Below are 1,052,500 nucleotides of genomic sequence, written 5' to 3'. Positions count from 1 at the left end.
ACCATCTTCCTATGTACCAGGTATGACTCCAACCAGCAGAGAGTTTGCCCCCTGATACCCATTGATTCCAGTTTCACTTAGGCTCCTTGATGCCACACTCGGTCAAATGAGGCCTTGATGTCAAGGGCTGTCACTCTCACCTCACCTTTGCTTTCATGACTTCCCATTCTTGTTTATTTGTCAAGGATTTACAAATGAGTTGAACAATAATTTGTTGGACTTATGCATGTTTCTTTAGAATGAAGGCACCTACAGTAACAGAACAATCTTAAATGTTGCAGAGCATTGTCAACCTAACTTTTGCATTCAAGTGTCACTATGTGACCCTAAATCTGGATATGTCATGATGTGAATAGAGCTAAACACTGGGAAGCCATCAGTGAACTGTTCCACAACTAACCTAATGAAGGAGGAAAAGTCATTGATGAAGAGTTGAAGGTGGCCAGGCTGAAGATGCTGCTTCCAGGAAGTCTTGCAGCAAAGCTCTGGTTTTGCAATGATTGGCCTCCTACCGTTTTATCAGCTATAGGAGAGTTTTCTTCTTGACCAGAATTTGACCCATTTTCTTAGGCTCCTTTATGTCATATATTGTACTGTACATATCAGGTATGGTAGCATAGAGGTTAGCCAACAGGAGTAATGATCCAGAGAGCTTGCCAAATATCTACAGACATAAGTCAAAAGTCCACCATGACAGTTGAGAGAATTTGAACTACAAAGCAATCCTTAATGGAGGTGCCCGTGAAACAATCAGATTATCATAAAAACTCATGAACTTCACTAATGTCCTACAGGGAAGGAAATCTGCCATCCTGGTCCTGTCTGGCTGACATGGAACTCTGAACCAGGGCAATATGGAAGGGTCAGGTAACAAGTCAGTGTGGTTGGAGCTCAGAAACAGGAAGGGCGCAGTCACTATGCTGGGGGTATACTACAGGCCTCCCAACAGCCCACGGGAAGTTGAGGAGTGGATATGTAAGGAGATTCTGGACAGGTGCAGAAAAAATAGGGTTGTTGTAGTGGGAGACTTTAATTTCCCTCACATAGACTGGAAATCGCTTAGGGCTGGGGGCCTGGACGGGGAAGAATTTATAAAATGCGTACAGGAAGGTTCTTTGGAACAATATGTTGACAGTCCAACTAGAGAGGGGGTTATATTGGACCTAGTACTGGGGAATGAGCCCGGTCAGATCATCAAAGTTGCAGTAGGGGAACATGTGGCAAATAGTGACCACAATTCTGTAAACTTTAGGATAGTAATGGAAAAAGATGAGTGTTGTCCTATGGGTAAGGTACTGAATTGGGGGAAGGCTAACTACAGCCGATTAGGCAGGATTTGGTGGCTGTTGATTGGGAGAGGCTGTTCGAGGGTAAATCCACATCTGGCATGTGGGAGCCTTTTAAGGAGCAGTTGATAGGACTGCAGGACAGGCATGTGCCTGTAAAGAGGAAGGATAGGAAAGGTAGGATTCGAGAGCCGTGGATAACCAGGGAAATTGTGGGTCTAATCAAAAAGCAAAAAGAGGCATTTATAAGGTCCAGGCAGCTAAAAACAGATGGAGCACTGGAGGAATACAGAGAAAGTAGAAAAGAACTCAAACAGGGACTTTGAATGGCAAAAAGGGGTCACAAAATGTCGTTGGCAGACAGGATTAAGGAGAATCCTAAGGCATTTTATACATACGTTAGGAACAAGAGGGTTGTTAGGGAAAGAATCGGACCTCTCAGGGATAAAGGAGGGGAATTATGCTTCGAACCAAAGGAAGTAGGTGAGATCCTAAACAAAGAGGAGAGATTGGGTAAAGTGGGCTTGTTCTCCCTGGAAAGACGGAAAATGAGGGGAGACCTAATAGAGGTGTACAAAATTATGAAGGGTATAGAGAGGGTGAACAGTGGGAAGCTTTTTCCCAGGTCGGAGGTGACGACCACGAGGGGTCACGGGCTCAAGGTGAGAGGGGTGAGGTATAACTCAGATATCAGAGGGACGTTTTTTACACAGAGAGTGGTGGGGGCCTGGAATGCGCTGTCAAATAGGGTGGTGGAGGCAGACATGCTGGCATCGTTTAAGACTTACCTGGATAGTCACATGAGCAGTCTGGGAATGGAGGGATACAAACAAATGGTCTAGTTGGACCAAGGAGCGGCACAGGCTTGGAGGGCCGAAGGGCCTGTTTCCTGTGCTGTACTGTTCTTTGTTCTTTGGATATTTTGCATCATTATTCACAAAGGAGAGGGACATGTTGACTGGTAGTGTCTCAGAGAGATGTGTTGACCCGTTAGAAAAAATCTCAATTACAAGGGAGGAAGTGTTAGGTTTTTTAGGAAACATTAAGACAGACAAATCCCCAGGGCCTGATGGCATCTATCCTAGACTCCTCAGGGAGGCGAGAGATGCAATTGCTGGGCCTCTAACAGAAATCTTTGTCTCTTCACTGGACACAGGTGAGGTCCCAGAGGATTGGAGGATAGCAAATGTGGTCCCGTTATTTAAGAAGGGTAGCAAGGATAACCCGGGTAATTATAGGTCGGTGAGCTTGACGTCCGTGGTAGGGAAGTTGTTGGAGAAGACTCTTAGAGATAGGATATATGCGCATTTAGAACTGAATAATCTCATTAGCGATAGACAGCATGGTTTTGTACGAGGGAGGTCATGCCTCACAAATTTGGCTAAGTCTTTTGAGGAGGTGACAAAAACGATTGACGAGGGAAGGGCCGTGGATGTCGTCTATATGGATTTTAGTAAAGCGTTTGACAAGGTCCCTCATGGCAGGCTGGTGCAAAAGGTTAAATCTCACGGGATAAAAGGTGAGCTAGCTAGATGGGTGGAGAACTGGCTTAGCCATAGAAGACAGAGAGTAACAGTGGAGGGGTCTTTTTCCGGTTGGAGGTCTGTGACTAGTGGTGTTCCGCAGGGCTCTGTACTGGGACCTCTGCTGTTTGTGATATATATAAATGATTTGGAGGAAGATGTAGCTGGTGTGATCAGTAAGTTTGCGGACGACACGAAGATTGTTGGGGCTGCGGATAGAGATGAACATTGTCAGGTAATACAGCAGGATATAGATAGGCTGGAACATTGGGCGGAGAAATGGCAGATGGAATTTAATCCAGATAAATGCAAAATGATGCATTTCGGTAGATCTAATGTAGGGGGGAGCTATACAATAAATGACAGAACCATCAGGAGTATAGACACACAGAGGGACCTGGGTGTACAAGTCCACAGATCCTTAAAGGTGGCAGCACAGGTGGAGAGGGTGGTGAAGAAGGCATATGGCATGCTTGTCTTTATTGGATGGGGCCTAGAATATAAAAGTTGGCATATGATGTTGCAGCTGTATAGAACGTTGGTTAGGCCACATTTGGAATACTGCGTCCGGTTCTGGTCGCCACACTACCAGAAGGACGTGGAGGCTTTGGCGAGAGTACAGAGAAGGTTTACCAGGATGTTGCCTGGTATGGAGGGTCTTAGCTATGAGGAGAGATTGGGTAAACGGGGGTTGTTCTCCCTGGAAAGACAGGATGAGGGGCTACCTAATCGAGGTGTATAAAATTATGAAGGGTATAGATAGAGTGAACAGTGGGAAGCTTTTTCCCAGGTCGGAGGTGACAAACACAAGGGGTCACAGGTTCAAGGTGAGGGGGGCAAGGTTCAACACAGATGTCAGGGGGACATATTTTACACAGAGGGTGGTGGGGGCCTGGAATGCACTGCCAAGCAAGGTGATTGAGGCGGACACGCTGGGATCGTTTAAGACTTATCTAGATAACCACATGAACAGACTGGGAATAGAGGGATAGAAAAGAATGGTCTAGTGGGCACATGAGCGGCGCAGGCTTGGAGGGCCGAAGGGCCTGTTCCTGTGCTGTATTGTTCTTTGTTCTTTGTTTTAATATGCTTGGCGATCAACTGCCCTCTGGAATGGTCTTGCTAGACCATGTGCCTATGGCATGAGAAAGACCAGTTGACCCTATTCACTAACATCTGGAGACTTGTTTGAGAATGAGGACAGCTGTTCCTCAGACTAGTCAGTGAACAGGCTGATGTAGTCATGCTCACTGAATTATGCCTGCAGCCAATGTCCCAGACATCAGTAGCACATTTCGCAAATATGTCCTGTTCCATTGGCAGGCAGACCCACCAGAGATAACAGCAGATTACTATCCAGTCAGGAGGAAGTGAACCTGGGAGTTCTCCACATTTACTCAGATCCCATGAAACTTCACAGCATTTGGTCCAACATGAATAAGGAAACCTCCTGCTGATTTTCTCCGACATCAACCCCACTCAGTCAGCTGATGAATCACAACTCCTCCATGTTGAACATGAGTGAGGGCACTAAGGGCACAAATGTGTTCTGGGTGAGAGAAGGGAGTTGGCTTCAATTTTCATCACATTGTGTGGCTGTGTGGAACAATTACTGACTGAATTAGTTGAGTTCTGGAGGCTTTATCTGTCAGACTATACCCATGTAAATGGTTAGAAAACCAACAAGAGGGAAAAGCTATTTGAACTTATCATCACCAATCTATCTGCTGCAGATATGGCTGTATGGCAGTCCTTGAGGAATTAGAGATTACATCTTTCATTGTGGACAAGGAAAGCAGACACATGGGAACGCCATACAGCCATAAAAAAGTTATAGCACAGAGGAAGACCATTCAGCCCATCTTGTTCATGGCAGCTCCAGAACACCAGGTGCCCTAATCCCACCTTCATGCACCCTGCCCATTGTCCTGTAGCTTATAGCACTTAAGGTACAGATCCAGTTACTTTTTAAAAGAGTTTATTGTCTCTGCCTCTACCACCAACTCGGGCAGTGAATTCCAGACACCCACCACCCTCTGCATAAAAAGGTTCTTCCTCAAGTCCCCTCTGCACCTACTGCCACTTACCTTAGAATAAAGAACAAAGAAAAGTACAGCACAGGAACAGCCCCATCGGCCCTCCAAGCCCATGCTGATCATGATGCTCGAACTAAACTGCAAAAAACCTTCTGCCCTTACTCAGTCCGTATCCCTCTATTCCCTCCCTATTCATGTACCCATCCAGATGCCTCTTAAAGATTGCTAATGTGCCTGCTTCCACCACCTCCTCTGGCAGTGCGTTCCAGGCATCCTCTGCATGGGAACACCATACAGCCGTAAAAAAGTTATAGCACAGAGGAAGACCATTCAGCCCATCTTGTTCATGGCAGCTCCAGGACACCAGGTGCCCTAATCCCACCTTCATGCACCCTGCTCATTGCCCGGTAGCTTATAAGAACATAAGAACATAAGAAATAGGAGCAGGAGTAGGCCATCTGGCCCTTCGAGCCTGCCCCGCCATTCAACAAGATCATGGCTGATCTGAAGCGAATCAGTTCCACTTACCCGCCTGCTCCCCATAACCCCTAATTCCCTTATCGATCAGAAAACTATCTACCCGTGATTTAAACATATTCAACGAGGAAGCCTCCACCACTTCAATGGGCAGAGAATTCCAGAGATTCACTACCCTCTGAGAGAAGAAGTTCCCCCTCAACTCTGTTCTGAACCGGCCCCCCCTTATTTTGAGGCTGTGCCCTCCAGTTCTGGTTTCCCTTCTAAGTGGAAAGAATCTCTCCACCTCTACCCTATCCAGCCCCTTCATTATCTTATATGTCTCTATAAGATCACCCCTCATCCTTCTAAACTCCAACGAGTACAGACCCAATCTGTTTAATCTCTCCTCATAAGCTACACCCCTCATCTCCGGTATCAACCTTCTTTGCACTCCCTCCAAGGCCAATATATCCTTTTGCAAATAAGGGGACCAAAACTGCACACAGTACTCCAGTTGCGGCCTCACCAGTGCCTTGTACAGTTGCAGCAAGACCTCCCTGCTTTTATATTCTATCCCCGTCGCGATAAAGGCCAACATTCCATTCGCCTTCTTGATCACCTGCTGCACCTGCAGACTGAGTTTTTGCGATTTGTGCACAAGGACCCCCAGGTCCCTCTGCACAGTCGCACGATGTAATTTTTCTCCATTTAAATAATATTCCAATTTACTATTATTTCTTCCAAAGTGGATAACCTCACATTTGCTAACGTTATATTCCATCTGCCAGATCCTCGCCCACTCGCTTTGCCTATCCAAATCTCTCTGCAGACTTTCCGCGTCCTCCACGCAATTCGCTTTCCCACTCACCTTCGTGTCATCAGCAAACTTGAATACCCTACATTCAGTCCCCTCCTCCAGATCATCTATGTAAATGGTAAACAATTGAGACCCCAGCACTGATCCCTGCGGCACGCCACTGGTCACCAACTGCCAACCAGAAAAGCACCCATTTATCCCAACTCTCTGCTTCCTGTTAGATAGCCAATCCCCAATCCACGCCAACACCTTACCCCTAACTCCGTGTACCCCAATCTTCTGCAGCAACCTTTTGTGAGGCACCTTATCGAACGCCTTCTGGAAATCTAAAAACACCACATCCACCGGTTCCCCTCTGTCAACCGCACTAGTGACATCTTCATAAAAGTCCAGTAGATTCGTCAAACACGACTTTCCCTTCACGAATCCATGCTGCGTCTGCTTGATCAAACCATTCTTATTCAGGTGCTCTGTTATTTCCTCTTTAATAATGGACTCTAGCATCTTCCCAACTACGGACGTTAAGCTAACCGGCCTGTAGTTACCCGCCTTTTGTCTACTTCCTTTTTTAAACAGCGGCGTAACAGTAGCTGTTTTCCAGTCAGCCGGCACTACCCCAGAGTCCAGCGAATTTTGATAAATTACTACTAACGCATCTGCTATTACCTCAGCCATTTCTTTCAGTACCCTGGGATGCATTCCATCCGGGCCCGGGGACTTGTCTACCTTCAGTCCTATTAGTCTACCAAGCACCACCTCCTTAGTAACAGTAATTGTATTAAGGACCTCCCCTCCCACCAACTCTCGATCTCTAATATTCGGCAAACTATTTGTGTCTTCCACCGTGAAGACCGACACAAAGAACTTATTTAAAGTCTCAGCCGTTTCCTCGTTTTCCACTATTAAATCCCCCCTCTCATCTTCCAAGGGTCCAACATTCACTCTAGCCACTCTATTCCTTTTTATATACTTGTAAAAACTTTTACTATCATTTTTTATATTTTGAGCTAGTTTAGTTTCATAATCTATCTTTCCTTTCTTAATCGCTTTCTTATCTTTCCTTTCTTAATCGCTTTCTTATAGCATTTAAGGTACAGATCCAGTTACTTTTTAAAATAGTTTAGTGTCTCTGCCTCTACCACCAGCTCGGGCAGTGAATTCCAGACACCCACCACCCTCTGCATAAAAAAGTTCTTCCTCAAGTCCCCTTTACACCTTCTGCCACTTATCTTGGAATAAAGAACATTCTCTGCATGAAAAACTTCCCCTCACATCTCCTTTAAACTTTTTCTTATCACCATGAACCTGTGCCCCCTAGTAATTGACACTTCCACCCTGGGAAAAAGCCTCTATCCACCCTGTCTGTGCCTCTCATAATTTTGTAGACCTCTATCAGGTCTCCCCTCAGCCTCCATCTTTCCAGTAAAAACAATCCTAGCTTATTTAACTTCTCCTCATAGTCAACACCCTTGAGACTATGCAACATCCTGGTGAATCTTCTTTGCACTCTCTCCAAAGCCTCCACATCCTTCTGGTCGTGTGGTGACCAGAACTGCACGCAATACTCCAAATGCGGCCTAACCAAGGTTTTATACAACATGATTTCCCAACTCTTGTATTCACTGCCCCAGCTGATGAAGGTAAGCATGCCGTATGCCTTCTTATTCACCTTGGCCATCTGTGTTGCCACTTTCAGGGAACTGTGGACCTGCATGCCCAGATCCCTCTGTATGTTAATGTTCCTAAGGGTTTTGCCATTTGGAGTATAATTCACACTGACATTTGATCCTCCAAAATGCATCACCTCACATTTGTCCAGATTAAACTCCATCTGCCATTTCTGTGCCCAAGTCTCCAATCTATATCCTGTTGCATCCTCTGACAATCCCCGGCACTATCAACAACTCCACCAATCTTTGTGTCATCTGCAAACTTACTAATCAGACCCCCCACGTTTTCCTGCAGATTATTTATATACACTACAAACAGCAGAGGTCCCAGGACTGATCCTTGCAGAACACCACTAGCTACAGATCTCCATTCTGAAAAACACCCTTCCATTGCTACTCTGTCTTCTATAATCAAGACAGCTCTATATCCATCCAGCAGCCCACCCCAAATCCCATGTGATTTTAGTTTCTGTACCAATCTGCATAGCGTCATAGAGGTTTACAGCATGGAAACAGGTCTTTTGGCCCAACTTGTCTATGCCGCCCTTTTTTTAAAACCCTAAACTAGTCCCAATTGCCCACCTTTGAGCATATCCCTCTATACCCATGTAACTGTCGAGAGTCATGTGGGACCTTGTCAAACACCTTACTAAAGTCCATATAAACTATAACCAAATCCCTTCCCTCGTCAATTATCTTTGTCATCTGTTCAAAAAACTCAATCAAGTTGGTGAGACATGACCTTCCCCGTACAAAACCATGCTGCCCGTCACTGACTGGTTCATTTTCTTCAAAATGTGTATATGTCCTGAATCTATGTCCCCTGGTTCTAGAATTCCCCTCCAAGGGAAACAATTTTATCCTGTCCACTCTATCTCTTCCCCTCATAATTTTGTACACCTCAATCAGGTCATCCCTCAGCCTTCTTTGTTCCTAGAAAACTCACCCCAACCTATCCACTCTCTCCTCCTAGCTATACTTTCCTAGCCCTGGCAATATTCTTGTAAACCTCCTCTGCTCTCTCTCCAAAGCAATTACGTCCGTCCTGTAACATTGTGACCAGAACTGCACACAATGCTCCAGTTGTGGCTTCGCCAGCGTTTTATACAATTCTAACATTATATCCTGACTTTTATATTCTATACCTCTGCCAATGAAGGAGAACATTCCATCTGCCTTCTTTACAACCTTATCTACTTGGACTGCTGCCTTTAGGGACCTGTGTACTTGTACACCAAGATCTCATCTCTCACTTCATCTACCCCTCTTCGTATATTCCCATTTATTGTGTATTCCCTATAACTGTTTGACCTTCCTAAGTGCATTACCTCACACTTCTCCATGTTAAAAACACTACCGAACACCATCACCTATAAGGTTCCTTTCAAGTCCTACACTATCTTGATTTGGAACTAAAATGCTTTTTCTTCACCGTCACTGGGTCAAGATCTTGGAACTCCATTTTTAACAGCACTATGGGTGTACCTTCAACACATGGACTACAGCGGTTCCAGAAAGCAGCTCACCACCATAATAAGGACAATTAGGGATGGGCAATAAATATTGGTCTAGCCAGTGACACCCACATCCTATAAATGAACATAAAAAATACTGAGGTGAATGCTAACTTATGGCGAAAGGAAAATACTCCCAACTCTCATCAAATTCTTGTCTTGCCATCTGAAACTGAAGGCTATGTTGAGGTGTGGAACTAACTAGGAGGTTTCTGACAGAATCAAAACTGAGCAGTTATTTAATTTATTTATGAGTAGTAAGTTTTTGTCAAATAATAAGTTGACATTCATTTCCATTTCTTTGTAAAGCAGAAGTTAATAGTTCACAGTAAATTGAGTACATAAATGCAACCTTCACAGCTTGTGTTAATAAAATATCTGTACAAATCCTTAACATTTACAGTTTCTTACAAAACGGTGAATTCATATATACACAATTACGATGAGACCCATCTGTACAGGGTATCAGATATAATTCTAGATCATCCCATTGAGTTTAGTCCATTCATAAATGTCTTGTTCACAGACAATGTCTGAGTTGATGAGCAGATATCTGTCTCCGACACAGAAATGTTTCTGACAAGCTGCACATTTAAAACACTCCAGGTGGTAAACCTTGTCTTTGACTCGCATTGTCATTTCATAGGCCCGGATTCGCTTGTCACAGGCAGAACAAAGTCCATCTTGACCAAATAACCTGAAGAGGAATAAAAGGAAGTTAGTCTAAAGCATTAGAAACAGTGAAGCATACTATTAAATCTGTATTTGATCAAATGGATAGCCATTGATCAGTGGGGGAAAGAAACAAAGAACAAAGAACAGTACAGCACAGGAAACAGGCCCTTCGGCCCTCCAAGCCTGTGCCGCTCCTTGGTCCAACTAGACCAATCGTTTGTATCCCTCCATTCCCAGGCTGCTCATGTGATTATCCAGGCAAGTCTTAAACGATGTCAGTGTGTCTGCCTCCACCACCCTACTTGGCAGCGCATTCCAGGCCCCCACCACCTTCTGTGTAAAAAACGTCCCTCTAATATCCGAGTTAAATTCGCCCCTCTCACCTTGAGCCCGTGACCCCTCATGATCGTCACTTCTGATCTGGGAAAAAGCTTCCCACCGTTCACCTTATCTATCCCCTTCATAATCTTGTACACCTCTATTAGATCTCCCCTCATTCTCCGTCTTTCCAGGGAGAACAAGCCCAGTTTACCCAATCTCTCCTCATAGCCAAGACCCTCCATACCAGGCAACATCCTGGTAAACCTTCTCTGCACTCTCTCTAACGCCTCCACGTCCTTCTGGTAGTGCGGCGACCAGAACTGGACGCAGTACTCCAAATGTGGCCTAACCAGCGTTCTATACAGCTGCATCATCAGACTCCAGCTTTTATACTCTATACCCCGCCCTATAAAGGTAAGCATACCATATGCCTTCTTCACCACCTTCTCCACCTGTGCTGCCACCTTCAAGGATTTGTGGACTTGCACACCTAGGCCCCTCGGTGTTTCTATACTCTTGATGGCCATGCCATTTATTGTATAACTCCTCCCTACATTATTTCTTCCAAAATGCATCACTTTGCATTTATCTGGATTAAATTCCATCTGCCAACTCTCTGCCCAATTTTCCAGCCTATCTATATCCTGCTGTATTGCCCACCAATGCTCATCGCTATCCGCAAGTCCAGCCATCTTCGTGTCATCCGCAAACTTGCTGATAACACCAGTTACATCTTCTTCCAAATCATTTATATATATCACAAATAGCAGAGGTCCCAGTACAGAGCCCTGCAGAACACCACTGGTCACAGACCTCCAGCCGGAAAAAGACCCTTCGACTGCTACCCTCTGTCTCCTATGGCCAAACCAGTTCTCCACCCATCTAGCCACTTCTCCTTGTATCCCATGAGCCTTAACCTTCTTCACCAACCTGCCATGTGGGACTTTGTCAAATGCCTTACTGAAATCCATATAGACGACATCCACGGCCCTTCCTTCGTCAACCGTTTTTGTCACTTCCTCAAAAAACTCCACCAAATTTGTAAGGCACGACCTCCCTCTTACAAAACCATGCTGTCTGTCACTAATGAGATTGTTCCGTTCTAAATGTGCATACATCCTGTCTCAAAATCCTCTCCAACAACTTCCCTACCACGGACGTCAAGCTCACCGGCCTATAATTTCCTGGGTTATCCCTGCTACCCTTCTTAAACAACGGAACACATTCGCTATCCTCCAATCCTTAGGGACTTCACCTGTGTCCAAAGAAGCGACAAAGATTTCCATCAGAGGCCCAGCAATTTCATCTCTCGTCTCCCTGAGCACTCTAGGATACATGCCATCAGGCCCTGGGGCTTTGTCAGTTTAATGTTCCCTAAAAAACCTAACACTTCCTCCCTTGTAATGGAGATTTTCTCTAACGGGTCAACATCTCCCTCCGAGACACTCCCGGTTAACACGTCCCTCTCCTTCGTGAATACCGATGCAAAGTATTCATTTGGGATCTCCCCTATTCCCTTGGGTTCTAAGCATAATTCCCCTCCTTTGTCCCCGAGAGGTCCGATTTTCTCCCTGACAACTCTTTTGTTCCTAACGCATGAATAGAATGCCTTAGGATTCTCCTTAATCCTGCCTGCCAAGAACATCTCGTGACCTCTTTTTGCCCTTCTAACTCCCCGTTTGAGTTCTTTCCTACTCTCTCTGTATTCCTCCAGAGCTCCTTCTGTTTTCTGTGGCCTGGACTTAACGTATGCCTTCCTTTTCATTTTAATCAGATCCTCAATTTCCCTGGTTATCCACGGCTCTCGAATCCTACCTTTCCTATCCTTCCTTTTTACAGGCACATGCCTGTCCTGCAGCCTTATCAAAACAGTAGAGGACCCCAGCACTTGAGGGCTAACAGCACTGTGGCTATACCTACATGACATCAACTGCAACAGTTCAAGAAGGCTGTTCACCGCCACCTTCTCAAGGGCAATTAAGGAGGGCCAAAAATGCTGGCCTAGCCAGTGATGCCTCACATGAACGAATAAAAAACCCACTAATTTTGGTGCTGAAATATATGGTTCCAGCTTTCGTCAAGGTTTCTGCTCTTAATATTAGCTAAAAGGTGGTAACGTAAAGTCACCATAATCCCAGGTGACCATAGGCTGTTCTCCCCTTTGAGGAGGAGAGCCGACTAGAATTATAGAATCATAGAAACCCTACAGTGCAGAAAGAGACCATCTAGCCCATCGCGTCTGTACCGACCACAATCCCACCCAGGCCCTACTCCCATATCCTTACATATTTACCCGCTAATCCCTCTAATCTACACATTTGAGGATCACCACACCACAGGCGAGGGACAAGGTTGAGAAGGTGGGGTCTTCATGAATAACCTCAACCGGTACGGGAATTGAACCCGCACTGTTGGCATCACTGCATCACAAACTAGCCACTAGACCAACGGAGTTAACCAACTCCCCAAGGTGGACATCATATCTGGCTGCTGTTCCCTTTTGCCAGGAGTGTCCAATCATTTTGACTTCTTGAGTGATGGCGCCTTGAATGTCCTAGAAATGTTAAAATTAATTCTCCATTCAATTTGCTTGTGTGTCAAGCTTTTTATATATTCATTCATGGGATGTGAGCATCGTTGGATGGGCCAGCATTTATTGCCCATTGCTAAGGGCATTTAAGAGTCAACCACATTGCTGTGGATCTGGAGTTCGATGTAGGTCAGACCAAACGAAGATGACAGATTTCCTTCCCTAAAGGGACATTAGTGAACCAGATGGGTTTTTATGACAATCGACAATGGTTTCATGGTTTTGTGAAGGGTAGGTCGTGCCTCACAAACCTTATTGAGGTCTTTGAGAAGGTGACCAAAGAGGTGGATGAGGGTAAAGCGGTTGATGTGGTGTATATGGATTTCAGCAAAGCGTTTGATAAGGTTCCCCATGGTAAGCTTTTGCAGAAAATACAGACACATGGGATTGAGGGTGATTTAGTGGTTTGGATCAGGAATTGGCTAGCTGTAAGAAAACACAGGGTGGTGGTTGATGGGAAATATTCATCCTGGAGTTCAGTTACTAGTGGTGTACCGCAAGGATCTGTTTTGGGGCCACTGCTGTTTGTCATTTTTATTAATGACCTGGATGAGGGTGTAGAAGGATGGATTAGTAAATTTGCAGATGACACTAAAGTGGGTGGAGTTGTAGACAGTGCGGAGTGAAGTGGCACGTTGCAGAGGGACATAGATCAGCTGCAGAGCTGGGCTGAGAGGTGGCAAATGGAGTTTAATGCAGAAAAGTGTGAGGTGATTCACTTTGGAAGGAGTAACAGGAATACAGAGTACTGGGCTAATGGTAAGATACTTGGTAGTGTGGATGAACAGAGGGATCTGGGTGTCCATGTGCATAGATCCCTGAAAGTTGACACCCAGGTTGATAGGGTTGTTAAGAAGGCGTACGGTGTGTTAGCTTTTATTGGTAGATAGATTGAGTTTCGGAGCCAGGAGGTCATGCTACAACTGTACAAAACTCTGGTATGGCCGTACTTGGAGTATTGCGTACAGTTCTGGTCGCCGCATTATAGGAAAGATGTGGTAGCATTGGAAAAGGTGCAGAGGAGATTTACCAGGATGTTGCCTGGTGTGGTGGGAAGATGGTATGAGGAAAGGCTGAGGGACTTGAGGTTGTTTTCGTTAGAGAGAAGGTTAAGAGGTGACTTAATAGAGGCATACAAGATGATCAGAGGATTAGTTAGGGTGGATAGTGAGAGCCTTTTTCCTTGGATGGTGATGGCTAACACGAAGGGACATAGCTTTAAATTGAGGGGTGACAGATGTTTGAGGTAGGTTCTTTACACAGAGTAGTAAGGGCGTGGAATGCCCTGCCTGCAGCAGTAGTGGACTCGTCAACATTAAGAGCATTCAAATGGTTATTGGATAAACACATGGATGATATTGGAATAGCGTAGATTAGAGGGGCTTTAGATTGGTTTCACTGGTCGGCGCAACATCGAGGGCCGAAGGGCCTGTACTGCGCTGTAATGTTCTATGGTCATCATTAGACTTCTAATTCCAGATTTTCACCATCTGCCATGGTGGGATTCGAACCCAAGTCCCTAGAGCTTTGCCCCGAGTCTCTGGATTACTAATCCAGTGACAATATCACTATGCCACTGACTCCCAAAAGCTGCAGATACTTCGGCATTGTCTGTTCAGTGTTGCTGATGGCACAGAGATTTGAAGAAGTCCCGCCTTCACATTGAGAATAATCTCCAACATGTTGTGTGGCACGGTCACTGGGCTAAATGGAACAGACTTTGAACAGTTCTAACAATGAGGAGCTGTGGGCCATCAACAGCAGCGGAACTGCACTCCAGCACAATCTGTAACCTCCTGGCCCAGTATATCGCCAACTCATAAAAAAGTTTAAAGTTTATTTATTAGTCACAAGTAAGGCTTACATTAACACTGCAATGAAGTAACTGTGAAATTCCCCTAGTCGCCACACTCCGGCATCTGTTCGGATCAATGAACAAACCAGCACATCTTTCAGACTGTGGGAGGAAACCGGAGCACCCGGAGGAAACCCACGAGACATGGGCAGAACGTGCAAACTCCATACAAACAGTGACCCAAGCCAGGAATCGAAACCGGACTTGGTGCTGTGAGGCAGCAGTGCTAACCACTGTGCCACTCTGGTGATAACTCAACCATTATCATCAAGCCAGGGGATCAACCCTGGTTCACTGGAGTGCAGGAGAGCATGCTGGGAGCAGCACCAGGCATACCTAAAAATGAGGTGTCACCCTGGCGAAGCTACCAAACAGGATTACTTGCATACCAAATGGCATAAACAGCGAGTGATAGACAGAGCTAAGTGATCACACAACCAACGGATCAGATCCAAGCTCTGCAGACCTGCCACATCTAGTCGTGAATCAATTAAACAACTCACTGAAGGAGGAGGCTCCACAAATAGCCCCATCCTCAATGGTGGAGGAGCCCAGCACATCAGTGCAAAAGATAAGGCTTAAGTATTCACAGCAATCTTCAGCCAGAAGTGCCAAGTGGATGATCCATCTCGGCCTCCTCCAGTGATCCCCAGCATCTCAGCTGCCAGTCTCCAGCCAGTTCAATTCGCTCCACGTGATATCAAGAAACGGTTGGAGGCACTGGATACTGCAAAGGCAATGGGCCCTCATAACATTCCAGCAATAGTACTGAAGACTTATGCTCCAGAACTTGCCACTCCCCTAGCCAAGCTCTTCCAGTACAGTTACAACACTGGCATCTACCCAACAACATGGAAAATTGCCCAGGTATGTCCTGCACACAAAAAGCAGGACAAATCCAACCCGACCAATTACCGCCCAATCAGTCTACTCTCGATCATCAGTAAAGTGATGGAAGTAGTCATTAACAGTGCTACCAAGCAGCACCTGCTTAGCAATATTAGGCAGGAACTGAAGAATGTAGATTGGGGGCAGATGTTTGAGGGCAAATCAACATCTGGCACGTGGGAGGCTTTCAAGTGTAAGTTGATAGGAATTCAGGACCGGCACGTTCCTGTAAGGATGAAGGATAAGTATGGCAAGTTTTGGGAACCTTGGATAACGAGAGATATTGTGAGCCTAGTCAAAAAGAAAAAGGAAGCATTTGTCAAGGCTAGGAGGCTGGGAACACACAAAGCAAGTGTGGAATATAAGGAAAGTAGAAAGAAACTGAAGCAAGGAGCCAGGAGGTCTAAAAAAGGTCATGAAAAGTCATTGGCCATCCGGTTAAGGAAAATCCCATGGCTTTTTATACATACTAGTCGTATGAGGAACAATTGAGGACTCTGGGTCTGTACATAGAACATAGAACAGTACAGCACAGTACAGACCCTACTGCCCTCGATGTTGTGCTGAGCTTTGTCTGAAACCAAGATCAAGCTATCCCACTCCCTATCATTCTGATGTGCTCCATGTGCCTATCCAATAACCACTTGAAAGTTCCTAAAGTGTTCGACTCCACTATCACAGCAGGCAGTCCATTCCACACCCCAACCACTCTCTGAGTAAAGAACCTACCTCGGACATCCCTCCTATATCTCCCACCATGAACCTTATAGTTATGCCCCCCAGTAACAGCTACATCCACCCGAGGAAATAGTCATAGAAATCATAGAAATCATAGAAACCCTACAGTGCAGAAGGAGGCCATTCGGCCCATCGAGTCTGCACTGACCACAATCCCACCCAGGCCCTACCCCCACACATGTTCCCCGCTAATCCCACTAACCTATGCATCCCAGCACTCTAAGGGGCAATTTTTTTAACCTCGCCAATCAACCTAACCCGCGCATCTTTGGATGTGTCTGAATGTCCACTCTATCTATCCCCCTCATCATCTTATAAAGTTGACTCTCATCCTCCTCCGCTCTAATGAGAAAAGCCCTAGCTCCCTCAGCCTTTCCTCACAAGGCCTACCCTCCAAACCAGGCAGCATCCTGGTAAATCTCCTCTGCACTCTCTCCAATGCTTCCACATCCTTCTTATAGTGAGGTGACCAGAACTGCACACAATATTCCAAATGTGGTCTCACCAAGGTCCTGTACAGTTGCAGCATAACCCCACGGCTCTTAAACTCCTACCCCCTGTTAATAAAAGCTAACACACTATAGGCCTTCTTCACAGCTCTATCCACTTGAGTGGCAACCTTCAGAGATCTGTGGATATGAACCCCAAGATCTCTGTTTCTCCACATTCCTCAGAACCCTGCCGTTGACCCTGTAATCCACATTCAAATTTGTCCTACCAAAATGAATCACTTCGCACTTATCAGGGTTAAACTCCATCTGCCATTTTTCGGCCCAGCTCTGCATCCTATCAATGTCTCTTTGCAGCCTACCACAGCCTTCCACCTCATCCATTACTCCACCAATCTTGGTGTCATCAGCAAATTTACTGACCCACCCTTCAGCCCCCTCCTCCAAGTCATTGATAAAATTCACAAATAGCAGAGGACCCAGCACTGATCCCTGTGGTACACCGCTGGTAACTGGTCTCCAGTCTGAACATTTTCCATCCACCACCACCCTCTGTCTTCTATGAGATCGCCAGTTACTTATCCAATCGGCCAAATTTCCCTCTATCCCCCACCTCCTTACTTTCTTCATGAGCGAACGAGGGGAAAACTTATCAACGCCCTACTAAAATCCATGTATACGACATCAACTGCTCTACCTTCATCTGCACACTTAATTACCTCCTCAAAGAATTCAATCAAATTTGTGAGGCAAGACTTACCCTTCACGAATCCGCGTTGACTATCCCGGATTGAGCTGCATCTTTCCAAATGGTCATAAATCCTATCCCTCAGGATCTTTTTCATTAACTTACCGACCACCAAAGTAAGACTAACCGGCCTATAATTACCAGGTCATTCCTATTTCCTTTCTTGAACAGAGGAACAACAATCGCCACTCTCCAGTCCTCTGGCACTATCCCAGTGTCGATGGTAACCATGATGTGGAGATGCTGGCCCTGGACTTTAACCTGGTGTTGTTAAAACTCTTACTGTGACTATCCCCGTGGACAGTGAGGACCCAAAGATCAAAGCCAAAGGCTCTGCAATCTCATCCCTTGCCTCCCAAAGAATCCTAGGATATATCCCATCTGGCCCAGGGGACTTATCGACCCTCAGGTTTTTCAAAATTGCTAATACATCTTCCCTCAGAACATCTACCTCCTCCAGCCTATCAGCCTGTATCACACTCTCATCCCCTCTCCTTGGTGAACACTGAAGAAAAGTATTCATTCATCACTTCTGACTCCAAGCACAAGTTTCCACTACTATCCTTGACCAGCCCTAACCTCACCCTGGTCATTCTTTTATTCCTCACATAAGAGTAAAAAGCCTTGGGGTTTTCCTTGATCTGACCCGCCAAGGACTTCTCATGCACCCCCCCCCCCCCTTAGCTCTCCTAAGCCCTTTTTTTCAGCTCATTCCTTGCTACCTTGTAACCCTCAAGCGACCCAGCTGAACCTTGTTTTCTCATCCTTCCATACACTTCCTTTTTCCTCTTGACAAGATATTCAACCTCTTTTGTGAACCATGGTTCCCTCACTCGGCCATTTCCTCCCTGCCTGACAGGGACATGCCTATCAAGGACACACAGTATTTGTTCCTTGAACAAGCTCCACTTTTCATTTGTGCCTTTCCCTGACAGTTTCTGTTCCCATCTTATGCTCCCTAATTCTTGCCTAATGGCATCATAATTACCCCTCCCCCAATTATAAACCTTGCCTTGCCGTATGGCCCTATCCCTCTCCATTGCAATAATGAAAGACACCGAATTGTGGTCACTATCTCCAAAGTGCTCTCCCACAAACAAATCTAACACTTGGCCCGGTTCATTACCCAGTACCAAGTCCAATGTGGCCCCACCTTTTGTCGGCCTATCCACATATTGTGTCAGGAAACCCTCCTGCCCACACTTTTCAAAAACTGCCCCATCCGAACTATTCGACCTATAAAGGTTCCAATCAATATTTGAAAAGTTAAAGTCACCCATGACAACTAACAAAGAACAAAGAGCAATACAGCACAGGAACAGGCCCTTTGGCCCTCCAAGCCAGCACCACTCCCTGATCCAAACTAGACCATTCTTTTGTATCCCTCCATTCCCACTCCGTTCATGTGGCTATCTAGATAAGTTTTAAACGTTCCCAGTGTGTCTGCCTCCACCACCTTGCCCGGCAGCACATTCCAGGCCCCCACCACCCTCTGTGTAAAATACGTCCTTCTGATATCCGTGATAAACCTCCCCCACCTCTCACCTTGAACCCATGACCCCTCGTGAACATCACCACCGACCTGGGAAAAAGCTTCCCACCGTTCACCCTATCTATGCCTTTCATAATTTTATACATCTCTATTAGGTCACCCCTCATCCTCCGTCTTTCCAGTGAGAACAACCCCAGTTTACCCAATCTCTCCTCATAACTAAGCCCTTCCATACCAGGCAGCATCCTGGTAAACCTCCTCTGCACTCTCTCTAAAGCCTCCACGTCCTTCTGGTGGTGTAGCGACCAGAACTGGGCGCAGTATTCCAAATGCGGCCGAACCAACGTTCTATACAACTGCAACATCAGACCCCAACTTTTATACTCTATGCCCCGTCCTATAAAGGCAAGCATGCCATATGCCTTATTCACTACCTTCTCCACCTGTGACGTCACCTTCAAGGATCTGTGGACTTGCACACCCAGGTCCCTCTGCGTATCTACACCCTTTATGGTTCTGCCATTTATCGTATAGCTCCGCCCTACGTTAGTTCTACCAAAATGCATCACTTCGCATTTATCTGGATTGAACTCCATCTGCCATTTCTTTGCCCAAATTTCCAGCCTATCTATATCCTTCTGTAGCCTCTGACAATGTTCCTCACTATCTGCAAGTCCAGCCATTTTCGTGTCATCCGCAAGCTTACTGATCACCCCAGTTACACCTTCTTCCAGATCATTTATATAAATCACAAACAGCAGAGGTCCCAATACAGAGCCCTGCGGAACACCACTAGTTACAGGCCCTTCCACTACCACCCTATGTCTTCTGTGACCAAGCCAGTTCTCCACCCATCTAACCACCTCCCCCTTAATCCCATGAGATCCAACCTTTTGCACCAACCTACCACGAGAGACTTTGTCAAACGCTTTACTAAAGTCCATATAGATGACATCCACGGCCCTTCCCTCATCCACCATTCTAGTCACTACCCTGTGACCTCCACACATATCCATAATCTGCTTTGCAATTTCTTCCTCCACATCTCTATTACTATTTGGGGGCCTATAGAAAACTCCTAACAACGTGACTGCTCCTTTCCTATTTCTAACTTCAGCCCATATTACCTCAGTAGGCAGATCTCCCTCGAACTGCCTTTCTGCAGCTGTTAAACTATCTTTGATTAACAATGCTGCTACTCCAGCTCTTTTACCACCTTCCCCACTCTTACTGAAACATCTATACCCCGAAACTTCCAACAACCATTCCTGTCCCTGTTCTAACCATGTCCCTGTAATGGCCACAACATCATAGCCCCAAGTACCAATCCACGCTCCAAGTTCACCTACCTTATTCTGGATGTTTCTTGCATTGAAGTAGACACACTTCAACCCACCTTCCTGTCTGCCGGTACACTCCTGCGACCTTGATACCCTCCTCAGTACCTCACAACACAACACTGGCTTCTGGACTACAGCTCCTTTTCCCATCCCCCTGACAAATTAGTTATCTGCACTCTTTCTCTGTTCCTCAACTCACTAGCACGTGGCACCGGCAACAAACCAGAGATGAAAACATGGTTCGTCCTGGCTCTCAGCTTCCACCCTAGCTCCCTAAATTCCTGTTTTAAATCCCCATCCCTTCTCTTACCTACGTTGTTGGTACCAATGTGTACCACAACTTGTGACTGCTCCCCCTCCCCCTTAAGGATCTTGAAAACACGGTCCGAGACGTCACGGACCCTGGCACCCGGGAGGCAACATACCATCCATGAGTCTCTCGCTGCCACAGAATCTCCTATCTGTCCCTCTAACTATCGAGTCCCCAATAACTATTGCTCTCCTGCTCTCCCCCCTTCCCTTCTGAGCCACAGGGACGGACTCCGTGCTGGCGATCCATTCACCGTGGCTTACCACTGGTAGGTTGTCCCTCCCAACAGTATCCAAAGTGGTATACTTGTTGCCGAGGGGAACAACCACAGGGGATCCCGTACTGACTGCTTCCTCCCAGCCCCTCTCACCGTCACCCATCTATCTTCATTCTTCGTAGTAACTACATCCCTGAAGCTTCTATCTATGACCATCCTTCTAAACTCGTTGGAGTTAGTGTTAGGAGTTTAGAAGGATGAGGAGGGATCTTATTGAAACTTATAGGATACTGCAAGGCCTGGATAGAGTGGATGTGGAGAGGATATTTTCACTAGTAGAAAAAGCTAGAACCACAGGGCACAACCTCAGGCTAAAGGGACGATCCTTTAAAACAGAGATGAGGAGGAATTTCTTCAGCCAGAGAGTGGTGAATCTATGGAACTCTTTGCCAAAGAAGGCTGTGGAGGCCAGGTCCCCGGAAGGGTAGGGGGTTTTAGTTCAGTCGGGCTGCATGATCAATGCAGGCTTGAAGGGCCAAAGGGCCCGTTCTGTGCTATAATTTTCTTCGTTCTTTGTTCTAACCTGCTCAGTGACGCCCAGTTTGGGTTTCACCAGGGTCACTCAGCAACTGACCTCATTACAGCCTTGGATCAAACATGGACGAAAAAGAGCTTAATTCCAGAGGTGAGGTGAGAGTGACAGCCCTTGACATCAAAGCTGCATTCGACTGAGTGCGGTATCAAGGAGCCTTGGCAAAACTGGAATCAGTGGATGTCAGGGAGCAAATTCTCCACTGGTTGTAGTCATACCTGGTACATAGGAAGATGGCTGTGATTGTGGAGGGTCAGTCATCTCAACTCCAGGACATCCCCGCAGGAGTCCCTCAGGGTAGTGTCCTAGGCCCAACAACCAACAATCTTCAGCTGCTGCATCAATGACCTTCCCTCCGTCATAAGGTGAGAAGAGAGGATGTTCGCTGATGATTGCACAATGTTCAGCACCATTCACGACTCCTCAGATATTGAAGCAGTCCATGCTCAAATGCAACAAGGCCAACATCCTTGGGGTTACCATTGACCAGAAAACTCAACTGGACTCACCACAGAAATACAGTACAGGCAAAAAGAGCAAGTCAGAAGCTCGGAATACTGCAATGAGTAACTCACCTCCTGACTCCCCAGAGCCTATCCACCATCTACAAAGCACAAGTCAGGAGTGTGATGGAATACTCCCCACTTGCTTGGATGGGTGCAGCTCCAACAACACTCAAGAAGCTCAACACCATCCAGGACAAAGCAGCCCCGCTTGATTGGCATCACATCTACAAACATCCACTCCCTCCACCACCGACGCTCAGTAGCAGCAGTGTGTACTATCTACAAGATGCACTGCAGCAATTCAAAGATCCTTAGACAGCACCTTCCAAACCCACGACCACTTCCATCTAGAAGGACAAGGGCAGCAGATAAATGGGAACACCACCACCTGCCAGTTTCCCTCCAAGCCACTCACCATCTTGATTTGGAAATATATCGGCCGTTCCTTCGCAGTCGCTGGGTAAAAATCCTGGAATTCCCTCCCTAACGGTATTGTGGGTCAACCCACAGCACGTGGACTTGCAGCGATTCAAGAAGGCAGCTCACCACCACCTCCTCAAGGGCAACTAGGGATGGGCAATAAATGCCCATGTCCCACGAATGAATAAAAAAAATGCAGTTTGAAGAGACTGATGAATGAAAGGAAAGAATAAACGGCACTGATCACAAGGGAATATTATTATTACATTTCTGCATCATGGGAAGGACACCCCTAAATGTAACTCACCCAATTCATTTATGGGAATCAATCACACCACAGAGTTTAAACTTATATCAGTTATATATTTTAACCCGAAAGCTTTAATTTCAGGTAACAGGACTTCTGCATTAAAATAGAAATAAAATTCAAATAAATCTGTCATACCTGAGGTAGTCCCTTCGACAAAGCTTTCTGCCCAGTTTATAGTACAGTCTCCGACCCACTTCTCCTAGTCTACAGCCACACAGGTCACAGCTCAGACAATCTTCATGCCAATATTGATCGATAGCTTTCAGGAAATAACGATCTCCAATATTCTGTTGACAACCCCCACATGTTAATAATGAAGGAGGTATCTGTAGAACCTCATCCACTGGCTCCCTGTAAAAAACAATTGTCAAAAGTCAAAGTACAATTACCAAAGTCTGAGGCCACGCACCGACCGACTCAAGAACAGCTTCTTCCCTTGCTGCTGCCGTCAGACTTTTGAATGGACCGACCTCGCATTAAGTTGATCTTTCTCTACACCCTAGTTATGACTGTAACACTACATTCCGCACTCTCTCCTTTCCTTCTCTATGAATGATATGCTTTGGCTGCATAGCGCGCAAGAAACAATACTTTCCACTGTATCCCAATACATGTGACGATAATAAATCAAATTAAATTGAGATTAAAGGCAACTTAAGTCAAAAGTACTGAGATTTCCTTTCAATCTGTTCATGAGACAGAAGGTCAAGTTAATCCACTGAATGTATGAGAGGTACGAGTTTGGGATGTGAAAGTCAGTCAGGGCTTGCTTTCTTGGTTGTAATGCAGGAACTCATGCTGCAAGTGCTTGTGTGCAGTGTTTGCACTTAGCAATGATGCCATCATCACTCCCTTCAATACTGGGCACCTCGACAAATGCTGCCCTGACACCATCCTCCTGTAAGGAGGTCATTCTTTGGAAAATAGGGGCTGACTGACAGGGAATTAGATTCAGATGTGGTTCAGTACTCAAAAACGCCTGTAGGAGGAACTCTAATATAAAAATTATCTGGAAGGATTGAGTGTTTTTTTGCGATACTTTGTCCAAATTTGCAATGTACTTAATCAACAATGAAATGATTCTCCAATGCTTTAAGTTTCAGAGTGAACAAAGATTGATAATACTGTATATCTCACCTAATTGGGGCAGAAGTGTAATTAACATAAACGCATAGGAAATAAAATCTCAAAGATATTAATAATTTACAGAATGGGCACAATATAAGAAAGCATTATTTTGGTGGTTTGAATCAAGAGGCCAGAAACTGAAATAGAGCAAAGCCATTAAGGTACACATTGAAAATGTAAAACATCAGAAATATAGGGCGGGATTCTCTGGCCGCGCTCCCCTCAAAACCGGAGAATCCCACCCGAGGTCAATGGACCTTTGCACGATCTGCCCCCCGCCCGCAACAATTCCCGTGGCGGGCGGGACAGGAGAATTCCAGCCATGGTCCCTCATGCCTGCTACACTATTCAATATGGTCATGACTGATCTTCGCCTTCAACTCCACATTCCCATCCATTCCCAATTTTCCTGGATTCCCAGAGAGAAATGCATTGGTAGAATTTTCTCTCCGGGACTAAATCCGAGGGGGAGGGCAGAGGGCAAATCAGACAATACCACCTGACTTCAGCCTAAATAATTATTCAGTCGGGGGTTTCCTGATGTATTGTGTGACATTCTGAGCTAAATGGAACACAATACCATAATATCCACACACTGTTCTTAAAAGGTGCCAAGACAACAACCTACTCAATATTGAGGAAGGAGATGGCTTGAATTAGACAGGGAGCTGCAATGCTCACATCCAGTTTGATGAACTGGAGGCCAGGAGAAGTGTCCTGTATCTGGTCAGTGCCGAAGGTGTGGTCCAAAGGACTGCCCTGCAGTGCAGAAAGCAGATGAAGGACCCCATCTGCTCCACCAGAATATAGTAAGAAGTATCACAACACCAGGTTAAAGTCCAACCTGGTGTTGTGAGACTTCTTACATAGAACATAACAGCGCAGTACAGGCCTTTCGGCCCTCGATGTTGCGCCGACCAGTGAAACCAATCTAAAGCCCCTCTAATCTACACTATTCCAATATCATCCATATGTTTATCCAATAACCATTTGAATGCTCTTAATGTTGACGAGTCCACTACTGCTGCAGGCAGAGCATTCCACACCCTTACTACTCTCCGAGTAAAGAACATAGAAACATAGAAAACTACAGCACAAAACAGGCCCTTTGGCCCCACAAGTTGTGCCGAACATATCCCTACCTTTTAGGCCTACCTATAACCCTCCATCCTATTAAGTCCCATGTACTCATCCAGGAGTCTCTTAAAAGACCCTGTTGAGGTTGCCTCCACCACCACTGACGGCAGCCGATTCCACTCGCCCACCACCCTCTGTGTGAAAAACGTCCCCCTAACATCTCCCCTGTACCTACCCCCCAGCACCTTAAACCTGTGTCCTCTCGTAGCAGCCATTTCCACCCTGGGAAAAAGCCTCCGAGAGTCCACCCGATCTATGCCTCTCAACATCTTATATATCTCTATTAGGTCTCCTCTCATCCTGCGTCTCTCCAAGGAGAAAAGACCGAGCTCCCTCAGCCTATCCTCATAAGGCATGCCACTCAATCCAGGCAACATCCTTGTAAATCTCCTCTGCACCCTTTCAATCTTTTCCACATCCTTCCTGTAATGAGGCGACCAGAACTGAGCACAGTACTCCAAGTGGGGTCTGACGAGGGTCTTATATAGCTGCATCATTATCCCCGGACTCCGAAACTCAATCCCTCGATTGATAAAGGCCAGCACACCATACGCCTTCTTAACCACCTCCTCCACCTGCGGGGCCGATTTTAGAGTCCTATGGACCCGGACCCCAAGGTCCTTCTGATCCTCTACCATACTAAGAGTCTTTCCCTTTATATTGTACTCCTTCATCCCATTCGACCTGCCAAAATAGACCACTACACATTTATCTGGGTTGAAGTCCATCTGCCAATTCTCCGCCCAGTCTTGCATCCTATCGATCTATGTCCCTCTGTAACTTCTGACATCCCTCCAGACTATCCACAACCCCACCAACCTTCGTGTCGTCGGCAAACTTACCAACCCATCCCTCCACTTCCTCATCTAGGTCATTTATGAAAATGACAAACAGCTAGGGTCCCAGAACAGATCCCTGGGGCACACCCCTGGTGACCGACCTCCAATTAGAAAAAGACCCATCTATACACATTCTCTGCCTCCTTTGGGCAAGATGTGGAGATGCTGGCGTTGGACTGGGGTAAACACAGTAAGAAGTTTAACAACACCAGGTTAAAGTCCAACAGGTTTATTTGGTAGCAAAAGCCACACAAGCTTTCGGAGCTGCAAGACCCTTCTTCAGGTGAGTGGGAATTCTGTTCACAAACAGAGCATATAAAGACACAAACTCAATTTACATGAATAATGGTTGGAATGCGAATACTTACAACTAATCAAGTCTTTAAGAAACAAAACAAAACAAAACAACATGGGTTCAAATGTTTTAGTCGAAGTAGGGAAGGAGGTAGAAGAGGGGGAGGGGTAGCATTATTGGTCAGAGATTGTATCACAGTGTCAGAGAGGAGGTTTGATGAGGACTTATCTGTTGAGGTAGTATGGGCGGAGATTAGAAATAGGAGAGGAGAGGTCACCCTGTTGGGAGTCTTTTATAGACCTCCTAAAAGTTCTAGAGAGGTTGAGGAAAGGATTGCGGAGTCAATCCTGCTTAGGAGTGAAAGTAATAGGGCAATTGTTATGGGGGATTTTAACTTGACTAATATTGACTGGAATTGTTATAGCTCTAGCTCGTTAGAGGGGTCAGTTTTTGTTCAAAGCGTGCAGGAAGGTTTTTTGACTCAGTATGTAGACAGGCCAACTAGAGGTGAGGCTATATTGGATCTGGTGCTGGGAAATGAGCCAGACCAGGTGCTAGACTTGGAAGTTGGTGTGCATTTTGGTGATAGTGACCACAATTCGGTTACGTTCACCTTAGTGATGGAAAGGGATAGGCATGAACCTCGGGCCAGTGGTTTTAGCTGGGGGAAGGGTAATTATGAGGCTATTAGGAGAGAATTAGGAAACATAGGTTGGACTAGGAGATTACAGGGACTGGGAACGTCCGACATGTGGAGTTTTTTCAAGGAGCAGCTACTGCGAGTCTGTGATAGGTATGTCCCTGTCAGGCAAGGAGGAATTGGTAGGGCTAGGGAACCGTGGTGCACCAAAAAAGTTTCTTTGTTGGTTAAAAAGAAAAAGGAGGCTTATGTTCGGATGAGACGTGAGCACTCGGGTAGTGCACTAGAAAGCTTTAGATTGGCTAAGAGGGAGTTGAAGAGCGAGCTTAGAAGGGCTAAAAGGGGACATGAGAAGACTTTGGCGGATAGGGTTAAAGAGAATCCTAAGGCGTTCTATAGGTATGTCAAGAACAGAAGGTTGGTTAGGGCAAGTTTAGGGCCAGTTATAGATGGCAGAGGGAAGTTATGTGTGGAACCGGAGGAGATTGGTGAAGCATTGAACCAATATTTCTCTTCGGTGTTCACGCAAGGGGACATGAATATAGCTGAGGAGGACACTGGGTTGCAAGGGAGTAGAATAGACAGTATTACAGTTGATAAGGAGGATGTGCAGGATATTCTGGAGGGTCTGAAAATAGATAAATCCCCTGGTCCGGATGGGATTTATCCAAGGATTCTCTGGGAGGCAAGAGAAGTGATTGCAGAGCCTCTGGCTCTGATCTTCAGGTCGTCGTTGGCCTCTGGTATAGTACCAGAAGATTGGAGGTTAGCGAATGTTGTCCCATTGTTTAAGAAGGGGAACAGAGACTTCCCCGGGAATTATAGACCGGTGAGTCTCACTTCTGTTGTCGGCAAGATGTTGGAAAAAATTATAAGGGATAGGATTTATAGTTATTTGGAGAGTAATGAATTGATAGGTGATAGTCAGCATGGTTTTGTGGCAGGTAGGTCGTGCCTTACTAACCTTATTGAGTTTTTTGAGAAAGTGACCAAGGAGGTGGATGGGGGCAAGGCAGTGGACGTGGTATATATGGATTTTAGTAAGGCGTTTGATAAGGTTCACCATGGTAGGCTTCTGCAGAAAATGCAGATGTATGGGATTGGGGGTGATCTAGGAAATTGGATCAGGAATTGGCTAGCGGATAGGAAACAGAGGGTGGTGGTTGATAGTAAATATTCATCATGGAGTGCGGTTACAAGTGGTGTACCTCAGGGATCTGTTTTGGGGCCACTGCTGTTTGTAATATTTATTAATGATCTGGATGAGGGTATAGTTGGGTGGATTAGCAAATTTGCTGATGACACCAAAGTCGGTGGTGTGGTAGACAGTGAGGAAGGGTGTCGTAGTTTGCAGGAAGACTTAGACAGGTTGCAAAGTTGGGCCGAGAGGTGGCGGATGGAGTTTAATGCGGAGAAGTGTGAGGTAATTCACTTTGGTAGGAATAACAGATGTGTTGAGTATAGGGCTAACGGGAGGACTTTGAATAGTGTGGAGGGGCAGAGGGATCTAGGTGTATGTGTGCATAGATCCCTGAAAGTTGGGAATCAAGTAGATAAGGTTGTTAAGAAGGCATATGGTGTCTTGGCGTTTATTGGTAGGGGGATTGAATTTAGGAGTCGTAGCGTTACGTTGCAACTGTACACAACTCTGGTGCGGCCGCACTTGGAGTACTGTGTGCAGTTCTGGTCCCCACATTACAGGAAGGATGTGGAGGCTTTGGAGAGGGTGCAGAGGAGGTTTACCAGGATGTTGCCTGGTATGGAGGGGAGATCCTATGAGGAGAGGCTGAGGGATTTGGGATTGTTTTCGCTGGAAAGGCGGCGGCTAAGAGGGGATCTTATTGAAACATATAAGATGATTAGAGGTTTAGATAGGGTGGATAGTGATAGCCTTTTTCCTCTGATGGAGAAATCCAGCACGAGGGGGCATGGCTTTAAATTGAGGGGGGGTAGTTATAGAACCGATGTCAGGGGTAGGTTCTTTACCCAGAGGGTGGTGAGGGATTGGAATGCCCTGCCAGCATCAGTAGTAAATGCGCCTAGTTTGGGGGCGTTTAAGAGATCCGTAGATAGGTTCATGGACGAAAAGAAATTGGTTTAGGTTGGAGGGTCACAGTTTTTTTTTTTAACTGGTCGGTGCAACATCGTGGGCCGAAGGGCCTGTTCTGCGCTGTAATGTTCTATGTTCTATGTTCTATCAAGACAGGCTAAAAGGATGTGTATTGTCTCCAGACAAGACAGCCAGTGAAACTCTGTGGGGGTTACAAATAGTGGGACATGAACCCAATATCCCGGTTGAGGCCGTCCTCGTGTGTGCGGAACTTGGCTATCAGTTTCTGCTCAGCGACTCTGAGCTGTCGTGTGTCGCGAAGGCCGCCTTGGAGAACGCTTACCCGAATATCAGAGGCCGAATGCCCGTGACCGCTGAAGTGCTCCCCAACAGGAAGAGAACAGTCTTGCCTGGTGATTGTCGAGCGGTGTTCATTCATCCGTTGTCGCAGTGTCTGCATAGTTTCCCCAATGTACCATGCCTCGGGACATCCTTTCTTGCAGCGTATCAGGTTGACAACGTTGGCCGAGTTGCAAGAGTATTTACCGTGTACCTGGTAGATGGCGTTCTCACGTGAGATGATGGCATCTGTGTCGATGATCCGGCACGTCTTGCAGAGGTTGCTGTGGCAGGGTTGTGTGGTGTCATGGTCACTGTTCTCCTGAAGGCTGGGTAGTTTGCTGCGGACAATGGTCTGTTCGAGGTTGTGCGGTTGTTTGAAGGCAAGAAGTGGGGGTGTGGGGATGGCCTTGGCGAGATGTTCGTCTTCATCAATGACATGTTGAAGGCTCCGGAGGAGATGCCGTAGCTTCTCCGCTCCGGGGAAGTACTGGACAACGAAGGGTACTCTGTCCACTGTGTCCCGTGTTTGTCTTCTGAGGAGGTCGGTGCGGTTTTTCGCTGTGACGCGTTGGAACTGTTGATCAATGAGTCGAGCGCCATATCCTGTTCTTATGAGGGCATCTTTCAGCGTCTGGAGGTGTCTGTTGCGATCCTCCTCATCCGAGCAGATCCTGTGTATACGGAGGGCGTGTCCGTAGGGGATGGCTTCTTTAACGTGTTTAGGGTGGAAGCTGGAGAAGTGGAGCATCGTGAGGTTATCCGTGGGCTTGCGGTACAGTGAGGTGCTGAGGTGACCGTCCTTAATGGAGATGCGTGTGTCCAAGAATGCAACCGATTCCGGAGAGTAGTCTATGGTGAGTCTGATGGTGGGATGGGACTTGTTGATGTCATCATAGAGTTGTTTCAGTGATTGTTCACCATGAGTCCAAAGGAAGAAAATGTCATCGTTGTATCTAGTGTATAGCATCGGTTGAAGGTCCCGTGCGGTGAAGAAGTCTTGTTCGAACCTGTGCATGAAGATGTTGGCATATTGAGGTGCGAATTTGGTCCCCATGGCTGTTCCGTGTGTCTGGATGAAGAACTGGTTGTTGAAGGTGAAGATATTGTGGTCCAGGATGAAGCGGATGAGATGTAAAATTGCATCTGGAAACTGGCAGTTGTTGGCGCTGAGCACTGAGGCCGTTGCAGCAATGCCATCGTCATGGGGGATGCTGGTGTAGAGTGCCGAGACATCCATTGTGACGAGGAGCGCTCCTGGTTCAACTGCTCCATGTGTGCCGAGTTTCTGTAGGAAGTCCGTCCTGTCACGACAAAAGCTGGGGGTTCTTTGTACAATGGGTTTCAGGATGCCCTCGACATAGCCGGAGAGGCTATGCAATTTTACATCTCATCCGCTTCATCCTGGACCACAATATCTTCACCTTCAACAACCAGTTCTTCATCCAGACACACGGAACAGCCATGGGGACCAAATTCGCACCTCAATATGCCAACATCTTCATGCACAGGTTCGAACAAGACTTCTTCACCGCACGGGACCTTCAACCGATGCTATACACTAGATACATCGATGACATTTTCTTCCTTTGGACTCATGGTGAACAATCACTGAAACAACTATATGATGACATCAACAAGTCCCATCCCACCATCAGGCTCACCATAGACTACTCTCCGGAATCGGTTGCATTCTTGGACACACGCATCTCTATTAAGGACGGTCACCTCAGCACCTCACTGTACCGCAAGCCCACGGATAACTTCACGATGCTTCACTTCTCCAGCTTCCGCCCTAAACACGTTAAAGAAGCCATCCCCTACGGACACGCCCTCCGTATACACAGGATCTGCTCGGATGAGGAGGATCGCAACAGACACCTCCAGACGCTGAAAGATGCCCTCATAAGAACAGGATATGGCGCTCGACTCATTGATCAACAGTTCCAACGCGCCACAGCGAAAAACCGCACCGACCTCCTCAGAAGACAAACACGGGACACAGTGGACAGAGTACCCTTCGTTGTCCAGTACTTCCCCGGAGCGGAGAAGCTACGGCATCTCCTCCGGAGCCTTCAACATGTCATTGATGAAGACGAACATCTCGCCAAGGCCATCCCCACACCCCCACTTCTTGCCTTCAAACAACCGCACAACCTCGAACAGACCATTGTCCGCAGCAAACTACCCAGCCTTCAGGAGAACAGTGACCATGACACCACACAACCCTGCCACAGCAACCTCTGCAAGACGTGCCGGATCATCGACACAGATGCCATCATCTCACGTGAGAACACCATCCACCAGGTACACGGTACATACTCTTGCAACTCGGCCAACGTTGTCAACCTGATACGCTGCAAGAAAGGATGTCCCGAGGCATGGTACATTGGGGAAACTATGCAGACACTGCGACAACGGATGAATGAACACCGCTCGACAATCACCAGGCAAGACTGATCTCTTCCTGTTGGGGAGCACTTCAGCGGTCACGGGCATTCGGCCTCTGATATTCGGGTAAGCGTTCTCCAAGGCGGCCTTCGCGACACACGACGGCGCAGAGTCGCTGAGCAGAAACTGATAGCCAAGTTCCGCACACACGAGGACGGCCTCAACCGGGATATTGGGTTCATGTCCCACTATTTGTAACCCCCACAGAGTTTCACTGGCTGTCTTGTCTGGAGACAATACACATCCTTTTAGCCTGTCTTGATGCTCTCTCCACTCATGTTGTTTTGTTTCTTAAAGACTTGATTAGTTGTAAGTATTCGCATTCCAACCATTATTCATGTAAATTGAGTTTGTGTCTTTATATGCTGTTTGTGAACAGAATTCCCACTCACCTGAAGAAGGGTCTTGCAGCTCCGAAAGCTTGTGTGGCTTTTGCTACCAAATAAACCTGTTGGACTTTAACCTGGTGTTGTTAAACTTCTTACTGTCCTTTGGGCAAGCCAGTTCTGGATCCACAGGGCAGCAGCCCCTTGGATCCCATGCCCTCTCACTTTTTCCAGAAGCCTTGCATGGCGGACCTTATCGAACGCCTTGCTAAAATCCATATAAACCACATCTACCGCCTTCCCTTCGTCAATGTGTTTAGTCACATTTTCGAAGAACTCCACCAGGCTCGTAAGGCACAATCTGCCTATGACAACGCCATGCTGAGTATTCTTGAGCATACTAAACCTCTCTAAATGCTCATAAATCTTGTCCCTCAGGATCTTCTCCATCAGTTTACCAACCACTGAGGTTAGACTCACCGGTCAGTAATTTCCTGGGCTATCCCTATTCCCCTTCTTGAAAATAGGAACCACATCCGCAATCCTCCAATCCTCCGGCACCTCTCCCATCTCCATCGACGACGCAAAGGTCATCGCCAGAGACTCTGCAATCTCTTCCCTCGCCTCCCACAGTAACCTGGGGTACATCCCATCTGGACCCGGCGACTTAGCTATCTTGATGCCATTCAAAGATTCCAGCACAACCTCTTTGTTAAAGTACACATACTCAATCTTTTCAGTCCACCGCAAGCCCACAGTACATCCACCCATGTCCTTCTCCTCTGTGAAAACCGAGGCAAAATACTCATTAAGCACCTCTGCCATTTCTACTGGTTCCGTACAGATTTTCTCGCCTTCACCTTTTATAGGCCCTATTCCTTCACGTCTCATCCTTTTACTCTTCACATATTTATAGAATGCCTTAAGGTTTTCCTTAATTCTACCGGCCAAGGCCTTCTCGTGACCCCTTCTGGCTCTCCTAATTTCCTTCTTTAGTCCCTTCCTACAAGCCGTATACTCATTTAGATCCCTATCTTCGCCAAGCTCTCTGAACCTTTTGTACGCTTTCCTTTTCTTCTCGACTAGGTCCCGCACAGCTTTCGCGCACCACGGTTCCTTTAACCTACCAACTCCTCCGTCTGCTCGGAACATTGTCCTGTAGAACCCTAGACAGACATTCCTCGAAAAACTGCCACCTCTCTTCAGTAGATTTCCCCAAGAATACCTCCTTCCAATTTACTCCACTAATTTGCTGCCTTATGTCTTCATATTTCCCTTTACTCCATATAAACGCTTTCCTAGCTTGCCTGATCCTCTCTTTTTCCAATGCAAGCATAAAGGAGATAGAGTTATGATCGCTATCCCCAAGATGCTCTCCCACTGAGAGATCTGACACCTGTCCAGGCTCATTGGTCAGTATCAGATCAAGTACAGCCTCTCCTCTTGTAGGCTTGTCCACATGCTGTGTCAGGAAACCCTCCTGAACACACCTAACGAACTCCTCCCCATCCAATCCCCTTACCCTAGGGATATTCCAATCTATGTTTGGGAAATTAAATTCTCCCATCACAACAACTCTGCTATTATTGCAACTCTCCAGGATCTGTTTCCCTATCTGCTCCTCCACCTCCGTCACTATTGGGCGGCCTATAGAAAACTCCCAGCAAAGTGATCGCCCCCCTTGCCATTCCGAACTTCCACCCACAGAGACTCTGTAGACAATCCCTCCACAGCATACACCTTCTCTACAGCTGTGACACTATCCCTGATCAGCTGTGCCACTCCACCCCCTCTCTTGCCTCCCTCCCTGTCCTTCCTGAAACATCTGAATCCCGGCACCTATAGTATCCAGTCCTGTCCCTGAGACATCCAAGTCTCCCTAATGGCCACCACATCACACTTCCAGGCATCGATCCACGCTCTGAGCTCATCCCCTTTATTCGCTATGCTCCTGGCATTAAAGTAAACACATCTCAATCCTTTGGTCTGAGCTCTCCCCTTCTCTATTAAGAGCATTCAAATGGTTATTGGATAAACGTATGGATGATATTGGAATAGTGTAGATTGGAGGGGCTTTAGATTGGTACCACTGGTCGGCGCAACATCGAGGGCCGAAGGGCCTGTACTGCGCTGTAACGTTCTATGTTCTATCCCCCGTCCATCCTCCCTCTTGCACCGTCTATAACCCTTCTCTGTTTGCGAGCTAAGTTCCTCGCTCCCAGTCACCTCGTCTCGATCCCCTCCCCCTCAACCTATCTAGTTTAAACTCTCCCCAGTAGCCTTAGCCAACCTTCCCGCCAGGATATTGGTCCCCCTGGGATTCAAGTGCCACCCGTTTTGTGTGTACATGTCACACCTGCCCCTAAAGAGGTCCCAATGGTCCAGGAACCTGAATCCCTGCCCCCTGCACCAGTCCCTCAGCCACACATTCATCCTCCGCCTCACTCCATTCCTGCCCTCACCCTCCCGTGGCACAGGCAGCAATCCTGAGATTACTACCTTTGCTTTCCTCCTTCTCAGCTGTCTCCCTAATTCCCTATACTCTCTTTTCATGACCCCTTCCCCCTTCCTTCCCACATCAGCGGTACCAATATGTACCACGACCTCTGGCTCCTCCCTCTCCCCCCTCAGGATTTCCGGGAGTCAACCAGCGACATCCTGGATCCCGGCCCCAGGGAGGCAGACCACTATCTGAGACTCCCGCCAGCCTCCGCAAAAACGCCTGTCAGACCCCCTTACTGCCTTCCTCCCCTTTTCCTTAGCCCTCCGAGTTCTAGGGCCGGACTCCACTCCGGAGACACGGCCACTGCTGCTTCCCCCAGGCGGGCTGTCCCCCCCAGCAGTACTCAGGCAGGAGTACTTGTTGTGTAGGGGCACATCCACCGGGGTGCTCTCAATCACCCGAGCTTTACCCTTCCTGGCCATCACCCACTTGGCCTCCACCTGTGGCCCTGGTGTGACTACCTGATGATAGCTCTTGTCTATCACCTCCTCATTCTCCCTTAACAGCCTAAGATCCTCGAGCTGCACTTCCAGCTCCTTAACACGGCCCCTCAGCTCGACACACCCCTCACAGATGTGGCTGTCCGGGAGGCCAGGTGCCTCCAGGTCCTCCCACATCCTACACTGGGAACAACACGCTGGCTTCACACTCATATTTGCCCCTTTATACCAAGGCACACAGAGAAAAAGTAAACAAGAATGAAAAAACTCACCCCTGCTTGCCCTGTCCCCTGAAGCTCTGTGAGCCAAAGCCCTTATAGCTCACACTCTGCTTCCCACACACTCCTCTGCCCACTCCCAACGCTGCCCGCTGCATACTGCAGCCTACCTTTTATACTTCGCGCGCTTAAAAAAAACCTTCCCAGACTCCTTAGCAGCCCACTTCCAGTTTTCAGTTTAAAATTAAAACACTACTACAAAAATAAAGGCAAAAAAACACACTAACTAACTGACTGATTTATTTATTTTATTCAATCAATCAATCTCTCACCAGCACTACGGCCACAAATCACTCCCTCTCTGCTTGCTCCAGTGGGACAATGAACCTACCTCTAACATCTGTCCTATATCTCTCACCCCTCAATTTAAAGCTATATCTCTCACCCCTCAATTTAAAGCTATGTCCCCTTGTGTTAGCCATCACCATCCAAGGAAAAAGGCTCTCACTATCCTATCTAATCCTCTGATCATCTTGTATACCTATATTAAGTCACCTCTTAACCTTCTTCTCTCTAACGAAAACAACCTCAAGTCCCTCAGCCTTTCCTCATACCATCTTCCCACCACACCAGGCAACATCCTGGTAAATCTCCTCTGCACCCTTTCCAACGCTTCCACATCTTTCCTATAATACGGCAACCAGAACTGTACGCAATACTCCAAATGCGGCCGCACCAGAGTTTTGTACAGTTGTGCATGACCTCCTGGCTCCGAAACTCAATCCCTCTACCAATAAAATCTAACACACCGTACGCCTTCCTAACAACCCTATCAACCTGGGTGCCAACTTTCAGGGATCTATGCACATGGACACCCAGATCCCTCTGTTCATCCACACTACCAAGTATCTTACCATTAGCCCAGTACTCTGTATTCCTGTTACTCCTTCCAAAGTGAATCACCTCACACTTTTCCACATTAAACTCCATTTGCCACCTCTCAGCCCAGCTCTGCAGCTTATCTATGTCCCTCTGTAACCTGCCACTTCCCTCCACACTGTCTACAACTCCACTGACTTTAATGTCATCCGCAAATTTACTAACCCATCCTTCCATGCCCTCATCCAGGTCATTAATAAGAATGACAAACAGCAATGGCCCCAAAACAGATCCTTGCGGTACACCACTAGTAACTGAACTCCAGGATGAATATTTCCCATCAACCACCACCCTCTGTTTTCTTACAGCTAGCCAATTCCTGATCCAAACCACTAAATCACCCTCAATCCCATGCCTCCGTATTTTCTGCAAAAGCTTACCATGGGGAACCTTATCAAACGCTTTGCTGAAATCCATATACACCACATCAACCGCTTTACCCTCATCCACCTCTTTGGTCACCTTCTCAAAGAACTCAATAAGGTTTGTGAGGTACGACCTACCCTTCACAAAACCGTGCTGACTATCCCTAATCAAATTATTCCTTTCTAAGTGATTATAAATCCTATCTCTTGTAATCCTTTCCAATACTTTGCCCACAAGAGAAGTAAGGCTCACCGGTCTATAATTACCACGGTTGTCCCTACTCCCCTTCTCGAACAAGGGGACAACATTTGCTATCCTCCAGTCTTCTGGCACTGTTCCTGTAGACAATGACGACACAAAGATCAAAGCCAAAGGCTCTGCAATCTCCTCTCTAGCCTCCCAGAAAATCCAAAGTGAATCACCTCACACTTTTCCGCATTAAACTCCATTTGCCACCTCTCAGCCCAGCTCTGCAGCTTATCTATGTCCCTCTGTAACCTGCCACTTCCCTCCACACTGTCTACAACTCCACCGTATTCACAAAGGAGAGGGATGTGTTGACTGGGAGTGTCTCGGAGGGGAGTGTTGACCTGTCAGAGAAAATCTCCATTACAAGGGAGGAAGTGTTAGGTTTTTTAGGGAATATAAAGACTGACAAATCCCCAGGACCTGGTGGAATCTATCCAAGGCTGCTCAGGGAGACGAGAGATGAAATCGCTGGGCCTCTGATGCAAATCTTTGTCTCGTCACTGGACACAGGCGAGGTCCCAGAGGATTGGAGGATAGCTAATGTGGTCCCGTTATTTAAGAAGGGTAGGAAGCATAACCCGGGAAATTATGGGCCAGTGAGCTTGACGTCCGTGGTAGGGAAGTTGTTGGAGAGGATTCTTAGAGATAGGATGTATGCACATTTAGAAAGGAATAAACTCATTAACGATAGTCAGAATGGTTTTGTGAGAGGGAGGTCATGCCTCACTAACCTGGTGAAGTTTTTTGAAGAAGTGACTAGAATGGTTGACGAGGGAAGGGCCGTGGATGTCGTCTATATGGACTTTAGTAAAGCGTTTGACAAAGTCCCTCATGGTAGGTTGGTGCAAAAGGTTGGATCTCATGGGATAAAGGGGGAGGTGGCTAGATGGGTGGAGAACTGGCTTGGTCACAGAAGACAGAGGGTAGTAGTGGAAGGGTCTGTGACTAGTGGTTTTCCGCAGGGCTCTGTATTGGGACCTCTGCTGTTTGTGATTTATATAAACGATCTGGAAGAAGGTGTAACTGGGGTGATCAGTAAGTTTGCGGATGACACGAAAATGGCTGGACTTGCAGATAGTGAGGAACATTGTCAGAGGCTACAGAAGGATATAGATAGGCTGGAAATTTGGGCAAAGAAATGGCAGATGGAGTTCAATCCAGATAAATGCGAAGTGATGCATTTTGGTAGAACTAACGTAGGGCGGAGCTATACGATAAATGGCAGAACCATAAAGGGTGTAGATACGCAGAGGGACCTGGGTGTGCAAGTCCACAGATCCTTGAAGGTGACGTCACAGGTGGAGAAGGTAGTGAATAAGGCATATGGCATGCTTGCCTTTATAGGACGGGGCATAGAGTATAAAAGTTGGGGTCTGATGTTGCAGTTGTATAGAACGTTGGTTCGGCCGCATTTGGAATACTGCGTCCAGTTCTGGTCGCCGCACTACCAGAAGGACGTGGAGGCTTTAGAGAGAGTGCAGAGGAGGTTTACCAGGATGTTGCCTGGTATGGAAGGGCTCAGTTATGAGGAGAGATTGGGTAATCTGGGGTTGTTCTCGCTGGAAAGACGGAGGATGAGGGGTGACCTAATGGAGGTGTATAAAATTATGAAAGGCATAGATAGGGTGAACGGTGGGAAGCTTTTTCCCAGGTCGGTAGTAACTCTCAAGTTAAGATGGTGACATTCACGAGGGGTCATAGGTTCAAGGTGAGGCGGGGGGCTGTATTGTTCTTTGAGATTGCAGAGCCTTTGGCTTTGATCTTTGTGTCGTCATTGTCTGCAGGAACAGTGCCAGTAGACTGGAGGATAGCAAATGTTGTCCCCTTGTTCAAGAAGGGGAGTAGGGACAACCCTGGTAATTATAGACTGGTGAGCCTTACTTCTCTTGTGGGCAAAATTTTGGAAAGGATTATAAAAGATAGGATTTATAATCACCGAGAAAGGAATAATTTGATTAGGGATCGTCAGCATGGTTTTGTGAAGGGTAGGTCGTGCCTCACAAACCTTGTTTTGTTCTTTGAGAAGGGGACCAAAGAGGTGGATGAGGGTAAAGCGGTTGATGTGGTGTATATGGATTTCAGCAAAGCATTTGATAAGGTTCCGCATGGTAAGCTTTTGCAGAAAATACGGAGGCATGGAATTGAGGGTGATTTAGTGGTTTGGATCAGGACTGGCTAGCTGTAAGAACAGTAAGAAGTTTAACAACACCAGGTTAAAGTCCAACAGGTTTATTTGGTAGCAAAAGCCACACAAGCTTTCGGAGCTCTAAGCCCCTTCTTCAGGTGAGTGGGAATTCTGTTCACAAACAGGTTTCTTTTGTTTCTTAAAGACTTGATTAGTTGTAAGTATTCGCATTGCAACCATTATTCATGTAAATTGAGTCTGTGTCTTTATAAGCTCTGTTTGTGAACAGAATTCCCACTCACCTGAAGAAGGGGCTTAGAGCTCCGAAAGCTTGTGTGGCTTTTGCTACCAAATAAACCTGTTGGACTTTAACCTGGTGTTGTTAAACTTCTTACTGTGTTTACCCCAGTCCAATGCCGGCATCTCCACATCATAGCTGTAAGAAAACAGAGGGTGGTGGTTGATGGGAAATATTCATCCGGGAGTTCAGTTATTAGTGGTGTACCACAAGGATCTGTTTTGGGGCCATTGCTGTTTGTCATTTTTATTAATGACCTGGATGAGGGTGTGGAAGGATGGGTTAGTAAATTTGCGGATGACACTAAAGTCGGTGGAATTGTAGATAGTGCGGAGGGAAGTGGCAGGTTGCAGAGGGACATAGATAGGCTGCAGAGCTGGGCTGAGAGGTGGCAAATGGAGTTTAATGCAGAAAAGTGAGAGGTGATTCACTTTGGAAGGAGTAACAGGAATACAGAGTACTGGGCTAATGGTAAGATACTTGGGAGTGTGGATGAACAGAGGGATCTGGGTGTCCATGTGCATAGATCCCTGAAAGTTGGCACCCAGGTTGATAGGGTTGTTAAGAAGGCGTACGGTGTGTTAGTTTTTATTGGTAGAGGGATTGAGTTTCAGAGCCAGGAGGTCATGCTGCAACTGTACAAAACTCTGGTGCGGCCGCACTTGGAGTATTGCGTACATAGAACATAGAACATAGAAAGCCACAGCACAAACAGGCCCTTCGGCCCACAGGTTGCGCCGATCACATCCCCACCTCTAGGCCTATCTATAGCCCTCAATCCCATTAAATCCCATGTACTCATCCAGAAGTCTCTTAAAAGACCCCAACGAGTTTGCCTCCACCACCACCGACGTCAGCCGATTCCACTCACCCACCACCCTCTGAGTGAAAAACTTACCCCTGACATCTCCTCTGTACCTACCCCCCAGCACCTTAAACCTGTGTCCTCTCGTAGCAACCATTTCAGCCCTTGGAAATAGCCTCTGAGAGTCTACCCTATCCAGACCTCTCAACATCTTGTAAACCTCTATCAGGTCACCTCTCCTCCTTCGTCTCTCCAGGGAGAAGAGACCAAGCTCCCTCAACCTATCCTCATAAGGCATGCCCCCCAATCCAGGCAACATCCTTGTAAATCTCCTCTGCACCCTTTCAATGGCTTCAACATCTTTCCTGTAATGAGGTGACCAGAACTGCGCGCAGTACTCCAAGTGGGGTCTAACCAGGGTCCAGTACAGTTCTGGTCGCCGCATTATAGGAAAGATGTGGAAGTATTGGAAAGGGTGCAGAGGAGATTTACCAGGATGTTGCCTGGTATGGTGGGAAAATCATATGAGGGAAGGCTGAGGGACTTGAGGTTGTTTTTGTTAGAGAAAAGAAGGTTAAGAGGTGACTTAATAGAGGCATACAAGATGATCAGAGGATTAGATAGGGTGGATAGTGAGAGCCTTTTTCCTCGGATGGTAGAACATAGAACATAGAACAGTACAGCACAGAACAGGCCCTTCGGCCCACGATGTTGTGCCAAGCTTTATCTGAAACCAAGATCAAGCTATCCCACTCCCCATCATCCTGGTCTGCTCCATGTGCCTATCCAATAACCGCTTAAATGTTCCTAAACTGTCTGACTCCACTAACACTGCAGGCAGTCCATTCCACACCCCAACCACTTTCTGCGTAAAGAACCTACCTCTGATATCCTTCCTATATCTCCCACCATGAACCCTATAGTTATGCCCCCTTGTAATAGCCCCATCCACCCGAGGAAATGGTCTTTGAACGTTCACTCTATCTATCCCCTTCATCATTTTATAAACCTCTATTAAGTCTCCCCTCAGCCTCCTCCGCTCCAGAGAGAACAGCCCTAGCTCCCTCAACCTTTCCTCATAAGACCTACCCTCCAAACCAGGCAGCATCCTGGTAAATCTCCTCTGCACTCTTTCCAGCGCTTCCACATCCTTCTTATAGTGAGGTGACCAGAACTGCACACAATATTCCAAATGTGGTCTCACCAAGGTCCTGTACAGTTGCAGCATAACCCCACGGCTCTTAAACTCCAACCCCCTGTTAATAAAAGCTAACACACTATAGGCCTTCTTTACAGCTCTATCCACTTGAGTGGCAACCTTCAGAGATCTGTGGATATGGACCCCAAGATCTCTCTATTCCTCCACAGTCTTCAGAACCCTACCTTTGACCCTGTAATCCACATTTAAATTTGTCCTACCAAAATGAATCACCTCACATTTATCAGGGTTAAACTCCATTTGCCATTTTTCAGCCCAGCTTTGCATCCTATCTATGTCTCTTTGCAGCCTACAACAGCCCTCCACCTCATCCACTACTCCACCAATCATCAGCAAATTTACTGGTCCACCCTTCAGCCCCCTCCTCTAAGTCATTAATAAAAATCACAAAGAGCAGAGGACCAAGCACTGATCCCTGTGGCACTCTGCTAGCAACCTGCCTCCAATCCGAAAATTTTCCATCCACCACCACCCTCTGTCTTCGATCAGACAGCCAGTTACCTATCCAATCGGCCAACTTTCCCTCTATCCCACACCTCCTCACTTTCATCATAAGCCGACCATGGGGGACCTTATCAAATGCTTTACTAAAATCCATGTATATGACATCAACTGCCCTACCTTCATCAACACACTTAGTTACCTCCTCAAAAAATTCTATCAAATTTGTGAGGCACGACTTGCCCTTCACGAATCCGTGCTGACTATCCCGGATTAATCTGCATCTTTCTAAATGGTCGTAAATCCCATCCCTAAGGACCTTTTCCATCAATTTACCAACCACCAAAGTAAGACTAACTGGTCTATAATTACCAGGGTCATTTCTATTCCCTTTCCTAAACAGAGGAACAACATTCGCCATTCTCCAGTCCTCTGGCACTATCCCCGTGTGGACATGATGTGGAGATGCCGGCGTTGGACTGGGGTAAGCACAGTAAGAAGTCTCACAACACCAGGTTAAAGTCCAAAAGGTTGGACACCTGTTGGACTTTAACCTGGTGTTGCGAGACTTCTTACTGTACTATCCCCGTGGACAGCGAGGACCCAAAGATCAAAGCCAAAGGCTCTGCAATCTCATCCCTTGCCTCCCAAAGAATCCTAGGATATATTTCATCAGGCCCAGGGGACTTATCGACCTTCAGTTTATTCAAAACTTTGTTTTCTCTTTAGTCATAGGAAAGGTCCCAGAAGGCTGGCAAATAGCCAATGTTGTTCCCTTGTTTAAGAAGAGCAACTGAGATAATCCAGGAAATTACAGGCCAGTGAGCCTTCCGCCAGTGGGAGGGAGATTATTAGAGGGGATTCATAGGGGCAGGATTTATCCATATTTGGAAAAATATGGACTTATTAGTGATAGGCAGCATGACCTTTTGCGGAGGAGGTTATGTCTCTCAAACTTGAATGAGTTTTTTGAAGAAGTGACAAAGATGATTGACGAGGGCAAGGCGGTGGATGTTATTGCAGAATAGAATACCGACAGTGCAAAAGGAGGCCATTCGGCCCATTGAGGCTGTACTGACAAGAATCCCACCCAGGCCCTATCCCTGTAATCCAACATATTTACCCTGCTAATCCCCCTGACACTAAGGGGTAATTTAGCCTGGCCAATCATCCTAACCTGTACATTTTTGGACTGTGGGAGGAAGTCCATGCAGACAAGGGAAGAATGTACAAACTCCGCACAGACAGTGACCCAAGCCGGGAATGTTGTCTTACATGGACTTTCCCTTTGACAAGCACCGTCATGGCAGGCTAATCCAGAAGGTGAAGTCACATAGGATCCATGGTGAGCTGGTAAATGGATACAGAACTGGCTTTGTCATAGAAGACAGAGGGCAGCATTGGAAGGGTATTTTTCTGACTGGAGATCTGTGACCAGTGGTGTTCCACAAGGGTCAGTGCTGGGATCCTCATTGTTTGTAATCTATATAAATGATTTGGAAGAGAATGTAGGTGGTCTGATTAGTAAATTTGCAGATGACACAGATACGGGGAGCTGTGGATAGTGAGGAGGATTGCCAGAGAATACAACAGGATATAGATGGACTGGAGACTTGACGGAGAAATGGCAGATGGAATTTAATCCAGACAAATGTGACCTGATGCATTTTGGAAAGTCTAATGCAGGAGGGAAGTAATCAGTAAGTGGCAGAACCCTTAGATGTATTAACACACAGAGGGATCTGGGCATACAGGCCCACAGTTCCCTGAAAATGGCAACACAGGTAGATAAGGTGGTCAAGGAGGCATATGGCATGCTTCCCTTCATCAGTTGGGACATAGAGTATAAAAATTTGCAAGTCATGTTGCAGCTGTATAGAACCTTAGTTAGGCCACATTTGGAATATTGTGTATAGTTCTGGTCGCCACACTACCAGAAGGATGTGGAGGCTTTGGAGAGGGTACAGAAAAGGTTTACCAGGATGTTGCCTGGTATGGAGGGTATTAGCTAGGAGGAGAGGTTGGAGAAACTTGGTTTGTTTTCACTTGAACATTGGAGGCTGAGGGGCGACCTGATAGAAGTTTACAAAATGATGAGAGACACAGATAGAATGGATAGTCAGAATCTTTTTCCCAGAGTGCAAGAGTCAATTATGAGGGACATAACTTTAAGGTAAAAGGGGAAAAGTTTAAAGGTTTGTGAGAGGCAATTTTTTTTTTTAAACACAGCTGTACAGTAATACAGCACAGAAACAGGCCCTTTGGCCCAACCAGTCCATGCCGACCATCGCGCCTTCCCAGCTAGCCCCAATTGCCCATGTTTGGCCCATATCCCTCTAAGCCTTTCCCATCCATGTACTTATCCAAATGCTTTTTAAATGTTGCTATTGTATCTGCGTTTCTCTGGCAGCTAATTCCATACACGCAGCACGCTCTGCGTGAAGAAGTTGCAGAGGGTGGTAAGTGCCTGGAATGCACTGCCTGTGGGGGCGGTAGAAGCAATGTTTCAGAGGCATCTTGACAGATACATGGATAGGCAGGGAATAGAAGCGTACAGATGGTTTAGAGGCAAAAGGTCTTTAGTTTAGAAAGATGTCATGTGTCGGCGCAGGCTTGGTGGGCCGAAGGACCTATGTTTCTATGCTGTACTGTTTTCTGTCATTTGTTTTGTCTTTGGGTCAGCATGGACAAAATGGCCCCTTCTGTGTTGGATCTTCTCTGTGGTTCTATGATTCTAAACCCGGAGAACCCTGGATGTTTAGGAATATTCAGGACTGGATAAGAAAGAAAAGGGAGGCTTTTAGCAGGAACAAGGGGAGCAAATCAGCAGAGGCCTTCGTGGACTATGGAAAGTGCAGAGGGGAAATGTAAGAAAGCAATTAGGAGGGCAAAGAGCAATGGTGTGAAAAAGCAATGGCAGGTAGAGTTTGGGAAATCCCAAGAAATTCTATATGTATATTAGGGGAAGAGGATAACCAAGGGAAAGAGTAAGGCCCAATAGGAACCAAGAGCACAATCTGTGCGTGGAGCTGCAGGACATTGGTCAGGTGTTAAATGAATACTTTACATCGGTATTCACTCGGGACTCAACTTTGACCAGATCCTGTCTCATTTTCAACAAATCTGTCTTCTCCTAATCCAAAGCTGTCTTTTGCATCCATCTTTCTCCGAGGCGGCAGAGAGCTCCAGACCTGCGAGGAAAACATTTCACTGGGACAGAATAAAAGAGAGAACTGAGTTCGAAAAATCAAAGAACAATGTCACAGGAAAGCGTTAAGCTGATTAGCTGCTGAGTAACTGATATTAGGGACAGTGTTTAAATAGCTGAAGCTAAAAGAAATAGAACATAGAACATAGAACAGTACAGGCCCTTCGGCCCACGATGTTGTGCCGAGCTTTATCTGAAACCAAGATCAAGCTATCCCACTCCCTATCATCCTGGTGTGCTCCATGTGCCTATCCAATAACCGCTTAAATGTTCCTAAAGTGTCTGACTCCACTATCACTGCAGGCAGTCCATTCCACACCCCAACCACTCTCTGCGTAAAGAACCTACCTCTGATATCCTTCCTATATCTCCCACCATGAACCCTATAGTTATGCCCCCTTGTAATAGCTCCATCCACCCAAGGAAAAAGTCTTTGATGTAATAGCTCCAACCACCCGAGGAAATAGTCTTTGAATTATTAATGTATTAATTATTGGGAAAAGTATTATTTATTGGCTGTATCTAAATTTGTTCTGGTCTAAGGCATTAATTTAATATTTAAGACGTGTCAGGAGAGGACAGCTCAGTGCAACGTCTGGCTTGTCACATGTGGGGAGTCCTGGAAGCTGCCAGTGTTCAAGCTGACCACATCTGCAGGAAGTGCTCCCAGCTGCAGAAGCTGGAGCTCCAGGTTTTGGAGCTGGAGCAGTGGCTGGAGACATCATGGTGCATCTGCGAGGCTGCCAGTTACATGGATAGCATGTTTAGAGAGGTGGTCACACCACAGCTCAAGGGACTAGAGGAAAGAACTGCTGCCTCACAGCGCCAGGGACCCGGGTTCGATTCCCGGCTTGAGTCACTGTCTATGTCGAGTCTGCACAATCTCCCCGTGTCTGCGTGGGTTTCCTCCAGATGCTCTGGTTTCCTCCCACCGTCCAAAGATATGTGGGTTAGGTTGATTGGCCATGCTAAATTGCTCCTTAGTGTCAGGGGGACTAGCTAGGGTAAATACATGGGGTTATGGGGATAGGGCCTGGGTGGGATTGTGTTTGGTGCAGACTTGATGGGCCGAATGGCTTCCCTCTGCACAGTAGGATTCTATGATGCTATGAAAGGGAATAGGTGACCACCAGACAGTCCAGGAAGAACAGACAGGTAGTGCAGGAGTCCCCTGAGGTCCCGCTCACTAACTGGTATTCTATTTTGGAAGCTGATGAGGGCACTGGAATCTCAGAGGAATGCAGTCGGAGCCAACCTGTGGCACCACAAGCAGCTTGACTGTACAAGGAGGGAGGAAGATGAAAGGAAAAGCACTAGTGAGAGGGGATTCCTTACACAGGAGAACTGACAGGTGTTTCTGCGGCCAAAGATCTGACTGGAGTGTTGCCTCCCTGGTGCCAGGGTCAAGCATTAATGAACAGCTGCAGAGCATCCTGAAAGGGGAGGGTGATGAGTTAGAGCTTGTGGTGCATGTTGGTACCAACGATATCGGTCAACTGAAGAATGAGGTCTTGCTTCAAGAAATCAGGAAGCTAGGCAGTAGATTAAAAAGCAGGGTCTCAAAGCTTGTAATCACTGGATTACTCCCATGGCCATGTGCTAGCGAGTATAGAAATAGGAAAATAGGACAGATAAATGCGTGGTTCAAGAGTAGGTGCAGGATGGAAGGTTTTAGATTCCTGGATCACTGGGGCCGTTTTTGGGGATGATGGGACCTGTACAAATGGGACGGTCTACACCTGAACCACAGTGAGGCCAAGATCCTTGCAGGTAAAAAACCAAAAGAGAAAATGCTGGAAATTCTCAGCAAGTCTGGCAGCATCTGTAAGGAGAGAAAAGAGCTGACGTTTCGAGTCCAGATGACCCTTTGTCAAAGCTAAACAGCATAGAAAATGGGAGATATTTATACTGCAGGGTGAGGGAATGAAAGGTGAGTCATAGTCACAGAAACCAGGGGAAAAGACTGCTAATAGCTGTCCTCAGAGTGAATAAAGGGTGTGAATGGCCAAACGGCAGAGAAGCTGTAAGCTGTGACAGATGGAGATGTTGGGAGGGAGATGGGACAGAGGTAGAATGTAGAAAAGGGGAAACGGGGGGAGAAAAGGTAAGGGAAGAGAGATAAAGTAGAGGGAAAGAGTGGGGGGGGGGGGAAGAAAAATGAAGACAGACAATAAAGAAATAAAAGGTAGAGAACAGTAAAAATTAAATAAAATAGAATGAAAACAGAGGGGGTGAGGTGGGGTAGAGCAAATCATCTGAAGTTGTTGAATTCGATGTTGAGACCGGAAGGCTGTAAAGTGCCTAGCTGGAAGATGAGATGCTGTCCCTCCAGTTTGCGTTGAGCTTCACTGGAACATTGCAGCAGGCCAAGGACAGACAAAGAACAAAGAACAAAGCCTTCGGCCCTCCAAGCCTGCACCGCTCATGTGCCCAACTAGACCATTCGTTTGTAGCCCTCTATTCCCAGTCTGTTCATGTGGCTATCTAGGCTATCTAGGCAAGTCTTAAACGATCCCAGCGCGTCCGTCTCAATCGTCTTGCTTGGCAGTGCATTCCAAGCCCCCACCACCCTCTGTGTAAAATACGTCCCCCTGACATCTGTGTTTGCCCCCCTCACCTTGAACCCGTGATCCCTTGTGTTCGTCACCTCCGACCTGGGAAAAAGCTTCCCACTGTTCACCCTATCTATGCCCTTCATAATTTTATACACCTCTATTAGGTTGCCCCTCATCCTCCGTCTTTCCAGGGAGAACAACCCCAGTTTACCCAATCTCTCCTCATAGCTAAGACCCTCCATACCAGGCAACATCCTGGTAAACCTTTTCTGTACTCTCTCCAAAGCCTCCACGTCCTTCTGGTAGTGTACACCCAGGTCCCTCTGTGTGTCTATACTCCTGATGGTTCTGCCATTTATTGTATAGCTCCCCCTTACATTAGATCTACCGAAATGCATCACTTCACATTTATCTGGATTAAATTCCATCTGCCATTTCTCCGCCCAATGTTCCAGCCTATCTATATCCTGCTGTATTCTCTGACAATGTTCATCACTGTCCACAACTCCAGCAATCTTCGTGTCGTCCACTTACTGATCACACCAGCTACATCTTCCTCCAAATCATTTATATATATCACAAACAGCAGAGGTCCCAGTACAGAGCCCTGCAGAACATCCACGGCCCTTCCCTCGTCAATCATTTTTGTCACTTCCTCAAAAAACTCAACCAAATTTTTGAGGCAAAACCTCCCTCGTACAAAACCATGCTGTCTATTGTTAATGAGATTATTCAGTTCTAAATGCGCATATATTCTATCTCTAAGAATCTTCTCCAACAATTTCCCTACCACGGACGTCAAGCTCACCGGCCTATAATTACCCGGGTTATCCTTGCTATCCTTCTTAAATAACGGGACCACATTTGCTATCCTCCAATCCTCTAGGACCTCACCTGTGTCCAGTGAAGAGACAAAGATTTCTGTTAGAGGCCCAGCAATTTCATCTCTTGCCTCCCTGAGGAGTCTAGGATAGATGCCATCTGGCCCTGGGGGTTTGTCTGTCTTAATGTTTCCTAAAAAACCTAACACTTTCTCCCTTGTAATTGACATGTGGGCATGGGAGCTGGATCGTGTGTTAAAATGGCAAGGTCAGGGTCCTGATTGTGCACAGACCGAAGGTGCTCAGCAAAGCGATCACCCAGTCTGCGCTTGGTCTCTTCGAAATAGAGGAGACCATATTTGGGAGCAGCAAATGCAATAGACCAAATTGAAAGAGGTGCAAGTGAAACGCTGCTTAACCTGGAATGAATGTTTTGGACCTTGGATGTTGAGCATAGAAGAGGTAAAGGGACAGGTGTTACTCCTTCTGCGATTGCATGGGAAAGTGCCATGAGTGACGGGAGAGGTGTTGGGTATAGTGGAGGAGTGGACTAGGTTATCTTGGAGGGAACGGTCACTGCGGAACGCTGACAGAGGGAGTGAAGGGAAGATGTGTTTGGTGGTGGCATCACGGTGGAGTTGGTGAAAATGGCGGAGGATTATGCTTTGCATGCGGAGGTTGGTGGGGTGAAATGTGAGAACAAGGGGGACTCTATCCTTGTTTTAGGAGGGAGTTGAGGGGGTGAGGGTCGTGGTGCGGGAAATGGACTGTTGAGGGTTCGGTTGACAACTGTAGATGGGAATCCACAGTTGAGGAAAAAGGAGCACCTTTTTAAATAGCAGGTAGGTTTGCTAGTGCTATTGGGAGGAGTTTAACCTCGTTTGGCAGGGGAGGGGACACTGAGTATGAGTGAAATAGAGTCACATCATGCAAGTTAAAGAAACAAGTCAGAGTAAGATCAGCTGTGTTGAGTAAGGTAAGGTAAGGCTGGATGGTCTTTAATTCCATAATAGGCAAGACTGATGAGTTACAGGCGTGGATCGACACATGGAATTGTGATATTGTTGCAATCACAGCTGCTGCCTCACAGCGCCAGGGACCTGGGTTCAATTCCTGGCTTGGGTCACTTTATGTGTGGAGTTTGCACATTCTTCCCATGTCTGCTTGGGTTTTCTCCGGGTGCTCCAGTTTCCTCCCATAGTCTGAAAGACATGCTGGTTAGGTGCATTGGCCATGTTAAATTCTCCCTCACCCGAACAGGCGCCGGATTGTGGTGACAAGGGGATTTTCACAGTAACGTCATTGCAGTGTTAATGTATGCCTATTTGTGACACTAATAAATAAACTAAAACATGGTCGCAGAAAGGACAGGACTGGCAATTCAACATTCAGGGTATAAGGGGCGCAACTTTCCCAGCCAATTTTTATGGCGTAATCAGCCTCGTGCCGGTAAACAGCACAAGGCTGATTACAATATTTAAATCACCATTTTAATGTCATTAACGAGCCTGGGATGGTATTGTCTAGACTTGCTAATGTTTCAGCCCCCACTGGAAGATGTTGCCACCAGCGGGGATTAAAGCTGGTCCCCATCAACAATGGGGACAGAGGCATTTGAGGCTCCCCCAGGAGGTTGGTGGCTACGGGGATGCCCCTTGGGCAATGCCATCCTGGCAGTCAGCCTGGCACCCTGGCACTGCCCACCAGGCACCGGCGGTGAGGCCTGGGGGGGAATGGACCAGACCGGGGGCGGGCCAATTGGTAGTGGAGGTGGTGGGACACCGCTGCGCACTCTGCATTTGAAATCAGTGGGGGGGGGGCAATCGGGGCTGGCCATGGGGAGGGGAAGTCAGTGCTAGCCATGGGAGAGGACAAATCAGGGCTGGCTTTGGAGGGTGGGGGGCAGATCGGGGCTGTCCACAGGGGGAGGGGGTGGGAATTGGAGCTGGCCATGTTGAGGGGGCGGTCAGATTCGGCTGGCCATGGGGTGGAGGGGAGGGGAGGCAATTGGGTGATGATCAGGGAAGTCATTGGGAGGCTGGCGATCGGGAGGCTGGTGCACATGCACCCATCTCCCTACCGACAAATCGGCGCATGTGCAGTGGCACATTCATAGAGGTTTACAACACGAATACAGGCCCTTCAGCCCAACTTGTCCATGCTGCCCTTTTTTTAAAGCCCCTAAGCTAGTCCCAATTGCCCACATTTGGCCCATAACCCTCTATACCCATCTTACTCATGTAACTATCTAAATGCTTTTTAAAAGACAAAATTGTACCCACCTCTACTATTACCTCTGGCAGTTTGTTCCAGACACTCACCACCCTGTGTGTGAACAAATTGTCCCTCTGGACCTTTTTGTATCTCTCCTCTCTCACCTTAAACCTATGCCCTCTAGTTTTAGACTCCCCTACCTTTGGGAAAAGATATTGACAATCTAGCTGATCTATGCCCCTCATTATTTTATAAACCTCTGTAAGACCATCCCTCAGCCTTATACGCTCCAGAGAAAAAAGTCCCAGTCTATCCAGCCTCTTCTCATAACTCAATCCATCAAGTCCTGGTAGCATCCTAGTAAATCGTTTCTGCACTCTTTCTAGTTTAATAATATCCTTTCTACATTAGGGTGACCAGAATTGCACACAGTATTCCAAGTGTGGCATTACCAATGTCTCGTACAACTTCAACAAGACATTCCAACTCCTGTATTCAATGTTCTGACGGATGAAACCAAGCATGCCGAATGCCTTCTTTACCACCCTGTCCACCTGTGACTCCACTTTCAAGGAGCTATGAACTTGTACCCCTAGATTCAGCACAGTGATGCCGGACTTTCAGATGGGATTCGACCTCCCCCACCCACTTTACTAGCGTGAATCCCCCAGCAGACACTGAAACATTGAGGGGGCAATTCTCCCAAAAAAATTCGAAGTGTTGAATTGGCGGGAAAAATGGCGTAAGTCACGATTGTTTTTTCAGTGGGAGTTCGGACTCGAATCTCCCACACTCTGGGCAATGCAGAGGTCACAATCGTGAATATAATTAAAAGCTAAGGGGGCGGAGCCTATTCATGCTGGAGTCTGAACTCCATGCATGCGCAGTGGCCCCAAACTGTCAGCCGCTGGTTTATTGGTCTGCTCGGGACTCCCGCAGTACTGCCCTTCCAAACCCCCCCACGGCCCAATTGTGGCTCCCATGAGCATTCTCAGGCCAGCCCTGTCCCGGAGCGCCCTCGTCTCCAGCAACCCCCTCCCCCCTCCCCCAGCCAGGAGTGACGATCCCCCCTCACTCCACCCACCCCAGCAGACCACTCCCTGGGAGGCAAACCCCCCAACAGACCATCCCCCCCACCCCCCCGATCGCTGGCCTCCCTCCAGCCCCGACAATTCCCATGCAGAATGGCAGTGGGACCTCCCACCCCCACTGATCTCCCCTAAGCCCTGCCCACGATAGGCCGCACCCCCTAGGCCCCGCCCCCTTGACACTGCCCGACCTGAGGGAACAGGCTGGCACTACCAGGGTGCCCATGCCCAGGGGGCACCACACCCCTGCCGCCTGACCCCCTGGGGAGGGGTGGGGGGGGTCCTGATTGTCCCTCCTTCACTCCAGCGGGGTCCCCCCTAGTTCCCCGAAAGTGGGGAGCTACTTTAAACCCCATCAGAGTGAAATACTCCTGGCAGGGTGGGCGATGCTATCGGACCGGCGAGAATTCAGCCCCAGGCCTGATGATCACATTCAAATTACATTGAAAATAGACAAAGTACTTACCTGATCTTCCCGCCGCTTTCCAGCGCGGTCCCGGTTTCCGCGAATCGGCGAATGTGCCCATCTCCCAACCTGACCCACCGGAAGTGGAGAATCGCCCCGGAGTACTGGAAATGCCCCTGACTATGTGTGCCCAAAAAACGAGCAGGAAACTCTTCCATTTTCCCACATTTTGGGCAGTTAGTTTTTTTGGGGAAAATCATCTCCAGGATCTTTAGGCGAGACAGAGAAGCGGGTAAAAAGGGAGGTGGTGTAGCAATATTAATTAAGGAGTCAATTACTGCAATAAGGGACTATGATATCTTGAAAGGCTCTGCAAAAAAGGCTTTTTGGGTAGAACTTAGGTATGTTAAGGGGGCAGCCACATTACTGGGAGTGTATTATAGGCCCCCCAAAGAGTCAGCAGGAAATAGAGTAGAAAATGGGGGTGGCACAGTGGTTAGCACTGCTGCCTCACAGCACCAGGGACCTGGATTCGATTCCCGGCTTTGGTGACTGTCTGTGTGGAGTCTGCACATTCTCCCCGTGTCTGCGTGGGTTTCCTCCGGGTGCTCTGGTTTCCTCCCATAGTCTGAAAGACGTGCTGGTTAGGTGCATTGGCCATGCTAAATTCTCCTTCAGTGCACCCAAACAGGTGCTGGAGTGTGGCGACTCGGGGATTTTCACAGTAACTTCATTGCAGTGTTAACGTAAGCCTACTTGTGACTAATAAATAAACTGAATTAAATATGTAGACAGTTCCCTGAGGTGTGTAAGAATAATAATACTAGGGAATTTCAATATAAATTGGGATATTTATAGCGTAAAGGTCAGATTTATTGAAATGTACTCAGGGGACTACTATGTATCAATGCATAGAAGGCCCAACAAGGGATGGCACAGTGCTGAATCTGGCTCTGGGGAACAAAGCCGGACAATGTTCAATGTGGCAGTGGGGGAGCATTTTCACAATAGCGACCACAACACGATATAGTTCAAGTTTGTTATGGACAAAAAGAAAGATGACCTGCCAAAGACAGTTTTGGATTGGGAGAAGGATATGACCAAAGTTGACTAAGAACATTGCCTTGTGGGAAAGTCTACAGCAGTGCAGTGGGGGCCATTCAATAAGGAGCTGGGGAGAGTACAGTCCAACATGTTCCCAAAAGGGAATCCTGGGTGTCCAGGATGATTCAGAACTGCATAAGGAAGAGGAGAAAGGCTTTCAGCAAGTCCAAAGGGAGCAATTCAGCAGTGGCCCTAGAGGAATATAGAAAAGTGCAAGAGGGGATTTAAGAAATCAATTAGAAGATCAAAAAGGGGGCATGAAATAGGACTTGCGAACAACATTAGGGAGAATCCTAAAATATTCTATAAATACATTAAGGGGAAGAGTAGGGCCCATTAGAGACCAAGGGGGCAATCTGTGTGAAGCCGCAGGACATTGCAAGGATGTTAAATGAATACTTCTCATCAGACTTCACTCAGGAAAGGGAGAACATGGGTACAGAATTCTATAAACAAGCAAATAATGGATGCGTGCAAAAGTGGAACGGCAATAATCATGGGGGATTTTAACCTACATATTGATTGGTCGACTCAAATTGGACGTGGAGGGCTTGAGGAAGAGTTCTTGGAATGCTGTCGGGATTGTTTCATTGAACAGTATGTTACAGAACCTACGAGAGAGCGAGCTATCTTGGATCTGGTTCTGTGCAACGAGACAGGTAGGATTAAGGATCTTCTTGTGAAGGATCCTCTTGGGATGAGTGATCATAATATGGTGGAATTTCTGATACAGATGGAGGGTGAGAAAGTAGGGTCCCAAACCAGTGTCCTCTGCTTGAACAGAGGGGAGTACGATAGGATGAGGGTGGAATTGGCTAATGTAGACTGGGCGAGCAGACTGGTAGGTAGGACAGCTGAGGAACAGTGGAGGATTTTTAAGGAGATTTTTTTAAGTACTCAGCAAAAATATATTCCGGTGATAAAGAAGGACTGTAAGAAAAAGGATAACCGGACGTGGATAACGAAGGAAATAAAGGAGAGTATTAAAATAAAATCAGATGCGTACAGAGTGGCCAAAAATAGTGGAGAATTAGTGGATTGGGAAAGCTTTAAAGAAAAACAAAGAACGACTAAGAAAGCGATTAAGAAAGGAAAGATAGATTATGAAACTAAACTAGCTCAAAATATAAAAAATGATAGTAAAAGGTTTTACAAGTATATCAAAAGGAATAGAGTGGCTAGAGTGAATGTTGGACCCTTGGAAGATGAGAGGAGGGATTTAATAGTGGAAAACAAGGAAATGGCTGAGACTTTAAATAAGTTCTTTGTGTCGGTCTTCACGGTGGAAGACACAAATAGTTTGCCGAATATTAGAGATCGAGAGTTGGTGGGGAGGGGAGGTCCTTAATACAATTACTGTTACTAAGGAGGTGGTGCTTGGTAGACTAATAGGACTGAAGGTAGACAAGTCCCCGGGCCCGGATGGAATGCATCCCAGGGTACTGAAAGAAATGGCTGAGGTAATAGCAGATGCGTTAGTAGTAATTTATCAAAATTCGCTGGACTCTGGGGTAGTGCCGGCTGACTGGAAAACAGCTACTGTTACGCCGCTGTTTAAAAAAGGAAGTAGACAAAAGGCGGGTAACTACAGGCCAGTTAGCTTAACGTCCGTAGTTGGGAAGATGCTAGAGTCCATTATTAAAGAGGAAATAACAGAGCTTCTGAATAAGAATGGTTTGATCAAGCAGACGCAGCATGGATTCGTGAAGGGAAAGTCGTGTTTGACGAATCTACTGGACTTTTATGAAGATGTCACTAGTGTGGTTGACAGAGGGGAACCGGTGGATGTGGTGTTTTTAGATGTCCAGAAGGCGTTCGATAAGGTGCCTCACAAAAGGTTGCTGCAGAAGATTGGGGTACACGGAGTTAGGGGTAAGATGTTGGCGTGGATTGGGGATTGGCTATCTAACAGGAAGCAGAGAGTTGGGATAAATGGGTGCTTTTCTGGTTGGCAGTTGGTGACCAGTGGCGTGCCGCAGGGATCGGTGCTGGGGCCTCAATTGTTTACCATTTACATAGATGATCTGGAGGAGGGGACTGAATGTAGGGTATTCAAGTTTGCTGATGACACGAAGGTGAGTGGGAAAGCAAATTGCGTGGAGGACGCGGAAAGTCTGCAGAGAGATATGGATAGGCTGAGCGAGTGGGTGAGGATCTGGCAGATGGAATATAACATTAGCAAATGTGAGGTTATCCACTTTGGAAGAAATAATAGTAAATTGGAATATTATTTAAATGGAGAAAAATTACGTCGTGCGACTGTGCAGAGGGACCTGGGGGTCCTTGTGCACGAATCGCAAAAACTCAGTCTGCAGGTGCAGCAGGTGATCAAGAAGGCGAATGGAATGTTGGCCTTTATCGCGAGGGGGATAGAAAATAAAAGCAGGGAGGTCTTGCTGCAACTGTACAAGGCACTGGTGAGGCCGCAACTGGAGTACTGTGTGCAGTTTTGGTCCCCTTATTTGCGAAAGGATATATTGGCCTTGGAGGGAGTGCAGAGAAGGTTCACCAGGTTGATACCGGAGATGAGGGGTGTGGCTTATGAGGAGAGATTAAACAGATTGGGTCTGTACTCGTTGGAGTTTAGAAGGATGAGGAGTGATCTTATAGAGACATATAAGATAATGAAGGGGCTGGATAGGGTAGAGGTGGAGAGATTCTTTCCACTTAGAAGGGAAACCAGAACTAGAGGGCACAGCCTCAAAATAAGGGGGGGTCGGTTCAGAACAGAGTTGAGGGGGAACTTCTTCTCTCAGAGGGTAGTGAATCTCTGGAATTCTCTGCCCATTGAAGTGGTGGAGGCTTCCTCGTTGAATATGTTTAAATCACGGGTAGATAGTTTTCTGATCGATAAGGGAATTAGGGGTTATGGGGAGCAGGCGGGTAAGTGGAACTGATTTGCTTCAGATCAGCCATGATCTTGTTGAATGGCGGGGCAGGCTCGAAAGGCCAGATGGCCTACTCCTGCTCCTATTTCTTATGTTCTTATGTTCTTATGAAACAGGGACTCTGAGGAACTCGCACAGTTTAGCCCAGGAAATTAGGAGGGTTTGGAGGCTCTGACAGGCTTAACAATGGAGAAATCCTCAGGCCTGGATGAACTGCATCCTCGGCTGCTGTGAGAGACAAGGCTCTGACACAAATTTTAAATTCCTCTCTGGATACGGGGTAAGTGCCAGAGGACTGGAGGGGGCTAATGTGGTTCCACTTTTCAAGAAGAATGATAGAGATGAACCAGGAAATTACAGACCACTGAGTCCCACGTTAGTGCTGGGAAATGATTGGAGAAAATTCTGAAGGAGAGAATTAATCTCCACTTGAAAGGCATTTGTTAATTAGGGATAGTCAGCATGGCTTTGTCAGAGGGAGGTCATGCCTAATAAGTTTGATAGAAATTTTTGAAAATGTGATCAAATGCGTGGATGAGGGACGTTCAGTTGATGTAGTTTGTATGGATTTTCGCAAAACCTTTGACAAGGTCCCACATGGGAGACTGATTAAGATTGAAGCACATGGAATTCAGGAAAACTTGGTGAGATTGATCAAAAACTGGCTTAGTAATAGGACTCAAAGGGTAGTGGTAGAAGGCTGTTTGAGTGAATGGAGGCTTGTGTCCAGTGGTGTACCACAAGGATCAGTACTGGGATCCTCATTGTTTATTATATACATAAAATGTTATGGACGATAACATGGGGGGAATGATGAGTAAGTTTGCAAATGACACCAAGATTGGTAGGGTGGTTAATGGTGAAGAAGGCGGCTGTAGGTTAGAGGAAGATATAGATGGGTTGGTCAGATGGGCAGAGCAGTGACAGATTGTATTTACCCCTGATAAATGCAAGGTGATGCACTTTGGAAGTAGTAACAAGACAAGAGAGTATTTAATAAATGGCAGGACACTGGGAAGCCCAGAGGAACAGATGGGTCTTTGAGTAATTATTCACAGATCCCGGAAGACAGCAGATCAGGTGACTCAGATAGTTAAGACACATTGGTCACTTGGTTTCATCAGTCGTGGTATAGAGTATAATTGTGAGGGGGTAAGATTGGAGCTGTACAGAGCATTGGTTAGGCCACAGCTGGAGTGGTGTGTGCAATTCTGGTCTCCTCACTATAGGAAGGATGTAATAACACTAGAGGGGATACAGAGGGTGTTCATCAGGATGTTACCTGGGATGGAGCATTTGAGCTAGAAGGAGAGACTGGATAGGCTTAGATTGTTTTATCTGAGGGGGGACATGATCGAGGTGTTTAAGATTATGAGGGGAATGGACAGGGTGAGTAGGGAGCAGCTGTTCCCCTTGGCTGAGGGGTCAATCATGAGGAGGTATAGTTTTAGGGTGAGGGGCAGGAGATTCAGAGGGGATTTGAGAGAAAAAAATTCACTAAGAGGGTGGTGGGAATCTGGAATGCACTGCCTGGAAAGGTAGTGGAGGCCGGAAACATTATAACCTTTAAAAAGTATTTGGATGAGCACTTGAAACATCATAACATTCAAGGATATGGGACAAGTGCTGGAAAATGGGATCAGTGCAGACTCAAATGGGCCAGAGGGTCTCTTCTGCGCTGTACAACTCTATGACTAAAAGTGCAAAGTTCAAAATGTAGGTCCCTTCCAGTCAGAACCTGGGAAATTTATAATGGGGAATAAAGAAATGGCTGACCGACTGAATACATACTTTGCTTGTGTCTTCACAAAGGAGAACACAAATAAGATACCAGAAATGTTGGGGAACACAGGGTTTAGTGAGAGAGGGGAACTGAAGCAAATCAGTATCAGTAAAGAAATGGTGTTGGGGAAATTGATTGAAGACTGACGATTCCCCAGGGCCTGATAATCTACATCCCAGAGTACTTCAGGAAGAGGCTCTAGAAACAGTGGATGCATTGGTGGTCATCTTGCAGCATTCTAATATTTTGCAAATTGTGTAATCCTTGTAGATCTATATGTATCTGTGAAGGTGTAGTGGGAGACAGGGAATGGTATACTGTAGTTAATCTTTTCTTGTTCAATAAATGTTTTATTTGTTTGTTAAGAGTCGCGTGGCAGTCCTGTGACTGTTCATCCATGCCTCTGTACAAAAAATAAAAGTTACAATCTATTGAGCCAAGGTTCCACCCTGGAATCTGACTGTTCAGTAGTAACAGCAGCTAAGTCACAACAATGGCAACATGGTTGCAAAATTGGTTGAGCGACTGGAAACAGAGAGTAATGGTTAATTAACGTTTTTGGGCTGGAGGAAAGTTTGGAGTGAAGTTTCCCAAGGATCAGTGTTGGGACCCTTGCTTTTCCTGATATAAATTAATGAGCTAGGCCTTGGTGTTAAATGTCAAAATGTGCAGTTGATATGAAACTTGGAAGCATTGTGAACTGTGAGGAGGATCATGTAGAACTTCACAAGGACATAGATAACTTGGTGGAATGGATGGACAAGTGGCAGAGGAAATGTGAAGGTGGCAGGACAGGTGAAGAGAGCAGTTATTAAAGCATACAGTGTCCTGAGATTTATTAATAGGGGCATAGAGTACAAGAGCAAGGAGGTTATTTTGAACTTGGACAAGCCACTACTTCAGCCTCAGCATTGTGTTTAGTTCTAGATGCTGCATTTTAGGAAAGATGTGAAAACATTAGAGAAAGTGCAGAAAATTTTCATGAGAGCGGTTCCAGGGATGAAGAATTTCAGTTATAAAAAGAAATTGGAGAAGTTCGGGCTGTTCTCTTGGAGAAATAAAGGCTAAGAGAAAATTTGATAGAGATGTTGAAAATCGTGAGGGATCTGGACAGAGTGGATTGAGAGAAACTGTTCCCAGTTGTTTTCACATCAAGAACAAGAGGGCACCAATTTAAACTAATTCGCAAAACTGACATGGGAAAAAAAAATTCATACACAAAGTGGTTAAGTTCTGAAATATGCTGCCTGAGTGTATGATGGAGGCGGGTTCAAAGTAGACTATTATCCAAAAAGGGCTATGGGGAGAAGGCGGGAGAACGGCATGAGGTGAATTGAGCACTCAGAGTAGGAAAGCACACACAATGGACCCAAAGGCCTCCTGCACTGTAACAATTCTGTGGTGCTAAAAGGCAATGTCCAGGAGTGGGGATGGAACTTACCAATTTTGCATTCCAAGGCAAGAGTAATACCAATGAGTAAGGATTTATCCAACACCCCAACCATCCTGAAAATGTTGTGATTTCCCGAGGGATTGGCAACAATAAAATGAATGTTATACTAAGTAATACACTATTTACGGTAAAATGCAAGAGTGTTGATTTAAGGCTCCAGATTCCAATTGTGAAAGAAACGCAGCTTTGGTCATTTATCAAGTGTGACGTTTCTGATGTTGATTTACTGTTTTAATATATTAATAATGTCAAAGAAACTGATGTTTCTAAAGTGTTTCAGCGCTCCCTGTTTTCCAGTGAACTCCAACAATTTGCCTCATCATGACCATCCCTGAAAATATACATAGTTTAAAACAAAAAAATGGCTCTGGGTTTAACCCAGTTGCAGCTGTGTCTGAAGGGGAAGTTCAACTTAAAATGAGAAGAGGTCACGAGAATTCCCCAGAGGTAGACTGACTCTAAAATGTTAATATTTAGCTCATGAGTCCATTACTGACAAAAATGTTTACCAGATTAGCAGCAGCTCAGATGCAGTTAGAGGCTGGGGACTCGAACGCGGAATTCTGTTCGACCTTCAGTGTGATTTGAACCCGGTTTCGACAGTGTAAGGAATTGAAAGAGTCTCAACGCCGCGCTGGACAGAAAAGGGCTGAAAGTTGCAAAGATCAAAAAGGAATCCGAAAGACTAACAAGCCCAATAAATCAAAACTGAAATGATACATGTGGGACTTTATAAGAATTGTCTGTCAATGGAAAGTTTATGAAGCAATTAAATGAACATAAATAAATTCTACAAAATGTTATCGACATCAAAGCCGCAATGTGGCTTCGATCTGGCTTTTTACATTAATAATAATTCCGCTGTTTTAAATGAATCCACAATATAGAGGCGCTCTGAAATGTCATCCTCTGAAGCTGCTTTGACTGGGAGACTGAGCACAGACCCATGTTGGAGGAAATTGTTCAATCCTCTGTCGGTTCCACTCTAACGCAATCTCTACACCTTGGCAGCGGTTTACAATCTCAAAGCGTTTAAACAAGACTCGAGTTTCACTCACTCTGCATTTTCCAGCGATTTCCTCTCGATTGTTGCTGACATTTGCTCGGGGAGCCGGCTCACTGACTCTCTCTGTCTCCTGATCAGCAGTCTGCAAGGCCCCGAAACTGCTGTGGCTTTTTTTTATATTGCGCTCAGCCAGCCTCACATCACACGTTTCCTTTTCCTCATCACCACTCGGACAATGTGCGGAAATTCGTGTTTAAGCCGCAGCTTTGAAGCGTCGCCAAGGGACCGCTTCCTACAAAACAACACTTTTAAAGAGACAGTAACCCGCTCCTGTTAAAGGGACAGGACACCATTGAAACAATTACAACATTGTCAACTGTGGAATATTTTATATCCTTTCCTACACCTGGCTTTTGCATAAATAAGCACGACAGTAGAGGTTACAATCGCATGAAGTAAAAACATATATAAAACACATATAACACATATAAAACACATAAAACATATTTAACACATGTAAAACACATATAAAACATATGTAACACATATAAAAGACATAAAACATATATAACACAATAGCTTCAATGATAAAGATCGATTTTAATAAATTTTACACAATCAAGCTCATTTAATTTGACTTCTACAATTTAAACTGGTAAAATAATGGCTATGGTTTTCCTCCCAAAATATTAATCTAAACATAAGAGACTTATTATTTTGGATCCAGATGAAGCATGATCATATCGTTGTTATTTTTATCTGTTTATATGGCTTTCTGTTATAATCTGTATTACATCTCCATTGACATAGAGATAGGATGTATGCGCATTTAGAAAGGAATAAACTCATTAACGATAGTCAGCATGGTTTTGTGAGAGGGAGGTCATGCCTCACTAACCTGGTGGAGCTTTTTGAAGAAGTGACCAGAATGGTTGACGAGGGAAGGGCCGTGGATGTCGTCTATATGGACTTTAGTAAAGCGTTTGACAAAGTCCCTCATGGTAGGCTGGTGAAAAAGGTTGGATCTCATGGGATAAAGGGGGAGGTGGCTAGATGGGTGGAGAACTGGCTTGGTCACAGAAGACAGAGGGTGGTAGTGGAAGGGTCTTTTTCCGGCTGGAGGCCTGTGACTAGTGGTGTTCCGCAGGGCTCTGTATTGGGACCTCTGCTGTTTGTGATTTATATAAACGATCTGGAAGAAGGTGTAACTGGGGTGATCAGTAAGTTTGCGGACGACACAAAATTGGCAGGACTTGCAGATAGTGAGGAGCATTGTCAGAAGCTACAGAAGGATATAGATAGGCTGGAAATTTGGGCAAAGAAATGGCAGATGGAGTTCAATCCAGATAAATGCGAAGTGATGCATTTTGGTAGAAATAATGTAGGGAGGAGCTATACGATAAATGGCAGAACCATAAAGGGTGTAGATACGCAGAGGGACCTGGGTGTGCAAGTCCACAGATCCTTGAAGGTGACGTCACAGGTGGAGAAGGTGGTGAAGAAGGCATATGGCATGCTTGCCTTTATAGGACGGGGCATAGAGTATAAAACTTGGGGTCTGATGTTGCAGATGTATAGAACGTTGGTTCGGCCGCATTTGGAATACTGCGCCCAGTTCTGGTCACCACACTACCAGAAGGACGTGGAGGCTTTGGAGAGAGTACAGAGGAGGTTTACCAGGATGTTGCCTGGTATGGAGGGGCTTAGTTATGAGGAGAGATTGGGTAAACTGGATTTATCTGGATTGAACTCCATCTGCCATTTCTTTGCCCAAATTTCCAGCCTATCTATATCCTTCTGTAGCTTCTGACAATGCTGGAAAGACGGAGGATGAGGGGAGACTTAATAGAGGTGTATAAAATTATGAAAGGCACAGATAGGGTGAACGGTGGGAAGCTTTTCCCCAGGTCGGCGGTGACGTTCACGAGGGGTCATAGGTTCAAGGTGAAGGGGGGGAGGTTTAACACAGATATCAGAAGGACATATTTTACACAGAGGGTGGTGGGGGCCTGGAATGCGCTGCCAGGCAAGGTGGTGGAGGCAGACACACTGGGAACGTTTAAGACTTATCTGGACAGCCATACGAATGGAGTGGGAATGGAGGGATACAAAAGAATGGTCTAGTTTGGACCAGGGAGCGGCGCGGGCTTGGAGGGCCGAAGGGCCTGTTCCTGTGCTGTATTGTTCTTTGTTCTTGACAGTTTCATTTGGAGAAAGCACTGAAGTGGTGAGGGAGCAGAATGTACTCTGGGCAGGGACGGCTCAGTCGCACCACCACAGACCAAGTTGGCCAGGTCCTAAAGGACATCGCTGCTAGACTGGGTAGTGAGGGACCCAACAAGAGGGAAAAACATACGTGACCTCATCCTCACACACTGTCTGCTGCAGATAGATCTGTCTATGACAGTATTGGTCGAAGTGACCACCACATGATCCTTGTGACACTGAGTATACCCTCCATCATGTCATCTGGCTGGACCAGTGTGGTAAAATGTAACAAATTCAGAACAGATCTAGAAACTCAAGACTGTGTCTTCATGAGCCACTGTGGGACATCAGCAGCTGCATTGTACTCATCCACAATCTGCAACCTCCTGGCCTGGCATATCCCTCATTCAGCCATTACAAAAGATCAACCTGGTTCAATGAAGAGTCCAGGAGGGCATGCCAGGAGCAACACCAGGAATACAGAAAATATGGTGAAGCTACAACACAGAACTACTTGAATGTCAAACAGAAGCAGCATGAGATACACAGAGATAAGCAGTTCCACAAGTAATGAATCAGACAAAAACTCTGCAGAACTGACATCTAGTTGTTAATGGTCGTGGGCACTTAATCATGGGGAGGCAGTGACTTTATGTATCGTTATTAGTCTAATAATAGGCTAAGAGTAATGCGCTTGACCGGGGTTCGACTCCGACCTCGCCAGATGGTGAAACTTGAATTCAATAAAATCTGGAATTAAGAATCTACTGATGATCATGAAACCATTTTTGATTATCATAAAACCACACCTGGTTCACTAATGTCCTTTAGGGAACAAAGAACAATACAGCACAGGAACAGGCCCTTTGGCCCTCCAAGCCCGCGCCGCTCCCTGGTCCAAACTAGACCATTCTAGTTTGGACCAGGGAAGGGAATCTGCCATCCTTACCCGGTCTGGCCTACATGTGATTCCAGAGCCACAGCAATGTGGTTGATTTATAATTTCCCTCTGAATGGCAATTAGTTAAATGGCAATTAGGGACGGGCAATAAATGACACCCGCATCCAATGAATGAAAAAAACAACTATCAGAAGGAGGAGATTCCATGGATATCCCCATTCACAATGGTGAAGGAGTGCAGCACATCTTCACAAAAGACAATAAAATCAGAGAAACGGATGCTGCTAGAGTTTATCCAGCATCCTGAAACAGCTGGAAGCACTGGATACTGCAAAGGGCCCTGACAATATTCCGGCAATAGTACTGAACATGCCGCTCCCCTAGCCAAGCTGTTCCAGTACAGCTGCAACATTGGCATCTACCCGGCAATGTGGAAAATTGTCCAGGAATGTCCTGTCCACAAGAACAGGACAAATTGAACCGGCCAATTACCGCCCCATCAACCTTCTCTCGATCGTCAGCAGAGTGGTAGATGATGTCATCAACAGTGCGATCAAGCGGCAGCTACATAACAGTAACATGTTCACTGATGTCCCGCTTGGGTTCTGTGGCCAAGTAGCCAAAGACCTAAGCAATTAGGCCCAGCATAGAATTTGACACTTTAAATTAATCCACAGCTAAACAGTTTCTGAAAGCAAGAAGGCCTGATGGAATGTGGATAAGGCTACCACAGGTCAAAAGCCAACAAGGAGCAGATCAGACCTGTCTTGTATATTGAACAGAGGTGCAGGGCCTTAGCAATGGGGGAGTCGTCATGACCTGAAACCCATCAAGGGGTACTCAGCCAGAACAATTGAAAAGACCTTATGTTTGTGTATTCCCCATTTTCAACAAACTATCTGCTTAAACCATATCCTGAAAGGAGGTATATGCACCTGGCATGACCTGGCCTAACCTTGTTGGGTGCTGTGATCCCTGTGCCTCCCCCACCCCCCCCCCCACCCCCCCCCCCCCCACCCACAAGCCCTCCCCATCCTGTGGCCCCATTAGCTGAAAGCCAGATAACATTCCAGAAGGGCTCAAAGAGAGGGGATAAAAAAGGACATCTTAAAACACACCCCAGCAGAGACTCGACCGGCCTACTGTGATCCGTGATGATGGAAGAGGGCATGCAGGATCCATTTTGTACCAAGAAAACCCTGAGTTCATCTGTCGATACAAGCTCAGGGAAATGAATCTAACAACCCAGTTAACTGCACCAGAATGGGGAGTATATACATGTTTTCAAGCAGTCAGCCTAGTTTGGGGAAAAGTTAACTTAATCTATTGTTTAAGAGTTCTTTCTGTAACTTGCAACTGTTTTTAATAAAGCTAAGTTTGAACCACAGTCCTTTGTCTGTCTCATAAAGTAAGAGCACTTGGGTAAACATTTAAAAAGCATTTGGATAAGTACATGGTTGGGAAAGGATTGGAGGGATATGGGCCAAATGCGGGCAATTGGGACCAGCTGGGAAGGCACCATGGTTGGCATGGACCAGTTGCCAAAGTGTCTGTTCTATGACTCAATGGGTGGGATTTTATGGCCTCATTCGTCCCCAAACCGGAAAATTCCGCCCGAGGTCAACGGACCTTTCCATGCTCCGCCCCTCACCCGCTCCAATTCCCGTGGTGGGTGGGACAGTAAAGTTCCAGGCAATGACTCTAATTCATATTCATCAGGGCCTTTACCAATACTCTAGACTGCCATTTGGGGTATCGTCAGTCTGCTCAATCTTCCAGCGAACGATGGAGAACATTTTACAAAGTCTAACTCGGTTTGCTATTTATCTGGATGACGTTCTCATATCAGGAAAAACAAATAAGGAAGACCGAGGAATCTTGAGGAAGTTCAAAGTCAATTTTCCAAGGCATAAGAAGAGAAAAATGTGTATTCCAGGCCCTCAAATCTGGTCTACACCCCTCGGAGGACAAGGTGTGGACAATCAAAAGTGCCCCAGCTTCCACGTCCGTCCAGGAATTAAGGTCATTTCTGGGGTTGGTAACCTACTACTGGAAATTTATACCCAACCTGCCTCCACCTGGCTCCATTACACAAACTACTAAAAAATGATTAGCCTCCAGAGTGGTCTTCCCATCAATCCTTGGCTTTCAATAAAGTAAAGCAACAGCTTTCCTCGTCGAATGTTCTAGCACATTATGATTGCAGGAAATAACTATTACTGACCTGCAATGTGTCCCCATATGGCATTGTAATGTTATTGGCACATAGGTGGCCAAACAGAGAGGAACGTCCAATTGTAGATGCCTCCAGGACCTTGGCTATCACGGAACACAAATACGCTCACTTCGAAAAGGAAATGTTGGCGATTATATTTGGTGTGAAAAAGTTCCACCAGTACCTTTATGAACAGAGGTTCATCATCATCACGGACTACAAACCACTACTGGGACTGATAAGGGAGGACAAGGCGGTGTCGCCCATAGCATCATGGCTGCCTACAATTACCAATTGGAACACTGTCCTGGAGGCCGAGTCGCTAACACAGACAGATGCCTTGAGTCAGCTCCCGTTAGCAGATACACCATCAGTGGTACCCCCAATGGAAGACTGTAATGATCATGGATTTTTTGGAGACTTTTCCAGTGGCAGCAAATAATATTCAAAGTGAACTCAAAAAGACCCGGTCCTTGCTCAATTGAAACAACTGGTGCTGATGGGGAAACGAAAAGGCCATTACAACCCGAATTCCATCCATATTGGAGTCAGAGAGAGCAGGTGACCATAGAAGATGGCAGACTCTTCTGGGGATCAAGAGTCGTCATCCCGAGTCAGGGCTGCCATCCCATCCTGACTGAAATTCACCATGGCCACCCAGGAGATAACAAAATGAAGATGCTGGCAAGGAGCTATGATTGGTGGCCAGGCATGGATATGGACATAGCCATGTTCGTGGGTCAGTGTTAGCAATGTCAACAAGCAGCAGCTCCTCTACACCCTTGGGAATGGCCGGGTAGGCCATGGACTCGGCTACGCATCGATTATGCTGGTCCATTCATGGGCTCGATGTTCCTCATAATTGTAGGTGCTCACTCCAAATGGATGGACGTATATAGGATACATTTGTCAAATACGAGAATGAAGGTGGAGAAACTTAGTGCCTTTGTGGCATTCCAAATCCTGGAGACACTGGCTTCCAATAATGGGCCGTCCTTTACCAGCCAGGCGGAAAGAGCAGTCCAGACCTTGAAAGCAGGGTTAAAGAAACAGCCTGCAGCCTCTTTGAACACTAAACATTCCAGATTACTGTTTGAGTACAGAGCATAGAACATAGAACATAGAACAGTACAGCACAGAACAGGCCCTTCGGCCCACGATGTTGTGCCGAGCTTTATCTGAAACCAAGATCAAGCTATCCCACTCCCTATCATCCTGGTGTGCTCCATGTGCCTATCCAATAACCGCTTAAATGTTTCTAAAGTGTCTGACTCCACTATCACTGCAGGCAGTCCATTCCACACCCCAACCACTCTCTGCGTACAGAACCTACCTCTGATATCCGTCCTGTATCTCCCACCACGAACCCTATAGTTATGCCCCCTTGTAATAGCTCCATCCACCCGAGGAAATAGTCTTTGAACGTTCACTCTATCTATCCCCTTCATCAGAGCAACCCTTGTGAAACTACCAGAATAGCCCCAGCTGAGTTGCTCATGGGCAAAGGAATCCGCACCAGGTTGAGTTGATCTTCCAGAACTTATGGGGGAGGGTGGAAAAGCATCAAGAAGCTCAGTGCCGAGTCCACAACACCAGACACGAGAGACACTTAAAGGCGGGTGATAAAGTATTGTTAAAGATTCATGGAAATGGCCCCGTGTGGTTACAAGGCACGGTCGACTGGAGGGCAGACTGGTTTCATACAAAGTCCGCATAGCGGATGCCATCTTGAGAAAACAGCTGGCCCATCCAAATGCCTTAAATTCTTAGGAACAAACAATGCCCAGCACGTCGGGAGCCTTGGAAAGACTTCCAGGACCCACCGTCTCCCACTCTCTCTCTCCGGTATTGGAACCCCTGAGTCCGAAACGGACATGGTGGACTTAGACATGTTGATTCCCTTACCCCCTGAAGAATGGAGTGAACCCGGGCCTCGGCACTCGAGACGAAATAATCGAGTACCTGTTCGCTACACCCCACCTACCTTGGACGCAGGGTTTGAGGAGCCGGACCTTCTTGAGCTTAAACACTTCAAGAGGTTCTTGAGGCAGACGAATCACCAAGGTTCCTTGAAGCTGGGGGGAGGGGGGGGGATGTAATGATTTTTAAAAAGTCCACAATGTGAACATTTTAGAATACGGGCTCCCTGATTAAGGCAGTAATGGTTGAACATAATGTGGAGTGTCAGGGTTACTAGTACTCCAGGTTTATATTTGTTCAAGGAGGTACCTGTCTAAGCGAGGCTGACTATGTAAAATAAAGGGACACCATCCTCGGAGGAGTTATTTCAGGTGAGCTGTGATGAGGATGCAGAGATGTTTCAGTGATTTGGACAAGCTAAGTGAGTGGGCAAATGCATGATAGATGAAGTATAATGTGGATAACTGAGAGATTATCCATCCTGGTAGCAAAAACAGGAAGACTGATTATTAGGCTCGAAGAGTTGAAAGGCCTACTCCTGATCCTAATTTTTATATTTCTATGTTTTTTAATGCTTCCTGCTCCCTTGTGAAGATCCTGCTTCTTACACAAACATGCATGCTCTCAGGTTTTAGGTAATTTTACTGCAGCACTGGATCTTTCACACGCAATAGCATTTTCCACTGCAGTACCAGAAGGATGTTGATGTAGTGGAAAAGATGCAAAAGAGATTTACCAGGATGTTGCCTGGTTTGGAGGATATGGACTATGAAGAAAAGTTGAACAAACTTGGATTGTTTTCATTGGAACGTCGGAGGATGAGGGGGGACCTGATAGAGGTTTACAAGATTATGACAAGCTTCGATAGAGTGGATAGTCAGAGTCTCTTTCCCAGGGTCGAAGGGTCAATTACTCGGGGGCATAGGTTGGGAGTGAGAGGGGGAAAGTTTACAAGAGATGTAATGGGCAAGTTTTTCCACACAGAGAGTGGTGAATGCCTGGAATGCGCTGCTGGAGGAGGTGGTGGAAGCAGATTCTGTAACAATGTTCAAGAGGCATAGATGCATGAATAGGCAGGGAATAGAGGGATATGGACCACATAGTGGCAAGAAAATATTAGATTAGAGAGGCATCTGTGTCTGCACAGACTTGGTGGGTCGAAGGGCCTGTTCCTGAGCTGTACTGTTCTTTGTTCTATATTTCTTAGCTTTAATCAAATATTTGTAATCCCTTTTGAAAGGGAAGGGCCTAAATTTCTAATTTGGATATCTGTCGCATTTCCATGAGTTTATCCAATATCTATTGGGCCAAATCCAAGTCAGGATGACTGGCAAATAGTTTTACTTGGAAGTCACTTTACTCAGAGTAGGTTAGTGTGTTTATCACAGCTTCAACTGACACACCCTGTGGGCTGTTCCATCACTTGTTGTGTATAAGAGCATAAGCTCTACAAACTGCTTCCTTGATTCTCATTGGATAATGTACTTAGCTGATTTCAAAATGTAAATTATTTTTTAAATTTACAATGGTCCTTGAAAGTTTAAGAAATGAATTCAGAATAATGGTTAATGGTGATGAGGCATAAAGAAATAATTCAGTTGACAAGTTCTGGTGACCTCAGTCAGAAAGAACAAGAAAATTGAATTGATTACTGTGGCTGCTTCTTCTTCAGTGTCACACCTGATCCGACAGCCCAGCCTCGCACACACAGGGAAGCTTTTCAGCTGGCTTTTATCTCAATCTTTGTATATTCCTGCAAGGCAAAATCCACAAATCTGTCTGGATATTACGCATGGGATATCTCTTGAGGAGATCATAGAATCCCTACAGTGATTTTATTTTATTTCAAACAATTTTAACTTTTCACAATAGATTTTGGAATGTTGATGAAAGGCTGATGGACACGAATGCCAGCAAGACTCTCAGTCACTAAACTGGACCTCAATGGTTCTTCCCTGGGGAGGACACGGCCGCAGTTTGTAAAAATTAAAGTTTTTTGTTAAAGTTTATTTATTAGTCTCATAAGTAGGCTTCCATTAACACTGCAATGAAGTTACTGTGAAAATCCCCTAGTTACATAGAACATAGAACATAGAAAGCCACAGCACAAACAGGCCCTTCGGCCCACAAGTTGCGCTGATCATATCCCTACCTCTAGTTGCCACACTCCAGTGCCTGTTCGGGTACACTGAGGGAGAATTTAGCAGGCAAGATGTGTATTGTCTGCATTCGCAGAGTCGCTGAGCAGAAACTGATAGCCAAGTTCCGCACACACGAGGACGGCCTCAACCGGGATATTGGGTTCATGTCACACTATTTGTAACTCCCACAGTTGCGTGGACCTGCAGAGTTTCACTGGCTGTCTTGTCTGGAGACAATACACATCTTTTTAGCCTGTCTTGATGCTCTCTCCACTCACATTGTTTTGTTTCTTAAAGACTTGATTAGTTGTAAGTATTCGCATTCCAACCATTATTCATGTAAATTGAGTCTGTGTCTTTATAAGCTCTGTTTGTGAACAGAATTCCCACTCACCTGAAGAAGGGGCTAAGAGCTCCGAAAGCTTGTGTGGCTTTTGCTACCAAATAAACCTGTTGGACTTTAACCTGGTGTTGTTAAACTTCTTACTGTGTTTACCCCAGTCCAACGCCGGCATCTCCACATCATGACTATCCCCGTGGACAGAGAGGACCCAAAGATCAAAGCCAAAGGCTCTGCAATCTCATCCCTTGCCTCCCAAAGAATCCTAGGATATATTTCATCAGGCCCAGGGGACTTATCGACCTTCAGTTTATTCAAAACTGCCAAGACATCCTCCCTCCGAACATCTATTTCCTCCAGCCTATTAGCCTGTAATACCTTCTCTTCCTCAAAAACATGGTCCCTCTCCTTGGTGAACACTGAAGAAAAGTATTCATTCATCACCTCGCCTATCTCTACTGACTCCATACACAAGTTCCCACTACTGTCCTTGACCGGCCCTAACCTCACCCTGGTCATTCTTTTATTCCTCACATAAGAGTAAAAAGCCTTGGGGTTTTCCTTGATCCGACCCGCCAAGGACTTCTCATGTCCCCTCCTAGCTCTCCTAAGCCCCTTTTTCAGCTCATTCCTTGCTAATATAGGAAGGATATCAGAGGTAGGTTCTTTACGCAGAGAGTGGTTGGGGTGTGGAATGGACTGCCTGCAGTGATAGTGGAGTCAGACACTTTAGGAACATTTAAGCGGTTATTGGATAGGCACAAGGAGCACACCAGGATGATAGGGAGTGGGATAGCTTGATCTTGTTTTCGGATAAAGCTCGGCACAACATCGTGGGCCAAAGGGCCTGTTCTGTGCTGTACTGTTCTATGTTCTATGTAAACTCCATCTGCCATTCGTCAGCCTACTGGTTCAATTGTTCAAGATCCCGTTGCAATCCGAGATAACCTTCTTCACTGTCCACTATGCCACCAATCTTGGTGTCATCTGCAAACTTACTAACCATGCCTCCTATATTCTCATCCAAATCATTAATATAAATGACAAATAACAGTGGACCCAGCACTGATTCCTGAGGCACACCACTGGTCACAGTCCTCCAGTTTGAAAAACAACCCTCTACAACCACCCTCTGGTTTCTGTCATCAAGCCAATTTTGTATCCATTTTGTATCTCACCCTGGATCCTGTGAGATTTAACCTTACGCAACAACCTACCATGTTGTACCTTGTCAAAGACCTTGCTAAAGTCCATGTAGACAACATCAACTGCACTGCCCTCATCTACCTTCTTGGTTACCCCTTCAAAAAACTCAATCAAATTTGTGAGACATGATTTTCCACTCACAAAGCCATGCTGACTGTTCCTAATCAGTACTTGCATCTCTAAATGCCTGTAGATCCTGTCTCTCAAAATACCTTCCAACAATTTACCCACCACAGATGTGAGGCTCACTGGCCTGTAGTTCCCAGGCTTTTCCCTGCAGCCCTTTTTAAACAAAGGCACAACATTTACCACCCTCCAATCTTCAGGCACCTCACCTGTGACTATCAATGATTCAAATATCTCTGCTAGGGGACCTGCAATTTCCTCCCTAGCCTTCCACAGTGTCCTGGGATACACTTCATCAGGTCCCAGGGATTTATCTACCTTGATGCGCTTTAAGACTTCCAGCACCTCCTTCTCTGTTATATGTACACTCCTCAAGACATCACTATTTATTTCCCCAAGTTCCCTGACATCCATGCTTTTCTCAACAGTGAATACTGATGAGAAATATTCATTTAGGATCTCATCCATCTCTTGGATCTCACCTAACTTGCATATCTTTGGACTGTGGGAGGAAACCGGAGCACCCAGAGGAATCCCATGCAGACACGGGGAGTACGTGCAGACTCCACACAGACAGTGACCCAAGCCAGGAATCGAACCCGGGTCTCTGGTGCTTTGAGGCAACAGTGCTAACCATTGTGCCACCTTGCCGCCCCTATCCAAAACACCTATCCAAGACTTGGTATCATCGCTGAATCCTAGACTCAAGATAATGATGGTGGGAGGGATGTCATGTGGTGCCAGGAGTGGGGTTAGCTGTATGAGTGGGGTGGTGGCTTTCAACAGCCCCCTTACACTTTCCCAAAGCCGGGTGCCTCAATCAGGCACCCTCACCAGGGTACCTCTACCCCAGGAGCCTGCAAACAAACGAGCCCACTGGGTTAATACCAGTGGCAGTGGGATGAAGCCTGTTATATATTTGGGGCTGTTGCACTCTCACTTTAAGATTTTAGTCACATGTATAGCTTGTGACATCACCAGACACTTTCCGAGCTTTTGCCTGGTCTAAATCAAGCCTCTGCATTGTCAATAGCTTTTCAATGCACACGCATCGCCACATGCTATCACTTTACATTCCTTTATCCAACAAGTGTGATATATCACAGGATAAAAAGAAAAGTGGCAACGAGGATAAAATAATATTTTGAGTAAAAAGAGGAAAAGAAAAGAAGCTACCAACTGGAAACTTCAATGGTGTTGACATTGGGGCAGAATCAACAGCAGGTCAGCCACTTGCACCTGGCATCAAAATTGTCGGCCAGAAAAAGAGAAACAGCTCCATACCAAAAATTAAAACTCGTATCCCTAGGAGTTCAGGGTGCAGAGCTTGCCATAAGTGCAGTGAGATTGAGGCGCAGAGGTCGAGCAAAACAGGACAGAGATTTTATGGTTTGCATTAAAGAACAAAGAACAAAGAAAAGTACAGCACAGGAACAGGCCCTTCGACCCTCCAAGCCCGTGCTGATCATGATGCCCTGACTAAACTAAAAAAAAACCTCCTGCCCTTACTCGGTCTGTATCCGTCTATTCCCTCCCTATTCATGGACCCATCCAGATACTTCTTAAATGTTGCGAATGTGCCTGCTTCCACCACCTCCTCTGGCAGCGCGTTCCTGGCACCCACTACTCTGCATGAAAAACCTCCCCCGCACATCTTCCTTAAACGGTCCCCCTCTCACCTTAAACCTGTGGCCCTTTGTAGTTGACACATTCATCCTGGGAAAAAAGCCTCTGACTATCCACTCTGTCTGTGCCTCTTATCATTCTGTAGATCTCTATCAGGTCTCCCCTCAGTCTCCATCTTTCCAGTGAAAACAATCCTAGTTTATTCAACCTCTCCTCATAGCCAACACCCTCGAGACCAGGCAACATCCTGGTGAACCTTCTTTGCACTCTCTCCAAAGCTTCCATGTCCTTCTGATAGTGTGGTGACAAGAACAGCATGCAAAACTCCAAATGCAGCCTAATCAAGGTTTTATATAGCTGCAACATGATTTCCCAACTCTTGTACTCAATGCCCCGGCTGATGAAGGCAAGCATGCCATATGCCTTCTTAATCACCTTGGCCATCTGTGTTGCCACTTTTAGGGAACTGTGGACCTGCACGCCCAGATCCCTCTGCATGTTAATGTTCATCATAGAATCATAGAATCCCTACAGTACAGAAAGAGGCCATTCGGTCCATCGAGTCTGCACCGACCACAATCCCACCCAGGCCCTACCCCCATATCCCTACAGATTTACCCACTAATCCCTCTAACCTACGCATCTCAGGACACTAAGGGCAATTTTAGCATGGCCAATCAACCTAACCCGCACATCTTTGGACTGTGGGAGGAAACCGGAGCACCCAGAGGAAACCCACGCAGACACGAGGAGAATGTGCAAACTCCACACAGACAGTGACCCAAGCCAGGAATCGAACCCAGGTCCCTGGAGCTGTGAAGCAGCAGTGCTAACCACTGTGCTACCGTGCCACCCTCCTAAGTGTTCTGCCATTTACAGTATAATTCATATTTAAATTTGATCTTCCAAAATGTGTAACCTCTCACGAGTCCGGATTAAATTCCATCTCCCATTTCTGTGCCCAAGCCACAAATCTATCTGTATCCTGTCGTATCCTCTGACAATCCCCGGCACTATCACAACTCCGCCAATCTTCGTGTCGTCTGCAAACTTCCTAATCAGACTCCCCACATTTTCCTCCAGATCATTTATATAGAACATAGAACATAGAACATTACAGCGCAGAACAGGCCCTTCGGCCCACGATGTTGCACCGACCAGTTAAAAAAAAAAACTGTGACCCTCCAACCTAAACCAATTTCTTTTCGTCCATGAACCTATCTACGGATCTCTTAAACGCCCCCAAACTAGGCGCATTTACTACTGATGCTGGCAGGGCATTCCAATCCCTCACCACCCTCTGGGTAAAGAACCTACCCCTGACATCGGTTCTATAACTACCCCCCCTCAATTTAAAGCCATGCCCCCTCGTGCTGGATTTCTCCATCAGAGGAAAAAGGCTATCACTATCCACCCTATCTAAACCTCTAATCATCTTATATGTTTCAATAAGATCCCCTCTTAGCCGCCGCCTTTCCAGCGAAAACAATCCCAAATCCCTCAGCCTCTCCTCATAGGATCTCCCCTCCATACCAGGCAACATCCTGGTAAACCTCCTCTGCACCCTCTCCAAAGCCTCCACATCCTTCCTGTAATGTGGGGACCAGAACTGCACACAGTACTCCAAGTGCGGCCGCACCAGAGTTGTGTACAGTTGCAACATAACGCTACGACTCCTAAATTCAATCCCCCTACCAATAAACGCCAAGACACCATATGCCTTCTTAACAACCTTATCTACTTGATTCCCAACTCTCAGGGATCTATGCACACATACACCTAGATCCCTCTGCTCCTCCACACTATTCAAAGTCCTCCCGTTAGCCCTATACTCAACACATCTGTTATTCCTACCAAAGTGAATTACCTCACACTTCTCCGCATTAAACTCCATCCGCCACCTCTCGGCCCAACTTTGCAACCTGTCTAAGTCTTCCTGCAAACTACGACACCCTTCCTCACTGTCTACCACACCACCGACTTTGGTGTCATCAGCAAATTTGCTAATCCACCCAACTATACCCTCATCCAGATCATTAATAAATATTACAAACAGCAGTGGCCCCAAAACAGATCCCTGAGGTACACCACTTGTAACCGCACTCCATGATGAATATTTACTATCAACCACCACCCTCTGTTTCCTATCCGCTAGCCAATTCCACTACAAACAACAGAAGTCCCAGCATTGATCCCTGCGGAACACCACTAGCTACAGATCTCCATTCTGAAAATCATCCTTCCACCGCTACTCTCTGCCTTCTATGACCAAACCAGTTTTGTATCCATCTAGCAGCCCATCCCGAATCCCATGTGATTTTAGATTTTGTACCAGTCTGCCATGTGGGACCTTGTCAAATGCCTTACTAAAGGCCATATAAACTACATCCACAGTCTTCCCTCATCAATTATCTTTGTCACCTCTTCAAGTTGGTGAGACATGACTTTCCCCGTACAAAACCATGCTGCCTGTCACTAACTAGTCCATTTTCTTCCAAATATGCGTATATCCTGTCCCTCAGTATCTTCCCCAAAAGCTTCCCCACCACTGGCGTCAGGCTCACCAGCCTATAATTTCCTATATTCTGCTTCCTTTCTTAAACAAGGGAACAACACTGGCTATTCTCCAGCCCTCTGGAACCTCGCCTGTGATCAAAAAGGATGTGAAGAGATTTGTTAAAGGACCCAGCTATTTCTTCCTTTGCCTCCCGCAGTAACCTGGGATAGATCCCATCCGGCCCCAGGGACTTGTCTACCTTAATCCACAGAGAGCTGTCACCAGAGTTCCTCATTAGACTGTATCTCCCTATTTGAAGTCTCTATCCAATCTCTGACCATCATGGCCCCTTTTCTTGAATAATAGAATCAGTGAATCCCTACAGTGCAGAAGGTGACCATTCAGCCCATTGAGCCTGCCCCAGCAACAATCCCATCCAGGCTCTATCCTCGTAGCCCCATGTATTTACCCTGCTAATCCCCCTGACACTAAGGGACAATTTAGCATGGCCAATCCATGTAACCTGCACATCTTTGGACTGTGGGAGGAAACGAGCACCCAAAGGAAAACCATGCAGATAGTGACCCAAAACTGGAATTGAACCTGGGTCCTTGGCTCTGTGAGGCAGCAGTGCTAACCACTGTGCCACCATATCGCTTATGCCTCCTGTTTTAACTCGATCTTGCTGGCCAAATTTGGGCCTAGTCAGAAGGCATCAGCCCATCAATAGCTCCATCAAGGCTAATCCTGTCATCATATGTGACATAGTTCTATAGTTAAAAAGGAAACATGTGAGTTTTATCTTCCTCCAAGAGAGGTTCGTGGTCGGTTACTATGAAATGACAACTGTAGACATACTGGTGGAACTTCTTCACCACGAACACCATGGCCAAGCCTTCTTTCTCAATCTGGGCATGCCTCCTCTCTGCACCGGCCAGAGTTTGAGATGTGTACATGGTTGGAAGTTCTGTCCCATCATCCCAATGGTGCAATAATACCGTTCTTGTCCCATAGGGGGACGCGTCACTGATTACAATGAGTGGTCTCAGGAGGTCAGGATGGGCTAGTATATTTGTTGATCACTGTTGCTAATTGTCAATTGCTGTTTGACAGTTGCAAAGGCTTTCTCTTGTGGCATTTCTGATTTTTTTAACAGTACATGAAGAGTTCGCAGCAAGGTCGCACACTCAATTTGAATTTTCCATAATTTATGAGACCTACGAAAGACTTCAACTCCGATGTATTCCTTGGAGTTGGAACCCTTTTTATGGCTTTCACCTTCTCTGCGACAGAGTGTAATCCATCCTTGTCAACTCTGTACCTGAGGCACGTTACCTGGTTGACCTGGAACACACATTTTCCCCTTTTTAATTGGACACCAGCATCAGAAAAATCTGTAAGACCTCCTCCAAACTCTCCAAATGCTCCTTTAGAGTAGTTCCTGAGAGTAAAGCAGATAGACTGCTACTCTGGGCACCCCTTGAAGGATATTTTCCATCAGCCTTTGAAAATTGGCACAAGCCGAAGACATCCCAAAGGACAAGCCAGTGTACACATCCAGTCCTTTGTGAGTATTTCTAGTGACATTCTTCCTGGATGGAGGTAGGCGTGGCTCATAGAGTCGTAGAGGTTAACAGCATGGAAACAGGCCCTTCAGCCCAACTTATCCCTGCCACCCTTTTTTTTAAACCCCGAAGCTAATCCCAATTGTTCGCATTTGGCCCATATCCCTCCATACCCATCTTATCCATGTAACTATCTAAATGCTTTTTAAAAGACAAAATTGTACCCGCCTCTACTAATACCTCTGGCAGTTTGTTCCAGACACTCCCCACCCTCTGTGTGAAAAAATTGTCCCTCTGGACACTTTTGTATCTCTCCCCTCTCACCTTAAACCTATGCCCTCCAGTTTTAGACTCCCCTACCTTTGGGAAAAGATATTGACTATCTACCTTATCTATGCCCCTCATTATTTTATAGACCTCTATAAGGTCACCCCTCAGCCTCCTACGCTCCAGAGAAAAAAGTCCCAGTCTATCCAGCCTTTCCTCATAAGTCAAACCATCAAGTCCTAGTAGCATCCTAGTAAATCTTTTCTGCACTCTTTCTAGTTTAATAATATCCTTTCTATAATAGGGTGACCAGAACTGGACACAGTATTCCAAGTGTGACCTTACCAATGTCTTGTACAACTTCGACAAGACGTCCCAACTCCCGCATTCAATGTTCTGACTGATGAAACCAAGCATGTCAAATCCCTTCTTCACCACTCTGTCCTATTTGGCTCATGTCCTATTTGGAAAATATGTGACTCCCCAGCCAGCTTTACACACAAGTCTTCGATGTATGGAATTGGGTATCTATCTTAGCAAGAGGTTCTGTTGACTGTCAATTTATAATCCCCACAGAGGGGACTGAGTTGTCAAGTTTTAAAACTGGGACTACTGTCATGGTCCATTCAGCAAATAGTACTTGGTATAATACCAAGTTCCTCCAGACATTCCAATTCGGCCTCTACTTTGACATTTAGGACATAGGGGATCTGTCATACCTTGAAGTATTGATGTTGGGCTTCTTGTTCTATGTAGATCTTGGCTCTAGTGCCTCTAATCTCCCCAAGGCCTTCTTGGAACACTTTGAGATACTTCCCAATGACTTTGTACAGACTGCCAGTACCCATTTTAAAGATCTGTTGCCAATCCAGGTGGATTTTCTGTAGCCAGTCCCTTCCCAAAAGGCTGGGACGTGGTCCTTGCACCACTATCAGGGTGAGTTAGACTGTCTGTTGTAACTGGGGTTACAGAGGTCCCAACAATGCTCAAGTGCTCCCCAGTGTATGTGGCCAATCGAGTCTTGGTGTCCCACAGGCTTAAAGGCAAGATGCCCAATCGGAGTTGCCTAAAGATTTGTTCCCCAATAATAGATACAGCGGCTCCTGTATCTACCTCCACATCTAGGGGGCGGCCATTTACCTCCGGTGGGATTCTCCCAAAAAAATTCAAAGTGCCAAATTCAGGTAAAACAGGAGTAAATCACGCAGGTTTTTTCAGCAGGATTTTCAAAATGAATCTCCCGCACTCTGAGCACCGCAGAGAGCAGCAGCATGAATCACTCCAGAAATCAGTGGACGAGGGCCTTTCTCCGCTGGAGAGGCCGCAGCATAGCGCTGAGCGGGCCACTGCGCATGTGCTGATCAGTGCATGTGCAGTAGCCCCGCACTGCCAACCACCCGATTGCTGGCCTCTTGGACGTATCCGGGCCCCAGCCTCGACCCCACCCCCACTCCCCCGGCCCGCCTTGATCTCCAAACCCCCGGCAGTCCCAATCTCCCAATCCCCACACCCCAACTGGCAGCTCCATCCCCCCGTCCACGCAGTCCGGACACCTCCGGCAGGCCAACCCCCCCCACACTGATGTCCAGCCCCGAGCTCTGGCCTCCCTCCCTCTGTCACTTCTATGATTCTATGATTCTAGTCACCGCCGACTGCAGAGTGACAGTGGGACCTTCCCACCCCCACTAATTTCCCCCCTAGAGGTCGTACCCCCTCATTAGATCCTGCCTCCTCTAGTCCGGACCCTTGGCACTGCCTGATGCCCTGTAAGAAGTTTAACAACACCAGGTTAAAGTCCAACAGGTTTATTTGGTAGCAAAAGCCACACAAGCTTTCGAGGCTCTGAGCCCCTTCTTCAGGTTAAACTTCTTACTGTGTTTACCCCAGTCCAACGCCGGCATCTCCACATCATGACTACCATAGATGCCCTGTAGGCAGTGCCAAGATGCCTTCTGGGCATTGCCACTTGCCCCTTGGGCAGTGCCAGGGAGTCAGGCTGGCACTGTCAGGCTGGCAATGCCCAGGGGGCACTCCCCATACCCCAAACCTCCTGGGGTGCCTTCACAGCTCCCCTTCACTCCAGCATGGTCAGGCCACCAGCTTCCCCACTCGTGGGGAGCTGTTGTAAACCCTGTTGGAGTGAAATATTCCTGGCCAGGAGGGGAAAACTCACGGGCTTCAGTCCCGGGCCCGCTAATTACATGGAAATGGCCATTAGCATAATTTATTCAGTTCTGCGCCAATTTCCGGTGGACGGAGACGCACAGAGACCATGGTGCCCAGCGGGATGTCCGCTAATTGTTCAACCGGAGCAAGGCAGAGAGGGAGTGATTCGTGGCAGGAGTGCTGAGGGTAAGAGATTTATTCTTGATTTTTACCTTTCTTTTTCGCGGCATTTTTTGTTTTTTTTAACTGTAATCCGGAAGGGGGCCACGGAGTAGTCTGGGAAGGGTTTTTCTTTTTTTTAGACTGCACAGGTGCCTGAAGTCAGCCAGTTGTGTGCGTGAGGTTTAAAAAGCAAGCCGCACTATCCAGCGGGCAGTGTTGTGAGCGGGCAGCGGAGTGAGCAGGTAGCAGAGTGAAGGCTGAAGGGCTTTGGCTCAACGGGCTTAGGCGGAAACGGGTGAGGCAGGGTAGGTTTAGTTCTTAGTTTCCTGTGTTATTTGAAGAAAGGGGGAATTATGAGTGTGAGGCCAGTTTGTTGTTCTCGGTGTCGGATGTGGCAGGTCCTGGAGTCTCCTAGCCTCCCGGACGTCCATATCTGCACGAGGTGCGTCGAGCTGCAGCTCCTAAGGGACCACGTTAGGGAACTGGAGCTGCAGCTCGATGACCTTCGTCTGGTCAGGGAGAATGAGGAGGTGATAGATAGGAGTTACAGGCAGGTGGTCACACTGGGGCCACGGGAGGCAGACAAGTGGGTCACGGTTAGGAAGGGGAAGGGGAAAGGTCAGGTACTAGAGAGTACCCCAGTGGCTGTGCCCCTTAACAATAAGTGCTCCTGTTTGAGTGCTGTTGAGGGGGACAGACTACCTGGGGGAAGCAACAGTGGCCGTGCCTCCGGCACAGAGTCCGGCCCGGCAGCTCAGAAGGGGAGGGAAAGGAGGAGGAAGGCAGTAGTAATAGGGGACTCTATAGTGAGGGGGTCGGACAGGCGATTCTGTGGACGCGGTCAAGAAACTCGGATGGTAGTTTGCTTCCCTGGTGCCAGGATCCGGGATGTTTCTGATCGCGTCCAAGATATCCTGAAGTGGGAGAGAGAAGAGCCAGAGGTCATGGTACTTATTGGTACCAATGACATAGGTCGGAAAAGGGAATAGGTCCTGAAAGGAGAATATAGGGAGTTGGGGAGGGAGTTGAGAAGAAGGACCGCGAAGATAGTAATCTCGGGATTGCTGCCTGTGCCACGCAACAGTGAGAGTAGGAATGGAATGAGGTGGAGGATAAATGCGTGGCTGAGGGATTGGAGCAGGGGACAGGGATTCAGGTTTCTGGATCATTGGGACTTCTTTTGGGGCAGGTGCAACCTGTACAATAAGGACGGGTTGCACTTGAATCCCAGGGGGACCAATATCCTGGCGGGGAGGTTTGCTAAGGCTACTGGGGAGAGTTTAAACTAGAATGGTTGGGGGGTGGGAATCAAATTGAAGTGACTGGGAGAGAGGAGGTTAGCTCACAAATAGAGAAAGCTTGTCGACAGTGTGAGAGGGAGGATAGGCAGGTGATAGAGAAGGGGAGCGCTCAGACCAAAGGTTTGAGATGTGTATATTTTAACGCAAGGAGTGTTGTGAACAAAGTGGATGAGCTTAGAGTGTGGATCACTACTTGGAAATATGATGTGGTGGCCATTACAGAGACTTGGATGACTCAGGGACAGGACTGGTTACTTCAAGTGCCGGGTTTCAGATGTTTCAGAAGGGACAGGGAGGGAGGCAAAAGAGGTGGGGGAGTGGCACTGTTAATAGAACATAGAACATAGAACATTACAGCGCAGTACAGGCCCTTCGGCCCTCGATGTTGCGCCGACCAGGGGTACCAATCTAAAGCCCCTCTAATCTACACTATTCCAATATCATCCATATGTTTATCCAATAACCACTTGAACGCTCTCAACGTTGACGAGTCCACCACTGCTGCAGGCAGGGCATTCCACACCCTTACTACTCTGAGTAAAGAACCTACCTCTAACATCTGTCCTATATCTCTCACCCCTCAATTTAAAGCTATGTCCCCTCGGGTGCTAGCCATCACCATCCGAGGAAAAAGGCTCTCACTATCCACCCTATCTAATCCTCTGATCATCTTGTATGCCTCTATTAAGTCACCTCTTAACCTTCTTCTCTCTAACGAAAACAACCTCAAGCCCCTCAGCCTTTCCTCATACGATTTTCCCACCATACCAGGCAACATCCTGGTAAATCTCCTCTGCACCCTTTCCAACACTTCCACATCTTTCCTATAATACGGCGACCAGAACTGTACGCAATACTCCAAATGTGGCCGCACCAGAATTTTGTACAGAGATAGTGTCACGGCTGCAGAAAAGATGGACACCATGGAGGGATTGTCTACGGAGTCTCTGTGGGTGGAGGTTAAGAAAAGGAAGGGGTCAATAACTTTACTGGGTGTTTTCTATAGGCCACCCAATAGTAACAGGGATGTTGAGGAGCAGATAGGGAAACAGATACTGGAAAGGTGTAATAATAACAGAATTGTCGTGATGGGAGATTTTAATTTCCCAAATATTGATTGGAATCTCCCTAGAGTAAGGGGTGTCGATGGGGAGGAGTTTGTTAGGTGTGTTCAGGAGGGTTTCTTGACACAGTATGTAGATAAGCCTACAAGAGGAGAGGCTATAGTTGATTTGGTATTGGGAAATGAACCTGGTCAGGTGTCAGGTCTCTCAGTGGGAGAGCATTTTGGAGATAGTGATCATAATTCTATCTCCTTTACAATAGCATTGGAGAGAGATAGGATCAGACAAGTTAGAAAAGTGTTCAGTTGGAGTAAGGGGAATTATGAGGCTATCAGGCAGGAAATTGGAGGCTTAAATTGGAAAGAGGTTTTCTCAGGGAAATGTACGGAAGAAATGTGGCAAATTTTCAGGGAATATTTGTCTGGAGTTCTGCATAGCAACGTTCCAATGAGCCAGGGAAGTTATGGTAGGTTACAGGAACCGTGGTATACAAAGGCTGTAATGAATCTAGCCGAGAAGAAAAGAAAAGCTTACAAAAGGTTCAGGGAGCTAGGTAATGGTAGAGATCTAGAAGAGTATACGGCTAATCGGAAGGATCTTAAGAAGGAAATTAGGAGAGCCAGAAGGGGTCATGAGAAGGCCTTGGCAGGCAGGATTAAGGAAAACCCCAAGGCATTCTACAAGTATGTGAAGAGCAAGAGGATAAGACGTGAAAGAATAGGACCTATCAAGTGTGACGGTGGGAAAGTTTGTATGGAACCGGAAGGAATAGCAGAGGTACTTAATGAATACTTTACTTCAGTATTCACTATGGAAAAGGATCTTGGTGGTTGTAGTGCAGACTTGCAGCAGACTGAAAAGCTTGAGCATGTAGATATTAAGAAAGAGGATGTGTTGGAGCTTTTGAAAAGCATCAAGTTAGATAAGTCGCCGGGACCAGATGAGATGTACCCCAGGCTACTGTGGAGATTGCTGAGCCTCTGGCAATGATCTTTGCATCATCAATGGAGATGGGAGAGGTTCCGGAGGATTGGAGGATCGCAGATGTTGTTCCTTTATTCAAGAAAGGGAGTAGAGATAGCCCTGGAAATTATAGACCAGTGAGTCTAACCTCAGTGGCTGGCAAGTTAGAACATAGAACATAGAACAGTACAGCACAGAACAGGCCCTTCGGCCCACGATGTTGTGCCGAGCTTTATCTGAAACCAAGATCAAGCTATCCCACTCCCTATCATCCTGGTGTGCTCCATGTGCCTATCCAATAACCGCTTAAATGTTCCTCAAGTGTCTGACTCCACTATCACTGCAGGCAGTCCATTCCACACCCTAACCACTCTCTGCGTAAAGAACCTACCTCTGATATCCTTCCTATATCTCCCACCATGAACCCTATAGTTATGCCCCCTTGTAATAGCTCCATCCACCCGAGGAAATAGTCTTTGGAGTTGATGGAGAAGATCCTGAGAGGCAGGATTTATGAACATTTAGAGAGGTATAATATGATTAAGAATAGTCAGCATGGCTTTGTCAAAGGCAGATCTTGCCTTACGAGCTGATTGAATTTTTTCTGGATGTGACTAAACACATTGATGAAGGAAGAGGAGTAGATGTAGTATATATGGACTTCAGCAAGGCATTTGATAAGATGCCTCTTGCAAGGCTTATTGAGAAAGTGAGGGGGCATGGGATCCAAGGGAACATTGGTTTGTGGATCCAGAACTGGCTTGCCCACAGGAGGCAAAGAGTGGTGATAGATGGGTCATATTCTGCATGGAGGTCGGTCACCAGTGGAGTGCCCCAGGGATCTGTTCTGGGACCCTTACTCTTTGTGATTTTTATAAATGACTGGATGAGAAAGTGGAGGGATGGGTTGGTAAGTTTGCTGATGACACAAAGGTTGGAGGTGTTGTGGATAGTGTGGAGGGATGTCAGAAGTTGAAGCGAGACATTGATAGAATGCAAGACTGAGTGGAGAAGTGGCAGATGGAGTTCAACCCAGATAAATGTGAGGTGGTTCATTTTGGCAAGTCAAATTTGGATAGCGAAATATAATATTAATGGTAGGACTCTTGGCAGTATGGAAGATCAGAAGGATCTTGGGGTCCGAGTTTATAGGACACTCAAAGCAACTGTGCAGGTTGAGGCTGTGGTTAAGAAGGCATATGGTGTACTGGCCTTCATCAATTGAGGAATTGAGTTTAGGAGTTGTGAGATAATGTTGCAGCTATATAGGACCCTGGTCAGACCCCACTTGGAGTACTGTGCTCAGTTCTGGTCGCCTCATTACAGGAAGGATGTGGAAGCCATAAAAAAGGTGCAGAGGAGATTTACAAGGATGTTGCCTGGGTTGGGGAGCATGCCTTATGAGGATAGGTTGAGTGAGCTCGGCCTTTTCTCCTTGGAGAGACGAAGGACTAGGGGTGACCTGATAGAGGTGCATAAGATGTTGAGAGGTATTGATCGAGTGGATAGTCAGAGGCTTTTTCCCAGAGCTGAAATGGTTGCCACAAGAGGACACAGGTTTAAGGTGCTGGGGAGTAGGTACAGAGGAGATGTCAGGGGTAAGTTTTTCACTCAGAGGGTGGTGGGTGCGTGGAATGGGCTGCCAGCAACGGTGGTGGAGGTGGATTCGATAGGGTCTTTTAAGAGACTTTTAGATAAGTACATGGAACTTAGTAAGATAGTGGGTTATAGGACAGCCTAGTAATCGCTAAGGTAGGGACATGTTCAGCACAACTTTGTGGGCTGAAGGGCCTGTATTGTGCTGTAGTTTTTCTATGTTTCTATTAAATGGTCGCTGCTTGAGCAGCATAGCAGATCGGGAGAATCGTCCCCCTTGAACTTAATCTGGGTGGAGCCATGTTGGGTGCGGCGATGCAATTTCGCTGCATCAATTCCTCGCCCTTGGGCTGCTTTATTTGTAAAATCCTGTCCTGAGGTGACTTCGCCCTTCGGCCTGGGCAGTATGGGTTTTGCCTGTTTCAATGGCCTTGTTAGGGACAGACCCTCTGACGACAAGTGCAGCACTGATGTTCTTGCTCCTCACTGTATTGTGGAGAGACTTCCCGTCTAGTTCTGGAATGCCATGATCTCACACTCCAATCACCATCTCTGGGCAGCAATTGGGAGGCATGAGCGTTATCCACTGGGGACTTGGTTCTGCAGTATGGGAGTCACTCAAGGCTGAGGACAGTACTGTCTATGGACCCCTGAAGCACCTTGGCCCCTTTTTCTACATTTTTATGGGAAGGGGTCAGCACTATGGCTTTCTTGAGGTCCAGAGTTGGAAATACTGACCTGTACTCAGTGTTCCGCCAATTTCCATAGTCTCATGAAGAATTCAGTGACTGCTTCCCCAGGGAGTCTGTTTGCCCGATTAAACCTGAAGTGTTGCAATGTAATAGACAGTTTAGGGTTGCAGTAGTCCAATAGATTTTCAGAAGATTTTGACTCCGAGCTGCCGGGTAGGTTAAACTTTTTATGATGCTGGAAGTCAGGGCTCCACGAGCGTTCAGGAGGACAACATTTTGCCGGTTGTTCCCTTCTGTCACATTTTCCTGGAAGAAATATTTCATTCTTTCCATGTACTGGGACCAATCCTCCGCACCCGCATCATCAGGTTCCAGTTTCCTATGCAGTAACGTTTTCAATATTTCCCTGTCACTCTCTTGCCTGGTTCATTGAAAGGCAAAGCTGTCTGAAACTTTTCTTGTTCCTCATCGCCAGTGTAATGACTCGGGAAGCCCAACTGGAAAGGAACATAGTTTATTACAGAATGCAATACACACTAGTCCCTGCCTGGGACTCCAGTTCAACAGGCCCAGTCCTGGGCCTGCCTTATAAAAGGTAATGAGCTCCAGCTGGGCAGGCCACTGCCTGTTACCAGGGCAATTCATGCTGAATGAGTGCTGGGATCCCCGTTGTTCGTAATCTATATAAATGATTTGGAAGAGAATGTAGGTGGTCTGATTAGTAAGTTTGCAGATGACACAAAGATTGGGGGAGCTGCTGATAGTGAGGGGATTGTCAGAGGATACAACAAGATATAGACCAGTTGGAGAAATGGTCGATGGAATTTAATCCAGACAAACGTGAGGTGATGCATTTTGGAAGGTCTAATGCAGGAGAGAATTAATCAGTAAATGGCAGAACCCTTAGATGCATTAACATACAGAGTGATCTGGGCGTACAGGTCCACAGTTCCCCAAAAGTGCCAACACAAGTGGATAAGGTGGTCAAGAAGGCATATGGCATGCTTGCCTTCAACGGTCGGGGCATAGAGTATAAAAATTGATGTTATTTTGCAGCTGTATAGAACTTTAATTAGGCCTGATTTGGAATATTGCATACAGTTCTGGTCGCACACTACCAGAAGGATGTGGCGGGTTTGGAGAGGATGCAGAAAAGGTTTACCAGGATATTGCCTGGTTTGGAGGGGATTTGCTGTGAGGAGAGGTTGGAGAAACTTGACTTGTTTTCACTTGAACTTCAGAGGCTCAGGGATGACCTGATAGAAGTTTACAAAATTATGAGAGACATGGATAGGATAGACAGTCAAGGTTCATTCTCCCAAGGTAGAAATGTCAATTACTAGGGGGACATAGGTTTAAGGTAAAAAGAGGAAAATTTAAAGGAGATGTGAGAGGCAAGTTTTTATACACAGAGGGTGGTGCTTTGGAATGCGCTGCCAGAGGAGATGGTAGAAACAGATACAATAGCAAAGTTTAAGAGGCATCTTGATAGATACATGAATAGGCTGCGAATAGGGGGATACAGACCCCCTGTAGAGGCAAAAGGTCTTTGAGTTTAGAAAGGTGCCATGTGTCGGTGCAGGCTTGGTGGGCCGAAGGGCCTGTTACTGTGCTGTACGATTCTTTGTTCTTTGTTCTAGTGAATAAAGTATTATTTGTTACAACTTTGAGGGGAATACAGGAGCAGAGGGACCTCAAGGTTCAAGTACATCATTCTCTGAATGTGGCAAGGCAAGTTGAAACAGTTGTTAAGAAAGCTAATAGGATTCTTGGGTTTATAAATAGAGGTATAGAGTACAAAAGCAGTAGCATGATGCCACACCTTTACAAATCATTGGTCAGACCACATTCTGAGTATTGTGTTCAGTTCTGGGCACCTTATTGAAAGAACGATGTTAAAGCCATAAAGAGAGTGCAAAGGAGATTTACTAGAATGATACCAGGAATGAGGAATTTTAGATACAAGAAAAGATGAGAGAAATTGGGCTGATTTTCCTTCTGCAGAAAAGATGAAGAGGTGACCTTACTGAGGTGTTCAGAATGATGAACAGTTTTGATAGGGTAAAGGAGGATATTCTGTTCCCACCTGTTGGGATGTCAGTGACGAGGGGGTCCCAATTTCAAGATGTTCGGCAAGAGAGCTCGGAGAGATCAGAAGAAATTTCTTTACTCGGAGAGTTGTGGGGATTTGGAATGTGCTGCCTGGGAGAGTGGTGGAGGCAGATTCCATTGGAGGTTTCAAAAGGAGCTAGATACATATTTGAAAATGATGAATTTAGAGGACTGCAGAGATAGGGCTGGAGAATGGGACTAAAGAACAAAGAACAAAGAACAGTACAGCACAGGAAACAGGCAACTTCGGTCCTCCAAGCCTGTGCCGCTCATTGGTCCAACTAGACCATTCGTTTGTATCCCTCCATTCCCAGGCTGCTCATGTGACTATCCAGGTAAGTCTTAAACGATGCCAGCATGTCTGCCTCCACCACCCTACTTGGCAGCGCATTCCAGGCCCCCACCACCCTCTGTGTAAAAAGCGTCCCTCTGATATCTGAGTTATACTTCGCCCCTCTCACTTTGAGCCTGTGACCCCTCGTGATCGTCACCTCCGATCTGGGAAAAGGTTCCCACTGTTCACCCTATCTATACCCTTCATAATCTTGTACACCTCTATTAGATCTCCCCTCATTCTCCGTCTTTCCAGGGAGAACAACCCCAGTTTACCCAATCTCTCCTCACAGCTAAGACCCTCCATACCAGGCAACATCCTGGTAAACCTTCTCTGCACTCTCTCTAAAGCCTCCACGTCCTTCTGGTAGTGCGGCGACCAGAACTGGACGCAGTACTCCAAATGTGGCCTAACCAGCGTGCTATACAGCTGCAACATCAGACTCCAGCTTTTATACTCTATACCCCGTCCTATAAAGGCAAGCATACCATATAGAAATGCGAGGTTATACACTTTGGAGGAAAAGAAATGCGAGGTTATACACTTTGGAGGAAAAGAAATGCGAGGTTATACACTTTGGAGGAAATAATAACAAATGGGATTACTATCTCAATGGAAACAAATTAAAACATGCTACCGTGCAAAGGGACCTGGGGGTCCTTGTGCATGAGACGCAAAAGCCCAGTCTGCAGGTACAACAGGTGATCAAGAAGGCAAATGGGATGTTGGCCTATATCGCGAGGGGGATAGAATATAAAAGCAGGGATGTCTTGATGCACCTGTACAGGGCATTGGTGAGGCCGCAGCTGGAATACTGTGTGCAGTATTGGTCCCCTTATATGAGGAAGGATATATTGGCATTGGAGGGAGTGCAGAGAAGGTTCACCAGGTTGATACCGGAGATGAGGGGTTTGGATTATGAGGAGAGGCTGAGGAGATTGGGTTTGTACTCGTTGGAGTTTAGAAGGATGAGGGGGGATCTTATGGAGACTTATAAGATAATGCGGGGGCTGGATAGGGTGGAGGCGGAGAGATTCTTTCCACTTAGTAAGGAAGTTAAAACTAGAGGACACAGCCTCAAAATAAAGGGGGGTCGGTTTAAGACAGAGTTGAGGAGGAACTTCTTCTCCCAGAGGGTGGTGAATCTCTGGAATTCTCTGCCCACTGAGGTGGTGGAGGCTACCTCGCTGAATATGTTTAAAGCGCGGATGGATGGATTCCTGATCGGTAAGGGAATTAAGGGTTATGGGGATCAGGCGGGTAAGTGGTACTGATCCACGTCAGATCAGCCATGATCTTATTGAATGGCGGGGCAGGCTCGAGGGGCTAGATGGCCTACTCCTGCTCCTATTTCTTATGTTCTTATATGCCTTCTTCACCACCTTCTCCACCTGTGCTGCCACCTTCAAGGATTTGTGGACTTGCACACCGAGGTCCCTCTGTGTTTCTATACTCTTGATGGCTCTGCCATTTATTGTATAACTCCCCCCTACATTAGTTCTTCCAAAATGCATCGCTTCGCATTTGTCTGGATTAAATTCCATCTGCCATTCCTCCGCCCAATTTTCCAGCCTATCTACATCCTGCTGTATTGTCCAGCAATGTTCATCGCTATCCGCAAGTCCAGCCGTCTTCGTGTCATCCACAAAGTTGCTGATAACACCAGTTACACCTTCTTCCAAATCATTTACATATATCGCAAATAGCAGAGGTCCCAGTACAGAGCCCTGCGGAACACCACTGGTCACAGACCTCCAGCCGGAAAAAGACCCTTCGACTGTTACCCTCTGTCTCCTGTGGCCAACACAGTAAGAAGTTGAACAACACCAGGTTAAAGTCCAACAGGTTTATTTGGAGCAAAAGCCACACAAGCTTTCGGAGCTCCAAGCCCCTTCTTCAGGTGAGTGGGAATTCTGTTCACAAACAGGGCATATAAAGACACAGACTCAATTTACATGAATAATGGTTGGAATGCGAATACCTACAGCTAATCAAGTCTTTAAGATACAAACAAAGTGAGTGGAGAGAACATCAAGACAGGCTAAAAAGATGTGTATTGTCTCCAGACAAGACAGCCAGTGAAACTCTGCAGGTCCAGGCAAGCTGTGGGGGTTACAAATAGTGTGACATGAACCCAATATCTCGGTTGAGGCCGTCCTCATGTGTGTGGAACTTGGCTATCAGTTTCTGCTCAGCGACTCTGCACCATCGTGTGTCGTGAAGGCCGCCTATTTGTCACACTATTTGTAACCCCCACTTGGAAAGAGTGCAGAGGAGATTTACCAGGATGCTGCCTGGTTTGGAGGGTAGGTCTTATGAGGAAAGGTTGAGGGAGCTAGGGCTGTTCTCTCTGGAGCGGAGGAGGCTGAGGGGAGACTTAATAGAGGTTTATAAAATGATGAAGGGGATAGATAGAGTGAACGTTCAAAGACTATTTCCTCGGGTGGATGGAGCTATTACAAGGGGGCATAACTATAGGGTTCGTGGTGGGAGATATAGGAAGGATATCAGAGGTAGGTTCTTTACGCAGAGAGTGGTTGGGGTGTGGAATGGACTGCCTGCAGTGATAGTGGAGTCAGACACTTTAGGAACATTTAAGCGGTTATTGGATAGGCACATGGAGCGCACCAGGATGATAGGGAGTGGGATAGCTTGTTCTTGGTTTCAGATAAAGCTCGGCACAACATCGTGGGCCGAAGGGCCTGTTCTGTGCTGTACTGTTCTATGTTCTATGTTCTACTAAATTTGTAAGGCTCAACCTCCCTTTTACAAAACCATGCTGTCTATCACTAATAAGATTGTTCCGTTCTAAATGTGCATACATCCTGTCTCTAAGAATCCTCTCCAACAACTTCTCTACCACGGACGCCAAGCTCACTGGCCTATAATTACCCAGGTTATCCCTGCTACCCTTCTTAAATAACGGTACCACATTCGCTATCCTCCAATCCTCAGGGACCTCACCTGTGTCCAATGAAGAAACAAAGATTTCCGTCAGAGGCCCAGCAATTACATCTCTTGTCTCCCTGAGCAGTCCAGGATAGATGCCTCAGGCCCTGGGGATTTGTCAGTTTTAATGTTACCTAAAGAAGATAACACTTCCTCCCTTGTAATGGAGATTCTCTCTTACGGGTCAACACCTCCCTCTGAGACACTCCCAGTCAACAAGTCCCTCTCCTTTGTGAATACCGATGCAAAGTATTCATTTAGAATCTCCCCTATAACCTTGGGTTCTAAGCATAATTCCCCTCCTTTGTCCCTGAGAGGTCCAACTTTTTCCCTGACAACTCTTTTGTTCCTAACATATGAATAAAATGCCTTAAGATTCTCCTTAATCCTGTCTGCCAAGAACATTTCGTGACATCTTTTCGCCCTTCTAACTCCCCGTTTGAGTTCTTTCCTACTCTCTCTGTATTCCTCCAGAGCTGCATCTGTTTTCAGTTGCCTGGACCTAACGTACGCCTCTCTTTTCTTTGTGATCAGATCCTCAATTTCCCTGGTTATCCACGGCTCTCGAATCCTACCTTTCCTGTCCTTCCTTTTTACAGGCACATGCCTGTCCTGCAGCCTTATCAACTGTTCCTTAAAAGACTCCCACATGCCAGACGTGGACTTACCCCCGAACAGCCTCTCCCAATCAACGGCAACCAATTCCTGCCTAATCCAGCTATAGTTAGCCTTCCCCCAATTTAGCACCCTACCCTTAGGACAACACTCGTCCTTGTCCATTACTATCCTAAAGTTAACAGAGTTGTGGTCACTATTGGCCACATGTTCCCCTACCGAGACTTTGATGACCTGACCGGGCTCATTTCCCAGAACTAGATCCAGTATAGCCCCCTCTCTAGTCGGGCTATCTACATACTGTTCCAAAGAACCTTCCAGTACGCATTTTACAAATTCCTCCCCGTCCTGACCCCCAGCTCTAAGCACTTTCCAGTCTGTGCCAGGGAAATTGAAGTCTCCCACTACAACAACCCTATTTTTTCTGCACATATCCAGAATCTCCTGACATATCCGTTCCCCCACTTCCTGTGGGCTGTTGGGTGGTCTGTAGTACACCCCCAGCATAGTGATTGCACCTTTCCTATTCCTGAGCTCCACCCACAGCGACTCATTACATGACCCCTCTAAATTGTCCACCCTCTGCACCGCTGTAATATGCTCCCTAACTAATACCGCTACTCCCCCACCTTTTTTAGCCCCTCCTCTGTCTCGCCTAAAACACTTATAGCCCGGCATGTTCAGCTGCCAGTCCTGTCCTTCTTTTAACCATGTCTCCGTCACTGCAACTACATCCAAATTCTGTGTAAGCATTAAGGCCCTTAGTTCGTCTGTCTTACCCGTTACACTCCTCGCATTGGAGCAGATGCACTCCAGACTCCAGGCCCAGTCAGGTCATCCTGCTCCAGAATGCTCTTCTTCTTATCTAGCCTTGCCCTGGCCCCCAGCTCGACCCCAGCCTCAGTACTTACTGACCTACTGTTTTGATCCCCACCCCCCTGCCACACCAGTTTAAACCCTGCCGAAACACTCTAGCAAAACTCCCAGCCAGGATATTTGTGCCCTTCCAGTTAAGGTGTAACCCATCCTTTCCGTACAGGTGCCATCCTCTCTTGAAGACTTCCCAATGATCAATGAATTTGAAACCCTCCCTCTTGCACCAGTCCTTTAGTCACGTGTTCAATTGTAGAATCTCCCTGTTCCTGGCCTCACTAGCACTAGGCACTGGGAGCAGTCCAGAGATTGGTACCCTAGAGGCCTTATTTTTTAGCCTAGCACCCATCTCCCTGAATTGCTCTCGTATGACCCCCCTGCTCTTTCTACCTATGTCATTTTCACCAGCTGGGTGACTAGCTGGGTAGCTGCGGTTGCACACTGGCACAGTGGTTAGCAATGCTGCTTCACAGTGCCAGGGACTTGGGTTCGATTCCTGGCTTGGGTCACCGTCTGTGTGGAGTTTGCATGTTGTCTGTGTGGGTTTCCTCCGGGTGCTCTGGTTTCCTCCCACATTCTGAATGACGTGCAGATTAGGTGCATTGACTCAAACAGGCGCTGGACTGTGGCGACTAGGGAAATTTCACAGTAACTTCATTGCAGTGTTAATATAAGTCTTACTTGTGACTAATAAATAAACTTTACTTTTAGCTCTTTCGGGTGCTGGTACAGGTACGATGGACTGAATGGTCTCCTTCTGTGCTGTAATATTCTGTGATTCTGATTCTAAGTCCTTGTCAATGTTTGGGAACCCAGCACTTCTTCAAATTGAAAACTTTATCTTTGATTCCTCAATGCAATATCTGAAATCACTTTTAGCTTAACTTGCAACCTTGTAATTGTGGCACAGAAGCACTTTTCAAACCTTGGGAATATCCATTACACTGTAACTATTTCATTTTGGGAGCACAGATTTTAGTTGCCAGTCAGTCATTTTGAAGTTTTATGACTTTCTGTGGGAAGATATTTTTTATTACTTATTCTGTTACTTTTACAAGTTTGCCTTATTTGCGAAGGGCAGTGTTTACAGTTTGTTGTTCTAAGAACCAAAGTTTATGATTTTGTTTTGGAACTTGAAGATAGTCTGGCCTGGTAGAAATTTTACAGCTGTTGTTAATGCCAGCTTTTACTGGCTAAGACAGGATCGTAACACTGAATAAAGTGGGCAAGAACCCTTGCAGATTTTGGCCTTGTTAAATACTGCATTTTTTTTGCAATTGCACTCCTGAAATAAGAGCGCCTTTAAAAAGACTAGCTTAGCTTAGAATAGCGTAAAAGGCTTGCCTCATCATTCACCAACTACCCTCCCAAAATAACACATTATCAAAACCTGCATATATTTTATCGGAGAGCACAGCTTGACCTCTTTGTTTTACTTCGTGGAACTTTCAGGAGCTAATTGGTGGGAGTTCAGATAAACAGATTGCATTCTAACAGCCACAGCAGGACAGGATCCGTGTGTGCAGAGAATGACAGTGATAATATCCCTGTAAGGGAAAGAAGGGAAAATGGTTAACTCCTTGATTGCTGCAATTGGAGATTCATCTTAAAGCTGATGTTTCATGGATCGAGTCTTTCTGCCCTCCTATTCAGTGTCGTAAAACGTGGACTGCTTATTTAAATCCATCATGTCTGATTGGGATGATCTTTTTCAAGTCTTCTTGTCCAACACATCACCTGTTTCTTTGGCACTTTATGACATCACGGATTTGTACCTGTTATTTTCCACTTACCTTGTCAGGGACACATTCCTTTCCAGTTTCTAGTTCTGACAAAGGGAACAATTTCCAAACAGCATCCAGTCTGTGGAGCCGTTTCTGTTAGTGCTTGTCAGTCCTTGGTCTCCAGACCACGACAGCATTCTGCTTCTGTTTGCTATTTCTGGGGGAAATTAATTGGCTTCCATGCTGAGCCAGTGGGTCAGGCCTGGGCAAGTCAATCACCATGAATAATACGAGGCCAGGAAATGCAGGAATTCAGGGGCCCACCGAGACAGATCCAAAACTTCCTGAGCTATATTTTTGGAGTGACTCTTTATCCATAGAATCCCGACAGTACTGAAGGAGGCCATTTGGCCCATCGAGTCTGTACCGACCACAAATCCACCCAGGCCCTATTCCCGTACCCTTCATTTACCCTGCTAATCCTCCTGACACTAGGTTTAATTTAGCATGGCCAATCAAGCTAACCTGCACATCTTTAGACTGTGGGAGGAAACCGGAGCATCTGGAGGAAACCCACGCAGGCACGGGAGAACGTGCAAACTCCACACTGACAGTGACCCGAGGCTGGAATTGAACCCGGGTCCATGGCGCTGTGAGACAGCAGTGCTAACCACTGTGCCACCATGCCACCCTTTATGGGCAGCTAATGGTACAAATTGGTGGAATGTGTCAGCTGTACCTTGGTGAAGCAATCATGTCTTTGAGTCAGAATGCTGTGTGTTCAAACCCACTCCAAGAACTTGAGTATATGGTGCTAAAGGACTGTTGCACTGTTGGAGATGTCATCTTTCAAGGCTTTGTCTAACCTCTCAGGAATGAATCTAGTTCCCATAGTGCTATTTTGAAGAGTAGGTGCATTCTCCCCAGTGTCCTGGCCAGTATTTATCCTGGGGCAGTGAATTCCACAGATCCACGACCCTTTGAGAGAAGTAGTTTCTGCTCACCTCTGTTCTAAATCTGCCATCCCTTATCCTAAAACTGCGACCTCTTGTTCTAGATTGCACCACAAGAGGAAGCACCCGCTCCACGTCTACTTTGTCCATCCCCATTATCACCTTGGACACCTCAATTAGATCTCCTCTCATTCTTCTAAACTCCAGGGAGTATTGGCCTAAACGGCCCAATCTCTCTTTGTAAGACATCTCTAGAATCAATCTAGTGAACCTTCTCTGAACTGTCTCCAGTGCCACTACATCTTTCTTCAAATACGGAGACCAAAACTGTACACAGTATTCTAAGTGCGGTCTCACTAATACTTTGTACAATAGTAGCAATACTTCACTACTTTTATAATCTATTCCTTGAGCAATAAATTCTAAAATTCTATTTGCCTTCCTTATTATCTGCATACTAGCATCTACACCCAGGTCCGTCTGCTCCTGCACCACATTTAGAGCTTTATCCTTTATTTTATATTGTCTCTCTGCATTCTTCCTACCAAAATCAATCATCTCACATTTCTCCACATTAAGCTTCATCTGCCACCTCTCTGCTCATTCCACCAATTTGTCTAATTTCCTCTTAGAATCGTAGAATCATACAATGCAGAAGAGGCCCTTCGGCCCATCAAGTCTCCACAGACATGTGTGAAACACCTGACCTCCCATCTAATTTAATCTGCCAGCAGTTGGCCCATAGCCCTGGATGTTATGATGTGTCAAGTGCTCATCCAGATACTTTTTAAAGGACGTGAGACAACCTGCCTCCACCACCCTCCCAGGCATTCCAGACTGTCGCCATCCTCTGGGTAAAAACGTTTTTCTTCACATCCCCCTCTAAACCTCCTGCCCCTCACCTTGAACCTATGTCCCCTTGTGACTGACCCTTCAACTAAGGGGAACAGCTGCTCCTTATCCACCCTATCCATGTCGCTCATAATCTTGTACACCTCAATCAGGTCGCCCCTCAGTCTTCTCTGCTCCAATGAAAACAACCCAAGCCTACCCAACCTCTCTTCATAACTTAAATGTTCCATCCCAGGCAGCACCCTGGTGAATGTCCTCTGCACCCCCTCCAAGGCAATCACATCCTTCTGATAATGTGGTGACCAGAACTGCACACAGTACTGTAACTGTAGCCTCACCAAAGTACAATACAACTCCAACAAGACTTCCCTAATTTTGTAATCTAAGCCTCAGTTGATTTGAAGTTCTACATTATCCTCCTCATGCCTCCAAGTTCCATATCATTCACAAATTTTTAAATTGTCCCCTGTGCACCAAATTCCAGGCTACTAACTCCACTGCAAACCTGACATGAGAAACATCTATTAACCACCACTCTCTGTTTCCTGTCAGCCAGTTGTATCCAGGTTGCTACCATTCCTTTTATTCCATAAGCTATAACTTTACTCACAAATCTGTTGTGTGGCACTGTATCGAATGTTTTTGACAGTCCATATACACCACATCAACATTATTACCGTTATCAATTCTCTCTGTTACTGCTTTAAAAAACTGCAGCAAGTTAGTTAATTTCCCCTTTAGAAATCCATGCTGGCTTTCTTAATTAGCCCCTATTTGTCCATGTGACCATTAATTTTGTCCCAAATTATTGCTACAAGCTTCCCCACCACTGGCTTGTAGTTGCTTGGTTTATCTTTAAACCTTTTCTTGAGCAAGGGTGTATGGTTTGTAATTCTCCAGGCCTCTGACACCACCCCCAAGTCTAAAGAAGTCTGAAGAGTTACATCTAGTCCCTCTGAAACCTCCACTCTCACTTCCTTCAGTATCTTTGGTTGGAATTGAGAAACCTGTCCCACTGGCAGGATTTCCTGCGCACGTCAAAGTCAATAGACTTTTGCAAGGCTCGCTGCATTTTCCAGCCCTGCTGCAACAGGGCTGCAAGATTCTGTACCTTGGATTCCTTGGGAGATGGTGACATGATGGTAACGTCACTGGGCCACTGATCGAGAGGCCTGAGTTCATGCTCTGGGGCCATGGATTCAGGTTCCATCATGACAAATGGTGGAATTTAAATTCAACTGTTCTTTGTCCTTTTCCAAAGTCAGCCTAAAACTTACGATACATTGATTGTGATTTGATTTGATTTATTATTGTCACATGTATTAACATACAGTGAAAAGTATTGTTTCTTGCGCGTTATACAGACAAAGCATGCCATTATAGAGAAGGAAAGGAGAAAGTGCAGAATGTAGTGTTACAGTCATAGCTAGGGTGTCGAGAAAGATCAACTTAATGCAAAAGAAACATAGAAAAACTACAGCACAAACAGGTCCTTCGGCCCACAAGTTGTGCCGAACACATCCCTACCTTCTAGACCTACCTATAACCCTCCATCCTATTAAGCTCCATGTACTCATCCAGGAGTCCCTTAAAAGACCCTATTGAGTTCGCCTCCACGACCACTGACGGCAGCCAATTCCACTCGCCCACCACCCTCTGTGTGAAAAACTTATCTCCCCTGTACCTACCCCCCAGCACGTTAAACCTGTGTCCTCTCGTAGCAGCCATTTCCACCCTGGGAAAAAGCCTCTGAGAGTCCACCCGATCTATGCCTCTCAACATCTTATACACCTCTATTAGGTCTCCTCTCATCCTACGTCTCTCCAAGGAGAAAAGACCCAGCTCCCTCAGCCTATCCTCATAAGGCATGCCACTCAATCCAGGCAACATCCTTGTAAATCTCCTCTGCACCCTTTCAATCTTTTCCACATCCTTCCTGAAATGAGGCGACCAGAACTGAGCACAGTACTCCAAGTGGGGTCTGACGAGGGTCTTATATAGCTGCATCGTTATCCCCGGACTCCTAAACTCAATCCCTCGATTGATAAAGGCCAGCACACCATACGCCTTCTTAACCACCTCCTCCACCTGCGGGGCCGATTTCAGAGTCCTATGGACCCGGACCCCAAGGTCCTTCTGATCCTCTACAGTACTAAGAGTCTTTCCCTTTATATTGTACTCCTTCATCCCATTTGACCTACCAAAATGGACCACTACTCATTTATCTGGATTGAAGTCCATCTGCCACTTGTCTGCCCAGTCTTGCATCCTATCTATGTCCCTCTGTAACTTCTGACATCCCTCCAGACTATCCACAACCCCACCAACCTTCGTGTCGTTGGCAAACTTACCAGCCCATCCCTCCGCTTCCTCATCCAGGTCATTTATGAAAATGACAAACAGCAAGGGTCCCAGAACAGATCCCTGGGGCACACCACTGGTGACCGACCTCCATTTAGAAAAAGACCCATCTATACCCACTCTCTGCTTCCTTTGGGCAAGCCAGTTCTGGATCCACTGGGCAGCAGCCCCTTGGATCCCATGCCCTTTCACTTTTTCCAGAAGCCTTGCATGGGGGACCTTATCGAAACGCCTTGCTAAAATCCATATAAACCACATCTACCGCCTTCCCTTCGTCAATGTGTTTAGTCACATTTTCGAAGAACTCCACCAGGCTTGTAAGGCACGATCTGCCCTTGACAAAGCCATGCTGAGTATTCTTGAGCATACTAAACCTCTCTAAATGCTCAGAAATCCTGTCCCTCAGGATCTTCTCCATCAGTTTACCAACCACTGAGGTTAGACTCACCGGTCGGTAATTACCTGGGCTATCCCTATTCCCCTTCTTGAAAATAGGAACCACATCCGCAATCCTCCAATCCTCCGGCACCTCTCCAGTCTCCATCGACGACACAAAGATCATCGCCAGAGGCTCTGCAATCTCTGCCCTCGCCTCCCACAGTAACCTGGGGTACATCCCATCCGGACCCGGCGACTTATCTATCTTGATGCCATTCAAAGATTCCAGCACAACCTCTTTCTTAAAGTCCACATACTCAATCTTTTCAGTCCACCGCACGCCCACAGTACATCCACCCATGTCCTTCTCCTCTGTGAAAACCGAGGCAAAATACTCATTGAGCACCTCTGCAATTTCTACTGGTTCCGTACAGACTTTCCCGCCTTGACCTTTTATACGCCCTATTCCTTCACGTCTCATCCTTTTACTCTTCATATATTTATAGAACGCCTTAATCCTACCTGCCGGGGCCTTCTCGTGACCCCTTCTGGCTCTCCTAATTTCCTTCTTTAGTCCCTTCCTACAAGCTGTATACTCTTCTAAATCCCTATCTTCGCCAAGCTCTCTGAGCCTTTTGTACGCTTTCCTTTTCTTCTCGACTAGGTCCTGCACAGCTTTCGTGCACCACGGTTTCTTTAACCGACCAACACCTCCCTGTCTGCTCGGAATGTTGTCCTGTTGAACTCTAGACAGACATTCCTTGAAAAACTGCCATCTCTCTTCAGTACATTTCCCCGAGAATACCTCCTTCCAATTTACTCCTCTAATTTGCTGCCTTATGTCTTCATATTTCCCCTTACTCCATATAAACACTTTCCTAGCTTGCCTGATCCTCTCTTTTTCCAATGCAAGCCTAAAGGAGATAGCGTTATGATCGCTATCCCCAAGATGCTCTCCCACTGAGAGATCTGACACCTGTCCAGGTTCATTGGTCAGTATCAGATCAAGTACAGCCTCTCCTCTTGTAGGCTTGTCCACATGCTGTGTCAGGAAACCCTCCTGAACACACCTAACGAACTCTTCCCCATCCAATCCCCTTACCCTAGGGATATTCCAATCTATGTTTGGGAAATTAAATTCTCCCATCACAACAACTCTGCTATTACTGCATCTCTCCAGGATCTGTTTCCCTATCTGCTCCTCCACCTCCCTGTTACTATTGGGCGGCCTATAGAAAACTCCCAACCACGTGACCGGCCCCTTTGCACTCTGAACTTCCACCCACAGAGACACGGTGGACAATCCCTCCACAGCATACACCTTCTCTGCAGCTGTGACACTATCCCTGATCAGCAGTGCCACTCCACCCCCTCTCTTGCCTCCCTCCCTGTCCTTCCTGAAACATCTGAATCCCGGCACCTGGAGTATCCAGTCCTGTCCCTGAGAGATCCAAGTCTCCGTAATGGCCACCACATCATACTTCCAGGCATCGATCCAGGCTCTGAGCTCATCCCCTTTATTCACTATACTCCTGGCATTAAAGTAAACACATCTCAATCCTTTGGTCTGAGCTCTCCCCTTCTCTATTCCCTGTCCATCCGCCCTTTTGCACTGCCTATAACCCTTCTCTGTTTGTGAGCTACCTTCCTCACTCTCAGTCACCTCATTTTGATCCCCTCCCCCCAACCTATCTAGTTTAAACTCTCCCCAGTAGCCTTAGCCAACCTTCCTGCCAGGATATTGGTCCCCCTGGGATTCAAGTGCCACCCGTTTTTTGTGTACAGGTCACACCTGCCCCTGAAGAGGTCCCAATGGTCCAGGAACCTGAATCCCTGCCCTCTGCACCAGTCCCACAGCCACACATTCATCCTCCACCTCACTCCATTCCTGTCCTCACCTTCCCGTGGCACATGCAAGATAAGTCCATTCAAACGTCTGACAGCAGCAGGGAAGAAGCTGTTCTTGAGTCGGTTGGTGTGTGACCTCAGACTTTTGTATCTTTTTCCAGACAAAAGAAGGTGGAAGAGAGAATGTCCGGGGTGCATAGAACCATAGAAAATTACAGCTCAGAAACAGGCCTTTTGGCCCTTCTTGTCTGTGCCGAACCATTTTATGCCTAGTCCCACTGACCTGCACTTGGACCATATCCCTCCACACCCCTCTCATCCATGAACCCGTCCAAGTTTTTCTTAAATGTTAAAAGTGACCCCGCATTTACCACTTTATCCGGCAGCTCATTCCACACTCCCACCACTCTCTGCGTGAAGAAGCCCCCCCTAATATTCCCTTTAAACTTTTCTCCTTTCACCCTTAACCCATGCCCTCTGGTTTTTTTCTCCCCTAGCCTCCACAGAAAAAGCCTGCTTGCATTCACTCTATCTATACCCATCAAAATCTTATACACCTCTATCAAATCTCCCCTCAATCTTCTACGCTCCAGGGAATAAAGTCCCAACCTATTCAATCTCTCTCTGTAACTCAGCTTCTCAAGTCCCGGCAACATCCTTGTGAACCTTCTCTGCACTCTTTCAATCTTATTGACATCCTTCCTGTAACTAGGTGACCAAAACTGTACACAATACTCCAAATTCGGCCTCACCAATGCCTTATATAACCTTACCATAACACTCCAACTTTTATACTCGATACTCCGATTTATAAAGGCCAATATACCAAAGGCACTCTTTACGACCCTATCCACCTGTGACGTCACTTTTAGGGAACTCTGTACCTGTATTCCCAGATCCCTCTGTTCAACTGCACTCTTCAGAGTCCTACCATTTACCCTGTACGTTCTACTTTGGTTTGTCCTTCCAAAGTGCAATATCTCACACTTGTCTGCGTTAAATTCCATTTGCCATTTTTTAGCCCATTTTTCTAGTTGGTCCAAATCCCTCTGCAAGCTTTGAAAACCTTCCTCACTGTCCACTACACCTCCAATCTTTGTATCATCAGCAAACTTGCTGATCCAATTTACCACATTATCATCCAGATCATTGATATAGATGACAAACAACAATGGACCCAACACCGATCCCTGCGGCACACCACTAGTCACAGGCCTCCACTCAGAGAAGCAATCCTCCACAACCACTCTCTGGCTTCTTCCATTGAGCCAGTGTCTTATCCAATTTACTACCTCCCCATGTATACCCAGCGACTGAACCTTCCTAACTAACCTCCCATGAGGGACCTTGTCAAAGGCCTTGCTGAAATCCAGGTAGACAACATCCACCGCCTTCCCTTCATCCACTTTCCTGGTAACCTCCTCGAAAAACTCTAATAGATTGGTCAAACATGACCTACCACGCACAAAGCCATGTTGACTCTCCCTAATAAGTCCCTGTCCATCCAAATATTTGTAGATCCTATCCCTTATCACACCTTCCAATAACTTGCCCACCACCGACGTCAAACTTACTGGCCGATAATTTCCCGGATTTCTTTTGGAACCTTTTTTAAACAACGGAACAACATGAGCCACCCTCCAATCATCCGGCACCTCCCCCGTGAATACTGACATTTTAAATATGTCTGCCAGGGCCCCTGCAAGTTCAACACTAGCTTCCCTCAAGGTCCGTGGGAATACCTTGTCCGGTCCTGAGGATTTATCCACTCTGATTTGCCTCAAGACAGCGAGCACCTCCTTCCCTTTAATCTGTAAAGGTTCCATGGCCTCCCTACCAGTTTGCCCTATTTCCGTAGACTCCATGCCCGTTTCCTCAGTAAATACAGATGCAAAAACATCATTTAGTATCTCCCCCATCTCTTTTGGTTCCATACACAGTGTACCACTCTGGTCTTCAAGAGGACCAATTTTATCCCTCACTATCCTTTTGCTCCTAACATACCTATAGAAGCTCTTTGGATTTTCCTTCACTCTGTCTGCCAAAGCAACCTCATGTCTTCTTTTAGCCCTCCTGATTTCCCTCTTAAGTAGCTTCTTGCACTTTTTATACTCCTCGAGCATCTGATGTGTTCCTTGCTGCCTGTACATTTCATACAACTCTCTCTTCCTCTTAATCAGTGTTACAATCTCCCTCGAGGACCAAGGTTCCTTATTCCTATTTACTTTGCCTTTAATCCTGACAGGAACATACAAACTCTGCACTCTCAAAATTTCTCCTTTGAAGGCCTCCCACTTTCCATTTACATCCTTACCAGAGAACAGCCTGTGCCAATCCACACTTCCCAGATCCCTTCTCATTTCATCAAATTTGGCCTTAATTATCCTTAATTTGGCCTTAATTATCCTTAATTATGCTGACTGCTTTGCCGAGGCAGCGGGAAGTGTAGACAGAGTCAATGGACGGGAGGCTGGTTTGAGTGATGGATTGGACTACATTCATGACGCTTTGGAGTTCCTTGCAGTCTTGGGCAGAGCAGGAGCCATACCAAGCTGTGGTACAACCAGAAAGAATACTTTCTATGGTGCACCTGTAAAAGTTGGCGAGAGTTGCAGCTGACATGCCAAATTTCCTTAATCTTCTGAGAAAGTAGAGGTGTTGTTCCACCGGAGCAAAGTAGAGAGGGAGCGATTCGTGTCAGTCGTGGCTGTTTTTTTTTTACCTTACATTTTAGCGGAGTATTTTTTTCAGTGAAACAGGAAACCGGAAGTAGGCCACGGGGAAGGTTCTTTTTTGCCCAGTAAATTTGAACGGGGAGGTAACATGAGACTCTACACCTGTAGAGCCCCCCACCCTCCCCCCTCCTCTAACACAAAAAAAAAGGTTCTACACCTGTAGAGTCCCCCACCCTCCCCCCTCCTCTAACCTAAAAAAAAGACTCGGAGTGAGAGCAGGTAAGCTTTTCTTTCTCTCTCTTTCGTTTCTTAGTTAGGGAAGTAGCAGGGATGTAAATGCAGGCAGTGCAATGTTCCTCCTGTGGGATGTTTGCGGTGAGGGACACCAGTGAGGAGGTAACTAAGTGTGTTGATGAAGGTAGGGCAGTTGATGTCATATACATGGATTTTAGTAAGGCGCTTGATAAGGTCCCCCATGGTCGGCTTATGATGAAAGTGAGGAGGTGTGGGATAGAGGGAAAGTTGGCCGATTGGATAGGTAACTGGCTGTCTGATCGAAGACAGAGGGTGGTGCTGGATGGAAAATTTTCGGATTGGAGGCAGATTGCTAGCGGAGTGCCGTAGGGATCAGTGCTTGGTCCTCTGCTCTTTGTGATTTTTATTAATGACTTAGAGGAGGGGGCTGAAGGGTGGATCAGTAAATTTGCTGATGACACCAAGATTGGTGGAGTAGTGGATGAGGTGGAGGGCTGTTGTAGGCTGCAAAGAGACATATCTAGGATGCAAAGCTGGGCTGAAAAATGGCAAATGGAGTTTAACCCTGATAAATGTGAGGTGATTCATTTTGGCAGGACTAATTTAAATGTGGATTACAGGGTCAAAGGTAGGGTTCTGAAGACTGTGGAGGCTGGAATTGCGGATAGCGAAGAGCATTGTCGGGCAATACAGCAGGATATAGATAGGCTGGAAAATTGGGCGGAGAGGTGGCAGATGGAGTTTAATCCGGATAAATGCGAAGTGATGCATTTTGGAAGAAATAATGTAGGGAGGAGTTAGACAATAAATGGCAGAGTCATCAGGAGTATAGAAACACAGAGGGACCTAGGTGTGCAAGTCCACAAATCCTTGAAGGTGGCAACACAGGTGGAGAAGGTGGTGAAGAAGGCATATGGTATGCTTGCCTTTATAGGACGGGGTATAGAGTATAAAAGCTGGAGGCTGATGATGCAGCTGTATAGAACGCTGGTTAGGCCACATTTGGAGTACTGCGTCCAGTTCTGGTCGCCGCACTACCAGAAGGACGTGGAGGCATTGGAGAGAGTGCAGAGAAGGTTTACCAGGATGTTGCCTGGTATGGAGGGTCTTAGCTATGAGGAGAGATTGGGTAGACTGGGGTTGTTCTCCTTGGAAAGACGGAGAATGAGGGGAGATCTAATAGAGGTATACAAGATTATGAAGGGTATAGATAGGGTGAACGGTGGGAAGCTTTTTCCCAGGTCGGAGGTGACGATCACGAGGGGTCACGGGCTCAAGCTGAGAGGGGCGAAGTATAACTCAGACATCAGAGGGACGTTTTTTACACAGAGGGTGGTGGGGGCCTGGAATGCGCTGCCAAGTAGGGTGGTGGAGGCAGGCACGCTGACATCGTTTAAGACTTACCTGGATAGTCACATGAGCAGCCTGGGAATGGAGGGATACAAACGATTGGTCTAGTTGGACCAAGGAGCGGCACAGGCTTGGAGGGCCGAAGGGCCTGTTTCCTGTGCTGTACTGTTCTTTGTTCTTTGTTCTTTGAGGAACAGAGAGATCTTGGGGTTCATATCCACAGATCTCTAAAGGTTGCCACTCAAGTGGATAGAGCTGTTAGCTTTTATTAACAGGGAGTTGGAGTTCAAGAGCCGTGGGGTTATGCTGCAACTGTACAGGACCTTGGTGAGACCACATTTGGAATATTGTGTGCAGTTCTGGTCACCTCACTATAAGAAGGATGTGGAAGCGCTGGAAAGAGTGCAGAGGAGATTTACCAGGATGCTGCCTGGTTTGGAGGGTAGGTCTCATGAGGAAAGGTTGAGGGAGCTAGGGCTGATCTCTCTGGAGTGAAGGAGGCTGAGGGGAGACTTAATAGAGGTTTATAAAATGATGAAGGGGATAGATAGAGTGAACGTTCAAAGACTATTTCCTCGGGTGGATGGAGCTATTACAAGGGGGCATAACTATAGGGTTCGTGGTGGGAGATACAGGAAGGATATCAGAGGTAGGTTCTTTACGCAGAGAGTGGTTGGGGTGTGGAATGGACTGCCTGCAGTGATAGTGGAGTCAGACACTTTAGGAACATTTAAGCGGTTATTGGATAGGCACATGGAGCACACCAGGATGATAGGGTGTGGGATAGCTTGATCTTGGTTTCAGATAAAGCTCGGCACAACATCGTGGGCCGAAGGGCCTGTTCTGTGCTGTACTGTTCTATGTTCTATGTTCTATGTCCCGGCTGAGTACACCTGCAGGAAGTGCACCCAATTCCAGCTCCTTGAAGACCGTGTTAGGGATCTGGAGCTGGAACTGGATGAACTCAGGATCATTCGGGAGGCAGAGGCAGCTATAGATAGAAGCTACAGGGAGGGAGCTACTCCTAGAAATTATGATACATGGGTGATGGCTAGAAGGGGTAAGAAGCAGTCAAAGCAGCGATCCCCTGGATCCCCTGTTCCTCCGTATAACAAGTATTCCGTTTTGGATACTGTGGGGGGCGGGACTTAACAGGGTAAGCCATGGGGTACAGGTCTCTGGCACAGAGTCTGTCCTTGTTGCTGAAAAGGGAAGAGGGGAGAGGAGGAGAGCATTAGTTATTGGGGACTCCATAGTTACGGGGATAGATAGGAGATTCTGTGGGAACGAGAGGGACTCGTGGCTGGTGTGTTGCCTCCCAGGTGCCGGGGTCCGTGATGTCTCGGATCGTGTTTTCGGGATCCTTAAGGGGGAGGGGGACCAGCCCCAAGTCGTGGTTCATATCGGCACCCAAGACATAGGTAGCAAAAGGGATGGGGATGTAAGGCTGAAATTTAGGGAGTTAGGGCTAGAACAAACAGAGTTGTTATCTCTGGTTTGTTACCCGTGCCACGTGATAGTGAGGAGAGGAATAGGGAGAGAGATCAATTGAACACCTGGCTACAGGGATGGTGCAGGAGGGAGGGATTCAGATACCTGGATAATTGGGGCTCATTCTCAGGTAGGTGGGACCTCTACAAACGGGATGGTCTACACCTGAACCAGAGGGGTACCAATATCTTGGGGGGGAAATTTGCCAATGCTCTTCGGGAGGGTTTAAACTAATTCAGCAGGGGGGTGGGTACCTGAATTGTAGCTCCGGTGTACAGGAGGTTGAGAGTAGTGAGGTCATGGATGAGGTTTCAGCGTCGCAGGAGTGTACTGGCAGGCAGGAAGGTGGTTTGAAGTGTGTATACTTCAACGCCAGGAGCATCCAGAATAAGGTGGGTGAACTTGCAGCATGGGTTGGTACCTGGAACTTCGATGTTGTGGCCATCTCGGAGACATGGATAGAGCAGGGACAGGAATGGTTGTTGCAGGTTCCGGGGTTTAGATATTTCAGTAAGAGCAGGGAAGGTGGTAAAAGAGGTGGAGGTGTGGCATTGTTAGTCAAGGACAGTATTACGGTGGCAGAAAGGATGTTTGATGAAGACTTGTCTACTGAGGTAGTATGGGCTGAGGTTAGAAACAGGAAAGGAGAGGTCACCCTGTTGGGAGTTTTCTATCGGCCTCCGAAAAGTTCCAGAGATGTAGAGGAAAGGATTGCAAAGATGATTCTGGATAGGAGCGAAAGTAACAGGGTAGTTGTTATGGGGGACTTTAACTTTGCAAATATTGACTGGAAAAGCTATAGTTCGAGTACTTTAGATGGGTCAGTTTTTGTCCAATGTGTGCAGGAGGGTTTCCTGACACAGTATGTAGATAGGCCAACAAGAGGCGAGGCTACATTGGATTTGGTACTGGGTAATGAACCAGCCCAGGTGTTAGATTTGGAGGTAGGTGAGCACTTTGGTGATAGTGACCACAATTCGGTTACGTTTACTTTAGCGATGGAAAGGAATAGGTATATACCGAAGGGCAAGAGTTATAGCTGGGGGAAAGGAAATTATGATGCAATTAGGCAAGGTTTAGGATGCATAGGTTAGGGAAGGAAACTGCAGGGGATGGGCACAATTGAAATGTGGAGCCTGTTCAAGGAACAGCTACTGGGTGTCCTTGATAAGTATGTACCTGTCAGGCAGGGAGGAAGTGGTCGAGTGAGGGAATCGTGGTTTAGAACATAGAACATAGAACAGTACAGCACAGAACAGGCCCTTCGGCCCACGATGTTGTGCCGAGCTTTATCTGAAACCAAGATCAAGCTATCCCACTCCCTATCATCCTGGTGTGCTCCATGTGCCTATCCAATAACCGCTTAAATGTTTCTAAAGTGTCTGACTCCACTATCACTGCAGGCAGTCCATTCCACACCCCAACCACTCTCTGCGTAAAGAACCTACCTCTGATATCCGTCCTGTATCTCCCACCACGAACCCTATAGTTATGCCCCCTTGTAATAGCTCCATCCACCCGAGGAAATAGTCTTTGAACGTTCACTCTATCTCTCCCCTTCATCATTTTATACACCTCTATTAAGTCTCCCCTCAGCCTCCTCCGCTCCAGAGAGAACAGCCCTAGCTCCCTCAACCTTTCCTCATATGACCTACCCTCCAAACCAGGCAGCATCCTGGTAAATCTCCTCTGCACTCTTTCCAGCGCTTCCACATCCTTCTTATAGTGAGGTGACCAGAACTGCACACAATATTCCAAATGTGGTCTCACCAAGGTCCTGTACAGTTGCAGCATAACCCCACGGCTCTTAAACTCCAACCCCCTGTTAATAAAAGCTAACACACTATAGGCCTTCTTCACAGCTCTATCCACTTGACTGGCAACCTTTAGAGATCTGTGGATATGGACCCCAAGATCTCTCTGTTCCTCCACAGTCTTCAGAACCCTACCTTTGACCCTGTAATCCACATTTAAATTTGTCCTACCAAAATGAATCACCTCACATTTATCAGGGTTAAACTCCATTTGCCATTTTTCAGCCCAGCTTTGCATCCTATCTATGTCTCTTTGCAGCCTACAACAGCCCTCCACCTCATCCACTACTCCACCAATCTTGGTGACATCAGCAAATTTACTGATCCACCCTTCAGCCCCCTCCTCTAAGTCATTAATAAAAATCACAAAGAGCAGAGGACCAAGCACTGATCCCTGCGGCACTCCGCTAGCAACCTGCCTCCAATCCGAAAATTTTCCATCGACCACCACCCTCTGTCTTCGGTCAGACAGCCAGTTACCTATCCAATCGGCCAACTTTCCCTCTATCCCACACCTCCTCACTTTCATCATAAGCCGACCATGGGGGACCTTATCAAATGCCTTACTAAAATCCATGTATATGACATCAACTGCCCTACCTTCATCAACACACTTAGTTACCTCCTCAAAAAATTCTATCAAATTTGTGAGGCACGACTTGCCCTTCACGAATCCGTGCTGACTATCTCGGATTAATCCGCATCTTTCTAAATGGTCGTAAATCCCATCCCTAAGGACCCTTTCCATCAATTTACCAACCACCGAAGTAAGACTAACCGGTCTATAATTACCAGGGTCATTTCTATTCCCTTTCTTAAACAGAGGAACAACATTCGCCATTCTCCAGTCCTCTGGCACCATCCCCGTGGACAGCGAGGATCCAAAGATCAACGCCAAAGGCTCTGCAATCTCATCCCTTGCCTCCCACAGAATCCTAGGATACATTTCGTCAGGCCCAGGGGACTTATCGACCTTCAGTTTATTCAAAACTGCCAAGACATCCTCCCTCCGAACATCTACTTCCTCCAGCCTATTAGCCTGTAACACCTTCTCTTCCTCAAAAACATGGCCCCTCTCCTTGGTGAACACTGAAGAAAAGTATTCATTCATCACCTCGCCTATCTCTACTGACTCCATACACAAGTTCCCACTACTGTCCTTGACCGGCCCTAACCTCACCCTGGTCATTCTTTTATTCCTCACATAAGAGTAAAAAGCCTTGGGGTTTTCCTTGATCCGACCCGCCAAGGACTTCTCATGTCCCCTCCTAGCTCTCCTAAGCCCCTTTTTCAGCTCATTCCTTGCTAACTTGTAACCCTCAATCGAGCCATCTGAACCTTGTTTCCTCATCCCTACATAAGCTTCCCTCTTCCTTTTCACAAGACATTCCACCTCTTTTGTGAACCATGGTTCCCTCACTCGGCCATTTCCTCCCTGCCTGACAGGAACATACCTATCAAGGACATCCAGTATTTGTTCCTTGAAAAAGTTCCACTTTTCATTGGTTCCTTTCTCTGACAGTTTCTGTTCCCAACTTATGCCCCCTAATTCTTGCCTAATCGCATCATAATTACCCCTCCCCCAATTGTAAACCTTGCCCTGCCGTACGGCCCTATCCCTCTCCATTGCAATTACAAAAGACACCGAATTGTGGTCACTATCTCCAAATTGCTCTCCCACAACCAAATCTAACACTTGGCCCGGTTCATTTCCCAGTACCAAATCCAATGTGGCCTCACCTCTAGTCGGCCCATCCACATATTGTGTCAGGAAACCCTCCCGCACACACTGCACAAAAACTGCCCCATCCAAACTATTTGACCTACAAAGGTTCCAATCAATATTCGGAAAGTTAAAGTCCCCCATGACAACTACCCTGTGACCCCCACACATATCCATAATCTGCTTAGCAATTTCTTCCTCCACATCTCTATTACTATTTGGGGGCCTATAGTAAACTCCTAGCAACGTGACCGCTCCTTTCCTATTTCTAACTTCAGCCCATATTACCTCAGTGTGCAGATCCCCCACGAAGTGCCTTTCCGCAGCCGTTAAACTATCCTTGATTAACAATGCCACTCCTCCACCTCTTTTACCAGCTTCCCTACACTTAGTGAAACATCTATACCCCGGAACGTCCAACAACCATTCCTGTCCTTGTTCTACCCACGTCTCCGTAATGGCCACAACATCGTAGTCCCAAGTACCAATCCACGCCCCAAGTTCATCTACCTTGTTCCGGATGCTCCTTGCATTGAAGTAGACACACTTCAACCCACCTTCCTGTCTACCAGTACCCACCCTTGACCCTGATACCTTCCCCAATACCTCACCACCCTCACTGACTTCTGGACTACAACTCCCTTTCCCACTCCCCTGACAAATTAGTTTAAACCCCCCTGAAGAGCCGTAACAAATTTCCCTCCGAGGATATTGGTGCCCCTCAGGTTCAGGTGCACCCCGTCCTGTTTGTACAGGTCCCACCTTCCCCAGAACGTGTTCCAATTATCCACGTATCTGAAACCCTCCCTCCTACACCATCCCTGCAACCACATATTTAACTGCACTCTCTCCCTGTTCCTCAACTCGCTATCACGTGGTACCGGCAACGTACCAGAGATGACCACATGTTTCGTCTTGGCTCTCAGCTTCCAGCCCAGCTCCAGAAATTCCTGCTTTAAATCCCCGTCCCTTCTCTTACCTATGTCATTGGTACCAATGTGCACCACGACTTGTGACTGTTTCCCCTCCCCCTTCAGAATCTGGAAAACACGGTCTGAGACATCATGGACCTTGGCATCCGGTCGGCAACATACCATCCGTGAGTCTCTTTTGCTGCCACAGAACCTCCTATCTATCCCTCTAACTAACGAGTCCCCAATAACTATCGCCCTCCCGCTCTCCCCCTTTCCCTCCCGAGCGACAGAGACGGACACAGTGCTGGAGATCCTCTCACTGCGGCTCCCCACTGGTATGTCATCCCCCTCAACCGTATCCAAAGCGGAATACTTGTTGCTAAGGGGAACGACCACCAGGGATCCCTGCACGGACTGCTTCCTCCCAGCCCCTCTCACCGTCACCCATCTGTTTTCAATCCTCGGAGTAACTGTATTCCTAAAGCTTGTGTCTATGGCCATCTCTGCGTCCCTGATGATCCTAAGTTCATCCAACTCCAGCTCCAGTTCCCTAACACGGTTTTGGAGGAGCTGCAGATGGGTGCACTTCCCACAGGTGTAATCAGTAGGGACACTGTCGTCGTCCCTCACCTCAAACATAGTGCAAGAGGAACATTGCACTGCCTGCACACCCATCCCCTCTAGATACCTTGCCAGTACCAGGTAGAAAGTGCAAAAATGAATTCAACTCACCCCTGCTCGCCCTTTCAGCCTAAGCCCTGTAAGCCAAAGTCTTATAGCTCACACTCTGCTTCCCACACACTCCACTGCCCGCTCCCGACGCTGCCCGCTGTATACTGCAGCCTACCTTTTATACTTCACGCGCTTAAAAAACCCTTCCCAGACTCCTTTGCTGCCCACTTCTAGTTTTCACTTTAAACTTGAAAAACTGCTGTTAAAGTAAAGGCCAAAAAAATACACACACTAGCTGACTAATTAAATAAATAAACAATTCAATTAATCCAATTAATCTCTCACCAGCACTGCTGCCTTCAATCACCCCTCTCAGCTTGCTCCAGTGGATCAATGAGGGGGAACCTCCCAGGTAACTGACTTTACTAAAGAAGTTGAATCTCTTGTGAAGAGGAAGAAGAAGACTAATGTAAAGATGTGACGTGAAGGCTCAGTTAGGGCGCTTGAGAGTTACAAGCTAGCCAGGAAGGACCTAAAGAGAAAGTTCAGAAGACCCAGGAGGGGACATGAGAAGTCTTTGGCAGGTAGGATCAAGGAAAACCCTAAAGCCTTCTATAGGTATGTCAGGAATAAAAGAATGACTAGGGTAAGATTAGGGCCAGTCAAGGACAGTAGTGGGAAGTTGTGCGTGGAGCCTGAAGAGATAGGAGAGGCGCTAAATGAATATTTTTCGTCAGTATTCGCGCAGGAAAAAGACAATGTTGTCGAGGAGAATACTGAGATACAGGCTGTTGGACTAGACGGGATTGAGGTTAATAAGGAGGAGGTGTTAGCAATTCTGGAAAGTGTGAAAATAGATAAATCCCCTGGGCCGGATGGGATTTATCCTACAATTCTCTGGGAGGCTAGGGAGGAGATTGCAGAGCCTTTGGCTTTGATCTTTATGTCGTCATTGCCTACAGGAATAGTGCCAGAAGACTGGGGGATAGCAAATGTTGTCCCCTTGTTCAAGAACGGGAGTAGAGACAACCCTGCTAATTATAGACCAGTGAGCCTTACTTCTGTTGTGGGCAAAGTATTGGAAAGGATTATAAGAGATAGGATTTATAATCATCTAGAAAGGAATAATTTGATTAGGGATAGTCAACACGGTTTTGTGAAGGGTAGGTCGTGCCTCACAAACCTTATTGAGTTCTTTGAGAAGGTGACCAAAGAGGTGGATGAGGGTAAAGCAGTTGATGTGGTGTATATGGATTTCAGTAAAGCGTTTGATAAGGTTCTCCACGGTAAGCTATTGCAGAAGATACGGAGGCATGGGATTGAGGGTGATTTAGCGGTTTGGATCAGGAATTGGCTAGCTGTAAGAAGACAGAGGGTGGTGGTTGATGGGAAATGTTCATCCTGGAGTTCAGTTACTAGTGGTGTACCCCAAGGATCTGTTTTGGGGCCACAGCTGTTTGTCATTTTTATAAATGACCTGGATGAGGGCGTAGAAGGATGGGTTGGTAAATTTGCGGACAACACTAAAGTCGGTGGAGTTGTGGACAGTGCGGAAGGTTGTTGCAGGTTACAGAGGGACATAGATAAGCTGCAGTGCTGGGCTGAGAGGTGGCAAATGGAGTTCAATGCGGAAAAGTGTGAGGTGATTCACTTTGGATTACAGAATACTGGGCTAATGGTAAGATACTTAGTAGTGTGGATGAACAGAGAGATCTCGGTGTCCATGTGCATAGATCCCTGAAAGTTGGCACCCAGGTTGATAGGGTTGTTAAGAAGGCGTACGGAGTGTTAGATTTTATTGGTAGAGGGATTGAGTTTCGGAGCCAGGAGGTCATGTTGCAGCTATACAAAACTCTGGTGTGGCCGCACTTGGAGTATTGCGTACAGTTCTGGTCGCCGCATTATAGGAAGGATGTGGAAGCATTGGAAAGGGTGCAGAGGAGATTTACTAGGATGTTGCCTGGTATGGTGGGAAAATCGTATGAGGAAAGGCTGAGGGACTTGAGGTTGTTTTCGTTAGAGAGAAGAAGGTTAATAGAGGCATACAAGATGATCAGAGGATTAGATAGGGTGGATAGTGAGAGCCTTTTTCCTCGGATGGTGATAGCTAGCACCAGGGGACATAGCTTTAAATTGAGGGGTGAGAGATATAGGACAGATGTCAGAGGTAGGTTCTCCACTCAGAGAGTAGTAAGGGTGTGGAATGCCCTACCTGCAGCAGTAGTGGATTCGCCAACATTAAGGGCATTTAAATGGTCATTGGATAAACATATGGATGATATTGGAATAGTGTCGGTTAGAGGGGCTTTAGATTGGTTTCACTGGTTGGTGCAACATCGAGGACCGAAGGGCCTGTACTGCACTGTAATGTTCTATGTTCTATGTTGGTGGGCTTTCTTAACTATAGTATAACTATATAAAACTTAACATCTATACTACAATCACCACTGTTCCCGAAATGTTCTCCTGTTTCTTTTACTTGGTAAGAAGTTTAACAACACCAGGTTAAAGTCCAACAGGTTTATTTGGTAGCAAAAGCCACACAAGCTTTCGGAGCTCCAAGCCCCTTCTTCAGGTGAGTGGGAATTCTGTTCACAAACAGGGCATATAAAGACAGAGACTCAATTTACATGAATAATGGTTGGAATGAGAATACTTACAGCTAATCAAGTCTTTAAGAAACAAAACAACATGAGTGGAGAGAGCATCAAGACAGGCTAAAAGGATGTGTATTGTCTCCAGACAAGACAGCCAGTGAAACTCTGTGGGGGTTACAAATAGTGGGACATGAACCCAATATCCCGGTTGAGGCCGTCCTCGTGTGTGCGGAACTTGGCTATCAGTTTCTGCTCAGCGACTCTGCGCCGTCGTGTATCACGATGGCCGCTTTGGAGAACGCTTACCCGAATATCAGAGGCCGAATGCCCGTGACCGCTGAAGTGGTCCCCAACAGTAAGAGAACAGTCTTGCCTGGTGATTGTCGAGCGGTGTTCATTCAGCCGTTGTCGCAGCGTCTGCATAGTTTCCCCAATGCACCATGCCTCGGGACATCCTTTCCTGGAGCGTATCAGGTCGACAACGTTGGCCGAGTTGCAAGAGTAGTTGCAAGAGCTGCAGGAAAGGATGTCCCGAGGCATGGTACATTGGGGAAACTATGCAGACGCTGCGACAACGGATGAATGAACACCGCTCGACAATCACCAGGCAAGACTGTTCTCTTCCTGTTGGGGAGCACTTCAGCGGTCACGGGCATTCGGCCTCTGATATTCGGGTAAGCGTTCTCCAAGGCGGCCTTCGCGACACACGACGACGCAGAGTCGCTGAGCAGAAACTGATAGCCAAGTTCCGCACACACGAGGACGGCCTCAACCGGGATATTGGGTTCATGGCACACTATTTGTAACCCCCACAGAGTTTCACTGGCTGTCTTGTCTGGAGACAATACACATCTTTTTAGCCTGTCTTGATACTCTCTCCACTCATGCTGTTTTGTTTCTTAAAGACTTGATTAGTTGTAAGTATTCGCATTCCAACCATTATTCATGTAAATTGAGTTTGTGTCTTTATATGCTCTGTTTGTGAACAGAATTCCCACTCACCTGAAGAAGGGGCTTGCAGCTCCGCAAGCTTGTGTGGCTTTTGCTACCAAATAAACCTGTTGGACTTTAACCTGGTGTTGTTAAACTTCTTACTGTGTTTACCCCAGTCCAACGCCGGCATCTCCACATCTTTTACTTGGCCATCTCATCCTCGTTTCCAAGAACCAGGTCTAGCAGTGCCCCTTTCTCATTGGACTGGACACATACTGCTGTAGAGAATGCATCTGAAGATGCCAGAGGAACATTTGCTCCTCCTTGTCCTTGGCACTACCCCACTCGATATTCAGATATTATTACATGAATTATATCACATTGTTGTTTGCAGGAGCTTGTGCTTCCTCTACTGCAACAGTGACAACACTTCAAAAAACTGATTCTAAAGTGTTTTGGGATGTACAGAGGTTTGAAAATTACAATTGGGTTCCTCTAACCAGCATAGCTGTCACATAGTGCCTATTTCAAAGGCCTCCTGTTCTTTACCCATTTCTTTACCCATTTACAGACCCTTCAAAATTGCATCAAGTGGCTTTGAGCATTAATGGGGTAACAAAGGCACAGCCCCCCCGCCCCCTTAATTTCTGGTTACCCATTTTTGAGGCAATGCACAGATGTCTGGCAGTTGAAAAATGCCCTGAAATAGAGGAACATAGAAATAGGATCAGGAGGAGGCCATTCGGCCCTTTGAGCCTGCTTCATCATTCATTATCAACAATGGCTAATTATCAAATTCAGTAGCCTGGTCCCGCCTTTCCCCCCCGCCCCCTCAGCCTCCTAATATGCTGTCTTTTCTGTTTACAGATATTGATCGACTTGTGTCTGTGTTTATTTCTCAGTGTACATATCAGAAGTTTGAGACTGAACTCACACAAGCTGAGCTGCACCCAGTTTTGCATATTTCCTGTTTTTATACTTTTCTGTTGGAAACAGTGCGAATAGTTTTGACCATTCGCTGCAATCACATTCAGCACAACGGCAATGCAAACCGCTTGGTCGATTCTGCGTATGATTCTGTCAAAGGATCGGTTTTAATCCTCTGAAGTGACTCTTTTTCTCAGAAGAGCAATATGGAGGTAGCTTTATTAAACTGTGCACAGTTTTGAAGACTTTATGGTCATTTTTAAAACAATATAGTGCGCAGCTGTATAAAGAACAAAGAACAAAGAACAGTACAGCACAGGAAACAGGCCCTTCGGCCCTCCAAGCCTGTGCCGCTCCTTGGTCCAACTAGACCAATCGTTTGTATCCCTCCATTCCCAGGCTGCTCATGTGACTATCCAGGTAAGTCTTAAATGATGTCAGCGTGCCTGCCTCCACCACCTTACTTGGCAGCGCATTCCAGGCCCCCATCACCCTCTGTGTAAAAAACGTCCCTCTGATGTCTGAGTTAGACTTCGCCCCTCTCAGCTTGAGCCCGTGACCCCTCGTGATCGTCACCTCCGACCTGGGAAAAAGCTTCCCACTGTTCACCCTATCTATACCCTTCATAATCTTGTATACCTCTGTTAGATCTCCCCTCATTCTCCGTCTTTCCAAGGAGAACAAAAAGTGTTTTCAAAATCTATGAATAGACTGCAAAAAAAGCAGCCTCTTTATAAAAGTAGTCAACTGATTTGAATCCTTGGCCTCTATTTATTATTTCTGTTCTGTTTTGTTCTTTTAGTTCCGCCCTACAAAAGAACAAAGAACACTACAGCACAAGAACAGGCCCTTCGGCCCACCAAGTCTGTGCCAACACTGATGCCTCTCTAATCTTACATTTTCTTGCCTCTAAGTGGTCCAAATTCCTCTATTCCCTGCCTATCCATGTATCTATCCTGATGCCTCTTGAACATTGTTATAGCCCTTGGCGCTAAAGGGATCGAGGGATATGGGAGGAAGGGGGAATCATAGAACCATAGAACCATAGAAAATTACAGCTCAGAAACAGGCCTTTTGGCCCTTCTTGTCTGTGCCGAACCATTTTATGCCTAGTCCCACTGACCTGCACTTGGACCATATCCCTCCACACCCCTCTCATCCATGAACCCGTCCAAGTTTTTCTTAAATGTTAAAAGTGACCCCGCATTTACCACTTTATCTGGCAGCTCATTCCACACTCCCACCACTCTCTGCGTGAAGAAGCCCCCCCTAATATTCCCTTTAAACTTTTCTCCTTTCACCCTTAACCCATGCCCTCTAGTTTTTTTCTCCCCTAGCCTCAGCGGAAAAAGCCTGCTTGCATTCACTCTATCTATACCCATCAAAATCTTATACACCTCTATCAAATCTCCCCTCAATCTTCTATGCTCCAGGGAATAAAGTCCCAACCTATTCAATCTCTCTCTGTAACTCAGCTTCTCAAGTCCCGGCAACATCCTTGTGAACCTTCTCTGCACTCTTTCAATCTTATTTACATCCTTCCTGTAACTAGGTGACCAAAACTGTACACAATCAGGATATTGAATTCGATGATCAGCCATGATCAAATGATTGGTGGAGCAGGCTTGAAGGGCCGAATGGCCTACTGCTGCTTCTAGTTTCTATGTTATTTTATGTTATAGAATCTGCTTTCATCACCTCCTCCAGCAGCACGTTCCAAGCATTCACCACCCACTGTGTGAAAAATTTGCCCCTTACATCTCTTTTAAACTTTCCCCCTCTCACTTTCAACCTATGCCCCTGAGTAATTGACCCTTTGACCCTGGGAAAAAGACTCTGCCTATCCGTTCTATCCAAGTCTGTCATAATCTTGTAAACATCTATCAGGCCATCCTCATCCTCCGACACTCCAATGAAAGCAATCCAAGTTTGTTCAACCGTTCTTCATAGTCCATATCCTCCAAATCAGGCAACATCCTGGTAAATCTCTTCTGCACCCTTTCCAATGCATCAACATCCTTCTGGCAGTGTGGCAACCAGAATTGTCCACAATACTCCAAATGCGGCCTAACCAAAGTCTTATACAGCTGCAACATGATTTTCCAATTCCTATACTCAACACCCCGACCGATGAAGGCCAGCATGCCATATGCCTTCTTGACCACCTTGTCCACCTGAGTTGCCACCTTCAGGGAACTGTGGATCTGCACACCTAGATCCCTCTGTGTGCTAATATTTCTAAGGGCTCTACCATTTACTGTATACTTTCCTTCTGCAGTAGATCTTCCAAATCTTCCAAATCACATCACCTCACATTTGTCCAGGTTAAATTCCATCTGCCATCTTTTGGCCCAGGTCTCCAGCTAATTTATATCCTGCTGCATCCTCTGACAATCCTCCTCACTATCCACTATCCACTACTCCCCCAATTTTTGTATCATCTGCAAACGTATTAATCAGACCACCTACATTTTCCTCCAAATCATTTATATATATTACAAACAATAGAGGTCCCAGCACTGATCCTTGTGGAACACCACTTGTCACAGACCTCCAGTTCGAAAAGTACACTCCCACTGCTATTCTCTGCTTTCTGTGCCCCAGCCAGTTTTGTATCCATCTTACTAGCTCATCTCGATCCCATATGACTTCACCTTCTGTACCAGTCTGTCTTCACGGTGGAGGACACAAATAGTTTGCCAAATATTAACGATAGAGGGTTGGCAGCAGGAGAAATACTTAATACAATTAATGTTACCAGAGAGGCAGTGCTGGGTAGACTAATGGGACTGAAGGTGGACAAGTCCCCGGGTCCGGATGGAATGCATCCCAGGGTATTGAAAGAAATGTCAGAGGTAATAGTGGATGCGTTAGTGATTATTTATCAAAACTCGTTGCATTCTGGGGTAGTGCCGGTTGATTGGAAAACGGCTAATGTTACGCCGCTGTTTAAAAAAGGAAGGAGACAAAAGGCGGGTAACTATAGGCCGGTCAGCTTAACGTCTGTAGTAGGGAAAATGCTGGAATCCATTATTAAAGAGGAGATAGCAGGGCATCTGGATAGAAATGGTTCGATCAATCAGACGCAGCATGGATTCATGAGGGGAAAGTCGTGCTTGACGAACATGTTGGATTTTTATGAAGATGTGACTAGGGCGGTTGATGGAGGAGAACCGGTGGATGCGGTGTTTTTGGATTTCCAAAAGGCGTTTGATAAGGTGCCCCATAAAAGGCTGCTGAAGAAGATTAGGGCACACGGAGTTGGGGGTAGTGTGTTAAAGTGGATTGGGGACTGGCTATCCGACAGGAAGCAAAGAGTCGGAATAAATGGGTGTTTTTCCGGTTGGAGGAAGGTAACTAGTGGCGTGCCGCAGGGATCGGTACTCGGGCCGTAACTGTTTACCATTTATATAGATGATCTGGAGGAGGGGACGGAGTGTAGGGTAACGAAGTTTGCAGACGACACAAAGATAAGTGGAAAAGTGAATCGTGTGGAGGACGGAGAAGATCTGCAGAGAGATTTGGACAGGCTGAGTGAGTGGGCGAGGATATGGCAAATGGAGTATAACGTTGAGAAATGCGAGGTTATACACTTTGGAGGAAATAATAACAAATGGGATTACTATCTCAATGGAAACAAATTAAAACATGCTACCGTGCAAAGGGACCTGGGGGTCCTTGTGCATGAGACACAAAAGCCCAGTCTGCAGGTACAACAGGTGATCAAGAAGGCAAATGGGATGTTGGCCTATATCGCGAGGGGGATAGAATATAAAAGCAGGGATGTCTTGATGCACCTGTACAGGGCATTGGTGAGGCCGCAGCTGGAATACTGTGTGCAGTATTGGTCCCCTTATATGAGGAAGGATATATTGGCATTGGAGGGAGTGCAGAGAAGGTTCACCAGGTTGATACCGGAGATGAGGGGTTTGGATTATGAGGAGAGGCTGAGGAGATTGGGTTTGTACTCGTTGGAGTTTAGAAGGATGAGGGGGGATCTTATGGAGACTTATAAGATAATGCGGGGGCTGGATAGGGTGGAGGCGGAGAGATTCTTTCCACTTAGTAAGGAAGATAAAACTAGAGGACACAGCCTCAAAATAAAGGGGGGTCGGTTTAAGACAGAGTTGAGGAGGAACTTCTTCTCCCAGAGGGTGGTGAATCTCTGGAATTCTCTGCCCACTGAGGTGGTGGAGGCTACCTCGCTGAATATGTTTAAAGCGCGGATGGATGGATTCCTGATCGGTAAGGGAATTAAGGGTTATGGGGATCAGGCAGGTAAGTGGTACTGATCCACGTCAGATCAGCCATGATCTTATTGAATGGCGGGGCAGGCTCGAGGGGCTAGATGGCCTACTCCTCCTCCTATTTCTTATGTTCTTATGTTCTTATGTTCTTATGTCATGAGGAACCTTATCGAAGGCTTTGCTAAAGTCCATGTATACAATATCTACTGCCCTGCCCTGGTCAATTTTTCTTGTCACTTCCTCTAAGAACTCAATCAAGTTTGTGAGATACGACCTCCCCTTCACAAAACCATGCTGCCTATCGCTAATAAGCCTATTCTCTTCCAGAGTAAGAAGTCTCACAACACTTGATACCTTTAGCCCCAAGAGCTATATCTAATTTCTTCTTGAAATCAGGCAATGTTTTGGCCTCAACTACATTCAGTGGTAGTGAATTCCACACATTCACCACTCTCTGGGTGAAGAAGTTTCTCCTCACCTCAGTTCTAAAAGGTTTACCCTTTATCTTCAAATTATGACCCCTAGTTCTGGACTCCCCCACCATCGGGAACATTCTTTTTGAATCTACCCTGTCTAACCTTGTTAGAATTTTATAAGTTTCTATGAGATCCCCTCTCACTCTTCTAAACTCCAGTGAACAAATCCTAACTGACTTCATTTCTTCTCATATGACAGACCTGCCATCCCAGGAATCAGCCTGGCAAACCTTCACTGTACTCTCTTTATAGCAAGGACACCCTTCCTCAAGTAAGAACATCAAAACTGCATAAAATACTCCAAGCGTGGCCTCACCAATGCTCTATACAATTGCAATAAAACATCCCTATTCCTATACTTAAATCCTCTCACTATGAAGACCAACATACCATTTGCCTTCTTTACTGCCTGCTGTACCTGCACGCTTACTTTTAGTGACTGATGCACAGGGACTCCAAGGTGTCGCTGAGTATCTACCTGTCTCGATTTACACCCGTTCAAGTAATAATCTGTCTTCTTATTATTGCTATCAAAGTGGACGGCCTCACATTTATCCACATTATACTGATCTGCCATGCAGATGCCCACACACTCAGCCTGTCCAAATCACACTGAAGCATCTCTGCATCCTCCTCACAGCTCACCCTCCCACCCAACTTTGTATCATCTGCAAATTTGGAAATGATACATTCAGTTTCCTCTTCCAAATCATTAATATATAATGGGAACAGTTGGGGTCCCAGCAGAGGTCTCTGCGGAACCCCAGTAGTCACTGCCTGCCAATTGGAAAAAATGATCCATTTATGCCAAAACTTTGCTTCCGATCTGCTAACCAGCTTTCTGTCCATCTCAAGGCATTACCTGCAATCCCATGTACTTTAACTTTATATAGTAGTCTGTTATGTGAGTGATGCGCAATATAACACACGAGAGGCTGGATGTACTCGGGAAATAAAGGCTTTTATTGCCAACAATAACAGAGCTACTATATACAGTATACAATCCCAGACTAAAGGGTCGCCAGGCAGAGCAGTGACCTTTATACCTCTCCCAGGAGGCGGAGCTGACTGGGGTGTACCATAAGGACTATATTAACAGGTAGAACAGCCCAACCCTAACCCCAACAGTAACATATCTACAGACTCATAGTACTGGCCAGACCATGGCTCAGCACTACCTGTTGGGAACCAACAATGGTTCACCACATTCACCCCTCCTTTGAAAATAAAGGCCGGCGGGGTACAAAACACAGAACAATTGTTCATCTGTCTATAAGTTCAAACGGTCTGGGGGACCGCACCGTCGCTGTGACCTCCTCAACACCGGCGATGACACCGGTTCAGGCAATCGCGGTGACGTTCTCTCCAAGGCGGTTGGATCTCCGGATATCTTCATACAAATTCTGTAAACACAAACTGAGGCACTCGAGTTAGTGTCACATTAACTAAATCGTGTCCATTTCCCCTATTCTAATAGTACCCTGATTTCCCGATGCCATAATCTGGCCTAATCTAATAACTCGTCTGCAAACCCAAATTAGGGCGGCACGGTAGCACAGTGGTTAGCACTGTTGCTTCACAGCTCCAGGGACCTGGGTTCGATTCCTGGCTTGGGTCACTGTCTGTGTGGAGTTTGCACATTCTCCTCGTGTCTGCGTGGGTTTCCTCCGGGTGCTCCGGTTTCCTCCCACAGTCCACAGATGTGCGGGTTAGGTTGATTGGCCATGCTAAAATTGCCCTTAGTGTCCTGAGATGTGTAGGTTAGAGGGATTAGTGGGTAAATATGTAGGGATATGGGGGTAGGGCCTGGGTGGGATTGTGGTCGGTGCAGACTCGATGGGCCAAATGGCCTCTTTCTGTACTGTAGGGTTTCTATGATTTCTATGAACCCTATCATCAGTAATGCGACTACAAAAGCTATGATGACCCACGTTCTACAAAATTATCCACTCTCTGGGACAATTTCATTATTGCTGGCGTGCAGTTTCAGGATACGGTTTCAGCTGTGTCCAATGCCATCATTGCAGACTGTACTTCTCATCAATTAGGGGACATGTTTATCCTGTGACAATCACGTTAAAAGGCCCTTTCCCATCGAACTCCTAGCCCTTTTTTGTATGTCATGAGTTTTACCATTACCTTATCCTCTGGGGTAGGTAATTTAGGAGTGCTCTCTTCTGCTAATCTCATCCAATCTTTGTGCTGTTGCTGAGTGATTATCTGCTTTTTGAGAAAATGTAAACGTGGATAATTGGAACACATTCTGGGGAGGTGGGACCTGTACAAACAGGATGGGGTGCACCTGAACCTGAGGGGCACCAATATCCTACGAGGGAAATTTGCTACGGCTCTTCAGGGGGGTTTAAACTAATTTGTCAGGGGAGTGGGAAAAGGAGTTGCAGTCCAGAGGCAGTGAGGGTGGTGAGGTATTGGGGAAGGTATCAGGGTCAAGGGTGGGTACCGGTAGACAGGAAGGTGGGTTGAAGTGTGTCTACTTCAATGCAAGGAGCATCCGGAACAAGGTAGATGAACTTGGGGCGTGGATTGGTACTTGGGACTACGATGTTGTGGCCATTACGGAGACGTGGGTAGAACAAGGACAGGAATGGTTGTTGGACGTTCCGGGGTATAGATGTTTCACTAAGTGTAGGGAAGCTGGTAAAAGAGGTGGAGGAGTGGCATTGTTAATCAAGGATAGATTAACGGCTGCGGAAAGGCATTTCGAGGGGGATCTGCACACTGAGGTAATATGGGCTAAGGTTAGAAATAGGAAAGGAGCGGTCACGTTGTTAGGAGTTTACTATAGGCCCCCAAGTAGTAATAGAGCTGTGGAGGAAGAAATTGCTAAGCAGATTATGGATATGTGTGGGAGTCGCAGGGTAGTTGTCATGGGGGACTTTACCTTTCCAAATATTGATTGGAACCTTTGGAGGTCAAATAGTTCGGATGGGGCAGTTTTTGTGCAGTGTGTGCAGGAGGGTTTCCTGACACAATATGTGGATAGGCCGACAAGAGGTGAGGCCACATTGGATTTGGTACTGGGAAATGAACCGGGCCAAGTGTTAGATTTGGTTGTGGGAGAGCACTTTGGAGATAGTGACCACAATTCGGTGTCTTTTGTTATTGCAATGGAGAGGGATAGGGCCGTACGGCAGGGCAAGGTTTACAATTGGGGGAGAGGTAATTATGATGCGATTAGGCAAGAATTAGGGGGCATAAGTTGGGAACAGAAACTGTCAGGGAAAGGAACTAATGAAAAGTGGAACCTTTTCAAGGAACAAATACTGGGTGTCCTTGATAGGTATGTCCCTGTCAGGCAGGGAGGAAATGGCCGAGTGAGGGAACCATGGTTCACGAAAGAGGTGGAGTGTCTTGTGAAAAGGAAGAGGGAAGCTTATGTAGGGATGAGGAAACAAGGTTCAGATGGCTCGATTGAGGGTTACAAGTTAGCAAGGAATGAGCTGAAAAAGGGGCTTAGGAGAGCTAGGAGGGGACATGAGAAGTCCTTGGCGGGTCGGATCAAGGAAAACCCCAAGGCTTTTTACTATTATGTGAGGAATAAAAGAATGACCAGGGTGAGGTTAGGGCCGGTCAAGGACAGTAGTGGGAACTTGTGTATGGAGTCAGTAGAGATAGGCGAGGTGATGAATGAATACTTTTCTTCAGTGTTCACCAACAAAGAACAAAGAACAAAGAACAGTACAGCACAGGAAACAGGCACTTCGGCCCTCCAAGCCTGTGCCGCTCCTTGGTCCAACTGGACCAATCGTTTGTATCCCTCCATTCCCAGGCTGCTCATGTGACTATCCAGGTAAGTCTTAAACGATGTCAGCGTGCCTGCCTCCACCACCCTACTTGGCAGCGCATTCCAGGCCCCCACCACCTTCTGTGTAAAAAACATCCCTCTGATATCTGAGTTATACTTCGCCCCTCTCACCTTGAGCCCGTGACCCCTCGTGATCGTCACCTCCGACCTGGGAAAAAGCTTCCCACTGTTCACCCTATCTATACCCTTCATAATCTTGTACACCTCTATTAGATCTCCCCTCATTCTCCGTCTTTCCAGGGAGAACAACCCCAGTTTACGCAATCTCTCCTCATAGCTAAGACCCTCCATACCAGGCAACATCCTGGTAAACCTTCTCTGCACTCTCTCCAATGCCTCCACGTCCTTCTGGTAGTGCGGCGACCAGAACTGGACGCAGTACTCCAAATGTGGCCTAACCAGCGTTCTATACAGCTGCCTCGTCAGACTCCAGCTTTTATACTCTATACCCCGTCCTATAAAGGCAAGCATACCATATGCCTTCTTCACCACCTTCTCCACCTGTGTTGCCACCTTCAAGGATTTGTGGACTTGCACACCTAGGTCCCTCTGTGTTTCTATACTCCTGTTATTGTATAACTCCTCCCTACATTATTTCTTCCAAAATGCATCACTTCGCATTTATCCGGATTAAACTCCATCTGCCACCTCTCCGCCCAATTTTCCAGCCTATCTATATCCTGCTGTATTGCCCACCAATGCTCTTCGCTATCCGCAAGTCCAGCCATCTTCGTGTCATCCACAAACTTGCTGATTACACCAGTTACACCTTCTTCCAAATCATTTATATATATCACAAATAGCAGAGATCCCAGTACAGAGCCCTGCGGAACACCACTGGTCACAGACCTCCAGCCGGAAAAAGACCCTTCGACCACTACCCTCTGTCTCCTATGGCCAAGCCAGTTCTCCACCCATCTAGCCACTTCTCCTTGTATCCCATGAGCCTTAACCTTCTTAACCAACCTGCCATGTGGGACTTTGTCAAATGCCTTACTGAAATCCATATAGACGACATCCATGGCCCTTCCTTCATCAACCGTTTTTGTCACTTCCTCAAAAAACTCCACCAAATTTGTAAGGCATGACCTCCCTCTTACAAAACCATGCTGTCTGTCACAAATGAGATTGTTCCGTTCTAAACGCACATACATCCTGTCTCTAAGAATCCTCTCCAACAACTTCCCTACCACGGACGTCAAGCTCACCGGCCTATAATTTCCTGGGTTATCCCTGCTACCCTTCTTAAACAACGGGGCCACATTCGCTATCCTCCAATCCTCAGGGACCTCACCCGTGTCCAAAGAAACGACAAAGATTTCCGTCAGAGGCCCAGCAATTTCATCTCTCGTCTCCCTGAGCAGTCGAGGATAGATGCCATCAGGCCCTGGGGCTTTGTCAGTTTTAATGTTCCCTAAAAAACCTAACACTTCCTCTATCAGACGGATATTATTCCGTCTTTGGCGTCCTTCCATCTCATCACATTTCTCCCTTAAGAGACTTAACCTCCGGTGTCAAATGAGTAACTTGGCTCTTCAGCTCGGAGATAGTGTTTCCACTGAATGCCTCCGAGTCCTCAAGCTCCTTCAAGCATTTCTCATGGGCGACGGTGACACCTTGGAGAGATTTAACAGATGATCCGAGCTCCTCTCTCAGCTCGTCTGTCTTGGCCTGCAACTCAGTGGCCCACCGGTCCAACTTACTGTCCAATCTTTGCATGGCCTCCATAATATCTTCCCCTGTCCTTTTGCTCAGCATGCTCTGTTCAGGGATCCCTCCAGGAGAGCGTGGTGGGGACCCCCCCGCACCCCCCCCCCCCCCCGCACCACCCCCCCCCCCCCCCCCCCCCCCCCCCGCCTCTGCCCCTGTGGTCCCACTCTGAGCTTTTGGTTTGCCTCCTGCCATTTTGCCAGTGCAGGCGCCTGTGGACTTACCCATTTCCTCCAGCCTGGAGCGCTATTTCTCGGTCCACGTATCAAGCTGTCTCGCTGTTCGATCTACCAGAGTTCTTACATGGATTGCTTTTCACCTTACTTCACCCTTAACTGGGCGAACAGAAGCAGCAAAGGGTTCCCAGCCGAGCTGCAAGTTGCAATTCTTCTCCCTCTAATTCACCCTTCGTTGGGTGAAAAAAGAAACTGCGCAGTATCCCCAGGTTGATCTGACAGTTGCAGTTTTTATGACACAGGAGTTCTTCCCTGGGCTGCGCTCCCCCACCCCCATCAAGAAGGCGAATGGAATGCTGGCCTTTATATCGAGAGGGCTGGAGTATAAAGACACAGAAGTTATGCTGCAACGACACAAAACCCTGGTTACAGCCACTTGGAGTCACTGTGAGCAGATCTGGGCCCCACACCTTAGGAAGGACATATTGCCCTGGGTGGGAGTGCAGCGTGGGTTTACAAGAATGATACCTGGACTTCAGGGGTTTAATTATGAGGAGAGATTATACAAATTAGGCTTGGTTCTCCAGAGTTTAGAAGGTTAAGAGTGATTTGATCAAAGTCTTCAAGATACTTCAGGAAAAGACAGGGTAGATAAAGATAAACTATTTCCATTGGTTCGAGATTCTAGCAATGGCGCACAGTCGACAAATGAGGGCCAGACTTCAGGAGAGATGTTAGGAAGCATTTCTACACACAAAGGGTGGGAGAGGTTTGGAATTCTCTCCCACAAACAGCAGTTGATGCTAGATCAGTTGCTAATTTTAAACCTAGTTAATTAATTAGATTAGAAAATTAACTAGAATAGTTAATTTTTTGTTAAGTAAAGGTATTAAGGGATATGGACCAAGGGCAGTCATATGAAGTTAGGCCACGGATCAGCCACGATCCCATTAAATGGCGGAACAGGTTCAATGGGCTGAATGGCCTACTCCTGTTCCAATGGTGTGAGGCTTTCTGCCTCTACCACCCCTTTAGAATTCAAGATTCCCACCACCCTCTGATGAAAAAGTTTTTCTTCAAATCCCCTCAAACTTCTTACCTTAAATCTATGTCCCCTGGTTATTCACCCCTCAACTAGGAAAAAGATACTTCCTCGCTACCCCATCTGTGGTGATTTGTGGTGATTGTCCCTTTAAGAGCAACACAGCAGAGTAAGGGTCACCTGGCTTTGATGAGCAATTGGGACTGAGAGTGGGAAATCACCCAAGGTGTTGAGCTCTCTCTTGGGCAGAAGACATGCAGGAACCAGGGCAGCCATGTGGGCTGCCAGCCTCTGTACAATTTTTCTTATTAATACTAATAATTCACTAATGTCCTTTAGGGAAGGAAATTTGCCGTCCTTACCCTGTCTGGCCTACATGTGACTCCAGAGCCACAGCAATGTGGTTGACTCTCAACTGCCCTCTGAAATGTCCTAGCAAGCCACTCAGCTGTATCAATCACTACAAAGTCCCAACAAAGAAAGGAAACCGGACGGAACACCTGGCATCGACCTAGGCACCAGAAAAGGCAATAGCATGGGCTAGGGTGGCACGGTGGCACAGTGGTTAGCACTGTACCTCACAGCGCCAGGTTCAATTCTGGCCTCGGGTCACTGTCTGTGTGGAGTTTGCACATTCTTCCTGTGTCTGTGTGGGTTTCCTCCGGGTGCTCCGATTTCCTCCCACAGTCCAAAAATGTGTTGGTTAGGTTGATTGGCCATGCTAAATTGAACCTAGTGACAAGGGATTAATAGGGTAAATATGTAGGGTTACAGGGATAGGGCCTGGGTGGGATTGTGGTCAGTGCAGACTTGATGGGCCAAATGGCCTCCTTCTGCACTGTCAGGATTCTATGGATTCTATAATTCTAAAAACAAAAACAGCCCTGTCGACCCTGCAAAGTCCTCCTTACTAACATCTGGTGTCAAAATTAGGAGAGCTGTCTCACAGACTAATCAAGCAACAACCAAAAGAGAAAATCTCAGCAGGTCTGGCAGCATCTGTAAGGAGAGAAAAGAGCTGACGTTTTGAGTCCAGACGACCTTTTGTCAAGCAACAGCCTAACATAGTCATTCTCACGGAAACATACCTTACAGATAACACCCCAGACACCATCATTACTACTCCTGGATATGTCCTGTCCCACCGCCAGGACAGACCCAGCAGAGGTGGCGGCACAGTGGTAGACAGTCGGGAGGGAGTTGCCCTGGGAGTCCCTAACATCGACTCCGGACCTCATGAAGTCTCATGGCTTCAGGTTAAACATGGGCAAGGAAACCTCTTACTGGTTATTACGTAATTTCCTCCTTCGGCTGCTGATTCAGTACTCCTCCATGTTGAACAACATTTGGAGGAAGCGCTGAGGGTGGCAAGGGTGCAAAATGTACTCTGGATGGGGGATTTCAATGTCCACCACCAAGAGTGACTCGGCAGCAACACTACTGATCGAGCTGGTCGGGTCCTAAAGGCTATAACTGCTAGACTGGGTCTGCAGCACATGGTGAAGGAACCAACAAGAGGAAATAACAGTCTTGACCTCATCCTTACCAATCTGCCAGCTGCAGATGCATCTGTCTGTGACAGTACCGGTAAGAGTGACCACCACACAGTCCTTGTGGAGACAAAGTCCCACCTTCACATTGAGAATAACCTCCATCGTGTTGTGTAACACTATCATCGTGCTAAATGAGACCAACTTCGAACCGAAGGAAAATAACCCCAACCTATCCAATCTTTCTTCATAGCTACACTTTTCTAGCCCTACCAACAGTCCTGCAAACCTCCTCTGCAATCTCTCCAGAGCAATTACATCGTTAACATATAACACAAACAGCAAGGGTCCCAACACCGAGCCCAGTGGCACACCACTTCAAACAATTTTCCATTCACAAGGGCAGCCATCAACCAGTATCCTTTGTTTCCTGTTACTAAGCCAATTTTTGATCCAGCTTGCCACATTATCCTGTATCTCATGGGTTTTTACTATTTTGACTAGTTTTTGTACTGGTCTGCCATGTGGGACCTTGTCAAACACCTAAAATCCATGTACACAACATCCACTGCACTACCTTCATCAACTGTTCTTGTCACTTCTTCAAAAAATTCAATCAAATGTGAAAGGCAAGACCTCCCTTTAACATGCTGACCATCCCTGAGAAGTCCATGTCTTTCTAGGTGACAGTTAATCCTATCTCTCAGGATTGATTCTACTGATTTGCCCACCACCAATGTAAGACTAACATGCCTATAATTGTTTGATATTTCCTTCAATCCCTTTTTAAACAATGGAATGTTTGCATTTCTCCAGTCTTCTGGTATCTCCTCTGTATCTAGGAGTGAGGATTGGAAAATCATTCTCAGAGCCTCTGCTATCTCCTCCCTGACTTCCTTCAGCAGCCTCAGAAACATTCCATCTGGCCCTGGCGACTGACCAACATTCACGGATTCCAACCCTTGGAGTATGTCCTCTCTATTTCTGATTATCCTATCCAATATCTCAGTGTTTCTCCTGGACTACTATGAAGAGGAAAATTTCTAACCAGTTATAAATGTTTTAAACGTTAAAATACTGACAGGACTACCAGTAAAGAGTTACCAGCAGATCATGCCTTACGAGCCTGGTGGAGTTCTTCGAAAATGTGACTAAACACATTGACGAAGGGACGGCGGTAGATGTGGTTTATATGGATTTTAGCAAGGCGTTCAAAAAGGTCCCCCATGCAAGGCTTCTGGAAAAAGTGAGAGGGCATGGGATCCAAGGGGCTGCTGCCCAGTGGATCCAGAACTGGCTTGCCCAAAGGAGGCAGAGAGTGGGTATAGATGGGTCTTTTTTTAAATGGAGGTCGGTCACCAGTGGTGTGCCCCAGGGATCTGTTCTGGGACCCTTGCTGTTTGTCATTTTCATAAATGACCTGGATGAGGAAGCAGAGGGATGGGTTGGTAAGTTTGCCGACGACACGAAGGTTGGTGGGGTTGTGGATAGTCTGGAGGGATGTCAGAAGTTACAGAGGGACATAGATAGGATGCAAGACTGGGCGGACAAGTGGCAGATGGACTTCAATCCAGATAAATGCGTCATTGTCCATTTTGGTAGGTCAAATGGGATGAAGGAGTACAATATAAAGGGAAAGACTCTTAGTACTGTAGAGGATCAGAAGGATCTTGGGGTCCGGGTCCATGGGACTCTGAAATCGGCCCCGCAGGTGGAGGAGGTGGTTAAGAAGGCGTATGGTGTGCTGGCCTTTATCAATCGAGGGATTGAGTTTAGGAGTCCGGGGATAATGATGCAGCTATATAAGACCCTCGTCAGACCCCACTTGGAGTACTGTGCTCAGTTCTGGTCGCCTCATTATAGGAAGGGTGTAGAAAAGATTGAAAGGGTACAGAGGAGATTTACAAGGATGTTGCCTGGATTGAGTGGCATGCCTTATGAGGATAGGCTGAGGGAACTCGCTCTTTTCTCCTTGGAGAGACGAAGGATGAGAGGAGACCTAATAGAGGTGTATAAGATGTTGAGAGGCATAGATCGGGTGGACTCTCAGAGGCTTTTTCCCAGGGTGGAAATGTCTGCTACAAGAGGACACAGGTTTAAGGTGCTGGGGGGTAGGTACAGGGAGATGTTCGGGGTAAGTTTTTCACACAGAGGGTGGTGGGCGAGTGGAATCGGCTGCCGTCAGTGGTGGTGGAGGCGAACTCAATAGGGTCTTTTAAGAGACTCCTGGATGAGTACATGGAGCTTAATAGGATGGAGGGTTATAGGTAGGTCTAGAAGGTAGGGATGTGTTCGGCACAACTTGTGGGCCGAAGGGCCTGTTTGTGCTGTAGTTTTTCTATGTTTCTAAATGAGTCTTGAAATAAAGTTAATAAGCTAATGAGACAAATAGTTTCCACGGTAGCACAGTGGTTAGCAATGCTGATTCACAGCTCCAGGGATCTGGGTTCGATTCCCGGCTTGGGTCACTGTTTGTGTGGAGTTTGCACATTCTCCTCGTGTCTGCGTGGGTTTCCTCTGGGTGCTCTGGTTTCCTCCCACAGTCCAAAGATGTGCGGGTTAGGTTTATTGGCCATGCTAAAATTGCCCCTTCGTGTCCTGAGATGCGTAGGTTAGAGGGATTAGTGGGTAAAATATGTAGGGATATGGGGGTAGGGCCTGGGTGGGATTGTGGTTGGTGCAGACTCGATGGGCCGAATGGCCTCTTTCTGTACTGTAGGGATTCTATGATATGTGGATGCTGTAAGAGAATTAAACAAGTAATTATGATTTTTAAATATATGTATTGATATTTTAAAGTATTTTAAGTATGGAATCATTGCTCACTTCAGCTGAAAGCAGGTTACTATAAGGGATGATGGTAAAAATGAATAGTTCAGAACCAAAGGCCTGGGAACCCCATAGTTAACGAAATCCATAGCAGAAAGTCTCTCATGAGGGAACACACCGTACAACATTAACGAATAGGTTTATTCATTGCCTAGACATAGACTAAAGGCGTGCCTGGATCACGTGTTTATCTAGTTTGGCAATGATCCAGTGGGAATGTCCAATTTGACCCCTGTAGCAAGCTTCTAGGATAACCAAGCAACAAGGAACTGACTTTAGCTAAGATGAGAGTTAGCTTCCGGATTAAAGGGATGAATGAGATATCATTACATAGAACATAGAACATAGAAAAGCTACAGCACAAACAGGCCCTTCGGCCCACAAGCTGTGCCGAACAATTTCCTTACCTTCTGGGCTCATCTATAACCCTCTATCTTACTAACCTCCATGAACCTATCCAAAAGTCTCTTAAAAGACTCAATTGAATCCGCTTCCACCACCACTACCGGCAGCCGATTCCACACACCCACCACCCTCTGAGTGAAAAACTTACCCCGAACATCTCCTCTCCACCTACTCCCCAGCACCCTAAACCTGTGGCCTCTCGTGACAACCATTTCAGCCCTGGGTAAAAGCCTCTGAGAATCCACTCTATCAATACGTCTCAACATCTTATACACCTCTATCAGGTCACCTCTCATCCTTCGCCTCTCCAAGGAGAATAGACCTCGCTCTCTCAACCTATCCTCATAAGGCATACCACTTAATCCCGGCAACATCTTTGTAAATTTTCTCTGCACCCGTTCTATGGCTTCCACATCCTTTCTGTAATGAGGCGACCAGAACTGGGCACAGTACTCCAGGTGGGGTCTGACCAGGGTCCTATACAGCTGCAGCATTATCTCGTGATTTCTAAACTCAATTCCTCTATTGATGAAGGCCAGTATTCCATACATCTTCTTAACCACAGCCTCGACCTGCGACACCGCTTTGAGCGTCCTATGAACCCGGACCCCAAGATCCCTCTGTTCTTCCACACTGCCAAGCGTCTTACCCTTAATATTATATTCTTTCATCCTATTCGACTGCCAAAATGAACCACAACACACTTATCTGGGTTGAAGTCCATCTGCCACTTCTCCGCCCAGTCTTGCATCTTATCTATGTCTCGTTGCAACTGCTGACATCCCTTTACACTATCCACAACACCTCCAACCTTTGTGTCATCAGCAAACTTGCCAACCCATCCTTCCACTTCCTCATCCAGGTCATTTATAAAAATCACAAAGAGCAAGGGTCCCAGAACAGATCCCTGGGGCACCCCACTGGTGACCGACCTCCACTCTGAAAAAGACCCATCTACAACCACTCTTTGCCTTCTGTGGGCAAGCCAGTTCTGAATCCACAAAGCAACGTCCCCTTGTATCCCATGCCCCTTCACTTTCTCCATAAGCCTTGCATGGGGCACCTTATCAAACGCCTTACTGAAATCCATATAAACCACATCTACCGCTCTTCCCCCGTCTAAGTGTCTCGTCACATCTTCAATTCTACCATCCATTACAATGAATGATAGAATGCAATTGGCTGAGATTATTATTGATGTGTGCATACAGAATGTCATTGATTTGAAGCTAAAGTAAGGCAGGAATAATTGATACGAAAAACTATAATTGATCTGTTTTTGATTGTATACGTCAGATTCAACGGCGAGGTTCTGTCACTTGATCTCAGAGCTACTTAACCCTTTTGGTGATCTTCTTGCAGCTGCTTGTTTTTGTTTTTGAATAAATGTTACATCTTTTTGTAGAGATATCTGCCTCGTGAGTTTTGTATTGGCTCTAGTTAAGACAGTACCGGTCATCTCAATTTACGCCACAACATACTATATCTGCATCACCTCTTTCCTTTTTAAACACGGAGACAAAATATTCATTTAAAACGCTTCCTACAGCTTCTGCATCCACGCACAAGTTCCCTTCTTCATCTCTAATAGGTTCCATGTTTTCCTTAACTAACTTTTTACCATTTATATATTGGTAAAATATCTTTGTGTTTTCTTTAACTTTACTTGCTAATCTTTTTCATGCCCTCTTTTTGATTTTCTTATTTTCTTCTTTACCTCATCTCTGCATTTCCAATATTCCTCAAGGCAATCTACAGTGCTTAGTTCTTTGTGCCCTTCGTACACTTCCTTTTTCTGCTTAATTTTCCCCTGTATTCCTCTGGATACAGTAAGAGTTTTAACAACACCAGGTTAAAGTCCAACAGGTTTATTTGGTAGCAAATACCATTAGCTTTCGGAGCGCTGCTCCTTCGTCAGATGGAGTGGAAATGTTTCCACTGATTTATCCTCTGGTAGTGCTGTCCAATCCACCTCAGCCAAATCCTTTCTCATTCCTGAAAAATTTGTCTTTCCACAGTTCAAAACGTTGACTCCTGCTTTATAGCTGTCCTTTTCCATGGTAATGCTAAATCGAACTGAATTGTGAGCACCACTCGCGATATGGCTGCTGTCACCTGACCCACTTGTCCTTCTTCATTCTCCAAGACTAGGTCTAGAATTGCATCTCCTCTCATTGGATTTGTCATTAATTGGTTGAAAAAAAAATTCTGGACACACTGCATGGATTCTTCTTCCTCAGTGCTCCATATATTGTTTGAATCCCAGTTGATATTTGAATAGTTAAAGTCTCCTTCTATTATTTTCCTCTTGTTCTTAAAGGCAGAAATTTGCCTACATATTTGTTCTTCTATCTCCCTTTCACCATTCTGGGTCTGTAGTATACTCCCAGTAATATGAAACACAGAAACTAGAAGCAGGAGTAGGTCATTTGGCCCTATGAGTCTGCTCTGCCATTCATTACGATCATGGCTGATCATTAAATTCAATATCCTGATTCCCCCCTTTCCCCCATATCTCCTGATTCATTTAGCCTCAAGAGCTATATCTAATTTCTTCTTGAAATCACACAATGATTTGGTCTCAGCTACTTTCAGCAAAGTCTTTGACAAGGTCTCACATGGGAGACTTATAAAGAAGATAAATGCACATGGGATACAGGGTAATTTGATAAAGTGGATTCAAAATTGGCTCAGTTATAGGAGACAGAAGGCTGCTTTAGTGACTGGAAGCCAGTGTCCAGTGGCGTACCACAGGGATCTGTGTTGGACCCCCTACTCTTCGTTATTTATATCAATGACATTGATGACTATGTAGGGGGTAGGATTAAGTTTGCAGATGACACAAAGATTGGACGGGTGGCTAACAGTGAGGCGGATTGTCTTGGCTTCAAGAAGATATGGACTAAATGGTCAAATGAGCAGATAAGTGGCAGATGGAATTTAACCCTAAAAAGCATGAGGTGATACACTTTGGAAGGAGCAACTTGGCAAGAATGGTAGGACACTAGGAAGTTCTGCGGAACAAAGGGACCTTGGCATATTTGTCCACAGATGTCTGAAAGCGGAAGGGCATGTTGGTCGGGTGGTGAAAAAGGCAGATGGGACACTTGCTTTTATCATTCAAGGCATAGATTACAAAAGCAGGGAAGTCATGTTGGAGTTGTGCAGAACTTTGGTGAGGACACAGCCAGGGTACTGTGTGCAGTTCTGGTCACCACATTATAGGAAGGATGTGATTGCATTGGAGGGGGTGCAGAGGAGATTCACCAGGATGCTGCCTGGGATGGAACATTTAAGTTATAAAAAGAGGTTGGATAGACTTGTGTTGTTTTCTCTGGAGCAGAGAAGATTGAGGGGTGACCTGATTGAGGTGTACAAGATTATGAGAGACATGGACAGAGTGGATAAGGAGCAGCTGTTCCCCTTAGTTGAAGGGTCAGTCACAAGGGGACATAGGTTCAAGGTGAGGGGCAGGAGGTTTAGGGGGGATGTGAGGAAAAACTTTTTACCCAGAGGTTGATGACGGTCTGGAATGCATTGCCTGAGAGGGTGAACAAAGAACAAAGAAACTGACAGCACAGGAACAGGCCCTTCGACACTCCACGTCTGCACCGACTATGCTGCCAGACTGTACTAAAGCCCTCTACCCTTCCGGAGACCATATCCCTCTATTCCCAAACTATTCATGTATTTGTCCAGACACCCCTTAAAACTCATTATCGTATTGACTTGCGGATAGCGAAGAGCATTGTCGGGCAATACAGCAGGATATAGATAGGCTGGAAAATTGGGCGGAGAGGTGGCAGATGGAGTTTAATCCGGATAAATGCGAAGTGATGCATTTTGGAAGAAATAATGTAGGGAGGAGTTAGACAATAAATGGCAGAGTCATCAGGAGTATAGAAACACAGAGGGACCTAGGTGTGCAAGTCCACAAATCCTTGAAGGTGGCAACACAGGTGGAGAAGGTGGTGAAGAAGGCATATGGTATGCTTGCCTTTATAGGACGGGGTATAGAGTATAAAAGCTGGAGTCTGATGATGCAGCTGTATAGAACGCTGGTTAGGCCACATTTGGAGTACTGCGTCGAGTTCTGGTCGCCGCACTACCAGAAGGACGTGGAGGCGTTAGAAAGAGTGCAGAGAAGGTTTACCAGGATGTTGCCTGGTATGGAGGGTCTTAGCTATGAGGAGAGATTGGGTAAACTGGGGTTGTTCTCCCTGGAAAGACGGAGAATGAGGGGAGATCTAATAGAGGAGTACAAGATTATGAAGGGGATAGATAGGGTGAACGGTGGGAAGCTTTTTCCCAGATCAGAAGTGACGATCACGAGGGGTCACGGGCTCAAGGTGAGAGGGGCGAAGTATAACTCAGATATTAGAGGGATGTTTTTTACACAGAGGGTGGTGGGGGCCTGGAATGCGCTGCCAAGTAGGGTGGTGGAGGCAGACACGCTGACATCGTTTAAGACTTACCTGGATAGTCACATGAGCAGCCTGGGAATGGAGGGATACAAACGATTGGTCTAGTTGGACTGAGGAGCGGCACAGGCTTGGAGGGCCAAAGGACTTGTTTTCTGTGCTGTACTGTTCTTTGTTCTTTGTATCTGCTTCCACTACCTCCCCCGGCAGCGAGTTCCAGGCACCCACTACTCTCTGTGTAAAACACTTGCATCGTACATCTCCTTTAAACCTTGCCTCTCGCTCCTTAAATCTTTGCCCCCTAGTAATTGACTCTTCCACCCTGGGAAAAAGCTTCTGACTATCCATTCTGCCCATGTCTCTCATAATCTTGTAGACTTCTATCAGGTCGCCCCTCAACCTCCGTTGTTCCAGTGAGAACAAACCAAGTTTCTCCAACCTGGTGGTGGTGAGGGATTGGAATGCCCTGCCAGCATCAGTAGTAAATGCGCCTAGTTTGGGGGCGTTTAAGAGATCCGTAGATAGGTTCATGGACGAAAAGAAATTGGTTTAGGTTGGAGGGTCACAGTTTTTTTTTTTTAACTGGTCGGTGCAACATCGTGGGCCGAAGGGCCTGTTCTGCGCTGTAATGTTCTATGTTCTATGTTCTAACCTCTCCTCATAGCTAATGTCCTCCATACCAGCAACATCCTGGTTAATCTTTTCTGTACCCTCTCCAAAGCCTCCACATCTTTCTGGTAGTGTGGCGACCAGAATTGAACACTATATTCCAAGTGCAGCCGAATTAAAGTTCTATGAAGCTGCAACATGACTTGCCAATTTTTAAACTCAATGCCCCAGCCGATGAAGGCCAGCATGCCTTATGCTTTCTTTCACTACCTTCTCCACCTTCGTTGCCACTTTCAGTGATCTGTGCACCTGTACACCCAGATCCCTCTGCCTATCAATACTTTTAAGGGTTCTGCCATTTACTGTATATTTCCTATCTGTATTAGACCTTCCAAAATGCATTACCTCACATTTGTCCAGTTTAAACTCCATCTGCCATCTCTCCGCCCAAGCCTCCAAATGATCTATATCCTGTTGTATCCTCTGATGGTCCTCATCGCTATCCGTAAATCCACCAACCTTTGTGTCGTCCGCAAACTTACTAATCAAACCAGTTATGTTTTCCTTCAAATCATTTATATATATTACAAACAGTAAAGGTCCCAGCACTGATCCCTGAGGAACACCACTTGTCACAGCCCTCCATTCAGAAACATACCCTTCCACTGCTACCTACTGTCTTCTTTGGTATTTGCTACCAAATTAACCTGTTGGACTTTAACCTGGTGTTGTGAGACTTCTTACTGTTCTTTGACCGAGCCAGTTCTACATAGAACATAGGACAGTACAGCACAGAACAGGCCCTTTGGCCCACGATGTTGTGCCGAGCTATATCTGAAACCAAGATCAAGCTATCCCACTCCCTATCATCCTGGTGTGCTCCATGTGCCGATCCAATAACCGCTTAAATGTTCCTAAAGTGTCTGACTCCACTATCACTGCAGGCAGTCCATTCCACACCCCAGCCACTCTCTGCGTAAAGAACCTACCTCTGATATCCTTCCTATATCTCCCACCATGAACCCTATAGTTATGCCCCCTTGTAATAGCTCCATCCACCCGAGGAAATAGTCTTTGAACGTTCACTCTATCTATCCCCTTCATCATTTTATAAACCTCTATTAAGTCTCCCCTCAGCCTCCTCCGCTCCAGAGAGAACAGCCCTAGCTCCCTCAACCTTTCCTCATAAGACCTACCCTCCAAACCAGGCAGCATCCTGGTAAATCTCCTCTGCACTCTTTCCAGTGCTTCCACATCCTTCTTATAGTGAGGTGACCAGAACTGCACACAATATTCCAAATGTGGTCTCACCAAGGTCCTGTACAGTTGCAGCATAACCCCACGGCTCTTAAACTCCAACCCCCTGTTAATAAAAGCTAACACACTATAGGCCTTCTTCACAGCTCTATCCACTCGAGTGGCAACCTTTAGAGATCTGTGGATATGGACCCCAAGATCTCTCTGTTCCTCCACAGTCTTCAGAACCCTACCTTTGACCCTGTAATCCACATTTAAATTAGTCCTACCAAAATGAATCACCTCACATTTATCAGGGTTAAACTCCATCTGCCATTTTTCAGCCCAGTTTTGCATCCTATCTATGTCTCTTTGCAGCCTACAACAGCCCTCCACCTCATCCACTACTCCACCAATCTTGGTGTCATCAGCAAATTTACTGATCCACCCTTCAGCCCCCTCCTCTAAGTCATTAATAAAAATCACAAAGAGCAGAGGACCAAGCACTGATCCCTACGGCACTCCGCTAGCAACCTGCCTCCAATCTGAAAATTTTCCATCCAGCACCACCCTCTGTCTTCGATCAGACAGCCAGTTACCTATCCAATCGGCCAACTTTCCCTCTATCCCACACCTCCTCGCTTTCATCATAAGCCGGCCATTGGGGACCTTATCAAACGCCTTACTAAAATCCATGTATATGACATCAACTGCCCTACCTTCATCAACACACTTAGTTACCTCCTCAAAAAATTCAATCAAGTTTGTGAGGCACGACTTGCCCTTCACAAATCCGTGCTGACTATCCCGGATTAATCCGCATCTTTCTAAATGGTCGTAAATCCCATCCCTAAGGACCTTTTCCATCAATTTACCAACCACCGAAGTAAGACTAACCGGTCTATAATTACCAGGGTCATTTCTATTCCCTTTCTTAAACAGAGGAACAACATTCGCCATTCTCCAGTCCTCTGGCACCATCCCCGTGGACAGCGAGGACCCAAAGATCAAAGCCAAAGGCTCTGCAATCTCATCCCTTGCCTCCCAAAGAATCCTAGGATATATTTCATCAGGCCCAGGGGACTTATCGACCTTCAGTTTATTCAAAACTGCCAGGACATCCTCCCTCCGAACATCTACTTCCTCCAGCCTATTAGCCTGTAACACCTTCTCTTCCTCAAAAACATGGCCCCTCTCCTTGGTGAACACTGAAGAAAAGTATTCATTCATCACCTCGCCTATCTCTACCGACTCCATACACAAGTTCCCACTACTGTCCTTGACCGGCCCTAACCTCACCCTGGTCATTCTTTTATTCCTCACATAAGAGTAAAAAGCCTTGGGGTTTTCCTTGATCCGACCCGCCAAGGACTTCTCATGTCCCCTCCTAGCTCTCCTAAGCCCCTTTTTCAGCTCATTCCTTGCTAACTTGTAACCCTCAATCGAGCCATCTGAACCTTGTTTCCTCATCCCTACGTAAGCTTCCCTCTTCCTTTTCACAAGACATTCCACCTCTTTCGTGAACCATGATTCCCTCACTCGGCCATTTCCTCCCTGCCTGACAGGGACATACCTATCAAGGACACCCAGTATTTGTTCCTTGAAAAGGTTCCACTTTTCATTAGTGCCTTTCCCTGACGGCTTCTGTTCCCAACTTATGCCCCCTAATTCTTGCCTAATCGCATCATAATTACCTCTCCCCCAATTGTAAACCTTGCCCTGCCGTACGACCCTATCCCTATCCATTGCAATAACAAAAGACACCGAATTGTGGTCACTATCTCCAAAGTGCTCTCCCACAACCAAATCTAACACTTGGCGCGGTTCATTTCCCAGTACCAAATCCAATGTGGCCTCACCTCTTGTCGGCCTATCCACATATTGTATCAGGAAACCCTGCACACACTGCACAAAAACTGCCCCATCCGAACTATTTTACCTACAATGGTTCCAATCAATATTTGGAAAGTTAAAGTCCCCCATGACAACTACCCTGTGACCCCCACACATATCCATAATCTGCTTAGCAATTTCTTCCTCCACATCTCTATTACTATTTGGGGGCCTATAGTAAACTCCTAACAACGTGACCGCTCTTTTCCTATTTCTAACTTCAGCCCATATTACCTCAGTGTGCAGATCCCCCTCAAAGTGCCTTTCCGCAGCCGTTAAACTATCCTTGATTAACAATGCTACTCCTCCACCTCTTTTACCAGCTTCCCTACACTTACTGAAACATCTATACCCCGGAACGTCCAACAGTTCTGTATCCACCTTGCCAGCTCACCTCTCATCCCATCCGACTTCACCTTCTGCACCAGTCTGCCATGAGGGACCTTGTCAAAGGCCTTACAGAAGTCCATGCAGACAACATCCACTGCCTTACCCTCATCGATCATCTTTGTCACTTCCGCAAAAAGCTCGATCAAGTTGTGAGGCACGACCTCTCCTTCACAAAACCATGTTGCTTCTCGCTAATATGTCCACTTATATCCAAGTGGGAGTAAACCCTGTCTTGAAGAATCCTCTCCAATAATTTCCCTACCACTGATGTAAGGCTCACCGGCCTGTAATTACCTGGATTATTCTTGCTACCCTTCTTAAACAAAGGAACAACATTGGCTATTCTCCAATCCTCTGGGACCAGCCCTGTAGCCAGTGAGGATAGGAAGATTTCTCTCAAGGCCCCAGCAATTTCCTCCCTTGCCTCTCTCAGTATTTTGTGATATATCCCATCAGGCCCTGGGGACTTGTCTACCTTAATGTTTCTCAAGAACCCCAATACCTCCTCCTTTTTGATCTCAACATGACCCAAACTATCTACACACCCTTTCCCAGACTCATCATCCATCTTTGGTGAATACTGACGCAAAGTATTTATTTAATACCTCGCCCAATTCCTCTGACTCCATGCATAGATTCCCTCCCCTGTCTTTGAGTGGGCCAACTCTCTCCCTGGCTACCCTCTTGCTTTTTATATATGTATAAAAAGCCTTGGGACTTTCCTTAATCCTGCTGGCCAATGATTTTTCGTGACCCCTTTTAGCCCTCCTTACTCCTTGCTTAAGTTTCTTTCTAATTTCCTTGTATTCCACACTTGCTTCATGTGTTCCCAGCTTCCTCGCTTTGACAAATGCTTCCTTTTTCTCTTTGACTAGGCTCACAATATCTCTCCAAGTCCAAGGTTCCCAAAACTTGCCATACTTATCCTTCATCTAATTGTAGATTATCTATTTAGATAGATAAGTCGCCGGGACCAGATGGGATGTACCCCAGGTTACTGTGGGAGGCGAGGGAAGAGATTGCAGAGCCTCTGGCGATGATCTTTGCGTCGTCGATGGAGACGGGAGAGGTTCCGGAAGATTGGAGGATTGCGGATGCGGTTCCTATATTCAAGAAAGGGAATAGGGATAGCCCAGGAAATTACCGACTGGTGAGTCTAACATCAGTGGTTGGTAAGTTGATGGAATAGATCCTGAGGGACAGGATTTCTGAACATTTAGAGAAGTTTAGTATGCTCAAAAGTAGTCAGCACGACTTTGTCAAAGGCAAATCGTGCCTTACGAGCCTGGTGGAGTTTTTTGAAAATGTGACTAAACACATTGACGAAGGAAAAGCGGTGGATGGACTTCAGCAAGGCGTTCGATAAGGTCCCCCATGCAAGACTTCTCGAGAAAGTGAGAGGGCATGGGATCCAAGGGGCTGTTGCATTGTGGATCCAGAACTGGCTTGCCTGCAGAAGGCAGAGAGTGGTTGTAGATGGGTCTTTTTCTGAATGGAGGTCGGTCACCAGTGGAGTGCCCCAGGGATCTGTTCTGGGACCCTGGATGTTTGTCATTTTCATAAATGACCTGGATGAGGAAGTGGAGGGATGGGTTGGTAAGTTTGCCGACAACACGAAGGTTGGTGGTGTTGTGGATAGGTTGGAGGGATGTCAGAAGCTGCCGCATGAAATAGATAGGATGCAAGGCTGGGCAGAGAAGTGGCAGATGGACTTCAACCCGGATAAATGTGTAGTGGTACATTTTGGCAGTTTAAATGGGATGAAGGAGTATAATATCAAGGGTAAGACTCTTAGCAGTGTAGAGGATCAGAAGGACCTTGGGGTCCAGGTCCATAGGACTCTTAAATCGGCCTCGCAGGTACAGGAGGTGGTTAAGAAGGCGTATGGTGTGCTGGCCTTCATCAATCGAGGGATTGAGTTTAGGAGTCGGGAGATAATGATGCAGCTTTATAAGACCCTCGTCAGACCCCACTTGGAGTACTATGCTCAGTTCTGGTCGCCTCATTACAGGAGGGATGTGGAAATGATTGAAAGGGTGCAGAGAACATTAACAAGGATGTTGCCTGGATTGGTTGGCATGCCTTATGAGGTTAGGTTGAGGGAGCTCAGTCTTTTCTCCTTGGAGAGACGAAGGATGAGAAGTGACCTGATAGAGGTGTCCAAGATGTTGAGAGGTATAGATCGGGTGGAGGCTTTTTCCCAGGGTGGAAATGGCTGCTACGAGAGAACACAGGTTTAAGGTGCTGCGGAGTAGGTACAGAGGAGATGTCAGGGGTAAGTTTTTCACTCAGAGGGTGGTGGGTGAGTGGAATCGGCTGCCGTCAGTGGTGGTGGAGGCAAACTCGATAGGGTATTTTAAGAGACTCCTGGATGAGTACATGGGACTTAATAGGATTGAGGGTTATAGGTAGGCCTATATATAAACCTAGGTAGGTCGGGACATGACCGTCGCAACTTGTGGGCCGAAGGGCCTGTTTGTGCTGTATTTTTTCTATGTTCTATGTTCTATCCTTTCAGGAATGTGCCGGTCCTGAATCCCTATCAACTTACACTTGAAAGCGTCCCACATGTCAGATGTCAGATGTTGATTTGCCCTCAAACATCTGCCCCCAATCTACATTCTTCAGTTCCTGCCTAATATTGTTGTAATTAGCCTTCCCCCAGTTTAGCACCTTCACTTGAGAACTACACTTTATCCATCAGCACCTTAAAGCTTACTGAATTGTGGTCACTGTTCCCAAACTGCTCCCCTACTGAAACGTCGACCACCTGGCCAGCTCATTCCCCAATACCAGGTCCAGTATGGCCCCTTCCCTCGTTGGACTATCTACCTACTGTTTCAAGAAGCCCTCCTGGATGCTCCTTACAAACTCTGTCCCATCCACGCTCCTAGCACGAAGTGAGTCCCAGTCAAAATAGGGGAAGTTAAAATCTCCCACCACAACAACCCTGTTACTTTTACACCTTGCCAAAATCTGCCTACATATCTGTTCCTCTATCTCGCCGGAGAAACCGGCAGCAGAGTGCTCAGGGGGCCAGTGGGTATGTGTCAATCTCCCAGAATACTCTGACCTCCAGCTCCGACCCGCATCCCCCCATCACCCTGCGACATCACTAGCCCCCTGATCATTGGCCCCGACCCTTCCCTGACCACCGGCCTCCAGATGGCCAGCCCCAACTGCCAGTCGCTGGCCGCACCACCAGCCCCCACCCACCGATGCAGAGTTCCCCCTTTCCCTTCTCTCCCACCTCCCTCCATCTGCCTCCACCCTGTCTGACCCTATCCGTTCAGAGGCCCCAGCCTCTTGGTACTGCCCGGTGCACACCAGTGCCAGGCTGATTATATGAAAAAAACTGGCCTGGGAGATTCGCCACCTGCTGGAACCGGGCCAGTATTCGATACTTATATTTTCTGCCCCGCCCACAATACTCGACAAGTGTAGCAGGGGGCGGAAATCACGCCCTATTCATCTTCCAAATCATTAATATATAATGTGAACAGTTGGGGTCCCAGCACAGATCCCTGCGGAACCCCACTGGTCACTGACTGCCAATCAGAAAAAGATCCATTTATGCCAACTCTTTGTGTCCTATCTGCTAACCAGCTTTCTATCCATCTCAAGACATTATCTGCAATCCCATGTGCTTTAATTTTACATAGTAATCTGTTATGTGAGACAGTATCAAAAGCCTTCTAAAAGTCTAAATAAACCACATCCACTGGTTCTCCTCAGTCAACTCTACTAGTTACATCCTCAAAAAATTCCAATAGATTCGTCAAGCATGATTTCCCTTTTGTAAATCCAAGTTTATTTTATTTATTAGTCACAAGTAAGGCTTACGTTAACGTTGCAATGAAGTTACTGTGAAATTCCCCCAGTCTCCACACTTCGGCGCCTGTACGGGTCAATGCACCCTAACCAGCACGTCTTTCAGACTGTGGGAGGAAACCGGAGCACCTGGAGGAAACCCACGCAGACACGGGGAGAACATGCAAACTCCACACAGACAGTGACCCAAACCGGGAATCGAACCCGGGTCCCTGGCGCTGTGAAGCAGCAATGCTAACCACTGTGCCACCGTGCTGACTTTGTCTGATTATACCACTGCCTCCCAAATGCCAAGTTATGAAATCCTTGATAATAGACTCTAACAACTTTCCCAGTACCGACGTTAGGCTCTATAGTTCCCTGTTTTCTCTCTACCTCCCTTTTTGAATAGTGGGCTTACATTAAACCACCCTCCAATCTGTGGGAGCCAGTCCAGAGTCCAAAGATTTTTGGAAAATGACCACCAATGGATCTATTATTTGGAGGCCCACGTCCTTAAGGACTATGACTGCCCCTTTTTTTTATTTCTAAGCTCAACCCACAAAGCCTCGTTTGTTTAATATATCATCCCATCTCACAACTGGAATTGATTCTTTAACCATTAGTGTTATTCCCCTTCTCTTTATCTCCCACTCTATCATGTCCAAAGACTCTATAACCAGGGTTATTGAGCAGCCAATTTTGCCCTTCCTTTAGCCAGGTTTCCGTTATAACAGTGACATCCTGCTGTCATGTATCTACCTGTGCCCTGAGCCCATCTGCTTTGTTTGTAATGCTCCTTGCATTGAAGTATAAACAGTTTAACGCCGTCAATTTCCCTAGCTTGACACTTTTTAAACTTTGCTTTTCCTATAATTCCAAGTCTATCACTATATTTTTAACATCATTCACTAATGTTTTACCTCCATTTTCCTGATCTGAATCTGACCTATCTGATCCTAGTCCTGGGATCCCATCCCCCGTCACACTAGTTTAAATATTCCCCAACAGAACTAGCAAAAGCCCCCGCAAGGACATTGGTCCCAGCTCTGCCAAGGTGCAGCCCGTCCGGTTTGTTCAGATCGCACTTCCCCAGAATCAGTCCCAGTGCCTCAGGAATCTGAATCCCTCCTGATTACACCATCTCTCCAGCCATGCCTATCCTATTTGATCTATCCTCTTATTCCTGCTCGTGGAACTGGAAATAATCCTGAGATTATGACATTTGAAGGCCTGCATTTTAATTTATCTTCTAACTTCCTGTACTCAGCTTGCAGGTCCTCATCCATTAGTTTACCTGTGTTCTTGTAACCATGTGCACCACGACCACTGGCTGTTCAGCTTCCCTCCCCAGAATGCCCTGCAGTTGCTCCGTAACATCCCAGACCCTAGCACCAGGGAGACAACATACCATCCTTGATTCACGTTTCTGGCCACAGAAGTGTCTGTCTGTGCCCCCAGCTGTTGAGTCCTCCATCACTATAGTCCTGCCACTTGTTTTCCTCCGCCCCTGAGCAGCAGAGCCACCCACTGTGCTATGAATTTGGATGCTGCTGTTTTTTCCTCCGAGACCATCCCCCCATCAGTATCCAAAGCAATATATCCGTTTGAGAAGGGGATGATCACAGGGAACTCCCGCAGTACCTTCCTGATTCTTTGACTGTTCCTGATGGTCACCTATTCTCTTTCTGCCTGTGTAATCCTCACCTATAGTGTGACTACCTTGCTAAATGTGCCATCCATGCAGATGCTCCACAGCGAGGCACTTGCAGTTCCAGCTCCGATTAGTTAGAAGCTGCATTCGGACGCACCTTTTGCACAAATGGTAATCAGGGTGCTGGAAATGTCCCTCATTTCCCACATTGTGCAGGAGGAGCATATCACAGGTCTGAGATCTCCTGCCATGAGGTCCTTCTTCGCTAAGCTAGTTACTCCCTTGAAAAAACATTACGTTAACTTGGGGCCTTTTTTATGTTAGTTAACACAGAACATAGAACAGTACAGCACAGAACAGGCCCTTCGGCCCACGATGTTGTGCCGAGCTTTATCTGAAACCAAGATCAAGCTATCCCACTCCCTATCATCCTGGTGTGCTCCATGTGCCTATCCAATAACCGCTTAAATGTTTCTAAAGTGTCTGACTCCACTATCACTGCAGGCAGTCCATTCCACACCCCAACCACTCTCTGCGTAAAGAACCTACCTCTGATATCCGTCCTGTATCTCCCACCACGAACCCTATAGTTATGCCCCCTTGTAATAGCTCCATCCACCCGAGGAAATAGTCTTTGACTATTAGCAACCTTGTTTTTTATCAGATACTTCTGTTATAATTGTACAGTACTATTCTATACTTTTTTTTAGTTCCCATCTTGGTATTAAGCAATTAATTACTTTAATAGATTAAAAATACTCGACAGGATTTACTCACTATTCAGCTGCTTCGGTTGGTCCCACGTCACTTTCTAAACTAGTGTTTGTTGACTGCTCTTCCTCCGGTTGAGCACTCAGTCTTCTGCAATCCCCTCTGCAGTTACAGTGACCAAGCTGCGTTTTCCCAGATGCTCCTCAGTGACTCCTCACCAATGGCTATCTTTTATCTGTTCTCAGTCTCGCTCTTTCTCACGATTTTTTATCCTCCTGGCTCTGCTCTCACTCTTGCTTTTTTATCTCCCAACTTCTCCAATTTGTCAACTTAACTGATGCTCCTAATCCCTGGAATCATTCTCATGAATGTTAAATGTGCTCTGTCCAATGCCTTCCTAAAGCGTTGCATTGGGAACTGGTTGCAATAGTCCTGCTGAGGCCAAACTAGTGTTATACACAAGTCTAACATAACCATCCTTGCTTTTGTACTCTATGTCCCTATTAATAAAATGTAGGGTGGTGTATGCTTTAATTGACTGCTCTCTCATCCAGTCCTCCCCTCTCAATAATTTAAGCGCATACCCACCCAGCAGGGGTCCTGGCACCAACCCTCAGTAACTCCATTATGACTCCATGATAAGCCTTGCAAAATATCCCTTAAGCAATACTCTCTGTTTCCTATCTCTGAGTCAATTTCAAAGAATAAAGTACAGCACAGGAACAAGCCATTCGGCCCTCCAAGCCTATGCCGATCATGGTGTCCATCTAAACTAAAAACCTTCTGCCCTTTCTCGATCTGTATCCCTCTATTTTCCTCCCTCTTCATGTACCCATCCAGATGCCTCTTAAATGTTGCGAATGTGCCTGTTTCCACCACCTCCTCTGGCAGCGCGTTCCAGGCACCCACCACTCTCTGCGTGAAAAACCTCCCCCGCACATCATCCTTAAACTTTCCCCCTCTTACCTTGAACTTGCGCCCCTTTGCAAATGACACTTCCACCCTGTGAAAAAGGCTCTGACTATCCACCCTGGATATTCATATTCACGTTGTTACTGTCCCTTATTCCATTAGCTCTAACTTTGCTCAGAAGTCTGCCCTTTGGAACTTTATTCAATGTCTTTTGGGCACCACATCAACAACATTACATTCATCAATCCTCATAATTATCTCATCAAAAAACTCCAGCAAGTTAGATGAACAGGATTTTTCCTGAACAAATTCATACTGAGTTTTCCTTAATTAATTCTATTTGCCCAAGTAACGATTAAGTTTCTGTGTACTTATTATTTTTAGAAGCTTCCCCACCAGTGACGCTAAACTGACTGATCCTAGTTGCTGGGTTCATCTTTACACCCTCTATTAAGTAAGTGTGTAACATTTGCAATTGTCCGTGCTCTGGCACTACCTCACAATCCAAGAAAGACCAGAAAAGGCACTAGAACCTATCTTGTTCTAGTGTCTTTTCAACTTTAAGTACAGATAGCTGATCCAATATCTGCACCTTATCAATTTTAAACCCTTCAAGAAACCTCTATGACTCTATAAGTGTTTGAATTACCTTCACTTTAACAATGTCCTTGGTAAAGTATTAATTTAATACCTCAGCCTCTGTGCATAAATCGTCTTTATGGTCCCTAATTTGTTAGTTGAAAATAGGTGGTGGAGTTGGCTTATACAGTTTAGGTGTAAAACATACATTTTGGCACTAAAGAGATGGCTTGTCTTGTGGATGTGGATGTATGTGTAGTGATGCTTGGATAGTGATGTCTTCCTTGATTGTAGAAACTATTAATAATCTAATGCTTACAGTATTATAGTATACGTGAGTATAAACTATTGCCCGGCTCCTGGCGGTTGGGTGAGGTCATGTGATGGGATGGCCTTGTTCTGCAGACAACTGCCTGCTAAGATAAGCTGAATGCAGCTGCGATCACTTGTTATCACACAAGTGTTCTGTGTTGCAGCATACGTGCACAGAATGTGACTGGCCAGTGAAGGTCAGCACGAGGAGTGCACGAAGCATTATTATCCTCTGATTGGTAACGGGTATATTGGGGCTATAGCTGGGAGGCTATCGGGTAGCTTGCATGCGTTAGAAAAAAAGTATTTGTATTGTACCAAAACAAAGAAGTGTGTTCAGTCTCCCCTGAGGGCTGCAGGCTTTGTTAGCCTGCATCATTAAGGAAGACTCACCCGACGTCGTAACATGATGAAATAAAGAGGTTGATTAAACACCTGGAGTTGAATCGATTTGTTGTCGAACCAAGTCTGATAGAGTGTAATTTGAGATTATCAGTCTCATAGCTGGGTTGTCTTATACCTGGCGATTTATGGTACTTTGTTTAGATTGCCAAACTACTGTGTGAATTTAACTTAACATAAGTACATAAGAACATAAGAAATAGGAGCAGGAGTAGGCCATCTAGCCCCTCAAGCCTGCCCTGCCATTCAATAAGATCATGGCTGATCTGATAGTGGTTTAGTTCCACTGACCCGCCCGCTCCCCATAACCCTTAATTCCCTTATTGATCAGAAATCTATCTACCTGTGTCTTAAACATATTTAACGAGGTAGCCTCCACTGCTTCAATGGGCAGAGAATTCCAGAGATTCACTACCCTCTGAGAGAAGTTCCTCCTCAACTCTGTTCTAAACTGACTCCTCCTTATTTTGAGGTTGTGTCCTCTAGTTCTTGTTTCCTTTCTAAGTGGAAAGAATCTCTCTGCCTCAACTCTGTCTAGCCCCTTCATTATCTTATACCCTCAGCCTTCTAAATTCCAACGAGTACAGGCCCAATCTACTCAATCTCTCCTCATAAGCTAACCCCCTCACCTCCGGTATCAACCTGGTGAACCTTCTCTGTACTCCCTCCAAGGCCAATATATCCTTTCGCAAACAAGGGGACCAAAATTGCACACAGTACTCCAGTTGCGGCCTCACCAGTACCTTGTACAATTGCAGCAAGACATTCCGGCTTTTATACTCCATCCCCTTTGCGATAAAGGCCAACATTCCATTTGCCTTCTTGATCACCTGCTGCACCTGCAAACTGAGTTTCTGCGATTCATGCACAAGGACCCCCAGGTCCCTCTGCACAGTAGCATGTTGTAATTTTTCACCATTTAAATAATAGTCCATTTTACTATTATTCCTTCCAAAGTGGATAACCTCACACTTGTCAACGTTATACTCCATCTGCCAGGTCCTCGCCCACTCACCTAGCCTATCCAAATCTCTCTGCAGACTTTCCGCATCCTCCACGCAATTCGCTTTCCCACTCATCTTTGTATCATCCGCAAACTTTGTTACCCTACACTCGGTCCCCTCCTCCAGATCGTCTATGTATATGGTAAACAGTTGAGGCCCCAGCACCGATCCCTGCGGCACGCCACTAGTCACTGATTGCCAACCGGAAAAGCACCCATTTATTCCAATTCTCTGCTTCCCGTTAGATAGCCAATCCTCAATCCACACGAACACTTTACCCCCAACTCCGTGTACCCTAATCTTCTGCAGCAACCTTTTGTGAGGCACCTTATCGAACGCCTTCTGGAAATTCTAAAACATCACATCTACCGGTTCCCCTCTGTCAACCGCACTCGTTACGTCTTCATAAAAATCCAGTAAATTCAATCAAACACGACTTTCCCTTCATGAATCCATGCTGATCGAACCATTTTTTTCCAGGTGTCCTGCTATTTCTTCTTTAATGATGGATTCCAGCAATTTCCCAACTACGGACGTTAAGCTAACCGGCCTGTAGTTACCTGTCTTTTGTCTACCTCCTTTTTTAAACAGTGGCGTCACATTAGCTGTTTTCCAATCAGCCGGCACTTCCCCAGAGTCCAGCGAATTTTGATAAATTACAACCAACGCATCTGCTATTACTTCTGCCATTTCTTTCAGTACCCTGGGATGCATTCCATCCGGGCCCAGGGACTTGTCTACCTTTAGTCCCATTAGCCTACCCAGCGCCACCTCTTTAGTAATAGTAATCATTTTAAGGACCTCACCCCCTACAGTCCCACGACCGTCAATATTCGGTAAGCTATTTGTGTCCTCTACCGTGAAGACCGACACAAAAAACTTGTTTAAGGCCTTGGCCATTTCCTCGTTTCCCATTATTAAATCCCCCTTCTCGTCTTCTAAGGGTCCAACATTTACTTTAGCCACTCTTTTCCTTTTTATATATTTGTAAAAACCATTACTATCAGTTTTTATATTTTGTACTAGTTTAGTTTCATAATCTATCTTTCCTTTCTTTATTGCTTTCTTAGTAGTTCTTTGTTGTTTTCGGTTTTTAATTGAATACTCTCCTTTATTTCCTTAGTTATCCACAGCTGGTTATCCCTTTTCTTACATTCCTTCTTTATCACAGGAATATATTTTTGCTGAGTACTGAGAAAAATCCCCTTAAAAATCCGCCACTGTTGCTCAGCTGTCCTACCAACCAGTCTGCGCTCCCAGTCTACATTAGGCAATTCTGCCCTCATCCTATTGTACTCCCCTCTGTTCAAGCAGAGGACACTGGTTTGGGACCCTACTTTCTCACCCTCCATTTGTATTAGAAACTCAACCATATTGTGATCACTCATTCCAAGAGGATCCCTCACAAGAAGATCATTAATTTTACCTGTCTCATTACACAGGACCAGATCCAAGATAACTCGCTCCCTCGTAGGTTCTGTGACATACTGTTCGAGGAAACTATCCCGACAGCATTCTAAGAACTCTTCCTCAAGTCCACCACGTCTGACTTGAGTCAACCAATCAATATGCAGGTTAAAATCCCCCATGATTATTGCTGTTCTGTTTTTGCACGCATCCATTATTTGCTTGTTTATAGCCCGACCCACTTCAAAGTTATTATTTGGGGGCCTATAGACCACGCCCACCAGTGACTTTCTCCCCTTACTATTCCTTATCTCCACCCACAACGATTCCACATTCTGCTCCTTAGAGCCTATATCGTCTCTCACTACCGCCCTGATGTTATCTTTAATTAACAGAGCTACCCCACCTCCTTTTCCTTCCTGTCTATCCTTCCGAAATGTCTGATACCCTTGGATATTCAGTTCCCAGTCCTGGTCACCATGCAACCATGTTTCTGTAAAGGCCACTAGATCATACCCATTTGTACTGATTTGTGCCGTCAACGCATTCACTTTGTTTCGAATGCTCCGTGCATTCAGGTAAAGTGTCTTTATGCTAGCCTTTATATGGACCCGATTTGTTAGTGCATTCTTTTGATTGCACGCTCTGTCCCTACCTGTCGCAAACTGGTTATCCTTCCCCAGACCATCTCCTTGCACTGCGTTGACCACCTCCCTGCTTGTGTTTGTCACCTTTTTTACTCTGCCTGAGCCCTTGACTCCTTTAACTAGATGAATGTCCTCATCATAAATGTAAGGGACTGAGAAAAATGGGGATTTGTGGGGAAGACATTTACAAGTGTTCTTTGTCCCTTTGTGGGTTTCAGTGTCCTGTTTGCTGAACAGGATGCTGTTTGTTGAGTGATGTGGGCTGGGCCAATCGGATTGCTCTGGGGGCGGGAAGAAAAAAGGCGCCAGGAAGTGAAGCAGCTGCGGAGTAAGGCAGGGAGTGTGCAGAGAGAGAGCCACGTTTTGAAGAGGAGCTTTTCCCAGGCGGTGAGAATTCGGTTTGGAGTGAGAGGCAGCCAGGTGTTCCCCTGCCTGTTCTTTTCATTACTGCCGAGGAGGACAGCCTTCAGCGCACTGGACCTACGTTGCTGCACGGATAGCTCGCGGCACCTCTGCCTCCTGCGGCATCATCTTCCACACGTGTGTCTCTCCTGGACTGTGTGTGTGTGTGTGTGTGTGTGTGTCATGAGTAACTGGTGGGGACTATACAATCCAACTGGAACAGTATCTACAAGTGTGTTACTGAGGACGAGTTTCCCCATGTGTGCACCAACGGATGGGCCCCAACGGTTATAGATCAGAGCTCACTGTTTTATGTCTGTTAATTATATTTGTTATTAAATTTATTTTTGATATTCCGATTACAGTATTGACATTTATGGGTAAACAGGGAATTAGCCAAATCAACATCAACCGCTCGGAATTCGGGATCCTGTTGATTGAATATTTAAATAGTCGCCCCATATAGTGGTCAGCAGGGGGTTACATTTTTGGAGGCACCGCTGGGATCATTCCTGTTTACCAGACAGGTCAAATATTTTTTTCTTTCTTCTTTTCGTCAGTTAGTAACAGTTAACCCAGGAATTACAACAGCACCAATTAGTAGCTCACTTAAGACAATGGATTTTTCTCAGGCTGCTGACTGGAGCCGCCAAAAGAATATCAGTCTTTCTCGTGGCATATTACTGAGCAATGTGCTAATAGATACTAGTGAGGAGACCATTGCTAGGGTCTTAAACACAGTGAAAGTCTTTGGTCGCACCAAGATTTGTGGTCGCCGTGGGGATTCTACTGGCACACAGTTGTTCATACTAGTGGAGACTAGCATTGATTTAACCCCTGACACTGTACCTCCAGATGTAGGTAAAGAAGGAGAAGCTGGGCCATGGGCTGTGCATACGCTAGAAAGCCTTGGACACACAGGATGCTGTTCCTGAAGAGGACGTTTTCCATACAAAGCTGTTGTTACTACTACAACAGGAAGGCAAGTCAATGGAGGATTTTCAGGCCATAGTATCAGAAAACCAAGCTCCCAAAGTGGATGTGAACATGGATTTAGTGACTGCTATTGGAAAACTAGTGGACAAGTGCAACCAAGTGTCTACCGATGGGCCTAGCTACAGAAAGCTGAGACTGTTTTCAGGACTGAAGGGTAGGGTAGAGAGGGAGAGATTCTTTTCACTTAGAAATGAAACTAGAACTAGAGGGCACAGCCTCAAAATAAAGGGGGGCCGGTTTAGGACAGAGTTGAGGAGGAACTTCTTCTCTCAGAGGGCGGTGAATCTCTGGAATTCTCTGCCCACTGAAGTGGTGGAGGCTACCTCGTTGAATATGTTTAAATCACAGATAGATGGATTCCTGATCGGTAAGGGAATTAGGGGTTATAGGGATCAGGCGGGTAAGTGGAACTGATCCACTTCAGATCAGCCATGATCTTATTGAATGGCGGGGCAGGCTCGAGGGGCTAGATGGCCTACTCCTGCTCCTATTTCTTATGTTCTTATGTTCTTATGACTGAAACCTGTACCCCCAGGTGAGGAAGAATACGATGCCTGGATGGAGCAGGCTACCCAGATGATCAGCGAGTGGCAATGCACTGACGCCGCCAAGAGACAGTGTATAGTGGAGAGTTTAAAAGGGCCTGCTGCTGACATCGTTCATTTTTTGAAAGTTAGCACTCCCACTGCTACGGCCACCAATTATTTATCTGCTCTGGACACAGCTTATGGCATCACAGAGAGTGGAGCCGACATCTTGGCCAAGTTCAGACACACATACCAGAATGAAGGAGAAAAACTCTGCTTTTCTGTATCGCCTTGACAAACTTCTCCATCGTGCTCTTCTTAAGGGAGGAATTACGGCTGCAGACATGAATCGAGCTCGGGTGGAACAGCTAGTCAAGGGTGCACTCACTCGAGACATGGTTGCTCTGCGTGTAAGGATGAGCCACACCCTGGACAAACCTCCTTCCTTCTCCCAGCTGATGCAGGAGGTAAGAGAGGAAGAAAATAGGATTAGCGCCAGAGAAGGGGTGAAAGCTACTGCCACCGCAGCCACCACCAGTGTACCGCAGTCCTCAGTTACGTCTGAGTTGAACAGCCTACGAAATGAGGTAAGGGAACTGACTTCTCAGGTGGCCAGACTGTTGAGCGCCGTTCCAATTACCCCTACATCTGAAAGTACGACAGCAAGGACTGGGTCCGTACAGCAGGCGCCAGAAGCTGCTGTTCGGGACGCGTCGCCCCGAGTGAAAAGGTTCAAACCACTGCCGGCAGGAATCTTTTGCTACAGGTGTGGGCAAGATGGGCATACAAGGAGAGAGTGCAAAGAACTCGAGGATCTGAGGAGAGTGAATCAGAAGCTGATCAAAGCAAGCAGACAGCAGGGAAACTTCTCAGGAGCCATGTGAAGGAACGGTGCTTGGTTCCGTGTGAAATACGTTCCACCCACTGTCCACCCCCAACAAAGCAAGGCTCAAAACAGTTACCTGCAGGATTAGTGGGGCCCATCTCTGGTGTACCTGTGCAAATAGAAGGAGTTTATGCAAGAGCTTTGCTTGACAGTGGCTCCCAAGTAACCATTTTGTATCGCAACTTCTACGACACCTACCTGAAACACTTACCTCTCCAGCAACTTAAAGACCTGGAAATATGGGGTTTAAGCTCTCACCAATACCCATATGGTGGCTACCTGTCCATACAACTCGAGTTCACTGCCGCTGTAACCGGAGTGCCGCAGACAGTTGACACTTTGGCCTTAGTATGTCCTAACCCTATGAAAGATGACAACATTGCCGTGCTGGTGGGAACCAATACCCAGCTAGTGAGAAAGTTGGTTGAGTCCTGTAAAGAACAGGCAGGAGAACGCTTCTTGGGTACTTTGACCATACACCCCGTCCTCCGAGAAGCTTATGAGACACTCACCCAGTCTGAAACAACAAAAGGGGTCGACAAGCATGGTACTGTGTGGTTTACCAGCACAAGCCAAGCAACCAGGACAAGTATTTAAAGTCACTGGCCTCCCAAGGTTCCCTGGTGATTTCACCGACCAGTTAGCACTGATAGATCAGCCTAATGACACTTTTTCCCCTGAAGAGTTGTGGGTGAGGCCTGAGGTTCATCCTGCATCAGTTGTTTCCAGCAGACGCATTACTGTGACTGTGAAGAACCTGTCATCCAGAGAAATCTCCTTGAAACGTGGGACTCCAGTAGCGCACATTTTTCCAGTAGCCCCTGTTCCTCTGCCAAGGGCACAGTGTGCGGATGAAGCTGCAATCGAACTGGCCCCTTCCTCTTTTGATTTTGGAGCCTCTCCTATGCCAGAGGAGGCAAGGAGGCGTCTCTGTGAGAGAATGATGGAGAGGAAAGAGGTTTTCTCTCAGCACGAGTGGGATGTAGGTTGTTCTAAAAGCACCAGACATGAAATAAGACTGAAGGATGCAAGGCCCTTCCGAGAGAGGTCACGTCGCTTGTCGCCTGCTGACTTTGAGGATGTGCGCCAGCACCTACAGGAACTACAAAGCCATGGCATCATCTCTAAATCCCGTAGTCCCTACGCATCGCCAATAGTAGTCGTACGCAAGAAGTCAGGGAAGGTACGAATGTGCGTGGACTACCGAACCCTTAACCTTCGAACAATACCGGACCAGTACACTGTCCCAAGGATAGAAGACGCTCTTCACTGCTTGTCTGGGAGTAAATGGTTCACAGTCCTCGACCTGAGGAGCGGGTACTATCAAATACCCATGAGTGAGGCTGACAAGGAGAAGACCGCTTTTATCTGCCCGTTGGGTTTTTATCAGTTCGAACGCATGCCTCAGGGAATTTCAGGAGCACCGGCCACTTTTCAGAGTCATGAAACATACTGTCGGTGACATGAACTTTCTGGAGGTGTTGGTGTACCTGGATGACCTCATTGTGTTTGGACGAACCCTCGAAGAACACGAGGAGCGGTTGCTCAAAGTGCTCGACTGGCTCCAAGAAAAAGGTCTGAAGCTGTCGCTTGACAAGTGCCAGTTTGGCAGGACTTCTGTCACCTACGTTGGACATGTAGTGTCGCAGGACGGAATAGCGACAGACCCATCCAAGGTAGAGGCTGTTGTCTCCTGGCCAAGACCCTAAACGGTGACAGAGCTCAGATCCTTCGTTGGATTTTGTGGCTACTATCGCCGCTTTGTCAAGGACTTCTCCAAACTCTGCCGTTCCCTCAATGGACTCCTTCAAGGATATCCTCCCCGTCCCTGCTCCAAGGGGAGTCAGACTGCAAACTCACCTGACAAGACTTACTTCAAGCTTTCTGAACCCTTTGGCTCTCGGAGGAGTGAGCAATGCGAACATGCTTTCCAAGGACTCAAGAGTCAGCTCACCAAAGCACCTGTATTGGCGTTCGCAGATCCACAGAAGCCTTATGTTCTGCACGTGGATGCTAGCCTGGACGGACTAGATGGTGTCTTATACCAAGAGCAGGATGATGGTCTACGCCCAGTTGCATTCATCAGCAGAAGTCTCTCGCCATCTGAGAAAAACTATCCAGCACACAAACTGGAGTTTTTAGCTCTCAAGTGGGCTATTGTGGATAAGCTCCATGACTATCTTTACGGAGCTACCGTACAAGTCAGAATGGAGAACAATCCCCTGACCTACATCACAACGTCAGCTAAACTGGATGCCACTGGTCATCGCTGGCTCTCAGCACTGTCCACCTACATCTTTAGCCTTAAGTATAGACCAGGCCGGCATAACCTTGACGCAGACTCGTTGTCTCGACGTCCACATGACAGCATGACACCAGATGATGAATGGCAAGAAATCCCAGTTCCAGGAGTGCGGGCTCTCTGTCAGACTGTGTCGAGTAGCACACGAGCAGGACACTCCCATCCATGTGTGATCGAACAAATAGGGGCTCATGTGTCTGCAGTTCCCAAGGCTTTCTGTCATACCGTTGCAGTAGTAGCTGATCAGCTGCCCACTTTCAGTCCGCAGTAAGAGTTTTAACAACACCAGGTTAAAGTCCAACAGGTTTATTTGGTAGCAAATACCATTAGCTTTCGGAGCGCTGTTCCTTCGTCAGATGGAGTGGAAATCTGCTCACAAACAGGGCACAGAGACACAAAATCAAGTTACAGAATACTGATTAGAATGCGAATCCCTACAGCCAACCAGATCTTAAAGATACAGACAATGTGAGTGGAGGGAGCATTAAGCACAGGTTAAAGAGATGTGTATTGTCTCCAGACAGGACAGCCAGCAAGTCCAGGAGGCAGGCTGTGGGGGTTACTGATAATGTGACATAAATCCAACATCCCGGTTTAGGCCGTCCTCATGTGTGCGGAACTTGGCTATCAGTTTCTGCTCAGCGACTCTGCACTGTCGTGTGTCGTGAAGGCCGCCTTGGAGAACGCTTACCCGAAGATCAGAGGCTGAATGCCTGTGACCGCTGAAGTGCTCCCCCACAGGAAGAGAACAGTCTTGCCTGGTGATTGTCGAATGGTGTTCATTCATCCGTTGTCGTAGCATCTGCATGGTTTCTCCAATGTACCATGCCTCGTGACATCCTTTCCTGCAGCGTATCAGGTAGACAACGTTGGCCGAGTTGCAAGAGTAGGTACCGTGTACCTGGTAGATGGTGTTCTCACGTGAGATGATGGCATCCGTGTCAATGATCCGGCACGTCTTGCAGAGGTTGCTGTGGCAGGGTTGTGTGGTGTCGTGGTCACTGTTCTCCTGAAGGCTGGGTAGTTTGCTGCGGACAATGGTCTGTTCGAGGTTGTGCGGTTGTTTGAAGGCAAGAAGTGGGGGTGTGGGGATGGCCTTGGCGAGATGTTCGTCTTCATCAATGACATGTTGAAGGCTTCGCAGGAGATGCTTTAGCTTCTCCGCTCCAGGGAAGTACTGGGCGACGAAGGGTACTCTGTCCACTGTGTCCCGTGTTTGTCTTCTGAGGAGGTCGGTGCGGTTTTTCGCTGTGGCGCGTCGGAACTGTTGATCGATGAGTCGAGCGCCATATCCTGTTCTTATGAGGGCATCTTTCAGCGTCTGGAGGTGTCTGTTGCGATCCTCCTCATCCGAGCAGATCCTGTGTATACGGAGGGCTTGTCCGTAGGGGATGGCTTCTTTAACGTGTTTAGGGTGGAAGCTGGAGAAGTGGAGCATCGTGAGGTTATCCGTGGGCTTGTGGTACAGTGAGGTGCTGAGGTGGCTGTCCTTAATGGAGATGCGTGTGTCCAAGAATGCAACCGATTCCGGAGAGTAGTCCATGGTGAGTCTGATTGTGGGATGGAACTTGTTGATGTCATCATATAATTGTTTCAGTGATTGCTCACCCATGGTACATTGGGGAAACCACGCAGACGCTACGACAACGGGTGAATGAACACCGTCCGACAATCACCAGACAAGACTGTTCTCTTCCTGTGGGGGAGCACTTCAGCAGTCATGGGCATTCAGCCTCTGATCTTCGGGTAAGCGTTCTCCAAGGCGGCCTTCACGACACACGACAGTGCAGAGTCGCTGAGCAGAAACTGATAGCCAAGTTCCGCACACATGAGGACGGCCTAAACCGGGATGTTGGATTTATGTCACATTATCAGTAACCCCCACAGCTTGCCTCCTGGACTTGCTGGCTGTCCTGTCTAGAGACAATACACATCTCTTTAACCTGTGCTTAATGCTCCCTCCACTCACATTGTCTGTATCTTTAAGATCTGGTTGGCTGTAGGGATTCGCATTCTAATCAGTATTCTGTAACTTGATTTTGTGTCTCTGTGCCCTGTTTGAGAGCAGATTTCCACTCCATCTGACGAAGGAGCAGCGCTCCAAAAGCTAATGGTATTTGCTACCAAATAAACCTGTTGGACTTTAACCTGGTGATGTTAAAACTCTTACTGTGTTCACCCCAGTCCAACGCCGGCATCTCCACATCACTTTCAGTCCAGCAGAGCTCCAAGCTGCTCAGAAAAGCGACCCGTGTATAGGAGAAATATGGCTAGCTGTCAATCAGAAGGCACCGGCAAGTCAAATACAGACAAACCATCCTGATCTTACACTTCTGGAACGAGAGTGGGGGAAGTGGTCAATCGAGCAGGGTCTGCTTTACAGAACAGTCAAACAGTCTGACCTACGCTTACGGCGACAGCTTGTGCTCCCCAAGCAGTTCCACCGTGTGGTTCTGAAGTCACTGCATGACAACAATGGACATCTGGGATTTGACAAGACCTATGCACTCGTCTGTGACAGATTCTTCTGGCCCCGCATGAAGCTAGACGTAGAGACCTACTGCAAGACATGTGAACGCTGCATTAAGGGAAAGTCTCTGCCACAGAGAGCAGCACCACTTGCCCACATCCAAAGTTCAGGCCCTATGGATCTTGTATGCATTGACTTTCCATAGAACCTGATTCCCGCAACATGTGCGATGTGTTGGTAGTCACTGACCACTTCATTCGGTATGCACAAGCATTCCCAACCAAGGATCAGAGAGCCATAACGGTTGCCAGAACTCTGTGGGAGAAATACTTCATTCACGACGGCCTACCAACTCGCATACATTCAGACCAGGGTCGGGATTTTGAAAGCCAGTTGGTGAGAGAGATGTTGACCATGTTGGGTGTGAGGAAATCAAGAACTTCACCATACCACCCACAAGGTGACCCTCAACCAGAGAGGTTCAATAGAACCCTGTTGAACATGCTAGGAACTCTTGAGCCCAGTCAAAAGTCCAAATGGAGTCAGCACATTGCACATCTGGTCCACACGTACAACTGTACCCCAAATGAAGCTACCGGGTATTCACCCTACTTTTTAATGTTCGGGAGAGAAGCCAGACTTCCTGTGGACGTTTGCTTTGGCGTGTCAGTGGATGGGACCTCAACAACTTCCCACTTGCAGTATGTGTCTAAGATGAAGAAAGAGTTGCAAGCAGCCTATCAGTTTGCCCAAGTTACTTCCGCTAAAATGAACCAAAGTAACAAAGAGAGGTATGATCAAAGAGTGCACTACCATTGCTTGAAGCCTGGGGATAGAGTCCTCATTCGAAACCTTGGCCTGAAAGGGAAACAGAAGCTTGCTGATCGGTGGAGTGCAAATCCTTATGTGGTTGAGAGTCAAATGTCTGATCTTCCTGTTTATCGTCTAAAGCCTGCAGATGGTTCGGGACCCATTACGGTCATGCACCGAAATCATATTTGGCCCCTGGGCCAAGAGGTCCAATTGAGCACTGAGGTTGACCCAAAGCCTACTCTCTCTCCAAAAGCCCCCAGGCACAGAAAAGCAAAAGAAAGGAATCAAACTCCTGAGGTTCACAAAGATGACACCGCAGCTGATGTGCCCCTGGGAGATCAAAACTCTTCAGACTCAGAGTCAGAGTATGGACATTACCCAGAGGACTTGATCATTGACAATCCTGAGGAAATCTGTGAACAACCGGAACAGGATGTCATGCCTACAGAGTCCAATCCCCCCACAAATGCTACATAAGTGCCAGAAGTCGCAGCCAGCTCAGAATCTTCAGAAGGGCTCCCTGTCGTGATAGAAGAGGTAGTAACTGAGCAAAGGGAAGTAGAATCAGACCGTTCTGTTGAGGGCACTTACACTACAGACACATCTAACATAGCCAATCCAGAACCAGAGATAAGGATATCACAGAGAGAGAGAAAGCCAGCAGACCGTTTCCATTATACAAAGCTGGGAGAGCCGTGTGCAAAGTCTGTAGTAGTAGGACATACAAGTGTTCACTCAGCTACGCCACCCAATATGCATTTTCCTGAACACTGCAATAGTTGTCATGCATGGTGGTGTAACTCCTTTGCTCAGTGCTCGTCATGTATGAATAAGGTACCACTCTTTTCACCCACTATTATACCAGTCATCACTCTGAGGGCCATTTAAGGTACATGGTGTAATTAGAACATAGAACAGTACAGCACAGAACAGGCCCTTCGGCCCACGATGTTGTGCCGGGCTTTATCTGAAACCAAGATCAAGCTATCCCACTCCCTATCATCCTGGTGTGCTCCATGTGCCGATCCAATAACCGCTTAAATGTTTCTAAAGTGTCTGACTCCACTATCACTGCAGGCAGTCCATTCCACACCCCAACCACTCTCTGCGTAAAGAACCTACCTCTGATATCCTGCCTATATCTCCCACCACGAACCCTATAGTTATGCCCCCTTGTAATAGCTCCATCCACCCAAGGAAATAGTCTTTGAACGTTCACTCTATCTATCCCCTTCATCATTTTATAAACCTCTATTAAGTCTCCCCTCATCCTCCTCCGCTCCAGAGAGAACAGCCCTAGCTCTCTCAACCTTTCCTCATAAGACCTACCCTCCAAACCAGGCAGCATCCTGCTAAATCTCCTCTGCACTCTTTCCAGCGCTTCCACGTCCTTCTTATAGTGAGGTGACCAGAACTGCACACAATATTCCAAATGTGGTCTCACCAAGGTCCTGTACAGTTGCAGCATAACCCCACGGCTCTTAAACTCCAACCTCCTGTTAATAAAAGCTAACACACTATAGGCCTTCTTCACAGCTCTATCCACTTGAGTGGCAACCTTTAGAGATCTGTGAATATGGAGCCCAAGATCTCTCTGTTCCTCCACAGTCTTCAGAACCCTACCTTTGACCCTGTAATCCACATTTAAATTAGTCCTACCAAAATGAATCACCTCACATTTATCAGGGTTAAACTCCATTTGCCATTTTTCAGCCCAGCTTTGCATCCTATCTATGTCTCTTTGCAGCCTACAAACTGGTTAACTGGGTCCTATGTCATGTAGCTCAGCATGGGGGCATGCTGTATTTTTGGTGGGGGGAGAATGTAAGGGACTGAGAAAAATGGGGATTTGTGGGGAAGACATTTACAAGTGTTCTTTGTCCCTTGTGGGTTTCAGTGTCCTGTTTGCTGAACAGGATGCTGTTTGTTGAGTGATGTGGGCTGGGCCAATCGGATTGCTCTGGGGGTGGGAAGAGGAAAAAAAAGGCGCCAGGAAGTGAAGCAGCTGCGGAGTAAGGCAGGGAGTGTGCAGAGAGAGAGCCACGTTTTGAAGAGGAGCTTTCCCCAGGCGGTGAGAATTCGGTTTGGAGTGAGAGGCAGCCAGGTGTTCCCCTGCCTGTTCTTTTCATTACTGCCGAGGAGGACAGCCTTCAGCGCACTGGACCTACGTTGCTGCACGGAAAGCTCGAGGGACCTCTGCCTCCTGCGGCATCATCTTCCACACGTGTGTTTCTTCTGGACTGTGTGTGTGTGTGTTATGAGTAACTGGTGGGGACTATACAATCCAACTGGAACAGTATCTACAAGTGTGTTACTGAGGATGAGTTTCCCCATGTGTGCACCAACGGATGGGCCCCAACGGTTATAGATCAGAGCTCACTGTTTTATGTCTGTTAATTATATTTGTTATTAAATTTATTTTTGATATTCCGATTACAGTATTGACATTTATGGGTAAACAAGGAATTAGCCAAATCAACATCAACCGCTAGGAATTTGGGATCCTGTTGATTGAATATTTAAATAGTAGCCCCATATAGTGGTCAACAATAAAAAATAAAAACAGCTGCGTACAGAGTGGCCAAAAATAGTGGAGAAACAAGTGATTGGGAAAAATTTAAGAAACAACAAAGAGAGACTAAGAAAGCGATAAAGAAAGGAAGGATAGACTATGAAGCTAGGCTAGCAATTAATATAAAAAATGATAGTAAAAGTTTTTATAAATATATAAAAAGGAATAGAGTGGCTAGAGTGAATGTTGGACCCTTGGAGGACGAGAGGGGGGAGTTAATAGTGGGAAATGAGGATATGGCTGAGTCTTTAAATAAGTTTTTTGTGTCGGTCTTCACGGTGGAGGACACAAATAGTTAGCCAAATATTAACGATAGAGGGTTGGCAGCAGGAGAAATACTTAATACAATTAATGTTACCAGAGAGGCAGTGCTGGGTAGACTAATGGGACTGAAGGTGGACAAGTCCCCGGGTCCGGATGGAATGCATCCCAGGGTATTGAAAGAAATGTCAGAGGTAATAGTGGATGCGTTAGTGATTATTTATCAAAACTCGTTGCATTCTGGGGTAGTGCCGGTTGATTGGAAAATGGCTAATGTTACGCCGCTGTTTAAAAAAGGAAGGAGACAAAAGGCGGGTAACTATAGGCCGGTCAGCTTAACGTCTGTAGTAGGGAAAATGCTGGAATCCATTATTAAAGAGGAGATAGCAGGGCATCTGGATAGAAATGGTTCGATCAATCAGACGCAGCATGGATTCATGAGGGGAAAGTCGTGCTTGACGAACATGTTGGATTTTTATGAAGATGTGACTAGGGCGGTTGATGGAGGAGAACCGGTGGATGCGGTGTTTTTGGATTTCCAAAAGGCGTTTGATAAGGTGCCCCATAAAAGGCTGCTGAAGAAGATTAGGGCACACGGAGTTGGGGGTAGTGTGTTAAAGTGGATTGGGGACTGGCTATCCGACAGGAAGCAAAGAGTCGGAATAAATGGGTGTTTTTCCGGTTGGAGGAAGGTAACTAGTGGCGTGCCGCAGGGATCGGTACTCGGGCCGTAACTGTTTACCATTTATATAGATGATCTGGAGGAGGGGACGGAGTGTAGGGTAACGAAGTTTGCAGACGACACAAAGATAAGTGGAAAAGTGAATCGTGTGGAGGACGGAGAAGATCTGCAGAGAGATTTGGACAGGCTGAGTGAGTGGGCGAGGATATGGCAAATGGAGTATAACGTTGATAAATGCGAGGTTATACACTTTGGAGGAAATAATAACAAATGGGATTACTATCTCAATGGAAACAAATTAAAACATGCTACCGTGCAAAGGGACCTGGGGGTCCTTGTGCATGAGACACAAAAGCCCAGTCTGCAGGTACAACAGGTGATCAAGAAGGCAAATGGGATGTTGGCCTATATCGCGAGGGGGATAGAATATAAAAGCAGGGATGTCTTGATGCACCTGTACAGGGCATTGGTGAGGCCGCAGCTGGAATACTGTGTGCAGTATTGGTCCCCTTATATGAGGAAGGATATATTGGCATTGGAGGGAGTGCAGAGAAGGTTCACCAGGTTGATACCGGAGATGAGGGGTTTGGATTATGAGGAGAGGCTGAGGAGATTGGGTTTGTACTCGTTGGAGTTTAGAAGGATGAGGGGGGATCTTATGGAGACTTATAAGATAATGCGGGGGCTGGATAGGGTGGAGGCGGAGAGATTCTTTCCACTTAGTAAGGAAGTTAAAACTAGAGGACACAGCCTCAAAATAAAGGGGGGTCGGTTTAAGACAGAGTTGAGGAGGAACTTCTTCTCCCAGAGGGTGGTGAATCTCTGGAATTCTCTGCCCACTGAGGTGGTGGAGGCTACCTCGCTGAATATGTTTAAAGCGCGGATGGATGGATTCCTGATCGGTAAGGGAATTAAGGGTTATGGGGATCAGGCGGGTAAGTGGTACTGATCCACGTCAGATCAGCCATGATCTTATTGAATGGCGGGGCAGGCTCGAGGGGCTAGATGGCCTACTCCTGCTCCTATTTCTTATGTTCTTATGTTCTTAACAGGGGGTTACATAAACCTGCACTCGTACCCTCTCCTTTGTCTTTGATTTTGTAATTCCCCATACCCCTGAACCCTCCCCCCCACTATTTAGTTTAAAACCCTATTTACAGCCCTGGTTATACGATTTGCCAGGACTCTGGTCCCAGCACGATTCAGATGAAGACCATCCCATCTGAACAGGTCCCCTCTTCCCCAATACTGGTGCCAATGTCCCATGAATTCAAACCCATTCCTCCCACACCAATCTTTGAGCCACGCATTTGCTTCCTTAATCTTATTGACCCTGCGCCAATTCGCTTGTGGCTCAGGTAGTAATCCAGAGATTACCACCTTGTTGGTTCTGCTTTTTAATTTGGCTCCTAGCTTTTCATACTCCCTCTGCAGAACCTTTGTTCCTGTTCTGCCTATGTCGTTGGCACCTACGTGGACCACTACAACTGGATTCTTACCCTCCCACTCCAAGTTCCTCTGCAGCCCAGATGAGATATCCTGGACCCGAGCACCAGGCAGGCAACACAACCTTCGGGATTCTCGATCCTGGTCACAAAGAACAGTGTCAATGCCCCTAACTACACTATCCCCAATTACCACTACATTTATTTTGTCTTCCTCCACCTGAATGGTGATCTTCTTTTATATGAATTACCTCATCCTATTTTGTTATTGGTATAATCATTAATTTTAACTTTCCTCTTTTTACTTGCTTTCATATCCACCTTACAAAAGTACAATGTACCTTGTTTTTGTTACAAGCAAGTAGCTGTTTCATGTGTTATCCTTTTTTTCCTGTTTTATCTGAAAGTTGCCAGTGAGTTTAATGAGTAATAATGACAATAAAAGCCAACCCAAGTGATTAGGAATATATCTTTCTGGAGCAATGGAATGTGCCAGCTGGTTTCATGGGAGCTGGTTGCTGCACTGACTTCCTTTATGTCGAGTTACTGCTGCTTGTTAGATTCTGATAGGTTGAACAGATCCAGCTGTCTTCCTGTGGTAGGTTAGATAATGTCATTGAGAGCCACAAACCTGCTTTGGTGTAAAGGACATAAAGTAACTTTAGTTGTAAGACCTATGCTACAATTAACTGTGATTTGCATATCTCTCACATTTGCCAAGTGTTGGCAAGTGGGATCAGGTGGGCAGGTCAGGGTCTTTCATGCATCGGTGTAGACTCGATGGGCTGAAGGGCGTCTTCTGCTGTGTAGTATTCTGATTCTGTGATTAAACCAACAGTTTCCGTTTCTGTCTAAGGCCAGAATGTTACAGGCGTTTACACTGGCAGGATTTTCCAATCCCGCTGCAGTGAACGGAGACTTGGCTGGGCGCCAAATTCACTGACCTCGCTGCAGCGGGAGCGTGGTGTGAACAGCTGGTAAGATCGTGCCCGATGGCTTTGTTACAATTATCGAGTCATTGAGTCTTACAGACAAATAGAGGCCCTTCAGTCCATCGTGTCTGCACTGGCATTGAAGCACCTATCGATTCTAATTCTAATCTCGCCAATATCCTCAGTTCCACAGGCTTTGTTATCATTATAGTTTTTGTTAGATATGATTTACAAGAGTGAAGGGGTGATAATATCTGCATAGCTTGTTGCAGTTTCAAATCAATTCACTTCTAATCTCACATCATTGAGAGGAGAGATTGATGTATGCCTGGATGCCAGCAGAATTGGGGAGGCGGTGGTGTAATGGTGTTGTTACTGGACTAGTAATCCAAAGACCCAGGGCAAGATCTGGGGACCTGGTTTCAAATCCCACCACAGCAGATGGTGAAATTTGAATCTAATAAAAATCTAGAATTAAAAAGTCTATTAATGACCATAAACCATTGTCGATTGTTGTAAAAATCCATCTGATTCACTAATGTCCTTTAGGGAAGGAAATCTGGCCTTTATGTGACTCTGGATGCATAGCAACATGGCTGACTCTTAAATGCCCTCTGAAATGGAGGGCAATTATGGACGGGCAATAAATGCTGGCCCAGCCAGCGATGCCCACATCCTATCAAATAAGTCAAAAAACGATTAAAGAGCATGACATAATTTAGAACAAAGAACAATACAGCACAGGAAACAGGCCCTTCGGCCCTCCAAGCCTGTGCCGCTCCTTGGTCCAACTAGACCAATCGTTTGTATCCCTCCATTCCCAGGCTGCTCATGTGACTATCCAGGTAAGTCTTAAACGATGTCAGCGTGTCTGCCTCCACCACCCTACTTGGCAGCGCTTTCCAGGCCCCCACCACCCTCTGTGTAAAAAACATCCCTCTAATATCTGAGTTATACTTCGCCCCCCTCACCTTCAGCCCGTGACCCCTCGTGATCGTCACTTCTGATCTGGGAAAAAGCTTCCCACCGTTCACCCTATCTATCCCCTTCATAATCTTGTACACCTCTATTAGATCTCCCCTCACTCTCCGTCTGTCCAGGGAGAACAAGCCCAGTTTACCCAATCTTTCCTCATAGCTAAGACCCTCCATACCAGGCAACGTCCTGGTAAATCTTCTCTGCACTCTCTCTAACGCCTCCACATCCTTCTGGTAGTGCGGCGACCAGAACTGGATGCAGTACTCCAAATGTGGCCTAACCAGCGTTCTATACAGCTGCATCATCAGACTCCAGCTTTTATACTCTATACCCCGTCCTATAAAGGCAAGCGTACCTTATGCCTTCTTCATCACCTTCTCCACCTGTGTTGCCACCTTCAAGGATTTGTGGACTTGCACACCTAGGTCCCTCTGTGTTTCTATACTCTTGATGGCTCTGCCATTTATTGTATAACTCCTCCCTACAGTATTTCTTCCAAAATGCACCACTTCGCATTTATCTGGATTAAATTCCATCTGCCACCTCTTCGCCCAATTTTCCAGCCTATCTAAATCCTGCTGTATTGCCCGACAATGTTCATCGCTATCTGCAAGTCAAGTTAGTTCTGAGGTTCGTGCTAAACATTTTGACCTTGGTTGCATATTTAGCACTTAGATATTCTGTTAATTACAATAAGAAGTCTCACAACACCAGGTTAAAGTCCAATGGGTTTATTTGGAATCACGAGCTTTCGGAGCGCTGCTCCTTCATCAGGTGAGTGGAGAGGTGAGTTCACAAACACGGCATATATAGGCAGAGATACAATTGTAAGAGAATTACAGATTGGAATGTGATGCAAGGTTGGAATTGAGTCTTTACAGGTTATGGCAGTGCAAATGGAGAGAGGGATAATCACAGGTTAAAGAGGTGTGAATTGTCTCAAGCCAGGACAGTTAGTAGGATTTTGCAAACCCAGGCCAAATGGTGGGGGTTACATCCCAATATGCCAACATGAGGATTTGCAAATCCTTCTATGCCGGACTGTATGACCTGAAGCCAACAGACTGCACGGCCTCCCAGTCTTTCATGTTGTCTATCACGCAAGTCTTGGACGCCGGCGAGCAGGAGAGCCTGGACAGACCGGTAGCTCTGGATGAGCTGACAAAGGCAGTTGAGTCCCTTCAGAAGGGTAAAACTCCCGGTAGCGACGGCTTACCGGCTGAGTTTTACTCGGCGTTGTGGGACTTGACGGGCCCGGACCTCCTGGAAGTATACGAGAGTATGCTTCTGGAAGGCAGCATGTCAGAATCCATGAGGAAAGGCATCATTACCCTCATCTACAAGCAGAAGGGGGAAAGGGAAGAAATTAGAAATTGGAGACCTATTTCACGATTGAATGTGGATTACAAGATTCTGGCCAAGGTCATCGCCAACCGGGTCAAGTCTGCTCTGGGGTCAGTGATCCATCCTGATCAAACCTGTGCTGTACCCGGCAGGAAGATCTCTGATAGCCTCGCGCTACTCAGGGATACGATCGCCTACGTGCAGGACAGGCAGGTGGACACCTGCCTTATCAGTCTAGACCAGGAAAAGGCGTTTGACAGAATATCGCACAGCTACATGATGGATGTGCTCTCCAAAATGGGCTTTGGGGAGGGAATCTGCAATTGGATCCAACTGCTCTACACAGACATCAGTAGCGCAGTTTCAATCAATGGGTGGGAATCAGATATGTTTCAAATCAGGTCTGGAGTCAGGCAGGGCTGCCCTCTCTCCTCCATCCTTTTTGTGTGTTGCATTGAACCCTTTGCCGAGGCCCTCAGAAGTGACCCAGGCATCAAAGGGGTTACAATCCCAGGCAGCGGAGGGACGCAAGTCAAAGCCTCCCTCTACATGGATTATGTGGCTGTTTTCTGCTCGGACCCCTCGTCTGTTCGCAGGCTTCTTCGAGTCTGTGAGCAGTTCGAGCTGGCCTCGGGGGCCAAAGTCAACCAGGGTAAGAGTGAGGCCATGTTCTTTGGGAACTGGCCTGACACATCCTTTGTCCCCTTCACCGTCAGGGCAGACTACCTCAAGGTGCTGGGGATATGGTTCAGAGCGGCAGGGGCATGCGCCAAAAACTGGGAGGAGCGCATCGCCAAAGCCAAACAAAAATTGGGATTGTGGGAGCAACGCTCCCTCTCCATCACTGGGAAGAACCTTGTGATCCGATGCGAGGTTCTGTCCGTGTTGTTGTACGTGGTGCAGGTGTGGCCTCTCCCCAAATCCTGCGCAGCAGCAGTGACCCGGGCCATCTTCAAGTTCATCTGGAGATCAAAGATGGATCGTGTCCGGAGGGAGGCGATGCACAAACCTCCAGAGAACGGAGGGAAAAACGTTCCCAACGCCGCCCTCATCCTGATGGCCACCTTTGTGTGCGGCTGCATCAAGCTGTGTGTAGATCCTCGGTACAGTAACAGCAAGTGCCACTATTTTCTGAGGTTCTACCTGTCCCAAGTGTTGCGGAGGATGGGTCTGGCCACATTGCCGCGGAACGCTCCAAGTAGTTGGACCGTACCGCAGCACCTGTCCTTCGTGGAGAAATTCTTCCGGAAACACACCTTTGACCACATGGCTATCAAGCAGTGGTCAGCACGTAATGTCCTTGAGGCCCTGAGAGAAAAGGAGACGGCAGATCCTGTCGGATGGTTCCCTGAGAAGACTGTCAATGTCATCTGGCAGAATGCCTCATCACCAGAACTCACAAACAAGCACCAAGACCTGGCTTGGCTGGTGGTGAGAAGGGCACTCCCCGTCAGATCCTTTATGCACGCCCGAGGTCTCAACCTCACCGCACGCTGCCCTCGAAGCGGCTGCGGGGCTGATGAGACGGTCGCACACCTCCTTGTGGAATGTGCCTTTGCAAAGAAGGTCTGGAACGAGATGCAGTGGTATTTGTCGCGGTTCGTCCCGGGCAGCTTGGTGACGCAGGACTCTGTGCTCTACGGGCTGTTTCCGGGAACGCACACCGAGACAAACATCAACTGCTGCTGGAGGGTCATCAACTCGGTGAAGGACGCGCTTTGGTCCGCCCGAAACTTGCTGATCTTCCAGCTGAAAGAATTGTCCTCGACCGAGTGTTGCAGACTGGCACATTCCAAGGTCCAGGACTACGTGCTGAGGGACGCGCTCAAGCTTGGGGCAGCCGCCGCCAAGGCACAATGGGGAAAGGCCACCGTGTAAAGCGTCTCAACCGAGGCAGACCGAGGGCCCGGTAACTGCAGAATACCCTCGGCCTGCGTAACTGTGTGCCAATCTGAAAAATAACCGCACACAGTAAACTCTAACGTATGTATATAGTTTTAAGAAATGAAATGTAACGAAATGTAATGTTTTTGTAAATAAGCACTGTATTGTACTGTAAAAATGATTCTTTTTTGCACTGTTTATGACTTTTGGATCTGTCATTTTGCAATGTTTTCTTGGAGAGTTTTTTTTGTGAATAAAGTATATTTTTGAAATTTAAAAAAAACATCTTCATGCACAGGTTCGAACAAGACCTCTTCATCACACGGGACCTTCAACCGATGCTATACACTAGATACATTGATGACATTTTCTTCCTTTGGACTCATGGTGAACAATCATTGAAACAACTATATGATGACATCAACAAGTTCCATCCCACCATCAGACTCACCATGGACTTCTCTCTGGAATCGGTTGCATTCTTGGACACACGCATCTCCATCAAGGACCGTCAACTCAGCACCTCACTGTACCGCAAGCCCACGGATAACCTCACGATGCTCCACTTCTCCAGCTTCCACCCTAAACACATTAAAGAAGCCATCCCCTACGGACAAGCCCTCCATATACACAGGATCTGCTCAGATGAGGAGGATCGCAACAGACACCTACAGACGCTGAAAGACGCCCTCATAACAGGATATGGTGCTCGACTCATCGATCAACAGTTCTGACGTGCCACAGCGAAAAACCGCACCGACCTCCTCAGAAGACAAACACGGGACACAGCGGACAGAGTACCCTTCATTGTCCAGTATTTCCCTGGTGCAGAGAAGCTACGACATCTCCTCCGGAGCCTTCAACATGTAATCGATGAAGACGAACATCTCGCCAAGGCCATCCCCACACCCCCACTTCTTGCCTTCAAACAACCGCACAACCTCAAACAGACCATTGTCCGCAGCAAACTACCCAGCCTTCAGGAGAACAGTGACCACGGCACCACACAACCCTGCCACAACAACCTCTGCAAGACGTGCCGGATCATCGACACGGATGCCATCATCTCACGTGAGAACACCATCCACCAGGTACACGGTACATACTCCTGCAACTCGGCCAACGTTGTCTACCTGATACACTGCAGGAAAGGCATGGTACATTGGGGAGACCATGCAGACGCTACAACAACAGATGAATGAACACCACTCGACAATCACCAGGCAGGAGTGTTCTCTTCCTGTCGGGGAACACTTCAGCAGTCACGGGCATTTGGCCTCTGATCTTCGGGTAAGGGTTCTGCAAGGCGGCCTTCACGGCACACGACAACACAGAGTCGCTGAGCAGAGACTGATAGCCAAGTTCCGCACACATAAGGACGGCCTCAACCGGGATCTTGGATTCATGGATCTGTAACCCCCCCACGACTTGCCTGGGCTTGCAAAATCTCATAAACTGTCCTGGCTGGAGACAATACACACCTCTTTAACCTGTGATTAACCCTCTCTCCACTCATATTGTCTGTACCTTTAAGACTTGATTGCCTGTTAAGACTTGCATTCCAACCATTATCTTGTAAATTGAGTTTGTGTCTATATATGCCCTGTTTGTGAACACAACTCTTCATTCACCTGAAGAAGGAGTGACACTCCGAAAGCTTGTGCCATCAGATAAACCTGTTGGACTTTAAGCTGGTGTTGTGAGACTTCTTACTGTGCCTACCCCAGTCCAACGCTGGCATCTCCACATCAATAAATGCGGGCCAGCCAGCGATGCCCATGTCCCATGAATGAATTTAAAAATCCCCCTGTTCTGTGCAATAGCACAGAGAGAGATCTGTCAGATACTCAACCCCGCTATCGGTGGCCTCCATGCCCCGCTACCCATTGCCTCCCCCTCCCCCCCCCCCCCAACGATTGCTGGCCTCCCTCCTTGCTATCACTGGTCTCCTCCCCGCCACGATCGCTGGCCTTCCCCCCCCCCCCCGCCCACGATCGCCCCTTACCCCCCCCCCCCCCTCCTGGCTGATCAGCACCCCCCCGGCTTGGCCCGGTTGATCGCTGCCTCCTGCCTCTGTCCGATCCTGGTTGCAGAGTGCGCAGCTTCCCTCCACCTCCCCCTTATTCTTGCCCCATCCAGGCCCCAGCCCCTCCCTTGGGCCCCGCTTCTTTGGCACTGCCCATTGCCCGATGGGCAATCACGAGGGGTCACGGGCTCAAGGTGAGAGGGGCGAGGTATAACTCAGATATCAGAGGGACGTTTTTTACACAGAGGGTGGTGGGGGCCTGGAATGCGCTGCCAAGTAGGGTGGTGGAGGCAGACACGCTGACATCATTTAAGACTTACCTGGATAGTCACATGAGCAGTCTGGGATGGAGGGATACAAACAAATGGTCTAGTTGGACCAATGAGCGGCACAGGCTTGGGGGGCCAAAGGGCCTGTTTCATGTGCTGTACTGTTCTTTGTTCTTTGTTCTTAACAGGTCCCCATTGATGCGGACCACACATGATCCTGGCCAGTGAGAACCTTCACCAGTGAGGCCACTAAGGCAAGTGAGCCCCGACGATTGCGCCCTGGACTCACTTGAAATAGGGCGGCACGATAGCACAGTGGTTAGCACTGCTGCTTCACAGCTCCAGGGACCTGGGTTCGATTCCCGGCTTGGGTCACTGTCGGTGCGGAGTTTGCATGTTCTCCTCGTGTCTGCGTGGGTTTCCTCCGGGTGCTCCGGTTTCCTCCCACAGTCCAAAGATGTGCGGGTTAGGTTGATTGGCCATGCTAAAATTGCCCCTTAGTGTCCTGAGATGTGTAGGTTAGAGGGATTAGTGGGTAAATATGTAGGGATATGGGGGTAGGGCCTGGGTGGGATTGTGGTCGGTGCAGACTCGATGGGCCGAATGGCCTCTTTCTGTACTGTAGGGTTTCTATGATTTCTATGATTTAAATCGCTATTTAAATAAATTTAAATATTGAGATCAGCCTTGCACTCTTTCTGGGCAGAGGGGCAGCCAGTTAGTTAGGAAACCCCCTCAACTGTCCGCCATCTGGACCTGTTAACTGTCACCTTGGCCAGCCCAGGAGAAGGCTTATGAGATGGTCCCTTCCCCTCTACAGCCCCCTCCACACTGGGTGACCAAAGATAAAGAGCGTGGGGCTGAATTGCAACCACATATTGAGGAGCAGCCCCTTCAAATAACTAAAAGGGAGCTGCAACCTCAAGCAATCTACATAAACGTGGAACAGACTGTCCTTGGCTGCGGAAAAGGCATTGCGGCCTGGGCGTCTGTGTACCACCTTAATCTATGTCTCCATGGCACTGCTGCATGCAACACCCTCCACACCAGGTCCCCAATAGCAGAAGGAGGATTCCCATGTTGAGAACCCTCCACTCGGGACCCCCCCCACTGTCCGGCAGTGGAACAGAACACCAAGGTGTGTCCTGAAGAAGGAGGAAGGCAAAAAGATGGAAGGTGTGCAGCAGCAGGCCATACAGCAAACTCCTCCATGCCAACCGGATAGACAGGGAGGGAGCCTCCATGAGACAACACAAATTGTGAGATGGCAGCTTCCAAGGGAGGGTTTGGGATATAGGACCAATGTGGAACCTCATACGAACAGAGGTAAGATTGGACTCAAGTCCACTGAATGCTTGAGTAGCCTCAACACCATGAGTGCTATTGGGTCGAGCACCACAATTTTCAGGCTGTGAATGGCTTTGGCCGCGAGCTGGACATTAACCAATGTACACCTGGTGAGTTCTTGCAGAGTCATCCAGCATGCTCCTCCGCCATGCAGCACGCTCCTCCGCCACCCAGCACGCTCCTCCGCCACCCAGCACGCTCCTCCGCCACCCAGCACGCTCCTCCGCCACCCAGCACGCTCCTCCGCCACCCAGCACGCTCCTCCGCCACCCAGCACAGTCCTCCGCCACCCAGCACGCTCCTCCGCCACCCAGCACGCTCCTCCGCCACCCAGCATGCTCCTCCGCTATCCAGCATGTTCCTCCACAATGCAGCATTCTTCTCCGCCATGCAGCACACTCCTCCGCCATGCAGCACACTCCTCCGCCATGCAGCATGCTCCTCCACCATCCAGCACATCTCCAATTCTGGTCACCCCAGTGTTCCAAGTCCTTTCTTCCATCAGTTGTCTGAATCCATATTGATGGCTGTGCAGTTCCTGAGCTGTGCCTCTGTGATGAGGCCCCTACACCTGACGGGAGCGAATTCCAGCACACAGGGCCTCAGATTTCTCGACAAAACTATCTAAAGATCAGAACCCAAAACCCACCAGCTGGACACCAAGAGCTTGAATGGGTAAGTCACTAGGTTGGGAGGGAAGAGGAGGAGGCACTACTGTCAGTGGATTGATTAACTCTGAGGACGATCTCTGAGGAAGACGGGGTCCTGTGGAACTCTACCTCAGAAAAAAACTGTAAAAATACTTCCATTATCGTGCGTATGTTCAGCAGTTTCTGGGAGGAACAACAATGTTGCTGCAGGCTTGTGAGTGAAGGCAGTACGTAGACACTCTGACCAATTAGAATTCTATGGGGTTGTTAGGATGCTGAGTGAGGGATCAAGCACTAGGCAGTTGCTCTCAGTGGATTGGCTGCTCGTGCAATCACATGTTGCATTTGTTACCATGTCACCCTGCACATCCTTTTGAAATAAAAATATAAAGTCTTGTTTTTTTGCTCACTCTTTAGCATTGTGTCTATCAGGCAGTGGGGCTACTCTGTAGCTTAGCAAATTAAGAAGTTTAACAACACCAGGTTAAAGTCCAACAGGTTTATTTGGTAGCAAAAGCCACACAAGCTTTCGGAGCTCTTAGCCCCTTCTTCAGGTGAATGGGAATTCTGTTCACAAACAGAGCTTATAAAGACACAGACTCAATTTACATGAATAATGGTTGGAATGCAAATACTTACAACTAATCAAGTCTTTAAGAGACGAAACAATGTCAGTGGAGAGAGCATCAAGACAGGCTAAAAAGATGTGTATTGTCTCCAGACAAGACAGCCAGTGAAACTCTGCAGGTCCACGCAACTGTGGGAGTTACAAATAGTGTGACATGAACCCAATATCCCGGTTGAGGCCGTCCTCGTGTGTGCGGAACTTGGCTGCAGAGTGCAGAGTTTCACTGGCTGTCTTGTCTGGAGACAATACACATCTTTTTAGCCTGTCTTGATGTTCTCTCCACTTACATTGTTTCGTCTCTTAAAGACTTGATTAGTTGTAAGTATTTGCATTCCAACCATTATTCATGTAAATTGAGTCTGTGTCTTTATAAGCTCTGTTTGTGAACAGAATTCCCACTCACCTGAAGAAGGGGCTAAGAGCTCCGAAAGCTTGTGTGGCTTTTGCTACCAAATAAACCTGTTGGACTTTAACCTGGTGTTGTTAAACTTCTTACTGTGTTTACCCCAGTCCAACGCCGGCATCTCCACAGCTTAGCAAATTACCAGAGTTGGACAATTATGAGTGGTGTTACTTTTCATGGTTCAGACATGAAGAAAAGTATATTCTACATAAATCTTCATCAGCTGGACTACTTTATAAAGTCATTTTTATTACTTTTCAAAATGAATAATTACTGAGCTGACACTGAGCTCCAGCTTGCTGGATTCTGGAAGTTTCTGAACATCTTCAAGGTGAACAATGGCCAACACCTCAAATGTCATGTCCCAATGTAACACTCCTCATATCAAATAACCGTTCCAGCCAAGACAACACAATGTCCAACAGACGAGCAGTCCCAGTAAACACGATGGAGATCCAGAGTTGCTCAAACATCAGGACAGCCCTCTCGACATTGCTTGCATTTTTCACAGAAAAGGATGGAAGTTGTATTGTTAGGTAGCAGCTACAGGAGTTGCTGGAGAGCTGACTGATAAATCACAGCTTAGTGTCTGTAAAACTCCAGATTCACTGTCAGGGCTCACTCCCTTAGCCCTCCTCTCTCCAAACGGAGGCAGAGGGGCTATTTACCCATAGCTAGGGGTCTTGTTCATGGGTACTAGGGTGTAACCACTCTACTGGGCCTGCATGCAATGTGTATTATTTTCAGAACTCAGAGGAACTGCACCTGCATGGCTGCACCTTCAACTGAAAGCAGGCAAAGAGAGGGCAAGGCTCGGGGCCTTCAATTACCTCCAAAAACTGAGAGGGGAGATAGTGTGATAATGGTAATCCAGAGGCCCAGGCTAATGCTCTGTGGATGTGGGTTCAAATCCTACTACTAAGGCAGCTGGTAGAATTTAAATTCAATAATAAAACCTGGAATTGAAAACTAGACTCAGTAATGGTGACCATGACGACTATCACTAATTGATATCAAAGCCCACCTGGTTCACTAATGTCCTTTAGGGAAGAAAATCTGCCACCCAGATTTTACCACTAAGCTAGTCCCAATTGCCCGCATTTGGCCCATATCCCTCTATACCCATCTTACCCATGTAACTGTCTAAATACTTTTTAAAAGACAAAATTGCAGCTGCCTCTAGTACCTCTAACAGCTCGTTCTAGACACTCACCACCCTCTGTGTGAAAACATTGCCCCTCTGGACCCTTTTGTATCTCTGCCCTCTCACCTTAAACCTATGCCCTCTAGTTTTAGACTCCCTTACCTTTGGGAAAAGATGTTGACTATCTAGCTGATCTGTGCCCCTCATTATTTTATAGACCACTATAAGATCATCCCTAAGCCTCCTACGCTCCAGGGAAAAAAGTCCCAGTCTATCCAGCCTCTCTTTATAACTCAAATCATCAAGTCCTGGCAGCATCCTAGTAAATCTTTTCTGCATTCTTTCTAGTTTAGCAATATCCTTTCTATAATAGGGTGACCAAAACTGTACACAGTATTCCAAGTGTGGCCTTACTTATGTCTTGTACAACTTCAACAAGACGTCCCAACTCCTGTATTCAATGTTCTGACCAATGAAACCAAGCATGCCGAATGCCTTCTTTACCACTCTGTCCACCTGTGACTCCACTTTCAAGGAGCTATGAACCTGTACCCCCAGATCTATTTATTCTGTAACTCTCCCCAATGCCCTATTATTAACTGAGTAAGTCCTGCCCTGGTTCAATCTACCAAAATGCATCACCTTGCATTTATCTAAATTAAACTCCATCTACCATTTGTCAGCCCACTGGCCCAATTGATCGAGATCCCGTTGCAATCCAAGACAACCTTCTTCACTGTCCACGATGCCACCGATCTTGGTGTCATCTGCAAACTTACTAACCATGCCTACTAAATTCTCATCCAAATCATTAATATAAATGACAAATAACAGTGGACCCAGCACCGATCCCTGGATCAGTACTTGGCACGCCATAACATTCAAGGCTATGGGCCAAGTGCTGGCAAGTGGGATTAGATGGGGCAGGTCAGGGCATTTCATGCGTTGGTGCAGACTCAATGGACCGAAGGGCCTCTGCTGCTCTGTAGTAATCTTTGATTCTGATTCTGTGAAAATGGAGTCACATAATTCCGGTTTATCATAACTTCCTATTATATTTGAAAGCATAAAACATTCAAATAATTAAATTTGTTGAAAATTTCAAATCCTTGGCATAACTACAGTTCCTACTGCTAACACAGATAGTTTCTGATGATCTTTACATTCCTTACAGACGTGCAGGTTAATGACAATTGGATTTTTGGAAAATAATTCCTTATCTTGAGACCTTGTTACTGTGTAGTCCTAACAACAAAACAAACACTTTTTGTTTAAAAATATACAGTGCAGAAATTTCTCCGATCTCTGCTGCTTATGGGAAGTAAAGTTCTGAATGTTTTATCAGCCTGACTATACAGTCAATGTCCTGTGCTGCCTGTATGAGCCAATTGGATTAATATGCTTTTGATTACTCAGGATTTTCTTCCTGTGAGGACAGAGTCTGATATGTTGTTTTTTGATAACACAGACTGAGATACATCAATGATGCTGTTTGAGTTTCCTGTCTAATCTAAATGCAATTACTGAACTACTATCCAGAAAGCTTTTAGCCAGGCACAATTTCAGCTCTGGACAAATAAGAAAGGAATGTTTTTCCACCCGCAGTATCAAAAGATAGGGATTTTTTTTCAACATTACAGTTTGTCCAGATACAAACCACTCACTTGGGACACACGTGGGCATGTTAATTTTTTAAAACAAACTTTCAGTGCTTCCAATCAAAAATCCTCAGAAATTAAGCTATTCAATTTTTCCCAATAGCTCAGTAGAGCATCCATGAAGCTGAGCAAGTCGCGGATAGCACGTTCAGTGAGGTGCTTACATCAGAGGTGAGGATTGAACAACTAGAAAGGGCATGGGAAACCAACAGGCAGGCAGAGTAGAGGAAGGCAGGTAGTGCAGGAATCCTCTGTGGCCATCCCCTTTTCTAACAGATAAAGTGTTTTGGAAACTGTTGAGGAAGATGACTGTGCCGGGAAACAGTGGCAGCCAACTTCATGGCACCCTGGGTGGGTCTGCTGCACAAGAGCGGAGGGGGAAGAACAACAGGGATATAGTGATAGGGGATTGAATTGTGAGGGGAGCAGACAGACATTTCTATGGCCGCAAAACAGACTCCAGGATGGTAAGTTGCCTCTCTGGTGCCAGGGTCAGGGATATCACTGAACAGCTGAAGCAGGAGGGCAAACAGACAGAGATCGTGGTAGATATTGGCACGAATGATATAGGTAGAAAAAGCGACAATGTCCTGTCGGCAGCATTTAGGGAGCTAGGAAGTAAATTAATAAACAGGACCCAGAATGTCATAATCTCTGGATTACCTCCAGTACCACGTTTAGAAATAGAAGGTTAGTCCAGATGAATTTGTTAATTTGATTTCATTTGATTTATTATTGTCACATGTATTGGGATACAGTGAAAAGTATTGTTTCTTGCGGGCTATACAGACAAAACATACTGTTCATAGAGAAGGAAAGGAGAGAGTGCAGAATGTAATGTTACAGTCATAGCTAGGGCGCAGAGAAAAATCAACTTAATGCAGGTAGCCCATTCAAAACTCTGACAGCAGCAGGGAAGAAGCTGTTCTTGAGTCAGTTGGTATGTGACCTCAGACTTTGTATCTTTTTCCTGAACGAAGAAGATGGAAGAGAGAATGTCCGGGGTGCATGGGGTCCTTAATTATGCTGGCTGCTTTGCCGAGGCAGCGGGAAGTGTAGACAGAGTCAATGGATGGGAAGCTGGCTTGCGTGATGGATTGGGCTACATTTACGACCTTTTATAGTTCCTTGCGGTCTTGGGCAGGGCAGGAACCATACCAAGCTGTGATACAGCCAGAAAGAATGCTTTCTATGGTGCATCTGTAAAAGTTGGTGAAAGTCGTAGCTGACATGCCAAATTTCCTTAGTCTTCTGAAAAAGTAGAGGCGTTGGTGGGCTATCTTAACTACAGTGTCAGCATGGGGGGACCAGGACAGGTTGTTGGTGATCTGGACATCTAAAAACCTGAAGCTCTCGACCCTTTCTACTTTGTCCCCATTGATGTAGACAGGGGCATGTTCTCCTTTACGTTTCCTGAAGTCGATGACAATCTCCTTCGTTTTGTTGACATTGAGGGAGAAATTATTGTTGCCGCACAAGTTCACCAGATTCTCTATCTCATTCCTGTACTCTGTCTCATCATTGTTTGAGATCCGACCCACTACGGTGGTGTCATCAGCAAACTTGAAAATTGAATTGGAGGGGAATTTGGCCGCACATTCATAGGTGTACAAGGAGTATTGTAGGAGGCTGAGAACACAGCCTTGTGGGGCACCGGTGTTGAGGATGATCGTGGAGTATCCTTACTGCCTATTCTTACTGATTGTGGTCCGTGAGTTAGAAGTTCAGGATCCAGTTGCAGAGGCCCAGGCCACGGAGTTTGGAGATGAGTTTCGTGGGAATAACCATGTTGAAGGCTGAGCTGTAGTCAATAAATAGGAGTCTGACATCGGTGTCCTTGTTATCTAGGTGTTCCAGGGTTGAGTGCAGGGCCAGGGAAATGGCATCTGCTGTGGACCTGTTGTGGCGTTAGGCAAACTGTAGTGGATCCAGGTAATCCGGGAGGCTGGAATTGATTTGTGCCATGACTAACCTTTCGAAGCACTTCATAATGATGGATGTCAGAGCCACCGGCCGATAGTCATTAAGGCACGTTGCTTGGTTTTTCTTAGGTACCGGGATGATGGTCGGCTTCTTGAAGCAGATAGAGACCTCAGATTGTTGTAAAGAGAGGTTGAAGATGTCTGTGAATACCTCCGCCAGCTGATCCGCGCAGGATCTGAGTGCACATCCGGGTACCCCATCCAGGCCAGTTACTTTCATTGGTTGACCTTCAAGAAAGCTGCTCTGACATCTGCAAAGATGACCCCAGATACAGGTTCATCCAGAGTTCCAGGGTGGAGGGCATGCTCTCGCTGATCTCTTGCTCAAAACGGGCGTAGAATGCATTGAGCTCATCAGGGAGGGGTGTGTTGGAGCCGGCGATTTTACATGCCTTCATCTTGCAGACCTTGCCATAGTCGGTGGGGTCGGTGTGGCTAGCCTGGGACTCCAGCTTGGTCCGATGCTGTCTTTTGGCATCTTTGATGGATCTCCTTGGATCATATCTGGCTTTCTTGTAAACGTCAGTGTCGCCTGACTTGAACGCCTCAGACCTGGACTTCAGCAAGCAGTGGATATCCCTGTTCATCCATGATTTCCGGTTGGGGAAAACACGGATTTGCTTCTTTGGCACACAGTCTTCTACACACTTACTAATGAAGTCAGTGGAATGTGGTGAAAGATAGACTCATAGAGTCATAGATTCCCTACAGTGCAGAAGGAGGCTATTCGGCCAATTGAGCCTGCACTGACAGCAATCCCACCCAGGCCCTATTCCTGTAACCCTACACATCTACCCTGCCACTTTCCCTGACACCAAGGGGCAATTTACCATGGCCAATCAACCTAATCTGCATATCTTTGGACTGTGGGAGGAAAACAGAGCACCTCAAGGAAACCCATGCAGACATGGGGAGAACATGCAAACTCCGCACAGGCTGTGACCTGCAGCCGGAATTGAACCCGGGTCCCTGGCACTGTGCCACCATGACGCCCATGTGCAGCTGAAGAAATGGTGCAGGAGGGAGGGCTTTATATTTCTGGGACACTGCAACCATTTTTGGGAACAGTGCGATCTGCACAAGGCGGACAGGTTGCACCTGAACCGAAATGGGACAGGCATCCTTACAGGGAGGTTTGCTAGTTTTTGAAATTTATTTATGGGATGTGGGCATCACTTGCTGGACAAGCATTTATTGCCCATCCCTAGTTGACCTCTATTTCAGAGGGCATTTGAGAGTCAACCACATTGCTATGGATTTGTGTAATAACTCCATGGAGGTGAAAGTCCCATCACCAAGTTACTTTATTTACACCTGTACACAACCAGCTCTCCAATTGTACCCTGCTGAATGCAGGTTGGGAGTCTGACACGCCTGCTTTAAATAGGGAGCACGAGGCTCCCTGATGTAACCATCAGTTAGGACTCATCAAGTACTTCATACTCCAGCAAGCCAACCCCATTAGCCTGGCTGAAGTCATCACAGTTTGGAATCACATACAGGCCGGACCGGGTAAGGATGGTAGATTTCCTGCCCTAAAGGACATTAATGAACCAGATGGGTTTTTCCAACAATCAACAATGGTTTCATGGTCATCATTAAATTTGTAATTCCAGATTTTTATTGAATTCAGATTTCACCGTCTGCTGTAGTGGGATTGGAACCCTGGTTCCCCCAGAGCATTAGGTGGGGTTTCTGGATTACTAGTTCAGTGACAATACCACTATGCCACTGCCTCCCCCTAGTGGGACTGATGGGGAAGGTTTAAGTCAAAATTAAAAAGGCAACGTGAGTCAGGAAGGCATAGAAGTTATGCATCAGTTAAGGCCCAAGGTTTTTTAAAAAGCCTTTCTACCTTAAAAGGGCCAAAATTGCTAAGCAACAACCATGTGCTTCTGCTAGCTTATTTACTTTTCACACTGTGATCCTCTCTAAGCACAATAGAAGCACAGTTGGTATTGAGGTTCATGAGATATAGGAGCAGAATTAGGCCATTTGGCTCATCTGTCATTCGATCATGGCTGATATGGTCCTCATCCCCATTTTCCTGCCTTCTCCCCATAACCCTTCAACCCATTACCAATTAAAAATCTGTCTAACTCCTCCTTAAATTTACTCACTGTCCCAGCATCCACCGCACTTTGAGGCAGCGAATTCCACAGATTCACAACCCTTTGGGAGAAGTAGTTTCTCCTCAACTCTGTTTTAAATTTGCTGCCCCTTATCCTAAGACTATGACCTCTTGTCCTAGAATGCCCCACAAGAGGAAGCATCCGCTCTACTTCTACTCTATCCATACCTTTTAACATCTTGTATACCTCAATTTGATCTCTCCTCATTCTTCTAAATTCCAGAGAGTATAGGCCTAAACTGTTCAATCTCTCTTCATACGACAAACCCCCCTTCTCTGGAATAAATCTAGTGAACCTCCTCTGAACTGCCTCCAATGCCACTACAACTTTCCTCAAATAAGGGGACCAAAACTGTGCACAATACTCCAGGTGCGGCCTCACCAATGCCTTGTATAGTTGTAACAATGCTTCCTTAGCTTTATATTCTATTCCTTTAGGTATAAATGCCAACTTTCCATTCGGTTTATTATCTGCTGTACCTACATGCTAGTTTTCTGTGACTCATGAACAAGGACACCCAGATCCCTCTGCACCGGAGCACCCTGAAGCCTCTCCCCATTTAGATAATAAGTCGCCTTCCCATTTTTCCGACCAAAATGCGCGACCTCACACTTATCCACGTTAAACTCCATCTGCCATATTTTGGCCCACTCTCCTAACCTATCTATATTAATTTGTAAGGTTCTTATTTCCTCATTGCAACTTACTGTCCCGCCTATTTTGTGTCATCTGCAAATTTGGCCATAGTGCCATCTATCCCTGAATCAAAGTCATTAATATAGATTGTAAATCGCTGGGGCCCAAGGACCGAACCCTGTGGCAACCCCACTAGTTACTTCTTGCCATCCAGAAAAAAAAAACATTTGTCTCAACTCTCTGTCTTCTGTCCATCAGCCAGTCACCTATCCAAGCTAATAAATTATCCCAATCCCATGTGATCTAACCTTGTGAATTAACCTTTTGTGCAGCACCTTATCAAATGCCTTCCGGAAGCCCAGATATCCTACATCTACAGGATCCCCATTATTCACTTTGTTTGTTACATCCTCAAAGAACTCTAGCAAATTAGTCAAACATGACTGGCCTTTCATAAAACCATGCTGACTCTGATGGATAGCGTTTTGACTTTCCAAATGTCCTGATATTGCTTCCTTGATAATTGATTCTAACACTTTCCCAACAACAGATATTAAACTAACGGGTCTGTAATTTTCCACATTTTGCCTCCCTCCCTTTTTGAATAAGGGCGTTACATTAGCATTTTTCCAATCCACTGGAACCTTTCTCGTGTCCAGGGAATTTTGGAATATTATAACCAATGGATCCACTATCTCTGCTGCCACATTCTTTAATACCCTAAGATGTAGGACATCAGGCCCGGGGGACTTATCCACCCTCAATCCCAATAGTTTGCTGAGTATCTTTTCCCTATCGATGTTGATTGTTCTAAGTTCTACCCTTTCTATTACCTCTGACTTGCCCGTTCCTATAGGAATGGTATTAGTGTCCTCCACCGTGAAAACTGAGGCAAAGTATTGATTTAGGGCAGCATGGTCGGTGCAGGCTTAGAGGGCTGAAGGGCCTGTTGCTGTGTTGTACTTTCCTTTGTTCTTTTTTTTTTAGCATCTCTGCCATTTCAGTGTTCCCCACTATTAACACTCCGGTTTCATCTTCCAAGGGACCAACATTCATACTAGCGACTCTCTTCCCTTTTATACACCTATAGAAGCTTTTGCTCTCCTTTTCGATATTTTGTGCTAGTTTTCTTTTGTAATTTACCTTAGCTCTTTTAATTACTTTTTTAGTATCCTTTTGTTTATGCTTGAAAGTTTCCCAATCTTCCAGCCTGCCGCTGGCCTTTGCAATATGGTATACCTTTTGTCTTTATATTGTCCTTGACCTCCTTGTTTAGCCATGGATGGTTTTTACCCCCTTACCATCTTTTTTCCTCACTGGGATATATTTTAGTTGTGAAGAATTGAGTATCTCCTAGAACAGCTGCCACTGGTCATCTACTGTCCGACCTTTCAGCCTTCCTGCCCACTCTACCCGGGCCAAGTCTGTCCTCAAGCCGATGTAATATCCTTTAATTCCAGAATGCTAGTGTGGGGCTCCACTTTCTCACCCCCAAACTGAATTTTGAATTCTATCATACTATGGTCACTAATCCCTAGAGGATCCTTAACTATGAAGTCATCAATTAATCCCTCCTCATTACACAATACCAAATCCAGAGTAGCCTGCTCCCTGGTTGGTTCCACAACATACTGTTCCAAGAAACAATCTCAATGAACTCTGCCTCCAGGCTAGCCTTGCCAATTTGATTCTTACAATCTATGTGCATATTAAAATCACTCATGATTATTGCTGTACCTTTCTTGCAAGCTTCCAATATTTCCTGGTTTATACTGTGCCCCACTGTGAAGCTACTGCTTGGGGATGTATAGATTAATCCTATCAAGAACTTCTTCCATTTGCTATTTCTTATTTCTACCCAGTGATTGCACATCTTGATCTCCCTATGTCATTTCTCATTACAGCACCAATCCCTTTCTTCACTAGCAAAGCTCCACCACATCTTTTCCTTTCAATCTATCTTTCCAAAATGCTGAGTACCCTTGGATATACAATTCCCAGACTTGGTCTCCTTGTAACCATGTCTCAGTAATTGCCACCAAATCATACCCTTCTGTTTCTATTTGCGATGTTAACTCATTAATTTTATTCCGAATGCTGTGTGCATTTAGATACAAAGCTTTTAAATTTGTTCTACTGGTAAATTTCCCTATTCTTTTATAATTCCTTGGTGCATAAAGACATTCACCTGTTCTGTCCCTCACCTTTATTGTCTGGTAACCATCCGCCACATCGCTAACCTGCACTCTTACCTCCTCAACTTGGGTTTTCTAATTTCCCCTACAACTTCCCCCCATTCAGTTTAAAGCCCTATCTACAGTCCTAGTCATGAAGCCAAACCTCTCACATACAACTCTGCCCAGCATGAATCTAACTATGGATTTACCCAAGAAACAATAAAACCCACTTATATCTAGGGAGGCCACATGTGCGATCGGCAATGCAGGCATAAAATCCGGAGAAAAACGGAAAACATGAATCTGTGATTTTCGATTTTCACCCCACCCCACCAGTGGAGTAAGGCAAAACATGCTGCAGGTGCCTGGGACCCACATTTAAGTACATGTGGGGGGGGGGGGGGGGGTTGATTTTGAGCCCGCACTCTGTCTGCAGGAATGGGGGGCGCTCATAATTTAGAGTGTGTGATTCGCACCACTGAGTTTCCAAGTTACGACCTTCCCAGCCCCTTGTGAGTGGAGTAATGGAAACACACTGCAGGACCACAGACAGCTCATTTTAATACATTAGCAAGCAGACTCTCCGGAACATCCCCCCTCACCGGATATTCAGCGGGTGCAGGCGCCATTTACAACAGCTTTAAATAAAACTGAAGCTGGCTGCCTCACCTCCGAGGGAGATTTTGGAGGTGAATGCTCAGGCTGCCATCACCCTCCAGGGTGTTAAATGTGCAGGGGGCACCTGAGCGGATGCAGGGGACACAGATAGGTTCAACTCAGAGCCAGAGGTGGGGTTAGTCTTCCAATTCCGGGGGGAGGGGGGCGGGTAGGGTGGCTCGCAGGCCTTACCTTCCCTTCATTTCGGGGAGACTCTTGCTTGAAGGAGGTCCAGTGGCAGGCATGAAGGCAGCGCTTCCAGTATCCTCCTTGCTTGTGTCGATATAGCTGCTGAGGGAGTGCCCTCCCATAGTGGGAGCTGGAAAATGGGTGAAAAGAGTCGAATATGGAGGCTCAGCACTGGGTGCGACTGTGAGGTATCTGAGTGGAGTTCCATGTGAGGCCGTAAGGGCAGAGTGGGGGACTCGGGAATGGGGTGCTTCCCTGCCCATCACAGAGGGAAGGATGATTATTGTGAGATCTGAACCCCGCACTCAGGCAGCAGTGTGAGGACAAAGGGGAAAAGCTGCCTGGAAGGTCAAAGCCACTTGTCAGGGAGGTTTGAGTGTCAAGAATTAGTATGAGGGTGAATGTCTGTGACTGGTTAACTCAATGTGGGGATGCCGGCGTTGGACTGGGGTAAACACAGTAAGAGGTTTAACAACACCAGGTAAAGTCCAACAGGTTTATTTGGTAGCAAAAGCCACACAAGCTTTCGGAGCCCCAAGCCCCTTCTTCAGGTGAGTGGGAATTCTGTTCACAAACAGGGCACATAAAGACACAGACTCAATTTACATGAATAATGGTTGGAATGCGAATACTTACAGCTAATCAAGTCTTTAAGATACAAACAATGTGAGTGGAGAGAGCATCAAGACAGGCTAAAAAGATGTGTATTGTCTCCAGACAGGACAGCCAGTGAAACTCTGCAGGTCCAGGCAAGCTGTGGGGATTACAAATAGTATTACATGAACCCAATATCCCGGTTGAGGCCATCCTCATGTGTGCGGAACTTGGCTATCAGTTTCTGCTCAGAAGACTCTGCGCCATCGTGTGTCGTGAAGGCCGCCTTGGAGAACGCTTACCCGAATATCAGAGGTTGAATGGCCGTGACCACTGAAGTGCTCCCCAACAAGAAGAGAACAGTCTTGCCTGGTGATTGTCGAGCGGTGTTCATTCATCCATTGTCGCAGCGTCTGCATGGTTTCCCCAATGTACCATGCCTCGGGACATCCTTTCCTGCAGCGTATCAGGTAGACAACGTTGGCCGAGTTGCAAGAGTAGGTACCGTGTACCTGGTAGATGGTGTTCTCACGTGAGATGATGGCATCTGTGTCGATGATCCGGCACGTCTTGCAGAGGTTGCTGTGGCAGGGTTGTGTGGTGTCGTGGTCACTGTTCTCCTGAACGCTGGGTAGTTTGCTGCGGACAATGGTCTGTTTGAGGTTGTGCGGTTGTTTGAAGGCAAGAAGTGGGGATGTGGGTATGGCCTTGGCGAGATGTTCGTCTTCATCAATGACATGTTGAAGGCTCCGGAGGAGATGCCGTAGCTTCTCCGCTCCGGGGAAGTACTGGACGACAAAGGGTACTCTGTCCACTGTGTCCCGTGTTTGTCTTCTGAGGAGGTCGGTGCGGTTTTTCGCTGTGGCGCGTCGGAACTGTTGATCGATGAGTCGAGCGCTATATCCTGTTCTTATGAGGGCATCTTTCAGCGTCTGGAGGTATCTGTTGCAATCCTCCTCATCTGAGCAGATCCTGTGTATACGGAGGGCTTGTCCGTAGGGGATGGCTTCTTTAACGTGTTTAGGGTGGAAGCTGGAGAAATGGAGCATCGTGAGGTTATCCGTGGGCTTGCGGTACAGTGAGGTGTTGAGGTGACCGTCCTTAATGGAGATGCGTGTGTCCAAGAATGCAACCGACTCCGGAGAGTAGTCCATGGTGAGTCTGATGGTGGGATGGAACTTGTTGATGTCATCATATAGTTGTTTCGGTGATTGTTCACCATGAGTCCAAAGGAAGAAAATGTCATCGATGCATCTAGTGTATAGCATCGGTTGAAGGTCCTGTTGAACACGTGGCTAAAGGACTGGTGCAAGAGGGAGGGTTTTAAATTCATAGATAACTGGGAAATCTTCAAGTCAGGATGGCAACTGTACAGAAAGGATGGGTTACACCTCAACTGGAAGGGAGCAAATATCCTGGCTGGGAGTTTTGCTAGAGTGTTTCGGCAGGATTTAAACTAGTGTGGCAGGGGGGTGGGGAACAAAACAGGAGGTCAGTAAATACTGAGGCTGGGGTTGAGCTGGGGGCCAGGGCAAGGCTAGCTAAGAAGAGGAGCACTCTGGAGGAGGATGACCTGACTGGGCCTGGAGGTCTGGAGTGCATCTGCTTCAATGCGAGGAGCGTAACGGGTAAAACAGACGAACTTAGGGCCTTAATGCTTATGCGGAATTTGGATGTGGTTGCGGTGACGGAAACTTGCTTAAAAGGACAGGACTGGCAGCTGAATATTCCGGGGTATAAGTGTTTTAGGCGAGACAGAGGAGGGGCTAAAAAAGGTGGGGGAGTAGTGATATTAGTTAAGGAGCATATTACCGCGGTGCAGAGGGTAGACAACTTAGAGGGGTCATGTACTGAGTCGCTGTGGGTGGAACTCAGAAACAGGAAGGGTGCAGTCACTATGCTGGGGGTGTACTACAGACCACCCAACAGCCCACGGGAAGTGGAGGAAAGGATATGTCAGGAGATTCTGGATGGGTGCAGAAAAAATAGGGTTGTTGTAGTGGGGGACTTTAATTTCCCTGGCACAGACTGGAAAGTGCTTAGAGCTGGGGGTCCGGACGGGGAGGAATTTGTAAAATGCGTACTGGAAGGTTCTTTGGAACAGTATGTAGATAGCCCGACTAGAGAGGGGGCTATACTGGACCTAGTTCTGGGAAATGAGCCCGGTCAGGTCGTCAAAGTTTTGGTAGGGTAACATGTGGCAAATAGTGACCACAACTCTGTTAACTTTAGGATAGTAATGGACAAGGATGAGTGCTGTCCTACGGGCAGGGTGCTAAATTGGGGGAAGGCTGACTATAGCTGGATTAGGCAGGAATTGGTGGATGTTGATTGGGAGAGGATGTTCGAGGGTAAGTCCGCGTCTGGCATGTGGGAGTCTTTTAAGGAACTATTGATAAGGCTGCAGGATAGGCATGTGCCTGTAAAAAGGAAAGATAGGAAAGGTAGGATTCGAGAGCCGTGGATAACCAGGGAAATTGAGGATCTGATTAAAATGAAAAGGGAGGTGTACGTTAAGTCCAGGCAACTGAAAACAGATGGAGCTCTGGAGGAATACAGAGAGAGTAGGAAAGAACTCAAACGGGGAGTTAGAAGGGCAAAAAGAGGTCACGAGATGTTCTTGGCAGGCAGGATTAAGGAGAATCCTAAGGCATTCTATTCAGACGTTAGGAACAAAAGAGTTGTCAGGGAGAAAATCGGACCACTCAGGGACAAAGGAGGGGAATTATGCTTAGAACCCAAGGGAATAGGGGAGATCCTAAATGAATACTTTGCATCGGTATTCACGAAGGAGAGGGGCGTGTTAACCGGGAGTGTCTCGGAGGGAGGTGTTGACCCTTAGAGAAAATCTCCATTACAAGAGAGGAAGTGTTAGGTTTTTTAGGGAACATTAAAACTGACAAATCCCCAGGGCCTGATGGCATCTATCCTCGACTGCTCAGGGAGACGAGAGATGAAATTGCTGGGCCTCTGACAGAAATCTTTGTCGCTTCTTTGGACACGGGTGAGGTCCCTGAGGATTGGAGGATAGCGAATGTGGTCCCGTTGTTTAAGAAGGGTAGCAGGGATAACCCAGGAAATTATAGGCCGGTGAGCTTGACGTCTGTGGTAGGGAAGTTGTTGGAGAGGATTCTTAGAGACAGGATGTATGTGCATTTAGAACGGAACAATCTCATTTGTGACAGACAGCATGGTTTTGTAAGAGGGAGGTCGTGCCTTACAAATTTGGTGGAGTTTTTTGAGGAACTGACAAAAACGGTTGATGAAGGAAGGGCCGTGGATGTCGTCTGTATGGATTTCAGTAAGGCATTTGACAAAGTCCCACATGGCAGGTTGGTTAAGAAGGCTAAGGCTCATGGGATACAAGGAGAAGTGGCTAGATGGGTGGAGAACTGGCTTGGCCATAGGAGACAGAGGGTAGTGGTCGAAGGGTCTTTTTCCGGCTGGAGGTCTGTGACCAGTGGTGTTCCGCAGGGCTCTGTACTGGGACCTCTGCTATTTGTGATATATATAAATGATTTGGAAGAAGGTGTAACTGGTGTAATCAGCAAGTTTGCGGATGACACAAAGATGGCTGGACTTGCGGATAGCGAAGAGCATTGTCGGGCAATACAGCAGGATATAAATAGGCTGGAAAATTGGGCGGAGAGGTGGCAGATGGAGTTTAATCCGGATAAATGCGAAGTGATGCATTTTGGAAGAAATAATGTAGGGAGGAGTTATACAATAAATGGCAGAGTCATCAGGAGTATAGAAACACAGAGGGACCTAGGTGTGCAAGTCCACAAATCCTTGAAGGTGGCAACACAGGCGGTGAAGAAGGCATATGGTATGCTTGCCTTTATAGGACGGGGTATAGAGTATAAAAGCTGGAGTCTGATGATGCAGCTGTATAGAACGCTGGTTAGGCCACATTTGGAGTACTGCGTCCAGTTCTGGTCGCCGCACGACCAGAAGGACGTGGAGGCATTAGAGAGAGTGCAGAGAAGGTTTACCAGGATGTTGCCTAGTATGGAGGGTCTTAGCTATGAGGAGAGATTGGGTAAACTGGGGTTGTTCTCCCTGGAAAGACGGAGAATGAGGGGAGATCTAATAGAGGTGTACAAGATTATGAAGGGTATAGATAGGGTGAACAGTGGGAAGCTTTTTCCCAGGTCGGAGGTGACGATCACGAGGGGTCACGGGCTCAAGGTGAGAGGGGCGAAGTATAACTCAGATATCAGAGGGACGTTTTTTACACAGAGGGTGGTGGGGGCCTGGAATGCGCTGCCAAGTAGGGTGGTGGAGGCAGGCACGCTGACATCGTTTAAGACTTACCTGGATAGTCACATGAGCAGCCTGGGAATGGAGGGATACAAACGATTGGTCTAGTTGGACCAAGGAGCGGCACAGGCTTGGAGGGCCGAAGGGCCTGTTTCCTGTGCTGTACTGTTCTTTGTTCTTTGTTCTAACAAGCCCAGGGAACCATGGATGACCAGAGATTTTCAGGATACAATGATAAGGAAAGGAAACGCTTTTATAAAGTACAAGGGGAGCAAATCAATGGAGGCATTAGTGAGGTATAGAAAGTGCAGGATGGTTCTTAAGAAAGCAATTAGGAATGTAAAGAGGGGATATGAGAAGCTCTGGCTGGTAAAAGTAGCCATCTTGTGGTGATGCTGGCTTTGAACTGGGGTGGGCAGAGTAAGAAGTCTCACAATACCAGGTTTGAATCCAACAGGTTTATTTGGAATCAGGAGCTTTCGGAGCACTGCTCCTTCATCAGGCACTCACCTGATGAAGGAACAACGCTCCGAAAGCTCGTGATTCCAAATAAACCTGTTAGACTTTAACCTGGTTGTGAGACTTCTTATTAGTAAAAGTAGGGAAAATCCCAAGATATTTTGTAGGTATATCAATGGGAAGAGGATAACCAGGGAAAGAGTAAGGCCCATTAGGGACCAAGGGGACAATCTATGGGTGGAGCCACAGGACATTGGTAGAGGGTGGAATGAGTACACAATTAACCTTCCAGAAATACCAGGAGACAGAGGGTCCAGCATGAAGGAGGAACTGAAGGAAATTCTTATTAGTCAGGAAATTATATTGGGGAAATTGCTGAGATTAAAACCCGATAAGTCCCCAGGGCCTGATGCTCTGCATCCCAGAGTACTCAAGGAAGTGGCCCTACACATAGTGGATGCATTGGTGATCATTTTCCAGCATTCAATAGACTCTGGAAGAGTTCAGTGGATTGAAGGGTAGCTAATGTAACCCCACTTTTTTAAAAAAGAGGGAGAGAAAACCAGGAATTATAGTCCAGTTAGCCTGACATTGGTGGTGGAGAAAATGCTGGAGTCAATTATTAACGATGCAATAACTGAGCATTTGGAAAGCAGTGACAGGATTGCTCCAAGTCCAGGATGTTGCCTGGGTTGGAACATTTAAGCTATGAAGAGAGGTTGGATAGGCTTGGGTTGTTTTCATTGGAGCAGAGAAGATGGAGGGGCGACCTGCTGGAGGTGTTCAAGATTATGAGGGGCATGGACAGGGTGGATAAAGAGCAACTGTTCTCCTTAGTTGAAGGATCAGTTACGAGGGGACACAAGTTAAAAGTGAGGGGTGGGAGATTTAGGGGGGATATGAGGAAAACTTCTTTACCCAGATGATGGTGACGGTCTGGAATGTACTGCCTGAGAGGGTGATGGAGGCGGGATGCCTTACATCCTTTAAAAAGTACCTGGATGAGTACTTGGCACACCATATCATTCAAGGCTCTGGGCCAAGTGCTGGCAAGTGGGATTAGGTGGGCAGGTCAGGGCATTTCATGCATCGGTGTAGACTCAATGGGCCGAAGGGCCTCTTCTGCACTGTAGTAATCTGTGATTATGTGAAGTCAGCATGGATTCACTAAAGGGAAATCGCGCTTAACAAATCTTCTGGAATATTTTGAGGATGTGACCAGTAGAGTGGACAAGCGTGGACCAGTGGATGTTGTGTATCTGGACTTTCAAAAGGCTTTTGACAAGGCCCCACACAAGAGATTGGTGAGCAAAATGAAAGCTCATGGTATTGGGGGTAATGTGTTGATGTGGATAGAGAACTGGTTGGCAGACAGGAAGCAGAGAGTGGGAATAAACGGCTCCTTTTCAGAATAGCAGGCAGTGATGAATGAGGTACTGCAGGGTTCAGTGCTGGGACCCCAGCTGTTCACAATATACATTAATGATTTGGGCCGAAGAATTAAATGCAATATCTCCAAATTTGCAGACCACACTAAGCTGGGTGGCAGTGTGTGCTGTGAGGAGGATGCTAAGAGGCAGCAGGATGCCTTGGACAGGCTGGCTAAGTGGGCAAATACTAGCAAATGCAATATAATGTGAATCAATGTGAGATTATCCACTTTGGTGGCAAAAGCAGGAAGTAAGATTATTATCTGAATGGTAGCAGTTTAGGAAAAGGGGAAGTGCAACGTGACCTGGGTGTCATGGTGGAACAGTCGCTGAAGGTTGGCATGCAGGTACAGCAGGCGGTGAGGAAAGCTAATAGCATGCCGGCCTTCATAGCGAGAGGATTTGAGTATAAGAGTAGGGATGTCTTGCTGCAGTTTTACAGGACCTTGGTGAGGCCGCACCTTGAGTATTGTGTGCAGTTTTGATCTCCTTGTCTGAGGAAGGACATTCTTGCTATTGAGGGAGTCCAGTGAAGGTTCACCAGACTGATTCCTGGAATGACAGGACTGACATATGAAGAGAGACTGGATCAACTAGATTTGTACTCACTGGAATTTAGAAGAATGAGAGGGGATCTCATAGAAACATATAAAATCCATTTGGGACTGGAAAGGCTAGATGCGGGAAGAATGTTCCAGATGTTGGCTAAGTGTAGAACTAGGGGGTCACAGTCACAGGGCGGGTAAGCCATTCAGGACTGAGATGAGGAAGAACTTCTTCAATCAGAGAGTTGTGAACCTGTGGAATTCTCTACCACAGAAAGCTGCTGCGGTCAGTTCGTTAGATATGTTCAAGAGGGAACTGGACGTGGCCCTTGTGGCTAAAGCGATCAAGGTGTATGGAGAGAAAGTGGGAGTGGGATACTGAAAGTGCATGATCAGCCTTGACCATATTGAATGGTGGCGTAGGCTCGAAGGACCAAATGGCCTCCTCCTGCTCCTATTTTCTATGTTTACTTCACATCCGTCTTCACCCAAGAGAATGAGGATGATGGTATGGAATTCAGGGAGAGAGATTGTGATGTTCTTGAGCAAATTGACATAGGGAAGGACAAGGTATTGGAGGTGTTGGAAGCTTTAAAAGTGGATAAATCTCCAGTTCCAGATGAATTGTGCCCTAGGCTGCTTTGGGAGGCAAGGGAGGAGATTGCAGGAACTTTGAGCCAAATTTTCAATTCCTCTCTGGCCATGGGGGGGGGAAGTGTCTGTGTTTACCCCAGTCCAACGCCGGCATCTCCACATCATGGGGGCGGGGGGGGAAGGAGTGTCAGACAACTGGAGAACAGCTAATGTGATTCTGCTATTTAAGAAAGGTTGTAGAGATAAACCAGGATGTATGTGCATTTAGAACGGAACAATCTCATTAGTGACAGACAGCATGGTTTTGTAAGAGGGAGGTCGTGCCTTACAAATTTGGTGGAGTTTTTTGAGGAAGTGACAAAAATGGTTGATGAAGGAAGAGCCGTGGATGTCGTCTATATGGATTTCAGTAAGGCATTTGACAAAGTCCCACATGGCAGGTTGGTTAAGAAGGCTAAGGCTCATGGGATACAAGGAGAGGTGGCTAGATGGGTGGAGAACTGGCTTGGCCACAGGAGACAGAGGGTAGTGGTCGAAGGGTCTTTTTCCGGCTGGAGGTCTGTGACCAGGTGTTCCGCAGGGCTCTGTACTGGGACCTCTGCTATTTGTGATATATATAAATGATTTGGAAGAAGGTGTAACTGGTGTAATCAGCAAGTTTGCGGATGACACGAAGATGGCTGGACTTGCGGATAGCGAAGAGCATTGTCGGGCAATACAGCAGGATATAGATAGGCTGGGGAATTGGGCGGAGAGGTGGCAGATGGAGTTTAATCCGGATAAATGCGAAGTGATGCATTTTGGAAGAAATAATGTAGGGAGGAGTTATACAATAAATGGCAGAGTCATCAGGAGTATAGAAACACAGAGGGACCCAGGTGTGCAAGTCCACAAATCCTTGAAGGTGGCAACACAGGTGGAGAAGGTGGTGAAGAAGGCATATGGTATGCTTGCCTTTATAGGACGGGGTATAGAATATAAAAGCTGGAGTCTGATGATGCAGCTGTATAGAACGCTGGTTAGGCCACATTTGGAGTACTGCGTCCAGTTCTGGTTGACGCACTACCAGAAGGACGTGGAGGCATTGGAGAGAGTGCAGAGAAGGTTTACCAGGATGTTGCCTGGTATGGAGGGTCTTAGCTATGAGGAGAGATTGGGTAGACTGGGGTTGTTCTCCTTGGAAAGACGGAGAATGAGGGGAGATCTAATAGAGGTGTACAAGATTATGAAGGGTATAGATAGGGTGAACAGTGGGAAGCTTTTTCCCAGGTCGGAGGTGACGATCATGAGGGGTCACAGGCTCAAGGTGAGAGGGGCGAAGTATAACTCTCCGGCACGGTAGCACGGTGGTTAGCACTGCTGCTTCACAGCTCCAGGGTCCCGGGTTCGATTCCCGGCTCGGGTCACTGTCTGTGTGGAGTTTGCACATTCTCCTCGTGTCTGCGTGGGTTTCCTCCGGGTGCTCCGGTTTCCTCCCACAGTCCAAAGATGTGCGGGTTAGGTTAATTGGCCAGGTTAAAAAAAATAAAAATTGCCCCTTAGAGTCCTGGGGTGCGTAGGTTAGAGGGATTAGTGGGTAAAATATGTGGGGCTAGTGCCTGGGTGGGATTGTGGTCGGTGTAGACTCGATGGGCCGAATGGCCTCCTTCTGCATTGTAGGGTTTCTATGATAACTCAGATATCAGAGGGTGGTGGGGGCCTGGAATGCGCTGCCAAGTAGGGTGGTGGAGGCAGGCACGCTGACATCGTTTAAGACTTACCTGGATAGTCACATGAGCAGCCTGGGAATGGAGGGATACAAACGATTGGTCTAGTTGGACCAAGGAGCGGCACGGGCTTGGAGGGCCGAAGGGCCTGTTTCCTGTGCTGTACTGTTCTTTGTTCAGGGAACTACAGACCAGTGAGTCTCATGTCAGTGGTAGTGAAATTATTAGGAGAAACTTCTGAAGGAGAGCATCTATCTCCACCTGGAGACGCAAAGCTTGATCAGGAATAGTCAGCATGTCTTCGGCAGAGGGAGGTCAGTTCCAACAAATTTGATTCAATTTTTTGAGGGGGTGACTAGGTGTGTAGACGAGGGTAGTGCAATCGATGTAGTTTATACGGATTTCAGCGAAGCCTTTGACAAGGTCCCACATGGGAGACTTGTAAAGAAGGTCAATTCACATGGGACACAAGGTATTTTGATAAAGTGGATTCAAAATTGGCTCAGTTGTAGGAGACAGATGGTGATGACAGAAGGCTACTTTAGTGACTGGAAGCCAGTGTCCAGTGGCATACCATTGGGATCTCTGTTGGGCCCCCCTATTATTCGTCATTTATGTAAATGACATTGATGACTATGTGGGGGGTAGGATTAGAAAGTTTGCGGATGACACAAAGATTGGCTGGGTGGCTAACAGTGAGGTGGAGTGTCTTAGGCTACAAGAAGATATAGACTAAATGGTCAAATGAGCAGATAAGTGGCAAATTGAATTTAACCCTGAAAAGTGTGAGGTGATACACTTTGGAAGGAGCAATTTGACAAGTCCTCAATGAATGGTAGGACACTAGGAAGTTCTGTGGAATAAAGGGACCTTGGCGTGTTTGTCCACAGAACTCTGAAAGTAGAAGGGCATGTTGGTAGGGTGGTGAAAAAGGCAGATGGGACACTTGCCTTTCTCAGTTGAGGCATAGATTACAAAAGCAGGGAAGTCATGTTGGAGTTGTGTAGAACTTTGGTGAGGCCACAGCTGGAGTAGTGTGCGCAGTTTTGTCATCATATTATCGGAAGGATGTGATTGCACTGGAGGGGGTGAAGAGGAGATTCACCAGGATGCTGCCTCGGATGGAACATTTAAGTTATGAAGAGAGGTTGCGTAGGTTTGGGCTGTTTTCATTGGAGCAGAGAAGACTGAGGGGCGACCTGATTGAGGTGTACAAGATTATGAGAGATGTGGACAGATTGGATAAGGAGCAGCTGTTCCCTTTAGTTAAAGGGTCAGTTACAAGGAGACATAGTTCCAAGGTAAGGGGTGGGAGGTGAGGAAAAACATTTTACCCAGAGGGTGGTGACCGTCTGGAATGCGCTGCCTGGGAGGGTGGTAGAGAAGGGTTGCCTCACATCCTTTAAAAAGCATCTGGATGAGTACTTGGCACATCATAACATTCAGGGCTATGGGCCAAGTGCTGGCAGATGGGATTAGATGGGAGTTCAGGTGTTTCTAATGTGTTGGTGCAGACTCGATTGGCCGAAGGGCCTCTTCTCTGCTGCATGATTCCATGTAACGGAAGCTCTCTAGAATTGCATCTAAAGTTGCCATTATTGACGTGAATGTTGTGAGAGCCGGGCAAACTATTTAAGGGGAAAGGGGGGGGGGGGGGGCGATAAACGCTCTCAAAAGCCATATATGCATTTTTCATGAGGAGTTATTGAATCACAATCATAAGCAGACACCCTGGATATTTCTTTCCCTCATTCCAGCCCCTCCTGACAAAGTGATACTGAGAACATTGGTCCTGTCCCACGAAGATTGGTGACCTCTGTATAGAATAGAAAATATACCTGTGACTTCTTTGGCTGTACAGTTTAGTAATACAATGTGCAGTGGTTCTGTCAGAGATGGTGGGATTGTGGTAATGTCACTGAGTAAGAAATCCAGATGCCCAGACTAATGTTCTGGGAACTCGAGTTCAAATCCCACTAGACGCTGGTCAAATCTAAATTCAATTAATAAAGATGGAATTAAAAAGCTGGTCTCAATGATGATAATTATGGTGGCTATTATTGATTAATGTTTAAAAACTCATTCTTCTCATTAATATCCTTTAGCAAAGGAAATCTGCCATCCTTCCCTCATTTGGCAAACATGTGACTCCAGGCATACAGCAATGTGGCTAACTCTTAGCTACCTTCTGAAATTGCCTCACAAGACACTCAGTTTAAGGGCAATTAGGGATGGGCAATAAATACTGGCCTTGCCAGTGATGCCCAAAGAATAAATGAAAAAAGAAGTGCCATCTCCAATAGTACCACTCTCATCAATTCCTTCAGTGAAATATTTTATCAGGAACCATTTATATTATTCAAGGTAAATTATGCACTGGCCGCTTCTGCACTCTAGTGGATTTACAGTACATATACATACAAATGAAAATGTATTTCAACCACCTTTTTCTTTTTGAATCAGGAAGACAAGTACATCGTCCTCAACAGCATTCTCACTGTCTAAAGTGGAGATAATGGAGAGTAGCAACCATACCATCACCTACACGGCCTTGCTCCTGCCTATCTCTGTAACCTTCTCCAACTCCCCGATCCCTGCGTCCTTCCAGCTCTAACCTTTCGAACATTCAATTTTCATCACTCCAGCAAGGCCCTAATTCTCTAGAATTCCCTCCCTGGCGAATTCTGTCTTTCTCCCTCCTTCAAGATCATAAGCAGTCATAGATTATAGTCGTAGATCATAACCATGTAGTTTATATGGATTTCAGCAAAGCCTTTGACAAGGTCCCATATGGGAGACTTGTAAAGAAGGTCAATTCACATGGGATACAGGGTAATTTGATAAAGTGGATTCTAAATTGGCTCAGTTATAGGAGACAGAGTGATGACAGAAGGCTGCTTTAGTGACTGGAAGCCAGTGTCCAGTGGCGTACCACAGGGGTCTGTGCTGGGCTCCCTATTATTCGTCATTTATGTAAATGACATTGATGACTACATGGGGGGGAGGATTAGTAAATCTGCAGATAACGCAAAGATTGGCTGGAGGTGGTTAATAGTGAGACGGAGTGTTTTGAGCTACAAGAAGGTATACATGAAATGGCCAAATGGACAGATAAGTGGCAGATGGAATTTAACCCTAGAAAGTGTGAGGTGATAGAGTTTGGAAGGAGTAATTTGACAAAAAAGTATTCAATGGATGATAGGATATTAGGAGGTTCTGTGGAACAAAGGGACCTTGGAGTGTTTGTCCACAGATGTCTGAAAGCAGAAGGGCATGTTGGTAGCGTGGTGAAAAAGGCACATGGAACACCTGCCTTTATCAATCGAGTAAGAAGTCGACACCAGAAGAACAACACCAGGTTAAAGTCCAACAGGTTTATTTGGTAGCACAAGCTTTCGGAGTATCGCTCCTTCTTCAGGTGAGTGAAGAGTTGTGTTCACAAACAGGGCATATATAGACAAACTCAATTTACAAAATAATGGTTGGAATGTGAGTCTTTACAGGTAATCAAGTCTTAAAAGTACAGACAATGTGAGTGGAGAGAGGGTTAAGCACAGGTTAAAGAGGTGTGTATTGTCTCCAGCCAGGATAGTTAGTGAGATTTTGCAAGCCCAGGCAAGCCGTGGGGGTTACAGATAGTGTGACTTGAACCCAAGATCCCGGTTGAGGTTGTCCTCATGTGTGCGGAACTTGGCTATCAGTTTCTGCTCAGCGATTCTGCATTGCCGTGTGTTGTGAAGACCGCCTTGGAGAACGCTTACCTGAAGATCAGAGGCCGAATGCCCGTGACTGCTCAAGTGTTCCCCGACAGGAAGAAAACACTCCTGCCTGGTGATTGTTGAGCGGTGTTCCTTTATCAATCAAGGCATAGATTACAAAAGCAGGGAAGTCATGTTGGATTTGTATAGAACTTTGGTGAGGCCACAGCTAGAGTACTGTGTGCACTTCTAGTCACCACATTATTGGAAGGATGTGTTTGCACTGGAGGGGGTGCAGAGGAGATTCACCAGGAGGTTGTCTGGGATGGAACATTTAAGTTATGAAGAGAGGTTGGATAGGCTTGGGTTGTTTTCTCTGGATGTGGAGATGCCGGCGTTGGACTGGGGTGTGTTGTGAGACTTCTTATTGTTTTCTCTGGAGCGAAGACTGACGGATGACCTGATCGAGGTGTACAAGATTATGAGAGACATGGACAGAGTGGATAAGGAGTAGCTGGTCCCCTTAGTCGAAGGGTCAGTCATGAGGGGACAAAGGTTCAAGGTGAAAGGCAGGAGGTTTGGGGTGGATATGAGAAAACATTTTTACTCAAAGGGTGGTGATGGTCTGGAATGCACTGCCTGGGAGGGTGGTAGAGGCGGGTTGCCTCACATCCTTTAAAAAGTACCTGGATGAGCACTTGGCAAATCATAACATTCAGGGCTATGGGCCAAGTGCTGATTTTAATGTGTTGGTGCAGACGTGATATGCCGAAGGGTCTCTTCTGCGCTGTATGATTCTAAGACGTTCCTTAAGGCTCTTCAATCTGGCTTCTGAACATCTGTCTTAACATTTCCTTTTGTGGCTTGGTGTCAAATTTTGCTAATACTCCTGTGAAGTGTCTTAATGTTTTACAATGTTAAAAATGTTACATAAACACAAGATGTTGGTGTGTATTGGAAAACCATGGAGATGTTGACTGTATTTTCTGATATACACCGGTGGATTACTTAGAGTCATACAAGTCATAGAAGTTTACAGCATGGAAACAGGCCCTTCGGCCCAACTTGTCCATGCCACCCTTTTTTTAAAAAACCCCTAAACTAATCCCAATTGCCCGCATTTGGCCCATATCCCTCTATACCTATCGTACCCATGTAACTATCTAAATGCTTTTTAAAAGATAAAATTGTACCCGCCTCTACTACTACCTCTGGCAGCTTGTTCCAGACACTCACCACCTTCTGTGTGAAAAACAACTCTCTACAACCACCCTCTGGCTTCTGTCAAGAAGCCAATTTGGTATCCATTTAGATACCTCACCCTGGATCCCGTAAGATTTAATACCTTTCAACAATTTACCCACCACAGATGTGAGGCTCACTGGCCTGTAGTTCCCAGGCTTTTCCCTGCAGCCCTTTTTAATAAAAAGCACAACATTTGCCACTCCTCCAATCTTCAGGCACCTCACCCGTGACTATCGATGATTCAAATATCTCGGCTAGGGGACCCGCAATTCCCTCCCTAGACTCCCACAGCGTCCTGGGATATACTTCATCAGGTCCCGGGGATTTATCTACCTTGATGGACTTTAAAACTTCCAGCACCTCCTTCTCTGTAATATGTACACTCCTCAAGACATCACTATTTATTTCCCCAAGTTCCTGAACATCCATGCTTTTCTCAACAGTAAATACTGATGAGAAATATTCATTTAGGATCTCACCATCTCTTGTGGATCCGCACATAGATGACCTTGTTGATCCTTAAGAGGGCCTACTCTCTCCCTTGTTACTCTTTTGCCCTTTATGTATTTGTAGAAGCTCTTTGGATTCTCCTTTGCCTTATCTGCCAAAACAATTTCGCGTCCCCTTTTTGCCCTACTGATTTCTTTCTTAACTCTACTCCTACATCCCCTATACTCTTCAAGAGATTCACTTGATCCCAGCTGCCTATGCATGTCATGTGCCTCTTTCTTCTTCTTGACCAGGGCCTCAATATCCCGAGTCATCCAGGGTGCCTGACTTCTGCCAGCCTTGCCCTTCGCTCTAAGAGGAATGTGTTTACCCTGAACCCTGGTTAACACACTTTTGAAATCATGCCACTTACCAGACGTCCCTTTGCCTTCCCACAGACTCCCCCAATTAACTTTTGAAAGTTCCTGCCTGATACCATCAAAATTGGGCTTGCCTCAATTTAGAATTTTAACTTTTGGGACAGACCTATCATTCTCCATAGCTATCTTAAAACTAACAGAATTATGGTCACTGGTCCCAAAGTGATCCCTCACTAACACTTCTGTCACCTGCCCTTCCTTATTTCCCAAGAGGAGGTCAAGTTTTGTCCCCTCTCTAGTTGGGCCATCTACATACTGAATGAGAAATTCCTCCTGAACACACTCAACAAATTTCTCTCCATCCAACCCTCTAATACTATGACTGTCCCAGTCAATGTTGGGAAAATTAAAATCTCCGACTATTACCACCCTATTTTTCTTGGAGCTATCTATAATCTCCTTACATATTTGCTCCTCAATTTCCCGCTGACTATTTGGGGGCCTATAGTACAACCCTATCAATATGATTTCCCCCTTCTTATTTCTCAGTTCTACCCATGTAGACTCAGTTCCCGAACCCTCGGATATATCCCGTCTCAGTACGGCTTTCCCTAATCAAAAATGCAACTCCCCCTCCTCTCTTACCTCCTGTTCTATCTTTCCTATAACATCTGTACCCTGGAACATTAAGCTGCCAGTCCTGTCCCTCCTTTAGCCATGTTTCAGTAATTGCTATAATATCCCAGTCCCACGTACCCATCCCTGCCCTGAGTTCATCTGCCTCCACGTCAGGCCTCTTGCATTGAAATAAATGCAGTTTAATCTGGACTTCCCTTGCTCTCTGTCTTGCACTACGATTACTGACACTGCCTTTACTAATTAGTGTGCTCTCTCTAACTTCTGTGCTGTCCTCAAACTTCTCTTCTGTCTCCCTACTGCTTTGGATCCCACCCCCTGTCAAACTAGTTTAAACCCTCCCGAGTGGCTCTAGCAAATCTCCCCACCAGGATGTTAGTCCCCCACCAGTTCAAATAGAACATAGAACATTACAGCGCAGAACAGGCCCTTCGGCCCACGATGTTGCACCGACCAGTTAAAAAAAAAAACTGTGACCCTCCAACCTAAACCAATTTCTTTTCGTCCATGAACCTATCTACGGATCTCTTAAACGCCCCCAAACTAGGCGCATTTACTACTGATGCTGGCAGGGCATTCCAATCCCTCACCACCCTCTGGGTAAAGAACCTACCCCTGACATCGGTTCTATAACTTCCCCCCCTCAATTTAAAGCCATGCCCCCTCGTGCTGGATTTCTCCATCAGAGGAAAAAGGCTATCACTATCCACCCTATCTAAACCTCTAATCATCTTATATGTTTCAATAAGATCCCCTCTTAGCCGCCGCCTTTCCAGCGAAAACAATCCCAAATCCCTCAGCCTCTCCTCATAGGATCTCCCCTCCATACCAGGCAACATCCTGGTAAACCTCCTCTGCACCCTCTCCAAAGCCTCCACATCCTTCCTGTAATGTGGGGACCAGAACTGCACACAGTACTCCAAGTGCGGCCGCACCAGAGTTGTGTACAGTTGCAACATAACGCTACGACTCCTAAATTCAATCCCCCTACCAATAAACGCCAAGACACCATATGCCTTCTTAACAACCTTATCTACTTGATTCCCAACTTTCAGGGATCTATGCACACATACACCTAGATCCCTCTGCTCCTCCACACTATTCAAAGTCCTCCCGTTAGCCCTATACTCAACACATCTGTTATTCCTACCAAAGTGAATTACCTCACACTTCTCCGCATTAAACTCCATCCGCCACCTCTCGGCCCAACTTTGCAACCTGTCTAAGTCTTCCTGCAAACTACGACACCCTTCCTCACTGTCTACCACACCACCGACTTTGGTGTCATCAGCAAATTTGCTAATCCACCCAACTATACCCTCATCCAGATCATTAATAAATATTACAAACAGCAGTGGCCCCAAAACAGATCCCTGAGGTACACCACTTGTAACCGCACTCCATGATGAATATTTACTATCAACCACCACCCTCTGTTTCCTATCCGCTAGCCAATTCCTGATCCAATTTCCTAGATCACCCCCAATCCCATACATCTGCATTTTCTGCAGAAGCCTACCATGGTGAACCTTATCAAACGCCTTACTAAAATCCATATATACCACGTCCACTGCCTTGCCCCCATCCACCTCCTTGGTCACTTTCTCAAAAAACTCAATAAGGTTAGTAAGGCACGACCTACCTGCCACAAAACCATGCTGACTATCACCTATCAATTCATTACTCTCCAAATAACTATAAATCCTATCCCTTATAATTTTTTCCAACATCTTGCCGACAACAGAAGTGAGACTCACCGGTCTATAATTCCCGGGGAAGTCTCTGTTCCCCTTCTTAAACAATGGGACAACATTCGCTAACCTCCAATCTTCTGGTACTATACCAGAGGCCAACGACGACCTGAAGATCAGAGCCAGAGGCTCTGCAATCACTTCTCTTGCCTCCCAGAGAATCCTTGGATAAATCCCATCCGGACCAGGGGATTTATCTATTTTCAGACCCTCCAGAATATCCTGCACATCCTCCTTATCAACAAATGTAACCCATCCCTCTTGAACAGGTCAGCCCTTCCCCAGAAAAGATCCCAATGATCCAAAAATCTAAATCCCTGCCCCAGCTCTCAAGCCAAGCATTCATCCGCCTAATCCTCCTATTCCTACTCTCACTAGCACATGGCACCAGTAGTAGTCCTGAAATTACTACCTTCGAGGTCCTGCACGTTAACCTTTGCCTAACTCTCTATATTCACATTTCAGGACCTCATCCCTTTTCCTACCTATGTCATTGGGACCAATATGTACAACGACCTCCAGCTGCTCACCCTCCCCCTTAAGAATGTCCTGCAATCGCTCAGAGACGTCCTTGACCCTGACACCAGGGAGGCAACACACCATCCTGGAGTCTCGATTGCGGCCACAGAAACGCCTGTCTGTGCCTCTGACTAGCGAGTCCCTTATTACTACTGCTCACTTGCTCTTTGCCCTACCCTGTCCCACAGCAGAACCAGATGTGGTCTCACAGGCCTGGCTGCTGCTGGTATCTCCCCCTGACAGGCTCCTCCCACTCCACCTGACGAAGGAGCAGCACGCTCCGAAAGCGAGTGGCGTTTGCCACCAAATAAACCTGTTGGACTTTAACCTGGTGTTGTTAGACTTCTTACTGTGGCTATCCCCCTCAACAGCATCCAAAATGGTACACCTGTTTGAAAGGGGAATAGACACAGGAGACTCCTGCACCACCTGCCTGCCTCTCCTGGCAGTTACCCATCTACCTGACTTAACCTGTGGTGTGACAACCTCCCTGTAACTAGTGTCTATCACACTCTCTGCCTCCTGTATGCTCCGCAGTGCATCCACCTGCCGCTCCAACCGAACAATGCGGTTTGTGAGGAGCTGCAACTGGACACACTTCCTGCAGACAAAGTTGTCAGGGAGACTAGATTGCTCCCTAATTGCTCACATCTGGCAGGAGGAGCATGCCACTACCCTAGCTGCCATATTTCCCTTATACAGGTAAAAAGATAAAAGAATTGCAACTCACCTCTCCTTTGCTTGTGGTCCTCCTGCTGACTTTTTTTTGGTTAGAGGAGGGAGGGAGGGAAATACTGAAGTAGTGTTTGGGGTTTAACTGACCCTTCACAGCAGCTCCTCCACAAACCACCCAAGGTAAGTTAGTTTTATACTCACAGTGCCGCTCTGCACCGCCCTCCGACTGTTTCAAAGAACAAAGAACAGTACAGCACAGGAAACAGGCCCTTTGGCCCTCCAAGCCTGTGCCGCTCCTTGGTCCAACTAGACCAATCGTTTGTATCCCTCCATTCCCAGGCTGCTCATGTGAGTATCCAGGTAAGTCTTAAACGATGTCAGTGTGCCTGCCTCCACCACCCTACTTGGCAGCGCATTCCAGGCCCCCAGCACCCTCTGTGTAAAAAACATCCCTCTAATATCTGAGTTATAAATCGCCCCTCTCACCTTGAGCCCGTGACCCCTCGTGATCGTCATTTCTGATCTGGGAAAAAGCTTCCCACCATTCACCCTATCCATCCCCTTCATAATCTTGTACACCTCTATTAGATCTCCCCTCATTCTCCATCTTTCCAGGGAGAACAACCCCAGTCTACCCAATCTCTCCTCATAGCTAAGACCCTCCATACCAGGCAACATCCTGGTAAACCTTCTCTGCACTCTCTCTAACGCCTCCACGTCCTTCTGGTAGTGCGACGACCAGAACTGGACGCAGTACTCCAAATGTGGCCGAACCAGCGTTCTATATACCTACATCATCAGACTCCAGCTTTTATACTCTATACCCCGTCCTATAAAGGCAAGCATACCATATGCCTTCTTCACCACCTTCTCCACCTGTGTTGCCACCTTCAAGGATTTGTGGACTTGCACACCTAGGACCCTCTGTGTTTCTATACTCTTGATAGCTCTGCCATTTATTGTATAACTCCTCTCTACATTATTTCTTCCAAAATGCATCACTTCGCATTTATCTGGATTAAATTCCACCTGCCACCTCTCCGTCCAATTTTCCAGCCTATCTATATCCTGCTGTATTGCCCGCCAATGCTCATCGCTATCCGCAATTCCAGCCATCTTTGTGTCATCCGCAAACTTGCCCTCTTTTTAGGTCAAACCAAATAAACAAACTCAGATTAAGTCAGGACAAAGTAAAAGGGGGAGCTCCACAAAAGGAGGAGGAACAGCCCAAACAGAAATCAAAGTACAAAGGAAACTTAAAAACATCAAATTAAAATGTGATTGTCAGGGTCAATAACGCACCCCAACCTCTGCGGTGCCCAACGGGCGCGGAAGGCGTCAACCGCGCCCGTGGACACCGCATGCTTCCTCTCCAGGGACACCTGGCCGCGAACGTAGCCGCGGTAGAGGGGCAGACAGTCAGGATGGACGGCCCCCTCGATCGCCCGCTGCCTGGACCGGTAAATGGCGCGTTTCGCCAGGCCCAGGAGCAGGTTCACGAGGAGGTCGCCATCCCGACCCTCCCCTCTCCGCACCGGGTGTCCGTAGATCAGGAGCGTGGGACTGAAGTGCAAACAAAACATCAATAAGAGGTTCTTTAGGAAAACAAAAAGGGAGTGCTGCCTAAGACACAAAACATAGACATGGTCCACGGACTCCACAAGGCCACAGAAATGGCAGTCTTCGGAGCCGTGAACCAGTGAATCCTATCGTTGTGCGGCACTGCTGCATGCATCACCCTCCACCCCAGGTCCCCGACGTAATTGGGGGAGATCCCTCCGTAGAGGGACCTCCAGTGGGGACCACCGCCGCCTGGCGGCAACAAGGCCCGCCAAGGTGTATCCGGGCGACAGGCGAGGAGGCAGTAGTGGAAGGTGTGCAGCAGCAGCCCGCACAGGAAACGCCACCGCGCGGTAGAAAAAGGCACGGAGGACATTTCCGCGAGGTGGCTCAGGCTGTGGGGCACCTCACCCGAGGAGGGGGGTTGAGGTTTTGGGCAATGTGGAATTCCGTCCGAACAGGGGAACGCTCGGGCGGGATCCCACCACACGCCTGCGCTGCCTCAAGTTTGCGTGCAGTTTCGGGGCCGAGCATGACCGTCCTAAGGTCTCGGATGACTTTGGCCGCGTGCCGGACGGTCGTCCCCGCGCGCTCAGCCAGCACGCGGGGGCAAACTTGCTGATTACACCAGTTACACCTTCTTCCAAATCATTTATATATATCACAAATAGCAGAGGTCCCAGTACAGAGCCCTGCGGAACACCACTGGTCGCAGACCTCCAGCCGGAAAAAGACCCTTCGACCACTACCCTCTGTCTCCTATGGCCAAGCCAGTTCTCCACCCATCTAGCCACTTCTCCTTGTATCCCATGAGCCTTAACCTTCTTAACCAACCTACCATGTGGGACTTTGTCAAATGCTTTACTGAAATCCATATACTCGACATCCACGGCCCTTCCTTCATCAACCGTTTTTGTCACTTCCTCAACAAACTCCACCAAATTTGTAAGGCACGACCTCCCTCTTACAAAACCATGCTGTCTGTCACTAATGAGATTGTTCCGTTCTAAATGCACATAAATCCTGTCTCTAAGAATCCTCTCCAACAACTTCCCTACCATGGACGTCAAGCTCACCGACCTATAATTACCCGGGTTATCCCTGCTACCCTTCTTAAACAACGGGACCACATTTGCTATCCTCCAATCCTCAGGGACCTCACCTGTGTCCAAAGAAGCGACAAAGATTTCCATCAGAGGCCCAGCAATTTCATCTCTCGTCTCCCTGAGCAGTCGAGGATAGATGCCATCAGGCCCGGGGGCTTTGAAATTTTAATGTTCCCTAAAAAACCTAACACTTCCTCCCTTGTAATGGAGATTTTCTCTAACGGGTCAACACCTCCCTCCGAGACACTCCCGGTTAACACGTCCCTCTCCTTCGTGAATACCGATGCAAAGTATTCATTTAGGATCTCCCCTATTCCCTTGGATTCTAAGCATAATTCCCCTCCTTTGTCCCTGAGTGGTCCGATTTTCTCCCTGACAACTCTTTTGTTCCTAACGTATGAATAGAATGCCTTAGGATTCTCCTTAATCCTGCCTGCCAAGAACATCTCGTGACCTCTTTTTGCCCTTCTAACTCCCCGTTTGAGTTCTTTCCTACTCTCTCTGTATTCCTCCAGAGCTCCATCTGTTTTCAGTTGCCTGGACTTAACGTACACCTCCCTTTTCATTTTAATCAGATCATCAATTTCCCTGGTTATCCACGGCTCTCGAATCCTACCTTTCCTATCTTTCCTTTTTACAGGTACATACCTATCCTGCAGCCTTATCAATTGTTCCTTAAAAGACTCCCACATGCCAGACGTGGACTTACCCTCGAACATCCTCTCCCAATCAACTTTCCTGCAGACTTTAGGATCATAGAAACCCTACAGCACAGAAAGAGGCCATTCGGCCCATCGAGTCTGCACCGGCCACAATCCCACCCAGGCCCTACCCCATATCCCTACATATTTACCCACTAATCCCTCTCTCCGACGCATCTCAGGACACTAAGGGCAAATATAGCATGGCCAATCAACCTAACCCGCACATCTTTGGACTGTGGGAGGAAACAGGAGCACCCGGAGGAAACCCACGCAGACACGAGGAGAATGTGCAAACTCCACACAGACAGTGACCCAAGCCGGGAATCGAACCCAGGTCCCTGGAGCTGTGAAGCAGCAATGCTAACCAGTGTGCTACCGTGCCGCCCAGGATATCTTTCCACACAGTTTCAAAATTTCAGCTTGACTGTTTTCTTTAATATAGTTACCTCACTTTACAACAAAAGTGAAATCTCTAAACCACGAAATAGAACAGAGTATAGAAGGTGGCAGCAATCTAACCTCAACTATAAAGCATTAACTGGATTCCAGTGCACTGTATAACTATAGAGCATTACCTGGATTCCAGTACACTGTATAACGATACAGAATTACCTGGATTCCAGTGCACTGTATAACTATAGAGATTACCTGGATTCCAGTGCACTGTATAACTATACAGAATTACCTGGATTCCAGTGCACTGTATAACTATACAGAATTACCTGGATTCCAGTGCACTGTATAACTATAGTGCATTACCTGGATTCCAGTGCACTATAGAGAATTACCTGGATTCCAGTGCACTGTATAACTATAGAACATTACCTGGATTCCAGTGCACTGTATAACTATACAGAATTACCTGGATTCCAGTGCAATAACTATACAGAATTACCTGGATTCCAGTGCACTGTATAACTATACAGAATTACCTGGATTCCAGTGCACTGTATAACTATACAGAATTAACTGGATTCCAGTGCACTGTATAACTATACAGAATTACCTGGATTCCAGTACACTGTATAACTATGCAGAATTACCTGGATTCCAGTGCACTGTATAACTATACAGAATTACCTGGATTCCAGTGCACTGTATAACTATGGAACATTACCTGGATTCCAGTGCACTGTATAACTATGCAGAATTACCTGGATTCCAGTGCACTGTATAACTATACAGAATTACCTGGATTCCAGTACACTGTATAACAATGGAACATTACCTGGATTCCAGTGCACTGTATAACTGTAGAACATTACCTGGATTCCAGTACACTGTATAACTATAGAGAATTACCTGGATTCCAGTACACTGTATAACTATACAGAATTACCTGGATTCCAGTGCACTGTATAACTATAGAGCATTACCTGGATTCCAGTACACTGTATAACTATAGAACATTACCTGGATTCCAGTGCACTGTATAACTATACAGAATTACCTGGATTCCAGTGCAATAACTATACAGAATTACCTGGATTCCAGTGCACTGTATAACTATACAGAATTACCTGGATTCCAGTGCACTGTATAACTATACAGAATTACCTGGATTCCAGTACACTGTATAACTATACAGAATTACCTGGATTCCAGTGCACTGTATAACTATAGAGCATTACCTGGATTCCAGTGCACTGTATAACGATACAGAATTACCTGGATTCCAGTGCACTGTATAACTATAGAGCATTACCTGGATTCCAGTGCACTGTATAACTATGGAACATTACCTGGATTCCAGTGCACTGTATAACTATGCAGAATTACCTGGATTCCAGTGCACTGTATAACTATACAGAATTACCTGGATTCCAGTACACTGTATAACAATGGAACATTACCTGGATTCCAGTGCACTGTATAACTGTAGAACATTACCTGGATTCCAGTACACTGTATAACTATAGAGAATTACCTGGATTCCAGTACACTGTATAACTATACAGAATTACCTGGATTCCAGTGCACTGTATAACTATAGAGCATTACCTGGATTCCAGTACACTGTATAACTATAGAACATTACCTGGATTCCAGTGCACTGTATAACTATACAGAATTACCTGGATTCCAGTGCAATAACTATACAGAATTACCTGGATTCCAGTGCACTGTATAACTATACAGAATTACCTGGATTCCAGTGCACTGTATAACTATACAGAATTACCTGGATTCCAGTACACTGTATAACTATACAGAATTACCTGGATTCCAGTGCACTGTATAACTATAGAGCATTACCTGGATTCCAGTGCACTGTATAACGATACAGAATTACCTGGATTCCAGTGCACTGTATAACTATAGAGCATTACCTGGATTCCAGTGCACTGTATAACGATACAGAATTACCTGGATTCCAGTGCACTGTATAACTATAGAGCATTACCTGGATTCCAGTGCACTGTATAACTATACAGAATTACCTGGATTCCAGTGCACTGTATAACTATGGAACATTACCTGGATTCCAGTGCACTGTATAACTATGCAGAATTACCTGGATTCCAGTGCACTGTATAACTATACAGAATTACCTGGATTCCAGTACACTGTATAACTATGGAACATTACCTGGATTCCAGTGCACTGTATAACTGTAGAACATTACCTGGATTCCAGTACACTGTATAACTATAGAGAATTACCTGGATTCCAGTACACTGTATAACTATACAGAATTACCTGGATTCCAGTGCACTGTATAACTGTAGAGCATTACCTGGATTCCAGTACACTGTATAACTATAGAACATTACCTGGATTCCAGTGCACTGTATAACTATACAGAATTACCTGGATTCCAGTGCAATAACTATACAGAATTACCTGGATTCCAGTGCACTGTATAACTATACAGAATTACCTGGATTCCAGTGCACTGTATAACTATAGAGCATTACCTGGATTCCAGTACACTGTATAACTATACAGAATTACCTGGATTCCAGTGCACTGTATAACTATAGAGCATTACCTGGATTCCAGTGCACTGTATAACGATACAGAATTACCTGGATTCCAGTGCACTGTATAACTATAGAGCATTACCTGGATTCCAGTGCACTGTATAACGATACAGAATTACCTGGATTCCAGTGCACTGTATAACTATAGAGCATTACCTGGATTCCAGTGCACTGTATAACTATACAGAATTACTTGGATTCCAGTGCACTGTATAACTATAGAGCATTACCTGGCTTCCAGTGCACTGTATAACTATACAGAATTACCTGGATTCCAGTGCACTGTATAACTATACAGAATTACCTGGATTCCAGTACACTATAGAGAATTACCTGGATTCCAGTGCACTGTATAACTATACAGAATTACCTGGATTCCAGTGCACTGTATAACAATACAGAATTACCTGGATTCCAGTGCACTGTATAACTATAGAGCATTAACTGGATTCCAGTACACTGTATAACTATACAGAATTACCTGGATTCCAGTACACTATAGAGAATTACCTGGATTCCAGTGCACTGTATAATTATACAGAATTACCTGGATTCCAGTACACTGTATAACTATAGAACATTACCTGGATTCCAGTACACTGTATAACTATAGAACATTACCTGGATTCCAGTGCACGGTATAACTATACAGAATTACCTGGATTCCAGTGCACTGTATAACTATAGAACATTACCTGGATTCCAGTACACTGTATAACAATGCAGAATTACCTGGATTCCAGTGCACTGTATAACTATACATAATTACCTGGATTCCAGGGAACTGTATAACTATACAGAATTACCTGGATTCCAGTGCACTGTATAACTATAGAGAATTACCTGGACCCCAGTGCACTGTATAACTATACAGAATTACCTGGATTCCAGTGCACTGTATAACTATACAGAATTACCTGGATTCCAGTGCACTATAGAGAATTACCTGGATTCCAGTGCACTGTATAACTATACAGAATTACCTGGATTCCAGTGCACTGTATAACTATACAGAATTACCTGGAATCCAGTACACTGTATAACTGTAGAACATTACCTGGATTCCAGTGCACTGTATAACAATGCAGAATTACCTGGATTCCAGTGCACTGTATAACTATACATAATTACCTGGATTCCAGTGCACTGTATAACTATACAGAATTACCTGGATTCCAGTGCACTGTATAACTATACAGAATTACCTGGATTCCAGTGCACTATAGAGAAACACCTGGATTCCAGTGCACTGTATAACTATACATAATTACCTGGATTCCAGTGCACTGTATAACTATACAGAATTACCTGGATTCCAGTGCACTGTATAACTATACAGAATTACCTGGATCCCAGTGCACTGTATAACTATACAGAATTACCTGGATTCCAGTGCACTGTATAACTATACAGAATTACCTGGATTCCAGTGCACTATAGAGAATTACATGGATTCCAGTGCACTGTATAACTATACAGAATTACCTGGATTCCAGTGCACTGTATAACTATAGAGAATTACCTGGATTCCAGTGGACTGTACAACTATAGAGAATTACCTGGATCCCAGTGCACTGTATAACTATACAGAATTGCCTGGATTCCAGTGCACTGTATAACTATAGAACATTACCTGGATTCCAGTGCACTGTATAACTATAGAACATTACCTGGATTCCAGTGCACTGTATAACTATACAGAATTACCTGGATTCCAGTGCACTGTATAACTATAGAGAATTACCTGGATCCCAGTGCACTGTATAACTATACAGAATTAACTGGATTCCAGTGCACTGTATAACTATACAGAATTACCTGGATTCCAGTGCACTGTATAACTATACAGAATTACCTGGATTCCAGTGCACTGTATAACTATAGAACATTACCTGGATTCCAGTGCACTGTATAACTATACAGAATTACCTGGATTCCAGTGCACTGTATAACTATACAGAATTACCTGGATTCCAGTGCACTGTATAACTATAAAGAATTACCTGGATTCCAGTGCACTGTATAACTATAGAACATTACCTGGATTCCAGTGCACTGTATAACTATAGAGCATTACCTGGATTCCAGTGCACTGTATAACTATAGAGCATTAACTGGATTCCAGTACACTGTATAACTATAGAACATTACCTGGATTCCAGTGCACTGTATAACTATAGAGCATTACCTGGATTCCAGTGCACTGTATAACTATAGAGCATTACCTGGATTCCAGTACACTGTATAACTATAGAGCATTACCTGGATTCCAGTGCACTGTATAACTATAGAGAATTACTTGGATTCCAGTGCACTGTATAACTATAGAACATTACCTGGATTCCAGTACACTGTATAACTATACAGAATTACCTGGATTCCAGTGCACTGTATAACTATACAGAATTACCTGGATTCCAGTACACTGTATAACTATAGAACATTACCTGGATTCCAGTGCACTGTATAACTATGGAGCATTACCTGGATTCCAGTACACTGTATAACTATAGAGCATTACCTGGATTCCAGTGCACTGTATAACTATAGAGAATTACTTGGATTCCAGTGCACTGTATAACTATAGAACATTACCTGGATTCCAGTACACTGTATAACTATAGAGCATTACCTGGATTCCAGTGCACTGTATAACTATAGAGCATTACCTGGATTCCAGTACACTGTATAACTATAGAACATTACCTGGATTCCAGTGCACTGTATAACTATAGAGCATTACCTGGATTCCAGTGCACTGTATAACTATAGAGCATTACCTGGATTCCAGTACACTGTATAACTCTAGAGCATTACCTGGATTCCAGTGCACTGTATAACTATAGAGAATTACTTGGATTCCAGTGCACTGTATAACTATAGAACATTACCTGGATTCCAGTACACTGTATAACTATACAGAATTACCTGGATTCCAGTACACTGTATAACTATACAGAATTACCTGGATTCCAGTGCACTGTATAACTATAGAGATTACCTGGATTCCAGTGCACTGTATAACTATAGAGATTACCTGGATTCCAGTGCACTGTATAACTATACAGAATTACCTGGATTCCAGTGCACTGTATAACTATAGAGAATTACCTGGATCCCAGTGCACTGTATAACTATTGAACATTACCTGGATTCCAGTGCACTGTATAACTATACAGAATTACCTGGATTCCAGTGCACTGTATAACTATAAAGAATTACCTGGATTCCAGTGCACTGTATAACTATAAAACATTACCTGGATTCCAGTGCACTGTATAACTATACAGAATTACCTGGATTTCAGTGCACTGTATAACTATAGAGAATTACCTGGATTCCAGTGCACTGTATAACTATAGAGAATTACCTGGATTCCAGTGCACTGTATAACTATAGAGAATTACCTGGATTCCAGTGCACTGTATAACTATAGAGAATTACCTGGATTCCAGTGCACTGTACAACTGTAGAACATTACCTGGATCCCAGTGCACTGTATAACTATACAGAATTACCTGGATTCCAGTGCACTGTATAACTATACAGAATTACCTGGATTCCAGTGCACTATAGAGAATTACATGGATTCCAGTGCACTGTATAACTATACAGAATTACCTGGATTCCAGTGCACTGTATAACTATAGAGAATTACCTGGATTCCAGTGGACTGTACAACTATACAGAATTACCTGGATTCCAGTGCACTGTATAACTATAGAGAATTACCTGGATTCCAGTGCACTGTATAACTATACAGAATTACCTGGATTCCAGTGCACTGTATAACTATAGAGATTACCTGGATTCCAGTGCACTGTATAACTATAGAGATTACCTGGATTCCAGTGCACTGTATAACTATACAGAATTACCTGGATTCCAGTGCACTGTATAACTATAGAGAATTACCTGGATCCCAGTGCACTGTATAACTATTGAACATTACCTGGATTCCAGTGCACTGTATAACTATACAGAATTACCTGGATTCCAGTGCACTGTATAACTATAAAGAATTACCTGGATTCCAGTGCACTGTATAACTATACAGAATTACCTGGATTTCAGTGCACTGTATAACTATAGAGAATTACCTGGATTCCAGTGCACTGTATAACTATAGAGAATTACCTGGATTCCAGTGCACTGTATAACTATAGAGAATTACCTGGATTCCAGTGCACTGTATAACTATAGAGAATTACCTGGATTCCAGTGCACTGTACAACTGTAGAACATTACCTGGATCCCAGTGCACTGTATAACTATACAGAATTACCTGGATTCCAGTGCACTGTATAACTATACAGAATTACCTGGATTCCAGTGCACTATAGAGAATTACATGGATTCCAGTGCACTGTATAACTATACAGAATTACCTGGATTCCAGTGCACTGTATAACTATAGAGAATTACCTGGATTCCAGTGCACTGTACAACTATACAGAATTACCTGGATTCCAGTGCACTGTATAACTATAGAGAATTACCTGGATTCCAGTGGACTGTACAACTATAGAGAATTACCTGGATCCCAGTGCACTGTATAACTATACAGAATTACCTGGATTCCAGTGCACTGTATAACTATAGAACATTACCTGGATTCCAGTGCACTGTATAACTATAGAACATTACCTGGATTCCAGTGCACTGTATAACTATACAGAATTACCTGGATTCCAGTGCACTGGATAACTATAGAGAATTACCTGGATCCCAGTGCACTGTATAACTACACAGAATTACCTGGATTCCAGTGCACTGTATAGCTATACAGAATTACCTGGATTCCAGTGCACTGTATAACTATACATTATTACCTGGATTCCAGTGCACTGTATAACTATACAGAATTACCTGGATTCCAGTGCACTGTATAACTATAGAGAATTACCTGGATCCCAGTGCACTGTATAACTATACAGAATTAACTGGATTCCAGTGCACTGTATAACTATACAGAATTACCTGGATTCCAGTGCACTGTATAACTATACAGAATTACCTGGATTCCAGTGCACTGTATAACTATAGAACATTACCTGGATTCCAGTGCACTGTATAACTATACAGAATTACCTGGATTCCAGTGCACTGTATAACTATACAGAATTACCTGGATTCCAGTGCACTGTATAACTATAGAACATTACCTGGATTCCAGTGCACTGTATAACTATAGAGCATTACCTGGATTCCAGTGCACTGTATAACTATAGAGCATTACCTGGATTCCAGTACACTGTATAACTATAGAACATTACCTGGATTCCAGTGCACTGTATAACTATAGAGCATTACCTGGATTCCAGTGCACTGTATAACTATAGAGCATTACCTGGATTCCAGTACACTGTATAACTATAGAGCATTACCTGGATTCCAGTGCACTGTATAACTATAGAGAATTACTTGGATTCCAGTGCACTGTATAACTATAGAACATTACCTGGATTCCAGTACACTGTATAACTATACAGAATTACCTGGATTCCAGTGCACTGCATAACTATACAGAATTACCTGGATTCCAGTACACTGTATAACTATAGAACACTACCTGGATTCCAGTGCACTGTATAACTATAGAGCATTACCTGGATTCCAGTACACTGTATAACTATAGAGCATTACCTGGATTCCAGTGCACTGTATAACTATAGAGAATTACTTGGATTCCAGTGCACTGTATAACTATAGAACATTACCTGGATTCCAGTACACTGTATAACTATAGAGCATTACCTGGATTCCAGTGCACTGTATAACTATAGAGCATTACCTGGATTCCAGTACACTGTATAACTATAGAACATTACCTGGATTCCAGTGCACTGTATAACTATAGAGCATTACCTGGATTCCAGTGCACTGTATAACTATAGAGCATTACCTGGATTCCAGTACACTGTATAACTATAGAGCATTACCTGGATTCCAGTGCACTGTATAACTATAGAGAATTACTTGGATTCCAGTGCACTGTATAACTATAGAACATTACCTGGATTCCAGTACACTGTATAACTATACAGAATTACCTGGATTCCAGTGCACTGTATAACTATACAGAATTACCTGGATTCCAGTGCACTGTATAACTATAGAGATTACCTGGATTCCAGTGCACTGTATAACTATAGAGATTACCTGGATTCCAGTGCACTGTATAACTATACAGAATTACCTGGATTCCAGTACACTGTATAACTATAGAGAATTACCTGGATTCCAGTGCACTGTATAACTATAGAGATTTACCTGGATTCCAGTGCACTGTATAACTATTGAACATTACCTGGATTCCAGTGCACTGTATAACTATACAGAATTACCTGGATTCCAGTGCACTGTATAACTATAAAACATTACCTGGATTCCAGTGCACTGTATAACTATAGAGAATTACCTGGATTCTAGTGCACTGTATAACTATAGAGAATTACCTGGATTCCAGTGCACTGTACAACTATAGAGAATTACCTGGATTCCAGTGCACTGTATAACTATAGAGAATTACCTGGATTCCAGTGCACTGTACAACTGTAGAACATTACCTGGATTCCAGTGCACTGTATAACTATAGAGCATTACCTGGATTCCAGTGCACTGTATAACTATAGAGCATTACCTGGATTCCAGTACACTGTATAACTATAGAGCATTACCTGGATTCCAGTGCACTGTATAACTATAGAGAATTACCTGGATTCCAGTGCACTGTATAACTATAGAGATTACCTGGATTCCAGTGCACTGTATAACTATAGAGATTACCTGGATTCCAGTGCACTGTATAACTATACAGAATTACCTGGATTCCAGTACACTGTATAACTATAGAGAATTACCTGGATTCCAGTGCACTGTATAACTATAGAGATTTACCTGGATTCCAGTGCACTGTATAACTATTGAACATTACCTGGATTCCAGTGCACTGTATAACTATACAGAATTACCTGGATTCCAGTGCACTGTATAACTATACAGAATTACCTGGATTCCAGTGCACTGTATAACTATAAAACATTACCTGGATTCCAGTGCACTGTATAACTATAGAGAATTACCTGGATTCTAGTGCACTGTATAACTATAGAGAATTACCTGGATTCCAGTGCACTGTACAACTATAGAGAATTACCTGGATTCCAGTGCACTGTATAACTATAGAGAATTACCTGGATTCCAGTGCACTGTACAACTGTAGAACATTACCTGGATTCCAGTGCACTGTATAACTATAGAGAATTACCTGGATTCCAGTGCACTGTATAACTATAGAGCATTACCTGGATTCCAGTGCACTGTATAACTATAGAGAATTACCTGGATTCCAGTGCACTGTACAACTATAGAACATTACCTGGATTCCAGTACACTGTATAACTATAGAGAATTACCTGGATTCCAGTGCACTGTATAACTATACAGAATTACCTGGATTCCAGTGCACTGTATAACTATAAAACATTACCTGGATTCCAGTGCACTGTATAACTATACAGAATTACCTGGATTTCAGTACACTGTATAACTATAGAGAATTACCTGGATTCCAGTGCACTGTATAACTATAGAGAATTACCTGGATTCCAGTGCACTGTATAACTGTAGAGAATTACCTGGATTCCAGTGCACTGTATAACTATAGAGAATTACCTGGATTCCAGTGCACTGTACAACTGTAGAACATTACCTGGATTCCAGTGCACTGTATAACTATAGAGAATTACCTGGATTCCAGTGCACTGTATAACTATAGAGCATTACCTGGATTCCAGTGCACTGTATAACTATAGAGAATTACCTGGATTCCAGTGCACTGTATAACTATAGAACATTACCTGGATTCCAGTACACTGTATAACTATAGAGCATTACCTGGATTCCAGTGCACTGTATAACTATAGAGAATTACCTGGATTCCAGTGCACTGTATAACTATAGAGCATTACCTGGATTCCAGTGCACTGTATAACTATAGAGAATTACCTGGATTCCAGTGCACTGTACAACTATAGAGCATTACCTGGATTCCAGTGCACTGTATAACTATAGAGAATTACCTGGATTCCAGTGCACTGTACAACTATAGAACATTACCTGGATTCCAGTGCACTGTATAACTATAGAGAATTACCTGGATTCCAGTGCACTGTATAACTATAGAGATTACCTGGATTCCACTGCACTGTATAACTATAGAGAATTACCTGGATTCCAGTGCACTGTATAACTATACAGAATTACCTGGATTCCAGTGCACTGTATAACTATAGAGAATTACCTGGATTCCAGTGCACTGTATAACTATAGAGCATTACCTGGATTCCAGTGCACTGTATAACTATAGAGCATTACCTGGATTCCAGTACACTGTATAACTATAGAGAATTACCTGGATTCCAGTGCACTGTACAACTATAGAACATTACCTGGATTCCAGTACACTGTATAACTATAGAACATTACCTGGATTCCAGTACACTGTATAACTATAGAGAATTACCTGGATTCCAGTGCACTGTATAACTATAGAGCATTACCTGGATTCCAGTGCACTGTATAACTATAGAGAATTACCTGGATTCCAGTGCACTGTATAACTATAGAGCATTACCTGGATTCCAGTGCACTGTATAACTATAGAGAATTACCTGGATTCCAGTGCACTGTACAACTATAGAACATTACCTGGATTCCAGTACACTGTATAACTATAGAACATTACCTGGATTCCAGTACACTGTATAACTATAGAGAATTACCTGGATTCCAGTGCACTGTACAACTATAGAACATTACCTGGATTCCAGTGCACTGTATAACTATAGAGAATTACCTGGATTCCAGTGCACTGTATAACTATAGAGAATTACCTGGATTCCAGTGCACTGTATAACTATAGAGAATTACCTGGATTCCAGTGCACTGTATAACTATACAGAATTACCTGGATTCCAGTGCACTGTACAACTGTAGAACATTACCTGGATTCCAGTGCACTGTATAACTATAGAACATTACCTGGATTCCAGTGCACTGTATAACTATAGAGAATTACCTGGATTCCAGTGCACTGTATAACTATACAGAATTACCTGGATTCCAGTGCACTGTATAACTATACAGAATTACCTGGATTCCAGTGCACTGTACAACTGTAGAACATTACCTGGATTTGGGCCAGTTTAGCCCTTTGGGGCCTCACTCTCACACCTTTGAGCGCCATGGGATTGCGCATGCGGAGCTGAGCCCTGGAACGTGCCTGAAGGATGTATGTATGTATTTGTTTATTTATTTGCTAATACCGATGGCCAGTATTTAGCGTTTGGTATTGTTGTGATCCTCAGAAAGATGCGGAGTGGGAAGGGTTTGCGGCGCGGGCAGCCCCGGCGCGGGCAGCCCCGGCGCGGGTCCTGAGGCGGGCACGCCGAGTGCGCTCCCGCCGCTCAGTCTCGGCGCTGCTGCTGGTGTCGCGCGGACGGAGAAGCGGCCGCGTCTCTCGATCTTTTCAGCCCAATCGGCAACTTGGTCCCGCGGCTCCTCTCCCGCTTTATCCCGCATTGTGTTTCTAAACTCAGCTCCGCTCCTCACAAAGACAAGCAGACAAAATGCCCGCAGCCACCGCCACTAAAGCGGCCGAATCGCGATCGTCTTCCGCCGCCGGGGCTGAGGCCGCCGCCACGGCTGCCGCTGCCGCAGCGGTGAGTGTCCAGGGCGGCCAGGGACAGGCGGTACAGCCGCAGAATGAAGCACTCAGACAGGTTCTCAATGTCATCGACAAGAAAGTGCGGAACATGGAGAAGAAGAAGGTAGGAGAGGCCGAGGGGTAGAGGCTGTGAGCGGGGACCGCGAGGCGGCGGCGCTGCCTGGGCCCGGGGTGGGGGTGGGGAGCCGCTGGCTCATTGCCAATCCTACATAGGCATGTGCGGAAGGCCTTGCGGAACATGAAGCCTCGGCTCGCGCAGCTGCTGAATCCCCGCACAATGTGAGGGGGAGCTTACTGATCTGACCTTAAAATGTCTGATTCAGACAGAACTACACGCACACTGCATTATTTAATAGATTTTCCTTCAAGTTGCTATGGCACCTGCTTTCTCCTTTTTAAATATTATACTAGAATCATTGGACTGATTTTTTTATGATAATAAATTCGGTGAATCAAAGTAATTGAAATTTTCTTTCATAATGGATAACCGGCCCATTTGCCTGGATTAAAACATTGACTGCATTTCACAAGTAGCAAATTGGCTGAAAAATGAATCGGGACACATTGAGGTCTTGGAAGTGCTATATAACTGTTTGTTCTAATTGTCAAACGACTAAGACACACGGGACACACGACATAGGGAGGATAGGGGAAGGGGATATTAGGCAGGGATTTATGGAGTTGGGGTGGAAACTAAAGGCCAAGACTGACAGAGTGGTTATCTCTGGACTCTTGCCTGTACCACGGGATAGTTTAGAGAGGAATAGGGAGAGGGAAGGTTTGAATTCATGGCTGAGGGGATGGTGCAGGAGGGAGGGGTTCAGGTACTTAAGCAATTGGGGCTCGTACTGGGGAAGGTGTGACCTCTATGAGAAGGATGGTCTACACCTTAATCAGAAGGGGACCAATATCCTGGGGGGTAAATTTGCTAAGGCCATGCAGGGAGGTTTAAACTGATTCGGGGGGGGGGAGGGATCCTGAGTAGTGGGGCTGAAAGTGAGGGATGCATGGATGGGGACTGCAATGCACGGCATTGCAGAGGTGGGGTGGAGCAGGGTTTGAAATGTGTATACTTCAATGCCAGGAGTATTCGCAATAAAGTGGGTGAACTTGCAGCGTGGATCAGTACCTGGGACTTCGATGTTGTGGCTATTTCAGAGACATGGATAGAGCAGGGGCAGGAATGGATGCTGCAGGTCCCGGGGTTCAAATGTTTTAGTCGAAGTAGGGAAGGAGGTAGAAGAGGGGGAGGGGTAGCATTATTGGTCAGAGATTGTATCACAGTGTCAGAGAGGAGGTTTGATGAGGACTTATCTGTTGAGGTAGTATGGGCGGAGATTAGAAATAGGAGAGGAGAGGTCACCCTGTTGGGAGTCTTTTATAGACCTCCTAAAAGTTCTAGAGAGGTTGAGGAAAGGATTGCGGAGTCAATCCTGCTTAGGAGTGAAAGTAATAGGGCAATTGTTATGGGGGATTTTAACTTGACTAATATTGACTGGAATTGTTATAGCTCTAGCTCGTTAGAGGGGTCAGTTTTTGTTCAAAGCGTGCAGGAAGGTTTTTTGACTCAGTATGTAGACAGGCCAACTAGAGGTGAGGCTATATTGGATCTGGTGCTGGGAAATGAGCCAGACCAGGTGCTAGACTTGGAAGTTGGTGTGCATTTTGGTGATAGTGACCACAATTCGGTTACGTTCACCTTAGTGATGGAAAGGGATAGGCATGAACCTCGGGCCAGTGGTTTTAGCTGGGGGAAGGGTAATTATGAGGCTATTAGGAGAGAATTAGGAAACATAGGTTGGACTAGGAGATTACAGGGACTGGGAACGTCCGACATGTGGAGTTTTTTCAAGGAGCAGCTACTGCGAGTCTGTGATAGGTATGTCACTGTCAGGCAAGGAGGAATTGGTAGGGCTAGGGAACCGTGGTGCACCAAAAAAGTTTCTTTGTTGGTTAAAAAGAAAAAGGAGGCTTATAGAACATAGAACATAGAAAGTCACAGCACAAACAGGCCCTTCGGCCCACAAGTTGCGCCGATCACATCCCCACCTCTAGGCCTATCTATAGCCCTCAATCCCATTAAATCCCATGTACTCATCCAGAAGTCTCTTAAAAGACCCCAACGAGTTTGCCTCCACCACCACCGACGTCAGCCGATTCCACTCACCCACCACCCTCTGAGTGAAAAACTTACCCCTGACATCCCCCCTGTACCTACCCCCCAGCACCTTAAACCTGTGTCCTCTCGTAGCAACCATTTCAGCCCTTGGAAATAGCCTCTGAGAGTCCACCCTATCCAGACCCCTCAACATCTTGTAAACCTCTATCAGGTCACCTCTCATCCTTCGTCTCTCCAGGGAGAAGAGACCAAGCTCCCTCAACCTATCCTCATAAGGCATGCCCCCCAATCCAGGCAACATCCTTGTAAATCTCTTCTGCACCCTTTCAATGGCTTCAACATCTTTCCTGTAATGAGGTGACCAGAACTGCGCGCAGTACTCCAAGTGGGGTCTAACCAGGGTCCTATAAAGCTGCAGCATTATCTCCCGACTCCTAAACTCAATCCCTCGATTAATGAAGGCTAGTACGCCATACGCCTTCTTGACCGCATCCTCCACCTGCGAGGCCGATTTAAGAGTCCTATGGACCCGGACCCCAAGGTCCTTCTGATCCTCTACACTGCTAAGAATGGTACCCTTCATTTTATACTGCTGCTCCATCCCATTGGATCTGCCAAAATGGATCACTACACACTTATCCGGGTTGAAGTCCATCTGCCACTTCTCCGCCCAGTCTTGCATTCTATCTATGTCTCGCTGCAACTTCTGACATCCCTCCAAACTATCCACAACACCACCTACCTTGGTGTCGTCAGCAAACTTACCAACCCATCCCTCCACTTCCTCATCCAGGTCATTTATGAAAATGACAAACAGCAAGGGTCCCAGAACAGATCCCTGGGGCACTCCACTGGTCACTGACCTCCATGCAGAGAAAGACCCCTCCACAGCCACTCTCTGCCTTCTGCAGGCAAGCCAGTTCTGGATCCACAAGGCAACAGCCCCTTGGATCCCATGCCCTCTCACTTTCTCAAGAAGTCTTGCATGGGGGACCTTATCGAACGCTTTGCTGAAGTCCATATAGACCACATCCACCGCTCTTCCTTCGTCAATGTGCTTGGTCACATTTTCAAAGAACTCAACCAGGCTCGTAAGGCACGACCTGCCCCTGACAAAGCCGTGCTGACTACTTTTGATCATACTAAACTTCTCTAGATGATCATAAATCCTGTCTCTCAGGATCCTCTCCATCAACTTACCAACCACTGAGGTTAGACTCACCGGTCGGTAATTTCCCGGGCTGTCCCTGTTCCCTTTCTTGAATATAGGGACCACATCCGCAATCCTCCAATCCTCCGGAACCTCTCCCGTCTCCATCGACGATGCAAAGATCATCGCCAAAGGCTCCGCAATCTCCTCCCTCGCCTCCCACAGTAACCTGGGGTACATCCCATCCGGTCCCGGCGACTTACCAACCTTGATGCCATTCAATAGTTCCAACACATCCTCTTTCTTTATGTCCACATGCTCGATCCTTTCTGTCCTCCGCAATCCAGCAGTACAACCACCCAGATCCCTTTCCACCGTGAATACCGAGGTAAAGTATTCATTAAGCACCTCCGCCATTTCTAACGGTTCCGCACAAACTTTTCCCCCTTCACCTTTTAAGGGTCCTATGCCTTCACATCTCATCCTTTTACTCTTGACATATTTGTAGAAAGCCTTGGGATTCTCCTTAATCTTACCCGCCAAGGTCTTCTCATGACCCCTTCTCGCTCTCCTAATTTCCTTCTTAAGCTCCTTCCTACATCGCGTATACTCCTCTAAATCCTTAACACCTCCTAGCTCTCTGAACCTTCTGTACGCCTCTCTTTTCTTATTTACCAGGTTCATCACAACCTTCGTGCACCACGGTTCCCATACCCTACCAACACCCCCCTGTCTCATCGGAACGTTGTCATGCAGAGCTCCAGACAAACATTCCTTGAAAATCCTCCACTTTCCTTCGGTACTTTTCCCCAAGAATGCCTCCTTCCAATTTACCCGTCTAATTTCCTCCCTGATGACACTGTATTTCCCTTTACTCCAGAGAAACACTTTCCTAGCCTGCCTGACCCTATCTCTTTCCAATGCTATCGTGAAGGAGATAGAATTATGATCGCTATCCCCAAGATGTTCACCCACCGAGAGATCCTCCACCTGTCCAGGTTCATTAGCCAGCACCAGATCAAGAACAGCCTCTCCTCTAGTAGGCTTATCTACATACTGTGTCAGGAAACTCTCCTGGACACACCTAACAAACTCCTCTCCATCCAAACCCCTAGCCCTAGGGATATTCCAATCTATGTTTGGGAAATTAAAATCTCCCATCACGACAACTCTGTTATTCCTACATCTCTCCAGGATCTGTTTCCCCATCTGCTCCTCAACATCTCTGTTACTATTGGGCGGCCTATAGAAAACACCCAGCAAAGTTACCGACCCCTTCCTATTCCTAACCTCCACCCACAGAGATTCCGTAGTCAGTCCCTCCACGGCGTCCACCTTCTCTACAGCCGTGACACTATCCCTGATCAACAGTGCCACTCCCCCCCCCTCTCTTGCCTCCCTCCCTGTCCTTCCTGAAACATCTAAAACCTGGCACCTGAAGCACCCAGTCCTGTCCCTGAGACATCCAAGTCTCCGTAATGGCCACCACATCACAATTCGAAGCAGCAATCCACGCTCCAAGCTCATCCACTTTATTCACTACACTCCTGGCATTAAAATAGACACATCTCAGACCTTCAGCCTGAGCACTTCCCTTCTCCCTCACTCGTCTAACCTCCCTCTTACCCTGTCTACATTCCTTATCTATTTGCGAGCTAACCTCCTCGCTCTCAGTCCCCTCATTTCGATTCCCTCCCCCCAACCTTTCTAGTTTAAAGTCTCTCCAGTAGCCTTAGCCAACCTTCCCGCCAGGATATTGGTCCCCCTGGGATTCAAGTGCCACCCGTCTTTTTTAAACAGGTCACACCTGCCCCTAAAGAGGTCCCAATGATCCAAGTACCCAAATCCTTGTCCCTTGCTCCAGTCCCTCAGCCACGCATTAATTCTCCACCGATTCCTGTTCTCACTCTCCCGCGGCACAGGCAGCAATCCCGAGATTACTACCTTTGCATTCCTCTTTCTCAGCTGTCTACCCAACTCCCTATATTCTCTTTTCATGACCCCTTCCCTCTTCCTACCGATGTCAGCAGTACCTATATGCATCACGACCTTGGGCTCCTCTCCCTCCCCCTTCAGGATTTCTGGGACTCGACCAGAGACATCCCGGACCCCTGCACCAGGGAGGCAAACCACCATCCGAGAGTCCCGTCTGTGTCCGCAAAAACGCCTATCTGACCCTCTCACCGTAGAGTCCCCAATTAGCACTACCCTCCTTTCCTTACCCCTTTGCACTACTGGGCCAGGCTCAGCTCCAGAGACACTGCCACCGCTGCTTCCCCCAGGTGGGCTGTCCACCCCAGTAGTACTCAGACAGGAGTACTTATTATTAAGGGGCACATCCACCGGGGTGCTCACCATCACCCGAGCTTTCTCCTTCCTCACTGTTACCCAGTTACCCTCCTCCCGTGGTCCCGGTGTGACCACCTGCCAATAGCTCCTGTCAATGACCTCCTCACTATCCCTAACCTGGCGAAGGTCCTCGAGCTGCAATTCCAGTTCCCTAACATGGTCCCTTAGGAACCGCAGCTCAACACACCCAGCACAGATATGGTCGTGCCTCCAGGACCTCCCACATCCTACATTGGGAACAACATACTGGCCTGACAGTCATAATTGCCCTTTTAAACACAGGGAAAAAAGTGAATGAAGATTATTCCTCTCTGTTCCAAATTATTTCTACCAAGGTACCCGGAGAAAAGTAACTTATAAATAAAATTTTTTAAAAATAAGAAACTCACCCCTGCTCGCCCTTTCTGCCTAAGCCCGATGAGCCAAAGCCCCTCAGTTCTCACTCAGCTCCGTCTCACAACGCTGCCCGCTCCCAACGCTGCCCGCTAGATAGTGGGACCTGCCTTTTAAACCTCCTGTGCACTAAAAAAAAACTCAAGAGACCCTTCCCAGTAAACCCCGCGGCCACTGCCGGTTGCGCGCCAAAATTTAAAACTAAATTAAATAAATAAATAACACCCGCGGAAAAGTACTTAAAACTAATTCTTACCCCAAAAATCCTGTCACCAGTCACAGCTCTGCCTTTCTCCACAGCAACAAGAGGACTAACCTCCCAACTAACTGACTTATATAGAACTTTTGACCCTTCCCAGTAAACCCCGCGGCCACTGCCGGTTGCGCGCCAAAATTTAAAACTAAATTAAATAAATAAATAACACCCGCGGAAAAGTACTTAAAACTAATTCTTACCCCAAAAATCCTGTCACCAGTCACAGCTCTGCCTTTCTCCACAGCAACAAGAGGACTAACCTCCCAACTAACTGACTTATATAGAACTTTTGACCCTTCCCAGTAAACCCCGCGGCCACTGCCGGTTGCGCGCCAAAATTTAAAACTAAATTAAATAAATAAATAACACCCGCGGAAAAGTACTTAAAACTAATTCTTACCCCAAAAATCCTGTCACCAGTCACAGCTCTGCCTTTCTCCACAGCAACAAGAGGATGAGACGTGAGCACTCGGGTAGTGCACTAGAAAGCTTTAGATTGGCTAAGAGGGAGTTGAAGAGCGAGCTTAGAAGGGCTAAAAGGGGACATGAGAAGACTTTGGCGGATAGGGTTAAAGAGAATCCTAAGGCGTTCTATAGGTATGTCAAGAACAGAAGGTTGGTTAGGGCAAGTTTAGGGCCAGTTATAGATGGCAGAGGGAAGTTATGTGTGGAACCGGAGGAGATTGGTGAAGCATTGAACCAATATTTCTCTTCGGTGTTCACGCAAGGGGACATGAATATAGCTGAGGAGGACACTGGGTTGCAAGGGAGTAGAATAGACAGTATTACAGTTGATAAGGAGGATGTGCAGGATATTCTGGAGGGTCTGAAAATAGATAAATCCCCTGGTCCGGATGGGATTTATCCAAGGATTCTCTGGGAGGCAAGAGAAGTGATTGCAGCGCCTCTGGCTCTGATCTTCAGGTCGTCGTTGGCCTCTGGTATAGTACCAGAAGATTGGAGGTTAGCGAATGTTGTCCCATTGTTTAAGAAGGGGAACAGAGACTTCCCCGGGAATTATAGACCGGTGAGTCTCACTTCTGTTGTCGGCAAGATGTTGGAAAAAATTATAAGGGATAGGATTTATAGTTATTTGGAGAGTAATGAATTGATAGGTGATAGTCAGCATGGTTTTGTGGCAGGTAGGTCGTGCCTTACTAACCTTATTGAGTTTTTTGAGAAAGTGACCAAGGAGGTGGATGGGGGCAAGGCAGTGGACGTGGTATATATGGATTTTAGTAAGGCGTTTGATAAGGTTCACCATGGTAGGCTTCTGCAGAAAATGCAGATGTATGGGATTGGGGGTGATCTAGGAAATTGGATCAGGAATTGGCTAGCGGATAGGAAACAGAGGGTGGTGGTTGATAGTAAATATTCATCATGGAGTGCGGTTACAAGTGGTGTACCTCAGGGATCTGTTTTGGGGCCACTGCTGTTTGTAATATTTATTAATGATCTGGATGAGGGTATAGTTGGGTGGATTAGCAAATTTGCTGATGACACCAAAGTCGGTGGTGTGGTAGACAGTGAGGAAGGGTGTCGTAGTCTGCAGGAAGACTTAGACAGGTTGCAAAGTTGGGCCGAGAGGTGGCGGATGGAGTTTAATGCGGAGAAGTGTGAGGTAATTCACTTTGGTAGGAATAACAGATGTGTTGAGTATAGGGCTAACGGGAGGACTTTGAATAGTGTGGAGGAGCAGAGGGATCTAGGTGTATGTGTGCATAGATCCCTGAGAGTTGGGAATCAAGTAGATAAGGTTGTTAAGAAGGCATATGGTGTCTTGGCGTTTATTGGTAGGGGGATTGAATTTAGGAGTCGTAGCGTTATGTTGCAACTGTACACAACTCTGGTGCGGCCGCACTTGGAGTACTGTGTGCAGTTCTGGTCCCCACATTACAGGAAGGATGTGGAGGCTTTGGAGAGGGTGCAGAGGAGGTTTACCAGGATGTTGCCTGGTATGGAGGGGAGATCCTATGAGGAGAGGCTGAGGGATTTGGGATTGTTTTCGCTGGAAAGGCGGCGGCTAAGAGGGGATCTTATTGAAACATATAAGATGATTAGAGGTTTAGATAGGGTGGATAGTGATAGCCTTTTTCCTCTGATGGAGAAATCCAGCACGAGGGGGCATGGCTTTAAATTGAGGGGGGGTAGTTATAGAACCGATGTCAGGGGTAGGTTCTTTACCCAGAGGGTGGTGAGGGATTGGAATGCCCTGCCAGCATCAGTAGTAAATGCGCCTAGTTTGGGGGCGTTTAAGAGATCCGTAGATAGGTTCATGGACGAAAAGAAATTGGTTTAGGTTGGAGGGTCACAGTTTTTTTTTAACTGGTCGGTGCAACATCGTGGGCCGAAGGGCCTGTTCTGCGCTGTAATGTTCTATGTTCTATGTTCTAAGACACAGATGTAATGGTTTTGTTGTTCCACAAAACTGAGTACTTGGTCTTTTTCTTTTATGGCATTAATGGTACTGATCTGCCTACGGGTCGGTCATTTGTTCATTTTTCCACACCATGTGTGTGGCCTTGTGTTTTCCTCTTTAGTTGCTCACAGAGGCCTCCAATTTTCATGTTTAACATCGTTCTCCTTCCCCCTCTTGTTCTCCATCCCTCTAATCTTACTTCAGTCACCTTCTTCGGCAGGTTCTCATGCCATATACTATGACCAATCCAAGCTTGCTCCCTTTTCTTGATATTCATTAATGATCTTTCCTCCTCCATCATCCTGAGAACTTCCGCCTTGCTCTTGTGTTCTCCCCACATGATCCATTCCATCCGTCTCCAAAACTGCATTCCAAAACTTTCTCGTCTTTGGATCTCTACTTTTCTCAATATTTACATTTCAACCAAGTACAACAAGACTCTCAAAATCAGTGCTTAGCACTGCTGCTTCACAGCTCCAGGGACCTGGGTTCGATTCCTGGCTTGGGTCACTGTCTGTGTGGAGTTTGCACATTCTCCTCGTGTCTGCGTGGGTTTCCTCCAGATGCTCCGGTTTCCTCCCACAGTCCAAAGATGTGCGAGTTAGGTTGATTGGACATGCTAAAATTGCCCTTAGTGTCCTGAGATGCGTAGGTTAGAGGGATTAGTGGGTAAATATTTAGGGATTTGGGGTAGGGCCTGGGTGGGATTGTGGTCGGTGCAGACTCGATGGGCCGAATGGCCTCTTTCTGTGCTGTAGGGTTTCTAAGTTTCAAACAGGCCCTTTGGCCCACAAGTTGCGCCAGTCGTGTCCCTACCTACCTAGGCTTATAAATAGACTTACCTATAACCCTCAATCCTATTAAGTCCCATGTACTCATCCAGAAGTCTCTTAAAAGACCCTATCGAGTTTGCCTCCACCACCACTGATCGCAGCCGATTCCACTCACCCACCACCCTCTGAGTGAAAAACTTACCCCTGACATCTCCTCTGTACCTACTCCCCAGCACCATAAACCTGTGTCCTCTCGTAGCAACCATTTCAACCCTGGGAAAAAGCCTCTGAGAATCCACCCGATCTATATGCTTCCCAGATAATTAAAATGTGATACCTGTTCCAGCTGTTGACCATTTATCTAGACCTGTGCTTTCCCACAATTATTTCTTCTAATCTTGATGACTTTCGTCTTATTTACATTAAATTTCATGCTTCATTTATTCTATCCTTTTATTTATATGTAGGTCTTCTGTGGAATATATCAATGATTTAGATCTAAATGTAGGGGGCATGATTAAGAAGTTTGCAGCTGATACAAAATCATTCCACTTGGTTGATGTTGCGGAAGAAAGCTGTAGACCAGGCTTGTCCAATATTTTCATGGGCCACATTTCAATTTTTTTCTCACTCAAGGGGTCAATGAGCAATTTTTGGGAAGTTAAGATTTGGCGCAACATTAAACATGAATTTCAAACAAATGTTGAGGTCGGAAGAACAACTTGCTGAGCAAACAAAAATGTCAAAGCAAAAAGTTGATCATTTAAAAAATGAATAATTAATAAAGATGACCTTTAGATTGTAAGAGGGTGTGTGTGTCTGGCTCGCTCCAAGCCTTGGTTTTCATCCACAACCAATGGGTAAATGTGTGTGGGGGTGCAGGTGAGTGAGGACCATAAGACATGAAGCGAAGCAGACACTATCTCCCCCCGCCCCGCTCTCTCTCCCACCTACCCTGAATTGTCTTGCTTTCGATGGACAGGACACACCTGTCAGATTTTCCATTTAGTCTTGTAGATGCCAGTATTTTAACTGTACTGGAACAGATTGTCTGGTTAGTTCTGGAGCACATGTATTCAGTACTATTGCTGAGATTTTGTTTGGATCCATGGTCTTCGTCGTATCCAGTGCCTTCAGCCGTTTATTAATATCACGTGGAGTGAGTTGTATTGACTGAAGACTGACACATGAGATTCTTGTGACCTCAGAAGCCACTCAACACTTTGGGCTGAAAATTTATGCAAATACTTCTGCCTCGTATTTTGCAGTGGTGTGCTGGGTTTCTCACATCATTGAGGAGAAGCCCACCATATTTTGCAGCTGCCTCCTCCTGCCATTATTTGTTTAATTGTCAACCTCCTTTCATGACTGGATATGGCAGGACTGCAAAGCTTAGATCTGATTTGTCGGTTAAGGTTCTTTTTAAGTTCTACACTATTATCCTCATGGATATTGTCAGAGCCTGTGGCCTTTGTTGCATCCAGTGCCTTGAGCCATTTCTTGATATCACATGAAGTGAATCAAATTGGCTGAAGGTTGGTATCTAAGATGCTGGGGACTTCAGAAGCAGGCAGGGCTGATCATTCACTCAGGCTGAAGATGGTTGCTAGTTTTGGATAAGCACAGACCTGATGAGCTGAAAAACCTCTTTTTGTACCGTACATTGTCTTTGTTAAGACTGCAGACTGTCGGCCATCGGCTATCAGCTGTAAAATTGCAGAATGCAGGGGTATTTGTTAGTGCTTTTGGGAAGGGGGTGGGAACCTCCTGAAATGAAAGGCAAAAGTAGAAAGGAAGGCAGAGGAAACAAAGGCTGGCAGAAAATAGGGCCACATAGTACCACAAAATGTGGAAAAATGTTAAGTCTAAAGGCACCATGTCCAAATGTCCAGAACATTTGCAAGGAGACAAATTGGTGTATATGGGTATGATGTGATTGTGAGCGGAGACATGGCTGCAGGATGACCAAGCCTGGGAACTGAATATCGAAAGGTATTCAATATTTAGGAAGGATGGACAAAAAAAGAAAAGGAGATGGGGTGGTGTTGAGGATGAAATCAGTGCAATAGTGTGGGAGGATATTGGGTCAGAAAATCTAGGTGTAGAATCAATTTGAGTGGATTTAACAAGGGTGCTACAGTAATGAGTGAATTTAATCTGCATATCATTGAATCATAAAACTGTCATAGAATTCTTACAGTGCAGGAGGCGGCCATTTGGCCCATCAAGTCTGCATCAACTCTCCGACAGAGCATCCCACCCTTCTATCCCTGTAAAGCCACATATTTATCCCGTTAACCTACACATCTTGGGACACTCATGGACAATTTAGCGTGGCCAGTGCACCTAATCTGCACACCTTTGGACTGTCGGAAGAAACTGGAGCACCTGGAGGAAACTCGTGCAGACACAGGAAGAACATGCAAACTCCACATGGTCACCCAAGGCAGGAATTGATCCTGGGTCCCTGGTGGTATGAGGCAGCAATGCTAACCACTGTGCTGCTCCCTTGGCAAGTCAAATTCGCAACAATACTGTGGAAGATGAACTCCTGGAGTGTGTATGAGATTTTCTTTTAGACTGATATGTTGAGGAATGGAAAGGGGTTAATTAATAATCTTGTGCTGGTTAAGATAGATTGGGGAACTTCAAAGAACAGTACAGCCCAGGAAACAGGCCCTTCGGCCCTCCAAGCCTGTGCTGTTCCTTGGTCCAACTAGACCAATCGTTTGTATCCCTCCATTCTCAGGCTGCTCATGTGACTATCCACGTAAGTCTTAAACGATGTCAGCGTGTCTGCCTCCACCACCCTACTTGGCAGCGCATTCCAGGCCCCCACCACCCTCTGTGTAAAAAACATCCCTCTAATATCTGAGTTCATTAAAAGGCACTATGGTGGATTGACAGTGCTATTTAAGGAATGAATGTATGGATTGCAGCAGTTATGCATTCCTTTCTGGTGCAAAAACACAGCAAGAAAAGTAACCGAACCAAAAGTATTAAGGATATTAGACCAAGAAGGAAATAGATTTCTAGACTCTAAAGGTGTCAGGGGATATGGGGTCAGCAAGGGAGTATGTTTGCAATAGAGGATTAACCATGATCATATTGAATGATGGAGGCTACAAGGGCAGAATGGCCTACACCTCTTTTCTATGTTGAGATCAGACAAGCATGTTGTAAAGAGTTTAACCTCCGTGATTGGAGAAAGCAGACAAGCCCATGTCAGAAAGGTAGTGAATTTCTTGCGTTGAGGAAACTTAGCTGTAGCAATATAGCCTAGAATTAGGCCACATTAGTTTTAGTAATGAGCCTGGTTTTAGCCAACACCCCAATATAATGGTGTTGGAGCATTTATCTAATTTGGATGAGAATATGATCATAAAGAGAATGTTACATGTTAAAGAAACATTTCATACCCAAAAGAGATTAAGGACTCTATAACTTGCTGAAAAGCGGTCATATGTGACTCAAGGTGTAAGGAATGACATAACACCAAAAGATTGAAGGAAGGTTTATAGTGGAGTTCCTTGGGGGGGGGGGGGGGGGGTCAGTGTTTGGGAACTTGCTCTTCATGATGTACATTAATGACCTAGACTGGTGTTCAGGGCATGATTTCAAAATTTGCAGATTATATGAATAATGGAAACATTGTCAACTGTGATACGGATAGCCTTGAACTTGATATACTGGTGCATTGGGCAGCCAAGTGGCAGATGACATTCAATGCGGAGAAGTGTGAGGTGATTCATTTTGATAAGAACAATATGGAGAGACCGTATAAAGGAAAGGGAGAAAATCTAAAGGAGAAGGGACCTAGGTGTATATGTGTCTAGATCATTGAAGGTGGCAGGGCATGTTGAGAGAACAGTTGATAAAGCATGTGGTATCCTCGGCTTTAATAGGAACATTGATCACGAGAGTGAGGAGGATGGGTTGCACTTGTATAAGATACTAGTTGGGTGTCAGTTGGGGTGCTGTGTCCAGTTCTGGACATTATACATGATGAGGGATGTGAAGGCATTGGTGATAGTACAGAGGAGATTCACGAGAATGATTCTAGGGATAAAGAACTGTAGCTATAAGGGAGGATTGGAGAAGTAAAAGCTAAATACTGCGGATGCTGAAATCTAAAACAAAGACCGAAAATGATGAAAAACCTCAGCAGGTCTGACAACATCTGTGAGCCAATGTTTTGAGACTGGATGACCCTTGGAGCTGAAGAAGTTGGACTGTTTTCGGGTGGGAGGGAGGGAGGGAAATGAGAGAGAAGATTTGATTGAGGTATCTAAAATCCTGAATGGTATGGACAGGGTAAATAATGAGAAACGGTTCCCACTTGAGAGCATCAAAAACTAGAGGCCACAGATTCAAAATAATTGGCATATGAATTGAGTGATGAGGGAAAAAAATTGAACCAGAGGTTGGTTGGTGTCTGGAAGGGATTTCCTGAGAGAGTAATGGATACAGGTTTGACCGAGGTATTCAAAAGGGAATTGGATTGCTATCTGAGGAAATGCAAGGTTACAGGGATGAGGCAGGGAAGTGGGATTTAAAAAAAAATTTATGGCATGTGAATGTCGCTGGCTAGGTCAGCATTTATTGCCCAACCCTAGCTGCCCTTGAGAAGGTGGTAGCGAGCTGCTTTCTTGAATCACTGCAGTCACGGAGGTGTACATTTACCCACAGGGCTGAAGGGAGGGAGTTCCAGGATTTTGACCCAGCAAAGGTGAAGGAACAGCAATATATTTCCAAGTCAGAATGGTGAGTGACTTTGAGGGGAACCTCAGTGTTGTGATGTCCCAGGTATCAGCTGCCCTTGTAGACGATAGTGGTCGTGGGTTTGGAAAGTACTGCCTAAGGAGACTTGGTGAGTTCTTGCATCTACAAGATGCATAGATGCTGCTAATCTGGTTGATGGTATACACTGCTGCTACTGATCGTCAGTGATGGTGGGATTGATTGTTTGTGGAAGGAGTACCAATCAAGTGGGATACTTTATCCTGGATGGCATTGAGCTTCTTCAGTGTTGTTGGACAAATGAAGAGTATCCCATCATGCTCCTGTGCCTTGTAGATGGATGATGTGGAGATGCCAGCGTTGGACTAGGGTGGGCACAGTTAGAAGTCTCTCAACACCAGTTTTATTTGGAATCACAAGCTTTTGGAGTGCTGTTCCTTCATCAAGTGAGTGGAGAGGTGGATTCACAAACACGGCATATATAGGCAGAGACACAATTGCAAGATAATGGTTGGAGTGTGAGTTTTTACAGGTACAGACAGTGCGAGTCCAGTGCATGCTGGGCCATGAGATTACAGATTGTGATTAAGTACAATTCTGCTGCAGCTGATGACCCATGATGCCTCACGGATGCCCAGTCTTGAGTTGCTAAATCTGTTCGAAGTCTATCCCACTTAGCATAGTAGTAATAGCACATAAATTGACTAGGTAGAATGATCTTTCAGTGAGCAGACTCTTTAACGATTCTGTAAAATGCATTAAAATTGCAATAAAAATCACAGATCCTGGTGAGAAATGAAGAACACCAAAGGAGATAAGTCAAATAGTAAGAACTAGAACAAAAGAGTATGCAAAGATGCTTGCAATATATATCGATCAACATTTTTACAGTGATCAGGAGCGATTTGGCTGGCTTAATTTGATAAGGGTGATGACATCAATGAAAATAAGGAAATGGTGGACATGTTGAATAATTTCTTTGTGACAATATTTACTGTAGAGGAAGAGGTCGGCATACTGGAAATCCCAAGGAAACAAATGCTGAATTGGAGACAATGATGCTCCAAATTAAATCAAGTAAAATGACAGTAATGAAGAAAATAATGCCAATAAAGAGTAACCAATCTCTATGACCAGGTAGTTTCCATCTCAGGGTTTTAAAGGAAGTGGGGTGAGAACATCACAGACTTCCTAACTATATTTTCCCAAAGTTCTTTTGATTTGATTGGAAAGTTGTGTGCCATTCTGCTATTAAAGGAAGGTGAAAGAGGGAATCTAGATTTGCCCAACATCTCTGGTCATGAAACTGGTTTATATAGATAGAATGATTGAATACTTCAACAACAATTGAAGTTGATCAGAGTGCGCTGGTGTGGATTTGTAAAGAGTAGGCCATGCCTTACCAATTTGAATTTTTTGAAGAGGTGACTAAAGTAGTGGACAGGAAAAATGTCAATGCATGTTACTTGCCAAATGCCACCTGGAAGTCCATTTAAAATTCTTCATAAAGAGATTAATTGCTAAAGTTAAAGCTTATGGAATTGAAGGCTAGTTATTGGCCTGGTTAAGAAATTGACTGAATATCAGGAGACAGTAGAGATTATGGTCTGGTGCACTGATTGGCAAGATGTTATCAGTGGCGCCCGCATGGATCTATATTGTTGTCTCAGCTTTTCATTGTATTTATTAATGACTTGGATGGTGAGGTAGAATTCCACATTCCCAAGTTAAATGCCACATCTGACCCAAGCATCACATTACAAACACTAATAGATTAAGTGGGCAAAACTGTGGCACAGTGCCAGGGACCCGGGTTTGATTTCCAGCTTGGGTCACATTCTCCCCGTGTCTGCATGGGTTTCCTCCAGGTGCTCCGGTTTCCTCCCACAGGCCAAAGATATGTGGGTTAGGTTGATTGGCCATGGTAAATTGCCCCTTTTGTGTCAGAGGGACTAGCAGTGTAAATATGTGGGGCTGTGGGGATAGGGTTGGGAGGGTTTGTGGTTGGTGCAGACTCGATGGGCCAAATGGCCTCCTTCTGCACTGTAGAGATTCTCAATGGATTTCAACATGTGAGGTCATCCACTTTGGACCTGAAACGGTGGAGGGCGTGTACACAGATGTCATGAACAAGTAGAGAAAATAATCAAGGTTAATGGAATACTGGTCTTTATATCTAAAAGATGAAATGCAGAGATATTGAAGTTATGCTGCAGTTATATGGGAACCAGTTAGACTACAGTGTTCTGTACTATGAACTATGCTAAGCAACACATTTAAGGAAGGATATATTGGCATTGGAGGGAATACATAATAGAATAACCAGAATGAGGAAAAACAACACAAACAAGCATTGTATTCCCTAGAATTTAGAAGCTTATAAGGTGATTGATCAAAATTGAAGATAAATGGAGAGGGAGAGTAACTATTTCCACTAGTTGGCTAGTTTTGGACTTGGGGGGCATAGTGTAAAAATTAGAGCCAAATTTTTTCAGCGATGAAATTAGGAAAAACTAGAAGTTTGGAATTCTGTTCCGCAAATGGTAATTAATACTAAACCAATTGTGAATTTTAAATCTGAAATTGGTAAAGATTTGCTAATCAGCATTATTGTGGGTGTGTCGAAGTGGGGGTATGGAGTTAAGTTGCAGATCAGCAATTATCTCATTAAATAAACGGAGCAGGCTCGAAGGGCTAAGGTGACCTCCTTGTTTTTATGTTCCTATGTCATATCTGACCATCAAGTTGGGTTGCAGTCTTGGTTCCTTTACAAGTTCAGTTCCAAAATTGAGAGGTCAGAACTTGTTTGCCTATTAATATCTGGCATTATTGCAGATAGCAGTTCTACTAATATGCTGGCCATATTAGAGACAAAATGTCAATAGCTTAAATAGCTTTTTCTGCAGCCCCAAGGCCCATTTAGTGCAAGCTTCAAGAGGGTAAAATGATCAGGTTGTTAAATAAACAGGTTGGAAATTAACGTCTTGGGTCATTTTTTTCCTGACGTTGCGCGTGAACGAAGACTAGATTCCACCCCTGCCTCCCACCAGCAGCTTGCTGATTGTCATTCTGAATTTGTACCTGCTGAAATGGGTACGATGGGTATAGAGGGATATGGGCCAAATGCGGGCAATTGGGATTAGTTTAGGGGTTTTAAAAAAAAAAGGTGGCATGGACAAGTTGGGACAAGAAGGGCCTGTTTCCATGCTGTAAACCTCTGACTCTATGAAAGGAAAATCACTCTCAAAGGCAGACGATATTTGAAGTAATGTAAAAATTTGCAATTTCTTAAGTTGTATTATATGTATGCATTTAAAATCTCTGTTCCCGATTTCTTGAGTCGTCTTTACACAACCTTTATAATTATCTCCCCATATTGCACCTCTTATTGATGACCAATTAGGCTGAGGCATACTGAGAGTTCAGTGGCAGCCTGCCTGTACCTCGGGTCGGTGACTATTTTTCACATGGGTCCCAGCTTTGAGTATTTCAGCAGGCTGGGGCTGGAGGGAGGAGAAAGATATTCTACCACAGGCTGATTCTATTTGTCCCTTCTTGAACCTTGAATGTGTAGATTTTTATTTCCATAGTTCTGGTTGAAGTAGTCAAAATTCTGTATTTTGCTTTAGTCAGCAAAGGAATTAGGGCCTGAATAAAATGAACCATTTGTTCAGTTATTGCAATATCTGTGAACTTATCATGAAGTAAGAGCAAATCGTATTGATTCTGCTTCCATCCCACTTCCCAAATTCACAGAAATTGTGTTGCTTTTAGCACTCTTGTAGTGCAAAATAGGTACGTAGCTCCTTTGTTTGATATGTCTTAAATCTTATGGCAAAGTATTTTTACTATCCTAAACAGCAGCAGGAATTATGATAAATGTGTGATTTTTTTTGTTTTTACTCAAATTTGGCTATTTGAATGAGATGTAGTTTTCAGGGCTGCAATGGAATTTTTGTAGGAAGTAACTGTTGCCACCAAACTATATGCTGTTTTCAAACATGCCTAGTGTGATCCATTATAAATTATAATATTCGCTATAGTTTCACTTGCTATGCTTTGCAGTGTCTACATGTTACAATTTCTTCAATCAAATAAGCAATGGAAATAAAGCATATTTTTTTGATTTTAAGTAATGGAGAATTTTAATTCTGCATTGATTTTTAGAAAGATTCTCACCAAGGAGACTCATGGGGAACTGTCGTATTTAAGGATTGTGTCAAAGTGGTAGTTTTTACCTAAACCCCTCATTTTTGTGATTTTATGTGTTATTTTTTCCAAGTTTATTTCCTCTAGTTAAGCTCATATGTCTCTGATGTGAAGTGCGCCCTTTTCTGTTGGACAGTCAGTTAAGAGCTGGGGGGTGTAACAGATTTCTTATACTGGAATGTATGGTATGTACACACATTCTTAGTGTTTCACGGCTGACAGGCCAGGTATATGCCCTTACCGAATCAAAATTCAAATCAATAAATGGTTTTGTTTCCTGAAATCAGATGGTCTTTTTTGTGGGCTAAAGAAAAAGAGACAACAGAATGGTGTGGTCTCAATCTGTGACATCCCAAATTCATTAAAAGGACAGATACCCCGAAAGTAAGGTACATGGTATACTGTGTATTATGTTTCTGTGGCATCCGAGATGATGCTAAAACATTCAGAGGGACAAAGTTAAGTTTTTTGATTCTTAGTTTATGATGGAGGGGGGGCATGCAGGAGGTTGATTCTTCGAATGGTAAGTGGTCTTTTTCGTTTTGCTCAATTTTGATTCCATTGTTAAGCAAACTTGCTGTATATCTGGTGATTGATGCTACTTAATTTCGAGTAAAAGTTACATTTACATCTAGGTGAGTGCGATAGTGTTGTAATTGAATATTTGTATATATAATTAAGCAAGAGCCCTACTCTCAGTCTGGTTTAATGTAGCAGATTCATTTTTATTAGATATCGAGGCAGCTTATTTCGGGAAATGGATTACCCTATCTCGGCTATCAAAGTTAAAGTTTATTTATTAGTCACAAGTAACACTTACATTAACACTGCAATTCTCCTAGCCGCCACAATCTGGCGCCTGTTCGGATCACTGCACCTAACCAGCACGCCTTTCAGACTGTGGGAGGAAACCGGAGCACCCGGAGGAAACCCATGCAGAATGGGGAGAATATGCAAACTCCACACAGACAGTGACTCAAGCCGGGAATTGAACCTGGGTTCCTGGCGCTAGCCACTGTGCCTCCCATGAGACATAACGTGCAGATTTCCTGGTTCATCTAAGTTTGTTAGTGTTCCTAACCTTGCGTGGATTTTCTTTCATTGTCTTCCCATTTTCATTCTGGGCAAATCTCGTTGCGTACTATATCCCATGGACCAGCAACCACCCCCCTTTGAAACACACACATCTTGCCTTTTGATGATCTGTCCCACTTTGTGCACAGCAAAAATATATATTGACCGTTACTATGTTCCCTATTACTCAGCCAATTTTCTATCCATGTTTCTACTGTCCCTTGAGATAGTCATATATTCTATGAGATATAACCTTTCTCACAAGTTATATGGCACCTATTGTATTGCCTGGACGTTCTAAAGCACTTTACAGCCCATTAAGTACTACAAAGATGCAGTAATTTGTGTAATTCAGGGAATCGTAGCAGAGAATCTGAGCACAGTAGCTAAGATCTCATAAATAGCATTAAGAAAATGGTCAGATAATCTGAGTGACGTTGGCTGGTGGCCTGGAGAACTCTTCCATTGTATCTACCTGAGAGGCCCAAAAAATGGCACTTTTGACAGTGCAGCACTCCTGTGACTTTATACTGAAGGATCGGTCTACACTATGTGCTCAAATCCCTGGAGTGCTCACAACAATACAGCTTGGTATGGCTCCTGCTCTGACCAAGACCGCAAGAAACTAAAGAGTTGTGAACGTAACCCAGTCCATCACGCAAACCAGCCTCTCATCCATTGATTCTGCCTATACTTCCTGCTGCCTCGGAATAGCAGCCAGCATAATCAAGGACCTCATGCACCTCAAACATACTCTCTTCCACTTTCTTCCGTTGGGAAAAAGATACAAAACTCTGAGATCATGTACCAGTCGACTCACGTACCAGCCTTTTCTCTGATGCCATCAGACTTTTGAATGGACCTACCATGTATTAAGTTGATCTTTCTCCACACCCTAGCTATGCCTGTAACCTGATAGTCTGCACCCTCTCCTTTCTTTCTCCCCTATGTACTCTGAATGATATGCTTTGTCTGCATAACATGCAAAAATTGATACTTTTTACTGTATCCCAATACATATGACAGTAATAAATCAAGTCAAACCTAATGTAGAGGTGATAAAATGTTAATCCTGAGCCCAGGTCAGCACTAAAATCTCAAAGTTCCGCTTGTTAAAGTATGGATTGGTTATTATCTGATTGAATGATGTGTCACGCATGTTGTAATACTGCATTTTTTTACAAATACTTTTGAGATTGTGGAGATATTATGTATAGAAGGCTGTATGATTAATTAAACTGGGGAGAAGGTTACTAATGACAGCTTGTCTGTGAGAACTGAGGGATAAAAGGGTAGAGGTGTTAGGTTAATGCACTCGTAATGGTTATGGTGTACTTGAAGTTACAAATAAGTAGTTGGATTTAAAATTTGCATTATAAGATATGGGGACTTGGCTTTTCAGCTGTTAAATTTGAAGAGTGAGTTTAGAAGTGATGAGGAGCTTTTATATATTACAAATGTTTGATAAATACAAGGGGAAGTCATGTTGAGGTTTATTGACCTTTGCGTCAGAGATTTTTATATTTGGAGAAGTTGAGTTGAAAGAGATGTTTGAGAACAATGGAATCTGAGATGAAAGAGAAAAAGGATATATAAGGAAAGAGGTTTAGCTGAATTAGGTGGCTTTGTGGGGGAAATGTCCTGGACACCAGATCTATATGAGGAGAAGGAAAATCTTTGAATTGGAAGCAGCCATCCAGTTTTAAGTCAGAAAAGAACAAAGAAAAACAAAGTACAGTGCAGGAACAGGTCCTTCGGCCCTCCAAGCTTACACCAATCATGATGTCTGCCTAAACTAAAACCGTATGCACTTATGGAGTCTGTATCCTTCATTCCCATCCTATTCATGTATTCGTCTAGTTGCCTCTTAAATGCCGCCATCGTACCTGCTCCCATCACCTCCCCGGACGACACGTTCTAAACATTCACCACCCTCTGTGTAAAAAAAAAGACTTGCCTTGCACATTTCCTCTCAACTTTTCCCCACTCACCTTAAACCTCACAGACAAGCTGTCATTAGTAACCTTCTCCCCTAGTACTTGACTTTTCTACCTGAGGAAAGAGCATCTGATTACCACTCTGTCCATGCTACTCATAATCTTGTAAATCTCTATCAGGTCTCCCCTCAACCTTCATTGTTCCAGTGAAAACAAACCAAGTTTATGCAACCTCTCCTCATAGCTAATACCCTCCAAACCAGGCAACATCCTGTTAAACCTCTTCTGTACCCTCTCCAAAGCATCCACATCCTTCTGGTATTGCTAAATTTTCCCTCAGTGTACTCATAACAGGCACCGGAGTGTGGCGACTAGGGGATTTACACAGTAACTTCACTGCAGTGTGAAGCCTACTTGTGACTAATAAATAAATTTTACTTTTACTTTTTTACTTTAATGACTTCACAGAATCACAGATTACTACAGTGCAGAAGAGGCCCATTGGGTCTGCACCGATACATGAAATGCCCTGAACTGCCCACCTAATCCCACTTGCCAACACTTGGCCCATAGCCTTGAAAGTTATGGCGTGCCAAGTACTCATCCAGGTACTTTTTAAAGGATGTGAGGCATCCTGCCTCCACCACCCTCCCAGGCAATGCATTCCAGACTGCCACCACCCTCTGGGTAAAACAGTTTTTCCTTAAATCCCCCCTAAATCTTCCACCCCTCACTTTTAACTTGTGTCCCCATGTAACTGACCCTTCAACTAAGAGGAACAGCTGCCCCCTATCCACCCTGTCCATGCCCCTCATAATCTTGAACACCTCAATCAGGTCGCCCCTCAGTCTTCTCTGCTCCAACGAAAGTAACCCACGCCTATCCAACCTCTCTTCATAACTTAAATGTTCCATCCCAGGCAGCATCCTGGTAAATCTGCTCTGCACCCCTTCCAGTGCATTCACATCCTTCCTATAATGTGACGGCCAGAATTGCACACAGTACTCCAGCTGTGGCCTCACCAAAGTTCTATACTACTACATCATGAACCTCCCTGCTTTTGTAATCTATATCCCGATTGATAAAGGCAAGTGTGCCATATGTCTTTTTCACCACCCGATTAACCTGTCTTTCCACCTTCAGGGATCTATGGACAAAAACGCCAAGGTCCCTTTGTTTTTCGGACTTCCCAGTGTCAGACCTTTCATAATAGACTTCCTTGTCAAATTACTCCTTCCAAAGTGCATCACCTCACTTTTCAGGGTTAAATTCCATCTGCCACATATCCGCCTGTTTGACCATCTTGTCTATGTCTTCCTGTAACCCAAGGCACTCAAGCTCACTGTCAACCACCTAGCCAATCTTTGTGTCATTGGCAAACTTACTGATTCTACATCCCTACATAGTCATCTGTCATTTATATAAATGACGGACAATAGGGGGCCCAGCGTGGATCCCTGTGATACGCCACTGGTCACTGGCCTTCAGTCACTAACGCAGCCATCTGTCACCACACTCTGTCTCCTACCGCTAAGCCAACTATGAATCCACCTTGTCAGATCACCCTGTATTCCATGTGCATTTGCTGCCTTAATAATTCTCCCATGTGGGACTTTGTCAAAGGCTTTGCTGAAATCAATGTAAACTATATCAACCGCACTGCCCTCATCCACACACTTGGTCACATGCTGAAAAGATTCAATCAAATTTGTTCGGCATGACCTCCCTCTGACAAAACCATGCTGATTATCCCTGATCAAACATTGCCTCCAAATGGAGATAGATTCTCTCCTTCAGAATCTTTTCCAGTAGTTTCCCAACCTCAGACGTGAGACTCACTGGTCTGTAGTTCCCAGTCTTGTGTCTACAACCTTTCTTAAATAGTGGAACCACATTAGCTATTCTCCAGTCTTCTGGCACCTCCCCGGTGAGTAGTCTCACAACATCAGGTTAAAGTCCAACAGGTTTATTTGGTAGCATGAGCTTTCGGAGCACTGCTCCTTCAGGTGAGTGAACTCTACCAAATAAACCTGTTGGACTTTAACCTGGTGTTGTGAGACTTCTTACTGTGCCCACCCCAGTCCAACGCCGGCATCTCCAAAATAGGTATATTGTTTTGGATTCTGTGGAGGGGGATGACCCTCCAGGGGTAAGCCATGAGGACCAGATTGCCTGCACAGAGACAGGCTCCGAGGCCCAGAAGGGAAAGAAGGGGATTAGGAGAGAAATAGTGGTGGGGGATGCGATGGTTAGAGGCACAGACGAGCAGTTCTGCGGGCGCAAACAAGACTCCAGGATATTAGCCTGCCTCCCTGGTGCCGGGGTACTGGATGTCTCCGAGGGTAGGAAGCATATTAAAAAGGGAAGGTAATCAAACAGATGTAATTGTACACATTGGTGAAAATGACGTAGGTAGAAAGAGCAGGGGGGGTCATACGAGAGCAATTCAGGGAGATGGGTGCTAGGCTAAAAAAATAAGGCTTCTAGGATAGCAATCTCTGGACTGCTCCCAGTGCCTAGTGCTAGTGAGGCCAGGAACAGGGAGATTCTACAATTGAACACGTGGCTAAAGGACTGGTGCAAGAGGGAGGGTTTCAAATTCATAGATCATTGGGAAGTCTTCAAGAGAGGATGGCACCTGTAGAGAAAGGATGGGTTACACCTTAATTGGAAAGGCACAAATATCCTGGCTGGGAGTTTTGCGAGAGTGTTTCGGCAGGGTTTAAACTGGTGTGGCAGGGGGGTGGGGATCAAAACAGTAGGTCAGTAAGTACTGAGGCTGGGGTCGAACTGGGGGCCAGGGCAAGGCTAGATAAGAACATTCTGGAGCAGGATGACCTGAGTGGGCCTGGAGGTCTGGAGTGCATCTGCTTCAATGCGAGGAGCGTAACGGGTAAGACAGACGAACTAAGGGCCTTAATGCTTATGCGGAATTTGGATGTGGTTGTAGTGGCGGAGACTTGGTTAAAAGAAGGACAGGACTGGCAGCTGAATATTCCGGGGTATAAGTGTTTTAGGTGAGACAGAGGAGGGGCTAAAAAAGGTGGGGAGGGGTAGCTGTATTAGTTAGGGAGCATATTACAGCAGTGCAGAGGGTGGACAATTTAGAGGGGTCATGTACTGAGTCGCTGTGGGTGGAGCTCAGAAACAGGAAAGGTGCAATCACTATGCTGGGGGTATACGACAGGCCACCCAACAGCCCACGGGAAGTGGAGGAACGGATATGTCAGGAGATTCTGGATATGTGCAGAAAAAATAGGGTTGTTGTAGTGGGAGACTTCAATTTCCCAGGTAGAGACTGGAAAGTGCTTAGGGCTGGGGGTCTGGACGGGGAGGAATTTGTAAAATGCGTACTGGAAGGTTCTTTGGAACAGTATGTAGATAGTCCAACTAGAGAGGGGGCTATACTGGATCTAGTTCTGGGAAATGTGCCCGGTCAGGTCGTCAAAGTTTCGGTAGGGGAACATGTGGCAAATAGTAGAACATAGAACAGTACAGCACAGAACAGGCCCTTCGGCCCACGATGTTGTGCCGAGCTTTATCTGAAAAACCACAACTCTGTTAACTTTAGGATAGTAATGGACAAGGACGAGTGCTGTCCTAAGGGTAGGGTGCTAAATTGGGGGAAGGCTAACTATAGCCGGATTAGGCAGGAATTGGTGGCCGTTGATTGGGAGAGGCTGTTCGGGGGTAAGTCCACGTCGGGCATGTGGGAGTCTTTTAAGGAATAGTTGTTAAGGCTGCAGGACAGGCATGTGTCTGTAAAAAGGAAGGATAGGAAAGGTAGGATTCGAGAGCCGTGGATAACCAGGGAAATTGAGGATCTGATCACAAAGAAAAGAGAGGCGTACGTTAGGTCCAGGCAACTGAAAACAGATGGAGCTCTAGAGGAATACAGAGGGAGTAGGAAAGAACTCAAACGGGGAGTTAGAAGGGCAAAAAGAGGTCGCGAAATGTTCTTGGCAGACAGGATTAAGGAGATATTTGTGATATATATAAATGATTTGGAAGGTGTAACTGGTGTTATCAGCAAGGTTGCGGATGACACGAAGATGGCTGGACTTGCGGATAGCGATGAACATTGTTGGACAATACAGCAGGATATAGATAGGCTGGAAAATTGGGCGGAGAGGTGGCAGATGGAATTTAATCCAGATAATGCGAAGTGATGCATTTTGGAAGAACTAATGTAGGGAGGAGTTATACAATAAATGGCAGAGCAAGTGTGCAAGTCCACAAATCCTTGAAGGTGGCAGCACAGGTGGAGAAGGTGGTGAAGAAGGCATATGGTATGCTTGCCTTTATAGGATGGGGTATAGAGTATAAAAGCTGGAGTCTGATGTTGCAGCTGTATAGAACGCTGGTTAGGCCACATTTGGAGAACTGCATCCAGTTCTGGTCACCGCACTACCAGAAGGACGTGGAGGCTTTAGAGAGAGTGCAGAGAAGGTTTACCAGGATGTTGCCTGCTATGGAGGGTCTTAGCTATGAGGAGAGATTGGGTAAACTGGGGTTGTTCTCCCTGGAAAGACCGAGAATGAGGGGAGACCAAATAGAGGTGTACAAAATTATGAAGGGTATAGATAGGGTGAACAGTGGGAAGCTTTTTCCCAGGTCGGAGGTGACGATCACGAGGGGTCACGGGCTCAAGGTGAGAGGGGCGAGGTATAACTCAGATATCAGAGGGACGTTGTTTTACACAGAGAGTGGTGGGGGCCTGGAATGCACTGCCAAGTAGGGTGGTGGAGGCAGACACGCTGGCATCGTTTAAGACTTGCCCGGATAGTCACATGAGCAGTCTGGGAATGGAGGGATACAAACGAATGGTCTAGTTGGACCAATGAGCAGCACAGGCTTGGAGGGCCGAAGGGCCTGTTTCCTGTGCTGTACTGTTCTTTGTTCTTTGCGCTCCCAATTGATTTCTTAAGCTTCATCCTGCACTTTTTGTACTCCACTAATGTCTCCGCAGACTTACTCCCCTTATACTTGTTAAAAGGGGAGTAAGGGGAGATTTGATATAGAATTGTAAATAGTTGATGCCAGCATTGATCCCTGTGGCACTCCACTTGTTGCATCCTACCAAGCCAAAAATGATTGATTAATGCCTAGTTTTTGTTGTATGTTCGCTAACTTATCCTCTAACTCTGCCTGTCAGCATGAGCTCTTATTTTGTGTATTAACCGTTGGTGTGACACCCTGTCAAGTTGCTTCTGGAAATCTAATCTATATGTTCCACTTTACCCGCAATGCTTGTTTCTTCCACAACAAACTCCATATTAGTCAAACACGATTTATCTTTTGCAAAATCGTAAAGTTTTAGGGATGGACAATAAATGTTGGTAATATGGATGCCCACATCCTGTTAAAGTATACATCTTAAACATCACGTTGTCAATGGTTTCATCAAAAGCTTCATTCTTCCCATTAATAGTCACAGAATCACAGAATACCACAGCGCAGAAGAGGCCCTCCGGCCTCTTGTGGCCTGGGTGATGGAAGTTTAATAGGTTGATGTTTTAAAATGCGATTGCACTTCGCAGGGACGGTAATGATTGACACCGCTCTCGGAATCGGATTAAACAGCATTGTGCAAAAATCAGTGGCACGTAGCAAATAAATGTGCAATTTTCAATAAGTAGTTGCAAAATGATGGATTCCTATTGTGAAATTAAAATTGATTCAGTGTCTTATAATTCTGGATGTAATGGGTGTGTGGCATTTTTTTACCCAACAAACATCATGCTTTTTAAATATCTCCTGATATTGTTCATTTCAATACCCATCTCAGTGAGTTGATAGAGGTATCTATTTAAGTCACCGACCATTTCCTCAATGGGCTGACAACACTTTTTCTATTAATTCATGCTATGTGAGCATTGCTGGCTAGGCCTGCATTTATTGCCCTTGAGAAGGTGAAGGTGAGCAGTCCATGTGGTGTAGGTACACCCACAACGCTGTTAGAGAGGGAATTCCAGGATTTTGACCCAGTGATAATGAAGGAACAATGATATATCTCTCCCTCTGCATCAATGGGGACTAAGTAGACATGGTCGAGAGCTTCAAATTTTAGGTGTCCAGATCACCAACAACTTATCCTGGTCCCCCCATGCAGACACTATAGTTAAGAAAGCCCACCAATGCCTCTACAATCTCAGAAAACTAAGGAAATTTGACATGTCAGCTACGACTCTCACCAACTTTTATAGATGCACTATAGAAAGCATTTCTTCTGGTTGTATCACAGCTTGGTATGGCTCCTGCTCTGCCCAAGACCGCAAGGAACTACAAAAGGTCGTGAATGTAGCCCAATCCATCACGTAAACCAGCCTCCCATCCATTGACTCTGTCTACACTTCCCGCTGCCTCGGAAAAGCAGCCAGCATAATTAAGGACCCCACGCACCCTGGACATTCTCTCTTCCACCTTCTTCCGTCGGGAAAAAGATACAAAAGTCTGAGGACATGTACCAGCTGACTCAAGAACAGCTTCTTCCCTGCTGCCAACAGACTTTTGAATGGACCTACCTCGCGCTAAGTTGCTCTTTCTCTACACCCTAACTATGACTGTAACACTACATTCTGCACTCTCTTCTTTCCTTCTGTGTGAACGGTATGCATTGTGTATATACCGTGCAAGAAACAATACTTTTCACTGTGTACTATTACATGTGATATTATATTTCCAATCAAAATGGTGAGGGGCTTGGAGGGAAATGTGCACCTAGTGGTTTTCCCAGGTGTCAGCTGCTCTTGTTCTTCTTTCTGGAAGAAGTTTTGGGTTTGGAAGGTGCTGTCTCAGGAGCCTTGGTGAGTTTCTGCAGTGCGTCTTTTAGATGCTGCATAGTTCTGTCATTGTGCGTTGGTGGTGGAGGGACTAAATGTTTGTTGATCGGGTGCTAATCAAGTATGGTATAATCTAGATATAGTCAGAAGTCTAACAACTTCCACCCACCTGACGAAGGGACGGCCTGTTCAGAAAGCTAGTGGCTTTTGCTACCAAATAAACCTGTTGGACTTTAACCTGGTGTTGTTAGACTTCTTACTGTGTTTACCCCAGTCCAATGCCGGCATCTCCACATCATAATCAAGATATACCATACATATATCCTGTATGGTATTGAGCTTTTTGAGTGCTCTTGGAGCTGTATTCATCCAGGCAAGTGGTGAATATTTCATCACTTGTGTCTTGCTGGTGGTGTACAGTCTTTGGGGAGTCAGGATTCCTAACCTCTGTTCTTGTGGCCACTGTATTTGTATGACTAGTTCAGTTTAGTTTCTGGTCAGTGGTAACTCCAGGTTGTTGATAGTGGGAGATTCAACAATGGTTATGCCATTGATTGTTAACGAGCAATTGTTAGTGATGGCCATTGCCTGGCACTTGTTTGGCCTGGATATTGTTCAGCAGTTGCTGCATTTGGATATGGACTGCTTCAGTATCTGAGGAATTGCACATGGTGCTGAACATTGTGCAATCAACAGCAAACATCCCTGCTTCTGGAAGGAAGATCATTGAGGAAGTAACTGTAAATGATTGGGCCTAATATACTACCCAAGGAACTCCTGTAGTGGTGTCCTGGAAATGAAATGATTGACCTCCAACAACCACAACCATCTTTGTCTGTGCTGAATATGGAGAGTTTTCCCCCCGATTCCCATTGATTCCAGTTTTGCTAGGGCTCCTTGATGTCGCACTAGGTCAAGTGCAGCCTTGATATCAAAGGCAGTCACTCTCACCACACCACACCTCTGGAGTTAAACATTTTGTCTATGTTTGATCCAAGGCTGAAATGAGGTCAGGCCTTGAGTGACCCTGGCGGAACGCAAACAGTGTCAGTGAGCAGGTTATTGCTAAGTGAGTGCCATTGGACAGCACTGTTGATGACCCCTTCCTTGGGCGGCACAGTAGCATAGTGGTTAGTATTACTGTCTCACAGCGCCAGGGCCTGGGTTCGATTCCTGGCTTGGGCCACTATCTGTGTGGAGTTTGCACGTTCTCCCTGTATCTACGTGGGTTTCCTCTGGGTGCTCTGGTTTCCTCCCACAGTCTGAAAGACGTGCTGGTTAGGTGCGTTGACCCGAACAGGCGCTGGAGTGTGGCGACTCGGGGAATTTCACATTAACTTAATTGCAGTGTTAATGTAAGCCTTACTTGGGCTAATAAATAAACTTTACTTTTTTTCCATCATAGAATCATAGAAACCCTACAGTGCAGAAGGAGGCCATTCGGCCCATCGAGTCTGCACCGACCACAATTCCACCCAGGCCCTACCCCCACATATTTACCCGCTAATCCCGCTAACCTACGCATCTCAGGGGCAATTTTTAACCTGGCCAATCAACCTAACCCGCACATCTTTGGACTGTGGGAGGAAACCGGAGCACCCGGAGGAAACCCACGCAGACACGAGGAGAATGTGCAAACTCCACACAGACAGTGACCCGAGCCGGGAATCGAACCCGGGACCCTGGAGCTGTGAAGCAGCAGTGCTAACCACTGTGCTACCGTGCCGCCCTAAACACTTTTCAAATGATCGAGAGTAGACTGATGGGGTGGTAATTGGCTGGGTTGGATTTGAATCCTAGAATCCCTACAGTGTAGAAGAAGGTCATTCGGCCCATCAAGTCTGCACGACTCCGACAGAGCACCTTACCCAGGCTTTATCCCTATAACCCCACGTATTTACCCCACTAATCACATCTTGGGACACCATGGGTCAATTTAGCATGGCCAATCCACCTAACCTGCACATCTTTGGACTGTGACAGGAAGCTGGAGCACCTGGAGGAAACCCATGCAGACACTGGGGGAACGTACAAAGTCCACCCAGAGATTTGTCCTGCTTTTTGTGGACAGGACATGCCTGTGCAATTTTCCATGTTGTCGGATGGCTGTCACTGTTGTAGCTATACTGGAACAGCTTGGCTAAGGACGTGGCAGGTTCTGGGGCACAAGTCTTAAGTACTGTTGCCGGCGTATTGTCAGGCCCCAAAAGAGAAAATGCTCAAAAATATCAGCAGGTCTGACATCATCTGCAAAGAGAGAAAATAGCTGATATTTTGAACCCAGATAACTCCTTTGTCAAATTTGGTTTCAGATTCCAGCACCGGCAGTAATTTGCTTTTATGTATTGTCAGGCCCCATAGTCTCTCGGTATCCAGTGCCTTCAGCAGTTTCTTGATGATATATGGGTGAATCAAATTGGATGAGCTCTAAGATCTGTGATACTGAGACTTCCAGCACAAGTTGGATAATCCATTTGGCACTTCTGGCTGAAGATTGTTGCAAATGTTTCAGCCTATCTTTTGCACTCAGAATCATAGAGGTTTACAGCATGGAAACAGGCCCTTCGGCCCAACTTCTCCATACCACCCTTTTTTTAAAACACCTAAGGTAGTCCCAATTGCCTGCATTTGGCCCATATCCCTCTATACCCATCTTGCCCATGTAGCTGTCTAAACGCTTTTTAAAAGACAAAATTGTACCCGCCTCTACCACTACCTCTGGCAGCTTGTTGAAGACACTCACCATCCTCTGTGTGAAAAAATTGCCCCTCTGGACACTTTTGTATCTCTCAGCTCTCACCTTAAACCTATGCCCTCTAGTTTTAGACTCCCCTATCTTTGGGAAAAGATATTGACTATCTAGTTGATCTATGCTCCTCATTATTTTATAGACCTCCATAAGATCACCCCTCAGCCTTCTATGCCCCAGAGAAAAAATCCCAGTCTATCCAGGCTCTCCTTATAACTTAAACCATCAAGTCCTGGTAGCATCCTAGTAAATCTTTTCTGCACTCTTTCTAGTTTAATAATATCCTTTCTATAATAGAGTAACCAGAACTGTACACAGTATTCCAAGTGTGGCCTTGCAATGTCTTGTACAACTTCAACAAGATGTCCCAACTACTGTATTCAATGTTCTGACCGATGAAACCAAGCATGTTGAATGCCTTCATCACCACTCTGTCCGCCTGCGACTCCACTTTCAAGGAGTTATGAACCCGTTTGAAAGGAATAATAATAATAGTAAAATGGACTATTATGTAAACGGTGAAAAATTACAACATGCTACTGTGGAGAGGGACCTGGGGGTCCTTGTGCATGTATTACAAAAACTCAGTTTGCAGGTGCAGCAGGTGATCAAGAAGGCAAATGGAATGTTGGCCTTTATCGCAAGAGGGATGGAGTATAAAAGCAGGGAGGTCATGCTGCAACTGTACAGGGTACTGGTGAGGCCACACCTAGAGTACTGTGTACAATTTTGGTCCCCTTATTTAAAAAAGGATATATTAGCTTTGGAGGGGGTACAGAGAAGGTTCACCAGGTTGATTCCAGAGATGAGGGGGTTAGCTTATGATGAGAGATTGAGTAGACTGGGCCTGTACTCATTGGAGTTTAGAAGGTTGAGGGGAGATCTTATAGAGACATAAAAACCGGAAGTCAGGCCAGGAGTGGCCAGGGGAAGTTTTTGGAGGGTTTAAAAAGGGCTTACCTTGGAGGTTCAGCTTCATTGTTCCCAGGAGCAGGCTGAGGGTAAGAGAGTGGGTTTTCTGACTGTAATTAATTATTTATTTTTTCAGTTAATTTTGGGTTTAAAATCGGAGGTTTTTTTCAAAACCGGAAGTCAGGCCAGGAGTGGCCAGGGGAAGTTTTTGGAGGGTTTAAAAGTGCACCAAAGTATACAGCGGGCAGCATCGTAGCGGGCAGCAGAGTGAGTGGGAAGTTGAGTGAGCTGTCAGGGCTTTGGCTCACAGGGCTTGGACGAGCAGGGGTGAGTTTTTGTTTCCTTACACTCTTATTAACTTTTCACTGTCTTACTTGACATAAAGTGTCCAGTATGAGTGTGAAACCAATGTGTTGTTCCCAGTGTAGGATGTGGGAGGTCCTGGAGGCATCTTGCCTCCCGGACATCCACATCTGTGAGGGGTGTGTCGAGCTGCGGTTCCTGAGGGACCATGTTAGGGAGCTGGAACTACAGCTCGAGGATCTTAGGCTGATGAGGGAGAATGAGGAGGTGATAGACAAGAGCTATCATCAGGTGGTCACACCAGGGCCACGGGAGGAGGCCAAGTGGGTGACGGCCAGGAAGGGTAAGGCTAGGGTGGTTGAGAGCACCCCGGTGGATTTGCCCCTGCACAACAAGTACTCCTGCTTGAGTACTGCTGGGGGGGACAGCCCGCCTGGGGGAAGCAGCAGTGGCCGTGTCTCTGCAGTGGAGTCCAGCCCTGTAACTCAGAGGGCTAAGGAAAAGAGGAGGAAGGCGGTATTAATCGGGGACTCGATGGTGAAGGGGACAGACAGGCGTTTCTGCGGAGGTAGGCGGGATTCTCGCATGGTGGTCTGCCTCCCTGGGGCCGGGATCCAGGATGTCGCTAGTCGCGTCCCGGAAATCCTGAGGTGGGAGGGAGAGGAGCCTGAGGTAGCGGTACATATTGGTACCGCTGATGTGGGTAGGAAGGGAGAAGGGGTCGTGAAAAGGGAGTACAGGGAATTAGGGAGACAGCTGAGAAAGAGGAAAGCAAAGGTAGTAATCTCAGGATTACTGCCTGTGCCACGGGAAGGTGAGGGCAGGAATGGAGTGAGGTGGAGGATGAATGTGTGGCTGAGGGACTGGTGCAGGGGGCAGGGATTCAGGTTCCTGGACCATTGGGACCTCTTTAGGGGCAGGGGTGATCTGTATACAAAAAACGGGTGGAACTTGAACCACACGGGGACCAATATCCTGGCCTGTAGGTTGGCTAAGGCTACTGGGGAGAATTTAAACTAGATAGGTTGGGGGGAGGAGAGCTAGAAGAGTTGACTAGGATCAAGGAACTAATTGATGGGGGGGAGGATGCAGGGGTAAGGGGAATTACAAAATTAATGGTAGAGGAGAGGGTGCAAGTGAATGAAGGCGGTAATTTAGATAAGGGAGTAGAGGGAGAGGGTGTTCGCGACTCATCAAAGCGGGTCCAGATAAAAGCTGGAATAAGGACACTTTGCCTGAATGCACGAAGCATTCGGAACAAGGTGAATGAGTTGATGGTGCAAATCAGCACAAGTGGGTACGATCTAGTGGCCATTACAGAAACGTGGCTGAAAGGTGACCAGGACTGGGAGATGAATATCCAGGGGTATCAGGCGTTTAGGAAGAATAGACAGGAAGGAAAAGGTGGTGGGGTCGCGCTATTAATAAGAGATAATATCAGGGTAGTACTGAGGGATGACATAGGCTCTGAGGGACAAAACGTGGAATCGTTATGGGTAGAGATGAGGAATAGTAGAGGGAGAAAGACACTAGTAGGTGTGGTATATAGGCCCCCAAATAATAATGTTGAGGTGGGGAGGGCTATAAACAAGCAGATAAGGGATGCGTGTAAAAACGGAACGGCAATAATCATGGGGGACTTCAACATGCACATTGACTGGCAGACTCAAGTCGGTAAGGGTGGAATGGAGGAAGAGTTCTTAGAATGCTGTCGGGATAGTTTCCTTGAACAGCATGTTACGGAACCGACGAGGGAACGAGCTATTTTGGATCTGGTATTGTGTAACGAGGTAGGTAGAATTAAGGATCTTATTGTGAAGGACCCTCTTGGGTCGAGTGACCACAATATGGTCGAATTTCTGATTCAGATGGAAGAGGAGAAAGTTTGGTCTCAAACCAGTGTCCTCTGTTTGAACAGAGGGAAATATGATAGGATGAGGGATGAATTGGCTAAGGTAGACTGGGAGAGCAGGCTGGCAGGTAGGATAGCTGAGGAACAGTGGAGGATTTTTAAGGAGATCCTTTTCAGTTCTCAGCAAAAATATATTCCAGCAAAAAACAAGGATTGTAAGAAAAGGGAGAACCAGCCGTGGATAACGAAGGAAATAAAGGAGAGTATTAAAATAAAAACAGCTGCGTACAGAGTGGCCAAAAATAGTGGAGAAACAAGTGATTGGGAAAAATTTAAGAAACAACAAAGAGAGACTAAGAAAGCGATAAAGAAAGGAAGGATAGACTATGAAGCTAGGCTAGCAATTAATATAAAAAATGATAGTAAAAGTTTTTATAAATATATAAAAAGGAATAGAGTGGCTAGAGTGAATGTTGGACCCTTGGAGGACGAGAGGGGGGAGTTAATAGTGGGAAATGAGGATATGGCTGAGTCTTTAAATAAGTTTTTTGTGTCGGTCTTCACGGTGGAGGACACAAATAGTATGCCAAATATTAACGATAGAGGGTTGGCAGCAGGAGAAATACTTAATACGATTAATGTTACCAGAGAGGCAGTGCTGGGTAGACTAATGGGACTGAAGGTGGACAAGTCCCCGGGTCCGGATGGAATGCATCCCAGGGTATTGAAAGAAATGTCAGAGGTAATAGTGGATGCGTTAGTGATTATTTATCAAAACTCGTTGCATTCTGGGGTAGTGCCGGTTGATTGGAAAACGGCTAATGTTACGCCGCTGTTTAAAAAAGGAAGGAGACAAAAGGCGGGTAACTATAGGCCGGTCAGCTTAACGTCTGTAGTAGGGAAAATGCTGGAATCCATTATTAAAGAGGAGATAGCAGGGCATCTGGATAGAAATGGTTCGATCAATCAGACGCAGCATGGATTCATGAGGGGAAAGTCGTGCTTGACGAACATGTTGGATTTTTATGAAGATGTGACTAGGGCGGTTGATGGAGGAGAACCGGTGGATGCGGTGTTTTTGGATTTCCAAAAGGCGTTTGATAAGGTGCCCCATAAAAGGCTGCTGAAGAAGATTAGGGCACACGGAGTTGGGGGTAGTGTGTTAAAGTGGATTGGGGACTGGCTATCCGACAGGAAGCAAAGAGTCGGAATAAATGGGTGTTTTTCCGGTTGGAGGAAGATAACTAGTGGCGTGCCGCAGGGATCGGTACTCGGGCCGCAACTGTTTACCATTTATATAGATGATCTGGAGGAGGGGACGGAGTGTAGGGTAACGAAGTTTGCAGACGACACAAAGATAAGTGGAAAAGTGAATCGTGTGGAGGACGGAGAAGATCTGCAGAGAGATTTGGACAGGCTGAGTGAGTGGGCGAGGATATGGCAAATGGAGTATAACGTTGAGAAATGCGAGGTTATACACTTTGGAGGAAACAATAACAAATGGGATTACTATCTCAATGGAAACAAATTAAAACATGCTACCGTGCAAAGGGACCTGGGGGTCCTTGTGCATGAGACGCAAAAGCCCAGTCTGCAGGTACAACAGGTGATCAAGAAGGCAAATGGGATGTTGGCCTATATTGCGAGAGGGATAGAATATAAAAGCAGGGATGTCTTGATGCACCTGTACAGGGCATTGGTGAGGCCGCAGCTGGAATACTGTGTGCAGTATTGGTCCCCTTATATGAGGAAGGATATATTGGCATTGGAGGGAGTGCAGAGAAGGTTCACCAGGTTGATACCGGAGATGAGGGGTTTGGATTATGAGGAGAGGCTGAGGAGATTGGGTTTGTACTCGTTGGAGTTTAGAAGGATGAGGGGGGATCTTATGGAGACTTATAAGATAATGCGGGGGCTGGATAGGGTGGAGGCGGAGAGATTCTTTCCACTTAGTAAGGAAGTTAAAACTAGAGGACACAGCCTCAAAATAAAGGGGGGTCGGTTTAAGACAGAGTTGAGGAGGAACTTCTTCTCCCAGAGGGTGGTGAATCTCTGGAATTCTCTGCCCACTGAGGTGGTGGAGGCTACCTCGCTGAATATGTTTAAAGCGCGGATGGATGGATTCCTGAGCGGTAAGGGAATTAAGGGTTATGGGGATCAGGCGGGTAAGTGGTACTGATCCACGTCAGATCAGCCATGATCTTATTGAATGGCGGGGCAGGCTCGAGGGGCTAGATGGCCTACTCCTGCTCCTATTTCTTATGTTCTTATGTAAGATAATGAAGGGGCTAGACAGGGTCAAAGCAGCGAGGTTATTTCCGCTTACAATGGAAACAAGAACTAGGGGGCATAGCCTCAAAATACGGGGGAGTCAATTTAGAACAGAGTTGAGGAGGAACTTCTTCTCCCAGAGGGTAGTGAATCTTTGGAATTCTCTGCCCAATGAAACAGTAGAGGCTACCTCGTTAAATGTGTTTAAGTCACAGATAGATAGATTTTTAACCATTAAGGGAATTAAGGGTTATGGGGAGCGGGCGGGTAAGTGGAACTGAACCCGCTATCAGATCAGTCATGATCTTATTGAATGGCGGAGCAGGCTTGAGGGGCTAGATGGCCTACTCCTGCTCCTATTTCTTATGTTCTTATGTACCCCTAGATCTCTTTGTTTTGTAACTCTCCCCAACACCCTACCATTAATTGAATAAGTCCTGCTCTGGTTCAATCTACCAAAATGCATCATCTCGCATTTATCTAAATTAAACTCCATCTGCCATTCGTTAGCCACTCGCCTGATTGATCAAGATCCCATTGCAATCCTGGATAACCTTCTTTACTGTCCACTATGCCACCAATCTTGGTGTCATCTGCAAACTAACCATGCCTCCAATATTCTCATCCAAATCATTAATATAAATGACAAATAACAGTGGACCTAGCACCGATCCCTGAGGCACACTGCTGGTCACAGGTCTCCAGTTTGAAAAACAACCCTCTACAACCACCCTCTGGCTTCTGTCATCAAGAAGTCCCACAACACCAGGTTCATGTCCAACAGGTTTATTTGGTAGCAAAATCCACTAGCTTTCGGAGTGCTACCCCTTCGCCAGGTGAGTGGGAGTTCTAGAACTCCCACTCACCTGGCGAAGGGGCAGCACTCCAAAAGCTAGTGGATTTTGCTACCAAATAAACCTGTTGGACTTTAACCTGGTGTTGTGAGACTTCTTACTGTGTTTACCCCAGTCCAACGCCGGCATCTCCACATTCTCTCATCAAGCCATTTAGCTACCTCACCCTGGATCCCTGTGAGATTTAACCTTATGCAACAACCTACCATACGGTTAATTGTCAAAGGCCTTGCTAAAGTCCAGGTAGACAAATCAACTGCACTGCCCTCATCTACCTTCTTGGTTACCCCTTCAAAAAACTCAATCAGATTTGTGAGACATGATTTTCCACTCACAAAGCCATGCTGACTGTCCCTAATCAGTCCTTGCGTCTCTAAATGCCTGTAGATCCTGTCTCTCAAAATATCTTCCAATAACTTACCCACCACCGATGTGAGGCTCACTGACCTGTAGTTCCCAGGCTTTTCCTTGCAGCCCTTTTTAAACAAAGGCACAACATTTGCCACCCTCCAATCTTCAGGCACGTCACCTGTGACTAACGATGATTCAAATATCTCTGCTAGGGGAGCTGCAATTTCCTCCCTAACTTCCCACAATGTCCTGGGACACGCTTCATCAGGTCCCGGGGATTTATCTCCCTTGGTGCGCTTTAGGACTTCCAGCACCTCCTCTTCTGTAATATGTACACTCCTCAAGACATCACTATTTATTTCCCCAAGTTCCCTAACATCCATGCTTTTCTCAACAGTAAATACTGATGAGAAATATTAATTTAGGATCTCACCCATCTCTTGTGGACCCGCACATAGATGATTTTGTTGATCCTTAAGAGGCCTACTCTCCCTAGTTACTCTTTTGCCCTTTATGTATTTGTAGAAGCTCTTTGGATTTTCCTTTGCCTTATCTGCCAAAACAATCTCGTGTCCCCTTTTTGCCCTTCAGATTTCCCTCTTAACTCTATTCCTACACCCCCATACTCTTCAATGGATTCACTTGATCCCAGCTGCCTATGCATGTCAAGTGCCTCCTTCTTCTTGACTAGGGCCTCAATATCCTGAGTCATCCAGGGTTTCCTACTTCTGCCAGCCTTGCCTTTCACTCTCAGAGGAATGTGTTTACCCTGAACCCTGGTTAACACACTTTTGAAAGCCTCCCACTTACCAGACATCCCTTTGCCTTCCCACAGACTCCCCCAATTAACTTTTGAAAGCTCCTGCCTAATACCATCAAAATTGGCCTTGTTCCAATTTAGAATTTTAACTTTTGGGCCAGACCTATCATTCTCCATAGCTATCTTAAAACTAATAGAATTATGGTCATTGGTCCCAAAGTGATCCGTCACTAACACTTCTGTCACCTGATTTGCTGGGATCCTCCATCATTGGGGATGGGAATATTTATGCAGCCTCCTCCTCCCCCTCTTTGTTATTAAATTGTCCGCCACCATTCACCATGGATACAGTAAGTAGTCTCAACACCAGGTTAAAGTCCAACAGGTTTATTTGGTAGCACGAGCTTTCGGAGCATTGCCCTTTCATCGGGTGAGTGTAGGATTTGTTTCACAAACAGGGCATATATAGACACAAACTCAATTACAAGATAATGGTTGGAATGCGAGTCTTAACAGCTAATCAAGTCTTTACAGGTGCAGACAACGTGAGTGGAGAGAGGGTTAAGCACAGGTTAAAGAGATGTGTATTGTCTCCAGCCAGGACAGTCAGTGAGATTTTGCAAGCCCAGGCAAGTCGTGGGGGTTACAGATAGTGTGCCATGAACGCAAGATCCTGGTTGAGGCCATCCTCGTGTGTGTAACTTGGCTATCAGTTTATGCTCAGTGATTCTGTGTTGTTGTGTATCATGAAGGCCGCCTTGGAGAACGCTTACCCGAAGATCAGAGGCTGAATGCCCGTGACTGCTGAAGTGTTCTCTGACAGGAAGGGAACACTCCTGCCTGGTGATTGTTGAGCGGTGTCCATTCATCTGTTGTCGTAGCGTCGGCATGGTCTCCCCAATGTACCATGCCTCGGGACATCCTTTCCTGCAGCGTGTCAGGTAGACAACATTGGCTGAGTCACAAGAGTATGTACCGTGTACCTGGTGGATAGTGTTCTCACGTGAGATGATGGTATCCATATCGATGGTCTGGCACGACTTGCAGAGGTTGCTGTGGCAGGGTTGTGTGGTGTTCTTCTGAAGGCTGGGTACAATGGTCTGAGGTTGCACGGTTGTTTGAAGGCAAGTGGTGGGGGATGGGGATAGCCTCATATTCATCGACATGTTGATGGCTCTGGAGAAGATGTCGTAGCTTCTTCGCTCCAGGGAAGTACTGGACGACGAAGGGTACTCTGTCCGTCGTGTCCCATGTTTGTCTTTTGAGGAGGTAGGTGCGGTTTTTCACTGTGGTGCGTCAGAACTGTCGATCGATATGGATATAGCAGGACTGCAGAGCTTGGATCTAATCTGTTGTTTCCCTCATCATTTCTTTGCTGAGTTGATGCAAGGTGTTCAATTCAGTGATAATGGTTGATAATGAAGGTGCCAGTTTGTTTCAGTGACTCTTTGCAGAGTTGCTCAGAGGTCCCTGTATCCGAATCCCAAGGATTTCCTTTCTCAATGTGTGTCCTAACCAGTGCATGAAAGACCTTGCAGAATTCAACCCAGATGTGAGCAGGCGCGGCGCGGGCAGCCCCGACGCGGGTCCTGAGGCGGGCACGCCGAGTGCGCTCCCGCCGCTCAGTCTCGGCGCTGCTGCTGGTGTCGCGCGGACGGAGAAGCGGCCGCGTCTCTCGATCTTTTCAGCCCAATCGGCAACTTGGTCCCGCGGCTCCTCTCCCGCTTTATCCCGCATTGTGTTTCTAAACTCAGCTCCGCTCCTCACAAAGACAAGCAGACAAAATGCCCGCAGCCACCGCCACTAAAGCGGCCGAATCGCGATCGTCTTCCGCCGCCGGGGCTGAGGCCGCCGCCACGGCTGCCGCTGCCGCAGCGGTGAGTGTCCAGGGCGGCCAGGGACAGGCGGTACAGCCGCAGAATGAAGCACTCAGACAGGTTCTCAATGTCATCGACAAGAAAGTGCGGAACATGGAGAAGAAGAAGGTAGGAGAGCAGAGAGCTGGCTGCAGCTCGGGAGGCTCCGGCCTTCACAGGCTGGAGCAGCCTCTCAACACCCATCAGAGCAATCATTTATTTCCCAGACTGGAAAGTCTGTCTCAGCCTCTCCCGCCCCTCCCCACTCCATAGTTACTTTAAATAGTTGACAAGAAAGATGCATTGTACTAAAGTGTTTGAACGTGTTTTTTGATATTTAACACGTTTAAAGTTAGTTCTCCATGATTTCCTTGAGTCACAATGTGCACGTTTTATAGAGTATAGCGCTTTGTGGATTGTCTTGAACTAATGTTCATTTGTAAAAAGGATGCAACTAGATTGTTAATGGCAGAGCAGTATTGAACAAGTTTGCATTTTTTATTGGCTTAGGAAAAGATGAGTAGTAAATAAATGCAGCTTCATTCATGGATGAAGACTGGGAACAATTTTTAAAGAAAGATATACAGGATATCGTCATCGCGGTTAGGCCAGCATTTATTGCCCATCTCTAATTGCCCTGGAGGCCAATGGTGGTGGACTGTCGTGAACTGCGGCCGTCCCTAAGATGTAGGTACATCCACACTGCTGTTAGCAAGGGAGTTCCATGATTTTGACCTAGCAACTGACGGAACAAAGACATAATGCTGGAAAACTCAGCAGGTCTGGCAGCATCTGTGGAGAGAGAATAGAGCCAATGTTTTGAGTCTGGATGACCCTTCGTCAGCTGGGAACAGTGAAGTAACAGAGATCATAGAGTCTTTGTCATTTTACAGCACAGAAAGAGGACCTTTGGCCCAACTTGTCTATGCCGCCCTTGGTTTTTAACCACTAAGCAAGTCCCAATTGCCCGCGTTTGGCCCATATCCCTCAATACCCATCTTACCCATGTAACTGTACAAACGCTTTTTAAAAGACGAAATTGTACCCGCCTCTACTACTACCTCTGGCAGCTTGTTCGACACTCACCACCCTCTGTGAAAAAATTGCCCCTCTGGACCCTTTTGTATCTCTCACCTTAAACCTATGTCCTTTAGGTCTGGACTCCCCTGCTTTTGGGAAAAGATATTGACTAGCTGATCTATGTCCCTCATTATTTTATAAACCTCTCTAAGATCATCCCTCAGCTTCCTACGCTCCAGAGAAAAAAGTCCCAGTCTATCCACCCTCTCCTTGTAACTCAAACCATCAAATCCCGGTAGCATCCTAGTAAATCATTTCCACACTCTTTCGAGTTTAATAATATCCTTTCTATAATAGGGTGACCTGAACTGTACACAGTATTCCAAGTGTGGCCTTACAAATGTCTTGTACAACTTTAACAAGACTTCCCAACTCCTGTATTCAATGTTCTGACCAATGAAGCCAAGCATGCCAAATGCCGCCTTCACTACTCTGTCCACCTGTGACTCCACTTTCAAGGAGCTATGAACATGTACCCCTAGATCTCTTTGTTCTATGACTCTCCCCCCATGCCCTACCATTAACTGAGTAAGTCCTGCCCTGGTTCGATCTACTAAATTGCATCACCTCGCATTTATCTAAATTAAACTCCATCTGCACTCATCCAGGCAAGTGGTGGATATTACTTCACACTCCTGACTTGTGCCTTTTAAATTTTGGACAGGCTTCAGAGAGTCAGGAGGTAAGTTACTCGCTGCAGGATTCCTAGCCTCTGACTTGTTCATGTAGCTACATTATTTGCATGTCTAGTCCAGTTCAGTTTATGGTCAATGTAACTGCAGGATGTTGATTTAAAAACTAACAGAAATTTGGAACGCTACAGTCGAAAAGCTAAGTCAATTGAAAAGTTCAAAATTGAAATTGGGAAATAAAATTTTTAAAGTTTATTTATTAGTGTCACAATTAGACTTGGATTAACACTGCAATGAAGTTACTGTGTAAATCCCCGAGTTGCTGCACTCCGGAGCCTGTTTGGGTACACTGAAGGAGAATTTAGCATGGCCAGTGCTCCTAGCCAGCACGTCTTTTGGACTTTGGGAGGAAACTGGAGCGCCCAGAGGAAACCTACGCAGACAGTGGGAGAATGTGCAGACTCCATGCAGACAGTGACCCAAGCCGGGAAACGAACCTGGGTCCCTGGTGCTGTAACGCAGCAGTGCTAACCACTGTGCCAACGTGCTGCTCATGTTTATTTAAATATTTATTCGGCAAGAATATTGATGATTGTGGATCCAAGAGAGGTAGACGTTAAGATATACATCAGCCATGAATGGGGGAGAATTGCTTTGAGGGTCCAAATGTTCCAGAGTTCTACATTAAAATCATGGGTTCTCAGTCTGGAGTCCAAATATTCTTTTCTAAGTACAGCTAATAGTAACAAAACCACATCTTTCAGGACACATTTTCACAGAATGTAATGTTTAAATAACAAATTTATAACCAAGAAACATAAAACTGGTTTAATCCACCAAGAAAAATGCCATGTTAAAATGCTTGTTCATAAAAGAATATGATAAGCTCTTTATACTTGCACAGCAAAACATTTGAGCTTCCTTCGGGTAGAAATATCTTTTAGGGGGAGGAGGGCACACATGTTGGGGGTTCTTGATTTCATGAGACTGTGCCGCAGCACAGTTATGAAACTCTCGGACTATCAGGTTAGTCCTAATGCCTTTCCTTTTGTTATGAAGAGATATCTTTATTTGAGTGGCACAGTAAACCATTTTCAGAATTGTGCAGGATGATGACCATAATTCATTTCATTATTTATTGGATGGCCAAATAACAGGATGTGTTTTCAGCCAGCCAACTTGGCAGCATATTGTGGTGCTTGGTAGAGGTGACCCATGTCAGATGGAGGATCACAAATTATTCCTCATAAAGTTGGGTTCCTGAAGTGACCTATGGTGACAGTGGTGCATCTCAAACCTCTGAGATTGGGACAGCATGAATCCATTTGTTGCTTTCATCCAAAACTCTACCTGCCAAAGTTGCTTTCTAAGTTGTAAAGGTAAAAAGGTAAAGTCGTCATAGGTCCTGATAACATAGAAAGATAGGAGGAGGCCATTTGGCCCTTTGAGCCTGCTCCACCATTTATTACGATCATGGCTGATCATCCAACTCAACAGCCTAATCCTGCTTTTTCCCCGTAACCTTTGAGCCCATTCGCCCCAAGTGCTATATCCAGCCGCCTCTTGAATACATTCAATGTTTTGGCATCAACTATTTCCTGTGGTAATGAATTCCACAGGCTCACTACTCTTCGGGTGAAGAAATGTCTCCTCATCTCTGTCCTAAATGGTTTACCCTGAATCCTCAGACTGTGATCCCTGGTTCAGGACTCCCCCCACCATCGGGAATATCCTTCCTGCATCTACCCTGTCTAGTCCTGTTAGAATTTTGTAAGTCTCTATGAGATTCCCCCCTCATTCATCTGAACTCCAGCGAGAACAATCTCAACCTAATCAATCTCTCCTCATACATTAGTCCCGCCATCCCCGGAATCAGATTGGTAAACCTTTGCTGCACTCCCTCGAGAGCAAGAACATCCTTCCTCCGAAAAGGAGACCAAAACTGCACACAATACTCTAGGTGTGGCCTCACCAAGGCCCTGTATAATTGCAACAACACATCCCTGCTCCCGTACTCAATCTCTTGCAATGAAGGCCAAAATGCTATTTGCCTTCTATACGGCCTGCTGCACCTGCGTGCTTACCTTCAATGACTGGGGCACAAGGACACCCAGGACTTTATAGCAGAGCATTTAGAAAGCAGTGACAGGATCAGACAGAATCAGCATGGATTTGTGAAGGGGAAATCATGCTTGACAAATCTGTAGTAGAGTTGACAAGATGGAACCAATAGATATCGTATATTTGGACTTTCAATCTGCAGGGACTGTTCCAGGGTCTATAAAATCCTGGAAGAGGACCACCAGTACATCCATAGAACATTACAGCACAGAAACTATGTCGAACCATTTTTCTACCTAGTCCCACTGACCTGCACCTGGACCATATCCCTCCACACCCCTCTCATCTGTGTACCTGTCCAAATTTTTCTTAAATGTTAAAAGTGAGCCCGCATTCACCACTTCATCTGGCAGCTCATTCCACACTCCCACCACTCTCTGCGTGAAGAAGCCCCCCTAATATTCCCTTTAAAACTTTTCCCCCCTCACCCTTAACCCATATCCTCTAGTTTTTTTCTCCCCTAGCCTCAGTGAAAAAAGCCTGCTTGCATTCACTCTATCTATACACATCATAATTTTATACACCTCTATCAAATCTCCCCTCATTCTTCTATACACCATCCTGTGTACACTCCAGGAATTCCTTCTCTTTGGCATTGTGACTAATTTGATTTGCCCAATCTATGTGCAGATTAAAATCACTGATATTCCCTTATCACATGCATCTCTAGTTTCATGTTTAATGCCATTCCCAATATCACCACTGCAGTTTGGGGGTCTATATATGACACCCACTAATGTCTTTTGCCCCTTGGTATTTCTCAACTCTACCCATATAGACTCCACGTTGTCAGAGCTAATATCCTTTCTCACTATTGTGTTAATTTCCTCTTTAACCAACAGTACCACTCCACCAGCTTTTCCTTTATGCCTGTCCTTCCTAAATATTGAATACCCTGGGACATTCAGTTCCCACCCCTGGTCACTCTGCAACCATGTCTCCGTAATCCCAATTATATCGTATCCGTTTATATCTATCTGCGCGATTAGTTCATTCACTTTATTGTAAATGCTCCACGCATTAAGACACAGAGCCTTTAAGCTTGTCTTTTTAACATTGTTTACCTTGCTTCCAATATTTTTCTCTATAGCCCTGTTTGAACTTTATCCTTGGTTTCTCTGCCTATCACTTTCTTTATTCTCTTTTGTTTTTGCCCTTGCTCTCTCCTCCTTTGACTCCTCACATAGGTTCCCATCCCCTGGCATATTAGTTGAAACCCTCCCCAACCGTTCGAGCAAACAGTCCCAGTCCCAGGCTATTCTCTCCTTTTTGAGGGATGAGAGTTGACTAGTGGTGAATCCCCCCCACTACCATCAACCCATTCCGTGAAAGCTCGGGCTGTACGGGGCACAGCGCCAGGGACCCAGATTCCCTGCTTGGGTCACTGTCTGTGTGGAGTCTGCACGTTCTCCCCATGTCTGCGTGGGTTTCCTCTGGGTGCTCTGGCTTCTCCACAGTCCGAAAGACGTGCTGGTTAGGTGGATTGGCCATGCTAAACTCTCCCTCACTGTACCCGAACAGACGCCGGAGTGTGGCGACGAGAGGATTTGCACAGTAACTTCATTGTGGTTTTAATGTAATAGGAATTAGGAATAGAAGTAGGCAATTTTAGCCCTTCGAGCCTGCTCCCCCATTCAATCAGATTGTGGCTGATCTCTCCGTGGTCTCAAATCCATCTCCCCACCTGTTCCCCATATCCGCTTATCCCTTGTTTATTAGAAGTATATCTCCTCCTTGAAACCATTCAATGATTCAGACTCCACAGTGCCCTTTCATCCTGGAATCAAGCTGGTGAGCCCCCTCTGAACTGTCTCCAATGTCACCACATCCTTCCTCAAGACCAAAACTGGATACAATACTCCAGATGTGGTCTCAACAACACTTCTCTACTTTTATACTCAGTCCCTTTGCAATAAATGCCAACATCCCATTTGTCTTTTTTTATTACTTGTTGCAACTGCATACCAACTTTCTGCGATTCATGAACATAGACATCCAGATTCCTCTGCCTGGACGCATTTTGAATCTGCTCTCCAATTAGGTAATTTGTCTTTCTATTTTTCTTCCAAAATGGACAACCCCACACTTATCCACATTAAACGCCATCTGCCAAATTTTGGCCCATTCTTCTAACCTATCTATATCCATCTGTGAAATTTTTATATCCTCTTCATTGATGGGTGGATAAATCTCCAGATCCTGATAATCTTCATCCCAGAGTACTTAAGGAAGTGTCCCTGGAAATAGTAGATATATTGGTGGTTATTTTCCAAAATTCTTTGGACTAGTTCCTATAGATTGGAGGGTATCTAATGTACGCCCGCTATTCAAAAAGAGAGGTAGAGAGAAAGCAGAGAACGATAGACCATTGAGCCTGATGTTGGTGCTGGGGCAGTTGCTGGAGTCCATTATCAAGGATTTCATAACGCAGAATTGGAAGGTAGTCGTATAATCAGACAAAGTCAGCATGGATTTACAAAAGGGAAATCGTGCTTGATGAATCATTGGAATTTTTTGAGGATGTAACTAGTAGAGTTGACCAAGGAGAACAAGTGGATGTGGTTTATTTAGACTTTCAGAAGACCTTTCAACAAGGTCTCTCATAACAGACTATGTAAAGTTAAACCATATGGGATTGCAGGTAATTCCTGAGATGTTTAGAAGGCTGATTAGTAGATACGAAGCAAAGGGCTGGCATACATGGGTCTTTTTCTGATTGGAGTCAGTGACTAGTGGGGTTCTGCAGGTATCTGTGTTGCTAGGACCCCATTGTTTTATATTAATGATTTGGAAGAGGGAACTGAATGTATTATCTCCAATTTTGCAGATGATACAAAGTTGGGTGGGAGGGTGAGCTGTGAGGAGGATGCAGAGATGCTTCAGCATGATTTGGACAGGCTGAGTGTGTGCGCATCTGCATGGCAGATCAGTATAACCTGGATAAATGTGAGGTTATCCACTTTGGTAGCAATAATAAGAAGACAGATTACTTGAATGGTAAATTAAGAGATGGATACTTAACGAGACCTTAGTGTCCTCGTACATCAGTCACTGAAAATAAGCACACAGATACAGCAAGCAGTGAAAAAGACAAATGGTCTGTTGGTCTTCAAAGCGAGAGGATTTGAGTTTAGGAATACAAAGAACAAAGAACAGTACAGCACAGGAAACAGGCCCTTCGGCCCTCCAAGCCTGTGCCGCTCCTTGGTCCAACTAGACCAATCGTTTGTATCCCTCCATTCCCAGGCTGCTCATGTGACTATCCAGGTAAGTCTTAAACGATGTCAGCGTGCCTGCCTCCACCACCCTACTTGGCAGCGCATTCCAGGCCCCCACCACCCTCTGTATAAAAAACGTCCCTCTGATATCTGAGTTATACTTCGCCCCTCTCAGCTTGAGCCCGTGACCCCTCGTGATCGTCACCTCCAACCTGGGAAAAAGCTTCCCACTGTTCACCCTATCTATACCCTTCATAATCTTGTACACCTCTATTAGATCTCCCCTCATTCTCCGTCTTTCCAAGGAGAACAACCCCAGTCTACCCAATCTCTCCTCATAGCTAAGACCCTCCATACCAGGCAACATCCTGGTAAACCTTCTCTGCACTCTAATGCCTCCACGTCCTTCTGGTAGTGCGGCGACCAGAACTGGACGCAGTACTCCAAATGTGGCCTAACCTGCGTTCTATACAGCTGCATCATCAGCCTCCAGCTTTTATACTCTATACCCCGTCCTATAAAGGCAAGCATACCATATGCCTTCTTCACCACCTTCTCCACCTGTGTTGCCACCTTCAAGGATTTGTGGACTTGCACACCTAGGTCCCTCTGTGTTTCTATACTCCTGATGACTCTGCCATTTATTGTATAACTCCTCCCTACATTATTTCTTCCAAAATGCATCACTTCGCATTTATCCGGATTAAACTCCATCTGCCACCTCTCCGCCCAATTTTCCAGCCTATCTATATCCTGCTGTATTGCCCGACAATGCTCTTCGCTATCCGCAATTCCAGCCATCTTCGTGTCATCCGCAAACTTGCTGATTACACCAGTTACACCTTCTTCCAAATCATTTATATATATCACAAATAGCAGAGGTCCCAGTACAGAGCCCTGCGGAACACCACTGGTCGCAGACCTCCAGCCGGAAAAAGACCCTTCGACCACTACCCTCTGTCTCCTATGGCCAAGCCAGTTCTCCACCCATCTAGCCACTTCTCCTTGTATCCCATGAGCCTTAACCTTCTTAACCAACCTGCCATGTGGGACTTTGTCAAATGCCTTACTGAAATCCATATAGACGACATCCACGGCCCTTCCTTCATCAACCGTTTTTGTCACTTCCTCAAAATACTCCACCAAATTTGTAAGGCACGACCTCCCTCTTACAAAACCATGCTGTCTGTCACTAATGAGATTGTTCCGTTCTAAATGCACATACATCCTGTCTCTAAGAATCCTCTCCAACAACTTCCCTACCACGGACGTCAAGGGATGTTTTACGGCAATTGAGGCCACACCTGGAATATTGTGTGCAATTTTCATGTCCTTATCTGAGGAAAGATGTCCTTGGTATAGAGGGAGTGCAGCGAAGGTTTACCAGGCTAATTCCTGGGATGCAGGTCTGTCATGTGAGGCACTAAATTGGTTAGGATTATATTCACCGGAGTTTAGAAAAGTGAGAAGGGATCTCATAGAAATTCATAAAATTCTAACGGGATTAGACAGGGTAGATTCAGAAAGAATGTTCCCAATGGTGGGGGGGGAGTCCAGAACTAGGGGTCATAGATTGAGGATAAGGGATAAACCTTTTAGTACTGAGGTGAGGAGAAATTTCTTCACCCAGAGAGTGGAGAATGTGTGGAATTCGCTACCACAGGAAGTAGTTGAGGCCAAAACATTGTCTGATTTCAAGAAGAAATTAGATTTAGCTCTTAGGGCTCAAGGAATATGGGGGCAAGGGGAGGGGGATCAAGATATTGAATTCAATAATTAGCCATGACCGAAATGAATGGTGAAGCAGGCTCGAAGGGCCAAATGGCCTACTCCTGCTTCTAGTTCCTATGTTTCATTGCCTGCTTTCGCACCTATTTTAATATCGTCAGCAAATTTTGCTATGTTGCACTCTGTCCCTGCTTGCAGATCATTTATATAGATTGTAAACAGTTGAGGTATGAGGGCTGACCCCTGTGGTGCCCCGCTAGTTACATTTTGCCAGCCAGAGAAGGACCCATTGATCCTGTCCCTTTGCTTTCTGTCAGCCAGCCAATCCTCAATCCAATCTAGTACTCTACCCCCAATCCCTACGATCTCACTTTAATGTAAGGCGACCTGTGACACTAATAAATAAACTTGAACTCTGCTCATCTTGGTCATGAACATAATCATATACAATGAGTGAATTGTTCAACTGAACTAAGTTAATGGGTTGTGTCTTAAGGGTTTTAATTTTGATCTAGTCAGGCTATTTGATGGACAATTTAAACCAGTCCGATGCTCAGATTATAAAAGCACCACTTGCACACACACAATCCAAAGGTGCTAACTTTTTTCACCTTACTAGCTCAGGGCCAATCATAGCTTACAGTTTCATTTGAGTCTGCTAACTTTGCACAGAAGTAGGACCGTATGTCTGTAGCAATCAATGTTACATAGGATATTGACAACTACTAAGCCTTTGAGGCAGCTTGTTACTTTGAAAACTTTTCAGGCACATGTTGGTAGGGTGGTGAAAAAGGTATATGGGACACTTGCCTTTATCAATCGAGGCATAGATTACAAAAACAGGGAAATTATGTTGGAGTTATATAGAACTTTGGTGAGGCCACAGTTCTGGTTGCCAAGTTATAGGAAGGATGTGATTGAACTGCAGAGGAGATTCACCAGGATGCTGCTTGGGATAGGACATCTAAATTATGCAGAGAAGCTGGGTCGGCTTGGGTTGTTTTCTTTGGAGCAGAGAAGACTGAGGGGTGACCTGATTGAAGCGTACAAGATTGAGGGACATGGACGGAATGGATAAGGAGCAGCTGTTCCCCTGAGTTGAAGGGTGAGTCACGAGGGGACATAGGTTCAAGGTGAGGGGCAGGAGGTTTAGTGGGGCTGTGAGGAAAACATTTTTATCCAGAGGGTGGTGATGGTCTGGAATGTGCTGCCTGGGAGGTTGGGTTCCCTCACATCCTTTAAAAAGTTACTGGATGAGCACTTGGCCTGTCATATTACGTGAATTATTTTGTGTTTTTGTTCTTTTCATGTCTTTCTCATCTTCTTGCTCCTTTTTTCCCTGCCCCGGCTCAAGTCCATTCCACCATGTCATGTAACAAAGCAGTATGATAGGGCGCAAAGAATCATGCATATTTTCTGTTCTTCCTGAGAGATTAAGCTTCCAATATCCAATCAAAATATCATATAAACTTTAAACTATATAGCTGTCCATACCAGAAATCTTTCATCACTGCAGAATTTGATTATAATGGCACTGTTTAGCGTATTAAGTGTGGTGGCTATTGAAGAGCATTCAGCAAGCACTTGCAACTCATTAAAAGTGCAGTTACCTTCATTACATTTTTGTGGTTAGCATTTAAAGTTACATGTTGAATGGAACTGTGAAGTTACTTGAAATTTACTAATTTCATGAAAGTTGAAGTTTAGGCCAAGTGCTGCAGGGCGAATGATGTGGCTCTTGCTGTCCACAACAGAGAGCTATTCAGTAAGAAGTTTCGCAACACCAGGTCAAAGTCCAACAGGTCTATTTAGAATCACAAGCTTTCGGAGTGTTGCTCCTTCGTCACTTGATGAAGGAGCAGCGCTCTGAAAGCTCGTGATTCCAAATAAACCTATTGGACTTTAACCTGGTGTTGTGAGACAACTTACTGTGCCCGCCCCAGTCCAATGTTGGCATCTCCACATGAACTATTCAGTTTGGGTTCCCGAATTGCTCTCACCATCCTGGTGACATTTCAGTTTTAAGTACATTTAATGATGCATTAGGGCAAAAATCAGCACTGTTTGTAATTTATTTCATTCAGACCCCAACATCTTTCACGAGGTGTTACCTTTAGTAGAATGAAACACAGATTACCCATTTAGATGCCTTAGAGGGTATTGTTTATAGTGGGCATAGTGGTGTTAATGCAATTCACCTGCTATTAACATTGGAAAGTGAATCCACGAGAACCCCAGACACCCTGCAGATGTGTAGTGTATTATTAAAAGTTACAAATTAAATTTAAGCACACTAAAGCTTGTTGGTGCATCCTATTTAGTTGGTCGCAAGAGCGAGCTCCCTTTCCAGTTATCATGGATTGCAACAGTGGAAAATAACCTGACCTGAGTCAATTACTTACAGCTATGGTTGAATCATAGGAGCATTTTTGAAACTGACCTGTGGCTCACTTTTGGCTAACATCAGCCTACTGTGAACACATTGTGTGCAGCACATGCACCGATGGGACAAGTTCCAAAATTCTTGTGCAATCAAAACCACATTGGCCAAATTCCCCTCCAACTCGATTTTCAAGTTTGCTGATGACATCACTGTTGTGGGTCGGATCTCAAACAATGGCGAGACACACTACAGGAAAGAGATAGAGAATCTGGTGAACTGATGCGATGACAATAGTCTCTCCCTCAATGTCAACAAAACGAAGGAGATAGTCATCCACTTCAGGATCCGACTAGTGGAGGACATGCCCCTGTCTCCATCAATGGGAACAAAGTGGAAATGGTTGAGAGCTTCACGAAAGCCCACCAACACGTCTACTTTTTCAGGAGACTAAGGAAGTTTGACATGTCAGCTGCAACTCTCACCAACTTCTACAGATGCAGATGCACCATAGAAAGCATTCTTTCCAGTTGTATCGCAGCTTGGTATAGCTCCTGCTCAGTCCAAGACCACAACACCCATGTCTGCATGAGTTTCCTCCAGATGCTCCAGTCTGCTCCCAGAATCCAAAGATGTGTGGGTTAGGTTGATTGGCCATGCTAAATTAATCCTAGTGTCAGGGGGATTAGCAGGGTAAATATGAGGGGTTATTGGAATAGGGCCTGAGTGGGATTGTGGTTGGTGCAGACTTGATGGACCGAATGGTTCCTTTCTGCACTGTAGGGATTCTATGAAGAAACTACAATAGGTCGTGAATAAAGTTCAGTCCATCATTCAAACCAGCCTCCCATCTATTGACACCGTCTACACTTCCCGCTGCTATGGAAAAACAGCCAGCGTAATCAAAGACCCCACGCACCCCGGACATACTCTCTTCCACCTTCGTCTGTTGGGAAAAAGGTACAAAAGTCTGACATCACGTACTAATGCGATTCAAGAACAGTTTCTTCCCTGCTGCCATCAGACTTTTGAATGGACCTACCACACATTCAGCTGATCTTTCTCTACACCTGAGCTATGATTGTAACACTACATTCTGCACTCTCTCCTTTCCTTCCCTATGTATGGTATGCTTTGTCTGTATAACGCACAAGAAACAATACTCTTCACTGTCTACTAATGCATGTGACTAAGAAATCAAATCAATTTGTAGGTGAGTAGGCTTGAAGCTACACAATCCCTGAAGGAATGAAACTCCATCTCTCGTAATTTGTTTTCAGTGCAAGTAAGTTGAAGGGTAGTAATTAACATTTGTCACACCATTAAAAGAGTCCAGTAGCCAATAATATTGCCAGCAGGATTAGTTTGCATCCTTTCAACAAAGACAGCACCTTCTATCTTCTTTATGCTTGCATTAGAAAAAGAGAGGATCAGGCAAGCTAGGAAAGCGTTTATATGGAGTAAGGGGAAATATGAAGACATAAGGCAGCAAATTAGAGGAGTAAATTGGAAGGAGGTATTCTCGGGGAAAAGTACTGAAGAGAGGTGGCAGTTTTTCAAGGAATGTCTGTCTAGAGTTCAACAGGACAACGTTCCGAGCAGACAGGGAGGAGTTGGTAGGTTAAAGGAACCGTGGTGCACGAAAGCTGTGCGGGACCTAGTCGAGAAGAAAAGGAAAGCGTACAAAAGGTTCAGAGAGCTTGGCGAAGATGGGGATCTAGATGAGTATACGGCTTGTATGAAGGGACTAAAGAAGGAAATGAGGAGAGTCAGAAGGGGTCACGAGAAGGCCTTGGCAGGTAGGATTAAGGAAAACCCTAAGGCATTCTATAAATATGTGAAGAGTAAAAGGATGAGACGTGAAGGAATGGGGCCTATAAAAGGTGAAGGCGGGAAAATCTGTACGGAACCAGTAGAAATGGCAGAGGTGCTTAATGAGTATTTTGCCTCGGTTTTCACAGAGGAGAAGGATCTGGGTGGATGTACTGTGGGCTTGCGGTGGACTGAAAAGATTGAGTATGTGGACTTTAGCAAAGATGTTGTGCTGGAATCTTTGAATGGCATCAAGATAGATAAGTTGCCGGGTCCGGATGGGATGTACCCCAGGTTACTGTGGAAGGCGATTCATTTGTGAGACGTGTGTCACTGGTTGGCCAGCACGTAATGCCCATAAAGTCCTTGAGAAGTCCAAGATCGATAAGTCGCCAGGTCCGGATGGGTACATCCCAGGTTACTGTGGGAGGCGAGGGAAGAGATTGCAGAGCCTCTGACGATGATCTTTGAGTCGTTGATGGAGACGGGACAGGTGCTGGAACATTGGAGGATTGTGGATGTGGTTCCTATATTCAAGAAGGGGAATAGGGATAGCCCAGGAAATTACCGACCGGTGAGTCTAACCTCAGTGGTTGGTAAGCTGATGGAGAAGATCCTGAGGGACAAGATTTATGAGCATTCAGAGAGGTTTAGTATGCTCAAGAGTACTCAGCATAGCTTTGTCAAAGGCAAATCGTGCCTTACGAGCCTGGTGGCGTTCTTCGAAAATGTGACTAAACACATTGACGAAGAGAAAGCGGTAAATGTGGTTTATATGGATTTTAGCAAGGCGTTCGATAAGGTCCCCCATGCAAGGCTTCTGGAAAAAGTGAGAGGGCATGGGATCCAAGGGGCTGCTGCCCTGTGGATCCAGAACTGGCTTGCCCAAAGGAGGCAGAGAGTGGGTATAGATGTGTCTTTTTCTAAATGGAGGTCGGTCACCAGTGGTGTGCCCCAGGGATCTGTTCTGGGACCCTTGCTGTTTGTCATTTTCATAAATGACCTGGATGAGGAATTGGGGGGCTGGGTTGGTAAGTTTGCCAACGACATGAAGCCTGAAGGGATGTCAGAAGTTACAGAGGGACATAGATAGGATGCAAGACTGTGCGGAGAAGTGGCAGATGGACTTCAACCCAGATAAATGCGTCGTGGTCCATTTTGGCAGGTCAAATGGGATGAAGGAGTACAATATAAAGGGAAAGACTCTTAGTACGGTAGAGGATCAGAAGGATCTTGGGGTCCGGGTCCATAGGACTCTAAAATCGGCCCTGCAGGTGGAGGAGGTGGTTAAGAAGGCGTATGGTGTGCTGGCCTTTATCAATCGAGGGATTGAGTTTAGGAGTCCGGGGATAATGATGCAGCTATATTAGACCCGCATCAGACCCCACTTGGAGTACTGTGCTCAGTTCTGGTCGCCTCATTACAGGAAGGATGTGGAAAAGATTGAAAGGGTGCAGAGGAGATTCACAAGGATGTTGCCTGGATTGAGTGGCATGCCTTATGAGGACAGGCTGAGGGAGCTGGGTCCTTTCTCCTTGGAGAGACGTAGGATGAGAGGAGACCTAATTGAGGTATATAAGATGTTGAGAGGCATAGATCGGGTGGACTCTCAGAGGCTTTTTCCCCAGGATGGAAATGGCTGCTACGAGAGGACACAGGTTTAAGGTGCTGGGGGGGTAGGTACAGGGGAAATGTTAGGGGGAAGTTTTTCACACACAGGTTGGTGGGCAAGTGGAATCGGCTGCCGTCAGTGGTGGTGGAGCAAACTCAATAGGGTCTTTTAAGAGACTCGTGGATGAGTACATGGGACTTAATAGTTGCAGTGATAGTGGAGTCAGACACTTTAGGAACATTTAAGCGGTTATTGGATAGGCACATGGAGCACACCAGGATGATAGGGAGTGGGATAGCTTGATCTTGGTTTCAGATAAAGCTCGGCACAACATCGTGGGCCGAAGGGCCTGTTCTGTGCTGTACTGTTCTATGTTCTAATAGGATGGAGGGTTATAGGTAGGCCTAAATGGTAGGGATGTGTTCGGCACAACTTGTGGGGCCGAAGGGCCTGTTTTGTGCTGTAGTTTTTCTATGTTTCTTTCTATGTTTCATGGTTTTGATACGTGTCATAGAATCCCTACAGTGCAGAAGGAGGTCGTTCGGCTCACCGAGTCTGCACCCACTGTCTTTGGGTATCCTACCCAGGCTCTCTTCCCTTGCCCCATCCCGGGAACCCCCTACTTTTGCCATGGCTAATCCATCTAACCTACACATCTTTAAACACGAAGGGGCAATTTAGCATGGCCAATCCACTTAACCTGCACATCTTGTGGAAGGAAACTGGAGTACCTGGAGTAAACCCATGCAGACACGGGGAGAACATGCAAACTCCAGTGTTGTAGCAGACAGCTGTTTTCTGGACAGTAACTGTAGTAGTCCTACTCTTGACAGCAACCTTTGGATGTTCATAGTTAAATGTGTTTGTTTCTCAGCTAAAGTTGCTGGAAATAACATTGAGTGCCAATACCCTCATTGTTATTTTGATGACAAATTCTGCCTTGTTGTGTTTATGCTTGTTATGTTTCTGGCTACTTCGTTGGTAGCCAAGCAAATCCAAATTGAGGCAAGACTTCATGGTTTGTTCTAATAGCATGAATGAATACTGGGCTTAGGAGCCACTAAGCTGTGAACTTTGCTCATGACTGAATGCTGACTAGCTGAAATTTAAAAAAAACATGTAGGCAATAAATTGAAGCCTGGATTAAGCAATGTATCGTAAGCGTATTTTGTGTCATTTGCCACTCCAATAAATCACTGCATGCAACTTTTTCTTGGTGTGATTGGTTTAGATGTTTTTGCTAAGGCATTGAACATTCTGTTTCTCTTGTTAAATACTACTCTAGATTATGTAATGAAATGATTGTTTCAATGTTTTTTGTGTATGTGGCCACTCATTAAAAGAGCACTTAATAAAAGCAAGTTACTGCGGATGCTGGAAACTAAAACCAAAAGAGAAAATGCTGGAAAATCTCAGCAGGTCTGGTAGCATCTGTAAGAAGAGAAAAGAGCTGACATTTCAAGTCCAAATGACCCTTTGTCAAAGCCCTGACAAAGCTTTGTCAGGGCTTTGACAAAGTGGTTGCATTTTTACAGGCTTGTAATAAGAGTTGGCCTTAAAATTTGTTTTGGGGCATGAGTAATGGAAAAGAATAAAATGGAATCAAAAAGTTATGTTAAATGTGGTGTCATTCCTTGCTAAGTTAATTGTAAATTTCAGGACCAAATGTTTGGAATGGTTACATTGGGCATGTATTGCGTGAAAAATACAATGTTCACTAGGCCCTCTTTGGTTTAACTCACTTAAGAGTATTTTGATATCCGTGCATTGTTGTATGGTGCTGATGTGCCGCATGTAGTTGATTTTTGAAAGGCATCCTACATGACTGACAAAAGTAAACTTTATTTCCAGTCCTCCTCAACCTGTCTGCAGCTTTTGACAGTAAGAAGTCTCACGACACCAGGTTAAAGTCCAATAGGTTTATTTGGCAGCACTAGCTTTCGGAGCTTTTGACACAGTGGACCACACCATCCTCCTCCAAAACCCCTTCACTGTCGCCCGATGCCATAGAATCATGGAATCCTACAGTGCAGAAGGAGGTCATTCAGCTCATCGAGCCCACAACGACAACAATCCCACCCAGGCCCTATCCCCATACCCCACCTATTTACCCATGCTAATTCCCCTGACACTAAGGGTCAATTTAGCACGGCCAATCAACCTAATCTGCACATCTTTGGACTGTGGGGGAAACCGGAGCACCCAGAGGAAACCCACACAGACTCTGGGAGAACGTGCAAACTCCACACAGTCAGTCACCCGAGGCTGGAATGGAACCTGGGTCCTTGGCGCTGTGAGGCAGCAGTGCTAACCACTGTGCCGCCCAGATGTATGGAACTTCTCTCAGCCAGTTCCATTCTTATCTGTGTAACTGCAGCCAGATAATTGCTTGCAATGGTTTTTCTTTCAGAGCCCACTGATATATCCTTGGCTGCCTTCTACTTCACATCTACGTATTGTCTCTTGGCGATATTATTCTAAAACACCACAATTTTCATATTTACACTGACAATACCCAGTTCTGACACTAGCAACTCTCTGGACTCCTCCACTATTTCTAAGTTTATCAGGCTGCTTATCTCGCATCCAATACTGGATGAATGTTTTCCAATTAAATATTGGGAAGACTATGGCATTGTTTCCGGTCCCTAGCTACTGACTCTATCCCTCTTCCTGCGAGATTAAACCCGTCTTAGTGTCATAATAGTTCGTGTGATGAGCTGCTGACTTCACATTTGCATCATTGCTAAGACTGTCTATTTCTACCTTTTGTAATATGGTCTAACTTGACCCCCGTCCTGGCTTATGTGCTTAAACCCTTATTCATGCATTTATTACCTCTAGATTTGACTGTTCAAATGCACTCGGGGCTGGTCTCCCACATTCTCCCCTCTATAAACTTGAGGTCATCTAAGCTCTGCTGTCTGTCTTAAATTTCTGCAAGTCCGTTCTCTTCCTGCCCCTGTGCTTCCTGACCTACATTGATTCTCAGTCAAGCAACATCTTGATTTTAGAATTCTCATTCCTGTCTTCAAATCCCTCCATGGCTGATCCCTTCCCAACTCTGTGATCCCTTCAGCTGTGCAATCTCCGAAATATCTCCGGTCATCTAATTCTTGCCTCTTGAGGATCCTTAAGTTTTTCAATTACTCCACCTTGGCCATGCCGGAGCTCCAATGAATATCAGCCTGCAACTCTTCTTCTCCCTATCTTGCATTCCTCCTTTAAGACACTCTTTCAAATCTACCTCTTTGACCAAGCTTCTGGTCATCTGACCTTTTGTCATACTTGAACTGGGATCTTGGGTTCATGTCACACTATCTGTAACCCCCACGACTTGCCTGGGCTTGCAAAATCTTACTAACTGTCCTGGCTGAAGTCAATACACGTCTCTTAAACCTGTGCTTAACCCCCTCTCCACTCTCATTGTCTGTACCTTTAAGACTTGATTACCTATAAAGATTCGCATTCCAACCGTTATTTTGTAAATTGAGTTTGTGTCTTTATATGCCTTGTTTGTGAACAGAACTCCCACTTACCTGATGAAGGAGCAGTGCTCCGAAAGCTAGTGGCTTGTGCTACCAACTTGGGCCTGTTGGACTTTAACCTGGTGTTGTGAGGCTCCTTACTGTGTTTACCCCAGTCCAACGCCGGCATCTCCACATCAATGCCATTGAATGTCATGGAGTGATAGGAAGATAGAAAATAGGAACAGGATTAGGATTATTAGAACAGAAATAGGATTATCCATTTGAGCCTGCTCCATCATTCATTATGATCGTGGATGATCACCCAACTCTACCTTATCCTGCCCCCCCCCCCCCCCCCCCCCACCCCCTTTGATTCCCTTTGCCCCAGAGCTATGTATAACTCCTTCAAAACATACAATGTTTTTTGTGATAGCGAATTCCACAGGCTTCACCACTCTGGTGGGGGAATTTCTCTTCATCTCAGTCCTAAAACATTTATCCTGTATCCTTAGACTATGAATCCTGGCTCTGGGCACCCCTAATTATCGGGAAAATTTATCCTGTCCAGTCCTGTTTGAATTTTATTGGTTTCTATGAGATCCCCCCCTCATTCTTCTAAACTCTACAATCTTAAGCGACTCAATTTTTGCTTCTACATCAGTCCTACCATCCTAGGAATCAGTCTAGTAAACCTTCTCTGCACTCCCTCTATAGCAAGAACATTGTTCCTCAGATAAGGAGACCAAAACTGCGCACACTATTGTAAGTGTGGCCCTGCCATTTACCTGTATAATTGCAGCAAGACATCCCTGCTCCCATACTCAAATCTTCTCGGCAACTTACTATTTGCCTTCTTTCCTGCCTGCTGCACCTGCATGCTTACCTTCAGCGACTGGCAAATGAGGACATCCAGGTCTCATTGCACATTTCTCTCACAATTTATAGCCATTCAGATAATCTGCTTTCCTGTTTTTGCTACCAAAGTGGATAATCTGTCAGTTATCCCTATTATACTGCATCTGCCATGCATTTGCCCACTCATTCAGCGTGTCCAAATCATACTAAGACATCTGTGCATCCTCCTCCTGCAAGGCTTTATGTCATCTGCAAATTAGAGATATTACATTTAGTTCTGTCATCTAAACCATGAATATGTAGAGTGAATAGCTAGGGTCCTAACACAGAGCCCTGCGGTACTCAGTCACTGCCATTCAAAAATGATGTGGAGATGCCGGCGTTGGACTGGGGTAAACACAGTAAGAAGTTTAACAACACCAGGTTAAAGTCCAACAGGTTTATTTGGTAGCAAAAGCCACACAAGCTTTCGGAGCTCTTAGCCCCTTCTTCAGGTGAGTGGGAATTCTGTTCACAAACAGAGCTTATAAAGACACAGACTCAATTTACATGAATAATGGTTGGAATGCGAATACTTACAACTAATCAAGTCTTTAAGAAACAAAACAATGTGAGTGGAGAGAGCATCAAGACAGGCTAAAAAGATGTGTATTGTCTCCAGACAAGACAGCCAGTGAAACTCTGCAGGTCCACGCAACTGTGGGAGTTACAAATAGTGTGACATGAACCCAATATCCCGGTTGAGGCCGTCCTCGTGTGTGCGGAACTCGTGTGTGTCCTCGTGTGTGCGGAATGAACACAATGAGACAGCCAATGAACCGGAACAGCCGACAGAGAGATCCGCAGTGCATCCGAAGAGGAAAGAGTCGAATTGGACTCCTCCGGAAGGCCGCTGCCCTCGACTTGACATGTATGCCCAAGCCATCAGGAGGTGCGTCAACAGCAAATTCATCAGCCGCACTCACAAGACAGCCCCGAACATCACCCAAGCACAACGTAACGCCATCCACGCTCTCAAGACCAACCGCAACATTGTCATCAAACCAGCAGACAAAGGAGGGGCCATCGTCATACTGAACAGAATGGATTACTGCAAAGAAGTGTACCGACAACTCAACAACGAGGAACACTACAGACAGTTACCTGCAGATCCGACCAAAGAACACACCCGTCAACTCAACACTCTGATCAAGACCTTTGATCCGGACCTTCAGAACACCCTCCGTGCTCTCATCCCACGTACTCCCCGCCTTGGAGATCTCTACTGCCTCCCGAAGATACACAAGGCAAACACACCCGGCCGTCCCATCGTATCGGGCAATGGGACCTTGTGCGAGAACCTCTCCGGCTATGTCGAGGGCATCCTGAAACCCATTGTACAAAGAACCCCCAGCTTTTGTCGCGACACGACGGACTTTCTACAGAAACTCGGCACACATGGAGCAGTTGAACCAGGAGCGCTCCTCGTCACAATGGATGTCTCGGCACTCTACACCAGCATCCCCCATGACGATGGCATTGCTGCAACGGCCTCAGTGCTCAGCGCCAACAACTGCCAGTTTCCAGATGCAATTTTACATCTCATCCGCTTCATCCTGGACCACAATATCTTCACCTTCAACAACCAGTTCTTCATCCGGACACACGGAACAGCCATGGGGACCAAATTCGCGCCTCAGTATGCCAACATCTTCATGCACAGGTTCAAACAAGACTTCTTCACCGCACGGGACCTTCAACCGATGCTATACACTAGATACATCGATGACATTTTCTTCCTTTGGACTCATGGTGAACAATCACTGAAACAACTCTATGATGACATCAACAAGTTCCATCCCACCATCAGGCTCACCATAGACTACTCTCCGGAATCGGTTGCATTCTTGGACACACGTATCTCCATTAAGGACGGTCACCTCAGCACCTCACTGTACCGCAAGCCCACGGATAACCTCACGATGCTCCACTTCTCCAGCTTCCACCCTAAACACGTTAAAGAAGCCATCCCCTACGGACACGCCCTCCGTATACACAGGATCTGCTCGGATGAGGAGGATCGCAACAGACACCTCCAGACGCTGAAAGATGCCCTCATAAGAACAGGATATGGCGCTCGACTCATCGATCAACAGTTCCGACGTGCCACAGCGAAAAACCGCACCGACCTCCTCAGAAGACAAATACGGGACACAGTGGACAGAGTACCCTTCGTCATCCAGTACTTCCCCGGAGCGGAGAAGCTACGGCATCTCCTCCGGCGCCTTCAACATGTCATTGATGAAGACGAACATCTCGCCAAGGCCATCCCCACACCCCCACTTCTTGCCTTCAAACAACCGCACAACCTCAAACAGACCATTGTCCGCAGCAAACTACCCAGCCTTCAGGAGAACAGTGACCATGACACCACACAACCCTGCCACAGCAACCTCTGCAAGACGTGCCGGATCATCGACACAGATGCCATCATCTCACGTGAGAACACCATCCACCAGGTACACGGTACATACTCTTGCAATTCGGCCAACGTTGTCTACCTGATACGCTGCAAGAAAGGATGTCCCGAGGCATGGTACATTGGGGAAACTATGCAGACGCTGCGACAACGGATGAATGAACACCGCTCGACAATTACCAGGCAAGACTGTTCTCTTCCTGTTGGGGAGCACTTCAGCGGTCACGGGCATTTGGCCTCTGATATTCGGGTAAGCGTTCTCCAAGGCGGCCTTCGCGACACACAGCGCAGAGTCGCTGAGCAGAAACTGATAGCCAAGTTCCGCACACATGAGGACGGCCTCAACCGGGATATTGGGTTCATGTCACACTATTTGTAACTCCCACAGTTGCGTGGACCTGCAGAGTTTCACTGGCTGTCTTGTCTGGAGACAATACACATCTTTTTAGCCTGTCTTGATGCTCTCTCCACTCACATTGTTTTGTTTCTTAAAGACTTGATTAGTTGTAAGTATTCGCATTCCAACCATTATTCATGTAAATTGAGTCTGTGTCTTTATAAGCTCTGTTTGTGAACAGAATTCCCACTCACCTGAAGAAGGGGCTAAGAGCTCCGAAAGCTTGTGTGGCTTTTGCTACCAAATAAACCTGTTGGACTTGACCTGGTGTTGTTAAACTTCTTACTCTATTCAAAAATGACCCATTTATGCCTGCTCTTTGTGTCCTGTCTGCCAATAAGTTGGGGATCTTAACACTATTTCCAATCCCGTGCACTTTAATTTTATACACTAATGTCTTTGTCGAAAGCCTTCTGAAAGTCCAAATAAACCACATCCACTGGCTCTCCTTCATCAGGTCTACTAGTTACATCCTCGAAGAATTCCAGATTTGTCAAGCATGATTTCCCTTTTGTAAATCCATGCTGACTCTGCCCAATTCTACCACTGTTTATCAAGTGCCCTGCTATAAAATCTTTAATAAAGGACTCTAGAATATTTGACGCTACCGACATCAGGCTGACTGGTCTGTAATTCCCTGTTTTCTCTCTATATCCCTTTTTAAGTAGTGGGGTTACATTAGCTACCATTACATTAGCTTACATTTTTTTGCCCTTGTTGTTCCATGACCACTGTTCCAGAATCTGTACAATCTCCGAAGGCAATGGATATTATTTCTCAGCTAATTTCTTAAGTATTTTGCGATGTAAATGATCAGGCCTTGAGGATTTATCATAGAGCATAGAACATTAGAGCGCAGTACAAGCCCTTCGGCCCTCGATGTTGCGCCGACCAGTGAAACCAATCTAAAGCCCATCTAACCTACACTATTCCAATATCATCCATATGTTTATCCAATGACCATTTAAATGTTGGCGAGTCCACTACTGCTGCAGGCAGGGCATTCCACGCCCATACCACTCTGAGTGAAGAACCCACCTCTGACATCTGTCCTATATCTATCACCCCTCAATTTAAATCTATGTCCCCTCGTGCTAGCTATCACCATCCGAGGAAAAAGGCTCTCACTATCCACCCTATCTAATCCTCTGATCATCTTGTATGCCTCTATTAAGTCACCTCTTAACCACCTTCTCGCTAGCGAAAACAACCTCAAGTCCCTCAGCCTTTCCTCATACGATTTTCCCACCATACCAGGCAACATCCTAGTAAATCTCCTCTGCACCCTTTCCAATGTTTCCACATCCTTCCTATAATGCGGTGACCAGAACTGTATGCAATACTCCCAAGTGCGGCCGCACCAGAGTTTTGTACAGCTGCAACATGACCTCCTGGCTCCGAAACTCAATCCCTCTACCAATAAAAGCTAGCACTCCGTATGCCTTCTTAACAACCCTATCAACCTGGGTGCCAACTTTCAGGGATCTATGCACCGAGATCTCTGTTCATCCACACTACCTAGTATCTTGCCATTAGCCCAGTACTCTGTAATCCTGTTACTCCTTCCAAAGTGAATCACCTCTCACTTTTCCGCATTGAACTCCATTTGCCACCTCTCAGCCTAGCTTTGCAGCTTACCTATGTCCCTCTGTAACGTGCAACAACCTTCCGCACTGTCCACAACTCCGCCGACTTTAGTGTCATCCGCAAATTTACTAACCCATCCTTCTACGCCCTCATCCAGGTCATTAATAAAAATGACAAACAGCAGTGGCCCCAAAACACATCCTTGCGGTACACCACTAGTAATAGCACCAGGATGAACATTTCCCATCAACCACCACCCTCTGTCTTCTTACAGCTAGCCAATTCCTGATCCAAACCGCTAAGTCACCCTCAATCCCATGCCTCTGTATCTTCTGCAATAGCTTACCATGGGGAACCTTATCAAACGCTTTACTGAAATCCATATACACCACATCAACTGCTTTACCCTCATCCACCTCTTTGGTCACCTTCTCAAAGAACTCAATAAGGTTTGTGAGGCACGACCTACCCTTCACAAAACTGTGTTGACTATCCCTAATCAAATTATTCCTTTCTAGATGATTATAAATCCTACCTCTTATCCTTTCCAAAACTTTGCCCACAACCATAAGATGTGTAAGATGTATAAGATTTTGATGGGTATAGATAGAGTGAATGCAAGCAGGCTTTTTCCGCTGAGGCTAGGGGAGAAAAAAACCAGAGGGCATGGGTTAAGGGTGAAAGGAGAAAAGTTTAAAGGGAATATTAGGGGGGGCTTCTTCACGCAGAGAGTGGTGGGAGTGTGGAATGAGCTGCCGGATAAAGTGGTAAATGCGGGGTCACTTTTAACATTTAAGAAAAACTTGGACAGGTTCATGGATGAGAGGGGTGTGGAGGGATATGGTCCAAGTGCAGGTCAGTGGGACTAGGCATAAAATGGTTCGGCACAGACAAGAAGGGCCAAAAGGCCTGTTTCTGAGCTGTAATTTACTATGGTTCTAACAGAAGTAAGGCTCACTGGTCTATAATTACCAGGGTTGTCTCTACTCCCCTTCTCGAACAAGGGGACAACATTTGCTATCCTCCAGTTTTCTGGCACTATTCCTGTAGACAATGACGACATAAAGATCAAAGCCAAAGGCTCTGCAATCTCCTCCCTAGCCTCCCAGAGATTCCTGGGATAAATCCCATCCGGCCCAGGGGACTTCTCTATTTTCACACATTATCAGTCTTCAATCCCAACAATGTCCCTAGCACCATTTCTCTACTAATTTGCTTCAGTTCCTTCCTCTCACTAAACTGTTCCCCAACATTTTTAATATGTTATTTGGGTCGTCTTTTGTGAAGACAGAACCAAAGTATGTATTTAGTTAGTCAACCATTTCTTTGTTACCCATTATAAATTCCTCTGTTTCTGACTCTCATGGACCTACGTTTGTCTTGAATCTTTTTCTATTCACATACCTATAGAAACTTTTATAGTCAGTTTTATGTTCCCACAAGCTTACTATCATATTGTATTTTCCCCTTAATTATCTTGTTCTGTTGGAGGTGGTCATTGCCTGGCATTTGTATGACACAAGTATTAATTGCCACTTGCCAGGCCAAGCCTGGACATTGTCCAGGATTTGCTGCATTTTGCATGACTCCTCAGATACCGAAGCAGTGCCTGAGTGGTGCTGAAACATAGAAACGAGAGGCAGGAGTAGGCCATTCGGCCTTTTGAGGTTGCTCCACCATTCATTTTGATCATGGCTGATCATCAAGTTCAATATCCTGATTTACCCCCCACCATCACCACTCCAAATCCCTTGATCCTTTAAGCCCCAAGAGCCATATCTAATTTCTTCTTGAAATTGCACAATGTTTTGGCCTCAACTACATTCTGTGATAGTGAATTCCACACATTCATCACACTCTCAGGTGAAGAAATTTCTCCTCACCTTCGTACTAAAAGGTTTACCCCTTATCCTCAAACTATGACCCCTAGTTTTGGATTCCCCCATCATTGGGAGCATTCTTTCTGAATCTACTCTGTCTAATCCTGTTAGAATTTTATATTCTTCTTTGAGATCCCTTCTCACTTGTCTAATCGCCAATGAATACAATCCTAACCGACTTAGTCTCTCCTCATGTGACCGACCTGCCATCCCAGGAATCAGTCTGGTAAACCTTCGCCGCACTCACTCTATAGCAAGGACATCCTTCCTCAGACAAGGACACCAAAACTGCACACAATACTCCAGGTGTGGCTTCACCAATGCCCTATGCAATTGCAGTAAAACATTCCTGTTCCTATACTCAAATCCTCACTACGAAGGCAAACATACCATTTGCCTTCTTTACTGCCTGCTGTACCTCTGCGCTTTCTTTAAGCGACTGATATACAAGGACATCAAGGTCTTGTTGAGTATCCACCTCTCAATTTGCACCCCTTGTTGTTTTTTAACTCGACCATACAGATTCCAAAACCTCTGTGCTGATATCTTTCCTTAATATCTTTAATCAACAATACAACTCCGCCACCTTTTCCTTTCTGTCTGTCCTTCCTAAACACTGAATAACCTTCAATGTTTAGTTCCTATCCTTGGTCACCTTGAAGCCACGTTTCTGTAATCCATAATCTATATCATACCCCATTACATCTATCTGCAGAACTAATTCATCCATTTTGTTTCAAATGCTCTGAGCATTCAGGTACAAAATCTTGAGGCTTGTCTTTTTAACGTTCTTGTCCCTGTCCTACTATTTTTTAACCCCTCCAGTTTGTATAGGTCCCACCTCCCCCACAATCGGTCCCAATGCCCCAGGAATCTGAAACCCTCCCCCTCACACCTTTTTAGCCACGTGCTGTTTCTACTGAGTAGCACATAGCGGAGATAATAATCCTGCGATAACTAACTGAGGTCCTATTTTTCAGCTTGCTCCCTCCCTCTAGGACCTTACCTCTTTTTGTTTGCCCTTGCTGTTCATACCAATGTATTCCATGGCCACTAGCCATTTACCCCCTTCCTTCAGAATGTCCTGCAACCATTCCGAGACATCCTTGTCCTAAGCACCAGGGAGGCAATATACCATGTTGGAGTGTCATTTGCAGCCATAAAAACACCTGATGGTTGGGCGTTGGACATTAGCCTGAGAAACTCCTGCAGTGATGGCTTGGAACTGAGATGACCTTCGCAACCATCTTCATTTGTACCAGTTATGACTCCATTCAGTGGAAAGTTTTCCCCCCGATTCCTATTGACTCCAGCTTTGCTAAGGTTCCTTGATGCCACACTGTCAAATGATGCCTTGCTGTCAAGGGCAGTCAATCTCACCTCACCTCTGACTTCAGCTGTTTTGTCCATTTTTGAACCAAAGCTATAATGAGGTCAGGAGATGAGTGACCTTGACAGAACTCAAACTGAACATTAGTGAGCAGGTTATTGTTGATTAAGTGCTACTTGATAACGATGTTGATGACCTCTTCAGTCACTACTGATGATCGAGAGTAGACTGATGGGTTGGTAATTGGCTGGGTTTAATTTATTCTGCTTTGTGTACAGGGCAGCCCCGGGCAATTTTCCACATTGCTGGGTAGATACCAGTGTTGTAGATATACTGGAACAATTTGGCTAGAGACGCATCAGGTTCTGGAGCACAATTTATTACTATTGCCAGAATATTGTCAGCGCCTGTAGCCTTTGCAGTGTCCAGTGCTTTCAGCTGTTTCTTGAACTCGCGTGGAGTGAATCAGCTGGTGGAAGGCAGGCATCTGTGATGGTGGGAACCTCTAGGAGGATGGGACGGATTATCCACTTGACACGTCTGGCTGAAGATTGTACTTCACCCTTCTGCGCTGCTGTGCCTGGCCACTCCATATCATTGAGTATAAGGATATTTTAGGAGCAGCCTCCTCCAGTGAATTGTTTAATTGTCCGCTACCATTCATGGCTGAATGTGCGTAGACTGATCTGAGCTTAGATCTGACCTGTTGGCTGTGGAATCACTTCGCTTTGTCTGTCGCAGGTTGCTTTTGTTGTTGTAACTTCACCAAATTGATGCCTCAAAACAAACGTTTTCATTTTTTGGTTATTAATTAATGGGATGTGGGTGTCACTGTTGAGCCAGCATTTATTGTCCAAGTTTAATTGCCTTTTCAGAGGCATTTGAATCAACCACATTGCTGTGGGCCTGGAGTCATGTGTCAATCAGACAAGGACAGCAGATATCCTTCCCTAAAGAGCATTAGTAAACCAGATAGGTTTTTATGACAATTGGCAATGGTTTCATGGTATTTGTAGAAACCAGAAGCAGGAGTAGGCCATTCGATCCTGCTCCGCCATTCATCTTGATCACCGAATTCAATATCCCGATTCCCCTTTCTCCCTTGATCCCTTCAGACCCAAGTGCTATTGAAATCGGACAACGTTTTGGCCTCAACTACATTCTGTACTCGTGAATTGCACACATTCACCACTCTGGGTGAAGAAATTTCTCCTCACTGTTCTAAACGATTTACCCTTTATCCTCAAACTATGACCTCTAATTCTGGACTCCCCCACCATTGGGAACATTCCTTCTGAATCTACCCTGTATAATCCTGTTAGAATTTTATAAGTTTCTATGAGATCCCCCTCACTCTTCTAAACTCCAGTGAATATAATCCTAACTGCTTTAATCTCTCCTCACGCGACAGACCTGCCATCCCAGGAGTCAGCCTAGTAAACCTTCGCCATATTCCCTCTATAGTAAGGACATTCTTCCTCAGATAAAGAAGCCAAAACTGCGCACAATACTCCAGGTGTGGCCTCACCAACACCCTGTACAATTGCAGTAATGATGTGGAGATGTGCAGTAAAACATCTCTATGCCTATACTCAAAACCTCTCCCGTTGAAGGCCAACATACTATTTGCTTTCTTCACTGCCTGCTGTACTTGCACGAGGATTCCAAGGTCTCGTTGAATATCCACCTCTCTCAATTTACACCCATTCGTAATAATCTGCCATTAGGTTTTGCATTCCAGATATTTTTTCTTGATTTCAGGTTTCATAATCTGTCGTGGTAGGATTCAAAGCTGGGCCCCAAAATCAAAGGTAGCCTAGTGACAATGCCACTACACCATTGTCTCACCAGGAATCAACCTAGTTGTTGATTGCAAGTATTTCTGTCCTTAAATAAGGAAACCAGAGCTGGCATAGTTTCTCTCCATTCCAAATTTTCTTTTTCCAGTGCCTCTTGCATGACCACTCCTAAAACAGTTTATGGACACAATTAAACTTGCCAATGTTTAACTAATTTACTGGAGTTCTTTGAGTCACTGGTGCGGTGAATAATGGAAAACCGGTGGATGTTCTTGGAAGAGCCACAGCAAAGGTATTGCTTTGCTTTTTATTATTAAAATATTATTAAAAAGCTGATTATTTGCTTTTTAAAGCTCATGATATAGGGGGTAACATATTAGCATGGATTGAAGATTGCCTAGCTAACAGGAAATGCTTGGCATAAATGTGTCTTTTTCTGGTTGGCAGGATGTGACAAGTGGTGTGCCACAGGGAACAGTGCAGGGGCCTCAATTTTTTACAATTTATGTAAATGACTTGGATGAACGGGCTAATGTATGGTTGCTAAACTTGTTGGCGACACTGGTAGAAAACTGAATTGTGACGAGGATATAAGGACATGACATGTACATAGGGTGAGTGAGTGGACAAAAATCTGGCAAATGCAGTGTAATGTAGGCAAATGAGAAACTGTCCATTTTGGCAAGAAGAATAAAAAGAAGTGTATTATCTAAATTGTGAGAGATTGCAGAGCTCTCGGGTGCAGATAGATCTGGGTGTCTTAGTACATGAATCACAAAAGGCTAGAATACAAGTACTCAAGTAATTAGGAAAGTTAATGTTATCGCTTATTGTGAGAATTGATCACAAAGTAGGGAAGGTATGCTTGTGAGAATCTTGAGTCTCTGGAACTCTCTTCCTCAAAAGGCAGTGAAAGCTTAATGTTTGAATGTTTTTAAGGCAGAGCTAGATTGACTTGAATAACAAGGGGGTGAAAGGTTATTGGTGGTAGGCAGGATTGTGGAGTTGCGGTTACAATCAGATCAGTCATGATCTTATTGAATGGCGGAGCAGGGTGGAGGGGCTGAGTGGCTTACTGTTGCTCACTCATGTTTGTAGTGGCAACTAGGAACAATCAGCTGTTGTGGATGTTACTAGGGGCTTTTTTTGCTGACCACAATGGTCTTGTCAGGCACCCTTTGCATGCAGGTCAGGAAAGTGGGTTGTGCTGTTATGCAATTTTTGTTGGAAGAAATTTCCTGCTGCTCTATATGTGTAGCCTTATCAGGGAGTGCCATAAGTGATTGTAAGTGGGGAAAGTGAGAATAGCAGCAAAGAAAATGCTACTTCACAAACATTGACAACCACTGTGGACATTATTGAAAATAAAATCAGGTATACTTGTTAATATGCAAGTTGTGCTAATGTATTCAAAACAAAACAGGTGAACTGATGGTGCAAATAGAGATTAACAAGTACAATTTAACAGCCGTTACAGAGACTTGATTTGCTTTATTATTGTCACGTGTTAGTATACAGTGAAAAGTATTGTTTAGCAGTATTGTTCAGCTTTGATCAAGGTTCATCTGGACTTGAAACCTCAGCTCTTTTCTATCCTTACAGATGCTGCCAGGCCTGCTGATACTTTGCAGCATTTTCTCTTTTGGTGGGAAAAGTATGGTTTCTTGCGTGCTATGCAAACAAAGCATTCCGTATATAGAGAACAAAAGGAGTGCAGAATGTAGTGTTACAGTCATACCTAGTGTGTAGAGAAAGATCAGCTTAATATAAGGTAGGTCCATTCAAATGTCTGATGGCAGCAGGGAAGAAGCTGTTCTTGAGTTGGTTGGTATGTGCCATGATGTGGAGATGCCGGCGTTGGACTGGGGTAATGTGCCACAGAACTCCCACTTACCTGACGAAGGAGCAGCGCTCCGAAAGCTAGTGGCTTTTGCTACCAAATAAACCTGTTGGACTTTAACCTGGTGTTGTGAGACTTTTTTACTGTGTATGTGTCCTCAGACTTTTGCATCATTTTCCTGACGGAAGAAGGTGGAAGAGAGTATGTCTGGGATGCATGGGGTCCTTGATTATGCTGGCTGCTTTTCGGAGGCAGCGGGAAGTGTAGACTCTGCCAATACGTGGGAGGCTGGTTTGAGTGATGGACTCAACTTTGTTCATGATCCTTTGTAGTTTTTTGCGGTCTTGGACAGAGCAGGAGCCGTACCAGGCTGTGATAAAAGCCAGAAAGAATGCTTTCTATGGTGCATTGGTAAACGTTGGTGAGGGTTGTAGGGGACATGCCAAATTTCTTTAGTCTTCTGAGAAAGTAGAAGTGTTGGTGGGCTTTCTTAATGATAGCGTTGGCATGGAGGGACCAGGACCGATTGTTGGTGATCTGGACACCTAAAAACCTGAAGCTCTTGACCATTTCTAATTCGTCCCCATCGATATAGACGGGCATGTCTTCCATTGCGCTTCCTGAAGTCAATGACTATCTCTTTCATTTTGTTGACATTGAGGGAGATTATTGTCACACTAGTTGACCAGATTCTCTATCTCTTTCCTGTACTCTGTCTCGTCATTGTTTGAGATCCGACCCACCATGGTGGTGTGTCATCAGCAAATTTGGCCACACAGTCATAGGTGTATAAAGAGTATAGTAGGGGGCTGAGAACGCAACCTTGTGGGGCACCGGTGTTGAGGATGACCGTGGAGGAGGTGCTGTTGTCTAACCTTACTGATTGTGGTCTGTGGGTTAAGAAGTTTAGGATCCAGTCGCAGAGGGAGCCTAGCCCCAGGCCGCGGAGTTTGGAGATGTGTTTTGTAGGAATAGTGTTGAATAGTAGGAATGGTGTTGAAAGTTGAGCTGTAGTCGATAAATAGGAGACTTGGGCTACAGGATGGCAGAGATTGATACCTAAATATTGATGGGTACGTGACCTTTTGGAAGGATAGTATGTTAGGAAAAGATGGAGGATTAATTAAAGATGTCAGCACAATAGAGAAAGAAACCAGGACCATACCAGAAGAGGTATGGGTAGAGATGATGAATGATAAAGGCAAAAAGTCACTTGTGGGAGTAGTGTACAGGCCCCTTAACAGTGATTATAAGGTAGGATGGAATATCAAAGAAGAAATAGTGGGAGCTTGTCAAAAGGTATGGCAATTATCATGGGGAGTGGGTTGTCTAATCTACATTTAGACTGGAATAATGAAATAGTCAAAGGTACCTAGGTGACTAATTCACAGAATATTTTTAGGATAATTTCTTCAGCTTTTTCTGGAGCCAATCAGGGCTATGCTCGACCTGGTATTGTGCATTGAAATAGGATGAATTAGTGATCTTTGTGAAGGTGCCCCGAGGTATCAGTGATCATGATATAGTTAAATTTTTCATTCAGTTGGAGGGAGAAGAGAGTAAGATTAGTATTTTAAACTTGAATAAGTGCAGTTATGGGGGAATGAAAACAGCTAGCGAAAGTGAACTGGCAATTTAGGATTAGGGATATATCAATAGAGAAGCAGTGACAGACGTTTCAGGTGATATTTCAGAATACACAGGATACATTCCAACAAGAGAGAAAATTTCCATGGCAAGGACCCACCGTATGTGGTTAACTAAAAAAGTTAAAGACAGCATCAAATTTAAAGAAAACACATGTATTGTGCAAAGATAGATAGCAGGTCAGGATTGGACAGGATATAAGAAACAGCAAAGAATGACAAAGGTTAATGGGGAGGAGAATTGGAGTATGTGAGAAAGAAAGCTAAAAATATTAAGATAGATAGTAAGAGTTCCTATAGATATTATGAAAAAGAGTTAAACCATTGATTCAATAGAAAGTGAGTGTGGAGAATTAGTAATGGAAAATAAGGAGATGGCAGATGAATTGAACAGGATACAGGTAACATCCCAGAAATAGCTGTAAATCGGGAAATGAGGCAAATTGTTGACACTGCAGGTTGATGAGTCCCTGGGTCCTGCTGGATTTCATCAACCGTTCTAAAAGAAATGAGATAGTTGATGTGCAGGTTTTAGTTTTCCAAAATTCCACAGATTCGAGTAAGGTTCCATGACATTGGAACATAGCTAAAGTGACTGCTTTATCCAAAAAAGGGAGGGAGATGGAAAGCAGGAAATGAAAGGCCGCTTGGATTAACATCCATCATAGGAAAAATACTAGAAGCCATTGCGAAAATTATGATAGTGACTTAGATAAATTAAAAGTGATCAGGCAGAATCACAATCCCTAAAAGTGACGTCACAGGTGGATAGGGTAGTGAAGAGTGCCTTTGGTACATTGGCCTTTATACATCGGAGTATCGAGTATAAAAGTTGGAGTGTTATGGTAAGGTTATATAAGGCATTGGTGAGGCCGAATTTGGAGTATTATGTACAGTTTTGGTCACCTAGTTACAGGAAGGATGTAAATAAGATTGAAAGAGTGCAGAGAAGGTTCACAAGGATGTTGCCGGGACTTGAGAAGCTGAGTTACAGAGAGAGATTGAATAGGTTGGGACTTTATTCCCTGGAGTGTAGAAGATTGAGGGGAGATTTGATAGAGGTGTATAAGATTTTGATGGGTATAGATAGTGAATGCAAGCAGGCTTTTTCCGCTGAGGCTAGGGGAGAAAAAAACCAGAGGGCATGGGTTAAGGGTGAAAGGAGAAAAGTTTAAAGGGAATATTAGGGGGGGCTTCTTCACGCAGAGAGTGGTGGGAGTGTGGAATGAGCTGCCAGATAAAGTGGTAAATGCGGGGTCACTTTTAACATTTAAGAAAAACTTGGACGGGTTCATGGATGAGAGGGGTGTGGAGGGATATGGTCCAAGTGCAGGTCAGTGGGACTAGGCATAAAATGGTTCGGCACAGACAAGAAGGGCCAAAAGGCCTGTTTCTGAGCTGTAATTTTCTATGGTTCTATGGTTTTTGTGTGGTGGGCGGAATTCTCCCAATCTGAGACTGTGCCATGTTGGAACATGGTGTGTTTCTTGCTGCTGCAGCAGCTGATGGGAAAACAGGTCAAGTCTTCTGGCCCCAACTTCATTAATTGTGCATCAGCGTGTTTCATGTCACATTCAATGGTGGGGCAGGCCTGGATAATGCATAGTCTGCCATCCTGTCTGGATGCCATATTGGAAAGGTGTCCAGCATCTCTGACCCACCATTGAAGAAAGAAGGTGGATCTGTCACTCATTTGGACAACTTCAATGAGGATTCGTCTCCAGTGTTTCAATCTCACCCTCTGAGATTATTTTCTCCTGGGTCTCCGTGTGCGCTCAAGCTTCACCTTGCAGCATGACCTTTTTTTCAGATCTTTGGCCATGCTAAGCTGAACACCAGTCCTCCAAAGTGTCGCAATAAGGGAGTCACCAACCTTCAGCTGTCTCCTCTGATGTTCAAGATTCTCTTGAGCCTACTTTGCTTCAGGTTTTTATGTCAGCGAGACCATGCCCTCCATCCTGGAAGCCCTGGATGAACCTGTATCTGGGATGACCACTGCAGATGTCAGAGCAGCTTTCTTAAAGGTCAATCCACGAAAAGCAACTGGCCTGGATGGGGTACCCGGATGTGCACTCAGATCCTGCGCGGATCAGCTGGCGGAGGTATTCACAGACATCTTCAACCTCTCTTTACAACAATCTGAGGTCTCTATCTGCTTCATCCTGGTACCTAAGAAAAACGAAGCAGTGTGCCTTAATGACTATTGGCCAGTGGCTCTGACATCCATCATTATGAAGTGCTTTGAAAGGTTAGTCATGGCACAAATCAATTCCAGCCTCCTGGCCTACCTGGATCCACTACAGTTTGCCGACCGCCGCAACAGGTCCACAGCAGATGCCATTTCCCTGGCCCTGCACTCAACCCTGGAACACCTAGATAACAAGGACACCGATGTCAGACTTCTATTTATTGATTATAGCTCAGCCTTCAACATGGTTATTTCCACGAAACTCATCTCCAAACTCTGTGGCTTGGGCTTCGGCACCTCCCTCTGCGACTGGATCCTGAACTTCCTAACTCACAGACAACACCACCACGATCATCCTCAACACCGGTGCCCCACAAGGCTGTGTTCTCAGCCCCCTACTATACTCCTTATACGCCTATGACTGTGTGGCCAAATTCCCCTCCAATTTGATTTTCAAGTTTGTCGAAGACACCGCCTTAGTGGGTCGAATCTCAAACAATGACAAGACAGAGTACAGGAATGAGATAGAGAATCTAGTGAACTGGTGCGGCACCAATAATAAGACCATAAAACCATAAGACATAGGAGCGGAAGTAAGGCCATTCGGCCCATCGAGTCCACTCCACCATTCAATCATGGTTGATTTCAACTCCATTTACCCGCTCTCTCCCCATAGCCCTTAATTCCTCGAGAAATCAAGAATTTATCAATTTCTGTCTTGAAGATGCTCAACGTCTCGGCCTCCACAGCCCTCTGTGGCAATGAATTCCACAGACCCGCCACTCTCTGGCTGAAGAAATTTCTCCTCATCTCTGTTCTAAAGTGACTCCCTTTTATTCTAAGGCTGTGCCCCCGCGTCCTAGTCTCCCCTGTTAATGGAAACAACTTCCCTACGTCCATCCTATCTAAGCCGTTCATTATCTTGTAAGTTTCTATCAGATCTCCCCTCAACCTCCTAAACTCCAATGAATATAATCCCACGGTCCTCAGACGTTCATCGTATGTCAGGCCTACCATTCCTGGGATCATCCGTGTGAATCTCCGCTGGACCCGCTCCAGTGCCAGTATGCCCTTCCTGAGGTGTGGGGCCCAAAATTGCTCACAGTACTCCAAATGGGGCCTAACCAGTGCTTTATAAAGCCTCAGAAGTACATCCCTGCTTTTGTATTCCAAGCCTCTTGAGATAAATGACAACATTACATAATCTCTCCCTCAATGTCAACAAAACGAAGGAGATTGTCATCGACTTCAGGAAGCGTAAAGGAGAACATGTCCCTGTCTACATCAATGGGGACGAAGTAGAAAGGGTCGAGAGCTTCAAGTATTTGGGTGTCCAGATCACCAACAACCTGTCCTGGTCCCCCCCATGCCGACACCATAGTTAAGAAAGCCCACCAATGCCTCTACTTTTTCAGAAGACTAAGGAAATTTGGCATATCAGCTACGACTCTCACCAACATTTACAGATGCACCATAGAAAGCATTCTTTCTGGTTGTATCACAGCTTGGTATGGTTCCTGCTCTGCCCAAGACCGCAAGGAACTACAAAAGGTCGTGAATGTAGCTCAGTCCATCACGCAAACCAACCTCCCATCCATTGATTCTGTCTATACTTCCCGCTGCCTCGGCAAAGCAGCCAGCACAATTAAGGACCCCACGCACGCCGGACATTCTCTCTTTCACCTTCTTCCTTCGGGAAAAATACAGAAGTCTGAGGTCACATACCAACCGACTCAAGAACAGCTTCTTCCCTGCTGCTGTCAGACTTTTGAATGGACTTACCTTGCATTAAGTTGATCTTTCTCTGCACCCTAGCTATGACTGTAACACTACATTCTGCACTCTCTCGTTTCCTTCTCTATGAACGGTTTGTTTTGTCTGTATAGCGCGCAAGAAACAATACTTTTCACTATGTTAATACATATGACAATAATAAATCAAATCAAAAGTCTGCTCCTTGTAGCTCTTAACTTTTTTTTCTCTGCTTCTTTCTATCTTGTCTCTGTCTTTGTCGCTTACCTCGGACTTGACTTCTGTCCCAGTCTGTCGTTTGAGATCTTCATCTAGGACTTCTCCTGATCCCCCTCCATGTCTTGCTTTATTTAGGTTTATGCGACATTTTCTCTGTGATGGCCTTCATTTTCAGATGATCTGACCAGCAGTTTCACTTCTGTGCATGTACATAGGACCGGTTCCTGCTATGAGGACGCGAGCATTGATAAACTGTGCATGTGTGGCCCATCCCTAGCTGGCGCATGCACAGAAGTCCCGAGGCCTGATGGGAACTGCAGTTACTGAACCACGACTTTGATTTAAACTTAGGCTAAGTTTTTCTTTTTTTTGTTTCATCACACTATTTAAATGTACTTAACTGGCCATTGACTGATGAGACAATTACAGAATCCCTACAGGGCAGAAGGAGGCCATTTGGGTCATCGGGTCTGCACCGATGCATGAAGGACCCTGACCTGCCCACCTAACCCCACTTGGCTCATAGCCTTGAATGTTATAGAAACATAGAAAAACTACAGCACAAAACAGGCCCTTCGGCCTCACAAGTTGTGCCGAACATATCCCTACCTTGGCTTACCTATAACCCTCCATCCTATTAAGTCCCATGTACTCATCCAGGAGTCTCTTAAAAGACCCTATTGAGTTTGCCTCCACCACCACTGACGGCAGCCGATTCCACTCGCCCACCACCACCCTCTGTGTGAAAAACTTCGCCCTAACATTTTCCCTGTACCTACTCCCCAGCACCTCAAACCTGTGTCCTCTCGTAGCAGCCATTTCCACCCTGGGAAAAAGCCTCTGGGAGTCCACCCGATCTATGCCTCTCAACATCTTATATACCTCTATTAGGTCTCCTCTCATCCTACGTCTCTCCAAGGAGAAAACACCCAGCTCCCTCAGCCTATCCTCATAAGGCATGCCACTCAATCCAGGCAACATCCTTGTGAATCTCCTCTGCACCCTTTCAATCTTTTCCACATCCTTCCTGTAATGAGGCGACCAGAACTGAGCACAGTACTCCCAAGTGGGGTCTGACGAGGGTCTTATACAGCTGCATCATTATCCCCGGACTCCTAAACTCAATCCCTTGATTGATAAAGGCCAGCACACCATACGCCTTCTTAACTACCTCCTCCACCTGTGGGGCTGATTTTAGAGTCCTATGGACCCGGACCCCAAGGTCCTTCTGATCCTCTTCAGTACTAAGAGTCTTTCCCTTTATATTGTACTCCTTCATCCCATTTGACCTGCCAAAATGGACCACTACGCATTTATCTGGGTTGAAGTCCATCTGCCACTTCTCCGCCCAGTCTTGCATTCTATCTATGTCCCTCTGTAACTTCTGACATCCCTCCAGACTATTCACAACCGCACCAACCTTTGTGTCGTCGGCAAACCTACCAACCCATCCCTCCACTTCCTCATCCAGGTCATTTATGAAAATGACAAACGGCAAGGGTCCCAGAACAGATCCCCGGGGCACACCACTGGTGACCGACCTCCATTTAGAGAAAGACCCATCTATACCCACTCTCTGCCTCCTTTGGGCAAGCCAGTTCTGGATCCACCGGGCAACAGCCCCTTGGATCCCATGCCCTCTCACTTTTTCTAGAAGCCTTGCATGGGGGACTTTATCGAACGCCTTGCTAAAATCCATATAAACCACATCTACCACTTTCCCTTCGTCAATGTGTTTAGTCACATTTTCGAAGAACGCCACCAGGCTCGTAAGGCACGATCTGCCTTTGACAAAGCCATGCTGAGTATTCTTGAGCATACTAAACCTCTCTAAATGCTCATAAATTTTGTCCCTCGAGATCTTCTCCATCAGTTTACCAATCACTGAGGTTCGACTCACCGGTCGGTAATTTCCTGGGCTATCCCTATTCCCCTTCTTGAAAATAGGAACCACATCCGCAATCCTCCGGCACCTCTCCAGTCTCCATCGACGACGCAAAGATCATCACCAGAGGCTCTGCAATCTCTTCCCTCGCCTCCCACAGTAACCTGGGGTACATCCCATCCGGACCCGGCGACTTATCTATCTTGATGCCATTCAAAGATTCCAGCACAACCCCTTTGTTAAAGTCCACGTACTCTATCTTTTCAGACCACTGCAAGCCCGCAGTACATCCACCCAGGTCCTTCTCCTCTGTGAAAACCGAGGCAAAATACTCATTAAGTACCTCCTGCCATTTCTCCTGGTTCCGTACAGACTTTCCCTCCTTCACCTTTTATAGGCCCTATTCCTTCACGTCTCATCCTTTTACTTTTCACATATTTATAGAATGCCTTAGGGTTGTCCTTAATCCTACCTGCCAAGGCCTTCTCATGGGGGATGCTGGTGTAGAGTGCATCCCCCACGATGATGGCATTGCTGCAACGGCCTCAGTACTCAACGCCGTCAGCTGCCAGTTTCCAGATGCAATTTTACAACTCATCTGCTTCATCCTGGGCCACAATGTCTTCACCTTCAACGACCAGTTCTTCATCCAGACACACGGAACAGCCATGGGGACCAAACTCGCACCTCAATATGCCAACATGTTCATGTACAGGTTTGAACAAGACTTCTTCACTGCACAGGACCTTCAACCGATGTTATACACTCGATACATCAATGACATTTTCTTCCTTTGGACTCATGGTGAACAATCACTGAAACCACTATATAAGACCATAAGACCATAAGACATAGGAGCGGAAGTAAGGCCATTCGGCCCATCGAGTCCACTCCACCATTCAATCATGGTTGATTTCAACTCCATTTACCCGCTCTCTCCCCATAGCCCTTAATTCCTCGAGAAATCAAGAATTTATCAATTTCTGTCTTGAAGACGCTCAACGTCTCGGCCTCCACAGCCCTCTGTGGCAATGAATTCCACAGACCCACCACTCTCTGGCTGAAGAAATTTCTCCTCATCTCTGTTCTAAAGTGACTCCCTTTTATTCTAAGGCTGTGCCCCCGCGTCCTAGTCTCCCCTGTTAATGGAAACAACTTCCCTACGTCCATCCTATCTAAGCCGTTCATTATCTTGTAAGTTTCTATCAGATCTCCCCTCAACCTCCTAAACTCCAATGAATATAATCCCACGATCCTCAGACGTTCATCGTATGTCAGGCTTACCATTCCTGGGATCATCCGTGTGAATCTCCGCTGGATCCGCTCCAGTGCCAGTATGTCCTTCCTGAGGTGTGGGGCCCAAAATTGCTCACAGTACTCCAAATGGGGCCTAACCAGTGCTTTATAAAGCCTCAGAAGTACATCCCTGCTTTTGTATTCCAAGCCTCTTGAGATAAATGACAACATTACATTTGCTTTCTTAATTACGGACTCAACCTGCAAGTTTACCTTTAGAGAATCCTGGACTAGGACTCCCAAGTCCCTTTGCACTTTAGCATTATGAATTTTGTCACCGTTTAGAAAATAGTCCATGCCTCTATTCTTTTTTCCAAAGTGTACGACCTCGCACTTGCCCACGTTGAATTTCATCAGCCACTTCTTGGACCACTCTCCTAAACTGTCTAAATCTTTCTGCAGCCTCCCCACCTCCTCAATACTACCTGCCCCTCCACCTATCTTTGTATCATCGGCAAACTTGGCCAGAATGCTCCCAGTCCCGTCATCTAGATCGTTAATATATAAAGAGAACAGCTGTGGCCCCAACACTGAACCCTGCGGGACACCACTTGTCACCGGTTGCCATTCTGAGAAAGAACCTTTTATCCCAACTCTCTGCCTTCTGTCTGACAGCCAATCGTCAATCCATGTTAGTACCTTGCCTCGAATACCATGGGCCCTTATATGATGACATCAACAAGTTCCATCCCACCATCAGACTCATCATGGACTACTCTCCGGTATCGGTTGCATTCTTGGACACGCATCTCCATTAAGGACGGTCATCTCAGCACCTCACTGTAGCGCAAGCCCACGGATAACCTCACGATGCTCCACTTCTCCAGCTTCCACCCTAAACACGTTAAAGAAGCCATCCCCTACGGACAAGCCCTCCGAATACACAGGATCTGCTCGGATGAGGAGGATCGCAACAGACACCTCCAGACGCTGAAAGATGCCCTCATAAGAACAGGATATGGCGCTCGACTCATCGATCAACAGTTCCGACGTGCCACAGCGAAAAACCGCACCGACCTCCTCAGAAGACAAACATGGGACACGGTGGACAGAGTACCCTTGATCGTCCAGTACTTCCCCGGAGCGGAGAAGCTACGGCATCCCCTCCAGAGCCTTCAATATGTCATTGATGAAGACAAACATCTCGCCAAGGCCATCCCCACACCCCCACTTCTTGCCTTCAAACAACCGCGCAACCTCAAACAGACCATTGTCCGCAGCAAACTACCAGCCTTCAGGAGAACAGTGACCACGACACCACACAATCCTGCCACAGCAACCTCTGCAAGATGTGCCGGATCATCGACACGGATGCCATCATCTCGCGTGAGAACACCATCTACCAGGTACATGGTACCTACTCTTGCAACTCGGCCAACGTTGTCTACCTGATACGCTGCAGGAAAGGATGTCCCGAGGCATGGTATATTTGAGAAAACCATGCAGACGCTACGACAACGGATGAATGAACACCGCTCAACAATCACCAGGCAAGACTGTTCTCTTCCTGTGGGGGAGCACTTCAGCAGTCACAGGCATTCAGCCTCTGATCTTCAGGTAAGCCTTCCCCAAGGTGGCCTTCACGACACACGACAGCGCAGAGTCGCTGAGCAGAAACTGATAGCCAAGTTCCGCACACATGAGGACAGCCTAAACCGGGATGTTGGATTTATGTCACATTATCAGTAACCCCCACAGCTTGCCTCCTGGACTTGCAGGCTGTCCTGTCTGGAGACAATACGCATCTCTTTAACCTGTGCTTAATGCTCCCTCCACCCACATTGTCTGTATCTTTAAGATCTGGTTGGCTGTAGGGATTCGCATTCTAATCAGTATTCTGTAACTTGATTTTGTGTCTCTGTGCACTGTTTGAGAGCAGATTTCCACTCCATCTGACGAAGGAACAGCGCTCCGAAAGCTCATGGTATTTGCTACCAAATAAACCTGTTGGACTTTAACCTGGTGTTGTTAAAACTCTTACTGTGAACTCTAGACAGACATTCCTTGAAAAACTGCCACCTCATGGCATGCCAAGTACTCAGCCAGGTACTTTTTAAAGGATGTGAGGCATCCCGCCTCCACCACCCCCGCAGGCAGTACATTCCAGACGGTCACCACCCTCTGAGTAAAAACGTTTTTCCTCAATTCCCCCTAAAACCTCCCACCCCTCACTTTTAACTTGTGTCCCCTTGTAACTGACCCTGCAACGAAGGAGAGCAGCTGCTCCCTATCCACCCTGTCCAAACCCCTCATAATCCTGAACACTTCAATCAGGTCGCCCCTCAGTCTTCTCTACTCCAGAGGAAACAATCCAAGCCTATCCAACCTCTCTTGATAACTTTCATCCCAGGAAACATCCTGGTGAATCTCCTTTGCACCCCTCCAGTGCGTTCACGTCCTTCCTATAATGTGGCGACCAGAACTGCACACACTACTCCAGCTATGGCCTCACCAGAGTTCTATACAACTCCATCATGACCCCTCTGCTTTTGTAATCGATACCTCAGTTGATAAAGACGAGTGTGCCATATGCCTTTTTCACTTACCCTATTAACCTGCCTTGCCGCCCTCAGAGATCTATGGACAAGCATGCCAAGGTCCCTTTGTTCGTCGGAATTTCCCATTGTCAGACCTTTCATAATATACATCCTTGTCAAATTACTCCTTCCAAAGTGTATCACCTTACACTTTTCAGGGTTAAATTCCATCTGCCACTTATCCACCCATTTAACCTTCTTGTCTATATCTTCCTGTAACCCAACACACTCAACCTCACTGTTAACCGCCCGCCAATCTTTGTGTCATCGGCAAACTTACTGATCCTACCCCCCACATAGTCATCTATGTCATTTATATTAATGACAAACAGTAGGGGGCCCAGCACAGATTCCTATGGTACACCACTGGCCTTCAGTTACTAAAGCAGCCATCTGTCACCACCCTCTGTCTCCTACCGCTAAGATGTAGAGATAATAAGAAGTCTCTCAACACCAGGTTAAAGTCCAACAGGTTTATTTGGTAGCACAAGCTTTCGGAGCGCTGCTCCTTCATCAGGTGAGTGCGGAGCTGTGTTCACAAACAGGGCATATATAGACATAGAACATAGAACAGTACAGCACAGAACAGGCCCTTCGGCCCACGATGTTGTGCCGAGCTTTATCTGAAACCAAGATCAAGCCATCCCACTCCCTATCATCCTGGTGTGCTCCATGTGCCTATCCAATAACCGCTTAAATGTTTCTAAAGTGTCTGACTCCACTATCACTGCAGGCAGTCCATTCCACACCCCAACCACTCTCTGCGTAAAGAACCTACCTCTGATATCCTTCCTGTATCTCCCACCACGAACCCTATAGTTATGCCCCCTTGTAATAGCTCCATCCACCCGAGGAAATAGTCTTTGAACGTTCACTCTATCTATCCCCTTCATCATTTTATACACCTCTATTAAGTCTCCCCTCAGCCTCCTCCGCTCCAGAGAGAACAGCCCTAGCTCCCTCAACCTTTCCTCATATGACCTACCCTCCAAACCAGGCAGCATCCTGGTAAATCTCCTCTGCACTCTTTCCAGCGCTTCCACATCCTTCTTATAGTGAGGTGACCAGAACTGCACACAATATTCCAAATGTGGTCTCACCAAGGTCCTGTACAGTTGCAGCATAACCCCACGGCTCTTAAACTCCAACCCCCTGTTAATAAAAGCTAACACACTATAGGCCTTCTTCACAGCTCTATCCACTTGACTGGCAACCTTTAGAGATCTGTGGATATGGACCCCAAGATCTCTCTGTTCCTCCACAGTCTTCAGAACCCTACCTTTGACCCTGTAATCCACATTTAAATTTGTCTTACCAAAATGAATCACCTCACATTTATCAGGGTTAAACTCCATTTGCCATTTTTCAGCCCAGCTTTGCATCCTATCTATGTCTCTTTGCAGCCTACAACAGCCCTCCACCTCATCCACTACTCCACCAATCTTGGTGTCATCAGCAAATTTACTGATCCACCCTTCAGCCCCCTCCTCTCAGTCATTAATAAAAATCACAAAGAGCAGAGGACCAAGCACTGATCCCTGCGGCACACCGCTAGCAACCTGCCTCCAATCCGAAAATTTTCCATCGACCACCACCCTCTGTCTTCGGTCAGACAGCCAGTTACCTATCCAATCGGCCAACTTTCCCTCTATCCCACACCTCCTCACTTTCATCATAAGCCGACCATGGGGGACCTTATCAAACGCCTTACTAAAATCCATGTATATGACATCAACTGCCCTACCTTCATCAACACACTTAGTTACCTCCTCAAAAAATTCTATCAAATTTGTGAGGCACGACTTGCCCTTCACGAATCCGTGCTGACTATCTCGGATTAATCCGCATCTTTCTAAATGGTCGTAAATCCCATCCCTAAGGACCCTTTCCATCAATTTACCAACCACCGAAGTAAGACTAACCGGTCTATAATTACCAGGGTCATTTCTATTCCCTTTCTTAAACAGAGGAACAACATTCGCCATTCTCCAGTCCTCTGGCACCATCCCCGTGGACAGCGAGGACCCAAAGATCAACGCCAAAGGCTCTGCAATCTCATCCCTTGCCTCCCACAGAATCCTAGGATACATTTCATCAGGCCCAGGGGACTTATCGACCTTCAGTTTATTCAAAACTGCCAAGACATCCTCCCTCCGAACATCTATTTCCTCCAGCCTATTAGCCTGTAACACCTTCTCTTCCTCAAAAACATGGCCCCTCTCCTTGGTGAACACTGAAGAAAAGTATTCATTCATCACCTCGCCTATCTCTACTGACTCCATACACAAGTTCCCACTACTGTCCTTGACCGGCCCTAACCTCACCCTGGTCATTCTTTTATTCCTCACATAAGAGTAAAAAGCCTTGGGGTTTTCCTTGATCCGACCCGCCAAGGACTTCTCATGTCCCCTCCTAGCTCTCCTAAGCCCCTTTTTCAGCTCATTCCTTGCTAACTTGTAACCCTCAATCGAGCCATCTGAACCTTGTTTCCTCATCCCTACATAAGCTTCCCTCTTCCTTTTCACAAGACATTCCACCTCTTTTGTGAACCATGGTTCCCTCACTCGGCCATTTCCTCCCTGCCTGACAGGGACATACCTATCAAGGACACCCAGTATTTGTTCCTTGCAAAAGTTCCACTTTTCATTAGTTCCTTTCTCTGACAGTTTCTGTTCCCAACTTATGCCCCCTAATTCTTGCCTAATCGCATCATAATTACCCCTCCCCCAATTGTAAACCTTGCCCTGCCGTACGGCCCTATCCCTCTCCATTGCAATTACAAAAGACACCGAATTGTGGTCACTATCTCCAAATTGCTCTCCCACAACCAAATCTAACACTTGGCCCGGTTCATTTCCCAGTACCAAATCCAATGTGGCCTCACCTCTAGTCGGCCCATCCACATATTGTGTCAGGAAACCCTCCCGCACACACTGCACAAAAACTGCCCCATCCAAACTATTTGACCTACAAAGGTTCCAATCAATATTCGGAAAGTTAAAGTCCCCCATGACAACTACCCTGTGACCCCCACACATATCCATAATCTGCTTAGCAATTTCTTCCTCCACATCTCTATTACTATTTGGGGGCCTATAGTAAACTCCTAGCAACGTGACCGCTCCTTTCCTATTTCTAACTTCAGCCCATATTACCTCAGTGTGCAGATCCCCCACGAAGTGCCTTTCCGCAGCCGTTAAACTATCCTTGATTAACAATGCCACTCCTCCACCTCTTTTACCAGCTTCCCTACACTTAGTGAAACATCTATACCCCGGAACGTCCAACAACCATTCCTGTCCTTGTTCTACCCACGTCTCCGTAATGGCCACAACATCGTAGTCCCAAGTACCAATCCACGCCCCAAGTTCATCTACCTTGTTCCGGATGCTCCTTGCATTGAAGTAAACACACTTCAACCCACCTTCCTGTCTACCAGTACCCACCCTTGACCCTGATACCTTCCCCAATACCTCACCACCCTCACTGACTTCTGGACTACAACTCCCTTTCCCACTCCCCTGACAAATTAGTTTAAACCCCCCTGAAGAGCCGTAACAAATTTCCCTCCGAGGATATTGGTGCCCCTCTGGTTCAGGTGCACCCCGTCCTGTCTGTACAGGTCCCACCTTCCCCAGAACGTGTTCCAATTATCCACGTATCTGAAACCCTCCCTCCTACACCATCCCTGCAACCACATATTTAACTGCACTCTCTCCCTGTTCCTCGACTCGCTATCACGTGGTACCGGCAACGTACCAGAGATGACCACATGTTTCGTCTTGGCTCTCAGCTTCCAGCCCAGCTCCAGAAATTCCTGCTTTAAATCCCCGTCCCTTCTCTTACCTATGTCATTGGTACCAATGTGCACCACGACTTGTGACTGTTTCCCCTCCCCCTTCAGAATCTGGAAAACACGGTCTGAGACATCACGGACCTTGGCATCCGGTAGGCAACATACCATCCGTGAGTCTCTTTTGCTGCCACAGAACCTCCTATCTATCCCTCTAACTAACGAGTCCCCAATAACTATCGCCCTCCCGCTCTCCCCCTTTCCCTCCCGAGCCACAGAGACGGACACAGTGCTGGAGATCCTCTCACTGCGGCTCCCCACTGGTATGTCATCCCCCTCAACCGTATCCAAAGCGGAATACTTGTTGCTAAGGGGAACGACCACCGGGGATCCCTGCACGGACTGCTTCCTCCCAGCCCCTCTCACCGTCACCCATCTGTTTTCAATCCTCGGAGTAACTGTATTCCTAAAGCTTGTGTCTATGGCCATCTCTGCGTCCCTGATGATCCTAAGTTCATCCAACTCCAGCTCCAGTTCCCTAACACGGTTTTGGAGGAGCTGCAGATGGGTGCACTTCCCACAGGTGTAATCAGTAGGGACACTGTCGTCGTCCCTCACCTCAAACATAGTGCAAGAGGAACATTGCACTGCCTGCACACCCATCCCCTCTAGATACCTTGCCAGTACCAGGTAGGAAGTGCAAAAATGAATTCAACTCACCCCTGCTCGCCCTTTCAGCCTAAGCCACAAACTTAATTTACAAGATAATGGTTGGAATGCGAGTCTTTACAGGTAATCAAGTCTTAAAAGTACAGACAATGTGAGTGGAGAGAGGGTTAAGCACAGATCGAAGAGGTGTGTATTGTCTCCAGCCAAGGCAGTTCGTGAGATTTTGCAAGCCCAGGCAAGTTGTGGGGGGGTTACAGATAGTGTGACATGAACCCAAGATCCCGGTTGAGGCTGTCCTCGTGTGTGGAACTTGGCTATCAATTTCTGCTCGGCGATTCTGCGTTGTCGTGTGTCGTGAAGGCTGCCTTAGAGAACGCTTACCCGAAGATCAGAGGCTGAATGCCCGTGACTGCTGAAGTGTTCCCTGACAGGAAGAGAACACTTCTGCCTGGTGATTGTTGAGCGGTGTTCATACGACAAGTTCTTCATTCCAGAGATCATTCTTGTGAACCTCTTCTGGACCCTTTCCAAGGCCAGCACATCCTTCCTTAGATACGGGGCTCAAAGCTGCTCACAATACTCCAAATGAGGTCTGACCAGAGCCTTATACAGCCTCAGACATACATCCCTGCCCTTGTATTCTAGACCTCTCGACATGAATGCTAACATTGCATTTGCCTTCCTAACTGCCGACTGAACCTGCACGTTAACCTTAAGAGAATCTTCAACAATGACTCCCAAATCCCTTTGTGTTTCTGATTTCCTAAGCATTTTCCCATTTAGAAAATAGTCTATGCCTCCATTCCTCCTTCCAAAGTGCATAACCGTACACTTTTCCATATTGTATTCCATCTGCCACTTCTTTGCCCACTCTCCTAGCCTGTCCAAGTCCTTCTGCAGCCCCCCGCATCCTCAATACTACCCGTCCCTCTACATATCTTTGTACCATCTGCAAACTTAGCGACAGTGCCTTCAGCTCCTTCCTCCAAATCGTTAATGTATTTTGTGAAAAGTTGTGGTCCCAGCACTGACCCCTGAGGCACACCATTAGTCACTGGCTGCCATCCTGAGAAAGACCCCTTTATCCCCACTCTCTGCCTTCTGTCAGTCAGCCAATCCTCTATCCATGCTAGGATCTGGCACTTAACTTATTTAACAGTCTCCTATGCGGCACATTGTCAAAGGCCTTCTGGAAATCTAAATAAATAAGCGTGGCTGAGGGATTGGAGCAGGGGTCAGGGATTCAGGTTCCTGGATCATTGGGATCTCTTTAGGGGCAGGTGCGACCTGTACAAAAAGGACGGGTTTCACTTAAATCCCAGGGGGACCAATATCCTGGCGGGAAGGTTTGCTAAGGCTACTGGGGAGTGTTTAAACTAGAATGTTTGGGGGGTGGGAATCAAAATGAGGTGACTGGGAAAGAGGAGGTTAGCTTAAAAATAAAAGGGGCTTGTAGACAGTGTGAGAGGGAGGATACGCAGGTGACGGAGAAGGGGAGCGCTCAGACTGAAGGGTTGAGATGTGTGTATTTTAACGCAAGGAGTGTCGTGAACAAAATGGATGAGCTTAGAGCGTGGATCACTACTTGGAAGTGTGATGTGGTGGCCATTACAGAGACTTGGTTATCTCAGGAACAGGACTGGATACTTCAAGTGCCGGGTTTCAAATGTTTCAGGAGGGATAGGGAAGGAGGCAAAAGAGATGTGGGAGTGGCACTGTTGATCAGGGATAGTGTCACGGCTGTAGAAAAGATGGACGCCACAGAGGATTGTCTACGGAATCTCTGTGGGTGGAGGTTTGCAACAAGAAGGGGTCAATAACTTTACTGGGTGTTTTCTATAGGCTGCCCAATAGTAGCAGGGATGTGGAGGAGCAGATTGGGAAGCAGATCCTGGAGAGATGTGATAATAACAGAGTGGTCGTGATGGGAGATTTTAATTTCCCAAATATCGATTGGAATATCCCAAGGGTAAGGGGTTTAGATGGGGAGGAGTTTGTTAGGTGTGTTCAGGAGGGCTTCCTGATGCAGCATGTGGATAAGCTTACAAGAGGAGAGGCTGTACTTGATTTGGTATCAGGGAATGAACCTGGGCAGGTGTCAGATCTCTCAGTGGGAGACCTTTTTGGGGATAATGATCATAACTCTATCTCCTTTACATTAGCATTGGAGAGAGATAGGATCAGTCAAGCTAGGAAAGTGTTTATTTGGAGTAAGGTCAATTATGAGGCTATTAGGCAGGAAATTAGAGGCATAAATTGGAAGGAGGTTTTCTCAGGGAAATGTATAGAAGAAATGTGGCAAATTTTCAAGGAAAATTTGTCTGGAGCTCTGCACAGCAACGTTCCAATGAGACAGGGGAGTTATGGTAGGTTACAGGAACCATGATGCACAAAAGCTGTAACGAATTTAGTCAAGAAGAAAAGAAAAGCCTACAAAAGGTTCAGGGAGCTAGGTAATGTTAGAAATCTAGAAAAGTATATGACTAGTAGGAAGGATCTTAAGAGGGAAATTAGAAGAGCAAAAAGGGGTCATGAGAAGGCCTTGGCAGACAGGATAAAGGAAAACCCCAAGGCATTCTACAAGTATGTTAAGAGCAAGAAGATAAGATGTGAAGGAGTAGGACCTATCAAATGTGATGGTGGAAAAGTCTGTATAGAACCGGTAGAAATAGCAGAGTTACTCAATGAATACTTTACTTCGGTATTCACAGTGGAAAAGGATCTTGGTAGTTGCAGTGCAGACTTGCAGTGGACTGAGAAGATTCAGCATGTGGACATTAGGAAAGAGGATGTGTTGGAGCTTTTGAAAAGCATCAAGTTAGATTAATCACTGGGACCGGATGGGATGTACCCCAGGTTACTGTGGGAGGCGAGGGAAGAGATTGCTGAGCCTCTGGCGATGATCTTTGCGTCATCAATGGAGATGGGAGAGGTTCCGGAGGATTGGAGTATTGCGGATGTGGTTCCGTTATTCAAGAAAGGGAGAAGAGATAGCCCGGGAAATTATAGACCAGTGAGTCTAACCTCAGTGGTTGGTAAGTTGATGGAGAAGATCCTGAGAGGCAGGATTTATGAACATCTGGAGAGGAATAGTATGATCAGAAATAGCCAGCACAGCTTTGTCCAAGGCAGATCATGCCTTACGAGTCTAATTGAATTTTTTGAAGATTTGAGGACACAGGTTTAAGGTGCTGGGGGGTAGGTACAGGGGAAATGTTAGGGGGAAGTTTTTCACACACAGGGTGGTGGGCGAGTGGAATCGGCTGCCGTCAGTGGTGGTGGAGGCAAACTCAATAGGGTCTTTTAAGAGACTCCTGGATGAGTACATGGGACTTAATAGGATGGAGGGTTATAGGTAGGCCTAAAAGGTAGGGATATGTTCGGCACAACTTGTGGGGCCGAAGGGCCTGTTTTGTGCTGTCGTTTTCTATGTTTCTATATAACTGGACACATAGACGAGGGAAGATGGATTTTATATGGATTTCAGCAAGGCGTTTGATAAGGTGCCCCATGCAAGGCTCATTGACAAAGTGAAGGGGCATGGGATACAAGCGGACATTGCTTTGTGGATTCAGAACTGGCTTGCCCACAGAAGGCAAAGAGTGGTTGTAGATGGGTTCTTTTTCAGCATGGAGGTCTGTCACCAGTGGAGTGCCCCAGGGATCTGTTCTGGGACCCTTGCTCTTTGTGATTTTTATAAATGACCTGGATGAGGAAGTGGAAGGATGGGTTGGCAAGTTTGCTGATGACACAAAGGTTGGTGGTGTTGTGGATAGTGTAAAGGGATGTCAGCAGTTGCAACGAGACATAGATAAGATGCAAGACTGGGCGGAGAAGTGGCAGATGGACTTCAACCCAGATAAGTGTGTGTTGGTTCATTTTGATGTGGAGATGCCGGCGTTGGACTGGGGTAAACACAGTAAGAAGTTTAACAACACCAGGTTAAAGTCCAACAGGTTTATTTGCTACCAAATAAACCTGTTGGACTTTAACCTGGTGTTGTTAAACTTCTTACTTGGTTCATTTTGGCAGGTCGAATAGGATGAAAGAATATAATATTAAGGGTAAGACGCTTGGCAGTGTGGAAGATCAGAAGGATCTTGGGGTCCGGGTTCATAGGACGCTCAAAGCGGCGTCGCAGCTAGAGGCTGTGGTTAAGAAGGCGTATGGAATACTGGCCTTCATCAATAGAGGAATTGAGTTTAGAAATCAGGAGATAATGCTGCAGCTGTATAGGACCCTGGTCAGACCCCACCTGGAGTACTGTGCCCAGTTCTGGTCACCTCATTGCAGAAAGGATGTGGACGCCATAGAAAGGGTGCAGAGGAGATTTACTAGGATGTTGCCTGGATAAAAATAAATGAAAATAGTTCATGCAAAATCACAAATAGAAGGGTTGTGTGTGGTGGTAATAATCTTCTGAGGTGTGTCTATTTCAATGCCAGGAGTATTGTGGGGAAGGCAGACGAGCTGAGGGCGTGGATCGACACATGGAAATATGGCATTATAGCCATTCGTGAAACTTGGCTACAGGAGGGGCAGGACTGGCAGCTCAATGTTCCAGGATTCCGATGTTTCAGACGTGATAGAGGCAGAGGGATGAAGGGTGGGGGGATGGCATTGCTAGTCAGGGAAAATGTTACAGCAGTGCTCAGGCAGGATAGATTAGAGGGCTTGTTTACCGAGGCCATATGGGTGGAGCTGAGAAACAGGAAAGGAATGACCACATTAATGGGGTTGTATTATAGACCACCCAATAGTCAGCGAGAATTGGAGGAGCAAATCTGCAGAGAGATAGCAGACAACTGCAGGAAACATAAAGTTGTGATATTAGGGGATTTTAATTTTCCATGTATAGATTGGGACTCCCATACTGTTAAAGGTCGAGACGGGTTAGAGTTCGTAAAATGTGTTTCGTAAAATTTTCTAAATCAATATATAGAGGTACCAACTAGAGAGGATGCAGTATTAGATCTCCTGTTAGGACAAGTGACGGAAGTGTGTGTAGGGGAACACTTTGGTTCCAGTGATCATAACGCCATTAGTTTCAACTTGATCATGGATAAAGATAGATCTGGCCCTCGGGTTGAGGTTCTAAACTGGAAAAAGGCCAAATTTGAAGAAATGAGAAAGGATCTAAAAAGCGTGGATTGGGACAGGCTGTTCTCTGGCAAGGATGTGAATGGTAAGTGGGAGGCCTTCAAAGGAGAAATTTTGAGAGTGCAGAGTTTGTATGTTCCTGTCAGGATTAAAGGCAAAGTGAATAAAAATAGGGAACCTTGGTTCTTGAGGGATATTAGAACTCTGATAAAGAAGAAGAGAGAGATGTATGACATGTATAGGCAACAGGGAGCAAATAAGATGCTTGAAGAGTATAAAAAGTGCAAGAAACTACTTAAGAAAGAAATCAGGAGGGCTAAAAGAAGACATGAGGTTGTTTTGGCAAACAAGGCGAAGGATAATCCTAAGAGCTTCTACAGGTGTATATTAAGAGCAAAAGGATAGTAAGGGATAAAATTGGTCCTCTTGAAGATCAGAGTGGTCAGCTATGTATGGAACCAAAAGAAATGGGGGAGATATTAAATGGGTTTTTTGCATCCGTATTTACTAAGGAAACTGGCATGGAGTCTATGGAAATAAGGCAAACAAGTAGGGAGGTCATGGAACCTATACAGATTAAAGGGGAGGAGGTGCTTGCTGTCTTGAGGCAAATCAGAGTAGATAAATCCCCAGGACCGCCTCGGACCTTGAAGGAGACTAGTGTTGAAATTGCAGGGGCCCTGGCAGATATATTTAAAATGTTGGTATCCACGGGTGAGGTGCCGGATGATTGGAGGATAGCTCATGTTGTTCTGTTGTTTAAAAAAGGCTCAAAAAGTAATGCGGGAAATTATAGGCCGGTAAGTTTGACGTCAGTAGTAGGTAAATTATTGGAAGGAGTATTAAGAGATAGGATCTACAAATATTTGGATAGACAGGGACTTATTAGGGAGAGTCAACATGGCTTTGTGCGTGGTAGGTCATGTTTAACCAATCTATTAGAGTTTTTCGAGGAGGTTCCCAGGAAAGTGGATGAAGGGAAGGCAGTGGATGTTGTCTACATGGACTTCAGTAAGGCCTTTGACAAGGTCCCGCATGGGAGGTTAGTCAGGAAGGTTCAGTCGCTAGGTATACATGGAGAGGTAGTAAATTGGATTAGACACTGGCTCAATGGAAGAAGCCAGAGAGTGGTAGTGGAGGATTGCTTCTGAGTGGAGGCCTGTGACTAGTGGTGTGCCACAGAGATCAGTGCTGGGTCCATTGTTGTTTGTCATCTATATCAATGATCTGGATGATAATGTGGTAAATTGGATCAGCAAGTTTGCTGATGATACAAAGATTGGAGGTGTAGTGGACAGTGAGGAAGGTTTTCAAAGCTTGCAGAGGGATTTTGACCAGCTAGAAAAATGGGCTGAAAAATGGCAGATGGAGTTTAATGCAGACGGGTGTGAGGTATTGCACTTTGGAAGGACAAACCAAGGTAGAACATACAAGGGAAATGGTAGGACACTGAAGAGTGCAGTAGAACACAGGGATCTGGGAATACAGATACATAATTCCCTAAAAGTGGCGTCACAGGTAGATAGGGTCGTAAAGAGTGCTTTTGGTACATTGGCCTTTATAAATCAAAGTATTGAATATAAGAGTTGGAATGTTATGGTGAGGTTGTATAAGACATTGGTGAGGCCAAATTTAGAGTATGGTGTGCAGTTTTGGTCACCTAATTACAGGAAGGATATTAATAAGGTTGAAAGAGTGCAGAGAAGGTTTACAAGGATGTTGCCGGCACTTGAGAAACTGAGTTACAGAGAAAGGTTGAATAGGTTAGGACTTTATTCCCTGGAGCATAGAAGAATGAGGGGAGATTTGATAGAGGTGTATAAAATTATGATGGGTATAGATAGAGTGAATGCAAGCAGGCTTTTTCCACTGAGGCTAGGGGAGAAAATAACTAGAGGATATGGGTTAAGGGTGAGGGGGGAAAAGTTTAAAGGGAATATTAGGGGAGGTTTCTTCACACACAGTGGTGGGAGTTTGGAATGAGCTGCCAGATGAAGTGGTGAATGCGGGCTCACTTTTAACATTTAAGAAAAACTTGGACAGGTACATGGATGAGAGGGGTGTGGAGGGATATGGTCCAGGTGCAGGTCAGTGGACTCGGCACAAAAATGGTTCTGCGCAGGCAAGAAGGGCCAAAAGGCCTGTTTCTGTGTTGTAATGTTCTATGGTTCTATGGATTAGGTGGCATGCCTTATGAGGATAGGTTGAGAGAGCTAGGTCTTTTCTCCTTGGAGAAGCGAAGGATGAAAGGTGACCTGATAGAGGTGTATAAGATGTTGAGAGGTATTGATAGAGTGGATTCTCAGAGGCTTTTACCCAGGGCTGAAATGGTTGCCACAAGAGGTCACGGGTTTAGGTTGCTGGGGAGTAGGTACAGAGGAGATGTTCGGGTAAGTTTTTCACTCGGAGGGTGGTGGGGTGCGTGGAATCGGCTGCCGGTAGTGGTGGTGGAGGCGGATTCGATAGGGTCTTTTAAGAGACTTTTGGATAAGTTCATGCAAGTTAGTAAGATAGAGGGTTATAGGTAAGCCTAGTAGGTAGGGACATGTTCAGCGCAACTTGTGAGCCGAAGGGCCTGTTTGTGCTGTAGCTTTTCTATGTTCTAAATCATGTCCATTGGTTCTCCTTTATCTAACTTCCTTAACTTCCTTGTTACCTCAAAGAACTCATAACAAATTTGTCAGACATGACCTCCCCTTGACGGCGGCACGGTAGCACGGTGGTTAGCACTGCTGCTTCACAGCTCCAGGGTCCCGGGTTCGATTCCCGGCTCGGGTCACTGTCTGTGTGGAGTTTGCACATTCTCCTCGTGTCTGCGTGGGTTTCCTCCGGGTGCTCCGGTTTCCTCCCACAGTCCAAAGATGTGCGGGTTAGGTTGATTGGCCAGGTTAAAAATTGCCCCTTAGAGTTCTGAGATGCGGAGGTTAGCGGGATTAGCGGGTAAAATATGTGGGGGTAGGGCCTGGGTGGGATTGTGGTCGGTGTGGACTCGATGGGCCGAATGGCCTCCTTCTGCACTGTAGGGTTTCTATGATTCTATGACAAAGCTGTGCTGACTCAGTCATACTTTATCATGCACTTCCAAGTACTGGTTACAGGGATAGGGTGGGAGAGAGGGCCTGGGTAAGATACTCTGTCAGAGAGTTGGTGCACACTTGATGGGCCGAAAGGCCTCTTCTGCACTGTAAGGAATGGATGATTCTATGAATTAAATTTTCTGAAGTGCGTTAACTAGAGTGGTTTTTGGTCAATTCTATTTGAAAACATTTGGGTTTTCTGGATAATAAAAGGTGGATCTGTTCTCATCCTCATTTAGTTAGACAGTCTTCTACACTGTATATGAACTAGATTAATCAAGTTGTATTTTGTCCTGGCTTATGTCTCTGAATATGAAGCAATGGAAAGTAGATACTTAGGCAGCCGGTGCAGAAAGTTTACCATATATACTCAAAAACAAGAAACGTGGGAGGTAAAATGGTATGGGAACCCTGTTTAGTAACAATTTTGTGGTATGTGTCATGATTTTTTGGTGTTGCATTATCTATCATTTCTTTTGGAGAATGAAAATTCAATGCAATTGATACATTATTTTCATTTCAACATTGTGATCTGAAATTTCCCTTTTGTTAAAGGGCAAGCTGGATGACTACCAAGAAAGACTTGACAGGGGAGAAGTACTTAACCAAGACCAATTGGTAAGTGATTTCTGGATTTAAAAAGAAACCCTGTGATTGCTCGAACTACATTTGCAATTATTTAGGCTGGATATCTGTTTTATTGGAAAGGGCATTTTTCATACTCCAGATCCTTGTGGCATGTGCCACTCGTAGTGTTAAAGTTGTGTTTATCATAGATTCTCAGCCATAAAACTGCAGAATGGCGATGTTTCAAGTCAGGATAGTGTGAGAGTTGGAAGGGAAGCTTGCAGGTGATGGTTTCCCCATGCATCTGCTGCTCTTGTCCTTCTAGGTGGAAACGATCATGGGTGTGGAAGGTTCTTAATTCCTTCATGGGTTATTGGCGCCGTTGGCACAACCAGCATTTGTTGCCCATCCTTAATTGCCCTTGATCTGATTGGTTTGCTCAGTCATTTGAGCGTGGTTAGAGTCAATCACATTGTTACTGGAATGTAGACCAGATGATGTAAGGATGGCAGATTGCCTTCTCAAAAGGGCATTGGTCAACCAGATAGGTTTTTACAACAATCAATGGTAGTTTCATGGTTATAGTGATAGAGGTTTACAGCATGGAAACAGGTCCTTCGGCCCAACTTGTCCATGTCGCCCTTTTTTTTAAAAACCCCTAAGCTAGGGCGGCACGGTAGCGCAGTGGTTACCACTGCTGCTTCACAGCTCCAGGGTCCTGGGTTCGATTCCCGGCTCGGGTCACTGTCTGTGTGGAGTTTGCACGTTCTCCTCGTGTCTGCGTGGGTTTCCCCCAGGTGCTCCGGTTTCCTCCCACAGTCCAAAGATGTGCGGGTTAGGTTGATTGGCCAGCTTAAAAATTGCCCCTTAGAATCCTAAAATGCGTAGGTTAGAGGGATTAGCGGGTAAATATGTGGGGGTAGGGCCTGGGTGGGATTGTGGTCGGTGCAGACTCGATGGGCCGAATGGCCTCCTTCTGCACTGTAGGGTTTCTATGATTCTAATTCCAATTGCCCGCATTTGGCCCATATCCCTCTGTACCCATCGTACCCATGTAACTATCTAAATGCTTTTTAAAAGATAAAATTGTACCCGCCTCTACTACCTCTGGCAGCTTGTTCCAGACACTCACCACCCTCGGTGGAAAAAATTGCCCCTCTGGACACTTTTGTATCTCTCCCCTCTCACCTTAAACCTATGCCCTCTAGTTTTAGATTCCCCTATCTTTGGGAAAAAATATTGACTATCTACCTTGTCTGTGCCCCTCATTATTTTATAGATCTCTATAAGGTCACCCCTCAGCCTCCTACGCTCCAGAGAGAAAAGTCCCAGTCTATTCAGCCTCTCCTTATAACTCAATCCATCAAGTCCCGGTAGCATCCATGTAAATCTTTTCTGCACTCTTTCTAGTTTAATAATATCCTTTCTATAATAGGGTGACCAGAATTGCTCACTGTATTCCAAGTGTGGCCTTACCAATGTCTTGTACAACTTCAACAAGACGTCCCAACTCCTGTATTCAATGTTCTGACCGATGAAACCAAGCATGCTGAATGCCTTCTTTACCACTCTGCCCACCTGTGACTCCACTTTCAAGGAGCTATGAACATGTACCCCTAGATCTCTTTGTTCTGTAACTCTCCCCAGTGCCCTACCATTAACTGAGTAAGTCCTGCCCTGGTTCAATCTACCAAAATGCATCACAAAGAACAGTACAGCACAGGAAACAGGCCCTTCGGCCCTCCAAGCCTGTGCCGCTCCTTGGTCCAACTAGACCAATCATTTGTATCCCTCCATTCCCAGGTTGCTCATGTGACTATCCAGGTAAGTCTTAAACGATGTCAGCGTGCCTGCCTCCACCACCCTACTTGGCAGCGCATTCCAGGCCCCCACCACCCTCTGTGTAAAAAACATCCCTCTAATATCTGAGTTGTACTTCGCCCCTCTCACCTTGAGCCCGTGACCCCTCGTGATCGTCACTTCTGATCTGGGAAAAAGCTTCGCACCGTTCACCCTATCTATCCCCTTCATAATCTTGTACACCTCTATTAGATCTCCCCTCATTCTCCGTCTTTCCAGGGAGAAGAACCCCAGTTGATCCAATCTCTCCTCATAGCTAAGATCCTCCATACCAGGCAACATCCTGGTAAACCTTCTCTGCACTCTCTCTAACGCCTCCACGTCCTTCTGGTAGTGCGGCGACCAGAACTGGACGCAGTACTCCAAATGTGGCCGAACCAGCGTTCTATACAGCTGCATCATCAGACTCCAGCTTTTATACTCTATACCCCGCCCTATAAAGGCAAGCATACCATATGCCTTCTTCACCACCTTCTCCACCTGTGCTGCCACCTTCAAGGATTTGTGGACTTGCACACCTAGGTCCCTCTGTGTTTCTATACTCCTGATGACTCTGTTATTTATTGTATAACTCCTCCCTACATTATTTCTTCCAAAATGCATCACTTCGCATTTATCCGGATTAAACTCCATCTGCCACCTCTCCGCCCAATTTTCCAGCCTATCCATATCCTGCTGTATTGCCCGACAATGCTCTTCGCTATCCGCAAGTCCAGCCATCTTCGTGTCATCTGCAAACTTGCTGATTACACCAGTTACGCCTTCTTCCAAATCATTTATATATATCACAAATAGCAGAGGTCCCAGTACAGAGCCCTGCGGGAACACCACTGGTCACAGACCTCCAGCCGGAAAAAGACCCTTCGACCACTACCCTCTGTCTCCTATGGCCAAGCCAGTTCTCCACCCATCTAGCCACTTCTCCTTGTATCCCATGAGCCTTAACCTTCTTAACCAACCTGCCATGTGGGACCTTGTCAAATGCCTTACTGAAATCACCTCGCATTTGTCTAAATTAAACTCTACATCTGCCATTTGTCAGCCCACTGGCCCAATTAATCAAGATCCCGTTGCAATTGGAGATAACCACCTTCACTGTCCACTATGCCACCAATCTTGGTGTCATTTGCAAACTTACTAACCTTGCCCTCTATATTCTCATCCAAATCATTAATATAAATGACAAATAACAGTGGACCCAGCACTAATCCCTGAGGCACACCGCAGGTCACAGGCCTCCAGTTTGAAAAACAACTCTCTGCAACCACCCTCTGGCTTCTGTCAAGAAGCCAATTTTGTATCCAGTTAGATACCTCACCCTGGATCCCGTGAGATTTAACTTTATGCAACAACCTACCATGCGGTACCTTGTCAAAGGCCTTGCTAAAGTCCATGTAGACAACATCAACTGCACTGCCCTCATCTACCTTCTTGATTACCCCTTCAAAAAACTCAATTAAATTTGTGAGACATGATTTTCCACTCACAAAGCCATGCTGACTGTCCCTAATCAGTCCTTGCATCTCTAAATGACTGTAGATCCTGTCTCTCAAAATACCTTCTCACAATTTACCCACTGCAGATGTGAGGCTCACTGGCCTGTAGTTCCCAGGCTTTTCCCTGCAGCCCTTTTTAGACAAAGGCACAACATTTGCCACTCTCCAATCTTCAGGCACCTCACCCGTGACTATCGATGATTCAAATATCTCGGCTCGGGGACCCACAATTTCCTCCCTAACCTCCCACAACATCCTGGGATATACTTCATCAGATTATCTACCTTGATGCACTTTAAAACTTCCAGCACCACCTCTGTAATATGTACACTCCTCAAGACATCACTATTTATTTCCCCAAGTTCCTGAACATCCATGCTTTTCTCAACAGTAAATACTGATGAGAAATATTCATTTAGGATCTCGCCCATCTACTTGTGGATCCGCACGTAGATGACCTTGTTGATCCTTAAGAGGGCCTACTCTCTCCCTTGTTATTCTTTTGCCCTTTATGTATTTGTAGAAGCTCTTTGGATTCTCCTTTGCCTTATCTGCCAAAACATATTCGTGTCCCATTTTTGCCCTCCTGATTTCTCTCAACTCTACTCCTACATCCCCTACACTACACAAGATTCACTTGATCCCAGCTGTCTATGCATGTCATGTGCCTCTTTCTTCTTCTTGACTAGGGCCTCAATATCCCAAGTCATCCGGGATTCACGACTTCTGCCAGCCTTGCCCTTCATTCGAAGAGGAACGTGTTTACCCTGAACCCTGGTTAACACACTTTTTGAAAGCATGCCACTTACCAGACGTCCCTTTGCCTTCCCACAGACTCCCCCAATTAACTTCTAAAAGTTCCTGCCTGATACCATCAAAATTGTCATTATTGAGACTAGCTTTCATTTCCAAATTTATTAATTGAATTTAAATTCTACCAGTTGCCATGGTGGGATTTGAACCCCTGTATGAATTACATAGAAAGTAGAAGCAGGAGTAGGCCATTCGGCCCTTTGAGTCTGCTCTGCCATTCACCTTATCTCTGTCCAAAAAGGGGGGGGAAGTTTGGGAGCGGGGAAGTTTGGTGGGGGGTGGGGGGCAGCATCTTCCACTGATCACATCTTGGCAGCAGTTGATTCCACAGTACTTTTTGTGGACCATTTAACAAGTTTGGAAAGCCAATAATAATGGTGTTTGCAGTCTTATCATTGCAGAGTTCTCTTGATTTTCCATTTTGTTCCACTTCATGGGGTGGCATGGTGGCACAGTGGTTAGCACTGCTGCCTCACAGCGCCAAGGACCCGGGTTCGATTCCCGATTTGGGTCACTGTCTGTGTGGAGTTTGCACATTCTCCTCGTGTCTGTGTGGGTTTCCTCCGGGTGCTCTGGTTTCCTCCCACACTCCAAAGATGTGCGGGTCAGATTGATTGGCCATGCTAAAATTGCCCTTAGTGTCCTGAGATGTGTAGGTTAGAGAGATTAGCGGGTAAATATGTAGGGATATGGGGGTAGGGCCTGGATGGGATTGTGGTCGGTGCAGACTCGATGGGCCGAAGGGCCTCTTGCTGTACTGTAGGGTTTCTATGATTTCCTTTGCTGTTCAAAAATGTATCTATCCTTGCCTTAAAAACATTCAATGAGGTAGCCTCAACTGCTTCACTGGACAGGGAATTCCACAGATTCACAACCCTTTGTGTGAAGAAGTTCCTCCTCAACTCAGTCCGAAATCTGCTTCCCCTTATTTTGAGGTCATGCCCCTTAGTTCTAGTTTCACCTGTATTCACTGTAGGATTCTATAATTCTATAATTCCAAAGGCCCAGTAGTGAATAGAAGTGGGGTGTTTGTGTTTTTGCATTTATTGGGAAAGCTCAATTTTTTATGTTCTGCATGGAGTGCTTGAGTTTTTCAGCAGTAATGATTAAAACATTCTGTAGTTAACTGCTGAGAGTTTCAGTATGAAAAGGAACAGATAGTTTTTTAAAATGATATCCCTCTGGCAGACCAAGGAAGACATCCTGTGGTGCAATCAATTCAATTGATGGATCTTAAAAATGAGTGAAAACATATTTTAATTTTCTTGTAGGAAGCTGTTGGAAAGTTACAGGAAGTTGCAAATAACCTGGAGTTCGCTCGTGAATTGCAGCGGAGCTTCATTACGTTAGGCCAGGATGTAAGTATGCAAGAGATGGTGGGGGAGGGGGATGCAGTTAATTGGATCAAAACTGCTGTTATATAATTAAGATTATAGCATTGCTAAGATCAATATTTGTTGCCCATCGGAGTAGCTTGCTAGGCCATTTCAGAGGGCTGTTAAAAATCACCCACATTGCTATGGATCTAGAGTCATATGTAAACCAGACCGGGTAAGGACGACAGGTTTCCTTTCCTAAAGGACATCAGTAAATCAGATAGGTTTTTACGACAGCAGTTTCATGGTCACCATTACTGTGACTATTCCAGATTTCTTAATTTTTTTAATCAATGATTTGCATTTAACTTCCACGAGCTGCCATGGTAAGATTTGAACCAGTGGCCCCAGGGTATTGACCTAGATTTCTGGATTAATAGTCGATTGACCTTACCTCTCTGCCAATGTCTCCCACAGTTTGTTTTGCTCCAGATTGAGGAGGGATGGGACCTCTTTGGCCCCATTTGGTTCTTGTGGTTAATTGGTGTTCCTGTTAAAGGACAGTAATTCAAGTTTATTAAATTACCATCATATTGACTTGGCTTTGCTATGTATTACTTGCATTGCTATCTGTTATATTTTGCCATAAGGTATTTTTCAGCAATGGATACCATTAGCTTTCGGATGTACAATCCTTGCTCGAGGATTTTCTAGTGGGTCATTGTGACTGATAGTGGTTTTTTCAAAATTATTTTGAAAAGACAATCTGATTTTTCTTGCAGCTCCCCATAGAAAGCCAGCTCAAAGACTAGAATGCACATCTATGAACTGTAGTGATACAAAGCTGGTCACTTCTGTGATTCAGATTCATACCCAATAGCCTGGTGCAATGAAAATCTATTTTGATTCCAAACTGTTGGAGTCCTGGACCAGAACCCCAAATTACATTAGGACGCCAGATTTGTAATTTTGGCATACTTCCTTCCAGGAATGATTCCATTCTCAAATTATAGATCTTCTAGAGTGAAACTAACTTAATTTAATAACACAGTTAAATATAACTCTAACAAATGAAGCAACTTAACTATTAACAGCTGAACAATATTTAAAAATGAAAAGGAGCCAACTTTAATTTCTAACTTGTCACTGTTTCAGTTCCAAATAAGCAATATTCCTCTTACAGACATAAATGCCACTTTAAGTAGTTGGCAACATAAATAATGTTTCTGGAATTGAACCTGGATCCCTGTCGCAGTGAGGCAGCAGTGCTAACCACTGTGCCACCATGCCATTCACATTCATGTGCCCTATACTCATTTGTGTGGTGGGTTGAACATCTAGTTGCCTTGATGGCAGCATCTATTTTTGTGGTAAATTCATGTATGTTGATATTGCACAGTAACAACATGAAACAGCAAGCTTCATCTCTTTATTTTTCAAATTTTCGAGATACTTTGCTCTTCCAGGATAATTTGAGGTAGACAAAGCACTTTCCAAGTCTAAAAGTAGCAGCCATGGGACCAGTTGTGAGTTTGTGTGATACACAGAGTGCAATGATCTGATTGAGGTAGCTATTAGCCCGCAGGATAATTTGATGCGCCCTATTTCAGCATCATGCTTGCACGGTGAGCAAATTACTTGGACCCGATTTAGGAGATTGTGGATCAGACAAATCTTGTAGCATTTGAAGCTGCAGGATTCCCTTGTGTAAATTGACGTGTGAAGGAAGGCTTGTGCTAAACAGCAGTAGAGAACCCATTAGCGGATTTCCCGTGTAGCACATAGTGGAAAGGGAACTCATTACACTGCTCCATTTCAAAGGTGAATTTGAGTGTTTGGTACACGTTGAGTCAATGGCCAACACTTCCAGACCTGAAAAGTGATCCGTCCACCTCAAAATGTCGGGTATTTCAAAGATTTGAGCTGGCTGTTTCAAGTTGCTACTATGCAGTAGCAAGACGGGTGGCATTTTCCACCAATAGGCTGGGGTCATCAGGCCAAAAAGACACACTGCCTGCCAAACAAATAAGTAATGTTGTAAATGAATTCCAGTGCTGCTGTAATGCCAGGTATGAAGGACATGCATCCCTGCGACTAGCGGATCATATAAAGCAACATGTCCTTTGGCTGTTTGTCATTGGCAGATTACTGACTACTTAATCTGCCTACACTTTCAAAATTCAAAACAAAATGTCTCATGTTAGATGTGATTCCATGACTAGAACATAGAACATTACAGCGCAGTACAGGCCCTTCGGCCCTCGATGTTGCGCTGACCTGGGAAACCAATCTAAAGCCCATCTAACCTACACTATTCCAATATCATCCATATGTTTATCCAATGACCATTTAAATGCCCTTAATGTTGGCGAGTCCACTACTGTTGCAGGCAGGGCATTCCACGCCCTTACTACTCTCTCAGTAAAGAACCTACCTCTGACATCTGTCCTATATCTCTCACCCCTCAAATTAAAGCCATGTCCCCTAGTGCTAGCCATTACCACCTGAGGAAAAAGGCTCTCACTGTCCACCCTATCTAATCCTCTGATCATCTTATATGCCTCCCTCTATTAAGTCACCTCTTAACCTTCTACTCTCTAACGAAAACGGCCTCAAGTCCCTCAGCCTTTCCTCATAAGACCTTCCCACCATGCCAGGCAACATCCTGGTAAATCTCCCCTGCATCCTTTCCAATGCTTCCACATCCTTCCTATAAAGCGGCGACCAGAACTGTACGCAATACTCCCACGTGCGGCCGCACCAAAGTTTTGTACAGCTGCAACATGACCTCATGGCTCCGAAACTCAATCCCTCTACCAATAAAAGCTAACACACCGTACACCTTCTTAACAACCCTATCAACCTGGGTGCCAATTTTCAGGGATCTATGCACATTGTTGTACCTGTTAATTCTCAGATACTTTCGCCCAGTTTGCTTACTCGAAGGTTTTACCCCGGTGTCCTTATTTGCAAGATGGACAAAGGACAAACACAAGTAAAGGTTCAACAAGTTTATTAATAATAACACTATTAACCCTTAAATTATCCACATAAAACAAGAGGATACCCCAGCAGATTCAAGTATACTACCCGTAAAGATGGTTTGGTTGAACTGCAGGCTCGATTCTCTGAGTCCCTCTGGTCTGTCTTTACGAAGGTGAGTCTCGATGGCGGCTTCTTCCTTCCTTCCTTCTCTGGTCAGTCTTCCGAATGGTCAAGGCTGCCTTCTTCGTCATGTCTTTGCTGCTGGTCTCTCAAAGTGTGTCCCTTTATCCCCCAGCCTGCTTGCCTTTCCAGAAACTTCTCTGGCTTCCGGCCAATGAGGTTCCAGGAGGCGGTTCCCATACCCAGTGGGTTTCTTGATGTCTGCCTGACAGGGCACGAGGGTCCACCCCCAGGTGTCTCATCTCCATGCTGTTGAACTTGTTATCAGATAAGGTATCTACAGGAACTCTTGGTGACAGAAAGTCTGGCCTGATCTAGGCTTCTCTAACAATAGGCCGGTGCATTTCAATGAGGTGCAATGATCTCCTGCTAAGTATCAGTAACGACCTTTGATGGGTGGTTGATGGGTCAGGCGCAGACACGTTTGTGTATTGCACAATTGGTCTGCCTGAAGTTTGACTGTGTTTGATTTTAATATGCCCAATTCTTTAATTTAGGATATCCAATTTTATCAGCCTTAAAACTAGGCTCTGTTTATATCACCACAACATGGACACCGAGATCTTTCTGTTCATCCACACTACCAAGTATCTTACCATTAGCCCAGTACTCTGTATTCCTGTTACTCCTTCCAAAGTGAATCACCTCACACTTTTCCACATTAAACTCCATTTGCCACCTCTCAGCCCAGCTCTGCAGCTTATCTATGTCCCTCTGTAACCTGCAACATCCTTTCGCACTGTCCACAACTCCACCGACTTTAGTGTCATCCGCAAATTTACTAACCCATCCTTCTACGGCCTCATCCAGGTCATTTATAAAAATGACAAACAGCAGTGGCCCCAAAACAGATCCTTGCGGTACACCACTAGTACTTGAACTCCAGGATGAACATTTCCCATCAACCACCACCCTCTGTCTTCTTACAGCTAGCCAATTCCTGATCCAAACCGCTAAATCATCCTCAATTCCATGCCTCCGTATCTTCTGCAATAGTTTACCATGGGGAACCTTATCAAACGCTTTACTGAAATCCATATACACCACATCAACTGCTTTACCCTTATCCACCTCTTTGGTCACCTTCTCAAAGAACTCAATAAGGTTTGTGAGGCACGACCTACCCTTCACAAAACCGTGTTAATTATCCCTAATCAAATTATTCCTTTCTGGATGATTACAAATTCTATCTCTTATAATCCTTTCCAAAACTTTGTCCAGAACAGAAGTAAGGCTCACTGGTCTATAATTAGCAGGGTTGTCTCTACTCCCGTTCTTGAACAAGGGGACAACATTTGCTATCCTCCAGTCTTCTGGCACTGTTCCTATAGACAATGACGAAATAAAGGTCAAAGCCAAAGGCTCTGCACTCTCCTCTCAAGCCTCCCAGAGAATCCTGGGATAAATCCCATCCGGCCCAGGGGACTTATCTATTTTCACACTTTCCAGAATTGCTAACACCTCCTCCTTATGAACTTCAATCCCGTCTAGTCCAATAGCCTGTATATCAGTATTCCCCTCGACAACATTGTCTTTTTCCTGTGTGAATACTAGAACAAAGAACAATACAGCACAGGAACAGGCCCTTCGGCCTTCCAAGCCCGCACCACCCCCTGGTCCAAACTAGACCATTCTTTTGTATCCCTCCATTCCCACTCCGTTCATATGGCTCTCTAGATAAGTCTTAAACGTTCCCAGTGTGTCCGCCTCCACCACCTTGCCTGGCAGCGCATTCCAGGCCCCCACCACCCTCTGTGTAAAATATGTCCTTCTGATATCTGTGTTAAACCCCCCCCCTTCACCTTGAACCTATGACCCCTCGTGAACGTCACCACCGACCTGGGGAAAAGCTTCCCACCGTTCACCCTATCTATGCCTTTCATAATTTTATACACCTCTATTAAGTCTCCCCTCATACTCCGTCTTTCCAGGGAGAACAACCCCAGTTTACCCAATCTCTCCTCATAACTAAGCCCCTCCATACGAGGCAACATCCTGGCAAACCTCCTCTGTACTCTCTCCAAAGCCTCCACGTCCTTCTGGTAGTGTGGCGACCAGAACTGGACGCAGTATTCCAAATGCGGCCGAACCAACGTTCTATACATCTGCAACATCAGACCCCAACTTTTATACTCTATGCCCCGTCCTATAAAGGCAAGCATGCCATATGCCTTCTTCACCACCTTCTCCACCTGTGACGTCACCTTCAAGGATCTGTGGACTTGCACACTGACGAAAGATATTCGTTTAGCGCCTCTCCTATCTCGTCGGACTCCACACACAACTTCCCACTACTGTCCTTGACTGGCCCTAATTTTACCCTAGTCATTCTTTTAGTCCTGACATACCTATAGAAAACTTTAGGGTTTTCCTTGATCCTACCTGCCAAAGACTTCTCATGTCCCCTCCTGGCTCTTCTTAACTCTCTCTTTAGATCCTTCCTGGCTAACTTGTAACTCTCGAGCGCCGTAACTGAGCCTTCATGTCTCATCTTTACATAAGTCTCCTCCTTCCTCTTCACAAGAGATTCAACTTCTTTAGTAGACCACGGTTCCCTCGCTCGACCACTTCCTCCCTGCCTGACAGGTACATACTTATCAAGGATACGCAGTAGCTGTTCCTCGAACAAGCTCCACATTTCAATTGTGCGCATCCCCTGCAGTTTGTACCTCACTTACTTGCTAAAAGCTACATATATTTGTATGCAGGGACCTGCAATGCCCAGGCTCTGTGCCTTTTTAGAATTAAACAGAAGCGTGAAGGACAACAGTTCCCTTTTGCACTCTCCTAAGATTCCACTCGCTAGCCAATCAACACAAAGTTCTCATGCAGAATAAATAGTTTCTCCCCTTGAAATTTCACATTCTTGTATCTGTTTTTATGAGTGCAAGATGAAAAGCTCCAGCTTCATGTGTTTTTTTTAATTCAACTTCTGTAGCGTTTGATAAGGTTCCCCATGGTAAGCTTTTGCAGAAAATACGGACACATGGGATTGAGGGTGATTTAGTGGTTTGGATCAGGAATTGGCTAGCTGTAAGAAAACAAAGGGTGGTGGTTGATGGGAAATATTTATCCTGGAGTTCAGTTACTAGTGGTGTACCGCAAGGATCTGTTTTGGGGCCACTGCTGTTTGTCATTTTTATTAATGACCTGGATGAGGGCGTGGAAGGATGGATTAGTAAATTTGCGGATGACACTAAAGTCGGTGGAGTTGTAGACCGTGGGGAGGGAAGTGGCAGGTTACAGAGGGACATAGATAAGCTGCAGAGCTGGGCTGAGAGGTGGCAAATGGAGTTTAATGCAGAAAAGTGTGAGGTGATTCACTTTGGAAGGAGTAACAGGAATACAGAGTACTGGGCTAATGGTAAGATACTTGGTAGTGTGGATGAACAGAGGGATCTGGGTGTCCATGTGCATAGATCCCTGAAAGTTGGCACCCAGGTTGATAGGGTTGTTAAGAAGGTGTACGGAGTGTTAGCTTTTATTGGCAGAGGGATTGAGTTTCGGAGCCAGGAGGTCATGCTGCAACTGTACAAAACTCTGGTGCGGCCACATTTGGAGTATTGCGTACAGTTCTGGTCGCCGTATTATAGGAAAGATGTGGAAGTGTTGGAAAGGGTGCAGAGGCGATTTACCAGGATGTTGCCTGGTATGGTGGGAAAATCGTATGAGGAAAGGCTGAGGGGCTTGAGGTTGTTTTCGTTAGAGAGAAGAAGGTTAAGAGGTGACTTAATAGAGGCATACAAGATGATCAGAGGATTAGAGAGGGTGGATAGTGAGAGCCTTTTTCCTCGGATGGTGTTGGCTCGCACGAGGGGACATAGCTTTAAATTGAGGGGTGAGAGATGTAGAGGTAAGCTCTTTACTCAGAGTAGTAAGGGCGTGGAATGCCCTGCCTGCAGCAGTAGTGGACTCGTCAACATTAAGAGCATTCCCAAACCAGTGTCCTCTGCTTGAGCAGAGGGGAGTACGATAGGATGAGGGTGGAATTGGCTAATGTAGACTGGGCGAGCAGACTGGTCGGTAGGACAGCTGAGGAACAGTGGAGGATTTTTAAGGAGATTTTTTTAAGTACTCAGCAAAAATATATTCCGGTGATAAAGAAGGACTGTAAGAAAAAGGATAACCGGACGTGGATAACGAAGGAAATAAAGGAGAGTATTAAAATAAAATCAGATGCGTACAGAGTGGCCAAAAATAGTGGAGAATGAGAGGATTGGGAAAGCTTTAAAGAAAAACAAAGAACGACTAAGAAAGTGATTAAGAAAGGAAAGATAGATTATGAAACTAAACTAGCTCAAAATATAAAAAATGATAGTAAAAGTTTTTACAAGTATATCAAAAGGAATAGAGTGGCTAGAGTGAATGTTGGACCCTTGGAAGATGAGAGGGGGGATTTAATAGTGGAAAACGAGGAAATGGCTGAGACTTTAAATAAGTTCTTTGTGTCGGTCTTCACGGTGGAAGACACAAATAGTTTGCCGAATATTAGAGATCGAGAGTTGGTGGGAGGGGAGGTCCTTAATACAATTACTGTTACTAAGGAGGTGGTGCTTGGTAGACTAATAGGACTGAAGGTAGACAAGTCCCCGGGCCCGGATGGAATGCATCCTAGGGTACTGAAAGAAATGGCTGAGGTAATAGCAGATGCGTTAGTAGTAATTTATCAAAATTCGCTGGGCTCTGGGGTAGTGCCGGCTGACTGGAAAACAGCTACTGTTACGCCGCTGTTTAAAAAAGGAAGTAGACAAAAGGCGGGTAACTACAGGCCGGTTAGCTTAACGTCCGTAGTTGGGAAGATGCTAGAGTCCATTATTAAAGAGGAAATAACAGAGCATCTGAATAAGAATGGTTCGATCAAGCAGACGCAGCATGGATTCATGAAGGGAAAGTCGTGTTTGATGAATCTACTGGACTTTTATGAAGATGTCACTAGTGCGGTTGACAGAGGGGAACCGGTGGATGTGGTGTTTTTAGATGTCCAGAAGGCGTTCGATAAGGTGCCTCACAAAAGGTTGCTGCAGAAGATTGGGGTACACGGAGTTAGGGGTAAGGTGTTGGCGTGGATTGGGGATTGGCTATCTAACAGGAAGCAGAGAGTTGGGATAAATGGGTGCTTTTCTGGTTGGCAGTTGGTGACCAGTGGCGTGCCGCAGGGATCGGTGCTGGGGCCTCAATTGTTTACCATTTACATAGATGATCTGGAGGAGGGGACTGAATGTAGGGTATTCAAGTTTGCTGATGACATGAAGGTGAGTGGGAAAGCGAATTGCGTGGAGGACGCGGAAAGTCTGTAGAGAAATTTGGATAGGCTGAGCGAGTGGGCGAGGATCTGGCAGATGGAATATAACGTTAGCAAATGTGAGGTTATCCACTTTGGAAGAAATAATAGTAAATTGGAATATTATTTAAATGGAGAAAAATTACATCGTGCGACTGTGCAGAGGGACCTGGGGGTCCTTGTGCATGAATCGCAAAAACTCAGTCTGCAGGTGCAGCAGGTGATCAAGAAGGCGAATGGAATGTTGGCCTTTATCGCGAGGGGGATAGAATATAAAAGCAGGGAGGTCTTGCTGCAACTGTACAAGGCACTGGTGAGGCCGCAACTGGAGTACTGTGTGCAGTTTTGGTCCCCTTATTTGCGAAAGGATATATTGGCCTTGGAGGGAGTGCAGAGAAGGTTCACCAGGTTGATACCGGAGATGAGGGGTGTAGCTTATGAGGAGAGATTAAACAGATTGGGTCTGTACTCGTTGGAGTTTAGAAGGATGAGGGGTGATCTTATGGAGACATATAAGATAATGAAGGGGCTGGATAGGGTAGAGGTGGAGAGATTCTTTCCACTTAGAAGGGAAACCAGAACTAGAGGGCACAGCCTCAAAATAAGGGGGGGCCGGTTCAGAACAGAGTTGAGGGGGAACTTCTTCTCTCAGAGGGTAGTGAATCTCTGGAATTCTCTGCCCATTGAAGTGGTGGAGGCTTCCTCGTTGAATATGTTTAAATCACGGGTAGATAGTTTTCTGATCGATAAGGGAATTAGGGAATATGGGGAGCAGGCGGGTAAGTGGAACTGATTCGCTTCAGATCAGCCATGATCTTGTTGAATGGCGGGGCAGGCTCGAAAGGCCAGATGGCCTACTCCTGCTCCTATTTCTTATGTTCTTATGTTCTTATTCAAATGGTTATTGGATAAACAGATGGATGATATTGGAATAGTGTAGATTGGAGGGGCTTTAGATTGGTTCCACTGGTCGGCGCAACATCGAGGGCCGAAGGGCCTGTACTGCGCTGTAATGTTCTGTGTATTAGCAGCAGTCTTTTTGATTTTCCCATAAAATTATCTGATTTCTGTTCGATGTTTCTCTGGTTTACCTTGCTAAGATTTGGGATTTAGATTTCAAATTTGGGGGTCAATGTATCTTGTATACTTCACCTGTTGCTTTTTGGTTCCTTCACTAACACCAAAGCGGGTTGCCTTCTAACCCATTCTTGATCTGCTCTGTCCATCATCTTTCCCAGGATGAGACTTGCTTACCCCCATTTTTACGTTGGTTTTCCTGCTATGGTACTTTATGGTATTTGCCAATTGCATTAGTAAAGCAGTTTCAATCTAGCATATGTTGACGACCATCCTGCTGTGAAACATGGGCTTTTTAACCAAAATATTTGAGAACAAAGTGAAGAAGCCATTGACAATTTTCATGGAGAAACTGGACAAAATTATGGGAACACTAATTTGGAATAGAGTGACCTGACATTAAATCATTGAGGGAGTAATGCTTATAAATTGTACAATAAATGGTAAAACTGCTGTTATGTTTAATTTATTTCCTCCCATTTCACCAAGAGTGATCCTATGGGAGGAGCGCTATATCGCAAGTTCTGTTTTTAAGTTGCCCTGTTTCAAGTCGTCCCGTAGATATAATAGGACCAATATGCATACTTGCGGGATTTCTGTTTCTGCACTTTGTACAGGGGCTGATGTAATGCGTGACCTGATGCTACCATTTTGGATGCCTCTCTTGCACCCTTAAAACTCCTTGTTGACTCTCGTTCTATGCCCCTCCTACTTGCCGATCCTCCTGCCCCCAATCCATCAAGCTTTCCAATTCTCCAGCTCCTTGGTTCTCCCATCTACCATCTCCCTCCTGCTTGCTGTCACCTGACCCCTCCCTCCACCTACTGATTCCCAAGTCCTCACCTCCAGCAAGGGTTTGGGAGAGGGTAACAGCAAGCCAAGGGGAGCATTGGGGAGTTGCAGGATTGGCTACTAAGAGGTAAGTAGGAAACGTTAATTGTATTTTTTATTTTTAAACTTATTTAACTTTTATTTTGTTTGCGAATATAGGAATTTATGAATGTACAGTTTCAACTAACAATGTATAATATTTTACTTTTTTTTAAATGGTAAAAGAGCTACAGAAATGAACTACAAATTTTGCATTGGTTGTAATGGGGGAATTGCTTAATGTTGCATTTGAAATTGCATTTTTCAGGAATGCAACTAATTAAGCGAGGAATTTCTACTATATGTTACTAAACTAAAAAGTGTCTGTTGTCTTGGTCAAGTATATTTTCCCGTTAGGTTTGTTGCAATAAATATTGAAGGTTTAATTAGCTCAATTTGTCAAAATAATTTTGCATTTTCTTTCCAGATCCAGAAATCACTGAAAAAAGCAGCTCGGCGGGAACAATTGATGCGAGAGGAAGCGGAACAGAAGCGATTAAAAACTGTCCTTGAGCTACAATACGTTTTGGACAAATTGGGTGATGATGATACACGCACTGACTTGAAGCAAGGTTGGAATGGGTCTCCTGTTCTTACTGAAGAAGAATTGGGAATGTTGGACGAATTCTACAAGCTTGTACAACCTGAGCGAGACATGAACCTCAGGTATGAAGTTGTTGTAAATGCAAGTTGTTGTAAATGCCAGTTCTTGCTTATGAAGCCAGCTGTTTCCTCTATGGCAATGCAGCCTGCTTAGGCTGATTTTATTGCTCTTGATCTGCTTTAATTCAAATGCAAATCAAGTTTTTGCCGAGATTTGCCTTTAATAAGATTTATTAATTTGTTTTGTTGTATCTGTCCAGATCCACTGAAACTGCTAATTCACCCAAATTGTTTTCTATTTCAACAAATAGCATCCAAGGCTCAGGTTTGTATGGTGGTAGTGTTAAGGCCCTGACAAAGGATGTTGGTGATTGAGTATGATAGCCCCAATATTGTGGGCAGAGCTGAAACTGAATTGAAGAGATTTGAAGATTACATTATGGGAGAGGAGGGCGCAAGAGAATATGAGGAGGGATTGGGTTTAAGTTTTATTTTTTAAGAGGTGATGATGACGGACATGGGAGTAGGGATGGAAGAATTGTTAGCATCTGATCTTATTTTGATGCCTTAGCAGTAGTCAAAAAATGGAGGCTCTAGATTTAATCAGTAGGAGAATTATAGGGGAACGAATGAGAATGTTTTTCACACAGAAGACGGTGGAGGTTTGAAACTTGCTGCCTGAGAGGCAGAAACCCTCATTCCAATTAAAAAGTACTTGTATACGAAGTGCTATAAGGTACAAGAATATAGGCCCAGTGATGGAAAATGGGTTTAGGCTAGATAGAGGATTGGTTAACTAACAGAATAGAACAGAAGCAGTAGGGAGTCAGGAGAGAAGGTTGAGGACAGCACAGAAGTTCAAGAGAGCACATTAAATAATAAAGGCAGTGTCAGTAATCCTAGTATCAGACAAAAGCAGAGCAGAGAGCGAGGGATGTCCAGATTAAACTGCATTTATTTAAATGCAAGAGGCTTGACGGGCAAGGCAGATGAAATCAGGGCATGGATGGGTACATGGGACGGGGATATTATAGCAATTACTGAAAGATGGCTAAGGGGGGGCTCAGAACTGGCAGCTCAATGTTCCAGGGTACAGATGCTATAGAAAAGATAGAACAGGAGGTAAGAGAGGAGAGGGAGTTTCATTTTTGATTAGAGAAAACATCACGGCCGTACTGAGAGGGGATATATCTGAGGGTTCGCCCACTGAGTCTATATGGATAGAACTGAGAAATAAGAAGGGGGAAATTACTTTGAGGGGGTTGTACTATAGGCCCCCAAATAGTCAGTGGGAAATTGAGGAGCAAATATGTAAGGAGATTTCAGATAGCTCCAAGAAAAATAGTGTGATAATAGTAGGGGATTGTAACTTTCCCAACGTTGACTGGGACAGCCATAGTATTAGAGGTTTGGATGGAGAGAAATTTGTTGAGTATATTCAGGAGGAGTTTCTCATTCACTATGTGGATGGCCTGACTAGAGAGGGGGCAAAACTTGGCCTCCTCTTAGGAAATAAGGAAAGGCAGGTGACAGAAGTGTTAGTGAGGGATCACTTTGGGACCAGTGACCGTAATTCCATTAGTTTTAAGATAGCTATGGAGAATGATGAGTCTGACCCAAAAGTTAAAATTCTAAATTGGGGCAAGGCCAATTTTGATGGTATCAGGCAGGAACTTTCAAAAGTTAATTGGGGGAGTCTGTGGGAAGGCAAAGGGACGTCTGGTAAAGTGTGTTAACCAGGATTCAGGGTAAGCACATTCCTCTTGGTGAAGGGCAAGGCTGGTATAAGTAGGGAACCCTGGATGACTCGGGATATTGAGGCCCTGGTCAAGAAGAAGAAAGAGGCACATGACATGCATAGGCAACTAGGATCAAGTAGACCCCTTGAACAGTATAGAGGGTGTAAGAGTAGAGTCAAGAGAGAAATCAGGAGGGCAAAAAGGGGACAAGATTGCTTTGGCAGATAAGGCAAAGGAGAATCCAACGAGGAGCTACAAATACATAAAGGGCAAAAGAGTAACAAAGGAGAAAGTAGGGCCTCTTGAGGATCAACAAGGTCATCTATGTGCTGGAAGTCTTAAAGTGCATCAAGGTAGATAAATCCCTGGGACCTGATGAAGTGTATCCCAGGACATTGTGGGAGGCAAGGAAGGAAATTGTGGATCCCTTAGCAGAGATATTTGAATCATCGACAGCCACAGGTGAGGTGTCTGAAGATTAGAAGGTGGCAACTGTTGTGCCTTTGTTGAAAAAGGGCTGCAGGAAAAGACCTGTGAGCCTCACATCTGTAGTGGGTAAGTTGTTAGAAGGTATTTTGAGAGACAGGATCTACAGGCATTTAGATAGGCAAGGACTGATTAGGAACAGTCAGCATGGTTTTGAGAGTGGAAAATCATGTCTCTCAAATGTGCTTGAGTTTTTTGAGGGATAACCAAGAAGATAGATGAGGGCAGTGCAGTTGATGTTGCCTACATGGACTTTAGCAAAGACTTTGACTGGAGGCTGTGACCAGCGGTGTGCCTCAGGGATCGATGTTGGGTCCATTCTTATTTGTAATTTATATTAATGATTTGGATGAAAATATAGGAGGAATGGTTAGTAAGTTTGCAGATGACATAGTGGACAGTGAAGAAGGCTATCTAGGATTGCAACGGGATCTTGATCAATTGGACCAGTGGGCTGGCGAATGGCAAATGGAGTTTAATTTAGATAAATGCGAGGTGATGCATTTTGGTAGATTGAACCAGGGCAGGACTTACTCAGTTAATGGTAGGACGTTGGGGAGAGTTACAGAACAAAGAGATTTAGGGGTACAGGTTCATAGCTCATTGAAAGTGGAGTTGCCGCTCGACAGAGTGGTGAAGAAGGCATTCGGCATGCATGGTTTCATTGGTCAGAACATTGAATACAGGAATTGGGACGTCTTGTTGAAGTTGTATAAGACATTGGTAAGGCCACACTTGGAATACTGTGTACAGTTCTGGTCACCCTATTATAGAACATAGAACATAGAAAGCCACAGCACAAACAGGCCCTTCGGCCCACAAGTTGCGCCGATCATATCCCTACCTCTAGGCCTATCTATAGCCCTCAATCCCATTAAATCCCATGTACTCATCCAGAAGTCTCTTAAAAGACCCCAACGAGTTTGCCTCCACCACCACCGACGTCAGCCGATTCCACTCACCCACCACCCTCTGAGTGAAAAGCTTACCCCTGACATCTCCTCTGTACCTACCCCCCAGCACCTTAAACCTGTGTCCTCTCGTAGCAACCATTTCAGCCCTTGGAAATAGCCTCTGAGAGTCCACTCTATCCAGACCTCTCAACATCTTGTAAACCTCTATCAGGTCACCTCTCATCCTTCGTCTCTCCAGGGAGAAGAGACCAAGCTCCCTCAACCTATCCTCATAAGGCATGCCCCCCAATCCAGGCAACATTCTTGTAAATCTCCTCTGCACCCTTTCAATGGCTTCAACATCTTTCCTGTAATGAGGTGACCAGAACTGCGCGCAGTACTCCAAGTGGGGTCTAACCAGGGTCCTATAAAGCTGCAGCATTATCTCCCGACTCCTAAACTCAATCCCTCGATTAATGAAGGCTAGTACGCCGTACGCCTTCTTGACCGCATCCTCCACCTGCGAGGCCGATTTAAGAGTCCTATGGACCCGGACCCCAAGGTCCTTCTGATCCTCTACACTGCTAAGAATGGTACCCTTCATATTATACTGCTGCTTCATCCCATTGGATCTGCCAAAATGGATCACTACACACTTATCCGGGTTGAAGTCCATCTGCCACTTCTCCGCCCAGTCTTGCATTCTATCTATGTCTCGCTGCAACTTCTGACATCCCTCCAAACTATCCACAACACCACCTACCTTGGTGTCGTCAGCAAACTTACCAACCCATCCCTCCACTTCCTCATCCAGGTCATTTATGAAAATGACAAACAGCAAGGGTCGCAGAACAGATCCCTGGGGCACTCCACTGGTCACTGACTTCCATGCAGAGAAAGACCCCTCCACAGCCACTCTCTGCCTTCTGCAGGCAAGCCAGTTCTGGATCCACAAGGCAACAGCCCCTTGGATCCCATGCCCTCTCACTTTCTCAAGAAGTCTTGCATGGGGGACCTTATCGAACGCCTTGCTGAAGTCCATATAGACCACATCCACCGCTCTTCCTTCGTCAATGTGTTTGGTCACATTTTCAAAGAACTCAACCAGGCTCGTAAGGCACGACCTGCCCTTGACAAAGCCGTGCTGACTACTTTTGATCATACTAAACTTCTCTAGATGATCATAAATCCTGTCTCTCAGGATCCTCTCCATCAACTTACCAACCACTGAGGTTAGACTCACCGGTCGGTAATTTCCCGGGCTGTCCCTGTTCCCTTTCTTGAATATAGGGACCACATCTGCAATCCTCCAGTCCTCCGGAACCTCTCCCGTCTCCATCGACGATGCAAAGATCATCGCCAAAGGCTCCGCAATCTCCTCCCTCGCCTCCCACAGTAACCTGGGGTACATCCCATCCGGTCCCGGCGACTTACCAACCTTGATGCCATTCAATAGTTCCAACACATCCTCTTTCTTTATGTCCACATGCTCGATCCTTTCTGTCCACCGCAAACCAGCAGTACAACCACCCAGATCCCTTTCCACCGTGAATACCGAGGTAAAGTATTCATTAAGCACCTCCGCCATTTCTAACGGTTCCGCACAAACTTTTCCCCCTTCACCTTTTAAGGGTCCTATGCCTTCACATCTCATCCTTTTACTCTTGACATATTTGTAGAAAGCCTTGGGATTCTCCTTAATCTTACCCGCCAAGGTCTTCTCATGACCCCTTCTCGCTCTCCTAATTTCCTTCTTAAGCTCCTTCCTACATCCCGTATACTCCTCTAAATCCTTAACACCTCCTAGCTCTCTGAACCTTCTGTACGCCTCTCTTTTCTTATTCACCAGGTTCATCACAACCTTCGTGCACCACGGTTCCCGTACCCTACCAACACCCCCCTGTCTCATCGGAACGTTGTCATGCAGAGCTCCAGACAAACATTCCTTGAAAATCCTCCACTTTCCTTCGGTACTTTTCCCCAAGAATGCCTCCTTCCAATTTACCCGTCTAATTTCCTCCCTGATGACACTGTATTTCCCTTTACTCCAGAGAAACACTTTCCTAGCCTGCCTGATCCTATCTCTTTCCAATGCTATCGTGAAGGAGATAGAATTATGATCGCTATCCCCAAGATGCTCACCCACCGAGAGATCCTCCACCTGTCCAGGTTCATTAGCCAGCACCAGATCAAGTACAGCCTCTCCTCTAGTAGGCTTATCCACATACTGTGTCAGGAAACTCTCCTGGACACACCTAACAAACTCCTCTCCATCCAAACCCCTAGCCCTAGGGATATTCCAATCTATGTTTGGGAAATTAAAATCTCCCATCACGACAACTCTTTTATTCCTACATCTCTCCAGGATCTGTTTCCCCATCTGCTCCTCGACATCTCTGTTATATTATAGAAAGGATATTATAGAAAGGATATTATTAAACTAGGAAGAGGGCAGAGAAGATTTACTAGGATGTTACCAGGACTTGACGGTGAGTTATAAGGAGAGGCTAGATAGACTGGGACTTTCTTCCTAGGAGCATATGAGGCTTAGGAGTGATGTTCTAGAAGTCTGTAAAACAATGAGGGGCATAGATCAGCTAGATAGTCAACATCTTATTCCAAAGTAATGGAGTCTAAAACTAAGGGGCATAGGTTTATGGTGAGAGGTGATACAAAAGGGTCCAGAGAGGCAACTGTTTTCCACACTGAGGATGGTGAGTATCTGGAATGAGCTGCCTGAGGTAGTAGTAGAGGCAGGTACAATTTTGTCTTTTAAAAATCATTTAGACAGTTACATGGGTAAGATGGGTATCGAGGGATGTGGGCCAAACGCGGGCAATTGGGACTGGCTTAGTTGGTTTTTAAAAAAAGGCAGCATGGACAAGTTGGGCCGAAGGGCCTGTTTCCATGCTGTAAACCTCTGACTCTAAGCCTCCATGACTAACAGAAAGCAACGAGGGGGATAAATGGGTGTCTTTCTGGTTGGCGATCAGTGACTAGTGGTGTGCCTCAGGGATCAGTGTTGGGACCGCAATTGTTTAGAACATAGAACGGTACAGCACAGAACAGGCCCTTCGGCCCACGATGTTGTGCCGAGCTTTATCTGAAACCAAGATCAAGCTATCCCACTCCCTATCATCCTGGTGTGCTCCATGTGCCTATCCAATAACCGCTTAAATGTTCCTAAAGTGTCTGACTCCACTATCACTGCAGGCAGTCCATTCCACACCGCAACCACTCTCTGCGTAAAGAACCTACCTCTGATATCCTTCCTGTATCTCCCACCACGAACCCTATAGTTATGCCCCCTTGTAATAGCTCCATCCACCCGAGGAAATAGTCTTTGAACGTTCACTCTATCTATCCCCTTCATCATTTTATAAACCTCTATTAAGTCTCCCCTCAGCCTCCTCCGCTCCAGAGAGAACAGCCCTAGCTCCCTCAACCTTTCCTCATAAGACCTACCCTCCAAACCAGGCAGCATCCTGGTAAATCTCCTCTGCACTCTTTCTAGCGCTTCCACATCCTTCTTATAGTGAGGTGACCAGAACTGCACACAATATTCCAAATGTGGTCTCACCAAGGTCCTGTACAGTTGCAGCATAACCCCACGGCTCTTAAACTCCAACCCCCTGTTAATAAAAGCTAACACACTATAGGCCTTCTTCACAGCTCTATCCACTTGAGTGGCAACCTTTAGAGATCTGTGGATATGAACCCCAAGATCTCTCTGTTCCTCCACAGTCTTCAGAACCCTACCTTTGACCCTGTAACCCACATTTAAATTAGTCCTACCCAAAATGAATCACCTCACATTTATCAGGGTTAAACTCCATTTGCCATTTTTCAGCCCAGCTTTGCATCCTATCTATGTCTCTTTGCAGCCTACAACAGTCCTCCACCTCATCCACTACTCCACCAATCTTGGTGTCATCAGCAAATTTACTGATCCACCCTTCAGCCCCCTCCTCTAAGTCATTAATAAAAATCACAAAGAGCAGAGGACCAAGCACTGATCCCTGTGGCACTCCGCTAGCAACCTGCCTCCAATCCGAAAATTTTCCATTGACCACCACCCTCTGTCTTCGATCAGACAGCCAGTTACCTATCCAATCGGCCAACTTTCCCTCTATCCCACACCTCCTCACTTTCATCATTAGCCGACCATGGGGGACCTTATCAAACGCCTTACTAAAATCCATGTATATGACATCAACTGCCCTACCTTCATCAACACACTTAGTTACCTCCTCAAAACATTCTATCAAATTTGTGAGGCACGACTTGCCCTTCACGAATCCGTGCTGACTATCCCGGATTAATCCGCATCTTTCTAAATGGTGGTAAATCTCACCTCTAAGGACCTTTTCCATCAATTTACCAACCACCGAAGTAAGACTAACCGGTCTATAATTACCAGGGTCATTTCTATTCCCTTTCTTAAACAGAGGAACAACATTCGCCATTCTCCAGTCCTCTGGCACCATCCCCGTGGACAGCGAGGACCCAAAGATCAAAGCCAAAGGCTCTGCAATCTCATCCCTTGCCTCTCAAAGAATCCTAGGATACATTTCATCAGGCCCAGGGGACATATCGACCTTCAGTTTATTCAAAACTGCCAGGACATCCTCCCTCCGAACATCTATTTCCTCCAGCCTATTAGCCTGTAACACCTTCTCTTCCTCAAAAACATGGCCCCTCTCCTTGGTGAACACTGAAGAAAAGTATTCATTCATCACCTCGCCTATCTCTACTGACTCCATACACAAGTTCCCACTACTGTCCTTGACCGACCCTAACCTCACCCTGGTCATTCTTTTATTCCTCACATAAGAGTAGAAAGCCTTGGGGTTTTCCTTGATCCGACCCGCCACGGACTTCTCGTGTCCCCTCCTAGCTCTCCTAAGCCCCCTTTTCAGCTCATTCCTTGCTAACTTGTAACCCTCAATCGAGCCATCTGAACCTTGTTTCCTCATCCCTACATAAGCTTCCCTCTTCCTTTTCACAAGACATTCCACCTCTTTCGTGAACCATGATTCCCTCACTCGGCCATTTCCTCCCTGCCTGACAGGGACATACCTATCAAGGACATCCAGTATTTGTTCCTTGAAAAAGTTCCACTTTTCATTAGTTCCTTTCTCTGACAGTTTCTGTTCCCAACTTATGCCCCCTAATTCTTGCCTAATCGCATCATAATTACCTCTCCCCCAATTGTAAACCTTGCCCTGCCGTACGGCCCTATCCCTCTCCATTGCAATAACAAAAGACACCGAATTGTGGTCACTATCTCCAAAGTGCTCTCCCACAACCAAATCTAACACTTGGCCCGGTTTATTTCCCAGTACCAAATCCAATGTGGCCTCACCTCTTGTCGGCCTATCCACATATTGTGTCAGGAAACCCTCCTGCACACACTGCACAAAAACTGCCCCATCCGAACTATTTGACCTACAATGGTTCCAATCAATATTTGGAAAGTTAAAGTCCCCCATGACAACTACCCTGTGACCCCCACACATATCCATAATCTGCTTAGCAATTTCTTCCTCCACATCTCTATTACTATTTGGGGGCCTATAGTAAACTCCTAACAACGTGACCGCTCCTTTCCTATTTCTAACGTCAGTTTACAATTTACAAAGATGATTTGAAGTTGGGGACCAAGTGTAGTGTGTCAAAATTCACAGATGACATCAAGATGAGTGGCAGGGCAAAGTGTGCAGAGGACACTGAACGTCTGCAATGGGATATAGATAGTTTAAGTGAGTGGACAAGAGTATGACAGATGGAGTACAATGTTGGTAAATGTTAGGTCATTTTGGTAGGAATAACAGCAAAATGGACTATTGTTTAAATGGAAAAAAATAGCAGCATGCTGCTGTGCAGAGGGACCTGGGTATCCTTGTGTATGAATCACAAAGTTGGATTGCAGGTGCAGCAGTAATTAAGGCAAATTGCTAGAGGGATGGAGTTTCAAAACAGGGAGATTATGTTGCAGCTGTATAAGGTGCTGGTGAGGCCACACCTGGAGTACTGTGTACAGTTTTGGTCTCCTTAACTGAGAAAAGATATACTGGCACTGGAGGGGATGCAGAGGAGATTCACTAGGTTGATTCCAGAGTTGAGCATGTTGGCCTATGAGGAGAGACTGAGTAGGCTGGGACTATACTCATTGGAATTTAAAAGAATGAGGGGAGATCTCATAGAAACATATAAAATTATGAAGGGAATAGATAAGATAGAAGCAGGGACGCTGTTTCCACTGGCGAGTGAAACTAGAACTAGGAGACATAGCCTCAAAATAAGGGGGAGCTGATTTAGGACTGAGTTGAGGGTCGTGAACCTGTGGAATTCCCTGCCCAATGAAGCAGTTGAGGCTACCTCATTGAATGTTTTTAAGGCAAGGATAAATAAATTTTTGAACAGTAAAGGAATTGAGGGTTATGGTGAGTGGGCGGGTAAGTGGAGCTGAGTCCACAAAAAGATCAACGATGACCTTATTGAATGGCAGAGCAGGTTCGAGGGGCCAAATAGAGCAATAGAGTCACAGTGGTTTACAGCATGGAAACAGGTCCTTCGGTCCAACTTGTCTATACTGCCCAGTTTATACCACTAAGCCAATCCCAATTGCCTGCGTTTGGCCCATATCCCTCTATACCAATCTTACCCATGTGACTGTCTAAATGCTTTTTAAAAGACAAAATTACACCCACCTCTACTACTACCTCTGGCAGCTCATTCCAGATACTCATAAGAACATAAGAACTAGGAGCAGGAGTAGACCATCTGACCCCTGGAGTCAGACACTCACCACCCTCTGAAAGTATTGCCCTTCTGAATCCTTTTGTATCTCTCACCTTAAACCTATGCCCTCTAGTTTTAGACTCCCCTACCTTTGGGAAAAGATGTTGACTATCCACCTTACCATTGCCAGTTATTATTTTATTTATAGAATTTTATAGAAAATTTTATTTTATGGACCTCTATAAGACCACCCCTAAGTCTCCTATGCTCCAGGGAAAAAATTCCCAGTCTATTGAGCCCTCCTTATGACTTAAATCATCAAGTCCCGGTAGCATCCTAGTAAATCTTTTCTGCACTCTTTCTAGTTTAATAATATCCTTTCTATAGTAGGGTGAGCAGAACTGTACACAGTATTCCAAGTGTGGCCTTACCAATGTCTTGTACAGCTTCAACAAGACGTCCCAACTCCTGTGTTCAATGCACTGACCAATGAAACCAAGTATGCCAAATGCCTTCTTCGCCACTCTGTCCACCTGTGACTCGACTTTCAAGGAGCTATGATCATGTACCCCTGATCTCTTTGTTCTATAACTCCCCAATACCCTACCATTAACTGAGTAGGTCTTCAATTTACCAGAATGCATCACCTCACATTTATCTAAATTAAACTCCATCTGCCATTCATCAGTCCACTGGCCCAATTGATCAAGATCCCGTTGCAATCCTAGGTAACCGTCTTCACTTGTCTACTATGCCACCAATCTTGGTGTCATCTGCAAACTTACTAACCATGCCTCCTATATTCTCATCCAAATCATTAATACAAATAACAGTGGACTCAGCACCAATCCCTGAGGCACACCGCTGGTCACAGGCCACCAGTTTGAAAAACAATCCTCTACAACCACCCCTCTGTCTTCTGTCTTCAAGATGTGGAGATGCTGGCGTTGGACTGGGGTAAGTACAGTAAGAAGTCTCACAACACCAGGTTAAAGTCCAACAGGTTTATTTGGCAGCACTAGCTTTCGGAGCCTCCAGCTCCTTCAGGTGAAAAAGCTCCTTCTTCACCTGAAGAAGAAGCTGAGGCTCCGAAAGCTAGTGCTGCCAAATAAGCCTGTTGGACTTTAACCTGGTGTTGTGAGACTTCTTACTGTTCTGTCTTCAAGCCAATTTTGTTTCCAATTGGCTATCTCACCCTGGATCCCGAGAGATTTAACCTTAAGCAACAACCTACCATGTGGTACCTTGTCAGAGGCCTTGCTAAAGTTCATGTAGATAACATCAACTGCATTGCCCTCATCTACCTTCTTGGCTACCCCGTCAAAAAACTCAAATCAAATTCGTGGGACATGATTTTCCACACTCAAAGCCATGCTGACTGTCCCTAATCAGTCCTTGCCTCTCTAAATGCCTGTAGATCCTGTCTCTCAAAATATCTTCCAGCAACTTACCCACTACAGACATTCGGCTCACCGGTCTGTCGCTCCCAGGCTTTTCCCTGCAGCCCTTTTTAAACGAAAGCACAACATTTGCCATCCTCCAATCTTCAGGCACCTCACCTGTGACTAACGATGATTCAAATATCTCTGTTTGTAGACCTGCAATTTCCTCCCTAGCCTCCCACAACATCCCGGGATACACTTCATCAGTTCTCGTGCATTTATCTACCTTGATACATTTTAAGACTTCCAGCACAACCTCCTGTGTAATATGTACACCCCTCAAGGCATCACTGTTTATTTCCACAAGTTCTGAAACATCTATGCCTTTCTCAACGGAGTACCGATGAGAAATATTCATTTAGAATCTCACCTAAATGGCCTACTCCTGCTCCTAGTTCTTATGTTCTTTAACCCTTTATTTAGCTGACATGGACACAAGAGGCCGTAAACCTCTGTGAATTCTGAGAGAAAGAAGCTACAGAATAATGTGTTGAGGATGTGGGGCAGGGAGAATTGGTGTCAGGAGGTGAATGAGGGTGCACAAAGCTAAGTCTTTAAATCTGTCTCTTATTGTGTCTTAAAAATCAAATCTGTTTAATGCAGAGTCAATTTTGCCTTCATCCTTTGTGATCTTATATTAAAATACATCTATTACCTGGTTAACTGCACTGCCTGCAGAGCCAGTGCCACAGCTAGCTTTGAGTTCTTGGGTTGCAAAGCACAAAGAGCATGTTTGGTGTGTTACCTTCGCCCCATAATTGAAATATCTATCTGTGCCGTCACTTGATAATCAAAACAAAATTAAGAGCTGAACATGCAGAGGAGTTGTAAGTGAGTTCATGCAACATATGTAGCTTAGAATAACATTTGTGTATCTGTTCATGAGGTGCCTACTGTTTCCTTGGGAGAGAGGAGAAAGGATGGGACTGAAGTATTGCTGTACTTGTGTATTTTTCTATTATTTTGCTATTCCCTTATTTCTTCAGCCACCAAGGTATCTTGCTGTTTTAAGAAATATAGCGTATATCTGATCAGTGCTCGCTTCTTCTTTAATGTGCTAAGGGACAACTGAGTTCGGCGACAACCTCGGGCAAGTCTGTGCAGTGGCAAAGTAATAGAAGACTAAGACACTTGAAGAGGGCACTCATTATTGGGCATATATCTGCCATTTTTTGTTAACTCAGCATTATTACAATTACACAGCGAAGATTTTTCCTACATGTGTGATGCTCTGTAGCTACATCTCACTGAGGAGGCTTCATGACAGTCCACATCCAAAAACCTGCTCTGAAAACTCTGCTCACGTTTTGACAACTATGAGAAATTCCACCACAGCAACTGAAACAGTCAATGTACTAAATAAAACAGTGCACAACAGGCTAAAAGAAAAGGTCAGCTTGCCCTATTTCTAAATGTTAACAGAATCTTTAAAACATTTCTGGATCCAGATCTGGATCTGCATCTTCGCCAAAAACTGATCAGTTCTTTCTTGGGTCATGTGCTTTTTTGTGCACCAAGTTTTGTTGAAATCCGACCATTTGTTTTTGAGATATATCCGCAGACAAGCAAAGTGACGAACAATAGTGAAATGTACCATAATGGAGAACTCTTCAGGTTTTGACTCAGAGCTGGGGCCTCATCACTTGTTGTATAAGTCTTTGCTGTTACAAAGGGGTGGTGTCACGTTTACACCTGCTTGTCTTCCTGTTTTTTCAAACGGTTGTGTATGCTGGAGTATTTATTTCCCAGCCGTGGTTACCTTTATCCATGTCTTTGTAATGGCAATTAGATCTACCATTTCTTTCTCTTTGTGTCACTAGTTCCTCTACCTCAGTGCTTCCTAATCTTTTTCAACTGTGGACCAATTTTGAGGCTTTAAAATTGTGAAAACTGCTCTACATATTATCGGGAGATGAAAATGCAGATTAGTTAGCAATTTGCGGAACAGGTCACAAGTGTGACCCCCAAGCCTCCAGCTGGCTGACATGTGACCCCGGGCCTCCAGCTGGCTGACATGTGACCCCGAGCCTCCAGCTGGCTGACATGTGACCCCGAGCCTCCAGCTGGCTGACATGTGACCCCGAGCCTCCAGCTGGCTGACATGTGACCCCGAGCCTCCAGCTGGCTGACATGTGACCCCGAGCCTCCAGCTGGCTGACATGTGACCCCGAGCCTCCAGCTGGCTGACATGTGACCCCGAGCTTCCAGCTGGCTGACGTTTTAATTAACCAATGTTTTGACAAAGGGTCATCTGCACTCGAAACGTCAGCTCTTTTCTCTCCTTACAGATGCTTATGGTGAGCGGGCGGAGTTATGGTGAGCGGGCGGGTATGTGGAGCTGAGTTCACGAAAAGATCAGCCATGATCTTATTGAAGGGTGGAGCAGGCTTGAGGGATCAGATAGCCTACTCCTGCTCCTCGTTCTTATGTTCTTATGCTGCTGGACGTGCAGAGATTTTCCAGCATTTTCCCTTTTGGTCTTAATTAGCCACCTTGCTGTAATGCTGGCCTCGATGTCTTCAGTCTCCTGCAGTGTTCCAGTGAAATTCGACGCAATATTGTTTTATTTGGGCACTTTCCAGCCTTCCAGACCCTATAGCGAGTTTGACAATTTGATACTGTAATCTCTGCCCTCATCTTGTTTCCATTTTTTGGACAGGTTTTGGTTTTAGTCTGGTTTTTGTTTACGGATGGCAGCTGTCTCTTTGCCATTCACACCACCTGTAGGTACATCTTTTCTTTTTGTCCCTTTGACACTGCACCACCAGCTCTTTGTCATTTAACTTCTCCTGTCTTTACCCAATACAGACCTTCCATTTCATTCTTTTTTTCATAGTATCGCTGTTAATGAAAGGTCATTGTCTGAAATGTTAACTCAGTTTCTTTGTCCCCGGATGTTGCTTGCCTGACTGTTTTTCCAGCATTCTGTTTTTTAAATTTGATTTTAAGCATCCAGGGTGTTTTGCTTTTTGGATGAAATTTTGTAGCCTGCTTGATGGTTTGTATCCAAGTCATGTGTTCCTTAGAACTGACCAGCAATGTGTTTCTTTGTTTGAAATGGGAATTATTTTTCTGGTATCTGACTATGGTGAGCCAGTGAATGAGTTATTTGATACACGTGTCTGAGCTTGAAGGTTGTGTGCTTCAAGTCGCATTCCAGAGACTTGAGCATATAATCTAAGCTACATTAATGATGCGCTGCTGCATCGGCAGTGTCTTTCAGATGGAATGTTGAACTAAGGCATCTCCTTACTTCTCTGGTGGATGTAAAATGACCCATGGCACTCTTAAAAGAACAGGAGAGACAACCCGTCCTGACTAACATTAAAACTCAACCAATGTTTATAAAACAAAGCCCATCTTTCTCACACATTTGCTCCATGTGGGTCTTCCTGCATGTAATTTGGCTAAGCTCAACATTGCAAAGCGGGTGAATTCAAAAAAGGTTCATTATGCTGCAGAATATTTGAGCTGTGGAAAGTACCATGTACCTATAAGTGCTTATTTTTCCCTGCTCTCTCACTCTGTGGATCTGTTACTTCGTCTGCCTTGTGCCCTTCTGCAACTCTCCCTTCCACTCTAGAGTCATAGAGATATACAGCATGGAAACAGGCTCTTCGGCCCAACTCGTCAATGCCAGGTTTCCTAAACTGAACTAGCCCTATTTACCTACACTTGGCCCATATCCCTCTAAACCTTTCCTATCCATGTATCTGTCCAAATGTCTTTTAAATGTTGTAATTGTACCCACCTCTTCTGGCAGCTCATTCCATATATGCACCGCCCTCTGTGAAAAAATTGCCCCTCAGGTCCCTTTTTAAATCTTTCTCCACACCTTAAACCTATGCCCTCTAGTTTTGGACTCCCTACCCTGGGGACAAGATCTTGGCTATTCACCTTATCTGTGCCCCCTCAAGATTTTATAAACATCTGTAAGGTGACTCCTCATCCTCCTCGCTCCAGGGAAAAAAGTCCCAACCCATCTAACATCCCCATATAATTCAAACTCTCGAGTTTTGGCAAATTTGTGGTAAATCATTTTTGCACCCTTTCCAGTTTAATAACGTCCTTCCTATAGCAGACTGACCAGAATTGTATGCAGTCTCCAAATGTGGCCTTACTAATGTCTCGTGCAGTTTGTAACGTAACGTCCCAACTCCTGTACCCAGTGCTCTCTCCGATGAAAGCAAGTGTGCCAAACGTCGTCTTCACCACCCTGTCTACCTGTTTCAAGGAACTATGTACCTGCACCCCTAGGTCTCTCTGTTCGACAACACTCCCCAGGGCCCTACCATTAACTGCAAGTCCTGCCCTGTTTGTCTTACCAAAAGACAATATCTCACATTTATCTGAATTAACCTCCATCTTCCATTCCTTGGCTCACTGGCCCAATTCATCAAGACTCCCCCCTCCTCTTTATCTGTGCACATGGAAAAATCAACCCAGTGATTGACTTGAAGCACTCACTCTTATCTCTTAAGCAGGTCCTATATTCCTGTTGTCAAGTGTGGCTCATATTAAAATGTGTTTTCAATATTCTTTGGATTTTAAAATCGGTAAATATGCTGTGGGTGCATTTTGTTAAATGTTCAGTCTCCGCTCAAATTATTTTGTGATTTGTAGGTTGTGTGAACAATTTGAACAAGCGTCAGTACACTTATGGGACCTACTGGAAGGCAAAGACAAAAAAGTTGGGGCCACAACTTGTGAGTATCTGAATCCAAATTTGTGTTTTTGGCAAAATTGCAAAGTGGCGCTTTGACAGAAGATGAAATACTTGTTGTTTAGTTTCTTTACAGGATTCTTTATTTCCAGTTGTGGCACAAGCAGGATTAAGGTCAGTTAGTGTGTAATAACCTCACCAAGGCCGGTCCTCCGGTATTCAGCGAGCTCCTGTTCACTGAATAGGGAAATTAATATTCCACCAAGCCAGTTGTTCACAATCTATATCAATGATTTGGATATGGGGGGGCCATATATAATATTCCCAAGTTTGCAAATTGCACAAAACTAGGTGGGAATGTGTGCTGTGAAGATGATGAAAAAGACTTGATTTGAACAGGCTTAGTGAGTGGACAACAGCATGGCAGAGGGAATATCTCACTCTTTATATCCTCAATTTGAATGGCTGTCTTCGGGCCGGTGCTGTAGAATGCCGATTGCCAGGAAAAATCTGTTCAAGAAGCCTTTTGTTCTCAGTGTTATCAGCTTACTAAATAATATAGTGTAAACTCAACCGCTTAGTTTCTTTATTTATTCAAGTGCATTAAGTGCTTTAATGGCAGAGAGCAATATGGATGTATATTATATACGCGCAAATATGACTGGGTACACATGAAATATTCATTTTTAAACTAAATTGGCTTGATGCCAGAAGATAGGGTGGTTGTAGAGGGTTGTTTTTCAAACTGGAGGCCTGTGACCAGTGGTGTGCTTCAGGGATCGGTGCTGGGTCTACTGTTATTTGTCATTTATATTAATGATTTGGATGAGAATTTAGTAGGTATGGTTAGTAAGTTTGCAGATGACACCAAGATTCGTGGCATTGTAGACGGTGAAGAAGATTATCTAGGATTGCAACAGGATCTTGATCAATTGAGCCAGTGAGCTGACGAATGGTAGATTGAGTTTAATTTAGATAAATGCGAGGTGATGCATTTTGGTCGATTGAACCTGGGCAGGACTTACTCAGTTAATGGTTGGGTGTTGGGGAGAGTTATCGAACAAGGAGACCCAGGGATACAGGTTCATAGCTCCTTGAAAGTGAAGTCACAGGTGGACAGAGTGGTGAAGAAGGTATTCGGCACGCTTGGTTTCATTGGTCAGAACATTGAATACAGGAGTTGGGCCGTCTTGTTGAAGTTGTATAAGACGTTGGTAAGGCCACGCTTGGAATACTGTGTACAGACCTGGTCACCCTATTATAGAAAGGATACTATTAAACTAGAAAGCTTGCAGAAAAGATTTACTAGGATGCTACTGGGATTTGATGGTTTGAGTTATAAGGAGAGGCTAGATAGATGGGGACTTTTTTCTCTGGAGCGTAGAAGGCTAAGGGGTGATCTTATAGAGGTCTATAACATAATGAGGGGCATAGATCAGCAAGATAGTCAATATTTTTTCACCAAGATCGGGGAGTCTAAAAGTAAAGGGCATAGATTTAAGGTGAGAGGGGAGAGATACAAAAGGGTCCAGAGGGGCAATCTTTTCACACACGGTGGTGAGTGTCTGGAACAAGCTATCAGAGGTAGCATAGAGGCGGGTACAATTTTGTCATTTAAAAAGCATTTAGACAGTTATATGGGTAAGATGGGTATAGAGGGACATGGGCCAAACGCAAGCAATTGAGACTAGCTTAGGAGTTTACAAAAAAGGGCATGGAGAAGTTGGGCCGAAGGGCCTGTTTCCATGCTGTAAATCTCTGACTGGTTGAATGTTATTTTAGAGGTGATGCCAAAGATTAATGTCCACTTTTGCATGGGCAATAAAGTTCTATATAATGTGGGTGGGTGTGAGGTTACCCAATTTGGTAGGAGGAATGGAGGTGCTGAGTATTTTTAAATGGTGAGAGATTGGAGAGGGTTGGAAGTCCAAAGGGATCTGAATGTCCTTGTTTATAACTCAGTGAAAGCTAACATAAACGTGCAGCAAGCAATTAGGAAGGTTAATGATATATTGGCCTTTATTGCAGGAGGATTTGGTATAGAACAAAGAAAATTACAGCACAGGAACAGGCCCTTCGGCCCTCTAAGCCTTCACCAACCATGCTCCCGACTGAACTAAAACCCCCTACCCTTCCGGGGGCCATATACCTCTATTCCCATCCTATTCAGGTATTTGGCCAGACGCCCCTTAAAAGTCACTATCGTATCTGCTTCCACTACCAGCCCCCGGCAGTGAGTTCCAGGTACCCACCCCCTCCCTCTGTGTAAACAAAAACTTGCCTCGCATATCCTTTAAACCATGCCCCTCGCATCTTAAAGTGATTCCCCCTTGTAATTGACACTTCCACTCTGGGGAAAAAGCTTCTGACTATCCACTCTGTCCATGCCCCTCATAATCTTGTAGACTTCCATCGTTTCAGTGAGAACAAACCAAGTTTCTCCAACCTCTCCTCATAGCTAATGCCCGCCATACCAGGCAACATCCTGGTAAATCTTTTCTGTACCCTCTCCAAAGCCTCCACATCTTTCTGGTAGTGTGGCGACCAGAATTGAATACTATATTCCAAGTGCGGCCTAACTAAGGTTCTATAAAGCTGCAACATGACTTGCCAATTTTTAAACTCAATGCCCCGCCGATGAAGGCAAGCATGTTGTATGCCTTCTTGACTACCTTCTCCACCTGCATTGCCACTTTCAGTGACCTGTGTACCTCCACCCAGATCCCTTTGCCTATCAATACTCTTAAGGGTTCTGCCATTTACTGTATATTTCCTATCTGTATCAGACCTTCCAAAATGTATTACCTCACATTTGTCCGGATTAAACTCCATCTGCCATCTCTCCGCCCAAGCGTCCAACTGATCTATATCCTGCTGTATCCTCTGATGGTCCTCATTGCTATCCGCAAATCCACCAATCTTTGTGTTGTCCACAAACTTACAATCAAACCAATTCCATTTTCCTCCAAATCATTTGTATGTATTACAAACCGCAAAGGTCCCAGCGCTGATCTCTGAGGAATGCCACTTGTCACAGCACTCCATTCAGAAACACACCTTTCCACTGCTACCCACTGTTCTATGACCGAGCCAGTTTTGTATCCACCTTGCCAGCTCACCTCTGATTGCATGCGACTTCACCTTCTGCACCAGTCTGCCATAAAGGACCTTGTCAAAGGCCTTACTGAAGTCCATGTAGACAACATCCACTGCCCTCCCCTCATCAATCATTTTCGTCACTTCCTCAAAAAACTCGATCAAGTTAGTGAGACATGACCTCCCCTTCACAAAACCATATTGCCTCTCACTAATACACTTATTTCCAAGTGGGAGTAAATCCTGTCTCGAAGATTCCTCTCCAATTTCCCTATCACTGACGTAAGGCCCCCGACCTGTAATTATCTGGATTATCCTTGCTACCCTTCTTAAACAAAGGAACAACATTGGCTAATCTCCAATCCTCTGGGACCTCCCCTGTACAGTAAGGAGTCTAACAACACCAGGTTAAAGTCCAACAGGTTTATTTGGTAGCAAACGCCACTAGCTTTCGGAGCACTGCTCCTTCGTCAGATGGAGTGGAAATCTCTAGATTTCCACTCCATCTGACGAAGGAGCAGCGTTCCGAAAGCTAGTGGCATTTGCTACCAAATAAACCTGTTGGACTTTAACCTGGTGTTGTTAGACTCCTTACTGTGTTTACCCCAGTCCAACGCCGGCATTTCCACATCATGACCTCCCCTGTAGCCAGTGAGGATACAAAGATTTTTCTCAAGGCCCCAGCAATTTCCTCCCTTGCCCCTCTCAGTCCCATCAGGCCCTGGGGACTTGTCTACCTTAATGTTTCTCAAGAATCCCAATACCACCTCCTTTTTGATCTCAACATGACTTAAACTATCTACACATCTTTTCCCAGATTCATCATCCACCAAGTCCTTCTCTTTGGTGAATACTGACGCAAAAGTACTCATTTAATGAAAGTTTGATGAAGATAGGGCAGTTGAGAGGTAACTAAGTGTGTTGATGAAGGTAGGGCAGTTGATGTCATATACATGGATTTTAGTAAGGCGTTTGATAAGGTCCCCCATGGTCGGCTTATGATGAAACTGAGGAGATGTGGGATAGAGGGAAAGTTGGCCGATTGGATAGGTAACTGGCTGTCTGATCGAAGACAGAGGGTGGTGGTGGATGGAAAATTTTCGGATTGGAGGCAGGTTGCTAGCGGAGTGCCGCAGGGATCAGTGCTTGGTCCTCTGCTCTTTGTGATTTTTATTAATGACTTAGAGGAGGGGCTGAAGGGTGGATCAGTAAATTTGCTGATGACACCAAGATTGGTGGAGTAGTGGATGAGGTGGAGGGCTGTTGTAGGCTGCAAAGAGACATAGATAGGATGCAAAGCTGGGCTGAAAAATGGCAGATGGAGTTTAACCCCGATAAATGTGAGGTGATTCATTTTGGTAGGACTAATTTAAATGTGGATTACAGGGTCAAAGGTAGGGTTCTGAAGACTGTGGAGGAACAGAGAGATCTTGGGGTTCCTATCCACAGATCTCTAAAGGTTGCCACTCAAGTGGATAGAGCTGTGAAGAAGGCCTATAGTGTGTTAGCTTTTATTAACAGGGGGTTGGAGTTTAAGAGCCGTGGGGTTATGCTGCAACTGTACAGGACCTTGGTGAGACCACATTTGGAATATTGTGTGCAGTTCTGGTCACCTCATTATAAGAAGGATGTGGAAGCGCTGGAAAGATTGCAAAGGAGATTTAGCAGGATGCTGCCTGGTTTGGAGGGTAGGTCTTATGAGGAAACATAAGAACATAAGAAATAGGAGCAGGAGTAGGCCATCTGGCCCTTCTAGCCTGCCCCGCCATTCAACAAGATCATGGCTGATCTGAAGCGAATCAGTTCCACTTACCCGCCTGCTCCCCATAACCCCTAATTCCCTTATCGATCAGAAAACTATCTACCCGTGATTTAAACATATTCAACGAGGAAGCCTCCACCACTTCAATGGGCAGAGAATTCCAGAGATTCACTACCCTCTGAGAGAAGAAGTTCCCCCTCAACTCTGTTCTGAACCGGCCCCCCCTTATTTTGAGGCTGTGCCCTCTAGTTCTGGTTTCCCTTCTAAGTGGAAAGAATCTCTCCACCTCTACCCTATCCAGCCCCTTCATTATCTTATATGTCTCTATAAGATCACCCCTCATCCTTCTAAACTCCAACGAGTACAGACCCAATCTGTTTAATCTCTCCTCATAAGCCACACCCCTCATCTCCGGTATCAACCTGGTGAACCTTCTCTGCACTCCCTCCAAGGCCAATATATCCTTTCGCAAATAAGGGGACCAAAACTGCACACAGTACTCCAGTTGCGGCCTCACCAGTGCCTTGTACAGTTGCAGCAAGACCTCCCTGCTTTTATATTCTATCCCCCTCGCGATAAAGGCCAACATTCCATTCGCCTTCTTGATCACCTGCTGCACCTACAGACTGAGTTTTTGCAATTCGTGCACAAGGACCCCCAGGTCCCTCTGCACAGTCGCACGATGTAATTTTTCTCCATTTAAATAATATTCCAATTTACTATTATTTCTTCCAAAGTGGATAACCTCACATTTGCTAATGTTATATTCCATCTGCCAGATCCTCGCCCACTCGCTCAGCCTATCCAAATCTCTCTGCAGACTTTCCGCGTCCTCCACGCAATTCGCTTTCCCACTCACCTTCGTGTCATCAGCAAACTTGAATACCCTAGATTCAGTCCCCTCCTCCAGATCATCTATGTAAATGGTAAACAATTGAGGCCCCAGCACCGATCCCTGCGGCACGCCACTGGTCACCAACTGCCAACCAGAAAAGCACCCATTTATCCCAACTCTCTGCTTTCTGTTAGATAGCCAATCCCCAATCCACGCCAACACCTTACCCCTAACTCCGTGTACCCCATTCTTCTGCAGCAACCTTTTGTGAGGCACCTTATCGAACGCCTTCTGGACATCTAAAAACACCACATCCATCGGTTCCCCTCTGTCAACCGCACTAGTGACATCTTCATAAAAGTCCAGTAGATTCGTCAAACACGACTTTCCCTTCAGGAATCCATGCTGCGTCTGCTTGATCGAACCATTCTTATTCAGATGCTCTGTTATTTCCTCTTTAATAATGGACTCTAGCATCTTCCCAACTACGGACGTTAAGCTAACCGGCCTGTAGTTACCCGCCTTTTGTCTACTTCCTTTTTTAAACAGCGGCGTAACAGTAGCTGTTTTCCAGTCAGCCGGCACTACCCCAGAGTCCAGCGAATTTTGATAAATTACTACTAACGCATCTGCTATTACCTTAGCCATTTCTTTCAGTACCCTGGGATGCATTCCATCCGGGCCCGGGGACTTGTCTACCTTCAGTCCTATTAGTCTACCAAGCACCACCTCCTTAGTAACAGTAATTGTATTAAGGACCTCCCCTCCCACCAACTCTCGATCTCTAATATTCGGCAAACTATTTGTGTCTTCCACCGTGAAGACCGACACAAAGAACTTATTTAAAGTCTCAGCCATTTCCTTGTTTTCCACTATTAAATCCCTCCTCTCATCTTCCAAGGGTCCAACATTCACTCGAGCCACTCTATTCCTTTTTATATACTTGTAAAAACGTTTACTATCATTTTTTATATTTTGAGCTAGTTTAGTTTCATAATCTATCTTTCCTTTCTTAATCACTTTCTTAGTCGTTCTTTGTTTTTCTTTAAAGCTTTCCCAATCCTCTCATTCTCCACTATTTTTGGCCACTCTGTACGCATCTGATTTTATTTTAATACTCTCCTTTATTTCCTTCGTTATCCATGTCCGGTTATCCTTTTTCTTACAGTCCTTCTTTATCACCGGAATATATTTTTGCTGAGTACTTAAAAAAATCTCCTTAAAAATCCTCCACTGTTCCTCAGCTGTCCTACCGACCAGTCTGCTCGCCCAGTCTACATTAGCCAATTCCACCCTCATCCTATCGTACTCCCCTCTGTTCAAGCAGAGGACACTGGTTTGGGACCCTACTTTCTCACCCTCCATCTGTTCTGTATCAGAAATTCCACCATATTATGATCACTCATCCCAAGAGGATCCTTCACAAGAAGATCCTTAATCCTACCTGTCTTATTGCACAGAACCAGATCCAAGATAGTTCGCTCTCTCGTAGGTTCTGTAACATACTGTTCAATGAAACAATCCCGACAGCATTCCAAGAACTCTTCCTCAAGCCCTCCACGTCCAATTTGAGTCGACCAATCAATATGTAGGTTAAAATCCCCCATGATTATTGCCATTCCACTTTTGCACGCATCCATTATTTGCTTGTTTATAGCCCTCCCCACCTCTAAGTTATTATTTGGCTGCCTATAGACCACACCTACCAGTGTCTTTCTCCCCCTACTATTCCTTATCTCCACCCACAACGATTCCACGTTTTGCTCCTTAGAGCCTATGTCGTCTCTCACTACCGTCCTGATATTATCCTTTATTAACAAAGCTACCCCACCTCCTTTTTCTACCTGTCTATCCTTCCTAAATGCCTGATAACCCTGTATATTGAGTTCCCAGTCCCGGTCACCCTGCAACCACGTTTCTGTGATGGACACTAGATCATATAGAGTGTGACAGTTGGTGTCTCAGTGAGGGAGTGTTGCTCGGGCTGCAGTGGAGAGTGACAGTTGGTGTCTCAGTGTGGGAGTGCTGCTCGGGCTGCAGTAGAGTGTGACAGTTGGTGTCTCAGTGAGGGAGTGTTGCTCGGGCTGCAGTGGAGAGTGACAGTTGGTGTCTCACTGAGGGAGTGTTGCTCGGGCTGCAGTGGAGAGTGACAGTTGGGGAAGTGTGGGGAAGTTTTTTTGTTTTCTTTTTTTCTTGCTGGTAATGGCTTCAGGGATGGCAGTTCAGGCAGTATGCTGCATCTCCTGTGGGATGTATGTGGTGAGGAAATCCAGTAGTGTTTCAGGAGATTTTAGTTGTAAGAAGTGCATTAGATTGCAGCTTCTGGAGGAGCGTGTAAAGGAGCTGGAGGGGGAGGTAGAGGAACTCCGCATAATTCGGGAGGCGGAGGTGGAAGTTGATAGGAGTTATAGAGAAATAGTAACTCCTAGAAATGAGGCTTGGGTCAATGCCAGGAGGAGGGGTAAGAAGCAATCGGGAAGACAATCCCCTGGGGCGGTTCCCCTCCATAATAGGTTTTCGGTGCTGGAGGCTACAGTTGAGGAGGAATCAACTGAGCATAGAGAGCAGATCTCTGGGGGTGAGCCGAGTGAGAAAGCTCAGGTGGTTAGGGGCTGTAAAAGACTGGGCCTTGTGATTGGGGACTCCACAATTAAGGGGACAGATAGGAGGGTCGGAACTAAAGGTAGGGACTCAGGGTTGGTGTGTTGCCTACCAGGGGCTGGGGTCCGGGATGTGTCTGACAGGGTATTCAGGACTCTTAGGGGGGAGGGAGATAAACCACAAGTTATTGTACATGTGGGGACACACGACATAGGGAGGATAGGGGAAGGGGATATTAGGCAGGGATTTATGGAGTTGGGGTGGAAACTAAAGGCCAAGACTGACAGAGTGGTTATCTCTGGACTCTTGCCTGTACCACGGGATAGTTTAGAGAGGAATAGGGAGAGGGAAGGTTTGAATTCATGGCTGAGGGGATGGTGCAGGAGGGAGGGGTTCAGGTACTTAAGCAATTGGGGCTCGTACTGGGGAAGGTGTGACCTCTATGAGAAGGATGGTCTACACCTTAATCAGAAGGGGACCAATATCCTGGGGGGTAAATTTGCTAAGGCCATGCAGGGAGGTTTAAACTGATTCGGGGGGGGGGAGGGATCCTGAGTAGTGGGGCTGAAAGTGAGGGATGCATGGATGGGGACTGCAATGCACGGCATTGCAGAGGTGGGGTGGAGCAGGGTTTGAAATGTGTATACTTCAATGCCAGGAGTATTCGCAATAAAGTGGGTGAACTTGCAGCGTGGATCAGTACCTGGGACTTCGATGTTGTGGCTATTTCAGAGACATGGATAGAGCAGGGGCAGGAATGGATGCTGCAGGTCCCGGGGTTCAAATGTTTTAGTCGAAGTAGGGAAGGAGGTAGAAGAGGGGGAGGGGTAGCATTATTGGTCAGAGATTGTATCACAGTGTCAGAGAGGAGGTTTGATGAGGACTTATCTGTTGAGGTAGTATGGGCGGAGATTAGAAATAGGAGAGGAGAGGTCACCCTGTTGGGAGTCTTTTATAGACCTCCTAAAAGTTCTAGAGAGGTTGAGGAAAGGATTGCGGAGTCAATCCTGCTTAGGAGTGAAAGTAATAGGGCAATTGTTATGGGGGATTTTAACTTGACTAATATTGACTGGAATTGTTATAGCTCTAGCTCGTTAGAGGGGTCAGTTTTTGTTCAAAGCGTGCAGGAAGGTTTTTTGACTCAGTATGTAGACAGGCCAACTAGAGGTGAGGCTATATTGGATCTGGTGCTGGGAAATGAGCCAGACCAGGTGCTAGACTTGGAAGTTGGTGTGCATTTTGGTGATAGTGACCACAATTCGGTTACGTTCACCTTAGTGATGGAAAGGGATAGGCATGAACCTCGGGCCAGTGGTTTTAGCTGGGGAAAGGGTAATTATGAGGCTATTAGGAGAGAATTAGGAAACATAGGTTGGACTAGGAGATTACAGGGACTGGGAACGTCCGACATGTGGAGTTTTTTCAAGGAGCAGCTACTGCGAGTCTGTGATAGGTATGTCCCTGTCAGGCAAGGAGGAATTGGTAGGGCTAGGGAACCGTGGTGCACCAAAAAAGTTTCTTTGTTGGTTAAAAAGAAAAAGGAGGCTTATGTTCGGATGAGACGTGAGCACTCGGGTAGTGCACTAGAAAGCTTTAGATTGGCTAAGAGGGAGTTGAAGAGCGAGCTTAGAAGGGCTAAAAGGGGACATGAGAAGACTTTGGCGGATAGGGTTAAAGAGAATCCTAAGGCGTTCTATAGGTATGTCAAGAACAGAAGGTTGGTTAGGGCAAGTTTAGGGCCAGTTATAGATGGCAGAGGGAAGTTATGTGTGGAACCGGAGGAGATTGGTGAAGCATTGAACCAATATTTCTCTTCGGTGTTCACGCAAGGGGACATGAATATAGCTGAGGAGGACACTGGGTTGCAAGGGAGTAGAATAGACAGTATTACAGTTGATAAGGAGGATGTGCAGGATATTCTGGAGGGTCTGAAAATAGATAAATCCCCTGGTCCGGATGGGATTTATCCAAGGATTCTCTGGGAGGCAAGAGAAGTGATTGCAGAGCCTCTGGCTCTGATCTTCAGGTCGTCGTTGGCCTCTGGTATAGTACCAGAAGATTGGAGGTTAGCGAATGTTGTCCCATTGTTTAAGAAGGGGAACAGAGACTTCCCCGGGAATTATAGACCGGTGAGTCTCACTTCTGTTGTCGGCAAGATGTTGGAAAAAATTATAAGGGATAGGATTTATAGTTATTTGGAGAGTAATGAATTGATAGGTGATAGTCAGCATGGTTTTGTGGCAGGTAGGTCGTGCCTTACTAACCTTATTGAGTTTTTTGAGAAAGTGACCAAGGAGGTGGATGGGGGCAAGGCAGTGGACGTGGTATATATGGATTTTAGTAAGGCGTTTGATAAGGTTCACCATGGTAGGCTTCTGCAGAAAATGCAGATGTATGGGATTGGGGGTGATCTAGGAAATTGGATCAGGAATTGGCTAGCGGATAGGAAACAGAGGGTGGTGGTTGATAGTAAATATTCATCATGGAGTGCGGTTACAAGTGGTGTACCTCAGGGATCTGTTTTGGGGCCACTGCTGTTTGTAATATTTATTAATGATCTGGATGAGGGTATAGTTGGGTGGATTAGCAAATTTGCTGATGACACCAAAGTCGGTGGTGTGGTAGACAGTGAGGAAGGGTGTCGTAGTTTGCAGGAAGACTTAGACAGGTTGCAAAGTTGGGCCGAGAGGTGGCGGATGGAGTTTAATGCGGAGAAGTGTGAGGTAATTCACTTTGGTAGGAATAACAGATGTGTTGAGTATAGGGCTAACGGGAGGACTTTGAATAGTGTGGAGGAGCAGAGGGATCTAGGTGTATGTGTGCATAGATCCCTGAAAGTTGGGAATCAAGTAGATAAGGTTGTTAAGAAGGCATATGGTGTCTTGGCGTTTATTGGTAGGGGGATTGAATTTAGGAGTCGTAGCGTTATGTTGCAACTGTACACAACTCTGGTGCGGCCGCACTTGGAGTACTGTGTGCAGTTCTGGTCCCCACATTACAGGAAGGATGTGGAGGCTTTGGAGAGGGTGCAGAGGAGGTTTACCAGGATGTTGCCTGGTATGGAGGGGAGATCCTATGAGGAGAGGCTGAGGGATTTGGGATTGTTTTCGCTGGAAAGGCGGCGGCTAAGAGGGGATCTTATTGAAACATATAAGATGATTAGAGGTTTAGATAGGGTGGATAGTGATAGCCTTTTTCCTCTGATGGAGAAATCCAGCACGAGGGGGCATGGCTTTAAATTGAGGGGGGGTAGTTATAGAACCGATGTCAGGGGTAGGTTCTTTACCCAGAGGGTGGTGAGGGATTGGAATGCCCTGCCAGCATCAGTAGTAAATGCGCCTAGTTTGGGGGCGTTTAAGAGATCCGTAGATAGGTTCATGGACGAAAAGAAATTGGTTTAGGTTGGAGGGTCACAGTTTTTTTTTTTAACTGGTCGGTGCAACATCGTGGGCCGAAGGGCCTGTTCTGCGCTGTAATGTTCTATGTTCTATGTTCTAGGTCCCTTTGCACGGTAGCATGTTTTAATTTGTTTCCATTGAGATAGTAATCCCATTTGTTATTATTTCCTCCAAAGTGTATAACCTCGCATTTCTCAACGTTATACTCCATTTGCCATATCCTCGCCCACTCACTCAGCCTGTCCAAATCTCTCTGCAGATCTTCTCCGTCCTCCACACGATTCACTTTTCCACTTATCTTTGTGTCGTCTGCAAACTTCGTTACCCTACACTCCGTCCCCTCCTCCAGATCATCTATATAAATGGTAAACAGTTGCGGCCCAAGTACCGATCCCTGCGGCACGCCACTAGTTACCTTCCTCCAACCGGAAAAACACCCATTTATTCCGACTCTTTGCTTCCTGTCGGATAGCCAGTCCCCAATCCACTTTAACACACTACCCCCAACTCCGTGTGCCCTAATGGGCACACCGCTGGTCGCAGGCCTCCAGTTTGAAAAACAACCATCGACAACCACCTTCTGTCATCAAGCCAATTTTGTATCCCGTTGGCTACCTCACTCTGGATCCCATGAAATTTAACCTCGTGCAACAACCTACCATGTGGTACCTTGTCAAAGGCCTTGCTAAGTCCATGTAGACAACATCAACTGCACTGCCATAGAACCATAGAAAATTACAGCTCAGAAACAGGCCTTTTGGCCCTTCTTGTCTGTGCCGAACCATTTTTTGCCTAGTCCCACTGACCTGCACTTGGACCATATCCCTCCACACCCCTCTCATCCATGAACCCGTCCAAGTTTTTCTTAAATGTTAAATGCCTGGAACAAGCTGCCAGAGGTAGTAGTAGAGGTGGGTACAATTTTGTCTTTTCATAGATTTCATAGAATCCCGACAGTGCAGGAGGCAGCCATTCGGCCCATTGAGTCTGCACTGACCACAATCCCTCCCTGCCTCTATCCCCATAGCCCCGCATATTTACCCTGCTAGTCCCCCTATTTTTTACATTTACCACTTTATCCGGCAGCTCATTCCACATTACCACCACTCTCTGCGTGAAGAAGCCCCCCTAATATTCCCTTTAAACTTTTCTCCTTTCACCCTTAACCCATGCCCTCTGGTTTTTTTCTCCCCGAGCCTCAGCGGAAAAGGCCTGCTTGCATTCACTCTATCTATACTCATCAAAATCTTATACACCTCTATCAAATCTCCCCTCAATCTTCTATGCTCCAGGGAATAAAGTCCCAACCTATTCAATCTCTCTCTGTAACTCAGTTTCTCAAGTCCCGGCAACATCCTTGTGAACCTTCTCTGCACTCTTTCAATCTTATTTACATCCTTCCTGTACATTGTACCTTCTTGGTTATCCCTTCAAAAAAACTCAATCAAATTCGTGAGACCTGATTTTCCACTCTCATAGGCAAACTGACTGTCCCTAATCAGTCCTTGCCTCTTTAAATTTGGTAGAATTGATGCTGTGTAAAGGTAAAGTTGTCGTAGTCCCAAATGACCATAGGTTGCTCTCCCCTTTGAGGAAAAAAGCTGACTGGTGGTGATTTAACCTGAGGATCACCACACCTCAGGCAAGGGGCAAGGTTGGGAAGGTAGGCTTTCATGAATAACCTCAGCAGCTATGTGAATTGAACCTGAACTGTTGGCGTTGCTCTGCATTACTAACCAGCTGTCCAGCCAACAAAGCTATTGTGCAATGTGACCAGATTAATTAATGATCTCCATGTAATGGTACCCCAAGGTCGTAGGGGCCACAGCATGATTGAACTTTGTATCCAGTTTAAAAGAGAGAAGCGTGGGTCTAAGACTAATGTTTTAAACTTAAAAAAGAGCAGCCATGTTGAAAGGGAAGAACAACAAAGAACAATACAGCACAGGAACAGGCCCTTCGGCTCTCCAAGCCTGCGCCGCTCCCTGGTCCAAACTAGACCATTCTTTTGTATCCCTCCATTCCCACTCCGTTCATGTGGCTATCTAGATAAGTCTTAAACGTTCCCAGTGTATCTGCCTCCACCACCTTGCCTGGCAGCGCATTCCAGGCCCCCATCACCCTCTGTGTAAAATATGTCCTTCTGATATCCGTGTTAAACCTCCCCCCACTCCTCCTCCTCTCTTCTCCTCTCCCCCCCCCATGACCTATGACCCCCCCTTGAACCTTTGACCCCCCCCCACCGACCTGGGAAAAAGCTTCCCACCGTTCACCCTATCTATGCCTGTCATAATTTTATACACCTCTATTAGGTCACCCCTCATCCTCCGTCTTTCCAGTGAGAACAACCCCAGTTTACCCAATCTCTCCTCATAACTAAGCCCTTCCATACCAGGCAACATCCTGGTAAATCTCCTCTGCACTCTCTCTAAAGCCTCCACGTCCTTCTGGTAGTGTAGCGACCAGAACTGGGCGCAGTATTCCAAATGCGGCTGAACCAACGTTCTATACAAGTGCAACATCAGACCCCAACTTTTATACTCTATGCCGGTCCTATAAAGGCAAGCATGCCATATGCCTTATTCACTCCCTTCTCCACCTGTGACGTCACCTTCAAGGATCTGTGGACTTGCACACCCAGGCCCCTCTGCGTATCTACACCCTTTATGGTTCTGCCATTTATCGTACAGCTCCCCCCGCCCCACGTTAGTTCTACCAAAATGCATCACTTCGCATTTATCTGGATTGAACTCCATCTGCCATTTCTTTGCCCAAATTTCCAGCCTATCTATATCCTTCTGTAGCCTCTGACAATGTTCCTCACTACCTGCAAGTCCAGCCAATTTTGTCTCGTCCGCAAACTTACTGATCACCCCAGTTACACCACCTTCCAGATCGTTTATATAAATCACAAACAGCAGAGGTCCCAATACAGAGCCCTGCGGAACACCACTAGTCACAGGCATCCAGCCGGAAAAAGACCCTTCCACTACCACCCTCTGTCTTCTGTGACCAAGCCAGTTCTCCACCCATTTAGCCACCTCCCCCTTAATCCCATGAGATCCAACCTTTTGCACGAACCTACCATGAGGGACTTTGTCAAACGCTTTACTAAAGTCCATATAGACGACATCCACGGCCCTTCCCTCGTCAACCATTCTTGTCACTTCTTCAAAAAACTCCACCAGGTTAGTGAGGCATGACCTCCCTCTCACAAAACCATGCCGACTGTCGTTAATGAGTTTATTCCTTTCTAAATGCGCACACATCCTATCTCTAAGAATCCTTTCCAACAACTTCCCTACCACGGACGTCAAGCTCACCAGTCTATAATTTCCCAGGTTATCCATCCTACCCTCCTTAAATAACGGGACCACATTAGCTATCCTCCAATCCTCTGGGACCTCACCTGTGTCCAGTGACGAGAGAAAGATTTGTGTCAGAGGCCCAGCGATTTCATCTCTCGTCTCCCTGAGCAGCCTTGGATAGATTCCATCAGGCCCTGGGGATTTGTCAGTCTTTATATTCCCTAAAAAACCTAACACTTCCTCCCTTGTAATGGAGATTTTCTCTAACGGGTCAACACTCCCCTCTGAGACTCTCCCAGTCAACACATCCCTCCTTTGTGAATACCGACGCAAAGTATTCATTCAGGATCTCCCCTACTTCTTTGGGTTCTAAGCATAATTCCCCACTTTTGTCCCTGAGAGGTCTGATTTTTTTTCCCCTGACAACCCTTTTGTTCCTAACGTATGAATAAAATGCCTTGGGATTCTCCTTAATCCTGTCTGCCAAGGACATTTCATGACCCCTTTTTGCCCTTCTAATTCCTCACTTGAGTTCTTTCCTACTTTCTTTGTATTCCTCCAGAGCTCCTTCCGTTTTTAGCTGCCTGGACCTAACATAAGCCTCTCTTTTCTTTTTGACCAATCCCTCAATTTCCCTGGTTATCCACGGTTCTCGAATCCTACCCTTCCTATCCTTTTTTACAGGCACATGCCTATCCTGCAGCCCTAACAACTGTTCCTTAAAAGACTCACACATGTCAGATGTGGATTTACCCTCAAACAGCCTCTCCCAATCAAGAGCTGCCAATTTCTGCCTAATCCCACTAAAGTTAGCCTTCCCACAATCCAACACCTTACCCTTGGGACACCACTCATCCTTTTCCATCACTATCCTAAAGCTAACAGAATTGTGGTCACTATTTGCCACATGTTCCCCTACCGAAACTTTGAATACCTGACCGGGCTCAGCCCCCTCTCTAGTCGGGCTACCTACATATTGTTCCAAAGAACCTTCCTGTACGCATTTTACAAATTCCTCACCATTCAGACTCCCAGCCCTACACGAATTCCAGTCTATACCAGGGAAATTGAAGTCTCCCACTACAACAGCCCTATTTTTCCTGCACCTATCCATTATCTCCTGACATATCTGTTCTTCCACTTCCCTTGGGCTGTTGGGGGGCCTGTAGTATACCCCCAACATAGTGACTGCGCCCTTCCTGTTTCTGAGCTCCACCCACAGTGACTCGTTACACGAGCCCTCAGAATTGTCCTCCCTCTGCACAGCTGTAATATGCTCTCGAACTAATACTGCTACTCCCCCACCTCTTTTGGCCCCTCTGTCTTGCCGAAAACACTTGTACCCCGGAATATTCAGCTGCCAGTCCTGTCCCTTTTTCAACCAAGACTCCGTCACCGCAACCACATCCAAATTCGTCGTAAGCATTAAGGCCCTAAGTTCGTCTGTCTTGCCTGCTACGCTCCTTGAATTGACGTAGATCATAGAACATTACAGCGCAGTACAGGCCCTTCGGCCCTCGATGTTGCGCCGACCAGGGGTACCAATCTAAAGCCCCTCTAATCTACACTATTCCAATATCATCCATATGTTTATCCAATAACCACTTGAACGCTCTCAACGTTGACGAGTCAACCACTGCTCCAGGCAGGGCATTCCGCGCCCTTACTACTCTGAGTAAAGAACCTACCTCTAACATCTGTCCTATATCTCTCACCCCTCAATTTAAAGCTATGTCCCCTCGTGCTAGCCAACACCATCCGAGGAAAAAGGCTCTCACTATCCACCCTCTCTAATCCTCTGATCATCTTGTATGCCTCTATTAAGTCACCTCTTAACCTTCTTCTCTCTAACGAAAACAACCTCAAGCCCCTCAGCCTTTCCTCATACGATTTTCCCACCATACCAGGCAACATCCTGGTAAATCTCCTCTGCACCCTTTCCAACACTTCCACATCTTTCCTATAATACGGCAACCAGAACTGTACACAATACTCCAAATGCGGCCGCATCAGAGTTTTGTACGGTTGCAGCATGACCTCCTGGCTCCGAAACTCAATCCCTCTGCCAATAAAAGCTAACACACCGTACGCCTTCTTAACAACCCTATCAACCTGGGTGCCAACTTTCAGGGATCTATGCACATGGACACCCAGATCCCTCTGTTCATCCACACTACCAAGTATCTTACCATTAGCCCAGTACTCTGTATTCCTGTTACTCCTTCCAAAGTGAATGACCTCACACTTTTCCGCATTAAACTCCATTTGCCACCTCTCAGCCCAGCTCTGCAGCTTATCTATGTCCCTCTGTAACCTGCCACTTCCCTCCGCACTGTCTACAACGTCACCGACTTTAGTGTCATCCGCAAATTTACTAATTCATCCTTCCACGCCCTCATCCAAGTCATTAATAAAAATGACAAACAGCAGTGGCCCCAAAACAGATCCTTGCGGTACACCACTAGTAACTGAACTCCAGGATAAATATTTCCCATCAACCACCACCCTTTGTTTTCTTACAGCTAGCCAATTCCTGATCCAAACCACTAAATCACCCTCAATCCCATGTGTCCGTATTTTCTGCAAAAGCTTACCATGGGGAACCTTATCAAACGCTTTGCTGAAATCCATATACACCACATCAACCGCTTTACCCTCATCCACCTCTTTGGTCACCTTCTCAAAGAACTCAATAAGGTTTGTGAGGCACGACCTCCCCTTCACAAAACCGTGCTGACTATCCCTAATCAAATTATTCCTTTCTAGGTGATTATAAATCCTATCTCTTATAATCCTTTCCAATTCTTTGCCCACAACAGAAGTAAGGCTCACCGGTCTATAATTACCAGGGTTGTCCCTACTCCCCTTCTTGAACAAGGGGACAACATTTGCTATCCTCCAGTCTTCTGGCACTGTTCCTGTAGACAATGACGACACAAAGATCAAAGCCAAAGGCTCTGCAATCTCCTGTCTAGCCTCCCAGAGAATCCTAGGATAAATCCCATCCGGCCCAGGGGACTTATCTATTTTTACCCTTTCCAGAATTGCTAACACCTCCTCCTTATGAACATCAATCCCATCCAGTCCAACAGCCTGCATCTCAGTACTCCCCTCAACAACACTGTCCCTCTCCAGTGTGAATTCCGACGAAAAATATTCATTTAGTGCCTCTCCTATCTCTTCAGACTCCACGCACAACTTCCCACTCCTGTCCTTGACTGGCCCTAATCTTACCCTAGTCATTCTTTTACTCCTGACATACCTATAGAAAGCTTTAGGGTTTTCCTTGATCCTACCCGCCAAAGACTTCTCATGTTCCCTCCTGGCTCTTAACTCTTTCTTTAGGTCCTTCCTGGCTAACTTGTAACTCTCAAGCGCCCTAACTGAGCCTTCACATCTCATAACATAAGTCTCCTTCCTCTTCACAAGAGATTCAACCTCCTTAGTAAACCACGGTTCCCTCACACGTCTGCTTCCTCCCTGCCTGACAGGTACATATTTATCAAGGAAGCGTAGTAGCTGTTCCTTGAACAAGTTCCACATTACAATTGTGCCCATCCCCTGCAGTTTCCTACCCCAACCTATGCCAGCTAAATCTCGCCTAATCGCATCATAATTTCCTTTCCCACAGCTATAACTCTTGCCCTTTGGTATATACCTACCCTTTTCCATTGCTAAAGTAAATGTAATCGAATTGTGGTCACTGTCACCAAAGTGCTCCCTTACCTCCAAATCTAACACCTGGTCTGGTTCATTACCCAGTACCAAATCCAATGTGGCCTCGCCTCTTGTTGGTCTATCTACATACTGCTTCAGGAAGCCTTCCTGCACACACTGGACAAAAACCGACCCCTCTAAAGTACTCAAACTATAGCTTTTCCAGTCAATATTTGTAAAGTTAAAGTCCCCCAGTACAACTACCCTGTTACTCTCGCTCCTATCCAGAATCATCTTTGCAATCTTTTCCTCTACATCTCTGGAACTTTTCGGAGGTCTATAAAAAACTCCCGACAGGGTGACCTCTCCTTTCCTGTTTCTAACCTCAGCCCAAACTACCTCAGTAGATGGGTCCTCATCAAATGTCCTTTCTGCCACCGTAATACTGTCCTTGACTAACAATGCCACACCTCCCCCTCTTTTACCACCTTCCCTGCACTTACTGAAACATCTAAACTCCGGAACCTGCAACAACCATTCCTGTCCCTGCTCTATCCATGTCTCCGAGATGGCCACAACATCGAAATCCCAGGTACCAACCCATGCTGCAAGTTCACCCACCTTATTCCGGATGCTCCTGGCGTTGAAGTATACACACTTCAAACCACCTTCCTGCCTGCCAGTACACTCCTGCGACTCTGAAACTCATCCATGACCTCACTGCTCTCAACCTCCTGTACACTGGAGCTACAATTCAGGTACCCACCCCCCTGCTGAATTAGTTTAAACCCTCCCGAAGAGCATTAGCAAATTTCCCCCCAAGACATTGGTGCCCCTCTGGTTCAAGTGCAGACCATCCTGTTTGTAGAGGTCCCACCTACCCCTGAAAGAACCCCAATTGTCCAGGTATCTGAATCCCTCCCTCCTGCACCATCCTTGTAACCACGTGTTTAACTGCTCTCTCTCCCTATTCCTCTCCTCACTATCACGTGGCACAGGTAACAAACCAGAGATAACAACTTTGTTTGTTCTAGCCCTAAGCTTCCACCCTAACTCCCTGAATTTCTGCCTTACATCCCCATCCCTTTTCCTACCTCTGTCTTGAGTGCCTATGTGAACCACAACTTGGGGCTGGTCCCCCTCCCCCTTAAGGATATAAAACACGATCCGAGACACCGCGGACTCTGGTTCCTGGGAGGCAACACACCAACCGCGAGTCTCTCTCATTCCCGCAGAATCTCCTATCCGTCCTTTTAACTATGGAGTCCCCAATGACTAATCCTCTCCCCCCTTCCCTTCTGAGCCACAAGGCCAGACTCTGAGCCAGTGACCTGTACACCATGGCTTACCCCCCCCCCCCCCCCCCCCCCAATTTCTACGACATTTTGTGTTTCTCCCCCCACTTGAACAGCTCCCTGTACCCTGGTGCTGTGGTCAGTTTGCTCATCCTCCCTTTCCCTACCCTGCTGAGCTGCCGGGCCGGACTCTGCGCCGGAGGCACGGCCACTGTTGCTTCCCCCAGGTAGGCTGCTCCCCCCAACAGTACTTAAACAGGAGTACTTATTTTTAAGGGGCACAGCCACTGGGGTACTCTCTAGTACCTGACCTTTCCCTTCCTAACCCTGACCCACTTGTCTGCCTCCCGTGGCCCCGGTGTGACCACCTGCCTGTAACTCCTATCTATCACCTCCTTATTCTCCCATACCAGACGAAGGTAATTGAGCTGCAGTTCCAGTTCCCCAACGCGGTCCCTTAGGAGCTGCAGCTCGACGCACCTGGCGCAGATATGGACGTCCGGGAGGCTAGCTGACTCCAGAACCTCCCACATCAGACACTGAGAACAACAAACTGGCCTCTCAATCATAATTCCCCCTTTCTTCCAATGACACAGGAAAAAAAACTGCCTAAACCTACCCCACCTCTGCCTGTTTACGCTGAAGCCCGATGAGCCGAAGCCCGTCAGCTCTCACTCTACTTCCCACTCACTCCACTGCCCGCTCCCGGCGCTGCCCGCACAAAAGTTTTTTAAACCCTCCAAAAACTTTTAAACCCTCCAAAAACCTTCCCAGCCTTCCCCTGGGCCTACTTCCTGTTTTGCAAAAAAAACCCTCTGATTTTTAACACAAATGTAACTGAAAAATAAATAAATAAATCACATGCAGGAACACACTCCCTTACTCTCAGCCTGCTCCTGTGGAATGTGCATCTACGTTCCTGTGGAACGTAGATGCACTCCAGACCTCCAGGCTCAGTGAGGTCATCCTCCCCCAGAGTGCTCCTCTTCTTTGCCAGCCTTGTCCTGGCCCCAATCTCGTCCCCAGCCTCTACACTTGTAGACATAATTTTTTGATCCCCACCCCCATGCCATATTAGTTTAAACCCACCCAAACTGCACTAGCAAAACTCCCAGCCAGGATATTCGTGCCCTTCCAATTTAGTTGTGACCCGTCCTTCTTGTACAGGTGCCATCCTCTCTTGAAAACTTCCCAGTGATCCAGGAATATGAAGCCCTTCCTCCTGGACCAGTCCTTTAGCCAAGCGTTCAATTGTACTATCTCCCTAGCCTCACTGGCCCTAGGCATTGGGAGCAGCCAAGAGATTGCCACCCTGGAGGCCCTACTTTTTAGGCTATTTCCCAACTCCCTGAATTACTCTCGTAGGATCCCCCTGATCTTCCTATCTACGTAAGCTGGCTGAAGTGAACTGGGATGCGAGGATAGGTCGATAGAGAAGCAGTGGCAGACTTTTCAGGGCATATTTCAGAATACTCTACGTATATTCCTACTTTAAAGCAAAATTCTAAGGGGAGGGCCCACCATCCACAGTTAGCTAAAAAAGTTAAGGAAAGTACTGTGCCTTTAAATGTATTTGAGCCATGTTCTTGTGCAGGATCTGCTATAGCAGTTCTTTTATGCACTCGGAGCTGTAGTGTCGACTGGCATGCTGTATTGTTGTTGCAGCAGCCTGATTGTTTCTAAATGGCTAGACCGTTGGTTTTAATCTGAACTAATGCTATTCTACAGTTTTCCCTGAGATTTTGCAGAATGGTGCTTCATTGGGATGATTGGCAAGTATGGTCATGTGATGAGGAAGCTGTGCTTTTCACACAATATTCAAGCTTGGATGAGAGCGGTTTCTCTTTTCCCCCTCTGAAGCCTGGAAACTGAAAGCTTCCAGAGACTAAGTTGACCTCTCTGAGGTTTTGTTGTTAGAAGGATATATCCTTCTCTGAAAACTGCAGTCAGGATCTCCGTCCAGAAGTGTTTAAAAAGCTGAAAATCTAGAGTCACGTGAGCATACTTGTTTTGGTGCGAATTGATTCTGAAGAAGGGTGTATGTCTACGGGGTATTGTTTTGAATTGGAACAACAGAGATGGCGAGCTGTTGAGAATTATACCATGAAAAAAAGAGAGGATCAGGCAAGCTAGGAAAGTGTTTATATGGAGTAAGGGGAAATATGAAGACATTAGACAGCAAATTAGAGGAGTAAATTGGAAGGAGGTATTCTCGGGGAAATGTACTGAAGAGAGGTGGCAGTTTTTCAAGGAATGTCTGTCTAGAGTTCTACAGGACAACGTTCCGAGCAGACAGGGAGGAGTTGGTAGGTTAAAGGAACTGTGGTGTACGAAAGCTGTGCGGGACCTAGTTGAGAAGAAAAGGAAAGCGTACAAAAGGTTCAGAGAGCTTGGCGAAGATAGGGATGTAGATGAGTATACGGCTTGTAGGAAGGGACTAAAGAAGGAAATTAGGAGAGCCAGAAGGGGTCACGAGAAGGCCTTGGCAAGTAGAATTAAGGAAAACCCTAAGGTGTTCTACAAATATGTGAAGAGTAAAAGGATGAGACGTGAAGGAATAGGGCCTATAAAAGGTGACGGTGGGAAAATCTGTACGGAACCAGTAGAAATGGCAGAGGTGCTTAATGAGTATTTTGCCTCTGTTTTCACAGAGGAGAAGGACATGGGTGGATGTACTGTGGGCTTGCGGTGGACTGAAAAGATTGAGTATGTGGACTTTAACAAAGAGGTTGTGCTGGAATCTTTGAATGGCATCAAGATAGATATGTTGCCGGGTCCGGATGGGATGTACCCCAGGTTACTGTGGGAGGCGAGGGAAGAGATTGCAGAGCCTCTGGCGATGATCTTTGTGTCGTCGATGGAGACGGGAGAGGTATTGGAGGATTGCGGATGTGGTTTCTATTTTCAAGAAGGGGAATAGGGATAGCCCAGGAAATTACCGACCGGTGAGTCTAACCTCAGTGGTTGGTAAGCTGATGGAGAAGATCCTGAGGGACAAGATTTATGAGCATTTAGAGAGGTTTAGTATGCTCAAGAATACTCAGCATGGCTTTGTCAAAGGCAGATTGTGCCTTATGAGCCTGGTGGAGTTCTTCGAAAATGTGACTAAACACATTGACGAAGGGAAGGCGGTAGATGTGGTTTATATGGATTTTAGCAAGGCGTTCGATAAGGTCCCCATGCAAGGCTTCTCGAAAAAGTGAGAGGGCATGGGATCCAAGGGGCTGCTGCCCTGTGGATCCAGAACTGGCTTGCCCAAAGGAAGCAGAGAGTGGGTATAGATGGGCATTTTCTAAATGGAGGTCGGTCACCAGTGGTGTGCCCCAGGGATCTGTTCTGGGACCCTTGCTGTTTGTCATTTTCATAAATGACCTGGATGAGGAAGTGGAGGGATGGGTTGGTAAGTTTGCCGACGACACGAAGGTTGGTGCGGTTGTGGATAGTCTGGAAGTCACAGAGGGACATAGATAGGATGCAAGACTGGGCGGAGAAGTGGCAGATGGACTTCAACCCAGATAAATGCGTAGTGGTCCATTTTGGCAGGTCAAATGGGATGAAGGAGTACAATATAAAGGGAAAGACTCTTAGTACTGTAGAGGATCAGAAGGACCTTGGGGTCCGGGTCCATAGGACTCTACAATCGGCCCTGCAGGTGGAGGAGGTGGTTAAGAAGGCGTATGGTATGCTGGCCTTTATCAATCGAGGGATTGAGTTTAGGAGTCCGGGGATAATGATGCAGCTATATTAGACCTTCGTCAGACCCCACTTGGAGTACTGTGCTCAGTTCTGGTCGCCTCATTACAGGAAGGATGTGGAAAAGATTGAAAGGGTGCAGAGGAGATTTACAAGGATGTTGCCTGGATTGAGTGGCATGCCTTATGAGGATAGGCTGAGGGAGCTGGGTCTTTTCTCCTTGGAGAGACGTAGGATGAGAGGAGACCTAATAGAGGTATATAAGATGTTGAGAGGCATAGATCGGGTGGACTCTCAGAGGCTTTTTCCCAGGGTGGAAATGGCTGCTACGAGAGGGCACAGGTTTAAGGTGCTGGGATGTAGGTACAGGGGAAATGTTCGGGGAAATGTTAGTCACACAGAGGGTGGTGGGCGAGTGGAATCAGCTGCCGTCAGTGGTGGTGGAGGCAAACTCAATAGGGTCTTTTAAGAGACTCCTGGATGAGTACATGGGACTTAATAGGATGGAGGGTTATAGGTCGGCCTAAAAGGTAGGGATATGTTTGGCACAACTTGTGGGGCCAAAGGGCCTTTTTTTTTTTGCTGTAGTTTTCTATGTTTCTATGATGTGTTTAAGTCTTGTAATTGGTAAAAGTTGTGCTAATTTTTTTTTTATATTCTAACTGTGTTCTTAAATAAAACTTGGTTTGATAAAAGCTTCCGAGTGGGTCACTTGAATCATATCTGGAGTGAAACCGCTTATGCTCACCAATGCCAAAATCAAATGTAAAACTTAAGGTCTAGGCTAACTTCATAAAAGAACTTGGAGTTCATGGCCTGGGTCTTAACATTAGGAAAAATAATATAACTGTGCAAAGATGAGTGGCAGTCAGAACATGAAGAACAGCAGAGAATGACTGAAATGTTAATCGAGAGAAATAATTTGGGGTTTGAGAGGAAGCTAGCTAGAAATGTAAAGAAGAAAGGAGTTCCTATAGGTATTTAAAAGAGAAAAAGAAAAAGAGTAAGTAAACTGAATGTTGATCTTGTCGAGAATGATGATGCAGAGATAAAAGTAAATTATAAAGAACTGGCAGCTGAAATGAACAAACATGTCCTGTCTTCACTATAGAAGATACATAAATCGTTCCAATAAAAGCTATAAATCGGGAGGTGGAAGGGAGAGAGAAACTTGGTGAAATTATAATCACTAGGGAAGTGGTACTGAGGAAACAAGAGCTGTGAGCTGACAAGTCTCTGGGTCCTGATGGACTTCATCCTTGGGTTTGAACCAAAGGTGGGTAATGAGGTGGTAGTCCAGGTTAATCTTAACCCTCGATTCTGCAAAGGTTCTGTTATGTTCGTTTTAGTGAGACTCTTCTGTCCTTGATACAAAGGCAAAACACCAACCGCTGTCCGATTCGAAAGTTCTTTATTCTTCTTACATATGCAAGCTGGCAAGCCTTTGCTACATAACCTCCACTCAGTGCTGGGAGTCAGGTAGCAAAGGCGTGCTGAATAATGGGACAGTCCCCCTTTATGTATTTTTACAATTCTCATAATCACATGCGGTTTGATACAATATAGCTGATCACAAGACACCCTTTGTTCTAGTCAGGTTAACTACATCTAAGGTCGTAATATGGTTATGTTGAAAGAAAGAGAACTGTTAATGGGTAATCTCGTTAATCACAGATGTCTTAAGTTTGTCATTTCGAATTCAACTCACAGCAGCATGCGATATTTAACCCCATAATATCTCAGTTCCGTCAGACTTGAAAATCACAAATCACCCCTTTATTCAAGAAGGGAGGGAGACATAAAACAGGAAACTATAGGCCGGTTAGTTTGATATGTCATGGAAAAGATGTTAAAATCAATCATTAAAGAGCTTATAGCTGGGCACTTGGAGAAACTCAAGGAATCGAACATAAAAGTAAGGATCAAAAGTAGAAAATGCTAGAAAAATTCAGCTGGTCTGTCGAGAGAAATAATGTTTCAAGTCTGTATGCCTTCTTCAGAATCTCCAGTATTCCATGTAAGGATGTTATGCTTCAGTTATATAGGGCATTGGTGGGACCACATCTTGAACGTTGGGTGCAGTTTCGGTCTCCTTATTTAAAGAAGGATGTAAATTCATTGACATAGACATAGAACGGTACAGCACAGAACAGGCCCTTCGGCCTACGATGTTGTGCCGAGCTTTATCTGAAACCAAGATCAAGCTATCCCACTCCCTATCATCCTGGTGTGCTCCATGTGCCTATCCAATAACCGCTTAAATGTTCCTAAAGTGTCTGACTCCACTATCACTGCAGGCAGTCCATTCCACACCCCAACCACACTCTGCGTAAAGAGTCTACCTCTGATATCCTTCCTGTATCTCCCACCACGAACCCTATAGTTATGCCCCCTTGTAATAGCTCCATCCACCCGAGGAAATAGTCTTTGAACGTTCACTCTATCTATCCCCTTCATCATTTTATAAACCTCTATTAAGTCTCCCCTCAGCCTCCTCCGCTCCAGAGAGAACAGCCCTAGCTCCCTCAACCTTTCCTCATAAGACCTACCCTCCAAACCAGGCATCCTGCTAAATCTCCTCTGCACTCTTTCCAGCGCTTCCAGTTCCTTCTTATAGTGAGGTGACCAGAACTGCACACAATATTCCAAATGTGGTCTCACCAAGGTCCTGTACAGTTGCAGCATAACCCCACGGCTCTTAAACTCCAACCCCCTGTTAATAAAAGCTAACACACTATAGGCCTTCTTCACAGCTCTATCCACTTGAGTGGCAACCTTTAGAGATCTGTGGATATGGACCCCAAGATCTCTCTGTTCCTCCACAGTCTTCAGAACCCTACCTTTGACCCTGTAACCCACATTTAAATTAGTCCTACCCAAAATGAATCACCTCACATTTATCAGGGTTAAACTCCATTTGCCATTTTTCAGCCCAGCTTTGCATCCTATCTATGTCTCTTTGCAGCCTACAACAGCCCTCCACCTCATCCACTACTCCACCAATCTTGGTGTCATCAGCAAATTTACTGATCCACCCTTCAGCCCCCTCCTCTAAGTCATTAATAAAAATCACAAAGAGCAGAGGACCAAGCACTGATCCCTGTGGCACTCCGCTAGCAACCTGCCTCCAATCCTAAAATTTTCCATCGACCACCACCCTCTGTCTTCGATCAGACAGCCAGTTACCTATCCAATCGGCCAACTTTCCCTCTATCCCACACCTCCTCACTTTCATCATTAGCCGACCATGGGGGACCTTATCGAACGCCTTACTAAAATCCATGTATATGACATCAACTGCCCTACCTTCATCAACACACTTAGTTACCTCCTCAAAAAATTCTATCAAATTTGTGAGGCACGACTTGCCCTTCACGAATCCGTGCTGACTATCACGGATTAATCCGCATCTTTCTAAATGGTGGTAAATCCCATCTCTAAGGACCTTTTCCATCAATTTACCAACCACCGAAGTAAGACTAACCGGTCTATAATTACCAGGGTCATTTCTATTCCCTTTCTTAAACAGAGGAACAACATTCGCCATTCTCCAGTCCTCTGGCACCATCCCCGTGGACAGCGAGGACCCAAAGATCAGACCCAAAGATCAAAGCCAAAGGCTCTGCAATCTCATCCCTTGCCTCCCAAAGAATCCTAGGATACATTTCATCAGGCCCAGGGGACTTATCGACCTTCAGTTTATTCAAAACTGCCAGGACATCCTCCCTCCGAACATCTATTTCCTCCAGCCTATTCGCCTGTAACACCTTCTCTTCCTCAAAAACATGGCCCCTCTCCTTGGTGAACACTGAAGAGGTAGTTCAGAGGAGGTTTACTAGATTGATACCTAGAATGAGCAGGTTGTCTTAAGAGGAAAGCTTAGGCAGACTGGGTTTGTTTCCATTGGAGTTTAGGAGAGAGAGGAGTGGCTTGATTGCAGTATATAAGATCCTGAACAGTGGATATGGAAAGGATGTTTCTTGAGTGGACCCAGAACTAGGGGGTACTAGTTTAAAATTAGGAGTTGCCCTTTTAGGACACAGACGAAGAGAACTTTTTTCTCGAGGGTTGTACAACTTTGGAACTCTTACCTTATAAGGCGTTGGAGGTGGGGTCTTTGAATATTTTTAAGGTAGCAGTAGATAGATTCTTGGTAGGGAATCACAGGATATTGAAAGCGTCAGAAATTCAAAACACAAACAGATCAGCCATGAACTTAATGAACAGCAGGGCAGGCTCAAGGGGCTACATGGCCTACTTCTGTTTCGATTTTGTTTTTCATAAAGTGGATATTCCTTGCAAAGCTCTGGACTGTTGAAGATTTCTGATTTCATAATTAATATATTTTAACAGTGTAACTTTTAGGTGTGCGAGTTGTTGAAGTGTTAAATGTAAGGTGAGTGGAAAAACCTGGGTTTGAGAAATGAATAAACACCCCTAAGATAATTACCATTCAAAGGGTAGTCCATGTTTACATAAAGCAGTCTGAGATGGAAGAGTGGAAATGCTCAGAAATAGGCTTTTATTCTGAGACAATATTATTCTAATGACGGTTTGAATTATTCGTATTGTTCCTGGATCAAAGATGCTAAAATCATTTTTTTCTTGCGTAACCAGCCAATCTGACGAGAGGGTCATTTACTCCATTGACATATAAATTATTCATATAAGCCCCAGAATCAGAAAGTTTGGTTTTGATGCTACAAGCTAATTATTTAAATATCTATTCGACATCTCAACCAATCTCTGTAACCAGAGAGATGAGTGGTTGAGGGTGGAGTCTTGGTTGGAATTCTGGGAAACTGTCTGTTGGACTTTTGCAGAAGGTTTTTGGGATTGGAGCTGAAAGCACCCAAGTTGATGGATTTAAACCCTGAGTTCAGAAACAGATGAAATAAATTGCAGAGAGCTGTGGGCCAGAAAAATGGCACTATTATAAACCAGCAGTGTTAATTTTCTGTCATTGCATACAAATTGAGTAAAGCTCAAAGTCTCAGACCTTGCAAAGCAAAAGTTTGCAGTTAGTTCCAAGAAAGTGGGAAACCTCAGATAGCCAAAGACTTTCTGGGGAAATCATTGTGGAAAAGAGATGGTTCAGGTGAGGATTTCAGTTTGGAATATCTGATTGTGTTTTAGTGTGCTTCTCGGCGTTAAGAATAAGTGTTAAGAATAAATAGGTGGTACGGTGGCACAGTGGTTAGCACTGCTATATCAAAGCACCAGGGGCCCGGTTCAAGTCTGTGCATTCCCCCAGTGGTCTGCGTGGGTTTCGTCCGGGTGCTCTGGTTTCCTCCCACGTTCTGAAAGACATGCTGGTTAGGTGCATTGGCCATGCTAAATTCTCCCTTAGTGTACCCGAACAGGTGCCAGATTGTGGCAACGAGGGGATTTTCACAGTAACTTCCATCGCAGTGTTAATGTTAGCCTACATGCAACACAAATGAATAAGCTTCAAGTAGTTGCCTAAAAGAGTGTTTTGTTTAGTCGTATTCGCATGATTCTTGTATAGTGAAATCCATTTATCTTTAAACCATTGCATCAAGTGGCTTCGTTCTTTCAGTAAATTACCGGATGTTCGAATTTCTTTTAAAGACATTAACTGTCTCTACGGAGAACAAAACTAAACTGATTTACATATCATAGAAGTTAAATGCAATTATTACCAAACCTAATTATAAGGAATGTAGAGTGGGTTGTTCCTTTAAACAAGACGGTTGCTTTTTCTTCCAATACAATGCTTTGAATTTGGGAAAATGACACAAAACCATTGACAGCAAGTGAATGCAACAGTACGGCTGCCACAGCATTTTCCGATGGAAACAGAAGTAACATGATGGAAAAATTTACTATTGAATATTAAGATTTGGAATGCACTGGCTGGAATTCTCCAGCCCTGCTGCCACTGCCAGAGAGGACAGAAAATTTGGCACTCAGCCAAATCCCCGTTCACTGCAGTAGAACACGAGAATCCCGCTGGTGTTAATGGCCAGTGAATCCCACCCACTGTCTGAAAGTAATAAAACCGATTCAGTAGCAGCTTTCAAAGGGAATCAGATAAAAGCCTGCATGAGGCAAAAGGATTAGGGCCAATTGGCCATCTCCTGCTCCTGTCTTCTATGTTTCTATGTTGTTCTACTTTGGAGGGGAATGATGCTAACTAGATTGCTTTTTGAGTTGACAAACTCAGTATATTGAATAACCTCCTGTGCTATGCTTTACTTCATTCTACGTGACAGATAACTTACGGACACCAAGAAACTGCACACACCAAATGCAATGAATGTTCAGTTAATCTGTTGTGTTGATTGATGCATTGTCCAGAAAACTTTAGCTCTGTTTGAATAGTGTGTATTTTTATTCATCATAACCAGCAGTTCCCTGTCTCATTTGAAGAACCTCACATCTGGTGACACAGAACTGTCTGTATTGTACTGGAAGTGTTTCCCATGTAGATTGTTTTTAAATCCTGGAGTGGAACTTGAAGCGACAATATTCTTCTTCAGAAGCACAATTGCTAACTGAATTCAGTTGACATTTGAAATTATTCGCTGAGGGCATATGATCTGAAGGAGTAGGATGAACTAGATGATCAAGAAGAGCAAAGGATAAAAATAAGGAGAGAAGAGAGTGGAAGCTCACTCCGACAATAGGCAAGATCAGCGGGGATAAAAGTGCGGAAAGAAGAGCACGTGAGCTCACTCCGAGAATGGGCAAGAACAGCGGGGGGGGTTAAAGTGCAGAGAGAAGAGCGCAGAAACTCATTCCAAGAAGAGGCAAGGGGAGCGGGGTAAACGTGCTGAGAGTGGAAGCTCATTCAGAGAGTTTTGTGAAAATAGAGGGAGAGAGAAGAAGCTCACTGAGAGTTGCTGAGAAGCTGGGGGATGACCTCTAACCAGTTTCTGCATTCTAAAACAAAATTCAAGGTGTACATTATAGGGGAACATATAATGTACCCCTATATACATCCTTTATATATTGGATGTGCTCGTTTGTCTTTCAAGTTGGTCATCTATTTGTAATTGTAATGTTTTGTCAGTATAAGTAAGGTTTATAAATAGTAGTAAGCTTATCCTGAGTAGTACGATTTGTTAATTATGAATAAGAAAAAAGTAATTTATCCAGGGTGACGGCTTGAGCAAAAATAAATGCCCTAAAATGAATTACAGGGTAAAGTTTACCGATTGACACCAAACCACATACACACATTTTGGTCTTGGGCAAGCAGGTCAAAGAACAAATATTTCTCATTTAGCCATGATCTCTTGATGACTACATCTGTAGGAAGGGTCATCAGCTGCAGAAACTTCAGCTCCAGGTTGTGGAACTTGAATGGTCCCTATGGTGCATCCATAAGGCTGAGGATTATGTGGATAGCATGTTTAGAGAGGTGGTCACGACACTGTTAAGCAGTACACAGGCAGAGAGGGAATAGGTGACCACTAAAGTATATAAGAAACAGGCAAGTAGTGCTGGAATTTCCTGAGGCCATCTTGCTCTCCAACTGCTTTTCCGTTTTGGATACTGGTGAGCAGGATGGTTAGAATCATCAAAAAGAAAGAGCGAATAATGAGTGAAGGGCATCGTGAAAGTACAGAACAGAAAATGAGATAACATTTTAGTGTAAAGAGCCTCAGAATGATTCAGCACAGAATAATTTGTAGAACCAATATGACCTTCGTTCGAGGATGACCAATGTTCAAGTGGCATCTGGAATAGAGGGATAGGCAGGGAATACAGGGATATGGACCACGTAGAGGCAAGAAAATATTAGATTAGAGAGGCATCTGTGTCGGCACAGACTTGGTGGGCCGAAGGGCCTGTTCCTCTGCTATACTGTTCTTTGTTCTTGACCATGAACTTTGGTTTGATAGGAAGCAGATATAATTAGTTTTGAAATGACAGAGCCAGTCTAAGGGAAGTGAAATGATGAGTCATAAATCAATCATTTAAGCTGTAGCAGAATGAATGAATGCGCAGTCAGCAATTCTTGTAGAATAAAATTTCAGGGAATGCTGACTGGATAAAAATTGATTTTAAATCTAGTGAGTAGCCTATTCATTTTAATATTTAAACAAGAGTGTTATAAGACACTGCAATAATTATTGTGGTCATCATTATTAGAACTGAATGGTCTTGTTAGTGACAGACAACGTGGTTTTGTATGAGGGAGGTCATGTCTCTATTTTGATTGAGATTTTTGAGGAGGTGACAAAAATGATTAACGAGGGAAGAGCCGTGGATGTTGTCTACATGGACTTTAGTAAAGCATTTGACAAGGTCCTTTATGGTAGATTGGTACAAAAGGTTAATCCCTCAAGATCAAGGGTGAACTAGCTAGACGGATTCATAACTGGCTTGGCCATAAACAGAGGGTAGCGGTGGAAGGATTTTTTTTCTGAATGGAGGTCTTTAACTAGTGGTGTTCCGCTGGGACCTCTTCCATTTATAATATATATAAGTGACTTGGAAGAAATGGTAGCTGGTCTGATTTGCAAGTTTGCGGATTAAACTAAGATTGCTGGAGTTGTGGATAGTGGTGAAGATTGTCAGAGAATACAGCAGGATATAGATAGACTGCAAAACTGGGTGGAGAAATGGCAGATGGAATTCAATCTGGACAAATGCGAGGTGATGCATTTTGGTAGATCCAAATCAAGTGGGAGCTATAAAATAAATGGCAGAACCATTAGGAGCATAGACACACCAAGTTCTGGGAGTACAGGTCCACAGATCTTAAAAGTGGCAGCACAGGTGGAAAAGGTGGTGAAGAAAGCATATAAGAACATAAGAAATAGGAGCAGGAGTAGGCCATCTAGCCCCTCGAGCCTGCCCCGTCATTCAATAAGATCATTGCTGATCTGATAGTAGTTTAGTTCCACTTACCCGTCCGCTCCCCATAACCCTTAATTCCCTTATTGATCAGAAATCTATCTACCTGTGTCTTAAACATATTTAACGAGGTAGCCTCCACTGCTTCAATGGGTAGAGAATTCCAGAGATTCACTACCCTCTGAGAGAAGAAGTTCCTCCTCAACTCTGTCCTAAACTGACTCCCCCTTATTTTGAGGCTGTGTCCTCTAGTTCTTGTTTCCTTTCTAAGTGGAAAGAATCTCTCTGCCTCTACCCTGTCTTAGCCCCTTCATTATCTTAATTGTCTCTATAAGATCTCCCCTCAGCCTTCTAAACTCCAACGAGTACAGGCCTAATCTACTTAATCTCTCCACGTAAGCTAACCCCCTCATCTCCGGTATCAACCTGGTGAACTTTCTCTGTACTCCCTCCAAGGCCAATACATCCTTCTGCAAATAAGGGGACCGAAATTGCACACACACCTCCAGTTGCGGCCTCACCAGTACCTTGTACAATTGCAGCAACACCTCCCTGCTTTTATACTCCATCCCCTTCGTGATAAAGGCCAACATTCCATTTGCCTTCTTGATCACCTGCTGCACCTGCAAACTGAGTTTTTGCACAAGGACCCCCAGGTCCCTTTGCACAGTAGCATGTTGTAATTTTTCACCATTTAAATAATAGTCCATTTTACTATTATTCCTTCCAAAGTGGATAACCCCACACTTGTCAACGTTATACTCCATCTGCCAGATCCTCGCCCACTCGCTTATCCTATCCAAATCTCTCTGCAGACTTTCCGCATCCTCCATGCAATTCGCTTTCCCACTCATCTTTGTATCATCCGCAAACTTTGTTACCATACACTCGGTCCCCTCCTCCAGATCGTCTACGTACATGGTAAACAGTTGAGGCCCCAGCACCAGTCCCTACGGCACGCCACTAGTCACCAACTGCCAACCAGAAAAGCACCTATTTATTCCAACTCTCTGCTTCCTGTTAGATAGCCAATCCTCAATCCACGCTAACACTTTACCCCCAACTCCGTGTTCCCATATCTTCTGCAGCAACCTTTTGTGAGGCACCTTATCAAACGCCTTCTGGAAATCCAAAAATACCACATCCACCGGTTCCCCTCTGTCAACTGCACTCGTTACATCTTCATAAAAATCCAGTAAATTCGTCAAACACGACTTTCCCTTCATGAATCCATGCTGCGTCTGCTTGATCGAACCATTTTTTTCCAGGTGTCCTGCTATTTCTTCTTTAATGATGGATTCCAGCAATTTCCCAACTACGGACGTTAAGCTAACCGGCCTGTAGATACCTGTCTTTTGTCTACCTCCTTTTTTAAACAGTGGCATGCTTGCCTTCATCGGACGGGGCATTGAATATAAAAGTTGGCAAATTATGTTACAGTTGTATAAAACGTTGGTTAGGCCACATTTGGAATACTGTGTCCAATTCTGGTCACCACACGACCAGAAGGACATGGAGACTTTGGAGAGAGTACAGAAAAGGTTTACCAGGATGTTGCCTGGTATGGAGGGTATTAGCTATGAGGAGAGATTGAATAAACTGGGATTGTTCTCCCTGGAAAGATGGAGGCTGAAGGGCGACCTGATAGAGGTTTATGCAAGTATTTGGGGCAAAGATAAGGTGAACAGTTGGAAGCTTTTTCCCAGGGCAGAAATGACAATTACAAGGGCGGCACGGTAGCACAGTGGTTAGCACTGCTGCTTCACAGCTCCAGAGACCTGGGTTCGATTCCCGGCTTGGGTCACTGTCTGTGTGGAGTTTGCACATTCTCCTCGTGTCTGCGTGGGTTTCCTCTGGGTGCTCCGGTTTCCTCCCACAGTCCAAAAATGTGCAGGTTAGGTTGATTGGCTATGCTAAAAATTGCCCTTAGTGTCCTGAGATGTGTAGATTAGAGGGATTAGTGGGTAAATATGTAGGGATATGGGGGTAGGGCCTGGGTGGGATTGTGGTCGGTGCAGACTCGATGGGCCGAATGGCCTCTTTCTGTACTGTAGGGTTTCTATGATTTCTAAGGGGGCACAAGTTCAAAGTAAAGGGGGGGAGGTTCAGTGGAGATGTGTGGGGGAAGTTTTTTTTACATACAGGGTGGTGGAATGCACTGCCAAGTGAGGTGGTTGAGGCAGACATGTTAGCCACCTTAAGACTTATCTGGATAGACGCATGTATAAACGGGGAATAGAGGGATACAGGCGGTTGGTCTAGATAGGACAACGTGATCGGTGCAGGCTTGGAGGGTTGAAGGGCCTGTTTCTGTGCTATGCTATTCTTTGTTCTCTGTGCTTGTCATTATGAATGTTTTCTATGACTGAGGCAACTTGCCACATTCCTCCTTCCCCTTCTACCCTAAAATAACTTCACTTTTTTGATGTGCACATTAGGATGTTTCTTCCAACCATGTGAAATTTGGGCATTGTTCATCTTTTGAAGTTTTTTTTTGCTGAGTGCTAATTACATACAGGTCAGAACTCTGGCCAGTTAGTTCATTTTTCTAAATCTAGTCAGTTGTGTCTCGCTGTGGAGCTCGAGGATAAGTTGTTCTACACTTGGGCTGATTTCAACTTCTGGAGCTCTGGCCCTTTTATGAACTTGGATTAATCAAACATTTTGATATACGTACACCTTGCTATCTGCATTGTATTTCCCACTGGAGTATTTGGTTCACATTTTAAAAATACCAAGCTTTAAATTGGACATGCGCGAACATTTTCCCCTCGTAGAAATGGCATGTGGCTCCGGCATGAATCTTTGAAATTAAGTCTCTTGGTTAGATTTTAAAAAGGTAAGAACTTGTTATTTGAAGTTAGTTTAGTTATAAAGTTTGGCTGCAAATTTCTGCAGTATAAAATTAGATAAAGTTCACTTTAACTAAGTCATTCATTACATGGTATAAAATTCCAGATAAGAACACAGTTTGATCATTTCTGATGGGTGAATGAAGTGCTTTAGCCCATGGTGTGCAAGGAACTGCTGACCAGTGAGTTTCTCATCAGTGGCAGTGAAACAATTGGAGAAAGTTCTGGAGAGAATCTATCTCCCATTTGGAGAGGCAAGGCTTGGTCAGGGATAGTTAGCATGTCTTTGTTAGAGGAAGGTCATGCCTAACAAATTTGGTAAAATATTTTGAGGAGGTGACTAGGTGTGTAGATGAGGATACTGCAGTTGATGTAGCTTATATGGATTTCAGCAAAGCCTTTGACAAGGTCCTGCATGGGAGACTTGTAAAGAAGATAAATGCACATGGCATACAGGGTAATTTGATAAAGTGGATTCAAAATTGGCTCAGTTGTAGGAGACGGGGGGTGATAACAGAAGGCTGACTTAGTGACTGGAAGCCAGTGGCGTATCACAGGGATCTGTGGGTCCCTATTATTTGTCATTTATGTAAATGACATTGATGACTGGGGGGGTAGGATTAACAAGTTTGCTGATGACACAAAGATTGGCTAGTGGTTAACATTGAGGTTAAGTGTGTTGGGCTAAAAGGAGACATAGACGGGATGGTCAAATGGGCAGATAAGTGGCAGATGGAATTTAACCCTGAAAAGTGTGAGGTGATGCACTTTGGAAGGAGTAATTTGACAAGGAAATATTCAATGAATGGCATGACACTAGGAAGTTCTGTGGAACAAAGGGACTTTGGCATGTTTGTCCGTAGATCTCTGAAGAGGAAGGCCTTGTTAAAAGGCATACGGGGCATTTGCCTTTATCAATCTTGGCATAGATTACAAAAGCAGTGAAGTCATGTTGGAGTTGTATGGAGTTATATAGTTGTATATTTGGTGAGACCACAGCTGGAGTACTGTGTGCAGTCCTGGTTGTCACATTATAAGAAGGAAGTGATTACACTGGAGGGGGTGCAGAGGAGATTCCTCAGGGTGCTGCCTGGGATGGAGCATTTAAGTTATGAAGAGAGATTGGATAGGCTTGGATTGTTTTCATTGGAGCAGAGAAGACTGAAGGGACGACCTGATTGAGGGGCATGGACAGGATGGATAAAGAGCAGCTTTTCACTTTAGTTAAAGGGTCAGTCATGAGGGGATATAGAGTCATAGAGGTTTACAGCATGGAAACAGGCCCTTCGGCCCAACTTGTCCATGCCGCCCTTTTTAAAAAAAAAAATCCCTAAGTTAATCCCAATTGCCCGCATTTGGCCCATATTCCTCTATACCCATCGTATCCATGTAACTATCTAAATGCTTTTTAAAAGACAAAATTGTACCCGCCTCTACTACCTCTGGCAGCTTGTTCCAGACACTCACCACCCTCTGTGTGAAAAAATTGCCCCTCTGGACACTTTTGTATCTCTCCCCTCTCACCTTAAACCTATGCCCTCTAGTTTTAGACTCCCCTACCTTTGGGAAAAGATATTGACTATCTAGCTGATCTGTGCCCCTCATTATTTTATAGACCTCCTATAAGATCACCTCTCAGCCTCCTGCGCTCCAGAGAAAAAGTTGCAGTCTATCCAGCTTCTCCTTATAACTCAAGCCATCAAGTCCTGGTAGCATCCTAGTAAATCTTTTCTGCACTCTTTCTAGTTTAATAATATCCTTTCTATAATAGGGTGACCAGAATTGCACACAGTATTCTAAGTATGGCCTTACCAATGTCTTGTACAACTTCAACAAGACATTCCAACTCCTGTTCTGACCGATGAAACCAAGCATGCCGAATGCCGCCTTCACCACTCTGTCCATCTGTGACTCCACTTTCAAGGAGCTATGAACACGTACCCCTAGATCTCTTTGTTCTGTAACTCTCCCCAGCGCCCAACCATTAACTGAGTAAGTCCTGCCCTGGTTCAGTCTACCAAAATGCATCACCTCGCATTTGTCTAAATTAAACTCCATCTGCCATTCGTCAGCCCACTGGCCCAATTGATCAAGATATGGGTTCAAGGTGAGGGGCAGGAGGTTTAGAGGGATGCGGGGAATATCCTTTCTACCTCGAAGTTGGTGACGGTCTGGAATGCGCTGCCTGGGAGGGTGGTAGAGGAGAGTTGCCTCGTGTTCTTTACAAAGTACCTGAATGAGCACTTGGCACGTCATAACATTCAAGGATATGGGCCAACTGCTGGTAAATGGGATTAGGTGAGAAATCGGGTGTTTCAGACGTGTCGGTGCAGACTTGATGGCCAAAGGGCCTCTTCTGCATTGTATGATTCTAAATGACATCAAGAATGAGCAGTGTAAAGTATTTGTTTCACGATAGTCAAATACTGAAGTAATTTCTAATTTCCAGATAAGAACCTGAAGGCAATTGTCAACAGACTTCTACAGAGTGGTTACTTTGACAGCATTCATAATCACCAGAATGGTGTGTGTGAAGAAGAAGAACCGTCCCCTGTACCTGTTGAAGAACAGCCTCCAGAACCTGGTAAACAACTTGTGTGACCTTTTTCCGTTAAATAGGGTACTTGCATTTTAATGTATGGATTTTAATGTGTTAGATAGCCCCCCCACTAACTTGTTGTCTAGGTTGACTGACATTCTTTCTCTCTCTCCTCTCTCTCTCCACCCCCCCTCCCCAAAAAAACCCCGATTTCCCCTATAAGTTTATTAATGTCTTAGTAATCACAAACATTTTACACTTAAATCAGAGATTTTAATATGGATTTAGAGATTCATATAGGTTATGCATTTTAAATAACTAATTTTAAATAATTTGGAAATATGTTGCTCTTTAACACTGAAGTTCAAAATGCCACCCTGGGCAATGTGACTTCCGCCAAGACCTAACCTTTGAATCTCAGCTTCGTCCTGTTTGTTTTAGTATTGCTTATTTGATTTTTATTTTTGTTCTTGATCATCTGGAGGCTTAGAAGAATGCTCGTGGCAGTGTTACCTCATTAATGGAAAATCCTAGTTTTACAACACCTGAATCTATTTTGTCAGAAAATGGGAAATAAATCTAATCTTAGAAGGTTCCATCATGTGCACACATCTGACCCAGGACGAAAAGAAATTGGTTTAGGTTGGAGGGTCACAGTTTTTTTTTTTAACTGGTCGGTGCAACATCGTGGGCCGAAGGGCCTGTTCTGCGCTGTAATGTTCTATGTTCTATGACCCATGAAAACAAGCACCTGGACATCTTCCTGCATAACAATAGTTGCTTAGAACAGATAGGTATATGGTCAGCCGGACTGCATTTTACCTGAAAAAGCAGTGTCAACACAAAGCAAAAATAATTGCTCCTGCCTTCCTTTGTTTTCATTGTTTATGAACAAAGACTTGACTGCAAATTGTCCTTCTATTTTGCATGGGTGAGTGAGTGTGACTTCTATTTAAATATCCAAATTAGCTCTTATTTTTATAAAGTGTGTGTAGTTTGAGATTGTATGTGGCAACTTGGGATTTTCACAGTAACTTCATTGCAGTGTTAATGTAAACCTACTTGTGACACTAATAAATAAACTAAACTTGTTCAGTTTTGCTGCCTCTGAGCACTGACCTCTTCTATTAACACGTTCTGCTCTCCTATTCTACTATTAACACTCTTCAGTCTCTAATGACACCATTAACAGCAATGTTTCCTCATTTCCATGACATCTTTGTCAATCGCCCCTTAACACTGACCTATCACCAACATTCCATTCTGCCCCCAGCTCCCTCTCCAAATATATAATTAATCACATTTCTGTCCCTTTTCAGTTCTGTGGAAGGGTCATATGAACTCGAATCGTGAACTGCGTTTCTCTGGAGTTTATCCAGCATTTTCTGTTTTTATTTCAGATTTACAGCATCTGCAGTATATTGCTTTTGTTTGAACCTTTTCTCTGCACTTCAATTTGTCTATTTCTAGTTTTTTTTCCCTTTCTGTTTGAAACACAAGATTTTTCTGCTGTTTTGCTTGTTGGAATTGAAGTTCAAGTATTTGCATTTCTCTCTCAAATTCCAGTTACTTCATTTGCAACTGAATTCTGGCTAACTTGACGTGTTTTATATGGATTGCTTTTTTTTTTGTTCAAGTGTTGATCCAATACCTCAATAATTTCTGGAAAATCTCAGCAGGTCTGGCAGCATCTGTAAGGAGAGAAAGGGTCGACTATTTGTCGAAGGTCATCTCTTTTCGAAACGTCAGCTCCTTTCTCTCCTTACAGGTGCTGCCAGACCTGCTGAGATTTACCAGCATTTTCTCTTTTGGTTTCAGATTCCAACATCTGCAGTAATTTGCTTTTATCCTCAATAATTTCTGTCCTTTTAGTCCCAATTTTTAAATCTATTTCCAAATTCTCTGCTATTTTCTTCAATTTGACCTTTGTTAACTGTTGCGAGGCACTCGCAGACTTTCTTGAGAAATGCTTCGGCAATAAATACAATATTAACTTGACAACCAATACATCAAAAGTCACTAAAATCATTTGTTTAAACTCTGACAAATCCCATAGAACCATAGAAAATTACAGCTCAGAAACAGGCCTTTTGGCCCTTCTTGTCTGTGCCGAACCATTTTATGCCTAGTCCCACTGACCTGCACTTGGACCATATCCCTCCACACCCCTCTCATCCATGAACCTGTCCAAGTTTTTCTTAAATGTTAAAAGTGACCCCGCATTTACCACTTTATCCGGCAGCTCATTCCACACTCCCACCACTCTCTGCGTGAAGAAGCCCCCCCTAATATTCCCTTTAAACTTTTCTCCTTTCACCCTTAACCCATGCCCTCTGGTTTTTTTCTCCCCTAGCCTCAGCGGAAAAAGCCTGCTTGCATTCACTCTATCTATACCCATCAAAATCTTATACACCTCTATCAAATCTCCCCTCAATCTTCTACGCTCCAGGGAATAAAGTCCCAACCTATTCAATCTCTCTCTGTAACTCAGCTTCTCAAGTCCTTGTGAACCTTCTCTGCACTCTTTCAATCTTATTGACATCCTTCCTGTAACTAGGTGACCAAAACTGTACACAATACTCCAAATTCGGCCTCACCAATGCCTTATATAACCTTACCATAACACTCCAACTTTTATACTCGATACTCCGATTTATAAAGGCCAATGTACCAAAGGCACTCTTTACGACCCTATCCACCTGTGACGTCACTTTTAGGGAATTCTGTACCTGTATTCCCAGATCCCTCTGTTCAACTGCACTCTTCAGAGTCCTACCATTTACCCTGTACGTTCTTCTTTGGTTTGTCCTTCCAAAGTGCAATATCTCACACTTGTCTGCGTTAAATTCCATTTGCCATTTTTCAGCCCATTTTTCGAGTTGGTCCAAATCCCTCTGCAAGCTTTGAAAACCTTCCTCACTGTCCACTACACCTCCAATCTTTGTATCATCAGCAAACTTGCTGATCCAATTTACCACATTATCATCCAGATCATTGATATAGATGACAAACAACAATGGACCCAACACCGATCCCTGTGGCACACCACTAGTCACAGACCTCCCCACATCTCATCTTTTTTTTATTCATTCGTGGAACATGGACATCACTGGCTGGCCAGCATTTATTGTCCATCCTTAGTTGCCCTTGAGAAGGTGGTGGTGAGCTGCTGCCTTGAATCACTGCAGTCCAGCTCAGCCTATGGATTTGAATTCTGCCTTTGCCTCCTATTTGTTGCAATCACTGCAACAACTTTTTAAGGAGATATTTGAATTGCCAGTGACTGACTGAAAGCATCACATGTCAAGATTTCAAGTTTTTAGACTTTTTTACTAAAACGAAAAAATTTAAAGCAACATTGATAAACTGCTATTTAGTAACCAACTTACTTTTTAAACAACAAAAAAGATCCCCCATATTACTTTCAACATGACCAAAAATCACACAACACGGTTGTATTTTAAGTAGACACTTTTTCTCACAGAGGCGGTCTAAAGTTATTCTCCATTTCCCAAAGCCTGTTTCCTTCTTTCCTTTTCCCAGCTGGGTGACATCTAATTCCAGAACTGATTTGATTTATTATTGTCACATGTATTAGTTTACAGTAAAAAGTATTGTTTCTTGTGTGGAACACAGACAAAGCATACCATTCATAGAGAAGGAAAGAGAATGGTGCAAAATGTAGTGTTGCAGTCATAGCTAGGGTGTAAAGAAAGATCAACTTAATATAAGGTAAGTTCATTCAAAAGTCTGATGGCAGCAGGGAAGAAGCTGTTCTTGAGTTGGTTGGTACATGAACTGGCTTCACCATGAAGGTTACATGGGAGGTTCTTTCCTGCTGACCCCAACTAGACTATTCTTCCAGCCTCCTTTTAACTCCTCACAAAATCAGCCTAAGGGCGGCACAGTGGTTAGCACTACTGCCTAACAGCACCAGGGACCTGGGTTCAATTCCGGCCTTGGGTAACTGTGTGGAGTTTGCACGTTTTCCTCGTGTCTGCGTGGATTTCCTCCTACACTCCAAAGATGTGCAGGTCAGGTAGATTGGCCATGGTAAATTGCCTCTTCATGTCAGGGGGATTAGCAGGGTAAATATGTGGAGTTATGGGTATAGGGCCTGGGTGGGATTACTGCTCAGGGAGACGAGAGATGAAATTGCTGGGCCTCTGACGGAAATCTTTGTCGCTTCTTTGGACACGGGTGAGGTCCCTGAGGATTGGAGGATAGCGAATGTGGTCCCGTTGTTTAAGAAGGGTAGCAGGGATAACCCAGGAAATTATAGGCCGGTGAGCTTGAAGTCCGTGGTAGGGAAGTTGTTGGAGAGGATTCTTAGAGACAGGATGTATGTGCATTTAGAACGGAACAATCTCATTAGTGACAGACAGCATGGTTTTGTAAGAGGGAGGTTGTGCCTTACAAATTTGGTGGAGTTTTTTGAGGAAGTGACAAAAACGGTTGATGAAGGAAGGGCCGTGGATGTCGTCTATATGGATTTCAGTAAGGCATTTGACAAAGTCCCACATGGCAGGTTGGTTAAGAAGGTTAAGGCTCATGGGATACAAGGAGAAGTGGCTAGATGGGTGGAGAACTGGCTTGGCCATAGGAGACAGAGGGTAGTGGTCGAAGGGTCTTTTTCCGGCTGGAGGTCTGTGACCAGTGGTGTTCCGCAGGGCTCTGTACTGGGACCTCTGCTATTTGTGATATATATAAATGATTTGGAAGAAGGTGTAACTGGTGTAATCAGCAAGTTTGCGGATGACACGAAGATGGCTGGACTTGCGGATAGCGAAGAGCATTGTCGGGCAATACAGCAGGATATAGATAGGCTGGAAAATTGGGCGGAGAGGTGGCAGATGGAGTTTAATCCGGATAAATGCGAAGTGATGCAATTTGGAAGAAATAATGTAGGGAGGAGTTATACAATAAATGGCAGAGTCATCAGGAGTATAGAAACACAGAGGGACCTAGGTGTGCAAGTCCACAAATCCTTGAAGGTGGCAACACAGGTGGAGAAGGTGGTGAAGAAGGCATATGGTATGCTTGCCTTTATAGGACGGGGTATAGAGTATAAAAGCTGGAGTCTGATGATGCAGCTGTATAGAACGCTGGTTAGGCCACATTTGGAGTACTGCGTCCAGTTCTGGTCGCCGCACTACCAGAAGGACGTGGAGGCGTTAGAGAGAGTGCAGAGAAGGTTTACCAGGATGTTGCCTGGTATGGAGGGTCTTAGCTATGAGGAGAGATTGGGTAAACTGGGGCTGTTCTCCCTGGAAAGACGGAGAATGAGGGGAGATCTAACAGAGGTGTACAAGATTATGAAGGGGATAGATAGGGTGAACGGTGGGAAGCTTTTTCCCAGATCAGAAGTGACGTTCACGAGGGGTCACGGGCTCAAGGTGAGAGGGGCGAAGTATAACCCAGATGTTAGAGGGATGTTTTTTTACACAGAGGGTGGTGGGGGCCTGGAATGCGCTGCCAAGTAGGGTGGTGGAGGCAGGCACGCGGACATCGTTTAAGACTTACCTGGATAGTCACATGAGCAGCCAGGGAATGGAGGGATACAAACGATTGGTCTAGTTGGACCAAGGAGCGGCACAGGCTTGGAGGGCCGAAGGGCCTGTTTCCTGTGCTGTACTGTTCTTTGTTCTTTATTGTCAGTGCAGGCTCATTGGGCCGAATGGCCTACTTCTGCACTTTAGGGATTCTATGATTCTCAGTATGAACTCCCACCGCGTTCTGAATGCTGAACCATTGGGGCAGCATTTCCTTTGCTGCAGATCTAGCTGTCTCTATTGCTTGCTGCAATGTTCCATTGAAGCCCAATATAGAAACATAGAAGATAGGAGCAGAAGGAGGCCATTTGGCCCTTTGAGCTTGCTCCACCATTCATTATGATCATGGCTGATCATCCAACTCAGTCGCCTAATCCTGCTTTTCCCCAGAACCTTTGATCCCATTCGCCCCAAGTGCTATATCTAGCCACCTCTTGAATACATTCAATGTTTAGGCATCAACTACTTCCTGTGGTAATGAATTCCACAGGCTCACCACGCTTTGGGTAAAGAAATGTCTCCTCATCTCTGTCCTGAATGGTCTACCCCGAATGCTCAGACTGTGACCCTTGGTTCTGGACTCCCCCACCATCGGGAACATAAGAACTAGGAGCAGGAGAAGGCCATCTGGCTCCTTGAGCTTGCTCCACCATTCAATAAGATCATGGCTGATCTTTTTGTGGTCTCAGTTCCACTTACTTGCCCGCTCATCATAGCCCTAAGTTCCTTCGCTGTTCAAAAATTTGTCTATCCTTGCCTTAAAAACATTCAATGAGGTAGTCTCGACTGCCTCACTGGGCAGGGAATTCCACAGATTCACAATCCTTTGTGTGAAGACGTTCCTCCTCAACTCAGTCCTAAATTGGCTTCCCCTTATTTTGAGGCCATACCTCCTAATTCTAGTTTCACCTGCCAGTGGAAGCAACTTCCCTGCTTCTGTCTTATCTATTCCCTCCATAATCTTGTATGTTTCTATAAGATCTCCCCTCATTCTTCTGAATTCCAATGAGTATAGCCCCAGTCTACTCAGTCTCTCCTCATAAGCCGACCCTCTTAACTCCAAAATCAACTGAGTGAATCTCCTCTGCACCCCTCCAAGTGTAGGTATATCTTTTCTCAAGTAAGGAGACCAAAACTGTACAAACTACTCCAGGTGTGGCTTCACCAGCACCTTTTATACAGCTGCAACATAGATGCAGTTTAAAAACAGTGAGGTTCTCCAGCAATGAAGGACAAAATTCCATTTGCCGCCTTAATTACCTGCTGCACCTGCAAACCCAACGTTTTGTAATTAATATGCAAGGTGCTAAATTGGGGGGAAGACTAATCACAACAATATTAGGCAGGAACTGAAGAATGTAGATTGGGGCAGATGTTTGAGGGCAAATCAACACCTGGCATGTGGGAGACTTTCAAGTGTAAGTTGATAGGAATTCAGGACTGGCACATTCCTGTAAGGATGAAGGCTAAGTATGGCAAGTTTTGGGAACCTTGGATAACGAGAGATATTGTGAGCCGAGTCAAAGAGAAAAAGGAAGCATTTGTCAAAGCTAGGAGGCTGAGAACACACGAAGCAAGTGTGGAACACAAGGAAAGCAGAAAGAAACTTGAGTAAGGAGGGGCTAAATGGAGTCATGAAAAAGCATTGGCCAGCGGGATTAAGGAAAATCCCAAGGCTTTTTATACATATGTAAAGAGCAAAAGGCTAGCCAGGGAGAGGGTTGGCCCACTCAAGGACAAGGGAGGGAATCTATGCGTGGAGCCAGAGGAAATGGGCGAGGTATTAAATGAGTACTTTGCGTCAGTATTCACCGAAGAGAAGGACTTGGTGATTGATGAGTCTTGGAAAGGATGTTTAGATAGTTTGAGTCATGTTGAAATCAAAAAGGAGGTATTGGGGTTCTTGAGAAACATTAAGATCGACAAGTCCCCAGGGCCTGATGGGATATACCCCAGAATACTCAGCGAGGCAAGGGAGGAAATTGCTGGGGCCTTGAGAGAAATCTTTGTATGTTCAGTGGCTACAGGGGAGGTCACAATGTGGAGCTGTCGGTGTTGGGCTGGGGTAAACACAGTAAGAAGTCTCACAACACCAGGTTACAGTCCACCAGGTTTATTTGGTAGCACAAGCCACTAACTTTCGGACTGCTGCTCCTTCATCAGGTAAGTGGGAGTTCTGTTCACAAACAGGGCATATAAAGACACAAACTCAATCTACAAAATAATGATTGGAATGAGAGTCTTTACAGGTAATCAAGTCTTAAAGGTACAGACAATGTGAGTGGAGAGAGGGTTAAGCACAGATTAAAGAGAAGTGTATTGTCTCCAGCCAGGACGGGTAGTGAGATTTTGCAAGCCCAGGCAAGTCGTGGAGGTTACAGATAGTGTGACATGAACCCAAGATTCCGGTTGAGGCCGTCCTCGTGTGTGGAACTTGGCTATCAGTCTCTGCTCAGCGACTCTACACTGTCGTGTGTCGTGAAGGCGGCCTTGGAGAACACTTACCCGAAGATCGGAGGCCAAATGCCTGTGAGCGCTGAAATGTTCCCCAACAGGAAGAGAATACTCTTCATAGTCACCCCACAGTGCAGAAAGAGGCCATTTGGCCCATCGCGTCTGCACCGACCACAAACCCACCCAGGCCCTACCCCCTTATCCCTGCATATTTACCCGTTAATCCCTCTAACCTACGCATCTCAGGACACTTAGGGGCAATTTTAGCATGGCCAATCAACCTAACCCGCACGTCTTTGGACTGGTGATTGTCGAGCGGTGTTCATTCATCCATTGTCGTAGCGTCTGCGTGGTCATCCCAGTGTACCATGCCTCGGGACATCCTTTCCTGCAGCATATCAGGTAGACAACGTTGGCTGAGATGCAAGTGTCTGTACTGTGTATCTGGTGGATGGTGTTCTCATGTGAGATGATGGCACCCGTGATCCGGCACATGTTGCAGAGGTTGCTGTGGCAGGGTTGTGTGGTGTCGTGGTCACTGTTCGCCTGAAGGCTGGGTAGTTTGCTGCGGACAATGGTCTGTTTGAGGTTGTGCGGTTGTTTGAAGGCAAGAAGTGGGGGTGTGGGGATGGCCTTGGCGAGATGTTCGTCTTCATCAATGACATGTTCAAGGTTCTGGCTACACCGCGGGCAACCTGAAACCCATTGTACAAAGAATCCCCAGCTTTTGTCGTGACACTATGGACTTCCTACAGAAACTCAGCACACATGGAGCAGTTGAACCAGGAGCACTCTTCGTCACAATGGATGTCTCGGCACTCTACACCAACATTCTCCACGACGATGGCATTGCTGCAACAGCCTCAGTACTCAACGCCGACAACTGCCAGTTTCCAGTTTTACAACTCATCCGCTTCATCCTGGACCACAATGTCTTCACCTTCAACAACCAGTTCTTCATCCAGACAAACGGAACAGCCATGGGGACCAAATTCGCACCTCAATATGCCAACATCTTCATGCACAGGTTCAAACAAGAGTTCTTCACTGCACAGGACCTCCAACCGGTGCTATCCACTAGATACATTGATGACATTTTCTTCTTTTGGACTTACGGTGAACAATCACTGAAACAACCATATGATGACATCAACAAGTTCCATCCCACCATCAGACTCACCATGGACTACTCTCCGGAATCGGCTGCATTCTTGGACACATGCATCTCCATCAAGGACGGTCACCTCAGCACTTCACTGTGCCGCAAACACACGGATAACCTCACAATGCTCCACTTCTCCAGATTCCACCCTAAACACGTTAAAGAAGCCATCCCCGACAGGTAAGCCCTCCGTATACACAGGATCTTCTCAGATGAGGAGGATCGCAACAGACACCTCCAGACGCTGAAGGATGCCCTCATAAGAACAGGATATGACGCTCGACTCACCGATCGACAGTTCCAACGCGCCACAGCGATGAACCGCACCGACCTCCTGAGAAGACAAACACGGGACATGGCGGACAGAGTACCTATCGTCGTCCAGTACTTCTCCGGAGCGGAGAAGCTACGACATCTTCTCCGGAGCCTTCAACATGTCATTGATGAAGACGAACATCTCGCCAAGGCCATCCCCACACCCCCTCTTCTTGCCTTCAAACAACCGCACAACCTCAAATAGACCATTGTCCACAGCAAACCACCCAGCCTTCAGGAGAACAGTGACCACGACACCGCACAAACCTGCCACAGCAACCTCTGCAAGACGGGCTGGATCATCGACTCGGATGCCATCATCTCCCATGAGAACACCATACACTTGCAACTTGGCCAACATTGTCTACCTGATACGCTGCAGGAAAGGATGTCCCGAGGCATGGTACTTTGGGGAGACCATGCAGACGCTACGATAACGGATGAATGAACACCGCTCGACAATCACCAGGCAAGAGTGTTCTCCACTAGGTTGATTCCGGAGTTGAGAGGGTTGGCTTACGAGGAGAGGCTGAGTAAACTGGGGCTATACTCATTGGAATTCGGAAGAATGAGAACAAGAACAAAGAACAGTACAGCACAGGAAACAGGCCCTTCGGCCCTCCAAGCCTGTGCCGCTCCTTGGTCCAACTAGACCAATCGTTTGTATCCCTCCATTCCCAGGCTGCTCATGTGACTATCCAGGTAAGTCTTAAACGATGTCCGCGTGCCTGCCTCCACCACCCTACTTGGCAGCGCATTCCAGGCCCCCACCACCCTCTGTGTAAAAAACATCCCTCTAATATCTGAGTTATACTTCGCCCCTCTCACCTTGAGCTCGTGAACGTCACTTCTGATCTGGGAAAAAGCTTCCCACTGTTCACCCTATCTATCCCCTTCATAATCTTGTACACCTCTCTTAGATCTCCCCTCATTCTCCGTCTTTCCAGGGAGAACAACCCCAGTTTACCCAATCTCTCCTCATAGCTAAGACCCTCCATACCAGACAACATCCTGGTAAACCTTCTCTGCACTCTCTCTAACACCTCCACGTCCTTCTGGTAGTGCGGCGACCAGAACTGGACGCAGTACTCCAAATGTGGCCTAACCTGCGTTCTATACAGCTGCATCATCAGACTCCAGCTTTTATACTCTATACCCCGTCCTATAAAGGCAAGCATACCATATGCCTTCTTCACCACCTTCTCCACCTGTGTTGCCACCTTCAAGGATTTGTGGACTTGCACACCTAGGTCCCTCTGTGTTTCTATACTCCTGATGACTCTGCCATTTATTGTATAACTCCTCCCTACATTATTTCTTCCAAAATGCATCACTTCGCATTTATCCGGATTAAACTCCATCTGCCACCTCTCCGCCCAATTTTCCAGCCTATCTATATCCTGCTGTATTGCCCGACAATGCTCTTCGCTATCCGCAAGTCCAGCCATCTTCGTGTCATCCGCAAACTTGCTGATTACACCAGTTACACCTTCTTCCAAATCATTTATATATATATATCACAAATAGCAGAGGTCCCAGCACAGAGCCCTGCGGAACACCACTGGTCACAGACCTCCAGCCGGAAAAAGACCCTTCGACCACTACCCTCTGTCTCCTATGGCCAAGCCAGTTCTCCACCCATCTAGCCACTTCTTGTATCCCATGAGCCTTAACCTTCTTAACCAACCTGCCATGTGGGACTTTGTCAAATGCCTTACTGAAATCCATGTAGACGACATCCACGGCCCTTCCTTCTTCAACCGTTTTTGTCACTTCCTCAAAAATCTCCACGAAATTTGTAAGGCACGACCTCCCTCTTACAAAACCATGCTGTCTGTCATTAATGAGATTGTTCCGTTCTAAATGCACATACATCCTGTCTCTAAGAATCCTCTCCAACAACTTCCCTACCACGGACTTCAAGCTCACCGGCCTATAATTTCCTGGGTTATCCCTGCTACCCTTCTTAAACAACGGGACCACATTCGCTATCCTACAATCCTCAGGGACCTCACCCGTGTCCAAAGAAGCGACAAAGATTTCCGTCAGAGGCCCAGCAATTTCATCTCTCGTCTCCCTGAGCAGTCCAGGATAGATGCCATCAGGCCCTGGGGCTTTGTCAGTTTTAATGTTCCCTAAAAAACCTAACACTTCCTCTCTTGTAATGGAGATTTTCTCTAACGGGTCAACACCTCCCTCCGAGACATTCCCGGTTAACACGCCCCTCTCCTTCGTGAATACCGATGCAAAGTATTCATGAGGGGCGATCTTATAGAAACATATACGATTATGAAGAGAATAGATAGGATAGAAGCAGGGAAGTTGTTTCCACTGGAGGGTGAAACTAGAACTAGGGGGCATAGCCTCAAAATAAGGGGATGCCGATTTAGGACTGAGTTGAGAAGGAACTTCTTCACACGAAGGGTTGTGAATCTGTGGAATTCCCTGCCCAGTGAAGCAGTTGAGGCTACCTCATTGAATGTTTTCAAGGCAAGGATAGATACATTTTTGAACACTAAAGGAATTAAGGGTTATGGTGAGCGGGCGGGTACGTGGAGTTGAGTCCACAGAAAGATCAGCCATGATCTTTTTGAATGGCGGAGCAGGCTCGAGCGGCCAGATGGCCTACTCCTGCTCCTTGTTCTTATGTTCCTGTTGGGGAAAACTTCAGTGGTCACGGGCATTTGGCCTCTGATCTTCGGGTAAGCATTCTCCAAGGCGGCCTGCACGACACATGACAACGCAGAGTCGCTGAGCAGAGACTGATAACCAAGTTCCGCACACAGGAGGACAGCCTCAACCGGGATGTTGGGTTCATGTCACACGATCTGTAACCCCCATGACTTGCCTGGGCTTGCAAAATCTCACTAACTGTCCTGTCTGGAGGCAATACACATCTCTTAAACCTGTGCTTAACCCTGTCTCCACTCACCTTGTCTGTACCTTTAAGACTTGGTTAACTGTAAAGACTCGCATTCCAACCATTATTTTGTAAAGTGAGTTTGTGTCTTTATATGCCCTGTTTGTGAACAGAACTTCCACTTACCTGATGAAGGAGCAGCACTCCGAAAGCTAGTTGCTTGAGCTACCAAATAAACCTGTTGGACTTTAACCTGGTGTTGTGAGACTTCATACAGGGAAGGTCCCAGAGGATTGGAGAATAGCCAATGTTGTTCCTTTGTTTATGAAGGGTAGCAAGAATAATCCACGTAATACATCAGTGGTAGGGAAATTATTGGAGAGGGTTCTTCGAGACAGGATTTATTCCCACTTGGAAATAAGTGGACGTATGAGTGAGAGGCGACATGGTTTTGTGAAAGGGGGGCCGTGTCTCACGAACTTGATCGAGTTTTTTGAGGAAGTGACGAAGATGATTGATGAGGTTAGGGAAGTGGATGTTGTCTACATGGACTTCAGTAAGGCCTTTGACATGGCAGACAGGTGCAGAAGATGAAGTCGCAAGGCGAGCTGGCAAGGTGGATACAAAACTGGCGCGGTCAAAGAAGACAGAGGGTAGCAATCGAAGAGTGCGTTTCTGAATGGAGGCCTGTGACAAGTGGCATTCCTCAGGGATCAGTGCTAGGACCTTTGCTGTTTGTAATATATGTAAATTATTTGCAGTAATATATATAAATGATTTGCAGGAAAATGTAACTGGTTTGATTGTAAGTTTGCAGACAACACAAAGGTTGGTGGATTTGCGGATAGCGATGAGGACCATCAGAGGATACAGCAGGATATAGATCAATTGGAGACTTGGGCGGAGAGATGGCAGATGGAATTTAATCCAGACAAATGTGAGGTGATGCATTTTGGAAGGTCTAATACAGATAGGAAATATACAGTAAATGGCAGAACCCTTAAGAGTATTGATAGGCAAAGGGATCTGGATGTACAGCTACACAGGTCACTGAAAGTGGCTTTGCAGGTGGAGAAGGTAGTCAAGAAGGCATACGGCATGCTTGCCTTCATCGGCCGGGGCATTGAGTTTAAAAATTGGCAAGTCATGTTGCAGCTTTATAGAACCTTAGTTAGGCCACACTTGGAATATAGTGTTCAGTTCTGGTCGCCACACAATCAGAAAGATTTGGAGGCTTAGGAGAGGGTACAGAAAAGATTTACCAGGATGTTGCCTGGTATGGAGGGCATTTGCTATGAAGAGAGGTTGGAGAAAGTTGGTTTGTTCTCACTGGAATGACGGAGGTTGAGGGGCGACCTGATAGAAGTCGACAAGATTATGAGAGGCATGGACAGAGTGGATAGTCAGAAGCTTTTTCCCAGGGTGGAAGAGTCAATTACTAGGGGGCACAGGTTTAAGGTGCGAGGGGCAAGATTTAAAGGAGATGTATGAGGCAGATTTTTTACACAGAGAGTAGTGGGTCGTGGAACCTGTTGTCGGGGGAGGTAGTGGAAGCGGATACGGTAGTCACTTTTAAGGGGTGTCTTGACAAATGCATGAATAGGATGGGAATAGAGGGATATGGTCCCTGGAAGGGTCGGGGGTTTTAGCTCAGTCGGGCAGCATGGTTGGTGCAGGCTTGGAGGACTGAGGGCCTGTTCCTGTGCTGTAATTTTCTTTGTTCTTTGACACCCAAGTCCCTCTGCACATGCTGCAATTTTTTACCATTTAAATAATAGTCCATTTTGCTGTTGTTCCTTCCAAAATGGACAACCTAACATTTACCAACATTGTACTCTATCTGCCATACCCTTGCCCACTCAAGACTACCTACATCCTTTTGCAGACTTTCTGCGTCCTCTGCACACTTTGCTCTGCCACTGATCTTCGTGTCATCTGTGAATTTTGACACACTATGCTGGATCCCCAACTCCAAATTATCTATGTAAATAGTAAACAGTTGCGGTCCCAATACTGATCCCTGAGGCACACCACTTGTCACTGATCGCCAACCAGAAAAATACCCTTTTTTAATTTAATTTTTATAATTCATTTGTGAGACGTGTGTCACTGGTTGGCCAGCACGTAATGCCCATAAAGTCCTTGAGAAGTCCAAGATAGATAAGTCGCCAGGTCCGGATGGGTACATCCCAGGTTACTGTGGGAGGCGAGGGAAGAGATTGCAGAGCCTCTGGCGATGATCTTTGAGTCGTCGATGGAGACGGGAGAGGTGCCGGAGGATTGGAGGATTGTGGATGTGGTTCCTATTTTCAAGAAGGGGAATAGGGATAGCCCAGGAAATTACTGACCAGTGAGTCTAACCTCAGTGGTTGGTAAGCAGATGGAGAAGATCCTGAGGGACAAGATTTATGAGCATTTAGATAGGTTTAGTATGCTCAAGAATACTCAGCATGGCTTTGTCAAAGGCAGATCGTGCCTTACGAGCCTGGTGGAGTTCTTCGAAAATGTGACTAAACACATTGACGAAGGGAAAGTGGTAGATGTGGTTTATATGGATTTTAGCAAGGCGTTTGATAAGGTCCCCCATGCGAGGCTTCCAGGAAAATTGAGAGGGCATGGGATCCAAGGGGCTGCTGCCCTGTGGATCCAGAACTGGCTTGCCCAAAGGAGGCAGAGAGTGGGTATAGATGGGTCTTTTTCTAAATGGAGGTCGGTCACCAGTGGTGTGCCCCAGGGATCTGTTCTGGGACCCTTGCAGTTTGTCATTTTCATAAATGACCTGGATGAGGAAGCAGAGGGATGGGTTGGTACGTTTGCTGACGACACGAAGGTTGGTGGGGTTGTGGATAGTCTGGAGGGATGTCAGAAGTTACAGAGGGGCATAGATAGGATGCAGGACTGGGTGGAGAAGTGGCAGATTGACTTCAACCCAGATAAATGCGTAGTGGTCCATTTTGGCAGGTCAAATGGGGTGAAGGAGTACAATATAAAGGGAAAGACTCTTAGTACATAGAACATAGAACAGCACAGAACAGGCTCTTTGGCCCACGATGTTGTGCCAAGCTTTATCTGAAACCAAGATCAAGCTATCCCACTCCCTATCATCCTGGTGTGCTCCATGTGCCTATCCAATAACCGCTTAAATGTTCCTAAAGTGTCTGACTCCACTATCACTGCAGGCAGTCCACTCCACACCACAACCACTCTCTGAGTAAAGAACCTATCTCTGATATCCTTCCTATATCTCCCACCACGAACCCTATAGTTATGCCCCCTTGTAATAGCTCCATCCACCCGAGGAAATAGTCTTTGAACGTTCACTCTATCTATCCCCTTCATCATTTTATAAACCTCTATTAAGTCTCCCCTCAGCCTCCTCCGCTCCCTCAACCTTTCCTCATAAGACCTACCCTCCAAACCAGGCAGCACCCTGGTAAATCTCCTCTGCACTCTTTCCAGCGCTTCCACATCCTTCTTATAGTGAGGTGACCAGAGCTGCACACAATATTCCAAATGTGGTCTCACCAAGGTCCTGTACAGTTGCAGCATAACGCCACGGCTCTTAAACTCCAACCCCCTGTTAATAAAAGCTAACACACTATAGGCCTTCTTCACAGCTCTATCCACTTGAGTGGCGACCTTTAGAGATCTGTGGATATGTTCCCCAAGATCTCTCTGTTCCTCCACAGTCTTCAGAACCCTACCTTTGACCCTGTAATCCACATTTAAATTAGTCCTACCAAAATGAATCACCTCACATTTATCAGTGTTAAACTCCATTTGCCATTTTTCAGCCCAGCTTTGCATCCTATCTGTCTCTTTGCAGCCTACAACAGCCCTCCACCTCATCCATTACTCCACCAATCTTGGTGTCATCAGCAAATTTACTGATCCACCCTTCAGCCCCCTCCTCTAAGTCATTAATAAAAATCACAAAGAGCAGAGGACCAAGCACTGATCCCTGTGGCACTCCGCTAGCAACCTGCCTCCAATCCGAAAATTTTCCATCCACCACCACCCTCTGTCTTCGATCAGACAGTCAGTTACCTATCCAATCGGCCAACTTTCCCTCTATCCCACACCTCCTCACTTTCATCATAAGCCGACCATGGGGGACCTTATCAAACGCCTTACTAAAATCCATGTATATGACATCAACTGCCCTACCTTCATCAACACACTTAGTTACCTCCTCAAAAAATTCAATCAAATTTGTGAGGCACGACTTGCCCTTCACGAATCCGTGCTGACTATCCCGGATTAATCTGCATCTTTCTAAATGGTCGTAAATCCCATCCCTAAGGACCTTTTCCATCTATTTACCAACCACCGAAGTAAGACTAACCGGTCTATAATTACCAGGGTCGTTTCTATTCCCTTTCTTAAACAGAGGAACAACATTCGCCATTCTCCAGTCCTCTGGCACCATCCCCGTGGACAGCGAGGACCCAAAGATCAAAGCCAAAGGCTCTGCAATCTCATCCCTTGCCTCCCAAAGAATCCTAGGATATATTTCATCAGGCCCAGGGGACTTATCGACCTTCAGTTTATTCAAAACTGCCAGGACATCCTCCCTCCGAACATCTATTTCCTCCAGCCTATTAGCCTATAACACCTTCTCTTCCTCAAAAACATGGCCCCTCTCCTTGGTGAACACTGAAGAAAAGTATTCATTCATCACCTCGCCTATCTCCACTGACTCCATACACAAGTTCTGTAGAGGATCAGAAGGACCTTGTGGTCCGGGTCCGTAGGACTCTAAAATCGGCCCCGCAGGTGGAGGAGATGGTTAAGAAGGCGTGGTGTGCTGGCTTTTATCAATAGAGGATTGAGGTTAGGAGTCTGGGGATAATGATGCAGCTATATAAGACCTTCGTCAGGCCCCACTTGGAGTACTGTGCTCAGTTCTGGTCGCCTCATTACAGGAAGGATGTGGAAAAGATTGAAAGGGTGCAGAGGCGATTCACAAGGATGTTGCCTGGATTGAGTGGCATGCCTTATGAGGATAGGCTGAGGGAGCTGGATCTTTACTCCTTGGAGAGACGTAGGATGAGAGGAGACCTAATAGAGGTATATAAGATGTTGAGAGGCATAGATCGGGTGGACTCTCAGAGGCTTTTTCCCAGGGTGGAAATGGCTGCTACGAGAGGACACAGATTTAAGGTGCTGTGGGGTAGGTACAGGGGAAATGTTAGGGGTAAGTTTTTCACACAGAGGGTGGTGGGCGTGTGGAATCAGCTGCCGTCGGTGGTGGAGCAAACTCAATAGGGTCTTATAACAGACTCCTGGATGAGTACATGGGACTTAATAGGATGGAGGGTTATAGGTCGGCCTAAAAGGTCGGGCTATGTTCGGCTCAACTTGTGGGGCCGAAGGGTCTGTTTTGTGCTGTAGTTTTTCTATGTTTCTCCAATTGATTTGAGAATATTCCCACTACCAATGTTAGGCTCACTGGTCTATAATTCCCTGTTTTATCTTAACTCCCTTTTTGAATATTGGAGTGACATTCGCCATCCTCCAATCTTCAGGGACTGTTCCAGAGTCTATAAAATCCTGGAAGATGACCACCAATGCATCCACAATTGCTAGAGCCATTTCCTTAAGTACTCTGGGATGTAGATTATCAAGCCCTGGGAATTTATCCACCTTCAATCCCATCAATTTTCCCAGCACCATTTGACTACTAATATTGATCTCCCTCAGTTCTTCCCTCTCACTAAATCTTGCATTCTCCAACATTTCTGGAATCTGATTTGTGTCCTCTTTTGTGACGACAGAACCAAAGTATGTCTTTAGTTGCTCGGCCATTTCTTTGTCCCCTATTATACGTTCCCCTGTTTCTGTCTGTAGGGGGCCTACATTTGTCTTCACCAACCTCTTTCTCTTCACGCATCTATAGAAACTTAGTGTCAATCTTTATGTTTCCTTTATTAAGATTTAGCACCCTCATCTCTGAATCAACTACTTCACTCTCCGTCTTGATAAAAAATTCTATCATGTTATGGTCGCTCATCCCTAAGGGGTCTCGCACAACTAGATTGGCAATGATTCCCTTCTCATTACACAGTACCCAGTCTAAGATGGCCTGCTCTCTAACTGCTTCCTCCACATATTGGTCAAGAAAACCATTCCGTATACACTCCAGGAATTCCTCCTCGAGGGCATTGTAACTAATTTGATTTGCCCAATCTATGTGCAGATTAAAATCACCCATCATCACTGATATTCCCTTATCACATGCATCTCTAATTTAATGTTCAATGCCATTCCCAACATCACCACTGAAGTTTGGGGGTCTATATGACACCCACTAATGTTTTTTGCCCCTTGGTATTTCTCAACTCTACTCATACAGACTTCACGTTAGAACATAGAACATAGAACATTACAGCGCAGAACAGGCCCTTCGGCCCACGATGTTGCACCGACCAGTTAAAAAAAAAACTGTGACCCTCCAACCTAAACCAATTTCTTTTCGTCCATGAACCTATCTACGGATCTCTTAAACGCCCCCAAACTAGGCGCATTTACTACTGATGCTGGCAGGGCATTCCAATCCCTCACCACCCTCTGGGTAAAGAACCTACCCCTGACATCGGTTCTATAACTACCCCCCCTCAATTTAAAGCCATGCCCCCTCGTGCTGGATTTCTCCATCAGAGGAAAAAGGCTATCACTATCCACCCTATCTAAACCTCTAATCATCTTATATGTTTCAATAAGATCCCCTCTTAGCCGCCGCCTTTCCAGCGAAAACAATCCCAAATCCCTCAGCCTCTCCTCATAGGATCTCCCCTCCATACCAGGCAACATCCTGGTAAACCTCCTCTGCACCCTCTCCAAAGCCTCCACATCCTTCCTGTAATGTGGGGACCAGAACTGCACACAGTACTCCAAGTGCGGCCGCACCAGAGTTGTGTACAGTTGCAACATAACGCTACGACTCCTAAATTCAATCCCCCTACCAATAAACGCCAAGACACCATATGCCTTCTTAACAACCTTATCTACTTGATTCCCAACTTTCAGGGATCTATGCACACATACACCTAGATCCCTCTGCTCCTCCACACTATTCAAAGTCCTCCCGTTAGCCCTATACTCAACACATCTGTTATTCCTACCAAAGTGAATTACCTCACACTTCTCCGCATTAAACTCCATCCGCCACCTCTCGGCCCAACTTTGCAACCTGTCTAAGTCTTCCTGCAAACTACGACACCCTTCCTCACTGTCTACCACACCACCGACTTTGGTGTCATCAGCAAATTTGCTAATCCACCCAACTATACCCTCATCCAGATCATTAATAAATATTACAAACAGCAGTGGCCCCAAAACAGATCCCTGAGGTACACCACTTGTAACCGCACTCCATGATGAATATTTACTATCAACCACCACCCTCTGTTTCCTATCCGCTAGCCAATTCCTGATCCAATTTCCTAGATCACCCCCAATCCCATATATCTGCATTTTCTGCAGAAGCCTACCATGGTGAACCTTATCAAACGCCTTACTAAAATCCATATATACCACGTCCACTGCCTTGCCCCCATCCACCTCCTTGGTCACTTTCTCAAAAAACTCAATAAGGTTAGTAAGGCACGACCTACCTGCCACAAAACCATGCTGACTATCACCTATCAATTCATTACTCTCCAAATAACTATAAATCCTATCCCTTATAATTTTTTCCAACATCTTGCCGACAACAGAAGTGAGACTCACCGGTCTATAATTCCCGGGGAAGTCTCTGTTCCCCTTCTTAAACAATGGGACAACATTCGCTAACCTCCAATCTTCTGGTACTATACCAGAGGCCAACGACGACCTGAAGATCAGAGCCAGAGGCTCTGCAATCACTTCTCTTGCCTCCCAGAGAATCCTTGGATAAATCCCATCCGGACCAGTTGTCAGAGCTAATATCCTTTCTCACTATTGTGTAAATTTCCCCTTTAACCAGCAGTGCCACTCCACCACCTTTTCCTTTATGCATGTCTTTCCTCACTATTGAATACCCTGGGACATTCAGTTCCCACCCCTGGTTACCCTGCAGCCATGTCTCTGTAATCCCAATTATATAGAATTACATCGATCTACGTGATTAGTTCATCCACTTTATTGCAAATGCTCCACCCATTAAGGCACAGAGTCTTTAAGCTTGTCTTTTTAAAATTGTTCGTCTCGCTCCCAATATTTTTCTCTATAGCCCTGTTTGAACTTTGTCCTTGGTTTCTCTGCCTTTCACGTTTGTGATTCCCTTTTCTACCTCTTGTTTCTGTCCTTGCTCCCTCCTTCCATGACTCTTTACATAGGTTCCCACCCCCCTGACATATTATTTAACCCTCCCCAACCGCTCTAGCAAACAGTCCCCCAAAGCATTCCCTCTTCTGATTTGGCATGTTATAGCATTGCAGACTTTTGACGCTTTTCAGAATTAAATGTTGATAGTTTTAATGGTGTGGTGGGGACTGTAACACAACTTTCATTCGAGTTATATTATTGTAAACAGATCTTTTCGGATAAATATTTGTGGTAGCTAACTTTGAGCTGTGGCTCAGGTGGTCGTACATTTGCCTCCTAGTTAGAAGGATGGCAGTTCAAATCCCACCCCTGAGATTTGAGCACGTAATCTAGATTGATGTTGCAAGGCACCAGAGTGGGAGGGTTGTGGTGGAACTTCTATTTTTTATATATGAAACATTAAACTGAGGCCCTGTCTGCCCTCTGAAGGGGATATAAAAAAGGATGTGGCACTGTTTTGAAGAAGAATAGGACCATTTTCCCTGGTATCCTAGTACATATTTCATCCCTCAACCAACATCACTGAAACATTATCATTTCCAGTTTGCGGGACCTCGTTTGCAAATTGCCAGCTGCATTTCCCACAGTACAGTTGCAACTAAACTTGAGAAATACTTCATAAACAGTGAATTGCTTTGGGAAGTCATAAGGTTGTGGAAGATGTTACATAAATGCAAGAATTTTACAAAAATGTCTGGTTTTGATTTAGATCATGTATGTTATTTTAACCGTACTTTTGCAGAACCTGAAGCAGTTGAAGAATATGTGGAACAAACTGATGTAGAAGCAAGAGAGGTGAGTGACATTCAATTTCTAGTTACCAGATTTTACAACAGCATGAATGAGGGATAAACTAGCTGCAAAAAAATAGCATAAGCAGCAGAAGTAGGAGTATGCCATTTGATCCCTTGAGCCTGCTCCACAATTCAATAAGACCACGCTGATCTGATTGTGGCCTTATCTCCACTTTACTGTCTCCCCTTCCCTGCCATATTCTTTGACTCCCTTGTTGTTCAAAAATCTACCTAACTCGGCTTTGAATATATTCATTGACTCAGCCTCCACTGCACTCTGACTTCCAAAGATTAATTGAGAGAAGAAATTTCTCATCTCATTCTAAATCAGAGAGCCTGTGAAACTTTGCCCCCAACCTCTAGAATCACCCATGGGGAAACATTCTACGCATTTCCTCTTTTAAGCCCTCTCACAATCAAAGGAAAAGGTAGCAGTGTAGCTCTGTAAATTAAGGATAACAGTCCCATAGTGAGCGGAACGTTAGTCTTAAAGATCAAAATATAGAATCAGTTTGGATTGGGACAAGAAATTGCAACGCTAAGAAGTCACTTGTGAGAGTAGTTTATAAGTCCCCTAATAGTAACTATACTGCCGGACAGCGTATACAGGAAGAAATAATTGGGGCTTGTAAGAAAGGTACTGCAACAATCATGAGTGATTTTAATCTACATACAGATTGGTAAATGTAACCTGGAAGATGAACTCGTGGTGTTTTCAGGACATTTCATAGAACAGCACATTCTAGAACCAACCAGAGAACAGGCTTTTCTAAACCTGGTATTGTGGAATGAGACAGGTCAGTAGGGGGAGGAGATCATGCCTGAGTAAGACAAAGATAGTGTGAGTATTGGGACTTTGAATCAAAGTGGAAACTCAACTGGTAAGCCTCGAGTTTAAATTTAGTTAATAATCAGACCTAGAAGTAGTAGTAATTAACCTACAAGTAAGTTAAATTATTTAGTTGAACGGGGCCTGCCTGGTTCTGACAGTTATCTGTCGATCATCTGAAAGTTCTTGGTTAAATTGGTGCTAATTACTGTAGTAGGAAGCTAAATCAGCTGGTGACTCATCAGAGTCTCTATATATAAGAGAGGGTTTTTTAAAGGGAGGAGACGGAGACAGACTGAGTACTTGGGAGTTTGATTCAAAGTCGGATGTCAGTGCAATTAGGAGAAAGAGGTGCTTCAGGGAAAGTTTATTGCAAGAAGTAAAGCTTATGGAGTGGATTAATCAGTAATGCTAAGTAACGAGAGAGATTGAGAGCTTGAATGACTTGCAAGAGCTGAGCTGACCACGTTCTATGCCACATGAAAATGTTGCCATTGAGAAACAGGTAAGGTGTGCATTGGTGTGTGTTTTGTTCAATTATCTTTCAATGCTTAGGTGATTTATTAGGTCTTATTAGTAAGGATCACTAGCATAAGTCAAGTTTATTGGGAGCACAATGTTCAGCATCATTCGCGACGACTCATACTGAAGCAGTCCATGTTCAAATGCAACAAGATCTGGGCAATATCCAGACTTGGGCTGACAAGTGGCAAATAACATTCGTGCCAGACATGCCATCACCAATAAGAGACACTCTAACCACTGCTCCGTTCAGTGGTGTTACCATCACTGAATCCCCCATTGTTGACATCCTTAGGGTTACCATTGACCAAAAACTCAACTGGACTCGCCACATAAACACAGTGGCTACAAGAGCAAGACAGAGGCTAGGAATGCTGCAATAAGTAACTCTCCTCCTGATTCCCCAAAGTCTCTCCTCCATCTACAAGGCACGCGTCAGGAGTGTGATGGAATACTCCCCACTTGCCAGGATGGGTGCAGCTCCAACAACACTCGAAGCTTGACACCATCCTGGACGTAACAGCTAGCTTGATTTGCACCACATCCACAAACATCCACTCCGTCCACCACTGCTCAGTATTAGCAGTGTGTACTTTCTACATGATGCACTGCAGCAATTCACCAAAGATCCTTAGCACCTTCCAAACCCACGACCACTTCCATCTAAAAGGGCAAGGCCAGCAGATACATGGGAACACCACCACCTGCAAGTTCCCCTCCAAGCCACTCACTATCCTAACTTGGAAGTATATTGCCGTCCCTTTGCAGTCGCTGGGTTAAAATCCTGGAATTCCCTCCGTAACAGCATTGTGGGTCAACCCACTGCAATGATTCAAGAAGGCAGGTCGCCACCACCTTCTCAAGGGCAACCAGGGATGGGCAATAAATATGGCTAGCCAGCGATGCCCATGTCTCACGAATGAATAAGAAAAAGAACTAACTTAATCAAACTAATTAACACACAATGATGGCAGGTCCGGTTATGTGTTGCAATTGCAGCACATGGAAGCTTCTGGATGCCACTGTGGTCATGGGGAATTACGTCTGCATTAAGTTTTTCCGGCTGCAGAAACTTTGGCGAAGGGTGTATGAGCTGGAGGTTGAGCTGCAGACACTGACTCAACTGGTGGTTTTGGAAGAGGGAAGAGGATGTTACCTGGATGCTTTGTACCAGGAGGTCATACCCCATGGATTAGTGCCTTCTGATTTGGTTAGTGGTCAGGGGCAGGAGGGTGTGACCATGAATGAGACAGGCAAGGGGACCCAGAGAGCAGGAGTACAGAAGCCTCGATCTCTACATTTGTCAAACAGATTTGAGGTTCTTTCTGCTTGTTTGGATGTGAGAGGGGGCTCCAGGACGGATGAGTTAACTGACCATGGCATTGTGGTACAGGAAGCCAGAAGGGGATAGTATAGTGAGGGGCTTACATACATTTCTGCTCTAGTCCAGAAGGACTCGATGGGCCAAATGGCCTAATTCTGCTCCTTTATCTTATGGCCTTATGGGTAAATGCAGGTAAGATGTTTGCCCTGGTTGGGGAATCTAGACCAGAGGGACAATTTGAAAATAGGGGATTTTTTTTTTACTTGAGTGCTCTGAATCTTTAGAATTCTCTACTCCAGAGGGCTATGGAAGCTCAGATAGGGGTATGTTTAAAAGTAAAGATTTGCAATTTTTTAGTACCAATGACATAAAGGGATATGGGAATTTTGTGGGGTGGGGGGGAGGGGGGCATTGAAGCGATGATCAGCCATGATTATTGAATGGAGCATGCTTGACGGGCTGAATGGCTTACTCCTGCTCCTATGTTCCAATGCCCTACATTCCTAACCTCCATACTAAATTATGTTTGATTGAGTTTTGACCAGATTATGAGAAATTTTGGCTTGATGCACACACATGCAATTGAAAGTTTCCATATCCTCTTTAAGCACCCTTTTAGGAATCCTACATAAAGGTTGCAGCTTACGGTCAGTGTGTTTTAGCTTAGTAAGCTGTAAGACTTTGATAACTCAATGCCCTCAGACTGGTCTGTTTTGGCTCAGTAAGTGTTTAATAATGTTTGTGAACTGTATTTAACAGCTTTAGGACTGATCAGTTCTAATTGAAATATAGTCGCTGGGTCATTTGTGTTTGGAAACTACAGCACTGAAGTTTATTTTTGTTTCATTTGAAATGAAGTTCTTCTGTGCCAAAATTTAGCTTGTTTCTGGGAATCAAGAATATTTGGCAATGATGACTCGTAAATTAAGTAACACATAGCTTGAGTTACTTAGCCCTTTTTTACAGTCCAATATGCTTATAGCTTTTGTATAGCAGCTAGCTACATAAGGAAAATTCTAAGAATTGTTGCTTTGACGAGGCAGCTCGGTATGATCAGTATTGTGAATGTTTTGGGTTTAAAGCCACCAGTTTTTGCGCTTTGTTTTTGTAAATTCCTGTCTCTGTTTCAGATATAGGAGGATTTCCATGTACAAAGCCCCTCCAGCTCTTGATTCTTTTGATGACTAGGGATTTCTTTTTCAGTTTAGGTTACATTTGACAAGGTACCGCATGGTAGGTTGTTGCATAAGGTTAAATCTCTCGGAACCCAGGGTGAAATAGCTAAATGGATATAAAATTGGCTTGATGACAGAAGCCAGAGGGTGGTTGTAGAGGGTTGTTTTTCAAACTAGAGGCCTGTGACCAGCGGTGTGCCTCAGGGATCAGTGCTGGGTCCACTGTTATTTGTCATTTGTATTAATGATTTGGATGAGAATATAGGAGGCATGGTTAGTAAGTTTGCAGATGACACCAAGATTGGTGGCATAGTGGACAATGAAGAAGGTTATCTCTGATTGCAACGGGATCTTGATCAATTGGGCCAGTGGGCTGACGAATGGCAGATGGAGTTTAATTTAGATAAATGCGAGGTAATGCATTTTGGTAGATTGAACCAGGGCAGGACTTACTCAGTTAATGGTCGGGCGTTGGGGAGAGAACAAAGAGATCTGGGGGTACAGGTTCATAGCTCCTTGAAAGTGGAGTCGCAGGTGGACAGAGTGGTGAAGAAGGCATTCAGCATGCTTTGTTTCATTGGTCAGAACATTGATTATAGGAGTTGGGACATCTTGCTGAAGTTGTACAAAACATTGGTAAGGACACACTTGGAATACTGTGTACACTTCTGGTCACCCCATTATAGAAAGGATATTATTAAACTAGAAAGAGTGCAGAAAAGATTTACATGGATGCTACCAGGACTTGATGGTTTGAGTTATAAGGAGAAGCTGGATAGAATGCGACTTTTTTCTCTGGAGCGTAGAAGGCTGAGGGGTGATCTTATAGAGGTCTACAAAATAATGAGGGGCACAGATCAGTTAGATAGTCAATATCTTTTCCCAAAGGTAGGGGAGTCTAAAACTTTTCCCAAAGGTAGGGGAGGGCATAGGTTTAAGGTGAGAGAGGAGAGATGCAAAAGTGTCCAGCGGGGCAATTTTTTCACAGCGAGGGTGGTGTGTGTCTGGAATAAGCTGCCAGAGGTAGTAGTCGAGACGGGTACAGCTTTGTCTTTTAAAAAGTGTTTAGACAGTTACATGGGTAAGATGGATATAGAGGGATATGGGTCAAATGCGGGCAATTGAAATTACTTAGGGGTTTAAAAACAAAGGGGCGACATGGACAAGTTGGGCCAAAGGGCCTGTTTGCATGCTGTAAACGACTATGACTATTTGTGTTGTCACAAAATCTCTTCCCTGCTGAAACTAAAAGCCTATGGGTGTGATTCAGTTTAAAGTTTATTTATTAGTCACAAGTAAGGCTTACACTAACACTACATGAAGTTACTGTGAAATTCCTCTAGTCGGCACAGTCCGGCGCCTGTCCGGGTCAATGCACCTAACTAGCGCGTCTTTTGGAATGTGGGACGAAACTGGAGCACCCAGAGGAAACCCATGCAGACACGGGGGAAACATGCAGACTCCGCACAGTCAGTGGTCCAAGCCGGGAATCAATCCCGGGTCTCTGGCGCTGTGAGGCATCAGTGCTACTGTTAGCTAGTGTAACAGCACTAATTCACTGAAATGATTTTCAATTGTGGAAGTTTAAAATCAACTTAAGGCGAAAGACTGATGATTTCATATTTTTACTATTTTCCTTGGTAGCCAAATTATCATGGCTATAGTTGGTACATTTGTACCAGGAATACTTATTCCCTAGAGTTTGGTGATGGGATCTTTTTATTAACATTCAATTTGCTTTCCAGTTTGTGAACAGGCAGTTCATTGCAGAGACGCAGTTCAGCAGCGGCCAGAAAGAGCAAGCTGATGAATGGAACACGGAAACAGTTGAGGTAACTAATTTATTTGCCTAGTTTTATTTGGAGGGATGGAGAAGGAATTGTTCGGTTCTGTTCCATTCAGTTGTACAAGGCTGAACATAATGGCAGTTGCAGAGTATTTTCTACAACACAAGTCATATTATAGTTTTATATTTGGATAATAGCTTGACTGTGTAATTTTCATGACATGTTTGTTCAGGATGGGTTCATAGCATTTTTGAGAAGGCCTGAGCTAGTACTCGACTTTGGTTGAATTCGCCATTCTCCCCCCCCCCCAACAACCAGACACACACACAACAGTGATACTGAGGTAAACTCTGCTACAGATGCTACTGAAGGCTAAGATCAGGTAATAGTGCAATAAAGGACTGAATCTGAAGATCTGCTTGGTGTACTGCTGGACCAAATGATGCCTTTGCATGAGGCCATTGGGAAACTTGCCAACTCACAATCTTCCTCTGCCACCAACCGCACCCTTGTGTATAATTGCAGTACATTGCATCGGCCTTAGATGTGAAGATGTGACCACTGTAACATTTTAGCATTAATGAAACTAATGCTAAAATGTTACAGTGGTCACATCTTCACAATTGTAAACAAACTGAGTTGAGAAAGAATGGGTAACATCCATTTTCACTTTGGATACAAAGGCAGAATAACTTCTTGCTAAATTATGTTTCATTTTTGTGTATCTGGTTCAGGAGTGAATTGTCGTCAATAAAAACAGAATGACATAATTTGTTTAAATTCGCCTTCGGTTTTGTAGGTTGTAAATTCACTGCAGCAACAATCACAACAGCAACAGTCGCAACCAACCACAGTAGCTGAAAACCATGCACTGAACACTGTTGCTCCCTCAGACCCTTTGGTTAGAAGACAGAGGGTGCAAGACCTTATGGCACAAATGCAGGGAACTTTCAACTTTATACAGGTAAGCAACATTTGGTTTGGTTTTTAAATCTATTCCAAAGGTTAAAGTGCAATGTTCAGAAATTTTTAACACTTATCACCATTCTTTAGCATCTGGGAGCTGGCAGATACCAGTGTGATCCACAACAACCATCTCATCAGTAGGTGTATACAATTTGGAAGACCTTCACCTTAGAGTTAATCAACTGGAGTCTAAGCTTCGGACACTGTCTTACATCAGGGAGAAGAAAAAATTACCCAGTTAGGTTCTAGGAGGTAGTCACACCCCTTAGGTTAAATACTTCAAATTTGGACCATGGTCAAGGGCAGGAAGTATGACTACAGGTCGGGCAGGTACATGAATTCACAGTGCTTGCAGCCTGGTTTGGCAAGTGCAGGGACTGCAGGACGGATGAGCTAGTGCACTATTCATGTTTGGCAGAGGGATATAGTTGTGGTAGGGGACAGACACTGTTTTCTGCAGCAGAGTGTGTGTTGCCTGCCAGGGTTTAATGGCATCTCCTTGGGGTTGTAGAGGAACTTGCAAGTGGGAGGGGAAGGATCCAGTTCATGGTCCATGTAGTAGCTGATGACATGGGTAGGACAAAGAGAGAGGTTCTGCTGAGGGAGTATAAGCAGTTACTGTCTAAATTAAAAATCAAAACCATAAAGGTAGTAATACGAACAAGGGGCAGGAGTAGCCCATTCAGTTCCTCGAGCCTGCTCCACATTTAATAAGATTATTGCTGATAATCACCTCAGATCTGTATCCTGCCTACCTCCAGTAACCTATCACCCACTTGCTAACCAAGAATCTATCCATCTTTATATTTAAAGACTCTGCTTCCATCACCTTTTCAGGAAGCGTTCCAAAGACTCATGACCATCAGAAAAAATGTTGCCTCCTCTCCATTTTAATTGGTGGCATCTTAGTTTTAAACAGTGACCTCTAGTTTTGGATTCTCTGAAAAGAACGATGTTCTCTCCATATCCACCTTGTCAGGCTCCCTTTGGAACTAATGTTTCAATCAAATTGCCTCTTACCCATCTAAACTCCAGTGGATACAAGCCTAGCTAGTCCAGCCTTTCCTCATAAGACAGCCCACTATTCCAGATATTAGTCCGGTAAACCTCTGAACTGCTTCCAGTGCATTCACATCTTTCCTTAAATTAGGTGACCAATACAACTGCGGGTCCAACTAGTGCTCTGTACAACTGAAGCATAACCTACTTTTGTATTCAATTCCTCTCAATTATAATATTCTCACAGAATCATGGAATCCTACAGATCAGAATGGGAGGCTCAAGGGTTGTATTGCCTACATTGATTTCTTATGTTCCTTTATATTCTATATTTTTTTCAGAAGCAATTGCCTGTTGTTTGCATCAGTGCTAACTTACGCACATGTGATTGACATGATTAATCCGTTTTTCTCCCTTTGCAACTGGAACAATACCTTGAAACTGGAACAATCACTGGTGTAGCACAGAGATCAAAGGAAGGCCTATTTGTCTGTCATACCTGTGCAGCCTTTTTCATAAAGCTATCTAATTAGCCCTATTCTCATGATCTTTCCTATAAATCTAGTTTTTCTATTTCCAAGTATTTGTACAAATCCTTTTCAGAGGCAAAAGGCAAATGCTATGTTGACCTTCATAGTGAGAGGATTGAAGTGCAGGAACAGGGATGTCTTGCTGCAATTATGATGTGGAGATGCTGGCGTTGGACTGGGGCGAACACAGTAAGAGTTTTAACAACACCAGGTGAAAGTTCAACAGGTTTATTTGGCAGCAAATACCATTAGCTTTCGGAGCGCTGCTCAGATGGAGTGGAAATGTGCTCTCAAACAGGGCACAGAGACACAAAATCAAGTTACAGAATACTGATTGGAATGCGAATCCCTACAGCCAACCAGATCTTAAAGATACAGACAATGTGGGTGGAGGGAGCATTAAGCACAGGTTAAAGAGATGTGTATTGTCTCCAGACAGGATAGCCTGCAAGTCCAGGAGGCAAGCTGTGGGGGTTACTGATAATGTGACATAAATCCAACATCCCGGTTTAGGTCGTCCTCGTGAGCGGAACTTGGCTATCAGTTTCTGCTCAGCGACTCTGCGCTGTCGTGTGTCGTGAAGGCTGCCTTGGAGAACGCTTACCTGATGATCAGAGGCTGAATGCCCGAGACTGCTGAAGTGCTCCCCCACAGGAAGAGAACAGTCTTGCCTGGTGATTGTCAAGCGGTGTTCATTCATCTGTTGTCGTAGCGTCTGCATGGTTTCCCCAATGTACCATGCCTCGGGACATCCTTTTCTGCAGCATATCAGGTCGACAACATTGGCCGAGTTGCAAGAGTAGGTACCGTGTACCTGGTAGGTGGTGTTCTCACGTGAGATGATGGCATCCGCGTTGATGATCCGGCATGTCTTGCAGAGGTTGCTGTGGCAGGGTTGTGTGGTGTCGTGGTCACTATTCTCCTGAAGGCTGGGTAGTTTGCTGCGGACAATGGTCTGTTTGAGGTTGCGTGGTTGTTTGAAGGCAAGAAGTGGGGGTGTGGGGATGGCCTTGGCGAGATGTTCGTCTTCATCAATGACATGTTGAAGGCTCCGGAGGAGATGCTGTAGATTCTCCGCTCCAGGGAAGTACTGGATGACGAAGGGTACTTTGTCCACCGTGTCCCGTGTTTGTCTTCTGAGGAGGTCGGTGCAGTTTTTCGCTGTTTTTCGCCACAGGGGGGTGGGAACCTATGTAAAGAGTCATGGAAGGAGGGAACAAGGACAGAAACAAGAGGTAGAAAAGGGAATCACAAACGTGAAAGGCAGAGAAACCAAGGACAAAGTTCAAACAGGGCTATAGAGAAAAATATTGGGAGCGAGACGAACAATTTTAAAAAGACAAGCTTAAAGACTCTGTGCCTTAATGCGTGAAGCATTTGCAATAAAGTGGATGAACTAATCACGTAGATAGATGTAAATATATATAATTGGGATTACAGAGACATGGCTGCAGGGTAACCAGGGGTGGGAACTGAATGTCCCAGGGTATTCAATAGTGAGGAAAGACATGCATAAAGGAAAAGGTGGTGAAGTGGCACTGCTGGTTAAAGGGGAAATTTACACAATAGTGAGAAAGGATATTAGCTCTGACAACGTGAAGTCTGTATGAGTAGAGTTGAGAAATACCAAGGGGCAAAAAACATTAGTGGGTGTCATATAGACCCCCAAACTTCAGTGGTGATGTTGGGAATGGCATTGAACATTAAATTAGAGATGCATGTGATAAGGGAATATCAGTGATGATGGGTGATTTTAATCTGCACATAGATTGGGCAAATCAAATTAGTTACAATGCCCTCGAGGAGGAATTCCTGGAGTGTATACGGAATGGTTTTCTTGACCAATATGTGGAGGAAGCAGTTAGAGAGCAGGCCATCTTAGACTGGGTACTGTGTAATGAGAAGGGAATCATTGCCAATCTAGTTGTGCGAGACCCCTTAGGGATGAGCGACCATAACATGATAGAATTTTTTATCAAGATGGAGAGTGAAGTAGTTGATTCGGAGACGAGGGTGCTAAATCTTAATAAAGGAAACATAAAGATTGACACTAAGTTTCTATAGATGCGTGAAGAGAAAGAGGTTGGTGAAGACAAATGTAGACCTGGTGTTGTTAAAACTCACTTGCTGCAATTATACAGGGCCTTGGTGAGGCCACACCGGGAATATTGTGTGCAGTTTTGGCCTCCTTATCTGAGGAAGGATGTTCTTCCTATGGAAGAAGGTTTATCAGACTGATTCCTGGGATGGCAGGACTGACGTCTGAGGAGAGATTGAGTTGGTTAGGTTTGTATTCGCTGGAGTTCCGATGAACGATGGGGGATCTCATAGCAATTCATAAAATTCTAACAGGACTCGATAGGGTAGATGCAGGAAGGATGTTCCCAATCCTAAATGAATACTTTGCATCGGTATTCACGAAGGAGAGGGACGTGTTAACCGCGAGTGTCTCGGAGGGAGGTGTTGACCCGTTAGAGAAAATCTCCATGCAAGGGAGGAAGTGTTAGGTTTTTAAGGGAACATTAAAACTGACAAAGCCCCAGGGCCTGATGGCATCTATCCTAGACTGCTCAGGGAGACGAGAGATGAAATTGCTGGGCCTTTGACGGAATTCTTTGTCGCTTCTTTGGACACAGGTGAGGTCCCTGAGGATTGGAGGATAGCGAATGTGGCCCCGTTGTTTAAGAAGGGTAGCAGGGATAACCCGGGAAATTATAGGCCGGTGAGCTTGACGTCCGTGGTAAGGAAGTTGTTGGAGAGGATTCTTAGAGACGAGATGTATGTGCATTTAGAACGGAACAATCTCATTAGTGACAGACAGCATGGTTTTGTCAGAGGGAGGTCGTGCCTTACAAATTTGGTGGAGTTGTTTGAGGAAGTGACAAAAACAGTTGACGAAGGAAGGGCCGTGGATGTCGTCTATATGGATTTCAGTAAGGCATTTGACAAAGTCCCACATGGCAGGTTGGTTAAGAAGGTTAAGGCTCATGGGATACAAGGAGAAGTGGCGAGATGGGTGGAGAACTGGCTTGGCCATAGGAAGAAGTCTCACAACACCAGGTTAAAGTCCAACAGGTTTATTTGGTAGCAAATACCATAAGCTTTCGGAGCACTGCTCCTTCGTCAGATGGAGTGGAATTGTGCTCTCAAACAGTGCAAACAGACAAAATCAAGTTGCAGAATACTGATTAGAATGCGAATCCTACAGCCAGCCAGGTCTTAAAGGTACAGACAATGTGGGTGGAGGGATCATTAAACACAGGTTAAAGAGATGTGTATTGTCTCCAGACAGAACAGCTAGTGAGATTCTGCAAGCCCAGGAGGCAAGCTATGGGGGTTACTGATAATGTGACATAAATCCAACATCCCGGTTTAGGCCGTCCTCATGTGTGTGGAACTTGGCTATCAGTTTCTGCTCAGCGACTCTGCGCTGTCGTGTGTCGTGAAGGCCGCCTTGGAGAACGCTTACCTGAAGATCCAAGGCTGAATTCCCGTGACTGCTGAAGTGCTCCCCCACAGGAAGAGAACAGTCTTGCCTGGTGATTGTCAAGCGGTGTTCATTCATCCGTTGTCGTAGCGTCTGCATGGTTTCCCCAATGTACCATGCCTTGGGACATCCTTTCCTGCAGCGTATCAGGTCGACAATGTTGGCCGAGTTGCAAGAGTAGGTACCATGTACCTGGTAGATGGTGTTCTCACGTGAGATGATGGCATCCATGTCGATCCGGCACGTCTTGCAGAGGTTGCTGTGGCAGGGTTGTGTGGTGTCGTGGTCACTGTTCTCCTGAAGGCTGGGTAGTTTGCTGCGGACAGTGGTCCGTTTGAGGTTGCGTGGTTGTTTGGAGACAAGAAGTGGGGGTGTGGGGATGGCTTTGGCAGGATGTTTGTCTTCATCAATGACATGTTGAAGGCTCCGGAGGAGATGCCGTAGCTTCTCCGCTCCAGGGAAGTACTGGACGACGAAGGGTACTCTGTCCACCGTGTCCCGTGTTTGTCTTCTGAGGAGGTCGGTGCGGTCTTTCGCTGTGGCGCGTCGGAACTGTTGATCGATGAGTCGAGCGCCATATCCTGTTCTTATGAGGGCATCTTTCAGCATCTGGAGGTGTCTGTTGCGATCCTCCTCATCCGAGCACCTCAATATGCCAACATCTTCATGCACAGGTTCGAACAAGACTTCTTCACCGCACAGGACCATCAACCGATGCTATACACTAGATACATCGATGACATTTTCTTCCTTTGGAGTCATGGTGAGCAATCACTGAAACAACTATATGATGACATTAACAAGTTCCACCCCACCATCAGACTCACCATGGATTACTCTCCGGAATCGGTTGCATTCTTGGACACACGCATCTCCATTAAGGATGGTCACCTCAGCAACTCACTTCCGCAAGCCCACGGATAACCTCACGATGCTCCATTTCTCCAGCTTCCACCCTAAATACGTTAACGAAGCCATCCCCTACGGACAAGCCCTCCGAATACACAGGATCTGCTTAGATGCTTAGCCTTCAACATGTCATTGATGAAGACGAACATTTCGCCAAGGCCATCCCCACACCCCCACTTCTTGCCTTCAAACAACCACGCAACCTCAAACAGACCATTGTCCGCAGCAAACTACCCAGCCTTCAGGAGAACAGTGACCACGACACCACACAACCCTGCCACAGCAACCTCTGCAAGACGTGCCGGATCATCGACACGGATGCCATCATCTCACGTGAGAACGCCATCTACCAGGTACACGGTACCTACTCTTGCAACTCGGCCAACATTGTCGACCTGATACGCTGCAGGAAAGGATGTCCCGAGGCATGGTACATTGAGCAAGCCATGCCGACGCTACGACAACGGATGAATGAACACCGCTCGACAATCACCAGGCAAGACTGTTCTCTTCCTGTGGGGGAGCACTTCAGCAGTCACGGGCATTCAGTCTTGGATCTTCAGGTAAGCGTTCTCCAAGGCGGCCTTCACGACACACGACAGCGCAGAGTCACTGAGCAGAAACTGATAGCCAAGTTCCGCACACATGAGGACGGCCTAAACCGGGATGTTGGATTTATGTCACATTATCAGTAACCCCCACAGCTTGCCTCCTGGGCTTGCAGAATCTCACTAGCTGTTCTGTCTGGAGACAATACACATCTCTTTAACCTGTGTTTAATGTTCCCTCCACCCACATTGTCTGTTCCTTTAAGACCTGGCTGGCTGTAGGATTCGCATTCTAATCAGTATTCTGCAACTTGATTTTGTCTGTTTTCACTGTTTGAGAGCACATTTCCACTCCATCTGACGAAGGAGCAGTGCTCCGAAAGCTTATGGTATTTGCTACCAAATAAACATAAGAACATAAGAACATAACCTGTTGGACTTTAACCTGATGTTGTGAGACTTCTTACTGTGTTTACCCCAGTCCAACGCCGGCATCTGCACATCTTGGCCATAGGAGACAGAGGGTAGCGGTCGAAGGGTCTTTTTCCGGCTGGAGGTCTGTGACCAGTGGTGTTCCGCAGGGCTCTACTGGGACCTCTGCTATTTGTGATATATGTAAATGATTTGGAAGGATGACTGGTGTTATCAGCAAGTTTGCGGATGACACGAAGATGGCTGGACATGTGGATAGCGATGAGCATTGGCGGGCAATACAGCAGGATATGGATAGGCTGGAAAATTGGGCGGAGAGGTGGCAGATGGAATTTAATCCAGATAAATGCAAAGTGATGCATTTTGGAAGCAATAATGTAGGGAGGAGTTATACAATAAATGGCAGAGTCATCAAGAGTATAGGAACACAGAGGGACCTAGGTGTGCAAGTCCACAAATCCTTGAAGCTGGCAACACAGGTGGAGAAGGTGGTGAAGAAGGCATATGGTATGCTTGCCTTTATAGGACGGGGTATAGAGTATAAAAGCTGGAGTCTGATGATGCAGCTGTATAGAACGCTGGTTAGGCCACATTTGGAGTACTGCGTCCAGTTCTGGTCGCCGCACTTCCAGAAGGACGTGGAGGCGTTAGAAAGAGTGCAGAGAAGGTTTACCAAGATGTTGCCTGGTATGGAGAGTCTTAGCTATGAGGAGAGATTGGGTAAACTGGGCTAGTTCTCCCTGCAAAGACGGAGAATGAGGGGAGATCTAATAGAGGTGTACAAGATTATGAAGGGGATAGATCGGGTGAACGGTGGGAAGCTTTTTCCCAGATCAGAAGTGACGATCACGAGGGGTCACGGACTCAAGGTGAGAGGGGCGAAGTATAACTCAGATATTAGAGGGACGTTTTTTACACAGAGGGTGGTGGGGGCCTGGAATGCGCTGCCAAGTATGGTGGTGGAGGCAGACACGCTGGCATCGTTTAAGACTTACTTGGATAGTCACATGAGCAGCCTGGGAATGGAGGGATACAAACGATTGGTCTAGTTGGACCAAGGAGCGGCACAGGCTTGGAGGGCCGAAGGGCCTGTTTCCTGTGCTGTACTGTTCTTTGTTCTTCGGTGGCAAAGGTGATCAAAGGATATGAGGGGAACACAGTATCAAGCTTTTTTTTCATAGAATCCCTACAGTGCAGAAAGAGGCCATTCGGCCCATTGAGCCTGCACCAACAACAATCCCACCCACGCCCTATCCTTGTAAATCCATGTATTTACCCTGCCAATCTCATTGAAACTAAGGACACTTTTGCATGGCCAATCAACCTAACCCACCCATCTTTGGACTGTGGGAGGAAACTGGAGTACCCGAAGGAAATCCAAGGAGACATGGGGAGAATGCGCGAACTCCGCACACAAGGCCAGAATTGAACCCAGGTCCCTGGTACTGTGAGGCAGCAGTGCTAGCCACTGTGCCGCGAGTTCGACGATCATTGTGAATGGGGATGCACTGTAGAAGGGCCGAATGACCTACTGCTCCTATTTTCTATCTTTCTATGCAAGTTGGGGGAAACGATGGCCTCGTGGTATTATTTCTAGACGATTCATCCAAAAACTGTGTTCTGGGGTCGCAGGTTCATAGAATCGTAGAATCCTACAGTGCAGAAAGAGGCCATTCGGCCCATCGAGTCTGCACCAACCACAATCCCACCCAGGCCCTATCCACATATCCCTACATATTTACCCACTACCCCTCTAACCTATGCATCACGGGTCCCTAAGGGGCAATTTAGAATGGCCAATCAACCTGGCCCGCACATCTTTGGACTGTGGGAGGAAACCGGAGCACCCGGAGGAAACCCACGCAGACATAAGGAGAATGTGCAAACTCCACACAGACAGCGACCAAGTCGGGATTCGAACCCAGGTGCCTGGATCTGTGAAGCAGCAGTGCTAACCACTGTGCTACTGTGCCGCCCATTTCCGTTCGAATGGTGATTGACATGATGAATTTGTTTTTCTCCCTTTGCGACTGGGCTTTTTTTCTCCGGAGCGTAGGAGGCTCCAGAGGTCTATAAAATAATGAGGGGCATAGATCAGCTAGATGATCAATACCTTTTCCTAAAGGTAGGGGAGTGTAAAGCTAGAGGGCATAGGTTTAAGGTGAGAGGGGAGAGAGACAAAAGGGTCCAGAGGGGCAATTGTTTCTCACACAGGGTGGTGAGTGTCTGGATCAAGCTGCCAGAGGTAGTAATAGAGGCGGGTACAATTTTGTCTTTTAAACAGCATTTAGACAGTTACATGGCTAAAATGGGTATAGAGGGATATGGGCCAAACGTGGGGAATTGGGACTTGCTTAGTGGCTAAAAACAAAGGGGCGGCATGGACAAGTTGGGCCGAAGGGCCTGTTTCCATGCTGTAAACCTCTGACTTAATAAAAAAAATCTGGAATCAAGCATCTATTGATGACCATGAATCCATTGTCGATTGTCAGAAAAATCCATCTGGTTCACTAATGTCCTTTTAGGGAAAGAAATCTGCTGTCCTTACCCGGTCTGGCCTACATGTGACTCCAGAGCCAGAGTAATGTGGTTGACTCTCAACTGCCCTCTGAACAAGGTCAACTAGGGACTGGCAATAAATGTTGGCCAGCCAGCGATGCCCATGCCCACAAATGAATTTAAAAAAAATTGAATCTGATTCCACCACCCTTGCGGGTATGCATTTGAGGTGTCTCAAACTTGCTGCGTAAATTATTTTTACAGCCCTATCTTTTCCAGTCTTTACACACAACTGAAATTCCTTGTTTCTTCTGTACCCTCTGAGGTCTTGATATCCTCCTAAAGTTTGGAGTCCAGAATTGGACAAGTTACTCCAGCTGAAGCCTAAACCGTGTTATGTATATGTTCATAACTTATTTGCTTTCGTACTATATGCTTAATAAATCCAAGGACAGGAGTATACTATTTTGACGGGTCAAGTGCAGAAGGCTGATCTAACTTTCTTGTTACCTCAAAGATCTCGAGAGATTTCTCAGACATGACTTCCCCTTGACAAAGCCGTGCTGACTCAGTCCTATTTTATCATGCACTTCTAAGTACTCCGCGATCTCATCTTTAATAATGGTCTCTAAAATTTTGCCAATGACTGAAGTCAGGCTAACCAGCCTATAATTTCCCGTCTGCTGCCTCCCTCCCTTCTTAAACAGCAGTGTTACATTAGCTACTTTCCAGTCCTCTGGTACCCTCCCTGCCATGATGTGGAGATGTCGGCGTTGGACTGGGGTAAACACAGTAAGAAGTTTAACAACACCAGGTTAAAGTCCAACAGGTTTATTTGGTAGCAAAAGCCACACAAGCTTTCGGAGCTCCAAGCCCCTTCTTCAGGTGAGTGGGAATTCTGTTCACAAACAGCCTCCAGTGCCTCCCTGCCTCCAGTGATTCCTGAAAGATCACCACCATTGCCTCCACAATTTCCTCAGCTATCTCTTTTAGAACCCTGGGGTATAGTCCATCCGGTCCAGGTGGTTTACCCATCTTCAGACCTTTCTGTTTCCCCAGAACCTTCTCCTTAGTGATGGTCACTACACTCACCTGTGCCCCTGATTCTCCTGGAGCTCTGGCATCCCACTGGTGTCTTCCACCGCGAAGACTGATGCAAAGTAACTATTCAGTTCCTCTGCCATTTCTTTGTTTCCTATTATTACTTCTCCAGCCTCATTTTCCAGTGGTCCAATGTCTATTTTTGCCTTTTCTTTATATATTGAAAAAATTCTTCCCATCTTCTTTTATATTACTAGCTAGCTTACACTCATATTTCACCTTCTCCCCCCTTATTGCTTTTTTAGTATTTTTTTTACTACATTTGAGTTTCATGTCATATGCAGACTTTAAAATTATGTCCCATATATCAAGCAATTTGAGACTGGGCATCCATGAGGCAGTGTGGGCCATCAGCAGCATTGAGCTCCGTCACAATCTGTAAACTCGAGGCCTGTCATATTTCTGCCACTGTACGATTACTGGCAATCATGATGTAGAGATGCTGGCGTTGGACTGGGGTAAACACAGTAAGAAGTCTAACAACACCAGGTTAAAGTCCAACAGGTTTATTTGGTTGCAAATGCCACTCGCTTTCGGAGCGCTGCCCCTTCGTCAGGTGAGTGGGAGTTCTGTTCACAAACAGGGCATATAAAGACACAAACTCAATTTACAGAATAATGGTTAGAATGCGAGTCTTTACAGGTAATCAAGCCTTAAAGGTAAGACCATAAGACCATAAGACATAGGAGCGGAAGTAAGGCCATTCGGCCCATCGAGTCCACTCCACCATTCAATCATGGTTGATTTCAACTCCATTTACCCGCTCTCTCCCCATAGCCCTTAATTCCTCGAGAAATCAAGAATTTATCAATTTCTGTCTTGAAGACGCTCAACGTCTCGGCCTCCACAGCCCTCTGTGGCAATGAATTCCACAGACCCACCACTCTCTGGCTGAAGAAATTTCTCCTCATCTCTGTTCTAAAGTGACTCCCTTTTATTCTAAGGCTGTGCCCCCGCGTCCTAGTCTCCCCTGTTAATGGAAACAGACAATGTGAGTGGAGAGAGGGTTAAGCACAGGTTAAAGAGATGTGTATTGTCTCCAGACAGGACAGTTAGTGAGATTTTACAAGCCCAGGCAAGTCGTGGGGATTACAGATAGTGACCGGGCGTTCAGCCTCTGATCTTTGGGTAAGCATTCTCCAAGGCGGCCTTCACAACACACGACACCGCAGGGTCGCTGAACAGAAACTGATAGCCAAGTTCCGCACACGTGAGGAAGACCTCAACCGGGATCTTGGGTTCATGTCACACTATCTGTAACTCCCACAACTTGCCTGGACTTGCAAAATCTCACTCGCTGTCCTGTCTGGAGACAATACACATCTCTTTAACCTGTGCTTAATGCTCTCTCCACTCACATTGTCTGTACCTTGAAGACTTGATTAGCTGTATTAGCATTGATTAGCTTTCCAATCTGTATTATTCTGTAAATTGAGTTTGTGTCTCTGTATGCCCTGTTTGTGAGCACATCTCTCACTCCACCTGACGATGGGGCAGTGCTCCGAAAACTAGTGGCATTTGCTACCAAATAAACCTGTTGGACTTTAACCTGGTGTTGTTAGACTTCTTACTGCCATTACTGGCAAGTCAGGGGGTCAACCCTGGTTTAATGAAGAGTGCAGGAGGGCATGTCAGCTGCAGCACAAGAAATACCTAAAAATGAGGTGTCAATTTGGTGAAGCTATAATAGAGAGCTACTTGTTTCCCAAATGAGCTTAAGCACCAAGTAATAGATGGAGCTAAGCAATTCCATAACCAATTGATCATATCTAAGCTGTGTTTTCCTGCCACATCCAGTCTTGAAAGGTGGTGGTTGATAAAACAACTCTCTGGAGAAGGAGGCTCTTTAAAAAAAAAATCCCCATCCTCAATGGGGGAGCCCAGCACATCAGTGCAAAAGATAAGGCTGAAGCATTTGCAATAAATTTCAGCCAGTAGTGCCAAATCAATGATCCATCTCAGCCTCTTCCAGAGGTTCCCAATATCATCGATGTCAGTCTTCAGCCAACTCAATTCACTCCACTTGACATCAAGAAATGTCTGAAGACCCAGGATGCTGTAAAGGTTATGGGCCTACTGACAAAATTCTAGTGATAGTACTGAAGACTTGTTCTTCAGAACACACCATGCCCCTAGTCAGGCTGTCCCAATACAGCTACAACACTGACATCTACCCGGCAACGTTAAAATTACCCAGGGATGTCCTGTGCACAAAAAGCAGAACAAATCCAACATGGCCAATTAGTGATTTGATTTTGATTTGATTTATTATTGTCACAGGTATTAACATGCAGTGAAAAGTATTGTTTCTTGCGCGCTATGCAGGCAAAGCATATCATTCATAGAGAAGGAAACGAGAGAGTGTTGAATGTAGTGTTACAGTCATACCTAAGGCACAGAGAAAGATCAACTTAATGCAAGGTAAGTCCATTCTCTGGGAGGCTAGAGAGGAGATTGCAGAGCTTTTGGCTTTGATCTTTGTGTCATCATTGTCTACAGGAACAGTGCCAGAAGACTGGAGGATAGCAATTGTTGTCCCCTTGTTCAAGAAGGGGAGTAGGGACAACCCTGGTAATTATAGACCGGTGAGCCTTACTTCTGTTGTGGGAAAAGTATTGGAAAGGATTATAAGAGATAGGATTTATAATCACCTCGAAAGGAATAATTTGATTAGGGATAGAAACATAGAAAAACTACAGCACAAACAGGCCCTTCGGCCCACAAGTTGTGCCGAACACATCCCTACCTTCTAGACCTACCTATAACCCTCCATCCTATTAAGCTCCATGTACTCATCCAGGAGTCTCTTAAAAGACCCTATTGGGTTTGCCTCCACCACCACTGACGGCAGCCGATTCCACTCGCCCACCACCCTCTGTGTGAAAAACTTACCCCTAACATCTCCCCTGTACCTACCCCCCAGCACCCTAAACCTGTGTCCTCTCATAGCAGACATTTCCACCCTGGGAAAAAGCTTCTGAGAGTCCTCCCGATCTATGCCTCTCAACACCTTATACACCTCTATTAGGTCTCCTCTCATCCTTCGTCTCTCCAAGGAGAAAAGACCGAGCTCCCTCAGCCTATCCTCATAAGGCATGCCACTCAATCCGGGCAACATCCTTGTAAATCTCCTCTGCACCCTTTCAATCTTTTCCACATCCTTCCTGCAATGAGGCGACCAGAACTGAGCACAGTACTCCAAGTGGGGTCTGACGAGGGTCTTATGTAGCTGCATCATTATCCCCGGACTCCTAAACTCAATCCCTCGATTGATAAAGGCCAGCACACTATACGCCTTCTTAACCACCTCCTCCACCTGCGGGGCCGATTTCAGAGTCCTATGGACCCGGACCCCAAAGTCCTTCTGATCCTCGACCGTACTAAGAGTCTTTCCCTTTATAATGTACTCCTTCATCCCATTTGACCTACCAAAATGGACCACTACGCATTTATCTGGGTTGAAGTCCATCTGCCACTTGTCCGTCCAGTCTTGCATCCTATCTATGTCCCTCTGTAACTTCTGACATCCCTCCAGACTATCCACAACCCCACCAACCTTCGTGTCTTCGGCAAACTTACCAACCCATCCCTCCGCTTCCTCATCCAGGTCATTTATGAAAATGACAAACAGCAAGGGTCCCAGAACAGATCCCTGGGGCACACCACTGGTGACCGACCTCCATTTAGAAAAAGACCCATCTATACCCACTCTCTGCCTCCTTTGGGCAAGCCAGTTCTGGATCCACCGGGCAGCAGTCCCTTGGATCCCATGCCCTCTCACTTTTTCTAGAAGCCTTGCATGGGGGACCTTATCGAACGTCTTGCTAAATTCCATATACACCACATCTACCGCCTTCCCTTCGTCAATGTGTTTAGTCACATTTTCGAAGAACTCCACCAGGCTCGTAAGGCACGATCTGCCCTTGACAAAGCCATGCTGAGTATTCTTGAGCATACTAAACCTCTCTAAATGCTCATATATCCTATCCCTCAGGATCTTCTCCATCAGTTTACCAACCACTGAGGTTCGACTCACCGGTCGGTAATTACCTGGGCTATCCCTATTCCCTTTCTTGAAAATAGGAACCACATCCGCAATCCTCTGGCACCTCTCCCGTCTCCATCGACGACACAAAGATCATCGCCAGAGGCTCTGCAATCTCTTCCCTCGCCTCCCACAGTAACCTGGGGTACATTCGTGAAGGGCAAGTTGTGCCTCACAAATTTGATAGAATTTTTTGAAGAGGTAACTAAGTGTGTTGATGAAGGTAGGGCAGTTGATGTCATATACATGGATTTTAGTAAGGCATTTGATAAGGTCCCCCATGGTCGGCTTATGATGAAAGTGAGGAGGTGTGGGATAGAGGGAAAGTTGGCCGATTGGATAGGTAACTGGCTGTCTGATCGAAGACAGAGGGTGGTGGAGGATGGAAAATTTTCAGATTGGAGGCAGGTTGCTAGCGGAGTGCCACAGGGATCAGTGCTTGGTCCTCTGCTCTTTGTGATTTTTATTAATGACTTAGAGGCGGGGGCTGAAGGGTGGATCAGTAAGATCAGTAAATTTGCTGATGACACCAAGATTGGTGGAGTAGTGGATGAGGTGGAGGGCTGTTGTAGGCTGCAAAGAGACATAGATAGGATGCAAAGCTGGGCTGAGAAATGGTAAATGGAGTTTAACCCTGATAAATGTGAGGTGATTCATTTTGGTAGGACTAATTTAAATGTGGATTACAGGGTCAAAGGTAGGGTTCTGAAGACTGTGGAGGAACAGAGAGATCTTGGGGTCTATATCCACAGATCTCTAAAGGTTGCCACTCAAGTGGCTAGAGCTGTGAAGAAGGCCTATAGTGTGTTACCTTTTATTATGTGGAGATGCCGGCGTTGGACTGGGGTAAGCACAGTAAGAAGTCTCACAACACCAGGTTAAAGTCCAACAGGTTTATTTGGTAGCAAATACCATAAGCTTTCGGAGCAATGCTCCTTCGTCAGATGGAGTGGTCTCTGTTCTCAAACAGGGCACAGACACAGAACTCAAATTACAGAATACTGATTAGAATGCAAATCTCTACAGCCAGCCATGTCTTAAATGCACAGACAATGTGGGTGGAGGGAGCATTCAACACAGGTTAAAGAGATGTGTGTTGTCTCCAGACAGTACAGCTTGTGAAATTGTGCAAGTCCAGGAGTCAAGCTGTGGGGGTTACTGATAATGTGACATAAATCCAACATCCCGGTTTAGACCGTCCTCATGTGTGCGAAACTTGGCTATCAGTTTCTGCTCAGTGACTCTGCGCTGTCGTGTGTTGTGAAGGCCGCTTTGGAGAACGCTTACCTGAAGATCCAAGGCTGAATGCCCGTGACTGCTGTTGTGCTCCCCCACAGGAAGAGAACAGTCTTGCCTGGTGATTGTCAAGCGGTGTTCATTCATCCGTTGTCGTAGCGTCTGCATGGTTTCCCCAATGTACCATGCCTCGGGACATCCTTTCTTGCAGCGTATCAGGTAGACAACGTTGGCCGAGTTGCAAAAGTAGGTACCATGTACCTGGTAGATGGTGTTCTCACGTGAGATGCCATCATCTCACGTGAGAACACCATCTACCAGGTACATGGTACCTACTCTTGCAACTCGGCCAACGTTGTCTACCTGATACGCTGCAAGAAAGGATGTCCTGAGGCATGGTACATTGGGGAAACTATGCAGACGCTACGACAACGGATGAATGAACACCGCTCGACAATCACCAGGCAAGACTGTTCTCTTCCTGTGGGGGAGCACAACAGCAGTCACGGGCGTTCAGTCTTGGATCTTCAGGTAAGCGTTCTCCAAGGCGGCCTTCACGACACACGACAGCGCAGAGTCACTGAGCAGAAACTGATAGCCAAGTTTCGCACACATGAGGATGGTCTAAACCGGGATGTTGGATTTATGTCACATTATCAGTAACCCCCACAGCTTGACTCCTGGACTTGCACAATTTCACAAGCTGTACTGTCTGGAGACAATACACATCTCTTTAACCTGTGTTGAATGCTCCCTCCACCCACAATGTCTGTGCATTTAAGACATGGCTGGCTGTAGAGATTTGCATTCTAATCAGTATTCTGTAATTTGATTTCTGTGTCTGTGCCCTGTTTGAGAACAGAGACCACTCCATCTGACGAAGGAGCATTGCTCCGAAAGCTTATGGTATTTGCTACCAAATAAACCTGTTGGACTTTAACCTGGTGTTGTGAGACTTCTTACTGTGCTTACCTTTTATTAACAGGGGGTTGGAGTTTAAGAGCCGTGGGGTTATGCTGCAACTGTACAGGACCTTGGTGAGACCACATTTGGAATATTGTGTGCAGTTCTGGTCACCTCACTATAAGAAGGATGTGGAAGCGCTGGAAAGAGTGCAGAGGAGATTTACCAGGGTGCTGCCTGGTTTGGAGGGTAGGTCTTATGAGGAAAGGTTGAGGGAGCTAGGGCTGTTCTCTCTGGAGCGGAGGAGGCTGAGGGGAGACTTAATAGAGGTTTATAAAATGATGAAGGGGATAGATAGAGTGAACGTTCAAAGACTATTTCCTCGGGTGGATGGAGCTATTACAAGGGGGCATAACTATAGGGTTCGTGGTGGGAGATATAGGTAGGATATCAGAGGTAGGTTCTTTACGCAGAGAGTGGTTGGGGTGTGGAATGGACTGCCTGCAGTGATAGTGGAGTCAGACACTTTAGGAACATTTAAGCGGTTATTGGATAGGCACATGGAGCACACCAGGATGATAGGGAGTGGGATAGTTTGATCTTGGTGTCAGATAAAGCTCGGCACAACATTGTGGGCCGAAGGGCCTGTTCTGTGCTGTACTGTTCTATGTTCTATCCCATCCGGGATAGTCATCACGGTTTTGTGAAGGGTAGGTCGTGCCTCACAAACCTTATTGAGTTCTTTGAGAAGGTGACCAAAGAGGTGGATGAGGGTAAAGCGGTTGATGTGGTGTATATGGATTTCAGTAAAGCGTTTGATAAGGTTCCCCATGGTAAGCTTTTGCAGAAAATACGGAGGCATGGGATTGAGGGTGATTTAGTGGATTGGATCAGGAATTGGCTAGCTGTAAGAAAACAAAGGGTGGTGGTTGATGGGAAATATTCATCCTGGAGTTCAGTTACTAGTGGTGTACCGCAAGGACCTGTTTTGGGGCCACTGCTGTTTGTCATTTTTATTAATGACCCGGATGAGGGCGTAGAAGGATGGATTAGTAAATTTGCGGATGACACTAAAGTCGGTGGAGTTGTAGACAGTGCGGAGGGAAGTGGCAGGTTACAGAGGGACATAGATAAGCTGCAGAGCTGGGCTGAGAGGTGGCAAATGGAGTTTAATGCGGAAAAGTGTGAGGTGATTCACTTTGGAAGGAGTAACAGGAATACGGAGTACTGGGCTAATGGTAAGATACTTGGTAGTGTGGATGAACAGAGGGATCTGGGTGTCCAGTGTGCATAGATCCCTGAAAGTTGGCACCCAGGTTGATAGGGTTGTTAAGAAGGCGTACGGTATGTTAGCTTTTATTGGTAGAGGAATTGAGTTTCGGAGCCAGGAGGTCATGCTGCAACTGTACAAAACTCTGGTGCGGCCGCATTTGGAGTATTGCATACAGTTCTGGTCACCGCATTATAGGAAAGATGTGGAAGTGTTGGAAAGGGTGCAGAGGAGATTTACCAGGATGTTGCCTGGTATGGTGGGAAAATCGTATGAGGAAAGGCTGAGGGGCTTGAGGTTGTTTTTGTTAGAGAAAAGAAGGTTAAGAGGTGACTTAATAGAGGCATACAAGATGATCAGAGGATTAGATAGGGTGGATAGTGAGAGCCTTTTTCCTCGGATGGTGATGGCTAGCACGAGGGGACATAGCTTTAAATTGAGGGGTGAGAGATATAGGACAGATGTTAGAGGTAGGTTCTTTACTCAGAGAGTAGTAAAGGCGTGGAATGCCCTGCCTGCAGCAGTAGTGGACTCGTCAACATTAAGAGCATTCAAATGGTTATTGGATAAACATATGGATGATATTGGAATAGTGTAGATTAGAGGGGCTTTAGATTGATTCCACTGGTCGGCGCAACATCGAGGGCCGAAAGGCCTGTACTGCGCTGTAATGTTCTATGTTCTATTCAAAAGTCTGACAGCAGCAGGGGAGAAGCTGTTCTTGAGTCGGTTGGTACATGACCTCAGACGTCTGTATCTTTTTCCTGACGGAAGAAGGTGGAAGAGAGAATGTCTAGGATGCGTGGGGTCCTTAATTATGCTGGCTACTTTGCTGAGGCAGCATGAAGTGTAGACAGAGTCAATGGATGGGAGGCTGGTTTGCGTGATGGATTAGGCGACATTCACAACCTTCTGTAGTTTCTTGTAGTGCCCAATTTGTCTGCTGACGATCATCAGTAAAGTGATGGTAGGGGTCATCAGCAGTGCTCCAAAGCGACATTTGCTTAGCAATACTTGGTCACTGATGTTCAGTTTGGGTTCTGCCAGTTCGATCAGCTTCTGACATCATTGTAACTTTGGTTCAAACTTAGGCAAACAAACTGAATTCAAACTGAGGTGTGAACTACCCTTGACATTGTTGTGACTGATGGGAGGAGTGTGGTTTCTCTAGCCCCACTGCACCCTGAGTAAATGTTTGACTCACTCACCAAAAATGGCCAACTGTTTATTTCCGCTATTGTTAGAACCAGAATAAAACAGAGTTTAAGCAGGCTTAGAACATAGAACAGTACAGCACAGAACAGGCCCTTCGGCCCATGATGTTGTGCCGAGCTTTATCTGAAACCAAGATCAAGCTATCCCACTCCCTATCATCCTGGTGTGCTCCATGTGCCTATCCAATAACCGCTTAAATTTTTCTAAAGTGTCTGACTCCACTATCACTGCAGGCAGTCCATTCCACACCCCAACCACTCTCTGCGTAAAGAACCTACCTCTGATATCCTTCCTATATCTCCCACCACGAACCCTATAGTTATGCCCCCTTGTAATAGCTCCATCCACCCGAGGAAATAGTCTTTGAACGTTCACTCTATCTATCCCCTTCATCATTTTATAAACCTCTATTAAGTCTCCCCTCAGCCTCCTCCGCTCCAGAGAGAACAGCCCTAGCTCCCTCAACCTTTCCTCCTAAGTTTCCAATAAACTTAAATGGTTTATTGTGAAACAAAATTTATTTTTAAAAGTATTATTCATTTGAGTGGTTGTACATTTGCTTTGAGTTGATCACATGATTTGTTGGCATTGTCCTTGGTGTATCGCATGTCCTGTTTGGGTTTCATTTTCTGTACAGGTAACAGCTCCTGCAATAAACCTGTTGTTGTTTTGAATTTACATGTACCACCCACATAGTTTTCTGTGTGTCAAACCCACAACCCCTAACTTAGTTGGGACATTCCAAAAAGCTGGAAAAATTGGTTATCATACAGTTAGTAATCTGGAAGTGTAAGCATTCATGTGTGCGTCCGCACACAGCAAAACAAACAGGGTCTCTACAGAGGTTGGCTTTTAAGGGACAAACCACCTTTTGGCCAATGGGAGCATTTCATGTCAAGGATAAAGTTGGGAAGGGTTTTGACACAGTTGATTTGGTGTTCCTCCATGCGAAGACATTGCCAGTCACAGTAGTTGTCTGGAAGTTCATTCCAAAGATGTTTTGGTGTGGAGGAGAACATAACTGTTTTTGGAATCTCTTTCTCGTCTCATTTTCTTATGTTTCCAAATACATATAATTTACATAGAAACTAGAAGCAGGAGTAGGCCATTCGGCCCTTCGAGTCTGTCATTTATTTTGATCATGGCTAATCTTCGAATTCAATATCCTGATTTTCTCCCCACCTCCCAATCCCTTGATCCCTTTAGCCCCAAGTGCTATATCTAATTTCTTCTTGAAATCACACAATGTTTTGGCCTCAGCTGCTTTCTGTAGTCATGAATTCCAGCCTCACATTCACCAGCCTCTGAGTAAAGAAATTTCTCCTCACCTCAGTCCTAAAAGGTTTACTCCTTATCCTCAAATTGTGACTCTTAGTTCTGGACTCTCCCATCATCGGGAACATTCTTTCTGAATCTACCCTGTCTAATCCTGTTAGAATTTTATAAGTTATGAGATCCCCTCTCACTTTTCTAAACTCCAGTGAATATAATCCTAACTGACTTAATCTCTCCTTATTTATTCTTATAAAGCATTTCTAGCTCAAAGCTTTGTCAAAGGGTCATGTGGACTCGAAACGTCAGCTCTTTTCTCTCCTTACAGATGGTGCCAGACGTGCTGAGATTTTCCAGCATTTTCTCTTTTGGTTTCAGAATCCAGCATCCGCAGTAATTTGCTTTTTTTCATTTATTTTATTCCCCCCCCCACACACAGACACTCACACTCACCTTCAGGCCAACTGCTACATTCCTCAGGCAGTCCTTTTCTAAGCTGCAACTTTGTTTTGCCATTCACGCATTCTGATCACTTAATGGACACTTTCAACACCCACTCAGCCTTCTGCATGCTCATTTACGTTCCCTCCAGTTCCATCACCCTCCCTATCCTCATGGCATAAATCTCTGCTGACTCGCTTTCCCCTCAGCTCTGACGAAGGGTCATCTAGACTCAAAATGTTTTCTCTATTCTCTCTCCACTGCTGTCAGACCTGCTGAGATTTTCCAACATTTTTCTGTTTTTGTTTCACTTTCAAGCATCTGCAGTATTTTGCGTTTATCCTGTTGTATCTGCTGACAATCCCTGGCACTATCAGCAACTCTACCAATCTTTGTGTCATCCCAAACTGACTAATTAGACCACCCACATTTTCCTCCAGATTATTTATATATACTACAAACAACAGAGGTCCCAGCACTGATCTCTCTGTTACACCACTAGTTACAGATCTCCATTCTGAAAAACACTCTTCCATCGCTACCCTCTATTTTCTATAATCAAGCCAGTTCTGTATCCATCTAGCAGCCCACCCTGAATCCCATGTGATTTTAGTTTTTGTACCAGTCTGCCATGTGGGACCTTGTCAAATGTCCATATAAATTACATCCACAGCCCAAAGCTTGAGTATGCGGATGAAGATAAAATGGTTTGGAGCAGAATTTTGTCGACACTTTGTATTTGAATGTGCTTGTATTTATTTCCCAACAGGAATCCATGCTCGAGTTTGAGAGTCAAACAATGGACCCTGCTATTGTTTCAGCACAGCCCATGAATACAGCACAATCCATGGAGATGCCCCAAATGATGTGTACACAAGGTGAGTAGTTGCAGGGGACATGTGTTTGGGCAGCAAATCAGCCATTACTCTATTATTTAAAGAGAACCTGACTTGCAAGTTGGCTGAAAACTTCTGTGAAATGTTTGAATAGTTGAGTAATTACACTTGGAATATAAACCTTTGTGTAACAAATGGGTTGGTCTTGGGTTATGTTACATACTACCCCTTGGGAACATGATCTGAAATGTCGTGTCAGTTTTCCAAGGTATTCTGACAAAAACCAGTTCAACTTCATCACCTTTCTTCAACCGTCATGGAATTGTCAGACTGCTTGTCCAGTATCCAGTAATGGATGAAAATAACCTTTCTCCAATTAAATATAGTCTTTGGTCCTCATTCCATTCCTTACCCATAAACTGCGTGATCCTTGTGTCCTATTTAGACTGCATATTGCTAAGACTGTCTATTTCTACCTCTGTAATGTCACACAGCTCAGCCCTGCCTCAGGTTATCTGTAGTTGCCGCCCTTATCCAGGCCTTTGTTACTGCTAGACATCTGACTTCTGTCCTTGCACCAAATCTTGTTCACCCATGAGCTCATTGACCTACATTGACTTCTGTGACTTCCTGATAACCAAAGCCTCAATTTTAAAATTCTCGTTCTTGTTTTCAAATTCCTGCATGACCTTGCCCCTTCCCATATCTGTAAACTCCTCCAAACTCTCAACTTTCCAAGATATCTGTGCCCTTTTAATTATTGTCTCTTGAGTATCCCAATTGATAGTGTTCCTTCTCCTGCCTAAGCCTCAATCCCTGGAATTCTCTCCCTAATCCTCTCTGCCACTGTTGGCTTGTTTTTTTCCTTGTTAAGACCCTCAAAATCAATTTTTTGACAGCTTTTGGCCGTCTTCCCTAATATATCCCTATGTGGCTCAGCACAATATTTTGCTTTATAATGCTCCTGTGAGGCACCTTGGAATGTTTTCTACATTAAAGGTCCAAATGAATAAAAGTTGATGCTATTCTTTCTTTTTGAATTTTTTGACTATGTCACAAGTACATTGAGAAACCAAAATTGTCAAGTCATTAAGTTCAATTATTCTAGGTAATATGTGATTTGCCTTTTGCTTAGCATATTAAGTTAAGAAACAAAGGTTCTTGTACAAATCTGTTTCCGAGCAGTGACTTGTCTGAATATTTTTGTTGTCATTCTCCCCCTATTTTCCAGTGCATAATGAATCCAGACATGGCCAGCCTAACACAGTTCCTGTTCAGTCTGAAGCTACACAGGTAATGTAGCCTCTTTTAAAGGGCCATTCTTAAAGTAGTAGCAAACCACTTTGAAAGCAGAACCTAAGGAAAGAAGCATAAGCACATATAAAAATAGAAGCAATAGTAGGCCAATTAGCCAGTCAAACCTGCTCTGCCATTCAGTAGGACCATGGCTGATCTGATTGTGGCCTTCCCTCTACTTTTGTACCTACACACTCCCAAAAAGTCTCGACTCTATTGTGGGTCAAAAATCTGTCTGACTCAGCCTCAGTTACCAAGCCTCAACCTCAAACTGACCCATTTATCCTGACTCTTGTTTCCTGTTAGCCAATATGTGCTAATATATTACTCCCAACAGCATGAGCTATTTTGTATACTAAACAGTTATGTACCTTATCAATGCCTTTTGCAACTCCAAATGCATTACATCAAGGGATTACTGCAAGAGTTCCTCAGGGTAGTGTTCTAAGCCCAATCATTTTCAACTGCTTCATCAATGACCTTCCCTCTATCATCAGTTCAGAAGTGGGGATATTTGCTGATACTTGCACTGTATTCAACATCATTCATGACTCCTTAGATATGAAGCAGTCTATGCCCATATACAATAAGACCTGGGCAATCTTCAGGCTTGGGCTGATGAATGGCATATGAACATATGTACATACGAATTAGGAACAGAATTAAACCACTCAATTTCTTGAACCTTTTCCGCCATTCAATAAGTTCATGGCTCATCTGATTTGTCACCTCAACTTCACATTCCCGTCTACCCCAATAAGCTTTCACCCCCTTATACAGAATCTATCTACCCCTCTCAAAAGGGGTAGATTCAGGTGGATTTAGAGGGATATGGACCAAGGACAGGCAGAAGGGATTAGTTTAATTTGGTGTTATGTTCGGCACAACATCGTGAGCCGAAGGGCTTGTTCCTGTGCTGTACTATTCTATGTTCTAAAGATCTGCTTCTACTGTCTTTTGAGGAAGAGTTCCAAAAACAGACATCTCAAAAAAAACATTTCTCCTCATTTCTGTTTTAAATGCATAATCCTTCATTTTTTTAAAATAGTGACCCCTAGTTCGAGATTCTCCCGCACAAGGAAACATCCTCTCCGGATCCACTCTGCCAAGATCCCTCAGGATCTCAAAGGTTTCAATCAAGTCGAGTCCTACTCTTAAACTCTAACAGATACCTGTCCAATCTGTCCCACCTTTCTTCATAAGGCAAGCCTCCCATTCCAGGGATTAGTCTAGTAAACTTTTTCTGAACTGCTTCCAATGCATTTAAATACTTTTAAGGAGGCCAATATTGTACACAGTACTCCAGACATGATCTCATCAATGTACTGTATAACTGAAGCATAACCATCTCCTTTTGTAATCAATGCCCCTCACAATTAATAAAATTCTATTAGCTTTCATAATTACATGCTGTACCTGCATACTTTTGCAATTCCTGCACTAGGGCAGCCGGATCCCTCTTCTGAGCCTGTAATCTCGTCATTTGTGAAATATGCTTCACTCACTCCTGCTGCCAAAATGTACAATTTAATATTTTCCCACTTTATTCAAATAATAGTCACAGCACACAAGTGTTAGACAATGTCCATCTCCAACAAGAGAGATTCAAACCATCTCCCCTGTGCATTCCAAGACATTATCACTATTATCTCCACTGATTCCCCCCACTATCAACATGCTAGGGGTTACTATTGACCAGAAACATAACTGGACCAGCCATACAAATACTGTGACTAGAAGAGCAGGTCAGAGGTTAAGTATACGGCAGAGAGTAACTCCTCACTTGATTCAACAAAGCCTGTCCATCATCTGCAGTGTTTGTAGCTTGAGGAGTTTCAGCACAGAATCATTGAGCTGATGCTCAAATTGCAGAAACTATGATGCATCAGGGAGGGGGAAAATTACTTGTATACTTTGTACCAGGAGGCAGCTGCACCCCTTAGGATAGAGTCATTTGATTTGGTCAGTGATTAGGGACAGGAGGGTGTGACTGAGCCAATTGTCCAACAGGTTTGAGGTTCTTGCAGCCTGTATGGATGAAAGTGATGGTTGCAAGGTGGAGGAGTAAACTGAACATGGTACAAGAAGCCATTCAAGTAGGGGAGTTAAGAAGAATGTACTGGTAGTTGGGGACAGCATAGCCTGGGGGATAGAACAGTTTTCTGCTGCCGCGAGTGGGAGTCCAGATGCCTGGTGCCAGGGTTTAATCATTTGCTCTGGGCTTGGGGAAGAATTACAGTGGGAGTTGGAGGATCCAGTGCTTGTGGTCCATGTAGGTTTCAACAACATGGGTAGCACCTACAAAGAGGTTCTACTAAGGGTATGAGCATCTAGAGGTTAAATTAAAAGCAAAACCTTCGAGAATAATCTCTGGGTTAACATAGAACAGTACAGCACAGAACAGGCCCTTCGGCCCACGATGTTGTGCCGAGCTTTATCTGAAACCAAGATCAAGCTATCCCACTCCCTATCATCCTGGTGTGCTCCATGTGCCTATCCAATAACCGCTTAAATGTTCCTAAAATGTCTGACTCCACTATCACTGCAGGCAGTCCATTCCACACCCCAACCACTCTCTGCGTAAAGAACCTACCTCTGATATCCTTCCTATATCTCCCACCGCGAACCCTATAGTTATGCCCCCTTGTAATAGCTCCATCCACCCGAGGAAATAGTCTTTGAACGTTCACTCTATCTATCCCCTTCATCATTTTATAAACCTCTATTAAGTCTCCCCTCAGCCTCCTCCGCTCCAGAGAGAACAGCCCGAGCTCCCTCAACCTTTCCTCATAAGACCTACCCTCCAAACCAGGCAGCATCCTGGTAAATCTCCTCTGCACTCTTTCCAGCGCTTCCACATCCTTCTTATAGTGAGGTGACCAGAACTGCACACAATATTCCAAATGTGGTCTCACCAAGGTCCTGTACAGTTGCAGCATAACCACACGGCTCTTAAACTCCAACCCCCTGTTAATAAAAGGTAACACACTATAGGCCTTCTTCACAGCTCTATCCACTTGAGTGGCAACCTTCAGAGATCTGTGGATATGGACCCCAAGATCTCTCTGTTCCTCCACAGTCTTCAGAACCCTACCTTTGACCCTGTAATCCGCATTTAAATTAGTCCTACCAAAATGAATCACCTCACATTTATCAGGGTTAAACTCCATTTGCCACTTTTCAGCCCAGCTTTGCATCCTATCTGTCTCTTTGCAGCCTACAACAGCCCTCCACCTCATCCACTACTCCACCAATCTTGGTGTCATCAGCAAATTTACTGATCCACCCTTCAGCCCCCGCCTCTAAGTCATTAATAAAAATCACAAAGAGCAGAGGACCAAGCACTGATCCCTGTGGCACTCCGCTAGCAACCTGCCTCCAATCCGAAAATTTTCCATCCACCACCACCCTCTGTCTTCGATCAGACAGCCAGTTACCTATCCAATCGGCCAACTTTCCCTCTATCCCACACCTCCTCACTTTCATCATAAGCCGACCATGGGGGACCTTATCAAACGCCTTACTAAAATCCGTGTATATGACATCAACTGCCCTACCTTCATCAACACACTTAGTTACCTCCTCAAAAAGTTCAAGCAAATTTGTGAGGCACGACCTGCCCTTCACGAATCCGTGCTGACTATCCCGGATTAATCCGCATCTTTTTAAATGGTCGTAAATCCCATCCCTAAGGACCTTTTCCATCAATTTACCAACCACCGAAGTAAGACTAACTGGTCTATAATTACCAGGGTCTGATTACCCCAGAGATTAGGGGGGACTTCTTCACACAGAGTGGTGGGAGTGTGGAATGAGCTGCCAGATGAAGTGGTGAATGCGGGCTCACTTTTAACATTTAAGAAAAACTTGGACAGGTACATGGATGAGAGGGGTGTGGAGGGATATGGTGCAGGTCAGTGGGACTAGGCAGAATTTTTTTTTGGCACAGCCAAGAAGGGCCAAAAGGCCTGTTGCTGTGCTGTAATGTTCTATGGTTCTATGAGCAAATTAGCATTGGATGAATCAGGATTGGAATGTTAAATGCATAGCTTAAATATTGCTGTGGGAGAAATGGGTTTAGATTTATGGGGCACTGGCATAAGTACTGGGCAATGTGGGAGTAGGGACGGTTTTCACTGGGATTCGTGATCTGGAGATCATGTAACTAGGGCAGTCGAGAGACCTGTAAACTACATTGTATAGGCAGGGGATCAAGTTTGGGAAGATGTCATGAATGGAGAAGATCAAGGTTGGAATAAGGGAAATGATGATCAGAGTGTGGTAGCAAGGAACAGAGTGCACCAGCAAATAAATCTTGAGGTTACAGAATAATGAAATGCCAGCATTAAAGGCTGTGCATCTGAATGCACATAGCATACGCAACAAAGTACAGCACAGCACTGGAACAGGCTCTTCGGCGCACCAAGTCTGTGCCTACACAGATGCCTCTCTAATATTTTCTTGCCTCTGCGTGGTCCATATCCCTCTATTCCCTGCCTGTTCACGTATCTATCCCGATGCCTCTTGAACGTTGTTATAGAATCTGCTTCCACCACCACCTCTGGCAGCGCTTTCCTCTGTGTGAAAAACTTGTCCCATACGTCTCCTTTAAACTTCCCCCCTCTCACTTTCAACCTATGCCCCTGAGTAATTGACCCTTCGACCCTGGGAAAAAGACTCTGACTATCCACTCTATCCAAGCCTGTCATAATTTTGTAAACCTCTATCAGGTCCCCCCTCATCCTCTGACACTTCAATGAAAATAATCCAAGTTTGCTCAATCTTTCTTCATAGTCCATATCCTTTGTCAAAGCTGACAAAGGGTTATCTGAACTCAAAACATCAGCTCTTTTCTCTCCTTACAGATGCTGTCAGACCTGCTGAGATTTTCCAGCATTTCCTCTTTTGGTTACAAAGATTTTGGCCAAGACCTCAGTAATTTCTTTCCTCATCTCTCCGTATTCTGGGATAGACTCTATCTGGCCGTGGGGACTTGTCCACCTCAATGTTTTTCAAAACCTCCAATACCACCTCCCTTTTTATCTCAACATGTCCTAGAAAGTCAACATCCTGTTGTTCAATGAACAGTATTTTTACATAATTGATAATGTAAATGTAGCTGGTAACCCAGAATCATAGAATACCTACAGTGCAGAAGGAGGCCATTTGGCCAATCAATTCTGCATTGACTTTCCAACAGAGCATATTACCCAGACCCGCAGGCACGAAGAACACACAAACTCTCCACACACGCAGTCACCCAAGGCTGGGATTGAACCCGGGTCCCTGGCACACTCAAGGTAGCAGTGCTAACCACTGTGCCACCATGCTGCCTATATACTTGAAACTATTTATAATTTGAAAATACTTATTTCAGTTGATTTCATTCTATCTCCTTGTATTGTTTTGGATTTTTACATAATATTGAATCATCTTAAAGTTCATTTATTAGTCACAAATAGGGCTTACATTAACACTGCAATGAAGTTACTGTGAAATTCCCCTAGTCACCACAGTCAGGCACCTGTTCGGGTCAATGCACCTAACCAGCACATCTTTCAGAATGTGGGAGGAAACCGGAGCACCCTGAGGAAACCCACGTAGACACGAGGAGAACGTGCAAACTCCACATAGACAGTGACCCAAGCTGAGAATTGAACCCGGGTCCCTGGTGCTGTGAAGCAGCAGTGCGAACCATTGTGCCAGCGTGCCGCCATATAATTCACTTATGACTCACTGGCAGCAAATGCCTCTCGTACGTGCTTCAGCTTCACTGGCCATGTATGGAAACTCTGTTTCAGGCCAAGTAATGTGAATAAAGGTGAAACAGTGCTGAGGACGAAAGCCTCTATATACAACTTCCTCTTCCTGCCATCGACCCACCCTCCCTCCACCACTTGGCTTTCATAAGAACATAAAAAATAGGAGCAGGAGTAGGCCATTTAGCCCCTCGAGCCTGCCCCGCCATTCAATAAGATCATGGCTGATCTGACGTGGATCAGTACCACTTACCCGCCTGATCCCCATAACCCTTAATTCCCTTACCGATCAGGAATCCATCCATCCACGCTTTAAACATATTCAGCGAGGTAGCCTCCACCACCTCAGTGGGCAGAGAATTCCAGAGATTCACCACCCTCTGGGAGAAGAAGTTCCTCCTCAACTCTGTCTTAAACCGACCCCCCTTTATTTTGAGGCTGTGTCCTCTAGTTTTAATTTCCTTACTAAGTGGAAAGAATCTCTCCGCCTCCACCCTATCCAGCCCCCGCATTATCTTATAAGTCTCCATAAGATCCCCCCTCATCCTTCTAAACTCCAACGAGTACAAACCCAATCTCCTCAGCCTCTCCTCATAATCCAAACCCCTCATCTCCGGTATCAACCTGGTGAACCTTCTCTGCACTCCCTCCAATGCCAATATATCCTTCCTCATATAAGGGGACCAATACTGCACACAGTATTCCAGCTGCGGCCTCACCAATGCCCTGTACAGGTGCATCAAGACATCCCTGCTTTTATATTCTATCCCCCTCGCAATATAGGCCAACATCCCATTTGCCTTCTTGATCACCTGTTGTACCTGCAGACTGGGCTTTTGCGTCTCATGCACAAGGACCCCCAGGTCCCTTTGCACGGTAGCATGTTTTAATTTGTTTCCATTGAGATAGTAATCCCATTTGTTATTATTTCCTCCAAAGTGTATAACCTCGCATTTCTCAACGTTATACTCCATTTGCCATATCCTCGCCCACTCACTCAGCCTGTCCAAATCTCTCTGCAGATCTTCTCCGTCCTCCACACGATTCACTTTTCCACTTATCTTTGTGTCGTCTGCAAACTTCGTTACCCTACACTCCGTCCCCTCCTCCAGATCATCTATATAAATGGTAAACAGTTGCGGCCCGAGTACCGATCCCTGCGGCACGCCACTAGTTACCTTCCTCCAACCGGAAAAACACCCATTTATTCCGACTCTTTGCTTCCTGTCGGATAGCCAGTCCCCAATCCACTTTAACACACTACCCCCAACTCCGTGTGCCCTAATCTTCTTCAGCAGCCTTTTATGGGGCACCTTATCAAACGCCTTATGGAAATCCAAAAACACCGCATCCACCGGTTCTCCTCCATCAACCGCCCTAGTCACATCTTCATAAAAATCCAACATGTTCGTCAAGCACGACTTTCCCCTCGTGAATCCATGCTGCGTCTGATTGATCGAACCATTTCTATCCAGATGCCCTGCTATCTCCTCTTTAATAATGGATTCCAGCATTTTCCCTACTACAGACGTTAAGCTGACCGGCCTATAGTTACCCGCCTTTTGTCTCCTTCCTTTTTTAAACAGCGGCGTAACATTAGCCGTTTTCCAATCAACCGGCACTACCCCAGAATGCAACGAGTTTTGATAAATAATCACTAACGCATCCACTATTACCTCTGACATTTCTTTCAATACCCTGGGATGCATTCCATCCGGACCCGGGGACTTGTCCACCTTCAGTCCCATTAGTCTACCCAGCACTGCCTCTCTGGTAACATTAATTGTATTAAGTATTTCTCCTGCTGCCAACCCTCTATCGTTAATATTTGGCATACTATTTGTGTCCTCCACCGTGAAGACCGACACAAAAAACTTATTTAAAGACTCAGCCATATCCTCATCTTCATCAGGATAACATTGCTCTCTGTACTCCATAGTTTTGAAACTACGTATTATTTTGCATTCAACATTGTTTGAAGTCCTTCATACGTGTATGAATCCAATATCTACCCTTCTTGTCTTTGGAAAGGTTGCACAATAAGAGCAAGGCTATAAAGTATGCTTTTTAAATTTGATTTTGTCTCATTGGCACTGCTATTGTAAAGTGGGGAATCTCTTTGATTGTAACTTACTGTATAATTCATTGCATTATATTTTGAGTTGCTGTCTCTAATGCAGCAAGGTAACATCTTTGATTTTGGTCATTTAGGCTTAAGTACAGCCGAAACAAGCTACCGTTAAGGAGATTAAATTTACCTGCATTTACTGCTGGGAATCACATTGTATCATTTCATTAATGCAATAAATGTAAAATTATGTGTTGTGCTTTATGCTGCAAAGATGGTCCAGTTTGATTTAAAAAAAATAGGCGGGAGTGATTGAACAAGTTTTATTAAATATATTCGACATTTGCTGCCCTTATAATTTTTTCATTCAAGTGTTTACATTTTAAAATTTTAGCATATTTATAATTAGGATTAGGAGACGAGATAAGATTTATAGCTGGCAGAATAGTTTTGTGTGCCTCTGCAGTATTGGAAACTCATATCCCCATGTTGTAATAATGGTAGCAGAGCCTTTGTATTTTCCCATTCTTTGTTATAGTGCAATCCATTGGCACTTATGTTTTCCCCCTTTTTTATTTCCTTTCATCATTAAGGTACCTTTGGTATCTTCCACAAATGAACCATACACACCATCTCAGCCTATGTACCAGCCTTCCCATGTGTCAGAGCAGCGAACCCAGAAAGAATCTATGGAATCTATTCAGGTAACTGCAACATGAGTACAGCAGAATCAAACAGGAAAGCTACATGTCCTTATCTCACATTTCAATTTTTGCAAAAATATCCACTCTTTCACAGTACATATTTATTTAAGAACTAGAATCATAGAAACCCTACAGTACAGAAAGAGGCCATTCGGCCCATCGAGTCTGCACCGACCATGATCCCACCCAGGCCCTACCCCTATTTCCCTACATATTTTACCCGCTAATCCCTCTAATCTACGTATCCCAGGACACTAAGGGGCAATTTTAGCATGGCCAAACAACCTAACCCGCACATCTTTGGACTGTGGGAGGAAACCGGAGCACGCGGAGGAAACCCATGCAGACACGAGGAGAATATGCAAACTCCACACAGATAGTGACCCAAGCTGGGAATCGAACCCAGGTCCCTGGAGCTGTGAAGCAGCAGTGCTAACCACTGTGCTACCGTGCCGCCCCGGCAGTAGGAACAGGAATAGGAAATTCAGCCCCGCAAGTCTGCTCCACCATTCAATATGATCATGGCTGATCTTATGATGGCCTCAACTCCACTTTCCAACCCATTCTCCATAACCCTTCAACCCATTACTAATTAAAAATCCATATCTCCTCAAATTTACTTCATGTCCTGACATCACTGCACACTGGGATGGGTAGTGAATTCCACAGATTCATGTCCCTTTGAAAGAAAAGATTTATCCTCATTTCTGTTTTAAATCTGCTACCCCTTATCCTAAAACTATAACCACTTGTTCTAGATTGCCCCACAAGAGGAAACATCCTGTCTACCCTATCAATTTCCTTCAGCATCTTGTATACCTCAATTAAATCTCCCCTCGTTCTTCTAAACTCCAGGGAATATCAGCCTAAACTGCTCAATCTCCCTTTATAAGACAAACCCAGGAATCAAACTAGTGAACCTCCTCTGAACTGCCTCCAATGCAACCACATCCCTCTTCAAGTAAGGGGACCAAAACTGTGCACAATATTTCAGGTGCAATCTCATTAATATCTTATACAGATGCAACAGCATGTCTTTTTTATACTTTATTCCTGCAACAATAAATGCCAAAATTCAATTTGCAACATTAGGGACCATCCAACTCCATCTGCTGAACTAGAAACATGGAAAAACTACAGCACAATACAGGCCCTTCAGCCCACAAAGTTGTGTCGAACATGTCCCTACCTTAGCGATTACTAGGCTTACCTATAACCCTCTATCTTACTAAGTTCCATGTACTTATCTAAAAGTCTCTTAAAAGACCCTATCGAATCCACCTCCACCACCGTTGCTGGCAGCCCATTCCACGCACCCACCACCCTCTGAGTGAAAAACTTACTCCTGACATCTCCTCTGTACCTACTCCCCAGCACCTTAAACCTGTGTCCTCTAGTGGCAACCATTTGAGCCCTGGGGAAAAGCCTCTGACTATCCACTCGATCAATACCTCTCAACATCTTATACACCTCTATCAGGTCACCCCTCATCCTTCGTCTCTCCAAGGTGAAAAGGCCGAGCTCACTCAACCTATCCTCATAAGGCATGCTCCCCAACCCAGGCAACATCCTTGTAAATCTCCTCTGCACCCTTTCTATGGCTTCCACATCCTTTCTGTAATGACCAGAACTGAGCACAGTACTCCAAGTGGAGTCTGACCAGGGTCTTCTATAGCTGCAACATTATCTCACGACTCCTAAACGCAATTCCTCGATTGATGAAGGCCAGTACACCATATGCCTTCTTAACCACAGCCTCAACCTGCACAGCTGCTTTGAGCGTCCTATGAACTCGGACCCCAAGATCCTTCTGATCTTCCACTCTGCCAAGAGTCCTACCATTAATATTATATTCCGCCATCCTATTTGACCTGCCAAAATGAACCACCATCTCTCACTTATCTGGGTTGAACTCCATCTGCCACTTCTCCGCCCAGTCTTGCATCCTATCAATGTCTCGCTGCAACTTCTGACATCCCTCCACACTATCCACAACACCTCCAACCTTTGAGTCGTCAGCAAACTTACCAACCCATCCCTCCACTTTCTCATCCAGTCATTTATAAAAATCACAAAGAGTAAGGGTCCCAGAACAGATCCCTGGGGCACTCCACTGGTGACCGACCGACCAACCATGCAGAATATGACCCATCTATAACCACTCTTTGCCTTCTGTGGGCAAGCCAGTTCTGGATCCACAAAGCAATGTCCCCTTGGGTCCCATGCCCCCTCACCTTTCTCAATAAGCCTTGCCTGGGGCACCTTATCAAATGTCTTGCTGAAGTCCATATATACTACATCTACTGCTCTTCCTTCATCAATATGTTTAGTCACATCCCCAAAAAATTGAATCAGGCTCGTAAGGCATGATCTGCCTTTGACAAAGCCATGCTGACTATTCTTAATCATATTATACCTCTCCAAATGTTCATAAATCCTGCCTCTCAGGATCTTCTCCATCAACTTACCAACCACTGAGGTTAGACTCATTGGTCTATAATTTCCAGGGCTATCACTACTCCCTTTCTTGAATAAAGGAACAACATCCGCAATCCTCCGGAACCTCTCCCGTCTCCATTGATGATGCAAAGATCATCGCCAGAGGCTCAGCAATCTCCTCCCTCGCCTCCCACAGTAGCCTGGGGTACATCTCATCCGGTCCCAGTGACTTATCTAACTTGATGCTTTTCAAAAGCTCCAACACATCTTCTTTCTTAATATCTACATGCTCAAGCTTTTCAGTCCGCTGCAAGTCTGCACAACAACCACCAAGATCCTTCTCCATAGTGAATACTGAAGTAAAGTATTCATTAAGTATCTCTGCTATTCCTTCCGGTTCCATACAAACTTTCTCACCATCACACTTGATAGGTCCTATTCTTTCACGTCTTATCCTCTTGCTCTTCACATACTTGTAGAACAAGGAACAGTACAGCACAGGAACAGGCCCTTTGGCCCTCCAAGCCTGTGCCACTCATGTGCCCACTAGACCATTTTTTTGTATCCCTCTATTCCCAGTCTGTTCATGTGGCTATCTTGGGGTTTTCCTTAATCCTGCCTGCCAAAGCCTTCTCATGACCCCTTCTGGCTCTCCTAATTTCCTTCTTAAGATCCTTCCGATTAGCCGTATACCCTTCAAGATCTCTAACATTACCGAGCTCCCTGAACCTTCTGTAAGCTTTTCTTTTCTTCTTGACTAGATTCATTACAGCCTTTGTACACCACGGTTCCTGTAACCTACCATAACTTCCCTGTCTCATTGGAACGTTGCTATGCAGAACTCCAGGCAAATGTTCCCTGAAAATTTGCCACATTTCTTCCGTGCATTTCCCTGAGAAAACCTCTTTCCAATTTAAGCCTCCAATTTCTTGCCTGATAGCCTCATAATTCCCCTTACTCCAATTAAACAAAGAACACTTTTCTAACTTGTCTGACCCTATCTCTCTCCAATGCTAATGTAAAGGAGATAGAATTATGATCACTATCTCCAAAATGCTCTCCCACTGAGAGATCTGACACCTGACCAGGTTCAATGCGAAATCAAGTACAGCCTCTCCTCTTGTAGGCTTATCTACATACTGTGTCAAGAAACCCTTCTGAACACACCTAACAAACTCCTCCCCATCTACACCCCTTACTCTAGGGAGGTTCCAATCAATATTTGGGAAATTAAAATCTCCCATCACAACAATTCTGTTATTATTACACCTTTCCAGTATCTGTTTCCCTATCTGCTCCTCAACATCCCTGTTACTATTGGGTGGCCTATAGAAAACACCCAGTAATGTTATTGACCCCTTCCTGTTCCTAACCTCCACCCACAGAGACTCTGTAGACAATCCCTCCATGGTGTCCATCTTTTCTGCAGCCGTGACACTATCTCTGATCAACAGTGCCACTCCCCCACCTCTTTTGCCTCCCTCCCTGTCCCTTCCGAAACATCTGAAACCCAGCACTTGAAGTAACCAGTCCTGTCCCTGAGTCATCCAAGTCTCTGTAATGGCCACCACATCATATCTCCCAAGTAGTGATCCACACTTTAAGCTCATCCACTTTGTTTGAAACAGTCCTTGCGTTAAAATAGACACATGTCAAACCTTCGGTCTGAGTGCTCCCCTTCTCTATCACCTGCCTATCCTCCCTCTCACACTGTTGGCAAGCTTTCTCTATTTGTGAGCTAACCCTCTCTCTCCCAGTCACTTCAATTTGAATCCCACCCCCCAACCATACTAGTTTAAACTCTCCCCAGTAGCCTTAGCAAACCTCCCCGCCAGGATATTGGTCCCCCTGGGATTCAAGGGCAACCCGTCCTTATTGTACAGGTCAACCTGCCCGAAAAGAGGTCCCAATGATCCAGTACCCTGAATCCCTGCCCCCTGCTCCAATCCCTCAGCCATGCCCTTATCCTCCACCTCATTCCATTCCTACACTCACTGTCGCGTGGCACAGGCAGCAATCCCGAGATTAGAATCATAGAAATCATAGAAACCCTACAGTCCAGAAAGAGGCCATTCGGCCCATCGAGTCTGCACCGACCACAATCCCACCCAGGCCCTACCCCCCATATCCCTACATATTTTACCCACTAATCTATGCATCCCAGGACACTAAGGGGCAATTTTTTAGCATGGCCAATCAACCAAACCCGCACATCTTTGGACTGTGGGAGGAAACCGGAGCACCCGGAGGAAACCCACGCAAACACGAGGAGAATGTGCAAACTCCACACAGGCAGTGACCCAAGCCGGGAATCGAACCCAGGCCCCTGGAGCTGTGCAGTCCTTCTTCTCAACTCCCTCTCCAACTCCCTATATTCTCCTTTCAGGACCTATTCCCTTTTCCGATCTATGTCATTGGTACCAATATGTACCACGACCTCTGGCTCTTCTCCCTCCCACTTCAGGATATCTTGGACGCCATCAGAAATATCCCGGATCCTGGCACCAGGGAGGCAAACTACCATCCGAGTTTCTTGACCGCGTCCACAGAATCGCCTGTCCGACCCCCTCACTATAGAGTCCCCTATTACTACTGCCTTCCTCCTCCTTTCCCTCCCCTTCTGAGCTACAGGGCCGGACTCTGTGCCAGAGGCACGGCCACTGTTGCTTCCCCCAGGTAGGCTGTTTCCCCCCCGCAACAGCACTCAAACAGGAGTACTTATTGTTCAGGGACACAGCCACTGGGTACTCTCTAGTACCTGTCCTTTCCCCTTCCCCTTAGAACCATAGAAAATTACAGCTCAGAAACAGGCCTTTTGGCCCTTTTGTGCCGAACCATTTTTTGCCTAGTCCCACTGACCTGCACTTGGACCATATCCCTCCACATCCCTCTCATCCATGAACCTGTCCAAGTTTTTCTTAAATGTTAAAAGTGACCCCGCATTTACCACTTTATCCGGCAGCTCATTCCACACTCCCACCACCCTCTGCGTGAAGAAGCCACCCCTAATATTCCCTTTAAACTTTTCTCCTTTCACCCTTAACCCATGCCCTCTGGTTTTTTTCTCCCCTAGCCTCAGCGGAAAAAGCCTGCTTGCATTCACTCCTATCTATACCTATCAAAATCTTATACACCTCTATCAAATCTCCCCTCCATCTTCTACACTCCAGGGAATAAAGTCCCAACCTATTCAATCTCTCTCTGTAACTCAGCTTCTCAAGTCCCGGCAACATCCTTGTGAACCTTCTCTGCACTCTTTCAACCTTATTTACATCCTTCCTGTAATTAGGTGACCAAAACTGTACACAATACTCCAAATTCGGCCTCACCAATGCCTTATATAACCGTACCATAACACTCCAACTTTTATACTCGATACTCCGATTTATAAAGGCCAATGTACCAAAGGCACTCTTTACGACCCTATCCACCTGTGACGTCACTTTTAGGGAATTCTGTACCTGTATTCCCAGATCCCTCTGTTCAACTGCACTCTTCAGAGTCCTACCATTTACCCTGTACGTTCTTCTTTGGTTTGTCCTTCCAAAGTGCAATACCTCACACTTGTCTGCGTTAAATTCTATTTGCCACTTTTCAGCCCATTTTTCTAGTTGGTCCAAATCCCTCTGCAAGCTTTGAAAACCTTCCTCACTGTCCACTACACCTCCAATCTTTGTATCATCAGCAAACTTGCTGATCCAATTTACCACATTATCATCCAGATCATTGATATAGATGACAAACAACAATGGACCCAACACCGATCCCTGCGGCACATCACTTGTCACAGGCCTCCACTCAGAGAAGCAATTCTCCACGACCACTCTCTGGCTTCTTCCACTGAGCCAGTGTCTAATCAAATTTACTACCTCCCCATGTATACCCAGCGACTGTACCTTCCTAACTAACCTCCCATGAGGGACCTTGTCAAAGGCCTTGCTGAAATCCAGGTAGACAACATCCACCGCCTTCCCTTCATCCACTTTCCTGGTAACCTCCTTGGAAAACTCTAATAGATTGGTCAAACATGACCTACCACGCACAAAGCCATGTTGACTCTCCCTAATAAGTCCTTGTCTATCCAAATATTTGTAGATCCTATCCCTTATCACACCTTCCAATAACTTGCCCACCACCGACGTCAAACTTACTGGCCTATAATTTCCCGGATTTCTTTTGGAACCTTTTTTAAACAACGGAACAACATGAGCCACCCTCCAATCATCCGGCACCTCCCCCGTGAATACTGACATTTTAAATATGTCTGCCAGGGCCCCTGCAAGTTCAACACTAGCTTCCCTCAAGGTCCGTGGGAATACCCTGTCCGGTCCTGGATTTATCCACTCTGATTTGCCTCAAGACAGCGAGCACCTCCTCCCCTTTAATCTGTAAAGGTTCCATGACCTCCCTACCAGTTTGTCCTATTTCCGTAGACTCCATGCCCGTTTCCTCAGTAAATACGGATGCAAAAAAACCATTTAGTATCTTCCTAACCGTGACCCACTTGTCTGCCTCCCGTGGCCCCGATATGACCACCTGCCTGTAAATCCTCTCTTTCACCACCTCCTTCTCCCTGACCAGACAAGGTCATCGAGTTGCAGCTCCAGTTCCCTAATGTGGTCCCTTAGGAGCTGCAGCTCGACACACCTGGCGCAGATATGGACGTCCGGGAGGCTAGGAGACTCCAGGACCTCCCACATCCGACACCGAGAACAACAAACTGGCCTCACACTCATAATTCCCCTTTCTTCAAATAACACAGGAAAAACTAAGAACTAAACCTACCCTGCCTCGCCCGTTTCCACCTAAGCCCGTTGAGCCAAAGCCCTTCAGCCTTCGCTCTGCTCCCCCTCACTCTGCCGCTAGTAGTAAGTATGATGATATGACTAATGTAGTTCACCCCCTTAAAAAAAATACTATTTTCATTATTACATACAAGCAGTCAATCCCAAGGATTCACCCACTCATTTTTATAGATTAATTTTGTAATGTTTTTGTCTTGTTTCGATCCTGTTATCCAAGCATCAGCATGTTTTAATCCAGGGATATAATGTTTGGAATTACTGTCCATTGGGAAATTCAATTATTTGATTTCTTTCTAAACTACCAATAGTGATCAGAACCCAAAGCATAGTTGTGTATTGCTTTGCACCGTGATGTCAAAGATGTAAGTTAAAAGAGAACTTGGTAAAATTATTTCTCCTGCATCTTCTCAGCTCCCAAAAATTCAGGCGTTTTTTTTAGTAAGTGTGGCTTTGTAACGAAGGAGTGTGCACACATCTAATGGGAACGTTTATTTATAAATGCATCAGATTCTGGAATGGAAGAAAATTATGTTTGCTATGGCTGCATCTAACTGGCACCTATATAGAACTGTGCTAAGCTTGAATGTGCCCTTTTTAGTAGCATTTAATAGTTACAGTTAGTTGTAGCTTTATTCATTTTTTTTTGTATTCTTCAAACTTCTGTATCTCCATAGACTGCAATGTCGCTGACCTCTGAACAGCCACCAGCATCAACAACACTTCCTGTTTCCCAGTCACAAGCTTTCAAGGCTCCTCCTAACAAACCGCTCCACAGCAGTGGCATAAATGTGAACGCTGCTCCATTCCAATCAATGCAGACGGTAAGATGGCCTTTATTTTGACAGCTATTTACCAAATCAAACCTTGATTAGGTTTGACCTAAAAGCAACCATTTAGTATAAGTGTTATAGAGTCATAGAATCATTTAAGTCACACAGTGCAGAAAAAGCCCTTCGGCCCATCGCATCGACAATATCTACCACTAAAGGTGCGCTAATCCATTTTCTTTTACTTGTCTGCCTAATCCACCAACAGGTATATGTCCTTTTGAGATTCAAGATTAGCCTAATCAAAGTTGACAATGTTTTCAATCTTTGTCATCTGCAAATTTTAAGATCATGCCCTGAATGGCACTGTTTAGGTTGTTAATATATATCAAGAGCAGCAAGTGTTCCAATTACGACCCTTTGGGAACTCTGGAAACCTTCCTCTAATCTGAAATAGGGGAAAACATTTGAGATATTTGTGTTCCTCTTATTCTGGCCTTTTAAGCATCCCTGATTTTAATCCCTGAACTTTTGGCAGCCATGCTTTTCAGTTGCTTTGGCCCTGAGGAATTTAATCAGGGCATTGAAATGAGAAAATAACAGGGTTTAAGATTTCATGTCTGGGATTTGATGGTTTCCATCCTAGATTGTTAGCGGAACATGGATGATGAATTTGCTGTTGTCAGTTGCAACTTTTAATCTGTTAGGGGTCTTGGATATGCCCTATCTGGAATTCTGTATACGTTTTTAAGAAAAAGTGTATAATTTTTGGAAGAAAGTGGGAAATGATAGATAAGACCTCTTATTTTTAAACTTTGCAGCCTAGTTCTAGATTCTCTGAAGAGGAAACATCCATTCGGCATCTACCCTATGGAACCCTCAATCTTTTTATGGTTCAATAAGATTACCTCTCATTCATCTAAACTTCAATGAGTACAGGTCCACTCTGCTCACCCTTCATAAGACAATGCGTTCATCCCAAGAATCAGCAAAGCAAACCTTCTCTGAACTGCTTCTAGTGCAAGTATCTGCTTCCTCGAGTAAGATGACCAAAACTGTTCACGGTGGCCTCACTCTATTTCCACGTACGGTTATAGCAAGGCGTTCCTACATTTTTGCTTAGTTATCCTTAATTAAAGGCCAACGTCTGATTGGACTTCCTATTCTTCTTGCTAATGAAGAAAACTTCACATTTTCACAAATCATACTCCATTTGCCAAATTTTTGCCCACTCACTCAACCTATCTATATCCCTTTGCAGACTCTTTGCATCCTCTTCACAACTTGCTCTCCAATCTATCTTTGCAGGTCGCAAATTTGACTACAATGCATTCGGTTTCTCAACCCAAGCACGGTGGCACAGTGGTTAGCACTGCTGCCTCACAGCGCCAGGGACCCGGGTTCGATTCCCGGCTCGGGTCACTGTCTGTGTGGAGTTTGCACATTCTCCCCGTGTCCGCGTGGGTTTCCTCTGGGTGCTCCGGTTTCCTCCCACAGTCCAAAACTGTGCGGGTTAAGTTGATTGGCCACGCTAAATTGCCCCTTAGTGTCAGGGGGACTAGCTAGGGTAAATGCAAGGGGTTGTGGGGATCGGGCTTGGGTGGGATTGTGGTCGGTGCAGACTCGATGGGCCGAACGGCGGCCTCCTGCACTGTAGGATTCTATGATTCTCCCAACTTTCAGGAGAATGTCTGCTCCTTCTGGCCAGTGAGCCATATGTGATTAGAAGAGTGTTCTTCCTCTTTCCTTTCCTTGGCCTGCCACGTTTTGATCAGGATGTCTATGTTCCTTTAACTGTTTCTTAGCTGCATGCAATAATTATCTTTGCTAAGGAATTTCCAAATGAATCTGTTGACTAAACCAATTTATAGCTGAAAGATCATAGAAAGAAATAAGCCTGGGGTGATACAATACTCATTTTGAAAAGCTTGAATGGACAGCATTATTTGGCATATTTTTGTTTGTAAATTGATCTCTGCAAGTTAATACGAAGGTACAGTTTTACAAAATCCATGAGAGTTGGTTTTAAAAGTTAAATTTCTGTTCTTTTTATATCACCTCCAACATTTTTTAAAGGTGTTTAATATGAATGCACCAGTGCCTCCTGCCAGTGACCCTGACACCCTCAAACAGCAGAGCCCATACCAGCCCAACTATAGCCAAGGTTTCAACAGCCAGCCTCAGCATCAGGTGGAGCAGCCTGAATTGCAGCAAGAGACGCTTACAACTGGTAAGAAAGTCTCTCAAATAAAATGAAGTGTACTATTGCTAATCGTTTTCTTTTGAATGTAGTAACTTGTCTATAATTGGACTGATGTGGTTTTGATTTTGAACATGAACTTTGTTTCATTGTTATTAATATTTCTGGACTGGAGACAATATAGGTGTTTTATGCCTATGTTACCATTTGACAGTTTCTTTTGTACTTCTGGCTGGCCTTCCACACTGTCTCCTGTATAAGCCTGGGGTCATCCAAAACTCTGCAGCCTGTGTCTTAACCCACAGCAAGTCCTGTTTCAGAGAAAAAGAAACCGAAGCAGGAGCAGGCAACTCGGTTCTTCCAGCTTGCTCTAGCATTATTATGATCGTGGCTGATCATCCAACTCAATAGTCTGATCCTGCTTTCCCCCATGTCCTTTGATCCTCTTCTCTTCTCTCTCCCCCCCCCCCCCCCAAAAAAAAAAAGAACTATAGCTAATTCCTCTTTGAAAACGTAAGAACATAAGAACTAGGAGCAGGAGTAGGCCATCTGGCCCCTCGAGCCGCCTGCTCCGCCATTCAATAAAATCATGGTCGATCTTTTCGTGGACTCAGCCCGCTTACCAAAAATCCTTAATTCCTTTACAGCTCAAAAATTGATCTATCCTTGCCTTAAAAACATTCAATGAGGTAGCCTCAACTGCTTCACTGGGCAGGGAATTCCACAGATTCACAACCCTTTGTGTGAAGAAGTTCCTCCTCAACTCAGCCCTAAATCTGCTCCCCCTTATTTTGACGCCATGCCCCCTAGTTCTAGTTTCACCCGCCAGTGGAAGCAACTTCCCTGCTTCTATCTTATCTATTCCGTTCATAATCTTATAGGTTTCTAGAGGATCTCCCCTCATTCTTCTGAATTCCAATGATGATAGCCCCAGTCTACTCAGTCTCTCCTCATAAGCCAACCCTCTCAACTCTGGAATCAACCTAGTGAATCTCCTCTACACCCTCTCTATTTTTTCCTTGATGATAGATTCAAGCATTTTCCCCACTACAGAAGTTAAGCTAACCGGCCTATAGTTGCCCGCCTTTTGTCTACTTCCTTTTTTAAACAGTGGCGTCATATTTGCTGTTTTTCAATCTGCGGGAACCACCCCAGAGTCCAGCGAATTTTGGTAAATTACCACTAGTGCATTTGCTATTTCCCCCCAGATCTCTTTTAGTACCTTGGGATGTATTCCATCAGGGCCAGGAGACTTGTCTACCTTTAGCCCCATTAGCTTGCCCAATACTACCTCTTTCGTGATGATAGTTTCTAGGTCCTCACCTGCCATAGCCTTCCTGTCATCAATTTTTGGCATGTTAGTTGTGTCTTCCACTGTGAAAACCGACACAAAATACCTGTTCAATGCCTCAGCCAATTTCTCATTTCCAGTTATTACATTGGTCCTTTAGAGGATGAGAATGGGGATGTAATAACTGGAAACTAGAAGCAGGAGTAGGCCATTTGGACCTTTGAGCCTGCTCTAACATTTATTTTGATCATGGCTCATCATCTAATTTAATATTCTGATACCGCCCCTCTTTCTTCCTCCATAACCCTTGATCCCTTTAGCCCCAGGGGTTTATCTAATTTCTTCTTAAAATCAGATGACGTTTTGGCCTCAACTACATTCTCTGGTAGTGAATTCCACACATTCACCACCCTCTGGGTGAAGAAATTTCTCCTCACCTCAGTTCTAAAACGTTTACCCTTTATCCTCAAACAATGACCCCTAGTTCTGGATTTCCCTTTTCATTGGGAACATTCTTTCTGAATCTACCCTGTCTAACCCTGTTAGAATTTTGTAAGTTTCTATGGGATCCCTGAATGTACAATGTTTTGGCCTTAACTGCTCTCTGTGGTAGTGAATTCCACAGATTCACTGATCTCTGAAATATTTCCTCATCTCAGTCCTAATAGGTTTACCCTGTATCCTTTGACTATGACCCCTGGTTCTGGATACCTATCACCCTGAACTGGCTGACGTACATTAGCTCCTGGTATAGCAGAGTTCTAATTTTAAAATTGCAATCTTTGTTTTCACAACTGTCAATGCTTCACCTCTTCCCATCTCTATAATAGCCCCCAACCCCACAACTTTCCAATACATCTGTCTCCATCTAATTCTGGATTTTTGAGCATTCAGGATTTTAATCAGCCCATCATAGGTTACTGTGCCCTCAGTTTCTTGGCCCCTAAGCTGTGCAATTTCCTCCTTTGATATTCTTTAAATCTAGCTCTTTGGCCAAGGTTTTGACACCTGACCTAATATTTCTTTGTGACTTGGTATTGTATTTTGTTTTATGATGCTTCTGTGAAGAAGCTTGGAGTGTTTTATTACATTAAAGATGCCATATTACTATGTTGTGTACATTTTACTATGTCTAGCTTCATATAGTTTGCCAGTCATGCATTTACAGAGAATGCTATTTTTGGTCATGGTTTAATCACAATCATACTTTTTACCTCGGAATGGCTGTACTGTAGAATCTCTCGATGTCAAATGAAAGTATTATGTGCCATGATCACAATTTCAACTTTATTGTCCTTTAGAAATTGCTGGATCAGAGTTTGTAATTTGCAAAGACTGTGTTGCTATTTCTGTGGAAACATCTATGGAAACTCTGTCCAAATTATGATGCTCCTGGAAAGTGTGACCATTTGTTCTTGTCAGTGAAATTTAAGCTTTGATGCTGAATAACCTATTGTCAGAAATGTTTTAACTACTGGGTATTTGCATGGTCACATTATTTTGCTAGCCTATAACTATCTAGGAGTGTTCATGAGTAGCGCACGTTGGGTTTATCTAAAGTTCCACAGACTATTGTGAAGTTTTTTCAATAAAAGTTACAAACACATTTCACTTTTGCAGGAAATTAATGTTCAAGTTTTATCTTCAAGTTGGTGCTTTTTTTGTTGTAACAAGGTATCAGTAAATGTGCACAAAAGTTGAACTTTGTTTAAAATTAACCTAATTTCACACTTGGTTGTATCTGGACACATTGCTTTAGCGGCATGAAGTAAATAAAACAATTAAACATAAGTTTAGGAATATTATTACAGCAAATTGCCTTGTCAAAACACGTCAGAACATATCAAGGTAAACGCAGCTCCTTTGACTCGTGCAGACACTGGTGTAGCATATGGAAGGCTGTGGGCCATTTGTAAGGCAGGGTCTCTATCACGTAAAGCATTGGTAATGACTGACTGCGAAGGACTAAAACACTAGCAAGACCGCAGCTAGAGTACTGTATTACAGGAAGGATGTGTTTGCACAGAGGAGCATACATGGGATTTTATGATGTTGTTGCCAGGAATAGATAATTTTAGCTGAGGAAAGATTGGATAGGCTGGCATTGTTTTCTTTGGAATGTAGAAGGTTGAGGGGAGATCTTATGGAGAGAAATTGAATAGCCTAGTTAGAGTGGCTAGGAAGGCCTTATTGCCAAGAGTAATCAGGGGCCACAGATTCAAAGTAATTGGTAGAAGGATTGGGGAGAGTTGACAAGTTCATCAATAGAGTATTGCAGCTCTCAAGTTCACTTGCTGAATGGCTGGTAGAGACAGCAATTGTCATTGCAATACAAAAATACTTGGGTACAAGAACTAGGAGCAGGAGTAGGCCATCTGGCCCCTCGAGCCTGCTCTGCCATTCAGTAAGATCATGGCTGATCTTTTCATGGACTCAACTTACCCGCCGGCTCACCATAATCCTTAATTCCTTTACTGTTCAAAAATGTCTCTATCCTTGCCTTAAAAACATTCAATGAGGTAGCCTCAACTGCTTCACTGGGCAGGGAATTCCACAGATTCACAACCCTTTGTTTGAAGAAGTTCCTCCTCAACTCAGTCCTAAATTGGCTTCCCCTTATTTTGAGGCCATGCCTCCTAATTCTAGTTTCACCTGCCAGTGGAAACAACTTCCCTGCTTCGATCTTATCTATTCCATTCATTATCTTGTATGTTTCTATAAGATCTTCCCTAACTCTTCTGAATTCCAGTGAGTATGAACAAAGCACAGTACAGCACAGGAAACAGGCCCTTCGGCCCTCCAAACCTGTGCCGCTCCTTGGTCCAACTAGACCAATCGTTTATATCACTCCATTCCCAGGCTGCTCATGTGACTATCCAGGTAAGTCTTAAACGATGTCAGCGTGCCTGCCTCCACCACCCTACTTGGCAGCGCATTCCTGGCCCCCACCACCCTCTGTGTAAAAAACGTCCCTCTAATATCTGAGTTATACTTCGCCCCTCTCACCTTGAGCCCGTGACCCCTCATGATCGTCACTTCTGATCTGGGAAAAAGCTTCCCACCATTCACCCTATCTATCCCCTTCATAATCTTGTACACCTCTATTAGATCTCTCCTCATTCTCCGTCTTTCCAGGGAGAACAAGCCCAGTTTACCCAATCTCTCCTCATAGCTAAGACCCTCCATACCAGGCAACGTCTTGGTAAACCTTCTCTGCACTCTCTCTAATGCCTCCACGTCCTTCTGGTAGTGCGGCGACCAGAACTGGACGCAGTACTCCAAATGTGGCCTAACCAGCATTCTATACAGCTGCATCATCAGACTCCAGCTTTTATGCTCTATACCCCGTCCTATAAAGGCAAGCATACCATATGCCTTCTTCACCACCACCTCCACCTGTGTTGCCACCTTCAAGGATTTGTGGACTTGCACACCTAGGTCCCTCTGTGTTTCTATACTCTTGATGACTCTGCCATTTATTGTATAACTCCTCTCTACATTATTTCTTCCAAAATGCATCACTTTGCATTTATCTGGATTTAATTCCACCTGCCACCTCTCCGCCCAATTTTCCAGCCTATCTATATCCTGCTGTATTGCCCGCCAATGCTCATCGCTATCCGCAAGTCCAGCCATCTTTGCGTCATCCGCAAACTTGCTGATTACACCAGTTACACCTTCTTCCAAATCATTTATATATATCACTAATAGCAGAGGTCCCAGTACAGAGCCCTGCGGAACACCACTGGTCACAGACCTCCAGCCGGAAAAAGACCCTTCGACCGCTACCCTCTGTATCCTGTGGCCAAGCCAGTTCTCCTTGTATCCCATGAGCCTTAACCTTCTTAACCAACCTGCCATGTGGGACTTTGTCAAATGCCTTACTGAAATCCATATAGACGACATCCACGGCCCTTCCTTCGTCAACAGTTTTTGTCACTTCCTCAAAAAACTCCACTAAATTTGTACGGCATGACTTCCCTCTTACAAAACCATGCTGTCTGTCATTAATGAGATTGTTCCGTTCTAAATGCATATACATCCTGTCTCTAAGAATCCTCTCCAACAACCTCCCTACCACGGACGTCAAGCTCACTGGCCTATAATTACCCGGGTTATCCCTGCTACCCTTCTTAAACAACGGGACCACATTCGCTATCCTCCAATCCTCAGGGACCTTACCTGTGTCCAAAGAAGCGACAAAGATTTCCATCAGAGGCCCAGCAATTTCACCTCTTGTCTCCCTGAGCAGTCTAGATAGATGCCATCAGGCCCTGGGGCTTTGTCAGCTTTAATATTCCCAAAAAACCTAACACTTCCTCCCTTGTAATGGAGATTTTCTCTAACGGGTCAACACCTCCCTCCGAGACACTCCCGGTTAACACGTCCCTCTCCTTCATGAATACCGATGCAAAGTATTCATTTAGGATCTCCCCTATTCATAAGAACATAAGAAATAGGAGCAGGAGTAGGCCATCTAGCCCCTCGAGCCTGCGCCGCCATTCAATAAGATCATGACTGATGTGAAGTGGATCAGTTCCACTTACCCACCTGATCCCTATAACCCCTAATTCCCTTACCGATCAGGAATCCATCTATCCGTGATTTAAACATATCCAGCAAGGTAGCCTCCACCACTTCAGTGGGCAGAGAATTCCAGAGATTCACCACCCTCTGAGAGAAGTTCCTCCTCAACACTGTCCTAAACTGACCCCCCTTTATTTTGAGGCTGTGCCCTCTAGTTCTCGCTTCCTTTCTAAGTGGAAAGAATCTCTCCACCTCTACCCTATCTAGCCCCTTCATTATCTTATAGGTCTCTATAAGATCCCCCCTCAGCCTTCTAAATTCCAACGAGTACAAACCCAATCTGCTCAGACTCTCCTCATAATCAACACCCCTCATCTCTGGTATCAACCTGGTGAACCTTCTCTGCACTCCCTCCAAGGCCAATATATCCTTCCGCAAATAAGGGGACCAATACTGCACACAGTATTCCAGCTGCGGCCTCACCAATGCCCTGTAGAAATGCAGCAAGACATCTCTGCTTTTATATTCTATCCCCCTTGCGATGTAGGCCAACATCCCATTTGCCTTCTTGATCACCTGTTGCACCTGCAGACTAGGTTTTTGCGTCTCATGCACAAGGACCCCCAGGTCCCTTTGCACAGTAGCATGTTGTAATTTTTTTCCCTTTAGATAATAATCCAATTTGCTATTATTTCCGCCAAAGTGAATAACCTCGCATTTGTCAACGTTATACTCCATCTGCCAGATCCTCGCCCACTCACTCAGCCTGTCCAAATCTCTCTGCAGACCTTCTACACCCTCTTGGGTTCTAAGCATAATTCCCCTCCTTTGTCCCTGAGAGGTCCGATTTTCTCCCTGACAACTCTTTTGTTCCTAACGTATGAATAGAATGCCTTAGGATTCTCCTTAATCCTGCCTGCCAAGAACATCTCGTGACCTCAGTCTACTCAGTGACCCCAGTCTACTCAGTCTCTCCTCATAAGCCAACCCTCTCAACTCCGGAATCAATCTAGTGAATCTCATCTGCACCCCTTCCAGTGCCAGTATGTCTTTTCTCAAGTAAGGAGACCAAAACTGTACGTGGCACTCCAGGTGTGGCCTCACCAGCACCATATGCAGCTGCAACATAACCTCACTGTTTTTAAACTCCATCCCTCTAGCAATAAAGGACAAAATTGCATTTGCCTTAATTACCTGCTGCACCTGCAAACCAACTTTTTGTGATTCTTGCACAAGGACACCCAAGTTCCTCTGCACAGCAGCATGCTGCAATTTTTTACCATTTAAATAATAGTCCATTTTCCTGTTATTCCTTCCAAAATGGATGACCTCACGTTTACCAACATTATACTCCAATTGTCAGACCCTTGCCCACTCAAACTATCCATATCCCTTTGCAGAATTTGTGTCCTCTGCACACTTTGCTCTGCCACTCATCTTGGTGTCATCTGCAAATTTTGACACACTACACTTGGTCCCCAACTCCAAATCATCTATGTAAATTGCAAACAATTGCTGTCCCAACAAAAATGCCCGAGGCACACCCCTAATCACTGATCGCCAACCAGAAAAACACCCATTTCCCCCACTCTTTGCTTTCTGTTAGTTAACCAATCTTCTATCCATGCTAATACATTACCCATAACACCGTGCACCTTTATTTTATGCAGCAGCCTTTGATACAGCACCTTGTCAAATGCTTTCTGGAAATCCAGATACACCGCATCCACAGGTTCCCCATTGTCCACAGTGCATATAATGTTCTCAAAGAATTCCACCAAATTAGTCAAACATGACCTGCCCTTCATGAACCCATGCTGCATCTTCCCAGTGGGACAATTGATATCCAGATATCTTGTTATTTCTTCCTTGATGGATTCAAGCATTTTCCCTACTACAAAAGTTAAGCTAACAGGCTTATAGTTACCTGCCTTTTGTCTGCCTCCTTTTTAAACAGTGGTGTCACATTTGCTGTTTTCTAATCTGCGAGAACCACCCCAGAGCCCAGCAAATTTTGGTACATTACACTAGTGCATTTGCTGTTTCTGCTGCCAACTCTTTTAGTACCCTGGAATGCCTTCCATTAGGGCCAGGAGACTTGTCTACCTTTAGCCCCATTAGCTTGCCTAACACTACCTCTTTAGCGATAGTTTCTAGGCCCTCACCTGCCATAGCTTTCCTGTCATCAATTTTTGGCATCACATCAAGTGCAGCTTAGCTACAGGGTTACCACCCAAGAACTCAGTAACTCTTTTTGAGCTGGCACAGACACAATGATTTGATGGTCTCCTCTGTGTTTCTGTGACATGCTTTGCTGTATTAAATCTAGTGTGAAAATATACCCTTTCGAATTGCACCATTATGATTAGTTGTACTTTGTGATGAATGAAAGGGAGAATAGGTAATTGAGGGTCTCAGACTGTACAGTGTACAAAGAACAAAGAAAATTACAGCCCTCCAACAAACCTGCACCGAACATGCTACCCAACTTAACTAAAACTCCCTACCCTTCCAGGAGCCATATCCCTTTATTCCCATTCTATTCATGTATTTGTCAAGACGCCCCTTAAAAGTCACTATCGTATCTGCTTCCACTACCTCCCCCAGCAATGGCTTCCAGGCATCCACCACACTCTGTGTAAAAAAAAAAATCTGCCTCGTACATCTCCTTTAAACCTTGCCCCTCGCACCTTAAACCTGTGCCCCCTAGTAGTTGATTCTTCCACCCTGGGAAAAAGCTTCTGACTATCTACTCTGTCCATGCCTCTCATAATCTTGTAGACTTCTATCAGGTCACCCCTCGACCTCCGTTGTTCCAGTGAGAACAAACCAAGTTTCTCCAACCTCTCCTCATAGCTAATGCCCTCCATACCAGCAACATCCTGGTTAATCTTTTCTGTACCCTCTCCAAAGCCTCCACATCCTTCTGGTAGTGTGGCGATCAGAATTGAGCACTACATTCCAAGTGCGGCCTAACTAAGGTTCTATAAAGCTGCAACATGACTTGCCAATTTTTAAACTCAATGCCCCGCCGATGAAGGCAAGCATGTTGTATGCCGCCTTGACTACCTTCTCCACCTGCATTGCCACTTTCAGTGACCTGTGTACCTCCACCCAGATCCCTTTGCCTATCAATACTCTTAAGGGTTTGCCATTTACTGTATATTTCCTATCTGTATCAGACCTTCCAAAATGCATTACCTCACATTTGTCCGGATTAAACTCCATCTGCCACCTCTCCGTCCAAGTCTCCAACTGATCCATATCTTGCTGCATCCTCCGATGGTCCTCATCGCTATCTGAAAATCCACCAACCTTTGTGTCGTCCGCAAACTTACTAATCAAACCAGTTACATTTTTCTCCAAATCATTTATATGTATTCCGAACAGCAAAGGTCCCAGCACTGATCCCTGAGGAACACCACTTGTCACAGCCCTCCATTCAGAAACGCACCCTTCCACTGCTCCCTCTGTCTTCTTTGACCGACATGATGTGGAGATGCTGGCGTTGGACTGGGGTAAACAGACTAAGAGGTTTCACAACACCAGGTTAAAGTCCAACAGGTTTATTTGGTAGCAAAAGCCACTAGCTTTCGGAGCGCTGCTCCTTCGTCAGGTAAGTGGGAGTTCTGTTCACAAACAGGGCATTTAAAGACACACTCAATTTACAAAATAATGGTTGGAATGCCTCGCCCATTTCCTCTGGCTCCATGCATAGATTCCCTCCCTTGCCCTTGAGTGGGCCAATCCTCTCCCTGGCTACCCCCTTGCTCTTTATATATGTATAAAAAGTCTTGGGGTTTTCCTTAATCCTGCTGTAGATGCAGGAAAGATGTTCCCAATGGTCAGCAAGTCCAGAATTGGGGCTCACAGTCTGAGGATATGGGGAAAACCATTTAGGACTGAGATGAGAAATTCCTTCACCCAGAGAGTGTTGTACCTGTCGTACTCTCCCGCAGAAGGTAGTTGAAGCCAAAACATGGTTTGTTTTCAAGAAATTAGATAGCTCTTGGGGCTAAAGGGATCAAACGATATGAGGGGAAAACGGGAACAGGTTACTGAGTTGGATGTTTGCCATGGTCATAATGAATGGCGGAGCAGGCTCAGGGCTGAATGGCCCACTGCCATTTTCTATGCTTCTTTATGGAATAATTAAGCAAACTAAAGAAAGCCCATGGAAAGGTTTGCAAAATGGTGCGATAACTCTCTCCAACTGAATAAGAAAGACAAGAGAATTAATTATGGACTTTAGGTAAAAACTAGTTAATATTATTCCATGAAGATTCATGATCTGGACGTTGAAGTAGTTATTGACTGCAATTATCTTGGCATCAAAGCGGATGAGTTGAATTGGAGTGAACATTATCATGTGATGGTCAAGGGACACACAATTATACTGCCCCAAATTAAAAGCCTTTCATTTTTATGGGAGACGGTGCTGTACTAGTATTGTTGCTGAACTAGTAATCCACTGACAAAGAACAAAGAAAATTACAGCAAAGGAACAGGCCCTTCGGCCCTCCAAGCCTGCTCCGACCATGCTGCCCGACTGAACTAAAACCCCCTACCCTTCCAGGGACCATATTCCTCTATTCCCATCCTATTCGTGTATTTGTCCAGATGCCCCTTAAAACTCACCCTCTTATCTGCTTCCACTCCCTCCCCCAGCAGCGAGTTCCAGGCACCCACCACCCTCTATGTGTGTACAAAACGTGCCTCGTACATCTCCTTTAAACCTTGCCCCTCGCACCTTAAACCTATGCCCCTTAGTAATTGACTCTTCCACCCTGGGAAAAAGCTTCTGACTATCCACTCTGTCCATGCCTCTCATAATCTTGTAGACTTCTATGAGGTCGCCCCTCAACCTCCGTCGTTCCAGTGAGAACAAACCAAGTTTCTCCAACCTCTCTTCATAGCTAATGCCCTCCATAACAGGCAACATCCTGGTAAATCTTTTCTGTACTCTCTCCAAAGCCTCCACATTCTTCTGGTAGTGTGGCGACCAGAATTGAGCACTATATTCCAAGTGCGGCCTAACTAAGGTTCTATAAAGCTGCAACATGACTTACCAGAGCAGTACTCGAGTCAGATTTGAATCCCTCCACAGGCGATGTTGGAATTTAAATTCAATATAAATCTGGAATTTAAAGTCTAAGTATGACCATGACCCACTTGATTCACTAATGTCCTTTAGGGAACAGAATTTGCTGCCCTTACCTGGTCTGGCCTACATGTGAATCCAGATTCACAGCAATGTGGTTGACTCTTAAATGCCCTCTGAAATGACCTAGCAAGCTACTCTGTTGTATCAGACTGCTGCAGAAAATTGGAATGAAACTGGATAGACCATCTGACGTTGACTTAGGCACCAGAAATGACAACAGCAAACACAGCGCTGTTGACCCTGCAAAGTTCTCCTAATGGACATCTGGGGGTTTGTGTCAAAATTGGGAGAGGTGCCTTACAGACTAGTCAAGCAACAGCCTGACATCGTCAGACCACAGAACCATAGAAAATTACAGCTCAGAAACAGGCCTTTTGGCCCTTCTTGTCTGTGCCGAACCATTTTTTGCCTAGTCCCACTGACCTGCACTTGGACCATATCCCTCCACACCCCTCTCATCCATGAACCCGTCCAAGTTTTTCTTATGTTAAAAGTGACCCCGCATTTACCACTTTATCCGGCAGCTCATTCCACACTCCCACCACTCTCTGCGTGAAGAAGCCCCCCCTAATATTCCCTTTAAACTTTTCTCCTTTCACCCTTAACCCATGCCCTCTGGTTTTTTTCTCCCCTAGCCTCAGCGGAAAAAGCCTGCTTGCATTCACTCTATCTATACCCATCAAAATCTTATACACTTCTATCAAATCTCCCCTCAATCTTCTACGCTCCAGGGAATAAAGTCCCAACCTATTCAATCTCTCTCTGTAACTCAGCTTCTCAAGTCCCGGCAACATCCTTGTGAACCTTCTCTGCACTCTTTCAACCTTATTTACATCCTTCCTGTAACAAGGTGACCAGACACAAGGAATCATACCTTACAGACAGCATCCCTGACACCATATTACCACCCCTGATTAGGTCCTGTACCACCAGCAGTGTCACACACAGAGAGGCTCCCTTATGCTGTGGAGCTTGGTCCTTGTTATCCTGTGGTTGAGGGTGTGCACCACTGTCCATGGCTTTATCCTGCTAGCCCCCACTCTGTGTGTTATCCTTTCATTATCCCTACGAAGAGAGATGTCGAATGCAACATTTACAACCAAGTGTAATTGATAATTGATATTCCAAACCAGTTGTAATATTTGTTGGTCTTTTCTATATGTATATACAGAAACATAATTGCTGTACTGTACCAATCCTTGAAGATTTGTTGAGTTCTTTATAAAAATGGGGAGGAGGTATCTTCAATAAAAATATTTTTAAAAAACCGAAAATGGGCAGTAATTCGGATTCAATATTTTTAAATTTGACCTTCCCGCCCTACCCAAACACACCCACTTCTTTTGGAGAAGTTGTGGGGAGGCTAAAATTACCCCCTTTTCAGAATTTGCCACAGCAAAGCCTCTTTAATTTTTAAATTATATCTTGTCTGAATAAATAGTCCAGGAAGTTAAGTTGGGTATATGAGGAAGGATATATTGGCATTGGAGGGAGTGCAGAGAAGGTTCACCAGGTTGATACCGGAGATGAGGGGTTTGGATTATGAGGAGAGGCTGAGGAGATTGGGTTTGTACTCGTTGGAGTTTAGAAGGATGAGGGGGGATCTTATGGAGACTTATAAGGTAATGCGGGGGCTGGATAGGGTGGAGGCGGAGAGATTCTTTCCACTTAGTAAGGAAGTTAAAACTAGAGGACACAGCCTCAAAATAAAGGGGGGTCGGTTTAAGACAGAGTTGAGGAGGAACTTCTTCTCCCAGAGGGTGGTGAATCTCTGGAATTCTCTGCCCACTGAGGTGGTGGAGGCTACCTCGCTGAATATGTTTAAAGCGCGGATGGATGGATTCCTGATCGGTAAGGGAATTAAGGGTTATGGGGATCAGGCGGGTAAGTGGTACTGATCCACGTCAGATCAGCCATGATCTTATTGAATGGCGGGGCAGGCTCGAGGGGCTAGATGGCCTACTCCTGCTCCTATTTCTTATGTTCTAACAGAACCTGCAATTGATAGTTTGGTTCTTGAACGCACCATGTCATTAAGGGAAGTGTGTGAAATATTCACTTTGGAACACTCCTGGCACCTGGAAACTTTTGCACGTCATAGGGCGAATAATCCCATGGTCACTTTGACATGAAGGGATCAACCATTTGTGGCTACATGTGGTCCAGAATATCTCGATCTCTTTCCATACTTTTTAAGGCCCCAGGAAAAAATATAGTTAGTTCATTCAGGCATGATAATGTGGATGGAAAATCCCGACCTTGTTTATGAAAGGGTGTGCAGGATCATGTCTTGCTCAATCCTTGATGTCAGTTTAGGATCTTAATTTTGTTTCCCATAAAGTTGCATTTTTTGTGATCTGTTGACTGTTTTTGTCTTAAACAGTTGTACTGAGTTTCAGTATTTCCAGTTGGTGAGTTTCAAACAGTTTGCTCTAATTTATTTAGTCCTGTTTATCAATAATCCTTTAATCTTGGCGTACGTTAGTTGCCTTGTTTTTTTTTACATCTGTCCTCCAAGGCTTTTGCTAGATTTTCTGCCTGCTCTGGGCATTAGATAAATTGACCAATGTTCTTGCCACTGATCACTGGCCACTATGTGCTGGAAATGCTTTTGTTTAAATGTTGGGGATGTCTTTCATGGTCAATTAACCCATCAGTACTTGCAGGTCTGCATGGGTGAAATATTTAAAGGTTGTCAAAATTGCTTATTTCAAAGCAAAAAGGAGTAGGAGTAGTGAGAGGGAAGAGAGATAATCTAGCAATATAGTTTTGCAAATCATGTTTTGTGTTTTGGTATTTTTTAGTTGAATTTTAAAAATAAATTTGTAGTTAAAGGAAACTTCCTCCCTCAAAAACCAGAGAAGTGGTACTGCTGCACAACTTCCCATGATTACTGTGGATGATGCTAACTTTTCTGTTGCAATGCTCATGTCCAAGTAGCATGTAATCAGTTCCTGATTACAAAACTGGATGCTAACATTCCAGACTGATCAAAGTGTGTGTAGGTTGTAATGTCAAAATATTGACAAGTGTGATTTAATCCTATAAGAAAAAGCACAATTGTTATGAACTTTAAAAAAAATTAAAACTGCAGCTTTAGTTATTGTGTCACTTGCAGAATCTATTGGGTACGTCCAGCCTGTTCTGCCATTCAGTCAGAATATGGCAGATATGAATCCTTGGTTCTTTAACCTTTAACAATTATATCTATCTCCGTTTTGGAATTACTAGTTGACCTCGGCTCAACCCAGGGGCACAGACACTAGTTTTTTTAAAGTTTAATTATTAGTGTCACAAGTAGGCTGACATTAATACTGCAACAAAGTTACTGTGAAAATCTCCTAGTTGCCACACTCCGGTGTCTGTTCAGGTACACTGAGGGAGAATTTAGCATGGTCAATGCACCTAACCAGCACATCTTTTGGACTGTGGGAGGAAACCGGAGCATCTGGAGGAAACCCACGCAAACACGGGAAGAACGTGCAGCCTCCACACAGACAGCTAATAGCAAAAAAAGTATTGAGAAAAAACTTAGTTGCACAGTGAGTGGTTAGGACTTGGAGTTCATTAACTGAGAATGTGATGGAGGCAGGTTCAATCGAGGCATTCAAAAAGAAATTAAATAAATATCTGAGAGGTAAAAATTTGTGGGGCTACTGGGAAAATTCTAGGGAGTGGCACTTAAGTGAATTGCTCCTTCAGGGGGCCAGTACAGACAGGGACCAAATGACCACCTCCTATACTATAACTCGGCTATGATTTGAACAGCTTTTGATGGGACGGGGGAAGGGGGACATCCACAAAGCAAGTATATTGTTAGACATGAGCATTACTGATTGCATCCATGGAAACATTTGCACTGCCCACAGTAATCACAGAAATTTTATCTTTTGCTTCATGGGAAAGAAAAAAGCTTCTACAGATTTATTTTAAAAACTCACTCAATTAAGAAAAAACAAAATAACAATGATTTGCAAAACCATAATGCTTGGTATGTCTTTCTTCCCATCCAGAGTTCAAACTTTCTGTTACCATCTGTGTGGAGAGATCTCTGAACAGCCTAACTCAAATTTAGGATTATGCCCCCCTTGTTCTGAACTCTCCCACCAAAGAAATTAATTTCACTATCAACCATATGAAATCCTTAAATAAACTTAAAACAATTCCAAGTGTATTTTGTTAATACCGTTAGCATTATTCACAATGAATGAAATTATTCACGGTTGCATCATTCTTCATTTAAGTCCTATCTTGGAGACTAGTCATGACTTTAAATTACAATGTATTGAACTACTGTTTATTTCTTTACTGCATAGTGGTTAGTCCTTACCATGCATCTCAAGACCAAACACATCCCGCTGGAACAACTCATCAGCAGTTATCCCAACAGCCTCAACAGAACGCAGGCTTTGCACGCACAGGACAGGCTTTCTACAACAGCAGGGGCGTGTCACGTGGTGGCCCACGCAACGCACGAGGAGGAATGAATGGCTATCGGGGCCCTGCTAATGGATTCAGAGGTGTGAAACAGCTTCTTCTGTCTTGCATTTTGGGCATAATTTAACTGGTAAAGATTAGAACAAAAATTGTTTCCTGGTCAAACTGAAATATGTTCATGTATAGTATATAAAATGGGCCTGAATTTGCTGCAGCAGGACATCAATCAGTATCTGCCATGAGTTAGACTTGTCCCTGCACCCTTCCGTTCAAACATGGGCTTAGAAAGGTGCTTAAAAATGCAAGCTAATCACAGCAAAGTGAGGGAAGCAGGGCACCTGGGACTTGAATGAAGGGCAACCAATAGGGTATCTATCTAACCAATAAGATTAAAGAATTGGTAAAATAAACACAGGAAGGACTAAGAAGGAGTGTGGACCTAATATCCAGTCAGGTACAGAAGCAAAAATATGTTCACCATTAATAACTGCCCCTAAATATAATGCGATAACTATTAATTGCTTGTCCATAGCGAAGCAGTGAAATGTAAAAACGTTAACAGTGGATTGTGCAACTCAGGGAACATCTTCTGGATATTTGAACTTAACCACACATCTCCTCCTCCTCCTCCCCCAGTGAATTGTTTTAATTGTCCACCACCATTCTTGACTGGATGTGGCAGCACTGCAGAGCTTAGATCCGATCCATTAGTTGTGGGATCACTTAGCTCTGTCTATCACTCGCTGTTAATGCCGTTTGGTATGCAAGTAGTCCTGTTTTTTTAGCTTCGCCAGGTTGACACCTCACCTTTGGGTCTGCTTGGTGCTGCTCCTGGCATGCTCTCCTGCACTCTCTATTGAACCAGGGTTGATCCCTTGGCTTGGTGAAAATGGTTGAATTGTGGACATGCTGGACCATGAGGTTACACTTGTGCTGGTGTACAGTTCCACTGCTGTTGGTGGCCCACAGGCCTCATGGATGCCCAGTCTTGAGTTGCTAGATAGGTTCGAAGTCTGTCCCATTTAGCACAGTATAGTGCCCCACAACACAATGGAGGTTATTCTAATGTGAAGGCAGAACAAGGACTGTTCGTGGGTCACTCTTACCGATATTGTCATGGACAGATGCATCTGCAGCCGGCAGATTGGTATGGATGAGGTAGTAAGGAAAAAAGTAATAAAGTCTAATTTAGGGTTGCTGTTACTTGGAATGCACGGAGTGCTGCAAATAAGATTGATGAGTCGCCACGTGGATGTTGTGGCTGTAATAGAGACCTAGCTCAAAGAAAGACAGGACTGGTGTTAAGTATTCCTGGATACAAAGTGTTCAGGAAAGAATGGAGAGCAGGAGGGTAGCATTGGAGAGCATTACAGTGCTGGAGAGAGAGGATATCGCAGGGGAGTCTAAGATAGAATCTGTTTGGATAGAGCGAAGGAACAAAAAATGTAATTACATTGTTCAGTGTGGCAACTAATTAATGGGAAAAGACACAGAAGAATAAATTTGCCAGGAAATTGCAGAGAAGTGCAAAAACGAAGTGCAGCAGGATCTTGATCAATTAGGCCAATGAGCTGACAAATGGCAGATGCAGTTTAATTTAGATACATGCAAGGTGATGCATTTTGGTAGATTGAACCAGGGCAGGGCTTACTCAGTTAATGGTAGGGCGTTGGGGAGAGTTACAGAACAAAGAGATCTAGGAGTGCAGGTTCATAGCTCCTTGAAAGTGGAGTCACAGGTGGATAGGGTGATAAAGAAGGCATTTGGCATGCTTGGTTTCATTGATCGGGATATTCAATACAGGAGTTGGGACGTCTTGTTGAAGTTGTACAAGACATTTGTAAGGTCACGCTTGGAATATTGTGTACCGTTCTGGTCATCCTATTATAGAAAGGATATTATTAAACTAGAAAGAGTGCAGAAAAGATTTACTAGGATGCTACTTGATGTTTGAGTTATAAGGAGAGGCTGGATAGACTGGGACTTTTTTCTCTGGAGCGTAGGAGGCTGAGGGGTGATCTTATAAAGATCTATAAAATAATGAGGGGCACAGATCAGGTCGATAGTCAACATCTTTTCTCAAAGATAGGGGAGTCTAAAACTAGAGGGGCATAGGCTTAAGGGGAGAGATGCAAAAGTGTCCAGAGGGGCAATTTTTTCTCACACAGGGTGGTGAGTGTCTGGAATGAGCTGCCAAAGGTAGTAGAGGCAGATACAATTTTGTCTTTTAAAAAGCGTTTAGACAGTTACATGGGTAAAATCGGTATAGAGCGAAATGGGCCAAACGTGGGCAATTGGGACGAGCTTAATGGTAAAAACTGGGCAGCATGGACAAGTTGGGCCGAAGGGCCTGTTTCCATGCTGTAAACCTCTTCTGACTCTGAATTATCCTGATACTTAATGATCAGGGGCTGTAGCTCTCCAGTTTGGAACCTGACAGGTGGCAATCCTACCACATCTAGTCGTGAATGGTGGTGGATAATTAAACAACTAACTGGAGGAGGCTACACTGATGTCCCCATCCTCAATGATAGAGGAATCCAAAATATCAGCCCAAAAGCGAAGGCCAAATCATTTGCAATCATCTTCAGCCAGCAGTGTCCAGTTAATGGTCCATTGCAGCTTTCTCCTGAGGTCCCCAACATCGCGGATGCTAATATTTAGCAAATTCGATTCACTCCATGTGATATCAAGAAATGGCTACTAATAACATCCTGCAAATAATACAGAAGACTTATGCTCAAGAGCTAGCTGTGCTCCTAACTAAGCTGTTCCAGTACAGCTACGACACTGGCATCGACCCAGCAATGTAGAAAAGCCAGGTAAGTGCTGATCACATAAGCAGGACAACCCCAATCCAGCCAATTATCTTCCCTGCTCGATCATGAGCATAGATGTAAGGTGGCTTTAAGCATTTTAATTTATTTACAGAATGTGGGCATCGCTGGTTAAGCCAGCATTTATTGCCCATCCCTAACTGCCCTCTGAAATGGAGTGTAGTTACAAGACAACCATATTGCTGGAGTCAGGGGTTGTCCTGCATCGTCGATGGAGACGGGAGAGGTTCCGGAGGATTGCAGATGTGGTCCCTATATTCAAGAAAGGGAACAGGGACAGCTCGGGAAATTACCGACCGGTGAGTCTAACCTCAGTGGTTGGTAAGTTGATGGAGAGGATCCTGAGAGACAGGATTTATGATCATCTAGAGAAGTTTAGTATGATCAAAAGTAGTCAGCACGGCTTTGTCAAGGGCAGGTCGTGCCTTACGAGCCTGGTTGAGTTCTTTGAAAATGTGACCAAACACATTGACGAAGGAAGAGCGGTGGATGTGGTCTATATGGACTTCAGCAAGGCGTTCGATAAGGTCCCCCATGCAAGACTTCTTGAGAAAGTGAGAGGGCATGGGATCCAAGGGGCTGTTGCCTCGTGGATCCAGAACTGGCTTGCCTGCAGAAGGCAGAGAGTGGCTGTGGAGGGGTCTTTCTCTGCATGGAGGTCAGTGACCAGTGGAGTGCCCCAGGGATCTGTTCTGGGACCCTTGCTGTTTGTCATTTTCATAAATGACCTGGATGAGGAAGTGGAGGGATGGGTTGGTAAGTTTGCTGACGACACCAAGGTAGGTGGTGTTGTGGATAGTTTGGAGGGATGTCAGAAGTTGCAGCGAGACATAGATAGAATGCAAGACTGGGCGGAGAAGTGGCAGATGGACTTCAACCCGGATAAGTGTGTTGTGATCCATTTTGGCAGATCCAATGGGATGAAGCAGCAGTATAATATGAAGGGTACCATTCTTAGCAGTGTAGAGGATCAGAAGGACCTTGGGGTCCGGGTCCATAGGACTCTTAAATCGGCCTCGCAGGTGGAGGATGCGGTCAAGAAGGCGTACGGCGTACTGGCCTTCATTAATCGAGGGATTGAGTTTAGGAGTCGGGAGATAATGCTGCAGCTTTATAGGACCCTGGTTAGACCCCACTTGGAGTACTGCGCGCAGTTCTGGTCACCTCATTACAGGAAAGATGTTGAAGCCATTGAAAGGGTGCAGAGGAGATTTACAAGGATGTTGCCTGGATTGGGGGGCATGCCTTATGAGGATAGGTTGAGGGAGCTTGGTCTCTTCTCCCTGGAGAGACGAAGGATGAGAGGTGACCTGATAGAGGTTTACAAGATGTTGAGAGGTCTGGATAGGGTAGACTCTCAGAGGCTATTTCCAAGGGCTGAAATGGTTGCTATGAGAGGACACAGGTTTAAGGTGCTGGGGGGTAGGTACAGAGGAGATGTCAGGGGTAAGTTTTTCACTCAGAGGGTGGTGGGTGAGTGGAATCGGCTGACGTCGGTGGTGGTGGAGGCAAACTCGTTGGGGTCTTTTAAGAGACTTCTGGATGAGTACATGGGATTTAATGGGATTGAGCGCTATAGATAGGCCTAGAGGTGGGGATGTGATCGGCGCAACTTGTGGGCCGAAGGGCCTGTTTGTGCTGTGGCTTTCTATGTTCTATGTTCTATATGTAGGCAAGATTTCCTTCCCTAAAGGACATTAATGAACTAGATGGGTTTTTACAGCAATTAACAATGGCTTCATGGTCATTATTGGACTTCTAATTCCAAATTTTTATTGAATTCACGTTTCACCATCTGCCATGGGTCCCCAGATCTTGCCCTGGGTCTCTGGATTACTAGTCTAATGACAATACCTCTGTGCCACTGCCTTTACTATTCAGCAACATCTACAGAGCAGTGTCCTGCTCACTAATGCTCAGTTTGAGCCACTCAGCCCCTGACCTCATTACACCCTTGGTCCAAACATGAATTAAAGTATGAACTCGATGTGAAGTGAGAATAACTCTTTGAGATCAAGGCAGCATTTAACCAAGTGTAGCCTCATGGAGCCCTAGCAAAACTGGATTCAATGAAAATCGGGAAAAATCTCCATTGGCTGAAGTTATTGCCAGGATGTCTCTGAACGGACAGAAAGCATTCTGAAGCGAGAGGGTGAACAGCCAGAGGTCGTGGTACGTATTGATACGAACAACATAGGTAGGAAGAGTGATGAGGTCCTGCAGCAGCAGTTTAGGGAGTTTGCTAGAAAGTTAAGAAGCAGGACCTCTAGGGTTGTAATGTCAGGATTGCTCCCTGTTCCAAGTGCTAGTGAGGCTAAGAATAGGAAAATGGTGCAGCTCAACACGTGGCTAAACAGCTGGTGTAGGAGGGAGGGTTTCAGATATCTGGACCATTGTGGTCTCTTGCGGGGCAGATGGGACCTGTACAAGAAGGATGGGTTGCATCTAAACTGGAAGGACATAAACATTCTGGCCGGGAAGTTTGCTAGTGTCACACAGGAGGATTTAAACTAGTTTGGCAAGGGGGTGGGAACCAAAGCAAAGGTGAATTAGCTGAAGGGGAACCAGAAAGTAGGGCCAGTAAGATTCAGAGAAACAGCAGGCAGGGTGGGGTTTCTAATCAGAGGGTCTGGTGGACTGAAGTGCATTTGTTTTGATGCGAAAAGTGTAACAGGTAAGGCAGTTGAACTTAGAGCTTGGATTAGTACTAGAAACGACAATGTTGTTGCCATTACAGAGACTTGGTTAAGGGAAGGACAGGATTGGCAGCTTAACATTCCAGGATACAGATGTTTCAGGCGGGATAGAGGGGGATGTAAAAGGGGTGGGGGAGTTGCACCAGTGGTTAAGGAGAATATCACAGCTGTACTGCGGGAGGACACCTCGGAGGGCTCATACAGTGAAGCAATATGGGTAGAGCTCAGGAATAGGAAAGGTGTAGTCACAATGTTGGGGGTTTACTATAGGCCACCCAACTGCCAGCGGGAGATAGAGGAACAGTTATGTAGGCAGATTTTGCCAAGGTGTGAAAGTAACAGGATTGTTTTGGTGGGAGATTTTAACTTCCCCTATGTTGACTGGGACTCATTTAGTGCTCGGGGCGTGGATGGGACAGAGTTTGTAAGGAGCATCCAGAAGGGCTTCTTGAAACAGTATGTAGATAGTCCAACTAGGGAAGGGGCCATACTGGATCTGGTATTGGGGAATGAGCCCAGCCATGTGGGCGATGTTGCAGTTCGAGAACAGTGACCACAATTCAGTAAGCTTTAAGGTATTGATAGAATATAGAAAAACTACAGCACAAACAGGCCCTTCGGCCCACAAGTTGTGCCGAACACATCCCTACCCTCTAGACCTACCTATAACCCTCCATCCTATTAAGCTCCATGTACTCATCCAGGAGTCTCTTAAAAGACCCTATTGAGTTCACCACCACCACCCCTGACGGCAGCCGATTCCACTCGCCCACCACCCTCTGTGTGAAACACTTACCCCTAACATCTCCCCTGTACCTACCCCCCAGCACCTTAAACCTGTGTCCTCTCGGAGCAGACATTTCCACCCTGGGAAAAAGCCTCAGAGTCCACCCGATCTATGCCTCTCAACATCTTATACACCTCTATTAGGTCTCAAAGAACAAAGAACAGTACAGCACAGGAAACAGGCCCTTCGGCCCTCCAAGCCTGTGCCGCTCCTTGGTCCAACTAGACCAATCGTTTGTATCCCTCCATTCCCAGGCTGCTCATGTGACTATCCAGGTAAGTCTTAAATGATGTCAGCGTGTCTGCCTCCACCACCCTACTTGGCAGCGCATTCCAGGCCCCCACCACCCTCTGTGTAAAAAACGTCCCTCTGATATCCGAGTTATACTTCTCCCCTCTCAGCTTGAGCCCGTGACCCCTCATGATCGTCACCTCCGACCTGGGAAAAAGCTTCCCACTGTTCACCCTATCTATACCCTTCATAATCTTGTATACCTCTATTAGATCTCCCCTCATTCTCCGTCTTTCCAAGGAGAACAACCCCAGTCTACCCAATCTCTCCTCATAGCTAAGACCCTCCATACCAGGCAACATCCTGGTAAACCTTCTCTGCACTCTCTCTAACGCCTCCACGTCCTTCTGGTAGTGTGGCGACCAGAACTGGATGCAGTACTCCAAATATGGCCTAACCAGCGTTCTATACAGCTGCATCATCAGACTCCAGCTTTTATACTCTATACCCCGTCCTATAAAGGCAAGCATACCATATGCCTTCTTCACCACCTTCTCCACCTGTGTTGCCACCTTCAAGGATTTGTGGACTTGCACACCTAGGTCCCTCTGTGTTTCTATACTCCTGATGACTCTGCCATTTATTGTATAACTCCTCCCTACATTATTTCTTCCAAAATGCATCACTTCGCATTTATCCGGATTAAACTCCATCTGCCACCTCTCCGCCCAATTTTCCAGCCTATCTATATCCTGCTGTATTGCCCGACAATGCTCTTCGCTATCTGCAAGTCCAGCCATCTTCGTGTCATCCGCAAACTTGCTGATTACACCAGTGACACCTTCTTCCAAATCATTTATATATATATATATCACAAATAGCAGAGGTCCCAGTACAGAGCCCTGCGGAACACCACTGGTCACAGACCTCCAGCCGGAAAAAGACCCTTCGACCACTAGCCTCTGTCTCTTTTTGGCCAAGCCAGTTCTCCACCCATCTAGCCACTTCTCCTTGTATCCCATGAGCCTTAACCTTCTTAACCAACCTGCCATGTGGGACTTTGTCAAATGCCTTACTGAAATCCATATAGACAACATCCACGGCTCTTCCTTCATCAACCGTTTTTGTCACTTCCTCAAAAAACTCCACCAAATTTGTAAGGCACGACCTCCCTCTTACAAAACCATGCTGTCTGTCACTAATGAGATTGTTCCGTTCTAAATGCACATACATCCTGTCTCTAAGAATCCTCCCCAAAAACTTCCCTACCACGGACGTCAAGCTCACCGGCCTATAATTTCCTGGGTTATCCCTGCTACCCTTCTTAAACAACGGGACCACATTCGCTATCCTACAATCCTCAGGGACCTCACCCGAGTCCAAAGAAGCGACAAAGATTTCCGTCAGAGGCCCAGCAATTTCACCTCTCGTCTCCCTGAGCAGTCTAGGATAGATGCCATCAGGCCCGGGGGCTTTGTCAGTTTTAATGTTCCCTAAAAAACCTAACACTTCCTCTCTTGTAATGGAGATTTTCTCTAACGGGTCAACACCTCCCTCCGAGACACTCCCGGTTAACACGCCCCTCTCCTTCGTGAATACCGATGCAAAGTATTCATTTAGGATCTCCCCTATTCCCTTGGGTTCTAAGCATAATTCCCCTCCTTTGTCCCTGAGAGGTCCGATTTTCTCCCTGACAACTCTTTTGTTCCTAACGTATGAATAGAATGCCTTAGGATTCTCCTTAATCCTGCCTGCCAAGAACATCTCGTGACCTCTTTTTGCCCTTCTAACTCCCCGTTTGAGTTCTTTCCTACTCTCTCTGTATTCCTCCAGAGCTCCATCTGTTTTCAGTTGCCTGGACTTAACGTACGCCTCCCTTTTCATTTTAATCAGATCCTCAGGTTTCCTGGTTATCCACGGCTCTCAAATCCGACCTTTCCTATCTTTCCTTTTTACAGGCACATGCCTATCCTGCAGCCTTATCAATAGTTCCTTAAAAGACTCCCACATGCCAGACGCAGACTTACCCTCGAACATCCTCTCCCAATCAACATCCACCAATTCCTGCCTAATCCGGCTATAGTCAGCCTTCCCCCAATTTAGCACCCTGCCCGTAGGACAGCACTCATCCTTGTCATAAGAACATAAGAAATAGGAGCAGGAGTAGGCCATCTAGCCCCTCGAGCCTGCCCCGCCATTCAATAAGATCATGGCTGATCTGACGTGGATCAGTACCACTTACCCGCCTGATCCCCATAACCCTTAATTCCCTTACCGCTCAGGAATCCATCCATCCGCGCTTTAAACATATTCAGCGAGGTAGCCTCCACCACCTCAGTGGGCAGAGAATTCCAGAGATTCACCACCCTCTGGGAGAAGAAGTTCCTCCTCAACTCTGTCTTAAACCGACCCCCCTTTATTTTGAGGCTGTGTCCTCTAGTTTTAACTTCCTTACTAAGTGGAAAGAATCTCTCCGCCTCCACCCTATCCAGCCCCCGCATTATCTTATAAGTCTCCATAAGATCCCCCCTCATCCTTCTAAACTCCAACGAGTACAAACCCAATCTCCTCAGCCTCTCCTCATAATCCAAACCCCTCATCTCCGGTATCAACCTGGTGAACCTTCTCTGCACTCCCTCCAATGCCAATATATCCTTCCTCATATAAGGGGACCAATACTGCACACAGTATTCCAGCTGCGGCCTCACCAATGCCCTGTACAGGTGTATCAAGACATCCCTGCTTTTATATTCTATCCCCCTCGCAATATAGGCCAACATCCCATTTGCCTTCTTGATCACCTGTTGTACCTGCAGACTGGGCTTTTGCGTCTCATGCACAAGGACCCCCAGGTCCCTTTGCACGGTAGCATGTTTTAATTTGTTTCCATTGAGATAGTAATCCCATTTGTTATTATTTCCTCCAAAGTGTATAACCTCGCATTTATCAACGTTATACTCCATTTGCCATATCCTCGCCCACTCACTCAGCCTGTCCAAATCTCTCTGCAGATCTTCTCCGTCCTCCACACGATTCACTTTTCCACTTATCTTTGTGTCGTCTGCAAACTTCGTTACCCTACACTCCGTCCCCTCCTCCAGATCATCTATATAAATGGTAAACAGTTGCGACCCGAGTACCGATCCCTGCGGCACGCCACTAGTTACCTTCCTCCAACCGGAAAAACACCCATTTATTCCGACTCTTTGCTTTCTGTCGGATAGCCAGTCCCCAATCCACTTTAACACACTACCCCCAACTCCGTGTGCCCTAATCTTCTTCAGCAGCCTTTTATGGGGCACCTTATCAAACGCCTTATGGAAATCCAAAAACACCGCATCCACCGGTTCTCCTCCATCAACCGCCCTAGTCACATCTTCATAAAAATCCAACATGTTCGTCAAGCACGACTTTCCCCTCATGAATCCATTGTCCATTACTATCCTAAAGTTAACAGAGTTGTGGTCACTATTTGCCACATGTTCCCCTACCGAAACTTTGACGACCTGACCGGGCTCATTTCCCAGAACTAGGTCCAGTATAGCCTCCTCTCTAGTCGGCCTATCTACATACTGTTCCAAAGAACCTTCCAGTACGCATTTTACAAATTCCTCCCCGTCCGGACCCCCAGCTCTAAGCACTTTCCAGTCTGTGCCATCCTTCGTCTCTTCAAGGAGAAAAGACCGAGCTCCCTCAGCCTATCCTCATAAGGCATGCCACTCAATCCAGGCAACATCCTTGTAAATCTCCTCTGCACCCTTTCAATCTTTTCCACATCCTTCCTATAGTGAGGCGACCAGAACTGAGCGCAGTACTCCAAGTGGGGTCTGACGAGGGTCTTATATAGCTGCATCATTATCTTTATGATGTGGTGTTGTGAGACTCATTATCTTTATCCATCATTGATAATTGTAGTCCTCAAATTAAGGTGCTAAATTGGGGGAAGGCTAATTACAACAATATTAGACAGGAACTGAAGAATGTAGATTGGAGACAGATGTTTGAGGGCAAATCAACATCTGGCATGTGGGAGGCTTTCAAGTGTGAGTTGGTAGGGATTCAGGACCGGAACATTCCTGTAAGGATGAAGGATAACCTTGGATAACGAGAGATATTGTGAGCCGAGAGAAAAAGGAAGCATTTGTCAAAGCTAGGAGGCTGGGAACACACGAAGCAAGTGTGGAATACAAGGAAAGTAGAAAGAAACTTAAGCAGGGAGTAAGGAGGGCTAAAAGGGATCATGAAAAAGCGTTGGCCAGCAGGGTTAAGGAAAATCCCAAGGCTTTTTAATACATATATAAAGTACAAGAGGATAGCCAGGGAGAGGGTGGGCTGAATCAAGGATAAGGGAGGGAATCTATGCGTGGAGCCAGAGGAAATGGGCGAGATATTAAATGAGTACTTTGTGTCAATGTTCCCCAAAGAGAAGGACTGGATGGATGATGAGTCTGGGAAAGGATGTGTAGATGGTTTGAGTCATGTTGAGATCAAAAAGGAGGTGGTATTGGGGTTCTTGAGGAACATTAAGGTAGACAAGTCCCCAGAGCCTGATGGGATATACCCCAGAATACTGAAAGAGGCAAGGGAGGAAATTGCTGGAACCCTGAGAGAAATCTTTGTATCCTCACTGGCTACAGGGGAGGTACACACAGTAAGAAGTCTAACAACACCAGGTTAAAGTCCAACAGGTTTATCTGGTAGCAAAAGCCACTAGCTTTCGGAGCGCTGCTCCTTCGTCAGGTAAGTGGGAGTTCTATTCACAAACAGGGCATATAAAGACACAAACTCAATTTACAAAATATTGATTGGAATGCGAGTCTTTACAGGTAATCAAGTCTTAAAGGTACAGACAATGTGAGTGGAGAGAGCGTCAAGCACAGGTTAAAGAGATGTGTATTGTCTCCAGACAGGACAGTTAGTGAGATTTTGCAAGCCCAGGCAAGTCGTGGGGGTTACAGATAGTGTGACATGAACCCAAGTTCCCGGTTGAATCCATCCTCATCCGACCTCTCCAGCTACGTCGAGGGCATCCTGAAACCCATTGTCCAAAGAAACCCCAGCTTTTGTCGCGACACTACGGACTTCCTACAGAAACTCAGCAGTTGAACCAGGAGCACTCCTCGTCACAATGGATGTCTCGGCACTCTACACCAGCATCCCCCATGACGATGGCATTGCTGCAACTGCCTCAGTACTCAACGCCGACAATTGCCAGTTTCCAGATGCAAGTTTACAACTCATCCGTTTCATCCTGGACCACAATGTCTTCACCTTCAACAACCAGTTCTTCATCCAGACACATGGAACAGCCATGGGGACCAAATTCGCACCTCAATCTGCCAACATCTTCATGCACAGGTTCGAACAAGACCTCGTCACCGCACAGGACCTTCAACCGATGCAATACACTAGATACATCGATGACATTTTTTTCCTTTGGACTCATGGTGAACAATCACTGAAACAACTATATGATGACATCAACAAGTTCCATCCCACCATCAGACTCACCATGGACTACTGTCCAGAATCGGTTGCATTCTTGGACACACGCATCTCCATTAAGGACGGTCACCTCAGCACCTCACTGTATCGCAAGCCCACGGATAACCTCACGATGCTCCACTTCTCCAGCTTCCACCGTAAACACGTTAAAGAAGCCACCCCCGACCGACAAGCCCTCCATATACATAGGATCTGCTCAGATGACGAGGATCGCAACAGACACCTCCAGACACTGAAAGATGCCCTCATAAGAACAAAATATGGCGCCCGACTCATCGATCGACAGTTCCGACGCGCCACAGCGAAAAGCCGCACCGACCTCCTCAGAAGACAAACACGGGACACGGTGGACAGAGTACTGTTCGTCGTCCAGTACTTCCCCGGAGCAGAGAAGCTACGACATCTTCTCCGAAGCCTTCAACATGTAATTGATGAAAACGAACATCTCGCCAAGGCCATCCCCACACCCCCACTTCTTACCTTCAAACAACCACACAAGCTCAAATAGACCATTGTCCACAGCAAACTACCCAGCCTTCAGGAGAACAGTGACCACGACACCACACAACCCTGCCACAGCAACCTCTGCAAGACGTGCCGGATCATCGACACAGATGCCATCATCTCACGTGAGAACACGATCCACCAAGTACACGGTACATACTCTTGCAACTCGGCCAACGTTGTCTACCTGATACGCTGCAGGAAAGGATGTCCTGAGGCGTGGTACATTGGGGAGACCATGCAGACGCTACGACAACGGATGAATGAACACCGCTCGACAATCACCAGGCAAGACTGTTCTCTTCCTGTTGGGGAACACTTCAGCGGTCACGGGCATTTGGCCTCTGATCTTTGGGTAAACGTTCTCCAAGGTGGCCTGCACGACACACGACAACGCAGAGTCGCTGAGCAGAGACTGATAGCCAAGTTCTGCACACATGAGGATGGCCTCAACCGGGATCTTGGGTTCATGTCACACTATCTGTAATCCCCACGACTTGCCTGGGCTTGCAAAATCTCACTAACTGTCCTGTTTGGTGACAATACACATCCCTTTAACCTGTACTTAACACTCTCTCCACTCACATTGTCTGTACCTTTAAGACTTGATTACCTGTAAAGACTCGCATTCCAATCATTATTTTGTAAATTGAGTTTGTGTCTTTATATGCCCTGTTTGTGAACAGAACTCCCACTCACCTGACGAAGGGGCAGCGCTCCGAAAGCTGGTGGCTTTTGCTACCAAATAAACCTGTTGGATTTCAACCTGGTGTTGTGAGACTTCTTACTGTGTTTACCCCAGTCCAACTCCGGCATCTCCACATCATGACTACAGGGGAGGTCCCAGAGGATTGGAGAATAGCCAATGCTTTTCCTTTGTTTAAGAAGGGTAGCAAGAATAATCCAGGTAATTACAGGCCGGTGAGCCTTACATCAGTGATAAGGAAATTATTGGAGAGGGTTCTTCGAGACAGGATTTATTCCCACTTGGAAATAAGTGGATGTATTAGTGAGAGGCAACATGGTTTTGTGAAGGGGAGGTCGTGTCTCACGAACTTGATCGCGTTTTTTGAGGAAGTGACGAAGATGATTGATGAGGGTAGGGCAGTGGATGTTGTCTACATGGACTTCAGTAAGGCCTTTGACAAGGTCCCTCATGGCAAACCGATGCAGAAGGTGAAGTCGCGTGGGATCAGAGGTGAGCTGGCAAGGTGGATACAAAATTGGCTCAGTCAAAGAAGACAAAGGGTAGCAGTGGAAGAGTGCATTTCTGAATGGAGGGTTGTGACAAGTGGCGTTTCTCAGGGATCAGTGCTGGGACCTTTGCTGTTTGAAATATATATAAATGATTTGGAGGAAAATGTAATTGGTTTGATTAAGTTTGCGGATGACATAAAGGTTGGTGGATTTGCGGATAGCGATGAGGACCATCAGAGGATACAGCAGGATATAGATCAGTTGGAGACTTGGGCGGAGAGGTGGCAGATGGAGTTTAATCCGGACAAATGTGAGGAAATGCATTTTGGAAGGTCTAATACACATAGGAAATATACAGTAAATGGCAGAACCCTTAAGAGTATTGATAGGCAAAAGGATCTGGATGTACAGGTACACAGGTCACTGAAAGTGGCAATGCAGGTGGATAAAGTAGTCAAGAAGGCATAGGGCATGCTTGCCTTCATCGGCCGGGGCACTGAGTTTAAAAATTGGCAAGTCATGTTGCAGCTTTATAGAACCTTAGTTAGGCCGCACTTGGAATGTAGTGCTCAATTCTGGTCGCCACACTACCAGAAGGACGTGGAGGCTTAGGAGAGGGTACAGAAAAGATTAACCAGGATGTTGCTGGTATGGAGGGCATTAGCTATGAGGAGAGGTTGGAGAAACTTGGTTTGTTCTCACTGGAACAACGGAGAACATAGAACAGTACAGCACAGAACAGGCCCTTTGGCCCACGATGTTGTGCCGAGCTTTATCTGAAACCAAGATCAAGCTATCCCACTCCCTATCATCCTGGTGTGCTCCATGTGCCTATCCAATAACCGCTTAAATTTTTCTAAAGTGTCTGACTCCACTATCACTGCAGGCAGTCCATTCCACACCCCAACCACTCTCTGTGTAAAGAACCTACCTCTGATATCCGTCCTGTATCTCCCACCACGAACCCTATAGTTATGCCCCCTTGTAATAGCTCCATCCACCCGAGGAAATAGTCTTTGAACGTTCACTCTATCTATCCCCTTCATCATTTTATACACCTCTATTAAGTCTCCCCTCAGCCTCCTCCGCTCCAGAGAGAACAGCCCTAGCTCCCTCAACCTTTCCTCATAAGACCGACACTCCAAACCAGGCAGCATCCTGGTAAATCTCCTCTGCACTCTTTCCAGCGCTTCCACATCCTTCTTATAGTGAGGTGACCAGAACTGCACACAATATTCCAAATGTGGTCTCACCAAGGTCCTGTACAGTTGCAGCATAACCCCACGGCTCTTAAACTCCAACCCCCTGTTAATAAAAGCTAACACACTATAGGCCTTCTTCGCAGCTCTATCCACTTGACTGGCAACCTTTAGAGATCTGTGGATATGGACCCCAAGATCTCTCTGTTCCTCCACAGTCTTCAGAACCCTACCTTTGACCCTGTAATCCACATTTAAATTTGTCCTACCAAAATGAATCACCTCACATTTATCAGGGTTAAACTCCATTTGCCATTTTTCAGCCCAGCTTTGCATCCTATCTATGTCTCTTTGCAGCCTACAACAGCCCTCCACCTCATCCACTACTCCACCAATCTTGGTGTCATCAGCAAATTTACTGATCCACCCTTCAGCCCCCTCCTCTAAGTCATTAATAAAAATCACAAAGAGCAGAGGACCAAGCACTGATCCCTGCGGCACACCGCTAGCAACCTGCCTCCAATCCGAAAATTTTCCATCGACCACCACCCTCTGTCTTCGGTCAGACAGCCAGTTACCTATCCAATCGGCCAACTTTCCCTCTATCCCACACCTCCTCACTTTCATCATAAGCCGACCATGGGGGACCTTATCAAACGCCTTACTAAAATCCATGTATATGACATCAACTGCCCTACCTTCATCAACACACTTAGTTACCTCCTCAAAAAATTCTATCAAATTTGTGAGGCACGACTTGCCCTTCACGAATCCGTGCTGACTATCTCGGATTAATCCGCATCTTTCTAAATGGTCGTAAATCCCATCCCTAAGGACCCTTTCCATCAATTTACCAACCACCGAAGTAAGACTAACCGGTCTATAATTACCAGGGTCATTTCTATTCCCTTTCTTAAACAGAGGAACAGCATTCGCCATTCTCCAGTCCTCTGGCACCATCCCCGTGGACAGCGAGGACCCAAAGATCAACGCCAAAGGCTCTGCAATCTCATCCCTTGCCTCCCAAAGAATCCTAGGATACATTTCATCAGGCCCAGGGGACTTATCGACCTTCAGTTTATTCAAAACTGCCAGGACATCCTCCCTCCGAACATCTATTTCCTCCAGCCTATTAGCCTGTAACACCTTCTCTTCCTCAAAAACATGGCTCCTCTCCTTGGTGAACACTGAAGAAAAGTATTCATTCATCACCTCGCCTATCTCTACTGACTCCATACACAAGTTCCCACTACTGTCCTTGACCGGCCCTAACCTCACCCTGGTCATTCTTTTATTCCTCACATAAGAGTAAAAAGCCTTGGGGTTTTCCTTGATCCGACCCGCCAAGGACTTCTCATGTCCCCTCCTAGCTCTCCTAAGCCCCTTTTTCAGCTCATTCCTTGCTAACTTGTAACCCTCAATCGAGCCATCTGAACCTTGTTTCCTCATCCCTACATAAGCTTCCCTCTTCCTTTTCACAAGACATTCCACCTCTTTCGTGAACCATGGTTCCCTCACTCGGCCATTTCCTCCCTGCCTGACAGGAACATACCTATCAAGGACATCCAGTATTTGTTCCTTGAAAAAGTTCCACTTTTCATTAGTTCCTTTCTCTGACAGTTTCTGTTCCCAACTTATGCCCCCTAATTCTTGCCTAATCGCATCATAATTACCCCTCCCCCAATTGTAAACCTTAGGTTGAGGGGTGACCTGATAGAAGTCTACAAGATTATGAGAGGCATGGACAGAGTGGATAATCAGAAGCTTTTTCCCAGGGTGGAAGAGTCAATTACTAGGGGGCATAGGTTTAAGGTGCACGGGGCAAGGTTTAAAAAAGTTGTACGAGGCAGGTTTTTTTACAGAGTGGTGGGTGCCTAGAACTCGTTGCTGGGGGAGGATTGTAAGTGGATACAAAGAACAAAGAACAGTACAGCACAGGAAATGGGCCCTTTGGCCCTCCAAGCCTGTGCCGCTCATTGGTCCAACTAGACCATTCGTTTGTATCCCTCCATTCCCAGACTGCTCGTGATTATCCAGGTAAGTCTTAAACGATGCCAGCATGTCTGCCTCCACCACCCTCCTTGGCAGCGCATTCCAGGCCCCCACCACTCTCTGTGTAAAAAAACATCCCTCTGATATCTGAGTTATACCTCGCCCCTCTCACCTTGAGCCCGTGACCCCTCGTGATCATCACCTCCGACGTGGGAAAAAGCTTCCCACTGTTCGGTAGTGACTTTTAAGGGGCGTCTTGACAAATACATGAATAGGATGGGAATAGAGGGATAATTTTCTTTGTTCTTCGGGGTTTTGGTTCAGCATGGTCGGTGTAGGCTTGGAGGGCCAAAGGGCCTGTTCCTGTGCTGTAATTTTCTTTGTTCTTTGTAAAAATGAAGATGGTTGTGGTCGTTGAAGGGCAATCATCTTAGCTGCAGGACATCAGTGCATGAGTTCTTCAGGGTAGTGTCCTAGGCCCAAACATCTTCAGCTGATTCCCCAATGACTTTACCGCCATCTTCAGTTCAGCAGTGTACAAAGAACAATGCAGAACAGGCCCTTCGGCCCTCCAAGCCCGCGCCGCTCCCTGGTCCAAACTAGACCATTCTTTTGTATCCCTCCATTCCCACTCTGTTCATGTGGCTATCTAGATAAGTCTTATACGTCCCAGTGTGTCCGCCTCCACCACCTTGCCTGGCAGCGCATTCCAGGCCCCCCCCCTCTCTCACCTTGAACCTATGACCCCTCGTGAACGTCACCACCGACCTGGGAAAAAGCTTCCCACCATTCACCCTATCTATGCCTTTCATAATTTTATACACCTCTATTAGGTCACCTTTCATCCTCCGTCTTTCCAGTGAGAACAACCCCAGTTTACCCGATCTCTCCTCATTACTAAGCCCTTCCATACCAGGCAGCATCCTGGTAAACCTCCTCTGCACTCTCTCTAAAGCCTCCACGTCCTTCTGGTAGTGTGGCGACCAGAACTGGGCGCAGTATTCCAAATGCGGCTGAACCAACGTTCTATACAACTGCAACATCAGACCCCAACTTTTATACTCTATGCCCCGTCCTATAAAGGCAAGCATGCCATATGCCTTATTCACTACCCTCTCCACCTGTGACGTCACCTTCAAGGATCTGTGGACTTGCACACCCAGGTCCCTCTGCGTATCTACACCCTTTATGGTTCTGCCATTTATCGTATAGCTCCCCCCTACGTTAGTTCTACCAAAATGCATCACTTCGCATTTATCTGGATTGAACTCCATCTGCCATTTCTTTGCCCAAATTTCCAGCCTATCTATATCCTTCTGTAGCCTCTGACAATGTTCCTCACTATCTGCAAGTCCAGCCATTTTCGTGTCGTCCGCAAACTTACTGATCGCCCCGTTACACCTTCTTCCAGATCGTTTATATAAATCACAAACAGCAGAGGTCCCAATACAGAGCCCTGCGGAACACCACTAGTCACAGGCATCCAGCTGGAAAAAGACCCTTCCACTACCGCGGTGCAGAGGGTAGACAACTTAGAGGGGTCATGTACTGAGTCGCTGTGGGTGGAACTCAGAAACAGGAAGGGTGCAGTCACTATGCTGGGGGTGTACTACAGACCACCCAACAGCCCACGGGAAGTGGAGGAAAGGATATGTCAGGAGATTCTGGATAGGTGCAGAAAACATAGGGTTGTTGTAGTGGGGGACTTTAATTTCCCTGGCACTGACTGGAAAGTGCTTAGAGCTGGGGGTCCGGACGGGGAGGAATTTGTAAAATGCGTACTGGAAGGTTCTTTGGAACAGTATGTAGATAGCCCGACTAGAGAGGGGGCTATACTGGACCTAGTTCTGGGAAATGAGCCCGGTCAGGTCGTCAAAGTTTCGGTAGGGGAACATGTGGCAAATAGTGACCACAACTCTGTTAACTTTAGGATAGTAATGGACAAGGATGAGTGCTGTCCTACGGGCAGGGTGCTAAATTGGGGGAAGGCTGACTATAGCCGGATTAGGCAGGAATTGGTGGATGTTGATTGGGAGAGGATGTTCGAGGGTAAGTCCGCGTCTGGCATGTGGGAGTCTTTTAAGGAACTATTGATAAGGCTGCAGGATAGGCATGTGCCTGTAAAAAGGAAGGATAGGAAAGGTAGGATTCGAGAGCCGTGGATAACCAGGGAAATTGAGGATCTGATTAAAATGAAAAGGGAGGCATACGTTAAGTCCAGGCAACTGAAAACAGATGGAGCTCTGGAGGAATACAGAGAGAGTAGGAAAGATCTCAAACGGGGGGAGTTAGAAGGGCAAAAAGAGGTCACGAGATGTTCTTGGCAGGCAGGATTAAGGAGAATCCTAAGGCATTCTATTCATACGTTAGGAACAAAAGAGTTGTCAGGGAGAAAATCGGACCTCTCAGGGACAAAGGAGGAGAATTATGCTTAGAACCCAAGGGAATAGGGGAGATCCTAAATGAATACTTTGCATCGGTATTCACAAAGGAGAGGGGCGTGTTAACCGGGAGTGTCTCGGAGGGAGGTGTTGACCCGTTAGAGAAAATCTCCATTACAAGAGAGGAAGTGTTAGGTTTTTTAGGGAACATTAAAACTGACAAAGCCCCAGGGCCTGATGGCATCTTTCCTCGACTGCTCAGGGAGACGAGAGGTGAAATTGCTGGGCCTCTGACGGAAATCTTTGTCGCTTCTTTGGACACGGGTGAGGTCCCTGAGGATTGGAGGATAGCGAATGTGGTCCCGTTGTTTAAGAAGGGTACCAGGGATAACCCAGGAAATTATAGGCCGGTGAGCTTGACGTCCGTGGTAGGGAAGTTGTTGGAGAGGATTCTTAGAGACAGGATGTATGTGCATTTAGAACGAAACAATCTCATTAGTGACAGACAGCATGGTTTTGTAAGAGGGAGGTCGTGCCTTACAAATTTGGTGGAGTTTTTTGAGGAAGTGACAAAAACAGTCGATGAAGGAAGGGCCGTGGATGTCGTCTATATGGATTTCAGTAAGGCATTTGACCAAGTCCCACATGGCAGGTTGGTTAAGAAGGTTAAGGCTCATGGGATACAAGGAGAAGTGGCTAGATGGGTGGAGAACTGGCTTGGCCATAGGAGACAGAGGGTAGTGGTCGAAGGGTCTTTTTCCGGCTGGAGGTCTGTGACCAGTGGTGTTCCGCAGGGCTCTGTACTGGGACCTCTGCTATTTGTGATATATATAAATGATTTGGAAGAAGGTGTAACTGGTGTTATCAGCAAGTTTGCGGATGACACGAAGATGGCTGGAATTGCGGATAGTGAAGAGCATTGTCAGGCAATACAGCAGGATATAGATAGGCTGGAAAATTGGACGGAGAGGTGGCAGATGGAGTTTAATCCGGATAAATGCGAAGTGATGCATTTTGGAAAAAATAATGTAGGGAGGAGTTATACAATAAATGGCAGAGTCATCAGGAGTATAGAAACACAGAGGGACCTCGGTGTGCAAGTCCACAAATCCTTGAAGGTGGCAACACAGGTGGAGAAGGTGGTGAAGAAGGCATATGGTATGCTTGCCTTTATAGGACGGGGTATAGAGTATAAAAGCTGGAGTCTGATGATGCAGCTGTATAGAACGCTGGTTAGGCCACATTTGGAGTACTGTGTCCAGTTCTGGTCGCCGCACTACCAGAAGGATGTGGAGGCATTGGAGAGAGTGCAGAGAAGGTTTACCAGGATGTTGCCTGGTATGGAGGGTCTTAGCTATGAGGAGAGATTGGGTAGACTGGGGTTGTTCTCCTTGGAAAGACGGAGAATGAGGGGAGATCTAAGAGAGGTATACAAGATTATGAAGGGTATAGATAGGGTGAACAGTGGGAAGCTTTTTCCCAGGTCGGAGGTGACGATCACGAGGGGTCACGGGCTCAAGCTGAGAGGGGCGAAGTATAACTCAGACATCAGAGGGACGTTTTTTACACAGAGGGTGGTGGGGGCCTGGAATGCGCTGCCAAGTAGGGTGGTGCAGGCAGGCACGCTGACATCGTTTAAGACTTACCTGGATAGTCACATGAGCAGCCTGGGAATGGAGGGATACAAACGATTGGTCTAGTTGGACCAAGGAGCGGCACAGGCTTGGAGGGCCGAAGGGCCTGTTACCTGTGCTGTACTGTTCTTTGTTCTTTGTACCACCCTCTGTCTTCTGTGGCCAAGTAAGAAGTTTAACAACACCAGGTTAGAGTCCAACAGGTTTATTTGGTAGCAAAAGCCACACAAGCTTTCGAAGCTCTAAGCCCCTTCTTCAGGTGAGTGGGAATTCTGTTCACAAACAGAGTTTATAAAGACACAGACTCAATTTACATGAATAATGGTTGGAATGCGAATACTTACAACTAATCAAGTCTTTAAGAAACAAAACAATGGGAGTGGAGAGAGCATCAAGACAGGCTAAAAAGATGTGTATTGTCTCCAGACAAGACAGCCAGTGAAACTCTGCAGGTCCACGCAACTGTGGGCGTTACAAATAGTGTGACATAAACCCAATATCCCGGTTGAGGCCGTCCGCGTGTGTGCGGAACTTGGCTATCAGTTTCTGCTCAGCGACTCTGCGCTGTCGTGTGTCGCGAAGGCCGCCTTGGAGAACGCTTACCCGAATATCAGAGGCCGAATGCCCGTGACCGCTGAAGTGCTCCCCAACAGGAAGAGAACAGTCTTGCCTGGTGATTGTCGAGCGGTGTTCATTCATCCGTTGTCGCAGCGTCTCTACTGCCTCCCGAAGATACACAAGGCAAACACACCCGGCCGTCCCATCGTATCGGGCAATGGGACCCTGTGTGAGAACCTCTCCGGCTATGTCGAGGGCATCCTGAAACCCATTGTACAAAGAACCCCCAGCTTTTGTCGTGACACGACGGACTTCCTACAGAAACTCGGCACACATGGAGCAGTTGAACCAGGAGCGCTCCTCGTGACAATGGATGTCTCGGCACTCTACACCAGCATCCCCATGACGATGGCATTGCTGCAACGGCCTCAGTGCTCAGCGCCAACAACTGCCAGTTTCCAGATGCAATTTTACATCTCATCCGCTTCATCCTGGACCACAATATCTTCACCTTCAACAACCAGTTCTTCATCCAGACACACGGAACAGCCATGGGGACCAAATTTGCACCTCAATATGCCAACATCTTCATGCACAGGTTCGAACAAGACTTCTTCACCGCACGGGACCTTCAACCGATGCTATACACTAGATACATCGATGACATTTTCTTCCTTTGGACTCATGGTGAACAATCACTGAAACAACTCTATGATGACATCAACAAGTTCCATCCCACCATCAGGCTCACCATAGACGACTCTCCGGAATCGGTTGCATTCTTGGACACGCGCATCTCCATTAAGGACGGTCACCTCAGCACCTCACTGTACCGCAAGCCCACAGATAACCTCACGATGCTCCACTTCTCCAGCTTCCACCCTAAACACGTTAAAGAAGCCATCCCCTACGGACAAGCCCTCCGTATACACAGGATCTGCTCGGATGAGGAGGATCGCAACAGACACCTCCAGACGCTGAAAGGTGCCCTCATAAGAACAGGATATGGCTCTAGACTCATTGATCAACAGTTCCAACGCACCACAGCGAAAAACCGCACCGACCTCCTCAGAAGACAAACACGGGACACAGTGGACAGAGTACCCTTCGTCATCCAGTACTTCCCCGGAGCGGAGAAGCTACGGCATCTCCTCCGGAGCCTTCAACATGTCATTGATGAAGACGAACATCTTGCCAAGGCCATCCCCACACCCCCACTTCTTGCTTTCAAACAACCGCACAACCTCAAACAGACCATTGTCCGCAGCAAACTACCCAGCCTTCAGGAGAACAGTGACCAAGACACCACACAACCCTGCCACAGCAACCTCTGCAAGACGTGCCGGATCATCGACACAGATGCCATCATCTCACGTGAGAACACCATCCACCAGGTACACGGTACATACTCTTGCAACTCGGCCAACGTTGTCTACCTGATACGCTGCAAGAAAGGATGTCCCGAGGCATGGTACATTGGGGAAACTATGCAGACGCTGCGACAACGGATGAATGAACACCGCTCGACAATCACCAGGCAAGACTGTTCTCTTCCTGTTGGGGAGCACTTCAGCGGTCACGGGCATTCGGCCTCTGATATTCGGGTAAGCGTTCTCCAAGGCGGCCTTCGCGACACACGACAACGCAGAGTCGCTGAGCAGAAACTGATAGCCAAGTTCCGCACACACGCGGACGGCCTCAACCGGGATATTGGGTTCATGTCACACTATTTGTAACGCCCACAGTTGCGTGGACCTGCAGAGTTTCACTGGCTGTCTTGTCTGGAGACAATACACATCTTTTTAGCCTGTCTTGATGCTCTCACCACTCCCATTGTTTTGTTTCTTAAAGACTTGATTAGTTGTAAGTATTCGCATTCCAACCATTATTCATGTAAATTGAGTCTGTGTCTTTATAAACTCTGTTTGTGAACAGAATTCCCACTCACCTGAAGAAGGGTGTTAAGGATTTAGAGGAGTATACGGGATGTAGGAAGGAGCTTAAGAAGGAAATTAGGAGAGTGAGAAGGGGTCATGAGAAGACCTTGGCGGGTAAGATTAAGGAGAATCCCAAGGCTTTCTACAAATATGTCAAGAGTAAAAGGATGAGATGTAAAGGCATAGGACCCTTAAAAGGTGCAGGGGGAAAAGTTTGTGCGGAACCGTTAGAAATGGCGGAGGTGCTTAATGAATACTTTACCTCGGTATTCACGGTGGAAAGGGATCTGGGTGGTTGTAGTGCTGGTTTGCGGTGGACAGAAAGGATCGAGCATGTGGACATAAAGAAAGAGGATGTGTTGGAACTATTGAATGGCATCAAGGTTGGTAAGTCGCCGGGACCGGATGGGATGTACCCCAGGTTACTGTGGGAGGCGAGGGAGGAGATTGCGGAGCCTTTGGCGATGATCTTTGCATCGTCGATGGAGACGGGAGAGGTTCCGGAGGACTGGAGGATTGCAGATGTGGTCCCTATATTCAAGAAAGGGAACAGGGACAGCCCGGGAAATTACCGACCGGTGAGTCTAACCTCAGTGGTTGGTAAGTTGATGGAGAGGATCCTGAGAGACAGGATTTATGATCATCTAGAGAAGTTTAGTATGATCAAAAGTAGTCAGCACGGCTTTGTCAAGGGCAGGTCGTGCCTTACGAGCCTGGTTGAGTTCTTTGAAAATGTGACCAAACACATTGACGAAGGAAGAGCGGTGGATGTGGTCTATATGGACTTCAGCAAGGCGTTCGATAAGGTCCCCCATGCAAGACTTCTTGAGAAAGTGAGAGGGCATGGGATCCAAGGGGCTGTTGCCTTGTGGATCCAGAACTGGCTTGCCTGCAGAAGGCAGAGAGTGGCTGTGGAGGGGTCTTTCTCTGCATGGAGGTCAGTGACCAGTGGAGTGCCCCAGGGATCTGTTCTGGGACCCTTGCTGTTTGTCATTTTCATAAATGACCTGGATGAGGAAGTGGAGGGATGGGTTGGTAAGTTTGCTGACGACACCAAGGTAGGTGGTGTTGTGGATAGTTTGGAGGGATGTCAGAAGTTGCAGCGAGACATAGATAGAATGCAAGACTGGGCGGAGAAGTGGCAGATGGACTTCAACCCGGATAAGTGTGTTGTGATCCATTTTGGCAGATCCAATGGGATGAAGCAGCAGTATAATATGAAGGGTACCATTCTTAGCAGTGTAGAGGATCAGAAGGACCTTGGGGTCCGGGTCCATAGGACTCTTAAATCGGCCTCGCAGGTGGAGGATGCGGTCAAGAAGGCGTACGGCGTACTAGCCTTCATTAATCGAGGGATTGAGTTTAGGAGTCGGGAGATAATGCTGCAGCTTTATAGGACCCTGGTTAGACCCCACTTGGAGTACTGCGCGCAGTTCTGGTCACCTCATTACAGGAAAGATGTTGAAGCCATTGAAAGGGTGCAGAGGAGATTTACAAGGATGTTGCCTGGATTGGGGGGCATGCCTTATGAGGATAGGTTGAGGGAGCTTGGTCTCTTCTCCCTGGAGAGACGAAGGATGAGAGGTGACCTGATAGAGGTTTACAAGATGTTGAGAGGTCTGGATAGGGTGGACTCTCAGAGGCTATTTCCAAGGGCTGAAATGGTTGCTACGAGAGGACACAGGTTTAAGGTGCTGGGGGGTAGGTACAGAGGAGATGTCAGGGGTAAGTTTTTCACTCAGAGGGTGGTGGGTGAGTGGAATCGGCTGACGTCGGTGGTGGTGGAGGCAAACTCGTTGGGGTCTTTTAAGAGACTTCTGGATGAGTACATGGGATTTAATGGGATTGAGGGCTATAGATAGGCCTAGAGGTGGGGATATGATCAGCGCAACTTGTGGGCCGAAGGGCCTGTTTGTGCTGTGGCTTTCTATGTTCTAAGGGGCTTAGAGCTTCGAAAGCTTGTGTGGCTTTTGCTACCAAATAAACCTGTTGGACTTTAACCTGGTGTTGTTAAACTTCTTACTGTGTTTACCCCAGTCCAACGCCGGCATCTCCACATCATTCTGTGACCAAGCCAGTTCTCCACCCAGCTAGCCACCTCCCCCTTTATCCCATGAGATTCAATATAAGAACATAACATCAGAAATAGGAGCAGGAGTAGGCCATCTAGCCCCTCGAGCCTGCCCCGCCATTCAATAAGATCATGGCTGATCTGACGTGGATCAGTACCACTTACCCATCTGATCCCCATAACCCTTAATTCCCTTACCGATCAGGAATCCATCCAACCGCGCTTTAAACGTATTCAGCGAGGTAGCCTCCACCACCTCAGTGGGCAGAGAATTCCAGAGATTCACCACCCTCTGGGAGAAGAAGTTCCTCCTCAACTCTGTCTTAAACCGACCCCCCTTTATTTTGAGACTGTGTCCTCTAGTTTTATCTTCCTTACTAAGTGGAAAGAATCTCTCCGCCTCCACCCTATCCAGCCCCCGCATTATCTTATAAGTCTCCATAAGATCCCCCCTCATCCTTCTAAACTCCAACGAGTACAAACCCAATCTCCTCAGCCTCTCCTCATAATCCAAACCCCTCATCTCCGGTATCAACCTGGTGAACCTTCTCTGCACTCCCTCCAATGCCAATATATCCTTCCTCATATAAGGGGACCAATACTGCACACAGTATTCCAGCTGCGGCCTCACCAATGCCCTGTACAGGTGCATCAAGACATCCCCGCTTTTATATTCTATCCCCTTCGCAATATAGGCCAACATCCCATTTGCCTTCTTGATCACCTGTTGTACCTGCAGACTGGGCTTTTGCGTCTCATGCACAAGGACCCCCAGGTCCCTTTGCAAGGTAGCATGTTTTAATTTGTTTCCATTGAGATAGTAATCCCATTTGTTATTATTTCCTCCAAAGTGTATAACCTCGCATTTCTCAACGTTATACTCCATTTGCCATATCCTCGCCCACTCACTCAGCCTGTCCAAATCTCTCTGCAGATCTTCTCCGTCCTCCACACGATTCACTTTTCCACTTATCTTTGTGTCGTCTGCAAACTTCGTTACCCTACACTCCGTCCCCTCCTCCAGATCATCTATATAAATGGTAAACAGTTGCGGCCCGAGTACCGATCCCTGCGGCACGCCACTAGTTACCTTCCTCCAACCGGAAAAACACCCATTTATTCCGACTCTTTGCTTCCTGTCGGATAGCCAGTCCCCAATCCACTTTAACACACTACCCCCAACTCCGTGTGCCCTAATCTTCTTCAGCAGCCTTTTATGGGGCACCTTATCAAACGCCTTTTGGAAATCCAAAAACACCGCATCCACCGGTTCTCCTCCATCAACCGCCCTAGTCACATCCTCATAAAAATCCAACATGTTCGTCAAGCACGACTTTCCCCTCATGAATCCATGCTGCGTCTGATTGATCGAACCATTTCTATCCAGATGCCCTGCTATCTCCTCTTTAATAATAATATAGTGTAGTTGTTTGCTGATGATCAGTTAGATAGTCAATATCTTTTCCCAAAGATAGGGGAGTCTAAACAAGAGGGCATAAGTTTAAGGTGAGAGGGGAGAGATACAAAAGTATCCAGAGGGGCAATTTGTTTCACACAGAGGGTGGTGAGTGTCTGGAACAAGCTGCCAGAAGTAGTAGTGGAGGTGGGTACAATTTTGTCCTTTTAAAAAGCATTTAGACAGTTACATGGGTCAGATGGGTATAGAGGGATGTGGGCAATTGGGATTAGTTTAGGGGTTTTAAAAAAAAAGGGCGACATAGACAAGTTGGGCCGAAGGGCCTGTTTTCATGCTGTAAACCTCTATGACTATTGCAGCAAGACATGGACATGCACGTTTAGGGTGATAAGTAGCAAGTAACATTCGTGCAGCACAAGTGCCAGGCAATGACCATCTCCATCTATAAACAATCTAACTATCTCTTGCTGACATTTAATGGCATCTCCCTCTATGAACATCCTTGGAACTACCATTAAGTGGAAACTGAACTGGGCTAGCTGTAGAACTACTGTACCTGCGAGAGCAAGTTAAAAAATGTGAATTCTGTTGCCCGTAACTCATCATCTGACCCCCCCCCCTAAAAGCCTGATCACCACTGCAATGCACAAGTCTGGATTGTGATGGAATACTTTCCACTTGCCTGGATGAGTGCAGCTCCAACAACATTCAAGAAGCTTAACGCCATCCAGGACAAACCAGTTTGTTTGATCTGCACCCCTTCCATCACCTTAAAAATTCACTCCGTCCCCTGGTCGCAGCGTGTATCGTACGCAAGATGCACTGCAGCAGCTCACCAGTGCTGTTTCAACAGCACTTTCCAAACCTATGAGCTCTATCATCTAGAAGGACGGCCAGCAGAAGCATGGGGAAACCATCATCTGCAATTTCCCCTTCAAACAACACAACATCCTGACTTGGAACTATATTGTCATTCCTTCACTGCTACTGGATCAAAATCCTGGAAAACTCTTCGTGACAGTACTGCAGATGGACGGCAATAAAAGCAGAAAATGCTGTAACAGCTCAGCAAGTCTGGCAGTATTTGTAGAGATGTGCAAGGAGAGATTGAATGGGGTTAGGATTATATTTGCTGGAGTTCAGAAGAATGAGGGGGGATAGAATGGGCGGCATGGTGGCACAGTGGTTAGCACTGCTGCCTCACGGTGCCAGGGACCCGCGTTCAATTCTCACCTCGTGGCAGTGTCTGTGGAGTTTGCACATTCTCCTTGTGCCTGCGTGAGTTTTCTCCGGGTGCCCCAGTTTTCTCCCACAGTCCAAAAATGTGCAGATTAGGCTGATTGGCCATGCTAAATTGACCCTAGTGTCAGGGAGATTAGCAGGGTAAATATGAGGGGTTATGGGAATAGGGCCTGGGTGGGATTGTGTTTGGTACAGACTTGATGGGCCGAATGGCCGCCTCCTGTACTGTGCGGATTCTATGAAACCTATAAAATTCTAACAGGACTAGACAGGGTAGACGCAGGAATGATGTCCCTGATGGTGGTGGTGTCCAGAACAAGCTGTCATAGTCTGAGGTATTTACTGAGAAAACGGGCAAACTGGTAGGGAGGTCATGGAACCGTTACAGATTAAAGGGGAGGGGTTGCTCGCTGTCTTGAGGCAAATCAGAGTGGATAAATCCAGGACCGGACAGGGTATTCCCACGGACCTTGAGGGAAGCTAGTGTTGAACTTGCAGGGGCCCTGGCAGACATATTTAAAATGTCAGTATTCACGGGGGAGGTGCCGGATGATTGGAGGGTGGCTCATGTTGTTCCGTTGTTTAAAAAAGGTTCCAAAAGAAATCCGGGAAATTATCGGCCAGTAAGTTTGACGTCGGTGGTGGGCAAGTTATTGGAAGGTGTGATAAGGGATAGGATCTACAAATGTTTGGATAGACAGGGACTTATTAGGGAGAGTCAACATGGCTTTGTGCATGGTAGGTCATGTTTGACCAATCTATTAGAGTTTTCCGAGGAGGTTACCAGGAAAGTGGATGAAGGGAAGGCTACCTGGATTTCAGCAAGGCCTTTGACAAGGTCCCTCATGGGAGGTTAGTTAGGAAGGTTCAGTCGCTGGGTATACATGGGGAGGTAGTAAATTGGATTAGACACTGGCTCAATGGAAGAAGCCAGAGAGTGGTCGTGGAGAATTGCTTCTCTGAGTGGAGGCCTGTGACTAGTGGTGTGCCGCAGGGATCGGTGTTGGGTCCATTGTTGTTTGTCATCTATATCAATGATCTGAATGATAATGTGGTAAATTGGATCAGCAAGTTTGCTGATGATACAAAGATTGGAGGTGTAGTGGACAGTGAGGAAGGTTTTCAAAGCTTGCAGAGGGATTTGGACCAACTAGAAAAATGGGCTGAAAAATGGCAAATGGAATTTAACGCAGACAAGTGTGAGATATTGCACTTTGGAAGCACAAACCAAAGTAGAACGTACAGGGTAAATGGTAGGACTCTGAAGAGTGCAGTTGAACAGAAGGATCTGGGAATACAGGTACAGAATTCCCTAAAAGTGACGTCACAGGTGGATAGGGTCGTAAAGAGTGCCTTTGGTACATTGGCCTTTATAAATCGGAGTATCGAGTATAAAAGTTGGAGTGTTATGGTAAGGTCATATAAGGCATTGGTGAGGCCGAATTTGGAGTATTGTGTACAGTTTTGGTCACCTAGTTACAGGAAGGATGTAAATAAGGTTGAAAGAGTGCAGAGAAGGTTCACAAGGATGTTGCCGGGACTTGAGAAGCTGAGTTACAGAGAGAGATTGAATAGGCTGGGACTTTATTCCCTGGAGCGTAGAAGATTGAGGGGAGATTTGATAGAAGTGTATAAGATTTTGATGGGTATAGATAGAGTGAATGCAAGCAGGCTTTCTCCGCTGAGGCTAGGGGAGAAAAAAACCAGAGGGCATGGGTTAAGGGTGAAAGGAGAAAAGTTTAAAGGGAATATTAGGGGGGGCTACTTCACGCAGAGAGTGGTGGGAGTGTGGAATGAGCTGCCGGATAAAGTGGTAAATGCGGGGTCACTTTTAACATTTAAGAAAAACTTGGACGGGTTCATGGATGAGAGGGGTGTGGAGGGATATGGTCCAAGTGCAGGTCAGTGGGACTAGGCAAAAAATGGTTCGGCACAGACATAAAGGGCCAAAAAGCCTGTTTCTGAGCTGTAATTTTCTATGGTTCTAAACCACTGAGATGAGGAGAATCTTCTTCACACAGAGTGGTGAGTCTGTGGAATTCACTACCACAGAAAGCAGTTGAGGCCAAAACATTGTATATTTTCAAGAATAAGTTCGATATAGCTCTTGGGGTGAAGGGGATCAAAGGATATGTGGGAGGAGGTGGGGGAAGCAGGATTAGGCTGTTGAATTGGAAGATCAGCCATGATCATAATGAATGGCGGAGCAGGTTCAACTGGCCTACTCTTCCTATTTTTATGAGAGAGAAATAGAGTTAACTTTTCTTGGTCCAAATGACTCTGCAGTGAGAAATGAGGGATTTTAGATGGTTTAAGAGGAGCTGGAGCAAAAAAGGCCAACGATAGGTGGGAGCTAGGAGGGATTTGAATAAGATGTTATGGGCATAGGACAAAGGGAGTGTTCATGATTAGTATTCGAGACTAAAGGTGCTGATATTGGCATAAAGATAAGATAGCAGAAAATGTTAATAGCAGAACAAGGATCAGCACTTTGAAAACAAAACTTGAAAACAAGTGACAGATAGCCCTGTGGCAGGGGCCACAAAAAATTTATTTGGCGCAAAAAAATTGTATTTTTTTTAAAAAGTGATCAAGGTGGAGGAGAGAGTTCATAGTCTGAAATTGTTGAACTCATTAAGTCCAGAAGGCTGTAAAGTGCCAAATCGGAAGATTAAATGCTGTTCCTTCAGTTTGCATTGATGGACTGCAATTGTTCAAGGCGGCTCATCGTCTCCTCCTCAGCAGCAATGAGGGACGGGCATTAAATGGTGACCTTGCCAGCAATGTCTACATCACATGGAAGAATAATACCGCAGAGCTAAGACCTCTCTCTATATTTTAATAAAATATACATAAATTAGTCATGCTGGTATATATAGAATATTTAAAACTGGACAAAGGCTTTAAAATGACTGAATCTATTACTGGCTATGCCTCAAACACGAGGAACATCCTGGCATTTAGAACTACAATCTTGTTATCCCTGAAAATGTGCTAAAGACCCTGTGCTGGCAGAGACCAAATTCCAAAACACTATTTACATTTGTAGGGTCAGACCCAGCCAATGTAGACTGCCTGTCTAATAGGACAAAGGATTCTGAAATGTGTTTTGAAATTTTGACTTGACAGGCCAAATGGCCACCTTCTGCACTATAAGCATTCTGTGATTAACCTCAGACTTTGGCAGCAAATTCTTATCCATCTTAAGAGTTAAGGATAAAAGGCCAAGACAGACACAGTTTTGAATTTAAACTCCAAAATAACCCATATACTGTATAGCAAAAAATCTTAACATCAAGATGGGGGCTACTTTTTTTTGTATTTTAAAATGGCAAATGCTACATGGACTTGTATCGAATCAATTTTCACTCTTAAATACCTCTAACAACTTTGTTCAAATTGTAAACTATAATTTTCAAAATAATTTTTTGCTCATCAATGCCATCTCTAACTTCCCTTTCTTCTCAATCCTTAATGTTCTGTCACCCCTCAAGTGCATGCTCATCTCTGATATTCCATATTGGAATTCTTCAAATCTTCCTGTCATCAGCACTGCTGAAATGGCTCTTGTAAAAGTGATGTGATATCCTGTGACTCCTTGACCCGCCTGCAGCCTTTAACAAGGTTGACCACAACATATTTTCCAACACCTCTCCATAGCTATCCAGCTTTGTGGGACTGCACTCGTGGTTCCATTCTTATCTATCTAATCTGTAATTTTCAGATATGCTGATTACACGTGACTCTACCACCACCACCTCTGACTCTTCCACTATTATTGAATTATCAGATTGCTTATCCGACGTTCAGTACTAGAGAAGCAGACATTTCCTCCCAATTAAATATTGGCAAAACCAAAGCTATTGTCTTTGTTGCCCTGCTTCCAACATCTCTCTCCTTGGCAACTTTCTGATATTAAAGCTGACTGTTTGCATCTTTGGTGTCATATTTGATCCCAAGGTGAAAAACTGACCACTTATGCGTGATATCATCAAGGCTGCCTAATTCCACCTCCCTATCATCATCAAATTTGCCCCTCCCTCAACCCATCTGCTGAACCTTCATTCGTGCCTTGTTAGACTTCACTATTCCAGCACTGTCCTTATTGTCCTCACACACATGTACCATAAACTTCCAGTCATCCAAGATAACGTTGCCCTGTTTTTTTCACATTATATCTTGCTCACTTAACACCCCTGAGCTCACTGATCCACACTGGTTTCTGGTCAAGCAATGTCTTGAAAGTTGTCGTTCTTGTTTTCACAACCCTCCATGACCTTGCTCTCCTTTGTAATTTCCTGCAGCCCCAAAACCCTCCAATATATCTATGCTCATCATCTTGGGCATCTCCAATTTTAATCACTCCCCTGTTGGCAGCCATATCTTGAACTGCTTCCTCAACATCTCAAATTCTATTTGTATTTCTCCCATTAAAACACTTCTTCAAACCAAGCTTTTACTCGTATCGACTAACCTGGCCCCAGTATTTTAATTTATAACTGTGAAGCATTTTGGACCTATAAATATGTTCATAAATGACCAAAATGAAATGGCTCACAAGTTGCATCATAGTTTTGCTGAAATGATCCAGTTCAGAAAAATCCTTGTTAGTGTTTGATATTTGACTAAGTATGTATGTTTCAGGTGGATATGAAAGCTACCGCCCTACATTTTCAAACACTCCAAACAGTGGTTATGGACAATCTCCATTTTCTGCCCCTCGTGACTATTCGAACTCTGGCTACCAGCGTGTAAGTGTTCCTTCAGTTATTTTTAGCTGTCTACACTCCAAAAGCAGTCTGATGTGCTAGAAAATATCTAAAGTCAGTTTCAGAACGGATACTTAATTTTTGAGGACCCAGACTCTTAAGCAATGGATCAACAATGAGACTTTTTATTGGTTTGTGAGTATACGACTCAATAGTACCAGTCTGTTTTAGCGTTGAAATTATTTAGCAAACCATCAATCTCATCCCAGTGGCACAAAGGCCACTTAAATGTGAGAATGCACTCGAGGAAGAAAACCAAAAAATGAAAGCCTGAAGCACTTGTATTAGACGCATTAAAGAACCACATTTCACAACAGCAATGCACTGTCACTTTGGAAAATATATTGGTATTAGTGAAATGTAATGTTTTGCCTGGAGAACTTGTGAAATTGATCGAACCCTTGAAGTAAAAATTAAACAAATTCAGGGCAGCAAAACGAGTAATGGGCACATTGAATTCCAAGTCACAAATTATCTTTAGCTGTATATTAATGAAACTGCCAAGGCAACTGCTGAAAGTTTTTGTTAACTTGTAATTTATTAAACCTGATTCATTCACAATCTTGCATTTGCTGTTGTATAATAGCTTACCTCAGTTTGTCATTTCTGTTGAAGCCTGCAATTGTAGTGAAATATATTTTTTATTTCACCCTCCCACTTTTAATTATAACTAATTGTCAATGAAAGCTTCCAAGTAGGTTAGATGAAGGTAGATGAGTTCAAGGGCTATTAATTAATTAAGAACTCCATTTAACAAGATGAAAATATTTTCTAACATCCAAGCAGTTGGATTCAGTCACTTTAATTAATCTTAACACCTGCACAAACTTTGGAATTAATGTTCTCTTTAAGCAAACACCCCCCCCCACTGGCTATGCATTAGATGGTGAAATGCAATCTGAACTAGATGCCTGTGCTTTAGCAAAGGTTCTAACCAGTGTCTTTGGGAGAAAGATCTGAAGGTTTCTCGCTGGTTTAATTATACATTTAAGTCTCAATTTTGAATTAGAGTTCCATTATACTTTTTCCAGAAGTTTTTTTGAAACCAATATTCCCATGTCAGCAGATTTTGCCCTGAAGTAGCATGATCAAAATGTTCTGATGACAGTGAAACCCATAACCATTGTAACATGAATAAAGCTGAATGTTGGTCCAAATTGAATTTCTATAGATGTACATCTTTAAAACACACACCAATCCAGCCTCAGAATGCTGAGCTGAATGTTGACCCTGTTTGTTTTTCTTCAGTGGTTTAATTGAGGCTTGAAGGGGTTGTTATTGGTGCTGTCATCCTTGGTGGATAACTCTTAAACTAAAACACAAAGATGAACAATTTTGGATAAGATGCAAATTAAGGGAATTCTACATTGAGACACCCCACCTTATACCTCCACAAACCACAAAGATTGAACCCTTGGGCACTTCTGTGCACAATTTACACAAATGGCTTTGTAAGTGAAACTGGGTTATCAATCCTTTAACAGTAAACAGCCTTACTTTTTTGAGGGGTCCATTGTATTTCTGTCGGATTTGAAAAACGGAACTTAAGAGTATATATTGTTTTGTAGGACGGATACCAACAAAATTTCAAGCGTGGCTCTGGACCCGGTGGACCTCGGGGCACTCCTCGAGGTAATGCTCAAGTGATGCGCTCCTAATGAAGGACTGGAGAAAGTGAAATATTGGGCAGTGCTTAATTTTGTCTTTCACAGCGACAGTGCTGCTCCATTTTAGAGGGAGTTGACAAAGTAAAAATTTATTTGTAAAAGTAGGCCACACAAACTCTACTCAAATATCCTACCCAGAACATTTTTGTTGAAGCTTTAATCTTTGTTTTCACTCTGTCAGCTTCGAACAAAAATAACCCAGCTTTATAAATAACCACGTTCAGTTCTTGAGCAGAAACTGTTTCTGGTAGTTTGCATCTACATAGAGCGTAAGAGAGAGAGAGAGAGAGAGACGCCTGTGTTAAGAGAGCAAATGGTATGTCAGTTTTGTTCCTGAAAACTTGAAAATTCCTTAATTTATTTTTTTGTAAAAAAAAAAAGAAAAAGTTTCTTACTTCCATCTTTATGCTGCCGCCACTTGTCCCTTTCTGGGAATATTTTGATAAAGTTCATTTGCGGATGTTTGATTCACTGGTTTTTAAACTTGAGGCTGTATTTCTTTTTCTTCTCTGCCTTTCAGAGCTCCCGAGAAGTCTGAGTTTGTAAATTGATGTTGCTGCATCAGAGAAAGTTTCAATAAAGATGTGTTGCACACTTGCAGCTTGTTGCTGATTTCTTTTTGTCTTGTGGAGTCTGCCTTTTCCTCTGTCCGTTTCCATTCGTTCACTCTGGCTTTCTGGGAAATTAGCTGCATTTCGAGCAGTAAGGCACAGTTTGTTTTTGCAAGTTTTCAAATTCTAAGAGTATAGTTGCTGAAAAATCACATTTAACTAATTAACACTGCATGTTAACTTTTTACTGATGCAGTTGCTGATTTATGAATAGAAGTTTGTGACATTCTTGGTTTCTGTTTCTGCTGCTTTTAGTGAAAGGGCAGAACATTGGTACATGATCTTTTGAGCCATAAGATCTGTAGTTCAGTGATGATGCAACTCAACCAAATATCAGTAAATGTGTCATTTGTATAAAATGCATTCCTCTGGTGGTTTTGAAGATGAGGTTGATTGTTGTAACAAATCTGATGTACGCTATAGTTGCAAGTGTTTTTGATCTGCTGATAGCAGTCATCTTAGTAGCTTGTTACTAGGATAATCGTTAGGAATCATAGGACTGAAAGCTGTTAAGTCATTGTAATGTGTAATAATTGAAAGCCAACCTCTTGTCATCAGAAATGTGATGTAGATCCTCATTAATTTATTGGCTTGGTTTACTTAGCACCATATTCTCTAAATATAACCATTCTCTCACCCCACTGTGTTTGTCACAGAGTTTAATTAAGTACAATTCAGCTGGACAAAACACACAATTTTTTCCTAATGGAACAAAGGGCAAAATGAGACTGGGAAATAATTTAATTGATGATTGATTAATATACTGCATTTCTTTTGAAGGCTGCTTGGTGGCAAAATGTTCTATTTCAAATTTGGTGTTCCAATTATTATCATGCAGTCATAATTTTAGAGGATTTTAAAATTATTCTAATCCACTCAGTTGAGAACTACATGGTAATTCAAGCTGAAAATTAGTTGTATGCATTAATAGAACGTCTACATGCCTTCTGTATGAAGACATTTGTGTACTGCACAGTTTGGTCTTGTTAATGTCATATGACATGTTATATGTTTATGATGTTTGGTTTTAGTACATGTTGGTGCTTTATGAAGTAACAGCATGAACTATGATATAGATCCATTTTATATATAAAATATTTATTATATATACACTTGTTTGCGCTGGTGCCGTACACTTAACAATAGAAACAAGTAGAATTCTTAATTTGGATACAGTTTACAGTTCCTGAAAATTCATGGATTCTTTTTCTTCAAAGGCATATGAATCCTTAGTAATTACTGTTGCAAGAAATGCAGCTAATTTTCTTAAGATCTGATACAATTACATTTTGCATTTGCGTGCCAGCATTTGGCTTTAACTGAAAATTATGGTCACGAGATTCACAACAGAGTTGTATGTGCTTGATCTGTCCTATTGTACAGCATTGTGACTTATCTACTGACGTCCCCTTGAAGTAGAATTTTGGTTAACTTTCATTGGGCAATTCCTCTTTTGGGTTATTGTACTGATTTAAATTTTTCAGTTCACACATTGGCAGTGGAACCCACGGTGGCACAGTGGTTAGCACTGCTGCCTCATGGTGCCAAGGACCCGGATTCGATTCCCGGCTTGGGTCACTGTCTGTGTGGAGTTTGCACATTCTCCCTGTGTCTGCATGGGTTTTCTCTGGTTTCCTCCCACAGTCCAAAGATATGCAGGTTAGTTGGATTGGCCGTGCTAAATTACCCCTTCGTGTCAGGGAGACTAGCTAGGGTAAATATATGGGGTTATGGGGATAGGGCCTGGATGGGATTGTGGTCGGTGTAGACTCGATGGGCCGAATGTCGTCCTCCTGCACTGTAATATAAGATAGGAGCAGAATTAGGCCACTCGGCCCATCGCGTCTGCTCCACCATTCAATCATGGCTGATATTTTTCTCATCCCCATTTCCCTGCCTTTTTCCCTTAACCCCTGATTGCCTTATTAATCAAGAACCTATCTATCTCTGTCTTAAAGACACTCAATGACCTGGCCTCCACGGCCTTCTGCGGCAAAGAGTTCCACTGTAAGATTCTATAATTCAGCAGCCTTTAAATTTTAACATCAGAATTCTATTGAGTAATAGAGAATAAAGTATACAAAATCTAATTATGTTGGTAAGTGTTTTTGGAATTGCTGCACATGGGTAATTCAGTTGTGAATATCACAAGTTGAGGGTTGGACTAATTGAAACCCAACCTGATAAATTGGTTCTTTCTGAAATTTCTAAATTTCCTATAGTTAATAACACTTGCGGAATCCACATTCTAGCTACGTGAAGTTGAAATGGCTGCCCACTTCCTGACTTTGCTTTTGGCTTAACTAATGTGAGCAATTTCAATGCAATATGCCTTCCATGTTGTGCTTTTTTTTAAAAAAAAAGGTTGAAGCGCGAATGTGTCAACTGTCACTCTAAGTCTTAACTAATTGTCTAATGCCTTATTTTCGTCCCTCTTTAATAACTCAACATCACCCCCTTGCCCAGACAAGATAATGCCTTTCAACACTTGAACTCATCTATTTAATGCACTGTGAATACAAGTAGAATTTTTGAGCTGCACATTGATTTTGCAGGGCAATGTAGAGTGGATGAACTTGCAGTTCTAAAGTGCTCAGTGATATATTCTGAATGTTAAATTGCCAATCTTGCCCCAACTTTCTCATGGTTTCAACCAGTGGTGGACAGTCTGCGGCCGGGGCACCACATGGGGCCCATCCGTGTTCTGAATATGGCCCATGAGACATTTTGTTGACTGTTGCTCACGCACAGGGTTGCCAAATTCCACTGGTTTCCATCCATGTAGTTTCTTTTCCTACCGATATGACTGAAGCGATGCACACACACAAAGCGAGTGTAAGTGGGGTGCATGCTGACTGCACACAATGTTGACCGTGAGAGTCGTGAGCTCCCTTTGCTTCCAAAGTGTCGATGTTTCTTTTGTTTTTACTATTTAAAGTTGATAGTTTAATTATAAATGATTAAGCATTTTCTGTAACTCGTTGTGAAATATTTTACGTGTATTAAATGTGTTTAATCTTATTCATGAAACAAAACGATTTCAATTTTATGGCCCTCTGAGATTAAGGAGGGCCACTCATGCAGCCCGCTCATTAGCCTAGGTTGCCCATCACTGATAAACATTGCAAGCACAAGCTAGCTAACCTGAAGTGGACATTTTGGAGGAAGCTGCATCAACCAAGCCAGCATTCTTACAGTGTGAATCTACTTTAGGGGTAAGCTAATAGCTGTGGTCCAGACTGTGTTGCAAATATAATGGGTCTTCAGGGCATTTACGGAAATATGTCAGCTGCACATTTAATGTATGATGTTGCTTTGCTACTTAGAGTAATTAAAGAATACAATACTTCCATTTGGAACATGAGGGGAACTTTTTATTTTTGAGTATTTGAAATGTATCCAATTCCAAAAAATACTTCTGCCCTGATTATTCTGACTGAGTTGTAACTGTTTGCACTTGTGCCTAGAATGTTGTCCTGGTGATATCTGGGGGATTTTTGTGTTTTCTTTGTGTACTTGGACCAGTAATAAAGCACTTCAAAGTATCTTAGACACTTTAAGCCATTTGTTTATTGGTTTAAGTAAGTGGTCCTGGAATGTAAAGAAGCCTAAGATCCTCAAGGCAAGTTATTTCAGCTGCTGTAATAAGGACTTATTGATTATCTCATTTATGGCATTTTTGGTATACCATTCAAAATAAATGTGGGTTTTGCAATTTGTTATATTTTCAAGCTATTTTGTGCAATGTGGTAGATATCCAGTATTACTTATCTTTCAACTTTTATATGAATTAGATGCCAGCATTGAACTTTAGGCAGCAATTAGCCGCCTTTAAATGCTGCTGTGCCAGAAAAAATGCAGTTGAAAGATAAATCGCTCTTGCTGCCATCTGGTATATAATGTCACTGAAGTATTTATCTTGTAACATTAGTAACTAGATGGGTGTTTTTTTTGAGCTGGTACGCAGATCATATGTAACTTAATGTTTTGCAGTTGATTGGTGTATAGATGAACTAAGATGAGGTTTGAAGTGAATAATGAGAAAGTGGTATGTATCTTTGCAGTTTTTCTAGGGTTGATATTGTAAGAATGGGTATTAACTAGACTTGTATGGTTTGAATAGCTGGCAAGAGTAATTTTTGAATATCAGTAATGTGACTCAGTTCTGAATGTGACGATGCATTTTAATGCACAAACCAAATTATCCTAAATAAGTCTAATTTGAATTTTCTTTGGAATAGTTAGCTCTGGCATTAAGTCCTCCAGTATTAATGCCTACACAGATGGGATTCTGCAAAAAGAGAGAATTATTTTTCCAGTTTTGGGCTCTCGTTGTCAAGAAAGAACTAATTAAACAGTAACTCATTAGTCAGTGTAGTCATGCCAGAGATAAAGGGTGTGGTTTGGCGAAGTCGGTATTTTCAGACTAAGTTATCCTTACTGGCTTTTAATTTAGTATAAATTTCCAAAGTGACTTTGTTAACTTAATTATTCAGTAAAGAAAATACTTTCCCATGAGATTAACAACAGTAAAAATGTTGAATGCTCCTTGATAATTTAGAGTCATAAGGTTTTACAGCATAGAAGCGGGCCCTTCAGCCCCTTGTGTCTGTGCTGGCCATTACGCACCCATCCATTCCAATTCCATTTTTCTGCACTGAGTTCGAAGCCTGTATGCTATGGCATTTCAAGTGCTCACCTAAATGCTTAAAAATTTTTCCCTCGAATCCCCTCTAAATCTCTTACCCATTACCTTAAATTTATGCCCCCTTGTTATTAACCCCTCTACTAAGGAGAAACATTTCTTCCTATCTACCGCATCTATGTCCTTTTTGTGCACCTCGATCAGGTCCCCCCTCAGCCTTCTCTGCTCTAAGAAAAACAACCCCTACCTAACCAGCTGAAAAACAACCTCTACCTAACCAGCTGAAAAACACCAGCCCAGGCAACATCCTGGTGAATCTCTTGTTCACCCTTTCTAGTGCAATCACATCCTTCATATAGTGTGGCGACCAGAACTGCACACACTACTCCATAGAACCATAGAAAATTACAGCTCAGAAACAGGCCTTTTGGCCCTTCTTGTCTGTGCCGAATCATTTTTTGCCTAGTCCCACTGACCTGCACTTGGACCATATCCCTCCACACCCCTCTCATCCATGAACCCGTCCAAGTTTTTCTTAAATGTTAAAAGTGACCCCGCATTTACCACTTTATCCGGCAGCTCATTCCACACTCCCACCACTCTCTGCGTGAAGAAGCCCCGCTAATATTCCCTTTAAACTTTTCTCCTTTCACCCTTAGCCCATGCCCTCTGGTTTTTTTTCTCCCCTAGCCTCAGCGGAAAAAGCCTGCTTGCATTCACTCTATCTATACCCATCAAAATCTTATACACCTCTATCAAATCTCCCCTCAATCTTCTACACTCCAGGGAATAAAGTCCCAACCTATTTAATCTCTCTCTGTAACTCAGCTTCTCAAGTCCCGGCAACATCCTTGTGAACCTTCTCTGCACTCTTTCAACCTTATTTACATCCTTCCTGTAACTAGGTGACCAAAACTGTACACTAGCTGTAGCCTAACCAGCTGTAGCCTAACCAGTATTTTATACAGCTCCATCAAAACCTCCCTGCTACTTCATTCTATGCCTCTGATAAAAAGGGAACATATCCCAAATGCCTTTTTAACCACATTTACCTACCTTTTCTGCTGCCTTCAGGGGCCAATGGACATGCACCTCAAGGTCTCTCTGCTCCTCTGTATTTCCTAGCATCCTACCATTCATTATGTATTTCTTAGCCTTGTTAGTGCTCCCAAAATGCATTACCTCTCACTTTTCAGGGTTAAATTCCATTTGCCATTGTTCTGTCCATCTAACCAGCCCGTCAGTATCACCCTATAATCTAAGGCTTTCCTCCTCATTACTTACCACACTGCCAATTTTTGTCATTTGTGAACTTATTGATTATACCCCACGTTCCCGTCTAGATCAGTAATGTATACGACAAACAGCAAGGGACCCAGCACCGATTCCTGCTGTACACAACTGAACATAGGCTTCCAGTCACACAAACAACCTTCAACCAACTCCCTCTGCCTCCTGCCACTCAGCTAGTTTTGGATCCAAATTACCCTGGGTCTCATGGACTCTTATCTTGATCAGCCTCCCATAAGGGACCTTGTCAAAAGTCTTGTTGATGTCCATGTAGACCACATCAACTGCAACTGCCCTCATCTACACACCTAGTCACCTCCTTGAAAAATTCAGTGAAATTTGTTCAACATCCTTGCCTCTCCAAGTGGAATTAATTCTGCCCCTCAGAATTTTTTTCAATACTTTCCCTACCACTGAAGCTACACTCACTGGTCAGTAAACGCCTGCTCTTTCCCTACTTCCTTTCTTGAATAATGATATCGGGTTAGTTGCCCTCCAGTCCTCTGGAGCTTCACCTGTGGTCAGAGGGGATTTGAAAATTAATTAGAGCTCCTCCAGTCTCTTGCCTCACAAAGAACAAAGAAAATTACAGCACAGGAACAGGCCCTTCGGCCCTCCAAGCCTGCACCGACCATGCTGCCCGACTGAACTAAAACCCTCAACCCTTCTGGGGACCATATCCCTCTATTCCCATCCTATTCATGTATTTGCCAAGACACCCCTTAAAAGTCACTACCGTATCTGCTTCCACTACCTCCCCCGGCAACGAGTTCCAGGCACCCACCACTCTCTGTAAAAAAATCTACCTCGTACATCTTCTTTAAACCTTGCCCCTCGCACCTTAAACCTGTGCCCCCTAGTAATTGACTCTTCCCACTCTGTCCATGCCTCTCATAATCTTGTAGACTTCTATCAGGTCACCCCTCAACCGCCGTCGTTCCAGTGAGAACAAACCAAGTTTCTCCAACCTCTTGAAGGGAAGTCGGGAACCCTGGATGACTTGAGATATTGAGGCCCTGGTCAAGAAGAAGAAAGAGGCACGTGACGTGCATAGGCAGCTAGGATCAAGTGAATCTCTTGAAGAGTATAGAGGGTGTAGGAGTAAAGTTAAGAGAGAAATCAGGAGGGCAAAAAGGGGACACGAGATTGTTTTGGCAGATAAGGCAAAGGAAAATCCAAAGAGCTTCTACAAATACATAAAGAGCAAAAGAGTAACAAGGGAGAGAGTAGGCCCTCTTAAGGATCAATAAGGTAATCTATGTGCGGATCCACAAAGATGGCCCTTTGTTATGGGTAAGATCCTAAATGAATATTTCTCATGAGTATTTACTGTGGTGGAGGCTACCTCGTTGAGTATGTTTAAGTCACGGATAGAGGAATTAAGGGTTATGGGGAGCAGGCAGGTAAGTGGAACTGATTCACTTCAGATCAGCCATGATCTTATTGAATGGCGGGGCAGGCTTGAGGGGCTAGATGGCCTACTCCTGCTCCTATTTCTTATGTTCTCTCAAATTTGATTGAGTTTTTTGAAGGGGTAACCAAGAAGGTAGATGAGGGCAGGGCAGTTGATGTTGTCTACATGGACTTTAGCAAGGCCTTTGACAAGGTACCACATGGTAGGTTGTTGCATAAAGTTAAATCTCACGGGATCCAGGGTGAGGTATCTAAATGGATACAGAATTGGCTTCTTGACAGAAGCCAGAGGGTGGTTGTAGAGAGTTGTTTTTCAAACTGGAGGCCTGTGACCTGCGGTGTGCCTCAGGGATCAGTGCTGGGTCCGCTGTTATTTGTCATTTATATTAATATGAGAATATAGAAGGCATGGTTAGTAAGTTTGCAGATGACACCAAGATTGGTGGCATAGTGGACAGTGAAGAAAGTTATCTGGGATTGCAATGGGATCTTGATCAATTAGGCCAGTGGGCTGACGAATGGCAGACGGAGTTTAATTTAGTCAAATGCGAGGTAATGCATTTTGGTAGATTGAACCAGGGCAGGACTTACTCAGTTAATGGTAGGGTGTTGGGGAGAGTTACAGAACAAAAAGATCTAGGGGTACATGTTCATAGCTCCTTGAAAGGGGAGTCACAGGTGGACAGAGTGGTGAAGAAGGTGTTCGGCATGCTTGGTTTCATCGGTCAGAACATTGAATACAGGAGTTGAGACGTCTTGTTGAAGTTGTACAAGACATTAGTACGGCCACACTTGGAATACTGTGTGCAATTCTGGTCACCCTATTATAGAAAGGATATTATTAAACTAGAAAGAGTGCAGAAAAGATTTACTAGGATGCTACCGGGACTTGATGGTTTGAGTTATAAGGAGAGGCTGTAATAGACTGGGACTTTTTTCTCTGGAACGTAGGAGGCTGAGAGGTGACCGTATAGAGGTCTATAAAATAATGAGGGGCATAGACAAGGTAGATAGTCAATATCTTTTCCCAAAGGTAGGAACTAGAGGGCATAGGTTTAAGGTGAGAGGGGAGAGATACAAAAGTGTCCAGAGGGGCAGTTTTTTGACACAGAGGGTGGTGAGTGTCTGGAACAAGTTGCCAGAGGTAGTAGTAGAGGCGGGTACAATTTTATCTTTTAAAAAGCATTTAGACAGTTACATGGGTACGATGGGTATAGAGGGATATGGGCCAAATGTGGGCAATTGCGATTAGTTTCAGGGTTTTTTAAAAAAAGGGGCGGCATGGACAAGTTGGGCCGAAGGGCCTGTTTCCATGCTGTAAACCTCTATGACTCTCCTCATAGCTAATGCCCTCCATACCAGGCAACATCCTGGTAAATCTTTTCTGTACCCTCTCCAAAGCCTCCACATCCTTCTGGTAGTGTGGCGACCAGAATTAAACACTATATTCCAAGTGTGGCCTAACTAAGGTTCTATAAAGCTGCAACATGTCTTGCCAATTATTAAACTCAATGCCCCGGCCGACGAAGGCAAGCATGTCGTATGCCTTCTTGACTACCTTCTCCACCTGCATTGCCACTTTCAGTGACCTGTGTGCCTCCACCCAGATCCCTTTGCCTATCAATACTCAAGGGTTCTGCCATTTATTGTATAGCATAGAATGCATCTCATCTGTGCCTGGAGGCTTAGATACTTTTAGTTCCCTTCCCTGCGCTCTATACTTATCATCCTCCTCCATTATTAATTTGTTAATTTTGAGAATTGTAGCAGAATTTTGTTCGCACTATTCATCTTTTTTTGCATTTTACACAAAACAAATTTTAGTAGTGTTCTGATGAAAGTCCAGATCTGTTCTTTGTCTTTTTTCACTAGATTTGGATTTTTAATGCCTGTGTTTGCTGTATTTTATTCCTCACATCTTCCACATACAAAAAGTTAGTTCATTGAATGAAAGGATCTCTAGAATGGCAATTAAGGTATTTTGCCTGCAGGAACAGTCCAATATTTATACTTCCACATCCCTTGCTATGTAAATACTATAACTTCAGAACAATTATCCAGTTTCTCCTTTGATTGGAACTGTTCCGCTGCCGTCCCTAGTTGGAGGTGGTGAATTAATTATTTTTCTAATCAACTGTTCTTTATGTACACACAACGTATCCTCAATAGAATTTTGATCTTTGTGAATTTTGTTTAGCACGGCCATTCAACCTAACCAGCACATCTTTGGGAGGAAACCGGGCCACCCAGAGGAAACCCACGCAGACACGGAGAATGTGTAAACTGCACACTACCCCAAGCCAGAATCGAGCCCGTGTCCCTGGCGCTGTGAGAGAGCAGTGATAGTCACCATGCCACCCTAAGCAATCTAGAAATTAATTCGCATGAAGGGGAATTTTGTAGTCATTATCAAATTAGTTCTTGAGCACTAAAGGTAGGTGTAGAGACAGGTCTATTCTACATGGGATCTAAGCAGCCTCTAAATATTTTTTGGATGAAGCCACATCTGGTGTTATGGCCATAGTATGTCTGGATATTTGTGCTGTTGTTACAATGCAAGGTAGAGAGTTATACCTCTGCTTCAACTACTCTAGCTTATATATAGCTGTCAGGTAGTCATTGCCCAAATAATCTTAACGATCAGTATGCTGTAACAAGGCCATGGAAGATTAAGATTCATTATGGGATACCTCTGTCCAAACAGGTATAATCTTTCTAAAATAAACAATTTACCCTCCATATTTGAGTCTTTCAAAGGCTGATCATTTCAGCTATTTTGGATCCATGGCTTTAGATCTACTGTTGAGAATCATCTGCATTGGCTTTGAATTTACAGATATTCTTTCATCAAAATCTATAATTCAGGCACTTAATTTGAAGATGTTTTGTTTTTGAGTATTAGGCTGTTTTCTTGAAAATACTGAGGCTTAATGTTCAAGCTACCAATAAACCTCTTTCACCTGATTTCAGTATCAAGTATTCAGTGATCAGATGTACCCATATAAGGGAGTATTCTACTCAATAGTTCAAGCAGTATCTGTGGAGTTAAATGTTTCAGTTCAATTAACTTTTTTAGTGTAATCCAGTTCTGCCAAAAGATTTTCAACCTGCATCCCTCCACAGATGCTGCTTGACCTGCTAAGAATTTCTAGTATTTTCTATTTAGTTCAGATTTTCAATATCTGGACTTACTTTTGCTTTTTGCTTGCATATCAGAAAAGTAAGTCAAGAGTGCAGTTCAATTTCTAACTTGGGCAGCCGAGGACAAGGACTTTGATCAATTGCATTTTTAAAAATTCCATCTCAATTCCAGGAGTCAGGTAATGCCCGAGTAGAAAGAAATCCTCAAAAAAGAGATTGAATTCAATTATGCTTTCTCTGGGTACATTTTAGGTCTTCTGTGCAACTTCTAGAAGGAGTGAAAAATTTATTAGTAAACATTTCAAATGGGGACTGACGGATGCTTTAGATTTTCAGTATATGGAATTTTTCGTACATTTTATAGACTTTCTGACCTGTTTATATTTTGGCTTCCTTCCATCGATGACAGATGACGTACATGCAATGAACCATCCATTTTGGATGAGTGTCTTCATTTGGTGCACCTTTGTTGTGAAGGTCAATTCTTGAGAGGGTAGGTTCTGTCAGAAGCACATACGCTGCTGGATATTTTTGGTTTTGGGGTCGGTTTCCAAGATACTGTAGCCACTACTCGCTGTGGTTGTGCATGCCAGCCCACAGCAGGTGTCGCCAGCTAGTGACTCCCAGTTGTGACAGTCGATGCTTTGGACTTTCATGTCACGCTTACAAGCATCCTATGTGCCCCACTGGTCATCTGGCTCACCAGACTTTTAGTTGATTCGCTATACTGGCTTGGTGGTCATGTCTGCTTTCATAAAATTTATGTATGTTACCTAAACTCTCAATTTCAAAGTAGTCATAATGTTATTTGACCTGAAGCTGGGTAAATGAACAAAGAACATTGCTCAGGTAAAATGGGCTTTTCTCATACTGACGTATTATTAACTGTTTACTAATGCATTGCTTAAAGATCATTTGTCCATGATTTTGTCATCTGGAGAGTCAAATAGCTGCTAAGAATTATGCCCACTGTGTTTTGAAAGCAAGTTAAACTATTTTTGTACTCTTAACAGAAAAAAGCTGGAAAATCTCAGCAGGTCTGACAGCATCTGTAGAGAGAGAGAGAGAAAATAGAGGCAACGTTTCGAGTCTAGATGACCATTAGCTCTGACAAAGCGTCATCTAGACTCAAACTTTGGCTCTATTCTCTCTTTCTCCACAGATGCTGTCAGACCTGTTGTGATTTTTCAGCATTTTCTGTTTTTGTTTCAGATTCCAGCATCCGCAGTATTTTGCATTTATTTTTGAACCCTCTTGGCATCTTCCCATCCAATTTCACTGGCTTTTTATTTGGTCCAAAGTTCAGCATAATTCTTAGCAGCTATTTGACTCTCCAGATGACAAAATCATGGACAAATGATCTTTAAGCAATGCATTAGTAAACAGTTAATAATACATCAGTATGAAAAAAGCCCATTTCACCTGAGCAACAGTCGCCAAGCAATGTATCACTTTAAACTCAGTCTGGGAAGCTACTGGAGAGGATTCTTAGGGATAGGATTTACGCGCATTTGGAAAAGCATGGCCTAATTAGGGAAAGTTAGCATAGCTTTGTGAGGGGCAGGTCCTTTCTAACCAACCTGATGATTTTTCCGAGGAGGTGATCGTTGAGCGTAGAGCAGTGGAGGTTACCTATATGGATTTTAGTAAGGCTTTCAACAAGGTCCCTCATCCCAAAGATTAAGATGGATGGGATCCACAGTGACTTGGCTGCTTGGATTCAGAATTGGCTTGCCCATAGAAGTGAGGGAGTAATGGTGGAATGATGTTTTTCTGGCTGGACGTCCATGACTAATGGTGTTCGAATGGGTTCCATACTGGGCCTAAGTCTGGAACGCGCTGCCAGGGGTGGTGGTGCAGGCAGATATAATAGGAGCATTTAAGGGGCTTTTAGATAAGCACATGAATATGCGAGGAATAGAGGGATATGGACCAAGGGCAGGCAGAAGGGATTAGTTTAATTTGGAGTCACGTTTGGCACAATATTGTGGGCTGAAGGGCCTGTTCCTGTGCTGTACTATGTTCTATGTAAACTTATGGAGTAAGACTATGGCTAAATAGAAATTAAACCTACATAGATGATTTGGAGTTGGGGACCAAGTGTAGTATGTCAAAATTCGCAGATGACACTAAGATGAGTGGCAGAGCAAAGTGTGCAGAGGATGCTGAAAGTCTGCAAAGGGATATAGATAGTCTAAGTGAGTGGGTGAGGGTCTGACAGATGGAGTACGATGTTGGTAAATGTGAGGTCATCCATTTTGGTAGGAATAACAGCAAAATGGACTATTAAATAAATAGTAAACAAATTGCAGCATGCTGTTGTGCAGAGGGACCTGGATGTCTTTGTGCAAGAATCACAAGGAGTTGGTTTGCAGGTGCAGCAGTAATTAAAAAGGCAAATGGAATTTTGTCCTTCATTGCTAAAGGGATGGAATTTAAAAACAGGGGGGTTATGTTGCAGCTGTATAAGGTGCTGGTGAGGCCTCACCTGGAGTACTGTGTACTGTTTTGGTCTCCTTACTTGAGAAAGGACATACTGGCATTGGGGAGGGGGGGGGGGCGGTGCAGAGGAGATTCACTAGGTTGATTCCAGAGTTGAGAGGATTGGCTTATGAGGAGAGACTGAGTAGACTGGGACTATACTCATTGGAATTTAGAAGAATGAGGGGGTTCTTATAGAAGCATATAAAATTAAGAAGTGAATAGATCAGATAAAAGCAGGGAGGTTATTTCCATTGGCAGGTGAAATTAGAACTAGGAGGCATAGCCTCAAAAAAAAAAAGGGGGGGTGGCGGTGAGGCAGATTTGGAACTAAGTTAAGGAGGAACTTCTTCATCCAAAAGTTTGTGAATCTGTGGAATTCCCTGTCCAGTGAAGCAGTTGAGGCTACCTCATTGAATGTTTTTAAGGCAGGGATAGATACATTTTTGAACAGTAAAGGAATTAAGGGTTATGGTGAGCGGGCGGGTAAGTGGAGCTGAGTCCACGAAAAGATCAGCCATGATCTTATTGAACGGCAGAGCAGACTTGAGGGGCCAGATGGCCTACTCCTGCTCCTGGTTCTTGTGTTCTTATGTAAATAGCACCCCAAACATGACCAGATTTGTTGAACTCTTTATTTCAGAAATTTTATGGTGGGCTTTAAATTTGAACCTCCAGAATGCTCGCCTGCTATATCTCCATTACCTCCAGTGATGCTTACTGTCCAGGATATTTGAGGTTTCTGTTTTTGGTACGTTATTTTTGTAATGGCAGTGATATGGTGTACAACACTGACTTATGGTCCGGTTCATTGCAGTACAAATCAGTAAGACTAAAGTGAACAACATTCCTGTTGGTACCTTCAATAGTATTTCTGGAGAACACCAATTTTGCAATAGTTATACATTCTTGATCCAGTAGAATTAATCCAATCCATTGATTTATTCTACTGCATAAACCTGTGGGTGGCACGGTAGCACAGTGGTTAGCACTGCTGCTTCACAGCTCCAGGGTCCCGGGTTCGATTCCCGGCTCGGGTCACTGTCTGTGTGGAGTTTGCACATTCTCCTCGTGTCTATGTGGGTTTCCTCCGGGTGCTCCGGTTTCCTCCCACAGTCCAAAGATGTGCGGGTTAGGTTGATTGGCCAGGTTAAAAATTGCCCCTTAGAGTCCTGAGATGCGTAGGTTAGTGGGATTAGCGGGTAAATATGTGGAGGTAGGGCCTGGGTGGGATTGTGGTCGGTGCAGACTCGATGGGCTGAATGGCCTCCTTCTGCACTGTAGGGTTTCTATGATTTCTACGTGAGTATCCAAGGGAGAATGTTGAAAATATTTTGACTTCTCAGCAAGAAGATGTGATTGGTTTTCCCCATGCACTGGTATTGGTCTATAATTAGTTTTCTCCTGCCTGTAACCTCCTGGAGTTCCCCTCGAATCAGTACCTTGATGAGAAACAATTGCTTCCAAACTGAAGTATTGCAATAAAAAAAAGCCAAACCTTGAATCTGTTCAGAAAAAAGGAATGAATACAGAACACTCCTCCATCCTCTGACAGCTTATGCAGAAACAGAAGAAGTTTAGAGTGTCTTCATTGGAGGTGCAGGTCGAGTTTCCTTTATCTAACCCTTGGGGCCGATTGCATTTCAGATATCAAATACAAACTTACAATAGCCTAGGCGAGTCATAGTCCAAAGTAATGATTCCCAACCTCGATACTATCAAAGAATTTTAAGGCACACCTATTTTCATTGAACTGTCCCTTAGCAATATATTTAATCTCTAAAACCTAAAAACAAGTCAAGCCATCGTCTCATACAATTTTCATTCATTTAAGTTTACAATGTGAAAGCCTTATCACCAGGTGCATGACATATACAATGACGGACTTTTCCGGCCATTTACATTAGCGGGATCATTTGGTCCTGCCAATGGTGCACCCTGAACACTCGGCAGCATGGTACAGCCAATGGGAAATCCCATTGACAGCTGCGGGACCAGAAGATCCCACCACGAACGAATGGCATGCCGCCTCCCGTTGCGGCAGGCCAGACAATCTTCTCCCACCTCTTCCACAACCCGCCCCCCCACTCAATATCTCCTGAGCTCACTTTACTTAAGGCCCAATCCTTGCAGTCCATTCTCTAATTCGAGGCTCTTTCCTGTTTTCTTTATTGATTCCTGTTTTTTACCCATGTCTTCTTCCCTTACTGGGAACTGTTTTTTTAACTTCTCCCCGTCTCCCTCGCTTAGAAATATAGAAACTAGAAGCAGAAATAAGCCATTTGGCCCTTCAAGTTTGCTCTGCCATTCATCTTGATCATGGCTGACTATCAAATTCCTCCCATATCCCTTTAGCCCCAAGAGCTATATCTTATTTCTGGAATGCCTACTTCTGGACTCCCCCATCATCGGAAACATTCTTTCTGAATCTACCATGTCTAACCCTGTTAGAATTTTGTAAGTTTCTAGGAGTTCCCCTCTCACTCTTCTAAACTCTAGTGAACGTAATCCTAACCGACTTAGTCTCTCCTCATATGACAGACCTGCCATCCCAGGAATCAGCCTGGTAAACCTTTGCTATACTCCCTCTATAGCAAGGACATCCTTCCTCCGATAAGGACACCAAAGCTGCACACACTACTCCAGGCGTGGCCTCACCAACGCGCTGTACAATTGCAGCAAAACATCCCTATCTTTATACTCAAATCCTCTCGCTATGAAGGCCAACATACCATTTGCCGCCTTTATTGCCTGCTGTACCTGCACGCTTACTTTCAGAGATTGATGCACGAGAACTCTACGGTCTCGTTGAGTATCCACCTCTCTCGGTTTACACCCATTCAAGTTATAATCTGTCCTATTATTGCTATCAAAGTGGAGCACATTTATCCACATTATACTGCATCTGACATGCAGGTGCCCACACATTCAGCTTGTTCAAATCACGCTGAAACATCTCTGCAACCTCCTCACAGCTCACCCTCCCACCCATTATTTGTATCATCTGCAAATTTGATGATGTATTCAGTTCCCTCTTCCAAATCATTAATATATAATGTGAACAGTTGGGGTCCTAGCACAGATCACTGTGCTATACTATAGATAGGATGCAAGACTGGGCGGAGAAGTGGCAGATGGACTTCAACCCGGATAAATGTGTAATGGTACATTTTGGCAGGTCAAATGGGATGAAGGAGTATAATATCAAGGGTAAGATTCTTAGCAGTGTAGAGGATCAGAAGGACCTTGGGGTCCGGGTCCATAGGACTCTTAAATCGGCCTCGCAGGTAGAGGAGGTGGTTAAGAAGGCGTATGGTGTGCTGGCCTTCATCAATCGAAGATTGAGTTTAGGAGTCAGGAGATAATGATGCAGCTTTATAAGACCCTCGTCAGACCCCACTTGGAGTACTGTGCTCACTTCTGGTCGCCTCATTACAGGAAGGATGTAGAAATTATTGAAAGAGTGCAGAGAAGATTTACAAGAATGTTGCCTGGATTGGGTGGCATGTCTTATGAGGATAGATTGAGGGAGCTCGGTCTTTTCTCCTTGGAGAGACGAAGGATGAGAGGTGACCTGATAGAGGAGTACAGGATGTTGAGAGGTATAGATCGGGTGGATTCTCAGAGGCTTTTTCCCAGGGCTGAAATGGCTGCTACGAGAGGACACAGGTTTAAGGTGCTGGGGAGTAGGTACAGAGGAGATGTCGGGGGTAAGTTTTTCACTCAGAGGGTGGTGGGTGTGTGGAATCGGCTGCCGTCAATGGTGGTGGAGGCAAACTCGATAGGGTCTTTTAAGAGACTTCTGGATGAGTACATGGGACATAATAGGATTGAGGGTTATAGGTAAGCCTATATATAGGCCTAGGTAGGTAGGGACATGACTAGCGCAACTTGTGGGCCGAAGGGCCTGTTTGTGCTACAGCTTTTCTATGTTCTAACCCCACTAGTCACTGACTACCAATCAGAAAAAGGCCCATTTATGCCAACTCTTTGCTTCCTATCTGATAACCAGCTTTCTATCCATGTCAAGACATTACCTGCAATCCCATGTGCTTTAACTTTACATAGTCTTTATGTGAGACCTTGTTGAAAGCTTTCTGAAAGTCTGAATAAACCACATCCACTGGTTCTCCTCGGTCAACTCTACTACTTACATCCTCAAAAAATTCCAATAGATTCGTCAAGCACAATTTCCCTTTTGTAAATCCATTGCTGACTTTGATTATACCACTGCCAAGTTATGAAATCCTTGACAATGGATTCTAGCAACTTCCCCAGTACCGATGTTAGGCTCGTTGGTCTATAGTTCTACCTACCTTTTTGAATATCGGGCTTACATTAGCTACCCTCTCGAGTCCAAAGAATTTTGGTAAATTACCACCAATGGAGCTGCTGTTTCCAGGGCCACTCCTTAAGTACTCTGGGTTACTCATACTTCTCATGCCCTCTTTGAGTTTTGCTTTTTGTGTGGGTGCATGTGACCTTTGTATTCCGCTCCAGATCTGTTAGTCATGCACATGGGCCTGACCAACTTTAAAAATCTAAACTTTACGTCTTTCCCGGCCAGTGAATGCACGGGAGGTCGAGCTTCATTGGGTGTTGGAGATGCTGACCGTTGAGCTGAAGATGAGGATTTTAATTTAATTACATGAATTTTGAATGTTTCTTTGCAGCACACTTTATTCGGGGGGTGGGGGGGGGGGGGGGGGGTCTTTGCGGCACGCAAGTGTGCCATGGCACATTGGTTGTGATTCACTGGTCTAAAGTAGCTAAAATGGCTAGAAAAGTCAGGATTATCACTGAAAAATAAATACAGGGTACCTGTAATAAGTTTATTTTTGACATGTTCACCACAACAATCAGAAGGTAACAGTGCAGACAAAAACCTAGACTTCCCAAGGTAAAGGTTGATGAGGTTCAAACAGTGTATGTACTCTTTGTACAGGGATTAGTGGGTAAAATATGTGGGAGTAGGGCCTGGGTGGGATTGTGGTCGGTGCAGACTCGATGGGCCGAATGGCCTCCTTCTGCACTGTAGGGTTTCTATGATTCTATGATTCTTTGGATGTGTTTGATTTTTGGATAAAAGGATACTCAACCTGTATAATGCACAACCGCTTTCAGGTTAATGTATAATGCACCCCCTTCTGAACTTCCTTTAGTACTCTGGGATGAAGATTATCAGGACCTGGAGATCTATCCACCTTTAATTTCCCCCAAATCATTTCTCTACTATGTTGATTTCCTTCAGCTCCTCAATAAAACATGTTTCAGCACCTTCTGGTACATTATTCATGTCTTTGTGAGGACTGAAGCAAAGTACAAATTTAATTCCTCAGCCATTTCTTAATTCCCTGTTCGGAATTCTCCTGTTTCTGACTGTAAGGGGCCTACATTCGTTTTTGTCAATCTTTTTCTCTTTACATACCTATAGAAACTTTTACAGTCAGTTTTTATGTTCCTTGCTAGCTTACTTTCATACTCTATTTTTCCAATCTTAATCAATCCCTTGGGTCCTTCTTTGCTGAATTTTAAACTGCTCCCAATCCTCAGGCCTATTGCTTTTTCTTGTCAGTTTGTATGCTTCTTCCTTGAATCTGATACTATCTCTAATTTCACCTTGTAAGCCATGGTTTGGCCACAATTCCCTCACCACTCTTGTGCCAAACAGGAATAAACAACTTTTGGAGTTACCTATTCGTTCTTTAAATGCCTACCATTGCTTGTCCACTGTCTTTCCTTTCAGTAATGTTTCCCAGTCCATCATGGCCAATTCATGCCTCATACCATCATAGTTACCTTTATTGAGATTCAGGGCCCTGGTCTCAAAATCAACTACATCACTATCCACCTTGACAAAGAATTCTACCATATATGTTCACTCGTCCCCAAGGGTTTTCTCTCAGCTAAATTGCCAACTAATCCTTTCTCATTGCACAACACCCAGTCCAAGATGGCCTGCTCCCTTTTTGGTTCCTCTACGTATTGCTCCAGAAAGCCATTTCCGTATGCACTCCAGAAATTCTTCCTCTATTGTACTGTGACGAATTTGACTCTCCCAATCTCTATGCAGGTTAAAGTCGCCCATAATCACAGATGTTCCTTTAATGCATGCTTCTTTGATTTCCTGTCTAATGCTTTTCCCAAATTACCACTACCATTTGGTGTTCTGTATATCACCCCCACCAATGATTTTTGCCCCATGTTGTTTCTTAACTCGAGCCATACAAATTCCACATCATCTATGCTAATATCTTTCCTCAATATCGTATCAATATCATCTTTAACCAACAATGCAACTCCACCACCTTTTCCTTTCCATCTGTACTGTCCTTATTAAACACTGAATGGCCCTCAATGTTTAGTTCCTTGCTAACCTTGAAGCCATGTCTCTGTAATGCCAACTATACTATACCCCATTACATCTATCTGTGCAAATAATTCATCCATTTTGTTTTGAATGCTCTGAGCATTCGGATACAAAACCTTAAGGTGGGCACTTATAACATTTATTTTCCCTTTCCTACTATTCTTGCTTGGTCCTTATCTGACTCTGGCCCTTGATTTCTCTGTCTATCACTTTCCTTATTCTCCTTACTGTATTTTCTTCTTGTTCTTGGTTCCCCCTGCTCTGAATTGTTGCAAAGATTCCTACCCCCTTGCCACATTAGTTTAAATCGCTCTAGAAATATTAACTTTAGGACTTCCATTATTCTGTTTAAAAGAGGGAATGAGCAATATTTTTTTCTCTAATTAAGATCCTCCAAAGCAACCCCTGATTTTTGTTTAAGAAGCAATGAATATTGATGGTATAAGTGAGGGCATTTTCTGGGAGCAGTTAGAGATGCTTAGTGGTGAGAGAGGGTAGGTTATAGCAGAAGAGAATTAAGAGGGATAAGAGAGAACGTGGAACTATAGAGCAGTGAGCCTAACATCAGTACTGGGGAAGTTGCTAGAGTCCATTATTAAGGATTTCATAGCTCAGCATTTGGAAGGCAGTGGTATAACCAGACAAAGGCAGCATGGATTTATGAAAGGAAAATCATGCCTTGACGAATCTATTGGAATTCTTTGAGAATGTAACCAGTATAGTTGACCAAGGAGAACCAGTGAATGTGGTTTATTTAGACTTTCCGAAGGCTTATGACAAGGTCTCAAATAACAGACTACTATGTAAAGTTAAAGCACATGGGATTGTGGGTAGTGGGCGTTTGATAAGGTGCCCCATAAAAGGCTGCTGAAGAAGATTAGGGCACACGGAGTTGGGGGTAGTGTGTTAAAGTGGATTGGGGACTGGCTATCCGACAGGAAGCAAAGAGTCGGAATAAATGGGTGTTTTTCCGGTTGGAGGAAGGTAACTAGTGGCGTGCCGCAGGGATCGGTACTCGGGCCGCAACTGTTTACCATTTATATAGATGATCTGGAGGAGGGGACGGAGTGTAGGGTAACGAAGTTTGCAGACGACACAAAGATAAGTGGAAAAGTGAATCGTGTGGAGGACGGAGAAGATCTGCAGAGAGATTTGGACAGGCTGAGTGAGTGGGCGAGGATATGGCTAATGGAGTATAACGTTGAGAAATGCGAGGTTATACACTTTGGAGGAAATAATAACAAATGGGATTACTATCTCAATGGAAACAAATTAAAACATGCTACTGTGCAAAGGGACCTGGGGGTCCTTGTGCATGAGACGCAAAAGCCCAGTCTGCAGGTACAACAGGTGATCAAGAAGGCAAATGGGATGTTGGCCTATATTGCGAAGGGGATAGAATATAAAAGCGGGGATGTCTTGATGCACCTGTACAGGGCATTGGTGAGGCCGCAGCTGGAGTACTGTGTGCAGTATTGGTCCCCTTATATGAGGAAGGATATATTGGCATTGGAGGGAGTGCAGAGAAGGTTCACCAGGTTGATACCGGAGATGAGGGGTTTGGATTATGAGGAGAGGCTGAGGAGATTGGGTTTGTACTCGTTGGAGTTTAGAAGGATGAGGGGGGATCTTATGGAGACTTATAAGATAATGCGGGGGCTGGATAGGGTGGAGGCAGAGAGATCCTTTCCACTTAGTAAGGAAGTTAAAACTAGAGGACACAGCCTCAAAATAAAGGGGGGTCGGTTTAAGACAGAGTTGAGGAGGAACTTCTTCTCCCAGAGGGTGGTGAATCTCTGGAATTCTCTGCCCACTGAGGTGGTGGAGGCTACCTCGCTGAATATGTTTAAAGCGCGGATGGATGGATTCCTGATCGGTAAGGGAATTAAGGGTTATGGGGATCAGGCGGGTAAGTGGTACTGATCCACGTCAGATCAGCCATGATCTTATTGAATGGCGGGGCAGGCTCGAGGGGCTAGATGGCCTACTCCTGCTCCTATTTCTTATGTTCTTATGTGTCTTGAGATGGTTAGAAAGATGGTTAGCGAATAGGAAGCAAAGAGCTGGCATAAATGGGTCTTCTTCCGATTGGCAGGCAGTGACTAGTCGGGTTCCGCAGGAACCTGTACTGGGACCCCAACTGTTCACATTATATATTAATGATTTGGAAGAGGGAACTGAATATATTATCTTCAAATTTGCACATGACGCAAAGTTGGATGGGAGGGTGAGCTGTGAGGAGGATGCAGAGATGCTTCAGCGTGATTTGGACAGACTGAGTGGGCATATGCAGTATAATATGGATAAATGTGAAGTTATCCACTTCGAAGTAGAAAAGGTTGAAAGTTTCAGGTTTTTAGGTGTCCATATCACCAACAACCTGTCCTGGTCCCTCCATGCAGACTCTATAGTTAAGAAAGCCCACCAACGCCTCTACTTTTTCAGGAGACTAAGGAAATTTGGAATATCCACTACAACTCTCTCCAACTTCTACAGATGCACCATAGAAAGCATTCTTTCTGGGTGTATCACAGCTTGGTATGGCTCCTGCTCTGTCCAAGACCGCAATAAACTACAAAGGGTTGTGAACGAAGCCCAGTCCATCACTCAAACCAGACTCCCATCCATTGACACTGCCTACACTTTCCACTGCCTCGGAAAAACAGCCAGCATAATAGAGGACCCCACGTACCCCAGACGTACTCTCTTCTACCTTTTAGAATTGGGAAAAAGATACAAAAGTCTGAGGACACGTACCAACCGACTCAAAAACAGCTTCTTCCCTACTGCCATCAGACTTGAATGGACCTACCTCGCATTAAGCTGATCTTTCTCTACACCCTAGCTATGACTACAACACCACATTCTGTACCTTCTCCTTTCCTTCTCTATGAACAGTATGCTTTGTATAGTACACAAGAAACAATACTTTTCACTATACATGTGACAAATCAAAAAAATAGGCGGATTATCACTTGAGTGGGTGTAAATTGAAAGAGGTAGATACTCAGCGAGACCTTGGTGTCCTCGTGCATTAGTCACTGAAAGTAAGCGCGCAAGTACAGCAGGCAGTAAAGAAGACAAATGGTATGTTGGCCTTCATAGCGAGAGGATGAGAGTATCAGAATAGGGATGTTTTACTACAATTATACAGAGCATTGGTGAGGTCACACAAGGAGCACTCAGCAGTTTTAGTGTCCTTATCTGAGGAAGGATGTCCTTGCTATAGAGTGAGTGCAGCGAAGGTTTACCAGGCTGATCCCTGGGATGGCAGGTCTGTCAAAGAACAAAGAAAATTACAGCACAGGAACAGGCCCTTCGGCCCTCCAAGCCTGCACCGACCATGCTGCCCGACTTAACTAAAAACCCCTACCCTTCCAGGGACCATATCCCTCTATTCCCATCCTATTCATGTATTTGTCAAGACGCCCCTTAAAAGTCACTACCGTATCCGCTTCCACTACCTCCCCCGGCAATGAGTTCCAGGCACCCACTACTTTCTGTAAAAAATCTGCCATATGAGGAAAGTCGGTTAGGATTATATTGAAGTCTAGAAGACTGAGGGGGAATTTCGTAGGAACTTATACAATTCTAGCGGGATTAGACAGGGTAGATTCAGAATGTTCCTAATGTGGGGGAGTCCAGAATTAAGGGTCATAGTTTGAGGATATGGGGTAAACCTTTTAGGACTGAGTGAATCTAGTGAATGTGTGGAATTCACTACCACAGAATGTAGTTGAGGCCAAAATGTTGTCTGATTTCAAGAAGAAATTAGATACAGCTCTTGGAGCTAACGGGATAGAGGGATATGGGGCGGGGAGGAAATCAGGATATTGAATTTGATGATCAGCCGTGATCAAAATGAATGGCAGTACAGGCTCGAGGGCTGAATGGCCTACTCCTATTTTCTATGTTTCTATCAATTGTTTTCAGCCTGTCTAACTTATTACAGGGTAGATCATCCTTGGTTTTGATTTGTGAATATTAGCAGTGCTTTTCCCTACAGGGAGATAGATACCTGCAAGCATTGAGATCTTAATTCAATGTGGAGTTTACTGATTAAGCTGAAACTTAATTGAAATGTCCAGCTCTCTTGCTGGAGCTAAGCAGTTTGCTACAAATTGAAGATTATTTTAACAAATGGAACGTACTGCAAGCGTTTCTACTTATCCCTAAGGTACCATTGCTAAAGCAATAAGAAAATATAGTTGCAGAATGGCTACTGAAAGGATATTTCCCCTTGTGCGACAGACTAGAAGTGGGGACACTTTAAAAATGAGTCACTACTTAAGACAGAGATGAGAATTTTTTCTGAGGGTTGAGAGTCTTTGGAACCCTTCTGAGGCAGTGGGAGATAACTTCTTGATTAATAAGGGAGTCAAAGTATATCGGAGGTAGTCAGTAAGACCAATCTCACAGCTATGATATTAAATAGTGAAAAGTTTAACAACACCAGGTTAAAGTCCAACAGGTTTATTTGGTAGCAAAAGCCACACAAGCTTTCGAGGCTCTGAGCCCCTTCTTCAGGTGAGTGGGAATTCTGTTCACAAACAGAACTTATAAGACACAGACTCAATTTACATGGTTGGAATGCGAATACTTACAACTAATCCAGTCTTTAAGAAACAAAACAATGGGAGTGGAGAGAGCATCAAGACAGGCTAAAAAGATGTGTATTGTCTCCAGACAAGACAGCCAGTGAAACTCTGCAGGTCCACGCAACTGTGGGAGTTACAAATAGTGTGACATAAATTCTGATTCTAGGATCGCATGATAAAGACTCAGGAGGAAAAAAGCAGAAATATTTATGTGAAATAGTGTGACATAAACCCAATATCCCGGTTGAGGCCGTCCTTGTGTGTGCGGAACCTGGCTATCAGTTTCTGCTCCGCGACTCTGCGCTGTCGTGTGTCGCGAAGGCCGCCTTGGAGAACGCTTACCCGAATATCAGAGGCCGAATGCCCGTGACCGCTGAAGTGCTCCCCAACAGGAAGAGAACAGTCTTGCCTGGTGATTGTCGAGCGGTGTTCATTCATCCGTTGTCGCAGCGTCTGCATAGTTTCCCCAATGTACCATGCCTCGGGACATCCTTTCTTGCAGCGTATCAGGTAGACAACGTTGGCCGAGTTGCAAGAGTATGTACCGTGTACCTGGTGGATGGTGTTCTCACGTGAGATGATGGCATCTGTGTCGATGATCCGGCACGTCTTGCAGAGGTTGCTGTGGCAGGGTTGTGTGGTGTCTTGGTCACTGTTCTCCTGAAGGCTGGGTAGTTTGCTGCGGACAATGGTCTGTTTGAGGTTGTGCTGGAACACATCATTAAATAGTGAAGCAGGCTGAAAGGGTCCAAATGGCCTATTCCTCATTTGCATGTTTGTATGTATGTCTTGGTTCTGTTTTCGTTCTGTGCGTTCAATAAAAATAAAATGTATTTATTTCAATTTCGACATTTGAGAATGATGTCTGCAATTTGTTGCATTGTTGACTCTTATCTCACAAACTTCTGTTTATTCTGCACTCCAAATACCCTCAATTAGATTTATATTTGTAACATTCTTCTTGATGAATAAAACAAAGTGTTCATGACAATTCAAAGATTATAATCTGCAGAGTTTAGCATCAGTGTTGTTTCAACTGATTAGTGGCTGGAGTAATCTCAAAACGTGCAGATTTCTAGTGACAAAGCCTAGCACCTGAAGAACACCACCGTACTATGTTTTCTTTTGTTTTTGGGTGGTTTCTTATGTGAAATATTCCTAAATACTCATGCTTGTTAAAAGAGCTTTTACTTAATGTAGCAAAAATCTGTGTCTCAAAAAGAAATGCACATGGTGTAGGAGCTGTGGCAAATATTTAATAGTGCTCTCAAAGCAATAGGTTTCTAGATTTTAAAGCAGAGAGTGGATCGGTGTGTAAGCAACATAGTTCCTAAAAAAATGTATTCTTTAACCAGGTTATATTTAAAAACGTCCTTCAAGTATGACCAGCTGGTTGAAGGGTAACAACTAAAATTCCAGCGTGGCAGTCCTTAACCAAACTCTTTGGTGGATCACGTATTTTCCTATTTTTATTTTGCTGTTTTATTGGGCAGGTTGTACTCCACTCAGAAGATTTTATATTCAGTATTGACTGGGAGATCAATTATATTTATTTTTGGTCTTATTTTGCAGGCCGGGCAGGATTGATAAGGCCCAGAGGTATGAATAAAAAGATAATAACTGCGACTCAGCTGACAGCTCAGGAAGTGATTTAAACTGGACCCTCCCTCCCCATGCCTGATGGAAGGGCTTTTTGTGCAACTGTGAAATATTTCAGACAGCAATCATAACAAATACCACAAGAATTCATGGATTATTGTACCCTTGGCAACCTTACTTGTAACATCCAACTAGTCCCTGACAGTGGAATCTAATGCCTCCTTTGTGGCAGTGATTGCACATTGTGATTTTTTTTTTAAGTACCCTCAAATAAACCACACACTGTAACAAAAACAAAATAAATAAAAGTTTTTACAAAAATTGAATCATGATTTCAGGTTTTTTTGTGGTCTGTGTCTGGCCTCTATTTAATTTTCCTTCTAAAATAGGCTTCTGCATTGGTACAATTTACAGCGGAATTTGCACAAGTGTCTCAATTATTTTCCAATTAGATTTCTAAGCAAAAGTCCATAACATTTCTCCACATAACCACTCATTTTGCAATTGAGTCTTAATGAACAAAATATTTGAGTCAAATGAAAATAAACATCACTTAATGTAGGATGGCAAACGTCTACTATCATCTTGAGAGAACATGGTAAATGATTAGTGGAGCATTTTTTAAAGATCATTTTTGTTCATCGTTTGACAGCGAGTGTTGGATTCTCATCTGAGACGAGTTTTTACATAGCTGCCTTTGTAGAGGTGAAGGAGAGTTTGTTAGGTGGCTTCCATCCCTTATTTCAGTTGCTGACTTCATCTGAATCTAGACCGAGTGCTGATAGACTGTAACTATGTTGGAACCTGCCTGACTTGTAACAATCAAAAAGTAAGATCTGTATCTTTGTCACCCAATCCCATAGAACATAGAACAGTACAGCACAGAACAGGCCCTTCGGCCCACGATGTTGTGCCGAGCTTTATCTGAAACCAAGATCAAGCTATCCCACTCCCTATCATCCTGGTGTGCTCCATGTGCCTATCCAATAACCGCTTAAATGTTCCTAAAGTGTCTGACTCCACTATCACTGCAGGCAGTCCATTCCACACCCCAAGGTAAAGCATAGGTACATTTAAACAGATTAGAGATTGAATATAGGCCGTTCCTGAGTGAATAATAATTAACCAATACAGATCAAGATCCACAATTGTTCAGGAAAATAAAAGAGCAATGGTATTAACAACATAGGTAGGAAGAGTGATGAGGTCCTGCAGCAGCAGTTTAGGGAGTTAGGTAGAAAGTTAAAAAGCAGGTCCTCTCGGGTTATAATCTCAGGATTACTCTCTGCGGCACGTGCTAGTGAGACTAGAAATAGGAAGATAGTGCAGCTCAACACGTGGCTAAACAGCTGGTGTAGGAAGGAAGGTTTCAGATATCTGGACCATTCCAATCTCTTGTACAAGTCCAGAAGTACGGGTTACATCTAAACTGGAGGGGCATAAATATTCTGGCCGGAAGGTTTGCTAGTGTCACTGGAGGATTTAAACTAGTTTGGTAGGGGAGTTGGAACCAAAGCAAAGATGAATTAACTGAAGGGGAACCAGAGTAAGGCCAGTAAGACTCGGAGAAAGAGCAGGCAGAGTGTGGTTGCTAATCAAAGAGGGTCTGGTGGACTGAAGTGCATTGGTTTCAACGTGAGAAGTATAACAGGTAAGGCAGATGACTTTAGCTTGGATTAGAACTTGGAACTATGATGATGTTGCCATTATAGAGACTTGGTTAAGGGAAGGATAGGATTGGCAGTTCCAGGATACAGATGTTTCAGGCGGGATAGAGAGGGATGTAAAAGGGGTGGGGGAGTTGCACTACTGGTTAAGGAGAATATCACAGCTGTACTGCGGGAGGACACCTCGGAGGGCTCATACAGCGAGGCAATATGGGTAGAGCTCAAGAATAGGAGTCACAATGTTGGGGGTTTACTATAGGCCTCCCAACAGCCAGCGGGAGATGTAGGCAGATTGTGGCACGGTGCAAAAGTACCAGGGTTGTTGTATTGGGAGATTTTAACTTCCCCTAGATTGACTGGGACTCACTTAGTGCTAGGGGTGTGGATGGGGCAGAGTTTGTAAGGAGCATCCAGGAGGGCTTCTTGAAACAGTGTGTAGATAGTCCAACGAGGGAAGGGGCCATACTGGACCTGGTATTGGGGAATGAGCCCAGCCAGGTGGTCGACATTTCAGTCGGGGAGCAGTTCGGGAACAGTGACCACAATTCAGTAAGCTTTAAGGTACTATATAAGACCCTCGTCAGACCCACTTGGAGTACTGTGCTCAGTTCTGGTCGCCTCATTACAGGAAGGATGTGGAAAAGATTGAAAGGGTGCAGAGGAGATTTACAAGGATGTTGCCTGGATTGAGTGGCATATCTTATGAGGATAGGCTGAGGGAGCTCGGTCTTTTCTCCTTGGAGAGACGTAGGATGAGAGGAGACCTAATAGAGGTATATAAGATGTTGAGAGGCATAGATCGGGTGGACTGTCAGAGGCTTTTTCCCAGGGTGGAAATGGCTGCTACGAGAGGACACAGGTTTAAGGTGCTGGGATGTAGGTACAGGGGACATGTTAGGGGTAAGTTTTTCACACAGAGGGTGGTGGGCGAGTGGAATCGGCTGCCGTCAGTGGTGGTGGAGGCAAACTCAATAGGGTCTTTTAAGAGACTCCTGGATGAGTACATGGGACTTAATAGGATGGAGGGTTATAGGTCGGCCTAAAAGGTAGGGATATGTTTGGCACAACTTGTGGGGCCGAAGGGCCTGTTTTGTGCTGTAGTTTTTCTATGTTTCTTTCTACGTTTCTATGTACTGATGGATAAAGATAAGTGTAGTTCTCAGGAGAAGGTGCTAAATTGGGGGAAGGCTAATTACAACAATATTAGACAGGAACTGAAGAATGTAGATTGGGGGCAAATCAACATCTGGTATGTGGGAAGTATTCAAGTGTAAGTTGATAGGAATTTGAGACCAGCACATTCCTGTAAGGATGAAGAACAAGTTTGGCAAGTTACGGGAACCTTGGATAACGAGAGATATTGTGACCCTAGTCAAAAAGAAAAAAGGAAGCATTTGTCAAGGCTGGGAACACATGTAGCAAGTGTGCAATATAAGGAAAGTAGAAAGAAACTTGAGCAAGGAGGGCTAAAAGAGGTCACAAAATCATTGGCCAGCAGGATTAAGGAAAATCCCAAGGCTTTTTACACATATATAAAGAGCAAGAGGGTAGCCAGGGAGAGGGTTGGCCCACTCAAGAACAGAGGAGGGAATCTATGCGTGGAGCCAGAGGAAATGGGCGAGGTATTAAATGAGTACTTTGTATCAGAACTCAGAGAAGGACTTGGTGGATGAGAGTCTGGGGATGGGTGTGCAGATAGTTTGAGTCATGTTGAGATCAAAAAGGAGGTGGTATTGGGGTTCTTGAGAAACATTAGGGCAGACAAGTCTCCAGGGTCTGATGGGATATACCCCAGAATACTGAGAGGGGCAAGGGAGGAAATTGCTGGGGCCTTGAGAGAAATCTTTGTGTTCTCACTGGCTGCAAGGGAGGACCCAGAATATTGGAGAATAGCCAATGTTGTTCCTTTGTTTAAGAAGGGTAGCAAGGATAATCCAGATAATTGCAGGTCAGTGAGCCTTACATCAGTGGTAGGGAAATTATTGGAGAGGGTTTTTTGAGACAGGATTTACTTCCACTTGGAAATAAGTGGACATGTCAGCGAGAGGCAACATGGTTTGGAGGAAAATTGAGTTTAGGAGTCGGGAGATGATGCTGCAGCTTTATAGGACCCTGGTTAGACCCCACTTGGAGTACTGCGCGCAGTTCTGGTCACCTCATTACAGGAAAGATGTTGAAGCCATTGAAAGGGTGCAGAGGAGATTTACAAGGATGTTGCCTGGATTGGGGGGCATGCCTTATGAGGATAGGTTGAGGGAGCTTGGTCTCTTCTCCCTGGAGAGACGAAGGATGAGAGGTGACCTGATAGAGGTTTACAAGATGTTGAGAGGTCTGGATAGGGTAGACTCTCAGAGGCTATTTCCAAGGGCTGAAATGGTTGCTACGAGAGGACACAGGTTTAAGGTGCTGGGGGGTAGGTACAGAGGAGATGTCGGGTAAGTTTTTCACTCAGAGGGTGGTGGGTGAGTGGAATCGGCTGACGTCGGTGGTGGTGGAGGCAAACTCGTTGGGGTCTTTTAAGAGACTTCTGGATGAGTACATGGGATTTAATGGGATTGAGGGCTATAGATAGGCCTAGAGGTGGGGATGTGATCGGCGCAACTTGTGGGCCGAAGGGCCTGTTTGTGCTGTGGCTTTCTATGTTCTATGTTCTATGTTAAAATGTAATGGTTTGATTAGTAAGTTTGTGGATGACACAAAGGTTGGTGGATTTGTGGATAGTGATAAGGACCATCAGAGGATACAGCAGGATATAGATTAGTTGGAGACTTGGGCGGAGAGATGGAAAATGGAGTTTAATCCTGAGAACTTTGAGGTAATGCATTTTGGAAGGTCTAATAAAGATAGGAAACATACAGTAAATGGCAGAACCCTTAGGAGTATTGATAGGCAGAGGGATCTGGGTGTACAGGTACACAGGTCACTGAAAGTGGCAACGCAGGTGGAGAAGGTAGTCAAGAAGGCATACGTCAGGGCATTGAGTTTAAAAATTGGCAAGTCATGTTGCAGCTTTATAGAACCTTCATCAGGCCGCACTTGGAATATAGTGTTCAATTCTGGACGCCACACTACCAGAAAGATGTGGAGGCTTTGGAGAGGGTACAGAAAAGATGTACCAGGATGTTGCCTGGTATGGAGGGCAGTAGCTTTGAGGAGAGATTGGAGAAACTTGGTTTGTTCTCACTGGAACGACGGAGGTTGAGGGCGACCTGATAGAAGTCTACAAGATTGAGGGGTATGGACAGAGTGGATAGTCGGAAGCTTTTTCCCAGGGTGGAAGAGTCAATTATTGGGAGCATAGGTTTAAGGTACGAGGGTCAAGGTTTAAAGGAGATGTACAAGGCCAGTTTTTTTTACACAGTGGTGGGTGCCTGGAACTCGCTGCCTGCCGGGGGAGGTAGTGGAAGCAGATACGATAGTAACTTTTATGGGGCATTTAGACAAATACACGAATAGGATGGGAATAGAGGAATATGGTTCCCGGCAGGGTAGGGGGTTTTAGTTCAGTCGGGCAACATGGTTGGTGCAGGCTTGGAGGGCCGAAGGACCTGTTCCTGTGCTGTAATTTTCTTTGTTTTTGTGAAGGGGCGGTCGTGTCTCACTAACTTGATTGAGTTTTTCGAGGAAGTGATGAAGATGATTGATGAGGGTAGGGCAGTGGATGTTGTCTACATGGACTTCAGTAAGGTCTTTGACAAGGTCCCTCATGGCAGACTGGTACAGAAGGTGAAGTCGCACAGGATCAGAGGTGAGCTGGCAAGATGGATACAAAACTGGCTCGGTCATAAAAAACAGAGGGTAGCAGTGGAAGGGTACGTTTCTGAATGGAGGGCTGTGACGAGTGGTGTTCCTCAGGGATCAGTGCTGGGACCTTTGCTGTTTGTAATATATATAAATGACTTGGAGGAAAATGTAACTGGATTGATTAGTAAGTTTGCGGACAACACACAAGTCGGTGGATTTGCGGATAGTGATATGGACCATCTGAGGATACAGCAGGATATAGAGCAGTTGGAGACTTGGGGCGGAGAGATGGCAGATGGAGTTTAATCTGGACAAATGTGAGGTAATGCATTTTGGAAGGTCTAAGATAGGAAATATACAGTAAATGGCAGAACTCTTAAGAGTATTGATAGGCAAAGGGATCTGGTGTACAGGTACACAGGTCACTGAAAGTGGCAATGCAGGTGGAGAAGGTAGTCAAGAAGGCATACGGCATGCTTGTCTTCATTGGCCAGGGCATTGAGTTTAAAAATTGACAAGTCATGTTGCAGCTTTATAGAACCTTAGGCCGCACTTGGAATACAGTGCTCAATTCTGGTCGCCGCACTACCAGAAAGATGTGGTAGAAAAGATTTACCAGGATGTTGCCTGGTATGGAGAGCATTAGCTATGAGGAAAGGTTGGAGAAACTTGGTTTGTTCTCACTGAGATTGAGGGGTGACCTGATAGAAGTCGACAGGATTATGAGAGGCGTGGACAGTCAAAGCTTTTTCCCAGGGTGGAAGAGTCAATTACGAGGGAGCATAGATTGAAGGTGCGAGGGACATCTTAAAGGAGATGAACGAGGCAAGTTTTTTTTTAACAGAGTGGTGGGTGCCTGGAACTTGCTGCTGGGGGAGATAGTGGAAGCAGATACAATAGTGACTTTTAAAGGGCGTCTGGACAAATACATGAATAGGGGAATATGGTCCCCAGAAAGGTAAGGAGTTTTAGTTAAGTCGGACAGCATGGTCGGTGCAGGCTTGGAGGACGAAAAGGCCTGTTCCTGTGCTGTAATTTTCTTTATTCAATCGTATTTGAGTAGTTAGAGCTAATTAAAAATTCAGGCCTGGAATGCAGTGCTATTGGTTCTGGTAAAAACACATGATAAAATGCACCTAATTAAATTTTTTAATGTATTAATGCACTGTCTCCATAAATCAGTGTTCCTTTTCATTAAGTTATTATTGTGATAAATGAAAATTTGGAATTTTGATGGAGTTTTATGGTATTGAACTCAATCAAGAATGAACTGAAGTTACTGTGGTTTTTCCTCCAGTATTTCTGGTAGTTATCAGAACCATCACGTGCAAAGATTTGGGATGTCAATCTATTTTTGATAGATTTATACTTTCAAACTGGAGATATTGGAGAGAATTTATACTATGACAACATTGGCTATTGTGAGTATTGGATAACCTAACCAGCATCATCCTTGGAGACAAAGGCACACCCAACCGAGTTAGCCTTGAAAGGTCCTCAAAACGTGGCGGTTTTTGCCTAAACTGATGCACTCGTCCACAGAAGAGTTGAACAATACACTGGCTGAAAGTTTAACTATCACGCAGTCAAAAAAGACTTGTGCTCGATTGGGCGGCACCATAGCACTGTGGTTCGCACTGCTGCCTCACAGCACCAGGAACCTCGGTGCGATTCCAGCCTTGGGTGACTGTGTGGGGTTTGTATGTTCTCCCCATGTCTGCATAGGTTTCCTCTGGGTGCTCTAGTTTCCATCCACCATCTAATGATATGCAGGTTTGGTGCATTGGCCACCTTAGTGTCCAAAGATGTGTAGGTTAGGGGGATTAGCATGGTTAAAGATGAGGGTTTACAAGGATAGGGCCTGGGTCGGATGCTTTGTCAGTGCAGACTTGATCAGCCGAACGGCCTCCTGCACTGTAGGAATTCTATTTAAAAAATGCTCCATCACCATCCAGTCCAATGCAAGGCAGACTCACTAGCAGTGGCAGTACAGTGCCAGGCAATCAGGAGGGCATGGAACTGGGCGTCTTCAATATCGACTTTGAGCCTCAAAGTATCATGGAATCAAGCCAAACACGAGGGAAAACATCCTGATTTCGACCTACTGCACTTCTATGTTATATATCCCTTGGTAAAAGCACTGAGGATAGCAAAGGCAGAATCAACTCTTGGTGGGGGATATTATTGTTCATGTCATAATAATGAAGGAAAAAACACCAAATTACATCTGGAAATATTGGACTTTAAATCAAACCTGAGTTTTTTTAATGGACACAAGCCACAGGCTGAATGACTGCAGGGTGATTCTGAGAGAGAATGGAAATGCACCGTTACCAGACAAGGTATTTAAAGCATCCAGAAATTCGTTACCATCTCTGTTAAAGGTAAACATACATAAACTAGAAGCAGGAGTAGGTCATTCAGCCTTGCGAGAATAAGGGGTAAACCTTTTAGAACTGAGGTGAGAAATTTCTTCACCCAGAGGGTGGTGAATGTGTGGAATTCACGGCTATAGTATGTAGTTGAGGCCAAAACGTTGTCTGATTTCAAGATGAAATTAGATATAGTTCTTGGAGCAAAAGGGATCAGGGGGAAGGGAGGCATCAGGATATTGAATTTGATGATCAGCCATGATCAAAATGAATGGCGGAGCAGGTTCGAAGGGCCTCGTCCTGCTTCTAGTTTCTATGTTTCCCTTGTTAGAATGTTATAAGTTTCTACGAGATCCCCTCTCACTCTTCTAAACTCTGGTGAATATAATCCTAACTGACTTAGTCTCTCCTCATATGACAGACCAGCCATTCCGGGAATCAGCCTAGTAAACCTTAGCTGTACTCCCTCTATAGCAAGGTCATCCTTCCTCCGATAAGGACACCAAAACTGCACACACTACTCCAGGTGTGGCCTCACCAAGGCCCTGTACAATTGCAGCAATGATGTGGAAATGCCGGCGTTGGACTGGGGTAAACACAGTAACCTGGTGTTGTTAAACTTCTTAAAGTCCAACAGGTTTATTTGGTAGCAAATGCCACTCGCTTTTGGAGCGCTGCCCCTTTGTCAGGTGGAGTGGAGAAATGCTCACAAACAGGGCATACAGAGACACAAACTCAATTTACAGAATAATTACAGATTGGAATGTAGTCTTTACAGATAATCAAGTCTTAAAGGTACAAGCAACGTGAATGGAGGGAGCATTAAGCACAGGTTAAAGAGGTGTGTATTGTCTCCAGACAGGGCAGCCAGTCAGATTCTGCAAATCCAGACAAGCTGTGGGGGTTACAGATAGTGTGACATGAACCCAAGATCCTGGTTGAGGCCGTCCTCATATGTGCAGAACTTGGCTATCAGTTTCTGCTCAGCGACTCTGCGTTGTCGTGTGTTGTGAAGGCCGCCCTGGAGAACACTTATGCGAAGATCAGAGGCCGAATGCCCGTGACCGCTGGTGTTTCCAACAGAAAGAGAACATTTTTGCTTGGTGATTGTCGAGCGGTGTTCATTCATCCGTTGTCGTAGCGTCTGCATGGTTTCCCCAATGTACCATGCCGCAGGACATCCTTTCCTGCAGCGCATCAGGTAGACAACATTGGCCGAGTTGCAAGAGTATGTAGCGTGTACCTGGTGGATGGTGTTCTCACGTGAGGTGATGGTATCTGTGTCGATGATCCGGCACGTCTTGCTGTGGCAGGGTTGTGTGGTGTCGTGGTCACTGTATTCCTGAAGGCTGGGTAGTTTGCTGCGGCCAATGGTCTATTTGAGGTTGTGCGGTTGTTTGAAGGCAAGAAGTGGGGGTGTGGGGATGGCCTTGGCAAGGTGTTCGTCTTCATCAATGACATGTTGAAGGCTCTGCAGGAGATGCCGTAGCTTCTCCGCTCCGGTGAAGTACTGGACGATGAAGGGTACTCTGTCCACCGTGTCCTGTGTTTGTCTTCTGAGGAGGTCGGTGCGTTTTTTCGCTGTGGCGCGTTGGAACTGTTGATCAATGAGTCGAGCGCCATATCCTGTTCTTAAGAGGGCATCTTTCAGTGTCTGGAGGTGTCTGTTGCGATCCTCCTCATCCGAGCAGATCCTGTGGATACGGAGGGCTTGTCCGTAGGGGATGGCTTCTTTAACGTGTTTAGGGTGGAAGCTGGAGAAGTGGAGCATCGTGAGGTTATCCGTGGGCTTGCGGTACAGTGAGGTGCTGAGGTTAATGGAGATGCGTGTGTCCAAGAATGCAACCGATTCCGGAGAGAAGTCCATGGTGAGTCTGATGGTGGGATGGAACTTGTTGATGTCATCATATAGTTGTTTCAGTGATTGTTCACCATGAGTCCAAAGGAAGAAAATGTCATCGATGTATCTAGTGTATAGCATCGGTTGAAGGTCCTGTGCGGTTAAGAAGTCTGATTCGAACCTGTGCATGAAGATGTTGGCATATTGAGGTGCGAATTTGGTCCCCATGGCTGTTCCGTGTGTCTGGATGAAGAACTGGTTGTTGAAGGTGAAGACATGGGCGGCACGGTAGCACAGTGGTTAGCACTGCTGCTTCACAGCTCCAGGGACCTGGGTTCGAATCCCGGCTCGGGTCGCTGTCTGTGTGGAGTTTGCACATTCTCCCTGTGTCTGCGTGGGTTTCCTCTGGGTGCTCCGGTTTCCTCCCACAGTCCAAAGATGTGCGGGCTAGGTTGATTGGCCATTCTAAATTGCCCCTTAGTGTCCCGGGATGCATAGGTTAGAGGGGTTAGTGGGTAAATATGTAGCGATATGTGGATAGGGCCTGGGTGGGATTGTGGTTGGTGCAGACTCGAGGGGCCGAATGGCCTCTTTCTGCACTGTAGGATTCTATACATGATTCTATACATTGTGGTCCAGGATGAAGTGGATGAGTTGTAAAATTGCATCTGGAAACTGGCAGTTGTCGGCGCTGAGCACTGAGGCTGTTGCAGCAATGCCATCATCGTGGGGGATGCTGGTGTAGAGTGCCGAGACATCCATTGTGACGAGGAGTGCTCCTGGTTCAACTGCTCCATGTGTGCCGAGTTTCTGTAGGAAGTCCGTAGTGTCGTGACAAAAGCTGGGGGTTCTTTGTACAATGGGTTTCAGGATGCCCTCAACATAGCCGGAGAGGTTCTCGCACAAGGTCATTCCCACACCCCCACTTCTTGCCTTCAATCAACCGCACAACCTCAAACAGACCATTGTCCGCAGAAAACTACCCAGCCTTCAGGAGTACAGTGACCACGCCACCACACAACCCTGCCACAGCAACCTCTGCAAGACGTGCCGGATCATCGACACAGATGCCATCATCTCACGTGAGAAACCATCCACCAGGTACACGGTACATACTCTTGCAACTCGGCCAATGTTGTCTACCTGATACGCTGCAGGAAAGGATGTCCCGAGGCATGGTACATTGTCGAAACCATGCAGACGCTACGACAACGGATGAATGAACACCGCTCGATAATCACCAGGCAAGACTGTTCTCTTTCTGTTGGGGAGCACTTCAGCAGTCACGGGCATTCGACCTCTGATCTTCGCGTAAGCGTTCTCCAAGGCGGCCTTCACAACACACGACAGCGCAGAGTCACTGAGCAGAGACATAGAACATAAAACATTACAGCGCAGTACAGGCCCTTCGGCCCGCGATGTTGCGCCGACCAGTGGAACCAATCTAAAGCCCCTCTAATCTACACTATTCCAATATCATCCATATGTTTATCCAATAACCATTTGAATGCTCTTAATGTTGACGAGTCCACTACTGCTGCAGGCAGGGCATTCCACGCCCTTACTACTCTCTGAGTAAAGAACCTACCTCTAACATCTGTCCTATATCTTTCACCCCTCAATTTAAAGCTATGTCCCCTCGTGCTAGCCAACACCATCCGAGGAAAAAGGCTCTCACTATCCACCTTATCTAATCCTCTGATCATCTTGTATGCAAAGAACAAACAAAGAACAATACAGCACAGGCCCTTCGGCCCTCCAAGCCCGTGCCGCTCCCTGGTCCAAACTAGACCATTCTTTTGTATCCCTCCATTCCCACTCCGTTCATGTGGCTATCTAGATAAGTCTTAAACGTTCCCAGTGTGTCCGCCTCCACCACCTTGCCTGGCAGCACATTCCAGGCCCCCACCACCCTCTGTGTAAAATATGTCCTTCTGATATCTGTGTTAAACCTCCCCCCCTTCACCTTGAACCTATGACCCCTCGTGAACGTCACCACCGACCTGGGGAAAAGCTTCCCACCGTTCACCCTATCTATGCCTTTCATAATTTTATACACCTCTATTAAGTCTCCTCTCATCCTCCGTCATTCCAGGGAGAACAACCCCAGTTTACCCAATCTCTCCTCATAACCAAGCCCCTCCATACCAGGCAACATCCTGGTAAACCTCCTCTGTACTCTCTCCAAAGCCTCCACGTCCTTCTGGTAGTGTGGCGACCAGAACTGGACGCAGTATTCCAAATGCGGCCGAACCAACGTTCTATACATCTGCAACATCAGACCCCAACTTTTATACTCTATTAAGTCACCTCTTAACCTTCTTCTCTCTAACGAAAACAACCTCAAGCCCCTCAGCCTTTCCTCATACGATTTTCCCACCATACCAGGCAACAATCTGGTAAATCTCCTCTGCACCCTTTCCAATGCTTCCATATCTTTCCAATAATACGGCGACCAGAACTGTACGCAATACTCCAAATGCGGCCGCACCAGAGTTTTGTACAGTTGCAGCGTGACCTCCTGGCTCCGAAACTCAATCCCTCTACCAATAAAAGCTAACACACCGTACGCCTTCTTAACAACCCTATCAACCTGGGTGCCAACTTTCAGGGATCTATGCACATGGACACCCAGATCCCTCTGTTCATCCACACTACCAAGTATCTTACCATTAGCCCAGTACTCTGTATTCCTGTTACTCCTTCCAAAGTGAATCACCTCACACTTTTCCGCATTAAACTCCATTTGCCACCTCTCAGCCCAGCTCTGCAGCTTATCTATGTCCCTCTGTAACCTGCCACTTCCCTCCGCACTGTCTACAACGCCACCGACTTTAGTGTCATCCGCAAATTTACTAATCCATCCTTCCACGCCCTCATCCCGGTCATTAATAAACATGACAAACAGCAGTGGCCCCAAAACAGATCCTTGCGGTACACCACTAGTAACTGAACTCCAGGATGAATATTTCCCATCAACCACCACCCTTTGTTTTCTTACAGCTAGCCAATTCCTGATCCAAACCACTAAATCACCCTCAATCCCATGTGTCTGTATTTTCTGCAAAAGCTTACCATGGGGAACCTTATCAAACGCTTTGCTGAAATCCATATACACCACATCAACTGCTTTACCCTCATCCACCTCTCTGGTTACCTTCTCAAAGAACTCAATAAGGTTTGTGAGGCACGACCTACCCTTCACAAAACCGTGCTGACTATCCCTCATCAAATTATTCCTTTCTAGGTGATTATAAATCAAGAACAAAGAATAATACAGCACAGGAACAGGCCCTTCGGCCCTCCAGGCCCGTGCCGCTCCCTGGTCCAAACTTGGCCATCCTTTTGTATCCCTCCATTCCCACTCTGTTCATATGGCTATCTAGATAAGTCTTAAACATTCCCAGTGTGTCCGCCTCCACCACCTTGCCTGGCAGCGCATTCCAGGCCCCCACCACCCTCTGTGTAAAATATGTCCTTCTGATATCTGAGTTATACCTCGCCCCTCTCAGCTTGAGCCCGTGACCCCTCGTGATCGTCACCTCCGACCTGGGAAAAAGCTTCCCACTGTTCACCCTATCTATACCCTTCATAATCTTGTATACCTCTATTAGATCTCCCCTCATTCTCCATCTTTCCAAGGAGAACAACCCCAGTCTACCCAATCTCTCCTCATAGCTAAGACCCTCCATACCAGGCAACATCCTGGTAAACCTTCTCTGCACTCTCTCCAATGCTTCCAAGTCCTTCTGGTAGTGCGGCGACCAGAACTGGACGCAGTACTCCAAATGTGGCCTAACCAGCGTTCTATACAGCTGCATCATCAGACTCCAGCTTTTATACTCTATACCCCGTCCTATAAAGGCAAGCATACCATATGCCTTCTTCACCACCTTCTCCACCTGTGTTGCCACCTTCAAGGATTTGTGGACTTGCACACCTAGGTCCCTCTGTTTCTATACTCCTGATGACTCTGCCATTTATTGTATAACTCCTCCCTACATTATTTCTTCCAAAATGCATCACTTCGCATTTATCAGGATTAAACTCCATCTGCCACCTCTCCGCCCAATTTTCCAGCCTATCTATATCCTGCTGTATTGCCCGACAATGCTCTTCGCTATCCGCAATTCCAGCTCGTTAATGAGTTTATTCCTTTCTAAATGCGCATACATCCTATCTCTAAGAATCTTCTCCAACAACTTCCCCAGCACGGACGTCAAGCTCACCGGCCTATAATTACCCGGGTTATCCTTCCTACCCTTCTTAAATAATGGGACCACATTAGCTATCCTCCAATCCTCTGGGACCTCACCTGCGTCCAGTGACGAGACAAAGATTTGCGTCAGAGGCCCAGCGATTTCATCTCTCATCTCCCTGAGCAGCCTTGGATAGTTTCCATCAGGCCCTGGGGATTTGTCAGTCTTTATATTCTCTAACAAACCTCACACTTCCTCTCTTGTAATGGAGATTTTCTCCAACGGTTCAACACTCCCCTCCGAGACACTCCCAGTCAACACATCCCTCTCCTTTGTGAATAGCGATGCAAAGTATTCATTTAGGATCTCCCCTACTTCTTTGGGCTCGAAGCATAATTCCCCACTTTTGTCCCTGAGAGGTCCGATTTTTTCCCTCACAACCCTTTTGTTCCTAATGTATGAATAAAATGCCTTGGGATTCTCCTTAATCCTTTCCCACTTTCTTTGTACTCCTCCAGAGCTCCCTCCGTTTTTAGCTGCCTGGACCTAACATACGCCTCTCTTTTCTTTTTGACCAGTCCCTCAATTTCCCTGGTTATCCTATCCTATCTCTTATTATCCTTTCCAATACTTTGCCCACAACAGAAGTAAGGCTCACCGGTCTATAATTACCAGGGTTGTCCCTACTCCCCTTCTTGAACAAGGGGACAACATTTGCTGTCCTCCAGTCTTCTGGCACTGTTCCTGTAGTAGTCATGATGTGGAGATGCCGGCGTTGGACTGGGGTAAACACAGTAAGAAGTTTAACAACACCAGGTTAAAGTCCAACAGGTTTATTTGGTAGCAAAAGCCACACAAGCTTTCGAGGCTCTGAGCCCCTTCTTCAGGTGAGTGGGAATTCTGTTCACAAACAGAACTTATAAGACACAGACTCAATTTACATGAATAATGGTTGGAATGCGAATACTTACAACTAATCTCCCATTGTTTTGTTTCTTAAAGACTGGATTAGTTGTAAGTATTCGCATTCCAACCATTATTCATGTAAATTGAGTCTGTGTCTTATAAGTTCTGTTTGTGAACAGAATTCCCACTCACCTGAAGAAGGGGCTCAGAGCCTCGAAAGCTTGTGTGGCTTTTGCTACCAAATAAACCTGTTGGACTTTAACCTGGTGTTGTTAAACTTCTTACTGTTCCTGTAGACAATGTCGACACAAAGATCAAAGCCAAAGGCTCAGCAATCTCCTCTCGAGCCTCCCAGAGAATCCTAGGATAAATCCCATCCGGCCCAGGGGACTTATCTATTTTTACCCTTTCCAGAATTGCTAACACCTCCTCCTTATGAACATCAATCTCATCCAGTCCAATAGCCTGCATCTCAATACTCCCGTCAACAACACTGTCCCTCTCCAGTGTGAATACCGACGAAAAATATTCATTTAGTGCCTCTCCTATCTCTTCAGACTCCACGCACAACTTCCCACTCCTGTCCTTGACTGGCCCTGATCATAGAACATAGAACAGTACAGCACAGAACAGGCCCTTCGGCCCACGATGTTGTGCCGAGCTTTATCTGAAACCAAGATCAAGCTGTCCTACTCCCTATCATTCTGCTGTGCTCCATGTGCCTATCCAATAACCGCTTAATCTTACCCTAGTCATTCTTTTACTCCTGACATACCTATAGAAAGCTTTAGGGTTTTCCTTGATCCTACCCGCCAAAGACTTCTCAGACTGATAGCCAAGTTCCGCACACATGAGGACGGCCTCAACCGGGATCTTGGGTTCATGTCAAACTATCTGTAACCCCCACAGCTTGTCTGGACTTGCAGAATCTCACTGGTTGTTCTGGCTGGAGACAATACACATCTCTTTAACCTGTGCTTAATGCTCTCTCCACTCACATTGTTTGTACCTTCAAGACTTGATTATCTGTAAAGACTACATTCCAATCTGTAATTATTCTGTAAATTGAGTTTGTGTCTCTGTGCCCTGTTTGTGAGCATTTCTCCACTCCACCTGACGAAGGGGCAGCGCTCCGAAAACTAGTGGCTTTTGCTAACAAATAAACCTGTTGGACTTTAACCTGGTGTTGTTAAACTTCTTACGATGACTGGGCAGACAGGCTGTGCGCCCCCTACAGGAACATCACCCCCACTGCACGCTGCATCCGGGCCTTTATTTTACCCGGCACGACGTCAGAGGATGCTGAATGAACAAACGTGGGACACAACATTGGCAGCAGGTTCCGGTTCCGGGTCACGTGTTGAGGTTGTTCCGTTTTCTGAGCCCCGGGTGAGAGGAACTGGATTCCGCCCGAGACACGAACACGCTGCTCCCTGGAACCCCGCCCTGTGCCCCCGGCCCGCGGATCCCCGGCCTCTCCCCCCGGATCCCCGGCCTCTCCCCCCCGGCCCGCGGATCCCCGGCCTCTCCCCCCCGGCCCGCGGTCTGTGTCCCGCTCTCGGAGCCGCAGGAATTTCCGGTAAGAACATCGGAGTCAATAAGCGCATGCGCACAACGCAAACAGCGACTGAACATCCACATGTTCATCCAGAGAGAGAGACACTGACCCAGAGAGAGAGAGAGAGAGACACTGACCCAGAGAGAGAGAGAGAGAGACACTGACCCAGAGAGAGAGAGAGAGAGACACTGACCCAGAGAGAGAGAGAGAGAGACACTGACCCAGAGAGAGAGAGAGAGAGACACTGACCCAGAGAGAGAGTGAGAGACACTGACCCAGAGAGAGAGAGAGAGAGACACTGACCCAGAGAGAGAGTGAGAGACACTGCCCCAGAGAGAGAGAGAGAGACACTGACCCAGAGAGAGAGAGACACTGACCCAGAGAGAGAGAGAGAGAGACACTGACCCAGAGAGAGAGTGAGAGACACTGACCCAGAGAGAGAGAGAGAGAGACACTGACCCAGAGAGAGAGAGAGAGAGACACTGACCCAGAGAGAAAGAGAGAGAGACACTGACCCAGAGAGAGAGAGAGAGACACTGACCCAGAGAGAGAGAGAGAGAGACACTGACCCAGAGAGAGAGAGAGAGAGACACTGACCCAGAGAGAGAGAGAGAGAGACACTGACCCAGAGAGAGAGAGAGAGAGACACTGACCCAGAGAGAGAGAGAGAGAGACACTGACCCAGAGAGAGAGAGAGAGACACTGACCCAGAGAGAGAGAGAGAGAGACACTGACCCAGAGAGAGAGAGAGAGACACTGACCCAGAGAGAGAGAGAGACACTGACCCAGAGAGAGAGAGAGAGACACTGACCCAGAGAGAGAGAGAGAGAGAGACACTGACCCAGAGAGAGAGAGAGAGACACTGACCCAGAGAGAGAGAGAGAGACACTGACCCAGAGAGAGAGAGAGAGAGACACTGACCCAGAGAGAGAGAGAGAGACACTGACCCAGAGAGAGAGAGAGAGAGAGACACTGACCCAGAGAGAGAGAGAGAGACACTGACCCAGAGAGAGAGAGAGAGAGACACTGACCCAGAGAGAGAGAGAGAGACACTGACCCAGAGAGAGAGAGAGAGAGAGACACTGACCCAGAGAGAGAGAGAGAGACACTGACCCAGAGAGAGAGAGAGAGACACTGACCCAGAGAGAGAGAGAGAGAGACACTGACCCAGAGAGAGAGAGAGAGACACTGACCCAGAGAGAGAGAGAGAGACACTGACCCAGAGAGAGAGAGAGAGACACTGACCCAGAGAGAGAGAGAGACACTGACCCAGAGAGAGAGAGAGAGGCACTGACCCAGAGAGAGAGAGAGAGAGACACTGACCCAGAGAGAGAGAGAGACACTGACCCGGAGAGAGAGAGAGACACTGACCCAGAGAGAGAGAGAGACACTGACCCAGAGAGAGAGAGACACACTGACCCAGAGAGAGAGAGAGAGAGAGACACTGACCCAGAGAGAGAGAGACACACTGACCCAGAGAGAGAGAGAGAGACACTGACCCAGAGAGAGAGAGAGACACTGACCCAGAGAGAGAGAGAGAGACACTGACCCAGAGAGAGAGTGAGAGACACTGACCCAGAGAGAGAGAGAGAGACACTGACCCAGAGAGAGAGAGACACTGACCCAGAGAGAGAGAGAGAGACACTGACCCAGAGAGAGAGAGAGAGAGACACTGACCCAGAGAGAGAGACACTGACCCAGAGAGAGAGAGAGAGACACTGACCCAGAGAGAGAGAGAGACACTGACCCAGAGAGAGAGAGAGAGACACTGACCCAGAGAGAGAGAGAGACACTGACCCAGAGAGAGAGAGAGAGACACTGACCCAGAGAGAGAGAGAGACACTGACCCAGAGAGAGAGAGAGACACTGACCCAGAGAGAGAGAGAGAGACACTGACCCAGAGAGAGAGAGAGACACTGACCCAGAGAGAGAGAGAGAGACACTGACCCAGAGAGAGAGAGAGACACTGACCGAGAGAGAGAGACACTGACCCAGAGAGAGAGAGAGAGAGACACTGACCCAGAGAGTGTCGTGGTTCCCCAGGACGACAATTCGTTCACATCAGTTTAAAACAGAGAGTCTGAGCAGCGATCTTTCAAGCAAAAGACTTTATTTCTCAGCATAAGAGATAAAGCCGGGGGCGTCCGGAACACTCCAAAGAGCTCTTGGGCTTACACTCTTTTATGTACATTTCAGCCTCCTATCTCAAGATCCTTATCTCCCTTTTACTGCCTGTCCTTGGTTGTAATCTTACCCTACAGCCCGCTCTTTCTCTGGCCATCATTATTTTAGTTGACCCTTTATCTGTTTTCTTTGCAATTGGTCATTCACTGTTATATCTCTTCGTTTCTTAAACCATGGTGGTTATAACTCTTGCTGTTATCTGAACTTTTCTGTTTGTACAATAATCGTGGTTTTGTAAGCTAAGGCGAATGTGTTTAGAAGAAAAGACATCCCCCCTGCTGATTTATAGTCTACTAATGTGTTTTTAGGAAGAAAACATTCTCTCTGCTATTAAGCTGAACCACTGAGCAGTCTTTCTTGTTTTCTTAAGTGACTATTGTCTGCTGTTGCTAATCAGTGATTGCTATATTACTTCTTTAGTTCTTCTAGTTCCTCCACTTTAATCATATCGACTACACTTGATTATATTAGGTCACACAAAGTTACTTTAGGTTACATATTCATCTCACTATTCACCTAAATCTACTTTATCATTTCACTAAAACCTAAATCTACTTTATCATTTTACTAAAACCTGTGAATCTGAATTCCATACTAAACTCATACAATATCCAGTACAATTTCCCTTACAAGTGAATCTGAATTTCATACTAAACTCATACAATATCCAGCACAATTTCCCTTACAAGTCCCCCCTTTGAGGCTATTCCCTAGCCTCATCCCAATTACCAAGCTCAAATAATCCCCTCGCTCGATCCCATTTGTATTTTATTTTAATCACTCTTTGCAGGCGATGTGGAGGAGCCGAATATTTTGGTCAGGGATCAGTGTCCCTATTCTAACTTTATCATAATTTGTCTATCCCGGTTCTGATTTTTGGGTTGCTCCTCCAGATTGCCTGCCCCTGACAGTCATCAGCCAAAAACCTTCCCACTCTTGTCTAGGGAAGGGAAAAAGACTGATTCCTGTGTACAGACTAAGTTCTCCTGGTTTCGTGTGGACTTCAGCAAGGTGCTGTTGTTTCCACAAGGTGATCTTCCACTATTGTAGTTATTTTACAGAGTGACGAGTTTCAACTTCGACCAAGGTCATTGTGAATCCACTCAGCGGGGGCGGCTCAAGATTTTCCCATTCCTCTGTTTTTTCTCTCGAGCGTGAGCTGCTTAGCACCCGCGTCACCATCTGCCGCGCTGCCACTCTGGTAAGGAAGGATCTCAGGGCGGGTAAAAAACAACAAAATATCAATCCCAGAATGATTATTGTTGCGATTGCTACAGCTCCAGCTTTGGCAAACCACGCCCCCCATCTTCCTAATATTCTGTCCAGCCAACTCCATACCTCATGCCCAAACCCAGCATTTTCTTTCACTTCTTTCTTAAGATTTCTTAACTTATTCATGGCTTGTGTAAATGACCCCTCTGGATTAGTGTTATTAGGGATAAATGTGCAGCACTGATCCCCAAACATAACACACACCCCTCCTTTCTCTGCCAGGAGCCAATCTAACGCCTGTCGATTTTGCCACGCCATTTTGCTGGTCGCATCCAACTGCTCTCCTAAGGCCTCCAGGGCATCATTCGTATAATTAATAAACCTCTGCTGATTATAATAGATGTAATTGATCCACTCAGTATTCTTGCTGGGTGTGATCCAAACAAAGAGGGATTCAAACCCTGCAGCTATTTCGTTCCTAGCTTTGAACTCATTCGGGATGCCGCGGGGCTGTCCGATTGCGTCCAATTTTATCGTAGGGTCAGGGGTATATGCCCTCTTAATTCTTTGTGATTTAATTTCTCTTTCCCCCGGTAGTATCACAATGCTCTGGGCAAGCATAACTCGAGCACATAGTCCTTTCCAATTCTGTGGTAATTTTGCCAATAGCCCTTTCTCCGGGCCACAAAGCCACCAGAGATCGGCCAGTTGATTTTCTTGATAGTCTAACACAAAAGGAGGGGGTGCCCATCCCCCTCCTGAGAGGATCAGATAAAGAGCATCGGTTATATTCCAAATCCTTTCACACTCTCCTGTGTAATTTCCCACACTACTTCCTGTGCTACTTTCCCTCCAATAGCAATCTCGGATTTGTAAGTTGGGCTCTACACTCCTCCCCACGATTCTCCCCGTGTATTTCTATTTCTTCCTCGCTATCACCTCTATCCACTCTCTGTACTTCTTCAATTTCCCTTCTCTCCCCCACCCCTGGTACCGTTCTGGTACAATGGTTTAAGTGATACCACAGTGTACTGCCTTCTACTTGCAACGCCGTGGGAGACACTTTGGTGACTTCAAACGGTCCTTCTCGTCTCGGTTCGTTCCAACGTCTCCGGAACTTTCTGATGTATACTCGATCTCCAGGCTTGATCTGATGTTCTGTTACCGGATTCTCCTCCTCCTTGGCTTTTTCCTGTTCAAATATAGTTCTATGTATAACAGTTAATTGTTGTATATATTCTTTTGTGCTTTGATCTAAACATTCTAGCGTAGGACCTCCTGATCCCCTGATCTTGGGTATCGGCATTACTCTTCTTGTCATCATTTCATGTGGGCTCAAATGTGTGATTCTGTTTTCCTGACTCCTGTATTGCATTAGAGCCAATGGCAGAGCATCTATCCAGTTTTTCCCTGTTTCACTGCAAATTTTGCTTATTTTAGCCTTAAGGGTCCCGTTTGCTCTCTCCACCATTCCTTGGGATTGAGGGTGATATACGCATCCAAACTTCTGCTTTATTCGGAGTACCGAGAGTGTCTCTCTCAGTGCCCTTCCTATAAAAGCAGATCCATTGTCTGAACTTAATTGCGTGGGTATGCCAAATCTTGGGATAATTTCTTTTGACAGGAAGTTAATCACCGTTCCAGATCCTTGATCTTTGGATGGCGTTGCTTCTATCCATCTGCTGAATCTATCAATAATCACTAACATGTATCTTTTCCCTCTTACCACCTTTCCCATATCCACATAGTCCATGCATAGATGTTTAAATGGTCCTTCAGGAATGGGTATATGCCCTATTGGGGCAGTAATGCCCTTCCTGATGTTATTCTGAGCACACACCTCACACTGACTTAGTATGTAGTCAATCGAGTTTTGCAGGTATGGTGACCAGAATCCTTCCTTCTTGATCTTTCTAGCCACTTCTCCTCTCGCACAGTGGTCCACTCCATGCGCTTCGCTAATTAGTACGGTTAGTAATGATGTGGGTGCTATGACTAATCCCTCCCCATTTCTCCATATCCTGTCCTGTTGTCCCTGTAGTGCTCCTCTATCTTTCCACATTGCCTTTTCAGCTACAGAGGTTTCCTCCTGTAACTGTGCTACATCCTCTAATGTGATGTGAGGTTCGATATCCCCCATACCTGGCCCTGGGTGCGGCCTTGCTATTTCTACTGGGGCTATCGTAGCCTCAATGCATCCTGACGCTTCTTTAGCTGCCTTGTCGGCTTTGGTGTTTCCCTGTGTGATGCTGTCTGCTCCCTTTTTATGCGCCTGACACTTAATTATGGCTAATTCCCTTGGACCCATCATGGCCCTTATTAAAGCCCTGATTTGACCTTCGTGTTGTATTGGTCCTCCTCCGCTTTTCATAAATCCCCTTTGCTTCCATATTGCCCCGAACAGATGGCAGACCCCGTGGGCATAGGCCGAATCAGTATAAATTTCCAATGCTTCCCCGTTTGCTAGCTCACATGCTCTGGTCAATGCTTTAAGTTCTGCCAGTTGGGCTGAACAGGGCTGTTCACATTTCTCTGCTTCTATGACTTCAAGTGTTTCCCCTTTCTGTTCAACTATGGCATAGCCTGCGTGGTTTCCTAAGTGATCCCTGTAACATGAGCCATCTACATACAGTATCCTTTTCCCTTCTGTCACTAGTCCCTCTGCTCTTAAATCTTTTCTCAGTTTCATAAATGTTTTTGCTTCTCTTAAGCATTCATGTTCTTCTCCTTCATGAGGTAATGGCATGTAATCAGCTGGATTTACTCTGTTGCACTTTATAATCGTGATATCTGGAAATGTGGTTAGCATTCGATAATGATGGATCCTAGCAGGTGTCAGCACAAATTTTCCTTGCTCAATCAATTCAGCTACCTTATGGTATACATGTATGTTTATCGGATATCCCATTGTGACCGTAGCTGCCTTTTCGTACGCCCACCAAGCTGCTGCCAGACCTTGATAGCACGGAGGGTATCCCATTGCTACGTCGTCTAGCTTGGTACTGTAATATGCTACAGCCTGCCTTCGTCTACCCTTGCAATTTTCCTGCATTAACATTGCTGTAGCAAATCCGGCTTCTCTGTTACTCACAAATAAGTCAAAGGGCTTGTCATAGGTCGGTAAGGCCAATGCTGGTGCCTGTGCCATTTCTCTTTTCACGTTTTCAAATGCGTCTGAAGCATCTTTATCCCATTTTAGTTTGGCTTTTAATTCGTCACACCCTGCCTCCTTCATTATCTTTCGTAGTGCCTGCGTTTTTTCGGCATAGCTTTCCACCCATTCTGAACTGAATCCTGTCATTCCCAAAAATGTCATCATTTGTCCCACCGTCTGTGGTTTCGGAACTTTTAGTACTGCTTCTATTTGCTGTGAAGCTATCTCCTTCTGTCCTGCTGATATTTCTCTTCCCAAGTATTCTACCTTTTTCTGGCACAGCTGCAGCTTTTTCCTGGAAACTTTATGACCCCCTTCTGCTAGTCTTTCCAATAGTTTTAAACTATCCTTCCTGCACTGTTCTTGTGTTCCTGTGCATAATAATAAATCATCCACATATTGTATCAGTGTTCCTTCCAACTGTATTCCTTCTAAATCTGCTCTCAACACCTGATTGAATACATGTGGGGAATGTTTAAATCCTTGGGGCATCCTATTGTATGTGTATTGTTTCCCCTCGTACGTAAATGCAAAGAGATACTGACTTTCTTGAGCTAGTGGCACACTAAAAAATGCCGAACATAGGTCTATTACAGTAAACCATCTACTTTCAGGTGGTATATTTGTCATCAAGGTATAAGGGTTTGGAACCTCTGCTGGCATATCTTCCACTACCTCATTAATTGCCCTTAGATCATGCACCAATCTCCATTTTTCTCCGTCCGCCTTTTTCACTGGTAGTAGCGGTGTATTACACCTGCTCCGGGTTTCTTTTAATACCCCTGCTTCTATCAATCCCTTAATTGTCCCTCTAATTCCTTCAATTGCTTCTGTCTTGATTGGGTATTGCGGCCTATACGGCCCCTGACGTCCTATCTTTAATCTGACTTCAACTGGATTAGCGTTTTTGACCCTCCCTACATCCGTGTCCTGTCTGGACCACAACTCCTGCGGGAGGGAGTTCAAATCCTGCTCTAACCTCTCTCTCCACTCCAGTTCCTGTTTCTCGATTTGCACTCCTATTGTTATCTGCTTCGGTTTCCCAAGCATTTTAACATCCAAAATTATTTTCGTCATTTGTCCATTGCTGGACGTCCAAATATCTACATTGTCTGTCTGGACAAATTCTAAATCTTGTGCTCTCAACACCATTGGTCCTAGGTCTTTTGTTCTGTATCCCGGATTCACTTTCAATGTGACATGTGGCTCCGCCCCAGATACAGAGAACCATTTGTTAACCCATTCATTCCTAACAATTGTGAGGGCTACTCCCTCTAGTCCGATTAAAATACTTCCTGACTTTATTTCCTGTTCTCGTCCTGCCTCCCTTTCCCATTTCTCCTGTATCTCAGGTTCCTGCCCTTCATCAAATATCATTGTACTGTGTAATTCTGTTCTTGGCCATTTGGCTTGTGGAACCCAAGTGTTTATAATCTTTCCCCAAACTTCCCATATCTGTTTTTTAACTTGTTCCTCTATATCTCCCAACCAATATACATTAACCCCTTCCTTTCCTGGTATTTCAAGTGGATACATTCCCATCAAATCAATTCCTTGTTCAGTGCATTCTAATTTCAGTCCTAAACCTAGGATTGCATCCCTTCCCAATAGATTTAAAGGAGTTTTATCACATACTAAAATAGGTACATGGGTTGTCTTATTTCCAATGGTAACAGGCACCGGCGTCGTCATTCGAGCTAATGTTACTTTCCCCGAGAACCCCACAGTTTTTACAAACTGGTTTGACAATGGTAAGTGATCCGCATATTTCGTTTGCATGCACGTACATGTGGCGCCGATGTCTATCATCATGGGGACCTCGATCCCTCCTACTCTAACGTTAACTATAGGTTCCTGCTCTGCGGTTTCTGTTATCTGTACGTACTGTCCTACCATTTCGGGGTTCTCTGGGCCTCCCTATGGGGAATTCTGATGGTTTACCGGCCCTTGAAACATCGGGATGCTGTTTGGCGACCCTTGGATCAGTTGTTGGCCTGTCTGCTGCTGGTTTTCTCCCTGTCTGGGGAAATTCCGCGGGCAATTCCTTTTTATGTGCCCTGCCTCCCCGCACCCCCAACACACACCTGAAGGGCCAGGCAGTGGTCCCTGTCTCGGAGTCTGATGATTAACCTGTCCCTGTCCTCTCTGATTCTGATAGGGTGGCCTACCACCTCCCTGTCCTTTCCCATTTCTATTCCAGTCAGTCTGACTTTGCAGGGCGTATGGGTTTTGATAATTTAGGCCATAGGCTCCTGGGTTCATGGACAGTGGGAAGGCAGAAATGTTATAGGTTATGACGGGCTGGCCTCCATCTCCGCTCCCCCCTTTGATTAGTGCAGGTATTTCCTCTGGCTTTTGCTCCACCATCATTGGTGCTATTTTTCTGGGTGCGAGATCCTCTTTTGCCTTCAGTTTATCCTTGCTTTTGATCTCCTCCAACTGTGCCTGAAGGAGTTTACGTTGTACCTCCTTCAGCTGTTTGTCTGCATTCTTTTCATCTTTGCGATGTCTCTCTACTGCATGGGCAACATAATCCACAAACTCTCGGTAATTTTTTGAGTCCAAGCCCACCACTTCCTCCAGCCTTGTCTTAGCTGGGGCTGGCAAGCCCTCTAGGATTGCAGCCCGGAACATGGAGTTGGTCAGTGGGTCTATTAAAATGTCCCTCTCCGTGTCCCTTCTCCACCTTTTTAATTGATTCTCCACATACACAGCTGCATTCTCCTCCTCACCCAGTGGCTCTCCCTTTAGGGTTTTTACATCCATTCGATTGGGGTACATATCCCGCAGTGCCTGCCAGATGTCTTGGCGGTACTGGTCCATTAGTATCCCATCCACCGCTGGGTTATAAGCTGCGGTCAGGATGCCAGCACGTCTCATTACTTCCGCCATTTGGTCCATTCCTAGCACCTTTGTCAGGAGAGCTTTGATGTCGCCCAGTGCCATCCTTTTTCCCACCATCCCTGCCTCCAACTGTCCAATCCACCTTCCAGCCCCATCCAAAATATTGGGTAATTCATTAATTAAATTAGGCAAATCCTGACCTGACCAAGGGATATACTGCGGTCTGCCACCCTTCAGAATCACCGGGAATACCATTTTCCCTCTCCTATCCACATCTGGAAACTTTACAGGTGGGTGCCTTTCCCGCCTTGATTTTCTTTTCTATGTCATATTCTCCCTCAAAATTCATTGTGCCTGATATAACTGGGTACAGTCCCGTGGAGCTCTGTTTCTCTAAGTATGGGGGTGGGGCTACGTTTGGATCTTCCAATTTTGCTTTTTCCTCAAGTTGTACTGGCCTCTGCATTCTACCTCCCCTCCATACCCCTCTTCTCTCTTTCCCTTCTTGTTGGAATAGGGCTAATATCTCTAACTCCTTTTTTCGCTTTTCCCTTCTTTTGCTCGATTTATCCTTAATCTTATAGTTCTTTATCATTCCCTTCTGGTCCTCACATCTCTCTATGGACCATGTGCCTTCCTCCGGCCACTGTGTATTGGTCTTATTTGTTCTTTTGGCCCATTTTTTAGAGACGTGTTCTATATCTCCCCTAAGGGCTGGGAACTTATCCCCTAATATCTCCACTGGTGTCTTAACTTGGTGCGCCATTACTCGTCTTTTTGGATCACTGTCGCAATTTTTGTCACTTAATCTGTCAGAGTTAGGTATCACAGTGATTATTACTTGCTGTATTGTTTTTCCGTGCTCAGTCCCCTGTTTACCTTTCGTTTGGGTTTCTTTTGCCACTATTTGTAATTCTAACCGGGGTCCTGATATCCACTTCCCCGTAGTCCCCTGTCCCGGCACTATCTTCCTCTCCCGGGCCAGAGGGTAGTAGGTTTTCACTTGCTCGTCTATGTGTATAAGAATCCTGTATTGGTCAGATCCCTTTATTAATTTCTCTAGGGTTTCCAATTTTATTTCGTCTATCCAATTCCTATCGACTACTCGTTCCCATTTTACATACGGCCACTCATTCTTTATCTCCTCTAAGTTAATTATGTGTGTAATCTTTTTCCAATCCAGTGTTGCTTCCGTTTTTGTTATTATTCAAAGATTAGTTATTTTCAATCTTGTCACCAGGCAGTTTTGTCAGGGTAATTTTTCAAGTTGTTAGTTATTACCCTACCTATATTCCGACTCTCTCTCTTATTTCTGTCCTTCACGCTGTTGTCTCAGACCAGTTTGTTCAAACTGGTCTTTTACTTCCTCTATTCTAGCTGCTACTCCCCTTTCCTGTGGTTAAAATCCACTCCTGTGCTTTTGGCTACTGTAAGAGTGATCTCTCACTGATCTCTCTCCCTCTCGGTTGACGTCCCTTACCCGAGGTCCTGGGTAGGTTTGGACTGGCAGGTTTTCCCACACTTACTCTCTTCTGGGCAAGTCGTGACCTGAAAAACCCGCTCCAAACCGCTTGACTTAACCTAATTGCATTACTTTAGCTTTCGGCCTTTTTCCCGTCTCACTTTTTACCCATTCACAGACAATACAGTATTCGCAGCGCGCTTTTGCATGCAAAAATTCTGCTCTTCGGATCAGACTCAGTCTCTCAAAATTTTTACACAATTTGGTTTTACCTGTGCAGGATATCTTTTTGGGTTGGGGAGATCCAGGACCAGCAGAGAGCCGGGCGCACCGGAGCTCGAGAAAACCCCTTTCTGACAACAAGGATTTACATGCATGCAAGTCTGCTTACCTTGTTGACAGAAGGCCGGCTGGGGACTTCTCGGTTCCGGCTGGACCACCGTCTCCGCTACTCCTTCCAGATGCTTTTCTGGGCGATCTCTCACCAACCCTGCTCAGCAGCGCCAATTTTGTCGTGGTTCCCCAGGACGACAATTCGTTCACATCAGTTTAAAACAGAGAGTCTGAGCAGCGATCTTTCAAGCAAAAGACTTTATTTCTCAGCATAAGAGATAAAGCCGGGGGCGTCCGGAACACTCCAAAGAGCTCTTGGGCTTACACTCTTTTATGTACATTTCAGCCTCCTATCTCAAGATCCTTATCTCCCTTTTACTGCCTGTCCTTGGTTGTAATCTTACCCTACAGCCCGCTCTTTCTCTGGCCATCATTATTTTAGTTGACCCTTTATCTGTTTTCTTTGCAATTGGTCATTCACTGTTATATCTCTTCGTTTCTTAAACCATGGTGGTTATAACTCTTGCTGTTATCTGAACTTTTCTGTTTGTACAATAATCGTGGTTTTGTAAGCTAAGGCGAATGTGTTTAGAAGAAAAGACATCCCCCCTGCTGATTTATAGTCTACTAATGTGTTTTTAGAAGAAAACATTCTCTCTGCTATTAAGCTGAACCACTGAGCAGTCTTTCTTGTTTTCTTAAGTGACTATTGTCTGCTGTTGCTAATCAGTGATTGCTATATTACTTCTTTAGTTCTTCTAGTTCCTCCACTTTAATCATATCGACTACACTTGATTATATTAGGTCACACAAAGTTACTTTAGGTTACATATTCATCTCACTATTCACCTAAATCTACTTTATCATTTCACTAAAACCTAAATCTACTTTATCATTTTACTAAAACCTGTGAATCTGAATTCCATACTAAACTCATACAATATCCAGTACAATTTCCCTTACAAGTGAATCTGAATTTCATACTAAACTCATACAATATCCAGCACAATTTCCCTTACAAGAGAGAGAGAGACACTGACCCAGAGAGAGAGAGAGAGAGACACTGACCCAGAGAGAGAGAGAGAGAGCACTGACCCAGAGAGAGAGAGAGAGACACTGACCCAGAGAGAGAGAGAGAGACACTGACCCAGAGAGAGAGAGAGAGAGACACTGACCCAGAGAGAGAGAGAGACACTGACCCAGAGAGAGAGAGAGAGAGACACTGACCCAGAGAGAGAGAGAGAGAGACACTGACCCAGAGAGAGAGAGACACTGACCCAGAGAGAGAGAGAGAGAGACACTGACCCAGAGAGAGAGAGAGAGACACTGACCCAGAGAGAGAGAGAGAGACACTGACCCAGAGAGAGAGAGAGAGAGACACTGACCCAGAGAGAGAGAGAGAGACACTGACCCAGAGAGAGAGAGAGACACTGACCCAGAGAGAGAGAGAGAGAGACACTGACCCAGAGAGAGAGAGAGAGAGAGACACTGACCCAGAGAGAGAGAGAGAGACACTGACCCAGAGAGAGAGAGAGAGACACTGACCCAGAGAGAGAGAGAGAGACACTGACCCAGAGAGAGAGAGAGAGACACTGACCCAGAGAGAGAGAGAGAGACACTGACCCAGAGAGAGAGAGAGACACTGACCCAGAGAGAGAGAGAGAGAGACACTGACCCAGAGAGAGAGAGAGAGACACTGACCCAGAGAGAGAGAGAGACACTGACCCAGAGAGAGAGAGAGAGAGAGAGAGACACTGACCCAGAGAGAGAGGAGAGAGAGAGACACTGACCCAGAGAGAGAGAGAGAGACACTGACCCAGAGAGAGAGAGAGAGACACTGACCCAGAGAGAGAGAGAGAGAGACACTGACCCAGAGAGAGAGAGAGAGAGACACTGACCCAGAGAGAGAGAGAGAGAGACACTGACCCAGAGAGAGAGAGAGAGAGACACTGACCCAGAGAGAGAGAGAGAGAGAGACACTGACCCAGAGAGAGAGAGAGAGAGACTGACCCAGAGAGAGAGAGAGAGACACTGACCCAGAGAGAGAGAGAGAGAGAGACACTGACCCAGAGAGAGAGAGAGACACTGACCCAGAGAGAGAGAGAGACACTGACCCAGAGAGAGAGAGAGAGACACTGACCCAGAGAGAGAGAGAGAGAGAGACACTGACCCAGAGAGAGAGAGAGAGACACTGACCCAGAGAGAGAGAGAGAGACACTGACCCAGAGAGAGAGAGAGAGACACTGACCCAGAGAGAGAGAGAGAGACACTGACCCAGAGAGAGAGAGAGAGACACTGACCCAGAGAGAGAGAGAGAGAGACACTGACCCAGAGAGAGAGAGAGAGACACTGACCCAGAGAGAGAGAGAGACACTGACCCAGAGAGAGAGAGAGAGACACTGACCCAGAGAGAGAGAGAGAGAGAGACACTGACCCAGAGAGAGAGAGAGAGACACTGACCCAGAGAGAGAGAGAGAGACACTGACCCAGAGAGAGAGAGAGAGACACTGACCCAGAGAGAGAGAGAGAGACACTGACCCAGAGAGAGAGAGAGAGACACTGACCCAGAGAGAGAGAGAGAGACACTGACCCAGAGAGAGAGAGAGAGAGACACTGACCCAGAGAGAGAGAGAGAGACACTGACCCAGAGAGAGAGAGAGACACTGACCCAGAGAGAGAGAGAGAGACACTGACCCAGAGAGAGAGAGAGACACTGACCCAGAGAGAGAGAGAGAGACACTGACCCAGAGAGAGAGAGAGAGACACTGACCCAGAGAGAGAGAGAGAGACACTGACCCAGAGAGAGAGAGAGAGACACTGACCCAGAGAGAGAGAGAGAGACACTGACCCAGAGAGAGAGAGAGACACTGACCCAGAGAGAGAGAGAGAGACACTGACCCAGAGAGAGAGGGAGACACTGACCCAGAGAGAGAGAGAGACACTGACCCAGAGAGAGAGAGAGAGACACTGACCCAGAGAGAGAGAGAGACACTGACCCAGAGAGAGAGAGAGAGACACTGACCCAGAGAGAGAGAGAGAGACACTGACCCAGAGAGAGAGAGAGAGACACTGACCCAGAGAGAGAGAGAGAGACACTGACCCAGAGAGAGAGAGAGAGACACTGACCCAGAGAGAGAGAGAGACACTGACCCAGAGAGAGAGAGAGAGACACTGACCCAGAGAGAGAGAGAGACACTGACCCAGAGAGAGAGAGAGAGACACTGACCCAGAGAGAGAGAGAGACACTGACCCAGAGAGAGAGAGAGAGACACTGACCCAGAGAGAGAGAGAGAGACACTGACCCAGAGAGAGAGAGAGAGACACTGACCCAGAGAGAGAGAGAGAGACACTGACCCAGAGAGAGAGAGAGACACTGACCCAGAGAGAGACACTGACCCAGAGAGAGAGAGAGAGACACTGACCCAGAGAGAGAGAAAGACACTGACCCAGAGAGAGAGAGAGACACTGACCCAGAGAGAGAGAGAGACACTGACCCAGAGAGAGAGAGAGACACTGACCCAGAGAGAGAGAGAGACACTGACCCAGAGAGAGAGAGAGAGACACTGACCCAGAGAGAGAGAGACACTGACCCAGAGAGAGAGAGAGACACTGACCCAGAGAGAGAGAGAGACACTGACCCAGAGAGAGAGAGAGAGACACTGGCCCAGAGAGAGAGAGAGAGACACTGACCCAGAGAGAGAGAGAGAGACACTGACCCAGAGAGAGAGAGAGAGACACTGACGCAGAGAGAGAGAGAGAGACACTGGCCCAGAGAGAGAGAGAGAGACACTGACCCAGAGAGAGAGAGAGACACTGACCCAGAGAGAGAGAGAGAGACACTGACCCAGAGAGAGAGAGAGAGAGACACTGACCCAGAGAGAGAGAGAGACACTGACCCAGAGAGAGAGAGAGACACTGACCCAGAGAGAGAGACACTGACCCAGAGAGAGAGACACTGACCCAGAGAGAGAGACACTGACCCAGAGAGAGAGACACTGACCCAGAGAGAGAGACACTGACCCAGAGAGAGAGACACTGACCCAGAGAGAGAGACACTGACCCAGAGAGAGAGACACTGACCCAGAGAGAGAGACACTGACCCAGAGAGAGAGACACTGACCCAGAGAGAGAGAGAGAGAGACACTGACCCAGAGAGAGAGAGAGAGACACTGACCCAGAGAGAGAGAGAGAGACACTGACCCAGAGAGAGAGAGAGAGAGACTGACCCAGAGAGAGAGAGAGAGACACTGACCCAGAGAGAGAGAGAGAGACACTGACCCAGAGAGAGAGAGAGAGACACTGACCCAGAGAGAGAGAGAGAGGGACACTGACCCAGAGAGAGAGAGAGAGAGAGAGGGACACTGACCCAGAGAGAGAGAGAGAGAGGGACACTGACCCAGAGAGAGAGAGAGGGACACTGACCCAGAGAGAGAGAGAGAGACACTGACCCAGAGAGAGAGAGAGAGAGACACTGACCCAGAGAGAGAGAGAGGGACACTGACCCAGAGAGAGAGACACTGACCCAGAGAGAGAGACACTGACCCAGAGAGAGAGAGAGAGAGAGACACTGACCCAGAGAGAGAGAGAGAGACACTGACCCAGAGAGAGAGAGAGAGAGACACTGACCCAGAGAGAGAGAGAGACACACTGACCCAGAGAGAGAGAGAGACACACTGACCCAGAGAGAGAGAGAGAGACACACTGACCCAGAGAGAGAGAGAGAGACACACTGACCCAGAGAGAGAGAGAGAGACACTGACCCAGAGAGAGAGAGAGAGAGACACTGACCCAGAGAGAGAGAGAGAGAGACACTGACCCAGAGAGAGAGAGAGAGAGACACTGACCCAGAGAGAGAGAGAGAGAGAGACACTGACCCAGAGAGAGAGAGAGAGACAAACACTGACCCAGAGAGAGAGAGAGACACTGACCCAGAGAGAGAGAGAGACACACTGACCCAGAGAGAGAGAGAGAGACACTGACCCAGAGAGAGAGAGAGACACTGACCCAGAGAGAGAGAGAGACACTGACCCAGAGAGAGAGAGACACTGACCCAGAGAGAGAGAGACACTGACCCAGAGAGAGAGAGACACTGACCCAGAGAGAGAGAGACACTGACCCAGAGAGAGAGAGACACTGACCCAGAGAGAGAGAGACACTGACCCAGAGAGAGAGAGAGAGACACTGACCCGGAGAGAGAGAGAGACACTGACCCAGAGAGAGAGAGAGAGACACTGACCCAGAGAGAGAGAGAGAGACACTGACCCAGAGAGAGAGAGAGAGACACTGACCCAGAGAGAGAGACACTGACCCAGAGAGAGAGAGAGAGACACTGACCCAGAGAGAGAGAGAGACACTGACCCAGAGAGAGAGAGAGACACTGACCCCGAGAGAGAGACACTGACCCAGAGAGAGAGAGAGAGACACTGACCCAGAGAGAGAGACACTGACCCAGAGAGAGAGACACTGACCCAGAGAGAGAGACACTGACCCAGAGAGAGAGACACTGACCCAGAGAGAGAGACACTGACCCAGAGAGAGAGAGAGAGAGAGACACTGACCCAGAGAGAGAGAGAGAGACACTGACCCAGAGAGAGAGAGAGACACTGACCCAGAGAGAGAGAGAGAGAGAGACACTGACCCAGAGAGAGAGAGAGAGACACTGACCCAGAGAGAGAGAGAGAGAGAGACACTGACCCAGAGAGAGAGAGAGCCACTGACCCAGAGAGAGAGAGAGAGACACTGACCCAGAGAGAGAGAGAGAGACACTGACCCAGAGAGAGAGAGAGAGACACTGACCCAGAGAGAGAGAGAGAGAGAGACACTGACCCAGAGAGAGAGAGAGAGAGAGACACTGACCCAGAGAGAGAGAGAGGGACACTGACCCAGAGAGAGAGAGAGGGACACTGACCCAGAGAGAGAGAGAGAGACACTGACCCAGAGAGAGAGAGAGAGACACTGACCCAGAGAGAGAGAGAGGGACACTGACCCAGAGAGAGAGAGACACTGACACAGAGAGAGAGAGAGAGACACTGACCCAGAGAGAGAGAGAGAGACACTGACCCAGAGAGAGAGAGAGAGACACTGACGCAGAGTGAGAGAGGGGGACACTGACCCAGAGAGAGAGAGAGTGACACTGACCCAGAGAGAGAGAGAGAGACACTGACCCAGAGAGAGAGAGAGAGAGAGACACTGACCCAGAGAGAGGGATACTGACCCAGAGAGAGAGAGAGAGACACTGACCCAGAGAGAGAGAGAGAGAGAGACACTGACCCAGAGAGAGAGAGAGAGACACTGACCCAGAGAGAGAGAGAGACACACTGACCCAGAGAGAGAGAGAGACACACTGACCCAGAGAGAGAGAGAGACACTGACCCAGAGAGAGAGAGACACTGACCCAGAGAGAGAGAGACACTGACCCAGAGAGAGAGAGAGAGAGACACTGACCCAGAGAGAGAGAGAGAGACACTGACCCAGAGAGAGAGAGAGACACACTGACCCAGAGAGAGAGAGAGAGACACTGACCCAGAGAGAGAGAGAGAGACACTGACCCAGAGAGAGAGAGAGAGCCACTGACCCGGAGAGAGAGAGAGAGAGACACTGACCCGGAGAGAGAGAGAGAGAGACACTGACCCGGAGAGAGAGAGAGAGACACTGACCCAGAGAGAGAGACACTGACCCAGAGAGAGAGAGAGAGAGAGAGACACTGACCCAGAGAGAGAGAGAGAGACACTGACCCAGAGAGAGAGAGAGAGAGACACTGACCCAGAGAGAGAGAGAGAGAGACACTGACCCAGAGAGAGAGAGAGAGACACACTGACCCAGAGAGAGAGAGAGAGAGAGAGACACTGACCCAGAGAGTGAGAGAGAGACACTGACCCAGAGAGTGAGAGAGAGACACTGACCCAGAGAGAGAGACACTGACCCAGAGAGAGAGACACTGACCCAGAGAGAGAGACACTGACCCAGAGAGAGAGACACTGACCCAGAGAGAGAGCGAGACACTGACCCAGTGAGAGAGCGAGACACTGACCCAGAGAGAGAGCGAGACACTGACCCAGAGAGAGAGCGAGACACTGACCCAGAGAGAGAGACACTGACCCAGAGAGAGAGAGAGAGAGACACTGACCCAGAGAGAGAGAGAGAGAGACATTGACCCAGAGAGAGAGAGAGAGAGACGCTGACCCAGAGAGAGAGAGACACTGACCCAGAGAGAGAGAGACACAGACCCAGAGAGAGAGAGAGAGAGAGACACTGACCCAGAGAGAGAGGGAGACACTGACCCAGAGAGAGAGAGAGAGAGACACTGACCCAGAGAGAGAGAGAGAGACACTGACCCAGAGAGAGAGAGAGAGACACTGACCCAGAGAGAGAGAGAGAGACACTGACCCAGAGAGAGAGAGAGAGACACTGACCCAGAGAGAGAGAGAGAGACACTGACCCAGAGAGAGAGAGTGAGACACTGACCCAGAGAGAGAGAGTGAGACACTGACCCAGAGAGAGAGAGAGAGACACACTGACCCAGAGAGAGAGAGAGAGAGAGACACTGACCCAGAGAGAGAGAGAGGGACACTGACCCAGAGAGAGAGAGAGGGACACTGACCCAGAGAGAGAGAGAGAGACGCTGACCCAGAGAGAGAGAGAGAGAGACGCTGACCCAGAGAGAGAGAGAGAGAGACGCTGACCCAGAGAGAGAGAGACACTGACCCTGACCCAGAGAGAGAGAGAGAGACGCTGACCCAGAGAGAGAGAGGGAGAGAGAGAGACACTAACCCAGAGAGAGAGAGAGAGAAACACTAACCCAGAGAGAGCGAGAGACACTGACCCAGAGAGAGAGAGACACTGACCCTGACCCAGAGAGAGAGAGAGAGAGAGACACTGACCCAGAGAGAGAGAGAGAGAGACGCTGACCCAGAGAGAGAGAGGGAGAGAGAGAGACACTAACCCAGAGAGAGAGAGAGAGAGAAACACTAACCCAGAGAGAGAGAGAGCGAGAGACACTGACCCAGAGAGAGAGAGACACTGACCCTGACCCAGAGAGAGAGAGAGAGAGAGACACTGACCCAGAGAAAGAGAGAGAGGCACTGACCCAGAGAGAGAGAGAGAGAGAGACTGACACAGAGAGAGAGAGAGAGAGACTGACACAGAGAGAGAGAGAGAGAGACAGTGACCCAGAGAGAGAGAGAGAGACAGTGACCCAGAGAGAGAGAGAGAGACAGTGCCCAGAGAGAGAGAGAGAGACAGTGACCCAGAGAGAGAGAGAGAGACAGTGACCCAGAGAGAGAGAGAGAGACAGTGACCCAGAGAGAGAGAGAGAGACACTGACCCAGAGGGAGAGAGAGAGACACTGACCCAGAGAGAGAGAGAGAGAGACACTGACCCAGAGAGAGAGAGAGAGACACTGACCCAGAGAGAGAGAGAGAGAGACACTGGCCCAGAGAGAGAGAGAGAGAGAGACACTGACCCAGAGAGAGAGAGAGAGAGACACTGACCCAGAGAGAGAGAGAGAGACACTGACCCAGAGAGAGAGAGAGAGACACTGACCCAGAGAGAGAGAGAGAGACACTGACGCAGAGAGAGAGAGAGAGACACTGACGCAGAGAGAGAGAGAGACACTGACGCAGAGAGAGAGAGAGAGACACTGACGCAGAGAGAGAGAGAGAGACACTGACGCAGAGAGAGAGAGAGAGACACTGACCCAGAGAGAGAGAGAGAGAGACACTGACCCAGAGAGAGAGAGAGACACTGACCCAGAGAGAGAGAGAGACACTGACCCAGAGAGAGAGAGAGAGAGAGACACTGACCCAGAGAGAGAGAGAGAGAGACACTGACCCAGAGAGAGAGAGACACTGACCCAGAGAGAGAGAGAGAGAGAGACACTGACCCAGAGAGAGAGAGAGAGACACAGACCCAGAGAGAGAGAGAGAGACTGACCCAGAGAGAGAGAGAGAGAGACACTGACCCAGAGAGAGAGAGAGAGACACTGACCCAGAGAGAGAGAGAGAGACACTGACCCAGAGAGAGAGAGAGAGACACTGACCCAGAGAGAGAGAGAGAGACACTGACCCAGAGAGAGAGAGAGAGACACTGACCCAGAGAGAGAGAGAGAGACACTGACCCAGAGAGAGAGAGAGAGACACTGACCCAGAGAGAGAGAGAGAGAGAGAGAGACAGACACTGACCCAGAGAGAGAGAGAGAGAGAGAGAGACACTGACCCAGAGAGAGAGAGAGAGAGAGAGAGACACTGACCCAGAGAGAGAGAGAGCGAGAGAGACACTGACCCAGGGAGAGAGAGAGAGACACTGACCCAGAGAGAGAGAGAGAGAGAGAGAGAGACACTGACCCAGAGAGAGAGAGAGACACTGACCCAGAGAGAGAGAGAGAGAGAGACACTGACCCAGAGAGAGAGAGAGAGACACTGACCCAGAGAGAGAGAGAGAGAGAGAGACACGGACCCAGAGAGAGAGAGAGAGACACGGACCCAGAGAGAGAGAGAGAGACACTGACCCAGAGAGAGAGAGAGAGACACTGACCCAGAGAGAGAGAGAGACACTGACCCAGAGAGAGAGAGAGACACTGACCCAGAGAGAGAGAGAGAGAGACACTGACCCAGAGAGAGAGAGAGAGACTCTGACCCAGAGAGAGAGAGAGAGAGAGAGACACACTGACCCAGAGAGAGAGAGAGAGAGACACTGACCCAGAGAGAGAGAGAGAGACACTGACCCAGAGAGAGAGAGAGAGAGAGAGACACTGACCCAGAGAGAGAGAGAGAGACACTGACCCAGAGAGAGAGAGAGAGACACTGACCCAGAGAGAGAGAGAGAGAGAGACACTGACCCAGAGAGAGAGAGACACTGACCCAGAGAGAGAGAGAGAGAGACACTGACCCAGAGAGAGAGACACTGACCCAGAGAGAGAGAGAGAGAGAGAGAGAGACACTGACCCAGAGAGAGAGAGAGAGACACTGACCCAGAGAGAGAGAGAGAGACACTGACCCAGAGAGAGAGAGACACTGACCCAGAGAGAGAGAGAGAGACACTGACCCAGAGAGAGAGAGAGAGACACTGACCCAGAGAGAGAGAGAGCGACACTGACCCAGAGAGAGAGAGTGAGACACTGACCCAGAGAGAGAGAGAGAGACACTGACCCAGAGTGAGAGACAGAGACACTGACCCAGAGAGAGAGAGAGAGACACTGACCCAGAGAGAGAGAGAGAGAGAGACACTGACCCAGAGAGAGAGAGAGAGACACTGACCCAGAGAGAGAGAGAGAGACACTGACCCAGAGAGAGAGAGAGAGAGACACTGACCCAGAGAGAGAGAGACACTGACCCAGAGAGAGAGAGACACTGACCCAGAGAGAGAGAGGGAGACACTGACCCAGAGAGAGAGAGAGAGACGCTGACCCAGAGAGAGAGAGAGAGACGCTGACCCAGAGAGAGAGAGGTGCTGACCCAGAGAGAGAGAGAGAGAGATGCTGACCCAGAGAGAGAGAGAGAGACGCTGACCCAGAGAGAGAGAGAGAGAGACGCTGACCCAGAGAGAGAGAGACACTGACCCAGAGAGAGAGAGACACTGACCCAGAGAGAGAGAGACACTGACCCAGAGAGAGAGAGAGAGAGACACTGACCCAGAGAGAGAGAGAGACACTGACCCAGAGAGAGAGAGAGACACTGACCCAGAGAGAGAGAGAGACACTGACCCAGAGAGAGAGAGAGACACTGACCCATAGAGAGAGAGAGACACTGACCCATAGAGAGAGAGAGACACTGACCCATAGAGAGAGAGAGACACTGACCCAGAGAGAGAGAGAAACACTGACCCAGAGAGAGAGAGAGACACTGACCCAGAGAGAGCGAGAGACACTGACCCAGAGAGAGAGAGAGAGAGAGAGAGAGCGAGAGACACTGACCCAGCGAGAGAGAGTGAGACACTGACCCAGAGAGAGAGAGAGACACACTGACCCAGAGAGAGAGAGAGAGACGCTGACCCAGAGAGAGAGAGAGAGACGCTGACCCAGAGAGAGAGAAAGAGAGACGCTGACCCAGAGAGAGAGAGAGAGAGACGCTGACCCAGAGAGAGAGAGAGAGAGAGAGACGCTGACCCAGAGAGAGAGAGAGAGAGACGCTGACCCAGAGAGAGAGAGAGAGAGACGCTGACCCAGAGAGAGAGAGAGAGACGCTGACCCAGAGACAGAGAGAGAGAGACGCTGACCCAGAGAGACAGAGAGACGCTGACCCAGAGAGAGAGAGACGCTGACCCAGAGAGCGAGAGAGAGACGCTGACCCAGAGAGCGAGAGAGAGACGCTGACCCAGAGAGCGAGAGAGAGACGCTGACCCAGAGAGAGAGAGAGAGACGCTGACCCAGAGAGAGAGAGAGAGACGCTGACCCAGAGAGAGAGAGAGAGACGCTGACCCAGAGAGAGAGAGAGAGACGCTGACCCAGAGAGAGAGAGAGAGACGCTGACCCAGAGAGAGAGAGAGAGACGCTGACCCAGAGAGAGAGAGAGAGACGCTGACCCAGAGAGAGAGAGAGAGACGCTGACCCAGAGAGAGAGAGAGAGACGCTGACCCAGAGAGAGAGAGAGAGACGCTGACCCAGAGAGAGAGACGCTGACCCAGAGAGAGAGAGAGAGACGCTGACCCAGAGAGAGAGAGAGAGACGCTGACCCAGAGAGAGAGAGAGAGAGAGACGCTGACCCAGAGAGAGAGAGAGAGACGCTGACCCAGAGAGAGAGAGAGAGAGAGACGCTGACCCAGAGAGAGAGAGGGAGACGCTGACCCAGAGAGAGAGAGACGCTGACCCAGAGAGAGAGAGAGAGACGCTGACCCAGAGAGAGAGAGAGAGACGCTGACCCAGAGAGAGAGAGAGAGAGAGACGCTGACCCAGAGAGAGAGAGAGAGACGCTGACCCAGAGAGAGAGAGAGAGAGAGACGCTGACCCAGAGAGAGAGAGGGAGACGCTGACCCAGAGAGAGAGAGAGAGACGCTGACCCAGAGAGAGAGAGAGAGAGACGCTGACCCAGAGAGAGAGAGAGAGACGCTGACCCAGAGAGAGAGAGAGAGACGCTGACCCAGAGAGAGAGCGAGAGAGAGATAGACACTGACCCAGAGAGAGAGAGAGAGAGAAAGAGAGACACTAACCCAGAGAGAGAGAGAGAGAGAGAGACACTGACCCAGAGAGAGAGAGAGAGAGAGAGAGACACTGACCCAGAGAGAGAGAGACACTGACCCAGAGAGAGAGAGAGAGAGACACTGACCCAGAGAGAGAGAGAGAGTGAGACACACAGACCCAGAGAGAGAGAGAGAGAGAGAGAGAGACACTGACCCAGAGAGAGTGAGACACTGACCCAGAGAGAGAGAGAGAGACACTGACCCAGAGAGAGAGAGAGACACTGACCCAGAGAGAGTGAGACACTGACCCAGAGAGAGAGAGAGAGAGAGACACTGACCCAGAGAGAGAGAGAGAGAGACACTGACCCAGAGAGAGAGGGACACACAGACCCAGAGAGAGAGAGAGAGACACACAGACCCAGAGAGAGAGAGAGAGAGAGAGAGAGAGACACTGACCCAGAGAGAGAGACACTGACCCAGAGAGAGAGAGAGACACTGACCCAGAGAGAGAGAGAGAGACACTGACCCAGAGAGAGAGAGAGAGAGACACTGACCCAGAGAGAGAGACACTGACCCAGAGAGAGAGAGAGAGAGACACTGACCCAGAGAGAGAGAGAGAGACACTGACCCAGAGAGATAGAGAGAGACACTGACCCAGAGAGATAGAGAGAGACACTGACCCAGAGAGAGAGAGAGAGACACTGACCCAGAGAGAGAGAGAGAGAGACACTGACCCAGAGAGAGAGACACTGACCCAGAGAGAGAGACACTGACCCAGAGAGAGAGAGAGAGAGACGCTGACCCAGAGAGAGAGAGAGAGAGACACTGACCCAGAGAGAGAGAGAGAGACACTGACCCAGAGAGAGAGAGAGAGAGACCCTGACCCAGAGAGAGAGAGAGACACTGACCCAGAGAGAGAGAGAGACACTGACCCAGAGAGAGAGAGAGAGAGAGAGACACTGACCCAGAGAGAAAGAGAGAGAGACACTGACCCAGAGAGAGAGAGAGAGAGACGCTGACCCAGAGAGAGAGAGAGAGACGCTGACCCAGAGAGAGAGAGAGAGACGCTGACCCAGAGAGAGAGAGAGAGACGCTGACCCAGAGAGAGAGAGAGAGACGCTGACCCAGAGAGAGAGAGAGAGACGCTGACCCAGAGAGAGAGAGAGAGACGCTGACCCAGAGAGAGAGAGAGAGACGCTGACCCAGAGAGAGAGCGAGAGAGAGATAGACACTGACCCAGAGAGAGAGAGAGAGAGAAAGAGAGACACTAACCCAGAGAGAGAGAGAGAGACACTGACCCAGAGAGAGAGAGAGAGAGACACTGACCCAGAGAGAGAGAGAGAGAGACACTGACCCAGAGAGAGAGAGAGAGTGAGACACACAGACCCAGAGAGAGAGGGAGAGTGAGACACTGACCGAGAGAGAGTGAGACACTGACCCAGAGAGAGAGAGTGAGTCACTGACCCAGAGAGAGAGAGAGAGACACTGACCCAGAGAGAGAGAGAGAGACACTGACCCAGAGAGAGTGAGACACTGACCCAGAGAGAGAGAGAGAGAGAGACACTGACCCAGAGAGAGAGAGAGAGACACTGACCCAGAGAGAGAGCTAGAGACACACAGACCCAGAGAGAGAGAGAGAGACACAGACCCAGTTAGAGAGAGACACTGACCCAGAGAGAGAGAGAGAGACACTGACCCAGAGAGAGAGAGAGAGAGACACTGACCCAGAGAGAGAGAGACGCTGACCCAGAGAGAGAGAGAGAGACACTGACCCAGAGAGAGAGAGAGAGACACTGACCCAGAGAGAGATAGAGAGAGACACTGACCCAGAGAGAGAGAGAGAGACACTGACCCAGAGAGAGAGAGAGACACTGACCCAGAGAGAGAGAGAGAGACACTGACCCAGAGAGAGAGAGAGAGACACTGACCCAGAGAGAGAAAGAGAGACACTGACCCAGAGAGAGAGAGAGAGACACTGACCCAGAGAGAGAGAGAGAGACACTGACCCAGAGAGAGAGAGAGAGACACTGACCCAGAGAGAGAGAGAGAGACACTGACCCAGAGAGAGAGACACTGACCCAGAGAGAGAGAGACAGAGACACTGACCCAGAGAGAGAGAGAGAGAGACACTGACCCAGAGAGAGAGAGAGAGAGAGAGAGACACTGACCCAGAGAGAGAGAGAGAGACACTGACCCAGAGAGAGAGAGAGAGACACTGACCCAGAGAGAGTGAGAGAGACACTGACCCAGAGAGAGAGAGACACTGACCCAGAGAGAGAGAGAGAGACACTGACCCAGAGAGAGAGACACTGACCCAGAGAGAGAGAGACAGAGACACTGACCCAGAGAGAGAGAGAGACTGACCCAGAGAGAGAGAGAGACACTGACCCAGAGAGAGAGAGAGAGAGAGAGACACTGACCCAGAGAGAGAGAGAGAGACACTGAACCAGAGAGAGAGAGAGAGACACTGACCCAGAGAGAGAGAGAGAGACACTGACCCGGAGAGTGAGAGAGAGACACTGACCCGGAGAGAGAGAGAGAGACACTGACCCAGAGAGAGAGAGAGAGAGACACTGACCCAGAGAGAGAGAGAGAGACACTGACCCAGAGAGAGAGAGAGAGAGAGACACTGACCCAGAGAGAGAGAGAGAGACACTGACCCAGAGAGAGAGAGAGAGACACTGACCCAGAGAGAGAGAGAGAGACACTGACCCAGAGAGAGAGAGAGAGAGAGACACTGACCCAGAGAGAGAGAGAGAGACACTGACCCAGAGAGAGAGAGAGAGACACTGACCCAGAGAGAGAGAGAGAGACACTGACCCAGAGAGAGAGAGAGAGTCACTGACCCAGAGAGAGAGAGAGAGACACTGACCCAGAGAGAGAGAGAGAGACACTGACCCAGAGAGAGAGACACTGACCCAGAGAGAGAGAGATAGACACTGACCCAGAGAGAGAGAGAGAGACACTGACCCAGAGAGAGAGAGAGAGACACTGACCCAGAGAGAGAGAGAGAGACACTGACCCAGAGAGAGAGAGAGAGACACTGACCCAGAGAGAGAGAGAGAGACACTGACCCAGAGAGAGAGAGAGAGACACTGACCCAGAGAGAGAGAGAGACACTGACCCAGAGAGAGAGAGAGACACTGACCCAGAGAGAGAGAGAGAGACACTGACCCAGAGAGAGAGACACTGACCCAGAGAGAGAGAGAGAGACACTGACCCAGAGAGAGAGAGAGAGAGAGACACTGACCCATAGAGAGAGAGAGAGACACTGACCCAGAGAGAAAGAGAGAGAGACACTGACCCAGAGAGAGATAGAGAGAGACACTGACCCAGAGAGAGAGAGAGAGACACTGACCCAGAGAGAGAGAGAGAGACACTGACCCAGAGAGAGAGAGAGAGACACTGACCCAGAGAGAGAGAGAGAGACACTGACCCAGAGAGAGAGCGAGAGAGAGACACTGACCCAGAGAGAGAGAGAGAGAGACACTGACCCAGAGAGAGAGAGAGAGAGACACTGACCCAGAGAGAGAGAGAGACTCTGACCCAGAGAGAGAGAGAGACTCTGACCCAGAGAGAGAGAGAGACTTTGAGCCAGAGAGAGAGAGAGACACTGACCCAGAGAGAGAGAGACACTGACCCAGAGAGAGAGAGACACTGACCCAGAGAGAGAGAGAGAGACACTGACCCAGAGAGAGAGAGAGACACTGACCCAGAGAGAGAGAGAGACACTGACCCAGAGAGAGAGAGAGACACTGACCCGGAGAGAGAGAGAGAGACACTGACCCGGAGAGAGAGAGAGAGACACTGACCCGGAGAGAGAGAGAGAGACACTGACCCGGAGAGAGAGAGAGAGACACTGACCCGGAGAGAGAGAGAGAGACACTGACCCAGAGAGAGAGAGAGAGACACTGACCCGGAGAGAGAGAGAGAGAGAGAGAGAGACACTGACCCAGAGAGAGAGAGAGTGACACTGACCCAGAGAGAGAGAGAGAGAGAGACACTGACCCAGAGAGAGAGAGACGGACACTGACCCAGAGAGAGAGAGAGAGACACTGACCCAGAGAGAGAGAGAGAGACACTGACCCAGAGAGAGAGAGAGAGACACTGACCCAGAGAGAGAGAGAGAGAGAGACACTGACCCAGAGAGAGAGAGAGAGAGAGACACTGACCCGGAGAGAGAGAGAGAGACACTGACCCGGAGAGAGAGAGAGAGACACTGACCCAGAGAGAGAGAGAGAGAGAGACACTGACCCAGAGAGAGAGAGAGAGAGAGAGAGACACTGACCCAGAGAGAGAGAGACACTGACCCAGAGAGAGAGAGAGAGAGACACTGACCCAGAGAGAGAGAGAGAGAGACACTGACCCAGAGAGAGAGAGAGAGAGACACTGACCCAGAGAGAGAGAGAGAGAGACACTGACCCAGAGAGAGAGAGAGAGACACTGACCCAGAGAGAGAGAGAGAGACACTGACCCAGAGAGAGAGAGAGAGAGGCACTGACCCAGAGAGAGAGAGAGAGACACTGACCCAGAGAGAGAGAGACACTGACCCAGAGAGAGAGAGACACTGACCCAGAGAGAGAGAGACACTGACCCAGAGAGAGAGAGAGAGACACTGACCCAGAGAGAGAGAGAGAGACACTGACCCAGAGAGATAGAGAGAGACACTGACCCAGAGAGATAGAGAGAGACACTGACCCAGAGAGAGAGAGAGAGACACTGACCCAGAGAGAGAGACACTGACCCAGAGAGAGAGACACTGACCCAGAGAGAGAGAGAGAGACACTGACCCAGAGAGAGAGAGAGAGACACTGACCCAGAGAGATAGAGAGAGACACTGACCCAGAGAGAGAGAGAGAGACACTGACCCAGAGAGAGAGAGAGAGAGACACTGACCCAGAGAGAGAGACACTGACCCAGAGAGAGAGACACTGACCGAGAGAGAGAGACACTGACCCAGAGAGAGAGAGAGAGACACTGACCCAGAGAGAGAGAGAGAGACGCTGACCCAGAGAGAGAGAGACACTGACCCAGAGAGAGAGAGACACTGACCCAGAGAGAGAGAGAGAGAGACCCTGACCCAGAGAGAGAGAGAGACACTGACCCAGAGAGAGAGAGAGAGAGAGACACTGACCCAGAGAGAGAGAGAGAGAGACACTGACCCAGAGAGAAAGAGAGAGAGACACTGACCCAGAGAGAGATAGAGAGAGACACCGACCCAGAGAGAGAGAGAGAGAGGCACTGACCCAGAGAGAGAGAGAGAGACACTGACCCAGAGAGAGAGAGAGAGAGAGACACTGACCCAGAGAGAGAGAGAGAGAGAGACACTGACCCAGAGAGAGAGAGAGAGAGAGACACTGACCCAGAGAGAGAGAGAGACTCTGACCCAGAGAGAGAGAGAGACTCTGACCCAGAGAGAGAGAGAGACTCTGACCCAGAGAGAGAGAGAGACTCTGACCCAGAGAGAGAGAGAGACTCTGACCCAGAGAGAGAGAGAGACTCTGACCCAGAGAGAGAGAGAGACTCTGACCCAGAGAGAGAGAGAGACTCTGACCCAGAGAGAGAGAGAGAGACTCTGACCCAGAGAGAGAGAGAGACTCTGACCCAGAGAGAGAGAGAGAGACTCTGACCCAGAGAGAGAGAGAGACTCTGACCCAGAGAGAGAGAGAGACTCTGACCCAGAGAGAGAGAGAGACTCTGACCCAGAGAGAGAGAGAGACTCTGACCCAGAGAGAGAGAGAGACTCTGACCCAGAGAGAGAGAGAGAGAGAGACACTGACCCAGAGAGAGAGAGACACTGACCCAGAGAGAGAGAGAGACACTGACCCAGAGAGAGAGAGAGACACTGACCCAGAGAGAGAGAGAGAGACACTGACCCAGAGAGAGAGAGAGAGAGACACTGACCCAGAGAGAGAGTGAGAGACACTGACCCAGAGAGAGAGTGAGAGACACTGACCCAGAGAGAGAGAGAGAGACACTGACCCAGAGAGAGAGAGAGAGACACTGACCCAGAGAGAGAGAGAGAGACACTGACCCAGAGAGAGAGAGAGAGACACTGACCCAGAGAGAGAGAGACACTGACCCAGAGAGAGAGAGAGAGAGAGACACTGACCCAGAGAGAGAGAGACACTGACCCAGAGAGAGAGAGAGACACTGACCCAGAGAGAGAGAGAGACACTGACCCAGAGAGAGAGAGAGAGAGAGAGCGAGAGACACTCATCCAGAGAGAGAGAGAGAGCGAGAGACACTCATCCAGAGAGAGAGACACTGACCCAGAGAGAGAGAGAGAGACACTGACCCAGAGAGAGAGAGAGAGACACTGACCCAGAGAGAGAGAGAGAGACACTGACCCAGAGAGAGAGAGAGAGACACTGACCCAGAGAGAGAGAGAGAGACACTGACCCAGAGAGAGAGAGAGACACTGACCCGGAGAGAGAGAGAGAGACACTGACCCGGAGAGAGAGAGAGATACACTGACCCAGAGAGAGAGAGAGAGAGAGAGACACTGACCCAGAGAGAGAGAGAGAGAGAGACACTGACCCGGAGAGAGAGAGAGAGACACTGACCCAGAGAGAGAGAGAGAGACACTGACCCGGAGAGAGAGAGAGAGAGAGAGAGACACTGACCCAGAGAGAGAGAGACGGACACTGACCCAGAGAGAGAGAGAGAGAGACACTGACCCAGAGAGAGAGAGAGAGGCACTGACCCAGAGAGAGAGAGAGAGACACTGACCCAGAGAGAGAGAGAGAGACACTGACCCAGAGAGAGAGAGAGAGAGACACTGACCCAGAGAGAGAGAGACACTGACCCAGAGAGAGAGAGAGAGAGACACTGACCCAGAGAGAGAGAGAGAGAGACACTGACCCGGAGAGAGAGAGAGAGACACTGACCCAGAGAGAGAGAGAGAGACACTGACCCAGAGAGAGAGAGAGAGAGAGAGACACTGACCCAGAGAGAGAGAGACGGACACTGACCCAGAGAGAGAGAGAGAGAGACACTGACCCAGAGAGAGAGAGAGACACTGACCCAGAGAGAGAGAGAGACACTGACCCAGAGAGAGAGAGAGAGACACACTGACCCAGAGAGAGCGAGAGAGACACTGACCCAGAGAGAGAGACACTGACCCAGAGAGGGAGACACTGACCCAGAGAGAGAGAGTGACACTCTGACCCAGAGGGATATTGACCAAACACAGGCAATTCGGATGAACTTAATGGTTTAAAACTGGGCAGCGTGGGCAAATTGGGCCAAAGGGACTGTTTGAATGCTGTAAACCTCTGATGTTGTGAGTCTAATTGGAACCCCTCTTTCCTGCACCACTCCTTTCCTTGCCGAATTTTCTCATCTCTATGCCAATTCGCACATGGCTCAGTTAGTTATCCGGAGATTATAACACTTGAGGACCTGTTCTTTCATTTCACTCCAAATTTCTAATAATCCACAAACTGGTCCTCTTTCATCGTCTTGCCCATGTTGCTTGCCCCAACATGGACCACAACAGCTGGATCCTGCCCCTCCCATTCCAATATCCTTTCAAGCCTGTCAGAGGTGTCCCGGCACCGTGCAGGCAACATCCCATGTCGGTCTCTCAATCCTGTTTACAAAGGATGCTATCAATCCCCCTAATTCTAGAATCCCCTGCAACTACCACTTGTCTTTTTGCTCACTCCCTTGAATGACCTCCTGTGCCACGGTGCAGTGGTCGGCTGGCTCATCCTCCCTGCAGCCCTCTTTCTCATCCACACAGGGTGCAAGTACCTCATACCTGTTAGACTGTTCTTTCAAATTTAGCACAGATGTCACTTTTCTGAATATAACCCTTACAAATGATAAACTACAAAAATTATCTCTGAAACTGTAAGTGATTAAAAACAATTAAGTACTTCCCCAACCTTACTACTCACCAATCAGCTCTTTCCCTTGTGTTCTCTACTACTGCATCAGGGCAAGACAACACCTAGGATTTAAAACATCGAAATGAGAAGCATGAGGCCATTCGGCCCTTCGAGCCTGTTCCGCCATTCATTTTGATCATGGCTGATCATCGAATTCAATATCCTGATTCTCCCCTTCCTCCCATACCCCTTGATCCTTTTAGCCCCAAGATCTAATTCCTTTTTGAAATCAGACAACGTTTTGGTCTCAACTACTTTCTCTGGTAGTGAATTCCACACATTCACTACCCTCTGGGTGAAGAAATTTCTCCTCACCTCAGTTCTAAAAGGTTTGCCTCTTACCCTCAAACTATGACACCTCGTTCCAGACTCCCCCCACCACCGGGAACATTCTTTATGAATCTATCCTGTCTAACCCTGTTAGAATTTTGTAAGTTTCTATGAGATCTCTCCCACTCTGCTAAATAATAGTAAATATAATCTTAACCGACTTAGTCTCTCCTCATCGGACAGACCTGTCATCCCAGGAGTCAGCCTGGTAAACCTTCGCTGTACTCCCTCTATAGCAAGGACATCCTTCCTCAGATAAGGACACCAAAACTGCACACAATACTCCAAGTGTGGCCTCACCAACACCCTGTACAATTGCAGCAAAACATCCCTATCCCTACTCTCAAATCCTCTCGTTGTCTGATTTCAAACATACCATTTGCCGCCCTTACTGCCTGCTGTACCTGCGCACTTACTTTCAGCGACTGATACACAAGGACTCCCAAGGTCTCGTTGAGTATCCGCCTCTCTCAATTTACACCCATTCAAGTAATAATCTGTCTTCCTATTATTACTACCAAAGTGGATAACCTCACATTTATCCACATTATACTGATCTGCCATGCAGATGCCCACACACTCAGCCTGTCCAAATCACGCTGAAGCATCTCTGCATCCCCCTCACAGCTCACCCTCCCACCCAACTTTGTATTATCTATAAATTTGCAGATAATACATTCACTTCCCTCTTCCAAATCATTAATATATAATGTGAACATAAGAACATAAGAAATAGGAGCAGGAGTAGGCCATCTGGCCCTTCGAGCCTGCCCCGCCATTCAACAAGATCATGGCTGATCTGAAGCGAATCAGTTCCACTTACCCGCCTGCTCCCCATAATCCCTAATTCCCTTATCGATCAGAAAACTATCTACCCGTGATTTAAACATATTCAACGAGGAAGCCTCCACCACTTCAATGGGCAGAGAATTCCAGAGATTCACTACCCTCTGAGAGAAGAAGTTCCCCCTCAACTCTGTTCTGAACCGACCCCCCCTTATTTTGAGGCTGTGCCCTCTAGTTCTGGTTTCCCTTCTAAGTGGAAAGAATCTCTCCACCTCTACCCTATCCAGCCCCTTCATTATCTTATATGTCTCTATAAGATCACCCCTCATCCTTCTAAACTCCAACGAGTACAGACCCAATCTGTTTAATCTCTCCTCATAAGCCACACCCCTCATCTCCGGTATCAACCTGGTGAACCTTCTCTGCACTCCCTCCAAGGCCAATATATCCTTTCGCAAATAAGGGGACCAAAACTGCACACAGTACTCCAGTTGCGGCCTCACCAGTGCCTTGTACAGTTGCAGCAAGACCTCCCTGCTTTTATATTCTATCCCCTTCGTGATAAAGGCCAACATTCCATTCGCCTTCTTGATCACCTGCTGCACCTGTAGACTGAGTTTTTGCGATTCGTGCACAAGGACCCCCAGGTCCCTCTGCACAGTCGCACGATGTAATTTTTCTCCATTTAAATAATATTCCAATTTACTATTATTTCTTCCAAAGTGGATAACCTCACATTTGCTAATGTTATATTCCATCTGCCAGATCCTCGCCCACTCGCTCAGCCTATCCAAATCTCTCTGCAGACTTTCCGCGTCCTCCACGCAATTCGCTTTCCCACTCACCTTCATGTCATCAGCAAACTTGAATACCCTACATTCAGTCCCCTCCTCCAGATCATCTATGTAAATGGTAAACAATTGAGGCCCCAGCACCGACCCCTGCGGCACGCCACTGGTCACTAACTGCCAACCAGAAAAGCACCCATTTATCCCAACTCTCTGCTTCCTGTTAGATAGCCAATCCCCAATCCACGCCAACACCTTACCCCTAACTCCGTGTACCCCAATCTTCTGCAGCAACCTTTTGTGAGGCACCTTATCGAACGCCTTCTGGACATCTAAAAACACCACATCCACCGGTTCCCCTCTGTCAACCGCACTAGTGACATCTTCATAAAAGTCCAGTAGATTCGTCAAACACGACTTTCCCTTCAGGAATCCATGCTGCGTCTGCTTGATCGAACCATTCTTATTCAGGTGCTCTGTTATTTCCTCTTTAATAATGGACTCTAGCATCTTCCCAACTACGGACGTTAAGCTAACCGGCCTGTAGTTACCCGCCTTTTGTCTACTTCCTTTTTTAAACAGCGGCGTAACAGTAGCTGTTTTCCAGTCAGCCGGCACTATCCCAGAGTCCAGCGAATTTTGATAAATTACTACTAACGCATCTGCTATTACCTCAGCCATTTCTTTCAGTACCCTGGGATGCATTCCATCCGGGCCCGGGGACTTGTCTACCTTCAGTCCTATTAGTCTACCAAGCACCACCTCCTTAGTAACAGTAATTGTATTAAGGACCTCCCCTCCCACCAACTCTCGATCTCTAATATTCGGCAAACTATTTGTGTCTTCCACCGTGAAGACCGACACAAAGAACTTATTTAAAGTCTCAGCCGTTTCCTCGTTTTCCACTATTAAATCCCCCCTCATCTTCCAAGGGTCCAACATTCACTCTAGCCACTCTATTCCTTTTTATATACTTGTAAAAACTTTTACTATCATTTTTATATTTTGAGCTAGTTTAGTTTCATAATCTATCTTTCCTTTCTTAATCGCTTTCTTAGTCGTTCTTTGTTTTTCTTTAAAGCTTTCCCAATCCACTAATTCTCCACTATTTTTGGCCACTCTGTACGTATCTGATTTTATTTTAATACTCTCCTTTATTCCCTTCGTTATCCACGTCCGGTTATCCTTTTTCTTACAGTCCTTCTTTATCACCGGAATATATTTTTGCTGAGTACTTAAAAAAATCTCCTTAAAAATCCTCCACTGTTCCTCAGCTGTCCTACCGACCAGTCTGCTCGCCCAGTCTACATTAGCCAATTCCACCCTCATCCTATCGTACACCCCTCTGTTCAAGCAGAGGACACTGGTTTGGGACCCTACTTTCTCACCCTCCATCTGTATCAGAAATTCCACCATATTATGATCTCTCATCCCAAGAGGATCCTTCACAGTTGGGGTCCCAGCATAGATCCCTGAGGAACCCCACTAGTCACTGACTGCCAATCAAAAAAAGACCCATTTATGCCAACTCTTTGCTTCCTATTTGCTAACCAGCTTTCTATCCAAGTCAAGACATTACCTGCAATCCCATGTGCTTTAACTTTACATAGTAGTCTGTTATGTGAGACCGTGTCAAAAGCCTTTCGAAAGTCTAAATAAACCACATCCACTGGTTCTCCTTGGTCAACTCTACTAGTTACATCCTCAAAGAATTCCAATAGATTCGTCAAGCATGATTTCCCTTTTGTAAATCCATGCTGACTTTGTCTGATTATATCACTGTCTTCCAAATGCTGAGTTATGAAATCCTTGATAATGGCCTCCAGCAACTTTTCCAGTACCGACGTTAGGCTCACTGGTCTCTCGTTCCCTGTTTTCTCTCTACCTCCCTTTTTGAATAGCGGGCTTGCATTAACTACCCTCCAATCTGTAGGAACTATTCCAGAGTCCAAAGAATTTTGGAAAATAACCACTCATGGATCTAGTATTTCCGTGAGATATGGGAGCAGAAGTAGGCCAGTCGGCCCATTGAACGTGCTTGGCCATTCAGTCATGCCTATATGATTCTCATCCCCATTCTCCTGCCTTCTCCCAGTAACCCTTGATCCCCTTTTTGATCAAGAACCTATCTAACTCTGTCTTAAAGGCACTCAAGTGACCTGGCCTCCATTACCCTCTGTGGCAATGAGTGCCACAGATTCACCACCCTCTGGCTGAAGATTTCCAGGGCCACTTAAGTACTCTGCGATGAAGATTATCAGGACCTGAAGATTTATCCACCTTCTATCCCATCAATTTCCCCCAAACCATTTCTCTACTAATGCTGATTTCCTTCAGATCCTCACTAAAACTTGTTTCTCTCAGCGCCTTCTGATACATTATTCATGTCTTCCTTTGTGAAGACTGAAGCAAAGTACAAATTTAATTCCTCAGGCATTTCTTTATTCCCCGTTATGAATTCTCCTATTTCTGACATTCGTTTTTGTCAATCTTTTTCTCTTTACATACCTATGGAAACTTTTACAGTCAGTTTTTATATTCCCCGCTAGCTTACTTTCATACTCTATTTTTCCCTTCTCAATCCCTTGGTCCTCCTTTGCTGAATTTTAAACTGCTCCCAATCCTCAGGCCTATTGCTTTTTCTTGCCGATTTATAAGCTTCTTCCTAAAAGTTAGAAAGCGAGGAGAAAAAGCAGGAAGCACCTCGTTCCCCTTAGCGCCAAATTCCCACTCGGCTCCAAATTTCCGATGGTCTCACTCTGACTGTGGTCTCACTCCGGATGAAGGGGTCTCCCAGTCGATGCAAGCTCATTAGTTTGTCAGGTGTTTGATGTATCCATTGAGTAACTATCACCATCTTTCCTGGGTTTGGAGGAAGTGGCTGTTACCATGGCCAATGTTACCATTCTTGGTATTGTTGTAAGCCTGTGTTTTATTAATCCTCTCTAAAATATGCTCTTTAAAATCTTTTCAGGGAGTTCCCTCTAACTAAAGCTTCATGATGTCCAGGAAGAAATTAGATAACCGTATCCGGGTCCAGATTGAAAATGGTGTGGTGCAGCACCAAAGAACAATGTTTGTCATTGTGGGAGATCATGGCCGAGATCAGGTATTTGATTTGATTTGTTTCTGAGACGTGTATTAGTATACAGTGAAAAGTATTGTTTCTTGTGTGCTTTACAGACAAAGCATACTGTTCATGGAGAAGGACAGGAGAGAGTGCAGAATGTAATGTTACCCTCATAGCTACGGTGTAGAGAAAGGTCAGCTGAATGCGAGGTAGGTCCATTCAAAAGTCTGATGGCAGCAGGGAAGAAGCTGTTCTTGAGTCGGTTGGTATGTGACCTCAGACTTTTGTGTCTTTTCCCTGACGGAAGAAGGTGGAAGAGATAATGTCCGGGGTGCGTGGGGTCCTTAATTATGCTGGCTGCTTTTCCGAGGCAGCGGGAAGTGTAGACAGAGTCAATGGATGGGAGGCTGGTTTGCATGATAGACTGAGCTACGTTCATGACCATTTGTAGTTTATTGTGGTCTTGGGCAAAGCAGGAGCCATACCAAGCTGTGATGCAACTGCAAAGAATGCTTTCTATGGTTCATCTGTAAAAGCTGGTGAGAGTTTTAGTGGACATGCCGAATTTCCTTAGCCTCCTGAGAAAGTAAAGGCGTCAGTGGGCTTTCCTAACTATAGTGTTGGCATAGAGGGACCAGGACAGATTTATGGTGATCTGGACACCTAAAAACTTGAAGCTCTCGACCATTTCCATCTTGTCCTCATTGATGTAGACAGGAGCATGTCCTTCGCTACGCTTCCTGATGTCAATGACAATCTCCTTTGTTATGTTGACATTCAGGGAGAGAATATTGTCATCGCACCAGTTCACCAGATTCTCTATCTCATTCCTGTACACCGTCTCATTATTGTTTGAGATCCGACTCACCACGGTGGTGTCGTCAGCAAACTTGAAAATTGAGTTGGGGGGGAATTTGGCCGCACAGTGATAGGTGTATAAGGAGTATAGTAGGGGGCTGAGAACACAACCTTGTGGGGCACCGGTGTTGAGAATTATCATGGAGGAGCAACAATGAGATGATGCTTACTTTCCTTTATGGTTCTGATATTGGATGTAAATTTACTTTATTGAGGAGGTTAATTATTACGTTAGAATATGATTAGAATTAAAGGAATATCCTCGGGTGAATAAGACACTGGGGACTGGTGCATGAATTCTAAGTTGTTGGTAGAAGACAGAAAGGAGATTGCAATGGCTTTGGTCACAAACCTTCAGTCCTCCTCAACTATCTATATAAATATTGTGAAACTGGGGAGCAGCTCATGTTACATCCTTATTCAAGGAGAAAGAGCAAGAAGAACTCATCGAAGCAAAATGTTACAAAAGGTCAAACAAACAGACATTGTACACGAAAGACCCCAGATCCAATTCTCATCACAAGGAGTGTGATTATTCTCTCCTCAGGTTACACTATCATATTAAATATTAGACAATACAGGCACACACATTGCTGTAAGACTCCACTGACAAGACTGGATAGTGACACTGAATCTCCGAGAAATAGCAGATGTTATATTTCTAACTATTCTCAGTTACAAAATGGCAGCGCTAACAAAAGTGAAGGAAACGTGTTTATGATTTGTAATTTAGTTAAGCTGCAGATATTTGTACCTGTGCAAAATAACATGTACTGTGGAGTTACAGTCTCTGACCACCAGCGTCACCCTTCTGCAACCTTCAACCCTGTTCACAACTTCTTGCTCTCTTATCTCTGGGACTACTTTCAGTTGGTCCACTCTTGACTATCCAATTATAGCGAAAATATCGACACTGGCATCTTTTGCTGACATCAGTTACTTCAGAACTCCCCCAAGGAGCTGTTCTTCGTGCCTTCCTCGTGTGCACCAGTTGTGATTAGCATTTATATTTACGGCGATGGCAGTCTGCACTACCTCTCCAACGTCTCTCACCTCTTCACTGCTTCTCTCACTCATTCCTTTCCTTGCCATGCTGAATGTTGACAACCATTCAATCAGATCATGGCTGATCTTTCCGTGGTCTCAAATCCACCTCCCCACCTGTTCCCATATCCCTCTTTCGCTTTTTTATTAGAAACATATCTATCTCCCTCTTGAAACCATTCAAAGTTTCAGACTCCACCGCACTATGGGACAGTGAGCTCCACAAATTCACCACCCTCTGTGAAAAGGAGTTCCTCCTCATCTCAGTTTTAAATCTATTGCCTCTCGACCTGTACCTGTGACCTCTTTGTTCTAGATTTTGAGGCAATGAAAGCTTGAATGAGGGTTTCAGCAGCAGATGATCTGAGGTGCGGTGAAGAGGGCAAAATTTATGGCCTTGATGATGGGGAGGATAGTCATTCAGGAGAGATCAGCCATGATCTGATTGAATGGCAGAGCAGGTTCGAAGGGCTGAATTTGCCAACTTCTCCTAATTCCTATGTTCCTAAAACTGGATTTTCAAATTAACTCCAGTAGGTGTGCCCTGCCAGAATGTGACTGGACATCAGGTGTACGGTACGATTTGGTGAATAGACTGTGTTTGGACTCTTGCATGACTAGTATGTGAGACAGTGCTCTCAAGTTTTTAATAAATTCCCAGCGATTAGTGAGGAGTGCTCTGAGGGATGGTTGGGCTACATTTGTCTTTGTCACGTCCAGTGTTGAGTTAGATGATAGGTCCTTCTGGGTTTTTTTTATAGTTTCGTGTAGCAGTTTGATGCAACTGAGTGTCTTGCTAGACTAGTTGAGAGGCAGTTCAGAGTCAATCACATTGCTGTGGCTCTGGAGTCACATGTAGGCCAGACCAGGTAAGGATGGCAGATTTCCTTCCCTAAAGGACATTAGTGAACCAGATGGGTTTTTATGACAATCTAGTAGTTTCTCATTCATTGTTGCTGATATTAGATCAGGAGCAGGAGTCGACAGCTGTGGGGAGGATAGGGGTTAGTGTTGAGGGGGGGGTGCTGTTAGTGTGGGGAGGGTTAGTTTGGGTGAGGTCTGCAGCATGAGAAGGGCTGGTTTGGGTTTTTGGAGGGGACTCGGAAGTGGATGCCAATCCTAGGGGTGGACAGGACAGGGGTGTGCATGGGGACCATGATTGGGGTGGATTTGTTGGCAAGGGGGGCATGTGGAAGGTGAGGAAGGAGTAGGTTGAAGGGTGATAATAGCGAGGGTAAAGGGCAGACCTGGAGGAAAGGGGTGGGAGGCCAATGACTAAGGGGGGGAGCACAGGTGAGTTATAGGTGGAGGGTTGAAGATGTTAGAGCATGTTTGGAAGTAAGCATACACCATCATACTGCTTAGGCTAAGGGGCGGTCCCCTCCCTGAAAGTATGGTCATCATGGTGAAAGGGCACAGGGTCATTGGCTGCGCAAAGCTGAAGGTCAACCTGAACACCCAATCCTGACAAAGGGAAGCTTTGCTCCAGATTAGGAAATGGAGGACAAAAGAATCTTGTGCTGAGGAGGCTTCGGGCCCTGGCAAAGGTCGATGTCTCGCCATGGAGACCTGTGCACACATATTGGTGCCATTACATCAGAGAGCAAGGGGAATGGATTCCCCTGTCTGGGTGCCGCTCTGAAACCTCAGCCTGATGTTTCCCCATCTCTTGCTACATCTTCAGCATCTTGCCCTAGACTGCTCCCAGAGGCTCGTCATCTGACTCAGACCTAGCAGTGACCTAGCTAGCCCTGCCTCCTGCTGCTGTGGACATGTGTCTGTGCTGTGACCACCACACCATGAGCTCGAGCCTATGCTAGATCTATGATCCACCAACGTGAGTGTCGCTGGGCTGGTGGAGGGTGCAGGTGGGTGCTGTGACTGGTCTACAGGTGAGAATTCATCGACATGCCCCTTGCTGCTGGCCCGAATTAGTTTGCATAGTTTTTAACACCATAGCGTTTAACCATACTCATGATTACTCGTAAAGACTCGTTATTCAGCACAATCTTTTCCAAAAGAGAGTCCATTGTTGTATGACCTTGATGAAGATTTCAACTTTTAATACATTTCACAGTAACCTTTGTTGTCTGTTTTCACCATAGGTGGTTATACTTCATCATATGTTGTCCAAAGCAACAGTGAAAGCCAGGCCATCCGTATTGTGGTGTTACAAGAAGGAACTTGGTTTCAGCAGGTAATGTATTAAGTGGTAAATTAGGTGATTTGCAGGAGGTCATTTGGCCCATCAAGTCAGTGCCAGCTTACTGTGGAGCAATCCTGTCTGTCCCACCCTCTCCCTCGATCCCTGTTGGCCAAAGGTTTATTTCCTTCAAATGGCAATCCAATTTCCTTTTGTAATCTTTGATTCTTTCTGCTTCCATCACCTTCACTAATAGAGAGTTCCAGATCATTACCACTTTCTGCAAAATAAAAATTTCCTTCTAACATTCTCCCCTGTGAGTCTGTTGCCCAAGGAGAGGCACAGTGGTTAGCACTGCTACCTCAGCACCAGGCACCCGGGGTCATTTCCAGCCTCGGTGACTGACTGACTGAGGAGTCTGCACGTTCTCCCAGTGTCTGTGTGGATTTCCTTCCACAGTCTGGAGGTGTGTAGGTTAGGTGCATTTAGAACATAGAACATTACAACGCAGTACAGGCCCTTCGGCCCTTGATGTTGCACCGACCAGTGAAGCCAATCTAAAGCCCATCTAACCTACACTATTCCAATATCATCCATATGTTCATCCAATGACCATTTAAATGCCCGTAATGTTGGCGAGACCACTACTGCTGCAGGCAGGGCATTCCACGCCCTTACTACTCTGAGTAAAGAACCTACCTCTGACATCTGTCCTATATCTATCACCCCTCAATTTAAAGCTATGTCCCCTCGTGCTTGCTATCACCATCTGAGGAAAAAGGCTCTCACTATCCACCCGATCTAATCCTCTGATCATCTTGTATGCCTCTATTAAGCCACCTCTTAACCTTCTTCTCTCTAATGAAAACAACCTCAAGTTCCTCAGCCTTTCCTCATAAGACCTTCCCACCATACCAGGCAACATCCTAGTAAATCTCCTCTGCACCCTTGGAAAATGCTTCCACATCCTTCCTATAATGCGGCGACCAGAACTGTACGCAATACTCCAAGTGCGGCCGCACCAGAGTTTTGTACAGCTGCAACATGACCTCCTGGCTCCGAAACTCAATCCCTCTACCAATAAAAGCTAACACACCGTACGCCTTCTAAACAACCCTATCAACCTGGGTGCCAACTTTCAGGGATCTATGCACATGGACACCGAGATCTCTCTGTTCATCCACACTACCAAGTATCTTACCATTAGCCCAGTACTCTGTATTCCTGTTACTCCTTCCAAAGTGAATCACCTCACACTTTTCTGCATTGAACTCCATTTGCCACCTCTCAGCCCAGCTCTGCAGCTTATCTATATCCCTCTGTAACCTGCAACAACCTTCCGCACTGTCCACAACTCCACCGACTTTAGTGTCATCCGCAAATTTACTAACCCATCCTTCTACGCCCTCATCCAAGTCATTTGTAAACATGGCAAACAGCAGTGGCCCCAAAACAGATCCTTGCGGCACACCACTAGTGACTGAACTCCAGGATGAACATTTCCCATCAACCACCACCCTCTGTCTTCTTACAGCTAGCCAATTCCTGATCCAAACCACTAAATCACCCTCAATCCCATGCGTCCATATTTTCTGCAGTAGCTTACCGTGGAGAACCTTATCAAACGCTTTACTGAAATCCATATACACTACATCAACTGCTTTACCCTCATCCACCTCTTTGGTCACCTTCTCAAAGAACTCAATGAGGTTTGTGAGGCACGACCTACCCTTCACAAAACCGTGCTGACTATCCCTAATCAAATTATTCCTTTCTAGATTATTATAAATCCTATCTCTTATAATCCTTTCCAAAACTTTGTCCACAACAGAAGTAAGGCTCACTGGTCTATAATTACCAGGGTTGTCTCTACTCCCCTTCTTGAACAAGGGGACAACATTTGCTATCCTCCAGTCTTCTGGTACTATTCCTGTAGTAAGAAGTTTAACAACACCAGGTTAAAGTCCAACAGGTTTATTTGGTAGCAAAAGCCACACTGTGTGGCTTTTGCTACCAAATAAACCTGTTGGACTTTAACCTGGTGTTGTTAAACTTCTTACTGTGTTTACCCCAGTCCAACGCCGGCATCTCCACATCATGACTATTCCTGTAGACAATGATGACATAAAGATCAAAGCCAAAGGTTCTGCAATCTCCTCCCTTGCGTCCCAGAGAGTCGTAGGATAAATCCCACCCGGCCCAGGGGACTTATCTATTTTCACACTTTCCAGAATTGCTAACACCTCCTCCTTATTAACCTCAATCCCGTCTAGTCCAATAGCGGTGGCAGTGTCTCTGGAGCTGAGCCTGGCCCAGTAGTGCAAAAGGGTAAGGAAAGGAGGGTAGTGCTAATTGGGGACTCTACGGTGAGGGGGTCAGATAGGCGTTTTTGCGGACACAGACGGGACTCTCGGATGGTGGTTTGCCTCCCTGGTGCAGGGGTCCGGGATGTCTCTGGTCGAGTCCCAGAAATCCTGAAGGGGGAGGGAGAGGAGCCGAAGGTCGTGATGCATATAGGTACTGCTGACATAGGTAGGAAGAGGGAAGGGGTCATGAAAAGAGAATATAGGGAGTTAGGTAGACAGCTGAGAAAGAGGAATGCAAAGGTAGTAATCTCGGGATTGCTGCCTGTGCCGCGGGAGAGTGAGAACAGGAATCGGTGGAGAATGAATGCGTGGCTGAGGGACTGGAGCAAGGGACAAGGATTTGGGTACTTGGATCATTGGGACCTCTTTAGGGGCAGGTGTGACCTGTTTAAAAAAGACGGGTGGCACTTGAATCCCAGGGGGACCAATATCCTGGCGGGAAGGTTGGCTAAGGCTACTGGAGAGACTTTAAACTAGAAAGGTTGGGGGGAGGGAATCGAAATGAGGGGACTAAGAGCGAGGAGGTTAGCTCGCAAATAGATAAGGAATGTAAACAGGGTAAGAGGGAGGTTAGACGAGTGATGGAGAAGGGAAGTGCTCAGGCTGAAGGTCTGAGATGTGTCTATTTTAATGCCAGGAGTGTAGTGAATAAAGTGGATGAGCTTAGAGCGTGGATTGCTGCTTCGAATTGTGATGTGGTGGCCATTACGGAGACTTGGATGTCTCAGGGACAGGACTGGGTGCTTCAGGTGCCGGGTTTTAGATGTTTCAGGAAGGACAGGGAGGGAGGCAAGAGAGGGGGGGGAGTGGCACTGTTGATCAGGGATAGTGTCACGGCTGTAGAGAAGGTGGACGCCGTGGAGGGATTGACTACGGAGTCTCTGTGGGTGGAGGTGAGGAACAGGAAGGGGTCGGTAACGTTGCTGGGTGTTTTCTATAGGCCGCCCAATAGTAACAGAGATGTTGAGGAGCAGATGGGGAAACAGATCCTGGAGAGATGTAGGAATAACAGAGTTGTCGTGATGGGAGATTTTAATTTCCCAAACATAGATTGGAATATCCCTAGGGCTAGGGGTTTGGATGGAGAGGAGTTTGTTAGGTGTGTCCAGGAGAGTTTCCTGACACAGTATGTGGATAAGCCTACTAGAGGAGAGGCTGTACTTGATCTGGTGCTGGCTAATGAACCTGGACAGGTGGAGGATCTCTCAGTGGGTGAGCATCTTGGGGATAGCGATCATAATTCTATCTCCTTCACGATAGCATTGGAAAGAGATAGGATCAGGCAGGCTAGGAAAGTGTTTCTCTGGAGTAAAGGGAAATACAGTGTCATCAGGGAGGAAATTAGACGGGTAAATTGGAAGGAGGCATTCTTGGGGAAAAGTACCGAAGGAAAGTGGAGGATTTTCAAGGAATGTTTGTCTGGAGCTCTGCATGACAACGTTCCGATGAGACAGGGGGGTGTTGGTAGGGTACGGGAACCGTGGTGCACGAAGGTTGTGATGAACCTGGTGAATAAGAAAAGAGAGGCGTACAGAAGGTTCAGAGAGCTAGGAGGTATTAAGGATTTAGAGGAGTATACGGGATGTAGGAAGGAGCTTAAGAAGGAAATTAGGAGAGCGAGAAGGGGTCATGAGAAGGCCTTGGCGGGTAAGATTAAGGAGAATCCCAAGGCTTTCTACAAATATGTCAAGAGTAAAAGGATGAGATGTGAAGGCATAGGACCCTTAAAAGGTGAAGGGGGAAAAGTTTGTGCGGAACCGTTAGAAATGGCGGAGCTGCTTAATGAATACTTTACCTCGGTATTCACGGTGGAAAGGGATCTGGGTGGTTGTACTGCTGGTTTGCGGTGGACAGAAAGGATCGAGCATGTGGACATAAAGAAAGAGGATGTGTTGGAACTATTGAATGGCATCAAGGTTGGTAAGTCGCTGGGACCGGATGGGATGTACCCCAGGTTACTGTGGGAGGCGAGGGAGGAGATTGCGGAGCCTTTGGCGATGATCTTTGCATCGTCGATGGAGACGGGAGAGGTTCCGGAGGATTGGAGGATTGCAGATGTGGTCCCTATATTCAAGAAAGGGAACAGGGACAGCCCGGGAAATTACCGACCGGTGAGTCTAACCTCAGTGGTTGGTAAGTTGATGGAGAGGATCCTGAGAGACAGGATTTATGATCATCTAGAGAAGTTTAGTATGATCAAAAGTAGTCAGCACGGCTTTGTCAAGGGCAGGTCGTGCCTTACAAGCCTGGTTGAGTTCTTTGAAAATGTGACCAAACACATTGACGAAGGAAGAGCGGTGGATGTGGTCTATATGGACTTCAGCAAGGCGTTCGATAAGGTCCCCCATGCAAGACTTCTTGAGAAAGTGAGAGGGCATGGGATCCAAGGGGCTGTTGCCTTGTGGATCCAGAACTGGCTTGCCTGCAGAAGGCAGAGAGTGGCTGTGGAGGGGTCTTTCTCTGCATGGAGGTCAGTGACCAGTGGAGTGCCCCAGGGATCTGTTCTGGGACCCTTGCTGTTTGTCATTTTCATAAATGACCTGGATGAGGAAGTGGAGGGATGGGTTGGTAAGTTTGCTGACGACACCAAGGTAGGTGGTGTTGTGGATAGTTTGGAGGGATGTCAGAAGTTGCAGCGAGACATAGATAGAATGCAAGACTGGGCGGAGAAGTGGCAGATGGACTTCAACCCGGATAAGTGTGTGGTGATCCATTTTGGCAGATCCAATGGGATGAAGCAGCAGTATAATATGAAGGGTACCATTCTTAGCAGTGTAGAGGATCAGAAGGACCTTGGGGTCCGGGTCCATAGGACTCTTAAATCGGCCTCGCAAGTGGAGGATGCGGTCAAGAAGGCGTACGGCGTACTGGCCTTCATTAATCGAGGGATTGAGTTTAGGAGTCGGGAGATAATGCTGCAGCTTTATAGGACCCTGGTTAGACCCCACTTGGAGTACTGCGCGCAGTTCTGGTCACCTCATTACAGGAAAGATGTTGAAGCCATTGAAAGGGTGCAGAGGAGATTTACAAGGATGTTGCCTGGATTGGGGGGCATGCCTTATGAGGATAGGTTGAGGGAGCTTGGTCTCTTCTCCCTGGAGAGACGAAGGATGAGAGGTGACCTGATAGAGGTTTACAAGATGTTGAGAGGTCTGGATAGGGTAGACTCCCAGAGGCTATTTCCAAGGGCTGAAATGGTTGCTACGAGAGGACACAGGTTTAAGGTGCTGGGGGGTAGGTACAGAGGAGATGTCAGGGGTAGGTTTTTCACTCAGAGGGTGGTGGGTGAGTGGAATCGGCTGACGTCGGTGGTGGTGGAGGCAAACTCGTTGGGGTCTTTTAAGAGACTTCTGGATGAGTACATGGGATTTAATGGGATTGAGGGCTATAGATAGGCCTAGAGGTGGGGATGTGATCGGCGCAACTTGTGGGCCGAAGGGCCTGTTTGTGCTGTGGCTTTCTATGTTCTATGTTCTAATAGCCTGTATCTCAGTATTCTCCTCGACAACTTTGTCTTTTTCCTGCGTGAATACCGACGAAAAATATTCATTTAGTGCCTCTCCAATCTCTTCAGACTCCACGCACAACTTCCCACCACTGTCCTTGACTGGCTCTAATCTTACCCTAGTCATTCTTTTATTCCTGACATACCTATAGAAAGCTTTAGGGTTTTCTTTGATCCTACCTGCCAAAGACTTCTCATGTCCCCTCCTAGCTTTTCTTAGCTCTCTCTTTAGGTCCTTCCTGGCTAACTTGTAACTCTCAAGCGCCCTAACTGAGCCTTCACGTCTCATCTTTACATAAGTCTCCTCCTTCCTCTTCACAAGAGATTCAACTTCTTTAGTAAACCACGGTTCCCTCGCTTGACCACTTCCTCCCTGCCTGACAGGTACATACTTATCAAGGACAAGCAGTAGCTGTCCCTTGAACAAGCTCCACATTTCAATTGTGCCCATCCCCTGCAGTTTCATTCCCCAACCTATGCATCCTAAATCTCGCCTAATCGCATCATAATTTCCTTTCCCCCAGCTATAACTCTTGCCCTTCGGTATATATCTATCCCTTTCCATCGCTAAAGTAAACGTAATCGAATTGTGGTCACTATCAGCAAAGTGCTCACCTACCTCGAAATCTAACACCTGGTCTGGTTCATTACCCAGTACCAAATCCAATGTGGCCTTGCCTCTTGTTGGCCTATCTACATACTGTGTCAGGAAACCCTCCTGCACACATTGGACAAAAACTGACCCCTCTAAAGTACTCGAACTATCGCTTTTCCAGTCAATATTTGTAAAGTTAAAGTCCCCCATATCAACTACCCTGTTACTTTCGCTCCTATCCAGAATCATCTTTGCAATCCTTTCCTCTACATCTCTGGAACTTTTCGGGGGCCTATAGAAAACTCCCAATAGGGTGACCTCTCCTTTCCTGTTTCTAACCTCAGCCCATACTACCTCAGTAGACGAGTCCTCATCAAACGTCCTTTCTGCCACCGTAATACTGTCCTTGACTAACAATGCCACACCTCCCCCTCTTTTACCACCTTCCCTGCTCTTACTGAAACATCTAAACCCCGGAACCTGCAACAACCATTCCTGTCCCTGCTCTATCCATGCCTCCGAGATGGCCACAACGTCAAAGTTCCAGGTACCAACCCATGCTGCAAGCTCACCCACCTTATTCCGGATGCTCCTGGCGTTGAAGTATACACACTTCAAACCACCTTCCTGCCTGCCAGTACACTCCTGCGACATTGAAACCTTATCCATGACCTCACTACTCTCAACCTCCTGTACACTGGATCTACAATTCAGGTTCCCATCCCCCGGCTGAATTAGTTTAAACCCTCCTGAAGAACATTAGCAAATTTTCCCCCCCAGGATATTGGTACCCCTCTGGTTCAGGTATAGACCATCCCATTTGTAGAGGTCCCACCTACCCCAGAATGAGCCCCAATTGTCCAGGTATCTGAATCCCTCCCTCCTGCACCATCCCTGTAACCACGTGTTCAATTGCTCTCTCTCCCTATTCCTCTCCTCACTAGCACGTGACACGGGTAACAAACCAGAGATAACAACTCTGTTTATTCTAGCTCTAAGCTTCCACCCTAACTCCCTGAATTTCTGCCTTACATCCCCATTCCTTTTCCTACCTATGTCTTTGGTGCCGATGTGAACCACGACTTGGGGCTGGTCCCCCTCCCCCTTAAGGATCCCGAAAACACGATCCGAGACATCACGGACCCCGGCACCTGGGAGGCAACAAACCAGCCGCGAGTCCCTCTCGTTCCCACAGAATCTCCTATCTGTCCCCCTAACTATGGAGTCCCCAATAACTAATGCTCTACTCCTCTCCCCCCTTCCCTTCTCAGCAACAAGGACAGACTCTGTGCCAGTGACCCTGTGCCAGAGACAAATTTGCTGTGCTAAATTGCCCCTTAGTGTCCCAGGATATGTAGGTTAGATGGAAAATCTGTTCCCTCTAATTCTTGCATGATCAACTGATAGAAACAGTTTTTCACTGTCTACCTTATCCAAACCTGTTACAATCTTGTACACCTCAATGGAAGCTCCCTTCAATGTCTTTTGCTTCAAGGTAAATAACCCCAGTCTCTCCAACCTAATCTTGTAACTAAAATCCCTCATTCCTGGAAGCCTTCTGGTCAATCTCTACATCCTCTCAAAGACCCATGTATCCTCCCTAAAATGCTGTGATCAAAACTGGACACAATACTTACGACCTAATCAGAGCTTTATAAAGGTTCAGCCTCACTTCCCTGCTTCTTATCTTCACAGCCGCCGCTCAGTGTTCCCGCTCTTTATACTGTCCCCCGCTCAGTGTTCCCGCTCTTTATACTGTCCCCCGCTCAGTGTTCCTGCTCTTTATACTGTCCCCTGCTCAGTGTTCCTGCTCTTTATACTGTCCCTCGCTCAGTGTTCCTGCTCTTTATACTGTCCCTCGCTCAGTGTTCCCGCTCTTTATACTGTCCCCCGCTCAGTGTTCCTGCTCTTTATACTGTCCCCCGCTCGGTGTTCCTGCTCTTTATACTGTCCCCCGCTCGGTGTTCCTGCTCTTTATACTGTCCCCCGCTCGGTGTTCCTGCTCTTTATACTGTCCCTCGCTCAGTGTTCCTGCTCTTTATACTGTCCCCCGCTCAGTGTTCCTGCTCTTTATACTGTCCCCCGCTCAGTGTTCCTGCTCTTTATACTGTCCCCCGCTCAGTGTTTCTGCTGTTTATACTGTCCCCCGCTCAGTGTTCCTGCTCTTTATACTGTCCCTCGCTCAGTGTTTCTGCTCTTTATACTGTCCCCTGCTCAGTGTTCCTGCTCTTTATACTGTCCCTCGCTCAGTGTTTCTGCTCTTTATACTGTCCCCCGCTCAGTGTTCCTGCTCTTTATACTGTCCCTCGCTCAGTGTTTCTGCTCTTTATACTGTCCCCTGCTCAGTGTTCCTGCTCTTTATACTGTCCCTCGCTCAGTGTTTCTGCTCTTTATACTGTCCCTCGCTCAGTGTTTCTGCTCTTTATACTGTCCCTCGCTCAGTGTTTCTGCTCTTTATACTGTCCCCCGCTCAGTGTTCCTGCTCTTTGTACTGTCCCTCGCTCAGTGTTTCTGCTCTTTATACTGTCCCCCGCTCAGTGTTCCTGCTCTTTGTACTGTCTCCTGCTCAGTGCTCCCAATTTTTGTACTGTCCCCTGCTCAGTGTTCCCGCTCTTTATACTGTCCCCCGCTCTGTTTTGCTGCGACCAGTGTTGCCACTCTTTGTACAAATTACAGTTTAGAATTTTTTGGATGACTTGAGGTCATGTTGGAGTTGTATAGAACTTTGGTGAGGCCACAGCTGGAGTACTGTGTGCAGTTCTGGTCACCACATTATAGGAAGGACGTGAACGCACTGGAGGGGGTGCAGAGGAGATTCACCAGGAATGCTGCCTGGGATGGAACATTTAAGTTATGAAGGGAGGTTGGATAGGCTTGGGTTGTTTTAGTTGGAGCAGAGAAGACTGAGGCGCGACCTGATTGAGGTGTACAAGATTATGAGGGGTTTGGACAGGGTGGATAGGGGGCAGCTGTTCCCCTTCGTTGCAGGGTCAGTTACGAGGGGACACGAGTTAAAAGTGAGGGGTGGGAGGTTTAGGGGGGAATTTTAGGAAAAACCTTTTTGCTCAGAGGATGCTGACAGTCTGGAATGCGCTGCCTGGGAGGGTGGTGGAGACGGGTTGCCTCACATCCTTTAAAAAGTACTGGATGAGTACTTGGCACATCATAACATTCAGGGATACGGGCCAAGTGCTGCAAGTGGGATTAGGTGGGCAGGTTAGGGCCCTTCATGCGTCGGTGCAGACTCAGTGGGCCAAAGGGCCTCTTCTGCACCGTAGTATTCTGTGACTTAAATCTATTCTTTTTCTAAAACTTAGTTAAGTTTATACACAATCTTTTAACAGAATGATCATTAATGCAGTTTCAATTAAATTTCCTGGCCCAGTAAGGTAAAGTCTTATTTGTTTAATCTCATTCCTGCTTGGCCCATCAAACCGCTCCACCATTCAATATGATCATGGCAGATTGGCTGATCTTGGGCTTCAATCAGTTTTCTGCCCCCCACCCCCTGCATATCCCTCCCCATCCCCCTCCAGGGCGGCACAGTAGCACAGTGGTTAGCACTGCTGCTTCACAGCTCCAGGGTCCCGGATTCGATTCCCGGCTCGGGTCACTGTCTGTGTGGAGTTTGCACATTCTCCTCGTGTCTGCGTGGGTTTCCTCCGGGTGCTCCGGTTTCCTCCCACAGTCCAAAGATGTGCGGGTTAGGTTTATTGGCCAGGTTAAAAAAATTGCCCCTTAGTGTCCTGGGATGTGTAGGTTAGAGGGATTAGCGGGTAAAATATGTGGGGGTAGGGCCTGGGTGGGATTGTGGTCGGTGCAGACTCGATGGGCCGAATGGCCTCCTTCTGCACTGTAGGGTTTCTATGATTTCTATGATTTCATTCTCTGTATCTCAGCCTGAATTGTATTCAGTGATGGAGCATGCCCAGCCGTTGAGCTATAAAATTCACAAACATTCAAATAAAAATTTTCTCCTCACCTCTCCTAAATGATCAGCCCCTATCCAACAGCTGTGCCCCCATTTTAGACTACTCGACCAATGGAAACAATTTCTCAGCCTCTACACTATCAGGCACTGCAGAATTTTGTATGTAATCGATGAAGCATCTGGTCCTAGGACACTACCCTGAGGAACTTGTTTTAATTCATTGGATGTGGCCATCACTGGTAAGGCCAGCATTTGTCACCCATCCTTAATTGTCTGTGAGAACGGTTAAGAAACAACCAAACTTGAGTCACATGTCGCCCAGACCAAGTAAAGACTCCTGCAGAGATGTCCTGTGACTGAGATGACTGACCCTCCACAACCACAACCACCTCCCTTTGTGCCAGGTGTGACTCCAACCGGCAGAGAGCTTTCCCCCTGATATCCATTGACTCCAGTTTTGCTCAGGTTCCTTGATGCCACACTCGGTCGAATGTGGCCTTGATGTCAAGAGCAGTCACTCTCACCTCCCCTCTGGAGTTCACTTCTTTTGGGACTAAAGCTGTAATGACATCAGGAACTGAATGATTCTGAAAAACCTAAACAGAGTGTCAGTAAGCCGGTGGACTTCAACCCGGATAAGTGTGTGGTGATCCATTTTGGCAGATCCAATGGGATGAAGCAGCAGTATAATATGAAGGGTACCATTCTTAGCAGTGTAGAGGATCAGAAGGACCTTGGGGTCCGGGTCCATAGGACTCTTAAATCGGCCTCGCAAGTGGAGGATGCGGTCAAGAAGGCGTACGGCGTACTGGCCTTCATTAATCGAGGGATTGAGTTTAGGAGTCGGGAGATAATGCTGCAGCTTTATAGGACCCTGGTTAGACCCCACTTGGAGTACTGCGCGCAGTTCTGGTCACCTCATTACAGGAAAGATGTTGAAGCCATTGAAAGGGTGCAGAGGAGATTTACAAGGATGTTGCCTGGATTGGGGGGCATGCCTTATGAGGATAGGTTGAGGGAGCTTGGTCTCTTCTCCCTGGAGAGACGAAGGATGAGAGGTGACCTGATAGAGGTTTACAAGATGTTGAGAGGTCTGGATAGGGTAGACTCCCAGAGGCTATTTCCAAGGGCTGAAATGGTTGCTACGAGAGGACACAGGTTTAAGGTGCTGGGGGGTAGGTACAGAGGAGATGTCAGGGGTAAGTTTTTCACTCAGAGGGTGGTGGGTGAGTGGAATCGGCTGACGTCGGTGGTGGTGGAGGCAAACTCGTTGGGGTCTTTTAAGAGACTTCTGGATGAGTACATGGGATTTAATGGGATTGAGGGCTATAGATAGGCCTAGAGGTGGGGATGTGATCGGCGCAACTTGTGGGCCGAAGGGCCTGTTTGTGCTGTGGCTTTCTATGTTCTATGTTATTGTTGAAAGTGCTGAAGAAATTCTCCAATCAATAATAATTTCCAGCCCCACTAGGCTTGTGTTTACAATTCTTGTCAGTATTATACAGATAGTTGTTACTGAATGCAATGTGGATCATCACGTTCAATTATGTAAGTTTTTTACGCAGCGGGCGGTGGGCGCCTGGAACTCGCTGCCGGGGGAGGTAGTGGAAGCAGATACGATAGTGACTTTTAAGGGGGGTCTGGACAAATACATGAATAGGATGGGAATAGAGGGATATGGTCCCCGGAACGGTATGGGGTTTTGGTTCAGTCAGGCAGCATGGTCGGTGCAGGCTTGGAGGGCCAAAGGGCCTGTTCTTGTGCTGTAATTTTCTTTGTTCTTTGATGTACCTGGTTCTCCTCCAGTCACCGGAAGAAGCGAATGAGACAATTACAGAAGAAGATAAAAAGCGGTACACTTGACCTCAAACAGGATGACCCCTTTGAGCTTTTTGTAGCTGCAACAAACATCCGATATTGCTATTACAATGAGACTCACAAAATTCTGGGTAACACGTACGGGATGTGTGTTCTGCAGGTATGTACATTATTTGTATTCATTTTTATGTGCATGCAAAGGGATAGGATTGTTGTGGCTAACAGTGAGATTAGAGCAATTTCTAGTTCATATTTTGGGGATGGTGGGACCTGTACTAGTTGGACGGGTTGCACCTAAACTGGAATAGAATTAATATCCTTGTGGGGAGGTTTGCTACTGCTGTTGTGGGGGAGGATGATGGAGTTTAAACTAATTTGGCAGGGGGTAGGATATGGCGTAAAGATAGAGTAGGGGTTGATGCTCAGCCAAATGTAGAAGAAAAAACTAGTCAGCCTGGAAGGCATAGAAACAGTAGATTGGAGCAGGAGGAGGCCCTTTGAGCCTGCTCCGCCATTCATTATGATCATGGCTGACCATCCAACTCAATAGCTTAATCCTACTTTCTCCCCATAATCTTTGATCCCATTCGCCCCAATCTAGCCGCCTCTTGAATACATTCAATGTTTTGGCATCAACTATTTCCTGTGGTAATGAATTCCACAGGCTCACCACTCTTTGGGTGAAGAAATGTCTCCTCATCTCTGTCCGAAATGGTCTACCCTGAATCCTCAGGCTGTGACCCCTGGTTCTGGACTCCCCCCACCATTGGGAACATCCTCCCTGCATCTACCCTGTCCAGTCCTGTTAGAATTTTATAAGTCTGTATGAGATCCCCCCTCATTCGTCTGAACTCCAGTGGAAACAATCGTAACCTAATCAATCTCTCCTCATACATCAGTCCCGCCATCCCCGGAATCAGCCTGGTAAACCTTCGCTGCACTCCCTCGAGAGCAAGAACATCCTTCCTCAGAAAAGGAGACCAAAACTGCACACAATACTCTAGGTGTGGCCTCACCAAGGCCCTGTATAATTGCAACAACACATCCCTGCTCCTGTACTCGAAACCTCTCGCAATGAAGGCCAACATACCATTTGCCTTCTTTACCGCCTGCTGCACCTGCTTACCTTCAGCGACTGGTGCACAAGGACACCCAGGTCCCGCTGCACACTCCCCTCTCCCAATTTACAGCCATTCAGGTAGTAATCTGCTGCCTTGTTTTTGTTTCCAAAGTGAATAACCTCACACTTATCCAAATTATACTGCATCTGCCATTGATTAGCCCACTCATCCAACCTATCCAGATCATTCTGAAGGATCTCTGCATCCTCGTCACAGTTCACCCTCCCAACCAACTTGGTATCATCTGCAAACTTTGAGATGTAACATTTTGTTCCCTCATCCAAATCATTAATATATATTGTGAATAGCTGGGGTCCCAGCACCGGTCCCTGTGGCACCCCACTGGTTACTACCTGCCAATTTGAAAAGCACCCATTAATTCCTACTCTTTGTTTCCTCTCTGCCAACAAGTTTTCAATCCACCTCAATGCAATTCCTCCCATCCCATGCGCTTTAATCTTGCACGATAATCTTTTGTGTGGAACTTTGTTAAATGCTTTCTGAAAGTCCAAATATACCACATGTACTGGTTCCCCCTTGTCAACTCTCCAAGTTACATCTTAAAAGAATTCCAACAGATTTGACAAGCATGATTTGCCCTTCATAAACCCCATTTCTGTCTGCAGGGGACCTATATTTGTCTTCAACCTCTTTCTCTTCACATATCTATAGAAACTCTGGTGTCAGTCTTTATGTTCCCTGCAAGCTTACTTTCGTACTGTATTTTCCCCTTCTTAATCAATCCTTTAGTCCTTCTTTGCTGAATTCTAAACTGCTCCCAATCCTCAGACCTATTATTTTTCTTGGCCAATCTGTATGGTTCTTCCTTAGATCGGATACTCTCTCTAATTTCCTTTGTAAGCTATGGATTGGCCCTCTTACCCATTTTGCTTTTGTGCCAGACAGGAATAAACAGTTGCTGCAGTTCCCCCATCCATTCCTTGAATGTTTGCCATTGCCTATCCACTGTCATCCCTTTAAGTAACTCTCCCCAATCTATCAAGGCCAACTCATGCCTCATATCCTCATAGTTTCCTTTATTAAGATTTAGCACCCTAGTCTCCGAATCAACTACTTCACTCTCCATTTTGATAAAAAATTCTATCATGTTATGGTCGCTCATCCCCACGGGATCTCGTACAGCTATATTGGCAATGATTCCCTTCTCATTACACAGTACCCAGTCTAAGATGGCCTGCTCTCTAGTTGGTTCCTCCACATATTGGTCAAGAAAACCATCCCGTATACACTCCAGGAATTCCTCTTCTACGGCATTGTGACTAATTTGATTTGCCCAATCTATGTACAGATTAAAACCAGTAAGAAGTCTAACAACACCAGGTTAAAGTCCCAACAGGTTTATTTGGTCGCAAAAGCTTTTGTATTTGCTTTTGCTACTAAATAAACCTGTTGGACTTTAACCTGGTGTTGTTAAACTTCTTACTGTGTTTACCCCAGTCCAACGCCGGCATCTCCACATCAGATTAAAATCACCTATGATCACCGATTTTCCCTTATCACATGCATCTCTAATTTTGTGTTTAATGCCATTTCCAACATCACCACTGCAGTTTGGGGGTCTATATATGACACCCACTAATGTCTTTTGCCCCATGGTATTTCTCAATTCTACCCATATAGACTCCAGAGGTAATATCCTTTCTTATAGATATTTATCGACAAGTTAAGGCATCGGGGAGAAGTACAGCAAGGCTAGATGGCATTTATTTTATTGCAAGGAGTCTTTTGAGGAAGGCAGATGAGTTGACGGTGTTGATAAACACATGGGAACATGATATTATAAGACATAGGAGCAGAATTAGGCCACTCGGCCCATCGAGTCTGCTCCACCATTCAATCATGGCTGATATTTTTCTCATCCCCATTCTCCTGCCTTTTCCCCATAACCCCTGATCCCCTTATTAATCAAGAACCTATCTACCTCTGTCTTAAAGACACTCAATGACCTTGCCTTCACAGCCTTCTGCGGCCAAGAGTTCCACAGATTCACCATTCTGTGGCTGAAGAAATTCCTCCTCATCTCTGTTCTAAAGGATCGTCCCTTTAGCCTGAGGTTGTGCCCTCTGGATCTAGTTTTTCCTACTTGTGGAAACATCCTCTCCACGTCCACTCTATCCAGGCCTTGCAGTATCCTATAAGTTTCAATAAGATCCCCCCCCCACTCATCCTTCTAAACTCCAACGAGTACAGACCCAGAGTCCTCAACTGTTCTTCATACGGCAAGCTCTTCATTCCAGGGATCATTCTTGTGAACCTCCTCTGAATCCTTTCCAAGGCCCAGCACATCCTCCCTTAGATATGGAGCCCAAAACTGCTCACAATGCTCAAATGGGGTCTGACCAGAGTCTATACAACCTCAGAAGTATATCCCTGCTCTTGTATTCTAGCCCTCTCGACATGAATGCTAACATTGCATTTGCCTTCCTAACTGCCGACTGAACCTGCATGTTAACCTTAAGAGAATCTTGAACAAGGACTCCCAAGTCCCTTTGTGTTTCTGATTTCCTAAGCATTTTCCCATTTAGAAAATAGTCTATGCCTCCATTCTGCCTTCCAAAGTGCATAACCTCACACTTTTCCATATTGTATTCCATCTGCCACTTCTTTGTCCACTCTCCTAACCTGTCCAAGTCCTTCTGCAGCCCCTCCTACTTCCTCAATACTATCTGTGATATTGCTATCACAGAGTCATGGTTGTGGAGGGGCAGGACTGGTAACTCAATATTCTGGGGTATAGAATCTTCAAGCGAGATGGGGGAGGTGGGTACGGGTGTAAAAGAGGAGGTGGTGTTGCAAATTAATCAAGGAGTCAATTACTGCAGTAAGGATGGATGATATCTCTGAAGTTTCCTCAAATAAAACAAAAATGGGGCGATCACATTGCTGGGAGTCTACTGTGGGCCCCAAATAGTCAAGGAGAGATAGAAGTTCAGATATGAAGGCAAATCTCTGAGAATTGTATGAATAATAGGGGATTTCAGCTTTCCCGACATTAGCTGAGATAGTCAAAGTGTGAATTCTTAGTGGGAGCAGAATTCTTAAAATGCATCCAGGAGAACTTTTATGTCAATGTGTAAAGAGTCCTACAAGAGAGAAGGCAGTACTGTACCTAGGTTTAGGGAATGAATCTGGGCAAGCAGTACACATTTCAGTTGGGGAGCATTTTGGTGACAATGACCATAACTCAGCAGAATTTCGGTAGTTATGGAAAGGGACAAAGCTGAACTGGAGATGTCTACTGGAGTGTAGAAAATGCAGAAAGAAATTAGGAGAGTGAAGAGAGGGCATGAAAAAACACTGGAAAATCCAAAGATGTTTTGTAGAAATTTTTAGGTCAGTTAGCAGATCCACAGGCAGATTTTTAGTTTTAGTAATAGTAATAATAAAATTATTTTTATCCAACGAGATAATGTTAGCGGTTTGCTCATATATGAATGCAATAACAGAATTAAAATAAATGAGATGTGATTTTTAAAGTATTAAGTTTCTATTTATTAAAATATTAAGTGAATCATTTTAACATATTGTGTATTTTTAATATATATAATGTATTTGTTCGCCCCAGTCAAAATGCGAGTGCTACAAAAATGATGATAGGAGTTGTACATTCTAGTTTTGAATCAGAGGACTGTTATTGAAACATAGTGTATTAAATAAAAGGCATCTATTGACCAGATGTGAAAAAGTGTCTTTTCTATGGGCCCAGGAGGGACACCATCAGATTGTTTTGGCAATACGCCTTTGGGAATGGAATTAGAATCGAAGCATCCTTAGCAACACAGCAACAAGGAAATGAGTCTTGCCAAAGGGAAGAAATCGGGTATTCAACGGACAAATAGAATATCATTATGTCAAGTAGCGCATCACAGTTGGCTGAAGTAAACTGTCATGTTTTGAACTGACATGTTAATATGAAATGAAATTGAATCTAAGCTAATTAGAAGGAGTATCTTCGACAGCAGAAGGCATAATTGTACTGTACTTTGGCTCTGTGCCTCAGATATTTGGAAGGGTCTTGTCGAGCTGACCCAGCGCTATTCGACCATCCAAAGGCCTTCCAATGGCCATAGGTTAATGTTTTCTTTGTCTTGTATGATTTTTATATTTTAAAATACATTTTAGTTACATCTTGAGCAAAAATCTTGCCTTTGCAAGTTTATTTTTAAGTGATTTTTAAGTTTTTAATAAAGTTAGGCCACCATCAAAGAATCCCCAACTCCCTGTTTTATAAATATATTAAGGGCAGGAGGATAAGCAGGGGAAGAATAGAGCCCATAAGGGACCAATGTGGCGATTTGTGTATGGAGCTGGAAGACGTGGTAAATGAGTATTTTGCATCTGCGTTCACTATGGAGAAGAATGATGTAAATCAGGGAAGGACATTGTGATTTACTTCAACAGCTTAACGTCGAGAGGGAGGAGGTAATGACAGTTTAACAGGCCTAAAAGTGGCTAAATCCCCAGGCCCAGATGAGATGTATCCCAGGCTGCAGTGGGAGGCAAGGGAGGAGATTGCAGAGGCTTTGACAATTTTCAAATCCTCTCTGGCCACAGGGGAGGTGTCGGAGGACTGGGGAACGGCCAATGTACTATCATTATCCAAAAAGGGAAGTAGGGAAAAAACAGGTAATTATAGGCCGGTGAGTCTAACATCAGTGGTAGGGAAATTATTGGAAAAAAATTCTGATGGACAGAATTGATCTCCACGGGGAGAGGCAAGGGTTAATCAAAGATAGTCAGCTTGGCTTTATCAAAGGGAGTTCGTGTATAACAAATTTGATTGAATTTTTCACGGAGGTGACTAGGTGTGTAGATGAGGATAGTGCAGTTGGTGTGGTCGACATGGACTTCAGCAAGGCTTTTGACAAGGTCCCCCATTGGAGACTGGTGACGAAGGTCAGAGCCCATGAAATCCTGGGCAATTTGGCAAACTGGATTCAAAATTGGCTTAGTGGCAGGAGGCAGAGGGTGATGGCTGAAGGTTGTTTTTGAGACTGGAAACCTGTGTTCAGTTGTGTACAGCAGGAATCGGTGCTGGATCCCATGCTGTTTGTATGTACATAAATGCCCCAGATGAGAATGTGAGGTATGATCAAAAAGTTTGTAGATGACTCAAAAATTGGCAGTGTGTTAAATAGTGAGGAGGAAAGCCTTAGATTACAGGGTGATACTGATGGGCTGGTTAGATGGGCAGAAGATTTTATATGTGAAAGATAGAAGATCAGGTGAATGTTCAACAGGCAAGTTAGTATCTTTGCCGGTAATAAATAATAAATGGAATTTAACCCTGAAATGTGAGTTAATGCATTTTTGGAGGACTAAAGGTAAGGGAATATACAATGAATGGTCGGGCCCTAGAAAGTACAGAGGATCCGAGGGATCTTGGAGTGCATGTCCAAAGATCCCTAAAGGCAGTCGAATGGGTAAATAAGGTGGTTAAGAAGGTATATGGAATACTTGCTTTTAATAATGAGGAATTAAATATAATAGCAGGGAGGTTATGATGGAGCTGTATAAAACGCTGGTTAGGCCACAGCTGGAGTGCTGTGCGCAGTTCTGGTCACCACACTATAGAGAGAATGTGATTGCACTAGAGAGGGCGCAGAGGAGATTCGCCAGGATGCTGCCTGGGCTGGAGCGTTTCAGCTATCAAGAGAGACTGGACAGACTGGGGTTGATTTTCTTGGAGGAGGAAGGATCTTTTCCTCTTAGCAGAGTGGTCAATAACCAGTAGCATAGATTTAAGATAAGGGGCCAGAGGTTTAGAGGAGATGTGAAGAAAATGTTTCCACCCAGAGGGTGGTGGGAATCTGGAACTCCCTGTCTGAAAGGGTGGTCGAGCAGGAACTTTCACAACATTTAAGAAGCATTTTTTTAAAGTTAAAGTTTATTAGTCACAAGTAGGCTTACATTAACACTGCAGTGAAGTTGCTGTGAAAATCCCCTAGTCGTCACACTCTGGAGCCTGTTCGGGTTCACTGAGGGGGAATTTAGCGTGGCCAATGCACCTAACCAGTACGTCTTTCAGACTGTGGGAGGAAACCAGAGCATCCGGAGGAAACCCACGCAGACACGGGGAGAATGTGCAAATTCCGCACAGACAGTGACCCAAGCTGGGAATCGAACCCGGGTCCCTGGTGCTGAGGCAGCAGCGCTAACCACTGTGCCACCTATTTAGATTCAGATGAGCACTTGAAATGCCATCACATACAAGGCTACGGATCACGTGCTGGAAAATGGGATTTGAATATTTAGGTGCTTGAAGGCCAGTGTGAACACGATGGGGTAGAGGGCCTCTGTTTCAGGTTGTAAAACTCTATTATAGTGGCTGCACCATGCAGAGCAGAAAGATCCCAAGATGGATCCTTGGACTTTGCTCAGTTAACTCAGCACTCCTGAATTAAACGGACTAACATGAATATTATTCATTGATGCTTTGCCCTCTCCTTCCTTCCTTCCCCCCCCCCCCCCCCCCCCCCCCCCCCCCCCCAACTAACCACTATCCCCATAACCCGTTACATCATTGTTAATCAGAAATCTATCAATCTCTCTTTAAACGTACTCAGTGACTGAGTCTCCACACCCTCTGGGATAGCGAATTCCAAAGATTCACAACCCTCTGTGTGAAGGAATTTCTCCTTATCTCAGCCGAAAGTTGCTTCTCCCTTATTTTGAAATTGTGCTCTCTGGTTCTAGACTCCCCAACCAAGGGAAACATCTTGCCCACATCTACTGTCTATTCCTTTTAGTATTTTGTGGGTTACAAAGAGATCACCTCTCATTCTTCAAAACTCTAGAGAATATAGCTCAGTTTGCCCAATCTCTCTTCATAAGACAGTCCCACCATCCCGGGAACAAGTCTGGTGAACCTTTGTTGCACTCCATAGCAAAAATATCATTCCTAATTTAAGGGGACCAAAACTGCACACGTTACTCCAGGTGCAGTCTAACCAAGCTCCTATACAATTGAAGCAAGATCTCATTACTCCTGTACTCAAAGCCTCTCCCAATAAAGGATAACATTCCATTAACCTTCCTAACAGCTTGCTGCACCTGCACGTTAGCCTTCAGTGACTTATGGACAATGACACCCACGTTCCTTTGTACATTAACACTTTCCAATTTCTTACATTTGGGAAATGCTCTGTACATCTGTTCCTTCTGCCAAAGTGGATTACCTCACATTTTTCCACATTATATTCCATTTGCCATGATCTTGCCAATTCATTAAGTCTGTCCAATTCCTCCTGTAGCCTCTTTACATCTTCCTCATTGACACACATTCCCACCTAGCTTTGTATCATCTGCAAACTTGGAAATATTACATTGGACCCCACATCCAAATCATTGAAATATATTGTGAACAGCTGGGGCCCAAGTACTGATCCCTGCAGTATCCCACGAGCCACAGCCATACAAACACGAGAATGACCCCGTTTATTCCTACTCTCTGTTTTCTGCCTTTTAGCCAATCCTGAATTCATGTCAGTATGTTGCCTGCTATTCCATGTGCTTTTATTTTGCTAATTAACTCCTCTTGGGACTTTATCAAAAGCTTTCTGAAAATCCAAAAATACTACGTCCATCGACTCTGTCAATTTTGTTAGTAAAATACTCAGAAAACTCCAAGTTTGTCAACATGATTTGCCATTCGTAAATGCTTACAGTGCCCAATTAGATTATTATTATCCAGGTGTCTGTTTATCACATCCTTTATAATAGTTTCTAACATTTTCCTGACTACTGATGTAAGGCTAAAAGGCCTGTTTCTCCCTCCCTGCCTTAAACAGTGTGGTGACATTTTCTACCTTCCAATCTTGAGGAACCATTCCAGAATCTGTAGAAATTTGGAAGATGATCACTAATGCATCCACTATCTCTATAGCAACCTTTTTTAACACCTTGGGAGACAGTGGCACAGTGGAATTGTCATTGGACTAGTAATCCAGAGACCCAGGATAATGCTCTGGGGACCCGGATTCGAATCTCACCACGGCAGATGGTGAAATTTGAGTTCAATGAAAATCTGGAATTAAAAGTCTAATGATGTCGATTGTCGTAAAAAAAAAACAATCTGGTTCGCTAATGTCCTTTAGGGAAGGAAATCTGCCGTCCTTACCTGGTCTGGCCTACATGTGACTCCAGACCCAAAGCAATGTGGTTGACTCTCAAATGCCTTCTGAAATGGAGGGCAGTTAGGGACATCAAGGTAGATAAATCCCTGGGACCTGATGAAGTATACCCCAGGACGTTGTGGGAGGCGAGGGAGGAAATTGCGGGTCCCCTAGCCGAGATATTTGAATCATTGATAGTCACGGGTGAAGTGCCTGAAGATTGGAGCATGGCCTTTGTTTAAAAAGGGCTGCAGGGAAAAGCCTGGGAACGACAGGCCAGTGAGCCTCACATCTGTGGTGGGTAAATTCTTGGAAGGTATTTTGAGGGACAGGATCTACAAGCATTTAGAGGGACAGGATCTACAGGCATTTAGAGATGCAAGGACTGATTAGGGACAGTCAGCATGGCTTTGTGAGTGGAAAATCATGTCTCACAAATTTGATTTGAGTTTTTTGAAGGGGTAACCAAGAAGGTAGATGAGGGCAGTGCAGTTGATGTTGTCTACATGGACTTTAAAGGCCTTTGACAAGGTACCGCATGGTAGGTTGTTGCATAAAGTTAAATCTCTCGGGATCCAGGGTGAGGTATCGAAATGGATACAAAATTGGCTTCCTGACACAAGCCAAGAGGGTGGTTATAGAGAGTTGTTTTCCAAACTGGAGGCCTGTGACCAGTGGTGTGCCTCAGGGATCAGTGCGGGGCCCACTGTTATTTGTCGTTTATATTAATGATTTGGATGAGAATATAGGGGGCATGGTTAGTAAGTTTGCAGATGACACCAAGATTGGTGGCATAGTGGACAGTGAAGAAAGTTATCTCCAATTGCAACGGGATCTTGCAGTGGGGTGACGAATGGCAGATGGAGTTTAATTTAGACAAATGTGAGGTGATGCATTTTGGTAGATTGAACCAGGGCAGGACTTACTCAGTAAATGGTAGGGCGTTGGGGAGAGTTACAGAACAAAGAGATCTAGGGGTGCATGTTCATAGTTCCTTGAAAGTGGAGTCACAGGTGAACAGATTGGTGAAGAAGGCATTCGGCATGCTTGGTTTCAGTGGTCAGAACATTGAATACAGGAGTTGGGACGTCTTGTTGAAGTTATACAAGACATTGGTAAGGCCACACTTGGAATACTGTGTGCAATTCTGGTCACCCTATTATAGAATGGATGTTATTAAACTAGAAAATGTGCAGAAAAGATTTACTAGGATGCTACAGGGACTTGATGGATTGAGTTATAAGGAGAGGCTGAATAGACTGAGACTTTTCTCTCTGGAGCGTAGGAGGCTGAGGGGTGACCTTATAGAGGTCTATAAAATAATGAGGGGCATAGACAAGGTAGATAGTCAATATCTTTTCCCAAAGATAGGGGAATCTAAAACTAGAGGGCATAGGTTTAAGGTGAGAGGGGAGAGATGCGAAAGTGTCCAGAGGGGCAATTTTTTGACAGAGGGTGGTGAGTGTCTGGAACAAGCTGCCAGAGGTAATAGTAGAGGCGGGTACAATTTTATCTTTTAAAAAGCATTTAGATAGTTACATGGGTACGATGGGTATAGAGGGATATGGGCCAAATGCGGGCAATTGGGATTAGCTTCGGGGTTTTAAAAAAAAAGGGACAAGTTGGGCCGAAGGGCCTCTTTCCATGCTGTAAACCTCTATGACAGGCAATAAATGCTGGCCCAGCCAGTGATGCCCATATCCTGTAAAAGTGAATTTTGAAAAAATGCATAATGCCAGATCCCGGAGACTTATCACACTTCATTCCCATTGATTTCTCCATGAATGTTGACCACTTACGTGAGGTACGGGAGATCATCCAGGACCTGTGGAATTGTATCCCTGGAAAGAGTCAGTGGTCAGTGCTGGAATAGAGGGGAAATGCTAGTTTATGGGATTGTGGATGGAGTGCAGGGAATGGTGTTAAAAGTCAAACTTATTCCCAAGTATTTTATTATGGAGTGGATCCAGTAGAAATTTGACTCCTAAGTGTATCCATAGCTTAGAATTCTCGGTTCAAGCCACCTTCTATTGGCTAAGGTGTATACTGGCATGATACAAGAACCCATAACATCTCTAAAATTCGGGATTACATTAGAGTCTGATGTTGCTGGTTTACAGCTGTAGAATTCTGTTGCATGTGACGTTTACACTCTTGGATTTACTTGATTGCTGACTCTGCTTTTAACTTTGCGGTGGAATCCATTGCAACATCAAATAGCCGTTAGCACTCCTGGAATCACGTTGGGCTGAATTCTTGGGTTGTACAGAGTACAGTATTCAGTAAGCACTCAGCCAGTAACATGGTGGACCTGTAGTATATTAGCAACACTTAATATAGTGATTTTAATGTAAAAAACCATGCACTATCATTTCCCTCTCTTGGTAAGTTTTGAAAGGCTGTGTTTGAACAGATTGGCATCTTGTCTTTCAGGACTTTGAAGCCCTAACTCCAAACCTTTTGGCCAGAACAGTTGAGACAGTACAAGGGGGCGGACTTGTTGTGATTCTGCTGAGAACTGTCAACTCCTTGAAGCAGCTTTATACGATGACAATGGTATGTATTGTTTATGATGCACTCGAGTAACTGCTCGTACACAGCAGTTCTTTTCATTGTCCAGTTTGTATGTTATCCTGTACTGATGTTGAAATCTCTTCATATGGCATCCATGTGGTGAATTTATTAATGATAACTGTCTGATAGTTCTGATATTAATCTTTTCAGTATACCATTAGAACCATAGAAAATTACAGCTCAGAAACAGGCCTTTTGGCCCTTCTTGTCTGTGCCGAACCATTTTTTGCCTTGTCCCACTGACCTGCACCTGGACCATATCCCTTCACACCCCTCTCATCCATGAACCCGTCCAACTTTTTCTTAAATGTTAAAAGTGACCCCGCATTTACCACTTTATCCGGCAGCTCATTCCACACTCCCACCACTCTCTGCGTGAAGAAGCCCCCCCCTAATATTCCCTTTAAACTTTTCTCCTTTCACCCTTAACCCATGCCCTCTGGTTTTTTTCTCCCTGAGCCTCAGCGGAAAAAGCCTGCTTGCATTCACTCTATCTATACCCATCAAAATCTTATACACCTCTATCAAATCTCCCCTCATTCTTCTACGCTCCAGGGAATAAAGTCCCAACCTATTCAATCTCTCTCTGTAACTCAGCTTCTCAAGTCCCGGCAACATCCTTGTGAACCTTCTCTGCACTCTTTCAACCTTATTTACATCCTTCCTGTAACTAGGTGACCAAAACTGTACACAATACTCCAAATTCGGCCTCACCAATGCCTTATATAACCTTACCATAACACTCCAACTTTTATACTCGATACTCCGATTTATAAAGGCCAATGTACCAAAGGCACTCTTTACGACCCTATCCACCTGTGACGTCACTTTTAGGGAATTCTGTACCTGTATTCCCAGATCCCTCTGTTCAACTGCACTCTTCAGAGTCCTACCATTTACCCTGTACATTCTACTTTGGTTTGTCCTTCCAAAGTGCAATATCTCACACTTGTCTACATTAAATTCCATTTGCCATTTTTCAGCCCATTTTTCGAGTTGGTCCAAATCCCTCTGCAAGCTTTGAAAACCTTCCTCACTGTCCACTACACCTCCAATCTTTGTATCATCAGCAAATTTGCTGATCCAATTTACCACATTATCACCCAGATCATTGATATAGATGACAAACAACATTGGACCCAACACCGATCCCTGCGGCACACCACCAGTCACAAGCCTCCATTCAGAGAAGCAATCCTCAACTCTCTCCTAAACTGACCCCCCTTTATTTTGAGGCTGTGCCCTCTAGTCCTAGCTTCCTTTCTAAGTGGAAAGAATCTCTCCACCTCTACCCAACCAGCCCCTTCATTATCTTATAGGTCTCTATAAGATCCCCCCTCAGCCTTCTAAATTCCAACGAGTACAAACCCAATCTGCTCAGTCTCTCCTCATAATCAACACCCCTCATCTCTGGTATCAACCTGGTGAACCTTCTCTGCACTACCTCCAAGGCCAATATATCCTTCCGCAAATAAGGGGACCAATACTGCACACAGTATTCCAGCTGCGGCCTCACCAATGCCCTGTACAGATGCAGCAAGACATCTCTGCTTTTATATTCTATCCCCCTTGCGATATAGGCCAACATCCCATTTGCCTTCTTGATCACCTGTTGCACCTGCAGACTGGGTTTTTGCGTCTCATGCACAAGGATCCCCAGGTCCCTTTGCTCAGTAGCATGTTGTAATTTTTTTCCATTTAGATAATCCAATTTGCTATTATTTCCTCCAAAGTGAATAACCTCGCATTTGTCAACGTTATACTCCATCTGCCAGATCCTCACCCACTCACTCAACCCGTCCAAATCTCTCTGCAGACCTACGCCCTCCACACGATTCACTTTTCCACTTATCTTTGTGTCATCTCCAAACTTTGTTACCCTACACTCAGCAAGCTTTGAAAACCTTCCTCACTGTCCACTACACCTCCAATCTTTGTATCATCAGCAAACTTGCTGATCCAATTTACCACATTATCATCCAGATCATTGATATAGATGACAAACAACAAAGGACCCAACACCGATCCCTGCGGCACACCACTAGTCACAGGCCTCCACTCAGAGAAGCAATCCTCCACAACCACTCTCTGGCTTCTTCCATTGAACCTGTGTCTAATCCAATTTACTACCTCCCCATGTATACCCAGCAACTGAACCTTCCTAACTAACCTCACATGAGGGATCTTGTCAAAGGCCTTGCTGAAATCCAGGTAGACAACATCCACTGCCTTCCCTTCATCCACGTTCCTGGTAACCTCCTTGAAAAACTCTAATAGATTGGTCAAACATGACCTACCACGCACAAAGCCATGTTGACTCTCCCTAATAAGTCCCTGTCTATCCAAATATTTGTAGATCCTATCCCTTATCACACCTTCCAATAACTTGCCCACCACCGACGTCAAACTTACTGGCCTATAATTTCCCGGATTTCTTTTGGAACCTTTTTTAAACAACGGAACAACATGAGCCACCCTCCAATCATCCGGCACCTCCCCCGTGAATACTGACATTTTAAATATGTCTGTCAGGGCCCCTGCAAGTTCAACACTAGCTTCCCTCAAGGTCCGTGGGAATACCCTGTCCGGTCCTGGGGATTTATCCACTCTGATTTGCCTCAAGACAGCAAGCACCTCCTCCCCTTTAATCTGTAACGGTTCCATGACCTCCCTACCTGTTTGCCCTATTTCCGTAGACTCCATGCCCGTTTCCTCAGTAAATACGGATGCAAAAAAACCATTTAGTATCTCCCCCATCTCTTTTGGTTCCATACACAGTCTACCACTCTGGTCTTCAAGAGGACCAATTTTATCCCTCACTATCCTTTTGCTCCTAACATACCTATAGAAGCTCTTTGGATTTTCCTTCACTCTGTCTGCCAAAGCAACCTCATGTCTTCTTTTAGCCCTCCTGATTTCCCTCTTAAGTAGTTTCTTGCACTTTTTATACTCCTCGAGCATCTGATCTGTTCCTTGCTGCCTGTACATTTCATACAACTCTCTCTTCCTCTTAATCAGTGTTACAATCTCCCTCGAGAACCAAGGTTCCTTATTCCTAGTTACTTTGCCTTTAATCCTGACAGGAACATACAAACTCTACACTCTCAAAATTTCTCCTTTGAAGGTCTCCCACTTTCCATTTACATCCTTACCGGAGAACGTTTACAAGTTTCATTTCCTCAGCATGCTTGATTTGATGAGCTATCATATAGAAAATTCATCATCATTTGTTTAGCTGTTTGTACTACAGTACTAAATTGTACAGGTTAGATAGTTACAAGGTTGAGTTCTAGATTATTCCGAGAGAGGATATATTGATATTGGAATTGGTGCAGATTTAGCAGAATTATACAGGAGCTAAAAGGGTTAAATTCTGGAGACAGGCCACGTGAACTCAGCTTGTATTCGACTATAGAAGATTTAGAGGTAGTCAAATTGAAGTGTTTAAGATAATTAAGGGTTTTGATAGACTGGATAGGAACTATTTCCTCTGGTAGGAGTCCAAAATAAAGGAGCATAGCTTTCAGATTAAATTGGGATGATGTCAGGAAGCATCTCTTCACACTAAAGGTATGAAACTCTGGAACTCTTTCCCTCATTATTGCAATGGAGAGAGATAGGGCCATACGGCAGGGCAAGGTTTATAATTGGGGGAGGGGTAATTATGATGCGATTAGGCAAGAATTAGGGAGCGTAAGCTGGGAACAGAAACTGTCAGGGAAAGGCACAAATGAAAAGTGAAGCTTGTTCAAGGAATAAATACTGCGTGTCCTTGATAGGTATGTCCCTGTCAGGCAGGGAGGAAATGGCCGAGTGAGGGAACCATGGTTCACAAAAGAGGTTGAATGTCTTGTCAAGAGGAAAAAGGAAGCGTATGTAAGGATGAGAAAACAAGGTTCAGTTGGGTTGATTGAGGGTTACAAGTTAGCAAGGAATGAGCTAAAAGAAGGGCTTAGGAGAGCTAGGAGGAGGCGGGTCAGATCAAGGAAAACTCCAAGGCTTTTTACTCTTATGTGAGAAGTAAAAGAATGACCAGGGTGAGGTTAGGGCCGGTCAAGGACAGTAGTGGGAACTTGTGTATGGAGTCAGAAGAGATTGGAGAGGCGATGAATGAATGCTTTTCTTCAGTGTTCACCAAGGAGAGGGGCCATGTTTTTGAGGATGAGAGTATGATACAGGCTGATAGGCTGGAGGAGGTAGATGTTCTGAGATTGCAGAGCCTTTGGCTTTGATCTTTGGGTCCTCACTGTCCATGGGGATAGTGCCAGAGGACTGGAGAGTGGCGAATGTTGTTCCTCTGTTCAAGAAAGGAAGTAGGAATGACCCTGGTAATTATAGGCTGGTTAGTCTTACTTCGGTGGTCGGTAAGTTAATGGAAAAGGTCCTGAGGGATAGGATTTATGACCATTTAGAAAGATGCAGCTTAATCCGGGATAGTCAACATGGATTCGTGAAGGGTATGTCTTGCCTCACAAATTTCATTGAATTTTTTGAGGAGGTAACTAAGTGTGTAGATGAAGGTAGAGCAGTTGATGTCATATACATGGATTTTAGTAAGGCGTTTGGTAAGGTCCCCCATGGTCGGCTCATGAAGAAAGTAAGGAGGCGTGGGATAGAGAGAAATTTGGCCGATTGGATAAGTAACTGGCTATCTCATAGAAGGCAGAAGGTGGTGGTGGATGGAAAATTTTTCAGACTGGAGACCAGTTACCAGCGGTGTACCACAGGGATCAGTGTTGGGTCCTCTGCTATTTGTGATTTTTATAATGACTTGGAGGAGGGGGCTGCAGGGTGGATCAGTAAATTTGCTGATGACACCAAGATTGGTGGAGTAGTGGATGAGGTGGAAGGCTGTTGTAGGCTGCAAAGAGACATTGATAGGATGCAGAGCTGGGCCGAAAAATGGCAGATGGAGTTTAACCCTGATAAGTGCAAGGTGATTCATTTTGGTAGGACAAATTTGAATGCGGATTACAGGGTCAACGGTAGGGTTCTGAGGAATGTGGAGGAACAGAGAGATCTTGGGGTTCATATCCACAGATCTCTGAAGGTTGCCACTCCAGTGGATAGAGCCGTGAAGAAGGCCTACAGTGTGTTAGCATTTATTAACAGGGGGTTTGAGTTTAAGAGCCGTGGGGTTATGCTGCAACTGTACGGGACCTTGGTGAGACCACATTTGGAATATTGTGTGCAGTTCTTGTCACCTCGCTATAAGAAGGATGTGGAAGCGCTGGAAAGAGTGCAGAGGAGATTTACCAGGATGCTTCCTGGTTTGGAGGTTAGGTCTCATGTCAGCTTAACGTCTGTAGTAGGGAAAATGCTGGAATCCATTATTAAAGAGGAGATAGCAGGGCATCTGGATAGAAATGGTTCGATCAATCAGACGCAGCATGGATTCATGAGGGGAAAGTCGTGCTTGACGAACATGTTGGATTTTTATGAAGATGTGACTAGAACATAGAACATAGAACATAGAACATAGAACATTACAGCGCAGAACAGGCCCTTCGGCCCACGATGTTGCACCGACCAGTTAAAAAAAAAAAAAAAAAATAGGGCGGTTGATGGAGGAGAACCGGTGGATGCGGTGTTTTTGGATTTCCAAAAGGCGTTTGATAAGGTGCCCCATAAAAGGCTGCTGAAGAAGATTAGGGCACACGGAGTTGGGGGTAGTGTGTTAAAGTGGATTGGGGACTGGCTATCCGACAGGAAGCAAAGAGTCGGAATAAATGGGTGTTTTTCCGGTTGGAGGAAGGTAACTAGTGGCGTGCCGCAGGGATCGGTACTCGGGCCGCAACTGTTTACCATTTATATAGATGATCTGGAGGAGGGGACGGAGTGTAGGATAACGAAGTTTGCAGACGACACAAAGATAAGTGGAAAAGTGAATCGTGTGGAGGACGGAGAAGATCTGCAGAGAGATTTGGACAGGCTGAGTGAGTGGACGAGGATATGGCAAATGGAGTATAACGTTGAGAAATGCGAGGTTATACACTTTGGAGGAAACAATAACAAATGGGATTACTATCTCAATGGAAACAAATTAAAACATGCTACCGTGCAAAGGGACCTGGGGGTCCTTGTGCATGAGACGCAAAAGCCCAGTCTGCAGGTACAACAGGTGATCAAGAAGGCAAATGGGATGTTGGCCTATATTGTGAGAGGGATAGAATATAAAAGCAGGGATGTCTTGATGCACCTGTACAGGGCATTGGTGAGGCCGCAGCTGGAATACTGTGTGCAGTATTGGTCCCCTTATATGAGGAAGGATATATTGGCATTGGAGGGAGTGCAGAGAAGGTTCACCAGGTTGATACCGGAGATGAGGGGTTTGGATTATGAGGAGAGGCTGAGGAGATTGGGTTTGTACTCGTTGGAGTTTAGAAGGATGAGGGGGGATCTTATGGAGACTTATAAGATAATGCGGGGGCTGGATAGGGTGGAGGCGGAGAGATTCTTTCCACTTAGTAAGGAAGTTAAAACTAGAGGACACAGCCTCAAAATAAAGGGGGGTCGGTTTAAGACAGAGTTGAGGAGGAACTTCTTCTCCCAGAGGGTGGTGAATCTCTGGAATTCTCTGCCCACTGAGGTGGTGGAGGCTACCTCGCTGAATATGTTTAAAGCGCGGATGGATGGATTCCTGATCGGTAAGGGAATTAAGGGTTATGGGGATCAGGCGGGTAAGTGGTACTGATCCACGTCAGATCAGCCATGATCTTATTGAATGGCGGGGCAGGCTCGAGGGGCTAGATGGCCTACTCCTGCTCCTAGTTCTTATGTTCTTATGAAAGGTTGAGGGAGCTAGGGCTTTTCTCTTTAGAGCGGAGGAGGGTGAGAGGCGACTTAATAGAGGTTTATAAGATGATGAGGGGGCTAGATAGAGTAGATGTTCAGAGACTATTTCCTCGGGTGGATGTAGCTGTTACTAGGGAGCATAACTATAAGGTTCATGGTGGGAGATATAGGAGGGATGTCCGAGGTAGGTTCTTTATTGAAGAGAGTGGTTGGGGTGTGGAATGGACTGCCTGTTGCGATAGTGGAGTCAGACACTTTAGGAACTTTCAAGCGGTTATTGGATAGGCACATGGAGCACACCAGGATGATAGGGAGTGGGAGAGCTTAATTTTGGTTTTGGTCAAAGCTCGGCACAACATCGAGGGCCGAAGGGCCTGTTCTGTGCTGTACTGTTCTATGTAAGTGTATGTATTTTTGGTGGACAAGATCATTAGAACTTATAAAGCCATGGTGGACAGATGAAATTTAGATCAGCGATGACATAATCGAATGGTGGGATTGACTTCAGAGGGGGGATGCCCTACTCCTTTTGTATAAATTAGTTGAGATCAGCTGAGTAGCTTCCAGTGAAGTGTGGAGACCAAGAATTGCAGATCTCCACAAAGAAAGGGAAATTCTCTTACAGTAAATGAAAAATGCATCCTACGCAATTTATGCGCCTGGTGTATGTACATTACATGAGAAATCCTAAGGTAATTAAGAATATTATTGAAATAACATGGTATTTTATAATGATAGAAAATAGGAGCAGAAGGAGGTCATTCGGCCCTTCGAGCCTGCTGCACCATTCACTATGATTGTGGCTGGTCATCAAACTCAATAGCCTGATATCTCCACACACCCCCCCCCCCCCCCCCCCCCCCACCCCTACTTCTCCCCTCCCCTTCGCCCAAAGAGTTATATCTAACTCCTCCTTGAAAATATGCACTACATTTACAGCAAACCTATCTATTGGGTACATTAATATAAATCTTTAGAAAAATCCAAGTTGTTGAATGACCACAAAAACAGAAAATGCTGGAAAATCTCAGGTCTGACAGCATTTGTGGACAGAGAACAGCATTCTCTCTTTTTGTTTCAGATTTCAGCATCTGCAATAACTTGCTTTTATAGAATTTTACTCTGCAGAAGGAGGCCATCGAGTCTGCACTGACCACAATCTCACCCAGGCCCTATCCCCATAACCCATACATTTATCCTAGCTAGTTCCCCTGACACTGTGGCTAGTGGTGTTCTGCAGGGCTCTGTACCGGGACCTCTGCTGTTTGTGATATATATAAATGATTTGGAAGAAGATGTAGCTGGTCTGATTAGTAAGTTTGCGGACGACACAAAGATTGCTGGAGTTGCGGATAGTGATGAACATTGTCAGAGAATGCAGCAGGATATAGATAGGCTGGAACATTGGGCGGAGAAATGGCAGATGGAATTTAATCCAGATAAATGCGAAGTGATGCATTTTGGTAGATCTAATGCTATACAATAAATGGCAGAACCATCAGGAGTATAGACACACAGAGGGACCTGGGTGTACAAGTCCACAGATCCTTAAAGGTGGCAGCACAGGTGGAGAGGGTGGTCAAGAAGGCATATGGCATGCTTGCCTTTATTGGACAGGGCATAGAGTATAAAAGTTGGCATACAATGTTGCAGTTATATAGAACGTTGGTTAGGCCACATTTGGAATACGTGGAGGCTTTGGAGAGAGTGCAGAAAAGGTTAACCAGGATGTTGCCTGGTATGGAGGGTATTAGCTATGAGGAGAGATTGAGTAAACTAGGGTTGTTCTCCCTGGAAAGACGGAGGTTGAGGGGCGACCTAATAGAAGTTTATAAAATTTTGAAGGGCATAGATAGGGTGAACAGTTGGAAGCTTTTTCCCAGGTCAGAAATGACAAACACAAGGGGTCACAAGTTCAAGGTAAGGGGAGCAAGGTTCAATACAGATATGCGGGGGACATATTTTACACAGAGGGTGGTGGGGGCCTGGAATGCACTACCAAGCAAGGTGGTTGAGGCGGACAGGCTAGGATCATTTAAGACTTATCTGGATAGCCACATGATCTTATTGAATGGCGGGGCAGGCTCGAGGGGCTAGATGGCCTACTCCTATTTCTTATGTTCTTATGAACTCACTGGGAATAGAGGGATACAAACGGATGGTCTAGTTAGGAACACATGATCGGTGCAGGCTTGGAGGGCCGAAGGGCCTGTTCCTGTGCTGTAAGGTTCTTTGTTCATTGTTCACGAAGGGGCAATTTAGCATGGCCAATCCACCTAACCCGCACATCTTTGGACTGTGGGAGGAAACCGGAGCACCCGGAGGAAATCCACGCAGACACAGGGAGAATGTGCAGACTCTGCACAGACAGTGACCCAAGCCAGGAATCGAACCAGGTCCCTGCTGCTGTGATGCAGCAGTACTAACCACTGCGCCACCGTGACACCCTAATCTTGTTGAATGACCAGTTGAGAAAGAATAGAGAAAGACAAAGTTCACAGCTAATGCAATAGCTTTGAAGAGTGATATGGGGATGCAAGAGCATTGGGTCAAATGGAGAAATCTAGAACGTGTAGGAATTGTGCTTCAAAAAATACAACTGTCATTTGCTAATAAATGTGGGAGCACTCTCATTGTTTGACAGAAGCCAAGTATTTCAATGTCCCTGTGTGCTTTAGAACATGGAGGTAAAGTTTGTTGAAATAAGTAATTACAGGCCGGTGAGCCTTACATCAGTGGTAGGGAAATTATTGGAGAGGATTCTTCGAGACAGGATTTATTCCCACTTGGAAATAAGTGGATGTATTAGTGAGAAGCAACATGGTTTTGTGAAGGGGAGGTCGTGTCTCACGAACTTGATCGAGTTTTTCGAGGAAGTGACGAAGGTGATTGATGAGGGTAAGGCAGTGGATGTTGTCTATATGGATTTCAGTAAGGCCTTTGACAAGGTCCCTCATGGCAGACTGGTGCAGAAGGTGAAGTCGCATGGGATCAGAGGTGAGCTAGCAAGGTGGATACAAAATTGGCTCGGTCAAAGACTCCTGGTGAACAATCACTGAAACAACTATATGATGACATCAACAAGTTCCATCCACCATCAAACTTACCATGGACTACTCTCCGGAATCGGTTGCATTCTTGGACACATGCATCTCCATTAAGGACGGTCACCTCAGCACTTCACTGTACCGCAAGCCCACGGATAACCTCACGATGCTCCACTTCTCCAGCTTCCACCCTAAACACGTTAAAGAAGCCATCCCCTACGGACAAGCCCTCCGTATACACAGGATCTGCTCAGATGAGGAGGATCGCAACAGACACCTCCAGACACTGAAAGATGCCCTCATAAGAACAGGATATGGCGCTCGACTCATCGACTGACAGTTCCGACCCGCCACAACAAAAAGCCGCACCGACCTCCTCAGAAGACAAACACGGGACACGGAAGACAGCATACCCTTCATCGCCCTGTACTTCCCCGGAGCGGAGAAGCTACGACATCTTCTCCTGAGCCTTCGACATGTCATCGGTGAAGACGAACATCTCGCCAAAGCCATCCCCACACCCCCACTTCTTGCCTTCAAACAACCGCAAACAGACCATTGTCCGCAGCAAACTACCCAGCCTTCAGGAGAACAGTGACCATGACACCACACAACCCTGCCACAGCAACCTCTGCAAGATGTGCCAGATCATCGACACGGATGCCATCATCTCACGTGAGAACACCATACACCAGGTACACGGTACATACTCTTGCAACTCGACCAACATTGTCTACCTGATGCGCTGCAGGAAAGGATGTCCCGAGGCATGGTACATTGGGGAGACCATGCAGACGCTACAACAACTGATGAATGAACACCGCTCGACAATCACCAGGCAAGACTGTTCTCTTCCTGTTGGGGAACACTTCAGCGGTCACGGGCATTCGGCCTCTCATCTTCGGGTAAGCGTTCTCCAAGGCGACCTTCACGACACATGACAACGCAGAGTCGCTGAGCAGAGACTGATAGCCAAGTTCCGCAAAGATGAGTACGGCCTCAACCGGGATCTTGGGTTCATGTCACACTATCTGTAACCCCCACGACTTGCCTGGGCTTGCAAAATCTCATTAACTGTCCTGTCTGGAGACAATACACATCTTTTTCACCTGTGCTTAATGGTCTCTCCACTCACATTGTCTGTACCTTCAAGACTTGATTACCTGTAAAGACTCGCATTCCAACCATTATTTTGTAAATTGAGTTTGTGTCTTTATATGCCCTGTTTGTGAACAGAACTCCCACTTACCTGACGAAGGGGCAGCGCTCCAAAAGCTCGTGGCTTTTGCTACCAAATAAACCTGTTGGACTTTAACCTGGTGTTGTGAGACTCCTTACTCGGTCAAAGAAGACAGAGGGTAGCAGTGGAAGGGTGCGTTTCTGAATGGAGGGCTGTGACAAGTGGTGTTCCTCAGGGATCAGTGCTGGGACCTTTGCTGATTGTAATATATATAAGTGATTTGGAGGAAAATGTAACTGGATTGATTAGTAAGTTTGCGGATGACACAAAGGTTGGTGGATTTGCGGATAGTGATGAGGACCATCAGAGGATACAGCAGGATCTAGAACAAAGAACAATACAGCACAGGAACAGACCCTTCGGCCCTCCAAGCCTGCGCTGCTCATGTGCCCAACTAGACCATTCTTTTGTATCCCTCTATTCCCAGTCTGTTCATGTGGCCATCTAGATAAGTCTTAAACGATCCCAGCATGTCCGCCTCAATCACCTTGCTTGGCAGTGCATTCCAGGCCTCCACCACCCTCTGTGTAAAATACGTCCCCCTGACATCTGTGTTGAACCTTGCCCCCCTCACCTTGAACCCGTGACCCCTTGTGTTCGTCACCTCCGACCTGGGAAAAAGCTTCCCACTGTTCACCCTATCTATGCCCTTCATAATTTTATACACCTCTATTAGCTCGCCCCTCATTCTCCGTCTTTCCAGGGAGAACAACCCCAGTTTACCCAATCTCTCCTCATAGCTAAGACCCTCCATACCAGGCAACATCCTGGTAAACCTTCTCTGCACTCTCTCCAAAGCCTCCACGTCCTTCAGGTAGTGTGGCGACCAGAACTGGACGCAGTATTCCAAGTGTGGCCTAACCAACGTTCTATACAGCTGCAACATCATATGCCAACTTTTATATTCCATGCCCCGTCCAATAAAGGCAAGCATGCCATATGCCTCCATGACCACTCTCTCCATCTGTGCTGCCACCTTTAAGGATCTGTGGACTTGTACACCCAGGTCCCTCTGTGTGTCTATACTCCTGATGGTTCTGTCATTTATTGTATAGCTCCCCCTTACATTAGATCTACCGAAATGCATCACTTCGCATTTATCTGGATTAAATTCCATCTGCCATTTCTCCGCCCAATGTTGCAGCCTATCTATATCCTGCTGTATTCTCTGACAATGTTCATCACTATCCGCAACTCCAGCAATCGTTGTGTCGTCTGCAAACTTACTGATCACACCAGCAACATCTTCCTCCAAATCATTTATATATATCACAAACAACAGAAGTCCCTGTACAGAACCCTGCGGAACACCACTAGTAAGGAGTCTAACAACACCAGGTTAAAGTCCAACAGGTTTATTTGGTAGCAAATACCATAAGCTTTCGGAGCACTGCTCCTTCGTCAGATGGAGTGGATATCTGCTCTCAAACAGTGCAAACAGACAGAATCAAGTTGCAGAATACTGATTAGAATGCGAATCCTACAGCCAGCCAGGTCTTAAAGGTACAGACAATGTGGGTGGAGGGAACATTAAACACAGGTTAAAGAGATGTGTATTGTCTCCAGACAGAACAGCTAGTGAGATTCTACAAGCCCAGGAGGCAAGCTGTGGGGGTTACTGATAATGTGACATAAATCCAACATCCCGGTTTAGGCCATCCTCGTGTGTGCGGAACTTGTCTATCAGTTTCTGCTCAGCGACTCTGCGCTGTCGTGTGTTGCGAAGGCCGCCTTGGAGAACGCTTACCTGAAGATCCAAGGCTAAATGCCCGTGACTGCTGAAGTGCTCCCCCACAGGAAGAGAACAGTCTTGCCTGGTGATTGTCGAGCGGTGTTCTTTCATCCGTTGTCATAGCGTCTGCATGGTTTCCCCAATGTACCATGCCTCGGGACATCCTTTCCTGCAGCGTATCAGGTAGACAGCATTGGCCGAGTTGCAAGAGTAGGTATCGTGTACCTGGTAGATGGCGTTCTCACGTGAGATGATGCCATCCGTGTCGATGATCCGGCACGTCTTGCAGAGGTTGCTGTGGCAGGGTTGTGTGGTGTCGTGGTCACTGTTCTCTTGAAGGCTGGGTAGTTTGCTGCGGACAATGGTCTGTTTGAGGTTGCGTGGTTGTTTGAAGGCAAGAAGTGGGGGTGTGGGGATGGCCTTGGCGAGATGTTCGTCTTCATCAATGACATGTTGAAGGCTCCGGAGTTTCCACTCCATCTGACGAAGGAGCAGTGCTCCGAAAGCTTATGGTATTTGCTACCAAATAAACCTGTTGGACTTTAACCTGGTGTTGTGAGACTTCTTTCTATGGCTAAACCAGTTCTCCACCCATCTAGCTAGCTCACCTTTTATCCCGTGAAATTTAACCTTTTGCACCAGCCTGCCACGAGGAGCCATCAGTTGGAGACTTGGGCGGAAAGATGGCAGATGGAGTTTAATCCGGACAAATGTGAGGTAATGCATTTTGGAAGGTCTAATACAGATAGGAAATATACAGTAAATGGCAGAACCCTTAAGAGTATTGATAGGCAAAGGGATCTGGGTGTACAGGTACACAGGTCACTGAAAGTGGCAATGCAGGTGGAGAAGGTAGTCAAGAAGGCATATGGCATGCTTGCCTTCATCAGCCGGGGCATTGAGTTTAAAAATTGGCAAGTCATGTTGCAGCTTTATAGAACCTTAGTTAGGCTGCACTTGGAATATAGTGTTCAATTCTGGTCGCCACACTACCAGAAGGATGTGGAGGCTTTGGAGAGGGTACGGAAAAGATTTACCAGGATGTTGCCTGGTATGGAGGGCATTAGCTATGAGGAGAGATTGGAGAAACTTGGTTTGTTCTCACTGGAGCGATGGAGGTTGAGGGGAGACCTGATAGAAGTCTACAAGATTATGAGAGGCATGGACAGAGTGGATAGTCAGAAGTTTTTTCCCACGGTGGAAGAATCAATTACTAGGGGGCACATGTTTAAGGTGCAAGGGGCAAGGTTTAAAGGAGATGTACGAGGCAGTTTTTTTAGACAGAGAGTAATGGGTACCTGGGACCCGTTACCGGGGGAGGTAGTGGAAGTGGATATGGGAGTGACTTTTAAGAGGCGTCTTGACAAGTACATGAATAGGATGGGAATAGAGGGATATGGTCCCCAGAAGGGTAGGGGGTTTTAGTTCAGTCGGGCAGCATGGTCGGTGCAGGCTTGGAGGGCCGAAGGGCCTGTTCCTGTGCTGTAATTTTCTTTGTTCTAAGTAGATTAGACTAAATTCAGTTGCTGCAATTAAAGTGTAACAGTCCAGATTTTAACTGATTTTCTTTGCCTTGTATTTTGATTTCTGTTTTCTTTCTTTCTCCAACCCCCTACCCAAGGATGTCCACACACGCTTCAGAACAGAATCACATCAGGATGTGGTTGGCAGATTCAATGAAAGGTAGACATTTTTGAAAAGATCCAATGAACCAATATACTTCTACTGAAATGAGCTGTACGCCAGGTATATGTAATTCTGCAAGGGGAGATGTGGACTTTATTAAAAAATAGGGGAAAGTTACAGGGAAAGGTAGAAAGAGGACATATCACCATTTGAAGAGGGATATTAATGGAAATATTTAAAGACAGAGGAGGGGTAGCAAGGAAAATTTAATTGGAAGTAAATTCTAAAGAGTGAGATCACAGTAACTAAATAAGCACGTCCGTCCAGAATGTTGTGCTAACTTGATGATGTTACAATTATGGAGCTCTTTCTTGAGGATTTTACCTGTCTGTTTAATGCTCTATGATTACAAAGCCGAAAAGGGAAATCTTTTTATTGGGAGCTTTCATTTCACTCAGAGACCTGAGGCCACTCCACATCCAACAACCTGCTCTGAAAATTCTGCTCACATTATGACAGCGGTGATAAATTCCACTATAGCAGCCGAAGCAATTCACAACATTCTGTGAAAAAACAACCTGCAATATTCTCAAAGAGAAAGGCAAGTTGTCCTATCTCCCAATGTCACAGATAATTCCTTAAAAAAAAAATCAGGATTCAGGTCCTCATCTTCGTCAAAAGTGAATCAGTTCTTCCTTGGACCGCATCCTATCTGTATCGAGTTTTATTGAAATCCATCTACTAATTTTAGAGAGATATTGTTTACTGGTTAACAGACTAACCAACAAGGAAGAAAACATGACCATGCCAATAAAACTCAGCCTTTTGCATTTAGAGGAATGTTAGGAATTTGAAATTAGATCAATGGGGGATGTCAGGTGGAATATATGATGGGAGATTACTTTGCTTAGACAGAAGACTGCGGAGATTTTTGAAAATGCAAACAAGTATCTTGTTTTTTTTTGCTGATGCAAAAGAAACCATTGGAGTTTGACAGGAACAACATGTGTTGAACTCAGTGCAGGTAAGGACTTGAGTTGCATAGTTTTGAATTCGTTGGAAGTTGAAAGAAGATGAGGGCTGTTTGAAAAATAAATCTTTTTGAGAATGGTGATAAAACAGGGATGTAAATACAACGCTCCACCCATGCCCGTCCTTCCTGGTTATTATGCAGTACCAGCCGCAAGCATCAATTTCCAAGTCTCTCCATGACTCCATGAATCGCCCTTGCACACCCATATTATATGTTATCAGAAAGGCTTTCTGCTGTGAAATAGATCATTTTAATATTTTCTGAAGGATAGAAAGTTCTCAATGATCAGATTGTGGGGAAGGGAGAAAGAACTTTGACCAGAACTCTCCTGCCACAAGAATCGGAGCGGGCAAGGCGTGGATCATGGAAAGGTCCATTGACCGTGGGCAGATTTTCTGGCAAGGCTATAAAATCCCGCCCTTTATCTGTACCGCCTTTCATGCTAACTTTCCTTAGCAAGAGCAACTGGATAAAATCAGTTGCAGTACCAATGATAACAAATAGGTAAATTTTTCGGTTTTTGTTTTAAATTGTGTGCTTATCATAGAAACCAGAAGCAGGAATAGGCCATTCGGCCCTTCGCCATTCATCATGATTAAGGCTGATCATCAGGTTCAATATCCTGATCCTCCTTTCCCCCATATCCCTTGATCCCTTTAGCTCCAACAGCTTTATCTAATTTCTTCTTGGAATCAGACAATGTTTTGGCCTCAACTATATTCTGTGATAGTGAATTCCACACATTCACCACTCTCTGGGTGAAGAAATTTCTCCTCGCCTCAGTTCTAAAAGATTTACCCCTTATCCTCAAACTATGACCCTGAGTTCTGGACTTTCCCATCATCGGTCCGGACTCTCCCACCATTGGGAACATTCTTTCTGAATCTACCCTGTCTAACCCTGTTCGAATTTTATAAATTTCTATAAGATTCCCTCTCACTCTTCTAAACTCCAATGAACGTAATCTCCTCATATGACAGACCTGCCATCCCAGAAATCAGCCTGGTAAACCTTCGCTGTACTCCCTCTATACAAGGACATCCTTCCTCAGATAAGGACACCAAAACTGCACACACTACTCCAGGTGTGGCCTCACCAACGCCCTATACAATTGCAGCAAAACATCCCTATCCCTGTACTCAAATCCTCTCGCTATGAAGGCCAACATACCATTTGCCTTCTTCACTGCCTGCTGTACCTGCACCTACTTTCAGCGACAGATGTGTGAGGACTCCAAAGGGTCCAAAGATGTGCGAGTTAGGTTAATTGGCCAAGCTAAATTGCCTCTTAGTGTCCCGGGATGTGTAGCTTAGAGGGATTAGCGGGTAAATATGTAGGGATATGGGGAAAGGGCCTGGGTGGGGTTGTTGGCGGTGCAGGCTCGATGGGCCGAATAGCCTCTGCACTATAGGGTTTCTATGAGTCCAAGGTCTCGTTGAGTATCCACCTCGCTCCATTTACATCCATTCAAGTAATAATCTGACTTCGTATTCTTGCTACCAAAATGGAGAACCTCACACTTATCCATATTATACCCACACACACAGCCTGTCCAAATCACGCTGAAGCATCTCTGTGTCCTCCTCACAGCTCACCCTCCCACCCAACTTTGTATCTTCTGCAAATTTGGAGATAATACATTCAGTTCCTTCTTCCAAATCATTAATATATAATGTGAACAGTTTGGGTCCGAGCACAGATCCCTGCGGAACTCCGCGACTGCCAATCGGAAAAAGATCCATTTAGGCCAACTGTTTACTTCCTACCTGCTAACCAGCTTTCTATCCATCTCAAGATGTTACCTGCAATCCCATGTGCTTTAACTTTACATAGTAGTCTATTATGTGAGACCTTGTTGAAAGCTTTCCAAAAGTCTAAATGAACCACATCCACTGGTTCTCCTCGGTCAACTCTACTCGTTACATCCTCAAAAAATTCTAATAGATTCGTCAAGCATGATTTCTCTTTTGTAAATCCATGCTGACTTTGTCTGATTATACCACTGCCTTCCAAATTTTGAGTTATGAAATCCTTGATAATGGACTGTAGCAACTTCCCCGCTGTTGGGCTCACTGGTCGATAGTTTCCTATTATCTCTCGACCTCCCTTTCTGAATGGTGAGTTTACATTAACTACCCTCCAATCTGTAGGAACTATTCCAGAGTCCAAAGAATTTTGGAAAATAACCACCAATGATTCTACTATTTCCAGGGCCACTTCCTTAAGTACTCTGCGATGAAGATTATCAGGACATAGAAACATAGAAAAACTACAGCACAGACAGGCCCTTCGGCCCACAAGTTGTGCCGAACACATCCCTACCTTCTAGACCTACCTATAACCCTCCATCCTATTAAGCTCCATGTACTCATCCAGGAGTCTCTTAAAAGACCCCATTGAGTTCGCCTCCACCACCACTGACGGCAGCCGATTCCACTCGCCCACCACCCTCTGGGAAAAACTTATCCCTTACATCTCCCCTCTACCTACCCCCCAGCACCCTAAACCTGTGTCCTCTCGCAGCAGACATTTCCACCCTGGGAAAAAGCCCCTGAGAGTCCACCCGATCTATGCCTCTCAACATCTTAGACACCTCTATTAGGTCTCCTCTCATCCTTCGTCTCTCCAAGGAGAAAAGACCGAGCTCCCTCAACCTATCCTCATAAGGCATGCCACTCAATCCAGGCAACATCCTTGTAAATCTCCTCTGCACCCTTTCAATCTTTTCCACATCCTTCCTATAGTGAGGCGACCAGAACTGAGCACAGTACTCCAAGTGGGGTCTGACGAGGGTCTTATATAGCTGCATCATTATCCCCGGACTCCTAAACTCAATCCCTCGATTGATAAAGGCCAGCACACCATACGCCTTCTTAACCACCTCCTCCACCTGTGGGGCCGATTTTAGAGTCCTATGGACCCGGACCCCAAGGTCCTTCTGATCCTCTACACTGCTAAGAGTCTTTCCCTTTATATTAGAACCATAGAACCATAGAAAATTACAGCTCAGAAACAGGCCTTTTGGCCCTTCTTGTCTGTGCCGAACCATTTTATGCCTAGTCCCACTGACCTGCACTTGGACCATATCCCTCCACACCCCTCTCATCCATGAACCCGTCCAAGTTTTTCTTAAATGTTAAAAGTGACCCCGCATTTACCACTTTATCCGGCAGCTCATTCCACACTCCCACCACTCTCTGCGTGAAGAAGCCCCCCCTAATATTCCCTTTAAACTTTTCTCCTTTCACCCTTAACCCATGCCCTCTGGTTTTTTCTCCCCTAGCCTCAGCGGAAAAAGCCTGCTTGCATTCACTCTATCTATACCCATCAAAATCTTATACACCTCTATCAAATCTCCCCTCATTCTTCTACGCTCCAGGGAATAAAGTCCCAACCTATTCAATCTCTCTCTGTAACTCAGCTTCTCAAGTCCCGGCAACATCCTTGTGAACCTTCTCTGCACTCTTTCAACCTTATTTACATCCTTCCTGTAACTAGGTGACCAAAACTGTACACAATACTCCAAATTCGGCCTCACCAATGCCTTATATAACCTTACCATAACACTCCAACTTTTATACTCGATACTCCGATTTATAAAGGCCAATGTACCAAAGGCACTCTTTACGACCCTATCCACCTGTGACGTCACTTTTAGGGAATTCTGTACCTGTATTCCCAGATCCCTCTGTTCAACTGCACTCTTCAGAGTCCTACCATTTACCCTGTACGTTCTTCTTTGGTTTGTCCTTCCAAAGTGCAATATCTCACACTTGTCTGCGTTAAATTCCATTTGCCATTTTTCAGCCCATTTTTTGAGTTGGTCCAAATCCCTCTGCAAGCTTTGAAAACCTTCCTCACTGTCCACTACACCTCCAATCTTTGTATCATCAGCAAACTTGCTGATCCAATTGACCACATTATCATCCAGATCATTGATATAGATGACAAACAACAATGGCCCCAACACCGATCCCTGCGGCACACCACTAGTCACAGGCCTCCACTCAGAGAAGCAATCCTCCACAACCACTCTCTGGCTTCTTCCATTGAGCCAGTGTCTTATCCAATTTACTACCTCCCCATGTATACCTAGCGACTGAACCTTCCTAACTAACCTCCCATGAGGGACCTTGTCAAAGGCCTTGCTGAAATCCAGGTAGACAACATCCACCGCCTTCCCTTCATCCACTTTCCTGGTAACCTCCTCGAAAAACTCTAATAGATTGGTCAAACATGATCTACCACGCACAAAGCCATGTTGACTCTCCCTAATAAGTCCCTGTCTGTCCAAATATTTGTAGATCCTATCCCTCCAAAATAGGTATATTGTTTTGGATTCTGTGGAGGGGGATGACCCTCCAGAGGTAAGCCACGAGGACCAGATCGCCTCCACGGAGACAGGCTCAGGGGTCCGGAAGGGAAAGAAGGGGTTTAGGAGAGCGATGGTTGTGGGGGACGCAATGGTTAGAGGCACGGACAGACGGTTCTGTGGGAGTGAACGAGAATCCAGGATGGTAGTCTGCCTCCCTGGTGCCGGGGTACTGGATGTCTCCGAGAGGGTAGGAAGCATATTTAAAAAGGAAGGTAGTCAAACGGATGTGATTGTACACATTGGTGAAAATGATGTAGGTAGGAAGAGCAGGGGGGTCATACGAGAGAAATTCAGGGAGTTGGGTGCTAGGCTAAAAAGTAAGGCCTCCAGGGTAGCAATCTCTGGACTGCTCCCGGTGTCTAGTGCAAGTGAGGCTCGGAACAGGGAGATTCTACAGTTCAACGCGTGGCTAAAGGACTGGTGTAAGAGGGAGGGTTTTAAATTCATAGATAACTGGGAAATCTTCAAGTCAGGATGGCAACTGTACAGAAAGGATGGGTTACACCTCAACTGGAAGGGAGCAAATATCCTGGCTGGGAGTTTTGCTAGAGTGTTTCGGCAGGATTTAAACTAGTGTGGCAGGGGGGTGGGGAACAAAACAGTAGGTCAGTAAATACAGAGGCTGGGGTCGAGCTGGGGGCCAGGGCAAGGCTAGCTAAGAAGAGGAGAACTCTGGAGGAGGATGACCTGAGTGGGCCTGGAGGTCTGGAGTGCATCTGCTTCAATGCGAGGAGCGTAACGGGTAAAACAGACGAACTTAGGGCCTTAATGCTTATGCGGAATTTGGATGTGGTTGCGGTGACGGAAACTTGGTTAAAAGAAGGACAGGACTGGCAGCTGAATATTCCGGGGTATAAGTGTTTTAGGCGAGACAGAGGAGGGGCTAAAAAAGGTGGGGGAGTAGCGATATTAGTTAAGGAGCATATTACCGCGGTGCAGAGGGTAGACAACTTAGAGGGGTCATGTACTGAGTCACTGTGGGTGGAACTCAGAAACAGGAAGGGTGCAGTCACTATGCTGGGGGTGTACTACAGACCACCCAACAGCCCACGGGAAGTGGAGGAAAGGATATGTCAGGAGATTCTGGATAGGTGCAGAAAAAATAGGGTTGTTGTAGTGGGGGACTTTAATTTCCCTGGCACAGACTGGAAAATGCTGAGAGCTGGGGGTCCGGACGGGGAGGAATTTGTAAAATGCGTACTGGAAGGTTCTTTGGAACAGTATGTAGATAGCCCGACTAGAGAGGGGGCTATACTGGACCTAGTTCTGGGAAATGAGCCCGGTCAGGTCGTCAAAGTTTCGGTAGGGGAACATGTGGCAAATAGTGACCACAACTCTGTTAACTTTAGGATAGTAATGGACAAGGATGAGTGCTGTCCTACGGGCAGGGTGCTAAATTGGGGGAAGGCTGACTATAGCTGGATTAGGCAGGGATTGGTGGATGTTGATTGGGAGAGGATGTTCGAGGGTAAGTCCGCGTCTGGCATGTGGGAGTCTTTTAAGGAACTATTGATAAGGCTGCAGGATAGGCATGTGCCTGTAAAAAGGAAAGATAGGAAAGGTAGGATTCGAGAGCCGTGGATAACCAGGGAAATTGAGGATCTGATTAAAATGAAAAGGGAGGCATACGTTAAGTCCAGGCAACTGAAAACAGATGGAGCTCTGGAGGAATACAGAGAGACTAGGAAAGAACTCAAACGGGGAGTTAGAAGGGCAAAAAGAGGTCACGAGATGTTCTTGGCAGGCAGGATTAAGGAGAATCCTGAGGCATTCTATTCATACGTTAGGAACAAAAGAGTTGTCAGGGAGAAAATCGGACCTCTCGGGGACAAAGGAGGGGAATTATGCTTAGAATCCAAGGGAATAGGGGAGATCCTAAATGAATACTTTGCATCGGTATTCACGAAGGAGAGGGGCGTGTTAACCGGGAGTGTCTCGGAGGGAGGTGTTGACCCGTTAGAGAAAATCTCCATTACAAGAGAGGAAGTGTTAGGTTTTTTAGGGAACATTAAAACTGACAAAGCCCCAGGGCCTGATGGCATCTATCCTCGACTGCTCAGGGAGACGAGAGATGAAATTGCTGGGCCTCTGACGGAAATCTTTGTCGCTTCTTTGGACACGGGTGAGGTCCCTGAGGATTGGAGGATAGCGAATGTGGTCCCGTTGTTTAAGAAGGGTAGCAGGGATAACACAGGAAATTATAGGCCGGTGAGCTTGACGTCCGTGGTAGGGAAGTTGTTGGAGAGGATTCTTAGAGACAGGATGTATGTGCATTTAGAACGGAACAATCTCATTAGTGACAGACAGCATGGTTTTGTAAGAGGGAGGTCGTGCCTTAGAAATTTGGTGGAGTTTTTTGAGGAAGTGACAAAAACGGTTGATGAAGGAAGGGCCGTGGATGTTGTCTATATGGATTTCAGTAAGGCGTTTGACAAAGTCCCACATGGCAGGTTGGTTAAGAAGGTTAAGGCTCATGGGATACAAGGAGAAGTGGCTAGATGGGTGGAGAACTGGCTTGGCCATAGGAGTCATGATGTGGAGATGCCGGCGTTGGACTGGGGTAAGCACAGTAAGAAGTCTCACAACACCAGGTTAAAGTCCAACAGGTTTATTTGGTAGCAAATACCATAAGCTTTCGGAGCAGAGGTCTGCTCCGAAAGCTTATGGTATTTGCTACCAAATAAACCTGTTGGACTTTAACCTGGTGTTGTGAGACTTCTTACTTGGCCATAGGAGACAGAGGGTAGTGGTCGAAGGGTCTTTTTCCGGCTGGAGGTCTGTGACCAGTGGTGTTCCGCAGGGCTCTGTACTGGGGTCTCTGCTATTTGTGATATATATAAATGATTTGGAAGAAGGTGTAACTGGTGTAATCAGCAAGTTTGCGGATGACACGAAGATGGCTGGACTTGCGGATAGCGAAGAGAGTTGTCGGGCAATACAGCAGGATATAGATAGGCTGGAAAATTGGTCGGAGAGGTGGCAGATGGAGTTTAATCCGGATAAATGCGAAGTGATGCATTTTGGAAGAAATAATGTAGGGAGGAGTTATACAATAAATGGCAGAGTCATCAGGAGTATAGAAACACAGAGGGACCTAGGTGTGCAAGTCCACAAATCCTTGAAGGTGGCAACACAGGTGGAGAAGGTGGTGAAGAAGGCATATGGTATGCTTGCCTTTATAGGACGGGGTATAGAGTATAAAAGCTGGAGTCTGATGATGCAGCTGTATAGAACGCTGGTTAGGCCACATTTGGAGTACTGCGTCGAGTTCTGGTCGCCGCACTACCAGAAGGACGTGGAGGCGTTAGAGAGAGTGCAGAGAAGGTTTACCAGGATGTTGCCTGGTATGGAGGGTCTTGGCTATGAGGAGAGATTGGGTAAACTGGGCTTGTTCTCCCTGGAAAGACGGAGAATGAGGGGAGATCTAATAGAGGTGTACAAGATTATGAAGGGTATAGATAGGGTGAACAGTGGGAAGCTTTTCCCAGGTCGGAGGTGACGATCACGAGGGGTCACGGGCTGAAGGTGAGAGGGGCGAAGTATAACTCAGATATCAAAAGGACGTTTTTTACACAGAGGGTGGTGGGGGCCTGGAATGCGCTGCCAAGTAGGGTGGTGGAGGCAGGCACGCTGACATCGTTTAAGACTTACCTGGATAGTCACATGGGAATGGAGGGATACAAACGATTGGTCCAGTTGGACCAAGGAGCGGCACAGACTTGGAGGGCCAAAGGGCCTGTTTCCTGTGCTGTACTGTTCTTTGTTCTTGTTCTATTTATGAAAATGACAAACAGCAAGGGTCCCAGAACAGATCCCTGGGGCACACCACTGGTGACCGACCTCCATTTCGAAAAAGACCCATCTATACCCACTCTCTGCCTCCTTTGGGCAATGATGATGTGGAGATGCCGGCGTTGGACTGGGGTGAACACAGTAAGGCGTTTAACAACACCAGGTTAAAGTCCAACAGGTTTATTTGGTAGCAAATACCATAAGCTTTCGGAGCGCAAACTGCCGGCTCCAAGTGGAGAGGATCTCCAAGAAGATCGCGCATATCGACACAGACATCAAGTTTCTACAAACATGCAAGAAAGCAGACCAGTATTCTGTAACTTGATGTTGTGTCTCTGTGCACTGTTTGAGAGCACATTTCCACTCCATCTGACGAAGGAGCAGCGCTCCGAAAGCTTATGGTATTTGCTACCAAATAAACCTGTTGGACTTTAACCTGGTGTTATTAAACGTCCTTTGGGCAAGCCAGTTCTGGATCCACTGGGCAGCAGCCCCTTGAATCCCATGCCCTCTCACTTTTTCCAGAAGCCTTGCATGGGGGACCTTATCGAATGCCTTGCTAAAATCCATATAAACCACATCTACCGCCTTCCCTTCGTCAATGTGTTTAGTCACATTTTCGAAGAACTCCACCAGGCCCGTAAGGCACGATCTGCCTTTGACAAAGTCATGCTGCGTATTCTTGAGCATCCGAAACCTCTCTAAATGCTCATAAATCTTGTCCCTCAGGATCTTCTCCATCAGCTTACCAACCACTGAGGTTAGACTCACCAGTCGGTAATTACCTGGGCTATCCCTATTCCCCTTCTTGAAAATAGGGACCACATCCGCAATCCTCCGGCATCTTTCCCGTCTCGATCGATGACGCAAAGATCATCGCCAGAGGCTCTGCAATCTCTTCCCTCGTCTCCCACAGTAACCTGGGGTACATCCCATCCGGACCCGGCGACTTATCTATCTTGATGCCATTCAAAGATTCCAGCACAACCTCTTTGTTAAAATCCACATTGTCAATCCTTTCAGTCCACCGCACGCCCGCAGTACATCCACCCAGGTCCTTCTCCTCTGTGAAAACCGAGGCAAAATACTCATTACGCATCTCTGCCATTTCTACTGGTTCCGTAGACTTTCCCGCCTTCACCTTTTATAGGCCCTATTCCTTCACGTCTCATCCTTTTACTCTTCTCATATTTATAGAACGCCTTAGGGTTTTCCTTCATCCTACCTGCCAGGGCCTTCTCGTGACCCCTTCTGGCTCTCCTAATTTCCTTCTTTAGTCCCTTCCTACAAGCCGTATACTCTTGTAAATCCCTATCTTCGCCAAGCTCTCTGAGCCTTTTGTACGCTTTCCTTTTCTTCTCGACTAGGTCCCGCACAGCTTTCGTGCACCACGGTTCCTTTAACCTACCAACTCCTCCCTGTCTGCTCGGAACGTTGTCCTGTAGAACTCTCGACAGACATTCCTTGAAAAACTGCCACCTCTTTTCAGTACATTTCCCCGAGAATACCTCCTTCCAATTTATCCACCTTCAATCCCATCAATTTCCCCAAAACCTTTTCTCTACCAATGCTGATATCCTTCAGCTTCTCACTCAAACATGTTTCTCTCAGCACCTTCTGATACATTATTCATGTCTTCCTTTGTGAAGACTGAAGCAAAGTACAAATTTAATTCATCAGCCATTTCTTTATTCCCCGTTACGAATTCTCCCCTTTCTGACTGTAAGAGGCCGACATTCATTTTTGTTAATCTTTTTCTCTTTACATATTTATAGAAACTTTTACAGTCAGTTTTTATGTTCCCCGCTCGCTCACTTTCATACTCTTTGATCAATCCTTGGTCCCCCTTTGCTGAATTTTAAACTGCTCCCATTCCTCAGGGCTATTGCTGTTTCTTGCCAATTTATATGCTTCTTCCTTGAATCTGATACTGTCACTAATTTCCCTTGTAAGCCACAATTCCCTTACCACTCTTGCGCAAAACTGGAATAAACAACTTCTGGAGTTACCTATTTGTTCTTTAAATGCCTGCCATTGCCTGAATAGCCCTCAATGTTTAGTTACCATCCTTGCTCACCTTGGAGCCACTTCCCCGTAATGCCAACTATATCACATGCATTTACATCTAATTCATCCATTTTGTTTTGAATGCTCCGAGCATTCAGGGACAAAACCTTAAGGTGGGCACTTTTAAGGTTTCTTTCCCTTTCCTACTATTTTTTACAAGGTTCTTATCTGACTCTGGCCCTTAATTTCTCTGCCTATCACTTTCCTTATTCTCGTTACTATCTTCTCCTCTTGTTCTTAATTCTCCCTGCTCTGAATCCTTGCAAAGGTTCTCATCCCCTTGCCACATCCGTTTAATATCAGGTGATGAGATGTGCCGGTAAATGGAATATTATCCTATTTTGTGTTCACAATATCAACAAGCACTATCATGTCAGATCGATGGAGTTCAGTGCGACATAAAATTCTCTCCATTGAACCATTGATGCAACAATGTAGTCAATAGCGAATAGCAACCCCAATAGTTAACAATATTAACCCGTTGTTCCATTTCCCTCGCCCACTGTATATATCTGAATGCAGTAAGAGTTTTAACAACACCAGGTTAAAGTCCAACAGGTTTATTTGGTAGCAAATGCCATTAGCTTTTCGAGCACTGCTCCTTCGTCAGATGGAGTGGATATCTGTTCTCAAACAGGGCACAGAGACACAAAATCAAGTTACAGAATACTGGTTAGAATGCGAATCGTTACAGCTAATCAGGTCTTAAAGATACAGACAATGTGAGTGGAGGGAGCATTAGGCACAGGTTAAAGAAATGTGTATTGTCTCCAGACAGGACAGCCAGTGAGATTCTGCAAGTCCAGACAGGACAGTTAGTGGGATTTTGCAAGCCCAGGCAAATCGTGAGGGTTACAGATAGTGTGACATGAACCCAGGATCCCGGTTTAGGCCGCCCTCATGTGTGCGGAACTTGGCTATCAGTTTCTGCTCAGCGACTCTGCGCTGTCGTGTGTCGTGAAGGCCGACTTGGAGAACGTTTACCCGAAGATTAGAGGCTGACTGCCCGTGACCGCTGAAGTGTTCCCCAACAGAAAGAGAACAGTCTTGCCTGGTGATTGTCGAGCGGTGTTCATTCATCCGTTGTCATAGCGTATAGTTGTTTCAGTGATTGTTCATCATGAGTCCAAAGGAAGAAAATGTCTACTGCCTCCCGATGATACACAAGGCAAACACACCCGGCCGTCCCATCGTATCGGGCAATGGGACCCTGTGCGAGAACCTCTCCGGCTATGTTGAGGGCATCCTGAAACCCATTGTACAAAGAACCCCCAGCTTTTGTCGCGACACGACGGACTTCCTACAGAAACTCAACACACACGGAGTAGTTGAACCAGGAGCGCTCCTCGTCACAATGGATGTCTCGGCATTCTACACCAGCATCCCCCACGACGATGGCATTGCTGCAACTGCCTCAGTACTCAATGCCGACAACTGCCAGTTTCCAGATGCAATTTTACAACTCATCCGCTTCATCCTGGACCACAATGTCTTCACCTTCAACAGCCAGTTCTTCATCCAGACACACGGAACAGCCACGGGGACCAAATTCGCACCTCAATATGCCAACATCTTCATGCACAGGTTCGAACAAGAGTTCTTCACCGCACAGGACCTTCAACCGATGCTATACACTGGATACATCGATGACATTTTCTTCCTTTGAACTCATGGTGAACAATCACTGAAACAACTATATGATAACATCAATAAGTTCCACCCCACCATCAGACTCACCATGGACTACTCTCCGGAATTGGTTGCATTCTTGGACACATTCTTAAGGACGGTCACCTCAGCACCTCACTATACCGCAAGCCCACGGATAAACTCACGATGCTCCACTTCTCCAGCTTCCACCGTAAACACGTTAAAGAAGCCAGCCCCTACGGACAAGCCCTCCGTATCTACAGGATTTGCTCAGATGAGGAGGATCGCAACAGACACCTCCAGACGCTGAAAAATGCCCTCATAAGAACAGGATATGGCGCTCGACTCATCGACTGACAGTTCCGACGCGCCACAGCGAAAAGCCGCACTGACCTCCTCAGAAGACAAACACGGGACATGGTGGACAGAGTACCCTTCGTCGTCCAGTACTTCCCCGGAGCGGAGAAGCTACGGCATCTCCTCCGGAGCCTTCAACATGTCATTGATGAAGACAAACATCTCGTCAAGGCCATCCCCACACCCCACTTCTTGCCTTCAAACAACCGCACAACCTCAAACAGACTATTGTCCGCAGCAAACTACCCAGCCTTCAGGAGAACAGTGACCACGACACCACACAACCCTGCCACAGCAACCTCTGCAAGACGTGCCGGATCATCGACACGGATGCCATCATCTCACGTGAGAACACCATCTACCAGGTACACGGTACCTACTCTTGCAACTCGGCCAACGTTGTCTACCTGATACGCTGCAGGAAAGGATGTCCCGAGGCATGGTGCATTGGGGAAACCATGCAGACTCTACGACAACGGATGAATGAACACCGCTCGACAATCGCCAGGCAAGACTGTTCTCTTCCTGTTGGGGAGCACTTCAGCGGTCATGGGCATTCAGCCTCTGATCTTCAGGTGGGCGTTCTCCAAGGCGGCCTTCACGACACACGACAGCGCAGAGTTGCTGTGCAGAAACTGATAGCCAAGTTCCGCACACATGAGGACGGCCTTAACCTGGGATCTTGGGTTCATGTCACACTATCGGTAACCCCCACAGCTTGCCTCCTGGACTTGCAGAATCTCACTGGCTGCCCTGTCTGGAGACAATACACATTTCTTTAACCTGTGCCTAATGCTCCCTCCACTCACATTGTCTGTATCTTTAAGACCTGATTAACTGTAAAGATTCGCATTCTAACCAGTATTCTGTAACTTGATTTTGTGTCTCTGTGCCCTGTTTGAGAACAGCTATCTACTCCATCTGACGAAGGAGCAGCGCTCTGAAAGCTAATGGCATTTGCTACCAAATAAACCTGTTGGACTTTAACCTGGTGTTGCTAAAACTCTTACTGTGTTTACCCCAACCAACGCCGGCATCTCCACATTATATATTTTTTATTATATTTTCCACATTTATTTTTTTTAAATAAAAGCTTCTTACCTGGGGGGAGCATTCTCATTGTTCAACCGGAGCAAGGCAGAGAGGTGCGATTTATGGCTGCAGTAAAAAGGGTAAGGGATTAACTTTATTTTCATTACTTTTTCGCGGGGTTTCTTTTTGACGAGTTTAAGGGAAAAGTGGAAGTAGGCCGTCCGCAGGGTGACCTGGGGGGAAAAAAAAGAAAAAAAGCAGGCCGCACTATCCAGCGGTCAGCGTAGTTAGCGGGCAGCGGAGTGAGCAGGTAGCAGAGTGAGGGCTGAAGGGCTTTGGCTCAACGGGCTTAGGACGAAACATGCAAGGGAGGGTAGGTTTAGTTTTTAGTTGTTTCACCTTTTAAATCTTCAGTTCTTTCCCTGTGGAATCTGAGGAAAAGGGACATTATGAATGTGAAGCCAGTTTGCTGTTCTCGGTGCTGGATGTGGGAGGTCGTGGAGTCTCCGAGCCTCCCAGGGGTGCATATCTGCGCTGGGTGCGTCGAGCTGCGGCTCCTAAGGGACCGAGTTAGGGAACTGGAGCCGCAGCTCGAGGACATTCGTCTGGTCAGGGAAAGCGAGGAGGTGATAGATAGGAGTTATAGGCAGGTGGTCACACCGGGGCCACAAGAAGCAGGCAAGTGGGTCACAGTCAGGAAAGGGAAAAGTCAGGTGGTAGAGAGTACCCCAGTGGTTGTGCCCCTTAAAAATAACTACTCTTGTTTGAGTACTGTTGGGGTGGACAGCCCACCTGGTGGAAGCAGCAGTGGTCGTGTCTCCGGCGTGGAGTCCGGCCTTGTAGCACAGAAGGGTAAGGAAAGGAGGAGGAAGGCAGTGGTGATCGGGGACTCTACAGTGAGGGGGTCAGACAGGCGTTTCTGTGGAGGAAGTCGAGAAACGCGGATGGTGGTTTGCCTCCCTGGTGCCGGGATCAGGGATGTTTCTGACCGTATCCAAGAAATCCTGAAGTGGGAGGGAGAGGAACCAGAGGTCGTGGTGCATACTGGTACCACTGACATAGGCAGGAAAGGGGAAGGGGTTATGAAAAGAGAATATAGGAAATTAGGTAGGGAGTTAAGAAGAAGGAACGCAAAGGTAGTAATCTCGGGATTGCTGCCTGTGCCACGAGACAGTGAAGGAAGGAACGGAATAAGGTGGAGGATAAATGCGTGGCTGAGGGATTGGAGCAGGGGACAGGGATTCAGGTTCCTGGATCATTGGGACTTATTTAGGGGCAGGTGCGACCTGTACAAAAAGGACGGGTTTCACTTAAATCCCAGGGGGACCAATATCCTGGCGGGAAGGTTTGCTAAGGCTACTGGGGAGTGTTTAAACTAGAATAGTTGGGGGGTGGGAATCAAAATGAGGTGACTGGGAGAGAGGAGGTTAGCTTAAAAATAAAAGGGGCTTGTAGACAGTGTGAGAGGGAGGATAGGCAGGTGACGGAGAAGGGGAGCGCTCAGATTGAAGGGTTGAGATGTGTGTATTTTAACGCAAGGGGTGTAGTGAACAAAATGGATGAGCTTAGAGCGTGGATCACTACTTGGAAGTGTGATGTGGTGGCCATTACAGAGACTTGGTTATCTCCGGGACAGGACTGGATACTTCAAGTGCCGGGTTTCAGATGTTTCAGGAGGGACAGGGAAGGAGGCAAAAGAGGTGGGGGAGTGGCACTGTTGATCAGGGATAGTGTCACGGCTGCAGAAAAGATGGATGCCACAGAGGGATTGTCTACGGAATCTCTGTGGGTGGAGGTTTGCAAGAGGAAAGGGTCAATAACTTTACTGGGTGTTTTCTATCGGCCGCCCAATAGTAGCAGGGATGTGGAGGAGAGGATTGGGAAGCAGATCCTGGAGAGATGTGATAATAACAGAGTGGTCGTGATGGGAGATTTTAATTTCCCAAATATCGATTGGAATATCCCTCGGGTAAGGGGTTTAGATGGGGAGGAGTTTGTTAGGTGTGTTCAGGAGGGCTTCCTGACACAGTATGTGGATAAGCCTGCAAGAGGAGAGGCTGTACTTGATTTGGTATTAAGGAATGAACCTGGGCAGGTGTCAGATCTCAGTGGGAGAGCATTTTGGGGATAGTGATCATAACTCTATCTCCTTTACATTAGCATTGGAGAGAGATAGGATCAGTCAAGCTAGGAAAGTGTTTATTTGGAGTGAGTGCAATTATGAGGCCATTAGGCAGGAAATTAGAGGCATAAATTGGAAGGAGGTTTTCTCAGGGAAATGTGGCAAATTTTCAAGGAAAATCTGTCTGGAGCTCTATACAGCAACGTTCCAATGAGACTGGAGTTATGGTAGGTTACAGGAACCATGGTGCACGAAAGCTGTAACAAATTTAGTCAAGAAGAAAAGAAAAGCCTACAAAAGGTTCAGGGAGCTAGGTAATGTTAGAAATCTAGAAAAGTATACGACTAGTAGGAAGGAACTTAAGAGGGAAATTAGAAGAGCAAGAAGGGGTCATGAGAACGCCTTGGCAGACATGTTAAAGGAAAACCCCAAGGCATTCTACAAGTATGTTAAGAGCAAGAGGATAAGATGTGAAGGAATAGGACCTATCAAATGTGACGGTGGGAAAGTCTGCATAGAACCGATAGAAATAGCAGAGGTAATCAATGAATACTTTACTTCAGTATTCACAGTGGAAAAGGATCTTGGTAGTTGCAGTGCAGACTTGCAGTGGACTGAGAAGATTGAGCATGTGGACATTAGGAAAGAGGATGTGTTGGAGCTTTTGAAAAGCATCAAGTTAGATAAATCGCCGGGACCAGATGGGATGTACCCCATCACGTGGCACCGGCAACGTACCAAAGATGACCACGTGTTTTGTTTTGGCTCTCAGCTTCCAGCCCAGCTCCCTAAATTCCTGTTTTAAATCCCCGTCCCTTCTCTTACCTATGTTGTTGGTACCAATGTGTACCACGACTGTTGACTGTTCCTCCTCCCCCTTAAGAATCTGGAAAACACCGTCCGAGACGTCACGGACCCTGGCATCTGGTAGGCAACATACCATCAGTGAGTCTCTTTTGCTGCCACAGAACCTCCTATCTATCTCTCTAACTAACGAGTGCCCAATAACTATTGCCCTCCCGCTCTCCCCCTCACCCTCCCGAGCCACAGGGACGGACTCAGTGCTGGAGATCCGCTCACTGCGGCTCACCACTGGTATGTCGTCCCCCTCAACTGCATCCAAAGCGTAATACTTGTTGCCAAGGGGAATGACCACAGGCAATCCCTGCACTGACTGCTTCCTCCCAGCCCCTCTCACTGTCCCCCATCTATTTTCCTTTCCTGGAGTAACTATATCCATGAAGCTTCTGTCTATGGCCACTTCTGCCTCCCTAATGATCCTAAGTTCATCCAACTCCAGCTCCAGTTCCCTAACACGGTTTTGGAGGAGCTGCAGATGGGTGCACTTCCCACAGGTGTAATCAGTAGGGACACTGACGGTGTCCCTCACCTCAAACATACTGCAAGAGGAACATTGCACTGCCTTCACACTCATCCCCTCTAGATACCTTGCCAATACCACTAGCAGATAGAGTTGCTCCAATGGAACAATGAGCTATTTTCCCCCCCTTTTCCTCGGAATCCACACGGACTGAACTTAAGATTTGCAATTGAAGAGACAACAAAACGAATTAAACTTACCCCGCCTCACCCTTTCTGCCTAAGCCCTTAGAGCCAAAGCCCTTACAGCTCTCACTCTGCTCCCTGCTTACTCCGCTGCCCGCTCAAAAGTGCGGCCTGCTTTTAAACCCACCAAAAACCTTCCCAGGCCTCTCCTGGGCCTACTTCCGGTTTCGGAAAAAACCTCCGATTTTAAACACAATAATCACTGAAAAATAAATAAATCAAGTGCAGAAACAAACTCTCTTACCCTCAGCCTGCTCCTGTGCAACAACTTTAGACGTTCCCTTGTTCCACAATTGATCAACTCCTTTTTTAACTTCATGGCTGCTATATGTTTCAAGTAAAACTATACTATTTGACCTCATCTACTTATCATCTTCCAATTGGATATGTTCCCTTTTGTAATGCAACAGCCAACTACAAATGACTTCTTTTCTTTACCTGATGTAAACTGTTTTCACGTTCTCTTGTTTCCCTCTGTCCATCGCCCTATCCAACACTTGCCTTCACACCCTTCTTATTGATGTTTGACCTTTGCAGTCTTTCTGTCTCTAACTTTAATTACAAAGAACAAAGAACAATACAGCACAGGAACAGGCCCTTCGGCCCTCCAAGCCCGTGCCGCTCCCTGGCCCAAACTAGACCATTCTTTTGCATCCCTCCATTCCCACTCCTTTCATATGGCTGTCTAGATAAGTCTTAAACGTTCCCAGTGTGTCCGCCTCCACCACCTTGCCTGGCAGCGCATTCTAGGCCCCCACCACCCTCTGTGTAAAATATGTCCTTCTGATATCTGTGTTAAACCTCCCCCCCCTTCACCTTGAACCTATGACCCCTTGTGAACGTCACCACCGACCTGGGGAAAAGCTTCCCACCGTTCACCCTATCTATGCCTTTCATAATTTTATACACCTCTATTAAGTCTCCCCTCATCCTCCGTCTTTCCAGGGAGAACAACCCCAGTTTACCCAATCTCTCCTCATAACTAAGCCCCTCCATACCAGGCAACATCCTGGTAAACCTCCTCTGTACTCTCTCCAAAGCCTCCACGTCCTTCTGGTAGTGTGGCGACCAGAACTGGACGCAGTATTCCAAATGTGGCCGAACCAACGTTCTATACATCTGCAACATCAGACCCCAACTTTTATACTCTATGCCCCGTCCTATAAAGGCAAGCATGCCATATGCCTTCACCACCTTCTCCACCTGTGACGTCACCTTCAAGGACCTGTGGACTTGCACACCCAGGTCCCTCTGCGTATCTACACCCTTTATGGTTCTGCCATTTATCGTATAGCTCCTCCCTACATTATTTCTACCAAAATGCATCACTTCGCATTTATCAGGATTGAACTCCATCTGCCATTTCTTTGCCCAAATTTCCAGCCTATCTATATCCTTCTGTAGCTTCTGACAATGCTCCTCACTATCTGCAAGTCCTGCCAATTTTGTGTCGTCTGCAAACTTACTGATCACCCCAGTTACACCTTCTTCCAGGTCGTTTATATAAATCACAAACAGCAGAGGTCCCAATACAGAGCCCTGCGGAACACCACTAGTCACAGGCCTCCAGCCGGAAAAAGACCCTTCCACTACCACCCTCTGTCTTCTGTGACCAATCCAGTTCTCCACCCATCTAGCCACCTCCCCCTTTATCCCACGAGATCCACTAGTCACACCCCCGCAAGTTAGAATATAACTGATGTTATAAACAAAAAACTAAGTTTCCTACAGTAGCAAAACCTTGTCTAACTTAATATTAAATAAATATAAAGACCCAGCCTTCACTGCCTCCTTGGAAGAGAATTCCACATTCTGATGATTCTCCAAGAGAAAACAATTCTCCTTATTTCTGTCTTGAAAGGGAGACGACCCCTTTTTCTTAAATTATATCCCAGAGTTTTAGTTCCCCCCCAAAAGAGGAAACATTCTCCTGGTGTCCACCCTATCCAGTCCCCTCAACATCTTCTTTTGATTTGATTTATTATAGTCACATGTATTAATATACAGTGAAAAGTATTGTTTCTTGCGCGCTATACAGACAAAGCATACCGTTCATAGGGAAGGAAACAAGAGGGTGCAGAATGTAGTGTTACAGTCATAGCTAGGCTGTAGAGAACAATCAACTTAATGCAAGGTAAGTCCATTCAAAAGTCTGACAGCAGCAGGGAAGAAGCTATTCTTGAGTCGGTTGGTACGTGACCTCAGACTTTTGTATCTTTTTCCCGAAGGAAAAAGGTGGAAAAGAGAATGTCCGGGGTGCATGGGGTCCTTAGTTATGCTGGCTGCTTTGCTGAGGCAGCGGGAAGTGTAGACAGAGCCAATGGATGGGAGGTTGGTTTGCATGATGGATTGGGCTACAATCACAACCTTTTGTAGTTCCTTGTGGTCTTGGGTAGAGCAGGAGCCATACCAAGCTGTGATACAACCAGAAAGAATGCTTTCTATGGTGCATCCGTAAAAGTTGGTGAGAATTGTAGCTGACATGCCAAATTTCCTTAGTCTTCTGAGAAAGTAGAGGAGTTGGTGGGCTTTCTTAATTATAGTGTCGGCATGGGGGGATTAGGACAGGTTGTTGGTGATCTGGACACCTAAAAACTTGAAACTCTCGACCCTTTCTACTTCGTCCCCGTTGATGTAGACAGGGGCATGTTCTCCTTTACGCTTCCTAAAGTCGATGACAATCTCCTTCGTTTTGTTGACATTGAGGGAGAGATTATTGGTGCTGCACCAGTTCACCAGATTCTCTATCTCATCCCTGTACTCTGTCTCGTCTTTGTTTGAGATCCGACCCACTACGGTGGTGTCGTCAGCAAACTTGAAAATCAAATTGGAGGGGAATTTGGCCATGCAGTCATAGGTGTATAAGGAGTAGAGTAGGGGGCTGAGAACACAGCCTTGTGGGGCACCGGTGTTGAGGATGATCGTGGAGGAGGTGTTGTTGCCCATCCTTACTGATTGTGGTCTGAGAGTTAGGAAGTTCAGGATCCAGTTACAGAGGGAAGTGCTGAGGCCCAGGCCACAGAGTTTGGAGATGAGTTTCGTGGGAATAATAGTGTTGAAGGCTGAACTGTAGTCAATACGTGATCCAATAATCCAATGGACTATTATTTAAATGGTGACAAATTACAACATGCTACTGTGCAGAGGGACCTGGGGGTCCTTGTGCATGAATCGCATAAACTCAGTTTGCAGGTGCAGCAGGTGATCAAGAAGGCAAATGGAATGTTGGCCTTTATCGCAAAGGGGATGGAGTATAAAAGCAGGGAGGTGTTGCTGCAATTGTACAAGGTACTGGTGAGGCCGCAACTAGAGTACTGTGCGCAATTTCGGTCCCCTTATTTGCGGAAGGATGTATTGGCCTTGGAGGGAGTACAAAGAAGGTTCACCAGGTTGATACCGGAGATGAGGGGGTTAGCTTATGAGGAGAGATTGAGTAGATTGGGCCTGTACTCATTGGAGTTTAGAAGGCTGAGGGAAGATCTTATAGAGACATATAAGATAATGAAGGGGCTAGACAGGGTAGAGGCAGAGAGATTCTTTCCACTTAGAAAGGAAACAAGAACTAGAGGACACGGCCTCAAAATAAGGGGGAGTCAGTTTGGGACAGAGTTGAGGAGGAACTTCTTCTCTCGGGGTAGTGAATCTCTGGAATTCTCTGCCCATTGAAGCAGTGGAGGCTACCTCGTTAAATATGTTTAAGTCACAGGTAGATGGATTTCTGATCAAAAAGGAATTGAGGGTTATGGTGAGCAGGCGGGTAAGTGGAACTAAACCCCTATCAGATCAGCCATGATATTATTGAATGGCGGGACAGGCTCGAGGGGCTAGATGGCCTACTCCTGCTCCTATTTCTTATGTTCTTATGTTCAATAAGAACATAAGGAGAAAAGGAAAGCGTACAAAAGGTTCAGAGAGCTTGGCGAAGATAGGGATCTAGATGAGTATACGGCTTGGAGGAAGGGACTAAAGGAAATTAGGAGAGCCAGAAGGGGTCACGAGAAGGCCTTGGCAAGTAGAATTAAGGAAAACCCTAAGGCATTCTATAAATATGTGAAGAGTAAAAGGATGAGACGTGAAGGAATAGGGCCTATAAAAGGTGAAGGTGGGAAAATCTGTACGGAACCAGTAGAAATGGCAGAGGTGCTTAATGAGTATTTTGCCTCGGTTTTCACAGAGGAGAAGGACCTGGGTGGATGTACTGCGGGCTTGCGGTGGACTGAAAAGATTGAGTATGTGGACTTTAACAAAGAGGTTGTGCTGGAATCTTTGAATGGCATCAAGATAGATAAGTCGCCGGGTCCGGATGGGATGTACCCCAGGTTACTGTGGGAGACGAGGGAAGAGATTGCAGAGCCTCTGGCGATGATCTTTGCGTCGTCGATGGAGACGGGAGAGGTGCCGGAGGATTGCGGATGTGGTTCCTATTTTTAAGAAGGGGAATAGGGATAGCCAGGAAATTACTGACCGGTGAGTCTAACCTCAGTGGTTGGTAAGCTGATGGAGAAGATCCTGAGGGACAAGATTTATGAGCATTTAGAGAGGTTTAGTATGCTCAAGAATACTCAGCATGGCTTTGTCAAAGGCAGTTCGTGCCTTACGAGCCTGGTGGAGTTCTTCGAAAATGTGACTAAACACATTGACGAAGGGAAAGCGGTAGATGTGTTTTATATGGATTTTAGCAAGGCGTTCGATAAGGTCCCCCATGCGAGGCTTCTCGAAAAAGTGAGAGGGCATGGGATCCAAGGGGCTGCTGCCCTGTGGATCCAGAACTGGCTTGCCCAAAGGAGGCAGAGAGTGGGTATAGATGGGTCTTTTTCTAAATGGAAGTCGGTCACCAGTGGTGTGCCCCAGGGATCTGTTATGGGACCCTTGCTGTTTGGCATTTTCATAAATGACCTGGATGAGGAAGTGGAGGGATGGGTTGGTAAGTTTGCCGACGACACGAAGGTTGGTGGGGTTGTGGAAAGTCTGGAGGGATGTCAGAAGTTACAGAGGGACATAGATAGGTAGCAAGACTGGGCGGAGAAGTGGCAGATGGACTTCATCCCAGATAAATGTGTAGTGGTCCATTTTGGCAGGTCAAATGGGATGAAGGAGTACAATATAAAGGGAAAGAGTCTTAGTATGGTAGAGGATCAGAAGGACCTTGGGGTCTGGGTCCATAGGACTCTAAAATCGGCCCCGCAGGTGGAGGAGGTGGTTAAGAAGGCGTACGGTGTGCTGACCTTTATCAATCGAGGGATTGAGTTTAGGATAATGATGCAGCTATATAAGACCCTCGTCAGACCCCACTTGGAGTACTGTGCTCAGTTCTGGTCGCTTCATTACAGGAAGGATGTGGAAAAGATTGAAAGGGTGCAGAGGCGATTTACAAGGATGTTGCCTGGATTGAGTGGCATGCCTTATGAGGATAGGCTGAGGGAGCTCAGTCTTTTCTCCTTGGAGAGATGTAGGATGAGAGGAGACCTAATAGAGGTATATAAGATGTTGAGAGGCATAGATCGGGTGGACTCTCAGAGGCTTTTTCTCAGGGTGGAAATGGCTGCTCCGAGAGGATACAGGTTTAAGGTGCTGGGGGGTAGGTACAGGGGAAATGTTAGTCACACAGTGGGTGGTGGGCGAATGGAATCGGCTGCTGTCAGTGGTGGTGGAGGCAAACTCAATAGGGTCTTTTAAGAGACTCCTGGATGAGTACAATGGACTTAATAGGATGGAGGGTTGTAGGTAGGCCTAAAAGGTAGGGATATGTTCGGCACAACTTGTGGGGCCGGAGGGCCTGTTTTGTGCTGTAGTTTTTCTATGTTTCTATCACCTCTCATTCTTTTAAACAGGCTTCACCTGTTCAACCTTTCTTCGTAAGGCAGCCTCTTCATCTCAGGACTGAGTTACGTGAGCCTTCTCTGATCTGCTTCTAAAGCAATTTTCTTTCAAATAAGGAAACCAGAACTGCAACCAGAACAGATGTGGTCTCAGCAAGTCCCTGTACAGCTGCTATAAACATTCCCAAGTTTATTACCCTCTTTCCATAAACACCAACATTCCATTTGACTTCCTTAACACGAGGACGAATATCCTTATGGATGAGATGGTGATGACTTTAATTTTATGAGCACTTTACCAATTTTAGCAAAACAAAAAAAGACTTGGACTCGGAATGATCCACATTGGCAAAATTAAGCCACGTGATATTAAATGGAGGAATGCAGGAATATCCAGGACAAGACATGAAGCCGTATTCGACAAATTACCCAGTACTAAGCATAGAAGACGGCATTATCCTGTGTGGAGCCTGCGTAGTTATCCCACGTCCGCTTAAAGGCCTATCCTTCAACAACTGCATAATGACTTTCCAGGTGTATCAAAAATGAAGATGTTCGCGAGAAACCAGGAAAAAGATGCAAAAGTCTGAGGTCACGTACGAACCGACTCAAAAACAGCTTCTTCCCTGCTGCCATCAGGCTTTTGAATGGACCTACCTCACACTAAGCTGATCTTTCTCCACACCCTAGCTATGACTGTAATACTCTCTCGTTTCCTTCTAGATGAATGGTGTGCTTTGTCTGTATAGCACACAAGAAACAGTACTTTTCACTGTATGCTAATACATGTGACAATAAATCAAATCAAATCAGAACTGAAGCAGTCCATGTCCAAATGGAGCAAAACCTGGACAGTATCCAGGTTTGGGGTGACAAGTGGCAAGTAACATTCACGCCACGCAAGAGAGAGGTGATGGCTTAGTGGTATTATCGCTAGACTATTACCCCAGAAACTCAGCTAATATTCTGGAGACCTGGGTTCAAATCCCACCACGGCAGATGGTGGAATTTGAATTCAATAAAAGTATCTGGAATTAAGAATCTACTGAAGACCATGAAACCATTGTTGATTGTCGGAAAAACCCATCTGGTTAACTAATGTCCTTTAGGGAAGGAAATCAGCCGTCCTTACCTGGTCTGGCCTACATATGACTCCAGAGCCACAGCAATGTGGTTGACTCTCAACAGCCCTCCAAGGACAACTAGGAATGGGCAATAAATGCTGGCCAGCCAGCGATGCCCATGTGCTGCAAATGAATTTAAAAAAACAAGTGCCAGGCAATATCCACCTCTAGCAGGAGAGGATCTAACCATCACATCAGCCTTGGAATTCAATGGCATTACCATCAGTGAATTCCCCACGATCAACATCCTGGAGGTTGCTATTGACCAGAAAAGCTGAACTAGCCATGTAAATACTGTGGCTACCAGAGCCAGTCAAAGGCTAGGAAACCTGAGGCGAGTAACTCATCTCCTGACTCCCCAAAGCTTGTCTACCATGTACAGGCACAAGTCAGGAGTGATGAATACTCCCCACTTGCCTAGAAAGTGCAGCTCCCAACAACACTCAAGAAGCTCAACATCATCCAAACAAAGCAGCCTGTTTGATTGCTACCCCTTCCACAACATTCAATCCCTCCACCACCAATGCACAGTGGCACTGCAGCAACTCACCAAGTTCTTCAGGCAGCGCCATCCAAACCACGACCATCAAGAAGGACAAGAGCAGATACCTGGGAACACCACCACCTGGAGGTTGTCCACCAAGTCACTCACCATCCTGATTTGGAAATATCACCGTTCCTTCACTGTTGCTGAGTCAAAATCCTGGAAATTCCTCCCTAACAGCATTGTGGGTGTACCTATACCTGCAGCAGTTCAAAAAAGCAGTTCCCCACCATCTCCTGAAGGGCAACTAGGATTGGGCAACAAATACTGGCCAAGTCTGCACAGCCCACATCCCGTAAAGATATTTAAATAAAGGTTTGCTGGTTTCATAATGTAAATAATTGTCTCTTGAGAGCTGGTTTATTATTAGCAATTGGTTTAATTTGTTCTGTTTTGACAGATTCATACTTTCTCTGGCATCCTTTGAGAATTGCATTGTGATCAATGATCAGCTGGACATTCTGCCACTTTCCAGCCACATTTCCAACATCAAACCTGTCCCACCAAAATCTATGGTGAGTTCTGGAGATCATAGCACCGTGAGTTAGGGTTTTACTGGTTTTTGTTAAGTACAGCACTTCAATGTTAATCTGCGGTTAATAAAACACCTTGTAATGAAATAATCTAAGATTTCCAGTGTTACTATAGACTTGACATCATAACTGAGAGGAAGAAAGGTGCTTATGATTTTTTGAATATGAAGTGAAAGCTTAATATCCCCCCCCCCCCCAGGCCACTTGGTCCATCAAGTCTGCTCTCATCCCCTCTCTGTCTTAAAGACACTCAATGACCCGGCCTCCACAACCTTCTGCGGCAAAGAGTTCCACAGATTCACCACTCTCTGGCTGAAGAAATTCCTCCTCATCTCTGTTTTAAAGGATCGTCCCTTTAGCCTGAGGTTGTGCCCTCTGGTTCTAGTTTTTCCGAATAGTGGAAAGATCCTCTCCACATCCACTCTATCCAGGCCTCGCAGTATCCTGCAAGTTTCAATAAGGTCCCCCTCATCCTTCTAAACTCCAACAAGTACAGACCCGGAATCCTCAACCGTTCCTCATACGAAAAGCTATTCATTCCAGGGATCATTCTTGTGAACCTTCTCTGGACCCTTTCCAAGGCCAGCACATCCTTCCTTACATATGGAGCCCAAAACTGCTCACAATACTCACAAGACTCATGTATCTATTAATAATCCAATGTCTTCTCTGAACCGTTCGGAGATCTAGGATCTCCTTTTTGTGTTGACAAATTTCTCCATCACATTTCTACTTCTTCCCAATCCCAGAAATTCTGGATTGCTCTCCCTGCGATCCTGAGGCTTGTCCCATTATTTCTTCAGCCTCCATCCCCAGCATTTCAAAACCCTAAGATCTCATCCCATCAATTTCTGGACCCTTCACTCCCTTCCTTGTACCTTGTGTTTCCTAATGTTGACACATTGATTTCTCTTGTAATGCAGTTTGGCATAAAACTCCACTTCCTATAAAAGCTCTGATTCCACTGGAAGAATTCATGTGGGGAAGTTTATCATGAAGTTCTTCAGTTGATTTATGTGTAGAATTGTAACTAAATCTTTTAATTAAAGCCTTTAATTAGCAATCAAACCTGCCAACGTATTCACTTAATCTTTAAGGAGGACAGTCTAATGCCTCGAGAGGTTGAACTTAAAGAACTGAAGGAATCACTCCGTGATACACAGCCAGTGGGAGTCCTTGTTGACGGCTGCAAGACACTTGATCAGGTAAGAAATAGGAGCTGATAGGCCTGGGCTATAGGAAGGTGGAGTGTGCCTGTTTGCTGTAAACTCATTCTTTGTTCTTGTTTGATACATTTTTGAAACCTGGTTTTATATCCAGTAGGAATGTTTCGCGTGTGAATGTAGAATCTGGTGAGCATATTGCTTTTCTCTGCTCCAAGTGAAATGTTGAAAAATTAATCAACCTGTATGTTAAACTAAAAGCTAATATTGTGAGCATCAATACAAAGTGAGTTAGTATCAAAGTGACACAGCGTTTCTGTTCAAAAGGTTTCAATGCACCATGGAGCTTGTAAACAATGCAGGGAGTCTTTTACATTCCTGATTGTTATAAAATTCATGCTGATTTACACCAGGACAATGTTTTCATTATGTCTTGTTAAGATAGTATAAAGCATCAATCACAGTTAATTGCAAATATTTGGTAAGTATTTATTTAATACTTGGATTTATTTTTCTACGGCGTTTTTCTATTCTTTGCTTAAACAGTTATTTGATGTGAAAGCATGCAATGGATGGCGTTTTCCTAAGAAATTATACAGCTGCTCAATTTAACTTTGAACATTTAGTTACACTCCTATACTTCCAACCAGCCTCTGACTAAGAGGGTCTACAAACTGTCTTTCAAATTGCCCTTTAATAATCTGTGCTGCTTTACTTGATAGTTTCATTGTGGCTACTTCTCCCTTGTCCACTTGCCTTGTACTAGGTCAAGTTATTTTAAATTACTGAAATTGCTAGAAATACCTTTTGTTTTGATAGCTGCAGTGTAACTACAGGCAGCCAAGGGACAGGTGCACAAGTCTCTGTTACGATTGTTAACTTTTGTTGATGAGCAAGCCAATGAAATGGTTTCTTCCTATTAGGCTAAAGCCGTACTGACATTCATTGAAGCTATTTCGGAGAAAACACTACGAAGCACAGTCGCCTTAACTGCAGCCAGAGGCCGTGGTAAATCTGCTGCATTGGGACTGGCCATTGCAGGAGCTGTGGCATTTGGGTAGGTCTTGAATTTGCAGCTCTGTGTTGCTGTGACGTTTTCCTGAGGCTGTCTCTGGTTCTTTAACCAATTACTTCCAATGTTTTGTTTCTTGATTTATTCCATCACCTCTGTCTTTGTCTTTGCATCATCAAAACTTGCTTTTCACCTTTCCTGTTTTCCACACGATCACAGACTGCCCTCTTGTCTGCCACCATCATTGCTCAGATCCTGTTATGGAAAGCTTAGAATAAGGCAATGTTAATGGTACAGAAAGAGGCCACTTGGTCCATTGTGTCTGCACCAGCCAAAAAACGAGTTAGCCAGCCTAATCCCCAATCCAAATTAAATAAGGCGTAGGAGCAGAAGGAGCCTTTTGGCCCATTGAGCTTGCTCCACCACTCAATGAGTTCATGACTGATTTGATATAATCTTCAACTCCACTTTCCTGCCTTATCCCTATAAACCTTGATTTCCTTACTGATTAAAAATCTGTTTATCTCAGCCTTCAACATACTTAATGACCCAGTTCCACAGCTGAAGAACATAGCTGCCAACTGGGCCTGCAGAATGTACAGGGGCAAGGGAACCAACGAGAGAGAAACCTACTAGATCTTGTCTTCACCAATCTACCTGTCGCAATCTATGCATGACAATATTGGCCACTGCACAGTCCTTGAGAAAATAAAGTCCTGTCTTCACACTGAAGATGTGCAGTGTCGTGTTTTGTGGCACTCCCACTGTGTTAAATAGGTTAATTTTTTTTACTTCATGGGATATGGTCATTGGCAAGGTCAAAATTTGTTGTCCATCCCTAATTGCCTGTAAACTGAATGTCTTGCTCAGCCATTTCAGAGGGTGACAAGGTCCCTCATGGCAGACTGGTGCAGAAGGTGAAGTCGCATAGGATCAGAAGTGAGCTGGCAAGGTGAATACAAAACTGGCTCGGTCATAGAAAGAAGTCTCACAACACCAGGTTAAAGTCTAACAGGTTTATTTGGTAGCAAAAGCCACTAGCTTTCGGAGCGCTGCTCCTTCGTCAGGTAAGTGGGAGTTCTGTTCACAAACTGGGCATATAAAGACACAAACTCAATTTACAAAATAATGGTTGGAATGCGAGTCTTTACAGGTTTTCAAGTCTTAAAGGTACAGACAATGTGAGTGGAGAGAGCATTAAGCTCATAGAAGACAGAGGGTAGCAGTGGAAGGGTGTATTTCTGAATGGAGGGCTGTGACAAGTGATGTTCCTCAGGGATCAGTGCTGGGACCTTTGCTGTTTGTAATATATAAATGATTTGGAGGAAAATGTAACTGGTTTGATTAGTAAGTTTGCGGATCACACAAAGGTTGGTGGATTTGCGGATAGCGATGAGGACCATCAGAGGATACAGTAGAATATAGATCAGTTGGAGACTTGTGCGGAAAGATGGCAGATGGAGTTTAATCCGGACAAATGTGAAGTAATGCATTTTGGAAGGTCTGATACAGATAGGGAATATACAGTAAATGGCAGAACCCTTAAGAATAATGATAGGCAGAGGGATCTGGGTGTACAGGTACACAGGTCACTGAAAGTGACAACGCAGGTGGAGAAGGTAGTTAAGAAGGCATACGGCATGCTTGCCTTAATCGGCCGGGGCATTGAGTTTAAAAATTGGCAAGTCATGTTGCAGCTTTATAGAACCTTAGTTAGGCCGCACTTGGAATATAGTGTTCAATTCTGGTCGCCACACTACCAGAAGGATGTGGAAGCTTTGGAGAGGGTACAGAAAAGATGTACCAGGATGTTGCCTGGTATGGAGGCCATTAGCTATGAGGAGATGTTGGAGAAACTTGGTTTGTTCTCACTGGAACGACGGAGATTGAGAGGTGACCTGATAGAAGTCTACAAGATTATGAGGGGCATGGACAGAGTGGATAGTCAGAAGCTTTTTCCCCAGGGTGGAAGAGTTAATTACTAGGGGGCATAGGTTTACGGTGTGAGGGGCAAGATTTAAAGGAGATGTATGAGGCAAGTTTTTTACCCAGAGGGTGGTGGGTGCCTGGAACTCGCTGCCGGGGGAGGTAGTGGAAGCAGATACGGTAGTGACTTTTAAGGGGCGTCTTGACAAATACATAAATAGGATGGACATGGAGGGATATGGTCCCCGGAAGGGTAGGGGGTTTTAGTTCAGTCGGGCAGCATGGTTGGTGCAGGCCTGGAGGCCTGAAGGGCCTGTTCCTGTGTTGTAATTTTCTTTGTTCTTTGATTAAGAGTAACCATATTGCTGTGGGTCTGAAATCACATGTATGTCAGACTAGATAAGGACATCAAATTTCCTTTCCTAAAGGACACTAGTGAAGCTCTTACAACAACCGGTGATAGTTTCATGGTCACCATTGCTGAGACTTGCTTTCAACTCCAGATTTTTATTCATTGAATTTAAATTCCACCAATTGCTATGGTGGGATTTGAACCAGTGTCCTCAGAGACTTAGCCTAACCTTCTGGATTACTAGTCTAGTGGCATTACCATCTTTACAACAGATCTAATATCTCAAAATATATCAGTAAACAGTAATCCAACCGTTGACCCAGGAACCTGCTTGCACACAGTTCTGCAATCTGAAAAACAACCATTCACCAATGCTCTCTGCATTAGCTAAGTTTGTATCCTTACTGCTTGTGTCTCTTTAATCCTATGGGCTTCAGTTTTATAATAAATCTCTATTATGTGGGAGTTTATCAAAACACCTTTTGAATGACCAGAAGGTGAATTTTTATTGACAGACGGGCCTGCTATATTTCTCTTTCTGGTGCTAAAATTGTGGAATTGCATTGAGTTGCTGCTGACAGTTGTGCAGAAAGATTTGTCTCCGAACTAAAGTCAGGTTTTATTAAAGCCATATTTTGTAGAAAATATTTGGTGTTATAGATAACAGCACGACAAGAATCTATTCTCTACAAGAATTCCAAAAAGAAATAAGTAGCTATTTGAGTTATGACAACAGCAGTTATTTGTTGATTAAACCAAGCCCCAGAGGGAAACTAGTCTTACTGATCATAACCCTTTTTTGTAAAGAAAAATACTGACCCCAGGAGCAAAACAGTTTTGAGATTTTAAAAATTAAAAGATTTATTAACAAAAAGAAAACACAACTTGAGCACACAAGATTAAAGCTCTTCCACTCATCAGGACAATCACAAGAATACCAATGTCAGGGGAAACAATTTATATTGTTTGGGAACAGAGTGCTGATTGGTTGGCAAGTGGACTCTGGTAGAGGAGTTGCCATGGAGAATGCACCAGTTAATGGTGAATGACAGTTAATTGCCGAGAATTGTTTGAAAATTTTAAACTGGGCAGCTTGACTCTGACTGGTGAAGGCATTGCCCTGGGGAATGAACCAGCGAATGGCTATCACTTGGTGTAGCTGAAACAGCAGCACAATGCGTGTACATATTTCTGTCTGCAAAGAACAGGATCCTCTATTATTTTTGTTCACTCATGGAATGTAGACGTCGCTGGCAAGGCCAGCATTTGTTGCCCGTCCCTCATTGCCCTTGATTGAATGGCTTGCTAGGTCAGCTCAGAGGGCATTTGAGAGTCAACCACATTGCTGTGCATCTGGAGTCACACGTAGGTCAGACCAGGTAAAGCCGGCAGATTTCCTTCCCTAGAGGACATTTGTGAACAAGGTTTTTACAACAATCAATAATGATTTTGTGGTCATCATAAGACTTTTAATTCCAAATTTTTTAATTGAATTTAAATTCCACTATCTGCCCTGGTGGGATCTGAACCCAGATCCTCAGAGCATTATCCTCGATCTCTGGATTGGTAGTCCAGCAACAATACCACTATGTCACTGCGCTTCCAAATGTAGTAAATGTACCACACTGCAAACTTGACTGACAATTTTAAATTGATTGTGTAATTTTTAGCACACTGATGTTTAGCATTTTAGGTTAACAGTTTTCATATCCAATAGATATTTGACATTAATTACAATGATGTAACATTTTCCTTCAGGTATTCCAATATCTTCGTCACCTCACCAAGTCCAGACAACTTACACACCCTATTTGAATTTGTTTTTAAAGGCTTTGATGCCTTACAATATCAGGTAAGAGAACGAATCTACCTGAACGATGAACCGCTTTTTTACCTTAAATAGGCAAAAATAGTTATGTAGGATATAAAACTTGTATATGTATCATTGGATGAAGTTTTGAATATGTGACATGTATCCATCCAGTAGTATCTTTTCCAGGATTTGTGCGTTTGATTGGTTCATTGGAGTTGTAATAACTGACCAACCACTTCCTAGGTTTGTAAAAAGAAAATTAACTTTTCATTTGGTCTCCATGAAGACTTGTCACTTTTTCTTTTTTTTCAGGAACATTTGGACTATGAAATAGTTCAGTCCTTAAATCCAGAGTTCAACAAAGCTGTAGTTCGAGTTAATATCTATAAGGAACACAGACAGACCATCCAGGTAAAATGCTGCTTCCTGATTTCATTGTGAAAAAGAAAGCAATGTGCATTGATGCAGTTCACTTTGTGAATAGCACTGTTACAGAGTAAAATTGGGTAATTGCAGCATTTCTACTTTCCTTTGTCAGTTCATCCACCCTGCAGACGCCGTTAAACTGGGTCAGGCTGAGCTGATGGTCATTGATGAAGCAGCTGCCATCCCACTCCCATTGGTGAAGAAATTGCTGGGTCCCTACCTTGTTTTCATGGCCTCCACTATCAATGGGTATGTGATTGGATCATAATCTGAGGCGAAGCTCAATGAAAGCTAGCAGAACCACTCACAATTCAACTGCTTTACTGACTGCGGGCTCCAAACTGAGTTCAACCATTTTATTTTGTAATTTCTGCTGCAACTTGTGGTTTGTTTCTTGTCTCTCTCATTTCATTTTTTCCTTTTCTGTCCTTGTTCCGTTCCCACTCCCTTTGCCTTTGCAGTATGCCACCTTTGTCATTTCACCTCTCCCCTCCAGCCGATCACAGATCTCCCATTTTGTTTTTTAACTCTCCTCACCATTTCACTTGCTCACAAGCTATTATATATCAGACATTTCTCACATCTCAAAGATGAAATATTGGATTTTATCACTAAGAATGGGTTGGAGCTGTGTATGTGAGAGTGGGATTGGTGTTGTAAAATGGCGAGGAAGACACGGGAAGGGGTGGTGTCTGCTTGTTGCTATGGCATTTTGTCAGTGGTGGTGGCAAGGTTGGCCCTTTATGTGGCCAAATCCTAAAAGACATAGCTGGCCCATGGCCATACTCCTTTGGGGTATAAAGGACATAGTTTCTAGACTAGATTTGTGGCAGGTGGCAAAGGAACCAACAAGAGGGGAAACCCTAACTGATCTCATTCTCACCAATCTACCTGTTGTAGATGCATCTGACAATGACAGTATTGTTAGGGGTGACCACCATGCAGTTCTTGTGGAAACAAAGTCTTGCCTTCAAGTTGAAATTATCACGTTGTGTGACACTACCACCATGCTGAATGGGATAGACCTCACACAGATCTGTGTCACTGAAGGCATTGGATACTGCGAAGGCAATGGGTCCTAAAAATATTCTAGCAATAGTATTGAAGACTTGTGCTCCAGAACTTGCGGCACTCCAAGCCAAGCTGTTCCAGTACAGCTGGAACGCTGACATCTGCCCAGCAATGTGGAAAATTGCCCAAGTGCGTCCTGTCAGAAGAAGTTATAATGGGACGAGGGAAATGGTGGAGAAACTAAAAATTACTTTGTGTCATTCTTCATGGAGCAAGATACAGATAATCTCCCAGAAATATTAAGGAACGAAGGGACTTGTGAAACTGAGGAACTAAAAGATGTTAATATTAATAAAGAGGTAGTACTCAAAAAGGTTGGTGGTGGTCTTGTGGTGCAGTAGGTAGCATCCCACCTCTGAGCCAAAAGTTCTAAGTTTGAGTCCCACCATAGGATTTAATGGCCAAGGAAGGTGCGTTCATAACATGGCCAAAAACAGGTTGAGTGTCAACCTGAAAACCCTTCAAAACACACCAATGGCTAGCAATAAGAGCGGGTACAATTTTGTCTTTTAAAAAGCACTTAGACAGTTAATGGGTAACATGGGTACAGAGGGATATGGGCCAAACATGGGCAATTGGGACTAGCTTAGGGGTTACAAAAGGAGGCGGCATGGACAAATTGGGCCGAAGGGCCTGTTTCCATGCTGTAAACCTCTGACTCTAAAGGAGACTCCTGGTCAGCCATGCTTGATGTGGAGTGGCGCCCTGGCAACAGGCTGCAGACCTGTTCCAGGAATAACCAGGTGTGGAAACAGACACAAGTCTGCCATAGACAGCTAGGTGCAGAAAGAGAATTGGAATGGGAACTCAAAGGTTAATTGGATTGAAGGTTGATAAAGCACCAGGACCAGATGAGCTATGTCCTAAGTATTGAAGGAGGTTGCTATAAAGATGTGGATACATTGATGGTTATCTTTCAAAAAATTCTATAGATTCTGGATAAGTTCCTGCAAACCAGAAAGTTGCAAATGTAATCCCACTATTTAAGAAGAGAGGGAGAGAGAAAAGCGAGAACTACGGACGTTAGTTTGACATCAATAGTAGCGAAAATCTTAGAATCTATCATAAAGGATGTGATAACTGGACACTTAGAAAATAATATGATTGGGCAGAGTTTATGAAAGGGAAATCATGTTTAATGAACCTGTTGGAGTTTTTGAGGATGTTACTTGTAGCATAGATAAAGGAGAACCAATGGATGGGATGTATTTGGATTTTCAGAAGGCTTTCTGTAAGGTCCCATGCGGGAGGTTAGTAAATAAAATTAGAGCACATGATATCGGAGACCACTTACTAGTATGGATTGAAAATTGATTAACTGACAGAAAGTAGAGAGTAGGAGCAAACGGGTCATTCTTAGGATGGCAAGGTGTTACTGGCGGGGTACCACAATATGGACTACAGCTGTTCACAATCTAAATGATTTGGATATGGGGATAAAATGTAATAATTCCAAATTTGCTGATGGAAAACTAGGTGGGAATCTGAGTTGAGGAAGATGCAAGGGAATTTGGACAGGCTAGGTGAGTGGACAAAAACTTGGCAGATGTAATATGTGAATAAATGTGGAGTTATCCATTTTTGTAGGAAAAAGCAGAAAGGCAGAATATTTTTTTAATGGTGAGAGATTGGGAAGTGTTGATGTCCAAAGGGACTTTGGTGTCCTTGTTCATGATTCACTCAAAGCTAGCATGCAGGTGCGGCAGGCAGGTTAGGAAGACAAATAGTATGTTGGCCTTCATTGCAAGGGGATTTGAGTACCGGTGTAAAGAAGCCTTGGTGAGACTATACCTGGAGTATTGTGTACAGTTTTGGTCTCTCTATCTAAGGAAGTATGTTACTTGTAACACAAATAAAGGAGATCCAGTGGCTGGGATGTGTTTAGATTATCATAGAAACATGGAAAAACTACAGCACAATACAGGCCCTTCAGCCCACAAGGTTGTGCTGAACATGTCCCTACCTTAGCGATTGCTAGGCTTACCTATAACCCTCTATCTTACTAAGTTCCGTGTACTTATCTAAAAGTCTCTTAAAAGACCCTATCGAATCCGCCTCCACCACCGTTGCTGGCAGCCCATTCCACGCACCCACCACCCTCTGAGTGAAAAACTTACCCCTGACATCTCCTCTGTACCTACTGCCCAGCACCTTAAACCTGTGTCCTCTTGTGGCAACCATTTCAGCCCTGGGAAAAGCCTCTGACTATCCACTCGATCAATACCTCTCAACATCTTATACACCTCTATCAATACCTCTCAACATCTTATACACCTCTATCAGGTCACCCCTCATCCTTCGTCTCTCCAAGGAGAAAAGGCCGAGCTCACTCAACCTATCCTCGTAAGGCATGCTCCCCAACCCAGGCAACAGACTGGTACAAAAACTAAAATCACATGGGATTGGGGATGGGCTGGTATTCATTAAGTACCTCTGCTATTCCTTCCGGTTCCATACAAACTTTCCCACCGTCACATTTGATAGGTCCTATTCTTTCACGCCTTATCCTCTTGCTCTTCACATACTTGTAGAATGCCTTGGGGTTTTCCTTAATCCTGCCTGCCAAGGCCTTCTCATGACTCCTTCTGGCTCTCCTAATTTCCTTCTTAAGATCCTTCCTATTAGCCGTATACTCTTCAAGATCTCTAACATTACCGAGCTCCCTGAACCTTTTGTAAGCTTTTCTTTTCGTCTTGACTAGATTCATTACAGCCTTTGTATACCACGGTTCCTGTAACCCACCATAACTTCCCTGTCTCATTGGAACGTTGCTATGCAGAACTCCAGACAAGTATTCCCTGAAAATTTGCCACATTTCTTCCGTACATTTTCCTGAGAAAACCTCTTTCCAATTTAAGCCTCCAATTTCTTGCCTGATAGCCTCATAATTCCTCTTGAGTACAAGAGTTGGGAAATCATGTTGCAGCTATATAAAACCTTGGTTAGGCTGCATTTGGAGCATTGCGTGCAGTTCTGCTCACCACACTACCAGAAGGACATGGAAGCTTTGGAGAGAGTGCAGAGAAGGTTCACCAGGATGCTGCCTGATCTCGAGGGTGTTGGCTATGAGGAGAGGTTGAATAAACTAGGATTGTTTTCACTGGAAAGACAAAGGCTGAGGAGAGACCTGATAGAGGGTCTATAAAATTATCAGAGGTATAGACAGGGTGGATAGTCAGAGGCTTTTCCCCAGGGTGGAAGTGTCAATTACCCGGGGGGGGGCACAGGTTCAAGGTGAGAGGGGGGGAGTTTAAGGGAGATGTGCGGGGGGAAGTTTTTCACGCAGAGAGTGGTGGGTGCCTGGAACGCGCTGGCAGAGGAGGTGGTGGAAGCAGGCACATTAGCAACATTTAAGAGGCATCTGGATGGGTCCATGAATAGGGAGGGAATAGAGGGATACGGACTGGGTAAGGGCAGGAGGTATTTTTAGTTTAGTTAGAGCGTCCAACAGCCTGCATCTCAGTACTCCCCTCGACAACACTGTCCCTCTCCAGTGTGAATACCGACGAAAAATATTCATTTAGTGCCTCTCCTATCTCTTCAGACTCCACGCACAACTTCCCACTACTGTCCTTGACTGGCCCTAATCTTACCCGAGTCATTCTTTTACTCCTGACATACCTATAGAAAGCGTTAGGGTTTTCCTTGATCCTACCTGCCAAAGACTTCTCATGTCCCCTCCTGGCTCCTCTTAACTCTTTCTTTAGGTCCTTCCTGGCTAACTTGTAACTCTCAAGTGCCCTAACTGAGCCTTCACGTCTCATCTTAACATAAGTCTCCTCCTTCCTCTTCACAAGAGATTCAACCTCCTTAGTAAGCCACGGTTCCCTCACACGTCTGCTTCCTCCCTGCCTGACAGGTACATATTTATCAAGGACGCGTAGTAGCTGTTCCTTGAGCAAGTTCCACATTACAATTGTGCCCATCCCCTGCAGTTTCCTTCCCCAACCTATGCCAGCTAAATCTCGCCTAATCGCATCATAATTTCCTTCCCCCCAGCTATAACTCTTGCCCTTTGGTATATACCTATCCTTTTCCATTGCTAAGGTAAACGTAATCGTATTGTGGTCACTGTCACCAAAGTGCTCACCTACCTCCAAATCTAACACCTGGCCTGGTTCATTACCCTGTACCAAATCCAATGTGGCCTCGCCTCTTGTTGGTCTATCTACATACTGCGTCAGGAAGCCTTCCTGCTCACATTGGACAAAAACCGACCCCTCTAAAGTACTCGAACTAAAGCTTTTCCAGTCAATATTTGTAAAGTTAAAGTCCCCCGGTACAATTACCCTGTTACTTTCGCTCCTATCCAGAATCATCTTTGCAATCTTTTCCTCTACATCTCTGGAACTTTTCGGAGGTCTATAAAAGACTCCCAACAGGGTGACCTCTCCTTTCCTGTTTCTAACCTCAGCCCAAACTACCTCAGTAGACGAGTCCTCATCAAATGTCCTTTCTGCCACCGTAATACTGTCCTTGACTAACAATGCCACACCTCCCTCTCTTTTACCACCTTCCCTGCACTTACTGAAACATCTAAACCCCGGAACTTGCAACAACCATTCCTGTCCCTGCTCTCTCCATGTCTCCGAGATGGCCACAACATCGAAATTCCAGGTACCAACCCATGCTGCAAGCTCAACCACCTTATTCCGGATGCTCCTGGCGTTGAAGTATACACACTTCAAACCACCTTCCTGCCTGCCAGTACACTCCTGCGACTCTGAAACCTCATCCATGACCTCACTACTCTCAACCTCCTGCACACCGGAGCTACACTTCAGGTTCCCATCCCCCCTGCTGAATTAGTTTAAACCCTCCCGAAGAGCATTAGCAAATTTCCCCCCCAAGATATTGGTACCCCTCTGGTTCAGGTGCAGACCATCCTGTTTGTAGAGGTCCCACCTACCCCAGAAAGAGTCCCAATTGTCCAGGTATCTGAATCCCTGCCTCCTCCACCAACCCTGTAACCACGTGTTCAACTGCTCTCTCTCCCTATTCCTCTCCTCACTATCACGTTGGTCTCCTTACTTGAGAAAGGATATACTGGCACTGGAGGGGGTGCAGAGGAGATTCACTAGGTTGATTCTGGAGTTGAGAGGGTTGGCTTATGAGGAGAGACTGAGTAGACTGGGGCTATACTCATTGGAATTTAGAAGAATGAGGGGAGATCTTATAGAAACATATAAGATTATGAAGGGAATAGATAAGATAGAAGCAGGGAAGTTGTTTCCACTGGTGGGTGAAACTAGAACCAGGGAGCATAGCGTCAAAATAAGAGGAAGCAGACTGAGTTGAGGAGGAACTTCTTCACACAAAGGGTTGTGAATCTGTGGAATTCCCTGCCCAGTGAAGCAAGTGAAGCTACCTCATTGAATGTTTTTTAAGGCAAGGATAGATACATTTTTGAACAGTAAAGGAATTAAGGGTTATGGTGAGCGGGCGGGTAAGTGGAGCTGAGTCCACAAAAAGATCAGCCATGATCTTTTTGAATGGCAGAGCAGGCTCGAGGGGCCAGATGGCCTACTCCTGCTCCTAGTTCTTATGTTCTTATTTGGGGAAAGTGGCATTGAGGTAGATCATCAGCCGTAATCTGTTGAAGTGGCAGAGCAGGCGTGACAGGTGGAATGGCATTTTCCTCCAATTTCCCATGTTCCTGTCCACAAAAGGCAGGAGAAATTAAACCCAGCCAATTACTGTCCCATCAGTCTATTCCCCATCACCAGCAAGGTAATGGAGGGTGTCATCGACAGTGTGATCATCCAGCACTTAGCAATAACCTGCTCATTGATGCTCAGTTTGGGTTCTGCCAGGGTTTAAGCATGGACACATGAGCGGAGTGCCAGATGTGAGGTGAGAGTGACTGCCCTTGGCACGAAGGCAGTGTTTGACCGAGTGTGGCATCAAGGAACTCTAGCAAAACTGAAGTCAATGGGAATATGGGGGAAAACTCTCCTCTGGTTGGGGTCATAACCTAGCACAAAGTAAAATGATTGTGGATGTCGGAGGTCCCAGTCCCAGGACATCACTGCAGGAGTTCCTCAGGGGAGTGTCCTAAGCCCAGCCATCTTCAGCTGCTTCATCAGTGACCTTCCCTCCATCATAAAGTCAGTGGTGGAGACGTTCACTGATGACTGCACAATGTTCAGCACCAATATCGACTCCTCAGATACTAAAGTAATCTGTGCCCATATGTGACAACACCTGGACAACATTCAGCTTGGGATGATGGGCGGCACAGTGGTTAGCATTGCTGCCCCACAGTGCCAGGGACTGGGTTCAATTCCAGCCTCGGGTGACTGTGTGTGGAGTTTGCACATTCTTCCCGTTCTGCAGCGGTTTCCTCCGGGTGCTCCAGTTTCCTCCCACAGTCCAAAAATGTGTAGGTTAGGTGGATTGGCCATGCTAAATTGACCCTTAGTGTCGGGGATTAGCAGGATATAAATGCATTGGGTTATGGGGATGGGGCCTGGGTGGGATTGTTGTCGGTGTAGGCTCGATGGGCCAATGGCCGCCACCTGCGTGGTAGAGATTCTATGACTAAGCAACTAGGGATGGGCAGTAATTGCTGGCCAGCTAGCACTGCCATGTCCCACGAATGAATAAAGTGATAAATAACAGGAAAGGGAAAAGTCAGGTGGTAGAGAGTACCCCAGTGGTTGTGCCCCTTAAAAATAAGTACTCTTGTTTGAGTACTGTTGGGGTGGACAGCCCACCTGGTGGAAGCAGCAGAGGTCGTGCCTCCGGCGCGGAGTCCGGCCTTGTAGCACAGAACTTGCAGGGGCCCTGACAGACATATTTAAAATGTCAGTATTCACGGGGGAGGTGCCAGATGATTGGAGGGTGGCTCATGTTGTTCCGTTGTTTAAAAAAGGTTCCAAAAGAAATCCGGGAAATTATCGGCCAGTAAGTTTGACGTCGGTGGTGGGCAAGTTATTGGAAGGTGTGATAAGGGATAGGATCTACAAATATTTGGATAGACAGGGACTTATTAGGGAGAGTCAACATGGCTTTGTGCGTGGTAGGTCATGTTTGACCAATCTATTAGAGTTTTTCGAGGAGGTTACCAGGAAAGTGGATGAAGGGAAGGCGGTGGATGTTGTCTACCTGGATTTCAGCAAGGCCTTTGACAAGGTCCCTCATTGGAGGTTAGTTAGGAAGGTTCAGTCGCTAGGTATACATGGGGAGGTAGTAAATTGGATAAGACACTGGCTCAATGGAAGAAGCCAGAGAGTGGTTGTGGAGGATTGCTTCTCTGAGTGGAGGCCTGTGACTAGTGGTGTGCCGCAGGGATCGGTGTTGGGTCCATTGTTGTTTGTCATCTATATCAATGATCTGGGTGATAATGTGGTAAATTGGATCAGCAAATTTGCTGATGATACAAAGATTGGAGGTGTAGTGGACAGTGAGGAAGGTTTTCAAAGCTTGCAGAGGGATTTGGACCAACTCGAAAAATGGGCTGAAAAATGGCAAATGGAGTTTAACGCAGACAAGTGTGAGATATTGCACATTGGAAGGACAAACCAAAGTAGAACGTACAGGGTAAATGGTAGGACTCTGAAGAGTGCAGTTGAACAGAGGGATCTGGGAATACAGGTACAGAATTCCCTAAAAGTGACGTCACAGGTGGATAGGGTCGTAAAGAGTGCCTTTGATACATTGGCCTTTATAAATCGGAGTATCAAGTATAAAAGTTGGAGTGTTATGGTAAGGTTATATAAGGCATTGGTGAGGCCGAATTTGGAGTATTGTGTACAGTTTTGGTCACCTAGTTACAGGAAGGATGTAAATAAGATTGAAAGAGTGCAGAGAAGGTTCACAAGGATGTTGCCGGGACTTGAGAAGCTGAGTTACAGAGAGAGATTGAATAGGTTGGGACTTTATTCCCTGGAGCGTAGAAGATTGAGGGGAGATTTGATAGAGGTGTATAAGATTTTGATGGGTATAGATAGAGTGAATGCAAGCAGGCTTTTTCCACTGAGGCTAGGGGAGAAAAAAACCAGAGGGCATGCGTTAAGGGTGAAAGGAGAAAAGTTTAAAGGGAATATTAGGGGGGGCTTCTTCACGCAGAGAGTGGTGGGAGTGTGGAATGAGTTGCCGGATAAAGTGGTAAATGCGGGGTCACTTTTAACATTTAAGAAAAACTTGGACGGGTTCATGGATGAGAGGGGTGTGGAGGGATATGGTCCAAGCGCAGGTCAATGGGACTAGGCATAAAATGGTTCGGCACAGACAAGAAGGGCCAAAAGGCCTGTTTCTGAGCTGTAATTTGCTATGGTTCTTATGGGTAAGGAAAAGAGGAGGAAGGCAGTGGTGATAGGGGACTCTACAGTGAGGGGGTCAGACAGGCGTTTTTGTGGAGGAAGTCGAGAAACGCGGATGGTGGTTTGCCTCCCTGGTGCCGGGATCAGGGATGTTTCTGAACGTATCCAAGAAATCCTGAAGTGGGAGGGAGAGGAGCCAGAGGTCGTGGTGCATACTGGTACCACTGACATAGGCAGGAATGGGGAAGGGGTTATGAAAAGAGAATATAGGAAGTTAGGTAGGGAGCTAAGAAGAAGGAACGCAACGGTAGTAATCTCGGGATTGCTGCCTGTGCCACGAGACAGTGAGGGAAGGAACGGAATAAGGTGGAGGATAAATGCGTGGCTGAGGGATTGGAGCAGGGGTCAGGGATTCAGGTTCCTGGATCATTGGGACTTCTTTAGGGGCAGGTGCGACCTGTACAAAAAAGACGGGTTTCACTTCAATCCCAGGGGGACCAATATCCTGGCGGGAAGGTTTGCTAAGGCTACTGGGGAGTGTTTAAACTAGAATGTTTGGGGGGTGGGAATCAAAATGAGGTGACTGGGAGAGAGGAGGTTAGCTTAAAAATAAAAGGGGCTTGTAGACAGTGTGAGAGGGAGGATAGGCAGGTGACGGAGAAGGGGAGCGCTCAGACTGAAGGGTTGAGTTGTGTGTATTTTAAAGCAAGGGGTGTAGTGAACAAAATGGATGAGCTTAGAGCGTGGATCACTACTTGGAAGTGTGATGTGGTGGCCATTACAGAGACTTGGTTATCTCAGGGACAGGACTGGATACTTCAATTGCCGGGTTTCAGATGTTTCAGGAGGGACAGGGAAGGAGGCAAAAGAGATGGGGGAGTGGCACTGTTGATCAGGGATAGTGTCACGGCTGTAGAAAAGATGGACGCCACAGAGGATTGTCTACGGAATCTCTGTGGGTGGAGGTTCGCAAGAGGAAAGGGTCAATAACTTTACTGGGTGTTTTCTATAGGCTGTCCAATAGTAGCAGGGACGTGGAGGAGCAGATTGGGAAGCAGATCCTGGAGAGATGTGATAATAACAGAGTGGTCGTGATGGGAGATTTTAATTTCCCAAATATCGATTGGAATATCCCTAGGGTAAGGGGTTTAGATGGGGAGAAGTTTGTTAGGTGTGTTCAGCAGGGCTTCCTGACACAGTATGTGGATGGAATGCATCCCAGGGTATTGAAAGAAATGTCAGAGGTAATAGTGGATGCGTTAGTGATTATTTATCAAAACTCGTTGCATTCTGGGGTAGTGCCGGTTGATTGGAAAACGGCTAATGTTACGCCGCTGTTTAAAAAAGGAAGGAGACAAAAGGCGGGTAACTATAGGCCGGTCAGCTTAACGTCTGTAGTAGGGAAAATGCTGGAATCCATTATTAAAGAGGAGATAGCAGGGCATCTGGATAGAAATGGTTCGATCAATCAGACGCAGCATGGATTCATGAGGGGAAAGTCGTACTTGACGAACATGTTGGATTTTTATGAAGTTGTGACTAGGGCGGTTGATGGAGGAGAACCGGTGGATGCGGTGTTTTTGGATTTCCAAAAGGCGTTTGATAAGGTGCCCCATAAAAGGCTGCTGAAGAAGATTAGGGCACACGGAGTTGGGGGTAGTGTGTTAAAGTGGATTGGGGACTGGCTATCCGACAGGAAGCAAAGAGTCGGAATAAATGGGTGTTTTTCCGGTTGGAGGAAGGTAACTAGTGGCGTGCCGCAGGGATCGGTACTCGGGCCGCAACTGTTTACCATTTATATAGATGATCTGGAGGAGGGGACGGAGTGTAGGGTAACGAAGTTTGCAGACGACACAAAGATAAGTGGAAAAGTGAATCGTGTGGAGGACAGAGAAGATCTGCAGAGAGATTTGGACAGGCTGAGTGAGTGGGCGAGGATATGGCAAATGGAGTATAACGTTGAGAAATGCGAGGTTATACACTTTGGAGGAAATAATAACAAATGGGATTACTATCTCAATGGAAACAAATTAAAACATGCTACCGTGCAAAGGGACCTGGGGGTCCTTGTGCATGAGACGCAAAAGCCCAGTCTGCAGGTACAACAGGTGATCAAGAAGGCAAATGGGATGTTGGCCTATATTGCGAGGGGGATAGAATATAAAAGCAGGGATGTCTTGATGCACCTGTACAGGGCATTGGTGAGGCCGCAGCTGGAATACTGTGTGCAGTATTGGTCCCCTTATATGAGGAAGGATATATTGGCATTGGAGGGAGTGCAGAGAAGGTTCACCAGGTTGATACCGGAGATGAGGGGTTTGGATTATGAGGAGAGGCTGAGGAGATTGGGTTTGTACTCGTTGGAGTTTAGAAGGATGAGGGGGGATCTTATGGAGACTTATAAGATAATGCGGGGGCTGGACAGGGTGGAGGCGGAGAGATTCTTTCCACTTAGTAAGGAAGTTAAAACTAGAGGACACCGCCTCAAAATAAAGGGGGGTCGGTTTAAGACAGAGTTGAGGAGGAACTTCTTCTCCCAGAGGGTGGTGAATCTCTGGAATTCTCTGCCCACTGAGGTGGTGGAGGCTACCTCGCTGAATATGTTTAAAGCGCGGTTGGATGGATTCCTGATCGGTAAGGGAATTAAGGGTTATGGGGATCAGGCGGGTAAGTGGTACTGATCCACGTCAGATCAGCCATGATCTTATTGAATGGCGGGGCAGGCTCGAGGGGCTAGATGGCCTACTCCTGCTCCTATTTCTTATGTTCTTATAAGCCTACAAGAGGAGAGGCTGTACTTGATTTGGTATTAGGGAATGAACCTGGGCAGGTGTCAGATCTCTCAGTGGGAGAGCATTTTGGGGATAGTGATCATAACTCTATCTCCTTTACATTAGCATTGGAGAGAGATGGGATCAGTGAAGCTAGGAAAGTGTTTATTTGGAGTGAGTGCAATTATGAGGCCATTAGGCAGGAAATTAGAGGCATAAATTGGAAGGAGGTTTTCTCAGGGAAATGTACAGAAGAAATGTGGCAAATTTTCAAGGAAAATCTGTCGAGCTCTGCACAGCAACGTTCCAATGAGACTGGAGTTATGGTAGGTCACAGGAACCATGGTGCACGAAAGCTGTAACGAATTTAGTCAAGAAGAAAAGAAAAGCCTAACAAAGGTTCAGGGAGCTAGGTAATGTTAGAAATCTAGAAGAGTATACGACTAGTAGGAAGGAACTTAAGAGGGAAATTAGAAGAGCAAGAAGGGGTCATGAGAAGGCCTTGGGCAGACAGGATAAAGGAAAACCCCAAGGCATTCTACAAGTATGTTAAGAGCAAGAGGATAAGATGTGAAGGAGTAGGACCTATCAAATGTGACGGTGGGAAAGTCTATAGAACCGGTAGAAATGGCAGAGGTACTCAATAAATACTTTGCTTCAGTATTCACAGTGGAAAAGGATCTTAGTAGTTGCAGTGCAGACTTGCAGTGGACTGAGAAGATTGAGCATGTGGACATTAGGAAAGAGGATGTGTTGGAGCTTTTGAAAAGCATCAAGTTAGATAAATCGCCGGGACCGGATGGGATGTACCCCAGGTTACTGTGGGAGGCGAGAGAAGAGATTGCTGAGTCTCTGGTGATGATCTTTGCGTCATCAATGGAGACGGGAGAGGTTCTGGAGGATAGTGGATGTGATTCCGTTATTCAAGAAAGGGAGAAGAGATAGCCCGGGAAATTATAGACCAGTGAGTCTATCCTCAGTGGTTGGTAAGTTGATGGAGAAGATCCTGAGAGGCAGGATTTATGAACATCTGGAGAGGAATAGTATGATCAGAAATAGCCAGCATGGCTTTGTCCAAGGCAGATCATGCCTTACGAGCCTAATTGAATTTTTTGAAGATGTAACTAGACACATAGACAAGGGAAGAGCAGTAGATGTAGTTTATATGGATTTCAGCAAGGCGTTTGATAAGGTGCCCCATGCAAGGCTCATTGAGAAAGTGAAGGGGCATGGGATACAAGGGGACATTGCTTCGTGGATTCAGAACTGGCTTGCCCACAGAAGGCAAAGAGTGGTTGTAGATGGGTCTTTTTCAGCATGAAGGTCAGTCACCAGTGGAGTGCTCCAGGGATCTGTTCTGGGACCCTTGCTCTTTGTGATTTTTATAAATGACCTGGATGAGGAAGTGGAAGGATGGTTTGGCATGTTTGCTGATGACACAAAGGTGGGTGGTGTTGTGGATAGTGTCAAGGGATGTCAACAGTTGCAACGAGAAATAGATAAGATGCAAGACTGGGCGGAGAAGTGGCAGATGGACTTCAACCCAGATAAGTGTGTGGTGGTTCATTTTGGCAGGTCGAATAGGATGAAAGAATATAATATTAAGGGTAAGACGCTTGGCAGTGTGGAAGATCAGAAGGATCTTGGGGTCCGGGTTCATAGGACGTTCAAAGCAGCGTTGCAGGTAGAGGCTGTGGTTAAGAAGGCGTATGGAATACTGGCCTTCATCAATAGAAGAATTGAGTTTAGAAATCGGGAGATAATGCTGCAGCTGTATAGGACCCTGGTCAGACCCCACCTGGAGTACAGTGCCCAGTTCTGGTCGCCTCATTGCAGAAAGGATGTGGAAGCCATAGAAAGGGTGCAGAGGAGATTTACAAGGATGTTGCCTGGATTAGGTGGCATGGCTTATGAGGATAGGTTGAGAGAGCTAGGTCTTTTCTCCTTGGAGAGGCGAAGGATGAGGGATGGTCTGATAGAGGTCTGATCTTTACGCAGAGAGTGGTTGGGGTGTGGAATGGACTGCCTGCAGTGATAGTGGAGTCAGACACTTTAGGAACATTTAAGCGGTTATTGGATAGGCACATGAAGCACACCAGGATGATAGGGAGTGGGATAGATTGATCTTGGTTCCAGATAAAGCTCGGTACAACATCGTGGGCCGAAGGGCCTGTTCTGTGCTGTACTATTCTATGTTCTATGTAGAGGTGTATAAGATGTTGAGGGTATTGATAGAGTGGATTCTCAGAGGCTTTTACCCAGGGCTGAAATGGTTGTCACAGATTTAAGGTGCTGGGGAGTAGGTACAGAGGAGATGTTAGGGGGAAGTTTTTCACTCAGAGGGTGTTGGGTGCGTGGAATCGGCTGCTGGTAGTGGTGGTGGAAGCGGATTCAATAGGGTCTTTTAAGAGACTTTTGGACAAGTTCATGGAAGTTCGTAAGATAGAGGGTTATAGGTAAGCCTAGTAGGTAGGGACATGTTTGGTGCAACTTGTGGGCCGAAGGGCCTGTTTGTGCTGTAGCTTTTCTATGTTCTTCTATGTTCTATGTAACATTTGTGCCACACAAGTGCCATCTTCCACAAAGACAAAGCTGGACTGAATTTTGATTGTAAGAGTTTTCACAACACCAGGTTAAAGTCCAACAGGTTTATTTGGTAGCAAATGCCATTAGCTTTCGGAGCGCTGCTCCTTCGTCAGATGGAGTGGATATCTGCTGTCAAACAGGGCACAGAGACACAAAATCAAGTTACAGAATACTGATTAGTATGCGAATCTACAGCCAACCAGGTCTTAAAGATACAGACAATGTGAGTGGAGGGAGCATTAAGCACAGGTTATAGAGATGTGTATTGTCTCCAGACAGGACAGCCAGTGAGATTCGGCAAGTCCAGGAGGCAAGCTGTGGGGGTTACTGATAGTGTGACATCAACCCAAGATCCTGGTTTAGGCCATCCTCATGTGTGCGGAACTTGACACGCATGAGGAAGGCCTAAACCGGGATAAAGAACAAAGAACAATACAGCATAGGAACAGGCCCTTCGGGCCTCCAAGCCTGTGCTGCTCATGTGTCCAATTAGACCGTTCGTTTGTATCCCTCTATTCCCAGTCTGTTCATGTGGCTATCGAGATAAGTCTTAAACGATCCCAGCGTGTCCGCCTCAATCACCTGAGGGCCTGTTCCTGTGCTGTATGTTCTTTGTTCTTTGTTTACCCAATCTCTCCTCATAGCTAAGACCCTCCATACCAGGCAACATCCTGGTAAACCTTTTCTGTACTCTCTTCAAAGCCTCCACCTCCTTCTGGTAGTGTGGCGACCAGAACTGGACGCAGTATTCCAAATGTGGCCGAACCAACGTTCTATACAGCCGCAACATCATATGCCAACTTTTATATTCTATGCCCCGTCCAATAAACACAAGCATGCCATATGCCTTCTTGACCACCCTCTCCACCTGTGCTGCCACCTTTAAGGATCTATGGACTTGTACACCCAGGTCCCTCTGTGTGTCTATACTCCTGATGGTTCTGCCATTTATTTTATAGCTCCCCCTTACATTAGATCTACCGAAATGCATCACTTCGCATTTATCTGGAATAAATTCCATCTGCCATTTCTCTGCCCAATGTTGCAGTCTATCCTATCCTAGGATTCTTTGGGAGGCAAGGGATGAGATTGCAGAGCCTTTGTCTTTGATCTTTGGGTCCTCGCTGTCCACGGGGATGGTGCCAGAGGACTGGAGAATGGCGAATGTTGTTCCTCTGTTTAAGAAAGGGAATAGAAATGACCCTGGTAATTATAGACCGGTTAGTCTTACTTCGGTGGTTGGTAAATTGATGGAAAAGGTCCTTAGGGATGGGATTTACGACCATTTAGAAAGATGCGGATTAATCGGGATAGTCAGCACGGATTCGTGAAGGGCAAGTCGTGCCTCACAAATTTGATAGAATTTTTTGAGGAGGTAACTAAGTGTGTTGATGAAGGTCGGGCAGTTGATGTCATATACATGGATTTTAGTAAGGCGTTTGATAAGGTCCCCCATGGTCGGCTTATGATGAAAGTGAGGAGGTGTGGGATAGAGGGAAAGTTGGCCGATTGGATAGGTAACTGGCTATCTGATCGAAGACAGAGGGTGGTGGTGGATCGAAAATTTTCAGACTGGAGGCAGGTTGCTAGCGGAGCGCCACAGAGATCAGTGCTTGGTCCTCTGCTCTTTGTGATTTTTATTAATGACTTAGAGGAGGGGGCTGAAGGGTGGATCAGTAAATTTGCTGATGACACCAAGATTGGTGGAGTAGTGGATGAGGTGGAGGGCTGTTGTAGACTGCAAAAAGACATAGATAGGATGCAAAGCCGGGCTGAAAAAATGGCAGATGGAGTTTAACCCTGATAAATGTGAGGTGACTCATTTTGGTAGGACTAATTTAAATGTGGATTACAGGGTCAAAGGTAGGGTTCTGAAGACTGTGGAGGAACAGAGAGATCTTGGGGTCCATATCCACAGATCTCTGAAGGTTGCCACTCAAGTGGATAGAGCTGTGAAGAAGGCCTATAGTGTGTTAGCTTTTATTAACGGGGTTGGAGTTTAAGAGCCGTGGGGTTATGCTGCAACTGTACAGGACCTTGGTGAGACCACATTTGGAATATTGTGTGCAGTTCTGGTCACCTCACTATAAGAAGGATGTGGAAGCGCTGGAAAGAGTGCAAAGGAGATTTAGCAGGATGCTGCCTGGTTTGGAGAGTAGGTCTTATGAGGAAAGGTTGAGGGAGCTAGGGCTGTTCTCTCTGGAGCGGAGGAGGCTGAGGGGAGACTTAATAGAGGTTTATAAAATGATGAAGGGGATAGATAGAGTGAACGTTCAAAGACTATTTCCTCGGGTGGATGGAGCTATTACAAGGGGGCACAACTATAGGGTACATGGTGGGAGATGTAGGAAGGATATCAGAGGTAGGTTCTTTACGCAGAGAGTGGTTGGGGTGTGGAATGGACTGCCTGCAGTGATAGTGGAGTCAGACACTTTAGGAACATTTAAGCGGCTGTTGGATAGGCACATGGAGCACACCAGGATGATAGGGAGTGGGATAGCTTGATCTTGGTTTCAGATAAAGCTCGGCACAACATCGTGGGCCGAAGGGCCTGTTCTGTGCTGTACTGTTCTATGTTCTACCCGGGTTATCCTTGCTACCCTTCTTAAATAACGTGACCACATTTGCTATCCTCCAATCCTCTGGGACCTCACCTGTGTCCAGTGAAGAGACAAAGATTTCTGTTAGAGGCCCAGCAATTTCATCTCTTGCCTCCCTGAGGAGACTAGGATAGATGCTATCCGTCCCTGGGGATTTGTCTGTCTTAATGTTTCCTAAAAAACCTAACACTTCCTTCCTTGTAATTGAGATTTTTTCTAACGGGTCAACACATCTCTCTGAGACAGTACCAGTCAACATGTCCCTCTCCTTTGTGAATACTGATGCAAAGTATTCATTTAGGATCTAACCTACTTCCTTTGGTTCTACGCATAATTCCCCTCCTTTGTCCCTGAGAGGTCCGATTGTTTCCCTAACAACCCTCTTGTTCCTAACGTATGTATAAAATGCCTTAGGATTCTCCTTAATCCTGTCTGCCAAGGACATTTCGTGACCCCTTTTTGCCCTTCTAAGTCCCTGTTTGAGTTCTTTTCTACTTTCTCTGTATTCCTCCAGTGCTCCATCTGTTTTTAGCTGCCTGGACCTCATGTATGCCTCTTTTTTTCTTTTTGATTAGACCCACAATTTCACTGGTTATCCACGGCTCTCGAATCCTACCTTTCCTATCCTTCCTCCTTACAGGCACATGCCTGTCCTGCAGTCCTATCAACTGCTCCTTAAAAGACTCCCACATGCCAGATGCGGATTTACCCTCGAACAGCCACCAAATCCTGCCTAATCCGGCTGTAGTTAGCCTTCCCCCAATTCAGCACCTTACCCATAGGACAACACTCATCTTTTTCCATTACTATCCTAAAGTTTACAGAATTGTGGTCACTATTTGCCACATGTTGCCACAGGAGTACAATATAAAGGGAAAGACTCTCAGTACGGTAGAGGATTAGAAGGACCTTGGGGTCCGGGTCCATAGGACTCTAAAATCGGCCCTGCAGGTGGAGGAGGTGGTTAAGAAGGCGTATGGTGTGCTGGCCTTTATCAATCGAGGGATTGAGTTTAGGAGTCCGGGGATAATGATGCAGCTATATAAGACCCTCGTCAGACCCCACTTGGAGTACTGTGCTCAGTTCTGGTCGCCTCATTACAGGAAGGATGTGGAAAAGATTGAAAGGATGCAGAGGAGATTTACAAGGATGTTGCCTGGATTGAGTGGCAGGCCCTATGAGGATAGGCTGAGGGAGCTGGGTCTTTTCTCCTTGGAGAGACGTAGGATGAGAGGAGACCTAATAGAGGTATATAAGATGTTGAGAGGCATAGATCTCTGAGGCTTTTTCCCAGGATGGAAATGTCTGCTACGAGAGGACACAGGTTTAAGGTGCTGGGGGGGTAGGTACAGGGGAAATGTTAGGGGGAAGTTTTTCACACAGAGGGTGGTGGGCAAGTGGAATTGGCTGCCGTCAGTGGTGGTGGAGGCAAACTCAATAGGGTCTTTTAAGAGACTCCTGGATGAGTACATGGGACTTAATAGGATGGAGGGTTATAGGTTGGCCTAAATGGTAGGGATCTGTTCGGCACAACTTGTGGGGCCGAAGGGCCTGTTTTGTGCTGTAGTTTTCTATGTTTCTATGTTCCCCCACTGAAACTTTGATGACCTGACCGGGCTCATTCCCCAGTACTAGGTCCAGTATAGCCCCCTCTCTCGTTGGACTGTCAACATATTGTTCCAAAGAACCTTCCTGTACGCATTTTATAAATTCTTCCCCGTCCAGGCCCCCAGCCCTAAGCGATTTCCAGTCTGTGAGGGATCTTGGGTTCATGTCACACTATCAGTAACCCCCACAGCTTGCCTCCTGGACATGCAGAATCTCACTGGCTGTCCTGTCTGGAGACAATATACATCTCTTTAACCTGTGCTTAATGCTCCCTCCACTCACATTGTCTGTATCTTTAAGACCTGATTGGCTGTAGAGATTCGCATTCTAATCAGTATTCTGTAACTTGATTTTGTGTCTCTGTATGCCCTGTTTGAGAGCAGATATCCACTCCATCTGATGAAGGAGCAGAGCTCCGAAAGCTAATGGCATTTGCTACCAAATAAACCTGTTGGACTTTAACCTGGTGTTGTGAAAACTCTTACTATGTTTACCCCAGTCCAACGCCGACATCTCCACATCCTGAATTTTGATTAACAGGGGAATCTAAGGTTCAGTGAGGGTAGGGAGGACTTAGACTGAGAACAGTACAGCACAGAATAGGTCCTTCGGCCCACGATGTTGTGCCGAGCTTTATCTGAAACCAAGATCAAGCTATCCCACTCCCTATCATCCTGGTGTGCTCCATGTGCCTATCCAATAATCGCTTAAATGTTCCTAAAGTGTCTGACTCCACTATCACTGCAGGCAGTCCATTCCACACCCCAACCACTCTCTGCATAAAGAACCTACCTCGGACATTCTTCCTATATCTCCCACCATGAACCCTATAGTTATGCCCCCTTGTAATAGCTCCATCCACCCGAGGAAATAGTCTTTGAACGTTCACTCTATCTATCCCCTTCATCATTTTATAAACCTCTATTAAGTCTCCCCTCAGCCTCCTCCGCTCCAGAGAGAACAGCCCTAGCTCCCTCAACCTTTCCTCATAAGACCTTCTCTCCAAACCAGGCAGCATCCTGGTAAATCTCCTTTGCACTCTTTCCAGCGCTTCCACATCCTTCTTATAGTGAAGTGACCAGAACTGCACACAATATTCCAAATGTGGTCTCACCAAGGTCCTGTACAGTTGCAGCATAACCCCACGGCTCTTAAACTCCAACCCCCTGTTAATAAAAGCTAACACACTATAGGCCTTCTTCACAGCTCTATCCACTTGAGTGGCAACCTTCAGAGATCTGTGGATATGGACCCCAAGAACTCTCTGTTCCTCCACAGTCTTCAGAACCCTATCTTTGACCCTCTAATCCACATTTAAATTAGTCCTACCAAAATGAATCACCTCACATTTATCAGGGTTAAACTCCATCTGCCATTTTTCAGCCCAGCTTTGCATCCTATCTATGTCTCTTTGCAGTCTACAACAGCCCTCCACCTCATCCACTACTCCACCAATCTTGGTGTCATCAGCAAATTTACTGATCCACCCTTCAGCCCCCTCCTCTAAGTCATTAATAAAAATCACAAAGAGCAGAGGACCAAGCACTGATCCCTGTGGCGCTCCGCTAGCAACTTGCCTCCAGTCCGAGAATGTTCCATCCACCACCACCCTCTGTCTTCGATCAGATAGCCAGTTACCTATCCAATCAGCCAACTTTCCCTCTATCCCACACCTCCTCACTTTCATCATAAGCCGACCATGGGGGACCTTATCAAACACCTTACTAAAATCCATGTATATGACATCAACTGCCCGACCTTCATCAACACACTTAGTTACCTCCTCAAAAAATTCAATCAAATTTGAGAGGCACGACTCGCCCTTCACGAATCCGTGCTGACTATCCCGGATTAATCCGCATCTTTCTAAATGGTCGTAAATCCCATCCCTGAGGACCTTTTCCATCAACTTACCAAGCACCGAAGTAAGACTAACCGGCCTATAATTACCAGGGTCATTTCTATTCCCTTTCTTAAACAGAGGAACAACATTCGCCACTCTCCAGTCCTCTGGCACCATCCCCATGGATAGTGAGGACCCAAAGATCAAAGCCAAAGGCTCTGCAATCTCATCCCTTGCCTCCCAAAGAATCCTAGGATATATTTCATCAGGCCCAGGGGACTTAACGACCTTCAGTTTATTCAAAACTGCTAGTACATCCTCCCTCCGAGCATCTACTTCCTCCAGCCTATTAGCCTGTAACACCTTCTCTTCCTCAAAAACATAGCCCCTCTCCTTGGTGAACACTGAAGAAAAGTATTCATTCATCACCTCCCCTATCTCTACTCATTCCATACACAAGTTCCCACTACTGTCCTTGACCGGCCCTAACCTCACCCTGGTCATTCTTTTATTCCTCACAAGAGTAAAAAGCCTTGGGGTTTTCCTTGATCCAACCTGCCAATGACTTCTCATGTCCCCTCCTTTTTCAGCTTTCACTTTTCAGGAAAGTGAATTTAAGGCCAAAATCAGACTAGCCATGATCCTATTGAATGGCAGAATAGATTCCCGGGGCCAGATGGCCTGCTCCTGGTGTGAGTATGCCTGGGGTACAATCTTGGAGTTTAGCAACATTGTGTTATGCTGAAGTTTGACAGTAAATCACTGCAAGTTCTGGTTGAGATTATTTTGTTTATTTATAAGTAGATCTTGAATTTTGAAATCTTCAGCAAGTCTTGGAGATTTATAATAAATTCCATTAAGATCCTTTTTGTGGTCTTTGAGCACTATTCTAACCGTGAATTTACAATGTTTCTGCTTTCAGATATGAAGGGACAGGTCGTTCACTCTCTTTAAAACTGATACAACAGCTGCGCCAACAAACTGATCAAAGCAAAGTCAATATGACTGCAGAGAATAAAACCACATCCACTGCCAAACTCAGCACAGGTATTGAAGCTGCCTTTTCTTCTTCATTACTTCTTTTCTCTTTTATCTGCCGAGAATTTTTTTTCTGTTATAAGAAAATTCTGATCTTTGGGTTAGTTCGGCCTCTTGCACAAAATGTCGGTTTGTTCCAGGTCGAGAATGCCTTTATCCGTAAATCTGAAAACAAACACGTCCAAAAAACTAATCAACCTTTAGTCTAATTGTTTATCTGCATTGTTTACTTTGCGATTTTTATTGTGATCATATTCAGTGATGTATCTTACTTTTCTAGCCAATTTGTTTATTTTAGACTATAGCTAGCCTAGGCTTCGGCTATTGTAATGTAAGTTTATATACAGTATCCAAAAACCAAAGTTATCTGAAATTCAAGATGCAATTGGCTCCGAGTGTTTTAGATCATAAAAATTTGACCTGTATTTTTCTAATTTCTTTTATATTCAGTATTTACATTTTTTGGAAATGTTCATTTGCGATTATAACAAGAAAACCATGTGCCCTTCAGTTTATATTGGGCTTGCAGGTTCATTTTGCCAGAAGAGTTTACAATTTTCAGACCTTTCTTGGCCTCCTGCAGGAAGATAGATGGCAATTTCTCCACAGAGCAGTTTCCCTTCCTGACCCTTTTTGTTTCTTCCCTGCAGCAAATGTAAGGCCTTGTGACATTATGTCCTTGTGTTTATGTACCATCCCTAGTGTTGAAATATTTTTCATAGAAAAATGTTTGCAAAGGAATTCCATCATCTCCTCTTCCTTGTTTATAGTCATTGAATCAGCTGCTGGTCTTCATTTGGGGATGAGTGTTTCCTGTAGTGACAAGTGTAAATTAAACTTTGTCCTTGTTGTTTTGGTAAATTTCAAGATCTATTTGCAAGATTTAATGTTGAATCATGTGTCATGATAGAGTCTATAATTTAATTGTGTTTATCGTATAGCAGTGATAATGATAGCTCCATAATTATAGGTGAAGGGCATTGTGTAGGAAGTGTTAACCGTGGGATTTACCTCACAAAACGTACTGGATTACACATCATTAAATATTTATTAATTTAAATGTTTTATTACTGGGAGATAAACATAACTGCTTTAAAACATTTGCAGCAAGTTCATTTTCGAATCAGAGTTTTGCAGCACAAAAAGAGGCCCTTTGACCCATTGTGTCTGCATCAGCCATCAAACACCTATCTCATCTAATCCCAATTTCCAGCATTTGGTCCATAGCCTTGTGTGCTGTGGTGTTTTAAGTGCCCATTTAAATGCTCCTTAAATATTGTCCTTCTCCCTCTACCACCCTTTCAGGCAGTGACACCATCTTTTGGGTGAAAAAGCTTTTCCTCAAAACCCCTCTATTCTCCTGCCCTCGCCTTAAATCTCTGCCCCCTGGTTATTGACCCTCCTACTAAGGGGAAATGTTTCTTCCTATCTACCCCATCTCTGTCCCTCATAATTTTGTACGCCTCAAACAGATCCCCCCTCAGCCTTCCCTGTTCTGAGGAAAACAATCCCAGCATAACCAGCCTCTCTTCATAGCTGAAATGCTCCAGCCCAGTCAGCATCCTGGTGAATCTCCTCTGCACCCTCTCCAGTGCAATCATAGTTAAACTTTTATTACAAAAGGTTTGCCCTTTATATTTTCCAAGAATGTCAATTTTTGAGTTTCTCCCCACATTCTTACAGGAAGCTAAATACTCCAGAGTAACCAGGCATTTATCAGACAACAGTAATCCTTCAGCAAGCATTCATTCTTTGAGTACTGTGATTTATACAAATGGCATTTATATCTACTTGGTAATAAAGCAGATTCAATTTTCCATGTTTACTTCTCTGCCTAGTCTTTTGCCTCCGTTAGGCTTTTTCCATTGTCATGACACTGCAGTCCCTGTTGCAGTATAGAGATTGTCGAACGCATTTGTACTGGGGGAGGTTAGACATTCATCAGCTGCTCGATTCTTGAGCAAAACCACATGTGGTTGGGTGGTACATTGAAGTCAGGCAGCCCTGAAACTGGAATTGCTGGATGGTTCCTTTTTCAAGTGCTAAGGAAAATATAGTACATGTATTATTATTGTGTGAGGTTATAACGCATGAGCTAATCTATCTCTCTTTGTTGACAGTACGGTCCCTGCATGAAATTTCTTTACATGAGGCAATTCGATATGCCCCGGGAGACCCAGTGGAGAAGTGGCTGAATGATCTGCTGTGCTTAGATTGTCTGAATATTCCTCGAATCATCTCAGGCTGCCCACTTCCAGAGATGTGTGATCTGTATCCACCAGCATATTTTATATATTATTTTTTCACAGCCAAAAGTACCAAGGAACTGTGTTAGTTAGAACTTCTAGATTAACCAGAATGATAATCTCAGGAATTTATGTTCTCAAATTACTGAAATCTATTTAAATAGAACCATAGAACATTACAGCACAGAAACAGGCCTTTTGGCCCTTCTTGGCTGTGCCGAACCATTTTTCTGCCTAGTCCCACTGACCTGCACCTGGACCATATCCCTCCACACCCCTCTCATCTATGTACCTGTCCAAGTTTTTCTTAAATGTTAAAAGTGAGCCCGCATTCACCACTTCATCTGGCAGCTCATTCCACACTCCCACCACTGTGTGAAGAAGCCCCCCTAATATTCCCTTTAAACTTTTCCCCCTTCACCTTTAACCCATGTCCTCTAGTTTTTTGTCCCCCTATCCTCAGTGGAAAAAGCCTGCTTGCATTCACTCAATCTATATCCATCATAATTTTATACACCTCTATCAAATCTCCCCTCATTCTTCTACGCTCCAGGGAATAAAGTCCTAACCTATTCAACCTTTCTCTGTAAGTCAGTTTCAAGTCCTGGCAACATCCTTGTAAACCTTCTCTGCACTCTTTCAACCTTATTAATATCCTTCCTGTAATTAGGTGACCAAAACTGCACACAATACTCTAAATTCGGCCTCACCAATGTCTTATACAACTTCACCATAACATTCCAACTCTTATACTCAATACTTTGATTTATAAAGGCCAATGTACCAAAAGCACTCTTTACGACCCTATCTACCTGTGACGCCACTTTTAGGGAATTATGTATCTGTATTTCCAGATCCCTCTGTTCTACTGCACTCTTCAGTGTCCTACCATTTACCTTGTATGTTCTACCTTGGTTTGTCCTTCCAAAGTGCAATACCTCACACTTGTCTGCATTAAACTCCATCTGCCATTTTTCAGCCCATTTTTCTAGCTGGTCCAAATCCCTCTGCAAGCTTTGAAAACCTTCCTCACTGTCCACTACACCTCCAATCTTTGTATCATCAGCAAATTTGCTGATCCAATTTACCACATTATCATCCAGATCATTGATATAGATGACAAACAACAATGGACCCAGCACTGATCCCTGTGGCACACCACCAGTCACAGCCTTCACTCAGAGAAGCAATCCTCCACTACCACTCTCTGACTTCTTCCATTGATGTGGAGATGCCGGCGTTGGACTGGGGTAAACACAGTAAGAGTTTTAACAACACCAGGTTAAAATCCACTAGGTTTATTTGGTAGCGATGTCATTAGCTTTCGGAGCACTGCTCCTTCATCAGATGGAGTGGATATCTGCTCTCAAACAGGGAATACAGAGACACAAAATCAAGTTACAGAATACTGATTAGAATGCGAACCTTTACAGCTGACCAGGTCTTAAAGATACAGACAGTGTGAGTGGAGGGAGCGTTAGGCACAGGTTAAAGAAATGTGTATTGTCTCCAGACAGGACAGCCAGTGAGATTCTGCAAGTCCAGGAGGCAAGCTGTGGGGGTTACCGATAGTGTGACATGAACCCAAGATCCGGGTTTAGGCCGTCCTCATGTGTGCGGAACTTGGCATGTCCTGTCTGGAGACAATACACATTTCTTTAACCTGTGCCTAATGCTCCCTCCACTCATATTGTCTGTATCTTTAAGACCTGATCAGCTGTAAAGATTCGCATTCTAATCAGTATTCTGTAACTTGATTTTGTATCTCTGTATGCCCTGTTTGAGAGCAGATATCCACTCCATCTGACGAAGGAGCAGCGCTCCGAAAGCTAATGGCATTTGCTACCAAATGAACCTGGTGGACTTTAACCTGGTGTTGTTAAAACTCTTACTGTGTTCTTCCATTGAGCCAATGTCGAATCCAATTTACTACCTCTCCATGTATACCAAGCGACGGAACCTTCCTAACTAACCTCCCATGCGGGACCTTGTCAAAGGCCTTACTGAAGTCCATGTAGACAACATCCACTGTCTTCCCTTCATCCACTTTCCTGGTAACCTCCTCGAAAAACTCTTAATAGATTGGTTAAACATGACCTACCACGCACAAAGCCATGTTGACTCTCCCTAATAAGTCCCTGTCTATCCAAATATTTGTAGATCCTATCTCTTAGTACTCCTTCCAATAATTTACCTCCTCCTGACGTCAAACTTACCGGCCTATAATTTCCCGCATTACTTTTTGAGCCTTTTTTAAACAACGGAACAACATGAGCTATCCTCCAATCATCCGGCACCGCACCCGTGGATATCGACATTTTAAATACATCTGCCAGGGCCCCTGCAATTTCAACACTAGTCTCCTTCAAGGTCCGAGGGAATACCCTGTCCGGTCCTGGGGATTTATCTACTCTGATTTGCCTCAAGACAGCAAGCACCTCCTCCCCTTTAATCTGTAAAGGTTCCATGACCTCCCTCCTTGTTTGTTTTATTTCCATAGACTCCATGCCAGTTTCCTTAGTAAATACGGATGCAAAAAACCCATTTAATATCTCCCCCATTTCTTTTGGTTCCGTACATAGCTGACCACTCTGATCTTCAAGAGGACCAATTTTATCCCTTGCTATCCTTTTGCTCTTAATATACCTGTAGAAGCTCTCAGGATTATCCTTCGCCTTGTCTGCCAAAGCAACCTCATGTCTTCTTTTAGCCCTCCTGATTTCTTTCTTAAGTAGTTTCTTGCACTTTTTATACTCCTCAAGCATCTTATTTGCTCCCTGTTGCCTATACATGTCACACATCTCTCTCTTCTTCTTTATCAGAGTTCCAATATCCCTCGAGAACCAAGGTTCCTTATTCTTATTCACTTTGCCTTTTATCCTGACAGGAACATACAAACTCTGCACTCTCAAAATTTCTCCTTTGAAGGCCTCCCACTTACCATTCACATCCTTGCCAGAGAACAGCCTGTCCCAATCCACACTTTTTAGATCCTTTCTCATTTCTTCAGATTTGGCCTTTTTCCAGTTTAGAACCTCAACCCGAGGACCAGATCTATCTTTATCCATGATCAAGTTGAAACTAATGGCATTATGATCACTGGAACCAAAGTGTTCCCCTACACACACTTCCGTCACTTGTTCTAACTCGTTTCCTAATAGGAGATCTAATATTGCATCCTCTCTAGTTGGTACCTCTATATATTGATTTAGAAAATTTTACGGAACACATTTTACGAACTCTAACCCGTCTAGACCTTTAACAGTATGGGAGTCCCAATCTATATGTGGAAAATTAAAATCCCCTACTATCACAACTTTATGTTTCCTGCAGTTGTCTGCTATCTCTCTGCAGATTTGCTCCTCCAATTCTCGCTGACTATTGGGTGGTCTATAATACACCCCCATTAATGTGGTCATACCTTTCCTGTTTCTCAGCTCCACCCATATGGCCTCGGTCGACAAGCCCTCTAATCTGTCCTGCCTGAGCACTGCTGTAACATTTTCCCTGACTAGCAATGCCACCCCCCCCACCCTTCATCCCTCTGCCTCTATCACATCTGAAACATCAGAACCTGGAACATTGAGCTGCCAGTCCTGCCCCTCCTGTAGCCAAGTTTCGCTAATGGCTATAATGTCATAATTCCATGTGTCAATCCACGCCCTCAGCTCGTCTGCCTTCCTCACAATACTCCTGGCATTGAAATATTCACACCTCAGAAGATTATTACCACCACACACAACCCTTCTATTTGTGATTTTGCATGAACTATTAACATCATTTATTTTCACCCCCGCTGCACTATCTGCTCTGGCACTCTGGTTCCCATCCCCCTGCAAATCTAGTTTAAACGCTCCCCAATAACACTAGCAAACCTCCCTGCAAGTATATTGGTCCCCTTGTAGTTTAGGTGTAACCCGTCTCTCTTGTACAGGTCCCACCTGCCCCAGAAGAGGTCCCAATGATCTAGAAATCTGAAACCCTGCCCCCTACACCAGTTCCTCAGCCACGTGTTCATCCGCCTGAGCATCCTACTCCTACCCTCACTGGCACGTGGCACAGGTAGCAATCCTGAGATTACTACCCTCGGGGTCCTGCTTTTTAACTTCCTACCAAGCTCTCTATACTCACTCTTCAGGAGCTCCTCACCCTTCCTACGTCATTGGTACCAATGTGTACCATGACATCTGGCTGATCACCCTCCCACTTCAGAATGCTGTGCACGCGATCAGAGACATCCCTGACCCTGGCACCCGGGAGGCAACAAACCATCCGGGAGTCTCTGTCACGACCACAGAACCTCCGGTCCGTACCTCTGTCTATCGAGTCCCCTATCACTACCGCTCTCCTCTTCCACCCTCCCTTCTGCGCTGCAGAACCAGACTCAGTGCCAGAGATCCGGCTGCCACAGCTTGTCCCAGGTAAGGTATCCCCCACAACAGTATCCAACTCGGTCTACCTGTTGTGGAGGGGAATGGCCACAGGGGAACCCTGCGCTGCCTGCCCTTTCCCTTTCCCTCGCTTGACGGTAACCCAATTACCTGTGCCTTTGGTGTAACTGCCTCCCTGAAGCTACTATCTATAAACTCCTCATTCTCCCGAATGATCCGGAGGTCATCCAGCTCCTACTCCAGTTCCCTAACGCGGTCTGTTAGGAGCTGCAGCTGGATGCACCTCCTGCAGGTGTCGTTGTGGTCTCCCTGACTTCCCACATCCTGCAAGAGAAGCATTCCAACATCCTGTCTGGCATTCTTTCTACTCTGAAGAAACAAAAACAACTTACTGGAATCTACCCTCGCCTCTGCCTGTTCACGCCGAAGCCTGTTTGAGCCAAAGCCGTCCCACTCCGCTCCCTCTCACTCTGCTCCCTCTCACTCTCCTGCCCGCTGGATAGAGCGGCCTGCTTTTTAAACCTTCCGCGTGCTACTGGCTGACGTCAGGCGCCTGCGCAGTCTCGCGTTCCACTCGCTGCCTCCCTCGCTCCGACTCAAAAAATTCACTGGGGCCTACTTCCGGTTTTACACTCCCGGCTGCCTTAGAGAAAAAAAAACTCCGGGAAAAAAAAGAGTAAGTTAAAAATCCCTCTTACCTACTAGCTCTCCTCACTTGAACCACCACTCTAGCTGCTCCTCTGGAACAAATATGTCTCCTCTTGTGTTTGAGTCCCAGTTACTGACTGATGTATATGCTGAGATCTGAAAGAGATTCTTGGGATCTGAGAAATAATACTTGGCATTAAAACATTGTGACTTTGAGACGTGGATATTTTAGGTGTATGTACATGAAAATTGAGTTTACTGGGTTTGTCTACAATATGGCCCACAACAAAATATTCTAGCCATGGAGTATTTTTGGATCTATTGCAGAAATACTGAATCACAGAATCTTTACAATGCTGAAGGAGGTCATTTGGTCTATCAAGTATGCACTGGCGCTCTGAAAGAGCATTCTATCTAGTCCCACTCCCCTGCCTTATCCCAATAACTTTGCACATTCTTTTCAGAGAGCAATCCAACTCCTGTTTGAATACCTGGATCATAGCTGCCTCCTCCACCCCCTCAGAAGGTTTGTTCCAGACTCCAACCACCCTCTGAGTGAAAAGTATTTTCCTCTCAACACTTTACTCCTTTTGTCAATTATTTTGAGTTTGTGGCCTCTCGTTCTCGATGTGCTCTTGAGGGGGAACAGTTTCTCACTATTTACCCTGTCCATACCGTCCTGGACAAAGAACAAAGAACAGCACAGGAAACAGGCCCTTCGGCCCTCCAAGCCTGTGCCGCTCCTTGGTCCAACTAGACCAATCGTTTGTATCCCTCCATTCCCAGGCTGCTCATGTGACTATCCAGGTAAGTCTTAAACGATGTCAGCGTGCCTGCCTCCACCACCCTACTTGGCAGCGCATTCCAGGCCCCCACCACCCTCTGTGTAAAAAACATCTCTCTAATATCTGAGTTATACTTCACCCCTCTCACCTTCAGCCCGTGACCCCTCGTGAACGTCACTTCTGATCTGGGAAAAAGCTTCCCACCGTTCACCCTATCTATCCCCTTCATAATCTTGTACACCTCTGTTAGATCTCCCCTCATTCTCCGTCTTTCCAGGGAGAACAACCCCAGTTTACCCAATCTCTCCTCATAACTAAGACCCTCCATACCAGGCAACATCCTGGTAAACCTTCTCTGCACTCTCTCTAACGCCTCCACGTCCTTCTGGTAGTGCGGCGACCAGAACTGGACGCAGTACTCCAAATGTGGCCTAACCTGCGTTCTATACAGCTGCATCATCAGACTCCAGCTTTTATACTCTATACCCCATCCTATAAAGGCAAGCATACCATATGCCTTCTTCACCACCTTCTCCACCTGTGTTGCCACCTTCAAGGATTTGTGGACTTGCACACCTAGGTCCCTCTGTGTTTCTATACTCCTGATGACTCTACCATTTATTGTATAACTCCTCCCTACATTATTTCTTCCAAAATGCATCACTTCGCATTTATCTGGATTAAACTCCATCTGCCACCTCTCCGTCCAATTTTCCAGCCTATCTAAATCCTGCTGTATTGCCCGACAATGTTCTTCACTATCCGCAAGTCCAGCCATCTTCGTGTCATCCACAAACTTGCTGATTACACCAGTTACACCTTCTTCCAAATCATTTATATATATATCACAAATAGCAGAGGTTCCAGTACAGAGCCCTGCGGAACACCACTGGTCACAGACCTCCAGCCGGAAAAAGACCCTTCGACCACTACCCTCTGTCTCCTATGGCCAAGCCAGTTCTCCACCCATCTAGCCACTTCTCCTTGTATCCCATGAGCCTTAACCTTCTTAACCAACCTGCCATGTGGGACTTTGTCAAATGTCTTACTGAAATCCATATAGACGACATCCACGGCCCTTCCTTCATCAACCGTTTTTGTCACTTCCTCAAAAATCTCCACCAAATTTGTAAGGCACGACCTCCCTCTTACAAAACCATGCTGTCTGTCACTAATGAGATTGTTCCGTTCTAAATGCACATACATCCTGGACCTAGAATACTTCCATCAAGTCTCCTCTTAGCCTTCATTTCTGCAAGGAAAACAATCTGTCCTTATAGCTACAGCTATTTATCCCTGGGATCATTCTTGTGAATCTCCTCTGTACTCCAATGCCTTCACATCCTTCATCAAGTATGGTGCCCAGAACTGGATGCAGTCTCCAGATATGGCCTAATTAGTGTCTTATACAAGTTCACCATGACCTTCTTACTCTTCTACTCAGTGACAATGTTAGAAATGCAGGCCCCTTTAAGAGTAAACCAGGACTAGCTTCTGAGTGAGTTGAGAGCAGCTCATTGAAGCCTGTGACTTCAGAGCTGGACTTTCAAGAACAAAGAACAATACAGCACAGGAACAGGCCCTTCGGCCCTCCAATCCCGCGCCGCTCCCCGGTCCAGGATTGAATCCTGAATCCAGGATCCCCGCCCAATTTTCCAGCCTATCTACATCCTAATATCCTATCCACCGAGCTGTCCCTCACAGCTACGATGCTTTGTTCATCACAACCTATTAACTCACCCCCACCCCCCCATTCCAGACCATGTGATCTCCAGGGAGAGGCGAAAACCCAGAGTGAAAACCCCAGGGCCAATATGGGGGGAAATAAAATCTGGGAAATTCCTCTCCGACCCCCTGAGGCGATCGAAACGAGTCCAGGACATCACACTGGCCATGAACAGAAAATGCTTCCCAACCCTATTCATTTCCACTTCTGCTTTACGAACACCATCTGAATTCCCTGCCCCCGAGACAGGTTCCCAACTATCCGCAGTCTCGCTCTGTACTGGCACCAGCAAGATGATCATAGAATGAAGCCTTGAAACGAGAAACAAAGAACAATTAGCCCGCGCCGCTCCCTAGTCCAAACTAGACCACTCTTTTGTATCCCTCCATTCCCACTCCGTTCATATAGCTGTCTAGATAAGTCTTAAACGTTCCCAGTGTGTCCGCCTCCACCACCTTGCCCGGCAACACATTCCAGGCCCCCACGACCCTCTGTGTAAAATATGTCCTTCTGATATCTGTGTTAAACCTCCCCCCCTTCACCTTGAACCTATGACCCCTCGTGAACGTCACCACCGACCCGGGGAAAAGCTTCCCACCGTTCACCCTATCTATGCCTTTCATAATTTTATACACCTCTATTAAGTCTCCCCTCATCCTCCGTCTTTCCAAGGAGAACAACCCCAGTTTCCCCAATCTCTCCTCATAACCAAGCCCCTCCATACCAGGCAACATCCTGGTAAACCTCCTCTGTACTCTCTCCAAAGCCGTCCTTCTGGTAGTGTGGCGACCAGAACTGGACGCAGTATTCCAAATGCGGCCGAACCAACGTTCTATACATCTGCAACATCAGACCCCAACTTTTATACTCTATGCCCCGTCCTATAAAGGCAAGCATGCCATATGCCTTCTTCACCATCTTCTCCACCTGTGACGTCACCTTCAAAGATCTGTGGACTTGCACACCCAGGTTTCCTCGAGGGGACGGGTCCAGAAGGGAAGAATGGAAATTGGCATTTGTGTTGAACTATAGCACAACAAGACAAAAGTTGGGAATCTCAGAATATCTGCTGCCTGATGTGGTAAATCGATATCTGCCTGTGAAACACTCACACTCCTATTAATAAAGCCTAAAATACTATCCACTTTATTAACTGCTATCTCAACCTGCCCTGCAACCTTCAATGACAAATATACCGAAGTCCCTCTGTTCCTACACCTCCTTTGGAGTTTCTCCCCTTCTATATTCTTCCCTCACATTTCTCTACATTGAATTTCATCTCCACTTGTCTGCCCAATCCAACAGGTCTATGTTCTATTGAAAATCAAGACTATCCTCGTCACAGTTGACAATGTTTCCCATCTTCATATCATCCACAAATTTTGCCTTTCTGTACTAGATCCAAAAATAGTCCATGGCTAGGATATTTATTTGTGAGGCCATATTGTAGACAAGCTCGATTTTGATACCCTGAACTCCACAGTCTAGGTCATTAATATATATATCAGGAAAAGCAACACTGCCTCTGGAGAACTCCACCTCAAACCTGAGAAACAGCCATTTATCACCGTTTCCTGTCACTCAGCCAGTTTCTTATCCAAGTGCCTACTTTTCCTTTTATCCCATGAGCTAGAGATTTGCTCTCAATTTGTTGTGTGGCACTGTATCAAATGCCTTTTGAAAATCCATATCCACCACATCAGCAGTGATGACCTTATCAACCTTCTCTGTTCCTTCATCAAAAAACTCCAGCAAGCTAGTTAAACATGATTTTCCATGAATGAATCCATGTTGGCTTTCCTTAATTTTCCTTTACCTCTCTAAGTACCTATTGATTTTTTTCCCCCCAACTATAGTTTCTAGAAGTTGCCCTACCACTGAAGTCAAACTGACTGCTCTGTAATTGCCGACATTATCCTTGCACTCCTTTTTGAACAAGGGAACAACATTCCCAATTCTCCAGTTGTCTGGCAGCACCTGTGTCTAAGGAAGACTGGAAGATTATCACCATCCCACACAGTCCTAAAACCTTATCAATTTTAAGTAAAGATAGCCTTTCTAACACCTCCCTTCTTCTCAACTGTAAATTCCTCAAGTGTATCAGTTATCTCCTCTCCTCAGCCTGGGTAACATCTTCCTTTGTAAAGACAGCTGCAAAGTACTTGCTTAATGCTTGCGCTGCTTCTGCCTTCACGTGCAAGTCTCCTTTTTCTATCCCTAATCGGCCCTACTCTTTTTTCACCCTTTTATTATTTAGAACATAGAACATAGAACAGTACAGCACAGAACAGGCCCTTCGGCCCACGATGTTGTGCCGAGCTTTATCTGAAACCAAGATCAAGCTATCCCACTCCCTATCATCCTGGTGTGCTCCATGTGCCTATCCAATAACCGCTTAAATGTTTCTAAAGTGTCTGACTCCACTATCACTGCAGGCAGTCCATTCCACACCCCAACCACTCTCTGCGTAAAGAACCTACCTCTGATATCCGTCCTGTATCTCCCACCACGAACCCTATAGTTATGCCCCCTTGTAATAGCTCCATCCACCCGAGGAAATAGTCTTTGAACGTTCACTCTATCTATCCCCTTCATCATTTTATACACCTCTATCAAGTCTCCCCTCAGCCTCCTCCGCTCCAGAGAGAATAGCCCTAGCTCCCTCAACCTTTCCTCATATGACCTACCCTCCAAACCAGGCAGCATCCTGGTAAATCTCCTCTGCACTCTCTCCAATGCTTCCACAGCCTTCTTATAGTGAGGTGACCAGAACTGCACACAATATTCCAAATGTGGTCTCACCAAGGTCCTGTACAGTTGCAGCATAACCCCACGGCTCTTAAACTCCAACCCCCTGTTAATAAAAGCTAACACACTACAGGCCTTCTTCACAGCTCTATCCACTTGAGTGGCAACCTTTAGAGATCTGTGGATATGGACCCCAAGATCTCTCTGTTCCTCCACAGTCTTATATGCTTATAGATGACCTTGTTGCATTCCTGACAACTGTCTACATTCTGACAGTAATTCATTATCATACAAAAGGTTCTTGGAAAGGCTAAACAGAAAATCTTGAAGCTGAAATTCCTGTATTAAAACTAGGAAGATTCTATGCATTGATGTCTTGCCCCACTTTGTACACCTCGAGTGGTGCAGGCCACAGACAAACTTACATCAATATTCTTGTTCATTTGCTTATATCTATAGAGAGCATTCTCACTTCTTAGAAATCATATAAATCATAGAAACCCTACAGTGCAGAAGGAGGCCATTCGGCCCATCGAGTCTGCACCGACCGCAATCCCACCCTACCCCCACATATTTACCCGCTTATCCCTCTAATCTACACATTTTAGGATTCTAAGGGGCAATTTTTAACCGGGCCAATCAACCTAACCCGCACATCTTTGGACTGTGGGAGGAAACCGGAGCACCCGGAGGAAACCCACGCAGACACGAGGAGAATGTGCAAACTCCACACAGACAGTGACCCGAGCCGGGAATCGAACCCGGGACCCTGGAGCTGTGAAGCAGCAGTGCTAACCACTGCGCTACCGTGCCGCCCATTCTTGTACTCATTTAAGATTTGTTTCCCTTTGCTGTGCAAAGAAATGTCCGTCTTCACCCTATTATAGAAAGGATATTATTAAACTAGAAAGAGTGCAGAAAAGATTTACTAGGATGCAACCGAGACTTAATTGTTTGAGTTATAAGGAGAGGCTGGGTAGACTGGGACTTTTTTCTCTGGAGTGTAGAAGGCTTAGGGGTGATCTTATAGAGGTCTCTAAAATAATGAGGGGCACAGCTCAGGTAGATAGTCAATATCTTTTCCCAAAGGTAGGGGAGTCTAAAACTAGAGGGCATAGGTTTAAGGTGAGAGGAGAGAGATACAAAAGTGTCCAAAGGGGCAAATGTTTCACACAGAGTGGTGAGTGTCTGGAACAAGCTGCCAGAGGTTGTAGTAGAGGTGGGTACAATTTTGTCTTTTAAAAAACATTTAGACAGTTACATGGGTACGATGGGTATAGAGGGATATGGGCCAAATGTGGGCAATTGGGACTAGCTTAGGGGTTTAAAAAAGGGGTGGCATGGACAAGTTGGGCTGAAGGGCCTGTTTCCATGCTGTAAACTCTACGACTCTTCACACTTTCTGATGCATTAAGTTTAGGATAAATCAATGAGTGTTACAAATGCAGAATTGTTTCTGGTATACTTTGTGGGTTGGGTTTTCTGGGCTTTTTGGCTTCATGTGTTCCCACTTTAGTTTAAATACCCTGAAGGTAGGGTATCTAAACGAGAGTAGTGGCCCATGAAGGCAAGTTCTGCTGTTACTGTAACTGAGCTTTTGAAGTTCGCAGTTTCCTACCTTAACTACTACAGCTACTATGTGAATAGGGACACATTGTTCTGTTATCACAAAGCATCTGAGGCCTTCCTGCATCGATTGGTGTCTCTGTATGTGGCATCCCATTACAAGGTGAGTCTCTGGCAACTCCCATGATGACAAGCTTTAATTGTTCTCTTTTTGGAAGAATTACATGTTTAAACGCAATACAGAAGCTGTTAACCTTTTGTAACTAATTTGGTTTGTCATTTGTTATTTATAATTGGTTTGAATTTTCATCACAAAGATCAACTTTTACATTTTTTTAAAAATCATACTCGAAAGTATAAGTATGATTCTTTACTTCAGTCAGAAGCGATGAGTATCCAGAATAAAAACATTCTAAACAATGTGTACATTTTAAAAGAGGCTGCCAGGAGTTGCACTATATTTAAGGCACCTTTTAATGATTTGCTGCATGTGAAGGTTATTTTTGCAAGATATTAAAAGTTATTTTAAATAAAAACTTCTTTAAACCTACGCAGAACAGCCCCAATGACCTTCAGTTACTTTCTGATGCTCCTGCTCACCACCTCTTCTGCCTGCTGCCCCCTGTACAACCCACTCAGAACTCGCTGCCGGAAGTACTGGCTGTCATTCAGGTAATGAGCAACATTCTGGTCACTGATAAACACATCCAATCAGATGCTGCAGCATATTGTTATTTAAGATTTACTTGCGTGGCTAAATCTGTATACCATTCTTTATTCCACTTCAGTGCTTTGCATACTATGTGATGTTAGCACCATTGTGTGAAAATCTTATATCTGTGTTTTTATTGGAGATAAGTTACTTAGGATTTAGGAGTAGAATAGGCCATTTGGCCCTTCGAGACTTCTCTGCAATTTGATCAGATCATGGCTGATCTGGCTGTGGTCTCAACCCCATTTTCCTGTCTACTTCCCATAACTTTTGACTCCTTTTACCTTTCAAAATCTATCTAACTCAGCCTTGAATAAATTCAATGCTCCAGGCCCACTGCTTTCTGAGGAGGAGAATTCCATAGACTAACAACTATCAGAGAAAATATTTCTTACCATCTCCATCTTAAAAAACAGACCATTTATTCTTATCCCCTACTTCTGATCTCCCCCACAAGAGGAAACATCCTGGTGTCTACCCGGCCACGTCCCCTCCGTCGATGTTTCAGTAAGGTCACCTTTATTCTACTAAACTTTAATGTGTGTGGGCCCAACCTGTTCAGTCTTCCTTCATAAGTTAATACTTTCAACGAATGAGACAAGTGAACCTTCTCTAAGCTGCTTCTAACACACTTATAGAACATAGAACATTACAGCGCAGTACAGGCCCTTCGGCCCTCTGTTGCGCCGACCAGTGCAACCAATCTTGCTGGTAATGGCTTCAGGGATGGCAGTTCAGGCAGTATGCTGCATCTCCTGTGGGATGTATGTGGTGAGGAAATCCAGTAGTGTTTCAGGAGATTTTAGTTGTAAGAAGTGCATTAGATTGCAGCTTCTGGAGGAGCGTGTAAAGGAGCTGGAGGGGGAGGTAGAGGAACTCCGCATAATTCGGGAGGCGGAGGTGGAAGTTGATAGGAGTTATAGAGAAATAGTAACTCCTAGAAATGAGGCTTGGGTCAATGCCAGGAGGAGGGGTAAGAAGCAATCGGGAAGACAATCCCCTGGGGCGGTTCCCCTCCATAATAGGTTTTCGGTGCTGGAGGCTACAGTTGAGGAGGAATCAACTGAGCATAGAGAGCAGATCTCTGGGGGTGAGCCGAGTGAGAAAGCTCAGGTGGTTAGGGGCTGTAAAAGACTGGGCCTTGTGATTGGGGACTCCACAATTAAGGGGACAGATAGGAGGGTCGGAACTAAAGGTAGGGACTCAGGGTTGGTGTGTTGCCTACCAGGGGCTGGGGTCCGGGATGTGTCTGACAGGGTATTCAGGACTCTTAGGGGGGAGGGAGATAAACCACAAGTTATTGTACATGTGGGGACACACGACATAGGGAGGATAGGGGAAGGGGATATTAGGCAGGGATTTATGGAGTTGGGGTGGAAACTAAAGGCCAAGACTGACAGAGTGGTTATCTCTGGACTCTTGCCTGTACCACGGGATAGTTTAGAGAGGAATAGGGAGAGGGAAGGTTTGAATTCATGGCTGAGGGGATGGTGCAGGAGGGAGGGGTTCAGGTACTTAAGCAATTGGGGCTCGTACTGGGGAAGGTGTGACCTCTATGAGAAGGATGGTCTACACCTTAATCAGAAGGGGACCAATATCCTGGGGGGTAAATTTGCTAAGGCCATGCAGGGAGGTTTAAACTGATTCGGGGGGGGGGAGGGATCCTGAGTAGTGGGGCTGAAAGTGAGGGATGCATAGATGGGGACTGCAATGCACGGCATTGCAGAGGTGGGGTGGAGCAGGGTTTGAAATGTGTATACTTCAATGCCAGGAGTATTCGCAATAAAGTGGGTGAACTTGCAGCGTGGATCAGTACCTGGGACTTCGATGTTGTGGCTATTTCAGAGACATGGATAGAGCAGGGGCAGGAATGGATGCTGCAGGTCCCGGGGTTCAAATGTTTTAGTCGAAGTAGGGAAGGAGGTAGAAGAGGGGGAGGGGTAGCATTATTGGTCAGAGATTGTATCACAGTGTCAGAGAGGAGGTTTGATGAGGACTTATCTGTTGAGGTAGTATGGGCGGAGATTAGAAATAGGAGAGGAGAGGTCACCCTGTTGGGAGTCTTTTATAGACCTCCTAAAAGTTCTAGAGAGGTTGAGGAAAGGATTGCGGAGTCAATCCTGCTTAGGAGTGAAAGTAATAGGGCAATTGTTATGGGGGATTTTAACTTGACTCATATTGACTGGAATTGTTATAGCTCTAGCTCGTTAGAGGGGTCAGTTTTTGTTCAAAGCGTGCAGGAAGGTTTTTTGACTCAGTATGTAGACAGGCCAACTAGAGGTGAGGCTATATTGGATCTGGTGCTGGGAAATGAGCCAGACCAGGTGCTAGACTTGGAAGTTGGTGTGCATTTTGGTGATAGTGACCACAATTCGGTTACGTTCACCTTAGTGATGGAAAGGGATAGGCATGAACCTCGGGCCAGTGGTTTTAGCTGGGGGAAGGGTAATTATGAGGCTATTAGGAGAGAATTAGGAAACATAGGTTGGACTAGGAGATTACAGGGACTGGGAACGTCCGACATGTGGAGTTTTTTCAAGGAGCAGCTACTGCGAGTCTGTGATAGGTATGTCCCTGTCAGGCAAGGAGGAATTGGTAGGGCTAGGGAACCGTGGTGCACCAAAAAAGTTTCTTTGTTGGTTAAAAAGAAAAAGGAGGCTTATGTTCGGATGAGACGTGAGCACTCGGGTAGTGCACTAGAAAGCTTTAGATTGGCTAAGAGGGAGTTGAAGAGCGAGCTTAGAAGGGCTAAAAGGGGACATGAGAAGACTTTGGCGGATAGGGTTAAAGAGAATCCTAAGGCGTTCTATAGGTATGTCAAGAACAGAAGGTTGGTTAGGGCAAGTTTAGGGCCAGTTATAGATGGCAGAGGGAAGTTATGTGTGGAACCGGAGGAGATTGGTGAAGCATTGAACCAATATTTCTCTTCGGTGTTCACGCAAGGGGACATGAATATAGCTGAGGAGGACACTGGGTTGCAAGGGAGTAGAATAGACAGTATTACAGTTGATAAGGAGGATGTGCAGGATATTCTGGAGGGTCTGAAAATAGATAAATCCCCTGGTCCGGATGGGATTTATCCAAGGATTCTCTGGGAGGCAAGAGAAGTGATTGCAGAGCCTCTGGCTCTGATCTTCAGGTCGTCGTTGGCCTCTGGTATAGTACCAGAAGATTGGAGGTTAGCGAATGTTGTCCCATTGTTTAAGAAGGGGAACAGAGACTTCCCCGGGAATTATAGACCGGTGAGTCTCACTTCTGTTGTCGGCAAGATGTTGGAAAAAATTATAAGGGATAGGATTTATAGTTATTTGGAGAGTAATGAATTGATAGGTGATAGTCAGCATGGTTTTGTGGCAGGTAGGTCGTGCCTTACTAACCTTATTGAGTTTTTTGAGAAAGTGACCAAGGAGGTGGATGGGGGCAAGGCAGTGGACGTGGTATATATGGATTTTAGTAAGGCGTTTGATAAGGTTCACCATGGTAGGCTTCTGCAGAAAATGCAGATGTATGGGATTGGGGGTGATCTAGGAAATTGGATCAGGAATTGGCTAGCGGATAGGAAACAGAGGGTGGTGGTTGATAGTAAATATTCATCATGGAGTGCGGTTACAAGTGGTGTACCTCAGGGATCTGTTTTGGGGCCACTGCTGTTTGTAATATTTATTAATGATCTGGATGAGGGTATAGTTGGGTGGATTAGCAAATTTGCTGATGACACCAAAGTCGGTGGTGTGGTAGACAGTGAGGAAGGGTGTCGTAGTTTGCAGGAAGACTTAGACAGGTTGCAAAGTTGGGCCGAGAGGTGGCGGATGGAGTTTAATGCGGAGAAGTGTGAGGTAATTCACTTTGGTAGGAATAACAGATGTGTTGAGTATAGGGCTAACGGGAGGACTTTGAATAGTGTGGAGGAGCAGAGGGATCTAGGTGTATGTGTGTATAGATCCCTGAAAGTTGGGAATCAAGTAGATAAGGTTGTTAAGAAGGCATATGGTGTCTTGGCGTTTATTGGTAGGGGGATTGAATTTAGGAGTCGTAGCGTTATGTTGCAACTGTACACAACTCTGGTGCGGCCGCACTTGGAGTACTGTGTGCAGTTCTGGTCCCCACATTACAGGAAGGATGTGGAGGCTTTGGAGAGGGTGCAGAGGAGGTTTACCAGGATGTTGCCTGGTATGGAGGGGAGATCCTATGAGGAGAGGCTGAGGGATTTGGGATTGTTTTCGCTGGAAAGGCGGCGGCTAAGAGGGGATCTTATTGAAACATATAAGATGATTAGAGGTTTAGATAGGGTGGATAGTGATAGCCTTTTTCCTCTGATGGAGAAATCCAGCACGAGGGGGCATGGCTTTAAATTGAGGGGGGGTAGTTATAGAACCGATGTCAGGGGTAGGTTCTTTACCCAGAGGGTGGTGAGGGATTGGAATGCCCTGCCAGCATCAGTAGTAAATGCGCCTAGTTTGGGGGCGTTTAAGAGATCCGTAGATAGGTTCATGGACGAAAAGAAATTGGTTTAGGTTGGAGGGTCACAGTTTTTTTTTTTAACTGGTCGGTGCAACATCGTGGGCCGAAGGGCCTGTTCTGCGCTGTAATGTTCTATGTTCTATGTTCTATAATCTAAAGCCCCTCTAATCTACACTATTCCAATATCATCCATATTTGTGCTGTAGCTTTTCTATGTTCTATGTTCTTTCTATGTTTATCCAATAACCATTTGAATGCTCTTAATGTTGACGAGTCCACTACTGCTGCAGGCAGGGCATTCCACTTGTATTCTTTTTCAAATTACCATGTGAATGTACTAAACGTTTGTACAGCAATATCTGTCTGCACTTTGACTCCAGTCACGGGGCGGCACGGTAGCACAGTGGTTAGCACTGCTGCTTCACAGCTCCAGGGACCTGGGTTCAAATCCCGGCTCGGGTCACTGTCTGTGTGGAGTTTGCACATTCTCCCTCTGTCTGCGTGGGTTTCCTCCGGGTGCTCCGGTTTCCTCCCACAGTCCAAAGATGTGTGGGCTAGGTTGATTGGCCATTCTAAATTGCCCCTTAGTGTCCCGGGATGCATAGGTTAGAGGGTAAATATGTAGGGAGATGTGGATAGGGCCTGGGTGGGATTGTGGTTGGTGCAGACTCGATGGGCCGAATGGCCTCTTTCTGCACTGTAGGATTCTATGATCTATGATTTCTTTTTGGTCAAAGAACAACATTGCCGAGGCAAGCACTATTTGTTCTGCAGCTCCACAGCACGTTTTTTCTGGATGTTGGAAGTTTGTAAATGAAATAACTTTGTTGCATTTCTTTCCATTTCTTAGTAGACATCACAGATAAATATTACCACAGCCATAGAGTAGAATCATAGAGTCCCTACAGTGCAGAAGGAGGCCATTTGGTCCATCGAATCTGCACCGAACATAATCCCACCCAGGCCCTATCCCTGTAACCCCATGTTTGGTTTGATTTGATTTATTATTGTCACATGTATTAGCATGCAGTGAAACGTATTATTTCTTGCGCGCTATACAGACAAAGCATACCGTTCATAGAGAAGGAAATGAGAGAGTGCAGAATGTAGTGTTACAGTCATAGCTAGGGTGTAGAGAAAGATCAACTTAATGCAAGGTAGGTCCATTCAAAAGTCTGACAGCAGCAGGGAAGAAGCTGTTCTTGAGTCGGTTGGTACATGACGTCAGACTTTTGTATCTTTTTCTCGACAGAAGAAGGTGGAAGAGAGAATGTCCGGGGTGCATGGGGCCCTTAATTATGCTGGCTGCTTTGCCGAAGCAGGAAGTGTAGACAGAATCAATGGATGGGAGGCTGGTTTGCCTGATGGATTGGGCTACATTCACGACCCTTTGTAGTTTATTTTAGTCTTGGGCAGAGCAGGAGCCATACCAAGCTGTGATACAACCAGAAAGAATGCTTTCTATGGCGCATCTGTAAAAGTTGGTGAGAATTGTAGCTGACATGACAAATTTCCTTAGTCATCTGAGAAAGTAGAGGCATTGGTGGGCTTTCTTAACTATAGTGTTGGCATGGGGGGACCAGGACAGGTTGTTGGTGATCTGGACACCTAAAAACCTGAAGCTCTTGACTCTTTCTACTTCGTCCCTGTTGATGTAGACGCGGGCATGTTCTCTGCGCTTCCTGAAGTTGATGACAATCTCCTTCGTTTTGTTGACATTGAGGGAGAGATTATGGTCACCGCACCAGTTCAACAGATTCTCCATCTCATTCCTGTACTCTGTCTTGTCATTGAGATCTGACCCACTACGGTGGTGTTGTCAGCAAATTTGAAAATCAAATTGGAGGGGAATTTGGCCACACAGTCATAGGTGTATAAGGAGTATAGTAGGGGGCTGAGAACACAACCTTGGAGGGCACCAGTGTTGAGGATGATCGTGGAGGTGATGTTGTTGTCTATCCTTGCTGATTGTGGTCTGTGAGTTAGGAAGTTCAGGATCCAGTCGCAGAGGGAGGAGCCGAGGTCCAGGCCATGGAGTTTGGAGATGAGTTTCATGGGAATAATGGTATTGAAAGCTGAGCTGTAGTCAATAAATAGGTGTCTTTGTTATCTAGGTGCTCCAGGGTTGAGTGCAAGGCCAAGGAGATGGCGTCTGCTGTAGAGCTTTTGCGGCGGTAGGCAAACTGTAGTGGATCCAGGCAGTCCGGGAGGCTGGAATTGATTCATGCCGTGACTAACCTTTCGAAGCACTTCATAATGATGGATGTCAGAGCCACCGGCCGATAGTCATTAAGGCACGCTGCTTGGTTTTTCTTAGGTACTGGGATGATGGTCGTCTTCTTGAAGCAGGTAGGGACCTCAGATTGTTATAAAGAGAGGTTGAAGATGTCTGTGAATACCTCCGCCAGCTGATCTGCGCAGGATCTGAGTGCTTGTCCGGGTAACCCATCCGGGCCAGTTGCTTTCTGTGGGTTTGACCTTCGAGAAAGCTGCTTTGACATCTGCATGGTGACCCCAGATACAGGTTCATCCAGCACTTCCAGGGTGGAGGGCATGCTGTCGCTGACCTCTTACTCAAAACAGGTATAGAATGCATTGAGCTCGTCAGGGAGGGGTGCGTTGGAGCAGGCGATTTTACATGCCTGCATCTTGTAGCCTGTTACGTCTTGCAGACCTTGCCATAGTCGGCGGGGGTTGGTGTGGCTCGCCTGGGACTCTAGCTTGGTCCGGATTGTCATTTGGTATCTTTGATGGATCTCCTTAGATCATATCTGGCTTTCTTGTGTAGGTCAGTGTCGCCTGACTTGAACGCCTCAGACCTAGACTTCAGCAAGCAGTGGATATCCCTGTTCATCCATGGTTTCCAGTTGGGAAACATGTGGATTTGCTTCTTTGACAGTCTTCTGCACACTTACTAATAAAGTCAGTTACTGTAGTGGCGTACTCGTTCAGGCTGGTCGCAGAGTTTTTAAATACTGACCAGTCCACTGACTCCAAGCAGTCCCGTTGGAGATGTATTTACCCTGCTAATCCCCCTGACGCACACATCTTTGGACTGTGGGAGGAAACTGGAGTACCCGGAGGAAACCCATGCAGACATGGGGAGAATGTGTAAAATCCACACAGTCACCCGAGGCCAGAATTGAACTCGAGTCCCTGGCGATGAGCAGCAGTGCCAGTCACACTGAGGGAAACCATAAACAATAAAAAGTGAAATTTTCTAATCCTAATACTTTGGTCAAATGTCAACTTCACAAGATTATCTGTGATCAGACGGTTTACCACCTTCAGAATTGTTGAGGCAAACTCTCTCATCAGGCCTCGCACTGAGTTCAGTGGAGAGGGGAAGAGAATACTTTTCTGAGTTGCTGATGTTGCCTAGTGGGAAAATTTGAAGAAATGTGGCTACTTCAAGTTGTATATGCAAGGAAATAAATTAATATGAATTAATATACAAAGATACAAAGAACAATACAGCACAGGAACAGGCCCTTCGGCCCTCCAAGCCCGTGCCGCTCCCTGGTCCAAACTAGACCATTCTTTTGTATCCCTCCATTCCCACTCCGTTCATGTGGCTGTCTAGATAAGTCTTAAACGTTCCCAGTGTGTCCGCCTCCACCACCTTGCCCGGCAGCGCATTCCAGGCCCCCACCACCCTCTGTGTAAAATACGTCCTTCTGATATCCATGTTAAACCTTCCCCCCCCCCCCCCCCCCCCCCCCCCACCTTGAACCTATGACCCCTCGTGAACGTCACCACCGACCTGGGAAAAAGCTTCACCCTATCTATGCCTTTCATAATTTTATACACCTCTATTTGTTCACCCCGCATCCTCCGTCTTTCCAGTGAGAACAACCCCAGTTTACCCAATCTCTCCTCATAACTAAGCCCTTCCATACCAGGCAGCATCCTGGTAAACCTCCTCTGCACTCTCTCGAAAGCCTCCACGTGCTTCTGGTATATATATGGCTAATAGAAATGGAACCCTTTTCTAAAAATGAATTTGGATGTGAGGGTGGAAAGATATTATCCTTTTTGACCTGCAGATACAGTTGGCAATCTGACTCTGGTGTTTTACAATTTCAGTTGACGGGAAGGTCTCGAAATGGAACCCTGGCTCAAAAGACCACGGGCAGGATTTTATGGCCTTGCTTGTCCCGAAACCGTAAAATCCTGCCCGAAGTCAAAGGACCTTGCCATGCTTTGCCCCTCTCCCGCTCCAATTCCCGTGTTGGGCGAGCTGGGAAAATTCCGGCCCATAACGTTCACTATTTTTTAGAAAGCGTTGAGGAACAAAGTCACAGGACTCCCAATTTGTTTTTTCTTGTTGTTAAAATCTTTCATTGAACGGGAAATGTTTACAATACTCCTTTACTCCCACGTCACTAATGTACACAGATTTCAAGGATAACATAGGTTACACAATATATCTGATGCTATAATGTTCTCAGTAAACACAGTTCCTGTAACCTAACAGGCAACGTCTGACCATGTGACCTCCTGTGACAGATGTCCCTCAATTGCTCTTCTGTGGATTTCTCCTCAAATTTCCCCCAGATAATTATCTCACGAGTTGTATCCAAACTCCACTCTCAAAAAGATGTGCTTTAAAATCTTCTTGCAAACAATGCTTTTCCTCTGCTGTTTTGATCAAGGATCCACCACCTGTGTTTCCAACTCTCCTTTCCAGCAAGACTTTCAACTGTTTTACCAAGGACCCACCTCCAGGTTTTCCGACTCTCCTTTTAGAATTTCTTTGTCATGAATAGCCACATTTATCCAAATTTCCACACCAAATTCTCAGGTACTCTGTCCCCCCAAAAATTGTATTGTTGCAAGGATTAGAAATAAGAACACAAAACCTGATGATTGCTTCAGATTTGTGGCCTTCTCTAGCCAACATCATCAGCTCTGCTCGTCCCAAGTTGACTTTAACTTCAACAAACAGTATCCTGTTCCAGTTCCAGCCTCTCTTTGTTTCTTTTTACTTCAATTTTCCTGGAAACGTCTCTTGTTTTTAGATCTTTACTATCCTTTAGCTTTGCTGAATTTGCTCTCTTGTCTATTGTTCCATGATATAGTTTTCCTTCCAGCAGAGATGAGAGGTTTTCACTCTCAAGCTTCCTAACTCCAACTGCTTTTTGAGATCAGTTAAACACACTCAGAAAGATGTTCTTGAACGTGGCCTCTGCTTGCTGAGCCACAGCTCATTCTTTCTCCAACCTGCATTTACTTTTTCTGACATAAGCTCTCTCAATGGAGACACTGTTTGAACTGAAACCAGCCCCCCACTCCTCCCCATACATGCAAAAACCTTTGTCTAACATGACTCTAAGTAGAGTCTTGCCCTTTCCTGCACAAAAACACTCAATTAAACCCACATAAATCTATACCTTATTTTTAACATCTATCAATACAAATATAGATCACTTAAAACTGCCTCCTTCCCTGACATGCTAATCTGACATGCCTGTATTCATCGGTCAGCTAAAACTTGAACATACTAATAGTGTTTTCCCAAAGGGCGCTGTATCTCTTGTATGGTTTCCAGTTAACTGCTGTGGTATGCTGAAGTTCAATGAATATTGGTGTTATGGAAGATGCTACAAACTTTACCTTTGTTAAGGATTTTTCCAATAAACTGACACTGGAAATATTAGTCATTTTTTCCCCTTTGTCCTTGTCAGGTGGCCCTTGAGGGAGAGATCTCTCGTCAGTCTGTAATGAACAGCCTGTCCCGTGGGAAGAAAGCATTTGGAGATCTCATTCCCTGGACTGTGTCAGAGCAGGTAGGCTGGAGGACACGATGTATCTGTCATGCTTGACTATTCCATTTGACAGGCTGAGGGTGACTTGATGTGAACCTTCCACATACTTTGATGTCATGGATAACTATTGGTAGGGACATCAGAATATTAAGAGCTTAAGGAATATAAGAAGGGCAGAAATACTGGATACAATACACTCAGCCCTCTCATCTAATTAATTGACAGTTTTTCACATATGTCTTAGCACAGTTCTTTGTGGAATTCCACTAACTATAGCCCAACTATGCCTCCGTCAAGCTAATTCTATTATTCTGCATTCATAAACAGACACTTTTCACTAGGGACTAGATATAGTAATTGGGACCCTTCCCTTTTTCCCCTCCCTTCCCTTTTCCCCTCCCTTCCCCTTTCCCCTCCCTTCCCCTTTTCCCCTCCCCCTTTTCCCCTCCCCCTTTTCCCCTCCCTTCCCCTTTTCCCCTCCCTTCCCCTTTTCCCCTCCCTTCCCCTTTTCCCCTCCCTTCCCCTTTTCCCCTCCCTTCCCCTTTTCCCCTCCCTTCCCCTTTTCCCCTCCCTTCCCCTTTTCCCCTCCCTTCCCCTTTTCCCCTCCCTTCCCCTTTTCCCCTCCCTTCCCCTTTTCCCCTCCCTTCCCCTTTTCCCCTCCCTTCCCCTTTTCCCCTCCCTTCCCCTTTTCCCCTCCCTTCCCCTTTCCCCTCCCTTCCCCTTTTCCCCTCCCTTCCCCTTTTCCCCTCCCTTCCCCTTTTCCCCTCCCTTCCCCTTTTCCCCTCCCTTCCCCTTTTCCCCTCCCTTCCCCTTTTCCCCTCCCTTCCCCTTTTCCCCTCCCTTCCCCTTTTCCCCTCCCTTTGCAGTTACTTCACCCCCTCACCTACCTTCACCTTACCTTTCTTGGCTGAAATCAGACACATCATTACAGACTCGGAATTAAACCTGGACCTTGTCTGTTCAGTAGCACAGTATGATCACTGGGGAACTTGCTTTGACGTCAACTAGATATTGTGCTGTACAAGATGGAGGAAATTTTAACTGCATTTAACTAAATCATCTCACTGCAACTTCCAAGCCAATAAAAGTAAGGGATGAATCTTCAGATTATTAAATTAAATTAACATTTAAGAAAAACTTGGACGGGTTCATGGATGACAGGGGTGTGGAGGGATATGGTCCAAGTGCAGGTCAGTGGGACTAGGCATAAAATGGTTCGGCACAGACCAGAAGGGCCAAAAGGCCTGTTTCTGAGCTGTAATTTTCTATGGTTCTAAGTGTTGTTAACTAAACAATATTTATTTTATTATAGTTTCAGGATGCTGACTTTGGAAGCTTGTCTGGAGGACGCATTGTCCGAATTGCTGTGCACCCAGATTACCATGGGGTAAAAGATCTTTTTCTTTAAAAGAAGAATATTAAAATGTCTCCAAAACACCATGCCTACATGTCATAGTGTACGCTTGTCTGTGTAGTTTATATCATGTAATTTATTGCTATTATAAATAAATACGTGTTTGTACCTTCATTGCACACCGTAGGTTGATATATTCATATTCTTGTAGATCCCCAGGATAGTGTTTTGCTTCTGTGTCCATTAAAAAGAGCAGAGATTGGCCTATTTTTCAATAGTAACAATGACCAAATTGTGGAATGTTAAATTTTTATGTTATGATTTTTAAAAATTCACTCTTTTACATTGTAATTTTTATGGTATTTGAACTTCCACCGTAATGCCATGTGTATGTCCCAATCATTTGTTTCACTGTAAAAATTAAAAGTGAAAGTGATTCAGTGATTTTTCATTCTGGTTTGCTGTCTGTGAGGATGCTACAATGTGATTGGCTGCTTACCCTATGTGATGACATCAGTGTTGCTGGATGCTTGGGAATCCCCTTGACGACACCAGAAACAAGCATTCATTGGGGAAATTCACAACCCAGAGATCGCTAGATCTTTGTGGCTAAAGAACAAAGAACAGTACAGCACAGGAAACAGGCCCTTCGGCCCTCCAAGCCTGTGCCGCTCATTGGTCCAACTAGACCATTTGTTTGTATCCCTCCATTCCCAGATTGCTCATGTGACTATCCAGGTAAGTCTTAAACAATGCCAGTGTGTCTGCCTCCACCACCCTACTTGGCAGCGCATTCCAGGCCCCCACCACCCTCTGTGTAAAAAACGTCCCTCTGATATCTGAGTTATACCTCGCCCCTCTCATCTTGAGTTCACTGGTTCAGCAGTGAATCTAACTTGGTTCACTGCTGAACTCAAAGGCCATTTTTAACTGCTTTCCTCCTGTCAGTAAAGGCTATATTTATACTTATCCCACAGTCGACAATACGTATGAACCACTCTCAATCATAATATATAAACAGTAAGTGTTGGAAAAGTATCTCAGTATCTATGGAGAGCGAAACAGTTTTAAGTCCAATGTAACTCCTTTGCAGAATGGAGTTTTTCCAGCACTTTGTTTTTATTTCAGATCTCCAGCATCCACAGTATTTTGCTTTTATTTTACTGATGTTTAATTATGTTGCTGATGATATAATTAACCCCATACATCTATAAGAGCACATCCTCCACATGAACCAGTGAGAGGAAATTTATATTTATATTAGAGAATTATGCTTCCAAGAATTGTGTTGCGTCTATGCAAGCTTAATTAAATTAAAGCTTCCAGCAGCCTTGAAAAGGGAGAGCTGAAAAGTCAATTAAAATCAGTGTGAGAGGAAAGGATGCAGGCAGATCATTCCCTTGAGGGTTTAAAGCTTCTAAGTGCTAATTCCAAAATTTCATGCATCAAAATGTAAGTATTGTTTGCAATAATCCATTAAAGTCTTTGTCGTTTCTTTCTCTTTGTTCCTTTGGCTAGATGGGATATGGGAGCCGAGCTGTAGACTTGCTGCAGATGTACTATGAAGGGAAATTTCCATGTCTTGAGGAGCAAGAGAGCCATAAATCCACTGAGATAACCACTGTCAGCAGTGAGGTATGCAGCATTGTTAAAGCCAGCTGTCTGATGAAATGTCAATGAGCTCTCCCAATAGATTTGTTTAGGATAGTGTGTGGCATTTTAGCTTCAGTAATCTCACCAAAGTGGTTTGTAATCCACAGGCGTGTGCGGTAGCCTGTTCTGCCGTGAATTGTTGCAAACGTATTTAATTTATTGTCTGGATCAGAAAGATGTGCTCCCAGGGGTTTTTATGCCATTAATGCTGGTGTTTTTTTTAATGTAAGAGTTTAAATGTATCTGTATCCCCGCCCATAGGGAAGAACTTTCCAAACTTGCGGTTTTCTTTTGAATGTGTCAATTCTTTCAAGCTGGGCAAAAAGAAATAGCTCTCCCACCTTGCATGGTTTAATTTAGCCTATTCATAGAAATCATAGAAACCCTACAGTACAGAAAGAGGCCATTTGGCCCATCGAATCTGCACCGACCACAATCCCACCCAGGCCCTACCCCCATATCCCTACATATTTACCCACTAATCCCTCCAACCTACTCATCTCAGGACGCTAAGGGCAATTTTTAGCATGGCCAGTCAACCTAACCCGCACATCTTTGGACTGTGGGAGGAAACCGGAGCACCCGGAGGAAACCCACGCAGACACGAGGAGAATGTGCAAACTCCACACAGACAGTGACCCAAGCCAGGAATCGACCCTTGGTCCCTGGAGCTGTGAAGCAGCAGTGCTAACCACTGTGCTACCGTGCCACCCTGAAAATAAATATTTCATATTTATTTCACTGAATATTAATGCGGAGTAATCCAGTTTAGCCAGGATTGGTGCAAGAATATTTGACATCCTAAACAAACCTGGTGTCTACCGCCCACCCCACCCACAATTTCACAATCTGTTGAAGTTATTGTTTACATGCTTCTTATTGCTTTAACAAACAGAGACACACAAAGTTTCTTCAGTAAAAACAGAACATGCTGTGCAATTAAATACTATAATATTCTCCAGAATGATTTTATGAAGCGAATTCACATAATAAAGGGAATAATTTACCAGCAAAGCAATGGACAGGACACAGGGAATATTGATGAAAAAACTGTTAAACTTCATTTGAATTTCAATTTGAAATATGTTCATTTATGTGTTTATAGAATCAGATTTTTAGCCACTTTTATATTGTGCAAACACTCTCAGCTGGCAGTATTAACAAACTGTAAAAATGGTTAAATGAAACTTATGTGAATATTGCCTTTGGTCTCACTTGTAAACCAAATATCTTACTAATATTATCAAAACAGAGCAGAAGCTAAAATCTAAATATTAATGATAGTAATGGCAAAATTTCCTGAACTGAGTTCAAAGTGAAAAATCAAATGGCAGCATAATGTAGGTGCTCAGTGGTTGGTCCATTGGAGAGTTGCCTCAACATTAATAAGCAGGTCCACCCCAAGAACAAGTACCTGGTGGCCCTCACCTGGATGAGTACTTCCTGTGGGTGCCGATTACAAGAGTGAGCAGGCAAACCGGAGAAACACAACAAGGATAAGGATCCTGAGGAGTGGAGGAAAGGAGTCGAGAGTGGGACAACAAAGTTCTTGCTTCTGCCACCACCATTGTCAGCCTGGCACGGGGAGAAGAGAAGCTGAAAGTCCCCAAGGACTGGCCAGAGTTGTCAATGAACACCGGAGAGAAAGAGATGCTTTTCCAAGCACACATACTGACTGTCTCCCTCACATTTGCTCGTACAATCACGGGTTCCCTCTCTGCTGCTTCAGATACAGAATATTTGATTGGGGGAGCAGCAGTTATGGCCCACTCCAATAGGTTAAATTTGCTTGCTGACTTATTGTGATTGGAAGCCGGCCGAAAGCTGGTTTCTGCATCAGTAAAATGTCCTGATGGTAGGACTGCATTGGAGAGCTGATCAGACCAAGATCCCCATCATCTTACCAGCTTCTCCCTTCACTGTGATCCTGTCTCCTGGGATCCAATTACATTCTCCCTGTTCACTGATCATCTGAGTATTTCCAATATTTTCTGCCCTGTTTTTCAACATTTCAGTATTTTGCTTTTGTATGGAATTCCTTGTTCCCTTGCAAATAAAAACCTCATGGGAAAAGTGGTTCAAATCTTGCTCCTTTGAAGGTGTTAGTATATTAAAGGAAGAAACTTATATTATTGCTAAAGGAATAGCAATCTGAGAATTGGGAGGGTTTTCAAATTCAGCAAAGGATAATGTCTTAGGCCCAGCCATCTTCAGCTGTTTCATCAATGACCTTCCTTCAATCGTAAGGTCAGAAGTGGGGATGTTCGCTGATGATTGCACAATGTTCAGCACCATTCACAACTCCTCAGATACTGAAGCAGTCCATGTCAAAACGCAGCAAGATCTGGCCAATATCCAGGCTTGGGCTGGCGAGTGACAAATAACATTTGTGTCACACAGGTACCAGCAATGACCATCTCCAACAAGAGAATCTAACCAACGCCCCTTTGGTATTCAATAGAATTGCCATAATTGAATTCCCCACTATCAACATCCTGGGGTGCTACTAATGATGTGGAGATGCCGGCATTGGACTGGGGTAAGCACAGTAAGAAGTCTCACAACACCAGGTTAAAGTCCAACAGGTTTATTTGGTAGCAAATACCATAAGCTTTCAGAGCACAGCTCCTTCGTCAAATGGAGTGGATATCTGTTCTCCAACAGTGCACAGACACAGAAATCAAGTTACAGAATACTAATTAGAATGCAAATCTCTACAGCCAGCCAGGTCTTAAAGGTACAGATAATGTGGGTGGAGGGAGCATTCAACACAGGTTAAAGAGATGTGTATTGCCTCCAGACAGAACAGCTAGTGAGATTCTACAAGCCCAGGAGGCAAGCTGTGGGGGTTACTGATAATGTGACATAAATCCAACATCCCGGTTTAGGCCGTCCTCATGTGTGCGGAACTTGGCTATCAGTTTCTGCTCAGCGACTCTGCGCTGTCGTGTGTCGTGAAGGCCGCCTTGGAGAACGCTTACCTGAAGATCCAAGGCTGAATGCCCGTGACTGCTGAAGTGCTCCCCCACAGGAAGAGAACAGTTTTGCCTGGTAATTGTCGAGCGGTGTTCATTCATCCGTTGTCGTAGCGTCTGCATGGTTTCCCCAATGTACCATGCCTCGGGACATCCTTTCCTGCAGCGTATCAGGTGGACAACGTTGGCCGAGTTGCAAGAGTAGGTACCGTGTACCTGGTAGATGGTGTTCTCATGTGAGATGATGGCATCCATGTCGATGATCCGGCACGTCTTGCAGAGGTTGCTGTGGCAGGGTTGTGTGGTGTCGTGGTCACTGTTCTCCTGAAGGCTGGGTAGTTTGCTGCGGACAATGGTCTGTTTGAGGTTGCGTGGTTGTTTGAAGACAAGAAGTGGGGGTGTGGGGATGGCTTTGGCGAGATGTTCATCTTCATCAATGACATGTTGAAGGCTCCAGAGGAGATGCCGTAGCTTCTCCACTCCGGGGAAGTACTGGACGACGAAGGGTACTCTGTCCACCGTGTCCCGTGTCCCACACCCCCACTTCTTGTCTTCAAACAACCACGCAACCTCAAACAGACCATTGTCCGCAGCAAACTACCCAGCCTTCAGGAGAACAGTGACCACGACACCACACAACCCTGCCACAGCAACCTCTGCAAGACGTGCCGGATCATCGACACGGATGCCATCATCTCACGTGAGAATACCATCTACCAGGTACACGGTACCTACTCTTGCAACTCGGCCAACGTTGTCTACCTGATACGCTGCAGGAAAGGATGTCCCGAGGCATGGTACATTGGGGAAACCATGCAGATGCTATGACAACGGATGAATGAACACCGCTCGACAATCACCAGGCAAAACTGTTCTCTTCCTGTGGGGGAGCACTTCAGCAGTCACGGGCATTCAGCCTTGGATCTTCAGGTAAGCGTTCTCCAAGGCGGCCTTCAGGACACACGACAGCGCAGAGTCGCTGAGCAGAAACTGATAGCCAAGTTCCGCACACATGAGGACGGCCTAAACCGGGATGTTGGATTTATGTCACATTATCAGTAACCCCCACAGCTTGCCTCCTGGGCTTGTAGAATCTCACTACCTGTTCTGTCTGGAGGCAATACACATCTCTTTAACCTGTGTTGAATGCTCCCTCCACCCACATTATCTGTACCTTTAAGACCTGGCTGGCTGTAGAGATTTACATTCTAATTAGTATTCTGTAACTTGATTTCTGTGTCTGTGCATTGTTGGAGAACAGATTTCCACTCCATCTGACGAAGGAGCTGTGCTCCGAAAGCTTATGGTATTTGCTACCAAATAAACCTGTTGGACTTTAACCTGGTGTTGTGAGACTTCTTACTGTGCTACTAATGACCAGAAACTGAACTGGACCCAGCCATAGAAATACTGTGGCCACCAGAACAGGTTAGAGGCTGGGAATCCTGCGGCAGGTAACTCACCTCCTGACTCTCCAAAACCTGACAACCATTTACAGAGCACAAATCAGGAGTGTGATAGAATGCCCTCAATTTGCCTGGATGGGTGCAGCACCAACAACATTAAAGAAGCTTAACACCATCCAGAACAAAGCAGCCCACTTGATTGGCACCACATCCACAAGCATCCACTCCCTCCACCACCAACAAACTGTAACAGCCATGTGTGCCATCTACAAGATGCACAGCAGGAACTTACCAAGGCTCCTTGGACAGAATCTCCCAAACCCATGGCCTCTAGCATCCAGAGGTACCAGGGCACAGATACATGGGAACACCACCACTTACAAATTCCTCTCCAAGCCACTCACTATCCTTACTTGAACTATATTGCCATTCCGTCACTGTTGCTGGGTCAAAATCCTGGAACTCCCTCCCTAACAGTACTGTGGGTGTACCTACACCTCAGGGACAGAAGACAGCTCACCACCCCCTCCTCAAGGGCCATTAGGGGTGGGCTATTATTGCTGGCCCAGCCAGTGAAGCCCACATCCCCTGAATGAATTAAGGGGAAAAATAATTTTCCACCATTGGAACTCTCTGCTGGAATGTGCATTTTTTCTTAAAGCTCGACAGCCATCGGGATTCATTGGAAATGTCGTTTTGTAAAAGAGCCTAAAGGATAAATTGGCATCATTGATATTGTTGTAAAACCATTCCTTCACTCAGGCTATAAGTTTACTGGAGGAGATGGTGTGTCCACGGAAGGATTTGCCGCCATTACTGCTGAAACTTAACGAGCGGCCAACAGAGAAGCTTGATTACCTGGGTGTATCATATGGACTTACCCCACAGCTGCTAAAGTAAGTTACAATGTGGAGATGCCGGCGTTGGACTGGGGTAAACACAGTAAGAGTTTTAACAACACCATCTGACGAAGGTGCAGGGCTCCGAAAGCTAATGGCATTTGCTACCAAATAAACCTGTTGGACTTTAACCTGGTGTTGTTAAAACTCTTACAAAGTTACAGCCACTGTTCAACAGGACAAACAATTGTAAATATTTAAGGCTACTCACATGCTGGTCGAGTTAGCATATTACATTTAAGTTTCTTTATTGAAAAGTATCTTTTGATGATGATGGAATTGATTTTTTTAAAGAATCTAAGTAACATTTCCCACTTGCCCTTTTATTCATTTAAGAGTTACATGTTTTTCCCAAAATAAGTTACATGGATATTGATTTTTTTACAAGTTTACCTGAATTTCATTTTGAACAAAGGACAATACAGCACAGGAACAGGCCCTTCGGCCCTCCAAGCCCGTGCCGCTCCCTGGTCCAAACTAGACCATTCTTTTGGATCCCTCCATTCCCACTCCGTTCACGGTAGCACAGTGGTTAGCACTGCTGCTTCACAGCTCCAGGGTCCTGGGTTCGATTCCCGGCTCGGGTCACTGTCTGTGTGGAGTTTGCACATTCTCCTCGTGTCTGCGTGGGTTTCCTCCGGGTGCTCCGGTTTCCTCCCACAGTCCAAAGATGTGCGGGTTAGGTTGATTGGCCAGGTTAAAAATTGCCCCTGAGAGTCCTGAGATGCATAGGTTAGCGGGTAAATATGTGGGGGTAGGGCCTGGTTGGGATTGTGGTCGGTGCAGACTCGATGGGCCGAATGGCCCCCTTCTGCACTGTAGGGTTTCTTCTTCTTCTTCTTCTTCTTCTTCTATGGGGCTATCTAGATAAGTCTTAAATGTTCCCAGTGTGTCCGCCTCCACCACCTTGCCTGGCAGCGCATTCCAGGCCCCCACCACCCTCTGCGTAAAATATGTCCTTCTGATATCTGTGTTAAACTTCCCCCCCCCTCCCCTCCCTTCACCTTGAACCTATGACCCCTCGTGAACGTCACCACCGACCTGGGGAAAAGTTTCCCACCGTTCACCCTATCTATGCCTTTCATAATTTTATACACCTCTATTAAGTCTCCCCTCATCCTCCGTCTTTCCAGGGAGAACAACCCCAGTTTACCCAATCTCTCCTCATAACTAAGCCCCTCCATACCAGGCAACATCCTGGTAAACCTCCTCTGTACTCTCTCCAAAGTCTCTACGTCCTTCTGGTAGTGTGGTGACCAGAAATGGACGCAGTATTCCAAATGCGGCCAAACCAACGTTCTATACATCTGCAACATCAGACCCCAACTTTTATACTCTATGCCCCGTCCTATAAAGGGAAGCATGCCATATGCCTTCTTCACCACCTTCTCCACCTGTGACGTCACCTTCAAGGATCTGTGGATTTGCACACCCAGGTCCCTCTGCGTATCTACACCCTTTATGGTTCTGCCATTTATCGTGTAGCTCCTCCCTACATTAGTTCTACCAAAATGCATCACTTCGCATTTATCAGGACTGAACTCCATCTGCCATTTCTTTGCCCAAATTTCCAGCCTATCTATATCCTTCTGTAGCTTCTGACAATGCTCCTCACTATCTGCAAGTCCTGCCAATTTTGTGTCGTCCGCAAACTTACTGATCACCCCAGTTACACCTTCTTCCAGATCGTTTATATAAATCACAAACAGCAGAGGTCCCAATACAGAGCCCTGTGGAACACCACTAGTCACAGGCCTCCAGCCGGAAAAAGACCCTTCCACTACCACCCTCTGTCTTCTGTGACCAAGCCAGTTCTCCACCCATCTAGCCACCTCCCCCTTTATCCCATGAGATCCAACCTTTTTCACCAGCCTACCATGAGGGACTTTGTCAAACGCTTTACTGAAGTCCATGTAGACGACATCCACGGCCCTTCCCTCGTCAACCATTCTAGTCACTTCTTCAAAAAACTCCACCAGGTTAGTGAGGCATGACCTCCCTCTCACAAAACCATGCTGACTATCGTTAATGAGTTTATTCCTTTCTAAATGCGCATACATCCTATCTCTAAGAATCTTCTCCAATAACTTCCCCACCACGGACGTCAAGCTCACCGGTTTATAATTACCCAGGTTATCCTTCCTACCCTTCTTAAATAATGGGACCACATTAGCTATCCTCCAATCCTCTGGGACCTCACCTGCGTCCAGTGACGAGACAAAGATTTGCGTCAGAGGCCCAGCGATTTCATCTCTCTTCTCCCTGAGCAGCCTTGGATAGATTCCATCAGGCCCTGGGGATTTGTCAGTCTTTATATTCTCTAACAAACCTAACACTTCCTCCCTTGTAATGGAGATTTTCTCCAATGGTTCAACACTCCCCTCCAAGACACTCCCAGTCAACACATCCCTCTCCTTTGTGAATACCGACGCAAAGTATTCATTTAGGATCTCCCCTACTTCTTTGGGCTCCAAGCATAATTCCCCACTTTTGTCCCTGAGAGGCCCGATTTTTTCCCTGACAACCCTTTTGTTCCTAATGTATGAATAAAATGCCTTGGGATTCTCCTTAATCCTGTCTGCCAAGGACATTTCGTGACCCCTTTTTGCCCTTCTAATTCCCCGTTTGAGTTCTTTCCTACTTTCTTTGTACTCCTCCAGAGCTCCCTCCGTTTTTAGCTGCCTGGACCTAACATACACCTCTCTTTTCTTTTTGACCAGTCCCTCAATTTCCCTGGTTATCCACGGTTCTCGAATCCTACCCTTCCTATCCTTTTTTACAGGCACATGCCTATCCTGCAGCCCTAACAACTGTTCCTTAAAAGACTCCCACATGCCAGATGTGGATTTACCCTCAAACAGCCTCTCCTAATCAAGAGCTGCCAATTTCTGCCTAATCCCACTAAAGTTAGCCTTCCCCCAATCCAACACCTTACCCTTGGGACACCACTCATCCTTTTCCATCACTGTCCTAAAGCTAACAGAATTGTGGTCACTATTTGCCGCATGTTCCCCTACCGAAACTTTGAAGACCTGACCGGGCTCATTCCCTAGTACTAGGTCCAGTATAGCCCCCTCTCTAGTCGGGCTATCTACATATTGTTCCAAAGAACCCTCCTGTACGCATTTTACAAATTCCTCCCCATTCAGAGTCCCAGCTCTCAGCGATTTCCAGTCTATACCAGGGAAATTGAAGTCTCCCACGACAACAACCCTATTTTTCCTGCACCTATCCAGTATCTCCTGACATATCCGTTCTTCCACTTCCCTTGGGCTGTGGGGGGGGCCTGTAGTATACCCCCAACATAGTGACTGCGCCCTTCCTGTTTCTAAGCTCCACCCAGAGTGACTCGTTACACGACCCCTCTGAATTGTCCTCCCTCTGCACCGCTGTAATATGCTCTCCAACTAATACTGCTACTCCCCCACCTCTTTTGGCCCCTCCTCTGTCTCGCCTAAAACACTTGTACCCCGGAATATTCAGCTGCCAGTCCTGTCCCTCTTTCAACCAAGTCTCTGTCACCGCAACCACATCCAAATTCCTCATGAGCATTAAGGCCCTAAGTTCGTCTGTCTTACCTGCTACACTCCTTGCATTGAAGTATAAGCTCGCCAGACCTCCAGGCCCAGTGAGGTCATCCTCCCCCAGAGTGCTCTTCTTTGCCAGCCTTGTCCCAGCCCCAAGCTCGTCCCCAGCCTCTACACTCGTAGACCTAATATTTTGATCCCCACCCCCTATAAACTTCCTATTATAAACTTGCGTAGGAAGTGATTCTTGCTCGGGTGAATCTGCTTTTCCTCTGAACTATAGTCAGATGAATGTGAGCACCAGGTGGAACATGTTCACGAGGGGTCATAGGTTCAAGGTGAGGGGGGGGGAGGTTTAACACGGATATCAGAAGGACGTATTTTACGCAGAGGGTGGTGGGGGCCTGGAATGCGCTGCCGGGCAAGGTGGTGAAGGCGGACACACTGGGAACGTTTAAGACTTATCAAGTAGCTTCAGTGATGTAAATCACTGAGCCAGTATTTGAGTCACCCTGCTGACTTGGTTATTTGCTTTATCACAGAATCCAAGATATAAAAATAGATAAAATCATTTAGGATCATAATTACTAAAAGTTATCAACTAACCTCCCAATGTTAGTGAAACAAAAAGTTATTGTTTTGGATGGAAACCCCAGATGAGAGTTAGATTTTGACCGGTTTCTATCTGATGTAATTCTCTGTCTCTCTCTTTTCAAATGTTGATCAAACGGAGATAAGTATTTCCAATAATTTCTTTTGGCTTCTTTGTTTTTTTAATGTTTCTGACGGGTATAATTTAGGGTATAGTTTACTCTTTATTTGAGATATGTGCTGTGTTATTAACAGCATGATCCAATAAATACAAACTCTCAAAGAATGATCTCCATCAAAATAATCTTGCCCTCTTCCCAGAGCCCTCTAATGATAATTCAAGTGAAGTTGCAAAAGGCAGGCACAGATTTGAAAAGCTGAAAATGGCTGACAGGTTGGAGTATTTGCAATGTTAACTGTTCAGTCTCATAAAGGCGAGCTTTGCAGCAGCAACTTAATAGTCAATCTGAGCGCCAAGTCTTCCAGATGGGACCTATTTCTGTACAAACTCCAAATGCTATTTGTTGTATATTTCTACCCACAGAATTGTGCTTTAATGCAGCAGGGATCTGTCTGTCATGCAGCAATACCTATAATTACAGACCTTTTCAGCTGTAGCCAAACTCTTCGATGCAGTGGCATTGAGCAACATTAGAATTCTTAGTTTGTTCAACAGGTCTAATGCACTTTGAGCTAGAGAAACGTAGTTAGTCCACTTTGTTTTCTGTATACGCCATATAACATCTGTTTATTGCTGGTCTAGTGCCACAAACTGTAGAAAGTTGGGCTTGTTGCCCTGCAGAATCCGAGAGTTTATGGTTCAAATGAATGAAAGTGTGGACATTTTGACAGGGAAGGAAGGGGCATTCCTAACCAGGAAATGTGTCAGAATTAAACAATCGTTTGGATTATTGAAAGGGTAACTTGTAGCATTACTGCCATGATACTGGTTGAAATAGCAGTTAGTGTATCTGACTCAAGGATATGATGTATTGTGGGGACAGTAAATAGTGTCCATAGCTGTGAGCTTCGGCTGTCCACTGTTCATTCAAATATCCTCCCAGTTATTGTTGCAAATGTCAGTTATGTGAAAGTGTGCAAAAAGAAGTGACTGCTGGATCACGGAGTAAAGACAAATGCCAGGATATCCTAGAAACAGGACTGAAGCTAACTCAGAACTTTTGTATTAAAGTGGCAAACTCATTTTTAATCTGCATTTCTGTTTCATTTTAAGGTTCTGGAAACGAGCGGGTTACGTTCCAGTGTATCTAAGGCAGACGCCTGTAAGTCTCCTGATTTCCTAATTTTAGCAGAATGCGTAAATTCAAATATTTTTATTCTGTTAAAAGGAGTAATGAGGATGAGGAAGAGCACCTGTAAATTGTTCTCAAAATATTTATTTCTATGAACTGATTAATTACTCAATGTAGATTTTGCATTCCTGTCCATGCAAGTATGCAAGTACTATATAATCCAATTGAATTGAAGCAAAAAAAATTATTGAATAGTTTTATATGTGGAACAAATTAGCTGTATATTAAATCCCTGGTTTGAAAAGTGTTGGGTCCCACCTGGTTTGGATTTGTGGTGACTCAGTGCGCTATAGTTTGAGAAAGGCAATCGATTTGAAATCAACTCGCTTTGTATTAAAAGACTGCCCTCAGCTGGCACAAGTTAGATTGTGCAAGTTGAATGAAAATTGCAGAACAATCTTTCTCATTGCTTCAGTTTAACTTTTAAGAGATATTTTCACAAATTCTTTGAGAACCATTTTCATTGAAAAATTATCTTGCTAACTCAATTACTCTGATTAAAATCAGAGATTGTAATATTATCAAAATTATTAATCAAGTTTGCTTTCACTGTGGGGCAAAAAGGTAATCAACTAGAATGAAAGCTTCACCTGCTGAACAGTGCTAATAGTCTGCTAAAGCATGTCAGAGAGTCATAAAGTAATACAGCATGGGAACAGGCCAATCGGCCCAACCAGTCCATGCTGAGCGTGGTGCCCTCCCAGCTAGTCCCAGTTGCCCACATTTGGCCCATGTCCCTCTAATCCTTTGCCATCCATGTACTTATCCAAAATATATCCAAAATATCCACGTAAAAACTCTTGCAAAAGATACTGTTTCCATGGTCATTTATCAGACTCTTGCTGCCAATGGACCTTTTGGATCAAAGCGAGATCTGTTTAAAGAGATTGAAAATGACTGAGGTTGGAAAATGGGTTAATAGATTTGCTATGGTTAATCCCCTCCTTCATCATAGGCTGTTGACTTGTGACCTGTTTGGAATGACTTCAAATTGTTAGTGGTTTGCCATTCGTTATTTTGAGCTATATAGCTGGCATATACTAAAGATATATCATGTTACAGAATACATCGTGTATAATTAGTAATATTAACCTATAGTTAGTTATATGAATAAACATAAGGTATCTTCAAACATATGAATATACATTTAAACATCTATAAATATCAATTCCTTCCAGTAGCAAATGCTTCAAATCTTGAACTTTACCAGAAAAGAACATTACAACTTGATTACACTAGATTCTTTCTCTACATTTTCTGAATTCCTCCTGGCGTAGGAATCACAGTCTTTGTGATGGGACAGTGAAGCTCAGGGAAAGTAAGGAAGTAAATCGACTCCAGGGGAAGGTAGAGCAGGAATAGTGGAAGTTGGCAAATCCCACGTGTGAGCGTATGAGAGATTGCAGGAGAATGTGACGGGCAACACAATGACATAGTGGTTAGCACTGCTGCCTCAGCACCAGGGACTCGGGTTCTATTCCAGCCTTAAGTGGCTGACTTTGTGGAGTTTGCACATTCTTCCCATGTCTGTGTGAGTTTCCTCCCACACTCCAAAGATGTGCAGGTTAGGTTGGTTGGTCATGCTAAATTGTCCCTTAGCGTCAGAGAAATTAGCAGGTACATGGGGTTACAGAGATGGGGCCTGGATAGAATTGTTGTCAGTGCAGGCTCGATGGGCCAAATGGTCTCTGATTTATAGGAGATGGTCTGTGACAAACACTGTTTTAAAACTGCAGTTAACATTGGTAAAAGAGTTGAAAATTTTATGAAAGTGGAGGATTTTCAAGGAATGTTTGTCTGGAGCTCTGCATGACAACATTCCGATGAGACAGGGGGGTGTTGGTAGGGTACGGGAACCGTGGTGCACGAAGGTTGTGATGAACCTGGTGAATAAGAAAAGAGAGACGTACAGAAGGTTCAGAGAGCTAGGAGGTGTTAAGGATTTAGAGGAGTATACGGGATGTAGGAAGGAGTTTAAGAAGGAAATTAGGAGAGCGAGAAGGGGTCATGAGAAGACCTTGGCGGGAAAGATTAAGGAGAATCCCAAGGCTTTCTACAAATATGTCAAGAGTAAAAGGATGAGATGTGAAGGCATAGGACCCTTAAAAGGTGAAGGGGGAAAAGTTTGTGCGGAACCGTTAGAAATGGCGGAGGTGCTTAATGAATACTTTACCTCGGTATTCACGGTGGAAAGGGATCTGGGTGGTTGTACTGCTGGTTTGCGGTGGACAGAAAGGATCGAGCATGTGGACATAAAGAAAGAGGATGTGTTGGAACTATTGAATGGCATCAAGGTTGGTAAGTCGCCGGGACCGGATGGGATGTACCCCAGGTTACTGTGGGAGGCGAGGGAAGAGATTGCAGAGCCTCTGGTGATGATCTTTGCGCGTCGATGGAGACGGGAGAAGTGCTGGAGGATTGCGGATGTGGTTCCTATTTTCAAGAAGGGGAATAGGGGTAGCCCAGGAAATTACCGACCTGTGAGTCTAACCTCAGTGGTTGGTAAGCTGATGGAGAAGATCCTGAGGGACAAGATTTATGAGCATTTAGAGAGGTTTAGTACGCCCAAGAATACTCAGCATGGCTTTGTCAAAGGCAGATCGTGCCTTACGAGCCTGGTGGAGTTCTTCGAAAATGTGACTAAACACATTGACGAAGGGAAAGCGGTAGATGTGGTTTATATGGATTTTAGCAAGACGTTCGATAAGGTCCCCCATGCAAGGCTTCTGGAAAAAGTGAGAGGGCATGGGATCCAAGGAGCTGCTGCCCTGTGGATCCAGAACTGGCTTGCCCAAAGGAGGCAGAGAGTGTGTATAGATGGGTCTTTTCTAATTGGAGGTCGGTCACCAGTGGTGTGCCCCAGGGATCTGTTCTGGGACCCTTGCTGTTTGTCATTTTCATAAATGACCTGGATGAGGAAGCGGAGGGATGGGTTGGTAAGTTTGCCGACGACACGAAGGTTGGTGGGGTTGTGGATAGTCTGGAGGGATGTCAGAAGTTACAGAGGGACATAGATGGGATGCAAGACTGGGCGGACAAGTGGCAGATGGACTTCAACCCAGATAAATGCGTAGTGGTCCGTTTTGGCAGGTCAAATGGGATGAAGGAGTATAATATAAAGGGAAAGGCTCTTAGTACGGTAGAGGATCAGAAAGACCTTGGGGTCTGGGTCCATAGGACTCTAAAATCGGCCCCGCAGGTGGAGGAGGTGGTTAAGAAGGCGTATGGTGTGCTGGCCTTTATCAATCGAGGGATTGAGTTTAGGAGTCCGGGGATAATGATGCAGCTATATAAGACCCTCGTCAGACCCCACTTGGAGTACTGTGCTTAGTTCTGGTTGCCTCATTACAGGAAGGATGTGGAAAAGATTGAAAGGGTGCAGAGGAGATTTACAAGGATGTTGCCTGGATTGAGTGGCATGCCTTATGAGGATAGGCTGAGGGAGCTGGGTCGTTTCTCCTTGGAGAGATGTAGGATGAGAGGAGACCGAATGGAGGTATAGAATCATAGAAACCCTACAGTGCAGAAGGAGGCCATTCGGCCCATCGAGTCTGCACCGACCACAATCCCACCCAGGCCCTACCCCCACATATTTACCCGCTAATCCCTCTAACCTATGCATCTCAGGACTCTAAGGGGCAATTTTTAACCTGGCCAATCAACCTAACCCGCACATCTTTGGGATATTCTGTTAGTTTCTTCTTTATTGTCGATGTCAGGCTGGGGTCATTCCTCATATATAAGATGTTGAGAGGCATAGATCGGGTGGACTCTCGGAGGCTTTTTCCCAGGGTGGAAATGGCTGCTACGAGAGGACACAGGTTTAAGGTGCTGGGGGGTAGGTACAGGGGAAATGTTAGGGGTAAGTTTTTCACACAGAGGGTGGTGGGCGAGTGGAATCGGCTGCCGTCAGTGGTGGTGGAGGCAAACTCAATAGGGTCTTTTAAGAGACTCCTGGATGAGTACATGGGACTTAATAGGATGGAGGGTTATAGGTAGGCCTGAAAGGTAGGGATATGTTCGGCACAAATTGTGGGGCCGAAGGGCCTGTTTTGTGCTGTCGTTTTCTATGTTTCTGTACAAAAGTGTCCAGAAGGGCAATTTTTTCACACAGAGGGTGGTGAGTGCCTGGAACAAGCGTAGGTAGTAGTAGAGGCGGGTGCAATCTTGTCTTTTAAAAAGCATTTAGATAGTTACATAGGTACGATGGGTATAGAGGGATATGGGCCAAATGCGGGCAATTGGGATTCGCTTCGAGGTTTTAAAAAAAAAAGGGCGGCATGGACAAGTTGGGCCGAAGGGCCCTTTTCCATGCTGTAAAACTCTATGACTTCTTGGGGTCCAGAGTCATAGAATCTCTGCAGTCCAGAAGGAGGCCATTCGACCCATCGAATCTGCGCCACCTCTCCGACAGAGCATCTTAGCCCATGCGTTTACCCCGTAAATTGCCCTTATCTACACATCTTTGGACTTTAAGTGGCAATTTAGCATGGCCAATGCACCTAACCTGCAATGTTTTAGACTCCCAGGGCCCTCCCTCCTGACTGTCACCCACTGTGCACCACAGGTTCTGTCCTGCTGGTTAGACAGGACATACTCAAAGTCTGGGACATTGGCCGTAAGGTAAAACTGGAGCAATATGACTGTGTCAGGCTATTGCTTAACCCGTCAATGGGGCAGCTCCAATTTTGGCACCAGCTTGAAGATGTTGGTAAGAAAGACTTTGCAGGTCAACTGGGCACGTTGTGCATTTGTTTCCAGTAGCTGGGTCAATCTAGGCGTGTCCCATTTCAATTAAACCTTTGTGTTAACTGCAGAATGAACTGACTGGTGAACATTCCTGTATCATGTTGAAGACACTGAATGAGGAGGAGGATGTGGAATCTACACGAGAGAACTGGCTTCTTGCCTTCTGGTCAGGTATCATCCAATCCATTGCACTAACAGATTCCAAATAGAGTGAAAAGTATTAGCTTATAAACACTCAAAGCTGCCTATTATTTTGAGCATTAACAGATGTTGACCTGTATTTTCAATGGGCTACCATCGAGTGCAATAGAACAGAGTAGGAGGCTATCCATGTCATATTTCCTCTATTCCTCAATTCTAACCAGATTGATTTTGTTTTTGGCTCCTCTTTACCTCATCTCTCTTCAGTGCTACAATAGTTTTTTTGACAACGCTACCGCTCCATCCCCCCCTTTATGGAAGTGGTCAGGTGAATTGGCCGTGCTAAATTCTCCCGCAGTGTACCCGAACAGGTGCCAGAGTGTGGTGACTGGGGGATTTTCCCAGTAACTTCATTGCAGTGTTAATGTAAGCCTACTTGTGACTAATAAATAAACTTTTTTTTAAAAATACTTTAGTCCAAAATGTTACATTTCTAACCCTCTCCTTTCGGCCAGTTCTGTTGTCACCACATTGCAGTCCCATCTGGCAACTTGTGCTTAGCTCAGCAACCAGTGCACGTACAGTCCAAACTCACTGTAGACTGCCTTGCATTTGGTTCCTATATAGAACATTACAGCGCAGTGCAGGCCCTTCGGCCCTCGATGTTGCGCCGACCAGTGGAACCAATCTAAAGCCCCTCTAATCTACACTATTCCAATATCATCCATATGTTTATCCAATAACCATTTGAATGCTCTTAATGTTGACGAGTCCACTACTGCTGCAGGCAGGGCATTCCACGCCCTTACTACTCTCTAAGTAAAGAACCTACCTCTAACATCTGTCCTATATCTCTCACCCCTCAATTTAAAGCTATGTCCCCTCGTGCTAGCCATCACCATCCGAGGAAAAAGGCTCTCACTATCCACCCTATCTAATCCTCTGATCATCTTGTATGCCTCTATTAAGTCACCTCTTAACCTTCTTTTCTCTAACGAAAACAACCTCAAGCCCCTCAGCCTTTCCTCATACGATTTTCCCACCATACCAGGCAACATCCTGGTAAATCTCCTCTGCACCCTTTCCAACACTTCCACATCTTTCCTATAATACGGCGACCAGAACTGTACGCAATACTCCAAATGCGGCCGCACCAGAGTTTTGTACAGTTGCAGCATGACCTCCTGGCTCCGAAACTCAATCCCTCTACCAATAAAAGCTAACACACCGTACGCCTTCTTAACAACCCTATCAACCTGGGTGCCAACTTTCAGGGATCTATGCACATGGACACCCAGATCCCTCTGTTCATCCACACTACCAAGTATCTTGCCATTAGCCCAGTACTCTGTATTCCTGTTACTCCTTCCAAAGTGAATCACCTCACACTTTTCCGCATTAAACTCCATTTGCCACCTCTCAGCCCAGCTCTGCAGCCTATCTATGTCCCTCTGTAACCTGCCACTTCCCTCCGCACTATCTACAACTCCACCGACTTTAGTGTCATCCGCAAATTTACTAATCCATCCTTCCACGCCCTCATCCAGGTCATTAATAAAAATGACAAACAGCAGTGGCCCCAAAACAGATCCTTGCGGTACACCACTAGTAACTGAACTCCAGGATGAATATTTCCCATCAACCACCACCCTCTGTTTTCTTACAGCTAGCCAATTCTTGATCCAAACCACTAAATCACCCTCAATCCCATGTGTCCGTATTTTCTGCAAAAGCTTACCATGGGGAACCTTATCAAACGCTTTGCTGAAATCCATATACACCACATCAACCACTTTACCCTCATCCACCTCTTTGGTCACCTTCTCAAAGAACTCAATAAGGTTTGTGAGGCACGACCTACCCTTCACAAAACTGTGTTGACTATCCCTAATCAAATTATTCCTTTCTAGGTGATTATAAATCCTAACTATTATTACCCTTTCCAATACTTTGCCCACAACAGAAGTAAGGCTCACCGGTCTATAATTACCAGGGTTGTCCCTACACCCCTTCTTGAACAAGGGGACAACATTTGCTATCCTCCAGTCTTCTGGCACTGTTCCTGTAGACAATGATGACACAAAGATCAAAGCCAAAGGCTCTGCAATCTCTTCTCTAGCCTCCCAGAGAATCCTAGGATAAATCCCATTCGGCCCAGGGGACTTATCTATTTTTACCCTTTCCAGAATTGCTAACACCTCCTCCTTATGAACATCAATCCCATCCAGTCCAACAGCCTGCATCTCAGTACTCCCCTCGACAACACTGTCCCTCTCCAGTGTGAATACCGACGAAAAATATTCATTTAGTGCCTCTCCTATCTCTTCAGACTCCACGCACAACTTCCCACTACTGTCCTTGACTGGCCCTAATCTTACCCTAGTCATTCTTTTACTCCTGACATACCTATAGAAAGCGTTAGGGTTTTCCTTGATCCTACCTGCCAAAGACTTCTCATGTCCCCTCCTGGCTCTTCTTAACTCTTTCTTTAGGTCCTTCCTGGCTAACTTGTAACTCTCAAGTGCCCTAACTGAGCCTTCACGTCTCATGTTAACATAAGTCTCCTTCCTCTTCACAAGAGATTCAACCTCCTTAGTAAACCACGGTTCCCTCACACGTCTGCTTCCTCCCTGCCTGACAGGTGTATATTTATCAAGGACGCGTAGTAGCTGTTCCTTGAACAAGTTCCACGTTACAATTGTGCCCATCCCCTGCAGTTTCCTTCCCCAACCTATGCATCCTAAATCTCACCTAATCGCATCATAATTTCCTTTCCCCCAGCTATAACTCTTGCCCTTTGGTATATACCTATCCTTTTCCATTGCTAAGGTAAACGTAATCGAATTGTGGTCACTGTCACCAAAGTGCTCACTTACCTCCAAATCTAACACCTGGCCTGGTTCATTACCCAGTACCAAATCCAATGTGGCCTCGCCTCTTGTTGATCTATCTACATACTGCGTCAGGAAGCCTTCCTGCATACATTGGACAAAAACCGACCCCTCTAAAGTACTTGAACTATAGCTTTTCCAGTCAATATTTGTAAAGTTAAAGTCCCCCGGTACATATGATCCCTCCGAGCAAAGAACAAAGAAAATTACAGCTCAGGAACAGGCCCTTCAGCCCTCCAAGCCTGCACCGACCATGCTGCCCGACTGAACTAAAACCCCCTACCCTTCCGGGGACCATATCCCTCTATTCCCATCCTATTCATGTATTTGTCCAGACGCCCCTTAAAAGTCACTAACATATCCGCTTCCACTACCTCCCCCGGCAGCGAGTTCCAGGCACATTTCTGAATCATTCCTATTTCTGAGCTATTCTTTATTTGTGTGCTGTTTGCCACTCCCAGTTTTCTGTGCATCTCGTTTCTCTTAACATTTGCCCCTGGTGCTCATTGTCTCTAACACGAGGGAACCTTCCTCGGATGACATTGGTCTGAACTCTGTTGAGATGCAACCTGTCCATCGTGAGCAGATCCCTCCTGTGCCAGAACTTCTCACGATGTCTGAAGAATCCGAACCGCACCATTCCTCTAGTCTTGCATTAACCTGACCAATCCAGTCTTTGTGATTAGCCCATGTCACTGGAGTAACCCAGGGATTAATGCTACCAATTGAAATGCTGCTTTTGTTTTAAAACTCTCTCCCTAATTCTTGAAACCCTTGATTGCAGGATCTCAGACCTTTCTCTTATGTCATTGTTACTGCAGAGACCACAAACCCTCCACCCCTCCCCCAGATTCTTCTTCACCCTCTCGCTGTCCTTTACCTTGCACCAGGTAGGGGACAAGGTGAGGGACTGACAGTTGCTAAAACACCTGTCTGTCTCCCTGACTACTGAATCCCAGAATTCCACTGCATTCCTGCACTTCCCTGTATCATACTGAGAACTGCACTCCTTTGAGATAGAACTTGGACAGTACAGCACAGGAACAGGCCCTTCAGTCCACGATGTTGGGATTTAAAATTTACATTTGATCAATTCCAAAGTTCTTCTGCTATTTGTATGTAGAAGGGTTTCCTTATTTCACTCCTCAAAGATCTGGCTCTAATTTTTGGTCTCTATCCCCAATCCTGGACTCCATCAGCAGAAGTAGTTCATAAGAACATCGGAAATAGAAGCAGCAGTGGGCTATTCAGCCCATCAATCCTACTCCACCATTCAATGAGATCATGGTTGATATTCTATTTCAACACCATGTTCCCGCACTATCCCTGTATCCCTTGATGTTTTTAATATGTAGAAATCTATTAAACGTACTCAGTGACTGGGCCTCCAAAGCCCTCAGAGGCAGAGCCTCTGAGTCCCAGGTTCTAGACGCGCACCCAGCAAGGGGCAACATCCTTCCTGAATTGAGCCTATTGAGCCTTGTGTGAAGTTTATTTGTTTGAATTAGATCATTTCCCATTCTTCTTAACTCCAGAGAATGAAGGCCCAGTCTCTTTAGTTTTTCCTCACTGGACAATCCCTCCATCCTTGGAATTTGGTAAACCTTTGTTGCAAACATAGAAACTAGAAGCAGGGGGAGGCTATTCAGCCCTTCGAGCCTGCTCCACCATTCATTTTGATCATGGCTGAACATCGAATTCATTATCCTAATCCCCCTCCCCCATACCCCTTGATCACTTGATCCCTTTAGCCCCAAGAGTTATATCTAATTCCTTCTTGAAATCAGACAACGTTTTGGCCTCAACTACTTTCTGTGGGAGTGAATTCAACACATTCACCACCCTCTGTGTGAAGAAATTTCTCCTCACCTCAGTTCTAAAAGGTTTACCCCTTATCCTCAAACGATGACCCTGAGTTCTGGACTCCCCCACCATCAGGAACATTCTTTCTGAATCTATCCTGTCTAACCCTGTTAGAATTTTATAAGTTTCTATGAGATCTCCCCTGAGTCTTCTAAACTCCAATGGATATAATCCTAACCTCATACGACATTCCTACCATCCCAGGAGTCAGCCTGGTAAATCTTCGCTGTACTCCCTCTATAGTAAGGACACCTTTCCTCAGATAAGGGCACCAAAACTGTACACAATACTCCAGGTGTCGTCTCACCAAGGCTCTATATAATAGCAATGCAGTATCTTTTCTCCTATCCTCAAATTCTCTCGTCATAAAGTGCCATTTGCCACTTTAGTTTCTTGCTGTACTTGCATGTTAGTTTTCAGTAGCCTATCTAAATTCCCTCGAAGCGTATTCATCCTCATCAGAACTCTCACTTCCAACAAGCTTTGTGTTAGCAGCAAACTTGGAAATATTAGATTTAATGTCCTCATTCAAATCATTGATACAGATTGTGAATAGCTGGGCTAGTCCCCCCAACCTCACGTACTCTAATGTTGTCTCCTAAAGTCTTAAGTGGGACCTTATCAAAAGCTTTCTGAAAATCCAGATATACCATATCTACCGATTTCCCCTTATCTAAACAAGTTTGTTGAACGTGATTTCCCTTTCATTAATCCATGTTGAATGTGCCCAATCCTCATTATTTTAGAAGTATCCTGTTATCTCACCCTTGATTATATATTCTAGCATTTTCCCCACTACTGATACAAGGCTAACAAAGAACAAAGAAAATTACAGCACAGGAACAGGCCCTTCGGTCCTCAATGCCTGCCTAAACTAAAACCGTATGCACTTACGGAGTCCGTTTCATTCCATTCCCATCCTATTCATGTATTCGTCTAGTTGCCCCTTAAATCCCGCTAACATACCTGCTCCCACCACCTCCCCACACAGCGCATTCCAGTCATTCACCACCGTCTGTGATGCACATGGATAGGCACATTAAGTCTCATTAATCTCTCTCGTATTTTCTTTTCACTAATAACATTTTTCAGATCTTCATTTACACTAGTCCCTTGAATCTCCATGAGAGAGTATGTAGAACATAGAACAGTACAGCACAGTATAGGCCCTTCGGCCCACAATGTTGTGCCGAACCTTTTCCGAAACCAAGATCAAGCTATCCCACTCCCTATCATTCTAGTGTGCTCCATGTTCCTTTCATATCTCCTCTAAACTTTTTCCCACACACCTTAAACCTATGTACACTAGTACTTGACTTTTCTACTCTAGGAAAGAGCGTCTGACTATCCACTCTGTCCATGCCACTCATAATCTTGTAAACCTCTATCAGGTCACCCCCTTACTATTGTTAGAGAATATAAAGACTGACAAATCCCCAGGGCCTGATGGAATCTATCCAAGGCTGCTCAGGGAGACGAGAGATGAAATCGCTGGGCCTCTGACGCAAATCTTTGTCTCGTCACTGGACGCAGGAGAGGTCCCAGAGGATTGGAGGATAGCTAATGTGGTCCCGTTATTTAAGAAGGGTAGGAAGGATAACCCGGGTAATTATAGGCCGGTGAGCTTGACGTCCGTGGTGGGGAAGTTGTTGGAGAAGATTCTTAGAGATAGGATGTATGCGCATTTAGAAAGGAATAAACTCATTAACGATAGTCAGCATGGTTTTGTGAGAGGGAGGTAATGCCTCACTAACCTGGTGGAGTTTTTTGAAGAAGTGACCAGAATGGTTGACGAGGGAAGGGCCGTGGATGTCGTCTATATGGACTTTAGTAAAGCGTTTGACAAAGTCCCTCATGGTAGGCTGGTGAAAAAGGTTGGATCTCATGGGATAAAGGGGGAGGTGGCTAGATGGGTGGAGAACTGGCTTGGTCACAGAAGACAGAGGGTGGTAGTGGAAGGGTCTTTTTCCGGCTGGAGGCCTGTGACTAGTGGTGTTCCGCAGGGCTCTGTATTGGGACCTCTGCTGTTTGTGATTTATATAAACGATCTGGAAGAAGGTGTAACTGGGGTGATCAGTAAGTTTGCGGACGACTCAAAATTGGCAGGACTTGCAGATAGTGAGGAGCATTGTCAGAAGCTACAGAAGGATATAGATAGGCTGGAAATTTGGGCAAAGAAATGGCAGATGGAGTTCAATCCTGATAAATGCGAAGTGATGCATTTTGGTAGAACTAATGTAGGGAGGAGCTATACGATAAATGGCAGAACCATAAAGGGTGTAGATACGCAGAGGGACCTGGGTGTGCAAGTCCACAGATCCTTGAAGGTGACGTCACAGGTGGAGAAGGTGGTGAAGAAGGCATATGGCATGCTTGCCTTTATAGGACGGGGCATAGAGTATAAAAGTTGGGGTCTGATGTTGCAGATGTATAGAATGTTGGTTCGGCCGCATTTGGAATACTGCATCCAGTTCTGGTCGCCACACTACCAGAAGGACGTGGAGGCTTTGGAGAGAGTACAGAGGAGGTTTACCAGGATGTTGCCTGGTATGGAGGGGCTTAGTTATGAGGAGAGATTGGGTAAACTGGGGTTATTCTCCCTGGAAAGACGGAGGATGAGGGGAGACTTAATAGAGGTGTATAAAATTATGAAAGGCATAGATAGGGTGAACGGTGGGAAGCTTTTCCCCAGGTCGGTGGTGACATTCACGAGGGGTCATAGGTTCAAGGTGAAGGGGGGGAGGTTTAACACAGATATCAGAAGGACATATTTTACACAGAGGGTGGTGGGGGCCTGGAATACGCTGCCAGGCAAGGTGGTGGAGGCGGACACACTGGGAACGTTTAAGACTTATCTAGATAGCCATATGAACGGAGTGGGAATGGAGGGATACAAAAGAATGGTCTAGTTTGGACCAGGGAGCGGCACGGGCTTGGAGGGCCGAAGGGCCTGTTCCTGTGCTGTATTGTTCTTTGTTCTACCTTGGTCGTTCCAGTGACAACAAACCGAGTTTATACAACCTTTCCTCATAGTTAATACCCTCCAGACCAGGCAACATCCTGGTAAACCTCTTCTGTACCCTCTCCAAAGCATCCACATCCTTCTGGTAGTGTGGTGACCAGAATTATACACAATATTCTAAATGAGGCGTAACTAAGGTTTTGCCAATTTTTATACTCAATGCCCCGACCAATGAAGGCAAGCATGCCGTATGCTTTCTTGTTTACCTTATCCATCTGCGTTGCCACTTTCAGTGATCGGTACCTAACAGGTATGTAGTTCCCCGTTTTCTCTTTACCTCCTTTCTCAAACAGGGAGGTTACATTTGCCACTTTCCAATCTGCAGGACCCATTCCAGAATCTATAGAATTTTCAGAGATGACCACCAGTGCATCCACTATCTCCTCACCCACCTTTCAGCACTCTGAGATGTAGATCATCAAGTTCAGGGAATTTATTTAAGTCTCATTAATCTCTCTCGTATTTTTTTTTCACTAATAACATTTTTCAGATCTTCATTTACACTAGTCCCTTGAATCTCCATGAGAGAGTATGTAGAACATAGAACAGTACAGCACAGTACAGGCCCTTCGGCCCACAATGTTGTGCCGAACCTTTTCCGAAACCAAGATCAAGCTATCCCACTCCCTATCATTCTGGTGTGCTCCATGTGCCTATCCAATAACCGTTTGAAAGTTCCTAAAGTGTCCGACTCCACTATCACAGCAGACAGTCCATTCTACACCCCAACCATTCTGCGTAAAGAACCTACCTCGTACATCCCTCCTATATCTCCCACCACGAACCTTATAGTTATGCCCCCTCGTAACAGCGACATCCACCAGAGGAAATAGTCTCTGAACGTCCACTCTATCTATCTCCCTCATCATCTTATAAACCTCTATTAAGTCGCCTCTCAACCTCCTCCGCTCTAAAGAGAAAAGCCCTAGCTCCCTCAACCTTTCCTCATAAGGCCTACCCTCCAAACCAGCCAGCAACCTGGTAAATCTCCTCTGCACTCTTTCCAGTGCTTCCACATCCTTCTTATAGTGAGGTGACCAGAACTGCACACAATATTCCAAATGTGGTCTCACCAAGGTCCTGTACGGTTGCAGCATAACCCCACGGCTCTTAAACTCAAACCCCCTGTTAATAAACGCTAACACACGATAGGCCTTCTTCACGGCTCTATCCACTTGAGTGGCAACCTTCAGAGATCTGTGGATATGAACCCCAAGATCTCATTGTTCCTCCACATTCCTCAGAACCCTACCTTTGACCCTGTAATCCGCATTCAAATTTGTCCTACCAAAATGAATCACCTCGCACTTATCAGGGTTAAACTCCATCTGCCATTTTTCGGCCCAGCTCTGCATCCTATCAATGTCTCTTTGCAGCCTACAACAGCCCTCCACCTCATCCATGACTCCACCAATCTTGGTGTCATCCGCAAATTTACTGATCCACCCTTCAGCCCCCTCCTCCAAGTCATTTATAAAAATCACAAATAGCAGAGGACCCAGCACTGATCCTTGTGGTACACCGCTGGTAACTGGTCTCCAGTCTGAAAAGTTTTCATCCACCACCACCCTCTATCTTCTATGAGATATGATGTGGAGATGCCGGCGTTGGACTGGGGTGAACACAGTAAGAAGTCTCACAACACCAGGTTAAAGTCCAACAGGTTTATTTGGTAGCAAATAACATAAGCTTTCGGAGCACTGCTCCTTCGTCAGATGGAGTGGAAATGTGCTCCTCCTCCGCTCTAAAGAGAAAAGCCCTAGATCCCTCAACCTTTCCTCATAAGGCCTACCCTCCAAACCAGGCAGCATCCTGGTAAATCTCCTTTGCACTCTTTCCAGTGCTTCCACATCCTTCTTATAGTGAGGTGACCAGAACTGCACACAATATTCCAAATGTGGTCTCACCAAGGTCCTGTACGGTTGCAGCATAACCCCACAGCTCTTAAACTCAAACCCCCTGTTAATAAACGCTAACACACTATAGGCCTTCTTCACGGCTCTATCCACTTGAGTGGCAACCTTCAGAGATGTGTGGATATGAACCCTTGTAAATCCTATCCCTCAGGACCTTTTCCATTTCCACTCCATCTGACGAAGGAGCAGTGCTCCGAAAGCTAATGGTATTTGCTACCAAATAAACCTGTTGGACTTTAACCTGGTGTTGTGAGACTTCTTACTGTATTCTATGAGATAGCCAGTTACTTAGCCAATCGGCCAAATTTCCCTCTGTCCCACACCACCATACTTTCTTCATGAGCCGACCATGGGGGACCTTATTAAGCGCCTTGCTAAAATCCATGTATACGACATCAACTGCTCTACCTTCATCGACACACTTCGTTACCTCCTCAAAAAATTCAATCAAATTTGTGAGGCAAGACTTACCCTTCACGAATCCGTGTTGACTATCCCGGATTAAGCTGCATCTTTCTAAATGGTCGTAAATCCTATCCCTAAGGACCTTTTCCATTAACTTACCGACCACCGAAGTAAGACTAACCGGCCTATAATTACCAGGGTCATTCCTATTTCCTTTCTTGAACAGAGGAACAACATTCGCCACTCTCTAATCCTCTGGCACTATCCCCGTGGACAGTGAGGACCCAAAGATGAAAGCCAAAGGCTCTGCAATCTCATCCCTTGCCTCCCAAAGAATCCCAGGATATATCTCATCTGGCCCAGAGGGCTTATCGAACTTCAGGTTTTTCAAAATTGCTAATACATCTTCCCTCAGAACATCTGCTTCCTCCAGCCTATCAGCCTGTATCACACTCTCATCCTCAAAAGCATGGCCCCTCTCCTTTGTGAACACTGAAGAAAAGTATTCATTCATCACCTCGCCTATCTCTACTGACTCCATACACAAGTTCCCACTACTGTCCTTGACCGGCCCTAACCTCACCCTGGTCATTCTTTTATTCCTCACATAAGAGTAAAAAGCCTTGGGGTTTTCCTTGATCCGACCCGCCAAGGACTTCTCATGCCCCCTCCTAGCTCTCCTAAACCCTTTTTTCAGCTCATTCCTTGCTAACCTGTAACCCTCAATGGACCCAACTGAACCTTGTTTTCTCATCCTTACATACGCTTCCTTTTCCCTCTTGACAAGATATTCAACCTCATTTGTGAACCATGGTTCCCTCACTCGGCCATTTCCTCCCTGCCTGACAGGGACATACCTATCAAGGACACGCAGTATTTGTTCCTTGAACAAGCTCCACTTTTCATTTGTGCCTTTCCCTGACAGTTTCTGTCCCCATCTTATGCTCCCCAATTCTTGCCTAATCGCATCATAATTACCTCTCCCCCAATTGTAAACCTTGCCCTGCCGTACAGCCCTATCTCTCTCCATTGCAATAATGAAAGACACCGAATTGTGGTCGCTATCTCCAAAGTGCTCTCCCACAACCAAATCTAACACTTCTCTGTTAGTGAAGAAAACAAAATGATCCTGATGATGTAAAGCAAATAAACAAATATAAGAATTTGGTCCAATTATAACGTGGCAAATAGCTTTTGAAAGGAAAACAATAGCTAAGTTTTAAATATTGACTTTAAGGAAAAATATTGTTGAAGTATTCTGGGTTGAATGCACAGATATGTGAATAAATCTGTCTCTCCACAGATTTCCGAAGACGGTTTTTGTCTCTCTTGTCTTACCAGTTCAGTAGTTTCTCTCCCTCAGTGGCACTGAATATTGTCCAGAATAAAAACATGAAACAGGAATTGAAGCCAAGTAAGTGACAAGCTTATTTTCTAATTAAAGAATCTACAAAGTTCAGATTTTGTTTAAGTAAAAGTTTATTTCAGACAGTGTGCAGTGACAAATCGATTCGACAGAATCGTAGGCCAGCTGAAGTCCTTGTGGAATATAATTACAGCAGTTGGGTAGTCGCTAATAATTCTAAGAGTTAACAAATGTACAGTAACCTGGGAGTTGTCAACATTCGGGAATGTACAACATGATAGACTAACATGACCTTAAAACTTTAATGTGAACCAAGCCTTGGAGATGGTGAGAAATTAAAATATAACATGAATGTTTTTGTCACTCTGTCAGCGAGCGATATTATGTCACTTAAATGGTTCATTCGAGTTTACTCAAGAAATTGATGGTGAAACAATGAGTTTCTTCTGTAATTGACGGGGTTTAGAGCTAGCAGTGTATTACTTTTCCATGTCTGTATGTGTGCATTACTTTGAACGTGTTTAGCTGATAGTATTTATGCAGCGAGGAACATCAATAATGATCACTCAATGGAATGAGCTAAGATTAATGGCGAGAGAGAAGTACTTCTCTTTGGTATGGTTAAACCACGTTTGTCCAACGTCGTCCAGCCAGAGTCCACCTCCCAGGGGGTTCTATCCAGCCAGCCAATCAGCGTTCTAAATACATGCAAGTGGAAATGACTAATTCTGTAAAGCGCTGCTCCTCCAAACAAAGGCTGAGTAGAGAAGGAAAGGAGAGAGTGCAGAATGTAGTGTTACAGTCATAGCTAGGGTGTCGAGAAAGACCAACTTAATGCAAGGTAAGTCCATTCAAAAGTCTGATGGCAGCAGGGAAGAAGCTGTTCTTGAGTCAGTTGGTACATGACCTCAGACTTTTCCCCGACGGAAGAAGGTGGAAGAGAGAATGTCCAGGGTGTGTGGGGTCCTTAATTATGCTGGCTGCTTTGCCGAGGCAGCAGGAAGTGTAGACAGAGTCAATGGGTGGGAGGCTCGTTTTTATACTCAAAAGATGTTGTAAACCCAACCTAGCCAAATTGTTGGAAGTGGCTAATTGGTCTATAATTTGTCAATATTATGAGAGTTAACTACATTGGTTCTAGCTAATTACACATATAGTCTTAAACTTAGAGCAGTGCCTTTCAATAAGCAGTGTCTCTTATTGGTGGCACAGTGGTTAGCACTGCTGCCTCACAGCGCCAGGAACCCGAGTTCAATTCCAGCCTCTGGGTACAGCCTGTGTGGAGTTTGTATGTTCACCCTATGTCGGCGTGGGTTTCCTCCGAGTGCTCTGGTTTCCTCCCACAGTCCAAAGATGTGCGGGTTAGCTGGATTGGCCGTGCTCAATTGCCCCTTAGTGTAAGGGAAATTGTGGGGTAAATACATGGGGTTGCCTGAGTGGGGTTGTTGTCAATGCCGGCTCGATGGGCCGAATGGCTTCCTCCTACACTGTAGGGATTGTGTGTATAGGAGTTCAGTCACTAAGACAATCTCAATAATCAAGGCCACTGTGTGTTTCTGATAGGAACGGAATTCAAGGCTTATACCATTTTTTCCCAGCTGTGAAAGCACCTCAATATTCTCATAAGAAACAATAATGAAGAAATACAGAAATAACATACAAGTGACTTCTAACTACTGATTATTAATTACTTCAATTACCAGAGTAATTGAGGTACCTCCTTTGAACGAAATCATTTGTTGCAAGTCTGTGACTGCTTCATAAAACTGATTTGGGTTAGTTTGTTGTGAAAGGTTAACATTGAAATGGCTTCTTATCTCAGTGTTAGCACAAAATGGCGGTTTGACCATTCATTATTATAAATATACCTCAAATCAGTCTGAGAATTGTTGGGTTGCACTAAAATCTAGTACCCAGGCTTACTCGCAAGATATCTCAAATCACTGTTCAATATAGTGATGGGAAAGCAACCTAATAAATTAGTCTTCCCATTTGAAGCTTGTTCATAAACAATGTGCATTATTTTGTTATTTTAATAATAGCGAGATAAAGCTGTAATGCCTTACCTTTCTGAAATTTGCTCATAGACCCTGTGAGTGAGAAAACATTTAAATTCACACACAGAGGTTGGACACCCTTGGTATAAGCTAGTCTTAGAATCCGTACGGTGCAGGAGGAGGCCATTTGGCCCATCAATTCTGCACCAACTCTCCAGCAGAGCATCTTACCTAGGCCCTATTCCTCTAATCCCACATATTTATCCCATTAATCTCCCTAATTTAAAAATCTTGGGACACTAAGGAGCAATTTACCATGACCAATCCACCTGATCTGGAGTGTGGGAGGAAACTGGAGCACCCAGAGGAAACCCACGCAGACTCGGGGAGAACTAGTGCAAACTCCACACAGTCACCTGAGGTTGGGATCGAACCCAGGTTCCTGGCACTGCTAATTGTACAGCTGAGGAGAACTCAGAGTATTTATTATTTGGGTTCCAAACAAGAGTCAAATTACACTCTCACCCTCTTTCTCTCTCCACTGATGCTGTTGGAGCTGGGTTTATCCAGCACCTTGTTTTTATTTCATATTGCCAGCATCTGCAGCAATTTGCTTTTATTCCCTGGTAAGTTAGAACATTGAGACTCCATTTAAATTAACAAAACTAAAATGTTAAAAGTATCTTTTTTGTTTTTATTTAAATGATAAATATTTGGTATAATCTATTATGTTGAATATGTGGAGTTAGACTTTGGGAAGCTTAAAATACAGTTGGACTCCTGGAGGGATGTGCTTGATGGGCTGAATGCTATTTTCCTATTACGAACAAAAGCAGGAAATGCTGGAAAATCTCAGCAGGTCTGACAACCCCTCTGGAGAGAACAGAGCCAACGTTTCAAGTCAAGATGACCCTTCGTCAGAGCTCTGATGAAGAGCATCTTGTACACCCCAGCATAACGTGCCCATCAGCTTAGTCAATCTTGGGAGATCAGCCGAAGCAAGGTGTTCCTGTCATTGGCTTTCAAAAAGGAAGGAGTTTTCCCAATAGCCTGGCCAATCCCTCAACTGAGGGCAGCAAAAAATGCTAGCTGGTAATTTGTCTCATTTTGTGATTGTGGGATTTTGTAACAGTGACTGTGTGGCAAAAATAATTAATTAGATGTAAGCAACTGGAAAGTTCTGAGGATGGTGAACTAATATCTAAATGCATAATCTTTGTTTTGCTGCAATTATTAATGTCCTTGTGTAAACTGCATGATATGAAGTCCAAAGATGTGCAGGCCAGGTAGATTGACAATCCTAAATTGCCCCTTAGTGTCAGGGGGACTAACGGGGTAAATACGTGGGATACGTATATACGACGAGAGGGGCTAGGTGGGATTGTGGTCGGTGCAGACTTGATGGGCCGAATGGCCGCCTGCACTGTAGGGGTTCTATGGTAACCTCAGTTGGTGTTCTGCACTGATGGCTTGTAATGATGCCAGAACTGAATTTTTAATAATTGAAATTGTACTGCTCTCTACCCCAAAAAGGCCTTTGAAGTATATAAAGCAGCCTTAGTTTGAAGTATATAAAGCAGCCTTAGTTTGAAGTATATAAAGCAGCCTTAGTTTGAAGTATATAAAGCAGCCTTAGTTTGAAGTATATAAAGCAGCCTTAGTTTAAACTTTTTTACACCACTTACATTTACTCTTTCAGGCTTGAGCAAGTCTGAGCTGGAAATGAAATTCACGCCCTACGACCTGAAGCGGTTGGAGATGTACTCGAGAAGAATGGTGGACTACCACCTGATCATGGACATGATGCCCAGTATTTCTCAGCTTTACTTCTTGAACCAACTTAGTGGCATCTCGTTATCTGTTGCACAATCTGTAGGTATTCAAATCGTTTTCAGCTTTTATAGTGTGCGCAAGGCGGTGACAGAAAGATTTAAACTTCTCCAAACAATATTATTTGACCATAACTTCCTGGTTCCCCAGTGTCAGACTGTGGGGTGGGGGGACACCCCAATGATGTGTTGGGGAATCCCCTTTGAAAATTCCCACGTAATTTGTTCAGAAGCACTAATTTCACCTGGATAACTGCGCTGGACTGGAAACTATGTGACAAAGCAATTTAAAATCACTAACTTCAGATGCTTCTTCCAGTTTTACCCTGATTGTTACTCTGAAAGAGTTAGAAGGACAAAAAACACTTCTAACCCCAGAGTAACTATTTAAAAATCACAAACCGGCCCTGCACAGGACAGTCCGCACACCCCCAACCCCCACTGACGACCAAGCACATATCCTGGCTCGGCCGACCACCAAGCATCCCCTTCCACCTGGCCCAACTCTTCCAATCTTCCCCCTTTCTCCTGCTATGGCTTCTATATCCCCATTGTTTCCCTCTCGTCACCTAAGTAAACACTTGCTTTTCAGGGTGGCATGGTGGCACTGTTGCCTCAGTGGTTAGCACTGTTGCCTCACAGCGCCAGGGTCAGTTCTGGCCTTGGGACACTGTCTGTTTGGAGTTTGAACATTCTCCTTGTGTCTGCGTGGGTTTCCTCTGGGTGCTCCGGTTTCCTCACATAGTCCAAAGATGTGTGAGTTAGGTTGATTGGCCATGGTAAATTGACCCTGGTGTCAGGGGGAGTTGCAGGGTAAATGGGTTACGGGAATAGGGTCTGGGTGGTATTGTTGTCGATACAGACACGATGGGCTGAATGGCCTCCTCCTGTACTGTAGGGATTCTATGAAATTCTTACTGATTTGCGAATTCGCATCTCAACATGTCTCCAGCCATCTGTCGTTTTCAACTCCCTGTTTTATTTTACCCCAATTTCATTTTTTCATCTTGGTTTTCTCTGGTTCTTAACAAATAGTTTTCCATTGTCTTTTGCCTTTCCAAAGCTCATCTCCATGGCAATGTGAATCACATGGGCCTCTTATCCAGGTAGAAGTGCTAATTAGCTATCTTCTAGACTTCAACTCCACAAAGGCTGATATTCCTAAAACCTCCTGTGAGATAAGAAGACTAACAGTCTACCCACAGTCAGCACCACTGCTTTTACCACTTTCTACAGGTGTGGATATCTCATAGCTTTGTATTAAGTCAACCTGCCCCACCCCCCCCAACCTCCCCCAGGCTTTTAACAACCAAGCCACCCAGGCTTCTTGGGCAGAATTCAGAGTTGGTCACATGGAACGAGAGTCAAAAGATAATCCTATTAACTTCACATTTGTAACAGTCACTTCTCTTGAAGAGTTTTCTGACTGATTTTTTTTAATCTTCTCCTATTCATTAACCGTGGGATGGTGGAGCAGTTTTTGCTGCAAATAAATCAAATAAATACAAGTTGGGGATCAAACCTGGATTTTGTTGGTCTTTATTGCACATTATATAATTGAAAGGATGATCTTTTTAGAGTATTTTAAATCTTGATTTTAATGGATATTTTATTACATATATATTTATTTTGGTGCGTATTCTAAATTAGCTGTTAAAAACAGGAGTATCCACATTTCCACATGAATTTCTGAAATACAAGCTTTAATTGAAGCTCTGTGAGAAAGAGCCATTTATCAAAGATTTATATTTTGTACATTTATTGATGGAGCTGTAGTTTGATGAGTGGCTTTGTTATAATTCTAAGGCACTGCTGTTGGGTGTTGGACTTCAGCACAAATCCGTTGATCAGCTTGAGAAAGAAATTGATCTTCCAAGCAGCCAATTGATGGGTCTTTTCAACCGGTTAATCCGCAAAGTTGTCAAGGTAATTCTTTCTGTTTGATCACAAGAACTGAATCCCCTTCAACACAACAAGATGTTAAAATAGACCAAATAGTTGCACCTAACTGATCTTGTTACATATTGGAGCATTGCGTGTATGTGAATTTGATAATTCCAAAATATAAATACCGAATGATGACTCATATTAAGTTATAAATGCATTAAAATCTTAGTGTTGGCATGAGAGCTACAAGACAGATTGGCTGCTGTGACTCCCAAAGCAATATTTGTTTGTGTTTCTTTTTCCTACAACTGTTGATTGGAAGAAAGTTTTTCGTTACTTGTCTGTAGTTCAGTGAGTTGGGAAGTACTGAAATTGGTGCACCAGACTTATTGGTATTTATTGAAATTACCCTGTCAGTTTGTTTAATATTGTTAACAGGTTATTTATGATCTATGTCTGAATCTCTTTCCAATGTGCTGCCATAATTGGAAAGTATTCTATTAAAAAAAAGTTGAAATGATGCACAAAATAACAAACAAAATGGCATTCTTATTATACTTGAATTGTAGCTTCAATTAACCTTTGAGGAAAAAGTCACCATTCACTGTTTGTTTATGTATGTTTATGTCAGCTCTTTAATAATATCCTGGAAAAAGCAGTGGAGGAACAAATGATAATCGCAAGGGAGATAGTCATGGAACCTACAATCAAATCACTTTCTGAGGATCTGGTATGGATAACCCCTTTTGTTGTATGATTAATTATCTAAGCAGGAAAGTGGCTGAAGTTTAATGGCAATAGCTTCATTCTCGCAGTCAGCAATGCAAGTTGTATGTTTCTCAAATCTGCTTTTTTTATCTAGTTGCAGAAATGTTTGCATTTCCAATATATTCACTGTAGGATTTTCTGGACATTTGCAACTAGTTCTTGCAAAATAGAACATAGAACATAGAAAGCCACAGTACAAACAGGCCCTTCGGCCCACAGGTTGCGCCGATCACATCCCCACCTCTAGGCCTATCTATAGCCCTCAATCCCATTAAATCCCATGTACTCATCCAGAAGTCTCTTAAAAGATCCCAACGAGTTTGCCTCCACCACCACCAACGTCAGCCGATTCCACTCACCCACCACCCTCTGAGTGAAAAACTTACCCCTGACATCTCCTCTGTACCTACCCCCCAGCACCTTAAACCTGTGTCCTCTCGTAGCAACCATTTCAGCCCTTGGAAATAGCCTCTGAGAGTCTACCCTATCCAGACCTCTCAACATCTTGTAAACCTCTATCATGTCACCTCTCATCCTTCGTCTCTCCAGGGAGAAGAGACCAAGCTCCCTCAACCTATCCTCATAAGGCATGCCCCCCAATCCAGGCAACATCCTTGTAAATCTCCTCTGCACCCTTTCAATGGCTTCAACATCTTTCCTGTAATGAGGTGACCAGAACTGCGCGCAGTACTCCAAGTGGGGTCTAACCAGGGTCCTATAAAGCTGCAGCATTATCTCCCGACTCCTAAACTCAATCCCTCGATTAATGAAGGCCAGTACGCCGTACGCCTTCTTGACCGCATCCTCCACCTGCGAGGCCGATTTAAGAGTCCTATGGACCCGGACCCCAAGGTCCTTCTGATCCTCTACACTGCTAAGAATGGTACCCTTCATATTATACTGCTGCTTCATCCCATTGGATCTGCCAAAATGGATCACCACACACTTATCCGGGTTGAAGTCCATCTGCCACTTCTCCGCCCAGTCTTGCATTCTATCTATGTCTCGCTGCAACTTCTGACATCCCTCCAAACTATCCACAACACCACCTACCTTGGTGTCGTCAGCAAACTTACCAACCCATCCCTCCACTTCCTCATCCAGGTCATTTATGTAAATGACAAACAGCAAGGGTCCCAGAACAGATCCCTGGGGCACTCCACTGGTCACTGACCTCCATGCAGAGAAAGACCCCTCCACAGCCACTCTCTGTCTAATTCCTCATCTTCGCACAACATTTTGCAGAATGACTGCCCTCATCTTCACTTCAGAATATCTGCTTTCATTAGCAGCTTTTGAGCAATTGTCTTTGAGTGAGGTGACTGTATCCAGGTTGAAGAGTTATCCATCACTCTACTTGCATCATCTCCTGCCCGATTAGGGAGCAGTTACATGGATTCCCTCCAACAGCAATGATGCATGGTGACCTGTGACTCTGCACAAAGGTGGGAAAGTGACTGTGTGAGGTGACTGAATGAATGTCCAGAAGAAGAAATCTTGTCCAGGGATTAATTAATCGATGACTGCATTAAATAAATAATTTTAAACTGAATTTTAAAAATGTTTTTATTCCTGAGAGATGAACTTTCCAGTAATGTTTTTCTGACATTTATTTAGAAAGGTGATTAATAATGTTGCATCCCAGGTATAGAATGCTGCAGATACGACAATTCATTTGCAATAATTTGCTTTGTTTTTTAATGTAGGAGGAAGCAGCAAAGGAATTCCAAGAGAAACACAAACAGGAAGTTGAAAAATTAAAAGGAATGGATCTAACTCAGTAAGACATTGTTGATGAATAATATAACATAAGCTTTTCATTAGAATAATTAATGTTTACAGAGATTCTGAGAGGGATTCAGAATTATAGAGGGTTTTCATCAGGTAAGTAAAGATAGAATTACTTTTATTGGACATTCTTTGGTAATTGAAGCATTTAAGTGCAGGGGAGTCACAAATTGCACAAATTGGCAAGGTTAAGAGAGTTGTTATTACCCAGAAGGTTCATGGGACATTGAGTGCTCTACTCAAAACAGGAATGGAATCAGAATTTATTATAACATTTAAAAGAAATTTACAATCCATTACAATCCCTGTGGGATCTGGAACAGTGAATGGTAACAGACTATTTACTGTTGATAACATGAAAAAAAGGAGGATGTACAGCTCCTCAAGTTTGCTCTACCATTCAATAAGATCATGACTGATCCATTTCTACTCTACCATTCCATCATAACCCATATCTCTCAAGTTCTTTAGTGTCCAACAATCTTTTGTTCTCGCCCTTCAATATAATCATCAACTGAGTGCCTGCAGCCCTCTGTAACTCCAGTGATTCATAGAAACATAGAAATTAGAAGCAGGGGTAGGCCATTCAGCCCTTCGAACCTGCTACATCATTCATTTTGATCATGGCTTCTTCACAACCCTCTGAAGAAATTTCTGCCCATCTCAGTCCAAAATGGCAATCCATTATCCTGCAACGTGACTGTTATCTGCAGCCAGGTATCACAACCAAGCCAATTGTGTCATTGCTCGGAGCAAAGATTACTGAGTAGCAGGAGAGGGAAACCTGGCAAATTTTCCATCCCTAAATACGGAGACATGAGGATTGGGAGCAGTTTAGAATTCAACAAAGGAGGACCAAGGGATTGATTCAGAAGGGGGGAAATAGGGTACGAAAGTAAGCTTGCAGGGAACATAAAAACAGACTGTAAAAGTTTCTGTAGGTATGTGAAGAGAAAAAGATTGATCAAGACAAGTATAGGTCTCTGACAGTCAGAAACATTATCACATTGTTTTGTTCTAGATATGTGATCCGTGGAAATGAAGAGGAATGGAACGAAGTGTTGAAGACAGCGGGACAAAATGCCACAGTTGTCAGCATTCAGGGGTGAGGGATGTGCCTAAGTTATTTTTGGATTGATGGTATTTTTTGTAGCATTACTGTGCTTATTGAATGAATTTGAGAAATTTGGACATGATCAAAAAGTGCCTCAGAGATGGAATTTTGTGGAAACAGTGTTGGGAGACTCATTCCCAACCTGTATATGTACACTTTATAGAATGAGGGTATCGCTGGCCAGGGCAACATTTGTTGCCCATCCATAATTGTCCTTAAGAAGATGGTGGTGAGCTTCCTTCTTGAACCACTGCAGTCCATGTGGTGTAGGTACTCCCACAGTGCTGTAGGCCATTTCAGAGGGCATTTAAGAGTCAACCACATTGCCACGGGGCTGGAGTTGCATGTAGGCCAGGATGAGTAAGGACGGCAGATTTCCTTCCCTAAGGATATTAGTGAATGAGATGAGTTTTTGCAACAATTGGCAATGGTTTTACGATGATCATTAGAATTTATTGAATTCAAATTTCACCATCCAGAACATTACCTTGGGTCATGGTGATGTAAGGAGACTAAATTGAGGAGTGTGCAACAAACTCACTTCAAACAGAAAGCAAACTTTGGCTGGAAGATATCTCTTAATAACTCCCAACCTACTGCTATGATTTCTACAACTTTTTATTTTGAAGGAAATGTCGTACTTGATAAGAACATAAGAACTAGGAGCAGGAATAGGCCATCTAGTCCCTTGAGCCTGCTCCGCCATTCAATAACGTCATGGCTGATCTTTTCATGGACTCAGCTCCACTTACCTACCCGCTCACCATAACCCTTAATCCCTTTACTGTTCAAAAATGTTCCTTGCCTTAAAAACATTCAATAAGGTAGCCTCAACTGCTTCACTGGGCAGGGAATTCCACAGATTCACAACCCTGGATCTGAAAAGTTTGTGCGGAACCGTTAGAAATGGCGGAGCTGCTTAATGAATACTTTACCTCGGTATTCACGGTGGAAAGGGATCTGGGTGGTTGTACTGCTGGTTTGCGGTGGACAGAAAGGATCGAGCATGTGGACATAAAGAAAGAGGATGTGTTGGAACTATTGAATGGCATCAAGGTTGGTAAGTCGCCGGGACCGGATGGGATGTACCCCAGGTTACTGTGGGAGGCGAGGGAGGAGATTGCGGAGCCTTTGGCGATGATCTTTGCATCGTCGATGGAGACGGGAGAGGTTCCGGAGGATTGGAGGATTGCAGATGTGGTCCCTATATTCAAGAAAGGGAACAGGGACAGCCCGGGAAATTACCGACCGGTGAGTCTAACCTCAGTGGTTGGTAAGTTGATGGAGAGGATCCTGAGAGACAGGATTTATGATCATCTAGAGAAGTTTAGTATGATCAAAAGTAGTCAGCACGGCTTTGTCAAGGGCAGGTCGTGCCTTACGAGCCTGGTTGAGTTCTTTGAAAATGTGACCAAACACATTGACGAAGGAAGAGCGGTGGATGTGGTCTATATGGACTTCAGCAAGGCGTTCGATAAGGTCCCCCATGCAAGACTTCTTGAGAAAGTGAGAGGGCATGGGATCCAAGGGGCTGTTGCCTTGTGGATCCAGAACTGGCTTGCCTGCAGAAGGCAGAGAGTGGCTGTGGAGGGGTCTTTCTCTGCGTGGAGGTCAGTGACCAGTGGAGTGCCCCAGGGATCTGTTCTGGGACCCTTGCTGTTTGTCATTTTCATAAATGACCTGGATGAGGGAGTGGAGGGATGGGTTGGTAAGTTTGCTGACGACACCAAGGTAGGTGGTGTTGTGGATAGTTTGGAGGGATGTCAGAAGTTGCAGCGAGACATAGATAGAATGCAAGACTGGGCGGAGAAGTGGCAGATGGACTTCAACCCGGATAAGTGTGTGGTGATCCATTTTGGCAGATCCAATGGGATGAAGCAGCAGTATAATATGAAGGGTACCATTCTTAGCAGTGTAGAGGATCAGAAGGACCTTGGGGTCCGGGTCCATAGGACTCTTAAATCGGCCTCGCAGGTGGAGGATGCGGTCAAGAAGGCGTACGGCGTACTGGCCTTCATTAATCGAGGGATTGAGTTTAGGAGTCGGGAGATAATGCTGCAGCTTTATAGGACCCTGGTTAGACCCCACTTGGAGTACTGCGCGCAGTTCTGGTCACCTCATTACAGGAAAGATGTTGAAGCCATTGAAAGGGTGCAGAGGAGATTCACAAGGATGTTGCCTGGATTGGGGGGCATGCCTTATGAGGATAGGTTGAGGGAGCTTGGTCTCTTCTCCCTGGAGAGACGAAGGATGAGAGGTGACCTGATAGAGGTTTACAAGATGTTGAGAGGTCTGGATAGGGTAGACTCTCAGAGGCTATTTCCAAGGGCTGAAATGGTTGCTACGAGAGGACACAGGTTTAAGGTGCTGGGGGGTAGGTACAGAGGAGATGTCAGGGGTAAGTTTTTCACTCAGAGGGTGGTGGGTGAGTGGAATCGACTGACGTCGGTGGTGGTGGAGGCAAACTCGTTGGGGTCTTTTAAGAGACTTCTGGATGAGTACATGGGATTTAATGGGATTGAGGGCTATAGATAGGCCTAGAGGTGGGGATGTGATCGGCGCAACTTGTGGGCCGAAGGGCCTGTTTGTGCTGTGGCTTTCTATGTTCTATGTTCTATAACCCTTTGTGTGAAGAAGTTCCTCCTCAACTCAATTCTAAATTTGCCTCTCCCCCCCGCCCCCCCCCCCCCCCCCCCCTTATTTTGAGGCTATGCCCCTTAGTTCTAGTTTCACCCGCCATTGGAAACAACCTCCCTGCTTCTATCATATCTATACCCTTCATAATCTTATCTGTTTCTATAAGATCTCTCCTCATTCTTCTGAATTCCAATGAGTATAGCCTTAGTCTCTCTTCATAAGCCAACCCTCTCAACTCCGGAATCGACCTAGTGAATCTCCTCTGCACCCCCTCCAGTGCCAGTATATCCTTTCTCAAGTAAGGAGACCAAAACTGTACACAGTACTCCAGGTGTGGCCTCACCAGCACCTTATACAGCTGCAACATAACCTTGTTTTTTAAAACTCCATCCCTCCAGCAATGAAGGACAAAATTCCATTTGCCTTCTTAATTACCTGTTGCACCTGCAAACCAACTCCTTGTGATTCTTGCACAAGGACACCCAGGTCCCTCTGCACAGCAGCATGCTGCAATTTTTCACCATTTAAATAATAGTCCATTTTGCTGTTACTCCTACCAAAATGGATGACCTCACATTTACCAACATTGTACTCCATCTGTCAGACCCTCGCCCACTCATTTAGACTATCTATATCCCTTTGCAGACTTTCAGCATCCTCTGCACACTTTGCTCTGCCACTCATCTAAGTGTCATCTATGAATGTTGACACACTACACTTGGCCCCCAACTCCAAATCATCGATGTAAATCGTAAACAATTGCGGTCCCAACACTGATCCCTGAGGCACACCACTAGAACATAGAACAGTACAGCACAGAACAGGCCCACGATGTTGTGCCGAGCTTTATCTGAAACCAAGATCAAGCTATCCCACTCCCTATCATCCTGGTGTGCTCCATGTGCCTATCCAATAACCGCTTAAATGTTCCTAAAGTGTCTATGACTCCACTATCACTGCAGGCAGTCCATTCCACACCCCAACCACTCTCTGCGTAAAGAACCTACCTCTGATATCCTTCCTGTATCTCCCACCACGAACCCTATAGTTATGCCCCCTTGTAATAGCTCCATCCACCCAAGGAAATAGTCTTTGAACGTTCACTCTATCTATCCCCTTCATCATTTTATAAACCTCTATTAAGTCTCCCCTCAACCTTTCCTCATAAGACCTACCCTCCAAACCAGGCAGCATCCTGGTAAATCTCCTTTGCACTCTTTCCAGCGCTTCCACATCCTTCTTATAGTGAGGTGACCAGAACTGCACACAATATTGCAAATGTGGTCTCACCAAGGTCCTGTACAGTTGCAGCATAACCCCACGGCTCTTAAACTCCAACCCCCTGTTAATAAAAGCTAACACACTATAGGCCTTCTTCACAGCTCTATCCACTTGAGTGGCAACCTTCAGAGATCTGTCGATATGGACCCCAAGATCTCTCTGTTCCTCCACAGTCCTCAGAACCCTACCTTTGACCCTGTAATCCACATTTAAATTAGTCCTACCAAAATGAATCACCTCACATTTATCAGGGTTAAACTCCATCTGCCATTTTTCAGCCCAGCTTTGCATCCTATCTATGTCTCTTTGCAGTCTACAACAGCCCTCCACCAATCTTGGTGTCATCAGCAAATTTACTGATCCACCCTTCAGCTCCCTCCTCTAAGTCATTAATAAAAATCACAAAGAGCAGAGGACCAAGCACTGATCCCTGTGGAACTCCGCTAGCAACCTGCCTCCAGTCTGAAAATTTTCCATCCACCACCACCCTCTGTCTTCGATCAGATAGAAGTTTAACAACACCAGGTTAAAGTCCAACAGGTTTATTTGGTAGCAAAAGCCACACAAACCTTCGGAGCTCCAAGCCCCTTCTTCAGATGAGTGGGAATTCTGTTCACAAACAGGGCATATAAAGACACAGACTCAATTTACATGAATAATGGTTGGAATGCGAATACTTACAACTAATCAAGTCTTTAAGATACAAACAACGTGAGTGAAGAGAGCATCAAGACAGGCTAAAAAGATGTGTATTGTCTCCAGGCAAGACAGCCAGTGAAACTCTGCAGGTCCAGGCGGGCTGTGGGGGTTACAAATAGTGTGACATGAACCCAATATCCCGGTTGAGGCCGTCCTCGTGTGTGCGGAACTTGGCTATCAGTTTCTGCTCAGCGACTCTGCGCCGTCGTGTGTCGTGAAGGCCGCCTTGGAGAACGCTTATCCGAATATCAGAGGCCGAATGCCCGTGACCGCTGAAGTGCTCCCCAACAGGAAGAGAACAGTCTTGCTTGGTGATTGTCGAGCGGTGTTCATTCATCCGTTGTCGCAGCGTCTGCATAGTTTCCCCAATGTACCATGCCTCGGGACATCCTTTCCTGCAGCGTATCAGGTAGTCAACGTTGGCCGAGTTGCAAGAGTATGTGCCGTGTACCTGGTGGATGGTGTTCTCACGTGAGATGATGGCATCTGAATTTGAGTCTGTGTCTTTATATGCCCTGTTTGTGAACAGAATTCCCACTCACCTGAAGAAGGGGCTTGCAGCTCCGAAAGCTTGTGTGGCTTTTGCTACCAAATAAACCTGTTGGACTTTAACCTGGTGGTGTTAAACTTCTCACTGTGTTTACCCCAGTCCAACGCCGGCATCTCCACATCATTTCGATCAGATAGCCAGTTACCTATCCAATCGGCCAACTTTCCCTCTATCCCACACCTCCTTACTTTCATCATAAGCCAACCATGGGGGACCTTATCAAATGCCTTACTAAAATCCATGTATATGACATCAACTGCCCTACCTTCATCAACACACTTAGTTACCTCCTCAAAAAATTCTATCAAATTTGTGAGGCACGACTTGCTCTTCACGAATCCGTGCTGACTATCCCGGATTACTCCGCATCTTTCTAAATGGTCGTAAATCCCATCCCTAAGGACCTTTTCCATCAACTTACCAACCACCGAAGTAAGACTAACCGGCCTATAATTACCAGGGTCATTTCTATTTCCTTTCTTAAACAGAGGAACAACATTTGCCACTCTCCAATCCTCTGGCACCATCCCCGTGGACAGTGAGGACCCAAAGATCAAAGCCAAAGGCTCTGCAATCTCATCCCTTGCCTCCCAAAGAATCCTAGGATATATTTCATCAGGCCCAGGGGACTTATCGACCTTCAGTTTATTCAAAACTGCTAGTACATTTTGAGGAGATAACTAAGTGTGTTGATGAAGGTAGGGCAGCTGATGTCATATACATGGATTTTAGTAAGGCGTTTGATAAGGTCCCCCATGGTCGGCTTATGATGAAAGTAAGGAGGTGTGGGATAGAGGGAAAGTTGGCCGATTGGATAGGTAACTGGCTATCTCATAGAAGACAGAGGGTGGTGGTGGATGGAAAATTTTCAGACTGGAGGCAGGTTGCTAGCGGAGTGCCACAGGGATCAGTGCTTGGTCCTCTGCTCTTTGTGATTTTTATTAATGACTTAGAGGGGAGGGCTGAAGGGTGGATCAGTAAATTTGCTGATGACACCAAGATTGGTGGAGTAGTGGATGAGGTGGAGGGCTGTTGTAGGCTACAAAGAGACATAGATAGGATGCAAAGCTGGGCTGAAAAATGGCAGATGGAGTTTAACCCTGATAAATGTGAGGCGATTCATTTTGGTAGGACTAATTTAAATGTGGATTGCAGGGTCAAAAGTAGTGTTCTGAAGATTGTGGAGGAGCAGAGAGATCTTGGGGTCCATATCCACAGATTTCTAAAGGTTGCCACTCAAGTGGATAGAGCTGTGAAGAAGGCCTATAGTGTGTTAGCTTTTATTGACAGGGGGTTGGAGTTTAAGAGCCGTGGGGTTATGCTGCAACTGTACAGGACCTTGGTGAGACCACATTTGCAATATTGTGTGCAGTTCTGGTCACCTCACTATAAGAAGGATGTGGAAGCGCTGGAAAGAGTGCAGAGGAGATTTACCAGGATGCTGCCTGGTTTGGAGGGTAGGTCTTATGAGGAAAGGTTGAGGGAGCTAGGGCTATTCTCTGGAGCGGAGGAGGCTGAGGGGAGACTTAATAGAGGTTTATAAAATGATGAAGGGGATAGATAGAGTGAACGTTCAAAGACTATTTCCTCGGGTGACTGGAGCTATTACAAGGGGGCATAACTATAGGGTTCATGGTGGGAGATATAGGAAGGATATCAGAGGTAGGTTCTTTACGCAGAGAGTGGTTGGGGTGTGGAATGGACTGCCTGCAGTGATAGTGGAGTCATAGACACTTTAGGAACATTTAAGCGGTTATTGGATATGCACATGGAGCACACCAGGATGATAGGGAGTGGGATAGCTTGATCTTGGTTTCAGATAAAGCTCGGCACAACATCATGGGCCGAAGGGCCTGTTCTGTGCTGTACTGTTCTTTTTACATCCTCCCTCCGAACATCTACTTCCTCCAGCCTATTAGCCTGTAACACTTTCTCTTCCTCAAAAACATGGCCCCTCTCCTTGGTGAACACTGAAGAAAAGTATTCATTCATCACATCTCCTATCGCTACTGACTCCATACACAAGTTCCCACTACTGTCCTTGACTGGCCCTAACCTCACCCTGGTCATTCTTTTATTCCTCACATAAGAGTAAAAAACCTTGGGGTTTTCCTTGATCCGACCCGCCAAGGACTTCTCATGCCCCCTCCTAGCTCTCCGAAGCCCCTTTTTCAGCTCATTCCTTGCTAACTTGTAACCCTCAATCGAGCCATCTGAACCTTGTTTCCTCATCCCTACATAAGCTTCCCTCTTCCTTTTTTCAAGACATTCCACCTCTTTTGTGAACCATGGTTCCCTCACTCGGCCATTTCCTCCCTGCCTGACAGGGACATACCTATCATGGACACCCAGTATTTGTTCCTTGAAAAAGTTCCACTTTTCATTAGTGCCTTTCCCTGACAGTTTCTGTTCCCAACTTTTGCCCCCTAATTCTTGCCTAATCGCATCATAATTACCTCTCCCCCAATTATAAACCTTGCCCTGCCGTACGGCCCTATCCCTCTCCATTGCAATAACAAAGAACATAAGAAATAGGAGCAGGAGTAGGCCATCTAGCCCCTCGAGCCTGCCCCGCCATTCAATAAGATCATGGCTGATCTGAAGTGGATCAGTTCCACTTACCCGCCTGATCCCTATAACCCCTAATTCCCTTACCGATCAGGAATCCATCTATCCGTGATTTAAACATATTCAACGAGGTAGCCTCCACCACTTCAGTGGGCAGAGAATCCCAGAGATTCACCACCCTCTGAGAGAAGAAGTTCCTCCTCAACTCTGTCCCAAACTGACCCCCCTTTATTTTGAGCCTGTGCCCTCTAGTTCCAGCTTCCTTTCTAAGTAGAAAGAATCTCTCCACCTCTACCCTATCCAGCCCCTTCATTATCTTATAGGTCTCTATAAGATCCCCCCTCAGCCTTCTAAATTCCAACGAATACAAACCCAATCTGCTCAGTCTCTCCTCATAATCAACATCCCTCATCTCTGGTATCAACCTGGTGAACCTTCTCTGCACTCCCTCCAAGGCCAATATATCCTTCCGCAAGTAAGGGGACCAATACTGCACACAGTATTCCAGCTGCGGCCTCACCAATGCCCTGTACAGGTGCAGCAAGACATCCCTGCTTTTATATTCTATCCCCCTTGCGATATAGGCCAACATCCCATTTGCCTTCTTGATCACCTGTTGCACCTGCAGGCTGGGTTTTTGCGTCTCATGCACAAGGACCCCCAGGTCCCTTTGCACAGCAGCATGTTATAATTTTTTTCCATTTAGATAATAATCCAATTTGCTATTATTTCCTCCAAAGTGAATAACCTCGCATTTGTCAACGTTATACTCCATCTGCCAGATCCTCGCCCACTCACTCAGCCTGTCCAAATCTCTCTGCAGACCTTCTACGCCCTCCACATGATTCACTTTCCCACTTATCTTTGTGTCGTCTCCAAACTTTGTTACCCTACACTCAGTCCCCTCCTCCAGATTGTCTATATAAATGGTAAATAGTTGAGGCCCCAGTACCGATCCCTGCGGCACGCCACTAGTTACCATCTGCCAACCAGAAAAGCACCCATTTATTGCGACTCTCTGCTTCCTGTCGGATAGCCAATCCCCAATCCACGCTAACACCCTACCCCCAACTCCGTGTGACCCAATCTTCTTCAGCAACCTTTTATGAGGCACCTTATCAAACGCCTTTTGGAAATCCAAAAACACCGCATCCACCGGTTCCCCTCCGTCAACCGCACTAGTCACATCTTCATAAAAATCCAACAAGTTCATCAAGCACGACTTTCCCCTCATGAATCCATGCTGCGTCTGCTTAATCGAACCATTCTTATCCAGATGGCCTGCTATTTAGAACATAGAACATAGAAAGCCACAGCACAAACAGGCCCTTCGGCCCACAAGTTGCGCTGATCATATCCCTACCTCTAGGCCTATCTATAGCCCTCAATCCCATTAAATCCCATGTACTCATCCAGAAGTCTCTTAAAAGACCCCAACGAGTTTGCCTCCACCACCACCGACGTCAGCCGATTCCACTCACCCACCACCCTCTGAGTGAAAAACTTACCCCTGACATCTCCTCTGTACCTACCCCCCAGCACCTTAAACCTGTGTCCTCTCGTAGCAACCATTTCAGCCCTTGGAAATAGCCTCTGAGAGTCCACCCTATCCAGACCTCTCAACATCTTGTAAACCTCTATCAGGTCACCTCTCATCCTTCGTCTCTCCAGGGAGAAGAGACCAAGCTCCCTCAACCTATCCTCATAAGGCATGCCCCCCAATCCAGGCAACATCCTTGTAAATCTCCTCTGCACCCTTTCAATGGCTTCAACATCTTTCCTGTAATGAGGTGACCAGAACTGCGCGCAGTACTCCAAGTGGGGTCTAACCAGGGTCCTATAAAGCTGCAGCATTATCTCCCAACTCCTAAACTCAATCCCTCGATTAATGAAGGCTAGTACGCCGTACGCCTTCTTGACCGATTCCTCCACCTGCGAGGCCGATTTAAGAGTCCTATGGACCCGGACCCCAAGGTCCTTCTGATCCTCTACACTGCTAAGAATGGTACCCTTCATATTATACTGCTGCTTCATCCCATTGGATCTGCCAATGATGGATTCCAGCATTTTCCCAACTACAGACGTTAAGCTAACCGGCCTATAGTTACCCGCCTTTTGTCTATTTCTTTTTTTAAACAGCGGCGTAACATTAGCCGTTTTCCAATCCACCGGCACTACCCCAGAATCCAACGAATTTTGATAAATAACCACTAACGCATCCGCTATTACCTCTGACATTTCTTTCAGTACCCTGGGATGCATTCCATCCGGGCCCGGGGACTTGTCCACCTTCAGTCCCGTTAGTCTACCAAGCACTGCCTCCCTGGTAACATTAATTGTATTGAGAACCTCTCCTCCTACCAACCCTCTATCGTTAATATCGTTAACAAAAGACACCGAATTGTGGTCACTATCTCCAAAGTGCTCTCCCACAACCAAATCTAACACTTGGCCCGGTTCATTACCCAGTACCAAATCCAATGTGGCCCCACCTCTTGTCAGCCTATCCACATATTGTGTCAGGAAACCCTCCTGCACACACTGCACAAAAACTGCCCCATCCGAACTATTCGACCTACAAAGGATCCAATCAATATTTGGAAAGTTAAAGTCACTGATCGCCAACCAGAAAAACACCCATTTACCCCCACTCTTTGTTTCCTGTTAGTTAACCAATCCTTACCCATGCTAATACATTACCCGTAACACCGTGTACCTTTATCTCATGCAGCAGTCTTTTGTGCAGCATCTTGTCGAATGCCTTCTGGAAATCCTGATGTGGAGATGCCAGCATTGGACTGGGGTGGGCACCTGATGAAGGAGCAGCACTCCGAAAGCCCATGCTACCAATAAACCTGTTGGACTTTAACCTGGTGTTGTGAGACTTCTTACTGGAAATTCTGATACGCCACATCCACAGGTTCCCCATGTCCACTGTGCTCATAATGTCCTCAAAGAATTCCAGTAAATTAGTTGAACAGGACCTGCCTTTCATGAACCCATGCTGCATCTTCCCAATGGGACAATTTATATCCAGATGTCTTGCTATTTCTTCCTTGATGATAGATCCAAGCATTTTCCCTACTACAGAAGTTAACCGGCCTATAGTTACCCGCCTTTTGTCTACCTCCTTTTTTAAACAGTGGCGTCACTTTGCTAATGAGAAGCACGTTGTCAAACAAACTTTTTTTTTTAACTCTTTAGTGCCAAAAGAAAGCAAGATTCCCTGGAGAAAGGTGTTATCCAGGTACAGAAAAAACGGATGAAAAAGAATAAGGAAAAAAAACAGAAGTGGACAAAATAACTGACGTGCCCAAATGAACGAATGTATTTGGAATTGAGTAATTCATATCCCGCTTGACAGGTGTACAATCGCGGCAAGAAGAGGGAGTTTTAATTTCAGTCATCCCCAGTGTCAGAAACGAGATTGGCCACTGAGAATGGTGGCAAGTCGTGGACTTTGCAGAACCGCAGGTGAAAAGTTGAGTATTTGCTGCATCTCCAAGAAGAATTGACCATGTCTTCCTCCCCCCTCCCCCACCCACTGTCACACATCCAAGTTTGCTGTCGGGTTTCTCATGCAGTCGCACTGACATCCACCCTGTTGAGTTTAGAGTTTGGTGAGTCTTGGATTTATACAAAGGACAACTTGATACATAAAAATGTCCATGGAAAAATGAGATGTGTCTAAAGGTATTAAAGATTGCTTTTATTTTCTCTTGTCAATTTATTTTAGCCTTCAGTTTTGAGTCTTTTCCCTTTACCAGTCTCCAGTTTAGTTATATTGAAGCTGTAACTATATTGTGCACCAGTTATTAGACCTCCAGATGCAGCAAATCAATACTTAGTATAAGTGATTACAATTTGGGGATTGTACTTCAGTGGTTTGAACCAACTGTCCATAGTTTGACCATCATACTTGTTAACAAAGAAGTAATTATATTTTAAGAGTGATTCATTCATTGCAAAATACTTTTAGATGTTCCGATCACATGAACCAGGCTATTTAATCATTAATTTTTGGGATTTAGGCACTGTTGATAAGGCAGTTATTTATTGTCCATCCCTACTTGTCCATCAGGGGGCAGTGGTGGAGATGCTCCCAGAATTCCTTTAGGTAGGGGGTGAAGATTGAATGCAAATGAGTCGGAGAAAGATTTTAGTGTGGTCATTGGCTCTATTCTCAAGGTTCAGTGAGAAGAGGCTGCAGCAATGGCAGTCCTGGGATGATACCACATTGCAAAACTGGGACCACAAGATAATATTTTATCAGGGATTGCCTTTATTTGCAGTATTATGTCTAGTTTTACCTCAATCAGGACATTATGTTTCCGGAAGATAGTGAGAGGACGACAAGGATTGTTCCTAACGTGAGGTCACTGAGCTATGAAGGTAGACTTAACAAAGAGAACAAAGAACAGCACAGGAACAGGCCCTTCAGCCCCACCAAGCCTGCACCGACACAGGAAACCTTACTAAACTAAATACCTTTTGCCTCTATGCAGTCCGTATCCCTCTATTCCCTGCCTATTCGTGTATCTATCAAGATGCCTCTTAAACATTGATACTGTATCTGCTTCTACCACCTCCTCTGGCAGCGCATTCCAGGCACTTACCACCCTCCATGTATAAAAACTTTTCACATCTTGATGCTGTATCATACAAAGCAATGAAGGGTTTGTAATCCAGGTATTATTTAGAAGTAGTCAGGTTATGGGCAGCATGGTGGCACAGCGGTTAGCACTGCTGCCTCACAGCGCCAGGGACCCAGGTTCAATTCTGGCCTTGGATGACTGTGTGGTGTTTGCATATTTTCTCCAAATCTGCATGGGGGTTTCCTCCCACAGTCCAAAGATGTGCAGGTGGATTGGCCATGCTAAATTGCTCCTTAGTGTCCTAAAATGTGTGGCTTAAATGGATTAGCCATGGGTAAATGTGTAAGTTTACGGGGATAGGGCAGGGGAGAAGGCCTGGGTAAGATACTCTGTCTGTCGGTGCAGACCTGATAGGCTGAATAGTCTCCTTCTGCACTGCAGGGTTTCTATGAATCTATGAGAACATGGGATCACACATGCAGTTGAACTAAGCGGAGGATTAGGTTGCATGTGTGGAAGTTTTACTTTTTCTAGAAGGTGGCTGACTTGTGGAACAGACTTTTAAAGGAATTATTAGAGATTAAGTTATTGTAAACTTTCAAGCAGCACGATGTGAATGTCTGGAAAATAATGTAATCGTAGATTTGGAAAGGAAGAATAAATAATTCTGAAAATAATATTTTGTTCTGGCACAGCAGATGGTGAGTGCCGAGCTGTCCAAAACCCAAAGGGAAACTTGAACCAGCTACCACAACAGTTTTGCAATTTGTATTTTTTTTAGATGGTTTTCTGAAATCAGGAAGCAGCTTCTCACCCAATTGTGATGAGTTTATATTGAGCTTAAACATCTATTAAATAAAGAAATTGTTAAAAATTACACTTAAAACAAGAACATCTTGCCGTAGTTAACAGTACTTTTTAAACTTTTCGGAACAGACCTTGCTTTTAAATAACTCAGAGCTAGACCCCATTTTAAATGGCAACAGTCCTTATAGATTTTCCCATCTATAAAATTCCAGTTAACTTTCCTACTCATACCCTGCTGCTCCAGGGTTTCTCTGAGGGTGACAGCAGACTGGTTCTCCAGGTCTGGCTTCATCCACATTCTGTTGTCTTTGTGATCGCACCAGTAACTGCACGTGCAGACGCACGAGGGCGCGCGCACACAGTCTGCAATGCTTTCTTAAATGTGTTTTTCCCCTTTGAACTAGCCCTCTATTATTTCCTACACTCCTTGAGAAGTTCCCTTTTCCCGGAATTGATTAACTTATTTTCTCTTTATTTTGTGGTTACTATATTTTAAAACTTATTTACAATCTTCCAACTTTATTTGTTCCCCGTTGAAATACAACCAACTAACTTCAAGCCACTTACTTCTTTGTCTTATGTAAATTATTATTGAAGTTTCCCTGGTTTCCTCTGTTCATCTCTATATCAAACCACCATCCTTCACTCTTCTTATACTTGACTTTTGCAGTCTTTCTGTCTCTAATCCAATTGAACAGGGCACAGCTTGTTTCCCAGTTTGAGAATATGACAGTGATGTTACAAAGTTTTAAAAAACGAATTTTCCTGTCAGTGAAACTTCCTGGGGATTGGTTGAAATCCTAAGTGGAGTCAGAGGAACATTTCTGGAGGAAATTGGATGAATTTCCCTTTGGGATTGGGGAGGGCTGAGAGTTGGTAATCAGCCAAAAGGTAAAGTTCCACATGTCTCGTTCAGGATCCAAACAAGTTTTTTTTATTCATTCCATAGAACCATAGAAAATTACAGCTCAGAAACAGGCCTTTTGGCCCTTCTTGTCTGTGCCGAACTATTTTATGCCTAGTCCCACTGACCTGCACTTGGACCATATCCCTCCACACCCCTCTCATCCATGAACCCGTCCAAGTTTTTCTTAAATGTTAAAAGTGACCCCGCATTTACCACTTTATCCGGCAGCTCATTCCACACTCCCACCACTCTCTGCGTGAAGAAGCCCCCCCTAATATTCCCTTTAAACTTTTCTCCTTTCACCCTTAACCCATGCCCTCTGGTTTTTTTCTCCCCTAGCCTCAGCGGAAAAATTCATGGAATGTGAAGCTGGCTAGACCAACATTTATTGCCCATCCCTAATTGCTCTTGAGAAGGTGGTGGTGAGCTGACTACTGCTGCAGTCCATGTGGTGTAGGTACACCCACAGTGCTGTTAGGGAGGGAATTCTGGGATGTGAAGGAATTGTGATATATTTCCAAGTCTGTCAGGATGGTGAGTGACTTGGAGGAGAACTTGCAAGTGATGATGTTTCCAGGTATCTGCTGTCTTTGTCCTTTTGATGGTAGCTGTCATGGGTTTGGAAGGTGCCATCTGAAGAACCTTGGTGAGTTCCTGCAGTGCATCTTGTAAATGGTGCACATGGCTGCCACTGTGCGTCGGTGATGGAGGGAGTGAATGTTTGTGTAAGGGATGCTGATCAAGTGGGCTGCTTTCTTGGAGAAGTGATTACATATTTGATCCTCTCTCTCTGATTGATTGGGGGCCTATAGTAACACATGCCTTTAGTGTTTTTTACTTCTACCCGTATGGTCTTATTTGATGATCCTTCCAGGATCCCATCCGCCCTCACTGCTAAAATTAATTCTTTGATCAATATTGCAACCCCCTCCTCTTCTTTCTCTCTCCCCCACCCACACTTTTATCCCCCTCTCTATCTCATCTGAAATATCCCATAACCAGGAATGTTGAGCTGTCAATCCTGCCCAGCTTTCAGCCATGTCTTGGCAGTCATAGCTATGATATCATATTCCCACTTGTCTATCTGTGCCCTCGGCTCATCTGTCAGGCTGCTTGCGTTAAAATATATTCCATTTAGCCTTGCTAGATTCACTTTCTTATCCACCTTCTGCATCCTCTACCTTTCAGACTCACTGGCATTTTAATTGCAAATCCATCTTAGCTTCTCCACCCTCTGAACGACTTGTCAGGACCCTATACACAGCCAAATTAGTTTAAATCCATCCCAAAAACACTAGCAAGCCTGTCAGCGAGAATGTTGGTCCTCTTCTTGTTTGGATATAACCCGTCCAACTTCTACAGGTCCCAACTCCCCCAGAAATGGTCCCATTGCCCCAAGGAATCTAAAGCCCTCCCTCTTGCACTATCTCTCCAGCTATGCATTCACCCACTCTATCCTTCTGTTCCTATAATCATTATTGTGTGGCATTGAAGATTACTACCTTTGAAACAGAAAATAGGAACAAGAGGAGGCCATTCAACCCTCCAAGCCTGTTCCATTATTCATTATGATCATGGCTAATCATCCAACTCAATAGCCTGATCTCACCAGTTTTCTATCCATCTCAATACATTACCCCAATCCCATGCTCTTTAATTTTATGTGGGACTTTGTCAAAAACCTTCTGAAAGTCCAAATAAATCACATCCACTGGCTCCTCCTTATCAAGTCTACTAGTTACATCCTCAAAGAATTCCAGTCGATGTGTCAAGCATGATTTCCCTTTCATAAATTCGTACTGACTCTGTCCGATCCTGCTACTGTTTACCAAGTGCTTCACTATAAAATCTTTGATAAAGGATTCTAGAATTTTCCATAATACCGACATCAGGCTGATTGGTCTATAATTCCCTGTTTTCTCTCTACCTCCCTTTTTAAATAATGGGGTTACATTAGCTGCTCTCCAATCTGTAGTAACTGTTTGAGTCTATAGAATCTTGGAAGATGACCACCAATGCATCCACTATTTCTCAGGCCACTTCCTTAAGTATACGAACATAGGAATTAGGAGCAGAAGTTGGCAAATTCAGGCCTGCTCTGTCATTCAATCAGATCATGGCTGACCTCTCCCTGGTCTCAAATCCACCTCCCCACCTGTTCCCATATCTCTCTTTCCCTTTTTTATTAGAAATCTGTCTCTCCCTCTTGAAACAATTCAATGATTCAGACTCCACCGCGCTATGGGGCAGCGAGTTCCAGAAATTCATCACTCTCTGCGAGAAGTAGTCCCTCCTCATCTCAGTTTTAAATCTACTGCCTCTCAACCTATACCTGTCACCTCTTGTTCTAGATTGCCCCATAAGAGGAAACATTTGGTCTACATTTACTTTATCAATCCCTTTTAAAATTTTAAATACTTCGATCAGACCCCCTCTGATCCTTCTAAACTCCAGCGAGTACAAGCCCAAACTGTTTAACCCCTCCTTATACATCAACCCTTTTATCCCCGGAATTAATCTGGTGAGCCTCCTCTGAACTGCCTCCAATGCCACCACATCCTTCCTCAAATAAGGAGACCAAAACTGGACACAATACTCCAGATGTGGTCTCACCAACACCCTATACAATTACAACAGCAGTTCTCTACTCTTGTACTCCAGTCCCTTTGCCAACATCCCATTTGCTTTTTTTATTACGTGCTGCACCTGCACACCGACTTTCTGCGATTCATGAACACAGACACCCAGATCCCTCTGCCCGGATGCATTTTGAATCTACTTTCCATTTAGGTAATAATTTGCCTATTTTTTTCTGTCAAAATGGATAACCTCACACTTTTCCACATTAAACTCCATCTGCCAAATTTTGGCCCATTCTCCTAGCCTATCTATATCCAGCTGTAAAATCTTTATATCCTCTCCACTGCCTGCTTTCCCACCTATTTCCGTACTCTGGGTTGTCAATTATCAGGCCCTGGGGATTTATCAGTCTTCAATCCCGGGTTTGATTCCCGGCTTGGGTCACTGTCTGTGTGGAGTTTGCACATTATCCCCGTGTCTGCATGCCTCCGGGCACTCCAGTTTCCTCCCACAATCCAAAGATGTGCGGGTTCGGTGGATTGGCCATGGTAAATTGCCCCTAGTGTCAGAGGGACTAGCAGGGTAAATATGTGGGGTTACGGGAATGGGGCCTGAGTGGGATTGTGATTGGTGCAGACTCGATGGGCCGAATGGCCTCCTGCACTGGGGGTTTCTATGATTCTATAAATCCCAACAATTTCTCTAGCACCATTTCTCTACTGATTTACTTCACTCCCTCTCACTAAACCCTGTGTTCCCCAACATTTTTAATGTTATTTGTGTCCTCCCTTCCCACCAAAATACGTATTTAGTCAGTCATTTCTTTGTTCCCCATTATAAATTTCCTTGTTTTGTACGTCTACCTCCATTAATGAAACCTAAGGTCTGAGACACTTTGCTTATTACTCTCTCAATATGTTCTGCCTATGCACATGAAACCCAAGTCCCTCTGTTCCTGCACATTCTTTAGAACTGTGACATTCAGTTTTATTGCCTTCCCCAACCCTTTGGCCAAAATGTATCACCTCTCGTTTCTCTGTTTTAAATTGTCTCTGCCACACGTCTGCCCGCTTATCCGAGTCTTGTTGCAGGTGATTTTTAAAATTCATTTGAGGGACATGGGTGTCGCTGGCTGGCCAGTATTTATTGCCCATCCCTAGTTGTCCTTGGGGACCAGTTGAGAGTCAACCACTTTGCTGTGGCTCTGGAGTCACATGTAGGCCAGACCAGATAAGGACGACAGATTTTCTTCCCTAAAGGACATTAGTGAATCAGATGTGTTTTTCTGACAATCGACAATGATTTCATGGTCATCAGTAGATTCTTAATTCCAGATTTTTAAATTGAATTCAAATTCCACCGTCAGCCGTGGTGGGATTCGAACCCGGGTCCCCAGAACATTGACTGAGTTTCTGGATCAATTGTCTAGCGATAATACCACCATCGCCACCTTCTGCACTGTCGGGATTCTATGGTTCTACCATTGGTGTTGTAGAACCACAGAATCCCGATTGCAGAAGGAGGCCATTCAGGCTTTTGAGTCTACACTGATTCTCTGACAAAGTATCCTACCCAGGCCCTTTCATTCCCAGTAACCCTCAGGGTGATCCAGCTCTCCGCCCCCAGCCCCTGGTTAACTGGGTTATATATTTTGGGGTTTATATTTTGGGGTATTTTACCTTCCGGGTGATCTAGCTCTCCGCCCCCAGCCCCTGGTTAACTGGGTTATATATTTTGGGGTTTATATTTTGGGGTATTTTACTCTCAGGGTGATCCAGCTCTCCGCCCCCAGCCCCTGGTTTATTTATCATGTCTAATTCATCTAACCTACACATCTTTGGACATTAAGGGGCAATTTACCATGGCTAATCCATCTAACCTGCACACCTATCAAGTGTGGGGGGAATCTGGAACACCCGGAGGAAACCCACAGACAGAATTTGCAAACTCAGCACATGAGGCAGCAGTGTTAACCACTGTGTCATATCATCCTCGCTGTTTGGTGCACTTCAAAATTCAGTATCAACAAATTTTGAAATTTTACTTTGTATTCCATAATATAAATCATTTATGTAGACTGGGTCGTCACATAATCATATGATGACATGGTCATGTGGGTCATCATGAGATTGGAGCTTGACAGGATTCTCTGGGATCTGGGACAGAGTCGATGTGTTAATGAATATTTATGTTTAGTTAATAAATCTTCCATTAGTTGAGGGTTCATTGTGCAGTAATCGGTTTAACACCAGGCAGAATGACATGGTGTCAGGGTTGGCAGTGTGGCACAGGAATTCAAAGAACAAAGAACAATACAGCACAGGAACAGGCCCTTCGGCCCTCCAAGCCCACGCCGCTCCCCGGTCCAGGATTGAATCCTGAATCCAGGATCCCTGCCCAATTTTCCAGCCTATCTACATCCTAATATCCTATCCACCGAGCTGTCCCTCACGATGCTTTGTTCATCACAACCTATTAACTCACCCCCACCCCCCCATTCCAGACCATGTGATCTCCAGGGAGAGGCGAAAACCCAGAGTGAAAACCCCAGGGCCAATATGGGGAAAAGAAAATCTGGGAAATTCCTCTCCGACCCCCTGAGGCGATCGAAACAAGTCCAGGAGATCACACTGGCCCTGATCAGAAAAAGCTTCCCAACCCTATTCATTTCCACTTCTGCTTTACGAACACCATCTGAATTCCCTGCCCCCGAGACAGGTTCCCAACTATCCGCAGTCTCGCTCTGTACTGGCACCAACAAGATGATCATAGAATGAAGCCTTGAAACGAGAAACAAAGAACAATTAGCCCGCGCCGCTCCCTGGTCCAAACTAGACCACTCTTTTGTATCCCTCCATTCCCACTCCGTTCATATAGCTGTCTAGATAAGTCTTAAACGTTCCCAGTGTGTCCGCCTCCACCACCTTGCCCGGCAACACATTCCAGGCCCCCACGACCCTCTGTGTAAAATATGTCCTTCTGATATCTGTGTTAAACCTCCCCCCCTTCACCTTGAACCTATGACCCCTCGTGAACGTCACCACCGACCCGGGGAAAAGCTTCCCACCGTTCACCCTATCTATGCCTTTCATAATTTTATACACCTCTATTAAGTCTCCCCTCATCCTCCGTCTTTCCAAGGAGAACAACCCCAGTTTCCCCAATCTCTCCTCATAACTAAGCCCCTCCATACCAGGCAACATCCTGGTAAACCTCCTCTGTACTCTCTCCAAAGCCTCCACGTCCTTCTGGTAGTGTGGCGACCAGAACTGGACGCAGTATTCCAAATGCGGCCGAACCAACGTTCTATACATCTGCAACATCAGACCCCAACTTTTATACTCTATGCCCCGTCCTATAAAGGCAAGCATGCCATATGCCTTCTTCACCACCTTCTCCACCTGTGACGTCACCTTCAAAGATCTGTGGACTTGCACACCCAGGTCCCTCTGCGTCTCTACACCCTTTATGGTTCTTCCATTTATCGTGTAGCTCCTCCCTACATTATTCCCACCAAAATGCATCACTTCGCATTTATCAGGATTGAACTCCATCTGCCATTTTTTTGCCCAAATTTCCAGCCTATCTATATCCTTCTGTAGCCTCTGACAATGTTCCTCACTATCTGCAAGTCCTGCCAGTTTTGTGTCGTCCGCAAACTTACTGATCACCCCAGTTACTCCTTCTTCCAGATCATTTATATAAATCACAAACAGCAGAGGTCCCAATACAGAGCCCTGCGGAACACCACTAGTCACAGGCCTCCAGCCGGAAAAAGACCCTTCCACTACCACCCTCTGTCTTCTGTGACCAAGCCAGTTCTCCACCCATCTAGCCACCTCCCCCTTTATCCCATGAGATCCAACCTTTTTCACCAGCCTACCATGAGGGACTTTGTCAAACGCTTTACTAAAGTCCATATAGACAACATCCACGGCCCTTCCTTCGTCAACCATTCTGGTCACTTCTTCAAAAAACACCACCAGGTTAGTGAGGCATGACCTCCCTCTCACAAAACCATGCTGACTATCGTTAATGAGTTTATTCCTTTCTAAATGCGCATACATCCTATCTCTAAGAATCTTCTCCAACAACTTCCCCACCACGGACGTCAAGCTCACCGGCCTATAATTACCCGGGTTATCCTTCCTACCCTTCTTAAATAACGGGACCACATTGGCTATCCTCCAATCCTCTGGGACCTCACCTGCGTCCAGTGACGAGACAAAGATTTGCGTCAGAGGCACAACAATTTCACCTCTCGTCTCCCTGAGCAGCCTTGGATAGATTCCATCAGGCCCTGGGGATTTGTCAGTCTTTATATTCTCTAACAAACCTAACACTTCCTCCTTTGTAATGGAGATTTTCTCCAACGGTTCAACACTCCCCTCCGAGACACTCCCAATCAACACATCCCTCTCCTTTGTGAATACCGACGCAAAGTATTCATTTAGGATCTCCCCTACTTCTTTGGGCTACAATTACTACAATTCGAAACATTGACCCAACCTGTTTTTAATGACTATGTGACGGACCAATTGGGATAGATTCCAGCAGAAATTGATCATCTTCTGTGATGTCTGAAAAAAGTCCCAAAACTCCAAGCCTCAAATCTGCTGCACTTGGCAGCTCCCACAGCGGGTCGAAGTTTCGATTGTTTAAATTTGATTTGGAAAAACATAAAGATTCTGTAATTATCTCAGAAATTCAAAGAAAAATGTTCTCTGTTTAAAACCATGATTTTAGAATGCCACATATTCCATTCTCCAAATCCAAACCCTTTTGAATCAATCCGGTCCCGCATAGACACACGAAAGATTTGAGCAGAGAAATGTGCAGTTGGAATCATAGAGGTTTACAGCCTGGAAACAGGCCCTTCGGCCCAACTTGTCCATGCCACCCTTTTTATTTAAACCCCTAAGCTAATCCCAATTGCCCGCATTTGGCCCATATCCCTCTATACCCATCATACCCATGTAACTATCTAAATGCTTTTTAAAAGACAAAATTGTACCCACCTCTACTACTACCTCTGGCAGCTTGTTCCAGACACCACCCTCTGTGTGAAAAAATTGCTCCTCTGGACACTTTTGTATCTCTCCCCTCTCACCTTAAACCTATGCCCTCTAGTTTTAGACTCCCCTACCTTTGGGAAAAGATATTGACTATCTAGCGGATCTGTGCCCCTCATTATTTTATAGACCTCTATAAGTTTTTAGTGACAAATTCACTAGAGATTGGTTGGTATGGGCCATAGAAAATGATGATCTCTGAAAACAGAAACAGAAAGACCTGACTTCACAATCTGCTTTAGTAATGTGCATTTCAAATGAGCAGGTCCCAAGAGATCAAACAGAGAATCCTGGAGGGGAACAGCACGGTTTTGGAGGCGAACAGAAGGATGTTCAGTACCGGGCAGGCGGGGGAGAGTGGGGGGGGGGGGGGGGGCAGCTGCCTCCAAACAGGACTCAATGTTTCACCTTTAGAATAATGTGGGATCACTTTGCTAAAAGCTGCAGATCCAAACGACAGCAGTCTCTCTCTCTCCCGCACCAACATTACCCCTGCCAGTCACTCCCAGGGACAGGTGTGTGACTAGGATCACTGACAGTTTCACCTGAATGAAATGGACCAAGACCCCATCAACGCAATCATCCGTGTGATATTGCAAAAGTGTGGAATCAGCCACTCAAAACGGAGAAATATTAACTACAGATGACCCCTCATAATGGATCATAGCTGGAAGATTAATAGTTAGAATTTATTACTGTGGGGAGAATAGTACAAACCAGAAGAAGAAATGTTTAGTAGCTATTGGTAAAAGATGAAGAATTAAATGCCTTAAAATCTTCCCAAGCAGCTCTCCCTTCTTTGCTAAAGATGGTTCTTCTCTGAATGATTTTCAGGATGTTTATCACTCTGGGTGCAGTTGAAATGTGTTGATGATGTTGTAATAGAAAACACACACATTAAAAAGATGCAATGCTGCACTAACATCTCATCGCAATAACCTGGAAACAGGCTCAAACCAAATGAAAGAAATATCAAAATTAAATTGCAAGAATCTCCAAGCAAACTAATTTGACTGGAGCGGTGAGGCGGGAATGGACTGGCACATAGAAACATAGAAAAACTGCAGCACAAAACAGGCCCTTCGGCCCCACAAGTTGTGCCGAACATATCCCTACCTTTTAGGCCTACCTATAACCCTCCATCCTATTAAGTCCCATGTACTCATCCAGGAGTCTCTTAAAAGACCCTATTGAGTTTGCCTCCACCACCACTGACGGCAGCCGATTCCACTCGCCCACCACTTCCCCCTAACATTTCCCCTGTACCTACCCCCCAGCACCTTAAATCTGTGTCCCCTCGTAGCAGCCATTTCCACCCTGGGAAAAAGCCTCTGAGAGTCCACCCAATCTATGCCTCTCAACATCTTATACACCTCTATCAGGTCTCCTCTCATCCTACGTCTCTCCAAGGAGAAAAGACCGAGCTCCTTCAGCCTATCCTCATAAGGCATGCCACTCAATCCAGGCAACATCCTTGTGAATCTCCTCTGCACCCTTTCAATCTTTTCCACATCCTGTAATGAGGCGACCAGAACTGAGCACAGTACTCCAAGTGGGGTCTGACGAGGGTCTTATACAGCTGCATCATTATCCCCGGACTCCTAAACTCAATCCCTCGATTGATAAAGGCCAGCACACCATACGCCTTCTTAACCACCTCCTCCACCTGTGGGGCCAATTTTAGAGTCCTATGTACCCGGACCCCAAGTTCCTTCTGATCCTCTACAGTACTAAGAGTCTTTCCCTTTATATTGTACTCCTTCATCCCATTTGACCTGCCAAAATGGACCACTACACATTTATCTGGGTTGAAGTCCATCTGCCACTTCTCCGCACAGTCTTGCATCCTATCTATGCCCCTCTGTAACTTCTGACATCCCTCCAGACTATCCACAACCCCACCAACCTTCGTGTCGTCGGCAAACTTACCAACCCATCCCTCCACTTCCTCATCCAGGTCATTTATGAAAATGACGAACAGCAAGGGTCCCCGAACAGATCCCTGGGGCACACCACTGGTGACCGACCTCCATTTAGAAAAAGACCGATCTATACCCATTCTCTGCCTCCTTTGGGCAAGCCAGTTCTGGATCCACAGGGCAGCAGCCCCTTGGATCCCATGCCCTCTCACTTTTTCTAGAAGCCTTGCATGGGGGACCTTATCGAACGCCTTGCTAAAATCCATATAAACCACATCTACCGCTTTCCCTTCGTCAATGTGTTTAGTCACATTTTCGAAGAACTCCACCAGGCTCGTAAGGCACGATCTGCCTTTGACAAAGCCATGCTGAGTATTCCTGAGCATACTAAACCTCTCTAAATGCTCATAAAACTTGTCCCTCAGGATCTTCTCCATCAGCTTACCAACCACTGAGGTTAGACTCACCGGTCGGTAATTTCCTGGGCTATCCCTATTCCCCTTCTTGAAAATAGGAACCACATCCGCAATCCTCCAATCCTCCGGCACCTGTCCCGTCTCCATCGACGACGCAAAGATCATCGCCAGAAGATAGAAAACATAGTCAATGAAATGAAGCAAAATGCACTTGGTTTTCTCTTTATGAATCTACTGTGTCTCTTTAATTATAACTAAAATGTTCAGTAGGTACAATTAGACAACCAAATTTATTACATTTGAGAAAGTCCCAAATTCACTAAAAATACAGTAAGGATTTACTGGGAGTCAGCGAGGTGGGAATGTTACTGCTTCGCTCGAGTGAGACCGGAAATTCCCGCCTGAGGTCAACAGACATTTCCGTTGTCCGCCCCTCACTCGCTCCGATTCCGTGGCGGGCGAGACGGCAGAATTCTGGTAATTATCTCCACTAAACATCCTGTACAGAAAATGTGTGTGTGGATTGTGTCGCAACAGCCACTGTCACCTTATAGAAAAGGTTTGTGATTTTTGTGGATTCCTTTCTACATATTTTTTAATAAGTTCTTGTGATGGACAGTTTGATTTTTCTGACTTCTTTACATCCAAATATTCTGTAATTTTGAAAAGTTACTTACAAACAAACAAACCAACAAATAATCTCCCAGCACATCCCATCCAGCTGTAAACAAACACTATTTTATTCCACCATCCAGTTGTTAATTATGTACAGAATGCACAGCTTGACTGAACACAACAGTTCTGCTACATATTCAAAGATATGTCAAAACAAACAAAAATGTAATTTACAGTATCCGCCTGGAGTGCTTACAGTCACGGGCTGTTGTAGAGGGAAAGGCGAGCTCAAGCGAATCAATTTTACAGTCATCAGTTTTACTGTGTTTTGGGTGAAATCAATTAATTGCAGACTCGTGGCTGAGGGAAACTAATCTATGTTACAAAGAAATAAGCCTCCAATATCGATTTAACTTTTATAAAAACGTCCATCAGACAGCGATTATTTTGGAAAATTTCACCAAATATTTGAAGGCGTTTTATATTTCCAGGTCAAGAGCAGCGATAAGTAAGCATTCCTCTTCATCTGCAAGTTCCACTGCCTAAAATCAGAAAATGTTAAAAAAAATACTCAGCAGGTCAAGCAGAATCTGAGAAAAGATTAAACGTTTGAGGTCGATGAAAGGTCACCCCCTGAAACATTCACTTTAATTCGATCTCCACAGATGCTGCTTGACGGGCTGAATATTTTCAACATTTTCTGTTTCTTGTTCTAATTTCTATCTTACACAATAGTTTCTACTCTGCAGCCTTTAGCTTTCGTTAGCCTGATGTTCTGGAATTCTCTCCATTAATCATTCTGCCTCATTCTTTAAGATGCTGTTTACAAGATTAGGTTGGAGAAGTTGGGGCTGGTCCCCTTGGAGCAAAGACTGTTGAGGGGAGTTTTGACTGAGGTGTACAAGATTGTGACAGGTTTGTTAAGGTATTTTACCATTCGTTAACGGTACAAAGACTTGAGGACACAGATTTATGGAACTTGCTGCTCACGAGGGTGGTGGAAGCGGAAACAACGTCAGAGTGAAATTATCTGAGCACTTGAAGGAAATGAATGTGCTCAATTGACAGGGATTCAGCAGAGGAATGGGATTGAATGGGCGGCTCCACGGGGAACAGGCACAGACTTGACGGGCCGAGTAGCCTTTTTGTTGAGTTGTAAATAATTCTTTGAGTCGAACGTGATGATAAATGAGTTTTATCTACAGCTTAATTTATAAAGTACCTCCTGATGTTGGTATCTCCAGATGGTGTTGTCTCAGTTAATTATTATACAGCACCATCTATGTGAAAAAATATTGAGATGAGAAGAATCCAGTTGGCCCCAAAAGATTAATTCCCATTTTTAACTTTTGAGCTTTATGGCTGTACAGAAACTTTTAAATGGTGATTAGAAAATAAAAAAAACTGACACCCATGTTTGTGCGAAATCCAACACAGTAACCAAATTAATTTACTCCTTGTAACACTGAGTTTGACATATTCCATTTTAGACTGGTTACTGGAATCAATGGACTGAAAATATAACAGACACAGAATCTCCTTGAAGGAAACAACACCTGTGCAATAACCTGAATTAAAGATCAAACTCGAGGTTATAAATGTCTCACATGCACAAGTTCTTCAGTTGCTTTCCCCAGATTGATCTGAATAAACTCTTTTTGACACTAACTCAGCAGCGATTGGCAAAGCGTAACGGAATTACATTGCCATCAGAACATTTTTTTCACAATTGCTATTCCACAAAATATGTGAAATACTTTAGATTAGTCAGTGATAAACAATTTTTAATAATCAGCTAGTTTATTTGCCTGTTGAATTTCTGTTGCACTTCCGATGAGCTTGAATGAGCCAGAGATTTTCCAGTTGGTGCAATGATTCCTAACAGATACCAGTGGATTTCTTATTATTATTTCACAGACCAATTACAACGTCTGTCATTCAGCTGAAATAAAAGCTATTCTGGCAGAGAGAACGAATTAGAGGATGGGAAGGAATGTCTATATCTCATTTTGACTTTCCTAGCAACATTGTTCTTCAAGGCTTTAGAATGAGTACATTTGTGGGAATATTGTATCAAATAGAGTAAAAACTGTATTGAATTCACAATGTTATTTTCATCTGCTTGTTACTGTAAAATGTGATATTTTAAATGCATTTCTATGTCAGTTATCCAATTCAATGTTGAGTCCTGATTAATGTGATCCTTTCTAGGTTAAAACCTCTCAGCTGACCATGTTTCAGTTACAGAGCAAGACTAGCACAGATTTCAGTGTTTTCTGACCTCTTCACCATCAGCTGCAGAATCTAACTCGAGGTGGAGGGGAGGGAATTAATTACAAATAAACAGGAGGAAAGCAGCTTAGTTTCACTTGTTGCTGCATAACTGAAGCCCTGATGTACCAGGTCACATGAAAGGAGAGAGCGTGGAGACAGATCCTCTTATCACCATGTACAAGCCAATAGGCATTTGAAAAACATTCCAAACCTCATTGAAAGATGTCAGTGTCAGTTTGCTGAATGTGCGGTGGTTATAAACTCCAGGTGGCAGAGCAGACTGTGTACAAACCCATCCCAGTTTGCAAGCTGCTATCACTGTCGCTATAATCCCCTGGATACCAGGCCTCCAGTGAACAAGCGCTCATTAGCAACTGGAGCCTAACCCTAACACTGTTGGAAAACCTCTATTGCTTCCGCCTGCAGTTGGGAAAGTACGAGACTAGTCTAGGAGATTTCTGTGAAACTTGCAGAACCTGTTCTCAAACTCTCACTGACTCTCCTGGTAAAAATAATGACATCGTGAAGGTGCCCTATCCAGAGCCCAGTCCAATCCAGTGTCGGATCAATGAAGACAGGATGCTGACACCTTCCAGCCTGTAGCATCTGGGTCATATCAGATGCTTCAAGCATGTACTGTCCCCAATGCAGCAGCTGGACAGTGATGATGTTCCCACTGTATTCTGTAAAAGATAGATTAATATGTCCATGAAAAGCTTCCAATTTAGTCAAATTTTTATCTCTTGTCCTTTAAATGACTTCAATGCTTGGGTTGTTGTTGTACACTTGGCTGGTAATCTGGCTTTATAGATTGAACAGTAGGTTTCTGTACAGGATCTCTACTTTCATTTATTTGAAATTAATTTGAGGTGCAGGGACAATAGCAGGTGGCACCATGGAAACACTTCCTATGTCATCTTTATCATTCAGTTTCCCTTCACCTGTCTGGCCATTGAGGACTTTGGGATCTCCGATTGGAAAGGCAACAACGAGGTTGTCCCCACAATCGTGGTTTGACATGTCATTGAAATCTGACCAAAAACCCACCAAGATCCTTTGGACAATGATGGTTCTGCAAAGCCCCCACGTTAAATAAAGGCACGCGCATCCTTCCATCATTCTGCTCACCCCCGAATGGAAAGGGGGCTTGAAAAGGTGCCCAAAAAATCAGTTGTCCCACTTCCTCCTGTGGGACGTTGGTTATGCAACTTGCAATGTTAGAAAACTTGTCAATAACCTTGAGAGTAACTGCCCGGGAACAAGAACTGCAGTCATATTGTGTGAACTATCAAGGATCCAAACTACTGTGCTGCCCTCAGTGAAACCCGCCCACTTGGGGCAGAGCACAGGAGGGGCAGAGCACAGGAGGGGCAGAGCACAGGAGGGGCAGAGCACAGGAGGGGCAGAGCACAGGAGGGGCAGAGCACAGGAGGGGCAGAGCACAGGAGGGGCAGCTGAAGCAACAAACAGAGATACATCTGCTGGAGATAAAAGGTCTTTTCGTTTGGAAAGATGTCATGTGTCGGTGCAGGCTGGGTGGGCCAAAGGGCCTGTTCCTGTGCTGTACTGTTCTTTGAAATCTGCTGTCCTTGCCCGTCTGGCCTACATGTGACTCCAGACCCACAGCAACTTGGAAAACTCTTGACTGCCCTCTGAAATGGCAGAGCAAGCCACTCAGTTCAAGAACAACTAGGGATGGGCAATAAATGCTGGCCTTGCCAGTGGTCTCCACATCTCATGAAAGAATAAAACACTGTGCTGATGTACTGGATGGCATGTAGTTGGTAAATTGGAATGTTGTCAGTGCTTTATCAATGATGTAGACAATGATTCCACATACAAGTGGAAAGCTAATCTATCTGGAAAAACTGTTCACTACATGTTAGCATCTTTGATGCCACGGTCTATCATGGTTGATACATCTGACTAGATCAGGCCTCAATAATCAATAATGCAGTCCTTAATAACACACAGTACCTTTGGTTAATTGATTATTGGGACAACTATGAAATCTTGTGCATTCAGTGTGTAAATGCTAAGTTGTTAATACACTTTAAGACTGAAATTTCACTGCTACTGTTAATAAACTGATTAATACATTTGCAGAAGATCCTTATTGTTATTATAACCTCGGCATTCGCCTGTTTATTCTGATTGTTAATCTTGTTAAAACAGCCAAATGAAAATTGATATAAATTCACTAACCATGTATCAAAAAATAAGACACAAAGGAATTTTAATCTTTACTATCAAACTTCCAGCCACATCAAGTATTGTATCTTTGTAATGAAGCATTGTGACCTCTCCATGACTGGTCTATAGCCAGCACAAACTCCAATATAAGAAGCAAAATACTCCCAAAACTGGAATCTGGAACAGGAACAGAGGAGGCTGGAAAATCTCAGCCTATCAAGAGGGTAGACCAGATTGATGGGGGTGCAAGTGAAACGCTGCTTAATCTGAAAGGAGTGTTTGGGGCCTTGGACAGTGAGGAGGTACAGGGGTGGCTACTGTACCTCTGCAATTGCATGGGAAGATGCAGTGGGAAGAGGATGGGGAGTTGGGGGTGATGGAGGAGTGGACCAGGGTGTCACGGAGAGAGCGGTCCCTGCGGAATGCTGACAGTGGAAGGGGGGAGGGTGTGTTGGGTAGTGGCATCACGCTGGAGTTGGCAGGAATGGCAGATGGTGGTCCTTTGAATGTGGAGGTTGGTGGGGTGAAAGGTGAGGACAAGGGTCTATGACTCAAAACATCAAATCTGTTTCTCTTCTGAGAGATGTTGGCAGATGTGCCGAGCTTTTCCAGTGTCCTCCATTCCTGTTACATACAGACTCCAAACATTTATGAAGCATAATTCACCAAACTAATAATTATGACATTGACTCCGATCTTTTAGTTCTAACCCCTGTAAATACATCACTAAAGTCCCTGTGCAGAGGGTGCATTAACTGGAATTAGATTGATTAATCTCCATGTGGAGTTTGAATTTTTCTGAGAAAAGGCCAGGAGTATATATTACAAAGATATTGTGTGAATAATCTGATCTGTCATGTCACCTTAGACAAGAGAAATGTGACTCAGAGAATCCCTCAGCAAACAGCTCTGAGATACACCGAGGCAGAAGGAATATTGTAGAATTATCAAATGCAGATGCCAACAGGTTTCCTGATTTGGTTTTGTAAACCAACGTGAAATTATCAGCTAGACTTTACTGCGAAGAATTTGTGCAGCTAAAATCTCTCAAATCACCAACGGTCACAGAGGGAGGGAATGCAAATCATTGGGGATGACGGGATGTCCACATGGGCAGTCTGGTGCCGATCGCAATGTCGTTTCCAGTTTGTTATTGATCAATGTTTCACACCCTCGATGTGATGTAGAGTGAGTGCATTCGATTGGCCAATGCCATGTTCAAGCTCTGGAGAGGGTCCAATCCCTGCAGTTTGCTGTTGCGTCCATAAATCAACTGCTTGAAAGATTCTTGATCGAGAAGTGCATTCAGATTCTTCAGGAAATAGTTCTCAGTGTAAGAAAGCAGCTCGGTAGCATTGTGTATCTGAGGATAACAAAACATACAGCTGCTATTCCAATCCCAATTCTCTTCCCGCATTATACAATCGATACACTGGCTGCTAAATCCATGCAATTTTACCTTTGTTTCTATAATGTTTAGACATCTTTAAAATAAACAACTTCATTGTTCTTCAAAGTTATTTCTAATTTCCTACAAGTACACACAGACGTCAATATAGAACAGTCAATGTTAAACAGTTTAGATTTAACAGCTTTACATATTGCTGGATGTATGGAATGAACTTACAAAGGATTCACTGACAGGAAATATTTATTCACACCGTTCCTGCCATTGTGATATCCTGCTATGCTTTACAGACTGTTCAGTGTGGAGAAATGTCACACCTGACTTGGGCAGAGCAAGATCTCACAAATGATAATCAAATAATAACCAGATTATTTTTAGTTCTATTAGCTGAGGGATAAATTTCAGCCACATTTGGAGAATGCTCTCACTGTTTTCCCAACACAAACTGTACGGCAATCGAAGTGGCTGCCGAGCTACGGAATGTTACCCTTTCATCATGTCACAGGTTAAGATGATACAAGGTCAGCACTCTAACAGCTGAAAGGATTCAGATATTCTCTCTTGCTAATGACTGTTCAGATCCCAATTAAAAGGTTTTGTTTGGTTTGCAGTTTGTCAGAACATAGAAACATAGAAAACTACAGCACAAAACAGGCCCTTCGGCCCCACAAGTTGTGCCGAACATATCCCTCCCTTTTAGGCCGACCTATAACCCTCCATCCTATTAAGTCCCATGTACTCATCCAGGAGTCTCTTAAAAGAACCTATTGAGTTCGCCTCCACTACCACTGACGGCAGCCGATTCCACTCGCCCACCAACCGCTGTGTGAAAAACATACCCCTAACATCTCCCCTGTACCTACCCCCCAGCACCTTAAACCTGTGTCCTCTCGTAGCAGCCATTTCCACCCTGGGAAAAAGCCTCTGAGAGTCCACCCGATCTATGCCTCTCAACATCTTATATGCCTCTATTAGGTCTCCTCTCATCCTACGTCTCTCCAAGGAGAAAAGACCGAGCTCCCTCAGCCTGTTGAAGCCATTGAAAGGGTGCAGAGGAGATTTACAAGGATGTTGCCTGGATTGGGGGGCATGCCTTATGAGGATAGGTTGAGGGAGCTTGGTCTCTTCTCCCTGGAGAGACGAAGGATGAGAGGTGACCTGATAGAGGTTTACAAGATGTTGAGAGGTCTGGATAGGGTAGACTCTCAGAGGCTATTTCCAAGGGCTGAAATGGTTGCTACGAGAGGACACAGGTTTAAGGTGCTGGGGGGTAGGTACAGAGGAGATGTCAGGGGTAAGTTTTTCACTCAGAGGGTGGTGGGTGAGTGGAATTGGCTGACGTCGGTGGTGGTGGAGGCAAACTCGTTGGGGTCTTTTAAGAGACTTCTGGATGAGTACATGGGATTTAATGGGATTGAGGGCTATAGATAGGCCTAGAGGTAGGGATATGATCAGCGCAACTTGTGGGCCGAAGGGCCTGTTTGTGCTGTGGCTTTCTATGTTCTATGTTCTATCCTCATAAGGCATGTCACTCAATCCAGGCAACATCCTTGTAAATCTCCTCTGCACCCTTTCAATCTTTTCCACATCCTTCCTGTAATGAGGCAACCAGAACTGAGCACAGTACTCCAAGTGGGGTCTGACGAGGGTCTTATATAGCTGCATCATTATCCCCGGACTCCTAAACTCAATCCCTCAATTGATAAAGGCCAGCACACCATACGCCTTCTTAACCACCTCCTCCACCTGCGGGGCCGATTTTAGAGTCCTATGGACCCGGACCCCAAGGTCCTTCTGATCCTCTACCGTACTAAGAATCTTTCCCTTTATATTGTACTCCTTCATCCCATTTGACCTGCCAAAATGGACCACTACACATTTATCTGGGTTGAAGTCCATCTGCCACTTGTCCGCCCAGTCTTGCATCCTATCTATGTCCCTCTGTAACTTCTGACATCCCTCCAGACTATCCACAACCCCACCAACCTTCGTGTCGTCGGCAAACTTACCAACCCATCCCTCCGCTTCCTCATCCAGGTCATTTATGAAAATGACAAACAGCAAGGGTCCCAGAACAGATCCCTGGGGCACACCACTGGTGACCGACCTCCAATTAGAAAAAGACCCATCTATACACACTCTCTGCCTCCTTTGGGCAAGCCAGTTCTGGATCCACAGGGCAGCAGCCCCTTGGATCCCATGCCCTCTCACTTTTTCCAGAAGCCTTGCATGGGGGACCTTATCGAACGCCTTGCTAAAATCCATATAAACCACATCCACCGCTTTCCCTTCGTCAATGTGTTTAGTCCACATTTTCGAAGAACTCCACCAGGCTCGTAAGGCACGATCTGCCTTTGACAAAGCCATGCTGAGTATTCTTGAGCATACTAAACCTCTCTAAATGCTCATAAATCTTGTCCCTCAGGATCTTCTCCATCAGCTTACCAACCACTGAGGTTAGACTCACCGGTCGGTAATTTCCTGGGCTATCCCTATTCCCCTTCTTGAAAATAGGAATCACATCCGCAATCCTCCAATCTTCTGGCACCTCTCCCGTCTCCATCGACGACGCAAAGATCATCACCAGAGGCTCTGCAATCTCTTCCCTCGCCTCCCACAGTAACCTGGGGTACATCCCATCTGGACCCAGCGACTTATCTATCTTGATGCCATTCAAAGATTCCAGCACAACCTCTTTGCTAAAGTCCACATACTGAATCTTTTCAGTCCACCGCAAGCCCACAGTACATCCACCCATGTCCTTCTCCTCTGTGAAAACCGAGGCAAAATACTCATTAAGCACCTCTGCCATTTCTACCGGTTCCGTACAGATTTTCCCGCCTTCACCTTTTATAGGCCCTATTCCTTCACGTCTCATCCTTTTACTCTTCACATATTTATAGAACGCCTTAGGGTTTTCCTTAATTCTACTCGCCAAGGCCTTCTCGTGACCCCTTCTGGCTCTCCTAATTTCCTTCTTTAGTCCCTTCCTACAAGCCGCATACTCATCTAGATCCCTATCTTCGCCAAGCTCTCTGAACCTTTTGTACGCTTTCCTTTTCTTCTCGACTCGGTCCCGCACAGCTTTCGTGCACCACGGTTCCTTTAACCTACCAACTCCTCCCTGTCTGCTCGGAACATTGTCCTGTAGAACCCTAGACAGACATTCCTCGAAAAACTGCCACCTCTCTTCAGTACATTTCCCCGAGAATACCACCTTCCAATTTACTCCTCTAATTTGCTGCCTTATGTCTTCATATTTCCCCTTACTCCATATAAACACTTTCCTAGCTTGCCTGATCCTCTCTTTTTCCAATGCAAGCATAAAGGAGATAGAGTTATGATCGCTATCCCCAAGATGCTCTCCCACTGAGAGATCTGACACCTGTCCAGGTTCATTGGTCAGTATCAGATCAAGTACAGCCTCTCCTCTTGTAGGCTTGTCCACATGCTGTGTCAGGAAACCCTCCTGAACACACCTAACGAACTCCTCCCCATCCAATCCCCTTACCCTAGGGATATTCCAATCTATGTTTGGGAAATTAAAGTCTCCCATCACAACAACTCTGCTATTATTGCAACTCTCCAGGATCTGTTTCCCTATCTGCTCCTCTACCTCCCTGTCACTATTGGGCGGCCTATAGAAAACTCCCAGCAAAGTGATCGACCCCTTCCCACTCCGAACTTCCACCCACAGAGACTCTGTGGACAATCCCTCCACAGCATACACCTTCTCTACAGCTGTGACACTATCCCTGATCAGCAGTGCCACTCCACCCCCTCTCTTGCCTCCCTCCCTGTCCTTCCTGAAACATCTGAATCCCGGCACCTGTAGTATCCAGTCCTGTCCCTGAGACATCCAAGTCTCCGTAATGGCCACCAAATCACACTTCCAGGCATCGATCCACGCTCTGAGCTCATCCCCTTTATTCACTATACTCCTGGCATTAAAGTAAACACATCTCAATACTTTGGTCTGAGCTCTCCCCTTCTCTATCCCCCGTCCATCCTCCCTCTTGCACTGTCTATAACCCTTCTCTGTTTGCGAGCTAACTTCCTCGCTCCCAGTCACCTCGTCTCGATCCCCTCCCCCCAACCTATCTTGTTTAAACTCTCCCCAGTAGCCTTAGCCAACCTTCCCGCCAGGATATTGGTCCCCCTGGGATTCAAGTGCCACCCGTTTTGTGTGTACAGGTCACACCTGCCCCTAAAGAGGTCCCAATGGTTCAGGAACCTGAATCCCTGCCCCCTGCACCAGTCCCTCAGCCACACATTCATCCTCCACTTCACTCCATTCCTGCCCTCACCCTCCTGTGGCACAGGCAGCAATCCTGAGATTACTACCTTTACTTTCCTCCTCAGCTTTCTCCCTAATTCCCTATACTTTCTTTTCATGACCCCTTCCCCCTTCCTTCCCACATCAGCGGTACCAATATGTACCGCTACCTCTGGCTCCTCTCCCTCACCCCTCAGGATTTCCAGGAGTCGACCAGCAACATCCTGGATCCCGGCCCCAGGGAGGCAGACCACCATCCGAGATTCCCGCCTGCGTCCGCATTAATGGTAATGTTACACCAGTGTCACACAAAGATAGCGCAAGAATAGTTGGTTTGGAAAAAGAGAATATTTAATCTTAAAGATTAATTCGCCAACACTTGGCAACCATCAGAATGAAGAGCTGAAATAAACATTTTTTCAAAGAAGCTATCAGAGATAAATGCACAGTTTGGTCAGAATTCCATTGGTTCTTGGAGACTGTAGTGTACATGAATGATCTGGATGTGAATGTGGGAGGTACAATCAGTAAGTTCACAGATGACACGAAAGTTAAATAGCGAGGAAGAAAGCCTTAAATTACAGGACGATAGAGACGAGTTGCTCAGGTGGATGGAACAGTGGCAAATTAAACCCTGGAAAGTATGGGATGATGCATTTAGGGAGGACATTAGAACTAGGAGCAGGAGGAGGCCATTCAGCCCCTTGAGCCTGCTTCACCATTCAATACGATCATGGCTGATCTCATCTCAGCCTCAACTCCACCTTCCTGCCTGTTCACCGTAACCCTCCAAACCCATTACTAATTGTAAACCTGTCTACCTCCTCCTTAAATTTACTCAATGTCCCAGCATCCACCGCACTTTGCCGTAGTGAATTCCACAGATTCACGACTCTTTGGGAGAAGTAGTTTCTCCTCATTTCTGTTTTAAATCTGCCACCCCTTCGCCTAAAACTACAACCTCTCGTTCTGGATTGCCCCACAAGAGGAAACATCCTCTCCACGTCTACTTTGTCAATCCTCATTATCATCTTCTACACTCCAATCAGATTTCCTCTCATTCTTCTAAACTTTTTATAGAATAGAAACCTACAGTGTGGAAAGAGGCCATTCGGCCCATCGAGTCTGCACCGACCACAATCCCACCCAGGCCCTACCCCCATATATTTACCCGCTAATCCCTCTAACCTACCCATCTCAAGACACTAAGGGGCAATTTTAGCATGACCAATCAACCTAACCCGCACATCTTTGGACTGTGGGAGGAAACCAGAGCACCCGGAGGAAACCCACGCAGACACAAGGAGAATGTGCAAACTCCACACAGACAGTGACCCAAGCCAGGAATCGAACCCAGGTCCCTGGAGCTGGGAAGCAGCAGTGCTAACCACTGTGCTACCGTGCCGCACTTCAGGGAGTATCAGCCTGAACTGCTCAATCTCTCTTCGTAAGATAAACCCCTCACCTCTGGAATCAATCTAGTGAACCTCCTCTGAACTGCCTCCAATGCCACTATATCCCTCCTCAAATAAGGGGACCAAAACTGTCCACAATACTCCAGGTGTGGCCTCACCAATGCCTTGTATAGTTGCAACAATACTTCCTTACTTTTATATTCTATTCCTTTAGCTATAAATGCCAAAATTCAGTTTATTTACTTTAATACCTGCTGTACCAGGACTAACAAGGCATGGGAATACACACAGGACGTTAGGAAGTACAGAGGGACCTTAGGGTGCATGTCCATAGATACCATTGAATCTGTACGGTGTAGATGGAGGCCATTCGGCCCATTGAGTTTGCACTGAGTCTCCGAAAGAGCATCTAACCCAGGCCCACCCCACCCCGCACCATGGCTAATCCACCGAACCTATATATCTTTGGGCACAAAGGGGCAGTTTGGCATGGACAATTCACCTCACCTGAAATTCATCCCTGAAGGTACAAATGACGTAGATAGGAAGAGTGAAGAGGTCCTAAAAAGTGAGTACAAAGAGCTGGAAGGAAGCTAAAAAGCAGGACCCCGAGGGTAGTAATCTCAGGATTGCTACCTGAGCCACATGCCAGTGAGGGCAGGAGTAGGATGCTTGGGCGGATGAACACATGGCTGAGGAACTGGTGCAGGGGGCAGGGTTTCCGATTCTTGGATCACTGGGACCTCTTCTGGGGCAGGTGGGACCTGTACAAGAGAGACGGGTTACACCTAAACTACAAGGGGACCAATATACTTGCAGGGAGGTTTGCTAGTGTTATTGGGGAGCGTTTAAACTAGATTTGCAGGGGGATGGGAACCAGAGTGCCAGAGCAGATAGTGGAGCAGGGGTAAAAAGACAGGTTAGTTCAAGCAAAATCACAAATGGAAGGGTTGAGTGTGGTGGAAATAACCTTTTGAGGTGTGTCTATTTCAATGCCAGGAGAATTGTGGGGAATGCAGATGAGCTGAAGGCGTGGATAGACACATGGAAATATGACATTATAGCCATTCGTGAAACTTGGCTACAGGAGGGGCAGGACTGGCAGCTCAATGTTCCAGGGTTCCAATGTTTCAGGTGGGATAGAGGCAGAGGGATAAAAGGTGGGGGGGGTGGCATTGTTGGTCAGTGAAAATGTTACAGCGGTACTCAGGCAGGATAGATTAGGGAGCTTGTCTACAGAGGCCCGATGGGTGGAGCTGAGAAACAGGAAAGGTATGACCACATTAATGGGCTTGTATTATAGACCACCCAATAGTCAGCGAGAATTGGAGGAGCAAATCAGCAGAGAGATACCTGACAACCGCAAGAAACACAAAGTTGTGATAGTAGGGGATTTTAATTTTCCACATATAGATTGGGACTCGCATACTGTTAAAATTATAGACGGGGCAGAGTTTGTAAAATGTGTTCAGGAGAATTTTCTACATCAGTATATAGAGGTGCCAACTAGAGAGGATGCGATATTGGATCTCCTATTGGGAAATGAGTTAGGGCAGGTGATGGATGTGAATGTGAGGGAACACTTTGGATCCAGTGATCATAATGCCATTAGTTTCAACCTGATCATGGATAAGGATAGATCAGATCGCAGGTTGATGTTCTGAACTGGAAAAAGGCCAAATTTGATGAAATGAGAAGGGATCTGGGAAGTGTGGATTGGCACAGGCTGTTCTCTGGTAAGGATGTAAATAGAACATAGAACATAGAACAGTACAGCACAGAACAGGCCCTTCGGCCCACGATGTTGTGCCGAGCTTTATCTGAAACCAAGATCAAGCTATCCCACTCCCTATCATCCTGGTGTGCTCCATGTGCCTATCCAATAACCGCTTAAATGTTCCTAAAGTGTCCGAAATAGAAAGTGGGAGGCCTTCAAAGGAGAAATTTTGAGTGCAGAGTTTGTATGTTCCTGTCAGGATTAAAGGCAAAGTAAATCGGAATAAGGAACCTTGGTTCTCGAGGGAGATTGTAACACTGATTAAGAGGAAGAGAGAGTTGTATGAAATGTACAGGCAGCAAGGAACAGATCAGATGCTCGAGGAGTATAAAAAGTGCAAGAAGCTACTTAAGAGGGAAGTCAGGAGGGCTAAAAGAAGACATGAGGTTGCTTTGGCAGACAGAGTGAAGGAAAATCCAAAGAGCTTCTATAGGTATGTTAGGAGCAAAAGGATAGTGAGGGATAAAATTGGTCCTCTTGAAGACCAGAGTGGTAGACTGTGTATGGAACCAAAAGAGATGGAGGAGATACTAAATGGGTTTTTTTGCATCCGTATTTACTGAGGAAACGGGCATGGAGTCTACGGAAATAGGGCAAACAGGTAGGGAGGTCATGGAACCTTTACAGATTAAAGGGGAGGAGGTGCTTGCTGTCTTGAGGCAAATCAGAGTGGATAAATCCCCAGGACCGGACAGGTTATTCCCACGGACCTTGAGGGAAGCTAGTGTTGAACTTGCAGGGGCCCTGGCAGACATATTTAAAATGTCAGTATTCACGGGGGAGGTGCCGGATGATTGGAGGGTGGCTCATGTTGTTCCGTTGTTTAAAAAAGGTTCCAAAAGAAATCCGGGAAATTATAGGCCAGTAAGTTTGACGTCGGTGGTGGGCAAGTTATTGGAAGGTGTGATAAGGGATAGGGTCTACAAATATTTGGATAGACAGGGACTTATTAGGGAGAGTCAACATGGCTTTGTGCGTGGTAGGTCATGTTTGACCAATCTATTAGAGTTTTTCGAGGAGGTTACCAGGAAAGTGGATGAAGGGAAGGCGGTGGATGTTGTCTATCTGGATTTCAGCAAGGCTTTTCACAAGGTCCCTCATGGGAGGTTAGTTAGGAAGGTTCAGTCGCTAGGTATACATGGGGAGGTAGTAAATTGGATAAGACACTGGCTCAATGGAAGAAGCCAGAGAGTGATTGTGGAGAATTGCTTCTCTGAGTGGAGGCCTATGACTCGTGGTGTGCCGCAGGGATCGGTGTTGGGTCCATTGTTGTTTGTCATCTATATCAATGATCTGGATGATAATGTGGTAAATCGGATCAGCAAATTTGCTGATGATACAAAGATTGGAGGTGTAGTGGACAGTGAGGAAGGTTTTCAAAGCTTGCAGAGGGATTTGGACCAACTCGAAAAATGGGCTGAAAAATGGCAAATGGAATTTAACGCAGACAAGTGTGAGATATTGCACTTTGGAAGGACAAACCAAAGTAGAACGTACAGGGTAAATGGTAGGACTTTGAAGAGTGCAGTTGAACAGAGGGATGTGGGAATACAGATACAGAATTCCCTAAAAGTGACGTCACAGGTGGATAGGGTCGTAAAGTGTGACTTTGGTACATTGGCCTTTATAAATCGGAGTATCGAGTATAAAAGTTGGAGTGTTATGGTAAGGTTATATAAGGCATTGGTGAGGCCGAGTTTGGAGTATTGTGTACAGTTTTGGTCACCTAGTTACAGGAAGGATGTAAATAAGGTTGAAAGAGTGCAGAGAAGGTTCACAAGGATGTTGCCGGGACTTGAGAAGTTGAGTTACAGAGAGAGATTGAATAGGTTGGGACTTTATTCCCTGGAGCGTAGAAGATTGAGGGGTGATTTGATAGAGGTGTATAAGATTTTGATGGGTATAGATAGAGTGAATGCAAGTAGGCTTTTTCCGCTGAGGCTCGGGGAGAAAAAAACCAGAGGGCATGCGTTAAGGGTGAAAGGAGAAAAGTTTAAAGGGAATATTAGGGGGGGCTTCTTCATGCAGAGAGTGGTGGGAATGTGGAATGAGCTGCCGGATAAAGTGGTAAATGCGGGGTCACTTTTAACATTTAAGAAAAACTTGGATGGGTTCATGGATGAGAGGGGTGTGGAGGGATATGGTCCAAGTGCAGGTCAGTGGGACTAGGCAAAAAATGGTTCGGCACAGACAAGAAGGGCCAAAAGGCCTGTTTCTGAGCTGTAATTTTCTATGGTTCTATTGTTCTAAGATAGCAGGACAGGTAGGTGTTTGAGATGACATGTGGGATACTTGCCTTTATTAGCCGAGGCATAGAATATAAGAGCAGGGAGGTTATGATGGAGCTGTATAAAACACTCATTAGGCCACAGCTAGAGTATTGTGTGCGGTTCTGATCACCACACTATAGGAAGAATGTGATCGCGCTGGAGAGGGTGCAGAGGAGATTCACTGGGATGCTGCCTGGGATGGAACGTTTCAGCTATAAAGAGAGGCTGATTAGGCTGGAGTTGTTTTCCTCAGAGCAGAGAAGGTTGAGGGGGAACCTGATCGAGATGCACAAAATTATGAGGGATACAGATAGAGTGGATGGAAAGGAACCGTTTCCCTAAGTAGAGGGGTCAATAACCAGGGGGCATAAACTTAAGTTAATGAGCAGGAGATTTAGTGGGGATTTAAGGAGAAATATTTAAGGCAAGGATAGATAAATTTTTGAACAGTAAAGAAATTAAGGGTAAGTGGAGCTGAGTCCACGAAAAGATCAGCCATGATCTTATTGAATGGCGGAGCAGACTCGAGGGTCAAGATGGCCAACTCCTGCTCCTCGTTCTTATGCTCTTAAACATTTCCACCCAGAGGGTGGTGGGAATCTGGAACTCGCTGTCTAAGGTCGAGGCGGGAACCCTCACAACATTTAAGCGGTATTTAGATGAGCTCTTGAAATGCCAAAGCGTGCAAGACTACGGAGCCAAAGCTGGAAAGTGGGATTCAAATTGCCAGGTGTTTGATGGCCGGCATAGACAGGATGGGCCAAAGGGCCTCTTTTTGTGCTGGAAAACTCTGACTCCATTGGGAACAAAGTCATCCTGTGGACGATCTGGGAGTTGAAGTAAGATGATGCTGATGCGATTTGTGAGGAATTACCTTGGCGTAACAGTAAATGATGACTGCATTCTCCAGGTTCATTACTTGGGTGCAGATGATCTCACAATGTCTCTGTAATGATTCAAGCTCAAACAAACTTGCTGCAGAGAGCAACTAAAAAAACACAAGAGAAAAAGATTGTCAAATAAAACATGAATTTCTAGTTTTCATTTTAATTTTCTTATGTGAGGCGTACAGTTAGAATTCTTTTAAACACAAATAAATAACATTTTCCTGTATCAGCAACTGATTGGTGCCTGTTCCACACACATTGCTGTGAGTGGTGCCACCTCGAATCCCGACAGTGCAGAAGGAAATCATTCGACCCATCGAGTCTGTACCAACTCTTGGACAGAGCATCTTACCCAGGCCCTATCCCTGTAACCCCGCACATTTACCCCACTAATCCCACTAACCTACACATCTTGGGACACTGAGACAATTTAGCATAGCCAATCCACCTAACCAGCACATCTTTGGACTGTGGGAAGAAACCGGAACATCCGGAGGAAACCCATGCAGACACGGGGAGAACATGCAAACTCCACACAGACAATGACCCAAGCTGGGAAATGAACCCGGGTCCCTGGCACTGTGAGACAGCCGTGCCAACCACAATGCCACCGTGTCACCCCATCTACAGTAGGGTCTGTTCCCCCCTCCTCCCACATTTGTCTATGCGAGTGAAAATTTTCTTTAATTTTCCTGCGTGCAGTTCGGTTCTTCCTCTCCGAGAATATTCCCACTTGATGACCTCCATGTGTTCCCATGGTCTATTGAGAGCCTGGATCTACTCACCACAGCCCAGTGCATAAGGATACCCAAAGATCCCTCTCCAAATTCCTTTTCTCAATCTCCAGGGAACACTTGAAATTCTCTCAACACCACCTTAACAGTGTTAGTTAATGCTGCAATATATACTGCAATCCTCCTCAAAGGAAAGGTGTGAGAGAATCGGGATCTTTTCTTGTGTTTTAGCAGCTAATTATACTCAGTCTGCTGTTACACAAGTAGTAGCATAGTGTCCGAGGCCCAACCATCTTCAGCTGCTTCATCAATGACCTTCCCTCCAACATAAGGTCAGAGATGGAGACGTTCACTGACGACTGCACAATGTTCAGCACCATTTGCGACTCCTCAGATACTGAAGCAATCTGTGCTCAAATGCAGCGTGACCTGGATAATATCCAGGCTTGGGCTGACCAGTGGCAAGTAACGATTGTGCCACACAAATGCCAGGCAATGACCATCACCAACAAGAGACACTCTAACCATTTCCCCATGACATTCAATGGCATTATAAATTCTGAATCTCCCACTATCAACATTCTAGGAGTTGCCATTGACCAGAAACTCAACTGGAATGGCCATAGAAATACTGTGGCTACAAGAGCAGGTCAGAGGCTGGGAATATTGCGGCAAGTAACTCACCTCCTGACTCCCCAAAGCCTGTCCACCATCTACAAGGCACAAGTCAGGAGTGTGATGGAATACTCCTCACTTGCCTGGATGGGTACAGCTCCAACAATGCACAAGAAGTTCAACACCATCCAGGACGAGACAAAGCAGCTCACTTTGACACCCCATTCCCCACTTTAAATCATAGAATCATAGAAACCCTACAGTGCAGAAGGAGGCCATTCGGCCCATCGAGTCTGCACCGACCACAATCCCACCCAGGCCCTACCCCCACATATTACACAATCCCACCCAGGCCCTACCCCCACATATTTACCCGCTAATCCCTCTAACCTATGCATCCCAGGACTCTAAGGGGCAATTTTTAACCTGGCCAATCAACCTAACCCGCACATCTTTGGACTAGAGCAGGTCTTGTTTGAGAGCAGATATCCACTCCATCTGACGAAGGAGCAGCGCTCTGAAAGCTAATGGCATTTGCGACCAAATAAACCTGTTGGACTTTAACCTGGTGTTGTTAAAACTCTTACTTTAGATTCCCAGCCAGAAACATCCTATCCACATTGGCCCTGTCACTGTGAAAATTTTGTACATTTCAGTGAGGTCACCCCTCATTCTCTGAAACTCTGGAGAATTCCAATCTCGGATCTTCTCAATCTCTCCTCAGAAAACAATCCCACCATCCCAGGGATTAGTTTGCTCAAGCTTCACTGCACTCCCTCTATGGTAAGAATATCCCTCCTTCGATAATGAAGCCACAGGACATTGGAAGGATTTTAAATGAATAATTCTCATTGGTCTTCACTCTGGAAAAGGAGAATGTAGGTACAGAATTCAGGAAAAGGGACTGTGAGGAACTTGCACAGTTTGACAGAGGGAATGGGGAGATAGTGGAGGCTCTAATGGGTTTAAAAACAAGCAAATCTCCAGGCCCGGATGAACTGCATCCCCGGATGCTGTGAAAGGTAAGGCAGGACATTGCAGAGGCTCTGACACAAATTTTTAATTCCTCTCTGGCCACAGGAGAAGTGCAGGAAGAATGAACTAAACCATTCCTCGCCTGTAGGGGAAGCGGCAGGGCTTAAACGATAGCATTGGAAAGAGATAGGATCAGGCAGGCTAGGAAAGTGTTTCTCTGGAGTAAAGGGAAATACAGTGTCATCAGGGAGGAAATTAGACGGGTAAATTGGAAGGAGGCATTCTTGGGGAAAAGTACCGATGGAAAGTGGAGGATTTTCAAGGAATGTTTGTCTGGAGCTCTGCATGACAACGTTCCGATGAGACAGGGGGGTGTTGGTAGGGTACGGGAACCGTGGTGCACGAAGGTTGTGATGAACCTGGTGAATAAGAAAAGAGAGGTGTACAGAAGGTTCAGAGAGCTAGGAGGTGTTAAGGATTTAGAGGAGTATACGGGATGTAGGAAGGAGCTTAAGAAGGAAATTAGGAGAGCGAGAAGGGGTCATGAGAAGGCCTTGGCGGGTAAGATTAAGGAGAATCCCAAGGCTTTCTACAAATATGTCAAGAGTAAAAGGATGAGATGTGAAGGCATAGGACCCTTAAAAGGTGAAGGGGGAAAAGTTTGTGCTGAACCGTTAGAAATGGCGGAGGTGCTTAATGAATACTTTACCTCGGTATTCACGGTGGAAAGGGATCTGGGTGGTTGTACTGCTGGTTTGCGGTGGACAGAAAGGATCGAGCATGTGGACATAAAGAAAGAGGATGTGTTGGAACTATTGAATGGCATCAAGGTTGGTAAGTCGCCGGGACCGGATGGGATGTACCCCAGGTTACTGTGGGAGGCGAGGGAGGAGATTGCGGAGCCTTTGGCGATGATCTTTGCATCGTCGATGGAGACGGGAGAGGTTCCGGAGGATTGGAGGATTGCAGATGTGGTCCCTATATTCAAGAAAGGGAACAGGGACAGCCCGGGAAATTACCGACCGGTGAGTCTAACCTCAGTGGTTGGTAAGTTGATGGAGAGGATCCTGAGAGACAGGATTTATGATCATCTAGAGAAGTTTAGTATGATCAAAAGTAGTCAGCACGGCTTTGTCAAGGGCAGGTCGTGCCTTACGAGCCTGGTTGAGTTCTTTGAAAATGTGACCAAACACATTGACGAAGGAAGAGCGGTGGATGTGGTCTATATGGACTTCAGCAAGGCGTTCGATAAGGTCCCCCATGCAAGACTTCTTGAGAAAGTGAGAGGGCATGGGATCCAAGGGGCTGTTGCCTTGTGGATCCAGAACTGGCTTGCCTGCAGAAGGCAGAGAGTGGCTGTGGAGGGGTCTTTCTCTGCATGGAGGTCAGTGACCAGTGGAGTGCCCCAGGGATCTGTTCTGGGACCCTTGCTGTTTGTCATTTTCATAAATGACCTGGATGAGGAAGTGGAGGGATGGGTTGGTAAGTTTGCTGACGACACCAAGGTAGGTGGTGTTGTGGATAGTTTGGAGGGATGTCAGAAGTTGTAGCGAGACATAGATAGAATGCAAGACTGGGCGGAGAAGTGGCAGATGGACTTCAACCCGGATAAGTGTGTGGTGATCCATTTTGGCAGATCCAATGGGATGAAGCAGCAGTATAATATGAAGGGTACCATTCTTAGCAGTGTAGAGGATCAGAAGGACCTTGGGGTCCGGGTCCATAGGACTCTTAAATCGGCCTCGCAGGTGGAGGATGCGGTCAAGAAGGCGTACGGCGTACTGGCCTTCATTAATCGAGGGATTGAGTTTAGGAGTCGGGAGATAATGCTGCAGCTTTATAGGACCCTGGTTAGACCCCACTTGGAGTACTGCGCGCAGTTCTGGTCACCTCATTACAGGAAAGATGTTGAAGCCATTGAAAGGGTGCAGAGGAGATTTACAAGGATGTTGCCTGGATTGGGGGGCATGCCTTATGAGGATAGGTTGAGGGAGCTTGGTCTCTTCTCCCTGGAGAGACGAAGGATGAGAGGTGACCTGATAGAGGTTTACAAGATGTTGAGAGGTCTGGATAGGGTAGACTCTCAGAGGCTATTTCCAAGGGCTGAAATGGTTGCTACGAGAGGACACAGGTTTAAGGTGCTGGGGGGTAGGTACAGAGGAGATGTCAGGGGTAAGTTTTTCACTCAGAGGGTGGTGGGTGAGTGGAATTGGCTGACGTCGGTGGTGGTGGAGGCAAACTCGTTGGGGTCTTTTAAGAGACTTCTGGATGAGTACATGGGATTTAATGGGATTGAGGGCTATAGATAGGCCTAGAGGTAGGGATATGATCAGCGCAACTTGTGGGCCGAAGGGCCTGTTTGTGCTGTGGCTTTCTATGTTCTATGTTAAACACTCAGCAAACCTGCTGTAGCAGCAGAGGGCACCAGTACGCATGTGCAGACCTCTGTGGCTGCACATGCGCAATGGCAACCAGCAGAGGCCTGACAAAGAGAAAGAGAGAGAGAGCGAGACCTGTCAGACCTCTGCTGCTGCAACCAGCTTCAACCCAAACCCTCTCCCCACCATCGCGGGGGCCCATGGCCAATCGCGAGCCCCACACCACCTGGAAATATTCCTCCCCCCCCCCCCCCCAACCGTCCAGACCGATCGCCCTCTCTCCCCCACCAATCACGCCTGCAGAGTGGCAGTGGGCCTCCCACCGATCACCTGCAAAATGCGGAGCATGCCCCCAGAAAGCCCCAGCCCCACAGACCCCACCCCTTGGCACTGTCCAGTACCTGGTGGGCAGTGCCAGGGTGCCCAGTGGGCAGTGCCAGTTTATCAGACTGGCACTGCCCAAGGGGCACCCCCTCTTCTCGCCAACCTCCCCGGGGGATCCTCAATGGCCTCTAGTTCTACCGGTGAGGCCATCACGACTGGTCCACATTGCGAGGGACCAGCTATGATTCTCGCCGGAGAGAAGCTCCCCCGGCGAGTGAGCCGGGACGATTCCATCCCAGACTCATCAATTACACGCAAAAGCAGATTTCAATAAATTTAAATAATTTATTCAGCATCTTGAGGCTGATTTCCCCGGATATCAATGGCAGCAAGATCGCAAGAGGCGAGAAATTGGGTGCGAACCAGATTCCTCGGCTCTCTCGCGATCTTATCGGGTCAGCACGCCCATTGGCCGGTGGGCCACGACGGTAAGATCACCCCCCGTGTGTGCAATGCCTTACTTCTCGAGCAGAAAGTGTCAGAACGCGGACCCCTGACCCCTTGAGCTTCTGGCTAAAAAAATCATTTTTAAATGCACAAACTTTTGTATCCAAAATTCAAAGAATTAAAAAAACAAATATTGTGGCAGAATGTAACAACCTCCATCCAACCTCTGTTCATCGGTCAGTAAAATACTCAGTTACTGTCCTCCTCAGATTCTGATGCACTCCCCTCTTCACACTGTTCATATTTCATACTCAATCCTGTCCTTGCACTGGAGTCCCCAAAACCTCAAATTTAAAATGATCATCTTTGTATTTGAATTCTTTTGTGGAATCATCCCGGCATTTCCTACTTCAGTAACTTCCTTCACAACTACAACCTCTCCCCCGGAATTCTTCCTCTAACTTTCCTTTTGTGTAACTCCCCTCGGCCTGCTCTTGGCAATTCCAGCTGTCCAGGCCACATTCTCTGAAATTCCCTCCCAAGTTCTCCACTTTCCTGCTTTAAGATGTTCTTTAAACTCACTTCTTTGACCAAACTGCCCCTCCTAATAATCCCTTTATTGGTTTAACAGCCACCGAGCGACTGTGCTGTCGGAAAGGCACTGAGGCTTCTTCTCGGATAATACCGGATATAAAAGTTTCTGTAGTAATATTGATGTGAAGTGTGCTTACCTCCAACACGTCAGCGATGGGAATATTTATTGATTCAGAATCACCGTAATACAAATATTGCATCATCATCTAGAGAGATATTAAGCAGCTGAGGTGAGAAGCATCAATCAGGAAAAACACAATCATTTCCTGCAATGTTCTCAATAATAATCAGACCAAAGCTTTGTAAATATTTAATACAAAATACAGTTTATTGTAAATATACCAAGTTAACAAAGGGACTTTATCATGACCCAGAAACTGTGCGCAATTGGCTGAAAGGCAGTGATGTGAATTGTTGCTCACTCGTTAATATTAACAGATAATATCTGGCAGCAAGTGATTGGTGGAACTAAAATACTGAACACAATTTACACAAAGTCCTGTTAGATTTTCATTTTGACAGAGTGGACAAATGTGAGGTGATGCATTTTGGGAGGTCTAATACAGATAGGAAATATACAGTAAATGGCAGAACCCTTAAGAGTATTGATAGGCAAAGGGATCTGGGTGTACAGATACACAGGTCATTGAAAGTGGCAATGCAGGTGGAGAAGGTAGTCAAGAAGACATACGGCATGCTTGCCTTCATCAGCCAGGGCACTGAGTTTAAAAATTGGCAAGTCATGTTGCAGCGTTCTAGAACCTTAGTTAGGCCACACTTGGAATATAGTGTTCAATTCTGGTCTGTCAAAATGAAAATACTAACAGCACTTCATACAAATTGTGTTCAATACTCCAGTCGGAGTCTCATGGGGGAGGGAGGGCGAGGGGATTGATTTAGACGTGTTGGTGTCTGGGTTCAGAGAGACAGAGGAGCGGGGGACACTGGTGATGGCTGCTGGGGGGAGGGGGGTGGTGGCGGCAGGGGAGGGGTTGTTGATAGAGGTGGGTGCCGGCTCAGGTTGTATGGGGGGGAGGGGGAGAAGGTGGGAGGTGCCGATGATGGGGGAGGGAGGTGCAATCCTCGGGGGTGGGAGTGGGGGTAGGGTGGAGAAATTCCAACTTCGCTCGGGGGCGGATGGGGGGCACTGAGACCTCTGTGATAGGTTGGGGGGGAGGTTTACTCAGGCTCTGATTGGGCCACCCGATCTCTGAGCAGCTGGGGCCTCGCCCCCTCTTTATCTTCATCACATGACCTCACATTGTCACCAAACCTCTTTATTCAGCCAATCAGAAACATGGGAATTAAGGCAGTGGGGTGCGGGGGGGAGGGGGTGGAGAGGGGGGAAGGCAGAGGGGAAGTAAGGGGGGGGCGGGTGGCAGGGAGAGGGGTGAGGGGATGGGGGAGAGATGAGGGGATGGGGGAGGGGTGTGGGGATGGGGGGAGGGGTGTGGGGGCAGGGGATGGGTGAGGAGGCAGGGTGAGTGGGCGGGGTGAGGGGTGTGGGTGAGGGGGCGGGGTGAGGGGGCGGGGTGAGAGGGCGGGGGTGAGGGGGCAGGGTGAGGGGGCGAGTGGGCAGGGGAGGGTGTGGGGGCCAGGGGAGGGGTGTGAGGACGGTGAGAGGGGTGTGGGGGAGGGGTGAAGGGACGGGGAAGGGGTGAGAGGGCACGGGAGGGATGTGGAGGCAGGTGGAGAGCTGAGGGGGTGGGGGGAGGGGATGGGGAGGGGTGTGGGGGCGGGGGGAGGGGAGTGGGGGCGGGGGGAAGGGTATGGGGCAGGGTTGAGGGGGCGGGTGAGGGGGCAGGGGGGTTGAGGGGGTGGGGGACGGGTGTGCGGGGTGGGGGAGAGGTGGGGGGCAGGGGAAGGGTTAAGGGGTGGGGGAAGGGTGTGGAGGCAGGTGGAGAGGTGTGGGGAGGGGTGAGGGGAGGGGAGGGGTGTGGGGGCAGGGGGAAGGATATGGGGGAGGGGTGAGGGGGCAGGGCGAGGGGTGAGAGGGTGGGGGGAGGGGTGCGGGGCGGGGTAGGGGAGTGGGGGAGAGGTGCGGGGGCAGGGGGAGGATGTGGGGCGGGGTGAGGGGGCGGGAAGGGGTGTGGAGGCAGGTGGAGAGGTGTGGGGGTGGGGTGTGAGGGTGGGGGGAAGAGTATGGGGAGGGGTGAGGGGGTGAGGGCAGGGGTAGGGGTGTGGAGGCGGGGGGAAGGATATGGGGGAGGGGTGAGGGGGCAGGGCGAGGGGTGAGAGGGTGGGGGGAGCGGTGCGGGGCGGGGTAGGGGAGTGGGGGAGAGGTGCGGCGGCAGGGGGAGGATGTGGGGAGGGGTGAGGGGGTGGGGAGGGGTGTGGAGGCAGGGGGAGAGGTGTGGGGGAGGGGTGTGGGGGTAGGGGGAAGGGTATGGGGAGGGGTGAGGGGGTAGGGGTGTGGGGAGGGGTGAGGGGGCAGCGGGAGGGGTGAGAGGCTGGGGGCAGGGGTTCGGGGGCAGGGTAGGGGAGTGGGAGAGAGGTGAGGGGGCAGGGGGAGGGATGTGGGGAGGGGTGAGGGGGCGGGGAGAGGTGTGGAGGCAGGTGGAGAGGTGTGGGGGTGGGGTGTGAGGGTGGGGGGAAGAGTATGGGGAGGGGCGAGGGGGTGAGGGCAGGGGTAGGGGTGTGGGGAGGGGTGAGGGGGCAGGGGAGGGGTGTGGGGGAGGGATGAGGGGGTGGGGGAGGGAAGAGGGGACGGGGAGGGATGTGAGGGCAGGGGAAGGGTATGCGGGAGGGGTGAGGGGGCAGGAGAGGGGTGAGGGGGTAGGGCGAGGGGTGTGGGGGAGGGAGGAGGGGACGGGGAGGGATGTGAGGGCAGGGGAAGGGTATGGGGGAGGAGTGAGGGGGTAGGGTGAGGGGTGAGGGGAAGGGGGGTGGATAAGTCGTCTGAAACACTGTGAATGCTGATCAACATATTAGTCTAAAATTCAGAAACAGCTGGGTACCTGGAAGATGTGATATTTAATATCACTGATCTCGATAAACTTGCACGGCTGGTTCTCTGCAGATGTTTTATTATTCAGCAGCATCTTAAATCTGGGAGGAGGATCGAGAGGGGGTGAGTTTTTGGTTAAACAATTCCACACAGTTGAATCAGTTCTATTTATTACTTTCCCTTTGCTGCATCATATCACAGATCATTTATCAATGTGTCTGCACCTGACAAAGGTTTCTGCTATCGTTGTGTCAGCACCAAGGGTTAATATCAGTATCCGGGACAGCGCTGGTTAGAACAGAGCTGGTATCCCTGAAGTGGAAAACTTTTACATGGGAATAATCCAAAATTGGGTTTGAAGATATCCGGTGCTGTGGCTGTTTCCTTTGGCAGTTTGTTCCACTGGAACAGTGTCACTGAGAGAGTGTCACGATTGGCCCATCTCTACCATACATCCTCTGCCAAATAGTTAGGTATCAAACTGCATATTTCAAAATGCATGATTCCGATCATTAGAGCTAATGCTTCTTGCTCGATGTTGGAGTAGTTGGATTGCATTATGGGCAGATATTTTGGAGCAAATTAATCAGTTTGCCTTTTGTAGTGTCCATGCTCCCAGTACATCAGATATAGTCTCGCCAGTATCCTGTACAGTTGCAGCAAGACTTCCTGACTCCTATCCTCCAACCGCCTTGAAATAAGGGCCAACATTCCAATAGCTTCCTGATTACCTGCTGTATCTGTGCACGAGCTTTCTATGTTTTGTGCACAAGTCTTTTTGTGTTGCAGCTTTCTGCAGTTTTTCTTCATTTAAATAATACTGTTCTTTTGTTCTCTCTTCCAAAATGAACAACTTTACATTTTCCCACATTATCCTCCATTTGCCAACTTGCTCATGGAATGTTGGTCTTTATTTCAAGGAGGGTTGAGGTATAAGAGTCGGGAAGTCTTGCTGCAACTGTACAAGATACTGGTGAGACCACATCTGGGGCACTGGGAACGTGGAAACTACAAAAATACAAACTGATACATTTGTCCACTTTGTGACATTAGTGTACCTTTAGGAAATGTTTTTTAGTCATGTTCTCTGCAGTTGTAAGCAAATCTTTTCGATTTTTTTCATTGTCGCTGGGCCATCTGCTAGAAGTCCTTTTATTGCTACTTCAATGGCTTAAATGGGGTTTTGTTTATTTTTACTCTAAGACCTTTTACGTCCTTGCATTGTGAGAGGGAAGATTGATTGCCAAGTCAAAGTCAGGAGGTTCCTCCCCAGAGGAAAAAGTCTAAGGAGTCATTTTCAGTTTTAGTTTAGAAGAGGGTAGACATCAAGCTGGAAAGCAGTGTTTCTCTCTCTCTCTCTTTCCCTGGTTTTGGAAATTCTGCTGTTAGCTGGAAGCAAGGTTCCTGGCCTTCCTGAAGTAGAAAATCTGCTGTTGGTGGTTGGCTTGCCTCGAGTCTCTCTCTCCATTGTGTTTTGGGAAGCTGTTCTGACTCCAAGCTTGTCTGTGCGTGCCTCAAGAGAACAGCAACATTCAACCAAAGGACTAAATTACAGTGTCACGTGGGCATTTGTAGTTTCTGTGATAAACCTGTGGTGAGGGTTTTGTTTATGGGATTGGTTTTATTGGGACATTTCCTATATCCATTAAGATTTATACAATATCATGGTTGTTTTTTTGTTTGTAATTGGTAAAAGTTCTTGCTAATTTTCTTTCTATACATGTTAACTGTATACTTAAATAAACTTTGTTTGATAAAAGCTCCCTGGTGGGTCATTTGAATCATACCTGAAGTGAAACATCTCATGCTCACCCGAGCCAAATTCAAAATGCAAAGCTTATGATCCAGGTGGACTTCATAAAACACTGGAGTTTCTGACCTGAATTATAACAACTTACTTAACCTTTCAATATCTCTCAGTAAACTGTTTGTATCCCTCTCACAACTTGCCATTGCACCTATTTTTGTGTCGTCTGCAAATTTGGCTACAGTACATTCGCTTCCTTCCTCCAAGTCATGAATTTATATTGTAAACAGTTGCAGTCCCAGATCCCTGTGGAACCCCATTGGTCATGATGTGGAGATGCCGGCGTTGGACTGGGGTAAACACAGTAAGAAGTCTAACACCAGGTTAAAGTCCAACAGTTTCATCGTTCCACAGGACCAGGCTGAGGAGAAGGCAGTTGGTTTGTTCACTACATTTATTTATTTATTTTAAGTTAAATTTGTGTAAAAAATCGGAGGTTTTTTTTAAAACAGGAAGTGGGCCCAGCAGGAGTCTGGGAAGGTTTTTGGAGGGTTTAAAAGTAGGCCGCACTTTTGAGCGGGCAGCGTCGTTAGCGGGCAGCAGAGTGAGCAGGAGGCAGAGTGAAAGCTGTAGGGCTTTGGCTCACAGGGCTTGAGTGAGCAGGAGGCAGAGTGAAAGCTGTAGGGCTTTGGCTCACAGGGCTTGAGTGAGCAGGAGGCAGAGTGAAAGCTGTAGGGCTTTGGCTCAAAGGGCTTGAGTGAGCAGGAGGCAGAGTGAAAGCTGTAGGGCTTTGGCTCACAGGGCTTGAGTGAGCAGGAGGCAGAGTGAAAGCTGTAGGGCTTTGGCTCACAGGGCTTGAGTGAGCAGGAGGTAGAGTGAAAGCTGTAGGGCTTTGGCTCACAGGGCTTGAGTGAGCAGGAGGCAGAGTGAAAGCTGTAGGGCTTTGGCTCACAGGGCTTGAGTGAGCAGGAGGCAGAGTGAAAGCAGTAGGGCTTTGGCTCACAGGGCTTGAGTGAGCAGGAGGCAGAGTGAAAGCTGTAGGGCTTTGGCTCACAGGGCTTGGGCGAGCAGGGGTGAGTTAATTCATTTTTTGCTGTTTCTACCTGGTACTGGCAAGGTATCTAGAGGGGATGGGTGTGAAGGCAGTGCAATGTTCCTCTTGCACTATGTTCGAGGTGAGGGACGACGTCAGTGTCCCTGCTGATTATACCTGTGAGAAGTGCATCCATCTGCAGCTCCTCCAAAACCGTGTAAGGGAACTGGAGCTGGAGTTGGAGGAACTTAGGATCATTAGGGATGCAGAGATGGCCATAGACAGAAGCTTCAGGGATACAGTTACTCCGCGGAATGAAAATAGATGGGTGACGGTGAGAGGGGCTGGGAAGAAGCAGTCGGTGCAGGGATCCCCTGTGGTCGTTCCCCTTAGCAATAAGTATTCCGCTTTGGATACGGTTGAGGGGGACGACATACCAGTGGTGAGCCGCAGTGAGAGGATCTCCGGCACTGAGTCCGTCCCTGTGGCTCAGGAGGGTAAGGAGGAGAGCGGGAGGGCAATAGTTATTGGGGACTCGTTAGTTAGAGGGATAGATAGGAGGTTCTGTGGCAGCAAAAGAGACTCGAGGATGGTTTGTTGCCTACCGGATGCCAGGGTCCGTGACGTCTCGGACCGTGTTTTCCGGATTCTTAAGGGGGAGGGGAAACAGTCACAAGTCGTGGTACACATTGGTACCAACGACATAGGTAAGAGAAGGGACGGGGATTTAAAACAGGAATTTCGGGAGCTCGGCTGGAAGCTGAGAGCAAAGACAAAACATGTAGTCATCTCTGGTACGTTGCCGGTGCCACGTGATAGCGAGTTGAGGAACAGGGAGAGAGTGCAGTTAAACATGTGGTTGCAGGGATGGTGCAGGAGGGAGGGTTTCAGATACGTGGATAATTGGAACACGTTCTGGGGAAGGTGGGACCTCTACAAACAGGACGGGGTGCACCTGAACCAGAGGGGCACCAATATCCTGGGAGGGAAATTTGCTACGGCTCTTCAGGGGGATTTAAACTAATTTGTCAGGGGAGTGGGAAAAGGAGTTGTAGTCCAGAAGTCAGTGTTGAGGGTGGTGAGGTATTGGGGAAGGTATCAGGGTCAAGGGTGGGTACCGGTAGACAGGAAGATGGGTTGAAGTGTGTCTACTTCAATGCAAGGAGCATCCGGAACAAGGTGGATGAACTTGGGGCGTGGATTGCTACTTGGGACTACGATGTTGTGGCCATTACGGAGACGTGGGTAGAACAAGGACAGGAATGGTTGTTGGACGTTCCGGGGTATAGATGTTTCACTAAGTGTAGGGAAGCTGGTAAAAGAGGTGGAGGAGTAGCATTGTTAATCAAGGATAGTTTAACGGCTGCGGAAAAGCACTTTGAGGGGGATCTGCACACTGAGGTAATATGGGCTGCAGTTAGAAACAGGAAAGGAGCGGTCACGTTGCTAGGAGTTTACTATAGGCCCCCAAATAGTAATAGAGATGTGGAGGAAGAAATTGCTAAGCAGATTATGGATACGTGTGGGGGTCACAGGATAGTTGTCATGGGGGACTTTAACTTTCCAAATATTGATTGGAACCTTTGTAGGTCGAATAGTTTGGATGGGGCACTTTTTGTGCAGTGTGTGCAGGAGGGTTTCCTGACACAAAATGTGGATAGGCCGACAAGGGGTGAGGCCACATTGGATTTGGTACTGGGAAATGAACCGGGCCAAGTGTTAGATTTGGTTGTGGGAGAGAACTTTGGAAATAGTGACCACAATTCGGTGTCTTTTGTTATTGCAATGGAGAGGGATAGGGCCGGACGGCAGGGCAAGGCTTACAATTGGGGGAGAGGTAATTATGATGCGATTAGGCAAGAATTAGGGGGCATAAGATGGGAACAGAAACTGTCAGGGAAAGGCACTGATGAAAAGTGGAACTTTTTCAAGGAACAAATACTGGGTGTCCTTGATAGGTATGTCCCTGTCAGGCAGGGAGGAAATGGCCGAGTGAGGGAACCGTGGTTCACAAAAGAAGTGGAATGTCTTGTGAAAAGGAAGAGGGAAGCTTATGTAGGGATGAGGAAACAAGGTTCAGATGGCTCGACTGAGGGTTACAAGTTAGCAAGGAACGAGCTGAAAAGGGGGCTGAGGAGAGCTAGGAGGGGACATGAGAAGTCCTTGGCGGGTCGGATCAAGGAAAACCCCAAGGCTTTTTACTCTTATGTGAGGAATAAAAGAATGACCAGGGTGAGGTTAGGGCCGGTCAAGGACAGTGGTGGGAACTTGTGTATGGAATCAGTAGAGATAGGCGAGGTGATGAATGAATACTTTTCTTCAGTGTTCACCAAGGAGAGGGGCCATGTTTTTGAGGAAGAGAAGGTGTTACAGGCTAATAGGCTGGAGGAAATAGATGTTCGGAGGGAGGATGTCTTGGCAGTTTTGAATAAACTGAAGGTCGATAAGTCCCCTGGGCCTGATGAAATGTATCCTAGGATTCTTTGGGAGGCGAGGGATGAGATTGCAGAGCCTTTGGCTTTGATCTTTGGGTCCTCGCTGTCCATGGGGATGGTGCCAGAGGACTGGAGAGTGGCAAATGTTGTTCCTCTGTTTAAGAAAGGGAATAGAAATGACCCTGGTAATTATAGACCGGTTAGTCTGACTTCGGTGGTTGGTAAATTGATGGAAAAGGTCCTTAGGGATGGGATTTACGACCATTTAGAAAGATGCGGATTAATCCGGGATAGTCAGCACGGATTTGTGAAGGGCAAATCGTGCCTCACAAATTTGATAGAATTTTTTGAGGAGGTAACTAGGTGTGTTGATGAAGGTAGGGCGGTTGATGTCATATACATGGATTTTAGTAAGGCGTTTGATAAGGTCCCCCATGGTCGGCTTATGATGAAAGTAAGGAGGTGTGGGATAGAGGGAAAGTTGGCCGATTGGATAGGTAACTGGCTGTCTGATCGAAGACAGAGGGTGGTGGTGGATGGAAAATTTTCGGACTGGAGGCAGGTTGCTAGCGCAGTGCCGCAGGGATCGGTGCTTGGTCCTCTGCTCTTTGTGATTTTTATTAATGACTTAGAGGAGGGGGCTGAAGGGTGGATCAGTAAATTTGCTGATGACACCAAGATTGGTGGAGTAGTGGATGAGGTGGAGGCGTGTTGTAGGCTGCAAAGAGACATAGATAGGATGCAAAGCTGGGCTGAAAAATGGCAAATGGAGTTTAACCCTGATAAATGTGAGGTGATTCATTTTGGTAGGACTAATTTTAAATGTGGATTACAGGGTCAAAGGTAGGGTTCTGAAGACTGTGGAGGAACAGAGAGATCTTGGGGTCCATATCCACAGATCTCTAAAGGTTGCCACTCAAGTGGATAGAGCTGTGAAGAAGGCATATAGTGTGTTAGCTTTTATTAACAGGGGGTTGGAGTTTAAGAGCCGTGGGGTTATGCTGCAACTGTACAGGACCTTGGTGAGACCGCATTTGGAATATTGCGTGCAGTTCTGGTCACCTCACTATAAGAAGGATGTGGAAGCGCTGGAAAGAGTGCAGAGGAGATTTACCAGGATGCTGCCTGGTTTGGAGTGTCGATCTTATGAGGAAAGGTTGAGGGAGCTGGGGCTGTTCTCTCTGGAGCGGAGGAGATTGAGGGGAGACTTAATAGAGGTTTATAAAATGATGAAGGGGATAGATCGAGTGAACGTTCAAAGACTATTTCCTCGGGTGGATGGAGCTATTACGAGGGGGCATAACTATAGGGTTCATGGTGGGAGATATAGGAAGGATATCAGAGGTAGGTTCTTCACGCAGAGAGTGGTTGGGGTGTGGAATGGACTGCCTGCAGTGATAGTGGAGTCAGACACTTTAGGAACATTTAAGCGGTTATTGGATAGGCACATGGAGCACACCAGGATGGTAGGGAGTGGGATAGCTTGATCTTGGTTTCAGATGAAGGTCGGCACAACATCGTGGGCCGAAGGGCCTGTTCTGTGCTGTACTGTTCTATGTTCTATGTTCTATGTTCTAGTTTATTTGGTAGCAAAAGCCACTAGCTTTCGGAACAGGCTGTCCCTTCTTCAGGTGGGTGGGAGTTCTGATCATAAACAGGGCACAAAGACACAAACTCAATTTACATGAATAATTATTGGAATGTGAGTCTTTACAGCTAATCAAGTCTTAAAGGTTCCCCAAGGCGGCCTTCACGACACACGACAGCGCAGAGTCGCTGAGCAGAGACTGATAGCCAGGTTCCGCACACATGAGGACGGCCTCAACCGGGATCTTGGATTCATGTCACACTATCTGTAACCCCCACAACCTGCCTGGATGTGCAAAATCTCACTAGCTGTCCTGTCTGGAGACAATACACATCTCTTTAACCTGTGCTTAATGCTCCCTCCACTCACATTGTCTGTACCTTTAAGACTTGATTAGTTGTAAGGACTCACATTCCAATCCTTATTCATGTAAATTGAGTTTGTGTCTTTGTGCCCTGTTTATGATCAGAACTCCCACCCACCTGACGAAGGGACAGCCCGTTCCAAAAGCTAGTGGCTTTTGCTACCAAATAAACCTGTTGGACTTTAACCTGGTGTTGTTGAACCCCATTGGTTACAGGTCACTACCCTGAAAAAGAACCCCTTACCCCCACCTCCCCATTGGCCAGTTCTCTATCCATGCCAATATACTCCTTCCAACACCACTGGCTCTTATGACTACACTTACGTGAGGTACCTTGTCAAACACCTTCTGGAAGAACAAATACAACACATTTACTGGTTCCCCTCTCTCCAGTCTGATTGAAGCTTCCTTGAAAAACTACTAGTCCAACACAATTTCTCTTTCACGAAGCCGTGCCATCTCTGTTTGATTAGATTATAATTTTCCAAATGTTCTGCTGTTAATTCCTTAATAATTGATTCCAACATTTTTGCAGCAACAGATTTTGGGCCAATCGGCCGATAGTTACCTGCTTTTTACCTCCCTTTGATTTTGAATGGGGGTGTCACACTGGGAGACAGGCTGTGGGGAATCAGGAATTGACACTGCACACCCCAAATTTCTCCAGTTTAGTCAACAAGATTCAGACAATCAATGCCTCACAGTGTGTGCCAGTCAGAGATTACAATTCACGTTGCTGCATTCACTGGAGTTAAGCATCTACTGATGAACATGAAACCATTGTCGATTGCTGGAAAAACTCATCTTGTTCACTGGTGCGCTTCAGGGAAGGAAATTTGCCGGCCTTACCCTGTCTGGCCTACATGTGACTCCAGAGCCACAGCAATGTGGTTGACTCTCAACTGCCCTCTGAAATTGGAAGCCACTCAAGAGTAATTAGGAAAGGGTAATAAATGCTGGCCAGCCAGCGATGCCCATGTCCCACGAATGAATTTTAAAAACTATTTGACATTGAGCTTTGTGTCTCTGTAAGATTTCACTGCTGACGTTTGGACAGCAGTTTTGCATCATCAGGTATTTGAGCAGCAAAGCGGTTGAATAGTCCAGGTTGCTGGACCATAACAAGTTAATCCACAAAGTCGATCGTTAGAGGGATTGATTGGGATGGGGCAGGAGGTCATCGACTTCAGGCCTACGTGATGCTGGAGAACAGCACTCCTAAGAGCTGCGGTTAAGTTGGATGTAAACTTGATGCTGCTGAAAGTCGGTGGCTCCCGACAGGTATATTCAGGACAGTTCAGCTTAAACTGACTTTTAATCACCCATTTGCTACACCAAGCACATGGGCCCCGGGTGCCTTTACTCCAGCCTTTGTCAGTGCGCTGGATGGTACACGAGCTCACCGCACGCCACATTGGACCCTGAGGTGCCAGTTTTACATCAACAAATCTATTTTTAATGAATAATAAAAGGGTTTAGTTTTCAAATGAGTTTATGATAAATGGCACAACCGAAAATGATAAAAGTAGCTTACACCCAGAGTCATCTGAAATTGGTAATTATCCAGAGGATACAATCTAGAAATGACAGATCACAGTCAGAGTGTTCGAGGCTTCATGGTGGTGGATATACAGCACAGGGTGATTGTTCAATAATGCCAGTAACTATCGCGTCCAATTGCATTGCAGAGTGAGACACCAAGTGGAGACCAGTTTCCCTCAGGAAGGGAAGAGGAGTAATAATTGCCTCGGGAAAGTCTTCATTAGCAAACATTTTCTTGAGTTGCTGATGGTGACCGTGGCAGCAACGTGGCAGAGTCATCGCTGAGATTTATCAGCTGCTTTACGTCAGCAAATACCCAAATGGACATTAATTAAAAACAATTATTTATGATGGTTTTACCTGTTTGAGGCAGTAATTAGCAGAACTCTATGTGCGTAAAAAGGTTTGCCTTCCACTAAGAATGTCAAGTCCGACATTTCCTTATTATTCAGGAAGTGAGGATCTGAAAAGACAAAAATAATTTATGTTCAAATGGCCTTCAGTGAAAATGAAAGGCGTTTCCTTCAGATTCTGGTGCTGCCGATACGAGAGGATCAGGGAAGAGAACGGAGGGAGAACAGACTGAATACAGAAACACGGAAACTAGAAGCAGGAGTAGGCCATTCGGCCCATCGAGCCTGCTCCGTCATTCGTTCTGAATATGAAGCTCCGCCAGTTGATAACCTTATGGTTTTTGAGGAACATTCCTTTAGGGAGCAAAGGGAAAAATACTATATACTCAGATGCCAGTTGGTTCCCACGGCATTCAGCTCTGCATTAACAGGTTTTACTCAAGTATTGCTTCAAAAAGAGACATATTGAAGCTTTCCACCTTGGTTAGTGACTGGTAAAAACTTTTTTCTCTTTTTTTCTCTTGGCATTGCAGTTGTTGTTGTTGTTGTTGTACACTACAATAGTGTTTCTGTGTCATTTCGGTGGTTTATAGTTTGAAATGATTACATTCGGCAGTAACGAGGAGCAGGAAAGAAGGGCCCTCGGGAATTGGATAGAATCTGAAACAAAACATCTTTCAAAAGTTTAATTTACAGGGGTAAGACATGACAGGGGAGCTCCAAGCCGTGGTTTGCTCCTCTTGCTCCATGTGGGAGGCTGGGGACAGTTCCAGTCCCCTGGGTCAGCATGTGTGTGGGAAGTGTCTCCAGCTACAGCTCCTGGAAGCTCGAGTTTCAGAGCTGGAGCGGCGGCTGGAGACTCTGTGGAGCATCCGCGAGTCAGAGAGTATCGTGGACAGCACGGATAGAGAGGTGGTCACACCACGGGCTCAGACTCCACAGGCAGGAAGGGAATGGGTGACCACCAGACAGAGCAAGAGAGATAGGCAGGTAGTGCAGGAATCTCCAGTGGCCAATCTCCTGCAAAACAGATAAACCGCTTTGGTTACTGTTGAGGGGAATGACCTCTCTGGGGAAAGCAGCAGCAGCCAAACTGGTTGCACCACGGTTGGTTCTGCTGCAGAGGCGAGGGGTAAAAAGTGTGCCCGTGCAATAGTTATAGGGGATTCAATTGTAAGGAGAATAGACATGTGTTTCTGGCCGCAAATGAGATTCCAGGATGGTATGTTGCCCCCTGGTGCGAGGGTTAAGGATGTCTCAGAGTGGCTGCAGAACATTCTGAAGGGGGAGGGTGAACAGCCAGTGGTCGTGGTACACATTGGTATAAACAACATAGGTAAAAAAAGGGATGAGATCCTAAAAGCAGAATACAGGGAGCTAGGAAGAAAGCTAAGAAATCGGACCTCAAAGGTAGTGATCTCAGGATTACTACCGGTGCCACGTGCCAGTCAGAGTAGAAATGACAGGATATATCGGATAAATACGTGGCTGAAGAGATGGTGTCAGGGGCAGAGTTTCAGATTCCTGGGACATTGGGACCGGTTCTGGGGGAGGTGGGGCCTGTACAAATTGGACGGGTTACACCTGGGCAGGACTGGGACTGATGTCCGAGGGGGACTGTTTGCTAGAGCGGCTGGGGAGAGTTTAAACTAATATGCCAGGGGGATGGGAACCTATGTAAGGAGTCCGAGAAGGAGGGAGCAAGGACAACAACAAAAGATAGAAAAGGGAATCAGAAACGTGAAAGGCAGAGAAACCAAGGACAAAGTTCAAACAGGGCGATAGAGAAAAATATTGGGAGCGAGACAAACAATGTTAAAAAGACAAGCTTAAAGACTCTGTGCCTTAATGTGTGGAGCATTTGCAATAAAGTGGATGAACTAATTATGCAGATAACTTAGATAAATGCAAGGTGATGCATTTTGGTAAAGTGAACCAGGGCAGGACTTACTCAGTTAATGGTAGGGCGTTGGGGAGAGTTACAGAACAAAGAGATCTAGGGGTACATGTTCATAGCTCCTTGAAAGTGGAGTCACAGGTGGACAGAGTGGTGAAGAAGGCATTCGGCATGCTTGGTTTCATCGGTTAGAACATTGAATACAGGAGTTGGGACGTCTTGTTCAAGTCATACAAAACATTGGCAAGGCCACACTTGGAATACCAAAATTTGCTGGACTCTGGGGTGGTTCCCGCAGATTGGAAAACAGCAAATGTGACACCACTGTTTAAAAAAGGAGGTAGACAAAAGGCGGGTAACTATAGGCCGGTTAGTTTAACTTCTGTAGTAGGGAAATGCTTGAATCTATCATCAAGGAAGAAATAGCGAGACATCTGGATATAAATTGTCCCATTGGTAAGACGCAGCATGGGTTCATGAAGGGAAGATTATGTTCAACTAATTTGGTGGAATTCTTTGAGAACATTACATGTGCAGTGGACAATGGGGAACCTGTGGATGTGGTGTATCTGGGTTTCCAGAAGGCATTTGACAAGGTGCCGCACCAAAGACTGCTACATATGATAAAGGTGCACGGTGTTACGGGTAATGTATTAGCATGGATAGAGGATTGGTTAACTAACAGAAAGCAAAGAGTGGGGGTAGATGGGTGTTTTTCTGGTTGGCGATCAGTGACTAGTGGTGTGCCTCAGGGATCAGTGTTGGGACTGCAATTGTTTACGGTTTACATAGATGATTTGGAGTTGGGGACCAAGTGTAGTGTGTCAAAATTCACAGATGACACTAAGATGGGTGGCAGAGCAAAGTGTGCAGAGGACACTGAAAGTCTGCAAAGGGATATAGATGGTCTAAGTGAGTGGGTGAGGGTCTGGCAGATGGAGTACAATGTTTGTAAATGTGAGGTCATCCATTTTGGTAGGAATAACAGCAAAATGGACTATTATTTAAATGGTAAAAAATTGCAGCATGCTGCTGTGCAGAGGGACCTGGGTGTCCTTGTGCAGGAATCTCATGGAGTTGGTTTGCAGGTGCAGCAGGTAATTAAGAAGGCAAATGGAATTTTGTCCTTCATTGCTAGAGGGATGGAGTTTAAAAACAGTGAAGTTATGTTGCAGCTGTATAAGGTGCTGGTGAGGCCATACCTGGAGTACTGTGTACAGTTTTGGTCTCCTTACTTGAGAAAGGATATACTGGCACTGGAGGGGGTGCAGAGAAGATTCACTAGGTTGATTCCGGAGTTGAGAGGCATGGTTTATGAGGAGAGACTGAGTAGACTGGGGCTATACTCTTTGGAATTCAGAAGAATGAGGAGAGATCTCATAGAAACATATAAGATTTTGCACAAAAGCAAAATGGGTCAGAGGGCCAATCCATGGCTTACAAAGAAAATTAGAGAGAGTATCCGATCTAAGGAAGAAGCATACAGATTGGCCAAGAAAAATAATAGGTCTGAGGATTGGGAGCAATTTAGAATTCAGCAAAGGAGGACCAAGGAACTGATTCAGAAGGGGAAAATACAGTACGAAAGTAAGCTTGCAGGGAACATAAAGACTGACACCAAGAGTTTCTGTAGATATGTGAAGAGAAAGAGGTTGGTGAAGACAAATATAGGTCCCCTACAGAGAGAAACGGGGGAATGTATAATCGGGAACAAAGAAATGGCTGAGCAACTGAATACATACTTCGGTTCTGTCTTCACAAAAGAGGACCCAAATCAGATGCCAGGAATGTTGGAGAATGCAAGATTTAATGGGAGGGAAGAATTGAGGGAGATTAATATTAGTAGAGAAATGGTGCTGGGAAAATTGATGATATTGAAGGTGGATAAATTCCCAGGGCTTGACAATCTACATCCCAGAGTACTTAAGGAAATGGCTCTAGAAATTGTGGATGCATTGGTGGTCATCTTCCAGGATTCTATAGACTCTGGAACAGTCCCTGCAGATTGGAGGATAGCTAATGTCACTCCAATATTCAAAAAGGGAGGTAGAGCGAAAACAGGGAATTATAGACCAGTAAGCTTAACATCAGTAGTGGGGAAAATTCTTGAATCCATTTTCAAGGACTTTATAGCAGAGCATTTAGAAAGCAGTGGCAGGATCAGACAGAGTCAGCATGGATTTATGAAGGGGAAATCATGCTTGACAAATCTGTTGGAATTCTTTGAAGATGTAAGAGTTGGCAAGGGGGAACTAGCAGATGTGGTATATTTGGACTTTCCAAACATACAAAATTTGACAAAGTCCCGCACAGGAGGTTATCGTGCAAGATTAAAGCGCATGGGATTGGGGGAAGTGTATTGAGAAGGATTGAAAACTGGTTGGCAGAGAGGAAACAAAGAGTAGCAATTAATGGGTACTTTTCAAATTGGCAGGCAGTAACTAGTGGGGTGCCAGAGAGATCGGTGCTGGGACCCCAGCTATTCACAATATATATTAATGATTTGGATGAGGGAACAAAATGTCACATCTCAAAGTTTGCAAATGATACCAAGTTGGGTGGAAGGGTGAACTGTGACGAGGATGCAGAGATCCTTCAGAATGATCTGGACAGATTGGGTGAGTGGGCAAATCAATGGCAGATGCAGTATAATTAGGATAAGTGTGAGGTTATTCACTTTGGCAGCAAAAACTAGAAGGCAGATTACCTGAATGGCTGTAAATTGGGAGAGGGGAGTGTGCAGTGGGACCTGGGTGTCCTTGTGCACCAGTCACTGAAGGTAAGCATGCAGGTGCAGCAGGCGGTAAAGAAGGCAAATGATATGTTGGCCTTCATTGCGAGAGGTTTCAAGTACAGGAGCAGGAATGTGTTGTTGCAATTATACAGGGCCTTGGTGAGGCCACAACTAGAGTATTGTGTGCAATTTTGATCTCCTTATCTGAGGAAGGATGTTCTTGCTCTCGAGGGAGTGCAGCGAGGGTTTACCAGGCTGATTCCGGGGATGGCGGGACTGATGTATGAGGAGAGATTGACTCGGTTAGAATTTTATAAGGCTCTATGAGATCCCTCCTCATTCGTCTGAACTCCAGTGAAAATAATCCTCACCTAGTCAACAGGTCCAGACAGAATAGATGCAGGGAGGATGTTGCCGATGGTGGGGGAGTCCAGTACCAGGGGTCACAGTCTGAGGATTCAGGGTAGACCATTTAGGATGGAGGTGAGGAGACATTTCTTCACCCAAAGAGTGGTGAGCCTGTGGAATTCATTACCACAGGAAGTAGTTGATGCCAAAACATTGAATGCATTCAAGAGGCAGCTGGATATAGCACTTGGGGAGAATGGGATCAAAGGTTATGGGGAGAAAGCAGGATTAGGCTATTGAGTTGGATGATCAGCCATGATCGTGATGAATGGTGGAGCAGGTTTGAAGGACCAAATGGCCTCCTCCTGCTCCTATCTTCTATGTTTCTATCTTGCACTCATCAGGACACTGCTCAAGAATATTAACGTATGGGAAAACAACAACTTATACTGTCTGAGAAGAGAATTCTGATTGGTTGGCAAGTGGACTCTGAATAGCAGGATGCGTCAGTTGATGGTAACTGACAGTTAAGTGCCAAGCATGGTTTGAAATTAAAACCTGGCAGCTTGACTCTGATTGGTCAAGGCATTATCCTGAGGAATGATTCAGCGAATGGCTGTCACTCATTATCATTCGCTGAAACAGGCGCAATGTGTGTATATGTTCTGAACATGGCAATGCCTCTACTTATCAGAGTCCACTTTCCAACCAATCAGTATTCTCTTCTCATAAGTATGAATTGTTCTTTTCCACTTATATCGGTATTCTTGAACAGTGTCCTGATGAGCGTGAGATGAAAAGCTTCAACATGTCTCTTTTTTCAGCAACACTCAAGTTGTGTAAATCTGAGGAGGGTTTTGCTCTGTAAGATGATCTGTTTAAGGAGGCAATTCAATTTTCCATGGGCTGCATCAGTTAATAAATTCCACTGCTTCAGGCTTCTGCAGTGAAAGGGAATTCCTCTGATAATGTACAGCAGTGGTGTCATTTACAGAAACAATGACAGCTCTCAGTTGCTGAAGCTATTGTGGAACTGAGACATCCTGACCAGAGAGTTTTTAAATTCTTTCCTGGAATGTGAGTATCATTGGCTGGGCCAGCACTTGTTGCCCTTCCCTAACTGCTCTTGAGAAGGTGGTGGTGAGCTGTCTTCTTCAACGGTTGCAGTCCGTATGGTGTAGGTACATCCACAGTGCTTTTAGGGAGGGAGTTTCAGGAGTTTGACCCAGTAAAAGTGAAGGAATGGTGATATATTTCCATAGAACCATAGAACCATAGAAAATTACAGCTCAGAAACGGGCCTTTTGGCCCTTCTTGTCTGTGCCGAACCATTTTTTGCCTAGTCCAACTGACCTGCACCTGGACCATATCCCTCCACACCCCTCTCATCCATGAACCCGTCCAAGTTTTTTTTAAACATTAAAAGTGACCCCGCATTTACCACTTTATCTGGCAGCTCATTCCACACTCCCACCATTCATCATCCAGTACTTCCCCGGAGCGGAGAAGCTACAACATCTCCTCCGGAGCCTTCAACATGTCATTGATGAAGACGAACATCTCGCCAAGGCCATCCCCACACCCCTACTTCTTGCCTTCAAACAACCGCACAACCTCAAACAGACCATTGTCCGCAGCAAACTACCCAGCCTTCAGGAGAACAGTGACCACGACACCTCACAACCCTGCCACAGCAACCTCTGCAAGACGTGCCGGGTCATCGACACGGATGCCATCATCTCACGTGAGAACACCATCCACCAGGTACACGGTACCTACTCTTGCAACTCGGCCAACGTTGTCTACCTGATACGCTGCAAGAAAGGATGTCCCGAGGCATGGTACATTGGGGAAACCATGCAGACGCTGTAACAACGGATGAATGAACACCGCTCGACAATCACCAGGCAAGACTGTTCTCTTCCTGTTGGGGAGCACTTCAGTGGTCTTGGGCATTCGGCCTCTGATCTTCAGGTAAGCGTTCTCCAAGTCGGCCTTCACAACACACGACAGCGCAGAGTCGCTGAGCAGAAACTGATAGCCAAGTTCTGCACACACGAGGACGGCCTCAACCGGGATCTTGGGTTCATGTCACACTATCTGTAACCCCCACAACTTGCCTGGACTTGCAAAGTCTCACTGGTGTCCTGTCTGGAGACAATACACATCTCTTTAACCTGTGCTAATGCTCTCTCCACTCACATTGTCTGTAGCTTTAAGACTTGATTAGCTGTAAAGACTCGCATTCCAATCATTATTCATTATTCTGTAAATTGAGTTTGTGTCTTTATATGCTGTTTATGAGCAGATCTCCCACTCACCTGATGAACAAGCAGCGCTCTGAAAGCTAGTGGCGTTTGCTACCAAATAAACCTGTTGGACTTTAACCTGGTGTTGTTAGACTCCTTACTGTGTTCTTCCATCGAGCCAGTGTCTAATCCAATTTACTACCTCCCCATGTATACCTAGCGACTGAACCTTCCGAACTAACCTCCCATGAGGGACCTTGTGAAAGGCCTTGCTGAAATCCAGATAGACAACATCCACCGCCTTCCCTTCATCCACTTTCCTGGTAACCTCATCGAAAAACTCTAATAGATTGGTCAAACATGACCTACCACGCACAAAGCCATGTTGACTCTCCCTAATAAGTCCCTGTCTATCCAAATATTTGTAGATCCTATCCCTTATCACACCTTCCAATAACTTGCCCACCACCGACGTCAAACTTACTGGCCTATAATTTCCCGGATTTCTTTTGGAACCTTTTTTAAACAACGGAACAACATGAGCCACCCTCCAATCATCCAGCACCTGCCCCGTGAATACTGACATTTTAAATATGTCTGCCAGGGCCCCTGCAAGTTCAACACTAGCTTCCCTCAAGGTCCGTGGGAATAACCTGTCCGGTCCTGGGGATTTATCCACTCTGATTTGCCTCAAGACAGCAAGCACCTCCTCCCCTTTAATCTGTAAAGGTTCCATGACCTCCCTACCTGTTTGCCCTATTTCCGTAGACTCCATGCCCGTTTCCTCAGTAAATACGGATGCAAAAAAACCAGTCAGAATGGCGAGTGACTTGGAGAGGAACCTCCAGCTGGTGGTGTATTGCTTGTCCTTTTAGTTGGCAGAGTTCGTGGGTGTTGAATGAACCTTGCTGAGTTCCTGCAGTGCATCTTGTAGCTGGTACACACAACTGCTACTGTGTTTTAGTGGTGGATGGAAATTTAATTATGTGTCCTGCCAATGATTATCCAGTGACTGCTTTTGGAACTGTACATGTATGTACATCATGTGTACATGTATGTACAAGAACTCTGATGCGTACCATGATTGTAAATCCAGCCGACAATCTGGGGGATTAATTTAACAGTTCCTGCTGAGTGGAGAAATGAGAAGCACCCGACCATTTGTACATTTCTCACTGCCCACAATGCCCGTGGCATCCATTTCAATGTTTACCTCTGAAGAACAGACATTTGGAGAAGACACCGGAGAGGGACTGTGGGTTATGAAAGAGAGGTGGGGGAGAGAATAAAACCTTTCATTCAGCACCCGGACTCACCTAATCGAGGAGGTAGCATTCTCTTTAACTCCAGGATAGCCGGAATAGGACCGTTGCCGTAGCAATGTACAAAGGTCGAAGCTAGTTGTTGATTGAGGGTATCATTCTGTAGAAAGACAGAATTGACAAGATGTAAATCAATGCGTTCAGGATAAGTCACAAACCAAATCAAATAGGAAACCAGATCCTAAAATACATCAATTATTAAAATAAATACCAACTTCCTTTCAACTGAATGTTGTTACCTGTATTTTAATGCAGCTGGAATTAATTATTCCCAGGGAGAAGAGTAGGTTATATCCATCCTAACTCCCTGGGCAGTTATATCACTCGGTAACATCATTACAAAACTGAACGCATTCTACCTTGCTAACTCTAAGAATGTCAAACATCAGTGGCATCCCCTCATGGATCAGCTCCTCATTATAATCCTCCTCTTTGATTGCAGTGAATTCCTGTAACAGGTAATGCATCACAGGATAGCTGCACTGATGGGATGCGGTCCTCAGAGACTCAATCCACACGTGTACTTTCCAGGGGACACCTGCAGGATTGAACAGAATGAGAAGGAATTGATGCGGTATTGATTCTTTGCTGTGTCCCTGCTGCCGTTTCACCTTTCACTGGTTAGTTTGACAATCCTCCAGCACCCAAATATATAATGTAACAGCGACAAGGCAGCTTTCTTAGAATCTTAGAAATCTTAGAAACCCTACAGCACAGAGAGAGGCCATTCGGCCCATCGAGTCTGCACCGACCACAATCCCACCCAGGCCCTATCCCCATATCCCTACATATTTATCCATTAATCCCTCTAACCTACGCATCCCAGGACACTAAGGGCAATTTTAGCATGGCCAATCAACCTAACCCGCACATCTTTGGACTGTGGGAGGAAACCGGAGCACCCGGAGGAAACCCACGCAGACACGAAGAGAATGTGCAAACTCCACACAGACAGTGACCCAAGCCGGGAATCGAACCCAGGTCCCTGGAGCTGTGAAGCAGCAGTGCTAACCACTGTGCTACCGTGCCACTTTAAAACAGTGGGAGTCAGAAAAGTATATTTTACTGAAAAGCTTCATTCCAGAGATTATATTAGAATATAATTTAGCGCTGACAGAGGTGACCTCTTTTCAATCTACTGCTTACAGCGATGCATGTAAAAAAAATCTCTGGATAATATTTGGAGGGAAGGTGACTGGTTCCGGTGTCTGGTCAACATTGATATTTGCAACATTGAGAGCTTATGTGTAAATGTACTGCGTATTATCTCTGTACAAAAGAGTGACCACAATTCACAAGTAATTTATTGACTGTGAAACATTTTAGATTGCCCTCAGCACATAACAGGAACTTTATAACTGCAAGGATCTTATTTTTAGAGTTTATGAGTGAGCTCATAGAAATCATAGAAACCCTACAGTGCAGAAGGAGGCCATTCGGCCCATCGAGTCTGCACCGACCACAATCCCACCCAGGCCCTACCCCCACATATTTTACCCGCTAATCCCTCTAACCCACACATCCCAGGACTCTGAGGGGCAATTTTCTAACCTGGCCAATCAACCTAACCCGCACATCTTTGGACTGTGGGAGGAAACTGGAGCACCCGGAGGAAACCCACGCAGGCACGAGGAGAATGTGCAAACTCCACACAGACAGTGACCCGAGCCGGGAACCGAACCCGGGTCCCTGGAGCTGTGAAGCAGCAGTGCTAACCACTGTGCTACCGTGCCGCCCTGCTCTTTTGATAAATATTCAACCAAATACGATAAAGATTGATAGAGATTCAGAAGGATCGTGGTTCAATTCTATGTTGGGACCAGGTTCAGTAGAGTGTTGCCTCAAGAAGAAAGTCAACTGGAACTCGCCACTTTGTGATTACTTTTGGGGATTCAGAGTGGAAGGTTTGAATATGGGGCATGCTCAGATTCAAGCTCAACTTTGAAAACCATTGCGGTTAAAGAGCCGATTAAGGGGAGATGGTGGTGTCGGGATAACATCACTGGACGGGTAATTCAGAGGCCCAGGTTAATGCTCTGGGGATATAGGGTCAAATCCCACCACAGCAGCGAGCTGAATTTAAATCCAATAAAACCTGCAATTGAAAATTAGTCTCAGTAATGGTGACCCTAAAACTACCATTGATTTGTTGGAAAAACCCATCTGGTTCACTAATGTCCCTTTAGGGAAGGAAATCTGCCGTCCTTACCTGGTCTGGCCTACATGTGACTGCAGAGCCACAGTAATGTGGTTCACACAGAACTGTCCGCTGAAATGGCCTAACAAGCCACTCAGTTCATGGACAATTAGGAATCGGCAAAGATGCTGGCCTTGTCAGTGACGCCTACATCCCATGAAAAAGATCAAAGAAAAAGACATTCACGGCGGAATGCTACAGCCCCGCCCACCACAGGAATTGGAGCGGGCGAGGGGCGGACAATGGGAGGGTCTGTTAACCTCAAGCGGGATTTTCTGGTCTTGGGTTGAGCGAGCTGTAAAATCCTGCCCACAGCATCTAGAATGATACGTAGTGAATGGCCACTTTGAAAAGTATTGAGGTTTCCATGAAACCATAGTCTTAATCCTGCTTAAAAAGAGACATAAAACTATTTAAAAAACTAATATCTCACCAAGGTTCCTCAGTTCCATGGTGACATCAAGGTAACCATGTTCAGCACTGTAATACATGGCTTCTTGTAATGCCTTCATCCTGGCTTTGCAGAGTTTAACCTGACCTTCGTTTATACTTCCGATGCTAGAAGTATCGCTCTCAACGCCCTCCGCTAAAATTTCTTCCAGGGAGAGTACATCTGCTTTTGGGGCTTGGGGTGCTGTAAGCAACTTTCGCAACACGTTCCTAGTTATATAAGAAGCAATGGAATAGATTTAAATATTGAAGCAAAGCATCATTGTATTGGCTTTTTAACACAAAAATAGGCAGAAAACAATTTGTTATTTTACCAGTAATTTAGCTGAATACATTGCCCACCAGGGATTACGGAAACGCAAAATTGTTACGGTGCAGAGAGAGGCCATTCAGCCTATCATGCTTGTACTGGCTCCCGGAATGAACAATTCACTTCATGCCATTCTCCCACCTTCTCCCTTAACTCTGCGCATTCATCTTTTTCAGACAATAATCCAATTCTCTTCTGAATGCTTCAATTAAACCCGGTTTCCCCACGCTCTCTGGCAATGCACTCCAAACCATAACCACTGCTGCATGAAAACACTTTTCTCATATCGATTTTGCTTCTTTTGTCAATCATTTTCAATCTGTGCCCTCTCATTCTCAATCGTTTCTCCCTCTTGCTTCTGCCCAGACCCCTCATGATTCTGAACATTTCTATCATTATCTCCACCCAGCCTTTTTTTCTCTAAAGAAAATAATCCCAACTTCTCCAATCTATCCTCAAAACTGAAGTTCCGCATCCCTGGAACCATTCCTGTGAATCTTTTCTGCTCTCTCTAATGCATTCACATTTCTGCTAAAGTGCAGAACCTAGAACTGGACACAATATTCCAGCTGAGGCCAAGATCTGCTGGGCAGCACGGTGGCACAGTGGTTTGCACTGTTGCTTCACAGTGCCAGGGACCCGGGTTCGATTCTCGGCTTGGGTAACTGTCTGTGTGGAGTCTGCAAGTTCTCCCCATGTCTGCGTGGGTTTCCTCCGGGTGCTCCGGTTTCTTCCCACAGTCTGAAAGACGTGCTGGTTAGATGCATTGAGCTGAACAGGCGCTGGAGTGTGGCGACTCGGGAATTTTCACAGTAACTTCATTGCAGTGTTAATGTCACAGAGTCATAGATGTTTACAGCATGGAAACAGGCCCTTTGGCCCAACTTGTCCATGCCGCCTTTTTTTTAAACCCCAAAGCAAATTCCAATTGCCCACATTTGGCCCATATCCCTCTATACCCATCGTACCCATGTAACTAACTAAATGCTTTTTAAAAGACAAAATTGTACCCGCCTCTACTACTACCTCTGGCAGCTCGTTCCAGACACTCACCACCCTCTGTGTGAAAAAATTGCCCCTCTGGACACTTTTGTATCTCTCCCCTCTCACCTTAAACCTATGCCTTCTAGTTTTAGACTCCCCTACCTTTGGGAAAAGATGTTGACTATCCAGCTGATCTGTGCCCCTCATTATTTTATAGATCTCCACAAGGTCACCCCTCAGCCTTCTACGCTCCAGAGAAAAATGTCCCAGTCTATTCAGCCTCTCCTTATAACTCAAACCATCAAGTCCCGGTAGCATCCTAGTAAATCTTGTCTGCACTCTTTCTAGTTTAATAATATCCTTTCTATGGGATTTATCCAAGGATTCTCTGGGAGGCAAGAGAAGTGATTGCAGAGCCTCTGGCTCTGATCTTCAGGTCGTCGTTGGCCTCTGGTATAGTACCAGAAGATTGGAGGTTAGCGAATGTTGTCCCATTGTTTAAGAAGGGGAACAGAGACTTCCCCGGGAATTATAGACCGGTGAGTCTCACTTCTGTTGTCGGCAAGATGTTGGAAAAAATTATAAGGGATAGGATTTATAGTTATTTGGAGAGTAATGAATTGATAGGTGATAGTCAGCATGGTTTTGTGGCAGGTAGGTCGTGCCTTACTAACCTTATTGAGTTTTTTGAGAAAGTGACCAAGGAGGTGGATGGGGGCAAGGCAGTGGACGTGGTATATATGGATTTTAGTAAGGCGTTTGATAAGGTTCACCATGGTAGGCTTCTGCAGAAAATGCAGATGTATGGGATTGGGGGTGATCTAGGAAATTGGATCAGGAATTGGCTAGCGGATAGGAAACAGAGGGTGGTGGTTGATAGTAAATATTCATCATGGAGTGCGGTTACAAGTGGTGTACCTCAGGGATCTGTTTTGGGGCCACTGCTGTTTGTAATATTTATTAATGATCTGGATGAGGGTATAGTTGGGTGGATTAGCAAATTTGCTGATGACACCAAAGTCGGTGGTGTGGTAGACAGTGAGGAAGGGTGTCGTAGTTTGCAGGAAGACTTAGACAGGTTGCAAAGTTGGGCCGAGAGGTGGCGGATGGAGTTTAATGCGGAGAAGTGTGAGGTAATTCACTTTGGTAGGAATAACAGATGTGTTGAGTATAGGGCTAACGGGAGGACTTTGAATAGTGTGGAGGAGCAGAGGGATCTAGGTGTATGTGTGCATAGATCCCTGAAAGTTGGGAATCAAGTAGATAAGGTTGTTAAGAAGGCATATGGTGTCTTGGCGTTTATTGGTAGGGGGATTGAATTTAGGAGTCGTAGCGTTATGTTGCAACTGTACACAACTCTGGTGCGGCCGCACTTGGAGTACTGTGTGCAGTTCTGGTCCCCACATTACAGGAAGGATGTGGAGGCTTTGGAGAGGGTGCAGAGGAGGTTTACCAGGCTGTTGCCTGGTATGGAGGGGAGATCCTATGAGGAGAGGCTGAGGGATTTGGGATTGTTTTCGCTGGAAAGGCGGCGGCTAAGAGGGGATCTTATTGAAACATATAAGATGATTAGAGGTTTAGATAGGGTGGATAGTGATAGCCTTTTTCCTCTGATGGAGAAATCCAGCACGAGGGGGCATGGCTTTAAATTGAGGGGGGGTAGTTATAGAACCGATGTCAGGGGTAGGTTCTTTACCCAGAGGGTGGTGAGGGATTGGAATGCCCTGCCAGCATCAGTAGTAAATGCGCCTAGTTTGGGGGCGTTTAAGAGATCCGTAGATAGGTTCATGGACGAAAAGAAATTGGTTTAGGTTGGAGGGTCACAGTTTTTTTTTTTAACTGGTCGGTGCAACATCGTGGGCCGAAGGGCCTGTTCTGCGCTGTAATGTTCTATGTTCTATGTTCTATAATAGGGTGACCAGAACTGCACACAGTATTCCAAGTGTGGCCTTACCAAGGTCTTGTACAACTTCAACAAGACATTCCAATTTCTGTATTCAATGTTCTGACCGATGAAACCAAGCATGCCGAATGCCTTCTTCACCACTCTGTCCACCTGTGACTCCACTTTCAAGGAGCTATGAACATGTACCCCTAGATCTCTTTGTTCTGTAACTTTCCCCAACGCCCTACCATTAACTGAGTAAGTCCTGCCCTGGTTCAATCTACCAAAATGCATTACCTCGCATTTGTCTAAATTAAACTCCATCTGCCATTCATCAGCCCACTGGCCCAATTGATAAAGATCCTGTTGCAATCGGAGATAACTTTCTTCACTGTCCACTATGCCACCAAGCTTGGTGTCATATGCAAACTTACTAACCATGCCTCCTATATTCTCATCCAAATCATTAATATAAATGACAAATAACAGTGGACCCAGCACTGATCCCTGAGGCACACTGCTGGTCACAGGCCTCCAGTTTGAAAAACAACCCTCTACAACCACCCTCTGGCTTCTGTCAAGAACATAAGAAATAGGAGCAGGAGTAGGCCATCTAGCCCCTCGAGCCTGCCCCGCCATTCAATAAGATCATGGCTGATCTGAAGTGAATCAGTTCCACTTACCCGCCTGCTCCCCATAACCCTTAATTCCCTTACCGACCAGAAATCCATCTATCCGTGACTTAAACATATTCAACGAGGTAGCCTCCACCACTTCAGTGGGCAGAGAATTCCAGAGATTCACCACCCTCTGAGAGAAGAAGTTCCTCCTCAACTCTGGCCTAAACTGACCCCCCTTTATTTTGAGGCTGTGCCCTCTAGTTCTGGTTTCCTTTCTAAGTGGAAAGAACCTCTCCACTTCTACCCTATCCATCCCCTTCATTATCTTATATGCCTCTATAAGATCACCCCTCAGCCTTCTAAACTCCAACGAGTACAAACCCATTCTGCTCAATCTCTCCTCATAATCTATACCCCTCATCTCCGGTATCAACCTGGTGAACCTTCTCTGCACACCCTCCAAGGCCAATATATCCGTTCGCAAGTAAGGGGACCAAAACTGCACACAGTATTCCAGCTGCGGCCTCACCAATGCCTTGTACAGTTGCAGCAAGACATCTCTGCTTTTATATTCTATCCCCCTCGCGATAAATGCCAACATCCCATTTGCCTTCTTGATCACCTGTTGTACTTGCAGACTGAGTTTTTGCGACTCATGCACAAGGACCCCCAGGTCCCTTTGCACAGTAGCATGTTGTAATTTTTTTCCATTTAAATAGTAATCCAATTTGCTATTATTTCTTCCAAAGTGAATAACCTCGCATTTGTCAATGTTATACTCCATCTGCCAGATCCTCGCTCACTCATTCAGCCTATTCAAATCTCTCTGCAGACCTTCCGCTTCCTCCACGCAATTCACTTTCCCACTTATCTTCGTGTTGTCAGCAAACTTTGTTACCCTACACTCATCCCCTCCTCCAGATCATCTATGCAAATAGTAAACAGTTGAGGCCCCAATACCGATCCCTGCGGCACGCCACTAGTCACCATCTGCCAACCAGAAAAGCACCCATTTATTCCAACTCTCTGTTTCCTGTTGGATAGCCAATCCCCAATCCATGCTAATACCCTACCCCCAACTCCGTGTGCCCCAATCTTCTGCAGCAACCTTTTGTGAGGCACCTTATTGAATGCCTTTTGGAAATTCAAAAACGCCACGTCTACCGGTTCCCCTCCATCAACCGCACTAGTCACATCTTCATAAAAATCCAGTAAGTTCGTCAAACACGACTTTCCTCTCATGAATCCATGCTGCAAAGAAGCCAATTTTGTATCCATTTAGATACCGCTGGTCACAGGCCTCCAGTTTGAAAAACAACCCTCTACAACAACCCTCTGGCCTCTGTCAAGAAGCCAATTTTGTATCCATTTAGATGTCTCATCCTGGATCCCGTGAGATTTAACCTTATGCAACAATCCACCATGCGATACCTTGTCAAAGACCTTGCTAAAGTCCATGTAGGCAACATCAATGTAAGCCTACTTGTGACTAAAAATAAACTTTAAAGATCTGGAATGTTCTGTTGATGAAAATTGGTCTTTAAGCTGACCTATCTGAAGAATTCTGACCATCTCACCTGAAAGTTAATGTTTTTTTCTTTTTCTTGTACAGACTGATTTACAAACCACATTCACTGTTTCCGGTTTTTATTGAACTTAGTTGTGTACAACATCCTGTGACAAAGTCCATCTACTTCTGCATTGATTGAGAGTCACGTGATTTCGTTCCACCATACTATAACATAGAAACATAGGAACTCGAAGCAGGAGTAGGCCATTCTGCCCTTCGAGCCTGCTCTGCTATTCATTTTGATCATGGCTGATCATCAAATTCAATATCCTGATCCCCCCCTTCCTCCCATATCCCTGGATTCCTTTAGCCTCAAGAGCTATATCTAATTTCTTCTTGAAATCATACATACTATAACATTTCCTACTAAACAGCAGTCACTACATTTTGTGCCTCGAGACCTTTGGTGGTTATGAAAGATGTAAAACTTTCTTGCTGATGCTCAATGCTCTAATCTCACCTTCCATGTCCCCCACATTGAATCTACAGATTGCTGATCTGAGTCTGAGCAAATCACTCGGAGCAACAAGCAACAGGATCTTGTGCATTTTTACTAATTTCATACTGACTGAATTCTTAGCAAATAGAAGAAATTCTCTTCATTCAGACAAAGTTGGCACGAGTGATCCACGCCTTCACTTTACACCATCCCAAAAGATGTGGAATCCCAATCAGCCAATCAGCAAACACTATGTTGGTTACCTGTGTCCTGTGTCCAATCAGCAAATACTACGTTGGTTACCTGTGTCCTGTGTCCAATCAGCAAACACTGTGCTGGTTACCTGTGTCCAATCAGCAAACGCTATGTTGGTTACCTGTGTCCTGTGTCCAATCAGCAAACACTATGTTGCTTACCTGTGTCCGTGAGCAGCTGCCTGGCTAAAGCAGTTCATGTTCTCATGTAGCACCGATGTCATTCCATTTGTGTCGAGTGCACTCAGTAGGGGGTCGGCACCTCTGCTGAGCAAAAGGCTGACCAGCTCATAGTTACCTAGACAGAGGAACCATGTGCAATGTTCAGTAAGACTAAAACAAACAGGAAAGATACCACTGAAATTATTCTCCACCAACATACTCCTCCATACGTCAAACACGGGGTCACGTTCCTGGGTGGTGGAATATTTGGTTAGAATATCTAAGCTGATGATGCATTGGGACTGGGAGCACTGCAACCTTTGAACTTGCATAGTTGAGGAGATCAGACTTTAGAACATAGAACATAGAACATTACAGCGCAGTACAGGCCCTTCGGCCCTCGATGTTGCGCTGACCAGTGGAACCAATCTAAAGCCCATCTAATCTACACTATTCCAATATCATCCATATGTTTATCCAATAACCATTTGAATGCTCTCAATGTTGACGAGTCCACTACTGCTGCAGGCAGGGCATTCCACGCCCTTACTACTCTCTGAGTAAAGAACCTACCTCTAACATCTGTCCTATATCTCTCACCCCTCAATTTAAAGCTATGTCCCCTCGTGTTAGCCACCACCATCCGAGGAAAAAGGCTCTCACTATCAACCCTATCTAATCCTCTGATCATCTTGTATGCCTCTATTAAGCCACCTCTTAACCTTCTTCTCTCTAACAAAAACAACCTCAAGTCCCTCAGCCTTTCCTCATACGATTTTCCCACCATACCAGGCAACATCCTGGTAAATCTCCTCTGCACCCTTTCCAATGCTTCCACATCTTTCCTATAATGCGGCGACCAGAACTGTACGCAATACTCCAAATGCAGCCGCACCAGTTTTGTACAGTTGCAGCATGACCTCCTGGCTCCGAAACTCAATCCCTCTACCAATAAAAGCTAACACACCGTACGCCTTCTTAACAACCCTATCAACCTGGGTGCCAACTTTCAGGGATCAATGCACATGGACACCCAGATCCCTCTGTTCATCCACACTACCAAGTATCTTACCATTAGCCCAGTACTCTATTCCTGTTACTCCTTCCAAAGTGAATCACCTCACACTTTTCCGCATTAAACTCCATTTGCCACCTCTCAGACCAGCTCTGCAGCTTATCTATGTCCCTCTGTAACCTGCCACTTCCCTCCGCACTGTCTACAACTCCACCGACTTTAGTGTCATCCGCAAATTTACTAATCCATCCTTCTACGCCCTCATCCAGGTCATTAATAAAAATAACAAACAGCAGTGGCCCCAAAACAGTTGGTATCATTATTTATCAAACTCTCAGGCTGAATGTTGGGGGCTTGCAGGGGTCAGGATTTCCCAATCTGCAGCACTTTCACCTCTTACCCCCTTTATGATGCACAGAGATGAGAAATGACCTTCTGACTTTTGAAGGATTGAGTTGCTAATTGGGTTCAATTTGCTCCAGTGAAATTTTGCTTTCTGCATCAGTATTGTAGCTTTTTCTGGCTGTTTTTAATTTGGGTTTTCTTTGTATTTATTTGTCTGCCTCCTCCATTCAGGGAAATATTGAAAGCTAAGATGACCTATTCCCACCTTCATAACATCGCCAACTTCCACCCGGTCCTGCTGCTCAAATCCTCATCAATGCCTTTGTTAGCTGCAGACTTGGCTTTTCCAATGCTCTCCTATCAATAACTTAAGGATATCACAAACTCTGCTACCTGCACCTAACACCATCTACAATCTGTCTATTATCCCAGTGCTCACTGACCTCCAGTCATCTCCCAGTAAGCAACGCTTCAATTTGAAAATGTTTATCCTTCTTTCCAATCTTGTTTAAATAAATCCGAATTTAATTTTTCCTCCCGGGTCCAGCGAGGCTGGTTTCTCACTGGATAAACTCTCAGGCCCAAATATGAAGAAGTTTCCAAGTTTAGAACATAGAACATAGAACATTACAGCACAGAACAGGCCCTTCGGCCCACGATGTTGTGCCGACCTTCATCTGAAACCAAGATCAAGCTATCCCACTCCCTACCATCCTGGTGTGCTCCATGTGCCTATCCAATAACCGCTTAAATGTTCCTAAAGTGTCTGACTCCACTATCACTGCAGGCAGTCCATTCCACACCCCAACCACTCTCTGCATGAAGAACCTACCTCTGATATCCTTCCTATATCTCCCACCATGAACCCTATAGTTTATTTTTTAATTAAACGACTCCTGTGCACAAAGACTAATCACTGGGAATAAAAAGCTGCTTTTTCTATCTTTTTGCACTTCTTTTTCCCAAGGTAATTCTGTTTAGCTTTCTCCTGATATCGAGATAAAGACTGTTCCAGTAACTTTTACTCAGTGGAGAGATGTCAGATAGATTATTATTTGAGGATAGCTGCTTCATTCTAGGACACTGGAACCGTGAGGACATTAACAGATGGACAATCAATGTTAATCTCCTGAGCAGCTGGGTGGTGGCCACCATTTCCTGGTAAAGAGATTTATATTGAAGAATAATTTTAAATTTTAAACAATCAGCAGAAAGGAGTAAAAATGTTTTGCTATGTTTAGAACCCTGTACAGCAACAAGCAATCAGCCTGATCACTTCTTGTTCGAATGGGTAAAGTAGAGAGAAGCTCACATTGTGAATAATGAACTCCCTGTCCCATATCTCAATAGAGTCCAAATAGAATTTTTATTCTTATTCTTTGATGATCACTCGCTAACGAGTGCGACCGTCCACCTTCGACACCCTGCGTCACTGCTCACGGGTTCTGTGGGTCCTCGTGTGGATGATGAATCCGATCCCAGAGCCACAATTCCACCAGTGCAATTGGCAGATGTTTCTAGAAGGTGGGATCAGTCCTTGGATTCAAGATCACTGGGATTCCTTTCTCAGGATCCTTCTACTGACTTCCTTGCCGGAAGGCGGGCATGAAAAGTGTTGGATGTGATCCTTCAATCAGGAGGTTCCTCCAAATAGGTTTCTGAGCCGTATCGAAGAGTTGGAGGAGAACTGCCTTGTGCACGAGGATCTTAAACCAGCAAGGATGGCGCAGTTATTGAAGACTTTCCTTCTTAGGCGTCTGAAAGTGGCGCTCGGATGTGTTCCTACTCATTGTCTCCTCTCTGCTAACCAGTTTTCTATCCATCTCAATACCCTACCCCCAATCCCAGTCAGCCAGGACTCCTCGGGCACTCCGAGGGAGGAGGATTTGCAGGTGTACACCCCAGGGCCATCCATCCAGGTGTACACCCCAGGGCCATCCATCCAGGTGACCCTGGCAGGGTCCACTGGATCCCAATCCCCTGATGGTCCCATCAGCTCCAGCTCCACAGACTGAGGAGGGTGTACCTGCCCCATGCAGGACCTCTAAAGCAGGCTGGAGTCCTCCAGGTCTTGGCCCCCCAGAGGATGCCAGCTGCAATTATCACAGACAACAGGGTGTAGCAGTCAGCAGGCTGCCTCCACCTCTGCTCTGGATGCTGGGGGAGAACCAAGATGTGGCAATAGGGTTCTGAAATCTCAGAAACATGAGGAGCACCATGTGGCACAGCTGTTAGCCACATGCCTGTAATATTAACAATGTACAGCTACATTTCACATCTATCTTTGTGCCTGTTTTGTAAGCTGCTGTCACACAGGTAAACACAGTAAGAAGTCTCACAACACCAGGTTAAAGTCCAACAGGTTTATTTGGTAGCGAAAGCCACGAGCTTTCGAAGCGCTGCTTCTTCATCAGGTGATTGGGATTTCAGTTCACAAACAGGGCATATAAAGATACAAACTCAATTTACAAAATAATGGTCGGAATGCGAGTCTTTACAGGTAATCAAGTCTTAAAGGTACAGACAATGTGAGCGGAGAGAGGGTTAAGCACAGGTTAAAGAGATGTGTATTGTCTCCAGACAGGACAGCTAGTGAGATTTTGCAAGCCCAGGCAAGTCGTGAGGGTTACAGATAGTGTGAAATGAACCCAAGATCCTGGTTGAGGCTGTCCTCATGTGTGCGGAACTTGGCTATCAGTTTCTGCTCAGCGATTCTGCGCTGTCGTGTGTCGTAAAGGCCGCCTTGGAGAACGCTTACCTGAAGATCAGAGGCCGAATATACGTGACCGCTGAAGTGTTCCCCAACAGGAAGAGAACAGTCTTGCCTGGTGATTGTCGAGCAGTTTTCATTCATCCGTTGTCGCAGTGTCTGCATGGTCTCCCCAATGTACCATGCCTCGGGACATCATTTCCTGCAGCGTATCAGGGTGGACAATGTTGGCCGAGTTGCAAGAGTAGGTACCGTGTACCTGGTAGATGGTGTTCTCATGTGAGATGATGGCATCCGTGTCGATGATGCGGCACATCTTGCAGAGGTTGCTGTGGCAGGGTTGTGTGGTGTCGTGGTCACTGTTCTCCTGAAGGCTGGGTAGTTTGCTGCGGACAATGGTCTGTTTGAGGTTGCGTGGTTGTTTGAAGGCAAGAAGTGGGGATGTGGGGATGGTCTTGGCGAGATGTTCGTCTTCATCAATGACATGTTGAAGGCTCCGGAGGAGATGCCGTAGCTTCTCCGCTCCGGGGAAGTACTGGGCGACGAAGGGTACTCTGTCCACCGTGTCCCGTGTTTGTCTTCTGAGGAGGTCGGTGCGGTTTTTCGCTGTGGCGCGTCGGAACTGTTGATCGATGAATCGAGCACCATATCCTATTCTTATGAGGGCATCTTTCAGCGTCTGGAGGTGTCTGTTGCGATCCTCCTCATCCGAGCAGATCCTGTGTATTCGGAGGGCTTGTCCGTAGGGGATGGCTTCTTTAACTACGAGTGGCTTTTGCTACCAAATAAACCTGTTGGACTTTAACCTGGTGTTGTGAGACATTTTACTGTGTTTACCCCAGTCCAACGCCATCATCTCCACATCACACACATACACACCATGGCCCCTTCCCAGCTTATTGCAGATGTCGCTATCTAGTTACTCTCGTAGAATCATAGATTAGAGTCATTGATTCCCTCTAGTCCAGAAGGTGGCCACTCGGCCCATTGAGGCTTCACCGACAACAATCCCACCCAGGCTCTAACCCCGTAACTCCACATATTTACCCTGCTAATCCCCCTGACACTAATGGGCAATTTAGCATGGCCAATCCGCCTAACCCACACATCTTTGGAGTGTGGGAGGAAACCGGAGCATCCGGAGGAAACCCACGCAGACATGGGGAGAACGTGCAGACTCCACGCAGACAGTGACCCAAGGCTGGGATTGAACCAGGGTCCCTGGCACTGTGAGGCAGCAGTGCTAATCACTGTGCCACTGTGCCACCCATTTGTAATGTGAACTCGGTTTGTGATCGAGCCATCAAGCCTGCAATGCGGCCTCGATTCCTGCCACACAACGTTGGGAGCAGATTAGCATTTTTCAATATAATCAAATATTGATTAAATGAGCTCTTTGCGGCGATCCCCTCCCCCACGCTGGGTCAATGAGCTCTTTGCGGGGGTCCCCTCCCCCACACTGGGTCAACGGGCCACCTCAACATGCAACCCAGACCTTTCCTGAAAACAGATGAGGTGTGAGAACATCTCAGCCTCAATCTTACTCAGACAGGAATTAACAATGAATGACCTTGCAAAGCATGTGAAGCAGGTTCCCCCAGCAGGAAACCTTCCAGGAAGGATGATACATAGTTGTTAAGAAGGCAGACGGCATGCTTGCCTTCATCGGCCGGGGCATTGAGTTTAAAAATTGGCAAGTTATGTTGCAGCTTTATAGAACCTTAGTTAGGCCACATTTGGAATATAGTGTTCAATTCTGGTCGCCACACTACCAGAAGGATGTGGAGGCTTTGGAGAGGGTACAGAAAAGATTTACCAGGATGTTGCCTGGTATGGAGGACATTAGCTATGAGGAGAGGTTGGAGAAACTTGGTTTGTTCTCACTGGAACAATGGAGGTTGAGGGTCGACCTGATAGAAGTCTACAAGATTATGAGAGGCATGGACAGAGTGGATAGTCAGAAGCTTTTTCCCAGGGTGGAAGAGTCAATTACTAGAGGGCACAGGTTTAAGGTGCGAGGGGCAAGGTTTAAAGGAGATGTACGAGGCAGATTTTTTACACAGAGGGTGGTGGGTGCCTGGAACTCGTTGCCGGGGGAGGGGGTGGAAGCGAATACGATAGTGAGTTTTAAGGGGTGTCTTGACAAATCCATGAATGAACATAGAACATAGAACATTACAGCGCAGAACAGGCCCTTCGGCCCACGATGTTGCACCGACCAGTTAAAAAAAAAAACTGTGACCCTCCAACCTAAACCAATTTCTTTTCGTCCATGAATGGGATGGGAATAGAGGGATATGGTCCCTGGAAGGGTAGGGGGTTTTAGTTAAGTCAGGCAACATGGGTCAGTGCAGGCTTGGAGGGTCAAAGGGCCTGTTCCTGAGCTGCAATTTTCTTTGTTCTTTGTTTGTCGGTGCAGACCCGATGGGCTGAATGGCCTCCTACTGCACTGTAGGGATTCTATGATTCTATCCCCAGTGTCGGATTTAAAACCAACTTTCCGGCTCTCGTGATATTTTCCACTCCCACTGCGATGCCCGCTACAGGCAGGAGCAGGTACTCCCACCTCAGGGCTATTTGGACCAACCAAGTGTAAATGTTGGCAAAGGCTTTGACAAAGGGTCATCTGGACTCCTTTCTCTCCTTCCAGATGCTGCCAGAGTGTAAATGTTGGCCTGCCAGCGACGCCCAAGTCCCGTGAATAAATATTAAAAGCAATGGTTTGACCCTTTGCTCTTGAATTGATGACAAAGAAATTCACGGCTTTCTTTAGAAAACGTGATGTTTGTTCTTTCCGATGTGGTTGTGTTGTGTACACAGGTGCAGTCTGCTGTAGATATGGGGGAGGGGGAAAGGGTGGAGGGGATGGGGAGGGGGAGGGGGTTGGGGGGGGGGGGGGTATGGGGGGGACAGCTGATTAAATGCAGTGTCTGTGCCAGATAAAGTCCAGAATATTTTAGTGTGCAACACATCTGTAAAAAACTCAAATGTCAATTTGATTCTGTTTGAGTTTTGTTTGGATGTTCCTGATGGTCTGTGTCTTATCATCTAATAGAAACCAGAAGATATGAATTCAAGGTCACTGGATTCCAAAGAACATCTGTACAACATTACCAACTGTTTGCAGGACAGCTCATTCTTCACACAACAAGTCTCATCATCAGTCGCTCGCAGCAATGTCTCTCACACACGCCGACAAACGTTACAATGAATTATCATCAACTTTTAACTTTTGCTTCCAGTCTGTGGCTGTTTTTGAATATTTTTATTTGAAAAATTTGTGCTGATAAAATCATCCAGGGAGGAAGTTCCTGACCTTAAAACATAAAACCGACCGACGTGAGCTAAAGTGAATTCATTGATGCAACTCCTCAGGTTAATGCTTCTGTCTGCAGCCCAGTCACACGGTAACAAAGATCCAGGATGGAAGGAATGTTTGATCCATCAAAACTACGCTCTTAATCTATTAATTCTCCATTTGTGACACCTATGCACACTTTGAATAAATCCGGTCCTTTTGCTATGTTTGTTATCTCTTCCCGCCCCTGATATTGCCACTTCGAAACTAGCGATGAGAGGCAGAATGAGGACAGTATCAACTTATTCTCACTGCACTACTTTAGTTTCATACATTCCTGAGGTGCTACGACAGAAACTGGGAATAAACATAACAGCAAAATAAGGATAAAGCCATTGTGTGTTATTTCAAATTACAAGTTCACACATTCATAAGATTTAGGAGCAGAATTAGGCCATTCGGCCCATCAAGTCCACTCCACCATTCAATCATGGCTGATATGCTCCTCGTCCTCATTTTCCTGCCTTCTCCCATAACCAAGGAAGAGTACAGAAAAGATTTACTGGGATGCTACCGGGACTTGATGGTTTGAGTTATAAGGAGAGGCTGGATAGACTGGGACTTTTTTCTCTGGAGCGTAGGAGGCTGAGGGGTGATCTTATAGAGGTCTATAAAATAATGAGGGGATAGATCAGCTAGATAGTCAATATCTTTTCCCAAAGACGAGAGAGTCTAAAACTAGAGGGCATAGGTTTAAGGTGAGAGGGGAGAGATACAAAAGTGTCCAGAGGGGCAATTTTTTCACACAGAGTGTGGTGAGTGTCTGGAACAAGCTGCCAGAGGCAGTAGTAGAGGCGGGTACAATTTTGTCTTTTAAAAAGCATTTAGATAGTTACACGGGTACGATAGGTATAGAGGGATGTGGGCCAAACGCAGGCAATTGGGACTAGCTTAGGGGTTAAAAAAAGGAGCGGCATGGACAAGTTGGGCTGAAGGGCCTATTTCCATACTTTAAACCACTATGATTCTATGACTCTAACCCTTCAACCCATTACCAATTAAAAATCTGTCTAACTCCTCCTTAAATTTACTCACTGTCCCAGCATCCAACGCACTTTGGGGGAGCGAATTCCACAGATTCACAACCCTTTGGGAGAAGGATTCTCCTCAACTGTTTTAAATTTGCTGCCCCTTATCTTAAGACTGTGACCTCTCGTCCTAGAATGCCCCACAAGAGGAAGCATCCACTCCACGTCTACTTTATCCATACCATTTATCATCTGGTATACCTCAATTTGATCTCCCCTCATTCATCTAAATTCCAGAGAGCATAGGCCTAAACTGTTCAATCTCTCTTCACACGACAAAATTGCTACAATTTTATCACAGAATTTCTGCAGCACAGGAGGAGAGCTTTCGGTCCATCATGTCTACACCTGCTCCCCAAATGGGCAATTCACCGAGTGCCATATCACACAGTGACATTCCAAATGACCACCATTTTGTGGGGCTGTATTCTATATTAATTATAAATTATATTAATAGATTCGATTCTAATGGGCTAAATTACTGCATGATGGAATATGAAATATTAAGATTCAGTCAAATCCAAATATTTTGTTCTTTTTTAAAAGGGAATAAGCTACTTTGGAAAAAACCTCAGAGAATGCTTCACAATTCAGATAAACAGGGATCAGTAGGTCCTCACTTACTATTACTATTAATTATACTCAACTAAAATGCTACAAAAATGTTGGCGACTAAGTTGAAATTCCCCCAATCTTGGCACGAGGTTCCTGAAGATTGCAGGGGCTCTGATCCAAATTTTTAATTCCTGTCTGGCCACGGGGAAGGTGCCAGATGACCGGAGAACAGCTAACATGGCTCCACTATTTAATATTTATTTATCCCAATATTTATTCCACTATTGACTGTAGAAATAAACCAGGGAACTACAGACCAGTGAGTCTCCCCCAGGACCGCTCCTCCCCCAGGAGCACTCCTCCCCCAGGACCGTTCCTCCCCCAGGAGCACTCCTCCACCAGGACCGTTCCTCCCCCAGGACCGCTCCTCCCCCAGGAGCACTCCTTCCCCAGGACCGCTCCTCCCCCAGGACCGCTCCTCCCCCAGGACCGCTCCTCCCCCAGGACCGCTCCTCCCCCAGGACCACTGTATCTTCCAAATCGGCAGAAATTATTAAATCATTTCTCATGGAATACGCAGTGTCAGACCCATGGACGTTTCTTAACCCAACTAGGAGGGAATATTCTTTCTTTTCACCTGTCCACCGAACGTATTCACGTATATATCACTATTTGGTGGATAATAAGTTGCTCCCAGCTGTGCACTCATGCTCCTACAAATCCATTGTAACCTCGGACCATGCTCCCTTGACAATGGACTTGGTCTTGGGGAGGAGGGTGGGCCCCCGTACGCCTTGGCGATTTAATACTTGTCTGCTCTCTGATGATGAATTTGTTAGATTTCTGTTAACTCAGATCAATGATTTCTTAGAGTTTAATGATGCTCCGGGAGTCTCGGCAGCTACCTTATGGGAGACATTGAAGGCTTATTTAGAATCATAGAATCATAGAAACCCTACAGTGCAGAAAGAGGCCATTGGACCCATCGAGTCTGCACCGACCACAATCCCACCCAGGCCCTACCCCCATATCCCTACATATTTACCCACTAATCCCTCTATCCTACGCATCTCAGGGCACTAAGGGGCAATTTTAGCATGGCCAATCAACCTAACCCGCACATCTTTGGACTGTGGGAGGAAACCGGAGCACCCAGAGGAAGCCCACGCAGACACGAGGAGAATGTGCAAACTCCACACAGACAGTGACCCAAGCCGGGAATCGAACTCAGGTCCCTGGAGCTGTGAAGCAGCAGTGCTAACCACTGTGCTACCGTGCCACCCACTCTCTTTCTTCTCTCTCCTTCACTGACTCTCTTTCCCCTTTCTCCGCTCGCTAGTTTATAGCCTGGGCTGCATAGACGCTCAGTTGGTTCTCCAGTGGCGTTCCTCTGTCTTTTTGTTTTTATATTACCACCGTCATTACTGGTGCAATTAGACGGGACTTACAGAGTCATAGAGTCATAGAGGTTTACAGCATACAAAAATGCCCTTCGGCCCAACTTGTCCATGCTGCCCTTTTTTTTAAAACCCCTAAGCGAATCCCAATTGCCCGCATTTGGCCCATATCCCTCCACACCCAATTTACACATGTAACTGTCTAAATGCTTTTTAAAAGACAAGATTGTACCCGCCTCTACTACTGCCTCTGGCAGTTTGTTCCAGACACTCACCACCCTCTGTGTTAAAAAATTGCCCCTCTGGACACTTTTGTATCTCTCCCCTCTCACCTCAAACCTATGCCCTCTAGTTTTAGACTCCCCTATCTTTGGGAAAAGATATTGACTATCTTGCTGATCTATGCCCCTCATTATTTTATAGACCTCTATACGATCACCCCTCAACCTCCTACGCTCCAGAGAAAAAAGTCCCAGTCTATCCAGCCTAACCTTATAACTCAATCCATCAAGTCCCGGTAGCATCCTAGTAAATCTTTTCTGCACTCTTTCTAGTTTAATAATATCCTCTCTATAATAGGGTGACCAGAATTGCACACAGTATTCCAAGTGTGGCCTTACCAATGTCTTGTACAACTTCAACAAGACATTCCAACTCCTGTATTCAATGTTCTGACTGATGAAACCAAGCATGCCGAATGCCTTCTTCACCACTCTGTCCACCTGTGACTCCACTTTCAAGGAGCTTTGTTTCAGTAGGGGAGCAGTTCGAGAACAGTGACCACAATTCAGTAAGCTTTAAGGTACTGATGGATTAAGATAAGTGTACTCCTCAAGTTAAGGTGCTAAAGTGGGGTAAGGCTAATTACAACAATATTAGACAGGAACTGAAGAATGTAGATTGGGGACAGATGTTTGAGGGCAAATCAACATCTGGCATGTGGGAGGCTTTCAAGTGTAAGTTGATAGGGATTCAGGACCGGCACATTACTGTAAGGGTGAAGGATAAGTATGGCAAGTTTTGGGAACCTTGGATAATGAGAGATATTGTGAGCCTAGTCAAAGAGAAAAAGGAAGCATTTGTCAAAACTAGGAGGCTGGGAACACACGAAGCAAGTGTGGAATACAAGGAAAGTAGGAAGAAACTTAAGCAAGGAGTAAGAAGAGCTAAAAGGGATCATGAAAATGCATTGGAGGCAGGATTAAGGAAAATCCCAAGGCTTTTTATACATATATAAAGAGCAAGAGGGTAGCCAGGGAGAGGGTTGGCCCACTCAAGGACAAGGGAGGGAATCTATGTATGGAGCCAGAGGAAATGGGTGAGGTATTAAATGAGTACTTTGCGTCAGTATTCACCAAAGAGAAGGACTTGGTGGATGATGAATCTGGGAAAGGATGTGTAGATAGTTTGAGTCATGTTGAGATCAAAAAGGAGGAGGTATTGGGGTTCTTGAGAAACATCAAGGTAGACAAGTCCCCAGGGCCCGATGGGATATACCCCAGAATACTGAGAGGGGCAAGGGAGGAAATTGCTGGGGCCTTGAGAGAAATCTTTGTATCCTCACTGGCTACAGGGGAGGTCACAGTAAGAGTTTTAACAACACCAGGTTAAAGTCCAACAGGTTTATTTGGTAGCAAATACCATTCGCTTTCGGAGCGCTGCTCCTTCGTCAGAGTGGAAATGTGCTCTCCTACCCTCTCCTACAGGGGAGGTCCCAGAGGATTGGAGAATAGCCAATGTTGTTCCTTTGTTTAAGAAGGGTAGCAAGAATAATCCAGGTAATTACAGGCCGGTGAGCCTTACATCAGTGGTAGGGAAATTATTGGAGAGGAATCTTCGAGACAGGATTTATTCCCACTTGGAAATAAGTGGACGTATTAGTGAGAGGCAACATGGTTTTGTGAAGGGGAGGTCGTGTCTCACGACCTTGATCGAGTTTTTCGAGGAAGTGACGAAGATGATTGATGAGGGTAGGGCAGTGGATATTGTCTACATGGACTTCAGTAAGGTCTTTGACAAGGTCTCTCATGGCAGACTGGTGCAGAAGGTGAAGTCTCATGGGATCAGAGGTGAGCTGGCAAGGTGGATACAAAACTGGCTTGGTCAAAGAAGACAGAGGGTAGCAGTGAATGGAGGGCTGTGACAAGTGGTGTTTCTCAGGGATCAAAGAACAAAGAACAACGAACAGTACAGCACAGGAAACAGGCCCTTCGGCCCTCCAAGCCTGTGCCGCTCCTTGGTCCAACTAGACCAATCGTTCGTATCCCTCCATTCCCAGGCTGCTCATGTGACTATCCAGGTAAGTCTTAAACGATGTCAGCGTGCCTGCCTCCACCACCCTACTTGGCAGCGCATTCCAGGCCCCCACCACCCTCTGTGTAAAAAACGTCCCTCTGATGTCTGAGTTATACTTCGCCCCTCTCAGCTTGAGCCCGTGACCCCTCGTGATCGTCACCTCCGACCTGGGAAAAAGCTTCCCACTGTTCACCCTATCTATACCCTTCATAATCTTGTATACCTCTATTAGATCTCCCCTCATTCTCCGTCTTTCCAAGGAGAACAACCCCAGTTTACCCAATCTCTCCTCATAGCTAAGACCCTCCATACCAGGCAACATCCTGGTAAACCTTCTCTGCACTCTCTCCAATGCCTCCACGTCCTTCTGGTAGTGCGGCGACCAGAACTGGACGCAGTACTCCAAATGTGGCCTAACCAGCGTTCTATACAGCTGCATCATCAGACTCCAGTTTTTATACTCTATACCCCGTCCTATATCAGTGCTGGGACCTTTGCTGTTTGTAATATATATAAATGATTTGGAGGAAAATGCAACTGGATTGATTAGTAAGTTTGCGGACGACACAAAGGTTGGTGGATTTGCAGATAGCGATGAGGACCATCAGAGGATACAGCAGGATATAGATCAGTTGGAGACTTGGGCGGAGAGATGGCAGATGGAGTTTAATCCGGACAAATGTGAGGTAATGCATTTTGGAAGGTCTGATACAGATAGGAAATATACAGTAAATGGCAGAACCCTTAAGACTATTGATCGGCAAGGGATCTGGGTGTACAGCTACACAGGTCACTGAAAGTGGCAATGCAGATGGAGAAGGTAGTCAAGGTATACGGCATGCTTGCCTTCATCGGCCGGGGTATTGTGTTTAAAAATTGGCAAGTCATGTTGCAGCTTTATAGAACCTTAGTGAGGCCGCACTTGGAATATAGTGTTCAATTCTGGTCGCCACACTACCAGAAGGATGTGGAGGCTTTGGAGAGGGTACAGAAAAGATTTACCAGGATGTTGCCTGGTATGGAGGGCATTAGCTATGAGGAGCGGCTGGAGAAACTTGGTTTTTTCTCACTGGAGCGACGGAGGTTGAGGGGAGACCTGATAGAAGTCCTCAAGATTATGAGGGGTATGGACAGAGTGGATAGTCAGAAGATTTTTCCCAGGGTGGAAGAGTCAATTACTAGGGGACATAGGTTTAAGGTGCGAGGGGCAAGTTTTAAAAGAGATGTACGAGGCAGATTTTTTACACAAAGAGTGGTGGGTGCCTGGAACTCGTTGCCGGGGGAGGTAGTGGAAGCGGATACGGTAGTGACTTTTAAGGGGCATCTTGACAAGTACATGAATGAGATGGGAATAGAGGGATATGGTCCCCAAAGCGTAGGGGGTTTTAGTTAAGTCAGGCAGCATGGTCGGTGCAGGCTTGGAGGGCCGAAGGACCTGTTCCTGTGCAGTAATTTTCTTTGTTCTTTGAGCTATGAGCTTGTACCCCTAGATCTCTTTGTTCTGTAACTCTCCCCAACGCCTTACCATTAATTGAGTAAGTCCTGCCCTGGTTCAATCTACCAAAATGCATCACCTTGCATTTGTCTAAATTAAACTCCATCTGCCATTCGTCTGCCCACTGGCCCAATTGATCAAGATCCCGTTGCAATTGGAGACAACTTTCTTCACTGTCCACTATGCCACCAATCTTAGTGTCATCTGCAAACTTACTAACCATGCCTCCTACATTCTCATCCAAATCATTAATATAAATGACAAATAACAGTGGACCCAGCAAGATCCCTGAGGCACACCGCTGGTCACAGGCCTCCAGTTTAAAAAACAACTCTCTCCAACCACCCTCTGGCTTCTGTCAAGAAGTGGAGATGCCGGCGTTGGACTGGGGTGAACACAGTAAGAAGTCTCACAACACCAGGTTAAAGTCCAACAGGTTTATTTGGTAGCAAACACCATAAGCTTTCGGAGCACTGCTCCTTCGTCAGATGGAGTGGAAAATTCCACTCCACCTGACGAAGGAGCAGTGCTCCGAAAGCTTATGGTATTTGCTACCAAATAAATCTGTTGGACTTTAACCTGGTGTTGTGAGACTTCTTACTTGTGTCAAGAAGCCTATTTTGTATCCATTTAGATATCTCACCCTGGATCCTGTGAGATTTAACCTTATGCAACAACCTACCCTCCTTCTGCCAGCCTTGCCCTTCACTCTAAGAGGAATGTGTTTACCCTGAACCCTGGTTAACACACTTCTGAAAGTGTGCCACTTACCAGACGTCCCTTTGCCTTCCCACAGAGTTCCCCAATTAACTTGTGCGGGGTGGGTGCCAGGGGCCTGTCCCCTGGCCACGGGGAGCCCTGTGCCCAGTCGCGTTGGAGTGCACACGCGAGCTCTGTGTGGATCTGTATCTGTGTTTGTTTGCTGTGTAAAATATCAGGAAAGTTTCAATAAAAATGTAAAAAAAAATATCTGGATGAGCACTTGGCACATCATAACATTCAGGGCTATGGGCCAAGTGCTGGCAGATGGGATTAGGGGGGAGTTCAGATGTTTCTAATGTGTTGGTGTGGAATTGATGGGCCAAAGGGCCTCTTCACCACTGTATGATTCTATGATAAGAGATGAAGTTCCGTTAACCTTGTGTAGCGGGGCCTCAGGCAGCAGGTGGCGATGTTGGAGAAGAGCACCAAACAGGGGAACTGGTGGGTCCTTGTGGACCTCTCTGAGTGGGGAGGCGAGGGAGAAATCAGCGAGGGCCAATCCAGAGCTTGTGAGTGCCAGTGTTCCTGAAGCCCAGAGAGTCCTGAAGCCCCTGAAGCGGGATAAGGAGCCAGGAAGTAAATTGGAAACCAAGTTAAACCAAGTGGCACCATCGCTGAGTCTAAGAAGCCTCACGTGAGAGAGGCAGAGGGCAGGACTGCCAGGAGCTGGGCAACAGAACAAATCTGATTCTGCCTGGCGAGTGACTGCGTTGAGGAGCCAAGGTCTGAATCGGACCGAGATCTGGAGTGTCAGCAGTGAATCTGTAAATAGTTTGTTTTGCGGAGTTACACTTTCTCTCGAGAATTGATACCCCTATGATGCCAGTGGTTTTTGTGAAGTCCATGTGCTTAAATCCCAAATTACAGCTTGGCGTAGTCAGCAGAATTCCACTAAAGAGGCATCAGGTCATGGCAAACAAAAAAGGAAAGACCCCCAGCCAAGCTCGAGCAGACAGAGAAAGAACGGAAAGTGTCCCTGACAGCAAGGAGGCTGAGGTAGCTGCAGCTCTGACAAGAATGCCGGATTCACTGGGTGAAGCTGAGAGTCGGAGCAGTGACCAGAAAGTGGCTTTCAGAGAGCCTTCCTTCAATGTAGCAGCGAAGCATGGAATATCCATCTTAGATATTGTACCTGCCAAAGAAGAGAAAGCTGGATAGGTCTGGGAAGAGCAGAGATGCCCAAACGCCTCCAGACACTGAAAGATGCCCACACAAGAACAGGATATGGCGCTCAATTCATCATTCGACAGTACGGACGCGCCACAGCGAAAAACCGCACCGACCTCCTCAGAAGACAAACACGGGACACGGTGGACAGAGTACCCTTCGTTGTCCAGTACTTCCCCGGAGTGGAGAAGCTACGGCATCTCCTCCAGAGCCTTCAACATGTCATCGATGAAGACGAACATCTCGCCAAGGCCATCCCCACACCCCCACTTCTTGCCTTCAAACAACTGTGCAACCTCAAACAGACCATTGTCCGCAGCAAACTATGATGTGGAGTTGCCGGCGTTGGACTGGGGTAAACACAGTAACAGTTTTAACAACACCAGGTTAAAGTCCAACAGGTTTATTTGGTAGAAAATACCATTCGTTTCGGAGCGCTGCTCCTTCGTCAGATGGAGTGGAAATCTGCTCTCAGACAGGGCACAGAGATACAAAATCAAGTTACAGAATACTGATTAGAATGCAAATCTCTATACAACCAACCAGTTCTTAAAGATACAGACAATGTGAGTGGAGGAGATGTTGGCTTTATGTCACACTATCAGTAACCCCCACAGCTTGCCTCCTGGGCTTGCTGGCTGTCCTGTCTGGAGACAATACACATCTCTTTAACCTGTGTTTAATGCTCCCTCCACCCACATTGTCTGTAGGAGCATCGACGGCAGGGAGCAGGCAACATTCCAGAACTCTCTAGACACGTGAGAGGTGCCAGTGGACTGGAGAATTGCAAATGTTATGTTCTTGTTCAAAAAAAGGTTGTAAGAAATTACAGGCGAGTCAGTTTAACATCATCAGTGGACAAGCCTCGCGACATAATTATTCAGGATTAGTAGTCACTTGGATAAATGTGGGTGATTGGGAGGAACCAGCATGGACTTCTAACAGGGAAATTGTGTTTAACTAACATGAGGAGTTAACAGGAAGGGTCAATGAGGGTATTGCTGTTGATGTGGTGTACTTGGACTTGCAGAAGGCACTCGATACAGTGCCACACAACAGACTTATGAGAAAGATTTAGCTCATTGAATAAAAGGGACCGTAACAACATGGATAGAAAACTGGCAGAATAATAGGACAGTAAGAAGTCTCACAACACCAGGTTAAAGTCCAACAGGTTTATTTGGTAGCAAATACCATAAGCTTTCGGAGCGCTGCCCCTTCGTCAGATGGAGTGGATATCTGTTCTCCAACAGTGCACAGACACAGAAATCAAGTTACAGAATACTAATTAGAATGCAAATCTCTACAGCCAGCCAGGTCTTAAAGGTACAGATAATGCGGCTATGTCGAGGGCATCTTGAAACCCATTGTACAAAGAACCCCCAGCTTTTGTCACAACACTACGGACTTCCTACAGAAACTCAACACACATGGAGCAGTTGAACCAGGAGCACTCCTCGTCACAATGGATGTCTCAGCACTCTACACCAGCATCCCCCACGATGATGACATTGCTGCAACGGCCTCAGTACTCAATGTCGTCAACTGCCAGTTTCCAGATGCAATTTTACAACTCATCCGCTTCATCCTGGACCACAATATCTTCACCTTCAACAACCAGTTCTTCATCCAGACACACGGAACAGCCATGGGGACCAAATTCGCACCTCAATATGCCAACATCTTCATGCACAGGTTCAAACAAGACTTCTTCACCACACAGGACCTTCAACCGATGCTATACACTAGATACATCGATGACATTTTCTTCCTTTGGACTCATGGTGAACAATCACTGAAACAACTCTATGATGACATCAACAAGTTCCATCCCACCATCAGACTCACCATGGACTACTCTCCGGAATCGGTTGCATTCTTGGACACACGCATCTCCATTAAGGACGGTCACCTCAGCACCTCACTGTACCGCAAGCCCACGGATAACCTCACGATGCTCCACTTCTCCAGCTTCCACCCTAAACACGTAAAAGAAGCCATCCCCTACGGACAAGCCCTCCGAATACACAGGATCTGCTCGGATGAGGAGGATCGCAACAGACACCTCCAGACGCTGAAAGATGCCCTCATAAGAACAGGATATGGCACTCGACTCATCGATCAACAGTTCCGACGCGCCACAGCGAAAAACCGCACCGACCTCCTCAGAAGACAAACACGGGACACAGTGGACAGAGTACCCTTCGTTGTCCAGTACTTCCCCGGAGCGGAGAAGCTACGGCATCTCCTCCGGAGCCTTCAACATGTCATTGATGAAGACGAACATCTCGCCAAGGCCATCCCCACACCCCCACTTCTTGCCTTCAAACAACCACGCAACCTCAAACAGACCATTAGAACATAGAACATAGAACATAGAACATTACAGCGCAGAACAGGCCCTTCGGCCCACGATGTTGCACCGACCAGTTAAAAAAAAACTGTGACCCTCCAACCTAAACCAATTTCTTTTCGTCCATGAACCTATCTACGGATCTCTTAAACGCCCCCAAACTAGGCGCATTTACTACTGATGCTGGCAGGGCATTCCAATCCCTCACCACCCTCTGGGTAAAGAACCTACCCCTGACATCGGTTCTATAACTACCCCCCCTCAATTTAAAGCCATGCCCCCTCGTGCTGGATTTCTCCATCAGAGGAAAAAGGCTATCACTATCCACCCTATCTAAACCTCTAATCATCTTATATGTTTCAATAAGATCCCCTCTTAGCCGCCGCCTTTCCAGCGAAAACAATCCCAAATCCCTCAGCCTCTCCTCATAGGATCTCCCCTCCATACCAGGCAACATCCTGGTAAACCTCCTCTGCACCCTCTCCAAAGCCTCCACATCCTTCCTGTAATGTGGGGACCAGAACTGCACACAGTACTCCAAGTGCGGCCGCACCAGAGTTGTGTACAGTTGCAACATAACGCTACGACTCCTAAATTCAATCCCCCTACCAATAAACGCCAAGACACCATATGCCTTCTTAACAACCTTATCTACTTGATTCCCAACTTTCAGGGATCTATGCACACATACACCTAGATCCCTCTGCTCCTCCACACTATTCAAAGTCCTCCCGTTAGCCCTATACTCAACACATCTGTTATTCCTACCAAAGTGAATTACCTCACACTTCTCCGCATTAAACTCCATCCGCCACCTCTCGGCCCAACTTTGCAACCTGTCTAAGTCTTCCTGCAAACTACGACACCCTTCCTCACTGTCCGCAGCAAACTACCCAGCCTTCAGGAGAACAGTGACCACGACACCACACAACCCTGCCACAGCAACCTCTGCAAGACGTGCCGGATCATCGACACGGATGCCATAATCTCATGTGAGAACACCATCTACCAGGTACACGGTACCTACTCTTGCAACTCGGCCAACGTTGTCTACCTGATACGCTGCAGGAAAGGATGTCCCGAGGCATGGTACATTGGGGAAACCATGCAGACGCTACGACAACGGATGAATGAACACCGCTCGACAATCACCAGGCAAGACTGTTCTCTTCCTGTGGGGGAGCACTTCAGCGGTCACGGGCATTCAGCCTTGGATCTTCAGGTAAACGTTCTCCAAGGCGGCCTTCACGACACACGACAGCGCAGAGTCGCTGAGCAGAAACTGATAGCCAAGTTCCGCACACATGAGGACGGCCTAAACTGGGATGTTGGATTTATGTCACATTATCAGTAACCCCCACAGCTTTCCCCCTGATCTTGTAGAGTCTCACTAGCTGTTCTGTCTGGAGACAATACACATCTCTTTAACCTGTGTTGAATGCTCCCTCCACCCACATTATCTGTACCTTTAAGACCTGGCTGGCTGTAGAGATTTGCATTCTAATTAGTATTTTGTAACTTGATTTCTGTGTCTGTGCACTGTTGGAGAACAGATATCCACTCCATCTGACGAAGGGGCAGTGCTCCGAAAGCTTATGGTATTTGCTACCAAATAAACCTGTTGGACTTTAACCTGGTGTTGTAAGACTTCTTACTGTGCTTACCCCAGTCCAACGCCGGCATCTCCACATCAAGAATAATAGGAAGCAGAGAGTAATGTTCATTGGGTATATTTTGGGCTGGAGGAAGGTTTGCAGTGGTGTTTGTTCCCCAGGGGTCAGTGTTGGGACTCTTGCTTTTCATGCTAATTATTAATAATCTCGATCTTGGTGTGCAGGGGACAATTTCAAAATTTTCAGGTGACACAAAACTTAAAAGCTTTGTAAGCTGTTACTAGGAAAGTGAAGAACTTCAAAAGGACATAGACAAGTTGGTGGAATGGGCAGATGCGGAGAAGTGTGAGCTGATGTATTTTGGTAGGAAGAACATGGAGAGACAATATTAAATAAAGGATAAAATACATAAAGGGGTGCAGGAGCAGAGGGAGCTGGGTGTATTTGTGCAGAGATCATTGAAGGTGGAAGGACAGATGGAGAGAGCAGTTAATAAAGCAGATAGTATTCTGGGCTTTATTAATAGGGCATAGAGTACAAGAACTTATGCAAGATACTGGTTAGACCTCAGCTGGAATATTGTGCACAATTCTGGGTGCCACAATATAGGACAGATGTGATTGCATTGGAGAGAGAGCAGAAGAGGTTTATTAGAATGGCTCCAGGGATGAGAAACTTTAGTTATGATGATAGATTGGAGAGGTTGGGACTGTTCTCCTTGGGGAAAAGAAAGCTAAGAGGAAATTTGACAGAGATGTTCAAAATCATGCAGGGACTGGACAGAGTAGATCAGGAGAAACTGTTCCTGCTTGTAAAAGGATGGAGAATGATGGGACATGGGCCATCATGCTTGTCCACCACAGAAGATGAAGGCACGAAACTCCTTGATGCAAAATTAATTCTGCTGTGGAAGGAAGATAGAGTTTCCTCTGTAGCAGGAAACACTACCCCACCTCCCCCCTCATTCAGTATGATTCCGCGATTGGATAACACTTGCTAAACAGTCCTGACTGTGCAAAAAATTGCATTGAAAATCAATTTAAGATTATCAGTTGGGCTCTAGTATGGCTCATTCACAAATTTGTTGACACACGGGACCCTGTCCTTTGCAGACTGGAGCATATCCGCACTTTGCACCTTTTTCACCTGAACAGACATCTGGGGAGCAGTCATTCCCTGGTTCGTTCCTCAGCGTAATGCCTTGGCCAGAGTCAACCTACCCAGTTTGAATTTGAACAAAGCTGGGCAGTTAACTGTTCTGTGCTGCAATCTCCATGACTACACCTCCACCAATCAGAATCTAATTGCTAACCAATCAGCACTCTCTTCTCAAGCAGTATGAATTGTTCCTGAGTATAGTTCTGTAATTTTTTGTGAGATTTCCTGATCAGTTGCAAGGAGAAAAGCTTCAAGAGTTTGTCTCTTTTCAACAACCAACACCTGCTGCATTATTGTCTTATACAGAATCAGGCTCTGGAACAGACCAACCTTCCTGTGTCTGTCATGGTTAATAGCTTTTGGCTGAGCTGGTCTCATATTTAGCTATGAATTTAATAATAACACCACTCCAACAACCAGGGAGACTCAGCTCGAACCAGTCGCAGTGTTTCTGTAAAATCAGACAGTGTTACCTCAATATCAACGGAACCATTTAATAAGATTCCATTGAAGAGTAATGGAGGCACAATCCTGGAATCATTTAAGAAATGGTCAAAGTTGTGATAGATGGACTGTCGGTTAACTCTGGATCAATGAGCTAGGATCGGCCCCTGTGACCTCTCCCATTCTGATCTATCTTGTGAATTCATAAAGGTGACACATCATCTGTATCAGACTAAACTGCAGAAAATAAAAAACCGACAAAAAGAGAGAGAGAGACTGACAAAGAAACAGCAAGGGAGGGGGAGAGAGAGAGAGAGCAAGCGAGACAGAGAGACAAAGGAACAGCAAGGGAAGGGAGAGAGAGCACAAGAGAGAGAGAGCAAGAGAGACACAGACAGACGGGCAGACAAAGAAACAGCAAGGGAGGGGGAGAGAGTGAGAGAGAGAGAGAGAACGAGAGAGCAAGAAAGAGAGAGAGCGAGAGAGAGAGAGAGACAGAGAGGGAGAGATATTACCTGCTGCTGAAGCCAGCTGAAGAGGTGTTTCTGCACAGTTATCTTCCCCGGAATGAATGAGTCCACCTTCGACATTGGCCCCAGCATCAAGCAGCAGCTGTGAGGAGAATCAATAAAGGGAAACTTATTTCACTCTTGGAAATAAGAAGTTAGAAATCTATTAATTTGGAGAAATTAATTCCGGGTGTTTATATTTTTTCTCACCTGAGAATGCTAATAGGCACTGACTACCTTTATATATTTCCCAGCAGTAATCATCCTTCAGATACAACCTAACACCTCCATAGACAAACTTTTCTGAGTGAAGAAGATCTTTCACATCTCAGTCCTGAATGGCTTACCCCCTTATTCTTAGACTGTGACCCCCCTAGTTCTGGACTTTCCCAACATCAGGAACATTCTTCCCGCATCTAACCTGCCCAGTCCTATCAGGATTTTCTATGTTTCTATGAGATCCCCTCTTATTCTTCTAAATCCCAGTGAGTACAAGCCCAGTCGATACAGTCTCTCTTCATATGTCAGTCCTGCCATTCCAGGAATCAGTCTGGTGAACCTTCACTGGACTCCCTCAATAGCAAGAATGTCCTTCCTCAGACTAGGAAACCAGAACTGCACACAATACTCAAGGTGTGGCCTCACCAAGGCCCTGTATAACTGCAGCAAGACACCTTTATTTCTATACTCAAATCCTCTTGCTATGAAGGCCAGCATGCCATTAGCTTTCCTCACCGCCTGCTGTACCTGCATGCCAACCTTCAGTGACTGTTCCACCATGACACCCAGGTCACGTTGCACTTCCCCTTTTCCTAAACTGCCACCATTCAGAGAATAATCTTCCTTCTTGTTTTTGCCACCAGAGTGGATAATCTCACATTTATCCACATAATATTGCATTTGCCAAGTATTTGCTCACTCAGCCAGCCTGTCCAACGCATCCTGCAGCCTCTTAGCATCTTCCTCACAGCACACACTGCCACCCAGCTTAGTGTTGGAGATATTGCATTCAATTCCTTTGTCCAAATCATTAATGTATATTGTGAATCGCTGGGGTCCCAGCACTGAACCCTGCGGTACCCCACTAGTCACTGCCTGCCACTCTGAAAAGGACCCATTTATTCCTACTCTCTGCTTCCTGTCTGCCAACCAGTTCTCTATCCACGTCAATACATTACCCACAATACCATGAGCTTTAATTTTGCTCACTAATCTCTTGCGTGGGACCTTGTCAAAAGCCTTTTGAAAGTCCAGATACACAACATCCACTGGTTCACCCTTGTCCACTCTACTGGTCACATCCTCAAAAAATTCCAGAAGATTTGTCAAGCACGATTTCCCTTTAGTGAATCCATGCTGACTTGGACCGATCCTGTCACCGCTTTCCAAATGCTTAGTTATTATATCCTGTGGGAAGTGCACCCATCTGCAGCTCCTCCAAAACCGTGTTAGGGAACTGGAGCTGGAGTTGGATGAACTTAGGATCATTAGGAAGGCAGAGGTGGCCATAGACAGAAGCTTCATGGATATAGTTACTCCAGGAAAGGAAAATAGATGGGTGACGGTGAGAGGGGCTGGGAGGAAGCAGTCAGTGCAGGGATCCCCTGTGGTTGTTCCCCTTAGTAACAAGTATTCTGCTTTGGATACGGTTGAGGGGGATGACATACCAGTGGTGAGCCGCAGTGAGCGGATCTCCAGCACTGAGTCCGTCCCTGTGGCTCGGGAGGGTAAGGGGGAGAGTGGGAGGGCAATAGTTATTGGGGACTCGTTAGTTAGAGGGATAGATAGGAGGTTCTATGGCAGCAAAAGAGACTCCCGGATGGTATGTTGCCTACCGGATGCCAGGGTCCGTCATGTCTCAGACCGTGTTTTCCGGATTCTTAAGGGGGAGGGGAAACAGTCACAAGTCGTGGTACACACTGGTACCAACGACATAGGTAAGAGAAGGGACGGGGATTTAAAACAGGAATTTCTGGAGCTGGGCTGGAAGCTGAGACCAAGACAAAACATGTGGTCATCTCTGGTACGTTGCCGGTGCCACGTGATAGCGAGTTGAGGAACAGGGAGAGAGTGCAGTTAAACATGTGGTTGCAGGGATGGTGTAGGAGGGAGGGTTTCAGCTACGTGGATAATTGGAACACATTCTGGGGAAGGTGGGACCTGTACAAACAGGACGGGGTGCACCTGAACCAGAGGGGCACCAATATCCTGGAAGGGAAATTTGCTACGGCTCTTTGGGGGGGGTTTAAACTAATTTGTCAGGGGGGTGGGAAAAGGAGTTGTAGTCTGGAAGTCAGTGTTGAGAGTAGTGAGGTATTGGGGAAGGTATCAAGGTCAAGGGTGGGTACATAAGAACATAAGAAATAGGAGCAGGAGTAGGCCATCTAGCCCCTCGAGTCTGCCCCGCCATTCAATAAGATCATGGCTGATCTGAAGTGGATCAGTTCCACTTACCCGCCTGATCCCTATAACCCCTAATTCCCTTACCGATCAGGAATCCATCTATCCGTGATTTAAACATATTCAATGAGGTAGCCTCCACCACTTCAGTGGGCAGATAATTCCAGAGATTCACCACTCTCTGAGAGAAGACGTTCCTCCTCAACTCTGTCCTAAACTGACCCCCCTTTATTTTGAGGCTGTGCCCTCTAGTTCTAGCTTCCTTTCTAAGTGGAAAGAATCTCTCCACCTCTACCCTATCCAGCCCCTTCATTATCTTATAGGTCTCTGTAAGATCCCCCGTCAGCCTTCTAAATTCCAATGAATACAAACCCAATCTGCTCAGTCTCTCCTCATAATCAACACCCCTCATCTCTGGTATCAACCTGGTGAACCTTGGCTGCACTCCCTCCAAGGCCAATATATCCTTCCGCAAATAAGGGGACCAATACTGCACACAGGATTCCAGCTGCGGCCTCACCAATGCCCTGTACAGATGCAGCAAGACATCTCTGCTTTTATATTCTATCCCCCTTGCAATATAGGCCAACATCCCATTTGCCTTCTTGATCACCTGTTGCACCTGCAGACTGGGTTTTTGCGTCTCATGCACAAGGACCCCCAGGTCCCTCTGCACAGCAGCATGTTGTAATTTCTTTCCATTTAGATAATAATCCAATTTGCTATTATTTCTTCCAAAGTGAATAACCTCGCATTTGTCAACGTTATACTCCATCTGCACACTGAGGTAATATGGACTGAAGTTAGAAACAGGAAAGGAGCGGTCATGTTGTTCGGAGTTTACTATAGGCCACCAAATAGTAATAGAGATGTGGAGGAAGAAATTGCACAGCAGATTATGGATAGGTGTGGGGGTCACAGGGTAGTTGTCATGGGGGACTTTAACTTTCCAAATATTGATTGGAACCTTTGTAGGTCAAATAGATTGGATGGGGCAGTTTTTGTGCAGTGTGTGCAGGAGGGTTTCCTGACACAATATGTGGATAGGCCGACAAGAGGTGAGGCCACATTGGGATGTGGCTAACTTGCAGAGGGATTTGGACCAACTAGATTTGATTCCCTTGCAGAGGGATTTGGACCAACTAGATTTGATTCCCTTGCAGAGGGATTTGGACCAACTAGAAAAATGGGCTGAAAAATGGCAAATGGAATTTAACGCAGACAAGTGTGAGATATTGCACTTTGGAAGGACAAATCAAAGTAGAACGTACAGGGTAAATGGTAGGACTCTGAAGAGTGCAGTTGAACAGAGGGATCTGGGAATACAGGTACAGAATTCCCTAAAAGTGATGTCACAGGTGGATAGGGTCGTAAAGAGTGCCTTTGGTACATTGGCCTTTATAAATCGGAGTATCGAGTATAAAAGTTGGAGTGTTATGGTAAGGTCATATAAGGCATTGGTGAGGCCGAATTTGGAGTATTGTGTACAGTTTTGGTCACCTAGTTACAGGAAGGATGTAAATAAGATTGAAAGAGTGCAGAGAAGGTTCACAAGGATGTTGCCGGGACTTGAGAAGCTGAGTTACAGAGAGAGATTGAATAGGTTGGGACTTTATTCCCTGGAGCGTAGAAGATTGAGGGGAGATTTGATAGAGGTGTATAAGATTTTGATGGGTATAGATAGAGTGAATGCAAGCAGGCTTTTTCCGCTGAGGCTAGGGGAGAAAAAAACCAGAGGGCATGGGTTAAGGGTGAAAGGAGAAAAGTTTAAAGGGAATATTAGGGGGGGCTTCTTCACGCAGAGAGTGGTGGGAGTGTGGAATGAGCTGCCGGATAAAGTGGTAAATGCGGGGTCAGTTTTAACATTTAAGAAAAACTTGGACGGGTTCATGGATGAGAGGGGTGTGGAGGGATATGGTCCAAGTGCAGGTCAGTGGGACTAGGCATAAAATGGTTCGGCACAGACAAGAAGGGCCAAAAGGCCTGTTTCTGAGCTGTAATTTTCCATGGTTCTATGGATTTGGTACTGGGAAATGAACCGGACCAAGTGTTAGATTTGGTTGTGGGAGAGCACTTTGGAGATAGTGACCACAATTCGGTGTCTTTTGTTATTGCAATGGAGAGGGATAGGGCCGTACGGCAGGGCAAGGTTTACAATTGGGGGAGAGGTAATTATGATGCGATTAGGCAAGAATTAGGGGGCATAAGATGGGAACAGAAACTGTCAGGGAAAGGCACTAATGAAAAGTGGAACTTTTTCAAGGAACAAATACTGGGTGTCCTTGATAGGTATGTCCCTGTCAGGCAGGGAGGAAATGGCCGAGTGAGGGAACCATGGTTCACGAAAGAGGTGGAATGTCTTGTGAAAAGGAAGAGGGAAGCTTATGTAGGGATGAGGAAACAAGGTTCAGATGGCTCGATTGAGGGTTACAAGTTAGCAAGGAGTGAGCTGAAAAAGGAACTTAGGAGAGCTGGGAGGGTCGGATCAAGGAAAACCCCAAGGCTTTTTACACTTATGTGAGGAATAAAAGAATGACCAGGGTGAGGTTGGGGCCGGTCAAGGACAGTAGTGGGAACTTGTGTATGGAGTCAGCAGAGATAGGCGAGGTGATGAATGAATACTTTTCTTCAGTGTTCACCAAGGAGAGGGGCCATGTTTTTGAGGAAGAGGTGTTACAGGCTAATAGGCTGGAGGAAATAGATGTTCGGAGGGAGGATGTACTGACAGTTTGGAATAAACTGAAGGTCGATAAGTCCCCTGGGCCTGATGAAATATATCCTAGGATTCTTTGGGAGGCCAGGGATGAGATTGCAGAGCCTTTGGCTTTGATCTTTGGGTCCTCACTGTCCACGGGGATGGTGCCAGAGGACTGGAGAGTGGTGAGTGTTGTTCCTCTGTTTAAGAAAGGGAATAGAAATGACCCTGGTAATTATAGACCGGTTAGTCTTACTTCGGTGGTTGGTAAATTGATGGAAAAGGTCCTTAGGGATGGGATTTACGACCATTTAGAAAGATGCGGATTAATCCGGGATAGTCAGCACGGATTCGTGAAGGGCAAGTCGTGCCTGACAAATTTGATAGAATTTTTTGAGGAGGTAACTAAGTGTGTTGATGAAGGTAGGGCAGTTGATGTCATATACATGGATTTTAGTAAGGCGTTTGATAAGGTCCCCCATGGTCGGCTTATGATGAAAGTAAGAAGGTGTGGGATAGAGGGAAAGTTGGCCGATTGGATAGGTAACTGGCTATCTGATCGAATGATGATAAAGTTCCGCACACACATGGACGGCCTCAACCGGGATATTGGGTTCATGTCACACTATTTGTAACCCCCACAGTTGCCTCGACCTGCCGAGTTTCACTGGCTGTCTTGTCTGGAGACAATACACATCTTCTTAGCCTGTCTTGATGCTCTCTCCACTCACATGGTTTTGTTTCTTAATGACTTGATTAGTTGTAAGTATTCGCATTCCAACCATTATTCATGTAAATTGAGTTTGTGTCTTTATATGCTCTGTTTGTGAACAGAATTCCCACTCACCTGAAGAAGGGGCTTAGAGCTCCGAAAGCTTGTGTGGCTTTTGCTACCAAATAAACCTGTTGGACTTTAACCTGGTGTTGTTAAACTTCTTATCTGATCGAAGACAGAGGGTGGAGGTGGATGGAAAATTTTCGGACTGGAGGCAGGTTGCTAGTGGAGTGCCACAGGGATCAGTGCTTGGTCCTCTGCTCTTTGTGATTTTTATTAATGACTTAGAGGAGGGGGCTGAAGGGTGGATCAGTAAATTTGCTGATGACACCAAGATTGGTGGAGTAGTGGATGAGGTGGAGGGCTGTTGTAGGCTACAAAGAGACATAGATAGGATGCAAAGCTGGGCTGAAAAATGGCAAATGGAGTTTAACCCTGATAAATGTGAGGTGATTCATTTTGGTAGGACTAATTTAAATGTGGATTACAGGGTCAAAGGTAGGGTTCTGAAGACTGTGGAGGAACAGAGAGATCTTGGGGTCCATATCCACAGATCTCTAAAGGTTGCCACTCAAGTGGATAGAGCTATGAAGAAGGCCTATAGTGTGTTAGCTTTTATTAACAGGGGGTTGGAGTTTAAGAGCCGTGGGGTTATGCTGCAACTGTACAGGACCTTGGTGAGACCACATTTGGAATATTGTGTGCAGTTCTGGTCACCTCACTATAAGAAGGATGTGGAAGCGCTGGAAAGAGTGCAAAGGTGATTTACCAGGATGCTGCCTGGTTTGGAGGGTAGGTCTTATGAGGAAAGGTTGAGGGAACTGGGGCTGTTCTCTCTGGAGCGGAGGAGGTTGAGGGGAGACTTAATAGAGGTTTATAAAATGATGAAGGGGATAGATAGAGTGAACGTTCAAAGACTATTTCCTCGGGTAGATGGAGCTATTACCACGGGGCATAGCTATAGGGTTCATGGTGGGAGATATGGGAAGGATGTCCGAGGTCGGTTCTTTACTCAGAGAGTGGCTGGGGTGTGGAATGGACTGCCTGCAGTGATAGTGGAGTCAGACACTTTAGGAACATTTAAGCGGTTATTGGATAGGCACATGAAGCACACCAGGATGATAGGGAGTGGGATAGCTTGATCTTGGTTTCAGATGAAGCTCGGCACAACATCGTGGGCCGAAGGGCCTGTTCTCTGCTGTACTGTTCTATGTTCTAACAGTTTCTTCCCTGCTGCCATCAGACTTTTGAATGGACTTACCTTGCATTAAGTTGATCTTTCTCTACACCCTAGCTATGACTGTAGCACTACATTCTGCACTCTCTCCTTTCCTTCTCTATGTACAGTATGGTTTGTCTGTATAGCGCGCAAGAAACAATACTTTTCACTGTATACTAATACATGTGACAACAATAAATCAAATCAAATCAGCAATTGTAAACATAAATATTATTAAATGTCGTATTTAGCAACAGCCATTGGCCCTAACCCCACCCAATGATTCAATCCTGATCATTTGATACCTGAACAACCGGGATGTGTCCATGTAGAACGGCAAAGGTGAGAGCTGTCCAGTGTCTACTGTCCGGATGCACTGAAGGGTACCTCTGGATATTGGTGGGAAGCTAGACAGAGAAGTTAAGAGAATTGTTCAAACACCATGTCCGCTGTGAAGTTTTGAGAAACTTGATAGTTACTTTTCAAAAGTTATTGAAAACTTACTGAAAGATCCAAGTTTGCAGAAGCATCAATTAGCATTTGGACCATGGCTTCATCTCCAGCAGCACAGGCATACATCAGCGGTGTCATTCCCTACCCAAATCCAGCACCAAAAGATATTCAAAAAGGATTGATTATAAACAATGCAACAATATTAAAACACACACAATACCTAACTGGTTAGCAACAGTCTTGGACTCTGGAATTGCAGAGAGATGTTATCTGGGTTGTGTTTACATTTTAGATCATGATTGGAGAAGAAATAAAGAGAAAACAACAATTTATACTGTATGATAAGACAATGCTGATTGGTTGGCAAGTGGATTTTGATTGGTAGAGATGTTGCCATGGAGAATGTACCAGTTGATGGTGACTGGCAGATAACCTCCAAACATTATTTGAAATTTAAGCCAGGCAGTTTGACCCTGTTTGGTCAAAGCATTGCCATGAGGAATGAGTCAGCAAATGGCTGTCATTTATTTTGTTTAGCTGAAGCAGGTACAATGTTTGTATCTATCCATTATTGAATAGAAAGCTGGTTAGCAACTAGGAAGCAAAGAATTGGCATAAATGGGTCCTTTTCTGATTGGCAGTCAGTGACTAGAGGGGTTCCATGGGGATCTGTGCTAGGATCCCAACTGTTCACATTAATATATTAATGATCTGGAAGAGGGAACTGAATGTATTGTCTCCAAATTTGCAGATGATACAAAGTTGGGTGGGAGGGTGAGCTGTGAGGAGGATGCAGAGATGCTTCAGTGTGATTTGGACAGGCTGAGTGTGTGGGCATCTGTATGGAAGATGCAGTATAATGTGGATAAATGTGAGGTTATTCACTTTGGTAGCAATAATAGGAAGGCAGATTACTTGAATGGGTGTAAATTGAGAGAGGTGGATACTCAGCGAGACCTTGGTGTCCTCGTGCATCATTTGCTGAAAGTAAGTGGGCAGGTACCGCAGGCTGTAAAGAAGGCAAATGGCTTTGACAAAGGGTCATCTGGACTCAACACGTCAGCTCTTCTCTCTCCTTACAGATGCTGCCAGATCTGCTGAGATTTTCCAGCATTTTCTCTTTTGGTTTCAGATTCCAGCATCCGCAGTAATTTGCTTTCATTAAGACAAAGGGTATGTTGGCCTTTATAGTTGGGACGTCTTGTTGAAGTTGTACAAGACATTGGTAAGGCCACACTTGGAATACTGTGTACAGTTCTGGTCACCCTATTATAGAAAGAATATTATTAAACTAGAAAGAGTGCAGAAAAGATTTACTAGGATGCTACCGGGACTTGATGGATTGAGTTATAAGGAGAGGCTGGATAGACTGGGACTTTTTTCTCTGGAGCGTAGAAGGCTGAGGGGTGATCTTATAGAGGTCTATAAAATAATGAGGGACACAGATCAGCTTGACAGTCAATATCTTTTCCCAAAGGTAGGGGAGTCTAAAACTAGAGGGCATAGGTTTAAGATGAGAGGAGAGAGATACAAAAGGGTCCAGAGGAGCAATTTCTTCACACAGAGGGTGGTGAGTGTCTGGAACAAGCTGCCAGAGGTAGTAGTAGAGGCGAGTACAATTTTGTCTTTTAAAATCGTTTAGAAAGTTACATGGGTACGATGGGTATAGAGGGATATGGGCCACATGCCGGCATAGAGTCATAGAGGTTTACAGCATGGAAACAGGCCCTTCGGCCCAACTTGTCCATGCTGGCCTCTTTTTTTTAACCACTAAGCCAGTCCCAATTATCCGCGTTTGGCCCATATCCCTCTATCCCCATCTTACCTATGTAACTGTCTAAACAGCAGCTGCGACAAGGTGTTTGATACGATCCGTCGGTCTTTGGGAGTTACGGCTGACGTACCCAGCATCACACTGACACTTGAATGGATGCTGCTGTCAGGCAAAAGGTCATTTGGCCTGTCACAGAAATGCCAAGTAGTATATGGGATTGTGGTTTGTAGGATCTTGCTGTGCACAAACTGCCTGCTGAATTTCCTGCATTACAACAACAACTACACTTCATGTCTACTTCACTGGGTTTAAAGGGTTTGGACTGAAGTATGAAAGGCTCTATATAAATTTAATATATATTTAAGTCCTTTTCTCATTTTGTTCAAACACATTCTGATATTAGAATGTTTAAAGATACTTTGACAAGACGACGTTCGACATAAATTAGAAATTCTCAGCACACTTTTTATTTTTGAGTAAAATTCTCCAGGTAAAGTGTGGATTTGAGAAGCGTCCTTACCTGGTTGTCCATGGTGTTAATGCCATCCGGACCTAAGAGGTCTATGGCTTGATTCACCAAATCTGTTCTGCCGCAGCTTAACATGCGGAATCCGAGGTCTTGCTGAAACTTGGCTGTAGCAGCTTTCGCATCGAGTCTACGGAATGAACTGAAGCAGTCCTCAGTTCTAACAAAAAATAATATGTCTGCTTGTGTGGACTGATAATAACTCAATCAATTCAAACAGAAACTGGTATTTTTATCATCTTTACTCTCCCCCCTTTCCTTTCTCTTGAAGATATTGATCTTTTATTCCATTATGATTTGAAAGAATTCTAGTTTTATGGTAGTTAGTCTCGTCACTTACCCAAGTGATTATTTTCTAGGTATGTCCTATAGTGGATTCGAAACACATCTTTAACAAGAGAAGTGTAACCCTAGCAGGCACACAAACACTAACATGGGAAAGCAGACTTTCCCTTCCTTATCTCGGGGGTTATCACATTGACAGTATTAGCAGTAAAGCAGCTGGAAGACTCTTCCCGAACTCTCAGCTCCTGTACCGGGCGAGCTTGTAAAGCAGAATCACACATACTTGAGTTGCCGTGGTTCACAATCCAGCCCGGGTAGCAGCAAGCGAGCTGTTTGTCTCACATCATCACTGTCCACAGTCAGACTGTGCCGATGCTCAGCGTGAGTGATGGCTACTCTCATCCACTCCATCAGGGGAGGCAGCAACATAAACGGCCTGACAGAAAGCAGAACAGAAAAACTGATTATTAAGGTGGAATCAAACCCATTTAAAGAATAACAGAGGCACCCACACACAGGACAATACATCAGGCAGACCACAGATGGAGTACTATGTCCAGTTTTGATCAGAGGGACACAAGGGAGCTTTTGTTGTGCTGGATGGAGTTCAGAGATGGATTAATCTCGAGCTTCAGATCCCTGAGGTACAAACGGCCATTGGAAAAACCTTTGGTTTTCAAACTCAAATGAAATAGAAACCACCTTCTGCAACCACCCTACAAACTACATAGACTGCAGCTTATATAAATCACAACATAGACTGCAGCTTATATAACCCACAACATCGACTGCAGCTTATATAACCCACAACATCGACTGCAGCTTATATAACCCACAATATAGACTGCAGCTTATATAAATCACAACATAGACTGCAGCTTATATAACCCACAATATAGACTGCAGCTTATATAACCCACAATATAGACTGCAGCTTATATAACCCACAATATAGACTGCAGCTTATATAACCCACAATATAGACTGCAGCTTATATAAACCACAATATAGACTGCAGCTTATATAACCCACAACATCGACTGCAGCTTATATAAACCACAACATAGACTTCAGCTTATATAAACCACAATATAGACTGCAGCTTATATAACCCACAACATCGACTGCAGCTTATATAAACCACAATATAGACTGCAGCTTATATAACCCACAATATAGACTGCAGCTTATATAACCCACAACATCGACTGCAGCTTATATAAACCACAACACAGACTGCAGCTTATATAAATCGCTATATAAACTGCATATTGGATAAACGTCTCTATAAGCTATAACTCATATAAACCACTAAATAAACACTCGGGGCAAAGTGTCAGGGTCAGACTGAAAAGCAATGTGTTTCTGTACAGAGAAACAAGCCGGTTTCTCTCCAGATCTTCAGGCACTTGTTAAGAGCAATCAGCTGGGCGTGTTTCCCGCTGCCATGTAGATCGGTGGGGTCTAAACATGCTGGCAAAGCTCGGCTGCACTGAGATTGGGGCACTATTTTTGAATCACCTGCCCCAAAATGACTCTGTTTCAGAACCCAGCATCCCACTAAACAGAGGTATTTAGTGTGTCACATCGCGTTACTCCAATGGCCTACTGTGAATTTCAGAATTACTGTTCCTGTAAAAAAAAATGGAATTAATCAAAAACTGTGATTGAAACAAATTTAGAAATTAAATGTATTTTTATTCAGTTTACATAATTCAAACTTGTTCAGAAATCACGTGAAATACTTTTTAAACTTTGCAAACCAGAAAAAAACCCCACAGAATTCTGAAATTACCAGGAAATCCCATCATCTTTCGGGTTCAGAACCTTCACCAGAACTGAGCTCTGACCATAGTTATCCATCTGAAATGTTCATCTGTCAGGATGTAGATCACCTTCTGTCAATTGTTAACATCTTCAGATTTTATTTAATCGGAAGTAACTTTCTTGTTAAAGATGGAATACCACCTGCTTTGATTAAATCAAACCATTTTGTTTTCCAAAGATTTCACAATATGTTTGTATCCTCAGTAGAATTCCCAGCTGCCTCGTCAATCCCACGGAGGCTTTCTCAATGAGTATTCGATGAACAATATCTCCAGGAAACTGTAGAAGTCCGATGTCTCCCTCGGCCGAATCCACTCTTTGTGTTTCTTGTTTAAAGGGACAGAGTGAATTGTTTTCTATGTTTAGAATGTAATCCATTGTGCAAATTTTAAATGGCTTTTCCCAGAGAAAACGTAATGTTTGGCAGCTGGCCTGTGCATTTCCATTCAGTAAAGGAAGAAGACGAGGATATTAGCAAATTAATGACACAAAAAGAGCAAGTCTAAAAATTCCCAAACCATTCCCTGAGACGATCACACAATTCACCACAATAGAACACTCTTCATCGGAATAAAACACTTCACCGGAATAAAACACTCTTCACCGGAATAAAACACTCTTCACTGGAATAAAACACTTCACCGGAATAAGACACTCTTCACCGGAATAAAACACTCTTCATCGGAATAAAACACTTCACCGGAATAAAACACTCTTCACCAGAATAAAACACTCTTCACCGGAATAAAACACTCTTCACCAGAATAAAACACTCTTCACCAGAATAAAACACTCTTCACCAGAATAAAACACTCTTCACCGGAATAAAACACTCTTCACTGGAATAAAACACTTCACCGGAATAAAACACTCTTCACCAGAATAAAACACTCTTCACCGGAATAAAATGCTCTTCACCGGAATAAAACACTCTTCACCGGAATAAAATGCTCTTCACCGGAATAAAACACTCTTCACCAGAATAAAACACTCTTCACCGGAATAAAGCACTCTTCACCGGAATAAAACACTCTTCACCGGAATAAAACACTCTTCACCGGAATAAGACACTCTTCACCGGAATAAAACACTCTTCACCGGAATAAAACACTCTTCACTGGAATAAAACACTCTTCACTGGAATAAAACACTCTTCACTGGAATAAAACACTCTTCACCGGAATAAGACACTCTTCACCGGAATAAAACACTCTTCACCGGAATAAAACGCTCTTCACCGGAATAAAACACTCTTCACCGGAATAAAACACTCTTCACCAGAATAAAACACTCTTCACCAGAATAAAACACTCTTCACCGGAATAAAACACTCTTCACCAGTATAAAAGGCAAGAGTCAGGTAACATTTCTTTGATTTAACCAGGAGGATGATGTAGAAATGAGAGTGAGTTGAGACAATGAGAGTTGGTATTTATTTGGTTGTACAATCAGACAGGATATATTCCAAGTACAAAAGGAGTTTTATAGATTAGGAATTGGAAAAATAATAAATGTTGTATGTTTTTGGGGGATTATTTTCATTAAGAAGTGCTTCGAAAGGTTAGTCATGGCACGAATCAATTCCAGCCTTCCAGTCTGCCTGGATCCACTACAGTTCGACTACCACCACAACAGGTCCACAGCAGACGCCATCTCCCTGGCCCTGCACTCAACCCTGGAACACCTAGATAACAAGGACACCTATTTATTGATTACAGCTCAGCCTTCAACACCATTATTCCCACGAAACTCATCTCCAAACTCCATGGCCCAGGCCTCGGCACCTCCTTCTGCAATTGGATCATGAACTTCCTAACTCACAGACCACAATCAGTAAGGATAGGCAACAACATCTCCGCCATGATCATCCTCAACAGCGGTGCCCCACAAGGCTGTGTTCTCAGTCCCCTACTATACTCCTTATACACCTATGACTGTGTGGCCAAATTCCCCTCCAACTCGATTTTCAAGTTTGTTGACGACACCACTGTAGTTGGCCGGATCTCAAACAATGACGAGACAGAGTACAGGAATGAGATAGAGAATCTGGTGAACTGGTGCGGTGACAATAATCTCTCCCTCAATGTCAACAAATTGAGAGAGATTGTCAACGACTTCAGGAAGCGTAATAGAGAACATGCCCCTATCTACATCAATGGGGACAAAGTAGAAATGGTCGAGAGCTTCAGGTTTCTAGGTGTCCAGATCACCAACAACCTGTCCTGGTCTCTTCATGCCGACACTATAATTAAGAAAGCCCGCCAACGCCTCTACTTTCTCAGAAGACTAAGGAAATTTGGCATGTCAGCTACGACTCTCATCAACTTTTACAGATGCACCATAGAAAGCATTCTTTCTGGTTGTATCACAGCTTGGTATGACTCCTGCTCTGCCCAAGACCGCAAGAAACTACAAAGGGTCGTGAATGTAGCTCAATCCATCACGTAAACCAGCCTCCCATCCATTGACTCTGTCTACACTTCCCGCTGCCTTGGCAAAGCAGCCAGCATAATTAAGGACCCCATGCACCCCGGACATTCTCTCTTCCACCTTCTTCCTTCGGGAAAAAGATACAAAAGTCTGAGGTCACATATCAACCGACTCAAGAACAGCTTCTTCCCTACTGCCGTCAGACTTTTGAATGGACCTATCTTGCATTAAGTTGATCTTTCTCTACACCCTAACTATGACTGTAACATTATATTCTGCACTCTCTCCTTTCCTTCTCTATGAACGGAATGCTTTGTCTGTATAACAAGAAACTTGTGCAAGAAACAATACTTTTCACTGTATGCTCAATAATAAATCAAATCAAATCAAATTATTCGAAGTGGCAGGCAGTGACTCGTGGGGTACCGCAGGGATCAGTACTATCAGTACTATAGTATACACTATTCGCTATTCACCCTGGGCTGGGAAAATTGAACTCAAGCAATCTGTCGACGCGTGCGTGAAGATGCAAACTGCTGTCCTTACCCAGTCTGGCCTTTTCATGTCTCTCGTTCACACAAATGCAGCTGAATCTTAGCTGCTCTGACTCTGTTGTATCAAACTAATTGTGGTGTTTCAGGAAGCTTCATAGTCACCCTCTCCAGGGCAGTGCATGTTCAATGGTGCCCTTAGGCACTGCTTTCTCCGCAATATTCAATTGTAGAAGAATTAATCTTCCCACAAAATACAAAATGAAGAACACACAATGCTTCCCAACACCACTTGATCGAAGCGAGATGTCTTGCAGGTATTCTGACATTCTGTGAGTGAAATTGTGATCTCGTGACAGTGTTGTGAAGTCTGAGGATTTTCTGAGCCTGAACTCGCAGAGTTTCAGGAAAGGCAGACACAGCAGCAGGGTTTTGGCAGCTGGAATATTGTGCAGCAGCTGCCGGTCACAGTGAGCGTCTCAGAGACTGGGCTGCACTCTCTCGTTTGTTTAAATTGAACCGTGTTTGCAGGGGTTAAACAGCCAAGATTACCACAACCCTGATGTCCATAATGCCGGCACCTTGTACCCAGCTGCTACTGTTTCCCAAACCTCGGATGTGAGCTCAGGAACGCTGTTCTTTTAGTGACGGCCTTCCCAAAATCCTGCATTGAGGCTCAAGGCCGGGTCCTGAGGTCAGAATCGCGACTTAGCTTTTCAGCCCAGCTTGTCGTCTGTTTTTTCCCAGCGTTAATTAGCAACTAGTCAGAGAAATGCTTTTTGATTGGTTCACACCATTGTCATTCAGAAAAGCCCAGTCTTGCTCCAGGCTTTAGACAGAATGAGGCCTCAAGGTTCCACTCTGGAATGTGGGCCAGATCAAACTGCTCTGCAGGTCACAACCAGCCTGTAGGCTGTGGATCTAACACATCTGGTCCTCCATTCACAAAAATCTTCTCCAGTTATTTTCTGCTCAAACATTCAGTCTTCTCCACAGTTCACACCAACATCCCCAGCCTCAGTGTCTGGCTGTTTGCAGACATACCAAATCTCACAAGAGGTCTGATTTCTCAGTTCAATTCAGCTCTGATCTTGCCAGCGAGCTCTGAAATCTCAAGGTCATTAAATAGTCTTTCTCTGCACGCAGTTTGACTATACTCGATTGCTTGCTCCCATATATTCACCGTGACCCCAGAGATCTAACTGGAGAAGAAACTGGAGCTTTCGGGTGTAAGGACATACAGAAGTTGAAGGTATCGGAACAGTATAGGGGCGGCACGGTGGCACAGTGGTTAGCACTGCTGCTGCCTCACAGTGCCAGGGACCCGGGTTCAATTCCCAGCTTGGATCACTGTCTGTGTGGAGTTTGCACGTTCTCCCCATGTCTGCGTGGGTTTCCTCCGGGTGCTCCGGTTTCCCCCCACATTCTGAAAGGCGTGCTGCTAAGGTGCATTGACCCGAACAGGCACTGGATTGTGGCAACTAGGGGAATTTCACAGTGACTTAATTGCAGTGTTAATGGAAGCCTTACTTGTGACTAATAAATTAACTTTACTTACTTGTAAGTAAAGATAGCAGAATGGGACAGGGTTGGTCTCTTTCTGCACTGTAACATTTCTGTGATATTCAGGCAAGTTAAAGAGAATTGAGGTGAAAGCACTGGACAGCCTGACTGATGTAACAGTCCCTATCTTATACAAGTGGAGTTTGGTAAATTAACTGATATTGCACTGCTAGCCAGGAATGAACCATCAGCAACACAAGGGTAATCTGGTTGACCAATGGCTGTCTCTGTACCTTGGGGAGGTGATGGCCTAGAGGTATTATCGCTGGACTATTAATCCAGAAACTCAGCTAATGTTCTGGAAACTCGGGTTTGAATCTCGCCATGACAGATGGTGGAATTTGAATTCAGTAAAAAAAGTAATCTGGAATTAAGAATCCACTGATGACCATGAAACCATTGTTGATTGTCAGAAAAACCCATCTGGTTCACTAATGTCCTTTCGGGAAGGAAATCTGCCGTCCTTACCTGGCCTGGTCTACATATGACTCCAGAATCACAGCAATGTGGATGACTCTCAACTGCCCTCTGAAATGGCCTAACAAGCCACTCAGTTCAAGGGTAACTAGGGTTGGGCGATAAACGCTGGCCAGCCAGCGATGCCCATGTTTTACGAATGAATAAACAAAATGATTCAATACTAACCCTTAAGAAGCAGAGTCTGACCTCCCCAATCAGATTCCCTTTCACCCTAGAATGCCTCAGTCAGAATTGAAGATTATGAAAAATGACAATCCATAATTTATGTTTACAAAATATGAATAAACATTTCCGAATAGGAGGCAAATAGAAAACTGAACCAGAAACAACGCACAGTCCGGAATGTTACAAACCGGGGGGATTTTCCCATGCTGCTGGCTGCCAAATTCTCCAATCCCAGTGCAGCGGGAGCGAGGCGTGAAGGGCCAGTAAGATTCTGCCCAAAGAATGAACTCCTTTACTCACACACATTCCCTCATTTTCACAGTAACTTCATTGCAGCGTTAATGTAAACCTACTCATGACAAATCAATAAACTTTACATTCTTTACATTCCAAACCAGAATACAAGAGAGAAAGTCCAGCCACTGAATTGTGCTGATTCAATATTTTAATCACATTGGTAACTTAATGAGATTAAGAATTAGGATTGGTGTAAAGTGTCCAATATGGTGAAGGGTAATTTGCTGATCCTGAGCTTGTTGCTTTCCCGTTCTGTGCCCTCTTTGCACTGGTTACACACTCTCGTCTCTCAGTACACAGCACCAGAGTTCTGAGGAAGAGTTGAATAGACTCAAAACATTAATTCTGTTTCTCTCTCCACAGATGCTGCCAGACCTGCTGAGCTTTTCCAGCACTTTCTCATTACAGCATCATTAAACCTGACCAGAAACTGTCAGACTGCCTTTTGAACAAAGCCACTGATTCCATGTTCACTGTACCGGATAGCATTCTGCTCCATGTTCACTCGTGTCTGTGAAGATGTCTCCCTCCTCTTATTTATAGAATCCCAATGTGCAGAAGGAGGCCATTCAGCCCATTGAACCTGCACCAACAACAATCCCAACCAGGCCCTATCCCCATAACTCCATGTATTTACCCTGCTAATCCCCCTGGCACTAAGGAGCAATTTAGCATGGGGAATTTACCTAACTGGCACACCTTTGGACTGTGGGAGAAAACCGGAGCACCCAGAGGAAACCCACACAGACACGGGGAGAATGTGCAGACTCCACACAAAGAACAAAGAAAATTACAGCACAGGAACAGGCCCTTCGGCCCTCCAAGCCTGCACCGACCATGCTGCTATAACTAAAACCCCCTACCCTTCCGGGGACCATAACCCTCTATTCCCATCCTATTCATGTACTTGTCAAGATGCCCCTTAAAAGTCACTACCGTATCCGCTTCCACTACCTCCCCCCGCAACGAGTTCCAGGCACCCACCACTCTCTGTGTAAAGAATCTGCCTCGTACATCTCCTTTAAACCTTGCCCCTCGCACCTTAAACCTATGTCCCCTCGTAATTAACTCTTCCAGCCTGGGAAAAAGCTTCTGACTATCCACTCTGTCCATTCCCCTCATAATTTTGTAGACTTCTATCAGGTCGCCCCTCAACCTCCGTCATTCCAGTGAGAACAAACCAAGTTTCTCCAATCTCTCCTCATAGCTAATGCCCTCCATACCAGGCAACATCCTGGTAAATCTTTTCTGTACCCTCTCCAAAGCCTCCACATCCTTCTGGTAGTGTGGCGACCAGAATTGAACACTATATTCCAAGTGCGGCCTAACTAAGGTTCTATAAAGCTGCAACATGACTTGCCAATTTTTAAACTCAATGCCCCGGCTGATGAAGGCAAGCATGCCGTCTGCCTTCTTGACTACCTTCTCCACCTGCATTGACACTTTGAGTGATCTGTGTACCTGTACACCCAGATCTCTTTGGCTATCAATACTCTTAAGGGCTCTGCCATTTACTGTATATTTCCTATCTGTACTAGATAGATAGTGACCTGAGGCCAGAATTGAACCTGGGTCCCTAGCGCTGTGAGGCAACAGTGCTAACCACTGTGCCACCGTGCAATTGCAATTGCTGTTGTCATTTTCTGACAGAGTTGGTGACTTTGACAGCATTGCTGAGTAACTGACTGTTGGGTGCACAGAATTTTGGACAGATTCACTTGTTTCTCAGTCAGAAACCAACAGTTTTCCACCCCACCACTTCCCAAATGTGGGACTGGGATTGAAGCTCCAAGAGAAATAGTAAACATAGAAATATAGAGAATAGGAGCAGGAGGAGGCCATTCAGCCCTTCGAGCCTGCCTCACCATTCAATATGATCAAGGCTGATCATGCATTTTCAGGATCCCACTCCCACTTTCTCTCCATACCCCTTGATCCCTTTAGCCACAAGGGCCACATCCAGCTCCCTCTTGAACATATCTAACGAACTGACCCCAACAGCTTTCTATGGTAGAGAATTCCACAGGTTCACAACTCTCTGAGTGAAGAAGTTCTTCCTCATCTCAGTCCTGAATGGTTTACCCCTTATTCTTTGACTGTGACCCCTGGCTCTGGACTTCCCCAACATCAGGAACATTCTTCCTGCATCGAGCCTGTCCAGTCCCATCAGGATTTTATATGTTTCTATGAGATCCCCTCTCATTCATCTAAATCCCAGTGAGTACAAGCCCAGTCGATCCAGTCTCTCTTCACATGTCAGTCCTGTCATTCCAGGAATCAGTCTGGTGAACCTTCACTGGACTCCCTCAATAGCAAGAATGTCCTTCCTCAGACTAGGAAACCAGAACTGCACACAATACTCAAGGTGTGACCTCACCAATGCCCTGTATAACTGTAGCAAGACATCCTTATTCCTATACCCAAATCCTCTTGCTACGAAGGCCAGCATGCCATTAGCTTTCCTCACCGCCTGCTGTACCTGCATGCCAACCTTCAGTGACTGTTCCACCATGACACCCAGGTCACGTTGCACTTCCCCTTTTCCTAAACTGCCACCATTCAGATAATAATCTTCCTTTATGTTTTTGACACCAAAGTGGATAATCTCACATTGATCCACATTATATTGCATTTGCCAAGTATTTGTCCACTCAGCCAGCCTGTCCAAGTCACCCTGCAGCCTCTCAGCATCCTCCTCACAGCACACACTGCCACCCAGCTTAGTGTCGTCTGCAAATTTGGTGATATTGCATTCAATTCCTTTGTCCAAATCATTAATATATATTGTGAATAGCTGGGGTCTCAGCACTGAATCCTGTGGCACTGGAAGGTCGTTACACATCCATAGAACCATAGAAAATTACAGCTCAGAAACAGGCCTTTTGGCCCTTCTTGTCTGTGCCGAACCATTTTTTGCCTAGTCCCACTGACCTGCACTTGGACCATATCCCTCCACACCCCTCTCATCCATGAACCCGTCCAAGTTTTTCTTAAATGTTAAAAATGAACCCGCATTTACCACTTTATCCGGCAGCTCATTCCACACTCCCACCACTCTCGGCGTGAAGAAGACGCCCCTAATATTCCAGGGCGTGGAATGCCCTGCCTGCAGCAGTGGTGGACTCGTCAACGTTGAGAGCGTTCAAGTGGTTATTGGATAAACATATGGATGATATTGGAATCGTGTAGATTAGAGGGGCTTTAGATTGGTACCACTGGTCGGCGCAACATCGAGGGCCGAAGGGCCTGTACTGCGCTGTAATATTCTATGTTCTAATATTCCCTTTAAACTTTTCTCCTTTCACCCTTAACCCATGCCCTCTGGTTTATTTCTCCCCTAGCCTCAGCGGAAAAAGCCTGCTTGCATTCACTCTATCTATACCCAGCAAAATGTTATACACATTGTCAATTAAACTAAAACAGAAAGCAATTTTTAAAAAAACTAGCTTCACAACACTTTAGAAAAACTTTTAACAGGAAGATTTTTCACTAAAATGCTCTAAACTGGTGAAAACTATAAACTGATTTTTGAAAATGAACAGAGTTGTGGATAAATTAAAGTTTACCTTTCGTTATTTAAGGAAACGCGGGGAGGATCCAGGTTAGGATTCTCCATTGATTCCATTTGTGGACACCGCAGGAAGTAGTAAAGCGTGTGCAGGGCATCGGGACACCAGGTGACTGGCTGCTGTCGGCCATAGCGACACGGACTCATTCGTGGAGACAGCGTGTTTGAACATTGCAGGTGGTGCATTGCTCGAGATACCAGATCACCTAAAATAGAATCAGAACAAGGAGATCAGAAGCCCATCGGACACAGTTTGAACAAAGATGAATGGTATAGATTGGAGTCACATATTGTTTCATTATCATTGCTGATGGTCCAGCTGGGCTTTTCCAATATTTGTGTTTTTAACAAAGATCTCATCTTTAAAACAGTAAATTATTATTTTCCTTCATCACCCAGCTGAAATGCTTTGTCCTTACTGATACAGTCAGAGCTCCAGGTTCTCTTGCAAGGGTTGTTTCCCAAGGATTTATTCTTGGGCCCTTTCTGCTTCTGATTTATGTGCCGTGCCTCAGAAACATCACCCACAAACATGGCAAGTTCCACATGTACACCACTGTTATTCTGCGTGACCTGCCCAGCATCTGCCTCCAGCCCTCAAACTGACAATACCAATAGCCTGTACCCAGCCACAAAAGCTGTCCTTCCCTCACCCATTCTATCCCTCTTTCTGTCAACTAAGCAAAGACAAAATACGATTTATCCTCTACTCTCTCACCCAGAATGAACATGAGTTAAACATCAATTAACAGGCAGATGATGGACGAATATAAATTGCACCTTAAATGGCAGATATGACTAAAACAGATCTTACAAATAGACTTAGCAATCCCCTCAGATTTAACTGGTCAGAGTGAAGCTATAAACTCTGTCTTGCTCACGAGGGATTTCTCTCCTTCAAACACAGATTTCTATTCGAAGCAGCTCCCACTCAGCTGGAGCCCCACTTTCCTCTCCTGCTGCAAGTAACTGTCAGGCAACTAGGTACAAACTGGGGAACTACAGACACTGCTCGCCACTCAAATGCTCACTGATTTTTCCGAGCCTGATTCTCACTGGGCTGGTGGAGTTAGACTGCAGACTCTATTCCCAGACATCATCCCAGCCGCACTGAACAGACACGGCCATTAACCTGATCCTCGCCTTGTCACCAAGTCTCACACTGCTACCAGGTCACGTGGTCACATGTTCAGGGCACACATCAGGTCATGAGGTCATGTTTTCACACCACACAGGAACACTGCCGCACCCTAACCCAAACCTTCATCCTAATCCTCATCCTAACCGTAACCCGAACACTAACCCGAACCCTAACCCTAACCCTAACACGAACCCTAACTCTCATCCTCACCCTAACCCATCCTTAACTCGAACGCGAATCTTAACCTCACCCTCACTCTAACCCTGATCCTAACCCTAACGCTGACCCTAACCTGAACCCTGATCTTAACCCTAACCCTAGCCCTGATCCTAACCTTAACCCTAACCCCCACCCTAACCCTGATCCTAACCCTAACCGGAACCCTAATCCTAACCCTAACTCTAACTCTAACCTGAACCCTAACCCTAACCCTAGCCCTAACCCTAGCCCTAAACCTAACCCTAACCCTAGTCCTAACCCTAGCCCTAAGCCTAACCCTAGCCTTAACCTCATCCTAGCCCTAATGCTAGCCCTAACCCTAGCCCTAACCCTAACCCTAGCCCTAACCCTAACTCTAACCCTCACCTTAGCCCCAGCCCCCACTTCAATTCAGCCTCCATTCCGAACCTGGGTCTGCCCCAAAGTGCACACACAAAGTCAATTTTAAACAACACAGATTCCCTAATAATATCTGCTGCTTAGTCCCATGCCTGGCAATTCTAATGTTCTTCTGGTTTGCCACCCTCCAGAAACATGAGCTTATCCAAAGTCCTGATGCTTTGATCCAATTTGCATCAAGTCCCATTCACCCATCACTAACCACACCAGCTTCAGGGTCATCCCAAATTTAAAACGCTCATCCACATATTAAACCTTTTCAAAGCCACATGGACTGCAGAGGTTCATGAAGGCAGCTCACCACCACCTTCTCAAGGGCAGTGAGCGACGGGCAATAAATGCTGGCCAGCCAGTGATGCACATGTCCGACAAATGAATTTTGAAAAATAGCTGATTTCCAGTTATTTCTGGGATGCTACATGTATCTCCACAGTGAAGACAATATAAAATTCCTTTCAATCCATCTGCCATCTCCTTTTCCCCATTCACCCCCCATGCTCACTTCCTATTGGACAAACACATACTTTCTTAACTCTTCTTTTTAAAAATATCGACAGAAACTCTTCCTATTGGTCTTTATATTTCTCGTTAGTTTTCTCCCATTCTCCAAGTTTCCTTTTCTTATTAATGTTTTACTCATTTTGTTTTGCTGTTTTTTGTATTTTGTGCAGAATTTAGACTTTGAGAAAGTTCTCAAATCCTCAACATTTTAACACTTGGCTTTTTGCCCAGGAATGATTAGAGACCGGCACATTTCCAGTTGGCTGCTTTGGAAACTTTGGGTAAGAATTTGGGGGGGAAGGTGGGACAACGATTGCTTTTTAGTAAATAGCTTAATGAATAAAGCAGCCAAATCAAACAAAATAAACTGTTTGTCTACCAGTGAAATATCACAGACACTCTCTTGTGTTACAGGAAAAAGAGTGAGTGTTAACGAGCGCTGGAAAAGTGTTTTGCGATTGCAGATTGAAAGCAAATGCAGAGATGCCACAACCTAGCGCCAAGTTGGTGGTTTTCCTGGTATTTAGAAAATGAGGGAAACGAGGTAAGGATATAGAGGAACCAGCCCGAGGTTTGTCTGCCAACTGTCAGTGTAGCTACTGAATCAGTGCCCAGTGGAATGAATTATTTGTGTTAGTATTTCAATTAACTTTTTAGCCAACAATGTTTCAACATGGATGAATATTGCATGATGAATACTGTCAAGAGAATACCGGAAATGCTTCCATTTCATGTGAAGTGAGAGGGACCATTGAAGCTTTGGAGCTACCTGGATATTTCTCAGATGTTCAGCTCACACAGTGCTGCACACTTCATGACAATTCAGGATTCCGATTGGCTGAATTGCCACCAATAATCATCTTCATTTTGGTGGAAATTGGACATTTTCCTTCTGCACCTCTGCTCTGTATTTGAATCAACCCATTGGGCTTGAATTCTCCACAGAAAAGCTCCAAATGTAATTCGATGTTGAGCAGCCAGGGTTAGAGGCTGGAATTTTACTGCCCCAGTCCACCACGGGAATCAGAGCGGCCAAGGGATGGACAACGGGAAGCTCTGTTGACCTCGGGCGGGATTTTACGGATTCAGGATGAGCGCGGCTATAAAATCCCGCCCTATCAGAGGCTTTGTGACAGTTCACATGATGACACCCTCTCTAACTGTGCTGCACTGACCCCTGGGTCCCACACAAAATAAGAAGTTTAACAACACCAGGTTAAAGTCCAACAGGTTTATTTGGTTGCAAAAGCCACAAGCTTTTGGAGCCTTAAGCTCCTTCTTCAGGTGAGTGGGAATTCTGTTCACAAACAGGGCATATAAAGACACAAACTCAATTTACAGAATAATGGTTGGAATGCGAATACTTACAGCTAATCAAGTCTTAAAGGTACAAACAATGTGAGTGGAGAGAGCATTAAGACAGGTTAAAGAGATGTGTATTGTCTCCAGACAGGACAGCCAATGAGACTCTGCAAGTCCAGGCAAGCTGTGGGGATTACAGATAGTGTGCCATGAACCCAATATCCCGGTTGAGGCCGTCCTCATGTGTGCGGAACTTGGCTATCAGTTTCTGCTCAGCGACTCTGCGCCGTTGTGTGTCGTGAAGGCCGCCTTGGAGAACGCTTACCCGAATATCAGAGGCCAAATGCCCGTGACTGCTGAAGTGCTCCCCAACAGGAAGAGAACAGTCTTGCCTGGTGATTGTCGAGCGGTGTTCATTCATCCATTGTCGCAACGTCTGCATGGTTTCCCCAATGTACCATGCCTCGGGACATCCTTTCCTACACAAAGTCCCACACAAAATCCTGTGCTCTCTCCCAAGTCCTGGCCTTTTTATCTCAGTGCTGATTGCTGTTTCCATCCTGAGTGAGAGTCAGAAACTGGCAGCACAGCGATACATTGCAGCAGTGAAACACCAACGTTATGTTGGGATATTGTTCCATGCTGGCAATAGACTACATCATCGAGTTTCCATTCTCAAGTGAGCTTGATTGAGCACATCCTGTGCAGTACAGACAGAGACCTGGAAGGCCCAGGGACCAAGGCTCACCACAGCCCTGGGAATGGGGAGAAAATACTGGCGTTATTATTTTACTGACATTGAAACAATATTAAAAATCCATGTCCTGATCAACAAGTATTTAACAATAATGGAAACATTAGTCACTGATCTCTGTCAGTCACTGTGACATTGAAACCTTATTGACTAAAATATCATTCCTACAAAAGTAACAAATTCTAATCATGTGAATTAGGAGCGGAATAAACCATTCTTCCCCTCGAGCCTGACTTGAATCAGATAGACAGCGAGACTGCCACTGAACACAGAACTCATGAACACAGTGGCCAGAACTCTACCATGTCTGCCACGGAATCGGCATAGGCGAGAGTCTGACAACGGAAATCTTCGTTGATCTCGGGCAAGAGTTTCCGGTCTCTCCCAAGCAAGGCCGTAAAGTTCGATCCATTGAGTCTATCTCTGAACGCAGAACATTGCCAAAACTCGAGGAGGAATTGAAGCCAGTGATTTAAAGAATCCTCCTGGCAAAATAGGGCTGGAAGGATACAAAACTGCTTCACGCATGGTGCAAATCGGTTCTTTAGTGTCTTACACAATCTTCCTGGTTCGCCATGCTGACTGATTGGTGCAGGAAGCGGTAAGAAGCAGTTACATATAACACTTAGGGTGAAGAGGATCAAAAGATATGGGGGGAGGGGAGGGGGAATCGGGTTGGAATGGATGATCAGTCATGACCATAATGAATGAGACATGGTTAAAAGAAGGACAGGACTGGCAGCTGAATATTCCGGGGTATAAGTGTGTTAGGCGAGACAGAGGAGGGGCTAAAAAAGGTGGGGGAGTAGCGGTATTAGTTAGGGAGCATATTACAGCGGTGCAGAGGGTGGACAATTTAGAGGGGTCATGTAAGGAGTCGCTGTGGGTGGAGCTCAGAAACAGGAAGGGCGCAGTCACTATGCTGGGGGTGTACTACAGGCCACCCAACAGCCCACGGGAAGTGGAGGAACAGATATGTCAGGAGATTCTGGATAGGTGCAGAAAAAATAGGGTTGTTGTAGTGGGAGACTTCAATTTCCCTGGTATAGACTGGAAAGTGCTTAGGGCTGGGGGTCTGGACGGGGAGGAATTTGAAAAATGCGTACTGGAAGGTTCTTTGGAACAGTATGTAGATAGCCCAACTAGAGAGGGGGCTATACTGGACCTAGTTCTGGGAAATGAGCCCGGTCAGGTCGTCAAAGTTTCGGTAGGGGAACATGTGGCAAATAGTGACCACAACTCTGTTAACTTTAGGATAGTGATGGACAAGGACAAGTGTTGTCCTAAGGGTAGGGTGCTAAATTGGGGGAAGGCGAACTATAGCCGGATTAGGCAGGAATTGGGGGCTGTTTATTGGGAGAGGCTGTTCGGGGGTAAGTCCATGTCTGGCATGTGGGAGTCTTTTAAGGAACAGTTGATAAGGCTGCAGGATAGACATGTGCCTGTAAAAAGGAAAGATAGGAAAGGTAGGATTCGAGAGCTGTGGATAACCAGGGAAATTGAGGATCTGATTAAAAAGAAAAGAGTGGCGTGCGTTAGGTCCAGGCAACTGAAAACAGATGCAGCTCTGGAGGAATACAGAGAGAGTAGGAAAGAACTCAAACGGGGAGTTAGAAGGGCAAAAAGAGGTCACGAGATGTTCTTGGCAGGTAGGATTAAGGAGAATCCTAAGGCATTTTATTCATATGTTAGGAACAAAAGAGTTGTCAGGGAAAAAGCCGGACCTCTCAGGGACAAAGGAGGGGAATTATGCTTAGAACCCAAGGGAATAGGGGAGATCCTAAATGAATACTTTGCATCGGTACTCACAAAGGAGAGGGACTTGTTGACTGGGAGTGTCTCAGAGGGAGGTGTTGACCCGTTAGAGAGAATCTCCATTACAAGGGAGGAAGTGTTATGTTCTTTAGGTAACATTAAAACTGACAAATCCCCAGGGCCTAATGCCATCTATCCTAGACTGCTCAGGGAGACAAGAGATGTAATTGCTGGGCCTCTGACAGAAATCTTTGTCTCTTCATTGGACACAGGTGAGGTCCCTGAGGATTGGAGGATAGCGAATGTGGTACCGTTATTTAAGAAGGGTACCAGGGATAACCCGGGAAATTATAGGCCAGTGAGCTTGACGTCCGTGGTAGGGAAGTTGTTGGAGAGGATTCTTAGAGACAGGATGCATGTGCATTTAGAACGGAACAATCTCATTAGTGACAGACAGCATGGTTTTGTAAGAGGGATGTCGTGTCTTACAAATTTGGCGGAGCTTTTTGAGGAAGTGACAAAAACGGTTGATGAAGGAAGGGCCGTGGATGTCGTCTATATGGATTTCAGTAAGGCATTTGACAAAGTCCTACATGGCAGGTTGGTTAAGAAGGTTAAGGCTCATGCGATACAAGGAGAGGTGGCTAGATGGGTAGAAAACTGGCTTGGCCACAGGAGACAGAGGGTAACAGTCGAAGGGTCTTTTTCCGGCTGGAGGCTTGTGACCAGTGGAGTTCCACAGGGCTCTGTACTGGGACCTCTGCTATTTGTGATATATATAAATGATTTGGAAGAAGGTGTAACTGGTGTTATCAGCAAGTTTGCGGATGACACGAAGATGGCTGGACTTGCGGATAGCGATGAACATTGTTGGACAATACAGCAGGATATAGATAGGCTGGAAAATTGGGCGGAGAAATGGCAGATGGAATTTAATCCAGATAAATGCGAGGTGATGCATTTTGGAAGAATTAATGTCGGGGGGAGTTATACAATAAATGGCAGAGCCATCAAGAGTATAGAAACACAGAGGGACCAAGGTGTGCAAGTCCACAAATCCTTGAAGCTGGCAACACAGGTGGAGAAGGTGGTGAAGAAGGCATATGGTATGCTTGCCTTCATAGGACGGGGTATAGAGTATAAAAGCTGGAGTCTGAGGTTGCAGCTGTATAGAACGCTGGTTAGGCCACATTTGGAGTACTGCGTCCAGTTCTGGTCACCGCACTACCAGAAGGACGTGGAGGCTTTAGAGAGAGTGCAGAGAAGGTTTACCAGGATGTTGCCTGGTATGGAGGGTCTTAGATATGACGAGAGATTGGGCTTGTTCTCCCTGGATAGACGGAGAATGAGGGGAGGCCTGATAGAGGCGTACAAAATTATGAAGGGTATAGATAGGGTGAACATTGGGAAGCTTTTTCCCAGGTCGGAGATGACGATCACGAGGGGTCACGGGCTCAAGGTGAGAGGGGCGAGGTATAACTCAGATATCAGAGGGACGTTTTTTACACAGAGAGTGGTGGGGGCCTGGAATGCGCTGCCAAGTAGGGTGGTGGAGGCAGGCACGCTGACATCATTTAAGACTTACCCGGATAGTCACATGAGCAGTCTGGGAATGGAGGGATACAAACGAATGGTCTAGTTGGACCAATGAGCGGCACAGGCTTGGAGGGCCGAAGGGCCTGTTTCCTGTGCTGTACTGTTCTTTGTTCTAATGGTGGAGCAGGCTCAAAGGGCCGAATGACCTCCTCCTGCTCCTTTTTTCTATGTTTGTATACGGTTTAAACTCTGCCCACAACACTGTCCAATAAAGTCTGGTTTACATTGTGTAACACACTTTGTAATAAAATATTGTTTCAAATTACCTGGAACAACATCACAATCAACCTGTCAACAACTGTGATAATCTGCAAGGAAACAAATTCGCTGCCACAATTCTCCACATTCTCGATTCAGGAATTAATAGGCTGCAGGAAGAGATTCTAGCGAAGGATGCAAGGTCATTCGCTGTCCCTCCCCCATTCCCCCCACATGCAGTCGCAGCAAGGGAGGGTCGCAATGCAATCTGCCTGCACCCAGCTGGAGATTGACCTCACATCAATCAGACCAAAATAAAGTGAGGAAGAACATTTCAAAATGGAGCCTGCTCCAGGAAGGAAAAGGCAAATATTCAGAGAGGAATCTGGCTGAAATAAAGGATTTCACCGATTAGAGAGAGAATGTGTGCAGAGAAACATCACAAACATCACAGACTGGAAATAAGAAACAATGAACTCACTCAGCTCCGAAATGCTCCCAACGCACGTGGCCAGCAGCGACTGTTCCAGGGTTCGAAGCTCTAGCTGAGCGAATGCATCAGCACGCCCATCCTTCGTCCATATTCCGTTGTTGTATAAACTGAAGTGGGCTGGCAGGGAAAGGACACCTTCAAAACAGCAGAGCAGTGCGGTCAGGAGCAGCTCACTGCACCCATGTGTAAATGTGCGCCCCGAGTTACATTCCTTTTTGAACAAGTCTCTGACTTACAATGACATCACCTGCTATTCAGAGCAGTTCCGTCCGCACCAATTCCTGTGGTTGGCACGATGACATTTAGATGGATTTGATCACCCGACTGGCATCTGTTGTTCACTCACCCTGAAACACCCAATCCAAACTGGCACACTAACCCTCACACAGCATCTGGAGCATTCATCTTGCAAAGGACCAGGCCACTAACTAACCAACTTGCTCCTTGCCTTCTTATCCGAAAGCAAATTCTCATCAAGGTTTTGATTTCTATTTAAAATGATGGTTTAAAAAAGGCTTTGAAATTGAACTCAGTGACATAAGGTGCTGTTTATTTTTCAGTTGGTTAGTGAGTGTCACTGTCTGTCTCGCTTTGTCAAATATATTTTTCCATCAAACTTTCAGCTCCCAACTCCCTCAAAAAGTCGATATGGACTGAAGGAAAAGTCAGTCAAACTCACCAACCTGTGAGACTGCAGACTGTACACAAAGTCTGGATGTTGACCCTATAGTTACTTTGCTTCATACAGAAACTGGGTGGTGGGTCCATCTCCCTGGAGTTTTGCCACTTTGTAACACATGGTAAGAGTTGTGATGCTGACAGCATAAGAACATTGATGCGCGATTGATTCACACGGGAGGCTAGAACGTACCCGGGAATAAAGGCTTTTATTCACTACAAATAGGAGCACACTACTCAACAATATTATCCCAGACTAAAGACTACTAGGAAGTAGCAGTGACCTTTATACTCCTGTAAGAAGGCGGAGTCCTGGGCGGAGCCGAACGGAGTGTACCACATAAACAGTAATAACAGGTGGAACACCCAACAACCCTAACCCCAACAGCAACGAGAGTAACATATATACAAGTACCCATAGTGGTAACCATCTATGGTTCACCACATTCACCCCTCCTTTAAAAAACAAAGACAGGGGGGTAAAAAAAAAAGAACTGTCCACATGTTCACAAGTTCAGCCGAACCGGAGGTCCGCACCGTCTCTGTGACCTCCGCAGTACCGGCTCCAGTGCCGGTTCTGGTAACCGTGGTGACGACTCTCTCTCCGAGGTGGTGTCCACAGACTCCTCCAGTTCCTCTCCCGACCGCCGAACTCGAGATGGCGACAATCCCCTGGACTCAGGCAAGCTGCACAGGGGAGTAAGAGGATCAAGTTGAGGTCCCGATGCTGCCCGCACCGTGTCAGGAGGGGAGAGAATGGGCAAAGGAATCCGAACCAGGGGTGCGGGAGTGACGGAGGTTTCCAGGTCCCCTGCAGGCACCAGATCTCTGATAGAGACCGTGTCCTCTCGCCCGTCAGGATATGCCACATAGGCATATTGAGGGTTGGCGTGGAGGAGATGGACCTGTTCAACCAAAGGGTCAGACTTGCGGGCCCTGACATGCCGCCGCAGGAGAACAGGTCCTGAGTACGTCAACCAAGTCGGCAGTGAGGTCCCAGAGGAAGACTTCCCAGGGAAGACAAACATTCGCTCATGTGGGGTAGTGTTGGTTGCCGTACACAGGAGGGACCGGATCGAATGGAGCGCATCAGGAAGTACCTCTTGTCAACGGGTGACTGGAAGACCCCTTGACCGTAGCGCTAGCAAAACAGCCTTCCAGACTGTAGCGTTTTCTCTCTCGACCTGCCCGTTACCCCTTGGGTTGTGACTTGTAGTCCCACTTGAGGCAATTCCCTTAGAGAGCAGGTATTGCCTCAAGTCGTCGCTCATAAACGACGAACCCCTCTCATTGTGGATATAACTGGGGTAACCGAACAGGGTGAAAAGACTCCGCAGGGCCTTGATGACCGTGGCAGAGGACATGTCAGAACAGGGGATGGCAAAGGGGAATCGGGAGTATTCACCAACAACGTTGAGGAAATACACGTTCCGATCTGTCGAAGGAAGGGGGCCCTTGAAGTCGACACTCAGTCGTTCAAAAGGGCGAGTGGCCTTAATGAGGTGTGCCCTGTCAGGCCGGTAGAAGTGCGGCTTGCACTCTGCATATACCTGGCAGCTTCGAGTTATCGACCTGACATCCTCTATGGAATAGGGCAGATTCCGAGCCTTTACAAAATGGAAGAGCCGAGTGATTCCCGGATGGCAGAGATCATTGTGGAGGGCCTGTAACCGGTCCTCCTGCACACTGGCACATGTTCCACGCGACAGGGCATCTGAGGGCTCATTGAGCTTCCCCGGACGGTACATGATATCATAGTTGTAGGTGGAGAGTTCGATTCTCCACCTCAAGATTTTATCATTCTTAATTTTGCCCTTTAACGTGTTGTTGAACATGAAGGCCACGGACCGCTGGTCCGTGAGCAGGGTAAACCGTTTGCCAGCCAAAAATGGCGCCAATGCCGTACGGCCTCCACAATGGCCTGGGCCTCTTTCTCCACAGATGAGTGCCGAATTTCAGGGCCTTGGAGGGTGCGAGAGAAAAAGGCGACGGGCCTGCCCGCCTGGTTAAGTGTGGCGGCCAGGGCGAAATCAGATGCATCGCTCTCCACCTGAAAGGGGATGGACTCATCGACAGCGTGCATCATGGTTTTCGCGATGTTGGCTTTTATCCTTTCAAAGGCTAGGCGAGCCTCTGCTGCCAGGGGAAAAGAGGTAGGTTTTATGAGCGGATGGGCTTTGTCCGCGTAATTGGGGACCCACTGTGCATAGTACGAGAAGAAGCCTAAGCATCTTCTCAGTGCTTTGATGCTAGTGGGTAGGGGAAGTTCAAGGAGGGGACGCATACGGTCTGGATCGGGGCCAATGACCCCGTTTTCCACCACATATCCGAGGATTGCTAGGCGGTGCTTGCTGAATACGCACTTCTCCTTGTTATAGGTCAGGTTCAGGAGAGCCACAGTGCGTAAAAACTTCTGGAGGTTGGCATCGTGGTCCTGCTGGTCATGGCCGCAGATAGTGACGTTGTCCAGGTACGGGAAGGTAGCCCGTAGCCCGTTTTGGCCCACCATTCGGTCCATCTCACGCTGGAAGACCAAGACCCCATTAGTGACACCGAAAGGGACTCGTAAAAAGTGGTAGAGACGGCCATCCACCTCAAAGGCCATGTATTTGCGGTCCTCTGGGCGAATGGGGAGCTGGTGGTAGGCTGACTTCAAGTCGATGGTGGAGAACACCCGGTACTGCGCAATCTGGTTGACCATGTCAAATATGCGCGGGAGAGGATACGCGTCCAGCTGCGTGTACCTATTAATGGTCTGACTGGGGCTTGTCTCCAGTCTTGACCACCAAGACTTGTTCTCTCCATGGGCTAGTGCTAGGTTGAATGACTCCTTCCCTGAGGAGCCCCTGAACCTCAGATCTAATAAAGATCCGATCCTCAGCGCTGTAAGGCCTGCTTTTAGTCACGATGGGCTTGCAGCCGGGCACGAGATTTTCGAATAGGGAAGGCGGGGTAATTTTGAGTGTTGAGAGGCTGCATGTGGAGTGCGCAGGACAATTTGGAGGCTGCTGTTTTCCCACTGAAAGTGGAGGGAGTGGCCCATCGTACTGCAGGGTCACACTCCTCAGGTGGACCATAAAGTCTAGCCCCAGGAGTACCGGAGGGCAAAGGTGTGGTAGCACGAGGAGCCTAAAGTTCTCGTAGACTGTGCCCCGCACCGTTAGAGTTACCACACAGCTCCCGAGAACGTGGACAGATCGGGACCTCGACGCCATGGAGATTGTCTGCCTGACAGTTTGCACATGGAGAGCGCAACGTTTTACTGTATCCGGATGGATGAAGCTCTCCATGCTCCCGCTGTCAAACAGGCAATGCTCCAGGCGCCCGTTTACCTCTATGTCCATCATGGACTTGTCGAGTCTGTGAGGCTTGGCCTGGTCCAGGATGATTGACGCCACTGTTGGATCCCGAGCGTAACTACAGGCAGTTGAGATAGCCAACGACGACGACAACCCCTGCTGGTCTCCTGCGGCCGATGTCAACCAAAATGGTTGTGCCCATGAATCGCACGCTGTCGAGGATGTTGAAAATGGCGGCACCCGCAGGTCGCATGTGGCTGGCGTCGTCATAGGAAATGGCGGCGGGATCGCACATGGCTGAAGACATCGACGAGGCCGGAGACGAGGAGATGGATCCTGGAGAGTCGCACGCAGCACTGCTGGGCTTGGAAGGGGTCTTCGCTCGGCACACCTTAGCATAGTGCCCTTTCTTCCCACAGGCGGAGCAAAACACCGTCCTGGCCAGACATCTTTGGCGAGGATGCTTCGCCAAACCGCAGAAGTAGCACCGTGGGCCTCCAGGAGCTGCCGCAGCCGTCAGGTCTGAAGTTGGGAGCATCATCGTGCAGTTCCGAGGAGCCGCCGAGTACAGCTGAGGCGGCGGCTGTGCTTGCCACGCTGTTCCCACGTGGTCGGTGGGGTAGGCTTCGAGATTTCTGGGGGCTGTCTCCAGTGCGTCGGCCAATTCTACCGTCTTAGCCAGGTCCAGGTTACCCTGCTCTAACAGTCGCAGGCGGATATAGGACGAGCCGATTCCAGTCACGAACACGTCCCGAATGAGGTCGTTGGTGCATTGAGTAGCCGACACCGCCTTACAGTTGCAGGCTCTGGCTAGCTGTTGAAGTTCGTGCAGGTACTGTCCCGTAGTTTCGCCGGGCTGCCGCCGTCGAGTGGCTAATAGGTGACGAGCATGAATTTTGTTCGGCTGTTTGTTATACAGCCCCTTGAGCAAGTCGATAGCGTCTTTATAATTTTGGGAATCACGAATTGTTGCATACACAGTGTCGCTCACCCTGGCGTGGAGGACCCGCAATCTGTCGGCGTCGGACTGGATTGCTTCCGAGGCCTCAACGTAATCCTCAAAGCACTTTAACCAATGGTCGACAGTGTTCGATGCCCCAGCGGCACGTGGATCCAAGGTTAGCCGATCGGGCTTTAGCATCTGCTCCATTTTCTTCGAACAAAATTTTCAGCAATTGTAGTGAATAAAATTGATGCGCGATTGATTCACACGGGAGGCTAGAACGTACCCGGGAATAAAGCCTTTTATTCACTACAAATAGGAGCACACTACTTAACAATATTATCCCAGACTAAAGACTACTAGGAAGTAGCAGTGACCTTTATACTCCTGTAAGAAGGCGGAGTCCTGGGCGGAGCCGAACGGAGTGTACCACATAAACAGTAATGACAGGTGGAACACCCAAACCTTAACCCCAACAGCAACGAGAGTAACATATATACAAGTACCCATAGTGCTAACCAACTATGGTTCACCACAAACATAAGAAAGTAAGAACTAGAAGCAGGAGTCGGCCATTCAGCCCCTCGATCCTGCTCCGCCATTCAATAAGATCATGGCTGATCTTTTTGTGGATTCAGCTCCACTTACCCGCCTGCTGACCATAACCCTTAATTCTTTTACTGTTCAAAAATCCTTGCCTTAAAAACATTTAATGAGGTAGCCTCAACTGCTTCACTGGGCAGGGAATTCCACAGATTCACAGTCCTTTGTGAGAAGAAGTTCCTCCTCAACTCAGTCCTAAATCTGCTCCCCCTTATTTTGAGGCCATGCCTCCTAGTTCTAGTTTCACCTGCCAATGGAAACATCTTCCCTGCTTCTATCTTATCCATTCCCTTCATAATCTTATATGTTTCTCTGAGGTCCCCCCTCATTCTTCTGAATTCCAATGAATATATCCCAGTCTACTCAGACTCTCCTCTTAAGTCAACCTTCTGAACAAAATCCATCTCCCGAGATATAAATCTCTCCCCTGGGTTATAAATTTGTCTACCCGAGATATCTAGAGGACAAGGAGACTCAATCAGAGAGATGCCAGTCAGTTCAGGTTTATTGGGGATGTTCTCTGTACATCTGGGAGTTTTGCTCGAGTGTTTCGGCAGGGTTTAAACTAGTGTGGTAGGGGGTGGGGATCAAAACAGTAGGCCAGTAAGTACTGAGGCTGGGGTCGAGCTGGGGGCCAGGGCAAGGCTAGCTGAGAAGAAGAGCATTCTGGAACAGGATGACATGAGTGGGCCTGGAGGTCTGGAGTGCATCTGCTTTAATGTGAGGAGCGTAACGGGCAAGACAGACGAACTTAGGGCCTTAATGCTTACGCGGAATTTGGATGTGGTTGGGGTGACGGAGACATGGTTAAAAGAAGGACAGGACTGGCAGCTCAATATTCTGGGGTATAAGTGTTTTAGGCGAGACAGAGGAGGGGCTAAAAAAGGTGGGGGAGTAGTGGTATTAGTTAAGGAGCATATTACAGCGGTGCAGAGGGTGGACAATTTAGAGGGGTCGTGTAACGAGTCACTGTGGGTGGAGCTTAGAAACAGGAAAGGTGCAATCACTATGCTGGGGGTATACGACAGGCCACCCAACAGCCCACGGGAAGTGGAGGAATGGATATGTCAGGAGATTCTGGATATGTGCAGAAAAAATAGGGTTGTTGTAGTGGGAGACTTCAATTTCCCTGGCACAGACTGGAAAGTGCTTAGGGCTGGGGGTCTGGACGGGGAGGAATTTGTAAAATGCGTACTGGAAGGTTCTTTGGAACAGTATGTAGATAGCCCGACTAGAGAGGGGGCTATACTGGATCTAGTTCTGGGAAATGAGCCCGGTCAGGTCATCAAAGTTTCGGTAGGGGAACATGTGGCAAATAGTGACCACAACTCTGTTAACTTTAGGATAGTAATGGACAAGGATGAGTGCTGTCCTACGGGCAGGGTGCTAAATTAGGGGAAGGCGAACTATAGCCGGATTAGGCAGGAATTGGTGGCCGTTGATTGGGAGAGGCTGTTCGGGGGTAAGTCCACATCTGGCATGTGGGAGTCTTTTAAGGAACAGTTGATAAGGCTGCAGGACAGGCATGTGCCTGTAAAAAGGAAGGATAGGAAAGGTAGGATTCGAGAGCCGTGGATAACCAGGGAAATTGAGGATCTGATCAAAAAGAAAAGAGAGGCGTACGTTAGATCCAGGCAACTGAAAACAGATGGAGCTCTGGAGGAATACAGAGAGAGTAGGAAAGAACTCAAACGGGGAGTTAGAAGGGCAAAAAGAGGTCACGAAATGTTCTGGCAGACAGGATTAAGGAGAACCCTCAGGCATTTTATTCATATGTTAGGAACAAAAGAGTTGTCAGGGAAAAAGTCGGACCTCTCAGGGACAAAGGAGGGGAATTATGCTTCGAACCCAAGGGAATAGGGGAGATCCTAAATGAATACTTTGCATCGGTACTCACAAAGGAGGGACTTGTTGACTGGGAGTGTCTCAGAGGGAGGTGTTGACCCATTAGAGAGAATCTCCATTACAAGGGAGGAAGTGTTATGTTCTTTAGGTAACATTAAAACTGACAAATCCCCAGGGCCTGATGGCATCTATCCTCGACTGCTCAGGGAGACAAGAGATGTAATTGCTGGGCCTCTGACGGAAATCTTTTTCTCTTCATTGGACACAGGTGAGGTCCCTGAGGATTGGAGGATAGCGAATGTGGTACCGTTATTTAAGAAGGGTAGCAGGGATAACCTGGGTAATTATAGGTCTGTGAGCTTGACGTCCGTGGTAGGGAAGTTGTTGGAGAGGATTCTTAGAGACAGGATGTACACGCATTTAGAACGGAACAATCTCATTAGTGACAGACAGCATGGTTTTGTAAGAGGGAGGTTGTGCCTTACAAATTTGGTGGAGTTTTTTGAGGAAGTGCCAAAAACGGTTGACGAAGGAAGGGCCGTGGATGTCGTCTATATGGATTTCAGTAAGGCATTTGACAAAGTCCCCCATGGCAGGTTGGTTAAGAAGGTTAAGGCTCATGGGATATCAGGAGAGGTGGCTAGATGGGTAGAAAACTGGCTTGGCCACAGGAGACAGAGGGTAGCAGTCGAAGGGTCTTTTTCTGGCTGGAGGTCTGTGACCAGTGGTGTTCCGCAGGACTCTGTACTGGGACCTCTACTATTTGTGATGTATATAAATGATTTGGAAGAAGGTGTAACTGGTGTTATCAGCAAGTTTGCGGATGACACGAAGGTGGCTGGACTTGCAGAGAGCGATGAACATTGTTGGACAATACAGCAGGATATAGATAGGCTGGAAAATTGGGCGGAGAAATGGCAGATGGAATTTAATCCGGATAAATGCGAAGTGATGCATTTTGGAAGAAACAATGTAGGGGGGAGCTATACAATAAATGGCAGAGCCATCAAGAGTACAGAAACACAGAGGGACCTCGGTGTGCAAGTCCACAAATCCTTGAAGGTGGCAGCACAGGTGGGGAAGGTGGTGAAGAAGGCATATGGTATGCTTGCCTTTATCGGACGGGGTTTAGAGTATAAAAGCTGGAGTCTGATGTTGCAGCTGTATAGACCGCTGGTTAGGCCACATTTGGAGTACTGTGTCCAGTCCTGGTCACCGCACTACCAGAAGGACGTGGAGGCTTCAGAGAGAGTGCAGAGAAGGTTTACCAGGATGTTGCCTGGTATGGAGGGTCTTAGCTATGAGGAGAGATTGGGTAAACTGGGGTTGTTCTCCCTGGAAAGACAGAGAATGAGGGGAGACCTAATAGAGATGTACAAAATTATGAAGGGTATAGATAGGGTGAACAGTGGGAAGCTTTTTCCCAGGTCGGAGGTGATGATCATGAGGAGTCATGGGCTCAAGGTGAGAGGGGCGAGGTATAACTCAGATATCAGAGGGACGTTTTTTACACAGAGGGTGGTGGGGGCCTGGAATGCGCTGCCATGTAGGGTGGTGGAGGCAGACACGCTGGCATCGTTTAAGACTTACCTGGATAGTCACATGAGCAGTCTGGGAATGGAAGGATACAAACGAATGGTCTAGTTGGACCAATGAGCGGCACAGGCTTGGAGGGCCGAAGGGCCTGTTTCCTGTGCTGTACTGTTCTTTGTTCTTTGTTCTATCTCACACCTATCTGAGGCCAGGCTCTGCTTTCGAAGAATATTCATGTATGTGGAGAGCTGCTCCTCCGATAGGGAGGTGAAGTCACAGAGCCAGTGGCGCTAATACGATATGTGAATGCCTGTGTTCTGCTTTGGTGGCATTGTGCAGCTGTGATGCAGTCCTGTTTAACCCTGGTTGGCTGCACTGGCCCAGATGCCAAACACATGTAAGACTCGGCACTAACTGATTGTGTGGAACTGTCTGTGTGGAACTGGCCTCACAGGATATCGGTCAACGGACGACCAGAACTCTAACTCCTGTCGCAAGATGAAGCAAAGTTACCGCAGGGCCAGGAAATCCAGCGGGACAATGATCAGCTGCTGCTTGAAACTTAGCTTCACATCTGGTTGACCTCTGCGGATGGTGTGGTGATGCTGACAGGAACTTTCCTCACAAACAAACTTAGTTTTTGTCTCAGCTTTGTTTCACAAATATGGTCCAAACTGTCCTTTCTGTAATAATATCGGATAGTAAAGCACTCAAATCTATTAGTGAGACGGACCCTCAGCTGCCACCGGACAGCTATCCACCTGACAAACTTTCAGAAATCTACTGATGTTATTTCAGATGTGTGACTGAGATTAGAACGCTGACAATGAGGCGCATTGTTGATCTGTGCTGCTCAATAAAGCTGTACAGACAGCGTTTTGTATTAGTTTACATTGCTGTCCACATACTGTGCACTAGATTCTGATTTGAGATGGCAGCATTCGGATGTAAGCTTTGCTCATCCTAAGCAGAGTAAGAATTGAATCTTGATAAAGAGTGAGAAACAATACCAACAACTTAAAAAATATTTGTAAAACCAAAATCATTCGTGGAATTTAAAAAGGTAAACTTGCCTGTGCCTGTATCTTTCTGTATCTCTGGTGTGTTTTTAAGAAGCTTTCTATAAACTGTAATCATATCTACTTTTTAAATGTTTACTTATATGTTACAGTGAGCCAGGTGTGTGGTTGATAGTCTGTACATCTGAACCAGGTCAAATTACAAGTAACAGAGGCCTTTTTTCCAAGGACAGAAAGATGGATGTTTATAGTTATCGAAGCCACTGTATTATTTTCATCTGAACTCACTGGCAGCTTCAGGAAATGAAAATCTACGCAGCAATCTTTTCAATGACTTTGGGGATTTTAATAGATTCATTTGTAAAGAAAGAATGATTAAATACAGCTGAAGAGATGACACACTTTAGAAATTCAGTTAACCGCTGAAAACCTGTGGCAAAACAGGAGAGTTTGGGTGGATTTACCCAAACCCTCGACCTTTCCAAATGGAAGCCAAGGCTGTAACCAGGAGAATTTATCACTAAACGTGTTACAATTTGTCTTTTGCCATTATCTCAGTGAAATCTTAGCCCAGAAATGAAAACATTCAAATGATGATGAAACCAATTATTTTCCAAATATATATTATTTAAATATAAACAGTGAGATAATTCGAATATAATTGCTGAAAACCAAACATTCCATAAGCAAACCTTATTGTTTCCTATTGAAAGGTCGATGGTGTGATGGCCAGTACGATACTGATTGGGGGGAATTTTACCATTCAGACTCTAAGGGCCGGATCCGGGCGTAATGGAGATCCGAGTCCGGAATCCTCTTCCCAGCGCGCCCATACGCGTTTTGCCGGCTCCGATCCGATCCGCGCTGTGGGCGGGGCTTAGCGCTGCCAGACCGATTGGAGCTCTGAACTGTGCATGCGCAGTTCGAAAAAAAATCCGAAGCAGCGCGCCCGGACAGGGAGAAAAAAACAGCAGAGAGAGCAGAGAAGGGGGTGGGGGGGGGGGGTGACTGATCATCCCTGGGGTGGGGGGCGGGGGGGGAACGTGGTGTGACTGATCATCCCCTGAGGGGGGGTGGGAGGGGAGGGGGTGTGACGTCTCATCCTCTGGTCGGGGTGGGTGGGTGGGGGGGGGGGGGGGGGGGGGTTCGGCGGCCAGTCTGCGGCCGATCCCTCCTGCCGGAGTGGACGTGCGGCCATGCCATCCCACAAAACCTTCAGGATGAAGCGATTCCTCACTAAGAAGATGAAGGAGAACCGGCCGATTCCACAGTGTAAAGGGATCCACCATCACTGGTTCACTAGCAGCCACAGATTACTCTTCCCTGCAGGGGCAAGAGAGCGGGAGAGATGGCTGTGGCTGTGCCTGTGCCTGTGGCTGTGGCTGTGGCTGTGCCTGTGCCTGTGGCTGTGCCTGTGCCTGTGCCTGTGCCTGTGCCTGTGGCTGTGCCTGTGCCTGTGGCTGTGGCTGTGGCTGTGCCTGTGCCTGTGGCTGTGGCTGTGGCTGTGCCTGTGGCTGTGGCTGTGGCTGTGGCTGTGGCTGTGCCTGTGGCTGTGGCTGTGGCTGTGGCTGTGGCTGTGGCTGTGGCTGTGCCTGTGCCTGTGCCTGTGGCTGTGGCTGTGGCTGTGCCTCACACAAAATATATATCCCCCCATCCATATTTTGAAATATTTTCCCAAATTTGTGACTGTCAGGTTTTTAGTTCCTGCGATTATAATTTTGACATTATCTTCCAAAGGGAATTCCTCTAATTCTGTGCAATGTTCAGATGAAAACAAGATTTAGTAATCTCCTTGAATCTTATTTCCAACCAAGTTCCACCACGGAGACAATTCTTCCAAGTTCACCACAGGACTCTGAACATTTGAGCATCAACAATCCAGTTAAAGATCACAAATGTATTATACAGGTCACGAATTGCTCACGAGGACACTGTAGTTTCATTACCTTTCCTATAGATAATTAGGCAGCACAAAGAAGATGCTACATGACTTTCAGTTTGCAGGATTCTTTCACGTCCATCCTCCCCCCGATCCTCCCCCCCACCCCAACCAGAGATCCATCTGAGCCCCCGCCCCCCCCCCCCCGCACCCCCCCCCCCCCCCTCCGGTGGACGCCAGCGGAAGGCCAGGAAGGTGCTGCAGGGTCTCGAAGGACTGCAGGTCGGAAGGATGGTGGAGGGAGACCAGCAATTGAGGTAGGTTGGGGGTGTGCTCTGCCGAGGGGGGCCTGCCTCCCAGGGGGGGTCGGATCCTTGGGGGGGGGGGGGGGGTCTGCCGAGGGGGGTCTGCCTCCCAGGGGTTCCGACCCCATTGGGGGGGGTCTGCCAAGGGGGGCCTGCCTCCCAGGGGGGTCCGATCCTCCGGGGGTGGTGGGGGGGGGGGGGGGGTTCTGCCAGGGTGGTTAGCGGGGGGGTCCGCGAAGGATGGTCGAGGAGGATGGTGACTTCACAAGGGCAGAGAGGGCTTCGGAGGTTCCCCTGCAGAATGTAAATCCGCTTCGGACTTTTATTCTGCAGGTCGCTAAATGCGCAGATGCGGAACGGGCCAGAAGACGATAAAGTGGGACTTGGCGGTAGGGTTGGGCGCGCGGTTCATTAAGTCAATTTAAATGCATTTAAATCGTCGGGTCGACCGATCCGGGCTCGGACTGGACCCGCACCCGAATCGGGTGTCGGTAAAGCCGTGATCTGCTCGGATTCAGGTGCAGATCGCGTTAAAGGCCCGACGCCTGACTTTACCGAAAATCGGGCCCATAGACAGAGCCTGTTGAGTGTCTGATGCTATTGGCAGGTACATGTAGTCAGTAAAACCGTGTGGTGCTGAATTGCACAGCCTTAATGGGGTCGGTTTAGCTCAGTTGGCTGGACGGCTGGTTAGTGATGCAGAGCGATGCCAACAGAGTAGGTTCAGACAGGCAGGCAGTACAGAGAGAAATGGCCTTCCATCGAACCATAGAACCATAGAAAATTACAGCTCAGAAACAGGCCTTTTGGCCCTTCTTGTCTGTGCCGAACCATTTTTTGCCTAGTCCCACTGACCTGCACTTGGACCATATCCATCCACACCCCTCTCATCCTGTTTTCAGGAAGACAGCACCCAGATCCTCTGATGCTGGTCTAGCCAGGTCGCTGGGACAAAGGAGGGGAATTATGCTTAGAAGCCAAGGGAATAGGGGAGATCTTAAATGAATACTTTGCATTGGTATTCACGAAGGAGAGGGACGTGTTAACCGCAGGTGTCTCGGAGGGAGGTGTTCATCCGTGAGAGAAAATCTCCATTACAAGGGAGGAAGTGTTAGGTTTTTTAGGGAACATTAAAACTGACAAAGCCCCAGGGCCTGATGGCATTTATCCTAGACTGCTCAGGGAGACGAGAGATGAAATTGCTGGGCCTCTGACGGAAATCTTTGTCGCTTCTTTGGACACAGGTGAGGTCCCTGAGGATTGGAGGATAGCGAATGTGGCCCCATTGTTTAAGAAGGGTAGCAGGGATAACCCGGGAAATTATAGGCCTGTGAGCTTGACGTCCGTGGTAGGGAAGTTGTTGGAGAGGATTCTTAGAGACAGGATGTATGTGCATTTAGAACGTAACAATCTCATTAGTGACAGACAGCGTGGTTTTGTAAGAGGGAGGTCGTGCCTTACAAATTTGGTGGAGTTTTTTGAGGAAGTGACAAAAACGGTTGACGAAGGGCCGTGGATGTCGTCTATATGGATTTCAGTAAGGCATTTGACAAAGTCCCTCATGGCAGGTTGGTTAAGAAGGTTAAGGCTCATGGGATACAAGGAGAAGTGGCTAGATGGGTGGAGAACCGGCTTGGCCAAAGGAGACAGAGGGGAGCGGTCGAAGGGTCTTTTTCCGGCTGGAGGTCTGTGACCAGTGGTGTTCCGCAGGACTCTGTACTGGGACCTCTGCTATTTGTGATATATAAAAATGATTTGGAAGAAGGTGTAACTGGTGTTATCAGCAAGTTTGCGGATGACACGAAGATGGCTGGACTTGCGGATAGCGATGAGCATTGTCGGGCAATACAGCAGGATATAGATAGGCTGGAAAATTGGGCGGAGTGGTGGCAGATGGAATTTAATCCAGATTAATGCGAAGTGATGCATTTTGGAAGAAATAATGTAGGGAGGAGTTATACAATAAATGGCAGAGTCATCAGGAGTATAGAAACACAGAGGGACCTAGGTGTGCAAGTCCACAAATCCTTGAAGGTGGCAACACAGGTGGAGAAGGTGGTGAAGAAGGCATATGGTATGCTTGCCTTTATAGGACGGGGTATAGAGTATAAAAGCTGGAGTCTGATGATGCAGCTGGACAGATCGCTGGTTAGGCCACATTTGGAGTACTGCATCCAGTTCTGGTCGCCGCACTACCAGAAGGACGTGGAGGCTTTGGAGAGAGTGCAGAGAAGGTTTACCAGGATGTTGCCTGGTATGGAGGGTCTTAGCTATGAGAAGAGATTGGGTAAACTGGGGTTGTTCTCCTTGGAATGACGGAGAATGAGGGGAGATCTAATAGAGGTGCACAAGATTATGAAGGGGATAGATAGGGTGAACAGTGGGAACCTTTTTCCCAGATCAGAAGTGACGATCACGCGGGGTCACAGGCTCAAGGTGAGAGGGGCGAAGTATAACTCAGATATTAGAGGGATGTTTTTTACACAGAGGGTGGTGGGGGCCTGGAATGCGGTGCCAAGTAGGGTGGTGGAGGCAGACACGCTGACATCGTTTAAGACTTACCTGGATAGTCACATGAGCAGCCTGGGAATGGAGGGATACAAACAATTGGTCTAGTTGGACCAAGGAACGGCACAGGCTTGGAGGGCCGAAGGGCCTGTTTCCTGTGCTGTACTATTCTTTGTTCTTTGGGAGGCAAGGGATGAGATTGCAGAGCCTTTGGCTTTGATCTTTGGGACCTCACTGTCCACGGGGATGGTGCCAGAGGACTGGAGAGTGGCGAATGTTGTTCCTCGGTTTAAGAAAGGAAATAGAAATGACCCTGGTAATTATAGGCCGGTTAGTCTTACTTCGGTGGTTGGTAAGTTGATGGAAAAGGTCCTTAGGGATGGGATTTACGACCATTTAGAAAGATGCGGATTAATCCGGGATAGTCAGCACGGATTCGTGAAGGGCAAGTCGTGCCTCACAAATTTGATAGAATTTTTTGAGGAGGTAACTAAGTGTGTTGATGAAGGTAGGGCAGTTGATATCATATACATGGATTTTAGTAAGGCGTTTGATAAGGTCCCCCATGGTTGGCTTATGATGAAAGTAAGGAGGTGGGGGATAGAGGGAAAGTTGGCTGATTGGATAGGTAACTGGCTATCTGATCGAATGATGTGGAGATGCCGGCGTTGGACTGGGGTAAACACAGTAAGAAGTTTAATAACACCAGGTTAAAGTCCAACAGGTTTATTTGGTAGCAAAAGCCACACAAGCTTTCGGAGCTGCAAGCCCCTTCTTCAGGTGAGTGGGAATTCTGTTCACAAACAGAGCATATAAAGACACAAACTCAATTTACATGAATAATGGTTGGAATGCGAATACTTACAACTAATCAAGTCTTTAAGAAACAAAACAACATATCTGATCGAAGACAGAGGGTGGTAGTGGATGGAAAATTTTCGGACTGGAGGCAGGTTGCTAGCGGAGTGCCACAGGGATCAGTGCTTGGTCCTCTGCTATTTGTGATTTTTATTAATGACTTAGAGGAGGGGGCTGAAGGGTGGATCAGTAAATTTGCTGATGACCCCAAGATTGGTGGAGTAGTGGATGAGGTGGAGGGCTGTTGTAGACTGCAAAAAGACATAGATAGGATGCAAAGCTGGGCTGAAAAATGGCAAATGGAGCTTAACCCTGATAAATGTGAGGTGATTCATTTTGGTAGGACTAATTTAAATGTGGATTACAGGGTCAAAGGTAGGGTTCTGAAGACTGTGGAGGAACAGAGAGATCTTGGGGTCCATATCCACAGATCTCTGAAGGTTGCCACTCAAGTGGATAGAGCTGTGAAGAAGGCCTATAGTGTGTTAGCTTTTATTAACAGGGGGTTGGAGTTTAAGAGCCGTGGGGTTATGCTGCAACTGTACAGGACCTTGGTGAGACCACATTTGGAATATTGTGTGCTGTTCTGGTCACCTCACTCTAAGGAGGATGTGGAAGCACTGGAAAGAGTGCAAAGGAGATTTACCAGGATGCTGCCTGGTTTGGATAGTAGGTCTTAGGACGAAAGGTTGAGGGAGCTAGGGCTGTTCTCTCTGGAGCGGAGGAGGTTGAGGGGAGACTTAATAGAGGTTTGTAAAATTATGAAGGGGATGGATAGAGTGAACATTCAAAAACTATTTCCTCGGGTGGATGGAGCTATTACAAGGGGGCATAACTATAGGGTTCATGGTGGGAGATATAGGAAGGATGTCCGAGGTAGGTTCTTTACTCAGAGAGTGGTTGGGGTGTGGAATGGACTGCCTGCAGTGATAGTGGAGTCAGACACTTTAGGAACATTTAAGCGGTTATTGGATAGGCACATGGAGCACACCAGGATGATAGGGAGTGGGATAGCTTGATCTTGGTTTCAGGTAAAGCTCGGCACAACATAAGACCATAAGACATAGGAGCGGAAGTAAGGCCATTCGGCCCATCGAGTCCACTCCACCATTCAATCATGGTTGATTTCAACTCCATTTACCCGCTCTCTCCCCATAGCCCTTAATTCCTCGAGAAATCAAGAATTTATCAATTTCTGTCTTGAAGACGCTCAACGTCTCGGCCTCCACAGCCCTCTGTGGCAATGAATTCCACAGACCTACCACTCTCTGGCTGAAGAAATTTCTCCTCATCTCTGTTCTAAAGTGACTCCCTTTTATTCTAAGGCTGTGCCCCCGCGTCCTAGTCTCCCCTGCTAATGGAAACAACTTCCCTACGTCCATCCTATCTAAGCCGTTCATTATCTTGTAAGTTTCTATCAGATCTCCCCTCAACCTCCTAAACTCCAATGAATATAATCCCACGATCCTCAGACGTTCATCGTATGTCAGGCCTACCATTCCTGGGATCATCCGTGTGAATCTCCGCTGGACCCGCTCCAGTGCCAGTATGTCCTTCCTGAGGTGTGGGGCCCAAAATTGCTCACAGTACTCCAAATGGGGCCTAACCAGTGCTTTATAAAGCCTCAGAAGTACATCCCTGCTTTTGTATTCCAAGCCTCTTGAGATAAATGACAACATTACATTTGCTTTCTTAATTACGGACTCAACCTGCAAGTTTACCTTTAGAGAATCCTGGACTAGGACTCCCAAGTCCCTTTGCACTTTAGCATTATGAATTTTGTCACCGTTTAGAAAATAGTCCATGCCTCTATTCTTTTTTCCAAAGTGCAAGACCTCGCACTTGCCCACGTTGAATTTCATCAGCCACTTCTTGGACCACTCTCCTAAACTGTCTAAATCTTTCTGCAGCCTCCCCCCCTCCTCAATACTACCTGCCCCTCCACCTATCTTTGTATCATCGGCAAACTTGGCCAGAATGCTCCCAGTCCCGTCATCTAGATCGTTAATATATAAAGAGAACAGCTGTGGCCCCAACACTGAACCCTGCGGGACACCACTTGTCACCGGTTGCCATTCTGAGAAAGAACCTTTTATCCCAACTCTCTGCCTTCTGTCTGACAGCCAATCATCAATCCATGTTAGTACCTTGCCTTGAATACCATGGGCCCTTATTTTACTCAGTGGGCCGAAGGGCCTGTTCTGTGCTGTACTGTTCTATGTTCTATGTTCACATGATATTGTGCTAAGAAGGTTTGCTGTTTTTACAGTATCAACTGCTGTCCAAGTGAAACACTCTGATTTATAGGTTAATGTTCCACTGAGACTTTGAGATGCAGTTGTGTTCGGATTATTGAGTAGATTCTCTCTCGCCAACATCTCTGTGGAAGAGATAATGAGGTAGATCGTGAGAGGCAAACCACTTCCTGTGGTAAACTGTTTATTAATAGACCAATAATTTTGTATTGCACGTGCTACCACATTAAATGCTTGGGGTAAATTTAATACAGCTGATTATATCGGACTGATAACAGTGTTATATGTATTCAAATATTACCAATAATGTTTAAACATTACTGTTCATTATCGTTTTGTGGTGAAATTTCTGTACTTCCATCCTCGTTATCACGGTTTCCAAGCCACACTCGCTCACTTTCTTCCAGCAGAGAGCAGCTTAAGTGTGAAAGAAAGACGTAGATTTTAATATCGGCTCTTTACCGCTCAGAGTTAGCTTGTGGCACATCAACAAAATACTTTGCTTTGGAATGCAGTGATGATAGAAAACAAGGCAGCTATTTAGCACACAGTAATACAGCGTTTAGCACAGTAAGAAGTCAGACTAGTTATACAAATAGTTGCCTGATAGTCTATTACTCAAAATATTTGCTGAAAAAAGAAACAAGCTGTCGAAACCTTGCACCCTGCACTCAGGAACAACAAGTTATACAGCAACAGATCTATGCACCCTCAGTCTTGTCCTCACACAGTACAATGCAATATCTTGCTGTAAGACTATTGGGAACATTTTTGAAGAACTTGGAAGGCTTAATCAAAGCTTTAGGTAAAGAATGTTCTAAGTAATTCTCCAGAGCGCAGACATACAGGGACACTGATTTGCAAATTTCTAAAGCAGCCTGGGTTGTTAAATCAAAGCCAAGACATGTGCCTTGCCTCAGTTCCCAGCGAAAATGATGAGTTTGGCTGATGCTAACTCCTGAGTAATGCAATTCTTACAATTCTTATACGCCTAGATTTAGGTTTCAGTGCTCACGGACAAACTACACTAACAGTTTTATACCAGATGAGCTTCAGTAGTCGCAGGTCATGTGAATCTACAGAAATCTGGTTCATCAATTTCCACCAGTAACAAATTATTTGTGAAACAGTGTTATGGAGGAACCAGATGGAGAAACAATTTTCCAATCTCTTGGCTAAAGGCCTCCACATTTCAACCAATCAGAGCCAACAGAGGGATGTTTATGCAAGTGAAGTAGAATCGGTCCACATCTACTCCAATCCAAATTCATTTCTTTTAGAAGCAGCTACGTTTATGGTGAAGCTCTTTGAGAAATCTGATAATTTATAATTATAATTTATAATCTGATAAACCTATAATCTACTCTCTTCTGTGAAAACAATTCAAGAAGATGTCACGAAGAATAGATTCAACTGCTCAACAAATAGGCGCAGAGCATCCATCAGTCGCTCATAGCAATATTCCTTTTGGCCATAAATCCCTCTTTCCTCTCACTCTCATTCTGAATTTAAAACCACTAAATAAAGGGAATGGAATCTTGTCGAGGACTACAGACTGATGCCTCTGGTCACATCAACCCTTGGGGAGAAGGGTCACACTTAGACAGTACTGTCCTGTCTTCACTGAGCAGCAATGAGCTGATATTTATTATTGCTCCCACGATCACCAGGTTGGTCGAACAGAATCAAATATTAATCAGTCTGAGTAATGACCAGCCAATCGGTAATTGGCACAAATTAAAACTGTATTTGGAATTTTATTGAAGCAGTTTTATAGTTAGCAGTAATGTATTGACAGTGAGATCGGCATGGTGAGGTTTTCCGTATTTTGCTGTTACAGTGTTGACTTGTACATCGATGGATTTGAAGCTGGATTGATGAAACAGTCACCTTTGCCAAGTGGCTTTAATCAGTCTGACATTATGTCACTTTCTCAATGAGGTACAGGTTAAAAACATTCCCAAATCTGCCCCTTTCTTCCCCCTTTATGCTAAAGATAGTTCTCAAGGGTCAGTTTGGTGAAAAGATGCGATGACTTGGTTGCTTTTTCACACAGGGTTAGTGTAAAATAGGAATAATCAGACCATTGGATGACATTTTACAGGAATTTGTATTTTAGCTACTGTTCTCCTGAAACACCATACTCTAATTTATCTCCTGTGGCATCACATGTGGGAGTGAAAGCTAACACAGGGCCACAGAACTTAAAAGCACGAGTAGGCCACTCAGCCCTTTGAACCTGCTCCATCAGTCAATACAATCACGTTGATCTGGCTATGTCTCAATTCCATTCCCCTGTCTGACTCTCCATAACCCTGCGCTCCCGTGTCAACCAAAAATCTGGATAATTTAGCCTTGAATATATTCACTCAGCCAGCCTCCACTGCTCGCTGTGGAAGAGAATTGCACAGACCAATCACCCTCTTCTCTGTCTTAAATGGTAAAACTCTTATTCTTAAACTGTATCCCTGAGTTCTCGTCTCTGCTACCAAATGAAACAATATTTAGCCTATCAAACCCCTTCAGAATCTTATATGTTTCAATAAGATTATCCCTCATTCTTCTAGACTTTAATAGGTGTGGGCCCAGTTTTTCCTAACCCTTTAATTCCAGGATTGAATGGAGTGAACCTTCTCTGAACTGCTTCTAATGTAATTACACCCTTTACAAAAAAGGAGTCTGAAACTGTATACAGTGTTCCAGATGTGGTCTCGCCAAGACCCTGCAGCACTGGAGTAAAATGTCCCCACTTTTATATCCCATTCCCCTTGCAATAAATGACAACATTGCATTTGCCTTCTTAATCGCTGTTATGATCCTTGACCATATCCACAAGCTTAAAGATCAAGTTAGCAATAAATAACATTTATTTAAAGTTAACAAGTTTGAGATTCAAGACACGAAGAGAATAAAACCATATAATTTCACGGGTTTGAACAACAAACATGAGTTTCACTATTCAAGGTCAGAAAGATTTAAAAATGATAATACCCATTTTATACCCCAATATTCAGGGTAAATATGAGGCACATGTAAATTAACAGGCAAACACTGGTCGCACACACAGTGAATGCAGATGTGACCAAGACAGAGTGCATGGATTTCTCAACAACCCACCCAGATGTGATTCACTGGAACTCTCCCTCATGAGGGATTCCAGTCTTCACCTTTGAATATCAAACCTTGGAATTCTCAACTCAGACAGCCTGAACACTGGTCAGCTTCAGTCATGTCTCCCGAAATTTCATTCACCTAGATTCCTGAGTATTCCCTCCAGCACCAACTCACTGGCACAACTGCAGCTCTCTGACTGCTCCAAAGGGCAACCCCTCATCCCACAGCTTGGAATTATTCTGCTGCCTGCCTGGAACATTAGGATTTCTCCTGAGCCCTCATTACTCACAGTCTGATAACTGCAGCCCTTTTCCTGCTTCCAACCTGTTTTTCCTTAACTTTAACCTGGACCCATCTCTGTCCCCTGGCTGGAACATGTGTTTGCAAGGGCGTTCTGCTTTATATGCAGGTGTGCTGGATCCATCCCTGGGAAAAAAAGAACCTACCTTGGTGAATTGTGCATGTGCAGCATGGTCTCGGTCCGAGCCTGCACGGAAACTCCGAGGTCTGTCGGGATTTGGAGATCCCAAGCTCTGCTCGTCTAACAGAAGGTAAACTTGCTTTCGTAACATCACTGGACACTAACTTTTGAGATTGATGTACCAGGACACCCAGATCCCTCTGTATTACTGAGTTCTGCAATCTCTTTCCATTTAAATAATATACTGCTTTTCTATCCTTCTTGCTAAAGTGAGCAAGTTCATATTTCTCCACATTACACTCCATCTGCCCAATGTTTTTGTCCATTCACTTAACCTCCGTCTCTTCGCAGACTCTTTACCTCCTTGTGATAACTTTCATACCTTTCATGGCTCATTGGCAAATTTAAAAGTTTAGTTATTAGTCACAAGTAGGCTTACATTAACACTGCAATGAAGTTACTGTGAAAATCCCCTAGTCGCCACAGTGTGGTGCCTGTTCGGGTCAATGCACCGAACCAGCACGTCTTTTGGACTGTGGGAGGAAACTGGAGCTCTCGGAGGAAACCCACGTTGACACGGTGAATGTGCAGACTCCACACAGACAGTGACCCAAGCCGGGAATTGAACCTGGATCCCTGGCGCTGTGAGGCAGCACTGGTAACCACTGTGCTACCGTGCCACCCCTATTATTACTATTCTTTCAGTGTCTTCATTCAAATCATTGATATGGATTGTAAATAGTTGTGGATCCAGCACTGATCCCTCTGGCATTCCACAAGCTACAGGTTACCAATCTGAAAGACACCCATTTATTCCTACTCTCTGCCTCCTGCTAGATAATCAATCTGCTATCCATGCGAAGGGTTGATGTAAAGAACAATAATTGAGCCGGTGTATGCTAATGAGCAATAGTCCCAGTTTAAAACCAGATTTCCTGGAATGGGCAGTAAATGCGGGCCAGCCAGCGACACCTGTGTCTCACGATTGAATAAAAAGAAATCCTCTCCAAAACGTTACATTTTTGCTGAGAATTCCGATGTATATTTTATATATTTGCCACATGTTGCAACAACACCCGAAGCCAGTGAGTGCTGGAGTGAGAAAGTTAACGACAGTGTAAAAAATTTAATTTGACAATTTTCATAAAATGTGGACAGAGGAATTTGTATTGGCAGGAAAGAAATGAAAAAATAACTTTTTAACATTCTACAGGCCGATCTTCCTGTGAACACTCGGTGCACAATAATTTAATGGTTAACCTATACAACCTGGCAATCTAGAAGCCTTGACTATTGATCCAGAGATTGGAATTTAAATCCCACCATGGGAGCTGGATAAAACGGCCTTCCAGACTGTCGCGTTCTCCCTCTCTACCTGTCCGTCCCCCCTGGGGTTGTAGCTGGTGGTCCTACTCGAGGCTATGCCTTTGGAGAGCAGGTACTGTCGCAGCTCATCACTCATAAAAGAGGAACCCCCGGTCGCTATGAATATAGCTGGGGAAACCGAACAGGGTGAAGAGGCTGTGCAGGGCCCTGACATAGAAAATAGAACATTACAGCGCAGTACAGGCCCTTCGGCCCTCGATGTTGCGCCGACCAGTGGAACCAATCTAAAGCCCATCTAACCTACACTATTCCAATATCATCCATATGTTTATCCAATAACCATTTGAATGCTCTTAATGTTGACGAGTCCACTACTGCTGCAGGCAGGGCATTCCACACCCTTACTACTCTCTGAGTAAAGAACCTACCTCTAACATCTGTCCTATATCTCTCACCCCTCAATTTAAATCTATGTCCCCTCATGCTAGCCAACACCATCCGAGGAAAAAGGCTCTCTCTATCCACCCTATCTAATCCTCTGATCATCTTGTATGCCTCTATTAAGTCACCTCTTAACCTTCTTCTCTCTAACGAAAACAACCTCAAGCCCCTCAGCCTTTCCTCATACGATTTTCCCACCATACCAGGCAACATCCTGGTAAATCTCCTCTGCACCCTTTCCAACACTTCCACATCTTTCCTATAATACGGCGACCAGAACTGTACGCAATACTCCAAATGCAGCCGCACCAGAGTTTTGTACAGTTGCAGCATGACCTCCTGGCTCCGAATCTCAATCCCTCTACCAATAAAAGCTAACACACCGTACGCCTTCTTAACAACCCTATCTACCTGGGTGCCAACTTTCAGGGATCTATGCACGTGGACACCCAGATCCCTCTGTTCATCCACACTACCAAGTATCTTACCATTAGCCCAGTACTCTATTCCTGTTACTCCTTCCAAAGTGAATCACCTCACACTTTTCCGCATTAAACTCCATTTGCCACCTCTCAGCCCAGCTCTGCAGCTTATCTATGTCCCTCTGTAACCTGCCACTTCCCTCCGCACTGTCTACAACTCCACCGTGACGACCGTGGCCGAGGTCATATCCGGGCAGGGAATAGCGAAGGGAAAACGTGAATATTCGTCAATGACGTTGAGGAAGTATATGTTGCGGTCAGAAGAGGGGAGGGGGCCTTTGAAGTCGACGCTTAGGCATTCAAAAGGGCGGGTGGCCTTTATGAGGTGTGCTCTGTCTGGCCGATAGAAGTGCGGCTTGCACTCTGCGCAGACCAGGCAGTGTCTGGTTATAGACCTGACTTCCTCAATGGAGTAGGGCAGGTTACGGGCTTTAATGAAGTGAAAAAACCTGGTGACCCCCGGGTGGCAGAGGTCGTTGTGGAGAGCCTGCAATTGGTCTATTTGTGCGCTGGCACATATTCCCCGGGACAGGGTGTCTGGGGGCTCATTGAGCTTCCCGGGCCGGTATAAGATGTCGTAATTGTAGGTGGAAAGCTCGATTCTCCACCTCAATATTTTATCATTCTTGGTCTTGCCCCGCTGCGTGTTGTTAAAAATGAATGCAACTGACCATTGGTCCGTGAGTAGCGTGAATCATTTAGCAGCTAAGTAGTGGCGCCAGCGCCGTACAGCTTCCACTATGGCTTGGGCCTCTTTTTCGACAGAGGAGTGTCGAATTTCAGGGCCTTGGAGGGTTCGTGAGAAGAAGGCCACGGGTCTGCCCGCCTGGTTAAGGGTGGCGGCTAGGGTGAAGTCAGACGCATCGCTCTCCACCTGGAACGGGATGGATTCGTCTACAGCATGCATCATGGCCTTCGTGATGTCTGCTTTGATACAGTCGAAGGCCAGGCGGGCCTCTGCCGTCAGGGGAAAAGAGGTGGATTTGATGAGCGGACGGGCTTTATCCGCATAATTGGGGACCCACTGGGCGTAATACGAGAAGAAGCCCAGGCATCTCCTCAGTGCTTTGAGGCTGGTGGGGAGGGGAAGTTCCAGGAGGGACGCATGCGGTCGGGATCGGGACCGATGACCCCATTTTCCACAACACAACCAAGGATGGCAAGGCGGCGTGTGCGGAATACACACTTCTCCTTATTATAGGTCAGATTTAGGAGTGTGGCGGTGTGGAGGAATTTGTGGAGGTTGGCGTTCTGGTCCTGCTGATCATGGCCGCAGATGGTGACGTTATCCAGGTACGGGAAGGTGGCCCGCAGCCCGTTCTGGTCCACCTTTCGGTCCATCTCACGCTGGAAAACCGAGATCCCGTTGGTGACGCCGAAGGGGACCCTAAGGAAGTGATAGAGGTGGCCATCCGCCTCGAAGGCAGTATATTGGCGGTCTTCCGGGCGGATCGGGAGCTGGTGGTATGCAGATTTTAAGTCGATGGTGGAGAACACCTGATATTGCGCAATCTGATTAACCATGTCAGATATGCGGGGAAGGGGGTACGCGTCCAGCTGCGTGTAGCGGTTAATGGTCTGACTGTAGTCAATGACCATGCGATGTTTCTCCCCAGTCTTAACAACTACTACTTGGCTCTCCAGGGGCTGGTACTGGCCTCGATGACCCCCTCCCCTAGGAGCCATTGTACTTCGGACCTGATAAAAGCCCTGTCTCCAGCACTGTACCGTCTGCTCTTGGTGGTGATGGGCTTGCAGTTGGGGGTGAGATTTTCAAACAGTGAGGGAGGGGTGACTTTAAGGATCGAGAGGCTGCAGGTGGTGCGCGATGGGCGATCTAAGAACTGGTGATTGCAAACAGAGAGTGGGGGAAAAGGCCCATTATACTCCATGGTGACGCTCTTAAGGTGACACAGGAAATCTAGTCCCAGGAGCACGGCAGCGCAGAGTTGTGGCAGCACAAGGAGCCTGAAGTTTTTGTACACTGTGCCCCATACAGTCAGGGTCGCCATGCAGGACCCGAGGACATCCACCGAGTGGGACTTTGAAGCCATGGAGATCGTTTGCTTCACTGGCAGTACTGAAAAGGCGTAGTGACTCACTGTGTTAGGGTGAATAAAGCTCTCCGTACTCCCACAGTCAAATAAACAGTTTGTAGTGCGACCGTTTACCTCGATGTCCATCATGGACCTGGCGAGTTGGTGAGGCCTGGATTGGTCCAGCGTAACTTGCAGATAGTGAGGAGCATTGTCATAAGCTACAGAAGGATATAGATAGGCTGGAAATTTGGGCAAAGAAATGGCAGATGGAGTTCAATCCTGATAAATGCGAAGTGATGCATTTTGGTAGAAATAATGTAGGGAGGAGCTATACAATAAATGGCAGAACCATAAAGGGTGTAGATATGCAGAGGGACCTGGGTGTGCAAGTCCACAGATCCTTGAAGGTGACGTCACAGGTGGAGAAGGTGGTGAAGAAGGCATATGGCATGCTTGCCTTTATAGGACGGGGCATAGAGTATAAAAGTTGGGGTCTGGTGTTGCAGATGTATAGAACGTTGGTTCGGCCGCATTTGGAATACTGCGTCCAGTTCTGGTCGCCACACTACCAGAAGGACATGGAGGCTTTGGAGAGAGTACATAAGAGGTTTACCAGGATGTTGCCTGGTATGGAGGGGCTTAGTTATGAGGAGAGATTGGGTAAACTGGGGTTGTTCTCCCTGGAAAGACGGAGGATGAGGGGAGACTTAATAGAGGTGTATAAAATTATGAAAGGCATAGATAGGGTGAACGGTGGGAAGCTTTTCCCCAGGTCGGTGGTGACGTTCACGAGGGGTCATAGGTTCAAGGTGAAGGGGGGGGAGGTTTAACACAGATATCAGAAGGACATATTTTACACAGAGGGTGGTGAGGGCCTGGAATGCGCTGCCAGGCAAGATGGTGGAGGCGGACACACTGGGAACGTTTAGGACTTATCTAGACAGCCATATGAATGGAGTGGGAATGGAGGGATACAAAAGAATGGTCTAGTTTGGTCCAGGGAGCGGCGTGGGCTTGGAGGGCCGAAGGGCCTGTTCCTGTGCTGTATTGTTCTTTGTTGTTCTTTGTAACCGAAGCCACCGTTGGATTTTGCGATGCGGCTGACGGCCTCCAAGATGGCGGCCCGTCCGGCTCACATGTGGCTGAAGGCGTCCAAGATGGCGGCCCGCACGGCTCACACGCGGCTACCGGCGCCCAAGATGGCGGCCCCCGTGGATTGCACACGGCGCTACTGGGCTTGGAGGTTGACTTCGCCCTACATACCTTCGCGTAATGGCCCTTCTTTCCACACCCGGAGCAGATTGCATCCTTCACTGGGCAGCGTTGTCGGGGGTGCTTTTCCAGGCCGCAGAAGTAGCACTTCGGGCCTCCAGAGACTGCCGCAGCGGTCGGGTCATTGGTGGGACGTGGCGTGGCGTAGGCCTGCGGCCCTCCCGAGTACAGAGGTGGTGGCGACCGTGGTGTCCACGATGCGCCCCCATGGTTGGGGGTGTAGGCCTCGAGATTACAGAAGGCCACCTCTAACGAGTCGGCAAACGCCACAGTCTTTTGTAGATCCAGCCCACCCTGTTCCAGCAGCCGTTGTCGGATATAGTTTGACCCGATACCCGTGACATAGGCATCTCTGATTAAGTCCTCAGCGTTTTGGGCGGCTGTTACGGCCTTGCAGTTGCAGGCCCTGCCAAGTGCTGTTGTATGCGAGTAGCCAGAAAATGTCTGGCGTAGATTACATTAGTCTGTTTGTTGTCCTGGCCTTTTAAAAGTTCAATCGCATCCTCGTAAGTTTCAGCGTCTCTAATCATCGAGAATACCTGATCGCTGACCCGGGCGTGGAGCACGTGGAGCTTGTCGGTTTCGGTCCGGACGATGGAGGCGGAGGCGGTGAGGAAAGTTTTGAAACAGCACAGCCAGTGATCGAAGCTGTTAGAGGCTCCTACAGCTTGAGGATCCAATTCTAATCTATCGGGTTTCAGTATCTGCCCCATCCCAAAACTTTTTGCGAATAAAATGGATGCACTATCAATCAAGCAAAGACTAGTTAGTACGCAAGAACAAATAGGCTTTTATTCGCAAAAGACTTGGAGCACACCCATGCTGATGAACCCGTCCGGCGACTGAGGCAGGGGGGTTGGGAGCAGTCAATTTTATACCTGGACCGGGGGGGGAGGAGTCTCAGGCAGGGCCGGCAGGGACGTGTCCAGGCATGTCACACACACACACACACACACACACACACAGGCAATAAGCCACAGTGGTTTACCACATGGACAAAATACTCCAGTTAAGGCTGAACCAGTGTTTTATAGAAGTTGAGAATAGCCTCTTTGCTCGTCTCAATGCCCCTATTGATAAAGCCAAGGATACTGTCTGTTTTATTTACTGCTCTCTCAATCTGTCCTGCCACATTCAATGATTTCTGCACATATATACCCAGCTCCCTCTGCCCTTGCACCCCCCTAATATTGTGAAATATGAACTTTCTGAAACTTACTTTCTTATTTTAAAATCAGATTTTGGACATTACACATTTCAGTTACTGATAAAAGCAGGGTGGAGGTAAGATGGAAAGGTTCAGGGAGAGAGTTCTTGGCAGGATTGGTGGCTAAAAGAGAAGCTACCTATGATGGAGCAGTGCAAACTGGGAACCACGACTGGACTAGTTACCAGCAGAATGAAAAGTGTCAGTTGAGACGTATAGCTAAAACATAGACATAGAAACTGGGAGCTGGAGTAGGCCATTCAGCCTTTCGAGCCTGCCCCACCATTCAATATGATCATGGATGACCTGGATCTCAATGCCATATTCCCGCTTTCTCCCAATAACTCTTGATGCCATTAAAATCTAAAAATTTATCCATCTCTTCTTGAACATCTTCGATGACTCAGCTTCTATAGCCTTCTGTGATAGAGAATTCCACAAGTTCACTATCCTCTGAGTGAAGAAAGTTTTCCTCATCTCCGTCCTAAATGGTCTACGCCGTATCCTGAGAATGTCCCCCCGGGTCTAGATTCCCCGACCAGGGAACACATCCTCCCTGCATCCAATCTGTCCAGCCCGGTAAGAGTTTTATATGTTTTAATCAGGTCCCCTCTCATCTTTATAAATTCCAGTGAATACAGACCCAGTTAAACCAATCTCCCCTCACAGGACAGCCCCACCAACCCCAGTATCAGCCCAGTGACCCTCCACTGCACTCCCTCTATGGTAGATATATCCTTTCTTAGATAGGAAGACCAAAATGTTCCTGGTGTGGTCTCAGCAAGGCTCGGTATAACTGCAGTAAGATATTGCTATTTCTGAACTCAGTGAAGGGCAACATACCACTGGCCTTCCTAATTGCTTGCTGCACCTGCCTCTCCATTCTCACTGACTGGTGTACAAGGACACCCAGATCCCTTTGTTCATCCACACGTACCAATATATCACCATTTAAATAATACCCTTCCTTTCTGTTTCTCATGCCAAAGTGGATAACTTCACATTTAGCCACAATGCACTGCATCCTGCCACGTATTTACCAACCCTCTCAACTTGTCTAAATCACCTTGAATCCTCCACACAATTCCATCCAGTTTTGTGTTGCCAGCAAACTTAGTTAAGTTTAGCTCCCTTATCCAGGTCATTTATATGTGTCGTGAACAGCTGGGATCCAAGCACTGATCCCTGCGGTATCCCCATACTCATGCCTGCCACTTGGAAAAAGAACTGCTTATTCCCACTCTCTGTTTCCTGTCTGTCAGCCAGTTCTTGATCCATGCCAATACATTACCCCCATCCCAGTATTGGAGGAGGACACAGAGGAAGGATGACGACATGGCTCATTTGAAGGTAAAGCATGGGTTAGCATTTCAATGGACCTGTGCAGAAGGTCAAAGGAAGGTTTTGGTGACAAAGTGAAGGTGCTTCAGAAGACTTTGCTCCAATAGCAAATAGGTCGTCGTTGGCCTCTGGTATAGTACCAGAAGATTGGAGGTTAGCGAATGTTGTCCCATTGTTTAAGAAGGGGAACAGAGACTTCCCCGGGAATTATAGACCGGTGAGTCTCACTTCTGTTGTCGGCAAGATGTTGGAAAAAAAAAAAATTATAAGGGATAGGATTTATAGTTATTTGGAGAGTAATGAATTGATAGGTGATAGTCAGCATGGTTTTGTGGCAGGTAGGTCGTGCCTTACTAACCTTATTGAGTTTTTTGAGAAAGTGACCAAGGAGGTGGATGGGGGCAAGGCAGTGGACGTGGTATATATGGATTTTAGTAAGGCGTTTGATAAGGTTCACCATGGTAGGCTTCTGCAGAAAATGCAGATGTATGGGATTGGGGGTGATCTAGGAAATTGGATCAGGAATTGGCTAGCGGATAGGAAACAGAGGGTGGTGGTTGATAGTAAATATTCATCATGGAGTGCGGTTACAAGTGGTGTACCTCAGGGATCTGTTTTGGGGCCACTGCTGTTTGTAATATTTATTAATGATCTGGATGAGGGTATAGTTGGGTGGATTAGCAAATTTGCTGATGACACCAAAGTCGGTGGTGTGGTAGACAGTGAGGAAGGGTGTCGTAGTTTGCAGGAAGACTTAGACAGGTTGCAAAGTTGGGCCGAGAGGTGGCGGATGGAGTTTAATGCGGAGAAGTGTGAGGTAATTCACTTTGGTAGGAATAACAGATGTGTTGAGTATAGGGCTAACGGGAGGACTTTGAATAGTGTGGAGGAGCAGAGGGATCTAGGTGTATGTGTGCATAGATCCCTGAAAGTTGGGAATCAAGTAGATAAGGTTGTTAAGAAGGCATATGGTGTCTTGGCGTTTATTGGTAGGGGGATTGAATTTAGGAGTCGTAGCGTTATGTTGCAACTGTACACAACTCTGGTGCGGCAGCACTTGGAGTACTGTGTGCAGTTCTGGTCCCCACATTACAGGAAGGATGTGGAGGCTTTGGAGAGGGTGCAGAGGAGGTTTACCAGGATGTTGCCTGGTATGGAGGGGAGATCCTATGAGGAGAGGCTGAGGGATTTGGGATTGTTTTCGCTGGAAAGGCGGCGGCTAAGAGGGGATCTTATTGAAACATATAAGATGATTAGAGGTTTAGATAGGGTGGATAGTGATAGCCTTTTTCCTCTGATGGAGAAATCCAGCACGAGGGGGCATGGCTTTAAATTGAGGGGGGGTAGTTATAGAACCGATGTCAGGGGTAGGTTCTTTACCCAGAGGGTGGTGAGGGATTGGAATGCCCTGCCAGCATCAGTAGTAAATGCGCCTAGTTTGGGGGCGTTTAAGAGATCCGTAGATAGGTTCATGGACGAAAAGAAATTGGTTTAGGTTGGAGGGTCACAGTTTTTTTTTTAACTGGTCGGTGCAGCGTCGTGGGCCGAAGGGCCTGTTCTGCGCTGTAATGTTCTATGTTCTATGTTCTACAAGCTCAGAATCCATACAATTGTACTTTGCCTGTGGCATCAATAGGTTAATGGATATAACAGATGAGCCAAAAAGGATGGTTTCCATTTCATCTACATTTATTTGTGGAAATTAAGAGTTGATGTTTGGCACGAAGATGGAGGGAGGATCTTGGTAGGTACAGTGAGTTAAAAACAGAACAGGAGCATAAATATAGAACCTGATTCGTCCTTTGCAATGATGCCACCACATCCCAATAAATAGACAAAGTAGAAAGAAGTCTGTATGACTATACACCAAGGGGAGAAACCATCGAGAGAAACATATTGCTGTCTTTGGAAAGGAACTTGCATTTATAGAACACTTTTCATAACCACAGGATACTGCACTCAAAGCACATTACAGCACTGACTACACTTCACAAATCTCCCCCTGGCTGTAACATAGCTGCAGCAGTGAACTAGCAGTCAACAGCAGTAAAGTGTGTACACAATGTGTACACAACCATTTGCTGGAAGGGTACACACTGACCGGGACATCTGCACAGCTTCACTGGACCACCTGTGTCAGGAGACTGGGTCTTAGGCTCAACCAAAGGATGAGAATTCCTGCAGTGCACTGGAGTGTCAGCCTAGACTGTCTGTTCAAGTCCTGGAGTGACCCCTTCAACCGAGAGGAAAGAGGGATAACAACTGAGAAATGACCAGCAGCTTTCCACTAGCAACCCCAGCTTGTATTCTGAGACCTCATCATACGTCATGTCTACCTTTCAGTATAATCTAATACTTTGCCGTCCACCTCATGGATACATACCTTGCGGATCAGACTATTACGTACAATACAATTAATACTGACCAAATATTCCAGTTAATACAATCTGATAGCCATTGCCTCAACCTATCAGCTAAATCTGTAAACTCCTCAAAGAAATTCTATAAACCAGCAGAAATGACCCAGCACAGCAGCTCGAATCAATCCTTCCAGAAAATTCCTCAGGCTAACCTTCATGAAAGTTCAGGAGAAAGAGAGAAAAAATGGGAAAGAAGTTGGAGAGAAAGTCAGTGGTCAGTGGGACTAGCACAAAAATGTTTCGGCACAGCAAGAAGGGCCAAAAGGCCTGTTTCTGTGCTGTCATGTTCTATGGTTCTAAAGAGTCGGATCTGGGAGACAGGAAAACAGGAAACTGCAAAAGGGTAAAATAAACCAATCACGTTGACCCTCCCACATAGGTTGAAGTGGGAAAGAAAATACTTTTTATTATATTTTAATACGAATGACGAAATCATTTACATTTTCAGTAAGCTTACACCAAAGGGCAATGTTGTGTAAATACATATCGTTCAACTTTATTCTTAAACCGCTTGACCTGATTCCAGCTCTCCTGTGGAAACACTTTCCAAAACTCTCAAACTCTCAAATTCCATTTGGTCTTTGCTTCCAATCCATCTTCACCAGTAATTGTCTCAAGGAAAGAAACGCGCTCTGATGTAGCTCAGGTTTACTGGCTGCCATTTTGTTTGAAATCCCTCTGGGTCTGAGTGCTTCAGTTGCTATTTTGGTTTTAAGATCCAATCATCTCATCAGCCAAAATTCTGCATTTCCTATTCTTTGCACACGTGTACAAATAATTAAAAATCACAATCTCTCAAAATCATTTTGTGCAGTTACATCTTCTCAAGTAGAACTGAATACTGAACAAGCATCTATGAAGAAAGGTTTAACAAACCAAAGAGTTCGTTAGGTGTGTTCAGGAGGGTTTCCTGACACAGCATGTGGACAAGCCTACAAGAGGAGAGGCTGTACTTGATCTGATACTGACCAATGAACCTGGACAGGTGTCAGATCTCTCAGTGGGAGAGCATCTTGGGGATAGCGATCATAACTCTATCTCCTTTAGGCTTGCATTGGAAAAAGAGAGGATCAGGCAAGCTAGGAAAGTGTTTATATGGAGTAAGGGGAAATATGAAGACATTAGACAGCAAATTAGAGGAGTAAATTGGAAGGAGGTATTCTCGGGGAAATGTACTGAAGAGAGGTGGCAGTTTTTCAAGGAATGTCTGTCTAGAGTTCTACAGGACAACGTTCCAAGCAGACAGGGAGGTGTTGATCGGTTAAAGGAACCGTGGTGCACGAAAGCTGTGCGGGACCTAGTCGAGAAGAAAAGGAAAGCGTACAAAAGGTTCAGAGAGCTTGGCGAAGATAGGGATTTAGAAGAGTATACGGCTTGTAGGAAGGGAATAAAGAAGGAAATTAGGAGAGCCAGAAGGGGTCACGAGAAGGCCCTGGCAGGTCGGATTAAGGAGAACCCTAAGGCATTCTATAAATATGTGAAGAGTAAAAGGATGAGACGTGACGGAATAGGGCCTATAAAAGGTGAAGGCGGGAAAGTCTGTACGGAACCAGTAGAAATGGCAGAGGTGCTCAATGAGTATTTTGCCTTGGTTTTCACAGAGGAGAAGGACATGGGTGGATGTACTGCGGGCGTGCAGTGGACTGAAAGGATTGAGTATGTGGACTTTAAGAAAGAGGTTGTGCTGGAATCTTTGAATGGCATCAAGATAGATAAGTCGCCGGGTCCGGATGGGATGCACCCCAGGTTACTGTGGGAGGTGAGGGAAGAGATTGCAGAGCCTCTGGCGATGATCTTTGCGTCGTCGATGGAGATGGGAGAGGTGCCGGAGGATTGGAGGATTGCGGATGTGGTTCCTATTTTCAAGAAGGGGAATAGGGATAGCCCAGGTAATTACCGACCGGTGAGTCTAACCTCAGTGGTTGGTAAACTGATGGAGAAGATCCTGAGGGACAAGATTTATGAGCATTTAGAGAGGTTGAGTATGCTCAAGAATACTCAGCATGGCTTTGTCAAGGGCAGATTGTGCCTTACGAGCCTGGTGGAGTTCTTCGAAAATGTGACTAAACACATTGACGAAGGGAAGGCAGTAGATGTGGTTTATATGGATTTTAGCAAGGCGTTCGATAAGGTCCCCCATGCAAGGCTTCTGGAAAAAGTGAGAGGGCATGGGATCCAAGGGGCTGCTGCCCGGTGGATCCAGAACTGGCTTGCCCAAAGGAGGCAGAGAGTGGGTATAGATGGGTCTTTTACTAAATGGAGGTCGGTCACCAGTGGTGTGCCCCAGGGATCTGTTCTGGGACCCTTGCTGTTTGTCATTTTCATAAATGACCTGGATGAGGAAGTGGAGGGACGGGTTGGTAAGTTTGCCGACGACACAAAGGTTGGTGGGGTTGTGGATAGTCTGGAGGGATGTCAGAAGTTACAGAGAGACATAGATAGGATGCAAGACTGGGCAGAGCAGTGGCAGATGGACTTCAACCCAGATAAATGCGTGGTGGTCCATTTTGGCAGGTCAAATGGGATGAAGGAGTACAATATAAAGGGAAAGACTCTTAGTACGGTCGAGGATCAGAAGGACCTTGGGGTCCGGGTCCATAGGACTCTAAAATCGGCCCCGCAGGTGGAGGAGGTGGTTAAGAAGGCGTATGGTGTGCTGGCCTTTATCAATCGAGGGATTGAGTTTAGGAGTCCAGGGATAATGATGCAGCTATATAAGACCCTCGTCAGACCCCACTTGGAGTACTGTGCTCAGTTCTGGTCGCCTCACTATAGGAAGGTTGTGGAAAAGATTGAAAGGGTGCAGAGGAGATTTACAAGGATGTTGCCTGGATTGAGTGGCATGCCTTATGAGGATAGGCTGAGGGAGCTCGGTCTTTTCTCCCTGGAGAGACGAAGGATGAGAGGAGACCTAATAGAGGTATATAAGATGTTGAGAGGCATAGATCGGGTGGACCCTCAGAGGCTTTTTCCCAGGGTGGAAATGTCTGCTACGAGAGGACACAGGTTTAAGGTGCTGGGGGGTAGGTACAGGGGAGATGTTAGGGGTAAGTTTTTCACACAGAGGGTTGTGGGCGAGTGGAATCGGCTTCCATCAGTGGTAGTGGAGGCGAACTCAATAGGGTCTTTTAAGAGACTCCTGGATGAGTACATGGAGCGTAATAGGATGGAGGGTTATAGGTAGGTCTAGAAGGTAGGGATGTGTTCGGCACAACTTGTGGGCCGAAGGGCCTGTTTGTGCTGTAGTTTTTCTATGTTCTCTATGTTCTAAACTTGGATTGTTTTCATTGGAGCATTGGAGAATGAGGGGAACCTGATATAAGATTATGACAGGCTTGGATTGAGTCAGATGGTGGGATTTTAAGACCTTCTTGGGTGAGACCGGAAATTCCCACCCAATATCAATGGAGATTTCCGTTGTCGGACCCTCGCCCGCTCCGATTCCATGGCGGTAGGTGGTAGAGTTCCAGTCAGAGTCTTTTTCCCAGGGTTGAAGGGTCAATTACTCGGGGGCAGAGGTTGAAAGCGAGGGGGAAAGTTTAAAGGAGATGTTAGGGGCAAGTTTTTCACACAGAGGGCGGTGAATGCTTGGAACGCGCTGCTGGAGGAGGTGGTGGAAGCAGATTCTGTAGCAATGTTCAAGAGGCATCTGGATAGATACATGAATAGGCAGCGAATAGAGGGATATGGACCATGTAGAGGCAAGAAAATATTAGATTAGAGAGGCATCTGTGTCAGCACAGACTTGGTGGGCCGAAGGGCCTGTTCCTATTCTGTGCTGTTCTTTGTTCTTTCCATCTGATTTATCTTTTGTAAGTTCCAGAGTGATTCAATTTGCTGAGAACACCAGGCAAATGAACATTCCGGCTTTAGCTCCGACTCACATCCAAGTACAAAACAAGAAATCATATTTAAAGTGACTATTTTACTATACTTCATTGAAAAAATACTGAAAAAACAGCAAGGCAAAATGTTCTGTGCGGTAAAATGTGACACAGGTAATTGGACTAAAGACTGAGTTGTGACTGGATACCAGTCTGTACAGAAACACGGATATTGTGACATTACTGTGAATTGATACAGTGAAGTCTTCACATCAGATTGCTGTTGGAAGTTTAATCATTTACACCCTTGAGGACAATTAGAAATGGGTACAACTACTGGCCGTGCCAGCAATGGCCAGCAATGCGTTAAAGAGTAACAGGAAGGTTTTATTTTATTTTCAGGTGATTCTCTCCTCTTTCCCATTGGGTGCTGCCCCCTTCTCTCTGAAAAGAAACCGGAACCACATGACTGCCCCTGAATTTGGCAGATCGAAGGTATACTGCTAGTGATGTGGGACACATAGCCCCCCGCACTGCCCCTGCCCCCCCCCACACTGCCCCCCCCACCCTGCCCCTGCCCCCACACTGCCCCCCACTGCCCCCCACCTCTCCACTCACATTGCCCCCCACCCTGCCCCCCCCTCTCTGCCCACCCTGACCCCCAACCCATCAGCCTACCCCCACAACTCAGGACACCACCACTACATTGCAATTCATTTCAACAACAGCAACCAGACCCGGTTGGTAGCCTGGGGATTTGAGCTGTGAGTGTGCAGTTGCTCCATCACTTAAATTACTTGGCAGTAACTGAGGATAGTTTTACAGAGTTGTTAGGATTTACAATCTGACCAAAGGAGGCCAACAGAAGCAATGGTTCATGTTTCCTTGAAGGAGTAAATAAGATTCTGCCGTATAACTGCCATGAAACACGTTTCAGTGCAGCCTGCTATTCAGACTTATTTTTAAGACATGACTGAACTGTCGGTTTAATCTGTATTTTATGTTCCAAGGTCTGTAATGTTGGCGGTTACAGAAGGAGTAACTTCTATTTGGTTTTCAGAATTCCCTGGTGGAATGACATTCAACCAAGTGGCAGTTTGCCAAGACCATCCGATCTTCCTGTTTGTCGAGTGAAGCATTTTATTAATGCTGAGTGCAAGTTTTCATTCGCCATAACATTCTCCAAAATAACCGACTTCCAATTCCAACAGGACCACAATATGTTTTTGGAACAAATTCCAAAGGATCATGCACAAATTTTGATTTAGAGCACAGCTCAATAACCCAGGACAGTTCTAAGCAAAGTGACAGCTCTGATTATGAATTGCTACTCTTTGGACAAGTTGTCAAGGTCAGATCCCGCCCACCCTCTCCTTGGCTGAAAGGGCTAGGATTAGCATTGGGACATAAAGAACCAATAATGCCAGTGGAAGAAGCTCAAAGGCTTTCCCCAATGTATGAGCCATCACTATTCCCTCAAGCAAGATCACCAAAACCAGATTAACTGGTGCTTTGTGGGAATTTCTTGTAGTCACATGGCTGCTACTTCAGAGCACTCCCATCCATATTGTACTTTTGATCCTGAAATGATGTTCTTATAATTACATTAGGGTACAACTTACATAAAGGTTTTGTGTTGCAGTGGACACTGTCCCTGTCGCTGAACCAGAAGCTCTGGATTCAAGTCCCACCCCAGGATTCAATGGCCTAGGAAGGTGCATCCATAAGGCAGTCAAACAGGTTAACTATCTAACCTGTAAATCCTTCTAACATGCGTCAGTGGCAGGCAGTGAGGGTGGGAGAGATTCAAAGAACAGAGAACAAAGAAGAACAAAGAACAGTACAGCGCAGGAAACAGGCCCTTTGGCCCTCCAAGCCTGTGCTGCTCATTGGTCCAACTAGACCATTCGTTTGTATCCCTCCATTCCCAGACTGCTCATGTGACTATCCAGGTAAGTCTTAAACGATGCCAGCGTGTCTGCCTCCACCACCTTACTTGGCAGCACATTCCAGGCCCCCACCACTCTCTGTGTAAAAAATGTCCCTCTGATATCTGAGTTATACCTCGCCCCTCTCACCTTGAACCCGTGACCCCTCGTGATCGTCACCTCCGACCTGGGAAAAAGCTTCCCACTGTTCACCCTATCTATACCCTTCATAATTTTGTAGACCTCTATTAGGTCTCCCCTCATTCTCTGTCTTTCCAGGGAGAACAAGCCCAGTTTACCCAATCTCTCCTCATAGCTAAGACCCTCCATACCAGGCAACATCCTGGTAAACCTTCTCTGCACTCTCTCTAAAGCCTCCACGTCCTTCTGGTAGTGCGGCAACCAGAACTGGACGCAGTACTCCAAATGCGGCCTAACCAGCGTTCTATACAGCTGCAACATCAGACTCCAGCTTTTATATTCTATACCCCGTCCGATAAAGGCAAGCATACCATATGCCTTCTTCACCACCTTCTCCACCTGTGTTGCCACCTTCAAGGATTTGTGGACTTGCACACCTAGGTCCCCTGTGTTTCTATACTCTTGATGGCTCTGCCATTTATTGTATAACTTCCCCCTACATTAGTTCTTCCAAAATGCATCACTTCGCTTTTATCTGGATTAAATCCCATCTGCCATTTCTCCGCCCAATTTTCCAGCCTATCTATATCCTGCTGTATTGTCCGACTATGTTCATCGCTATCCGCAAGTCCAGCCATCTTTGTGTCATCCGCAAACTTGCTGATAACACCAGTTACACCTTCTTCCAAATCATTTATATATATCACAAATAGCAGAGGTCCCAGTACAGAGCCCTGCGGAACACCACTGGTCACAGACCTCTAGCCGGAAAAAAGACCCTTCGACTGCTACCCTCTGTCTCCTATGGCCAAGCTAGTTTTCTACCCATCAAGCCACCTCTCCTTGTATCCCATGAGCCTTAACCTTCTTAACCAACCTGCCATGAGGGTCTTTGTCAAATGCCTTACTGAAATCCAAATAGACGACATTCCTCCTCAACTGTGTGATGGAAAGAACATTGGAGCCTTGGCCATCACTCTCCATTGCTCCATGCAGGGAAAAATTCCTGTTACTATGGCAACTCGGACTCCGAGTGAACTGGGACATTTACATCCCTAAAATTATGGCCAGTGTGGTTATGTGGAAGGATGAGGGGAGATCTGATCTGATTGATGAAGTAAATGTTTCCTCTTGTGGGGCAATCTCGAACAAGAGGTCACAGGTATAGGTCGAGAGACAGTAGATTTAAAACTGAGATGAGGGGGAACTACTTCTCGCAGAGGGTGGTGAATTTGTGGAACTCGCTGCCCCATAGCATGGTGGAGTCTGAATCATTGAATGGTTTCAAGAAGGGGATAGATATATTTCTAATAAAAAAGGGACAAGGGGATATGGGGAACAGGTGGGGAGGTGGATTTCAGACCAGGGAGAGATCAGCCATGATCTGATTGGATGGTGGAGCAGGCTCAAATGCTGAATTTGCCAATTCTGCTCCTCATTTCGATGTTCCAATGTTGGGTCAGTGAGCAACTGGATAATACTGATTTGAGAAAACTGAATTCCAGAGAGGACAGCAATCTCATGTTCATCAACGAAAGATTCGTAACCGAATAACTCCAGCAGCGGGAATGACATTTCTTTCAGCGGCTTTGAGCTGTGTCAAACAATTCCTGAATCTGTTCCATTAATTTCCCTCTGATGGCTGTAGTACTTCCACCTAAATGGGATTTTCACAGGAAGAGGATGGGAATAACTTCCTTAATTATTTTTGTACATCATTTTTGCCAGGGTCTTTGACTGCTGAGCCAAGAGCTCTGGAATTCTGAGGAAGAATGTGTCACTAACAACACCAAAGCAAAATAAACTGCTATAGTCAAAAGATGGAGGCACTTGGGGCAAGAACAGCGCAGCGTGCTGTTAACCCTTTGTTATTTCACAGAATTCACTGACCAATGTCCTGGTTGAACCAATAAGAAAACAATGTAGATAGCGGGAAGACCATAAGATATAGGAGCAAAATTAGGTCATTCGGCCCAACCAGATGAGTGTAGGTTCATAGAATCCCTACAGTGCAGCAGGAGGCCATTCAGCCCATCGAGTTTGCACCGACAACAATCCCACCCAGGCGCTATTCCCATAGCCCTACATATTTACCCTGCTAATCCCCCTAACACTAGGGGCAATTTAGCATGGCCAATCCACCTAACCTGCATGTCTTTGGACTGTGGGAGGAAACCGGAGCACCCGGAGGAAACCCACGCAGACAGGGGGAGAACGTGCAAACTCCACACAGACAGTGACCCGAGGCTGGAATTGAACTCGGGTTCATAGCGCTGTGAAGCAGCGGTGCTAACCACTGTGCCACCCGCGTTGTTAGAAATTAAAATGAACACAGCCTATATGTTGTAATAACTGTTTGAAATGATCCTGCTTGTGTCAGCTGATGAACCTCTGGATTCAATTTCTATATCATGGTGAAATGTAAAAGCTGAGATAGTGAAACAGGAATTCTGCATTGGTAACAGTCACCTAAAAGTCATCTGAAAGTCACAAGTGTGAGGTTTCTTTTGTAGATATTAAAATCAAACAATAAAAATTCAGATCTAGAATAAAGGTAATGCAATCTCCTTTTAACGCAGGGAAGTTTATGATCGAAGGTGATTCCAGGTTGTTTGCGATTACATTCTGGCTCTCAGCTAATGTTTCTGACTTCTCAATGACTGTTGAGGAATGTATTGGTTTTGAGTCAGATCCACCTGAGATTTTGTTCAGTAATTTTAACTGTGTCACGTAGATGCTTCCAGGTGCCGTGTGATGTTGGGATAGGAACTAGGTTCCATTCACAGCAGTGCTAATCCTACCTGGGCCATTGTGGCAAGGCACCAAGGTGTGACAGCAGTAACTGGTAGGAAGAGTGGGAAAGTCACAGGGACAAATCCTCTCCCACATTCCCCAAAGGACAAGCTGTAGGAAAGCCGCGTGAGTGAGTGAAGAGCCTCCTCCACAAACTCTAACCCCTCAACTCCCAAGATCCACCCTCACAATAATAGAAATGATCTTTTACAATGTAGATTTATTTTCTACTGACAAATAACGGACATGTAGAAAGTGTAAATCAGTGAATCTGATAGAGGACTGACTGAATGGAAAGTATTTTCTGTAGCAAATGCTAACTGCTGATTGGAGGTTTTTTTAATAGTGAAAGAAAAGAGATTGTTGTTTCAAAATTCTTTTACTCAGAATAAAATGCTGCATTCATTTCTGAAAGGACATTTTTCAGGATTTTGTTAGATTTTCAGATATTGTTAACCCTTCATATGTTAAAGTCACTTCATTGTTGTGAATGTGTTTAGAATAGAGAGATAACAATCATTTAACTTCCTGTAATCATTCCATTAACTTGCTGTGATTACAGCACAAATATTCATTATAAACATGACCGCCTTCATTAACTGACTGAATTCATTAGTCAGTGGCATCGACACGGAGAGTTGCTGTTAGTAAAATGCCGACCCAAAAATCAAAAAGAAAATATACATGAACTTTAAAATTCTTGGTATAAACTAAAGGCATCATTTTGACCTCGAGGCTGTAATTGTATCAGGCTTTGCTCTTCAGTTTATAATGTCATTCGAAACTCTGTCAGAGTTATACTGCCAGTAACCCATTAATTCTAATAAAGTAACTACATTACCATGCTTGGTATAAAACAAAGAAGTCATTCACCAACGTAAACAACATCAGCTCCAGTTTCAATGGGACAATAATCTAATATTCCTTCAGAAATTTCTTGATGACATATGGCCAGCGGCAGCCCTTTCTCTTATTCTCCTTGTCTGCTCGGGAAAAAATAATGGGAAAAATGTCTCAGTGGGAATCAGATAGATTCTGACTTTCAAACAGTGACCATCGAACAGCAGCAGCATCACAAATTTCTGCTGGAAAATCACACCAAACTTGGTGAAAGCTGCAGCGAGGCGGACAGTTTTGCTGCTGAATGAATTACTTGTTTCTGATTAATTTTAGCTCGTGTTCAGTCACTTAGTGGAGAAAGTGCATGTCAAGGGCCTGAAACAAAGCCAGCTGTTAACACAACGCTTGCTTTATAGCTTTCCTTTTCGTGGAAAGTGGAGAGTTAAAGATGAGCTAACTCACCCAATGTTTTTGTAGGATGGATAATGCCGGGTTTGGGGAACAAGAGGAAGAACGTGCTCAGTGAGAAGCAGCTGTATTCAAAACAGAATTGGCTAATTTTCCACTGAAAGACACTGTTTTAAGTTGCAATGATCAGGCAGTGCGTACTTGGCAAGAACGTGTGACCAGGATTCAAACATTATTGATCTTCAAGCAAGAACATCAGCGTTTTTAGATATACACCGAGGGCTCTGCTGTAAGTATGTAAATACAAACTAATTTTCAAATTTAATCATATCCTGAACGATGCAATTTTAAAAAATAGGTTATCAAACAGTTCTGAAGAAGTGATATTCTATTGGAAATGTTAACTCTGTTTCTCTCTCCACAGATGCTGCCAGACTGGATGAGTTTTTCCAGCATTTTGTTTTTATTTCAATTTGCAGCATCTGCGGGATTTTACCTTTATCAAGTTGCTTTTGTTAATGAGGCACAAAAAACAAATTCATATGTTCCAAATTAATCTGTTTTTGGAAGTGTCGCAATACTGCAATGAAGATTGAACCTAAATTATGTGTTCAAATCCTGGTATGGTGTTAGAATTAAGGTTAGAATTATTGAAGAAACCACTTTGGGAGTTGGAGAAAGAATGTTGTAAATTGCAGAGAAATAATTAACTGATGTTGAAAATGTCCAGCTGGAAACAGCTTTTTCCACCTGATGCGCGATATAACTCACGAGGCTAGAGGTACTCGAGGAAATAAAGGCTTTCATTGACTACTACAATAGAGCTACCATATATAATACACGCTCCCAGACTGAAGGGTCCCAGACAGAGCAGTGACCATTGGTGCAGCAGTGAATATGAACACAAAGAGCTGGTAATGCTGTGATATATTCTATTTTATCTGGGAATATCGCACACATGTAAGATACACAAGGATTTACACTGTGAACATTTTAATTACTGGATTAAAAGCCTCACATATTTGCAAATGTAAATCAGAATGAAATCTAACAGTAATTTGAGAGACATTTTCCACCTACCCCAATGTCTTTTACAGATTTTACTCTCTATTTGTTTTAGACATTTTGCAATCAAAATATTTTCTTCCCATTTGGAAGAAGACCCATTAATTCCTACTCTTTGGTTCCTCTCTGCCAACTAGTTTTCTATCCATCTCAGTATACTGCCCTCAAATCCCATGCATTTTAATTTTACACGCTAATCTCTTACGTGGAACTTTGTCGAAAGCCTTCTGAAAGTCCAGATAAACCACATCCGCTGGCTCCCCCTCATCAACTCTACTAATTACATTTGTAAAGCGTGATTTCCCTTTTGTAACTCCATGCTGACTCTGTCTGATTCTACCACTGTTTTCCAAAAGCTCTGCTATCAAATCTTTGATTATGGACTGTAGACTTTCCCCCAGTACCGACATCAGGCTAACTGGTCTGTAGTTCCCTGTATTCTCTCTCCCTCCCTTTTCAGAAAGTGGGGTTGCATTAGTGACCCTGCAATCTGTAGGAACAGTTGCAGAAACTGTGTTGAAAGGTGGTGGTGAGGTAGAGCTGTGCATCATCAGCGTACATGTGAAAACTATCACTGTGCTTTTGTATGATGTCACAAAGAGGCTGAGGTAGATAAGGAATAGGAGGGAAGTCAGGAATCCCTCAGGGTACCAGAAGTAACAGTGTGAACACCGCAAGAGAAGCCATTTCAAGATGGATAAGAATAGAAGCAGGTGGAACCAGTCCCCAGATAGACAACAATGAAGAGGTGTTGAAGGAGGATGGTGCAGTGAGGTGCGTTGAAGGCTGCAGACAGGCCAAGGATGAGGGTGGAAAGTTTATGTTTGTGATGGTCACACACGATGTCATTAATGATTTTGTTAAGTCCCCTTGCCGAAGTATTTGAATCGTCGATAGTCACGGGTGAGGTGCCTGAACATTGGAGAGTGGCAAATGTTGTGCCTTTGTTTAAAAAGGGCTGAGGGAAAAGCCTGGGAACTACAGACCAGTGAGCCTCACATCTGTGGTGGGTAAACTGTTGGAAGGTATTTTGAGGGACAGGATCTACAGTCATTTAGAGATGCAAGGACTGATTAGGGACAGTCAGCATGGCTTTGTGAATGGAAAATCATGTCTCACAAATTTAATTGAGTTTTTTGAAGGGGTAACTAAGAAGGTAGATGAGGGCAGTGCAGTTGATGTTGTCTACATGGACTTTAGCAAAGCTTTTGACAATGTACCGCATGGTAGTTTGTTGCATAAGGTTAAATCTCACGGGATCCAGGGTGAGGTATCTAAATGGATACAAAATTGGCTTCTTGACAGAAGCCAGAGGGTGGTTGTAGAGAGTTGTTTTTCAAACTGGAGGCCTGTGACCAGCGGTGTGCCTCAGGGATCAGTGCTGGGTCCACTGTCATTTGTCATTTATATTAATGATTTGGATGAGGATATATGAGGCATGGTTAGTAAGTTTGCAGATGACACTAAGATTGGTGGCACAGTGGACAGTGAAGAAAGTTATCTCCAATTGCAACGGGATCTTGATCAATTGGGCCAGTGGGCTGACGAATGGCAGATGGAGTTTAATTTAGACAAATGCGAGGTGATGCATTTTGGTAGATTGAACCAGAGCAGGACTTACTCAGTTAATGGTAGGGCGTTGGGGAGAGTTACAGAACAAAGAGATCTAGGGGTACATGTTCATAGCTCCTTGAAAGTGGAGTCACAGGTGGATAGAGTGGTGAAGAAGGCATTCGGCATGCTTGGTTTCATCGGTCAGAACATTGAATACAGGAGTTGGGACGTCTTGTTGAAGTTGTACAAGACATTGGTAAGGCCACACTTGAAATACTATGTGCAGTTCTGGTCACCCTATTATAGAAAGGATATTATTAAATTAGAAAGAGTACAGAAAAGATTTGCTAGGATGCTACCGGGACTTGATGGATTGAGTTATAAGGAGAGGCTGGATAGACTGGGACATTTTTCTCTGGACATAGGATGCTGAGGAGTGATCTTATAGAGGTCTATAAAATAATGAGGGGCATAGACAAGGTAGAGAGTCAATATCTTTTCCCAAAGGTAGGGGAGTCTAAAACTAGAGGGCATAGGTTTAAGATGAGAGGGGAGAGATACAAAAGTGTCCAGAGGGGCAACTTTTTTACACAGAGGGTGGTGAGTGTCTGGAACAAGTTGCCAGAGGTAGTAGTAGAGGCGGGTACAATTTTGTCTTTTAAAAAGCATTTAGATTGTTACATGGGTATGATGGGTATAGAGGGATATGGGCCAAATGCAGGCAATTGGGATTAGCTTAGGGGTTCAACAAAAAAGGGTGGCATGGGCAAGTTGGGCCGAAGGGCCTGTTTCCATGCTGTAAACCTCTATGACTCTATGAATGATTTTAGTGCTGTGGCAGAGCAGAAACCTGATTGGAGAGATTCAAACATGGAATTCCAGGGAAGATGGTATTGGGAGGTGACAACATATTCAAGGTCTTTAAAGAGGGAAGGAAGAACATAGAACCATAGAACCCCTACAGTGCAGAAGGAGGCCATTCGGCCCATCGAGTCTGCACCGACCACAATCCCACCCAGGCCCTACCCCCACATATTTACCCGCTAATCCCTCTAACTACACATCTCAGGGACAATTTTTAACCTGGCCAATCAACCTAACCCGCACATCTTTGGACTGTGGGAGGAAACCGGAGCACCCGGAGGAAACCCATGCAGACATGAGGAGAATGTGCAAACTCCACACAGACAGTGACCCGAGCCGGGAATCGAACCCAGGACCCTGGAGCTGTGAAGCAGCAGTGCTAACCACTGTGGTACCGTGCCGCCCGAGGTTGGAGATGGGATGGGAGTTTGCAAGGAGGAAGGGGTCAAGGGTTGGACTTCAGAGGAAAGCAGATATAAAGGTGAGAGGGACAATACTTGATGTCAGAGCAGACCTGAGGGCCGAATGACCTATTCCTGATCCCCTTTCTGATGCTCTTCGAAGGGAGAAAATTAACAATATCAAATAATGACCAGGAAGGGAAGCTGAGAGATCAGCAATTTAGTGGGAATAGGATCGTGGGAGTGGGAGCTGTAACTCTCCAACAGGATGAGCTCAGAGAGGGTGCGAGGGGAAGGGGAGAGAAACTACAGAAAGATGTGAGTTCAGAACTCGGGCGTGGGACAGAGTGGGTCATCGTTGTACATCCTTATTTTGTAAAGATAGATTGGCAGATCTGAAACAAATATGAAATGCAATCAAGTGTAATCTGGAGATAACCTGATAGAGAATAAGCAAAAATACAGACAAGCATTTTGTAGTTGTACTGAGCAGTGTAGACAGTAGCTGTAGACGCCCCGAGGGCTCAGATCAAATTAAGCCGATCAGCCATTATCAAACATTAATGAAACACACACTATTAGAAATCAGAGAATGTATCTTTGGAAAAAAGCAATGAAATGTGGCAGCCAAGAAGGCAGCAAAGTTTCCAAGAGATCATTGACTTAACAAAACAAACCAAGAGCAGAACTCAGCTGGCGACAGAGTTCGAGGGGAAGTGACGAGTTGAAGAGATAGTGAGGAAGGAGAGTGTTTGGAATCAAACAGCCAATGATCAGGAAATAAAGGAGAATTGTTCAGGTCCTTTGGCTGGAGCACGAGGCCAAACACAAAGTGGAAAATGTGCCCGGGACAGGAGGAGATCACCTTCTGCAATCAGCATTTTAATACGCGAGGAATCGATTCTGTCGCATCAGAGAAACATATAGCACCAAAGGAGGCCATTCGTGCCTATACTGGCTCTTTGATAGAGAGGTCATGTTAAATCGCAAACACGCACTCTTTGTCCACAAACCTGGATGTTTCTCACCATCATGAAGCAATTCAACTTGCTCTGTCAATTATTTATTTATGGAATCAGCTTCCACAGTGTTCCACATCCTGATAACTCTCTGTGTGAAAATATTTGTGATGTGGAGATGCCGGCGTTGGACTGGGGTAAAGGCACGAATGAAAAGTGGAACCTTTTCAAGGAACAAATACTGGATGTCCTTGATAGGTATGTCTCTGCCAGGCAGAGAGGAAATGGCCGAGTGAGGGAACCATGGTTCACAAAAGAGGTGGAATGTCTTGTGAAAAGGAAGAGGGAAGCGTATGTTTGGTTGAGAAAACAAGGTTCAGTTGGCTCGATGGAGGGTTACAAGTTAGCAAGAAATGAGCTGAAAAAAGGGCTTAGGAGAGCTAGGAGGGGGCATGAGAAGTCCTTGGCGGGTCGGATGAAGGAAAACCCCAAGGCTTTTTACTCTTATGTGAGGAATAAAAGAATGACCAGGGTGAGGCTGGGGCCGGTCAAGGACGGCAGTGGGAATTTGTGCACGGAGTCAGAAGAGATAGGAGAGGTGATGAATGAATACTTTTCTTCGGTGTTCACCAAGGAGAGGGGCCATGTTTTTGAGGGAGAGAGGGTGTCACAGGCTGATAGGCTGGAGGAAGTAGATGTTCGGAGGGAGGATGTCCTGGCAATTTTGAATAAACTGAAAGTTGATAAGTCCCCTGGGCCTGATGAAATATATCCTAGGATTCTTTGGGAGGCAAGGGATGAGATAGCAGAGCCTTTGGCATTGATCTTTGGGTCCTCACTGTCCATGGGGGTGATCACAGTAAGAGGTTTAACAACACCAGGTTAAAGTCCAACAGGTTTATTTGGTAGCAAAAGCCACACAAGCTTTCGAAGCTCTAAGCCCCTTCTTCAGGTGAGTGGGAATTCTGTTCACAAACAGAGCTTATAAAGACACAGACTCAATTTACATGAATAATGGTTGGAATGCGAATACTTACAACTAATCAAGTCTTTAAGAAACAAAACAATGGGAGTGGAGAGAGCATCAAGACAGGCTAAAAAGATGTGTATTGTCTCCAGACAAGACAGCCAGTGAAACTCTGCAGGTCCACGCAACTGTGGGAGTTACAAATAGTGTGACATGAACCCAATATCCCGGTTGAGGCCGTCCTCGTGTGTGCGGAACTTGGCTATCAGTTTCTGCTCAGCAACTCTGCGCTGTTGTGTGTCGCGAAGGCCGCCTTGGAGAACGCTTACCCGAATATCAGAGGCCGAATGCCCGTGACCGCTGAAGTGCTCCCCAACAGGAAGAGAACAGTCTTGCCTGGTGATTGTCGAGCAGTGTTCATTCATCCGTTGTCGCAGCGTCTGCATAGTTTCCCCAATGTACCATGCCTCGGGACATCCTTTCTTGCAGCGTATCAGGTAGACAATGTTGGCCAAGTTGCAAGAGTATGTACCGTGTACCTGGTGAATGGTGTTCTCACGTGAGATGATGGCATCTGTGTCGATGATCCGGCACGTCTTGCAGAGGTTGCTGTGGCAGGGTTGTGTGGTGTCATGGTCACTGTTCTCCTGAAGGCTGGGTAGTTTGCTGCGGACAATGGTCTGTTTGAGGTTGTGCGGTTGTTTGAAGGCAAGAAGTGGGGATGTGGGTATGGCCTTGGCGAGATGTTCGTCTTCATCAATGACATGTTGAAGGCTCCGGAGGAGATGCCGTCCTCTCCTCCGGAACCTTCAACATGTCATTGATGAAGACGAACATCTCGCCAAGGCCATCCCCACACCCCCACTTCTTGCCTTCAAACAACCGCACAACCTCGAACAGACCATTGTCCGCAGCAAACTACCCAGCCTTCAGGAGAACAGTGACCATGACACCACACAACCCTGCCACAGCAACCTCTGCAAGACGTGCCGGATCATCGACACAGATGCCATCATCTCACGTGAGAACACCATCCACCAGGTACACGGTACATACTCTTGCAACTCGGCCAACGTTGTCTACCTGATACGCTGCAAGAAAGGATGTCCCGAGGCATGGTACATTGGGGAAACTATGCAGACGCTGCGACAACGGATGAATGAACACCGCTCGACAATCACCAGGCAAGACTGTTCTCTTCCTGTTGGGGAGCACTTCAGCGGTCACGGGCATTCGGCCTCTGATATTCGGGTAAGCGTTCTCCAAGGCGGCCTTCGCGACACACGACAGCGCAGAGTCGCTGAGCAGAAACTGATAGCCAAGTTCCGCACACACGAGGACGGCCTCAACCGGGATATTGGGTTCATGTCACACTATTTGTAACTCCCACAGTTGCGTGGACCTGCAGAGTTTCACTGGCTGTCTTGTCTGGAGACAATACACATCTTTTTAGCCTGTCTTGATGCTCTCTCCACTCCCATTGTTTTGTTTCTTAAAGACTTGATTAGTTGTAAGTATTCGCATTCCAACCATTATTCATGTAAATTGAGTCTGTGTCTTTATAAGCTCTGTTTGTGAACAGAATTCCCACTCACCTGAAGAAGGGGCTTAGAGCTTCGAAAGCTTGTGTGGCTTTTGCTACCAAATAAACCTGTTGGACTTTAACCTGGTGTTGTTAAACTTCTTACTGTGTTTACCCCAGTCCAACGCCGGCATCTCCACATCATGGGGGTGATGCCAGAGGACTGGAGAGTGGCGAATGTGGTTCCTCTGTTTAAGAAAGGGAATAGAAATGACCCTGGTAATTATAGGCCGGTTAGTCTTACTTCGGTGGTCGGTAAGTTGATGGAAAAGGTCCTTAGGGATAGGATTTACGACCATTTAGAAAGATGCAGCTTAATCCGGGATAGTCAGCACGGATTTGTAAAGGGCAAGTCTTGCCTCACAAATTTGAAAGAATTTTTTGAGGAGGTAACTAAGTGTGTAGATGAAGGTAGCGCAGTTGATGTCATATACATGGATTTTAGTAAGGCGTTTGATAAAGTCCCCCACGGTCGGCTTATGAAGAAAGTAAGGATGTGTGGGATAGAGGGAAGTTTGGCCGATTGGATAGGTAACTGGCTATCTAACAGAAGACAGAGGGTGGTGGTGGATGGAAAATTTTCGGACTGGAAACCGGTTACCAGCGGAGTGCCACAGGGATCAGTGCTTGGTCCTCTGCTATTTGTAATTTTTATAAATGACTTGGAGGAGGGGGCTGAAGGGTGGATCAGTAAATTTGCTGATGACACCAAGATTGGTGGAGTAGTGGATGAGGTGGAGGGCTGTTGTAGGCTACAAAGAGATATAGATAGGATGCAGAGCTGGGCTGAAAAATGGCAAATGGAGTTTAACCCTGACAAATGCGAGGTGATTAATTTTGGTAGGACAAATTTAAATGTGGATTACAGGGTCAAAGGTAGGGTTCTGAAGAATGTGGAGGAACAGAGAGATCTTGGGGTTCATATCCATAGATCTCTGAAGGCTGCCACTCAAGTGGATAGAGCTGTGAAGAAGGCCTATAGTGTGTTGGCGTTCATTAACAGGGGTTTGAGTTTAAGAGCCGTGGGGTTATGCTGCAACTGTAGAGGACCTTGGTGAGACCACATTTGGAATATCGTGTGCAGTTCTGGTCACCTCACTACAAGAAGGCTGTGGAGACACTGGAAAGAGTGCAAAGGAGATTTACCAGGATGCTGCCTGGTTTGGAGGGTAGGTCTTATGAGGAAAGGTTGAGGGAACTTGGGCTTTTCTCTTTGGAGCGGAGGAGGTTGAGAGGAGACTTGATAGAGGTTTATAAGATGATGAGGGGGATAGATAGAGTGAACGTTCAAAGACTATTTCCTCGGGTGAATGGAGCGGTAACTAGGGGGCATAACTATAGGGTTCATGGTGGGAGATATAGGAAGGATGTCCGAGGTAGGTTTTTTACTCAGAGAGTGGTTGGGGTGTGGAATGGACTGCCTGCAGGGATAGTGGAGTCAGAAACTTTAGGAACATTTAAGAAGCTATTGGATAGGCACATGGAGTACTTCGGGATGATAGGGAGGAAATAGCTTGATCTGGGTTTCAGACAAAGCTCGGCACAACATCGTGGGCTGAAGGGCCTGTTCTGTGCTGTACTGTTCTATGTTCTATAAACATAGTAAGAAGTCTAACAACACCAGGATAAAGTCCAACAGGTTTATTTGGTAGCAAAAGCCACTAGCTTTCGGAACAGGCTGTTCCTTCGTCAGGTGGGTGGGAGTTCTGATCACAAACAGGGCACAAAGACACAAATTCAATTTACATGAATAATGTTTGGAATGTGAGTCTTTACAGCTAATCAAGTCTTAAAGATACAGACAATGTGAGTGGAGGGAGCTTTAAGCACAGGTTAAAGAGTATTGTCTCCAGACAGGACAGCTAGTGAGATTTGACAGGTTGTGGGGGTTACAGATAGTGTGACATGAACCCAATATCCCGGTTGAGGCCATCCTCATGTGTGCGGAACTTGGCTATCAGTTTCTGCTCAGCGACTCTGCGCTGTCGTGTATCGTGAAGGCCGCCTTGGAGAACGCTTACCCGGAGATCAGAGGCTGAATGCCTGTGACCGCTGAAGTGCTCCCCAACAGGAAGAGAACAGTCTTGCCTGGTGATTGTCAAGCGGTGTTCATTCGACAACGGATGAATGAACACCGCTCGACAATCACCAGGCAAGACTGTTCTCTTCCTGTGGGGGAGCACTTCAGCGGTCACGGGCATTCAGCCTCTGATCTCCGGGTAAGCGTTCTCCAAGGTGGCCTTCACGACACACGACAGTGCAGATTCGCTGAGCACAGACTGATAGCTATGTTCCACACACATGAGGACGGTCTCAACCGGGATTTTGGGTTCATGTCACACTATCTGTAACCCCCACAACCTGTCAAATCTCACTAGCTGTCCTGTCTGGAGACAATACTCTTTAACCTGTGCTTAAAGCTCCCTCCACTCACATTGTCTGTATCTTTAAGACTTGATTAGCTGTAAAGACTCACATTCCAAACATTATTCATGTAAATTGAGTTTGTGCCTTTGTGCCCTGTTTATGATCAGAACTCCCACCCACCTGACGAAGGAACAGCCTGTTCCGAAAGCTAGTGGCTTTTGCTACCAAATAAATCTGTTGGACTTTAACCTGGTGTTGTTAGACTTCTTATTGTGAAAATATTTGGTCAGGAAAAGTAGCAAAGACATGGAAAAAATAGGAAAATCCAAGAAACTAGAATATTTTCTCCTGGTTATATATTTTTAAACACTATTGGAAAATGTAGACTGCTTAATGGCAGGACGAGTTTGGTTGTGTTCATACTTTTGATAATCAGCGTAGCAACACTGCAAATAGGTGTTCACCTCAGCAAGCTGGTAAAAATAGGGGATAGAACATAAAGGGCAGAATCTTATGAGAAAAAATCTCCAGCTAGCATGAAAATGGGAGAGTTGAAGATCTGTTTTTTGGGCGAGTTTTTAGTTCCAATCTTATGCACTTAGTGCATGAAAAAATGGGCTAGACTGTTTCTAGCTACTCGAGGCAGTAAGCGGGGCTTAATTTGCCAGCCAGCTTGCTCTAGCAGCAGAGGGAGCTATTGCGCATGTGCAAACCTCTGTGGCTGCACATGTGCAATTACAACAGCAAAGGCATGACAGCGAGAGAGAGATCTGCCAGACCACTATTGTTGCAGCCAGCCATAACCCAGCTCCCCTCAACCCCCAACCCCAGCAATAGGCCTGTGGCCAATCACGAACCCCCCGCCGCCCAAACTAATCATGCCCCCCCCCCCCCCACCGATCGTGATGCAAAGCGGCAGTGGGCTTTCCTTCCCAGATTGGGCTGCACCAACCTGGCCCTGCCCTCTTCAGGCCTCACCCCAGCACTGCCCTTGGCTTCTCCAGGGGGGCCTCAATGGCCTCCAGTTCGGCCAACATGACTGTTCCCCGGTCATGGGGAGCTGGTGTTTTCCTCGCCGGAGAGAACCTCTCCTGGCGAGGCCATGAAGGCAAGTGAGCCCGGATGATTGGGCGCTGGGCTCACTAATCACATGTTAATGATGTTTAACAGAAATTTACATAATATATTCAGCTTCTCATGAGAAATGTGCGAGAGGCTGACTGCTCAGAACTCTGGTAAGATCGCGAGAGCCTTGAAATTGGGTGCAATCCTGATTCCTCAGCTCTCGTGTGATTTTACTGGCTCACTCCACCCATCGATGGACAAGATGAGCCAATAAAATCACAGCCAAAGAGTTTGAATAAGATGTGAAAGGCTCAAAGGAGGAGACATGGTGTGAACTTTGCATTTTCATTCTAAAAGGTAAACTCACAAAATTATGGAACTAAGTTTGACTTCTGAAGAGGTTACTCCAGATAAGGGAAGATTAAACGGGGAAGACTGGACACCAGATGCAAGGATAACAGTTTGAGACTTCAGCCAATAGCAGGAATGATAGCAAAATATTGCAGGTGCTGGAAATCTGAGATAAAAACAGAAAATACTGGATACACTCAGCAGGTCTTGCAGCGTCTGTGCAGTGAAACTGAGTTAATGTTTTGGATCTAAATGATCCTCCGACAGACCCTTAGCAAGGTAAAAATGTGCAGAATTATATAGTTGGAAAGGGGGTGGAGGGGGTGGGGCAGAATAGAAGATGAGGGATAGGTCGGGGCAAAGGAGATATGGACAGATTTATCCTGGTCACAAAGGGAAGGGTTAATGGTGCCATTTATGGATGAAGCCTGCTCATGGCATCAGGATAGTTATTTAACTCCCAGCAAGCCATGTTAGTTTAAACTGAGTTGAGTTGGGGTTTCCCGCTTTTGTGATTCACCTTAGGGCTAAAGGATGAAGAAATATTGGGGGGATGGTGGGATCAGGATATTGAATTTGATAATCAGCTATGATCAAAATGAATGGTGGAATGGGATCGATGGGCCGAATGGCTTACTCCTGCTTCCAGTCTAGTTTCTATGTCTATCCCCTTCCCCATGCCAGAAGAAAACTGGATCAGTGGGAAATGGGAGCAGGATTTCTGCATCTGGGTTCCACCCACTATTTTAAAAATCCGCTGAGTCTTCAGAATTCACAGCAATCTGGCTCATTTACTCTGCCTCTCTGTCCACAGCTGCTTCCAGGCCAGCCAAGTATTTCCAGCACTTTTTCAAAGTTCAGATATCCAGCATCTGCAGTATTTGGCTTTTATTTAGCACTGGGATTTGAACCCAGGTCATGAGGAGGAGGAGAGTGATTGTGGGCTGCCGTTAAGCCAGAGGTGAACTGGTCTCAGACCAATAACACGTCTTCAATTAGAAAACCAAAAGAAGGAGTTATAAAGCAAATTAATTCAATAAAGTTACGTCTCTGTGCAGCTGGGAAAATATACTGTCAGCACCTTACATCAAACCTTCACCTGAAATGTTCAGTATCACAAACATTCGACTGGAAGTTTATCAGTCTGATCTCAGTCTTGTGTTAAACTTTGAAGCTTCAGATAACAAATTCCTATCGATTCACTTCACATTTCAATGATATTCAGGTTTGGGGACAGAGTCTGACCGTCGGCAGATGTTTAATAAAAACCCTGTTTTCACATTTTAAACAGAATCGCTGCCAAAATTGCAGTGGAGAAAATTTCCAACAGCGGCGGAGCAGGTATTGGATGATTTACTGTCTGTGGTGCTGTGATGTGAATTGTTAGCTCAATGTATCTGCTCTGCTTCTAACGAAGCTGTCGCTCGTTTGGCCAGTGCCTGAGCGAAGGAAACACCAACTGTGATCATTTTAAACATATCTTTTTTCACCCTTTTTCTTTCCTCTGCTTTTGAAAATGTTGCCACGTGCTGAGCTGTGGGGTTGGGATTTGTCAGCATCCATCAGTCTTTTGCCCAAGTGTCCACTTTTCCACGACAGCTATTCTACTGTAGTTAGCATCACACATCCTCCAACCAAGTAATCAGACTGGGAACCCTGACTGATCATTTATTCTGCCCTGGGGGATTGCTGAAGACAATAGTTATTCCTCAGATGAGGAACCGAACATGTAATCCCCTTGGTGAACTGGAGATTCATTAGCTGTTGTACTCTGAGTGAAATAGTCCCAGACACACTGGGTGGAATTCTCCCATCTTGGGACTAAGTCCCTTGGCGGAGGTGAGAATGTGGTGTTTCACGCTGTGGAGGCAAGCAGGAATACACGTCATATCATTCCTAATGTACCTGGGTGTTTTGCGCTGTATTCCGTGGCGAGGCAGGCCTGGATGGTGCCAGTTACAATTATTGCCCCCGCTCGCCATTGAATCCCATAGAAACCTGACAGTGCAGAAGGAGGCCATTCAGCCCACTGAATCTGCACTGACCCTCCAAAAGAGCATCCAACCCAGGCCCACACCCCTGCCCCTGTCCCCGTAACCCCACGCACTTAGCATGGCTAATTCCCCAGCCTACACATCTTGTGAGGCAATTTAGCATGGCCAATGCACCTAACCAACACATGTGGGAGGAAACTGGAGTACCCGGAGGAAACCCACGCAGACATGGGGAGAATGTGCAGACTCCACGCAGACTGTGACCCAAGCTGGGAATCAAACCCAGGTCCCTGGAGCTATGAGGTAGTGGTGCGAACCACTGTGCCACCGTGCCGCTCTGTGCCATTGCGCCATCTGAACGGTGGGCCATGGGAGAATTCCACCCTCGGTGACAGGAAGATGACATTTGCGAGTTAATTTTCATTGCTCGACACTGAACGTTTAAAATTAATAGAAAAAATGAAAATGCTTTCAAATAAAAAAGAAAAAATAAGATTTTAGACCCCAGATTCTCCAAACAAAAAACTCCTCATCATAAAACATCAGAGGCAGGGGAACCAGGCATCATCAGGATTTATTCCAAAGTTGCAGAATTTATAGTCTCTTTCTATCAATTAGAACTAATGGTATTCATTTGAACACATAACCCTTGCAATCAACCTTGTGATTGATCAGATCTTTCCATCTTTATTAATCACCCTGCTCCCACTGCCATTAACACCACCTCCCGCTCATTATTTCACATACCGCAGCTGCCTTGATTGTCTTCTGTAACTCAAGTTGTCCAAATAAGTGTCTTAATAAAATCTAACAGGCAAATCTTCAACACAAACACCAATCAGAAAGGTTCAATATGAAATTTGATGTTCGCAACTTTGTGCCAATGACAGGAACGCTTCAAGTCAATTTCCTTTCGCTCAGATTAAATCTAAATTTGCGAATTACGGAAAATCGCTTTCTGTCTACAAAGCTGCAAGGGTCTTCTTAACAGAAAGTATCAGACATCACAAACCTGCAGCATTCTTTTGGCATTTGGTTTTTTTGGCCTATGCCATTGCAATTTGTTTTTATGGTCCAAAGCTCACCAGCAGCACAGTGTTGTAAAGATTCGCTTTCCAGCTGTGTGGATATAGGCCCAATGCCAGCCGTCCTGGCTACACAGACCTGCTGTTAACTTGCAATGCTTTCAATGAGTCTTTGTCAACGCTCCCAAGGTGGACTGATCTTCCAGGCTTTACAATTGGCTCACACTTTTCCAATTAAGTGAAAGCTGCACAAAATATAAATCATTTTTCACAGTACATGGAATCGAAAGAACTACAACTGATGACAAAATTTACTCAATATAAAACAAATCAACATAAATATTAACAAACATGATTGTAAAAGACCAGAAACAGTTAGCTGTAATCTTGTCCCATTATTCTTTCATCAGTTCTTTTTCCTGAAGCAACAAGCTAGCAGGTTAAGAAAGCCTTGTCTGACCTGAACATTGTGAAGAGGAGAAATAGGCCCCTCGGCCCCTCGAGCCTGCTCCATCATTCAATAAGATCACAATATAAGGTTGATCTGACAGCCCGCCTGGGGGAAGCAGCAGTGGCCGTGTCTCTGGAGTGGGCTCCAGCCCTGTAACTCAGAGGGCTAAGGAAAAGAGGAGGAAGGCAGTGTTAATCGGGGACTCGACAGTAAGGGGGTTGGACAGGCGTTTTTGCGGAGGCAGGCGGGAGTCTCGGATGGTGGTCTGCCTCCCTGGGGCCGGGATCCAGGATGTCGCTGGTCGACTCCCAGAAATCCTGACGGGGGAGGGAGAGGAGCCAGAGGTAGCAGTACATATTGGTACCGCTGATGTGGGAAGGAAGGGGGAAGGGGTCATGAAAAGAAAGTATAGGGAATTAGGGAGACAGCTGAGAAGGAGGAAAGCAAAGGTAGTAATCTCAGGATTGCTGCCTGTGCCACGGGAGGGGGAGGGCAGGAATGGAGTGAGGTGTTGGATGGATGTGTGGCTGAGGGACTGGTGCAGGGGGCAGGGATTCAGGTTCCTGGACCATTGGGACCTCTTTAGGGGCAGGTGTGACCTGTACACACAAAACGGGTGGCACTTGAATCCCAGGGGGACCAATATCCTGGCGGGAAGGCTGGCTAAGGCTACTGGGGAGAGTTTAAACTAGATAGGTTGCGGGGAGGGGATCAAGACGAGGTGACTGGGAGCGAGGAAGTTAGCTCGCAAAAAGAGAAGGGTTATAGACAGCGCAAGAGGGAGGATGGACGGGGGATAGAGAAGGGGAGAGCTCAGACCAAAGTATTGAGATGTGTTTACTTTAATGCCAGGAGTGTAGTGAATAAAGGGGATAAGAACATAAGAACATAAGAAATAGGAGCAGGAGTAGGCCATCTAGCCCCTCGAGCCTGCCCCACCATTCAATAAGATCATGGCTGATCTGAAGTGGATCAGTTCCACTTACCCGCCTGATCCCATAACCCCTAATTCCCTTACCGATCAGGAATCCATCTATCCGTGATTTAAACATATTCAACGAGGTAGCCTCCACCACTTCAGTGGGCAGAGAATTCCAGAGATTCACCACCCTCTGAGAGAAGAAGTTCCTCCTCAACTCTGTCCTAAACTGACCCCCTTTATTTTGAGGCTGTGCCCTCTAGTTCTAGCTTCCTTTCTAAGTGGAAAGAACCTCTCCACCTCTACCCTATCCAGCCCCTTCATTATCTTATAGGTTTCTATAAGATCCCCCCTCAGCCTTCTAAATTCCAACGAGTACAAACCCAATCTGCTCAGTCTCTCCTCATAATCAACACCCCTCATCTCTGGTATCAACCTGGTGAACCTTCTCTGCACTCCCTCCAAGGCCAATATATCCTTCCGCAAATAAGGGGACCAATACTGCACACAGTATTCCAGCTGCGGCCTCACCAATGCCCTGTACAGATGCATCAAGACATCCCTGCTTTTATATTCTATCCCCCTTGCGATATAGGCCAACATCCCATTTGCCTTCTTGATCACCTGTTGCACCTGCAGACTGGGTTTTTGCGTCTCATGCACAAGGACCCCCAGGTCCCTTTGCACAGTAGCATGTTGTAATTCTTTTCCATTTAGATAATAATCCAATTTGCTATTATTTCCTCCAAAGTGAATAACCTTGCGTTTGTCAACGTTATACTCCATCTGCCAGATCCTCGCCCACTCACTCAGCCCGTCCAAATCTCTCTGCAGACCTTCTACGCCCTCCACACGATTCACTTTTCCACTTATCTTTGTGTCGTCTGCAAACTTTGTTACCCTACACTCAGTCCCCTCCTCCAAATCGTCTATATAAATGGTAAATAGTTGAGGCCCCAGTACCGATCCCTGCGGCACGCCACTAGTTACCATCTGCCAACCAGAAAAGCACCCATTTATTCCGACTCTCTGCTTCCTGTCGGATAGCCAATCCCCAATCCACGCTAACACCCTACCCCCAACTCCGTGTGACCCAATCGTCTTCAGCAACCTTTTGTGAGGCACCTTATCAAACGCCTTTTGGAAATCCAAAAACACCGCATCCACCCATTCCCCTCCGTCAACCCACTAGTCACATCTTCATAAAAATCCAGTTCATCAAGCACGACTTTCCCCTCATGAATCCATGCTGTGTCTGCTTAATCGAACCATTCTTATCCAGATGGCCTGCTATTTCTTCTTTAATGATGGATTCCAGCATTTTCCCAACTACAGACGTTAAGCTAACCGGCCTGTAGTTACCCGCCTTTTGTCGATTTCTGTTTTTAAACAGCGGCGTAACATTAGCCGTTTTCCAATCAACCGGCACTACCCCAGAATCCAACGAATTTTGATAAATAACCACTAACGCATCCGCTATTACCTCTGACATTTCTTTCAGTACCCTGGGATGCATTCCATCCGGGCCCGGGGACTTGTCCACCTTCAGTCCCATTAGTCTACCAAGCACTGCCTCCCTGGTAACATTAATTGTATTGAGTACCTCTCCTCCTACCAACCCTCTATCGTTAATATTCGGTAAACTATTTGTGTCTTCCACCGTGAAGACCGACACAAAAAACTTATTTAAAGTTTCAGCCATTTCCTCATTTGCCACTATTAAATCCCCCCTCTCGTCCTTCAAGGGTTCAACATTCACTCTTGCCACTCTATTCCTTTTTATATATTTGTAAAAGCTTTTACTATCATTTTTTATATTTCGAGCTAGCCTAGCTTCATAACCTATCTTTCCTTTCTTTATCGCTTTCTTAGTCGTTCTTTGTTGTTTCTTAATGTTTTCCCAATCTTCCGATTCTCCACTATTTTTGGCCACTCTGTACGCATCGGTCTTTAATTTAATACTCTCCTTAATTTCCTTCGTTATCCACGGCTGGTTATCCCTTTTCTTACAGTCCTTCTTTATCACCGGAATATATTGTTGCTGAGTGCTGAAAAGGATCTCCTTAAAAATCCTCCACTGTTCCTCAGCTGTCCTACCTACCAGCCTGCTCTCCCAGTCCACCTTAGCCAATTCAGCCCTCATCCTATCGTACTTCCCTCTGTTCAAACAGAGGACACTGGTATGGGACCCTACTTTCTCCTCTTCCATTTGTACCAGAAATTTGACCATATTGTGATCACTTGACCCAAGAGGGTCCTTCACAAGAACATCCTTAACTCTACCTACCTCGTTACACATTACCAGATCTAAGATAACTCGTTCCCTCGTCGGTTCTGTAACATACTGTTCAAGGTAACTATCCCGACAGCATTCTAAGAACTCTTCCGCCATCCCACCCCTTCCAACTTGAGTCAGTAAATCAATATGCAGGTTGAAGTCCCCCATGATTATTGCCGTTCCGTTTTTGCACGCATTCATTATTTGCTTGTTTATAGCCCTCCCCACCTCAACATTATTATTTGGGGGCCTATAGACCACGCCTACTAGTGTCTTTCTTCCCCTGCTATTCCTTATCTCTACCCATAACGATTCCACGTTTTGTTCCTTAGAGCCTATGTCATCCCTCACTACTACCCTGATATTATCTTTTATCAAGTTTAACAACACCAGGTTAAAGTCCAACAGGTTTATTTGGTAGCAAAAGCCACACAAGCTTTCGAGGCTCTGAGCCCCTTCTTCAGGTGAGTGGGAATTCTGTTCACAAACAGAACTTATAAGACAATGTGTTTACCCCAGTCCAACGCCGGCATCTCCACATCATTATCTTTTATCAACAGAGCTACCCCACCACCTTTTCCTTCCTGTCTATTCTTCCTAAATGCCTGATACCCCTAGATATTCATCTCCCAGTCCTGGTCTCCCTGCACCCATGTTTCTGTAATGGCCACTAGATCATACCCATTTGTGCTGATTTGCACCATCAACTCATTTACTTTGTTCCGAATGCTTCGTGCATTCAAGCAAAGTGTCTTTATTCCAGCTTTTATCTGGACCCGATTTGATGAAACGCTATCAACCTCTCCCTCGCCCTCTACTCCTTTAACTACTTGAATGCCCTCATTCACTTGCACTCGCTCCCTCTCCTCTACCATTGATTTCGTAATTCCTCTTACCTCTGCACCCTCCCCCCCATAAATTAGTTGAAAGCCCTATCTACAGCCCTAGTGATACGATTCACTAGGACTCTGGTCCCAGCACGGTTCAAACGGAGACCATCCCATCTATACAGGTCCCATCTGCCCAAATACTGGTGCCAATGCCCCATGAATTCGACCCCATTCCTCCCACACCAATCCTTGAGCCACGCATTCGTCTCCTTAATCCTATTAACCCTGCGCCAATTTGCGCGTGGCTCAGGTAGTAATCCAGAGATTACCACCTTGTTGGTTCTGCTTTTTAATTTGTTCCCCAGCTCTTCGTACTCCCCCTGTAGATCCTTAGTTCCTGCTTTGTCGATGTCATTGGCACCTACATGGACCACGACAACTGGATTTTCACCCTCCCACTCCAAATTCCTCTGCAGCCCAGATGATACATCCTGGACCCGAGCACCAGGCAGGCAACACAACCTACGGTATTGCTTATCCTGGTCACAGAGAACAGTGTCTATGCCCTTAACTACACTCTCCCCAATTACTACTACATTTCTCTTTGATTTCTCCGTTGCAGCAGCATCCTGCACCCTGGTACTGCCGACAGTTTGCTCGTCCTTCTCGCAGTCATTTTTTCCACCTACACTGGTGGCAAGAACCTCAAACCTGTTACAAAGATTTAAGGGCTGAGGTTCTTGGGATTTTACCTCCCGCAAACTACTTCCCTTCTTCCCCCCACTGCCCGACTTCTTCCCCCCACTGCCCGCCTCACCCGCAGCCACTCCCTGTTGTCCCTGACCCCCAGCTAAGTTAGTCAGTCTAAGGGGCGTGACTTTCTCTTTATACACATTATCCAGATAGCTCTCCCCTTCCCTGATAAGCCTCAGTGTCTGTAGCTCAGAGTCCAGTTCATCTACCTTGAGCTGGAGATCCTCCAGCAACCAGCACTCACTGCAGACATGGTCCCTGGGTCCACCTTGGGGTCCACTTGCTCCCACATCATGCAGAAACAGCACATTACATATCCCTCCATACAAATTTACCTTGTATAAGTTGGGGTAATTTAAAAGTGAAACCCTACCCTGCCTCTGCCTGTCCTCGCCGAAGCCCTGTGAGCCAAAGTCCTTACAGTTCACACTCTACTCCCCACTCACTCCACTACCCGCTCCCGACGCTGCCCGCTCAAAAGTGCGGCCTGCTTTTAAAACCTCCAAAAACCTTCCCAGGCTTCTCCTGGGCCTACTTCCTGTTTGGGAAAAAAACCTCTCCGATTTTTAACACAAATTTAACTGAAAAATAAATAAATAAATGAGCTCAGAGTGTGGATCAATGCCTGGAAGTGTGATGTGGTGGCCATTACGGAGACTTGGATGTCTCAGGGACAGGACTGGATACTCCAGGTGCCGGGATTCAGATGTTTCAGGAAGGACAGGGAGGGAGGCAAGAGAGGGGGTGGAGTGGCACTGCTGATCAGGGATAGTGTCACAGCTGTAGAGAAGGTGTATGCTGTGGAGGGATTGTCCACAGAGTCTCTGTGGGTGGAAGTTCGGAGTGGGAAGGGGTCAATCACTTTGCTGGGAATTTTCTATAGGCCGCCCAATAGTAACAGGGAGGTGGAGGAGCAGATAGGGAAACAGATCCTGGAGAGTTGCAATAATAGCAGAGTTGCTGTGATGGGAGACTTTAATTTCCCAAACATAGATTGGAATATCCCGAGGGTAAGGGGATTGGATAGGGAGGAGTTCGTTAGGTGTGTTCAGGAGGGTTTCCTGACACAGCATGTGGACAAGCCTACAAGAGGAGAGGCTGTACTTGATCTGATACTGACCAATGAACCTGGACAGGTGTCAGATCTCTCAGTGGGAGAGCATCTTGGGGATAGCGATCACAACTCTATCTCCTTTAGGCTTGCATTGGAAAAAGAGAGGATCAGGCAAGCTAGGAAACTGTTTATATGGAGTAAGGGGAAATATGAAGACATAAGGCAGCAAATTAGAGGAGTAAATTGGAAGGAGGTATTCTCGGGGAAATGTACTGAAGAGAGGTGGCAGTTTTTCAAGGAATGTCTGTCTAGAGTTCTACAGGACAACGTTCCAAGCAGTCAGGGAGATGTTGGTCGGTTAAAGGAACCGTGGTGCACGAAAGCTGTGCGGGACCTAGTCGAGAAGAAAAGGAAAGTGTACAAAAGGTTCAGAGAGCTTGGCGAAGATAGGGATCTAGATGAGTATACGGCTTGTAGGAAGGGACTAAAGAAGAAAATTAGGAGAGCCAGAAGGGGTCATGAGAAGGCCTTGGCAGGTAGGATTAAGGAAAACCCGAAGGCGTTCTATAAATATGAGAAGAGTAAAAGGATGAGACGTGAAGGAATAGGGCATATAAAAGGTGAAGGCTGGAAAATCTGTACGGAACCAGTAAAAATGGCAGAGGTGCTTAATGAGTATTTTGCCTTGGTTTTCACAGAGGAGAAGGACCTGGGTGGATGTACTGTGGTCTTGCAGTGGACTCAAAAGATTGAATATGTGGAATTTAACAAAGAGGTTGTGCTGGAATCTTTGAATGGCATCAAGATAGATAAGTCGCCGGGTCCAGATGGGATGTACCCCAGGTTACTGTGGGAGGCGAGGGAAGAGATTGCAGAGCCTCTGGCGATAATCTTTGCGTCGTCGATGGAGACGGGGGAGGTGCCGGAGGATTGGAGGATTGCGGATGTGGTTCCTATTTTCAAGAAGGGGAATAGGGATAGCCCAGGAAATTACCGACCGGTGAGTCTAACCTCAGTGGTTGGTAAGCTGATGGAGAAGATCCTGAGGGACAAGATTTTTGAGCATTTAGAGAGGTTTAGTATGCTCAAGAATACTCAGCATGGCTTTGTCAAAGGCAGATCGTGCCTTACGAGCCCGGTGGAGTTCTTTGAAAATGTGACTGAACACATTGACGAAGGGGATGTGGTTTATATGGATTTTAGCAAGGCGTTCGATAAGGTCCCCCATGCAAGGCTTCTCGAAAAAGTGAGAGGGCATGGGATCCAAGGGGCTGCTGCCCGGTGGATCCAGAACTGGCTTGCCCAAAGGAGGCAGAGAGTGGGTATAGATGGGTCTTTTTCTAAATGGAGGTCGGTCACCAGTGGTGTGTCCCAGGGATCTGTTCTGGGACCCTTGCTGTTTGTCATTTTCATAAATGACCTGGATGAGGAAGTGGAGGGACGGGTTGGTAAGTTTGCCGACGACACAAAGGTTGGTGGGGTTGTGGATAGTCTGGAGGGATGTCAGAAGTTACAGAGAGACATAGATAGGATGCAAGACTGGGCAGAGCAGTGGCAGATGGACATCAACCCAGATAAATGCGTGGTGGTCCATTTTGGCAGGTCAAATGGGATGAAGGAGTACAATATAAAGGGAAAGACTCTTCGTACGGTAGAGGATCAGAAGGACCTTGGGGCACCGCAGGTGGAGGAGGTGGTTAAGAAGGCGTATGGTGTGCTGGCCTTTATCAATCGAGGGATTGAGTTTAGGAGTCCGGGGATAATGATGCAGCTATATAAGACCCTCGTCAGACCCCACTTGGAGTACTGTGCACAGTTCTGGTCGCCTCATCAGAGGAAGGATGTGGAAAAGATTGAAAGGGTGCAGAGGAGATTTACAAGGATGTTGCCTGGATTGAGTGGCATGGCTTATGAGGATAGGCTGAGGGAGCTCGGTCTTTTCTCCTTGGAGAGACGTAGGATGAGAGGAGACCTAATAGAGGTATATAAGATGTTGAGAGGCATAGATCGGGTGGACTCTCAGAGGCTTTGGCCAGGGTGGAAATGGCTGCTACGAGAGAACACAGATTTAAGGTGCTGGGGGCTAGGTACAGGGGAAATGTTAGGGGAAAATGTTTCACACAGAGGGTGGTGGGCGAGTGGAATCGGCTGCTGTCAGTGGTGGTGGAGGCAAACTCAATAAGGTCTTTTAAGAGACTCCTGGATGAGTACATGGGACTTAATAGGATGGAGGGTTATAGGTCGGCCTAAAAGGTAGGGATATGTTCGGCACAACTTGTGGGGCCGAAGGGCCTGTTTTGTGCTGTAGTTTTTCTATGTTCTATGTTCTATCCAGCCTCTCCTTATAACTCAATCCATCAAGTCCCGGTAGCATCCTAGTAAGTCTTTTCTGTACTCTTTCCAGTTTAATAATATCCTTTCTATAATAGGGTGACCAGAACTGCACACAGTATTCCAAGTGTGGCCTCATCAATGTCTTGTACAACTTCAACAAGATGTCCCGACTCCTGTATTCAATGTTCTAACCAATGAAACCAAGCATGCCGAATGCCTTCTTCACCACTCTGTCCACCTGTGACTCCACTTTCAAGGAGCTATGAACATGCACTCCTGGATCTCTTTGTTCTGTAACTCACCCCAACGCCCTACCATTAACTGAGTAAGTCCTGCCCAGGTTCAATCTACCAAAACGCATCAAAGGTGCTGCACCAAAGACTGCTACATAAGATAAAGGTGCACGGTGTTATGGGTAATGTATTAGCATGGATAGAGGATTGGTTACCTGACAGAAAGCAAAGAGGGGGGAAAATGGGTGTTTTTCTAGTTGGTGATCAGTGACTAATGGTGTGCCTCAGGGGTCAATGTTGGGACCGCAAGTGTTTACGATTTACATAGATGATTTGGAGTTGGGGACCAAGTGTAGTGTGTCAAAATTCGCAGATGACACTAAGATGAGTGGCAGAGCAAAGTGTACAGAGGATGCTGAAAGTCTGCAAAGGAATATAGATAATCTAAGTGAGTGGGCGAGGGTCTGGCAGATGGAGTACAATGTTGGTAAATGTGAGGTCATCCATTTTGGTAGGAATAATAGCAAAATGGACTATTATTTAAACGGTAAAAAATTGCAGCATGCTGCTGTGCAGAGGGACCTGGGTGTCCTTGTGCAGGAATCACAAGGAGTTGGTTTGCAGGTGCAGCAGGTAATTAAGAAGGCAAGTGGAATTATTGCTAGATGGATGGAGTTTAAAAATAGCGAGGTTATGTTGCTGCTGTATAAGGTGCTGGTGAGGCCACACCTGGAGTACTGTGTACAGTTTTGGTCTCCTTACTTGAGAAAGGATATACTGGCACTGGAGGGGTGCAGAGGAGATTCACAAGGTTGATTCCAGAGTTGAGAGGGTTGGCTTATGAGGAGAGACTGATTAGACTGGGTCTATACTCATTGGAATTCAGAAGAATGAGGGGAGATCTTATAGAAAGAAATAACATTATGAAGGGAATAGATAAGATAGAAGCAGGGAAGTTGTTTCCACTGGCGGGTGAAACTAGAACTCGGGGGCATGGCCTCAAAATAAGGAGGAGCAGATTTAGGACTGAGTTGAGGAGGAACTTCTTCACACAGAGGGTTGTGAATCTGTGGAATTCCCTGCCCAGTGAAGCAGTTGAGGCTACCTCATTGAATGTTTTTAAGGCAAGGATAGATAACTTTTTGAACAGGAAAATATTTAAGGATTATGGTGAGCGGGCGGGTAAGTGGAGCTGAGTCCACGAAAAGATCAGCCGTGATCTTATTGAATGGCGGAGCAGGCTCGAGGGGCCAGATGGCCTACTCCTGCTCCTAGTTCTTATGTTCTTATTAAAACTTCCCCCATACATCTCTGCTGAACCTTCCTCTCTTACCTTACCCTTTACTCGTTACAGTTTGCACAACACTCTGAGTTTTTATGATGATCAGCCATGATCATAATGAATGGCGGAGCAGGCTCGAAGGGCCGAATGGCCTCCTCCTGCTCCTATCTTCTATGTTTCTATGTTTCTTATCCTGTGTCGTAACCTTATTGAATGCCGTTTGAAAATCCAAACACCTTACATCTACTGGTCCCCCTTTATCCACCCTACTTGTTACATCCTCGGAGAATGCTAATCTGCCAAATACAATCTCCCTTTCACAAACCCATGTTGACTCTGCCTGATTGTATCATGATTTTCTAAATGGCCTGCTACATTCACCTAAATAATGAATGGCAGCATTTTCCCAATGACAGATGTGGTGCTGCAAAAATTTCACTAATGAACAAAGAGCAGTACAGCACAGGAAGAGGCCCTTCGGCCCTCCAAGTCTGTGCCGACACAATGGTGCTGAATTTTATTCAATGGGCGTGAAAATGGGAGAATCAAGTTGAAAGTTAAACTGCAAAAAGTCTACTTTGATATTTTACAATAATAAGCTGCTATTGGCACGGACAACTTACCAGACTGTTAATCATAACTGTTAATATGGCAACTTTATAATTACTGATTTTTTAAACTATATTTTACTTTAATTTTCATTTTGCAAGCTCAATATTAAACTCATTGCATAAATCCAAGCAGGTTTAATTTCAGTATTTATGTCCAGGGCACCGCTGGGTGTGGGAAGAAGAACAACAACACTTATACACCATGATTTATATAGCACTATATACCAGCATAACGGTGGCACACTGGTTAGCACTGCTGCTTCACAACACCTGTGACCTGGGTTCGATTCCTGGCTCGGGTCACTGTCTGTGAGGAGTCCGCACGTTCTCCCCGTGTCTGCATGGGTTTCCTCCGGGTGCTCTGGTTTCCTCCCACAGTCCGAAAGACGTGCTGGTTAGGTGCATTGGCCATGCTAAATTCTCCCTCAGTGTACCTGAACAGGCGCTGGAGTGTGGCAACTAGGGGATTTACACAGTAACTTCATTGCAGTGTTAATGTAAACCTACTTGTGACACTAATAAATAAACTTCAACTTTCATTCAATTTGATGATGTCATTAATAGAATGTTTAATTTTGAAAATTAGAATGCGGCACGCTTCCTGTGTAATATTTTATTTATGATTATTTTGGAACGATTAAACACTGCAACACAGGGAAGTACTTGAAAAATTCAGTGCTTAAAGGCTTATTGAATCAGTCAATAACTAAAGCTGCCATTAATTAACATCTGCACACCAGAAAATTAATTATCATCTTTCACTACAGGCAACCTAAAACAGCAGCTAAATCATATTTTCTGTTTTGCAAATTGGATGCAGGAGGTAATTTTCATTTATTTCTGGGAAATTTAATTTCCCCCCATGCACATTTTATTAGTTGTGACTGACATAGCCTTTGGGAAGTCTCAGACAGATCCCAGTGAACGGGCACAGATCAGGGGCTTAATTTCAGAGTTTGTTGGAAAGCAGAACGGCTCTTTTCCTGTATTATCATTGCACAGAAAGGAAGATTTGTTTTTAACGTGTCGATGGGCTGTGAGTGTCACTGACTGGATTGGCGCTTACTCTGACTTGCCTTGAGAAGAAGTCAGTGGCCTATTGGATTGCTGCAGTCCATGTGAAGGACATTGCGGTTTCCGATTCAACTGTGAGCTTGCAGTATTTCAGAGGCCAGACTGATGTGGGACTGGAGTCACATCGGGCCCTATTTTACCATTGCCTCGCGCAGTCGGGTGAGAGGCCATTATTGCGATCCGCACCCGGATCCGCGCAGATCACCACTTTACCGAAACCCGGGAATGGCGGCGAATTGATTCGCGCCCAAAACGGGTGCAACGACGATTTAAATGCATTTGCATGCATTTAAATTGAATTAATGAACTGCCCGCCCAACTTTATCAGCATTTCCCCCTTTACCACCGCGTTTACCAATCCGGAACCGCGCCGTAATGGACCTGCTGAAAAAAGTCTGAATTGGGCGCTCCAGCTGCTGAAGGGCACGTTCAGTGTTTCCAACGGCTCCCTGACTCAGATCAGTGGTGGGGGGAGGAGGGAGGCGGGTCAGATCATTCTCTGGTTGGGGGGGAGGGGAGTGAGGCCAGATCGTTGTCTGGTTGTGGGGGGGGGGGGGGGGAAGGAGGAGGAGGAAAGAGGGTCAGATGTATCTCTGCGGGGGGGGGGGGGGCGAGAGGGCCGATCGTTGTCTGGTGGCGGTGGGGGGTGGGGGGGAGGAGGCGGGTCAGATGTTCCTCTGGAGGGCAGGGGAAGTGAAGCCAGACCATTCTCGGGGGGAGGGGTGGGGGGGGAGTGAAGCCAGTTTGTTGTATGGTGGGGGGACGGGGGGGGGGATGAGGCCTGACCATTCTCTGGGGGGGGAGGGGGACGAAGTGAGGCCAGATCGTTGTCTGGGGTGGGGGGGGGGGGGGGGGGGAGGAGGATGGTAAGAAGTATTTTGGGGGGGGGGGGGGGTGGCCCGATTGCTGACTGGTGGCGGGGGGGGGGGCAGATGGATCTCTGGTGGTGGGGGGGGGGGGGGCAGATGGATCTCTGGTGGGGGGGTAGGGGGGTCCGCTGCCACTCTGCGGGTGATTGGTGGGGAGGGGAGCGGGGCAGGGGTGACGACCGGTCTGGGTAGTGGGGGGGTGGATAAGGGGGACAGTGATGTGTGTGGGGAGTGGGGGGGTTGGATAAGGGGGACAGTGATGTGTGTGGGTAGTGGGAGGGGTGGAGAAGGGGGACAGTGATGTGTGTGGGTAGTGGGAGGGGTGGATAAGGGGGACAGTGATGTGTGTGGGTAGTGGGGGGGGGGGTGAATAAGGGGGACAGTGATGTGTGTGGGTAGTGGAGGGAGTGGATAAGGGGGACAGTGATGTGTGTGGGTAGTGGGAGGGGTGGATAAAGGGGACAGTGATGTGTGTGGGTAGTGGGAGGGGTGGATAAGGGGGACAGAGATGTGTGTGGGTAGTGGGAGGGGTGGATAAGGGGGACAGTGATGTGTGTGGGTAGTGGGGGTGTGGTGGATAAGGGGGACAGTGATGTGTGTGGGTAGTGGGGGGGTGGATAAGGGGGACAGTGATGTGTGTGGGTAGTGGGGGGGTGGATAAGGGGGACAGTGATGTGTGTGGGTAGTGGGGGGGGTGGATAAGGGGGACAGTGATGTGTGTGGGTAGTGGGGAGGGTGGATAAGGGGGACAGTGATGTGTGTGGGTAGTGGGGGGTGGGGAATAAGGGGGACAGTGATGTGTGTGGGTAGTGGGGGGGGTGGATAAGGGGGACAGTGATGTGTGTGGGTAGTGGGGGGTGGGGAATAAGGGGGACAGTGATGTGTGTGGGTAGTGGGGGGGGTGGATAAGGGGGACAGTGATGTGTGTGGGTAGTGGGGGGGTGGATAAGGGGGACAGTGATGTGTGTGGGTAGTGGGGGGTGGGGAATAAGGGGGACAGTGATGTGTGTGGGTAGTGGGGGGGGGTGGATAAGGGGGACAGTGATGTGTGTGGGTAGTGGGGGGGGGTGGATAAGGGGGACAGTGATGTGTGTGGGTAGTGGGGGGTGGGGAATAAGGGGGACAGTGATGTGTGTGGGTAGTGGGGGGGGTGGATAAGGGGGACAGTGATGTGTGTGGGTAGTGGGGGGTGGGGAATAAGGGGGACAGTGATGTGTGTGGGTAGTGGGGGGGGTGGATAAGGGGGACAGTGATGTGTGTGGGTAGTGGGGGGGTGGATAAGGGGGACAGTGATGTGTGTGGGTAGTGGGGGGTGGGGAATAAGGGGGACAGTGATGTGTGTGGGTAGTGGGGGGGGGTGGATAAGGGGGACAGTGATGTGTGTGGGTAGTGGGGGGGGGTGGATAAGGGGGACAGTGATGTGTGTGTGTACCCTCACTCCCGCTTGTCGCTCCCGAGCCGCTTTCTCCGCTTTCTGCGGCCCGGGAGCGATCTGACACGGGCACGCTTTTTCCAGTTTTTTTCCAACTGCGCATGCGCAGTTCAGAGCTCCGAGTGTTTCGGCCGCGCTAAGCCCCGCCCACAGCGCGATAGGGACTGGAGATGGCTGAGAGCGTATGGGGGTGCCTGAAAGCAGATTTCCAAGTCGGATCTGCATTACGCCCAGATTCAGCACTTGGAATGAAAATGGTAAAATCAGGCCCATAGAAACCAAAGCAAGAATGGCAGATTCCCTTCTCTATCTGAACATGAAGCAGTTTCATGATGTTAATGTTTTATTTAATTGAATTTAAATGCTGCATCCACTGACTGCAATTTCAACTTCTGTCTCTAAACTATTAAAAATATGTTTGTTCGTTACTGAAATCACCAGATGAAGCAAAGCCTCCTACCGACTCTTGCCCTGGAGGGGGATCTTTCTGTTTAAAGTTTTAATTTTCTCTTTTAGCTTCACTGAATGTCACTGACTGGGGTTACTGATAATGTGACATAAATCCAACATCCAGGTTGAGGCCGTCCTCATGTGTGCGGAACTTGGCTATCAGTTTCTGCTCAGCGACTCTGCGCTGTCGTGTGTCGTGAAGGCCGCCTTGTGTGAGGACGGCCTAAACCGGGATGTTGGATTTATGTCACACTATCAGTAACCCCGACAGCTTGCCTCCTGGACTTGCAGAATCTCACTGGCTGTCCTGTCTGGAGACAATACACATCTCTTTAGCCTGTCCTTAATGCTCCCTCCACTCACATTGTCTGTATCTTTAAGACCTGGTTGGCTGTAGGGATTCGCATTCTAATCAGTATTCTGTAACTTGATTTTGTGTCTCTGTGCCCTGTTTGAGAGCAGATTTCCACTCCATCTGACGAAGGAGCAGCGCTCCGAAAGCTAATGGCATTTGCTACCAAATAAACCTGTTGGACTTTAACCTGGTGTTGTTAAAACTCTTACTGTATTTACCCCAGTCCAACGCCGGCATCTCCACATCATGACTACAGGGGAAGTCCCAGAGGATTGGAGAATAGCCAATGTTATTCCTTTGATAAGAAGTGTAGCAAGGATAATCCAGGTAATTACAGGCCGGAGAGCCTTACATCAGTGGTAGGAAAATTATTGGAGAGGATTCTTCGAGACAGGATTTATTCCCACATGGAAATGAGTGGACGTATCAGTGAGAAGCAACATGGTTTTGTGAAGGGGAGGTCATGTCTCACTAACTTGATCGAGTTTTTCAAGGAAGTGACAAGTGATAAGATGAGACGTGAAGGCTCAGTTAGGGCGCTTGAGAGTTACAAGTTAGCCAGGAAGGACCTAAAGAAAGAGTTAAGAAGAGCCAGGAGGGGACATGAGAAGTCTTTGGCGGGTAGGATCAAGGAAAACCCTAAAGCTTTCTATAGGTATGTCAGGCGTAAAAGAATGACTAGGGTAAGATTAGGGCCAGTCAAGGACAGTAGTGGGAAGTTGTGCGTGGAGTCTGAAGAGATAGGAGAGGCACTAAATGAATATTTTTCGTCGGTATTCACACTGGAGAGGGACAGTGTTGTCGAGGGGAGTACTGAGATGCAGGCTGTTGGACTGGATGGGATTGATGTTCATAAGGAGGAGGTGTTAGCAATTCTGGAAAGGGTAAAAATAGATAAGTTCCCTGGGCCGGATGGGATTTATCCTAGGATTCTCTGGGAGGCTGGAGAGGAGATTGCAGAGCCTTTGGCTTTGATCTTTGTGTCGTCATTGTCTACAGGAACAGTGCCAGAAGACTGGAGGATAGCAAATGTTGTCCCCTTGTTCAAGAAGGGGAGTAGGGACAACCCCGGTGAGCCTTACTTCTGTTGTGGGCAAAGTATTGGAAAGGATTATAAGAGATAGGATTTATAATCACCTAGAAAGGAATAATTTGATTAGGGATAGTCAGCACGGTTTTGTGAAGGGTAGGTCGTGCCTCACAAACCTTATTGAGTTCTTTGAGAAGGTGACCAAAGAGGTGGATGAGGGTAAAGCGGTTGATGTGGTGTATATGGATTTGAGCAAAGCGTTTGATAAGGTTCCCCATGGTAAGCTTTTGCAGAAAATACGGACACATGGGATTGAGGGTGATTTAGTGGTTTGGATCAGGAATTGGCTAGCTGTAAGAAAACAGAGGGTGGTGGTTGATGGGAAATATTCATCCTGGAGTTCAGTTACTAGTGGTGTACCGCAAGGATCTGCTTTGGGGCCACTGCTGTTTGTCATTTTTATTAATGACTTGGATGAGGGCGTGGAAGGATGGATTAGTAAATTTGCGGATGACACTAAAGTCGGTGGAGTTGTAGACAGTGCGGAGGGAAGTGGCAGGTTACAGAGGGACATAGATAAGCTGCAGAGCTGGGCTGAGAAGTGGCAAATGGAGTTTAATGCGGAAAAGTGTGAGGTGATTCACTTTGGAAGGAGTAACAGGAATACAGAGTACTGGGCTAATGGTAAGATACTTGGTAGTGTGGATGAACAGAGGGATCTGGGTGTCCATGTGCATAGATCTCTGAACGCTGGCACCCAGGTTGATAGGGTTGTTAAGAAGGCATACGGTGTGTTAGCTTTTATTGGTAGAGGGATTGAGTTTCGGAGCCAGGAGGTCATGCTGCAACTGTACAAAACTCTGGTGCGGCCGCATTTGGAGTATTGCGTACAGTTCTGGTCGCCGTATTATAGGAAAGATGTGGAAGTGTTGAAAAGGGTGCAGAGGAGATTTACCAGGATGTTGCCTGGTACGGTGGGAAAATCGTATGAGGAAAGGCTGAGGGGCTTGAGGTTGTTTTCGTTAGAGAGAAGAAGGTTAAGAGGTGACTTAATAGAGGCATACAAGATGATCAGAGGAGTAGATAGGGTGGATAGTGAGAGCCTTTTTCCTCGGATGGTGTTGGCTAGCACGAGGGGACATAGCTTTAAATTGAGGGGTGAGAGATATAGGACAGATGTTAGAGGTAGGTTCTTTACTCAGAGAGTAGTAAGGGCGTGGAATGCCCTGCCTGCAGCAGTGGTGGACTCGTCAACGTTGAGAGCGTTCAAGTGGTTATTGGATAAACATATGGATGATATTGGAATAGTGTAGATTAGAGGGGCTTTAGATTGGTTGCACTGGTCGGCGCAACATCGAGGGCCGCAGGGCCTGTACTGCGCTGTAATGTTATATGTTCTATGACAAAGATGATTGATGAGGGTAGGGCAGTGGATCTTGTCTACATGGACTTCAGTAAGGCCTTTGACAAGGTCCCTCATGGCAGACTGGTGCAGAAGGTGAAGTCGCATGGGATCAGAGGTGAGCTGGCAAGGTGGATACAAAATTGGCTCGGTCAAAGAAGACAGGGCGTAGCAGTGGAAGAGTGCGTTTCTGAATGGGGGGCTGTGACAAGTGGTGTTCCTCAGGGATCAGTGCTGGGACATTTGCTGTTTGTAATATATATCAATGATTTGGAGGAAAATGTAACTGGTTTGATTAGTAAGTTTGAGGACGACACAAAGGTTGGTGGATTTGCGGATAGCGATGAGGACCATCAGAGGATACAGCAGGAAATAGATCGGTTGGAGACTTGGGCGAAGAGATGGCAGATGGAGTTTAATCCGGACAAACGTGAGGTAAAGCATTTTGGAAGGTCTAATACAGATAGGAAATATACAGTCAATGCAGAACCATTAAGAGTATTGATAGGCAAAGAATCTGGGTATACAGGTACAAAGGTCACTAAAAGTGGCAATGCAGGTAGAGAAGGTAGTCAAGAAAGCATATGGCATGCTTGCCTTCATCGGCCGGGGCTTTGAGTTTAAAAATTGGCAAGTCATGTTGCAGCTTTATAGAACCTTAGTTAGGCCACACTTGGAATATAGTGTTCAATTCTGGTCGCCACACTATCAGAAGGGTGTGGAGGCTTTGAAGAGGATGCAGAAAAGATTTACCAGGATGTTGCCTGGTATGGAGGGCATTAGCTGTGAGGAGAGGTTGGAGAAACTTGGTTTGTTCTCAATGGAGAGACGGAGGTTGAGGGGTGACCTGATAGAACTCTACAAGATTATGAGAGGCATGGACAGAGTGGATAGTCAGAAGCTTTTTCCCAGGGTGGAAGAGTCAATTACTAGGGAGCACAGGTTTAAGGTGTGACGGGCAAGGTTTAAAGGAGATGTACGAGACAGATGTTTTACACAGAGGGTGGTGGGTGCCTGGAACTCGTTGTCGCGGGAGGTAGTGGAAGTGGATACGATCGTGACTTTTAAGGGGCGCCTGGACAAATACATGAATAGGATGGGAATAGAGGGATATGGTCCCTGGAACGGTAGGGGGTTTAGTTAAGTTGGGCAGCATGGCCGGTGCAGGCTTGGAGGGCTGAAGGGCCTGTTCCTGTGCTGTAGTTTTCTTCGCTCTTTGATGGAACTTCCAACAACCAAGTCCCCAGCACGACGGAAAATGTCCAGTCTCCCTCAACTGACTCTGGGAGGGTGAAGAACCTGAAACATTTGAGCAACAGAATACGCTGTTTCACAGTGTCACTATGCAGCAACAACAAGAATAGGATTCTCCACTAATACTGTTCTGCCTCCAGTCTAAAGAAGTTCTGTCTATCACACAAATAAGTGATGTGCTATATGAATTTCAGTGCCACTGTGACGCCCATGTTCCAACAACCGGGGTGTCATATCAAACAGCACATCCCTTCAGCTGTTTGCAATGGGCAGAGTACCGATTACACCAAACCTGCCAGTTCTTGCAGAACTCAGAACAGAATGTCTAACATTAGATGTGATTTCATGATTGGACAGCATTTGCTGAAGAATCCTGAGTGTGCTGGGAATGACAATGACAATCAGTTAAATGTGGGCGTCACGGTGACACAGTGGTGAGCACTGCTGCCTCACAGCATCAGGGACCTGGGTTCGATTCCCGGCTAGGGTCACTGTCTGTGTGGAGTTTGCACATTCTCCCTGTGCCTGTATGGCTTTCCTCCGGGTGCTCCGGTTTCCTCCCACAGTCTGAAAGACGTACTGGTGAGCTGCATTCAACATGCTAAATTCTCCCTCAGTGTACCCGAACAGGCGCCGGTGTGTGGTGACTGGGGGATTTTCACGGTAACTTCATTGCAGTGTTAATGTAAGCCTACATCTGACACTAATAAATGAACTCAAAACTTTAATGGGTTCATGGAGAATATTTCTGATATTGAGCTGAAATTCTGTTTACATTTTGTCAATCGTAGTCCCAAGGAGGGGGAAAGATGCTTCGGGGAGGACGGGGCATCCATGGCTGACGAGGGAAGTCAAGGACAGCATAAGCAAAAGAAAAAACATACAAAATGGCGAGGATTAGCAGGAACCAGAGGATTGGGAAGCCTTTAAAAGCAAGCAGAAGACAACTAAAAAATCAATAAAGGGGGAGAAGATGAAATATGAGTGTAAGCTAGCTAGTAGTATAAAAGAAGATCGGAAGAGTTCTTTTTAATATCTAAAAGGTAAGAGAGAGGCAAAAATAGACAGTGGACGACTGGAAAATGAGACTGGAGAAGTAATAATAGGAAACAAGGCAGAGGAAACTGAATAGTTACTTTGCATCAGTCTTCGCGGTGGAAGACACCAGTGGGATGTCAGAGCTCCAGGAGAATCAGGGGCACAGGTGAGTGTAGTGACCATCACTAAGGAGAAGGTTCTGGGGAAACTGAAAGGTCTGAAGATGGGTAAATCACCTGGACCGGATGGACTGCACCCCAGGGTTCTAAAAGAGATAGCTGAGGAAATTGTGGAGGCATTGGTGGTGATCTTTCAGGAATCACTGGAGGCAGGGAGGGTACCAGAGGACTGGAAAGTAGTGAATGTAACACGGCTGTTTAAGAAGGGAGGGAGGCAGCAGATGGGAAATTATAGGCCGGTTAGACTGACTTCGGGCATTGGCAAGATTTTAGGGTCCATTATTAAAGATGAGATCGCAGAGTACTTGGAAGTGCAGGATAAAGTAGGACTGAGTCAGCACGGCTTCATCAAGGGGAGGTCATGTCTGACAAATCTGTTAGAGTTCTCTGAGGAGGTAACAAGGAAGTTAGATAAAGGAGAACCATGGACATGATTTATTTAGATTTCCAGAAGGCCTTTGACAAGGTGCCGCATAGGAGACTGTTAAGTGCTCATGGTGTTAATGGTAAGATGCTGGCATGGATAGAGGATTGGCTGACTGGCAGAAGGCAGAGAGTGGGGATAAAGCAGTCTTTTTCAGGATGGCAGCCGGTGACTAGTGGTGTGCCTCAAGGGTCAGTGCTGGGACCACAACTTTTCACAATATACATTAACAATTTGGAAGAAGGAACTGAAGGCACTGTTGCTAAGTTTGCAAATGATACAGAGATATATAGAGGGACAGGTAGTATTGAGGAAGCAGGGGGGCTGCAGAAGGACTTGGACAGGTTAGGAGAGTGGGCAAAAAAGTGGCAGATGGAATATAATGTGGAAAAGTGTGAGGTTATGCACTTCGGCAGAAGGAATGGAGGTATAGACTATTTTCTAAATGGGGAAATGCTTGGAAAATCAGAAACACAAAGGGACTTGGGAGTCATTGTTCAAGATTCTCTTAAGGTTAAGTGCAGGTTCAGTCAGCAGTTAGGAAGGCAAATGTAATGTTAGCATTCATGTCGAGAGGGCTAGAATACAAGAGTAGGGATGTACTTCTGAGGCTGTATAAGGCTCTGGTCAGACCCCATTTGGAGTATTGTGAGTAGTTTTGGGCCCTGTATCTAAGGAAGGATGTGCTGGCCTTGGAAAGGGTCCAGAGGAGGTTCACAAGAATGATCCCTGGAATGAAGAGCTTGTCGTATGAGGAACGGTTGAGGACTCTGGGTCTGTACTGGTTGGAGTTTGGACGGATGAGGGGGATCTTATTGAAACTTACAGGATACTGCGAGGCCTGGATTGAGTGGACATGGAGAGGATGTTTCCACTCGTAGGAAAACTAGAACCAGAGGGCACAACCTCAGGCTAAAGCAACGATCCTTTAAAACTGAGATGAGGAGGAATTTCTTCAGCCAGAGAGTGGTGAATCTGTGGAACTGTTTGCCGCAGAAGGCTGTGGAGGCCGGGTCATTGAGTGTCTTTAAGACAGAGATAACTAGGTTCTTGATTAATAAGAGGATCAGGGGTTATGGGGAAAAGGCAGGAGAATGGGGATGAGAAAAATATCAGCCATGATTGAATGGTGGAGCAGACTTGATGGGCCGAGTGACCTAATTCTGCTCCTATGTCTTATGATGTGGAGATGCCGGCGTTGGACTGGGGTAAACACAGTAAGAAGTTTAACAACACCAGGTTAAAGTCCAACAGGTTTATTTGGTAGCAAAAGCCACACAAGCTTTCGAGGCTCTGAGCCCCTTCTTCAGGTGAGTGGGAATTCTGTTCACAAACAGAACTTATAAGACACAGACTCAATTTACATGAATAATGGTTGGAATGCGAATACTTACAACTAATCCAGTCTTTAAGAAACAAAACAATGGGAGTGGAGAGAGCATCAAGACAGGCTAAAAAGATGTGTATTGTCTCCAGACAAGACAGCCAGTGAAACTCTGCAGGTCCACGCAACTGTGGGAGTTACAAATAGTGTGACATAAATTCTGATTCTAGGATCGCATGATAAAGACTCAGGAGGAAAAAAGCAGAAATATTTATGTGAAATAGTGTGACATAAACCCAATATCCCGGTTGAGGCCGTCCTTGTGTGTGCGGAACCTGGCTATCAGTTTCTGCTCCGCGACTCTGCGCTGTCGTGTGTCGCGAAGGCCGCCTTGGAGAACGCTTACCCGAATATCAGAGGCCGAATGCCCGTGACCGCTGAAGTGCTCCCCAACAGGAAGAGAACAGTCTTGCCTGGTGATTGTCGAGCGGTGTTCATTCATCCGTTGTCGCAGCGTCTGCATAGTTTCCCCAATGTACCATGCCTCGGGACATCCTTTCTTGCAGCGTATCAGGTAGACAACGTTGGCCGAGTTGCAAGAGTATGTACCGTGTACCTGGTGGATGGTGTTCTCACGTGAGATGATGGCATCTGTGTCGATGATCCGGCACGTCTTGCAGAGGTTGCTGTGGCAGGGTTGTGTGGTGTCTTGGTCACTGTTCTCCTGAAGGCTGGGTAGTTTGCTGCGGACAATGGTCTGTTTGAGGTTGTGCGGTTGTTTGAAGGCAAGAAGTGGGGGTGTGGGGATGGCCTTGGCGAGATGTTCGTCTTCATCAATGACATGTTGAAGGCTCCGGAGGAGATGCCGTAGCTTCTCCGCTCCGGGGAAGTACTGGACAACGAAGGGTACTCTGTCCACTGTGTCCCGTGTTTGTCTTCTGAGGAGGTCGGTGCGGTTTTTCGCTGTGGCGCGTTGGAACTGTTGATCAATGAGTCTAGCGCCATATCCTGTTCTTATGAGGGCATCTTTCAGCGTCTGGAGGTGTCTGTTGCGATCCTCCTCATCCGAGCAGATCCTGTGTATACGGAGGGCTTGTCCGTAGGGGATGGCTTCTTTAACGTGTTTAGGGTGGAAGCTGGAGAAGTGGAGCATCGTGAGGTTATCCGTGGGCTTGCGGTACAGTGAGGTGCTGAGGTGACCGTCCTTAATGGAGATGCGCGTGTCCAAGAATGCAACCGATTCCGGAGAGTAGTCTATGGTGAGCCTGATGGTGGGATGGAACTTGTTGATGTCATCATAGAGTTGTTTCAGTGATTGTTCACCATGAGTCCAAAGGAAGAAAATGTCATCGATGTATCTAGTGTATAGCACCGGTTGAAGGTCCCGTGCGGTGAAGAAGTCTTGTTCGAACCTGTGCATGAAGATGTTGGCATATTGAGGTGCAAATTTGGTCCCCATGGCTGTTCCGTGTGTCTGGATGAAGAACTGGTTGTTGAAGGTGAAGATATTGTGGTCCAGGATGAAGCGGATGAGATGTAAAATTGCATCTGGAAACTGGCAGTTGTTGGCGCTGAGCACTGAGGCCTTCGTTGTCCAGTACTTCCCCGGAGCGGAGAAGCTACGGCATCTCCTCCGGAGCCTTCAACATGTCATTGATGAAGACGAACATCTCGCCAAGGCCATCCCCACACCCCCACTTCTTGCCTTCAAACAACCGCACAACCTCAAACAGACCATTGTCCGCAGCAAACTACCCAGCCTTCAGGAGAACAGTGACCAAGACACCACACAACCCTGCCACAGCAACCTCTGCAAGACGTGCCGGATCATCGACACAGATGCCATCATCTCACGTGAGAACACCATCCACCAGGTACACGGTACATACTCTTGCAACTCGGCCAACGTTGTCTACCTGATACGCTGCAAGAAAGGATGTCCCGAGGCATGGTACATTGGGGAAACTATGCAGACGCTGCGACAACGGATGAATGAACACCGCTCGACAATCACCAGGCAAGACTGTTCTCTTCCTGTTGGGGAGCACTTCAGCGGTCACGGGCATTCGGCCTCTGATATTCGGGTAAGCGTTCTCCAAGGCGGCCTTCGCGACACACGACAGCGCAGAGTCGCGGAGCAGAAACTGATAGCCAGGTTCCGCACACACAAGGACGGCCTCAACCGGGATATTGGGTTTATGTCACACTATTTCACATAAATATTTCTGCTTTTTTCCTCCTGAGTCTTTATCATGCGATCCTAGAATCAGAATTTATGTCACACTATTTGTAACTCCCACAGTTGCGTGGACCTGCAGAGTTTCACTGGCTGTCTTGTCTGGAGACAATACACATCTTTTTAGCCTGTCTTGATGCTCTCTCCACTCCCATTGTTTTGTTTCTTAAAGACTGGATTAGTTGTAAGTATTCGCATTCCAACCATTATTCATGTAAATTGAGTCTGTGTCTTATAAGTTCTGTTTGTGAACAGAATTCCCACTCACCTGAAGAAGGGGCTCAGAGCCTCGAAAGCTTGTGTGGCTTTTGCTACCAAATAAACCTGTTGGACTTTAACCTATGTCTTATGGCAGTCATCCTTGCCAGACAATCAGCACCCTTTTCTCATCCAGCATCAATTGTTGTTCGCTTTGAAATTTGGTTTTCTTGCATCTGTCCTGGAGAACAGAGAACAGAAAGCTCGGACAACTCCCCTGATTTCAGCAAGACTTCCTTTTTCCTCAACTCAGGATTTCCCGACATTGTGGTCGACAGGTTCGCCAAATCTGGTCATTTCTGGTTTACAAAACCAGAGAAATAGCACAAAAAAACTTCTACAAAAAAACCGTCATAAAAAGCAAACTGGAATCTATCAGGAAAATGTCTGTCAAAGAGAGGAACCCCAACTTAGCCTGACCTGAACGTGACTAAAGTCCCACATTACATGGTTGATTCTAAGACCCTCTGAATGTGGTCGAACATGCCATCCAAAACAAACAATCATTTCACAGGTCAGTGAGCTTGATTGGCTCACACTGTTAGAGAAGGAGCATCGTGAAGACTGTGGGGCTTCAAAGAGTGAACCCATCGCCACCAACTTCTCAGAGCACAGACTGCACGTTCTCCGTGTGCCTGCGTCGGTTTCCTCCCACAGTCCGAAAGACGTGCTGGTTAGGTGCATTGACCATGTTAAATTCTCCCTCAGTGTACCCAAACAGGCAGCGGAGTGCGGTCACTAGGGGATTTTCACAGTAACTTCATCGCAGTGTTAATGTAAGCCTACTTGTAACACAATTAAATAAACTTTAAACATCAGGAATAAATGGGATCCTGTCCATATTGTACAAACAATTATTTAAAATTATTTTCCATAGTGCAGTAGATCTGCGATTAACAGTAACACATTTACATCCAGCTCTGCAAACCCATCACAGAAATATTGAACCTATTATGTTGCTGCTCTGTGGAACTCAGTTATATCCCATGTGCTGAGATGTAGGAAAACAATTACAATTTCCTATAAAGTTAACGCTAAGAGGAATTAATTGTAGTATTTGTTCCTGAATGGAGTTTCTTGTGCAAGCACATTCTGTTCTCCCACTGAGCTGGCTTGGCCAATGGTTCATTAAGCAGGGTTTGTATGTAGCTGGCATGTACACTCACACTGGCTGATGTATAATTGAATCGCTGCAGTAATAATGTGTGTGTCAAAAATAGCAGCTGGAATTGTTTGTGACGGCAGCAAAGGCAGCAAATTGATTTATTAAAGACAAAATGTAAACAGGATTTCAGCACAATATCAGAAATATTCTCCATGAACACATTAAAGTTTTGAGTTCATTACTGTCACAAGGAGGGTAACATTAACACTGCAATGAAGTCACTGTGAAAATCCCCCAGTTGCCACACTCCGGTGTCTGTTTGGGTACACTGAGGAGAATTTAGCATGGCCAATGTTCCTAACCAACACGTCATTCGGACTGTGGGAGGAAACCAGAGCACCCGGAGGAAACCCACACAGACACGGGGAGAACGTGCAGACTCCACAGACAGTGACCCAAGCTGGGAATCGAACCCGGGTCCCTGGCGCTGTGAGGCAGCAGTATTGTATCTCCGAGTCTGTTCATTCACTATCTAGGTACAGGCTGGAATGTTTGAAAGCCTAAAATTTATAATGATATACTGTCCCTTCATCTCCAACACATCAAAAGAGATTTCATTTAATAATTCAATATCATTTCAGGATATTTCTTGGGCATTGCTAACCCTTCAGCCTGTGGATATCACAACTGGACCACATTCTCTCTGCATTCACAATGCACACTCTTGGTGCTGAGGTTACCGGGCAGGAGTGACATCACTGTCCCTTCTGTAACCTGGAATCACAATCCAATTGGAATATCCCCACTGCTATCCTGCTCGAGGTTTTAGAACTAACAAGAAACCAGGAGTTGAGACTGGATATCACCTTGGTCTCTTTGCCCATTACTACAGTAGAAGGTCATTTACACTCAACATTTTAACATAGATTTATGATAATGACACCAAATGTACAAAGTTTTATCCCTCACACCCTACTGAACCACAGCCAATAACATGTACCAGCTAAACCACCTCAACTGGATTAATACAGTGCCAAAAATTTATACTACCAATCAGAGCTCTGGCTGGGGTTTTGTTGGGTCAATAGGGGTCTCATGCACCGGTCGGATAACCTGCAGGGAACGCCCGTCAGTTTCATGGGAGAGACCTTCAGGCCTCTGACTGGCGCCCATTGGGCTTTCCCCTCCATTGAGGATTTGCCTCCATTTAATTCCCGAGTCATCAGTGAATTGCAGGGGACTCAGAGTAATGAGAGTCAATTGGCTGATGAATGAATTGAATTCCAGCAGTTGGGGTCCCTGTGTCCACCCTTTCCATCCGCCAACGTAATTAGGGGAGGTTTTCCCACCATCAGGAGACTGGTGTGGGGTCACTCCCACCATTCAGTTTCCCGCTGTGACGAGCTGGATTAAATCCAATCCTACACCCACTCGAAAACCCAGGTGGTCATCCTATAGATCCTCAAAACCATGAAGCAAGAGCTTGGATTCAGGTGTGAACTCAGCAGCTGCGGCCATTCTGAACTGATGCGATAAAGAATCGTGAAAACCTGGTCCTCTTATAACAGCCTGAGCAGCTGCTTGGGATTCTGTTGGTGCACTAAGTGATACAGAGAGAAGAGGCGGAAACTGCTTGGTGCAGATTCTGGCATCAGGTTAGGAGTTGCCAACCCTCTCGGATTGGCCTGGAGTCTCCAGGAACTGAAGACACAGACTGCTAGCAGAATAAGGGCACGGAATCATACAGCACAACAATCAGACCAGAGGGAGTGCAGCTGTATTCAGTTTCAAGAGAGTAAGGCCAGGCTGCGTGGCCTCTACTTTAATGCCAGGAGCATTGCAGGTTAAATGGATGGGTTGAGGCAGATGATTAACACGTGGAAATGTTTTTTTAAATTCATTTGTGAGATATGAGCATCGCTGGCTGGCCAGCTTTTATTGATGTGGAGATGCCGGCGTTGGACTGGGGTAAACACAGTAAGAAGTTTAACAACACCAGGTTAAAGTCCAACAGGTTTATTTGGTAGCAAAAGCCACACAAGCTTTCGGAGCTCCAAGCCCCTTCTTCAGGTGAGTCAGTGAGTTAGGCTGTTAGGGAGGGAATTCCAGACGGCATTGTGGGTCAACCCACATCACATGGACTGCAGCGATTCAAGAAGGCAACTCACCATCATCTTCTCAAGGGCAACCAGGGATGGGCAATAAATGCTGACCAGCCAGTGATGCCCATGTCCCATAAATAAATTTTAAAAATATGATATATGTGATACAGCAGCGATCCCACAGACAAGGTTAAAGGGAGGACACGATTGGCAACTCAACATTCTGGGATATAGAACCTTAATCAGAAGGGGACCAATATCCTGGGGGGTAAATTTGCTAAGGCCATGCAGGGAGGTTTAAACTGATTCGGGGGGGGGGAGGGATCCTGAGTAGTGGGGCTGAAAGTGAGGGATGCATGGATGGGGACTGCAATGCACGGCATTGCAGAGGTGGGGTGGAGCAGGGTTTGAAATGTGTATACTTCAATGCCAGGAGTATTCGCAATAAAGTGGGTGAACTTGCAGCGTGGATCAGTACCTGGGACTTCGATGTTGTGGCTATTTCAGAGACATGGATAGAGCAGGGGCAGGAATGGATGCTGCAGGTCCCGGGGTTCAAATGTTTTAGTCGAAGTAGGGAAGGAGGTAGAAGAGGGGGAGGGGTAGCATTATTGGTCAGAGATTGTATCACAGTGTCAGAGAGGAGGTTTGATGAGGACTTATCTGTTGAGGTAGTATGGGCGGAGATTAGAAATAGGAGAGGAGAGGTCACCCTGTTGGGAGTCTTTTATAGACCTCCTAAAAGTTCTAGAGAGGTTGAGGAAAGGATTGCGGAGTCAATCCTGCTTAGGAGTGAAAGTAATAGGGCAATTGTTATGGGGGATTTTAACTTGACTAATATTGACTGGAATTGTTATAGCTCTAGCTCGTTAGAGGGGTCAGTTTTTGTTCAAAGCGTGCAGGAAGGTTTTTTGACTCAGTATGTAGACAGGCCAACTAGAGGTGAGGCTATATTGGATCTGGTGCTGGGAAATGAGCCAGACCAGGTGCTAGACTTGGAAGTTGGTGTGCATTTTGGTGATAGTGACCACAATTCGGTTACGTTCACCTTAGTGATGGAAAGGGATAGGCATGAACCTCGGGCCAGTGGTTTTAGCTGGGGGAAGGGTAATTATGAGGCTATTAGGAGAGAATTAGGAAACATAGGTTGGACTAGGAGATTACAGGGACTGGGAACGTCCGACATGTGGAGTTTTTTCAAGGAGCAGCTACTGCGAGTCTGTGATAGGTATGTCCCTGTCAGGCAAGGAGGAATTGGTAGGGCTAGGGAACCGTGGTGCACCAAAAAAGTTTCTTTGTTGGTTAAAAAGAAAAAGGAGGCTTATGTTCGGATGAGACGTGAGCACTCGGGTAGTGCACTAGAAAGCTTTAGATTGGCTAAGAGGGAGTTGAAGAGCGAGCTTAGAAGGGCTAAAAGGGGACATGAGAAGACTTTGGCGGATAGGGTTAAAGAGAATCCTAAGGCGTTCTATAGGTATGTCAAGAACAGAAGGTTGGTTAGGGCAAGTTTAGGGCCAGTTATAGATGGCAGAGGGAAGTTATGTGTGGAACCGGAGGAGATTGGTGAAGCATTGAACCAATATTTCTCTTCGGTGTTCACGCAAGGGGACATGAATATAGCTGAGGAGGACACTGGGTTGCAGGGGAGTAGAATAGACAGTATTACAGTTGATAAGGAGGATGTGCAGGATATTCTGGAGGGTCTGAAAATAGATAAATCCCCTGGTCCGGATGGGATTTATCCAAGGATTCTCTGGGAGGCAAGAGAAGTGATTGCAGAGCCTCTGGCTCTGATCTTCAGGTCGTCGTTGGCCTCTGGTATAGTACCAGAAGATTGGAGGTTAGCGAATGTTGTCCCATTGTTTAAGAAGGGGAACAGAGACTTCCCCGGGAATTATAGACCGGTGAGTCTCACTTCTGTTGTCGGCAAGATGTTGGAAAAAATTATAAGGGATAGGATTTATAGTTATTTGGAGAGTAATGAATTGATAGGTGATAGTCAGCATGGTTTTGTGGCAGGTAGGTCGTGCCTTACTAACCTTATTGAGTTTTTTGAGAAAGTGACCAAGGAGGTGGATGGGGGCAAGGCAGTGGACGTGGTATATATGGATTTTAGTAAGGCGTTTGATAAGGTTCACCATGGTAGGCTTCTGCAGAAAATGCAGATGTATGGGATTGGGGGTGATCTAGGAAATTGGATCAGGAATTGGCTAGCGGATAGGAAACAGAGGGTGGTGGTTGATAGTAAATATTCATCATGGAGTGCGGTTACAAGTGGTGTACCTCAGGGATCTGTTTTGGGGCCACTGCTGTTTGTAATATTTATTAATGATCTGGATGAGGGTATAGTTGGGTGGATTAGCAAATTTGCTGATGACACCAAAGTCGGTGGTGTGGTAGACAGTGAGGAAGGGTGTCGTAGTTTGCAGGAAGACTTAGACAGGTTGCAAAGTTGGGCCGAGAGGTGGCGGATGGAGTTTAATGCGGAGAAGTGTGAGGTAATTCACTTTGGTAGGAATAACAGATGTGTTGAGTATAGGGCTAACGGGAGGACTTTGAATAGTGTGGAGGAGCAGAGGGATCTAGGTGTATGTGTGCATAGATCCCTGAAAGTTGGGAATCAAGTAGATAAGGTTGTTAAGAAGGCATATGGTGTCTTGGCGTTTATTGGTAGGGGGATTGAATTTAGGAGTCGTAGCGTTATGTTGCAACTGTACACAACTCTGGTGCGGCCGCACTTGGAGTACTGTGTGCAGTTCTGGTCCCCACATTACAGGAAGGATGTGGAGGCTTTGGAGAGGGTGCAGAGGAGGTTTACCAGGATGTTGCCTGGTATGGAGGGGAGATCCTATGAGGAGAGGCTGAGGGATTTGGGATTGTTTTCGCTGGAAAGGCGGCGGCTAAGAGGGGATCTTATTGAAACATATAAGATGATTAGAGGTTTAGATAGGGTGGATAGTGATAGCCTTTTTCCTCTGATGGAGAAATCCAGCACGAGGGGGCATGGCTTTAAATTGAGGGGGGGTAGTTATAGAACCGATGTCAGGGGTAGGTTCTTTACCCAGAGGGTGGTGAGGGATTGGAATGCCCTGCCAGCATCAGTTGTAAATGCGCCTAGTTTGGGGGCGTTTAAGAGATCCGTAGATAGGTTCATGGACGAAAAGAAATTGGTTTAGGTTGGAGGGTCACAGTTTTTTTTTTTAACTGGTCGGTGCAACATCGTGGGCCGAAGGGCCTGTTCTGCGCTGTAATGTTCTATGTTCTATAGAATCTTCAGGCGAGACAGGGGAGGGGGTAAAAGAGGAGGAGGCGTTGCATTATTAGTTAATAAGTCAGTTACTGCAGTGAGGAGAGATGATATCTTGGACGGGGCATCAAATAAAGCTTTGTGGATAGAGCTTAGGAATACAAAAGGGGCAGCCACATTGTTACGTGTTTATTATAGACCCCCAGATAGTCAGTGGGATATTGAGGAGTAAATACATGCTCAGTTTGTGGAGGTGTGCAAAAACAATAATAGAGTTATTATATTGGGTGATTTCAACGTTCCCAACATTAACTGGGATATACACAGTGTTAAGGGCTTGGATGGAGTAGATTTCTTGAAATGTATACTGAACTTTTTAAATCGATATGTGGCGGGTCCAACAAGGGAGGGAGCTGTGCAGGACCTGATTCTGGGAATGACGCCAGACAGGTGGTTGAGGTGGTGGTGGGGGAGCATTTTAGTGATAGCGATCACAACATCGTGCAATTTAAGCTTGTTATGGACAAGGAAATAGGCAAGTTTCAAAAAAAAAGTTTTGGATTGGGGGAGAGCGGAGTTTAGTAAAATAAGACAGGATCTGGGTGCGGTCAACTGGGTGCAGTTACTTGTGGGCAAATCTCCAAAAGAGCAGTGGGAGGGGTAGGAATAACAAGCCCAGAGAACCATGGATGACCAGAGATATTCAGGATACAATGAGAAGGAAAAGAAAGGCTTTTAAAAAGTACAAGGGGAGCAAATCAGTGGAGGCATTAGTGAGGTTTTGGAAAGTGCAGGGTGGAGCTTAAAGCAATAAGGAATGCAAAGAGGGGATATGAGAAAGCTCTGGCTGGTAAAAGTAGGGAAAAACCAAGATATTCTCTCAGTATGTCAATGAGAAGAGGATAGAACATAGAACATAGAAAGCCACAGCACAAACAGGCCCTTCGGCCCACAAGTTGCGCCGATCATATCCCTACCTCTAGGCCTATCTATAGCCCTCAATCCCATTAAACCCCATGTACTCATCTAGAAGTCTCTTAAAAGACCCCAACGAGTTTGCCTCCACCACCACCGACGTCAGCCGATTCCACTCACCCACCACCCTCTGAGTGAAAAACTTACCCCTGACATCTCCTCTGTACCTACCCCCCAGCACCTTAAACCTGTGTCCTCTCGTAGCAACCATTTCAGCCCTTGGAAATAGCCTCTGAGAGTCTACCCTATCCAGACCTCTCAACATCTTGTAAACCTCTATCAGGTCACCTCTCATCCTTCGTCTCTCCAGGGAGAAGAGACCAAGCTCCCTCAACCTATCCTCATAAGGCATGCCCCCCAATCCAGGCAACATCCTTGTAAATCTCCTCTGCACCCTTTCAATGGCTTCAACATCTTTCCTGTAATGAGGTGACCAGAAATGCGCACAGTACTCCAAGTGGGGTCTAACCAGGGTCCTATAAAGCTGCAGCATTATCTCCCGACTCCTAAACTCAATCCCTCGATTAATGAAGGCTAGTACGCCGTACGCCTTCTTGACCGCATCCTCCACCTGCGAGGCCGATTTAAGAGTCCTATGGACCCGGACCCCAAGGTCCTTCTGATCCTCTAACCAGGGAGAGAGTAAGACCCATTAGGGGCCAAGGGATCTGTGGGTGGAGGGGCAAGTTTGAGAAGGCAGAGCTTTCATGATAAACCTCAGCTGGTACAGGAATTGAACATGCGCTATTGGCATCACTCCACATCACATACCAGCTGTCCAGCCAACTGAGCTAACCAACTCCCGGAGTAATGGATAGTGTAGAGGATAGCTATAATCTATAAAACAATACCGATGGGCTGGTGGAGTGCGCGGTAAAGTGGCAGTTCAATTTTAACACAGAAAAGTGTGAGGTGATGTGTTTAGGAAGGTCAAACAGTAAGAGGGAACACACAATAAATGGGAACATACAAGAGGGTTAAATGAAGTGAGAGATCTTGACGTACAAGTGCACAAGTCCCAAAAGGCAGCACTTCAATTTGACAAGGTTCACTGACAGAGGTATAGAATATAAATGTAGATATAATGCTGAAATTGTATGAAACACTGGTGAGGCCACAACTGGAGTATTATGTCCAGTTCTAGTCACAATATTACAGGACAGACATAATTCCTCTGGAGGGAATGCAGAGGACGTTTACAAGAATGTTGCCAAGGCTGGGAAAGTGCAGCTATGAGGAGAGATGGGATAGGTTGGGGTTATATTCCTTGGAACAAAGAAGACTGAGGGGTGACTTGATAGAGGTGTACAACATTCTGAGGGGAAGAGACAGAGTGGACAGGATAAAACTGTTTCCTTTGGTGAGGAATTCGAGAACCAGGGGACATAAATGCAAGAGAAGAGGCAGAAGGTGTAGAGGGGGCACGAGGAAGAATATTTTTACACCGAGGGTGGTGGGTGTCTGGAATTCGCTGCCAGAGTTGGTGGTGAAGGCAGAGACCCTAAACTCTTTTAAAAAGTACCTGGATCTGCACCTTAAGTGCTGTAAACTACAGAGTTATGGGCCGGGTGCAGGAAGATGGGATTAGAAAGGGCACCTGGGATTTTCACGCTGACATGGACAAGATGGGTCAATGGCCTCCTTCTGCACTGAATCCTTTCTACGGTTCCATGAAGACAGACACAAAGCTACTTTTATTTCTCTGCAAATGGCCCTCGAGGAACTACCATAACTGGCACAGGGGTTGAACCCACAATGTTGGCATCATTCTGCATCACACTTCAGACATCCAGCCACGTGAACTAACCGACGCCCAACAGGAAGAAAACATTAAAATACACCAGCCCTTTCTTTCCTTCTGGAAGCAACCACACTGGGAGAAGTTGTGTGATGTGATTTGTAAGGGATGGGATTACAGTAATTTTTCAAGTGCAGAGAAACTTGTCTCTCATGAGTGTGGCTGAAATAGAAAATGTTTCAGCAAATTGTAACGTGCGGGTCTCTGGATAGAAAGATAAATACTCATCAGGGAGGCAGAACACAATGGGACTTGGATCAATTCTCACAACTTCTGCAGATTGGATTTACTCAGATCTCATTTATCTGTTAATCGTAATTCCGATTCTCTGATATCATCATAGTTCAATTTAATTTAACATGCTTACAATCAACTGATACAAAAATGTCACTGTGCTCCTTGGAGCTGAATTGGCATTAACTTTCCAAACAGGTGAATTGCAGAGCGCTCGCTGCTTAGAGTGCACCTTGGGAGTTGAGGTACATAGAAGAGTTTGGTGAGTGGGGGGGTTGGGTGAGTGAGGGAGTTTGGTGAGTGGGGGAGTTTGGTGAGTGGGGGAGTTTGGTGAGTGGGGGAGTTTGGTGAGTGGGGGAGTTTGGTGAGTGGGGGAGTTTGGTGAGTGGGGGAGTTTGGTGAGTGGGGGAGCTTGGTGAGTGGGGGAGTTTGGTGAGTGGGGGAGTTTGGTGAGTGGGGGAGCTTGGTGAGTGGGGGAGCTTGGTGAGTGGGGGAGTTTGGTGAGTGGGGGAGTTTGGGGAAGTGGGGGAGTTTGGGGAAGTGGGGGAGTTTGGTGAGTGGGGGAGTTTGGTGAGTGGGGGAGTTTGGTGAGTGGGGGAGTTTGGTGAGTGGGGGAGTTTGGTGATTGGGGGAGTTTGGTGAGTGGGGGAGTTTGGTGAGTGGGGGGGTTGGGTGAGTGAGGGAGTTTGGTGAGTGGGGGAGTTTGGTGAGTGGGGGAGTTTGGTGAGTGGGGGAGTTTGGTGAGTGGGGGAGTTTGGTGAGTGGGGGAGTTTGGTGAGTGGGGGAGTTTGGTGAGTGGGGGAGCTTGGTGAGTGGGGGAGTTTGGTGAGTGGGGGAGTTTGGTGAGTGGGGGAGCTTGGTGAGTGGGGGAGCTTGGTGAGTGGGGGAGTTTGGTGAGTGGGGGAGTTTGGGGAAGTGGGGGAGTTTGGGGAAGTGGGGGAGTTTGGTGAGTGGGGGAGTTTGGTGAGTGGGGGAGTTTGGTGAGTGGGGGAGTTTGGTGAGTGGGGGAGTTTGGTGATTGGGGGAGTTTGGTGAGTGGGGGAGTTTGGTGAGTGGGGGGGTTGGGTGAGTGAGGGAGTTTGGTGAGTGGGGGAGTTTGGTGAGTGGGGGAGTTTGGTGAGTGGGGGAGTTTGGTGAGTGGGGGAGTTTGGTGAGTGGGGGAGTTTGGTGAGTGGGGGAGTTTGGGGAAGTGGGGGAGTTTGGGGAAGTGGGGGAGTTTGGGGAAGTGGGGGAGTTTGGTGAGTGGGGGAGTTTGGTGAGTGGGGGAGTTTGGTGAGTGGGGGAGTTTGGTGAGTGGGGGAGTTTGGTGAGTGGGGGAGTTTGGTGAGTGGGGGAGTTTGGTGAGTGGGGGAGTTTGGTGAGTGGGGGAGTTTGGTGAGTGGGGGAGTTTGGTGAGTGGGGGAGTTTGGTGAGTGGGGGAGTTTGGTGAGTGGGGGAGTTTGGTGAGTGGGGGAGTTTGGTGAGTGGGGGAGTTTGGTGAGTGGGGGAGTTTGGTGAGTGGGGGAGCTTGGTGAGTGGGGGAGCTTGGTGAGTGGGGGAGCTTGGTGAGTGGGGGAGCTTGGTGAGTGGGGGAGCTTGGTGAGTGGGGGAGCTTGGTGAGTGGGGGGGTTTGGTGAGTGGGGGAGTTTGGGGAAGTGGGGGAGTTTGGTGAGTGGGGGAGTTTGGTGAGTGGGGGAGTTTGGTGAGTGGGGGAGTTTGGTGAGTGGGGGAGTTTGGTGAGTGGGGGAGTTTGGTGAGTGGGGGAGTTTGGTGAGTGGGGGAGTTTGGTGAGTGGGGGAGTTTGGTGAGTGGGGGAGTTTGGTGAGTGGGGGAGTTTGGTGAGTGGGGGAGTTTGGTGAGTGGGGGAGTTTGGTGAGTGGGGGAGTTTGGTGAGTGGGGGAGTTTGGTGAGTGGGGGAGTTTGGTGAGTGGGGGAGTTTGGTGAGTGGGGGAGTTTGGTGATTGGGGGAGTTTGGTGATTGGGGGAGTTTGGTGATTGGGGGAGTTTGGTGAATGGGGGAGTTTGGTGTTTGAGTGAGTTTGGTAAGTGGGGGAGTTTGGGAGTGAGGGAGTTTGGGGAAGTGGGGGAGTTTGGTGAGTGAGTCAGTTTGGTGAATCGGGCAGTTTGGTGAGTGGGTGAGTTTGGTGAGTGGGGGAGGGGTGTTTGGTGAGTGGGGGAGTGTGGTGAGTGGGTCAGTTGGTGAGTGGGGCAGTTTGGGAGTATCGGAGTTTGGTTAGTGGGGGAGTTTGGTGAGTGGGGCAGTTTGGTGAGTGAGTGAGTTTGGTGAGTGAGTGAGTTTGGTGAGTGGGGCAGTTTTGTGAGTGAGTGAGTTTGGTGAACATAGAACATAGAAAGCCACAGCACAAACAGGCCCTTCGGCCCACAAGTTGCGCTGATCATATCCCTACCTCTAGGCCTATCTATAGCCCTCAATCCCATTAAATCCCATGTACTCATCCAGAAGTCTCTTAAAAGACCCCAACGAGTTTGCCTCCACCACCACCGACGTCAGCCGATTCCACTCACCCACCACCCTCTGAGTGAAAAACCTACCCCTGACATCTCCTCTGTACCTACCCCCCAGCACCTTAAACCTGTGTCCTCTCGTAGCAACCATTTCAGCCCTTGGAAATAGCCTCTGAGAGTCTACCCTATCCAGACCTCTCAACATCTTGTAAACCTCTATCAGGTCACCTCTCATCCTTCGTCTCTCCAGGGAGAAGAGACCAAGCTCCCTCAACCTATCCTCATAAGGCATGCCCCCCCAATCCAGGCAACATCCTTGTAAATCTCCTCTGCACCCTTTCAATGGCTTCAACATCTTTCCTGTAATGAGGTGACCAGAACTGCGCGCAGTACTCCAAGTGGGGTCTAACCAGGGTCCTATAAAGCTGCAGCATTATCTCCCGACTCCTAAACTCAATCCCTCGATTAATGAAGGCTAGTACGCCGTACGCCTTCTTGACCGCATCCTCCACCTGCGAGGCCGATTTAAGAGTCCTATGGACCCGGACCCCAAGGTCCTTCTGATCCTCTACACTGCTAAGAATGGTACCCTTCATAGTATACTGCTGCTTCATCCCATTGGATCTGCCAAAATGGATCACTACACACTTATCCGGGTTGAAGTCCATCTGCCACTTCTCCGCCCAGTCTTGCATTCTATCTATGTCTCGCTGCAACTTCTGACATCCCTCCAAACTATCCACAACACCACCTACCTTGGTGTCGTCAGCAAACTTACCAACCCATCCCTCCACTTCCTAATCCAGGTCATTTATGAAAATGACAAACAGCAAGGGTCCCAGAACAGATCCCTGGGGCACTCCACTGGTCACTGACCTCCATGCAGAGAAAGACCCCTCCACAGCCACTCTCTGCCTTCTGCAGGCAAGCCAGTTCTGGATCCACAAGGCAACAGCCCCTTGGATCCCATGCCCTCTCACTTTCTCAAGAAGTCTTGCATGGGGGACCTTATCGAACGCCTTGCTGAAGTCCATATAGACCACATCCACCGCTCTTCCTTCGTCAATGTGTTTGGTCACATTTTCAAAGAACTCAACCAGGCTCGTAAGGCACGACCTGCCCTTGACAAAGCCGTGCTGACTACTTTTGATCATACTAAACTTCTCTAGATGATCATAAATCCTGTCTCTCAGGATCCTCTCCATCAACTTACCAACCACTGAGGTTAGACTCACCGGTCGGTAATTTCCCGGGCTGTCCCTGTTCCCTTTCTTGAATATAGGGACCACATCTGCAATCCTCCAATCCAAGGGGCTGTTGCCTTGTGGATCCAGAACTGGCTTGCCTGCAGAAGGCAGAGAGTGGCTGTGGAGGGGTCTTTCTCTGCATGGAGGTCAGTGACCAGTGGAGTGCCCCAGGGATCTGTTCTGGGACCCTTGCTGTTTGTCATTTTCATAAATGACCTGGATGAGGAAGTGGAGGGATGGGTTGGTAAGTTTGCTGACGACACCAAGGTAGGTGGTGTTGTGGATAGTTTGGAGGGATGTCAGAAGTTGCAGCGAGACATAGATAGAATGCAAGACTGGGCGGAGAAGTGGCAGATGGACTTCAACCCGGATAAGTGTGAGTGAGTGAGTTTGGTGAGTGAGGGAGTTTGGTGAGTTGGGGAGTTTGGTGAGTGAGTCAGTTTGGTGAGTGGGGCAGTTTGGTGAGTGGGGCAGTTTGGTGAGTGGGGCTGTTTGGTGAGTGGGGCTGTTTGGTGAGTGGGGGAGTTTGTTGAGTGGGGCAGTTTGGTGAGTGAGTGAGTTTGGTGAGTGGGGCAGTTTCGTGAGTGGGGCAGTTTCGTGAGTGGGGCAGTTTGGGAGTGGGGGATTTTGGTGAGTGGGGGAGTTTGGGGAAGTGGGGGCATTTGAGAGTGGGGCAGTTTGGTGAGTGAGTGAGTTTGGTGACTGGGGCAGTTCAATGAGTGGGGGAATTTGGTGAGTGGGGGAGTTTGGTGAGTGGGGGAGTTTGGTGAGTGGGGGAGTTTGGTGAGTGGGGCAGTTTGGTGAGTGGGGGAGTTTGCGAGTGGGGGAGATTGCGAGTGGGGGAGTTTGCGAGTGGGGGAGTTTGCGAGTGGGGGAGTTTGCGAGTGGGGGAGTTTGCGAGTGGGGGAGTTTGCGAGTGGGGGAGTTTGCGAGTGGGGGAGTTTGCGAGTGGGGGAGTTTGCGAGTGGGGGAGTTTGCGAGTGGGGGAGTTTGCGAGTGGGGGAGTTTGCGAGTGGGGGAGTTTGCGAGTGGGGGAGTTTGCGAGTGGGGGAGTTTGCGAGTGGGGGAGTTTGCGAGTGGGGGAGTTTGCGAGTGGGGGAGTTTGCGAGTGGGGGAGTTTGCGAGTGGGGGAGTTTGCGAGTGGGGGAGTTTGCGAGTGGGGGAGTTTGCGAGTGGGGGAGTTTGCGAGTGGGGGAGTTTGCGAGTGGGGGAGTTTGCGAGTGGGGGAGTTTGCGAGTGGGGGAGTTTGCGAGTGGGGGAGTTTGCGAGTGGGGGAGTTTGCGAGTGGGGGAGTTTGGGGAAGTGGGGAGTTTGGGGAAGTGGGGGTGTTTGGTGAGTGGGGAAGTTCGGTGAGTGGGGAAGTTCGGTGAGTAGGGGAGTTCAATGAGTGGGAGAGTTCAATAAGTGGGGGAGTTCGGTGAGTGGGGGAGTTCGGTGAGTGGGGGAGTTCGGTGAGTGGGGGAGTTCGGTGAGTGGGGGAGTTCGGTGAGTGGGGGAGTTCGGTGAGTGGGGGAGTTCGGTGAGTGGGGGAGTTCGGTGAGTGGGGGAGTTCGGTGAGTGGGGGAGTTCGGTGAGTGGGGGAGTTCGGTGAGTGGGGGAGTTCGGTGAGTGGGGGAGTTCGGTGAGTGGGGGAGTTCGGTGAGTGGGGGAGTTCGGTGAGTGGGGGAGTTTGCAGCATGGGGGAGTTGGATGAGTGGGGGAGTTTGGTGAGTGGGGGAGTTTGGTGAGTGGGGGAGTTTGGGGGTGGGGGAGTTTGGTGAGTGGGGGAGTTTGGTGAGTGGGGGAGTTTGCTGAGTGAGGGAGTTTTTTGAGTGGGGCAGTTTGGTGAGTGGGGGAGTTTTTTGAGTGGGGCAGTTTGGTGAGTGGGGCAGTTTGGTGAGTGGGGCAGTTTGGTGAGTGGGGCAGTTTGGTGAGTGGGGCAGTTTGGTGAGTGGGGCAGTTTGGTGAGTGGGGCAGTTTGGTGAGTGGGGCAGTTTGGTGAGTGGGGCAGTTTGGTGAGTGGGGGAGTTCGGTGAGTGGGGGAGTTCGGTGAGTGGGGGAGTTCTGTGAGTGGGGGAGTTCGGTGAGTGGGGCAGTTTGGTGAGTGAGGGAGTTTTTTGAGTTGGGCAGTTTGGTGAGTGGGGCAGTTTGGTGAGTGGGGCAGTTTGGTGAGTGAGTGAGTTTGGTGAGTTGGGCAGTTTGGTGAGTTGGGCAGTTTGGTGAGTTGGGCAGTTTGGTGAGTTGGGCAGTTTGGTGAGTTGGGCAGTTTGGTGAGTGGGGCAGTTTGGTGAGTTGGGCAGTTTGGTGAGTGAGTGAGTTTGGTGAGTTGGGCAGTTTGGTGAGTGGGGCAGTTTGGGAGTTGGGCAGTTTGGGAGTCGGGCAGTTTGGGAGTCGGGGAGTTTGGGAGTTGGGCAGTTTGGGAGTCGGGCAGTTTGGGAGTCGGGCAGTTTGGGAGTCGGGGAGTTTGGGAGTCGGGGAGTTTGGGAGTCGGGGAGTTTGGGGAAGTGGGGGAGTTTGGGAGTCGGGGAGTTTGGGAGTTGGGCAGTTTGGGAGTTGGGCAGTTTGGGAGTCGGGCAGTTTGGGAGTCGGGCAGTTTGGGAGTCGGGCAGCTTGGGAGTCGGGGAGTTTGGGAGTCGGGGAGTTTGGGGAAGTGGGGGAGTTTGGGAGTCGGGGAGTTTGGGAGTCGGGGAGTTTGGGAGTCGGGGAGTTTGGGGAAGTGGGGGAGGGAGGGAGTCGGGGAGTTTGGGAGTCGGGGAGTTTGGGAGTCGGGGAGTTTGGGAGTCGGGGAGTTTGGGAGTCGGGGAGTTTGGGAGTCGGGGAGTTTGGGAGTCGGGGAGTTTGGGGAAGTGGGGGAGGGAGGGAGGAATTGCTGTGTCTTCTCTCTCTTACTACGTTCAGGAGACAGTTAGGGGAGGAGCAAAGCAGGCCGGAGAACTGGGTGATAAGTTGTAATAACAATGTGTGAACACACCTGTATGCTATGACAGCAAAGTAATTGGTGGGTGAGTTTTTTTTTTATTCATACGTGAGAAATGGGCGTCGCTGGCTGGCCAGAATTTATTGCCCATTCCTAGTTGCCTTTGGAGGGCAGTTGAGAGTCAACCACATTGCTGTGGCTCTGGAGTCACATGTAGGCCAGACCGGGTAAGGATGGCAGATTTCCTTTCCTAAAGGACATTAGTGACCCAGATGGGTTTTTCCAACAATTGACAATGGTTTCACGGTCATCAGTAGATTCTTAATTCCAGATATATTTTTTTGAATTCAAATTCCACCACCTGCCCTGGTAGGATCGGAACCTGGGTCCTCAGAACATTAGCTGAGTTTCTAGATTAACAGTCTGCCGATAATACCACTGGGCCATTACAGAGTGAAAACTAAAGGTCAGTCGTAGAATTAAAAACAGATTGAAACTCTAATTAAATGGGAACACAGGACCAGGTGATGTGTCCATGTGATGCAGCATGTGGGAGCTGGTGGACCCCATTGTGGCTCCTCGGAAACATATCTGTATTAAGTGTTGGTTGCTCGAGGAACTTCAGCTCAGATTTTGTGAGCTGGAGTCTGAGCTTCAGACATTGTGACACATAAGGGAGGGAGGGAGATACCTGGACACTGTGTTTCAGGAGGCAATCACACCCTTTAGACTAACTGCCTTAAATTCAGTCAGTGGTCAGGGACAGGAGGGTGTGGCTGCGAGTGAGGCAGGTGGAGGGATCCAGGAGGTAGGGTTACAGGAGCCTCAGCCCTTGTCCTTGTCCAAAAGGTTCAAGATTCTTACTCCCTGTGTGGATGGGAACGGATACTGCAGGGAGGATGAGCAAACTGACCACAGCACTGTGATGCAGGGAACCATTCGAGTGAGGGAGAAAAGAGGAAAGTAGTCTTAATCAGGGACAGTATAGTTAGGGGCATTGATACTGTTCTCTGTGAACAGGGTCGAGAGTCCCGAAGGTTGTGTTGCCTGCCTGGTGCTCGGGTTCGGGATATCTCATCTGGGCTGCAGAGGAACATGGAGTGGGAGGGTAAAGACCCAGTTGTCATGGTCCATGTAGGTACTAACAACATAGAACAAGGGCAGAGGTTCTGCTAGGGGAGTATGAACAGCTAGGAGTTAAATTAAAAAGCAGAACCAAAAAGGTGATAATCTCTGGATTAGTACCTGAGCCACAGCTAATTGGCACAGGGTCAGTAAGATTAAGGAGGTAAATGCATGGCTCAAAGGTTAGGGTGGGAGAAATCAGTTTGGATTTGTATGACATTGGCACCAGTACAGGGGAACGAGAGAGCTATTCTGATGGGAAGGGCTGTATATAGGGTGTTAAACTAAGTAGAGGGTAGGAAAGTTCAGATGCATGGAAACTTAACAAAAAAATCCAAGTGTCGGGAGAAGTTGGGAGTACAGGTTGTGGTGATATAAACAGGGCCTAGTTTTAAGGCTGATAAAATTGGATATCCTAAATTAAAGAATTGAGCATTTTGAAATCAAACACAGTCAAACCTCAGGCAGGCCAATTGTACAATACACAAATGTGTCTGGGCCTGACCCATCAACCACCCATCAAAGGTCGTTACACTCTACTTGAGACTTAGCAGGAGATCATGGCACCTCATTGAAATGCATCGGTCTATTGTTAGAAGCCCAGATCGGGCCAGACTTTCTGTCACCAAGAGATCCTGTAGAAACCTTACCTGATAACAAGTTTAACAACATGGAGATGGACACCTGGGGGCGGACCCTGGTGTCCTGTCAGGCAGACATCAAGAAACCCACTGGGTATTGGAACCCCCTCCTGGGACCTCATTGGCCAGAAGCCAGAGAAGTTTCTGGAAAGGCAAGCAGGCTGGGGATAAAGGGACACACTCAGAGGCACACAGGAGCGAAGACTCGACAGGGGAGACAGCCGTGACCATTCGGAAGACTGACCAGAGAAGGAAGGAAGGAAGAAGCGGCCATCGAGACTCACCTTCGTGACGACAGACCAGAGGGACTCAAAGAATCGGGCCTGCAGTTTAACCAAGCCATCTTTACGGGTAGTATACTTGAATCTGCTGGGGTATCCTCTTGTTTTATGTGGGTAATTTAAGGGTTAATAGTGTTATTTAATAAACTTGTTGAATCTTTACTTGTGTTTGTCCTTTGTCCACCTTGCAAATAAGGGCACCGGGGTAAAACCTTGGAGTAAGTAAACTGGTTGAAAGTATCTGAGAATTAACAGGTACAACAAGGTTAATGATGAGGCTAATTGTTACCAGATAATGAAAGGAAGGGACAGAGCGTGTGAATGTCATATTACACCTGTATATACACAGGAAGAGATGAGCTAAAGCCAACATTGGTCCCCTAGAGGCCGAGATTGGGGAGTTAATAGTGTGGAACACAGAAATGGCAGAGACACTACATCAATATTTTGCTTTGGTTTTCATGGTGGGGAACGCTAGAACCATCCCAAAAGCGACAGAGGAAATTCAAACTATCACCATCACTAGCAAAAAAAATATTGAACAAGCTACTGGAATGACCCATACCCGAGGGTTCATTCCAGAGATGAGAGGTTTGTCCTGAGCAGTTTAGGCCGATACTCTCCAGAATTTATAAAAATGAGGGGAGATCTAATTGAGGAGATTGAGGTGAGAGATGTAGAGAGAATGCCTCCTCTTGTGGGGCAATCCAGAACGAGAGGTTACAGTTTTGGGATGGGAGATAGCAGATTTAAAACAGGGATGAGGAGAAACTATTTCTCTCAAAGGGCCGTGAGTCTGTAGAATTCACTACCCCAGAGGGTGGTGGATGCCGGGACATTGAGTACATTTAAGGAAGAGGTGGACAGATTTTTAATTAGTAACGGGGTGAAGGGTTATGGAGAACGGGCAGGAAGATGGAGTTGAGGCCGAGATGAGATCAGCCATGATGGTATTGAATGGTGGAGCAGGCTCGAGGGGCTGAATGGCCAACTCCTGCTTCTCGTTTTTATGTTAAAATGTGTATTATGTTTCGGTTTTAACATTGATACATAAATCTCTCCAAGTACGCAGTGAAATGTTCTCATCTTTACTCAAAGTGAAACATTCAGTGAACAATCCCCGATATTAAATTACAAAACCGGACTCTGTACTTTTTCAATTTAAATCTTGTACAGCTGCTCCAACTGTGTAAAAATCCCAGGCTGGAGGCTCATATAGATCAACCCCAATAAACCACCAGAATTTAACTTCAAGTGAGTATTGATATATTTCCATCATAAACCTGTTTCTATGTTTCGATGTAAACCTCATTTTTAACCATGGGTCGCTACAGAAGTGTATCTAATCTGTATAATTCAAAGCTGTGTCTATGTCTATTAGATAAACCTTTCTGAAATATCAGACAAAGTATCACACATCCACAGACCAAAAGTAGTCATTGGATGCCAGAAACAAACATATCCATGAAGTGACAGAATTGTGAAGTGCTGTGGGAACGAATGAAGCAAAATCCTTCTCATTATTTTCCACAATAAAGTTTCATTCCTGAACCAGGAACAACCCCAAAACTGACCAATCAAATCATTTCTTCAGTTTTCAGCTGCTATTTTCCTGCACTCAGGTCAACTCATTTTTTATTCATTTGTGGGACATGGGCGTCGCTGGCTGGCCAGCATTTATTGCCCATCCCTAGTTGCCCTTGTGAAGGTGGTGGTGAGCTGCCTTCTTGAATCGCTGCAGTCCATGTGCTGTGGGTTGACCCACAATGCCATTAGGGAGGGAATTCCAGGATTTCGACCCAGTGACTGCGAAGGAACGGCGATATATTTCCAAGTCAGGATGGGCGGCACGGTAGCACAGTGGTTAGCACTGCTGCTTCACAGCTCCAGGGACCTGGGTTCGATTCCCGGCTTGGGTCACTGTCTGTGTGGAGTTTGCACATTCTCCTCGTGTCTGCGTGGGTTTCCTCCGGGTGCTCCTGTTTCCTCCCACAGTCCAAAGATGTGCGGGTTAGGTTGATTGGCCATGCTAAAATTGTCTCTTAGTGTCCTGGGATGCGTAGATTAGAGGGATTAGTGGGTAAAATATGTAGGGATATGGGGGTAGGGCCTGGGTGGGATTGTGGGTCGGTGCAGACTCGATGGGCCGAATGGCTTCTTTCTGTACTGTAGGGTTTCTATGAGTGGCTAGGAGGGGAACTTGCAGGTGATGGTGTTCCCATTTACTTGCTGCCCTTGTCCTTCTAGATGGAAGTGGTTGTGGGTTTGGCAGGTGCTGTCTAAGAATCTTTGGTGAATTGCTGCAGTGCATCTTGTAGGTCACACATTGTTGCTACTGAGCGTCGGTGGTGGAGGGAGTGGATATTTGTGGGTGTGGTGCCAACTCAATGAGTGAGAAATAGCATTTCTAACCGAGCAAAAGTTTTTTTTTACAAATCTAAAAATCATTGAATAAGAAGAGTTATGGACGGGAGGAGGCCATTTGGCCCCTCAAGCCTTCTCTGCTATTTAAGAAGAACTTGGCTGCTCTGTGATCTCAGTGCCACTTTCCTGCTCTATCCCCACATTCCTTAGCATCCAAAAAGCTAATAAGCTCACACTCCACTATACTCAATGACATAGTATCCACAGCTCTCCAAAATAGAGAATTCCAAAGATTCACAACCATTTCAGTGGATAAAGTTTCCCTTCTCTCAGTCCTAATTGGCTGATATTTCACTCCGAAACAGTTATCTTTATTTCTACATTCTGCAGCCAAGGGAAACATACCCTGAACATTCAGAATTTTATATGTTTCAGTGAGATCAAAGAACAAAGAACAATACAGCACAGGAACAGGCCCTTCGGCCCTCCAAGTCTGCACCGATCATGTGTTCCTAACTAGACCATCCGTTTGTATCCCTCTATTCCCAGTCTGTTCATGTGGCTATCTAGATAAGTCTTAAATGATCCTAGCGTTTCTGCCTCAATCACTTTGCTTGGGAGTGCATTCCAGGCCCCACCACCCTCTGTGTAAAATACGTCCCCCACATATCTGTATTGAACCTTGCCCCCCCCACCTTGAACTTGTGACCCCTTGTGTTTGTCATTTCTGACCTGGGAAAAAGCTTCCAACTGTTCACCCTATCTATGCCCTTCATAATTTTATAAACTTCTATTAGGTTGCCCCTCAACCTCCGTCTTTCCAGGGAGAACAACCCTAGTTTACTCAATCTCTCCTCATAGCTAAATCCTAAATCTCATTCTTCGAAATCCTAGGAAATGTTGGTCTAGTCTACGCAATTTCTTCTCATAAGAAGCATCCTCTGGTCCCAGAGATCAGTCTGGTGAACCATTGTTACACTTCCTTTATGACAAGTATATCCTTCCTTGGGTAAGGAGAGTAAGTTTATATATAATTCTCCAGGTGCCGTCTCACCAACCTCCGAAAAGATTATAAGACTTCTTTCATCATATACACCAAATTTTTTGCAATAAATACTCAAATTGCATTTTCTTTCCAAACTGCTTGCTGTTCCTGCAGGTTAACTTTCTGTTTAAGGACTGAATGTCAAGCTTTCTCAATCTTTCACCATTTAAAAAAACATTCTTAGCAAAGTGAATAACTTCACATTTCCCACATTATATTCATCTGCAAAGTTCTTATCCACTCTTTGTCCATTCACTTAACCTCACTGGTTGCTTAATGCAGCCTCTACACAACCTGCTCACAGGATTCTTTCCCACCTAACATTATATCATCTGTAAGTTTGGATACAACCTTAATTATAACTTCAAAAAGCTTTTTAAGAAAATTACTAAACACTAATTTTCTGAGCAGCCTGCATTACTGACTGAAACAGGCCATGAAACCATCAATAATTAGCCTTAATCACTGTCACAACCTATCCCTGCCGGGCTACTCATCTCCCCTCCTGGCTACCCCCTGTTCGAGAGGACACGCCTGTCTGACACGGATCAGGCTGATGAGTGATTGAGACTTGGTGCAAGTTAGGGTACGTGTTGTAGAGTTCTGGATGTCCTCAGGTTTACAAAGCTGCAAAGTGAGTCAGGAGAAGATTGAAAGTCAAAAGGTAAGAATCTTCTGGAGTATCTGTCAGCAGGAGAAGGCAGAGTGGGACAATGATACAGAGCTGTGAATGATGGCGTGAATAGGGGTACTCAGACACCTCTTAGGGTCAAAGTAGAACAGCAAGGGTCTGGTTCAACCAGAAAGAGGAACACACACAGTGTCCGTATGACCTAAAGACACCCAGGTGCCCTTTCTAATCTTCCTCCGCTGAGTCTGTGGATTGAACACTTTTCTATGATGTGGTGCAGTGTTTGTTCTCTCTCACAGGCACATAGGGGGCTGGCACTAATGCCCCATCTGTGGAGATTGGCCAAGCAGGGGCCACGGCTGCTCCTGAACCTGTTGAGGATGAATCACTCTTTCCTTGGAAAGTTGAAACCGGACAACTGATGGGTTGGGTTTGAGACCAGATCTTTGTTTGTTGTGTCCAATGGTTCCCATTCATTGTCCAAGTGGAATTTATGTTGAAGTCCTGTGTGGGAGGCCAGGATGCCAAATGGTGTCAAGGCAGTTGTGAGGTCAAGAAACACAACACCAATCTTCAAGTTTTTCCTTTGTAAGTGATTAGGGTCGGTACCTGTCACCTGTTCCTCTGTGCTGCGCTCCTTGTGGAAACCAGCTTGGTCAATGCTAAGGACTTTTACGATCGGAGATATGCGCTGGAGGATGAGGCGTTGAAGGATTTTGTATGCGACTGATAGGAGAGAGATCAGACGGTAGCTAGCTGCAAGTATGGGGTCTTTTCTGGGTTTTGGCACGGTGATGATTTTTGCTGTCTGCCATTTCTTTAGAACAGTGCTGGAATTTATGATCATCTTGTAAAACCAGATCAGCCAGACGGAAGCTTGGGACACCAGCTGCTTCATAAATTCCGGCACGATATTATCAAATTTGCAGATGATACAAAGTTGGGTGGGAGGGTGAGCTGTGAGGAGGATGCAGAGATGCTTCAGCGTGATTTGGACAGGCTGAGTGTGTGGGCATCTGCATGGCAGATCAGTATAACCTGGATAAATGTAAAGTTATCCACTTTGGTAGCAATAATAGGAAGACAGATTATTATCTAAATGGTTATAGATTGAGAGAGGGGAGTGTGCAGTGGGACCTGGGTGTCCTTGTACACCAGTCGCTGAATGTAAGCATGCGGGTGCAACAGGTGGTAAAGAAGGCAAATGGCATGTTAGCCTTCATTGTGAGAGGATTTCAGTACTGGAGCAGGGATATCTTGTTGCAATTGCATTGGCCTTGGTGAGGCCACACCTGGAATAATGTGTGCAGTTTTGGTCTCCTTATCTCAGGAAGGATGTCCTTGCCTGCTCCTTCTCCTGTTTTCTGTATTGCCAGACTTTGAGCCCTATAATTGTTCAGTTCTGCAACCCCAAAAGGACAGGGCGGATGTCTCTGTTGCTGATGGCGTTACCTTGGTTCACCCTGGATTTTCTTTGGGTGTTTTGTCCAGGGCTGCCTTAGCTATGGCCAGTAGGTGAGCAATGGATCAGTGTTCACATATCTCACCACATCCCCCCCACCCCTCTTCCCGCCAGCTTGCCTGAAGGAGTGAATGATCTGAACAACAAACTGAATTCCAAAGGAGTGAAGAGTCCACACAAATATATAAAATGAAAAAGAGTGGCTAAAGTAAATATTGGTCCTTTAGAGGATGAGAAGGGGGATGTAATAACTGGAAATGAGAAAATGGCTGAGACATTGAACAGGTATTTTGTGTTGGTCTTCACAGTGGAAGACACAAATAACATGCCAAAAACTGATGACAGGAAGGCTACGGCAGGTGAGAACCTAGAAACTATCATTATCATGAAAGAGGTAGTGTTGGGCAAGTTAATGGGGCTAAAGGTAGACAGGTCTCCTGGTCCTGATGGAATGCATCCCAGGGTACTAAAAGAGACGGCAGGGGAAATAGCAAGTGCACTAGTGGTAATTTACCAAAATTCACTGGACTCTGGGGTGGTTCCTGCAGATTGGAAAACAGCAAATGTGACACCACTGTTTAAAAAGGAGTTAGACAAAAGGCGGGTAACTATAGGCCGGTTAGCTTAACTTCTGCAGCAGGGAAAATGCTTGAATCTATCATCAAGGAAGAAATAGCGAGACATCTGGATATAAATTGTCCCATTGGGAAGATGCAGCATGGGTTCATGAAGGGCAGGTCAGATTTGACTAATTTGGTGGAATTCTTTGAGAACATTACATGTGCAGTGGACAATGGGGAACCTGTGGATGTGGTGTATCTGGGTTTCCAGAAGGCATTTGATAAGGTGCCGCACCAAAGACTGCTGCATAAGACAAAAGTGCACAGTGTTACGGATAATGTATTAGCATGGATAGAGGATTGGTTAACTAACAGAAAGCAAAGAGTGGGGGTAAATGGGTGTTTTTCTGGTTGGCGATCAGTGGCTAATGGTGTCCCTCAGGCATCAGTATTGAGAGCACAATTGTTTACGATTTACATAGATGATTTGAACAAAGAACAATACAGCACTGGAAACAGGCCCTTCAGCCCTCCAAGCCTGTGCTGCTCATTGGTCCAACTAGACCATTCGTTTGTATCCCTCCATTCCCAGACTGCTCATGTGACTATCCAGGTAAGTCTTAAACGATGCCAGCGTGTCTGCTTCCACCACCCTACTTGGCAGCGCATTCCAGGCCCCCACCACCCTCTGTGTAGAAAACGTCCCTCTGACATCTGAGTTATACCTCACCCCTCTCACCTTGAGCCCGTGACCCCTCGTGATCGTCACCTCCGACCTGGGAAAAAGCTTCCCACTGTTCACCCTATCTATATCCTTCATAATTTTGTACACCTCTATTAGGTCTCCCCTCATTCTCCGTCTTTCCAGGGAGAACAAGCCCAGTTTACCCAATCTCTCCTCATAGCTAAGACCCTCCATACCAGGCAACATCCTGGTAAACCTTCTCTGCACTCTCTCTAAAGCCTCCACGTCTTTCTGGTAGTGCGGCAACCAGAACTGGACGCAGTACTCCAAATGTGGCCGAACCAACGTTCTATACAGCTGCATCATCAGACTCCAGCTTTTATACTCTATACCCCGTCCTATAAAGGCAAGCATACCATATGCCTTCTTCACCACCTTCTCCACCTGTGCTGCCACCTTCAAGGATTTGTGGACTTGCACACCTAGGTCCCTCTGTGTTTCTATACTCCTGATGACTCTACCATTTATTGTATAACTCCCCCCTACATTAGTTCTTCCAAAATGCATCACTTCGCATTTATCTGGATTAAATTTCATCTGCCATTTCTCCGCCCAATTTTCCAGCCTATCTATATCCTGCTGTATTGTCCGACAATGCTCATCGCTATCCGCAAGTCCAGCCATCTTCGTGTCATCCGCAAACTTGCTGATAACACCAGTTACACCTTCTTCCAAATCATTTATATATATCACAAATAGCAGAGGTCCCAGTACAGAGCCCTGCAGAACACCACTGGTCACAGACCTCCAGCCGGAAAAAGACCCTTCGACCACTACCCTCTGTCTCCTATGGCCAAGCCAGTTCTCCACCCATCTAGCCACTTCTCCTTGTACCCCATGAGCCTTAACCTTCTTAACCAACCTGCCATGAGGGACTTTGTCAAATGCCTTACTGAAATCCATATAGACGACATCCACGGCCCTTCCTTCATCAACCGTTTTTGTCACTTCCTCAAAAAACTCCACCAAATTTGTAAGGCACGACCTCCCTCTTACAAAGGGAGCAGCCCCTTGGATCCCATGCCCTCTCACCTTTTCTAGAAAACTTGCATGGGGGACCTTATCGAACGCCTTGCTAAAATCCATATAAACCACATCTACTGCCTCCCCTATTATGAAGGGTATAGATAGGGTGAACGGTGGGAAGCTTTTTCCCAGATCAGAAGTGATCACGAGGGGTCACGGGCTCAAGGTGAGAGGGGCGAAGTATAACTCAGATATTAGAGGGATGTTTTTTACACAGAGGGTGGTGTGGGCCTGGAATGCGCTGCCAAGTAGGGTGGTGGAGGCAGACACGCCGACATCGTTTAAGACTTCCTGGATAGTCACATGAGCAGCCTGGGAATGGAGGGATACAAACGATTGGTCTAGTTGGACCAAGGAGCGGCACAGGCTTGGAGGGCCGAAGGGCCTGTTTCCTGTGCTGTACTGTTCTTTGTTCTTTTGTTCTTATGTTCACACAAGAATCTTAGTAAAAGTCTCAAAGGCGAAAGTAACAATGTTTCTGTGTGAATGATTACCTTCCTCTCAGCGAAATAGGATAAATGAAATTCACAAATTATTTTCGTGTCACAACAGCCAACAAACTAACTTTGATAGATTTGGAAATAAACAAGTCGTAGCTGGAAATCGGGAAGGACTGGAAGCCAGTGTTAATCGTATCTGAGACTCACAAAGTTATTCTCACCTCCCCTTGGAGGAGCTGAGAAAGGGTTAAAGCAAATCCACCGTTCGTCCTGTCTTGTGCTGTACATTTCCAGCACTTTGGGGTTTTATTTCAGATTTGTCAGCTGCTTGGAGACTTTGTCCCTGCAGTAATGTCACAACGTTAGTTATATTCCTTCTGCTGTTTCCAGCAAGTCAGGTCACTTTCCTCACGAGCATGTGTTGACATGTGATTACAGTGAGGCTGCGTAGGATTCAGATTCTAATTCTTATTCCCGGCCACGATCATGTGGCTGAGAGAATGGGAATGAGGTGCTATTATCTAACTATGAAATTACAATTTGCTGGCTGTGTGTGAGACGTGTTTGATCCAATGCCTGTGTGAATAATGACATGTCACTGATTGCCATACAACCCCAGCATGTTTTTTGAAAAACATTTCTTTGCTACTTCTTGCCACTTATAAACTGACAATTTCTTCCATGTTGGGGTTGAGTGAATCTATTATTTCCTTTCTCCTGGGACACTTTACCTCCTGTTTCGTATGAAAATTGACTGCAAATGACAAGGGGCATCATTCTCATGTGTGAGGATCTGCCCCCATCTCCAATTTGAATGATTGATGATTTCTGCTTCCTTGTATCTTGCAACCTAATTGTACGTTATAACAGAACTCAAGAAACAGTTTATTTGCTTTGAAAAACAAACTCAAAATCTAGCCCTAAAATATTTGACTGTCAATTCAATCAAAACAGGTTAAAAAAAAAGAAATATCTGTAAATATGATGGTTAAATGAAGTGTTTTGGTAAACGGACACAAATGAAGGAAGGTATGTCACGTTCATGTTCAATTTGGGTTGTTTGTCTGTTTCTGTATATGGGAACGGTGAGAGTGCACGATAACAACAAGAAAAATGTGGCTTAATGCCAGACAAGCGTTCCAGTCTTAGCAGCTTACCCTCAATGCCAACAACCCACTCCCCTGGGAAAATCTCTCAACAAACTAAAGAACAATAGTTCAATTCATTCATTTTACTGCAGTTTGTAAGCAGTGTTCCCTCAATCAGATTCCTCCTATTTATCATATTCCTTCAGCTCAACGAAGAGGCTCGTTAACATGAGGCTGGTTAACATGCTTTCATGGTGTGGAGATGCCGGCGTTGGACTGGGGTAAACACAGTAAGGAGTCTAACAACACCAGGTTAAAGTCCAACAGGTTTATTTGGTAGCAAACGCCACTCGCTTTCGGAGCGCTGCTCCTTCGCCAGGTGAGTGGGAAATCTGCTCATACACAGCAAACAGGGCATATAAAGACACAAACTCAAATTCTGTACATTGAGTTTGTGTCTTTATATGCCCTGTTTGCTGTGTATGAGCAGATTTCCCACTCACCTGATGAAGGAGCAGCGCTCCGAAAGCTAGTGGCATTTGCTACCAAATGAAAATGCTTTCAGTCATATTAATGTGCCCATCAAATCTTAAATTGCTTTAAATGCAATCTTGCAGCTTCCTGCATCATTCTCACTTTCAAACTTTAAATGATACCATCGTACCTTTCCAGAAGAGTAAAGTTGCTAAAAGTTAATTATGTAAATATGATTTTAAACAAACTAAAGTACATTTTTAGCTTATCATGCAATCACCGTAGTTTAGTGGAAACAACGTTCTTTTCTTCAGAACGTTGTGAATGAGGCTTTTTGCCAGGGCTGGGCTGTGATTAGGATGTGGCAGAGTTCTCCTGGGATTGCAGTGTCTGGGATGTGGCAGAGTTCTCCTGGGATTGCTGTGTCTGGGATGTGGCAGAGTTCTCCTGGGATTGCAGTGTCTGGGATGTGGCAGAGTTCTCCTGGGATTGCTGTGTCTGGGATGTGGCAGAGTTCTCCCGAGCTGGGCTGTGATTAGGATGTGGCAGAGTTCTCCTGGGATTGCAGTGTCTGGGATGTGGCAGAGTTCTCCCGGGCTGGGCTGTGATTAGGATGTGGCAGAGTTCTCCTGGGATTGCAGTGTCTGGGATGTGGCAGAGTTCTCCTGGGATTGCTGTGTCTGGGATGTGGCAGAGTTCTCCTGGGATTGCAGTGTCTGGGATGTGGCAGAGTTCTCCTGGGATTGCTGTGTCTGGGATGTGGCAGAGTTCTCCCGGGCTGGGCTGTGATTAGGATGTGGCAGAGTTCTCCTGGGATTGCTGTGTCTAGGATGTGGCAGAGCTCTCCCGGGATTGCTGTGTCTGGGATGTGGCAAGGTTCTCCCGGGATTGCTGTGTCTGGGATGTGGCAGAGTTCTCCCAGGCTGGGCTGTGTCTGGGATGTGGCAGGGTTTTCCAGGGCTGGGCTGTGTCTGGGATGTGGCAGAGTTCTCCTGGGATTGCTGTGTCTGGGATGTGTCAGGGTTCTCCCGGGCTGGGCTGTGTCTGGGATGTGACAGGGTTCTCCCGGGCTGGGCTGTGTCTGGGATGTGGCAGAGCTCTCCCGGGATTGCTGTGTCTGGGATGTGGCAGGGTTCTCCCGGGCTGGGCTGTGTCTGGGATGTGGCAGAGCTCTCCCGGGATTGCTGTGTCTGGGATGTGGCAGGGTTCTCCCAGGCTGGGCTGTGTCTGGGATGTGGCAGAGCTCTCCCGGGATTGCTGTGTCTGGGATGTGGCAGGGTTCTCCCAGGCTGGGCTGTGTCTGGGATGTGGCAGGGTTCTCCCGGGCTGGGCTGTGTCTGGGATGTGGCAGGGTTTTCCAGGGCTGGGCTGTGTCTGGGATGTGGCAGAGCTCTCCCGGGATTGCTGTGTCTGGGATGTGGCAGGGTTCTCCCGGGCTGGGCTGTGATTAGGATGTGGCAGAGCTCTCCCGGGATTGCTGTGTCTGGGATGTGACAGGGTACTCCCGGGCTGGGCTGTGTCTGGGATGTGGCAGAGTTCTCCTGGGATTGCTGTGTCTGGGATGTGACAAGGTACTCCCGGGCTGGGCTGTGTCTGGGATGTGGCAGAGCTCTCCTGGGATTGCTGTGTCTGGGATGTGACAAGGTACTCCCGGGCTGGGCTGTGTCTGGGATGTGGCAGAGTTCTCCTGGGATTGCTGTGTCTGGGATGTGGCAGGGTTCTCCCGGGCTGGGCTGTGACTGGGATGTGGCAGAGTTCTCCTGGGATTGCTGTGTCTGGGATGTGGCAGGGTTCTCCCGGGCTGGGCTGTGTCTGGGATGTGGTAGGGTTTTCCAGGGCTGGGCTGTGTCTGGGATGTGGCAGGGTTCTCCCAGGCTGGGCTGTGACTGGGATGTGGCAGAGTTCTCCTGGGATTGCTGTGTCTGGGATGTAGCAGGGTCCTCCCGGGCTGGGCTGTGTCTGGGATGTGGTAGGGTTTTCCAGGGCTGGGCTGTGTCTGGGATGTGGTAGGGTTTTCCAGGGCTGGGATGTGGTAGGGTTTACCAGGGCTGGGCTGTGTCTGGAATGTGGCAGGGTTCTCCCGGGCTGGGCTGTGTCTGGGATGTGGCAGGGTTTTCCAGGGCTGGGCTGTGATTGGGATGTGGCAGGGTCCTCCCAGGCTGGGCTGTGTCTGGGATGTGGCATGATTTTCCCAGGCTGGGCTATGGCTGGGATGTGGCATGATTTTCCCGGGCTGGGCTGTGTCTGGGATGTGGCAGGGTTTTCCCGGGCTGGGCTGTGTCTGGGATGTGGCAGGGTTCTCTCCCTGGCTCTGCCAGTTTGTTGAATGTGACAGCTGGTAAGTGGGTGACCATTTGACTGCATCTCATTAACAATGTCAAAAACTGCTCCTGTTTGGCTGAACAGAGGCAGCAGTGATTGGAGAGCGGAATTAACAATTCATAGCGACCTGGGACTTCTAGCCTCTTAATCATAGATGCAGAAACCTCCTAAATCCATTGTAACCGAAACATGCATTAAGTTACAGAAATGGGTCCAGGGAATGTTTGCGCAATAAATCATATCATAATATGCACGGCTTAAATTAAATCACAGTGCATCATGCGAAAGTAAAACTGATTTGCATTGGGGCACTTGGTCACAAGCTTCATTTACCAATACCGCAACCCGCCCCCAGCCCCCCCTCCAACCCACTCCCTTCAGTGAAAATGAATCCTCTTGTTTTTCCAGTTAATGGGTTAGGATTAGACTTACTGAGGGGGAACGGAATCGGAGCTGGTTGGGGGGCGACTGTTGTCCAAATGTGAAATCAATACAAGTATAAATCTCATTCAATTTAAATGAACAAATTTGTGTTTGATCGTGTTTCATTTCCCAGAATATAAAAAAAATCTCAATTTAACATTATATAAATCCCAATATAAAGTTTATCCATCTGCTAACAGTCAGCATATGGAATATCGTCAGGTAGAATTTCTGCAGGCAAGCAATCATCTCCTGCCTAACAGGGGAAAGCCCCAAAGAAATTTCTGGCAAGTGAATCCCGGGCCAACAATTAAACTCAAACACCTTTCCAGAACCTTTCCAGATATTGTTCTCCTCGGATTCTCATACTGGCAATTTGCAAACATGCTGCCAAACTAAGCATGCCTATGGATTTGGGATTTTGCATGAAAATATTATGGCTTTGGGGATGAGCTGACAGGAGAAGTTGATAATACAACAAATCTGTCTCCCTAATGTCAAGCAATGAAAGACAATGTTTCCCATCACTCTAAATTCACTCAAACTCCAACCCAGTGAAGAATCACTGGAAAAGTATCTGTGTCCCACTGGACTAGGAGAAATTTTAAAACTTCCCGGGGAAAACCCCACTCAATCATTAAGAAACTGCCAGAAAAGCCCAGATTTGTACACAGGCTGAAGAGTTTCCCCTACATGCTGATTGATTGAGTCTGTTTCCAACCAGTATTTGATCTACATTATCACCAGGATTTACCATTGACAAGTGACAAGAGACTGGTGACAACCTCCAATCAGCAGCAGCAGGGACACACTTTGGAGAAAAATACAGCTGACATTTGAACAAATAATTGGAAGATTCTGCGACATACATAGAATCAGAATCTTTACAGAGCAGAAGGAGGCCATTTGGCCCGTTGAGTCTGCACTGGCTTGCTGAAAGAGCATTCTATCTAATTCCACTCCCCTGCCCTACCCTTGTAAACCTGCACCTTTCCAGATAACAATTCAATTCGCTTTTGTGAACTTCGATCGAACCTGCCTCCCTCACCCTCTTAGGAAGTTCATTCCATACACAAACCAGCCTCTGGGTGAAACCATGGTAACTTGACATGATGGAGAGCAATTTAAACCTGAGGTGCTGCTTAGGGGAATACTGGGATAGGGTGCAACACTGACTTTACACCTGTACCCCAATGAAGGGGAATGTTGGGAGGGGTGTAATAATGTCCTGGGATTCTGGACTGGGACAGTGTAAATCCAGAACATTCATGGGCACCTGTCCATCAGAGCAAACTCTCTAATATGTTGCATTATTAAGCTGAGATGAATTCCATCTGCTGCCGCTCGGTGAGGAGTTCCGCTCCAGTCAATTACATTTAATAAGCAGTTTTTGCTTTTATGAGGTATGTAGAGATCTGACATCCTGTTGGTGGGCCAGTGCAAGGTAAATGAGGCTGTTAGAATATTAAGATGAGTTTATCGGAAAGCTGTGTGAGAGTGAAAGTGGTAGATGGCTCTCAGAGGTCTGTCCATGTGCCTTGTCTATCAGCAACATTACAATGCCAAACAGAAAACTCATTCACTGCTGACTAAAACATTTCAGGCCCCCTGAGAAGGCAATACTTTAGTCTGGACTGCAAGTGTCGAAGGTCATAACATCTCAAATATGCAGAAAATCAGTCAAAGGTACGGCTTTCCTGAGGAAAAACTATCCAGGAGTTTGAAAGTGTCCTTTCATCACCTAAAAAATCCAAGAGGCCCCAGTGCTTTAGCCCAGAATCAAAGAAATTAATTTATACCGAAAAAGGTATTAGAGTTTATTCAGATCGACTGAACAACATCATTTGCAGATTATTTTCCCACAACTTTCAATCTGAATACATTCTTAATGTAATTAAAGATCCCAAAAGATGCTTTGGGGAGGATTCAGAGCAGCAATTGTGAGGTTCTGAAAGATTACAATGGGCAGAAAGGTAGACAGGTTTTCCAAAGCTTTACAGGAATGAATTCTTTTTAAAACCACAAAAAGTATGAATTCAGCAACTGCTCAGTTACAGCAAATGTCAAGAGTTTTAAATGAAGCCAGAACTCTAATGCTGTAGAGATTGGTTTAAGTTGCCTCTGCTCTGGCGTATCGGGTATTTCCCTCCTGGTCATGCAGAACATGATGTGGAGATGCCGGCGTTGGACTGGGGTAAACACAGTAAGAAGTTTAACAACACCAGGTTAAAGTCCAACAGGTTTATTTGGTAGCAAAAGCCACACAAGCTTTCGAGGCTCTGAGCCCCTTCTTCAGGTGAGTGGGAATTCTGTTCACAAACAGAACTTATAAGACACAGACTCAATTTACATGGTTGGAATGCGAATACTTACAACTAATCCAGTCTTTAAGAAACAAAACAATGGGAGTGGAGAGAGCATCAAGACAGGCTAAAAAGATGTGTATGAGACAATACACATCTTTTTAGCCTGTCTTGATGCTCTCTCCACTCCCATTGTTTTGTTTCTTAAAGACTGGATTAGTTGTAAGTATTCGCATTCCAACCATGTAAATTGAGTCTGTGTCTTATAAGTTCTGTTTGTGAACAGAATTCCCACTCACCTGAAGAAGGGGCTCAGAGCCTCGAAAGCTTGTGTGGCTTTTGCTACCAAATAAACCTGTTGGACTTTAACCTGGTGTTGTTAAACTTCTTACCATGCAGAACAATCAGCAATCCAGTCAAAAAGCAGTGTTCTCACTCAGCCTGTCCCAGCTCTTGTGAAGAAGAATCCAATTAGCTTCACTCCCTGGCTGTCTCTCCATTTCCCAGCAAGATTCCCGCCTTTAAGCTTTTAACCAATTGCCTTTTGACAGCTGTTATGCAGTCTGTAGCAATCACCCCATGAGAAAACGCATTCTAAATCCGAACCATTCATTTATAACAAAGACCTTCCTCATGTTCTTTTGCAAATTGCCTCAGATCTGCGCCCACTGGCCACAGACCTTTCAGTCATTTGAAATTCTCTCTCTGTACAACCCCACCTAAACCATTCATGACTTTAAACACCTCCATCAAATCTTCTTCTCTGCTGAAGAGCCCAGCTTGTGCAGCCTGTTCCTTCTCCCAGGAACCATTTTTGTGAATCTCTTCCGTGCCCTCTCCAAAGGTTTTATGTCCTTCCTAAAACATGGTGCCCGCAATGGGATCTAATCCTTCAATCATTCTAATCCGGAGGTGACCTCACTGATCACAGTCAACCCCCTTGATTCAGTCTCATCGAATGAGGAGGATAGGAAAGGAGAAATGTGCTTCAGCCAATCATTTGGCAAATCAAATTACAGATCGAATGTGTTTATCAAATAGAAACATAGAAACCAGAAGCAGGAGGAGGCCATTCGGCCCTTCAATCATTCATTTTGATCCTGGGTGATCATCGAATTCAATATCCTGATTCCCCCCCTTCCCCCATATCCCTTGATCCTTTTAGCCCCACGAGCTATATCTAATTTCTTGTTAAAATCAGACTACGTTTTGGTCTCAACTACTTTCTGTGGGAGTGAATTCCACACATTCACTACCCTCTGGGTGAAGAAATTTCTCCTCACCTCAGTTCTAAAAGGTTTATCCTCAAACTATGACCCCTAGTTCTGGACTCCCCCCACCATCAGGAACATTCTTTCTGAATCTACCCTGTGTAACTCTGTTAGAATTTTATAAGTTTCTATGAGATCCCCTCTCACTCTTCTAAACTCCAGTGAATATAATCCTAACCGACTTAGTCTCTTCTCATATGGGAGACCTGCCATCCCAGGAATCAGCCTGATAAACCTTCGCTGTACTCCCTCTATACAAGGACATCCTTCCTCAGATAAGGACACCAAAACTGTGCACAATACTCCAGGTGTGGCCTCACCAACGCCCTATACAATTGCAGTAAAACATCCCCATTCCTGCACTAAAATCATCTCACTATGAAGGCCAATAGACCATTTATCTTCTTTACTGCCTGCTGTACCTGCGCGCTTACTTTCAGCAACTGATGCACGAGGACTCCACTGTCTTGTTGAGTATCCACCTCTCTCGATTTACACCCATTCAAGTAATAATCTGTCTTCCTATTATTACTACCAAAGTGGATAACCTCATATTTGTCCACATTATGCTGCATCTGCCATGCAGATACCCACACACTCAGCCTGTCCAAATCACACTGAAGCATCTCTGCATCCTCCTTCACAGCTCACCCTCCCACCCAACTTTGTATCATCTGCAAATTTGGAGATAATACATTCAGTTCCCTCTTCCAAATCATTAATATATAATGTGAACAGTTGGGGTTCTAGCACAGATCCCTGCAGAACCCCACTAGTCACTGACTGCCAATCAGAAAAACCCCATTTATGCCAACTCTTTGCTTCCTATCTGCTAACCAGCTTTCTATCCATCTCAAGACATTACCTGCAATCCCATGTGCTTTAACTTTACCCAGTAGTCTGTTATGTGAGACCTTGTCAAAAGCCTTCTGAAAGTCTAAATAAACCACATCCACTGGTTCTCCTCGGTCAATTCGACTAGTTAATGTCAATCTTTTCTAAAGATTTCTTGTAAAACAAATGACAGTTATAGATTTTTTATAACAGAATTTCCAAAGTGTTTCCTTCAACATGGGGCATTTGGGAATCTTTACAGAAAGTGTTTTTAAAAGCCCCAAGAAGGAAGTCAGTGCTAAACAAGACCATCCTTCAACGATAGTCAAATATGGACAGCCATGGAGGGCAAAGGTCAGATTTCCACCGCTCGGTGACAGGAAGTCCAGCTCTCGAGAGCTGCAGGCCAACAATATCCTGGTCTGGGCAGCGGAATATTGGCTTGTTCACAAATTCAATACCCATTCATTATTTATTTTAAAATGGCGGCTGGGCTGCTGATCTCGGTGCAGATCCACCTACCGCGGGATTGGGTCATTGGTGGGTGGATTAGCCATCCATGTTTTACATGCCCTCCCACCCCACAGAAAAGATGCTCTCAAAGGAGCCGGAGATTGCTCCTGATGCGTGGAGCCTTGCACTGAGACAGTGGCCCCATCCCCGATTATAAAAGTCAGGGGTGAACCCACCTGCACATGACCAAGAAACCCCTGCTGAATTTACAGCCATTTTCCACCTGGAACAAAGTCCCAGCTCCGAATTAGTGAGAGCGATGGCCACTGACCGGAGTATAGCTCGCTCTGAATGATGATGATTGCAGGAGGCGGATTAGAAGGGAGGGGTGGGGTGGGAGAGAGTGGGGGAAGGATGGGGTGAGTGGTGGTGCCAGGCCCCAAAGAGTGGGGATGGAAGCTGGGATCAGAAGGGTAGGTGAGTGGGAGTGGGGTCATTTGGGAGTTGAGGGAAGGTGGGGGTGGGGTGGGGGATAGGTGGGGGATGGGGGAGGTGTGGGGGAGGGGGGTGGGGTGGTGGAGAGGTGAGGAAGAGGTGGGGGTGGGGTGGGGGTGGTGTGGGGGAGGGGTGGGGGAGGGATGGGGGTGGGGGAGGTGTGGGGAGGGGTGGAGTGGGAGGGTGGGGGAGGGGAAGGGGTAGGGGCGGGGGAGGTGTGGGGGAGGGGTGGGTGAGGGGGGTGGGGAAAGACTCGAGTTCTCCACAAAACAATACTGAGAGAAATGTTAACAAATACCGTTCAAAAAGTGAAACTAACAGGTTACTGACATCGTTACAATTAACTGACAGCTTCAACTGAAATTCCGACGCGCCACAGTGAAAAGCCGCACCGACCTCCTCAGAAGACAAACACGGGACACAGTGGACAGAGTACCCTTCGTCGTCCAGTACTTCCCCGGAGCGGAGAAGCTACGACATCTTCTCCGGAGCCTTCAACGTGTCATTGATGAAGACGAGGCCATTCCCACACCCCCACTTCTTGCCTTCAAACAACCGCGCGACCTCAAACAGACCATTGTCCGCAGCAAACTACCCAGCCTTCAGGAGAACAGTGACCACGACACCACACAACCCTGCCCCTGTGGTACAGTGGGAAAATTCACCTTCCAATGAGAGAAATTTAATCAGTTTAGATTCACTGGACTGAAATTATTTCCCCCTGTTCAGTTTACCAAATAGTTGGACATTTATACTGATGTACATGCCCCTAAACAAAGAACAAAGAACAATACAGCACAGGAACAGGCCCTTCGGCCCTCCAAGCCCGCGCCGCTCCCTGGTCCAAACTAGACCATTCTTTTGTATCCCTCCATTCCCACTCCGTTCATGTGGCTATCTAGATAAGTCTTAAACGTTCCCAGTGTGTCCGCCTCCACCACCTTGCCCAGCAGCGCATTCCAGGCCCCCACCACCCTCTGTGTAAAATACGTCCTTCTGATATCCGTGTTAAACCTCCCCCCACCTCACCTTGAACCTATGACCCCTCGTGAACGTCACCACCGACCTGGGAAAAAGCTTCCCACCGTTCACCCTATCTATGCCTTTCATAATTTTATACACCTCTATTGGGTCACCCCTCATCCTCCGTCTTTCCAGTGAGAACAACCCCAGTTTACCCAAACTCTCCTCATAACTAAGCCCTTCCATACCAGGCAGCATCCTGGTAAACCTCCTCTGCACTCTCTCTAAAGCCTCCACGTCCTTCCGGTAGTGTGGCGACCAGAACTGGGCGCAGTATTCCAAATGCGGCCGAACCAACGTTCTATACAACTGCAACATCAGACTGCCACAGCAACCTCTGCAAGATGTGCCGGATCATCGACACAGATGCCATCATCTCACGTGAGAACACCATCCACCAGGTACACGGTATCTACTCTTGCAACTCGGCCAACGTTGTCTACCTGATACACTGCAGGAAAGGATGTCCCGAGGCATGGTACATTGGGAAGACCATGCAGACGCTACGACAACAGATGAATGAACACCGCTCGACAATCACCGGGCAGGAGTGTTCCCTTCCTGTTGGGGAGCACTTCAGCGGTCACGGGCATTCAGCCTCTGATCTTCGGGTAAGCATTCTCCAAGGCGGCCTTCACGACACACGACAGCGCAGAGTCACTGAGCAGAAACTGATAGCCAAGTTCCGCACACATGAGGACGGCCTCAACCGGGATCTGGGTTCATGTCACACTATCTGTAATCCCCGTGACTTGCCTGGGCTTGCAAAATCTCATTAACTGTCCTGGCTGGAGACAATTCACACCTCTTTAACCTGTGATTATCCCTCTCCCCACTTGCATTGTCTGTACCTGTAAAAACTTGATTACCTGTAAAGACTCGCATTCCAACCATTATCTTGTAATTGTGTCTCTGAGTATATATGCCCTGTTTGTGAACCCAACTCTCCACTCACCTGACGAAGGAACAGCGCTCCGAAAGCACATGATTCCAAATAAACCTGTTGGACTTTAACCTGGTGTTAGAACCATAGAACCATAGAAAATTACAGCTCAGAAACAGGCCTTTTGGCCCTTCTTGTCTGTGCCGAACCATTTTATGCCTAGTCCCACTGACCTGCACTTGGACCATATCCCTCCACACCCCTCTCATCCATGAACCCGTCCAAGTTTTTCTTAAATGTTAAAAGCATTTACCACTTTATCCGGCAGCTCATTCCACACTCCCACCACTCTCTGCGTGAAGAAGCCCCCCTAATATTCCCTTTTAACTTTTCTCCTTTCACCCTTAACACATGCCCTCTGGTTTTTTTCTCCCCTAGCCTCAGCGGAAAAAGCCTGCTTGCATTCACTCTATCTATACCCATCAAAATCTTATACACCTCTATCAAATCTCCCCTCAATCTTCTACGCTCCAGGGAATAAAGTCCCAACTTATTCAATCTCTCTCTGTAACTCAGCTTCTCAAGTCCCGGCAACATCCTTGTGAACCTTCTCTGCACTCTTTCAATCTTATTTACATCCTTCCTGTAACTAGGTGACCAAAACTGTACACAATACTCCAAATTCGGCCTCACCAATGCCTTATATAACCTTACCATAACACTCCAACTTTTATACTCGATACTCCGATTTATAAAGGCCAATGTACCAAAGGCACTCTTTACGACCCTATCCACCTGTGACGTCACTTTTAGGTAATTCTGTACCTGTATTCCCAGATCCCTCTGTTCAACTGCACTCTTCAGAGTCCTACCATTTACCCTGTACGTTCTTCTTTGGTTTGTCCTTCCAAAGTGCAATATCTCACACTTGTCCGCGTTAAACTCCATTTGCCATTTTTCAGCCCATTTTTCTAGTTGGTCCAAATCGCTCTGTGTTGTGAGACTTCTTACTGTGCCCACCCCAGTCCAATGCCAGCATCTCCACATGATGCCTTTGGATTTAGCACGCTACAAAAAGAAGTCTAAAGCTTGGTTTATGCTCTCAAACCCCCCAAGATGAGATACTCTGAAGCTGTTTCCCTGAGATTTCTGGTGTGGTGTGGACCACATAAAACAGGTCAGGTGTTGCACTCCCAACCTGACTTTATAACAAAAGCTGCAGGAATCAGACATACATCAATGTTCTTTTTAATCTTTTACAAATCCCTCAGTTCAAAGCTTCAAACAAATGCAAGAGCATGTGTGGGGGAGGAAGGGCGACCAAAATTCGACCGATGAAATTGCAATTTTCATCCCTTTTCTCTTTCCCATTGGTGAATTGTGCCCCAAAGTTCTGAGGAATTGAGACTGAAGGTTAACCTCAGTGAGTGATGTAAACATGAGGCCCAGATTGAAACGAACACCCTTCTCTCGCTAAACATTTCCCAGCCACTTCACAGCATAAAAACACTCATCACTTCAGTCCAATATAAACCTTATCAGAGGACAAATGATACCTGTGGTACAGTGGGAAAATTCACCTTCCAATGAGAGAAATTTAATCAGTTTAGATTCACTGGACTGAAATTATTTCCCCCGTTCAGTTTACCAAATAGTTGGACATTTATACTGATGTACATGCCCCTAAACAAAGAACAATACAGCACAGGAACAGGCCCTTCGGCCCTCCAAGCCCGCGCCGCTCCCTGGTCCAAACTAGACCATTCTTTTGTATCCCTCCATTCCCACTCCGTTCATGTGGCTATCTAGATAAGTCTTAAACGTTCCCAGTGTGTCCGCCTCCACCACCTTGCCCAGCAGCGCATTCCAGGCCCCCACCACCCTCTGTGTAAAATACGTCCTTCTGATATCCGTGTTAAACCTCCCCCCACCTCACCTTGAACCTATGACCCCTCGTGAACGTCACCACCGACCTGGGAAAAAGCTTCCCACCGTTCACCCTATCTATGCCTTTCATAATTTTATACACCTCTATTGGGTCACCCCTCATCCTCCGTCTTTCCAGTGAGAACAACCCCAGTTTACCCAATCTCTCCTCATAACTAAGCCCTTCCATACCAGGCAGCATCCTGGTAAACCTCCTCTGCACTCTCTCTAAAGCCTCCACGTCCTTCTGGTAGTGTGGCGACCAGAACTGGGCGCAGTATTTCAAATGTGGCCGAACCAACGTTCTATACAACTGCAACATCAGACCCCAACTTTTATACTCTATGCCCCATCCTATCAAGGCAAGCATGCCATATGCCTTATTCACTACCTTCTCCATCTGTGATGTCACCTTCAAGGATCTGTGGACTTACACACCCAGGTCCCTCTGCGTATCTACACCCTTTATGGTTCTGCCATTTATCGTATAGCTCCCCCCTACGTTAGTTCTACCAAAATGCATCACTTCACATTTATCTGGATTGAACTCCACCTGCCATTTCTTTGCCCAAATTTCCAGCCTATCTATATCCTTCTGTAGCCTCTGACAATGTTCCTCACTATCTGCAAGTCCAGCCATTTTCGTGTCGTCCACAAACTTACTGATCACCCCAGTTACACCTTCTTCCAGATCGTTTATATAAATCACAAACAGCAGAGGTCCCAATACAGAGCCCTGCGGAACACCACTAGTCACAGGCCTCCAGCCGGAAAAAGACCCTTCCACTACCACCCTCTGTCTTCTGTGACCAAGCCAGTTCTCCACCCATCTAGCCACCTCCCCCTTTATCCCATGAGATCCAACCTTTTGCACCAACCTACCATGAGGGACTTTGTCAAACGCTTTACTAAAGTCCATATAGACGACATCCATGGCCCTTCCCTCGTCAACCATTCTAGTCACTTCTTCAAAAAACTCCACCAAGTTAGTGAGGCATGACCTCCCTCTCACAAAACCATGCTGACTATCTTGTTAATGAGTTTATTCCTTTCTAAATGCGCATACATCCTATCTCTAAGAATCCTCTCCAACAACTTCCCTACCACGGACGTCAAGCTCACCGGCCTATAATTACCCGGGTTATCCTTCCTACCCTTCTTAAATAACGGGACCACATTAGCTATTCTCCAATCCTCTGGGACCTCGCCTGTGTCCAATGACGAGACAAAAATTTGCGTCAGAGGCCCAGCGATTTCATCTCTCGTCTCCCTGAGCAGCCTTGGATAGATTCCATCAGGCCCTGGGGATTTGTCAGTCTTTATATTCCCTAAAAAACCTAACACTTCCTCCCTTCTAATGGAGATTTTCTCTAACGGGTCAACACTCCCCTCCGAGACACTCCCAGTCAACACATCCCTCTCCTTTGTGAATACCGACGCAAAGTATTCATTTCGGATCTCCCCTACTTCTTTGGGCTCCAAGCATAATTCCCCACTTTTGTCCCTCAGAGGTCCGATTTTTTCCCTGACAACCCTTTTGTTCCTAATGCATGAATAAAATGCCTTGGGATTTTAAACATAAACCTGTACACACTCATAGAATCATAGAATCCAGCACAGAAAAAGGCCATTCGGCCCATCAGTCTGACTGACAACAATCCCACCCAGGTCCTATCCCTGCAACCCAATATATTTACCCTGCTAATCCCTTTAACCTACGCATCCCGGGACACTAAGGGGCAATTTAGCATGGCCAATGCACCTAACCTTGATGGTCTTGATGCAGCCAGGAGAATAGACCTCCTTTTCGAAGAATACCCAAAACTTGTGCAACAGCAACACCTCCCCGCAGCCCCCACACCCGCCCCCCCCCCCCCCCCCCCCCCACACACCCCCCCCCCCCCCCCCCCCCCCACACCCCCCCGGTGACTACAGCACAGGAGAGTGTTAGCCCGGAGCACACTCTTGTCTTCCTCTTTGAAAAACATGAGATCAACTCCAAGTAAACCACCATGGACCAGGAACAGGGGGCCAATGGTTCCTACATCGAGGCACCAGCAGAGACTGACATCGTTCAGGAGCGATCTTATCATTCTTGATTCAAGGGAGAAAATCATACAATCAGATGACGGACGGTAACTTTCACCACAGTGGTCTGTTGCTCAAACCATAAATTAGGTGATCTGCTCAATTCCCCGGATCGTACAGCATCAATGATTCAATGCCCCAAGGACAATGATTGGAGGACTGACTGTTCAAGCTTGATTCTGTTATTTATGGGCAACCTTTAATTTTAATGACCTTTACTGTCGGGAACTGTAGTAATGCTTGGGAACAAAGGATCATGAACAAAGGATATAACACCATCCTTACTATGTGTGGTGTGTACGTCCTATAGCTGTGTGACTGAATCCTATGACACATTTACAACATAGAATATTACAGCGCAGTACAGGCCCTTCGGCCCTCAATGTTGCGCCGACCAGTGGTACCAATCTAAAGCCCCTCTAATCTACACTATTCCAATATCATCCATATGTTTATCCAATAACCACTTGAACGCTCTCAACGTTGACGGGTTCATGGATGAGAGGGGTGTGGAGGGATATGGTCCAAGTGCAGGTCAGTGGGACTAGGCATAAAATGGTTCGGCACAGACAAGAAGGGCCAAAAGGCCTGTTTCTGAGCTGTAATTTTCTATGGTTCTATGGTTGACGAGTCCACCACTGCTGCAGGCAGGGCATTCCACGCCCTTACTACTCTCTGAGTAAAGAACCGACCTCTAACATCTGTCCTATATCTCTCACCCCTCAATTTAAAGCTATGTCCCCTCGTGTTAGCCATCACCATCCGAGGAAAATGGCTCTCACTATCCACCCTATCTAACCCTCTGATCATCTTGTATGCCTCTATTAAGTCACCTCTTAACCTTCTTCTCTCTAACGAAAACAACCTCAAGCCCCTCAGCCTTTCCTCATACGATTTTCCCACCATACCAGGCAACATCCTGGTAAATCTCCTCTGCACCCTTTCCAACACTTCCACATCTTTCCTATAATACGGCGACCAGAACTGTACGCAATACTCCAAATGCGGCCGCACCAGAGTTTTGTACAGTTGCAGCATGACCTCCTGGCTCCGAAACTCAATCCCTCTACCAATAAAAGCTAACACACCGTACGCCTTCTTAATAACCCTATCAACCTGGGTGCCAACTTTCAGGGATCTATGCACATGGACACCCAGATCCCTCTGTTCATCCACACTACCAAGTATCTTACCATTAGCCCAGTACTCTGTATTCCTGTTACTCCTTCCAAAGTGAATCACCTCACACTTTTCCGCATTAAACTCCATTTGCCACTTCTCAGCCCAGCTCTGCAGCTTATCTATGTCCCTCTGTAACCTGCCACTTCCCTCCGCACTGTCTACAACTCCACCGACTTTAGTGTCATCCGCAAATTTACTAATCCATCCTTCCACGCCCTCATCCAAGTCATTAATAAAAATGACAAACAGCAGTGGCCCCAAAACAGGTCCTTGCGGTACACCACTAGTAACTGAACTCCAGGATGAATATTTCCCATCAACCACCACCCTTTGTTTTCTTACAGCTAGCCAATTCCTGATCCAAGCCACTAAATCACCCTCAATCCCATGTGTCCGTATTTTCTGCAAAAGCTTACCATGGGGAACTTTATCAAACGCTTTGCTGAAATCCATATACACCACATCAACCGCTTTACCCTCATCCACCTCTTTGGTCACCTTCTCAAAGAACTCAATAAGGTTTGTGAGGCACGACCTACCCTTCACAAAACCGTGCTGACTATCCCTAATCAAATTATTCCTTTCTAGGTGATTATAAATCCTATCTCTTATAATCCTTTCCAATACTTGCCCACAAGAGAAGTAAGGCTCACCGGTCTATAATTACCAGGGTTGTCCCTACTCCCCTTCTTGAACAAGGGGACAACATTTGCTATCCTCCAGTCTTCTGGCACTGTTCCTGTAGACAATGATGACACAAAGATCAAAGCCAAAGGCTCTGCAATCTCCTCTCTAGCCTCCCAGAGAATCCTAGGATAAATCCCATCCGGCCCAGGGGACTTATCTATTTTTACCCTTTCCAGAATTGCTAACACCTCCTCCTTATGAACATCAATCCCATCCAGTCCAACAGCCTGCATCTCAGTACTCCCCTCAACAACACTGTCCCTCTCCAGTGTGAATACCGATGAAAGATCTTCATTTAGTGCCCCTCCTATCTTAGAAACCCTACAGCACAGAAAGAGGCCATTCGGCCCATCGAGTCTGCACCGACCACAATCCCACCCAGGCCCTACCCCCATATCCCTCCATATTTACCCACTAATCCCTCTAACCTACACTTCCCAGGACACTAAGGGCAATTTTAGCACGGCCAATCAACCTAACCCGCACATCTTTGGACCGTGGGAGGAAACCAGAGCACCCGGAGGAAACCCACGCAGACACGAGGAGAATGTGCAAACTCCACACAGGCAGTGACCCGAGCGGGAATCGAACCCAGGTCCCTGGAGCTGTGAAGCAGCAGTGCTAACCACTGGGCTACCGACTTCAGACTCCACATACAACTTCCCACTCCTGTCCTTGACTGGCCCTAATCTTACCCTCGTCATTCTTTTACTCCTGACATACCTATAGAAAGCTTTAGGGTTTTCCTTGATCCTACCTGCCAAAGACTTCTCATGTCCCCTCCTGGCTCTTCTTAACTCTTTCTTTAGGTCCTTCCTGGCTAACTTGTAACTCTCATGCACCCTAACTGAGCCTTCATGTCTCATCTTAACATAAGTCTCCTTCTTCCTCTTCACAAGAGATTCAACCTCCTTAGTAAGCCACGGTTCCCTCACACCTCTGCTTCCTCCCTGCCTGACAGGTACATATTTATCAAGGACGCGTAGTAGCTGTTCCTTGAACAAGTTCCACATTACAATTGTGCCCATCCCCTGCAGTTTCCTTCCCCAACCTATGCCAGCTAAATCTCACCTAATCGCATCATAATTTCCTTTCCCCCAGCTATAACTCTTGCCCTTCGGTATATACCTATTCTTTTCCATTGCTAAAGTAAATGTAGTCGAATTGTGGTCACTGTCACCAAAGTGCTCACCTAACTCCAAATCTAACATCTGGCCGGGTTCATTACCCAGTACCAAATCCAATGTGGCCTCTCCTCTGTTGGTCTATCTACATACTGCGTCAGGAAGCCTTCCTGCTCGCACTGGACAAAAACCGACCCCTCTAAAGTACTCGAACTATAGCTTTTCCAGTCAATATTTGTAAAGTTAAAGTCCCCCGGTACAATTACCCTGTTACTTTCGCTCCTATCCAGAATCATCTTTGCAATCTTTTCCTCTACATCTCTGGAACTTTTCGGAGGTCTATAAAAAACTCCCAACAGGGTGACCTCTCCTTTCCTGTTTCTAACCACAGCCCAAACTACCTCAGTCGACGAGTCCTCATCAAATGTCCTTTCTGCCACCGTAATACTGTCCTTGACTAACAATGCCACACCTCCCCCTCTTTTACCACCTTCCCTGCACTTACTGAAACATCTAAACCTCGGAACTTGCAACAACCATTCCTGTCCCTGCTCTATCCATGCCTCCGAGATGGCCATAACATCGAAATTCCAGGTACCAACCCATGCTGCAAGCTCACCCACCTTATTCCGGATGCTCCTGGCGTTGAAGTATACACACTTCAAACTGCCTGCCTGCCTGCCAGTACACTCCTGCGACTCTGAAACCTTATCCATGACCTCACTACTCTCAACCCTCGATTACTGCAGTCTAGCTAAGATCTTGTACCAGTTCAACATCATCACTATGGTGGTCTTTTAAATTCTGAAAGAAGTATGTTCTCTGTTTCATGTTCTTATCTCCTTATAGTAACACCTTTAATGAACTGTGTATACATTATGTATATGTATGTGTATACAGATGTCAGAGGTAGGTTCTTTAACATAGAACATAGAAACCCTACAGTGCAGAAGGAGGCCATTCGGCCCATCGAGTCCGCACCGACCACAATCCCACCCAGGCCCTGCCCCCACATATTTACCCACTAATCCCTCTAACCTACACATCTCCGGACTCGAAGGGGCAATTTTTAACCTGGCCAATCAACCTAACCCGCACATAGAACATAGAACATAGAAAGCCACAGCACAAACAGGCCCTTCAGCCCACAAGTTGCGCCGATCACATCCCCACCTCTAGGCCTATCTATAGCCCTCAATCCCATTAAATCCCATGTACTCATCCAGAAGTCTCTTAAAAGACCCCAACGAGTTTGCCTCCACCACCACCGACGTCAGCCGATTCCACTCACCCACCACCCTCTGAGTGAAAAACTTACCCCTGACATCTCCTCTGTACCTACCCCCCAGCACCTTAAACCTGTGTCCTCTCGTAGCAACCATTTCAGCCCTTGGAAATAGCCTCTGGGAGTCTACCCTATCCAGACCTCTCAACATCTTGTAAACCTCTATCAGGTCACCTCTCATCCTTCGTCTCTCCAGGGAGAAGAGACCAAGCTCCCTCAACCTATCCTCATAAGGCATGCCCCCCAATCCAGGCAACATCCTTGTAAATCTCCTCTGCACCCTTTCAATGGCTTCAACATCTTTCCTGTAATGAGGTGACCAGAACTGCGCGCAGTACTCCAAGTGGGGTCTAACCAGGGTCCTATAAAGCTGCAGCATTATCTCCCGACTCCTAAACTCAATCCCTCGATTAATGAAGGCCAGTACGCCGTACGCCTTCTTGACCGCATCCTCCACCTGCGAGGCCGATTTAAGAGTCCTATGGACCCGGACCCCAAGGTCCTTCTGATCCTCTACACTGCTAAGAATGGTACCCTTCATATTATACTGCTGCTTCATCCCATTGGATCTGCCAAAATGGATCACCACACACTTATCCGGGTTGAAGTCCATCTGCCACTTCTCCGCCCAGTCTTGCATTCTATCTATGTCTCGCTGCAACTTCTGACATCCCTCCAAACTATCCACAACACCACCTACCTTGGTGTCGTCAGCAAACTAACCAACCCATCCCTCCACTTCCTCATCCAGGTCATTTATGAAAATGACAAACAGCAAGGGTCCCAGAACAGATCCCTGGGGCACTCCACTGGTCACTGACCTCCATGAAGAGAAAGACCCCTCCACAGCCACTCTCTGCCTTCTGCAGGCAAGCCAGTTCTGGATCCACAAGGCAACAGCCCCTTGGATCCCATGCCCTCTCACTTTCTCAAGAAGTCTTGCATGGGGGGCCTTATCGAACGCCTTGCTGAAGTCCATATAGACCACATCCACCGCTCTTCCTTTGTCAATGTGTTTGGTCACATTTTCAAAGAACTCAACCAGGCTCGTAAGGCACGACCTGCCCTTGACAAAGCCGTGCTGACTACTTTTGATCATACTAAACTTCTCTAGATGATCATAAATCCTGTCTCTCAGGATCCTCTCCATCAACTTACCAACCACTGAGGTTAGACTCACCGGTCGGTAATTTCCCGGGCTGTCCCTGTTCCCTTTCTTGAATATAGGGACCACATCTGCAATCCTCCAATCCTCCGGAACCTCTCCCGTCTCCATCGACGATGCAAAGATCATCACCAAAGGCTCCGCAATCTCCTCCCTCGCCTCCCACAGTAACCTGGGGTACATCCCATCCGGTCCCGGCGACTTACCAACCTTGATGCCATTCAATAGTTCCAACACATCCTCTTTCTTTATGTCCACATGCTCGATCCTTTCTGTCCACCGCAAACCAGCAGTACAACCACCCAGATCCCTTTCCACCGTGAATACCGAGGTAAAGTATTCATTAAGCAGCTCCGCCATTTCTAACGGTTCCGCACAAACTTTTCTCCCTTCACCTTTTAAGGGTCCTATGCCTTCACATCTCATCCTTTTACTCTTGACATATTTGTAGAAAGCCTTGGGATTCTCCTTAATCTTACACGCCAAGGCCTTCTCATGACCCCTTCTTGCTCTCCTAATTTCCTTCTTAAGCTCCTTCCTACATCCCGTATACTCCTCTAAATCCTTAACACCTCCTAGCTCTCTGAACCTTCTGTACGCCTCTCTTTTCTTATTCACCAGGTTCATCACAACCTTCGTGCACCACGGTTCCCGTACCCTACCAACACCCCCCTGTCTCATCGGAACGTTGTCATGCAGAGCTCCAGACAAACATTCCTTGAAAATCCTCCACTTTCCTTCGGTACTTTTCCCCAAGAATGCCTCCTTCCAATTTACCCGTCTAATTTCCTCCCTGATGACACTGTATTTCCCTTTACTCCAGAGAAACACTTTCCTAGCCTGCCTGATCCTATCTCTTTCCAATGCTATCGTGAAGGAGATAGAATTATGATCGCTATCCCCAAGATGCTCACCCACCGAGAGATCCTCCACCTGTCCAGGTTCATTAGCCAGCACCAGATCAAGTACAGCCTCTCCTCTAGTAGGCTTATCCACATACTGTGTCAGGAAACTCTCCTGGACACACCTAACAAACTCCTCTCCATCCAAACCCCTAGCCCTAGGGATATTCCAATCTATGTTTGGGAAATTAAAATCTCCCATCATGACAACTCTGTTATTCCTACATCTTTGGACTGTGGGAGGAAACCGGAGCACCCGGAGAAAACCCACGCAGACACGAGGAGAATGTGCAAACTCCACACAGACAGTGACCCGAGCCGGGAATCGAACCTGGGACCCTGGAGCTGTGAAGCAGCAGTGCTAACCACTGTGCTACCGTGCTGCCCTACTCAGAGAGTAGTAAGGGCGTGGAATGCCCTGTCTGCAGCAGTAGTGGACTCGCCAACATTAAGGGCATTTAAATGATCATTGGATAAACATATGGATGATATTGGAATAGTGTAGATTAGAGGGGCTTTAGATTGGTTTCACAGGTCGGCGCAACATCGAGGGCCGGAGGGCCTGCACTGCGCTGTAATGTTCTATGTTCTATATCACAGTCCAAAGAAAATTACAGCACAGGAACAGGCTCTTTGGCCCTCCAAGCCTGCACTGACCATGCTGCCCGACTGAACAAAAACCCCCTACCCTTCCGGGGACCATATCCCTCTATTCATGGATTTGTCCAAGCGCCCCTTAAAAATCACTATCGTATCTGCTTCCACTACCTCCCCCGGCAGCGAGTTCCAGGCACCCACCACACTCTGTGTAAAAAATCTGCCTCGTACATCTCCTTTAAACCTTGCCCCTTGCACCTTAAACCTATGCCCCCTAGTCATTGTTACTGCCTCGTTTGGTGTTTTAGTGAATTTCATTATGTCTATAATTAATATGTAATGGCAGCAACACAGTGCGGTGTGGAATATCACTCACTCTCGATTTTCAGTGCAATAAAACCTCCTTTTACCTCGACCATAACTTCAGCCAGTTTTCTCCAATAACAATGAACACAAGCTGAAATCAGATTTAAAAACACTGAGGTTCAGTTATAAACAGTGATTTCAGGCTGTCAATGAGCACACGATTACGAAGCCTGGTATTTAACTGATTGCTAAAGACATGTGAAACATCATACTTCAATGTTAGTTGAAAAAAAATGGACTAAAACATAAATCCTGTTATGTTTGGGATAATCAGGAACAGAGTCTGCGCTTCACCCTGTGCAGAATAAGTGAATGTGACATGCTGCTTACAAATACTGTGGGGAGATGCTGTTTTTTTAATTTACCCCGTACTGACCACGGATTTGGATTTCATCCAGCACTAATGTAAAAAGCTCTTTCCACTGTACACAATGCCTTGCCTCATTGCCAGTTATACGCCTTCAAGCTATAATCTCGCTGAAAATTGATTACTGATCAAGCTTAATAAAGCCATTCGTTAAAGTGTTATCACATCTATACTGTCTTTATAACATAATTAAACTTAAATGATAAAGAATTAGATTAGTCTAAAATGTGTGACATTTGGTGATGTACAATGGCCAATAGAGACACAGCAATAACGTCCTATAGATTAATAGATCTCTGGCAATTGATTCATAGAATTCATAGAAACATTGAAACTAGAAGCAGGAGGAAGCCATTCGGCCCTTCGAGCCTGCTCCACCATTCATCTTGACCATGGCTTTTCATCGAATTCAATATCCTGATCCCCCCTTCCTCCCATATTCCTGGATCCTTTGGCCCCAAGAGCTTTATCTAATTTCTTCTTGAAATCAGACAACGTTTTGGCCTCAACTACATTCTGTGGTAGTGAATTCCACACATTCACCACCCTCTGGGTGAAGAAATTTCTCCTCACCTCAGTTCTAAAAGGTTTGCCCCTTATCCTCAAATTATGACCCCTAGTTCTGGACTCCCCCACCATCCGGAACATTCTTTCTGAATCTACCCTGTCTAACCCTGTTAGAATTTTATAAGTTTCTATGAGATCCCCTCTCACTCTTCTAAACTCCAGTGAATATAATCCTAACTGACTTAGTCTCTCCTCATAGGACAGACCTGCCACCCCAGGAATCAGCCTGGTAAACCTTTGCTGTACTCCCTCTATAGCAAGGATTTCACTATATCCTGTCTGGAAAAGGCAACAATTAAGCTTCAATTGGACCAGGATCTTTTACACTCTCAATGTTATTAAACAAAAACAAATTCATTTATGTGAATCTCCCCTCTTAAATATGCTATAACCTAAAGTGTTGTACGATATTTCATATCTAATTGTGAGTCAGAATGCAGTCTCTTCTCTGGATTCATTCCAAGGAATTAAATATCCTTTTGAAGGTCAGCATCTCAAACTACACTCAAGATGCTAAACATTTCTGCAACATTAAATTATATCCGATTAAAACAAATTGTTTGACTCATAATCAAATGAAAGATTGCTTTGGTTGTAACAATTTTTGATACTTTCAGTGAATAGTCCAAAAATCACTGAAAAAAGAGACATGCTGTCGAAGCTTTTCATCTGGCACTCATCAGGACAGGTGCAAGAATATCAAATTTCAAAGGGAGCATCATTCTGTACTGCATGAGGAAAGAGTGTGATCAGTTTGCAAGTCAGCTTTGATTGGTCGATGCGCTTCCATGGAGAATGCACTTGTGCTGTTGTTTAATTCAAAAAGGGGCAATGCCTGGACATGTTCCTTTTGCCTGCAGAAGGACAGCTTATAGCAAGCATAAGTGAGCCACATTGCGAGCCTAACTGATAAGCTTAAATTGGTTGTTAGTGTAATTCCTAGAACACTCCGGATTGTTCAATAAGTGCTGTCCAGTCACGGAATCACCTCTAACATGAGACATTTTGTTTTTAATTTTGGAAGTGTAGGCAGATTGAGTACAATCAGTAATCTGCCAATGACAAACAGCCAAAGGACATGTTGCTTGGGATGTATGTCCTTCACAGCGGCACAGTGGTTAGCACTGCTGCCTCACAGCATCAGGGACACAGGTTTGATTCTGGCCTCAGGTCATTGTGTGTGTGGAGTTTGCACATTCTCTCTGTGTCTGCATGGGTTTCTTCAGGGTGCTCCGTTTTCCTCCCACAGTCCAAAGATGTGCAGGTTAGGTGGAGTGGCCATGCTAAATTGACCCTAGTGTCAAGGTAAATAAGTGGATTATCAGGGTAAATACATAGGGTTATGGGGATAGGGCCTAGGTGGGATTGTTGTCGGTGCAGGCTCGATGGGCCAAATAGCCTCCTCCTGCAGTGTAGGGATTCTATGTTTTCATTCTGGCACTGGAATTCATACACCACATTATCTATTTGTGTAAAAGGCAGAAAATAGGCTTGGCTTGATAGCAGCATCCTGATCGTGGAAAATACATTTGTGTTTCTACTGCACAGTAGCAGCATGAAGTAGCTTGCTTCACCTGCTGCTCAGATCATTGAGATACCTTCCCAGGGTAACGTGTGGTAGACTGGTTACCCGTCAGGACAAAAATAATGTCTGAGGCCCATTCATGTGCTTGTGCATTATACAGAAAGCAACGGTCCGACCGGGTTCGTCATTTTCATGCAGGAAAACGTTGATGTGCCTTATTCTGGGCCCGATTTCCGAGATTGCCAATGAGGCCAACTTCAAAGTGCCCAGTTTACCTCGAACAATCTTAGGATGAACAGTTTTCATATTTCTTGTTCCAGGGTGTGCTACCTTACATTTTAATTCCACATCAATCACATCACTCCAAGTTTCAAAATCGCTAACTGCCAGTATATTCTGGTAATTTAAACAGAGAATTCTAGAAGGTTTCAGTAGGTCAGGCAACATTTGTGAAGGTGGAATTATAAAGCTAATGTTTCAGGACAATGATCCTTTCTCAGAACTTCTCCAATGTTAGAAACTACAATATAAATGTATTAAATTTACTGAATAGAGAAATGTATTGCTGAAGCTTTTCATCTTGCACTTATCAGGACAAACACATGAATTCCAAATTACAAACCAATCAGTGTCAACTTGCTAACCAATCAGTGTCCTTTTCTCCTGCAGTATAACGTGTTGTGGTTGTTTGAAATTTGTCATTCTTGTGTTTGTCCTGATGAGAGTGAGATGGTAAGTTTCAGAAACATTACTCTCTTTTTAGCAATGTTCAAATTCAAAAATACTTCACTGACTGTAAGGTTACTTTGGGACGTGCTGTGCTTACAGAGGGTGCTATATAAATTCAATTTATTTCCTCAAATTTTGTCTTTTAAGATAATAACCTGTTAAAATAAACACTGCTATATAAGTATGAACACATTAAGTATTCATTCGCTAACTTTAAAACATACACAATGAACCACTGTCTACAGAAAAAAAAATTCTGAAACATTTCCCCCGTAGGAAAAGATCAGATTACAATGAAATCAAAATGCGTCCAATAGTGAAGAATTCCAAGTTCTATAACTGTAACAGCAATTCAAAATGTTAACAATTGCTGCAAATTTGGGTTCATTTCTATTTGATCTACCTATGATTGTGAGACAGAAGTGTTCCATCAACCATATCTTGTGTAAAATGTAGCCAGAAACTGTTTTGAATATCTAACTGACTACAGGGAATCACCATCCAATCAGCATTATATTTGCCAGGAATCTAAGCTAGTCAAACAAGCAGTCAGTGCTGCTTTGTGCTTGAATATTACTGATCAAGTTTACTGTGCTCAGATTTTAAAGTACAGTTTTATTTTCCTCAGATAATTTTAAAAACCAAATGAGTGTTTTTGCAGCAGCTCCGTGGTTGCATTATATCGAGAAGGCTCTGATAATTAGAAGGTTATATTATTTCCTGTGTAAGTCCACTGATTTCCTTAAAGTGGTTACAAAAAATATGTCTGTCTTTCATGATGGAATTCAACTCCCCTTTGATCCTCGTGAGACTAATTAGGATAGGAACTCTCGCTGTAACAGTCAGTTTTATACTGGGATAGTTCACTCGAAAGTGTGGGGATTCCTGATTTGAAATTGCCACCTGTTTAGTGTTTCACTGAGGAATGAGCGGATTGGCTGAGAATACAGCACAGCTTCTTATGAAAATGTGACTTTTACAACAACATCTAAACAGAAATCTGAGGAAATCTCTGAGGACCAATCATTCTTTGTCGCTTTGAAAATCCATGTATTCCACATTTTGCATTATTAATAATAACAATGGGGCAGGCAGCAGCTTGATGGTATTGTCACTGGACTAGTAATCCAGAGACCCTCGGTAATGCTCTAGGGACTCGGGTTTGAATCCCACCACTGCAGATGATGACCATGAAACCATTGTTGATTATTGTAAAAACCCATCTGATTCATTGATGTCCTTTAGGGAAGGAAATCTGCTGTCCTTACCCAGTCTGGCCTACATATGGAAGTAAGGAGTCTAAAAACACCAGGTTAAAGTCCAACAGGTTTATTTGGTAGCAAACGCCACTTGCTTTCGGAGCGCTACTCCTTCGTCAGGTGAGTGGGAGATCTGCTGACAAACAGCAAACAGGGCATATGCCAGATTTCCACTCCATCTGACGAAGGAGCAGGGCTCCGAACGCAAGTGGCGTTTGCTACCAAATAAACCTGTTGGACTTTAACCTGGTGTTGTTAGACTCCTTACTGTGTTCACCCCAGTCCAACGCCGGCATCTCCACACCATGACTACATGTGGCTCCAGAGCCACAGCAATGTGGTTGATTCTTAAATGCCCTCAGGGAATTCCCTCCCTAACGGCATTGTGGGTCAACCCACAGCACGTGGACTGCAACAATTTAAGAAGGCAGCTCACCACCACCTTCTCAAGGGCAACCAGGGATGGGCAATAACTACTAACCAGCCAGCGACGCCCACATCCCATGAATGAGTAACATCGGTGATAATCAGTCAATTGTTTAGTTACAAAAACAAACTCATCTCAATTTGCCCACACCCCCACATTTGGGATTGTGGTTTTACATCTTGCTCAAGCAGGAGGGTGGAAACATTCCAGTTTTTTTGCCAAATCCCCTCCCACAGTGAACTCAACCCCAGAGGCAACATTGTCTACTTTCCATGGCAACTGATTAAAGAACTTCAGCCTGACTGAAAACTCCTCACTGATTCAATGCTTCTTTTCAGATCTATCATTCTATTCTAACGACCAAAGTAGGCAGCGAATCCAGACACATTTGCAAAATATCCTTATTGATATTTTTGCTTCATTTGCTCTGACAAGCATATTGATCTGTCTTCAGATCGAAAGCAACATGACCCCCCGTGTGGGTGAAATTGGTGCCAGTCTGTGACTAACCGATACGAGATGCCGGGGATATCACCAAGTGACACTTTTATTTCGTCAAAGCTGACAGAACAGCAGGAGCTACAAACTGTCCAACTGACCACTGGTCAAATAGAAACTGTCAACAGCTTGATGAGAATCATACTTGTTACTGTCTATTGGGGAATAAACCGTCTAACTGTCTGAGAGTTCGTAACTGTCTCTGAGAGAGTCCCGATAAATGGTAAACAAAATGGAACTTGATCAGAGTTTAAACTCCAGATTTAATAAACTGATTTGTGCAAATTCTATCAAGTAAAATTAACACTGATTGTACCATGTTCAACACCAAAAAGTGATTTAATATTCGGAATGCACTGCCAGTTTTAAATGAATCTATGGATTATTTGCAATTATTTTATGTCCAATCAAATCAGGGAACCATCTCGAAGAGCGACAAACAATAAATTACACACACACTGTCATATCGGTGAAAATGGCAGAATTTCTGAATGTGCCAAACATGTCCCAGAAACAGCAGTGAGATGGTTGATTAGATAAACTGCTTCTTTTGGCAGTGATGGAAGAATGTTGGTCAGGATATTAACCAATCCCCATGCTGCTCTTCAAATGCCTAGAACTTTTCTCCATGTCACTCGCCATCCTGACTTGGAAATATACCGGCCGTCCCTTCACTGTCGCTGGATCAAACCCCTGGAACCCCCTCCCTAACAGCACTGTGGGTGTACCTACACCACATGGATTGTAGGGATTCAAGGAAGCAGCTCCCCACCACCTTCTGAAGGGCAGTTAGGGATGGCAATAAATGCTGGTTTAGACAGTGAGGTCCAAATCCCACAAATACATTGGTATATTTCCATGAGTCTCACAGATGTGATATTTATCTCAGGGCCTCAATGAAATGTTTCTCCATCTCTCAACAAAAGAATTCTTTGCACTAAGGATCATATTCTTCAACTCTGTGCAATTTTCCACAAATTAAACCTATTCCAAATATTAATCACTGACTATTTACAAATATGCAGCAAAGAGTTCGAGCTCGGAGCGTTCTCCATGCTGGCTAGTACATACGTCTCTGTCCAACACAACACCAATCCCTAGTTGCAGATCATGCTCAGTCCCACATTAACCCTATACATAAGAACATAAGAAATAGGAGCAGGAGTAGGCCATCTAGCCCCTCGAGCCTGCCCCGCCATTCAATAAGATCATGGCTGATCTGACGTGGATCAGTACCACTTACCCGCCTGATCCCCATAACCCTTAATTCCCTTACTGATCAGGAATCCATCCATCCGCGCTTTAAACATATTCAGCGAGGTAGCCTCCACCACCTCAGTGGGCAGAGAATTCCAGAGATTCACCACCCTCTGGGAGAAGAAGTTCCTCCTCAACTCTGTCTTAAACCGACCCCCCTTTATTTTGAGGCTGTGTCCTCTAGTTTTAACTTCCTTACTAAGTGGAAAGAATCTCTCCGCCTCCACCCTATCCAGCCCCCGCATTATCTTATAAGTCTCCATAAGATCCCCCCTCATCCTTCTAAACTCCGAGTACAAACCCAATCTCCTCAGCCTCTCCTCATAATCCAAACCCCTCATCTCCGGTATCAACCTGGTGAACCTTCTCTGCACTCCCTCCAATGCCAATATATCCTTCCTCATATAAGGGGACCAATACTGCACACAGTATTCCAGCTGCGGCCTCACCAATGCCCTGTACAGGTGCATCAAGACATCCCTGCTTTTATATTCTATCCCCCTCGCAATATAGGCCAACATCCCATTTGCCTTCTTGATCACCTGTTGTACCTGCAGACTGGGCTTTTGCGTCTCATGCACAAGGACCCCCAGGTCCCTTTGCACGGTAGCATGTTTTAATTTGTTTCCATTGAGATAGTAATCCCATTTGTTATTATTTCCTCCAAAGTGTATAACCTCGCATTTATCAACGTTATACTCCATTTGCCATATCCTCGCCCACTCACTCAGCCTGTCCAAATCTCTCTGCAGATCTTCTCCGTCCTCCACACGATTCACTTTTCCACTTATCTTTGTGTCGTCTGCAAACTTCGTTACCCTACACTCCGTCCCCTCCTCCAGATCATCTATATAAATGGTAAATAGTTGCGGCCCGAGTACCGATCCCTGCGGCACGCCACTCGTTACCTTCCTCCAACCGGAAAAACACCCATTTATTCCGACTCTTTGCTTCCTGTCGGATAGCCAGTCCCCAATCCACTTTAACACACTACCCCCAACTCCGTGTGCCCTAATCTTCTTCAGCAGCCTTTTATGGGGCACCTTATCAAACACCTTCTGGAAATCCATATACGTCCTATGTGTCCCTATGTGACGCTGCGTGTCACATTTTCATCTGAAGTAAATGATGCAACTAAATGCCTGAAAAATATTTGCATGTCCTCAAGTGCAAATTTGTGCTGATACTGAAATGGGCGAGAGAAATGCTACAAGGAAGGTAATTCCTGTGGTTCCTCAGGATGAGGATCGCTCCTCTAAACTCTACAAGGACAGTCTGGCTCGCTGCCACACTGGATTCTCTGCCCCTACATTGCAAACACTCGCCTCCTTGTCGAGTTGGCATGTGTAGTCTCCTGACAGTGCGATAATGTGGCCCCACCCTCAAACTGACAATCTTTTATTAAATTTTATCCTGTGGCTTATTTGTTGTGTCAGAGTTGAATTTTCACAAAGTTGTGAGAATCACTCAAAATATCGGCAGCTGGGATCTAATCTCCATTAAACTCTTTGTGATGGAATTACGTCTCGGTATGTCTCAAACAGGAACAAAGATCTGTATTATCTCTTATGTTTAATACAACGTTGGAATAGAAAGCAAAATATGTTTTCAAAATTGACTTTGTCAAGACAAGAGTTCTTGTGTTTAGTCTCTGGGGAGAAAAATAATCCCTGAGCCATTTGAAGAGAGTTCGTGATGTCAAGGGGAAGCAGCTGAGCATTCCAAATTCATTTCCAATTCATTCCAAATTCATTCCAAATTCATTCGAAATTCATTCCAAATTCATTCCAAATTCATTTCCAATTCATTCCAAATTCATTCCAAATTCATTCGAAATTCATTCGAAATTCATTCCAAATTCATTCCAAATTCATTCCAAATTTATTTTAAATTCATTCCAAATTCAGTGCAGATAAATTGGTTTTGCCCATTTTTTCATTTCTTTGAAAGGCTAACACAAATAAACCTGCAAACACACACCAGAACTTTACATTCACACCTTTTTCAGCAAAATAGTGCAGGGAAATGACTCGAGAGAACCAAGAAGGGACTCGCATACTGTTAAAGGTTTAGACGGGGTAGAGTTTGTAAAATGTGTTCAGGAGAATTTTCTACATCAGTATATAGAGGTGCCAACTAGAGAGGATGCGATATTGGATCTCCTATTGGGAAATGAGTTAGGGCAGGTGATGGATGTGAGTGTGAGGGAACACTTTGGATCCAGTGATCATAATGCCATTAGTTTCAACCTGATCGTGGATAAGGATAGATCTGGTCCTCGGGTTGAAGTTCTGAACTGGAAAAAGGCCAAATTTGATGAAATGAGAAGGGATCTGGGAAGTGTGGATTGGCACAGGCTGTTCTCTGGTAAGGATGTAAATGGAAAGTGGGAGGCCTTCAAAGGAGAAATTTTGAGAGTGCAGAGTTTGTATGTTCCTGTCAGGATTAAAGGCAAAGTAAATAGGAATAAGGAACCTTGGTTCTCGAGGGAGATTGTAACACTGATTAAGAGGAAGAGAGAGTTGTATGAAATGTACAGGCAGCAGGGAACACATCAGATGCTCGAGGAGTATAAAAAGTGCAAGAAGCTACTTAAGAGGGAAATCAGGAGGGCTAAAAGAAGACATGAGGTTGCTTGGGCAGACAGAGTGAAGGAAAATCCAAAGAGCTTCTATAGGTATGTTAGGAGCAAAAGGATAGTGAGGGATAAAATTGGTCCTCTTGAAGACCAGAGTGGTAGACTGTGTATGGAACCAAAAGAGATGGGGGAGATACTAAATGGGTTTTTTGCATCCGTATTTACTGAGGAAACGGGCATGGAGTCTACGGAAATAGGGCAAACTGGTAGGGAGGCCATGGAACCGTTACAGATTAAAGGGGAGGAGGTGCTTGCTGTCTTGAGGCAAATCAGAGTGGATAAATCCCCAGGACCGGACAGGGTATTCCCACGGACCTTGAGGGAAGCTAGTGTTGAACTTGCAGGAGCCCTGGCAGACATATTTAAAATGTCAGTATTCACGGGGGAGGTGCCGGATGATTGGAGGGTGGCTCATGTTGTTCCGTTGTTTAAAAAAGGTTCCAAAAGAAATCCGGGAAATTATCGGCCAGTAAGTTTGACGTCGGTGGTGGGCAAGTTATTGGAAGGTGTGATAAGGGATAGGATCAACAAATATTTGGATAGACAGGGACTTATTAGGGAGAGTCAACATGGCTTTGTGCGTGGTAGGTCATGTTTGACCAATCTATTAGAGTTTTTCGAGGAGGTTACCACGAAAGTGGATGAAGGGAAGGCGGTGGATGTTGTCTACCTGGATTTCAGCAAGGCCTTTGACAAGGTCCCTCATGGGAGGTTAGTTAGGAAGGTTCAGTCGCTGGGTATACATGGGGAGGTAGTAAATTGGATAAGACACTGGCTCAATGGAAGAAGCCAGAGAGTGGTTGTGGAGGCCTGTGACTAGTGGTGTGCGCAGGGATCGGTGTTGGGTCCATTGTTGTTTGTCATCTATATCAATGATCTGGATGATAATGTGGTAAATTGGATCAGCAGGTTTGCTGATGATACAAAGATTGGAGGTGTAGTGGACAGTGAGGAAGGTTTTCAAAGCTTGCAGAGGGATTTGGACCAACTAGAAAAATGGGCTGAAAAATGGCAAATGGAATTTAACGCAGGCAAGTGTGAGATATTGCACTTTGGAAGGACAAACCAAAGAAGAACGTACAGGGTAAATGGTAGGACTCTGAAGAGTGCAGTTGAACAGAGGGATCTGGGAATACAGGTTCAGAGTTCCCTAAAAGTGACGTCACAGGTGGATAGGGTCGTAAAGAGTGCCTTTGGTACATTGGCCTTCATAAATCGGAGTATCGAGTATAAAAGTTGGAGTGTTATGGTAAGGTTATATAAGGCATTGGTGAGGCCGAATTTGGAGTATTGTGTACAGTTTTGGTCACCTAGTTACAGGAAGGATGTAAATAAGATTGAAAGAGTGCAGAGAAGGTTCACAAGGATGTTGCCGGGACTTGAGAAGCTGAGTTACAGAGAGAGATTGAATAGGTTGGGACTTTATTCCCTGGAGCGTAGAAGATTGAGGGGAGATTTGATAGAGGTGTATAAGATTTTGATGGGTATAGATAGAGTGAATGCAAGCAGGCTTTTTCTGCGGAGGCTAGGGGAGAAAAAAACCAGAGGGCATGGGTTAAGGGTGAAAGGAGAAAAGTTTAAAGGGAATATTAGGGGGGGCTTCTTCACGCAGAGAGTGGTGGGAGTGTGGAATGAGCTGCCGGATAAAGTGGTAAATGCGGGGTCACTTTTAACATTTAAGAAAAACTTGGACGGGTTCATGGATGAGAGGGGTGTGGAGGGATATGGTCCAAGTGCAGGTCAGTGGGACTAGGCATAAAATGGTTCGGCACAGACAAGAAGGGCCAAAAGGCCTGTTTCTGAGCTGTAATTTTCTATGGTTCTATGGTTCTAAGAAACCATTGTTGAACCGGAGGAGATTGGTGAAGCATTGAACCAATATTTCTCTTCGGTGTTCACGCAAGGGGACATGAATATAGCTGAGGAGGACACTGGGTTGCAAGGGAGTAGAATAGACAGTATTACAGTTGATAAGGAGGATGTGCAGGATATTCTGGAGGGTCTGAAAATAGATAAATCCCCTGGTCCGGATGGGATTTATCCAAGGATTCTCTGGGAGGCAAGAGAAGTGATTGCAGAGCCTCTGGCTCTGATCTTCAGGTCGTCGTTGGCCTCTGGTATAGTACCAGAAGATTGGAGGTTAGCGAATGTTGTCCCATTGTTTAAGAAGGGGAACAGAGACTTCCCCGGGAATTATAGACCGGTGAGTCTCACTTCTGTTGTCGGCAAGATGTTGGAAAAAATTATAAGGGATAGGATTTATAGTTATTTGGAGAGTAATGAATTGATAGGTGATAGTCAGCATGGTTTTGTGGCAGGTAGGTCGTGCCTTACTAACCTTATTGAGTTTTTTGAGAAAGTGACCAAGGAGGTGGATGGGGGCAAGGCAGTGGACGTGGTATATATGGATTTTAGTAAGGCGTTTGATAAGGTTCACCATGGTAGGCTTCTGCAGAAAATGCAGATGTATGGGATTGGGGGTGATCTAGGAAATTGGATCAGGAATTGGCTAGCGGATAGGAAACAGAGGGTGGTGGTTGATAGTAAATATTCATCATGGAGTGCGGTTACAAGTGGTGTACCTCAGGGATCTGTTTTGGGGCCACTGCTGTTTGTAATATTTATTAATGATCTGGATGAGGGTATAGTTGGGTGGATTAGCAAATTTGCTGATGACACCAAAGTCGGTGGTGTGGTAGACAGTGAGGAAGGGTGTCGTAGTTTGCAGGAAGACTTAGACAGGTTGCAAAGTTGGGCCGAGAGGTGGCGGATGGAGTTTAATGCGGAGAAGTGTGAGGTAATTCACTTTGGTAGGAATAACAGATGTGTTGAGTATAGGGCTAACGGGAGGACTTTGAATAGTGTGGAGGAGCAGAGGGATCTAGGTGTATGTGTGCATAGATCCCTGAAAGTTGGGAATCAAGTAGATAAGGTTGTTAAGAAGGCATATGGTGTCTTGGCGTTTATTGGTAGGGGGATTGAATTTAGGAGTCGTAGCGTTATGTTGCAACTGTACACAACTCTGGTGCGGCCGCACTTGGAGTACTGTGTGCAGTTCTGGTCCCCACATTACAGGAAGGATGTGGAGGCTTTGGAGAGGGTGCAGAGGAGGTTTACCAGGATGTTGCCTGGTATGGAGGGGAGATCCTATGAGGAGAGGCTGAGGGATTTGGGATTGTTTTCGCTGGAAAGGCGGCGGCTAAGAGGGGATCTTATTGAAACATATAAGATGATTAGAGGTTTAGATAGGGTGGATAGTGATAGCCTTTTTCCTCTGATGGAGAAATCCAGCACGAGGGGGCATGGCTTTAAATTGAGGGGGGGTAGTTATAGAACCGATGTCAGGGGTAGGTTCTTTACCCAGAGGGTGGTGAGGGATTGGAATGCCCTGCCAGCATCAGTAGTAAATGCGCCTAGTTTGGGGGCGTTTAAGAGATCCGTTGATAGGTTCATGGACGAAAAGAAATTGGTTTAGGTTGGAGGGTCACAGTTTTTTTTTTTAACTGGTCGGTGCAACATCGTGGGCCGAAGGGCCTGTTCTGCGCTGTAATGTTCTATGTTCTATGTTCTATGTTCTATAAGTTAGGGTTGGGGCTGGCATCAATGCTGGGAGTTCACCCACTGTGAGGCTCCTGTAGGTGCCCACACTGCCAACGATACAGTGAGTGCTCACCTATTCACACACCATCACAAGCTCTGGTGTTTGACAGGATGAAGTGTTAGTTGCTGTAATAGTCCCGTACGGAAAGGCAAATACTCGTCATGTTGCAGAATGTTCAGAAGGGATTTTAAGTTTACACCACGCGTACAATTGTGCGATAATATCAGAACACCATTTAATTCATTGTGTTGTCCATAGTGAATCTCAGAGTGAGTTTTCATTTGTTGACCTTAGCTGATAACGAGCCCTCTTTCTGTCAGTGTCCAATTAGCCAACTAGATTAACCCATGCAGTGCCTTATATTAATGGTGAGATTGATCATTTTTATCTAACCTCCTGACCCATTCAGGAAATGACAGGAACATATATCTTAGAGATAAGAAATCTGGTGAAAAGACATTTTGATTGTACGGGTGTGGGCGGGAGGCACAAAGTTACAAAACAATTGGAAGAAAAAAGAAATAAATCTGAACTCGGGTCCTGAACTTGAGGAAAGCTAACTTTGATGGTATGAGATGTGCATTGGCTAGGATAAGCTGGTGAAGGATATTTGAGGGGGTGACAGTGGATAGCCAATGGCATTTAAAGAACACATGGATGAACTTCAATAACTGTACATCCCTGTCTGACATAAGAGTAAAATGGGGAAGGTGGCTCATCCGTAGCTAACAAGGGAAATCAGGGATCGTGTTAAAGACAAAGAGACGGCAGATAAATTGGCCCAAAAAGCAGCAAACCTGAGGACTGGGAGAAATTTAAAATCCAGCAGAGGAGGACAAAGGGTTTAATTGGGAAGGAGAAAATACAACATGAGAGTAAGCTTTCAGAAAATATAAAAACTGACTGCAAAATCTTTTGTAGATATGTGAAAGGAAAAAGACTGGTGAAGATAAATGTAGGTCCCTTACAGTTAGAATCAGGTGAATTCATAATGGGCAACAAAGAGATGGCAAACCAGCTGAACAAATACTTTGGATCTGTCTTCACTAAGGAGGATGCAAATAACCTTCCAGAAATACTCGGGGACAGAGGGTCTAGCATGAAGGAGGAATTGAAGGAAATCTTTATTAGTCAGGAAATTGTATTGAGAAATTTGCTGGGATTAAGAACATAAGAACATAAGAATTAAAACTCAATAAGTCCCCAGGACCTGATGCTCTGCATCCCAGAGTACTCAAGGAAGTGGCGCTAGAAATAATGGACGCATTAGTAATCATTTTGCAGCATTCTATAGACTCTGGAAGAGTTCGAATGGATTGAAGGGTAGCTAATGTAACCCCACTTTTTAAAAAGGGAGTGAGAGAGAAAACCGGGAATTATAGACTGGTTAGCCTGACATCGATGGTGGGGAAAATGCTGGAGTCAATTATTAGTACAGCACAGGAAGCAGGCCCTTCGGCCCTCCAAAAAAATCCCGACACACCCCCATGCTCTATCCCGTAACCCCATGCATTTACCGTGACTAATCCCCTAACCTACTCATCTATGGAGTGTGGGAGGAAACCCACGCAGACACGGGGAGAACATGCAAACTCTAAACAGACAGTGACCCGAGCCGGGAATCGAACCCGGGTCCCTGGCACTGTGAGGCAGCAGTGCTAACCACTGTGCCACCGTGCTGCCCAATGTTACAATCAGATCAGCCATGATCTTATTCAGATATTAAGGATGCAATAACTGAGCATTTGGAAAGCAGAGGCAGGATCGGTCTGAGTCAGCATGGATTCACTAAATCGTGCTTGACAAATCTTCTGGAATTTTTTGAGGATGTGACCAGTAGAGTGGACAAGGGTGAACCAGTGGATGTTGTGTATCTGGACTTTCAAAAGGCTTTTGACAAGGTTTTTTTTTTATACTTTTCCAATTCAATCAAATCAAATCCAATTCAGAGTCTCAACAAGTTGAGACATTTCAGATCCAGGCTGACAAGACAGGGCGAGCGACCAAACCACCCTGTCCTGGGCCTGATCTACATGAGCCAAGCTGATTGGAGAAGGGGGAGGTTCCTCCTCCAAGACTTGAGCTCATTTGCATCTTAGCCAAAAGGCCGAGATGCCGCTTTTAAAAATTGCTTCATATGAAACATATGAAGCCTCAGCGTAACCTAATGACCTCGACCAAGCGCGGCCGACAATGGGGTGCCGACCATACACTTGATCTTAGCCAAAAGGCCGAGATAAGGTCCCACACAAGAGATTAGTGAGCAAAATTAAAGCTCATGGTATTGTGGGTAATGTATTGATGTGGTTGGGGTGTGGAATGGACTGCCTGCAGTGATAGTGGAGTCAGACACTTTAGGAACATTTAAGCGGTTATTGGATAGGCACATGGAGCACACCAGGATGATAGGGAGTGGGATAGCTTGATCTTGGTTTCAGATAAAGCTCGGCACAACATCGTGGGCCGAAGGGCCTGTTCTGTGCTGTACTGTTCTATGTTCTATGGATAGACAACTGGTTGGCAGACAAGAAGCAGAGAGTGGGAATAAACGAGTCCTTTTCAGAGTGGCAGGCAGTGACTAGTGGGATACCGCAGGGTTCAGTGCTGAGACCCCAGCTATTCACAATATACATTAATGATTTGAACGAAGGAATTGAACACAATATCTCCAAATTTGCAGATGACATTAAGCTGGGTGGCAGTGTGTGCTGTGAGGAAGATGCTAAGAGGCTGCAGGGTGACTTGGACAGGCTGGCTGAGTGGGCAAATACTTGGCAAATGCAACGTAGTGTGGATCAATGTGAGGTTATCCACTTTGGTGGCAAAACAGGAAGGAAGATTATGATCTGAATAATGGCAGTTTAGGAAAAAGGGAAGTGCAACATGACCTGGGTGTCATGGTGGAACAGTCACTGAAGGTTGGCATGCAGATACAGCAGGCGGTGAGGAAAGCTAATGGCATGCTGGCCTTCATAGCGAGAGGATTTGAGTATAGGAGTACGGATACCTTGCTGCAGTTATACAGGGGCTTGGTGAGGCCACACCTTGAGTATTGTGTGCAAGTTTGGTTTCCGAGTCTGAGGAAGAACATTCTTGCTATTGAGGGAGTCCAGTGAAGGTTCACCAGACTGGTTCCTGGAATGGCAGGACTGACATATGAAGAGAGACTGGATCGACTGGGCTTGTACTCACTGGAATTCAGATGAATGAGAGGGGATCGCATGAAAACATATAAAATGGGACTGGACAGGCTCGATGCGGGAAGAATGTTCCCGATGTTGGGGAAGTCGAGAACTAGGGGTCACAGTCTAAGAATAAGGGGTAAACCATTCAGGACTGAGATGAGGAAGAACTTCTTCACTCAGAGAGTTGTGAACCTGTGGAATTCTCTCCCACAGAAAGCTGCTGCGGTCAGTTCGTTAGATATGTTCAAGAGGGAGCTGGACGTGGCCCTTGTGGCTAAAGGGATCAAGGATCATATTGAATGGTGGTGCAGGCTCGAAGGGCTGAATGGCCTCCTCCTGCTCCTATTGTCTATGTTTCTATGATTAACTGGTGAAAATGACAAAGTTCAATCCTTGAGCTGTGGAACAAACAATATTTTACAGATGCAGCCTTGTAGGTCTCAGTCGCTGGGGTGATTGATACAAACAAGTTTTCTGTGAGAGGAGACACTCCCAGATGGCAGAATGTGCCAGAAAGTGAGGGAGCAACATCTCGGAGAACACAGTGGGAGGTCTGCACACATTTCAAAAGAACACAATGCCAAAGAATAAATATAGATATTACTGAAAAATAGCATGAACGAGGTAAAAGCTACTGAAGTTCCAGACAAAAGAAACTGGGTCTGATGCAGAGGAGCTTGACAAAGATGCAGAAAAGCAGATTGTGAAAGCAGAATTGGAGGATTGTACAAAATAAATCCCAGGACTATCAAAAGAATGTCCGAGGAAGCAATTGTCAAATCCCAGAGTTCTGATGTTCAAAAGTTAAACATGCTCTTAACTCATTTTATTCAAGATTACAGCAAATGCGCATGTTTAACAAGAAACTTTGGGCAGGTCAGGGCATTTCATGCGTCGGTGCAGACCCGATGGGCCAAAGGGCCTTTTCTGCACTGTCGTAATCTGTGATTCTCTGAACTTTCATCAGCACATCAGGAACAGGGCCAGCCTGTTGTCATTAGTCTCCCGTCACTGCAGCATGTTTTACCCCGGAGATTGGTCCGAGTGCGTCCATTACTGGAGGTGAAAACCAGCAATCTATTTTACCATATTTAGAGCTTTAGAGAGTGCGGAACACACCATTCGGGAAAGGGGGACAGCCGGGGGGGGGGGGTTCCCCGTCCATTAATTAACTGGAGATAGACTGCAGTGAAGTAGGCCATTTTCCAAAGCCATATTTTTATTATCTCATCATCAATATTCACCTCATTAAACATATTCATTTATTGGACTGATTGGCACCATTCATAACGTGTCCACAATGCAGAGGGGAACACCCGAATGGACATTCGTTTAAATCCCCCTCTGCACAGCTGAGAGACCTTTAATTCAAATTTGACAGAAGATCCTTATTCTGCCCAACAACAGCACGGAGCTGCATTTTAAACCGGCCCTTGGCCAGAAGATCGGGATATCTGCGAGTCAAGACCTGGGAGTGGGATATATGGCACAACTGTACTGTAAATAAAATATTATGGGAATAAAATGGCCAAGGCAGGCAAAGAAACTTAATAAACCAGGATAAAAAGAATAAAAGATTAGATTAAATCCCCTACACACAGCAGGACAAAATGACACTAACACCTAATCTCGCAAGCATAGAATACAGACACAAACATCGGAGGTCGATTTAGATAAGGGGACACATCGAGAGGATAATGGGAAACACATTAAAACACCGGGGCAAGAACAGACAGTCCCATTAACACGGACACACACCATACAGATGCAAATTGACAAAGTCTACCAGGGAACTTCCTGACCGGATAGGATACATATTCCTAGTGTTAATCTGTTCGAATCGAAACTGCACGCCAAATCTTCAGGGCAGCAATTAAAGAATCCCGTCACTTCTTAGGTATTGTAAAAATGTATGAGCAAATGTTCCCGCTCGAATTTGGATTCCTATAAATATCCAGAGCGAATGTGTAACTGTTGAGATCATCGTGGCCAAGCCACTGTTTCTGAGCTGGCTACGCGGGTCTCCCTGGGATCACAGTAATTGTACAATAAAGGAAAACACTTTGAACCTTGCCTTGAGACTCGACCTCTTGAATGCACTGGTACAAGGGATTTTTCCCTACAACAGCAGAATGGTGAGGTACAGAGGGATCTGGCTGTCCTGATAGTTGGTTCTGTGTTGATGTTCTCCTTGGTGTTTAGTCTTGGCACATGAACACTGACACCATTAACAGACCCCTTTTCCGCTACTCCAGTGACCATGGCCAAGAGCAGAGCTTTAAAAGACTGTTCGTCATTGGGAACATTCTTCCTGTATCCAGCCTGCTCAGTCCTATTGGGAGGGAGAATCCGGCTGAATGGCACTCTGAGCTACAGCAATGGTTCAAGCTTTAAACAAGCATTAGTGAAAAGAAGATGTTTTCACCTCCTTATCTCAGACTGCATTTCTCCTGGAGATTCCCAGCAGGAACATTGTAGCTTTGAGAAATGATTGAATTGTGTGCTGGTCAGGGTGTTAATCCTGGTTTATGGAACTCTAAGTGCAGCAATCTGCTATCAGCATCACACACACACAGTAAAGTTCCTCATTGCGGGTCTCTGCTCCAACCTCGGGAGAATGAGCATTTACCTGACCTGCTGAGTGTCTCCAGCATCTTTAAGTGACGCCTAGAAGGAATTAGATTGAAACTACCCAAACTACCATAGAAAGCATCCTTTCCAGATGTATCACAGCTTGGTATGGGTCCTGCTCCGACCCAGACTGCAAGGGTTGTGAACAAAGCCCAGTTCATCACACAAACCAGCCTCCCATCCATTGACTCAGTCTACACTTCCTGCTGCCTCGGAAAAGCAGCCAGCATAATCAGGGACCCCAAGCACCCCGGACATACTCTCTTCCACCTTATTCCATCGGGAAAAATATATAAAAGTCTGAGGACACGTACCAACCGTCTCAAGAACAGCTTCTTCCCTGCTGCTGTCATCAGACTTTTGAATGGACTTACCTTGCATCAAGTTGATCTTTCTCTACACCCTAGCTATGACTGTAACACTACATTCTGCACTCTCTCCTTTCCTTCTCTATGAACGGTATGCTTTGTCTGTATAGCGTAAGAAACAATACTTTTCACTGTATACTAATACATGTGACAATAATAAATCAAATCAAATTCTCATTCCTCCCTCCCCCTGATAACCCTTCATCCGCTTACTGATCAAGAATCGAGCTATTTCTGCGTTAAAGGTATTTAAGGATTTGCCCTCAATCATCTTTCAAGAGAAAGAATTTTAAAAACTCACAACGCTCTGAAAGAAAAACACTCCTCATCTCTACATTAAATGGTGACTTTTTTAAACAGTGACCCCTAGTTCTAGATTCTCCCACAAGAGGAAACATCCACATCCACCCTGTCAATATCCCTCAGGGTCTCATATGTTTCAACCCAGTTTTCATTCACATTGTGCTGATCAGAATAGAATCACAAGACCAAATCTCAATGAGAACAGCAATTTATACTGCATGAGAAAGAGGTACTGATTGGTTGACAAGTAGACTCTGATTGGCCAATCAGCACTGTTTTCTCATGCCATATAAATTGCTGCTCCCTTTGAAATTTGGTATTCTCGCATCTGTCCTGATAAGTGCAAAGCAAAAAGTTTTGACAGGATGTCTCTTTTTGCAGTAGTGCTAAGTTCGGTACTAACACATGACTACTTGACTCAATCTTCTTTAGACATGAAAAAAATAAAAGGGTGGAAACAGAGAGGGGCTGAATAGGAACCAAAAATAGATTTACTCATGAAAGCCGGGGCATGGCTGAGATATTAAATTATACTTTGCATCTTTCTTAATCACAGAACAAGATACTCTGCAGGACATGACTAAAGAGAAGGTAATGCAGACACCTGAATTTTAAAATTGAAAGGGAGGGAGTATTGGATCAGCCGCCTGAACTGAAATTTGAAAAGGCACGAGGATCGGATAGGCACGTCCAAGGACACGGAGGGAAGGGCACGGAGGGAAGGGCACGGAGGGAAGGGCACGGAGGGAAGGGCACGGAGGGAAGGGCACGGAGGGAAGGGCACGGAGGGAAGGGCACGGAGGGAAGGGCACGGAGGGAAGGGCAGGGGGAAATTGTGGAGAAACTGGCCATAATTTTCTAGTCTTCCTTAGATTCAGAAACAGTGTCAAAGGATCAGAGAATTGTAAATGTTACACCTTGTTCAAGAAATGTTGTAAAGATAATTTAAAGTTGGAGCTTTTTGATGAGGTGACAGAGAGGGTCGATGAGGGTGATGTTGTTGATGTGGTGTACATGGATTTCAAAAAAGCATTCGATACAATGCCACACAACAGACATGTGAGAAAAAATTATAGCTCATGGAATAAAATGGAGAGTAGCAGCGTAGGTACAGAATCGGCTAAGTGACAGCAAGTAATGGTGTTTTTCTGGAGGGAGGTTTGTAGTGGAACTCCCCAGGGATCTTCCTGATATATATTAATGTCCTAGACCCTGGTGTACAGGACACAGTTTCAAAATTTGTGGATCATACCAAAACCTGAATGCACTGTATATTGTGAAGATGATAATGTATAACTTCAACTAGACATGGAGAAGTGGTGGACTAAGCAGAGAGGTGACAGATAAAATTCAATGTGGAGGAGTGTGAGGTGAGGAAGAACGCAGGGAGACAATATAAAATAAAGGATACAACTTTAAAGGTGGTCTAGGAGCAGAAGGAACTGGGTGTATATGTGCAGAAATCATTAAAGGTGGTAATAAAGTATTCAGTTCACAAATTACAAGAGTAAAGGAGCTTATGTTGAACTTGTATAAGACATCAGTCTCAGTTCCAGCCCTGGACACCACACTACAGGAAGGATGTGAAGACATCAGAGAGAGTACAGAAAAGATTCACAGGAATGGTTCAGGGGATGAAGAATTTCAGTTCTGAAGAGAGATTGGAGAGGTTGGGACTGTTCTCTTAGGGAAGAGAAGTTTGGGAGAAGATTTGATCGAGGTGTTCAAAATCACGAGCGGGCTGGACAGGGTAGACAAGGAGGAAGGATCGAGAACAAGAGGGCACAGATCCAGGTAACTGAGGAAAGAAGCAATGGCAACATGAGGAAAGCATTTTCACACAGTGAGTGGTTCGGACCTGGAATGCACTGTCTGAGAGTGTGGGGGAGGCAGATTCACACAGTGAGTGGTTAGGATCTGGAATGCACTGTCTGAGTGTGGTGGAGACAGATTCACACAGCGAGTGGTTAGGATCTGGAATGCACTGTCTGAGTGTGGTGGAGGCAGATTCACACAGCGAGTGGTTAGGATCTGGAATGCACTGTCTGAGAGTGTGGTGGGGACAGATTCACACAGCGAGTGGTTAGGATCTGGAATGCACTGTCTGAGAGTGTGGTGGGGACAGATTCACACAGTGAGTGGTTAGGATCTGGAATGCACTGTCTGAGAGTGTGGTGGAGACAGATTCACACAGCGAGTGGTTCGGATCTGGAATGCACTGTCTGAGAGTGTGGGGGAGGCAGATTCACACAGCGAGTGGTTAGGATCTGGAATGCACTGTCTGAGAGTGTGGTGGAGACAGATTCACACAGCGAGTGGTTAGGATCTGGAATGCACTGTCTGAGAGTGTGGTGGAGACAGATTCACACAGCGAGTGGTTAGGATCTGGAATGCACTGTCTGAGAGTGTTGTGGAGACAGATTCACACAGTGAGTGGTTAGGATCTGGAATGCACTGTCTGAGAGTGTGGTGGAGACAGATTCACACAGCGAGTGGTTAGGATCTGGAATGCACTGTCTGAGAGTGTGGGGGAGGCAGATTCACACAGCGAGTGGTTAGGATCTGGAATGTGCTGTCTGAGTGTGGTGGAGACAGATTCACACACCGAGTGGTTAGGATCTGGAATGCACTGTCTGACAGTGTGGGGGAGGCAGATTCACACAGCGAGTGGTTAGGATCTGGAATGTACTGTCTGAGAGTGTGGTGGAGACAGGGTTATTCAAGGGAAATATCTGAAAAGCAAGAATGTGCAGGGTTACCATGGAAAGCAGGAGAGTGGTATTAGGTAAATTGTTTCGACAGAGGGCCAGCACAAGCATGATGTGCCGAATGGCTTCCTTCTGTGTTGTAACCATTTTTGTTATTCGTTCAGGGGATGTGGCTGTTACTGGCTGGACTAGCATTTATTGCTCACCCCTCATTGGCCTTGAACTGAGTGATTTGCTTGGCCAGTTCAGAGGGTAACCACATTGCTGTGGCTCTGGAGTCACATGTCGGTCAGACCAGGTAAGGGTGGCAGATTTCCTTCCCTAAAGGACATTAGTGAACCAGATGGGTTTTTTACAGCAATCAACAATGGTTTTCATGGTCATCAGTAGACTTTTTATTCCAGATTTTTATTGAATTCAAATTTTACAATCTTCCATGGTGAGATTCAAACCAGGGTCCCCAGAGTATTACCTTGGGTCTCTGGATTACAAAGTAAAGAGTAAAGAATTAGGGGTCAGTTAGCTCAGTTGGCTGGACTGCCTATTAGCAACACCAACAACATGGATTCAATTCCTGTACTTGCTGAGTTTATTCACAAAGTCCCCGCCTTCTCAACCTTGCCCCTCACCTGAAGTGTGGTTAAATCAGGTTAAATCAGATTAAACCAGGTTAAATCACCACCAGTCAGCTCCCCCCATCAAAGAGCAAAGCAGCCATTGGTCACCAAGGATGTGGCGACTTTATTTACTTATTAACATAAAGGATGAATATTTAACAATGAACGGTTTTGAAAGAATTGCGCTGGCAGTGGTGAGATGCACAGCTCTGAGCAACTGAAAAGCTTTTAAAAAAAGCACAATGAACAAACCACGTGTGCTCGAAAACCCTGAAACATTCTCAATTAGACATGTTATCATTAACATGTTGTGATGGGTCGGATATATATCCCTGGGCCTAATTAAAAGACAAAGAAATGTGTCGTCTGTTTCACTCACTTCCTGCATCACTTGGGAACTCTGGCCCAAAGGCATCCCATATTGCGTTATTAATTCACATTACCAGGTCATCCAACAATCATTCTCAAAACCCTCAGCTGAAAGCAGTTGTGAGGACTCTGATTAACACGGCTAATTTCAAATGGACCATGTTCCATGGCACACACATTGCCATCGATTTACATTCTGTACCAGAGTTTTGTTACATACAAACTCTGGGATCATTTCCCCACCTACTCTCACTCTCACGGACGGCTGTTTCAGGTTCATTTTTCACAAAATGCCTGCTTGAGATTTCAGGAAAATGTCCCATTTGTGCACCCTCCTCCGCATGGTGTTTCCTGTTACCTCGCGTGTACTTAGTCTCAAATCTCTTCATACTTGAAACATTATGTAAATACCAGCAGCACAGCCATTTTTTATTGAATTTGTAAAAGACAGTGTAAAATAATGACAGATAAACTCAGAGTACAAGATATCAGTGGAATCCTTCAGGAAAATGTTAGTAAGGAACAATGTTTATTCTTCACACAAAGCAGCTTGATTTGCCTTGAAGAAATTATCCATTTAAAACAATCATCTTCATTTCACTCGACACAACTTGATACCAATTTTCCAATTTTCCAATGGAATCATTAAACAAGGTTACTGAATCATTCCCAGATCCCAGCTCGTCCCCCACAGCCTGAGAAAGATCTTTTATCCAATTTGTTATAGATTGGATGATTGTTATAGATTGTTATAGTTATTGTATTGTTATAGATTGTTTTTCATGTTATTGTCAGGGTTGTTCAGCAAATAGAAAATTAATTCAATTAAACAACAACAAGTCCGCACTAATGTTGGAGCTTTGGGTTGTGGGATAGAATTGGATACATTGTGCTAGATTTTGGGAGAGGGGATAGAGTGAAATCTTCCAGCCGTGTTCCTTCCTCTGCCTAAACCAACATCCTCTCAGTAAATGTACCTGTGCCAAAGGTTTCAACATCATCTTTCCCCAGTTAGAACCAATCAGGGATCTCCTGAACATAAGAACTAGGAGCAGGAGTAGGCCATCTGGCCCCTCGAGCCTGCTCCACCATTCAATAAGATCATGGACTCAGCTCTACTTACCCGCCCGCTCACCATAACCCTTAATTCCTTTATTGTTCAAAAATTTATCTATCCTTGCCTTAAAAACATTCAATAAGGTAGCCTCAACTGCTTCACTGGGCAGGGAATTCCACAGATTCACAACCCTTTGTGTGAAGAAGTTCCTCCTCAACTCAGTCCTAAATCGGCTTCCCCTTATTTTGAGGCTATGCCCCCTAGTTCTAGTTTCACCCACCAGTGGAAACAACTTCCCTGCTTCTATCTTATCTATTCCTTTCATAATCTTATATGTTTCTATAAGATCTCCCCTCATTCTTCTGAATTCCAATGAGGATAGCCCCAGTCTACTCAGTCTCTCCTCATAAGCCAACCCTCTCAACTCTGGAATCAACCTAGAAAATCTCCTCCAGTGCCAGTATATCCTTTCTCAAGTAAGGAGACCAAAACTGTACACAGTACTCCAGGTGTGGCCTCACCTTATACAGCTGCAACATAATCTCGCTGTTTTTAAACTCCATCCCTCTAGCAATGAATTCCATTTGCCTTCTTAATTACTTGCTGCACCTGCAAACCAACTCCTTGAGATTCCTGCACAAGGACACCCAGGTCCCTCTGCACAGCAGCATGCTGCAATTTTTTACCATTTAAATAATAGTCCATTTTGCTGTTATTCCTACCAAAATGGATGACCTCACTTTTACCAACATTGTACTCCATCTGCCAGACCCTCACCCACTCACTTAGATTATCTATATCCCTTTGCAGACTTTCAGCATCCTCTGCACACTTTGCTCTTCCACCCATCTTAGTGTCATCTGCGAATTTTGACACACTACACTTGGTCCCCAACTCCAAATCATCTATGTAAATCATAAACAACTGCGGTCCCAACACTGATCCCTGAGGAACACCACTAGTCACTGATCGCCAACCAGAAAAACACCCATTTACCCCCACTCTTTGCTTTCTGTTAGTTAACCAATCCTCTATCCATGCCAATACATTACCCGTAACACCGTGCACCTTTATCTTATGCAGCAGTCTTTGATGCGGCACCTTGTCAAATGCCTTCTGGAAATCCAGATACACCACACCCACAGGTTCCCCATTGTCCACTGCACATGTAATGTTTCAAAGAATTCCACCAAATTAGTCAAACATGACCTGCCCTTTATGAGCCCATGCTGCGTCTTCCCAATGGGACAATTTATATCCAGATGTCTCGCTATTTCTTCCTTGATGATAGATTCAAGCATTTTCTCTACTACAGAAGTTAAGCTAACCTATAGTTAGGCCTATAGTTGCCTGTCTTTTGTCTCCCTCCTTTTTTAAACAGTGGCGTCACATTTGCTGTTTTCCAATCTGCGGGAACCACCCAGAGTCCAGATTCTGATTTCAGAGTCTGAAATCATCAGTCTTTATCTCTGACCATCAGATCGAGACTCCTTCAGTTCAGCATACTGTCAACTGCTTCAGTGTGATCTGGGCAGGCTGAGTGAGTGGGCAAATGCATGGCAGATGCAGTATAATGTGGATAAATGTGAAGTTATCCACTTTAGTAGCGATAATAGGAAGGCAGATTATTATCTGAATGGCTATAATTGAGAGTGGAGTGTGCAATGAGACCTGGATGTCCTCATACACCAGTCACTGAAGGTAAGCATGCAGGTGCAGCAGGCAGTAAAAAAAGTAAAACGTTTTGATGGCCTTCACAATGAAAGGATTCAAGTATGCATTTTGGAAGAAATAATGTAGGGAGGAGTTGTACAATAAATGGCAGAGTCATCAGGAGTATAGAAACACAGAGGGACCTAGGTGTGCAAGTCCACAAATCCTTGAAGGGGCAACACAGGTGGAGAAGGTGGTGAAGAAGGCATATGGTATGCTTGCCTTTATAGGACGGGGTATAGAGTATAAAAGCTGGAGTCTGATGATGCAGCTGTATAGAACGCTGGTTAGGCCACATTTGGAGTACTGCATCCAGTTCTGGTCGCCGCACTACCAGAAGGACGTGGAGGCTTTAGAGAGAGTGCAGAGAAGGTTTACCAGGATGTTGCCTGGTATGGAGGGTCTTAGCTATGAGGAGAGATTGGGTAGACTGGGGTTGTTCTCCCTGGAAAGACGGAGAATGAGGGGAGATCTAATAGAGGTGTACAAGATTATGAAGGGGATAGATAGGGTGAACGGTGGGAAGGTTTTTCCCAGATCAGAAGTGACGTTCACGAGGGGTCACGGGCTCAAGCTGAGAGGGGCGAAGTATAACTCAGATATTAGAGGGATGTTTTTTACACAGAGGGTGGTGGGGGCCTGGAATGCGCTGCCAAGTAGGGTGGTGGAGGCAGGCACGCTGACATCGTTTAAGACTTACCTGGATAGTCACGAGTAGCCTGGGAATGGAGGGATACAAACGATTGGTCTAGTTGGACCAAGGAGCGGCACAGGCTTGGAGGGCCGAAGGGCCTGTTTCCTGTGCTGTACTGTTCTTTGTTCTTTGTACAGGAACAGGGATATCTTGATGTAATTATACAGGGCATTGGTGAGGCCACACCTGGAATATTGTGTGCAATTGTGGTGTCCTTATTAGAGGAAGGACGTTCTTGCTCTAGAGGGAGTTTGCCAGGCTGATTCCTGGGATGGCGGGATTGTTGTATGAGGAGAGATTGAATCGGTAAACCTATAAAATTCAAACAGGGTTAGACAGGGTTGATGCAGGAAGGACGTTCCCGATGGTGGGGAAGTCTAGGACTAGGGATCATGGTCTAAGGATAAGGGGTAAACCTTGTAGGACTGAGATGAGGAGAAATTTCTTCACCCAGAAGTTAGCGAACCTGTAGAATTCACTATCACAGGAAGCAGCTGAGGCCAAAACATTGTGGCCAGAATTCTCCAGCCGTTCACGCCCTGCCGCTCCTGCCAGTGAGGATGGAGAACTTGACGCTCAGCCAAACCACCGCTCGCTGCAGTGGGACCTGAGACTCCCACTCGCGTGAATGGCTGGAAAATTTCAGCCTGTATGTTTTCAAGAGGAAGTTAGATATAACTCTTGGGGATAAGGGGATCAAATGAAAAAGGGGGGAGGCATGATTAGGTTATTGAGTTGCATGATCAACCACGATCATAATGAATGCTGGAGCAGGCTCGAAGGGCCGAATGGCCACCTCCTGCTCTTAATTTCTATGTTTTTATATTTCCTGCAATAGTTTCCTGGCCCAGATCACACAAAGGGCAAAAGGATGTGGACGCAGACGCTGGGGGCATGAATTAAAGGCAAAGCCTTGGTAAAATAGCCGAATATATTGGATGGTATTGGATCCCTGGTTACCACCGGGGTGGTAATTAAGGAGAGTGTAATGATGGACATCAATGAGGACTCAACAGCAACTTTCTAATCATCACAATCACGTTATGAGGATGTGCACAGGAGCATAGGGAAAGTCCGAAGCAATTTCCGATTGATTTGGATTCATTTATATATTCGCACGGCTGATAAGAGCATCTTGGGGAAAAAAAGAAAGAGATCAATTTGTTCAATGCAATATATATGACATGAAGATTTGTAGAAAGAGTCCTAAACTATGGCTGTAAGAATTTAAGACTGATATTGGAGTTTAGTTGAAATCAGATACGTGTTTTGCGTGGATAGAACTTTAATAATTTTAGCACAAAACCATCTCGCCCCAACAGCTTAATAGAGAAGGTTTACATTTTTGATGTACTCAAATTTTCAGTTGTGTAAGCTCAATGATTGGATTAATACTGGAATTTCTGTGACAACACGAACATTGTCTGAAACAAGCGGCCCTGTTCAGGTATAACAATGGGCGTTGTTTAATAGTCAAACACCCTGAGGCACAGGTACCTTTAACTCAGTGCAAAGCCTGCAGTTCAGAAATACCTCAGCTAAATTACTGCCAAACTGGGATTGGTTTCCCAAAGCTCAGGATTTAACATACATTGGCACAAAACTCACTGTCTGATCCTGTAAACTGTAAACTGACAGACAACTGAACAAAAGCTAAAGCCAGAAGCTTCTGAAAATGGAAGCAGTTAGTTACCAGGTTAGAAAATCATCAGTTCACTTGTAAAACCTTAAACACACTGGGGAATTTGAGAAATGTCCAACAAGGATTCTTCACAATGGATCCATTCAACCACCAAACTCAACAGAATCACTCAATCTTTTCATGTATTTTTGGGACAGAGAGGATATTTATTCATTTCACTGGTTTCTCTGAAAAATGTTTCCTGTGAGAACACTCTCCTTCACAGAGAAACAAGTCCAAAGTATACCAGTCATTGTCAGTCCACTTCCTGATGTCAAGTCCACGTCTACCACATTTCTCCTCGTTTGCTGAAAGCCTCTTTCTTGTCATCTCCAGATTCCAGTGCTTCCTTAGCTATTTATATGGGTGTCGTTGGCATTTATTACCCATCCCGGATTGCCCTTGAACTGAGTGGCTTGGTGGGCCATTTCAGAATGCAGTTAAGAAGCAAATAGTGACCACAATTCTGTTAGCTTTAGGATAGTGATGGAAAAGTATGAGTGGTGTCCCAAGGGTAAGGTGTTGGATTGGGGGAAGGCTAACTTTAGTGGGGTTAGGCAGAAATTGGCAGCTCTTGATTGGGAGAGGCTGTTTGAGGGTAAATCCACATCTGGCATGTGGGATTCTTTTAAGGAACAGTTGTTAGGGCTACAGGACAGGCATGTGCCTGTAAAAAAGGATAGGAAGGGTAGGATTCGAGAACCGTGGATAACCAGGGAAATTGAGGGACTGGTCAAAAAGGAAAGAGAGGCGTATGTTAGGTCCAGGCAGCTAAAAACGGAGGGAGCTCTGGAGGAGTACAAAGAAAGTAGGAAAGAACTCAAACTGGGAATTAGAAGGGCAAAAAGGGGTCACGAAATGTCCTTGGCAGACAGGATTAAGGAGAATCCCAAGGCATTTTATTCATACGTTAGGAACAAAAGGGTTGTCAGGGAAAAAATCGGACCTCTCAGGGACAAAAGTGGGGAATTATGCTTGGAGTCCAAAGAAGTAGAGGAGATCCTAAATGAATACTTTGCGTCGTTATTCACAAAGGAGAGGGATGTGTTGACTGGGAGTGTCTCGGAGGGGAGTGTTGACCCGTTGGAGAAATTCTCCATTACAAGGGAGGGAGTGTTAGGTTTGTTAGAGAATATTAAGACTGACAAATCCCCGGGGCCTGATGGAATCTATCCAAGGCTGCTCAGGGAGACGAGAGATGAAATCGCTGGGCCTTTGACGCAAATCTTTGTCTCGTCACTGGACACAGGTGAGGTCCCAGAGGATTGGAGGACAGCTAATGTGGTCCCGTTATTTAAGAAGGGTAGGAAGGATAACCCGGGTAATTATAGGCCGGTAAGCTTGACGTCCGTGGTAGGGAAGTTGTTGGAGAGGATTCTTAGAGATAGGATGTATGCGCATTTAGAAAGGAATAAACTCATTAACGATAGTCAGCATGGTTTTGTGAGAGGGAGGTCATGCCTCACTAACCTGGTGGAGTTTTTTGAAGAAGTGACTAGAATGGTTGACGAGGGAAGGGCCGTGGATGTCGTCTATATGGACTTTAGTAAAGCGTTTGACAAAGTCCCTCATGGTAGGCTGGTGCAAAAGGTTGGATGTCATGGGATAAAGGGGGAGGTGGCTAGATGGGTGGAGAACTGGCTTGGTCACAGAAGACAGGGGGTGGGAGTGGAGGGTCTTTTTCCACCTGGAGGCCTGTGACTAGTGGTGTTCCACAGGGCTCTGTATTGGGACCTCTGCTGTTTGTGATTTATATAAACGCTCTGGAAGAAGGTGTAACTGGGGTGATCAGTAAGTTTGCGGACGACACAAAATTGGCAGGACTTGCAGATAGTGAGGAGCATTGTCAGAGGCTACAGAAGGATATAGATAGGCTGGAAATTTGGGCAAAGAAATGGCAGATGGAGTTCAATCCTGATAAATGCGAAGTGATGCATTTTGGTAGAAGTAATGTAGGGAGGAGCTATACGATAAATGGCAGAACCATAAAGGGTGTAGATACGCAGAGGGACCTGGGCGTGCAAGTCCACAGATCCTTGAAGGTGACGTCACAGGTGGAGAAGGTGGTGAAGAAGGCATATGGCATGCTTGCCTTGATAGGACGGGACATAGAGTATAAAAGTTGGGGTCTGATGTTGCAGATGTATAGAACGTTGGTTCAGCCACATTTGAAATACTGCGTCCAGTTCTGGTCGCCACACTATCAGAAGGATGTGGAGGCTTTGGAGAGAGTACAGAGGAGGTTTACCAGGATGTTGCCTGGTATGGAGGGGCTTAGTTATGAGGAGAGATTGGGTAAACTGGGGTTGTTCTCCCTGGAAAGACGGAGGATGAGGGGAGACTTAATAGAGGTGTATAAAATTATGAAAGCCATAGATAGGGTGAACAGTGGGAAGCTTTTCCCCAGGTCAGTGGTGACGTTCACAAGGGGTCATAGGTTCAAGGTGAAGGGGGGGGGGTGGTTTAACACAGATATCAGAAGGACATATTTTACACAGAGGGTGGTGGGGGCCTGGAATGCGCTGCCAGGCAAGGTGGACACACTGGGAACATTTAAGACTTATCTAGATAGCTATATGAACGGAGTGGGAATGGAGGGATACAAAATAATGGTCTAGTTTGGACCAGGGAGCGGCACGGGCTTGGAGGGCTGAAGGGCCTGTTCCTGTGCTGTATTCTCCATTTTGGTTGGAGGAATAGCAAGGCAATTTATTATCTAAATGGAGAGAAACTTCAAAATGCTTCAATGCATCTCTGGGGAGGTGATGGCCTCGTGGTATTATCACTAGACTATTAATCCAGAAACTCAGCTAATGTTCTAGGGACCCGGCTTCGAATCCCACCACGGCAGATGATGGAATTTGAATTCAATAAAAAAACTAGAATTAAGAATCTACTGATGAAATCATTGTTGATTGTCAGAAAACCCCATCTGGTTCACTAATGCCCTTTAGGGAAGGAAATCTGCTGTCCTTACCTGGTCTGGCCTACATGCGACTCCAGAGCCACAGCAATGTGGTTGACTCTCAACTGCTCTCCAAAGAGTAATAAATGCTGGTCCAGCCAGCGACGCACATGTCCCACAAATGAATTTTAAAATTTTGATTTGATTTATTATTGTCATATGTATTGGGATACAGTGTAAAGTATTGTATCTTGCACCCTAAATAGACAAAACATACCATTCATGGAGTACATAGGGGAGAGGGAAAGGAAAGGGTGCAGAATGTAGTGTTGCAGTCACAGCTAGGGGTGTCGAGCAAGATCAACTTAAAATATGGTAAGTCCATTCAAAAGTCTGATGGCAGCAGGGAAGAAGCTGTTCTTGAGTCGGTCGGTATGTGACCTCAGACTTTTGTATCTTTTTCCCAATGGAAGAAGGTGGAAGAGAGAATGTCCGGGGTGCATGGGGTCCAGGATTATGCTGGCTGCTTTTCCGAGACCGTGGGAAGTGTAGACAGAGTCAATGGATGGGAGGCTGGTTTGCGTGATTGATTGGGCTACATTCACAACCCTTTGTAGTTTCTTGCAGTCTTGGTCAGAGCAGGAGCCATTACAAACTGTGATACAACCAGAAAGAATGCTTTCTATGGCGCATCTGTAAATATTGGTGAGCGTCGTAGCTGACATGACAAATTTCCTTAACCTCCTGAGAAAGTAGAGGCGTTGGTGGGCTTCCTTAACTATAGGGTTGGCATGGGGGGACCAGGACAGGTTGTTGATGATCTGGACACCTAAAAACTTGAAACTCTCGACCATTTCTACTTCGTCCCCATTGATGTAGACAGGGACATGTTCTCCTCTACGCTTCCTGAAATTGATGACAATCTCCTTGGTTTTGTTGACATTGAGGGAGAGATTATTATCGCCGCACTCTTCTGCACTGTATGACTCTCTTATTCCAAGTCTTCTCCCCAACTTCTAAACAACAGCCAAGTTTAACGGCACTCCCAATGTTGCTAATGAGACTCAATGCATTGAATGTCATGTCTCCTTCGTACTATCAGCAGGCAAAACAGAATAATTCCCAAATTACAGAATAATTCCAAACCCGATTTCCCTTCACATCGCTGAGAAAAAGCTTCATAATGTAGAAGAAAATTTTGAGTAAAATGTCTTAAAAGACAGCCTGGTCTGAATAAGAGCACTCACCACCACCCTTCCCGGAAGCGAATTCGATGTGCAGCTAACTCACTCCGTGCCAACCTGCCCTGCCATCCTAATGCACTGCTTATGGGCTAAACAAGATCCCTACTGAGGGGGAGTGGGGGAGGGAGTGGGGTGGTAAATTCCCACCCACAGGGACGGTAAGTTTAAATGTCACATCAGAAAGCCAAGATGCTGAAAGCTAGTTCGATATTTTGACTGCGAGGGGAGGAAACAAATGAAGGAAGTTCCCCCCAACAGTTGTTCACAGAATTCAATTTCTAGTGGGTAACATTCAATCAGGCAAAGAATTAAAATATTCCCCAAACTTAAACATTTTGTTCGTGTTATCGAAAGTGCGATGGATTAGATTCCTCGAGCAATGCAACAGTGAGGAAATTCTTCACAGAATAGTTAGCTCGTTTCACACAAATCCCACCTGCTCCTGAAGGTCAAGGCATAAATCTTAATGTGAACACCCAAACTGGGGACCTAGTGATCGACTCCCTGTCCAATATTTTGGTACTTTCTTGACTCTATCGAGAGAATCAGTCCTAAATAAAGAAAAGGATCAAGCATCGAAAGACAGAGGAAAGTCTTTCCAAGAATTTTCCACTTGTATTTAGATTTCCGACTTTCTTTCCACTACTTCAGGTTTTTGTTTTTCACATTAAAGTCATTCATCCTGTTTGAACAGCTGTTCATCAGTAAGTAAATGGGAGAATTTGACATCAATGGACTTGAAGGTACTTTAAAGTTTGTCAGTGTAAAGTGCCAACTTCAAACACTGGGAGACAGTGTGAGAAAAGGAATATGTTCTCTCAGAACCAGAAAATAATTGCAATGAAAAAATAAAGTTTTCTTCCAGTTTCCTGCAGCTGGCTCCTGAAGTGAAGTCAGCTGGTTAATGCTTTGACCAAAATAATGCTGGAAATTGGCTGCAACTGCTCACATTGGCTCCATCAAAAGAGTCAATGCAGCTCTGGTTCTATTGAGACCTAAAACAAGAGGCAGCTGATGTCGGAATCTCAGTTCCTGCTCTCTTTACATCGTCTTTGATAGAACAGTTCAAAGTAATAGACTAAACATTTAACCTTTTACACAAACAGAACCACTTGACACATTGGCGGAGCCATTCAATATCATGTCCTGCAATGTAATGCAATGTGTGTGGGATGTGAGAGCTTTGGGGCTGACACTGGCAAACAAGTCCTGTGTTTTCACAGCCAGCTGTGAACCTAGTTTGGCAACAGAATATATAGACAGCAGATTTCCAAATCTTTCAATGTCGACCTCTTTCCAGTCTCTTTGAGGCAGAAGATGTGACAGCCTTTGTGTGGAGTCTGTCAGTTCCAGAGTAAATGGTTTAATCTCGACACTAAACTCATATCACTAACAGAAGGATGCACAGATTAGACCACATCACGTCACATTGACATAATCTCTTTTAAATCCGAGACATGTTGTCAAAGGTAAAGGATTTTTAATTAAATCTGGTTGTGAGGGTTAGTTAGCTCAGTTGGATGGCGTTCTTGCATGTGGTGTAGAATGATGCCAATGTAGTGGCTTCAACCCCATACCAGCTGTGGCAGTTCATCAAGGCCGATATCTCCACCTTGCCCCATGCTTGATGTGGAGTGATGCCTGTCATGTTATAGACACACTTGACTCTCTCTCTGACAGGGAAGGATTCTGAAGGTGCTTTGTGGACTATGTCTAGTTACCAACAAACTCAAATAATACTCATGATATGGGGTGAATCTATAAGCTTTCCTCTGGCAGTAGAAACTGGACTGCAGCCTCTCCCCGCCCTGAAGAGTTTGACAATGAGGCACTGTTCCAATACCCACGTCACTGGCCATAGGTCTCTGTTGCTCTGCTGGATTAGTCCTGGGTCAGCTGATAAACATCTGCCATCCTGCTCTTTAAAAATCATGTTGAGTACCTGGTACCAACACCGTGGAGTCAGGCGGTACCGGTTAAAGCTCCAATACAGTGTTAGCAAGTGCAGAGGCCGTGCAGAGGCCGAACCATAAGCAGCTGGTAGGAGTATTCCTGTTAACCATCAATCAGCTGACAGGCCATACAGAGATTGTCGAACTGATAGAAGCTGCTATGTGTAAATAAAAACTTTATGGTTTGGGAATCAGAGAAGCTAGGTTTAACTCAAACTGTTGGTTTTATTTGGAGGTGCAGGCGAACCTCGTGTCCTAATGTGCCTCAAAATGCCTCTGATTGGAAACACAATCACAGAATTGTTACGGTGCAGAAGGAGGCCATTCAGCCCATCATGTCTGCATTGACACTCCAAATGAGTATTATGACTTAGTGCCATTCCCCTGACTTTCCCCCGTGCCCCTGCTCATTCTTTCGATTCAACTCATCATCTAATACCCTCTTGAATGCCTCGATTGAAGCTGCCTCCACCACACTTCCAGACGGAACATTCCAGACCCCAAACACTCCCTGGGTGAAAAGGTTTTTCTCACATCACATTTGCTTCTTTTGCAAATCAGTTTAAATCTGTGCCCCCTCATTCTCCATCCTTTTATGAGAGGAATAGTTTTGCCCGATCTACTCTGTCCAGTCCCTGCATGATTTTGAACATCTCCATCAAATCTCCTCTTAGCCTTCTCTCCCCTCCAAGGAGAACAGTCCCAACCTCTCCAATCTATCCTCATAACTGAAGTTTCTCATCCCTGGAACCATTCTAATACACCTCTTTTGCACTCTCTCCAATGTGTCCACATCCTTCCGTTGTTTAAAAAAGGTTCCAAAAGAAATCCGGGAAATTATCGGCCAGTAAATTTGACGTCGGTGGTGGGCAAGTTATTGGAAGGTGTGATAAGGGATAGGATCTACAAATATTTGGATAGACAGGGACTTATTAGGGAGAGTCAACATGGCTTTGTGCGTGGTAGGTCATGTTTGACCAATCTATTAGAGTTTTTCGAGGAGGTTACCAGGAAAGTGGATGAAGGGAAGGCGGTGGATGTTGTCTACCTGGATTTCAGCAAGGCCTTTGACAAGGTCCCGCATGGGAGGTTAGTTAGGAAGGTTCAGTCGCTAGGTATACATGGGGAGGTAGTAAATTGGATTAGACACTGGCTCAATGGAAGAAGCCAGAGAGTGGTTGTGGAGGATTGCTTCTCTGAGTGGAGGCCTGTGACTAGTGGTGTGCCGCAGGGATCGGTGTTGGGTCCATTGTTGTTTGTCATCTATATCAATGATCTGGATGATAATGTGGTAAATTGGATCAGCAAGTTTGCTGATGATACAAAGATTGGAGGTGTAGTGGACAGTGAGGAAGGTTTTCAAAGCTTGCAGAGGGATTTGGACCAACTAGAAAAATGGGCTAAAAAATGGCAAATGGAATTTAACGCAGACAAGTGTGAGATATTGCACATTGGAAGGACAAACCAAAGTAGAACGTACAGGGTAAATGGTAGGACTCTGAAGTGTGCAGTTGAACAGAGGGATCTGGGAATACAGGTACAGAATTCCCAAAAAGTGATGTCACAGGTGGATAGGGTCGTAAAGAGTGCCTTTGGTACATTGGCCTTTATAAATCGGAGTACAAAGAACAAAGAACAGTACAGCACAGGAAACAGGCCCTTCGGCCCTCCAAGCCCGTGCCGCTCCTTGGTCCAACTAGACCAATCGTTTGTATCCCTCCATTCCCAGGCTGCTCATGTGACTATCCAGGTAAGTCTTAAACGATGTCAGCGTGCCTGCCTCCACCACCCTACTTGGCAGCGCATTCCAGGCCCCCACCACCCTCTGTGTAAAAAACGTCCCTCTGATGTCTGAGTTATACTTCGCCCCTCTCAGCTTGAGCCCGTGACCCCTCGTGATCGTCACCTCCGACCTGGGAAAAAGCTTCCCACTGTTCACCCTATCTATACCCTTCATAATCTTGTACACCTCTATTAGATCTCCCCTCATTCTCCGTCTTTCCAAGGAGAACAACCCCAGTCTACCCAATCTCTCCTCATAGCTAAGACCCTCCATACCAGGCAACATCCTGGTAAACCTTCTCTGCACTCTCTCCAATGTGTCCACGTCCTTCTGGTAGTGCGGCGACCAGGACTGGACGCAGTACTCCAAATGTGGCCTAACCAGCGTTCTATACAGCTGCATCATCAGACTCCAGCTTTTATACTCTATACCCCGTCCTATAAAGGCAAGCATACCATATGCCTTCTTCACCATCTTCTCCACCTGTGTTGCCACCTTCAAGGATTTGTGGACTTGCACACCTAGGTCCCTCTGTGTTTCTATACTCCTGATGACTCTGCCATTTATTGTATAACTCCTTCCTACATTATTTCTTCCAAAATGCATCACTTCGCATTTATCCGGATTAAACTCCATCTGCCACCTCTCTGCCCAATTTTCCAGCCTATCTATATCCTGCTGTATTGCCCGACAATGCTCTTCGCTATCCGCAATTCCAGCCATCTTCGTGTCATCTGCAAACTTGCTGATTACACCAGTTACACCTTCTTCCAAATCATTTATATATATCACAAATAGCAGAGGTCCCAGTACAGAGCCCTGCGGAACACCACTGGTCATGATGTGGAGATGCCAGCGTTGGACTGGGGTAAACACAGTAAGAAGTTTAACAACACCAGGTTAAAGTCCAACAGGTTTATTTGGTAGCAAAAGCCACAGAAGCTTTCGGAGCCCCAAGCCCCTTCTTCAGGTGAGTGGGAATTCTGTTCACAAACAGAGCTTATAAAGACACAGACTCAAATTACATGAATAATGGTTGGAATGCGAATACTTACAACTAATCAAGTCTTTAATAAACGAAACAATGTGAGTGGAGAGAGCATCAAGATAGGCTAAAAAGATGTGTATTGTCTCCAGACAAGACAGCCAGTGAAACTCTGCAGGTCCACGCAACTGTGGGGGTTACAAATAGTGTGACATGAACCCAATATCCCGGTTGAGGCCGTCCTCGTGTGTGCGGAACTTGGCTATCAGTGATCACAGACACTGGTCACAGACCTCCAGCCGGAAAAAGACCCTTCGACCACTACCCTCTGTCTCCTATGGCCAAGCCAGTTCTCCACCCATCTAGCCACTTCTCCTTGTATCCCATGAGCCTTAACCTTCTTAACCAACCTGCCATGTGGGACTTTGTCAAATGCCTTACTGAAATCCATATAGACAACATCCACGGCCCTTCCTTCATCAACCGTTTTTGTCACTTCCTCAAAATACTCCACCAAATTTGTAAGGCACGACCTCCCTCTTACAAAACCATGCTGTCTGTCACTAATGAGATTGTTCCGTTCTAAATGCACATACATCCTGTCTCTAAGAATCCTCTCCAACAACTTCCCTACCACGGACGTCAAGCTCACCGGCCTATAATTTCCCGGGTTATCCCTGCTACCCTTCTTAAACAACGGGACCACATTCGCTATCCTATAATCCTCAGGGACCTCACCCGTGTCCAAAGAAGCGACAAAGATTTCCGTCAGAGGCCCAGCAATTTCATCTCTCGTCTCCCTGAGCAGTCGAGGATAGATGCCATCAGGCCCAGGGGCTTTGTCAGTTTTAATGTTCCCTAAAAAACCTAACACTTCCTCTCTTGTAATGGAGATTTTCTCTAACGAGTCAACACCTCCCTCCGAGACACTCCCGGTTAACACGCCCCTCTCCTTCGTGAATACCGATGCAAAGTATTCATTTAGGATCTCCCCTATTCCCTTGGGTTCTAAGCATAATTCCCCTCCTTTGTCCCTGAGAGGTCCGATTTTTTCCCTGACAACTCTTTTGTTCCTAACGTATGAATAGAATGCCTTAGGATTCTCCTTAATCCTGCCTGCCAAGAACATCTCGTGACCTCTTTTTGCCCTTCTAACTCCCCGTTTGAGATCTTTCCTACTCTCTCTCTATTCCTCCAGAGCTCCATCTGTTTTCAGTTGCCTGGACTTAACGTACGCCTCCCTTTTCATTTTAATCAGATCCTCAATTTCCCTGGTTATCCACGGCTCTCGAATCCTACCTTTCCTATCTTTCCTTTTTACAGGCACGTGCCTATCCTGCAGCCTTATCAATAGTTCCTTAAAAGACTCCCACATGCCAGACGCGGACGTACCCTCGAACATCCTCTCCCAATCAACATCCACCAATTCCTGCCTAATCCAGCTATAGTCAGCCTTCCCCCAATTTAGCACCCTGCCCGTAGGACAGCACTCATCCTTGTCCATTACTATCCTAAAGTTAACAGAGTTGTGGTCACTATTTGCCACATGTTCCCCTACCGAAACTTTGACAACCTGACCGGGCTCATTTCCCAGAACTAGGTCCAGTATAGCCCCCTCTCTAGTCGGGCTATCTACATACTGTTCCAAAGAACCTTCCAGTACGCATTTTACAAATTCCTCCCCGTCCGGTCCCCCGGCTCTAAGCACTTTCCAGTCTGTGCCAGGGAAATTAAAGTTCCCCACTACAACAACCCTATGTTTTCTGCACCTATCCAGAATCTCCTGACATATCCTTTCCTCCACTTCCCGTGGGCTGTTGGGTGGTCTGTAGTACACCCCCAGCATAGTGACTGCACCCTTCCTGTTTCTGAGTTCCACCCACAGCGACTCAGTACATGACCCCTCTAAGTTGTCTACCCTCTGCACCGCGGTAATATGCTCCTTAACTAATATCGCTACTCCCCCACCTTTTTTAGCCCCTCCTCTGTCTTGCCTAAAACACTTATACCCCGGAATATTCAGCTGCCAGTCCTGTCCTTCTTTTAACCAAGTTTCCGTCACCTCAACCACATCCAAATTCTGCATAAGCATTAAGGCCCTAAGTTCGTCTGTTTTACCCGTTACACTCCTCGCATTGAAGCAGATGCACTCCAGACCTCCAGGCCCAGTCAGGTCATCCTCCTCCAGAGTGCTCCTCTTCTTAGCTAGCCTTGCCCTGGCCCCCAGCTCGACCCCAGCCTCAGTATTTACTGACCTCCTGTTTTGTTCCCCACCCCCCTGCCACACTAGTTTAAATCCTGCCGAAACACTCTAGCAAAACTCCCAGCCAGGATATTTGCTCCCTTCCAGTTAAGGTGTAACCCATCCTTTCTGTACAGTTGCCATCCTGACTTGAAGATTTCCCAGTTATCTATGAATTTAAAACCCTCCCTCTTGCACCAGTCCTTTAGCCACGCGTTCAACTGTAGAATCTCCCTGTTCCGAGCCTCACTTGCACTAGACACCGGGAGCAGTCCAGAGATTGCTACCCTGGAGGTCTTACTTTTTAGCCTAGCACCCAACTCCCTGAATTTCTCTCGTATGACCCCCCTGCTCTTCCTACCTGTTATGGTAAGGTTATATAAGGCATTGGTGAGGCCAAATCTGGAGTATTGTGTACAGTTTTGGTCACCTAGTTACAGGAAGGATGTAAATAAGGTTGAAAGAGTGCACAGAAGGTTCACAAGGATGTTGCCGAGACTTGAGAAGCTGAGTTACAGAGAGAGATTGAATAGGTTGGGACTTTATTCCCTGGAGCGTAGAAGATTGAGGGGAGATTTGATAGAGGTGTATAAGATTTTGATGGGTATAGATAGAGTGAATGCAAGCAGGCTTTTTCCGCTGAGGCTCGGGGAGAAAAAAACCAGAGGGCATGGGTTAAGGGCAAAAGGAGAAAAGTTTAAAGGGAATATTAGGGGGGGCTTCTTCACTCTTTGGGAGATTTGATCATAGAAATCATAGAAACCCTACAGCACAGAAAGAGGCCATTCGGCCCATCGAGTCTGCACCGACCACAATCGCACCCAGGCCCTACCCCCATATCTACCCACTAATCCCTCCAACCTACGCATCTCAGGACACTAAGTGCAATTTTTAGCATGGCCAATCAACCTAATCCGCACATCTTTGGACTGTGGGAGGAAACCGGAGCACCCGGAGGAAACCCACGCAGACACGAGGAGAATGTGCAAACTCCACACAGACAGTGACCCAAGCCGGGAATCGAACCCAGGTCCCTGGAGCTGTGAAGCAGCAGTGCTAACCACTGTGCTACCGTGCCGCCCATGGAGATGTTCAAAATCATGCAGGGACTGGACAGAGTAGATCGGGAAAAACTATTCCACTCATAAAAGGATGGAGAATGAGGGGGCACAGATTTAAACTGATTTGCAAAAGAAGCAAATGTGATGTGAGAAAAACCTTTTCACCCAGCGAGTGTTTGGGGTCTGGAATGTTCCGTCTGGAAGTGTGGTGGAGGCAGCTTCAATCGAGGCATTCAAGAGGGTATTAGATGATGAGTTGAATCGAAAGAATGAGCAGGGGCACGGGGGAAAGTCAGGGGAATGGCACTAAGTCATAATACTCATTTGGAGTGGTGGGAGTGTGGAATGAGCTGCCGGATAAAGTGGTAAATGCGGGGTCACTTTTAACATTTAAGAAAAACTTGGACGGGTTCATGGATGAGAGGGGTGTGGAGGGATATGGTCCAAGTGCAGGTCAGTGGGACTTGGCAAAAAATTGTTCGGCACAGACAAGAAGGGCCAAAAGGCCTGTTTCTGAGCTGTAATTTTCTATGGTTCTATTGTTCTATATTGTGGCACCCAGAACTGTACACAATATTCCAGCTGAGGTCTAACCAGTATCTTGTACATGTTCAGCATAACCTCCTTGTCTTGTACTCTGTGTCCCTATTAATAAAGTTCAGAATATTAGATGCTTCATTCACTGCTCTCTCCACCTGTCCTCCCACCTTCAAAGAGGCAGGGAGGGGGTGGGGGGTCAGGGAGGGGGCGGGGTGGGAGCAGGGAGGGAAGGCGCTGGGCCCAGTGTAAAACGGAACTGGTCGCCATCATTGTGAAGGAGTGTGACTCGCACCAGTTCATGGCAACCCCATAAGAACATAAGAATAAGAGCAGGAGGTGACCATTCAGCCCATCAATCCTACTCCACCTTTCAATGAGATCTTGTTTGATCTTCTGCTTCACGTTGCTGTTTTAATTTGTGGAAATCTCTCAGTCTCAATATTGAACATAGTCATTGCAAACTCACTCTTCACCCCAACAGATCTTCCGATGCCGGGGCTCTATCTTCCTCGAACTCTCTGTGATACGGGATTCTCTTCAACAGCTTCCAGGATCAGGGACAAGTGCTTGAGAAATTCCCAAGGAAATTAGGGATGGGTAATTGTTACAAAACTCTGTTGCTGTTAGGCTCGAGAATGTTCCAACCTGAAACACTGGCTTCCCGTGGTGTATATTTTTTGGATTAGTGAGAAACATTTGCAGAAACTGTGAAATCTCAGCCCTCTCTTTTGTTAAACGAACAAATAAAGAGTATTTACTAAAGTAGAAGAGAGATAATAAAACACAACAAAGAACAGCCTTCGAAATCGGTAAATTAACAGTAAGCACCAAGTCCCTCAAAGACTGAAAAGCCAAAAGTATTTGTTTCCTCCGTAGCTAAACTCTGTTGAGACTCCATAAACCTATTGGTCAAATCTAGCCGGTGATTATCACACCGTATGACTTCCGTCACCAGGACTTGGGAATGATCTTCAGTTCAGCAAAGAAAATGATCTTTTGCACAAACTGGCTTTTGTCTTCAGCATTCCATCTCTAACTGAGACATTTCCTGAGACTGGCAGTCCCTCTCCCTTGCTCTTCAGCCCCTGGTCTCTGGCTGAGCTGGTTCCTAGGGATGGCTGTCTCCCTCTCTCACTCTCTCTCTTGCTGCTGCTTCTTTAACACCTCATCTGTATCTCAGTTGCTTCCTGGCTCACAGTACTCCGACTGCTAATTGTCTCAATTGCAAAGAACACCTTGTTCCCTCTTCTTTCCTTGCTCTGAGCTGCTGCCCAGACATGGTTTACGAAATGCAGGTCAGCTTGATTTTATTTATAAAAAAAAGCATTCATTTTAATAGCTTCCGACCACTTGGGGACATAATAAATGCTGGACCACCCACATCCTGCAAAGTAATACATTTTGAAAAAATTCCACCCAGCTCCACAGTTGATCCTTGAAATGATCCAGGTGCAAAGACACTCACCGTCATTCTGATTATATGTTACTGGGGGGGGGGGGGGGGCACTGCCCTGGGTGGAGTACTGCTCTGGGGGGGTCGCTGCTCTGGGGGGGTCGCTGCTCTGGGGGGGTCGCTGCTCTGGGGGGGTGCTGCTCTGGGGGGGTCGCTGCTCTGGGGGGGTCGCTGCTCTGGGGGGGTCGCTGCTCTGGGGGGGTCGCTGCTCTGGGGGGGTCGCTGCTCTGGGGGGGTCGCTGCTCTGGGGGGGTCGCTGCTCTGGGGGGGGTCGCTGCTCTGGGGGGGTCGCTGCTCTGGGGGGGTCGCTGCTCTGGGGGGGTCGCTGCTCTGGGGGGGGCGCTGCTCTGGGGGGGGCGCTGCTCTGGGGGGGGCGCTGCTCTGGGGGGGGCGCTGCTCTGGGGGGGGCGCTGCTCTGGGGGGGGCGCTGCTCTGGGGGGGGCGCTGCTCTGGGGGGGGCGCTGCTCTGGGGGGGGCGCTGCTCTGGGGGGGGCGCTGCTCTGGGGGGGGCGCTGCTCTGGGGGGGGCGCTGCTCTGGGGGGGGCGCTGCTCTGGGGGGGGCGCTGCTCTGGGGGGGGCGCTGCTCTGGGGGGGGCGCTGCTCTGGGGGGGGCGCTGCTCTGGGGGGGGCGCTGCTCTGGGGGGGGCGCTGCTCTGGGGGGGGCGCTGCTCTGGGGGGGCGCTGCTCTGGGGGGGCGCTGCTCTGGGGGGGCGCTGCTCTGGGGGGGGCGCTGCTCTGGGGGGGGCGCTGCTCTGGGGGGGCGCTGCTCTGGGGGGGCGCTGCTCTGGGGGGGCGCTGCTCTGGGGGGGGCGCTGCTCTGGGGGGGGCGCTGCTCTGGGGGGGGCGCTGCTCTGGGGGGCGCTGCTCTGGGGGGGGCGCTGCTCTGGGGGGGGCGCTGCTCTGGGGGGGGGCGCTGCTCTGGGGGGGGCGCTGCTCTGGGGGGGGCGCTGCTCTGGGGGGGCGCTGCTCTGGGGGGGGCGCTGCTCTGGGGAGGCGCTGCTCTGGGGGGGGCGCTGCTCTGGGGGGGGCGCTGCTCTGGGGGGGGCGCTGCTCTGGGGGGTCGCTGCTCTGGGGGGGCGCTGCTCTGGGGGGGGGGAGGGCACTGCTCTGAGCGGGGGGGGGGGGGGGGGGCACTGCTACAAGACCTGCCAAACCTAAGGTGATCCTTAACAATGGCAAACAGGTCAGAACCACCTTCCCAGATTGGTACAACATCCTGTGGTACCAATGTCCTTTCCAAGAAATGCATTCTTCATTTGGGGAGGTGATGGCCGAGTGATATTATAGAACATAGAACAGTACAGCACAGAACAGGCCCTTCGGCCCATGATGTTGTGCCGAGCTTTATCTGAAACCAAGATCAAGCTATCCCACTCCCTATCATCCTGGTGTGCTCCATGTGCCTATCCAATAACCGCTTAAATGTTCCTAAAGTGTCTGACTCCACTATCACTGCAGGCAGTCCATTCCACACCCCAACCACTCTCTGAGTAAAGAACCTACCTCTGATATCCTTCCTGTATCTCCCACCATGAACCCTATAGTTATGCCCCCTTGTAATAGCTCCATCCACCCGAGGAAATAGTCTTTGAATGTTCACTCTATCTATCCCCTTCATCATTTTATAAACCTCTATTAAGTCTTCCCTCAGCCTCCTCCGCTCCAGAGAGAACAGCCCTAGCTCCCTCAACCTGTCCTCATAAGACCTACCCTCCAAACCAGGCAGCATCCTGGTAAATCTCCTCTGCACTCTTTCCAGCGCTTCCACATCCTTCTTATAGTGAGGTGACCAGAACTGCACACAATATTCCAAATGTGGTCTCACCAAGGTCCTCTACAGTTGCAGCATAACCCCACGGCTCTTAAACTCCAACCCCCTGTTAATAAAAGCTAACACACTATAGGCCTTCTTCACAGCTCTATCCACTTGAGTGGCAACCTTTAGAGATCTGTGGATATGGACCCCAAGATCTCTCTGTTCCTCCACAGTCTTCAGAACCCTACCTTTGACCCTGTAATCCACATTTAAATTAGTCCTACCAAAATGGATCACCTCACATTTATCAGGGTTAAACTCCATTTGCCATTTTTCAGCCCAGCTTTGCATCCTATCTATGTCTCTTTGCAGCCTACAACAGCCCTCCACCTCATCCACTACTCCACCAATCTTGGTGTCATCAGCAAATTTACTGATCCACCCTTCAGCCCCCTCCTCTAAGTCATTAATAAAAATCACAAAGAGCAGAGGACCAAGCACTGATCCCTGTGGCACTCCGCTAGCAATCTGCCTCCAATCCAAAAATTTTCCATCCACCACCACCCTCTGTCTTCGATCAGACAGCCAGTTACCTATCCAATCAGCCATCTTTCCCTCTATCCCACACCTCCTCACTTTCATCATAAGCCGACCATGGGGGACCTTATCAAACGCCTTACTAAAATCCATGTATATGACATCAACTGCCCTACCTTCATCAACACACTTAGTTACCTCCTCAAAAAATTCAATCAAATTTGTGAGGCACGACTTGCCCTTCACGAATCCGTGCTGACTATCCCGGATTAATCCGCATCTTTCTAAATGGTCGTAAATCCCATCCCTAAGGACCTTTTCCATCAATTTACCAACCACCAAAGTAAGACTAACCGGTCTATAATTACCAGGGTCATTTCTATCACTAGACTATTAATCCAGAAACTCAGCTAATGTTCTGGGGACCCGGGGTTCGAATCTCGCCACGGCAGATGATGGAATTTGAATTCAATAAAACTAATCTGGAATTCAGAATCTACTGATGACCATGAAACCATTGTCAATCGTTGGAAAAACACATCTGGTTCACTAATGTCCTTGAGGGAAGGAAATCTGCTGTCCCTACCCGGTTTGGCCTACATGTGACTCCAGAGCCACAGCAATGCGGTTGATTCTTAACTAGGGATGGGCAATGAATGTTGGCCAGCCAGCGACACCCATGTCCCAGGAATGAACTAAAAAGAAAATCAGCACTGCCTTTGCTGAGGTTTTGTCTTCATTGCCTTCCAGTTCCCCCATTCTTCACCGCAGAGTCCCTTATGGCCTGCACTGCTCCACTGCTCCTCATTGCTGTTCATCGGAACTGAGAGCAACTGGCCTCCAGTTACAGGAATGGCCTTGCTTGCCTCCAGTTGGACAGTTACAACCACATGGACCCTCGTACTGTGCCGTGTTCACTCTCCCCTCACCAACTGCCCAGCACTCACTGCTCAAACTCTCAGGGAATGCTGATCACATGATTCCCCAGTGAGCCAAGCCAACAAGTGATTCCTGAGCCTGCAGCTTCCTGTATCTTTCTCAGAGCAGCACCCACAACCAGAACCGACACCCAGTGGCAACATACCACATCTCTCCCATGGACAGGCCATAGGCACAGTGCATTCCTCAGTGCCTCCGCTTAAAGATTACAAACTGCACTGCAAGGATTGACACAAACTCATTTGCATTCTTAATTTTCAGCCATTTTGCCACTGGCTTCCCTGTTACTTTTTAAAAATTGCAATGTGTTGGGACAACATCAGGAATGTGTCACACCGCTGTTGGAGCAGACTCAATGGGCTGAAGGGCCTTTTCTACACTGTTTAATTCTATGATTTGTCAACGAATGTCCTGTCTCTGACCCAGTCGCTACCACACTATAAACATTCTGACCTCTGTGTCCATGTCACACAGAGTAACATTCTGATTGGTTCCAATACTGGATACTAGGCAGAATCCCTCAAACTGTGCCAACTCAATCAGTCACGAACAAAGAGTGGGGACTGATTGAAAACTGAGCTGCGAAAACTCAAATCCAGCAGAATGGTGAGGTAGGTTCGACTGATGTCAGGTGAAGATGATGTTTTAAAAATGAAAGTGATTCCATTCCGATTTTTAAAGCATTCAAACTCCCTCAACAAATAGAACTGATTCTCATCATTGATCCCGTGGCTGTGTTGAATTCTCTGTTTAACTGGGGTGGCTGTAGGTGTGTGACCATGAATTTCAGTTCCCCCTTAGCTGGTGGGGGTGGGGGTGGGGAAGGGGCAGAGGTGGGGCTGGGGGCGGGGTGGGGGGCCTCAGGGGAGGAAGTGAGAAGTATCAGCCAAAGTTTCTGCTTCTTGTTGCAATGGAATGACTTGGACTGGACAATGGGTAACTGCTGACGAGGTGTCACAGTTCCCCACTCCTCGCTAAAATGTCAGAGGTGGGGAGCACACCCGTGATTACAATGGCTGTCCCACAGCAACTCAACACTGGGAACAGCGTTCATTCCTTTAAGGCAAAGCATTTGTCCCTATCGCAAGAGGAAGTCCCAGATGAGAGAGTTGCTGGCCAATCGGATGGTAGCGGTTTTCGAGTCCCAGCAGGGCGGGCAGGAGCTGGAAACACACACTGAACTCCAAAGGCATGCTGAGAGTGACAGCCCTTAACATCAAGGTAGCATTGGACCGAGTGTGGCATCCAGGAGCCCGAGCAAAACTGGATTCAATGGGTATCAGGGGAAAAACCCTCCACTGGTTAGAGTCATACCTGGCACAAAGGAATCTGATTGTGGTTGTGGAGGGTCAGTCATCTCAGCTCCAGGACATCTCTGCTAGAGTCCCTCAGGGGAGTGTCCTAGGCCCAACAATCTTCAGTTGCTTCATCAATGACCTTTCTGACATCATAAGATCAGAAGTGGGGATGTTCGCCGATGATTGCACAATGAAGCAGTCCATGTTCAAATACAGTAAAACCTGGACAATATCCAGGCTCGGTGGCAAGTAACATTCATGCCACACAAGGAACAAAGAACAGTACAGCACAGGAACAGGCCCTTCGGCCCACCAAGTCTGTGCCAACAGAGATGCCTCTCTAATCTAATATTGTCTGGCCATATAAATACTGTCGCTATAAGAGCAAGTCAAAGGCTAGGAATCGTGCAGCAGTAACTCACCTCCCGACTCCCCAAAGCCTGTCCACCATCTACAGAGCACAAGTCAAGAGTGTGATGGAATACTCCCCACTTGTCTGGATGAGTGAAACTCCAACAACACTCAAGAAGCTCAACACCATCCTGGACAAAGCAGCCCCACTTGATTGGCACCCCATCCACAGATATTCACTCCCTCCACCACTGATGCACAGTGGCAGCTGTGTGTACCATCTACAAGATGCACTCAGCAATTCACCAAGATTCCTTAGACAGCACCTTCTAAACACATGACCACTTCCATCTAGAAGGACAAATGCAGCAGATACCTGGGAACACCACCACCTGCAAGTTCCCCTCCAAGCCACTCACCATCCTGACTTGGAAATATATCACCGTTCCTTCACTGTTGCTGGGTCAAAATCCTGGAACTCACTCGCTAACACCACATGGGTTGCAGCAATTCAAGGCGGCATCTCATCATCACCTTCTCAAGGGCAATTAAGGATGGGCAATAAATGCTGACTGAGGCAACAATATCCACATCATATCAATGAATATAAAAAACCACACTGGGAAGTGCAGGTAGGTCGAGGGGGTCTCAGCAAGGAGGCTGAGGGGGGTGGAAGGCCACTTCTAGACTCCGGGAGGGGAGGGGCGAGGTGGGAGGGGAATAACTTTGTCCGGCAGGCGGGGGTGGGAGAAGGGGGCTAGTCTCCAACAGACTCAGGGCACCACATCAGCCTACGCAGCTGAAGCTATTGGGTTACCTGCATCATGTGACTGCTTCCCTCCACCATGACTAAAGTACTTATAGCAGTGGGATGCGACCATTGCCCGGCCTTTAATTGGCCATTTCAGGGCCTCAGAAGGCCCAAGGACAGGATGGCATCCATGGCGAGGGACAGAAGGTGGGAGGAGGGGTGGGGAGGCCACCCACTCGATTCTGTGCCTCCATATCCAAAGCTGCGGGAAAGGGTAAAACCTGCTCCTGTTATGTACAGTTCATAAATTGTGTGACTAAGTGAAGAAATTGGCATCAGATATAATATTCATTTGGTTATTTAGTTCAGTCCTGATGTCTGTAATGTACAGCGAATGCCTAGAGTGTGGGGAGGCCAATGGTGGAAAGGCATTTCGCTTTCAGTATCACTGCACCTCATTCAAACGTTGCGAGGACTTGTTTTAAACGACAATAATTCCAAAAATTCACTTTAATTCAGGCTCCAGAATGTGCTCCTGCTGCACCCGGGGACATCCCCGGATCTGTCAGATTTTACAGCATCTGTGGGGGGAAATTGGAGAATTAATGCCAATTAGTGTCGAGTGTGAGCAGAATTCCGAGTTGTGGATTCATGTCCGCTGGGAATGAGGCTGAGATTGTCCAGGTTAATTTCCCTCAGGACTTTTAGGATCTATCAGTGAGAGGAGCTTTCATCCCATCTGTCTAAGTTGGATTCAAATCTTGATGTTAAAGGTAACAGAAAAAAAGGATTTCTTTCCT

The 1,052,500-nt window shown here is 45.9% G+C and overlaps 4 protein-coding genes across 8 annotated transcripts in view; 2 read left to right on the top strand and 2 right to left on the bottom strand.

Moving 5' to 3' along the window:
• Positions 1–9,519: 9,519 nt before the first annotated feature.
• Positions 9,520–61,078, bottom strand: lmo2 (LIM domain only 2 (rhombotin-like 1)). 3 transcript variants are annotated; one of them, XM_078221070.1, is made up of 4 exons: positions 60,989–61,078; positions 60,143–60,420; positions 22,892–23,107; positions 9,520–10,002 (listed from the first exon to the last, which is right to left on the bottom strand). In XM_078221070.1, the coding sequence occupies exons 2-4, from the start codon at positions 60,181–60,183 to the stop codon at positions 9,783–9,785; spliced, it is 477 nt and encodes a 158-aa protein (XP_078077196.1). In that variant the 5' UTR covers positions 60,184–60,420; positions 60,989–61,078; the 3' UTR covers positions 9,520–9,782. The 3 variants fall into 3 exon arrangements, with proteins under 3 accessions (XP_078077196.1, XP_078077197.1, XP_078077195.1); XM_078221071.1 differs by having other exon boundaries at positions 60,143–60,382; XM_078221069.1 differs by lacking the exons at positions 60,143–60,420; positions 60,989–61,078 and adding an exon at positions 51,917–53,152.
• A 199,741-nt stretch (positions 61,079–260,819) lies between these two features.
• Positions 260,820–532,589, top strand: caprin1b (cell cycle associated protein 1b). Of its 2 annotated transcripts, XM_078221064.1 has the most exons (18): positions 260,820–261,222; positions 316,010–316,072; positions 321,462–321,548; positions 332,327–332,565; positions 348,430–348,512; positions 386,245–386,379; positions 407,727–407,779; positions 413,374–413,460; positions 414,215–414,379; positions 436,038–436,146; positions 437,336–437,397; positions 445,821–445,931; positions 453,850–453,996; positions 456,019–456,172; positions 471,441–471,644; positions 504,394–504,500; positions 506,087–506,150; positions 532,307–532,589. In XM_078221064.1, exons 1-18 carry the CDS (start codon positions 261,022–261,024, stop codon positions 532,387–532,389), a joined length of 2,154 nt encoding a protein of 717 aa, XP_078077190.1. In that variant the 5' UTR covers positions 260,820–261,021; the 3' UTR covers positions 532,390–532,589. The 2 variants fall into 2 exon arrangements, with proteins under 2 accessions (XP_078077190.1, XP_078077192.1); XM_078221066.1 differs by lacking the exon at positions 445,821–445,931 and having other exon boundaries at positions 260,829–261,222.
• A 15,834-nt stretch (positions 532,590–548,423) lies between these two features.
• On the top strand, positions 548,424–757,762 carry nat10 (N-acetyltransferase 10). Its single transcript, XM_078221061.1, has 29 exons — positions 548,424–548,640; positions 584,693–584,827; positions 588,796–588,887; positions 601,037–601,208; positions 612,738–612,860; positions 627,314–627,375; positions 653,200–653,314; positions 654,430–654,537; positions 655,419–655,552; positions 659,544–659,637; positions 659,911–660,009; positions 660,137–660,273; positions 681,690–681,814; positions 683,926–684,076; positions 695,982–696,078; positions 696,471–696,587; positions 706,776–706,877; positions 708,169–708,243; positions 709,729–709,845; positions 715,007–715,140; positions 720,496–720,544; positions 725,392–725,494; positions 736,865–736,975; positions 740,624–740,796; positions 742,560–742,679; positions 743,272–743,370; positions 745,115–745,188; positions 746,218–746,301; positions 757,250–757,762. The coding sequence occupies exons 2-29, from the start codon at positions 584,717–584,719 to the stop codon at positions 757,347–757,349; spliced, it is 3,078 nt and encodes a 1,025-aa protein (XP_078077187.1). The 5' UTR covers positions 548,424–548,640; positions 584,693–584,716; the 3' UTR covers positions 757,350–757,762.
• Positions 757,763–775,347: 17,585 nt separating this feature from the next.
• Positions 775,348–1,052,500, bottom strand: part of abtb2b (ankyrin repeat and BTB (POZ) domain containing 2b) — a 346,414-nt gene continuing 69,261 nt past the window's right edge. Inside the window, exons 1-17 of one of the 2 annotated variants that reach the window (XM_078221063.1) lie at positions 875,147–875,385; positions 874,452–874,598; positions 866,104–866,311; positions 855,568–855,720; positions 854,994–855,159; positions 852,751–852,840; positions 852,552–852,653; positions 845,164–845,260; positions 822,954–823,089; positions 816,713–816,939; positions 814,442–814,620; positions 814,077–814,182; positions 805,540–805,642; positions 796,481–796,571; positions 793,661–793,729; positions 787,444–787,557; positions 775,355–776,786 (exon numbers count right to left, since the gene is read on the bottom strand). In XM_078221063.1, the coding sequence (XP_078077189.1) occupies positions 776,589–776,786; positions 787,444–787,557; positions 793,661–793,729; positions 796,481–796,571; positions 805,540–805,642; positions 814,077–814,182; positions 814,442–814,620; positions 816,713–816,939; positions 822,954–823,089; positions 845,164–845,260; positions 852,552–852,653; positions 852,751–852,840; positions 854,994–855,159; positions 855,568–855,720; positions 866,104–866,311; positions 874,452–874,598; positions 875,147–875,288 (2,328 nt within the window). In that variant the 5' untranslated portion in view covers positions 875,289–875,385 and the 3' untranslated portion in view covers positions 775,355–776,588. Of the gene's footprint in view, positions 776,787–787,443; positions 787,558–793,660; positions 793,730–796,480; positions 796,572–805,539; positions 805,643–814,076; positions 814,183–814,441; positions 814,621–816,712; positions 816,940–822,953; positions 823,090–845,163; positions 845,261–852,551; positions 852,654–852,750; positions 852,841–854,993; positions 855,160–855,567; positions 855,721–866,103; positions 866,312–874,451; positions 874,599–875,146; positions 875,386–1,052,500 lie in introns of those variants that run through there. The other variant, XM_078221062.1, reaches the window with a different exon arrangement.

Source organism: Mustelus asterias, chromosome 9, assembly GCF_964213995.1.
Source record: "Mustelus asterias chromosome 9, sMusAst1.hap1.1, whole genome shotgun sequence".
NCBI lineage: Eukaryota > Metazoa > Chordata > Chondrichthyes > Carcharhiniformes > Triakidae > Mustelus > Mustelus asterias.
This window is presented reverse-complemented; position numbering and strand designations above follow the sequence as displayed.

Coding starts and splice junctions, on each gene's coding strand:
- nat10 (XM_078221061.1), top strand. CDS start 584,717: ATGATGTCCAGGAAGAAATTAGATAACCGTATCCGGGTCCAGATTGAA. Junction 736,976..740,623: donor GAAACAGGAATTGAAGCCAA/GTAAGTGACAAG, acceptor TTACTCTTTCAG/GCTTGAGCAAGTCTGAGCTG. Junction 745,189..746,217: donor AAAGGAATGGATCTAACTCA/GTAAGACATTGT, acceptor GTTTTGTTCTAG/ATATGTGATCCGTGGAAATG.
- caprin1b (XM_078221064.1), top strand. CDS start 261,022: ATGCCCGCAGCCACCGCCACTAAAGCGGCCGAATCGCGATCGTCTTCC. Junction 321,549..332,326: donor TCATTACGTTAGGCCAGGAT/GTAAGTATGCAA, acceptor TTTTCTTTCCAG/ATCCAGAAATCACTGAAAAA. Junction 504,501..506,086: donor CGAACTCTGGCTACCAGCGT/GTAAGTGTTCCT, acceptor ATTGTTTTGTAG/GACGGATACCAACAAAATTT.
- lmo2 (XM_078221069.1), bottom strand. CDS start 52,116: ATGATTTTCCCCAAAAAAACTAACTGCCCAAAATGTGGGAAAATGGAA. Junction 23,108..51,916: donor GAAAGCGGCGGGAAGATCAG/GTAAGTACTTTG, acceptor TGTTTTTTACAG/GGAGCCAGTGGATGAGGTTC. Junction 10,003..22,891: donor TGTCGAAGGGACTACCTCAG/GTATGACAGATT, acceptor ATTCCTCTTCAG/GTTATTTGGTCAAGATGGAC.